General features: G+C 40.2%; 3 protein-coding genes, 4 long non-coding RNA genes and 6 pseudogenes across 27 annotated transcripts, besides 32 other annotated features; 5 read left to right on the top strand and 8 right to left on the bottom strand.

Annotated features, from left to right (window-relative positions):
* Positions 16,404 to 16,483: a silencer, noted in NCBI's record as "silent region_19963". NCBI's record gives its function as "represses an Ori minimal core promoter by ATAC-STARR-seq in GM12878 lymphoblastoid cells {active_cell/tissue: GM12878}" and the evidence as "EXISTENCE:reporter gene assay evidence [ECO:0000049][PMID:35858748]".
* On the bottom strand, positions 22,053 to 29,860 carry LOC105376093 (uncharacterized). The gene is made up of 3 exons (XR_007061584.1): positions 26,916 to 29,860; positions 23,169 to 23,403; positions 22,053 to 22,092 (listed from the first exon to the last, which is right to left on the bottom strand). It is a non-coding gene; the product is annotated as an uncharacterized LOC105376093 (long non-coding RNA).
* PPIAP87 (peptidylprolyl isomerase A pseudogene 87) lies at positions 37,968 to 38,696 on the top strand (annotated as a pseudogene).
* Positions 38,697 to 70,572: 31,876 nt separating this feature from the next.
* On the bottom strand, positions 70,573 to 72,253 carry LOC124902184 (uncharacterized). Its single transcript, XR_007061585.1, has 2 exons — positions 72,112 to 72,253; positions 70,573 to 71,267 (listed from the first exon to the last, which is right to left on the bottom strand). It is a non-coding gene; the product is annotated as an uncharacterized LOC124902184 (long non-coding RNA).
* Positions 76,131 to 76,631: an enhancer, noted in NCBI's record as "H3K4me1 hESC enhancer chr9:79126066-79126566 (GRCh37/hg19 assembly coordinates)". NCBI's record gives its function as "activates a minimal SCP1, AML or CMV promoter by ChIP-STARR-seq in naive H9 embryonic stem cells {active_cell/tissue: H9 hESC(naive)}" and the evidence as "EXISTENCE:reporter gene assay evidence [ECO:0000049][PMID:30033119]".
* GCNT1 (glucosaminyl (N-acetyl) transferase 1) lies at positions 80,365 to 193,912 on the bottom strand. 12 transcript variants are annotated; one of them, NM_001407181.1, is made up of 5 exons: positions 193,361 to 193,912; positions 192,210 to 192,340; positions 145,466 to 145,920; positions 86,720 to 86,865; positions 80,365 to 85,542 (listed from the first exon to the last, which is right to left on the bottom strand). In NM_001407181.1, the coding sequence occupies exon 5, from the start codon at positions 85,397 to 85,399 to the stop codon at positions 84,113 to 84,115; it is 1,287 nt and encodes a 428-aa protein (NP_001394110.1). In that variant the 5' UTR covers positions 85,400 to 85,542; positions 86,720 to 86,865; positions 145,466 to 145,920; positions 192,210 to 192,340; positions 193,361 to 193,912; the 3' UTR covers positions 80,365 to 84,112. The 12 variants fall into 12 exon arrangements, with proteins under 12 accessions (NP_001394110.1, XP_047279183.1, XP_047279184.1 ...); XM_047423227.1 differs by lacking the exons at positions 145,466 to 145,920; positions 192,210 to 192,340; positions 193,361 to 193,912 and adding exons at positions 125,555 to 126,481; positions 127,604 to 127,721; positions 128,476 to 128,599; XM_047423228.1 differs by lacking the exons at positions 145,466 to 145,920; positions 192,210 to 192,340; positions 193,361 to 193,912 and adding exons at positions 125,555 to 125,619; positions 127,604 to 127,721; positions 128,476 to 128,599.
* Positions 115,118 to 115,197: an enhancer, noted in NCBI's record as "active region_28478". NCBI's record gives its function as "activates an Ori minimal core promoter by ATAC-STARR-seq in GM12878 lymphoblastoid cells {active_cell/tissue: GM12878}" and the evidence as "EXISTENCE:reporter gene assay evidence [ECO:0000049][PMID:35858748]".
* Positions 115,548 to 115,817: an enhancer, noted in NCBI's record as "active region_28477". NCBI's record gives its function as "activates an Ori minimal core promoter by ATAC-STARR-seq in GM12878 lymphoblastoid cells {active_cell/tissue: GM12878}" and the evidence as "EXISTENCE:reporter gene assay evidence [ECO:0000049][PMID:35858748]".
* Positions 116,529 to 116,598: an enhancer, noted in NCBI's record as "active region_28476". NCBI's record gives its function as "activates an Ori minimal core promoter by ATAC-STARR-seq in GM12878 lymphoblastoid cells {active_cell/tissue: GM12878}" and the evidence as "EXISTENCE:reporter gene assay evidence [ECO:0000049][PMID:35858748]".
* Positions 116,619 to 116,708: an enhancer, noted in NCBI's record as "active region_28475". NCBI's record gives its function as "activates an Ori minimal core promoter by ATAC-STARR-seq in GM12878 lymphoblastoid cells {active_cell/tissue: GM12878}" and the evidence as "EXISTENCE:reporter gene assay evidence [ECO:0000049][PMID:35858748]".
* Positions 116,619 to 117,294: a biological region, named in NCBI's record as "NANOG-H3K27ac hESC enhancer GRCh37_chr9:79085403-79086064".
* Positions 116,633 to 117,294: an enhancer, noted in NCBI's record as "NANOG-H3K27ac hESC enhancer chr9:79085403-79086064 (GRCh37/hg19 assembly coordinates)". NCBI's record gives its function as "activates a minimal SCP1, AML or CMV promoter by ChIP-STARR-seq in naive H9 embryonic stem cells {active_cell/tissue: H9 hESC(naive)}" and the evidence as "EXISTENCE:reporter gene assay evidence [ECO:0000049][PMID:30033119]".
* Positions 124,329 to 124,378: a silencer, noted in NCBI's record as "silent region_19962". NCBI's record gives its function as "represses an Ori minimal core promoter by ATAC-STARR-seq in GM12878 lymphoblastoid cells {active_cell/tissue: GM12878}" and the evidence as "EXISTENCE:reporter gene assay evidence [ECO:0000049][PMID:35858748]".
* Positions 127,215 to 127,284: a silencer, noted in NCBI's record as "silent region_19961". NCBI's record gives its function as "represses an Ori minimal core promoter by ATAC-STARR-seq in GM12878 lymphoblastoid cells {active_cell/tissue: GM12878}" and the evidence as "EXISTENCE:reporter gene assay evidence [ECO:0000049][PMID:35858748]".
* Positions 127,555 to 127,664: an enhancer, noted in NCBI's record as "active region_28474". NCBI's record gives its function as "activates an Ori minimal core promoter by ATAC-STARR-seq in GM12878 lymphoblastoid cells {active_cell/tissue: GM12878}" and the evidence as "EXISTENCE:reporter gene assay evidence [ECO:0000049][PMID:35858748]".
* Positions 128,275 to 128,814: a silencer, noted in NCBI's record as "silent region_19960". NCBI's record gives its function as "represses an Ori minimal core promoter by ATAC-STARR-seq in GM12878 lymphoblastoid cells {active_cell/tissue: GM12878}" and the evidence as "EXISTENCE:reporter gene assay evidence [ECO:0000049][PMID:35858748]".
* Positions 148,851 to 148,940: an enhancer, noted in NCBI's record as "active region_28473". NCBI's record gives its function as "activates an Ori minimal core promoter by ATAC-STARR-seq in GM12878 lymphoblastoid cells {active_cell/tissue: GM12878}" and the evidence as "EXISTENCE:reporter gene assay evidence [ECO:0000049][PMID:35858748]".
* On the bottom strand, positions 167,150 to 167,847 carry H3P32 (H3 histone pseudogene 32; annotated as a pseudogene).
* Positions 169,915 to 170,496: an enhancer, noted in NCBI's record as "OCT4-NANOG hESC enhancer chr9:79032201-79032782 (GRCh37/hg19 assembly coordinates)". NCBI's record gives its function as "activates a minimal SCP1, AML or CMV promoter by ChIP-STARR-seq in primed H9 embryonic stem cells {active_cell/tissue: H9 hESC(primed)}" and the evidence as "EXISTENCE:reporter gene assay evidence [ECO:0000049][PMID:30033119]".
* Positions 179,000 to 179,049: an enhancer, noted in NCBI's record as "active region_28472". NCBI's record gives its function as "activates an Ori minimal core promoter by ATAC-STARR-seq in GM12878 lymphoblastoid cells {active_cell/tissue: GM12878}" and the evidence as "EXISTENCE:reporter gene assay evidence [ECO:0000049][PMID:35858748]".
* Positions 185,514 to 185,808: an enhancer, noted in NCBI's record as "tiled region #2310; HepG2 Activating DNase matched - State 5:Enh". NCBI's record gives its function as "activates a minimal TATA promoter and a strong SV40 promoter by Sharpr-MPRA in HepG2 cells {active_cell/tissue: HepG2}" and the evidence as "EXISTENCE:reporter gene assay evidence [ECO:0000049][PMID:27701403]".
* Positions 187,743 to 189,182, bottom strand: RPSAP9 (ribosomal protein SA pseudogene 9; annotated as a pseudogene). The gene has a single exon (NR_026890.1). The product of NR_026890.1 is annotated as a ribosomal protein SA pseudogene 9 (transcript).
* Positions 192,697 to 192,936: an enhancer, noted in NCBI's record as "active region_28471". NCBI's record gives its function as "activates an Ori minimal core promoter by ATAC-STARR-seq in GM12878 lymphoblastoid cells {active_cell/tissue: GM12878}" and the evidence as "EXISTENCE:reporter gene assay evidence [ECO:0000049][PMID:35858748]".
* Positions 193,114 to 193,408: an enhancer, noted in NCBI's record as "tiled region #10; HepG2 Activating DNase unmatched - State 1:Tss, and K562 Activating non-DNase unmatched - State 1:Tss". NCBI's record gives its function as "activates a minimal TATA promoter and a strong SV40 promoter by Sharpr-MPRA in HepG2 and K562 cells {active_cell/tissue: HepG2 | K562}" and the evidence as "EXISTENCE:reporter gene assay evidence [ECO:0000049][PMID:27701403]".
* Positions 193,114 to 194,084: a biological region, named in NCBI's record as "Sharpr-MPRA regulatory region 10".
* Positions 193,217 to 193,276: a silencer, noted in NCBI's record as "silent region_19959". NCBI's record gives its function as "represses an Ori minimal core promoter by ATAC-STARR-seq in GM12878 lymphoblastoid cells {active_cell/tissue: GM12878}" and the evidence as "EXISTENCE:reporter gene assay evidence [ECO:0000049][PMID:35858748]".
* Positions 193,271 to 194,084: an enhancer, noted in NCBI's record as "H3K27ac-H3K4me1 hESC enhancer chr9:79008613-79009426 (GRCh37/hg19 assembly coordinates)". NCBI's record gives its function as "activates a minimal SCP1, AML or CMV promoter by ChIP-STARR-seq in naive and primed H9 embryonic stem cells {active_cell/tissue: H9 hESC(naive and primed)}" and the evidence as "EXISTENCE:reporter gene assay evidence [ECO:0000049][PMID:30033119]".
* Positions 193,297 to 193,376: a silencer, noted in NCBI's record as "silent region_19958". NCBI's record gives its function as "represses an Ori minimal core promoter by ATAC-STARR-seq in GM12878 lymphoblastoid cells {active_cell/tissue: GM12878}" and the evidence as "EXISTENCE:reporter gene assay evidence [ECO:0000049][PMID:35858748]".
* Positions 193,355 to 202,255, top strand: RFK (riboflavin kinase). The gene is made up of 4 exons (NM_018339.6): positions 193,355 to 193,691; positions 195,212 to 195,363; positions 199,125 to 199,227; positions 200,252 to 202,255. Exons 1-4 carry the CDS (start codon positions 193,610 to 193,612, stop codon positions 200,380 to 200,382), a joined length of 468 nt encoding a protein of 155 aa, NP_060809.3. The 5' UTR covers positions 193,355 to 193,609; the 3' UTR covers positions 200,383 to 202,255.
* Positions 193,417 to 193,906: a silencer, noted in NCBI's record as "silent region_19957". NCBI's record gives its function as "represses an Ori minimal core promoter by ATAC-STARR-seq in GM12878 lymphoblastoid cells {active_cell/tissue: GM12878}" and the evidence as "EXISTENCE:reporter gene assay evidence [ECO:0000049][PMID:35858748]".
* Positions 198,434 to 198,728: a silencer, noted in NCBI's record as "tiled region #15545; K562 Repressive non-DNase unmatched - State 15:Elon". NCBI's record gives its function as "represses a minimal TATA promoter and a strong SV40 promoter by Sharpr-MPRA in K562 cells {active_cell/tissue: K562}" and the evidence as "EXISTENCE:reporter gene assay evidence [ECO:0000049][PMID:27701403]".
* Positions 210,201 to 210,461: a silencer, noted in NCBI's record as "fragment chr9:78992236-78992496 (GRCh37/hg19 assembly coordinates)". NCBI's record gives its function as "represses an EF-1alpha promoter that drives an FKBP-Casp9 reporter gene in an ReSE screen in HepG2 liver carcinoma cells {active_cell/tissue: HepG2}" and the evidence as "EXISTENCE:reporter gene assay evidence [ECO:0000049][PMID:32094911]".
* Positions 222,394 to 222,688: a silencer, noted in NCBI's record as "tiled region #15008; HepG2 Repressive non-DNase unmatched - State 7:EnhWF, and K562 Repressive non-DNase unmatched - State 23:Low". NCBI's record gives its function as "represses a minimal TATA promoter and a strong SV40 promoter by Sharpr-MPRA in HepG2 and K562 cells {active_cell/tissue: HepG2 | K562}" and the evidence as "EXISTENCE:reporter gene assay evidence [ECO:0000049][PMID:27701403]".
* Positions 224,806 to 697,972, bottom strand: PCSK5 (proprotein convertase subtilisin/kexin type 5). 9 transcript variants are annotated; one of them, XM_047423454.1, is made up of 38 exons: positions 697,503 to 697,972; positions 655,298 to 655,402; positions 601,536 to 601,649; positions 563,900 to 564,043; positions 560,744 to 560,820; positions 519,738 to 519,826; positions 515,883 to 516,055; positions 491,679 to 491,891; positions 480,430 to 480,530; positions 453,569 to 453,672; positions 430,619 to 430,736; positions 428,610 to 428,798; positions 417,941 to 418,077; positions 412,652 to 412,795; positions 408,083 to 408,185; positions 406,190 to 406,383; positions 403,024 to 403,108; positions 399,106 to 399,203; positions 398,558 to 398,687; positions 398,035 to 398,150; positions 360,176 to 360,278; positions 354,185 to 354,321; positions 348,616 to 348,822; positions 347,097 to 347,165; positions 295,506 to 295,548; positions 292,370 to 292,506; positions 290,916 to 291,116; positions 285,564 to 285,644; positions 279,053 to 279,136; positions 276,930 to 277,125; positions 266,142 to 266,359; positions 264,493 to 264,729; positions 259,542 to 259,772; positions 255,171 to 255,348; positions 249,334 to 249,551; positions 236,853 to 236,953; positions 233,562 to 233,748; positions 224,806 to 229,268 (listed from the first exon to the last, which is right to left on the bottom strand). In XM_047423454.1, exons 2-38 carry the CDS (start codon positions 655,307 to 655,309, stop codon positions 228,859 to 228,861), a joined length of 5,379 nt encoding a protein of 1,792 aa, XP_047279410.1. In that variant the 5' UTR covers positions 655,310 to 655,402; positions 697,503 to 697,972; the 3' UTR covers positions 224,806 to 228,858. The 9 variants fall into 9 exon arrangements, 8 of the variants coding, with proteins under 8 accessions (XP_047279410.1, NP_001358972.1, XP_011517071.1 ...); NM_001372043.1 differs by lacking the exon at positions 697,503 to 697,972 and adding an exon at positions 696,408 to 697,108; XM_011518769.4 differs by lacking the exon at positions 697,503 to 697,972 and adding an exon at positions 696,408 to 697,108 and having other exon boundaries at positions 285,564 to 285,641.
* LOC124902183 (uncharacterized) lies at positions 256,228 to 260,244 on the top strand. Its single transcript, XR_007061583.1, has 2 exons — positions 256,228 to 256,861; positions 259,411 to 260,244. It is a non-coding gene; the product is annotated as an uncharacterized LOC124902183 (long non-coding RNA).
* Positions 299,633 to 301,913, top strand: RBM22P5 (RNA binding motif protein 22 pseudogene 5; annotated as a pseudogene).
* Positions 380,506 to 381,030: an enhancer, noted in NCBI's record as "OCT4-NANOG hESC enhancer chr9:78821667-78822191 (GRCh37/hg19 assembly coordinates)". NCBI's record gives its function as "activates a minimal SCP1, AML or CMV promoter by ChIP-STARR-seq in naive H9 embryonic stem cells {active_cell/tissue: H9 hESC(naive)}" and the evidence as "EXISTENCE:reporter gene assay evidence [ECO:0000049][PMID:30033119]".
* Positions 462,207 to 462,434: a silencer, noted in NCBI's record as "fragment chr9:78740263-78740490 (GRCh37/hg19 assembly coordinates)". NCBI's record gives its function as "represses an EF-1alpha promoter that drives an FKBP-Casp9 reporter gene in an ReSE screen in HepG2 liver carcinoma cells {active_cell/tissue: HepG2}" and the evidence as "EXISTENCE:reporter gene assay evidence [ECO:0000049][PMID:32094911]".
* Positions 540,472 to 540,643: a silencer, noted in NCBI's record as "fragment chr9:78662054-78662225 (GRCh37/hg19 assembly coordinates)". NCBI's record gives its function as "represses an EF-1alpha promoter that drives an FKBP-Casp9 reporter gene in an ReSE screen in phorbol 12-myristate 13-acetate-treated (for megakaryocytic differentiation) K562 erythroleukemia cells {active_cell/tissue: K562(+PMA)}" and the evidence as "EXISTENCE:reporter gene assay evidence [ECO:0000049][PMID:32094911]".
* Positions 563,125 to 564,324: an enhancer, noted in NCBI's record as "BRD4-independent group 4 enhancer chr9:78638373-78639572 (GRCh37/hg19 assembly coordinates)". NCBI's record gives its function as "activates an origin of replication core promoter dependent on BRD2, P300/CBP, MED14 and CDK7 cofactors, and independent of BRD4, by STARR-seq in HCT116 cells {active_cell/tissue: HCT116}" and the evidence as "EXISTENCE:reporter gene assay evidence [ECO:0000049][PMID:35650434]".
* Positions 668,636 to 669,835: an enhancer, noted in NCBI's record as "CDK7 strongly-dependent group 2 enhancer chr9:78532862-78534061 (GRCh37/hg19 assembly coordinates)". NCBI's record gives its function as "activates an origin of replication core promoter dependent on BRD2, BRD4, P300/CBP, MED14 and CDK7 cofactors, with strong dependence on CDK7, by STARR-seq in HCT116 cells {active_cell/tissue: HCT116}" and the evidence as "EXISTENCE:reporter gene assay evidence [ECO:0000049][PMID:35650434]".
* LOC105376091 (uncharacterized) lies at positions 708,259 to 734,945 on the bottom strand. Its single transcript, XR_929952.2, has 3 exons — positions 734,881 to 734,945; positions 730,344 to 730,407; positions 708,259 to 708,540 (listed from the first exon to the last, which is right to left on the bottom strand). It is a non-coding gene; the product is annotated as an uncharacterized LOC105376091 (long non-coding RNA).
* Positions 709,867 to 709,916: a silencer, noted in NCBI's record as "silent region_19956". NCBI's record gives its function as "represses an Ori minimal core promoter by ATAC-STARR-seq in GM12878 lymphoblastoid cells {active_cell/tissue: GM12878}" and the evidence as "EXISTENCE:reporter gene assay evidence [ECO:0000049][PMID:35858748]".
* On the top strand, positions 862,970 to 863,610 carry OTX2P1 (OTX2 pseudogene 1; annotated as a pseudogene).
* LOC124902351 (uncharacterized) lies at positions 910,765 to 910,874 on the bottom strand (annotated as a pseudogene).
* Between the last annotated feature and the right edge of the window lie 58,222 nt (positions 910,875 to 969,096).

Here is a 969,096-nt window from a genome sequence, read left to right as displayed (position 1 = left end):
GATACAGAAATTGCAAAGCATGCCTCACTGTGACAAGTGGGAAGAAAACCATTTCCTACCTCCTCACCTCCAGAGACTCACCCTCTGCTAGTGATTTTATCTCTTACATGGTTTTCGAATATGGCCTTTCCTCTCTTCTATTACTACTGCTCAGATAGTAAACACATCTTGCCATTTTTATAACCTCTGAACTGATCATCCTGCCTCAGTGTCACTCTCTCAAGTCCATCTCCGAAACTGTTTCTAGAGAACTTTATCTAAAATTCATCCAGGCACAGTTGCATGTGCCTGTAATCACAATAACTCAGGAGGCTGAGGTGGGAGCATCACTTGCCTGGGCAACATAATGAGACCCCATCTCTAAAACAAATTAAAAAAAAAAAAATCAAGTGTGGCCAATGTCCCTTCCCTGTCTAAACCTTGCAGTGGCACCCAGTCTCCTTCCTAGATGCCACACATCCAGGTCATATACCTGAACATATCTGGTAAGCATTAAACAATAGGGAGCAGTGCAGCCTGGGGTGAACCAGAGGCTTAAACGCCTGTAGACTTTATTCAAACACTGTGAGGGCCAAAATGAAAGCACCATCTGCAGACTGAAAGCAGTCCACAAGCAATGCATGTGCTGCCTCAGGAGAAATGCATGGTCCGCTTTTCACCATGACATAAAAGTCTTCTCTGGTCTGACTTCCACTGTTAATCCTTATCCCCAGCTACAACCTGACTCTCACTTCAGGCTCCTGCCGTCCCCATCTGCTTGATTTCTCGTGAGTTTCATGCCTCCCTGCCCCTGCTCATTTTTTTTTCTTTCCTACCTCCTGTTTATTCTGTCTTTAAAGCTTAAGATCCTTTCCTGGATCATCCCCCGCCTCCAGGTGAGCCAATATTGATCTTCTCTGCCTTTCTAGAACTTGATGCTGGCCTCTGTCATTACAATGACTGCATTATTTTAGAATTATATCCTCCTGTGTTCCTCCAAAGAATATTAAGTTCCTTGAGAGCAGGGAAATATGGCATTTGTGTATGATCCTGTATGCCTGTGTCTATAATAACCACTCATCAAATATTTGCTGAACCAAATACTAACCTGGGGGCCCAAGAGAGCTCTGTCTGGTTCCAGGAGTTGTTTGTTAGCTAGAGATTTGCAGTTTTAGGCAAACACTCTATGTCACAATTATTCTTTCTAGACAGAAATAGCATACTTTCCTCAAATGGTGTTTATGGAATAAAATAAAATTCAGTGTACATGAATAAATGGCACAGGGCCTGACATTTAGTTGGAACTCAAAAAGTGTAATGTTTTAATGAAGCTATCTTAGAAATGGCTCAAAGTCCAGCCATTAAAGTGTAGGTTATCTTTGACGATATGGCTGCTCTAATTACTTCTTATCTTATTTTCTATTGCTTCAGCATAAATCTGCTCTGTAGATACCGAAGTAGGCCATGGTGTTCAGAATAAAGGCAACCTGTAGGAAGTGCTGACTGAGAAGGAGTGTGAGGGAGCCTGATAAATGTTGGAAATGCTCCATTTCTTTATCTTGGTGGTGTTTACACAGGTGTATTCATCCAGGGTTACAGGTGGAATTGCGTCCCCCAGGAAGATATGCTGAAGTCTGAATTTCTGGGACCCACAAATGTGACCTTATTTGGAAATAGAGTCTTTGCAATATAATCAAGTTATAATGAGGTCATTGGGGTGGGCTCTAATCCTATATGATTGGTGTTCTAATAAAAAGAAGGAAATTTGGACACAGACACACAAATAAGAGAATGCCATGGGAATGCACGGGAGAACACAGGACAACAGAAGCTGATATTGGAGGAACGCCAAAGATTGGGATCATCCCCAGAATTCAGGAAGAGGCGAGGAAGAATTAGATCTAGGCTTTTACAGCATGTCTCTGCTTACACCTTGATTTTCAACTTCTGGCCAACTGTGACAGCATATATTTCTGTTGTTTTAAACCATCTAGTTTGAGTTACTTTGTATGGCAGCCCTAGCAAATAAATGCAGATTTTGGTACAGGGAAGTGAAATGTAACAAATACCTAAAATGTGGAAGTGGCTTTGGAATTGGGTAATGGTGAAACCTCCTTTGCAAAGATTATGACAGTGGGAGAAGTCTGGCGTGGCTGACTCCATCTTGCTTCAAGCCTCACAGGCTGGCTGTCTTCACTCATTCCTGGCATAGGCCAAGCTAACTGTGGGAGGAATATAGTTTATAGTTTAACTTGGAAGCAAGGATGATAATAGTCCCTTCCTAAAACTAGCCCCATTCTTGCTCAGAGACTGAGAACTAATGAAAGGCGGTGAGATTAGGATTATGGGAGGGGCCTGATTCTGCTAAAATGCAGGGATAGTTTCTCTAATCCCTTACTCCTCAGAAGTCATGTAGCCAGAGGTCACAAGATTTGTGACTTCCCCAATTGTTCTTACAGGTAACATCACTATTGTAGAACCTAAAACTAGTTTTTTGAGATTTTTTCTTTTCTTTTCTCTTTTCTGAGATGGAGTCTTGTTCTGTCACCCAGGCTGGAGTGCAGTGACATGATCTCGGCTCACTGCAAGCTCCGCCTCACGAGTTCACACCATTCTCCTGCCTCAGCCTCCTGAGTAGCTGAGACTACAGGTGCCCACCACCATGCCCGGCTAACTTTTTTTTTGTATTTTTAGTAGAGATGGGATTTCATCGTGTTGGCCAGAATGGTCTCTATCTCCTGACCTTGTGATCTGCCCACCTTGGCCTCCCAAAGTGCTAGGATTACAGGTGTAAGCCACTGTGCCCGGCCGGTTTTTTGAGATTTTTCTATACTATCCACTTCCAGACTCATGACTCAACTGATTCTATAGCCCCCAACCCAGAGGCAGACTCAGAGCATGAGGATGGATTTCCACAGCCCTATGATTGCAGCCCCAACCAAAGAGCAGCACCCAATCCCTAGTCCTCTGCCCACAAAACTATCCTTGAAAAACTGTAACCTCTGAGCCTTTGGAGAGACTAATTTGAGCAATAACTCTATCTTCCATATGGCTAGCCTAGCATCAATTAAACTCTGTCTTTACTGCAATACCACGATATCAGTGAATTGATTTTGCCTGTGCAGCAGTAAGAACCTGGTAGGCAATTACAGTGGGTAGACGTACAGGAATTTTCAGGAGCTTCATAGTAAAAGCCTAGATTGCTTTGAAGAGATTGGTGGTAGAAATATGGATGTCAGCTGGGTGCAGTGGCTCATGCCTGTAATCCCAGCACTTTGGGAGGCTGAGGCAGGAGGATCACTTGAGCCCAGAATTGTGAGACCAGCTTGGGTGAGATGGTGAGAGCTTGCCTCTGTAAAAATTAAAAGAAAGAAGAAAGAAGTATGGATGGTAAAGGCCATTTTGGTGAAGGTTTAGAAAGAAGTGAGGGAAGCTGTAGAGAAAGCTTTTATCATGTTAGAAAATACATATATCATTATGAACAGAATGTTGCTAGAAATATGAATGTTAACAGTGCTCCTGGTAAAGCCTCAGATGGAAGTAGGGACATTGGTATTGGACACTAGAGGAAAGGTAAACCTGGTTACAAAGTAGCAGAAAACTTGGCTGAATTATCTTCTGCTGCTTTGTGGAAAGTAAACTTACAAGTGATTAATTTGGATATTGAGCTGAAGTGATTTCCAAGCCAAGTGTGGAAGGTACAGTCTGGTTTCTCTATGCTGTTAAGAGTAAAATGCAAGAGAGAGACACATTAAGGAATGAACTGGTAAGCATAAAGGGACCAGCATTTGATCTGGAAAATTCTCAGCCTATCCAGATGACCTGCTCTGGAATTAGAGTCAAGGGTATGTCTGGACAATATTTGCTAAACGGATGAGATGTGTGATTTATGAATCCAATCAACCAACTCAGCAGAATCCAGGAATAGAGCTAAAATTATCCAACAAATATCTACGAGGGACTCTCTTGACTCATGGCTTAGACCCCTAGATTACCTGGGAGACTGACAACATTTTTAATAGTTTTATACTAGTGGAAATGCTGCCATCCCAGACTGAAAGGGACAGAGGCAAGATGAAATGAAGGAAGAATGAGCCTGAGGCCAGAGCCACAGATGCAAGGTGGATGGTACCCTGGGTGGGCCAAGAAAGTGAGGCCATCCACCCAATGGGCCAAGAGAACAGAGCCTCAAGCCACAGAAGATTATTTTCAGGCCTTGAAATCTAATGGAGTTTTTCCTCTTGCGTTGTGGACTTGCTTTAAGCCAATGACTTCATTATTCCTTCTGATTGTTCCCTCCTGTTAGCACCCTGTTTCGGAGCGAGGGCTTATGCAATATTTCTGCCCTGGCTGTCTATTCAGGTGACTCAGTTTGGAGTGCATGATCGAGACCAGAGAGCATGGCATGCCTCTGCACCTTCTCATCAGCGTACTGTGAGGTCTGGGTGCTCTGGCACATTGATCTCCTCTTTAGGCAGCACAAACCCTAAACAACGATCCTCTTGGCAAAGCAGAAGCCAGGAACCCCAAATGTGCTCTTTGCGGATCATTTTAAGGGCTGCCTTGCAGACCCCTCCCACCTACATAAAATGGCTCATTTCCTTTGCCTTTGGGTGCCCTTCCACATCTCCTGTGTCGGTGTGATGTTTTACGGGGCCAGATCCCTTCCCTGTCACTTCGTGAGGAATCTGCCATTTTCCCCTTAGAATTAGTGTTGCTTTCTAGAAATCTTCCCCATGTAACGGATTTAACATATTATGCTACTTGGGAAAAGTTCAGCACTAGCCAGTATCAAAAGCCCTGTAGCTCAGCTCATTGTTGAGGGGCCCAAAAGAGGCGCTGAGTAAGAAGCGCAAGGGGAAAAAAAAAAAATCCTAGCTTGTGTGGGAAAAGGGCTGACTTAAAGAGCACAATTCAGTTTTGCTAGACACCTGCTCCGTCTCCTTCCTATACCTGGTTCCACATTCCCAGGCATTTTCTCTTTGAAAAGATACAGAAGTAGTGGTCGTTTCCATTTCCTCTGCAGATTGCAAAAAGGGAGACATCTTGCCCTTAAGAAAAGACCGTGGAGTGGTGGCAGGCGCCTGTAGTCCCAGCTACTCAGGAGGCTGAGGCAGGAGAATGGCGTGAACCCGGGAGGCGGAGCTTGCAGTGAGCCGAGATCGCGCCACAGCACTACAGCCTGGGCGACAGAGCGAGACTCTGTCTCAAAAAAAAAAAAGAAAAAAGAAAAAAGAAAAAGAAAGAAAAGACTGTGGAGGCTATTGAAGGGGCTCTCTCTTCAGAGAGATGTCACCCTGAGCCTTTCGGCGATGCCTTTGTTTCTTTAGAAAATCATTCTACCTCTTTGGTGTGGTGTCCTGGGCTTCCCTCTAGCCTCATTCCTGGACACTTTCTCCATCACACCCTTCACTGCAGCCATCTCAGGATATTTTCTTTTGAGTCGGGGTATCGCTCTTGTTGCCCGGGCTGGAGTGCAATGGCACAAGATCTTGGCTCACTGCAACCTACGCCTCCCGGGTTCAAGCGATTCTCCTGCCTCAGCCTCCTGAGTAGCTGGGATTACAGGCATGTGCCACCACGCCCAGCCAATTTTTGTATTTTTAGTAGAGACGGGGTTTCACCATGTTGGCCAGGCTGGTCTTGAACTCCTGACCTCAGGTGATCCACTCGCCTCGCCCTCCCAAAGTGCTGGGATTATAGGTGTGAGCCACCACCCCTGGCAGGATATTTTCAGTTTGCTAAATGTGTCCCTTTCTCTTCTCCCTCTGCAGGGAATGTCCCTTCTGCTGTACCCAGCTTGCCCTCTGGAAATGTTTCCCCTTGCCTCTCCCCACAGCTGCTTGTTTCAAGGTCACTCTGGGCTCCCTTCCTGCTGTGCAGACTCTATCCCACTGCACAGTAAGCATTTCTCCTCTTATCTGACTTCTCCTTGAGACTATACCTCCTGGACATCAGGGACTGACTTTACTGTCTGCATTCTAGCACCTGACAAGGTGAGGAGTACCTTCTGGGTACTCAGAGGGTGGCTGGGTATTAACTATGAGGCAGACAGTCCAGTGTTTTAGCTTTCTGTTTAGTGAAACAAACACAGACATGCATGCATCCTTTTGCACATTTAGTATTGTTAGGGCACAATATCACTCCCATGCACAAGCAGGTCATAAAAAATCAGCCATAAATAGATGATTACTTTTAGACGAACCCAAAATTTTGTGTTACTGTCTGAATTATTAGAGGATTTCCTCAATGGTTGTTTGGGCTTTCTGCTCATATTTAAAAGTCGACTCTAAAAGACCCTGAGTGAAGAGCAAGAAAATAAACAAATAATAAATAACCTGATCAAAAAATGAGCAAAATATCTAAATAGACATTTCTTCAAGAAGACATACAAATGACCAACAGGTATATGAAAAGATGCTCAACATTGTTAACCATCTGGGAAATGCAAATCAAGACCACAATGCGATATCACCTCACACCTGTTGGGATGGCCATTATATATATATATAAAATGTATTATATATTTTTCTCTACATCCTCTCAGATACTTTATATATATATATACAGTACCTATTTTTAAAAAATATTTTAAATATATATTGTATGTAACATACATTTTTATGTATAAAAATGTATTTTATATATAAATATAAAAACCAGTGTCTGAGAGGATGTAGAGAAAAGGGAACCGTTACGTACTGTTCCTGGAAATGTAACATGGTACAGCTGCTATGGGAAAGAGTATAGAGTTTCCTCAGAAAATTAGAAACAGGACTACCATGTGACCCAGCAATCTTGCTTCTGGTATACATCTGAAAAAACTGAAATCAGGATCTGGAAAAGATATCTGCAATCCTATGTTCATTGAAGCATTATTCACAGTAGCCTAAATATGGAAGCAACCCAAATATCCATCAACGGACAAATGGAGAAAGAAAATGTAGTACATACATACAATGGAACATTATTTAGCTTTAACAAAGAAGAAAATCCTACTATTGTAATAACATGGATGGACCAGGGAGACATTCTATTAAATGAAATAAGTCAGTCATAGAAGGACAAATATTGTGTGATCTCTCTTATCTGAGGCACCTAAAATAATCAAAGGTATTGAGGTAGACAATAGAATGGTGGTTGCTAGGGGGTAGGGAAGGGCAAGATGGGGAGTTGTTGTTCAATGGGTATAAACTTACAGTGATACAAAAGTGAGTAAGTTCCAGAGATCTGCTCTGTAAGACAGTGCCTGTAATTAACAGTAAGTACTGCTAAATTAAGTTTAGCCTAAAGCTGCCTCCTTACGTATTTTAAGTCAGCCTAAAGGCTTCTCCATACTTAGTCAACTGCAACCTAACCAGATGTGGAAACAGACTGCACCCTACTCTTGTAACAATAGCTATACTTCAGCCACTCAGGCGGTCGACTGTGCAAACTGTGTTCAAACGAGGCCAACACTGAGCTATAACGATCCAGCCGTTTCTGTACTTCACTTCTGTTTTTTGTCTGTTATTTTCCTTTTTCAGTCCATAAATTCTCTTTAACCACGCAGCAGCCCTGGAGTTGCTCTGAAGGTATTCTGTTTGATGGGTGGGGGTGGGGTACCCGACTCTCAAATTGTTCTTTGCTCAGTTAAACTCTGTTAAATTTAATTTGTCTAAAGTTATCTTTTAACAGTCCTTATGTGCAAAGTCACTAAATTGTGTATATTAATATGTGCAGCTTTTTGGATACCAATTATACAATACAGATGAAAAGATAAAGATTAAAAAAATAAAGATTAATCGCTTCTCAGCCTTTTGGCTAAGATCAAGTATAAAAAAATAAAGATTAAAAAATAAAAAGCTCTGGCCAGGCGCGGTGGCTCAGCACTTTAGGAGGCCGAGGCGGGTGGATCACCTGAGGTCAGAAGTTCAAGATCAGCCTGACCAACATGGTGAAACCCCGTCTCTACTAAAAACACAAAAATGAGTTGAGCATGGTGGTGCCTGCCTGTAATTCCAGCTACTTGGGAGACTGAGGCACTAGAATCAATTGAATCCAGCAAGTGGAGGTTGCAGTGAGCTGAGATCATGCCACTGCACTCCCATCTGGGTGACAGAGTGAGACTCCATCTCAAAAATAAAATAAAATAAAATAATATAAAATAATAAAAAATAGGCCAGGCACGGTGACTCATGCCTGTAATCCCAGCACTTTGGGAGGCCGAGGCGGGCAGATCACAAGGTCAGGAAATTGAGAACATCCTGGCTAACACGGTGAAACCCCGTCTCTACTAAAAACACAAAAAATTAGCCAGGCATGGTGGCACGTGCCTGTAGTCCCAGCTACTTGGGAGGCTGAGGCAGGAGAATCGCTTGAACCTGGGAGTCAGAGGTTGCAGTGAGCCGAGATCGTGCCACTGCACTCCAGCCTGGGCGACAGAGTGAGACTCAGTCTTAAAATAAATAAATAAATAAATAAATAAATAAACAAATAAATAAATAAAAGTAAAGAGTTCTGTGTATAGATGAGGCTTATCCACTGGTGGCCTCCCTTTAGGATGACATGGCTGGACTGTTTTCCTGGAGAAACTCCAACTATCAGAATTTGTCTTGACTGAGGTTCCCTCAAAGCAGATGTAGAAACAGAGAGCCCCATTCAGGTCATCTATTTCAGAGGTCATCTCAGGAAACCCTGGTAGGGAGGTGGAGAAGTGGCAGGAAAGGGAAGGGAGTCAGCATGGGTGGACAATCAGAGCTCAATTCTGTGGGGGGCTCTGGGGGTCAGTGTAGGTCACGCCCCTCAGGATCCTCTCCCTGATGGAAGAGCAAGAGAGCCACGCCCTTCTCAACCACCTTGAAGCCTGTGAATTCTCTGCCTCTTCTGGCTGGGTCTGTCTGCAGGTTGAGAGAAGCGTTCACCTGAAGAAAGCTGCAGGAATTGGCAGGAAACCATCTTTAGGTGCAGAAGTGGATGCTAAGAGGGACACGGGCAGAAGGCTGATGGTGTCTGCTTCTGCATCTTTAGAACTTTCCTCAGGCTGGTCAGCTTCCCCTGAAGTGAATATTGCCATCTCCTACTTGTGGGTTAGGAGACTAGCTGCCAGCACTCTGGGATCTGGGTGAGAGAGAGGACTGGGCTCTCTTTAATCTTAGCTTTTGCTTGACCAACCTATTCTCAGTGTGGAAACTCCTCTGCTGTCCCCTTGTCCCCTAGTCACCATTGGTTCATACTCTCCGGAGCAGCGCTGTCCAACAGAAATCTCATGGGAGCCACGGAAGTCATTTTAGATTTTCTATCAGTCACATGAAAAAATAATAAAAATATACAGGAGAAATTAATTTTAATGTGTTTTATTTAATCCCATTGATCAAAAATATTATTGTTTCAACATATAATCAATGTTTCCATTATTTACTTATTTATTGAGATAAGAGTCTTGCCCTGTTGCCCAGGTTGGAGTGCAGTGATGTTACCATGGCTTACCGCAATCTTGACCTTCCCAGGCTCAGGTGATTCTCCTGCCTCAGCTTCCCAAGTTGCTGGGACTACACACATGTGCCTCCATACCTGGCTAATTTTTGTATTTTTTGTAGAGATGGGATTTTGCTATGTTGCCCGGGCTGATCTTGAACTTCTGGGCTCAAGTGATCCATCCTCCTCAGCCTCCCAAAGTGCTGTGATTACAGGTGTGAGCCACTGAGCCCAGCCTACAACATATAATCAATGTTTTTAAAAATCTTTTATAATTGTACCGAGCCTTCAGAATCTGGCATGTATTTCACACTTAACCCACATTTCAATTTAGAATAACCAGACTTAAAGAGTTCGGAAACCACATGTACTTAGTGGCTGCCGTATTGAGCAGTACAGCTCTAGAAACTAAATTTCCAGTCTAGTGCAAAGGTGAGGGGAGGGGCAGGTCTTCTGCTGCAAGGCATTGAGAAGGAAGCTGGGAGTCTAATTGCTTCTTTATTTATTTATTTGAGACGGAGTCTCGCTCTGTCGCCCAGGCTGGAGTGCAGTGGTGCGATCTCAGCTCACTGCAAGCTCCACCTCCCAGGTTCACACCATTCTCCTGCCTCAGCCTCCTGAGTAGCAGGCGCCCGTCACCACGCCCAGCTAATTTTTTGTAGTTTTTTTTTAGTAGAGACGGGGTTTCACATCTCTTGACCTCGTGTTCCGCCCGCCTCGGCTTCCCAAAGTGCTGGGATTACAGGCGTGAGCCACTGCGCCCGGCCTAACTGCTTCTTAAAAAGACTTTTGACTGACTCTGTTTTCCCATTTACCCTCATTTTAGAAATTCCTGGTGGCCCCAATTTCTGAGCATTTTTGTGGTTCTGTGGTGCAAATAGGATGGATGACTCACTTTCCCTCACTGCCAGCTTAGGTGTTGGCCTCACCGAATCTGCTGGGTCAGCTCACACTCATCCGTCAGCTTTCCATCTTTCCATTTTTCCTTGGTGTTTCCTCCACTCCAAGTCTCTTTGTCCTTATGGGTTTGTGCCTTAAAAAAAAAAAAATCGGCCAGGCACGGTGGCTTGCGCCTGTAACCCCAGCACTTTGGGAGGCTGAGGCGGGCGGATCACGAGGTCAGGAGATCGAGACCATCCCAGCTAACACAGTGAAACCCCGTCTCTACTAAAAATACAAAAAATTAGCCGGGCGTGGTGGCGGGCGCCTGTAGTCCCACCTACTCGGGAGGCTGACGCAGGAGAATGGCGTGAACCCGGGAGGCGGAGCTTGCAGTGAGCCAAGACTGCACCACTGCACTCCAGCCTAGGCGACAGAGTGAGACTCCGTCTCAAAAAAAAAAAAAAAAAAAAAAAAAATCATCCATTTTCATTTTATTGGAATGTTTGGAGAGAACAGAGATAAACATAGATGTTGAAACCACCATCTTTAACTGATCATCAATAAGTTTTCCATATCAATGGAATATGATTATTTTTGTCTATAAATTTTTTGTGAGTCTGGTGTTTTGGTTTAAATCATCTGAAAACCCTATGTATGCAATAACTATTTCCAAAAGGAACAAATGGATGAATAATGAGATATCCAGGAGACTGACTTAATCCCCAAATGTCATCCAATCCAGTTAAAACCAGTGCCCAGAAAGCGACACCCTCTGGGTCACCCTTCAGGGAGCCTGTTTCCCCTTGCACTCCTTAGCTCAGCTCATTTCTCTCAGTGACTACTGAGCTAAGAAAGCCCCCAGAAATAGTTAAGAATTTTAAAGGCTCTTAGCAGCAAACCAAATGCAAGACGGAGCCATGAGTCAACTGTTCCACCTCCCTCAACCTCATCGCCCAACTGCCTGCTAGAACAGACCACTTCCTTGTAATACACACGCTCTTTCTCTAGCACGGAGATTTAGCTTAACTCTGCCTTCCCCCACCTTCATCCTCATTTCTTCTTTTGAAAGGGCTGGGTTCCTTTTTGTGCTTTTTTTCTTGAATCTTAAAAATGAAGCCCAGGCCCCTTAGAACACAGAGCAATGTTAGAGTCCAGTCTTTATGTGTAATCAGTGTAGGGCTAGTAGTTTTGAGGTTCTTTGTTGGTTTGGTTTTGTACTTACTAACGTATTATTCTAGAATCCAAGAATAAATGAAAAGCAATTTAAATATGTATTAGAGTATCTCATAAAAGCGCCAAAAATGAGATTTTATTCATAATATACAGAAAAAAAATCAAGTTCTTTCCTTTTGCGTAAATGAAAGCCGTAGGAATCAAGAAATCTTCAGACCCAGAGATACCATTTAGTTAGCTTCTTTTACTGACACAGGGGATAGTTCAACTAGATTCCATACATATCTAGACAGTAGACAGTAAAGATAAGGGAAGCCCTAGAAGCTCCTAAGTGTATCAGAACCCAGAGGTTATTTCTACAGATGAAATAAAGAGAAGTAAATTTGGAGGTGGGGATATGATCATAGGAGGAATCTTGCTGTTTCAAAGTTCACAGTAGTGAAATCAGCTAAACAGGCAAATTGAGTTAAATTGGAAGCTCTTCAACACACTCCCCATCAGCTTACTGGGTTCTGGTCTCACAGGATCTAGCATGTTATGGCTGTGTACTGCCCCTACCTCCACCCAGGCATCCCATATATTATTTCCCCAGCACACATTTTCAGCTCTATGTATTGGGATATATTTTATTCACATCAAATTATTTTATTTTTATTTATTTGTTTATTTATTTTGAGATGGAGTCTCACTCTGTCACCCAGGCTGGAGTGCAGTAGCGTGATCTCGGCTCACTGCAAGCTCCGCCACCCAGGTTCACGCCATTCTCCTGTCTCAGCCTCCTGAGTAGCTGGGACTACAGGCACCCGCCACCATGCCCGGCTAATTTTTTGTATTTTTAGTAGAGACAGGGTTTCACCATGTTAGCCAGGATGGTCTGGATCTCCTGACCTCGTGATCCGCCTGCCTTGGCCTCCAAAAGTGTTGGGATTACAGGTGTGAGCCACCGCACTCGGCCTATTTTTTTATTTATTTATTTTTCAGACAAAGTCTCACTCTGTTGCCCAGGCTGGAGTGCAGTGGCGCGATCTCAGCTCACTGAAACCTCTACCTCCTGGGTTCAAGCGATTCTCCTGCCTCAGCCTCCCCAGTAGCTGAGATTACAAGTGCCTGCCACCATGCCTGGCTAATTTTTGTATTTTTAGTAGAGACTGGGGTTTCATCATGTTGGCCAGGCTGGTCTCAAACTCCTGAGCTCAAGTGATCCACCCGCCTTAGCCTCCCAAAGTGCTGGGATTACGGGCATGAGCCACTGCACCCAGCCTATTCACATCAATTTTTTAAGTCATAAAGATAATAGGATTGCCCTAATAAAAATTCCCATTACATTAATATTTCCTGACAAAATATTTTTCTTATAAAAATGTCACATTTGCCTAGATATTTAAAGTTTTCAAGACATTTCAAAACACCTAATCTTGCTTCCTTTTCACAACAACGTTATATATTTGGAGAAAGGTAGTCTTATCAGGCATCTTATTTGTTGATTAGTGTATTTCCTTATCACCCCGTAATACAAAGGACTGGAGGTAGAACAACAATACTGCTGGAAAAGGTAGGGTCAGGACTGGACTCCGGGCTTCCTCACTTCTAGCTGGAGGCCCTGTCTCCTGAGGATCTTTATTACTTAGGCCTTTAGCTCCTTGCCCAGAGGTGGCCACCAAAATATACTTGATCAGAAGCCAACTCTCCTGTCAACTTAAGTGCTGACTCAGGGTTGGTCGTGGTGATGATTTAGGGCTCAGAAGAAACATCATGTTTCTTTTCCTCTTTCTCCTTGTCTTCTTCCCTTTTCTACTGGAAGAATTCAGTCCTAATGTCATTCAGCAGGGCAGAGAAAGTTGGTTACTCTGAAGTAGGGGTGATGGCCCAGCATAGGTGTCTCCCCTGAACAGGGTGAGGAGGGTATTCATGATTGAGGACAGCCTGGTATATCAGAGAGCCTAAGTAGACAAGAAGGGCTTCCAGCTAAGAGGGGTGCCTGTAGTGGGGGTGGGAACCCCAGCACGACGAGGAGGGAAGCCCCATGGAGAGACAGCCTAGCATAGGTGTAGAGTCCAAGGAAGATGCCCGCAAACTGGTATGGGGACCTGGAGACCCTGCTGGGTAAGGATGACACCGCCACAGCCGGGAGTGCCTTGTGTAGGGAGTCACAGCCCAAGGGGCCAAGGAGGGGAACTGCATGGCACATAGCCCTTGGGTAGGGAACCAGAACCCTGATGGGGTGAGGATGATGTCCATGCGGGGTCAGCAGCATGTCATGGACCGAGTCAAAGCAGGGTAAGGGCAGTTTCTGAGGGGTGGTGGTGGCAGGTCAGAGCAAGGACAGGGTAAGGAGGGTGTGTGAGGGGTAAGGGGGACAGTGGCTCTGATAGGAGACTGGCTTCCTACAGGGGGATTGAGCAAATAAGGAGACTTAAGGATAATGGGAGCCAGATTTCTTAACTGTTGGAGTTCAGAGTCACAGATGTGGAAAAAAGAAAACTATTGGGGTGCACTTACAGTTTTCAATATAGATAGATTAAAAAATACAGATGACAATGTATATGTGTGTTTGTGTGTATGTATGTATATACTTTCATATATTTTTATGCAGCTATATACTTACATACATCCTCCAACTCTGTCTACTAAGAGAATCTCTCTTAGCAATAAACACAGCCCAGATTTCCTCTTCTAGATACCATTCTCCACTAAAAGAAACCAGGGCTTCTTGGAGAGATTTCAAGGATTCCAGGATTCAAGTCCTGATTCCAGGACTGAGGTAGGAAACTTGAGTATGAACCTTGTGTCAGAAAGCAAGGAAATGATAGAGATATATCAAAAGGACACAGAAACCAGCTTCATCATCAAAATGAATCACTGTTGTAATGGATTATAACTCCTTAAATAAAGTAGAAAACTATGAGTCCTAATAATGTTAGTATATGGATAAATGGAAGGTTTGAGGACGAATGGAATATTTACATAGAACCTCCTGCATAAAATATGTATTAATGATAGCAGGAAAAATAGTAACTTCCTAATGGAGAAGAAAAGCAGACAGCACCTTAACCAATGATCAAAGTGAACAATCAGCAGTCATGGGAAAATTGAATTTGTGCATCCCTGATAGGATCCAGTAAAAAGTATTAAGGGTCCCTCCTGGCTAACACGGTGAAACCCTGTCTCTACTAAAAAATATTAAAAATTAGCCAGGCATGGTGGCGGGCACCTGTAGTCCCAGCTACTCAGGAGGCTGAAGCAGGAGAATGGCGTGAACCTGGGAGGTGGAGATTGTACTGAGCTGAGATCGCGCCACTGCACTCCAGCCTGGGCAACAGAGCGAGACTCCGTCTCAAAAAAGAAAAAGTATTAAGGGTCACTTGAGAAATTCCTGCCAAAGATGCATGAATTGAATGAATTGAGTCCCATATCAGACAAAGCCAAATTGAGTGACTTCTACAAAATAACTGGCCTGTAATCTTCAAAAGCACCCAAGTCAGAACAGTCAAGGAAAGATAGAGAAACTAACCACTGCAGACAGAAGACTAAAATCATTGACAACTAAATGCAACAAAGGATTCTCAAGTGGATTCTTTAACTGTGATGGATTCACTGGACAATTGATGAAACTTGAATGCGGTCTGAGGATTAAATTGCTGTAATACAACAGTGTTAACTTGCATAGTTTAAAAACAGTATGGTTGTAAAAGAATGTCCTGTTTTTAGGAAACACACACTAACGTATCCAGGGGAGATACTTACTATCCAAGGTAGTCAACTTACTATCAACTGGTTCAAGGGATGTTCTTTGTACTGTTCTTACAAAGTGTCTGTAACTTTGAGATTGTTTAACACAATTTTTTTTAAACAAAGTTAGTTGTCATTTTTAAGAAGAAGAACAACGAAAATAGAAAAGAACAAACAAACAAAAATATGTCACATCAAAAGATGCACACAGCGCTGGCAGGGAAATGTTAAGTGGTATGATTCATACATGGATTCTTTTCCCAGCAAACAAAATGCCCCATGCAGTAAACTACCCTCTCAGGTGGAGAATGAAGTAAAGCCGCACCTATTCCAAACAAGGCAACCAAAAGGCTTTTCTTATTCCATGACCACAGACAAAGCCTAGAGAGAATGTGCAAAAGCACAAGAAAAACACATGGCCACATTTCCCATCTCATTATTATTATTATTATTATTACTTATTTGCTTTTGTTATTATTATTTTTTTCCCTTTCTTTTTTTCTTTTTTCTTTTTTCTTTTTTTTTTAACAAACCCTTGTGTCGAGGGCTGACTTTCAATAGATCGCATCGAACGAGCTGCTCTGCTAAGTAGGAAACCCCGACCCAGAAGCAGGTCGTCTACGAATGGTTTAGCGCCAGGTTCCCCACGAACGTGCGTTGCGTGACGGGCGAGGGGGCGGCCGCCTTTCCGGCCGCACCCCGTTTCCCAGGAGGAAGGGCACTCCGCCCCGGACCCCGGTCCCGGCGCACGGCGGGGCGGCCCGCCGGCGGGGACAGGCGGGGGACCGGCTATCCGAGGCCAACCGAGGCTCCGCGGCGATGCCCCATCTCATTATTATTGAAAAGGAATTTCTTTTATGTTTTTAAAAATAAATACCACTTTTTAAATGGTAAAATTAGTCTCCTTCCATTTAAAGAAACATACCATCCCAATGAAAAGCTTTGCACTAGGAAAAAGTTTCCTCAAGGATAGCTTTGGAAAACAGAGGAAAACGAAACAAAATTGCACCACCCTGACACAGTGACTATTATGAACTATTATGAGTCTTGTCTCCGTATTAAACGGCTGTAATCATAGCATGCCATTAGATTCCTTCTGTGTGCTGTGTGAAAGTAGCACAGTGGTTAAGCACAGGTTTTGAAACTGACTGACCAAGTTCCTCATCTGGCTTCTGCCACTGTATGTGACTTTAAGTTATTTTCCAAACTGCTATAAGCCTCAGTTTCCTCCTGTATCAAACAGGAACAATCTACTCCCTTATCTTGGGGTTTATGAGAGATTTAAATAAGATCATGGATGTAAAGTACTTAGCCCAGTATGTGGCATGTTTTATGTATTCAGTCAATACTTATTATTTTCTCATGAGTACTTTTCCATGTTTTAAATAATCATCTGCTGTGGTCTGAATGTTGTGTCCCCCTAAACTTTCTATGTTGAAATACTAACTCCTATGCTGACACATTAGGAGGTGGGGCATTTAGGGAAGTAATTAGGTCATGTGAGCAGGGCCCTCACAAATGGGATTAGTGCCCTTATAAAATAGGTCCAAGGGAGTTCATTTGCTCCTCCCACCATGTGAGGACACAGTTAGAAGTTGCTGCTCTAAAAACTAGGAAGTAAGCCTCATCAGACACCAGATCTGCTGGCATCCTGATCTTGGAACCATAGCTCCCACTCAGCCACTTGATCACGAGGGTAAACAACCGATACTGTACTCTAATGTGTTGTGTTCAGTACATGACATGAGATGTTTAACACTGTATTATAGATGGTTTTGTCCAACTGTAGGCTAACAAGAGTTCTGAGTATGGAAACATACTCAGGTAGGCTAGGCTAAGCTATGATGTTTGATAGGTTAGGTGTATTAATGCATTTTTGACTTACAATAGGTTTATCATTATAAGTCAAGGAAGTGGAGGAGCAACTGCTGTCTGCCTACTGACCCTCCTTAGTAACATAGCTACTGGACTCTATCAGGTACTGGATGCAGGCAAGGCCCTGGCGGCTTATAGGGTCCCATGGGTTGGACAACTGTTGGTACCACTGTGCAAGAGCACCCAGTAAGGACCAAGTAAAAAGGGGATCCTAACGAGAGCCTGGCCAGGTATTTGAACCAACACAAATGTGCCAGTTCTTCCTGAAGCCCAAGATGTGGAAAGGCTAGGCAATGGGTGGGTTGGGGTTTCCCTACCCCCCATCCTTTAAGAAGATGAGAGTGAGAGCACAGTGGGTGTGGTGGTGCACACCTGTAAACCCAGCACTTTGGGAGGCCAAGGCTGGCAGATCACTTGAAGTCAGGAGTTTGAGACCAGCCTGGGCAACATGGCAAGACCCCATCTGTACTAATAAAACAAAAATTAGCCAGGCGTAGTGGCATGTGCCTGTAATTCCAGCTACTCTGGTGACTGAGGCTCAAGAATCGCTTGAGCCTGGGAGGCAGAGGTTGCAATAAGCTGAGATCGCACCACTGCACTCCAGCCTGGGCGACAGAGTGAAAATCTGTCTCAGTAAATAAATAGAGTGACAGCAGAGAATCTTCCTCTGGGTTCCTCAGCAGGAACTGACACCCGACTGCCTTTGTACCACAGGAGAACAGAAGTAACGTTTTCTGCATGCCCTGCCATTTAGAGTACCCAAACCACTAGATCTTATCTCAAAGTGCCAACAAAGAAAACTACAACTCACCTGAGGGGCTGCATTTTTCTGAAGCAGCCAACCTTCAGAGGGAAGGTCAACACAAATGAATAGAACATATGCCCAGAGAAATAGCAGTGCTGCAGGAGGAAGACAGCATCTTGACTCTGGAAATAATAAGAGCATGAAGGATAGATTCAAGGGTAGCACACAGAGTGCTCTATAGAGTGAAAGACCAAAAGACCATGATTTCTGAACAAAACAATTCAATAGATGAATGGAAGGACACTGTGGAGCCCAAACTGGAAGATCAAGTGCAAGAACACACATCTACCCCGATACAAACAATCTCCCTGCTTCTCTACACTTACGGGCTTCCCTTCTTTCTGCCACTCTGGCAGAAACATCTGTTCCTGTCTTAGGTCAACCCTGCCACTTGTGCGTTAGATACTCATTAGATACCTTTTCATCTAACAGAGGCATTGCTCCAACAGTTGTCTCCATCTGGCTATTGTACCATCTTTTTTTTTTGAGATGGAGTTTCACTCTTGTTGCCCAAGCTGGAGTACAATGGCACAACCTCAGCTCACTGCAACCTCCGCCTGCTGGATTCAAGCAATTCTCCTGCCTCAGCCTCTTGAGTAGCTGGGATTACAGGCATGTGCCACCACGCCCAGCTAATTGTTTGTATTTTTAGTAGAAACAGGGTTTCACCATGTTAGCCAGGCTGGTCTCCAACTGCTGACCTCAGGTGATCTGCCCACCTCAGCCTCCCAAAGTGCTGGGATTACAGGCGTGAGCCACCACACCGGGCCTGTACCATCAATTTTTATCTCTCTACTGCATATGCTCTAATAGTTCCCATCTTAAAAAAAAATTCTTCACTCATCCCTGCCAATTACTACCCCATTTCTTTGCTGTCCTTCAGAGTAGAACTACTCACTTTTCTATACAAATATTTCAAGGTAAACTCCAGAAGATCACAGTCTGTTTTACACTTGGTTCAGTGAAGTGTGTTTATAGTTTCTTCAAATAACAGATTTATTTAAGTGTTTTGAATATTCAGCATTCATTTAACTTCTTAACCTACCAGAATATCATTATATTTTGGTATTAAGATAATGATTTTAAAATTATTTGAAATCCAAATATTAATAATAAAAATAATAGGAAATGTTCTTAAAAGAAGAGAAAAAGTCCTTACTTCTCTCTTGAACCCAGTCCAATTAGATTTTCATGGTCACCATGGCAGCCAAACAGTCCTTAACTCTACTCATGACTTCCAGTTCAACTGACTCTACCTCTTAGCCACCCTCGACCTGATTGACACTTCTTTCTTTTTCTTTTCTTTTCTCTTCTCTTCTTTCTTTCTTTTTCTTTTCTCACTCTCTCTCCCTCTCTCTCCCTCCCTCTCCCACCCTCCCTCTTTCTTTCTTTTCTTTCTCTCTCTCTCTGTCTCTCTTTCTTTCTTCTTCCTTCCTTTCTTCCTTCCTTCCTTCCTTCCTTCCTTCCTTCCTTCCTTCCTTCCTTCTTTCCTTCTTTCTTTCTGACAGAATCTTGCTCTGTCACCCAGGCTGGAGTGCAGTGATACGATATTGGCTCACTCACTGCAATCTCTGCCTCCCAGGTTCAAGTGATTCTCCTGCCTCAGCCTCCCAAGTAGTTGAGATTACAGGCATGTGTCACCATGCCCAGCTTATTTTTGTATTTTTAGTAGAGATGGGGTTTCACCATGTTGGCCAGGCCGGTCTCAAACTCCCGACCTCAAGTGATCCATCTGCTTCGGCCTCCCAAAGTGCTGGGATTACAGGCGTGAGCCCCTGTGCCTGGCCAATTCCCTTCTATATTAAGACTCATTCCTCAGGTCATCTCACACAGGATCATGACTTTAAATGCCATTTACTTGATGACTATTTCCAAATTTTTATCTCTAATCTATGCTTTTGTATTGAATTCTAGCTGAGAGATCCAGCTGCTTACTCAATATCCCCATTAGGTTATCTAATAGAAATCTCATATTTTACATGTTTAAAACAGAACCCTTGATTCTTCCCCCAAACTATTTCTCCTAAAGTTGTCTTAAACAAAAAATAAATTTCATTTTTCCAGTTTCTCAAGACAATAACTTTCAAGTTTTCCTTGACTCCTGTCTTTCTGTTTTACCACATTCAATCTAATGGCAAGTCCTCTTCATTCTAGCAGATCACCATTGCTCTATTCTCCATGATTGCTATGATCCAAATACCTTCATCCTTCAGCTAGATTATTAGACTAGATCTTTAACTGTACTACTAACTGTACTACCCACTTCTACCCTGACTCCCTTAGAGTCCAAGAACTTTCCAGAGCAATCTTTTCAAAATGTAATTCAGAGCTCTGAGAATTAATTTCGTCCTCTCACTCAGCCTCAAATATCAGATTGCTATTCTACCTTGAGGTCATAAAGTACATTTTTTCAACTCTTGATAAAATGTAAACATAAAGGGTAAAATCACTCCTTTGGTGACCATCATGACTATGACATATGCAGAACCTCATTATTTGCTGTACATTCTCTTCAAAAATCTGAAGTGATGACTTATGATAAAAGAAATCCTGGCTGGGTGTGGTGGCTCATGCCTGTAATCCCAGCACTTTGGAAGGCTGAGGGAGGCAGATGACTTGAGGTCAGGAGTTTAAGACCAGCCTTGCCAACATGACAAAATCCTACCTCTACTAAAAATACAATAATTAGCTGGGTGTGGTGGTGCACATGTGTAATTCCAGCTCCTCAGGAGGCCGAAGTGGGAGGATTACTTCTGCCAGAGAGACAGAGGTTACAGTAAGCCGAGATTGCACCCTTGCAGTCCAACCTGGGCTATAGAGCATGACCTTGTCTCAAAAAAAAAAAAAAAAAAAGAAAAAAAAGAAATCCAGAAAATGTTGGGAAGCCATGGATTCAAATGAGCAACAAAAGCATAATCAATAGTAAAAAGGCAAATAAACTAATTAAAATGAGGTATTACATTTGAACTGACATTACTTCAAAGAAGACATACAAATGGCCAATATACACATGAAGAGATGCTCAACATCATTAGTCATTAGAATTCAGTGTTACTGAGAAAATACACGTTTACCCATATCCTAATAAAAACCTTGAACTCTAACGTTAAGGAGAATCTTATAGGCTTCCAGAAAGAATAACAAGTTACCTACAATGGGAAAAAAAATATATTAGACAGGCATAGCATCAAACCTCACACCTAAAACATTGGAAACTAAAAAACAGTGACATATCCTCACACAATACTGAAAGAAAAGGACTGCTACCCAGAGATCCATACCCAGCCATTATTTCCTTAGTTGATGAGAGTGAAAGAAAACAAATACAAGAAGATGTAAGAGAGAGTAAATCATTATATTGGCAGTGCACTCTATTTGAGGAAAATACTCAGGAAGAGACTAATGAAACATCAAGTTAATTAGAATATATTATAAATCTCAATATAAGAAAAGATAAAGAAGAGTGATTGGTAAGTAACGAACCTTTACGCATGTATGTATATACACATATTGCAGAGATGGAGAGATTCTGACTGAAGATAAGGTAAGTGTAAACAAGGGCTCTTGAAATGGAAGATTTATAAGAATAATTCAAATGACACTCTAGAATGAAAATACTCACATGATATCAGAAAAAACCCAGGTGTCGAATATTGGGTCAGGGAAGAGAAGGAAAATATAAATTTTGAAAATTCACCAAGCCCATGAATTTCTAGCTGAATTTTATCTAACCTTTAGAGAACTGACAATACTACTTTTACTTAAATTACTATAAGCCATAGAAAAGGATGAAAAGCCCCCAATCCACTTTATAAAGGCAAAATAAACTGAATCAAAGCTGATAAAAATAAGACAAAATTGAAAATTGTAGACAGGCTCATGAATATAGATTCAAGAAATCTAAATAAAACATTTCTAATTAGAATCCAGTAACATATCAAAAAAAAAGATAGACCATGACTTCTTCCACGAAATTACGGGTTGTTCAGTACCGGAGAGTTTATCAGTATAATCTATTACACCATATTTTGAAGGAGGATGTATGATCATATCTTTAAGTACTTACCATTTATTTAGTAAAGCTGGACATGGTGGCATGCACCTGTAATCCCAGCTATACAGGAGGCTGAGGTGGGAGGATCATTTGAGCCAGGAGTTTGAGATGAGTCTGGGCAACAATAATGAGACCCTGTCTAAAAAAAAAAAAATTATTCGGTAAAATGGCAGCCATACCTAATGAATAAAATAAGAATTAAAGAAATTGTTTAATATAAAAGGCTATTTACCAAACCAATAGCCAATAGTATCCCAAAGCACAAAATGCTAAAGCCATTTTAATTGAACAGAAACTACACGGGAATGCTCACCATCATCATGACTAAACATTGGCTTGGAAGAGATCTCAATCACATTAACACAGCAATATTAAATAATTGACTAACATTCGAAAACAAGAATAAAACACTTTGTTTTTCTCATGGTGTGATCGTTAAAACAAAAGCAAAAACAAAAAACCACTCAAGTGACTGGTAAAAAGCTACTACAGGAAATAAAATACTAAGAGAATTTGTTAACACAGTTGGATAAACAATAAATATTTTTAAATTAATAGCTTTTTCCATATATTTTATTTTATTTTATTTTTTATGAGACAGGGTTTGCCCAGGCTGGAGTACAGTGACATGATCTCTGCTCACTACAACCTCTGCCTCCTGGGTTCAAGCAATTCTCCCACCTCAACCTCCCAAGTAGTTGAGACTATAGGCACATGCCACCATGCCCAGCTAATTTTTGTATTTTTTGGTAGAGATGGGGTTTCACCATGTTGGCCAGGCTGGTCTCTAACTAACCTCGCCTCGGCCCCCCAAAGTGCTGGGATTACAGGTGTGAGCCACTGTGCCCGGTCAGCTTTTTCTATATCTTAACAATAAGTACATAGAAGTAGAAACATGGAAAAATATTTCCTTCACAACAATGGTAAAACATAAAATATTTCAGAATAAATATAGCAAGAAAAAGCAAATCCCATATGGGGACACACACACATACACACACAATTTTATTGAAAAAAGTAAAACAGAGTCTGAACAAAAGAAAGGAAACTATGTTCTTGAATGGGAAAACAAATACTATAAAAGTGTCAGTTTTCAGGAAACTAATATATAAATGCAACATAACTTCTACTTCAGCACTGTATTAATTTCCTATTCCTGCTATAACAAATTGCCACTAACTTAGTAACTGAAATAACACAAAATTATTCTCTTACAGTTCTGGAAGTCAAAAGTTCAAAATCAGTTTCAGTGGGCTAAAGTCAAGTTATCAGCAAGACTGATCTTTTCCAGAAGCTCTGAGGGAAGAATCCATTTCCTCCTGTTTTCAGCTTCTCCTGGCATCTGTATCACTTGGCCTGTGACCTCTTCCTCCATCTTCAAAGTGAGTCACTCAGATCTCTGCTTCTGTCATCACAACACCTTCTCTTCTGCCTCTGACTCCCCTTGTCCCTGTTATAAGGATTTTTTGTGATTACTTAGAATCCATGGAATAATTTGGGATCACATCCCCATCTCAAAATAATTAGCTTTAATCACATCTACAAAGTCCTTTTTGCCATATAACGTAACATTCACAGGTTCAATGGACTGGGAAGTGGTCATATCATAAGGATTGAAGGGGGCACATTATCAGTCTAACACAAACACCAATAAGATTTTTAATATTGTTATGGAACAATAAATGCCCAAGAATAGCCAAGAAGATAGGGAAAAGAACAGTAAGTGGGGAGGGCACCTTAAAAGGCATTATGATAAAATCTACATAGTACTTTGGAGGGATAAATAGGTTAGTAGAACAGAATAGAGAATCCAGAAAGATATCTCAATATATGTGTGAATTTTTTTTTTTGACGGAGTCTCACTCTGTCGCCCAGGCTAGAGTGCAGTGGTGTGTTCTCGGCTCACTGCAAGCTCCGCCTCCCGGGCTCATGCCATTTTCCTACCTCAGCCTCCCGAGTAGCTGGGACTACAGGTGCCTGCCACCACGGCTGGCTAATTTTCTGTATTTTTAGTAGAGATGGGGTTTCACCGTGTTAGCCAGGATGGTCTCGATCTCCTGACCTTGTGATCCACCCGCCTCAGCCTCCCAAAGTCCTGGGATTACAGGCGTGAGCCACTGCGCCTGGCCTCAGCTGATCTTCTGATGGGCATCAAAGCCACTAGGGGTGAGGGTCCCAGAAGGGAAGGACCTTTTCAAGTCCCTTCCACACCATGCAGGTGTGAATTTAACACTTGACAAAAGTGTTATTTCAACTCAAGGAAAAAAGAATGGGTTACTTAATAAGTGATGCTAACACAACTACCAAGTCACAAAAAGAGAATAAAAGTAGACCTCTGTCTCACACAATACAAAATGGTATAAATTACATAAAGAATGAAGGCTCAGAGCTGGGCACAGTGACTCAAGCCTGCAATCCCAGCACTTTGGGAGGCCGAGGCGGGAGGATTACTTGAGGCTAGGAGTTCAAGACCAGTCCAGGCTGCATAGTGAGACCCCCATCTCTACAAAAAAATTTAAATGTAGCCAAGCATCGTGACATGTGCCTGTAGTCCCACCTACTTTCTGAGACAGGAGGATTGCTTGAGCCCAGGAGTTTGAGGCTGCAGTGAGCTATGTTTGGGCCACTGCACTGTAGCCTGGGCAACAGAGCTAGATCCTATCTCTATTTTAAAAAAGAAAAGAAAAGAATGAAGTCTCAAATGCAAACTAAAACAAAAAAATCATGTAAGAAAACCTAGAGTATGTACAAACTAGAGATGAGGCATACCTTCTTAACAGAGACTGGAATCCCACAAACTTAAGAGAAAAAAAAAACAGAAATATTTGAACATAAACAGATACAAATCCCTTATCTGAAAAATGTGCCAGGTACAAAATCAACTGACAAAAAAAGTTCAAAAAAATGTGTCATGCCAAAGCCAAGGGTCAGTGTCTGTAACATGCAACAAGCTCTTGCAAATAGACAAGAATGAGACAAATAACTCAAAAACCAGCATGAGCTGCCTGCCTGTCAGTTGCCCCATTTTTTTCATCTTTCTATCTCTAAGAGAGGCTGGCTCATCTTGAAGCAGAATGTTCAGAGTCTTGAAATACTACTATTTCATAATTCTGAAGCTGTTAAAACCAAGTAAATGATGACTTTGCTGGTGACTAATACAAAAATGGTTATCTGTTCCTGCCAGTGAGAGAATCAAGTATTTTTCACTTCTCTCTGGCACATTTAAACTGAAAGAAGAATGCCCTTATTCATTGGGTTTCTTTCCTTCTCTTTCTCTCTTTTAGAGTTCACTTAAAAGTTTCCATGATGAGCTTAGTTTCAGATTTGTTTTCTTTTTTTGCAGTAACAGCACTTAATGTTGTTTTGCTTTGCAGAGTAATTCTTCCATCGGAATTTCAGATTTTATTTTATTTTATTTCATTTTATTTTTGAGACAGAGTCTCACTCTGTCCCCTAGGCTGGAGTGCAGTGGCATGATCTCAGCTCACTGCAACCTTCACCTCCCAGGTTCAAGTGATTCTCCTGCCTTAGCCTCCTGGGTAACTGGAATTACAGGCACGTGCCACCAGGTCCAGCTATGAATTTCAGATTTTAAAGTGGGGTATTTTGTTATTTGCAGTATGTCAACTTTCCCCCTCTTCATTTACTCAGTAAGCTTAAGCTAGGTTTGAAAAGAAAATAATAATGACCCAGAGTTGGCAACATAGGGGGAAAATAGAACCTCATCATGTGCCTAAGCCTGTATGCTCACTCACTTGTTACACCCACAAAAGAACTTTCTATTTTAATTCAAATTCTTCCTTCCTCTTCTAAAATATCAATCCAGGCTAAAAACAATGTATGTTTGTACTGAAATCTAAATATATGTTCTACAGAAATTCTAGATCACATCTGTGGTGCCAAGGGGCAGAGAGGGACAAATAAAAGTTTTCTTCAAAAACAATATGACAGAAGGGAGTAGCTGGCTTCAGTCTGACTTTCCTACCCTCTCTAAGCCTCAGTTTCCTCATCTGTAAAATGGGAGGGAAATTAGTACCTACCCCATACGGTTGTTTTGGAGATTAAATCAGATAATGCATATGATTTAGCCAAAGAGCGTTGGATTAGTAAGATCTCAATAAATGTTGATTATTATTAGTTTGTTCTTATGTAGGGCCACCAGCACTTGATTAGAAGAGTGGCTGTTTCCATCTCTCTTCCTGGAGGTCATTTTGCCTCTGCAATGTGGAGGGTAAGCCAGCAGTGGTTTTCAAACTGTTCTCAGAGCCCTGGGATTCCACAGAGAGGCCTGTGGGCTGTAGAGGGATCAGCGTGAGGCTGAGATGGTGGGTGAGACTCTGAGACTCCCACTATAGCTTTGATTTTTTTCTATTTTATATAAAAGGAACCTGCCTACATTTCACTTCAAAAACCATTAATCTTTTAATTCTGCAAGGCTAAGGCAATTCTGTTATTCTGTGGGCATTCCTCCTTTTTAAAATGACTTTTCCTAGCTTTTTAGTAATCTTTTTTTTCTTCATTATCCATCCTTAACCACCTGATCCCTCCTGAGAGAAACAAAGCATTCAAGAAGCCACATCTGTGTTAGTATGAATTACTTTGATGTATTATGCCTTTGGGGAGGTGCTTGCATTTTAAAAGAGTCCAAACAAGAAGAGGATAAATAGGATAAAGAAAGATTGCTTTTCTGTTGACAGAAATCCTGGCACTACGGGGAAGACTTTTGAGGGTGGGGTGAGAGGGAAGTCTTTTGTAAAACTGCTAAAATGGCAACTCTAACCATGCCTTAATGAAATAATAACAGCGACTAGCACTGGTAAAGAGATTCTGACTTATACAACAATTTAATCTCCATCTTCTTGGCTGATTTAACACGAGCCTCCTGTAAATGAGGTGCTACTGTTTTCCCATGTCCATTTCCAAGACAAGGACATAGAGGCCCTGCATGGCTCAGTGACTCACCTCAGTTGGCAGAGTTAGGCCCTGACTCGAGTCTCGGGCACTCTCCCCAGGACCACACTGCTACCTCCACCCATTTGGGAAGCCAAGCCTGCTGATACCCAAGGCACCGACTTTTGAACACTCCCTTTGCAGAAATGGCACAAGCTGGGCCACTCATTTTTCTGATGCTTCCTCCTTGGAAAGAAAGGAATGGCTGTAGCAGAACTGTCAGCTCTCAATGAGCTCTTTGTGCAAGTAAATTCCAGAGTTTTTATGAACGATGATTACAGCAAGGGCTGCTTTCCCCCCCCAGTAGTTATGGTCAAAAGATTGCTGTTTCAGCCATGCCTGGCATTCCTCCAGAAAACTCCTGGATATATGCACTATGAGTTGCAGACTTGTGGATTATTGAACCTAGGAGACTGAAGAAACCAAGAAGCTCTCGATTTTAATGAGTAAATGTTTCTTTCCATGTCAAAATCCCTGGTGACACAATTTTTTAAAGTTCCAGAAAGTAAACATAAATGTCATTAATCACTGGAGGAAAGGTTATCTTTTTCTATCATATTTCCACAGAGCAAAGTTGCCTGGTTTTTACTTATACATGTCTATCAAGACTAACTGGCATGAGGACATGTGTGTAATAAGCTCTCAACATATATATTTGTTAATGAATGAGTGAATTAGTATATCCTTTAATTTGGAGGCCAAGCAATCATGATAGCAAAAGCAACAGAAACAACATGATAACTTCCTCTGGGATAGCCCTTCACTATGGTGGACTCTGAAAATTCTAGCACACAGCACTGAAGTTAATTGCTTACTGCACTCAGGGAGATCACTACCTTGACCATCTTCGCCATTGAGTAGGGAAAAATAAGTTGGAATATTGATGATATTTGAGGGTGTGGATGAAAGCAAGCTTTTCATTGCAGGAGCTTGAGATATAGTAGTTTAGGACTGGTAGACACAGCAAGGCAAGAATTTTGAGACAGAATTTTGAAGAGTCTTGGAGAGAAAATCCATTTGTTACAATTCAGTGAAGGGTTCCACAGTATGATGTTCATTCAAATAAATTTTTCCAAAGATATTTGCAACTTTTATTATTCTGAGCAAGAGGTTCCTGGAGTGGAAAAATCATGGTGATGAAGACAGAGGAGGAATAAGGTCATATTCATGAAGCCAAATAGTACAATCAGTTTCACCAACACCAGGGTTTGCAAACCATAGCCCAAAGGCCCAATCTGGTCCATGCCCAGTTTTTATAGTTTTATTGGAGCAGTCCTATGTTCATTCCTTCAAATGTTGTCTGTGACTGCTTCCATGCTACAAACACAGAGTTAAATGGTTATGAAAGAGACCATATGGCCACAGAGCCTAAAATAGTTACTATCAGGCCCTTTACAGGAAAAGTTTGCCAACCCCTGATATGGATGGTAAGCTGTGTGGGAGTAGATGGTTTCACTTCTCATTTTATTTATTTATTCATCAAATTATGTATTAAGCACCTATTGTGTGCAAGGTACCTTTATAGGTGTCAGGAATCTAGCACTCAACATGATGAATACCAGCCCCCATGGAAAAAAATCAACAAATGATATAAACCACATAGAAATAAGTGCTATGAAGGAAAATTAAGCATGGAAAGAAGATACAGAGGTATTGGGATGGTAGAGGGGGGCAACAGGGACCCTTTGGGATGTGGCAGTCAAGGAAAGCCTCTCTTACGAGGTAATATTTGAGTAAAAAACCTCAATGGGGTGAATGATGTGAAGATATGAGATAGAGAATGTCTCAGTCTATTTTTTGCACTATAACAGAATATCACAGACTGGGTAATTTATAAATAAGATAAGTTTGTTTGGCTTATGGTTCTTAAGTTTGTTTGGTTTGTGGTTCTTGGTGCTGGGAAGTCCAAGGGCATGGCCCCAGCATCTGCCAGGCTACCTGGTGAGGGTCATTTCATGATGGTAGGGCAAAAGGCAGAAACAAGTGCATTAGACAAGAGAGGGAAGTGGTCTGAACTCAGTTTTTGTATCAGACACCCTCTCCCATGATAACAATGTGAATCCTGAGCCCTCCTGACCTAATCACCTCTTAGGGTCCCCACCTCTCAATTTCATTACAATGGCCGTTAAATTTCAACATGAGTTTTGGCAAGGACATTCAAACCACAGCAGAGGCTTTGGGGAAATATTTCCAGTCAGAGGGTAAAGAAATGCAAATATCTGGAGCCCAGAACAAACTTGGTGTGTTGATAATGGTAAGCAGATCAGTGCTGCTAAAGCAGGGTAAGCAAAAGGCAGAGTGGAAAGAGCTGACACTGGAGAGCTAGCAAAACCAATGAACTAGTAAAGGCTTAGGGAAGGTGGCAGGGTTTGAACTTTATTCTGAATATGATCAAAAGCTAATTGGGGGGTATTAAGCAAGGGAGGGATGGGATATGATTTACATTTTAAAGGCTCACTGAGGCTGCTTTAAATAATTGACTATAGAGGAACAGAATGGAGGCAGGGATGCAATCACAGGAGAGAAATTGTGCTTAGATTACGTGGCAGAGATTGGAGGTGGTGGTTGAGCATCAGTGTGAGTTGAGACAAATTTTAAAGGCACAGCTAATAAAACCTGCTAATGAGTGGGGCATGGAGTATGAGAGAAAGACAAGAGTCAAAGGTAATTCTGAGGGTTTAGAATTGAATGATGGGTGAATGATATTGCCATTTACTGAGATATGGTGAAGACTTAAAGGCAAGGAAGGATGAAATTAAGAGATCTGTTTTGCTCCTGTTAAATTTCACATGCCTGTTAGACATTCAAATGAAGATGTCAAGTTGACAGTTGGATAAGAATATGTGCAAATGGAATAGATTGGGCATAAGATCTAATTTGGGATTCATCAGCATATGGATGGTATTCAAAGCCATGGAATTTGCTGAGATCACCCAGGGAATGACTATAAATTTTCTTTAAAAGGCGGGGTTGATTACTAAACCCTAAGGCTAGTGGTGAGTTGGAGCTGGCTCACCACTGACCCTAGGGTTTAGTAATCAGCCCCTCTAATTGAACACATCTCTTCTCAACTCCCCATTCAGTGACATCATGCTAATAGCTTGGAATCAGCCATAGTGGACATGATTGAACCATGAAAACTGGCAAACACTACACATCATGGTCCCCCTCCTTCCAATAGAAACAGTTATCAAATATTTACCAGCACACCACTGCCTGGGGCTCTCATATTTTGAAGTCATGAAAGGCAGGAAGAGACAGTATGAGAGACTGAGAAGAATTGGAATGTGAAGAGGTAAGAGGAATACCAGAGTGTGGTGTCTTGACCCAAGGTCAAGAGACAATTATGTGTTCTTTGTCTTTTCTCCCTTCTCCAAGGCTTTCAGCTCTTGGAGTTGATGGAACATATCACATTATAGAGAGTGTTTAACTCTCTAACCTATCCTTCACTTAATGACTTTAACTCATTCGTATAAACCCTGATGCTCTGGAGAGCCATTATATGAAAAATATTTCCATGAACTGTAATTGGAAAATTACGACGTGTTCTATCTTGACCAAAGCAAGATACCTAAGCAATTTCCAGAGATAGAAAGCACATCAATTGACCATTGAAAGCAAGTTTAAATAAGTAATAGAGCATAAATGGAAAGTAAATAAATACAGACTATACATCAAGTGCAAATTAATGAAGAAAAATCTTGGGAACATGTGGTGAGTGGCAGAGGAGGGTGGGTGAAAGTCACTGGTATGTGCATTTTTTCAAGCAATTTTTTCACATATTTTTCAACCTCTTATGGCTCATGGTTATCTAAATATAAATATTATCTTTAAAAAAGATAATATCACAGAATAACACATTTAGAACCAAAGAAAGGCTAAAAGCAAGATTACTCTGAAACACAAAGTAATAATATACATGAATAACAAGTCTGAAGAATCCTAGAAGATACCACCCATTCGTTCTTCTTGCTTGGCTCACTTAAGCAAAGCAAAATGTGTAGGTTTGTTCAAACATGGTGCACAGTGATGTTATCTGACTAGAAATTGTTGTGTCAAGTGAATTAATGAGTGTGTCTGTCTAAAACCATAATGGCAAACTAACAGTTCTCATTGAGTATATAGTTATTGTGTTTGGGGTGAAAACTTATTATATTCAGAAAAAGAAATTGTTCATAACCTGGTAAAACCATTTTGCTGAGAAGTCATTAACAGCACAGTTTTTATGGAAGACAAGTCAGCTTTCAGTTCTTCTGTCCAAGAGGAAAAATTTCTCTGTTCTGCAGAAAGTAGCAGCACCTGTCAATTCTGTATGTTCTGTTTTTGAAAGGCTTCAGCCTCACAAAACCCATATTGTCATTGTCATTATTATTATTATAGCTACTGATTATTAGAAGGTAATATGTATCAAGCAAGCTAACAATTATTTATTCCCCATTATATAGAGGAAGAAATTTAGTTTCACAGGAAAAGAAGTAATTCAAGAGGGGAGACTAAAGCAATGTCTTCTGAGGAACTAAAATTAAAAGGAGAAATATTTTAAATAATGATTTCTTTAATTGTGCAATTAAAAAACGTACTTATGTGCTTCTTGACTTCACACACACACACTGCTTCAGCAGCAAACACCAGAGCAGAGCACATATTTAGTGAGACTAACTCTATAAAATAGAAAGGGACAATGAGCATGCATCATCCGTATAAGCCACATGGATGACAATGTCAGTTGAGGGCACACCTTATACTGTTTTTCTGGAGCACAGTCTTAGTTTGTTTTCTACTGCTATAACAGAATACCCAGTTTATTAACAATAGAAATGTATTTGGCTTGTGGTTCTGAAGGCTGGGAAGTCCAAGGGCCTGGTACTGGCATCTGGTGAGAGCCTTTGTTCTGTGTTTTCTCATGGCTGAAGGTAAAATTTAGTACTCAAGACAGAGATAGGGGCTGGGTGCGATGGCTCATGCCTGTAATCCTAGCACTTTGGGAGGCTGAGGTGGGCATATTGCCTGAGCTCAGGAGTTCAAGACCAACCTAGAACAGTACAATCAAAATGGCGAAACCCATCTCTACTAAAAATACAAAAAATTAGCCAGGTATGGTGGCATGCACCTGTAGTCCCAGCTACTTGGGAGGCTGAGCACAAGAATTGCTGGAACCTAGGAGGTGGAGGTTGCAGTGAGCTGAGATTGCGCCACTGCACTCCAGCCTAGGCAACAGGGAGAGACTCTGTCAAAAAAAAAAAAAAAGACAGAGATAGGAAATTGGGCCAAAGTTATCCTTTTATCAAAATCCCACTCCAATAATAACTAACCTTCTCCTGCAATAATGGCATTAATTCATTCATGAAGGCTATGTAACTATGACCTAATCACCTCCTAAAGGTTCTACCTCTTAATACCGTCACAATGACAATTAAATGTCAACATGAGTTTTGGAGGGAACATTCAAACCATGGCAAGCACAAAATTAGTAATGATGGGTTGGAGATATTAAGGGACTTACTCTAACCACAAAACAAGTACACAATGTTTCAGTCAATGACAGACAACATGTACAACATGGTCCCATAAGATTTTAATGGAGCTGAAAAGGTCCTGTCACCTAGTGATGTTGTGGCCTTTATAATATTGTAGTGCAATGCATTATTCACATGTTTGTGATGATGCTGGTGTAAACAAACCTACTGTGTTGCTAGTTTTATAAAAGTATAGTATGTCGTGCCACTGCACTCCAGCCTGGACAATACAGCAAGACTCCATCTCAAAGAAAAAAAATAAGTATAGCACATACAATGATATACAGTACATGATACTTGATAATGATAGTAAATGTCTATGTTACTGGTTTATGTATTTACTATACTATACTTTTAATCATTATTTTAGAGTGTACTACTTCTACTTACATATTTTTTTAAAAGTTAACTGTAAAATAACCTCAGGCAGGTCCTGCAGGAGGTATTCCAGAAGAAGGTATTCTTTTCATAGCAGATGACAGCTCCATGAGTGTTATTGCCCCTGAAGTCCTTCCAGCGGGATAAGATGTGGAGGTGGAAAACAATGATATGGATGATCCTGACCTTGTGTAGGCCTAGGCTAGTGTGTCTGTGTCTTTGTTTTTAACAAATAAGTTTAAAAATTAAAAAAAAATTCTTAAATAGAAAAAAGTGTATAGAATAAAGATATAAAAAAAATTTGTATAGCTGTAAAATGTGTTTGTATTTTAAGCTAAGTGCCATTACAAAAGAGTCACACAAAGTTAAAAATAACTAAAAAGTTAATAAAACGAAAATGTTACAGTAAGCTGAGGTTAATTTATTATTGAAGAAAAAATTTTTAATGAATTTAATGTGGCCTAAGTGTACAGTGTTTATAAAGTCTACAGTAGTGTACAGTACTCACATTTATTCACCACTTACTCACTGACTCACCCACAGCAACTTCCAGACCTGCAAGCTCCATTCATGGTAAGGATCCTATACAGGTGTATTTTTGTTTTTAGACAGGATCTCATTCTGTCACCCAGGCTGTGGTGCAGTAGCACGATCATGGCTCACTGCAGCCTCAAACTCGTGGGCTCAAGCAATCCTCCTGCCTCAGTCTCCCCAGTAGCCCAGTCTCCACACTAGGCTAATTTTTTAATTTTTCTTTTGTAGAGACAGGGTCTCACTATGTTGACCAAGCTGGGTTAGAATTCCTGTCCTCAAATGATCCTCCTGCTTCAGCTTCCCAAAGTGTTGGGGTTACAGGCATGAGCCATGGTGCCTGGCCAGGTGTACATATTTTATCTTTTGTATATTTTTCTGTACCTTTTCTATCTTTAGATACACAAACACCACTGTGTTACAACTGCCTATAGTATTAAGTTTAGTAACATGCTATACAACTTTGCAGCCTAGGATACCATATAGCCTAAGTGTATAGTAGGCTATACCATACCATCTTGGTTTGTGTAAGTTACACTCTATGGTGTTCACACCACAAAGAAACCCCGAATGAAGCATTTCTCAGAACACATCCCCAACATTAAAACACGTGACTGCATTTAGTAAAGATTTAAACACAGCACTTACTGGCACTGAGGCTTATTGGCTTTCCTCCCCAGCGACTAGCCTCTTGCTTCCTGTACAGAAGCCACACTCGGGGATTTGTTTCTCCCTCCATGATAGGGATGGCGTTTTCCAGCCAGAATCTCAAGCCCTCTTGGGCTCTGTATAAGCCCTGGTGCTTTGTCTTCTCTGCCACACTTTCCCTTCTACTTCACTTTCATGCTTTGCCTTAGAAAGAAATCTCAGCCAATTGCTAGACATCTCCACATTCTGCTGCAAGGAATTCCGAACAGAGGACTAGAAAGTTACCTGTTTGTGACTTGGACAGAAGTAAAGACATCATGTATCTTTCCCTCCCCTCAACCCCTGTCATCAATAAACTAAATAATATTGCTTCCTTTGATTGTAAGTATTATTATTATTTCGGCTTACATGGGACCTGATCTTCTGCTTTGAAAAAAGAATGATTCACCTCATCTGCATGTTAATGTCTTCATTTGCACTGTGTGATTTGCTCCTCTTCCCTCACCCTCAATTCACTGCAAATTGAGAGGATTGCTAACAAATAGCAGTTGCACAAGAAAAAGGAAACCCACGTGTTCATGTTATTTCAAAAGTTTGTGTCATCTTCTTGCGCGCTCCCCAGGTTTGGAGCCGTCTTCATTTTCTTCTATCCGCTCCCACCACCAGCTTGTTTCCCTCTGCTACAATGCGCAATTTAGTATTTTCCCTATAATAGAAAACCCAAACATGGCAAAAATTCAAGATCTGAAGAAACACCTGGAAGATACCCTAAACAAAATCAAAAGTGAGAGTCTGTAGATGCAAGTTGCGGCCCATTGGCCTCTCCAGCCACGCCCACAGGGAAAAGAGCCAATAGGAGTCCTCAGCACTGAAATTAACATGCAGGAAAGACAGCCATTCCTATTCTGTGAGGATGCTATGGAATGTAGTGGAAAGAGTATAAGAGAATAGATTGCAAGGCCTGAAAGACCCACGTTTTAATCCTAGCTCTTTCACTTTGATCACTGGATTCTTTCGTGTGTTTATTTATTCAGTAAATATGTATTGAGAACCTACTATGTGCCAAGGTTCTAAATTTCAAAGATACAAGGAGGAACAGCAAGACATCTCTACTTTCAAGAAGATTAAGAGTATATTTGAGATAATGTTGGTCAATATACTTAATCTCCAAAATACTTACAGAATAAATAATACCGACCTCATAGGTAACAATTAAAACGGAATAATGTACGTAAAATGTTATTTGGTGCCATGAATATGATAAGCAACCATTATTACTCCTTATACCTCCTCCCCCATTCATCTGGTTTCCAAGTTCCTCCTTCAGTTATTCAAACACCTCTAAAAATGTCATTAACCCTGATAATCAATGGTATTCCAGATTGGTGTTTGTGATCCTGTGATTTCAAAGGCATGGGTACTTCCTGAAACTGGGCTGGAAAGAGTCTCTCTAAGATCTGAGCTCAAAGTACACTGAGGTCACACTTCAAACCTCCTACCAAGATAGAAAAACAGCAGTGGAGGAGAGGGGGTTTGGAGAGTGTTTAAATTATTTGGGGAGAAGATGTTATAAAATGTAACTGAGGCAATGCAGTTATTCAGATGTCTCAGCATATAGGACAATCTAGAAGAGAGGCATGTTATACTTTTATTATGTTCTTATTTAGTGTTTAAAAACATTTGAAATGATAAGCGTTGGAGATTTACTATGAAATACAGCAAATGCTTAGTATCTCTGTCCACTAAATTATGGCATGGCCTTAAAATTAAGTAAATGTTTATGTGTAAATTTCCAAAAGTTAGCTAGCACAGAAATTAATCTGGAAGAAAAAAAAGGGAATTTTGATTCTGAGTTAAAAAGTAGATCCTAGAGTTGTTTTCTTTTGCTTCAGGTTTTTATGCCTGCCCCCTAACACCTTTTAGTATGGATGTGAAACAAACATGCCTTTATATTTACCAAATAAGTAATCTGATCTTCAGCCAAAAAAAAAAAACAAAAAGTAATTGGCTCCTAATTACCAGGTATAATGCAAAGAAGTACCCATGGGGTGGTTTGTGTAAGTCCCCTGAATTTTCCAGGGAAGAAAACAACCAAGGAAAAAAGAGACTTTTGTTGCAGAAACCTTTGGCCAAATTAGAAACAGATTAAATATTGTGTTTATGGGGGAATTGTCTAGTCAAATACAGTCTACTCCTATGCCGGGGGCTGCTTCGAGGTAGGTCACTCAGTACATCCTTGTACTAAAGGGAACACGAAGCAGGGCATCACACAGCACCACACGCTAAGAACTTTGAACTGAGCATATGAAAACATTTACCTCTAGATTTAGTTGTAAGCTTTTTAGAATGCAATTTTTGTTTCTCAAGTTTGTGAAATCTCATTGTGTCCTGATATTTAGAAGTGAATCTTGTATCAAAAATTGTGTATTGTAAGTTGATAGAAACTCAGTCCATAAATTGCTTGGGAGATTTAAGGACTTGGTTTAACAGGGCAAGTGCCAAGAAATGTTATTTGACAACAAAATTCCACTCTTATTTTCAAAGGTTTTGTTTCTGATAATCCACAAAACTACATTCATTACCTTTGGCTTATGGCTTACACAGTGAATTAGTAGGAACCTAATACAATATGCTTTGATTTTTAAATAGTGTCAGTGTGGAGATATTGCACTGATGATTAGAAACATCCTCTGCTTTGTCAAATTAATTGTCTGTTAACATCCATCTGAAATATAGAACTGATTTCTTTTTGGGGGGCCTAGCAGTGATTGTCATAGATTGCTGTCCTTATTTTCATTATATATTTCCGAAAGAGATTAATAGTTAATTTTTATTTTAGTTCCTCCTAATTTGACAGCAATAGAAGATTTATGTTTGCATGAATGTCTATGATCCTTTAAGTTGGGTACAATGAAACATTTTTGTCCATTGGAGTTTGAAAGTACAGAAAGAAAGAATTAGCCATGGAGGAAAGAAAACAGAAAGGAGGTGTAGCAAGCTCTGTTGCTTGAGTATTCAACATCTGTTACTTCTCTCTTCCTAACAGACCCATATTTTGTTTAGGTCTCTACCCACCATAGAGGGTGTTATGTTTTCCTCTAATTTGGTATTGAGGCCTCTCTGAGGAGAGTGGCTATAAACTTTATCCCTGCTTTGATAGGGCAGGGCAGGGCAGGGCAGGGCTAGAGGAAGGTGCCAGGTGGAGCTCCAGGGGAGGTGGTCGTGGATGTTTATACTGTGCCTTTCACAGGACCCTTTCAAATCCTGGTGCTTAAGTGTCTGACCCACGTGCAGGGGTCCCTCCCACAGGAAACTTGCTCATACTGGCAGATGCCCTTGTGGCTCTTGTGTAAACTGTGTCCAATTTCTTTCTACCAAGACAGCCAGACTCTAGGAGGGCGCTGACCAGGACAAAAGTTAAGTTTGGCTGTGTCGGTCAGATGAAACACAGAGGAGCAGTATATTACTAACAGATTCCAAAGGGAAGAGGGCAGCACGCCTTGCAGGGCCAAAAGAAAGGGGGAAAGCTGTCTGGAACATGCACACTTAACCAGCAGGGGGATAGCAAGAGAGAGAGAAAGAGACCTCTGGGGCAAAGCCTTTATTCTGGTCCAGCATGTTACCCAAGCAGGTTTCCCATGATGAGTTCTAATTGGTGGGTTTATAGCAAGCAGGTACAAGGTCCATGAAGTCACACTGTGACCAAGAGGTGATCACTGTGGCATATCTGGGCAGTCCACCCACGGCGTGGGGGGTCAGTGGGGTAAGTCAAGTAGGTTGCATCTAGCCATCCCATAAAAAGGTGGTCACCAGGAGGCAGTTGTATAAAGCGCGTATCTGGATTGACCTACCTTGAGGAACTGGGAAGAGGTAGAGTTTGGAAGAATTGCAATCTGTGTCAAAGACGTCTAAGCCCTGCTTCTAGTATGAGTGACTCCAACTTATATTGAAAATGAATGCTGAGGCAACATGAAATTAATACAAATTCGGCTTTGCAGACGCCGATGCCTCCCAGAGCCCTCTGCCACCAGCCATAGTCAACCCCATCATGTTCTTCAACATCGCCATCATCAGCGAGCTTTTAAGCAGAATCTCCTTGGAGCTGTTTGCAAAGTTCCAAAGACAGCAGAAACTTTCATGCTCAGAGCACTAGAGAGAAAGGATTTGGTTATAAGGGTTCCTGCTTTCACAGAATTATTCCAGGGTTTATGTGTCAGGCTGGTGACTTCACAAACCATAATGGCACTGGCAGCAAGTCACTCTATGGGGAGAAATTTGATCATGAGAACTTCATTCTGAAGCATACAGGTCCTGGCATCTTGTCCATGGCAAATGTTGGACTCAACACAAATAGCTCTCAGTTTTTCATCTGCACTGCCAAGACTGAGTGGTTGGATGGCAAGCATGTGGTCTTTGGCAAGGTGAAAGAAGGCATGAGTATCATGGAGGCCATGGAGCGCTTTGGGTCCAGGAATGGCAAGACCAGCAAGAAGATCACCATTGCTGACTGTGGACAACTCTAACAAATTTGACTTGTGTTTTATCTTAACCACCAGACCATTCCTTCTGTAGCTCAGGAGAGCACCTTTCCACCCCATTTGCTCATAGTATCCTATAATCTTTGTGTTCTCACTTCAGTTCTTTTGGGTTCCATATTTTCCTTATTTCCTTCCATGCCCAGCTGGATTGCAGACTTAAGTTTATTATTATGAAATAAGAAATAAATAACAACAACAACAACAAATTATAAGAACTTACAGATGGACACTGTGGCTCATGTCTGTAATCCCAGCACTGGGGGAGGCCGAGGGGGGAGGATCATTTGAGGCCAGGAGTTCAAGATTAGCCTGGGCAAAAATAATAAAACTAGCTGGGCATGGTGGCTCATGCCTGTGGTCTTAGCTGCTCAGTAGGCTGAGTTGGGAGGATCACTGAACCCGGGAGAAGTGGAGGCTGCAGTGAACAAAGATCAGGCCACTGCACTCCAGCCTGGGCAACAGAATGAGATACTGTCTCAAAAAGAAAAAAATTCACTACAGAAGATGACTCTATCTTCAGAATTATATCTAAGATCAAAAACATTTTAGGCTACGACTTAGAGTAAGAAACAAACTTTGCATGGCAACCTAGCACACACATGCATCTACATAACTTTAGAGAAAATGGAAAAGAAAACTTAATGAAATAATATTCACCTTTGTAATGTGCATTATGCTCTGGTATGGTTCTTCTATTTCATTTTCTAATGATGACTCTGATTCACTGAATTTCATTTCCCAGCCAACTAATGGATCATAAGGCAAAAACACTGGTTTAAACCTGTCATGTCAACACCACTCTTCTTAGCAATTTTTCAGTCTTAAAAGAAAACTAAAAGAGTGAGCTTATGAATTGGAAAAACTCAATATTAACATGTCAATTCTCCCCAAATTGATCTATAGGTTCAACACAGTCTCAAGCAAAATATCAGAAATTTTTTGTATATATGGATAAGCTGATGCTACAAGTTATATGATGGGCAAAGGAAAGAGATTAGAGAAAACAATTTTGCAAAAGAAAAACAGATGATAAATTTATACTTATGACTTCAAGACTTACTGTGATAAGCTGCAGTAATCAAGATAGTTTGATATTGGTGAGACATGAAATCACAAACACAAATCAGTGCAACAGAGTAGAGTCCAGAAGCAGATCCACACAAATCAGCTCTACCCATTTTGACTGAGGGACAAAGGAAATTCAAAGAAAGGATGATCTTTTCAATTGATGGTGCTGAAAAATCAGACATCCATAAGCAAAAACATTGCATTTCTTCCTATGCCTCCTATGTTATAAAAAAAAAAGCTAATTTAAAATGGAGCCCAGATCTAAATGGAAAACTTAGAACTTTTAGAAGAAAACCTTTGTGAGCTTGGGTTAGGAAAGGACTTGTTCAGTTTGACAACCAAAGCACAATCAATGAAAGAAAAAGTGATAAGTTTGACTTCACCAAAATTAAAATCCTGGGCCAGGCACGCCTGGCTCACGCCTGGCTCACGCCTGTAATCTCAGCACTTTGGGAGGCCAAGGCAGGAGGATTGCTTGAGCCCAGGAGTTCGAGATTAGCCTGGGCAACATAGTAAGACCCTGTCTCTATGTTTTTTTTTTTTTTTAATTAAAATCTTTTGCTTCATAAAAGGTAGCTTTAGGCAAATGAAAAGACAATCCACAGGCTATGAAGGATACATGGGCAAAACACATATACAACAAAGAACTCACATCCAGAATATATAAAGAACTTTCAAAACTCAACAGTAAGAAAAGATAAAAGTAAAAACATGGGCAAAACATTTGAACAAGATCTTTATTAAAGAAGGTATATAGATGGCAAATAAGCACATGAAAGGATGCTAAACTCAGTTTGCATCAGGGAAATGCAAATTAAAACCACAGTAATATACCATTACACATCTATTAGAATGGCTGACTTTTAAAAATGATAATATTAAGTGCTGTTGAAGATGCAGAACAATTGTCACTTGTATACAATGCTAGCTCTGTTATAGTGGGTAGCTAGTCAGACATGAGCTGGGCAGGAGAGGGCTCCCCCAACCCCACCAGGAATGTTAGGCAATCATCAGGTGATGGTCAGGTGACTGTTACATTGTTTCTCTAAAATAATAATTGATGCCAGCTAGCGCCAGGGAAAGGTAGTCTCCCAGTAGACAGAAAAAAACTTGCGTGATCAGCAGCTTCCCGATAAGATCTCAGGAGTTGGGCGAGTGGGCTCAAACATGAGCACTAAGCGGCAAAATGGTGGTTTAACTGGTATAAGACCTTCTAGAAGCATTCAACGGGTAAGGGAAGACTACCTCAAGTAAGCATGCATACAACTCCAGTAAATACACTGCACATGTTGTAGCAGGCCACCGTGCATGCAGACAGCCCACCCCAAGAAAGAATCATGCCAACATATAAAACCCCAAGTCAGGCTGGGTGCGGTGGCTCACGCCTGTAATCCCTGCACTTTGGGAGGCCAAGGCAGGCGGATCTCCTCAGGTCAGGAGTTCGAGACCAGCCTGACCAACATGGTAAAACCCTATGTCTACTAAAAAAAATACAAAAATAAGCCGGGCATGGTGGCGGGTGCCTGTAACCCCAGCTGCTCGGGAGACTGAGGCAGGAGAATCACTTGAACCCAGGAGGTGGAGGTTGCAGTGAGCCGAGATGGCACCACTGCACTCCAGCCTAAGCAGCAGAGTGAGACTCCGTCTCAAAAAAAAACAAAAAAAAACCCAAGTCAAAGGTCAAACAGTGCCCTTGATCTCTCAAGTTGCCGGGTTGGCCCTCTTTCAGGTGTACTTTACTTCCTTTAATTTCTCTTGTAAAGCTTTTTAACAAACTTTCACTCCTGCCCTAAAACTTGTCTTGGTCTTCTCTCATTCCTTATGCCTTTTGGGTTGAATTCTTTCTTCTGAGGGGGCAAGAATTGAGGTTGCTGCCGATCCCTAAGGATTTGCTGCCAGTAACAGTAGGAATGCAAAATGGTGCAACCACTTTTTGCAGTTTCTGATAAAGCTAAACATACTCTTACCATATGACTTGGTACCATGTCATATGGTAAGAGTATGTACCATACTTCTACGTATTTACCCAAAAACTCCCCATAAATTTATGTTGACACAAACCCATAAATTTATGTTCACTGCCGAGCACGGTGGCTCACGCCTGTAATCACAGCACTTTGGGAGGCCAAGGTGGGCGGATTATCTGAGGTCAGGAGTTCGAGACCAGCCTGACAAACATGGAGAAACCCTATCTTTACTAAAAATACAAAATTAGTTAGGCATGGTGGCTCATACCTGTAATCCCAGCTACTCAGGAGGCTGAGGCAGGAGAATCACTTGAACCGGGAGGCAGAGGTTGCAGTGAGCCAAGATCATGCCATTGCACTCCACCCCGGGCAACATAAGCAAAACTCCATCACACACAAAAAAATACTATAAGCAAATACTTATAGCAGTTTTATTCATAACTGCCCCAAACTGGAAATGATCCAACTATCATTGAACTAGGAAATAGAAAAAGAAATTAATCTATCCATGTGTGAGACCAAATATATGCCACCAAAATATGACTGTAGGAGACTAGAATATGCAACCCCAAAATATGTCTTTTTGGCATGTTAAAAGAAAAACCTTAGACAAATTAAATTTAACAGAGTTTAATTGATCAAGCAACAATTCACAAATTGGGCAGCCCCCAAGCTAGAATAGTGCAGAGAGACTCGGAGCTGCCTTGTGGTCAAAGAAGATTTATGGACAGAAAAAGGAAAATGATGCACAGAAAATGGTAGTGAGGTACAGAAACAGCTGGATTAGTTACAGCTTAGCCTTTGCTTTATTTGAACAGTTGGCCACCTTTGATTGGCCAAAACTTTGTGATTGGCACGAGAGTAGGTTACAGTCTATTTACACATCCAGTTATGTTAAAGTTCACTCTGTACAGAGAAACCTTTAGGCCAAACATAAAATGTCAGGAGGCAGCTTTAGGCTAAACTTGATTTAACAGGCATGAGGATGATTTTAATGATTATTTTGAGAGACTGCAGTCACAAGAGAAGCTCTAAAGCAGAAGTTAGCTTTTTGTAAGGGAAATTTACATCTATAAAGGAAATTTTCATTTGCAAGGGTGTCTTACTCTATTCTCTGCAACAGGAAGAGAAGGATGACTAAAAATCACTGGAGGCTCTAATCAATGGAGAAGGCACTTAGACTTACATCTGCAAAACACCTTGCTCTTGTTTACACTTTTCCTGATCACCTCCCCACAACTGGCCTTCCTTCCACACTCTTCTGTCTTTCCTTTAGGGGATGATGGTATGTCAGCCTGAACCCAAAGCCATCTCTTTGAGATTTACCCATTTTTCCCTTGGTAGATGGGGAAACCATGTATATATACAAGGTATGCATGTGGATAAACTTCTATTTCTTTTTTCTCTTGTTAATCTACTTTTTGTTACAGGGGTAGCTTTCAACTAAGAACAATGAAGGGTGGGGAGAAAACTAGGTTTCCTCACTGATATGGTTTGCCTGTGTCCCCACCCAAATCCCATCTTGAATTGTAGCTCCCATAATTCCCACGTGTTGTTGGAGGGACCCAGTGGGAGATAACTGAATCATGGGGGTGGTTTCCCTGTTGTGAATAAGATCTGATGGTTTTATAAGGGGAAACTCCTTTCGCTTGGTTCTCATTCTCTCTTGTCTGCTGCCATGTAAGACTTGCCTTTTGCCTTCTGCCATGACGGTGAGGCCTCCCCAGCCACTTGGAACTGAGTCCATTAATCTTTTTCTTTATAAATTACCCAGTCTTGGGTATGTCTTTATCAGCAGCTTGAAAACAGACTAATACCCTTCCCATTTACATATGATGGAATATTGCACACCAATAAAAAGAAAAAACTATTAATAAACATAAGCAAAAATGTTGTTTAAATTCAAATGCATTGTGCTGAATGAAATAAGCCAGACCCCAAAGGTTATATGCTGTAAGAATTCATTGTGGAAAAGGCAAAGCTATGGGGTCAAAAAAGTAGTCAGTAGTTGCCAGGGTAAGGGCTGGAGGGACGGTTAACTACAAAAGGACAGCCCCAAAATTTTTGAGGATAATAAAACTGCTTTTTATCTTGAACAGTGGAGATTACTACATATTTGTCAAAACTCAAAGGCCTCTACAATATAAAGTGAACTTTACTAAATGTAAATTTAAAAGTAAATTTTTTTAAATTTAAAATGAAACACAAAGGAAGAGACAGTGCCTTTTTCTGCTTGATGATGTGCTGGATGCAATGTCTAGAATAAGGGCAGCCATTTTGTCACTGTGAGGCAGCCAGATTGAGAACAAAGCTAATACAGGCAGGTGGCCAGGCAGAAAAGATGAAAGAACCCAGGTATTCAAAGATGTTACTGAGCCACTTGTTATCCAATCCTGAGCCCACTCATCTTTGAACTTATTATGTGAAATAATGATCATTTTCTTTCTGTTTAGGTCATCTTGAATTGGGCTGTTATTTGCAGTCCAAAGTATCCTGTTCCAGAAGTTCTCAATGACTTTGTTTCAAAAATTGCTTTATCCCCATCATTAAAAAAATAGGGTTTAGGGGTCTGTTGAAGGTTTTGAATAATTTACAACTTGTGTTTAGATCCAGCTTATACAGTACCATTTCTTTCTTTCTTCTTCTTCTTCTTTTTGTTTTTTCTTTTGAGGCAGGATCTTGCTACGTTGCCCAGGCTGGACTAAAATTCCTGGGCTCAAGTGATCCTTCCACCTCAGCCTCCTGTGTAGCTTCCTCCACAAACTGGAAGAAGGTGGCCAAACGTGACCCACAAATTAATCTATTTTCTTTCTTTTTTCTTTTGAGATGGAGTCTTGCTCTGTTCCCCAGGCTGGAGTGCAATGGCACAATCTTGGCTCACTGCAACCTCTGCCTCCCGGTTTCAAGCAGTTCTCCTGCTTCAGCCTCCCAAGTAGCTGGGATTACAGGTGCGCACCACCATGCCCAGTTAAATTTTTTGTATTTTTAGTAGAGACGGGATTTCACCATGCTGGCCAGGCTGGTCTCGAACTCCTGACCTCGTGATCTGCCCGCTTTGGCCTCCCAAGCAGTTCTCCTGCCTCAGCTTCCCAAGTAGCTGGGATTACAGGTGCGCACCACCATGCCCAGCTAAATTTTTTGTATTTTTAGTAGAGACGGGATTTCACCATGCTGGCCAGGCTGGTCTTGAACTCCTGACCTCGTGATCCACCTGCTTCGGCTTCCTAAAGTGCTGGGATTACAGGCGTGAGCCACCGCGCCTGCCCAGTTAATTGATTTTCTTCACGAGTACTTTATGTGTCTTCTCATCTTTTTTCACAAGAGTCAAAGTGCATTAATTATAATTAAAAAGAATAATGGCATACATGACCTTAAATTTGAATAATTTTGAAATCAAAGAGAATTAATTTCAAATATTTATTTGGCATATACTCAATGTCAGACCCTATGAAGCAGCATCATTTGTTTGGGGTAGTACTGGAGGTTCATTGTCTCATACCAAGGAAATCAAGGACATGGACACATGTGGAGCGAGATTAAGAGCAGAGGTTTAATAGGCAAAAGAAAAAGAAAGGAGAATAGCTCTCTCCTGTGAGAAAGAAGAGCCCCCACGTGGAACTTCCAGCCTAAAGCAGAATGCACTGGATTTTATAGACAGGCGTGAGGAGGCGGAGTCTGATTTACATAGGGCCCAAAGATTGGTTAGAGCAGGTTCTTCCTTTACAAAGCACGCTGGGAAGCTGGACACCCAACCCTAGTCTTATTATGCAAATGAGCTTTCCACTTGGCCAGGCCATGTTGTCTGCTCCCTACTGCACACATGGTTGGAAAGGAAGAGGGAAGTTGGAACTGCCATTTTGAACATGCCTAGTCCCAGGTGGACTTTTCCTATTGGCACAACTGCCAGCATTCACCCGTGCAAGCTTCTAGCCTGCCTTTCTGTGTCTGCAGCTCGATTTTATAGGCTGCTCTTTGTTAGAAAAGAAAATGATTTGGGGGCTGCTTTTCATTAAAAGGAAAACCTTACGGAGGGCTTCCTTACTCTCACTCTCTGCCTAAATAATTTCTTCCTAACTCCTATATAACCTATGAGATGTAGTAATAAATCTAGCAGTGCCCCAGTTCTTACTGAGCATACAGTCAAGTAGGATAGATAGACATTGACCAGGTAATTCCAAATGTGACAAGCATTATAAACAAAAGAAGGACAGGATGTGTTGGATACATATATCAGGTGTATGAAAACCAGCTCAGATGTGCCAAGAATTCCCCTGAAAGTGACATTTAGGCCAAGATCCAAGGCAGAAGCCAGCAAGACAGGGGATAGGGGAGTGAGGCAAAAAGATGAAAGGCTATTTTGGTGCGAGTGATGCATGATGTGAGGGACCAGTCTGAAGCAAAGACAATTTAAGGCAGCCACCTTGATGCAGCTCTTTTCATTTAGGGAATATTTTTAAACTGCAGTTTTGACAAAAATGTGTTGATTTTAAAATTATTCTTTTTGCGCCGGGTGCAATAGCTCATGCCTGTAATCCCAGCACTTTGGGAGGCTGAGGCAGGTGGATAACCTGAGGTCAGGAGTTCAAGACCAGCCTGGCCAACCTCGTCTCTACCCAAAATACAAAAATTAGCTAGGCGTGGTGGTGCATGCCTGTAGTCCCAGCTACTCGAGAGGCTGAGGCAGAAGAATTGCTTGAATTGGGGAGACAGAGGTTGCAGTGAGCCAAGATTGTACCACTGCACTCCAGCCTGGGCAACAGAGCAAGACTCCATTTCAAAAAAATTCTCAATAAAATCAATCAATCAATCAATAAGTAAATGTATTCTTTTTATTACCAGTGATGCCTGCAATAGAGCTTCTTTACTCTTAACCCTGTGGTTCTCAACTAAAGGTACTTTTGCTTCTCAGGACACACTTGGCAAAGTCTGGAGATACTTTTGGTTGTCACAGCTGAAAGGGGGTTCTACTAGTATCTAATGGGTGTGGGACAGGGATGCTGCTCAGCATCCTACAATGCAGTAAAGCATTAGCAAATATATTTGCTATACTCCGGGAAGTGGAGGGGTCTTTTGAAGGTTTTGAATAATTTACAACTTGTGTTTAGATCCAGCTTATACAGTATTATATTTTAATACTGTATAAGCTGATTGCTATATTTTAGCAATCATTTTTAGCTAAAATTTCTTCTCTCCTCTTTATCCCTGCAACAGTTCCCTGCAATACTGAGTATAAATCTGATATATATTATAATTAGAAAGCCTGCAATAAGAAGTATGCATTTAAAAGCTGTATTAATGGAAAGCAAACTGCTATTATTGAGACAAATATATAGTTTTTACTGTGCAGTCCATGAAGCCAAATTCTTAAGTCCAAATTCTTAGAGTCATCACTGGACTTGACAGTTCTTTCTGGACAAGCCAGTCTAGCGATCTGTAGTCTTCTATTTGTGATCTATTGGTCTAATTCCCACCCATCCTTCACTACAGCCAGAAAAGCCACTTCATGTGGGACCTCTTCCCCAGAGAATGGGGTCAGTGATTAAAAAAATCTTGGGGAGAGAGGAAGCCTGTCTTACTGACTATATAATGACTAATGATTGCTTTATTTTTTAGCCTGTGTCAGGTGGTCCCAAATCATAATAACCTAATCAGCATCATGTGGTGCCAAACAGTAAGTAACTGATCAAAGTGGGACACAGGAGCCACCCTGAAGGAGCTCTCACTGGCCAAATCTGGAATAACTGAGCACAAAAATAGTAAGAGTAACAGAACCCATGTGTTCATTACAATATCTTGAAAATTTTAAATGGAATGGAACAGGGCAAAAAGAAACTTCTTCTTTGCATAAAAATACCAGCTAATAAATGGAGAATAAATGATTGAATTAGAAAATCACCAGTTTGCAACAGTTGATTCAGCCAAGAATTATCAATGAATATTAATATTCATTGATGCTTTGAGATGGGGGTTAGGACAGGATTTCTCAAAAATCTTTTTTTTTTTTTTTTTTTGAGACAGAGTTTTGCGCTTGTTGCCCAGGCTGGAGTATAATGGCTCCATCTCGGCTCACAGCAACCTCCGCCTCCCGGGTTCAAGCGATTCTCCTGCCTCAGCCTCCCAAGTAGCTGGGATTACAGGCATGGGCCACCATGCCTGGCTAATTTTGTATTTTTAGTAGAGACGAGGTTTCTCCATGTTGGTTAGGCTGGTCTTGAACTCCCAACCTCAGGTGATCCGCCTGCCTCAGCCTCCCAAAATGCTGGAATTACAGGCGTGAGCCACCACGCCCAGCCTTCTCAAAAATCTTAAAATCTTTGAGTGAGGCTGGGTGCGGTGGCCCATGCTGGGAATCCCAGCCCTTTTGAGGCTGGGGCAGGATGATCTCTTGAGGTCAGGAGTTTGAAACAAGTCTGGGCAACATAGCTAGACTCCTGTCTCTACAAAAAATGAAAATGATTAGCCAGGCATGGTGAGTGTGTGCCTGTAGTCCTAGCTAACTTGGGAGGCACAGGCAAGAGAATCTCTTGAGCCTAGGAGTTCAAGGATGCAGTCAGCTATGATGGTACCACAGCACTCCAGCCTGGGTGAGAGAGCAAGATCCTGTCTCAGAAAAAAAAAAAAATGCATATATATACGTATATATACGTATATATGTGTATATATTTGAGTGAAAAGATTTTGATTTTGGGAAATCAGATATTCAAAATATCACACAAAATATCTTTGCAATGAAGAAATATGACAAACCTCACCAACTTTGACCTCAGCAATGATGGAACAAACACATCGTGGACTTCCTGATGTAATAAACTAAGGACACAAAATGGCCATCATAGCTGCTGTATAATAAAGAATTTGTCTGGTGTTTATCCATGATTTTTGCTATGGAGCTTTTATAACCCTTGGTTATACATTTATTAAATGTATCACCTCTGAGTTTATGCAAAAGAAGTAACTCAGTGTGGGTCCCCAGATGGCTTCAGGATGGGGACTAGTTATCTGTAAGACCAACCACATGATTAGAGGATTGGGACTTTCAGCCAGCACATCCTCTGGGAAGGGGGAGGGGGCTGGAGACTGAGTTCATTCTGGTGGACAATTGAAGGCAGTCTTCTTGGGAACTATGTCCTTTGCTTGTGGGATCTACGCTAACTCCAGGTGGTTAGTACCAGAATTGAATTGCTGTACACCATTGAATGTCAAGATAATAGCCTTTTTACCAATAATACTTAACTTGGATCCAAACACAAAACAATCAGACAAAAACAAATAAGGAATATTCTGCAAAATAACCCGCCTAGGCTCTTCAGAAGTGGCAATGTCAAGAAAGACACACACACACACATGCACAAACACACATACACATACATGTGAACACACACACACAAATACAAAGACTGGGGAAATGTTCTAGATTCAAGGATACTAAGGAAACATAACAACTAAGTGAGATGTGATCTTTAGATCCTGAACTGTAAAAACAAACAAAAACAAGAGCTTGAGGGCTTTGAAGAAGAATGTCCTTGTTTTTAGGAGATACATGAGAAGGATTTAACAGTAACTTGTCATCATGATGCCTGCAACTTAATCTCAAACGCTTCAGCAAAAACAAACTAGGACACAGTGAGAGAGGGAGAGATGGAGAGAGAGGGAGACAGAGAAATGGAGGAGAATGCTAACAAATGGCAATCTAGGTGAATGGTTGGTCACTGTCTGTTCTTTCAAAATTTTTAAAAATAAAAAGTTGGCCAGGCGCAGTGACTCACACCTGTAATCCCAGCACTTTGGGAGGCCAAGGCGGGTGAATCATTTGTGGTCAGGAGTTCAAGACCAGTCTGGCCAACATGGTGAAACCCTGTTTCTACTAAGAATACAAAAATTAGCCAGGGTGGGCGCCTGTAATCCCAGCTACTCGGGAGGCTGAGGCAGGAGAATCGCTTGAGCCTGGGAGGCAGAGGTTGCTGTGAGCCAAGATAGTGCCAATGCACTGCAGTCTGGGTGACAGGGTGAGACCCTGTTGCAAAAAGAAAAAACAACAACAACAAAAAAAATAAAATAAAAAGTTGGGGGAAAATTACTTCATTGAGTGGCCTACCTCAACATGTCCCCTGCATCAAAAGGCTACCTTGAGCACAATGTTGGGAATGTACTTAACACCGCTGAAATGTTCACTTAGAAATGGCTGAAATGGTAATTTTTATGTTATTATTATTTGAGACAGGCTGTCACTCTGTTGCCCAGAATGGAGTGCAGTAGCCCAGTCACAGCTCACTGCAGCCTCGACCTCCTAGGCTCAAGCAATCCTCCCACTTCAGCCTCCCGGGTAGTTGGGATTACAGATGCATGCCACTATAGCCAGCTAATTTTTTCAATTTTTTTGCAGAAACAAGGGGTCACTATATGGCCCAGGCTGGTCTCATGGGCTCAAGAGATCCTCCTGCCTCAGCCTCCTAAAGTGCTGGGTTTACAGGCATGAGTCTCCATGCTCTACCAAATTTTATGTTTATTTGATCACAGTTTTTTTTAAGGCTGTGTCAAAATGTCTGCATTCAATCTTATTCTCTCCCCACAGGAGGAGCAGTGATGTGAGGCCCAAACAGTGAAGTCCTGTTGGACAGGCACAGAGAAGGTCAAAAGCCGAGGCCTGAAAGGGACACGAGCCAGATCAGGCACAGCTGTGAAGCCACAAAGGTTTACTGCAGCCGACTGGCTGGATCAGGACCCTGCTTTTCTAGATAATTCCAGCCGGCCGCAGTGCAAGCTGCTTTGGCATGGCGTCCATCTCCTCAATGGCCTAGTGTGTGGACCTTCCTCTCCACTCTGGTGGGCACCTGGCCAGGAAAAGTTTTCTGGTGCCAGTTCTAACACAGGGGACCCAGGTGTCTGGGACATTTTTATTTTGTCTCGGTTTTGAATGGAAAAGCGAGTGAAAGAACAATGTGGGCACAAGTCCAGATAGATCATGCTGCCAGCCTGGCAGCTCCTGGAGGAGCCTCCTGAGGCTCCAAGTCCAGACTTCTGCAGGAAACAGGCCTGGCAGGGGCTTCTGTTAGCCCAGCCCCATCGTCAACTTGAAAGTAGGAGGTGGCCAGAAATACCGTCACCAAAGGTTGCTCTTTTTGCCTTTCCTTGCCTACTGGGGTTCTTCGTAATTGTCCAAGTTGCACATTTTCTTTTCAGCGTACACCACATCAATAATAGACCCATTTCAGGAAAAGTAGAAGAATTTTTACACATTTGTTTTTAGTCCCATATTTATCAATCTAAAGCTTGTGTTCCCTTTTCTGTCCTCTCCTTTTCTCTCCTCTCTTCTCTCTCTCTCCCCCACTTCTCCTCTCACCCCCTGCCTCTCTCTTTCTCTTCTTTCTATTGCAGTCAAATATACATAATTTACCATTTTAACTATTTTTAAGTATAAAATTCAGTGGTAATAAGTACTCCTTTCTTTTTAATTTAAACAATTTTTTTTTTTTCCTGAGATAGAGTTGTGCTCTGTCGCCCAGGCTGGAGTGCAGTGCCGCAATCTCGGCTCACTGCAACCTCCACTTCCCGGGTTCAAGCAATTCTCCTGCCTCAGCCTCCCGAGTAGCTGGGACTATAGGCGCCTGCCACCATGCCTGGCTAATTTTTGTATTTTTAGTAGAGACGGGGTTTCATCATGTTGGCCAGACTGGTCTCAAACTCCTGACCTCCTGATCCACCCGCTTCAGCCTCCCAAAGTGCTGGGATTACAGATGTGAGCCACCGCACCCTGCCTAATTTGCACTAGTTTTTAAAATTATTATTACAAAAAGAATTTCATGAACATGATAAAAAAATGTAAACACTAAGGAAGGAGCCAAATGAAAAAAAGAAAAGATTCTCAACGCTACCCTATCCTCCAACAAAATACATTCCTTGTGAAACCTACATGGAACATTTTAATGGATGATCCGTTGGTAACACAAATGTATTCACAAATCTATTCACTCTCTCCTTAAGGGTTAGGGGACTCAGTCCTCAGTGCAGTGGTTACTTTTCCGACCTGGAGGTGCAGGCCGGGTTTCCTTACACACCCATGCAACTCATGCACATGTGTGCCTGTGAGCACACACACACACACACACACATGCGTGTTTTTTAAATAACTGATTACATGTATATATACATACATATATTCATATAATAAGGGTGACATTCATACTGCTCCATACCTTGATTTTTTTTCACTTATAGTACATCTACCCTATAACCATCCAAACCTATAGACATATTACCCTCATCCTCTCCTTTAAGGTTTTAGTTCAACACTGTTTCCTGCCTGCGAATACTTCAACATTTCTCTCCTCCCAGGTGATTCTATGAAGCCATCAAGATCTACCTCATATTCTGTATTCTCCAAGCATTTAGTGCTTCTATATTGCCAATTTACTAGATAACGATACAGGAACCATCATAGCTCAGTGGAAAGGAAGGTGAACTCTTGAGTCAATCATTCAGGGATCTTATTCTCAGCTCTACCTCTAACTAGCTGAGCAAGGGGCTTATGGAGGTCCCCTTGGACATTTTTCTAAATTCCTCTAGACCTATTTTCTCACATAAAACTTTTTTTAATAAAAATGAATAATTATCTTGAATAACGATGTTGTTTTTATACACGTTATACATGTGTGTTAAGTATTTGTGTTAGGGTTCTCCAGAGAAACAGAACAGGATGTGTGTGTGTGTCTCTATACACTGTGTATACTGTGTGCGTGTGTGTGTGTGTGTGTGTGTGTGTGTGTGTGTGGAGGGGGGGTGCATACACAGTCAGCCCTCTGTGGGTTCCACATCCAACTGCAGATTGAAAATATTTGGGGGGAAAAAAGAGAGGATAATTGCATCTTTAACTAACATATATAGAATTCTTTTCTGGTCATTATTCCCTAAACAATATAGTATAACAACTATTTACATAGCATTTACATTGTCTTAGGTGTCAATCGAGAAAAATGACAAGACAAGTCTCAATCATTTTAGGAGGTTTATTTGCCAAAGTTAAGGACGTGCATCCATGACACAGCCTCAGGAGATCCTGATGACATGAGCCCAAGGTGATCAGGGCACAGCTTGGTTTTACACATTTTAGGGAGACATGAGACATCAATCAATGTATGTAAGAACTACATTGGTTCTGAGGGACAACTCAAAGCAGGGAGGGGGCTTCCGGGTCATAGGTAGCTGAGAGACAAATGGTTGCAGTCTTTGAGCTTCCGATAAGAAGGAGGCAATCAGAATATGCATCTATTTCTGTGAGCAGAGGGATGACTTTGAATACAATGAGAGGCAGGTTTGTCCTGAGCAGTTCCCAGCTTGACTTTTCCCTTAGCTTAGTAATTTGGGGGTCAAAAGATTTTCCTTTCACATAGGAATTAGAAGTAATCTAGAGATGATTTAGAGTATACAGGAGGGCCTGCATAGGTTACTTGCAAATACTACAACATTTTATACAAGGGACTTAAGCATCCTTGAATTTTGGTATTTTCAAGGGGTCCTGAAACCAATCCTCCACAGTTACTGAAGGATGACTGTATGAAGAATGACTGTATGTATATGTATATGTATATGTATATGTATATGTATATGTATATGTATATGTATACATGTAAAGAGAGACAGAGAGAGAGAGATTGATTTTAAGAAGTTGGCTCATGAGATCGTGGAAGCTCACAAGTCCAACATCCACAGGGTAAACCAGCAGGCTACAGACCCAGGGAAGAGCTGCAGTTTGAGTCCAAAGACCATCTGCTGGTGGAATTCTTTCTTTTTCTGGAGAAGCCAGTCTTTTTCATTATTAAGGCTTTCAACTGACTAGATGAGGTCCACCCACATGATGGAGTATAATCTGCTTTACTCAAAGGCTACTGATATAAATGTTAACCTCATCTAGAAAAAATCCCTTCGCAGAAACATCTAGAATAATGCTTGACTAGATATCTGAGTACCATGGCCTAGCCAAGTTGACACATAAAATCAATCATCATAGAGCTATTTAAATTTAAAAATACCAAAAGACACACAAAAAAAGTTTTATCCTCCTCCACCCCAAATCCAAATAGCTAGGAGCAAGCAATCTCAACATTTAGTAACATTTAGTCACTTTTCTCAGAATTTCTGTGGTTAGCCAGCTAGATAAACAGAAAGATAAAAGAAGGATATAATAAAAATGCTATTTTTAAGATGAAAGATTATAATTTAATATTTTTAAAAGGGAAAAAAGTAAAGTATAACTTCAAATGAATGTTTCTTTACAATAAAGTAGGCATTCCTAAGAGATCCTTCTAGGGCTCAGTGAAAACATTACGGAAAGCCATTAAGAAGTTGGTCATTTTAGAGCTTTCTTTTTTTTCTTACTATTAGTTTTAATTCTGGACAGAATCCATTTACTTCCTCTTATGAAATATAAAAAATTAGTACAGCACATGACCTCCTGACTTCCTCCCTTTCTCCACTTTCCAAAATTTATTTGTATTGTTATAAGTTTTACATGGTTAAGGTTTATAAAGCTTATGTGCTGACTATAATTTCTGCCGTGTTTCCTTTTAATTTTATATGTAAATATAGTCAGTGCTCATTACCATTTCTTTTGCCAAACCTTCTATATTTCTGATCTCTTAGTTTTGATTCTTCTCTTGAGTAGCTAGATTTTGTCAACAAATCTTTATTTTTTTTCCCCCAAATCATTTTTTTTTTTTTTTTATGAAAGGTTCAGGAGTGTGGTATATATGGTGACTAACCATGCTTGTTTATCTGAAACTGTCAGATTTTACACTGAAAGTCCTGTATTCTGAACAGCCCCTCAGTCCCGGGCAAACTGCACATGGTGGTCTTTGTAGCTGTATCCCTCACATTCCTCTTTCACCTATAAAGTAGCCCCTTCCCTGAGAATGCAGGAAACATTACACAGGCTGGAGAGATGTGGGAATTGTGTCTAGGAGAAGGGGCTGCTCACATGAAGGGAGATGAAGGGATTTGTGTTGGGGAAGAGGGCACATTCCAGGCAGAAGTGGGGACACATTTACTGCTGAGTTGAAAGAGAACACATTCTTATGTTAAAGGAGTAACGGAAAATTGAAGTGGCTGGAGCTTAAGGTACATGAAACAGCATGTAAGAGATGCCACTAGGCCGGGCGCAGTGGCTCACACTGTAATCCCAGTACTTTGGGAGGTTGAAGCAGGTGAATCACTTGAGGTCAGGAGTTTGAGACCAGCCTAGCCAACATAGCAAAACCCCATCTCTACTGAAAATACAAACATTAGCTGGGTGTGGTGGCACATGCCTGTAGTCCCAGCTAGTTGGGAGTCTGAGGCAAGAGAATCGCTTGAACTGGGGAGGCGGAGGTTGCAGTGAGCTGAGATATCACCATGGCACTTCAGCCTGGGTGGCAGAATGAGACTCCATCTCAACAAAAAAAAAAAAAAAAAGGAGAGAGATGCCACTGAACAGATAAGTTAGGACTAAATGGGGAGGCCCTTTGCTTTGGCTGCATTGACTGCCACTCTGTCCTTCAGTAACACTTTTACCCTAGAAAAGGGATGTTGAAGAATTTAAAAGTTCTTGGGAGACTCATACATACTCAAATCAAAATGTTCATATATGCTACTGAGGACCGTATCTTAAAACAAGAAAAGAAAATGCTCATATAGCACCTTATATCTTATGTCAGTTATTTGTTTCTTTCAGAATCATACTTGATATTTCCAGCTGATTGTGAGAATATTCTTCTACTTAGGGTTTTCTTTTTTGAAAAAATTTTATTTTTTTTTTTGTAGAGAGAGTTTCGCCATTTTGCCCAGGCTGGTCTCAAACTACTGAGCTCAAGCGATCCTCTAGCCTCCGCCTCCCAAAGTACCGGAACTTTTTTGGTGATAGGGTCTCACTCTGTGAGACCAGGCTGGAATGAATACAGTGGTGAGATTATGGCTCACTGTGGTCTTGAATTCCTGGGCTCAAATAATCCTACCGCCTCAGCCTCCCAGTAGCAGGGACTACAGGCCACCATGCCCAGCTAATTTTTAAATTTTTTGTAGAAATGGGTTTTTACCATGTTGTCCAGACTGGTCTCAAACTCCTGGGCTCAAATGATTCTCCTGCCTCAGCCTCCCAAAGTGCTGGGATTACAGGAGTGAGCCACCGCACCTGGTCAACTTTCTTTTCTCTTGTTGTTGAGACAAAGTCTCACTCTGTTACCCAGGATGGAGTGCAGTGGCACAATCACGACTCACTGCGGTCTCATACTCCTGGGATCAAGCAATCCTCCTACCTCAACCTCCCAAGTAGCTGGGACTACAGGCCACCATGCCTGGCTAATTTCTAAAGTTTTTGAAGAAGGCCAGGCATGGTGGCTCATGCCTATAATCCTAGCACTTTGGGAGGCTGAGGTGACGGGATTGCCTGAACTCAGGACTTGGAGACAAGGTTTCACCATGTTGCCAAGGCTGGTCTTGAACTCCTGGGCTCAAGTGACCCTCCTGCTTTGGTCTCTCAAAGTGCTGGCATTACAGGGTGAGCCACTGTACCCACCCTTGATTTTCTTTTAAAGCCAGAAAAGCGAACAGCCTGGTTGAGAATTGGGGGCCAGTTAATGTTCCTCTCACCTAAGAAACCAAACCAGTCCAGCAACCTCTTTCCAGTATGTTAGCAATGTGGACAGAGGAGAGGACAAATAGAGAAACCTAATGAAATAGTTCTTTTCTGAAAACATCGCTGTTTTTATTTTGTTTTGCTTTTAATCTGAGAGCAAACTTTCTGGCAGTGCCCTCCCATCAAGGAGTAAATAGTTGAGTGGTTGCTGAAGGGTGGTTGGCAGGAAGGCTGATTATGTTGACTCAGTTGACCGTGGTGTTTTCTGAATAGTAGAGCCCACAGAACTGCTCTCCCTGATTCTAGAACCCACACAAAAAATCTGGGTTTGGGATTTAGGAAAAACAACAGAAGGTTTTTAGGGTCCATGTACCCATAGAAAACTGTAGCTTCCTGCTTTTATAAAAAATCAATTTTGAGTATATAGTTAGTATATTTTTTCTCAAAATAGCAAATCCATTTGAGAAATCAACAATTTAATAACAATGTTTTTTTAAAAATTGAAATATCTGGCAAATGATTAAACATGGCCAATTTACAAGCAACTTTTCAATCTTAGTGAAAGGGCTGATTTGGATAGAAATCAACAAAATTGTCAGGAGGGGCCATAAGTGAGGGAAGAGGGAAGAAGCTGCTGGAAAAAAAACGAAAGGAAAGCAGTTACTAGGGACAATGTCTCCATTAGTCACAGCAGGCAGAGTGCCTGCGACCGACAATACTTTCAGAGGCCTACAGAAAGTGGTTTCATTTTTATTTCCGTTAAAATCAGAAGAAAAAAATGAATATATTATAATGGACCCAGCCTGGATTATATTTATATTTACACTAATGCAGTTGTGAAATACAATTTTTATTGTTTTTTCTTAAGAAGGAAGGAGCCCACAGAGGCAACGTGGTTGGGGCCTAAGAAAGTCCTCATGTGGCCCTGGCAGTTACTAAATAGGTTGGTTCAAATGCCTAAAAAAATACAGCCCTGTGGTTAATGAAATGTCTTCAGTGACGTTAACATTGATAGCATCCACATTTCCCTAGCTGAGTGGGCCCCCTCTACAGACTACAGGATCTCAGCCCACCTTTTAAAGCTTCCCCAGCCATAACTAGAGACCCCTTCCAAGTGCTCAGTACCAAGGCCAATCAGATTTTTTTTTTTTTTTTTTGAGATGGGAGTCTCACTCTGTCACCCAGGCTGGAGTGCAGTAGGTCCATCTCGGCTCACTGCAAGCTCCACCTCCTGGGATCAAGAGATCCTCCTGCCTCAGTCCCCCTAGTAGCTGGGACCACAGGCACACGCCGCCCTGCTCAGCTAATTCTTGTTTTTTTGTTGCTGTTGTTTGTTTTTTTGAGACGGAGTCTTGCTCTGTTGCCAGGCTGGAGTGCAGTGGCGCAATCTTGGCTCACTGCAGCCTCTGCCTCCCAGGTTCAAGTGATTTCCCTGCCTCAGCCTCCCGAGTAACTGGGACTACAGGTGCGTGCCACCACGACCGGCTGATTTTTTTTTTTTAATTGTATTTTAGTAGAGATGGGGTTTCACCATGTTGGTTAGACTGGTCTCGAACTCCTGATCTCAGGTGATCCGCCCACATTGGACTCCCAAACTGCTGGGATTACAGGCGTTAGCCACCGCGCCCAGCCCCAGTCAGATTTTTCTGTGCTGCTCCTTTCCACTGCCAAGAAGCCCTGTTAGGAGATGCCTCGTTAGTATTACTTTAGCTGGTGTCTACTTCAGCCTTTTTATCTAGGTGCTGTTTCCAAACTTTCAGTTCCTCATGGTGCCCACACAGCACTGGAGAACCTTCCATCCCAACCCAGTGTTAAAAGCTGTGCTGCAGGCACCCAGGAAGGGGGAAGCTTCTCCGTCTATAAATCAGGGTAATATGTTTCACTGAAGTCCTGAAACATCTGTGCTTGTACCTGGAGCCTCCCAAAGTCCTTCATGTAAATAGTAACTCCAGTGAATTACTGGTCTCTGAGCCTGGGCTGAGGAACAGACAACATCCTATCTTCCACTCTCCCATTCAATCCTGTCTCTTGTCCCACGGCATCCAAACACTTTTTCCTCCAATGTTCCGTTCTTCCAGGAAAATGTACACATACCACTTTGGTGCTGCCCTACACAAAGCAGATACTTGTTTTTTATTATACACACATGTATAAAGCCAAGTATTTCAAAAACAAGTATCAATTTTCAATTTTTTTTTTAAATATAGAGACAGGGTGTCACTGTGTTGCCCAGGTTGGTCTCCAACTCCTGCGCTCAAGCGATCCTGCCATCTTGGCTTCCCAAAGTATTGGGATTACAGATGTGAGCCATCCCACCTGGCTAATTTTCAAATATTTCAAAAGCAGTTAACATCGATATATAGTATATCTGAAACAAAGCATCATCAATATTGTCAATGCAGTATGTAATTAATATGGCCTCTTTTTACCATTTAAGTTCTGGTAAACAATTTTGATCCATCATATCTAACATAAAATGTGCAAATGATAGTTCTAGAACTATAGTGAGGAGATAACGAAAGGATATTATGTTGGATGGTAAAGCTCAAGTGGTTTTGAGAGGTGACAACGTGCTAGCAGCCCTTGCTCACTCCCGGTGCCTCCTTGGCCTCAGCATCTGCTCTGGCCACACTCCAGGAGCCCTTCAGCCCGCAGCTGTGCTGTGGGGGCCCCTCTCTGGGGCTGGCCGAGGCGGGAGCCGGCTCCCTCTGCTCACAGGGAGGTGTGGAGGCAGAGGCGAGGGCGGCAGCTGGGGCTGTGGCGCTAGTGGGCCAGCACGGGTTCCAGGTGGGCGCGGGCTGGGAGCGGGTCCCACACTCGGCGCCTGCTGGGCTTGATCCAGGTACGAGCTCCCTCTGGGTTGCCGGAATGCCCGGGGTAGGTGCCCAAAAGTCCTGGCGGCCAGTGCCATTGAGAGGTGAAGCCAGCTGGGCTTTTGGGTTGGGTGGAGACCTGGAGAACTTTTCCCTCTGGCTAAAGGATTGTAAACGCACCAATCAGCACTCTGTGTCTAACTAAAGGTTTGTAAACACACCAATCAGCACTCTGTCAAGACAGACCAATCAACTCTCTGTAAAACGGACCAATCAGCTCTCTGTAAAATGGACCAATCAGCTCTCTGTAAAATGGACCAATCAATAGGATGTGGGTGGGGCCAGATAAGGGAATAAAAGCCACGCCACCTGAGGCAGCAGTGGCTACTTGGTTAACTGTGTCCCCTTCTACTCTGCCAAGGCTTTGTTCTTTGCCTCTTAGAAGTAAATGTTGTTGCTGCTCACCCTTTGGGTCCACGCTGCCTTTATGAGCTGTAACAATGAGCTGTAACACTCAGTGCGAAGGTCTGCAGCTTCACTCCTGAAGCCAGCCAGGGAGACCATGAACCCACGGGGAGGGATGAACAATTCCAGATGGGAGGAATGAACAATTCCAGATGGGAGGAATGAACAATTCCAGATGGGAGGAATGAACAATTCCAGATGGGAGGAACGAACAACTCTGGACGTGCCACCTTTATGAACTGTAACACTCACAGCAAAGGTCTGCAGTTTCACTCCTGAGGCCAGTGAGACCACGAACCCACTGGAAGGAACGAACAACTCCAGATGCGCCGCCCACTCACTGCGAAGGTCTGCAGCTTCACTCCTGAAGTCAGCAAGACCAGCAACCCCCCAGAAGGAAGAAACTCTGGACACATCTGAACATCAGAAGGAACAAACTCGGGACACAACACTTACCGCGAGGGTCCACGGCTCCGTTCTTGAGGTCAGCGAGACCAACAACCCACCAATTCTGGACACATTTTTGCTCCAGGCACCTTCAGAGAAATGGTCAAGAAAGCAGCGTAAAGATCAACTGGAAATGAAAATTTCTGGATATGCTTTTACTTATGAAGAATATAATGGGGGGCCCAGTATAGTGGCTCATGCTTGTAATCCCAGCACTTAGGGAGGCAAAAGTGGGAGAATCACTTGAGCCCAGGAGTTACCTGGGCAGCTTAGCGAGACCTCATGTCTACGAAAATAAAAATTAAAAACTTAGCCACATGTGGTGGTCCCAGGTACTTGGGAGGCTGAGGTAGGAGGATCGCTTGAGCCTGGGAGGTCGAGGCTGTAGTGAGCTATGATTCCCACCACTACACTTAAGCCTGGGTGACAGTGAAATCCCCTCTCTCGAAAAGAATATAACAGCTATCATCACAGCCTGCGAAGTCAGTCACTTTGCCCTGAGGCATGTTCTGTGTTCTGAGGCAAGGATAGGAGGCTGACCCCTCAACCACCTACTTTTCTATTCAGCCACTGAAGCCTTCTGTGGCCTTCCCTGAGACCTGTGAAACAGTTGGGAGACCATTAGTACAGCAGTTCTTAAGCAGGCCAATTTTTTTCCATTTGGAGGCATTTCAAAATATCTAATGATCTTTTAAAAATTTTATTTAAACTGTTGTCTTTTAGTGGGCAAGGTCAAAGAATGCTAAAAGTCTTGCAAGGTAGGGATAGTTGGGCAAAAGAAAGATTTTCCTCTTACCCAAAAATATCAATAACACCACTATTGTGAGGTATCTGTGTAAGAACTGGGGAATTTGATTGAAGGATTTTTTTTTTTTTTTTTTTTTGAGACGGAGCCTTGCTCTGTCACCCAGGTTGGAGTGCACTGGTACGCTCTTGGCTCACTGCAACCTTTGCCTCCCAGGTTCAAGCGATTCTCTTGCCTCAGCCTCCGGAGTAGCTGGGATTACATGCACCTGCCACCACACGTAGCTAATTTCTGTATTTTTAGTAGAGATGGGGTTTTGCTATGATGGCCAGGCTGGTCTCAAAACTCCTGACTTCAGGTGATCCACCTGCCTTGGATCCCAGAGTGCTGGGATTATAGGCATGAGCCCCCGCACCCAGCCTAATTGAAGGAATTTCTTTCTTGCTATTGTGTTTAACTCCTGTATATGTGTTACAGGTATGGAAGGATGATATGTGATATTAGCTGATATGATTTCCTACATTCACTTTTTTGTCCCACGAAAAGGACAGAGATGCCCTCCTTCCAGGTTCCTCATGGCTCAGAAGTAGCATGAGAGAAGATTATATTGGTCTTGAGTGGTGCATGAAAGAGTCAGAAGACCTCACCAGGGATCCTAGACAAGGATAAAAGGATGTGCCTCAAAGGAATGAAGGGTGTCTGTCCTTACAGGAAATTGTGTAAGAACACAGTGAATTGATTCAAGTCAGTTTGGTCGTGCTCAACCCTTAGATTGTTTCTGTTAGAAGATAGTAGACACTAAAGAAATTTGAGGGAGTGAGATTTAGCTGTGCTTTCATAATCTCACAATCAGGTTACAGGAAAGAAATCTTAGCCCAAATCCTGTCACCCACATAGGTGTTTACTATGCAAACATTCATTAGTCACCACTAAGGAGTTGGTACTGTCCTGTTGGTGTAATGAAATTCTAGCTCTGTACTCTTTTAGGTGATCCAATCACACATTGCATGAAATGCTTACAAGCAGCACACAACAGCACTTCAGAAGCAGGAGTCTCTCTCTTCCAACTGGCATCATTCAGAAATCCTCCTATACCAACAGCTGCTTATAGGACAACTCAGGGAGCAAGCTAGATTTTAGGTCTTCCTTAATTGTTACACCCCCACCCATACAAGAGTTAGGAGTCTCTTTAAGGTATTTTTAGCCAGTCCTCATATTTTGAATACCTTTAGCATCACAAATGAGAGCTCATTTCTAAGAATCATGCTAAATAACTGCTTCTTGACAAAAGTTACTAGTTTCTCCAGTGAAATCCCTTTTCAGACATTCAGTATGTTTAATAGCAAAGTGTTAGTTTGATGAAGCCATCTCTGGGATGGAACCTTTTCTGATTTAATGTGAACTGATCATGCCTTAACTATGCATTATAAATTATCTGAAGGTTTTGGCTTCATCTAAGTAACAGATATTGGCCAGGCGTGGTGGCTCACACCTGTAATCCCAGCACTTTGGGAGGCCGAGGTAGGTGGATCACCCGAGGTCAGGAGTTCAAGACCAGCCTGGCCAACATAATGAAACCCTGTCTCTAAATAAACAAATAACAGATACAAAATATCACGATGTATATGCTGAGATCTTTTAAAATAAGTTACAGTCACTGTAACACAATGGAATCTGCATGGGTCCCAATGCTATGGGGGCCAAGTGAGATCTGCACCTGCAGATCAGTCACCACTTAAAATACTCTGGGTACTATGCAAGTGCTAAGGAAACATCTGGAGCCAAAGGCCAGTAGAGGACTGAGAGACCCGGAAGCAAGGTGACTGTCTCTTCACTCTCAGTTATTGGCAGGAATTAAGAGCTGAGTGAGGGGGAAAGGAGACTAGAAAGAAAAACCTTAGAGGAAGGGCTACTGCGAATAGAGTAGCCACTTAACCCTGAAGAATTTTTTTTAATCAATTTTTTTGGACTTGAACTATCAACAGAATTTTTAAAAAATTATTTACAGAATTAACAAAATTATTTCTTTCAGATAGGTGTGATGGTTAATACTGAGTGTCAACTTGATTGGATTGAAGGGTGCAAGGTATTGTTCCCGGGTATGTCTGTGAGGGTGATGGCAAAGGTGATTCACATTTGAGTCAGTGGACTGGGAGAGGCAGACCCACCCTCAGTCTGGGTGGGCACCATCTAATCAGCTGCCAGTGTGGCTACAATAAAGCAGGCAGGAGAAGATGGAAGAGGAGACTTGCTGAGTCTTCTGGTCTCCGTCTTTCTCCTGTGCTGGATGCTTCCTGCCCTTGAACATCAGACTCCAAGTTCTTCAGCTTTTGGACTTTTGGACTTACACCATTAGTTTGCCAGGGCCTCTCAGGCTTTTGGCCACAGACTGAAGGCTGAACTGTCGGCTTCCTTACTTTCGAGGTTTTGGGACTCGGACTGGCTTCCTTGCTCCTCAGCTTGCAGACAGTCTGTTGTGGGACTTAACCTTGCGATTGTGTGTGTCAGTTCTCCTAATAAGCTCCCCTTCATATATACATCTATTCTATTAGTTCTGTCCCTCTAGAGAACCCTAATACAAAATTCCAGCTGTGCCAAGGGACATCAAGAAAAGCAATTGTGTTTCTGCTTGCTTGAGAGACCCAGAGGGAAATTTTGCTCTGTAGGTACCAGTTTGTTGATGGCTATGAGCATGAGGAGAGTGATTCCACAGGCAGGGAATAGAACTCGGGGACACAGATGGGTCCTTATCTGTCAAATTCTTCCTCATGGAATTTATTTTGCTCTCTTTTAAAATTGCATAAGAAATTGTTATTCATGGTAGAAACATCTGAAACTCAAATGAAACGTTAAAAAAAAGGAAAGAATCCCTTGTAACCTCCTTACCCAGTGATAACAATTGTTACTGAGAGGTGACAGCGTGCTGGCAGTCCTCACAGCGCTCGCTTGCTCTTGGCGCCTCCTCTGCCTGGGCTCCCACTTTGGCGGCACTTGAGGAGCCCTTCAGCCCGTCGCTGCACTGTGGGAACCCCTTTCTGGGCTGGCCAAGGCCAGAGCCGGCTCCCTCAACTTGCAAGGAGGTGTGGAGGGAGAGGCGCAGCCGGGAACCGGGGCTGCGCGCCGTGCTTGCGGGCCAGCGCGAGTTCCGGGTGGGTAGGGTCAGCGGACCCCGCACTTGGAGGGGCCGGCCGACTCCACCGGACCCGGGCAGTAAGGGGTTTAGCACCTGGGCCAGCAGCTGATGTGCTCAATTTCTCGCTGGGCCTTAGCTGCCTTCCTGCGGGGCAGGGCTTGGGACCTGCAGCCCGCCATGCCTGAGCCTCCCCCCGCTGCCCCACCGTGTGCTCCTGTGCCGCGGGAGCCTCCCCGACAAGCACCGCCCCCTGCTCCATGGCGCCCAGTCCCATGAAACCACCCAAGGGCTGAGGAGCGCAGGCGCACGGCGCGGGACTGGCAGGCAGCTCCACCTGCAGCCCCTGTGTGGGATCCACTGGGTGAAGCCAGCTGGGCTCCTGAGTCTGGTGGGGACGTGGAGAACCTTTATGTCTCTCTCAGGGATTGTAAATACACCAATCGGCACTCTGTATCTAGCTCAAGGTTTGTAAACACACCAGTCAGCACCCTGTGTCTAGCTCAGGGTTTGTGAATGCACCAGTCGACACTCTGTATCTAGCTACTCTGGTGGTGACTTGGAGAACCTTTGTGTCTATCTCAGGGATTGTAAACACACCAATCAGCACCCTGTCAAAACAGACCACGCGGATCTACCAATCAGCAGGATGTGGGTGGGGCCAGATAAGAGAATAAAAGCAGGCTGCCCGAGCCAGCAGGGGCAATCCGCTGGGGTCTCCTTCCACACTGTGGAAGTTTTGTTCTTTCGCTCTTTGCAATAAATCTTGCTATTGCTCACTCTTTGGGTCCACACTGCCTTTATGAGCTGTAACACCGCGAAGGTCTGCAGCTTCGCTCCTGAAGCCAGCGAGACCACGAGCCTAGCGGGAGGAACAAACAACCCCAGACGGGCCGCCTTAAGAGCTGTAACACTCACCAGGAAGGTCCGCAGCTTCACTCCTGAGCCAGCGAGACCACGAACCCACCAGAAGGAAGAAACTGAACACATCGAACATCAGAAGGAACAAACTCCGGACACGCTGCCTTTAAGAACTGTAACACTCACTGCGAGGGTCCGCGGCTTCATTCTTGAAGTCAGTGAGACCAAGAACCCACCAATTCCGGACACATTACCATTTTAAAGTATAGCTTTACAGATCTGTTTTTATACATTCACATATGTGTAAATATTTCAAAACTAGGATCACACTGTATATATTCTTTTGCAGTGTGTTCTTGTTTAACTCATTGTATTGTGGACTTTTCATGTCAATAAACATTTGTCTATTCCAGTGGTTCTCAAACTTGAGGATGCATCAGAATCACTTAAAAAGCTCGATAAAGGCCCAGCGCAGTGGCTCATGCCTGTAATCCCAGCACTTTGGGAGGCTGAGGTGGGTAGATTGCTTGAGGCCAGGAGTTAGAGACCCGCCTGGCCAACATAGCACAACTCCATCTTTACTAAAAATACAAAAATTAGCTGGGTGTGGTGGTGTGCACCTGTAATCCCAGCTACTCGGGAGGCTGAGGCTTGAGAATCCTTTGAACCCTGGAGGTGGAGGCTGCAGTAAGCTCAGATCACACCACTGCAGTCCAGCTTGGAACACAGAGTGAGACTCTGTTTCAAGAGAAGAAAGAAAAAAAAAAGCACTTGATAAAGCACAGGTTGCTGGTTTCCACCTACCAAGTCTCTACTTTAGTAGTTCTAAGTTAGGGTCTGAAAATTGCATTTCAGATAAGGTGATTCTTTTCTTCTTTTTTGTTGTTGTTTCTTGAGACAAGGTCTTGTTCTGTCACCCAGGCTGGAGTGCAGTGGTGTGATCATGACTCACTGCAGACTTGACCTCCTGGGCTCAAGTGACCCTCTTGCTTCAGCCTTCTGAGTAGCTGGGACTGCAGGTGTGTGCCACCACGCCTGGCTAATTTTGTTTATTTTTTGTAGAGACAAGGTCTCATTATGTTGCTTAGGCTTGTCTCGAACTCTTGGACTAAAGCCATCTTTCCCCCTTGGCCTACCAAAGTGCTAGGATTACAGGTATGAGTGAGCCATCACCACCAGCCAAACAAGGTAATGTTGTTGCTACTGGTCGGGGGGCACACTTGGAGAAGCTTGGGTCATCTGTTAATAGATCATTAGGTAATATAATTTGTGGGTTGTCTGTTGGTTTTTTGGAGACAGTAAATGGAGACTTTGTAACAAGGGCTTGATACGCAGTGATAGGGTAATAATAAAATTGCAATTTATCATTTCTTTCATGGTAACAATTTGAGGACTGAATAAAAGGTTTTGGGACTAAAATTAGATATTCAATAAGTAATAAGTAAATAGGCCCCAGGCATAGCACTGAAAGCGCTGCCTAGTGTTCGTAAGTGCAGGAAGGCTGTGACCTGCCTTACAGAGAGAAAATGTGTGCTAGATAAGCTTTGTTCAGGCACGACTTACAGTTCAATGTGAATGAGTCAACAATCTTGTACACCTAAAAAGGAAGGGGACATTTCCCAGTCGGGTGTGACACTGCTCCAGAAAGCGCTAAAGTAACATCTATAGTGCATCTTAGATCTACGAATAAGATGGAAGAGTGGCTAAATGGGTGTATTCATGAGATGATGACAGATTAAAAAAAAAAAAAACATAGTGGACAGCATTTCTGTGAGGCTGAAAGCCAAGAAATTTATGGAAAAGTGTTAAACCCTTTGTGGCTAGTGCTGACTGGCCCACACGTTTCAAAAGGCGATGAGGCATGGAAAAATGTTAAACCTGTGGGAGGGGTAGGTTCTGCAGATCAGAATGCTGTGGAACAGTTTTTTAAATATTTGCTAAGTGTTCTATGGGAAAAGGGTTACTGGAAGAGACGATTTTCAACCCTGGTGAGACTGGCTTGTTTTACAAGGAAGTTGGAAAATGAACCTATAGAACGCAAATGGCATATCAATTGACAAAAATGTAGTGACCAGAGGTTCTCAGGAGCCTCATCTTATATTTCCCCTTGCAGCAATAGTCCAATATTCACTAATTTAGTGTTTGCTATGAGTTTATAGAACATAACTACCATGAATAATAAGAAGTGATCATACCTGGCTGGCTGTGTGGTGGCTCATGCCTGTAATCTCAGCACTTGGGAGGCTGAGGTTGGAGGACTGCATGAGCCCAGGAGTTCGAGACCAGTCTGGACAACATAGTGAGAACCTGTCTCAATTAAATATATGTGTACATGTATATATCTTTTTTAAAAAAGAATTAATCATACCTGGTTCACCCTCATAGATTTTAAAACATAAGGTAGAGCCCAGACATCTGTTTTTACCAACCCTTTTATTTGATTTTGAAGCAGTCTAGTATTTGAAAATTATTTGTAATACACTGTATCTAGTTTCCTTATATTTCCAAAAGCCTGTCATATAGTCCATAGGTATCATTGTCCTTTTTTTTTTTTTTTTGAGACGGAGTCTCACTCTGTCACCCAGGCTGGAGTGCAGTGGCATGATCTCGGCTCACTGCAACCTCCGCCTCCCAGGCTCAAGCAATTCTCCTGCCTCAGCCTCCTGAGTAGCTGGGATTACAGGCACGCACCACCACAACAGGCTAATTTTTGTATTTTTAGTAGAGATGGGGTTTCACCATGTTGGTCAGGCTGGTGTCGAACTCCTGACCTCATGATCTGCCTGCCTCAGCCTCCCAAAGTGCTGGGATTACAGGTGTGAGCCACCATGCCCAGCCAACATTATTGCTTTTTTTTCCTGAGTTATCTGATGGGGGACTCCTTGGCCTGCCTCACACAAGGATTCTTTTTAACCCCCTGTGATTGAGTAGAAAGGAAGTAGGCTGGGTGACATTTTTTCTTTTTAACACTGGTTGATTCCTAAGAGAAATCACATCTGCTTTTTGAGACATCCTACATTCACCCATCCATCTTTTCACTCATCAGATTTAAGTCCCATACGAGCAGCAATCATGAATATTTGGTTCACCAAGGTAAACCTGTACCTAGTCAGTAACTTTCACATAGTAAACACTCTGCCCAATATAAGACAGGCACTGCGATGGAAACGAAATTATTCCTATAAATCAGGGGTTCTCAAGCAGGGACGATTTTACCTTCCAAGAGACATCTCACAATGTCTGGAGGCATCTTTATCACAAGATGATGCCTTGGGGTTGGGTTGGGGTTGCCACTGGCATCTAACAGGTAGAGACCAGGGCTGCTGCCAAACATTCATAATGCACAGGACAGCCTCCACCCCCACAACAAAGAATTATCTAGCCCAAAATGTCAATAGTGCCCAGGTAGAGGGAAACATTCTTAAATGGCTATAAAAATTAGAGTAGGCAATTTCTCATCGTCTGACATTGCACTCCAGGGCAGATTCAACTGTTAAGTGACACAGCAGTACTGAATCATGTCTGTCCCCACAGCCCACCTACCACGCAAAGTTATGAGGAAAGATTCCTGGGGAAGGCTTTCCTCTCTCTTGTCCCACTGGTTTATTGTTGCCCTCCTAAGTCAAAAATGCATACTATTTTTTTTCAAGCTTTTGCACTCATACTCTTCCCTGTTTTCACTCTCCATCCCTATTTCCTTGTTTGCACTTCATGCGAAGTGGAGTCCAGCTTCCTAGGAAACAGGTGTACCCTGACCTCCCTCATGCAGTTTCTAGAAATGGCTTGGGAAAGAATGCAGCTGGAGACCCACAAAAGTGCACTGTCTCCGGCTCCTCGTTCTTTCTTCTCTTCTCCTGGTGAACAGAAGGAACTTCGACCTGCCTGAGCCCGCAGCTCTGTAACCACACATGAGGGATCAGTCCACCCACCCTGTTATTTCAGTTGCATGCTTAGGCAGTGAGGAAAGGACATTAGATTCCTAAAGATCAAATTTCCTGAACAGAAATATTTGTGGGCAGGAAAAAAACCTGACAGGACACTTTAATTCAGGTGCGGTGTTTAGTTTTCAGTAAGGTTTTATTTCACAGGGAGAATAAAGACAAGCTGAATTCAGCCAAATTATAAAAGGTTATCAGTAAGTCCGTATTTTCCCCCTCGATTGTTTATGGTTTCTATTTGAGGAAAAAATATCTAAAATTATTTTTTTCCCTTAAGAGTGGTTAATCAAAATTAAGCAAATTAATTGACTTTATCGATTTATTAGGTTGGTGCAAAAGTAATTGTGGGTTTTGCCATTAAAAGTAGCAGCAATGGCTGGGCGCGGTGGCTCACGCCTGTAATCCCAGCACATTGAGAGGCTGAGGTGGGCAGATCACCTGAGGTAAGGAGTTCAAGACCAGCCTGGCCAACACGGTGAAACCCCATCTATACTAAAGACACAAAAATTACCCAGGCGTTGTGGCGCATGCCTGAGGCAGGAGAACCACTTGAACCCAGGAGACAGGGGTTGCAGTGAGCTGAGATGGCGCCACTGCACTCCAGCCTGGGTGACAGAGCAAGACTCCATCTCAATAAATAAATAAAAGTGGGGAGGTAATTGGGGATATTTCTATTATCCCCCAATATTAATTGGGGACAGGAAAGGTAGAGGGTATATGGGAATATGGAAATTCTCTGTACTTTTCACTTAATTTTGCTGTGAACTTAAAACTGCTCTAAAAAATAAAGTTGATTTAAAAAAAAATCACACATATGTGCACAAGTAAGTTCAATGGCCTATTTTAGATGATGGTGATTAATTCTGTCTAGGATACTGTGGAAGCCAGAGAAAAGAGTGGACATTTATGTAAGGCCGTGGGGGACACAGATGGTCAGAAAAGATCTCATAGGCTAGGCGCAGTGGCTCACACCTATAATCCCAGCACTTTGGGAGGCCGAGGCGGGTGGATCACTTGAGGTCAGGAGTTCGAGACCAGCCTGCCCAACATGGTGAAACCCTGTCTCTGCTGAAAATACAAAAATTATACAGGCGTGATGGTGGGCGCCTGTAATCCCAGCTACTCAGGAGGCTGAGGCAGGAGAATCTCTTGAACTCTGGAGGCAGAAGTTCCAGTGAGCCAAGATTGCACCACTGCACTCCAGCCTAGGTGATGGAGCGAGACTGTCTCAAAAACAAAAACAAAAACAAAAAAACCTCATGGAGGTGGTGATATCTGAGCTGAATGTTGAAAGGTGAGGGTGTTCTAGTCTGAAAGCCTGAAGAAATATGTTCTAACAGACTGCAGTGTGAATGAAGACCTTTTCCGATGGAAATGCTTAAAAAAAAAATCACTCTCCCTTAAACAATCAAATGTATTGGATGATATAAATGAACAGGCTTGGGCTCAGCTTGCTCCAGGGCTTGCAGGACAGCCTCATGAGATAGTTTGTATCTCCCCATTTCTCCTCAGTGTTGGTTAATTCTCCTGCTTCCTGTAAGAGAGTGCAACAATCCCAGCACCTTCTTACTCTCAGTTCACATTAAGTGGGGACAATGCAAACAGGCTGAAAGTGAGGGAAGAGACTGTTTCCCCAGGCTACTGTTTTATTAGATGGATGATGAGTAGATACCAGGAGTAAAAACTCCAAATGAGCACGATTCATGAAGACGTGAAACAGCATCATGTGTGGTCCAGGAATGGGTAGAGCAACCTATACAATAAAGAAGACTGGAGAGGTGGGACTGAGGCCAGATCATGGAGTGTTCTGTGTACCATTTGAAGAAATCAAGATTTTTATGTTTTAGGCAACAGGGAATCTTTGAAAAAGTTTATGCAAGAGTGTGCAATTATCAAATTTTCATTTCTGATAGAACTCTGACAGTGGGAAGGTACTGTGTGACTTGGTCAAATAACTTGTCCTCTCTAAGCTGCTTCAGTGTTTACATTTGTATAATGTGGACAAAAATAGTGCCAATACCATAGGATTATGGCGAACTTTAATGAGACAGTATTTGTAAAATGCTTAGGACAGTGCTTGGCATTTAATGAGAGCTAAATATTTGCTGCTACTCATATTGTAACTATTGTTATTATTGTTGCTGTTGCTAACGAAGTGGAAGAGTTTGAGATAGGAGGCATGGAGGTGACAGGCAAAACCAGCTACACCCACACAGTTTACGATCTTCATCAGCAGAAATTTCTTATTCCAGAAGCTCTCACCCTGGAGGTAAAATTTGCAAATAACTTCCTTTTTTTACTCCAGGAACATCTTCAGAGTTACATCAATAAAAAGCAGTTTATACTCTAAGATTGTTTGAACCCTTTGCCTCAAAATCCTTACTTTGCTGTGTCTTCTCATCTTAAACTATTTCATCATGATTATTTGCCAAGACCCCACATTGTCAGACTCACCTTAGTCAGAATCCAAAATCTCCTAAACAGTGTGATTGGGTTGTCCTCTCAGCGAAATGTTACCAAGACTCTGAAGACGGAGCTCTCTGTTACTGCAGTGAGCAATAGACTCTGCTTTGTCTGAGGACCAGATCGTTTTGGTGATATTTTCAGGAAGCTGGTATTCAAGAGCAGGCAGCTCAGAAACTGGCAATGGTCCAGGTGAGAGATGGTGAGAGATGAACAGGGCTTGATGACAAGACGGGAGCATGTGAACGGAGTCACTGTGAAGGAGAGAGGCCTTAGTAAGTGGGTGTGAGGAGACAGGAACATTCAAGGACACTGCTCGGTTTGGCAGCTTCAGTACCTGGATAGACTGTGGAAGGATTTTCCAAAGTAGAAGCTGCAAAGTTTGCTAGGTATAATTCAGGATGTGTGTTGATGTGTGATAACGGGAACCAGCTTTATTAAACTTATGCTGATTTCTAACCATCCACCAAGACCCCTTCAGAGGTAGGTGACCTGGCTGCAAATAGTTTGGGTTAGGCTTCTCAGGTTCCATAAGAGGATGTCCTCCAATGCTCTGCTCAGTTATAATTCTCTTCTTAATCAGAAATTTCGCCTGTTGGTGCCCAATACTCTAAGTGTGAGTGTATCACCTGTATGTGGCTAAGCCTATTTGTGGCTCCCCTGTTCTTTCCCTTTGCCTGTGTACAGGCACATTTCTGAATTGCTAATGCCCATAAAACATAAATTCCATTTTAAAGCACTGATGTATATTATACTGGATATTTAGGGGGAAGATAAAGATGGGATGACCAACTTATTCTGATTTTAGCATCCCAAACCCAGTATCCCAGAAACCTCCACAGTCCAGGGTAAATTGAGGTGATTGATCACCTAAGATAAAGGAGAAGGTTAAAACCACCCTTCAAATCTCCTTTCACTGGGAAGTTTATAGCAGTAAATACTGAACGAGCAACAAATATTGAGGCCAAGCATGGTGGCTCATGCCTGTAATCCCAGCACTTTGAGAGGCTGAGATGGGAGGATTGCTTGAGCCCAGGAGTTTGAGACAAACCTGGGCAACATAGTGAGACCTCCTCTGTACAAAAATTAAGAAATTACCTGGGCATGGTGGCATCTGCCTGTGGTCCCAGTTACTTGGGAGGCTGAGATGGAAGGATCACTTGAGCTCAGGAGGTTGAGGCTGCAGTGAGCCATGATCACATCACTGTGCTTCTGCCTGGGCAACAGAGCAAGACCCTGTCTTAAAAACAAACAAGCAAAAAATCAAAAAACTTACGTTAAGAAAAATGAAATATCTCAACTAAACAACCTAACTTTATACCTCAAGGAGGTAAGAGAATAATAGGCCAAGCCTCAAGTTAGCAAAGGAAGAAAATAACAAAAATTAGAGCAGGAAAAATAAAATAGAGAAAATAGAGACTATTATAGAAAAACAGTAGAAAGATCAATGAGACTAAGAGTTGGTTTTCTGAAAAGAGAAAGTCGACAAACCCTTGGCTAGACTAATTTAGGAAAAGAGAGAATTCAAGTAAAATTTTAAATTAAAGAAGAGACATTACAACTCATACCACGGAAATTCAAAAGATCATAAGAGACAACTATGAATAATTATATGCCAATAAATTAGATAACTTATAAGAAATGAACAAATTACTAGAAACATACCACCTACCAAAATTAAATTATGAAGAATAGAAAATCTCAGCAGACCAATAATGTATAAGGAGACTGAATCAGTAATCAAAAATCTCCCAAGAAAGAAAAGCCAAGGACCAGAGAGCTTCACAAATATTTAAAGAAGAATTAATATCTATTTGTCCCAAACTCTTTCAAAAAAAATTGAAAAGATAACACTTCTAAAACTCATTTTATGAGAATAGCATTGCTCAGATACTGAAGCCAGACAAGGACACTACAAAACAAGAAAACTATAGGTCAACATTGCTGATGAACATAAATGTAAAAATCCTCAACAAAATACTAGTAAACCAAATTCAACAACACGTTAAAAGGATCATACATCATGATCAAGAGGGATTTATCATGAGGATGTAAGGATGGTTCAGTGTACACACATCAATAAATGTGATATACCATATTAACAGAATGAAGGATGAAAATGATGATCTCAAGAGATGCAGAAAGAACATTTGAAAAAATTAAATATTGTTTTGTGATTTAAAAAACTCTCAATGAATTAGGTATAGAGGGAATGTACCTCAAAATAATAAAGGCCGTATATGACAAGCCCACAGCTAACATCACACTCAATGGTGCAAAGCTGAAAGTTTTTCTTCCAAGATTAGGAACAAGACAAGAATTTCCACTCTCACCACTTCTATTCAACATACTACCAGAAGACCCGGCCAGAGCAATTAGGCAAGAAAAAGAAATGAAATGCATCCAAATCAAAAGAAAGAAGTAAAATTGTTTCAATTTGCAGATGACATGATCCTGTATATAGAAAACCCTAATGACTCCACCAAAAAGCTGTCAGAACTAGTAAACAAATTTAGTAAAGTTGCAGGATACAAATATTATTAAAATGTCCATACTACCCAAAGCAATTCATAGATTCAATGCAATTCCTATCAAAATTCCAATGACATTTTCTATAGAAATAGAAAAAGCAACCTTAAAATTCATATGCAACCACAAAAGATTCTGAATAGCCAAATTAATCCTGAGGACAAACAAAGCTGCAGGCATCCCACTACCTGATTTCAAGGTTTATTATAAAGCTATAGTTAACAAAACAGCACAGTACTGGCATAAAAACAGATGCATAGACCGACGGAACACAATAGAGAACCCAAAAACAAATCCATGCATTTAAGGCCAACTCACTTTCAACCAAGGTATGAAGAACACACAATGGGGAAAGGTCAATATCTTCAATAAGTGGTACTGGGAAAACTGGGTATACAAATGCAGAAGATTAGATTGGGCCCTCATCTTACGCCATACACAAAAGTCAACTCAAAATGGGTAAAAGGGCCACGTGTGGTGGCTCACGCCTGTAATCCCAGCACTTTGGGAGGCCAAGGTGGGCAGATCACTTGAGTCAGGAGTTCAAGACCAGCCTTGCCAACATGGTGAAACTCTGTCTCTACTAAAAATACAAAAAGTAGTGAGGCGTGGTGGCAGGCGCCTATAATCTCAGCTACTTGAGAGGCTAAGGCAGGAGAATCACTTGAACCTGGGAGGGAGGTTGCAATGAACCAAGATGGCACCACTGCACTCCAGCCTGAGCAACAGAGCGAGACTCTATCTCAAAAAAAAAAAAAAAAAAAAAAAACAGGTGGAAGACTTAAACATCAAACATGAAACCCAATAAATCCTAGAAGAAAACATAGGGGAAAATTTTCTTGATAGTGGTCTTGGCAAAGATTTTATGATTATGGCCCCAAAGCCCAGGCAACAAAAGCAAAAATAAACATGGGGGACTCCATCAAACTAAAAACTTTCTGCACAGCAAGGGAAACAGTCAACAAAAGTAAAGTGTAATCTGCAGAATGGGAGAAAATATTTGCAAACCATATATCCAATAGAGGGCTAATATCCAAAATATATGAGGAACTCATACAACTCAATAGCAAAAACCCCCAAATAATCCAATAAAAAATGGACAAAGGACCTGAATAAACACTCTTCAAATAAGACATACAAATGGCTAAAAGATATATTTAAAAACTGCTTGTCAGGCACAGTGACTCATGCCTGTAATTCCAGGACTTTGGGAGGCCAAGGGGGATGGCTCACTTGAGCCTAGGAAGTGGAGACTGCAGTGAGCTATGATCATGCCACCACTGCACTCCAGCCTGAGTGACAGAGTGAGAACCGTTTTCTTAAAAAAAAAAAAAGAAAAAAAAGAAAAAAACCTCAATATCAGGAAAATGCAGCTTAAAACCACAATGAGAAATCACCTCACACTTGTTAGGATAGCTAGTATTAGTCAAATAATAACAAGCATTGGCAAGAATGTGGTAGGACTGGGAACACTGTTGGTGGGATTGTAAATTGGTACAGCCATTATGGAAAACAGTATAGAGCTTCCTCAAATAACTAAAAAATAGAACTACTGCATAATCCAGCGATCCCACTTCTAGGCATATAACCGAAGAAAATGAATCAGTATGTCAAAAGGATATCTGCTCTCCACTCCCATGTTCATTGATGCGTTACTCACAATAACCAAGATATGGAAACAACCTAAGTGTGTGTTGATGGCTAAATGGATAAAGAAAATGTGACACACAAACACACACATGCATGTACACAATGGAATATTATTTGGCCATGAAAAATAAGAAAATCCTGCTGTTTATGACAACATGGATGAACCTAAAAGACTTTCTGTCAAGTGAAATAAGCCAGACACAGACAAATATTGCACGACCCCACTTACATGTGGAATCTAAAGAAGTCAAACTCATAGAAACAAAGGTAGAAAGTTGGTTGCCAGCGGCTGGGCGTGGGGGGGGATGGGGAAAATGGGGGATTTGGGTCAATCGGTACAAACTTTCAGTTATAAGGGAATAAGTTTTGGGGATTTAATGTACAGCATGGTGACAATAATAATAATACTTCATTGTATATTCATATTTGCTAAGGAACCTCTGATAGCTTCTAAGCCCTGCTCTTCTCCTGCTTCTCCCCTTTCCCTGAGCCTGCCTTCCGCCTGCCCTCATCCACTTGGTGCTTACTGCTCTTCCTCCTTTCTCTCCTCTTTCTCTCCACACACCCTTTGGGTGGTTTCAGTAAGACTAGTGGATTAATTCTGTTTCTATCCCTTTTATTTCTCAAGGCATTATGGAATCTTGGCTCACTGCAACCTCTGCCTCCCGGGTTCAAGCGATTCTCCTGCCTCAGCCTCCTGAGTAGCTGGGACTACAGGCGCGCACGCCACCATGCCCAGCTGATTTTTGTAATTTTAGTAGAGATAGAGTTTTACCACATTGGCCAGGATGGTCTCGATCTCTTGACCTGGTGATCTGCCCGCCTTGGCCTCTAAAAGTGCTGGGATTACAGGCGTGAGCCACAGCGCCCAGCCAGCACATCTTGCTTTAAACAAGAAATGCAGGCAAGGCGTGGTGGCTCACGCCTGTAATCCCAGAATTTTGGGAGGCTGAAGCGGGTGGATGGCTTGAGCTCATGAGTTTGAGAGCAGCCTGGGCAGCATGGCGAAACCCCATTTCTATAAAAAAAAAAAAAATACAAAAATTAGCCAAGCATGGTGGCGCATGCCTGTGGTCTGAGCTACTCTAGAGACTGAGGTGGGAGGATTGCTGGAGCCCAGAAAGTCCAGGCTGCAGTGAGCCGTGATCGTGCCACTGCACTCCAGTCTGGGCAATGGAGTGACACCCTGTCTCAAAGAGATGTGCTGCACTCACAGCAGGCCAGGTTCTGGGGAAGAAGGTGGATGGTTAAAATGGTAAAATAGAGATGAATGGATCAGAGAAAAACATTTTTTCAAGCGTTTATTATGGATTCATGCCTTTCTTTGCTCTTTTGTAAATTGGGCCAATTTTTTATAAGTAGTGCCCATTCCCAAGGTTGTTATGGAGTGAAAGGAGGTAATACATGCAAAGTGCTTTGAACATGCAATAAGTAAATGCTCAACAAATGCCAGCTGTTGCCATGATTAGCGCAGTGGGCTTTGAGGAACATACTTAAAGGGGCATTCTCCTTTGAGTGGAGGGGCACGAAAAGCTTTCCTGAAGAGAAAACACATCTTCTTTGCATCAAGTCAATTAAGGGAATTCTAACTGCGCCAGGAAGCGTTTACTAATGAGTCTAATGGCAAAGGAAATAAATTATAAATACCCAATAATGTTTAAGCCAGTGATAGTGGTATCCGTGTTTTGCAGAAATTAAAACAAAACAAAACAAAAAACACCGGTTTCTATATCTTAAAGGTCAATAAACCTTCATATGAAATGCACAAAATTATCTAGTTAAACAAGATCCTCCTCCTGCACCAATACTGCTCATCCAAGTTACTCCCACAGTCATATGTTCGGATGGAGGCTACTGGAGAGTATGAATCTTCTGGAGTCCTCCTGCTGAAGGGGAACATATGTTTCCCACTGGCATGCAGCTCAAGGAAACAGGCCACCCTCACCTAACAAGCAATTAAATCAACATGTATTGGATATCAGAAAATGAAATCCCATAGATACGTTCCAAGGAGCTAGAGGCAAAACTGCTGCCAATCTAATCATCCTCAGCTCTTGTAGTCAGATGGAGAGTGCCAGTGGCCTATAGGATTGGTTATTCAGGCTACTGCTGCAAAAGGTTCTCTTCACTGTGGGTATACAATGGGGCTATCTTACAAGGTTAATCAGAGTATAGGACCTTGACACGGCTAAGCACTAATGGTTACATCTAAAACATGCCTGTCAGTAGGTGAGAGGAGAGAAATCATGGCTCCTTCCTCCCCTAAATAAAGGCTGGGGCTGGGGAGCATAAGACTCCCTAAGGCAAACCATATGTGGAAAAAGCTCCAAATACATATTTGGCAACAATTTTATGGAGCTGGAAGGAGTCATTCTCAAAATATGAAGATGTGACTTCAGGAAATTCTGAATGCTCCTTTCTGTTCAATAGTTTTCATAAATGAGATCACATTATATGTAGTCTTATTTCTCAATATGGTCTCTCAAGTATCAAGGATATTTTAAAAAACCAAACACCAAAACTGGTAATTTGATACAGAAATTTTCTTTTAATTTGAATCATCTTTATTGAATTATAATTTTTCATATTAGCCATTTCCATTTCTTATTGTACTTCTATGAATTGTTACATCCTTTGTTCATTTTTCTCTTGGAGTCTTCATGTTTAAAAACTATGGGCCGGGCGCGGTGGCTCACGCCTGTAATCCCAGCACTTTGGGAGGCCGAGGCGGGTGGATCATGAGGTCAGGAGATCGAGACCATCCTGGCTAACAAGGTGAAACCCCGTCTCTACTAAAAATACAAAAAATTAGCCGGGCGCGGTGGCGGGCGCCTGTAGTCCCAGCTACTCGGGAGGCTGAGGCAGGAGAATGGCGTGAACCCGGGAGGCGGAGCTTGCAGTGAGCCGAGATTGCGCCACTGCAGTCCGCAGTCCGGCCTGGGCGACAGAGCGAGACTCCGTCTCAAAAAAAAAAAAAAAAAAAACAACTATGTTAGTATGAGGGAGTTGTGGGGAGTGACTATAAAGGGTACAAGGTTTCTTCTTGGGGTGATGAAGAGGTTCTAAAATTGATTATGGGCCAGGCGTGGTGGCTCATGCTTGTAATCCCAGCACTTTGGGAGGCTGAGGTGGGAGAATCGCTTGAGCTCAGGAGTTTGAGACCAGCCTGGGCTACATAGTGAGAACCTGTCTCCATATTTAAAATACAAATAAAAATAAAATGGATTGTGGTAATGGTTATAATAAAAACCACTTAGATATACACTTTAAATGGGTAAACTGTATAAGTGAATTATCTCAATATAACTGGTTTTAAATATTAGCATAAATCATTTCCATATTAAGGTATTAAGCCTCCCTCTTCCAAAATCTGTAGGCAAATGTTCTAATCTCATTTGCCTTTTACTTTCTCATATTCAGAAGATATATATTTTTAAATATATAATCTGCTCCTTAATGAATCTTATTGCTTTTATTTGGAAAATTCAGTCACCCATCCAAAGATAGTCACTAGTATGTTCTTCTAGCTTATTTTCATATTTTTCATCTGGATTTTGGTGTACATTATAAAGCCATAATCTAGTATTCTCCAAAAGTTTACCTTCCTTATGTTCCTAGGATTTTTGGAACATTTTATTTATACTCACATCTATTTCGGGGCTACTACTGCCTTGGTCTAAGGGTTCAAATGTAAACTATTAGTACATTTTCAATATTTTTTAGCTGTGAAATATGGTTTTATATCTAGTATCTTAAGACTTCATGACTTTCCTTTCAAAATATTCCTATTCTTGCACATCTTTCAGATGAAATTTAGGATACTCTCAAGCCATTGAGAACATTAATAGACTTGCATTCAGTTAATTCACAAATAGAAGAAATGTTTAAAATATTTCATTTTAGGGCTGGGAACAGTGGCTCACGCCTGTAATCCCAGCACTTTGGGAGGCCAAGGCGGGCGGATCACCTGAGGTCGGGAGGTTGAGACCAGCCTGACCAACATGGAGAAACCCCGTTTCTACTAAAAATACAAAATTAGCCAGGCATGGTGGCACATGTCTGTAATCCCAGCTACTCCGGAGGCTGAGGCAGGAGAATTGCTTGAACCCAGGAGGCGGAAGTTGTGGTGAGCCGAGATCATGCCATTGCACTTCAGCCCGGGCAACAAGAGTGAAACTCTGTCTCAAAAAAACAAAAAACAAAAAACAAACAAAAAAATCATTTTATCAGCTAGGAGCAGTGTATTTTTCCATCTATACAGGTCTTCTGTTATCTTTGTATAGTTTCTGCACACATGCTCAGTTTGTCTATAAATGTGACAAAGCTTGTTGCCACAACAAATGGTGATATACTACAATTATATCTTAAAGCTACCTTTGTCTATTAACTTTTGGATATCTGGAGGTTTTTGCTAATTTCATATTAATTCTAAGATGAGATTCCCAGGCTTTCTACTTGGACCATTATATCATCTGCAATAATAACAATAGTTTTTTCTTTCCCAATAGTTGTAATTCATTTCTAGTTTGGGTCCTACTGCATTAAAAAAAATTGTATCAATATTCTGATGACAAGCCCTGAAAACATTAAAGCATGTATTAAAAACAATATCTTTCACAAGCAGGCTTATAAAGGATATGTAAAGCTCTCAAGCTTTAGAGAAAAATCTGAAATTCATCAATTTTGCCACTTTCTAGAATGTTTCATCTAATTTAGGGCTAAAGAACACCTCGAAGTGTTTAATAGATCCGGTGTGACAATATCTGGAGAAGGCACTCAATATTGGGGGCATGGGGTCCCTTTTCCCTCAGCTGTGCCCATCACATTCAAACCAACAGCAGGTGATAGCTCCTATTAACCTATGCTACTAACTGGAAAACTGTTCTCTTTCTTCAGTAGACACAGTTGAAGTGTCTAATGTCCTAGAATGCAATACTGGCCATTCAATTGCATACTTCTAAAGCCTCCCAGTAATCTTTTTGCATACTCTGTGTTAGTTTGTTTTTTGAGATACTCTCTTCCCCTCTGACATTTGTGCCTTGAGAATGAATCTTATTTTTAATCACTACTTGCACACACTCATTTGTTACAAAGTACATCAACTACCAAATTTAACGTTTGAGTGCTGGTTGCTAACAGAAAAAGGAATAAAAAATTTCTGCAGACAAGGCCTTGGTTTCTGAATGGATGATTTTAATGGTGATATGAACTGATTCTAACTGCATTCTGTCGCACCCTCATTCAAAAGAGTAAAACTTACAGTGACCATGTTTATCATGAAATAGTATTGCATTTATTTTAAACTGATGGTCCCCAACTTACTTAAAAATCGTAGAGGCTTAACGGTTTTTCAGCTTTACAACAGTGCACAAGTGATATGCATTCAGTAGAAATTATACTTTGAGTACCCATACAATCATTGTTTTTCACTTTCACAACAGTATTCAGTAAATAACATGAGCTATTCAACACTTCATTATAAAATAGGCTTTGTGTTAAATGGTTTTGCCCAACTGCAGGCTAAATGTTCTGAGAACATTTAAGGTAGGCTTGGCTAAGTTATGATTTCAGGTAAGAGATATTAAATGCATTTTCAATGTGATATTTTCAAATTATAATGGGTTTACTGGGACCTACCCACATCATAAGTTGAGGAGCGTCTGTATTTAATATGAGAAATTATTTTTATTTTTCTGAACAACTGAAAAGGTCCAATTCAATCGACCCTACAGAGAAAACGAACTGAAACATGGCCTCTTCCTACCCAAATCACTACAAGAGAAAATCTACTTATGTTATTTAAGTGAACTGTACTTAATAAATGACATAAATATATGTTTAGAAACAACAACACTCCATTTTCAAGGCTGAGTGGCTGTTTACTGAGATCTGGGAAGAGCCTCAGTAACTGCCTGTAAAATAAAGAACAATTTTTATTAACTCTTTTCCTTAGTAAGAAAGATGTAAATCTTGATGCAATACTCATTAACTAGAATCCTTCCATCACAAAATTTTTGTTCACATATGTTTAAGGACTTTTTGTTTGTTTGTTTGGAGATACGAGTTTCACTCTGTCACCCAGGCTGGTGTGGTGGTGGCATCTCAGCTCACTGCAACCTCCGCCTCCTGGGCTCAAGAGATTCTCCTGCCTCAGCCTCCCAGGTAACTGGGATTACAGGTGCAAGCCTGGCTAATTTTTTTTTTCTATTTTCAGTAGAGATGGGGTTTCGTCATGTTGGCTAGGCTGGTCTTGAAATCCTGAAGATTACAGGTGTGAGCCACTGTGCCTGGCCATGTTTGACTTCTAATTTGTGAATGTGATTTCTCAGATTTCTCTATAAAACACCTTCAATGACAGTACAAAAATTAGTGTTTAATAATTACTATAAAGTAATTTAAATAATTTCTATATTTCTCACCAATCACTTGGGTTTTGCTTCTCCTGCATGTATCATAGGTTTCCTTTTCAAACCATCGTTTTGATTCTTTAAATTTCTTGTCACAGCATCATAAATTTCATTTGCTGTAAATTGTCCTTAAAAGTCTAAAAGATACTTTGAGCCCCAATGAATGGATCGTATATAAATTCTGCCGCAGGCATTAGGGATAGTGTTTGAACACTTTTTAACAAGTTCCATTTTAGAAAGATGAGATATCACAGCTACATAGAAGATGGTAAGTTTACAGTTATAATGTGGCGCTTGGGGAAATAGACTCTAAAATCCTATGTTTACATTTATGATGAAGAAAAAAATCCCTCAAAACCTGCCAATTTAAATATAAATCAGATGCAGTCACACATAATAAATGTGCTAAGATAAATAACTTTGTATATTTGTAATTTTTAAAAATTTTAATTTCCAATTTTGCCAAGTTCAGAAATACATACAACTTAAAGCAAATAGGGTACAATGTTAACACCAGGTGAGGGTTACATGGTGTTCACTCTACTGTTTTACTTTTGCTGTAGATTTGCAATTTTTCAAAATAAAAAATGAAAAAATGTTTATAAGACAAAGTCTATGTCACTGAGTATCACTAGTTTTAGAGTTAAAAGGTGCCCTGTCTTATAGGTAAAAACTTTTCTGCTAAGAGAAGCATGGGAGAAATATTTGACATGCATTAAAGGACAAAACTGGTTTAGAAGCCAATAAAGAGAGAACACACTGCATGTACCACCCTCATCATCTCGAGTTTTCAAAACAAGCATGTTCCTCTTGCTCCAACAGACTCCCATGCTAATCATGCAAAAACACAGCAATCCACCAACTTCCACATTTACAAATGATGATAAAAGTTTAAAAACATATCTCTCAATAAGATGAAAATGTTTTCTGACTTTGACAAATAAAGTTTTCTCAGTTGAATGCCTTAAAACTGTCTAATACTCTGAATTTCTCATGTACTATTTAATTTGGCTAGATTTTAAAAATACAGCACATGATTTTAATTCTTGTTTAAAGTCTAATGCTAAATGACAAAGCCTCACAGTTCCTGGTAGCTTGTTTGCTGAACAGTATCAACATGGCAAAAGTACGAGAATTTCTTTTTAAGATTTGAATGTACTTTGAGATGTGTGACAGCATTATAGCAACCCCAAATTATCTGTCTTATGGTGAAGATGGAGAGAGTAAAAATCGTATGCTGTGAATGATACCAAAAACAAAAAAAAAAATCTGTCCCAAACCCAAAGTTCCCTCCCCAGGCCTTCCAACAGGCCATGTGGAATGACTGCACACTTCTTTCCTCCTCGTGGAAGGTTGAGAAAGGAGGAAACTTACCACCCAGGGGGCAGGTAACGGGAAGACCCAAGAACAGGGCCAAGTCCTTTCAAATGAATATACAGGTGACATTAGGATAAAACAATCCTGGGAGGTTGGACACAAGTGGATTCAATAAGCGACAGCCTTAATTTTGGGGATGGTGTCAATGCTGGTTTTTAAACTCATCATGGGCATCGGAAATTGTTTAAATACATTCCTTTTCTCCCCCCTCCCACTCCCCAGCCCCTCAAACCTGTATCATCCTGTCTTAGTTTTCTGCACTAATTACTGGCAGTCAGATAGCAGAGACAATAATTTAGGGTCCAGTGAAAGTAAATTTTTACACAGCTTGATAGCAGTCTGGGAAGACTGAGGAAAGGAAGATAGAGGCAAATCTCTAGAAAAATTGAGTGTTTCTCTTGGTAGAAGCTATAATTTTTTTAAAAAAGATGTCTTAACCTTGCTAATAACATAAGATGATTTGTAGAAATTAACTAAACTAGAAATTGTCATTTTTTGGTTGTTGAAAATGTGTGCGTTGTTTCAAGCAAAAATAACACAAAAACAATGTTAAATCAAGCCCATTTTAAGCTCCCTGAGATGACATACGGAGACACACTACACAGTACAGTATTAGAGCAGAATATAAATTATTTACAAAAATCATTTATAGTACAATCAAATTTCTATTTCAACAAATATAATATCAGATTAATTGTATCTTTGATTATTTGTTGCTGTAAGTTTATTCATACCAGAAAAATGGTCACATTTAAAATTCTCAAAATAGTTTTGGCACAGGTCACATCTTCTCATTTTGCTAAGTCCCTGAGCACTTTGAACAGGCTGACTTTATGCATCGGCCTCTTCCCCAGCCACCCTGGTCCCCTCTTTCCACAATGCCTTGCTACCTGCTCTGGCCTCAAGGCTACCTTTACTCCTCCCACTATTAACTCTAGATGAACATTTAATGCTATCACCTTTCTAGCTAACTGTGCTCTGCAGAAACCATGCAGCTTCTCTGACAAGAAGATCTACTAGAGTCCCTGCCCCAAAGAGGACTTCATACCATCTTCCCGATGCTGACAAGGAAGGGGAAACAGATAAGGGTACGTTTTGTGTATCCTTCTTCTTGTTCATAAAATTGCCCGTAATGGTCAGTGTTTTAATGTCTCCAAAGCTTTGTGTCTCAAATGCTCATCCAAACACTGGATGGCAAAGAGGTCAACATCCACGTCAAACTTATTGGCAAACAAGTGGTGTTTGCGCAGCATCCAGTTCAAGTCACCAGCTCCGAAAATGCACACTGAGCGCACATGGACTCCATCGCAGGGCGGGTAGGGAGCACCCTTGGAAACATCACCCTCAAAGTACTGCCACTTGACAAACCTGGCAACTGCTTGCATGTCAGACAGATCATACTTATGGCTGGCAGGGAGTGAGCCCGGGACTTCAGGAATCCTTTGGATGGTGGCCCAGAGATACTCATCAGGGCTGTATGTGTCTTGTGCCCACTCCATCAACTTTTGGATTTTTTCATTCTGTAGTACATACCCCACATACTCCCTACTGACCACGAAGTAGGCACTGCCAGAAAAGAGAGGTGTTTCGAGTGGAGGAAGCATTTTGACAGTCCCTGTGTTTGTCAGCTTTCCATTAACGACCTCATACCGCTTCTTCCACCTTTCTTCTTTATGGGATGGCATCCTCTCCGTTTCCAGGTTGTTTTCTCCCATTAACAACTTGAGCTTCCTGACAATTTCTAGGTTGGTTTTAATGGGAAAATCCATACCACAAAGATTTATCAAGTACTTCCAGTTTGCACTCATTGCATAGAGATCCTTCATGCAGTTGAGGTCAGCCTGAACCCGGCTCCACGATGCATAAACCACACTCTCCAATCGGCTGGCCACAAAGACATTACTAAAACAGGAAGCGATGCCCATCACTGCAGCTAAATAGGAATCCTCGGATTTTGTGTCCACATGAATGCAATAGAAATTCTGAGGCATATAGATGGCCCTCAGCAGCCTGTCAAGCATTTCAATCTTGTGATGAACCACTATAGAATATGCTATTGGAAACTCCGCCTCTTCTTTACTAAGGGGTTCTACAATATATTTGCGTCTCTTGATGAAAGAAGAACAGTCACTGGTCATGTTTATATAGTCGTCAGGTGTCCACCGAGGGCGCTTTTTAAATTTCACTGTTAGGATCTCAAGCTTTACCTTTTGGATTTCATTTACATCACCCTGTAAAACTTTGGTGCAATTAATATCACTACTAGGATTCTCCCCAGCAAGCTCCAAGTGTCTGACACTTACAAATTCAGGCTTTTGATGAATCCTTAAAACGGAGAAGGTGATTAGGGATAAAACAAGAACCATAAAGTAGTATTTGGTGGGATAAGAAAAAAGTCTCCTTCGCAGCAACGTCCTCAGCATTTCAAACAATAATCAGGGATTTCCTTTGTGAAGGGCAGTCTTCTATGCTCCAAGCACCAATGATTTTCCCTCCGTCGTGGCCTTGAAGGTTGTCAGTTTGCATTTATCAGAGCTGCAACGGCATCTTGAAATGAAGAGCAGCACTGAAATAAAAGAAGCAATTATAAATATAAATAAATATATATATATATATATATATATACAGAGAGAGAGAGAGAGAGAGAGTTTTTCACAATAAATCTTCTCAGGCTCAAAAAACTGTCCTCTTTGCTATGAGGTTAGGTTTAAAACAAAAACAAAGTGGCTGAATCAGAGGATAAATTGTAGTAGTACAGGAAGCCCACAGTCTCTAGTATTTATACCACAGATTGAAAAAGAAAACAAAAGAAAAAACAAACCCCAAATCCCAGTACATGGATGCACTAGAATATCTAACAACAAGCATTTTACCTCTTTGGTATGTTGAGGTGCAAAACCATAGTTGGACGCCTAGGCAATAATGATTGAACAGTCTATAGTTGATGAGTTTCTGACACTGTGCCAGAATTACCACCCCTTGTTCTTGAAATCGTTAGTAATTTAAGTTCCTCCTGACATGTTTTAATGTCCATTAGCTGGTGTCAGCAGCCCTAAAAGAGATCAGATCCATTCTGCTTTTTGCTGATTTAGGATTTGGGGCATACTTAGGGAGAAGTTTGGAAATGGTTGTGACTTCTAAGAATCTTTGAAGGAAGGGCAAGTCAACAGAATTTTCAAATTGGATTGAAAAGGCTCAGATGAAACAAAGCCCCGTTTGGGACTGTGTTGGGTTAGTCCCACAATGAGTTTAGTTCCATGCCAGAAACTACAAGAAAACAAAGTATTCATAATCCAAAAGAGAGATACAGCTTGCGTTTTCTGCATTAGTTATAACAGACTGTAATAACTAAGTCTTGCAGAAAACAATAGTGTATACAAATTGTAATTTATGACAGACCTTCATCTATATTCAAATTCCAGGAACACAACCCACTTTTACTATATGAAATGCTTACAAACATTAAATAGCTTTGTTTTCAAAAATCAATTTTATAACTTGGCAATTGGTTCTACAGCTGATAAGCGCTGCTGTTCTAAAAAAAGAAAGTCAAGTACTACCAATTTGACCGTTATAAATCTGTTCATAACAAGATTTCTAGAGATTTGACACGAGTTTTTAATGCCAGAAACTTAACTATTTCATTAGGAAATGAGTTGTGAATAGTAATAATACAAATAAAAATGAATAACTGACCATCATTAATATAAAATAATGTTAAGAAAAGTATTTAGACTTTTTACCATTTAAAAGTAAGGAAAGTCTGAATCACTTAGTGCTGATTCCAGGTGACATCCTGCCCCATTCTGAGCACTTCACATGCTGTCAGGTGTATTACATGTCCGGGCATCCAGCGATAATGATGTGCTGCACGAGTCTTTAAAGAAATCTGTGAAATTAAAAAACAATGTGACAAGGGATATATGGACACATAGTATTCACACACTCAGAAAATATGTTGGTGAACTAATCCTACATATTTGCTTTTTTTTCTCAAAATTATGGGTGGTTAACTTTTCTCTTTTAAAATTTCCTTCTCTCTAGTCTTACTTATTTTTCTAATTCTATGTTTGTGGATTGCTAAAGATTTGAAAACACCCTGAAATTTAGGTTAAGTTCTTTGAAAGAAAACTCTAGCAGCATTTCCCTTAATGTATACCAAGGAACAGTTTAACAGTCCAGTATGATTAGAAAATCCAACATATCCTTTCCCCCACTGTGAAGATTCCCAATGCTCACTGGCAAATTAATGACAATCCTGAAGCTGAATTTGTTGCTCATCTCATTTTCTTCTAACAATCTTGATCACCACCCCACTCCACACCTCTATCAGAAAGCGACCACGGGGAGCTTCGGTAACAAAACATAAGAATTTCAACCACTAAAATATCAAAACACTACAAAAAGTATGCCTTTAAGTAATTCCTGCCCCTTACTGGTTCAAGGCACATAAGGAAATCTCTATGGAATCATTAGCAGACCACTAACTAACTGAGAGAAACTTGAGTGGGTCTCAAATAACAAAGAATATAAACTTTAGACAACTGGTCCAGGAAAGCCACTAAACAAATAACAAAAACAACAAACCCTCCTCAGGGTAGGGGTAGAGATCTGATTTCCATGGTTGACACATTATAAACTATCCAGTTTCAACAAAAAAAAAATTACAAGGCATGCAAAGAAACACAAAAGTCTGGTCCACATACAGGGGGGTGGAACAAAAAAAAGCAGTCAATAAAAATGTCCCCAAGGAAGCCCAGGCATTGGATTTAATAAATACTTGAAATCAGCTCTTATAAATATGTTCAAAGAACTAAATAACTGAAAGAAAGCACGAGTATGGTATCTAACCAAATTGAGAAAATTTCAATAAAGAAATAGAATGTACAACACAAAGAATGAACCCTTAATAATAATTTATATAACAAGTTTGGGGAGGTAGAAAAATAGTTGAAAAAAATAATGTATCAATAATTAATAATAATGTATAAATACTGGCTTAATTGTAAAAAATGTACCACACTAATGTAAGATATTAATAACAGCAGAAACAGTGAGGGGGTAAATGGAAACTCTCTGTACTTTCTGTGTAATTTGTCTGTAAACAGAAAACTGCTCTAAAAATAGTCTATTAATATTGAAACAAAAATTAATTTGCACATCCAAGAAGTTCAATGAGCGCCAAAGAGGATAAACTCAGATATCCTTACCTAGACATTTCATAATCAAACTGTTGAAAGACAAGGACAAAGGATTTTGAAAATGTTAAAGAAAAGTGATTATACAACAAATCCTGAAAATGATTAACAACTTCAAATAAACAACAATGGAGACCAAAAGGCAGTGAGTGACATATTCAACGCGCAGAAAGTTTGTTGGCTAGGTGTGGTGGCTCATGCCTGTAATCCCAGCACTTTGGGAAGCTGAGGTGGGCGGATCACTTGAGGTCAGGAGTTTGAGATCAGCCTGGCCAACACTGTGAAACCCCATCTCTACTAAAAATACAAAAATTAGCCGGGCGTAGTGGTGCATGCCTGTAATCCCAGCTAATTGAGAGGCAGAGGCAGGAGAATCGCTTGAACTTGGGTGGTGGAAACTGCAGTGAGCCAAGATCATGCCACTGCACTTCAGCCTGGGCAATAGAGCAAGACTCCATCTCAAAAAAAAGGATTGTTAACCAAAAATTCTATAATGAGCAAAATCATTCAAAAACAATGAGAAACTAGGATACTCCCAGATAAATTAAAAAAAAAATTATCACTAGCAGCCTTACCCTACAAGAAATACTAAATGAAGATATTCAGGCAGAAATGAAAAGATTCTAGACAGCAACTCAAATCCACATGAAAAAATAGAAAGCAGCAGTAAAGGTATATATATACAGACAAATTTATAGTATGAATGTAATTTTCTTTGTAACTCTCTTCCCATCTGATTTAAAAGACAGCTACATTAATTTATGATGATAAAACTGTGTTGACAGGCTGACAGTGTGTGTGTATACACTTTTTTTCTTTTTTTTTTTTTTTTTGAGCTGGAATTTTGCTCTTGTTGCCCACGCTGGAGTGCAGTGCTGCGATCTTGGTTCACTGCAACCTCTGGCTCCCGGGTTCAAGCAATTCTCCTGCTTCAGCCTCCCAAGTAGCTGGGATTACAGGCACCCGCCCCCACACCTGGCTAATTTCTATATTTTTAGTAGAGACGGGGTTTCATGATGTTGGCCTGGTTGGTCTGGAACTCCTGACCTCAGGTGATCTGCCTGCCTTGGCCTCCTAAAGTGCTGGGATTACAGGGGTGAGCCACTGCACCCAGCCCTAGTGTATTTTTTATCTCATTGAGTGGACAAATTGGAACCATCATAAATTGCTGGTAGAAATGTAAATGCTTGGTGAAGCTGCTTTAGAATGTTTGGTGGGTCCACAGAAAATTAAAACTAGAGTTACCATATGACCTAGCTATTCCACTATTAGGTATATACCCAAGAAAAATGAAAACATATATTCACGCAAAAACTTGTATACAAATGTTCATAATGGCATTACTAATAGCTAAAATAGTGGAAGCAAGCCAAATGACCGTGAACTGAAGAATGGATAAACAAAATATGGTATATCCATAAAATGGGATATTATACGGGTATAATAAGATATGAAGGTCTCACACAAGTTCCATACAATGTAGATAAATAATCTAGAAAACATTAGGCTAAGAAATAGTCATTTATAATTCTGTTTATATTAAATGTCCAGAAAAAGCAAATCCATATAGACAGAAAGTAGATGAGTGTCTGCCAGGGGCTGGGGACATGGGGGAATGGCAATGAATGCTGGTAGGTACAAAGGTTTCCTTTGAAAGTTCTCTAGGTAGATAGTAGAGATTGATGTAGAACTTTGTGAACATATTGTTTACTTTAAAAGGGTAAACATTATGGTATGTGAATATTCAATAAAGCTATTATTAGAATAGTAACAATAAAGTTCACCAAAGTAAACAGATTTTAAGTTACAAATTGTGACACCGCTGAGTCTTGGGTTTTTTTTTGTTTTAAACAGGAGAAGTAGAATTATCTTAAACAGGATTTTATGGAATGTGGGTACATGAAAGGGTCACCTCGAAATCCAAATAGAAAATACAAAGTTCAAAACCAAACACTTGGATCTCACCTCAAAAAAGGCATAGGTCTTTACCACTGTCGTCTACATCCTACATGGCCCACATGCTTTGAAAAACGCTTTTTACAACGTAAAATCACTAGTTTTGGGTTTTAACAAGATGGGTAAGTGTCTATAAAGAAGCTAAATATGTGAGAAAGCATTACTTTGTCAAAAATGCTTTTGATTTTGTCTATTTATCATCAGGGTGAATACAGAAGTCAAATCATTCGAAGGAATTGTAATTAACCAACCTAATTTCAAGACATACAACGTTTTCTTAAGTAAAACTCGGCTAAGAATCAGAAGGGTGAAAGGAAAATGAGATTTCATAGCCAAAGAGATTTCCAAGAAGAAAAGAAGTTTAAAGGGAAGTAAAAATGCGCACATGCTATACTATTTTAATGCAACTTTACCAAAAATTACACACCCACACAAGGAATAAATACCAAAATAATTAACAAAAATGTGGCCATGGGTAGTTAATACTGCTCTGCCCAATGTTCCTTCACCTTTATATTTCACTCAGGAAGCATACTCACTGAAGAATATCTGGTGGGATTTGCCAGTGAGGACAACTACAGAAGAGTAAGAAACATTCTAAATGACAAAAGCTCATGAATTCTGGGAAAGCAAGAAAAACTCAAGTCCCAAACCATACTAAGCCTCACTCGCCCAAGGCCTGCCTAATCCAACAACTGACCTGGGGCATGTCCTGAAGAAGGTCCCTCAGTGGACACTGGTCCTTTCCTGGAAGAGGAGACTTCCTTGAGGACACTACCCTATATAATTTTAAGTAGATCGCATAACCTAAGAAGAAATGAGAAATGAAATAATTCCACCGTGAGTTGGAACAGAGGAAAGCCAGTACCTGAAAGTAATGGTTCTTGGTACTTGACTTTTAAGACCAAGAAATACAAAAATACTAAATTCTAAGAATACTGAAAATAAATACTTATCTTTTATATAGTCAATAAGAAGGAAAGCTAGTCAAGGAAGGGAAAAAGAAGATAGGTATCAGGTGCCCCTAAGGTGACGATATGGTCACTAAAAGTGTTCCAACATAAAGAGAGTCAGCACCACCAGATAGACAGGGTGCCGCTGAGTGCTTAATGGAGTGGGAAGATGGACAAAATGACCTCAGGGAGAGGGAGACAGGAGGCAGAAATCAAACTGGAAAAGCAGATGGACGAGAGGAAACTGAAAAAGCATATGCACAAATCCCAGGCTGACAGGCGGGAAAGAACAGACCAGCTCTATTTACACTGCAGGATCTTCAAAGGGTGCAGGAACTGGTGCTGGTTGCACGGATCCCTCTGAAGGGGGGATGCGGAGAATGATGGAGGAGTGGTGTTGCTTTGTTTTTTGTTTTGTTCAAAGTATCCACTAGTAGCTCTTTACAAAGCAGCTGGGTTTCTACCTCAAACTTGGCAAAGACCCATCCAAGATGTAGTCTCTGCAGAGGCTCTCCCTTCCAGGGCACACCAGGCCTAATGGAAAGCAGTTCCCATCCAGAAAACAGTAGGACCCAGGCACAGTGAATAGCCTTCTCCATTTCCAGCTTGCTTATCCATATTAGTTCCCAGAACTTTGATTGTCAGCCCAGGGCAGGAGTTTTTTTTACTGGGGAATCCAAGCATGCCAAGAGAAATAAGGCTTAAATATCTTGCTTAAACTGGGAGACCCCCAAACAGTCAAATGAAACAGACTGTTCAGGGAGAGGAAAACTACCACTAACATTCTCAGGATATAGAAAACTACCACTAACATCCTCAGGATATAAAGTTAAAAATATGTTAAAAAAATATTAATGAGGCACAATATATTTTCTGAAGACAGCCAGGCCAATATTTTCACCCAACATTTTCTTCTGCTATATGACCTTGCCACTCCCCAACCAAGAAGTAGTCAAATTCCCTCCCTCTTGAATTTGAGTGGCCTTATTGAGAGGTGAAGCCAGCTGGCCTTCCTGGGTCGAGGATTGTAAATGCACCAATCAGTGCTCTGTGTCTAGCTAGATGATCGTAAATGTACCAATCAGCATTCTGTAAAAATGGACCAATCAGCACTGTGTAAAATGGACCAATCAGCATTCTGTAAAATGGACCAATCAGCAGGACATAGGCGGGAGCAAATAAGGGAATAAAAGCTGGCCACCCAAGCCAGCAGCGGCAACCTGCTCTGGTCCCCTTCCATGCTGTGGAAGCTCTGTTCTTTTGCTCTTCACAATAAATCTTGCTGTTGCTCACTCTTTGGGTCCCCACCACCTTTAAGAGGTGTAACACTCACCGCAAAGGTCTGCGGCTTCACTCATGAAGTCAGCGAGACCATGAACTCAATGGAAAGAAGAGACTCCAGACACATCTGAAGGAACAAACTCTGGACACACCATCTTTAAGAGCTGTAACATTCACTGCAAAGGTCCGCGGCTTTATTCTTGGTCAGCGAGACCAAGAATCCACCAGAAGGAACCAATGCTGGACACATCTTGGTGACCTTGGACCATCACCAAGCAGTGAGTACCATCGGACCCCTTTCGCTTGCTATTCTGTCCTATTTTTCCTTAGAATTCGGTGGCTAAATACTGGGCACCTATCGGCCAGTTAAAAGCGACTAGTGCGGCTGCCGGACTAAAGATACGGGTGTCAGGTTTTCTGGGAAATGGCTACCTAACAACCCCCAACTCTTTGGAGTTGGGAGTGTTGGTTTGCCTGAAAACAGCTTCCGCTTTTCCTGTACTTCCAGGCTGAGCCCAGGGTTGACAGAGAGGAAAGCCATTCAGCTCCGGGGTCCTGACAGAAAGTTGGCTGACCCTGTAGCCAAGAGCGGAACTCTCCTCCAAGTCATATCACCCAAGTGAGACTCGCCCATCTATCCTATCTATCCTGACCCTTGCCTCCTGGCTCCTAAAGCCTGTCAGACAAACTTCTTGCTCTCTTCTCCGAGGCTAGTCCCTATTATAAAAACCACTCCCTGTCTCTGGTGCTTTTCTAGTTTCTCCTATAAGAATGATTTCTAGTATAAACTTCAGGACTCTGTTCCCTTCTTTAGGCACCTGGGCTCACCAATCAGAAAGAAATAATTTTTGCCAAAATTATTTCTCAGACTAGCAGGCCTAACAAAAGCTACTCCTGAAGCTAGGATATGGGGAGCCTCAGACATGATATCCTTCCTATTCATATGATGAGAAGTGAGAACAAAATGTGTCACTCTTCCAACCCTGGAGATCCCTTCCCTCCCTCAGGGTATGGCCCTCCACTTCATTTTGGGGGCATAACATCTTTATGGGACAGGGGTAAGGTCCCAATACTAACAGGAGAATGCTTAGGACTCTAACAGGTTTTCAAGAATGTGTTGGTAAGGGTCACTAAATCCGATTTTTCTCAGTCCTCTTTGTGGCCCAGGAGAATACGCAAGGGTGCAGGTTTTCAAGAATGCGTCAGCAAGGGCCACTAAATCTGACCTTCCTCGGTCATCCTTGTGGTCTAGCAGGAAAACTAGTGTTTCTGCTGCTGTGTCGGTGAGTGCAACTATTCCAATCAGCAGGGTCCAGGGACCGTTATGGGTTCTTGGTGGGGGGCGGGGAACAAACCAAAACCGCGGGTGGTTTTTTCTTTCAGATGGGAAACACTCAGGCATCAACAGGCTCACCCTTGAAATGCATCCTAAGCCACTGGGACAATCTGACCTGCAAACCCTGAAAAAGAAGTGGCTTATTTTTTTCTGCACTATGGCCTGGCCCCAATATTCTCTCTCTGATGGGGAAAAATGTCCACCTGAGGGAAGTAGAAATTACAATACTATCCTGCAGCTTGACATTTTCTGTAAAAGGGAAGGCAAGTGGAGTGAAATACCTTATGTCCAAGCTTTCTTTTCATTGAAGGAGAATCCACAACTATGCAAAGCTTGCAATTTATATCCCACAGGATGACCTCTCAGCTTATCTCCATATCCTAGCCTCCCTATAGCTCTCCTTCCTATTAATGATGAGCCTCCTCTAATCTCCCCCGCCCAGAAGGAAACAAGCAAAGAAATCTCCAAAGGACCACAAAAACCCCCAGGCTATCAGTTATGTCCCCTTCAAGCTGTAGGGGGAGGGGAATTTGGCCCAACCCAGGTACATGTCCCCTTCTCCCTCTCTGACTTAAAGCAGATCAAGGCAGACCTGGGGAAGTTTTCAGATGATCCTGATAGGTATATAGATGTCCTGCAGGGTCTAGGGCAAACCTTTGATCTCACTTGGAGAGATGTCATGCTATTGTTAGATCAAACTCTGGGCCATTAAATGAAAGGAATGTGGCTTCAGCTGCAGCCCGAGAGTTTGGAGATACCTGGTATCTTAGTCAAGTAAATGATAGAATGACAGCTGACGAAAGGGACAAATTCCCTACCGGTCAGCAAGCCATCCCCTGTATGGATCCCACTGGGACCTCAACTCAGATCATGGGGACTGGAGTCGTAAACGTCTGCTGACCTGTGTTCTAGAAGGATGAAGGAGAATTAGGAAAAAGCCCATGAATTATTCAATGATGTCCACCATAACTCAGGGCAAGGAAGAGAATCCTTCTGCCTTCCTCAAGCGGCTACGGGAGGCCTTAAGAAAATATACTCCCCTGTCACCCGACTCCCTCGAGGGTCAATTGATCCTAAAAGATAAGTTTATTACCCAATCAGCTGCAGATGTCAGGAGAAAGCTCCAAAAGTGAGTCCTGGGCCCTGAACAAAATCTGGAGACATTATTAAACCTCGCAACCTCGGTATTCTATAATAGGGACCAAGAGGAACAGGCCTAAAAGGAAAAGCGGGATCAGAGAAAGGCCACAGCCTTAGTCATGGCTCTCAGACAAACAAACCTTGCTGGTTTAGAGAGGACAGAAAATGGAGCAGGCCAATCACCCAGTAGGGCTTGTTATCAGTGTGGTTTGCAGAAATACTTTAAAAAAGATTGTCCAACGAGAAACAAGCTGCCCCCTCATCTGTGTCCACTATGCCGCGGAAATCACTGGAAGGCACAAAGTTTCTCTGGGCCAGAAGCCGCCAACCAGATAATCCAACAAAAGGACTGAGGGTGCCCGGGGCAAGCACCAGCTCATGTCATCACCCTCACTGAGCCCCGGGTACATTTAACCACTGAGGGCCAGGAAATTGACTTCCTCCTGGACACTGGTGCGGCTTTCTCGTGTTAATCTCCTGTCCCGGACAGCTGTCCTCAAGGTCCCTTACCATCTGAGGAATCCTGGGATGGCCTGTAACCAGGTATTTCTCCCACCTCCTCAGTTGTAATTGGGAGACTTTGCTCTTTCCACATGCCTTTCTTGTTATGCCTGAAAGTCCCATACCTTTATTAGGGAGGGACATATTATCCATAGCTGGAGCTATTATCTACATGAATATGGGGAACAAGTTACCCATTTGTTGTCCGCTGCTTGAGGAGGGAATCAACCCTGAAGTCTGGGCATTGGAAGGAACAAACTCAAGCTCCAGCCTTAAGCCTTCCCACAGGACAAAACTTCTCTTTATACATCACAGACAGAGCAGGAATAGCTCTTAGCGTCCTTACTCAGACTCATGGGACAACCCCACAACCAGTGGCATACCTAAGTAAGGAAATTGATACAGTAGCAAAAGGCTGGCCTCACTGTTTACAGATAGTTGCGGCGGTGGCTGTCTTAGTGTCAGAGGCTATCAAAATAATACAAGGAAAGGATCTCACTGTCTGGACTACTCATGATGTAAATGGCATATTAGGTGCCAAAGGAAGTTCATGGCTATCAGACAACTGCCTACTTAGATACCAGGCGCTACTCCTTGAGGGACCGGTGCTTCAAATATGCACGTGTGCAGCCCTCAACCCTGCCACTTTTCTCCCAGAGGATGGGGAACCAGTTGAGCATGACTGCCAACAAATTATTGTCCAGACTTATGCTGCCCAAGAGGATCTCTTAGAAGTCCCCTTAGCTAATCCTGACCTTAACCTATATACCAATGGATGTTCATTTGTGGAGAATGGGATATGAAGGGCAGGTTATGCCACAGTTAGTGATGTAACAGTACTTGAAAGTAAGCCTCTTCCCCCAGGGACCAGCGCCCAGTTAGCAGAACCAGTGGCACTTACCCGAGCCTTAAAACTGGGAAAGGGAAAAACAACAAATTTGTATACAGATAGCAAGTATGCTTATCTAATCCTACATGCCCATGCTGCAATATGGAAAGAAAGGGAGTTCCTAACCTCTGGGGGGACACCCATTAAATACCACAAGGAAATCATGGAGTTATTGCATGCAGTGCAAAAACCCAAAGAGGTGGCAGTCTTACACTGCCGAAGCCATCAAAAAGGGGAAGGAGAGGAGAACAGCAGCATAAGCAGCTGGCAGAGGCAGGGAAAGACCAGCAGTAAGGAAAGAGAGAAAGAGAAAGTCAGAGAGAGAGAGAGAGGAAGAGACAGAGACAAAGAGGGAGTCAGAGAGAGAAAGAGACAAAGTCAAAGAGAGAGAGGAAGAGAGACAAAGAGGGAGTCAAAAAGAGAGAGACAAAGAAGAAGTCAAAGAGAAAGAAAGAGAGATGGAAGTAGTAAAGAAAAAAGTGTAATCTATTCCTTTAAAAGCCAGGGTAAATTAAAAACCTATAATTGATAATTGAAGGTCTTCCCTGTAACACTGTAACACTCCAGTACCACCTTGTTGTCAGTATAAACAAGGGCGTAGCCCAAAAGCACTGAGACCACTGACAACTCACAGCCTTCTGATCAAAAATCCTTAACCCAGCAGGTTTCCTTACAGGGGATCTAAATCTTAACTAATTATCATACAAAGGTCTGACCTAGGAGGAACTCCCTTCAGAACAGGAAAAGACACAATGGGTATTCAGTAAGTGATAAGAAAACTCTTGCAGTTAGGAAACTTGCCTAATAATTGGTCTGCTCAAACAAGTGAGTTCTTTGCACTCAGCCAAACCTTAAAGTACTTACAGAATCAGGAAGGAGCCATCTATACCAATTCTAAGTTACTATGGACTGAACAAGGTTTTATTAATAGCAAACAAAAATTAAAATCCCAAACTTACAAGATTTTCAACAAAAGTAAAGTTCGCTAAACGTTAACAGTGTAACGTGTATTATCCTAACTTCTAATCTTGTGGAAATCAGACCTTGTCAGTGCCCCTCAAAGCTCAAGTCTGTCAGCACAGGGCCATACAACTAATACCTCTACGTATAGGGTTAGAAATGGCCACTGCTACAGGAACCAGAATATCAAGTTTATCTACTTCATTACTACCACACACTCTCAAAGGATTTCTCATACAGTTTGCAAGAAATAAAAAATCTATCCAGTAAGGATAGTAACTACAATCCCAAATAGACTCTTTGGCAGCAGTGACTCTCCAAAACCGCTGAGGCCTAGACCTCCTCACTGCTGAGAAAGGAGGACTTTGCACCTTCTTAGGGAAAGAGTGTTGCTTTTATACTAACCAGTCAGGGATAGTACGAGATGCTGCCCGGCACTTAGAGGAAAAGGCTTCTGAAATCAGACAACGCCTTTCAAACTCTTATACCAACCTCTGGAGTTGGTGGACATGACTTCTCCCCTTTCTAGGTCCCATGACAGCCATCTTGCTATTACTTGCCTTCGGGCCCTGTATTTTTAACCTCCTTGTCAAATTTGTTTCCTCTAGGATTGAGGCCATCAAGCTACAGATGATCTTACAAATGGAACCCCAAATGAGCTCAACTAACAACTTCTACTGAGGACCCCTGGACTGACCCACTGGCCTTTTGACTGGCCTAAAGAGTTCCCCTCTGGAGGACACTACAACTGCAGGGCCTCTTCTTAGCTCTTATCCAGCAGGAATTAGCTAGAGCGGTCATCACCCAATTCCCAACAGCAGTTGGGGTGTCCTGTTTAGAGGGGGGATTGAGAGGTGAAGCCAGCTGGACTTCCTGGGTCAAGTGGGGACTTGGAGAACTTTTCTGTCTAGCTAGAGGATTGTAAAAACACCCATCAGTGCTCTGTGTCTAGCTAGAGGATTGTAAATGCACCAATCAGCATTCTGTAAAAATAGACCAATCAGCACTGTGTAAAATGGACCAATCAGCATTCTGTAAAACGGACCAATCAGCAGGACATGGGCGGGTCCAAATAAAGGAATAAAAAGCTGGACACCTGAGCCAGCAGTGGCAACCCGCTGGGGTCTCTTTCCACGCCTGTGGAAGCTTTGTTCTTTTGCTCTTCACAATAAATCTTGCTGCTGCTCACTCTTTGGGTCCACACCACCTTTAAGAGCTGTAACACTCACTGCAAAGGTCTGCGGCTTCATTTTTAAAGTCAGTGAGACCAAGAACCCTCCAGAAGGAACCAACTCCAGACACATTATGATTATGGTTTGACCAATAAAGTTTGGCAAAAGAAATACTATGTCACCATCAAGGCAAGGTCATGTAAAACCATGCAGCTTCCGCCCAGTTGTCTTGAAAAATGTGCTCTCTAGATAGAGGCTCCCTTTTAGAACCAGCTTCCATGCTGTAAGAAGCCACATGGAGAGACCAGATATAGGTACCTTAGTCAACTGTTCCAGCTGAACCCTGTTTTCAAGTAATCCCAGCCAGATGTCTGACATGTGAGTGAAGAAGCCATCAGATGACTACAGCCCCTAGTAACTCCAGTCTTCACCGAATTCTTGACCAACAGAATGTGTGAGCAAAAAAATAAAATGATATTGTTGTATCCTACTACATTTGAAGTGGTTTGCCTCATAGCAATAGATGACTAGAACAAACAGGAAACCACATAAATAGAACTAGCAAATAAAAAGAGCCCTTGAAAATTATTAACATGATAGCAAAAATGAAAAACTCGGCCAGGTGCGCTGGCTTAGGCTGGGCACAGTGGCTCAGGCCTGTAATCCCAGAACTTTGGGAGGACGAGGCAGACAGATCACCTAAGGCATGAGTTTGGGACCAGCCTGGCCAACATGATGAAACCCTGTTTCTACTAAAAGTACAAAAATTAGCGGGGCATGGTGGTGTGTGCCTGTAATCCCAGCTACTTGGGAGGCTGAGACAGAACAATCGCTTGAACCCAGGAGGAAGAGGTTGTAGTGAGCGGAGACTGTGCCATTGCACTCCACCCTGAGCAACAGAGCAAGACTCCAGCTCCAAAAATAGAGAAACTCAATAAAAGGGTTGGAAGATAAAGTGAGAAACACTCACAGCGAGTTAAGCAAATAGACAAACTGAGGGATGAGAAAATAAAACAAAACATACAGTAATTTAGAGAACTAGATCAGGAGACCTACCATACGAATAACAAGAGCTCCAGAAAAAGAAAACAGAAGAAAAAGAAAAAAGGAAAGAAGTCGTCAACTAAATAATTCAAGAGTATTTCCCAAAATGAAAGAATGGTTTCTAGATTGCAAAATCTTCTAGGGTATCAGCACAGTGGATGACAATAGACCCACACCAAGATGTATTCATTAATCATGAAATGTCAGAACAATGGGAGGAAGAATACTGCATATACTTTCAGGGGAGGGGGGAAACTAAGCCACATCAAATGGATTCAGAAGCAAAATGTATTCCAGCTACTGTCCAGCTACTGGAGAATGAGTTATATTCAATAATTATTAGACAGGTGCCATGGCTCATGCCTCTGATCCTAGCACTTTGGGAGGTGGAGGCGAGTGGATCGCCTGAGCCTAGGAGTTCAAGACCAGCCTGGGCAACACGGAGAGACTCTGTCTCTACAAAAAATATGAAATTATCTGCGTGTGGTGGTGTGCACCTGTAGTCCCAGCTACTCAGGGGACTGAGGTGGGAGGATCACCTGAGCCCAGGAGGTCAAGGCTGCAGTAAGCCATGATCGCACCACTGCACTCCAGCCTAGGCAACAGGAGTGAGACCCTGTCTCAAATATATGTATGCATTATTAACCAAGAAAGGGGAGGATGTAAGAATCAGAAAGGAGATCTAACCGAAGAAGAAAAAAAAGAGAATCCCCAGGTCAAGGAACATCTAGGCCATATAACAAGCCAACAGACAACCACAGCAGACTGGAACCTGTCAGAAGGCCCTGGGAGAGACATCTTCAAGAAGACAAAACTGGCTGGGCGCGGTGGCTCATGCCTACATATGCACGTAAGCATATGCACACATCTATGCATAAACAAACCGCTGATGGATAAACCTGGGTCACCAACCTATTGCCCTTCGGCAGCAGGAAGCATGGTCTAAGTTCAGTTGGCTTCTAGTCCCAGTGAATACTTATCAATTTCACTGACTCTCCAAGGACTACTGTTCAGTGTCCCAGAGGCTGCTGTGACTGGAGCAAAATACCAACTACTGTGTTTGATGTCAAAGCCATGCCAGTATCTCGGAGGACTGTGACCCAAGTGAGGGAGCCCAAACGCCACCCAAGGTAGGTCAAGGGAAGGAGCAGGAAACAGGTAAGATCACAAGGCGAAGGCCTTGCCATTCAGGGTGGAGTTCTTTCTGGCCAATTGCACTTTCATAGCCTCATCTCATCTTAGGGTATTTGGTCTCTGTCCCCACCACAACCTTGCCCTGCTTGGAGGGTAGTCTCTGATACCTGTCTGTGACTCCCTGCAGTGAGCTGCTTAGCTCCTCTGTGGTCTCACACTGAACAAACTGCTGAGACCCTAACTGTGGCTGGCCATGAGGAACCGGCCAAGCTCTTCTGCTAAAAATTTAGATCTAGTTTTGTTTGTTTGTTTGTTTGTTTGTTTTAAGTAGAGATGAGGGTCTCACCATTGTGGCCAGGCTGGTCTCGAACTCCTGACCTCAAGTGATCCACCCACCTCTGCCTCCCGAAGTGCTAGGATTGTAGGCATGAGCCACTGCACCCAGCCCTATTCTTTCTTCTCTTTTGACTGCCAGAAAAGAGTTCTGTTTCTAGTTCCCCACAAACTTGCAGGAACTGAAGATATCTAAAAGCATACTCTGTTTAAGATAAAATGATAATAAGCAATTTTTCAAAAAAGGCTAAGTCCCTCAAACACAAAGAATATAACTGAAGTAGTAGCATCAAAAATTTGAAAATTAGAGGTAGTGAATGATAACTGACTTGGAGATCTCAGGAAGCTGAATCCTAAAGCAGGCTATGGGGAAAGCTGAGACCGTGCAATTTACAGCCCACCTTCTGCTGAAAGGTAGACTAAAATAGAGCAATGCTTTCCAAATTCTGAAGGAAAACTGTTTTCAACTTGGAATTCTAAATAACCAGCCAAGCTATTGGTCAAATGTGATGTAACAGAAAGGCATTTTTATACAGCAAAGTCACATGCACCTTTCTCAGCAGGTTACTATGAGAAGTATGCCACTAAAAGATGAAATTCACCAGCAACTGTAAGAGCATTAACAACATCACTAACCTGGAGTGCTTAATATGCTCTGGAACTCTTCTAAATGGCTTACCCGTATTAACACATAGAATCTTCAGGAGAATGCTACATAGAAAGTATTATTTTCCAGATAAGGAAACTGAGGCATAAAGAGGTTAAATAGCTCTTCGAACGTCATATGGCTAGTAAGCAGAAGAGCTAGGCTTCAAACTCACATAATCTGGCCCCCAAGTTTGCGCTCTACTGCCCATTAAGAAAAAGACAGGATCTGGCCAGGCACAGTGGCTCACGCCTATAATCCCAGCACTTTGGGAGGCCGAGGCAGGCAGATCACTTGAGGTCTGGAGTTCAGGCCAGCCTGGCCGATATGGCGAAACCTCATCTCTACTGAAAATACAAAAATTAACCAGATGTGGTGGCGCACACCTGTAATCCCAGCTACTTGGGAGGCTGAGGCAGGAGAATCACTTGAACCTGGGAGGCGGAGGTTGCAATGAGTGAGACTGAGCCACTGCACTTCAGCCTGGGTGACAGCAGAGTGAGACCTTGTCTCAAAAAAAAAAAAGGAAGAGACAGGATCCAGTAATCAAGGGACCCAATATAAATGAGAGGCAACAGAAATCCTAGGATTACAAAGACAGATCCCAAGATGATGGTTGTGTGGGAGTACTAGGAAGAAACCAGTCCTTAATTAAAGCAAGTAAACAGCTCCAGAAAATATTTGAGAGAAACAGAGAACCCCTGCTGTAAATTAATGGATTTAGAAGAGATTTTGATAACTAAGGTAGAGTTCAGAATTAAATAAGTAAAATGCAGGCCAGGTGCAGGCCAGAATTAAATAAGTAAAATGCAGGCCTCCCAGCACTTTGGGAGGCCGAGGCAAGCTGATCACTTGAGGTCAGGAGTTCAAGACCAGGCTGGCCAACTCGGCAAAACCCTGTCTCTACTAAAAACACAAAAAATTAGCCGGGTGTGGTGGCATGCGCCCATAATCCCAGGTGCTTGGGAGGCTAAGGCAGGATAATCACTTGAACCTGGGAGGTGGAGGTTGAAGTGAGCCGAGATAGCACCACTGCACTCCAGCCTGGGTGACGGAGTGAGACTCCATCTCCAAAAAACATAAAAGTACATATAATAAACAAACAATATGAAAAAATGCCATTGAGTACAAGTGAGTAAAATATGCCAACAAGTATGTACAATAAAAGAAATCATGGTCGGGCGCGGCGGCTCACGCCAGTAATCCCAGCACTTTGGGAGGCCAAGGTGGGCGGATCATGAGGTCTGGAGTTTGAGACAAGCCTGGCCAACATGGTGAAACCCCGTGTTTACTAAAAATACAAAAATTAGCTGGGTGTGGTGGCACGAGTCTGTAGTCCCAGCTACTCTGGAGGCTGAGGCAGGAGAATCACTTGAATCTGGGAGGCGGAGGTTGCAGTGACCCAAAATGGTGCCACTGCACTCCAGCCTGGGTAACAGAGTGAGATTCCATCTCAGAAAAAAAAAAAAAAAAAAGCAATCATGGTATGCTATGCTCAGTTTATACATGGCTATAGTAATATAAACATTGAGTTGTGGTCAAACAAAAAGCATGACAATATACAGAGGGTCTCAAAACTATTTTCATAATAATACTAGGCCATTCTGCACCCTTTTCACTCCCTCTGTGTTATATACGGCGCAGTTTTCCAGGGTCTACATGATGTGTTTGTTTTCAACAGAATAAGTGCAGAAGTATCAGAATTCAGGTATTTTCTATTAAGTCAAACAGTAAAAGAGATTTGCAAAAATACAAAAACACTGTTATTCTTCCAATTTTTCTGAAAAGATTTTCACAAGAAATTACTTATGTTAAAATAAAGGGCTTATCATTGTTATTTTCACAGAAGTAATACTTAAGTTTTTTGCTTTCTCTCTCTTTTTTTTTTTTTTAAGACAGGGTCTCAATCCATCACCCAGTCTGTAGTACAATGTCATTATCTTGGCTCACTGCAGGCTCAAACTCCTGGGGATCCTTCCACCTTAGCCTCTCAAGTAGCTGCAACCACAGGTGCACCTGGCTGCTTATTTTTGTAGAGATAGGGTCTCACTATGATGCCCAAGCTGGACTTAAACTTGATCTTGAATTCCTGGCCTCAAGCAAGCCTCCTGCCTTGGCCTCCCAAAGTGCTAGGATTACAGGCGTGAGCCACCATGTCCAGCCTCAGTTTTACTTTCTGATAGAATATATACCAATAGATATAACCCACATAAACAAAAGCTCTTTGTGATCCTCAGTGATTTTTTTAAAGTATAAACAGTGCTGAAATAAAAAAGTTTTCAGGCCAGGCATGGTGGCACACACTTACGATCCCAGCTACTTGGAAGGTTGAGGCGGGAAGAACACTTGAGCCCAAGAGTTCCAGATCAGCCTGGAACAACCTGAATCAACATAGCAAGACCCCATCTCATATTTAAAAATACACACACACGACAAAAAGTTTTTCAGAATCATTGACTTTGGGGATGAGAGACAGCCAGGAAATGAGTGCAAGTGTGGTGGAGGGTTTTGGTTGAAAGAGAATTAAACCCTCCTTAATGGTCAGGTGTGGTGGCTTGTGCCTGTTATCGTAGCACTTTGGGAGGCTGAGGTTGGAAGATCACTTGAGCCCAAGAGTTTGAGACTAGCCTAAGTAAAATGGTGAGATACCATCTCTACAAAAACAAGAAAAATTTAAAAATTAGCTGGGTGTGGTGGTGCACGCCTGTAGACCCAGCTACTCAGAAGGCTGAGATGGGAGGATCACTTGAGCCCAGGAGTTCGAGGCTGCGGTGAGCTATGATTGCACCACTGCACTCTAGACTGGGTGATAGAGAAAGACCCTGTCTCTATTAAAACAAAAAACAATAAAAAAAAAACCCCTCCTTAATAGTAGAAAGAACTTAAAGCTGAATAATTTAGAAACCATATAAGCATTATTATTTAGAGATATGAAAATACACACCTAAAGAAATCTGTAAAAAGTTGAAAATGGTTAACTTCAGGGCTATGCAGTAGAGAATGTTAGCTAGTAGTCACATGCAACTACTGAGCACTTGAAATGAGGCTAGTCTCAACAAATACTTTTTTAAAATTTTAATTATTTACATTTTAAAACTTGAAGCAGTATTAAATGTCTTTCCCTTAAACACATTACTGTTTCGGTAGGACTATATTTCACTTTAATGACATCATGTAAGATACTATTATTACATTGTAATACAAATATTAGACACATGTATCATTTCAATATTTCACTTTTTTATACTGTTTACATATTAACATTATAAAATTTTGATATACTAGATTAAAGATAATATACTGTTAATTTGGCCAGATGCAGTGGCTCACACCTATAATCCCAGCACCTTGGGAAGCTGAGGCAGGAGGATCACTTGAGTCCAGGAGTTTGAGACCAGCCTGGGCAACACAGTGAGACTCCCATCTCTACCAAAAAAAAAAAAAAAAAAATTAGCCCGGTGTGGTGGCGCATGCCTGTAGTCTCAGCTACCCAGGAGGCTGAGGTGGGAGGATCACCTGAACCCAGGAGATTGAGGCTGCAATGAGCCATGATCACACCACTGCACTCCAGCCTGGGTAAGAGAGCAAGACCCTGTCTCAAAAGGATAAAAAAAGATTTTACCAGTTCTTTTTTTTTTGAGATGGAGTCTCCCTCTGTTGCCCAGGCTGAAGTGCAGTGGTGCAATCTTGGCTCACTGCAAGCTCTGCCTCCTGGGTTCACGCCATTCTCCTGCCTCAGCCTCCTGAGTAGCTGGGACTACAGGCGCCTGCCACCACGCCCGGCTAATTTTTTTTTGTATTTTTAGTAGAGACAGGGTTTCACCGTGTTAGCCAGGATGGTCTCGATCTCCTGACCTCGTGATCCGCCCGCCTCAGCCTCCCAAAGTGCTGGGATCACAGGCATGGAGCCACCACGCCCAGCCCTGATTCTTTTTTTTTTAATGCTGCTACTAGAAAATTTTATTTCTCACATTATATTTCTAATGGACAATGGAGTTTTAGGGAGTAGGAGATTTGGGGGGCCATTGGGAGAAGCATGCTGTTTTTCGTAAGTACAACTCTTTGTTGGGAGGCAATTCGCCATGGGTGGCTTGCATTTCTGTACATCTTGCAAGTGAGGCACTGTCTTTTTGTTCCAGATAATTTTTTCAAGGCTATTTTTATAGCAAACAGCCTAGAAAGACAGAGATGGTGTTTCCCTCCCTAGCAAAGGGCAAACCTTCTTACTGACAATATAATAAAGACAATGTTACCTGGGGCAAAGCACAGCATGCTTACTGCCCACTATAAAAGATTTGGCTTCTCTAAGCTCAGGGTTTCTTTCCCATAATGCAACCCACTGTTTGTAGTTATCACTTGGCCCTCTTCATACTGCCCTGTGGGAATTAAGGCTCTAGCAACCTAAAAGAAAAATGCTGATCCTCTGCTACTGCTTAATATAGGTCATAAATGGCACTTCATCTCTGGCCCAGGAGTCTGTGTCTTTTGCCAGGATCCATGAAAATTGTTAACAGGCTTGTTAACTTTCAAGTAGGGTAAAATCTCAGACCCTTCGTAGTTCTTGACACGCTTGTGGAAATATCTTCTTTTTTAAATCACGTGCATTTATAACTCTAATTAAAATAAGAACTACATTTTTAAAAAGCCTTACAGGTAGTGATAAAATTAAGACCTATAAAGATGGCTAATCAGCTTTTATATATAACTGATACAAATCAATGTTCTAAAGCAGGGGTGTTCAATCTTTTGGATTCCCTGGGCCTTATTCCCTGGAAAAAGAAGAAGTGTTTTTGGCCACACATAAAATTCACTAACACTAACAATAGCTGATGAGCTTAAAAAAAAAAAAATCACAAAAAAAATCTCATGTATTAAAGTTTACAAATGTATATCAGGCAGAATTCAAAGCCATCCTTGGCAGTGAGTTGGACAAGCTTGTCCTAAAGTCTTGATCAAGCAGAAGGGGTACAGGAATTTCCTTTTCTCCATTCCTATTTTCTTTTTACAATTCCACTCACCATTTAATCCCATATATATATATGTATTTATTTATTTTGAGACGGAGTCTTGCTCTGTTGCCCAGGCTGGAGTGCAGTCGCACAATCCCAGCTTACTGCAACCTCAGCCTCCTGAGTAGCTGGGATTACAGGCACACGCCACCAATCTGGCTAATTTTTGTATTTTTAGTAGACATGGGGTTTCACCATGTTAGCCAGGCTGGTTTCGAACTCCTGGCCTCAAGCAATCCTCCCACCTTGGCCTCCCAAAGTGCTGGGATTACAGGCGTGAGACACCACGCCCAGCTATTTTTTTTTTCTGAGTAATCCTATATTAAAACATATTTTATAATTATATAAAAAATGTTAAAATACATAATGAAATTTGATGCCTCTAAGTTAGATGAAATTAAATAAAATTAGGTTTCATCTGTGTAGTTTACATACAGAAGAAAAAATATCAGTTCTCCATGCCTGAATTAATGACATGAAAAGTTCTACAGAATTTTTTTCTTGTAATCATTATACTACTTTGAGACAAAATGTCATTTAAATAACCCTTGCATTTCACTCATTAATGAAAATAGTATTTATTAGCACGTTAACAGAAGAAAAAGCATCCTCTTTCCCCATGCTCTCTCTCCCAAAGGCACACCAGGGACACACCAGCTGACAGCCTGGGGGAAGAACTGACACCTACCCTTTCTGCCTATTGACTTTGCAGGAAAGATGAAATACACCCTCAGTCTATGCCACAAAGCGGAAAACTGTAAATTTGTCAGGAGGAAAAGAATCAATATCGTGAAAATGGCCATACTGCCCAAGGTAATTTATAGATTCAATGCCATTCCCATCAAGCTACCAATGACTTTTTTTCACAGAATTGGAAAAAACTACTTTAAAGTTCATATGGAACCAAAAAAGAGCCCGCATTGCCAAGTCAATCCTAAGCCAAAAGAACAAAGCTGGAGGCATCACACTACCTGACTTCAAACTATGCTACAAGGCTACAGTAACCAAAACAGCATGGTACTGGTACCAAAACAGAGATATAGACCAATGGAACAGAACAGAGCCCTCAGAAATAATACCACACATCTACAACTATCTTGTCTTTGACAAACCTGACAAAAACAAGAAATGGGGAAAGGATTCCCTATTTAACAAATAGTGCTGGGAAAACTGGCTAGCCATATGTAGAAAGCTGAAACTGGATCCCTTCCTTACACCTTATACAAAAATTAATTCAAGATGGATTAAAGAATTAAATGTTAGACCTAAAACCATAAAAACCCTAGAAGAAAACCTAGGCAATACCATTCAGGACACAGGCATGGGCAAGGACTTCATGTCTAAAACACCAAAAGCAATGGCAACAAAAGCCAAAATTGACAAATGGGATCTAATTAAACTAAAGAGCTTCTGCACAGCAAAAGAAACTACCATCAGAGTGAAGAACCAACCTACAGAATGGGAGAAAATTTTTGCAATCTACTCATCTGACAAACGGCTAATATCCAGAATCTAACTCAAACAAATTTACAAACAAAAACAAACAACCCCATCAACAAGTGGGCGAAGGATATGAACAGACACTTCTCAAAAGAAGACATTTATGCAGCCAACAGGCATATGAAAAAATGCTCATCATCACTGGCCATCAGAGAAATGCAAATCAAAACTGCAATGAGATACCATCTCACACCAGTTAGAATGGCAATCATTAAAAAGTCAGGTAACAACAGGTGCTGGAGAGGATGTGGAGAAATAGGAACACTTTTACACTGTTGGTGGGACTGTAAACTGGTTCAACCATTGTGGAAGACAGTGTGGCGATTCCTCAGGGATCTAGAACTAGAAATACCACTTGACCCAGCCATCCCATTACTGGGTATATACCCAAAGGATTATAAATCATGCTCCTATAAAGAAAGACACATGCACACGTAGGTTTATTGCGGCACTATTCACAATAGCAAAGACTTGGAACCAACCCAAATGTCCAACAATGATAGACTGGATTAAGAAATGTGGCACATATACACCATAGACTACTATGCAGCCATAAAAAAGGATGAGTTCATGTCCTTTGTAGGGACATGGATGAAGCTGGAAACCATCATTCTCAGCAAACTATCGCAAGGACAAAAAACCAAACATCGCATGTTCTCACTCATAGGTGAGAATTGAGCAATGAGAACACTTGGACACAGGAAGGGGGACATCACACACCAGGGCCTGTTGTGGGGTGGGGGGAAGGGGGATGGATAGCATTAGGAGATATACCTAATGTAAATGACAAGTTAATGGGTGCAGCCCACCAACATGGCACATGTATACATATGTAACAAACCTGCACATTGTGCACATGTACCCTAGAACTTAAAATACAATAAAAATAGATAAATAAAATGTATTGCTAGAAATACATATATGGCTTTACCCATACAAATTTCATTAATTCCCTTGAAAGCCAAAGGAATGTCCATGATTGCATTGTATCTGAATGAAGACCATCCTAATGGTTAAGAAAAAGCACGTGATAAACAAGATGTGGTATATCCATACAACGGATCAGTATTTGGTCTTAAAAAGGAATGAAATTCTGGCTTAGGGTACAACATGAATGAATCCTGAAGGCATTATGCTAACTCAAGTAAGTCAGACACAATAAAACAGATATGCTATTGTGTCTGAAATTTATTCCTTCTGGTGGGTTCTGGGTCTTACTCACCAAGAATGAAGCTGCGGACCCTCCCGGTGAGTATTACAGCTCTTAAAGATGATGCATCTGGAGTTTGTTCCTTCAGATGTTCAGATGTGTCCTGAGTTTCTTCCTTCCCGTGGGTTCGTGGTCTCCCTGACCTCAGGAATGAAGCCGCAGACCTTCGCAGTGAGCGTTACAGCTCTTAAAGATGGCATGCCCGGAGTTCTTTGTTCCTCTCAGTGGGTTCATAGTCTCTCTGACTTCACAAATGAAGCCACAGACCCTCTCAGCTCATAAAGGTAGTGCGGACGCAAAGAGTGACCAACAGCAAGATTTATTGTGAAGAGCAAAAGAACCAAGTTTCCACTACATGGAAGGATACCTGAGCAGGTTGCCGCTACTCGCTGGGATGGCCAGCTTTTATTCCTTTATTTGTCCCCACCCACATCCTGCTGATTGGTCCATTTTACAGAGCACTGATTGGTCCATTTTACAGAGTGCTGATTGGTCCATTTTACAAAGCGCTGATTGGTGCATTTTTACAGAGTGCTGATTGGTGCGTTTACAATCTTTGAGCTAGACACAGAGCGCTGATCGGTGCATTTACAATCCTTTAACTAGACACAAAAGTTCTCCAAGTCCCCACTCAACCCAGAAGCCCAGCTGGCTTCACCTCTCACTAGGATTCCACTTACAGAGGTACCTAGAGTAGTCAAATGCGCAGAGGCAGAAAGTAGCATGGTTGTTTCCAGAGCTGGGGGAGGGAAGAATGGGGAGCTACTGTTTTCATGAGTACAGTTTCTGTTTGGGATAATGAAAAGTTCTAGGAATGGCTAGGGTGAGATGGCTGCACAACAGTGCAAATATGCTTAATGCACTGAATTTCCTCAGATTTAACCTTGGGAGTTTTCAGTCTCTTTGTTATGATTTTAAAAGATGCAGCTGTCTTACTACGACGTGACTAGATGCACCTTCAGAGCAGGTAAGTGAATGAGATGAAGAATGTTACATGGAAGAGGCTTTTTTTTTTTGGAGACAGAGTCTCACTCTGTCGCCCAGGCTAGAGTGCAGTGGCATGATCTAGGCTCACTGCAACCTCTGCCTCCCAGGTTCAAGCAATTCTCCTGCCTCAGCCTCCTGAGTAGCTGGGACTACAGGCACGCACCACCATGCCTAGCTAATTTTTGTATTTTTAATAGAGACGGGGTTTCACCATGTTGGCAAGGCTGGTCTCAAACTCCTGACCTCGTGATCCACCCGCCTCGGCCTCCCAAAGTGCTGGGATTACAGGCGTGAGCCACCACTCCAGGCCCCAGAAGAGGCTTTTAAAAATTAATTTAAGAGGCTGGGCGCAGTGGCTCGTGCCTGTAATCCCAGCACTTTGGAAGGCCAAGGCAGGCAGATCACATGAGGCAAGGATTTCGAGACCAGCCCGGCCAACATGGTGAAACCCCGTCTGTACTAAAAATACAAAAATTAGCCAGGCGTGGTGGTGCACACCTGCAATCTCAGCTACTCGGGACGCTGAGGCACGAGACTCGCTTGAGCCTGGGAGGCAGAGGTTTCAAACGTGAGCCAAGATTGCACCACTACACTCCAGCCTGGTGACAGAGTAAGACTCTGTCTAAACAAATAAATAAATAAATAAAATTAATTTAAGAGAAGACAGTGAAGAACAATATATTAGAATAAGGGAAATATAAGTAGGTATGACCGCAGGTTGTCTGAAAAATAACCTTTTTGAGTTTAGTGTCATGAAAGTTTAGAGATAAAAGAACAAAGGTTGTCCAAGTTTCTCCAAAAGGCCAGTGTGTTTCCGACTGCCTGTGCACATTTACTGTTACCCCAATTTGCTTAAAGTATAAGTAACAGCGAAACACAGTTTTACATGGAAAAAACCTGTCCTCTCAGGCAGGAGACTTCATTTGCAGAGGCTGACTTTGATGGGCTTGAGCAGAAATATCTGTTTATATATACATACAGAAAACAAACAGTGTTTTTTTTTTTAAATAGCAATCTTCAACCTCATTATCATTGCAGGCCAAAAATGAGAATAAAAGATCTCATTGTCTACTTTGAAATTCCACACTGAAGAGTAATGGACTTTTTTCTTTTTCTCTTTTTTTTTTTCAAATCTAAAAGTAGGCAGTTTATAATACCAAATAGAACACCACGGTTTTATGGAAACAAAATTTTGGATTGGAAAATTAAAGTTCATTTTGTCCCCTCTTAAAGATTAGGTGGCCCTGGGTTTTTGGCCCTGAGGTCACCCATCCTGTGTGTCACATGGGCCACACGTCTTGGGTTTTCTGAACGGTCCCAATTTTAAGTACTTGAGCCTCCTAAATGGCTTGGTCTTAGAAATGCTAGTTCCCAAATTCTAGATTCCTTGTTTTTAGAGATAGCCCTCAAATCTGGATTTTCAGTTTGCTAAATGTGACTGTCAGATTAAGTATCCTTATTCCAGATGGCAAAAGGCTAACCATTAGCAAAAATAAAAAGCACTGTCTCCCCAATTTCCTCTACATGTTCAAAATCCAGCTCAACTCCTTCCTCTGGTCCTTTCCCAAACCACAATGATTGCCCCTCTTTGAAATCAACATCATTCACTGTTGGAGGCCACGGAGCAAAACAGAAGTGTGAAGTCAAACAGAAGTGAAGACATAGCCTATGTTAGTTACTTCCTAAATGCATGGTTTCCGCAAGTTGCTTAACCTCTCTGAGCCTTAGTTTCCTCATCTGAAAAATGGAGATATGGTAATGACTCCTCTCATTTGTTCAGTGATGTTTAAGTAATCTGTAAAGTGCCAAGCACAGTGACTGGTACACACAGCACATGCTCAATAAACAGGAATTATCGTCGTCTCTCACTTCAGCACTGAATCCCACATCACTCTGTCTCCGTGAAGCTATCCATGTGGGTGCTTTGGAGAGCCCTTAGTGGCCTCGGTCAAGTCTCAGGCTTGTCTCCCACACTACTCCGTGGGTCTATTCAATTAGCATGAACTCAAAAAATAAAAATAAAAAACATCAAATGTCCAAATATTACAAAATCCACTTCCTTTCTCCCAAAAAATGTAGGGCAGCATCTTGGATGCTTTGTGTTAAGTGTGCCTTATAGCTCATAGTCTTTTCCAGAGAGGAGCTCTGGAATCCCCCAAATCTTCCTGCGAATATGAATGTTACAGATTCTCTTTTTGGAGGCTTCAGTGTTAAGACACATCAGAGCAACCTCTTCAACCCTCAGGGACTGATTTGTGATCTAAGCTGTGAATGTGCCCTTTAAACAGCTTCATAAACCTGAGCGGCAATCTTTATTCTCCATTTCCACATCATCTAAATTATATTTTGGTACAGTTATTGAATTTGAAATTAGCACTAAAGCCAAGAATGAAGTAATTCTCATTGTAATGACATGAAAAGAGGTATGTGAGATGATGTGGTATTCAAAGATGAGCTGCACCTCAGTATGTTCAGAGAAAGCCGGGCGTGGTGGCGGGCACCTGTAATCCCAGCTACTCAAGAGGCTGAGGCAGGAGAATCGCTTGAACCGAGATCGTGCCACTGCACTCCAGCCTGGGCAACGGAGCGAGACTCCGTCTCAAAACAAACAAAAAAACCAGCCTCCAGATAAATATATTATAAACATGCACTGGAAAAACTGAGAAGCACACACCCAAAACTATTCAGTGAGGATCTTCTTTTTTGGAGAGGGGATGTTTATTCAAACACTTCTGAAATGTTTCCATTTTTTATGTTCACTTCAGTAATTTTCTTTAAAAATTGCCAACTGGGATAAAATGGTGACAGTTCTCCAAAATAAGCTCCAATTAAATATATTTGCAAAGCATATAATTTCCCAAAAACAAAAATCCATTGACAATCTAACTTCACTTACACATCCTCTGCGTTCACGTTCCATGTTCTCTTCTGGTACGTAACATTGCACAATACACTTATATTTTTGCTCAGATGTAATAGCAGCAGGGATTTCATTTTCTATTCTTTTTTGATTTATTGGCTATCAAAATATCATTTGTTTTTGTCACAATTAGTTTATCTTATGGTTGGATATTAAGGGTATTTCCAAATTATACTGTTATAAATATGAACTATGAATAGCTTTGTATATTCATAGCTTTGTTTTTGCTTTGCTTTTAAAGGACTTCCTTGGAATTCCCAGGAATAAGGATTTTAGGTCACTACTTGTAAGTTTCTGTGCCTCTTGTCTGCCTTCCAAATAAACGATACTTATACTGTCCCCAGTAACATCTGGATACCATTTTCTCTACATTTACTATACATTTTAATTATATATAATGTTAAATGACTGTATATGAATATACTGTATAATTATTTTTGCCGATATTGCAACTGTAAAATGGTACATCATCAAGGTTTCACTTTGTGATTTCTTTGATTACTAGTGGCTGAATCTTTTCTTTTCTTTCTTTTTCTGAGACAGGGTATCGCTCTGTTACCCAAGCTAGAGTGCAGTGGCGTAACCAAAGCTTACTACAGCCTCGACTTCCCAGGTTCAAAGCGATCCTTCTACCTCAGCCTCCTGGGTAGCTGGGAGTACAGGCACATGCCACCATGCCTGGCTAATTTTTATATTTTTTGTAGAGGCAAGGTCTTGCACTGTTGCCCAGGCTGGTCTTGAACTCCTGGGCTCAAGTGATCCACCTAGGCCTCCTAAAGTGCTGGGATGATAGGTGTGAGCCACTGTGCCCAGTCCTGAATATTTTCTCTTGGGTTTGTTTACATCTGAGACACAGAAGAGTACAGTGGCAATGATTTCAGCTCTCCAACCGGACTGCCCCAGCAGGAGACCTGGGAGTCATCATTCCCCAACCCAAACTTCAGCAAATTCTTAGCCTCTCCTAGCTTCAGCGTTTTTGTTGTTTTTTTAAAAAACTAATTAACTTTAAACAATTTCATTGGGGAAATTATCATATATACCTTAGAGTTTTTATAAAGAGTAAGTGAGCTAACTTGTAACATGTTTATACTGTATTTGACAAATAATGAGCCCTTAATATTGGCAATGTATTATTATTCATTATTTTCCCTTTTTTGACTTTTGTTCAAATCTGAGCTCATGTCTAAGGGTAACTTTTTCAGACTTCAAAAATGAAAATCCATATTTCCAGTTTACTAACAAATACTTCAATATACTCAATTCTATACTGAGAATCTATTATACAAAATAGATTCCTAGGCTCTGGGGAGAAAAATACAAACATAAATAATACATGCTCCCTGCTCTCCAGGAATTCACTCAGAGGTTATATGCTGAGGTTTCTGGAGGAAATTATAGGCTTGGTCAATATAGTTAGAAACTATTTTTAGAACAATGCATCCATTGTAGAGCTGAAAGAAACTTCAGGAAGCATCTAGTGTTGCTGGAAACAGCAGCTCTGGGAGCAATTACTAGGTCTTCAGGCTAGGGGTGGAGTCTGTGGTCCCATAAATTACAAGAAACAAAGACGTAAAGACAGACAAGTGTCGCAGGGCACAGTGGCTCACACCTGTAATCCCAGCACTTTAGGAGGCCGAGGTGGGCAAATCATCTGAGGTCAGGAATTCTAGACCACCCCGGCCAACGTGGTGAAACCCCGTCTCTTCTAAAAATACAAAAATTAGCCAGCCATGGTGGCAGGCGCCTGTAATCCCAGCTACTCCGGAATATGAGGCAGGGGAATTACTTGAATCTGGGAGGCAGAAGTTGCAGTGAGCTGAGATCACGCCATTGCACTCCAGCCTGGGTGACAGAGCGAGACTCCATCTCAAAAAAAAAAAAAAAAAGAAAAGAAAAGAAAAGAAAAGAAAAGAAAGACAAGATTCTCTGTTGCTGGTTTGGCTCCTTATTTCTTAGCCCTTAAGACAGTCAGGTCTACTGTAAATATTTAAAGACAGAGACATGGTATTCAGCATTTCTCAAACTTACATGACAAAGAAAACTTACAAGAAGAGCATATGGCAAGTCCATAACAAAAAAGTCCATCTAGCCCCAAGTTGCACCCTCCTCTGTAACTCAAGAAAAAGCTGAGGCCCTGGGGCATAAGGGTCAAGATCTAGTGGAAAGCTGCCTTTAACCAGAGCCTGCAGCTTCACCCTTGTGGGTATGTGTTCTTTCACGCTCTACTGCATTCCCTTCACTCAATTCTACTTTTTTGGGAGGGAGGGCCACCCACAGAACCCCAAAAGAGACATCTGACATTTCTTTGTGGTGTCAGTCACACATTCTCTTTTCTCATTTCCTTTTTTTCTTTGAGACAAAGTCTCGCTCTGTTGCCCAGGCTGAAGTACAGAGGTGCGATCTTGACTCACTGCATCCTCCGCCTCCCGGGTTCGGGTTCAAGTGATTCTCCCACCTCAGCCTCCTGAGTAGCTGGGATTACAGGCGAACGCCACCACACCTGGCTATTTTTTTTAATTTTTAGCAGGGACGAGGTTTCATCATGTTGGCCAGGCTGGTCTCGAACTCCTGACCTCAAGTGATCTGCCAGCCTTAGCCTGCCAAAGTGCTGGCATTACAGGCTGAGCCACCATGCCCAGCCCCTAGTCCATTTTTAAAAAATATTTACGGGAGGCTGATGTGGGAGAACCAGTTGAGCTGACTGGGGAGAAGCAGCAGTGAGCTGTGATCATGCCACTGCACTCCAGCCTGGGCAACAAAGCGAGACTGGTCTCAAAAGAAAAAAAAATTTACATCTTATTTTGACCCAAAATAATATTACTGAGCATGACCAATCTACCTCATAATGCTAACTTCTGACATGCTGCAAAATCACATCTACCATCAAAAACTGGTGTCTTTCCTAATAGGAGAATACAGCACAGAGGACATGCCTCAAAATGGTCAGAAATGTCTTTGGAAAACACTTATGTTAAAGGTACTAATTTCCACTTATACATGTTTTTTTAAATCCTGTATTTTTATAGCCATGCCTCTTATTTTCAGGGAACTCATAAGTTTTCTGCCACAAGTAATCAACAACAAAATTGGTGGGCTGTCTATTTCTGACTTGAAAAACACTTCTGCATAGCAGTGAGACATACATGCACGGGTTTTTATCTATACCCTGGGGTTTGTGGAAGTCAAGCGCCCCAGGCAGGAGCACATTCCTGGGAGCAATTCTGGGAGCAATTACTAGGTCTTCAGTATAGGGGTGGAGTCTGTGGTCCCATAAATTACAAGAAACAAAGGCATAAAGACAGACAAGTGTGGCAGGGCACAGTGGCTCACACCTGTAATCCCAGCACTTTAGGAGGCCGAGGTGGGCAAATCATCTGAGGTCAGGAATTCTAGACCACCCTGGCCAACGTGGTGAAACCCCGTCTCTACTAAAAATACAAAAATCAGCCAGCCATGGTGGTGGGCACTCCAGCAGCAGATATAGCATGTGCTTCAGGATTTTTAATTGCAAACCAGAGGTTTTGTTAATTAGCATAAGTAGTGTGAGAACCAGATCCTCACAAGGTGAATACAAGGACTGTGTTGGTTAGCATAACAGATGTGAGAAATGTGTAGACAATGGATGAGATCAGGGGCTCCACCTATATGAAAGGATTAGGCATATTTCAGAGGCAAGTTCTGCATTTACATGAAGAGGACAAACAAGCCTGGCGGGCCCCAAAGTCTGGGATGGTGTCCTAAGCCCATTCCTGGATCCAGCTGCTGATTTCAGGAAATTCTTGATCACCTGACCCCCGCTGAATCTTGGACTAACCAGAAGACGTCTGCAAATTGCACATTAAGTGGCTTTAAAAAAAAATTAATTTTTAATTGACAAATAATAATTGTATATATTTATGGGGTATAATGTGATGTTTTGATAGATGTATACATTATGGAATGATAAAATGTACACATTTCAAGAGAAACAAGACATGTATACAATGTATTTATCACTCTTTAGTTTGAGCATTTTTTTTTTTTTTTTTTTTTGGGACAGGGTCTTGCTCTGTCACCCAGGCTTGAATGTGGTGGCCCAATCACAGTTCACCACAGCCTCGACTCCTGGGCTTAAGCAATCCTCCCAACTCAGCCTCCTGAGTAGCTGGGACTACAGACGCACACCACCACACCCAGCTAATTTCTGTATTTTTATGTAGAGATGGGGTTTTACCATATTGCCCAGGCTGGTCTCGAACTCCTGGGCTCAAGCGATCTGCCTGCCTCGACCTCCCAAAGTGCTGAAATTACAGGCATGAGGTACCACACCTAGCCTAAGCACTTGTTTTTAATCCAGCAGTAATTTTCTTTTCCACTGGATAAACTGGAGGGGTATATCACGAGAAAGAGGCTGTTTTAAAGTTCACCAGCAAGCAAGTTTTCAGACTGCCTTATTTATAAATATATGTATATATTTTATTTACATTATATACATGGCATATCTATACAGTTACATTTACACTTGACTTAGAGTCAAAGTCATATACACACACACAGGACTTGGACTCAAAGCTTTTAATGACAAGCATGCAAAATTTCTTAGTATAGACCCTAAGAGTACCCTTAATATAAGTATGTTTATTTAAAAATTCTATGTATCTACTACTGTTACCAGGGGGTCCTTGCTCCCAGAGCTCCCAAGATGGTGGCAGGCCACTTCCAAAATGGTGGCAAGCCTCATGTTCTCTGACCTGGGGTTCTTGGCCTCACAGATTCCAAGGAATGGAATCTTGGGCCATGCGGTGAGTGTTATAGCTCTATTAGAAGCCATGGGTCATGGAAGAGAACCGTGGAACCCAGTGACTAATGTTCAGCTTGATTAGGATGAACCCAGGCACTTAGCCGTGCAGGAACAATGGCAAGCCTTTAGCCCGATCGGGAGCGGCAATGGGCGCCTCGCTGGATCAGGAGCACAGCGGACACCCTGCCTGATCCAGAGGGATGGAAGTCAGTGGCAGGTCTGCAACAGCGGCAAAGAACAATGGTGGACAATAAGCAAAAGCTCAGCTCAAGCCGTAACAAACACGGACCAGAAGAGAGTGCAGTTGCAAGATTTAATAGAGTGGAAACAGAGCTCCCATACAAAGGGAGGGGACCCAAAGAGGGTAGCCGTTGCTGGCTGGAATGCCTGGGTTTATGTCCTGATCATTGTCCCTCCCGCTGTGCTCTCAGGCAATAGATGATTGGCTATTTCTTTACCTCCTGTTTTTGCCTAATTAGCATTTTAGTGAGCTCTCTTCACTACCTGATTGGTCGGGTGTGAGCTAAGTTGCAAGCCCCATGTTTAAAGGTGGATGCGGTTACCTTCCCAGCTAGGCTTAGGGATTCTTAGTGGGCCTAGGAAATCCAGCTAGTCCTGTCTCTCACTATTGTACTAATAAATTACATGTATCATAATTCAAAAACTTGGAGGATGCAATAAAACTTATTACTTCAATTATAGTAGTGCACTCTTGGCTCTGCTACCTAAATCTTGACACTTAGTTTCCTCTATCCACCAATCACATAGTTTTTTGGCGAAATTTGCCCAGTGGGTTTCAATCAATTGTAAAGACTAATCAAAATAGTCTGCAGGTGCCCCATAAAGTTAACAAATGGATTAAAAACTCATTGTTACTTTTCAATTAAAGTAGTATGACAATTCTGTTTCCCAGTTTTTAATTTTTTTTCCTTTGAGAGCTTTGATAACTCACAAATGTACAATATTTTTTGGCAATATGTTCGCATTACAATGAAAACTTCTCCACACAGCCACTTCCCAAATGCCCCTTGGTAGCAGAAATTTCTTTTGAAAAGTAATTCACTGTAAGAACCTCACATTTACCTTGGATTTTTCCCTTCTCCCCAAAATATCTGACTACTGATAGGCATAGCAAAATTGGAAAGAGGCAACACATTTGAAACCCCATCTTTCTGCTAAAGAGAGATGCAGACACCTGTAAACTCAACCACTCTTACGTATCTGGCAACAAAAGAACTAGGAATGCTCTGATGGGTGCAAAGGATGGTCCTGCTCCCTCCCCAGGGCATGGCAAAGGACGACAAAGCTTCTACAGACTAAAGCAGTGATTCTTTCTCATGCCATGACATATATACCAAAAGGTAACCATCAAACATCAGCTTCAGCTCTCTTGGCTTAAGGGAGAGGGCTGAGAGAAATGCAGTATCTCAGTACACCTATCACCCGCTCAGGGACAAGTCTAACCTGAGATGCTCTAATTTAAAGCCTTTGTGTTTCTAAAATTAAACAACTCGATGACACTCTATAGCTCCTAACTTGCAACATCTCACAGTATGCTTGATGGCCAGGTGAGCAGGGCTCCAGCTAGGCAAGGAATCCCTGCCTCCTTATCCACCTTAGAAACCACATTCACCGTACAAGACACAGGACTGAAGGAGGGTCGGCGCGCGGTGACTCACGCCCGTAATCCCAGCACTTCGGGAGGCCCAGGCAGGCGGATCACCTGAGGTTAAGGAGTTCGAAACCAGCCTGGTCAACATGGTGAGACCCTGTATTTACTAATTAGCCAGGCATGGTGGCATGTGCCTGTAATCCCAGCTACTCAGAAGGCTGAGGCAGGACAATTGCTTGAACCTGGGAGGTGGAGGTTACAGTGACCTGAGATTGTGCCACTGTACTCCAGCCTGGGCGACAGAGCAAGACTGTCTCAAAAAAAAAAAAAAAAAAAAAAAAAAAAACACTGAAAGAGGGACCACTGGCATTCTTGACCTTAAATGCTTATAAAATTATAAATAGAGGTTCTTACACTTCCTTTCAACACCCCCAAAGGACTGTCCTTCGCTTCCTGCTTTGGATACCAATATAATCTCAACCTCGTTTTCTGTCCTACACAATTGGTCTCAGCCTTATTTTCTGTTCCACACAACTGACAAATGCAGTAAACTCCAGGCAGCAGGGGCTGGAGCTCAACACAGAAGAGTGGCTTTAACTGGACTCAGGGCCACTCAACAGGCAAGTAGCTCTCAATCTGGTTTGTACACTGCAACCACCAGGGAGCTTTCAAAAAGGACCAATAACGAGTCCCCCTACCAGAGATTTGATGGAATTGATATAGAGTTTGACCTGGGTGTCAGGTTTTTTTAAAAGTTCCACAGGTGTTCCTAATGTATAGCCAACACCGAGAACCATGACATGGAACATGAACCTGCATGATGTGGAAGGGGCTTGAAAAGGTCCTTCCCCTCCAGGACTGTCACCCCTAGTGGCTTTGATGCCCATCAAAAGATCAGCTGAGGCTGGGTGAGGTGGCTCACGCCTGTAATCCCAGCACTTTGGGAGGCCAAGGCGGGTGGATCACTAGGTCAGGAGATTGAGACCATCCTGGCTAACACGGTGAAACCCCATCTCTACTAAAAATACAAAAAATTAGCTGGGCGCGGTGGCGGGTGCCTGTAGTCCCAGATACTTGGGAGGCTGAGGCAGGAGAATCGCTTGAACCTGGGAGGCGTAGGTTGCAGTGAGCTGAGATCGTGCCACTGCACTCCAGCCTGGGCAACAGAGCAAGACTCCATCTCAAAGAAAAAAAAAAAAGATCAGCTGAGCATTTACTGCCTTTAGTTAACAAGCCTGTAAGGTCAAAGGTAGGAAGCAATTTGTAGAAAAAGTGGTGCAAGGCTATTTCAGGTGTACAGGGCCAAGCTTCAAGGTAATCATCATTCATAACACTTTCCAGGGAGCCAAACACAAAGCTTGGCACTAGAAAATGCTTACTAAATGCTGGCTGAAGAAATATCTGACTGCACACACAGACACACCCCAAACTCAGCCAATGGTTTTGCCACTTCCTTCAGAAAAAGTCCTCACGATTCTGGACCCAAAATCTAAAGCATCTTTATCCATCCTCTCCCTCCGTCCTTCCATCAAAGACCAAATTCTGCACTGTGTTCTCACCCTCTCTGAAAACTGGTCCTATCATTTATTTTACCCTCCTGCATCTTTAGGCTCTTCCTCTCTACCAGAAAATTCCCAGTAGTGGCCAGACACAGTGGCTCATGCCTATAATCCCACACTTTGGGAAGCCAAGGTGGGCAGATTGCCTCAGCTCAGGAATTTGAGACCAGCCTGGACAACACAGATGGTGAGACCCGTCTCTAGAAAAAGAATACAAAAATTAGCCAGGCGTAGTGCTGTACACCCTTGGTGCTACTTGAAGGCTGAGGTGAGAGGATGGCATGAGCCCCAGAGGGTGGAGGTTGCAGTGAGCTAAGATTGTGCCACTGCACTCCAGCCTGGGCAATGGAGAGAGATCCTGTCAAAAACAAAACAAACAAAATCCCAGTAGCATTAGAGCATGTTTAAATTTCTTCCATCTCAATCTGAAACAAAACAAAACATCATAGACCCCTCATTTCCTCCCTGCCCTGCATGAATATCACACTTCTCAGTACCCTTAACAGGCCTCTCTTCCTCTACCAAATACAGTGATCAAACTCTACGGGTCCAGCCCTTTTCTTTTCTCATTCTACACCCTCTTTGGATGAGTGCTTTTTATGCAGTAATACTTACATGCAACAGCTCCCAAACATGTATCTCCACCCCAGATCTCTTCCAGGAGTAGCAACTGTCTACTCCTCATCTTTACTTGGATGTCTCACAAACAAAACACACATCCAAAAAGGCATTATCTTCCCTCCCACACCTCGTGCCAACCCGCTCCTCCTCCTGTGTTCTCAATCACCATAATGGTTCCACCATCCCATCCTACTCAGTTGTTTATGCCAGAAACTTTTGAATCATCCTTGCTACCTCCCTCTCCATCAACCATATCCAAATAATCACCACCTTCTTGCTGATTTTAACTACAAACCCAATCTCACTCAATCTCAATCCTCACCTGTCATTAAGCGTTATCCAGTGCTGCTACGCCATCACTGGGTGACTGCAAAAGCACTGTTTGTTCACATCCACCCTCCTCCTCCCCAGGGTGGCCACATGATTGCACAGGCTGTGCCTGCGTAACAAGTCTGGCTCAGGGGGCTGAAGCCTTTTGACCTGGCCTAGCTGGGACACAGTGGTGCATTTTTTCTAATTGGTCCACACAGAATAGAAGCCTTTCTTGGGTTTGCACAAAGACACCAAACGTGCCAGCAGGACCTACCTCTCTAAACTATTCTCTACACAGCAACAGCGATCATTTTACAAACTCAAATTAGGCCAGGTGCGGTGGCTCACACCTGTAATCCTAGGACTTTGGGAGGCCGAGGTGAGAGGATCACTTGAGGTCAGGAGTTCAAGACCAGCCTGGCCAATATGCTGAAACCCCGTCTCTACTAAAAATACAAAAATTATCTGGGTGTGGTGACGCACATCTAATTCCAGCTACTTGGGGCAGAGGTTGCAGTGAGCCGAGATTGCACCATTGCACTCCAGTCTGGGTGACAGAGCAAGGCTCCGTCTAAAAAAAAATAAAAAAAAAAAAACTCAAATCAGAGTCAGGCACAGCAGGGCCTATGCAGTCCCAGCTACAAGGGAGGCTGAGGCAGGAGGATCACTTGAGCCCAGGAGTTTGATGGCAGTGTGCTATGATTGCTCCTGTGAATAGCCACTGCACTCCAGCCCGAGCAACATAGCAAGACTGTCTCAAAAACAAAAAAATCTCATTGGAAACTGGAGAAAATGAACTGGAGGAATGTGAGCAACACTACTGCCTGCCCTAACAAGGAAAATTGAGAGGATATTTCACCATATCAGGGATCTGCCTAAGAACATTTCTGAGAAGAATGTAGGAAGTGCTATCTGGCCCAGTATCTGCCTTTGAGAAAATGTGAGAGAGATGAACTAAAGAAGTATATTCAATTTTTAAGTAGAATTTAGAGAAAACATGAAGGACTCAGGACTTGATGGGTTTAAAATAAAACTACTTCTAGTCAGATATGGTAGCCCATGCCTATAGTCTCAACTACTTGAGAGGCTGAAGTGGGAGGATCACTTGAGCCTAGGAGTTCAACTGAAGTGTGCTATGATCTCACCTGTGAATAGCCACTGCACTCCAACCTGGACAACAAAGTGAGACACTGTCTTCAACAAACAAAACAACCACAAATCAAAAACACTTTAGTGGCCAGGGATGGTGGCTTACACCTGTAATCCCAGCACTCTGGGAGGCCAATGTGGGCAGATCGCTTGAGCTCGGGAGTTTGAGACCAGCCTGGGCAACATGGCAAAACCCCATCTCCATTAAAAATACAAAAATTACTCAGGCATAGTGGCGTGTGCCTGTAGTCCCAGCTACTCAGGAGGCTGAGGTGGGAGGATCACCTGAGCCTGGGAGGTGGAGGTTGCAGTGAGCCAAGATGGTGCCACTGCATTCCAACCTGGGCAACAGAGTGAGACCCTGTCTGCAACAAACAAACAAACAAAAAGTGGGTTTCCACTATGCTGACATTAAAGTCCAAAATCCTAAAAATGACCCAAGACATATTTTACTCTTGATCTCAACTCTTTCAGCCTCTAAGTTTATCCCCTAATGTACTTCACTAACTCCTACTAATCCTTCAGCCTTTTTTTTATTATTATTTTTACAAAAAAAAAAAAAAACAAAAAAAGAGATGGGAGTCTCGCTATGTTGACCTGGCTGGTCTCAAAGTCCTGGCCTCAAGCGATTCTCCCATCTCAGCCTCCCAAAGTGCTAGGATTACAGGTGTGAGCCACCATACCTGCCCCCAGGCCTTATTTTAAATATCATTTTTTAAGCAGGTCTTCCCTGAACAGTCCCTCTCCCCTCAACCAGGTTAGGTCTCAAGGTCACATGCTCCCCTAACACCCTGTGCTTTCCTAAGTACCACTTAAGATTGTGATAGCCTGAGCCGGTGTGACTATGTGTTTGGCTCATAAGCTCATAAAGGCAGGGACCCTCCATCTTGTTCACAGCTGTGGCCCTGGAGCGAGCAATGCCGGGCATCTAACAGATGCTCAGTAAATAGTTGTTCAATGAATGCCTGAATAAATAGGTTGCTCCAGTACCCATGACTCTAATGAACAAACATTTGGCTACCTCTTTAGCAAACGAAAAATCAATCATGGGAGGATTTCTTAGTAACATTATTGCATTGATGACCAAATACATGCAGACTCCTCATTGGAAACAGAAGAACAATCAAGGAAGCAGAAACTCCAGGTGCCTAGTGGCAGCAGTAACATTTCACGGTTTAGATTTGCATTTGTGACCACAACCTTACTCTTAGCTATGAATAAAGAGTTTCACCAGGGCCAGCTCATGGGTGGGCAACCAACGCAGTCACACTGGGCCGTGCTTGGCTTAATGCTCTGTGGTCACCATGTTCAAATTCTTAATTTTTTTAACAAGGGGCCCCACAAATTATGTAGCCAGTCCTGAGTTTTACAAATTAGTTTGATTTCTGGAAGGGAACAGTGGATAGCTAATCCCCAGCTAAGGAGGCATCCTCCATAATCAAGGTTGTTTTCAACCTCCCTGAGCACATGTAAGTCCTAAGAAAGAGGGTTACATTTCTAGGACATGTTTTCTTCTGATATAAATTATATCATACATTATGTAGCGCTCCCTTTGAGAAAGTCGAGATTTTTCAGATTACAGAAATACACAGCAGTCTTCGTTTTATTGCTGTTAGCTAAAAAGAGGTTAATTTTTCTTAAAACTAAATTCTACTTAAAACTACCGTAGAATTCCTTTTTCATTTTCAACTTTTTAAACTTTATGAAATTTAACAAATACACTGAACGCTTGAAATTTCTTTGGAGATAGAAACTGGCAGGGCATGCTTCTCAGAATAGGAAAAAGAAAAAAAAAGAAACTGGCAGGACACATTGGCCATTCACAAAGAACACTGGTTTAGTTATCTTTATGATAAAGGTGTTTCAAGGCGTCAGATGTTTAAATTTACAAATAGCTTCTCTAGTCCTGAAGAGTTTCAAGTTAATTGTTAAGCTTATAAATGTTTAGACCATCTCAGAAACATTTAGACCATCTTAAATATAGGTTCATTTTGTTCCTCAACCAAAGATGACTTTGTTCTCCGGGGAACATTTGCCTATGTCTGGAGACATTTGGGGTCATTTAACTGCAGGGAGGGTGCACTGGCATTTAGTAGGTAGAGGCCAGAGATGCTGCTAAACATCCTGCAATGCACAGGACAGCCCCCACAACAGAATTTAACTGGCCAAAAATGGCAAAAGTGCCACAATTGAGAAAGGCTGGTCTAAACATATATGGCATTTGCCTCAGATAGGAAACGTGACAGCACTAAGCCACAAATCCAGTGACAAAGCCAAGAATACAGACAGTCTCCACAAGAAACACATATGGTTATATGAACAGTCATTTGGGAACTCCCTTTTTAAGACAGGGAGTTAGACATTTGACATACTGACCTGGAACCATGAATACATTTCTCATTAGAATAAATAAAAATAGTGACAAGAGTCCTTGGTTGGCTCTATAAAAAAAAAAAAAATACAGTATAGCTGAAATACCACACACTTCATAGAAAACAGAATTTGACAGTCAGAAGGGATCATTTCCAGTAGTAATTTCTGTTTTCTACCACTTCATTTCATGAAAAATGTACAATATCTACATCACAGTTCAGAATTTTCCATTCATCGGAGAATATAATCACCGTGTACAGTAGCAGTTTTTAAGGCAGAGTTTTGCAAACAGATGATGCATGAAACAAATTTGATTTTATTCTTTGTGGGATTTTTGTTTTGAGACGGAGCTTCACTCTGTCGTCCAGGCTTGAGTGCAGTGGCACGATCCCTGCTCATCCTAACCTCCGCCTCCCGGGTTCAAGCAATTATCCTGCCTCAGCCTCCTGAGTAGCTAGGATTACAGGTGCCCACCACCACACCTGGCTAATTTTTGAATATTTTTGTAGAGATGGGGTTTTGCCATGTTGGTCAGGCTGGTCTTGAACTCCTGACCTCAAGTGATCCACCTGCCTCAGCCTCCCAAAATGTTGGGATTACAGGTGTGAGCCACCATGCCCAGGCTCTTTGTGTGTGTTTTTTTTTTTGAGACAGACTCTCGCTCTGTCACCCAGGCTGGAGTGCAGTGGTGCAATCTCGGCTCACTGCAACCTCCGCCTCCCGGGTTCAAGCAATTCTCCGTCTCAGCCTCCCGAGTAGCTGGGATTACAGGCGCCTAGCCACCACGCCCAGCTAATTTTTGAATTTTTAGTAGAGACACCATCTTGGCCAGGCTGGTCTTGAACTCCTGACCTCGTGATCCACCCGCCTGGGCCTCCCAAAGTGCCGGGATTACAGGTGTGAGCCACTGCGCCCGGCCCTCTTTGTGTTCTAAAAAGGAAAAAATATGAGCCAATATTTAAAATCAGGCTTTACATTTTTTATTTTTAAGTAAAAGTTCTCAGCTATTCGTGGAAAAAAAAAAAAAAAAAAAAAGCTGCCTACACTGTATGGCTGAATGGGAATTCCTGCATGGATACTCGGTGGAAATGGCCAATATCCACCCAGCCTTAGCAGGTTCCTCTGCAGTCACCTGGGCCCAACCAAGCACTCTTGTGCATTACCTGTTTAGTCCATGTGGATAAAGTGGATTTTGTGATCCCAGTTTTAGGGAAAAACGTTTTTCTTACTGTTAAGCAATTCAATTACAAACGGAAAAGGAGTAACTCCTTAAAAAGTGAGTGGAAGCATTGCTATCATTAATCAAGAATGAACTATAATTAATGAAGGATAGAATCTAGTACAAACTTGGGGCCAAGGCTAAGGAGATCCTTTACAGGGCCAAGTTGAAGGACGGGCAGAGGAGGTGGCAGTGACCGTCAAACCCTCATCATGAAATGGAAAAAATATCAACCTCTCGGCCAATAAAACTTTTTAAAAGTAAATTCATAGTTTGGTATATTGTATTTTAAAATAAAGGAGTTTGCCATTTCTAAGAAATCAGTTTCCCAAAACTACCATTTTAAGGGCCCGAAAAAAATTCCTTTAAGAAAAAGCAGGTATCTACACAGTCTGAGTTTTCCTCCCTGCTAGAACTGAAATCTGTTACGAAAGCCTCCAGCAGGGGGGCCTGCCTGGAATTGCCTAAGCTCCTAGCAGGTAATTTACACTGATCTTTAAAAACTACTAAGCCCTCCTCCTCCCCTCTATAAAACAAACCGGCCTTTCAGAACAGCTCTGGAAGGGGGGCAGAATGCCAGACGAAGAGACAACTTCCAGACCACGTCTCTCACCTCCCACCCATCAAATTCAGCCCACAAAAAGCTGTGGCCGCATTCTCATCTCAAGGCACCACGGCTTTCTTTGAACACCATATATCTTCCCAATTGGCCTCTTGCCCCATTATGTGTAAAAAACCGACTCTCTTTTCTGCAGAAAGAAATAACAAGGCAAAGGGTGTACAGGGCAACGTTTATATGCATCTACAGCATGCCAGGTGCCTACAGAACCTACCTCGGCCTAGGCGGTCCGTGCCCTAGCCGGGATCTGCAGGCGCCCTCATCCACGCTGGGAGACGGGAAGAGGAGAGGGAGGCGTGACAGGCGAGGGTGCCTGTGCTGCGCAGAAAGCGCTGCCAGGAGAAAAGAAGCAGTGAGCAAGGGCTTCTTCCATTTCAAAAACCTAATAACCAAAACTTGGAGGAATCTGCCTGAGATACTTAAAAAAAAGAGGAAAGAGAAACCTAGGAGGGGGTAAAATGCTTTTAAGACGAATCACTTGTTTTCGTAATAGACCCTGCGCGCGAGTTTCCTAGACTGCCGCGAGAAGAAGGAAAGCGAGGGAGCAGGAAAGGAGAGGCTTCGGAGCCCCTAAACTAACGTCTCTTTTCTTATTAGTAATAGTTTGCTCCAGGGTGAGTCATTTATTATCCTAGCGTTGGCCTCTTTATCAGTAAAGTAGGGGTGAAAATGCATCTTAGCCGGGCTGGCGTTAGGATTCAATGAAGTTAAATGAAGTTAAGCCCCTGGCACCCATGGGATGGCAGCGAGTCTGTTCGTTCCCTGCCTATCCACGCCCGCAGCCAACCCCTCCGACATCTAAGCTACACGGACCAGGGGCAAGAGGCCAGAAAGTGACTTTCAGGGGACACGGGGCACCGGCGTCCCAGCCCCACTGAGCGGACGGAAAATGAAGGTGGAAGGAAGAGGCGCCGCTCCATTCCGGTCCCGGGCGCACCCCGGTTCTGCTTCCTCCTCCGCGGGGGAGCCCAGCCCGCCCGGGGCCACGGGGCACTGGCTGAGAGCCGGCTCCCTCCCACCCATCCTTCTCAGCCTTCCCCCACCGCCGGGCGGCCGAGCAGGGGAACACGAGGGAGAGCCGGTTACCTGGAGTGGGCGTCTGACCCCGGAGTCTCAGGAGGATGCCCAGCCGCTCCTGCTCCACCAAGCTCCCGCCCCGCGCCGCGCTCTAGGCGCTCCGGAGCTGCGCCTGCAGCCCTCACACCAGCGTGGCCCGCCCCGGGGCCGCCCCCAGAGGCCCCGCCTTTCTAGGCCCCGCCCACCACGTCCCCGCCTCGCCCACCTGCGCGAGCTCGGGGCTGGGGACTTGCTGCGGACTCGCGGTTCCCGCCTACAGGCGAGGGCGCCCTCTGGGCACTGACGTGGTCTGGGAGTAGCGCTGCGATCCTAGTGCTTCCTCGCTCCTCTTCCTCACTGTGCTCTGATTCTTAAGAGGTGTGTGAGCGGCGTCTTTTTAAACATTTTATGCCTCCCTTCCTCGAAAGCAGGAAACTCGAGAAATGCTGCCTTTTCTGATTTTAAACATGAAAATATGTTACAGAACAACAATAAAATTAAATTCCAAGGTTCTCGATATGTAAAGTTTAGAGATAACCATGTAGGTGTTTTTTTCTCTCCCCTAACGAACCTTGCTTCCTAAATTTAGCATTTAAGAACTCATTACATTCATGTGTATTTCCACATAAAAATTAAGATCAAATTAAACTGTGGAACAATCCACAGTGCTGTGGAAAGTAGGAAAAAACCTTCCCCGCCCTTATAGCACAGATCTTTGTGTCAGTTATAAAAGTTGACACAGTTCTCTTTGTAACAAGGGGAATATTGTGTCTGTGTCTTCTTTCGTTGGATTTTTAGCTCCTAGAAAACAGAACGAGGTCTTATTTGTTTCCATGTTGTTTAAAAAAAATTCTGGCCGGGCGCGGTGGCTCACGCCTGTAATCCCAGCACTTTGGGAGGCCGAGGCGGGCGGATCACCAGGTCAGGAGATCGAGACCATCCTGGCTAACATGGTGAAACCGCGTCTCTACTAAATATACAAAAAATTAGCCAGGCGTGGTGGCGGGCGCCTGTAGTCCCAGCTACTCGGGAGGCTGAGTCAGGAGAATGGCGTGAACCCGGGAGGCGGAGCTTGCAGTGAGCCGAGATCGTGTCACTGCACTCCAGCCTGGGCAACAGAGCGAGACTCCATCTCAAAAAAAAAAAAAAAAAAAAAAAAATCCAACTCAGAGGCCATTAGACTGTGATATGTTTGACACTTGCCTGATTTGTCAACAAAAATTAACATAAGATGATGGTATAGAGGAAGAAAGACTTCCCCTCTACTCTCTGAGGCTTGGATAACTAAGTCTATGAAATAAATTGACTGCAGGTAGATTAACAAGAGAAAAAGTACACAGATTTCGTGTAGGGGGTATCACAGAAAAGAAAAACTAATATTCCCTCTGCCTCCCCCAACAAAAACTGAGATTTTAGGAGCTTGTGTATCCTCTTCATTGGGGAGGGACAATTTAGGGGAGAGGAAATGATTTTGGGAAAAACTCCTGAACTCCTTCAATGGCTAGCTTTGTTTAATATCTCATGAAATTTTTCATGAGCAATTCAAGCATAATTGTTAAGAGCAAGTAGATTAGGTAAATGTAAATGGAATAAAAGTTTATAAACTTTTAAAAATAATTTGTTTTATAAAATTTGTCTACTTAAAAATAGTTTTAAAAATCTTTTTTGGTGACTTGAAATTTCGAACATATTAAATTAAGTAATAGATATTCATTAAATGTCTGAGTCATTTGTAAGTTAAAATACTGACATGTTAATTGCTAAACATAAGTTTAAAGTATAGCCGGGGCTGGGCACAGTGGCTCATGCCTGTAATTCCAGCACTTTGGGAGGCCGAGGTGGGTGGATCACCTGAAGTCAGGAGTTTGAGTCCAGCCTGGCCAACATACCAAAACCCCGTCTCTACTAAAAATACAAAAATTAGCCAGCTGCGGTGGCGTGTGCCTGCAGTCCCAGCTACTCAGGAGGCTGAGGCATGAGAATCGCTTGAACCCGGGAGGTGGAGGTTGCAGTGAGCTGAGATCGTGCCACTGCACTCTGGCCTGCGTGACAAAGCAAGGCTCCATCTCAAAAATAAATAAATTAATTAATTAAAAATAAAATATAGCTGGCTGTTTGCAATGGCTCACGCTTGTAATTCCAACACTTTAGGAAGCCGAGGTACAAGTATCACTTGAGCCTGGGAGTTTGAGATCAGCCTGGGCAGCATAGCCAGACCTCACCTCTACAAAATAAAAATAGATAAATTAACCAGGGGTGGTGGCCAAGCAATAGATTTATGAATTAACTTTTGGAATATATCTTGTTTGTCAGTTGGATACTGCCTGTATACCATAAGTGTAATCCATTTTGTTTGTGTATGTGACAGGGTCTCACTCTGTTACTCAGGCTGGAGCACAGTGGCGCAATCACAGCTCACTGCAGCCTCAACTTACCCCTGCTCAGGTGATTCTCTCACCTCAACCTCCCAAGTAGCTGGGACTACAGGTGTGTGCCACCATGCCCGGTAATTTTTTGGTATTTTTTGTAGAGATAGGGTTTCACCATGTTGCCCAGGCTGGGTTTGAACTCCCACGCTCAAGCGATCCACCCACCTCAGTCTCCCATAATGCTGGGATTACAGGTGTGAGCCACCTTGCCCAGCCCACTTATTTTTAATGCCTGCAATAACATACACCCATAAATCTATACAAGTAGTTTAGAAGGTATTTCTGGAATGCTTAGGGGTGTATCAGTCAGGGCCCAGTCAGAAAACAGAAATCACAGCAATTACTTTTACAGAGAATTTAAGGTCATGAAGATTGGCAAGGCAAAAACATTGTAGTAACAGAGAGAGAGTAACTGCAGGAAGCAGCTGCCATGCACAGAGCTGGGGAGAGGGGAAGTGTTGGGGTTATCAGAACCTAACAGCCAGGAGAGGGCCCCTGGTTGGCTGGGAGTCAGACCTCAAAGGAGGGGGCGGTACCCAGCTGGTGCTTTTATCTCTGAAGGTAAATATTGAGGCTGGATGGGAGAGGGTGGATTAAAACAAACAAACAAATCTAAGAAACTGGAACCAGCTGTTGCTGCAGCCAGGGAGAAGAGCCATTGCTTGGTAACATGGACAGGAACAGTAAGCAGCTATAAAGTAGCAAGTCCCTCTCCTCAAGCACCCCTTATAAGCAAAACCTTATAGGAAATGTGATTTGCTAAGTCCCAGCCCTGGCTCACAAAGCAGAAGATAGAAGCTTGAGTTTGAACTCTAAGACATACTTCAATAACCAGCACAAGGAGCAAACTCATGATCACAAACACCCAACTCTCCTAATATTATAGATGTGGGAAAGTGTCTGATAAACACAGCTGTCATAGTAATGATTAATACAATAGCAATATATTCTTAAAATGTCATAATAAAACTATAGTTACAAGTACAATCAAATAACGGGACAGAGGCAGGGCATGGTGGCTTATGCCTGTAATCCCAGCACTTCGGGAGGCCGAGGTGGGCAGATCACTTGAGGTAAGGAGTTCGAGTTCCAGCCTAGCCAACATGGCGAAACCCCGTCTCTACTAAAAATATAAAAATTAGCTGGGTGCGGTGGCACATGCCTGTAATCCTAGCTACTGGGGAGGCTGAGGCACGAGAATCGGTTGAATCTGGGAGGCGGAGGTTCCAGTGAGCCAAGATCATGCCACTGCACTCCAGCCTGGGTGACAGAGCAAGATTCCATCTCAAAAATAGATAAATAAATAAGAATAAATTAAAAAAAAAGTAAGGGGATGGTGTTGCTTGACCTATACTTTGTGTTACTGGAGACCAGTGAACATCCTCTCCCGGCTGTATTTTCTGAGAAACCACTAACTACATAGAACCACCTTTCCCCAAATGACTTAGGTAATCATCATGGATAACATCCTTTCACACTTACAACAAGGCCATAGACATGCGCTCCAAATTTCCATTCTCATCTTATAAATGGTTAGCTGAACCATTTGCCCCTACTGATCAATCTGGGCAAATACCTTACTTGATCAAACTTCAATGAGGCTTTTCTCCTTCCATCAGGTCTTTGCCCTTTAATCTAGTCTCAGCCTAAACCAGCATTGGAATTTGGAATAAGCCCCTTAATGTCCTGTATTAGTCTGCTTTCACATTGCTATAAAGACATTTCTGAGACTGGATGATTTATAAAGAAAAGAGGTTTAAAGGCTGGGTGCGGTGGCTCACGCCTGTAATCTCAGCACTCTGGGAGGCTGAGGCGGGCGAATCACAAGGTTAGGAGTTCGAGACCAGCCTGACCAACATGGTGAAACTCTGTCTCTACTAAAAATACAAAAATTATCCAGGCGTGGTGGTGCACGCCTGTAATCCCAGCTACTCAGGAGGCTGAGGCAGGAGAGTCGCTTGAACCCGGGAGGCGGAGGTTGCAGTGAGCTGAGATCATGCCACTGCACTCCAGCCTGGCGACAGAGTGAGACTCTGTCTAACAAAAAAAAAAAAAAAAAAAAAAGAAAAGAAAAGAGGTTTAATTGACTCACAGTTTTGCCTGGCTGGGGGGGCCTCAGGAAACTTTTAATCATGACAGCAGGGGAAGAGGCACATCTTACACGGCGGCAGATGAGAGAGAGCAAGCAAGAGCAGGGAAAACAGCCTTATAAGACCATCAGATCTCCTGAGAACTCACTCACTATCACAAAAACAACACGGGGGAAACTGCCCCCACGATCCAATCACCTCCACCAAGCCCCTCCCTCACCACGTGGGGATTATGGGGATTACAATTCAAGATGAGATTTGGGTGGGGTTTGGGTGGGAACACAGCCAAACCATATCACATCCCCTCCCAAGAAGCCCTTTTCCAGCTGACCACAAAGAAACTCTGTCCTGATCAGTTGCCTGATTGGGCCACCTGCTCATCCCACTCCCTGATACTGGTTCTTTTTTTTTTTTTTTTTTTTTTTTTTTTCTTTTCTGAGACAGAGTTTCGCTCTTGTTGCCCAGGCTGGAGTACAATGGTGGTGCAATCTCAGCTCACTGCAACCTCCGCCTCCCGGGTTCAAGCGATTCTTCTGCCTCAGCCTCCCAAGTAGCTGGGATTACAGGCATGCACCAACCATGCCCAGCTAATTTTGTATTTTTAGACGAGTTTTCACCATGTTGGTCAGGCTGGTCTCAAACTCCTGACCTCAGGTGATCCTCCCACCTTGGCCTCTCAGAGTGCTGGGATTACAGGCATGAGCCACCGCACTCAGCCGATACTGGTTCTTTTTAACATTGTTTACTACTACCAAAAAAAGAAAAACCCTTTTCTGCCTGACCTTTCAAAAGCTTGCAGATCTTATGGTTGAAGCATTCTATTAGAATGCCGTCCCTCCCCTATTGCGACATTCTCTTTTTCTATTGCAATAATCCTTCTAAATAAAGTCTCTCCTTACCTAGATCTGGATTTGGTTTTTATTTGACAGTTCTCATTGCTGTGATCCAGCTCAAGACTGGAACTCACCTAGGGACCTCCACCAGCCCCACCCAGGTAAAGGTGCCATGTTCAGGACTTGAGGACTCTTGGGTGAGTTCAAGTCTTGAACCAGTGCTCTGGCCATCTTGTCTGTTGAAGAACAGTAAGAGGTTACTTTGATTGTTTCAGGCAAAGAGATGCTTTGGCCCTCCTGTGAGACTTCTGTGTTTCCTCAGCTCCTCGACCTGGGGATTGTTCAAGGGAATTAATCAAGTGGGAGTTTTTCTTGGCTCCTTTAAAGACTTTTCTTTGGGCTGACTATCCACTAATGCCATGGGTAACTCTCACTCTATCAGATGCCCTCCTCTTCCCCCACTGAGTACCTGCTATTATGGCACTAATTCAGTTTAATAGCCTCAAAAATGGCACAATTTACTAAAGGTAACCTAGAACCTCAAAGGCCTCTTTGGGAAACATGAGATCTCCTTAAACCAGCTCATCTAAGACTTCTCCCTTCCCATCATCCTCATCCCTCCTTTTTACCACTTTAAACCTTCTCTTTTGTTGCCTTGAATGATTTAATCTGTCCACCTCCTTCACCCATCTACCCATTCCTACACACCTTTTCCTACCCACTCCAGCTCCTCAACTCATGGTCACTCAAGATTAGGCCTCCCTTCTGTTCTGACCACCTTCTCTTCACAGCACTGGTGAAGCAGGGATCTCCTGTGCTAAACAGGAGATGGCTGAACAGATGACACCCAATACTGGGCAGATGAGATTGGCTACAGTTTTTTCAGTTACATACTCACAGCCTAAGGGGTGAGGAGGTTATTGCATGCCAGGCAGAGCCACATGGGAATTGCATTTGAAAGCAGACTGAAGCAGCAGGGGCTGTGTGAGGCAGGCTTTGTAGTAATGGCACAAGAGTGAGGTAACCTTTTATTCCACGGGAGGATGTAATTGGCTTGTTCAAATAGTTCTGTGGGCTGGCAGGTAGGTAAAGCTCCTTAGATTGAAGATTAAGTAGGGTACAGCTGGTCTGGCTGAAGGGGAAACTAGCTGGGTAGGGAGCCCTTCCCACTTCGGGGGTGATATGGTTTCGATCAGTGTCCCTGCCCAAATCTCATATCGAATTGTAGTCCCCAGTTGTGGAAGTGGGGCCTGATGGAGTGTGATTGAATCCTGGAGGCGGTTTCTAATGGTTTAGCACCATCCCTTTGGTGCTGTCTTGTCATGGAGTTCTCATGAGATCTGGTTGTTTAAAAGTATGTGGCACCTCCTCCCTGCCTCTCCTCCCCCTGCTCCAGCCGTGTAAGATGTACCTGCTTCCCCTTCAACTTGCATCATGATTGTAAGTTTCCTGAGGCCTCCCAAGCCATGCTTTCTGTGCAGCGTACAGAACTGTGAGCCAATTAAACCTCTTTTCTTTATAAATTACCCAGTCTCAGGTAGTTCTTTATAGCGATACAAGAATGGTCTAATATAAGTACCTAGATCATTTCTAAGTAAGATAGACTAGTGGAGCATAATTTAAAGCTTATGTAAATTTTTTTTAGTACAGAGAGGCTAAATATATTTTGGTCTGCTAATGATGTGTTCATTCTTGCCACACTGAAAAGTTGTACAGGCCAGGTGCAGTGGTTCACACCTGTAATCCCAGCACTTTGGGAGGCCAAGGTGGGTGGATCACCTGAGGTCAGGAGTTTGAGATCAACCTGACCAACATGGTGAAACCCCATCTGTACTAAAAATACAAAAATTAGCTGGATGTGGTGGCAGGGGCCTGTAATCCCAGTTACTCGGGAGGCTGAGGCAGGAGAATCACTTGAAGCCAGGAGGTGGAGGTTGCAGTAAGCCGAGATCACACCATTGCACTCCAGCCTGGGCGACAGAGAGAGACTCCATCTCAAAACAACAACAACAACAACAAAAAAAAAAAAAAAAAAGAAAGAAAGAAAAGAAAAGAAAAGTTGTACTATAAGGAAGTGTATGGCTATAAAAAAGTCACAAGATATATAACCTTAAGCTTGACTAGTCTGCTACAATATGCTGGTATATGACAGACAGCTAATTATCTACTTCATAGTTTTCTCTGTAGGTATATTACTTTGCTAGGTCTGTCAACAAAGTACCATAGACTGGTACTTTAAACAACAGAATTTTGTTTTCTCACAATTCTGGAGGCTGGAAGTCCAAAATTGAGTGTCAGCAGAGTTGGGCTTTTTCTGAGGCCTCTCTCCTTGGCTTGTAGATGCCAAGATTAATATTTCTTTGGCCTTTTATATTAAAACTTTTAATTAACATTTATCTTTTTAATGGTAGGCATTCCTCATTTTAAGATACCTGACCCTTAAACAACTGATTTTTGCCACCACCTTTCAACAGATGCTTCAGCTGGTTTTGTGGGAACAACACCAACCAGAGTCCCCAGGAGACCGTTTCTTAGTCCCTGACTCACCCCATGTAGGAGGCTTAGGATTGCATCTGAATTGCTCAGTGGTGAATAATATTCTTTTATCATTAACAAAAGGGAGGTCAACAGTGTTGATCTTTGCCAGAGCCTTGTTTTTCTGAAAAATAGCACTGGCTAAAGAGCTCTCCTCATCCTTTTATGATAGCCACCCATCCTCTTCTTGCAATAATCCTTTTGAATAAAGTCTCCCCTTGCCTAAATCCAGATTTATTTTGACAAATGCTACAAAATTAGTTTTGAATTGTTTTAGAAATTTAATCAAATTACATTGAAAAGAACATGAGGAAGACATAAAAGAGTAAGGTACTACTTTCAAAGCATGGAGAAAGCAAATTCAATCATAAATGTACTGTCCAGGAAAAAAAGAAAGTGTGGCTCCTAAGCATGCAAATTCCAGGTAGAGTAAAGCCTGAAATATGTTTCTAAAACCCATACATGTAAGTTCTTTAATGTTTTTAAAAAGAAACAGGTTGATCCCTTTTAAGAGCAGGCAGCATTTCTCAGAATGGCAACAAAGCTAAAATCACACACAAAATAGTTTGATATAGTTAATACATTAAAGTGTTAAATGTATGCATAACAAAATATATCATAAACAAAGTTAAAAGTCAACAAACTAGAAAATATATGCAATAGTATGTAAGCAAAAATTAATTTTTCAAATAAAGGGGTGTTTACGTAAAAATATGCACCAGGTGAAAAATGGGCAAAGGGCATGATAAGATACTTCACTAAAGAAGAAATCCACATAAAAAGATGCTCAATTTCAATAGGAATTGAAGAAAAGCAAATTAAAACTACAAATCACTTTTTACCTATCAGATTGGCAAAGTTGAAAAAGATTGATAAACATAATATAGATGAAGGTGTAGGAATACAGACTCCTGTGCTGCTCTCTGTTGTAGAGATTTCTACAAACTTTCTAGAAGGCATTTGGACAACATGGATACTTATGGACAACTATTCATCTAGGAATTTATCCTATGTAGGAAATTTTACAAATACACAAAGATTTCAGAATCGAAACACTGTAAACAATGTAAGGGTTGTTAAAAAATAATTTTCAGAGAAAGATAAAATCATGACTCATACAAATATAAAAGTGCACATCTGTTAAGGAATTTACGCATATGCTATAAGGGAATCAGATGTACGTTATAAACATTTCAAAGGAAAAGTCAAAAAGCACAGATTTATCTGGAGTAAAGGAATGTTAAGATGAATTGCAAATGGAAACAAAACTGGTATTTTCATAGGGTGGGGATGGCGGGAACCAATTAAATTATTGCCAGACAGGACAGAATTTACACACCATCAGTTACATATAATTTATAAAAAGAGGCGAATAGGGCCGGGCGCAGTGGCTCACACCTGTAATCCCAGCACTTTGGGAGGCTGAGGCTGGTGGATCACTTGAGGTCAGGAGTTTGAGACCAGCCTGGCCAAAACGGCGAAAACCTGTCTCTACAAAAAATACAAAAAATTAGCTGGGCGTCTGTAATTCTAGCTACTTGGGAGGCTGAGGCATGAGAATCACTTGAGCCCAGGAGGCAGAGGTTGCAGTGAGCCGAGATCACACCATTGCACTCCAGCCTGGGTGACAGGGTGAGACTCTGTCTCAAAAACAAAACAAAACAAACAAAAACGAAAAGGTTTATTTTGTTTGCATATGTAAGCTTCACAGAAAAAAAGTGAAAATCCCAAAGAGGTGCTTAGACCCAGGAGCTTATACAGCATTTTAACAGAGGATGATAAAGTGTGGGAAGCTACTAGACAAGGGAAATGGGGAGAGGCTGCGCTTCTCTGGTGTGGGTAAATTGTGGGAAGGTAACTGGGAAAGGCATGGTAATTAAGGCTTGTTTAGTGAGGTGTGTTATGCAGATGAATTGTTCACCTTATTCTGGTATGGGAGAGGGCATCACCTTTGCAAAGGGAAATTAGGCAAACGTTTGTAGGTAGAAAGAGAGAGGGCAAAGAGTTTTGCTTGTGTCTGCTGTTTCTCAGTTGCCTTTAGCTCAAAATAATCCTTATGCCAATATGGCATGTTTTGAGGTGGCACATTCTTTTTTACTTTTACTATTATCATTTTATTTGCTTGTTTTTTTTTTTGTTGTTTTTTATAGAGACAGGGTCTTGTTTGTTGTTGCCCAGGCTGGAGTGTGGTAGTGTGATCATACCTCACTGTCATCTTGAACCAAGTAGCTAGGACTACAGGTACACACTACCCCGCCCCGCTAATTTATTTTATTTTGTTTTTGGTAGAGACAGGGTCTTGCTTTATTGCCCAGGCTGGTCTCAAACTCCTGGCCTCAAGGGATCTTCTCACTTCAGCCTCCCAAAATGCTGGGATTATAGGCCCTGCCACCATGCCCAGCCTGGGGTGGCATATTCTGATCCCTTTCCCATTGTTTCAGAAAGATGTTTCCATTTTGGAAAAACATAAAATAAATGAACAAATAATAGTAAATTTAGCATTTCTGTCCAAAAGAAAATGACATGTACAGTGAGCAGATGCCCATCAGGGTGTTTACCAGCAAAAACAAGTTAAAAGAAGTACCTGTCTGAATGGATCAACAAATTGCAGCATATCATATTAAAATAATGGAATGACATTTAAGAAAGCAAAATTGATTCACACTTCAACATGGATGAATCTCCAGACCTTATGTGGAGATAAAGATGCCAAACACGAAAGAGTACAGACCGTTTGATTCATGTTTATGTATCTGAAATTCTGGAAGAGGCAAATCTAATCTATAGTGACAGAAAGGAGAGCAGTTGTTGCTGGGGCTGAGTGTGGGGAGAGGAGGGCATTTGCTTTTTGGGGTGATAGAAATGTTCTTTATCTTGATTGTGGTAATAATTGCCTGGGTTAGTAGGTTGGTCAGAAGTCATGGAACTATACACCTAAACAGCTATATTTTATTAAACCATGCCTCAATAAGATTTTTTTGCTGCTGTTGTTGTTTTGAGGTGGGGTCGTACTCTGCAACCCAGGCTGGAGTGCAGTGGCATGATCACAGCTCACTGTAGCCTCAGTCTTCTGGGCTCAAGCCATCCTCCCACCTCAGCCTCCCAAGTACCTGGGACTACAGGTACGTGCCACCACACCTGGCTAATTTTTGTATTTTTTGTAGAGATAGGGTTTCACCATGTTGCCCAGGCTGGTCTCAAACTCCTGGGCTTAAGTAATCCGCCTGCCTCGGGCTCCCAGAGTGCTTGGATTACAGGCGCGAGCCACCGCGCCTGGCTGTGTGTATATATATATATAAAGTGTCTGTTAGTAAAGACTAGAGGGGTAAACAGAAAGCAGACAGCATGTGTTGAGCAAAATCTGGACTCGCTGAGTTTGCAGTGATGATAAACTTTCAGAGTAGAGGCTCTCCAGGCTTCTCAAAGTATTCCTGGACTCAGTGATTCCTATCTGGAAGCCATCTGGACAAAGACGGCTGGCACAGCCATGCCACTAAATGCACTCTTTTGAGGGTAAGAGTGCATAGAAGTTGTGAGGCATTTTCAGTTTCAGGAATCCAGCACAGCAAAGGAAGATGACAGGGTCAGGGCGTACTGGACACAGGGATTGTGGACTGACATGCTAAAGAAGACGGATGAGCCAGGGGGCTCACAGAGTTTTTTTAAAGCTGAGCACCAAAATGCCTATGCTAAATGAACAAGAATGTTCTAGATATAAAAATTATTTAATAAACATCCTCCATACTGACTTGTAAATATTGCGTGAAGTGTGGCAGAGGCCCCCTCTGGTGGTAGTGTGCAAAATCACATGTATAACTATAAAAAAGTTAAGAAATAGGGTGAAAATCAGTCCTAGTGTTTACATACATTAGATGTTAGAGGTATATACTAAAGAGGCAGTTTAGGCTGGGCACAGTGGCTCATGCCTGTAATCCCAGCACTTTGGGAGGCTGAGGCAGCCCGATCGCTTAAGCCCAGGAGTTTAAGACCAGCCTGGGCAACATGGTGAAACCTCTCTCTACAAAAAAATAAAAATAAAAATTAGCTGGGGCGTGGTGGTGCACACCTATGGTCCCAGCTATTAAGGAGGCTAAAGTGGAAGGATTGCCTGAGCCCGGGAGGTTGAGGCTGCAGTGAGTGGTGATCAAGCCACTGCACTCCAGCCTGGGTGAGAGTGAGATCTGTCTCCAAAAAAGAAAAAGAAGAAAAAGAAAAAAAGAAAAGGAAGAAGCAATTCAGCAATATCCACATACCATCCATATCTGTTCTTTTTTTTTTTTTTTTTTTTTTTTTTTTTGACACAGGGTTTCACTCTGCCCAGGATGTAGTGCAGTGGCACGCTCCCAGCTCACTGCAGCCTCAATCTCCTGGGCTCAGACAATCCTCCTACCTCAGCCTCCCAAGTAGCTGGGATTACAGGTGGACGCTACCATGCCCAGTTAATTTTTGTATTTTTTGTAGAGATGAGGTATCACCATGTTGGCCACGTTGGCCTCAAACTCCTGGACTCGAGTGATCTGCCCGTCTCAGCCTCCCAAAGTGCTGGGATTACAGGCATGAGCCACTGTGCCCAGCCTAAACTGCCTCTTTAGTATGTACCTCTAACATCTAATGTATGTAAACACCAAGCCACTATGCTTGGCCCATATATGTTCTTTACTTTGCTTCTTCTCACTTAACACGTTTGGAAAATCATTCCATATTAGTTTATATAAAGCCTCTTTGTTCTTTTCAGTGTCTATCCAGTACGGGGCTATGCCATGATATTCAAATAGTTCCCTAATGGCCATTCCAGTTGTTTCCAGTTTTTTGCTATTATAAACAATGCTACAGTGAATGTCTTCACACATATATAAAACATATGTGTAGTATTAATTGCCGTAAGTGGTATTGCTTGGTCAAAATGTATGTGCATTTAAAAAGTTGATAGGTCTCACCCTCTGTGTGGGGGAAGATGATTGGCAATAGATACCATCAGACACAGGCAAAAGAAACAAGTTCCTTAGACCTTGATAAAGGATAGGAGAATTTAAACTCTAAGAAGATTGCATGGAGCGGGAGTTTTGGCAGCCGTCTTTTCCACAAGGGCAAACTTCCCTGGGTGCTGTGTGCTGGCTCCCATCAGCTTCTGCAAAAACTCTCCTTGTCTTACACCCTCTATATGTTCTGGAGACCCTGGCTATGTTCCTGACCAGAGAAGGGCACTGGAGTCACTCCAGTGCATTCCTGCATAATCTCTGCAAGGGAGACTTGAAGGTCAGTTTCCCAGGGTAAATTTTCTAGATAGATGATCCCCTAGGAACTCCCAGGCCTTAAGCTTCCTGATGACTCTTCATGTCTTCCACAGAGAAATTGTTCCAATTTACATTCTCACCAGCAATGTGTGACTTCCTGTTTCCCCCACACACTCACCAACAGAGCAAATTATCACAGGTTTTAAAAATAATATTTATTGATTTATTTAGGAAATGGGGTCTTGCTCTGTTGCCCAGGCTGGAGTCCAGTGGTGTAATTGACCACAGCTCACTGCAGCTTCAAACTTCTGGGCTTAAGAGATCCTCCCTCCTCAGCCTCTTGAGTAGCTGGAACAGGCACACACCACCATGTCTGGCTAATTTTCGTATTTTCTATTTTTTATAGAGACAGGAGTCTCACCATGTTGTCCAGGCTGGTCCCGAACTCCTGACCTCAAGCATTCCTTCCACCTTGGCCTCCCAGATTGCTGGGATTACAGGTGTGAGCCACCCCACCTAGCCACAGTTTTTATCTTTGCCAATTCTAATAAGTAAAAACTGAGGGAGGCCAAGGCGGGAGGATCGCTTGAGCTCGGGAGTTCGAGACCAGCCTGGCCAACATGTTGAAACCCCATCTCTACCAAAAAAGAAATACAAAAATTAGCTGGGCTTGGTGGTACATGACTGTAATCCCAGCTACTCGGGAGGCTGAGGGACAAGAATCGCTTGAGCCCAAGAGGTGGAGTTTGCAGTGAGCCGAGACTGAGCCACTGCACTCCAGCCTGGGTGAAAGAGTGAGACTGTCAAAAAAATAAATAAATAAATAAGGAAAGGAAAACCTGAAACAAAGAGTTTAAACTTTACATTGCTCTCATGTGTAAGGTACCACATCTTTTCATACAGTGATAATGAGAGATACATGTGTCTATATTCCTAGTAAAGCCAACCCTTCCACTGGGGCACCTGATCCTCATTCCAGGTATAACATCCTCTGATGTTATACTTGAGAACATCATCCGAGCAATTCTTTCTTCTGCAACTTCAACTTTTTTTCTCTCCACAGAATCGTTCCTATCAGCATGCAAAAATGTTATTTCTCCTTTTGACAACCCTTTCTTGAACGCCTTCCTCCTTAGCTACTGCCCTAATTCTCTACTTATAGCAGAGCTTTCCTTTTCTGGAAAGGGCCAGATAGTAAATATTTGAAGTATGGTGGGCTATTTATTCTCTCACAACCTCTTACCTGTGTCCCTCTAGTGTGACAGCAGCCACAGACAGCACGTAAATGAACAGGTGTGATCATAGTTTGCTGCAGTTTACTGACTCCTGCTTCATAGAAAACTGACCTTCATTCCCCCTTGCTGTGGTCAGGGAAGAAGGTGCTGTGGTTGTCGCCTGTTCCTTGCCTTCAGCAGGCTAAGAGCTGAGGTCTCCAGAACAACACAGAGGGCCCAAGAGGGCATCAGCCTCCTTGTGAAAACAGAAAAGGGAGTTTCTGGAAGAACCTGATTGTTTTGTGTCAAAAGAATTGCCTGTATCTGGTGTCTCCAAATTATATTAAACCCTCTCTAATCAGGTGCTTAGTCCCGTGCCTCTAGGGAAACTGCCCCTGTCCATTTCAGCTCTGTGGTTCTAAATCCAGCAGACATTTATCTAAACTTGTTTTACCTGTACTCTCAGCAGCATTTCAGACAAATCGTCACTCCTTGACCTTGAAACCCTTTTTCCTCACCTGGACTCTTAATCCTCATGGTTTTGTTCTCGTCACTCTTTGTCAGCCTTCAGTTTCCTCCTCTTCCCCCAGGCCTCTTAACCCTGCAGAGCTTCACGACTCAGGCCTCAGATCTCTTCTTTTTTCTCTACAGCCCTTCTGTATGGCCTCATCCAACCTCATGCTGTTAAGTACATCTAGATTTAACCTCGACATCGCTCTGATTTCTATCTCTAGTCTGGACCTGTCCTCAGAACTCCAGACTCATATTTCCAACTGCTTAGTAAACATCTCCCTTTACAGGTAAAATTGGCATTTCAAACAAACATGTCCAATACGCAGCTCCTTATCTTCTTCTCCCGGAGCCTGCTTCTCCCACTTTTCTCCCGGACTTACTCATTGACAACTCCACCTAGTTGCTCAGGCCAAACACTCCTGGAGTCATCTGTCTTGCCTCTCTTTCTCACAAAGCACACACCCAATTCAACAAATGCTTCTGGCTCTTTTTTTCTTCCTTCCTTCCTTCCTTCCTTCCTTCCTTCCTTCCTTCCTTCCTTCCTTCCTTCCTTCCTTTCTTCCTTTCTTCCTTTCTTCCTTTCTTCCTTTCTTTCTTTCTTTCTTTCTTTCCTTTTTTTAGACAGAGTCTCACTCTGTTGCCCAGGCTGGAGTGCAGTGGCTCACTGAAACCTCCGCCTCCCAGGTTCAAGCGATTCTCCTGCTTCAGCCTCCCAAGTAGCTGGGACTATAGGCATGCACCACCACACCTGGCTAGCTTTTGTATCTTTAGTAGAGACGGATGTTGGGAACAAATCCCCCAAAATCTGGCCATAAACTGGCCCCAAAACTGGCCATAAACAAAATCTCTGCAGCACTGTGACATGTTCATGATGGCCATAATAGCCATGCTGGAAGGTTGTGGGTTTACCGGAATGAGGGCAAGGAACACCTGGCCCACCCAGGGTGGAAAACCGCTTAAAGGCATTCTTAAGCCACAAACAATAGCATGAGCAATCTGTGCCTTAAGGACATGCTCCTGCTGCAGTTAACTAGCCCAACCTATTCCTTTAATTCGGCCCATCCCTTCGTTTCCCATAAGGGATACTTTTAGTTAATTTAATATCTATAGAAACAATGCTAATGACTGGCTTGCTGTTAATAAATACGTGGGTAAATCTCTGTTCAGGGCTCTCAGCTCTGAAGGCTGTGAGACCCCTGATATCCCACTTCACACCTCTATATTTCTGTGTGTGTGTCTTTAATTCCTCTAGCACCACTGGGTTAGGGTCTCCCCAACCGAGCTGGTCTTCACAGACGGGGTTTCACCATGTTGGCCAGGCTGGTCTCGAACTCCTGAGCTCAAGTGATCTGCCTGCCTTGGCCTCCCAAATTGCTGGGGTTACAGGTGTGAGCCATTGAACCTGGCCTCTATTTCAAAATATATCCAGATTAGGATCCCTTTTACCCATCTCCATTGCTACCACCTTGGGCCATGCTACTGCTGTATCTCACCTGACATCTCCTGCTTCCTCTCATGCCCCACATACAGCCTGGGATTACAGGCATGAGCCACTGAGCCTGGCCAGTGTTTGTTTTGTTTTAAATCCATTTTGGCTTTAGTATATTCCCAACATCTATAAAAGTGCTTGGCTCAAAGTAGGAGGAGCTCAATAATATTTGATGAATAAATAAGAGAATAAATGAATGAATACTTTATCTTCATATGGTACTTTGTAACTTAAGAACCATTTTCACATTTCTCTTACTACTTCTGATAATCGGATAATCAGATAAAACCACTGTGTTAGTTTCTTTCTTTCTTTTTTGAGATGGAGTCTCACTCTGTCGCCCAGGCTGGAGTGCGGTGGCATGATCTTGGCTCACTGCAACCTCTGCCTCACGGGTTCAAGTGGTTCTCCTGCCTCAGCCTCCCAAGTAGCTGGGATTACAGGCGCCTACCACCAAGCCCAGCTAATTTTTGTATTTTTAGTAGAGACAGGGTTTTGCCATGTTGGCCAGGCTGGTCTCGAACTCCTGACCTCAAGTGATCCGCCCACCTCAGCCTCCCAAAGTGCTTGGATTACAGGCATGAGCCATGGCGCCTGGTCACAACTGTGTTAGTTTCTTATTGCTGCTGTAACAAACTACCACACACAGCATGGCTATAAGCAACACAAATTTATTTTCTTACCGTTCTGTAGGTCAGAAGTCTGAAGCAGGTCTCACTGGCCTAAAATCGAGGTGTCAGCAGAACCGTGTTTCTTTCTGGGAGCTTTAGAGGAAAATCTATTTCCTTGCCATTTCTAGCTTCTCGAAGCCTCTCTCATTCATTGACTGTGGGCCTTCCTCCGGCTTCAAAACCAGCAATGGTCAGTTAAGTCCTTCTCAGATGAAGTCACTGTGACCTCTGCTTCTGGCTTCACATCCCCTGAGCCAGAGCTGGTGAAGAGAGGTGTCTCTGAGTCACACTGTGCGAATTGCCATGGAACAGAGTTAAGCTGTTTTCACATTGATCCGTATCACAAGTGAGTGTTTTCCCCAGCTCTGAGTCAGTCTTTCTTTTTAAATCCAAAACCATATTATTAAGTTTTTAAAAAATCATGATTGCTTTACTTCTTCAGGTTTCAGGTTTCTCAGACATAAAACCTTAAAACAGAAATGAATACCTGATGATTGCATTCCAGTTGTCTGCATTACCCATTAAGAGTCTCTGACCTTTTCTGGTCCCAGGAAACCTCAAAGAATAATCTGCATTTTCCACTTCATAGGTCTTAATGGGAGCAGGACTGTGGAAGGTGACACTGCGGCTTCTCCCTCCTTAACAGTTCACCTATGGTCTGTCTGGTATGACTCACACTTTCTTCGTGTCTCAAATTTCCCACATACGAAACAGATACTATGATGAAAATATAGCCCATTTAATTATGTGAAGTGTTTTGAACAAAATTGTTATAATGTCTTAGCATAATGTGGACTTTTTGTACATCATCTAGTCTGATGGTTCTCACCATTGCTACCCACTGGAATTACTTATGGAACCTTAACAAATCCTGATGCTGGCTGAGAGTGGTGATGGCTCATGCCTGTAATCCCAGCACTTTGAGAGGCCGAGGCAGGCAGATCACCTGAAGTCAGGAGTTTGAGACCAGCCTGGCCAACATGGTAAAACCCCGTCTCTACTAAAAATAAAAAAATTAGCCAGGCATGGTGGTGGGCACCTGTAGTCTCAGCTACTCTGGAGGCTGAGGCAGGAGAATTGCTTGAGGCCGGGAGGCGGATGTTGCAGTGAGCTGAGATCGCGCCACTGCACTCCAGCCTGGGTGACAGAGCAAGACTTCGTCTCAAACAACAACAAAAATCCTGATGCCTAGGTCCTGCACCAAGGATTCTGATGTGATTGCTATGGAATGTGGCCTAGGCATAGGTTTTTTTGTTTTTTTTTGAGATGGAGTCTCTCTTTGTTGCCCAGGCTGGAGTGCAGTGGTGTGATCTTGGCTCACTGCAACCTCCGCCTCCCGGGTTCAAGCAATTTTTCCTACCTCAGCCTCCTCAGTAGCTGGGATTACAGGCATGCACCACCATGCCCAGCTAATTTTTGTATTTTTAGTAGAGATGGGGTTTCACCATGTTGGTCAGGCTGGTCTTGATCTCCTGACCTTGTGATCCACCCGCCTCAACCTCCCAAAGTGCTGGGATTACAGGCATGAGTCACTGCACCCGGCAGGCATAGGCATTTTTAAAAGCTCCCCAGCTGATTCTAACGTGCAACCAAGTCTGGGACCAGGGAAGACTCCTCTTAGGTAGCTCTAAACAAGCTCTTGTGGATGAGCCACTTTCTGGACCCAGTCCCCAAGTCATCCCCTGTGAGTGCAGCTCATTCTCCCCTCTGGGTTTTGGTCCTAGCAACCATCAGGAAGGAGACAGGACAGGTGGGTGCAGGACCTCAGCCCCACACAGGGCAGGGGGACACACAGGTTGCAACATCATAGTGAAAAGGACCGGAATCTGATGAGGACACACTGGAAACATGGTACCACTGTAACCCAGGTTTCCTCCTCACCTGTGGAGCAAATATAAATCAGGGAAATGTAGATTGATGTCACCTTCATTCATCACAGCTTTAGTGAAACCTGGCAACTGGGGAATTTTTTGTTCACAAGGCAAACAAAGTCTTCAATTTAATTCCTTTAAATTCCTTGAAGATTATATTAACTAGTAGGTGAGGTTAAGACTTTTGAAAGTCATGTGGGTATTGAACTGAACTGCTCTTAGAAGAAAATTCAGAGAGAAGGTGATGTGGGTCAGGAGCAGGAAGAGATGCTGAGCCAAGAAGAGAGATTTGGGACATGAGATACCTCAAAAGGTTTGTTAGTTTATTCATTTTTTCTTTTTTTTTTTTTTTATTTTTGCGACGGAATTTCGCTCTTGCCCAGGCTGGAGTGCAATGGTGGGATTTCGGCTCACTGCAACCTCCGCCTCCTGGGTTCAAGCGATTCTCCTGCCTCAGCCTCCCAAGTAACTGGGATTACAGGTGCCCACCACCAAGCCCGGCTAATTTTTTGTATTTTTAGTAGAGACAGGGTTTCACCGTGTTGGCCAGGATGGTCTCGATCTCCTGACCTCAGGTGATCTGCCCACCTCAGCCTCCCAAAGTGCTAGGATTACAGGCATGAGCCAATGCGCCCAGCCTTGGTTTATTTTTAAGTGCAATCTTGATATCATGTGGTACAACTTCTCTCTTCTAGCTTCCTTCTAAAATATTGAATAAATTTTATATTCCTCACTATTGCATTCATATTAGTGCAAGGAGAGCACTGTTTTCAAAGAATTCAAAGAGGAGAGAGCCATAAGAATATGAGTCACAATCTGAAGAAAGACGCACACAGCTTTTACCAACAACTGATTTACCTCCATCTCTACTAAGGAAATGCAGACAAAATTTTTTTTTCATTTTTTCTTTTCCTTTTTAAAAACACAAATGGGGCCAGGCATGGTGGCTCACGCCTGTAATCCTAGCACTTTGGGAGGCCAAGTTGGGCAGATCACCTGAGGTCAGGAGTTTCAGACCAGCCTGGCCAACATGGCGAAGCCCCATCTCTACTAGAAATACCAAAATTAGCCTGGCGTGGTGCCACGCACCTGTAATCCAAGCTACAAGGGAGGCTGAGGTGGAGGGATCACTTGAACCTGGGAGGCAGAGGTTGCAGTGAGCTGGGATCACACCACTGCACTCCAGCCTGGGAGACAGAGTGAGACTGTCTCAAAAAAAAAAAAAAAAAAAAAGAAAAAGAAAAGAAAACACAGATTGCTGACTGCACATCAGAGTTTCTGATTTAGTAGGTGAGGAATTCTAACAAGTTCCCAGGTGATACTGAAGCTACTGGTCTGGGAACCACCCTTTCAGAACCACTGGCTTACAACACTCTCATAGAAATTATTTCCTACTTTCATGTTTTATCATGGTCTGTTCTTTGAAATGTTAATAAGTCTGACGAGAAAAGAAAAGAGTGTTGTGGTCAAATGTGTAAGGGAAGTTAAGATTCTTTAGAGAAATCAAAACTTACTGCCCACACATACACGGCTTACTATCTATCAAGCTTGTCCAACCCAAGGCCCATAGTCTGCATGCAGCCCAGGAGGGCTTTCAATGAGGCCCAACACAAATTCATAAACTTTCTTAAAACATTATGAGTTTTTTTTTTTTTTTCTCATTGGCTATCATTAATGTTAGTGTATTTTATGTGTGGCCCAAGACAATTCTTCTTCCAATGTGGCCCAGGGAAGCCAAAAGATTGGAAACCCCTGGTACATTTACCTGACTTTCTTATTTCAGGAAATTTTTACTCAGAAGGATGAAATGGCTGTAAACAAAAAATTAAATTCTAAGCTCCCCTAATCATCTGAATGAACCCCTCCTTTCAGTCAGGGGCATTCCAGAGTTAACCTGAAAAACTAATTCAAGTCATGATGGAAGAGAGGCTCACATATGCCTCATTATACCCCTTCAGCATTAACATCAACACAGACCTTAAGTCTGATAAGAAAAGTTTACAGTCTACTCTCTACAAAGTCTGCTACTGAGAAGCTTCAACTGCCTGATAAGGCCTTAGTCTCCACAACACCTTATTATAACCCAGACATTCGTGTCTCCTTTCTACTGATAACTCTTTCAATCAGTTACCAATCAGAAAAATTTTAAATCTACCTATGACCTGGAAGCCACCCCCCACACCTCCCTTTGAGTTGTCCTACCTTTCCAGATCAAACCCACGTAAATATTACATGTATTGATTGATGCATTATGTCTCCCTAAAATGTATAAAAGCAAGATGTACCCCAACCACCTTGGGCACATGTCATCAGGACCTCCTGAGGCTGTGTGACAGGCATGTCCTTAACCTTGGCAAAATAAAGTCTCTAAATTGCTTGAGACCTGTCTCAGATACTTTTGGGTTCAAATGGACAAAAATTTTATTTGTTCTAGGAACTTTCTGAAAATCCATTAGTCCAAACACTAGACTACTCAATTTATCCTCATTAAAGTAAGTACCACTTTCCAAGGAAAATAGATACAATCAAAAGATCATTTACTCTTTAAGACATGCTTGGGAACTCTCACCTTGCTGTGTCCACCAATGCTAAACCATTGTGTCACATACTTGTCCAATCCTAATCAAGCTCTATATCAAAATAGCCACCTTACTCCAGATTCCACAAACCTAATAAATATTCTGCTTTGCCCTCACCCTTCCAAGAAGCCAGTAAGACTCTTGTTATGAAAATGATCTTGTTACCAGAAAGGGGTCCTGATCCACACCCCAAGAGATGGTTCTTGGATCTCACAAAAGAAAGAATTCAGGGCGAGTCCATAGAGTAAAGTGAAAACAAGTATAGTAGAAAAGTAAGGGACTAAAGAATGGCTACTCTATAGACAGAGCATCCCCAAGGGTTGCTGGTTGCCCATTTTTATGGTTATTCCTTGATGATATGCTAAACAAAGGGTGGATTATTCATGCCTCCCCTTTTTAGACCATATAAGGTAACTTCCTGACGTTGCCATGGCATTTGTAAACTGTCATGGCGCTGGTGGGAGCGTAGCAGTAAGGATAATCAGAGGTCGCTCTCATTGCCATCTTGGTTTTGGTGGGGTTTGGCCGGCTTCTTTACTGCACACTGTTTTATCAGCAAGATCTTCATGACCTGTATCTAAGTACCGACCTCCCAGCTCATCCTGTGACTTAGAATGCTGAACCGTCTGGGAATGCAGCCCAGTAAGTTTCAGCCTTATTTTACCCAGCTCCTATTCAAGATGGAGTTGCTCTTGTTCACATGTTTCTGACAATCTCTCTCTCTCTCTTTTTTTCCCCATATATTTATTTTTTTCTTTTCTTTTTTTATTATTATACTTTAAGTTCTAGGGTACATGTGCACAATGTGCAGGTTTGCTACATATGTATACATGTGCCATGTTGGTGTGCTGCACCCGTTAACTTATCATTTACATTAGGTATATCTCCTAATGCTATCCCTTCCCCCTCCCCACACCCCACGACAGGCCCTGGTGTGTGATGCTCCCCACCCTGTGTCCAAGTGTTCTCATTGTTCAATTCCCACCTATGAGTGAGAACATGCAGTGTTTGGTTTTCTGTCTGACAATCTCTCTTACCTCAACAAGCACTGAACTAAGCCTGGTGCTATCCATCCATTTTGAGGGAGTCAGCATTCAACTATCCATTGCCTTTACTTCCTATATTAGGTTAGGTTGCTCCTATTAATTCCTGTCTTACTCACAGCTTGTGACTGGAAAATAGTAGGCATTCAATAAATCAATAAATGTTATTTGAGTAAATGGACGAAATTTTCAGTTTTTAATATGCTATTGTGCCTTTTTTTTTTTTTTTTTTTTTTGAGATGGAATCTTACTCTGTCGCACAGGCTGGAGTGCAGAGTGCAGTGGTGCGATCTCAGCTCACTGTAACCTTCACCTCCCAGGGTCAAGTGATTCTTTTGCCTCAGCCTCTGGAGTACTTGGGATTACAGGCAGGCACATGCCACCATGCCCAGTTAATTTTTGTATTTTTAGCAGAGATGGGCTTTCACCATGTTGGCCAGGCTGATCTTGAACTCCTGACCTCAAGTGATCTGCCTGCCTCTGCCTCCCAAGGCATTGTGACTTTCTAAGCAGGGAAATGGTGTAATTTCCCCCAAATTCCCACCACTTGTGGAAGGTATGTTCCTCAAACACCCTTTGGACAACCCTATCCTAATTTGTTACACAGATGTTTTCTTATAAGATGGAGGCCGAGGTAGGTGGATCACCTGAGGTCAGGAGTTCAAGACCATCCTGGGCAACATGGTGAAACCCCATATCTACTAAAAACACAAAAATTAGCCAGGCATGGTGGCACATGCCTGTAATCCCACCTACTGGGGAGGCTGAGGAGGGAGAATTGAACCCAGGAGGCAGAGGTTGTAGTGAGCCGAGATCGTGCCACTGCACTCCAGCCTGGGTGACAGAGCGAGATTCTGTCTCAAAAAAAAAAAAAAAAAAAAAAGATATGGGAACTACTGCTTAGCACTCTGTCATTCTTACTAAAGGAAGTGCTCCAGGATTGAATGTACCAATAAATTTAAGACCCTTCACTGTGTGAAAACCCTAATCTTAGGACTCTTTTCCACTCAAGATTATGGTCTTTGTTATGGACCTAATTGTGTCCCTCCCCAAATTCATATGTTGAAGTCCCAACCTCTGATGTGACTGTATTTGGAGATAGGGCTTTAAGAATGTAATTAACATTAAATGAGGTAATAAGGCTGGGACCTTAATACAATAGGACCAGTGTCCTTGTAAGAAGAGTAAAAGACACCTAAGAACTCTTTCTCTCTCTTTGTGGGTACACACAAGAGGACAGACACAGTGAGAAGATGGCCATCAACAAACCAGAAAGAGAAGCCTCACCAGAAACCAAACTTGCTGGCACCTTATTCTTGGATTGCTAGCCTCCAGAACTGTGAAGAAATAAATTCTGTTGTTTTAGCCACAGAGTCTGTGGTAACTTGTTATGGTAGTGGGAGCTGACTAATTCAGTCTTCTTGAGGCTGAATTTGGGACCAGTGGGGGAACTGGTCCCAAAATTTCAACGTAGGCTCTTTCTATTTTCCATAATTGCTGGCCAGTCTGAGAAATAAAGAGAAAGACTACAAAGAGAGGAATTTTACAGCTGGGCCGCCAGGGGTGACATCACATATCAGTAGGTCCATGATGCCCACCCGAGCCGCAAAACCAGCAAATTTTCATTAGGGATTTTAAAAGGGGAGGGGCTGTATGAACAGGGAGTAGCTCACAAAGATCACATGCTTCAAAGGGAAAAAGGGAGAACAAAGATCACATGGTTCTGAGGAAACAGGGCAAGGACAAAAGCAAAGATCACAAGGCAAAGGTCAAAATTAGAATTACTGATGACGGTCTATGTTCAGCTGTGCACGTATTGTCTTGATAAACATCTTAAACAACAGAAAACATGGTTCGAGAGCAGAGAACTGGTCTGACCTCAAATTTACCAGGGTGGGATTTCTTCCCCACCCTAATAAGCCTGAGGGTACTGCAGGAGACGGGGCGTATTTCAGTCCTTATCTCAACCACACTTCCAGAGTGGCTGTTTATAGACCTCTCCCCAGGAATGCAATTCTTTTCCTAGGGTCTTAATATTATATTCCTTGCTAGGAAAAGAATTTAGCGATATCTCTCTTACTTGCACATCCATTTATAGGCTCTCTGCAAGAAGAAAAATATGGCTCTTTTTGCCCCACCCCGCAGGCAGTCAGACCTTATGGTTGTCTTCCCTTGTTCCCTAAAATCGGTGTTATTCTGTTAGTTTTCAAGGTGCACTGATTTCATATTTTTCAAACACACATGTTTTACAATCAGATTTCATGTTGTTCAAACACAAGTTTTACAATCAATTTGTACAGTTAACACAATCATCACAGGGTCCTGAGGTGACATACATCCGCAGCTTACAAAGATAACAGGATTAAGAGATTAAAGACAGGCATAAGAAATTATAAAAGTATTATTAGGGGAGTGATAAATGTCCATGAAATCACAATTTATGTTCCTCTGCCATGGCTCCAGCCAGTCACTCCATTCGGGGTCCCTGACTTCCCACAATAGTGAGTCCTGAACATGACCTATGGCTCAGAGAGCTCTCTCTAGCCTATTTATCCTGGTGTCATAGCTTCTGTTGATGATGATAATCATACTACATTAGTCCCCCCTTATCCACAGGAGATACGTTCCAAGACCCCCAGTGGATACTCGAAATCCTTAATAGTACTGAACCCTGTAAGTGCTATGCTTTTTCCTATGCATAATGTGAAAATAAAATGTAAAAGCTGTTGAAATCCCCCAAACACTATAAGCCTTGAGAGAGATGTGACTCTGATCTGAGTCATGCAGCATGTAGTTGTAACTTCTACTTCTTAGGTTATAGATTAAGTGAACCGAAGAATAAGGAGGAACTGCTGTATTATTTTTATATAACTTTGAATTTTACAGAGCTCTTTCACAGGCATCAGCTCAGTGGCACTTTGCAACAATTGAGGGATATGAGGAGGTTCACTGAAGGACAACAAACTGAGGGCTGAAGTCACAGCCACTAGAAAGTAGAAGGGTCAGAATCCCCTATTGTCTTAAATCCATCACACATCCTACTATCTGGTACTGACACAGGATTTTTCTCAACCACCTTGCCAGCAGGAAACCTCCAGCCGGTGATACCCCTGCCCAGGCTTCCCTCAGCCCAGGGCTCCCTGCAAGAGGCACCCTGCCCACTCAGCCTGCCAAACTGTGCCTGGCTTGCACTCCAGCATGGATCCTGTGGCCACCGCGACTGCAGCACTCAGCCCCTGGCAGGAGGGGGTGTGTGGGCAAGTGAGTCCAGGGTCTGGCTGGCCTCTCCAAAGGCCAGCACAGGAGCAGTCTACATGTGGGGCTAGTGGCTGGCCCAGGCATGTGGCAAGTGACTCCCATGGTGGACTCCAGCATACAGATGAGGGGTACGCCGTGGCACACAAACAGCAAAACCTGCAACCCCAAAGCCCCAGAGGGGGTGTTACAGTGTGCTAACAGCTGTTTTAGTTCCTCCACAGCCTGATGAACAGGGGCACGTTAACAGTTCTGTCAGTCCCATTGCCCCACTCCAGCCCACAGGTTTGGGGATGACCTGGCCCTGCTGCTTTCCGTTACGTGGGGCAACTGCTGAGCTCCGAAGAGGGGGCAGGGCAGAGGGCTACAGTGTTACTGTCGTCTTTGTACCTGCATTCGGAGGGGTCCCAAGTTCTTGGTCCGCATCCAAGAAGAATGAGATTATGCTGACTATTGAAGGGTGAGGAGGGCAGAGAAGAGTTTTATTGAGTGATGAAACAGCTAATGAAACAGCTCTCAGTAGAGAGGGGCCACAAGGGTGGTCTCCCACTTGGTCGGGTGGTCTCTCTCTCAGTGTGGCTGGGTATGGGGCTTTTGTGGGCTCAGAAGGCAGGAGTGCATGCTAATTGGTTTGTGAGTATCCAAAAAAGCCTAAAACAAAGGCACCGTTCAAAGGTGAGCACGACTGTAAAAAAACAATTAGGAAAGAGAAGGTATATATAAAATAGGTGAAGGGTGAGGATCAATCAAAGGAAAGCATGACAAATAGAAAGAGATTCTCAATCCAGTTCCTATGTTTATGCAAGACTTTTAGCTTGGCTTTCAGGCTTTAAACTGCCTTTGGCTTGAAGGTGGGGTTTTACCAGGGATCCACCCCATCTGCCTAGTCATTTGACTGCCTCCTACCGCTATCAGTATGTGAAAGACAATATTAAACTAAGGATGGGCACAGTGGAGCACGCCTGTAATCCCAGCACTTTGGGAGGCCCAGGCAGGCGGATCACCTAGGCTCAGGAGTTCTCAACCAGCCTGGGCAACATGGCGAAACCCTGTCTCTATAAAAAATACAAAAATAAGCCAGACATGGTGCTGCGTGCCTGTAGTCCCTGCTACTCTGGAGGCTGAGGTGGGACCGCTTGAGCCTAGAAGGTTGAGACTGCAGTGAGCCATGATTACACCACTGCATTTGAGCCTGGGCAACAGAGTGAAACCCTGTCTTGAAAAAACAAAAAACAAACAAATATATTAAACTAGATATTAGACATTTTAAGACTCAATTGCCCATATTTTCACTAGACAATTTTAATTTGGATTGCCTACATTTTTTTTGGACTAGATGTAATGTATTTTATGTAATATACTAAATGTAATATATTTAGGTCACCCAATAAAAAATTTGGTCTTTGTCTCATGCTTTTGGCAAGGAGCTTCTAAAACCCTTGGAATTTCTTTCCTTTTTTTTCCTTTTCTTGAGACAGAATTTTGCTCTGTTGCCCAGGCTGGAGTGCAGTGGTGCAATCTCAGCTTGCTGCCACCTCTGCCTCCCGGGTTTAAGCGATTCTTCTGCCTCAGGCTCTCAAGAAGCTGGGATTATGGGTGCCCATGACCACACCCGGCTAATTTTTGCATTTTTAGTAGAGATGGGGTTTCACCATGCTGGCCAGGCTGGTCTCAAACTCCTGACCTCAATTGATCCATCCACCTCGCCTCGCAAAGTGCAGGAATTACAGGCATGAGCCAACGTGGCTGGCCTGGAATTTCTTAAGGGATAGGAGTCTTTGTTGTGTTAATGAGGTATTAATGGCAGGCTCTTGGATGGCTACAGCTAGGGGACTGGTCACTGGAAAGACCAACCGCTTAATTTGAGGGTTGGCGCTTTGATATCAGCCTGACCTCCCGACTTCCAAAGAGGCGACTGGGGCTGGAGATTGAGTTCAATCAAGTGGACAGTGATTAAATCAATCATGCCTAGATAATGAAACCCCAATAAAAGACTCTGGTCATGGAGGCTCAGTGGGACTTCCGGGTTGGTGAACACATTGATGTGCTAGGAGGGTGATGTTTCCTGATTTCAAGAGGAGAGAGCAAGAAAGCTCTGTGTTCTCTCCCAGACCTCACCCTATGCGTAACTTTTATAATAAAATTATAATCATAAGTGTAGCACTTTCCTGAGTTCTGTGAGTTGTCCTAGCAAGTTACTGAAACTGAGTGGATCATGGGACCCCCAAATCTGTAGCGAGTAGGTCAGAGTATGGATGACCTGGGGTCCCTGCTAAGGGCTGGCATCTGATGTGAGGGCAGTCTTGTGGAGGATTGAGCCTTACCTTGTGGAGTCTGATGCTAACTCCATGTGGTTAGTGTCAGAACTAAATTTCAGTGCACCTAGTTATTGTTAGCCCAGTTGGGGATTTTGCCAGGACGTTTTAACATATTCATTTACTTTCCTCCCTCTGTAACAGATGTTCATTTTAGAAAATTTAGATATGAGAAAATAAAAATCATCTGTAACTCCACTACCCAAATTGAACTACTCCAATATATATTCTTTCATTCTTTTTCCTGTGTATGTGTGTGCATGTTACTTTAAGAGATGAGGCCAGGTACAGTGGCTCATGCCCGTAATCCCGGCACTTTGGGAGGCCAAGGTAGGTGGATTGCTTGAGGTCAGGAGTTCGAGACCAGCCTGGCCAACATGGTGAAACCCTATCTGTACTAAAATTACAAAAATTAGCTGGGTGTGGTTTGGTGTACACCTGTATTCCCAGCTACTCAGGGGCCTGAGGCACAAGAATCACTTGAGCCTGGGAGGCGGAGGTTGCAGTGAGCTGAGATTGCACCACTGCACTTCAGCCTGGGCCATTGAGTGAGACTTGGTCTCAAAAAAAAAGAGGACTAACCAGGTGCAGTGGCTCATTCTTGTAATCCCAGCACTTTGGGAGACCAAGGAAGGAGGATGGCTTGAGCTCAGGAGTTCATGACCAGCCTAGGCAACATAGTGAGACCTCATTTCTACCAAAATAAAAAAAAAAAATTAGTCGAACATGGTGGCAAGCACCCTTAGTCCCAGTTACTGAGGAGGCTGAGGTGGAAGGATCACTTGAGCCCCCGAGGTCAAGGATGCAGGGAGCCATGATCCCACTACTGCACTCCAGCCTGGGCAACAGAGTGAAACCCTGTTAAAAAAAAAATGAGTGTTCTGTCAATAATTATGTGAAAAGATATACAACCTTACTAATGACCAGAAAAATGCAAATTAAAATAGAAACAATAATGAGATTTTTTAAATCCTTCTCGGATTGGCAAAAAATTTAAAAGTCATGTAATACCAAGTGTTGTCAAGAATGTAGGGAAATAGAACTTTCACCCACTGCCAGTATATAGTAGGTTGCAAAAAAACAGCCACCTATTTCTCCCATTCCTGTATACATAACGCTTTACTATATAATTTTGTCTCTTTTGCCACCAAAGGCTAGAGTATATTTCTCTGCCCCTTGAATCTGAGCTTGGTCATGTGCCTTGCTTTGGCTAATGGGACATTTGCAAATGTGATGAAAATAGAGGCTTGAGGCTGGGCATGGTGACTCACGCCTGTAATCCCAGCACTTTGGGAGGCCGAGGCGGGCAGATCACAAGGTCAGGAGATCGAGACCATCCTGGCTAACATGGTGAAACCCCATCTCTAATAAAAATACAAAAAATTAGCCGGGCGTGGTGGCGGGTGCGTGTAGTCCCAGCTACTCAGGAGGCTGAGGCAGGAGGATGGCAGGAACCCGGGAGGCGGAGCTTGCAGTGAGCCGAGATTGCGCCACTGAACTCCAGCCTAGGAGACAGCGAGACTCCGTCTCAAAAAAAAAAAAAAAAAAAGAAAGAAAACAGAGGCTTGAAAACCTTCTATTCATTAGGGCTTGTACTTTCTTGCTGGCAAGAATCTTTCTGCTTGTATGTGAGCAAGCTGGACCTAGCCTCCTAAATGATGAGAGAGACTCCAGCTGTCACATATGAATAAACTATCTTAGAAAATCCAGTCCTGGCCAAGATCACCAGCCCAGGAGAACAGGCTGCCAATCCAAAAAATCATGAGAAATAATAAATGTTGGTTTTTAGGCCACTGTATTAAGGAATGATTTGCTACACAGCAAAAACTACTTGATACACAATGGGAGTATAAATTGATACAACCACTTTGCAAAGCATTGAGGCAATATCTAGTGTAGTTAAAGATGCATATACTCAATGCCTCAGCAATTCAAATCTCAAATATACACCTTGGAGAAAATCTCACACATGTGCCCAAGGAAATAGGTACAAGAATGCTCATGGCAACCTTGTGCATGCTATAGGAATAGAATCAGAAAAAAACCGAACAAAGTGACTGATCAAAAGAAGAAATGTATATTATAGTGTACTCATATAATGGAACATTATGTCACAATTAGAAGAAATATTGGGCAATATATTACCTGGGGGATGAAATAATCTGTACACCAAACCCCTGTGATGTGCAGTTTATCTAAATATTAAGAACAAACCTGCACATGTATCCCTGAGCCTAAAATAAAAGCTATAATAATAAAAAAAGAGGCCTGGCGTGGTGGCTCATGCCTGTAATCCCAACACTTTGGGAGGCCAAGGCAGACAGATCACCTGAGGTCGGGAGTTTGAGACCAGCCTGACCAACACGGAGAAACCTCGTCTCTACTAAAAATACAAAATTAGCCGGGTGTGGTGGTGCATGCCTGTAATCCCAGCTACTCAGGAGGCTGAGGCAGGAGAATCGCTTGAACCCAGGAGGCAGAGGTTGCGATGAGCTGAGATCATGCCATTGCACTCCAGCCTGGGCAACAAGAGCGAAACTCTGTCTCAAAAAAAAAAAAAAAAAATAGAATACGCAACAGCTACGTTATTCAAAGTAAAGGTATCTTGAAAATACAATGTTGAGTGAAGGGAATTTTGACAATGGTTACCATTCAGAGGATGAAGATGGTGGTGGGAGGAAAATACCATTGGGGAGGGGCACAAAGATTATTTAACTGGATCTATAATGTTCTGTTTCTTTTTAAAAACAGAAGTCAAAAAAAGCAAATATGTCAAAATATTAACATTTTTAAAATCAGTGATAGGTATTCATATTATTCTCATTTATTTTATGTATTTAAAATAGCTCATAAATTAAACAAATAAATTTATGCATATCTAATTGACCTGCCAAAATAGCAATTGTAATGACTACTTGTATTTTAGCTTAAGGAGCCAACATTTCTCCATTTCTCTCTCTCTTTTTTTTTTTAAGTTTTTTTTTTTTTTTTTTTTTTTTGAGACGGAGTCTTGCTCTTTTACCCAGGCCGGAGTGCAGTAGCACGATCTCGGCTCACTGCAAGCTCCACCTCCCGGGCTCACGCCATTCTCCTGCCTCAGCCTCCTGAGTAGCTGGGACTACAGGCGCCCGCCACCACGCGCGGCTAATTTTTTGTATTTTTAGTAGAGATGGGGTTTCACCGTATTAGCCAGGATGGTCTCGATCTCCTGACCTCGTGATTTGCCCGCCTTGGCCTTTAATGTTTTTCATGTGTTTTTTGTTTGTTTGTTTGTTTTGTTTTTGAGATAGAGTCTTGCTCTGTTGCCCAGTCTGGATTACAGTGGCGTGATCTTGGCTCACTGCAACTTCCACCTCCCGGGTTCAAGCAATTCTCATGCCACAGCCTCCCAACTATCTGGGACTGCAGGTGTGTGCTACCACGCTGATTTTTGTGCTTTTAGTAGAGATGCGGTTTCACCATGTTGGCCAGGGTGGTCTCGAACTCCTGGCCTCAAGTGATCTGCCCACTTTTGCCTCCTAAAGTGCTGGGATTACATGCCAAGAGCTAACATTTCCTAAACTAATCCTTTTAATTTTTATTATCAGGAAATTTTTAATTTTTCACATGTATAAACTATGCTGTAATAAACATCTTTGACAACATCGATATTTCTATATCATTCATTCTCAAAAGTATAACTGATATGTCAAAGTGTATTCACTTTCTAAGGTTAATATTTATTGTCAAATTTTTCTTCAGAAGGTAATACCAATTTATACCCCTGTCAGAAGTATATTACCCCTGGCCAAGCATGATGGCTCACGCCTGTAATACCAGCACTTTGGGGGGCTGAGGCGGGCAGATCGCTTGAGCCCAGGAGTTTGAGACCAGCCTGGGCAACTTGGTGAAACGCTGCCTCTACAAAAAATACAATAATTAACTGAGCATGGGTGCGTAGCTGTAGTGACTGAGGTAGGAGGATTGCTTGAGCCCAGAACGTCAAGGCTGCAGTAAGCCAAGACTGTGCCACTACACTCCAGCCTGGGCAACACAGTGAGACCCTATCTCAAAAAAAAAAAAAAAAGGTGTTGGCAGAATTAGTGTCTCCTGAGGACTCTCTCCTTATCGTGCAGATGGCTGTCTGCTCCCTGTGTCCTCAGATGATCTTTTCTCTGTGCATGTCTGTGTTTAAATTTCTTTGTCATATAAGGATACTAGTCATTTTGGATTGGAGCTGACCCTAATGATCTCATTTTAACTAACACAGTCAATTCTGAGGAACTAGGGGTTAGGACTTTAACTTATGAATTTGGGGATGACACAACTCAGCCCATAACAATGAATATTTATTCTTGTTTTGTTTTGTTTTTTTAGATGGAGTCTCACTCTTGTTGCCCAGGCTGAAGTGCAATGGCATGATCTCAGCTCACTGCAACCTCCGCCTCCCAGGTTCAAGCGATTCTCTTGCCTCAGCCCTACCCTCTGCCACCCCCGAGTAGCTGGGATTACAGGTGCCCACCACCATGCCTGGCTGATTTTTCGTATTTTTAATAGAGACGGGGTTTTGCTATGTTGGCCAGGCTGGTCTCAAACTCCTGACCTCAGGTGATCCACCTGCCTTAGCCTCCCAAAGTGCGGGATTACAGGCGTGAACCACCACTCCCAGCCTATTCTTAAATTTATTATCTAATTTAATTTTTCTTTTCTTTTTTTTTGAGACACGATCTCTCTCTGTCACCCAATCTGGAGTGTAGTGGCATGATCACAGCTCCCTGCAGCCTTGACCTCTTGGGCTCAAGTGATCCTCCCACCTCAGCCTCCTGAGTAGCTGGGACTACAGGCATGCATCACCATGCCTGCCTAATTTTTGTATTTTTTGCGAAGACAGGGCTTCGCCATGTTGCCCAGGATGGTCTTGAACTGCTGGGCTCAAGCAGTCCTCCTACATTGGCCTCCCAAAGGGCTAGAATGGAAAGCACCATTGCAAAATTATAACTGAGAAAATTATTACAGTGAAAGAGATCTGACCTGACCAACTCCATCTTCCTTTTAACCTCCAAGCTGTCCTTGTTCATTCCTGAGCGCAGGACGAACTAACTTTGGGGAGAACTTAGTTTATTGTTTAAGTTTGAAACAAAGATGATAACAGCCCTTTCCCAAAACAAACCTCCTTCCTGCCTCAGGACTAGGCTGCATTTGTAGGACTAACAAATTAGCCACAAGATTAGAAATTATGGTTTAGGAGTCATGCAGCTAGAGGCTACAAGATTCTGACCCTCCCCAAATTGCTCCTGGGTAGGCAATATCACTGTTGTAAAACCTAAGATCAGTGCTTGAGATATTTTGCAGGCCCTGCACTTGATGGATCAGCTGGCACCACCCAGATCAATCAACTGGTTCATCTGATCTTGTGGCCCCCACTCAAAAACTGACTCAGCACAAGAGGACAGCTTCGACTCTCTATGATTTAATCTCTGACCCAACCAATCAGCGCTCTTGACTCACCGGCCCTGACACACCAAATTGTCCTTAAAAACCCCCATCTCTAACTTTTCAGGGAGACCGATTTCAGTGATAATAAAACTCAGGTCTCCTATACAGCCAGCTCTGCATGAATTAAACTCTTTCTGTGTTACAATTCCCCTCTCTTGATAAATTGGCTTTGTCTAGGTAGCAGGCAACATGAACCCACTGGGCTGTTACATAAGCTTGGTTGTCCATATTTTGAGTAAATAATACGTATTTTAAAAATTAAATTAAGGCCGGGTGCAGTGGCTCATGACTGTAATCCCAGCACTTTGGGAGGCCGAGGTGGGTGGATCACCTGAGGTCAGGAGTTCAAGACCAGCCTAGACAACATGGTGAAATCCTGTCTCTACTAAAAGTACAAAAATTAGACGGGCGTGTTGGCGGTCACCTTTAATCCCAGCTACTCAGGAGGCTGAGGCAGGAGAATCACTTGAACCTGAGAGGCGGAGGTTGCAGTGAGCCAAGATCGTGCCATTGCACTCCAGCCTGGGCAACAAGAGTGAAACTCTGTCTGAAAAAATAAATTAAAATACTATTCCTTACTAGCTTTGGGTGACGTTTTTCATGTGAACTTTTTGTGATGGTTCAATGTCTTTTTTTTTTTTTTTTTTTTTTTAGACGGAGTTTCGTTCTGTCATCCAGGCTGGAGTGCAGTGGCACGATCTCGGCTCACTGCAAGCTCCACCTCCTGGGTTCACGCCATTCTCCTGCCTCAGTCTCCCAAGTAGCTGGGACTACAGGCGCGTGATACCACGCCTGGCTAATTTTTTGTATTTTTAGTAGAAACGGGGTTTCACTGTGTTAGCCAGGATGGTCTCAATCTCCTGACATCATGATCCACCTGCCTTGGCCTCCCAAAGTGCTGGGATTACAGGCGTGAGCCACCACTCCCAGCCTCGATGTCCTTTTTTATTGAAAGTTCTAGACCAAGTACATTTGTGTTGATTTTAGTTACAAGATGGCTAATTTCATTTTTACTCTTTTCTGAGGTGTGGTGAATGAATCACCTTTGTCTTAACACCAATATGCCACTTTTGACCTTTCCATTTTGAATAGGGCACAAAAAGAGATTTAGTTATCTATCATCCAGTTTTATATTACTCAGCGTGCTCTGTGAAACAGAAAGACTTTAAGGCCCAGGTCTTGTCTATCTAGTTTTTTTCTTTTTTTGAGATGAAAAAAGAGTTTATTTATTACAAACTTTTTGGGCTACTCCAAGATCCAGCCTTACCTGAAGTCCGACACCAGTCCACATTAATTGCTGTGCTATTATCCATTTATTGCCTCTCAGTTCCAAATTCATTCATTACCTACTCTGTGAAAATGGACCTAGGTCTTTTAAATATTGTTCCTTTGCCTGTTGGCACAATGTTAAGCTGTGTCAGTAGTGGAAGCTGGAGAGGCACTACAGGTAGAAACAACTTTTTTTCCCCTAGTTCAAATGTGCACCCGAGGCAGGCTCCTGCTGCACAGACTGCTTCCCCAGGACCCAGGCCTTGATTCCAGGTTCTGCCTAGCTTTTGAAAAATGCAAGGACTTTTAAAGTGTTGAAATACTAGATACTTTTTATAAGATTAAACAAAATATTACAGTCTGATTTTTGCCTGTCTATAAGGATGGATATTCATTTCACTCTTCAATTCTTCCCCCACTCCTGCTGGCTTCTTAGCAACATCACAGTTCAGAAAATGTTTACACAGTCAATTGCTACACCTTTGATTCCAAGGCAAACCATTCTTTGTAATCTCTAGCATCTAGTGCTGAATGCAAGGTAGAAAGTAATATGTCAACAAATAGTTCTGATGTGGTAAATTTTACTGTGAACCAACTCTGTCAGGTTCAAGGAAAAGCAAGCCTTTGATCTAACAAATTATTTCAGATTGTATTTAGAAACACCAACAACAAAAAGGATACTATCTCAATAAATTCCTTGCCATTCTACAGTGGAAATTTTAATGATGGCATTAAATCAATTCACTTCTATGGATTTCATCAAACTATGTCATAGCTTATATTATTCCTAGAAGAGTTGTTGAATCCCCATCTCATGGAAGCTTGAGAAAAAAAGCGTAACATCATCTGTTCCTTTCTCATTGCAGATCTGCAGGAAACATGCCATTTTGCAGTACAAATTAAGTGATTCTTTTGTTCATTAAAAGCTTGCCAAAACTGGTAACTGTGATGACTGACCTCTGTTTTAGTCTGTTTTGTGCTGTTATAACAGAATCCATGAGACTGGATAATTTATAATAAACAGAAATTTATTGGCTTACAGTTTTGAAGACTAGGAAGTTCAAGGTCATGGGGCCAGCATCTTGCAAGGGCCTTTTTGCTGCATCATCCCATGGGGGAAAGGCAAAGGGAGGGTGCAAGAGAGCAGGAGAATGAGCTCACAGTGTCAGCCTTTTTATAATTGGCATTAATTCATTCATGACGTTGGAATTCTCATGACCAAAACACCTCCAATTAGGCCCCACTTCCCAACAGCATTGCATCATTAGGGATTAAGTTTCCAACACATGAACTTTGGGGGACACATTTAAACCACGGCAACCTCCAAGGAGGAAAACATGATGCCTAATGGCAAGGGTGATGGCAATGGTGGTGGTGATCATGGACGACTAAGTTAGAAAAGTATAGATATTTCTCAGTTTACAATGGGGTTATGTCCTGCTAAATCCATCATAAATTGAAAATACCTTAAGTCAAAAATACATTTAATATGCCTAACCTGCTGAGGATCATAGTTTAGCCTAGGTTAACTTAAATGTGCTCAGAATACTTATTACATTAGTCTACCATTGGGCAAAATCATTGAACACAAAGGTTATTTTATAATAGTGTTGAATATCTCATGTAATTTATTGAATATTGTACTAAAAGTGAAAAAAATAATGGTTAGGCCAGGCATAGTGACTCATGCCTATGATCCCAGCAATCTGGGAGGCTGAGGCAGGCAGACTGCTTGAGCCCAGGAGTTTGAGACCAGCCTGGGCAACATGGAGAAACCTAGTCTCTACAAAAAATACAAAAATTAGCTGGGCATGGTGGCATGCACCTGTAGTTCCAGCTACTCTGGAGGCTGAGGTGGGAGGATCACTTGAGCCTAGGAGGTCAAGGCTGCAGTGAGTGCAGTGAGCCATAATCACACCACTGCACTCAAGCTTGGGTGATAGAGCAAAACCCTGTCTCAAAAAAACCAAAACAAAATGAAAACAAAAAACACCAGAATGGTTGTATAGGTACTCAAAGTATGGTTTCTACTGAATGCATATCATTGTTCCACCATAATAAAGCCAAAAAATTATAAATAAAATTAACATAAATCAAGAACTATCTATCTGCATAGTGAATGGATGAAATATACCGTAGATTAAGATGCTACTGCTGAGTGCCGTGGTTCACACCTGTAATCCTGGCACTTTGGGAGGCCGAGGCGGGTGGATCTCTTGAGCTCAGGAGTTCGAGACCATCTTGGGCAACATGGCTGATATGGTGTGGCTGTGTTCCCACTCATATTTCATCTTGAATTTTAATTCCCATAATCTCCATGTGTCGTGAGAGGGACCCGGTGGGAGGTATTAATAATTGAATCATGGGGGTGGTTTCTCCCATGCTGTTCTCATGACAGTGAGTGAGTTCTCATGAAATCTGATGGTTTTATAAGCTTCTGCTGTTTCCCCTTCTTGCACTCATTCTCTCTCCTGCTGCCCTGTGAAGAGGTGTCATCCACCATGATTGTAAGTTTCCTGAGGCCTCCCCAGCCATGCAGAACTGTGGGTCAATTAAACCTCTTTTCTTTATAAATTACCCAGTCCTGGATATTTCTTCATAGCAGCCTAAGAATGAACTAACATAACGGTAAAACCCTGGCTCTACAAAAAACACAAAAATTAGTCGGGTGTGGTGGCTTGCATGTGTAGTCCCAGCTACTTGGGAGGCTGAGGAAGGAGAATTGTTTGAGCCCAGGAGGTGGAGGCTGCAGACAGCTGTGATTGAGCCATTGCACTTCACCCTGGATGACAAAGTGAGACCATTTCCAAAAAAAAAAAAAAAAAAAAAAACAACCTACAAACAAATTGAGTTGCCATCAATAAGACATTAAATTGTGTGGGTTGTTTTTTGTTGTGGTTTTTTTTTTTTTTTTTTTTTTGAGACAGGGCCTTGCTCTCTCATCCAGGCTGGAGGGCAATGGCTCCATCTCGGCTCACTCAGCCTCCCTCCTGGGTTCAAGCAATTATCGTGCCTCAGCCTCCCTAGTAGCTGGGACTACAGGCACACACCACCATGGTCAGCTAATTTTTGTATTTTTTTTAAATAGAGATGGGGTTTTACAATGTTGGCCAGGCTGGTCTTAAACTCCTGACCTCGTGTGATCTGCCCGACTTGGCCTCCGAAAATGCTAGGATTACAGGTGTGAGCCACTGTGCCCAGCCAACATTTACTTATTTGTAAAAATCCAAATGCTGGCATTGTCCAGGAAAATCTAACAAGTTTATTTATAATTGTTATAAAGGTGAATTGCTGACACTTGTTTAATAAAACATTTTGATTTGCCTCAGTGCTTTATATTTCCACATTCATATTAACAATTCGCACACAAGTGAAAATGGTAAAACTGTCAATATCTGATTTCTATCCCCTATTTTTCCACTTGCATTTATATACTTAGGTACTTTTTGACCCCATGAGGAAAAAATATCAAACATTCAGAACCACCACTAACAGGAAGATGAGAGGATTTTTCATTTGTTTGTTTTGAGAATGAAATGTTTCCTTTCATAGTGGATTCTTTTTTTTTTTTTTTTTCCTTTTGAGATAGGGTCTTGTTCTGTCACCCAGGCTGGAGTGCAGTGGTGTGATTTTAGCTCACTGCAATCTTGAACTTCTGGCCTCAAGCCATCCTCCTGCCTCAGCCTCCCAAGTACCTGGGACCACAGCTGCATGCCACCAAGCCTGGCTATTTTTTTAAAATTATTTTTAGTAGAGAAGAGGTCTTGCTATGTTGCTCAGGCTGATCTTAAACTCCTGAGCTCAATTGATCCTCCTGGCTCCGCCTCCCAAAGTGCTGGGATTACAGGTGTGAGCCACCACACTCAGCCATAGTAGATTCTTAAACATATTCTCAATCTATGTAGCATGCTAGCTGGATGTCTTTAGTCATAACTGTTATACTTTGGGCTGGGTGTGGTGGCTTGTGCCTGCAATCCCAGCTAAATGGGAGGCTGAGCCTGGAGAATTGCTTGAGCCCAGGAGTTCAAGGCCAGACTGGGCAACATAGCAAGACCCCTCTCTCTAAATAATTTATTTTAATTAGCCAGGCCTGGTAGTGTGTGTCTGTAATCCCGGCTTCTCGGGAGGCTAAGGGAGGAGGATTACTTGGCCCAGGAGTTCAAGGCTGCAGTGAGCTATGATCACGCCACTGCACTCCAGCTTGGGTGACAGAGCAAAGCCTTGTCTCTAAAAATATAAATAGAAATGAAATATAAAAACAAACAAAAAACACTGTTACACATTTGATACAGAGAGCACCCAGGGTGGAAGTCCCACATGATAGACCACACTTGCTTCCTACAATAGACCTCACTTGCTTCCAATAGCTGTGCTCTGGCAACACAAATCTGTTTTGAAGTCCTAAGCAATTTCTAATATCAGGTACTGGAATGAAAGTTTGCAAATCAGAAATTTGGTGGACTTTTGATAACATCTAATTTCATGGAGTGCCACAGTATCAAGCCTGTAATGCTAAGGTTTCTTCATTTCTCCAGTAGAGGGTGCACTCTTGGGAAAGGCATTTGTAGCCAGATGTTTTCCGGGTGCCAGCTTTGTAGGAGCCATGGTAAGTAGGAGACACCTCCTGACTTACCTTCCTTCTTTGGCTGGAGCTCAGCAAGATAGAGGTGCTGGTGTTAGAGAGTAGCAACTGTGTGGTGGCTGCTCAACTTATTTAGTAAATGTTATTTTTAGACAGTACATTTTATGTCAGGATTCAATTCTGTTAAGTCACAATGTAGCAGTATGATCTCCACCACTGCTCCAGATGGAAACATTGCTTTACATTTTTTCTTTCCCTTTCTCTTTCTTTTTTATTTTTTTGACACAGGGTCTCAATTTGTCCCCCAGGCTGGAGTGTAGTCGCATGATATTGGCTCACTGCAGCCTAGACATCTTGGGCTCAAGGGATCCTCTCACCTCAACCTCCTGAGTAGTTGGGACTACAGCCACACCCCATGCCTGGCTAATTTTCGTAGAGACGGGGGTCTCGCCATGGTGCTCAGGTGGTCTTGAACCCCTGGGGTCAAGCGATTCTCCCGCCTTGGCCTCCCAAAGTGCTGGAATTACAAACATGACCCACTACGCCCAGCTTACACTTTAAACTATTTATTTTCCATTTATTTTACCAACCAATATGTATTTAGTAACAACCCTGTGCCAGACATGGTATTAGCTCTGGTGACACAGTAATGAAGATGGACAAAGTCTGTTGTCATGGAGTGTATATTCTGGAGGGGGATTGTGACAGCCAATAATCATGTAAATAAGATGGTGATGATTGGGATGGGGGCTATAAGGGATTAAGCACTGAGAATCGAAAGAAAGAATGACTGTTGATGTTATACAGATTATGCAGCCATAGAGGAGGCAATGTTGGGACTCAGAAAAGTGATACCCCAAAATATGGTGTTTTGGTATACTGAACTAAAAGAAGCAGCCTCGAGGTCTCTCTGACACCCCCCTCCAGCCTCCACTAACATTTTGTCTCTCCCAAGGCACAGGATGAGGCTCTTCTCTGATATTCCTTTATCACCTTTAAGACTGGACCCACAAAGAAAACACAATTGCCTTCCATCCCCTCTCCGAAATCTCATTACCTATCACAGAAAAGAAGACTGAGTAATGTAACCACACCTGGATGAATTTTTTCACAAAACAATGTCTGCCTTTCAGGCTCATTCAAATTCTAAAGAGAATAACTTACAGATTAATTCCTGTCTCCCAGGTTCATTCATTTCCCCTAAAAATCATTTGCTGCCCCTCAAAATTGTTACACCCTCAACTCCCCTTCCCCTGTGAACAAGAGTATGTAAGCAACTGGACCTCATTTGGGTTATTGGGTAATCCTACCCCTGCAATTCCCTCATGTTTATGCATGTTAAATAAATTTTGTATGCCTTTTTCTGCTTTTTAATCTGCCTTTTGTCAGTTCATTTTGTAAACCACAAATAAAATTCTAAGGCCCACCAACCAACCGTCTGAATAGACCCCCTCCTCTCAGCCAGGGCACTCCAACATTAACCTGAAAACCTGGTGCAAGCCATGATGGGAAGAGAGGGTGGGACATGCCTCATTATACCCTCCTCCCTTTTGGAATTCAGAAAAAGTTGACCAGCATGTACAATCAACACAGACTTTAAGTCTAGTAAGAAACACTTACAATCTGTTTTCTCCAAAGTCTGTTACCTGGAGGCTTTCTCAGCATGATAAAACTTTGGTTTCCACAACCTCTTATTGTAACCCAAATATTCCTTTCTATTGATAGTAGTTCTTTCAACCAATTGCCAATCTAAAATATTTTAAATGTACCTATAACCTGGAACCCCTCCTCCCCTCTCTGCCCACTTGGAGTTGTCCCACCTTTCTGGACTGAACCAATGTATACCTTACGTGTATTTGATTGATGTCTCATGTCTCCCTAAAATGTATAAAACTAGGCTGTACCCCGACCACCTTGGGCACATGTTCTCAGGGTCTTCTGAGGGCTGTGTCATGGGCTATGGTCACTTCTATTTGGCTCAGAATAAATCTCTTAAATATTTTACAAAGTTTCACTCTTTTCATCAACAATTTTCAACAAACCCTTAACAGGATGACGGACGCTTTCCCTTGGCCCCTCTACAATCATACAGGTGGGTGATGTGTGAGCTTTGCCATGATCTTACTGGGGTGCTATGAGTTGCTGAGAAATTACTGAAGAAATTAATGGCCTACAAAAGTGATATGAAAATTATTTTAAACTGAAAATGCCTGTACAACCAGCAGCTACAGAAATAAACATTATCCAAACTTAAGCAGGGCCTCCTGAAAATACAGATGCCTTTGGCTCCCCCACCCACCAAAGGAGTTTCCTGTTGGGAGAATACTGAAGTGTGAATTCAGCTAGCTATTAACATCAGAAAAGCCAACAGTACCTTTCATTCTTCCCCTTTGAAGTTTTAACTCCTCCCTGTTTTGTTCAGTTGACGTAAAAACATTTACCTCTGGCTTCTTATCCAGTTACTCCTTACTGAGTAATGAGTGCATGTATAAATAATTCTTGTTCTGTTCATCCATCTATTGTCAGTTAATCTTCAGGCCCCCAAGCAATTGAAACTAGTGGGTAGAGGAAAATTTTCCTTCCAACACTACATTGTGATACATACTCAGGTGGGTAAAAAAAGACTAGGGCACATTTTGTTGAATATTTGTCAACTTCATTTACTGCGGAGATGGCATTTTTATGTCCATAACCTCTGAATTATAATTTTGAAGAAGGCACTGAGGTAGGATTACATTTATTTCACCCATAGTTATTAAAGCAAATAATTTCATGAGCTTCATAAATAACTATAAACTATTTCAAAGAAAACATTTCTTAACTCATTGTTTAGATTTAAGGCAGATAAGTGACACATTTTTTATCATATCTTCTTTTTTTCTGAGACAGAGTCTGGCTCTGTCACCCAGGCTGGAGTGTGGCACAATCTTGGCTCACTGCAACCTCCATCTCCCAGGTTCAAATGATTCTCCTGCCTTAGCCTCCCAAGTAGCTGAGATTACAGGTGCCCACCACCACACCCAGCTAATTTTTTGTATTTTTAGTAGAGACAGGGTTTCACCATGATGGCCAGGCTGGTCTTGAACTCCTGACTTCAAGTGATCCACCCGCCTCAGCCTCTCAAAGCGCTGGGATGACAGGCGTGAGCCACTGCACCCAGCCAGATCATATCTTCTTAATTCCTAAGTATCACAAAAAAGCTTTTTCATCTTATTCAAAACTTAAAATTAAAAGAAGAATTTATGCCATAGTGTTAGTTAAATACGTAGTGAGACTGGAGAGTTCCCTGGATCCCTTCGTGGGACTTGCAACAGGGGTGTGGTTCGCTTACTCAGCCCCCCACTCAAACCCCTTGCAGGAGGGGGAGCGTGCAGGCAAGCAGGTGCCAAGGCTGGGGCAAGCACTTCTGGGCTCTGGCCCTATGGCAGCATCTAGGGGTGTGTTACAATTAATGCTCTTTTAGCAGTTGCCATTCATGGATGGCTAAGTGTTAACTGGCTCAGAGGAGAGTCAGCACGACAGCATTTTACTCTCTGCCCTCTTGGTATCCTGGTCCTTGTCTGGCATCCAGGAAGAATCAGGTCACATGGACTTGAAGGATGGTGAATGCAGAGGTTTTACTGAGTGAAGGAGGTGGCTCTTAGTGGGATGGGCAGCTGGAAAGGGGATGGAGTGGGAAGATAATCTTCCCCCTGGAGTTCAGCCGTCCCTGGCCAAACTCATCTCGACAGTCAGATGCTTCTTCTCTTCTTTCCTTCTCTGCCATGACACTCTGCTTGTCTGTAAGTGGAATTTGAGGTTTTTATGGGTATGGGATGGGGGGTATGATGGGCCAGGGCAGTTTTGGAAAAAGCAACATTGGAGTGGGAAAACAGGGATGTGAAGTTCTCATTTAGGGCTGTGGGCCCAGGCTTGTGGGTAGGGCCTTTGCCAGGGAACTGCCCTCTTCTATTCAGTATTTCCCTGCCTCCTGTCCATATCAATAATAGTTGGCTGCTGCTTCAGCCCCTGTGATTACCAGGAAGCATGAGAGCAATCTTGGCAGTGGAACAAAAAAACATTGAATAATGATTTGTGGGCACACCATACAAAATCACAATGGAAAGACAAACAGGAAGTCTCAGGGTTTTGGGTTTTTCTTGTGTTTTCTGGGGATAGAGGGGGCCCAAGCATTGTGTAATTAGTTGTCAATAACTTTCTTTGTGAATTCTACATGTGGAAGATCTGTTTCACATGTGCTTTGGCATTGAATAATTATTTTATTGATGCTTTGTTAAAACAAAGATAGAATCCCATTTTATATCTGGTTATGTAAATAGAAAACTGTACACACTGCTCTACTCTTGCTTTTCATGGGAGGGGAAATGGCTTCCCTCTACCCTTCTAGGTTCTTTGGCTAGGCCATGAATTAAATTGACAGATGATAAATTAACAAGAGAAAAATCATCTTAATTACATATGTATGCATAGGACTCTGACAAATATGTGAGACTTAATTCCAGCTTCCACTAGCCATCCTGTCCCACCTAAGGTGGGGGGAAAAATCCAAGGGGCAGAGACAGTATGTGAAGTTCACCGTCAAGGTCAGGTGTGGTGACTCATGCCTGTAATCCCAATACTTACCAAGACTGAGACAAGTGGATTGCTTGAGCCCAGGAATTCAAGACCAGCCTGAGCAACATGGTGAAACTCTGTCTCCACAAGAAATACAAAAATTAGCCAGGTATGTGGTGCGTGCCTGTAGCCCCAGCTACACAGGAGGCTGAGGTGGAAGTATCACCTGAGCCTAGGAAATCAAGGTACAGTAAGACATGATCGTGTCACTGCACTCCAGCCTGGGCAACAGAATGAGACTCTGTCTCAAGGAAAAAAAAAAGTTCACAGCTAAAGGGCACATAAAGGCTTACTAAATGCCTAAGACCTAATTATAGTGCCAGAGGCATTTAAAGGAGAGCAACTCCATCTTGAATAGGAGCTACGTAAAATAAAGCCCAGACCTGCTTGGCTGCCATCCCAGGAGGTTAGGCATTCTTATTCACAGGATAAGACTGGAGGTGAACAGGACTGGTATCACACGTCAGAGGTTGTAAAGACCCTACTGATGAAACAGGATGTGGTAAAGAAGCCAGCCAAAACTCACCGAAACCAAGATGGAGATGAAAGTGACCTCTGGTTGTCCTCACTTCTCATTATATGTTCGTTATAATGCATTAGCATGCTAAAAGACACTCCCACTAGCACCATGACAGTTTACAAATGCCATGGCAACTTCTGGAAATCACCCTACATGTTCTAAAAAGGCGAGGGACCCTCAGTTTCTGAAACTCTTCATCCTTTTTCTGGAAAACTCATGAATAATCTACCCCTTGTTTATCATCTAATCAAGAAATAACCATAAAAATAGTCAACCAGCAGCCCCCTGGTTGCTCTGCCTATGGAATAGCCATTCTTTTGTTTCATTACTTCTCTATAAACTTGCTTTTTACTTTACTCTGTGGACCACCCTGAATTATTTCTTGCATGACATCTAAGAACCCTCTCTTGGGGTCTGGACTGGGACTGCTTTCTGGTAACGATAGGACCATAGAATGCTTCTCCTCCCCTCAAATCTTACCAGCACATCGCTAAAGGTGTACTTTTTGTTGTTTTGTTGAAAGGTGTCATTCAGCAAAAAATGACAAGGCACACTAAAAGGCAAAACAGAATTTGAAGAGACTGAGGATGCATCAGAATCAGACTAGATATGGCAGTGATGTTGATATTACCAGATTGTGAATTTAAAACAACTATGATTAACATAGTAAAGGCTCTAATTGAGAAAGTAGGCAGAATTCAAGAACAGATGGTCAATATAAGCAGAAAGATGGAAATTCTAAGTAAGAATCAAAGACAAATATTAGAAATCAAAAACATTGTAACAGAACTGAAGAATGCCTTTGATGGGCTTATTAGTAGATTGCACATGGCTGAGGAAAAAATCACTGATCTTGAGAATGTGTCAATAGAACCTTCCAAAACTGAAAAGCAAAGAGAAACAAAAAAGACTGGACAAAAAAACCCAGAATATCCAAGAACTGTGAGACAAGTACAAAAGGTGTAGCATACATGTTATGGGAATTCCAGAAGGAGAAGAAAGACAGAAAAGTATAGAAAAAATATTTTAAGCAATAAAGACTGAGACTTTCCACAAATTAATGTCAGACATCAAACTACATATGCTGGAAGCTCAGAGTACATCCAGCAGGATAAATGCCAAAAAAAAAAAAAAAACAAAAAAAAAAAAAACAAAACAAAACAAAAAAAACCCTAGGCATATCATATGCAAACTGCCAAAAATCAAAGACAAAGAAATATCTTGAAAGAAGCCACAGGAAAAAACACTTTACCTATAGAGGAGAAACATAAAATTTACAACCAACTTCTCTTCAGAAACCACACAAGCAAGAAGAGTGTTCTATTTTTCTGTAATTTCATCTTAAGGTCTCTTTCTGGAGAATGGCAGTAAACTCCTGTCCTCTCTCACATGGCTCCAGGAGATTTGGTTGTGAATATTTACAATGTTTCTTTCATGAGATACTTCTTTAGCCTGACAAACAGCTGGATGTCTAAGTGTCTGACCTGTGACCAGGTGTCCCACTCACAGGAAACTTGTTTATAGTGACAGATATCCTTATGGCTCTTGTCTGACCTGTGTCCAGTTTATTTCTACCAAGATAGCCATTCTTCAGAAAAGCCCTGGCCAGGAAAGAAGTTAGGTTTAGATGTGTCATTCAGCTGAGACACAAAGAAAGTAATTCAAACAAAACATGAAATAACACAAGCAGTATATTACTTTCAGATCCCAGAGAGAAGACAGCAGCATGCCCCATGGGGCCAACAGGAAGTAGGGAGCTATTTGGGACGTGTACACTCAATCAGCAGGCAAGGAGCAAGAGAGAGAATGAGGAACCCATGGGCTGAAGACTTTATTGGGGTCTAGGGCATTATCCAGGCAGGTTTCCCTTGGGAAGTTCTAATTAGTGGGTTTAGAGGAAGTAGATACAAGTACATGAAATCATGCTGTGACTGAGAAGTGGTCACTGTGGCATATCTGCACAATCAGTGCAGTAGGGGGTTCAGCAAGGTGAGTCAAGTAGGTTGTATCTAGCTGTCTGATAGGGAGGTGGTCACCAGGAAGCAGTCGTATAAAGCAGATATCTGGATCAACCCCACTGAGGAACTGGGATGAAGTAGAGAACCAGAAGCTGTGTCAAGGGTGACTAAGCCCTGTTTCCAATATGAGAAAATTAAACCTGTGTTCAAAATGGATGCTGAGGCAACATAAAATTGTAAGAAATCACTACAAAGAGAGTGAAGTGAAATATTTAAAGTGGTGAGAGAAAAAAACTCCCAACTAGAATTGTGTATCCTGTGAAATTCTTCTTCAAAAGTGAAGTAGAAATAAAGACTTTCTGAGACCAACAAACACTAAGGAAATTTGTTGCTAGTAGATCTGCCTTGTAAGAAATATTAAGGAAATTCTTCACATAGAAGAAAAATAATGTAGGTCAGAAATGTGGATCTACATAGGGAAAGATAGAGTATCAGAGAAGAATAAGTTAAGGTAAATAAAAACTTAAAAAATTTTTAATTGGTCTAACATAACATTTTGTTTCAAATAATAATGGCAAAATGTATTTGATTGGGTGTATATACATACACTTATGCTTATGTATGCTTCTGCTCACTAAGAAAATATAAGCATTCATTAAGTGAAATGCACTACACAATAATACCAGAGACAGGAGGGAAGACTTAAAAATATTTTGTTATTATAAAGTACTTGCACTACCTATAAAGCAGTATAGTGTTAATTGAAAGTGGACTTCAGTTAGTTGTAAATGTATATTGCAAACTGTATAGCAACCAAAAAATTATTTTTTAAAAGAAGCATAATTGGCCAGGCATGGTGGCTCATGCCTGTAATCCCAGCACTTTGGGAGGTCAAAGCGGGCAGATCACTGGAGGCCAGGAGTTTGAGAACAGCCTGGCCAACATGGTGAAACCTTGTCTCTACTAAAAATACAAAAATTAGCTGGGTGTGGAGGCATATGCCTGTAGTCCCAGCTACTCAGGAAGCTGAGGTAGGAGAATCGCTTTAACCCGGGAGGTGGAGGTTGCAGTGAGCCAAGATCATGCCACTGCACTCCAGCCTGGGCCACAGAGCAAGACTCTGTTAAAAAAAAAAAAAAAAAAAAAAAAGTATAATTGATGTGTTAAAAAAGGAGAGAAAATGAAATCATATAAAATGCTCAAGTAAAATCACAAATGGGCTGAGTGCATTGGGTCACACTTATAATCCCAGCACTTTGGGAGGCTGAGGCAGGTGGATGGCTTGAGCCCAGGATTTCAAGACCAGCCTGGGCAACATAGTGAGATACTATCTCTACAAAAAATACAAAAATTAGCCAGGCATGGTGGCATACATGTGTAGTTTCAGCTATGTGGAAGGCTGAGGCAGGAGGATCACTTGAGCTCAGGAGGTTAAGGCTGCAGTGAGCCATGATCATGCCACTGCACTCCAGCCTGGGCAACAGAGTGTGACCCTGTCTCAAAAAATAATAATAAAAAATTTCAAAAACAAACAAAAAAAACCCCCAAAATGGCAGGGAAAAAGTGGAAGTCAAAAACAGGAACAAGGAATAAAGACAATGAATAGAAAAGAGTGACAAATATTGTAAATATTCATCCATTTATATCAATAATCACTTTAATATCAATGGTCTAAATATACCAATTAAAATACAGAGATTGTCAGAGTGGATTAAAAAACAAGACTCAACTATATGTTGTCTATGTAGAAACCCACATTAAATGTAAAGACATATATAGATTAAAAGTAAAGGGATGGAGAAAGATATTCCATGCTAACACTAATCAAAAGGGAGTGGGAGCAGCTATATTTATTTCTAACAGAGCAGACATCAGAGTAAGGAAAATGATCAGGGATAAAGCATGGCATTATATAATGGATAAAGGGCTCAATTTTCAAGAAGACATAACAATCCATAGTGTATATGTGCCTAACAACAAAGTTGTAAAATATGTGGGGCAAAAACTGATAGGAATACAATGAGAAACAGATGAATCCACTGTTATACTTGGAGACTACAGTATCTCTCTAACAGAACTCAACAGCACCATCAATGGGGTATAATTGACATTTCTAGACTGCTTTACCCAACAACAGCAGAATACACATTCTTCTCAGACTCAAATGGAACAAGATAGATAACATTCTGGGTCCTAAAACACACCTTAAAAAATGTTATTAGTTTTTTATTTTTTTAAACTTTTTTTATTATTTAAAAATAGAGACAAGGTCTTGCTATGTTGCCCAGGCTAGTCTTGAACTCCTGGGCTGAAATAATCTGCCTGCCTTGGCCTCCCATAGTGCTGGGATGACACGCCTGAGCCACCGCACCCAGCCTTAACAAATTTTATTTTAATTAATTAATTAATGTTTTTGAAGAGAGTTTTGTTCTTGTCACCCAGACTGGAATGTAATGGCACAATCTCAGCTGACTGCAACCTCTGCCTCCTGGGTTCAAGCGATTCTCCTGCCTCAGCCTCCAGAGTACCTGGGATTACAGATGCCTGCCACCATGACAAGCTAATTTTAGTATTTTTAGTAGAGATGGGGTTTCATCATGTCGGTCAGGCTGGTCTCCAACTCCTGACCTCTGGTGATCCACCCACCTCGGCCTTCCAAAGTGCTGAGATTACAGGCATGAGCCACCGTGCCCAGCCCAAATTTTAAATATTATAAATCATCCAATATATTATTTCAGGTCACAGTGGAATTAAACTAGAAACCAGTAACAGAAAGATAGCTAGAAAATCCCAAAATACTTGGAAATTAAACCATACTCTAAATAACACATTGGTCAAAGAAGAAATCTCAAGAAAAATTTTAAAATATTTTGAAGTAAATTAAAATAAAACCACAACTTATCAAAATTTGTGGATGCAGTGAAAATAGTACTTAGAGGGAAATTTAGGGCATTGAATGCATATATTGGATAGGAAAAAATATCTAAAATCAGTCATCTAAGCTTCCACTTTAAGAAACTAGAAAAAAAAAGGGCAAATTAAATCCCAAGCAAGCAAAAGAAAAGAAATAATAAAAATTAGACCAGAAATCAATAAAAATCAGCCAGATGCGGTGGCTCATGCCTGCAATTCCAGCACTTTGGGAGGTCGAGGCAGGTGGATCACCTGAGGTCAGCAGTTCGAGACCAGCCTGGGCAACGTGGTGAAACTCCGTCTCTACTAAAAACACAAAAATTAGCAGGCCATGGTGGCACCCGCCTGTAATCCCAGCTACTCAGGAGGCTGAGGCACGAGAATCACTTGAACCCAGGAGGCAGAGTTTGCAGTGAGCCAAGATTGCACCACCACACTCTGGGCTGGGTGATACAGCAACACTCTGTTCACCTCCCCACAGTCCAAAAAAGAAATCAATAAAAATAAAAACAGAAAATCAATAGAGAAAATAAATGAAACCAGATGCAGTTTCTTTGATAAAATCAATAAGCCTCTAGCCAGGCTAACCAAGAAAAAAAGAGAGACACACACACAACTTAATAACATCAGAAATAAGAGAGGGGACATCACTACAAATGCTGGGAGCACTATAAGAATCATAAAGAAATATGAAACTCTCTATGTCTACAAATCTTATAATTTAAGTAAAATAGACTAATTCCTTAAAGACACGTTCGCCAAAACTCATGCAGAAGAAATATACATTCTGAATAAGTCTATATTTATTAAAGAAATTGAACAATTATAACCTTCGAAAACAAAAAACACCAGGCCCAGATAAATTCACCAGTGAATTCTTCTAAATATTTAAGAAAGAAATCATACTAATTTTCTATAATCTCTTTCAGAAAATAGAAGTAAAGAGGCCAGGCATGGTGGCCCACACCTGTAATCTCAGCACTTTTGGAGGCTGAGGTGCGTGGATCACTTCAGGTCAGGAGTTTAAGACCAGCCTGGCTAACATGGTGAAACCCCGTCTCTACTAAAAATTACAAAAATTAGCTGGGTGTCATGGCACACTCCTGTAATCCCAGCTACTTGGGAGGCTGAGGCAGGAGAATTGCTTGAACCTGGGAGGCAGAGGCTGCAGTGAGCCAAGATTGTGCCACTCTACACTATAGCCTGGGTGACAGAGTGAGACTCCATCTAAAAAAAGAAGAAGAAGAAAAGAAAATAGAAGCGGAGGAAGTGGTTTCTAACTCATTCTATGAGACCAGCATTATCCTAATACCAAAACTAAAGATATTTCAAGAAAACTACAGACCAGTATCTCATGAATATAGATGTAAAAATTCTGAACAAAATATTAGCAAGTTAAATCCAACAATGTGTAAAAAGATCCTTTGAACTGAGGCTGCAAGAAAAAAAAATTATATACATGACCAAGGAAATTTATTCCAGGTATGTAAGCCTGGTTCAATGTTTGAAAATTAATGATTAATAATTCATCATTTCAACAGACTAAAAAAGAAAAAAACATGATCATATTAATAGGTGCAGAACAATTATTTGATAAAACCAATACCCATTCATGACAAAAACTCAGCAAATTAGGAATAAAAGGGAACTTCTTCAATAGAATAAAGAACATTTACAAAAACACCCCACAGCTAATGATGAAAAATTAGAAGCTTTCCCAGAGCAGGAGCAGGTCAAAGATTTCCCCTCTTACCACTCCCTTTTAAAATCATACTTGGAAGTCCTAACTAATGCAGTAAGGAAAGAAACAGAAATAAAAGGTATGCAGATTGAGAAGGAAGAAGTAAAGCTGTCTTTGTTTGCAGATGATCTGAACATTTACGTAGAAAATCCATAAGAATAAACCACCACAACAAAAGATTCCTGGAACTAATAAATAAGTATAGCAAGGTTGCAGGATACAAGATTAACACACAAAATTTGATTCCTTTCTGGTATATCAGCAATTAACCAGTGGAATTAGAAACTTAAAACATAATATCAATACCATTTATATTAACACCCCAAAATATGGAATACTTAGGTATGAATCTAACAAAATATGTACAAGATCTATATGAGAAAAACTACAAAACTCTGATGAAATAAATCAAAGAAGAACTAAATAAATGAAGAAGTATTCCATGTTCAAGGATTGGCAATTCAATATTGTTAAGATGTCCGTTCTTCTCAATGCGATCTATAGATTCAACAGAATACCAACCAAATTCCCAGCAAGTTATTTTGTGATATTGACAAACTGATTCTAAAGTTTATATGGAGACACAAAAGACCCAGAATAGCCAACATAATCATGCATGAGTGTTAGTCAGAGGACTGACACTACCTGACTTCACGATTTACTATAAAGCTACAGGATTTACTAAAAGTAATCAAGACATAGTAGTGTTGATGAAAAAGTGGACAAATAGATCAATAGAACAGAACAGAGAGGCAGATATAGAGCCAAATAAATATAGTGAATTTATGTTTCACAAAGGAGCAAAGGAGAAAATGGACAAGAGTGTTCAAGAAATGCTGCTGGAACAACTGGACATCTACATGCAGGAAAAAAAAAAGAATCTAGACATAGACTTTATACTCATGCCCAAAATTAGTTCAAAATGAGAAAAATAACTCTATTATAATATATAAATCCTATTTTAGAAATTTGAAGTGTAAATGCAGTGCAGTAGTGTGGCAATAGAGAACACTGACCCAGAAGCTAAAAAAAAAAAAATTAACTCAAAATGGATCATTTTGTAAAATGCAAAACTATAAAATTCCTAGAAGATAACATAGGAGAAAATCTAGATGACCTTGTGTATGGGAATGACTTTTTATTTTATTTTTTGAGATGGTGTCTTTCTCTGCTGCCCAGGCTGAAGTGCAATGGCACAATCTCAGCTCACTGCAACCTCTGCCTCTGGGGTTCAAATGATTCTGGTACCTCAGCCTCCTGAGTAGCTGGAATTACAGGCATGAGCCACCATGCCCGGCTAATTATTGTATTTTTAATAGAAACTGGATTTTGCCATGTTGGTCAGGATGGTCTCTAACTCCTGGCTTCAAGTGATTCACCTGGCTCAGCCTCCCAGAATGCTGGGGTTACAGTCATGAGCCACTGTGCCTGGCCAGAACTCTTAAAACTCTACAAGAAGAAAGTGAACAACCTGATGATTTTTTCCTTTTTTGAGATGGAGTCTCGCTCTGTTGCCCAGGCTGGAGTGCAGTGGCACAATCTCGACTCACTGCAACCTTCGCCTCCTGGGTTCAAGCAATTCTCCTGCCTCAGCCTCCTGAGTAGCTGGGACTACAGGTGCACGCCACCACACCCGTGAGCCACCACGCCTAGCCAATTTTTCTTTTTTCTTTCTTTCTTTTTTTTTTTTTTTTTTGAGACAGGGTCTTGCTCTGTTGCTTAGGCTGGAGTGCAGTGGCACAATCATGGCTCACTGTAGCCTTGATCTCCTAGGCTCAAGTGATCTTTCTACCTCAGCCTCCCAAGTAGCTGGAACTACAGGCACATATCACCCATGCCCAGCTAATTTTTAAAATATTTTTGTAGATAAAGGGTCTCACTATGTTGCCCAGGCTGTCTTGAACTCCTGGGCTCGAGCAATCCTCCCACCTTGGCCTCCCAAAGTGCTGAGATGAGCCACTGCATCTGGTCTGATGTTTTTAAATAAGCAAAAGACCTGAACAGACACTTCACCAAAGATGATATACAGATGGCAAATAAGCATATGAAAAGATGTTCCACATCATATGTCATCAGAGAAATGCAAATTACCACTCTAGGCCTATTGGAAGGGCCCAAATCCAGAACACTGACCACACCAAATGCTGGCAAGGATGTGCAGCAACAGGAGCTCTCCTTAATTGCTGGTGGGAATGCAAAATGGTATAGTCATTTTGTTACACAGTTTGGCAGTTTCCTATAAAACTAAACATACTCTTACCACATGATCCAGCAATTGTATTATTTGGTATTTACCCAAATTAATTGAAAACCTATATTCACACAAAAACCTGCAGATTGATGTTTAGAGCAGCTTTATTCAGAACTGCCAAAACTTGGAAGCAATCAAGACGTCCTTCAATAGGAGAATAGGAAAATAAACTATGATACACACAGACAATAGAATATTATTCTATGCTAAAAATAAATGAGCCATCAAGCCATGAAGACGTGGAGGAAACTTAACTGCATATTTTTAAGTGAAAGAAGCCAGTCTGAAAATGCTACATCTTTTATAATTCCAACTATGTGTCACTGTGGAAAAGGCAAAACTATGAAGACAGTTAAAAGATCAGTGGTTGTCAAGGATTAGGGGTGAGGGAGGGATGAATAAGTAAAGCACAGAGGATTTTTATGACAGTGAAAATGCTCTGTATGATACGATAATGGTGGATACAAGTCGGTATTCCTTTGTGTAAACCCATAGAATGTATAACTCCAAGAGTGAACTCTCATGTAAATTACAGACTTGGGGTGATATTACATCAATGCACATATATCAGTTGTAACATGTACATTCTAGTGCCTAGTGCAGGATGTCTATAGTGAGGAAGCCTGTGTGTGTGTGTGTGTGTGTGTGTGTGTTGAAGGTCAGGGAGTATATGGGAACTTTCTGTACTTCTCAATTTTTCTGTGAACCTAAAACTGCTTTTTAAAAAAAGTCTACTTAAAGGAAAAAAGTATTGGCAAAACAGAGCTCACTAGCTGGTTTGGCTATTTTTGTAGAACAAACCACCTCAAAATTTGATGACTTGGGTTGGGTCTGGTGGCTCATGCCTGTAATCCCAGCACTTTGGGAGGCTGAGGCGGGCAGATCATCTGAGGCCAGGAGTTTGAGACCAGCCTGGTCAACATGGCAAAACCCCATCTCTAGAAAAAGATACAAAAATTAGCCAGGCATGGTGGTGTACACGCCTGTGATCCCAGCTACTTGGGAGGCTGAGGCAGGAGAATCTTGAACCTGGAAGGTGGAGATTGCAGTGAGCTGAGGTCACGCCACTGCTCTCCAGCCTGGGCCACAGAGCAAGACTCTGTTTAAAAAAAAAAAAAAGATGACTTAAAATAATCTATTATTTCAAATTATTTTCTGGGTTGCTTGGGTCTCACCTGAGCAGTATTCCTTCCAGGAGCTCATTTGAGACTGAAATGTCCAGGATACTTCAGGCCTCTCTTCATATATCTCTTTCTCTAGAAGGGTAGCTGGACTTATATCATGCCCAGCTTCTAACAGAGAGCATTCAAAGCCTATCACAGAGTTGCTACAGTTCTCTGTAAGCACACCTTTGAAGTTACACGATATCACTTCTGCCAGATTTTATTGGTCAAATTTCACAACCAGGTCAGTTTTAGTGGGGAGAGGAAATGGGCTTCCCCTCTCAATAAAAGGAGTGAAAAATATTTGGGAGCATTTTTAATTTAGCCTACTATTTTTTATTCAGCTGGTAATAATTTTCCAATCTATACCACCACCCCACTACACACTTTTATTTTTCATCTTCTAAATATATAGTTCATGCTGACACATCAGCAGATTAGACCAATTTTCTAAGTAGCTGTATTATTTTATATATTGGACAGAAAAAAAATTCTAAAATTAAAAAAAATTCCTAAAATTTTATATCATCATTGTGAGAAAAAAGGAGGGAAACACCAGTAATTTTGAAGACAAACTGAAATAATTTTATATGTAATTACTGTTGGTAACACCTATATTTTTGCCATCACGGTCACATTCCAAAGGTATCATGAATTTGAGAGAACATAAGACAGACGGCTGTCATGGACACTAAAGAATGGTTAATTTCACTATCAGTAAATCCTGCCTTAGAAGGGGAATTACTCCGAACAGAGGTCAAAGTTCATCTCCAGAATCTCAGACATATTTACTCATTATTCTGAAAAGAGTCCAGTGTCCTAGAAAGTTTTCCTTCTTCTTCGTCTCAGAAATTTTTAGCATCTTTATCTCCTATACCATCATTGCACCAAATGTATAATTAAAAACAATTTTTTAATGGGAAAGAAGTCTGAATTCTTCTGCCTATAATTCTAGGTGCTCTTCTCCTCCTTTTTCTCTTTCTCCATTTTCTTCTTCTATAGTGAAACATATATTCAAAGGAAACATCAAAAAGCATTAACTTTCTAAATTAAGACAGTCTTTTTATCTTTTGTGATTGAGGAAGAAGATAGAATGCAGTAGCCATGCTTCACCAAAGAACCAGATCCAAGCACATGAAGCAATGAGCAGGCCAAACATTTCTGAGTACAGAATCCTCCCGTGTCTAGCACAGGGCCTGATGAACCTCATTCCCTAACTTTCATTTTCCATTTGCAGTTCTTATTTCATGTGTCACCGCAGTTCTAGGTTCATGTCAGTAAAAAGCAAAATTTTAATATGCCATCTTGTGGATGCATGAGGAATGAAATTCTTGTAGTGCTTTTGGTTTTGGTGGTGAGAATTTAACATTGCATTTGCATAGTTTTTCCCCTGTAATACAAGCAATTTTTGCTCAATGCAAAAACAAAAAACAAAAATCAAAAAGCCATACAGGAAATACACAAGGAACAGTAGGTACTCAAATATTTGTGGAGTATCGATTTTTAAAAATTAGTAATCATCACACCCTTGATTTGGAGTGGACCCTATTAAAGCAGCCAGTGAATGAATGGATGAAGGAAGGAATACCTTTTTCTAAAACATTTGATATTGTAGGTAAGCTCTTGGTTTTCAGGCCTGACCTGACATTAGAATCTAATTTTCCAGAGATATTTTTAGTGTCTCATGTGGGTAGAAGTTGACAAAATTTGGTTTACATTCCATATAGGTATAAGAATTGTTTATTAGTACTACTGACAACCTTCCATTTCCATATGTGCGGTGTATTTATTAAACAATCAGGGCTGGGCACGGTGGCTCATGCATGTAATCCCAGCACTCTGGGAGGCCGAGGCAGGCAGATCACAAGGTCAGGAGTTTGAGACCAACCTGGCCAACAGGGTGAAACCCCGTCTCTACTAAAAACACAAAAATCAGCCGGGCGTGGTGGCGCGTGCCTGTAATGCCAGCTACTCAGGAGGCTGAGGCAGGAGAATCACTTGAACCCAGGAGGTGGAGGTTGTAGTGAGCCGAGATCATGCCATTGTACTCCAGCCTGGGCAACAGAGTGAGACACTGTCTCAAAAAAAAAAAAAATCAGCCAAATAAACATTTCATTATGGGTTATTATGAGGCAGCTGCATATAGCAGACAGACCTGGAGATCACTTAACTCTTTCAGAAAAGGTGATCTTAGGTCCATTGTCAAACGGATGGACAGCTTCTCAGCATTTTGTAGACTCTCTGTTTTCTTTTGGGTTTAGTAGGTCGTAGGCTCTCAGTCTGCTTTTTTTTGGTGCAAAATAACAATGTTAGACCAGATGAGTAATTTACAATTTGTGTGCTTCAAAAGGTTCTAAATATTCAAAGCACATTTCATTTAAAAATGTCTTTTATGAATTTAGTTTTCAAAATGTTATTTTAAAATATGTTTTCTGAATTTAATATGATACAACAGTACAAACAGTGATAGGAAGCAAATTCGGATGTAGTTGAGAGTGTTGAAGGAAAACTGGATGTGTTAACCAAAAAATATGCCTCTTTGACAAAAAAATTTTTAAGCTAAGAGCAAGTGGGAGGAAGCAGATACAGGAAAGCTCTCTGCCTCTCCTCTGTTTACCTAGTGGCAGGACACAGATTTACAAAGACAAAGGTGCCCTTCTTCCCTCTGTACCCGGAAGGACAAAAGTTAACCACTGAAGACAACTGTAGCCCTCATCTGGCTGGAGATGGCACAAGAGGAATCTACGTTAATAAGCTTTGCTAAGTGGACTTCATCTATCATTATTTTGCCTTCCCACAATTTGCCACCTCCAGAGATTCAAAGTTCTTTTCCTCTGTCTTGTCCTTTCTTTAGAAATGTAGTGTGTTTTTTGTTTGTTTGTTTGAGACAGGGTCTTGCTCTGTCACCCAGGCTGGAGTGCAGTGGCATGATCATGGCTCACTGCAGCCACAACCTCCTGGGCTCAAGGGATCCTCTGGCCTCAGCCTCCCAAAGTGCTGGGATTATAGCAGTGAGTCACTGTGCTGGTCCTTAATGTTCTTTATTGAAGTTTATATAAGCTAGAGGTCTGAGTCACCTCTTTGAGAATTATTCATTCCCTGGGCATCTCCCATATACATATAAAATATACATGATAATAAACATGTTTGCTCTTGCTTTGATAATCTGTTTTTTGTTACAGGGGGTCCCTTCTAACAACGCATTAGGGGTGAGGAAAAAAATTAGTTTTCTTTCTTTACACTGTAAACTTCATTAATGTGTTCTTATTGAGTAAATTTGTACTACATGAAGTAAATTTTATGAGTTTGAACCACAAATACATTTGTGGTTATAAAATAACACTTGTTTTTATGGCATGGTGGTGTACACCTGTAGTTCCAGTTATGCAGGAGGCCAAGGCAGGCAGATGGCTTAATTCCAGGATTTCGAGGCTATAGTGTGCTATGAGCTTGCCTGTGAATAGCCACTGCACTCTAGCCTGGGCAACATAGCGAGATCCCATCTCTAAAATAAATATGTAAATACATAAATAAATAAAACATTATTTATTTTCTATATTGGGCTTTTATGTAGAATTTTACATGTCTGTTTTCCAAGGTAGAATTCTGAAGACACTTACACTCAGCCAGCTTATTTGGACTGTAGTCCAGTTATAATGAATTTTCTATAGCAGACCAACAGGTAATCATCATCATAACAGCCAATACAGAAGGCTTACTACACATTACACACTGATTTAGTTACTTCACATGCATTAAGTCTTAAATCTTTCAAATGCTTTATGAGGTGCTATGGTGATTATTTTCTCACAGACAGGAAACTGGTGTAAGAGCCAGAGTCCCCCTTACCTACTACTAAGCTCTATCACCTCTCAGTAGAGCTTAGTAGTTCTGGCTTGTTTACTGCACATCCCTTTCTTGGAAATATGATCACAGGAACTCTCCCTAGCTAGACATTTTTCTTTCCTCTTCTCTGTTTAGTCGATTCACACATGCCCCAAGGCTCCAGCTCAAGTCCCACCTCTCTGGAAGGCATTGTCAAGCATACCTGACTCACAGGGTTCCCTTGCTCTCTGGCCTACTGGTAGCATTGTCTCATGCTAGGAAGCCTGTTTATATGAAGTCCAAAGAGTGAGTTAGAGGAATTGGTAAAGTTCCCTAGGGCTTCTGGGTAGAGAATGTAGAGGCAGGAGCTGAGGAGTGTGATAGGGAGAATCTGTGAACAATGGTTTAGTTTAGACTGATCCTAAGACAGAGGGAAGCAGAACATGACTTTTAGTGTGATTTGATCAGATTGGCATTTGAAAGGTTATAGCAGCACGAAAAAGCAGTAGAGAGAGACTAGTGTCAAATCTAAGGCTGGGAGAATAGAGTTGGCTACACCTGTGCAGGTAAGGGGTCATGGCTTGCATTCAGTGGGAGGAGGGGTAAAAATGGATTGGGAGAGACTTGGTAACTATTTAGGTGTGGAAGGTGTGAACGTTGATGTCAGACTCCAAGTCAGAAATTTTTAGATTAATTATTCAAAAACTAATAGACTCTACTTTTTAGAGCAGTTTTAGGTTGGCAGCTGCTGTTGCTGTATAGTTCTATGGGTTTTGATACATGCATAATGTCATATATTCATGAGGACAGTATCATACAGAATAGTTTCACTGCCCTAAAAATCCCCTGTGCTTCACATTCATCCCTCCCTCCGACCTCCAACTTCCCCAAACCCTGGTAACCACTGATCTGTTTACTGTCTCCATAGTTTTATTCAGAATGTAATATAATTGGAATCATGTGTTATGTAGCCTTTTCAGACTGGCTTCTTTCACTTAGTAATATGCAGTTAAGTTTCCTCTAGGTCTTTTTGTGGCTTGATAGCTCATTTCTTTTTAGCACAGAATAGTATGGCATTATATGGATATACAACAGCTTGTTTATCCCACCTATTGAAGGACATCTCAGTTGCTTCCACGTTTTGGCAATTCTGAATAAAGCTGCTATAAACATCCATGTGAAACAAAATAAAAATAAAATAAAATAGAAATAAAACATCCATTCATCCATTCCATTTGCATTCAGTGGGAGTAGGGGTAAAAATGGATTGGGGTAAAAACAAATAGGTTTTTTTTTTTTTAAGAAACTGATGTTTATTTTCCATCAACCATTTTTCCATGTTGCTTAAGAGCCTATGCAAGAACAGCTTAAGACCAGTCAGTGGTTGCTCCTACCCATTCAGTGGCCTGAGCAGTGGGAGCTGCAGACCAGTCTTCCGTGGCAGGCTGAGCGCTCCAGTCTTCAGTAGGGAACTGCTGAATAGGCACAGAGGGCACCTGTACACCTTCAGACCAGTCTGCAACCTCAGGCTGAGTAGCAGTGAACTCAGGAGCTGGAGCAGTCCATTCACCCTGAAATTCCTCCTTGGTCACTGCCTTTTCAGCAGCAGCCTGCTCTTCTTTTTCAATATCTTCAGGATCTCTGTAGAAGTAGAGATCAGGCATGACCTCCCACGGGTGGTCATAGGAAATCGTGCTACACATGCGCAGAACTTCCCGAGCCAGCATCTACCACATCAAACCCACTGAGTGAGCTCCCTTGTTGTTGCATGGGATGGCAATGTCCACATAGCGCATAGGAGAATCTGTGTTACACAGAGCAATGGTAGGTAGGTTAACATAAGATGCCTCCGTGAGAGGCTGGTGGTCAGCCCTGGGGTCAGTAACCACAAGAAGCCATGGCTCCCGGAAGGCTGCCTGGATCTGGTTAGTGAAGGTTCCAGGAGTGAAGTGGCCAGCAATTGGAGTGGCTCCAGTGGCAGCAGCAAACTTCAGCACAGCCCTCTGGCCAGTATTCCTGGAGGATATAACACTGACATCAGCAGGGTTTTCAATGGCAACAATAGCACTAGCTGCCAGCAGAAGCTTCTCCCAGGTCCTCTTCAGATTTATGATATAGATGCCATTACTTTTCCTTTTACAGATGTACTGTTCCATCTGGAAGTCAAGATTGGTGCCACCTAAGTGGGTTCCTGCTGCAAGGAACTTAAGGACATCCTCCTCCTTCATTTGCAGGACATCAAGGGCTCCGGACATTGTGAAAGTTTCCCTTTAAGTTACGACGGGAATCCAGAACAACGCCGTATGGGCCCCTCTGTAGGTAGCGCGGAAAGCAAAAACAAATAGGTTTTTGTGTGGATAAAAGTTTTCACCTCATTTGATTAAATATAAGTGAGCACAATTTCTGGATAACATAGTAAAAGTACGTTTAGTTTTATAAGAAACTGCCATATTATCTTCCAAGGGGCTGTACCATTTTGTATTCCCACCAACAATGAATGAAAGTTCCTGTTGCTCTACATGGTTGCCAGCATTTGGTGTTGTCAGTGTTCTGAATTTTGGCCATTCTAATTGGTATATAGTAGTATCTCATTGTTGTTTTAATTTGTATTTCCCTCACGATATATGATGTTGAACATCTTTTCATATGCTTATTCAGATCTTTTGCTCATTTTTTAATTGAGTTGCTTATTTTCTTATTGCTGAATTTTAAGAATTCTTCAGATTCATTTTTCATTGCTTACTTAGAATAAGCCTTCTTTTCCCTCACAAGCTGCCAGTTCTACTTTCTCTTTAGTCTTATTTGTGATCCTTCTTTCTACAGAGACAAATTAAACCAGAGAAGTGGACTCTTTCCCTACAGGCAGCTGAAAGGATGTGCAAGTGCAGTTCAGAGGGGGAAATAAAAAACACGTTTTAGAATACTTCCTTGGTTAAAAGCAGTAAGTTTGGCAAAGACACATAGACTCTCAACTCTAGATTTACTGAGAATGCTAGGTAGCATATTTTTGGAGTCAAATGAAGAAGAAAAATTATAAATCCTATAGCCTACAGAATAATTATTGAATTATTTGAAGCATATGCTTTGGCCTCTGAAGCAAGGTGGAGGGGTCTGCTTTGATCAACAGATTGAGTACTTGATGGGAGTTCTTAGAAGTACAACTCTTGGAGGGTTTATTCTTCAGTCAGAGGGGAGGAGCCATTGAACGCTATTGAGCGGTGGTGGAAAATGATCAGAATTCTTCCTTCTTGGGAGGCCGAGGAAGGTGGATCACTTGAAGCCAGGAGTTCCAGAACAGCCTGGCCAACATGATGAAACCCTGTCTCTATTAAAAATGCAAAAATTAGCCGGGCGTGGTGGCATAAACCTGTAGTCCCAGCTACTCGGGAGGCTGAGGCAGGAGAATCACTTGAGCCCGGGAGGTGGAGGTTGCAGTGAGCCGAGATTGCGCCACTGCACTCCAACCTGAGTGACAGAGTGAGACTCTGGTTCAAAAAAAAAAAAAAAAATTCTTTCTTCTATATCCTATGCTGATAACACAGTAATTACCCATATGACTTGACATGTAAATGGTAGTTTTAAAGATTGGAGCCTGACTGCTCCATCTTAAACATTCTACAAGACTCTCCTTTTTTTTTTTAAATCTATCTATTTATTTATGTATTATTTATTGAGAAGGAATCTTGCTCTGTCACTCAGGCTGGAGTACAATGGAGCAATCTCGGCTCATAGCAACCTCCGCCTCCTGGGTTCAAGCGATTCTTCCGCCCCAGTCTCCCGAGTAGCTGGGATTACTGGCATTCACTGCCATGCCTGGCTAATTTTTGTATTTTTAGTAGAGACCGAGTTTTGCCATGTTGTCCAGGCTGGTATTGAACTCCTGGCCTCAGGTGATCCACCTGCCTCGGTCTCCCAAAGTGCTGGGATTACAGGCAAGAGCCACTGCGCCCGGCCTATTTATTTTTTTAGTGACCGTGTCTTGCTTTGTCATTAGGCTGGAGTGCAGTGGTTCAATCACAGCTCACTGCTGCCTCAAATTCTGGGGCTCAGGCGATCCTCACTCCTCAGTTTCCCAAGTAGCTGGGGCTATAGGCACGAGCCACCACCACCTGGCTGAGACAGAGTCTCGCTCTGTTGCCCCATATGGAGTGCAGTGGCGTGATCTCCAGCTCACTGCAACTGCCGCCAGGTTCGAGCGACTCTTGTGCCTCGGCCTCCAGGGTATCTAGGACCACAGGTGAGCGCCACCACTCCCGGCTAATTTTTGTATTTTTTGTAGAGACGGGGTTTCACCATGTTGCCCAGGCTGGTCTCCAACTCCTGAGCTCAAGTGATCCACCGGCCTCAGCCTCCCAAAGTGCTGGGATTACAGGCATGAGCCACTGTGCCAGGCCCTGGCTGATTTTTAAAATTTTCTTTCTTATTTTCTCCTCTTCTTTTCTTTCCCCTTTCTTCTTTTTTTTCTTGTTTCTTTTCTTTTCTTTCTTTTTTCTCTCTTTCTTACTTATTTTTATTTTAAAATTTTTGGATAGACGGAAGTCTCCCTATTTTGCCCAGGCTGGTCTTGAACTCCTCAGCTCAAGAGATCCGCTCACCTCGGTCTCCCAGAGTGCTGGGATTACAGGCGTAAGCCACCATGCCCCGCCCATTTTTATACGTTTAGGTTAATGCTTTCCAACAAAGCTGATGAGAGGATTACATGAGACAGTGTGAAAAATACTTAGCATTTTCTCTATTCTTAAAACCACCCCTCCTCATTTACCTCCTATGATTCATTTAATTATTTTATCTCATTTAATTCTCATACCTTCTTGCAACCTAGGGCTTAGTGGCGTAAGACCCAGGGATGATTTATCAAGTTCTCACCTCCAGGCTTTTCTTATTAGGTGTATCACTGCTGATGAAGTTAAAAATATACCATTCTTGCATATTGACTATTTTGAATTAAAAGCACTTGAAAAACAATAGATACAAAAAAATCATTCTGACCTCTTTTCTGTTTCTTAGAAGCAGATGAAATTACCATATGAGAGACATCCTCCCTATATTAGAAGGAATGCAGCACTCTTATTAAGGACGGGAGTCAAGAGTGAGAGAATCCTGTACACACCTTGCTAAAATAACTCTTAAGCCTCTCCAGATAACTTAATTGCTTTTCACAACTTGCTATTACTACTCTTACTACCGGTATTACTATTATCGTTATTCTCATTATTCTTTGTTTAATTCCGTATAGATAAGTAACTGACCATAATTGCTTCTTTGGGTCCTTCTCTCCCTTCCCTTCCCTTTTCTTCCCTTTCACTTTCCCTTCCCCTTTCCTTTCCCTTCCCTCCCTTCCTTCTTCTTCTCTAGTTCTTTTAAGGGGTGAGGGTGTCTCACTGTGTCGCCCAGTCTGGAGTGCAGTGGCGTTATCATAGCTCAGTGCAGCCTCGACCTCCTGGGCTCAATCAATCCTCCCGCGTCGGCCTCTCAAACTACTGGGAATACAGGCGTGAGCCACCAAGCCTGGCCTAGAACATAAATTTAATATCAGGTAAATCTTATCAGAGATGCATACATGTAAGGTAGAAAGAGACTACACGGTCTGCACAGAATTTTATACAAATGTATAGAGCAAAAAAGAAAAAAATTAAACTTCTCTGGATTCCATTGATTAAAAATTTAAAAAAATAAATAAAAAACTTCTTTGTCTTCGAGACGTTAAGAGGATGCACCTTCTTATAACCTTGCACCCTGCATATCCTGTGAGTGAGCCCAGAGCTACTTCCCTAGGAGCGTGCGTATTTACAGTTCCGAGGGTACGAAGGCCTCTATCTGCATTGCAGTAGAGGGACGGCCTGTTATCGGGCTTGTGAAATTGTCAAGAAGACAGCCTGGAGGGGACAGTCACCGCCCATGTCGGTAACCTTCCACTAGTCTCTGGGGTTAACAGCGTCACAGACAGGGACTTCTCCCTTGGAGCTTACATTCGAATATATTAATAACTCCAGAACGTGGTCAGTGGTCCTGGAGGACGACCGCTTCTGGTAGGGCGGCCAGGAAAAGCCTCTGTGAAGAGGCGATCTTTGAGCTGAATTTTGGAGCTTTAATAAATACTTAAAGAGCGAACGGAACGAGCGATGCCTGACGTTCAACCCAGCGGTTGCCAAGGAGCTAAAGAGCGTCTCACTTTGGCTTCCGGATTGTTATGAACAGGAGGAAGGAGAAAAAAAAACCAGAATTGTTCGAGAATTGTGCTTTCGCGGCTCTCAGGCTGAAAACGGGGTTTCCACATTAGTTCCCATCGCCAGGGGCTGAAACGAAGCCCGGGATCCAGACATTAGGCGCCTGGGGCGGGAGCCTGCAGCGGGAGCTTGCGGCGGGAGCCGGGCGAGGCAGCGGCGGGGCGGGGCCATGATGGGGCGGGGCTACGGAAGCCGAGCGGGCTCGAGGCGTTCGGCTGAGGAAGGGAGCGCACGCCGGCGGCGCGGAGGCCGGCTCTGCGCTTCGGGCCGCCCCCTCCCCCCACCCCGCTCACACCCGGCACTTACTTCGGCTGTCTCCGCTGCCCTCCAGCGGAGACGCAGCTCCTCAGGCGCCCGGCGGTATTTGTTGGGTCGGCGGCGTCAGGGATTCGCAGTGGCCTGTGGTCGGCGTCGTCCGGCCACTGGTGCGCCCCCGCGGCAGGCAGAGCTCACGCTCCTGTCCCCCGGCTGGTCCGGGGTCTGGGCGCCGCGTCGACGGCGGCTCCGCAGGACGCGCAGACCGGGCCGCAGCCCATTCCCCGAGCGGACTGCATTATGAGGCACCTGCCTTACTTCTGCCGGGGTCAAGTGGTGCGGGGCTTCGGCCGCGGCTCCAAGCAGCTGGGCATCCCCACAGGTGAGAGCAGGGCGGCCAGAGTCCCCCGGGCCGGGTCACGTGGGGAGCGGGGAGAGACGGCAGCCGGGGACTTGGGACCGGGGCGTGGGGCCTCCGGACCGCGGGCAGAGAGCACACCCTTCCTCCTCCCGCATCCCCTTGTCTGTGGCGGAGGACCGTTGGCTCGGTTGAGGGAGCTTGTCCCTGCTTCTGGCTCCGAGCTCCGCGGGGACGGGGTTGAGGGGTGGTGAGGGCCGGAAGCCCGAGATGAATCGCAGGATTCCCCGTTCACGCCTCCTTGGCCAGCCAAGGTACAGTTGGTCAAGCATTGCGCTTGTCTTGCCCATTAGAGACGTAACGTGGGCCAGAACGGCTGAACTCGCAAGCCGGGTCTAAGGTGGTTTTGTTTTTAATTTGTAATTATGTAATGTCCAAATGATAACATAGGTAGTTGAATGAGAGTCAGCTAACCTTCTTGGTCTGTCTACATTAATTTCAATAATCGAGACCTGACTGTAATTCATCCTTAGAAATACATGCCAGAGCTGCGTCTTGACTTGTTAAGTCAGCCTTGAGCTTGTGTATTTGAAAAATAAGAAGCTTTGGCCGGGCGTGGTGGCTCACGCCTGTAATCCCAGCACTTTGGGAGGCCGAGGCGGGCGGATCATCTGAGCTCAGGAGTTCGAGATCAGCCTGGCCAACATGGTAAAACCCCGTCTCTGCTAAAAATACAAAAATTAGCTGGGCATGGTGGCGCGTGCCTGTCATCCCAGCTACTCGGGAACCTGAGGCAGGAGAATCGCTTGAACCCAGGAGACGGAGGCTGCAGTGAGGCGAGATCGTGCCACTGCCCTCCAGCCTGGGCGACAGAGTGAGACACCGTCTCAAAAAAAAAAAAAAAAGAAAGAAACTTTTCAGGTGATTCAGTACCTGGTTAGGAAAGAACAGATCTGAAAAAATCCATCTACTCTGGTACTTGTTTTTTGCATCCTACTCAAAGAGTATGGATTTTTTTGGAGAGCTTTATATACTTACCTGGTACTTTATTCATAACCTATTCACATGAATAGGAGAGGGAAATCTGAGCCGGAAAATGGAAGGATGGGATTGATACTTACAGGCAAAGTTGTAGGAGTCTTGTGAATGTAATGATTTACATTAGCCTTGCATGTGATTTTTACAAATGTTTGTTTCTTATTATTATTTTGAGACAGAATCTGGCTCTGCCACTCAGGCTGGAGTGCAGTGGTAGTGCGATCATAGCTTACTGCAGCCTCCATCTGCTGGGCTCAACTGACCCTCCTGCCTCAGCCTCTCTGGTAGCTTAGACTATAGGTGCAGGCCACCATCCCCAGCTAATTTTTTAATAGAGGTAAGATCTCACTATGTTACCCGGGCCGGTCTCAAACCCCAGAGCTCAACATGAGCCTCCTGCCTTGGCCTCTCAAAGTCCTAGAATTACAGACATGAGCCACTGCACTCGGCTACAGGCATTTAATACGAAATTTGTAAGACTCAAAATATTTTCTTCTGTTGTTTAGCTAATTTTCCTGAGCAAGTGGTAGATAATCTTCCAGCTGATATATCCACTGGTATTTACTATGGTTGGGCCAGTGTTGGAAGTGGAGATGTCCATAAGATGGTGGTGAGCATAGGATGGAACCCATATTACAAGAATACGAAGAAGTCTATGGTAAGCATTATATTTTGCTCTGTAACCGAAAATGGTATGATGACTTAGAATAATATATTACAGTATTCGTTACAGAAATAGCTTATCAGTGGTAATCACAACGTAGTTCAAATACTGGAATTTTGGGCAATCTCTGTCTTTTAATTGGAGAGTTTAATTCATTTACATTTAAAGTAATTTCTGATAAGGAGGGACATCTACTGTTTTGCTATTTGTTTTTTATATGCCTTATAACTTTTATGTCCCTCATTTCCTCTATTACTGCCTTTTGTGGTAGTGTGCTTTTTGTTTTGTTTTGTTTTGTAGTGACATTTTAATTCCTTTCTCATTGCTTTCTGTGTATTTCTATAGATACTGTCTTTGTGGTTACCATGGGGTTTATATTTAACATCCTGAAATTCTAAAAGTTTAATTTGAGTTTATACCAACTTAATTTCAATAGCATACAGAACTCAGAAATTGCATCTTTTTTTTTTTTTTTAAAGATGGGGTCTCACTATGTTGCCCAGACTGAAGTGCAGTAGCTGTTCACAGGCCAGGTTGTAGCACACTGTAGCTTCAAACTCATGGGCTCAAGTAATCCTCCTCCAGCCTCCAGAGAGCTGGGACTATAGGTACATGCCACTGCCTGCATCTGGCTCAGATTACATCCTTATACATTGTGGTACCCAATAACAAAGATTAATAATTGGTTTTTTTATGCATTTATTTTTTAAATTATGTAGAAAATAAAGAGTGGAGTTACAAACCAAAATTATAATACTGACTTTGATAATTGCTGTCTGTGAAAGACTCACTTGACCAAAGATAAAAATGATTTAAAAGCCTGTTTCATAAAATTGAGCTTGCCACAATTAATGCACTTCATTCACCATTTACTTCATGCATCAATTGCGCTTGGTCACCCTCTTAAGATAAAACAGTTTACTACATGGATGGTGGATGGAGGATGGTGCTTATTGATACAGTCCCACATTGGTGCTTTTCTCTTTCCTTTTTAAACCACCTGAGGGTATACTTTTCTGCCCTACTCTTTACAGGACCCCACAACTTCAGTGTTTTATCTGTTAGATTTGGCTGAATCTTTTGTCAGCTCAAATGTGTGGCAAAAACAAATTACAGTGAAGCTAAATTTTGTTCTGTGTGGAGTTAATAGAAGTGAAGTGTGTCACTGCTGGAAAACTACAGAGCTAAATGCTGGCGTAAGCAATAGTAATGACGCAGAAGTACTTAACATTTTGCTCAGTATTTCAGTTATTTTTCAGTATTAATGATTTGAAAATTATTTTTTGGAGACAAGGAAAACAATCGAAAGATCACAAAATACCATTCTGTTGAATGAGGAAGGAAAAGAAGGGGAGGGGACAATAGCCCATAACTAATTTGTCTTTAGCTACTTAGATAACAAAAATGTTATTATACAGCCAGTTAAGGAATGCCTTTTGAGTGTTAGGAAAAATTGAATTTGAAACATAGGCATATCTTACCAGTGGAAAATTGAACTTTTGCTTGCCTTTGCCAGTAACACACATCTGTGAAGTGCCTGTGCCAGACCTTTGTCCTTTAAAAAAAAAAAAAGCGTTATCTTACTGACCTTAAATAAGTTCTTAGTAACACATCTAGATCCACTTCCTTTGTTGGAACTGTGTATTGTTGTATTACAAATTTCTTTCATTGTGTGTGTGTGTGTGGTTTTTTTTTTTTTTTTCTCAATGGTGTGTTGAAGAACAGAGTTTTGTTTTGTTTTGTATTTTCAGATAGGGTCTTGCTCTGTCACCCAGGCTGCAGTGCAGTGGTGCAATCTCAGCTCACTGCAGCCTCAACTTTCTGGGCTGAAGTGATCCTCCCATCACAGCCTCCCGAGTAGCTAGGACCACAGGCATGTGCCACCATGCTTGGCTATTTTTAAATTTTTTTATAGAGATGAGATTTCAGCATGTTACACAGACTGGTCTCAAACTTTTGGGCTCAAGCAGTCCTCCTGCCTCAGCCTCCCAAAGTGCCAGGATTACAGGCATGAGCATGGCACCCAGCCCAGAGGTTCTTAATTTTAATACAATCCAGTTCAATATTTTTTTTATAGTTAGTGCTTTATATAATCTGTTTCAGAAATCTTTGACTACTCCAAAGTCATGAAGATACTTGTCTGTGGTTTTTTTCTAAAAGTTTAATTGACTGACATATCTTCAAATTGACTTTTTTAGTATGGTATCTGATAGGGATTTAAATTAATATTTTTTTCCATATGGATGTAGAATTGACCCAGCCTATTCATTGAAAATACCATGCTTTCACAACAGTGCTGTAGTGTCACCTGGGACATAAATCAAGTGACCTTATATGTGTGTGAGTCCAAAAATTCACATACATACTTGGTTTGCTTGTCTTATCATAGGTCTTGATACCTAGTTGTATAAGCCCTCTAGTTTTGTTCTCAAGATTTTCATGAATAATTTTGGTTTTTCCATATAAATTTTAGAATCACTTGTCAGTTTCTCCTATTTTAAAAAACCTGCTAGGATTTTGATTGGGGCAGCATTGAATTCGTAGATTACTTTGGGAAGTTTGCCATTTCTCTCAATAATGTCTTGTAATTGTCAGTGTCAGGGTCTTACATATTTTTTAAAATTATTTTTAAATTTTTTTTTGAGATGGAGTCTTCGCTCTGTCGCCAAGGCTAGAGTGCTGGAGTGCAGTGGTGTGATCTTGGCTCACTGCAACCTCCGCCTCCTGGGTTTGAGCAATTCTCCTGCCTCAGCCTCCTGAGTAGCTGGGACTATAGGCATGCGCCACCATGCCCAGCTAATTTTTGTGTTTTTAGTAGAGTACCGGGTTCCACCATGTTGGCCAAGCTGGTCTTGAACTCTTGACCTCAAGTGATCCTCCTGGCTCCGCCTCCCAAAGTGCTGGGATTACAGGCATGAACTACTGCACCCAACCAGTCTTACATATCTTAGTTTCTTTTTTATTATTCAAATGTTTACTGAAAAGAAAGAATATATTGGTTCATAGCCCCAAAGTCATGGGGCACTTTATGTATCTTCTAACTCAAGCCGCCCCCCACCCATTACAGACGAGAAAACTGAGCCCCGCGGAAGCTAGTTATACAGTTAACCAAGTGTGGGAACCCAGACTTTTGACTCTAAGTCAGTGCTCTTAACCTCTTAACCACAGTACTGCCCAGATGATTTAGCTGAACTAGATTCTGAGGCACTTTCTACGTCATGCGGCATTTTGCTTTAATGTGCTGTGTACCCTTTTGCCACTTTACTCCCTGATCAGGAAGCTGCATTGGCTCTCCTGCCCCTTCAGTCCTCAGCTCTGCCAAACTCTGAAGTTTCCATACATGTTGTGTGTCAGACGTGTGCAAATGCTGACTGACCTTAACAACTAGTTGTTTAGTAGTAACATCTTTTAATACTTTGCTCATTCCCTCTTTGGTGTCCTGTTTTCTCACCTTGATAAGATACTTACTTCCTTGGATACGTGTCAGTTTTTTTGTTATTGTTTGTTTGTTTGTTTTTAAGTAACAGCAAATCATGCCAGACACTGTCACCTCACTCAGTTAGGTTTATAAGATCCAAACAGGAGTGCTGGGAAAATTTAGGAAAAACTGCACTTAGATTTTAACCTGAATCTTTAAAAGTTTAAGGAGTGTTGATTGTTTCATTTAAATTAACTCACCATAAACATGAAGATGTATTTCAGATTTCAGTACACTGTAGTCTGATAGCACTCTTTGTAACATTTCTTGACTATAGGAAACACATATCATGCATACCTTCAAAGAGGACTTCTATGGGGAAATCCTCAATGTGGCCATTGTTGGCTACCTGAGACCAGAAAAGAACTTTGATTCTTTAGGTAAGTTCTTATTTTGATCTTCTTAAATACTACTACTGCTACCACAGGTAACTCTACCACTACTACCAGTAATAATGATGGCAGGACAGATAATATTTGAGCATTTAATATATGCCAGGCACCGTTTTAAGTGCTTTACGTGAATCTATCTTCTTTCACCTGTGAGGGATTATTTTGCCTATTTCTCAGATGAGGAAATGGCACAGAGAGATTAAGTAACATTCTCAAAGTCACATAGTAAATAACGGAGTCTAGCTTTGAACCTAGCAGGCTGGCTGCTTCTCTCCAGCGGTATGAAGTTAATGAAATCTTTCAAAATGTGTGAAGTTTGAGATATAGTAAATCAGAGAACATTTGAAACATGTTACCAGGTATGTATTAGTGTAGTGTGATAGTTTTAACTCTGTTATAAAGTTTCTTTTACAAGTGTAAATACCAACCAAAAATAATAGTGAATGCTTTTTTCCTCCATTTGATATTTGCAGTGTACATTTATGCCTATGCCTTTCTCTTAAAATATAAGATTAGGGACATACCTTTGTTTGTTTGTTTGTTTGAGACAGAGTTTTGCTCTTTGTTACCCAGGCTGGAGTGCAGTGACGCCCCCTCTCACCGCAACCTCCACCTCCCAGGTTCAAGCGATTCTCCTGCCTCAGCTTCCTGAGTAGCTGGGATTACAGGCACCCACCATCACACCCCGCTAATTTTTGTAGTTTTAGTAGAGTCAGGTTTCACCATGCTGGCCAGGCTGGTCTCGAACTCCGGACTTCAGGTGATCTGCCCGCCTCAGCTTCCCAAAGTGCTGGGATTACAGGCATGAGCCACTGCCCCCGGCCTAGGGACATATCTTTTGTGTACCATTGACTTAGGCCTGGAAGGAGTGATGGAACAAACATTTATTGGGTATCTACCCTGTGCAGAGATACTGCCAGCCTGTGAGTTTTTAGGATTGGCTAAACAGAGTAGTAGTAAAAAGTATGTTAATGGTTTTTCATCATTTTTACCTGGTATATTCTCTCTGCAGAGTCACTTATTTCAGCAATTCAAGGTGATATTGAAGAAGCTAAGAAACGACTAGAGTTACCAGAACATTTGAAAATCAAAGAAGACAATTTCTTCCAGGTTTCTAAAAGCAAAATAATGAATGGCCACTGATGAAAAATTGTATTATTTATTCATTCACTGTTTTCTAGTGTTTCTGTGTTTATTACTGTTCAGCATCATCTTGGTTATATACTGAAAATCAAACACTTTACTACAGTTGTGAATTAGTTTAAACCGTACAATGTTGTTATCATATCATGCTTCAACTATTAAATTAAGCCCATCATATCATAGCACTAAAAAGATTGAGTTAAAAATAAGATTTAAAAAATATATATTGATTAAAATGTACCACTAGAAAGGTATTACATGTGTATAAGTATGGGTAAAAAGGCAAGTCACTAGTTTGAGATGAAAACTAAAATTTTCATGGTAAAATGCCAGCATGTATGTACTTGTGTAGTGTGTACTTCTAAACAGAGAAGGCTTATAAAAGTAAATGCATTAAGGCCAAGTGCAGTGGCTCACACCGGTAATCCCAGCACTTTGGGAGGCCGAGGTGGGAGGATTGCTTGAGCTCATGAGTTCAAGACCAGCCTGGGCAACATAGCGAGACTCCATCTCTATAAATAAAAAAAAAGGAAATGCATTAAATAGAAGGTTGATAGTTTATCATAAACCTGCGGGGAAGAAACTCAGACTTTCTATTTTTGATATTTTGTGCATTAATACATTACAAACATGAAGATGTTTGTAAAGTTTTGTTTTAGTCATTTTCTTTGCAGTCACATCATTGTACCACCTTCATTATTGTATAGAGCTGCTTCAATTCTGAGTCCTCTGGACTTCCCCTGCCTATCTGTTTGTTGTTGTTGTTGAAGACAGTAAAATAAGTGTTTTCAAATCTATATGTCTCCTTTTTGTTGGATAATGTTTCTTCTTTTTAATGGTAAATATTCTTGTTCTTCAACATTTTTCTTTGGTTCTTTTTTCCTTTTTTAGGAAAAACAAAACAACAGACTTCATCCTTAGGTTTTCTCAAGATTTAAGTGAACACATTTACACATATCAATTTCTTAAAGAACACAAAATGTTTCCTCCCTAGCAAAACTATTTAAGAGCCAATTAAACTATGAAATAGTTATAAAATTATTTTTAATATTTAAGGCCTTGAAATTATATTCCAAGGCAAATCTAAATGGGTGTAGTTGTATATGCACGATGTAATTTAATGCTAAAGAGTACTTACAGCTTGAGGGAAAAGCATAAAGTTTTAGTTAAATAGCCTTCATACTGTGGATTTTTCCTCCTACTAACTAATATGTGGGAAATTAAGATTACAGATGCTTTGGGCCCCCTCAAACAGTACATTGCTACAGTTCACTGTAGCAACAGATTTGGTGGTGATGGGGGGATAGAGGTAGAAGCAGATAGAAGGTAATTTTAAAGTTAATTTATTATGAATCATTTTCCCCTAATCTGCATAAATGAATTAGAACTGATTTTAATAAAAATATTCTGTGTAAAAAGTACTCAGAAAAACATCTAAAGCTGTTGGAGAAGAGGGACTCATATAAATAGTTGGATTGCGTTTTGCTTTTTATTTCTTTATAAAAATATGTCAAAAACAGTTTTTAATTTTAGAAATCTTATACTTGAAAGAAACCTCAATTATCAGTGGCTTTATGAAGTAAAGTTAAAAACAAACATAGGAAATGTGAAAATATTTGTGTTTGTTTTGTCTGACTAACTTGCTGCTAAATGCTATCTTTAGGTGTGTGAAAGTTCTTTGATATGTTATTGTCCTTTTACATCTTGTTAAATAGCCATTGCTTTTGAGAATCAGATAGTGTGTTGTTTAGGGGTTAATTGTGTCTATATCTTTCAAAAACTTTTATATTATGTATTATAAGAAGTTACAGTAGTACCATTTTGATTAGTCTGAATGTTTTCAGGCCTTGAAATAAATTTTGACTAAGTGATATTTTTTCTTTCCCTGTGTCAGCTTGAATCTTACTTTATGTATTTCGAATTTGTTGGCTGATTGCTACTCTTAAGTGTGTGAAGTTGCCTGAAGAGCAAGATATAGGTGGCAGCTGTAGTTCTACAACAAAGGGCCTTGCCTTCAGGATCCCCTGTGTTTTATGCCTGCAACACAGTGACTGAGGTTTATTTGGAGAGCAATCACAGGGCATCACTACTAAAGTCCACTTCCTGAGAGTAAGGGTTCCTGTTACATTTTGGAGATAGAAGAGCCAGAAGAGTATAGATAGGTCTGGGTTCCCTTGCATAACTCCTGCCCCAAAACAGAGTTCTGTAACCTTCTTGTCTTTTGCCACCAACCCCATAAGCAGCAACTTAGAACTCGTTTGCCTTTCTCTGTTGCATGCTGGTACTCTTTGAACAGTCATCCCCAGAACTCTCATCTTCCTCAACTATGGAGGCTTACAGCCTGCAGTTAGAGCTTACCATGAAACATGATTCTGATTGGGAGATGGAAGTGGAAGTCTGGTCTTCAGAGATGGAGCCAAGAAACTAACCTATTCTGCCAAAAAAGATGCCAGAAACAAATTGTAAAATAAGCTCTACAGAGATGGCAGATCCAGGGTTATCAGATATAGAATTTGAAATGACTGTTTAATATGTGTAATGAAGTAAAAGAGTAACAAAAATGGTAAAATGGCAAGGTGTTGTATAAAAATTGGGCAGCTGGGTGCTGTGGCATGTGCCTATAATCCTAGCTATTTGGGAGGCTGAAGCAGGAGGATTACTTGAGGCCAGAAATTCAAGGCTGTAGTGTGCTGTTATGGGTACTTGTAAGTAGCCACTGCACTCCAGCCTGGGCAACATAGTAAGATCCTGTCTCTATTAACATTTAAAGTAAAGTAAAAATTGGGCAGATAATTGAGAATTGTCCGAAATATATAGTTATAAAGAAAAATTGAAATTAAAAAGTCAATGGATGGGTTAAATACATATTAAACAACAAGAGAATTGGTGAACTATGAGACTTAAGTCTGTGACTGTGCTGTCAGCTCCAAATTCACCATTGATACTCTGATGTCGCTGTGACTCTACATTTCTTTGACAATTGGCTTCCTTTTAGGTCAGGTCATAAATGGAATTTGAACCCCAGGTTGTCATTTCTCAGGCAGCTCAGTAAGTCCCTGGACCTACCCTGTGCTTATTTTTTGTTCCCACGTGTATATTTGAGATAGACATACTTGACTATTGACAGAATTTCCACTTAGCTTCCCTGACCATTACAAGTGCCAAGTAGAAGCCAGGATAGTAAACCACAACAATGCTACATCTCCAGGAAAATTGGAGAGGTCATCATCAAAAATCCTGAAAGATTAGCTGGGTGTGGTGTGGTGGGCCTATGGTTCCAGCTATTCGGTAAACTGAGCTGGGAGAATAGCTTGAGCTCCTGAGTTCAAGACTGCAGTATGCTCTAATCATGCCCATGAATAGCCACTGCACTCCAGTTTGGACAACAAAGGGAGACCCTGTCTCAAAAAAAAAAAAAAAAAAAAAAAAAAAAAGCTGAAAGTTTGAGGATAGAGGCTGCTATTATATCTGTTTAGCCTGCACAGAAATTTGCTAAATCTTGGAGAATGACTATTATCAGCTAATCAAGTGATGATTTCAATTGCAGCTATTGTCTGCGATATGTAAAAGTATCAGCAAATGTCTAAGGACTGCTACAAAGAACATTCTGAACACAATGCAATGGAGAAAGAAATTAGGCATAAAAATACAAAAATGTCACAATGTAAAGCTATTTTGTAATGAATGATAATATGTGACAAACATTTGTAGAATGCAGCTAACACTTAAAAGATTTATAGTTTTAAATACTATTAGACAAAGAAGATTGAAGATGAGTCATGATCTAAGCTTTCATCTCAAAAAGCTAGAAAAAGAACAGTAAAAGAAACCAGACACCTCACAAAAACACGTATGTGTATAAATTTCAAGAACAGGCAAAAATCATCTACAGCTGGGGTCCCCAACCCCAGACCATGGATTGGTACCGTGGCCACGGATTAGTACATTAGGAACTGGGCCATATAGCAGGAGGTAAGCCGCTGGCGAGTGAGCATTACCACCTGATCTGGTTAGGCTTTGTGTCCCCACCCAAATCTCATCTTGAATTATAATCCCCATAATCCTCACGTGTCAAGGAAGAGAACAGGGGAATCATGGGGGAAGCCACCAGCCATGTGGAACTGAGTCAATTAAACCTCTTTCCTTTATAAATTTCCCAGTCTCAGGCAGTTCTTTATAGCAGTGTGAGAATGGATTAATACACCACCTGAGCTCCGCCTCCTGTCACATCAGCGGGGGCATTAGATTCCCAGGAGAGTGAAGCCTGTTGTGAACTATGCATGCGAGGGATCTAGGTTGCTCACTCCTTATAATAATCCAATGAAGTGGAAGAATGTCATCTGGAAACCATCCCCACGACCCATCCATGAAAAAATTGTCTTCCAGGAAACTGGTCCTTGGTGCCAAAAAGGTTGGGGACCACTGATCTACAGCAATAAAGGTCAGGTTGATTCTTTAGGATGGGGTTGACAGGAGGATCATAAGGGTGTTGGGAACTTGTTTTACTCTCCTATTTCTAGACTGGGGCAATGGTTGCCTAGTGTGCTCACTTTGAAAACTCATCAAGCTTTATCCTTGTGTACAGACAAATAACAATGTTCTATGTAGGCCGGGCGCCGTGGCTTACATCTGTAATCCTAGCACTTTGGGAGGCTGAGGTGGGTGGATCACATGAGGTCAGGAGTTCAAGACCAGCCTGGCCAACATGGTGAAACTCTGTCTCTACTAAAAATACAAAAATTAGCCAGGCGCAGTGGCTCACGTCTGTAATCCCAGCATTTTGGGAGGCCGAGGTGGGCGGATCACGAGGTCAAGAGATCGAGACCATCCTGGCTAACATGGTGAAACCCCGTCTCTACTAAAAATACAAAAAAAAAAAAAAAAAAAATTAGCTGGGCATGGTGGTGGGCGCCTGTAGTCCCAACTGCTCGGGAGGCTGAGGCGGGAGAATGGCGTGAACCCACGAGGCGGAGCTTGCAGTGAGCCAAGATCGCGCCACTGCACTCCAGCCTGGGTGACAGAGCAAGACTCCCTCTCAAAAATAAATAAATTAAATAAATAAATAAATAAATAAATAAAATAAAAATTAGTCGAGTGTGGTGGCGGGCGTCTGTAATCCCAACAACTCAAGAGGCTGAAGCAGGGGAATTGAACCTGGCTGAGATGGTGCCACTGCACTCCAGCCTGGGTGACAGAGTGAGAGTCCATCTCAAAAAAAAAAAAAAGTTCTGTATAGCTCAGGTATGACTATCATTTACATGGTCATAGAATTATAGCACTGAATTTTTATGTAACAAAATGTTATGTATATTAACTGGAGGAGGAGGAAATGGGAAGTATGCAGGGGTGGCAACAGAAGGGAGGGATCTGGAGAAGAACTGCTCATCTTGCGTTAGTGGGAATGAGTAGATAGATGCCTAGCCTGGAAACAAGCAGCAATCTAAGCATCTCACAGTTAGGGAGATAGATCTTAAATAGCTGAAAGGGTTGAAGTCGGTTGCTTTTAAGAAATGGGAAATGTGATGTGATGTTAATGACAGGTTAATGTTTCTTTTTCTTAATACAACTTGTAGAACAATTTGATTCTTCAAACTACATGCAGGTTTATCTTGATGAAAAGAAAAATTAGCCTTTAAAAAGTTAATTATGGGCCAGGCACAGTGGCTCACATATCTGTAATCCTAGTACTTTGGGAGGCCGAGGCAGCGGATCACTTGAGGCCAGGAGTTCAAGACCAGCTTGGCCAGCATGGCGAAACCACTGCCTCTACTAAAAATACGAAAATTAGCCAGGCATGGTGGTGCATGCCTGTAATCCCAGTTACTTTAGAGGCTGAGGCATGAGAATCGCTTGAATCTGGGAGGTGGAGGTTGCAGTGAGTCAAGATTGTGCTACTGCACTCCAGCCTAGGTGACAGAGTCTCAAAAAAAAAAAAAGTTAATTATGTATTTCTAGAGTGTTCAGAAAGTTGGGAAACATGGGATGAACTTTTTTCTTTACATCTTCCATATTGTATATTCTTTTACTTAGTAGCAAAAGATCGAATGCTTTTTTAACCTCATTTATTTGTGGGCAGAACACTTAAAATCTACTCTCTTAGCAACCAGGGTGAACTTTTTTTTTTTTTTAAGACGGAGTCTCGCTGTGTTGCCCAGGCTGGAATGCAATGGCGCAATCTCGGCTCACTGCAACCTCTGCCTCCCGGGTTCAAGCAATTCTTCTGCCTCAGCTTCCTGAATAGATGGGATTACAGGCACCTGCCACCACACCTGTCTAATTTTTGTATTTGTAGTAGAGACGGGGTTTCACCATGTTAGCCAGGCTGGTCTCAAACTCCCGACCTCAGGGGATCCACCTGCCTCGGCCTCCAAAAGTGTTGGGATTACAGGCGTAAACCACCGTGCACGGCCAACTTATTTTTAAACAGGATATTGTATTTGCAAATTTCATGCCCAGTATGTTTTCATTAGGTTTTTAGACATCTTTTTAGGTAAAGTACTTCTAAATTTAATGAGCCCAACTATTAATGTGGAAAAAAACCCACACACATACTCTATAGAGCATTTCTTTACTTGCATCAATAAATACTTATAGAGCACTTCATCAATAAATACTGTAAATGCCACATGTGTCTAGTGGCCACTGTATTAGACAATGCAACTATGAGGGTCTATAAGTCTGGAAACAGGAGATAGTAAATTGTACTTTTTTTTTCAGATTAACACTTGGACTCACTGCTTTAATTTTGAGCAGCTTCATCTGAAAATGTATTGAGCATTTTACCTGAAAATATAACTACATTCTGACTAAACTTTTTTTTTTTAATCTGAAGCGGAGAAATGCAGTCCATAGTGTATCTCTATCTTGATTGTAGGAAGCTTAGGGCTAAATTAGTTCAGTCACAGTAACTATAATTACTTAGAACCGTGATTTTCAAAACGTTCTCCAAAGAGCCCTGGGGCCTCACAGAAGTGTCTTGGTGATGAGCAAGCAAAGGGGTCTCTGCCCCTTCCCAACCTTAAGACAGCAATATTTTTCATTTGTTCGTTTGTTTTAAATTTGTTTAGAGATGGGATCTCGCTCTGTTGCCCATACTGGTGTGCAGTGGCGTGATCATAGCTCACTGCAGCCTAGAACTCCTGGGCTCAAGGGATCCTCGCGCCTTAGCCTTCCCAGTAGCTGGGACTACACGTACGTGCCACTGTGCTCAGCACTTTTTGTTGTTGTTGTTTTTTAAGAGTCAGGGTCTTCCTCTGACACCCAGGCTGGAGTGCAGTGACATGATCATGGCTCATTGCAGCCTCAAATTCCTGGCATCAAGTGATCCTCCTGCCTCAGTCTCCCAAGGAGCTGAAATCACAGGCCTGGATCATTGCGCCTGGCTTGTGCAGCACTCTCAATTGTTTTATTTTTATTCATTTACTTATTCTCACCCATGGACTCAGGTCACACTAATTGTTTTATATATGGGTTCCTTAGAAGACTTCATTGCGTAAAAAGGCCTCCAATGCTAAGAAGTACTAGGTAACTTCTGCTTGGTTTGATTATTTACACTTCCTTCCTCCTCCCTCATGGTTCACATTCTCTATTTTCACATCAACAACATACACATAATAGGCAGCGCCTCAAGCACTTTTCTGGAAGCAGTCCATGTCAATCCTAGGAGTCACCACCTCTAGGGCACTGAGCGGATTCCCAGGTGTGTGTTCTGCTTGGCTCCAAGTAAACATATACCAGCTGCTAACCACAAGTCAGTCATGGGAATTTCAGGCTCATTTCAGAGGCCCTTTAGGTCTTTCTGAGCCTTCAAAATATTTTCTGGGGTTGCCCAGGGAGTTGTTTTGCTTACTGATTTGAGGATATTTCAAATTTATTAATGGCTCCTCATCTAGTACAGAATTTCTGTCAAATGAAGTTTTTGTTTTATTTTACATTTTATCTCCTGAAATCAACAAAACTTAAGATTCTGAGCTTCCCAGCATATTTCAAAACCAGACTTTTCCCCTGGCCCTTCATCTGACCAGCTGATTTATTCGGTTCTCTACTATTTTCTGTGGACTTGGTTTGAGTATGTTTTTGAAATTTTAGAAGATGGAAGGCAATGTTACCTTGGATTCTTTGCTCTTTTGGAAAGTTTATTTTCTTCCTTTTTAGACAGTTTTCCTTTTTAGACAGTCTTGCTTTGTTATTGCAACAGCTTAACTACATTGAAGATACCTCGTTCTTTGTAACATTTTAAAAGATAAGCAGAGATAACTGGATGCACATTGAACATTCAAAAGAAAAAAAATTTTTAAAAAAGAAAAATGAGGCCAGCATGGTGGTTCTCGCCTATAGTCCCAGCATTTTGGGAGGCAGAGGTGGGAGGATCACTTGATCCTGGAGTTCAAGGACAGCCTGGGCAACATGGTGAAGCCCTGTCTCCACAAAAAATACAAAAATTAGCTGGGTGTGGCGGTGTGTGCCTGTGGTCCCAGCTACTCCAGAGGCTGAGGTGGGAGGATAGCTTCAGTCTAGGAGGTAGAGGCTGCAATGAGCCATAATTGCATCATTGCATTCCAGACTGCAGACTGGGTGACAGAGTATGACTCTGTCTCAAAAAAGAAAAAGAAAAAAAAGAAAACCAGAAAAAAAAATTAGGTCCCCATGTTTCACTGTAGAGATTCAACAGGTGAGAGAGTATATTTTCTCCATTTCATCTACTGAACTGGTAAATTTCAGCAGTTGTAGCAGCAAGAATTTCAACGTGCTTTTCTTTATATCACTTCATTGTTCATCACAATACATCTGAACCATCTAGCTAGATGTCACTGTTACTGCACTTCAGAAGAAACTGAAAGTCAAAGATAAACTGAGACCAACTCAAACGGTGTAGCCAATATACCTCAGAGCTAAGCGTCAAATCTTAGTCTTCAGCTTAGATTCAGAGGGACATAATCTTAGTAGAATCAGGCTTAGCTGCCATGCCCTGGAGTTGTGAACATCTGGGACTCGGGTCCCTGTGAGCTGTGGATGCTGGAGGGTAAGTGAGGACGATCTGCAGGCCCACCAGTACAGCTTCTGTAGGACATGTCAGTTCATCCTTTGCTTGGCTCTTGCCGCTGCTAGCTGGATTGTTTCAGGCACCAGGATAAAGTTAGCAAAGTTGGAGATCAACCTTTTAGCAGAGGCAGCAAAAAGGCAGAAACTTCATAGACACATAAGCCCTAATCAACTTGATACACTGTGGACAGGAACAAAGTCTCTGAGCCTGGAGGAATTGGGATGTAACAAGGATCCAGAACACAGACTGGACCAGAATAGTCAACTAATGTCAGGAGAGAATAAGCTTAAATCTAAGCCCCTGGCAAGCTTCTTGGCCTACCTGTTGTTATTCCTTTGACTCATAGCTATCTTTTGTTCCCTGTAGAGTTTTACCACACCTGGACTCTCCATAGCAAGCTCATGTTCCCTAGTAATCCCCAAACTCTGATTGCTTATCCAGATTCCAAGCCTTGGCTCATTTCTTCCCATTCCCTCCACTTATGCCTACCCATCTGTAAGATGATGCAAATAAGGAGCCCTTCATTTCTTCATACTTTTGGAAGAGGCTGCCCAGGGTAAAATCTTCGTGATAGATGCAAATTGATACACATTCCAAGTCCTAGAAAATCCAGGTCATGCTAAAAGATTGTGAAACCCTTTCTGCCCATAACTAATTTCAATTTATAAGGGAGTGGAGTTGAAGAGGGGAGGGGGGAAGAATTCCTTTGGAGATATCAGTGTGCTCCGCCTATATCCCCTTTAAGTATCAATCAGGGAGCTTGACTTGTGTCCCCCTAGCTTAGGAGGTGGGACATAAGAATTGTATGAGAAGTTGTGGCTGGATTGGCAAGAGAACACAGCAGGAAGAGAGAAGGCAGCACTTTCATCCTCTCTGTAGGGGGTTGAGGGTGGACAAAGATGCATGCTTCCCATGGACCAGGTCTGCAGATATGACTGGAGTCATATTTGCAGAAGATTCCATTCAAGATGGCAGCCTGGAGAGGTAAAGTGACCCAGAAGAGGGACAGATGAAAGACTTCCAGAAGCTCAGGGTCTGAAATGCTTCTTGGAGGCAGTCTGCTAAAGGAGGCATTGGGCATACTACAGACATTGCAATTGAATTGCCCCAAAAGGGAAAGTTCAGAAAGAGAATATGTTTTCATCACAGCAAGCTGAGAGTCAGCCACGTAGGGTTGGGTTCTCTTCCCTAATCTAGAGTTTCTCAAACTATATACTGTGAGATCAAATTAGTGGATTTTGGTCATCTTTTAAAAAATAATAATAAACTAGAAAGCATTGGAAAATATATTGGTTGGATAAATATTGTTTCCTGAAACTTTTGCTTCAGTTTTATAAATAAGTGTTGGTGTAAATTTTATTTTTTACTGTGAATGTGGTCCAAAAAAGTGAAAAGTTCCTGTTTTAATTTGTTCTCCCTGTGCTTGGTTTTGGAGGGATTAGGCAGCTGCAATACGGGAGATCAAGATCAAGGCCTCTGGAGCCAGGCAAGTTATTTTACCTCTTTGTGGTTTAGTGTCTTATCCATAAAACCCGGATAACAATAGTGCCTACCTCATAGGGTTGTTAGGATGATTAAAAGGATGAAACTATCTGATCCATGCAAAGTGCTTCTAATGGTACCTAAAAAACAGTATGTGCTTCACAAATGCCAATTGTTTTTGTGGTGCTGGAGATTTTTTTTTATCATGGCCAAAGATAACAATGTGATTTTAAAGACACAGTAAATTCTTCCCTAAATTATGTGCACAGTCCAGTTTTGTTCAGGTCAAGACAATGATTTCTGTGAGCAAATACATACTCCTTAAATATTTATGGAGTAGCTATTGTATGCTGGCATTCTGCTATGTGCTAGGGGTACAGAGTGGAATAAAATAATATCCCTGACCTTGAAGAACATACAGTCTCCAAAAGAAATTCCAATTTATTTGACTTTATCTTCATCACCCCCATGTGGTGCCTGGCATATTGTAGGTCCCTAGGGAATAGATGTTTGTTTGTTTGTTTGTTTAAGAGACAAGGTCTTGCTCTGTCACCCAGACTGGAGTGCAGTGGTGGGATTGTAGCTCACTACAGCCTCCAACTCCTGAACTCAAGCGATCCTCCCACCTCAGCCTCCCAAGTAGCTGGGACCACAGGTGTGCACCACCATGCTTAGCTAGTTTTTAATTTTTTTGTAAAGATGGGATCTCCCTATGTTACTCAGCTGGTTTCGAATGCCTGGACTCAAGCAATCCTCCCAGCTCAGTCTCCCAAAGTGCTGGGATTACAGGTGTGAGCCACCACACCTGGCCTCTAGAAAATATATATTGAGTGCATTTTGTTGGAAGGAATCATTAGCTCTCTTTACCTCAGCCAGATGCAGTAAATAAGGGAGCCTCTTATCATGTCATCTTTTCTTTTCTTTTCTTTTTTGAGATGGAGTTTATCTCTTGTTGCCCAAGCTGGAGTGCAATGGTGCGATCTCAGCTCACCACAACCTCCGTCTCCCCGGTTCAAGCAATTCTCCTGCCTCAGCCTCCCGAGTAGCTGGGATTACAGGCACACACCACCACGCCCGCCTAATTTTTTGTATTTTTAGTAGAGACGGGGTTTCTCCACGTTGGTCAGGCTGGTCTCAAACTCCCGACCTCAGGTGATCTGCCCACCTTGGCCTTCCAAAGCATGTCATCTTTTCTAGTACATTTGAGATGTGGAGGAAAGAACAGCAGCATCGGAGACTTTTTCTGTAAATGCCAAAGGTTTCCAAAAGTCTACATTTGAAGAAAGATGAATTTGCTCTTGTAGACATCCTCTGGTGTCTCCTTTATACTGTTTATTGAAAAAAGTTTCTAGGGAAGGAAAAAGAAAGGAAACAGATGGCTCCAAATGACAGAGCAGAATCTTACGATTTCTTCTCTCTTTGCTGCTTGGAGCAGCTGAGAAGCCAGCAGGAAAGAAAAGCAGGGATGTTGTGTGTCCTCCTGAATCATTCATCACCTCCTTCCTCCACTCCAGCATTCCCAGTCCCTCAGCTATGTAAACAGAGCTCTGACGTCACAGCCCAGGGAGGTCAGGCAGGGTGAGTAGGGCCAACACTTCCTCCCACACCCTGCTGTTCAAAGCATTGCAGACTTCCAAGCAGGTTGCATGGGAAATTAACCAATTGACAGGGTGGTTTTGTTTTTGTTTTTGTTTTTGTTTTTTTTAGCACAGAGGGAGTAAGAACCAGAGAAGAAATGGAAAAAAAAAAAGGGTGATTTGTGATTTGGGACAATAAAGCCATCCCTAACCTTGCTTTGGAAAGAGTATAGAGCTGTAGGCTGTAGAGTGACAACACTAGTGCGGCCCAGGGTCAGAATGTGGGCGCGTCTCCTAAAAGGGCCAAGAACTACCATTAGAAAGGGCAACAGTAAAAATTGACACTTAATTGTCATGTGCGTTTACACGTTTATAACGCACAATGCATACCCGTATATATTATGTCAAATGAGTTGGCCAGTGTCACGTGGAGCTGAAATGGGAATGAAGATATCCTGGACTTGAAGACCAGCTTGCTTTTAATTAAGCTTTTCATGTCTGAAATTCTTCCCCTTCCATATCAAGCCATCTTCCTCAGTGCTTACATGATTTGTAGATCTTAAAGAGCTGTTCTCCTCCCCTCAAAGCTACCACAGCCCAGGGAGGTCAGGCAGGGTGAGTTTGGTATCTAAATTCTTTGATCCACTTGTGGGTGGAGGTAGATGCAGTAGCTGATGCATTTTGCAAGCTGATCAGTGCTGTGAGTATATTGAATATCAGGGTCAGCTCTGTGGGTGTGCCCTGTGGCCAATCAACAACACAGGGCCTCATGCTTATTTTTAGTTTTTGAGACAGGGTCTCACTTTGTCACCTAGGCTGGAGTGCAGTGGCACAATCTCGACTCACTGCAGCCTTGACCTCCTGGGCTCAAAGGATCCTCCCACCTCAGCCTCACAAATAGCTGGGGCTACAGGTGCCCACCATCCCATCCAGTTAATTTTTGTAGTTTTTGTAGAGACGGGATTTCACCATGTTGCCCAGGCTGGTCTTGAACTCCTGAGCTCAAGGGATCCGCCCACCTCAGCCTCCCAGAATGTTGGGACTACAGGTGTGCACCACCATGCCTGACCAGGGCCTGGTGCTTATATGGGTCCCATGTGCTGCTGCTGCCATCTTGAAATTTGTAATATTTTTACACTGGACACCACAAATTATGTTGCCACTACCAATTGACTTCATTCGTTTTCTGAGAAGCCAAATCCAGATGGTTGGTCTGAGAATATTGTTTGATTTCTCCCAGTTTCTGCAGTATAAGTGGCGCATGCCTACCTAGGACAGATAACAGGTGAACAAGGAAATAATTACATTGGTGTAGCAACTTATAGTTTATGACAGACTTTCATGTGCATAATCTTTAACCCTCACGAACAAATGTCAGGAGACAAGTCTATTTAAGGTAATCAGAAACCCATCTATAGGAGATTAAATTGATTTGATAGGCAAACATCTCTTTAAAAGTGAAAATCAGCAGAAAAACAGGACAAAAAATTATCCAGATGTTACACAGCTGTGCTGCAAAGGAAGTTACAAAGTCAATAAAGGACTCAGTGTGGAGTTTAGCCAAAGGGATCATGCGGAATAAAAATTCCAATCACAAGCCAAGGAAGAGAGAGACATTGTTCTTGGAGCAACTTAGAGCATCAGTCACAAAGATCCCTCATGGTTGCTCACAGCCCAGGGATATACATCATAGAGTCCAGCTGAGAACTCCTTTGTCAAGGATTCTGCCTTTGACTCATCACTTCTTGATTAGCAGTTTGATTTGGTTTCTGTGTCCCTTTTTGTTTTTTAAAGCAACAGATCAATACTGAAAACAGGGTTTAAGCCACCTTTATAAGCTTGTTGGCCTGAGACCTAGACTCTCAAATCCAGACCAAATACAACCTTTTGACAACCCGGCAACACCCAGTCTGTGGTTTCTGATTTGCTTCCACCTGGTTGTCTGACCTAATCTCTTGACTCTGCCTGCCCCAGTTGCACAACTACGGTTCTGATCTGAAGTCTAAAGTCCAGGCTGCTGCTGCTTTTGGCAAGGCACTGGCTGGCTGAATTTCCCTGCGGGAACACAATCTATTGCAACTTTGTCCCTAACTCACAGCCATTTGAGGACAGAATGAGACAAAGAAGGATGCCTTCATGACTTTTCACCTCTGTGGTGCAGATATGCTCACTTTTCCAACTCTTTTCTCAGGGCACTCTTCAAATCCTGCATCTTAAGGGGTTTTCTCCATGCATTCAAAGTAAAATTGACCTAGAAGAAAGACTGGATCATTGTTCTCCCTCCTTTTCCAATGTCCTCAGCATACTCCTAAGATTACCTGTGGCATTGCAGCCAAACTCGAACATTCAAGTTTTTCACAACTTGGAGAGAAAGGAGAGGTTCATTGTAGAAGCATGCATTCTTTTAGATGATCAAGGTATAAATGGGATTTCTATCAAGAGACTATCCTGCTGGGATGCAGCTATGGTTGCTTTATGGAGAGGGAAAAGCTGTAGGGGAGATAAAAACATTTCACCAGAGGTCAAGTACTTGGCCAGTGTATTTATAGATCTTCTGGCCCTTTAACCAAAACTTGATGACTTGAGTCAAGAATGTATTTTATTTTCTCCTGGTTCAGAAGCAAATCACTTTGGGTTTCTGAAAGAGCAGTCCTTTTGTTTCTCTGTCTGCTGAGAAATCAAGTTAGAAAATCCAGTTAATGATCTAGTTACTTAAAACCACTCATTAGAGTGTAATTGCTTTTTGGAGGAAAAAAGGAAGGTCTTGTTAAAAAGAGCTGAGTGGGTGTGTCTTTGGTTCCAGATTAAGTTTATAGAGAAGTCAAATCTACTTTTCTCTCTCTTATGTAATCTTGCTTCACAAATCCTGTCAAAACAGATTCACAGAAGGAAGATTATTAACAAGCTACACAGCTACTAAAATGATATGGGAGGGGTGAGGGAAAATTAACAATTATTGAACCCCTTCTGCATACCAGGAGTATTGATGGTGGGATCTCATTCCTCACAGCAACCTTGGGAGGTCAGGAATGCAAGTTTTCCACATGTAACAGAGAATCAGAAGTTTAGTAACTTGCCCAAGATTCCACATCAGCAAATGTCAGAACTGAAATTCCATCCTAGGAATCTTTGGCTCCCACCCAAACTCATGATGTTTCTGTTATGCCAAGCCCTCTATATAAACATAAATACTGTATAGGAATGATAAATCTAATCATGGCATCACCTACTGAGGTTTATCTCTTTTTGTTTTTAAGACAGAGTCTCACTTCCTTGCCTAGGCTGGAATGCAGCAGTATGATCTCAGCTCACTGCAACCTCCGCTTTCCAGGTTCAAGTGATTCTTATGCCTCAGCCACCCAAGTAGCTGGGATTACAGGCATGCACCACCATGCTCAGCTAAGTTTTGTATTTTTAGTAGACATGGGGTTTGACCATGTTAGCCAGGCTGGTCTTGAACTCCTGACCTCGAGTGATCCACCCACCGCAGCCTCCCAAAGTGCTGGGATTACAGGCGTAAGCCACTGTGCCCAGTCTTTTCTTTTATATATATATATATATATATATATATATATACACACATATATATATATGTATATATATGTGTGTGTGTGTGTGTGTGTGTGTGTGTATGTGTGTGTGTATATATGTATTTTTTTTTAAGACAGAGTCTCACTTCCTCGCCCAGCCTGGAATGCAGTGGTTAGGTCTCAGCTCACTGCAGCCTCTGGTTTCTGGGTTCAAGAGATTCTTATGCCTCAGCCACCTAAGTAGCTGGGATTACAGGTGTGCATCACCACGCCTGATTAAGTTTTGTATTTTTAGTAGACATGGGGTTTCACCATGTTGGCCCAGCTGGTCTTGAACTCCTGACATCAAGTGATCCACCCACCTCAGCCTCCCAAAGTGTTGGGATTACAGGCGTGGGACACTGTGCCCAGCCTTTACTTTGATTTTTTTTTTCCTTTTTTTCTTTTTTTGAAATGGAGTCTCCTTCTGTCACCCAGGCTGGAGTGCAGTGGTGCAATCTTGGCTCTCTGTAACCTCCACCTCCCAGGTTCAAGTGATTCTTATGCCTCAGCCTCCTGAGTAGCTGGGAATACAGGCGTGCACTGCCACATTCAGCTAATTTTCGTATTTTTAGTAGACATGGGGTTTCACCATATTGGCCAGGCTGATCTTGAACTCCTGACCTCAAATGACCCACCCACCTTGGCCTCCCAAAGTGCTGGGATTACAGGTGTGAGCCACCTTGCCTGGCCTTTTCTTTGATTTTTTTTAAAACAAAGCTGAGCTGAAAGACCACTGAGATTTAAAAAAGAGAAGAGCTTTATACTTAGGAATAGTCTATGTTTGAACAGAATGGGATGTAATTATTGAAATCGAAGTGTGGGTATAGTTTGTTTAGCTGGCACTGAGCCAATGTCTTTGGATGCTGGTGGAACTTTCCCACTTCTTAGGGTCATTGGTTCCTCGGAAAACTATCACAAGAAAAGGAAAATTAGGTGGGAAGAGAAAATAGGGTCCATTGATGACATTACTTATTACTTTTGCCTTGCCTCTGCCAACTTCAAGGAGGTTGGGTTGGCTCAGGGATTAAAGTCCTTTATCATGTTGAGTTGAAATTGACCTGTGATTTCAAGATCACTTGAAAAGTGCTTGCCATTGTATAGACCACAGGAAAGTCAAGTTAGAGACTTGACGTCTATAGTTACTAAGCTCTGAAGATCCTTTTATTCTCCTAAACACTTTTCTCAACATTTCTTCCAAAAGAGCCTGCATGTGAATAAATTAGCTTTTCCTAACCTTCCCTTTCTTTGTGTTCCAATGTTTTGTTTCCCCCCACCCTCTGAATTATTGCAATGCTCACATTCTCTCTCATATTGTGGCTGTTTGTACACATATATGTTTTTCCACCTAATTACTAAGCTCTTTGAGGGCAGATCATATGTCTTGCTTATCTTTGCTTTCTACGGTTTAGCTAGCATAATCAACATAGGGCTTTATTTTTTTTAATTGCAAAAATACAGTGGAAATGGTTGTGTACATAATAAACTTTTATATCTTGCTTATTATATGTAACTATAATAGCATATTTTGTATAGTCTTTATAAACTTACTTTTAACATGTTATGAAGTAGTTTTATATACAAAAATGAACATTTTGTGTGTGAAAGCTCTGGTTCTGCTTATAATATTTTTTAATGTGGAACTGGTGAATTCAAATAGAACAAACACTTAAAAGACTTTTGATTTTGCTAAATTGATTTCCAAAGGAGTTTTATTGCTGTGGTAGGCCCCTAAGCTTCCCCACCCTAAAACCCGGGACTGAATATGATGAAGTGTCATGCCTGTGACTGTTACAGCCAAAGGGAAATGATCCAGGTGGGTCTAATCTAATCACACAGAGTTATCTCCAGCTGGTGGTGGAAGCAAAGTCAGAAAGATTCAGCTTATGAAAAGGATTCTAAGCACAGTTGCAGGCTTTGAAGAGGAGGGAGCCAAGCGTAAAACCAGAAAGTGACCCCTGGCTGACAGCCAGAAAAGAAACCTCAGTCCTCTAACTGCCAGAAACAATCTGCCAGCTGCCTGAATACCTTGGAAAACAACTCACCTCCGGAGCCTTCAATAAGAGGCCAGCCTGGCTAACACCTTGATTTCGCCCTGGAGTAGACCTAAGCCAAAAACCCAGGGGAGCCCACCTGGTCTTCTGACTTTGAGATAACAAATGAGTGTTGTTTAAAGTAGCTAAATTGTGGTGATTTTTAAGTGCAGCAATGGGAAATAAGGCCGGGCACAGTGGCTCACGCCTTAATCCCAGCACTTTGGGAGGCCGAGGCGGGGGGATCACCTGAGGTCAGGAGTTTGAGACCAGCCTGGCTAACATGGAGAAACCCCGTCTCTACTAAAAATACAAAAATTAGCCAGGTGTGGTGGCAGGTGCCTGTAGTCCCAGCTACTTGTGAGGCTGAGGCAGGAGAATCACTTGAACCCGGGAGGTGGAGGTTGTGGTGAGCCAAGATCACGCCACTGCACTCCAGCCTGGGCAACAAGAGCAAAACTCCATCTCAAAAAAAAGAAAAGAAAAAAAAGAAAATGAAGACATTGGGTTACTCTTTTACCAAGTAACATGAAATTGCCCATGTTCGTGCAGGTGGTAGTGGACAGAACTCCAGAATTGTGTACTGTAATTAAAACAGTGTTTGCTGGCCTGGTATGGTGGCTCACACCTGTAATCCCAGGCCGAGGCAGGCAGATCACCTGAGCTCAGTAGTTCAAGACCAGCCTGGCCAACATGGCAAAACCCCATCTCTACTAAAAATACAAAGTTCAACTGGGTGCGGTGGTGTGCACCTGTAATCTCAGCTACTGGGAAGCTGAGGCAGGAGAGTTGCTAAGACATTATTAAAAATTTGATATTGCTTTCTCATAGCACTGGAGTGTGGGAATAAATGAGATAAAAAGAGGAAATTCTGGATAAGAGATTTGATACTGAGAGAAAAATCACAGAGAAGATTCTACTTAGAAAAGAGTAGTATGTTCTAGATTTATGGAAAAATTATTATATTTTTAAGAGTAGTGTGTTGAAGCTGGCTTCTCTTACCTTACAAAAGCCAATTGTTAAGTTTTCAGGAATCTAGAGAGTTACTTGTTATTTTATTTATTTATTTATCTTGACATGGAGTCTCTCTCTGTTGCCCAGGCTGGAGTGCAACGGGGCAATCTCAGCTCACTGCAACCTCCACCTCCCAGGTTCAAGCAATCCTTCTGCCTCAGCCCCCCGAGTAGCTGGGATCACAGGCGGCCGCCACCACGCCTGGCTAATTTTTGTATTTTTTGTGGAGACGAGGTTCCACCATGTTGGCCAGGCTGGTCTCGAACTCCTGACCTCAGGTGATCCACCTGCCTCGGCCTCCCAAAATGCGAGGGTTACAGGCGTGAACCACTGTGCCCATCCTGAGGGTCACTTGTTAGATACAGCTATCATTAAAAGTTAAGTTACAAAAACTTTCAACTAAAGAAGTTGTATTAGTGGCCAGGCGCGGTGGCTCACGCCTGTAATCCCAGCACTTTGGGAGGCCGAGGCGGGCAGATCACGAGGTCAGGAGATTGAGACCATCCTGGCTAACATGGTGAAACTCCATCTCTACTAAAAATACAAAAAATTAGCCGGGCATGGTGGCGGGCGCCTGTAGTCCCAGCTACTCGGGAGGCTGAGGCAGGAGAATGGCGTGAACCCGGGAGGTGGAGCTTGCAGTGAGCCGAGATGGCGCCACTGCACTCCAGCCTGGGCGACAGAGCAAGACACCATCTCAAAAAAAAAAAAAAAAAAAAGAAGTTATATAAAAACAGGTAAAAAATGCCCCCCCAACTCATCTTTCTTAAGTTTACATTTTATTATTATCTATGCTCTTGAGATTATTTACATCTAATGCATTTGTATGGCAGAAATACTATATGATGGTTTGCTTTTTTCAATTTCTTTCTCACTCTGTATTAAGTGGTATGGCAGTTGAAGCTTGAATTTGGCCATGATGAGAGTACTTACACCATAGAAACAGGCAAATGCCTTTTCTAAGCCAATGAGATATCAGGAAAGCTTTTCAGAGACTTGGATCAGAGCTAAGGCCTTTTTCCTATTGGATGTGGACCAAAGAGAATGCAAACTCGGGCACTGGCGGCAGCCATCTTGCCAGTGTTTAGGGAGACTCCAGTGAGAGTGGAGCCAACATAGCAAAAGGCAGGAGAGAGAGATGGAGACAAACCGGTACTGCGGTCATGGCTTGTTCATTTCCAGCAGTACCTGGTCCCACCCCTAACCCTACACTTTTTTTTTTTTTTTTTTTTCAGTAAGAGACAGGGCTTCACTCTGTCCTCCAGGCTGGAGTTAAGTGGTGCAATCATAGTTCACTGAAGCCTCAAACTCTTGGGTTCAAACAGTCCTCTAGCTTCAGCCTCCCTAGTCACTGGGACAATAGGCTGTGCCACCATGTTCAGTTGTTTTTGTTTTTGTTTTGAGACAGGGTCTCGCTCTGTCGTGCAGGCTGGAATGTAGTGGTGTGATCATGGCTCACTGCAGTCTCAACCCCCTGGGCTCAAGCAATCCCCCCACCTCAGCCTCCCGAGTAGCTGGGATTACAGATGTGTGCCACCATACTGGCTAATTTTTGTATTTTTTGTAGAGATGGGGTTTCGGCCATGTTGCCCAGGCTGACCTCAAACTCCTGGGCTCAAGCAGTCCTCCCACCTGGGCCTCCCAAAGTGCTGGGATTACAGGGTGAGCCACCATGCCGGGCCCTTTACACTTTTTAATTAAGCCAATACATTTTTTTTGTATTTAAGTCAGTTGGGTTGAATTTTCTATCATTTACATTAAAATCACTTTAAATGACACAGCAACGTCTGCACCAGGTCCAGAATTACACTGCTAGCCCCCAAAGTGGCTTCACTTGGTAACAATAACTTAGTCAGAGGGATGGGAATTCTCCATCCTCAATCGTGTTCTGATCTTATATTATAATCCTCTCTTTCACAAACAGATGTTTGCTTCATCTAATAAGCCTTATATAATTTCCCTTGCAGGCTGGGATCAGTTCTCAGTAAACACTTTTGTTAGAGTGATATTCTTTTTTTTTAATTAAAAAAGATTCAAAAAAATAGAAACGGGGTCTTGCGGATAGGATAGGTATTCTTAGCTGCTGGTAACCTAACAGCTACCCTGCCCTACCTTCCTCTTCCGTGATAATGAAAATCGATTTTTATTTAGAGCTGCAAAGCCCCAGAAGATGAGTCATGATTCTTCTAAGTGCATCATGGTAATCTCATTACCCTTTATCACATAATTGCTTTCCAGCCTTCCTTACAGCTAAGTTTGGCCATGGAACCCAGTTCCATGGCTTCTACTCTTAGAAGGCACACATATACAAGCATTTTCATGTCTGTAATCACTCAGCAAATATTTGCCTTGTACCATGTAGTGTGCTGGGCACTAGAACCACAGAGATGAACAAAACATCTGGTCATTAACTTTCTTCACCTTCATGACTTTTTTTTTTTTCTATGTTTGAGAATAATACAAGGTGGCATTAGTGGCTTTAAAACCCCAAAATATAACCTCAAATTTTAATCTTGTTTATTCATTCTCAGAGTGCCTTGCTGAATTACAGCTAGTTAATGTGTGGTGATCAAGTTAGATCTAAAGTCTATATAGGCCAAACATGCATTGATAGAAATTCTATTTCTTTTTTGAAAGTCTTATCTGTATTTCTTTTTTTTTTTTTTTTTGGAGACAGAGTTTTGCTCTTTCGCCCAGGCTGGAGTGAAGTGGTGCAATCTCAGCTCACTGCAACCTCCGCCCCCTGGGTTCAAGTGATTCTCCTGCCTCAGCCTCCCGAGTAGCTGGGATTATAGGCACCCACCACCACATCTGGCTAATTTTAGTATTTTTAGGAGAGACAGGGTTTTGCCACGTTGGCCAGGCTGGTCTTGAACTCCTGACCTCAGGTGATCCACCAGCCTTGGCCTCCCAAAGTGCTAGGATTACAAGCGTGAGCCACCGTTCCCAGCCTGTACTTCTTATATGACAGTGTAAAATGAAGGCCACTATGTATTTCAATTAATGGCATCTAAACTTGGTTCCTCACTTGGGTAGTACACGGAGCAGTTTCTTTTTTTGTGAATTCTAAAGCAAACCTTGTTAACTCTGAACAGATCTTGAGAGATCTAATGTCAGAAGTATGTATTAAGCACCTAAAGTCTTTACCTTCAGTTTTTCTAAATATTTTACCTCCAGTTGATGCCACCTCTGAATCCACATTTGGAAATTCATAATTCTTCAGGTATTTTTTCTTTTATGGGGTAGAACCTCTCATGAATATTTTTTAGTGGGTTGAAACATAGTTACATAGGGTTAATATTTACAGTCACCTAAATTTGTTTCTTTCTTTACCGATCCTCATCTCTGTGCCTCTGGATGAGATTGTGCACCTGAACTGCAGGCTTCCTTTAGGACCTCATTGGCATTGCCTTGTGGTGACTCACCATTATAGTAAATTCCACCCAGCTCAAACTAATCCCAAAATAGGGTTCAGAGATTACAGACAAAGGCTGGGCTAATTCTTTGCATAACAGCCAAGTGGTAGAGCAGAAAAAACATGAATCAGAGAGTCCTAGATTCAAATCCCAGTTTGATCATTTGCAGACACTTTGACTTACAGCATTTTGAGTATCATCACTGAGCCTCCCTTCCTCATTTGTGAAGAGGGATTATATGACTGGTAGAATTGAATTTTAAGAAGACAAGACTCAAAGATATGGAGAAATGATCTAAGCCGTATGTTGTATATGCAGTGCACTCCTGTTTAATCCTGACAGTAAATGGTAAGGAGGGGAGGAGGTGGTGCCAGTTACCCATGAAATAGCTACAAATTAGAGCATACAGATGTGGCTTCATGGGAAGATTTGTGCTTGGACTTAATTTGAAAAAGAAAATGCTATAAGGGATTACTCACCTTATAGCATTTGTGTTGTAAGGAGTCAATAAGATCATCATACGAGTGAAGTGCCAAAGACTATGCCTGGCCCATAGATGTCATTAAAAATGGTAGTTACAGTACTTTTTTCTGCCTAACTATAAAGCAGCATCATTGTCTGAGGTAAATACCTGAGGTTCGTCATCTCATGCCAGGGAAATCGGGGATGCGGACACATAAGAAGTGAGTTTAAGAGCAGAGGTTTAACAGAGGAAAGAGAAAAGAGAATAGCTCTCTCCGGGTGCCCAAGTGGGTCTTCCAGTTTCATGGTGAAATGCACAGGATTTTATAGAGGAGCTGGAGGAGGTGGTGTCTGATTTACATAGGGCCTGAGAGGTTGGTTGGACCAGGTGTACCATTTGCATAGTATGCAAAGAAGATAGCTATCCCATCCTAATCTTTTATTATGAAGATGGGGTCTCTACCTGGCCAGTGCCATGTTGTCTGCTTTTTTACTGCACATGTGGTGATGAAGAAAAGGAAAAAGATAACCTCCATGTTGAATACACCTGCCTTCCAGGTATCCCTTTTCTATTGGCACAGCTGCTGGCATTTACCTATGGAGGCTTTTAGCTTGCTTATCTATGCCTGCACCATGATTTTTTGGGCTGCTTTTTATTAAAAGGAAATCTTATCGAGGACTCTCTCACCCTTACTATCTGCCTAAATAATTTCTTTCTGGCTCCTGTATCAACTAGATTGAAAGTTCCATGAGGACTCAAATCTGATGGATCCCAGTTGCTGTTTTTCCAGTAACTAGAATAGTGCTGGGCACATGCTAGACACTTAACAAATACTTGGTAATTGATTGTTATAATTATTATCATAAAAGTCAGGTAAACTCCAGTGCCTTCTTCAAAGAATCCTGCCTCCATCCTCTTTTTCAAATTAAGTCTAAGCACAAATCTTCCCATGAAGCCACATCTGTATGCTCTAATTTGTAGCTATTTCATGGGTAACTGGCACCACCTCCTCCCCTCCTTACCATTTACTGTCAGGATTAAACAGGAGTGCACTGCATATACAACATATGGCCTAGATCATTTCTCCATATCTTTGAGTCTTGTCTTCTTAAAATTCAATTCTACCAGTCATCCTTGATTGTTAAACAATTGCTGGGCACTGTGCTGGGTTCTAGAAAAGAAACAGTAGCTGCCTCTAGGAGTACCTAGTCTTTCGGTGGATACAGCTTTGTAATCTAACGATTACATCACAAGGTGATATGAAAAGCTATATGCACAGAGTATCTAGGTAGCAGAGATGGGAGAAAGTGATTATCTTTCTCAAAAATTAGGGAAGACTTCCTAGGGGAGGTTATAAGGACATGTGACTTTTCAAGGAAGGTCAGGAATTTTCCAGCTGGTTAAGGTGGGAGAAGAATATTCCAAGGAGAGTAAACAGTATGTGCCCAAGGGCATGAGATAGCAGTATATTATCCTGGAGAGCCTAGAAGCAATTCAGTACTGTTGGAGCATAATGGAGAAGCTGGGAAATAAGGAGGGGGCCAGGAAATTGAGGGTGCTAAGTCCAGAGACAGAGCCAGTGGCCATATGTAACAAAGTTTTGAATGTCATAAACACTGTAGGTGACGGGGACCCCGGAATGGGATTATCTGAGGAACCTTAGAAATGACCTTTGATAGCAGGGTAGAAAATACGCCAGGAGAGAAAGAAAAGGAGATTAAAGCTGCACAATACTTCAGGAAGAAGTATGAGTGGTCTAGATGAGAAACACCGAGGGCCTGATTTATAGCAGGATGAGCCGCAGACAAAACTCCTCAGACACCGAGTTAAAGAAGGAGCAGTTTATTCGGCCAGGAGCATCGGCAAGACTCCTGTCTCAAGAGCCGAGCTCCCCGAGTGAGCAATTCCTGTCCCTTTTAAGGGCTCACAACTCTAAGGGGGTCCACGTGAGAGGGTCATGATCGATTGAGCAAGCAGGGGGTACGTGACTGGGGACTGCATGCACCAGTAATCAGAACGAAACAGCACAGGACAGGGATTTTTACAATGCTCTTCCATACAATGTCTGGAATCTATAGATAACATAACCGGTTAGGTCAGAGGTCGATCTTTAACTGCCAGGCCCAGGGCGTAGCGCCGGGCTGTCTGCCTGTGGATTTCATTTTTGCCTTTTAGTTTTTACTTCTTCTTTCTTTGGAGGCAGAAATTGGGCATAAGACAATATGAGGGGTGGTTTCCTCCCTTAGATTGAGGCAGTGCTGATGAGGCAGAAAGACAGATTGAGCTGATTTTTAGGAGAGAAAATTCAGAATTGATAAAGCTAGCTTGGTCTTTGAGTGTAGGAAGATAAAAAGAAGAAAAAATAGCACTCTTGTTGTGTATCTCTTACTTGGAAAATGTAATGCTAAGCACATAAAAATGCTCAGAAAGTTATTTAATAAGTAAGTCTCCATAGCATTATCTGGTCTTGATTTAATTTTATTTCCAATTTTAAAATTACTTTCTATTAACTGGAACCTCCCATGCTTTACCCAGCCTTTTGGTGTGTTTCCAGTCTACAAGGATTCTCTTAATATTTCCAAGTAGAAAACTAAAAGGTGACTTTGTTTTCCAATCACATATTTATCTATTTAGATAGTCATTAGCATAGTATTCAAAAGCCATCTAAGAATGACGTTGCATGACTAAAAACAAAGAAGGAAAGATGTCAAACCTCAATACACAAGCATGAGCCTTCTTTTCATTGCAGGCCACACAGAGGAACACCACAATTTTTCTTAGTATTGAAGTTCATCTCAACCTCAACCAATCTTTAACTGTGTATCATAGAGTTTTTTTTTCATAGAAAACAATTTCCAGTTTACAGAAAGAAATGTCAAACTCAGTCTATCAGAGCTTTAGAATTAACAAGGAAGATGAACAACACAGTATAAGCAAAATTGCTCGTTTTTGTAAGCTAACTGCAACCACAGAGGTGAGAAAGTCTTCCATTGATATGATGGCTATCATGCATATATTTTTATATGTTTCTAAGAATTGAAAGTAGAACTATCAGGGCTTCAGATACATTTTGAAGAGATAATGTTATTTATTTATTTTGAGTCAGGGTCTTAGCTCTGTCATTCAGGCTGAAGTGCAATAGCAAGATCACAGCTCACTGCAGCCTCGACCTCCCGGGTTCAAGTGATCCTTCCACCTTAGCCTCCTGAGTAGCTGAGACTACAGACACTTGCCACCATGCCTGGCTAATTTTTAAATTTTTTGTAGACACGGGAGTCTCACTATGTTGTCCAAGGCTGATGTCGAACTCCTGGGCTCAAGAACAGGTGGTGGGTCAGCAATCCTCCTGCCTTAGCCTCCCAGAGTGCTGGGATTACAGGCATGAGCCAGCAGTCCTGGCAAGGAGATAATTTTATTTATTTATTTATTTAGTTAGTTAGTTAGTTACTTATTTTTTGAGATGGAGTCTTGCTCTGTCACCCAGGCTGGAGTGCAATGGTGCCATCTCCGCTCACTGCAACCTCTGCCTCCCGGGCTCAAGTGATTTGCCTGCCTCAGCCTCCTGAGTAGCTGGGATTACAGGTGTGCACCAACATGCCCAGATTTTTATTGTATTTTTAGTAGAAATGGGGTTTCACCATGTTGGCTAAGCTGGTATCAAACTCCTGACTTCAGGTGATCTGCCTGCCTCAGTCTCCCAAAGTGCTAGGATTAGAGGTATGAGCCACCACGCCTGGCCAAGGAGATAATTTTAAATGATCAAAATTTTTGGAGGCATATCATACATGTACATGTATGATCTCTGAAAACTGTTTTAAAGATAAAGTCAGCAAAGTACAGCCTGTTGGCCAAATCTGACCCACCACCTGTTCTTGTAATGCTGTGAACTGAGAATAGCTTTTGCATTTTTAAATTTTAAAAGGTTGAAAAAAATCAAAAGAAGAATAAAATTTTATAATATGTGAAAATTACCTGAATTTCAAATGTCAGTGTCCATAAATAAGGTTTTATTGAAGCACAGCTCACCCATCCGTTATGTACCAGCTGCATTCATGCTATAATAGCAGAGCTGAGTGGTTATGACAGAGACTTTCTGGCCAAGAAAGCCTAATGTACTTACTAGCTGGCTCTTTCCAGAGACTGTTTGTCAACCCTGTTTTAAGAGCTTTCCTCTAAAGAAGCACAAGCCTTTAGTAAACTGAAGACTTCTTCATAAAGATTTTCTGTGTCAGTGATACATTATGTTAAAAAAAGAAAATCCATGAATTTAGTAAAGATAACATTGATATTATAGACTAAAACAATAGGCATGACTTTAATTATATTTAGGATGCTTATTTTCCCACCTTATTTCAGTAGCATAGTTATAAGAACACACGCTTTAGGGTGATCATTCTTTTTTCTTGAATTTTGTTGAGCTTTGCATGACCTTGGACTAGTTACCTAACCTCTTGTAAGCCTCAGGTTTCCTACAAGAACAGAATAATAGCAATACCAACCTCATGGGAGTATGGTAAGTACCAAAATGGATAAGTGGGGCATTTTTGGGGGGGAATTACTTAGCTTGTTATCTGGTAGTAGGTGTGCAATAGATTATAATTATCATCATTCTCTGAAAATGTCATTTTTGCTTTCTGGTGCTCCATTTCTAGTACTGCCTGTAAGGTCTATTTTGACAAGGAAATCTGTAAGACCCTGCCAACATCATTTTGCATAGCAAGAGCCCTTCTCTGTGTTACAATCTGGACAAAAACTGTCCTCAGTTGCATGAATCCAAGAATACACTTGACAGAAGAATGGAAAAAAGGAAGCCTAGGAAGTCTAGAAACAAAAATCATAGTGATGAGCAGTGCTGGAAGGCTGGTCAGCAGCTAGAGTACAGCTTGTGAGCAGCATATTGGGATTTTTTTTTTTCCATGTTAGACTCTATTCCAACTCTTTCTATTGAGAGTCCACGGTTTTGTGATGGGTTGTTGATGAAGGAAAGCTCTGAATTTTTTAGAGCGGATGAAGTGTTTGTCATTTTATTCCATTTTATGTTAGGTTAACACTGCCATTTTTCTTTTATTATTCGATGTCTTAGCTGATGTCTCCCAGGCGAAAAGTACCCAGAAAATCATGAGAGTGCAGTTCCTGGAAATTCAGTTATTTCTTTCTCGCTGGGCTTGCTCTGCCTTTAGAATTGTTGTGACTCTGGATTCCTGCGGAGGAACTAGGGCCTGGGGTGACCTCATGGCTCCTCAGCTATGATGCACCTTCTCTTTTCTTCCCTTATCTCAAGTAGGTCCTGAGCAGCCCAGCCCAGGTGGTCTCTTCTGCTCACCAGGGGTGGCCTGGAGTCAATTGATAAGAGCCCTCTTTTCTTGGCCCTTACAAAACAAATTTCTGCCTAAAGACAGCTAAAGGGAAGAAAAACACCACCAAACCAACAACTCCTTTGTACCTCCATTATCCCCAAAATTAGATAAAGAAAAATTAGAATACCAGGAGGCAGCAGACACCTCCACAATGCAGCTCGGAAACAGAATTTCTATAGATCTGCTGTCCTTTTTTTAAAATCACATAGAAGAGTTTGTACAAATCTCATTTGTTTTCACTTCCTTCATTTTTGTGTCTTAACACATTATTTTGAGGAAAATGCCTCTGAATTTTATCCTTGCTCTTCAATTACGGTTGAACAGGAACTGTTAATTGAGTTTAGCCACTCAAAAGAAGAACAAAGTATTTCATCATTCTTACATATTCTGGTTGGACTCATGGTTAAAGAAGACAAATAGAAAAACTCACACATCAGCCTGGTGTGGGGATAAAACCAAAAACAGTGATGCTCACAGGCATGCCTGAGAGTGGAATGGTGGTGTTGGTGGGGGAGTGCCTGTTTACTGGTAGTAGGAGTAACTCTCGTCATCATATTCCAGCTCATCTATGTCATCGTCATCCAGCAGCCCATATTTAAATTTCCGGTAGACTGTGCCATCCTGGCCCATGTAGACGATGTCATCATCATCATCCTCATCATAGTCCCGATCCCTGTACTCAATCACCTGATCCTCTTCAAAGCTGGTGCTCTCTCTATAGCTGCTCTTATAGGAGGAGTAAGACTTGTTGGGGTCGGCCAGTTTTTCATAGCCGGCCTTTGCTGCTGGCTGGACTCGGCCACGAGATTTCTTCCACACTACCACAGCTGCCCCGAGCAGAAGCACCAGCATCATGGAGGAGGTGATGAACAGAGCTGTCTTGAAATGCTCAGTTGCAGGCCTAACCTTGCTTGTTCGAAGGATGCATTCGTCTGTTGGAAGAAGACCTCAAAGGAAGAGGCAAGAGGGAAAAAGTGAAAGAAATAGAATAGAGAAAATTAGTTTCTGAGGTAAAGAATTTCACCTTTATTTTAAAAATTGAAAATGGTAGAATCACTGTCTCTGATTTTCCTCTGTTTTTAATTTTAATTTTAATTTTTTTGTAGAGACAGCATCTCACTATGTTGCCCTGGCTGGTCTCAAACTCTTGGGCTCAAGAGATCCTCCCACCTTGGTCTCCCAGAGTGCTGGGATTACAGACGTGAGCCACCGCACCCGGCCTGTCTCTGATTTTCCTAGAAGGCATACCACTGTATAAAATTGGAGTATGTACCCCGTGAGAATCCTAGCCTATGTCTGATGAAGCCAATAAATCCTTCTAGAAAGAAGGTCAGTTTGCCATCCAAAGGGAGTTCCCTTATCCCCATACCTCGTAGGTCAGTCACCAGGTGTCCAACATTATCAACTGATTCTTCTATTTCCCTCCTAAGAAAATACTTCATCTTGGACTAAGCTTTAGTTATTGCTAAATGCTCTATTTTCTTTCCCAATTCCAACTTCTTTTCTAAGACTGAGTCCTCTCCCAAGGTACCCTTAAGTCTGGGCCAACATGACTGTCCCACCACTTAAGGGCAAGAGCAGATAATTTATAAAACTACTGACTCTGAGAGCCATGTGGGGCCTTAGAAATTACTTAGGCCAATTTGTTGTTTGACATTTGAGGAAACTAAAGTCCATCGAGAGGAAGTGAATTGTCACATTGTCAGAGACAAGACCTTATTTGTGGAGCAATCAGAATTCAAATCCAGGAATCCTAGCTCCATGCTACAGTCTAAAGACATTAGGACAAAAGGCTCTGACAACAGTTCTTTGGCTTCTTGGAGTTTTATGCTCCTAGCCTGGCAGAAAAAGAAGTACTATCTTTAAATCCTATCAACTTGAATGATAGGGAATTTTTTTCTATCATTATTAAGAGTTTTTTTTTTTGAGATGGAGTCTCGCTCTGTCACCCAGGCTGGAGTGCAGTAGCACAATAGCTCGGCTCACTGCAGCCTCTGTCTCCCAAGCTCAAGCAATTCTCATGCCTTAGCCTCCTGTGTAGCTAGGACTACAGGTGCACACCACCATGCCTGGCTGATTTTTGTATTTTTAGTAGAGATGGGGTTTCACCATGTTGGCCAGGCTGGTCTTGAATTCCTGACCTCAGGTGATCACCCTCGGCCTCCCAAAGTTCTGGGGCATGAGCCACCACATCCAGCCATTATTAAGAGTTTTGAAATCCGGAGTTCCAACCCCTGTCATCCATCAGCCTCTGTTTTGATGCCTTGATTGAGAATATGGAGTAACCAAAACAGTTTCATGGAAGGAAAGATTCAACTGTAACTTTAGTGATGAGGATGAGCTCATTTTTCTTACTTCTTATTCATTTTTCCAGGTGGTATGATTTGGGTAATATGTCTATTTTTTTTCTATTCTTTAACCCACCACATGGGAGTATGAAAGAACCAGAGAAAAAACTATCAGGCCATGAGGCCATGTTGGATGTACAAGCTGAGTTACACGGTAGGTTTTTCATAAATATTTGTTGAACTTCTTGGATCTCTCGTGTTCAAGGGATAATTTCATGAGCAATTCTAGGTACATCCTACACAGGTACATTCTAGGTATATTCATTCTAGATAAATGAATATAACACTGCTGCCAAGGTGCAATGCTTTTTGCTTATTAAATATTGATCAATTAGATCTGATACATCATGACTATGTATTTCTCTTTCTTTTTTGCTAGTGAGAAAGAAGTTTTCTATTTTATCATAATTTTCATTCTCATGGGATTTTACCTATCAAGCCGAGTTTCTTCTTCTAAAGTAACAGCCCTATCATTATTACATTAATCATTAGCAAGTTCAGCATAGAATTTTTCCCTGGAGAAAACATTAAAGCATTGGAGAGATTGATAAGCAATCTGTGTGTGGTACTGTGAGATAAATACTGCCTGAAGCAGTAGAATCAATATGAAAACCTTTTGAGGTTGTTTGAATTACTAGGGTGCCATATGCAGTCATGCCTTGCTTACTATTCTCCATCCCAGGTCTGCAGAGTCAGGGTTAGCCTTTGTGATATGGTTTCTTTGAAGGGGCAGAGTGTCTCTGTAAAGAAGGATCAGGTAATCAAGAGCATTTATACTTTCGCAGATTGCTGCAGGTGGCTCTTCAAGAGCTGCAGGGGGACCAGGAAAGCTGACGAGATAGTTCTTAGTTGGAACAGTCTTTCAGAAACTCTGCATGCAACATGCACAAACTTCTGGTTTCATTTAAAGGCATTAATGTTGTGAGAGTTATTATTCTTAGCTGACACAGAATGGATATTAGGCAATCAGACCCTGAATGTAGGTGTGTATGAAGAACAGGGAAAACCAGCTGCTCGTGGGGGTGGGAAAGCTGAAAGAAGGAAAACGTTTTTGGAAAGATGATACTTAAAACCCAATTGAAAATGCTGATCAAGCCAGGCGCGGTAGCTCACGCCTATAATCTCAGCACTTTGGGAGGTTGAGGTGGGCAGATCACCTGAGGTCAGGAGGTCAAGACCAGTCTGGCCAACATGGTGAAACCCCTTCTGTACTAAAAATACAAAAATTAGCCGGGTGTGGTGGTGGGCACCTGTAATCCAAGCTACTCTGGAGGCTGAGGTAGAAGAATAGCTTGAACCCAGGAGACAGAGGTTGCCGTGAGCCGAGATTGTGCCATTGCACTCCAGCCTGGGTGACAGAGCCACACTCTGTCAAAACAAAAAAAGAAAAAGAAAAAGAAAGAAAGAAAGAAAGAAAATGCTAATCAAAAATAAAAAAGAAATGGCTGGTAGCAGTTATGGGTCTGGGATTTTCTTTACTTACAAATAGACCAACTCACAAATATGGCATCGCTTTTTGTCAGTGAATGTCACTTCTGAACCCCAAGGAAATTATCTACTTCTGGACTAGAGAGTATATTTTAAGAATATATGTTTCTTTTTTTTTCTTTTCTTTTCTTTTTTTGAGACGGAGTCTCGCTCTGTCACCCAGGCTGGAGTGCAGTGGCACGATCTTGGCTCACTGCGAGCTCTGCCTCCCGGGTTCACGCCATTCTCTTGCCTCAGCCTCCTGAGTAGCTGGGACTACAGGCGCCCGCCACCACGCCTGGCTAATTTTTTTGTATTTTTAGTAGAGACAGGGTTTCACTATGTTAGCCAGGACGTTCTCGATCTCCTGACCTTGTGATCCGCCCTCCTTGGCTCCGCAAAGTGCTGAGATTACAGGCGTGAGCCACCGCGCCCGGCCATGTTTCTTTTTTTAGAAGGAATCAGTCAGTTTGAGATCTTTCTAAGTTTGTGACCAATGAGAACCAAGTACCCACATGGATGGGGTTAGACGTGAGGATAGCTGAGGGACTGGAAATTGGTAAAGGGGGTTTTACTTCTTAGCCTTCAATAAAAATTCATTTCTAAAATGTCATAAGTCTCTGAGAGGCCTAGGTTTGGGCTGACTTTCATAGAATGATTCTTCAACAGAATCAGGATAATATTGACATCAGCTTCCTTGATAGTTAGTTCTTTTCTTTTTTTCCCAAGAGGGAAGAATAAAAAAAGGAACAAAGTAAATTCATAAAGATAAAATGCTAGCTCTACTTGAGTTCTAGTCTTGGAGGCAAGCAGAAAATCTAATTCCAGATGAACCATTTTTTAAAAAAAAATTTAGACAGCATCTTGCTCTGTCACCCAGGCTGAAGTGCAGTGGTGCGATCTCAGCTCACTGCAATCTTTGCCTCCTGGGCTCAAGAGATCCTCTCACCTCAGCCTTCCTGGTAGCTGGGATTACAGGTATGCACCACCACGCCCAGCTAATTTTTTATTTTTAGTAGAGAGGGATTTGCCATGTTGCTCAGGCTGGTCTCAAGCTCCTAGACTCAAGCCATCTGTCTGCCTCACCCTCCCAAAGTGCTGGGATTATTTACAGGCGTGAGCCACCACGCCTAGTCCCCAGATGAAACTTTTAATATTGGTATGGACTTGGCATGCGAATCCAACTCTTTGAGCCTCAGTCTCCTCATCTGTAAAATGGGACTGATAATCCCTACTTGTGAAGTGAGACAATGGTCATGAAGTTTCAAGTACAGTAGGCCCATAGTAGGCACTCAATAAAAAGGTAGCCATATTGATTCTCCTGAACTTTCCATCCCCCCCTCCCTCTGCTCCCATTGGCTTCTTGAGGACATGCCCTTCCTCTGCAGGCTGCTCTTGCTCTTCCCTCACCCGTGGTGTCCTGGCAGTCACAGCACTCCTGGGCACTGGGGGGATCAGAGGTGTTGCAGCAGTGGAGGCAGTGGCTGTCGTCCATGTGCAGCACCAGGTTGGCAGGGCACAAGGTGCAGTTCTTGGCCCCTGGTCCCTTGCATTCCATGCAGCTCTCGTGGCATTTTTCACAGTTAAACTTCTCTCCCTGTTAAGAGCAATCAAGAGGTTCCTTTTGAGTGTAAAGGGATTAACAAGGCACTGGAGTTCCCAGATTGTATCTCATCTTGTCTTCATAAGGAGGGAGATGTGTGGGGGACAGCAGAAGGATGGTGTGTTCTAAGCCCATTTTAACTGTGTTGGGTGAAAGAACCAACTGTCTGTGATGGGGTGGAATCACGGCTGGGCCCTGTCCTTTGAGATCTGCTAATAACAGTGGGAGAGCAGACGTCTAGAACAGTTTGGGTTAGGAGCTGACAGCTCCTGTGCTCAAGGACAGCTCAGGTCAAGGACTAGTTTTGTCTGGCCCACACTGTTGACTTTCAGTTTAAAATATTTTGCATTCATTTCCCGCATCTCAAAAGTGGGATATTTCACATGTAAATTTGTTCCTAATTTCTCTTTAGAAACTAGAAGACCTGTCAACACTGGATTCATCACTCCCACGTGGCGATGACCCCTCTTTCCACTCTTCTATTTGACATAATCCCCAGCACTTGCTATTATGTCACCAACATGTAGGTGATACATCAATTTCCACTTTCCTTCAAGCATCAAGCTTACACTGTGGTTTTCTTTGACCCAGCATTTATGTTAGTGACCTGCTTGGCCTCTGTGGTTACTGGATTATTGTGGTCTGCCCGCAGAATAATATAGGTTGTGGCTGTGTAGCTCAAGTAGTTAAATCTCTTTGGGAAGAGAGTGGAGAGATGAGAAGAAAGTGGCTTCCCTCCCGACAAGTTGCTCCTTGACTGGTGCTGGAAATGTGGGTTAGGGAAGATGCTTTCCTATTTTACTTCTGTAACTTTGGAAGTATGGTATGACAGAAAAAGAAGAAGGAATGGAAATTGCTTTTGTTGAGCACCTTGGCATGTTTCAGGCACAGACAAGGTGCTTTCTCAGCTGTTATTATCTCATTGAATCCTGCATCTCACATATTATCTCATCCTTCAGGTTTAATCCCAGCTTTGTTACTTAGCACTCATATAATTTTTTTTTTTGAGACGGGCTTACTTTTTTGCCCACACTGGAGTGCACTGGTGTGATCGGATTCAAGTGATCCTTCTGCTTCAGCCCCACAAGTAGCTGGGACTACAGGCATGTGCCACCATGTCCAGCTATTTTTTTTTTTTGTATTTTTTGTAGAGATGGGGTTTCACCATGTTGCCCAGGCTGTAATCTTTAACAAATTGTTTAACCTCTTTGAGCCTCAGTTTCTCTAAACTGTAATGACGGCTGTTGCCAGAATTTAAAGAGTGCTCATATGTAAATATGTTAGTTTGTGTTAATTTCATCATGGGGAGATTTACTTATTATCTAAAGTTCGAAAACATAATCAAGAAATTTGTGGTCTTGCCGGGCGCAGTGGCTCACACCTGTAATCCTAGCACTTTGGGAGGCTGAGGTGGGTGGATGGCTTGAGCCCAGGAGTTTGAGACCAGCCTGGGCAACATGGTGAGACCCCATCTCTACTAAAAATACAAAAAATTAGCTGGGCATCGTGGTCAGAAGCATTTCAACCACAGCAACTTCATCTTGAATAGGGGCTGGGTAAAATAAGGCTGAAACTTACTGAGCTACATTCCTAGATGGTTAGGCATTCTAAGTTATAGGATGAGATAGGAGGTTGGCACAAGATACAGATCATAAAGGCCTTGCTGATAAAACAGCTTGCAGTAAAGAGCCAGCCAAAACCCACCTAAACCAAGATGGCAATGAGAGTGACCTCTGATGGTTCTCACTGCTACACTCCCACCAGCGCCGTGGCAGTTTACAAATGCCATGGCAACATCAGGAAGTTACCCTATATGGTCTAAAAAGGGAAGTCATGAATAATCCATCCTTTGTTTAGCGTATCATTAAGAAATAACCATAAAGATGGGCAAGCAGCAGCCCTCACAGCTGCTCTGTCTATGCAGTAGCCATCCTTTTATCCCTCTACTTTCTTAATAAACTTGTTTTCACTTTACTCTATGGATTTGCCCTGAATTCTTTCTTGTGTGAGATCCAAGAACCCTCTTTTGGGGTCTGGACTGGGACCCCTTTCCAGTAGCATCTTTCTGGTGACCACAGAAGTGACAATAGCGAGGGAACCCCCAACCCAAAGGCTAACTTTGGGTAAGTGGTGTAGACCAGTGACATGGTAGTCCCAGCTATTCAGGAGGCTGAGGTGGGAGGATCACCTGAGCCCAGGAGGTCAAAGCTGCAATGAGCTGTAATTGCGCCACTGCACTCCAGCCTGGGTGACAGAGTGAGACCCTGTCTCAAAGAAAAAAAAAAAAAATTCATGGTTTCAGAAAATCCATGGCAAATGAATCTCCTTCCTTCCTCCCTCCCTACCTCTTTCTTTCTTTCTTTCTTTCTCTCTCTCTTTCTTTCTTCTTTCTCTCTCTTTCTTTCTCTTTCTTTTTCTTTCTTCTCTTTCTTTCTCTCTCTCCTTCCTCCCTTCCCTTCCTTCTCTCTCTCTCTTCTTTCTCTTTCTTTCCTTCCTTTCTTTCTTTCTTTCTTTCTTTCTTTCTTTCTTTCTTTCTTTCTTTCTTTCTTTCTTTCTTTCTTTCTTTCTTTCTTTCTTTCCTTTCTTTCACATTGCAGGGGGGGGCGGTTTCTGGTAGAAACCAGAAATTCTAAAGAGCTGTAACACTGCAAATGAATTCTTCTTAATACACTGTAAAGTGGTAAAGGAAGCAAAAGACCAACATTAGCTGTGTGGTTCCTATGTTACTCACACATTTCTGCTTAGACCAGACAGAAGTAAGAGAGAAGGTAGTTTGTATTCTGACATAGTATTCTTATGTTGACTGAAACTTCTATGGTGATGAATAACAAATGTAGAATTCATTCCGAGGCCCTCACGACTTAACTTCCCCATTATCTTAGATCTTCTCAGTTCCTTTTGAGTAAAGCTAAGGCTACAGGTGGGTAGCACCATTATTCCATGATGCAACGGTAGAAGGTTTTAAAATACTAAACATACACTATTTCTATAGTATGAGAATTTTGGGACATTTTGATTGCCCAGAATGACATGCAGGAAGTAAGCTCATGTTTCCCTCTAGAAAGAGCAGAAGGCCCAGGACCCCCAGCCCTCCATACCTCTCCCACTCTGTATTCCCCCACAAGACAGTCCGAGGTGCAGATCCCTCCCATGAGGTGGTAACTCCACACACAGGATAAACAATTCAACGCTCCTTTTCCTGAAAGAGAAAACATTCTAAGTTATGAGATTGACCTTAGATTTCAACTTCTGTCTTTGTTCCGGAACACTTAGGAACAAGGAATATGTCAAGTAAATTGAAGCAGAAGGGTGAATTGATTGAGGATACGAAAAAGAAAAAAGTCTCCCACACAAAGTAGAAATTATACAATTAGTTCAATCTATGTAGACTCTCAGTCTGAAAATTGAGGATTTGGGGATGACAGATCTTTTATTACAGCAAGAGGAAAGAGTTTCAGAGAATGAGAAATCATGTAGAAAGTTTATAAAACCTTTATTCGCTATTCTGCTTATTGTTTAACTAGTGTGGAGGATGTTACCAAGTGTTTGGAGGACTGCAATACTCAGTGCATAAATCATGAATAGACAGTTTCTAACTGAGAAACGGCACTAAACTTGGCACTTAAAATGCTAGGGCTAAAAGGACTCAGCAGATCATTTTGTTTGGTGGTTCTTAATTTTGGGGTGGTGATGATGGTGATACATTTCTTTGAAATTCTCTTGAAAGCTGTAAGTTCTCTTCTCAGAAATTTGACATCTTATTTATTTCTCATTTTAAAAATATTGATAAATGAAAACTAAGGCCCAGACATGTAATGTCACCTATCCAGGGTTACATAGTGATGGTCAAGATTCAAATTCAAGTTTGTTGACTCATAATCCGTTGATCTGTCTTTCTTTCTTTTTTTTTTTTTTCAGATGGGGTCTTGCTATGTTGTCCAGGCTGATCTCAAATTCCTGGACTCAAGGGATCCTCTTGTCTCAGCCTCCAAGTAGCTGGGATTATAGAGGCATGCAAGGTCAATTGCACCTTGCTGAGGTGCTCTTTCCACCACATATCTGCCTTAGCACATGAGCCACCAAATAGAAGAAGTCTGAATCTGCAGCCTGTTTCCTGTGGAGACAGTACTCTTATCTCCTAATTCAGACACCCCAAAAAGGACTGATCCAAACATTTATTCTATGCAGGTATCAAGGAATAACTTCTGGAAAGTTTGGGGACCGGAGACCTAAATCTATCTCATTCTGTTAGGAAGTCCTGGACATTTTTGCTGATAATTTTTAAATGGGAGCATAAGATTAATGGACATAGAATGTGCCTGGTATTGTAAGTTGGAACTTGGTATAGGTCTTCCCATCAGAACAATCCTGTAAAGGGTGGTTTTTGAACTTGAAATAGAACGATGGATCTGTCATTTACATTCACATAGTTAAATTGACGTTTCATGGCTGAACTGTGAGCTCAATCACTTATAATGTTTCTGTGGAAAAATAAATTCTGAGTTTCAAACAACAGCTTAGAGAATAAACACCTTTAGTACTGAACTGCTTCTTAGGTTGGAAGCTGCCTGTAGTGATATAAATTCAAAACCACTTTATTTTTATCTTAGCTCTAGCTTCATACAGAATTTCCCACATGTTCTGGAACGTTATTGTGGTCTCTGATGGAAGAATCAATCTTCTCCTATTTCCATTCTTCCTTTTTCCCATTCTACATTTTTCTTTTTCTTTTTTCTTTTTTTTTTTTTTTTTTGAGACAGAGTCTGGCTCTGTCGCCCAGGCTGGAGTGCAATGGCGCGATCTCGGCTCACTGCAAACTCCGCCTCCTGGGTTGACGCCATTCTCCTGCCTTAGCCTCCTGAGTAGCTGGGACTACAGGAGCCCGCCACCACGCCCAGCTAATTTTTTTTTATGTTTTTAGTAGAGACGGGGTTTCACTGTGTTAGCCAGGATGGTCTCGATCTCATCACCTGGTGATCCTCCCACCTCAGCCTCCCAAAGTGCTGGGATTACAGGCGTGAGCCACCACACCCAGCCCATTCTACATTTTTCTAAAATACAGCTTAGATGTCTTACTTCAATTTTTAACATACAAGAGAGTTTTTTTTAAATGAAGAGAAATTAAGGGTAGATACATGTTCTCACTTTAATGTGGAATCTAAAACAATTGAACTCATAGAAGTAAAGAGTAGAATGGTGGTTACCAGAGGCTGGGGGCTGGGGGGCTGAGGGGACTGGGGAGATGCTGGTCAAAGGGTATAAAGTTCTAGTTAGACAGGAAGAACATGTTTTTGAGATCTATTATATCTCATGGTGACTATAATTAACAATAATGTATTGTACTTTCAAAATTGGTAAGAGAGTAAATTTCAGATGTTCTTACCACAAAAAGGATTAAGTATTTGAAGTGATGGATTTCTTTTTTTTTTGAGGTGGAATCTTGCTCTGTTGCCCAGGCTATATTGCAACGGTGCAATCATGGCTTGGTGTAATTATGGCTCACTGCAGCCTCGACCTCCTGGGCTCAGGTGATCCTCCTACCTTAGCCTCCTGAGTAGCTGGGATTACAGGCACACACCCCATACCCAACTAATATATATTCTTTAGTTTTGTTTTTAGACAGAGTCTTGCTTTGTCACCCAGGCTGGAGTGCAGTGGCGCAATCTCAGCTCACTGCAAACTTCGCCTCCCAGGTTCAAGCAATTCTCCTACCTCAGCCTCCTGAGTAGCTGGGACTACAGGTGTGCACCACCACACTTGCCTAATTTTTTTGTATTTTCAATAGACATGAGGTTTCACCATGTTGGCTAGGCTGGTCTCGAACACCTAACCTCAAGTGATCCACCTGTCTTAGCCTCCCAAAGTGCTGGGATTACAGGCATGAGCCACTGCACCCGACCAAATTTTGTTTATTTTTTTGTAGAGATGAGGTCTCATTATGTTGCCTAGGCTGGTCTCAAATTCCTGACCTCAAGTGATCTGCCCACCTTGGCCTCCCAAAGTGCTGGGATTACAGGTGTGAGCCACTGTGCCTGGCCTGATGGACATGTTAATTAGCTTGATTTAATTATTCCACATTGTATACATATATCATGACATCCCTTTGTACCCTATAAATATATATAATTATAATTTGTCAATTTACAATAAAATAAATTAAGAGTAGAAAACACTAAAAGAGGGAGAACAGTCCATAACTAGGTTAGGTCACAAAATTCCTACCATAAGGTTGGTTACATTTTCTTTCTTTTTTTTTTTTTTTTCTTTTTATTTTTGGAGACGGAGTTTTACTCTTGTTAGTAGAGATGGGGTTTCACCATGTTGGCCAGGCTGGTCTTGATCTCCTGACCTCAGGTTATCTGCCCACCTTGGCCTCCCAAAGTGCTGGGATTACAGTCGTGAGCCACTGCACCTGGCCAAGTTTGGTTACATTTTCTAGAAGACCAACAATAAATTGTCTGAGGCCCAGATCCCAGGCAATACCCAAGGGCACTGTATGTCAGCTTTGGGTGACAAATCAGCCTTCATTTACATCTCCTACACCAATTAATTGCAAAACTTGCACACTTAGGGTACCCAGAATCTTTAGCAAAAGGCAGTTTGTTGATTTCCAGAAGGCTTTCTATTATTTTAAAGTTTAACACCCTACATCTATCATTGCTTCTAAGGTTCTGCAGGAGCTCTGGGACCTAAAAGATAGGCATTTTGTCATTTCTTTAAAACTCAGAGCAGTTCACCATCTGCTCTCCTTCAGACTGAACCCCATGGGATGAATTCAACAAATGCAGAGCAACTTCTGGGGTCTCTTCATGGGCCTCAGTCTACACAGAAAGATGCAGCTTGGGAGAGTTAAGAGGCTTTGGTTACTCAGCCTGGGTTTTGATTCCAAACCATTTTATGAGGAGAAGAAACAATAACACAAAATCAAAAAACAAAAATGAAAAAAAAAATAGAAAAAATAAAATTTTATGCAGAGGATAAGTAAAAAGTTAGGTGTGTGAAGGCAAGGAATGAGCTAATTATGGAGGTGTCAGTTACAGAGAAAGGTACATATTAAGCCTGAGTATGCTATGTTTTCCTGCTCCACCCCTCCTTCCATGCTTTTACATATTTTTCTTTTTTAACATCCTAAAACTATTGGGCAGTCCAAAGTGAACGAAATATAATTTAGCTGGTAATTTCTTATGTAGGTTGCTAAATTTTTTCTGATTCTTTCATGCCTCCTCATTTCTTACTATGAGAGCTAATGACTTAAAAAGGAAGGAATTCATCTTTTTTTCTACCTAGTTTATATCCCGTGAGAAAAACCTGTCTCCAGATTTTGTATCTGTATGTTGCAAAACCAGATGATAGCACAACATTTTCCTAACCAGCAAGGGACATATGTGCTATAGTAAAGAAAGGACTGCTCACTGCAAAGAATTATATGAAAAAATAACATTAAATAAAAAATTAAAATTAAAAAAATAATGATAGCAGAAAAAATGAGCACCAAAGACAGAAAACTTCAACTGGGCAAGTTCACGGGTTGATGTCAAATACAGGAGGAAGAAGTACAAACACTCAGGACAGCTTCAGGATTTACCCACTAACTCCTAGTCATCCCTTGAATACATTCTCAAGGATACTATGTGGATGAACTTTTGAGACTCGGAATGCCCAAAATCATCATCCTTAATTCACCCAGGAAATCTCAAACCCAACTAAAGACATTCATAGTATTTCTATACTATAAGGCCACAGTAACCAAAATAGCATGGTACTGGTACAAAGACAGACACATAGACCAATGGAAAAGAATAGAGAACCCAGAAATAATGCCACACACCTACAACCATCTGATTTTTGACAAAGTTGGCAAAAATAAACGTGGGAAAAATAATCTCTGGTCAATAAATGGTGCTGGGATAGCTGGACAGCTATATGCAGAAGAATAAAACTGGATCCCTACCTGTCACCATATAGGTGATAACTCAAGATGGATTAAAGATTTAAATGTAAGACTTTGGCCAGGCGTGGTGGTCCACGCCTGTAATCCCAGCACTTTGGGAGGCCAACGTGCACTGATCACTTGAGACCAGGAATTTGAGACCAGCCTGGCCAACATGGTGAAACCGTGTCTCTACTAAAAATACAAAAATTAGCCAGGCGTGGTGGCACACGCCTGTAGTCCCAGCTACTCGGGAGGCTGAGACAGGAGAATTGCTTGAACCCAGGAGGCAGAGGTTGCAGTGAGCCGAGATCACACCACTGCACTCAAGCCTGGGCAACAAAGCGAGACTCTGTCTCAAAAAACAAACAAACAGGCCAGGCGCGGTGGCTCACGTCTGTAATCCCAGCACTTTGGGAGGCTGAGGCGGGTGTATCACGAGGTCAGGAGATCGAGACCATCCTGTCTAACATGGTGAAACCCCGTCTCTACTAAAAATATTTAAAAAAAATTAGCAGGTCGTGGCAGCAGGCGCCTGTAGTCCCAGCTACTCAGGAGGCTGAGTCAGGAGAATAGCGTGAACCCGGGAGGCAGAGCTTGCCGTAAACCAAGATTGCGCCACTGCACTCCAGCCTGGGCGACAGAGTGAGACTCCGTCTCAAAAAACAAATAAACAAACAAACAAAGAATACGAAAATAAGCCAGGGGTGGTAGCATGCACCTCTAGTTTCAGTTACTTGAGAGGCTGAGGCATGAATATCCCTTGAACCCGGCAGGCGGAAACTGCGGTGAGCCAAGATTGCATCACTGCACTTTAGCCTGGGTGACAGAACTTTAGCCTGGGCGACAGAGTAAGACTCTGTTGCAAAAATAAAATAAAGTAAAATAAAATAAAATAAAATAAAATAAAATAATAAAATAAAATAAGGGAACAATAGACACTGGGAAATACAAGAGCAGGGAGAGAAGGAGTGGGGCAAGGGTTGAAAAACTACTTATTGGGTACTACTCTCACTACTTGGGTGACAGTTATTTATACTCCAAACTTCAGCATCATGCACTATACCTTTGTAACAAACCTGCACATATACCCCCAATTCTAAAATAAAAGTTGAAAAAAATTTGTTGTTTTTCAAACTGTGCTTACAATATCACGAATCATTTATCTAATCCCCGCAATCATCTTCAAAGGCTGGTGTCGTCCTGTTTTGATTGGTTGACGGTAAGAGACATTAGCTTACCTAATGATGATTGTCTAATGTTAATTAGGACCCAAGTGCCCCCACTGCACTGCGCCGCCCACTGCACAACACTAGTGGGCTGGAATTAGGGTCGTCAGATTTCGCAAATCAAATACAGTATTTTATCAGACAACCCTAGTTGGAATAAAGGTCCCACACATCCAGTAATGATGGTAACAGAGGTAAGTTCAACTTTTCAAAAAACCAAATAGAAAGCCAATATTTACCACCATATGGCCAATGATAATATCAGCTTTCCACCACTCCCATCCCACCCCCAATTCAGTGTATTTTCTCATCTGTTATCTAATTCCAGTTAGAAGTTTTAAGTGGTAACCATATATGTCTCTGGAATGAAAAAGCGATAACAGATTAATGAGTAGTTAATGCAGTTTGTTTGGAAGGCTAATTCTTTCATGTGCTGGAGTCAATTGTGAATGGGCACAGACTGGGAACCATGATATGGTAGAGTTTTTATGGAGTTGCTTTAGGGGCTTCCTGGGAATGGTGGGTGGTGAGGGGAGCATGGAGAGGCATCAGATGGGGTTCTGGGGTGGCTCCTCTGCTCCCACCTGAGCAGCTCTGCCTGGATTGGTTTACCTAATAGGATTCAGCCTCAGATTTTATCTGAGGAAGGTGGCCACTGCTAAAATATCATTTGAAACCATTGCTCTAGGTTATTACTGTGGTGTCCAATACAGCAGCCACTAGCCACAGGTAGCCACTGAGCAGTTGAAATATGGCTAGTGCAACTTGAGTTGTGCTGTACATGTAAAATAAACATTGGACTTTCAAAGACAGTACAACACATGTAAAACATCTCAGTAATTTTATGTAGATTACATGTTCAAATGATAATATTTTGGATAAATGAAGTGTATGATTAAAATTAATTATACTTTTTTTTTTTAAACATGACTACTAAAAATTTTCAATCACATTTTATTTCTACTGGACAGTGCTGCTACACCACTAAGTACAATTACACAAATTAAACTAGCCTGGTCTGCGGGGACCTTGGCTGTCTTGTTCACAGTTGTAGAACATTGTGCCTTAAGTAAATGGATGAATGAAGACACAGAGTACTAAGGGAACATAGAATGAAGGGTCTGGGGAGGTTTTCTGGAGGAAGTGATGACTCTAATGGATCAGAAAGAGGTAGCCATGCAAAGCAGGCTGGAGAAACTATTCCAGAGAGAGGGAAAGTGGGTGAGGTTGGTTCAGGTTTATAGTTACTAATTATGCCCTGATTAGAGGATGGGAGAAGAGATGGTAAGAGATGAGGCTGAATATGAGAAGAGCTCTATGCTGAAGGGCCTCATACGCAAACATACTAAATTAAAATTCTATCCTGGCCAGGCCTGGTGGCTCACACCTGTAATCCCAGCACTTTGGGAGGCTGAGGCAGGCAGATCACTTGAGGTCAGGAGTTCAAGATCAGCCTGGCCAACATGGTGAAACCCCATCTCTACTCAAAATACACACACACACACACACACACACACACACACACACACACACAAATTACCCAGGTGCGGTGGTGTGTGCCTGTAATCCCAGTTACTTGGGAGGCTGGTTCAGGATAATCATTTGAACCCAGGAAGCAGAGGTTGTAGTGAGCCAAGATCATGCCACCGCATGCCAGCCTAGGTGACACAGCGAGGCTCTGTCTCAAAAAAAAAAAAAAAAATTCTATCCTAAGGTCAGTAGAGAGTTGTTTTTTAAGTGGAGATGTATCATTATATTTGTTGTATAAAGAGATCAGTCTAAGAGCATATGGAAGACTGGTTTATTACAGGGTGACTAATGCTAAAGGTAGGAAGACCAATTAAATAAATAATTGGTAAACAATTCAGACAATGAATGATGAGTCTGAACTAAGACAGTGACACTAGAATACCAAGAGAGGGGAGATGGAATTAGGAGATATTTAAGGGGTAGGTTTGGCAGGATTTGGGAACAAATTGAATGTGGGGATTGAGAGAGGGGGAGGAGCAGAGGGTAATGGCCAGGTTACTGTCTCAGGCAACTGGGTGAATGGTGGGGCCATTTATCCCAATAGGGAGCACAGAACAAGTAGTTTGGGAGTGGGGTGAGGAGTTGGAGGTGTCTGTTGAGCATCCAATCAGAGATACTCAGTCAGCAACTGGATGTATGGAACCGGAGCTCAGGAAAACCATTTGGGAAAAGAAGCAGATTTAGAGACACCAAGGCATAGGTAATATTGGAAGCCACCTTAAACTTGGAGATGGCTATATTCACATGTACTTGGGAAGAAGTTATTTTAAAATATAATGTCATCAAGATACTTTTCAGGAATTTCAGCTCAGTGGCTAGACAGCAAACGTGCTGATGGTCTTCTCCCAGTGTGGGGGAATACCTGATTTCTCATCTTGTTTTCCCTAATTCTTGGTGTTTCTATATCATCAACATATTGCCTCAAGATGAATCATTTTGGAAGGGGAAAAAAAAAGAGGATTAGAGGCAGGCTCTAACAGGTTGGCCTTTGCTTATTTCATCCACAAGTCTTAAGTATCCCTCCTGCCATCCCACCAGGCATTTGGATTAGTAGAGTGAGGCTGGGCAATAATTTAGGGTACAATCCTCTTCTAAGAATCTGATTATCCATTAGTGACACATATGCATTAAAAAAATATTTTATAAGCTCAGGTTCTGACATCCCATTTACTTTAAACATAATGAAATTATAGAATAAATATAAAGAGAGGAAAACAAAATAAAGATAGATGGCCTTACAAAGAAAATGAAATCTCTTTGGAACATAAAGGAAATATAAATGCAAAATGGTAGTCAGGTTCAAGCCATCCACCTTCTCTGCTCCAGGACTAGAAGTAGGCAATGGTGACTGTGAGCTCACCTTTTCTACCAAAATAGGAACTAAAAGTGTTTTACATAAGACCAGAGCCAAAATCCAGGCTTAGCGCTTAAATCAGGAGTCATGTTGGGACTCTGCCTTCATAGACATCACCTCCTGACAAGATCTCTCCTAAGCTGCTGATTGAATTGCTGATGGGATCTATGCTGTCATCAATATCACTTCCAGGAATACTGGAACATCTTGTTCTGGACTGAGTTTCAGGTTGAAGACAGGGTTAGAGTTAATGGAAAAATTTCTAGACTGTGAGAAGTAAAGATAAGAGAGAGAGGGAGTAAAGAACCAAAACCAAAATATTTCATTTACAGTGAGCTTAAGACCAGCATTCCAAAGTATATAGATAAAATGAATGCTAAGAAAGATGACAGGCCAGTGCAGTGGCTCACGCCTGTAACCCCAGCACTTTGGGTGGCCAAGATGGGAGGATTGCTTGAGCCCAGGAGTTCAAGATCAGCCTGGGCAACATGGCGAGACATCGTCTCTATTAATTATAAAATAAAGTTTAAAAAAAGGATGACAAACATGATCAATAATTAGAACATGAATTTAAATCAGATAATACTGATTTCATAGAAACATTTGACAAAGTATTTAAAATTGGTATGTTTAAGATGCTCATAAATAAATGAAGACATAGTATCCATAAATATGTTAAATTATAAGACACAAACAGAAAGATCTAAAATAAAAATGGATGAGAAGAAGAAACAATTTGAAATCTTTTTTTTTGTTTTTGAGGCATGGTCTCACTCTGTCACCCAGGCTGGAGTGCAGTGGCACAATCATGGCTCACTGCTGTCTTGACATCCCTTGCCCAAGTGATCTTCCCACCTCAGCCTCCTGAGTAGCTGGGATTACTGTTGTGTGCCACCACTCCTGACTAATTTTTGTATTTTTTTTTTTTTTCTGTAGAAACAGGATTTCGCCAAGTTGCCCAGGCTGGTCTCGAACTCCTGGGCTCTAGTGATCCTCCCACCTCAGCCTTCCATAGTGGTGGGATTACAGGTATTAGCCACTGCACCTGGCCAATTAGAACTCTCAAAAGTAAAAATATAGTCACTTAAATTGAAAACAAAAAAAATAGATGGGTTGGATTTTAGACTGAACACAGTCTAAAACAAGTCAGGGAATGAAATGGAGTGCTGAAGAATTAACCTAGTATAACTCACATAGAGTCAAAGAGGCAAAATATAAAAGAGTAGGTAGGATACAAAGGAAGGATCAATAAACTCTAAATTGCATTTAATAGAAATTCCATAAAACGAGATTGGAGGGGAGAGTGGAGAAACAATATTTGAAGTTTTTTTTTTTTTTTTTTTTGACAGTCTCGTTCTGTTGCCACGCTGGAGTGCAATGGCGCAATCTCGGCTCACTGCAACCTCTGCCTCCAGGTTTCAAGCGATTCTCCCACCTCAACCTCCCAAGTAGTTGAGATTACAGGCACCCGCCACTACGCCTGGCTAATTTTAGTATTTTAGTAGAGATGGGGTTTCACCATGTTGGTCAGGCTGGTCTCGAACTCCTGACCTCAGGTGATCCGCCCACCTCAGCCTCCCAAAGTGCTGGGATTACAGGTGTGAGCCACCGCGCCTGGCTATTTGAAGATCTTATAGCTGAACATTTTTTAATTTGCAAAAAGACATTAGGAATTTGTTACCTATACAGTCATTCATTCAGTGAACAAACACTGAATGAAAACTTATGTTTTACACTCCAGAGTAGAAACAAGGGATACACAATGAATGTAGTATAATCCTTGCCTTTGCTTGAGGGGCTCACAATTAGTAGGAGGGATGGACTTGTTTAATTAAAATGTAGTGTAAAATTTCCATGATAAAGCAGTGTATTACAGAATTAAGGAGGAAGAATACTCCTGGGAGGACTAACAAAAGCTTCATGGAGGAGATGAGATGATACTCAAGCTGAATCTTTAAGTTGAGAGTTCCCTACAGCATTGAGTCAATAGAGGAATGAAAGAACATGGCATATTTGGTGGCTGCTGAGTGGTTCTGGGTAGTTCTAGCTTCTAGAATACATGGAAGACAAGTCCTTAAGACATAAGTTAAGGGGACTGCTGGGAAAATCTTAATAGCCTTTTAAATATAAAAACATTTATTGGCCGGGTGCGGTGGCTCACACATGTAATCCCAGCACTTTGGGAGGTTGAGGCGGGCGGATCATGAGGTCAGGAGTTCGAGACCAGCCTGATCAATATGGTGAAACCCTGCCTCTACTAAAAATACAAAAATTAGCCAGGCGTGGTGGTGCACGTCTGTAATCCCAGCTACTTAGGAGGCTGAGGCAGGAGAATCGCTTGATCCTGGGAGGCGGAGGTTGCAGTGAGCCAAGATCGCGCCACTGCACTCCAGCCTGGGCGACAGAGTGAGACTCCATCTCAAAACAAACAAAAACACTTATTAAAAGTTTATTGAAGTGTAGTAAGTAAATGCATAGAATGGAGAGATATACCATTATACCATATTCATAAATATGATAACTCAGGATCATAAAGATGGGGTTTTCTCCAAAATAAATTCAATGCAATGCTACTCAATATCCAAATACTTTTTAAAAATGAAAGATTTTTAAAAAATTAAACCTGACTGGTTACATATTTATATAAAAGAACTAAAAATAGCCAAGATAATTTTGAAAAGAACAGGTATGTATCCTACCAGCTAATAATATTTTTCTAGAAAGTTTTAACAATTAAAATATAGAAGTATTTCATTCTTAAATATTGAGAAGCATTCATGGTGCTCATATATTTATGGCAAGATGTAGAGAAAAATGAGAAATTTGAATTTTAAGGCAATCACTCTGGCATTAGTATACCAGATGACCTGGTGTGGGGGCAAGATTGAGAGTTGGGGTGACCTGCTGGCTGCTTCAAAAGGTGTGATACTAGATACTGAGAATGGAAGATGAGGGTAGTGAGAATGAAAAAGATCTCATTAGATAACTATTTGGGAAAGAGTACCAACAGATCTTGAAGTTTAGCTTTGTTGGAGGTGGGTGGGTTGGGCAGGCAACAGGGGAAGGAGAAGAGTCAAGGAGAACTTCAAAGTATCAGCCTGGACTCCTTGGTAGATGGTGAGCCTTAAGGATCTCTGGGACAGACAACTAGATTTCTGTAAAAGAGGCATGGAGCTTGGGAGAGTTTGAGGCAGAAGTCTCAGGGAATAGTGGGAGTAATGAAAATAAACAAATTCCCCCAGACAGACTCATCAGGTAGAGTAGGAAAATGATGAGTGAACGAACAATACTTCCTCAAGGAGATGATGCCTGTCTCTGGGCCTTGAAGGATGGGGGATGGGCAGGAGCAGCCCAGGTTAGAGGGAAGATGTGGAAGTTAAGAGCGAACAGAGGGCGCTGATGCTGGAGAGGATCACACACGAGGTAGGGAAGCAAGAGGAACCTCCCAGGTGGTGAGAAGAGAGAAAGGGGCAAATAAGGAAGAAAACCTTTTCATTTTTCTACGCACTCATGCAAAATGACAGGTAGACTCTCACCTTTGCATTGATCACAAGTCGGATGGCATCTCTCACAGGTCTGTGTGCTTTGCTCTACATAGTAATGGTCTGGGCAGGAGCGATGACACTCTCCTTTGGAGCGGAGCAGAAAGAAAAATCTATCGCAAGACAGGCAGTCTGTGGGCCGTGGGCCCTGGCACCCCTTGCAGCTCCTGTTGCACCTCTCACACCGGCCAGTGGAGTTGTCTGCGTAATATCTGAAACCAAAGGAGAAGAAAAGATGGAATAGTAAGCTTTGCTCCTAAATTGGATGCAGTGGAAAAACATGGTGGTCAGGTTTCATTTACAAGCTGAGTGACTTTAGCCTCTTTACCTTACTCATTAGATTCATTGCTAATAACACTAATGAATCCAATGATTCCCAGTGTTCTTACCTGTAAATTGGGCCAATCCCTCCCCTACTATTTGTGAAAATTAAACTGGGTAACTAACACATATGAAAAGACCTAGTGCTTATAACACCTAGTAGCACCTCCATCGTTGCTAGCTACCATTGCCTTTTTCTACCATGTGTCTCTCCAAGTTCATGCTTTAAGTTGTGATTAATGGCTGGGATCAGAGAATGGAAGGATCTTTTTTTTTTTTTAAAACAGAGATGGGTGTCTCACTATGTTGGCCTGGCCATTCAGAGATACATTTAAAAGATCCATCCAGGCTGGGTGCAGTGGCTCACACCTGTAATTATAGCACTTTGGGAGGCCGACATGGGTGGATCACTTGAGGTCAGAAGTTTGAGACCAGCCTGGCCAACATGGTGAAACCCTGTCTCTACTAAAAATACAAAAATTAGCCAGACATGGTAGCATGTGCCTGTAATCCCAGCTACTTGGGAGGCTGATGCAGGAGAATCGTTTGAACCTGGGTGGTGGAGGTTGCAGTGAGCCGAGATCATGCCACTGCACTCCATCCTAGGCGATAATGTGAGACTCCGTCTCAAAAAAAGAGATCCATCTGGCCAGGTACAGTGGCTTACACCTGTAATCCCAGCACTTTGGGAGGCCAAGATGAGAGGATGACTTGAAGCCAGGAGTTCAAGACCAGCCTGGTCAATCAACATGGTGAAACCTCATCTCTACTAAAAATACAAACAAACAAACAAACAAAAGTAGCCAGATGTGGTGTGCAGTCCCAGCTACTTGGGTGGCTGAGGCATGAGAATTGTTTGAACCCAGGAGAGTGAGCTGAGAGCACACCACTGCACTCTAGCCTGGGTGACAGAGTGAGACTGTCATAAATAAAATACAATAAAAGATAACATAAAATAAATAAATGTACCTCTGAATTATTCTTCTAATTTGCCAATTAAAGAAGAAATTTTGAAATAGGAGGTGACAAGTGTGATATCGACATTTACATAATAGATATAACCTTGTTTGAAAAGATTTTTGGAAGTTAAATATGATAACTATAACCACTATTCATTAAGTTTCTACTAATATGCCTGATAGTATTCCAGGGACTTCATAAACATTATTTCACCTTATTGAACCTACAAATGAGACACTAGAGTGTGGTAGTTAGCACTTGCCCTCTGGAACAAGACTACAGTTTTAAATCCCAGTCATACCACTTACAAGCTGTATGACCTTGGGCCAGTCACTCAACATCTCTGTGCCTCAGGTTTCTCATCTATAAGATGGGACTAATGTTAGTACCTACAATTAAACATGTAATTACTGAGAAAGGGGTGGGGACCATGATGGGCACATTATAAATAATTAATGTATATTAGTGATAATTATAAATTTTATGATTTATCCTCATAGCAAATCTTATGATTTAGGTATTATTATCCTTATTTTACAGAAGCAAACATTGAAGCTTAGAGAATTTAGACAACTTGCTTAAAGTCAGTTAGTGAAATGAGACAATATGATTTGAGCTTAACTGTTAAACGCTACAACAAAATAGTGCATTAATTGAAGGCAAACAAAGGTTTGCAAGCAAGATAAAAGAGGGTAACAAAATTCTTGCTAAGGATGAACTTCTAAAGGTCATCTGATTCATCTCTGTATTTCTAGACATCAGCACCACTAAACCTATCCTAGAAACCTAAAGGTTCATCTTTGTTTTCTCTGGTGCAACACTACAGGTCCCAATAGGCTTTTTTTTTGTAGACTAATTCAGCTCCATGAACTTGCTGAAAACTCACACCATGCCTAGGTTATGTTGAGGCTTGGTCTGTTTAGCCACCTGTCACTGATCTGAGTGAGCACACTTGAACCTCAGTGGCCCAGCTTGTGGTAACTTGAGACTTCCTTCACTTTTTGCAGTTATGTGAAGAACAATGACTACTATGTGTCAATCTGTAAGACTGAGGTATCTAAGAGACAAGGCGATGATGAGCTGAATGGTTGACAAAGCCCACATAAGACTCAAGAAAAGAAACCATCAGGGAAAAGTGAAATCTACACAGAGCAGAGGGAATACACAGGATTAGAGTCAGAAGATAGAATTTTTAATCCTGGCTCTGCCATGTATTAGTAGCTCTGTGACTTTGGGCAAGTCACTTAACCCCTCTGATCCTCAGTTTCTTCATCTGTAAAATGGAGAGACTAACAGTAACGTCATGAGATTGTTGTAGAATCAAATCATAATGTAAAGATATATTGTGAGTGGAAATACTTTGTAACTCTTAAGCAGCATACAAAAGTTTTTTTACCTACTGTTTTTATTATAGATTGTTATAAAGATGAAAAGCATCAGTAGGAACTGTGGGAAAGAAAGCTTATCAATTCTAAGTAGGTTTTTAAAATTATCAAGGAGTAATGCTAAAAGAGACAATGAAGAGTTTATTGGAACAGATTAAAAGAGTACAACACCACTGCTTGCTTTGAGGACTCATCTTTTGAGCCTCCCAGCCTTGAAGAGCATAAGCACAAGCAGTAACCTAGGCTTTAAAGAAACTTCTCTGAGTTAAACACCAAAATAATTACGTGGGTTGGGATAGGGTGCAGAGAAGTGTATGCCTACTTTTCCAAGCCAGAGATTTAACATACAAGGGTTATGCCAAGCATGTGGAACACTGATTTTACTAAAGGAAGAGTTCTCATATACCTCATGAATATTCCATTTCTTCTTTATTAAAGAGATCTATGGCAACCTGTGCCTCCCCCCACCAGCCCTGGGGAACTTTACACGCTGTGGAACAATTGTCTTCTTAATTCCATGGTCTGCATTCTACTTAGATCACAGGATGATCAAGCACCCTTTTTGTGTTTGAGAGTGTTTACTGACTTGATTTGAGGAAGATGGGATCCAGATCTTTTCAGACACTTACTAGGGTGATGCAGAAGGGCTAAGCCAGGTAGCTTCATTCCTGTTTTTGTTTGTTTGTTTGTTTGTTTTTAAGACAGGGTCTTGTTCTGTTGCCCAGGCTGGAGTGCAGTGGTGCGATCTTGGCTCACTGAAACCTTCACCTCCAAGGTTCAAGCAATTCTCATGCCACAGATTCCCCAGTAGCTGGGATCACAGGTGCCTGCCTGCACACCCTGCTAATTTTTGTATTGTTAATAGAGACAGGGTCTCACCATGTTGGCAAGGCTGGTCGTGAACTCCTGGCCTCAAGTGATCTGCCCGCCTCAGCCTTTGAAAGTGCTGGAATTACAGGCATGAGCCACCACACCTGGCCATCCATCTCTGTTCTTGTCTGGCAGGGCCCTTTCTTCCTTGATCTATATGACTGGTGTTTTTCTTCTTTTCTGAGACAGAATCTTGCTCCAGGTTGGAGTGCAGTGGTGTGATCTTGGCTCACTGCAACCTTGGCCTCCTGGGTTCAAGCAATTCTCCTCCCTCAGCCTCCCAAGTAGCTGGGATGACAGGCACGTGCCACCATGCCTGGCTAGTTTTTGTATTTTTAGTAGAGATGGGGTTTCACCCTGTTGGCCAGGCTGGTCTCAAACTCCTAACCTCACCTCCCACCCACCTCGGCCTCCCAAAGTGCTGGGATTATAGGCGTGAGCCACCCTGCCCAGCCTGGCTGGTGTTTTTCAAGAGCTGCCAATGTGTGGCTCTGTGCTGAGTGTTGTAGAAGCAAATGTAAGACGTAAGAGGTGTTTTTCTTCCATGAGTTTATAATTTTCTTGGGAAGAGGCATATAAAAATAAGAATAAACTCTTAAAGTCAGTGATATGGTTTGGTTCTGTGTCTCACCCAAATCTCATCTTGAATTGTACTCCCATAATTCCCATGTGCTGTGGGAGGGACCCTGTGGGAGATGGTTGGATTGTAGGGGCGGTTTCCCCCATGCTGTTCTTGCTGTTGTGAATAAGTCTTACGAGATCTGACGGTTTGATAAGGAGAAACCCGTTTCGCCTGGCTCTCATTCTCTCTCTTTGCCTGCCGCTATCCACATAAGATGTGACTTGCTCCTACTTGCCTTCTGCCATGATTGTGAGGCCTCCCCATCCACATGGAACTGTAAGTCGAATTAAACCTCTTTAGTTTGTAAATTGCCCAGTCTTTGGGTATGTCTTTATCAGCCGCGTGAAAACAAACACAGTCAGTCTTTCTTTTACTCATCTTATTTATACATACAAAGTACTCATCATGAAATGTGTTAAATAAATAAGTGAATGAATGAGATAAATCAAAATGCAAGGCAGCATATAGCACTAAAATGAATGAAACAAGCAGTAACTGCTATAGGACCGAAGAGATGTGTCAATTTGGGTGAAAGCATTTGAGGAAGGTCTAAGGTTACAGCCCTTGATTTGGGTCTGGAAACTCCCAGTGCTCTAGGTTATTGATTGGGTAGAAAGAGTCAGCAACAGGCCTATCATCAATCTTTTACTCTTTACTGGGAATGCCTGGGGGAGAAAAAGGATATGCTGGCAATCAGACCTTCTGATAACACTAACAGTTCTTCCTAGCAGAAAAATAATAGAGTCCTTATCCATGAAATGCTTTTAGAAGGATACATCAAGTGCGTGTGTCTACGTTGTTTATGATAACAAAACCTGTAATTTGTGGATTTATAGGTGACATGACAGGTTGGGGAATTAATGGGGAATAAATGGAGATGTTAATGGAACTATTTCCTTTGTAAATCAATGTTCCACACTCACTGCTCTCCTCACATAAGCAGGTTGGGAGAATGTGAGACCCTGAATTTTAAATCTGAATCAGAACAAGTCCTGAAGGTGAAGAAAAAGAACCTCCATTAATGATCTTGGGCTTCTCTGAGGAAAGGATGCTTTGCTTCTGCCTTGTGATTGCTGAGACCCTTTGCCAAATTGTTTTAATTTTTAGAAACAAGGTCTTGCTCTGTCACTGAGGCTGGAGTGCAGTGGTGCAATCATAGCTTACTGCAGCCTCCAACTCCTGGGTTCAAGTGATCATCCCCTGCCTCAGCTTCTATAGAAGCTGGGACTATAGCCTGATGGCACCATGCCCAGCTAATCTTATTTTAATATTTTACAGATGGGGTCTCAAGATGTTGCCCATACTGGTTCAAACTCCTGCCTTAAGTGATCCTCCAGCCTCAACCTCCCACGTAGTTGGGATTACAGGCATGAGCCACAGTGCCCAGCTGCCAATATGCTTTGAATTTTCAGTAAGGACTGTCGTTGAGGAAGATCAATTGCTCAGGTGAGTCCGGCTTGACAATCTGACCCTTTGTGTTAACTCACTCGGTCACTCTGCCTCTCCTGTTTCTCTTCTGTTACTGTGAATTGGTTCATCTTTGCTCCTTACTAGCACTGAGACTTCAACCTGGTTTTATAAGTGTTCTGAATCTTAGTTTCCTCATTTGTAAAATGGGTTGATATCTGCTGTGGCTGTGAAATTACATGGGGGAAAATGTATTGAGCACTTACCCTTCCCTGCACTGGAGCAGGCACTCTTTTCCTAGCTGGAACCAGCCCGGTCGGCAGGAGTGGCACTGCCTGCTGTGTCTCCCTTCACATGTCCTGCAAGAGCTGTGGCAGTGGGCACACCGGTTGCTGTCCTCATCGGCATAATAGCCCTCTGGGCAGTCCTTCACACAGGTTGTGTCTGTCATGGGAGAAAAAATGTCTATTTGGACATCGAGCATGACACATGTCTCCCCTGTATTTTCCCTCTTGTGTACCATGGCGGGAGGGAGGAGAGGGCTGCAGGAGGAATGGGATGATCCTGTGAGCTGATGGATATGTTTGGGAAATAAGATTAGTGTCCAAGAAACAGAATTGCCCTAAGGCCATGAGGAATACAAGGAAAACAGAAGTCAGTGATATGGTTTGGCTCTGTGTCCCACCCAAATCTCATCAGTGATCCCATCTCATCTCATCAGAGATCCAAATCTCATCTGTGTCCCACCCAAATTTCTCAGTGGATTAGCTGTGGTGGGTAGAACAGAAACTACAGTCCGGCGCCTGTGGATGTTGGCAATGGCTCATTGTCCAGCTCATGTATCTGGTTAACTAGGGGGAAGCCCCAGCTTCCTGAAGGAAAAACACCGCCGTATTAGTCTCTTATTGCTGTTCCTATGAAGTATCCCCAACTTGGGGCCTTGAAACAACAATTTATTATCTTACTGTTCTGGAGGTCAGAAGTCCAAAATAGATCCACAGGGCTCTGTTCCTTTTAGAGGCTCTAGGAGGGAATCTGTTTCCTTTCCTTTTCCACTTGCTAGAGTCCACCTGCATGCCTTGGCTCATGGCCCCTTCCTCTGTCTTCAAAGGCAGCAGTGCAGTAGCTTCTCTCTGTCCCTCTGCTTCTGATCACATCACCTTCTATTACTGACTCTGATCCCCTGGCATCTCTCTTTTTTTTTTTTTTTGAGATGGAGTCTCACTCTGTCGCCCAGGCTGGAGTGCAGTGGCACAATCTTGGCTCACTGCAAGCTCCACCTTCCGGGTTCACACCATTCTCCTGCCTAAGCCTCCCGAGTAGCTGGGACTACAGGCACCTGCCACCACACCCAGCTAATTTTTTGTATTTTTAGTAGAGACGGGGTTTCACCGTTTTAGCCAGGATGGTCTCGATCTCCTGACCTTGTGATCCGCCCACCTCGGCCTCCCAAAGTGCTGGGATTACAGGCGTGAGCCACCATGCCTGGCCCACCCCCGGCATCTCTCTTATCAGACCCTTGTGATGGCATTGGGTCTACGTGGATAATGCAGGATAATCTCTCTATGCCGAGATCCTCAACTAAATCACTGCCCCAAAGTCCTTTACCAAGTAGAGTAATACATTTACAGGATCTGGGGATCAGGATGTGTCATCTTCAGGGGGGCCATTATTCAGTCTACCACGATGTCCAAAAAAAGTATCTAATTTATAAATAGCCTGACCCTGGTGGTGTGGTGGTGTGGGACAGGGTAGAGAGAATGTGAGGATACCAGGCTGAGCAAATCTGCACCCATTTCCCAGGGGGACTACAGCTCTGTGTCCTATACCAGCACTGAAGCCTCAATTCTAGTCTAATCTGCAGCCTCGGATGAGGGGAAGACCACTTTGTGGAGGCAAGCTGTCTTCTCTATATGAAGGCATCTGAGATGATTACTGGTGGCACTCTAGATTGGACGTAAGTAGAAAAGAAGGTCCGACGGGGTGGGATTACCTGGGAGACGTGGCTGGAGGGAATGCTTTTATGAAGCAGCAACTGCTGGGAAGGAGAGTCACAGAGATTTGTGGACCAGGAGCTAAGGTAGATGGATAGAGAAGACTGGTCTCTTTGAGTGTTTTCTATTGTGAAGTGATCAGGAATGGTATTGAGAATAGGTCTCCCTGTGTCTTAGCAGGGGGATGGTGTCCTCGCTCAATATGAAGAGGAAAAGCTTGCCATGCATGTCTTTAAAACATTTTTTTTTAATGTTTAAAATTTTTAAATTTAAAATTTTAATTTTTTTCCATTTTTTGTAGAGATGAAGTCTCACTATGTTGCCTAGACTGGCCTTGAACTCCTGGGCTCAAGCAATCCTCCTGCCTCGACCTCCCAAAGTGCTGGGATTACAGGCATGAGCCACTGCGCCCAGCCTACCACACATGTCTATTTGGAGTTTCACGCTTCTCAGGTCTACTCTCCTGGTGGGGGAGAAAAGTGCTCATACTTCCTGGTCTTCACCATATTCATCTCTCTCTTCTGTCTCCTATGACTTCTTTTTTAGTTAAGTTTTGTTTCATTTTCTTTCTCCCATGCTTGTTTTAAGCCTAGTCACAGTATCCCTGGGAACCTGAGGACATTGTTTCATATTAGCAATAACCTTCAACTCTGATCTGTGGGACCGTGGCCAACCTTGACCTGTGCCACTTTTTGCTCAAGAGGGATTTCTTAATCAACCATGCTAAATGGAGGGGAAATTTTGATGAGGAGCTGAATATCTACATGTTCTTAAAGTGTAACCCCACAGGCTACTTATTAGTTACAAGGGAATAAATAGTAATTATGCAGTAGGGAAACTGAACATCTTGGCCAGGTGATCAACATTAATATCACCGAGGAAAGGCATGTGGAGATCACGTTCCTCCAGGTGTGACTCTCGGAGGATACAACATCACTTCTGAAGTATGCTGGCCAAGCATGCACACTCTGCAACTGATCACGGGCAACTTCACAGTCACCCGAAAGGAAAAATGAAGACTGTATTTTTCCTTTCTTTTCTTTTTTTTCTGAGATAGAGTCTTGCTCTGTTGCCTAGGCTGGAGTGTAGTGGTGCGATCTCGGATCACTGCAACCTCTGTCTCCCGGGTTCAAGCGATTCCCCTGCCTCAGCCTCCCGAGTAGCTGGGACTACAGGTGCCCACCACCACACCTGGCTAATTTTTGTATTTTTAGTAGAGATGGGATTTCATCATGTTGGTCAGGCTGGTCTTGAACTCCTGACCTCATGATCTGCCCACCTCAGCCTCCCAAAGTGCTGGGATTACAGGTGTGAGCCACCGTGCCCAGCCAAGACTGTATTTTTCTAAAGCATTGATATTGTGAAAGAAAAAGAAAGTGTGTGGAAACATTTCATATTAAAGGAGGCTAAAGGGACATGGAAGGGCCTGGCATAGTGGTTCATGCCTGTAATCCCAGCACTTTGGGAGACTGAGGCAGGAGAATAGCTAGAGCCCAGGAATTCAAGACCAGCCTGGGGAACACAGTGAGACCCTTGTCTCTAAAAAGAAAAAAAAATGGCTGGACATGACATGGAAGGGCCAGGCATGGTGGTTCATGCCTGTAATCCCATCCCATCTACTTGGGAGGCTGAGGCAGGAGGATCTCTTGAGCCCAGGAGTTCAAGGCTGCAGTGAACCATGATCGTGCCACTGCACTCCAACAGCCTGGGTACTGCGCCTGGCCAACTTGTCTCTTAAAACAAAAAACAAACAAACAAAAAAGTGGCCGGGCGCAGTGGCTCACACCTGTAATCCCAGCACTTTGGGAGGCTGAGGAGGGCAGACTGCTTGAGGCCAGGAGTTCAAGACCAGCCTGGCCAACATGGTGAAACCCCGTCTCTACCAAAAATACAAAAAAAAAAAAAAATTAGCCGGGAGCGATGGTGCCCACCTGTAATCCCAGCTACTCAGAAGACTGAGGCATGACAATTGCTTGAACCCAGGAGTCAGAGGTTGCAGTGAGCCGAGATCATACCACTGCACTCCACTCTGAGCAACTGAGTGAGACTCCTTCCCAACAAACAAACAAACAAAAAAGGGACATGGAAGCTAAATGAAACAACTGACTCTAGCCTGAATCCTAAAGGGGCACTGAGAAAATTGTAATATGGATAGTATATTAAAGTATTGTATGAATGTACAATTTATTAGAGTTGATAACTATCCTGCGGTTATGTAAGAAAATATCACTAATCTGAGGAAATAGGCACTAAAATATTTATGGGAAAGGGGCCATGATGTATGCCTTCAAATGGCTTCGAAAAATATGTATTGGGAATGATGTACATGTATACATTGAGAGAGTGAGAGGAAGAGAGCGATAGAGAGAGAGAGAATGAGTGAGAAGGGGGGAGAGAGCCCACGAACAAATGATAAAGCAAATGGTGTAGAAGATGAGCAATTTGCGAACTGGATGAAGCACATCCGTGCGCTGTTCTTTGTACAGTTCTTACTCTTGCATCTTTTCTGCAGGTTTGAACATTTCCCAAACACAAAGCAAAAAATCAAAAAGAAAGAAGCCAGTATCTACTGGACAAGGCAGTGTGCAAGGCAGTTTCCCAGAGAGATGGAAACACAAAGCTGTCCTCGGAGAAGTAACTCACTGAGAAGAAGGCTGTTCATGGGGCATGTTTGACACTGGTCCTCCGCCGGCCCCATGCAGTGGAAGCACTTAACATGGCAGGGCTTGCACCCGGGAGCATCCTCATCCCAGTACTCGGAGGGTGAGCACTTCTCGTTGGCCATGCAGCTCCCACGAGGGTTCATGATCAGGCCTTTCTGACAGGTGGTGCAGGTCCCAGATGATGAGCAGGTCAAGCAGGACTTGTGGCAATCTGTGGGCGTGGAGGGGCAGCAGACAGAGTGAGCGAGAGCCAGGGTGGCCCTCGTGGGAATGGCTTCCCCTGGGAAAGGGTCTTCACATTCCTTTCACATTTCTTCCGGAGATTTCCAGAGCTCTGGGCCAATGGTGTGGGGCCATGAGTTGAGTACAGCCCTTGAGCTCTGGGGTGGACCATTCTTTTGCAAAATGAGAGAAAATTATTATTTTATTTTCTCTGTTGTATCCAGAGAGGGCTTTCCTGCAATAGCCATCTCAGAAATATTAGTAAGGCTCACTATAATTACCCAAACTGCAACAAAATAATAACAAGCCATTCTGTAATGGCATCGAATTTTCCACCGTCACAACACCTACTGTTATGGTCCTCCACTCACCTCCGGAGTACCTTGAGCTTATCACGAATACAGCAATTGTTGGAATGTATTTAATTGTCTGTTGACAAATAAAGGTCCCTTTTGCATTTATTTTTGAATACATAGTGCCTATGAGAGGGCCTGGCATGTAATAGGAATCGATAAGTATTTGTTAAAAAAAGAAAATAACAATTATCTTCCACCTCTAGGTTTTCTTTTTCTGTATTTAACTAGAGACGGGGGCTGGGTGCAGTGGCTTACGCCTGTAATCCTAGCACTTTGGGAGGCCAAGGTGGATGGATTGTTTGAGCCCAGGAGTTCGAGACCAGCCTGAGCAACATGGCAAGACACTGTCTCTAGAAAAAACACAAAAATTAGCTGGGCATGGTGGCGGGTGCCTGTAGTCCCAGCTACTCAGGAGGCTAAGGTGGAAGGATCTCCTGAGCCCAGGAGGTCAAGGCTGCAGTGAGCTGTGATTGCACCACTGCACTCCAGCCTGGGTGACAGAGTGAGACCCTGTCTCAGGAAAAAAAAAAAAAAAAAAATAGAGATGGGCCTTCACTTTGCTGCCCAGGCTGGTCTTGAACTCCTGGCCTCAAGTGATTTTCCTGCCTTGGCCTCCCAAAGGGCTGGGATTACAGGCATGAGCCACTGCACCAGGCCGACCATCTCTGGGATTTAGTAGTTGCCATTCTGTCTGCCTGCAATTCTCTTCTCCCAGAGGCATGCATGGTTTGCTTCCTGCCTTTCTCAATGAAATCTAAGACATCTCTCAAGTTTTATCTCCATCCTGCCTATCTCCCTGTCCTGCACCTCTGCCTTATTTTTGCTCTTGGCTTATGGTCGTTAGTACCTGTCTTCCCTAACAGAATGTGAGCTCCATGAGGGCAGGGACTCTGTCTCACTCCCTGCTGTTCCCCAGACCTGAAAGAGCACACGGCACATAGCAGGCCCCCCTGTAAGCATTCCCTGGGTGGATACATGCATGGTATTATTATTGTTTATATTATCCTCTCATTTTATCTAAATCAGGAAATTGAGGCTGGAGATGCTAAGTCACTTACGCTAAGTAGTATCAGGAGTTGAGCCCAGGACCTTAGCAACTGCCTTGCTGCTTCTGCTCCAGTGCTTCAGGAAAGGTATGGGACTTTTAGAGGTGTCTGTACTATCTATTACAGGATAATCTGGGTGATTGGAATGGATCCAAAGTCCTTGTGTTTCTTAGAGAAGATCCTGCTTACAGATTTTTTTTTCTTTTTTTTGCTATAGGTTCTTGCTCTGTCACCCAGGCTAGAGTGCAGTGGTGTGATCATGGCTCACTGAAACATTGACCTCCCAGGCTAAAGTGATCCCCCCATCTCAGCCTCTTGAGTAGCTGGGACTACAGGCACACACCACTACATCTGGCTAATTTTTGTATAATTATTTTTGTTTTAGAAATAGGGTCTTGCTATGTTGCCCAGGCTGGTCTCAAATTCCTGGACTCAAGAGATCCTCCTGCCTTGGCCTCCCAAAGTGTTGTTGAGATTACAGATGTGAGCCACCGTGTCCGGCTGAGATTGCTCCATTCTAAACGCTTCTCTACACTTCCCCAAATCTTAATTTTCAGATCAGGTTCTTTGTATTATCTCTCTGGAAAGTCAGGTTGTCACTGTTTCTTCCAATACCACATTCCTTCCCCTCCCTTTGGTCTGGTAGAAAGTGCAATGGCGGCCGGGCATGGTGGCTCACGCCTGTAATCCCAGCACTTTGGGAGGCAGAGACGGGCAGATCACCTAAGGTCAGGAGTTCGAGACCACCCTGACCAATATGGAGAAACTCTGTCTCTACTAAAAATACAAAATTAGCTGGGTGTGGTGGCACATGCCTGTAATCCCAGTCACTCGGGAAGCTGAAGCAGGAGAATCTCTTGAACCAGGGAGGCGGAGGTTGTGGTGAGTCCAGATCGCGCCATTGCACTCCAGCCTGGCAGCAACGAGAGCAAAACTCCGTCTCAAAAAAAAGAAAGTGCAATGTCATTGTAGGGAGACACCTCAAGTGAGTTTCCAACTCTGTCCTCACTAGTGGGGTCACATTGAGCAAGTGCTTAACTTCTCAAAGCATCTGTTTCCTTCTCAGAAAAATGCAGAAAATTGCCATTTACCTCAATGGCTCTCAACCCACACTAAGCATCAGAATTACTGGTGGTGGGAGAAGGAATTAGAATGTTGGGTGCAGGCATCTGTGGTTTTAAGAGCTGCCCAGGTGATTCTAATGGGCAACCAGGGGCCTTTCTCAAGGAGATAATTAAATCAGATAAATTAAGAAAACATACTCTGAGACCTGTAAAGCTCTCTGTATGGTAAATTACTTTCATTATTCAACACCAGAGAAAGGCCAGAAGTTGAACCTCAGTTCCTGCCCTCGCAGAGGCAAGATGGCGCTGGAGGCCTGCTGCTGAGTCTCTCACCTCCCAGAAGCCATTCCCAGCTCCACAGCCTGCCTCCCACACGAACACCCGCCTCTTCTGCATGCGGACACAGCCTTGACATCCACGCCTTTTCACATATGGGCAGGTAGGACATTAACACTAAATAGTGCTTTATATAAAACACACAAAAAGACATATCCACAGCACAAGGCTGGAGCAGAAAGCCTTCAGGACCGAGACACATCTTCGTGTCCTACTAAAAACCTTCCCCTCAGTATGTCCTAGGGTGTGGGTGTCCCAGGGTTTCTCAGTGGAAGGTCACTCTCAGGCTCTCGCGGTTGTTAGGGGAATTGCCTCTGGACATCTATCTTGTCGTGTTTGCTTGGGGGCGACATGTGGGGGTGAAGGACCTCAGGCTGCCTCAACAGAGTGAATCCTGGGCTCTAGAAAAGCCCCCGCCCCACAACATTTCTCTCACTTGCTAGAGAATTCTAGAGTGCATAACTTATTTTATTTTTCTGTTCCTTGATAATGAATAAGAGGCAAATGATTCATGCCGAGTTAAAACATAAGGAGGTATAAATAATAGCAGATCCTTTCTTGAACATGCAGGGACTGAGTGGGAGTGGAAATGGGGACCTTGGAGCAGGAATTGAAGGATATGAAGAGGAAGGTGGGGAGCTTCCAGGGAGCAAACCATGAAGGGAGGCTGGGCGCGGTGGCTCACACCTGTAATCCCAGCACTTTGGGAGGCCAGGGTGGGCGGATCACTTGAGATCAGGCATTCAGGACCAGCCTGGCCAACATGGTGAAACCCTGTCTCTACTAAAAATGCAAAAATTAGCTAGGTGTGGTGGCAGCCACCTATAATCCCAGCTACTCAGGAGGCTGAGGCAGGAGAACCACTTGAACCCAGGAGGTGGAGGCTGCGATGAGCTGAGATCATGCCACTGCACTCCAACCTGGGCAACAGAGTGAGACTCCATCTCAAGAACAACAATAACAAAATATGGACCGAGCGCCATGGCTCACGCTTATTATCCCAGCACTTTGGAAGGGCGAGGCAGGTGGATCACTTGAGGTCAGGAGTTCAAGACCAGCCTGGTCAACATGGTGAAACCCCCTCTCTACTAAAAATAGAAAAATTAGCCAGGCGTGGTGGCACACGCCTGTAGTCCCAGTTACTCAGGAGCCTGAGGCAGGCAAATCGCTTGAACCCAGGAGGCAGAGGTTATAGTAAGCCAAGATCGTGCCACCGCACTCTAGCCAACAGAGTGAGACTCTGTCTCAAAAAAAAAAAAAAAATCACCCAGGAAGGGAGACAAGAGGCACCAAGAAAGTCCCTTATGGTGTCACAATTTGCTTGTGTTATCAAGAAAAGTCTCAGGTAGCTTTTGAAGGCTCCTCCTCTCTGCTGTAAATCTTTATATGATAACTTCTTTTGACCAGCAGTTCATAGCCACTGTTGTGAGGAAGGTCCACGTGATTTGTCACTAATAAAAGTTACCTGTACAAAGCTTATGAGTGATTCATTTAAAGATTATTTACAACCGGTTCAAAATATGCCTCCTTGAGTGAGATGGTAAAGGATGAGATGGACTGGTCATGGTGACTCACACCTGTAATCCCAGCACTTTGGGAGCCCAAGGCAGAGGATTGCTTGAAGCCAGGAGTTCAAGACCAGCCTAGGCAACATTCTGAGACCTCATCTCTATGTTCCCAGCAACTCTGGAGGCTGAGGTGGGAGGATCACTTGAGCCCAGGAGGCGGAGGCTTCAGTGAGCCATGTTCGTGCTACTGAACTTGAGCCTGGGCAATAGAGGGAGACCTTGTCCCAAAACAAAAACAAAACACAACAAAAAAAAGATTGAGATGACAGCTCTGGCGCTGGGGCTGGGGCTGGAACTATGCAAACCCCGGAGCCTATTTTGAATCCCAGAAGTCTTTACCTCTGCACTCCTTAGTCTCCTTTTCATAATAGGTTCCTGCTGGACACTCCTCCAAGCACAGTCCATCATAGAGGACCCAGGAACTCTCAAGACAGAGCTCGCAGTCGTCGGCTTTGGGGCCACTGCACTCCAGACAGTCTTTATGGCAGGGGACACAGTGGCGCGAGTCTGCATAGAAGCCACGGGGACAGGACTGGTGGCACATATCATCGTGCAGGAAGAACTCAGGCGTGCACTCTGGGAAAAGGAGGAAGCAGCAAGTTATCCCCGGGGGGTAGGAGAAAGGAATTCATTGTCTGCAGTAGGCTAGCTCCTCCCTCAGCACTTTGGTTGATTTGACCTGAGAGTATGCTTGCCCTTTACCCACCCTGCCAGGGCATAGACTTGATGTCTAACAAGCCCTGCCTTGGGACAAGGAGGCCACACATGGTGACCGTATTAGATGGTGCTGGACTTACACAATGAAATGGTCTGCCCTTTGGAGGTGCAGTGCAAAAATTTGCAATGCTGCAAAAGACAGGGATGGCTGAGAGGCTGGCGGTATTGTTTGAAAAACCCGAAGAGCATTAACAGATTTAAAAAATTGTATTGAGAACCTCACACTGTTTTCAACACAGAAAGCAGTTTAGGAATGGTTGGATTAGTTAACTTTTCATTCATTGATCAGGTACAACAATGAATACAGGATTGATCAGTGTGAAGAATACATTGCGGGTTTATTTTTTTTGTGTTCATTTTCTTACTTTGGGGGGAATCCTGGGAAACACTTGAGGTCACACCAAGAGAATACTTTGGATAGGACAGCACCAGTTAAATGAGTCTGTCTTATTCTGGAGAGAAAATTGAACAGCTTTTTGGGGGAGATAATTCCTGAGGGAAAAAAACAACAAAATTCATTCACAGCCAGAGTGGTCATCTCAGTCATAGTTGCCCGAACTTTTCTTTCCTATCCTTTTTAACAACTGCAGTTTTCTAGCTACCTCTGTGTTTTGTGGCTTACTATCAGTCTGTAAGATTTTGTGTTCCAAAAGATGGGAACAGCTGGGCGTGGTGCCTCACGCTTGTAATCCCAGCACTTTGGGAGGCTGAGGACGGTGGATCACCTGAGGTCAGGAGTTTGAGACCAGCCTGACCAACATGGAGAAACCTCGTCTCTACTAAAAATGTTAAAATTAGCCCGGCGTGGTGGAGCGTGCCTGTAATCCCAGCTACTCTGGAGGCTGAGGCAGGAGAATCGCTTAAACATGGGAGGCAGAAGTTGCAGTGAGCTGAGATTGAGCCATTGCACTCCAGCCTGGGCAACAAGAGTGAAACTCCATCTCAAGGAAAAAAAAAAGATGAGAACATTGGGTTCTTCTCTGTACCTCTAGCACCTAGGATAGCACTTGCACATCTGCTGTGTGTGTACATATGGGGGTGAGTGTAAGAGATCATGCAAAAAGGGGCTCTTGCTTGTCTTAACTTGCAGCATCCATAATGAAAAGGGTGTATCTCACCCTCAGTTTCTCTGATGACAGGCACAGAGACATACCTTTCAGGAATGGTAGGGAGACTGGTTCCCACAGCTCTTTGCCATCCACCCTCAGATAATCGGCCCCCAACTGGTGGCTCAGCAGAGCCTTGCTCTCCTGTGGGAAGCTCCTAGGTACCTTTGCATGTTTTCTCATGGATGCAGTCCTGACACATCTCTGGGCAATGCTTGCATACCCCCTTCACAGCCACGTGCCTCTCGGGGCAGTTTTCCTGGCACACTCCGTGGTGCAGGACGTGGCCTCCTTCACAAGAATGGCAGTTGGTGGCGTTTCCTTCACATGTTCTGCAAGGAGAGCTACAGCGTTCACATATGCCGTCTTCTGCATAAGAGCCCCTGTGGAAGGAAGACAGAGTGCAACTGGAGAAGCTGACCTGCTGGAGAAGTGACTCATTCCTGGGGAAAAGGAATTAGGTCTAAAAACAAAAGGGCTGCTGCTGTCGTCAGCTGAGAGGCATCCATGGGATTTATAAGGAAGTGAAAAGAACATTCAGAAAAATGGAAGGAAAAGGACAAGCATTATTCTTGTGAAAGGAAAATAAATCTTGGGACCCCAGTATTACTAAGCCAAAGGGAAAAATCAAGCTGGGAACTGCTTAGGGTAAACCTGCCTCCCACGCTATTCCTTAAAAAGATAGCTAACTGGCCGGGTGTGGTGGCTCACGCTTGTAATCCCAGCACTTTGGGAGGCCGAGGTGGGCAGGTCATCAGGTCAGGAGATCGAGACCATTCTGGCCAACATGGTGAAACACTGTCTCTACTAAAAAATACAAAAATTAGCTGGGTGTGGTGGTGCACGCCTATAGTCTCAGCTACTCGGGAGGCTGAGACAGGAGAATCACTTGAACTCGGGAGGCAGAGGCTGCAGTGAGCCGAGATCATGCCACTGCACTCCAACCTGGTGACAGAGTGAGACTCTGTCTTAAAAAAAAAAAAACAAAACCAAAAACCAGATAGTTACTAAGATTTTAAAAAGCTACAATGGGTTGGGTAGGGTGGCTCATGCCTGTAATCCCAGCACTCTGGGAGGCTGAGGTGGGTGGATCACCTGAGATCAGGAGTTTGAGACTGGCTTGGCCAGCATGGCAAAACCCAGTCTCTACTAAAAATATAAAAATTAGCCAGGTGTGATGGCTTGCGCCTGTAGTCCCAGCTACTCGGGAGGCTGAGACAGGAGAATTGCTTGAACCAGGAAGGCAGAGGTTGAGGTGAGCCAAGATTGTGCCACTCCACTGCACTCCAGCCTAGATAACAGAGCGAGATTCTGTCTCAAAAAAAAAAAAAAAAAAAAAGCTACAATGTACTTTTTTTTTTTCTTTTTTTTTTTTTGAGACAGAGTCTTGCTGTGTCACCCAGGCTGGAGTGCATGGCACGATCTTGGCTCACCACAACCTCTGCCTCCCAGGTTCAAGCGATTCTCCTGCCTCAGCCTCCTGAGTAGCTGGGACTAGAGGTGCGTGCCACCATGCCTGGCTAATTGTTTTTGTATTTTTTTAGTAGATACGGGGTTTCACCGTGTTAGCCAGGATGGTCTGTAGGGTCCAGCCTACGGTGCTTATTAGCAGGTGTTCTCCCCGTGTGTGGAGACGAGAGATTGTAATAAATTAAGACACAAGACAAAGAGATAAAGAGAAAACAGCTGGGCTCGGGGGACCACTACCATCAAGATGCGGAAACCGGTAGTGGCCCCGAATGGCTGGGCACGCCGATATTTATCGCATACAAGACAAGTGGGCAGGGTAAGGAGAGTGAACCTTCTAAGTGATTGACAAGGTGAAGCAAGTCGCGTGATTACAGGATAGGGGGCCCTTCCCTTTTAGGTAGCCGAAGCAGAGAAAGAAGGCAGTGTACGTCAGCGTTTTCTTCTCTGCACTTATAAGAAAGATCAAAGACTTTAAGACTTTCACTATTTCTTCTACCGCTATCTACTATGAAGTTCAAAGAGGAACCAGGAGTGCAGGAGGAGCATGAAAGTGGACAAGGAGTGTGACCACCGAAGCACAGCACCACAGGGAGGGGTTTAGGCCTCCGGATGACTGCGGGCAGGTCTGGATAGTATCCAGCTTCCCACAAGAAGCTGGTGGAGCAGAGTGTTCCCTGACTCCCTCAAGAAAAGGAGACTCCCTTTCGCGGTCTGCTAAGTAACGGGTGCCTTCCCAGACACTGGCGTTACCGCTCGACCAAGGAGCCCTCAAGCGGCCCTTATGTGGGCGTGACAGAGGGCTCACCTCTTGCCTTCTAGGTCACTTCTCACAATGTCCCTTCAGCACCTGACCCTATACCTGCCGGTTATTCCTAGGTTATATTAGTAATGCAACAAAGAGTAATATTAAAAGCTAATGATTAATAATGATTGATAATTGTCCATGATCATCTCTATATCTAATTTGTATTATGACTATTCTTATTCTAACTATTTTCTTTATTATACTGAAACAGTTTGTGCCTTCAGTCTCTTGCCTCGGCACCTAGGTAATCCTCCGCCCACAATGGTCTTGATCTCTTGACCTCGTGATCCGCCCACCTTGGCCTCCTAAAGTGCTGGGATTACAGGCGTGAGCCACCGCGCCCGGCCTACAATGTACATCTTACATATATTGATTGATGTCTCATGTCTCCCTAAAAAGTATAAAACTAAGCTGTGCCCTGGCCACCTTGGGCACATGTCATCAGGAACTCCTGAGGCTGTCATGGGCATGTGTCCTCAACTGTGGCAAAATAAACTTCCTAAATTGACTGAGACCTGCCTCAGATATTTGGGGTTCATATTCTTGTGAATTTGATTGGTTTGAGAACAATTGTTGTTAATTTGTGTATAGTTTAGTCATCTTCTCTTTTCCCTATGTGACCCAAGTTTTATTATTTTTTTCTTTTTGTTAGAGCCTAACTTTAAAGTGGAAAATATTTTTTATTCAATTAATAAATTTTAAAAACATTTAATAAACAATAAAAATTTCCAAAAGACTCAAAAGGGTTAATGCCCTGTAAGATTGGAACCACTGGATGCTGTCAACCAACCTCTGATGACTTTTTTCAAATGCATACATATGAACATTTGCACACAGCACTAAACATATTTTGAGTACCAGCGTGTTTGTGCAAATCACCTTCTTCCAGGCGGAATCTTATGTCTGTGTATATAGAACCCCAGTGATTAAACTATCCCATTGTAGAAATCACTCACTGGTGGGGGAACACAGTAAAATATACAACCCCAATCCTCTCAAATATATTTGGGAGATGAGGGATGGATAGATGAGGTTTCTTTTTTTTCTTTTTTCTTTTTTTTTTATACTTTAAATTCTGCGGTACATGTGCAGAATGTGCAGGTTTGTTACATAGGTATACATGTGCCATGGTGGTTTGCTGCACCCATCAACTCATCATCTATCTACATTAGGTATTTCTCCTAATGCTCTCCCTCCCCTTGCCCCCTACCCTCCGACAGGCCCTGGTGTGTGATGTTCCCCTCCCTGTGTCCATGTGTTCTCATTGTTCAACTCCCACTTATGAGTGAGAACATGCAGTGTTTGATTTTCTGTTCCTGTGTTAGTTTGCTGAGAATGAAGGTTTCCAGCTTCGTCCATGTCCCTGCAAAAGACATGAACTTAGATGAGGTTTCTTTGGTGGGAAAAGCTGAATGGAAGAGCTGGAACTCGCGGAAGAGGAAGAACCATAAGCCGGCTTAGAGAAAATGGACTTCTGATGTCATAGGTACCTATTCCAATTGCTTTCTATCATGATCCATTAGTGAGTTAGCGCCATAATATTGCTGTGCCACAAACCATCCCAACCCAAAACTCAGTGGCTTAAAACAACAATCATTTACTCTCACTCATGTGTGTGGGGAAGCAGATCTAGGCTGGGCTTGGCAGGCTTGACTCCAGGCTACACACTGGGTCCATGCCTTCACATTCCTCTATTTTCCCTGGCTACCGGGACTACCAGGGGACGTTCTTCTCACAGCCATGACAAACGCGTAGAAGGGCAAGTTCAATCGGGCACATTTTATGCCTCCACCTTTCTTCTGCTAACATGTCATTGGCCAAAACAAATCACATAACCCAGCCAAAGTCAAGGGACAAGGAAGTCCATTTCACCTCTAGTGGAGTTGGTGCAAAGTTGCAGGCAGTGGGCATGAATACGAGGAGTGGCGAAGAACTGCAACAAATAACCCAATCTACCAGAGACCTCTTTAAATCACAAGCCAGGAAGGGATCCGCTGCTACGCAGCATTTTTACTTGGTGTTTTAATTAATCAGCACTCACACGTTTAATCATTCTTTCAGTCATTTATTTACTGTATGCATTCAGTAAACAAAAATATATTGAGTGTTCCAGGAAGAAATAGGGCAGGGGTGAACAGAAGTCACATTTCTTTGTTTTGTTTTGTCTGAGACAGGGTCTTGCCCTGTCACCCAGGCTGAAGTGCAGTGGCGTGATCTCAACTCACTGCAACCTCTACCTCCTGGGTTGAAGTGATTCTCCTGCCTCAGCCTCCTGAGTAGCTGGGACTACAGGCATGCACCACCATGCCTGGCTAATTTTTGTATTTTTTTAGTAAAGATGGGGCTTTACCATGTTGGCCAGGCTGGTCTCAAACTCCTGACCTCAAGTGATCTGCCTGCCTTGGCCTCCCAGTTACATGTGTGAGCCACTGTGCCCAGCCAAAAAGTCATATTTCTGATATAGTTTCAGGTAAGAAAAATTGGAGAAGAAAGCAGTCTAGGTAGAAGAGAGAGAAAGAAATAGCATCCAGATAAAAGCTAAGATTGAGCTTTCTCACACAGTAGTACCCTTAGCTTTTTTTTGACCATGACAGAGAACACTTGAAGAAGAAAGACTCAGCTACTTTGCTCAAACAAAGTCTATCTCTTAAAAATGAATTGAACAAGACAGGCAATGTGTTATATGCCCACCAGCAGTTTGATCAGATTTGAGAAATTTGAAATTAAGGAAATTTAGTGCATTCTTAAATAGATCACATTCTTTTTTTTTTTTTTTTTTTTTTTTTTTTGGTGAGACAAGGTCTGGCTCTGTTGCCCAGGCTAGAGTGCAGTGGTGTGATCATGGCTCACTGCAGCCTCGACTTGCTGGGCTCAAGTGATCCTCCCACTTTGGCCTCCTGAGTAGCTAGGACTACAGGTGTGTGCCGCCACACTGGGCTAATTTTTAAATTTTTATCTTTTTTTTTTTGTAGAGATGGGGGTCTTACTATGTTACCCAAGCTGGTCTCAAACTCCTGGCCTCAAGCAGTGCGCCCACCATGGCATCCCAAAGTGCTGGGATTACAGGTGTACCTTACCAATCACATCTTCTAATCGAATGAAAATTTGATGGATTCATTGTTCCTGTAAGCATAGTAAAGAATTTGACCTCACCCAAAGAGAGGTCTGGTCTTTCTCTTCGGCTAACCTCAAAACCTTTGGAATTTCCTAAGAGTTAGGGGTGTCTTTGTTATTCATGATGGGTCTCTCTTGCCACACCTGAGAGTTGGTACTGGGATGACTCAGAGTGGGGCCAGCCACATCTTGTAAACTTAAGGTGGGAACTGGCTTGCCACAATGATCCACTCTGTGTTTAAAGGAGGGGAGCTTTGTAAGATCAGGCCCACCTCCAGGGAATCTCAATGCTAGGCCTGGCCAAGACCTGCAGAGAATAGTTTCTGGACACTGAAGATGATGAATGCTAATACAGAGCTAAAAAGACGCAACACGAATAAATCTTTTTCAGATCCCTCTCAGAAGAGGTTCAGTGGATGTTGGATGAGATGCTGAAATGAAAGAAATGGATTCAAGCAAAAAGCAAAAAAAAAAAAAAAAAAAAAAACCCTTGAAGTGGCTCATGCCTGTAATCCTAGCACTTTGGGAGGCCCAGATGGGTGGATCACCTGAGGTCAGGAATTCAAGACCAGCTTGGCCAACATGGCGAAATGCTGTCTCTACAAAAATACAAAAATTAGTCGAGCTTGATGGTGGGCGCCTGTAATCCCAGCTACTCAGGAGGCTGAGGCAGAAGAATCGCTTGAACCTGGGAGGCAGAAATTGCAGTGAGCTGAGATTGCACCACTGCATTCCAGAGCAAGACTCTGTCTCAAAAAAAAAAAAAAAAAAAAGTAGTCTTCTCCACACAGATCTGCCTGGGAGTTGGTTCTCCTTTCCTGTCTCTGCATTTATAAAACTGTTTTTCTTAGTGCTTTATTTCACAATTATTTTATTTAAGAAGACGAATATTTCTTTTGAAAAGAAATGGTTGCATGTACTAAATCGTTAAATTCAAAGTACTTAATGTTGAAGTCTTTCAGCTCAGATAAATCCATGTCCTGTGAAAGCTGTGTGGTCCTGGGCCTTCACCTCCATTTCACAGACACCAAGACAGTGACCAGCAGCACTTAAAGGAAGGCTGTTTTTCTTCAACAGAGCTTCAAATCTGTTCACATTTGGTGAATGTGAGTCCACCTTAAGTTTTCTGTTGCTTTTTAAACAACTACTGTAATGATATATGTTACTGTCACAGTGGCTCATGCCTGTAATCCCAGCACTCTGAAAGGCCAGGGTGGGTGGATCACCTGAGGTCAGGAGTTCAAGACCAGCCTGGCCAACGTGGTGAAACCCCATCTCTACTAAAAATACAAAAAATTAGCTGGGCGTGGTGATGGATGCATGTAATCCCAGATACTTGGGAGGCTGAGGCAGGAGAATTGCTTCAACCTGGGAGGTAGAGGTTGCAGTGAGCTGAGATGGCGCCATTGCCTGGGCAACAAGAGTGAAACTCCATCTCAGAAAAAAAAAAATACGTTACTGTTAAAACCTATTTTTGGCCTAGCGTGGCGGCTCATGCCTGTAATCCCAGCACTTTGGGAGGCCACGGTGGTCGGATCACGAGGTCAGGAGTTCCGAGACCAGCCTGGCCAACACGGTGAAACCCCATCTCTACAAAAGATAGAAAAAAATATAAGCCAGGTGTGGTGGCATGCGCCTGTAATCCCAGCTACTCGGGAGGCTGAGGCAGGATGATTGCTTGAACCTGGGAGGCAGAGATTGCAGTGAGCCGAGATCGCGCCATTGCACTCCAGCCTGGGCAACAGGGAGAGACTTGGTCTCAAAAAAAACAAACACTTTTTTTTTTCATGAACATGTACTATATTTGAAAAAGCAGGGGCCACTAAATGCTAACTTATAAATAACTCTGAATATCTGGATGCTGTGTCATTGCAGGTTATGTTCCTGTTATAAATCTTATTGCTGTTCTAGGATGGATCACACCCAAAAGGGTGATTTCTCAGAAACAGCAATAAAGCTTCCCAAGATAAACTGGATATTATGTGTTCCTCAGACTCTGTGTCTTCTGTTGTTAGTTTTCTTTTTTTGTGTGTGTTTAAACACAAAGATGAGGGATTCCGCTATAATCAGATCACCCTACCCATAACAGGAGGGCATATGCTTGCAATTCTATAGTCTGCAATATTCCTAGGCCATGCTGGTAGCTTTCCTACTGCTCAAGAAATACAGACTATCTTGACTGCTGCATGTCTGCGTAGTGTCCCATTGCTCCATGAAAATGGTTCAACCCAGACTCTGAGGTAAAATACATTAAGCGGTCAACTAACTTGAGTAAAGCAAAATGCATCTCTTTCTTCCTTGTTTTAATGTGTTGTCAATTCCTGGAACACTCAAAGAATCCAAGAGAGAGTTGAAAAAGGTAATGATTAAATAAATAAGGCAATAATAATGACAACCAGTTCAATCCTACCACTGAGGAAGCAATGACTGACTCTGGTAAGCAAATCTCTTTCACCTTTGCTTTATTGTAACACTTGGCTGAGTTTGCTGGGGTGGAGCTCGGTTGATAGGGGAGGAGGACTGGGAGTTTCCAAACCTGACTTCTCACCTGGGTTCTCTTACTCTGACCCTTTGCTACCCTTTCTCCACTCTCTGCTTGACAAAATCCTTCAAGAGCTAGGGACCATCAAGCCTTTTCTCAAATACCCAGCTGGGGATGAAGCTGGAAAACATTATGCTAAGTCAAAAAGTCTGTCAGAAAAAAACATGTTTTGTCTTTTTTGTTTTATGTGTTTTGTTTTTGTTTTCAGAGACAGGGTCTTGCTATGTTGCTCAGGCTGACCTTGAACTCCTGGGCTCAAGCAATTCTCCAGCCTTGGGCTCCTGATAGCTGGGACTAGAGGTGTGCACCATGGCCACCATGCTTGGCTCAAAGACCACATTTTATATAATCCCATTTATAGGAAATGTCCAAGAATAGCAAATCTACAGGGATAGAAAGTAGATTAGTGGTTGCTTAGGGCTGGGGGAAATGGAAAAAGTAGGAATAACAGCTAAAAGGGTATAGGGTTTCTTTCTAGGTTGATGACAATGTTCTGAAATTGATTGTGGTAATGGTTGCATAACTCTGTGAATATACTAAAAACCGTGAATTATACACTTTTAGGGGTGATTTGTATGGTATGTGAATTATATCTCAATAAAGTTGTGATTTAAAAAATACTCAATTGTACAAGAAGGCAGCACTGAGTGATAGTTAAGCACATGGACTTCAATGCCAGAGAGGTTTGGGTTCAAATTCTGGCCACACCATGTATTTGATGTGTAAAATTGAGCCTGCTATTCTTTTCCTCATTGGTCAAATGAGGGAAAATAATAGTAAGTGGATAAGAGAATTCTTGTGAGGATTAATGGGATCATACATTTACAGCCCTTAGCACAATACCTGGACGTTGCAAGCATTCAAAAAATAGTGATTTAAAATGTTTTCTTTTCTCTTGGAATCTCTTAGCCCTTTGTATATTAAGGCCCTGAGAAGTATGACATTGACTGATGTAAACCTCCCTTAGTGGATTGTAAGCATTTTTGCAGACTTGGACTTCCTGGAGTTGGTCTTAACTTAGCTTTCCATATCAGTGTCAATATCAACATCAATATCAATATCAATATCAATTGTTGGTAGAAGAATAGACTCCACTGAGCTACGCATATACAATACAATATATTGATATTGCATCAGTATCAATTTTTACCCCTAGTTGGTGCTAAATCTGTGTTGTTGAGCTGAATATGCTTGGCTTTCTACACTAGATTGGATGCTTTTTGAGGGTAAATACCTTATATTTATACTCTATATTTATACTCATAACTTATATTTATACTCTATAGAGTCTATCTCAGTAATGAAAACAAATAGGTCACTAGGAAATAGGTGCCAGTTTTGCTTTTTTGCTTTTTTTTTTTTTTGAGATGGAGTTTCGCTCTTGTTGCCCAGGCTGGAATATAACGGTGTGATCTTAGCTCACCACAACCTCCACCTCCCGAGTTCAAACGAGTCTCCTGCTTCAGCCTCCCGAGTAGCTGGGATTACAGGCATATGACACCATGCCTGGCTAATTTTGTATTTTTAGTAGAGATGGGGTTTCTCCATGTTGGTCAGGCTGGTTTTGAACTCCTGACCTCAGGTGATCCTCCCGGTTGGCCTCCCAAAATGCTGTGATTACAGGCGTGAGCCACCACGCCCAGCCAGGAAATAGGCGTTGTTGTATCAAATTCTTTTAATAAGAGGGCAAATGAAAATTCTAACTCCTTAAAGTAGACACTGTCAGTTACTTCCGCACATTTATTTCCTGCCTCCCTCTCTCCATTCTTCCTGGCTGTCAGAGTCCTGAGTTGCTTGGATGTTCAGGCGTGAATCTTGTTCAGCCTAAACCACTCCTATATTTCCATTCTTTTTGCCAGGGATTGATTTAGGGAGGTATCAGTGATGCATTCTTGCGACTGAGATTAGAATAAAAATCTGAGGAAATTTTCTTTTCTTCAAGAAAAGGATAAACAAGGGGAAACATCCCCTTTCCTGGCCCTGGTAGTGGCTGCATGGGGTGACCGTGTCTGGAGCTGAGACACGTAATGTGGGCTCAGCAGCGGTGCCAGTCAGAGAGGATGAGCTAAGGAAGGTACAAGAGCGAAACAGAAAAACCAGACTTTGTGATGACCTTGTTGGCCGCTGAAGTGACCAATACTGGACTTGCAGCATTTTTGTTCTGTGAGATAATAAACCCTGTTATGTCTCAGTCATTTTACTTGGCATTTCTGTTGCTTATTGCTGAAAGTTTCTTGCTGTACTCTTGCATTTGCTATTCCTCACTTTCTTCCTAGGTAAATTCTGGAGGTGGGACTATTGGTAGGAAGAGTAAAGCAACTACAAACCAGGGGACCAAGGAAACCAGGAGGAATCAATAAATAACTAACCAGGTGTTATTTATTATCTATAATTCATGCCTCACCTATTTAAACCTTTAGAAGAGGTGCACATCACAGCCTTACTTTTGTAATGGAGGAAAAAAAACATGACATCAGTTGATCATTAATATAAGGTGGGAAAATAATTTTTTTTTTTTTTTTAAAGACAGGGTCCTGCTTTGTCATCCAGGCTGGAGTACAGTGGTGCAATCACAGCTCACTGCAATCTCCTGGGCTCAAGGAATCCTCCCACCTTAGCCTCCCAAGTAGCTGGGACTACAGCACCCACTGGCTAATTTTTAAATATTTTGTAGACGGAGTCTTGCTATGTTGCCTAGGCTGGTCTCAAATTCCTAGCGATCCTTCTGCCTTAGCCTCCCGAAGTGCTGGGATTACAGGTGTGAGCCACCACGCCCAGCCCCTGAACATATTTTTCATAAAAGTAAAAATATATACATAAAATAGTCACAGAGGAGAAGTGGGCATCTGGCCTCATGTAAGTTTTGGCTGCTGTGGCGCACACCCATGTCAGTCAACAGAGGACATTTATGTGGGTGCTCGTAGAGCAGAGAAGAGTTTTTTGGTGAATAAGAAAGAATTGCTCCCAAAGTACCAGAGGAGAGTGATTACAAGCAGGAAGTAAAATTAAAAAGGAAACTTACTCCGGGCACTTGGAGTAGCACCTGCCTTCATGGAGGAAGAGAGGGTGGCCCGGCTGCATCTGGCATTTTTTGCAAAGATCGGCTCCAGAGCAGATGGCACAGGCCTCCGTACAGTTCTCGCAGCTCCCACTCCTTACGGAAGGCCATGTGCCTTGGGGACAGGAGGAAACACAGGCCTGAGCCAGAAGATATGCACCTAGAAATTCAGGGAAGAGGGAAGATGGGAATAGTCATCATGTGGTTTTCCATGCAGAGACATGGCTTTTTTAAGCTTTCCAAAGACCAAAGTATCCAGGCACTTATTTCAGGCTTACCAAAATATTTGCTAGTGATGCTAAGTCCTCCAGGATGAGTTACATTTCTAGAAGGCAATTGACAGCAAGAGACTTTTGCCTGTTTCTTTCCTATCCTACAGATATTAGGTATAGGTCATGATGGGGCTTCCTTTTGCCCAGTTGATCAGTCTTATTAACACACTCTCTATGTCTTCCTGGTGTAAGGCAGCTGTACATGCACAGCTTGATGGAATCTATTAATACTCTGCTTCCCCAAAGCCCATCTTGTTAGGACACTAACATAGTTGCAACTCTTTTTTTTTTTTTTTGAGAAGGAGTCTTGCTCTATCTCCCAGGCTGGAGTGCACTGGTGCGATCTTGGCTCACTGCGACCTCCGCCTCCCGGGTTCAAGCGATTCTCCTACTTCAGCCTCCTGAGCAGCTGGGACTACAGGCGTGCACCACCACACCTGGCTAATTTTTGTATTTTTAGTAGACACGGGGTTTCACCATGTTGGACAGGTGGGACTCAGACTCCTGACCTCAGGTAATCTGCCCGCTTCAGCCTCCTAAAGTGCTGGCATTACAGGCTCGGCCCAGAGTTACAACTCTTCCACCCAACTCTCCCTTTAACAGGGGATCCACCTATTTTTCAATCGAAAAACAACTGATACTCATTAAGAAAACCAATTTTCAAAATCACTCTCACACCCAAGATTCCAGGAAAATGCTTTAGCTTTTTGAGTGTAACCTTTTATATTTTATATGATTATAATTGTGGCTTGCCTATTATTGTAAATTTTTCTGCTTTTGCATCAGATTCCACTATTAACATTGTACATTCCAACGTGGACTTTATAATGATCATGGAAACATGTAAACATTCTTTTTTTTTTTTTTGAGGCAGCGTCTTGCTCTGTCATCCAGGTTGAAGTGCACACTGCAACCTCTACCTCCCAGGTTCAAGTGATCTCATGTCTCAGCCTCCCACGTAGCCTGGGATTACAGGCATGTGCCAACACATGTGGCTAATTTTTGTATTTTTAGTAGAGACGGGGACTTGCCATGTTGGCCAGGCAGGTCTCCAACTCCTGGCCTCAAGTGATCCTCCTGCTTCAGCCTCCCAAAGTGTTGGGATTACAGGCATGAGCCATCATGCCCAGCCCACTTAAACATTCTTTATGTCAGTGTACCATTTAAGTAAAATATTCTCCTAATTCAGGGAAGTTATGTTATTTGTGATTTTTGTTTTTATAGATGAAGCAATTGATAAGTTATCAAGCTGTTATGTTGCTGCTCTTATTCCTTCCTCCCTCCCTCTTCATCATGCCTTTAGATTAAGAAACTTTTTTCTTTTTTAAGACAAGGTCTTGCTCTGTCACCCAGGCTGGAGTGCAGTGGCATGATCATGGTTCACTGCAGCCTTGACCTCCTGGGACCAAGCAATGCTTTCATTTCAGCCTCCCAAGTAGGTGGAACTACAGGGACATGCCACCATGCCCAGCTAATTTTTAAAATTTTTATAGAGATGGGGTCTCACTATGTTTCCCAGGCTGATCTCAAACTCCTGGGCTCAAGAAATCCTCCCGCCTCAGCCTCTCAAAATGTTGGGATTACAGGTGTGAACCACTGTACCTGACCACTTCTTTGTATTGTCCTTTGAAAGCCAGTTTTTATTATTGGTCAATGTTTGGGTCCCTGTGTGTCTCCCGAGTAGCCACTGTAATAGGAACATGTGATGGGAATAGATCAAGGCCTTACAGACCTCCTTACACCAAGATGCCACTACACATGAGTTTCAATGACTTGGCTTGACTGCTGCCATCTTCTGTCACGCAACACACTAACCTTTGGGACATGAAGTGCACAGAGTTGCAGATCCATTGCAGGTTTTACAAGAAGAATGACAAGGCTGGAGTTTTCTCAAAATATCTGTATGAGAAAGAAACAACAGTTCAGGCTTCTCCTTGGAATAGGCACATAGGATTCCAGTACTGAAAAAGATCTCATGGGTTACCTAGTCTCTTTTCCTGCCCCAGATGGAATCCTTTTGATTGTACATGAGCTGATTGTTGGCACTGGCTCATTGCCATTGTGTAGACTTCATTTATTTTTTTTTCTCTTACTCCTTCATTTGCAATTGATTATCAAGAAAGATACCACACGAATGTGTGGTACCACAAGGAATGTGGTATTCTACAAGATAGCCTCAAATACTGTGGGGATATTTGAACACATAATTACTTCTTTTGTGTGTTAAAAATGGGAGTGAGTTTGTATTTGTGTGTATGCACTTGTGAATGAGTTTATGAGTCAAAGGTAATCACTTCTATTGCCAAGATTGTTGGATGACCTTTTCTTTTCTTTTCTTTTCTTTTTTGAGACAGAGTCTCACTCTGTAGCCCAGGCTGGAGTGTGGTGGTGTGATCTTGGCTCACTGCCGCCTCTGCCTCCTGGGCTCAAGTGATTCTCCTGCCTCAATCTCCCAAGTAGCTGGGATTACAGGTGCGCACTACCATGCCCAGCTAATTTTTGTATTTTTAGTAGAGACGGGGTTTTGCCATGTTGACCAGCTGGTCTTGAACTCTTGACCTCAGGTGATCCACCCGCCTCAGCCTCCCAAACTGCTGGGATTACAGGTGTGAGCCACCGCGCCCGGCCGGATGACCATTTCTCTTCACTCCAAGATGATAATTGACAATTCATTGTACCTCTCGTGGAGGAACTTCTTTTCTTTTTTTTTTCTGTTTTTGTTCTTTGAAAATCAGATTTTATTATTGGTCAATGTTTGGGTCACTGTGTTCTTTAGAGTAGCTACTGTGCTATGCAACCTAAATTTATCTCATCTTAAGTTTGTCCCAAATCATTGTTAAACATCAAAATTATCCCCTACTCACAGGCTTTCTTGTTGGTCGGGCTATAAGTAGGTTGTCCCAGGTTAATATACCATTAACCAAGGAAACATTGGAAGTGTTCCCTTCTCCCTTTCCCTCCAACAGCATTTGATGGGCAGGCTTTCCCAGGAAGTCACCTCAGCAACTCCATGGGACAATTTCAAGGACAGAACAGCTTCAAGACATCACTCAGTCAATACATATGGAGACCTTGACTAGAGCTCAGGGATTGCTCAGAAATCAGCATGGCTCACACAGGAAAAAATTAGAAAACGAAGTTCTAGCTCAGAATGTGGGATTTCAATGACCCTGACCCTCAATCAATGTTGACATCTTACCATTTTCCTTATTACCTCCTCCCTCCCTTTCTCCCTTCCTTCCTCTCCTGCCTTTCATCTTCTTTCTTCTCATCCTAAGAGTCAGCCGGGTATAGATGGCGCTCTAGTCACACCTGCCTTCAGATCCCAGCTATGCCGCCGAAGGGTAGGGTAACCATGGATACGGTAATTAAACTCTCAGAATCCTACTTTCCTTGTCTCTAAAATGAGAGAAAATAATTCTGCCCTTATAGGATTGTTGTGAAGACTAAATGAGATAATACGTGTCAAGTGCTTAACATAGGGGCACATGGATACAGTAATTAAACTCTCAGAATCCTACTTTCCTTGTCTCTAAAATGAGAGAAAATAATTCTGCCCTTATAGGATTGTTGTGAAGACTAAATGAGATAATACGTGTCAAGTGCTTAACATAGGGGCACATGGATACAGTAATTAAACTCTCAGAATCCTACTTTCCTTGTCTCTAAAATGAGAGAAAATAATTCTGCCCTTATAGGATTGTTGTGAAGACTAAATGAGATAATACGTGTCAAGTGCTTAACATAGGGGCACATGGATACAGTAATTAAACTCTCAGAATCCTACTTTCCTTGTCTCTAAAATTAGAGAAAATAATTCTGCCCTTATAGGATTGTTGTGAAGACTAAATGAGATAATACGTGTCAAGTGCTTAACATAGGGGCACATGGATACAGTAATTAAACTCTCAGAATCCTACTTTCCTTGTCTCTAAAATGAGAGAAAATAATTCTGCCCTTATAGGATTGTTGTGAAGACTAAATGAGATAATACGTGTCAAGTGCTTAACATAGGGGCACATGGATACGGTAATTAAACTCTCAGAATCCTACTTTCCTTGTCTCTAAAATGAGAGAAAATAATTCTGCCCTTATAGGATTGTTGTGAAGACTAAATGAGATAATACGTGTCAAGTGCTTAACATAGGGGCACATGGCTACAGTAATTAAACTCTCAGAATCCTACTTTCCTTGTCTCTAAAATGAGAGAAAATAATTCTGCCCTTATAGGATTGTTGTGAAGACTAAATGAGATAATACGTGTCAAGTGCTTAACATAGGGGCACATGGCTACAGTAATTAAACTCTCAGAATCCTACTTTCCTTGTCTCTAAAATGAGAGAAAATAATTCTGCCCTTATAGGATTGTTGTGAAGACTAAATGAGATAATACGTGTCAAGTGCTTAACATAGGGGCACATGGATACAGTAATTAAACTCTCAGAATCCTACTTTCCTTGTCTCTAAAATGAGAGAAAATAATTCTGCCCTTATAGGATTGTTGTGAAGACTAAATGAGATAATACGTGTCAAGTGCTTAACATAGGGGCACATGGATACAGTAATTAAACTCTCAGAATCCTACTTTCCTTGTCTCTAAAATGAGAGAAAATAATTCTGCCCTTATAGGATTGTTGTGAAGACTAAATGAGATAATACGTGTCAAGTGCTTAACATAGGGGCACATGGATACAGTAATTAAACTCTCAGAATCCTACTTTCCTTGTCTCTAAAATGAGAGAAAATAATTCTGCCCTTATAGGATTGTTGTGAAGACTAAATGAGATAATACGTGTCAAGTGCTTAACATAGGGGCACATGGATACAGTAATTAAACTCTCAGAATCCTACTTTCCTTGTCTCTAAAATGAGAGAAAATAATTCTGCCCTTATAGGATTGTTGTGAAGACTAAATGAGATAATACGTGTCAAGTGCTTAACATAGGGGCACATGGATACAGTAATTAAACTCTCAGAATCCTACTTTCCTTGTCTCTAAAATGAGAGAAAATAATTCTGCCCTTATAGGATTGTTGTGAAGACTAAATGAGATAATACGTGTCAAGTGCTTAACATAGGGGCACATGGATACAGTAATTAAACTCTCAGAATCCTACTTTCCTTGTCTCTAAAATGAGAGAAAATAATTCTGCCCTTATAGGATTGTTGTGAAGACTAAATGAGATAATACGTGTCAAGTGCTTAACATAGGGGCACATGGATACAGTAATTAAACTCTCAGAATCCTACTTTCCTTGTCTCTAAAATGAGAGAAAATAATTCTGCCCTTATAGGATTGTTGTGAAGACTAAATGAGATAATACGTGTCAAGTGCTTAACATAGGGGCACATGGATACAGTAATTAAACTCTCAGAATCCTACTTTCCTTGTCTCTAAAATGAGAGAAAATAATTCTGCCCTTATAGGATTGTTGTGAAGACTAAATGAGATAATACGTGTCAAGTGCTTAACATAGGGGCACATGGATACAGTAATTAAACTCTCAGAATCCTACTTTCCTTGTCTCTAAAATGAGAGAAAATAATTCTGCCCTTATAGGATTGTTGTGAAGACTAAATGAGATAATACGTGTCAAGTGCTTAACATAGGGGCACATGGATACAGTAATTAAACTCTCAGAATCCTACTTTCCTTGTCTCTAAAATGAGAGAAAATAATTCTGCCCTTATAGGATTGTTGTGAAGACTAAATGAGATAATACGTGTCAAGTGCTTAACATAGGGGCACATGGATACAGTAATTAAACTCTCAGAATCCTACTTTCCTTGTCTCTAAAATGAGAGAAAATAATTCTGCCCTTATAGGATTGTTGTGAAGACTAAATGAGATAATACGTGTCAAGTGCTTAACATAGGGGCACATGGATACAGTAATTAAACTCTCAGAATCCTACTTTCCTTGTCTCTAAAATGAGAGAAAATAATTCTGCCCTTATAGGATTGTTGTGAAGACTAAATGAGATAATACGTGTCAAGTGCTTAACATAGGGGCGCAGTAAATTGTAGTTCCTTCAGCTTCCTGTTGATTCTCTCCTGCCACCATTCCACTCCCTTTCTGAGGCTTGTTTTACTCCCCTCTTCCTTCCCTCTGGTTTCATACCTGGGTGGCCTGCTCAGCTTCTGTGATGACAATCATGGATACAAAGCTGATGAGCCTTGCCATAGATGAAACTAGATTCAAATACAGATGATAGAAAGGTACATACATAGATAGGATGGATAGACACAGATATGCGGATAGATGCAAATACAGGTGGAGATGGAGATATAAATGATTAGGCTGCCAGGCTGGGTAGTTGGTTTTTTCCTAGCTTGGAGATAAAAATTTACCCTGGCTTTCTTTTATTTTTTGAGACAGAGTCTCGCTCCATCACCTAGGCTGGAGTGCAGTGGTGCAATCTTGGCTCACTGCAACCTTCACCTCCCAGGTTCAAGCGATTCTCTGGTCTCAGCCTCCCAAGTAGCTGGGATTACAGGTGCCTGCCACCAAGCCTGGCTAATTTTTGTATTTTTAGTAAAGATGGGGTTTCACCATTTTGCCCGGGCTGGTCTTGAACTCCTGACCTCAGGTGGTCCACCCGCCTTGGTCTCCCAAAGCGCTGGGATTACAGGTGTGAGCCACTGCAGCCAGCCCCCTGGTTTTCCAATACACTAATTAAAGCTGATGATTGACTGATGTATTCTCTCTGGGGCATCTGCTAAGGGCTGAATTTAGCCTTGTGCAGAGCCACCTTGGCCACAGGATTGTCACAAAGGTGTTCCGCATGCCTCTCAAAGTAACCGATTCTGTCCCCGAGGGCTTTTTAAAACTGCAGTATCACTCAGCCCCAAAGAGAAGGCAGCCGAAAGGCAAGCAACAATCCTGTTGCTAATAGTCAGATGCTCACTGAATGGCTGAGAGCAGTTGTTCAAAGAATAATAAGGCAACAATATTAATCAGACAGTGAACACCGTGCAAATCTTCAATGTTCTATGTCCAGGCTTCAGGCTGATTTTCCTTTGATGTTATCATGTATATACTAAAATATATTTATAAAGACATGAGTTTTCATCAATTTTCTCATATTTGTATAAGTTTTAATGTCTATATCTACAAATATGCACATATTTATAATTACATGTATCTCACGTTCTGGCAATTTGGTATTTTACTGCATACTCCTGGTATGAAATTCTGTAATGTCAGCCAAGCACGGTGGCTTATGTCTATAATCCCAGCAATCTGGGAGGCCAAGGTGGGAGGATAGCTTGAAGCCAAGAGTTTGAGACCAGCCTGGACAACATGGTGAAACCTTGTCCCTTAAAAAATAATAACAAATAAAAATAAAATAAAATTCTGTAATGTCTTCATATGTCCACCAGAGGGAGATCTGTACAAGCAGTTAACTTAGCAATTAGGCCTGGGCAGGGCATAAAGTCCTCCTCAGCAAGAGTTCTTTATCATAAAAGATTGGGGACTTAATCTCAACAAGTAAATTTTAACCGTGATCATAGTTTCTCTTTTTCCAACTTTGGAAATTCTAGACTGGACAGGACCACAAAAAAAAAAAAAAAAAAAAAAAAGAACCACTTTGACCCAGAAAGTGCAGTGTCCATTCTTCAGAAATGACTGTAGCTAAACTATATAAAGCAAGGGGTTCATTTATTGTATTTATTTTTTATTTAATACATAATTCACTCATGGTGCAAAATGGAGAAAAGGCATGTACTGTGATGTCTCTCTCCCAATCCCTTCTCCACCCTTTTTCATACAAGCTGTATCTATTCACACGGTTTATCACCTTGCCTGTAAAGTAAACAAGCAATATATTTGGAAATCATTCTTTATCAGTACAGAAAGAACCTCTTCCTTTTGGTGGCTCCATAGTATTCTATTGTATGAATACATCGACTTTATTTCTCTCATCTCCTGCTGGTAACCACTTAGTTTTTTCCAGTCTTTGTGATTTCAAACAATGCTGCGGTGACTGGGAAGGCAGAGGTGCTTCCTTAGCCTATTAAAGTTCTGCAAGGACAGAGGCTTTTCTTGATAGCCTCTGCCAGCCATGACCATTTAGCTCGTCACGAATATCCTTATCTGTTACAGAAATCTCCACTGCGGAACTTCTCACAGTCTTCCCTCTGAGTGCCCACTGATATGTTGTGTTTATTGCCCCTCCTGTCTCCAACTTTTTCTAATGACCTCTGCATCTCTGCACCCCATTTGCTTCTGGCCTCCCAGCTTCTTGGGGTGATTTCTCCACGGAGACCATCTCCAGAGATAGTCTCTGCTGCTGTGATTGTTGCCTCCCTATTTCCCTGTTACCTCTTTTGATTTGAACTTTCCACCTTCGTCGCTCCTGCAGCAGGCTCTTCACCACAGATAGGTTTGCAGTGGACACAGCTTCTTTTTTATTAAAAAAAAAAGTGTTTAGTTTTTTTTTAATGCAAAAAGGATAAAGAAGATAAACTTCACCTATAAACCCACCACCCAGAAATGTCTGCTGTGTATACTGTGGTACATGGATGTCTCATCTTCATATTGAGTGTGTGAGTATAATTACATCTATGTATAGATGTGTCATCATTTATAGCTTCTGTACACATAAGACTGACCCTGAACACTGCATTTAACACTATAAATCTCGTAGGTATTTTCTCTTGTCATTAGCATTCCTTGTAAACATCATTTTTTTTTTCCACGAGGAGTCTTGCTCTGTTTCCCAGGCCAGAGTGCGGTGGCGCCATCTCAGCTTGTTGCAGCCTCTGGCTCCCAGGTTCAAGCGATTCTCCTGCCTCAGCCTCCCAAGTAGCTGGGACTATAGGCAAGCACCGCCATGCCTGGCTAGTATTTTGTATTTTTAGTAGAGATGGGGTTTCACCGTGTTGGCCAGGTTGGTCTCAAACTCCTGGACTGACGTGATCTGCCTGCCTTGGCCTCCCAAAGTGCTGGGATTACAGGCATGAGCCACCGTGCCCAGCTGTAAACATCATTTTCAATGGTTTGCATATTTATTTGTATGGATGGTAATTCATTTAGCTTTTTTCTTTTGTTATATTTTTGAGATTGTTCCCTTCTCTTTTTAAAATCGTAAAGCTGCTCTCAACATCTTTGTGAGTATACATTCTTGGCTAAGTCAGGATTCTGCCTATTAGGTATCCCGACTTACCATTATCTGGTGCCTTTTTTTCCAGGGCCATTTCCCTTAGAGCCCTGTTTATCTCTATACCCTCTCAAATGGCTTTCTTTCTTTTCTTTCTTTTTTTTTTTTTTGAGAGAGTCGCGCTCTGTTGCCCAGGCTGGAGTGCAGTGGTGTGATCTCGGCTCACTGCAACCTCCACCTTCCAGGTTCAAGTGATTCTAATGCCTCAGCCTCCCAAGTAGCTGAGACTACAGATGCGTGCCACCACACCTGGCTAATTTTTGTATTTTTAGTAGAGACAGGGTTTCACCATGTTGGCCAGGTTGGTCTTGAATCCTGGCCTCAAGTGATCTGCCCACCTCAGCTTCCCAAAGTCCTGGGATTACATGTGTGAGCCACTGCGCATGGCCCCAAATATTGCTTTCTTTTGTGACCCAGGGAATGCTGCTTTCAAAGCAAACTGGTGTTTCAAGTGTTAAAACTGGACCGAGTCAAATAGTTAGGGAGTAGACGAGACTTTATTGTGTTATATGTGTCCTGAGAGCTTTATATACATTTTCTCATTTCATTCTTAAAATGACTTTGTGTGAGGCAGTTTCATGTTTTCACTTTACAGAGAAGGACACAGGCTCAGAGAGGATGAGTAACTCACTGAAGGTCACACAGCTAGCAAAACACAGAGCTGGGATTTGAATTCATGTGTGCTGTGCCCTAAAGCCTGCATCTGCTAGAGGGTGTAGACATAGGCTTTAGAATTTTTCAGCAATAAATTTGAATTCTGAAGTAATTTGATAGAAGCCAAAATAATGGTGTGCTGGTAAGACAGGTCTCTAGAAAAATGAAAAACCAAAAACCTGATTTGTAGTGTTTCCAATTTCTGTGGTGTAAATACTCCCACCATAGCTAATTTCAAGCTGTCAATGGTTTCACAATCCACTTCCAGAACTCCTGAGTATATAACGATCTGGGCAAGCTGATACAGATGCTTCCTTTGTCCTACTGGCCAAACAGTTAATTACTTACCCAGTGCCATGTGTTTTTTTGCACTCTGTGTTCTGGTAGGTTAAATAACTAAAAATGGTGTACTCATTTCTAAGTGAGACAGCTGTACACATCTATAAAGTCTCTCTAAAAATCAGATTTCCATGGCATCTTTGAAGTTTTCTAAAGTTCAGTGACTATTAGGCAACGTATCTTCCCACTACTGAAGTCGATTTATTTTTTTTCACATGTGAGTGACTTTCAGTGTTTGTGACTAACTCTGGGATTTCAGTCTTTCCCCAAGGATTAGAATTAAGATCAAGAGACAGGCTAGTGATAAATTGTTAGGATGTGGTCACAAACACAAAGCTAATTCACCATGTCTGTGTTCTGTAGATTAGACTATCAGCAGAATATGTAATTAGAACCTGCTATAACATTGTTTTAATCAATGATGGAAATATGAGGTAAGATAAATGTGCAGAAATTACTCCTAGGACTCTCCAGCACTACCGGGGGAAACCACTTAAGAAAATCCAAATGGTTTAACAGTAGCAGAGGAAAGTGCTTCCATTCCCAAAAGTGGCTTCAGGAAACCAGCCGAAGCCATCATCTTCCTTCAAAGCCCGTGGTCTGCCATACCTGAACCTTTCCACCAAGGTTGTGTGATGCTTGAGTCACTGCTGAAGCCATTTGCAGCCTGTCGAATATTATATATTTTTGTTTGTTCGTTTGTTGTTGTTGTTGTTTTAGATGGAGTCTCTCTGTTGCCCAGGCTGGAGTGCTGTGGCACAATCTCAGCTCACTGCAACCTCTGCCTCCTGGGTTCAAGTGATTCTTGCACCTCAGCCTCCTGAGTAGCTGGGATTACAGGTACTGACCACCACGCCCGGCTAATTTTTTTTGTATTTTTAGTAGAGATGAGGTTTCACCATGTTGGCCAGGTTGGTCTCGAACTCCTGACCTCAAGAGATCCACCCGCCTCGGCCTCCCAAAGTGCTGGGATTATAGGCATGAGCTACCACGTCCGGCCTTGAATATTGGTTTTATTCCTGCCATTTAGGGACACTAAATAATTGTCACAATATACTAGTGACCAGGAGAGAGGGTCTGGGGATGATCTATACATTTGTGCAGTGACTTTTTGGTGGCTGAAAAAACAGAGAGTCGAGCACAATCTTTGATTACTTAGTCTTAGCTGGAGGATTTGTCAGGCATTGTCTGATAGGTGGAGGAATCTGCATCCTTAGACTAGGTAGGAGGTATTCCCACTTTGTTGGCAGTTGGCAAAGAATGGTGGCTCTCTCACTGTTGTCATTCTCATTCTGATTAGCCACCTTATTAAAAGAGGAGTTCAGGGAACTCTAGCTGGACTTTTATTTCAAGGGTGTTTTCCCAGCCTGTGCTGATAGATGCTCATGGGGTTGGTTGTAGTCTTCAGACGCAAACAGGATCTTATTGTTTCCACTGGGGAGCAGCATGGGTGAAGGAATGGATTGAAGTGTGTGTCATCTTACCTTTCCTACCTGAATCTGAATCTGTGTTTGAAAAACAAAATAAAACAAAACCCAAAATGAAACAGAAAAACGTTCTGGTACCACCTAGGCAGCTATATCCTCTCAAAAACACTCTGTAATTTGCCTGGGTTTCCTCTGAATTGACCCAGGATGACTGCAATCTGCTTTCCATCATCTGAAAGGTGTGGCTAATTAGTGCTTGTTCTCTGGAAGCCTCTCCTCTCCTATTACACTCTCGATCCTGTTTTTTTTAAGCAAAAGAAGTCAGGAGAAGGTTGTAGGCATTGGCTCAAATACTCCCAGGACTTTATGGAATGCATTTCCCATTTACTATCCATTTCAGTGCTTACACTATGCTGGGGGAAGCTGAGCTACAGCTTTACCTTGCTTAGTGAATAAATGGCTATTTCTCTGTGTTAATGGTCTGCATGTCTTATTTCATAGGTCATGGGAATGGGAAAGTACAGCTCTGTCGTTGACTTGATTGCTTTTGTCCAGCCATGAGAAACACTCTCATCTCTGTCCCCAATCCCCTATTAGTGAAAAATCCCCAAATGCACTAATTCCTCCCTCTCCTCAAAAACATTACATTGTGATAGTAGAAAATGTGGAGGGGTGGGTGTGGTGCTTCGACAAAAGGGAACCACTGAAGCCTGGTTTCTGCTTGCAAAATGCGTAGTCCAGTTGAAGGGACGTGGAATCATTTGGGGAATCAAGCCTGCTCTAACTCTTGGCTCCCTGGACCGTGTCATCATCTGGACGCCAGATAAAATACAGATGTTCAGCTAGAAACACAGCACCAGACCATTTTCCTTTTGGCTTGCACTGCCTCTTAAATGCCTGAATGCCAAACAAACTCATTTTCAGCATTTTGCTTCAGCTATAACTCACAGAAGATAGCCCAATCTGGATTGAATAATCTTCTCGGCTCTGTCTCTGAAATAGGGCCCGTGTTCTCCGTGGCCTTTGGCTGCTGGGCTTTCCACGGTCTCTGAGCTGCTCTTCCTTGAAGTCACATGTGTAAAACTGCCGTAGTAGACAGCAGCCATGGACGTGCCTCCTCTCCAGCCCAGCAAAAACCACAGAGCTGTCACTCCCTCGAGCCCTTAGCACACTCCTCCTGTACAGCACTCTCTTCGGCTGCCGTTGCCTTTGCACCGAAGTGACCCTTTTAACAAATTCTTGCCTCGAAATCAAATGAAGAGCAGCTCCTGTTTTTGTGACTGTCTCCGCATAGAACATGAGTCAGATTTTTCCAACAGGAAGAGGATTTTGTTTTTTAACCACCTCGGTCACAGAGGGGTCGCTGAAAGTTTGTAATTACCTTGCAAGGAAGCCTATAACTGACGCTCAAGTGTGAGGAGGCGCGTTCTAAAGACTCGGGGAGGAATGAGCACCTGCAGGGCTTTGCTGTTGGATTCCAAGCTCCCACACCTGTCCCCTCTCCTCCCTCCTCAGAAGCTTCACGCTTTCCCTGTCTGCAACTGGGAAGAGCAACTTTTAAAGGCAAGCTTGACTGACGGTGAGCTCTAATAACGCAGCCATAGAGACCGTCTGTTTTTAGCATAAAATCTAATACATTCGAGCAGTTCTTGCTTGTCTAATTGGAAAAGCCTACCCTACAGGTAAAATTTTCCTTTACTGTAAAAAGGACATGTAATAAGGACGTAGGACATGCCTGTGATAGAAGTGACTCCGAAATTTCTGAGAAAATGATACCAGGGCCATTTCCCTCCGTGACTCTCTTCACTTGCTTCCGGGCCTGCTTCACCCAGGTAGAAACTCAAGCAGGTAGACTAATTATAAATTGCCCTTTGGGCTCTCTCTGCTGGCTGAATGCCAACCTCAGCTTCCTACCCACTCCTACTGCAAGCATCAGAGAGACTCAGGAACGATCCCAACTTGATTCTCACTCCAAACTCTTGTTTTTCTGCACAGCCTTTCTCTCCTGGATAACTAAAAAAACCAGAGTTATAGAAGGAGGGAAGCAGAGTAGGTCGCTAGACCCCTGTGACCTCTTTTTTGGGGGGCACATACCATTCCAGAATTTGCCCTCCTCCTGGGTCTTGGTGGCATGCACGCACATCCCACGCAGCAGCTGCAGTCCTTCCTGGCAGCTGCTGCACTCGTCATGACCAGGGCCTGTGCAGGTTTCGCATGCTCGGTGGCAGGACTCACATTCTCCCATTTCTTGGTCACCATAGAATCCAGGACCACATTTCCTCACACAACTGCCACCTATGTGAGAACACAGAGAGAAAGCATGAAGGCTTTAGTGATCTTTGCAAGGCCAAGTTCTAAAGAGGCTGGAGGAAATTTTAGGGACATTTTTCTTTGCATTTGTTTTTATTATTATTTTTGAGATGGAGTCTCTCTCTGTTGCCCAGGCTAAAGTGCAGTGGCATGATCTCGGCTCACTGCATCCTCCACCTCCCGGGTTCAAGCAATTCTCCTGCCTCAGCCTCTTGAGTGACCGGGACTACAGGTATGTGTCACCACGCACGGCTTATATATTTTTAGTAGAGATGGGGTTTCACCATGTTGGCCAGGCCACTGTGTCCAGCCTTTGCATTTGTTTTCAAAGAAACCAAGATGGCTTTAGCTTATGTCAACCAAGAAATGTGTTTTAATAAATCCAGGTCGGGCGAGGTGGCTCATGCTTGTAATCCCAGCACTTTGGGAGGCTGAGGTGGGTGGATCACCTGAGGTCAGGTGTTCGAGGCCAGCCTGGCCAACAGAGGTTGCAGTGAGCTGAGATTGCGCCACTGCACTCCAACCTGGGTGACAAGAGTGAGACTCCATCTAAAAAAATCCAACACTTTACCTAAGTCCTTTTTCAACTGGGAATTTACATTGGCCATTAGAGGGTTAAGAGCATCGAATACAGAATCCTTGAGGCCTTGAAAAATTACAAATAAAATAAATCTCTGTGTAGAGAAACACTGAAGATCATTGTGGGCTGTCCTTCTCATTCTTTCTCCCCCAAACACTCAAGTGCATTGGGCTATTATCCTCTTCAGCTGGAAGAGTCACACTGTATTTCTTTCCTAACTATCCATTTCCATCAGTCAGTGAGTTGACCAAAGCCTAAGGCAAGGGATCTTGTTAGATTCTTACAGTGCATGGGGATATATAAGATGGATTAAGTCTCAAGACAAGGGTCAGAGCTCTCAATATGCCAGGTGACTTCAATGCCAAAACATTCATCTTCAGGTCCCCACTCTCTATCTCCATCCAATTCAGCCTTGTTTCCATCAGCTTGGAGATATTTGAGATTAATTAGTGGAACAGGAACCATGCTTCAGTAATAAAAGCAGAAGGAGGTGGTTTGGCTAATGTTTATTTCTAAACCAAATTAAAATTTCTCCTTGGGCCAGAGGTGCCCACACGCACAGACTCTGAAACCAATCACATGTGCGCTCCTGTGGCCCCGACTGTGTGGAGCTCCAGTGCCTGGTTCTTAGCTTGGATGGTGCCATTTTCTAACTTACCTAAGAGAAAGAAGCCCTCTTCACACCAGTAACACCCATTCTGGTCACAGCTGCCACAGTTACTATCACACGCCTTGCATTCCACTTCCTCACTGTAGGTCTTCTCAGGACAGGTTTTATAACAATGGTGATCAAACCTAGAGGAAGAAGACATCATTTCTTTCATGACTTATGTTGATGTATTTCTCTTCACCATAATTTAATCTCCTTATGTATGTCTATGCAGAGTTTTTTGTTTCGTTTTGTTTTGTTTTGTTTGAGATGGAGTTTTGCTCTTGTCGCCCAGGCTGGAGTGCAGTGGTCGATCTCGGCTCACTGCAACTTCTGTCTCCCGGGCTCAAGTGATTCTCTTGCCTCAGCCTCCCGAGTAGCTGGGATTACAGGTGCACACCACCATGCCTGGCTAATTTTTGTATTTTTTTCCAGAGAGGGGGTTTTGCCATGTTGCCCAGGCTGGTCTCAAACTCCTGGCCTCAGGGGATCTGCCCACCTCTGCCTCCCAAAGTGTTGGAATTACAGGCATGAGCCACCACGCCCAGCCTGTGCAGCATTTTCAACAGGAGTGGATAATTGAATTTCAGGCTTGGTCTGTTATGCACCCCTCAACCCAAGTCACTAACCACCTCCTTCTGGACCTCCAAGGACTCTTTATCAGGGCAGCTGGGAGAAGGCTGGGGAGAAAGAAGGGGTACTGATACTTATTTATAGAGTACTGATTATGTGTCAAGTATTAGCTCATCTAAATCTCCACAAATCTCGTATGGTAGATATCATGTATCTTTAATTTCTAGATAAGGGAACTGGAGCTCAGGGTTAAGTGCTCAAAAATCACAGAGCTAGCTAACGGTGGGACTGGGATTTTAACCAAAGTCTGTGTGAAAAGGTTGCTTGTGTGATTTATCACATAGCAACTGGCACTGAGGCCTGAAATAGCTTGGTGTCGAGTCCAGGCAGCTTACTAAAATGTCTGTAACCAGATTATTAACAATAGTAGCGAAGTAGCTTAGCTTTTATTTATAAATATTTTTATGTACGTTATCTGTTATTCTCATTCTACAGTAAAATGTTGTAATTCAGACTCCACTGAATTGCAGGCTTACCTGAAGGAGGAGTGGAGTGAAATTGACCCCTGCCTTTGATGAATTTCAGAGCATCAGCATGATATCAGGGGAAACCTTTGCATATCTTCCTTAACAACTGTTTTTTTTTTTTTTTTTGAGACTAAATCTCCCTGTCACTGAGGCTGGAGTGCAATGGCATGATCTTGGCTCACTGCCACCTCCACCTCCTGGGTTCAAGTGATTCTCTTGCCTCAGCTTCCTGAGTAGCTGGAACTACAGATGCATGCCACCACACTCGGCTAATTTTTGTATTTTTAGTAGAGACGGGGTTTCCCCAGGTTGGCTAGGCTGGTCCCAAACTCCTGACCTCAGGTGATCCACCCACCTTGGCCTCCCAAAGTGTTGGGATTACAGGCGTGAGCCAACACGCCCAGCAACAATGTCTATTGTAAGGCATTTCACTCGCTGTATTCAAAGTTGCTGAATGTTTTCAAAGATTATATATGTTTGTTTCTTGAAATAAATATCTCATGTTGTACCCTTAGTGATATTGGAGCATGTTCTTCCAGGGTATTTGTTTTTCAGAGGGTTTTATGAAACATGCTCATTAGCGAGTAGTGGAGAGCTGAAGAGGCGGCCAGGTTTGGCTCCAACGTTTAACAGAGGATGTTTGACAAAGTTTAACAGAGCCTGGCCAACATGGCGAAACCCTGTCTCTGCTAAAAATACAAAAACTAGCTGGGCGTGGTGGTGTGCACCTATAATCCCAGCTACTAGGGAGGCTGAGGCACAAGAATCACTTGAACTTGGGAGGCAGAGGTTGCAGTGAGCTGACATCGTGCCACTGCACTCCAGCCTGGGCCACAGAGTGAGACTGTCTTAAAAACAAACAAACAAAAAAAACCCAAAAAAACAAAGTGGGTCAGGAGTGCAGTGATGTGAGACATAGTCAATGTAGAGAATGGCAGGCTATTCTGGAAAAGTTAGATTAAAACCGTAAGGCTAAGAACTGATAAGGTTAACTGATCATTTTTAGTATGTTTCAGCTTGTTGGGCTTCCCTTTCTCTCCCATCCTCCACACTCCTTTTACTTTTTCTTACCTATTACCACATTTCAAGTGTATTTGTTTTTGGACAGGTGGGTCGCCTTCTCTTGTCACCACATTGCTTTGTCCAATTCTATGGATGGAGGGAAAAGGCAATGTGACAAGAGGAGGTGACCCGCCAAAGGCCAAATGTCGCAAATGTAGACCTGTCAGTAGCTGTGGTGCAACTGGAGTAAAACCTTGCCCCTCTCTGAGCTTCAGTTTTCTCTTCAGGAGATTAACATCCTCCTGTGTCTCTGACAATCTCAATAAAATGATCGAGAGATGAAATAGTCGTGAGAGTTTGTATATCACAAAACTCCTGAGTTCTTAGGAGGACAGGGAGGGATTATGCAGCCCATGCATCACCCACGGACTTCCTTTCCTTTGCAGCTCCTTTCTCTTTCATTTTCCTTCTAGGACGGTCAACAGTGTGTGCTGGAAGGGAAGCTAGACTAGGAAGAGGGGGCGATATTGAAACATGCCATTTTTGATTTTGTGGATTGTTTTTAGAGTACATTGGGAGTGATGGTTACCTCTGTTTCATTTAACCTAGTGGTCTGTGTCTCTTGTTACCTAGGGGATGACTAAGAGCTGATATAGCACCTGGCTTCACCCTGGAGCCTTCGCTCTGGTTAAGGACGCAGTATCCATGCAGACGTTTGCAAACAGCTTACTTAGGACCAGGTATATTATTAAGGTCTGCCCAAGAACAGCAAGATCTGAATCTTGGTAACCCATGGCAGGATTCCTAGACACCAGTGTCAGGCTGGATGACTTCCAGGATCAAGAAAGAGATGGCCTCCTTTCGAGGCAAGGAAACAGCTGGGCTCTTATTGCTAAATCCAAGAATTGCTCATTAATAGCCTGACAGGACAGAGTTGCTTCGGGCTGCAGGGCCACTTTGCTTTAATCGCTGGATTGAGGATTATGTCAGTAATGCTTAAACTGCAGAAAAGTTAGTGCCATGAAAAGGAAGACCAGACTTACCTGTAATACCCCATAGCGCAAGATGTACATGTTCCTGGATCATCTGGAAAAAAAAAATAATAAAAAGTAATAATCATGAGGAATTCGTCATTTGGAAAAATAGGGTCTGAAAGCTGTAGCTTGAGATAAACAATCCTGTGGGATAGTTTCATGAAATGTACTGTCCAGAAATAATATTTGAACAGATTGTACTGTTTTTAATTAGCAACAAGATGTACACTAGGATTTATCTTTATCAAAGGTAGTAAGAATTCTCATAAACACTTGGCCCTGACTTTCAAGGAGGAATAGGTTCAAGCTACTGGGTCTTCGAATTAAAGATCAACGACCATCCACATTAAGAACCCCCTGGCCTTTACTGAGATAGAGGGATCAACCAAGTCCACACACAAATATTTGGAAGGGGCTACAAGCTTCTGACCCTGAATAGAGGGTTTTCCATCAGTTACCCAAGAATCTTGCCAATGGAAGTGAGCATCATTTGGGGCACTCCTTCGAAATCTGCACAATTATTTTTCCCAAGTATCCACTTCATGTTACGCCCTTCGCAACTTTCTTAAAAAAACTGTCTTGTTCTCATTAAGAGTAATGATTCAATGCATCCCTGCTGGCTCACAGAAGGGTTCTTTCCTGCAGCTTTCAGGGGACTTAAAGAGAGAGAAAAGATTTTGAGAGTCATCATCTCAGCCTATTTCTCTCCCTCCTAACACTTCCCAGAAGATGCAACTCTCAGATCTAGCTATTAAGAGAATTCGGTGACTTCCTCTGGCCTGCAGTTCTTGCACATAACAGAGCTACCTCTGGCAGGTTCTTTCTGTGATCTAACCTACCTTCCAGTCTTGCTCTTCTTATTTTAATAGGAGATGAAAGACAACTGTTCCTCCTTAAAACGTTCCTCTTGGTATGTGAAAATTTTATGTCACCTTTAATTAACAAAATAAAACTATATCATTTGAACTTTGTGCATAGCTTTCCTTTCTAATCTATTCTGCCCTCTTCTGGTTTTTTCAGACTGCCCTTAGGAGGTAGACACAACCTCACTCAAATCTTTAGTCACACGTTCATCTTGGGTCCTAGGGAGGCTACCAAATGATATTCCTGTGTACTACACATAATACAACTAATGCATTGCACTAAATGTTAAGTGGGAAAATTTCTAGCAAAGGCTCTGCTAATTAAAGCAGGGATCTGCAGAACCTTCTGGAAATAGCTTGATGATGGTGCAGTAGAAACAGTGCTGGCCTGGAAGTTGAGCTTCCTGTTTGAAGTTTCAACTCAGGCTTAATTATCTTGTGAACTTGCACAAATGTCACCTACTTTCTGGGTCCTGGTTTCTGCGGGTGTAAAATGAGCTGGTTGGACAAGATGGTTGTTAAGACTTCTGGAAAGTCACAGATTCTGAAGTTGAGCCTAGCAGGAGTTGGCAACTATGGCCCACTCCAGGACCTTGACCTTGCCATCTATTTGTATGTATTGTGTAAGAATGCTTTCATGCTATATAACCAGAGTTGAGTAATTGCAAGAGACCAAAGATATTTACTCCCTGCCACTTCACAGAATTTGCCGTCCCCTGACTATAGCACTATTAGCTCATGACTTGGTCATGCTCATCTTTGCTAGGGGACACAGGTGTCTGTAATTGTCTTAACAGCTGGTTTCAGAGTTCCTCTTAGGAAAAGAACTGTCTATATTTAGGAAACTACCTTGTTAAGCTCCTTGGGGTAGAGGTTTAATTGGAAGAGTTGAACAAGAGCCAAGACAGCCAAAGAGATAGAAGGGCCCTTCTGCAGGAAGCTGTTATCTGCTCATGGGAGGGAAATGGTTTTTAATGTCTGGGTCAACATGGTTTGTAATACGGTGACTAAGACAGGACAGTGAAATGAACCAAAAACCAGGCTAATTAGGTGGAACCAGGAAGTGAAGCTAGAGGTGACCATGGGAAAGAAAAGCTCCCTGGCATTCTTAGAAATCTTGGGAAAGACCAATTCATAGGCTGGGGATCTGAACCCATTGTAAGGGCCAGCAGAGGCCCCAGTGAACACCAGTGGTTCCCCTGGACTAGTTCATTTTCCATTACGTGTCTATTTTTGCATCCATATTCTTTTCAGTTTCTAAATAACCTCCAACCACTCAGCTTATATTTGGGCAGCTTACTTTACTCTGCCTCCCTAATGAACATATTTGACTCTAACAGTTTTGCTAATTTGGCAAGGGCTGGGGAAATTCTAATCCTGTTCTTTAATGTTCTGGTCATCCCTCCCATCTAGGAACTTAATGAGCTTGCTCTCTGCTCCTTTAAGCAGGTCACTGATGAAAATGTTAAACAGAACCAAGCCTCAGAATTGTGCATACCAATGCCATCTTGAGTTCAGGGACTTTTCCAGCCCAGTTGCACAGTGAATTTGGTACCTTTACAACAGTTTGCATAAATGAATAATGCATAGAACAGGAACTGTGCCTTATACAGCTTATGAATGCTCATTAGTTTTTCTCATTATTAGCAGTTGTTCTGAAGAATGAGAATTATTTAAAAAATTGTTTCCACCCCAGAAGATCCACAAGTCAGACATAAGCTAAATGGATTTAGCTTGACCACTGAGAGGCTGCTGTTATGAGATTAAGGAAGAAGGTAACAATCCCAAATCTAGAAGTTGACTCTAAGTCAGCTTGGCATTTAGATGGTGAGGAGGGGTGGCTTAAGGAGAAAGATGAATTTTCCTGGCTTCTAGTGTGTGTGTGTGTGTGTGTGTGTGTGTGTATGTTGCGTGTGTGTGTGTGTGTGTGTGTGTGTGTGTGTGTGTGTGTGGTGAGGGGAATGGGAAGGGAGTCTTAAACAAGCTACAATTGTTAGCTGTCTTGGAAGGTGTTATCCAAAGAAGGATGTTTAAATAGCTCGGGTGATTTGATTTTGTCAAACTTTTGAGCTGAGAGAGCATATTTTGGGGAGAGATGGGGAAAGTTCAGTCAGAATTCAGAGAGAGCCTCACACATTTGGAAAAAAGTCTTCAGAAACAGTGGCTGGCTTCCAGCTGCTCATATCTTTCCTAAGGAGAACATGCGAGCAGATGCCTCGTCAGGACGGGGATGCCGTCTTTCTGTCTTGAGAAAAGTCATTTTTATTGTCTCATTTGTATGGGGTGGGGTGGGCCGGACTACAAAGTCCGCTCTCTCTTGAGAGCTCTTCATGATCCCCTGTGTCACCTTCCCACTGTGTCTTTGGGGATCATCTGTACTGTCACTCATCACGAACTCACTGTCCCATGGAGACATTGCCTCCTGCTTCAACATCGCCTTCAGCAGCCAATTTACATTCTATGCCATTTTATTTTGTTCTCAGTAATAACGATCACCTTCACCATTGAATTTGGATGGATGAGGGCCACAGTGGGAGCTGTGCACATCATACCTATAAGATGTATTGGAAAGGAGATATTTTAAACTTGAACGTCTAGAGAAGAAGAATTTATTTTTATGGTTTACATAAACTCGGTGTCCCATAATTCAGGATACATACAAGTGGAGGGTGAGCATAACCATGGCAACCCCATGCAGACTGTGAAAGGGTCCTGGCCTCTTACTGCTCTGTGAGAAATAAAATGTCGGCACAAGTCAGCAAGCTGGCATTTCATGAAGACAAAATGTCACAATTACAGGGTGAGACTGGCTGCCCTGGCCATGCTGGCTGTCTGAAGAGACCAGGTCTCCCTATGGTATCCAGGCTGGTATCAAACCCCTGATCCCAAGTGATCCTTCTGCCTTGGCTTCCCAAAGTGCTGAGATTACAGGGAAGTTACTTTGTCACTGGAAAAAGATACTTGTGAAGAAACTGGACTTCCAGCTTCCAGGTTATGTATCTCAGTATTCTAGCAGAAAAGCATGAATTTAAGATGGGGTCTCCCTGTGTTGCCCTGGTGGTTTTGAACTCCTGACCTCAAGCAATCCTCCTGCCTCAGGCTACCAAAGCCCTGGTATTACAGGCCAGTCCTTGGAGAGACCAGGAAATCCAGAGTTTTCTCCAAGAATGGGGATTCCTGAGAAGTGAGTTTCACCTTGAATCAAGAAAGGAGAATCACATACTGTCAAAGCAATTGTCCGGAGCATCAAGAACAGGGGAACAAAGAAGAGCTGGGCTTGACAGGATCATGGTGTCTCTCTCCCACCTAAAACCTACCACTACCTCAAGACCCCCTCGAGATGGTGACCTGTCTTGGTTTCAACACCTTAAACAGGAAACACTGGGAAAATGCATACTTCTCCATTCTGTATCAGACATGTCTTAGAGGAAACCCATTATATCTGAATGACCAAAGAAAAGTATGAGAAAAATGAGAAATCTGTGCCAGGCCATTCACAATGTTTTGCTGGTGCCCTGGGGCCCACATGCATTTCAAGAAAAATAAAGTATGTCGAACCTGCAGAAGCCTGAAGTATGTCTGTCAGACCTGCCTCTTAGACCTGGAGCATGGCCTGCCCACCTAGGTTTGTGATGCTGCGTTGTCTTTAAAAGAGGACATGCTGGCCGGGCGCGGTGGCTCATGCCTGTAATCCCAGCACTTTGGGAGGCTGAGGCGGGCAGATCAAAAGGTCAGGAGATCGAGACCAGCCTGGCTAACATGATGAAACCCCGTCTCTACTAAAAATACAAAACATTAGCCGGGTGTGGTGGTAGGTGCCTGTAGTCCCAGCTACTCAGGAGGCTGAGGCAGGAGAATGGCATGTACCCGGGAGGTAGAGCTTGCAGTGAGCTGAGACTGTGTCACTGCACTCCAGCCTGGGCGACAGAGTGAGACTCCATCTCAAAAAAACAACAAAAAAAAGATGACATGCCAAAGTCAGATGTCAGAGAAGAGAAGAGTACTACACGCAGAATGTGGAGAGAGGGATTTCTAACTCGAATGGAAGACAGCCAGTTGGCCTGCTGGGGAAAGCCACATCCACCAGTGACATGCTAGACAAACTGGCCTGGACCATACCCTATTACCTAAAGAATAAGCCCCACATTTGCTCCTTCTGGGTGAAGGGAGAGGGTAAGAGAGGAGAGGAGTTTCGATAGAGACATGAGAAGCCTACAGGTCCACATGATTCCCTTGCTGATCAGATATTAAAAACTGATATTATATAGTCAACGACCGTGTAGCAGATAAGCTTCTATAGTAGGCTTCAGCCACGCCTCATCTGGAACTCCCAGAGGATAAGACTATCCCCACACTAGACACCGGTGATCCGGGTGATACCATTACTGAGACAGATCTTAAGAAATAATCTCTACCTATTTAGAGAGATCTGGACAATCCCTGTTGTGCAGAGACAGCGGTGTGCTTTCATCCAGGTTTCCACAGGGCAGGCTGCACAAGTGGCTGTAGAGAAGTCCTTTAATAAGTTAATCACCAATGGCTGCAGACTAAGTGTAAAATGGGGAAGATCCCAGGCAGCCAGAGGAAAGGAAAATGACAGAACCCCAGACCCGGGGATCCAGCTAGAGCTGATTCCAGTACTGCCGGGAGCTCTTCCTCCTTCTGCAGCAGCAGATGCATCTGCCAATGACTTCAACCTACCTCCAAGTGCTCCTACAGCTGTGGTGAACATTGCCTTGCCATGTTCAACTGCTATTGCCCTGTCCCCACCCCTGCTATTGCTCTGCCCCTACCTCCAGGATTTGAGACACACATGTTCCACTCAATAGGACCACCTTCCCCTTTCAAGAGGACTCCAGGATCCATCCACTGTCTTTCTCAGGACCCTCAGAGATGGAGCTCATGCCAGAAAACACAGCAGGCCCTAGCACATTATCACACCCCTGGCTGTATGAAAGAAAGGACACTTAAATATCCCAATCAATGAATCTTGGAATAAGTATTTTTTTTCTTCCTTTGTGGTTTCCATGGTATCTGAATGTGTTCAGATGTGGGCAGGTGAGAAACAATGGCCATGCTTTTCTACACATATTCAAAGGATTGATGGACCTCAGATAAGCTGCCATTAAAACATCTGGCTACTAATATCACATGACAAGTAAAATCTAATGCCTGTCTTCTTCATTTCTGTGAATGACAAGAAGCTGGGTGAATTGCAATATACAGCAGAATTACCAACCCAATCATATGTTCACTTTGTCTCTGTTTATGGGGGGAAAAATGACCTGCAGGAAAAAAACCTTTTGAACACATTTATGTCCACTGGGTATATTGTATTTTATAATCTCCAAAAGGTTACTAGTACTAATTTTTGTAGTGGTGTAAGTGTGATTTAACTGTTTTAAATTCACATTATCAGAAAGACAAATAGAACCCAGTAATCATCGCAGCCCAGATCTTTTCTTTCCTCTTTTTTTCTCATTTATTACCAAAGAAATTTAATAGTTCACTATCTAAAAAAGACGAAAATGAAATGTCTTTGTATTCCATTCAAAAAAAGAGGAACATACTAGCTAAAATGCTTCTAACTTTATTTTTTTTTTCTAATTTTATTATTCTCTTCACATGTTTATTTTTCTTTTGGGGGAGACAGAAGAAACTCAATGTCTTAAGGATAGCCTTTTATCATAGAATGTCTATATCTGCCAGAATTGGCCATGAAGTAGACACTATGTTTAGGCAGAATCAACCCTCCGCAAAACTGGTGGTGGGGGGGTAATTTTAGGGTGCTCCTATCTTATCTTTGGCTATCTCATTCAAGCTTCTAGGACTTTCATTCATACCCCATGCAAGCCAGACTCCCCCCCTACCACTTGCTATTGAAACCTATCTGTCCTGTGTCCTGTTACTGCAAGAACCTACTAGGTTACTGGCTAGGATGACAGACGAATGGGCATGGCAAATATGTGCTCTTGGGAGACTCCTAGGCTCTCACCTCTCTCACTCTCTTCTCAAGTGTTCTAGACTCCTTAGGTTCCTTCCACTTTGACTCTCTTAGGCTACATCTGCAAATGTTCCATAAAACATTACCCATTTGATTGTAGTTTAGCATACCCTGGATACTTGCTTCTCCCAGACAATCTCAACCTTTTGGCCCAGTCACCTTCTCTGGTCTACTCATCTATATCTTATGCTCTACCAAACTAGGGGCTCCATTCACTTCCCAGGATTCAGGTTGGCCAATATCTCCCACACTTAGGCCAAGTATTAGACCAAAGTCATGCTCCAGCCATACTTCATAGAACTTCCAGCATCAGCCACTCTCCAATCTCAATCAACAACAGAAATCTAAAGTTCTAAGCTCCATACTGTTTTGATTAATCACTCATTGGCTTAAAAAATTAGTATGTTAGAAAATATAACATTTATACACGTTATGCTCACCCTCCACTTGCATGCTAATATATGTGTGTGTATAAATTATTATTCATTATTATTTATTATGTACTAGTGCATGAATGTATTAGTGCATTTTCATACTGCTATGAAGAAATACCTGAGACTGGGTAATTTAAAAGAAAAAGAGGTTTGGCCAGGCGCAGTGGCTCAAGCCTGTAATCCCAGCACTTTGGGAGGCTGAGGCTGGTGGATCACCTGACGTCGGGAGTTTGAGACCAACCTGACCAACATGGAGAAACTCTGTCTCTACTAAAAATACAAAATTAGCTGGGCATGCTGGCACATGTCTGTAATCCCAGCTACTTGGGAGGTTGAGGCAGGAGAATCACTTGAACCCAGGAGGCGGAGGTTGCAGTGAGCTGAGATCGCGCCATTGCACTCCAGCCTGAGCAAGAAGAGCGAAACTCTGCCTCAAAAAAAAAAAAAAGACAAAAAAAAAAAAAAGGGTTTAATGGACTCACAGTTCCATGTGGCTGAGGAGGCCTCACAATCATGGTGGAAGGTGAAGGAGAAGCAAAGACATGTCTTACATGGTGGCAGGCAAGAGAGTGTGTGCGGGGTATCTGTCCTTTATAAAACCATCAGATCTCATGAAACTTATTCACTATCATGAGAACAGCATGGGAAAAACCTGCCCCCATGATTCAGTTACCCCCCACCGGGTCCCTCCCTTGACATGTGGGGATTATGGGAGCTACAATTCAAGATGAGATTTGGGTGAGGACACAGCCAAACCATATCAATGAATATTTCACATACATTAAAGAGATGTGCTAGAGTAGAACATTTAAGATTGAAGAGGTTAACATAAAAATCATGAACATAAGTTCTTTTTTTTTTTTCTTTTGCAGCCTAAATAAATTATTTTTCCTACCTCTTTCTGGAGACCAGTGACCCAGGCCACACCTAACCAAATGCTACATCTGAGCTAATAAATTCATATTTAACCTTGTCAAAACATGTTGAGTTTGGTTCCTTAAGATTGTAACCAGAAGAAATGGCTCTCTGACTCGCATGTACATAAGGAATCTCCTGCACTTGGCTTCCAGCCCTTCTTTATAGACGGACTATTTGATTCTAATTAACTTGTTTACCTAGCATTTTGGGGTCAGGAGATAAGTGGAAATATAGATGTGAATGAAAATGTTTGAATGATATGATTAGATTCCATTTTTTCAACCTCTTCACCACCTTCTGTAGCTTTAGTACATAAATTTATTCCCCGGAGCAAACTTTCTAGATCAAAATAATCATTGGTTATGCCTTAATAAAAAAGCATCTGTTGGGAATATATTTAAAATAGTATACTACAGGCATGCCTCAGAGATATTATGGGTTCAGTTCCAGACCACCTCAATGAAGTAAGTGTTACAATAAAGCAGGTCACACAAACTCTTTTGTTTCCCAGTGCATATAAAAGTAATACACTATACTGTAGTCTATTAAGTAAGCAATAGCATTATGTCTAAAAAATATACATACCTTAATTAGGAAATACTTTATTGCTAAAAAATGCTAATGATCATCTGAGCATTCAGATCCTTTTGCTGGTGGAGGGTCTTGCCTCGATATTGATGGCTGCTTGACTGATCAGGGTGGTGGTTTCTGAAGGTTGGGGTGGCTGTGGCAATTTTTTGAAACAATGAAGTTTACCACGTTGATTGACCCTCCTTTACATGAAAGATTTCTCTGTAGCATGTGATGCTGTTTGATAGCATTTTACCCACAGTAGAACTTCTTTGAAAATTCGAGTCAATCCTCTCAAATTCTGCTGCTACTTTATCAACTAAATTTATGTAATATTCTAAATCATTTGTTTTCATTTCAACAATGTTCACAGCATCTTCACCAGGAGAAGTTTCCATCTTGAAAAACCACTTTCTTTGCTCAACCATAAGAACCAATTTCTTGTCTGTTCAAATTTTATTGTGAGATTGTAGCAATTCAGTCACATCTTCAGGTTCCACTTCTAATTCTAGTTTTCTTACCATTTCCATCACCTCTGCAGTCACTTCCTCCACTGAAGTCTTGAAACTTCCCAGTCATTCATGAGGGTTAGAATCAACTTCTTCCAAACTGTTAATGTTACTATCTTGACCTCCTCCCATGAATCACAAATGATATCAAGAATGGTGAATCCCATGGACATGAAGACGAGAACAGACACTGGGGACTACTATGGGAGATGGGCAATGGCTGAAAAACTACCTATTGGGTACTATGCTCACTACCTGGGTGATGGGATCATTCATACCCCAAACCTCGGCATCACACAGCATACCCATGTAATAAATCTGCACATGTACCCACTGAATCAAAATAAAAGTTGAAATTATAAAAACATAAGATGGGTGCAGTGGCTCATACCTGTAATCCCAACACTTTGGGAGGCTGAGATGGAAGGATCACTTGAGCCCAGGAGTTTGAGATCAGCCTGGGCAACATAGGGAGACTCTATTTCTACAAAAAATAGATATCAGCTGGGCATATTGGCAAGTGCTTGTAGTCACAGCTACTCAGGAGGCTGAGGTGGGAGGATTGCGTTAGCCTCGGAGGTCAAGGCTGCAGTGAGTCAAGATTGCAAAAACCCTGTCTCGAAAAAAAAAAAAAGACAGAAGAAAAGGAAGAAAGAAAGAAAGAAAAAGAAAGAAAGAAAAAATTGGAAATAAAATAAAAAATTGGCCAGGCACAGTGGCACACACCTGTAGTCCTAGCTAGTCAGGAGGATGAGGTGGGAGGATCACTTGAGCCCAGGAGTTTGAGGCTGCAGTGAGCTATGATCACACCACTGTGCTCCAGCCTGGGCAACAGAGCGAAAAAAAAAAAAAAAAAAAAAAAAAAAGCAAAGAAAAGAATGGTGCACTCCAGCCTGGGCAACAGAGTGGGGAAAAAAAAAAAGAAAGAAAAAAATGGTGCATCCTTTCCAGGAAGTTTCAATTTACATTGCCCAGATACATCAGAGGAATCTCTACGGCAGCTATTGCCATACACAGTGTCTTTCTCAGTAAGACTTAGGCCAGGTGCAACGGCACAAGCCTGTAATACCAGCACTTTGGGAGGTTGAGGTGATTGGATTAGTTGAGCTCAGGAGTTCAAGACCAGCCTGGGCAACGTGGCAAAACCCCATCTCTATAAAAAATATGAAAATTAGCCTAGTGTGGTGGCATACACCTGTAGTTCTAGAAACCCAGGAGGCTGAGGTGGAAGAATTGCTTGAGCCCAGGAGGTGGAGGTTGCAGTGAGCCAAGAGTGTGCCACTGTACTCCAGCATGGGTGACAGAGTGGGACCCTGTTTCAAAATAATAATACTTGAAATTTGAAATTACTCTTCAATCCATGGGCTGCAGAATCAATGTCCTGTTAGCAGGTATGAAAACAACATTAATCTTGCACATCTCCATTGGAACTCTTAGGTGACCAGGTACATTGTCAATGAGCAGTAATAGTTTGAAAACTCTTTTGTCTGAGCAGTAGGTCTCCACCGTGGGCTTAAAATATTCAGTAACCATTCTGTAAACAGATGTGCTGAACCCGGCCTTGTTTCATTTATGGACCACAGGCAGAATGGATTTGGCATAATTCTTAAGGGCCTAGGATTTTCAGAATGATAAGTGAATACTGGCTTTAACTTAAAGTCACCAGCTGCATTAGTCCCTAATAAGAGAGTCAGCCTGTCCTTTGAGACTTTGAAGCCAGGCGTTGACTTCTCCTCTCTAGCTATGAAAGTCCTAGATGGCATGTTTTCCCAATGGAAGGCTGTTCCACCTAAACTGGAAATCTGTTGTTTGCTATATTAACCTCCATCAATGATCTTAGCTGAACCATTTGCTGCAGCTTCTGCATCATTACTTGCTGCTTCACCTCGCACTTTTATGTTATGGAGACAGCTTCTTTCCTTAAGCCTCATGAACTAACCTCTGCTAGCTTCCAACATTTCTTCTGTAGCTTCCTTACCTCTCTCAGCTTACATAAAATTGAAGAGAGTTAGGTCCTTGCTCTGGATTAGGCTTTGGCTTAAGGAAATGTTGTGGTTTGATTTTCTATCCAGACCACAAAAACTTTCTCCATATCAGCACTAAGGCTGTTTCTCTTTTTTATCATTTGTGTATTCACTGGAGTAGCACTTTTAATTTCCTTCAAGAACTTTTGCTTTGCATTCACAACTTGGCTGTTTGGTGCCAGAGACCTAGATTTCAGCCTATCTTTTTGTTTGGTTATTGTTTTTTTGAGACAGAGTCTGGCTCTGTCACTCAGGCTGGAGTGCAGTGGTGTGATCATGGCTTACTGCAGCCTGGTACTCCTGGGATCAAGCAATCCTCCCACCTCAGCCCACCATGTAGCTGGGACTACAGACCACCACATCTGGCTAATTGTTGTACTTTTAGTAGAGACGGGTTTTCCCCATGTTGCCCAGGCTGGTCTCTAATTCCTGGGCTCAAGCGATCCTCCTGCCTCGGCCTCCCAAAGTGCTGGGATTATAGGTGTGAGCCACCGTGTCCGGCCCTACCTTTGTTTTTGACTTGCCTTCCTCACTAAGCTTAATCAATTTTAAGCTTTTGATTTAAAGTGAGAGACTTGCAACTCTTCCTTTCATTTGAGCATGTAGATGCCACTGTAAAAGTATTAACTGGCCTCATTTCCATATTATTATATCTCAGGGAAGGTCTGATGAGAGGAAGAGATATAGGGAAATGCCGTCAGTGGAAAAGGCAGAACACACACATTTGTCAACTAAGTTCCATCTCACATGGTGGGGTTCATGGTGCCCCAAAACAATTATAATTGATCACTGATCACTGTGATCACCATAACAGATAAAATAATGATGAAAAGTTCAAAATATTGTGAGAATTACAAAAATGTGACACAGAGACACAAAGTGAGGATGTGCTATTGGAGGAGTGGTAGAGACAGGCTTGTGGCAGGGTTGCCACAAACCTGTAATTTGTAAAAAATGCAACATGTGCTAGGCATGGGCAAGGACTTCATGTCTAAAACACCAAAAGCAATGGCAACAAAAGACAAAATTGACAAATGGGATCTAATTAAACTAAAGAGCTTCTGCACAGCAAAAGAAACTACCATCAGAGTGAACAGGCAACCTACAAAATGGGAGAAAATTTTCGCAACCTACTCATCTGACAAAGGGCTAATATCCAGAATCTACAATGAACTCAAACAAATTTACAAGAAAAAAACAAACAACCCCATCAAAAAGTGGGCGAAGGACATGAACAGACACTTCTCAAAAGAAGACATTTATGCAGCCAAAAAACATGTGAAAAAATGCTCATCATCACTGGCCATCAGAGAAATGCAAATCAAAACCACAATGAGATATCATCTCACACCAGTTAGAATGGCAATCATTAAAAAGTCAGGAAACAACAGGTGCTGGAGAGGATGTGGAGAAACAGGAACATTTTTACACTGTTGGTGGGACTGTAAACTAGTTCAACCCTTGTGGAAGTCAGTGTGGCGATTCCTCAGGGATCTAGAACTAGAAATACCATTTGACCCAGCCATCCCATTACTGGGTATATACCCAAAGGACTATAAATCATGCTGCTGTAAAGACACATGCACACGTATGTTTATTGCGGCATTATTCACAATAGCAAAGACTTGGAACCAACCCAAATGCCCAACAATGATAGACTGGATTAAGAAAATGTGGCACATGTACACCATGGAATACTATGCAGCCATAAAAAATGATGAGTTCATGTCCTATGTAGGGACATGGATGAAATTGGAAATCATCATTCTCAGTAAACTATCGCAAGAACAAAAAACCAAACACCGCATATTCTCACTCATAGGTGGGAATTGAACAATGAGATCACATGGACACAGGAAGGGGAACATCACACTCTGGGGACTGTGGTGGGGTGGGGGGAGGGGGGAGGGATAGCATTGGGAGACATGCCTAATGCTAGATGACGAGTTAGTGGGTGCAGCGCACCAGCATGGCACATGTATACATATGTAACTAACCTGCACAATGTGCACATGTACCCTAAAACTTAAAGTATAATAAAAAAAATGCAACATGTGCAATGTACAATAAAGCAAAATGCAGTAAAATGAGATATGCCTGTTCACTTATATAAGATGGGCTAATAGACATTGAAATTTTGTTTCTCAAGAGTATTTAATGACACAGAAACATTTCATGATAGGCTATGTAAAAAATGATGATAATCCATCTCTATGTATATGGTAGGTAGATACCTACCTGTGTGGATGGATGGATGGATGGATAGATAGATAGATAGACAGATAGAGATGGCTTTATTGAAAATCAGAAGGCAAAAAGCTAAAATATTAATATTAATTTTTGCTTTACATATACATATATATGTTTCTATGCTTTTAAAATAAATGTGTGTTACAGAATTGGTTAAAACAAAAATGTTATTAAGGAAAAAAAAAAGCTCAGGTCCTGAGTTCTAGACATCATTTGGGTCATGTATTTGAAAACAGCATCCTCCCACAGATCTCCCATGAGGGAGCTTGTCATTTGGCTAAGCTCTTTACTTTTTTGTTCCTTTCTTTCCTGCCCACTCCTATTTTCTCATCTTCCCATTTTGTCTCCTGGCATTTCCTAATTCTACACCACCAGGACAGGACTGATGTTCTTCCGTGGGGTGTGGCTAAATGGTGGCAGATGTTTGTATAATCTCCTTGAAAAAGATTCACTTTTAAAACGAATTGTTTTTCTGATACAATTTTGCAAAGGAGGCCAATGAATACGAGATGGGGTTATTCTTGGCTCTCCTGAGACTCGTGGCTTTCAGTGGGGCCAAGCATTCTTAAACAAGTCTCTATATGAGCACCTGCAGCCTTGTTGGAGTAGCAGCAGCATGTCCACCCCTGTTGAGATGTCCTACTGCTCCCTTTGAGGAGAAAGACAGCATTATAAGCAGCCAATACTTGAATTGTTTTGAGAGATAATTAAGTAAATTGTCAATAATGCATATTCTCCCAGGGTAAATATATACTTACTTACTGAGCAACGCTGTACAAATTTGCAGGAGAGTCACTGACATTTTTCAGTCCACCCGAAGATAATGAACTGGGTAAAACATTTATATTCCCAAAGAGTGCAACTAATTATAAGCCCCAAATAACACTAAAAAGTACATAATTCAAATAGGTCTTGCACTTAGAATTGCCTCAAATAATTAACACTCGAATACAAAATGGATCCTCTGACAGTTTTGCCAAAGCTGATTTTTCTGGAAGGTTCAATGGTGCTGGGATACAAAGTATTTGGTTGGGGGTTTGCTAGTGATTTTCAATCATGTTGTCCTCATCGGTGCCCAGGGATAATGAATAAATGTTTGAATCGGCAGTAATGCAAATGGTGCAACTGACAGTGGGGCACAACTCCCTGGAGGGACAGGGTGGTAGAAGAGACTGGAATAAGTAATTGAAATTATTGTCTACAAATGTTGGCTAAAGAGGGTTCAGTCTTCTATTGGTCTCTAGTCTTTATCGAGTCCTCTAATTCCAGTGATGGAATATCATAATAGGCAAGCTGTTTGTGGATTTCCATGCTTCTCTAGACTGACTAGCAGGTAGAAGTGATGGATGAAAATATGCAGCAATTCCTATAGGGATCACTCACTAACGCTGTACATTCATTCACGTATTCATTTATTCTGAAGCCTTCATTCTTTGGGGGGAAGACATAATAAAAAGAAAAAATTAGATTATTATTATTATTGTTTTTGAGATGGAGTCTCACTCTGTCGCCCAGGCTGGAGTGCAGTGGCATGATCTCACTGCAACCTCCGGCTCCCAGATTCAGGCGATTCTCCTGCCTTAGACTCCCTAGTAGCTGGGACTACAGGTTTGTGCCACCACACCCACTAATTTTTTTTGTATTTTTTGTAGAGACAGGGTTTCACCATGTTGGCCAGGTTGGTCTCGAACTCTTGACCTCAGGTGATCCACCCGCCTTGGCCTCCCACAATGCTGGGATTATAGGAGTGAGCCACTGCACCCAGCCTAGATAATTATTAGAATGAAAACAAAGCATAAATTTTTGTTCAATAAATGCATGAAGCAAACAGTAAAACGCAAGCTTCATGAAGACAGGTTGTTCTGTTTTGTTTTCCTGTATCTCCAGTGCCAAGAACTGCTGGTATATAGCAGATGCTCCAGAAATATGCATTGGGTGAAGAAAACACATAAGTAAGTACGTAAATTCAGATAAAGGGTTAGAGAGTGATGAGACTGGGGTGGAGAGGAGAGGCCCTAATTTAGATGGGCTAGTGAGGCCGTGTCTTGCAAGAATTGACATCTGAGTAGAGATTCGAATGATAACAAAGAGCTAGCATGGGAGGTTCTGAGGGCAGGTGTTCCAGACAGAGGCCAGGGAAAGCTTGTCCCCTTCAAGGAACATCAAGAAGGCCAGTGGGGCTGGAAGAGATGGAGAGAAAGGGAGAGAGTCAGGAGGTGATGCCAGGGTCATAGGCAGGACAAGATCATATAGGATCTTATAGGCCAGGATAGGAGGTTTACATTCTAATCGAAGAGTAATGGGAGGGCATGAGAAGCTTCAGTAAAAATGACCTATGTGATCTGATTTATTTAAAATGATGACTGTGTCTACTGTGTGGTAATGGCTTATTTAACTGCAGAAACAGATACATCTATTAAATCTTGCTCAACTAGATTCTATGTAACACACTCAAGAAACTTTTATTTTATTTTATTTTTTTATTTATTTATATATTTTTAGGAATATCCTAGAGGAGAAATGATTAGGGATAAACTAAGACTGTGGGTGCAGTAACAGCAAAACTCAGATTTGAGAGAAAGTAAAGAAATAAAATTGAGAATATTAAATGATAAGATGTGTGGGGTGAGGGAATGGGATTACTCCGCGGCCTTGTCCAAGCACCTGGATGGATGGGAGAAGAGGAGCACCCAGCAGTGAAGTCGACTTAGAAGTAATAAACACTTAATTGATCCCACACTACAGTCCATCCACTGCTTTGGATACTGTAACGAGTATAGATGAGAAAGGCAGTCCCTACCTCAAGGAATTTGCAAATTGGCGAAGGGACAGTAATTAACAAAGCTAATTAGAGAGAAATCACAGTGTGGCGAATGATAGAATGGAGAAACCTCTAATGTAGTGTACCACAGAAATATTTTTTCAGGCTGAAAGAAGCCAAGTTATGATTCTCTCTCTTCTGTCTTCCCACATAATTAGTATTTCATCAGCCAGGCACAGTGGCTAATGCCTGGAATCCCAACATTTTGGGAGGCCGAGGCAGGTGGATCACTTGAGATCAGGAGTTTGAGGCCAGCCTGGCCAACATGGTGAAACCCTGTCTCTACTAAAAATACAAAAATTAGCCAGGTGTGGTGGTGCATGCCTGTAATCCTAGCTACTTAGGAGGCTGAGGCAGGAGAATCACTTGAATCCGAGAGGCGGAGGTTGCAGTAAGCCAAGATCATGCCACTGGACTCCAGCCTGGGTGACAGAAAGAGACTGCATCTGAAAAACAAACAAACAAAAAACCCCCAAAAAACCAAAGAAGCAAACAAACAAAAAATAGCTTTTTTAAAATCTTGCTTAATGGGCAAATTCAGAGCATTCTTATTATAGTTAGGGTTGTCAGATAAAATGCAGGGCTGGGATAGGAACACATGGATTGCAGTCTTAGTGAAGGATGGATGAAAAATAAACTTTTCAGGAGGAAGAGACAGGAAAAAATTATCTTGGTCTCATCCTTAGCATTGAGTAGTGCTATTTGACCATCCAAACCTCATGTTAAAATTTTATCTCCTCCCATTCAAATAGGTATAAAAACAATATTTTTAAAAAAAGGATAAATTTTTTTTTTATCTCCAATGTTAGAGGCAGGACCTAATGAGAGGTGTTTGGGTCATATGGGTGGATCCTTCATGCATGGGGTGGTGCTGTCCTCTTGGGAATGAGTGAGTTCTTGCTTTACTAATTCCCGTGAGAGTTCCTATGAGGGCTGCTTGTTCAAAAGAGCCTGGTGCCTCCCCTCCCCTTGCTTTCTCCCCCTTCCACCATGAGTGGAAGCAGCCTGGAGCCCTCGCTAGAAGCAGATGCTGGAGCCATGCTCTTGTACAGCCTGCAGAAGCATGAGCCAGATAAACCTCTATTCTTTCTACATTTCCTGGCCTCAGGTATTCTTTTATAGCAATACAAATGGACTAAGACAGGTAGATACAATAAAATAAAACAACAAAAAAACCCCTTTGAGAATGTGTAACCCTAAGCTAGATATCACATAGGTTTATAGTCATAATTCATGTTACTTGTGTGTTCTAGAACATCTCAAAAGGAAAATTCAGTTTCAAGTAGTTCCAGGTAAGTAATGCCTTAAGACCATTGACAGAAGGAAATGCAAATCTTCTCTTAAAAAATATAATCTTAACCCAGGCCTTAAAGTATTTTCATGGGTAAATTTTCAAGGAAAATGGTCACAGTTTAAAAACATAGACCACATAAGGAAATCAGTCACCATGAGAGAAAGTCAGCAGAAATAACACCAGAATCAAACCCACAGAGACTACAGATCTTGAAAGTAGCTGGTACAAAATATAAAATAACAAATATTTAAAATTTTTAAAGAAATAAAAAGAACATCTTAAAATATAAAATAACCGTGTGGTTTGTAAAACAACTACATATAACTTCTATAAGTGATAGACATAAAAATTAGAATCTAAAGCTCAGTGGATAGATTAAACAGTAGATTAGGCATAGCAGAAAAAGAATTAGGTAAACTCAAAGATAGATATAAAGAAAAGATAGAAGCTTCAACCCATAGAGGCAATAAAAGCTAAAAAACAGGAAAGGGTGGTTAAGAAACGTGGAGGTTAAAATGAGAAGGGCTAAAAAATGTCAAAGTTCCGAAGAGATAACTGAGAGAATGGGAAAGGTACAATATTTGATAACAATAAAATCCTTGAAAATGTTCCAGAATTGTTGGAAAAAAAAAAACAAAACCCACCAATCTGGCTGGGCACAGTGGCTCATGCTGGCAATCACAGCACTTTGCGAGTCCAAAGCAAGAGGCTTGCTTGAGCCTGGGAGTTTGAGACCAGCCTAGGCAATATAGCAAGACCCTGTCTCTACAAAAAAAAAAAGAAAAAAAAAATTAAAAATTAGCTATGTATGATAGCATGCACCTGTAATCCCAGCTACTTGGGGGACTGAGGCAAGAGGATCTCTAGAGCCCAGGAGTTTCAGGCTATAGTGAGCTATGATCGCACCACTGCACTCCAGCCTGGGTGACAGAGATATACTGTCTGTAATGATAATAATAATATCAATAAATCCCCATGATTAATTTCAAGAAGCAGTACAAATATATATATATATATATATGTATATATATATTACTATTTTGTTAATCTATAAGAAGACTCATCACAGTGAAATTACAGAATAACCAAGAAAGCAAACAGCTGTTAGCCCAGGGAGAGTGATAAAGAGACATAGTATGTAAGAAGAAACACCTTGAGAAGGGGCAATGAAATTTGGTGGATGAAAGAAGGAGGCTATGAAGGAGACTAATTCCTAGTACAATACTTAGCTCAGAGTCAGGGGGAATGAAGCAAGTAGAAAGATATCACAATGAATTCTGTGTTTTCAGTATTGCTAAGAGGATTCTGAACAATTTGCTAAGAAAATAAAGTGATACCTAAATTAGAGCACATGTGTGTATGTGTGTAGGGAGAGCCTTCAAATCATGGTTTCTTGAGGAAGCAAAAGCTTAGGTGAGACCTGAAAGATGAATTAGAGGGAGTGGTACAGACAGAAGGCAGAAAAGGAAAGAAAGGCATTCATGTAGAGAGAGCTGAATCTACAGAGATGATTCCTTTAATGAAAGGATTTATTCAGTTCCCCTTGAGGGAACTGTAGAATGAGTGACAAGACCTCAAAATATAGCATAGTTGCCCCCGTCTTAAAAACATGCAGGTTTTCAATAATAGGATGGGGAAAGTACCAAGGTAGATTGCAAAGAGTTTGGGGTAGCTAGAGTAAGAAGTAGAAATGCTTGGAGAAGCAAGAAGAGGCAGGAGAGGAAAGGCTGGACAGATCAGTGGCTGAAGATCAATGATAATGAAGAAGCTTTTATGGCATTCTTGGGAGTGTGAATTTTTTTTTTTTTTTTTTTTTTTTTTTTTGAGATGGAGTCTCACTCTGTCACCAGGCTGGAGTGCAGTGGCGTGATCTCGGCTCACTGCAATCTCTGCCTCCCATGTTCAAGCAATTCCTCTGCCTCAGCCTCCCGAGTAGCTAGGACTACAGGCATGCACCACCATGCCCAGCTAATTTTTTTGTATTTTAGTAGAGATGGGGGTTTCACTATGTTGGCCAGGATGGTCTCAATCTCCTGACCTCGTGATCCGCCCGTCTCAGCCTCCCAAAGTGCTGGGATTACAGGCATGAGCCACTGCGCCTGGCTGGGAGTATGAACTTTATCCACGGCCATGGGAAGTCATTTTAGATTTGTAGGCAGTTGTCACCGTCAGGTTTACATTTCAGAAAGAAGGCCATTATTAGAGGAGAGAGTGGATTTTTGAAAATGAGAGAATAGAAGAAGACTGGAATCAGAGAGACTAGTTAGAAGACTGATGTGGTATCTGGGGGAATGGTGTCTGTGGCCTGAACTAAAGTATAGTTGTTGAGATGGGTAGAAGTAGACAGAGCGAAAAATATTTAGGAAGTAGAAAAGACTTGTTCAACCATTGTGAGTTGAATTATGTCTTCCAAAATGATATGTCCAAACATTAATACCTACTACCTACCTATGAATGTGTACTCTACGTACACACTCATAGTACTCTAAGTACATAGTATACATAGTAACACTCTTAGTACTCTAAGTACATAGTACATATTCAAATACTCTATGTACTTGGCAATAGGGTCTTTGCAGATGTAATCAGTTTGCTAAGATGAGGTCACATTACATTAAGGTGGGCCCTAAGCTAAATCAAATGACTCATTTCTGTATAAACATGAAGACACAGACACACAGACACAGAAGGGAGAAGGCCATGAGACTATGTGGCAGAGATGAGAGTTATGCAGCTGCAAGATAAAGAATGCCAAGGACTGCCAGCAGCCACAAGGAGCCAGAAAGAGGCAAGAAAGAATTTGCCCTCAGAGCCTCCAGAAGAAGCCAACCTTGCCAATTCCTTGATTTTGGACTTCCAGCCTCCAGAACTGTGAGAGAATACATTTCTGTTGTTGTAAGCCATCCATTTTTAATTTTTTTTTTTTTAGAAATGGGGTCTTGCTATGTTGCCCAGGCTGGTCTCTATCTCCTGGCTTCAAGCGATCCTCCTGCCCTGGCCTTCCAAAGTGCTGAGATTACAGGTGTCAGCCCCCTGCCGGCCTAAGCCACTCATTTTATAGTACTTTGTGGCAGCAGCTCTGGGAAACTAAAATGTAACTTACATTTAGGGATACCATGTGTTCCTGCCTTGATCTTTAAAATATTCGAAAGAGAGCTGCCACTTCTTTTAAATTCAGCTACTTCTTCTTAGTGAAAAGAGGAATGCTTTATCATGTGTGAATTGGTGAGTTTGGGAGAAGGAACTCATATGCCCAGATGAGAGAGATGGGAAGGTTAATGCAGAGGGGAGTGGTTAGGAAGTTCGCAGTTCAGAGATCTAATTCATATTTTCCCTTTTGGCCTTATAAGGAATAAAGCTGATGCTTTGATTTTTTTTCTGTATAATCTCCTTTCTCCCTTAATGCTCATTTGATTCTGAATTGTGGGAGAGGTGTGATTATTACCTTTTTATTTCAACGAAGCCCAAGGAAAGGGGGAGGAATGATGGGTTTCCTGGAGTTTTGGCTTGAGCAGCTGAACGGTGCAGTATTTGGATCCCTGGGACTCAGGAGTGGGATCTGGGGATATGGGTGGAAGATGATAGTACACAGCGGGCACTTAATATGTTTGCTGACTTTAAAGTGATCTAACTTCCTCATTTTAGGGGTGAGTAAACTGAGCCCCAAGAAACCTCAGTTACTTGTCCAAGATCACACAGAACAGGTGCAGGTTTGGGAACTTCTCTTCCTATGATTTTCAAGTGATTTCCCTACTCCCCTGTGAATTACCTTTATTTAAAATTACATATCCTTTAATAAAAATATTCACACACCCACTTTAAAAGACCATATTACACAGGCTTAGGATGCTGTTCAAGATCATTGACCCCTCTGCTGGTTAGCAAAAGCCCACATCACATTTTCAGCTAAAGAATGTCTCTCCAGGCTGCAGGCCTTGGGACACTTCAGCTGGGACCTTGTGCCAACAGTTTACCCAAATCATTCAACTAAGAGTTCTCCATCCCCCACAGAAGGGGTCCCCAGGATATTTAATCACTGCAGTTTTTATTTCAAGACCTTGCCTTGAATGTCCTCTATTCAGGATACTGTGCCAAGGCTGAACTGCCTGGAGCAAAACAGAACAATCCTTTGGAGATTGTGGGGGCCAGGCTGGAGAGCCAAAGGGAGTGGGCATTCAGTCCCACCAAAATAATATTTTTTATTACCTCTCCATTCAGACAGATAAGGGAAGGTTTCAGCAAACACAACCTTCCATTCCCTGATTGCTTAGGTACATTTCACATTCTCAGCATCCGAGGAAACTCTCCAAATAAATATATTGCTGGAAAAAAGGAAAACCAAGACAACATACACTTATCTCCCTTGCTGCTCAAACAGAAACAAAACTGCTGAAAAACAAAACTTATTCTCCAACAGACGTATTTTCTGATCATTAATTTTTGCCCGAATTGCTGGTTCATGTAAACAAACTAGGGCTTGTGTAAACAAGTCCTGTTATCTGAAAAAAAGAAGAAAGAAATCTAAGAGACATCCTGTGTGATTCACTTTAAAGAAAAAAAAAAGAGTTGCTCATATTTTTAAAAAAATATTTTGAAAGAATCTGCCTATTCATCATCAGGCATATTTTAAAGAAGTGATGTTTTCTTTTGTGTATCTTCAAGTCACTATAGCAACTGGATCACTTTCTATTCATTAATCAGGAGGCACCAGCCAGAGAATCTATCCTTTCCCTCTAGGTTTGGAGCCTTGGCCTATTGCTCTACCTTTTTAAAACTTCACAAATTTTGGAAATAGTTTTCTTCAAAAATGTTTCTCTTGATCTGAGAGTTTTGCTATGTTCCATGTGTTATTTATTGCTACACATTTTTGTCCTCTGTGTTATGTGATGGCTTCTATGGAATACTAGGTATGTTTTGGTTACTTCTCTCTACTTCTGTGCTTTTATTGCTTACAGCTATAGGAGGTTTAGCTGAAGCTCCAGAGTTGTGTAGCAAATTATACAGAAGCACTTCCACTTGTTCTTTCTTTTGTATACTGCCGGGTGGAAATGCTGTCTAGTTACAAATGGAGCTTTGTTTTCTTTAATACCCTTTTTAAGCTTCTTCTCCTTCTCAAAAGTCAACAATCCATCTCAATTTTTACTAGTAACACTTGGACCTGCTGAAACTGTGATGAGTGATCGGTGCAATTCTTAATCACTTGGTAGCCCGAGGAATATCGTGATCATCTTTCCTGGGTTGTATTCACTCCCCTGAACACTTAGATTGGATGTCAATTGCTGAATGGTTCTAAACAACACACAAAGAGGGAAGGAGAGACTTGAGAGTGCCAGGAGTCTAGAAGTGGTGGACTGGAATATACTTTGCAGAAATGATTTGTTCAGCCAGCACAAACAATGTTTAAACTATATTTAAGGAAATCAAGAGATTTTTCATAAAAGTCTGAATTACCTCGAGTTCTGCATGCAGCAATTGGTTGGGGCTGAGGAGCAAATGACTCCTGTAGATGGGGATGCCCTGTGGCCTCAGTCCCCAGCTGGCCCACTTGACCATGGTACCTGCCTGGCACTTGTAGATATGAATTTCACCCCTTTCCAAATTTTACAGATGAAGAAACTGAGACTAGAAATTTTTAGGGACTTGGCCAAAGCCAAACAGTTAATTAGTGGCAGCTTGAGGACTAAATCCAGTTTTACTGATCACTAGCCTGGTGCTTCTAGTTTTGTTTTTGTTTTTTGTTTTGTTTTGATTCTGAGACAGAGCCTTGCTCTGTCACCCAGACTGGAGTGCAGTGGGACGGTCACAGGTTACTGCAGCCTTGACCTCCTGGGCTCAAGTGATCCTCCCTCCTCAGCCTCCCAAGTAAATAGGACTACAAGTGTGCACCACTACATTTGGCTAGTTTTTGTATTTTTTTGTAGAGATGAGGTGTCACTATGTTCCCCAGGCGGGTCTCAAACTCCTGGGCTCAAGCGATCTGTCCACCTCAGCCTCCCAAAGTGTTGGGATTATAGGCATGAGCCACTGCACCCAGCCGCTTCTAGTTTTTGAAGATTAAAACTGTATCTTCTAGTTTCTCCTTATACTACAGACTGGGGTACACACCAGGTAATGAGGAAATATGTTTTAGACTGATTATGACTGAGAACCATACAAATCCATGTGGGCCACCACCAGTCAACAAACAAAGCAACAACTCTTATCACTGTGGGCTTTAAAAAAACACTTGGTGTTATTTAGAAAAAGTAGTGAATTATGATTCAGGTATAGAGAAACGCATTACCAGCTGACAAGCACGTGTATGTGCGTATGTGTGGGGTGGGTGGGGAAGAAAAGGGAAAACACCCTCTCAGATCATTCTGCTCCAAAAGTGGCAGCTTTTCAAAGGCAATCTGAGAGCTAGGAATTATGAACAAGAGGAAAGAAACTTAGAAGCAGCACTAGGAACACAAAGCTGATTTGTCTAGAGAAGCTAGTGAAAGAGAAAACATATTTTTACATTATTTGCTGTCCCACCAATTAATGGCAGATGTCTTAGTCTGTGGCACAAGTCAGCCTATCCACCTCACCAGTCCCACGTTAGAACATTTTGAAGGAAGGCAGACCCACAAATGTGTGTGTGTGTGTGTGTGTGTGTGTGTGTGTGTATACCCATAAGCATGTGTGTGCATTTTGGGAGGGTAGGCAGTGCATTACTGAATAAAAAGGCAATGCTCTTCAACTTTGGGAGACTTTTCTCCTTGTATCCATTCTTAAAGAGAACAAAAATTTATAAATAAATCCTTATTGTTTTGATGCCACAGTAAATTAAGAGAAGAAGTTGGCCATAAGTGAAGACTCAGACTGTGGTCATACTTCATCTAAATGGTTCATGGGGAAACAAAGCCATTATAATAATAAAAATAAAAGCTTAGCACCTGCCAATGGGGCAGGCCACCACTGAGATATTATGTCTTGCTCAGCTGGGAGATACTCTGCTTTAGTGTCTACAATGGTCTTAACACAGAGCTTTGTGATAACGAAGAAAAGATTCCTGTGAACAGCCAAATACCCAGTCTCTACAAAGCCAAGCTCTTCTTCCTAATGAACCTCATGTGACTACTTTAACAACATTCCAGGGGCACTGAGGTCTGAAGACAAGAGGGATTTTGCAGTATGATTAAGTTTACACAATCACACATAAAGTAGAAAGCAGGCTAACAATTATCTGCTGAATGTGGAGAGAGCTTTGCCCCACCGTGAAATACCTTAAATTGGCCGCTTATCTAAGATATGATTCTTTTGGATAATTGCTGGCTTTCTCTCCCCTGCATTTCTACTTTTATGGGCCTGATTGTTTTATGAAAGCACTTCTATTTTCCTTCTCTCTGGCATGGGAACAGCCCAGAACCAGTTTGCAGGGTTTACTGAGAATAAGAGCTCCATTTTAGAAGGCTGGTGGCCCTTTAGCCTTGCACTGGGATGCCTCTCTCAGACACTGCAGGTTCTGATTCCAAGGCCATTGTTCTTTGTGGCATTTCACAGCCCTCCAGGGGCCTTCATTCAGATTGGCAGGTGATAAGCTATTTTCAAGTCATGGGTAATCATAGTAATTCAGCATTTTTCCTTATTAGCACCTCTGAATGGGGAAGGTGCACCGAAACTGCTCATCTGTGCAGTCTATTTTTTTTCCAGGTTTACAGTTTTGTGCTCCAGATGGGCTGTGTTGTTAGTCCAAAGGGTCTCAATGAAAGAGCATCTACCAGTCTTTCTAATGGCCACAAATTACATGGATGACAATGCTCAGCATTGTTTCCTTTGCTTCCAGAGAAGCAACTGGCTGGTAGGAAAGCCATTGATACATCACTTCCAGTATCTTGAGGCTCTATTCAATGATAGATGCACAAGTGGCTGCTTAAGTCTGTGAGTGTTTATTCTTGGTGATGAGGCAATTTGCCAAAGCATTGATCCATTTTAGAAATCTTCAGTATTTCTAAGAAGTTTGGCACTGATGGAAGAGAGATGAGCTTGATCACAGAAGGCTCATAGATTCTGGCATGTGCATGGAGGGGATCAGGACACAATTTCCATAAAAACACTGCTGTGAACATCAACGTTTTTTTATCAATGTTATGAAAGATGAAAGGGCTTATTTTGCAATGGGAATTAAATAGGCACACATTTAGAAACATTTGGAGACCTCTGTGATTGACCCAAGCTGCCATGATCCCTCCTTTTGGCCCATTATTGCCAATTATGTCTACATATAGTAAGTACCATGTAATTATTTTTTACAATGGACTGTTTACTTCATTCATCTAGCTGTTTAGCTGACAGCTTTGCCACTTTTTTGAAGAGATATATAGCCTACCAGAAATAATTTATCCTATTAAATGAATATTTCCAGGGACTATGCTAATGCTTCAGTACTAAGAACTTAGCATGTAAAACCAGTGGATTACATGAAAACTGTGCTTTCTTTAACCAGTGCTTACTTTTAATGCACCTGAAGGGATGTTTGAAGAAGCTTTCTGTCTTTATACTAATTTTGAAAGCTCTACATTGTGAAAGTCTTAAAAATGGGCAGGCATAATAACATAGGTATCAGATGCAATTATAAATCAAAAGAAAAACTGTGGTTTAAATGGGCACCAAGAGCTAATATTTCCTTCTCTTTACAGGATTGCAAAGAGAATTGGGCAATTTTTAAAACTCTTTATTTGAAAATAACTTCAAAATTACAGAAAACTTGCAAGAATAAAATATTTACCCTTTACCTAGATTTCACCTACTGTTAACATTCTGCCACATTTGCTTTAGAAGGTGGTCACCCACTTGTTTTATATATTATACATACATTTTTTGGAACTATTTGAAATTAAGATGGATACTTGTGGTCTTTTACCCATAAACATTTCAGTGTGTATTTCCTAAGAATAAGTATGTTCTGTCATGTAACCACAATAGAGTCATTCTTCAGAAAGTTTCAACTCAGGAAATTTAATATTAATAAATACATTTATCTACTCTCCCACCTATATTCCAATTATTTCAATTGACCCAGTAATGTTCAATAGAGATCTATTCTAGGATCATGCATTGCATTTATTCATCTCATTTATTTAGTTTCCTCTAATCTAGAACAATTTCTTGGCTCTTCTTTGACTTTGATGATATTGATGTTTTTAAAAGGCAATTTTTTTTTCACCTTTTTTCAACTTTTATTTTCAATTCAGGTGGTATATGTGCAGATTTGTTACCTGAGTATATCGAGTGACACTGTGGTTTAGGGTATAACTGATACTGAACTTAGTACCCAGTAGTTAGTTTTTCAACCCGCCTCCCCCTCCCTCCCTTTCCTCTTCAGTAGTCACCGTTTTCTATTGCTGTCATCTTTATGTCCATGAGTACCCCATGTTTAGTTCCCTTTTATAAATGAGAACAGGCAGTATTTGGTTTTCTATTCCTGTGTTAATTTGCTTAGGATAATGGCCTCCATCTGCATCCATGTTGCTACAAAGGACATAATTTTTTCTTTTTTATGGCTGCATAGTAGTCCATGGTATATATGTACCACATTTTCTTTATTCAGCCCACCATTGATGGACACCTAGGTTTATTCCATATGTTTGCTATTGTGAATAGTGCTGTGATAAACATGTGAGTGCAGGTGTCTTTTTGTCAGAAGGATTTCTTTTCTTTTGGGTATATATAAATATACTGGATATATTTGGGTATATACCCAGTAATGGGATTGTTGGGTCAAACAGTAGTTCTGCTTTAAGATCTTTGAGAAATCTCCAAAGTGCCTTCCACAGTGGCTGAACTACTTTACATTCACACCAACAGGGTATAAGCATTCTCTTTTCTCCACAGGCTTGATAATAGCCACCCTGACTGGTATGAGATGTTACCTTTTCGTTTTGATTTGCATTTCTCTGATGTTAGCGATGTGGATAATTGTTTCATGTTTGTTGTCTGCTTGTATTTCTTCTTTTGAGAAGTGTCTGTTCATGTCTTTGCTCATTTTTTAAGGTTTTTTATTTTGCTTGTTGAATTAAGTTCTTTGTAGATTCTGGATGTTAAACCTTTGTCAGATGTTTGTTTACTCTGTTGATAGTTTCTTTTGCTGTGCAGAAGTTCTTGAGTTTAATTAGGTCCCACTTGTCAATTTTGTTTTTGCTGCAATTGCTTTTGATGACTTAGTCATAAATTCCTTCCCAAGACCCATATCCAGAATGTTGCTTCCTAGGTTTTCTTCTAGGATTTTTATAGTTTGAAGTCTAACACTTAAATCTTTAATCCATCTTGAGTTAATTTTTGTATATGGTGAAATACAGGGGTATAGTTTTATTCTTCTGCATATGGCTAGCCAGCTATCCCAGCACCATTTATCAAATAGGAAGTGCTTTCCCCATTGCTTATTTTTGTCAATTTTGTTGCAGAGCAGATGGCTGTAGGTATATGAATTTATTTCTGGATTCTCTAATCTGTTTCATTGATCCATATGTTTGTTTCTGTACAAATACCATGCTGTTTTGGTTACTGTAGCTTTAAAGTATAGTTTGAAATTGAGTAATGTAATGCCTCCAGCTTTCTTCTTTTTGCTTAGGATGACTTTGGCCTATTCAGGCTCTTTTTTGGTTCCATATAAGTTTTAGAATAGTTTCTGCTACTTCTGTGAAATTGACATTGGCAGCTTAATAGAAATAGCATTGAATCTCATAGCTTTGAGCAGTATGGCCACTTTAATGATATTGATTCTTCCAATCCATGAGCATGGGATATTTTTCCATTTGTTTGTGTCATCTCTGATTTCTTTTTTTTTTCTTTTATTATTATTATACTTTAAGTTTTAGGGTACATGTGCACAATGTGCAGGTTAGTTACATATGTATACATGTGCCATGCTGGTGTGCTGCACCCATTAACTCATCATTTAGCATTAGGTATATGTCCTAATGCTATCCCTCCCCACTCCCCCCACCCCACAACAGTCCCCAGAGTGTGATGTTCCCCTTCCTGTGTCCATGTGTTCCTATTGTTCAATTCCCACCTATGAGTGAGAATATGTGGTGTTTGGTTTTTTGTTCTTGCGATAGTTTACTGAGAATGATGATTTCCAATTTCATCCATGTCCCTACAAAGGACACGAACTCGTCATTTTTTATGGCTTTATAGTATTCCGTGGTGTATATGTGCCACATTTTCTTAATCCAGTCTATCATTGTTGGACATTTGCGTTGGTTCCAAGTCTTTGCTATTGTGAATAGAGCCGCAATAAACATACGTGTGCATGTGTCTTTATAGCAGCATGATTTATAGTCCTTTGGTTATACACCCAGTAATGCGATGGCTGAGTCAAATGGTATTTCTAGTTCTAGATCCCTGAGGAATCGCCACACTGACTTCCACAATGGTTGAACTAGTTTACAGTCCCACCAACAGTGTAAAAGTGTTCCTATTTCTCCACATCCTCTCCAGCACCTGTTGTTTCCTGACTTTTTAATGATTGCCATTCTAACTGGTGTGAGATGATATCTCATTGTGGTTTTGATTTGCATTTCTCTGATGGCCAGTGAAGGTGAGCATTTTTTCATGTGTTTTTTGGTGGCATAAATGTCTTCTTTTGAGAAGTGTCTGTTCATGTCCTTCGCCCAATTTTTGATGGGGTTGTTTTTTTTTTTCTTGTAAATTTGTTTGAGTTCATTGTAGATTCTGGATATTAGCCCTTTGTCAGATGAGCAGGTTGCGAAAATTTCCTCCCATTTTGTAGGTTGCCTGTTCACTCTGATGGTAGTTTCTTTTGCTGTGCAGAAGCTCTTTAGTTTAATTAGATCCCATTTGTCAATTTTGTCTTTTGTTGCCATTGCTTTTGGTGTTTTAGACATGAAGTCCTTGCCCATGCCTATGTCCTGAATGGTAATGCCTAGGTTTTCTTCTAGGGTTTTTGTGGTTTTAGGTCTAACGTTTAAGTCTTTAATCCATCTTGAATTGATTTTTGTATAAGGTGTAAGGAAGGGATCCAGTTTCAGCTTTCTACATATGGCTAGCCAGTTTTCCCAGCACCATTTATTAAATAGGGAATCCTTTCCCCATTGTTTGTTTTTGTCAGGTTTGTCAAAGATCAGATAGTTGTAGATATGTGGCATTATTTCTGAGGGCTCTGTTCTGTTCCATTGATCCATATCTCTGTTTTGGTACCAGTACCATGCTGTTTTGGTTACTGTAGCCTCATAGTATAGTTTGAAGTCAGGTAGCGTGATGCCTCCAGCTTTGTTCTTTTGGCTTAGGATTGACTTGGTGATGCATGCTCTTTTTTGGTTCCATATGAACTTTAAAGTAGTTTTTTCCAATTCTGTGAAGAAAGTCATTGGTAGCTTGATGGGGATGGCATTGAATCTATAAATTACCTTGGGCAGTATGGCCATTTTCACGATATTGATTCTTCCTACCCATGAGCATGGAATGTTCTTCCATCACAGCCAATATCATACTGAATGGGCAAAAGCTAGAAGCATTCCCTTTGAAAACTGGCACAAGACAGGGATGCCCTCTCTCACCACTCCTATTCAACATAGTGTTGGAAGTTCTGGCCAGGTCAGTTAGGCAGGAGAAGGAAATAAAGGGTATTCAATTAGGAAAAGAGGAAGTCAAATTGTCCCTGTTTGCAGATGACATGATTGTATATCTAGAAAACCCCATCATCTCAGCCCAAAATCTCCTTAAGCTAATAAGCAACTTCAGCAAAGTCTCAGGATACAAAATCTGTGTGAAAAATCACAAGCATTTTTATACACCAATAACAGACAAACAGAGAGCCAAATCATGAGTGAACTCCCATTCACAATTGCTTCAAAGAGAATAAAATACGTAGGAATCCAACTTACAAGGGACGTGAAGGACCTCTTCAAGGAGAACTACAAACCACTGCTCAGTGAAATAAAAGAGGAAACAAACAAATGGAAGAACATTCCATACTCATGGGTAGGAAGAATCTGATTTCTTTTGACAGCGTTTTGTAGTTCTCATAGAGATTTTTTATCTCCTTGGTTAGATATATTCCTACATATTTGTGAGGGCAGGAAGGGGGTTATTGTGAATGGGATTCCATTCTTGATTTGGCCCTCAGCTTGAACATTATTGCTGTGTAAAAATGCTACTGATTTTTGTACATTGATTTTCTATCCTGCAGCTTTACCAGAGTCATTTTTCAGTTCTTAGAGCCTTTTGGCAGTGTCTTTAGGGTTTTCTAGGTATAGAATCATATCATCCGCAAGGAGAGATACTTTGACTTCTTTTCCTATTTGGAGAAAGGCAACGGTTTATTTTTAATAAAGTTTCTCATTTGGGATTGTCCTGATGTTTCCTCATGTGTAAACTCAAGTTTAGCATCTGCAGCCAAACTACTACATGGGTCATGTGCCTTTCTTAAGACATCACCTCAGGAAGCACCCAGTGTCCATCTGTACCTCTTTAGTGTTGTTAATCTGTACACTTGGTTTTGCATGTCAGAAATTTCCTCTAATTGCTATCCAGCACAACACCTGGACCTTGAAGGTGGTGAATAATTCTTGTAAGGCAACTAAGAGTAAACGTCTTCAGGATAGGCATGAAATGGAGTTTCAGAATTCAAAGCTCAGCATCAAGGCAGGAAGAGGTTATTGATATAATATAATGATATTAATAAATACCCCATTAATAATATTTATAAGAAATGCTCACATTTATTGAGCCCTTCCCATGTGCCAAGTACTTTATTACATAGTTTAAATGTAATAGTTAAATAGTTTTCTATTGCTGCCATAACAAATTTCCATAAATTTAGCAGCTTAAAACATAAAAATTTATTATGTCACAGTCCTGTAGGTTAGAAGTCTGGTAGAGATCTCAATGGGCTAAAAGCAGAGTGGCAGCAGGGCTGGGTTCCTTCTGAAGGCTCTGGGAAAGGATCTGTTTCCTCATTCAGTTGGGCTGTTGACAGAATTCGGTTCTTTGCAGTTGTAGGCCTGAGATATCCATTTATTCATTTCCTTGCTAGCTATCAGCTGAGGGTTGTATTTGGCTTTTAGATGCCACCTGCATTTTTTGGCTTGGGGCATCTCTTCTGCCAGCTTCACGGCTATCAGTGATGGTTTCTCTCCTGTCTCGTCTGTCTTTCTGACTGCAGCTGGAAAGGTTCTCCACTTTAAAGATTCATGAGCTCAGATTGAGTCCACTTAGCTAATTCAGAATAATCTCCCCATCTCAAAATCTTTAACCTTAATCTCATCTTCAAAGTCCTCTTGCTGTGTAGGGTTACATATTCATAGGCTCTGAGGATTTGAGCATGGACATCTTTTGGGGGCCTATTATTCTGCCTACTACAGATGGATTATCTCATTTAATACTCCCACCAATACTGTGAGACAGATATGGAAATTATCCTCCATTTACATGAGGAGTCTGAGGCTTAAGTGAGTTTCCCCAAAGCACACAACTAGCCTCTTACAGCTGAGCCAGGATTAATTTCTAACAGAAGGATTTATCTAAGCTGGGAGATTTAAAATTTTACTTTAGCAGCAGAATCCTTTACCAAATGAAAACTTATGAAAAATCAAATACACCTAACAAGATGAAAGCAAAGCTGTCCTGGCTAAATAGGGAGAAGTGGATGGTGAGGAAGAGAAAGGGCTTCACAGAAGAGAGGCGGCAAGCTGCTGATTTGGGCCACTGGTCCAGTCCAGTCCCCTCTGCTTCCAGATGAGGGAGGGAGACCCATAGACTGGGTTGAAACGACTCACCTGAGGTGAGCCCTGAGACTGAAGTATGGCTCTTCCATGCTCCACAAGGGCGCTTTCAAATCATTCACCATAGATTTACCTGTGAGGACGCTGACATTGACTTGGTTGAACATTATGGATGTTCAACCAAGCATGTTCAACCATATGCTTACCTGCATGTGGTAAGCATGATTCAAGGAGCTGATGAAACAACAGTAAATAGAATCGATCAAGTCTCTGCCTGCCTGGAAGTTACATTTTAAGTGAGGGAAGAAATACGACACACAGATATTAAAAGTCAATAAAACATCAAAATATCAGATACTTATATCTGATCTGCTAGAATTAAAGTAGGATGACTGAAGTGAGTGTGTGTGTGTGTGTGTGTGTGTGTGTGTGTAGTGTAGACAGAGAGGGAGGGAGGCTGAATTGGGTGCTGAGGATAAGCCTCTTAGGAGCTGACATTTAAACTGAGATGTGATGACAGGAAGGACCCAGCCACATTGGTATCTTGGGAAAAACATTCCAAGTAGAGGGAATAGCTAGTGCAGGGCCCTGGGGCAAGAATGGGCTACAGCAATCATGACTAGGGCCCTGCAGTGTAGCTGGAGAGGGAGGTGAGGAACAAGAGGTAGACACTGAGGCCAGAGATGTGCAGGAGACTAAAGTTAATAAGGCTCTTTTGAAAAAAGTACACATCTGTCAGTCATCAAGCATTATCTACTAGTTCTAGCTTCAGACAGACATATTATAGAATTCCCAAGGAAAGGATCACTGGCTTCTTGGCAGAGTAAAAGCATCATGCGCCATCATATGAGGTGTTTGTTAATTGGGCATAGCTCTGATGCTCTCCCTGGTTGCTTGCTAGGGTCCCAAGTGGCCCATCCCACTAATGCACATTTGGGCACATGATGTGACAGTTGGACAATGGCTTTGGGTAACTGTCATTAGCCACGTGCACCATGGCAAAGTGAAGTTGTTACTGACTTCATGGTTCGGATTTCCATTTCAACATTCAAGGGGGTAAATGACCGTACTCACTCTCAAGGAATAATTGACATAATTTATCTTTAAAATCTCAGTAGGTCAAACTTCCCATTTGTAAAACTTTCCAGTTGCTCCTTTGCCGAGCACATAAGATGAATTTACTTCTGAGCTGAGTTCTTGCATGCCAAATTTTTACAGCCTTAAATATAGTATTTTATCACTATTATAAATGGTTCTTGACTTACCTCCCACAGACCCTTTAGGGCTGAAGGCAAGAGGTCTCCCTAATTCACTTGTTTCAATTCATGTAAGATTTCTAAGTTGAAGCCAGGTCATTTGGATAATATTTCAAATGTACAGGCTGTATTTCTGCTGAACACAATAAATCTGAAATTTTACAATTAGCTTGGGCAGCTAGCATGATTGCACTAGGCTTTCCAATAAGCACCCCTTCAAAAGAACTTTCCTTCTCTCTCAAGACTCACCTCCAAACCTGACCCAAAGGCTCAATGTCATCACTCAAATGCTGGGGTCATGGTAATCTGGAGCCTATATTTTTGGGTTGATTTTATTTTTCCAGTGGAAGATCCAGGTTACTAGCAATTATTTGAGGGCATAAAATTCTACCATGATGATAAATTAGGCTGTCAGCTCTTTCTGGTCCATATCAGAGGTTGGAGAGACTGATAAACTTTTCTATTCTAATGTTCTACCACCTACCCCTCTGGAGATAATGCCATGTCTGTGCTCTTGCCCTGGTGATCTGATTGAGTGGGGACTGTTCTCCCAGTGTCCCCAGGGCCCTCCCTGTACCTGGGAGCTGTGGAAAAGGGAGCTGAGAGGTAGACATCCTTGGGTTACCTGCCTGGTTCATACAAAACAATATTCACTTGTCTCACCTAATAATGGATAGTTTATAGCTAGTCAGAACACACTGTCTTTATGGAAAACATATACATATAGGAAAACATATATACATAAAGGAAAGTTGGTTGCTACAGATAGTCACAGGCACAGCTGCGAGGAAAAAAGTTTTGATTGACCCAGTCACATCATCCATGAGAACATGACTAAGGTTTGGAGAGGTCAGCCTGGATACCCCTTGCCTTCCACTGCTTCAATTTGGGGTACTTGGCCAAAGGGTGATCAGTGAGGCATGGCCCTGTCCAGATCCTGCCCCTGGAACTGGTCCTTCTCCAGCTTGCCGCAGCGTTTAGTCCCCGTTCTGCTTCTGACGGCCCCGGCTGGCCCACTGTGCTGGAAGCTGAACTGGAGGCTGCGGGGAGGACTGGAGCCAAATTTTCCCTGGTGGGAGGTGCAGAGAGACTTTGTGGAAAGGATGAGTCTGGATGCCTACCAAATTACCCTCCTGTTGACTTTTGGAAAGCAGGAATTTCAGGCTCTAGAGGTGCAGAGGCAATTTACTGACACTCATCGTTGGCCCAACTCTCAGTTGGAGACCAGCCTGTTGAGCAGCTGGGTATCAACATGCAGATGCTCCTGTCTTATCCACACACAGCATCTCTCTATTCTGGTGTCTGCTCTGTGACTTAAATCAATTTTTTTTTTCTCCTCAACCAGTGGAGCTTGAAGCTCTTCCTACCATCTATGAAATAGCAGTTTGGTTGTGGCATAGGGAGATGGAGAGTTGGGGGGTGAGATGAGGACAGATAATAACAGGCACAGAAGTCACAGATAGTTACTGAGTGCCTCCCTGTTGACAGGCACTGTGCTAAGTGCTGTGACACAGTGGTGCATGTCAGACATGTGGCTTCAGATACACCAACAGGCTTCTCAGAAAAAGGGTGAACGTAGAGAGAAAGCAAATTAAATTCTGTTTTGATATTCACAATAGAGCCTCTTGGTTCCTCTCTCTTGAAGAACTCAAGATATGAGCACCTTTCTAGTTTTCATCATAATCTCTAGGGACCTATTAGGAGGTACAAGGAAGGCAATTTATGTGATGCTTTCCTTTATAAAACAGGATAGAATTAAGAAACAAAAAATGTAAAGGGCTTGCCCAAGATTTTCACTGTGTTAAGGGAAGGATGGAAATGAATAGAGACTAAGATTTCTGACTCAATTTTCCACACTCCTGCAAAACTAAATGAGACCTAACCATCTGAAGTTCTAGTCACTACTGCCAGACTCATTTTTATTTTTCTTTAAGCGTGATGAACAGGCACGAGCTGGGGTCTTGATTGACTAAGGGTTTCAGAAAAATCGAAGATATTTCACTAAAAGGAAGTAATTTGGCAATGATTTTCCAGGTTATTATTCCTAATCATGCAGAATCATTCTCACTGGTTTCCAGATTCATCTGTAAAGGTGAATCCATCCCTCCAGCTCAACTGCCCTTGGACGTTTAATGTCACAGACCCCACATTGCTTTCGAGACTGGCAGACGGTCTTCTGAACCCTCCACCCTGTGTGTCCGGCTCGACCACACTCCGCTTTTGTTTAACGAGGTTTGTTTTGGAAGTACTTGGCTCAGTTCTCTCTGCAAGCTTACGTGATCCAGACAGACTTGGCTCACAGCTCGACTTAGCAGGTCAGTTACACAACAAGTAGGAGGAACTTCGATTATACCCGGCTCCGGGGGAAATAGCGTAATAGCATGAAGAGCCAAGATGATGAGCTAATTGCTCTAGAATTGAACTTAAGATACCTCGCCACTATGTTCTTCTCCCCCATAACTCTAAGAATGTGAGCTTGAATGTTGGAGAAGGAGCAAAGGAAATGTCAGGAGACACAACTAAGGAACAGAGAATGTAATCAAGAATGAAACAAATGCAGCAGACCAACCTTTGCACAACTTTCATTTATGTTCTTTAGGAAAATAGTGTATGAGTGCAGTCTACTTTGGAAAAAGAGCAACTATTTGGTTGGTCTGTGGGTTTGGAGCCAGACAGTCCTAAGTCTGAATTTGGCTCTAACACTTGCTAGCTGTGTAACTTTAGGCAAATGACATAAGCTCCCTGGGCATTGGTTTTTTCATCTATAAAATGAGGATAAGGAATTTTTTTCTTCTTTTTGAGACAGGATCTTGCTCCATTGCCCACGCTGGAGTGCCATGGTGCCATCATAGTTCACTGCAGCCTCAGCCTCCCGGGATCAACCAATCCTCCTGCCTCAGCCTTCTAAGTAGCTGGGACTATGGGTGCGTGTAACCGCACCAGGCTAACTTAAAAAAAAAATTTATTTGTAGAAATGGGGCCTTGATGTGTTGGCCAGGCTGGTTTTGAACTCCTGACTTCAAGTGATTCCCCTCACCTGCCACCTTAACTGCCCAAAGTGCTAGGATTACAGGTGTAAGCCACTGAGCCTAGCCTATCATAAGGATTTTGAGCAGAGAGAATTACATTGAAGATTAGAGGTCATGTTTGTAAAATGTCCACCTAGCTGAACAATACATTCTAATATAATGTATCTGCCTCTGTTTCAGCTTCCATTCTCAACACAGTATCTTAAACAGATGTTGAAGTTATCTGTTTCTATATCTATCTTAATCAGTGGCTTTCAACTCTGGTTGCACATTAGAATTAGTCAGGGAGTTTTTTAAAATTATTTTTTTTATTTTTTTGAGAGAGAGTCTTATTCTGTTGCCCAGGCTGGAGTGCAGTGGCATGATCACAGCTCACTGAAACCTCAATTTCCCGGGCTCAGGCAATCATCCCACCTCAGCCTCCCTAGTAGCTGGGACTACAGGTCTGTACCACCACACTCAATTAATTTTTGTATTTTTAGTAGAGATGGGGTTTCACCATGTTGCCCAGGCTGATCTCAAACTCCTGGCCTCAAGTGATCCACCCACCTCAGTCTCCCAAGGTGTTGGGATTACAGGCATGAGCCACCATGCCTGGCCAGGGCGTTTTAAAAAAATACTGATGCCCACACCTCACTCCAGACTAATTAAATTAGAAACATTGGGAGTAGGTATCAGCACCTGCATTTTACAGCTCCGCAGGATCCTAATATGTACCCAGAGCTGAGAACTTCTGGCCTATCGCATTTGCATGTGAGCAGCTTAGGAGCAAAGAACAAGCTTTATTCATCTTTATATCCCCATGTCTAGCCTGATGTAGATGCTCAGGAAATATTTCTTGAATCTAACTCAAAAACTGAGAGATGCTGTTCAGATTCCCAAGACGTGTCTTATATGGGCGAATACATTTTTTAGGCAGCAAACAAAGGCAAGAGACAGCAGCACTTGCTATTGTCACAGTAGGCATTTGAAAAATGACACTAAAGAAGGGTCAAGTTCCTTTTAGCTGACAGCCTACCTATTGACTATAAGGCATTGACCACTGGTCCTCTTCTTGACTCATCAGTTGCCAGAGATAAAAGAAGTGAGATAACAGAATACTTGGGGAAATTTCATCTTTTTTTTTTTTTTAAATAGTGACTTCTTCAAAAGAGTTGCTTTGAGAGAAGAAAAAAGTTAGACATTTCCAAGGTAAGACAATGGACAAGTTCAGAGGAGCAGAAGAGAAATAATTTATTGAAGCATATCGGGCACACATCTGGGACTATTTCATGTACAAACACACAATGTGAAAGCTCAGAATATGCCAGCAACAGTCCCATGACCCATAGTCATTCCCCTGTGAGACTGTCACCATTACACACAATCATTATTTTCTCTCTTTTCTGCAGGCACATGGTAAGATTGCACCTCCCCACTCTCTGATCCCAGGCGTAATCATGTAACTTGCTTTAGCCAAAAATACGTAAGCAGGAGGTACAAGTGCCACATCCTGGAGAAACCTCTAAGAGCCAGTGTCTGCTTTGTGTCTGCCATGGCAAGGTAGTGGCTGCTCTATCAACCTGGTCCTGAATTAAGGATCACACAGAGCAGAGTTCTCAGCTCACCCATGATGAAGATGTAGCATGAGAGAGAAATAAACCTGTGTTGTTTGAAGTCACCGAGATTTGGGAAATACAACCCTGTGTATCCTAGTGTTTACTTATAACAAAGAGCTTCTAAGCCAACTACTTCCTTTGTGAAGACAGGGAGCAAAGTTATGCACAAGGTTGCTCCAAACAAACTGCTTCTGAATTACTCTGTCATTTCCCATATGCATAAAATTGGTCACATTTCAACATTTCTCTAACCCTCAGTTTCCCCATATGTAAAAATTGTTGGGTTGCAGATGTGAAAACACATCACGTACATTAAGCGTGTAGCCTGGTGATGCTTGATAAATATTAGGCTATACAGTCCTATTATATGTGGAATAAACGGAACAAGTGATAGGAAAGCAGAAAGCACAAAAGTACACAATAAATATGTGCCAAATGAATCAATGAAGAAAGCCAGGATGAGTAAGGGACAATGAAACTGCACAATGTCTGCAAGTTCTTCCAACTTTGTGTTCTCTTTTTTAAAGGTTTTATGTCTTCTTAGTACCCATCTGTGAAATGAGGTATCATTTAGACAATGAGGGGGCAGGGAGGCTCTAATGAATACAAAATAGAAACAGTCAGTTTATAATTTTTTTAAAGACAGAACTGTTTAATGGAGCTTGTTTCTCTTATCTTCAGAAGACTATTGACATTGCATTTATATTCTAAACCTTCCTCTGAAGCTGGCTCTGAGTTTGGCCTTAAAAAAAAAAAAAGAAGAAGAAGAAGAGGCATCCTGAATGTCCCTTCCCCATCTGCCCATGGAGACGATGGTCAGTAACTCCCTGGGTCATGCACTAAGGTTGGCTACACAGTGGATGATGCACTAGGTCCCTGAAAAGACGATGCTTTATGAATGCTGAGCAGCGGTTTTACAATCAGCCACTTCCTTCCAATTTAAAGGAGACAAACTGCTGGTATATATTTTATTCTGCAATATATTTGGTTTGGAAGGTACCAAAATGGTTTGACACCGTTCTTGTGCCTCTGAAAGTATGTGGAAATGTTCCAGTGAGAGATCTGAGTAAAAGTGAAATAAATAGCAGTCAATGTCCACAGTATTTAACTTGAAAACCTTGCATATCTGCTGCAATAGCAAATTAAAGAGTGAACTTCATGTCTTCCATATCGCCAATACTTTTTCTATGAACTAGGGTCTCACTTCCTATGGAAAGATGGAGTAGTAAGAGTAAATGAGGTTGGTTCTCTAAGTCCTAGATTTGAAGCTTGAATTTAATGTGGGTTGAGATGAAAAGGGTTAGGGTGTCTTCTGCCAATCACATACTTATAATAGAACCCACTTTCCCACAGAGCACGAAGGTCCTTTGTAGAGGTAAACGAAACTGAAGGAAGGTAAAGTGGTGGGGAGGATGCCACGGCTAACTGAAAATATGCTCACTGACTCTCTCAGTCTTGCTGCTGTAGAGCTCTCCCCTGTGTGCTCAATCCCATCTCAGAACCTTCCAGATGTAGGCCTTGAAGGCTGACAGCTCTAGATGAGCAGTGAACCCAAATTAATTTGCATGACTATGAAGAACAGTGTCACTGTTTGACTGGTTGAGTCAGTTATGTCATTGGGCATGAAGATGTAGCCAAAACTAAATATGATGGCTTTAGTATGAAGGACTGAGGAAAGGGGCAGAAAAGAAGCCTTTCTTTATCTTATTTTTATTATTATTATTATTATTTTTTCTGAGACGGAGTCTCGCTTCTGTCACACAGGCTGGAGTGCAGGGGCACGCGATCGCGGCTCACTGCAAGCTCCGCCTCCCAGGTTCACGCCTTTCTCCTGACTCAGCCTCCCGAGTAGCTGGGACTACAGGCACCCCGCCACCATGCCCGGCTAAGTTTTTGTATTTTTAGTAGAGACGGGGTTTCACCGTGTTAGCGAGGATGGTCTCGATCTCCTGACCTTGGGATCCACCCACCTCGGCCTCCCAAAGTGCTGGGATTACAGGTGTGAGCCACCACGCCCGGCCTCTTTTATCTTTTTATAATTGCAAAAAAGCATAATATTCTGCTCTAGAATCAGAAGGGAAGAACATTAGCTAGTATGATTGGAATGTAATAAAATACATGAGTTTTGGTCTGGGGCTATTCAGGGTCAAGTCCTGATTCTACTAGTTACCAGCCTAGTGAACTTATCCACATTTCTAAATGTTCTGACCTTTATGTCTTCAGCTGAAAAATGAGAACAATAATTATTATATCTATTCCATAGAGTTAAGTCAGGTAATATACTTAAAAAACTTAGTACAGCACCTGGCACATTAGTAAGTATTCAATAAATGCTAGCAATTCAGTTACTGTATTATACAGAATCAGCAAAGAGAATATTAATGGAATCATTCTAATGTTGAAGTACTTTTCTTTTTCTTTCTGTCTTTTTTTTTTTTTTTTTGAGACGGAGTCTCGCTCTGTCACCCAGGCTGGAGTGCAGTGGCACAATCTCGGCTCACTGCAAGCTCCGTCCCTCCAGGTTTAAGCAATTCTCCGTCTCAGCCTCCAGAGTAGCTGGGATTACAGGTGCGTGCCACCACGCCCAGCTAATTTTTTTGTATTTTTAATAGAGACGGGGTTTCACCATCTTGGCCAGGCTGGTCTTGAACTTCTGACCTCATGATCCACCCGCCTTGGCCTCCCAAAGTGCTGGGATTACAGGCGTGAGCCACCGCGCCTGGCCTTCTTTCTTTCTTTAGAGATGGGGTCTAACTCAGTCACCCAGGCTAGAGTGCAGTGGCGTGATCATAGCTCACTGCCGCTTTGAACTCCTGGGCTTAAGTCTTCCTCCCACCTCAGTATCCCAAGCAGCTAGAACTAGAGCCATGCACACCACACCTTGACAATTTTTAAATTTTGTGTACAAATGGTATCTGGCTATGTTGCCCAGGCTGGTCTCGAACTCCTGGCCTGAAGCCATCCTCCTGTCTTGGCCTCCCAAAGTGTTGGGATTACAGGTCTGAGCTACCATGCTTGGACTACTTTTCAAGCCAGATTGATTGAAATACAATTTTCATAGAGTAACATTTGCCCTTTTTATGTGTACAGTTCTATAAATTTTGGCAAATGCTTATAGTCATGCAATCACTCCAACAATCAAGATATAGGACATTTCTAAAACCCCAAATAGCTCTATCAGGCCCTTTATTTTTATTATAATGTGGTTATTACTAACGTAAAGTCCGTAATTTATTCAGCTTTCTTTAGTTTTTACCTAGTGTCTTTTCTCTGTTTCAGAATCCCACCTGAGATGCCACATTACATTTACTCATCATATCTCCTTAGGCTCCTTTCGGCTGTGACAGTTTCTCAGACTTGACTTGTTTAATGAACTGGACAGTTTTGAGTATTAATTGGGTATTTTACAAAATGTCCCTCCGTTGGGATTTGTCTGATATTTTCTTCACTACTAGACTGGGGTCATGGTTTTTTGGCAGAAAGACTATAGAGGTAAAGTGGTTCTCATTACATTGTATCAAAAGTACATTCAATCCATATGATTTATCCCTGGTGATGTTTCCCTTTATCACATGTATGACGTAGTGTTTGTCAGCTTTCTACACTGTAAAGTCCTTCTGCCCCTGCCCTTTCCATACTGTGCTCTTGGATAAAAGTCACAGGTAAGAAGTAGTAGGGAGTGATGCTCCACTTTCTTTCTTATTTTGAGACAGAGTCTCACTCTGTCGCCAGGCTGGGGAGCAGCAGTGCCATCTCGGCTCACTGCAACCTCTGCCTCCCAGGTTCAAGTGATTCTCCTGGCTCAGCCTCCTGAGTAGCTGGGACTACAAGCACGCACCACCACGCCCAGCTAATTTTTGTATTTTTAGAGACAGGGTTTCACCATGTTGGCCAGGATGGTCTCGATCTCTTGACCTTATGATCTGCCTGCCTCAGCCTCCTAAAGTGCTGGGATTACAGGTGTGAGCCACCGTGCCTGGCCTTCACTTTCTTAAAAGAGGAATATTTAAATAAGTTATTTGGTATTCTTTTGCATGAAAGATTTGTCGCCTCCTTCCTATTTACTTATCCACCATTTATTTATATTTGTATGAACTCATGGATACTTATTTTATTCTTTGGGTTATAATCTAATACCATTCTATCTATATTATTGCCCAAATTGTTCCAGCTTAGGCCAGTGAGAGCTCTTCAGTTGGCTCTTGTGTCCCTTTGACATATTTCCATCATTGTGGATTTTTTCCTTTGAGCACCTCCTTACTTTCTGCAGTCAAATGCTTTACCTCTGAGCTATACCCCTTTCTATCCTCCTACATTCTGTCATTACAAGATGCTGCAGGCTCATCCTGTTTATTTCCTGTCCCAGTCCCCAAATCAGCCAATTCTCTAAGGAGCCTTGGTATTGTTTATTGGAGAATGGTATTAGAAACCACAATCAAGGCACTTGTGTTTACTGCTGCTGGGGTATTGTAGCTTCTAAGTCCTTTCTGCTGACAGAGCACTTCAGACATAGAGCACTGTCTCAAAATAAAAATAAAAATACTTCTGCATTTTCTTGATTGTTTTATCTCTTTATTTTTTTAATTCCCTAATTTTCACTTTTCCCCTAATATTGAATTTTCTTTCCAAGTACAGGCCAGTTGTCTTATAGATACCCCACATTCTTGATTTATCTTGTGATTATCTTGAGGCTAAATACGATTTTTCTTGACCTCAGCATTATTGACATTTTGGACTAGGGATTTCTTTGTTGTGGGGGAGCAGTCCTGTGCATCATAGAATATTTAGTAGCATCCTCAACCTCTATCCACCAGATGCAAGTAACAACCTTCCAGTCACGACAATCAAAACTGTCTGAAACATCGACAAGTGTTTCATGGAAGCATAATTGCCTCCAGTTGAAAATCAGTGATCTAGACACTTTTGTCAAGAATACGAGGTGAGGGTTGGGTACGGTGGCTCACACCTGTAATCCCAGTACTTTGGGAGGCCAAGGTGGGAGGACTGCTTGAGGCCAGGAGTTTGAGACTAGCCTGGGCAACATAGCTAGACCCCACCTCTACAAAAAATAAATTAGTCCAGGCTAATAGTGCATGCCTGTAGTCCCAGGAACTTGGGAGTCTGAGCGGGGAGGATCACTTGAGCTCAGGAGCCATGATCAAGCCACTGCACTCAAACCTGGATGACAGGGGGACCCTGTCTCAAAACAAAACAACAAAACAAAAAGAATATGAGGTGATATTATCTACTTGAGTACCACATCAGGAGACATATAATGTCAGGTTTATGGAACTGATAATAGTGATGTTATGTATAATAACTTGTTTAAGTTGGTAACCAGCAAATCTCTTCATTGTAATTAACTATTAATTGTAGTAGTACTTTGAGTCTGTGTGATGATCTTGTTCCATAGCAACTTTCCACCCAGTGTGTTTATATCTACTTATGATTTGATGATTCTCCTTTGGGTTCATATACTAGGGGATGCAAAATGATGATTTCCTAATTCTTTCCTGAAATACATGACAGCTGAACTGTTTCTGTAAAAAAGAGCTTTCCCTTTTATTCTATTCCCCTCTCTCTTCCTTTTTCTTCACTATTGATGCATGGATTTAAAATATTAATTGAGTTGGAATTATCACCCATTTAAAAAAAAATGCTCTAATTGTCCTACATTTGGCTAGTGGGAGTCCATTCACACTACTTACTATGTCATTTGTTATGAATATGTAAAATATTTATCTGGTTCAAATCATAACTAGAAAGATACAGCTAAAGGTTGGGTGCGGTAGATCATGCCTGTAATCCTAGCACTTTGTGAGGCCGAAATGGGAGGATTGCTTGAGGCCAGGAGTTCAAGACCAGCCTGGTAAGTATAGTGCGACCCCATCTCTTAAAAAAAAATTTTTTTAAAAAAGATTAAGGTCGGGAGCGGTGGCTCATGCCTGTAATCCCAGCAATTTGGGAGGCTGAGGCTGGCGGACCACGAGGTCAGGAGTTCAAGACCAGCCTGGCCAACATGGTGAAACTCCATCTCTACTAAAAATACAAAAAATTAGTCAGGTGTGGTGGCAGGTGCCTGTAATCCCAGCTACTTGGGAGGCTGAGGCAGGAGAATTGCTTGAACCTGGGAGGCGGAGGTTGCAGTGAGCCAAGATCACGCCGTTGCACTCCAGCCTGGGCAACAGGGCGAGACTCTGTCTCAAAAAAAAAAAGATTAAAAAATAAAAAGATATAGCTAGTGAAGTCCTGCCCATCTCCTTTACCTTTCTCTATAGGTAACCACTTTCATTAGTTTCTTAGTTATCTTTTTTCTCTTTGCCAAAGTAAATAAAAATGTAAATACACTCATACATTTTATCTCACCATTTTCTTACCACAAAGGTAGTGAGAGACAGGACTAGCTGGATTTCCTAGGCTGACTAAGAATCCCTAAGCCTAGCTGGGAAGGTGACTTCATCCACCTTTAAACATGGGGCTTGCAACTTAGCTCACACCGGACCAATCAGAGAGCTCACTAAAATGCTAATTAGGCAAAGACAGGAGTTAAAGAAATAGCCAATCATCTATCCCCTGAGAGCACAGAGGGAGGGACAATGATCAGGATATAAACCCAGGCATTCCAGCCAGCAACGGCTACACTCTTTGGGTCCCCTCCCTTTATATGGGAGCTCTGTTTCCACTCTATTTCACTCTATTAAATCTTGCAACTGCACTCTTCTGGTCCATGTTTGTTACGGCTCAAGCTGAAGTTTCGCTCGCGTCCACCACTGCTGTTTGCCGCTGTCACAGACCTGCCGCTGACTTCCATCCCTCCAGATCAGGCAGGGTGTCCACTGTGCTCCTGATCCAGCGAGGTGCCCATTGCCACTCCTGATCTGGCTAAAGGCTTGCCATTGTTCCTGCATGACTAAGTGCCTAGGTTCATCCTAATCGAGCTGAACACTAGTCACTGGGTTCCACGGTTCTCTTCCGTGACCCACAGCTTCTAATAGAGCTATAACACTCACCTCATGGCGCAAGATTCCGTTCCTTGGAATCCATGAGGCCAAGAACCTCAGGTCAGAGAACATGAGGCTTGCAACCATTTTGGAAGCGGCCTGCCGCCATTTTGGAAGTGGCCTGCCACCATCTTAGGAGCTCTGGGAGCAAGGACCCCTGGTAATAGTAGCATACTATGTGTACCTTTGTGCCTTGCCTTCCATGTAACAGTGTGTCATGAAATCACCATCAGTTCATACGGATCGTCTTTGCTCTTTTGGTAGCTGCAGAGTGCTCTATTGTGTATATGTACCCCATTCATTCAACCAGTCTTCCATGGACAAGCATTTAGGTTGTTTCTGATAGTTTACTACCACAAGTAACACCACAATAAATAGCATGGTGAATATGCTGTTTTGAATCTGAGGATGTATGTCACCAGGGTAAATTCCTAGAAGGGGTGTTGTGGGGTCCAAGGGTAAATGCATATGGAGTTGTGTTATACTGCCAAATTTCCTTCAACAGCCATTGTACCATTTTGTCTTCCCACCAGGAAGCAATAACAGTGGTGATTGCTTTCCTACAACCTTGCCTATAGAACTTGTAAGCTTTTGAATTTTTGCCAGTCTGATAAATTAGAAATGGTATCTCACGGTAGTTTTTTTTTTTTTTTTTTTTTTTTTTGAGATGGAATCTCGCTCTGTCGCCCAGGGTGGAGTGCAGTGGCGCAATCTCAGCTCACTGCAACTTCTGTCTCCTGGGTTCAAGCGATTCTCCTGCCTCAGCCTCCCAAGTAGTTGGGACTACAGGTTTGAGCCATCATGTTCAGCTAATTTTTGTATTTTTAGTAGAGACGGGGGTTTCACCATGTTGTCCAGGATGGTCTCAAACTCCTGAACTCAAGTGATCTGCCCGCCTCGGCCTCCCAAAGTACAAAGTGCTGGGATTACAGGCGTGAGCCACTGCGCCAGGCCTCTCACAGTTTTAATTTGCATTTCCCATACAGTGAACAAGCATCTTTTTCTTATGCTTGAAGGCCATTTGTTTCATGTGATTTTTAAAAACATCTCTCCCTCTGTCCTCATAATTTCCTGGCTATCACTTTAGATTTGTCTGCTTTATTTTATATCTGGATTTCTGAAATAGTCTTCTGGCTGGTTTATCTACTAAAGCCTCTCTCCCTTTAATTATCCTGAACACAGTTAACGCAATAACCAAATTAACTTCTTAATACCCCCTTCAAGACACCCACTCTCCCACTTCTGTTTTTAGAAGAACCTTCAATGATTCTCTTTTAGTCACAGAATACTTTTAACCTCATTAGTCTGGAATTCAAGATTTTGTTTTCAACCACTTCCCCAAACTTCTCTTTGCCTATTTCCTTATATTTCCTCATTCCTTCTGCAAAATTAGTATACTTGGTGTCTCAAAATCCATAGCAGAAGCCTTTTTTTCCTGCTATTGTCCAAATATAAAGACCCCCTATAGTACAGCTCTTCTCTCTTATCTGTCTAAATTCTATGTAAACACTAATGTTCACCTCAACTCCCATCTTCTTAAAAGCCTTCCTTGAACACTTCAGTGCCCAGAGGTTCTCTTTTTTTAAAAAATCCTTTTGGTGCATATATTTGTCCCCTTATTTGGCAGTGAATTTATATAGCCTTTCTCTTTTTTTTGCAATTCCTTACAATTTTTAAATTTGGATATGTTTTATCCCAAGAGTGGAGACAGCCATTTCAATCTGCAAATACCGATACATTTTCATGATCTCTTTCTAAGTTAAAACAAGGGCACATTAACCACTATATTTATTGATGAGGTAGAAAAGTAAGAACAACTTATGTAATTTGATTAAAATCAATCATCAAGTCAATGGTATATAATCTAAGATGTCTGGATCTCAGGTTATAGTTAAGAGTCATAGCTATTGCTACATTCCCTAAATTAAAACAAACAAACAAACAAAAAATGTGCCTCAAAACATTAGGTAAAAGTTACTCCATTTACTTCTATCCTCAGCTAGTGAAGAAATATAATTTAAAACTTAGATTTATCTTAGTAGTTAAAATTTCCATTCAGGATACTGGTTAGAAAGAGAAAGAATTGACATCAAATATTCTTGGAGCAGAATAGTATTATATAAAATGTTATCTATTTGTTTACAACTTGACAAAGAAGAGAAATCGAATCTCATAATTTAAAAAATCCTTATTTCGTCTCAAAGTATTTAATTCAACACTTTCTTCCAGACGAAACAATCATTTTTGGTCATGAGTTTAGTTTTCTGCCCCCTTTTTGGTAATCTTTCCTTGGAATAACAGATAGCTAGGTCCACCCAGGAAATAGATGAGATTCTAGTTAATCTGGAATTTGAGGGTTTTTTTTGTTAGGTATAAAAGATAGATATTAATGTTCACTAAATAGCTGGAAAGGAATACAAAGCTAAAAAAAAAAAAAAAAAACCCCAGGATTTTCAACAGCTAATTATTACATAATGTAGATGAAATGTCTCACAATAACTGATTTCACTTTTCTCTGACTCCCCTAGAGATCGTCTAGACCTGGCCCAGAGGTGAATCTACATTATTAAAATGGAATAAAGTTAAGTTCTCTCCAAAGGATGATGTCCCTTCTCACAGGAGGAATCTTGGGGAAATCTATAGTAAATTATTCAAATTTTTCAAGTTTGTATTTATCTCTTTAAAATTATAAAACTTAAACCATGGTCTGATCAAAGCTTCCTTATAGTTCTAATAGTTCATGAAAAATCATTTTTTAATTTTAAATATTTATTTATTTAGAGAAAGGATCTTGCTCTGTTGCCCAGGCTGGAGTGCAGTGGCATGAATACGGCTCACTGCAGCCTTGACTTCCCAGGCTCAGGTGATCCTCCCACCTCAACTTCCTGAGTAGCTGGGACCACAGGTGCATGCCATCACACTTGGCTAGTTTTCTGTATTTTGTTGTAGAGACAGGGTTTCACCATGCTTCCCAGACTGGTCTCAAACTCCTGGGCTCAAGTGATCTGCCCACCTTGGCCTTTCAAAGTGCTGGAATTATAGGCGTGAGCCATTGCACTTGGCCAAAATCATTTATTTTTGTATTGTATGGTTTATTTTTTCTTCTTCTTGGTTCATAAACAAAGTTTGATTAGAGAAAACAGCAAATCTAAGACCCTGGGTATCCTAAGCCATTCATCTCTGCTTTGAATTTGGGCAATTCTCAAATTCAATTCAACAAACATTCATGCATTAATTCATATTTATTATGTCCTGGGCACTCTGCTAGTTCAGAGCATATAAGTCAAAGAGCTTGTTCTCAGGTAGTTTAGTGTCCAGGCAGAAAGGTGTATACATAGCAAATATTACACTAGTCACCTCTAAAAGGTATTCTCGCTGGCCTAACAAAGGGAAACTAGAAAAGGGAGAATTTATTCTATTGGAGAGATCAACAAAGGGTTCAGAAATAAGGTGACAATTGGGTTCAGCCAAGTCTATCCAAGAATAAATGAGGCCCAATACATACAGATATTATAAATTAAGGGCATTTTAGAATTTAAAATGAGAAATTAGAGGTATTTAGAATGGTCTTGTCACCCTTTCTGGTGGTGTCACTGCACTTTATACCTGTCTCTACTCTGGCAGGTTGTCTTCTAAGAGGTTTCATTCCAGGTGTATCACTTGGGACAGATCCTGCTATCCCTTATAGTAGGATCACAGCCATATCACCTTTGAAATTCTCCCCATCAAGGCGAGCACTCAGCACACAGTAGACAAAGTTTCTTAAGTAATGAATGGACTGAAGAGCTTAATAGTGCTTTGTAAAGTAAATCAAGTAAATCAAACTTCCTAATCTATCTTTTTTTGCAAGGTGAGTCTTTTGGATTTTGAGTCCCCAGAGGGTCAGTGTCTGCTGTGGAGTCCATTTCCAGTGACTTCCCCTTGGTCTCATCTTTAGCTGGGTCAGCTAAGTGGAGAATGAGGCCAATGCGAACACCTAGTGACCATGGTTTTCTTGTCACTGTTCCCACCTCCATGATAAGATCCTCACTGAACCTGAAGGAGTTCACACACATTCATACATTCCTGTCAAGGTGTCTTGAAGCTATGGAAGGAAGATCTTCTTTTCTCTATGTGTATCTTGCTGGGTAGACTTGCCCCACTCTCATCACTGAGCAGAGCCAAGAGAGCCCAAACCTCAGATTTTAGATTACACACAACCCGCCTCCAAGATGCACAAAGATGCTAGTATGGGCACACAACACACAACAGCAAAGATGCCAGAGAAGACCACAGAAATTAGCTGGGGTGTGAAACTTAATGGGAAAATACATCTGAAATGGGCAAACAGTGAAATCAAGATAATCAAAACATTCATCATTGCTCTGTGCAAACTCATCTTCTATCACTTCACATGAGACAGACACTGGAATTTGCTTATAGTTTTTTACTTCAGTACTTTTATTATTTATGCCTAGGTTTATTTTTTGCTTCCCAGGTAATTAGCATTTTACCCTTAAATATCTGACTCTAAATTTTATCTTCTTCTTAAGTGTTTATTAACTTTATTATGAGATTTTATTATCCAGTAATATAAGCATCATTTTATAGTGGAAGATAATGGGGCAATGGTATTTAAGCTTCCAGAAACTGTATTTTCTAGTTACAGATATTATAGAAAATGTATCTTTTCCATTTAAGGCAAAGAGTGGTGGTGATAGCCACAATATAAATTATAATTCATATATAATATTTAAGTATTAATTTCAAATTAGCTCAAAGAGAAGATTTAGAATATTCCTAGCACAACGAAATGATAAATGTGTGAGGTGATGATATACCAGTTACCCTGACTTGATCATCACACATCATATGCAAATATCAAAGTATCACATGTATCCCCTAAATATGTAAAACTATTATGTATTAGTAAGAAAAAAATTAAGAAAATCCATTGGGTAAGGCAAATAAAAAGTCTGCTTTATTCTGGCACAATCTTACCCCTAGTAACTTCATGAGTGTTCTATAGAACAGCATTAGCCTCACTGGGCAACTTGTCAGAAACACAAATCCTCAGGCCCACCTTAGATCAGTGAATCAGAATCTGCATTTCAACAAATTCCCCAGGTGATTTGTGCCCACGTTGAAGTTTTAGAAGCTTCAGTGGTTGATTAGTCAACCAATCCCAGGGCTTCATGGAAGTTCCATGAAGACAAATTATTCCATGAACTTTTCAGTTGAGTTTCCTTTCAAAGATCACACATGCTAATTATTTTTTATATGTTGCCTAAACGTACATTAAGAAACAATCCTGGAATTCAGTAACCTCCCTATTTTTCATTTTATCGCCAATGCAATGGTGCCATGTGGTTAACAAACTGTCTCCATCATCTCCTGCAGGCATGTGAGAAGGGAAGAAAGAAGGAGCCACTGACTTGAATTAAAGAGTTACATGTGAGAGTGACAAGTGCTTTGCATTGCATGATGGGGAATTCAACTCCACTGTTACCACGATGCTTGATTCTCTAAGGGTTGTCTTAGGCTCCAAGCAACAGAGTCATTTTTATTTTCATTTTTATTGTTTTAAGATGGAGTCTGGCTCTGTCGCCCAGGCTGGAGTGCAATGGCACGATCTTGGCTCACTGCAACCTCTGACTCCTGGGTTCAAGCAATTCTCCTGCCTCAGCCTCCCGAATAGCTGGGATTACAGGTGCCTGCTACCACATCCAGCTAATTTTTGTATTTTTAGTAGAGATGGGTTTTCACCATGTTGGACAGGCTGGTCTCGAACTCCTGACCTCAGGTGATCCACCCACCTTGGCCTCCCAAAGTGCTGGGATTACAGGCATGAGCCACTGTGCCCAGCCCAACAGAGTCATTTTTATAAAGGAAACCCCCCCTCCCTCTACCCACAAACTTCTGTGTTTTACACATCAAGTGAGTTAGAGGAATTAGGCATTTCTTTGCTTGAGTTCATTCACTGTTAATCTTCCAAATGTGTCACCTTGAGAAGCTAAGGAGAGGCTGAGTCTCAGGCACCTGAAATGCGGTTGCTGGTCAGTAAGCCCCAACAACTCATTGACAACCAGAGGAAAAGGTGCCATGGCCTCCTTTTCTAAACTTGAGTTTCATAAAGACAAGAAACCCATTCATTGCTTCAAAAGCAAGTATTTCCTCACAGTGATCCTGTTTGTATTGAAGAAAGCCTACTTAAGACGTTGATGGTGTCACTGAGGCTGACAGCAATGACAAGAGTGCCTGCTGGGGCAATGACAGGATGAAGATGTGTGGAAAAGGACTTAGCTATTTCAACTCTTTAGGTGACAAAGGAAGAGGACATACCCAAGCTGCATCCCAGACATCCTTCTTCACAAGGGACACATTCTTCATAGTCTGGGTCTTGGACTTCACCTACACAGACAGAGAAGTGAAAAACACAACTCATTTCCATTGAGTGGAGACACGTTAATTGCTACAAAAATATGTTCGTGTGTAGCTTATTTTAAAGTAAATCATAGAGCAATTATGAAGCCCAAAACCGTCCTCGAGGATATATGTGGTTTCTACTTTTTAATCTCCTTCTATTAATTGAATAGATTGAATCAGCTTGATTGGGTACAAAGAGAACCAGGTTGGACCATATGCCATGCAGCTCATTTTGAAGTCAAGCTCATTGATTTTATTTATTAAAGAAGCCAGCTCTGCTTCTGGGAAAATGGAATTGGGTATGTAAATGAACAGGTTCTTTTTCTCTTTCTATCTGTGCTACTAAACACTTTTTAAAAAAGTTTAAAATCTTTTACTACATTCATAAACATTAAGGAGAAACAGAATTGAGTGTCTTAATTATGCTAAAAATGTCTTGGAGCTCTCTTCAGCACCAGACCGGGCATAATTCTTATACAGAGCAGGGCAATAACAGTCCGTGGCATTCTTACATAGAAGAGAGCCGAAACTATAAGTGTTGTTTTTTAATTTCCTTCTTCCCATAAAAGATAAGAAACTGGGCAATAACAATAACACATACGATTCACAGAACATTTTAATATTTTCAAGTGGTTTTAGGCTGGTCCTCACTGGCTTCTCAAAGCCACTCTGTCTTGATGCTGTGCTCTTCCTTTGACAGATGAAGACACCAAGGCATGGGCAAATTAGATGAGTTTTGCCTAGGGTCTCATGTCTAGTAATTGGGAAGGAGAAAACTGTTGACCCAGACTTTTGGATTCGAATTTTATTTTCTCTCACCTATATCCTGTCCACAATCCCCCCACCCGCCAAGATCATTTTCTTTTTCTTTCTTACTTTTCTTTTTTTTCTTTTTTTTTTTTTTTGAGATGGAGTCTTGCTCTGTCTCCCAGGCTGGAGTGCGGTGGTGTGATCTCGGATCACTGCAACCTCTGCCTCCTGGGTTCAAGCCATTCTCCTGCCTCAACCTCCTGTGTAGCTGGGATTATAGGCATGCAACACCAAGCCTGGCTAATTTTTGTATGTTTAGTAGAGACAGAGTTTCACCGTGTTCCCCCAGGCTGGTCTCGAACTCCTGGCCTCAAGTGATCCACCTGCCTCAGCCTCCCAAAGTGCTGGGATTACAGGCATGAGCCACTGCACCTGGCCAATTTTCTATACACTTAAGTGCATTCCTATGACCTTGGATTATATCTGAGGAAACCCAGAGAAAGGGTGTGTGAACAGAGAGGGAGAGAGAAAGTTACCTCTCTCCCCACTAGGGTTGGGAGTCACCCAAAATCATCCCAAGTGCTGACATGCAAGCCAGGAAGGCAATTCAAGTCTCCAGGACATCCAGGGTGCAGCCCCTCCTCCCATGTTCGGGTGCTGGGCAAGGGCCCAGGAGCAGGCTTACCTTGTCCACACTCTAACTTCTGGCATGTGTGGTTGGTGGGCGCTATGAAGTAGCCCTTCATGCATCTTGTGCAGACATGCACGCTGTGGCAAAGCTCACAGTTGTCTGGGCAGGGCAGGCAGGTGTTCCCCTCAGTGGCATAGTGGCCCTCTGGGCAGCTATCTCCACACTCTCCCTGGTACAGGAAGTGCTCTCGGCCATAGTTGTCTGATCAGTTACAGGGGCAACGAAAAGAGGGAAAATGTACAAAGTTAGCCATGAAGCTATTATAATGTAAGATATTATATTTTAAAAAGATGCGACTGAGTGCTTTTTTTTCCTAGTGGATGAGGGGTGTAAGGATGGATTTAATGAAAAGTGCAATAGCTACATCCTTGTAGTTGAGAAGTTTTCCTTGCAGGGAATTATTTTCCAATATTTTATATATTTCAGTGAACAGCGACTACTATCTGGGATGTCATTGCAAAATGATGCTCTGTGAATAACTACAATTCACATTGTGTTTAACTACAATTCAAAATGTGTTTAACTTTCCCAAAGGCTCCTTTTGGTATCTGTGAAAGCTCTCAGACTTGGGGGCTATAGAGAGCCCATGAGAATAAACACATGCATAATGATCGACACTTTTTATGAAAGTGCAATCTTTTAAAATGATTTTGAATTGTTATCGGTCACATGCTTGCGTTAACCATCTAAGGTCTGAATTTCTGCAGAGCTGCCAATGCCGATAATGACAAGCTTATTGAAGCACTAGACCAAGCACACTTCTTTGACTCTTTTACGTGCATTCCTGAGGGTTCCTGACTTTTGTCAACATTGGATTCTATAAGGAAAGAATCAGCAGTGCCCACAGCCTAACAGACCATGGGAATTTGTTTCTGGAGGGAATGAAAAAGTCTAACTAGTTACAAAGCATCACAATTAGTTACAAAGGATTCTAATCCGTTAGGAATACAAAAACAACAATAAGATGACTACTGATGCATCTAGAGGTCTCCTACTCCCACCCTCCCGGAGTTTTTGTGCTGAGTGTGCTCGGGGTATCCATCTTCTCTGAATCAGATTTCCCACATGTCCCTGCCTCTGAAGAGCAGCTGATCTGTGTTACTCAGAATAACCGGGGTCTAGGGTTCATTCGTCATGTGATCTACCACATGGAGATCCAGAATCATTGACCTTCAAGATGCAAGGCTGCTGAATTTGTGGATAAAGATAGCACTAACCCCATGTTGCAAGTGCAGAAACTGAGAGTCAGTATAATGTTAAATTGACCCACGTGAAATTGCCGATATTTAACTATTTTTTACCTGTGAGCATGGCACTTTCACATCATTTATCATAATATTTCTTATTTATTCAAAGCCATAGTTGAAATACATTTTCTTTTTTTTGAGACAGGGTCTCACTCTGTTGTCCAGGCTGGAATGCAGTGGCATGATCTCAGCTTACTGCAACCTCCTCTCCTGGGCTCAAGTGATCCTCCCGCCTCAGCCTTTCAAGTAGCTAGAACCACAGGTGCGTGCCACCATGCCCAACCATTTTTTTTTTTTTTGTATGTTTTGTAGAGATAGGGTTTCACCATGTTGCCCAGGCTGGTCTTGAACTCCTGGACTCAAGTGATCTGCCTGGCTTGGCCTCCCAAAGTTCTGGGATTACAGGCGTGAGCCACTGTGCCTCGCCTGAAATGCAATTTTTAAAACATGCTTTTGGATTATGGGCTCTCAAGCTACCTATTTTGCTAATTGTGATTTTCTACTAGAAGGCTACTGGTTCCCATAGGACTAAGAAAATAAAAAGGGCTTCCACAGAGGTGGTGGAAGAAAATATTCTGCTGTTTCTAAATTAGACATAGAAGAGATTATCCTCTAAGGAAAGAAGAGGGTTTGGAAGGACTAATGTGCATTTGGTGATTCTATAGCTATCGATCAACATTGTGGAGCACAAGACTCTGATCTGGTGGAACCTGGAATCTCTGAAGATCACAAGAGGGTCATCCTTCCAAGTTATGTTCTCAGCCACTTTATGAAACCGTTGCAAATGCCACTTCCATCCACCATGACTCATTCAGAAAAAAATCTTTTTTTCAGAGTTCCCCAATTTCTCTGGTGTAGGTAGGAAGATTTGAGGGAGAGCAGTGAGGAAGTCTACCTCTTCTCCATCCCCTGCACCTTCACAAGACATCAACTCAGGATCCAGATGCTTAGAGGGAGTCTAAGGCTCTAAATATGTATTTGTGGAATTTGGCAATATTCAATTTTTCCCCTATATCCAACTGGATCATCAATCTTAAAAATTAGCAACGACGGGCCCAGATTTAGAAGGAAGTGTTCTTCAATCCCATTTTTATTGTTTGGACATGGCTTTATTGAGGTGCCTCTTTGGGTGTTATAATTTGGGTTTAAAGAACAGAGATTTCAGGGGGTCTCAGTGTTTAAAATACATAGACCTACAAAGGGAGGTCACTTAGATGCCTTGGCCATGACCAGCTTTTCCGACAGGTTTGGTCCAGGACTATGTCAAGATTCGGTCAGATTTTGAGTAGCCCTGCTCAATTAGTTATGGATGATAATTTGGATAGCTCAGAAATTTAAATACCATGCATAAATTTTTGGCTACTTGCCCAGGGTCTTCGACTTTAAATTATTATAATAGTATGTAGACGAAGCTATTTCCAGCGGTAGAAGGGCTGATACTTTTGTTAGGCACCAAAAACTTTCCTGGGAAAACAGGCGACAAGAGTTCAAATGGGATAATAGGGGACAAGAGTTTGGATTGGCTTTTGTTTATTCTGGAGAGTAATTCACTTTTACCAGAGCATTTCTTGGCAGCTGATTCTGTTAGGTGAGAAAGTGGACCAGCATGATGATATTGGATGTCCATAGAAGAAAAGAAAGGGTGAGGGTTGAAGGCATGAGGCGAAAAGGACTGCTGGAAAGGATAAAAGAAAGGTGCAGGGATTCTGAAAATAAACTTGATGAAGTTGACTACCACATTTTGCTTACTGTAGCTGTTGTGTGATTGATGGAATTTAGCTTTGGGTAGTTTGGTAGTGAATAAATCTGGAAGAGAATTGGAGTGAATCCTCAGCAATATAGCTGGAGATGTACACTTCCAAGAGGCATCATACCTAAACCTTAATGAAGTCACAATTAAACAAGGGATGCAATCTCTACAAATTGGTAGGAGGGGCTTATGAAGGTTGATGGGACACCCCGGCTGGAGGATTTTTAGCCTTTTATTAAAGCTTCCATTTATGGATATGGAACTTCTTCAATTAAGTCATCCATCTTCTTCAGCACTGTGTTATCAAGGTCTCTGCTACACTTGCTTCACTAATGCTTCTTAAGGACATCACACTCTCAAGGAGGCAGAGCTACCTCAGGGCTTGGTAAACAACACCCCACCTCGAGGAAGCCTTCTCTGCTCATTACAGCTGGAAGTGATGCTGCTTCTCTGATCTGGGATAGGATTTCTACCATGCATTTGGTCTTCATCTATTATTTTCTTGTTTTGTAACATATGAGGACAAACCTCCTTGTTAGACTGTAATTCCTTGAACATGAGTATCATGCTATCATTTATCTCATTTTCTCTGGCATTCAGGGCATAGTAACTTGTAAATAGAAGGGATGCAATAAATGTTTAAGATAATGGATTAAACACAATTTCAAATAGAAAAAAAAATAGAAGAAATGTCAGTGCATTTATAGGTAGATTGGTCCAAGTAGTTGTAGGATGCTTAGAAGACTAGACATTTGTTTGGTATCTAAACTTCTTTCTAATTTTGTGCTATATATGGAGATGTAAAAGTGATTTTGGATGCCATCTTGTACTTTCTCTTCTTCTTCTTCTTCTTTTTTTTTGTTGCAAATAAGAAGAGGCATAAAGAGGTGAAGTGACTGGTTTAGTACCTTCTCGTCAGTAACAAAGGCGGGACTTGAACCCACATTTTCTGACTGCTGGTCTTAACATTCCTTCCATTGAACCATTCATTCATTAATTCATTCAGTTATTTATTATGAACCTTCCATATACCAGACACTGTGCTGATGCTTAAAATACAGCAGAAACAAGGTAGAAACCATGCCATGCTCTTATGGGGCATAGAAACTTATGGACCAAATAGACATCAAATGTGTTGAGGCTCATGAAGGGGGAAGTGCAGCGTTCCCAGGTTGCTGATGTGAAGGCCTAATCTAGGCAAGGAGGTTAGGGCAGCCCTCACTGAGGAAATGATGTTGAAACTAAGATGGAATAGGAAGACATCAGCCAGAGAAGAGGAAACATCTCAAATGAAGTCTTAGGAGCAAGAGAAACTCAAATGCTCAAAAGACTAAGCAGCTACAAACAATAACAGTAATAATAATAAAAATAAAAACAGTTAATATTCCAAGTGCTCACCATGTGGCTAGCCCTGTTCTAAATGCTTTATTGTTTTATCTCATTTCATGTCATTTAATTTTCATAAAAACTCTTAAAGAAGTAAGCATTATCATCACCTTGTAGATGAAGAAGGAAACAGAATAAGGCAGTCTAGAAGTAAAATATGACAGATATTTGTCATGTTTTGACACATGAAACACAAAGCAATGAATTTATATACAGAAATGTGTTATCTCCTGATCTCCTGCAAATGCCTGGTACTCTCAATGTGTTCTTCATTTTTCTTGGTTTATTTCAAGGAAGAATAAAGATCAATAATTCTCTTCCACCAGAAAAATGATGTAAGGATGATGATGCTGGTAACTGACAGCCTCAGGATCAGTGAGACAACTGGGAATGGTGGGGACTGGGGAGAGATGGAGAGCAGCCTCTTTTGGACTCCAGGTAATGATTTGGGAAATGCAGGTCCAGTGTTGGCAGATCTTTTGAATTTTCAAGAGACATTAAACCCTCAAGTTTTTATTTGCAATGTCCCAATTTTTAAATTTGACTCAAATTTAAAAAGTAGTATATAGAAAAAAATAAAATATGAATCTGGCCCACATGAGGTCGGTAGGGGACAGGCATATGAGTTGAGGCTGGAAAGGAGTCAAGGGTCAGAATGCAGAGAACCCTTGAGAGCATGAAATAGAATCCAATGACAGCAGGAAACTTTTAGTGCAGGTAAATCTGGGACACAAAAGGTCACATTTGTAATCATTTGAAACGATGACCTTGCTCTGCCGAGCTCTGGCAACTTCTAAGTGGCATACTTCCCTTAAAGACAGAACGTGTCTTTCTTAATTCCCCAGGTCTTCACTTTTACCTCCACAAATCTTAACTTCACTGTCTATCTCATGTCTGACCTCATGCTTCTACGTCCTTCTCTCTCCTTCTCTGGAAAGGCATCTCTTAGCTGCTTTCTCATCTTTTCCAGGGCACCGAGTCTACACCCGAATAAGGTGAACAAGCTTTTTGTGTACTGACAGCAAGCAGAAAGTTCAAGGTTGTACACGCTCTCCAGTGAACAGCTGTCTGATCTTAACCCTCAGCCCCAGACACAAGGCTTTTGGGTCAAACCAAATGATGGCCATCAGAAGAGGAACAGGTTTGGGGTGCAGAAGACGGAGGAGCAGCAGTCTCTCACCTGCTCCACAGGAGGTGCAGTGGGTAGGGCCACTTCCTTGGCATCTCTGGCAGGTGTGGTGGCATGGATGGCATTGGTTCTCAAATTCAAATTTCCATGAGGGGCAGTTCGAAACACAGCGGCCATCATCAAAAATCCTAGAGGAAAAGCAGACTTTTAGAATTCATCAGGGTGACTTTCCAGAGTGGCCCTAAGTATCAGAACATGTGGTATTCATGTTTGCTGGACAGATTTGACTTCATTGTTCCAGAAACAAGGGGGATGCCTGGGAGTGATCATCTTAGAACATGTGAAATATTAGTCACGTACCCATCCTTGGCCCAAGATTTGGACCTAACAGCCAGCATGCCAGAAACTGGCTGGGAAAACAATCCCGAATCTGCTTCCAAACAAGCTAACTGGTGCCTACAGGGACGAAATCCAGATTATAGGCCCCAACCAAACCCAGCCAACAGTCAGATGGAGGTCTGTAAACTTTCCACACACTTAGTGGGCCTCTGAGAGAGGCCTTGGAGAAAATATTCTTCCTTTATCTATCAGCATGCTCATGCTTTGCAAGGGAAATGTCAGCTCCAAGGGCTCTTGACGAGTGAAACAAAACACTGCTTTGTAGCTCGGATGCTACTTAGAAGCCTGGCCTGTGTATATTGCAAGTAATCAATGAACTCTGATTTTGAGTGTCATGTTTTGCAAACATTTCCTGAGATATGGAGTACTGCAGTCTCCTTTTCTGACCATGAACACCTACTGTGAACACCTACAAAGGGCATTACAGGTGAGTTGGTATATGGGCTTCTAAAACTTTGGTTTTACATATATACAATGTATATCCTAATGTCATTGTTAATATTTTTATAGTTTTGCTTCATTATTCTTTGCAAACTAATCGTAAGAGCAAATGTGACTAAGTAAATTGTATCCAAGTATTCTGTTCAGAAAAATACAAAATGTTTATCAAGTGCAAGAGTCAGATAGGTAATATGAATCGATGAAGTGAGCTGGGGGCTGCACACCCAGAGTTCCTAATTTAGTGGGACTTAAGGGGAGGCAGCTGAGAATTTTCATTTCTGGCATTCCAGATGATGCCAGTGCTGCTGGTCTGGTGAGCACTCTTTGAGATCCGCTGCTCAGTGACAGTCTGGATTACTGTGGAATTCGCTAAATGATTCCTATGTAATACAGGTGACATCAAATTGGCATCTCTTACAGCTCCCTTAGAATAAGTTATTGTATCAATTGTGAGGTTCACTGAGCACATAGCATACGCAAGCTCCCGTGGGCATAATGCTGCCATCCAGGCCTGGGACATCTGAGTGGGCCTGCGAAGAAAGGGAAGGATGTCTTTTTCTCTCTACTACTCCTCTCCACTTATGCTGGACACCACACGAAAGATCAGATGTAGGCCTCAAGCACCTTGTTCCTGTATTGGCACTGGCTTGTTTAAACTTCACTGTTTCCAGAGCTAGAACCAACCCTGAACTGGGGGGTGGGCCATTTCAATCCCAGGTTTGGAAGAAGGTTGGGTGGGACAAGGCATCCTGAATAGTATGTCACTTGCAGTCTTCCATCTCATTCATTCCCATACCCTGAAAGTCTGTGTCATTTGCATCTGTTTGGAGGCAGAATGGGATTCAAGCCGACAACCTAAGAGAGAAGTCCACCTCTCTCTTGGATTCCTAGGCCCTCATGTTCTGTTAACCATCCGCAGCACCATTGAATGAACAATCCTTTTGGTCCACTGCAGAGTATGAGTCCCAGTCCTAAACAGACACTCACACACATCTGGCTGTCCATGTCAAAACAGATCCCCTGCACCATGGCATAGAATGAGATGCCTGTGCTCCCAGCCCAGATTTTTAGCGGATGGCACTAATGCCAAAGGGGAATATCCCAGCCCCACCCTGGCACCAGTTACTGAGCTAGAAGACTTTTCAAGGAATAGTCTGGATGTGGCTAGTTTAAAATGAACAAACAAACAAACAAAAAAACCCAAAATCTTTCTATAAGAAAAACTGTGGAAGAGCTTTCTGAGGATTTTAAGCAAGGAAGCTATTCAATGTTCTGCTGAAAAAGAGAATGGGGCGAGTTTATTCTGGGGATTTATTTTCTTGCTAAAATCAATTGAGAAAGGGATGTGAAGTACATCATCATTTTATCTTTTATAGCAGTGGTCCCCGGCCTTTTTGGCACTAGGCACTGTCATTTGATTTGGCTGTGTCCCCACCCAAAATCTCATCTTGAATTATAGTTCTCATGATCCGAGTCGTGGGAGGGACCAAGTGGGATGTAACTGAATCATGGGGGCGGTTATCCTCATGCTGTTCTCGTGATAGTGAGTGAGTTCTCACAAGAGCTCATGGTTTTATAAAGGGATTTTCCCCCTTTGCTCAGCACTTCTCCTTCCTGCCACCCTGTGAAGAAGGAGCCTTTCCTCCCCTTTGCCTTCTGCCATGATTGTAAGATTCCTGAGACCTTCCCAGTCATGCAGAACTATGAGTCAACTAAACCTCTTTTCTTTATAAATTACCCAGTCTCGAGTATTTCTTCATAGCAGCATGAGAACAATCTAGTACAGACCAGTTTCATGGAAGGCAATTTTTCTACAAATGGGGGGCAGAGGATGGTTTTGGGATGATTCAAGTGCATTACATTTATTGTGCACTTCATTTCTATTATTATTACATTGTGATATATAATGAAATAATTATGCAACTAACCGTAATGCAGAATCAGTGGGAGCCCTGAGCTTGTTTTCCTGCAACTAGATGGTCTCATCTGGGGATGACGGGAGGCAGTGAGAGATCATCAGGCATTAGATTCTCATAATGAGCACGCAACCTAGATTCCTCACATGGGCAGTGCACAATATGGTTCACATTCCTATGAGAATCTAATGCTGCTGCTGATGTGACAGGAGATGGAGCTCAGGCAGTAATATGAGCAACGGGGAGTGGCTATAAATACAGACGAGGCTTCACTTGCTCACTTGCTGCTCACCTGCTGCTGTGCAGCCCAGCTCCTAATAGGCCATGAACCAATATCAGTTCATGGCCTGGAGTTTGGGGACCCCTGTCCAAGATGAGATGACAGATTGGTTTGGGGGGGAAATCATTTGTCTTGGGAGAAGTAATCTCCCATTAATGGGAACCATTAAAAACCACTCAGAAATAGGAGAGGAAGCAGATATAGAACCCTTCCATGTTTATGTAGGAAAGGGGCTGTCTTTTTGACTTGATTTGAGGAACATATCAATCACATAATTATGCTTTAAACCATTCCCTCCATGTCCACCCTAACAAAAGCATAGGTGAGATCTCCAGTTTTTGTAAGAGGATGATTATTTCTAAAGATAGAAAGATAGGGAAGACAGTTATGCTTAAGTGAAGGCACTGAGTTATGTCACCACGACCCACCCCACATTCTCCAACCTCCCCCCAAAATATTGCTAAGAAACTTGAAGAAAAATCCCATTTCAAATGGCCACAGTTTTCAACAGACACCAACAAATTTTCCCTAGTGGAAGAGAATAGATATTTTTCTCTATAAAAGTAGAAAATGGGTCTGATGAAAATGTTCCTTAAAGCCAACTCAAGGCATCTCTGGGACCACCAGTCATCCAATTCATGGATTCCTGAGATGCCCAGGCAAGCTCATCTCTGCAGGGGAAGAGCTTCTTTCCCCAACTCATGCCAGCTCTTGACCTTTTCATAGGAAGTGAACCATTCCAGACCAAACAGGGCTGAAAGAAAGGGAGAATGCAGTGGAACCAAGTGCTAAGCAGCTGGGCAGAGATGATCTTAACACTGGCGCTGAGTATTCCAGAAGGCCCCCAGATGTGTGTGTGACATGAACTGTAATGAAAGAGACAGCATGTCAGGGTTAGCTGGTCCTCTTTGCTGATTGTTGACTTGGCCTAATTAAAGCCATTAAAACAGCACTTAGTGTAATTTCTTGGTTCTTTAATATTCTAAAAGAATGAAATCTAGTAAAAAGATTTTTTTCTCTGAATTCATTGAAATAGATCAAATACAATGTTTGAGCATGGGTCAGAACAGAGGTAACTTTGAAATATTTTTAATTAGTTCACTGACTCTCTAACTCCTTCAGGACTGGGCAGGGAAATTAGGTTGGGCAATGAGGATCCTGGCATCACAGAGCTTTGCATGTTAAATACAGTGGCAAAGAGGTCACTTGCTTTCTCCAGGTTTTTAATTGTCTTTAAGGAGCTAAACCCAGTGGTTTATAAAATTGTAAAAGAAGGGTGGTAGCTGCCTTATTAAACAAATGTTAAAATATTCCCCTAGTTCAAAAGACGTCCAAACATGCATTGGCATTTGATTGTTGGTATGGTGGGGAATTGGAGAAAAAACAGAACCTCATTTTGAGAATGCTATCTGTATCTTAGAGTAAGTCCTGATGCTTCTTTAAAGCAAATTCAATATTTAGAGGCATAGTTATTTTAAAGAGACACTTGGAAAAATATGCTCATGGTTAGCATTAAAAATTCTTAAAACTGTTCCTTTGTGTCTTCTTCGGTCCTTTCTCCTTCCTTCTTTCCTCTTTTCCTTCTCTTATTCATTCTTTCCTTTCTTCCTTCCTCTTTCTGAGGGAGCTATTTGGAGAGCCAAACCTATGATATTGATTCCACACTTCATCAAGTTCAATAAAGCACATTTATTGAATTATGTGTTGATCACTGTGGGGAATAAAGGAAAAAACACACCACAGCACCCGCTTGCAAGAATATTATAGTCTTGCAGAAGTAGGACAAAATGACCATAATGCAAAGCAGAGGGCATGTCCATCCCAGAGATGCAAAGCGCCTGCCACTGGAGCAGCCTCATCACCCTTGCCTGCAAGAGACCTGCTTCCTTTGCGTTGGGCAGGGCAGTGATGAGGCCATTCACTGAAATACTCGGTAGCCAAAAAATATTCAGTGCTAGGCTCAGAGGAGCATTGACTGAAAATAAAACAGGCCTCCAGCTTTCTTTATTAGAAATTCCCAGTGTATTAGCAAAGATGCTCATTCCATTTGCATACTTGCTATTCCCTCATTAACTCAGTTAGCAAACATTACTGAGTGCCTGCTATTATCCCCGAACTGTGGTAGGTACTAGAGATCAAAGATGAGTATCTCAAGTGGCTTACAGTCTAATGAAGAGATAGCTTTGTAAATGAAAACCTTCAAAGGCTACAGCTGCTCTTATGGAAGCTTATAGAGAGCAAAGGGACATAAAAATGGTTAATTTTTGCTGGGAAGAGATTATTTTTACTGGGAAGAGGTCAGAAATGCCTTTAAAAACAGTTCACCCCTTGTAACCCCAGCACTTTGGGAGGCTGAGGCGGGCAGATCACCTGAGGGCAGGAGGTCAAGACCATTCAGAAATAGGAGAGGAAGCAGACATAGAACCCACCATGGCCAACATGGTGAAACCCCATCTCTACTAAATGACACAAAAGTTAGCCAGGCGTGGTGGTGGGCGCCTATAATCCCAGCTTCTAGGGAGGCTCAGGCAGGAGAATTGCTTGAACCCGGGAGGCGGAGGTTGCCGTGAGCAGAGATCGCGCCACTGCACTCCAACTTGGGTGACAGAGCAAGACTCTGTCTCAAAAAAAAAAAAAAGAACAGTTCACTTTTGAACTGACTCTAGAAATAAGTAGATACTTGACCAGCAGATGGAAATGATGATTGAGGGACGGGTATGCAGAAAAGGATGAGATTTCAGGCATCAAAGGCACCCTATTGATTGATGAGGAAATCTGTTCCATGTCCAGGGAACTGGTCCTTGTGGTGGGGACTGGGCGTCATGGGGAGAGGATACTACAGAGCTGGGCTGTGCCCAGACCAAGGAGAATATCTGTGGAGTGGGAAAGAGTTTGCTTCTTTTTCACTGCAGGCCCATGAGGTGCTGCTAAGATGGTGAGCACCTCCTCTCTCCACCCTGCAATCCATGAGCTCACACCACCGGGAGATCCTGAGAAGCCACTTACCTTGTCATGGGGCAGGTAGTGCAGTCTTCCTGGGTTGGTCCCTGGCACTTGGCACATGAGGCCTCACAGGTCTGGCAGTGGCCATGCTCATCAACATATTCTCCTGGGGAACAAAATCTAGTTGTTTATTTCATTTCTACATGGCAAGCCTGCCTGGGCTGTCAGTCTGAGAGCAGCCAGATCTCTGTGGCTGCCTGAAAGCAATGCAGACAACACAGAGAGGAGAGGCCCTGAATGGCTTCAGCTGCTAGTCCCAAATCCTGACCTTATCATAACAACTGCTCCTCTCCCGGGGGCTCCAGAAGTTGGAACCTCAAAAAGTTATGAGGCAATGACATATTTCTGAATCTAGTCAACATGTGTTACAGATTTTATAAGTAGGGAAGGCCAAGCGGGGCTTCCCACCAGACCCCTTTACTGAACTCCTGCTGACTTTTCCATTAAAAGCTGAGGTCTCCTGGTCCACAGAGGGCCGTATAGTCTTGGTTCAAGTCAAGCAATGAGCAGGAACCACCTAGATCTTTTCTTACCACCCCATGGGGTAGAGGTGTGGTAATCATGGTTACTGGTCAAGAATGGGTGCTGAGTCTTGGCTGACATTGGGTGATTGTAAGCTACATCTCACTCTGAAAGAGTAATAGTGAAGAAATAGCCAGGGAATTCTTCCTTTAATTGGAAATTTTATCTTTCCCAAGGAAAAACACATATGGGGCCCTGCAACAGAAGCAAATCCAGCCTCACAAGTTTCTTGGAAACATTTTAAGAAATTACTCCCACAGCAAAGGTGGCAGAGGGAGGCCAATCTCATGGAAAGTAAATCTCATAGACTCAAAGATGGGCCTCTACTCACTGAATCCAACCCTCATTGCACTCATCCTAACCTGCTATTGTCTTAAAAAAAATTGACAGGCTTCTTTGGTCAGATCCACAGAGCCACTTTTTCTGGTTTAGAGACTGGTCATGCCCAGAAAATATGGTTTCAGATTTTGGCAGAGACACAACCTCCACTGGACCTCAACCCCCTCCAACTCTGACAGCCCCCATAAGCCATGTCTGAACACTGTCAATCTGAGATCCAGCTGGTGGGGTGAGATAGCAGGACCCGCCCAGGGTTTAATCACGTTGTCTTACTGCAACTCCAAGATTCACTGCCTGATTTAGCATAGTTGCATTGAAAAGAACCCTGGAAACCTAGACTTGACTGGTGAGGAAATGAGGGAAATTCATCCCTCTTTCCCCCATCGCTTTACTGGACTGGTACAGCTAGCATGTAAGTAAATCTTATATATGTAAATTTTACACTTGCTAGCACTAAACCCCAAAGATGACTGTGAAGAGACAACTAGAGTTTGCCTTTATGTAGCAGAAAAAGCCTTTCATGTAGGGTTATTCTATTCATTTTGTTAACAGAAGGGAAAAGTGCATGTTCAGAGTGATGCAAACATCTAATCACAGCACACCCTGCACACCCCGGGCTCTGTTCCTCTATGTCTCCTCATTGTTACCAAGGTACAGTTTGGACTGGGAAACTTATATACAATTTTTAGAATGGGAATGGGACTGTGATTCTTACTTCAGGACTGACTAGGAAACTTCCCAGGAGACCTAGGCCCAAAAGAGTGCATAACCAGCAGGGGCAAAGGCATACCAACAGGTATGCAGGTTGTTCACTGCACAAGGTGCCTACCCACCCGAATGGTCCAGTGGAGGCTGACATCCAGCCCATTTGCTTCACCATGCCAGGCACTCTGGTGTAGGCTGCGCCTGCCTCTGTAGAGGGACACCTTTTATTAACTCATACAAAGGTGTTGACTGGACTGGTTACATTCTTGGTAACCAGTAGCCCTGAGACAGAAAAAAGCTGTGACCTCCATCTAGCAGGAGTGGTGATTTCAAGCTGAGACTGTGTCACTGACTACAGGCATCATCATAGTTATGCAGCCTTCTTTATATTTATTCAGGCTCCTTCACTTCACCTCTTATTTATGGCTTCCACTATTGTTGTAGGAGGCACAATCAATTGAGCAGGGTGATTATCAGTCCAGGTACCAGCAAAATTAAGAGCAGAGGACCCAAGGCAGACTCAGTGGGAAGAAGCAGACCTTGCCTACAGGGGCCAGTGCAAACGATTTGTTTTTACAGTTAGATGATATCTATGTATCTTTCAAAAAAATATGCTGAGTGGAACAAGAATGGAGAGGTTCATAGAAGCTGAAAACCTCACAAAAATCGTATTCTAGAGAAATGTGGACTCAGAGAGCACAGCTTATCCATTCATTCATTTTATGGATATATTTTTTAACACTACATACATGCCAGCTACTAAGGGAGATGTAGAGACATACAAATTAAAAAGACCCTACTCGTGGGTTCTCAAAGATTTTATGCGAGTGATTTATAGATAGTTATAACACAATTGCTAGCCAAGGGACTTCTACTTCCTCAGACAGGCCAGATTAAAAACCAGAACAGAAGAGCAAGGGTGTACACAGGACTCTGCTAGACCCAGAGGCAAAGACAATTACTTTGCCTTGACATCAGTGCCTGTAGGAATGGGCAGAACTCCTCATATTCATCTATCCTCATTTCCATGATGTGTCAGATCCAATGCTAGGATAGGATTTTAAACTAAAACACCTTGCTCTGCTAAATCAAATGCTACTTAGAAGGTTCTGAGAGTTATATCATGTCTGCGCTCAAAGTCTTTATCATACAGATGAGGCATCGTTAGGTTAGTCGAGGGTTATTAAGATATAACTGTGAAAATTTTAAATTTTCTTCTGTATCTCTTGTTTGCCTTCTCATTGGCTTTCATAAACCAGTAGGTGGCTTTAATACTCTGGCTTTGCATGTCTTCAATCTACTCAACTATAATGGCCTCTGTTGGCACTCACAATGTGCTGCCTTAGATATAATGACCCCAAAAGATTACCCCATCTCCAAGATTTTAAATACATCCTCCAGACACAGCTTCTTATGCCATACTATAAGTCTACATCATCCTAGGTGACTCCCTGTCACTGTGCGATTATCCCTTCATTCATCTCTTCCAATCTCTAGCTTGCATCCCCCACCTGGGGTAGGCCAAGCCATCCCAAAGCCCAAGTTCCACCCATTCTTCTGCAAAAGGAGACATCACCTCCTCATTTGCAATAAGATGTCTGAGTTCCCTTGGCTTTTTTTTTTCTCAATGTCAAAAGTCATCTCTGTCTTCTCTTTGGCTTTTTACTTATCTTCTGTCTCCAAAAGAAAGGTCTGCCACTCTTCCTGGCTATTGTCAATTCCCCATCTACTGTTATAATCTTCTTTCCTCAGAATATTTCTCCACCAGTTCCTCTGTGTTTAATCTCTTCCTCACATCTCCAATCCTTGTCTGATCTACAAAAGTTTTCTGCTAACTTAAACCTTCCCAAGCCCTTTCCCTCCCTGATAAGGGACTTGTAAAACTTGTTTTTTCCTCCTACTATTTGGAAACAAAATGGTGAAAACTTCATGACCTTGAAGCTTATGTAAGAGCGTCAGTGTAAGACAACTAAACTGTGCCTGTCTCTCAAGTCTGCATGCCTCTTCACGTTAGAACAGCTGATGAGAATAGAGAAGGCTTCTCCCATTCTCATATTTACGTAGATGTTTAATTAGTTACATAAGCAACTGCCCCCAGCTCTTACAGGCACAAGTTTTCACTGCATGTTTGGAACTGAAGAAACCAGATTCCAAGGACACAGAGAAGTTGCTCTTTTTTGTTGTTTTTGGAGCAGCAAATTCTTGTCATCTGTCTTCATTGCACAATGAAGCTGAATGTTTATGACAGGCATGATATACAAAATTCTTACAAAAAGTCAACTTTTAACAGAGCCTTCAGGAGCCAGTATTTTGTTTTCCACCTCATCCTACAAGCTCTTCTTTCTGGCATCTTCATCCATTGTTATGATTTCCAGATCATCTTTCTCCTGTGATCAAAAAATGTTCCATTCCCCCTTTAGTTTCTTTCTCATCCTATGCTATAATGGTTCAAAGACACTGAGGAAGTGTAGTCACTTGGAGAGGAATGCTACCTCAAAAGTTGAAGACACAGCTTAAAAATTAATACTTATAAATTTTAAAAAGTTACAAGTGGCTTACTGTGCTTATTCCATCTCTTGATAACACTGTAGAATACTATCAACAAGTCCAGATTCTAAGCAAACATTATAAAGTCTTCCAGAATAACTGAACATGTATCATAGCATCCAAAGTTACAACATAAGATTGAAGTATAATCCTTTTTTAGGTTTACATGGCCAGAAGAGCCTCATTTCTCCTGAACAAATGCTACGCTTTCTTTTATACCTCATATTTCCTTATTGGTTACAGCTAAATTTATTGTAGAATTCTAGCAAATAAATATGTACACTGAATAAATTAATCGATACATAAATATGATATTTTATGATGTGAGTTTAAAAACTTTTTAGCAAGATGATTGGTAAGAGAGGATGGGAGGAATTTGATGAGAATTCAGTTGCTTGGTTTTTGATCTAGTTATTTCAGTGAGTAACCTTGGGGTATGAAATTATCTGTAGACTTCCCTGTGAGGCCTATTTATGTGCCTCGTCACTCAGATGCCAGAAATCATAGAGTATGAGTGATTCTACTATCACAAGTGTTAATCAAATAATATTATCTCTTTGCAAGGATGCCAACATGTAGTTTCCAACTTAAGATACCATTCTGTGAAGATAATTTTTATTAAAAACATCTATATGTTTTTTTCGCCAGCTATAATAAATACTCAGCAACACTTTCAGCTACTTATGTACTAATGAAATCAGTTGTTTTTCAAAGCTTTGTTAAGCATAAAGTTTTATAGCAAGGCTCAAACTATGAGGCCATCAACTGAGACTGCAACATCTTTAAGTCAACACAATCATTCAGCCTTAAAAAGAAAGGAAATTCCGACAAACTCTACAACATGGATGAACCTTGAAGACACTATGCTAAATGAAATAAGCCAGTCACAAAAGCACGAATATTGTATTATTTTACTTATATGAGGTAACTGGAGTAGTAAAAGTGATAGAGACAAAGTAGAATTGTAGTTTCCAGGGCCTAAGGGTAGGGGGAAAGGGTTATTTAATGGGTACAGAGTTTCAGTGGAAGAAGATGATGAAGGTCTGGAGATGGATGGTGGTAATGGTTGCAGAGCAGTGTGAATGTATTTAATGCCACAGAACTACACACTAAAAATAGTTAAAATGGTAAATATATATTATGAATATTTTACAATATTTTTTTAAAAAAATATCTACACAAAGAGTTTGTGTCTTAGCAGGCCAATACTTCATTTTAGCCAAAAAACAAAATCAGTATTGCCTGTCTTTGGGGATGGGTCCAAAGGGTATCAACCAATCCACCATCTTGGGAAGCCAGTCTGTTGAAGTGAGGCTTGGGAGACCTCCTGTGATAATGGAAATAAATTGATATATGAATAAAACTTGGGATAAGGGAGACATCTGGCAGATGGAAAACTCTGTCTTCTTCCTTTCCTCAAGGATGCACTAAAGACAGAATGAACATTAGGCAGCTAGAAAGAGGGTTCTACATCCCTACCCTGGAGGTGTCTGGAGGAAATCTCTTCTCTATCCCATTCTCTCAAGGACAACTTGCCCTTGTCCTTCCTGCATATTCTGTTTTTGATTGACAAGACTTATCCTTCCTGGTCCCATTGCTTTTTCATTCTCAGGCAGGCACTGACATTGATCTGTGGGGTTTGTGCAGATGCTCTGAAATGCTACTCTGGCAACCTCATGGGTTGGCACTCCTGCAAAAAGGATGGATCGTAAATTGTGGATCCAACACACACACACAAATATTTAGTTTCCTTCAGCCTACACGTTGTTCAAAGGGCAGAATTAAGAGTTGATCTTTCTAGTTTCCACCGTCGTTTGGCCCTTGACCACAGTCAGGCAGTTAAAAAAGTACATCCAAAGTGAAGTCTTGGCTGACGCACCTGAATGTAGTAGTGATGTAGCAATCATACAAGCTCCTATTCATGGATGCCTACTGTATTACAAGTGCTGTTCTATGTAATATTTAATCCAGACAAAAACCTCTTTTATAAACAAGAAACTGAGGCTCAGGGAGATTAAAAAATCTTGCATAAGTTCATTCAACTAGGTAAGTGGCAGAGCTGGGCTGCGACCCAGGTGTGTCTGAGACTGAGCCCATGCTCTTTCTACGATATTTGCTGGTATGGATTCATTTCCCCCTTTAGTGTTCCAAGTAGCTTTGCTATTTATAAAAAGAAAGAACTGAGTACATGCCTCATCTCAACTACTTGATGAGGTAAGGGCATCAAAAAGGAATTTACTGTGAAACAAACAAACTTTGAGCAGGCATGTTTCACAAAGCAGATTTACTCAATGATTGATTATACCCTCCAAATTTATTTTCTCTGTTAAAATGGCCATCATTCTTTAAAAGGCAATTCCATGTATCAAGTAAACAGATTTTACAAGCAGTTTGTTTTGCCCGTTAGGCTGTAAGTTCCTAAGAGGAACTCAGAAATATTTTTTTGAATGAATTAACTTGGTTGAGGGTCTGGACAGGGATTTTCTATGTTGTTTAATTCTGTTCAAAACAAATAAACTGGCTCCTCAGAAACAGCTTACAACCACAATTATGGTAACAGTTCTCTGTGGTGGTGGGGAAGACTGGGGGGATTTTGGTCAAAGGATACAACATTTCAGTTAGACAGGAGGGATAAGTTCGAGAGATTTATGGTACAACATGGTGACTAGAGTTGATAACAATGTATCATGTACTTGAAAATCACTAAGAGTAGATTTTAAGTGTTCTCATCATGCACAAAAAATAAGTATGTGAGGTAATGCATATATTAACTTAATTTAGCCATTCCATAATGTATACATATTTCAAAACATTTTGCTGTACACCATAAATGCACACAATTTTTATGTGTCAATTTTTTTTTTTTAAGTTTCTAAACAGCTGGTTGTAAGACCAGACCCAAAGGGTGGGGTTTGGGGGTGGGATGGAGGTAAAAGACCTGAGTGTGATTTTTTTTTTTTTTTTTTTTTGAGACAGAGTCTTGCTCGGTCGCCCAGGCTGGAGTGCTGTGGCGCATTTTCAGCTCACTGCAACCTCTGCCTCCCATGTTCAAGCCATTCTCCTTCCTCAGCCTTCCGAGTAGCTGGGACTACAGGCGCCCACCACCACGCCCAGCTGATTTTTGTATTTTTAGTAGAGACAGGGTTTCACCATGTTGGCCAGGCTGGTCTTGAACTCCTGACCTCAGGTGATCCGCCCGCCTCAGCCTCCCAAAGTGCTGGTATTACAGGCATGAGCCACCATGCCCAGCCCTGAGAGTGATTATTGTCTGCAGTTAAACAAAATAAATTTACAAAGCTTCTCATTGAACCTGTGGATGAGGAAAATCATGAAAAACGTTGTTGGTGGATGGGAATCCATTTATTGCTCATGTTAGGTGTGAAATGCTTCTTGACAGTCTCTTTATTTAGTGGGCTGTCTTTTGCTATTCCTGTGAGCCTAGAATTTCTACAGGTTTGCTAGTGCACTCAGTCTCTCTATTCATCAGTTATGATTTTATCCCCAACTGTCTCCTCTATTTGTGGCTGCAGAGGGCCCACCCTAGTGGTGAGAACAGTACAGTGTCTGATGCATTCACGGTGAGGCGATATCTAAGTTTTAATACATGTTGACAGAAATAAGTGAGCATAATTTGACAGAATAACTTATTTATCTTTCAGAAAGCAGCGCCGACAACCTGATGCAAGTCACCCTTGGGAGACGCTTACTGAGAAAGTGAATGACTTGAAAGGGCTGAGGGCCGGGAGAAAGGGGGCCTCTCTCCACATGAGATGCAAGCCCGCAGCAGGAGAGGGGAAGCCGCTGCTGAGAGCGCTTCCCATGAGTGAGCACGACACTGCCAGGCCTTAAGGGATGTGCCATTTCCTTTCTCTTTGGAGTGATGAAGATGGCAGGTGAAATTTTCAGGAGCGTGGCCCACAGAGCCTTCCTGAGGTTCTGAACTACATAGAGGTGCTAGTGCACTGAGAGTTAAAGCCCCAAGTCCTCCCCACAGAGCTTAATACCACCCAAATGTTCCTTGTTACAGCTTTTAATTCCTGAAACACCGACACATGGATGAGACTTGTTATCATCCTCTTTCGTTTTTTTAGCAACCCAATGAACCTCCCTCATGGCTTTCATAACTTGCTTTTAAACCCCTTGAAAATACCGCTGCAGTGTGGCTTTCTCTGCTCCATTGCCCCATGGGAAGGAACATCCTCAAATTACCCTCTTTCTCTTTCTCTGCATCAACACATAGAAAGTGCTGGCTCATCATTCATCTCCCACACTCCTTTCCTATTTCTTTACGCCCTGACTTCAAGTGCTCAAACATTTTAGCCAAATCTCTAATTAAGAGAAAAGAGAAGCCCCTGGAGAGAGGAGGAGCTGCATACCAAGGCCTGGGGCTCTAGCTGCATGATAGCTGGTCGCAGCTTTGTAACGGACAGTTTAGTCTTTCACCGGTTCTCATTAACACTGTCTAAGAGATCCGCAGGTTTGCCCAGTGACAGGTCTGTATGGAATGCGGCACCCAGGATGCCTCTGTCCCTTGGTGACTGAAGAAGCATTTGATTCGTTGGGCTGCCCAATGATTTATTGGGAGTGACCAAATTGTGCTTTCAAAAAGACGAAGTGTGGAAATAAAGACAGGAATCAAGGTTTGCTCCGTGCCTACTGCGGGTCAGCATCGTAAGAAGCACTACATTGGGTAAGGACACACATTTTGGAGTCATCCCGTCCTGGGTTACATTTTTGGGTCCCTTCCTTCTCCAGCTGTGTGAAATTAATCAAATCACATATTTCCCGGACATTCCTCTTCTGTAAATGTGGATAATACTCTCTCTCTCTCTCATAGGATGTGGTGGGGATCAAATGAGAAAACAGACCTACAGCACCAGAAGAATGGATGACAGAGGTTAGTTATGATTCTGTTTCTTTAATTGTGTTATCTCATTAAATATTAGATAATAATGTAGGGTAGTTAGGGGTCTCAGCTCCATTTGATCAAGGAATTTAAGCACCAGAATGTTAATCCTGTGTGAACATCATCTAAACCCTGGTCAGACTGGATCCCAAATTGTGCTTTTTCTCCTGCCCCTGAGGAATGTATTGGTTGCATATGTGGGTGGCAATGAGGCAGCTAAAATTAATGACCCTCCAGACCAAGCACAATGACCTTGCAAAGCAATTGGGCTTCAGATGCAACCTACACACGTTCTTTTTTTTATTATTAGCATCGCCTGGAGACAGCCTCCCTATACCAAACAAAGCCAGCTTTTCCTGCACTGTGCTGTGGAAAATTCCAGAGCCATGGCTGTGCCCTTCTTAGGCTGCTGAGGTCAAAGTCGGTCAGAAATAGGTGAATCTCCATCAGATGGGGCTTTTCCCCAGCAGAGTTTCATCAAGTCAGGTTCAGAACTTGGGATCCTTGGTCCCCCTATGGACTGCTCACTGCACTTGGGCTGTACCTGCTTCTTCACTGAGTGGGTGGGGGCTCCCCTACTTGGCAGGTATCAGGACACATTGTACAGTCCTTCCCACCTCATTGAGGTGGAGCACATAAACAGATGAGAATGAAAGTGAGGGCAGCGGCGTTTGTATGGATGGGGGTGGGGAATGTGGTGTGGAGGGGCAGGAGGCTTCCAAATCCAGGTGTCAGAGAGCTCAGGTGTTTCCTTGCCTACTAACGTCCTTCCCCGTGGTTTGCATCCTATCAGAGCTTTAGGCTGTCCAGAGTGTGGAATCCAGGACTAGAACCTCACTGGTTCCACAGTAGAGAGGATGGCTCTTTCTCCTTTTTGAGATTCCTCTCATTCCCACTGTGTGCTCGGATGACGATGAGCTATCTTCTCCCCACTTGGAAGCATGCCTTCCCCCAAGAGGTGGGGAACTGAAGTGCCTATATCTGGAACCAGGTGTCCTAGATGTGAACCTCAGCCCTGTCTTGGCTACATGTGTAACCTTGGGCAAGTTCCATAACCTCTCTGAGCCTCAGTCAGCTCATCTGTAAAATGGTGATAATCACAGCTAAGAAAATGGCCAGATGGATTAAATTAGTTAACACATGAAATGTGCTTTGAAACATACTGGCACACTAGTAAGCACTCAATAATTTTCAGCTGTTGCTACTCCAGTGAGTAAAACTGGGTCCCTCAGATAAGCAACACCAGAGAGCAAACACCAGAGAGACCTTTAGAAACACTCAACGCTCAACTCACTTCTTATTGTCTGGTGGCTTTGAATAATGTACTTAATCTCTCTTCAGCTTTATAAAATGAGTTCAATTGCTCCAAACTTTGCTAGTTCCTGTTTGTCTCCTGCCTAATATCAGGTAATATTATTCCTTCTCATACTGTGGTTGATTTAGAAGTGCATAGTAATGGCTGGGTAATAGTAATGGTGGTGGCTCACGCCTGTAACCCCAGCACTTTGGGAGGCTGAGGCAGGTGGATCTGAGACCAGCCTGGCCAACATGGTGAAACTCCATCTCTACTAAATACAAAAAATTAGCCAGGAGTGGTGGCGCATGCCTGTAGTCCCAGCTACTTGGGAGGCTGAGGCAGTCGAATTGCTTGAACCCGGGAGATGGAGGTTGCAGTGAGCCAAAATTGCACCATTGCACTCCAGCCTGGGTGACAGCGAGACGCCATCTCAAAAACAAACAAAAAAAGAAATGCGTAGTAAGTATACACAAAATATTTCAAAAGGATTTCTTCTCCACAACTCTTCAGGGACCCCTTAAGAAAACAGACTCCAATTGTATTAACCATTGTATTACTTTTAAGAAGTCAACCAGGCATGGTTCTATTTGGCACCAAAGTTCTATTCAGGAAATGGCAGCCCCCTTCCCTTTGACCCCCAATACTAAATCTACAGTTCTAGAACAATTCACTTCCTAAAAAATTGTGGGCATCTTAAACCAATATTGGACAGAAAGGCAGGTCAGCTCTTCCTCTATTGCTTAATATTATCCTTCTTGTTGCCTTATGGAGGAAGCTCTTGAGAGTAATATAATATTGTTTGTGACACTCACTGATCTTCACCCAGCTCTTAGCACAGTGGTCAGGAATTGGTTGTGAGCTAACTTGTGCAACCTCAATATAAACCCAAGGAATTGTTTCTTTGACATTAATAACATCATGAGAGGATGCTTGACTCATCAAAACATTTCAGAGTGGTATGACTCAATGCATTCTTGCTCTTTTTTCCTTTCCTGAATGCCTTGATATCTCCTTTCAAGGCTCTACATGCTTCTCTCTACCCCATCTATGCTGTAGAGCGCCGGGTTCCACCAGTGGCATTGTAGCCTCTGTCTCCCTCCACCATATGGACCTGAGAACTTGCCTTCTCAGCCTAGTCCTACAGAGAAGTCCTGCGGAGTCATGTAGAGGACAGAGGAGGAGCTTGCAAAAAACCTCTGACTTTGCTAGAAACATTGTAGCTCTAGAAAGTCTATGTGGCCTCTAGAACAATTCAGTCCCTCTGGTAGAAGAGCCGATTGCAGTGCCTTCAAACTCTCCCCCTTGGAGTCTGACTCCAGTCCCCATTTTTTTTTGTTTTAATTTTTAATTTTTTTAGACAGAATCATGCTTTGTCACCCAGGCTGGAGTGCAGTGGTGTGATCTTGGCTTACTGCAACCTCTGCTTCCCAGGTTCAAGCAATTCTCCTGCCTCAGCCTCTGAGTAGCTGGGACTACAGGTGTGTGCTACCACACTCAGCTAATTTTTGTATTTTTGGTAGAGACTGGGTTTCACCATGTTAATCAGGTGGTCTTGCACTCCTGACCCCAGGTGATCCTTACAGAGAAGGATCGCCTGCCTGCCTTGGTCTCCCAAAGTGCTGGGATTACAGGCATGAGCCACCACACCTGGCCTCCACTCTCCATTATTATCAAGCCCACCCCAAGCAGGCCCTCAGCGTCTCCCTTGGAGGCCACCACACCTTCCTGAATTAGTTAAGTAACTTTCCCCTTGGTGGCCTCTTTAGCAGCATCTCTAGGGAACAAGCAACCAGTGAAACAAGTCTGGGCCCCATATCGGGGGTCCTGGGCCTTCAAAGCCTAGCCCAGCCCATGGCTTAGGTCTGCAGCTACCAGGCAGGCTTAGCATCCACAGCTCAGGAAGCCTGCCTTTCCCTGGAAACTCGATTCTAGTGATCATCTCAGGCAGAGCTGGTGACTCAGGCCCTCCTCCCCTTCCCAAACTCCCTCTGGCTGCTGTCTGACCTGCTGTGACTTCTTTTTGCTTTCAAGGCTGCTCTTGATATTTATCTTAACCAGATTTTACATGGTATGATGTGCCTGGGGCCCCAAATTTTCCTGGGGAAGGCCAATTCCTCTCTCTGCTGTTCACAGTTTGCCAAAATGGGCAGGGATGGGCTGTGGAAAAGCTGCCTGTGGGCTTGGGGAACTTGAACAGTCTTTGGCTTATGCAATTGTCTAGTGTCATTTAGGTTATAATTTTCTAAAGATGAATTTGTCAGAGGCCAACATTTTCTATGGAATAAAAACAACCAGCTTACAACAGTAGCATGAATGATAGACTTGCAAAATGGCTAAAGAAGTAGGGAGAGGAGAAAGTTGTAGTTGTATTGTTTGGGGAGCGTAAGTCCAGGCATTGGGTCAAAGATAAGGGAAGCTTTTCTAGAAAAGCTTTCTCAATATTTTCACACTTAATTCTCAGAGCCAGTTTATGGAGGTGAGCATTGCTCTCCTCTTACAGATGAGGAAACCAAGGCTCAGGAAATGTAAGCAGTCTGTCCAAGGTCACTGAATTAGTAATAATAAGAACAGCTAACACTTATTTCATGATTACCATATGCTAGGAATTGTTCGGAGTGCTCCACAAATACTAACTTACTTGATCCTTACAATAACTTGACCCTGTTGGGAGAAAGGCATTGTATACTGCTTGTTTTTTAAATCATCCCCAAGGCCTGCTTTTTGTTGTTGTTGTTGAGAAAGTTGAGGCAATGAGACATTAGTGGTCTGTTAAGGTCACCTAGCTGTTGCCAGAGCTGGGACTTAAACCAAGAAGTCAGACTCCAAACTCTCCTCTTTTAACCAGAGTTTTGCTATACATACCCTTTTTCAAGAAAGTAGTAGAGATGAGATTTCATGTTTAAATGGCACCCCCCTTCCAATATCCTAGAAATTCAAATCACTGGTGGGCTGCGTGCACACACACATATGTGTGTGTGTGTGCACGTGTGTGTGTGTGAGTGAATGTGGGGAAAAAGTCAAACATGCAATCCTAGACTCCTCAATCATGTAATCTGGAACTATTTGCTTGCCTACCATTTTCTTGCATGGGGCGTGGAGTGTTGGAAGAAGGCTCACTTTCTACCCTTTGTGGGATAGAATCAGCTCACATCAACTATCAAGAAAACTAGCCAATGTAGAATCAAGTGTTCAAATCTAAGTCTTGTCCAGAGCAGCTGGTTCTGATTATACTCTTCCCCGAGGACAGGGCCATCTCTTGCTTATTCTGGGGTCTCCGTGGCCTCACTGTATGAGTGGAAGATTGTTCCTAAGTGTGAGGAATTCATTCCATTTTTTTGTTTGTTGAACTGCAAATCAGATTGCCTTGGGCATGAAAGAATGGAGGATGTGGTTAAGTGGGCAGGAGGGAAAGTGGAGAATGTTTCAGAGAGAGACAAGGAAAGCAAAGGGTTGAAGGTAGAATAAGTCTGATGTCTCTGGGAGCAGGCAAATGATTGGGTTGACTGAAGTAGAAACTGAGTTCGAGAGAAATGAAAAATGACCTTGGATGGAGGATGTAGACAGATAACGGAACATCAGTTAGAGGGGTATCAAGTGGGTACAGCTGGTCAAAGGGAGTCACTGAAGATTTAGAAAGAGATAAAGTCTATGCTGGGCACAACTTTGGTGAAGATCACCCTGGTCAAGGGAGACTAAATGAATTGAAAGACAGCGTCCAGAAAATCAACCAGGAGATGGCTGCAGTAAGCCAGGGTGAGGGAGTGGAACCACTACAACCAAAATGGTGAGGACAGAGTGGTCCCCAGAAAATTGAGCCATCAGATCTCAGGGACAGATGGCTTTTAGAGCTCATCTACTCTAGCTGCCTTTATTTACCCTGTCCCCAGGGAATGGGTTGAATTCCCTCAATGATTTTCTAGCCCAGCCAGTGACTGCTCAGTGTTTGAATGAATACCGAAAAGGAAGAAGAACTCACTACCTCCTCTTCCATTTTTGGAAAACTTCAACTATCTGAAATATCTTTGTAGTAGGCTAAATCTGGCCTCCCATGAAATTTTATACATGGGTCATTACAGAAGAATCAGCTTCTCTGAACAAAAAGAATGATATTTATGGGAATAATGAAAAGAGAGAAGATCTGAGTCCAAGGCATGGACGCATGGTTTTGAGTAGGTCGGTGAAACCCCGTGGGGCTTAGTCACTTCTGTGGAAATGACAATGATACATGTCCTGCCTAGTTCTCTGCTCCACTTGGAGGATCAAATGATAGCTTTGTGACAATGCTTTGGAAACTTCAAAGTGTCACATATAGGAGGGGCAGATAAGATCCTTAATGCTCTGCAGGAGGGACTATGGTACATAAGTAGCTGGGAAAGCCAGATCCATATTCCAGCTCTGCCACTTTCTAGCTGTGTGGTGTTTTAGGCTTGCTACTTAACTTTTCTAACCCTCGTTTCCATAGGTGCAAAAAAATATAAAAATAACCCTACCTCAGAAAGTTGTTGTAATGACTAAATTTGATAAAGTATTTAAAGGCACTTAGCACAGGGTTTGTCTGGAATATAACAAATGGTGAATAAATGTCATTATGACTGATAAATGATGACAACCTGCATATAGGAAATGAGTGGAGAAAAAGGAGTCGAGTTGATGGACTTAAACTTGAGTGAGTTAAGAAAATGGTGGTAGCATTGCCAGAGCCTGGGAATATAGGAAAGCTGGTTGGAATGATCTAGCAGATGTATTGAAACTAAGCAACTCCTGGCGTAGCACTGTGCGTTTAACCACATGCCACAGGCAGTACTTTGTCAATGGCAGTATTTTGTCAGTGGCAGTATTTTCAGCCTGCTCAATGCTGGATGGCTGTGTTCTTTCTCTAACACACAACTCTTGTGATATCAACAAGACACACAACTCTTGTTATCTCTCCTGCTATATCAACCCATATAACAAGAGTTGATGGAGCAAAATATAGTGCAGACGCTCACAGCCCCTTCCCCCTACAGCCATGCCATAAGCAATCAGGAGTGCCTTTCATTGTTGCCAGATAGAGTGTCATGTTTAGGTACCAAAATGATGAAAGAAATGTCATCACCTACACATTCCTTCAGAGGGGCCATCCTGTCCTTGGCCAGCAGAACTGTCTGGCGGAAGAGTTGCACATCCGTAGATACTTGGCATAAAACTCACACGAAGAGAAGGTAAGTAGTTACAAAGGGCTTTTCTCACAGTGGTCTCAGTGGCTGGGACCATTTAGAATGGTCCCAAGCGTAGCTGCTATTTAATCAATTATGAAGTGCTAGGTAAAAGATGAACCAGCATTAGCAGGTAAAAGGTGCAGTGCTTGCTGGGGGTGAATGCTCATGGCGGGTGCAGTGAGGAGCATTTTGTATCAACCCACCTAAGTGCCTTGTAGGGCAAGAGCATGACTTTGATTTTTTTTTTGAGACACGGTCTCATTCTCTCACCCAGGCTGGAGTGCAAAGGCACAATCACAGCTTACTGCAGCCTCAAGCTCCCAGGCTTAAGCACTCATCTAGCCTCAGCCTCCTGAGTAGCTGGGACCACAGGCGTGCACCGCCATGCCTGACTAATTGTTTTATTTTTGTAGACATAGCATTTCCCTATGTTGTCGATGTTAGTCTTGAACTTTTTGGCCTCCAGTGATCCTCCCACCTCAGCCTCCCCAAGTGCTGGGATTACAGGTGTGAGCCACCATGCCCAGACTTAAGATCTTTTGAGGTCAGGAGAGGGAGAAAGCTTTGGAAAGCCTCTCAAGAAAGTTTCTTCAATTGACTATCAGACAAACCAGTCTCCACTTATGGGAGCCCCATTTTACAGATGAAGAAGCTAATAATTAGAGTTTCTACAGCTTGCCCCAAATCACACAATTTGTCTTGTTCCCTCTCCAAATCCAGCTAGGCTGAGGGAAAGAAATAATAATTTTAGAAAGATGCAGAGAGAAATAAAGGCAAAGCAATACCCAGGGATGATAGGTGCCAGGTCATCTCTAGCTTAGCAAAGGACTTCATACGAATGGATGTTGATAGTAACATTCAATTAACTCATCCCACATGGCAAACTTTCAGTTATGTATCCTGGAATTTCTTCTGCTTCTCTGCCCTTAAATCTCTTCCATAAAGTAGTGGTTTCTAAACAATTCTTCTCAGTCCAGATCTTTCTCCTGAGTTCAATAATCCTGCATCTATTGCCCACTGGATTCTCCACCTGGATACTTTACAGGTATCTCCAAATTACCATGTTCAACAAGCCTTACCACTTTAGCCCAGCACTGATACCCCTCCTGTGCTTCCAATCTAGGTGAGTGCCACCATCATCCAATCAGGGGAGCCTGCGCCAGGGAGTCATCCCCGATCCCTCCTCACATCTAATCCCTCACAATTTCAGTCTGTTCTATCTCCTGAACAGCTCTCCATTCCATCTGCTCATCCCCATCTCCAGCACCAGCCCATGTCTTTTAGCTCAATCATTTCTATACCATATGGTGGATTTATCTTCCTAATTGGTCTCCTGGACTCGATATTCTCCACCCCCCACGCCAATTCTGTCATTCATTCTGTAGCCAGAATGTTCTCTCTGAAATTCAAACCTTATCAGACCACTCTCCTACCTAAAATCTTGCAACGCTGCTCCCTCAATACAGAATAAAGCTCGAAGGAATGACATACAAGAGCCTTAAAAATTTGGCCCTTGCTTCAATTTTACCCTCATCCTCTATTGCTCACCTTACAAACTGTAGCAGACTCTTTTGGTGCCCTGCACACACCATTTGGCCTCATCACATCCATATGCAGAAACAAACTTACAGGGGAGAGTGTTGCTTTGTACTTCCTTGAGGCCTGTGCTCTGTCAGGCACACATGGCAGGCCAGAAGAGGGAGCGAACTGACCCCCGGGAGTTGTCCTCAACCAATGACAGAGATTTAGTATATGAAAAGCACAGCTACATTGCCTCATCAGTGGGGAAACTCTGAGGCCTATGTTATATACCATTTTCCAGAGTTTCTCCACGACGTTGAACTCCAGTTGCCCCTCTGGTAGCTTACAGTAACTGGCTTGATGACATAACCTTCATTGGCTGCATTCCCTTCCCTATCTGACTCTCCTGCTTCACCACTGGCGTTTTCTTTGACCTCCCCTAAAAAAACTCTTGGACTTGAATCTTTGTCTCAAGGTCAGCTGCTGTTGAGGTCAACTAAGACACATCCTCATGCTCTGGCGTTTCCAAGAGACTTCCAGTCCCCCAAGCCCATGATACACTCTCCCACTTAGAACAGCCATTTGAAGTGTGCCCACTCCTTTCTTTCTTCTTCCAGCAAACTTCTACTCATTCTCTACAACTCAAAGTAGCCTCCTCTGTGAAGAATTATCTGAATCTTTCCTACCACATCATTATGCAGCTGAATTAATTCTTTCTGTGCTTGGTTGTGCTTTGTACATATTTTAATTTATAATTTAATATATATTTAAATTGATAATTTATATTTTAATTTATAATTTTATTTATTTATAATTATGTATATCAACTGGTGATTCTGCACATATGTGTCTCCTTGACAGGGACTAGTTGCTCTTTAAGGTCAAGAGTAATTTTCTGTGATCTAGACCACAACTTGCCATGTGGTGAAGTGATCGAAACATTTTGGTAAATAAATAAGTTGACTATTGGACGTTAGGGATGCGAAAAGCAGTGACACGATAGTTAAAAGCTCCATGAAAAGGCACTCAGTAATTCATTCATCATCTAATTATTGAGCGCCTACTACATGTCAGGTACTATTCCAGGCATCTGAGATACAGTAGTAGGCAAAACACAGATCTCCTTCCTGGTGAAGTTTACATCATAACACAGGAGATATAAAGTAAACTAGTAAATTTTGCATGATTAGTACGGTTAGAAGCTACTAAATTCTATGAACCAAAAAGCTGAACAGGGCAAGCAAATCAGGGAGTGCTGGTAAGGGGTAGCGATAGGAACGCAGGTTGCAAGTAGAATGTAATGGGATCCAGGAATCACAACAATATAACTCAAAAGAAAGGTGTGTACATTACGCTGGAGTTGTTCTGAAAGTTAGTTGACAAGGTTAATTACCAACATGCAGTACAGTAATTTTGCTTTTAGTAGGCTAGACATTTGTGGCTTCAGAGCACACCAGCCCTATTCTATCTAGGCTTGAAATATCCTTAGTTAAAAATGACTGCTTTCTTAGACATGTGGTCCCCAGGCAGATTGCCTGCTGTGAATCCAGTTTTTAATGCAAAATGTCTTTCCAGCACAGAAGTTCACTGCCAATTTATTGAAGTTCATGGAGAGAATGATATCAGTTGACAAAAATATATTAGAGAGGGGTGCTAAGTTTCAGGAGGTAAAGTGAAGGGATAAAATAGACCAAGGACTATGCATCCAGGAAAGCAAACATTTTCAAATAAATTCACATCACAGTTACCATCAATCCACTTCTCAGCAAAACCATCCAGGTTGGAAAAAAAATACCGCATGAGCAATCAGAATTATTCTTCTCTGCCTAATAGTTAATTTGGTGAATTTACCTTTTGAACATTCTCATATGAAAAGAACTGCAAAGATTAGAGAGTTAAATGGGATCCAGAGGTATAAGAATATTTTTAAGAACAGATGACTTATAAATTAGATTGACAGAGGTTCAAGGGAGATGATGGCTCACTGTAATGGGAGGCTCTAAAAATAAAATTCTGAAACTATAAATCATAAAAGGTCTCAATGAGGAAGAAAGGCAAAGGCAAGAGGCACTTAAGGAAACCACTACCACTTCACAGACAATTCTGTGAATTTGGTATTTTAATATTTATGAGGAGGACAGAGCTTTCAGGGTTTCCTGCCAGGAGTCCTGGATCCCTGCAGAGGATGGAATACTGAGAAGGGCCTCTTTAAACTTTGCAGTGGCTCCTGGAGAACATAACATGACCCAGATTTCTTTACATGGCACCCAGGGTCATTGCAGTCAGACCCTTGGCAGCATTGTTAGCTCATCTCTCTCCCACTGTGCCTCAGTCCTTGGGACCTGCTACGGTTTGAATGTCCCCTCCAAAACTCATGTTGAAATTTAATTGCCATTATGACAGTATCAAGAGGAGAGACCTTTAAGAGGTGATTAAGTCATGGGGGCTCTGCCTTCATAAATGGACTATGCCATTACTGTGAAAGTGGGTTCGTTACGGTGAGAGAGGGCTCCTGATAAAAAGATGAAGTTTGGCTCCCATTTCTCTCTGACACATGTACGCTTTCTTGCCATGTCATGCCTTCTACCATGTTATGATATAGCAAGAAGGCTCTCACCAAATGCAGCTGCTTGATCTTAGACTTTCCAGCCTCCAGGACCATGAGCCAAATAAAGTCCTATTTTTTATAAACTACCCAGTTTGTGGTATTCTGTTATAGCAGCAGGAAGCAGACTAAGACAGCCCCAAGGCTCCATCAGGGAAAAATTCCTGGCACTTTCCAGGTGCTCACACCTCCCTGTCCCTTTCCAGCCTCCTATCTCCAGCTCTATCCTTCCACTCCTACCTCCTGCCCAGGGGACTGACAACCCATTCGGTAGAGCATATCCTCTCTAATTCCTTTTCATAACACGTGTTAACACATCAGGGCATTTGCTCCCTCATTTAGATCCCTTTATTACAGTATAAAATCTGTAAAGGGAGGAAATGTATTCTATTATATCCTTATATACCCTTATATTATATTCCCTATGCCCAGCTCAGTACTTAACACATAGTAAGTGTTTAATAAAAGTTAGATGAGTAAATAGTTAACGAATTAATGCAAGATACACACAAAAGAGTATTGCAGGAAGCATTCAACAATCCAGCGGACATTTATTCAGTGAGTTAGTGTGTACCACATGGTAATGTTCTCATGAGGACATATTATTATTTCCACTTCACTGAAGTAAAAATGGTGGCTCAGAGAATTAGACAAAAAATCCAAGTGTGGGAGGCCGTAAAATGGCCTCCAAAGATATCCAAGTCCTCATGTCTGGGACCTGTGAGTATTACCTTGTACAGCAAAAGGGATTTCCCAGATGTGATTAAGTTAAAGATCTTGAAATGGGGAGATTATCCTGGATTATCAGGGTGGCACCAATATAATCACAAGTGTTCTTAGAAGAGGAAAACAGAAGGAGAATTTACTACAGAAGAAGGTGATCTAATCTCTCTCACTGTAGAGTGAGAGATTTAACGAGGCTACTGCTGGCTTTGAAGATGGAGGAAGGGGTCATGAGCAAAAGAATGCCAGGAATGCAGCTCTAGAAGCTGAAAAAAACAAGAAAATGGATTCTCCCCTGGACCCTCTGGTAGGGTGGCCCTACTGAAACCCTGATTGCTGACTACTGACCTCCAGAAGTGTGAGGGAATAAATATGTATTGTTTTATGGTACCAAATTGTAGTTATCTGTTAGAGCAGCCATAAGAAATTAATACAGCAAGATTACAAATGCAGTTCAGTATAGGCGAGTCAGCAGGTGCATTGTCCTAACTCTGGAGCTCTGCCATTATTAGCTGTGTGGTTTTGGATGAATTACTTTATCTCTTAGTCTCAGGGCAAAAAGCTATGTGAAACACCATTCTTCCAGAAGCATCAGGCAATAGCCTTGTTTGCGCTCTGTGAGGTGGGCTGATGCTCATCTTAGCATTGCCCTTGTGGACAGGACACCACTGGACAGAGGCAAGTGGAGACAATTAGCTGTGCCCTGCCCACTGCTCAAATGTTCCTATAGCAGCCCTGTTAAGGAGAGTTGCACCGGCAGCCTGGGGAGAGCAGGGACTGGGTGTGGTGCAGGGAAAGGGGCTCTGTCTTCTGGGGTGGGGATGTTTCGTATGCTTCCAGATGCATCACCCATTTAATCCTCAGCATTGCTGCTGTTAATACTTTCTTTTTATAGATGAGGAAAGTGAGAATTTGAGAGATTTAATACTTTATCCAAAGTTACATGCTAAGTGGCTGAGCTGGGACTTGAACCCACATCTTTCTAGTATCATTACTAAGACTATGTAGTTAACACCAGTGTTGGTGGTTCTCAAGGTAGGACCAGCAGCATCAGCATCAACTGGGAATTTATTAGAAATATAAATTCTCAGATTCCACCTCGGATCTACTGAATTACAAATTCTGAGGTGGGGGTGGCAGATAGGAATCTGTGTTTGAACAGGCTGTCCCGGTGATTCTGATGGCCACTCAAGTCTGACAGCCATTGCTCTATGCTCATTGCCTTAGAGTCCTTCGGAAAGACTGTCGCCATCTCAACCCAGGCTTAGGCTGCTTGCTACTCTGGGTTATTGCTTAGCACCAGTAGTAGAAAGTGGCCAATGTGCACAGTGCAAGCATATTTCCAAACTTGCCATCCGGAAGGGTGGGTATGGTGTATGTCCTCTTGGTAGAGGGTTTAGGAGGGAGGTGAAGGAGGGATCCAGCACAGAGTCAGAAATTCTGCCGATTACCTGGAGAGTGAGTTTGATTTGAATCATTCAGTAAGACATGGCTAAACATCATCTGTATTTTATTTCTGAATTGTCTAATAATTAGCCTGAGACAACAAAAGGAGGCTGATGTTGTCTCGTTGACAACCATTTGATTAAGCTACAGGTTTAAAGCACCTGCCTGTATCTGGAATTCTCAATGTTAGACATGGTCCCTACATTCCTTGGAGCTTATAAGACAGGGAGACGGAACTTCAGTGATGGAAGCCCAGAGAATACATATTACAGAATGGTGGGGTATGAGTTAGATTCTGGAGGAGGGTTTCAGGCCTCCAAGTTCTGCTGGCCTCATAAAGAATTTGTGAGCTTGGACATTCCTGAATGATGTACCTGTTCATCAGTTTTTTTTCTGGCACAGACATCTGAGGTCAAGTTGCCCCAGCCCCATACGAGGGCCCTCTATGGTCTGCGAATGTCTCGCCACCTCCTCACGCTGTGTTCTGTGTGGGAACAGCATAGGCGGGTCTTCATTCTCCAGCTCTGGATCATCGTGTTTTACACCTACAGAGCTGGAAGCGGGAGGTGGAGGGTTGAATACGGAAAGGGACAGTGAGGGCTAACCTAGTAGTGAGATAGCTGCAAACTGAGGTTTATATATTTTGGTGGGGGAAAAAATACCTGACAATGAGATCTTTCTAGGCAGCAAACCTAAAGAAATGACAGATATGGTGAGAGTGTGGAAAGACAATTTTTCAGCTTTTGGTAGTTATATAACCCCTTAGACTTGTAGCATATTTTGAGATGACCCCTTTGCTGAACCAATTTCTGATTTCTCCTCCTGTGCTCAGCTACTTCCAACATAGTCTGTGACACACTCACAAAGGTTGCAGTAACTCAACAGTGATCCAGCCAGTGAATTTATGTTTTCCATCTGACATAATTTAATTCTTGCCCTCCCTGCCCCCAAGTAGGAGTCAAACCAAAAGAAGCACCAACATCTTATTTGTCCTGCCTCTTCAACTGTGCCACGGTATTTTTATTCATTCATTTGTTCATTAAAAAACTGTTTACTGAGCTAGTATTTGTGCCAGCAACTGTGCTAATTATGGGGTATGCAACGATGAGAAAAAGCAAATGCACTCCTGCCCTCATGCTTAGAGTCTGGAGTGGGACTCAGACATCCAACAAATAAGAACAAACACAATTGTGGACCTGTGATTCCAGCACTCTAGCCTTAGGGAACCATGTCTGCAAAGGGTCCAGTGCGGGGAGGCTTGGCCACCGGGACAGGCTAAAGGAAGGCCAGAGAAGGGGGGAGAGAGTAGAGGAGAGAAAGAGAGAGAGAAGAGAGGAGAAGAGAGGAGAGGGAAGAGAGAAGAAAGAAAGAAAAAGAAAGAAAAATGAAATTGAGATGGGTGTAGGGGTATCAGACTTCGCAGGACATGTTAATGGATCCTGTATTTACCCCAGTAGCCACAGGTTTTAGCAGGAGAGCATTGTGATTAGATTTGCATTTTGAAAAGTCACTTTAGCTTCTTTGCGGAACTAGAGAAGATTCACAGAGTGCTTCTGGGAAGTGATGATGATAGCCAACCTAGGACGGTCATGGTGGGGATAGAGGGAAGAGGACAGATTCAAGAGAAACTCAAGAGGTAAATTAACTAGCTGGGTGATGGATTGGATATTAGTGGAGGCAGAGGGATCAACAATGAATAAAAAATTCTGGTTTAAGTAATATTAGTAACCAACATGTTTTTGCCTAATACATATAGGCACTGTCCTAAGTACTTTTATGGGTTGTCATTTAATCCTCAAAATGTTCCTGGAAGAGAGGTAGGATTACCATCATCCAAATGGGGAAGCAGGGGCACAGAGAAGTTAAATGTGTTCCCTAAGATCACACAGCTAGTAAATGACAGAGCCAGGATTTGAACCCAGGCAGCCTCCCTTCAGATTCTGTGATAGTAACTATGACATTGAACCATGTCTTGAAAAGATCAACTTGGGATCTGGCAAAAGGACATATTGTGATTGAGCAGGTGTGTTCTCATTGTGCTAGTTTCCACTGCTGCCATCACAAGTTACTATAAACTTTGTAGCTTAAAAAAGCACCCCTTCACTAACTCACAGTTCTGTAGGTAAGACAGCTGGGTACGGTGCGGCTCAGCTGGTTCTCTGCTCTGAGTTTTACAAGATTGAAATCAAGGTGTTATCAGGCTGCATTCTTTCTGGAGGCTCTGAGCCTGGGTCTGTTGCAAGTTCCTCGGCTGTGGGCCAAGTCCATCTCACACTTTGAATCTCTCTAACTTCCCCTTCTGCCTTCTGCTTGTTTTGCCTTCTTCTACCACACCTCTCTGATTGCCTCTACCTTGGGCCCATCTGGACAATTCAGGCTGATCTCTCTATTTTAAGTTCATTTGATATTAACCTTTAATTTCTCCTGCAAAGTCCCTTGTCAACAGTGAGTACCCAGGGAATGAGAATGCAAGTTTAGAAATCTGCTGTCACACTAGACAATTCCTGGCCGCTTATTGCTGCTGCTGGTCCACACTTTTAGTGGCAGGGTCCTAAAGCATTGGCTTTAATGAGTTTGTGCCAATGGTTTTGCATGTGTTTTAGGACCAGTGATGGAAACTCTGTGAAGTCTCCTGCTATTTTCTCTTTACATGGAACAGAATAGCTGGAAGGTTCACAGGGATGATGCTGAAGAAGGGGAAACTGAGGTGTAGACACATAGAGAGCTATGCTGAAGTTTTACAGAATTCACGCTAGAACTTAGTTGTCCAAGTATTGGATCAGAGCTATTCCTTTCCTGTCATTTGCTCAATTTTTCATTTAATTATTCATTCATTCATTTTTTTCAACTATCCATAACAGTTATCAAGCACCTTCTCTACAAGATATTTTACCAGGTTCACGACATATAAGGCATTTACAGACTTTGCCCCCATCAAACAAACTATGTAGTGAGAATTACATATATTAGACAAATATTCCTACAAGTAACTAGATATTTATCATAAAATTAATATAAAAGAAATGTAGAGGCTTCCTAGAAAGCTTACACTAAGGAGATCTAACCTTCTCTGTTAAGGATCAGGAATCAAAGAGGTGACATTTAAACTGAGGCCCAGACGATAGATGATTCGGGTGAGATAACATTAAAGGAGGGGGAGTGATGTGTGGGGGTGTTCTAGGGTGCAGGGCAGAATGGAAGAATCAGGGAAAGTAAATGTGGCAGGAAAATACTTGGGGAAGAAGAGAATGTTGTGAGCTAAGTTTAGAGAGGAGAGGTGGGTCAGATTGACCCTGGCCTTCAAGGCCGTGGAAAGGAATTTCAGTTTTATCCTAGGGAACTGGGAAGTCACAGGGGAGTGGAGTCTCATGCTGAGCTTTGAATTTTTAAAAAGAGCATTCTGGCTGTTGTGGAAAATGGAATAGGAGATGAAGATGAAGACACATGACTGTGGACAGATGGGGTGTGTTCAGGGAGGCTAATGAGGAGATACTGCAATATCCCAGGTGAGAAGTAGCTTGATCCAAAGTGTTAGACTAGGATAGGGGCAGAAGAGATGAAGAACAGAAAGTGGATCTGGGAGATTTGGGAGGTAGAACTGTCTTGACTTGGTGTTGGATCTGATGTGGGAGTGACGAAGGAGATGTTCAAGATGACTTCCGGTTTCTGCCATATTTGTGGCTCTTCTGATAACATAGAACAATTAAACATTATATTCCTATATATAATAAAAAGCCTTACTTTTTTCATAGTTTAGCTTTTATTATATTGCAACCATTGTGATTTCGGTGGCAAGAAATCCTGTTTAATATCACCTGGAAAGAATTTGTTTCACCAGATTTGTCAAAGGAGCTCACAGAATTTGTATTAAGTATTTGTATTAACTTTCAGCATGCTAATGTTTCTTCTAATGTTCCCAATAACTCCATTTTATTTCTTCTTCATTTCAACTTGGGCTAGAGAATGCAAACAATAGCCTCTTTACAAAGAAATTATGAAAGGAAGTGTCATGTCATCATATCCCCATTTCTTTGTAACAGCCACTGCCTCATTTACCTTAGGTCCATTTTGATTTTGTCCATATGGCCCATTGGTTGTTACTAACTTTAATGATCAAATATTGACTCCTGCCTTGTTCACACAAAGCATGATGTAGCCACAGTGTGTACTCCTGGGTGGACATTAATAACATGCACCTGGGACCTGACAGCACCAGCTAAAATATAGAAACCCGTCGCACACTCCACAATCATAGCGTGAAGCTTGTTTTGATGGAATCCTCCTTGGCTCTTGTATTTCTCCTTGTGGGTGCTCTGATATCAGATTGTCTGGGTTTAAATTAATCCCAGACCTTCTATCTACCACTGGAGTACCTTAGGCATTTACCTCATCTGTTTCCTTATTTGTAAAATGGAGATAGAATCAGGCTATTGGAAGTACTGAATTAAATAACCCATATGAAGCCTTTAGCTCAGCATATAGGAAGTACTCCGCATATGGGGGTTACTGTTTTCATTGTTAGGGAAGGGAAGTGCTAGCACATCATGTTTTTTCCTTTTGTTCTTCTCTGGTGATGACAGTTTAGAGGGCTAGGGGATCTTCTCTTAGGAGAAAAAGATGGTACTGAGCAGGCTTATGGTCCCAAGTCCAGTTTTGCAAACAGGCCTTGCCAAATTGTTGCTCTGACTGTGGACATCACAGTGAACAGAAGCTGTGGGCTGCTGCCTCTCATGTGAGCTTGCACCCTGTTCTTTCGTTCAACTGGCTCAATACAGCCATCAGTGCCTGGGGACTGAGCAAATCTGGCCGCCTCAGCATTCTGTCTGAGTGAATGCTTCTCAAATATGTTGGCAGGAGGCCAAGAGTTGACTTGATGGGGTCCTTGGGCAAATCAATTAGCCTCTCTGAAAAGAGGGTTGATGACATTGATGACAAGAGGGTGGAGGAAGGGAAACAGTCCAGCGAAGGTTCTTTACCGGTTGACCCCACTCATCTCTCCATCCTTTCTCCCAAGCTGCCTGCCCTGCTCATCCCCTGCCTGGGCCTCCAAGTGATCGCCGTCCACAGGACCCTTTCAATGGCTTTGTGCCTTTGCTCAGGTTCTCTCTCTCGAATATCCTTCTTAAACATCATAACCTTCTTTGATTTTTAATTTCTTGCTTATCCTTCAAGGCCCAGGTCAAATGTCACTTCTCTCGGATGTTTTCTTATTCATTCATTCCACAAATATTTCTTAAGCAAGGCATGTGCTGGACATGTAAGATACAGCTGTGAACAAGACAGATGAAGCACCAGCTCTCACGGGGCTGGCTGACAACAAGTAACGAACCATAAAATGTCATGTGGTGAGTGCTATGGAAAGTCAAAACGAGGTGGGCAGGTGTGGGGTCAGTGGTGGAAGGAACTGCTCAGAGGAAGTTATTTTTGAACTGAGACCTGTGGGATGAGAAGAAGCCAGCCATGTGAAGGGCAAGGGTCCTGGGTCCCAAACAAGCTGGTTTTGTTTGAAGGATGAAAAGAAAGTTGGCATGACTAGAACATGTGAGGGCATGGGGGATGGTGGTGTGAGGTGACAGCACAAAGATCTCAGGTAAGGAGTTCAGATTTTATGCTCAGTAAACAGAGATGAAATCTGATTTTCCATTTGTAATGGCACTATGCTGTGTAGGGAACTGATTAGGGAAAGGAGAGAAAATAGGAGAGGAGAGGGAGAAGTCTGGGAGCTGGTTCGGAGGCTGTTGCAGCAGTCTGGGATGGCAACAATGGTGGTTTGGCCACAGTCACAGCTATGGAGTGGGCAGAAGTAGACCATTTAGAGATATATTTGGAAATACAGTGAATGCCATTTACTGAGGTGGGAGAGATTTGGTGGTAAAGATGGTCAGGGGGTTGGGGTGTCTGAAGTCTATTTTGGACGTGTTAATTTTGAGATGCCTATTAGACAGCTGAAGGGAAATGTCAAGTAGTTAATTGAATCTACAGGTGTGAATCTTGAGGGAAGAGATCAGGAATCTATATATATTTTAAGAGTCATCAGCATATAGATGGTATTTAAAACCATGAGATTGACAAAGATCTCCTTGGAGAGAGTGTAGAAGGCACAGGGAAGAAGTGAGGATGATATCCAGGAAGACATCCACATATTGCAGTCCCGTACGCTGCCCTTCCACGCCCCACCCCAGTGACCTCCCTGACCACCACCAAGGATAGGACATATCTCTCTCTCCTCTTTTCTGTTCCCTAGAGGGTGAATAGTGACTTCCTCCCTCCTTTGCAGGGCTATGAAGATTCTCAAGATCCTAGATTCTCCAATCTCTGCAGGTCTCACATCATATCAAGCATATTAAAATTCACCTTTATTCTACATTAACATTAATTATAGTCATGTACCATATAATGACGTTTTGGTCAATAACAGACTGTATATATGACAGTGGTCCCATAAGATTATACCATATATTTACCATACCTTTTCTATGTTTAGACACACAAATACTTACCATTTTGTTACAACTGCATGCAGTATTCAGTACGGTAACATGCTGTACAGCTTTGTGGCCTAGAAGCAATAAGCCATCCCATACAGCTTAGGTGGGTGGTAGGCTATGCCATCTAGGTTTGTGTAAGTGTGTTCTATGATGTTTGCATGATGACAAAATCACCTAAGGATGCGTTTCTCAGACATATCCCTGCTGTCAAGTGACAATGGCTGTAAGTATACTTTCTTAGTTGCAGTGGACTAGTTTGACATGATCCACTTTGTAGATATTTAATAAAGATATCATTTGATTTTGATCTTTGCAGTTTTATTTGTACATTTTAGAGTCAACTCCATTTTTAAGGTTTCATGCTATTTTTGGAAGTCCTTGGGAAGCTTGTAGTGCAAGGGCATGGAACCTTAGCACGTGATTAGTGAAGTGAGCTTGCTCCTTTGACTCCTGACAATATTTTATACCCTTTAAAGGCACTTAAACGGATTCACATTGTAACCATGTGTTTTATGTCTAAGTGTCTGTTTCCCTCATTAGACTATAAGTTTGAAGAGGGCAAGAGAACACTCAGAACCTAGTTTGTGGCGGGGACTCAATAATATTTATTTATGGAAGCAACTCTTTTGGAATGAGAAAAAGTCAAGCCCAGGCACACAGTGTGCTTTCTATCTTCACTTGAGAAAAGGCTCTTACCCCCTTGCCTTGCAACATATGTGATGTGGACTTGCTTTTCTCCAGCACTCTTAAAAAGGAATCAGTGTTGTACAGAATGTTGAAGCTGTGGGCTTGAGTCCCAGCCACACCCCTTAACTAGCTGTGCCTCTTGCATCAGAAAATGAATGTCTATCGGCCTGATTTTTGTGTGGGCCAAATTAAATAAATCCATTTTAGTAAAACTCTGTGAAGCTTAAAACACTGTATTTTTAAAATAATGTACTGTTTTCTAAAATGAAAAAAGTAAAAGATCTTACAACTCAAGCCTCAGGGAACGTTTCTGGAATTTTCTAGAAAGTGGGATACAAAATATCTTTTGTTGCCTGACACCTGGCCCTAAAAAAACCACAACTGGATCCAACAATGGTCCTTTAGAGAAGAGACCTTGTAAGAAAGTCCTTTGGTAATAAGCCAGTCAAACTGTCCTTGTAAGTCCCTTGGAGGTAGAGAACGGGAAGGAGTGCTGGCCATCCCAGGTCACATTCTGGTCCGCTGAAACGTAGTGAGGCTGCATAACTGCATCTTTATTGCTCAATAACTGAATCTGGACCTGATCTTCACCTCTAGTGATGAAGAGGAGACAGGATTATACAGATTAGCCCCATTTCTAGGTGCCAAGTAGTTCTAATGAGCTACAGTGAAATTAAGTCCACCTTGGCTATGCCCTGCTAAATATGTCAAAGGCTCTAAAGTATTCTGTGTGAAAACTTCAGATTTCATGAGTCTGCAACAAACATAACATTTAGAAAGGGATGTTCACCAGAGAAGAGAAGAAGATCTGTGCCGTCTTCTACACATATTGGGCGCAGGGCCCTGGGCTGGGTGAGGTCACACTGCAGCTGTCCTCTGTTCCACCTCTACCATCTTGTGGTTGGGGACAGAAGGAGGGGGGGTATTAAATTGGCTGAGCCATAGTTTAAAATTGCCTCCAATATGCAATTTCTGTTCAACACATTGCCGTCTGCCATTGCTCTCTCTGTGCAAGGCTGAATGATAATATGGAAGCTGTTAAGAATGAATGTCTATTTTATATTTTAGCGGCATGACATTCTTTTTACATGAGGGGGATAAGATGTTATGTATTTATTTCCATACTCAGATATGTTGCAAGTATTGATCACTTTGATTGAGAAACTTTAGTAGTTACTATAGCAATCACTTCCCCTTCTTTACCAAGTACTCAGTTTGTAAGTTCTTTAAAAATGAAGGGTAGCTTATTCAGCGGAAAATAATGAATCTGGTAGAAGAGATCAGCAGTGTGACAAGCCTCTGATAACTGGAGTGGAAAGTGAGTGATAATTAGCAGTCTCCCATGGATGTGGGGATTCAGAATGGACACACTATCCTTCTTCTACAAGGTGTACAAATGTAGATTTTTCTGGACTAAACCACCAAATTTTGAATCACTGTTCTTTGTAGCAATAGATAATTAGATTAAAACCATGAGAACATCTTACTTCCCTAAGCACCTTGTATGCAGCAAGTTCACTGGTAACTGGAGCAAGTTCATTGGTAATGTTCTTCCCGCTCTCTTCCTGTCTTCCCAGGTAAGACTCATCCATGCTTCAGGGACCAATTCTAGCTCTACCTGCTTTAGGGAACTGACCAGTCCAATTCAAAGGAATCTCTGCCTGTTCTGAACTTAACAACTCAGTGTACCACTCATTTGAGATTTGGCATGTACTACTTGCTGTTAATTGTCTTAATGTTAAATTGTATTATTATTATGAATCTGGATATGGAATCTCAATCAATTTGTTTCAAGTCTATGTGGCCCAGTTTTCTCATGTGTAAATGGAGGATAATACATTCACCTCTAGAGGAGTCCTTCTGAAAATTGAGAGAGAACATATCCACATCAGTGTGTATATACCTACTCTATATTCTCACATTGTGTAGTACATAGTAAGTGATCAATAAAATTAATTTCTCTCCATCCCTATAATGGGACTTCAAAGCAGTAGAGGCTCTTTCTCATACCTGGTTGTTATCTCCAGATCTTTAAACCTAGTTGGAGCTCAATTTGTTTGTGGCTTTGGCTGGTTTACAATTTCTTTTCCCCAAAAGGCAGAGCACTGAACCTTTAAGACTAGTAATTGCATCTCAGGCACGGTTCAGAAAGATCTATACTCCACTGCTGTTTTTAGCTAGCTCGTTCAGTCCCACCCCCTGGTATGTACCGGAGATTTATTTTAGACAAAAATCATCTTCTAGACATCCAGCCAATGCCGACTTTACGCAAGATGTCAGCAAATTGAACAAAGCCACCTTCCTCTTTAACAGCTTTTACACTGCCTACCTCCTTGCCCCCAGCCATGGCTCCTAACCCTACAGACACATACTAGTGGGTGTGCTGCGCACTACAGGAAGAATGGGACCAGGTGGGCCCTGTTCTGGGGTCCAGCGTCTGTACAATCTGATAGAAACAATACCAAGCCTTTATGGATTTTTTTTCACAGCCTTGCTTTCTAAAGATGGTATTTAATATATATTCATGACCAAATCTAACCCATTCCTTTCTTACATTGCTGTTTCTCACTCCTTCTCAATTCCCTCCTCTGCTCACTCTTTCTTTTCCAACTTTATTTAGATGTTTCATGCACCTCCACCCTTTCCTTCATATTCAGCTTCTATGTAGAAACAGGGAAGTTTCTCATGACCTTACCCTTTCAGAGAAGTTTATACGTGGGTATGAACAGATCAAATAAACAGGAACTTAGGTTAATTTAATAGAAAAAATAAAATATGGAATAACATTGATTTTGGCCAGTATCAGTTACAACCGTTCTACTATATTTTACAAAAAAACAACTGAACATTTTACACATGTACAGTATTTTTCAGTAAAAGTGGATTTGGATTTAACAATGGGTCACTAATTGAAAATAAAAAGACAAAAGAAAACAGAAATAGGACTTTTGTCTCTAGAAGGTTAGAGCATTTGTTGAGTCTCCAAACTTTGTACTATCCATTACATATATCTCATTATGAATATATATATTTATACATAATATATAACATTAACTTAAACTTTGAAAGCATTATGTTCTAGTTAATAATGTTATGTAGATAAATGAGGCAGTAACACACTAGTAGTTAAACCAGTATTTCCGCGACGTGCACCTGCATGGTCAGTGGGAAATGGAATGCACGCTGGTAGACCCCAATGAATTTTGTTGTCATGTTGATGGTTATTCGTCTACAAAAACAGACATCATTTTTATCTTTCCTATCAATCACAGTAACCTCGTGCCTCAAATATTATGGGCTGATTCAGTTAAATAGATTTCTTTGCAGGCAAATTCGGTTTTGCCATCTGCTTGACCTTGCTTTAGGCTTGTGCTTGCATTTGTCCACGTAAGACTGTGCGTTTAAATGTAAAACTGTATGCTGTACCCAGGATTAACTTTCATTTTTTTGTGTGTCAGAAGGGCCTGTGGTGTTATAAGGGGAAGACTGCTTAGCAAAATCAGTTGGTTCCCTAGTTACTTATGAATCATTATGTGATTCAATACAATTGCAATGCTATTAAGAGGGTCATCAGACTATTTACTTATTATTCACTTTGGGTTGTAAGTTATCTTTGATGTCTAGAAATATTTTCAAGGCAGGCTTTTTCCTAGCTTGCTGTTTGGATGGGGACCTCAGCATCTACTTCCTAGCTCTTTCCCAGGATAGTCCATGTTGATAGTATTCCTCTCCTCAGCTGTGACTCCAGCAGCATCTTCTAAGTAAGGCTCTCAGAAGCATGAAGCCTGCAAGATGGCTGGTCACTTGTAAAGCAAATGAGGTCACCAATGAAGCTTTGATATGAAGAAACTTGATATCAGTCTAGGCTCCCCTAAACAGAGAAACTGTCAAAAGATCTATAAGATTTCATCGTTTCTGGCCACTAATCCAAATAGTTTCCTCATAATTCAGTCTTCTAGTTTCGATGAAGTGTTTAGAGAGTCACAGAAAACCAGTGAAAATATTTCTTAAAAAAAAAAAACCCCAAAAAACAGATCATCTCAGCATTCAGTGGACCAGCATATAATAGTATGGCATAGTTATAGAGGGACAGAGGAGTAGAAAAATAAGAGAACTAAAAGGGTACAATCATGCCACCCATATTCAATTTCCAGTTTTATTTTCTTAAAATGACAAGATGAAAAAACTTCTTCTAATAAGCACCATTGAAAAAAGTTGCCCGGCCAACATGGGCACAAGCTTAAATATTATTTAAATAAATTCCATTTCTTAAAAATACAGGACCTCTTGGGAACTTTTGACTCCAGGAAGAGATTTCCTGCATCATATCCAAAATGCTTCCCACCATGACAAATGGAATTTCAGATGGCCTTTAAAAAAAAAATGGGGGTAATGGCTAGATAGCACCAAGAGATTGTGCAGGGTCTACAAAGTTAACACTCTGAATTTCAGGGGAGCTGGATCAGCCTCAGCTCATCTATGTACCTCTGCATTCTGTCCATCTGTCCATCACCAATTTGACTATACAGAGCAATCCCATTTGGCGAACTGCGTGTAAAATAACCCAATCTACAATGGAAAAGCCAGTAGCAGCAAGTCTATCTGATGAAACCAGTGGAGCAGACTTATCAAGTGAGTAAAATGCAAAAACCAGTACATAAGTACACAGCATGAAGTAAATGATGTGTGGAGAGTATCCATGTTTCACTGTGAAATACCATGGCAAACGACACTAAACACAACTCTGTAGGATGTTCCTAATGCCCTCAGGTCCAGTTTTCTGTCATTTCCCCCAATGGTGGACTCAAGCATGCAAGAGCTTTCTATTTCATTTTTGTCTATGTATGCTCTCGCGATGTTTTGGAAAGGTATTTTTAGGTGTTTCAAAGGGGAAACAAGCAAGTCAATGCAAAAGGGAAAAAAATGGACCTTCAAAACCAGGGCAGGAAATCAAATCATTACTTTAACGTCAAATTTTGGCATCAAATGCTTTGGTCATACAATACTGTCTCTGTGGTTCTGGCTGTTTAGCACTAAACACCCAGTTATAAAAGGTAGGCTTGTTGTAGTTTTATTTTTTTTTCCATTTAAGTTCTGACAAAACAGTTCACCATCTCCCTGCACAAACTTGAGAGAGAGAGAAAGAAAAAGAGAGCAAGAAAAGAAAGAGAGAGGTGGCTTGCTTTTTTTTTTTTTCTTTTTGGCTTTTTTCTTTTTAATAATATGGAATAATCTATAAGTCTACAGGAACAAAGAAATCTAAGATGGCTGCTCAGCCTTGAAATGTACATGTTTTGCAGCAAAGTTGTTGAAGAACCTTCCGTTGGCACAGATTGTTCTTTTTCACAAGCATACAGAAGCCTCCTTCCGCCCAGGACTCTTCCGTTGCTTTTCCAGAAGTCAGCAAGAGAGAAGGGGAGTTGAAGACGAGAGCAGCATGATGTACACACATGGAAGAAGGTTGTGATTGGCCAGAGAGGCAGATTTGGGGAATTGGAAGAGATCATTCAGGAGTAGTCAACAGGAGGAAATTTGGTCCACCCAAAGTGATTTCAGTCAACCGCATTGTTTTTCAAGGAGAGGAGAGACATTGCAGTCCAATGGTAAATGTAATTGGTATCCATTTGTGAAAAAAAAAAAAGATTAGAAAAAGAATAAATTAGAAATCAATTAATAACACAAGCAAGAAATTTGTCTTCTTTGAGATACCTAGAGCAGAGAGTATACAGTCATTTATACCATATTTCATTGAATCTAAGACACAAGATTTAAGATGCACCATCATTTTAAGTAACACAAAGGAAAAGATGCTTCATATTAAACTGTGACACAATATTGTCTTATCAATTAGAATTTTAATTTTAGACTTATTAAAAGTATTTGTTATACTTATGTAACATTCTGTTTTGTTTCCATGCTTATGCAAGAATCTTTCCTTCGAATATTGAACAATAGTTTAATTTTCAAACCTCTTTAGAACGGCAATTAAATTCAACACAAGAAGAAGAATTAAATTCAACACAAGAAGAAGTAGTCATGTGCCTAACTCGGTTGAACAGATGTCTCTGCATCCAACTCTCATATCTGGGCAGTAACACTGATATCACATCAGTTTTCTGGTCAAAAGCAGTTGTAAACTGCCACAAATTATAAGATGCATCTGATTTCCGAGATGATAAAATGTAAAAAATATATGTCTTAGAATCACAGAAATATGACAGTTGAAAGAGAATAAATAACACATCCTTAAGTGCAGCTGCCATGTGATTTCAAAAGCCTGGTGAGCCATCAATATTCTCATTTTGTAACTGACCTGAAAATGGGCTCACTGCAGATATGATTCTTCTTTTCCCACTTCAGCCCACAAGCCTGACACTCCGCTTTTAGCAAAGTGCCATTTGACATAACTTATCCAGTGCTCACCATGGTTTAGGGAAAGTAGTTAAAGCATTACAACTCTTGAAATGCCTGGTACCAAGTACTGTTGGTGAACATTTCAAGTTGTTACAATGGATTTCCTGCATCGATCATCACTTCTTTTTTTTTTTTTTTTTTTTGAGACAGTCTTGCTCTGTTGCCTAGGCTGGACACGATCTCTGCTCTCTGCAACCTCCACCTCCAGGGTTCAAGTGATTCTCATGCTTCAGCTACCCAAGTAGCTGGGATTACAGGTACGTGCTACCATGCCTGGCCAATATTTGTATTTTTAGTAGAGATGGGGTTTCACCATGTTGCTCAGGCTGGTCTCACTTTCATCTTCCTCAATTTTCTGTTACTAACCTACCAAAAATTCTGGTCATATTCAGAAATAGGGGAGCCATGTTTTTAAGTAAAGTAAAGGAGGCACTTGCTGGTAACTAAAAAATGATACTTACGTGGCCCCTGGGGTGCCACCACCCCAAGCCTTTATCACCCCAGTGTGCTATAGTAGAATCAGCCCTGGCGAGAAAACCTCAGAACACAGGAACTGACTGTGTCGGGCCCATGCCTGCCAGACCAATCACATACTGGAAAAACCATGGAGATGCAAAGTCACCTACGATGCTCCAAAGAAATAAGACCACAAATGATGTCCTATCAGTGCTATCAATCATGTGCCCCGTTCTTTCTGACACCTTTTTGAGATTCTTTGTAGGGAGTTGTGGAATAACCAGATGAGGTCAGTAGTATTATCTTCTTCATTTTTTACAGATGGTGGAAATGAGGCCCAGAGAAGTTCATAACCTGCCCAAGGCCTGGAGACCAGGTATGAATGACAGCATTCTGACTTCCAAGTCCACATTCTCCTGACAATGGTACTGTTTTTCCTTTCATGAAATTTCCAGAAGGGGAAACATTCAAAAGAAGGGAAAGAATAAACCTAGGGCAGCGATCATGTCAGTCAGATTGTTCCAACTGCATATTTTTTGTTTGTTTTCTATTTTTATAACAATCCAAAGATGTTTTGAACAACAATAGTTTAAACAAATAGTTTAAACAATTTCTACATCATTGGCATGTAATATCTGCATAAATTTAGGAGTAAATTTTAGGTCGCTTCAGCGTAAGTTATTTCAAGAGTCAAAAAAGTTCACAAAATGTTGGAGTTGGAATAATTTAAATTCATTCATTTTTACAGATGGGGAAACTGAGGCTAGAGAGGTGAGGAAACTTGGTATTAGCTAAATTGTTAGGGAGAATTGGATGTGCAGTGGTTCTCAAACCTGGCTGCAGATTAGAAACACTTGGGAAGTTAAACCTATGATCATGGGCTGCACCCCAGATCAATTCAATCAGAATATTTGGGGATGGTGCTGCATCCTGGTTCAGAATCATTGGTGCAAAGAACAGACCAACATTTTGAAATATTAAGTTCTATACTTAGGTCTATCATTTCCTAGCTCTACACCTTGGGTTTTCCCTTCTGTAAGATGAAAATATTACTTCCTAGCCTCACAGGCTTAATGAAAGATTCAGATACCCATTTAATTACTGTTTATACATCAAAATTATAAACAATCCAAATAATAGGAGATTGGCTAAAAACTATAGAATCTTCACATGATTGAATTTTATGCTGCTATTAAAAATAAAGTTTCCTAAAACTTTGTAAAAACATAGGATAATGTTTATGCCTAATCCTTAGTGCAAAAAGCAAGATACAAAACTCTATGTGCATGGTATTTTTAATATGGTGAAAACTGGAAAGAAATACAACAATAATTAGCTAGAAAAGGCTACATATTGTATAATTCCAATTATACAGATTCTGGAAAAGGCAAATCTATGGAGACTGTAAAAAAAAAAAAAAAATCAGTAGTGGGTGGGAGAGATGAGTAGGTAATTCACAGAGGAGTTTCAGGGCAGTAAAACTACTTTGCATGGCGCTATAATGTTGCATACATGTTGTTATACATTTGTCCAAACCCACAGAATATATAACCAAGAGTGAGCCCTAATGTAAATTGTGGACTTTGGGTGATAATGATGTGTCACTGTAGGTTTATCAACTGTAACAAATGTATTCCTCTAGTGCTTGATGTTGATAGTGGGGGAAGCTATGCCTGTGTGGGGAAAACGGGGTATATGGGAAATTTCTGAACTTTCTGCTCAATTTTGCTTATGAATCTAAAACTGCTCTCAAAAAATAAAGTTTATTAATTAAAAAAATTAACTTGAGCCATATTGGCCAGTGCCACTGTAGCTGATTTATTTCTTTTTGCAATTCAAACAAATCCATTAAGGGCATAAGTTCAAGATGAATGAATGCCACCAAAATATTGAGCATGTCATATCTGATGCATGCTGTGAGTTTCTTTTTTAAGTGGAAAAATATTAGTCCTGAAAGTAGAAAGATCATACTTTGCTTCATAAGATCGATATGGGCAGTTGTACTCACCATCCTTGCAAATGGCTCCCATTTGACACATTCCTAAGTCTAAGAGATACCCACTAGGGCAGCTTGTACAGTTCTTGAATCCTGGGCCATTGCACGTCAAACAACTGATATCACATCTATGAGAAAAATGTACAATTTTTTAATCCATTCACACATGCACAGGGGAAGGTGTGTTTACTAGCAACCTCATAATGTCTTACATTTAATTATCCCTCTGAAGATTACTCAAAAATCTTTCCTCACAACAATTGCTAGGTTAGGTGACACAGGTAGACACTGTGATTTTAAAGGGTATGGAGCATGTACTTGAAATTGAAATATTAAAGGTTTTAAGGTGCCCCTGAGGCAAAGGAATAAAAATATCAATGATAAGCTGGGTGAAAGCTTCAGAACAGTGTCCACAGGTACATGTTTAAACCTAGTGTTATCATTACAAATTCTAAGTTTTCTTATTTTCTTATGAAGATAGTCATCAAAAGAACTTAGGTCTAAATGCTAGGGCCCAGGGGGCAGATCCACTTACTTTTTGCAGGATTTGTATCCATTCTCTGAAGAGTGGTCAAAGTAATAGCTGATACTACAGCTCTGCACGCATCTCCCATCCTCCATGAAGTAGCCCTCTGTGCAGTTAATGCACCCATCAGCTCCTGCCCCTTAAAAGCAAGACAAACACAGGAAACGAGAAATAAAACCTCAGAGGAGGTGGTGTCATGGGCTTCTTCTTTAACAGTTTGAGAAAATGGCGTCAAAGAATAATAATTTAATATTCATGCTTTTTCTTGATTTCCCTGGGAAAAAAGCCTTCAAAGTTAAAATGGAACCTCTTGACAAAAACATTCACTGTCTTTTGAAAGAGGAGCTATCACTGGGCTATGTAAGTTTCTCAATGAGGATAGGATGCTGATGACTGCTTGACTTTCAATGAGAATACACACACAATTATCAAACGAGAAATAAACTTTTCCAGCATTACTTTAAAAGTATCAAGTGGGTTGCATGAGTGATGGCCCAAACCAGAAAGAAAAGCAAAACCAGAACCGGGAGAATAAACAAAAGAACTAGGGAAGGTACCAGCACAAGTGGCGCAGAAGCGGTGGCAGGGCTGGCAGTCCTGGCCGTTGAAATACCGTCCATCTTCACAGGAGACAGAGCACCGGGATCCCTGCAGGCTGGAAGAAGTATAAAGGGAGCTTCAAACAGACTGTTGTGATGAGGCCAAAACGTAATGACTCCCCAAACTCCATATGTAACAGATACAGTTTCCCTCAGAGGCCAGTGGATTTGGCAAAGCTTCAAAGCCGGGGAAATAGCCCGTGTACCCTTTTTTTTCTCCTCTCAATGCTTATAATGCTTCTCTGTGCCTACAATGATATCTGTAGCATACACACACGCTGCTAGGCTTCGGGGACAGCCTCCTTAATTTGTTAGACTGATGGGCACACTCCTACTTTGCGCAACATCTTACAACCCAGAGGTTTTAAAAAGTATTTGATTGACAAAACAATCACATTGTCTAGCAATAAGCCCAACAATTTCTTAATATCCAGACTTACTACATAATAAATTCAACAGTTATTTCATGATTATAAATGCAGTAGGAACACATGGTACAATGAATTATGACTGAGTAAAAGTGTACGACCATCCTGTCCAACCCACAGCTCAAATTCTCCGGAGTAGCCATTCTGATTTTAAGTGTTTCTGATTTTAGTCTTCTATAGGTTCTCATCAAAACAACAAGATTTAAAATACTTTTGCCTCTATTTCTTGATTTATTCATTTTAAACACTCTAATGAAAAATTTATCAAAACTAACTGTACTGCTATTTCCCCAATCATCTTGACTTTTCTTTGTTGTTATATTATTATTTAGTGTTTCTGGGAGTTATCTAAACTATATTAAATAACCTATTTAAATTTCTATTTACCTAGCAATATGAGATAGTATTTAATGAGTTGTCAGAATGTCAAATGAGAAATGCATATTTTTCTCTCCCTTCTAATTTCTGTCAGCTATCATATTTTTCACAGTCTACAGGCTAATTCTTAAAATTGAAAGCAAATAAAAAATTTTTACTATATTTGGCTGGGCATGGTGGCTCACACCTGTAATCCCAGAACTTCGGGAGGCCAAGGTGGGTGGATCACTCGAAGCCAGGAGTTTGAGACTAGCCTGGGCAACACAGTCAGACGCCATCTCTACAAAGGCTAAAAAAAAATTGCTAGGCATGGTGGTGCCTGCCTGCAGTCCCAGCTACTCGGGAGGCTGAGGCCAGAGGATTGCTTGAGCCCATGAGTTTGAGTGAGCTATGATCACACCACTGCACTCTAGCTTGGCTGTCAGAGCAAGACTCTGTCTCTTAAAAAAAAAAATTACAATAGTTAATATAAAAAATATTATTCACTGAATAACTAGTGTGATTGGAAACATAGTGAGAAAATGTAATCCTATGCTACCAAATCAATGAAACTAGAAGATCAGTATCTAAACAGGGTTAAATGGTTTCCATTGTTTTAAACTCTTTATACTGCTCCAAATTGACATCTTAATTGACTGCTTTGTATGTGGATAATGCTAATTTAAAAAATTAAAATTTATTTTTCCCTATGCTCTTAAAAAAATTTGGAAAGTACAAAAACAAAGTTGAAGAAAAAAGAAACCCGAACAGTCCCCATTAGCATTTAATTTATTTCCTTCCTGGATTTTGTGCACTGATATATTTTTTCCCCTGTTTGTTCTTCACCACTATTTAAAAATTTACAAGTCTCTTGAGGCAAAATGGTCAACCCTGGAAGCCCTTAGAAAAATGCAAGGGGCCTCAAGGAGACTAAGGGCAGCATAAGTGAAAGTGGACTTCATTCATAGATCTCCTCACTGGCCAGAGAGAGAGCGCTGTCATTTAAAAAGCCAAAAGAAAATCCCTTTCCCTTTCTGTAGCACTAGAAAAAAGGATACTGCCTTAAATGGATCCATTTGAGAGGAAATAAGGACCACCGAAACACTTATCAAAGTTAAAAAGCTGCCTAGTTTTTCTAATACAGGACAGCACTTCCTTGTGAGGTTGGCATCTGTTCAGCAGGACACAGAGGTTGCACTGTATGGAGAAGGAATGAGGTAAGGGGGACGTGTAACAGACAGCAGTCACCAACCCTGAAGCTTTCTGCTGCTTCCAAAATACAGGTACTGCGAGGCTAATGCACTTGGTATTGTGAACGCCTCTGTTCTCTCTGTGATAAACTGGCCAGGTTAGACCTGTGCTGTACAACATAATCTGGCACACATGGCTACTGAGACCTCGAAAGGTGGCTATAGTATGGCTAAGAAACAGAATTTTACATTTTATTTAATTTAATTTTAACTAATTTAAGTCTAAATGTGAAAAATTGGCACTTGATTCCATTACTGGCAAAAATTTGGGTACGTTTGGAACAACTTGGCTATGTAAAATTTTCTTTTTCAACTGTGAAACCTAAATAAAGATCAAATATTTCTCATAAAAACAATTTTGTCTGAATTGAGATGTGTTCTAAGGGTAAAATATATATCAGATTTTGAAGACAGTACAACAATGAAAAAGAATGAAAGACATCTGATAAGTTTTTATATTGTTGAAATGATAATATTTTAGATATATTAGGTGAAATAAAATATTTTATTAAACTCATTTCCCCTGTATCTTTTTACTTCTCTTAATGTGGTTACTGGCATATTTAAAATTACATATATGGCTCTCATGTTTCTACCGGCATGCACTGGTTTAACATACTCTATACAATGTTCCCTAAGAAATAAAATAATTTAAATCATCTTTTATTTCTCATGAACCAAGTATGTGCCAGATGGTAGAATAGGTATTTTGTAAATGTTATCACAGTTAACCTTTATCATAATCCAGCAAAACAGGGATTATTATTATCATCATTTTATAGAGGAGAAAATGAAGGCTCGGAGTAGTTAAGTGACTTGCCCCAAATCACACAGTTAATAAATAGCAGAGGAGGATGTGAGCCCACATCTACTTTCTTTCCTTCTATTATACTGCTTTGCTCCTTCTCCAAGAAGAATTAGGTGGCTAATTCTTTCTCAGTACTGAAGTCTTGAGATGAAAATTGCCAAGTAAGCTAATACTGAATGCATTCATGGGGGGAAAAAGAAATGAAGCCATAGATAATTAATCTAAATGAAAATGATGCTCCAATACTGGTTAATGGTGAAGAATGTACCTGCCTGGAAACTGCCTGGACCCTGCCTAGTTTACCTCCAATCACAGGTGGAAATAAAGATATGATCAATACTTAAAAGAAATCCAGTGCAGCAGAGTTCTAATTCTACGTACAGCCTCAGTCCAACTCTTCACTAAATGCAGAATGGTCTCACCTTCCCTACTGAGATCAAGAGGCTACCTAGTTAATTTGAGCTGTACATTGTTCTCTTAGAGAGTTGACCAACTATTGAGCTTTAGCAATGAGCAAGTCATCCATTCAAGGAAAACATCTCCTGGTGTTAAATCTATGTGCATACCATAGCATAATGGAACCAAGCCTGAGATACTTAAGATAAGAGAATGATTGGCTATGTGGAGAGAAATAATAAAGATAAGGGAATAATTTCCGACCATCCAAGGAATGAATCGGGGGATTAAATATAATTCATTGGTATTACCTGCAAAGTAATCCTTGACTGGCACAATGCAGGTTAAAAAGCACAAAGAATGCCTCTCAAATGGCCATTTTTATTGAGTTTTATCTGAGCCATCTTTTCTAAAGAGAATTTATTTGGATATAACCCTTCTTTAGCCAACACAGCATCCCATTTTTCACATATAATAGCAGAGATAATGCAAATAGCAATCAAGTGCTTGAATGGGAGTCAAACCCAGGGTAGATCATAAGAGAGCTGTTTATTTACTTGTTTATCATTTTTTCATTTTATTTACATTGAGAAGCTCTTTGGGCTGTGTTACTTGATAAAATCCTTCACTCTCTTACCTTAACCCATCCCTACATTCTGTACAGTTATGGAATTCAGTACATGTCTTGCAGTTTTCACTGCATTTCCGGCAAAGATTTTTCTCTGTTAAAAAAAAGAGAAAGTTGTAAATCAGTTGGTCAATTGGATTCCATAAAAGCATCAGAGATGTTCTAATGCTTGCTAATGTATGCTACAGTACCTATGGCCTTGACTAGACAATTGCAGGAAAAGCCACAGAATCACTATTTGTTATCATTTCTCAGCAAACCAAGTACAGACAGGAACTGTAACACTGGAAAACACCTTAGACTTCTCTGCCATTTTGCAGACAAGAAAATGATAGCCTAGCTAATTCTTAGTTGAATAGTTTATAGGTCTTTTTTTTTTCTTCTTCTTCCTAGTCTCTCTCCCCAGGAGGGTTTCCTAACTTGCAACAGTGCAAATCCCCCTCATGAAGCTGGGACAACATCACTGTATAGGGATTGAAAGGCAATGCCTGAGACGAAGGAATGGGAATGTAGACCCCCATGCTCATAGCTTTTAGGACTGGTCAGTTGAGCTGAACTAGAGAAGGGAATCTACATTTAAGACTGCAAGGGTAAGGATTGCTTATTTCTAACATTGTTTATTTTAAACACTATTTTAGTGTCTTGCACTTTACAGCTGCAGTGGAATTGGTATAAATGTTATTACAATTCAGATAATATCTCTATTCTGGAGAAATCTATATTCTGGAGAATAGAAATGTATCATTTGAACAAGTATACTGTGAATACTTGCTTTCCTAGTTACTACCAGGTCCATATTGAAAAAAGTTGGCAAATTTATGGTTGTTCTGTGGAGGAAAATATTTGGCATATTAAGAAAGTCCTTCTACCTTAGATAAAATTTTGCTAATGTCTTGGTACCTGCTCTGATATGCAAGTGGATTATATCCATGTGAATTTGTAGAAATGAATGAAGCTTTCTTCATGGGCTTCCATCTGCTCTTTAAATGTTGATGTTCTTCAGGGTTCCATAGAGAAACACAGCTTAGTGGATCCCTGCAAGGGCCTGCTGGATCAAGTCTGAGCCTCTGAGCATGAAATACGAAGCCCCTTACAATCTTAACAGTAGTCATCATACGGTCTCTCTCACTGTCTCATTGAGAACACTGCACATGCATAGAATCTTAACTCAGATGACCTAGATTTGCATTCTGCTTTAAGCACCTCCAGTGGGCAAATTCAGGGTCTCTGTTCTTTTATTCATTAAAATGAGATTACAATGTTACCCACCTCTCTGGTTGTCTTGAGAAGTTAAATAAAATTAATTATTCAAGGGAACGATATGAACTATTAAGCACTGTAAATGTGTTGGCAGTAATTATTACTAGTCATTATCATATGTGATCATCATGTTGTACATAAATGGACTCATTAGAGAGGAAAACTATAACATAAGGCAATTACATAGAAAGAGAGAGATATACAAACCACTTGGATCAACACTTCCTGGTAGCTGAAGTCATAGTTTGAACACCTTAATTATCTACCTTCTAGGCTCTGGAAACAACGGACTCTCAATTACCTTGGTTCTGTCATACAACATTCCAGAATCAAATTTCTTTTTCAAGGCTCAACCTTCCTGATAGAATTTTGACTTTTTTCCTCACAAGGAATACTGCATATTTCTGTGGATTCTTTATGCCCCCTTCTGTCTCCCAATTTCTCCTTTCTCCCTCAAGTCAAATTTCATGTTCTAAATTTTGGGGCAAGCAAGAAAGGCAGAGTCCTTACCCACTGCCCTAAAGGGTAAGTTGAAAGACCCTCTCTGCCTCACAGAGAAATGCTCCTCTTTGAAACCAGAGAGAATTTCACTTCTTAAGAAGCAAGAGTATTCACTTCAGATTTCTTGTCTGATTTTATTTTAAATAACTCTTGTTCTTTTAAACTTGAGTTTTCTCTTTGTCTCCTTAGGTTGTGCAAAAACATGAAATTTCAGTGCCATCATATACCATGGTATGAGGTCCTTGTTAAGAGAAATTATCCAGAACTCAGAAATAAAGGAAAAGATAACTGCAGTCCTTTTCAGAGCCACACTAGAGCACTGTCTAATAGGTCTACCTTAAGACTATTTAATTCTCTAGGGCAATATACCTTCGTCTGTTTGCTAATGATGGCTGATTAGGGCCCAAACTCTGTGTTAAGGTACACATTTTTGTTTGGTAAAGTTGCAAATTACTCCTATTCATTAGAAAAAAAAAACACTCCCCCAAATTCTACTTGTATTGCCATGTAGAAAATTATTAAATTATTCAATTTTGTCTCCAACTTAGCAAAAGGATTTCCATTTTGCCTTTCCTGGTGGACTACAGTACCTGATCATCTTTTAGCCCTATTTGTCACCTTGCAAGTTCCCTCATTAGTGGGTTAAATAAGTCATTGACAAATGTTCATTCTACTCTTAAAAGACAGTCATATTTTTTGAACTTTTTAAAAAGTATATTTTGATATCATACAGGCCTGGTGTCTATTTGGTCAGTATGCAGAAAAGAGCAGCCTGAATGTTGTCCTTAGCAAATCTGCTTGTAAGGTTGGCCCATGGCTGGCACATCTGGGAACTTGAATTTTGGGAGGGTTCCCACTACCCTGAAAAGAGTGGCTCACTTTGTCTAAACTGTTTGTATAAACAATATGGTTTATGGTGAACACCTATTTTCCTTTGAAGACTCTGGAATTTTGGTATGTGTCAGGTCTGACCAGCCCCCAGTGACAACCCTGGGCCCTGAGTCTCTAATGAGGTTCCCTGGTAGACAACATTTCATGCACGTCGTCACGCATTGTTGCACGGGGAAGTGAATATGCCCTGTGTGGCTGAACCTTGTTCCATATGCCTTTTCCCTTTGATGATTTGTTGCTGTAATATCTCCTATCTGTGAGTTCATGAGCACGACTATACCCCAGGCCTTGTGAATACTCCCAGCAAATCACTGAATCTGGGGGTGGTCTTGAGGATACTCTGACAAAGTTATAAGCATTTTTACATGAAGCTTCTAAAGGGTTCTCTTAAAATGAATGAACTAGATCCTGTTTGATATGAAGCACAATTCCAGATTTCACAAAGAGGCTATCCCTCCTGAGGTCACTCAAATGAAAACACCACATTTCTTCTCTAAAACCCAAGTATTTGAAGTGAGCTTACTGGTATCCTGATATGACCCATCAGGGCAGTGAGTAACACAGCTGTTGGTTTCTTCATTCAGAAAGTATCCATATTTGCAGGACATGCATTGGTCACCATGGCTCCCAAAGCAGGACTCACAGTTGGGGGCACACTTCCTGCAGCGCTTCTTGTCGGCGTGGTAGTGGCCAGGGGGGCAGCTGGAGACACAGATCCTGCATTGTGAAACAATAAGAAAGAAGGCAGCGTCATGAGCAAACCAGTCCCCAGCATTCTCTTGGAGGTGCTGAGCAAATGGCTGAGCTCAGCTTCCAAATCACTTTTAAACCAGGATGCCAACACCACATCCAGAGAGCCAGATTGTTTGTTAAACTTCCTCCTGCACAGTGTGCTGAAGTAGCAATGCAGTTACCCAACACCAAATCTACCAAGGACTTGTCAAACCATTTCCTGGTTTGCACCTAGCTCTTGAAAAATGATGATGGTTACAGAGAGGAAGGTTATGGTGGTGAATCAGAGGAAAACTATGTGGGAACCACAACTCTATTCAAAAAGGTCCCTTTAAAAAGGTGTGACTTCTATTTTCGTGTGTTGTTTGTCATATGGATCCTGTATGTGCATGTGTGAGTGGTGGTGGTGGTTGTATGCTGTTGTCTAAATTAATATAAATATATTTAAATTTATGTTGTATATGAGAACACTTAAAAAAAAAAAAAAACTTCCTTGTTTGCCCATAATGGAAGCACAGAGCTTTATTTATCCATTCAACAAATATTTACTGAGCACCAATTAAATATCAGGCATGTTGCTAAGTGCAGGAGATAACAGAGGCTGGGAGATAGCCAAAGTCCTCCTTTCTCTTAAGGAATTTAAATTCCAGCAGACTTACAGCAGGAATTCTTAACACGTCTGGGTCTGTCTGGGGGACTGGAGTATGGAGGAACCGTGTGGCAGCTATGCTTAGTGAGTTTTCGCCTGAAGGAGGAGGGAGAAGGTGGGTGGGGCTGTGGGAGACAAGGGGAGGTCAGGATGAACTCTGATGGGGGCAGTCACCATTCCTTGGCTCTGCCCAGGAAACATATCTGCACAGCTCAAGCAGACACCAGGGGCTCAGAGGCACAGGGTCCACCTTAGTGCCCAGGGCAGAAGAGTGAGATCAAGCAGGACCAACCCCTTTGCCACACTGATGGCCTATGTGCTGGAAAATGTGGAAAAGCATCAGTTTGGCCTGTGCATTGGCATCTTTGTGAAGCCATGAAATCAAACATCAGTGGGGTGGAAAGGACATGAAACTTGTGTGAGATGGGAGGAATAAGTTCAAGAAATCTATTGTACCTCATGATGACTAGAGTTAATAACAATTTATTGTGTACTTGAAAATTGTGACGAGAGTAGTGTTTAAGTGTTCTGGCCACAAAAAAAGATAAGTATGTGAGCTAATGCATATGTTAAATAGCTGGATTTAGTTGTTCCAAAACGTGTGTACGTATGTATATGTGTGTGTGTGTATATATATATATATATACACACACACACATATATATATAAACATCATGTTATGCATTATAAATACATGCAGTTTTTACTTGTCAATTAAAAAAAAAAAAAAGAAAGGTCTGGAGGGGCAGGTGCTTAGCTGGTTCCTCCACCGTCCTCCAAACGTGAGAGAAGACATTTGCAGTTTCACAGCATACATGCACATTTTGCGTTTTGTAACTCAATATAGTTTTCACCATTCTGAATAACACAGGGAGGCAGTCGGCCTGCACAGCAGCCTCTTTTCTATGTTTCGGTCCTGGTGGGAGAATAGTGGAAGATGCCAGTGGCCTGCACACACCCCATGGTATTAGCCTTGCAGGAACTCCTAAGATGCCTGGCACATGCTGTGGGGATGTGACTTGGCACCTCTCTTACCTGGTATTGTTTTTCAGCTTGTAGTAGTAGTGCAAACAGTCATTGCAGTGGTCTGGTCCTGGCCCGTCACAGCCAACCTCACTGCACTCAGGGTCGCAGGGACCTTTCCAAAAGACATTAGAACAATACTTGGAAAAATGATTTTAGAGCAGGTCAGCTTTACCTTGAATTTGGTATAAAAATAAGACTTTTTTTTTTCTTATGCAGAGAGTTTCTTTAAGACAGAGGAATAATTGTCAATGTGGCTTTAGGTCCAGAGATGAGCTCTTGACTTTTTTTGACTTTTGATTCCTAGGCAACCTCAATTACCTAGGTATAAAGAATGTAAATTCTAGTCATGGCCTGGTCTTCAAAGCATATATGGCTGCCTTGTGGTAGATAAATATTTGAGAATTCAAATGAACTGTAGCAACTGGAAAAAAACCAACTGCAATTAAGTATGTGTAATAGTAAAAAGATTGGATTTGTAGAAAAGAGAGAAGTTGTTGACAAAAAAGAAAAAAGCATTATTATTTAACGCCTGGACCAAATGACCTGTCTCATTAAAGCTACTGAATACCTCTGAAATACTGTGGCCAGGAAGAAACACCATTACAGCACCTGGCACAAGCTTATCAGCATCCAGTCTCAGACACAGATAATAGATTTAAAATTGCATCCTACACAAAGGCCAATGGGCAATTCAACAAAAGAAAATGACATATAAATTTAAAAAAAACGCAAGCAAGCTTAAAGGATTCCAGACCTGGGATGAAAGTTCCCAATCTCTCTTACTACATATTCTTTGGTATAGAACTGAAGATAATGAACAGTAAGAAAAAAAAATGCCAGAAAGATGGAGCTATTTTGTGATTGATGAAAAACTTTCTAATGACATGGGCTAGTTATAGAAGTTTTTAATTCTCTTCTTTGTTCTCCATATTCTGGAACATTTGGTCTCATAATCTGCAAACTCTTTCCCACTGAAAATTCATATGATTTTAACTAGCAATAAATATATTGAATGAAATGTACAAATAGTAAGTCAAGGGTAGTAGAAAATCTACTTATTGTAACCCAAAGGACTTACTGTTACACCTTGGTTTCTTTGAGTCATTATGGGACTATGTTTCATAATTAACTGAATCACAGAAACATAAAAAAATGTTAGAACTCGGGTGGAATGACTTAGAGAAAAATCTGGTAGTCAAATACCCTCATTTTACTGATGAAGAAACTGATTTTCCAAGAATTTCAGTGGCTTGCCCAGTATCACATGGTGAGGAGAGGGGATCAACATAGGCCCTGATACTTAGGTAAAAATTCCTGCTTAGATGTAGCAAATCACGTACTAGGGATGACTTCTCCATCTGAATGGAAATAAGTCATTTCAAAATGCTGCAGACTCGAATATACTTCTGATTAACTGCAAGAGTCATTTGACAGCACTGCTTATTTCTATTTTCCCCAAAGCTTCAAATCGATCTCCAAATTCCATAGCTACTGCAACTTGGGACATTTTAGCCATCTGCCATCGTACACCAGGGGAGTGGTGTCTCTGCTGTCTATGGACTGAAGTTCAGCCAGCTGTGATCTCACAGTCCCTTGGATCCAATGACACAGTACGGGAATCTGGTTATGATAACGCCATCTGTGTCTCTAATCTGGCTGACTTCTAAATGAAGGTGAAAATTGCAGCTCCAAAGGAAAGGAGTCATGGGTGGCCCTAAATTTTCACCAGATGACTTCTAGAATTAAAAAAAAAAAAATCCCAAACATTTATTCTTGATATTTGCCAAAAGGGCTCTCACTGTATGGCAAATTCACATACTATGCTGTTTCTTTTATCATCTTAAACTGTCCCAGATGAAGTTTAGCATTGTAGGTTGCAGGATAATAATGCAATAATAGTCTTGGTTCTCTCACAAGTGCCAATATTGATGTTTTAGAGATATAATCAGAAAAACCACAAAGATATATAACTGTTCTGAATCTCAACATTCCAAAATTTGAATGGGAAACATTACCAAAATATGAATAAAGAGTAACAGCTTACTATTATACTCTATTTATGTTTTTTGGATCTACTTTCTCCTATCCGAGAAGACAAAATAGTTTGCTAGTTAAAATATAAATAGCAATGCTATAGGCTCAAAGCAAAACATCACAAAATCTAATACAATCCAGCTCTGATAAGCTCAATTGGTCTTAATTTCAAGCATGTTTATTGATTCTAGGATGCTATCTGTTTAGAATAAAAGTAACTACATGTGTATTTAAGATACTCTGTTCAGGTGGTTAATGAAGTACTTTTATTTTTAGTATTTAGAGGAAAACCTCAGAACTGCAAGAAAAAATATTTCTCATCTAAAGATACATTAAACTTGTATTTATAGTTCTTTTTTTTCTTTTCTTTTCTTTTTTTTTGAGACTGAGTCTCACTCTGTTCCCAGGCTGGAGTGAAGTGGCACGATCCCGGCTCACTACAACCTCCGCCTCCTGAGTTCAAGTGATTCTTGTGCCTCAGCCTCTCCAGTAGCTGGGATTACAGGTGCGTGCCACCACACCCGGCTAATTTCTTTTTGTATTTTTAGTAGAGATGGGGTTTCACCATGTTGCCCAGGCTAGTCTCAAACTCCTGAGCTCAGGCAATCCACCCTCCTCGGCCTCCCAAAGTGCTGGGATTACAGGCGTGGGCCACCGCACCTGGCCTATAAACAGTTCTTCATTAGGAGAAGCTTTGTCCATTATGCGTTACATGTCATATCTTAGAAGGATTGAATGCTCCTAGGAGTGCTAGCCAATGCAACAAGACAGTAGTCAGAAATAATGACAAGAAGGACAACAAAACCAATTTGTAGACGATAAGGCTGTAATACCTAAACCATCCCAGAAAATCAACTCTAAACTATATAAATTAATGAGAGAGTTAAGCAAAGTGGCCATATAAAATAAATACAACCAATAGATTTCCTACACACCAGCATACACTAGTTAGAAAGCATGGAATATTTTCCACTATAAGAGCACCAAGGCCCAAAAATACTTAGGTGTAACGCTAACAAGAAGAAAACTACATAAAATTAAAAGATTGCAGTAAAGTGGGACATGATCTATGTTTTAAATGGAAAGATTGTATGTTGCAAAAACAATTCTTCCCATAAGACTGCATATAAATTCAAATTAAATTCCAATGAGACTTTTAAAGGGAGACTTAAAAATCATTCTAAAATTCATCTGGAAGAATAATAAGGCAATAATTGCTATGGAAATGGGAAGCAGATGTTCTACAAATATAAAAATAACATCATGAAATGAAAACAAAACAGTGTGGGTGGTATTGGTTTGAGAATTATTAGATTGATGAATCAGAAAAGGCGGAACCAGAAAAGATGCTGGTATAAGAACTTACTATATTGTTACAAAGGAAGCATCCTAAACTAATAAAAAAAGAAGGGATAGTTACTTGGCCAATGATGTTAGTCTGTTTGGAAAATAACTAAAGACAGAGCTTCAATTGACACTGTATATCATAAACCAAAATGAGTTCCAGATGAATTAATGGCCAAATGTAAAAAATAAGAGATTACCAAGCAAAGCATGTGAATATTCAGTAGACATTAAAGGATAAAACTTCTGCAAAATATCAGTGTTATATCTGAGACCATAAACCCCAGCCTCTAATAGTTTTTTTTTTTGTCAAAACAACACAAACCAAAACAAAACTTAACAGTGATAAGTGAGAATATGTTTTCAGCAAAGACGAAACAATGTGAGAGACAATAACATACAGAGTGTTCACAAGGAGATAAGAGGATTACTGTACTTCGAATAGAAAAATGGATAAGACAGTTGTATTTAATTCAGAGAACTACAGAGGAAGAAATGTTTAGATTTACAGGCAATCAAAGCTATAACACTTTTAAAACGTTCACCTCTTTCTTTTTTTTACTTTTTTTTCTCTTTATTTTTTTCTGTTGGCAGGAATGAGTGTAATAAACAATCACATAGCTGGTCACAGTGAAGACTGGTACATCTTGTCTGGATAGCAAGTGACAAAATGTTTCCAAGCCCTAAAGCTGATTATCCTCTTTGATGCAGTAAGTCTCAAAACAGAACTCTATTCTAAAGAAATAATGAAGATATAGACAAAGATTGATAAATAATGATGTTTATCCAAACCGTGTTTAAAATAGTGTAAAATTCTGTAAGCGAACAATATGTCCCAGATTACAGATTAACTATATTATGGTACAATCGCAATATGGACTATTAGCTTTGCAGATAACACATATGGATATTTGAATATATGAGTGCACTGATATACACACACAAATATTTAAGGGGAAGAAAATATGTCAGAATATGGGTAGTAGATTGTTCTGTTCTATTCTATTCTGTTCTGTTCTATTCTATTCTATTCTATTCGATTCGATTCGATTCGATTCCATTCCATTCCATTCCATTCCATTCCATTCCATTTCATTCCATTCCATTTCATTCCATTCCATTCCATTCTGTTCTCCCATGTGGTGGGATGATGCATGAGCTGCCTCTTTTTAGCCTGTGTCCCACTGGAAGCCAGCTCACCTGCATAATCCTCTGTGCCATAGTCGTCTGTGGGGTCTTCAACTCGGCTATAGCGGAACCGTTCCACTTTCGGAAATTCATTGGTTGGTGAATATGGCTGCACGGAGGTGCCGTAGAGGACCAAAGACCATTCTTTCAATTTACCTTGAGAAATAATAATGAAATCACAGCATGACCAAATTTTCCCTCTTTAGCTCTGTAACATCTTTAAGTCCTTCTCACTCAAGAAAAAGCAACAGAACTGTGGGAGGCAGATGGATATCAATCACTACATCAAACGCAGAGCTAGAAATGCGTATTTCTCGTCATCTGCAGAATTATTTAATAATTCACATACCACATATTGACTGAGCATGTACTACCAGAGAGGCCTTGATTTAATCAGCATTTATAGGAAGACTGAGAAACAAACACACTTCAGATTGCTGGATCAAGGGCTGAATTTCAAATTAGAAATATTTAAGAGAATCCCAGGACTTAATAGAAGGCTTTGTTTTTCTAGGTATAAAAAGTCTTATATGGCCCGGTGCGGTGGCTCATGCCTGTAATCCCAGCACCTTGGGAGGCTGAGACTGGTGGATCACGAGGTCAGGAGATTGAGACCACCCTGGCTAACACGGTGAAACTCCGTCTCTACTAAAAATACAAAAAAAAAATTAGCTGGGCGCAGTGGCACGTGCCTGTAGTCCCAGCTACTTGGGGGGCTGAGGCAGAAGAATCCCTTGAACCTGGGAGGCGGAGGTTGCAGAGAGCGGAGATCACGCCACTGCACTCCAGCCTGGGCAACAGGGCAACACTCCATCTCAAAAAAAAAAAAAAATTTTTTTTTGGCATTATCTGACTTGTTAATAAGTAGACAGAACAACTCTTTGTTCTCCCTAATTCCTGGTATCGGTCATTCAATATTAAGAAAACATCACTAATTATACTGTCCTATAGACCTGTGCTGTCCAATGTGATAGCCATTAAACATTTGATTATTTAAACTTAAATGAACTAAAATTAACAAAAATTTTGAGATTCAGCTTCTCCATCACACTAACCATATTTCCAGTGCTCAAGAGCCATATGTGGCTAGTGGCCATCCTACTGGACAGCATTTCCATCATTGCAGAATGTTCTATGGGTCTATGTGCAAAACAGCATTTTCTTTCTTTTTTTTTGATTTCGTTCTGTCACCCAGGCTGGAGTGCAATGGCATGATCTAGGCTCACTGCAACCCCTGACTCCCTGGTTCAAGCAATTCTCCTGCCTTATCCTCCCAAGTAGCTGGGATTACAGGTGGCCCCCACCACACTCAGCTAATTTTTGTATTTTTTAGTAGAGACAGGGTTTCACCATGTTGGTCAGGCTGGTCTTGAACTCCTGACCTCAGGTGATCCACCCGCCTTAGCCTCCCTAAGTGCTGGGATTACAGACGTGAGCCACCACACTTGGCCCAAAACAGCATTTTCTGGGCAGGAACGCCTTGAGACCTGAGGCAAGTGTTTCACCTTCTATGAGTCTGGATCACTTACAAGGAACATTTTGCTTTAGTTTAGTTCTTATTTGTTAACTTATTTCTTAGCTTCACAAAATTGTGTTCAATGCAAAAAGTAAAAAAAAAAAAAAAAAAAAAAAAAAAAAAAAAAAAGGAAACGTGCCTCCATTTCATTAAAGTTAGTAAAACTGATCTCAAAAGGAATCAACCGTAAGCAGAAGTGATTAAGACAAAACCATTACAAACATAGGCATATGCTGGTAGGAAGGTAGAATGCCCCTCAGAACCCCTCTCACCTTGGCTGAATGCATAGAATCCAGACAAGGTCAGGGGCTAGCTCAGAAAGTGACGGATTTCAGCTTGTCAGCTTCCTTCATCTATGAGCACCTACCATCACCAACAAATCGATGTTTGATGTTTTTAAGTGCTTTCTATATGCTAAGCACCAGTCTAAGTGATTTGTAAGTTTTATTTCATTCACTGTTCAAAACAACTCTAAGGTGGGTACTAACAGTCCCAATATATAGAGGAGGAAACAGAGCTACAGAGGTTGGTAACTTCCTCAAAGGCAATAAGAGGACAGATTGGTATTAAAACATACTCCAATTCCAAATCCTGTGTTTTTAAACCATATACAAAATTATCTCCTATTCATTTCTAGGAGTTTAGGAGCCTGACATTTAAAAATGAACACATTCTGTGATGCATGCATTTTTTTCTGACTTTTACATTGGACCAGTACAATCGGTTTATGTATGGTTTGCCCTCTGCCAGCTTTTCTTTGGACTCATTTGTTAATGACCAGGCTTTTCACAATCAGGGTATTATTCAGGCCCAGAATTCTAAGTAACACGCATTAGGGAGTGATAAGAAGTGAATGACTGCTGGAAATTGATGACCTATCTGATTGCCTTTAGGTAGCAGTGCAAAAGAGAACGCATTTTCCTTATGGCATCTCTCAAGTGTACAAATGAAGCATATAATACAAGGACACTATAGGTCATCCTAATCATTAGTCACCTTAAAATTTAGTTCATTTTATTTAAGATCATTTTGGATGCAAAAGTTTACCCTCTAAGTGCTTTGAAGAGTGCTGTCTCAAAATTGATTATTTCCCTTTGTGCCATTTCTGAAGGACATCATAAGCCCACTAGGGATATCCTTCCTGTGTAATTCATCTCTTTATATTTCACTTATTATGTAATTTTATTTCCTTAGAACCTCTACTATGATTCACTTCAAATAACTGCCATATTTGGGCCATCATTTTTTTTTCTCCTCTACCCCTTTTTCTGTTTGCTAAATTTTATAGATGATTTTGCAATTAATATTGAAACCTGTTATTATGAAATAGCTGTGTAAATACAGAAGGAGAAAAATCCATCTTCCTTGCTAACACATAAATGCAATCTGCGTATATAGGTTCAATGTGCCAAAAATCAAAACAACACCCTCAAATGCTCTTAATATGTATTGTAATAATAAATAAATGACAAGAGACAATAAATAAATATAAATTCAGTTTGGAGCCAGGAAGTTCTATATTAGGGGATGAGTCTACCATTTAATTGGGCTAGAAAATTCTACAGATCCAACTGAATTTCTATTCGCTTACTGATGTAACCCTTATTAATCAGAGAGGAAGAAACCTATCATAGGACTGTACACCACAGAAACAATGATATAGACACATGCACATACACACACACACCCCCCCACCCATAAACAGGACACTCAAAGTCCCTTACTAAAGGTGTAACTAATCCTGAAATGAAAGGTTGGTTGAAGTAAAGATACACAAAGACTATATGTTTCTATTAAAGTCTCCAGGCCAGTAATAGCATTAGGGTATCTCTCGTCTGGCGTAAAAAGAACACCTCAACACCTCTAAAATGACTGGAGGTGACTAGGGTTAAATGTGAACATTTAAATAGTATAAGGAGATGCCTCTGCTATGAAATAGGTAACTCTAGATTATCTGAGCTACTGTAGAGTTTTAAGTGCACATAATCATAGTAAGCTCTGTATAGACTCAGAACTTCTTGAGGGCAGAGGGATTTATATTCGTGACCCCTGACCCTTAGATGCAATGCATGGTTAACCAGTAGCCCTTAGGAGCAGCCTGGGCTTATCATGGAGAGTAGAATTTCTGGTGTCTGGTGGTAATAAAGAACAGAGTCACGTTTAGTTAGTTTTATAACTTTAAAATGCTCAAAAACATACTCTTTATGTCTGCACCTTCCTTGGTACACAACTGCCACATTTGACAGTGTTTATTTCTCCGGGGTCTCTTGTCCTGTAAGAGTCCAGCAGTGATGCCTGCTAATGGATCACAGCCCAGTCACCATGCTTCCGTTTCACCTATGTGCCATGACCCTGTGCAACCTCATGGCAGGGCAATAAGCATGCGCTGCAAAGAGGAAGAAAGGAGAGAGGAAGATCCTGGGAACTAATGTAGATTATGAAGAGGTGAAAGGGTCTAGAAACTCTGGGCTATAATCTGCATGTTTTCTCTATCAATCCTGCCTTATTGACAAACATTTGCTTTCTTGATAAAAACTTGGTTACCACTATATTCAGGCTGCATTCTGGAGGTGAGCTGGGCACAGATACTCTTTAACAAAACGTTTATCCTGATTCATTGTGACCTGGCCACCATTCTGGCTTTGACCTCCCTGATTATGGGACCACTGTGGCAAACAAAGATGAACCTCATTACAGAACTAGGGAAGGGATAACCAAAATGTACAGTCAACAATGGATCTCTCAGAATGAGTAACTTTCTCAGATTGGCAGGCAAAAGTCTGGCAAACGTGCCCTTTATCCCTGTGTTCTGCTGTGTGCCTCCTTTGCCCTGTGCAGCTAGCTGTATCTGAATGCTACACACTCCCACAATTACAGAATGTCTAGGTTACTTTATTCTGTAATCTGGAGAGGGCTAGAACTGGATGTCAGTCCTAAAACTTCCCCCAAGCCTGGTTCTTCTAAAGAGGACTGGACAGAGCACTGAGAAGGAGGACTTTATCTGATGGCTAAAGATGTGTTCATGGATGGGTGGGAAGCTAATTAGTTATCAAACAGATCATTCACTGCTGAGCCACTCTGTAGGGCTCTGTAATGGGCAACACAGTCTCTCACCCCATGTTGCCTTGTACTTTCCCTTATTTTATATTATAAACAAGCTTTACAGGTTAGCATGAAGACGGGAATAGGCTGTGTGCAGAAACAGACTGAGCCTACCTGAAAAGACCTTTGTTAACATCATAATTTCTGTTTTACATGTCAAGAAGGGTTTCTTTTTCCTTGGCTCTTGGGCTCATGCAGGGAAGAATATCATCATCATTTTCTTTGGTGGTACCCAGATTAGCTGGCATGGGCCGAGCTCAATGTCTTGCCTAAACTGAAAAGTAAATTTAGGGAAAACTAAAAAGAAATAGATAACTAAGGAAGCCTGTCTCTTCTTGTGAGATCATGCAATTGAACTCAGTGCCGGTGGACAGGCTGGCTTGTTTACAGACATAGAAAGTCTGGGAAGCTGGTTAGAGATGTGGATCATGTATTCTGAAACATCAATCAAAAGCTGTCATGTTTTGTTCTATACTATATGTATTCTTTATTTCCTATCCTTAAATTACTATCTCTCAAATGGTAATCTTGAGAACTGAAATACATGCAGGTAATTCAAAGCACACATGAAATGAACCACATGAGAAAAGATGCTAATATGTGAGTGTGAAACACTCTGGCCAAAATATACTCCATCATTTTCTTCTACACAGTAGAACAATGTATAGAAAGGGAGTTCTCACCTGGAGTCTTAAAGTTCCTTAGCTGAGAGGGAGTATCATAAACTTCAAGGACCCAGTCACCAGCAGCTCTTTCTCCCCAGCAATGAATGGTCATGAACTCCCAGTTTTTGAATCCTTCCATGGAGTGATCAAATAGCCTGAAAGTGAACAAAACATTGTTATGTGCGATATTTCAAATCCAATGAGGGTCTAGTTAATACCACAATCGACACTGTTTTTTGTATCCATTAGCAAGTTCAGCTGGGCACTAGAGCTGGTCTGCATCCTGGATGTCACCAATTTGCAGATATATATATATACATATATATATAAATCATTGTTTTACCACAGAGAAACAGAATTGGGGCTGGCTATGTAATAGCAAATCTGGAAGGGAGAACCCACTGGGGATCAGGAAAACCAGGTTAAGACTCTACCTACAAGACTGACAGTAGAGTATTGAAGACGTGGAGGAGCTAGGGCTCTCTTATACTGCTGATAGGAGTGCAAAATGATACGAGGCTCTGGAAAACAGTTTGACAGTTCCTATAAAGTTACACACACACTCACCATAAAACTCAACAATCCTCCTCCTACCTATTTAAACAAGATAAATGAAGACATATGTTCACACGAAAAACTTCATATGAATGTTCATAATTCCCCAAAACTGTAAACAACTCAAGTGTCCATCAACTGGTAAATGTGTAAACAAATTATGGTACAGTCGGCCCTCTGTATCTGTGGATTCTGCATGTGTGAATTCAATCACAGATTGAAAATGGATGACTGTATATCCATACAACAAACTACCCAGTAATAACTACTAATACATACCATGATATAAATGAATTTAAAAAACATTATGCTAAGTGAAAGAAGCCAGATACAAAAGACTACATACTGCATGATTCAATTTATACAATATTCTAGAAAAGGCAAAATTATACGTAAAGAAACAGATCAGTGGTTGCCAGGGGCTGGGGAGGAGTGAGGAAAAGAGGCATGGGGAATTTTTGAGGGTGATAGAATTGTTTTATATGTTGAAAGTAATGGCGTGTGGCTATACAGCAACACAGATTTGTCAAAACTCACTGAATTATTCACATAAAAAACTGAATTTACATTGTAGGTAAATTATGCTTCAATAAAAAGACTGCCCACTAATCTTATCCAGTTCAGGGAGTTATGCCTGAAATCCCAGCCTAGATCCTGCTCTTTCAGTCCTTCCAGTGATTTCCAAAGCTCCGAATTTGCAGTTTAAAATCTCTTCCTGCTTGAAATAGCTAGAATTATTCTGTTTCCTGCAATGGAATCCTGAAAGATATGAAGTATGAAGGGAAAGAAAACAAACAGATTCCCTTTCAAGAATAAAGAGACATTAATAATGTATAAAATTAACATATTAAGAAATAAGTGGGTGCAGCGGTTCATGCCTGTAATCCCAGCACTTTGAGAGGCTGAGGTGGGCAGATCACCTGAGGTCAGGAGTTCAGACCAGTCTGGCCAACATGGTGAAACCCCGTCTCTACTAAAAATACAAAAATTAGCCGGGTATGGTGGTGTACCTGTAGTCCCACTACTCAGGGGGCTGAGGCAGGAGAATCCCTTGAACCCAGGAAGCAGAGGTTGCAGTGAGCCTAGATCATGCCACTGCACTCCAGCCTGGATGACAGAGGGAGACTCTGTCTCAAATAAATAAACACATCACTTATGCAGGTATATAGCATAGACTTGACTACCCAAATAAATATCCCAAAGATACAGAAGACATTTTCTGTAAAGATGAAACCTACATAGTGGAAAGTGAAAGACGGGGCAAGTCCTTTTTGTATAGAACTTTAAAAAATGATGTTCATCTATTATTTCACTGAAAAAAATAAAAAAAGAGTAAAATATTGCAAGTGAGCGAGGCAAACAGAGAGGAAAAATATCTCTAAAATTTTCTTAGGGGCAATCATGTCCAGTTACTGGGATATTTCTCTCCTTCAATGGGGACAAATGGTAACAAACGTTATGGTAACTAAAGTTTGATGGCTATTCAGAACACACAAATCAACTCTCTTTGCTTTAATCTCATGTTTACCAGACAAACTGGTGGTTATAATTTGACCTTCTCTGTACCTCTTCCCATTGAGAGAAAATGTGCCCTTCTAAACATAAAAGTAACTAGTTCAGTCTTCTTATAACAATATATTAGAACTCTGATTTTTTAAAAACGTATTTTATCAGTGTGTCTGAGGCTCTTTCTAAAATGCCAGCAGGATTCTAAAGCTAAAGGGTTCAGAAACACAATTTTGGATTGTGATAGGTAAATGGCTAACACTTTGCAATATTCCCTAGAGAAAAGCAATAAACAGGAAAATCACCTGCTATATGTTCCTGAACCCTTGAAAGACAGAAAAATGAAAATTATTAGGCAGCATTCTCAGGTCTCCCATGGTCAAAAAATTTGGGAAAGGCTGAATCAAACACAGATGAGTAGAACTCTTTAATAGAGGACATCTCAGATCTTCAGAATATGCAAATGTGTTTTATCAATTTCCATAATGGGGTTAACTGGGAGGCAGTGATTTTCAAAGTTTACCTGGACATGAAGCCTATTCTCTCTCTCTTTTTAGAACATCTGTATATGATCTATAAAGGTTCCCTCTCGAAATAGAGGAGCGTGGCACTTCAATGAGGAACCAGGTTGGATCTGGCAACTTTGGCTCACAGTGACAAGGATGAAGATGGTAGCTTTTTACATGAATATTTTCCCACTGGAATGGGTCCTCAATAGAGAAAGGATGGTGCACTTTATGGAGATTCTACAATCCACTGAACAACCACAATCAGCTCATTTCACAAGTTTATGGCTTAAGACTAGACTTGGACAAGAAGAAATGGCTGTGTCATTATATACTTAACTTACATCCATTGAATCCCTCACTAAAAACCCACAACATGTGTATGTTGGGCAAGAAGACAACAGAGAAGGGGAAGAGGAGCTTTTTCAAACTGCCCTTTCTAACAGAGAGATGTTGTTAAAGGGAATATGTTGATATAGAAATGGCTAGAGGCAGAAAAGCAGTTTAGAACCACTTCCTTCCTTAAGTCCCACAGCTCCAGCTTAAGCTCTAATTCGTTGAGGCCATGGTGCCATTTGAGGGCACTGAAGCAATAACTTGTCACATAATACCTCTCCAAGAGTGCCGAACTTAAAAGCAGTTCCCAAACAGTTTAGACAGAACACTTGGCTCATTGCCTCACATCCAAAAACTACAAAGGAGACTTGAAGCTGCCATCACATGAGGGGCAGTCTTGTTTCCACAACCTCAGCCAACTTTTAATCACTCATGGGTCAATGATTTGACTGCTGGATTAGCAGACCCTACGTTTCTTCCCTTCCACCCTTTCCTGTCCACCTTTGAAAGTCATTTCATTGCTACCAATCACTTTCAAATCACATCGGGCACAAAAATTAAATATAAACTGACTGCCAAGAAGAAATATCCACAAATCAGAATTCAAGTAAGTGTTTCAAAGCCCAAACATAAATGAGCTCTGTCTATGTGGCTAAGCAGTTTTCCACCCCCTGGTCTCTTCACATTATTCAGAGTTGGAATGTTCATTAATTTCATGTGAATATAAGAGTTGAGGAGAGGAATGAAAATGCAGCCAAACACAACCATCACATTTTGCTGAAAGAGTTGATGGGGAAAAAAAAACAGGCACCAATGGTTGTTGTATCACCTAACTGGGCTTTACATTGCTAGTTTCATTCCGTCCTTTATAAGTACACATTGTTGTGTGTTTTAACTTGGATTCAATACTTCAGCTACTTCTTATTTTCTACCATTGTAACATTAAAGGAAACTGCATCTCTGCATAAAACAAAAGGTAATATAGCTTGTAGGTTTGCTTTGCATTGCAAAGAACATACTTGCTTAAGACAATCAAGTGTCGAACCATGGACACCTGCTACGGAGATTCCAATTGTGGGATCTTCTTTTATCAACTAAAAAGCTTAATGCCCAGCGTGAACATCCACGCTGTGCCAACAGTGAAGAGATCAGACACATGCCAACATTATTAGTGTGGGTAAAATGTCAATAAAGCAGAGCCAGTGTGCTGAAAGCCTAAGTACATTAACTCCATGCCTTTATCCACTTCTCTTGCAGTGAAATTCTGTCCTGTCAAAGTTGACTTCATAATCACGTGCTCGATGAAATGATATATGCATGCGATGGCACAAATTATGCATCCAGTTATTGAAATGGTGCCCCACAGCCCTATCCCTGCAAGTGGTTTCCAAATAAATTACTTTGGATGAAGCCTGGTAGAAAAGATGACCATCAAGTGTAGTATATCCTTTTGAGGAATTAACTCAGGAAATAACTTACATAATTACTGTAAGCTTTATTTCCCTTCCTCTTAAAGAGTCTAGTGAATGTATCAAGGCCACAGCATTCTTCTGTGATGTTATGGCAACTAAATAACAAGATGTTTTATAAATACTGACAGCTATGTGTTATCATATAATTATTTCTAAAATTGTAAATGGATCTTAATTTCAGAATCATCCACTACTATTCAAATGGTATTTATGTCCACTACAGAACTAGACATCAGGCTAATATTCCTGGAAATTTTCTCTTTTCTCTCTTCTATTTTTTATTTTTTTAAAGTGATTCATTACAATTTAAGGTAGAGCTTGAAGAACTCATTTGGCTCCACTGTAGTTGAGTTTTTGGTTTTCTTTAGATGTTTGGTTTTTGTAAGTTTTAAATAATTTCTTCTGATACAGGGTATTTAAAACATACTATTTGCTTTTTCTCTCTTTCCTAATCTCAATTACTTCTTTAAGAAAGATTGAGAAGGAGAAAGGAACTGGTTCTAGAGGTCTGTAATACCTAAAATGATAAGTTTTTTTTTTTTTGGTAAAAAACCTTCCAATATGCAAGCTATTATCAATTCATTCACCAACCCCAAAATGCATTCCTTCTTGTGGGTACATAAGTACTTAATCTTCCTCAAGATTTAATTCATTTTAGAGTAGATGGCTTTTATTGAAATATCTGTTTTATATTATAAGCCCCTTTGTAATTTCCTTGCACAGCATCCAGCAGCATACTGCTCCCAAGTCTTTTGATGACACAAAAGTAATAAGAATGTGTATGAAAAAGCTGGATGATCTTTTAAATCCTTGCTATTTAAAGTGTGGTCTGTGGACAGGCAGCTTCAGGATCACCTGGGAGCTTATTAGAAATGCACATCCTTGGACCTCACCGCAGACTGATAGAATTAGACTTTTTGGGAGAGGGACCCAGCCAACTGCATTTGATAGAGTCATGTACCAGGTGCTTGGAGAAGCACTGTGTAAATAAGAGTTACCACTTATTAAGTGCTTACTATGCTAGGCACTGTGCTAAGTATGTAACTGTACGTGATCTTAATACGTGTACCAACCAACCCTGTGAGGTATATACTATTACATCTATTTTATAAATGAGGAAATTAGGCTTTCTAAATTGAAACACAGATATCAGTGAAGTCAAGAAAAACCCAGCTCTGTCTAACTCCAAAGGCTGTACCTTCTTTTGAATGAAGGAAGAAGGTTCACGTGGTTGGGTGTTACTGGAATGTAAAACATTCACTGCAAAAGTGTAATTTTTACTGCAACCCACAGATGCATTTATATACCATGATGCCTTACAAATGTCAATAGTCTGTCATTGAACATTTGGGTAGGGAAGTGACAGAAATGACTGAAGCATAAACACTACATTTAAAATATATTTAATTATAGGACTCCATAGGTTTTGCAGATTAGAAAGTATACCTTCTCTCCATTTAAGGCCATAATTAGAAGCAGAGATATTCATCTGTAATTAAATTTAGAAAGGGAGGCAAAGTTTCACCTTTCAATCGAGGCCAAAATTTGGAACAGAGGGCCAGTACATCTAAGCTAAATCTAAAACTCAATAAGGGAGATTCAGGAAAAAAAAAAAAAAAAAAAAGACAGCTTTTTATAATTCTAACAGATGCAGCTGAAGAAAGAATCTGCTGGGATAAGCTTTTGTTTGAAAAATTTTGACACAGGCAGACTTTGAATGTGTCATAGTATATAGGCTTATATCTAAAGTTGCTCTCATCTAAAAACATTTTCAAAGGACCCAAGCCCACCTGGCTTCTCCCTACACACTCGACCTCCATGCTCTTTATGGAAGTAAATCACTTGCTGTGAATATTCAATTTGCCTTTTTGTTAGGCAGGGTATACAGGCCAAGGGGAGAACCAAGAGGGTGGGAGGGCAGGGGAAGAGCAAAGGAAAGTCCATTCTAGGACTTCTCCATTGACCCACGGCACACACCCACTGAATGATCCACGGGGCTTGCCAGGGGAGCATGCACGCCGGGCTAATGGGGCACAGAGCTCAAGCTGGACTGGAGTTCTGAATGCTGCTGAGTGCCTTCCAGCGCTTAGCACCTGCAGATGCTTGGGGAAACTGTTCCTCCTCCAACAGCTGTTCTTCACAGGAGTTCAGGCAAGTGCCCGTCAGCCAGGACAGGGAGCCACTGAGGGGCTCCAGACGGCCCACACAGACTACATCAACGTGTTCAGCACTTCTCAGAAAACAGACTTTCAAGGAATTCCTGTGGTGAGGAGATAAACAATTCTGAAGAAATTCCTCACTGAAATGTCTAAGTAAATGAGGACTTCTGGAAAGCCAACCATAAATAGTGACCATAGTTTCAGGTCCCCAGATAGGACGTATATTTTGTCAATACTGAAAAGGAGAGCACTGTCCTCTGGACTCTCCCCCTCTGCTTCATCCTCATTGTCTGGTCTCTGGTTTTTTCATTGCAAAGGAGAGGTGATGCCAAGTGAGCCTCCAGATTCTGGTTCCTTCTCCCAGGAGCCAACACGCAGCCTGCTGTGAGTAAGCCATGGAGCAGAGGAGCTGCTTCAAAGGCCTTGGGGAGTTTTCCACGTTGGCTGCCAGGCTAGTTAAGTGTGCAGTGTTGGAAATTCTAATTCGGGATGAAAAGAATCACCCCTACCCCCAGAGGGGTAGGACAGATAAAATGAGGAAAAGTCTGCCACAAGAAGCCAACATCTGCATCTCAAACCACCTCTGCTAGGGAAACATTGTTTTAAACTTTTCAGAATTCTTATTTAAGAAAAAAATCTTTGTTCTTTGCTTTACATGGTCCTCCTGAGAAATCTTGACTTCTCTGAAAAAAAGACAAGGGTCTGGCAGGGGAAATATTTATTGCTCTTACCAATCATCTCTGGCAAATTCCTTCTAAAACCTGACCTCTTCATTTTTTTTCCCCACCACAGAGACGGACTGCCTTGCATACCAACATGAAGGACACCAGGACCAAAGCAGGCCTTTGCTTCACCTCCTCTCCACCCCTTTCTGTGCCCTTGTTCCCAGCTCTCCATTCTGGGAATGTGCTTTGAAATGGGGCCAAGGTGAGAGGGCATGAGGCCTCCTTGCCACTAGGTCAGAGACTGAGAGGTTTTGAGGAGAAGTTTCCTCTAATGAAATGAAAGCTTCAGAATACTCCAGATGGATAGAGTGCCAAAAGAAACTGTCTTTCTTTAGCTGCCTCGGTAGGAGGGACGCTACCAGTGTCAAGCACAGCAGGAACGGGGGAGCCAGGCCTTGGAAGGTGGCCATTCATGGTTTTGGGACTGGGTGCAGCTGTTTCACATGGAAAGGGTCAGCTGCTCAGAGCAATAATTCTGCAGAGCTTGTAGACAAATGAATTCACAATATCCTTTACATCTCTTGGGGTCTCCAGCCCCCTCCAATCTCCAGGCTCTCTACCTCCCTTCAGTGGCTACTTATTTTCAGGACTGAGATGGAGGATAAACGAGAGCCACACTTGAAGAAACTGCTCCAGACCAAGAAGACACATTCTGGGAGCAAACTTTATTCCCAGGTGGTCTTGATGAGGGAGACTGAGGTGCGCTATAGGAGTGCCGGTCACCGCACGTCGGAAATGCCTGTTTCTTTTCTCCGACACAAGTCACGCAGCACTCTTGTGTTCAGCACTTTGCAAAGAGCAAAGCAGATGTTGGCTGTTGAAGAATGCATGCGAGCCTGAAGCCAGCAACACTGCAATCCACCAAATGCCTGTGATGGAATCCATAGCTCCTCTGCTCACAAGTTTCCTCACTGACGTCATTTCAGGGGAAGCCAAAAATAAATAGCGGAATATGCAGGAAGAGCCCAGACAGGCTGAAGAGGTTGAGTTTTTCAAGCAAACAGCAACAGCGGAGGGACTGTTTCTCTACAAGGAAGGGGGCTCGGGGGAACACGATCCACACATGTGAAGCAAACCTTTGCACTTCACAGTATTTCACCAGGATACATTTTCAAGTTAAACCCAGATGAATAATGGTAAAGAAAAAAAAAAAAAGCAAGAAATAAAGGCCTTCCCTAGCTTCGGTAACCACAGCTGGAGAGACTTTCATTAATCACGTAATTGTGTATCTGAAGTTTTGCTTGCTGGAAAGAAACCTCAGGCAGGTACCTGCAATTACCCTGCAGGCGGCCTGCTGAGGGCTCTTTGTCTGCAGTGGGAGGAGGACATGAGGAAGTGCCCAGCGATCCTATGCTGAGGAATCCTTATGTTCCTTGCACCTGCATACACTTATTGTGGCAAAGCTGCACATCACATTTAAAGTACTAAACCCAGGTTTCCCATACACTAATGGAAGACGTCAGATTTGAAAGAACACAGCAAGTCTAAGCACAGAAATAAAATGCACATGAAGATTTCAGATTCCGGGCTGCACGCAGTGGCTCATGCCTGTAATCCCAGCACTTTGGGAGGCCAAGGCAAGAGGATCACTTGAGGTTGGGAGTTCAAGACCAGCCTGGCCAACATGGTGAAACCCCGTCTCTACTAAAAATACAAAAATTAGCTGGCTGTGGTGGCGTGTGCCTGTAATCCCAACTACTGGAGAGGCTCAGGCAGGAGAATTGCTTGAACCCAGGAGGTGGAGGATGCAGTGAGCCGAGATTGTGCCAACACTGCACTCCAGCCTGGGCAACAGAGCAAGACTCCATCTCAAAAAAGAAAAAAAAAAAAGATATCAGATTCTGTACTCCTAGTTGCTATAAGCCAGAAAAGTTATTGTTCTCTCCTTTTCTCACTGTCCTATAGTAGATGAAGTTAGGGATTTTTAAAAGCAACTGGCAAGTTCGGTCTCACTGTTGGCCGTGCAGACTTTCATGGGCCTCTTGCCTCTCAACACCTCTGGCCTGTTGTTAGTGTTCTAACAAAGATCACCTCTGCCATGGTCACCTGGTGTGTGGACAAGTGGCTATGTCTATATAAAAGGTTGACTTTCATTTGAACTATATATGCCACTGATAAGAAAGTTTTTGCTCCCATTAAATGTTCTTCTGAGAGAAAAAAAAATCAAAGAAGCTTTAGGCTTTGGGCTGTGGTTTGTCATTTAGAACCACCATGAGAACGAGGATCACAAGAAAAGCTGACATCTCCCCTCTCCGGTCCCACTTGCTAACAACTTTCTCCCATGCTCCCAACCACTCAAAAAGCCAAGGGAGCAAAAGAAAATGAGTGATAGAACATTCTGGCCACATTGTCTCAGCAGGATCTTGGCCTGTACAAAATACAGTTACTTATATGCTGGGGAAGTGTTTTGGAGGAAGCAGGGAGGAGAGGCTAACAAGCGAAACTGAATACCCTCTAGGGCAATAAAGACTGAAGAGTCAGCTGGGCGCGGTGGCTCATGCCTGTAATCCCAGCACTTTGGGAGGCCGAGGCGGATGGATCACGAGGTCAGGAGATCGAGACCATCCTGGTCAACGTGGTGAAACCCCGTCTCTACTGAAATACAAAAAACTAGCCAGGCATGGTGGGGCACGGCTGTACTCACAGCTACTCAGGAGGCTGAGGTAGGGGAATCGCTTGAACCTGGGAGGCGATGACTGCAGTGAGCCGAGATCACACCACCGCACTCCAGCCTGGAGACAGAGTGAGACTCCGTCTCTCAAAAAAAAAAAAAAAAAAAAAAAGGACTGAAGAGGCAACCTTAAAAACAGGGGTGAGCAAACCATAATCCTCAGGCCAAATCTAGCCTGCGCCTCTCAGTAAGTGAAGTTTGATTTGGCACACAGGCACCCGTATTCATTTATATTGTCTAGGTGGCTTCTGTACTCGAATGGCAGAGTTGAGTAGTTGGGATAAAGACCTGGCTTACACAGCTCAACACATTTATTGTCTGGCTCTGTGCAGAAAAAATCTGTTAACACCTGCTTTAAAAAATTAGAATTTCCTTTAAGTTTTGAAAGTAAGTGCTTGGGCAAGAGAATTCGGTTAATCTGTAACGAATGACAACAGATACTTAATGGTGGGGGAGGGGATATCAGAGGCCTTACGAGTTAGTGCTCTGCAATTCTTTTGTAGGATCAAGAACAAGTGGCCTTCAATTTTTCTACTGCATCCTTTTCTTAGCCAACTATTAAATGCCCCACTTTTCCACATCTACAGATTATAGGCAGCTTCACACTCTCTACTTATGAGCAGTGAGATCCTGACATCTAAGCACCCCCTCTGCTGGTTCCCAGGTTAGGTGAAAGCAGCAGCTGTTCCCTTCTACCTAAGGAATAGCCGAGTGTCGCTGTGACTACTACACTGGTGGGCAGAGACCACTGCTGTACCTGTTGGCCAAAAGCTGAGACCTAGTTCCAGAGGGCGAGGTCAGGTAGATGGCCAGGTCTCCTCTCCTGGGGTGGGTGATGGTGATGCGCACAACGACGTGCTCCAGGTAGTTGACATGGCGGTTGGGGTTATCCGAGCAGCCTGAAGCTTTGTAGATGGAGCGCACTGCACTGTTAGGGCGGATTGTCCTGTAACAGAGAGAGATGGAGAGTTTGAGCAAATGACATCACAGAGCTCAGGTGAGTGAACCTGGAGGCATGGAATAAATACACAATGTAAGATAAGCAGCTGATAGCTGGATACTAAACAACAGTGCTATCACCAAAATAACTGGGTCACTGAAAGGATTACCAGTTAGTGGGAAAGATGCAAGGGAGAGGTGAAAAAGGAACAAGGTTCTTTCATCTTCATGAAGGTAATAGATCTCAAACTGAGTATGCATTGATGTCAGCTTGTTAAAACACAGATTGCTGGCCCCAGAGTGTATGATTGAGTAGGTCTGGGATGGATCTCAAGAATTTGCATTTCTAACAAGTTCCCAGGTGATAGTGACGTAGCTGATCTATGGAATACACTGTGAGAACCACTTACTGTGGTACAGTGGAGGCTTGGGGATTAGCATAAAGGGGGTTCACATCCCTTGCTCTGTAACCCACCAGCACATTCTTCCCTCTTGTCTATAGGTTCTCATCTTCCTCTCTAGCTTCCTCCTGTGCCACAGTTCCCCTTGAACACTAGGCTGCAGCCACAATGGCATCAGGTTCAACCTCTGGGATAATTCAAGTTTCCCACCTTGGGGACTTTGCACACACTACTCTGCCTGAAGTACTTTTGTTGTTGTTGCTGATGTCCCTACGGCTAACGCTTCTTCCTTCAAGGTCAAAGCTTAAATTTCCCCTCCCTGAGACCTTCATCGAGCCACAGGTGAAAATATGTCCCCTATCTCTTATTTTTCACATTTTTTAAATTTCCAACATTTGTTTATTAGAATTTGTAATTATATACTTATTATTTTTTTTGGTGTGATACCTCCATTAGACTGTAACCTCCACAAGGGTAGGAAGTATTACTTATTCTCCTTTTTATTCCTAATGTTTTGCTCAGTGCTTGATATTCAGTAAGTGCGAGAAAAATAGTTACTTAGTGAATGAGTTTGTGAATGAATAAATAGATAATTCCTTTGATTCCATTTCCACATTTTTCAAATGAGAATAATACCCAAGTTGTTACACAGCTTCAAGAGGAAAACATACATGAAGTGTCTAGCCCTTGGCATGGCCCATAGTAAGTGCTCAATAAACACTGGTTAACTTTCCACCCTTTTGTTTTTTCTCTCTCATTCTTTGCCACAAGAGTAGAATGAAAATAAACTCAAACAACTTTAGTTGATTTACTTCTGCTTCCAAACAAATTTTCTCAAGAATGACAATGTCTCTAGTTTCATCATCAACCAAAGTTCAAAAATATTTTTCAGAGAGAAAAGTCTCTGAACAGAAAGCCAAGAGCAAAACACTAATAAGCCTACTAAGATAGAATCCTGTTGGCAAACCCTGTCAGCACAGCTTCCAAGTTTGTGCCACTAAAACTGGGGAATAGGCCCTGAAAGCTGTGAGTAAACTGCAATCTCTTTTACCGTACATTTTGTACCACTCTTTGGATAACTACGCAGTATAGAGTTGTTACAGTTTTTAAAAGTACACTGACTTCTGGAGAATACTTGCACCATCAAATAGAAATATCGACAGTAGAAAACTTTCAAGAGCCCAGGGGTAAGCATATCCCCCAATCCCTTTTTTAAAGATGCTTTTCTTTGAAGGATTCTTGGGCTATACTAGTACGAATTTAACCGCTCAGAATCCTAGCCGTTCTATTACCATTTCATAGTCACATTAGAGAGAAACTACAGAAGCTTTTAGCTTCTGTGTGCAACAAGAGGCTGTCTTGAGCAATTGACTGGCTTGCTCTATTTTGGGGCATTGTCATGCTGTTTGCCGGCAGCAAGCATTACTTGATTTGTCGGTCTGTGCTCTCCACACACACGTGCTGCCGGGGAACGGTGGTCCACTTCTCTGCCTCCATCACCATGGCTTCTGCGTCCATCAGTCCAAATCCATAAAGATGGCTCACTGTGGAAAGCGAGAGACTGGTCAGCTTCACTAAGCTACATAGGTCAAATTATAACGTCACTCAGTAGAGACCCCAGACACCACCCTATGGGATCCTAGCTATCTTTCCAGCAATGATTTGAGAAATAAATCCAGCAAAACAAATACATAGTCATGTCAAGAAAATAAGACATATGTACAGTTTTCATTGACTATCTATCACTACCAGTAATATGCCTATCATTTATGAATTGTTACTCCATGCCAGGCACTAGTCTACAGTTTTACATTTAGTTCTCCCAACAATCTTCAGATGTTAGTGCCATTATTATATCATCATTCATTAATGAGAAAGCTGAAGAACAGAAAAACTTGGCCAAGATTGACTAGCAAGTCACTGGTCGAACTAGATTTTAATGCACGTAGTTTTTCTCCAGGGCCCCACTGTTTAATCACTTGCATTTAAGTGATGACATCACTGCTTTCATAAGATAAAATAATTAATAGGTTTAAAGAGAAGTAACAATGTATATGACTTCTCATAGTGCAAGAAGAACTTACATACAAGAGATGCTAACGTTCTGACATATCTAGTAATTAGGTTGACTACCTTAGAAGACATAAATTATTACCTTTCTTCTAGCATATACAAAATTTATTAAACTTTATCCAGGAAATATTTGGAGGCCTCTAGACTTTTATGCCAGCTTCAGGTCTTTGAATCTTTTGGTTCTCAGTTAGCAAACCTATTGATCTAAAGCTGAATTTGACATAACTGTCTCAGAAACTTCAATTAGATATAGGAATACTTGACTGATACAGTAATATATACATGTGCAGATCTTTCTAAAAATACTTTAAAATTCCAGTTGGCACTTAAAATCTCCACTTCTTATTGAACTGTCTCTTATAACTTTACATTCAACACTATGTCATATTTCCAGTTTTTGTCTAAAACATTTTTTATTATCATCACATGAATGACTTTATGCAAACATTTATGTAGCTGCCCATACTTATGGATTACTTAAATACATCAGCTTGATTGTCGCGATGTGCTCAGATGTAGTTCCATTCTACTTGCAAAACAACCTCATCACCAAACCTTTGCTTTAGGAAGGCCCCTCTTAGAGACCCCAGTCAGAGGCTGCTCTTTCTGCCCCACTGCCTTTGTCCAGGCTGAGAACTTGGCCTGACAACCCCTCTTTCTTTCTCTCTGCAGAGTTAAGCCCTACTCTTATAAGTTCCTGAAGGCCTGGCTAGTCTATCTTTTCCTTCTTGAAGTACTCTCTGACCAATGAAATAGTCAAAAGACATTTACTGAAATTTGACTATCTGTGACCAGTGAACTTTTCTCCTTTCTACTCTGGTAACTAATTAATTTGTCAATCCATCTGCCCTTCTGTCCATCCATCCATCCATTCATCCATTCATCATCCATCCCTCCATCCATCCATCATTTCCTGAATGCCTTTGATGTACCACACACTGTTATCAGGCACTGCACTTTTATCTGTGCCATCAATTGCATTGCCAATTAACTCTCTCTGTCAGCATATGTCTTTTTACTCCAGCTGCATTATAAACTGCTTGATGACAGCAACTGGGTCTTGTTTCTTTATATGTTCTATGTTAACAGAACTTGATGCACATAGAGGACAAATAAACTATAGTATATAAAAACGAACACTGTGCTAGGTTGAAAAAATTACTGCCTTAATTATGCGATTTGCTAATCACATAATTCTTAGCAAACCAGAAAATAATACACAATTTCCTTGTTTGGGGATGTTATGATCTATCTCATCTACATTATTAAGTTCACTGAGCTCTATGTGAGAAAATCTGTGTAAAGAAACATATGAATGTAAGGTCTCCTTACTTTAATATCAGGTACTTAGCCAGATAGGACATATTAAATAAAAAAAGTAAACCTATTTTGCTATGGCACGGATAAATGTGGGAGTTTTATACAGGTACTTCTGCAATTTTTATTATTTTTTTAAATTAAAAAGTAAGCATATTCATTTTAAAACATCTTATCCAGAAAATAAACAAAATGAAAATTATCAAAAACCTGATCACAAGTTGATAAGTTTTATGAACAATTCTGAATATTTAGTTTTAGTTCCGTAACATCATGAGGGGTAATTAAAAAGGGACAGAGGTACTCACATGATACAGAAGAAATGTCAAATTTGGGCTTAAGGAACTAAACTGTGGAGATCTTTTGTAAAAGTTCATGAGAATCATTATGTTCTTACTCATCATTTAACCATAGCCTATATACCAGGTCATCATGGACAGTTGATGGTATTTTTCCCCTACCCTGGGGAAATTGAAATTTTTACCAAAGATGTTATGTCAGGAGCTCTACCTCCGATCAGTCCTTAAATATACCCCATGCTAGTGTCAAGTGGTTTTAAACTAGCACAACTCATCATTTTATTTCAGTTTAGGGAAATAAGATGAAAGATTCGATTGGCATGTTGGGGGCGTGGAGAAGGGAGGTGGGGACTTGGACAGGGCCAGGGCTTTGAGCTGTCACTGCAATACCAGGTACGTGCCCCACCTGAGCGCCCATGCTTGCACTCAGCTGCTCTGGCTCCTGTTTTCACTCTCCCCTCCTCCAGAACTGTCCACCTAACAACCATGAGGACATAAATTAACATGAACAATCAGATACAGCAAACACTTCATGCCTGTTAACCACTTAAGTAGAAAAGCACCTTGAGACTTTATGAAGGCCATAAATTTGTTTCCTTTTCCAATTCAATTTCTACCCTCCAGAGACAATGTCTGTTCATGAAACACTCAAAGTAGATGCTCGGAAGAGAGGCTGACTAGCTACAGTTAAACTGCAGACTGGTCAACCGAAAAAAACTTCATACTAATATAATATTAATGAACAAGAAAACTGGTTGCTGAGTAGATCAATGAAGGTCACTAAGTCAATAAGGGAAATTGCATAATAAATGTGTTGGGCAGAGGAACTCCCTCAAAATCTGGTGTGAATACGGGAAAGAGCCATTATGCAGTTTGGAAGCACTAACAATTTTTTATATACAATTTTCATACTCAAAATGACCTGTAAAGAGAGAAACATTGACGTTTTTGGTGACCATTTGAGTCAAGTCTGTCTTGCACATCTACTGTTACCCTGAGGGGCTCCCAAGGGTTCAGAATATGATTCTCTCCAGGGGCTGTGAAATGCCTGGCTTGGAGCAGGGCTTTCATAAATATTTGTGAAATGAATGAATGGTGCCTAGAAGAGAAATGTTATTTAATTCACCAAGTGTCATAAAGCGTTTACCAGGGAATTGTAAGGGGAAATTAAGAGGCCTGTTCTTTTTATTACTGATTTCTGTAAAGGCACCCTTAACGTTTGAAATTTACTCAAGGATAGAGCCAATATTCACATTTTACAATGTACAATTATAGCAAATATACCATGCAAACAGTTGGTTACGATACGGCCATTCCATAACGAAAGTAATCTTATTTATGCACATTTCTCACACCCAGTTCAGAGCAAAAGCTGAGCCTGAATATAATTTTATGACGATCAAGTGGAAGCCACTCTGTGCAAGCACTGTGTAAAATGCAAAATTCCATGAAATCAGAGCACTATTAACATTGGTGTGAACAGGAATCCCGACCAGTTCAAATAGAATTTTTCATTCCTAAGAGTGGGGGCAGAAACATTCAATTCAGTTTTAATCTTAGTTAAAATTCAAAAATCAAATATTAAAAACATATTGAGGGAACAAGTTATGTATACAGAATAATTAAAGATCTTGAAGCAGAGTTACTGGAGTACATTTCAGAAAGTAAATTTATTTTTTAGTGGAGTGAGGTAGGACAGGCTCTGTTTCAATAAAGGAGGTTTGCAAAACTTGCCTACTGTTATATCTGTTCCTTTAGAGTTCAGGGCTGCTTACATTTTGATAGGTATAAGATATCAGTTGAGGTCTCACAAATAGGCTCATTTATGCACATAAGCTCAGGAAAGCCGTTTCATCTTGCACCAGAAGTACAGCTAGTTTTTATTCAAAGCTATCCAAAGGCTTCCCTGCTTGGAATAGTCAGATGGACAAGAGAACACAGGAAAACAGTTAATATTCTCTGGCAGGTATATTCTTATTTTCTGATGAGACCGGAAGTGCTGAGAGAAGATAATTGTTAGGCGCACAAGTAGGTAATTGCATAGTTTGAAAGCAGATTCAGTTAATATACGTAACAGCTTTGGCTAAGAGGCCTAAAAGACTCTATTCTAAAGATAAGCTAGAAAGCTCAGCAGGAAAAAAAATAGAAGTTTCTGGGCATAAGAAGCTGTAAGCAGGAAAATTGGGTATATGTTCATCTCTTTTAGTGGACTGTCCTTACTGGAGCCAGCTATTTAACATTTTTTAAAAATTACACTGAATGGATATTTCATGATGACACTAACACGATTATTAGTAAATCACTCTATAAGGAATTGACTGGTTGAAAACAGTTTGAGCTTCCTAAAGTGAAAGAGGACCTTTCTGCTAAAACACAGTGTTATGCAGCATCCCGCAAACAAATAAATAAAATAGGGCAAACAAATAAAATAAGGCAAACAAGCAGCAACAAAAACTCTCTCCAAGGAGCCTAGGAGAAACTTTAAATTTTGCCTATACCTGAAAAAATGCAACTTAGTAACCACTATCCATTACTGAGTATTTAATGTAAAAGCCCAGCTAAAATATCTCCTATTCCTTATGACCAGGGAGAGTAAATGTCCAGATTTGCACAGGACTGTCTGATGTTAGCACTGAAATGCTTGTGCCCTGGGAATTCCCTCATTCCTGGGCAAACCAGGAGACTGGTCACCGTACGTGCAACTGAAATCAGAATGTGACAGTACTATGGAGAGAGAGAGAGTACTCTCCCAGCTGTTAATATCAATAATCTAGTTCCTAGAGGGCAGTCAGGCATCCTGCACCTACATTTCTATTTGTTCGGATGCACATAACCATCAAAATATGAAACGTGGCCGATAAATTAGATTCAATTATTTGATTATTCGAAAGCATCAGTTTCAATATACTTCACCAATATAAGCTAATAATTGATCCAATTAATTATTATATCACTCAGGTTGTAAAGCACCTACTCTGTATTCAACACCATACTCAACAGTGAGATCCAAATGCAACAGAAAATAATTTGTGTTCTCACTCAAGTAGAAGGTGAGACAAGAATAACTTTATAATTTGAGAAACAATTAAAAGCACCAAACTGCATAATTACTGTAAGTATAAAAGGACATCCAAAGAGTAAGAAATCAGTCAAATACAAGGGCTATCAAGCAACCAGGTGTATAGTAAGTACTCAATCCATGTGAGCCAAGATCTGCAGTTAAGGTAACCTGAGGGGAAAGTGATCCATATTTGGATTGTGCTTTCATGCATGTGTAGGATTTAGTTAGGTGGAGGACGAAGGTAGCACATCGCAGGGGCCAGGACTGAGCATCCTGGTTAGATAATTAAGTCTTTCTGTGGTTCGTTGAGGCACAGAGGAAACCAGCATTCCTGCAGTCGGGTGAATGGTCAGCAGGGGAAGGGGAGAGTGGTAAGTGTGCAGGGAATAGAGGGTGAGACCAGACTGCAGGAGAACTCAAAGACAACCATGATTGCTGGGTGTCAGCTGCCATCAATCAAGTTGTTGCTATTCTCATCTACCTATAAGTAAACCACCAGAATAAAAGGTAGTTACCCAAATTCCCTTCTTGAGGAGGGCTGCTTGATCTGTGGGCTGGGTAGAAATTCCGAACCAGAGATCAAAGAGCTGCCTGCAGCTGTTGCAGTCCTAGCACCTTTGGATTCTTTGATCCTCAATGTGCTGAACCACCTGCTCTGAAATAACTGCTCCCACCAGGGACCCTGTGCCTCCCTCACCTACTAATCAAACCAGGCCAAATGTGCAGGACAGGAGGAGAGCATGAAACTGAGAGGACCTGGGACGCTTTCCCAAGTTGCCACGTCCCACACGCATAATGTAAACACCTAAGTATAGTTTTTTTTTTTTTTTAATGTAAAAAGAAACAGCTAAATATGAAAACAAAATGAAACTTCCTACGGAAGAAAGAAAAAGTGGGAAGTGATACTTTTCAGTCTCATGTCGGCAGTTTCACACCTAAATATCTGATAGTGGAAAGCCAGAACGCTCCCAGAAACACTTACTTCTTCCTCTGTCTTATTCCCTTCCTCCGCTACCTCTTCTTCGCGTACTCTTATATTTCAGTGCGAAAGGAGCATGAGCTTCTTAGAGAGAGATTCAGAACTATAGTTGCAATGTTTTCTTCTGCTGCTCAGTGCAAAAATGCAGACTCCCTTGGGGTAGTAAAACGTAGCAGCTGGCACCTGTGTTCTGCTGCCTGGTATTTATTTATTATTTATTTATTTAGAGATGGAGTTTCACTCTTGTTGCCCAGGCTGGAGTGCAATGGTGTGATCTCGGCTCACTGCAACCTCTGCCTCCCAGGTTCAAGCAATTCTCTTGCCTCAGCCTCCCCAGTAGCTGGGATTACAAGCATGTGCCACCACGCCTGGCTAATTTTGTATTTTTAGTAGAGATGGGGTTTCACCATGTTGGCCAGGCTGGTCTCGAACTCCTGACCTCAGGTGATCCGCCCGTGTCAGCCTCCCAAACTTTTGGGATTACAGGTGTGAGCCACTGCGCCCGGCTGCCTGGTTTGTTTTTATTTTTCCTTTGCTCTTCCTAAAATCTCAGGCTCTCATAACAACTCCAGCCAGATCCAAACATGCCAGCCGTCACCAGTGCTACTGAGAACTTGCACATGGAAAGTTTCCAGATACTGTCTCCTGGGCCTGCACTTCAAAGCTACTCTTGGGGATGGGTTTGGTCAGCAGCTGTACATAGTCAGACAGGCTCTTTAGTACAGACTAAGGAAATGGAGTTCAGGAAAATACTGCTGAGCTCCTCTTCTCCACGCACTATGTACTTCATTATACACATATAGGAATATAATGTTTATATATACACACACAATTTATTATATTCTGTATGAACATACAGAAACATATTTATTACTATTTGTTTCATTTGCAGAGTTAAAACAAGAAGGAGATATGTCTGCTTTCTGTCAAGGGCCTCTATCCATTTTAAGAAAAGAAAAAAGTGTCAGATTATTTTCTTATTTTCTTCTGACCAGTCTTCATTTATTTGCTCCCAGCATGGTTACAATAGGCAAGTAATTTGCTTAAGATAATTGATGGGTATTTCCTGAACAGGAGTAGGAAAACTACTATACCAGCTTGGGGAGACCCAGCCATGTAACCCACATCATATCCAGATCCCATTTTTGCTTGTTTTTAGGAATGACTGTCTGGACAAAGATGAGAACAAGATAAAAAATGTACTACAAGGGCCTTTGGGTAAAGGCTAGTTGAAGATTAGATTGACCATATGTCAGTTCCCCAGCCTAGATCTTCTTGATGTAAAACTTGAGCAAACAATGAATGAAATGGGATTTTGGTTAGCCGGCAGCCAAAATTCCTATTTGTGGATTATTTACATATTACTTTTAGATAATTCTTTATTTAATTTTCCTTTAGTTTTGCTTTGCTTTTCCCTTAAGTTCTCCTAAGATAAGGGAATAGAGAATTTAGTTGACATTTATTTCAAGTGAGTGCCTGTTTACTCAGTGGTTAATAGTAATTACAAAGATTTGGTTATTTCATCCAGCTACACATCCATCAGCTGACCTCACAAGGAGCCTTCTTCACCCACTGTTGGAGGTGATGATGGCAAACAAAGAAAAATTATTCCTTGTCACTGGGAATGTCACTATTTCACTGGGAAGAAAGCTACCACATATCCTTCTCAGTTTCTGCCACTATGTAGGCTTCTCAGGAGCATTCCCTTTTATTTTCATAAAACTCAAATGATTTTTAAGCTTAATGGATGTCAGTAGGGAAATTTCTGTAAAATTTACGAAAAGTAAGCCATTACTGAGAACTGGATGTTCTTTTAGAAGAAATAAGACTTGAGATGGCTCTTAAATCCTTCAGTAAGATTTGGATTCATGGAGAGAAGGTAATGAGACCAGAATATTTGGAATGGTGACATTTTCAAGGAAGCTGTGTGGTCCTGGAATGCACGGCTGGATTTACTCTGGAGGCAATGAGGGCCAACGATCAAGGAAATGACATAATTGAATTGATATTCTGGAAAGATTAATCTGGGATTTGTTATACGGGATATCAGAGGCAGAAGGACTAAGGCAGGGAACCTATTGCAATGGTGCAGGCATGTGAGATCATAAACCAGGTTATGGAAATGGTGAAAGAAATGAGAGATCAGGTAAGGAAGAAGCAATGGAGTTTTGCAATTAAAACTGGAGGTGACCAAGGAGTCAGGAACAGGGTGATGGACAGAAGGGTATCCCCTGTCAACAGAGGCCAGCTTTGGGGAGAAGTTGTTTTGTGAAAGATGACTGATGGCTTCTGTTTTAGAAGTTCTTAGCTGTAAATGACATAGAGAGGGCCTTGTGCAGAGATTCTAGATCGGTAGTGGATGAAGTCAATGTTGAAGACGTAGAATTGAAAATCTTTGGTGAAGACATGATCCTTGTAACTGAAAAGAAGGCAGATATGTGAAAGAAAAGCAGTGGCATTAAGAGGATGGGAGAGGAAAGGAGAGAGGGAGAGAGAGGGAGAGAGAGGGAGAGAGAAACTCCCTCCCTCTCTCTCTCCCTCTCTAAGCAACAGACTTCAGGGAATGGCTAAGGTTAAAGAAAGGGAGAAAAGAATAAGTAAAGAGCCAAAGAACCAGGGCTGTATCTTTGCATCATTAAAAACAAAGAGAGATCTAGACCGGGTTGATCTAGAGCATGAATCCTAGAGGAAGACAATAGGTCTTCCGATTTGGCAAGCAGGAGATGGGTCAAAGTTGTAGAATAATTTCCCTTCAAAGGTGGAAGTAGAAACAATAAAAGTAGAAACAAGATTGCAAAGAATTACAGAAGGACTGAATGAACTAAGGAAATGGACGCAGCTAATTCAGACTACTTGCAGGGAATTTTTAGCTGTGAAAGGAGGGAGGGAACAAAGGCAGTAGAATGGAAAAGGTTTTCTTTTTCTTTTCTCCCCCTTTACGAGTGATACAAAGTTTGAAAACATAGGGTCATGGTCCAATTGACAGAAAAAAGAACAGATGTGGCTGGGAGCAAATGGCTCAGCAACTGACAAGAGATGTTTGGGGAAAACCTTTCACAACTTCCTTATTGAAACAGCAGGAAAAACACAATTTGAGAGACTATTTTTTTGTTTCTTCCAGGGATGGCACTTTATTCTTCTAAGGATGGCACTTCCAGATGCACAGGAGAGAAGATAATTCATTACATATGGGGGGCGACTTGGGACAGTAGTCCTCAAACTTGCATGTGTATCGGAATCACCCAGGACTTGCTAAAGCACACATTTCTCAGTCCCAGTGATTCAGGAGTTTTGAGGTAAGGCCCAGAATGTGAATTTCTAACATGCTTTCAGGTGATGCTGGTATATTGTTGGTCCGGGGACCACACTTTGAGAACACTTAGGTTATTAGGGATGGCATCTCCTGGCAAAGTCTGATTAATTAGGCTAACCTCTCCAGCATAGGTCCTGAGACTCTATAGGCATGATTCTCAAATACCCCTTCCCTCATGCCAGGAGCAAAAGAAATGAGAGTTGACTGCACAGTATATGATGTCAGTATCTTTTTATATGGTTATCCCAAATATTTCTGCTTCTCTTACAGAAACATTTTGAGAAGATAAAAGTTCCCTTAATTAACCTAGACTTGCATTATCACTCACACTTCAGGGACAGATTGGTCTAGATACTTCCTTCTTTGAATGCACATTACTTAAGGCGTTAAGTACATATGGCATTGTTAGGAAAGAATCAGGGTTTGACTGAGTTGAGATGAAAAATCATGCTCAGTGTACAAAGGTGAAAACAGAAAATGCACTGACTTGTCTATTTCTGAATCCTACTGCCCCTACAACTGAAGCACATTTAATGCATTGAGCATGCTTCACAAAATGAGAGGCTGAGGGGAAATTTTATAGGGGAGGCAAAATTCATATCTTACATATGTATTTTATTACACAGTAGCTAATAAAATCTTCACAATGATCTTATTAGCAAGATGGTATTATTCACATTTTCTAGCTGAAGAAACTAGGTCTCATGAACATGAAAAGAAGTTGTGCAAAGTCATAGAAACTCAAGCTCAAGTCTTCAGAATTTCTTTCTACTATATATTTATCCATTGATTACTGTGGTCTACAAGACATACAGTATTTCTTTCCACTAAGGTACTCAAATCAATCATAATCCTCAGAATAATCCTGCAAGGTAATAAAGGGGGAAAACATATGAGGAAATCATCTACATAACTTATCTTTTCCAAGTCAACCACACAAAGTACTGCTCTCATCTTCAAAACTTCAGAACTCATTAAAACATCATGTGCAATATATATATACACATATATATATATACATACATGTATATATACATATTTATTTATTTATATGTTGGACTTGGAAGGAAAGTTTAACATCTGGTCCCTAACACTTTCCCATATTCTTGCTGAGAAATGACCTTCTTCAGTCATTTCTATCAGGGATTTTCTGTGAGTGTGAAGATATTAATATGGAAAAGATACTTTATTTTATATTCACGCTTTGGCTATTTTTTTTTATTAGAGCTAACCAGGCACTTATAGATGGAAGAATGACATTGAGTATCAAAGAGCAACTTCCCATTTGTTAACATCCAGCAGTGATCACAATAGCTTTCTTTTTGGCTCTTTCAAGGATGACTTTGGAAATTTCAGGGGGAACTGTGTCTTCTGGTATAATACCATAAAATGAAGCCTGTTGAAGCCATTACTGGGACATGTGATAGAAGTTTAATTGCTTTGAAATGCCAAAGGCTAGCAAGATGTGAGCATGTGTAAAGAGACTGAATTGAGATTCTAAGAAAAAAAAAAAGAGTCTGGATCTATTTATTTCCCAGAAGATGTATCCAGATGGATTCTGCAAAGCAACTGCCTGGAGTCTCACTTTATAGTGCTAGGTGCACTGGCCTTGGAAGTCATGCATAGAACCAGGGAAGGATTAATTTTCAGCATTTCTTTTTGAGCCTTTGGATTTGGTTTATATTACAGACATTGGCACCAATACAAAGATCTCTCTAGATAACAAAATAGGATAGGCTAAGCCATCTTTAGTAAAATTAAATTTGGAAAAGATGTAATCATAAGCCCCCTTTCATCTTGTTTATTTGGGCCCTCTTATTGATCCTCAACTAGTTTCCACAGTGCCCACTTACCATGGTCTCAGTGTGGTCACAGCAAGTTAGAGCCCTCTGTCCCTGATGTGGGATATGAAACTGGTGCTGCAGTCTGTGCTAGGAATATCTGATGCCAGAATCCAAACTGATATGCATGTATTAATTTCAATAAGAGAGTTTCTCCTGTTTACCTCAATCACAGTTTATTCCTTTCACATTTAAAGCTCTATGCCTTGGTAGAAAAAATGAGCTGGGGGGGAGGTGGTATTTTCACAAGACAGGTTGACGATAATCATGGAAGACTTCAAATGAAGCCTTTTCACCGCTGCTCTGGGCTCACGTATCCAACATATGCCAATGTTTACAAGCACTCCACCCCAAATATGAAACTTCTACTGGAACTCAAATGAAAGAATCATACATTTGAATTCATGAAGCTTCCATCATTTTTGTTGAATGTAAAAAAAAGTACCTGAAAAGAATTATAGATTTGTGCTTGGCACTTATGATCACTTAAGAGTCTGAGATTTTACTTCAAACTTTGTTTAGAGAGCTGGTGATAAAGATAGTGATGAAATAGCCACAGATATTGCAATCTTATTTTTTTTAAGATGGAGTCTTGCTCTGTCGCTCAGACTGGAGTGCAGCGGCACAATCTTGGCTCACTGCAACCTCTGCCTCCCAGGTTCAAGCGATTCTCCTGCCTCAGCTTCCTGAGTAGCTGGGATTACAGGCACCCACCACCACACCCAGCTAATTTTTTATTTTTAGTAGAGATGGGGTTTCACCATGTTGGCCAGGCTGGTCTTGAACTTCTGACCTCGTGATCCGCCCACTTCGGCCTCCCAAAGTGCTGGGATTAGAGGCATAAGCCACCACTCCTGGCCAGCTATTGCAAAATTTTATTTGACTCTAGTAACACTGAGTTATTTTGCCAATGAAGAAACAGGTTCTGTGGGTATCAAGACTGAAGCAATGGCTGCAGATTAAAATGAACAGAACCATCTCTGGATGCATACTTCTTAAAAGATACCTGTGCCTTTGTTAGCTCTGGAAGAAATCACAACAGAATTCCATGCAACAGGGATGCCCATGTGGGACTTCTGTCGATTAGAGAAAGGTACCTCTTTCCTTAAGGTGGACATCATCCCACTGCAGGGCACATTCCTTGGTGACTGGATCCAAGGCCAGATTTCTGTCCCCACCCACTCAACCCTTTAGTTTGGCTCCCTTGTGCAGTTAACAACCTATGCAACCAGGTGTGGCAGCTCTGTCAAACAATCAGACATTTCTCATGTTTTTAGCTATCTTCTCTGATTCTTTCATGATATGTGACTGCAATTCAGTGGGAGTTTTAGGCCTCTAAGATGCATAGAATTGCACTTTGGAACCAAGCTGGATACATATCTTCTACTTTGGCTGTAAATATACTTCTGAAGGTAAAACATGAAAAGAAGCGGATGATTTCCTGACAAAACCATCCCATACAGTATATTAAGAAAGCATATACATTGTAACCTCCGGTGGGTTCAGAAAAACAATACAGCTTCTTAAGACTACTAAAAATTCTAAGTTGGCTTCAGGGCCGAGAAAAAGAATATGAATACAATACTTCGGAAGGAGGAAAAGTCATTTATAAACCCTAAGTGCTTCTGTCATTCTGCTTGCATAATAGGTGTACAGCAACTCAAGATGCTAACCACAATTATGTATACTTGCTCTCTTTAAATGTTTGTGGAGTTATATGGCAAATACAAAGACTGCAATTGTATGCTAAAAAGAAATTCAAATATGGGAAGTTAGATGGCTTTTCGGAAGTCATGGTGAGCAATAACAACCAACGAAAAGACTTTGGTCAAACAAAGGAAATATGTGAAGGCTTCTCAAAGCACAATTTCTGACCTGACATTTTTCAAGAAGCAATCTTCTCACCACACCCTTTGCCCGGGGTTTATTAAAGAGTCATTTCAAAAAGCACTTCTTTCTCTTAAAAAAAAAAAAAAAGTGGGATGTAGCAAAGATGATTATATATCCCAAATCTACAACTTTCCTCATTTAGAAGAAGGCCAAGAGATGATAAAAAATGTCGCTGAATGTCTCAGTCTTAAGGTCACAAATACATAATTGCATACTAAGATAATACAAAATGATCACTGCAAGACAATTTCATTTCAACCAGTCAGTTTGTTACACACATGCCATTTTGTAAGACATATCATAGGAACAATGGATTCGCACCATCAGTGTAAGAAATAATATTCTTTTTGACATCAGACTAGCAACTTGAATCAACTTGTTTGAAAGTCATTACTATCATCTAGCTCACTTTCTCAATCACCGCAGCGGCTCCAAAATGTTTTTCAAATGAAATGAGAACTCCTAACTGCAGGATTCAAGTAGCTTTGCTTTTGATTTCTTTTAGATTACTTTCCTCATCACACCATACCTGTCCTTTTTGTACACTGAGCCCTCTCTTTTGCCCCTTCCCCTGACCTGTTGCCTTCACCATGGCTGTCTCCTCCAGTTATAATTTCCAGTCCCCGAGAAACACAAACAAAAGAAGGCATTTGTTTAAACTAAAAGAAACTACGGTATTCCAGATAAGCTTGGTTCCCCAACTTTTGGTAACCCTCAAGTTCTCAAACATCTTTCACCCTCTCACTGTACTTATTTGTGCTTTATTTAGGTTAGGTGTATGACATTAATATAATTCATAATCATTGGCAGATTATGCTTTTTCCAACACTTTTGAGGCCATTTATTGTTTATTGAAATCCAAGTAATCTTATGAAAAAGAGAAAATAAGGAGGTTAATAATTTATCCAGAACCATCAACTAAAATCACTGACAATATGAAATGAAAACAATAGCCCAAATTAGAGAAAACAGACTACAAAGAAGAGAAAAGAAGTGTCACAAGAGATATGTGACTATCATGTAGTGAGTTTAATATTTGAAAGTGTTAGAGACCAAATTTCATTTCTAAAATACAAATTCCATGTTAATGGATATAGCTCTATATACATCTACATCTGTATCTCTATATAAAATATACTGGATTCTTATCTTACAAAACTCTGAACAGAATTATTAACTGAATATGTTTTATTAGAATGCATGACATATAGCTCATAAATAATTTTACTTAAGCACATACTATGAATGAAGAGGGGCATTAAATTCTTTATATGATACAATTTTCCTCATTCTTTTCTTTGCTCGCTCCACCCCAGCTAGGATGGCCTCCTTGCTTTTCTTTGAACAGGTTTTGTACATGCTATTCATCTTGCCTGAAATGCTCTATACCTAGTTAGCCACTTAGAATGCTCCCTTATTCTTCAGGGTTTCTGTTCAAATTAAAGAGGACTTTTCTGACTAATATTTTAAAATTATAATTTGTCCACATAAAGATTTTTACATAACTATTTGGAGCAGTTGTACTCATACTAACTCGGAACCAGAAACAATAAAATGTTCCATGGAAAAGTGAATGAGTATGGAAATTGTGGTATATTCATACAGTGGAATACTAGATAGCAATAAAAGAGAATGAATGCCTGATATACTTTTAAAAATTTAAAACATTACTTTTTTTAACTTTTATTTTAGGTTTAGGAGTACATATGCAGGTTTGTTATATAGGTAAACTCATGTCATGGGGCTGTGTTGTACAGATTATTTCATCCCCCAGGTATTAAGCCCAGTATCCAATAGTTATTTTTCCTGCTCCTCTTTCTCCTCCCACGCTCCCCGCTCAAGTAGGCCCCAGTGTGTGTTGTTCCTTCTTTGTGTTCACGAGTTCTCATCATTTAGCTCCCACTTACAAGTGAGAACATGTAGTATTTGGTTTTCTGTTCCTGAGTTAGTTTGCTAAGGATAATGGCCTCCAGCTCCATCCACGTTCCCTCAAAGACATGATCTCATTCTGTTTTATGGTGGGAATGCCTGACTTACTTAATGACACAGATGAACCTCAAAACTCTTATATGGCTAGAAAGAAGCCAGTTTCAAATAATTTAATTTATACGAAAGCCTACAAAAGACAATCTCATCTATAGGGACAGAAAGTAGATCAGTGGTTGCCACAGCAGGAGGAGGCTAGAGGATGAAAAAGGAGCAGAGAATAACTCGTTAGGGTGACAGAGGTTTCTATAACTCGACTGTGGTGATGGTCACATGGATGTATACCTGTGTCAAAATTCACTGAACTGTACACATAAAATAATGTGCTTTTTTATTGTATGTAAATTTACCTCAATAAAGCTGATTAAGAATGTATGAAGATTACCAGAGATACTGTATAAAGCTGGGATTCACTTCCAGGTTGTTGGACTCTGGAGCCCAACCACTGAACCACTGAGTTCAGAGCTGAGTGAATTTTTTTGTTTTAAATAAATACAAAACCTCAAATAAGAAAATGATTGTTGAATTTTAAAATAGGCTGTAAAAAGAATGTAGAGGGTTGTGTGTGTGTGTGTACTTTGCTAAGACTCTCTTGACTTAAATCATTTTTGGGCATCTTATTTTGGAACTGGATTCAGAATCCAGTTATAAGTGGTTCAATTTCATTACTTGATAGTCAAAATACACTTTTGGACTGACATCCTCTATAATCACAAGCTTAGAGCTTGACGACATATATCTTTGCCTAAAATATCAACCATAACCACAAAATATTAAGAGTTGTTGTTATTAAGAATAGTCAAAGTCATGTGCTGAAAGAAGAGTTTTACAAATATCTAGGTAAAGTCCAGCCTCATTAGAATTAGATTTGAATTTCTTCAGGTGATTACACAAAAGAGACGTCTATTTTCTCTTAAATGTAGATGCTTTTACACATTGCTAAAAATCATATTTTAAACTCACAGATTTACACTGTATATCAATTACTAGAGTTGATAGGCTGTTGATAGGCTACAATCAGTTCAGATTTCTATCATTAGTTCCTAAGTTGAAGCAATTAATTACAGCTTTAAAGATTTAGTAGGTTGGACTTAAGGTGACATTTAAACATTTAAATTAATTTGCAAAACAGAATTTAAGTATAGTTGCATTATCATTGATACACGATTAATGATTTAAAAACTTTGATGCCATATTAGTAATAATTTTATTATAAAGTCCTTGATATATTTTCTCTAGCCCACTCCAGGTAACTGAACTAATTTTCAACCCCCAAAAAATTCTAATTCACATCACAGTTCCGCATCTTTATTCTCATTTCAGGGAGTAGAAAGCTTCATGTATGAAGATATACTTTTAAGACTCTTTTTGTTTGGTATTTTCCATTTTCAAAGCACTTTTCATTCAATTCATTCTTCTCATTATGTTTAGTATTAGCTATCCACATTCCTCAAAAACCAAGGTACAAAAACTCTAATTGGCTTCCTCAAAGGCCACAGAAAATATCATTAATAGACTTTCTTCTAGAATTTAAAGGCTCTTAAGATTTTGGCAAAATCACAAAACCACTCCAAACATAGTTCTCTTCATTAACTAATTACATCTTGTATAGAGATAACAGGTAAATAGTGCAACCATCATTTTAATTCTATTTTGAGAATGGGTTTTAAGTGTGAAACCGCATGCATTTAAAACTTACAGGGATGAAAGGGCAAAACAAAATGAAACCCCCAAAAGCCTAACAAACCTAATACCACCATTCAGTCAAGGACAGGCACAGAGAAAACACCACTTTTCATTTGTAGAAAATATTTTTGAGCGTCACATATTTGGTAGGCATGAGTTGAACATTCTGATGAGACAAGTGGGCATTTTGGATGAAAGACTCTGGATTAAGCCATGACCAAGCAGAGTTTGCTATCAGGGCTTCTATATTCCCATGGAGATGTTTGGGTAAATCATCTACCAGGCAAAACAATAAGGGTAAAATTCCTGAATTCTGTGTGATTCACATTGTTTTTTTGTTTGTTTGTTTAGTTTTTGTTTTTTTGTTTTTGTAAATGAGCTAGAAGATAAGCTCATCTACACAATGGTCAATAAATACAAAAATGAAAGGGTTTCAGTCAATATGAAATGGGTATGAGTTTGCAGAGCACAATGGTAGAAAACATAGAATCTTAAAAAAATATGTTAGGCGGCATTTCCAGGGGGCACATTTTATTAGGTGGAATCAAATGTATTTACTTCCCTCTGTCTTTTCAAGTAGGAAGGGCCTCATTTCTGCAAGTGGGATCAAGACTGGAGTCAAGGGACTAATTTTTCTGATAATACCACCTCAGACACTGACCAGATGAGTACCACTTCACTTCAACCTTTCTTTAAAACCACAATGTACACATTACCAATTAAAGTGCCTTATGTAGCTTTAATCATAGCTACCAACAGTGTATCAGCATAGTAGGTGGCGAAGATGGAATATTATTTGTACAGTGAAATAATAAAGGAAAATGAAACTTTACCCTTTCAAATGGTAACACATCAGAAATCACTTTATACTCAAAACACAACTCAAAAGCACATTTCAAAACCTTTCATTTTGATTGAACACACAGCATGCTTAATGGTTTCAGCACTTTGAATTCTTTTTAATAAGTGTTACAAACTGAAAGCAAGACAGGTAGGTATTAAAAATATATTGGACATCTTAAAATTATCAACCCTACCAGTGGAAATAAAATGATGGCAATTAAAAGTAATACAGGTTATTAAAAGTTAAGGCCTCGGAGGCTAAGAAGTCATGTTAGACTGTCAATTGTTTTCCCCACGGTTGGTAATCAGTTAGAAATTAAAAAAAAAAAATCTAGTAGTTTAGTTGTGGTCAAAGAAAGAGTCAGTGGGGATGGGGGAGGTTTCAGCAACATGCTGGTAGAAAAAAAGAGACTTACATAGTCTGGGAGGGCAGTGAAATGGAAGGCGTGGTAACCTCTCTCACTTAGTTGTCATTTTTTGATTTTCAATGACATTTTTTTCATTCTTTCGCCTAGTAAAGATGACAGAAGGTCCTAATTTATTATCTGACGTCTATTCCTGTTCCTAGATTTAAGAGAGTTTAACTGTATACAGTCATATAATCCAATATAAACACTTTGAAAAAAAGAAAACTAGATCACTGATGTTGCATGCATTCAATTATAATTATAACTTCACACCCAAACCAAAGATAAGGACTCGGGCCAAGAATCAGCCTGCACAGCCCAGGCACTGGTGGGAGAGGTCAGTGGATTTACAGTTTCCTCAGATTATAGCACTAAAAGGGAGGAGATCACAAGAAAGAGCTAACTTCTTCCTGAAATGATACAAGCCGTAGGTTATGAAAAATGCCTGAATTAAAAGTCTTCCGCATGGCTCTATGGATCTGCATGTACTATATGCCCAAATGGAGCTGGTCAAAATACACATCAGACACCACAGAAGATATTCTCTATAGCAGATGCCTTCTGCTGCCGACATTAACCTGAATTTTAGATGATGAGAGAAGGATCATCAACACTTATCTAACATGACCTGGCAGATTGTCGGGGCTTGACTAAAGAAAAAAAGAGATGGAGTGTAAATTTCTGTTTCTGTATGTAAGTTACACCAGGGCAGGTCAGATTAGTCAACGCCATGGTGTCCCTGACGTTTCTTCCCCTCCCACTTTCTGCGCTCACTTCAACATGTGTTGGGTTGGCATGCTGAAAGTGCTCAGGAAATATTGGTAAATAAATAAATGAAGAGATAACATCCATTAAATTCCAGGAAGGAAAACCAGCTGGAATGGCAAAAGCCTTCACTTTTATGGCTAATTCATATGCTTTAGGGAACACAAGGGAGAATTAAAAAGAATAGAAAACAAAACAAAACAGAAAAGACTTTTCCTAAGCAGAAAGGGAAGGGATCAAGGGGAGGAAAGAAATAATACTAACAAAACCCCAAACAGCTGAATGCCAAAGTCACCTTCTGGCATTGCAAATATTGGTCAGAAGCAAAATACTGGAATTTGGATTTCAGTTCTCTGGTAGCAGAATATCACATCTGTTCATCTGGTCTAAGGCAAATAATTCCCTATTCTCATGGGCAATCTAAAGTAGATTCTCTGATAGGTACATGATATTTATACCATTTAATTAAAAAAACTATCTCTGGAGGAGGTTTAAAGTCAAAAGCTGTTGTCTGAAACTTAGCTAGGATTATTCACAAGATGAACAAGGCCAAACAATGTTTAGTCAGTTTCCATAGGTATGTATTCATCAGATTATGTTTATTGTGAAAAACTAATCTACCAGAAAAGATATTTTAATTATACTATGAGATTGTTATTATTATTTAAGAAACAGCAGGATAGAATAATCTTAGTTTGATTAAAATTGTTGAAAATTAAGGTGCCATTAACATAAGAATGTTTACATGTGTCTTCCCTCTCTGTGAGGTCATCTCATTACAGGGTCATTTACAGAGTGCTTTTATAAGGAGGGCACAGAAAAAGGAGAAGAAAGTTCTCTGTCCCTAGCTCATCAGTGAGCACCTCCAGGGTAACCCCACTCTCAGAGAAACAGAGATGAGTCATCAGAAAGCCACATTCTTTAGTTGTTCAAGGCCAACTTCCTGGCCTGAATGAGAATCTGTCCAAGCCAGTAGCTGCTTCAGGACGAGAAACCCTTCCCTGTTCCAGTCCATAACACATGTGGGTAAGAATGGATCAAGTCTGCCTTCAGGAGGGCTGCACACAAGTCTAGCTCACACATCATCCAGCCCTGCTGTCTGCCTAGGATGTAGGACATGGGGGTATGTCTGAAGAAATGTAAGGAGGTTGGATAAAATGGATTTGGTAGGGTTTTGGTAGAGACTATTCATTGGGGTGTTGGCTTTACTGAAGTTATCAGTGATAACAAAGACTATCAAGTCTAGTGATGTCTGAACTCCAAAACTGAGTTGTTTGCTACTCTAAGTGGCTTCTGCTTTACGTGATGAGAAAGAAATTCTGATGGGTGACGCTGATGTCCCTATTACTGGCAGGTACCTATTGAGCAATTTGTGAAATTGTTCTCCTATTTTTTTTTAAACTACTTTTCCAACAAGTTATTAATAAATTACTCAACACTGGGAAAACAAAAGTAAGCCCAAGGAAGAACAGGAGTTTTCAGATTCATTTCATACATATATTTTACTCAGTGTTAGGGCTGAGTTGGGTGGGACAAAGAAGGGCACCCAGGACCACACACTTCTGTAGGCAGGCAACTTCCGTTTTCCCAGTCTAAGGAGAAATACGTGACTATGGATTCCTGCTAAGCAAGACCTGCAAAAGCCGGCTGACCTCATTTAAATACAAGCCCTTGTTGAGCTCTTGTTGTAGGAACCTTTTCTAACCATTAGCTCTTTATTGTTCTTTCAGATGTTATTTCATAAAAAGTCATAGCATCTTTCTGCAGTCCTAGTACCCTGCATTCTCCACTTCCCCAAAGCATGTTGCTTCTCCTGCTAGCCTCTGCCTTAATCACATTTATCTGTGGGACTCTAGGGAGGGGATGGTAACGTTTAGAGTAGAGAATAACTTTTTTTTTTTCTTAAGTCATCTTATTATGATCCTGTTTAGATGAAATACGGGACTCGCCATCAACAAAATTACAAAACAATCCCACTGGGAGCCCAGCCCATTCAGAATAATTCATCTGTGAAAAAGCAAACTTTAATTGTTACTCTTGGCAGCCATCTAAGAGAAGAGTGAAATATTATACTAAATATTGCCACGTGCAATAGTAAAATACCGTTTCCTCCTTAAAGCAGTGCACAAACCCCTTTAGATTCAGGTTTGGGTCTGGTGACTTAGTCTAAACCCTCTGTCTCCCCCTCTCCTAAACCAACAGAGGTTTTCAGAAGAGCTGCATTTTTGTTAGAACCATTTGCTCTTTTTAAATTGCCAAAAAGGAATAAGTAAAACTAAGATATTTATTCGGGTTAAAGTTTCTTCAGCTTCATGGAGGTTAATGTCCTTAGTCTGTGATCCTTCTACTAAGAAGTTCATTCCAGCTTTCAACTAGCTAAGGTTATGTGTCAGCTCCTTCTCTCCCCTGCAGCCTCATGGATTTATATTGTACGAGTTGGGAGCATGTGGAAGCTAATCAAAATGAAACATACATATGGCAAATTACATCCTGGATTTTCCGGAACAACCGAAATTTCAAATAATTTTGATGTCTCCCATACAATTACAATTTTGGGATCAAATCTCCTGATTTGGGCTTCAGAGAATGCAATGCCAACGGGTATTTACAACTCTAGATTAAAAGTTCATTGAACACTGCTGCATTATATAGTTTACATGCATGGAAAGGTGTTTGATAATACTTCAAAGCAGAGAAATATTCTTTTCCTAAAAATAGAGTGAAGCTTTCTGTGAAGATATTAATCAAATAATTATTAATGTGGCACTGGTTATCTAGGATATTTATAGGTTTTGTTTCAGCATGAGTCTATAATAAATTATTTACAAGTAATTTTAAAAATATACATTCTGGCAGAAATATTTGCATATATTGCTCATATAAGGATATATAAAGATCATATGTAAGATATGATACGTAGATAATATTACTTAGCATCCAAAATGCTTAAATTATTAGGGCCCTTAAAAATTAAATGACTTGCCCAGGACCATGTTACCAACGGTCTGACCATCAGAACCTCAATTTTTAAGGAGATGTGCCCTGTGCTATGGAACACTGTATTTCATCCATACAGATATATGATGATACTAAGATTATTTGGGAATATGTTTTAAGTCTGTAGATATAAACAAATTAATGTTTGTTACAAGTTAGATTAATGAATTAAAACCTTATTATAACTTAGGTCACTTACAACTTGAGTAGATATACTAAACTTTAGGATATATGTTTTATATAGCTAATTTTATTTTTATTATAACATATATTACCTATGACAACAAATAGAATAGCTATTTTGGGAACTATGATCTGTATTAGCCATGGGAAAATATTCAGTACTTGTTACATATTGTGCACAATTGCATAAGGACTGGACATTATAAAGCTTCATTAAAATTTTTAGTTTATATAAAGTAACATTTCTTAGAATTATTACCTGCTTTTCTTTGTGGAAGATTTATAACAAACAAAAACAAAATTTGTAGAATGCATGGCCTTAGCAACTAACAGTGCTACACTAAAGTGAACAATATATATCAGTTATTATTGAAGTGGAAGTAGTCCTATAGAAGGTGAGGAATTTTAAAATACATTATTATAAATATTACTTAGATATTCAGTGACAGCAAATAGTAAACTAATCAGGGGTCCCATAGGCCGACTATACATGGGGGTTGGTCGATCTTTTAAAAAAATTGACCTATGATGTGGGAAGCCAAAGAAATCTCCCTTATCTGTGTAGTTTTAACTTAAAAAAATCAACCTGCCTTTTATTTACTAAAAGATCAAGCTCTTTGTTTGTCAGCACAAAGTTTAAAGTTTCGTTTGAGGGGTTCTGTTTCCTGCTCTCCATTTAAAATGGGGGAAAAATAAAAATATTTTGCCTGTGACAGAATATGAAAGAAGTTCTCACCCTTAAAACCAGCAGCATTGGTTTTCCAGTCATTAGCGTTCAAATGTCCCGCACGGGAAGTCCTGACAATAACATGCTGTACGTCTCTCCAGGTCAGAAACGGACTGGGGAAAGACAAGGTAAGAATCATTGTACCAAAAAAAAAAAAGATGGGGGAAGCAGAGAGTCACAAGCAAATTAAAAAAGCAAAATCAAAATGGCAAAGTACTAAAAACAAAGGGTCAGAGATTTGGGTTTGGGATAACCAAATGCCAAATGCCGCTCTTGTTCTCAACATGGAGAAGTGACATTAGTCTGTGGGAGGCAGAAAATGTAACCTTAAACTGAAGAAATAATAAGACTGTAGTCAGGGTAACTTAGTTTTTTAAAAGGGTGAGCGTTTCCGGTTTCCTCAACAAAATGGTTGCCTACTATGGTGCTGTCATCCTTTGTATAAAAGCTTGGATCATCATCATCAGATTACGATAAGCTAAAATCAAAACAGAAGGCCTCTGAAACGTTTCTTCTTTAATCATTGAATAGTTTGGTAAGTGAGCTGCAATTTACCAGAAGAACGTAGCAATGTTTAACCTTCTATGCATATATATGTGGGATATGGAAAAATCTCAACGAAACAGCATCCCAATTTTCAGCATTTTTAAGGAAGAGAACATGGTACAGAACCCAAAGCTGGGCTCCAAGGCACAGACAGCAGTAAGAGTATTCTTAATTTGCAATGGGTAGTTATTATAGTGTGTTATTAGACACCTAGTTCTTATGGCTACTAGCACTGAAGAACACAAAAGAGACTACTGAGCAGGAGATACTTTCATTGGAGAACTGCAATGCTAATCATAATCACACAGAAACAAATCCAAGCACATACAAACAGACTTTTATTCCCTTTCATAGACTATGTATATACTCGAAGCCATTTGACTCAGCGCATGCATGCAATTCTAATCAGGATACTTATTTCATTCAGTCTTGAATTCTGAGTTGTGCTGATCTTTTACTTAACTAAGAAATATGACAATTTTCATGCAGCATGTGCAGCCATTTTATTTGTTTCTCACCAGCTACCTTCACTTCAGCAACAATATTTGCAAAGGATGGGAGAGAAGATTTAGGGAAGAGGAGAAAATTACTCACTACCTGCCTTGAGGTGTGATGGGGCTTGGGGTAGTCTTTCTGCACTCTCTTTTGTAGGTGTATGGACACTGAGGTCTTTCAGGCAGAGGGAGAACTTGGTATCTTAATTGTACCTAATTTTTCATGATAGGGCCTGTATGTTTCTTCACTTTATACTACATTTTTTTCCCAATCATACTCACCACATCTATGTTTTTTAGGGTGGTCAGGGCGGCCTTCTAGTAAGAAGGGGTCTAGTGATCAGATTCTGGCTCCTTCATTTTCCATGTGAAATTAACCTCTCAAAGTCTTAGTATTCCTACTTAGAACATGGATGCTAGTATCTGCTTTATGTCGTTGTACTGATTGAATCAGTTAAAATAATGCCAAGTACTTAACCTTGTGCCTGGTGCATAAGAAGCTATTAAGAAGTGGTAGATAGCAAAGCATTTTGCTAAAATTTGCATCCACAGCTCTTATTTGGTGGCTTCAGTATGAAAGAAATGGGGAAAGAAAAGTACTATTGAGTTCTGACACTTTTTCTGTTATGGTCTCAGATTAAAAATAAAAGGAGACTGAGTCCTGCCATTTTTTAAAGTTTCCAGAGCGGGTTAAGACTGGATCTAGACTACTTGGTAAAGTTATATCAACAAAAGAACTTGAATTGTGGAAATTAAACCCCAACTACATAAACTTTAAAAATATGAGAACGATGAAAACAGAATTATTCTTGTTTTCTTAGGATACAGCACTTGTTAGGAATCAATTATAGAACCTGATAAAGCAAAAAACTTTCAAGAAAGGGAGGCAGGCTGTTTGGTGGAATCCAGGAGCAGGATGTTTTGCTTCTAAAACAAATAGCATGATTTGAGCCTTTGCTGACAAACACTAAATTCATTCACATGATCATTCAGTAGACTCAATGCACTACTGTCACGGAAATTAGAAAGTAAGTCAAGGGATAATCCTGAATGCCAGTCTCAACATAAGATGTTCTAGCTCTGCCTAAGATGGTATGTCCTAGTTATTAGAGTGAATGACAAAAATAACAAGAAAGCTTGGTCCAGAAAGACATTCTAGCCACTTATTTATGGTAAAGCAGAATCCTCCCAAATGAACATGAATGTTTTTATTTTGTCATGAGTAAACAGTGAGATACCAAAGAATACACTTAGATTTGACGAAAATATCTAAATCAACCTAGTAATTTAAAAATAACATTTGACACACAGAACTTTCACGTTTTAACTCCTTAAATTTAACTCTCCTTTAGGGAGGAGAAAAAAAGAAAAGAAGTCAATGTCTCATGTTACCTGTCACCAGGGCAAGATTTCTTCAGAAATATTAAGCAAGAAATTCTGATCATTGGGAGATCCACATTTTCCCTAGTGAAACTTAGCACTAAAAATTTAATTTTCATAACAGAACAGGGAACATTTACATTGATCTTATACCTTAAGCACCTGTATTCTGGCAGATTCAGGAAGCCTCCTGCATTCAAACTCAGACTGAAGAAATAAGAGTTACTTGTTTTCATGCTGAGTAGCAAAACCTAGTTCTTGGAGTGCTTGTAATTAGAAGGAAGAAATTAGCTTCAGGAAATTGGACCTACACATGGAAAAAGAAGGTGTTTGGATGGTTTTACTCTGATATTTGGTAATGCACAACTTCAGAAATGATCTAATTTGAAAATTTCCTGAATTTCACCAAAATAAAGTAAAGAAGATAAATTGAAAAACCAGTGGACCTGGAATCAGTAGTGTTTCTATCTGTGGGAAGATAATTAGCTCAGGAAATAGCCATAGGTTAATTTTGCTGGACATTATGGTTTATTTATTGCTAGAATCCAGAGACGACTCTTGTTTATGGATACGTCTGATTCACATCTTACTTTTCATTTGTATTTATACTCACAGGGATGATGCAGACGTGAAGACTAAGTCAAACTATGAGAGATCTCATAAACCATTTATAAAACAAATGCAGAGAGAGAAGGCTGAGTGCTCTCTGCAGGGAACTCCACAGTCCACAACCATAATTTAGGACTCCCTAATACCTATTTCTCTCTGCCAAGTATCTTGGACCCACACTCCAGTGGCCTCTGAAAACTGAGACCTCTCTGATCTCCAAGAATAGACAAACTTGTGCAACAAGAGCTTTGAAGCAAGCAACTATTGAGAGATCAAAAGTCTAACCCACCTGGAGAAAAGAACAACATCTCCCAATCCTGAGTCTCGTGACCACCGCCCTATAATAAATCACATGTAGTTATGCTACACACCCCTCAAATTTCTTCCTGGAATTAACAAATGCCCTTAAACAAAAATATATATGAAGAGAGTCACATTTATAAACACCTACAAGATATGGGTAGCCATCTATGACCTTTCAAACCAAGGAAATGAACATGACTTTCTCGGGAGTTCTGTATATGTAATCATTTATAGTTTTGCATCCTTTGCTGAACTCATAGTAATAACCAACATCTAGTGAGCACTTGGCCAGGGCCAGGCAGTGTATGTTTTATGTGCATGATTGTTGCATGATATTGAAAATCACATGACGTGGGTAACATTCTTATTCCTGTTTCACAGACGACAAAACTGAGGCTTTGAGTTACACACAGTAACTCAAATACACAGGTAGTAAGTAGAACTAGAATTCAAGCCAGCTGGACTTGGCTGTATAACTTATGCTATCAATCACCATATAACACTATTTCCAAACGGATCCACAAAGGTGAAGCAGAGACACACATCTATTTGTCAGGAAGTTCTTTGACAAATGGATCAAAAAGCCAAGTATGGCACGTCGCGTCCTCATGGTTACACACACTTTGTACACACACTCTCTTTCTTGACTCTGTTGATTTTTGTTTACCATAGCATTCAGAGGATTCCTGAGTCTTAATTTGTTATGCAGGTTCCAAAGGCCTTTTACCCATTCTTTCAAAGGTAAACAGAAAAATAACACACCAGGAAAATCATATGATTTTTATAATAGTTTACATGTATACCGTATGTCATAACATCAGTGTATTATTGCATACCATTATTGTTATGAACTTGTCATCTCCCCTGCCATGGCCACACTTGGATGTGGTTCGCAGCCAGGCTACGTGACTCTTCTCCGTTCAGTGAATCTCAGCTGAACCTCACCTTAAACACTTCTAGTTTTCTAGTTTTCAGCTGCAAAAACAGCATAATTAATGACACTATCACTACCCAGTATTTGCATTACATTTTTACTCTGAGCAGTTCAGAGTATTTCACAGGCCCAACACAAGGTTTAGAAGAAGCAGGACATCTCCTAAGAGAGACATTTTGTGTAGTGCTTCTTGTTGGGCTAAGTGCAACCACTAGCACTTCAATTAAAAAAGAAAAAAATCCTTCACCAAAGGGTTTTCCCAGATAATTCTGGGAAATTCATGTGTGAGTGCTAGAAATACATCTGTGTCTGGTGGTCTTTAAAAACAAGGACCAATTTGAAATCTTGGGTGACTGACTCACCTGCACTTATTAAGGAGAAAAAAATAACCAACCTCCCGCTCAACCCACCACCCAAATACATCCTCATTGTAATTTAGGGGCAGCTGATAAAAAAGACAACAGATACACATCTTATTACAGAAAGAGAATTTATCAATAAGAGGAGCAACAGCTAGTCTAGATAATGAAACTGTTTCCTAAAATAAAAGAGTAATTCTGTCTAATGAAATGATGAGGCCCAGATCAATGGGAAAAATAGCATGATCAATCAGCATCGCAAATATCCAACTTCCTAAACGTTCAAAACCAATTCAAGATGAAACTAGTCTCCTTCAATCCAAAATAAAACCACTTTTTTTAAAGATTATGTAAAATAGAAATAGAAACAAGCAGTCAGAAAATTAATGTCACTGTACCAATGCTAAAAGAAATCGGCAGTTACGGGAACAGATTCATGGTGAGCTGGAGACACAAAGATGAAGCAGAAAGTATTTAAAGCCTGCTGAGATAGGTAAAAACATTACTCTGATTGCAGCTAGTGTATGAAAGTGGTAATTCAAGAATAAAATACTGACCGTCCAACAAAGAAAAACAATCCTCTTTTGTTAGGTAATGAAGAGCCCGAAAGGATCATCAGATTGTCAGTCCCACTGCGAGCAGGAGTATCTGCCACTGGGGGTGCATTTGTTTTGCTTTGTTTTGTTTTGTGTTCTACAATAATTCAAAAGTTTCAGGCCTAAAATTGGTTTGTGGTATTGGAAAATACAGTTAATAATACCTCAAGATTTAGAAATGTGAGTTGTATTGGTATTACCCAAATACCCACTTATGATTCCTCCACACCTGAACCAAAGTGGAAAAAATGAAAGAAAAGCAGGACCACACAAAGTTTTATTGTGAAAATATTCTAATCCCCTGGATTTACTCTAAACCAAAGGTAAATTTGGATTCTAAGCACACTTAAGAGAAGATAGCCCCTAATTTATAAAGAAAAATTTTGTCATTGAAGCTGAGGTGTCTTTTCCTTAGAAATCCTGGCTTATCACTGCAAATACTTACTGCATGTAAAAGACAAAAATTATGTTTTTTGCAGCCCCTATGAAAATATAATATTTTGTTTGCAAGCTCAATCATCACTTCCTTGAAATACTTTGCTACATAAGCTCTTACAAAATAGAACTTGAGGAGGAAGGGTCAGTCATTTGAGATCACATGCATTGAAATCAAATCGCAATTATGAAGCTTTCCACCAGGTCTCCCTGTACACTTAACTCCCTCCAACAATTGTGCCCTGAATATAATCCTTAAGGCCTCTTTTTCTTCAAACCCATAACCCAGAATCTAGTTCTGGCCTTCATTTTTACCCCAAGCTTGAAAACTGTTCAGAGTAGGCAAAATGTGACAGTGTGAGTGTTCCTAAATGTATCCCCCTCAACCTGTGAGAAACTCTTGCTCACTGTCCCTTTTCTGCTCATTTTGTGGGCTGTCCCAGGACTTAGCATGTATAAATTATGCAGTTCTAGGCCCACAGACTAAGTCCTGCAGGAAGACATGGTTACCCCCCTCATTTCTATTTCTCATTCAAAATAATAATAAATTTTGTTTTGCATTCTACAGCCTCTTAATCACACGAGAATGGTGTAAATTACGCTTCAGAGTCAGGAAGACCTAGGGTGAATCATGATCTCCTACCTGATAGTTCTGTAACACTGGACAATTTACTGAACCTCTTGAAAGTCTCTGTTTCCTCAGCCGCAATGTGGAGAAAATAACGCTGACTCCACAAGATGGCTGCAAGAATTTGAGGTAATGGAAATAAAGAGCTTGGCATATCATAGGCTACCAAAGACAAGCGTCATGATGATTTATTGAGATTAGGAACCTACTGTACCATTATAACTCAGAAGGACTACTTTTGCTGAGTTTACACCAGCATTTGATGAATCTGTATTTAATTAGGCTAAGTTTTCTGCAATGTTCCTAAACTTTAGTAATATGTTTTTTAGTTTCACTAACAGATGAACAAAACAGCATTTTTAACACCTTGGTATATTTCTGCTTAGTGAAACAACAATGCTACTAAGATTTGTCAAAAAGATCTGGTTTTCACAACCCCATAGTGTAGATGGCAATTTAATTGGCTGGGGAGTGAAATTTTTGGACCCACTAGGATTGTCAATAAATCTACTCTACATGTGGGAGATCTTCTCTCTTGATGGTTAGCCATTGATGTAATTGTGGAGGATAGTGAGATGTTCTTTGGTTTGATATCAGAGTGCTTTAGAGAATCGAATGTTAGAATGAGGACTACAAGTATACTTATTTGCCTAGCCAAATTGCCAGACTGAAGTGCTTTTGATACTTTTCTACATAGTTCAGAGATTTGCAGAGTTCTCACCTCAAAAACCAGTAGTTAAACCCCTGGAGAGGCAACAGAAATCATTGACTGCATCGCCATTATTATTATGATTCTAAATTACTTTATAGCTGTTTTCTCCCATTTTTTTCCTGTTGAGTAAAAGAACTAAAATGATGCTTCTCTAGATGTTTATTGAAGTATATTTTAAAATGAAGCTTTTCAATGATCAGTTTTCACTGTCAACTTTAATGAAAATAAGCATTTTGGGTTCTAGAATTTGAAGTAAATGTTATTATGCCCATTTTTAAAGAAAAATTTGTATAAACTTATGGGGTACAAGTGTAATTTTGTTATGTGCATATATTGCATAGTCATGAAACCAAGGCTTTCAGGGAATCGATCACCCAAATAAAGTATGCTGTACCCCTTAGGTAATCTCTCATCGTCTAATCCCCTCTCACCACCTCCCACTTCTCATCCTCCATTGTCCATCATCCCACACTCGACATCCATGTGCACACATTACTTAGCTCTCACTTTTAAGTGAGAACATGCAGTATTTTGTCTCCGTGTCTGACATGTTTCACTTAAGATAACAGTCTCTAGTCCATCCATATTGCTGTAAAAAACGGTTTTTTTTTTGAGATGGAGTTTCACTCTTGTTGCCCAGGCTGGAGTACAATGGCACGATCTCAGCTCACTGCAACCTCTGCCTTCTGGTTTCAAGCAATTCTCCTGCCTCAGCCTCCTGAGTGGCTGGGATTATAGGCATGTGCCATCACGCCTAGCTAATTTTGTATTTTTAGTAGAGACGGGATTTCTCCACGTTGGTCAGGCTGGTCTCGAACTCCTGACCTCAGGTGATCCACATGCCTCAGCCTCCCAAAGTGCTGGGATTGTAGGCGTGAGCCACCTCGCCCAGCTGATTTCATTTTTTTATGGCTGAATTATTATGCCTATTTTAGAAACTCCTGGTTTAGTGTATCAATTCCTGGCAGTCTTTCTAATTGTTAGACATCATCGATAGGAACAAAAAATACTTTAAAAATTACACCACACACACACACACACACATACACACACACGCAGGAAAAAATCAACAAAGACTAACAGAAATCTATTACAAAAATTTTGATGTATTTCAAAAAAACTTATGAGCTAATGTGACTATGAGGAAAATAATTTTTAACTTTCTTTTTCATTGTCTCCCTCTATTATATATCTTGGGATGCCAAAATGCTATCTTTCCAGAATCCCTGATAATGAGGGGTACACAGGAGACAGAGTTCTGACTAATAAAGTCTACTGGGCATTTCTGAGAAAACTTTGCTTTCCTGCTATAAAGATTGCTAGTCCTGCATCATTTTGTCCTTTCTCCTTTTATTTGGAATGTGGATATGATGATTGGAGCTGCAGCAACCATTCGGAAAAGAACAACAAAAAACCCCACATAGACCTTGGCCTTGGAAGCCTTGAGCTTCTTTGGACTTGGTAGCTTGAGCTTGGTAGCCTTGAGTCAACATCTTGACTGCTAACTTGTGGATTTTTTTCTTGTACAACCCTCTTTCTTACTACAGAAGAAATTTCCTAAAAGATGTACCTCCAAAAGTACAGAGTAGTAGATGGCATGTATTGAAGGCTTACTGTGTGCCAGGCATACATACTATCAAAAGTATTCTATATTCATTATTTCATCTATTCTTCATGACAGTCCTGTGAGACAAATACTGTTATTACTTTCATTTCCAAAATAAGAACATCAAAGCAGGGAAAGTTTAACGATCTTCCTCAAAGTCATACAATTAGCCACAGTTGAGAATGGCCCAGGCAGCCTGATTCTAGAGCCTCAGCTCTGACCCTCGCCACCTGCAATGTCTTGGACTGGAGGGGTGCGTGATGGAAAGAGTCAGGTTAATGGTGTTTGTAGGGACTGGACGTTCAGCCTCTAGTTTTGTCAGAAGGGGGAGGAAATGATCTTCTCACTTCAGAGGGATCTCTGCTAGAATCTCAGAATCGGACAGGGAGGTTTATCCCTCATCCCATCCTTCAATGGCAGATTTGAGTAAGTCTGTGCTTGGAGGCTAAGCAGAGCAAGGACATAGCCACAGCCTTTCTGTAGCCAGTTTTTTTTTTAAATTGAGAATGAATAATTTTTTTAAACAAAGGAAAGAATGGGAACAAAGAAAGGAAAAAGAAATGTAAGAGGAGAGTATAGGGAAAGGAAAAAGTGGTGGTGAGAAAAAAGAGAAGAGTCCAGACTAGAAGAATAACAATAATATGGAGCTTATGGAAAACACAGTGCAGGGAAAAGGAATCAACCAAGCAATAAAGCAAACTGAGTGAGAGTAAGGAAGATTATGAGGAGTATGAAGTGGTATTAGCAAAAGCAAAGGATGCACAGGAAAGAGTAAATTGACATGGATAGGTGGAATCGATATCATAGAAAGCTGAGTTGATGTGGAATACAAATGTGACGACTTCTTGCATTTTTTTTTTTTTTTTTTTTTTTTGAGATGGAGTCTTGCTCTGTCGCCAGGCTGGAGTGCAGTGGTATGAATCTTGGCTCACTGCAACCTCTGCCTCCCGGGTTCAAGTGATTCCCCTGCCTCAGCCTCCCGAGTAGCTGGGTTCTACAGGCCCACACCACCATGCCCGGATAATTTTTTGTATTTTAGTAGAGATGGGGTTTCACCATGTTGGCCGGGACGATCGTGATCTCCTGACCTCCTGATCTGCCTGCCTCGGTCTCCCAAAGTGCTGGGATTACAGGTGTGAGCCACTGCACCCGGCCACTTCTTGCATATTTTTAAGGAAAGAGATGACAAGGAAGACAAGCCGATGGATTTGGAGGACAGGAAACAAACCTGGCTTCAGAATATTAGCTTTACCTTGCTCTGAGGACTAAAAATTACTGAGTCTTTCCTATTTACCAGATGCTTTACTGGGTGCTTTATGTATATAACTTCACTTAATGAACACACAACCCCATGAAATAAACAGCATTATTATTCCCCTTTTACAGGTGTGGAAACTAAGGCTTAGAAAGGTTCACTTCCTTTCTCAAAGCCGTGTAACTAGTAAGAAGCAGAACAGGAATTTGAAGGCAGGTTTCTCATATACTTCAGGGCCCAGGCTCTGAAGCTCTGTGGTGATCTTCGCCACTAATCAAAGTCACATCTGATTAAAAATGTTCAAGGTGGACTAAAAATACTTAATGTTTTCCAGGACATATTAATGAAAAGAGTTGCATCCCCTAGACTTGTCCTAAAATATATACGTTTTCATTACAATACAAATGAAAAAAGAAATCCTAAAACTAAGCAAAACAGGACTTCTAGTTAAAGACTTTCTCTGCAAAGCTAATTTTAGAAGATAATAAAACAGTTGAACTGATTTAAAAGAAATAAACCTGAGAATTTTACACTAGACTTGTCGTCCTTCATGAGTGAATACAGAAGATATATTTGCAGGATTGAGAAAACTGACCATCAACAAATACAGACTCTGAAGGTCAAAATAAAATAAACAATTTAAAGTTTTATTTTGATTTATGAATAACTCAAAATTTAAAACTGTAAAATATGTAGTTGTTATTAGAAAAGACCTAATGATGACTCCAAAATAAATTGAACAGAATTAAGACTTAATAATTGTTTTAAAAGAATTCTTCTGGGGATAAAAAATAATAAAAAATAATTAACAAAAATGGTCTGTTGCAGAAATCCAAATTATGGTATTAAAGATAGGGAAATAAGTAGATGAGGGCATTAAAGTAAATGTAAGCCATGTTTATATAGCAAGGAGTCAAAGGTGATAACTCTTCTATTACAAAACACATTTATTTTAAAATATGGCTTTATTTACAACTATCTATAAAATATGAAAACTAAAAATTAAATAATAGACATAGATTTTTTCCCCTGCACAAAACATATACAAAGATTCATGAATGGGAGGATTCATTGCAAACAATATAACGTTTTAGATTCAAAAACACTTAAAAGGACAAAAAGTTGAATTTGTTGACAAAGTGCTATCTAAAATAAAGATGTAACAGCATGACATTTGTGCATCAAAATGGATGAATCAAAGACTTTAAGAAAATAAAAGTAGGCCGGGCGCAGTGGCTCACGTCTGTAATCCCAGCACTTTGAGAGGCCATGGTGGGCGGATCACTTGAGGTCAGGAGTTCAAAACCAGCCTGGCCAACATGATGAAACCCCATCTCTACAAAAAATAGTAATAATAAAAATAGCCAGGCATAGTGGCGGGTGCCTGTAATCCCAGCTACTCGGGAGGCTGAGACAGGAGAATAGCTTGAACCTGGGAGGTGAAGGTTGGAGGTTGCAGTGAGCCAAGATCGCACCACTACACTCCATCCTGGGCAACAAGAGCAAAATTCTGTCTCAATTAAAAAAAAAAAAAAAAGAAAAAAAAAAGAAAAAATAAGTAACTGATGGAAGCACAGTAGTGTTCAGATAATTTAGTCCATTTATGTCAGGAGAAAAACATAGGATTCGTTTACATTATAGTTAAAATTTAATAATATTGAAATATATGTCCTACAAAGAGTCATTTTTTTTTAAGACTTCACAGATCAACTTAAGAGTTTGTAATGAAAAGTTGAAGCTACATTGGGCCAAAAGGAAATTTCAACAATTGCCCTAAGCAAAAACAATACGTCACCAAACACCAGTGTTGCTGATAATCTAACCCTATTATCTGGACACAATGTAGTGAAAAAAAGGTCAATAATAAATCTCAATAGCGACAAAGTTTGTTTAACACTTAACAGTACTTTACTCAATTGTCATTCTATCAAACAGCAAGTGAAAATATCATTAGAAAATAACAGTCTATCAAAAGTGTGTTCAGAGATAAATTCACATCTTTAAAAAGTTTTATTAATATAAAAGGAAAGATAAATGAACCATGATTCAGCCAATAAGAGTCATAAAAGAATGAAGAGGAAAACAGGAAAGAAATTTTAAAAAGAAAGAAAGAAAAACAGAAAAAAAATTACTGATAAATCTCAAAACTGGACCTTTGAAAAACAGTAATAAAAAATTTAACCAAGAAAATAAGAAGAAAACACTAATAAATTCTAAATATTAAGGCAGTCATAAAAACCAAGGCCGGGCGCGGTGGCTCACGCCTGTAATCCCAGCACTTTGGGAGGCCGAGGCGGGCGGATCACGAGGTCAGGAGATCGAGACCATCCCGGCTAAAACGGTGAAACCCCGTCTCTACTAAAAATACAAAAAATTAGCCGGGCGTAGTGGCGGGCGCCTGTAGTCCCTGCTACTTGGGAGGCTGAGGCAGGAGAATGGCGTGAACCCGGGAGGCGGAGCTTGCAGTGAGCCGAGATCCCGCCACTGCACTCCAGCCTGGGCGACAGAGCGAGACTCCGTCTCAAAAAAAAAAAAAAAAAAAAAAAAAAACCAATACAAGAGATGTTTATAGTATTAGAAAATACTGGGATTTCTTCTAAAAATGGCTTTGAGGCCAGATGGTTTCCTTCAAACATGCGAGAACTCTGATCCCAAGGGTCTCTGGAGAGAAAATACAAATTGCAAAATTCCATAATTTATTTTGTGAATTTAACATCATCTGATACCAAAAACTTGCAGAGACAGGCCAGTTTCAAGGTCAAACCAACGTGGGTTAAAAGCTTGACTCTCCGTTTACTACCCATGTTACCTTATAGATGAGAATTACATGAAATATACCAAAAGTATACTTTAGAAAATGCTATTTATCTGCTGTAGGTACACAACTAATGTTAGCTAGCTGCTGTAATAATAGCATAGAACACACATATATACACACACATTAGGTAGTAAAAGAAAATCTCAGAAAAATAAACTCAAAGACATAAAACACGCTAAAATGAAACCAATAGCATATTAAATAACTAAATCTGATTCATAAATATAAGCAGGGAATAATATTAACAATGTATTATTCTAATAAATCATATCAACAAATCTAGTATGAGAAACTATATATTCATCTAAACAGATACGGAAACACCCAAATCTCATTCCTAATGATAATACAAAACAAAAAACGCTGCATACGCATTATGAAGAACATCTAAAAGAAACACAAACATTGACAAAAAGTGAAACAGAAGGTAAAAAAGAAAAAAGAAATCAATAGAAAATCAGGATCTAAGTGTGAACCCTTACTATCTCATAATATTTAACATTTTTTGAAGGGTTAATGTAATAGAAATAATACTGTGATGATATCAGCTTCCTTATTTTAGTACTTTCCATATACCTAAGTTCACTTAATCCTAGCAACAATCCTGGGATTCCGAGTTACTGACCCAAATTTCAGATGAAAAAACTCCAATTAAACAAGGTTAAGAAATACGACTTCCACTTGCTCAAGGCTATCCAGGAAATAATAGTAGAGGCAGGATTGGAACAGAAGTTAGCTTGACTCCAAAATCTGAACTTATAATGACTAATCTGTACCACTATCCAATAAGAATATGAAAAATTATTAAAAAGAGACAAGTATTACTATCATCAGATGCTATGAATATATTCTGGAAAAAAAAACAAGAAAATCAGCTATAATATAATGTGAGTTAAAGGACCTAGAGATAAGAAAAACATATAAAAATAATGGCTCTGTTATAGATAAGCAATAATCAGTTAAAGACATAATGGTAATAGCAAAACAAACAAATACTTGCTACTCCAAAAAATAAGTCTGAAAAACTATGAAACTAAGGACAAGTCTGATACATTAATATGCCAATAAAAAGAAGATCTAAACAATGTAGAAAGATTTTTTTGATTGGGAAAACTTGTAAAGAAGCCAAGATTTACACAATTGTTATAAATTGCCACTGGGATTGTTTTTGGAACACAAAAGACTGGTTCTAAATTTTATCTGGGAATATGAACAAATAAGAATGCTTAAGAAAATGTTTAAAATATGAAGTGATTCTGTAATGTTTAAAGATTTGGTAGAAGATAAAACAGAAAATGCTAAAGGAGATCCTCATAAATGCAACAACTTAAAAGAATACAAAACAAACTGCTTTTGGAGGAGATAGATTACTTAACAAATGACATTGGGCAAATAGGATCCCTATAAAAACTCAATTTACATCCTCATACTGGACAACAAAATAAACTCTAGTTGGTTCAACTTTAATGATGAAAAATAAAACAAGAAAACAGCATCGCATATTGTCACTGATTTATGGTATCTAAAAATCAAAACCAGTGAATTTATGAATATAGAAAGTAGAAGAAAGGTTACCAGAGGCTGGGAAGGGTGGTGATGGGAAGTGCTGGGGGGAGGTAGAAATGGTTAGGAGAGGTCAAAAATAATAGTTAGAAAGAATGAATAAGACCTACTAAATGATGGCACAGCAGGGTGACTATAGTCAATAATAACTTAATTGTACGTTTAAAAATAACTAAAAGAGTGATTGGATTATTTGTAACTTAAAGGATAAATGCTTGTGTCATGGATATCCCATTCTCCATGATGTGATCATTACACATTTCATGCCTGTATCAAAGCACCTCATGGACCCCATAAATATATACACATACTATGTACATGCAAAAATATTAAAAATTAAAAACTCAAAAAAGAATAAAGAAAACACTACATGAAAATGTCAGTCATTAATTAATAAATGTTGACATAGGAAAGAGCTTCCTAGCCTGAGGCTTTTTAATCTGGGGTCCATGAATTCCCCTAAGGTACAGGAAATTCCTTGCCACATGTAAATCTGGACTCATTTAGGGTAAAACATACATAGCTTCATCAGCATATGTAAAATTCTCTAGGAGGTACAAAAAGATCAGGTATGCCTATATAATTGAAGATTTCATAAAGGACACATATATTTGACTAAATAATACTTTTAAAATAAATTTAAAAATTCCCTATTTCAAAACAATATAAACAATACCTAAAAGCAAATGAAAAATTAAAAAACATTTGCTGTAACTATGGCCAGAAGGTAATATGTTGAGTATATGCAGGTAAGACAAATATGAACATGAAAGAGTATTAGGTGATTAGTAGAGGATTCAAAGATTATCTTTTCGAGTGACTTTGAAACACACTTTTGAAATTCAATTTGAATACTAGTCCTCACAATTCAAAAATGTCTCAGCACCTAATTTCCAACAACTGAATGGAGACAGCACCCACAAAAACTTGAAACCTTCTTTAATCTAATCTTGCTTGATTGCAGGTTAGAAAAAACATTATTTGGTTAAAAAAAAGGTTGGTTTAAAAAAACAAATGGGAGGGGAACAACAAAATGAACAACATGATCTGAAAGGAAAGCAAAATGCAGATTAAAGACAAAGTATGCAATATTTTTTATAGTAAACATGCATATATTAAGAATATTTGGAACTAGCATCATAGCATTAGGAGTTATACTAAAAGCTTAAAACATGCTTAAAGTTGGCTGTGTAGGGAGACATTTGATTTACATGTCTGCATGATTTATATATATGTTTTGTAAAATGTGTTATTTTGATGATAATATAATTTAAATTTATATTAATTAATTTGAAGATATTATCAAAATAATACATCATATAAATAAACACCTACATTTTAAAAATGGTTCTATTGCTAATAATAGATTATAATGGTCATGGGATTGCTCTTCCTGGTATCTGTCAGTATTAAATAAATACTTATTTGCTTCTAAGATACTAGTGGCAAATGAAATCAGTAGAATGCTTGCAAGCACCACTGTGATGAAAAAGGCTCTCAATCTTTTGGATTTCAAAGACTGGAATATTGTTTTTCAACTTGGGAATCAAAGTGAGATTCATCACTTTCATTGCTAAGTAAGGATAGCATCATTTCATACAAGTAAGAAAATGTCATGCAAAAACAGTATATATAATCAGAATGAGTCACTTTAAAATTATTTTTTAAAATTAAAAAATATACCTTTGTTTTAAAAATAACCTACATTGCCATTGTTATTCACCTTTGCCTGGTGACCCCTGAACACTCTCACTGAATAGCATCTCTACAGGCCAGATGGTTTCTGGGCAACCTTCCAATGTTACGATTCCTCAGACAAACTGATAACAATTGCTTTATATTCCAGGTATGGGATCCCAAATGCTTGAGAATTTTAGCACAATGAAAATTATAGAATTGAATACATCTGCTATGGAAAATGAGGCTATCAGATGTCAATTCCAATGGCACCTAAATTCAGAGCAATGAATAAAAATTCAGCATGACTAATACGATCACTCCTGTATCATACTCTCTCCAGGAAGCTCGCTACGACATTCTTCCAAGTTGTTCGCAAAGGTTTCCAATAGCTAAATGACAAGCAGACTCTGCTGAGAGCCCTTGAGAGACCTCACCTCCCTATTTTAAATCTCACTAGAATTCTCTTCCTTCGTACCAACATTCCCTGGTTGTGTACCAAGTTTTTCAAATAAATTCGAGTGCTCACTGAAGACTACATAACTGCATTCTTGCTGACTAGATGAACAAGTTTAATCTGTGAAGTGATGCCAGTTTTCAACCTGTTTTCAATCATATACAGGCAGGTTTCTAAATTTGTTATAGGAATGTAAAAATTATGGATCATTCAGGTATTCCTCTTTATCATTTGGCCTTCTATTAAGGCTTGGTTGTGATTGCAAGCTCTATTAGACGAAAAAGGTAAGATGTGCTTAACGTTGCCAGAAAGCAATAACTCAGTAAAAACTCACAAAAACCAAGTGTAAGTTGAATCACTTTTATGACTCCAGTTGCAGCAAAAATGCTGTCATCTCCTTGATGGCCTTGCCACTTCTTTTCCCTATTTGCCATTATTCATCCTTTCCTACTCTTACCCTACCATCAATCCCTCTAGCACAATATAATGCTTTGTTTTATTTTTTCCTTCATGCCAGATGTAATTATCTTTAATCTCTGCCTCCCTTGACTGAAATGTAGGCTCTATTGGAGCCAAGTTCAAGGCCTCACACACATTTGTGCTCAGCTTACTTGACTGTTCCTGGCAGCTCTGGCAAGGACCATGCATGTTTTGTTCATAGATGTATTCTAGTTCTTAGCACGGTGCCAGGCACATACCAAACTAGCTAAACATTGCAACTATGACTTGTAAGATGTATTACAGGTTCAGAAATGTGAAAAAAAAAGTTTGTTTCAAAATAAGGAAATTATGGTAACAAGCATGACTCAATAAATATTTCCTGAATGAATCAATCAAGATTTAGAGTTTAAACTTGTTGGCGCGATATCTCACTAACTACAGATACCTGAATAGATACCTATCCATACTTTTGAATAACTGTAGGGAAAGTTCCTTCTCTCCATTTACTCATTCATTCCCTTTACGGTTTATAGTGCCCATTTGTAATTAACCATGTCCCGTTACAGTACTTAACAAAGAAAGGTGATATGGTAGAATGGTGGGTTCTGGTGTCACATTACCTTGTATTCACCTTCCACACCTATCACCTGTGTGAATTCCTAACCCTCATTTTCCACATAGGAAATATGGTGATAATGCCTACCTTAGAGCACTGCTTTGAGGATAAAATGAGATTACCAATATAAACACTCAGCTCAGTATTTGGCATAAAGCATTCATTGAAGGCTGACTGCCGTTTTTTTCCACCATTTTATCTCTTAATTTTATCTTTTTGCACTATGCAGCATCTCCACACTCAAGGGGGAACAATGGCAAGTAGAATCTTTTGGGTCACAGACAGGATGTCACTGTCTGATGTACTACAGTCTTTACTGGTAGGGATGATACTACCAGGTGTCACAGACTTATTGCGTTTTCTGTGATATGCAAACAACATAAACTTTTACTTCATCTTAGTCACACATATGGTGCTTACTCAATAAGGTTCAGAATTATGAATAGAGAAATGAAAACTTAATCTAAGATGGTAAGAAATAATGCAATCTTATAAACATCCAATGTCTTTCTTTTTGTGTTACATGTTCTATTCCAGGTATTACAGTTTATTTCACTATGAATGTGCTGCTTGGAGCTTTCAACACATCAGATGTCATAATCATCTTGTTGATGTCAGGATGAATAAAATCTTACATGTTAGTAAAATGACATGCTTTCAATCTGTCATTTTTATTTTCCTTATTTACTTTTCTCTCCTATTGATGGCAAAATGCATTATGATTATAAATTTTTAAACAGAGGAAAAAAAGAATGTTGGTATCAGTTAATACAAAAACTAGATTCCAGTGTCACTAGGAACAATTAGGCTCTTCTGAACAAATGACACCAAACAATTTTAACTTTTATGTGACAAAAATGTCCTGGAAGTAAAAAATTATAGGGCAAGACAATGTAGCCATAGGCTAGATCAATTCAAAACTCAGCCCAAGAAAACTTGGCACATAAACAGATTAAGTTTGAACTATGTTTAAATATAGAGTAGAGGAATATAATCTGAGAATTTTCAAATACAAAAACAGCAATATTTGATGAAGCCATCCAATGATATATTATGCAATGAGTCTTTTAATACGCTTTGACTAAAGTGATTAAGTAGCAGGCTATGATGTGAAACTAATGGACCCTAAAAAAGTCATCTTCTCTTTTTCTTAGCAAGAAAAATCATATTTGATGGTATTTGGGGTGTTACCATAGGCACTATCAGAACAAAAATTCCCTGGCATTGAGTAAAATCCACAAACCCTCAAGAGACTAAATTTAATACTAAATCTCACATATTTCTTGTAAACTCACTAATATACATCAGTGGAGTTTCTAAGCAATCTTATCGGGTAACTGCATAAAGGTTAATTTGCTAACACTCTGTTTAAATTAAAAGACACAGAAGCAGATGAGCAATTTATAATGTAAATAATATTCTCTGTTTTCTTTTACTTTTTTAAAATGGGAACTGTCTCAGTCACTTATAGCAATCATGATCTCCGGGTAGGCACTTTTTGCAGATTAATTAGCTGATGGGGAGGCTGGTGTACCCAAGGACAGTCAATAATTGCCAGAGAAATTTGCTACAGGTCTTGGTGCAAAATCTGTAGGCCCAGAGACTTTCTTGTACAACTGGATTTTTATGCAGCTTCTAATCTCCAGAATCCCATGGGGAGAATAAAGGGTATCTATTTCCATAGATGATATCACAATTTACCTGAGTTTAGCAAAGAAACTAGATCTTGATTTTTTTGCTTTTCCCAAAGGCACATATGTAATTCATTACCTGTTGGCTATACCTACAAAATATACATCAAATCTACCCACTTCTCTCTGTCCCCATTCCCATCACCTTGACCAGGCTACCCTAATCTCTCCTGCACTACTACACTGGCTTCCCAAATGGTTTACTTGCCTTGCTCCAGCACAAACTGGATATTTATAACATGAGACATTTCCAACATTTGACACTTGAAAATGATACTTGATCAGCTATACAAGGAAAAGGTCTGGTGATTGCAACAGGACTGACAACTATTCTTTGGAAAAAGCAATCTTTATTATTATAGTAATAAGAATAAAATGTTTTTAGTGACTAATAACATTTTTCAAAATACAGCTAAGGAAAAAGAGGCAGGTAACAGTCTCCTAAGAACTTTTCTGTCTTCAGTTCAGTTTCTGAGCAACTCAACTATCCAACATGTTTCTTAGTTTTCTCACATAGGGAAGGAGTTGGAACACACTGGCTACATTTCAAGATAATCCAAGGTGAATGAGCCTGTTGACCAGGGCTTTTCCAGTTATAATAGACATCTCTGGAAGCTGTAGTTTTTGAAACCATTAGTTAAGGTACAAAGTTGAGTCCAGGAAAAGTTGGCTTCTACATAATTTGAACTTGAGAAGGACTAGAGGACAGAGTGTATTGTCTGTGTATATGTAGACATAACAAAGCTATTTTCATGCACAGTCCTGGCAGAAGGCCCGTGGTAACTGCTCTTTGGGTCTGGTTACAATTATTTCACTATAGGGAATAGTTCAGGACAGTACATCCCTTCTCTGTCCGCTAGGCCTCAAGTCGAAATGTGCATTGTTTTTACCTTATAAACCTTTTCAGCTCTCCTCCCTTGTTTTCTTTTAATTCTCTTCACCCTCTTCAGGCTGTATACCCCAAGCATTCATACCAGAAATTTCAGCAAAATTTTAAGCCCAACATACAACACTCCAATACACAAAAAAACTCTAAGAGTATATGAAAGGAAGGGTGTGTGGAATACCTGCTTCTTTACCCTTGTAACTGTGTGGAATCAGGGCACATATGCTTGTATTTCTCTCTGTGCAAGTACTTTCTAAGTTCTAATTGAAATAAATAAAACTCTCTTAAAAGGAAAAGCTTGGTATGCCCTCTGCAATTTTACCTCAATAAGCAAATACACTTGTGCTCCCTGCCCACTGCAGCATCTCATAGAGTTGAATGTGGCCCTCGGGAAAATTTTTAATGAGACATTTTATACTAAAATGTGTTTTTAATTTAAAAAAATACACAGATGATAAGACTAGTTTACAGGATATCAGTACTAAGATGCTAACCCCAATATTAAGAAATGTTTATGTCTATCCTTCCTATGTGGCCTCCCTTAACAGTGCTCAGTTCTAAAAATATGAAGCACCCCTCGCCCCAGTGAGTACTTCAACTCAGAGCTGGCTTGTTTAAAACTCCAGAACCCTTCTCGACTGTCCCACATATTAACTTCTCACAGTCACTGTATCCCAAATATTCTGGTCATTTCCCTACAATTTTCCAACGCTGGAAACATGTAGGTAAGAGAGATTATAATGAAAGGTGAAACAAAGACATAGAGTGGTTGATTCATCTGAATTATGTAAGATTTATATAGACGGACTTTTTAGGTTTACAAGAAATGCAGATGGTCAGTTTAATTTCCTGAGAAAATTTTCAAGATGTGATTTGTGAAATCAACAGCATACGGTGTGAATCATCCTTTGGCTCAACACTCCTTTAACTTCTCACACTTTGACCTTTCCTTGTCTCGAATGATCCCTTCCTCCAAAGACAAAAGGTAGAGGGGATTCCCTTGGAAGGTGAGAGAGGGAATAACATTCATGTCTTTATTTTAGCCAGGTGAGGTCCACTTCTAGCAAATGATAAATCAACAGGATGAGAGACGAGTTGAGGCAGTATGGGAGAAAGAAGTCACTAATGAATATCAACTAAAGGATATGGACGGTAAAAGTAACTAATTGAGCAATTGAACTTCTCTAGGACTCAGTTCCATTGTACAAAAGGTAAGGTTGGACTAGACGAATTAATTTAATATTTGTTGAGAATGGACCTTGTTCAAAACATTATGCTTAGGTGTCGTGGAGGATACAAATTTCTATGGAACCAATGTTCCAATTTGAATCATCAAAGCTGGGCATTTTTATTTTCATCCAAGTCCTGCACCCCCTACAACCCTTCCCCCAGAACGATTTCATTGACTTCCTTAAATAATTTGCATATATCTGTTAGTGTACATTTGCTTCCCTAATGAGAATATAAAATCCCCTGAAAGCAAGTGATATATAATATTTTATACATATTTGAATTATGTCCTGAGTAACTTAGTGCCTAGTATGATGCTTTAATTTTTTTGTAGTGTTCAATATATTTGTTATATACTCATAAATAAAGATAAGATATAATCCTTACTCTCAAGGAATTTAAATTTAATTTGCAATAGGAGGGAAAAGATAAGTAATAAGGAGAAAGTAGGTGAGCCTACCTAGAAACATGTGAATGTGTATATGTCTGTGTATATATAAGATACCAGAGGCAGCTAATGTTCAATATGCACCAGGTGTATTTCTACTGTAGAAGAGCAGCTGTTAGTTTAATTTATTTTCTAAATTTAGATCTAGATATATTGGGTTTTCTCACAGCAGGGTATTCTTGTGGCCTCTGAGATATGAAATGTAAGAAAAAGGCTTTGCGGTCATTTAAAGCAAGAATTTGTACGAGATTCTTTATACCAATACCCTTTTAGGAAGTTTTAGATAATTTCAGAAGTTTCAACCTGACTCAGTCCCCTTTATTTACCATTCACTGTATAGTGTAACATTTCTTGATTACTGAACATATATTCTTCAATTTTCCAATGAAAGACCCTTTGCAATTAGAAGCAGAAAGGTTTCTTTGATGAACTTAATTTTTGTATTTTCTGAGTTGATGCTGATATTGTTACATATGAAATATTCCACTAAAATAAGCTTTTCATTGCTAATAATTGCAGATGGGTGAGGAAAACTTTCAGTACAACTTATTATTCTGAGCACTCTGTACTTTCATGAATGTTAGTTATTTTGACTTTATTTTATAAACAATTTTATAGAAAACATCATTTAACAGCAAGCTCTTTTATTTTTTTCCCCCTGATAGATCTATAGCACTGGGAACATATACTAGGACCTAGATGCAAAACACTTTTCAAACATAAGGTGTTCTGCCAGGTTGCTAAGCTAAAATTAGTACAGCCATCTTTCATTTTGGTTTTTCATTTAATAAACCTGCTTCCTTGCATACTCATTTTATTTGAACTTTTTGAGTTAGGCTATGTAAAAAGACATCATTTTAAGCAGCAATCGCCCAAATGATATCCTATAATCACTGGTTACATGTTCCCTATTCATTTAGCTGAAACACCAGAAAGTTACCAAAAAAAATCCAGAAAAAAAATCATACTATTAAACATTCTGAACCAATAAAAATGTTCTGAGGGTACCACATCACAAAAAATTGTTTCTCCCCTCTCTTTTAAGATTAAAGTATTTTTTCTTATTCTAAAATCGTCCATAATTTTTAGAAGCATCTTTGAGAACAAGGAGGAAATCTCTCACTTTAGCAGAAAGGCAAGACTCATGATGAGACTGTCAAAGGTGGCTGTAGAGCTTAACACAACCCAAACCAAAGAGGCTCCAACCCAGGAAAAAAAGGTAAAGGAGAAAGATTTTCAGAGGAACTGAGAATTCTTCTAGTCTTGGGAGCAGAACAATTTCATTCAAGTATCTGCGAGCATATTAGAGTGGAATTTGTTGCAACACATATTCTTATACATTCTGTAGAAAAAGGATGGCCTGGGAGTCGTACTAGCTGTTACAGCAAAGTTATTTCTCTTTTTTCTTTTCTTTACTTTTTTTTTTGTTTTGAGACAGAGACTTGCTCTGTCACCCAGTCTGGGGTATAGCAGCATGATCTCAGTTCAGTGCAACCTCTGCCTCCTGGGTTCGAACAATTCTCTTGCCTCAACTTCCTAAGTAGCTGGGACTATGGGCGCATGCTACCACGCCTGGCTAATTTTTATATGTTTAGTAGAGATGGGTTTTGCCAAGTCGGCAGGCTGGTCTCAAACTCCTGACCTCAGGTGATCCTCCTGCCTCAGTCTCCCAAAGTGCTGGGATTATAGGCGTGAGCCACTGTTCCTGGCCATAGCAAAGTTATTTCATGATCAAACTTGTTATGTTTGGAAAAGATATCTGGATACTTTTAAGTTTATCTGTTTCTATGTTTTGTATTTCATTCCACTTCTTTTTCTTTCTCCCCCACAACCTTTTTTTTTGAGATAAGGTCTCATTCTGTTGCCTGGGCTGTAGTGCAATGGTGTGATCATAGCTCACTGCAGCCTTGAACTCCTGGGCTCAAGGGATCCTCCTGCCTCAGCCCCCTGAGTAGCTAGGACTACCGGATGTATTTGTTTTCTTTTCCCTTAGTTTCCTGGGAAGGTTTTTGAATGGCAGAGAGGCCAATGGTAGAAGCAGCATCACAGAATGAACCACAGTCCTACCCATGCAGGCAGACATCTGGAATGTAAGGAAGAGAGGCTGGCGAAAAGCTCAGGACCTAGTTTTCTCTAATGTTCCTATGACTGAGTAAATACAGTAATCTGGTGATATTCAGAGAAACAATAAATTTCTCCTGACAGTACAGGGATAGCTAGGACATGCAGTTCAAATAGGGACTGGCAGACTCTTGCAGCTTTTCATTCAAAGGCTCAGCATATCCAGTTACTGAATGAACCCTGGCAGGCCATGCATACCCAGCGAGTAGGGCAGTGTCCTGAGTCATAACTCTGCCTAGAGCTGTGGCTTTCTCTCCTCTCTTCTTAAAAGAGCGTATCTTGTAGATCTTGCTCCTCAACTTGTGTTAGTAAAGGCTGAATCTCAAAATACCAAGGTTCAAGGGCTGTTGAGAAGCAATAGTGTAAGAGGAGATTGCAAGGGGTGGGGCTGGGTAAATGAGTGAGGCACATATACAAGGATTAGGTTTAGTTTTAGAGCAACTGCAGCCTTAATGCACTGTTACTGGAGCTCCTCTCTTCAATTTCTTAGTTTTAGATATGTTTCACATTAAGCTGGAGGCCCGATGCTTATTGATGCTAATTTAATATCAATATCTGACCCACCCTTTTAGTACTCACACGTCTTTCCCGTGATTTTCAGCTTCACTTTACAGGCAAAGATTGAGCTGTACAACAAACCAATGGAGTTACAAAAAAAGGTTTGTTTTTTCTGAGTTTATCAGATAGTTCATCATCCATTTTGGCCCCACAATTAGAGTGGACTGTTAACATCTTAAAACACAGTGCATTTTCCAGGTAGCCTGTATCTTAGGAACCTCCTTCTACTCATCACAGTTGTGTCAAAAATAGATCTTTAAAAATGCTCAAAACGCAAAAGAGAAAAAAAAAAAAAAAACAATTGTAGTCTTTCAATGTGTTATGCAGTCCAAAGTGACCTTATCTTAGGTTATTTGAGGCATAAAGCAAGATTTTTGCATTTCAGCTTAAATCGTGATTAAAAGAACTGTTTTTTTTTTAAAAAAATAATAGTGTTACAGTAATATCTCAAAGAGCTGAGTATCACCTAATTCTACGAAGCAATAGTTATAGTATCAGGTTGCTAAGTTTTAGTTTGAGATAGCCTTTGAGGGGGAGCATGGTAGAGGAATTCCTAATGTTTTTTCTTTTAATATTTTGTGGACAGAAACATATTCCAGAGAAACAACCTAGAATTTCAGAATAAAAACAATATATTTTTCAAAAATCCTGGGTAGAGTTCACCAAATTAAAAACACAGACACTTAATTGAGACTTCCGCTGCCAGAACACTTTAGTGAAAAGTTGTAAAGTGAGAATTTAATAGGATAAGTGCCAGTTCCTTGCTAAACCCAAACTTTTAACACCTTAAAAGATGTAATTTGTTGAAAATGACTTCATATTTAACCTCGTCAAAAAGAAAGAAATCCAAATATTCATGGGAGCTTGGATATCTCTCAATCTCCAGGCTTGGGCAAGAGGCCACCCAGAGACAGGGCACCATATCCAGAGCCCATGTCCTTCCCCCGGTTTCAGTCCAACACATGACTTAGCAATTTGCTGTATCCACGTTATATTCAGGTCCAGCTGCCTTAACATAGGCTCTCCGTCTTACAGAGGGGCAGCTGTGAATGCTGGGAAACTACCTGTGTCCTGAGAATGAACTAGCATGATTCTTTTCTTTTCTTGAGATGGAGTCTTGGCTCTGTCACCAGGCTGGAGTGCAGTGGGGCGATCTCGGCTCACTGCAACCTCCGCCTACTGGGTGCAAGCGATTTCCCTGCCTCAGCCTCCCCAGTAGCTGGGACTACAGGTGCCCACCACCACACCGAACTAATTTTTGTATTTTTAGAAGAGAAGGGGTTTCACCATGTTGGCCAGGATAGTCTCGATCTCTTGACCTCGTGATCCACCCGCCTTGGCCTCCCAAAGTGCTGGGATTACAGGCATAAGCCACCGCGCCCGGCCACACGGTTCTTATTGTAATCCCTGAGCCTCTTCATTATCCTTGTATTCCTTCTCTGTCACTGGCTATCGCTCTACTTCAGGGTGCAGCTAGATGAATGGGCCTTTCCCTTCCTCCCTAGGGCAGAGGTGCAGGGCTATTTTTAGAAAATCGCTTATATCATTAGTTCAGTTCCTTTTTCTTATGATCCTCCTGCAGGGAGAACCTCAGAGAACAGGCCTTCAATCCCTATTCTAAAATTGGACAAGACATGTTTGGAATTCAAAATTTTTTCAGAGATGATGCCTATAACATACATGATACAAAATCTCCAGCGGGGTCTGAGCCAGCACTTCACAATCAAATACATGAATATTTCACAATAAATGTTATAAATAATACTGTAAATAGCCTCAAATGAGTTTATGGCAAACTTTGCCAAAAAATGAATTCTAGTGTTAAATTTGCAAAAGAACGTTCAGTTTTCCTGGCATTTAGGATTTTAAAATTGAGGACAAGAGATATTAGATCTGTATTATTAGGTTTTCAAAACGTTAAGGCAAATTAACCTATTTGTTCTTAGAGAAAAAAGAGATGAGGACCTATTTATTTACAAATAGCCTAAAGGGGTCTTTCACAGTAATCTTTTTGACATAGAATTTGACTATACTGAACAGGATTTGATATAAATGGGTTGTCCTCGTCCCTGGCATATTCTATTCTGCAGAGCCAGTCTGTGACTGTGCTATTGTCGTGGAATCGGAGCTGCCTAGTCATGCTTCAGAGAAACAGACCAGAAATGGGCAGACCTAACCTCTCTGGGACGCTCAGGAACATTCCCAGACTAGAATAAAAACCTCAACAAGGCAAGAGAGTTGGAGCCAACTGGCATGCATGTGCTATGACTCCATAATAAAGTAATTACACAGTTTGATTTTTTAAGCATGTAAAACCAAAAACCTAATCTTCTTCTTAATATAGGGGAATTTTTTTTAAAAAGCCCAAACCTTTGAAGTTTTAAAGGTGGGATTGGGAAGATTATATTCTAGGTTGTCATGCTAGGGGTCCTATACAAGGGAAGGGGTACGTTTTCCCTGAGATCAGGGGTTGTCACCATTGAAGACATATAGAGATCAAGGCTTACTTGGCTTCCAGGGCCAGCGCAATGATGCCTGCAGCCATGGGGGCTGAGGCTGACGTCCCAGTGTGGTTGTCCGTGCAACGCTGCCTCAGATCTGTAGTGATCTGGAAAACAAAGTGAAAAGTTTAGATTTCTGAGGCCAATGTGAGTCACCTGCAAGTAGAAAGAAATATACTCATAAAAATAGAATGGGGGTATATGTTAAATACTTGTTTTAAATTCCTTGTTCCTACACGCCTGTAAATCATATCACTTCCAGAGAATTGACTGTGTAGATCAACTCTGAAAAGGGAAGTGTTTGGAAACTGAACTCCATTTCTGTTCAAACCAGGGTCAAAACCAGGGTGAGCTTATGGATGAAAACATAAAGATCATGCAAATACCTCCTTAAATTCTGCTCTGTAAGCATCTTGCTTGCTTCTCCCTAGTGCCAGTTCTGGTTAAAACTGAAGTTCTTTCCTTGCCTCAACATTTTAAAATAATCAAGCACATTGTATCAAATCCAGACACTGAGCAGGCATTGGCAACATACAGAATAAAAGTACATGGTCCCTGCAGCCTAGAACTGTTACCTTGGGGAACCACAGATTTCAAGCCAAAAGTATGCTCTGCTGTAGAAAGAACCTTTGGTTGTGGACCTGTTTCTAGAATCAATAGAAATGTTGCACGGATGAACCAAGACTTCCTCAAAGATATAACATGGATACTAAAAATAAGGCTGAAGCCAGTGTACTTGATATGCAATTACAGCACTAAGTGTAAGCTTGTATATTAGAGAAAATTAGTTATTTCTCCATTTTATTTTTTAATCAAAATGTGAGAACTAAGTCATTTTTATCCTCTTGGCTTAAATCCAGTTCACTTCAGCTGTGACGGAATAATATTACCATCCAGCAAAGGCAATGTTTCTCAACCTTTGTTTCATTATTTTCTCACTATGGAAAAAATACATTAAATTTAACTTCTCCTTTAATACTATGGAATAAGATTCTGGAAACCACTCTAATAGCTCTAAGATTTTTTAAATCCTCCCTCTTGGACAAGAATCCATTTTTTGCCCTCTTTGGGACAGTATCACCTCTGGGGGAGTATAGAAGTCTGTGAGAGGAGTTAGTGGTCTCATTGAAGTTATTGGAAGGCTATTAGTAAATCTGTCTTTCGCATCAAGGCAAGTATATTACCATATATTACAGATAGGAAAACGGTCATGAAAGGTCCCAGAAAGGTGAAGGGGGATCCAGGCAGCTGAAAACAAAGGCCTCTCCTTCAAAGTGCTTCCTTCAAGAGGAGTGTGAAAATTAGTTAAATTTGGTTTGGAAAGAAACTTGATCTTCACAGGAACAAAGTGCTGTATAGCTCCTTAGAGACAGACTCTCACTTAGAAGTTTATTCTATGTCACATGAATATGTCTAAGTAGACTCTTTTATGACCTCTCATGGATCTAGATAGGCATTCTGGCTGATTTAGTTTCACATGAGACCATAAGTTCTTACTATCCTTTCTTTGTTCCTTTTGACAACTCTAACATTACCAGATTATCTGTACTAGATAGGTGTGGGTACTGATATAAAAGGAGTGAAAGAATGAACAAAGATCTATAGAACTACATAGATATGGTGGTGGGGGAAGGAGTCAAACCTTTCACTACGTTTTCCTGAATGAATGAATGGTGTGCAAGAACCCTGAAGCCATCTACTGAACCTCGACATGTGATGCTTGCAGGATGTTTGGGTAAATAGGGCCCTATCCACTTTTATGTTAAGAAACTGTCTGGGCTTTTCATTGCTGAGTTTAAACAGGTATTTTTTTATTGTGTTAAAAAACATATAACATACAATTACCCTCTGAACAATTTTTATGCGTACAGTACAATGTTGCTAACCATATATGTACAAGCTTGTACAATATCACTAGGCTTTTTCATCTTGCAGAACTCAAACTCTGTAACCACTGAACAGTTCCTCACTCTCCCTCCCCTTGCCCCCTGGCAACCACCGTTCTTCTTTCTACTGCTATGTGTTTGATTCCTCTACATACCTCATGTAAGTGGAATCACACAGTATCTGTCTTCTCAAAACAGGATTATCTCATGTAGCATAATGTCCTCAAGGTTTATCCATATTGTACCATATGACAGGATTTCTTTACTTTATAAGGCTGAGTATATTCCATTATGCCACATTTTCTTCATCCATTCATCTGTTGATGGACACATGGGTTGCTTCTACCTCTCAGCTATTGTGAAGAAGGCTGAACATGCACATGGGGGTGCCGCAATCTCTCTGAGACCCTGTTTTCAGTTCTTTCAAATCGGTAATTCCAGAAGAGGAATTGCTGGATTGTTAAAAGGAACTGCTGCCTCATTTGAAATTATGGGTGAATTTGCAGCCTGATTTTCCAAAGCCCTGGTCCCTAAGTCAATGCATGAACACACCAGAAGTAGCTTGTTTCCAGGTGTCCAGATCTGCTGTTGTTGAGACGGCCTTGCCTGCATTCTTCCTATTTTATCTCACCCATGGTCACATTCCTTTGTCCAAGTTTTATTTTTTTTCAATGACTTGTGCCTGGATTCAAGATTTTTCATGATATTTTCCCACTTGGCTCTCCTTGCTTATTCTTCAGCCGCACCAGACATTTTCAATGCACAGAAACAAATCCAGAATAAACACTCCAAGTGTGTGTAGCACTTGAGTCTAATAAATAACCATCTTCAGCCAACCTCAAATGTGAACGATCAAAATTTTATGATCTTGCATTTGCAATAGTAATATGCTTCGTCTGCATAGTGACAAGGTATCTAGGCATACAACTTATGCTTTAATATAAAGCTACTTAGTACATTTATATATAAACACCAATGAAGTGTTAAATGCTATTAATGTCGGCACATCTGTGTAATTCCAAATCCCCACTGTGTTATAATTTTTTTCAACCACTTTAAATGAAACTTGACTGGTGAGTAGGACTGGATGGAGTGGAGGAGAAAGGTGATGGAAAGGGGTAAAGTTAAAAGGAACGGGGAGAAAAGAAACAAAAACATCCCCACTCCCTTCTCATCCTGCTTGAAATGGAAATTCCAGCTGGGTCATTTCAAGAGGAAGTTACTATCAGAGGTGGCAATATTTAGGTGTAAATTACTGGAAAGATCTAAGGCAGGGTTTTCGTCATTAAGAGAAGCCACAGCATCGGAGTTTTTGTGTCTATCTTTAGAAATAAAAGGCAAAGGCCACCAAAGAGCAGGCAATCTTGAAGAAAAATGACGTTATGAAAACTGGAACCACATGGAATATCCCCATTAATCACAACACATGTATATAGGATCTGACAGTGTAATTTAAAGGCAAGTTGCATTCAACAGTCGGCCCACTACATAGGGTGGGGAACACAGAGATTCTACATGCAAGCACTTTCACTTTAGATTCCACTTTAAATAATGTCTCAGAATTTGGTTTAAATCCTGATGGCACATCTTGCATGCTCCAAATCCCCCCAATTCACTACACAAATCAGAAACAGAATTTTTCTCCAAAGAACTTCTCAGATTGCTCAAGAAAATATCATTTGTGCCCATCAGAGTGATGGAAACTGGAAAGGACACCAGGCCCTGAGCCAGATCAAAGCTGTCCTGATCAGCAAATTAGATTTTCAGCGTCTCTCAGGATCAGTAGCAGATGGTTTTTTGGACTCCACTATGTTAGGGATGTCATCATCCTTTGATGACAAGCGGTGGGTACTGTTCAGGTTTAGACAGCCTCCACTAAGATGAACCATCACTTTTTCTCACCCTAAGCAATTATGTCCTAGTATTTCACATTTCATTACTTGTTCTGATTGGACCTTTGATTTTAGCCTGTTGATGTAATTCTCCAGGGAATCTCAGTTCAGATTGACTTTGGCCATAAGTGACAAGCTTTTATAGCAACCCCACAGTCAAGAGTTTCTCTCTCCTTGATATCTAGTGATCCGTTTTACTTTGAAGGTGCCATATTGTCTCGTATCTGTTAAAAGAGCAACTGAACAGATATTTTTGAAACATGAAATGATTTTACTGTCTGTTAGGTTGAATTTGTTTCTGGTGTTGATTTTGATTTGAACTAGAATTGTGCCAAGAAAGCTGTTTCAGACACAGCTATGGGGGAGAAGGGCAGAAACTAAATTTTAAATGTGTCAATGACTAAAATAGAAGAAGCTGATTTATTAAGCACAGTAAAATAAAAAAGAACCGAAGACTAAAGAAAGCTTTTTGTGTCCACAGAAGTCACAAAGACTAGTGTAAAATTCAGTCATGACTGACAAGTCCACACAAAATCCCACTCTCGTGTTGCTAAAAGAATCTGTAAATGTGAAGTACAAATAGAAGATTTTGCTTACAAATGGAGGGTTACTATCACTAAAGAAGAATCTCATGTTACATCACTTTTGTATCTCCATAATGTTCAGCTCAGTTCCATGTACCAAGAGGCACAATATTTATTTGCTAAGTTGAATCCCTAAAATCAAGCTCCTTTATATTCATTTCATTCTATACTTCAACTCTTCCGTTCATTAGGAAACACTCAAAGTCACTTCTTTTTCCACCATCCAAACAAAACTCACAGAAATTTGTAGTCAACCTACAAAAATTATGTGTGCATATGTGTATATACAATCCAGGGTTTAAAGTACAGCTAATACTCTCACAAGTACTACAGGTTGCGTATCCCTTACCCAAAATAGTTGGGACCAGAGGTGTTTTAGATTTCAAATTTTTGCAGATTATGGAATAGCTGCATTACCCCAGTTCAACATCTCTAATCTGAAAACTTGAAATGCTCCAAAATCTCAAACTTTTGGGACGCCAAAATGACACTCAAAGGAAATGTTCATTGGAATGCTACAGATTTTGAATTTTTGTATTAGAGATGCTTTATCTACCACCAGCTCCACTGCTTCCTCTAAAACTACCACAATGAGCAGCTTGCAATGAATGAGACAGTATGCAAGAGGTATTTATGTGTGTCCATATAAAATGATATATAAACCCACAGGAACACTGCAAGGAAGATATTTTATTAGCTAAGGAAATAGAGGCTCAGAGGGGTTAAGTAACTTGCCCAAGGACAAACAGCTACAAAAGGGCTCGTCAGTGCTAAAGATATCAAACTGTAAAATAGCAGCAAAAGAAAAAAAAGCTGAGTTACAAAGTGTAGTCATTCATGAGAGCAAAGGTAACAACAACTAGCCTCGTGACCCAGCCCAAGTCAGCAAGTCCGTATAGAGGTTCCTTCAGGCCATTAAAATGAGACCTTTTCAGAAGCAACGTTTCCTTTTAGCTTTTTAACTTTCTCAAGAGAATATGTATCAAACTTCCAAATAAACAAAAACACATCTGGATTCACTAGACTTTTACTCATGAAAAATAATGGAATTTTCTAAGTCAAAAGAAGAAATGGAGAGATGACAGAGAATAACCTAGTGCAAATGGTGAATGCATTTGAAAAATGAATCGGGTGGTAGAAGAGGAGCAGAATATTTCTGCAAAAGAAAATGTAGAGCTGCTTAGAAGCATTAAAAGCAATAAGATAATTCCTCCACATGGAATTTGTTTTTCAGGCCAACTCTGAGATACCCCAGGCAGCAACTTTGTTTTGAACACAAATAAATAAAATGACATCAGGAGAGGGCTAAGCAGAACATATATTCTCCCAACTCTGGCTCAGAGAACCCCTCCCAGGAGGAATCTGAGAAACCCTATGTCCCAATCACTAAGATAAATTACTAGGGGGAAAAAAGTCAAAGTCTGAACAAAGTCCCAAAAGAAAGAGATAATTTAATGATGGGAGGGACTGGAAAGAAAGGGGAGCCTTATTTATAAAACAGAACTTGAGAGAAATGTCAGGAGGAGGTGAGGGGTTATAGATAGGATCTTTTAGGCTTTTTGACACTAAAAACAGGTTACATGAACAGCTTTATCATGTTGCAGGATTCCTGCTGGCAATTTTCTATGCTAAATATCCTGTCAAATAACGTTTCACTTTCACCAACCTACCGACAGAAGAAGTTTCTCTGAAAGAAACAGAGCAGCTCCCTGTCTTCCTGCAGCTATATAAACAACTTGTAAAGCCTCCATCCTTCCAAATGTTTGCTAGTCATTTATGCACGAATATTTATTAAGCTCAGGCTCTGGAAAGGAACAAAACACGGTCTTCATCCTCAAGTAGTTTCCATTGTAGTGCGAAAAACAGACAGTAAATAAGAAAATATGTACTACCAGGTGAAGTAGCTATAAGTGCACTAGAAAAAAAAATTGAACCGGGTAAAGGAGTAGAGAGTGGTGGAGGGGTGTGCCTCTATTTTAGAAAAGGTGATGAAGAAAATCCTCTTTGAGGTGAAATTTGAGAGGAGACAAAAATGAAGTGATATTTGGTAGAGGAGTGTTCTAACAGACGGGACTTTGCACATCAGGAAGCCCTGGTTTGAACATCATACAGAAAATACAAAAGCCATGACCTTGGGAGCTCAGTGCTAACTCTGCTGCCATAGGAACTAGCAACTCAGCTTGAGTTTTTTGCAAGAGGTTCAACTGTGTGAGGGGGTATGAAAAAGGGTAAAGGAATGAAATTCAAAATGAGGAGACTAAATAGTGAAAAACAATGGAAATGTATATATTCTAAATGCTTCTTTATGACTGAAAAGAACTCAAAACAGGTAAGAAAAGCACTATTCTTTCACATAGCCCCATACTGGATATCCCTAAGATGCATCAGGATGGGATGCACACTGGCTACAAGATGAGTTTGGGGGTCTATCTTGACTTTGATTGGAATCCAAGCTCTACCATTTACTAGCTATGGTTTTTGTTTGCTTAACTTCTCAAGCTTTAGTTTTCTCATCTGTAAAAAGTGGGGACACCATGATCTTTCTGCATAGGGTTTCCCAAGAATACAATGAGATGTTGCATTTGATGTGCATAGCACAGTGTCAGGCACAAATGAGAAGGACAAAAAATGTGATATTTTCAACATGTTAATATATAAATGTATTACATGTGAGACATGAAATGTGAACAATTATGTTAATGAATTCTTTCGTTATACAACTTTAAAATAACTAGTAATTTTAAATGATTTCTATTTAGCTTATGAAAGAGCTTCTTTCATAGTAATCTTTATACTTTGAACGCTTCCTTTGCTGTAATAAGATATAAGGTCATTGCTGATCCAAATCTACTAAAGCATGAATGCAATACCGAGGTCCACAACTGTGCTAGAAGTAATGGCAGGAAACCAAGGGACAGGGACTTCCTTATGTTTTGAAACCCAGGGCAAGGCTTTCCTGTTTGCGTATCATGAAAAGTCATTTTGTCCAGAACAAGTAAAATTTATTTAACAAAAATGCTTTCCCAGAAGCAGAGAGATTTTTTTCCCTCTCTCCTCAGATCCTCAGCAACTGTCTTGGTTCAAATCACAAAGGTGCTCTATGAATGAAGAATGACAACCGTGCTCTTCTGGGTAGGCTGCAGATGACAAAAGGAAATGAATGTCTCAGGGAAGGGGGCTTAGTACAAAGACAGGCACTGCCATTCCTGTAGCACTCAATCACATATGCCACTAACAGGATGCGGGCATCACCGAGGGACCAAAGGCGTCTGGGTTCAAAGCCTGGTGAAGGAAAGGTCCCAGGCGCAACACAGGATTATTTGTCATTCTGATATCTAGAAGGAAAAGGGGTCAGCCGGACCATAAAAGGCTGATGTTACTGCCAACTCCACTCATGTTCAAACTGTTAACATGTTCCCGATCAGAGTGTCTTTCTTTATGGGATGAGTGGAACAGATCGCAGTGTTTTATAGATTGGAAAAACTGAGGTGCGATAGGCACCTAACAGCAGCTGGAAAAACACCCTAACCTCCCAGGTTGCAGAAAGCTACAGGAGCTTAGGCGACAATGCGACCGGACATGCACTGAGCTGCTCCTGTGTACCAGGCATCAGGCACCTTAACTCAGTCTTTTATTATCTTCATGGAAATCTCTGAGGTAGGTGCTGGTATTATCTCCATTTTACAGATGAGGCAATCAAGACTCCATGAGGGTTGCTTATCCACTGAGTGGTCTCTCTGAAGCTAGAGACTAATATAAACAGCTTCCAAATTTCCTCTCCAATTGGGGGTAATTTGGGAATTCAGGCAAAATAAGGGAATCTAAGAACTAGCTAGAGAAAATTTACTAATATAATCTCACAAAAACAGAAGAAATGCATTAAACAAAAAGGAAGAAACGAATTAAGTTAAATACATAGAGTGAGTCACAGAAGGCTTTGAAATCACAAGCAAAAATTGGGGAAAAGTATATGACCTCGCGAAAGGGTATTAACATTTAGTCATGGTGTCCACTTTCCCTTGTAAGCTCTCTTCCTGCCCACAGAATGGATCAATTTGTCTATCCATGGGAGAATCCTAAATGACACCCCTGCCATGGGAGTCACAGCGGCAACCACACAATCACAGCAAACAATGACGAAGGCCCCAGGAAGGTTAAGTTTAGAGAGTAAAACTCACAGTAGTGATTTTGCAGTCCCTCTGTACATACTGTGTTCTCCCATCTGGACGAGACCACCTTTCCTTCTTCTTTGATATTTTTACCATGAGACTATATGCTTCCCTTACAGAAGGCATTTATAAAAGTTAACAATACCCTCCCCATAGCAATCACCCCATAGAGAATAATAGGACTGACTAAATGGGCATAATTACTTTGAAGCAATAGTGAGTTTGACTTAAGATGATTTCAAACTCCAGAGGTAAAAAACGAGAACTCTTATTCGAGTTTTCATCAGGAATTTCACGATGCAGGACTGATGGATGTCACTCCGTGCTAGTGGACGTTGACCATGAGTTAGAAGACACAAGGTCTTCTTATTTAAAAGCAAAGGGATATTTCTAGATTATAACATTTCTCTAATGGAGGCAAAATTTCAGTGGGGCATCACTTCCCAGTTAAGGAAGCCAGAAACCTCAAATGCAAAGCTCATCTCTGCATTTTTGCCTTTTATATTTTACTTGCTGTTTCAGAGTTATGCTTATTGATGAATGTTGGAGGTACTGACAGGTGGAATTGGGTGTATATATTTAAACCCAGACATTGTGGAGCAATTAGGGAAAGATGGGGACATGTATATGGGTAGGCAATTTTTACCTAAATCAATCTACAAAATGTAACTAAAGAAGGTAGTAAAAAGTAGCCGATAAATGAAACAGAAAAATCATATAATAACCAGGAATCAAGAGGAATAGAATGGATGTGGATTAAGACTTGCACAAAGGAGGTACAGTTCTATCCCCTATGGACTGCGGGAAAGGCAGATGGAGCACCACTAGAGTGACCCCAACCTGCGTAGATCTGTTAGAGCCAGAAGCAGGGTCTTGGCTAAATGCTAAAAAGTGTCAGGTACAGCAGCTTAGCTCTACCTTGAAAAGACAAATCCAGAGACAGTTTACAAAATCATGATCAGGAAAAAGGGCAAAGTGCAAAGGTGTCTGAAATTTATAATCAGCAGCACAGTGTTGGGCATCCCCGAAAAGTTAGAGCTTTCCTAAGCACTGAAGGGCCGGGTACTGTGCTAGGCACTTTTTACTGCCTTCCTCATTATTTTGTAATGACTCCATGAACTATGTGCTACTAAGTGTCCTCTTTGTATAAATAAGCATGTTGAGACAGACAGATTAATTTGTCCAAAATTACTCAACTACAAATATCTCAAGAGTGAAAGAAACTCACGCAGCAGGCTGAGCCTGCCACCTGAACTCTTAATTACACTGGCTGTTTGCCTAGAGTGCAGGATATGTTGCTAAACGGGAGATCCCATACAGCTTCTGTGCTTCTTCATCCAGCAGACTTTGTGCTGTCTATAAGAAATGCACCCCCGTCTCTACTAAAAATACAAAAAAAATTAGCCGGGCGCGGTGGCGGGCGCCTGTAGTCCCAGCTACTCGGGAGGCTGAGGCAGGAGAATGGCGTGAACCCGGGAAGCGGAGCTTGCAGTGAGCCGAGATTGCGCCACTGCAGTCCGCAGTCCCGCCTGGGCGACAGAGCGAGACTCCGTCTCAAAAAAAAAAAAAAAAAAAAAAAAGAAATGCACTTTTTGGCTGGGCGCGGTGCCTTACACCTGTAATCCCAGCACTTTGGGAGGCCGAGGCAGGCAGATCACTTGAGTTCAGGAGTTTGAGACCAGCCTGGCCAACACTGTGAAACCCTGCCTCTGCTAAAAATACAAAAAATTAGCCGGGCATGGTGGCACATGCTTGTAGTCCCAGCTACTCGGGAGGCTTAGGCAGGAGAATCACTTGAACCCGGGGGGCAGAGGTTGCAGTGAGCCGAGATCGCACCACTGTACTCCAGCCTGGGCGAAAGAGCGAGACTCTGTCTCAAAAAAAAAAATAAAAAATAAAAATAAAAATAAAGAAATGCACCTTTTGGTGGGGCGCAGTGGCTCACGCCTGTAAATCCCAGAACTTTGGGAAGCTGAGGCGGGAGGATCACTTGAGGTCAGGAGTTTGAGACCAGCCTGGCCAACGTGGTGAAACCCTGTCTCTACTAAAATACAAAAATTAGCTGGGCACAGTGGTGCGCACCTGTAATTCCAGCTACTTGGGAGGCTGAGACAGGAGAATAGCTTGAATCTGCAAGGTGGAGGTTGCAGTGAGCTGAGATCACACCACTGCCCTCCAGCCTGGGCAACAGTTAGACTTCATCTCAAAGGAAAAAAAAAAAAAAAGAAACGCACCTTTTACAGAGGTTTAGTTCATGTTAAATAAGTATAATTTCAATGAAATTCTGAGTTTCCTTATACACTTTTGTTTTTCACACTGAATTGGCCATACTCAGAAACCAAGCACTAAAGCTAAAGTTAAAAGTCGGTGCGGAAACACAGTGATAGGAGTACAGGACTGAGTCAGGCGTAGATTCCAGTCTCTTCTCTGCCACTAACTCACAATGTGAACGTGAACCAATCATTTATCCTCAATAAAATTGAAGCTTAATAACATCTAAGTCCACATTAAATGTTGCAATGTGATGACTGCACAAGCATTTTCAATTGGTAATGTTTACAACTTCTTCTATTATCAGCGAATCTAATTTCCTATTTCCATATATTACTTCTGTGTGTGTGTGTGTGTGTGTGTGTATATATATATATGTTTATGGTTCTCCCTTTGTATTTCAAAGTGAACATTAAATAAACAGATCATGATGGGCATGCACATGTCACGTACGATTTTCTTATCGTAGGACTCCCCGCTGCTGTAGGTTGTGGCCAGCGTGGATGAACACTCTTCCAGGTACCAAGGTTTCTTTCCGCTTTCTGCAGTGCTGCTGATGGAGATGGTGTAGATGCTGTTGGTGTAGCCATCACAGGAGCAGTGGTCTTTGCTCCTTCCACCATTTCCAGATGCCCAAACAAACACAGAGCCGAGGCCTCTCCGCCCCTGTTCACAAACAGAGAAAGCTAAATGATGGTGTGAAATGACTCTAAATGAAGAGGTCAGAATCCACTGAGCCAAACTGAGTAGGTGCAGGTGGGGTGTGTTGCTATCTTAATATGCTGGGCTTAAGCAGCTTCTGGGAGTGGAGTAAGAGGCGTTGGTTTTATAGACTAAAACGGTCAGAAAAGTTACAAGAGTACACATAATGACAATAATAATGGCTAATTATTTATGGACAAAGCACAATTCAAAGTGTTTTACATGAACTGCATTGAATTCTTTCAAGGATCCTGTGAGGCTGGCACAATTCCTGTCCCCGTTATGCTGTGGAGAAACTTGAGGTACAGAAGTTAAGTAATTCAATTAAATTTTTTTTTAAAAGGAAGTTAAGTAATATTCCTAAGGTCATAAACAGTAAGTGGTAGGGCCAAAATTTGAACCCAGAGAGTGAGATATGAGAGTTGGGATATTATTAGTTGTAATTACCGTAGTTATGCACTATTGTTTAAAATCTTCAAATCTGCCATGAATTGGGTGCTATTATGCACCCTCATTTATATCTGAGGAACATGAGGTATAGAGAGGTTATGCCTCTATGCTGAATTACACTGTTGGTGAGCATCAGAAGCAAGTACTAACTGTGTACTTCTTTCTATAGAACTGATCTTCCCATGAGTGGTGTAGACACTAATTACTGAGGGATGTTAATGGATGCTACCATAAATAAAAGGGTTTCAAGATCACATATGTTTGGGAATCCCCGAATTAAACAAAATTAAGTGAGCCTCTTCATTGCAAAACTTCTAAGAACCTTTAATAAATGAATGCTTATTGTAAAATTCTAAGAACAGGATACAGTCTAATATAATTTTTCCAAACATATTTGACCATAGATCCATTAACATTATCTTAGAATGCTACAAGACAGTGTCACATTCTTCATGCCAAAGCTTGGTAGCTAAAAATAACTAAAAGAATTTCTTGGTTAGGCATAGTGGCTCATGCTTGTAATCCTAGCATTTTGGGAGGCTGAGGTGAGCAGATCACCTGAGGTCAGGAGTTCAAGACCAGCCTGTCCAACATGGGGAAACTCTATCTCTACTGAAAATACAAAAATTAGCGAGGCGTGGTGGTGCACACCTGTAATCCCAGCTACTCGGGAGGCTGAGGCACGAGAATCGCTTGAACCTGAGAGGTGGAGGTTGCAGTTTGCAATGAGCCGAGGTCATGCCACTGCACTCCAGCTGGGCGACAGAGTGAGACTCCATCTTGAAAAAAAAAATGACTTTCTTAAAGTCCTCAATAATCAAGGAATAGAAGCAAAGTAGAATATAGACATACACAGTGAAGTGACTATAAGATGATGTCTTCAGGAGAAAACAGAGAATTAAGCCAAAATGGAAAGTATTTCTGGGAATAGCTGCAGCTGAATCCCTAAGAAATTGTGCCATTTTAAAGCTAGAAGGCAAATTGGAAGACACTGAGGCCAAATCCATCATTTTCTATTAGGAAGTGAGAACCCAAGTCACAAAGCTAGTGATGGCAGAGACTTTCTTCCTTCCAGGCCCTAATTTTCTGGTCCCCAGGTGGAAGCAAAAGCATTTGGGGGATGCTGTCTTAGAATTTCTGGAAAAAGAGCCGAAGAAAAAGAGACAACAAAGTCTGGAGTATCTGTGATAAACTCTTCCTGACCTTGAATCCTCAAGGAACAGTATATTTATGACATGATTTGATAGACCTGTTCATACCTTTCTTTTTGTCCTTGAACTTGGAAAAAATGCTTTATAATTACCCAGGAATTGGAAATATTCATGAATAGAGAGGGGGATAAACTTTCAGTTGCTATTGCTGCTCGACAGCTGGGCTCGGTTTACCATCCCTCAATGTTTCATCAAAATATTCATGAAATAGAGAGAAAGGTACAGAAATCACCAAGCCATCACAAACTAAGAATCTTGTTCAATGCTATGACAATCTCTAGGAGGGATTATGCATCACTATGGTGAGGGTGGTCAGACTGAGAAACTACAGTGATGGACTCCTGTCTAGACCTCAGAGACAACAACATACCAGAGGGAAAGAAAGAATGTTCCAACTCATCATCAATATGTTCCCTCTCTATCAGACACTGAGGGGCTGTGTTACAGGCAAAAATCAGGGTCTCACTGGGCCTCAGTGATAGGTCAATAGAATATATGGGATTGTGCAAAACCCACCTGATTTAAACAGCACCATCACAGATGATAGACAAAGACTCACAATGCAATTAAAAAGCATATATGGTACAAGCACGTGTGTGTGTGTGTGTGTATATATATATATATATAAAATTATGACAGTGTGCCCATGAATAAAATTCAATTAAACTATCTTTAAAAAGTAACTTGATTTTAAAGAATATTTAATAAAATATTTAGGAAGCATTTTTGTGATAATGTAGTTACAAACATAGGATACAAAATGGTATAGCACAGTCTCAGTTTAGGAAACAATGTGTAGACTGGGTGTAGTGGCCAACACCTGTAATCCTAGTCCTTCGGGAGGCCAAGGCAGGAGGATCATCTGAGTCCAGGAGTTAGAGACCAGCCTGGGCAATAGGGTGAGACCACATATTTACAAAAAATTAAAAAGAAATAGCCGGGTGGTGGTGCATGCTTCTAGTCTCAGCTATTTTAGGGGCTGAGGTGGAAGGATTGCTTGGAGCCAGGAGTTTGAGGCTGCAGCGCGCTACGACTGCTTCACTGCCCTCCAGGCTGAGTGACACAGCAAGCAAGACCCTGTATCTGGAAAAAAAAAAAAAAAAAAAAAAAAAGGGAAAGACAAAAAAGGGCGTGTGTAAAGAAGTCTATATGCATACATTTCCATGCATACCATAAAGTGAAAATGTAATTGAAGTTATCTTGTATGGTAAGATCAGAAAAGCTTTTTATTTTCTTTTTTATGTCAGTCTTCTATGACCATGTCTTACTTTTATAAAAAGAAACAAGAACATTAATTCCTCTACTAAGAGGGAAAACAAAGAGTCAATTGTTAAGAGATAATTTTTTAATGTTATGGCCAAAAGGGGTTTTACCCATAGACGGTCCACTGTGTACTAAAAACAACAGAGGCTAACATTTCTAAAAAACCTTCTATGCGCCAAGCACTGTACAAACATTACTCTGCACAATCCAAGTTTATATTATCATCATTTTACAGATGAGCAAACTGGTTCTCTCAGAAGTGCTCACTAACGGGCTGGGTGCAGTGCTTATGCCTGTAATCCCAGCACTTAGAGATAAGCCTGGGCAACATAGCGAGACCTTGTCTCTAAGAAAAAAATAAGAAATTAGCCAGGCATGGTGGCATGTGCCTATATTCCTGGCTTCTGGGGAGGCTGGGGTGAGAGGATCACTTGAGCCCAGGAGGTCAAGGCTGCAGGCAGCTATGCTCACACCACTGCACTCCAGCCTGGGCAACAGGGCTCAGAGAATGACCGTCTCTAAACAAACAAACAAACAAAAAAAGAAAGCGCCAGACCTTGAAAACTGACTGGAGCCACAGCCTGAGCTATTAATCCTTACAATAGTCTTCTTTTGGGCAAAAAGAGGGCTAGTGGTTATTGTACCCTTTCTGGCCAAATCCCCCATGTCTCCATTGCAGCTTGGCCTTAGGATATAAGAGCAGAAAAGTCCTAAAGTCCTTTCCAGACTTGGCAGTAGAATTAGAACTGATAAAGAATAGATGTATCTTTTGCCCTTAAGAGGTAGGACGTAGTTTCCAACCCCCAAGTCCCCTGAAATCCCATCCTGAGGGGGGACTCCCTCAGAAGTATGAACACAGGTCATTCTATTCCAGTAGCACTCATGGAAGATACCACTAAGAAGGAGCAATGGCATTGCTGAGGGGTCCTTTGGGGATCCACGGGGTTGAGAGTCCTGAGTTGAGAGGACAGTAGGTTGCTGCTGCCCTGAAAATGTCCCTTCCAGACAGAGGTGACGTCCTTGTGTCGAACAGATAATTTGAGGGAATTATTTTATAACCGAGCATGGTAAAGGAAAACCTCAAAGGACAGCATGGGGTCAATAAACACTCCCAGGCCTGAAGGGGCACAGAGAGAGGGGAGTCACTGGAGCTGGTGACAGAGGGGCTAATCGGAGTTGGTCAGGGGATATGCTAGCCTGTGCTGGACCTGCAGGCAGGGGGCTGGTGAATGCATACCTGAGCCCCCAATCTCCTCGTCTTACATTCCAGTTTCTGGCCAGCATACCCCACTGGCCAAACCTCATTAAAACCCAGAGAGATCAGTGTCTGCATGCACAGAGCTCATGGAGAGAAGAGAAGAAGAGATCTTAAGGGTTAACTAGAAGACACCAGAACAGTCCCGAAGGTGTGCTGTGGACTGAACTGTGTTCCCCTATGCTAAAGCCCTAAAGACCAATGTGACTATATTTGGAAAAAGGGTTTTCAGTGAGGCAATTAAGCTTAAATGAGGTCATAAGTGTGGGGCCGCACAGGACTGGTGTCCTTATAAACAGAGGAAGAGATAACAGAGCTCAGATCTCTCTAGCTCGCTCGCTTTCTCTCTCTCTCTCTCTCTCAGATTGTAGGCACAGAAGCAAGGCTATGTAAAGACCCAGCCAGAAGGTGCCCATCTGCAAGCAGAGGAGGGCCAGGACCCAGCTCTACAAGCATCGTGGTCTTGGACTTCCAGCCTCCAGAACTATAAGAAAATAAATTTCCCTTGTTTAAGCCAGGAGTCCTCAACCGAAATTGATCCGTGGCTTGTTAGGAATCCGGCCACACAGCAGGAGGTGGGTGGTGGGCAGGCAAGTGAAGCTTCATCTGTATTTACAGCCATTCTCCATTACTCTCTTACCGCCTGAGCTCTACCTCCTGTCAGATCAGCAGTGGCAATGGATTCTCACAGGCGCTCGAACCTCTTATGACCTACGCATGCGAGGGATCTAGGTTTCCTGCTTCTCACGAGAATCTAATGACTGATGATCTGTCATTGTCTCCTATCACCCCCAGATGGGACCATTTAGCTGCAGGAAAACAAGCTCAGGGTTCCCATGATTCTACATTATGGTGAGTTGTATAATTTCATTTTATATTACAATGTAATAAGAGAAATAATGTGCGTAATGAATGTAATGTGCTTGAATCATCCCTCAACCCCCCATTCTGTGAAAAAACTGACTTCCATGAAACCGTTCCCTGGCACCAAAAAAGTTGAGAACCGCTGGTTTAAGCCACCCAGTCTGTGCTGTTTTGTTACAGTAGCCCAGGCTAATACGAGGAGAGAGGAAGAGAAGAACAATGGCCTGCCCGTCATTGGATTCTGTGTGCTCTGCCACAGAATGCATAGAGACTGCCATCATTCGACCCAGGAGGTAATCTGACCTTTATTCCTGCGAGTATGGTTTATGATTGAAGTCCCAGAAATAAACAGACTGAATTTGCAGGCTGGAAATGCCATCAAGACAGCTGCTAAAGATCTATGGGGTTAATCCTAAACAATTAGCAATTCAAAGATACATTTCCTACAGAGGCACAGGGGGTTTCCATTCATAGGAAATATCCAGAAACCAAAACATATGTGGGAAAAAAATTAAAAATCTCCACATTTCTCAAAAAAAAAAGTAATTTAAGAATTAAATCTTAATGTGGGGTGCAGGGAGAAGGGAGGGTGCATGGAGTACTATGAAGAGAAAAGAATCTTGAGGCATATATTTTCCTAAAGTGTGGGAAATAATGACATTTTCTAGCTTGGTGAAGTAGTGTGATTGCAATTGGCTATTTAAATATGGCTTTGCATGGCAAAAAAAGAAAAATCTCTTCAATTTAATTGAGTGCTCCATTAAAAGTTAGTTAACTTAAGGCAAAATATATTGTGGAATCCATGCAGGATCCATTTGAACAACCTGTAAATACTCTCTTTGTATCTAAATGCACATTTTTTTTCTCAAGAATGCCCTATGAAAATCAATTTGTATTACCCTATCAGCATTATTATTAAAGGATAGAAAAGAATTGGATTTCCTTGTGGCTTAGAAAGTCAGAAAAGGCCACTTTATGCTGGATTACCAATTAAATCATACAATCCGAGCCAGGCTTTGAGAACATCAGTCTATGATGGAACTAAATTTCTTTCTTTAAAATCATGTGATTATTTTTTAGTCAGTGCAGTTAGGTTTTATTTGATATTTTAGTATTACTTTCTTCTCCTGTATTGCTTAGTATTTTTAAAAGGCCATGAGTAAATGACCTAGGTTTCTTGTGATATAAAAAGGAGTAAGAGAGATAGTAGCATATATTAATATGTGCCTGGATACTGTGCTAGAAGCTTTCACATATTGTTAGTTAATTTAGAGCAAAATTTAGAGCAACATCAGCAAAGTAGATAGCACTAAATGGATTGTTCCATATTAGGAAACTGATAACATTAAGTAATAGGCCCAGTATCATATAACTAGGACGTGGTAGAGACAAGAGGTCGAGACCCTGCATCTGATCAGAACCTCTGGATCTGTATATGTCGACTTGAAGAGACACAACAAAACAACTTTGGAATGAGGCACTTCCACTCATCCGTGATGTCTCGCAAGCACCGCCTCAATACCCAACTTATCAAAGCCCCTTGTCATTCCACTCCCCATCTTTTTTGATATTCTTCCTCTCGGGGAGAAAAGAGCACAGTCCTCTGTGTAAGCTCTTTATGCCATGGTTATTCCGTACTCCATATTACCTGGATAAAGGGGGATCCAGGGATAAGGGGAAGAAGTTGGAGAGAGACAAGGACACTTACTACTAATGACTTAGTAGCTAAGAAATAAAGAACTGTTCCTATTTTTAAAGCTCAAGGACATTCTGACTAGCATTTCCGAAATAAATCTTGTTGCTTTATAGAACAGCGTTCATTGAAAGAAATAGATCTCATCTAGAAACATAATGTAAAGACCAAAAAAAAAAAAAAAAAATTAAAAAACCTCACGAACACCACCAAAACCCCCTTTAAAAACTACTGTTTTTTGTAGCACTCACACAAAACGTTTGTTCCAGAATTCTGAAACATATTGCTTCTTTAAGCAATTTAAATAACTTTTTGATAACATTTATCATAACTTGGTGGGAGAAAGCATTCTTGGTGATGCACAGAGATAATGTAGTCGTGGTAAAGGTGTATGAAGACATCTATGGGATAAGAGCTTACTTAAGCCCCAGACTTGTTTTTTCAATCAGTTCATCCGAGTAAGATGGAGCTGAGGTTAGGGAAATTAATTATATGGAATCGAGTTAAGACTCAGGGAATAAGATCATCCATCCCCTCAAAAAATCCACAAGTAACTTGAATGAGACAATATGAGATGTTTTGTCCAATGCAATGTAGAGAGTATCCAGGTTTCTCTTGTTCTGCTTCTACACTTCGAATATTTCATAATTGTGCTCTCAGAATAACTAAGGTAAACAGAGGAACTATTATATGTATTTTAAAGCAAACGCTCATTAATTATGCTTTATTTATTTGGTGATTTGAGTAAAGGAAACAGTTCATTAATTCCACTTGTTTCCAAGCAAAAATTCCAGGATTAAAAATGCTTACCAATGGAAAGCAACAGCTCCCTAAAGCTGATCTCAGCAACCAGCCAACAACCAGTGAGTGGTCTCCACCAGCACCTGCTGATGTCCAGCACTTCCAGCAGCCCAGTTCCTGGCCCTGCTACTGGTCTCAATCTTTACGCACCTGCTTTAGCCTGTCAGCTGCCAGACCCACACATGCAGCCTAAGAGACACTCTAAGGAAGGGCTGTCTAAACATCCTCAGACTGGCTTCCAGACAACACTGTATGGGAGTACCTTCATTATTCACATTCTATGCTACTTAGCCACTCAAAAGATGGCTGATGAGAGAGATGGGAAATACAAATGCAGTTATTTTCTACTTCTCTGGTGAGAAAAATGGAGCAAAGAAGGCTTTTGTGGATAGTAACCTATTTCTGCTCATTTCTGTCTTCTTGCCATTTCTTATGCGACATGACTTCACTCCCTCCTCTTCCTCCACATCTGAACCTCACCAATCTATCTTTTCAGCCCCATACCAGGTAGTCCGTATTATGATTTTCTGTGCACACAATAGGTCACTAAACCAAGAAATTTTTAATGTTCTTTTGACTTTTTAATGATGCACTGAAGTTATCAGATGCAGTTATTAGCAATCATATTAATTTTACCATTCACAAATGAAAATCCATTTTCTGTGCTTCCTGAGCATATCAAATGCAGCCGACCTCACTTTCAAAAAAATAGAGAGCCTAATAATGACTATAGGATCAACTGTAAATGACAAAATTTTAAGTGCCATTTATAAGCTACTTTTAGTCATGATATTGTTCATATCCTAGTCCATGAATGGAGAGCACGTTGCACTGAATTTAGGGACTTCAGGTCAGTTTTCTAAAGTGACACTTGGAAATGGTGAGTAAGGTGGTCAAAGACTAGTGTCAAGGACAATGAATCAGTGCTGCAAATACAGAACTTGCCTACAACCCTATCATTAGCTAATTTTATGTTTATTGTGTGAATAGAAAGAAAAAAATTGAGTTACTTATCCACCATATCTGCTAGAATATAAATTTGGTAGAACATCAACTCACAAAAGGCTTAGTAGAATCAATTTCCTTATCGGAGATGCCCTTTCTTCATAAGGGTTGATTGACACTGAGGATTTACACACTTAACACTGCTTCTTAACTTTATCAAAACAGTGTACAAGTTGGTGTGACCCTTGGCTCCTGACAGCAATATCACAATTGTGTAGATTTCTTTTACTTTGTTTATTTTCACAGTATAACTGGAAGAAGAAAATCAGTCTTACATGGAGAAAGAATAGTAGAATACGTGTGATGAAATAAAAACTGGGTGTGTTTACCAATGGAAATAAATATGCTTTCATACAAAGAATTCTATTTTGATGAACCTTTAGATATTCTGTATATTCAGGAACTTCAAATAATACAATTTTGGAGCTGAATAATGTCCTATGGATATTATGTAAAGTTGGACACATAAAAGCTTCATTCAGTATAATTTTACATTTCTACATAAGGGAACTAAGGAAATGATGTTACCAGAGCCAGTTAGAGGCTAGGCTGGGACCAGAATGCACCCAGTCTTGCCTCATCCAGTGCTGATTTCCCCTGACTAGTACTGACACCAAGTGTTCCTAAAAATGCTTAACAACTTCTTTAGGAAAACATGCTTAACAATAGTGGATTCGAGAAAATTAAAAAAACAAAATAAAACAACCTTCTCTTCTGCCTTATCTCATTTGCCAAATCAACAATTCCCAAATAATTAGCTGCTTTAATAGTCCCTCGATGTCAATTCATACTGGTCAATTCTGTTTTTTCTCAGACCTCATCTCATCTGTTCACAGAGGCCTCAGCAGGACTCAGGTGATTAACTTCCGGTCACTCCTTCCTACATCCTCCATGCTTTGAGCCCCTGCACAGTTTTCCCATTTTGTGGGGGCATCTCACACTGGCTGGAAAGAGGGGCAGGCAGACTAGGTTTCTCAATTCCTCACTCAAAGCAGCTAAGAAAATAAATGTATATTTCATATGCTCTCTGAAATAACCACAATCAATTACTAGCACCAACACAGCTGTTCTGGGTACATCCACCATCCCAGCATTGCCATTTTTGGGAGAAGAAAAGCTATTCTCACACCTGCCAAAAGTTTTTACAACTTGGTTCATCCCAGAGCAAAGGCAAAACCATGCTCAGACTTTCAGGAGGGCCAGGTTTATGAAATTAAGAAGGACATTTCTAATATTAACATTGATTACCAATGTTGAAACTGCTCAGAAATGTGTATCACCTTTAAATGTATATGGAAGGGGTAAAATTTGAAAAATTCCTTTCATAGAGAATAAAAACATTTATTATTGACAGAGGTATGAAAGGAACTTACTGTAAATATTTGGACAGGCACTTGGAAAGGAGGATAGAGGGATATTCCAGCAATAATGGAAAGTTCATACTCTTCTCTAAGTTAGCTCTAGATTATGAAATCTCTCACTGTGAAGTGGTTCCAAGTGCCAGCTCAAGTCTGCAAGGGTAAACTACCCTCATCTAGAGCCCAGCATGGGGCCTGAACTGTCACACGCCTCTACTACATGAAGTAATAATACTTGATCTTACACGGAGTAACTCCTAACATTTCTGAAATAGAGAAGATCAGCCCTCTCCATTTCCTACCCATGAACACAATCCTGTCTTAATTAAAACAAATTATGCTTTAGAGAAAATTACAGCTGTTATCAGGCTCGCATTATTTACAAGCCTCTATAGTGACTATTTTTGGGTCCTTAAAGATGCATCCAATGTGGCCCTTCCTTTTAAAAGAAACCCATTGCAGGACTGCATACTTCATATGTGCAATCTTATTCAGCCTTCACGATAGCTCTGTAAAGCAAGTCCTATCATAGCCTTTTCTCTGGGAAAGAGAAGCGCTGATAATTTGTTTCCGGTGAAATAGCTAGACAGTAACCAAATGGAGCAAGAGAGGGACTCTATACCACTATAGGCCTCATCCAAGGATGAACAGGAAGAGAACAGAACAAACAGCAGGGTTCAGGGGTGTGCCAAATCAGTTGCCTGGATGATCAATTCTCCAGGAACTCAGAGAAGATCTTTGTTGTAGTGTTCACTTTGGTGACCACAATTCAGCTACGGTTGACTAGGAGCTGAGTGTGAACAGATGGGCCCACCTGACCCACTCGACAGGAGCTGCTATCGCACAGAGCACGATGGCAGAAAGTGCCACAGTCATTTTTCTTACTGGCCATGTTGCCTAACTTTGCCAAGACTCAGTTTACAAATCAATAAGCTGAGTGTTCCTGTGAGGCTCATGCCCATGCCCACCTCAACTGGCTATAGGTGTTATAATAATGTTCACAGCTAAATATTAGGTTTGACTGTATTCATCAAACATGAGGTGAGGAATGCAAGCTCAGGTGAAGCAGAAAAACAAACCTGCTATCTAAGCCATATATACTTTAAAATCAGTTGATATTATCAACTGAGTTCCATGGGCCCTTGTTTGTTACATAGTGGTTTTTCTTTTCCGACTACTGCTGTATTATATTGAAGGAAACTGATCTGTCTGTTCTCCCTATCAACTTTCTCAAATCTCTGTTTAGAATCATAGAAATTCAAAATTAGTAAAGACCTCAACTTGACCTAATCTAATCCCTACATGATTTTGAATCTTCCCTTAACAGGGACACCCATACTATACCATACTAGAACACTCTTGTGAGGAGGAGTTCACTTACCTCCCAGGTAGCCCAGCAGTCACTATAAACAGAACGAACCAAACCAAAAGAACAAAGGACTGTTATTGATAACTGATTAATCTAGGAGTAGAATAGTCTAACAGAGGGATTTAAAATAGGATTTGCAGAAGTTGATTTAAATTGCCCACACAGTTACTAATGGATCTCTAAACTAAAACTGAAAACAAGATGATAATAAAAATTTGAAATTTGCACCTACACAAGGTTAGAATAGATTTGTGTTCCTCTCCACAAAAATGCACAACAATTCACATTAATATAGTAACCTAAATTTGATACTTGGATGTCAGATAACTTTGTGCAATTAAATAATGTGAAACCACATATGTATTTATGAAAAACACACATTTCTTTGTTTCCAAAATGGATGATATTATATTGGGTACACTCGGCAAACCAAGTCTTAGCTTTGTTAATGTTCTAAATACACAGAATTCCACCAGGATGTAGTTAAATCTTGAGGGAGAATTTCTAAAGCAAATCCCAGTTAAAGTCAATTTTCATTAAGTGGAACCAATTTTTAAATAAGCTCCCTTTTCTTTCCGCCTAGCTATATATCATTCCAAAATTTTACATTTGCTGACCAGTTTAACAGTAATCTGTCATTTATTAAAAAGCAAACTGGTACTAATCCTGCTACAGCTGGGTGTATATCAGATAAAAACATATCCCTCCTGGATGGAATTAGTTAAGTTTATTATGATTATTACTACTGCTTTCATTATATCTCTTCTGTCCCCTCGTGGTGAATGTATGTCTTTAATTTAAGGGTGGGGAAATATGTGTATGTTCACTTGTGTGTATGTACAAGCAATCTTTGCTTTCAGCAAACACTCCACATAATCCATCAGTTTTTAAATCTGGTGAATTGAAAAGGCATTTGATGATGGGAAGGGAAAATAGTGGTCAGAGTCTTCCTAAGAGACTAAACAGACATACGCCAATGGATGTCTATCAAATGTCTTGGTTTCCATCTGGACCCCTAAATACAATAGAGTCAGGATGGGATGAGATACACAGTTTCAACAGAATAAAGGGGCCAATGATCCTGATTTCACTGACTCTTCTTGACCATCCTTGACAATGGCTCTGTTCTGTTAGAGTTCACTGGAAAGCTTTAATTGGTATTACTAAAGCCGAAGAAACTCAAAGAAAAATGACTTGAACTTCAAAGTATACTTGTAGATAAAATGACAAAGCAAACCCTATAAGCTATGCTCCTAAAACATCTACAAAAAACTGCATGATTTCTCCAGAAAAAAAGACTAAGATAAATGCCAAACCAGTGCTTGGCATATAGTGGGTATTCAAGAAATACTTCTTCTTTTTTTTTTTTTTTTTTTTTTTGAGATCTCGCTTCTGTTGCCCAGGCTGGAGTGCAATGGCCCAATTTCAGCTCACTGCAACACTGGCCTCCCGGGTTCAAGCGATTCGCCTGCCTTAGCCTCCTGAACAGCTGGGATTATAGGCGTGCACCACCATGCCTAACTAATTTTTGTATTTTTAGTAGAGATGGAGTTTCACCATGTTGGCCAGGCTGGTCTCGAACTCTTGACTGCAAGTGATCCACCCGCCTTGGCCTCCCAGAGTGCTGTTATAACACGCATGAGCCACCGTGCCCGGTCTTAAAAAATATTTGAGTAAAATAATAATGGGAATACTGGTAACCTTAATATAGGCTTTTCTGACTATGAAAAAGATACCATTTCAAGTTTTTTTCTCTTTTTCTAAAAAATGTTATTAAACACACTTGTCAGGAAATTGTGAAATGCTGTCAATATTATACACCTGCTGATGAATATCGATTGCAACAAGTGTATTAAAATCCAATTGGGGCAAAAAAGATGATTCCAAGGCAACTAGATTGTGCTACAGTAAGTCTTCTTATTGTGGGCTGTTTACTCTGCTCTAGCTTACCAGATTGTGTAAACTGAAGGGACTTTCGGAGCTCGCTTGCACTTCATTTAGAACATTTATTCATCATTATACAGTGAACTCCCCAAAGACAAGGGCTGAGTGCTATTCATCTTTCCCCACCATCTAGAAAAGTGCCTGGAATATTATAACCCCTCAGTGAATGCCTCTTCAATGCAACCAGGAATAAATGAATGAACAAAGAATCAATCATAGAAAACTTCAGGGTCTTAGCTTCTTATTCTGACACAAACCCTGGGGTCATCTACAGCTGAAGCATTGTCAACTCACTCACTTGTTTTATAAAATCATTTTCCTATTTAGGACTGACTGGGAAGATGAAGCCAAGAATGTTTCCTGAGAGAACACTTTGCTGGCCATGCCAAGGAGCCAAGCCAAAGGCTCACCATGGTAAATGAAACTGTGTAAGTCTGAATGAGAGAAACTTTTAAACTGTCCTTTCCTAAGATGACATGTAAAATTTCAATTCTGAGACCCTGGCAAAACTGACAAAGAACCTGTGAGAGAACCTATATGCCCTACTAAGAAGCCTAGGATGTTCCTTGTCAGTCATAAGGAGCAATGATGAGTTTTAAAGAGAAAAAAAAAATGACAAGATTTGCCTATGAAAATACTTCATTGACTGCAGTATTCAGGCAGAATTGAAAGATGAAGCTCAAGCTGGGAAGTTTGGAAAGTATGCTATAGTAGAAGTCTGTATGAGAGATTTGTTTCTAACTGTGAGGACAAGAAGGCAGATGGATTTCCTAAGGTTTTAGGAAACAGTACATGCAAGACTTACTAGATGACTAGCATGAGGAATGGAAGAAATCTCGGGGTTAGGAAGGGAGACTGGGTGAATGGGAGAGCCATCAACAAGTGAGAGAATACATAAATGTTGATAAAATTAACCACTAATATTATTTCTAGTTCCAATGTTTGGACTCTAAAGGTCTAATGACTTTAGGTGAATTACACAAACTAATTCCGCAAATTTTAAAATGAAGTTAAATTTAAAAGCAATTCAAAAAAGTAATAAAAAGAAAAGCTTCTATGTAGTTAAAGTTGAGAACCGTGGTTAAATGCATCATTTTACTACAGGACTTCTCAGAACCCTTAATATGCTTTTATGTATTTATTTATTTATTTATTTGTTTGTTTGTTTATTTATTTATTTATTTTTGAGACAGAGTTTTGCTCTTGTTGCCCAGGCTGGAGTGCAATGGCGCAATCTCAACTCACTGCAAACTCTGCCTCCCGGGTTCAAGTGATTCTCCTGCCTCAGCCTCCTGAGTAGCTGGCATTACAGGTGTGGGCTACCACGCCCAGCTAATTTTTGTATTTTTAGTAGAGACAGGGTCTCACCATGTTGGCCAAGCTGGTTTCAAACTCCTGACCTCAGGTGATTTGCCCACCTCAGCCTCCCAAAGTGCTGGGATTACAGGCGAGAGCCACCACACCCAGCCTTAATATGCTTTTAAATCTTCAAAAGGAGCATATAATAAGTGGTGTTTCTTAAGTATACTTGACAATAAAACCTCTCTACCCCCAACCCCTTTTGCCTATCATTTTATTAAATTAGTGGTTTATGCCATATACTTTAGAAAATATTATCTTTGATATTTTTCCCACTTACATAGGTCATTATTTTATAATAATCTCAAGATTATATAATGACCTTCTGTAAGGGTTACTCAGCAACATGAGATTTAGAACAATAAAAATTTTATGGTATTTTGCATGATTAGTCAGTATTTTGTTTTTATTACCTTTGCCCATTTTAAATAGTGATAATGACTAAGATTCATAACGTATTTAGAGACTTTACATTGTTACAGGAGCTCTGCTGAATATTTTACAGGAATTAATCATATAATCCTTACAACATTACTATAAAGCATTTACTAGCATTTAGCTCCATTTTAATATAGAAACAAACTGATCCTCAGAGAGGCTAATTAACCTGAACATGACACAAAAGTACTGGAATTCATATTTCCAAATCCAGGGTCTGGGTACTTTAACCACCATACTACACCATGTATGTTTATAACATTTCTAGAATATTAAGCAAAAATAATACCAGTGTGATCCTTAAGTAAATTATCTCAGTACATGCATCAAATTGGCATGGAAGTCATTTATAAATTCATTCACTCATTCATCCTTTCTTCACTAAACCCCTGCTGAGTGCCAGATACTATTGTGGGTACTTGGGTACAAGCATCGAAGAGACAATGAGATCAGTAGAAATAATCAATAGAAGGAGGTATAATAATTACAAAGAAGGGATTCTGAAGGGCTGGAGTGCGTGTGTGTCATATTGTATATAGGGAAAACCAGCGAAGCCTTTTAAAAAGACAAGTTAGATGAGAGCTCAGAGAAGCATGGGGTTTTGTATACAGGGTCACTGTGACCTTGTCAAAAAGCAGCTTCAGTGGATTGCTGGGGTGGAGTCCTGAAGCAGTGCCTTCAAGAGATAATGGAAAAAGAAAGTTGGAGGATGGCAAGGTGGGACAACGGCTTCAGGGAATCTCATTTTAAAGGGAAAAAAAGGAGAAATGAGGCAGTATTAGGGAGGACATAAGAAACTGAATCCAGCAGCACATCAAAGCTAATATACCATGATCAAGTTGGGATGCAAGGCTGGTTCAAGCATGCAAATCAATAAATGTGATTTACCACATAAATATAATTAAAAGCAAAACCTACATGATTAACTCAATAGAGACAGAAAAATATTTCAATATAATCCAACATCCCTTCATAATAAAAACCCTCAACAGACTAGGCATCAAAGGAACTTACCTCAAAATAATAAGAGCCATCTATGACAAACTCACAGCCAACAAGGCACTGAACAGTCAAAAGCTGGAACCATTCCCCTTGAGAACCGAAACAAGACAGGGAATGCCCACTCTCAACACTCCTATTCAACACAGTACTGGAAGTCCTTGCCAGAGCAATCAGACAAGAGAAAGAAATAAAAAGCATCCAAGTAGGAAAAGAAGTCAAACTATTTCTCCTTGCTGATGATACGATTCTAGACTTGGAAAACCCTGAAGACTCCACTGAATGGCTCCTGAAACCAATAAACAACTTCAGTGAAGCTCCAAGATATAAAACCAACGCACGAAAATCAGTAGCATTTCTATACACCAATAATGTTCAAGTTGAGAACCATATAAAGAATGCAATCTGGCCGGTTGTGGTGGCTCATGCCTGTAATCCCAGCACTTGGGAGGCCAAGGCGGGCAGATCACCTGAGGTCAGCAGTTCGAGACCAACCCGGCCAACATGGTGAAACATGCCCAGCTAATTTTTGTATTTTTAGTAGAGATGGGGATCTCTACTAAAAATACAAAAATTAGCTGGGCACGGTAGTGCGCACCTGTAGTCCCAGCTACTTGGGAGTCTGAGGCAGGAGAATCATTTGAACCCCAGAGGCGGAGGTTGCAGTGAGCCAAGATCACGCACGCCACTGCACTCCAACCTGGGTGACAGGGTGAACTCCATCTCGATTTAAAAAAAAAAATGCAATCCATCCACACTAGCCACACACACATAATAAATACCTAAGGATGCGTCTAACCAAGGACGTGAAAGATGTCTACAAGAAGAAGAGAAAACACTGCTAAAAGAAATCAGAGATGACACAAACAAATAGAAAAAACATTCCATGCTCATGAATTGGAAGAATCAATATTGTTAAAATGGCCACACTGCCCAGAGAAATCTATAGATTCAATGCTTTTCCTAACAAACTATCAATGTCATTTTTCACAGAACTAGTAAAAACTATTCTAAAATTCACATGGAACCAAAAAAGAGTCCGAATGGCCAAAGTGATCCTAAGCAAAAAGAACAAAGCCAGAGGCATTACATTACTTGGTATAAACTATACTAAAAGCCTACAGTAACCAAAACAGCATGACATTGGTACATAAACAGACATGTAGACCAATAAAATATAATAGAGAATCCAGAAATAAAGCCACACATCTACAGCAATCTGATTTTCAACAAAGTCAACCAAAAAAATAGCAATAGAGAAAGGACTCCTTATTCAATAAATGGCGCTGGGATAAGTAATAGAGAAAGGACTCCCTATTCAATAAATAGTGCTGGGATAACTGGCTAGTCTTATACAGAAGAATGAAACTGGACCCCTACCTTTCACCATATACAAAAATTAACTCAGGATGGATTAAAGATTTAAATGTAAGACCTCAAGCTATAAGAATCCTAGAGGAAAATCTAGGAAATGCCATTTTGGATATGGGTCTTGGGAAAGAATTTGTGACCAGGTTCTCAAAAGCAATTGTGACAGAAACAAAAGTTGATAAGTTGGGTCTAATTAAACTAAAAAGCTTCTGCACAGCAAAAGAAATTATCAATAAATAACCTACAGAATGGGAGAACATATTCACAAACTACACATCCAACAAAAGTCTAATATCCAGGATCTATAAGGAACTTAAACAATTCAACAATCAAAAAACAACCCCATTAACAAATGCGCAAAAGACATGAACAGACGCTTCTCAATAGAGGACATACATGCAGACAACAAATATGAAAAAATTTTCCACATCACTAATCATCAGAGAAATGTAAATCAAAACCACTATAGGATACCATCTGTGGAAGGCAGTCTGGAGACTTCTCAAAGAACTTAAAACAGAGCTACCGTTCAACCTAGCAATTCCATTACTGGGTATGTATCCAAAAGCAAATAAATTGTTCTACCAAAAAGACACAAGCACTCATATGTTCATTGTAGTGCTGTTCACAATAGTGAAGACATGGAATCAACCTAGGTGCCCAATCAATGGTGGATTGGATAAAGAAAATGTGGTACACATACACCATGGAATACTACACAGCCATGAAAAAGAATAAAACCATGTCCTTTGTAGCAACATGGATACAGTTGGAGGCTATTATCCTAAGCAAATTAACACAGGGACAGAAAATCAAATACTGCATGCTCTCACTTATAAGTGGGAGCTAAACATTAGGTACTCATGGACATAATGATGGGAACAACAGACACTGCAGACTATGGGGAGGGGAGAGAGGAAGGGGTGGATGGGTTGAAAAACTAGCTGCTGGGTACTATACTCACTACCTGGGTGAGCCTCAGCATCACACAATTTACCCACGTAACAAACCTGCACATGTACCCCTGAATCTAAAATAAAGTTGAGATTATTTTTAAAAAGACCAAAGAAGGAGTCTCCTCTTGTTCTTTTAAGACAGGAGGATGAACAGTACAAATGGATATTGATGGTAACAATAGAGTTGAGAGAGAAATTTTGATGATAAAACAATTTTTTTGAGGCAGAACTTTGATGGGGTGACATGGGGTAAGGTCCAGTGAACAAATGGAGGAGGTGGCCTTAGGTGGAAGATGAACGATTAATTCACCATAGTAACAGAAGAAAAGCTAGAGTATGTGGCCACAGATAAAGATGGAAGGTCAGGTGTGCCAAATAAAATCAAAATGACAACATGTAACAGAATTTACCAGATTTCTTTGAAGCCTATGTTTTGTCTTCTTTGGCTAGGCTGAATTTCTGTTTTTTCTCCCTATAAATTGGGAAAAACAGTACCTATCTTTTGAGATCATCATGAAGATTAAATGTTATTTATTTTAAGTCCCAGAAGATGACTATAGTATAATAAACTGGGTAAAATGTTAAATATTCATGTTGCTATTATTATTATTACTATTAATTGTATGCAGCCCAAATTATATAACTCTAACTCTTGCACTTAATTTTATAGCTCCTTAGAAGAAAGAGCACATTGTCAACTGTGACAAGGTTTGTTTAACATAGTTTCTCTAATGTAATTTTGCCACATTAATTCTAAAAGGGCTATAAATTGAATCAATTCTGATTTGTTAAAGTCTCTGAAAACAGTATTACATTCTTTGAGCCAAATGCTTATCTTATAGTAAACAAGTAGGGAGCATTTTGAAATTCAATATTTGCTACATTTTTTCATTAGCTTGCAGAAAGAATGGATGCAATCAATACTTGGACTCCCTGAGCAAAATGTATTTATTTCCTCTGTGAAAATCTCTCTTGATACTTGGGCTTATCTATTGCTGCCTGATCTCTTTGATGGTCTTGATGCTGCTGCCACCCTGGTCCAACACTCTCCTGGACCACTTCAATCTTCCAGTCATGCCTCTTCATCTCTCACCCCACATACAGTTACTGTTTACACAGCAGTGATCTTTTAAAATTGTATAAGGTCAGGCCACAATTCTGTTTAGTCTTTCATGGCTTCCTATAACAGAACACAATTCACAGGCCCACCATGATTTAGAAAGCCTTGCTGAGCTGGCCCCTGCCTTCCCCTCCAACACATCTCCCTTGGCCCTCTTCCTGTTCCACCTTGCCCCCAGCACCTACATTAGTATTGTGTTCTGGAAATACACCTAAATCTTTCCCTACCTGGGGTTCTTTGCTCTTTCTGTTCCTTCTGCATATAATAGTTCTTCATATGATGGGCTTGTTATCATTTATGTCTCTGTTCAAATATCACCTCCTCAAAGAGGATGTTCTGTCTTCCCTAACTAAGGCAGCTGTGCTTTCCCTCAGCAGAAATCACTTTACTTTTATTCATACACTTACCCTGAGCTGAAATAGTCTTGATTATTTCTATCCTTGTTTCCTGTTTTGTTGCTAGAATGTAGGAACTTTTATGTATTACATAGAAGATGCAGACGTCTTTTTCACCCCTTTATCTACAGCATATAGAAAGTGGGAGCTCGCTAAGCTTAATATGATGAATAAATAAATTCCAATCCCTACATTTTTGTAGATGATAAACCCCAATAGGCCAGAATGACTTTAGGCTGCTGCATAGGTTTTCAGCCAGCTAACTGAAGGAATTATTTTATCAGTCATTTATTTCTTCATTCCTTAAATAATTAAGCCAATAAATCACATTTATTTCTTTGTTGTACCCTATAATCTAATATTGTATTAAGTTTTTATTCAATTATTTTCTTTATCTTTGACAATGTGTGTGACACAAAAATACAAATGATAATACTATCAAAGAATGTAAAATTTCCTGTCTCACTTGATGCCCCAAGAAAGATTTATTTAACCTGGAAAAGAGAAATATACTGCTTAAAATATTAAATTATATATTAATAGATATTTAGAGGAACATCCTTTGGGAAAATACAAACAAAATTCAGGACTACAAACACGGATAACTAGACTGAATTTACATATCCAGAGGCTATCTCACTGAAATTGAAGATACGCTTTTAAAGGCAAGTGAAATTGAAGGTTTGTACAGACATAGGAAGAACAAAATAAATGACACTACAGAGCTCAGGAAGGCTACGTTGACTTGCATCATATTATTATTATTATTATTATTATTTTATTGAGACGGAGTCTTACTCTGTTGCCCAGGCTGGAATGCAGTGGCGTGATCTTGGCTCACTGCAACCTCCACTCCCTGGGTTCAAGCGATTCTCCTGCCTCAGCCTCTTGAGTAGTTGGGATTACAGGCACCCGCCACCACACCCAGCTAATTTTTGTATTTTTAGTAGAGATGGGATTTTGCCATGTTGGCCAGGCTGATCTCGAACTCCTGACCTCAGGTGATCCGCCCTCCTTGGCCTCCCAAAGTGTTGGGATTACAGGCATGAGCCACCACACCCGGCCTGCATCATATTATTTTTAATCTACCCCAACAGGTAACTTACTGGAATTATCAGGAACTAGGCACTGTGGAAATGGTATAGGAGAGAAGGATGATGGACTGAGGACAAATTTAAATAGTTTTATAGGAGGACATGATCTTTTCTCTGAAAAATAAAATGCATTTATTATATTGCAGGTATTATACTAGTTGCTTTATATGCATTATCATCTCATTTTGCATTTATAACATCTCTGTGAGTACTATTAGTGCCCTACCTTAGATGAGAAAATGGAAGCAGAGAGGTAATTTGATCTACATAAGGTTAGAGAGAAGTAAATGGCAAATATTGGACTCAATCCTAGCCTAACCTGAAAGCCTATTTGTATTAAACACATGAAAACACGATCTTCTTGACCTCATCACATGAAAACACTATCTTCTTGACCTCATCACATTTAAATGCATCACCACAGTTTTTCCATATTTAGATGTGCAATGCTATGAGCCAAAAAACAATCTGTTCTTATTGATAGTTATTTCTTTTGTTACTACCTCAACTCTAAAAGCAAATGGTTTGATTTAAAACTGAATTCCTTTTTTTCCCTAAGTAAAACCTTGGAAGATCTTCAATGGAATGTTGAATTAATTATGGTATCTCTATACTCTAAAAATTTTGAAACAAATAAAATAAATGAGTTCTATTCTTAAGGGTTGCCCCAGAAAGATGCCTAGGGTAGACCGTTAGGTTCAAATAGTAATGTGCAGAGGTATATAATCTCTGTTTGCATGTTAATATGCACAAGAGTATGGAAACATGTAGCTTATACTCTTAACAGTGGTTACCCAGTTGGGTGGGGAAATCTATTAAGTTCATCTTTACACTCATTTGTGTATAATCTATCCAATAAGCATAGTTTACTTTCATAATTAATAATGAATATAAAGTAAATTTCCTCCAAATTATTTCTAAATATAATCTTCCTCATGTGTTGGAATAATTTTCTCAGGTGATTTTGTTTCTAATCTTAACCCCTTTTTACTCTTCTTTTAACCAAAGTACCATATTTTTAATTTTTTACACACTAAGCTTCCAGTTAAGATTTCCACTGAATGAAAGACTCCCCAGCAAAAATAAATTTGAAAATTGTTGGTTCATGTGTTCTGCTTCAGTGACACGCCTACTAGTCTGTTAGTAAAACCAGCTATTGAATATGGGGCATTCTTTATATATATATATGCGCATTCATGAGGTTATGTGTATTACTAATTTAAGTATTTTCAGATTAATGAGAAAGTCCAGATTGCTCTTTATTATAAGAGCCATATACATATAATTTTATGATTAAATATGAACAGTGTTTGGTTTACTGAATTTGAATGATCATTCTATTGAAAACATAGAGATCATAGCAATTTGTAGTCTGTGGCTTCAGTAATGAAATCACCAGATTACATAGAATATATTCATTTGCTGTTAAGGCACCTTGAAAGAAAACTTCTAGACAATGAGTTAAAACATTACCTAAGGTTTAAAAGACTCTAATATAGGAAGCTGAAAATTGACAAAGAGCTAAAAAAAGTGAATGTTTTAACCAAACCTGAACTATCATTCAGCTAGGAAGTACCTACAAAATAAGTATATAATTTTATCCTCCAGTCTATTTCTGAATAATTAGAAGACAGCTTAGCACAGTCTTCTATTAAAACCCTAACAAAAATCCCACGAAGATGTGGGCAAATCGTTATTATTTTTACTCCAGCTGCAACATTACATTAATCAACAATGCATTCCACTGTAAGTATCTGAGCTGGATATTTAACAACCCTGTGGTTCGCATCATTTGTAGTTAATTAAATTTGATTCAATAACTTTCATTGAATACTCACTAGAATGCAATGCACTGTCTAGGTTTTGCAAAGCCCATGAAGATGTGTGGAGCACAAGTGCTGCTCTCTAGGAACTCGCAATTTAGTAAGGAAGATATACCCAGAACTAACTCTGATATAAAGCACAATATGATAAGAACTCTATGTAACGCTAGTAAGAATATAAAGCATAGGTAGGGGCTGTTTATAGTTAATTCCAGTTTGGGCAGTGAGAAGGCTTCTGGGAAGACGTGAACCTTTTTTAGCTGGCGCTTGATGGTCAAACAGGATTTGGCTTACAGTGGGAGGACTTGGGGATGGGGCACGGGAGCTATGCAGGAGGAACAAGGAAAGCGTTCTGTGCTGATGGATAGGAGTGGAGCACGTCTACATTATAAGGAGTAAAAGAGAGGAGAAGAAAAGGCAGGTTAGGGCCAGATCAATAATGGCCTTAAATGAACAAGACTAACTGTATGCTTTAAATCACCCAAAGGTCCATTCATGAATAAGAAAAAGACATTACTTCTGGTGGAGCTCTCCTCCTTTCATGATTACAAAGATTAGTATCCTCACTTTTAAAATTTAATTTAAATGAGACAGGGTTTCTTAAGATCTGTAATTTGAAATAGACATTTTATTACATTAGATTATATGGTTAGTTTTTTGTGGGAGAGTGGTCAATCAATTTTTTGGTGTAATTAAGGAAAAGAATGATGCATTAAGCTACTTGGTTGTAGCGATCAGGAGCTGGAACACAAATAATATTGTCCTGGGACAGAGGTGAGAGAAACTAGGGAAAGTATTAAAAAAGGGAGATGCCCCAAGGGGCATCACTATGCAATGTATTCACGCTACCTGGAGAGTGTTAAATATCTTCACTCAATTTCACAGTCCTAAGAATTTATTTCTCCAAATGCAAGATTAACGTATTAATATATTTTCTTTGAAAGAATTTAAGCACTGTAACATACCTCTGTTCTCTTCAGAAGAAACTCTCTAGCTCTTAGTTCACTGGCAGAACAGAAATAACTCACAATCCCAAATGTTCACCACCTCTTTCCATTAGCCTACCTGCTGGCTCAGCCTAGGAGCTCCATCCAGTTCTCTAGACTGCAGCTGGAAACCCATAGATTCTTCATATGAGAATCATCACCCATCCACACAGTATAAGCCTCCATGCTTTTAAAACCTACCATTCTAACGCCGTTTTCAAAGGCTTGCCGGGTGAGGGGGGCTGGTCCGTCCACAGTCTTGCCATCATCATCCGGGCCCCAGCTGGCGCTGTAAATGTGCACGTGCTGGGGGTTGAAGCTAACTGATTTTGCTTCAACCATGTCCGTGACATCTCCGTCCAGCATTCGCACTCCTTCAACACAGAAAGGAGAACTAGCTCATTACAGGGCTTCCCTACACAACACTCAAAGAACAGAGCTGCAGGATTCTCGGGGGGAAGAATACATTTTTAATCAACACTTAAGTGAGCATATCTTCCCCCAGCAAAAGGATAATGTATACTTTGCAGGCAGTATCTTGGGCAGAAAGGATGTCATATTGTATATAAAAGAGCAAAACTTCAATTTTTTTAATCCATTTTCTTTTTCTAAGGTTCCTTTCCTTATAACAGCTGCCACAGTCTCTCCCTTCTCATCCCTCTCTTGAGTGAGTACTTGACAAAGAGATCTTCAAGCAATCCATCTCCCTTAAACTCTTTATTGAATAACTTGTGTTCATAATTGATATAAAACATTCTATCTAACCTTAGCAGTCATATACTATTTGGAAAGCTGCCAAGGTAGGATGGTCTCGTATCCTCCATATTTAATATTAGCCCCTAATCATAAGATTGATGTGAACTTCATGTTTCTTTTTTTGCTAAGTTATTTATGTCAAATAATAAATAAGAATAATCTCTGTGGATGTAACATTTCAAATAATTCTCAAAGGGTTTTTAGCAATGTTTAGTTATTAATCTTCATTTAAGTATATTTCTATCAAACAGATAGGAATTTACTATTAACCCTATTTTGCAAAAAGAGACATTAAGATACTCAGAAATAAATTCTATGCCAAATGTCAGGCTTTCCTTTTTTCCTTCTATTTTGGAGGCTCATAAAAACAACCACAACCAAGCATCTAATTGTTAAGTAAACATATCTCTCCTTCAGTTTAAATTAAACACCATCACTGAAACACTGTATCATTTAAAAATTATATTTTTACAGGCCAAATTTAATCCTTAGGAAAACCTTGTCATCAGTAGGATTTTAAGTTTTTATTGGTTATCAACAAACGGGGATTAAATAATAAAAACCCACATCAAACAGGTTTAGATAGAGACTATGTGAACTGAGGTGGGAATACTGGTAGAAATAAAAATATTATTGAAGGAACTATGTTTAACTTTTAATTATAAAACTTTCAAACAAAGAAAAATAGAAAGAACGAAGAATGAACATATATATACATAGCCACTACTCAATAACTGTTAACATTTTGTCTCATTTTCTTAATCCAAAAATATAAATATTAGGTTGAACCATTTTAAATTCCATGACAGATGTGACCCTTTATCCTTTAAAAATTTTTACAAAAAATAGGGACATAAGTTCCCACTGCCATCTAACATCTAGCCAACATTCCATTCCCCTCCATGTATCTCTAAAGACATTGCATTTGGTTGTTAATGTCTCTTGACTGTCTTTCTTCTAGACTCTTGAATTTTTAATGGAGATGTGTGTTAACAGGAGAGGTGGAGAATGAAAGCTGTGAACAAGTTCCATTAAAAATTTTGGGGACGGGTGCGGTGGCTCACGCCTGTAATCCCAGCACTTTGGGAGGCCGAGGCGGGTGGATCACGAGGTCAGGAGATCCAGGCCATCCTGGCTAACATGGTGAAACCCCGTCTCTACTAAAAATACAAAAAATTAGCCGGGCGCAGTGGTGGGCACCTATATTCCCAGCTACTCGGGAGGCTGAGGCAGAAGAATGGCATGAACCCAGGAGATGGAGCTTGCAGTGAGCCGAGATCATGCCACTGCACTCCAGCCTGGGTGACAGAGCGAGACTCCGTCTAAAAAAAAAAAAAAAAAAAAAAATTGGAATGGAAATTGGAAAGTTTGTCCATGGTGTGAGTAAAAAACCCTACATAATGATCTCGATGTACTGCATCCTGAGTAACACTGGTTTAATTTAATTTAAATATTCAAAATTTGTCTGCATGTTTCTTAGCAAAGAAAGATGAACGACTCCATCCTCTTACTTTCTATTGAAAAGCATAAAATGAAACTATTTTATTGGTACAATGAGGTCTGAAACAAACACAGTAATTGCCCCAAATAAGCTCACTAGTGTTCTAAATGCCAACAGGAGAGTAGGACATAACACTTGAATTCAGTTTCTATGTCATGCATGAAAAAATGCTTGTAAATCATACTTAGAGGGTGATGTTCATTTTCTAATAGAAATTTCACAAAAAAAGAATTTTACTTTGTCAAGTTTAAAGATAAAAGGCTGCTTTTTCCTCATTTAACTCCAAGCCTTCATGCCTTGGGTATGGGGGTTAAATTTATTATTCAGAATGTTCTTGTTGTAGAACATTTTTGATTTGTTGCCATATATCCTTTTTTTTTTTTTTAAATAAGGTTCTGTAAGCTAGGTCATTGGTTTATCTGTGAGTTCACAAGTTCATCCTCTCATTTTTTAAAAATTATTAAGATTTCTGGGTTTGTGCTGGAGAGTATTGATAAGAACCTGGGGCTGTGTGTCTGTGTATGCGAGAAACTATATCCTGGACCATGAGAAGGGCTGACCTGGCCGCCTCTGATATAATTCTCTTGGGATGATGAGGGGCCTCCAAAACTCATCATTCTTCAGGGAACGAAGAATTTTTTTCTTTGCCTCTTTTCTTTAGCTCTTTCATATGCATTGTGCTTAATAAATAGCAGATGCTCCCCGCTAATTAATTACTGCTTAACAAACTATCATACTCATAAGAATTCAGGGTGAGAAAAAGGAAAGAAAGAGGTCAAATGCACTATGGACCAATATTCAAGGTAGTTTCAGAAAGCCTTTTCTTAGTTCTATTATTGTATACCTTAAATATTTCATGTTAGGGAATCTCTATATTTATATTCCTATCCTAGAAAGAATTGTCATTTTTATTTTTTAGTTCTAACACTATTTCCCACTTGAAAACAAATAATGCATTGGAAACAAGGAGGTCAATCTGGTTCCAGGAGCTTCATTCATCTTATGACGCTCTTAGGAGACCCCTAGGGAATACCTTCAGGCATAATGATAAAATCATGAGGATCCATAGAATCTATTACAATATTTTCTTCCCATTTGTGTGTGGCTGTGGCACCAGGCTGTTGCTTACAAAGATGATTACAAATGGGAAAGTTAAGAGTTTGCTTTTATCAATGCTTAAATTTATACTGCTTTGGCTGGGTCCTTATAGTAAGTGTATGTATAATTGAGTTTTTACGTATACATGCCTGCATATAGATATAATCTGAATCATTCATGGAAATAGTATCACTATATTATGGGATTACAAAAGGAGATTTTTGCCATATATCATTTTAATTACAATTAAAAGGAACTTTTTAAAAGCCTAAGCCAAAGGAAAAAAAACAAAAACAAAAAACCAGGATTTTCCACTTTGAGAGAATTACAAAATGCTTCTTTCCATAGAGATATTATGGCCTAATGTTTATATTATTAGTTCGTTCTAACCCAGGCACCAATTGTAGCATTTTGGTACAAATGTCAATGACCCCCATCTTCACTACTAGATAACATTTTTTTCAAGTCTGTTTAAAAGAAAAGTGTTTACAATATTTTAGGGTGACTGCTTCAGAAGTCTTTAACTAAATGTATTTAAAGGCGCATGCTAACATGGTCATGTTGGGGCCAGCAATAGTTGAACACTATTAGGTAGAGATATGCCCAATCGTTTAACCTCCATTTAAAAAGGATTCTGAAAGCCAGTCAGCCAAAGAGCTAACTGGCGCATTTCTACATCCACGTGAGTTGGTTTCCCATACCTCCGATCTTGGCGTTGAAAGCAATTCCGACTGTGCAGTGCGAATTGTTTGCAGCGGCTGCCACTTCTCCAGCACAGCGAGTCCCATGCCTGCAGGCAGAACACACACACTTTCTCAAGTAAGACACACCATTCTCACAAAGCCAACGCGTCACTGCCACCACTCAGAGTGGTGAAGAATGTACCCAGCTGTGGTGTTTCTGGAACTTCCTTCCCAAGTAGCACTTTGTCTGTCCATGGCAAACTTCTAGCACTTAATTAGATTGTTTTGGATTATATTCTTGACATATTTATTTTTCATATCTTGCTTTCCCAACCGGACAATCTCCTTGAAAGCTAAAAGTTAGAAAACCTTCGTTTCTATATCCCCCAAACTTCTACTGATCCACATAGTTGTCACTGGATATATGTGCTACCAGATACTTGAAATGTGACTACTGCAACCTTATCTCAATTTTTTATTTAAGCTTAAGAACTAATACTCAAATCAATTATTAGAAAACTTAAGATGGGTATGAGAATCTGCTTTTTAAATTGTAAATTTAAATACAGATCAAGTATTTCCAATAACAATTTATTAGCAGAAACGTGATGTGCTTTAAATAAACAGTGGATTTCAAAGATTTTGTATGCAAAAATGAAAAGGTAAAATATCTTATTAATCATTGTTTTATACCAGCTACATGTTAAAATATCTTATTGAATAAAATATGTTATCCACACTTATTTTACTTGTTTTTACCTTTTTACTTTTTAAAAGAAATGTGGATACTAGAAAATTAAAAAAATTATTTACAGAAAAAGCATTCTCTGTTATTTTGTCACCATAATTTTGTGCCTTGATTAGAGACATCTTTTAGCTGAAAGAACTTTTAAGATCCTCTTTCAAGGATGGCAAAGAAGTTTTCAGTATAAAGTACAATTTGCTTAGAAACGGTGGCCTAAAACTGTGTGCTGGGAAGAATTCTAAAGCGTGACTGAGCCCAGAGAAAGAACACCAAGACTGACCTCTAATGTCTGCCATGCCTGCAGAAGGGGGATGTGACAGTCATTATGGTTTATCTGTCATTGCTAATGAAGTTAAATGCCCATCCCTTCCCTCATTTTTAGAGAGGAGGGCATCTAGGAGGACCAGAGATACGAAAAGGTACATCGAGAGTAGCACAGTTAGCAAAACAGTGACTAAAACTCAAGCCCCCAAATCCATTTCAGTGCTTTTAATTTTACAGCACAGCTGCCTCAGACCACTACTCTCTGTGCAACTATAATCAAGTTACTGCTTACAACTGATAGGTACACATGCAAGTTTACATAAAAGAGATATATACTGCTTTTTTCACTTAGTAATATTATGTATATTTTTCTAAACATTAATCTATATATTACTTAATGGTTATTAATGTATTGCATAATTCCTTAAATGATATATATAAATGTTTGTGTAGTGTGTGTGTATCTGTCTATATATATACACACCGTAAGCTTTTTAACAAGTCCTCTTTTCCTGGAACTTTGCTCAGTTATTCACTAATATTAACAACAATACGAAGAACAATCTTGAGTACAGACATCATTTTATGCCTTGGGACGAATTCCTAGAAGTAGAATTACTGGATCAAAGAGTAGAGAGTATGTTGTCAAATTGTTAACAGCACAAAAAAGTAATATAACCAAAACTCATAAAAGTTGTAAGACTGAAACAATTACTACACAATGAAAACTATAAAAAACGGATCAAAGAAATTGAAGAAAACACAAACAAATGAAAAGATGTTCCATGCTCCTGGACTGAAAGAATTAGTATTGCTAAAATGTTCATACTACCCAAAGCAATCTACAGATTCAATGCAATCCCTATCAAAATACCAATTACATTCTTCACAGAAATGGAAAAAAAGTCCTAAAATTCATATGAAACCACAAAAGATTCCAAATAGCCAAAACAATCCCAAGCAAAATAACAAAGCTGAAGACTTTAAAATATACTAAAAGGTGTAGAAACCAAAACAGCATGGTACTAGCATAAAAACAGACACACTGACCAACAGAACAGAATAGAGAACACAGAAATAAATCTATGCATATACAGCCAACTGACTTTTGACAAAGGTGTCAAGAACATATACTGGGGAAAGAATAGGCTCTTCCATAAATAATGCTGGGAAATCTGGATATCCATACATAAAAAATGAAACTATTACCCCCCACCCCCATCCACCTCGCACCCTATATGGAAATCAAATTAAAATGTAAGACCTGAAACTATGAAACTACTAGAAGGAAAAATATTGAAGAAATGCTTTGGGACATTGGTCTCAGCAGAGATTTTTTTGAGTAACACCTCAAAAGCTCAGGCAACAAAAGCAAAAATAGATACATGCAATTATATAAAGCTAAAAACCTTCTGCAAAGCAAAGGAATCAATTAACAGAGTGAAAAGATAACTCACATAACGAGAGAAAATACCGGCAAACTCTGTCTGACCAGGGATTAATAAACTGAATGTATAAGTAACTCAATAGCAAAAAGCCAAGTAATCCAATTTTAAAATGGACAAATGATTTGAATACACATTTCACAAAAGAAGACATATAATTGGACTACGGGTATGTGAAAAAAATGCTCAACATCACTAATCATCTGGGAAATGCAAATCAGCCACCACGAGATATCTTACCCTGGTTAAGGTGACTATTATCAAAAAGACAGAAAATAACAAATGCTATAAAAAACAGATCGAAGAAATGATCGGATCAGAGAGTGCAGTGAAAAGAGAACACTGCTGGTGGGAATGTAAATTAGTATAGCCACTACAGAAAACAGTATGGCGGGTCCCGTAAAACCTAAAAATAGATCTAGCTTATCATCCAGCAATCCCATGGCTGGGTATATATCCAAAATAAAGGAAGTCAGCCTATTGAAAAGATATCTGCACACTTATGTTTACTGCAGCACTATTCACAATAGCCAAGATAAGTGTCCATCAACAGATGAATGAATAAGAAAATGTGGTATATGTACACAATGGAATATTAGCCATAAAACAGAATGAAATCCTGGCCAGATGCAGTGGCCCATGCCTGTAATCCCAACACTTTGGGAGGCCAAGTCAGGAGGATTACTTGAGCCCAGGAGTTCAAAGCCAGCCTAGGCAAGATAGGGAGACTGCGTCTCTACAAAAATAAAAAAGAGATCACATCTAGGAAGTGAGGAGCGTCTCTGCCCGGCCGCCCATCGTCTGAGATGTGGGGAGCGCCTCTGCCCCGCCGCCCCATCTGGGATGTGAGGAGCGCCTCTGCCCGGCCGAGACCCCGTCTGGGAGGTGAGGAGCGTCTCTGCCCGGCCGCCCCGTCTGAGAAGTGAGGAGACCCTCTGCCTGGCAACCACCCCGTCTGAGAAGTGAGGAGCCCCTCCGCCTGGCAGCTGCCCCGTCTGAGAAGTGAGGAGCCTCTCCGCCCGGCAGCCACCCCATCTGGGAAGTGAGGAGCGTCTCCGCCCGGCAGCCACCCCGTCCGGGAGGGAGGTTGGGGGGGTTCAGCCCCCCGCCCGGCCAGCCGCCCCATCCGGGAGGGAGGTGGGGGGTCAGCCCCCCCGCCCGGCCAGCCGTGCCATCCGGGAGGGAGGTGGGGGGGTCAGCCCCCCGCCTGGCCAGCCGTGCCGTCCGGGAGGGAGGTGGGGGGGTCAGCCCCCCGCCCGGCCAGCCGCCCCGTCCGGGAGGTGAGGGGCGCCTCTGCCCGGCCGCCCCTACTGGGAAGTGAGGAGCCCCTTAGCCCGGCCAGCCACCCCGTCCAGGAGGGAGATGGGGGGGTCAGCCCCCCACCCGGCCAGCCGCCCCGTCCGGGAGGGAGGTGGGGGGGTCAGCCCCCCGCCTGGCCAGCCGCCCCGTCCGGGAGGGAGGTGGGGGGGTCAGCCCTCCGCCCAGCCAGCCGCCCCGTCTGGGAGGTGAGGGGCGCCTCTGCCCAGCTGCCCCTACTGGGAAGTGAGGAGCCCCTCTGCCCGGCCAGCTGCCCCGTCCGGGAGGGAGGTGGGGGGGTCAGCCCCCCGCCCGGCCAGCCGCCCTGTCCGGGAGGGAGGTGGGGGGGTCAGCCCTCCGCCCGGCCAGGCGCCCCGTCTGGGAGGTGAGGGGCGCCTCTGCCCAGCTGCCCCTACTGGGAAGTGAGGAGCCCCTCTGCCCGGCCACCACCCCGTCTGGGAGGTGTGCCCAACAGCTCATTGAGAACGGGCCAGGATGACAATGGCGGCTTTGTGGAATAGAAAGGCGGGAAAGGTGGGGAAAAGATTGAGAAATCGGATGGTTGCCGTGTCTGTGTAGAAAGAAGTAGACATGGGAGACTTGTCATTTTGTTCTGCACTAAGAAAAATTCCTCTGCCTTGGGATCCTGTTGATCTGTGACCTTACCCCCAACCCTGTGCTCTCTGAAACATGTGCTGTGTCCACTCAGGGTTAAATGGATTAAGGGCGGTGCAAGATGTGCTTTGTTAAACAGATGCTTGAAGGCAGCATGCTCGTTAAGAGTCATCACCAATCCCTAATCTCAAGTAATCAGGGACACAAACACTGCGGAAGGCCGCAGGGTCCTCTGCCTAGGAAAACCAGAGACCTTTGTTCACTTGTTTATCTGCTGACCTTCCCTCCACTATTGTCCCATGACCCTGCCAAATCCCCCTCTGTGAGAAACACCCAAGAATTATCAATAAAAAAAAAAAAAAAAAAAAAAAAAAAAAGAAAAAAGAAATTAGCCAGTAGCCAGGTGTGGTGGTGCACACCTGTTGTCCTACATACTCAGGAGGCTAAGGTGGGAGAATCACTTAAGCCCGGGAGATCAAGGCTGCAGTGAACCATGATCATGCCACTGCACTCCAGGCTGGCTGACAGAGCAAGACCCTGTCTCAAAAAGAAAAAAAAAAGAAAAAAAAATTAAATCCTGACATTCTCAGCATGGATGGAACCAGAGGTCATTATGTTAAGTGACATCAGCCAGGAGCAGAAAGACAAATATCGCATGTCCTCACCCATATGTGAAAGCTGAAAAAGCTGATCATGAATGTGGAGTAGAATGATGGTTAACAGAGGCTGGGAAGGGTAGGACTGTGTGGGGGATGAGGAGGCATTGGGTAATAGGTACAAAAATACAGTCAGATATTAGGAATAAGGTCTAGTGTTCAATAGTATAATAGAATGATAATAGTTAATAATAGCTTATTGTATATTTCAAAATAGCTAGAAGAGAAGATTTGGAATATTACCCACAGAAAGAAGATAAATATTTAAGGCAATGGATAACCTAGTTACCCTTATTTGATCATCATACATTGCATGCATATATTGAAATACCATATATAACCCATAAATATGTACAATTATTATGTATCAATAAAAAATTTTTAACAAGAAAATAGTACTATAAACAATTAAATTTTGTGCATGGCAAACAAAAAGGCCATAAGCCAAGCTGAATGACATATGGAGAAAATATCTGGATAAACCCTGTGTACACACACCCCTGCATATGAGTTTTCCAATCTCTTTCATCTTTGACAATTTGACATGAAAATTGTTATTTCATTGTTGTTTCCCTCCTCCTGCCCATTATATTTGATGTTGAACATTTTTCAAATATTTATTAGCTATTTCTATTTCTTGCTTTGTAAATAACCTCTTCAGGCCCTTTGCCCAAATTTCTTAATTTCTTCCCTGTCATATCTGTCTCAGATGTTTCCAAATTTGATATTTGGAACATACAATCTTATTTAGATCAATTTTGGGTTGTCATACACAATTTCATTTTTTTTTTAGGAGACGGGCTCTTGCTCTACCACCCAGGCTGGAGTACAGTGGCTTGATCATAATTCACTGTAACCTCAAACTCCTGGGCTCAAGCAATTGTATCACCTCAGCCCCTTGAGTAGCCAGGACTACAGGTGTGCACCACCACAGCAGGCTAATTTTTAAATTTTTTTGTAGAGACAGGGTCTCACTATGTTACTCAGGTTAATCTCCAACTTCTGGCCTCAAGTGAATTTCACATCTTAGCCTCCCAAACCAATGGGATTACAGACTATCTTTAATTTTGATGTACTCATAATTATCTTCCCATTCTGGCATTTGATTATATCATTGTCATCATCAAAAAATGATCAATTTAAAACATTTTTCAAAAATTTTAAAGATTGATACATAAGAGATGTACATATTTTCAGTGTACATGTGATAATTTAATACATTCACATAATTTGTAAAGATCAATTCAATGTAATTGGGATATCTATTACCTTAAATATTTGTCTTTTCTTTATGTCAGAAACATTTGAATTATTCTCTTTTAGATAATTTGAGATATAAAATAGATTACTGTAAACTATAATCAATTGTAAACTATGATCAATTTTTAAAAGAAAAATTATTTATTTTGGAAACTCCAAGCTCAACTATTAATTTTCCCCCAAATCTAGCAATTATTAACTATAATCCTTCATTAGTCTTCGTAAGTTATTTTTATTCAAATGTGTAATTCCTTTAATGAGACTGTTCTTATAGTTCATTGTATCTATTATTAATTAATGCCCAGTGCTACTGAACCACAAGGGCCTCTATTTTGAAATTCAGCTCTGGTTTATTATTTGGCCCACGACTTACTTGTAAGTATGTTTTGATATTTTTAAATATATGTGGGTAATTAGTTATCTTTTGGTATCAATAATAATCTGATTAACTTGTGATAAAATAATATTATTTCTATGAACCAATTCTTTGGATTTTGTGAGATTTACCCAATGGCCAAGTTTGTGAAAATTGTTAATAAATGTTCCATGTGTTTGAAAATGATGTATATTCTCCAATTACTCTTTATGTGTCCATCATATCAGGCTTATTTATTATACTGTTGGTTTGTTAATATGCTTTGCAGTTTTATGAATTTTGTTTTACTTAAAATGGAATTAGTAATCTTTCTAATGAAACACACCATTTATAAATATGTACTAACACTGAATGGCTCTTGCAGTTAAAAAAAGATATTTAGTGACTATTTAATTTGTATACACATTTTTTACTTTCAAATACTCTGTTTATATTAGTTATATCTCTTATAAATAGAATATAACTTGGTCTTTTTTGAAACTAGACTTTCAATGAGTCTTTAACTAGAGAGTAAGACCATTTATAGTAACTGTGTTTACTGATATATTCATGTTCATTTCTGTAACCTTTTTCCCTATACCAGCTTGGTTGTTATGTATTCTATTATTTAGTGGCAATCTTAGGTATTTGATCACAAATAGCTAACAATACAAAGTCTAACGTTATCAATCCTCTTTTTCCAAACAATACAGACTTTAGACTGATTCAACTCTGATTACTCATCTCTTATACCCATGTACAAGCTTCTTATGATTACAGTGATACCCTGGATTTTTTAACCCTAGAAATTAATTAGTTAGTAATTTGAACAGTATTTGTCTAGATTTACAAATACAGTTGAACCCTGAACAGCACAGAACTTCTTGGGTCCACTTATATATGGATTTTCTTCCACCCTTCCCACCCCTGAGACTGCAAGACCAACCCTTCCTCTTCCTCCTCAGCCTATTCAATATGAAGGCGATGAGGATGCAGACCTTTATGATGATCCATTTCCACTTAATGAATACTAAAATAATTTTCCTTTATGATTCTCTTAATAACATTTTCCTTTCTCTAGCTTAATTGTAAGAATATAGTATATAATACATGTAACATACAAAATATACATTAATTGGTTTTTTATTTTTATTAATAAGGCTTCCAGTCAACAGTAAGCTATTAGTAGTTAAGTTTGGGGGAAGTTAAAAGATATATGCAGATTTTCAGCTGCATGGAATGGAGTCAACATGCCTAATTCCTGAGTTGTTCAAGGGTCAAGTGTACATTCTTTGCTCTGTTTCTTTTTGCAGCTCATACTTCCCTCTTGGATCATTGATTTCTTTCTGAAGAACATTTCATAAATATCTGGGCATTTATTCTACAAATGTGAAAAGACCTTTGAGAAAGTCTTTTGGCTCTTGAAAGTCTTCAGAAAATAACTTTTTACTTTTCTTAAAAAATGATTGCACTGGGTACAGAGTTCTAGAGTAAGCCCACTTCAAAAGTGTCATTCCACTGTCTTCTAGCTTGCATTATTTCTGATAAGAAATCAGGTATTTGGGCAATCTATTTTTCTCTGGATGCTTTTCTATTTGACGTTTTTTTATCCTGTAGGATAAAAAATTTGAAACATTTATAATTTTTTAGAATTTAAAAAATTTCTTTCTAGGAATTCTTAAACCTGTTGTTATAAAGTCTAATTCCTCAGAATTTTCAGCTATACTCTCTGAAAACTGCCTTTCTTTCTCTAGTTCCTTTTTTCAAAGTCCTTTGACAAACCTGACAAAAACAAGAAATGGGGAAAGGATTCCCTATTTAATAGATGGTGCTGGGAAAACTGGCCAGCCATATGTAGAAAGCTGAAACTGGATCCCTTCCTTAACATTATACAAAAATTAATTCAAGATGGATTAAAGACTTAAACGTTAGACCTAAAACCATAAAAACCTTAGAAGAAAACCTAGGCATTACCATTCAGGACATAGGCATGGGCAAGGACTTCATGTCTAAAACACCAAAAGCAATGGCAACAAAAGCCAAATTGACAAATGGGATCTAATTAAACTAAAGAGCTTCTGCACAGCAAAAGAAACTACCATCAGAGTGAACAGGCAACCTACAGAATGGGAGAAAATTTTTGCCATCTATCTATCTGACAAAGGTCTAATATCCAGAATCTACAAATAAACAAATTTACAAGAAAAAAATCGAAGTCCTAATGAAGCATACATCAGACATTCTCATATCACCTTAATGGTTACTCTCTCCTTCAGACTCCCATAACCTTCTCTCTCTGGGCTGCATTCTGTGTAACTTGCTCAATTCTATATTTCACTTTAGCTACCTTCAATCATGACTAATCTGCTATTTAATATTCACTGCATTATTCACTTAGATTGTTATACATTTCTTTTCTTTCTTTTTTTTCGTCTGTGTGGGGAAGTGGGTGTGGGTCTCGCCAAGTTGCCCAGTCTGGCCTCAAACTCCTGGGCTCAAGTGATCCTCCTACCTCAGCTTCCCAAGTAGCTGGGCCTACAGGTGTGTGCTACCATGTCTGGCTTAAAAGTTTCATTTTGTGAAGTTCCTTTTCAAATATGCCTGGTTAATTCTGATAGTCTCTTTTGATTTAAACACTTTAAAAATATTCTTTAAACATATACAGTATCCTGTATCTAATAATTCCAAAATTGTGAATTTAATTCCACTGATGTGTCTGCTGCCCTTCTGTTTTCATGTCAATTTTTTTCCCCATGTAGCTGATGAATTTTCCATTTAGAGGTCATACTGCTTGAGCTTTTATCTCTGTGAATTCTTTGAGGCTTGAGGGAGACGCTCCTTGATCCAAAGAAGATTTAAATTTGCCACTTCCACATTTAAAATTTGGGCTGTACGGGTAATAGGAATTACAGGTGTAAATCCTATGAGGATGTTAGTAATTCATATACACAAGTGTATTTATTTATCCTCTTGTCTCATCTATTACCCAGGTTGAGAAAGTCAAATATGTCCTCTATCTCACTATGTGTAGGTTTTGTTTTTCCCATATAGTTAAAGTACTGTAGATGGTATCTCAGGGGTTCTGGTTTACGCAGAATCCTCACTCATCCCACTGAACCAAGGCCCTGAGCTTATTAAAAAATACCTCCAGGCTGGATGAGGTTGGTTGCTCACTCTCGAAAATGCATGTACCTGCCTAGGCTTATAGATTTGAACTTTCTCAGAGAAATTCTCTTGGTGTCCCACCAACTCAACCATGCACTAAAAAGTCCCTTAAGGTCGGGCATGGTTGCAATATCTGTAATCCTTGCAGTTTTTTGGGGCCAATGTGGGAGGATCACTTGAGCACAGAAGTTGGAGACCAGCCTAAGCAACATGCCAAGACCCTGTCTCTACAAAAAAATAAATAAATAAAAAATAAATTAGCTGGGCATAGTGGTAAGCACCTGTAGTCCCGCTTACTCAGAAGGCTGAGGCTGGAGGATTGCTTGAGCCCAGGAGTTCATGGATGCAGTGAGCTGTGTTCGTGCTACTGCACTCCAGCTTGGGCAACAGTGAGACCCTGTCTCAAAAAAAAAAAAAAAAAAAAAAAAGCCCCTGAATACTTTCCTGAGTTTTAGATGTACCATACCAGGAAAGATGTAATTGAATATTTATTCTACCATATTATTAAAATATGGAAGAGCTAACTTGGTTTTGTAGTCCAAAAATGTAAAAAAGCCCTGCACAGATTACATGCATCATTAATACGTAGTGACTGTTCCTGAGTGAATAATATAGTGACTATTTCCTTATAAAGGGCTTCTTATAAAGATTTCTGTACATTGCTTTACACCATATTATATGAACCATTTTTGGGAGAGAGTGAAATTATCTGAGCTGAACCTTCACTCTGCTGCTGATACATATGCATTATGTAACAGTTAAATAATACATTTCAGCATACTGTAATTGATGGTCCAAATGGTTAGCTCAATTACATTTAAATCACCCTAGCCCATTCTCTTCAGATGACAATGATCACTACCCCGAGAAAAATATCAGTCATCTTAAATTTTTATATCTTAGTTGGACTCAGTGTTTTCACATGGATTTAAAACAAGTTATAGAGCAATAGACATCATCATGACCTGTTTGAAGTTCAAGTGTATGAACAAGATTCATTTTTTTTATTCCCACAGAATTATAAGGGTGGTCAGCAAGAGGTATGTTTATGATGTCAGTTAAATATAAAAGTCACAAAAAGAAAAGTCTATGTTTCAGATGTGTTTTTGCTCAGAGACCACAGAGTATGAGCATCTAGAATACTTTCAGCATAGGGAGAAAACTTTAGTAGATTTTACTCCAGAAAAACAATATATTCATTATATTACACTCTAACATACATGTACCTACACATGAATTTTACTAGTCAATTCTTATGTAATAAATACTCATTGGAATATTAGTCATCTGTTAAGCTCTCTTGCATATGCCCACAATATTACTAAGATGCATATTTTCCTAGACTTCCAGAAGACAACCCATTATATAAATCATAATTGATCTACAGACCAATGACTTAAAAGAAATAGGATGTCATCTAAAATAAATTGGCTGTAGACAAACTAATAACTTAAAAAAAATGCCTCTTATTGCATCACTTCTGATTCTCTTAAGGATACTGTCATTACTGTCAAAGCCCTAGTAAACATGAAACAATTTGTTACATAATTTTTACCTCAAAAAACCATTTTAACTCTTGAAGAGCATCTTGACTTAAAGATCATGCCTGCCTTGTTCTACTGCCTTTCTTACTAAGTTTTATCATCTACTACTAACAATAAACCACTATAATTAAAGGTCTAAAGTTTTACCTGGGATACCTTATTGAGAAGATGGAAAATCAGATGAGAAAGTGCCTGTTAATTTCTGTGTATCATGAACACATACAAATTAGGTGAAGTGAGTGTAGGGCCTTCATGGGGTCACTGTATCTTGCTAAGTGGGGAGATGTTGCCTTCACTTCTCCTTTTGCCCTCTCCTCACACGGCTTTGAGAACTTTTTTTCTTCCGTATCTGTTAATGTGGATGGAAACATTAACTTATTTGAGGTTTCATCCCAGATCGGAAGACAAGATGTGAGAGAGCTCAGAATGAATCAGAGACATCAGGTCACACAAAGGGGGTCACCCTTTACCCTTGACATTGCATTGCTTGACAGTCACAATTATACATATAGGTTATCAAGCAATGGCAAGTGGGAGAAAGGTGACTTTATATTTCACTCTTTTCTTGGAACAAACATCTTCAGGTGTTCACGGATTCTGTCTACTTTCACCATTGGTATTCCCTTCTGACACCTAGGGTGTCTATTCTTTCTTGCAGGTTTTAAATTTTGTATGAATCTAAGCAAAAACCATTTATTTCAAAAGCCCTCTTAGAAGGAGAGAGGAGAGCCAGAAATAGGGATATGTTCTCCAACATATTGTGCAAAATTGATGTTTCTAATTGGTCATGTTATGCATCATCATATTACCACCTTCTGCTTATATCACACTCTGTAATGCTCAAAGTACTTTTGCCTCATTTGATTCTCACATCAACCCTGTGAAGTAAGCAAAACATATATTATTTCTCTTATTTTACAAATGAGAACTAGACCAGGGTATCCTAGCTCCTTGTATAATGACTTTCTATCATTCTGCTAAGACTCAGAGAGGCCTACATTCTTAAGGCTTTGAATAATTGCCAAGATTTCATGGCTCCTTTATCTGCAACCCTACTTTTTGCCTACTATCAATGCTCTGTGGAGGAGCAGTGACTATATTCCTTCATTAGTATTGATGACAGCATATTTGATAGTATATTTTACTGAACCTCCACAAAATTAAGTTGTATTTTTCAACTTAATTACAAGAAGGAAATAATAATAATCTTAAAAATGAAACTTAAGAATGGAAAATAGCCGAAAATGCATTATCCCCCTGTTGTCAATGAAAAGCTTACCAAAATATATTTGAGAAAAAAAATTTAAAAATTTAAGAAGTAAAAAGAAATCATATAGTCTATTTGTGGTGATCAGTTTTTGTGACTCGATGATAATAACTTCTGAAGTACTTGGAATTACATGAAGTCCACGAGGCCTTAAAAACAGTAAATTTTTTGTTATGGGGGAAGAGAGTCAGGAAAACTTGTTCAAAATAACAAATAAATAGATACATAAAATAATACAAGATTATGTTCAGAGATCCTTTGATAGCCTAATACTGAAATAATCTTAAGCATGAACTTTTAAATTAATTATGATGGTTTTTCTACTTAGCAATAGAGATTCTGAATCCTCATTTTGGCCATCGGGAATAATGTACAATATTTTAAGAAATTATTAAAAGCATTCATCAACTGCTCCAAAATCTGACAGATAACACGCTGTAGGCAAGAAAAAAAATGAAAAGTATATTTCATAGTATTGAGTAATAATAGATCACTATTGATAATTAGCATTAGATATATCAAATGTAAATAACTAGCAAGCTTTTAAAAACAAGAAAATATTTCTTATGGTGAGTTAAAGTATTGTCTGACACACACACATACACACACATGCATGTCAAAACCAGTGAAATCTGAGTAAGGCCTGTAAAATGTATCAATGTCAGTTACCTGACTTTGATATTATACTAGAATTACATAAACTGTTACCATCGTGGGAAACTAAGTAAAGAACTCTGTACTATTTTTGCAAATTTCTGTGAGTTTATAATGTTTTCTCAAAAACAGTATTTTTAAAAATAGTTGTAGGTTTGAAGAATCGTCAGGTATTTGTAAGACTGGTTGTAATTCAAGTAGATTTCAGTCAGAGCACAAACAGTATTGGCAATAAAATAACATCAACTCAAGTGGTCAATCTACTGCTTTAGAAGTGTTTTCTTACCTGTTATTTTGCCTCTTCCTTATCCTTCCCTGCCTAGATCTTTGATATCTTTTCTCTCCTTTTATCTGCCCCAGTCTAGGAAAATAGCTTATTCATTGTTAACTGAAACAACACAAAAAATTATGCTGGTCCATGTTTAAAGGAATAAGTAGCTTGGTTTATCAGAAAATATAGTTCTTCACCTCACTTTGGTTGTCTTCTCAAATATAATGTTGCAAGGAATGATGAAGTACAGTAAAAACCCAAGGCAGGGTGATATGGTTTGGCTGTGTCCCCACCCAAATCTCATCTTGAACTGTAGCTCCCATAATCCCCATGCATCCTCGGAGGGACCAGTTGGGAGGTAATTGAATCATGGGGGTGGGTTTTTCCCATGCAGTTCTTGTGATAGTAAGTCTTATGAGAGCTGATGGTTTTATAAAGGGCAGTTTCCCTGCACATGCTCTCCTGCCTGCCGCCATGTAAGACATTCCTTTGCTCCTCCTCACCTTCTGCCATGATTGTGAGGCCTCCCCAGGCATGTGGAACTGTGAGTCTATCAAACCTCTTTTTCTTTATAAGTTACCCAATCTCGAGTATGTCTTTATTAGCAGCATGAGAACAGACTAACACAGTAAATTGGTACTGGGTAGTGGGGTGCTGCTGTAAAGATACCCGAAACTGTGGAAGTGACTTTGGAACTGTATAACAGGCAGAGGTTTGGAACTTCCTAGAGACTTGGAGGGCTCAGAAGACAGGAAAAAGTGGGAAAGTTTGGAACTTCGTAGAGACATGTTGAATGGCTTTGACTAAAATGCTCATAGTGATATGAACAATAAAGTTCAGCCTGAGGTGGTCTCAGATAAAGATGAAGAACTTGCTGGGAACTGAAGCAAAGGTGACTCATTATGCTTTAAGAAAGAGACTGTGGTATTTTCATCCTGCCCTAGAGATCTATGGAAATTTGAACGTGAGAGAGATGATTTACGGTATCTGGCAGAAGAAATTTCTAAGCGACAAAGCATTCAAGAGGAAGAAGAGGATACATCAAGTTTGGAAAATCTGCAGCCTAACGAAGCAATAGAAAAGAAGAACCCATTTTCGGGGAGAAATTCAAGCCCACGGCAGAAATCTGCATAAGTAACCATAAGCCAGATGTTTGGGAACCTCCGCCTAAATTTCAGAGGATGTATGGAAATGCCTGGATGTCCAGGCTAAAGTTTGCTGCAGCGGGGGAACCCTCATGGAGAACCTCTACCAGGGCAGTGCAGAAGGGAAATGTGGGGTGGGAGCCCCCCCAAAAGAGTGTCCCTACTGGGGCACTGCGTAGCAGAGCTGTGAGAAGAGGGCCACCATCCTCCAGACCCCAGAATGGTAGATACACTGACAGCTTGCACCATTTGCCAGGAAAAGCTGCAGACACTCAATGCCAGCCTGTGAAAGCCTCCAGGAGGGGCGCTGTACCCTGCAAAGCCACAGGGGCGGAACTGTCCAATGCCATGGGAGCCCACCTCTTGCATCAGTGTGACCTAGATGTGAGACATGGAGTCAAAGGAGGTCATTTTGGAGCTTTAAGATTTGACTGTCCTGCTGGATTTGAGACTTACATGGGACCCACAGCCCCTTCAGTTTGGCCAATTTATCCCATTTGAAATGGATGTATTTACCCATGCCTGTACCCCATTCTATCTAGGAAGTAACTAACTTGCTTTTGAGTTTACAGGCTCATAGGTGGAAGGGACTAGCTTTGTGTCAGATGAGACTTTGAACTGTGAACTTCTGAGTTAATGCTGAAATGAGTTAAGACTTTGAAGGACTGCTGGGAAGGCATAATTGGTTTTGAAATGTGAGGACATGAGACTTGGGAGGGGCCAGGGACAGAATGATATGGTTTGGCTGTGTCCCCACCCAAATCTCATCTTGAATTGTAGCTGCCATAATCCCCACGCATCGTGGGAGGGACCCATTGGGAGGTAATTGAATCAGGGGGTGGATTTTTTCCCATGCTGTTCTCATGATAGTGAATAAGTCTCATGAGAGGTGATGGTTTTATAAAGAGCAGTTTCCCTGCACACACTCTCTTGCCTGTTGCCATGTAAGACATGGCTTTGCTCCTCCTCACCTCTGCCATGATTGTGAGGTCTTCCCGGCCATGTGGAACTGTGAGTCCATTAAACCTCCTTTTCTTTATAAATTACCCAGTCTTGGGTGTGTCTTTATTGGCAGCGTGAGAACAGACTAATGCACAGGGTTTATGTATGTATATATGTTTATGGTTCTGACCAAGACACTAAGCACCTCCTTACTAACATTTCTTCTCATCTGTATCTTGGGGATCAACAACAACAAGGCCATAGTGTATGAGAGCTTCCTGTTGATGAAATATACTAATCATGACAATGAAATGCGACCCCTTGTCTTGGCTCCCTGGTTAGTACTCCAGATTTAACCTGCCATGCTTTTTGGTTCCTTTTCTGCTTTAAATGATTAGTTTTTGGTGTGAGACTTGAGCTTGTTTCTACGAAAAAAGATTGCCCATGTCTGTCTGCAGCCCCTAGTTATGCCATGATGATTTTCCTTCTGCATTGGGTCTATTAGGACTCTCAAATCCTGCTCTTCAAGCTTTCTAACTCTATCAGAGGGTTCTGTTTAGTCTTCTGAGACTTAGATCCACTAGTTTTTACTCCATGTGGTTGGAGCGTTGGGAGCAGCCTGTCTGATTTTCCACCACAAATAGAGGACTGGGAAATTGTCTCCTTTACTCCTTGACAATGAATATACAGAAAGTAGTCATTCTTGCTGATTCACTTTAGGTCTGTTCTCAGGTGCTGGGAGGCAGTGTTTTCTCATACAAATGTGAATCTGGAGGATCAAAATCTTCCTTGAAATTGGAGGGGTCAATGTGATGCCTGTTGTTGTTGTTTTTTTTTTGGACATCTGTCTGCTCTACTGAGATAAGTATTACCTATGATATCAGAAAATAAAAATATAACACTTTCAAGTAATGAACTGTCAGAAATGCTGTTTTCATTTTCCTGGAAAATACCAAAGTACCACTTAAGAAATATTTTGGTCAACAATATTAATTATCTTCTTCTTCCCTCCTTCCTTTCTCAAGTCTAAATAATTCACATACTATGTCCTAAGCATTTCTGGGGCCTGGGGCATACAAAGCTGAATAACGCAGGGCTGTGGTGTGGTGCTCACAGTCTTGGCGGGGAATATTCTGAGTAAAGGATTAACAAAATCTTTTTTTCCTCATGTTTGGAAAAATTACTTTGGTTTAACTTTCTAGCTCTGGTCTCCCTGATATCTGAGAAATGTGAGATGTCAGACACTAAGCAATGCTGCTTACAGTAAAAATGAACCCTGGTTGGTAAATTACCATGAACTGGGAGATCTGTGACCAGGACTACAGATAAATGATGAAGTCTTAGCATTGGGCTTCTGAGGTTAGACCCCTAGAAATGGAGTGTGGCCTTCTTTGCAGGGCTTTGGAAGTTATATTCATAGGCTGTTGCAAAAAATATTGCTCTTATGAGCATGGGGCTTTTAAGGTAAAATGACTGTCATATCCCCCTCCACCATATGGCTCATTCTTTACAACTGTGGTGTCACTTGGGAGGCAGTGAGACAGGGGAGGAGCAGAAAATTGTTCTGGGATTGCTGGACTCTCTTGGTGAAGACATAAACCAGATACTACCCTATTAGCACATTATGTTTCTATCCTAGAAGGATAGAATAATTACCTCCTGTGGCCTAATGAGTTCTATGAATTTGACTGATTAATGGAACCTAAGACCACTGACAGGGGCATTGCAAGACTTATGCAAATAATCACCAAGTATTGTGGTACAAGTTAATCAAGGTTTACGTACAAGGTGTTATAAGAATTTCTGCTCCAGTTGTTCTGGTTTGGGATTGGTGCTTGTGAAAATGTGTAGTATGCAATCTAAGCAACTTCCTCCTCCTTACACCTGAACTGATTTTCCTATAATTTCACATCATCATAATTAAAAGAAAATTTTATAATTAGAACTCAGTAATGCATGAAATATGAAGTGTATACTGAGTGTATATGCTAAGAGACTAGAAAAGATCTATAAAGAGAATGAAAGAAATAATGACCTGTATCAAATTATAATTTTGATTTTTGTGGTCTATTTCTTTCCATATATATATTTTTGAAATGTACACTGAAATCGATGTCATGTAAATATTTCTGAAGTAGCAAAGCAACAGACCAGCTTGGCAGAATGGAAACAGACCATGTTTCAACTTTACCTATACTCCTGTATATAGGTAAAATCTAATTTTATGAATATTATTATAAAGACCTTCTTAACTACACCTAATGAGACTACTTCCATCTTCTGACTCATAATTAATTTTTCTGAAGCATTCATTCAGCAAATATCTATCAAGTACCAACTACCTGCTAAGAATGTGATTATTCACTAAGGATTCAACAGTGAGAAAAAAAGACATGATACAACATAGTTTCAATAAATTCTGTTGGCCAGAAAATCCTGAATCATAGACAATAATTTACAAGTCTACATTTATTTAACAATAAATATATTTAATGGATCTGCTTTTATTAAAATATTCAAATAAAGATACCATTCAATATTTGTTAAATAGGCCAAAAATACTTGTTTTGCCCAAAATCTGTTAATGATTGAGTGATGGAGAAAGATGATATTATAAATGCCTGACTTCACTCTGCTCAGGGCTGTTTCCTGATCATAAGCAAACTGAACACACTTCTGAAAATAGGAGGCTTCCTTTGCAGGGAGTAAGGGTTGACAATTATCTGTTTGACTGAAATACAGGTAAACAATGGCCATGAAATTCTGATCCAAGGGCTCCTTGGGGTTACTAAGCTTCTTCTGCAATACACTTCAGGGTGTGAGAAGGTGGGTGGAGCTTTGTCCCAGGGTTATTCTGCACTCTGCACTCTGCACAGGGAGTGCTGAAGTAGAGATAAGCAGTGCTAACACCATCTATTCACTGAGTTTCCTTGTTACCATTTCAAATTAGCTACACCACGCAACTGCGGGCCCTTCTGTTTACTGACAGTTATTCCTGGTTCCTTTTGCAGAGTTCATCAGGGCCATTTCCACTCACATTGGGAGACTATCAACATTATGGAAGTACTAAACCAAAAATTAAAGAATGCTTCCCTTCAAAACGTATAATTTATTATAATCCCTAATGATCTATTCAACATTTTAGCATATACACCATATTTCATTTAGAAATAACTTACGGGATGGGTTTTTATTATGATGGTATTTGCATGAGCTTATGAGCAGGAATCGCCAAATATTTTCTGCAATGGGCCAAGTAGTAAATATTTTAGGCTTTATGGGGACACATGCAGTCTCTGACATGTCTCCTTTTTTCTTTCTTCTTTATTTTTTTTTTTAACCCTTTGAAAACATAAAAACTGCTCTCAGGTAGAGGGTCACTGGGTAGATTTGACCTCCAGTCTGTGGTCTGCCTATCTCTAATTTCTAGGCATAAAGGATAAATATGATAAATATGATCGTAGCCATTTATGTCATCTTGGGAACCAAAAAACACATGCTTCTACCTTTTCTACCTCCACTCGCTATGATTTTATATTGACACTGAATTCTGTTTTATGTAAATCAATAAACTCAATAAATACAATGCATCATTCATATCTCCTGAAATAATAACCATTGGAAAGAATACTTAATATAATTTGCAACTTAGACATCAAATCAATTAAAGTTGTAAGGATCACTTATCTTTTACTTGTCAGGCAGTTTCACTTAGGTTCTCACATTTAATTTCATTTGATCTCTCTAATAGTCGTGTACTACATGTATTTTTATCCCCACCTTATAGGTAAGAAAATGGAAATTCTTGCAGGTTAAGTGACTTTGCTAAAGTAATACAGCCATCTTACTTTGAAAGAACTTAAACCCAGAACTTCTGAAACCAAGTCCTAGAGCTTAACAGGAAAATGCAAAATATATTTAAACAAGAACATGCATACATCCTCAGGTACACACGTACTTAGTGCCAGAACAAACTAATGATGATTTGAGATCTTTCCTGAGACAACTGCTCAGAAGTTGCATTTTTAAGCTATCTGGATCAGGGTTCACAGGCTCCTTCTAACAGGATACCATAATTATTAGGTTTCCTAAGTGAGAAAGCCAAACAAATCCATGCAAGAATGATATTATTACTAATGAAACCTGTGCCAATTCGAGCACCCCTCTCCTTTTCAGTGCCATGACTTTATATCTGTGTGGACATAAAATGCAAACAAACAATAAAAGTCAAATCAAGCAAACTGATTTCCTAATGAACTTTCAAAAAGACACAGGGTTTTATACAATGAAAATAATATTTAAGAACAGCTTCCATCACACTCAAAGCCATGTTGAAAGAGGATTCAGAAGTGTGAGATCAGTAAAAATGGAAGAAAGAAAATCAACAAGGACGGCAACGTGACAGCGGCTTTAAATGAGAATGATTTGTCAATAAAATGATTCCAAATGCCCTTGGAAAAACCGATAAAGATTTTTATAAACTGAGTCTGTTTATGACCCTACTAAAATTCAAATTTTATAATATTACAGAAAACCTACAACTTTAAACATGATTCATTTTTGTTTGATACAAGAATGACTATAGCTGCATGCTCTATTAGGTAATAAACTCATGAATTTTCATACATTTACTTTTATTATTACAAACAAAGCACCATTTGCGATGTTTATAACAAGACTCTGGCCTCAATTTAAATAGATTCATTTTTAATGTTTTCTCCTCACAACGCCCATTTATCCCATTAATGAGTCCCTCCTACACTGCCTCTCCAAATTGGGCAAGTTGTAGATTAAATAAGAGAATAAGGAAATTGCTCCCCTCTCTTGAGAGGGCAGAAATGGTGACAGCAATTGAGTCACTGCCAAATGCAAAATTGGTTTGCTACCTTGACCTCTAATGTATATTCTGTGCAAGTCCCTTTCCATATCCTAAATGACTCTTTCTCAAGTCACTAGAAATCACAAGCTGTTTACACCAAAATAGTTATCAAAGTGATAGTCTCCCATGAATACAATATGATAATAGAAAATGTCAGGCCCTGAACTGCATGCTCAGCATCAGTAAGATTTCCCTTGCACTTTGGGAGGCCGAGGCGCGCGGATCACAACGTCAGCAGATCGAGACTATCCCGGCTAACACGGTGAAACCCCATCTCTACTAAAAATACAAAAAGTTAGCTGGGCATGGTGGCGGGCGCCTGTAGTCCCAGCTACTCGGGAGGCTGAGGCAGGAGAATGGCGTGAACCCAGGAGGCGGAGCTTGCAGTGAGCCGAGATCTCACCATTGCACTCCAGCATGGGCGACAGAGCAAGACTCCGTCTCAAAAAAAAAAAAAAGATTTCCTTGAAGTATCCATGCAAATAAGGATCTCATTTCTTTGGTTGACATATTACCTGTTTTGGCTAGGTGTGATATCACACTTAGAGACACAGGGGCAGTCCATGGCTGGAAGCCATTATGTCTGCTTTTCTTTTCTTCATTAATGTCAGACATTGGGACATACAGAAACTCCTTTTTATCCCCAAGAGAAGAAGTGTGTTCACAGACTGTACTGGGCAATACTTAAGAACTACAGTTGGCCGGGCGCGGTGGCTCATGCCTGTAATCCCAGCACTTTGGGAGGCCGAGGCGGGCGGATCATGAAGTCAGGAGATGGAGACCATCCTGGCTAACACGTTGACACCCCGTCTCTACTAAAAATACAAAAAATTGGCCGGGAGTAGTGGCGGGTGCCTGTAGTCCCAGCTACTCAGGAGGCTGAGACAGGAGAATGCCGTGAACCCAGGAGGCAGAGCTTGCAGTGAGCCGAGATCATGCCACTGCACTCCAGCCTGGGCAACAGAGCCACACTCCGTCTCAAAAAAAAAAAAAAAAAAAGAAAAAGAAAGAAAAAAAAAGAACTAGAGTTGTATTCCTTCTCACTCTAGTATCTAAACACCATAAAATATAAAAGAAAAAATTGGCTGGGCGCGGTGGCTCACGCCTGTAATCCCAGCACTTTGGGAGGCCGAGGCGGGCGGATCATGAGGTCAAGAGTTCGAGACAAACCTGACCAACATAGTGAAACCCCGTCTCCACTAAAAATACAAAAATTAGCTGGGCATAGCGGCGCGCGCCTGTAATCCCAGCTACTTGGGAGGCTGGGGCAGGAGAATCGCTTGAACCCGGGAGGCAGAGATTGCAGTGAGCCGGGATTGCACCACTGCATTCCAGCCTGGGCGAGAGGGCGAGACTCCGTCTCAAAAAAAAAAAAAAAAAAAAAAAAAAAAAAAAAAACAAAAGAAAAAATTATGTGTTAATGCTACTAAAGTTAGTATTTGAACATTCATATTGATTCATCTGTCCAGAGTCATAAAACAAGACAAAAGAAAACAACTATATTAATGCTTAACCACTGTATGCTAAAGCATTTATTTATAATATTCTTCATTCTCCTTCCTATGGAATAGTTTGGGAAAATGTAGTAGTTATGAACAATAATTGCAGAAATGGAAAACCCTTATGGCAAATTAACTAACAATCTCTCAGAAGTGAGAATTTGCCAACCCCAGTCTCTCTACCACTCCCGCCACACCCTTTATCAACAGATTATCATTCCCTTAGGTTACAGATCACTGAGATCACCAAATCATCTCCTCCCAACATCTAAATCACTTCAGTGCCCACCATAGGGATAGCAGGTAGAGAACCAGGAAGACCATAACAAGTCAGTTATTAATTTATTAATAAATCACAATGAGTTAAAGAACTTTGTGAAGGGTAGAAAAGAGATTTAAATTGATTAGTCAAGAGACATTGTTGGACTTTGTTTCATCTGACAGTCATCTGTCAATAGCTCAGACAATCATAAAACTGTGTCCTTTTCAAAGGGAGAAAAGTGAAATGACTTGGCAAAACTTTTCTTTTCCTCTCCCTCTGCCACTTTAAAATCGAAGAATTCTGAATCCTTGCTGTTAACCAAATGGCATTTACAGCTCTCAGTTGGCATGGGGTAGCTGAGAATCTAAAAGGAGGAATGCTTATTCCATTTCCATTTCCATGGAAACCAATCACCAACTGGTGAAAACAAGGTAGATCAAATTTTTGAATAAGAATGTTGAAATAATCACTGTTTTAAAACTTTTCTCTTGCATCAGGATGAAGAGCATAGTCTAATCTCCGAAAACACACAGAGATGTCTGTGTGGATAAATAATTCACTGCTGCTTTATTGTTGCAACTCTTCTTCATAATCACGATAATTACTGTATTCTAGTGAGGTTTTCTGATCATTCACTGAAGGACAAATTGTTATAAATCCAATAAATAACTTACATTTGAAAATGGGAAAATTCCAAAGCCAAGAAATCCATTCAAAATGTATTATCATGTTCCTCTTCTACATCCTCTTAGCAAATGTATGAGGAAAGAAACATGGTGATTTTCAGAGAAGGAATAGACTGTGATCTGTTTTTGCGAGAAGATTTGGAGGAGTATTCAATTTTTTGGAACTCTACCATGAAAATCAGACTTTAAATAGACTATTTAAATGACCAATTATTACAAAGCAGAAATAGTCTTCATAGCTCTTAAAACCATTCAGCCTTTCCAAGAGAATTTGAATAGTCCCCTTCACAAAAAAATAAATAAAAATTCAAGTATTACTTTGACTATTTGCACACTTAAAATACAAACATCCCAATAATTTCCCACAAAGGAGTAACAGGATGAAAAAATGTCAATAATTCATTTAACTTGGAGCTCTCTTACTAGGCTATTACTAGGCTTTCCTGATGACCAAAATCTCTAAATTAGCTCTAATACCAAAAGTTATTACAAAAGGGTTGCACTGCGTACAGCATTCCAAACATTCAGAATGCATGATCTGTAATGCTCACAGAAAACTGCTGGTAGCTTTTATTTCCCCCACTGTTTTACACACAGAAGATAATTAAGTCTCCCAGTGGTAATAAGACTTACCCTAAGTTATTCCTACAACCTTTGAGCTTCTTTCCCAATATCAGACTTTCACGATCGTCCTGCACAGGCACACTTTCATGTTTCTAGCTTGTAACCCCAATTCAAAAATATCATCACATTTACTTCCCATCTCATTAATTCTAATCTCCTCATATTAGTAAAACATAAATCAGTATGGAAATGTCTGACTTCAAATACTACCATGAATACATGCCAACTCATTTACTATTCATATTCCTGATTTTTAAAATCTCAAGTTGTTAAAATTATAGCCAAATTCTACATCTGAAGTTGTTCCTTACGTTGGTCTAATTATATCTGATTTGTTTCCTTATTTCTGCTTATGCTATTTAAGAGGCTTAACCTTAATTTTTAAGACCAACATTTATATTTATTAACATTTATATGGTTAATACATAAGAATGTAATAAGAAAGTTGGTAACATTTTTCAAGCCACCCTTTTTTATTTAAAAAAAACTGTCCCTAATTATAATTAGTTAGGGGTACATGTGTGTGATGGGACATAGAGAGAGAAAGAGAGAAAGACTGACTGATTTTGGCTAAAATTCAAATCTCAAGGAATTATTTCACAAGTTTTATTAATCAGGCTGGGCACAGTGGCTCACACCTGTAATTCAAGCACTTTGGGAGAATGAGACCGGTGGATTGCTTGAGCCCAGGAGTTCAAGACCAGCCTAGGCAACATGGTGAAGCACTGTCTCTACCAAAAATACAAAAATTAGCCAGTCTCGTAACTCGGACTCAAAATAAATACATACATAAAATAAAAAGTTTTATTAATCAATAATTATATGTGCATGGCCCATTTTCATTTTTTCATTCTAAAATTTCTTAGTGAACACATTTTGTAAAGCTTATACCACTTATTTACCTCCTATAAGCAAGGCCAGCACGTGACATCTGAAAGAAAAACAAAAACCTCCAAATCAAAGGTTAATTCATAATTTCCTTTCAGAGGCCTAAGAATAAGAATTAGTCAGTGTTAATGAAAACAGCCCCAGGTAACTTGCAACATTTTCTTTCCATGAAAATTGCAGTCTTTTTTTCAGAGTCTAAATGGAAGCCTGCCTTTTAATATCTGTAAATACCTCGAAAATACTTTTTTTTTTTTTTTTTTTTTTGAGATGGAGTCTCGCTCTGTCGCCCAGGCTGGAGCACAGTGGTGCAATCTCGGCTCACTGCAAGCTCCACCTCCCGGGTACACGCCATTCTCCTGCCTCAGCCTCTGGGACTACAGGCGCCCGCCACCACGCCCGGTAATTTTTTGTATTTTTAGTAGAGACGGGGTTTCACCGTGTTAGCCAGGATGGTCTCAATCTCCTGACCCTGTGATCCGCCCGCCTCGGCCTCCCAAAGTGCTGGGATTACAGGCGTGAGCGACGGCGCCTGGCCTGAAAGTACATTTCTTTACCATCTTTGATCCCTTCCTAGTCTGCCAATCCTTTAGCAATGGAAAATCTTGGCAGATTGGTTGGGATTAAAACCTCAAACTCTTCATCTCACTAATGCTACAGTCCAACCCACAGTGATAACAGTAAAGCTGTCATCACTGTCCCCTTTGAGGAGGCACTTCATGGGAAGGAATTACAGGCTGTTGCGATGCACGTTCATTAAAAACATCTCAAGGAACATCACTATGTGATTGTGCTAATACTTTATGTAAGTTTGTACATAAGTAAGTTGGAGATTTGGTGGGAGTGGAGTGCTTCTTATTTCTAGCTAAGGGAAAATACTTCCTCAGGCAACAAATATTCAGTCTATAGTAAAGTTTTTTCCCTTTGCTGAAACTTTTAGGTTTTTTAACAAAGAGTCTTACTCTGTGACCCAGGCTGGCATGCCGTGGCGTGATCTCAGCTCACTGCAACCTCCACCTCCCAGGTTCAAGCTATTCTCCCACCTCAGCCCCCCCTAGTAGCTGGGATTACAGGCACATGCCAATGTGCCCAGCTAATTTTTGTATTTTTAGTAGAAATGGGATTTCGTTCACCATGTTGGCCAGGCTGGTCTTGAACTCCTGACTTCAAGTGATCTGCCTATCTTGATCTCACAAAGTGCTGGGATTACAGGCGTGAGCCACCATGGTGCCTGGCCTGAAACTTTTAGTTGAAGTCATTTAAGAGAAATAGAAACAAAAGACAAAAATGGCAGTTAGTACGCTTTTACACAAAAGTTTGGAATATCAGAATAAGACTAAAGTTCATTTAAAACTTATTTCTGCCACTTGTTTTAGGTTTTTTATCCATAAAACTTGAATATTTTGCATTTCATGGTGTTTTTTCTTTCCCTTTATTTGCTCAAGAAGTGAAAAGGGGGCAATGATCTTGCCACAGGGCAGGGATGTAGCAAAACTCAGCTTCCAACTAGGTTAAATTAGAATTAATCGTAATACACAAGGTAACACCCTATATATAAGGATCTCCAAGCACTGTAGAATAACAACATGACCACTTATTGAGTATCTACTATTCATCAGTCTCTAGTATTGAATAAGGTATGCTATTTTCAGATGACTGTAAAAAACATTAGTTAAAACCACAGCATATTGTAGAAAGGGTTAAGGGGTGAGGCTAAAAAGACAGTGAACACATTATAAAATCTTTTTTTTTTTTTTTTCCCTTGAGACAGAGTCTTGCTCTGTCACCCAGACTGGGGTGTAATGGTACAATCTGGGCTCACTGCAACCTCTGCCTCCTCAGTTCAAGTGATTCTCCTGCCTCAGCCTCCTGAGTAGCTGGGACTACAGGCACAGCCACCACACCTGGCTAATTTTTGTATTTTTAGTAGAGACGGGGTTTCACCATATTGGCCAGGATTGTCTTGATCTCTTGACCTCGTGATCCGCCCGCCTTGGCCTCCCAAAGTGCTGGAATTACAGGTGTGAGCCACCGCACCTGGCCATAAATTCTTTACATACATTTAAAGAGTTTGGACATAGTCATAAGGGGTTTGAAGACAGAGGCAAAACACATTCAGATTTAAGTTTTAGATAAAGGAGAAGCTCCAGGGAAAATAAGAAATGTCTGGCTTAACAAGAGGATGCCTTTTGTTCCAAAGCTTGCAAGGAGCTCACTAATACCAGGGCACTGTCAGTCATTACAAAAGTCATCTCATGAATGGTTGTTCTCTTTGGTCAGTCATTTTCCAAGACTCAGGTGAAATACTATTGCCTCCAGAAGTCTTCTCTGAATTTAACCTACAGTAGTAACTTCTCTAAATCCTATTCCTATGGTTTATGGCCCTAGTTTACAATTGTGTATTTTATTTTACATAAAAAGAACTTTTTACTTCAAATATAATTCTAAGAGAAATTCTACCACGTAAATAAGATTTTAAAATAGATTTTGGTTTGTTTGAGGAAGAGAGAGCTACACCCATCCACACAACCTCTTGAGCCACATTTGGACAGCCTGTGAGATCCATCAGCAGACTCCAGGGTTCCATGAAATGCTTTTGGAAAACTGATGGTCTCCAAATCACATCCTGCCTAGTGGTTTGTTTTAACTGCACTGTGTTAGTTAAGTGATGGATCAATACTAAATTTCTACATACTGTAAGTATATCACTAGTAGATTTTTAATGAATAACCAAAACACTGCTATGTTTCTACTAGGTATTCAGAAATCCTTTCTAAATGAAATGATATGCCATAAAATAAACACTAAATTCTCATAAATTAACTACAATTGTTTCCATGAATTAAACATTGTTTATTGCTTATAAACACTATGTTCAGAAAAAGCATCTAGGGTCCTGCTCCAAATTAGAGTGTATTATGATACAAGGAACATGGGTTTGGAGGCCAGACTCACTTTCATAAGCTATGTGAGAGCCTGCCTTCAATTTTACTTTCTTCCTCTGCAAAAAGGGGGCACTGGTAATGACATTTAATCTCTGGTTCTTTGCTGTAACTGACTGAGTTAAGCAGAAAAGTAGTTTGTTAAAGGGATCTTGGGAAGCTCGGAATTGTTGGGAGCACTGATTAACCAGGGTGGAAGCTAAGGATCAATAAAAAGACACAGCTGATCTATGAGGAAAGACCTGTTGAGAGAGAGAGAGAGAGAGAGAGAGAGACAGAGAGAGAGAGAGAGAGAGAGAGAGAGAGAGAGAGAGAGAGAGAGAGAGAGAGAGAGACAGAGAACACATCTAAGGGAGTGAGACCTTACTTGGCTTATGCTCTTAATAGCAGGTGCAATTGATTTTTACAATCTGGATCACATGGCCTGTGCCCTAGAGTACATGAAGTGAGGAGTGTTAACCGTTTTCAGCTGCCATACTACCGAGCAGTCTTTGTCCTCAACCAAGACTCTTAAGACAGAAGATTCCTTATACGTAAAAAAGAATTCAGAAACTGGGGGACAAAAACAAAAATCTACCCTACCTATCTGACATGAATGTTTACAAGTGATGTGGGCATAAATGTAAAAGTACTTTGTGAACTGTAAAACTCTAGATAAATTATTATTTTTAGTTGATGGCTCCTCCTTGCTTGACAAGGTGAGATCCCAGAGAGCTTGGAGGCGCTAATGCCATTCGAGGGAACCTGAGATTTGCTCTTTTTTCTCATTCTGTCATGAGAAACACATAATGACCCTGCTGAACTCTATTTAGTCTTTACTGAGTTTATAGCCCAAGGCAAAAGCAGCCAAAGTTTTTTTGGAAGACAAAATTATTCTTCACTTGCCCACCCAAATCATATACCAAGCTTCTCAAAGCTGTAGAACGGCTCACAGGAAGACCAAAGAAGCAGTTCTTGTGTATTGCATTTTTAAAATCATTGTAACAACATAACAATAACTTTTCAAGTACAAACATGTAGTGTTTGTCCATGGATCAGCATAGGCATGCTTTTATAGGTTATTGCTTAGTACATTCTCTTAGCATATAACAGAATTATTAAATTTTATTAAACAATTTACCTAGCAGTTACTTGGGCCTCCCTTCCTCATACACATTTTTCTGTTTCCCTCCAAATACCTGTCTTGGAAATCTATGAGTATGTACTATCCAAATGTATTTGAGAAACCTATAAATTTTTTAAGAAAAACATTTTGTGAATTTAAGATATGGGTACCATCCTTAACAAAGTATTTTGTTAGTATGACATCTCCCTAACCAAAGACAAGGGGGGAAAAGTGATATCACAGATATAAAGAAGTTCTGGGTATTTTTGTTTGTTTGTTTCAACCGGGATGCATTAAACCTGTGTTAGTATATCCTATAATTGAAATAAGTTTTACAGTGCGGATTCTAACTGAAGCTTATAAAAACACAATGAGAATATGGGACGAACATAAGTGGAATGAACTGATGTAAAAACAGTATCTGAAAACATGAAATATACAAGAACAGAAATATAATTTGCAATTGCTTACCGAAATACCTCCTCATATTTGCATTTGGGCTACAAAGATTTCAACAAATATGAACACACCTACAAATGTAACAGTGAAATTGGTATTGTTCCCGCGCTCCATGTTGTGGAATGTGGTTCTACTAAAACAATGCCACTAGTATTTCTCCCTGCAGGAAGGTTGGTTGAACAATTTGATATAAAAATCAACCTATGGAAGAATTAAACCCCAGTTGCTGTGGCATCTCCGCATTGGAAAAAAGTCAAAATGATGGGGCTCCTATTGTCCCAGGAATGGTGTCATTCAGTGTATGGGTGACAAAGTGAATACATGGTTGTCAATGGAGCTGCATCTAAGATTGTTCCTGACTTTGGGGATTTCCCTTCCCTCTTTACGAATTACATTTCAACAAAGCCAAGTATCCCAACTCTTTGATCTCTTCAATTCCAACTGCAGTTCCCCTTGGATGCTCCACTGCCCAACCTATCCCATTACTTCTTATGTGATACACGAGATGGGTGGATAAGAGAAGAAAACAATCAAGTGCTTTTGTTTCAAGTATAACAACACCTATTTCCCACTCCTTTGGAAAACATTAAAGGGATTTGTCATTCTTTAGGAAAAATAAAAAATTTTATGAAAGAGTATGACATTCAATAAAATTAACAACACAGGTCACAATTAAGACTGCTGACCAGTGTGAATTCAAATCAAATCACCTAGCATAAACTAAAATGAACGGGTCCCAAGACCGAGGCAACTGCTAGAGACAAACGTGTCCCTCTTTCTCTGCGGAATAACAACATAATACTAGAGCCTATGGGAAGATCAAGGTATCAGGATAGTGGAAAAAGAAAAGGATATGTGACAACCTGATACTTGTCGGGGCGGAAGGGTTGGAGAGAAAATGAGAGTCTATATATGGTAATTGGGACAGGCATGGGAGGGGGTGTGATCCTTTGAGAATGAACCTCAGAAGGAGGGAATACCAACCAAGAGCAAAAAGGTCATACAAAAATGTTAGCAGTCAGCTCATCTCAGCTCAGGATGTCACCACAAGGGATTTTATCTGCAATTCATGCAAATTCAAATGCATTTACTAGCATACGCAAATTACATGCAGCTGGTGCGTGGATATCTAAAAATAGGAAGTGGTAAACTCTTAACAAAGGTCACTCTTTTCTAAAATTCATGAGATGGCAGCTTCGCCTGAGAGTGGAGAAGGAGGGGATGCAGGAGAATTGGCGGGGATTCTCCAGGTACTCTACTGCTCTTCTCAATTCCTTGGAGCTATTTTAGGTGTTGTATAGGCAAGAAAATTCACCACAATTCCCCACGTACGACACAACCTCACTATCCCATCCCCTCCTTAGGGTAAGAGGAGGTTTCTGATTTTCACAGGCTCTTCTTTGGCTCAGTCTTTTCCTCCTACAGAGTATCTTTCTTCCACAGCCCACATTTCCAGAGGGACTCACAAAGGTTGTCGCTTAAGTGCAAAAACATTGGAAAAGTGTCTTTTACTTTATGTGATTCCAACCTCAAAGAATCCATATCCCCAAATAGAGAAATGTGAAAACTAACCACTTGCCCTCTGAGAATTAGACTAAAACCTTATCTTTACTTACTGTCACCTGTAATAATATTAACAACATCTGTACCTGTGGTACTTTTATATAGTCTCCAAAAACCTTTTGTTTATAGTATGACCAGCTGGAACTCATTCAAGTTTAATTAAACAAACAAACAAACAAACTTGTCAATACATGTAAGTAGAACTGTTTGAGAACAAAGAGATCCAAGCTCCAGCTTCTCTGAGACATTCTCCAACAGACCAAATGTGAAGTTTTCCCTTTCCTTTGTTTGGCTTTTTTCCCCTCACTACAAAGCTTTCCCAGTCTTGTGTCTGCTTTGGAGTCTCTGCAAGCGATGGTGGCTGACTCCTTGCTATTCCAAGCTCTGAACAGTGTCTTGTCTCATTTGGGTGGCCTTCATTTACTTCCACAAAATGAATACCACTGTGGAGTCAAATTTATATAATCATTTACTGTAAAATATAATCTTTGTTACTTGTTCGAAGTTACACATACACATGGTATTAGCAAACTATGCAGACCAACCCCTTCTCTCTGGAGAAACAGGGACCTGAGTACCAGCACTTGGTACAGCCAAGTTATTAAGTGTTTACTGAACACAATGCTGTAAATTCTGGTGATTCTAGTTCTCTGTTGATAGTAAACTTACTGAAGCTTGTGCTCCGCACAAGAATTGATTTCTCATCTACTCATCTACTTGACCACCAATTAATTTAGTTATGCAGGTAATCAGACAGTGTGAGAACAAACAAGCTCAAATTCCGATTCCGCCATTCAGTGACGTTAGGCACATTATTTACCCTCTCTAGACTTCTCTCTGAATGTGGGTTGTTGTGAGTAGTAAATGAGACAACATGCAGATGTACTAATTTTATTAGCAGTTGTTTACATTGCACTCAAATAGAGTCAAATAGCAACCCCAGACATTTGTAGGTGTTTTGGTTGTTTAATTGAAACAGGAACATGGAGAAACTGACGTGGTGAGGAAGGTTCTGAGAAGAATGCTTCTCCAACGTCACAGACATAGTCAATAAAAAGGCTGGGGCTGGTACCTAGGTCTCCTCTAAAAGCAGAATATTTTTTACTCTATCCCCCTGCCTTCTTTGGTGAACGATTTTATGAGAATCAAATGTGTTGTAATCTAAAGAACATACTTTCTTCCTTTCCACTTTTATTTAAATAGCCTACAGACCCAGTGTTATTCACCTTTTATTAAGGATTATAGTTAAAATGCATACCTATCATTGGTATTAAATACACATACACAAATACTTAAATACACTGGACTAGAAAGCTTGCATTGTAATTAACTAAATTGCTAGAATACAAAAATTATAACCTTTCCTTTAGCTTACAAAAATAAAATTCTAACTTTAGTTCTTTAACTCAGAAGCTGTATGATATGAATAGCAGGGTAACCAATATCTAAACAATATTTTGGTAATGTTAAAATGAATAATCTATAAGCTTGAGGTTTTATTTATTTTTTTCAGCATGCTCTTCTGGTAGCTGTATAGGGAGTGAAAAAAAAATAAAATAAGGGCTTTTCTTTCCTCCTTGTTCAGCAACTAACCTGAGTGTTCACTGGCTGATGAGATTTGAAAGTTCTTGGATGTCTTCTCCAATGTTTAGTAATGAAATAAAGAAAAAAACTGCTATTGCTGACCTCTCAAGGGCCTCAGTCTCTACCTCTTACATATTTCTAAACATAAGGAAACAAGAAAATATAAGGATGCAAGAGAAGGTTAAAAGGGAAGATTAAAAGAGAAAGCTAATTAAATACACCTGTCTTGAAAACCTGTTTAAATGCTTAATCCATTATTTAAAAAGGATACTTATGTGTTTCCTTTACTGCGATTTCCATCTGCTGTAAAGGCCCCAGGAATTTGTGAGTCTGTTTCTTAAATAAGAAATTTAAATTCAAGCAACTATCAATTATTCATGTCAATAATACACCAAGTTAGCACAAATTACACTCATACCTCATTTGAACCTATAACATCAATCAGACCCTTTATCAAAACTGAAGTCCCCAAATCCAGAGAAGAACATACTAAAATTGGCAGAGAAAAACAAGGAGTTCTGAAGGCTGCATCATCATGATTACGAGCCTGGGAATAATTAATGCATTGTTTTACAAAGATGAATATTTACACTGCAGGTAACAGGTATATAGGAATTCGAGGTTAGATAATCATTTTCTATATTTACTTGGCTTTCATTAAAGAATAAACAGGTATTTAGACAATTGCCATGAATTTAGTTTATTCTCAGAGGTATTTAAACATTTTCCCTTTTATTCTACCAAAGATACCAGGCTAAAGAACAAACATACTTGTGTCAGTCAAGTGCCTATCAGGAAACACTGGGCTGTTTTATAATAGATAACCTGAGAAGAATTTATTCGAGGGGCTTGAATTTATTGACTTGAATTTAGTCAACTGACTTCCCAAACCCAATGGGAAGCCAGAGGGCAAGACAGACAATTAATGCAGCCCCTCAAAGTCAGCCTTCTGGGATACAGAGCAGAAATGGAAGGTCAGAAAAAAAGATATCTAGCACAAAGGCCCACTGTATATAACACCATTTAATCGGTCAGCAACTTCAATTCGGACACATTTTGCTCACTCATCTAGATGAACCAATCAAGGTCAGTACTCTTGTAATTATTCTAAGAAAGAACAAATGGATATTTTATATCCCGAACTAAACTGAAAATCAACTTAGTATATGTTCTTGCCTTTCTATTTCCTACTCTGGCAAATGTGACCCCATCTAGGATTTTAAAAAAGTTTTATAAAAGAATTAATAAGTTCACAGGTGCTGTGAAACTGATTGGAGGGATAACCAGCTCATACCATGCGGGATGAGAGAAGGCATCACTAGAAAGTGACATGCGTGGGAGGTGAAGGAGGAATTCTCCAAGTGTAGATGGTGGAAGGGTGAACAGTTGGAGCACATTAGAGGAATGACACAAATCCTGACGAATGGAGGAGGAGGAAGAAGAGGAGGGGATACATAGAGTAGAATAGACTCGATAATAAGGAAGGGAATGGGTCCTGAAGAGTCTTGTATTTTTAACATATGTCAAGATAGTAAAGGATTTTAATGTTCTTATTTTGGTTCAGAAATATCACTCAGGGAGCAGGATAGGGGAAGACCAGAAACAAGGAAACGATTTAATAAGACTCTTAACAAGGGTATAGGTAAGAGAAGGGGAATAAACATAGTGGCTACTGTGGGTGGCTGGGGGTTTGTGTCTAAGGCTTTTGAGAGCTACTACAGAGGAGGAATTAATTGGTATGAATTGTCAGGACTTGCTGACTAACAGTTGTTGAGATGAAGGGGAAGGGATGGCTGGCTTCTGGGGTGAAAGAAGGCTTTTCCTATTACACCGCAATTTTCCGTGGGAGGCCACTTCCCAGAACCTACACAATGATCAAAGATGTTACTTACTTCAGTGTAATGCATCGTGAACCTGTATGTATAGAAATGAATTTTCTAAAATATTTGCTGTAGGTTCTTTCATGAATATAAAATCTATGGCTGTTACTATGATCTGAATGTTTGTGTCCCTCCAAAATTCATGTGTCAAACTCTAATCCCTAACATGTTGGTGTTAAGAGGTGGGGCTTTGGGCGGTGGTGACTAGGTTGTGAAGGTGGAGCCCTAGTGAATGGGATTAGTGCCCTTTTAAAGAGGCCTGAGGGGCTTGTTTGTCCCTTCTACCATGTGAGGACACAGCAAGAAGGCACCATCTCATGAGGATTGAGCCCCCAGCAGACAACAAAATGGCTGGTGCCTCGATCCCAGGTTCCAGAACTGAGCATTACATTTCTATTACTTATAAATTACCCAGTCTAAGTTATTTTGTGATAGCAGCCTGAACTAAGACAGCTGTATATGGAAAGTGTCAGATTTTTTTTTTTTCCACAATTGCATGTTTGGTATACATTAAGCCTCTAGTAATGTACATGTACACTTGTAGTCCACGTTATGTAAATTCATTTGATAATCATTGATCAAGTATCTACTATGTAGTATACTGTAGATGTTATTTTGCAAAAGTATTAGAGAAAAAAATTTGAAAATATTTGAAAATCAAATCAGCCTCTGATATTGACCCTCATTTTCTTCGTTAAGTTTTGTCTGACCTACTAAGCTATAGGAAAACTTTATCTTAACATATTTGGCCAAATCCTTGGTACAAAGAAAAAATGTTTGTACGTGTTAAGGCCACAGACTTACAGTGTGTTTTTTTCCTCTAGTACTATTATAATAAGTTAACATATTTCCCCTATATGCGGAAAATGCTGACTATATCTTTTGGTTGCTTTGGAACACTATCTCCTCACAACAGTCCTTGTCTACAGAAATGGGAAAGGGAAGGACACATTTTGGTTTCTGCAACATGGCAACATTCGTAAAACCAGAAATGATGTGTGACAAGAAACTAAAGAACTAGACGAAATTCACTTCCATTCACCCTGGTTAAAGCTTCCTTGAATCAGAGATAAGAAACAACATGAAAAATCTATTCCTTTTAGAAAACAAGTCTTTAACCCAGAGGTTGGTTTATTTTGAAAAGGAATTAGACTCTGGGCCCACATACCGCTCGTTCAAAATATAATGCTGTGGTTTCAACTCCTGCTAAATGTTGCTGTGACTTTTAAGCAGAGAACTTCTAAAAGGAAGTAACCTAGGGAGGGGCTGATATAACTCAGACATCAATAATTCATTTTATTGGAAATAGGAGTAGTAGTATGAAATGCTAGCAGACTGTTTCATTTGCAGGGAGGCATTTTCTATTTTAAGCCTAGAACAATGCAGTCAGCTTTATTTGGCAAGCTAATATGAATGGAGGCAAAGCTGAATCGAAGGATGGGTTTTTATGATCTCCTCTAATCACGCTATTTCTTTAGCATCAGTTATTTAAGTCTGACATACCACCATTTGGGAACTTGCAAAAGTGACGAGAAAGGGATTTTTATAACTTTTGTACTTCAGAGGTGATTTCCTTCACTCCAAAGCCTTGGCACTAGAAATGTAATCATGCAAGTCTAAGAGATGATTTGCATAGTTTTGAGGCTAGATCCTCTGTTAGTACTAAAAACCCTTCAGGCATTAGAGTTTCTTACTAAATTTTCTCCCAATTCAGCCCATTAATAATCTATACTATTTCATCATTGATTCCCCAGGTATTTAGCACAGAGCCACTCGCCAAGCAGCGTCTTAATGAATACTGCTTGAATGAATAAACAAACGCAGGCAAGTATGACATAATTCCAAATATGTTCTGAAGCCTACTGGTCTGATTGTTCAGTGAGGAGGCATTTGCATAGCACATGCCTCAACTTCCTTATTCTGATGATAATTACAAATTCCTCACCTTCACTATTTTATATCAAATTCAAGGACTCATGCTCTACTAAGGGAGATGGGAAAATGGAATTAAAGAAAAGCAGATTTACTGTAGACGGAAAAGAGCCACAGCTCCCAGCCCCAAGGAAGCAGACAAACCTATCTCAACTTCTAACCCTGGAAATAAACCTTAAGTCCCCCAAGGACGCAGACAAACCTATCTCAACTTCTAACTCCGGAAATAAACCCCAAGTCTTAATTTAAATTTGAAGTGTTCATAGGCACACATATTTTGAGATAACTGTAATTTTTAACTAGTTATTTATCAAGAATTAGATATATGAATAGAACACACAATTATAATAATAACAACTGTAATTATGTAGCATCTATTATGTAGTAAGCTTGGTATTTTACACATTTTATTGATAATCTTTAGAGGTATTTTATTATTATTATTTTTTGAGACAGGGTCTCGCTCTTTCGCCCAGGCTGGAGTGCAGTGGCACAATCTTGGCTCACTGCAACCTTGACCTCCTAGGCTAAAGCAATCCTTCTATCTCAGCCTCCCAAGTTTCTGGGACCACAGGTGCATGCCACCACACCTGGCTATTTATTTATGTATTTAGTAGAAACAGGGTCTCCCTATGTTTCCCAGGCTGGTCTCAATCTCCTGGACTCAAGTGATCCTCCAGCCTTGGCCTCCCAAAGTACTGGGATACAGGTGTGAGTCACTGTGCCCAGCCTAGAGGGAAGTATTATTATGCCCATTCTAGAGACTTTTTAGAAAGTACTGAAAGCTCAGTTGTTAGCTCAAAAGACCATAAAGATAATCAAGGAGAGCCAAGGCTAAAAGTCAACTTCTCTAAACTACAAAGCTACTCATTTCCTAACTCTAGGTGGCCACTATCCAAACAGAGTTATCTATCTGTGGATTCATGCTTAAAGATAGATCCATTGATCATATCCATTATTATGGTCTAATGAGCAAAGAGGGCATTTTAATCCTAAATGCCTGACTACATGCTCTTGGTCAGCTGAGAAAAAAAATCAGGCAGAACTACTGAGAGGAGCTAAAGGTAAATCTATACCCTCGGCACTGCTGACTTCCATAAAACAGAGGCAGGGAGTGCTGGTGTTACACCTGTGAAAATTCCCTATTTCACCGTCAGGATGGCAAACCTAAGCACACACTGGGAACAATGTCTGTGTCCTCCAACAATCAATCCCCCACTGCACTCAATGAACCATGGCCAGTGCTTAGGATGGGTCAAAGCAGGACACCCTAGAATACCCCAGATGAGCACGACTGTCATGATTCTTCTTGAACAAGGGTCTTGGGAAGTGGCCAAGTTTAAAAGAAATCCTTAAGGAAAAAAAAAAGCAGTTTTAAAAGGATAGTCTATAAAAAGCCATCAAAGCCAATATTCAAAGAATTGCCTTTACATATAGTCTGTATTATAATACAGACTACAACACATATTTGGCTTATTTAATGTATTAAAATCATGCAGGAAACATTGTTGAATATAAAAAGGTTTTTAACTTTCTTTTGGTTATAGTCATATAAATTTGTTATTAGTATGTGTTATAAAATTGTATAAGATTCCTATAATTCTGATATGTCTCAATACATGTCATCAGTAATAATTATAATTGTTATGTTGGATTATTGTGTGTCACAGAGGTAACAAATTTCCTTGTCAATTGTGTCTTTGACTGTGGCTTCCCTAAAATATTTTTGTCATCCACAGATAATTGTTATCTTGATTTGGTCCTCTTTAGATGGTTTTATAATCAGCTATAAAACTTTAACAGGTGCTCTTGAATGCAAGTTTCTGATAACTTTGGAGATTATGACATTAGAATAAAGGGAAAAAAACCTTTCAGGACTCTCATGGAGAGCTAAAATGTTTATGAATATCCAGCAGAACAGGAGTTAACTAAATGGACTTAAATAACAGAAAACTGAAGTAAACTTTTTAGATTTTTTTTTTTTTGCTTAAAGTATTGCTGATCCTTTTTGTTTTTCAGAGAGAAAAACACTTCTTTTGAGCTATTTCCAGCTTTTAACAATTGAATAAAGTATACTCCTGTGAATAAAATTTAGAGCATATTTGTTTCTCTCTACCTAATTTCTCCAGAATTTAGAAACTTTTTTTGAGTATTCTTAACTTATGGCAATATAATTGTTTGCATAAGTGCAATAAGAATGTTTTCTTTTGAACAGGACACAGTTGAAGAAACTGGTTATTTTACCAAGGCTTTGACTGGAATGGCATGCTTTCCTTTAAGGAATCAAACTTGACTTGTAAAGTCAATAATAGCCCCTTAAGAAAACTTGCCTCAAACCTTGCCTACGTACCTCCTCTACAGGGTTCCTGACCTGTGCTAAGTGAAGACTGTCACTTTCTGACAGGCCTAGGAGCCCCAAGTTACCTTGGGAGCTCAAGAGGAGAGAAATTTACCCAACTCATAGGTATTAGAGGGTACAAACCCATGGCTGGGCTTGGCTTTAAAAAAGTCTTATCTGAGATTCCTTATGGAACGCAGTTCCATCAAAGCCAATTTAAAAAGCCTACGTAAAAAATAATTATTCTTGCTGCACCTTAAGCAAATAATCAGGTCAAGTATAATAAAACTAAAGTTTATTGGCAAACAAATCAGTCCTATCATGATTTGTTTTAATAAAAATAAGGACTGGAAAGAGAAAAATTATGTTCCAAAAACTACAGTACACCTGTTGTTAGTTGTTTTTGAGTTTTTATTTTTATTTTTCTTCCATTTAAACTAAATCCTAAATTTTTGGTGGACTGTATGTAAGTCCCCAAACTAATGCTTTCAAATCTTTACTTTTAAAACTGGGAATTGCACTCCTTATCCTAAAACTCATTATTTACCTTATAGTACACTGTCTGCTTAAACGCTATATTAAAACTATAGATGAGAATACTAACATCTTTGTCATGAAAGCCTCGGAACCCCAGCCTGGCCTGCGTTAAGTATGGTCAGACAGCTCAGACAGCAGCAAAGCGGTTCAGCTCCTCTCACCTTAGGGTCAACATCTACCCCACCTGCCCCCAACAGCAGGAAGAAGCCAGAGTGATCGACAGCCTTTTCCCATCTTCATAGGCCGCACTTTAAGAATAAGGTGTTATGAAACCCAAGGGGAGGGACTAGAATCACCTTTGCAAAAATTATAACTGAGAAAATTATGACACTGAAAGAGATCAGACCCAACCGACTCCTCCATCTTGCTTCTAACCTTTAAGCTGTCCTCGTTCATTCCTAGGTGTGGGCCAAACTAAATTTGGGAAGAAATTCAGCTCATGGTTTAACCCTGAAACAAAACTGATAATAGCCCTCTCCTGAAAAGACTCCCTTCTTGGCTGGGGACCAGTCTGCCGTTGCAGGACTAACAATTAGCTATGAGATTAGAAATTACAGTTTAGGGGTCATGCAGCCTCTGGCTCCGAGAGTGTGAACTCCCCAAATTGCTCCTGGGGATAACATCACTGCTGTAAAACCTAAGATCAGTGCTTGAGGTATTTGCAGAACCTGCACTCGACGGATCAGCTGACACCACCCAGACCGGTAATCTGGCTCAACCATTTCTGCCATCCCACCCAGGAACAGAAGATGGCAAGAAAACCTCACTTCAGCCCCCTATGATTCCATCTCCAGCCTGACCAATCAGCACTCCCCACTTCCTAAGTCGCTACCCACCAAATTATCTTTAAAAACTCTGATCTCCATATGTCTGGGGAGGCTGATTTGAGCAATAATAAAACTCTGGTCTCCAGCACAGGCAGATCTGTGTGAATTACTCTTTCTCCATTGCAGTTCCCCTGTCTTGGTAAAATGGCTCTGTCTAGGCAGCAGGCAAGGTGAACCCACTGGGCAGTTACAGTAAGTCTGAAAGAAAACTATCCAGTTTAATGTAGGTCTCTCTTTTCGCTTGGAAGTTCTGGAAAATTCTACCTATAGCAATTTGTGTATTAATGCTTTCACCACTGAATCTGATCGAGAAGATTTACTTGGTTGTTCATGTCAACCAACAGCATGTTTCTACAGTTATTTTGTTAAGCTTTCTTTGTAGACAGTAAAGAAAAACCACATAGGTACAGTGACAGTTTTCTAGGTCATATGGTTTTATCTAAACTTACTGACTTAATCAAATAAACCTAGTTGAGAAATTTTTCCCTAAAGAAAAAAGCAGATTAGAAATAACAAAATAAATGGGTTAAACAGTTCTCTTTGCAACTTCAGTGCATGTTATGTAAATAAAACATGTAAATAAAAATTCAAATGAAAGTATCTAAATTACAGCATTATCCTGAGGAGCTTCATAGTAAAAGGGAAAAAAATTACTGTGATTTAGAGATTAGAAATGTCTACTAATATTGTAAGGAATCTGGGTCATTATGTAAGCAAGAAAACCCATTCTCTCTTACTTGCCTGAGGAATGTTAAAATATTCTGTTATCAAATGGATGTGAATGTTGATTTGCATTCACTAAAAACCACAGTAGTAAACGGAAAGCATAATTGTGGTTAACCGGGTTTCTGTGCCTCTTGCCTGGGCGGGGGGCGGGGAATAAGAAAGGTAATGCCTTCTTCAGTTGGCAATAATCCTTCTAGGTATTTCAGGTATATTAGTGAAAAACACAATAACTACAGAGGAGAGAGGAGCGAAGGAGGAGTAAAGAAATGCTCAGGTAGGGACCTCAAATGCAGTATTCAATCATGTGTTGAATTTAACAGAACAAAATAATTCTTTTGGGAGGCACTTTGCTTGGCCTCTCCCTTCACCACCCCTGTCCCTAAACAAATGGCTCACAGGGCAATTACCACGTGAGGGGTCATCTCTTAGTTCCAGTCTCAAGATTTGGAAATGCTGAGCCATTCCCCAGGGCTCTCTCTGCAACCATTCTTTCTATATGGACCACCCCTTTTTTCTTACTCAGAGGCTTCAGTGGAAAGACACTTGTTAATCTTGGAGCAAATTAGCAATCATATGTTATCAAGGATTTTGAAGAAAATACTTCCCTCAGTATGAGCAGAAAACAAAGCTCCTTGCCAGCCACATGCCAGCCACCCCTCACTTGGGCCTTACTTGTTCTCGTTGCTTGCATCATAACGAGGCATTGGGTCCAAGTCATTCCCATTCACGTCGCAACTTGCCAGAGCATCCTATGGCCACAGAGGAGAGAGCAAGGGAAAGGAAATGGACATTCATTAATTAGCCAATGACCCACAGGCTCATGCATTTTTAAATACATTTCTGCCAGAAAGTAATTAGGTTAACTAATACGCTCACCTCACGGTTCAGTGGTGTCAGGATGCCTTAGGGAGGCAGTGCTCATTCAGTGATAATTAGTGCCATATTTTTCCCCCTTAAGGTGAAGAAGAACTCTACACAGACCAAACAAGTGCCTGGTTCATTCTTGCCAGCACTTTTTCCCCTCATACCTAGAATGACCCAATTCATGAAACGTATATCTTTCAAAGACATCCTCATTATTACCTTTTCTCTGAGGTACACCTTGACTACCTAGGCACAAAGTGATTTATTCTCCATAGACTCTCTCCCTACTCCTTACTTGATTTCTTCAGCTTGCAACTTCCTTATCATAATATATAGATTTCAGAAGACAAAAATCATTCACATATCATTGGCAAGCCAATTAAAAATCAATATTCGATCTTTATTATGTCAGGTATCTTGGGACCGCTATTAGACAACCCTCGTCTGGTTCCAGGTATTGTATCTACTATAAAGGAGTCCATAATTTAGACATTCTACTAATAACCATTGGCTTTTGGACCAACCAAAATAATGAACAGTTTTCCTACACTAAGATTTCAAAATGAGGAAACAGTATCTCCAGAACCAAAGTTGGATTTGCTTGTTTGCTTTTAAAACTGATTGTGAAAAATACCTGCATTACTGAAAAAAAATTACTAGTTACAATTGATCAAATTTATGTCACTGTAGCCAGCCTAATTTAATATGCTTTCAATTTTCTTTGATTGATTGATTAATTGAAACAGGGTCTTCCTCTGTCACCCAGGCTGGAGGGCAGTGGTGTGATCACGGCTTGGCTCACTATACCCTGTATCTCCTATGCTCAAGCAATCTTCCTGCCTCAGCTCCTGAGTAGGTGAGACTACAGGCAGGTGCCATCACACCCAGTTATTTTTTTTTTACTATTTTTAAAATTAATTATTTTGGTATTTTAAAAATTCAGTTAGAGCTATTTTTCATAATTTGGTTAGAACTCCTGAGGGGCATTCATTTTAGTATAGTAGAACATTTTTATAGCACTTCTGGTTATTTGAGTACTTAATGAATGCTTACTTCAAACATGGGCATAATTTCTGCCCTATGTCTTTTTCAGTTAAATTTCCTAAGAAAGATACAAGAGTATAAGGAGGGAAAAGAAGTCTCAGAGGGAATACAAGAGATTAAGACCACAAAGATATGGGGTCACTACAACAATTTGGCAGAAGTTTCTTTCTCTTTATGTTAGGTGGCTATAAGAAACATATGTAGATAAATAGTATAGGAATACAGATGCGGGGTAAAATGGTGACTCAACATCTTACTATCAAATGAAAAATGGGCTGCTTCCTCCTTCTAGCCTGGAATAATGTGGTGTTATTGAGAACCCTTCTCTGGAGTATAATTTGGCTTATTTTCAGTTCTGGTGGTCTGTTGAGTGGCTTGGTCTCTCTCTCTCTCTCTCTCTCCTCATTTTTTTTACTTTTATTAGAGATGAGGTCTTGCTGTTTTCCAGGCTGGTCTCAAACTACTGAGCTCAAGCAATCCTCCTGCCTCAACCTCCCAAAACACTAGAATTACAGGTGTGAGCCACTGCACCTAGCCTGAATGTTCTTATACTTTATTATTATTCCTAATTTCAATGTTCGTGAAAGTAAACACTATCTTGATTTTCTGTCTTTATCAAAGGCTCCTCTTTCTGAAAATAACTTTTAGTACATAGAGCCTGAAATGTTTCGGGAAATCAAGTAAAATATACATTGTATATACAGGTGGTTTAAGTTCCTGCTTCTTGTGCAAAAGAGGCTCTGCAGACCTGCTAAGTGTCCTTTGGAGCACGAAGGCTTCAGAGTGTATCTAATGTACCTTACTAATTTTACTGATAAGGAAAAAGAGGCCCGAAACAGAGGACCAACCAAAATGATAAAGTTTTCCTATGCCAAGATTTCAATATGAAGAAACAGTATCTCCAAAACCAAAGTTGGATTTGCTTGTTTGCCTTTAAAAGTGATTAAACAAATCCAGACTGGAGGGAACCCAAGTCTTTGACATGTTACCGAACGTGCTTTCTCTCTTACCCACCAGGTCCAACATAAAGAAGAACCGAGAGGGCACCAATCATGCTAATTGCACAGATAATTCTGGAGAATTTTTTTCTCAAGAGGAGAAAATGACAAACATAAAAGACGGCACTCACAATTACATGAATGCTATTTGTATTTAGTCAAATACATTTGTATGCAGTGGGGAACAGCAGCATGCTGTAAAACCCTCTTCGCGTGTGACAAGAAAGACATCTCTGCTGGGGCACAGGCAGCCATAGTTTCTATTCTTCTATCTGACCATGGATAACTCACTTCAGTCTTCAGGCTACAGTTTATTCTCCTATCAAAGGAGGAGACTAACCTGAAGTTCCTTTTTAGCTTGAAAATTCTATTCTGTAAAGAGACAGTTTATCTGAGTGCACTTAGATGCAGCAACTCAACTGTTTTGTTCAAATGAGAACTAAATGAATTTGTGGTTTCTTCTTAAGAAAGGAATTGATTCCTACAGACTACTGGGAGGCTGATCATTACTGTCCTTTAAAAAAAAGAAGAGGCAGAGAGAGAAAAAGACCAGCAGATAACTGGAGAAAAGTTCGAAGTACATTTTTCTCCATAAAAGAAACAAAGAGTACTGCCTGGCTGGTTGGATAAATTGTTGAGAACAGCGAATGTTGCTGGTAGCAGATGGTGTGGTGGCGGAGTTTCTGCTACCTTATTGCTTTCTTTTTGTAAGTCAGAACATCAAAGGCACTGGAAAGTTGAAAGGGTTATCTCATGCTTCCTGTATTCAAAGAATTCTCATCTTTTACCAGAGAGAAGCAAAACACAATACCCTATTGTACGTTGCTACATTTTTCAGTAGCTATCCACCTTTTTGATAATCCTAACATGAGTTTCTCTGTTTCCCAGAAGGAAAGACCTTCTAACCACAGCATACACTCACGTAGTTTTGCATCAGATCTGGATGGGTTCTCTCAATTCCGTCATCCAGGATAGTGACCACAATGTTCTTTCCCGTGTAGCCTCTCTTCCAGGCTCCTTCGATATTCATGTCAGACTGGCAGGGATGTGTATTGTCACTGCAGTGCTGAAAGAAGAAGAGCATGCTGCAAGATTACTAAATAGTGAGGAAATGGAAGAATTACCTATTTCTTTCTTTCTTTTGTTTTTTTTTTTCTCTGCTGCCCAGGCTGGAGTGTAGTAGTGTGATGAGCTTACTGTAACCTCAAACTCCTGGGCTTATGGGATCCTTCTCCCTCAGCCTCCTGAGTAGCTGAGACTACAAAGGCACACCACCATGCCCAGCTAACTTTTAAATTTTTTGCAGAAACAAGGTCTTGCTTTGTTGCCCAGGCTGGTCTTGAACTCCTGGACTCAAGTGATCCTCCCACCTCAGCCTCCCAAAGTGCTGGGATTACAAGTGTGAGCCATTGTGCCTGGCTCTACTTCTTAAGATAATGCATTAAATTAGCAGCAATTTGGCACATTGTCTACTAGTGTAAAAACATAGATCTCCAGCATGAACAAGGGAAGACAGGAAGGAAAGATGTGGGAAAAGCAAGTGAAACAGAAATCTCTCCGCCACCAGCTCTGTCCTGTTCTGATACCGTAAGTCTTTTGGAAAAGCATAAACTAAATAAAGTGTATCTCAACAGCAGAAAAATGGATGTATCATTTTATTGTTAACATGTTTTAATGACATACAAATAGGCATCATAGCATTTCATTTATAAATCCAAACCATGTCACTGAAGAACATAGACTTTATAATTTCTCAACCACGCGCCTAGAAGCCCATCCAGCTACAAATCGAACCACTCAGGCAGCTTCTCTGTACAGCAGCCAGATGTGTGCTCCTATGAAAAACCCATGGGCGAGAAAAAAATAACAGGTTCTCCACACTTCTTTCACTAAATTAACAATGGCTATTGTACCATAATTTGTAGCCAGTAGACAAATTCATCAAGCACTATTTTTTTGAGAAGGAAAAGAAGAACAGTGCCAAGTCCAGAAAGGTGTCCTACACAGGACAATGTGTGTGAAGGCTTCGAGGGGAAGGCTGTAAAACATGGAACCTGAGCTCATTATATATAGTAATTTCATTCTGCAATGGCTACAACATACAAACATATTGAAAAACAAATTAAGGCAGCAGCTTTTCCTGACATAATTTACTAGCATTCATCTAACCCACACAATTGTTCCTTTAAAGTCCGACTCTTTGAAATATCCCTCTGTGTGATGTGTGATGTTGTTTTCCAGGTTCTTAAGACTCGGGAGAGGAACAAAAGAGGAGAGCTGTGCTGCTACATAATTCCATAGTAACACGAGCCACCCCAGGTCTTTCCCTATTCACTACTTTCTTCCTGCTTTGTAACAAATAGTTCAGCATATCGGGAATGGAAGAGAATAGAAGCTTAATATGCCCTAAATACAATGGAGACTTCACTGCCATGGATTCACTTAACACACACGTCATTGAGTACCTACTATAATTAAGAAATTATAAAGTATATGTTCCTCAGTTACCTGGCTTGAATTTATATGCTAGGGTATGGCTGTGCGCAAGGCAGATGAGGTCCCTGTCCTAAAGGCGAGACACAGAAGATAAACCACCAAATAAACAAGACCATTCAGAGAGCTCCCTGTGTTTTAAAGGCTCTTTGTGTTTTAAACACTGTGATATGATGGTGAATGCTGAGGGATCTGAGTACACCACTTTAGATGAGATGGTCAGAAAAAAGACTCCAGTCTCTGCAAACGTGAAATGTGAGAAGGAGTTGGTCTGCCCAAGAGCCTAGGGACAAGTGTCCTGGTAGAGGACACAGCAAATGCAAAGATGGTAAGGCAGGAAAGAGTTCAGCGTATCAAAGAAAGAGAAAGAGGATGGGTAGGATGGGTATTGTTGGAGCTTAGAGAACAGGGAGAGAATGGCACAGAAGGCAGAAAGTTAGAAGCGGAGGCATGGTCAAATCATTCAGGGTGTTGTAGGCCACAACTCGGCTTTTATTCCAACTACATCCTAAGCAGAAGCTCCTTTCCAAACCTCATCCCTTACAGGTGCCTCCAATGCCTCCGAAATAAATTTGTTAATTAATTTATTCCCCAAATGAGACTGCCTTTTGTTGAGTGTTATAAATACATTTGAGTAGTTTCAAAGATTCATTCTAAGAAAGGGTGCACCCATGTTTTTATGACAGACAACATTGATTTCCTAGAGAACAGGGGCTTCTACATTTTTATGAACATTTGTATCTTTCCCCCATCTTCCTGACTTCTTTCTGGCACCTGAGGCCCTGAACACACACTCTCTACTATTCTACTCTACTAACCCGAATTCTCTCTCCCTCGTGCCTTCAGTTTTTGGGGCCCAGCTATGGACCTACCTCTTAACACATAGCCTTTTTCAGCCTACTTGTCTTTGTCTCTTCTCTGAACTTAGAAATACACCCCCCAACCCACACCCACACACACACTTTCTCTCTCTCTCTGTGTCTCTCCCTCTCTCTCTGTTCTATGCAATCCAACAACGACCCAGTGAATTGTGCCAAACTGTTGTTGACTGTTGAATCTTGGGTGTGAATTTTGTCTCCCTGACTGTAAGCCCTTAGAAGACCAAGCAATAAACTAAGTCTGCCCTAGGATTTCAAAAATATTGGCTAATTATATCCCAAAAATGGGGGCATATTCTCAACTTTATTTCCACTATGTGTACTGCTCTGACTTCTTCCAAGATACACTGCCAGCAAACACTTGGTTAACAAAGATTGATTAAAAAAATAGTGTAGATTTCTGAAATGCCTCCGTTTTTCAGAAGCCTCATTCTGGCCAAGAGTTTTTGGGCCTCTCCTCACCACATATTTTAATTTAACACAAAGCAACCTTGACAGGTTTTTATTCCATTCTCCTTTCAAAACCTGCCGTGGCCACCTGCGGTATCGATTGTGACATGAAGTCATGTTAATGTGGCCAAGAGGTGGGCCGGAGGAAGGAAATGCACAGGAAATGGGTAACCCACAAATGGGATAACCGGCCTGGAGTGGAGGGATGCTGCCTGAAATTGTAATTACGAAAATTGAAGAAAACCAGCCGTCTACGGAAAACATGCGTGTTAAAAGTGAAGCAACTAGGTTCCTTTCTTCCACCTCTGCTTCTGTTGAATCTGACTTTACCATTAAATATTCTTGTACCACCTTTTTGCTTGTTTTCTTTATATACATCACTATGGTAGGAGGTGAAAAAGAAGAAATATCCAACTGATGCTTTCATACGGATAATCTAATATAGCAAGCCACCAAAATACAGATGACAAAAAGGAATGTTAAAGCCTAGGGTGTCTTTTGCAAATGTGAGTAATAAGGTGAGAGGGCATTTAAATCAGAACCCTGAATCCTGAATGTGGATCTTCGACTTTTAATGCATTTCAAGTGGCCCAGGCTTCCAAATATGTTTCTAATGTAGTTGTTTCCTATACCTCAAGAATCCAGAGACCAAAGGCTATGGGAAATACTGATGTCACCCAACACTGACCAGAGATGAAAATGAGTTCATTTCCTTAACCGCCTAGTTGAAATGGTCTTTAAACTAGGCCCTATTTATTTGACAGGAATCTATGTTACAGCAGCACCCAGAGGCAAACGGAACACATATTAGCCATGATTCCCTCATACATCATCAACCATGGTGAGAAGGTCTCTGCCAGAGGTGGAACTAAAGAAGAGTGTCTAGAATTGTGTTACCACACATGCAGCCCACAGCCTGGTGTTCACCAAAGGGGCCAGTCAGAAATTTCCAGCATATTTGAAGCTATTGAAAACCACATACGTGCACAGTATATGCAAGATAAATATTTATAGTAAATGTAGGTATTTTCAGTTCTGAATAATGCACTGTACTTCAGTGATGGTCTATTAGGTATTTAGAAATGACACTGGACACATAAAATGGAAAATATCCTTAAGAAACAGCCAATATCACAAGGTCTCCACTTTCTTATCCATATCAGCTTGTACTTTTTTAGGAATGAAATTTTAAAGACATTGTCCTGTGAGTTCAAGAAATGGCCTTTTCCATACCAGGGTTATGAGCTATTCTGCTTATAAACCACTCTGGGTGCATCCACTTCTCTTGGGTCTTCATAAACATCTCACAGCTCAATGAAAGACAGTTTATACCCCAAATAAATACCTTTATTATGTTCTCATCATCATTATTTTAAGACTGAGGTGGGAGGTGCTGGCAGGGTTTATGGGTGGGAGGGCTTATGGTATTATATTTTTTAAATTTCTCTAAGTTCTGAGGGTCTCCAATGAACTGCCAATTTAAATGCTGTCAATAATCTGCTAACAATGAAAACATCTGTTGTTCATTATTATTGATAGAGTGGCTTATAAGACTTCATCTCCGACTATACAACATTAACAAGAAAATAAAATTAAATATCCAAAAACCTGTTTTACAGAGAAATGAAGACATACATCTAATCAACTAGGTAAAGGGTACATATACTCAAAATTCTTTGTAAAATTTGGAGTTCAGGAGTTGTTGGAAGTTAAAAAAAAAAAGAATTGATATTCCTTAAGTGAAAATATAACTACCGTTTACTAGGTCCTTACATGGCCAAGCATTTTACTAATCACTTTATCTGGATTACCATCATTTAAAATTTACAACAACCATTTGCAAGAGGTACTTTGGTCATTTGCTTTTAACAGATAAAGAAAATGAGACTTAATCAGCCTAGGTAACCTTCCAGAATTCAAACAGCTGGCCAATGTGAAATTAGGATTCAAACCAAGCAGTCTGACACCACAGCATAGGACTATGTAACTCTTGTGTTAAAACTAAAACAGAAAGGGCTTAGAGCAGGGCCAAAAACAAGCAAATTCAGATGAGGGTAGATAAGGAGTAGATAAGGCGCGGATGTTGGAGAAAGGTTCCAGTAAAGAAACTCAAATAACAGAAATCACTCTGGCCTTAGCACTTTGATGAGTACATTCAAGTGATAAAGTGGAATACAGTTGTTTAAGACCTTAGAGACCTACTTTTTCCTTATTCCATTTATTGCATCACATCTTTCTGGAAACACCAAGTTTATATTTGAAAATTTTCAGCAACAGGAAGTTCACTTCCTTATTAAATAGGCAATAAAGTGCTGGTAAATCAGTTCTTTAGAATAGCGGTCCCCAACCTTTTTGACACCAGGATCTGGTTTTGTGGAAGACAATTTTTCCACGGATGTGGGGTGGTTTCAGGATGAACCCACCTCAGATCACTGGGCATTGCCTTAGATTCTCATAAGAAGCACGCAACCTAGATCCCTCGCATGCGCAGTTCACAATAGGGTTGGTGCTCCTCTGAGAATCTAAAGGTGCTGCTGATTCGACAGGAGGCGGAGTTCAGGCGGTAATGCTCACCTGCCACTCAAGTCCTGCTGTGCAGCCCGGTTCCTAACAGGCCGCGATCAATACTGGTCCGCAGCCCGGGGCTTGGGGACCCCTGCTTTAAAAAACAGCCCTTATGTGTTAGTGTTTCCCAATTTCCACAGTGTAAATACTCACATCATGGCTAGTTTTAAACTACCACAACTGCAAAATTTCTAAATGTGTAACAATCAATGTTCATGACTTACAGAAGGTGGATCCAGGGTACCACTGGAAATAGCCCACTATGGTTAGTCCTGCTCCATTTCTGATTAAGTCATGCCTTCCAATGGATCTGAAATCTGCTTCTCAGTACTTGGGAACTACCGAAGGCTCCGTTCTCCCCTTTGCAGTTTCAGACAATAGTTTCACTCCCTCACACATTTTTTTTTTTTGGAGGAGACCTTCTTTAACCTTTTCCTCTCAAGATTACCTTTTAAAAATGAACATTCGACACGTGTGAGGAAGGCCGTAAGTTGATGGGTTCTTTTTGAGGTATACGAAGTAGAGATTCTGTGCCTCTAAAACTGCAGGTGCCTTTACAGATTCTTGGAAATACAAATCAAGGTAGTTAAGTCCTAAGATGTTTATTACAATACTTAATGAGTCAATTTGATGGACTTCAAATCCTTAGTTATCACACACACACACATACACACACACAATTGCCCCCAGACAAAACAGATGCTCTGTCCAATTATTCAGAGGATGATTATTCAGTCTGTGGATTATCCAGAAATCCCATGGAAGCCCAATACATTTCAACACCAAATTCAGCAGAGCAGATAAGGAGGTGAGCTAAAGGGAATTGGGCAGAGGAGAATTTGAATTCTACCTCTGCTACTTTCCAGCTGTATGACTTGAGTGTCAAGTCACCAAATTCTTAAAACCTCATCTGTAGTTTGAACACAGATAATTGCTATAAAGATGAAAGAAGATAAAGTACATAACAATTGGTTGCTGTTATGATCATGCTACTGTTGATGGCAGCACCTATATAGGGGCAAAGCCTTCTTATAATTTAGGGAAGAAAATTTTAGTTTTTTTAAAAAAGGAGATTGATTATCATAAAATAAGGAGAGGATGATTTTCTTCATTGTCTGGAGAGATAGATTGGCAAAGTTGAAAGGGCAATTGATCATTTGTAAGGTTAGCTGGATGACCTGAATTATTTTTTACATTTGAGGTCGTGGGCTGGAACTGGGAAATGGAGCCTGGGGAGGGGGTGCACAAGGAGGAAACAGCATGCAACGTCCTTTTGGCACACTGGCCAAACGTTTTTGGTATCCTATGAATCATCCTTTTTACTCCACACATTTATACCACTATTCCAACTCTGCTAGAACCATGGTCCCCATCTACTATGATACAGTCTTGACATAAGATCATTTCTCAGTTAGAAATGTTAAGAGTGCCAGACATAATGCCAAGGGAACATCAGAAAATAGTGGAGGTTGGGAGAAGAAGGCTGTGATCTACAAGATATGCTTATAGAGAGGAAAGCAGAATAAATCCTGTTCCAAAATTCTACTCATAATTGAGGGTTAAGAAATCAAAGCATAGAAGTCAAAGTATAACTGGATGGTCTTTAGGTTTAGTTAAGTGGATGGTGTTTCTCATTTGTACATTTTGTGACCCTCTTTGAATCTTTCCAAACCTGACCCATCGTGCATTAGAAACTTTCAGTCTTAAAACCATTTAACAAAATAAAAACCAATAAACCAAGAAACACATCTTGTGTCACCTTTAAGGAATCTTTACAAGTCTCATATTAGTGTATGGAGAACTGGTTTCCACTATATTACCTAGCCTTGGTGCTAAACCATGTTTTATGCTTCTAAAACTTAGCGGGCATTTCTGAGGCACCAAGAACAAGCTTATCTTTTATATGTATAACTCTCTGGAGCTGCCAGGGTTCACACCAATCTCAAGTACCTCAGTTCAAAGAACTGATTCAGGCTTCAGAAATCTAGGTCTGAAACCATTGCCTCCATCTCTATTGTCACTTCTCCTTCTCACTTACTACATTCCAATCACCATACTGGCCATGACACTGTCCCTATTGTTAGGTCCTTGAACTCTAGTCCATGCAACAGACAAGCAATTGCAAAAAATTGTTCATGAGTTACAGAAAGTGGATCCAGTGTACCACTGGAAACAGCCCACTATGGTTGGTCCATACCTTTACCAAGATGTAACATATCCTCTCCATCCCCCACTTGCCCTCTGGCACTACATGTTAGGTATCATTAACACAGTTTGTCAGGATACTGTGGGAACATGGAACCCAGTCAGGGGGAAGTGTAGGAAGGCTAAGAGAACTTTCTTGAGAAAATAACATTTAAACTGAGCCCCTAATACAAGCTGACTAGCCAAAGGGCGAGTCAGGGATGAAGAAGATATGTTCCATCTTGGTAAAAGTGTCAAATAATCATAGAGACTGGAGTGTTAAAGGAACTTAAGACAGTATAGCTGGAGAATACAAGTTACAAAAGGTGAGGTGGGAGATGAGAAAAATGGGAAGAGTTGAGGCTGGAGAGGTGAGGAAGGTGTGGTTTGCTAAAACCACAAAAAGCTCACTAATGTTTAAGGTTATCAATCTAAGGGAAGTTGGCCAAACCAGATGGGCAGGAGAAAATCCGTGCATCAAGTTGAAGCCACTTCTCTGAGAGTTGGCTGTATAACTGGGGAAGAAAGGCAATAAGAACACCTAAAGTTGTCCAGTATATGATTCTAAAGCAAATTAAGATCCCTGGGCATTCCACTGAACATTCTTTTCAATGAAAACCCAGTGTTTTTCTGCTCACCCATCCACCACTCTTCATATTGGTCATCTTTGGTTATATATGTGTTTTATCTGCCTAATGAAATTACAAGCCACTTGTGCTGTATGATTATTATATCTTTATAATCTTTAAAGTTCATAATAAAAATAATCATTCATAAATCAATATTTCTTGAGACGGTGTGATGGTTAATTTTCTGTGTTACTTGACTGGGTTAAGGAATGCCCAGAGAGCTGGTAAATAGTATTTCTGGATATGTCTGTGCACGTGCTTCCAGAAGGGATTAGCGTTTGGATAGATGGAGCTAGTAAAAGAAAACTGTCCACACAATGTGGGTGGGCATCATCTGATCTGTTGAGGGGCGGAATACAACAAAAAGTCAGAGGAAGAGTGAATTTGCTTTCTCTGGTAGAGCTGAGACATCCATCTTCTCCTGCCCTTGGGCACTGTTGCTCCTGTTTCTCCTGTCTTCAGATTCAGACTGGGACTTACACCCTTGGCTCTCCTGGTTCTCCAGCCTTCTGGGCTTGGACTAGAACTACTGGCTTTCCTAGGCTTCCATCTTGCAGATATCAGATCACAGGACTTCTCAGCCCCCATTATCACATGAACCAATCCTTCATGATAAATCTCTGTCTCTCCCTCTCCCTCTCTTTCTCTCTCTTTCTCCAGATATATATATAATACAGATAATACAATACAGGTAATATATATAATACAGGTAATGAAGGTATAAATAAGATCTAGAAATCTTCATCTTCTGCACATTGACTCATGATGGGGCATTGCCAATGTAAAGGTCTAAGAAAGAGCATAGGGAATGTGCAGGGAATGAAGCCTTCACAGGGAATTCTATGAGAAGAGAAGACATTCATATGGGGTTGTTGATTATTCTAATATGCCACTAACCAAAGTTCAATCCTCCTGGCAGAAGAAGTCAGAAGGGCGGTAACATAGCGACAGGTGGGCTTATAGGTCCGGTGGGAAATTTCTGCTGTCAGGAGGAGCTCAGGGATGCAGAAGTTTGTTTGGAATAACACAAGGCATGACAGAAGCAAATACTGTTCAACTCTCCTCTGGTTTTGGTATATAGCTGAACTTGAATATTGTTTCCCTTTTGAGGTCATGCAGCAATTCTACCTAAGTTGAGAAGAAATTCAGTTTTGCCAAATGACTTTCTTCCTGGCTATGAATCAAAAATCAAATATTTCTTAACACATTACCCTCTCACACAAACTGTGCAATTAGTACATTAGTTAATCGTGTTTGCTTATGGATGATCTCAACTAAAATGTTTTCCTTAAGTGCTTATATGCCAAGAAACAATTCCTATGCCGGAGCTCATAAAAATAAATTTTAGAAGCAACTGAGCTGCAGTATTTAATAATTATGGGAACATGAGCAGTAAGCACCTCTCATTCTTTTCTAAAATGTAATTTTTTTGTTTCTATTATTTGCAAAATTCTGCTTGCATAGAACTCTTCACCCTCTCGGTCCCCTCTGAGCATAAATCTGCTGAGAAACCTCTGCCTCCTCTCTATTCACTGAGGTCTCAGGAGGAGTACTTTTTCCTTTTTAAAAAATGAGTAGAATGTGGTGTGGCTTGGATAAGCACAACCAACGGACTTCAGTTCCCACTTCCTTTTTTCTTCAAAGTCAAAAAAAAAAAAAGTTGAGAAAAAATTATGGGAAATAATTTTTTTTCTAATGTTGGAGACATACAGGGTCAAGGAGAGGGAATTTAAACATCATTTGAAATTACTGAAAAACAACTTTTAATATGTCATCTTTCTTCATTTATATTGCTTCAAAAATGACAATAATCTCATGAAATACAATGGCAGCTATTTTTTAGGTGAGAAACCAATCCGTTTTTCAGTTGAACAAATCAAGCAGCACAAGGTTATATTGATACAATATCTTCCCAAACCTTCATTCATTCTGCAATCAGCTTTTGACAACATAATCATTATCTTTTCAATGAATGGGTGAATGGACGAATTAACAGACGGAAAGAAAGACAAATAAATAGAAAAGCAATACATAATTTACTCTCCAAGTCCTATCACATTTCAAGTTCTCACAAATTTTTACTGAAGGCTACATCTCTTTCCAGGACTCTGCAGAACTTCTGAACAGTAAAAGCCGCTTCAGCTTCCTTAAGTCAACCCCTGAAACTCCCATAGATAAGATGCTTTCAAGGGATATTTTCAAAGCCAAGTCACACAGGTGGCATGTATATGAAAAGAAGAGGACACAGAGGGATGGAAGAGGAAGAGAGGATCAAATAAATGCACAAAACAATGAAGCTGTGCACATTCAAGTGATGGACACATGATCATTAAATAGTCTTGGCCCCTCCAAGAACAAGAATCACTTGATATTTCCTAGCAAAATACAAGTTTAACCTGTTTAAACTCAACAGAGAGCAGCAGACTTTTGGTATCAAACATTAACAGTGGTCCCCTAATTACTGTCTCAAATTAAGGCACTAAGATGGATACCTCAAAGGACAAAAAAGACTTATTAGTGTATTGACATTATATCTAAAAATAAAGGGGATGCAGAATTTCAAATGGGTCTTTCCAGATTTTTTTGGCTTTGCTTCTCTCTAGATCTACGAGATTACTGGCTCAACTTTTTGAATATTCTAACAGTTCTAAAGGATTTTTGCCATGCCCTGTAATAAGTTATTACCCAAAATACATTTATTTCTATAAGAAATCTGAAGCAATTGTGGTATGGAAGCTCAGAAAACAGGGAGTAATATAAAATCAAGCAACCATATCAGAAGAGGTAGGGTTTCTTAAGACCCACATGGACCATAAGTAGTTGGAGACAAAATCTGAATTCAACTTTGCTTTCTTGCCAACACACTAGCCCACTGTGACCCTCACAAATCTTTTCTTTTTCCTAGTAACATGACTTCTTCAGGTATAACTCATCGTTATGCTTTTATATAATCAAAGAGTATGTCTAATACACATAATGACCTCAAATAAAGGTGCGCTGCTTAGAAAAGGAGAATAACTTAGTATCAATAGTTGAAGTTTATATTGCCAAATTTTTGTTTTTCCCATATTGCACAAGCCAACTATCCCAAAACATAATAGCCAGAAACAATAATTTATTATTACCACTTACAGTCCTACGGTTGAGTAGGATCAGCTGTGTGGTTTTCACTTGGGGCCTCCCATACTTTGCAGTCAGATGTCCACTGGGGATAAAGCCATTTGAAGGCTTGACTGACATGGAAGTTAATATGGCTTTTTCATTCATGTGAACACTAAGAGAATTTTCAATCTGATGTGTACGATTTAGTTATTAATGTGTGTTTGTCATAGTTGAGTTATCTGAAAGTCCTTCTGAAGGACATATATCTATTGCATAATGGTTTACCCCGTAATAGCTAGAAGCAATGGCAGTTACATTACAGTTATACTACATCTGTAAACTGTCGAAACATGTATTCATTTGCTTGTGTGTGTGTTTATTTTTTAAAATTTCCAACCGTGCTTATTCAATGCCTTTTAGATACTAAGTCTACATCTGGGAATGAGAAAACACATGATCTAGTCTTCATAAAGGTGATATTCAAATTTGGGCAGATGGATACTAAACAAGTAGGCAAATAAGACAAACTATAATTAGAGATCATGGTAATAGTTATGAAGGAAATAAAAAAAAGACCTTGCATGACATTAAGGGAAATGTGTTATTAAATTTATACCCTGAGTTCTTTACAGTTTTTCTGTTACTGAGCTGACATTTATTCAATAAACACTGAAACTTCATTTTGGAAAGAGGCTTTTATAGGCATCAGGCAATAAACTCTGGCCATGGAAGGGCAAATCAGAGCAAAATTGAGGTTCCCAACCTATTGTCATTTAAAATTTAAAAACAAAACAAAACACATTTCCACATTTCAAATAAAAATTTGGAAACAAAAAAATTACTTATGACAAAAACAATCCACACTGTAGTATGTGTGATGTTTAAAGAGCATGATAATTTGCTATTGCTATGATATAGCCACAGAAAAATAAATCTACTTACAAGGTAAAGGAAAAACCATCTCACTTCTGACAATCAGCAAAATCAATTCTGATAGCTACTAAAAAGACCACTTTAATATCATTCCTTTTAGGCTGAATAAAAATAATTGTCCAAATCTACCTGACATCTTTGCTTTTATTGTCCACTTGAAGATGCAAACTAGTATAAAATCTACAAAGTTGCTTGCAAGGAAGATGAAACATTTTGCTTGGACAGGCCAATAATATGTCCAGGGCTTCTTGCACAGTGGCAAGTAGCAGAGGCTTCAGAAAAGATGAAGGATCCCATAATGCATTTGATTGGCCACTCAATAAAGGAACCTACAGAGAAGATTGCCTCTTCGACCTGGTGAGATTCTCTCCAGACCCTGGAGTATAATGAGCAAGAAAACAAACTTATTTTTATCCTCCACTAGCAAGCGTAACTGCAAATGTTTTTCTTATTAATAAAAAATGTCGAATCCTTTCAAGAATCTAACCAAGCAACTTGCTTTAATAGCATCCAACAGAATTTCTTGTTAGAGAAAAATAATAATTCCAGAAAAGTCACTATCCAAACACAGTGACACATCTTCATGTATAGAGCAAGGACACTGAACTTTATAGTAACTCCTAAACTCTTAGAGTGGCATATTCAAGGTAAACTGGAATACTGTTCCTGTAACCTAAACCACATTTTTTCCATTCATTAATGAAAGGAATAACGTTAACACAATTAAATTCAACACTAGGGTAGCAGCTTTCCACAGCCACATTCAGCAGCCCACATACATATTTTAGAACATAGTTTTCCAAGCATGTTGTCTTTTCTATCTAATTAGTAAGCTCTTCATGGGTAACTAACATAAACACCTTACAGACAATCAAAGTCCAAAACATCCTCATGTCTGACAGTGGTATGTTTTCACTGATTATTTAGAACAGAGCTTTCCAAAGTGGAAAAAGTGGAGAAAGATGTTGAAAGATGTTAAATTGGAGTTACAGAGATCCAAAAAGCTGCTCAGTCAACACAGCAGAAAAATGCAGCCCTTTCCACTTTATTCTCCAACACCTTATTTTTCATTAAAAGGGAAGAAAGGGCATAGTGAACAGTAAAGTGATAGATCACAGTCCTCCAAAGATTCTAACTAAGACAAACAAAAAACAGAACTTCCTTTAAAAGGATGTGTTTAACCTATAAATTCCTGAAGTTACTTTCTAGTGAGAAGTTTGTACCATTAATAGTTTGGAATGTTTTTAGCTGCAAGGAAAAAAAGCCCCAATTAACCATCATCAGAAAAAGCATTTAATTATCATCCAGTTAATCTGAAAGTTGGTGGTTCCAAGTTAATTACATCATTACGGAACCAGACTATTTTCTCAGCCACCAGACTTAGCTGTTGGCCCTTTGTCCTCTGAAAGTGCCTCCTGATTTCAAGATAACTGCCACAGCTCCTTGTATGATATCCCTCATCAGTATCCCAAGTAGAAAGAAAGACATCACAAAAGGCTTTCTCTCCTAAGAGAAAGAAATCCCTCAGTATCAACTTCATCGGTAGTTGTTATTTGGCTAAAACTGGGTCACTGGTATACCTCTTTCTTCAGGCCTGGTGCAGCGCACATGCATCCCGTGACTGGCTTGGACCATTCATGATTTATTCCCTAGGACGAGGAGACAGTTTGCCTTCTCTGAGGTTAGGTAATCTCCACCAGAGCTACATAAACATAAACCTAGGGATATAAAGCAGGTAATAATGAAGTATGATTGTAGGGTAGAAAAAAGTCTGAATACGGTTATTCCTTAGCTTTTGTGATTGCTCCATGTATCTATCAATCTAGCTTTCACTGCACTTATCTAGCTATATATGATCTCTCATATATAAATATATATATACACTCCACCTTGTGACAGTTTAAGGTAATAGGATTTTTCTTTTTTGTTTTTTTTTTTTTCCTTGAGACGGAGTCTCGCTCTGTCGCCAGGCTGGAGTGCAGTGGTGTGATCTCGGCTCACTGCAACCTCCGCCTCCCGGGTTCAAGTGATTCTCCTGCCTCAGCCTCCCGAGTAGCTGGGACTACAGGCACCCGCCACCATGCCTGGCTAATTTTTGTATTTTTAGTAGAGCCAGGGTTTCACCATGTTGGCCAGGCTGGTCTCGATCTCCTGACCTCGTGATCCACCCACCTCGGCCTCCCAAAGTGGGTAGTAGGATTTTTAAAGGTTACTTGAAAAATCAAACATGAAGAGAAAACCATTAAGTAGAACATCAATTCATTTAACTTGAAAAAAAAAGTTTTAGTCCAACTGAAATTGAGATTGAATAGAATTGAACCTTTTTTTTGTTATCCTCACATTTCATTAGGAAATAATATGTTATGATCACTACGTTTGTTATAAAATTAAATTTGCATCTTTAATTCAACAAATATTTTGCGCATGCTTTTTGCTCAGCACCATCCCAGGTATCATTCTAGGTACCACACGGACTATGAAAAATAGTAACAAACATTTCTTTCCCTAAAGTAGAGCTGCTAGATAAAATACAAGAGCTCCAGTTAAATTTGAATTTCAGATAAACAAGAAACACTTTTTTAGTATAAGTAGATCCCATATATTGGATGTGACATACTTATACTAAAAAGTTATTCATTGCTTATCTGAAATTCAAATTAACATCTATTTTCACTTTCTAAATCTGCCAACCCTTGGTGCCACCAGTCTAAGGGTGGGTAACTTTACAGCATAATACTAATTTGTCCTATGACATCTCCAACTTTAATTAACTGCATCTTTCTTTCTTAAGGAAGAATTAAGATGCCTATGGTAAGAATGCAAAGCTCATGCCTGTAATCCCAGCACTTTGGGAGGCTGAGGCAGGTGGATCACGAGGTCAGGAGATCGAGACCATCCTGGCCAACACAGTGAAACCCTGTCTCTACTAAAAATACAAAAATTAGCTGGGTGTGGCGGCTCACGCTTGTAATCTCAGCTACTCAAGAGGCTGAGGCAGAAGAATCACTTGAACCTGGGAGGCAGAGGTTGTGGTGAGCCAAGATTGCGCCACTGCACTCCAGCCTGGGTGACAGAGCGAGACTCCATCTCAAAAAAAAAAAGGCAAAAAGAAGGAAATATGCAGTGTTCTATTTGCTTCCTACCCAGAATAGGATCTAAAGAATCTAATCCTGGTTTCAATAGGATAATGAAAGCCATCTAAATCTTAATCTCCCCATGCATCCTATAAAACAACATAAAGATAAAACAAAGAGAAACTATGAAATTTTTAAACACAGATTTATATCATAAGTAGGAAAAAAGGAACACAACAAACCTCAAATTACACATAAGCAGGAGAAAAATACTCAAATCCAGCAGAACCCGCTCTTGAGATCACAAGAGCAGAAAGTCAGATAGAGACAGCAGAAAAGTAAAAGGAAGCAGAAGCCCAGTAATGGTGAGACACAAATAGAATAATCTTACACAGAGAAAGCCCCTCCTCAGTAGGGAAATAAGGTGAACAGATCTGAGACCTGCACGGAGCTCAGAGTGCAAAGGAGCAGAGATGGAAATTATAGAAAGGCACCAGTTCTGGGAGTGAAGGAGCAAATTAGAAGGGGAACCCGTTGAAGACTTGATGGAGAAAGAGATATGAAAGTGAAGAAAATCACTTTATCTCAGGAGTTTGAGACTAGCCTGGGCAACATGGCTAAACCATGTTGTATTTTTTTGTGGCTACAAAAAATACACACACACACACACACACACACACACACACACACACACACACAAAATTAGCCGGGCATGGTGACAGGCGCCTGTGGTCCCAGCTACTCAGGAAGCTGAGGTGGGAGAATCACTTGAACCCAGGAGGTCAAAGCTGCAGTGAGCCATAATCACGCCACTGCACTCCAGCCTGGGCAACAGAGTGAGACCCTGTCTCAAAAAACGAAAGTGATGAAAAGCAGAAGTCATATTAAAGCAACGGAGAATCACTAAATCAGAAGGCCATCTACCCTCCTCTCACACCCTCCAAATGCATTGATAAAATCAAATAATTCTTACTGTATCAAAATATTATTGTTCTTTTGAACTAGGAGACTTAATAAGTCATTCAAATTCCCACCTCTTTCTACACACAATTGCTACTAATGATCTAAGAAAATAAAACATCTCAAAATGAATGGAGACTAGTAGACAAATATCTACCCAATGTTCTGTAACAACAAAGTATAAAAAGAGAATCAAAATATTGCAGTTGATTAAAATTCTACTAAAAAATTTGCAACAGCACACAAATGAAACACATCTGAACCTAAGTGAAACACACTGAAATAGAATCTGAAGATATGGAAATACAGCTCAAAGAAATATTTTTAAAATATATGGACAGAACAAAAACAAGATGTAAAACCAGAGTTGATTAAACCCTGGAAATAAACTGAACGCTAAATTATATTAGAAATAAAAACTAATTACAAGGTGTCTGAGAGAGAAGTGATTCAACTGAAAATATAATCAGGAGCATTGAAGAAAGGCATAAATATGGGAAAGAGAACAAAAAAGCAACATAGAGGTCAAAAGTATTCAAGAAAAAGTAACTAATAAAGAAAACTGGCAAATAAGACCTAATATGCTTGTACCTGTGTCTAATCTTTAACATTACACTTCAAGAAAAAAAGTCTCCTGGACCTCCACACCAAAAAATACATAAATAAAGGGTTACCTGCAGGGGAAAAAACTATCAGTGAAGCTATCCTTCAAATATCAAGCCTCTAGAAAACATTTTATACAATTAAGAACCCAGGGTATACTGCACTTACAAGCCCTTTCTAGGTAATCTAGCCGATGTGTTTTGTCCAACCAAGATATGACTCGCAAAAGAACTGATGGTGGATGAAACATATTTATTTGCAAATCTAAGATAAAAGCAAAGGAGGGAACCAGGGTGGAAGAAGAATAAGGAAACGTGTTCTGAAAAATAGAAATAATGAACTTAAAATAGAAGGAGAAAAGAGACAGAAACGGTAAAACAGGATAAGCTAATGAATTGTTCCATAGGTAGACTCAACGGATCTGATTTAAAGCTGACAAACCAAATATAGATCAAGTGAAGGAAAAAGGAATGAAGGGCATATAAAGGTTACATTTAATAATCATTAAAATAATAATACAACCTTCCCCATAGCCAAAATAAATTATTTCAAAAGAACAAGGAATGGGCCACATACAAAACACAATAACAAAATATAAACTATATATACATAAAATCTAAAATAATATGACAGATGAGATGAAATTTATTGGTCATATTTATAAATGTAAATGAGCTTAAAAATCTTATTAAATAAAAATACATTAAAATTGTCTCACAAAGCAAAATCTAACACCTAAAATAGAGTAATTCAAATGCCTAAGAATAAAGAGTTGGGGCAAAGCAGGGTTGTGATTCTGATATCAGATAAAACACACAGAGATGCCATTTCTCACCCATCAAACAAGCCAAAATTAGCCTTGGAAAGATGGTGAGACTTGATCTCTAGAAAAAAATTAAAAAAAAAAAAAAGGGCGTGGTGGTGTGCTCCTAGCCCCTTGGGAGGCTGTAGTCTCAGTCACTTGGAGGCTGAGGTGGGAGGATCACTTGAGCCCAGGAATCTGAGGCAGCAGTGAGCTACGATTGTGCCACTGCACTCCAGCCTGAGTGACAAAGCAAGACCCCGTCTCTTAAAAAGAAAAATTTCAAAAACTGACAACAGAGCCAGGTGAGGGGAAGAAGGCACCCAAACATGGTTGATGAGAATGTAAACTATCCTAGCCCTTAATGAGGGAGATTTAGCAATATCTAATAATGCTATATTCCCTTCTACCTTTGGAATGAGCAATCTACTGCCAGGAACTTATCCTGAAAATACACCTACAAAAACAACCACAAAGTATGTGTACAAGGTCATTCAGTTTGGAGTTATTTGTAGAAACATATGGAAACAACCTACCTGCACACTCATTGGTAGTTAGTTAAATAAATTACGGTAACTCTACCAGAACACCACTGCAAAAAAGAATAAAGATCTCTATGAACTAATATATAGTGATTTCCAAGAACAGATTAAGTGATAAAAGCAAAACGTAAAAAAGTGTGTATATAGTATTCTACGTATTTTACTTTGAACCATATGTTTTATATATTTTAACATAAAATTAAGTAAATAATACAATTAAATATATAAAGATGAGCGAGAGCTCTAAAACTGAACAAAACAGAAGAAAATTAACCTAACTGTATTATCAAATTAATGACATAATCATAGAGAAAAAAATTTGTTCAAGCAACTTTGGAACCAAAGAGTCTGACTCTATTGCCTCAGGGAATATACTCTAAGGACAAAGAGAAATCTTAAATTGTACATAAGTTTGTGGTTGGTAGTAGCAGTGGTTTGGTAATTCCAACAGTATTTTGCATGTACTGTAGTAAATGTATGGATATGGTTAATAACTATGATTCTCACTGTGAAAGGAAGGGAAAGAAATCTGAAATGTGTCAGGAAGAGGAAGAACCTGTGGTATGGAATTGCATTTGGAGGTACCACTATAACCTCCAGATATATCTTCTTAGCTCTGTCTGCTGAAAAAGGACATAAGAACCAATGACACCCTTCTCACCGATATCTTGATTTTTAAACACCACTCCTAAACAAGAGAAACCACCTATTTGAGAAATGGCTATTTGTAGGTCTGGAGCAGAGAAGACACAAGGTGAACATTCTGTTGTGCTGTAAAGGAAGAAGTACTGAAAAACTGATGGGAACTTCTGAAAAGGACACAGGAGTCAACTTGAAAGGTCTCCCACTCATCAAACTAGGGCCAATTTCAGAACCAAAAAAGAAAGTCAGTAATGTCAGTAATGAATCATCACTCTTGAATAGAATCCATGAGTTAATAATGATATTTTTAAAAAACAGCAGAGTAAAGAAGGTATTCCAGAATTAGAAAACCAACACCTCGCAAGCACTGATGTAATGATTTATTTAGGTAGAAGTCATCAATAAATGCTAAAATCTTGGGGAAAAATTGACAGGGAATAGGATATGCACGTGCTACAAAATATCATCCCTCAGATATCCTGTTAATTACAAAGACAAACCATATCTTTACAATAGAGAAATCTAGCAGATATCATCTCAATCCACCAAGTGAACAAAGTTAACATCACCAAAAAATGGGACTTCTGACATTATACCACCTGACAGGAAGCCGTGAAAAGGATGCAGTCTTACCCTAGGTAGATTTTATGCTAAAAATATTTAACTCCTCATCTACTCCTGAAAAAAAAAACATCAAAGAAATCCAAAGTGAGACTTGTTTTACAAACCATAAGCCTGGCCTCATCAAAATCATCAACATGAAAGACCACTTCCTACCCTCCTCAGTTTCCCATTCCTGCAATAAGGCAGAGGAGCTCTTCTAGATTAATAGTTAAAAGAGATGGCACAAGCTGGACACGGTGTTTCATGCCTATAATCCCAGCACTTTGAGAGGCCAAAACAGGAGGATCACCTGAGGCCAGGAACTTGAGACCAACCTACGGAACACGAAACCCTGCTCTACAAAAAATAAAAATAAAAAAATTAGCCAGCTGTGGTGGTGCACACCTGCAGTTCTAGCTATTCCGGAGGACTGCCTGAGCCCAGGAGTTTTTTGCTGCAGTGAGCCGTGATCACACCACTGTACTCCAGCCTGGGTGACAGAGTGAGACCTTGTCTCTAAAAAAATAAATAAAAGAGAGAGAGATGGAATAAATAATGGCAATGTATGACCCTGTGTTCTGGAATCAAAAGGGATAGATCTATAAAAAAAATCATTGTGACAACTGAATATGGACAGTAATTTTGATAAAATCACCATTAACTTTCTTAGAAGTGAGGGTGGTACTTTGGTTATACAGGAGAATGTTGTTCTTAGGAGATGCATTCTGCAATATTTTGGACTGTATTTTCACAATGTCTGGAACTTAATTTCAGAGTTCAGAGAAAACATTCCATGTGTGTATAAAGAGACAGAAAAGAATATTAACTTTTTGGTAAATCCAGGTGAATGGAAGGTATTAATATGTGTTCATTATACTACTCTTTCAACTTGTTTGTATTTTTCAAATTTATTAAAACAAACTATTGGAAGGAAAAAAAAATCACAGACACTATTTTATTTTTATTTCTTTGAGACAGGGTCTCGCTCTATTGCCCAGGCTGGAGTGTAGACACATGATCACAGCTCACTGAAACCTCGACTTCCCAGGTTCAAGTGATACTCCCACCTCAGCCTGCCAGCTGTCTCTTCTTGAAAGCTGTCAGGTGAGGGCTTTTCATCAAGAGCTGCCTTTACGATTGAACACACGTGATAAGGATGCCTGCCCATGTTCCAGGATTTCTACTGGGGAGGGATGACCTCTTTCCATAGCCTCGTAGTCCTCTGTAGACTCTTGCTATCTCTTACATGCTACTCTCCCTCTAAATCACTTTGTCCCAAAGGCATCCAACAAGGTACTCAAGGCTCCATAGTAAGAAAACAAGAACAGACTGCAGAAAGAGGTAAGGAGAGATGGAAAGCAAAGTGTGTACCCACGAGAATTTTTCTCGGCATACCAAGGCAAAGGCTCTCACTTTTTTCGTATTAGACTTGAACTGAGGACTCCTGACAGTTATCTTGCAATGATGTGCAGGAGGCTTGTTTGAGAATCCAGCAATGGGAGAGATCAGGGCTACACTGAGTGGCAGAAAGAACTGAGTTCCTGGAGCCCTGCTTTACCTCTGAGATCAAGTGAGGCATGCCAGAGTTCAAGAAGCCAATAAATTCCCTCCTTCTTTCACTTGTTTCCCTTCCGCCAGTTTGGATTGAATTTTCTGATCACTTACAACCCAATCTCGATGGACACAATGTTTTGCTGTAAAAATGTACCCTCTGGACAAACTGAAAAATAGGTCAGGGAAACAAATACTGCCTATTTACATCTCTTCTGTCAATTCACACAGCATATTAGGATAACAAAGTCTATGAGAATTCCCACAGTAAATAAATCTTACGTTTGTTCTTATCAGTATGATTTTCGTTTGGAGATGCCTATTAAGAATCCTTAAAAGTGGTCTTCCAAGGAAGGCAATTTTTGCAGTAATTGTGTGAAACTTGTTCATTTGCATGCAAAAAAATCCTCTCCTGTATCACATAATTTTGATATATGACATATGTTTGTTCTCACATTAGGAACTTGAGGTCCGTGTAATCAAACTAAAGATCCTAACAAGATTGAAATGCTTGAGTATATTTGCAAGGGTCTCACAGTACTTCATGCATGCCTGCACTATACTATTAGATATTACATAAAGCTAGCTATTTCCCAGTTTGACTATGTCCTGCTAGTGAGCAGGGTATACAACCTTTTCATACTTGTTATCTCTAGCAGGTTGAATTACACCTGATACATAGGAGGAATTCAATAAATGTTGTTGAATGAATAAAATCATTACCAATTTACTTTTCTTCTATGGGAATTACATGTCTTGTTTCTTTCCTTCATTTTCCCTTCTGTTACACATTAAATTAATGCCTTTATTGAGCAGCCTGTAGTAACTCCTAGTTCTTAGTCCTGGGAGGATAGAACGAATTTAATGCTCATTAGTGTGTACAACTAGTTTAAATGATTTGTTCACTGCACATTCCCTTTCACTTGTCCAGAATGAATCAGGTTTGATTATTATGGATCTCTTTAATCTTTCATTTTCTTGGACAAAATTCTACAATTAGAAATGTTTCCAGCCCTGCTTTACCTCATCTTTCAGACTAATAAAGAATGGCAAGTTTAACACACTCCTTTCTAAAACAGGCACATTAGGGGAAATAATTATACACTATTGTGCAAGACCTAGTAGAGTTAATGTCATCCCTTCAAGATAGAATATTTATTTCCAGGGCATCAGGTTGCTGAAACAGATGGTTTTGCTACCTTCCACTTACTATTGCCTGTGCAAGCTAGAGTAATGCATATCGTTGGAATATTTTCTAACCTTCCAACGACAGTAGAGAGAGCATAAACTAAACTATGTTGGCAAAAAAAAAAAAAAAAAAAAAGCTATGATGGTAGAGCAGACTTGAAATCATGTAATATGTAACAAAGATTTTTTTTCTGGAGGACTAAAGATAGCTCATCTTGAGAAGATTCTGGGCAGCATGAGAGTCATTTCAAAATACTTAGAGAGAGAGAAATATTTCAATTAATTTTGAACAAATAACTTGACCACATGACATGTGTGGGATACATTTTTAAAGACAAAAAGAACTATATAAAATTTAAATTATTGGCAGCTATCACAGTGCTGATGGTAGTTCTGTCATTCTAAGAGAGTGTTGTACACAGCGCGAGATAAAATCAAAGAGTAATTATATTGGTGACACTGAGAACAGAATTTTCAACATGGGGAAAAGATGCAGATGTAAAATTGGTGAGAGTAAAACTGAATTGATTTTAAATTGAAAATATCTGTATAAATTCATGGGCTATTTTATATGTAAAAAACATTGCTCAACTCTGCTCACTGAAAACTCCTAAATATTAATCCAACAGCAATCAGAATCACAACACTCATATTGTGGTCTCTAAATATGAGTTTAAAAAAAAAAAAGGAACAAAGGGTCTCAGAGAAAAGGTTGATTCCAGGCCTGGAACACAAAATATGCAAGATAATAATGGAAGCATTTATTATACCAGAAAAAGAATATACTGGGGTCACATTAAAGGACCTAGAAGTCAACTTGAATAGGCTCTCTCTAGCCAAAGATGGGGCAGTTTAAGCATGAACAGGTTTACGACTTCAATGAAATAAAACACATCAACTATGTTTAAGTTAATGAATTTACAATGAAAATAGGAAAACATCTCATTGGTGCCCTTCAGTGAATACTAGGGAAATAGCCCCTGATAAATAAAATGAAAGAACTGAGGATTAATTTTGCCTTTCCTACAGAAACTGTATCTCACTGTAACAAATGATTGATGAGAAGTTTCTCTTTATAAAAATATTCTAGCGAGTAAATGAAGAAGAAATAACAGAATGAGTGTCATTATCTGGCAAACCTCAATGAACACTTATAAGGATCTAGGTGATGGCAGCTGCTAACATCACTGGGAGGGACAAGCAGACATTTTGTACCTACAGATGGAAATACACACCGTCACTGGGAAGCAGTCTTCCCTCACCTTCTCAAAAATAAAATTAAACTTGAATTTGAGCCTTTTGCTCTTACTACCTACCAATTTATTGATAATATCAGGGATAGAACTTGCAAAATGACCCCATGAGATTGCAGCCAGCAAAATCCAGATCACATGAAGCCTGAAATAACCTAGATTCTTCAACCAAAAATTTTCAAAGGAGAAAAAAATGGAGAGGAGCCTGTAAAATTAAGGAGATGTAAGAGACATATCATCCTTCACCCACTTTTTGATGGGGTTGTTTGTTTGTTTCTTGTAAATCTAAATTCTTTGTAGATTCTGAATATTAGCCCTTTGTCAGCTGGATAGATTGCAAAAACTTTCTCCCATTCTGTAGGTTGCCTGTTCACTCTGATGATAGTTTCTTTTGCTGTGCAGAAGCTCTTTAGTTTAATTAGATCCCGTTTGTCAATTTTGGCTTTTGTTGCCCCTGCTTTTGGTGTTTTAGCCATGAAGTCTTTGCCCATGCCTATGTCCTAAATGGTATTGCCTAGGTTTTCTTCTAGGAATTTTATGGTTTTAGGTCTGGGAGTTGAACTGTTGGGAGCAAGCGCCCCAAAATCTGGCCATAAACTGGCCCCAAAACTGGCCATAAACAAAATCTCTGCAGCACTGTGACATGTTCATAATGGCTCTAACGCCCAAGCTGGAAGGTTGTGGATTTACGGGAATGAGGGCAAGCAACACCTGGGCCACCCAGGGCGGAAAACCGCTTAAAGGCATTCTTAAGCCACAAACAATGGCATGAGTGATCTGTGCCTTAAGGGCATGTTCCTGCTGCAATTAACTAGCCCAACCTATTCCTCTAATTCGGCCCATCCCTTCGCTTTCCATAAGGGATACTTTTAGTTAATTTAATATCTATAGAAACAATGCTAATGACTGGTTTGCTGTTAATAAATATGTGGGTAAATCTCTGTTCGGGGCTCAGCTCTGAAGGCTGTGAGACCCCTGATTTCCCACTTCACACCTCTATATTTCTGTGTGTGTGTGTGTCTTTAATTCCTCTAGCCCCGCTGGGTTAGGGTCTCCCGACCGACTCCACATTGAACAATGAGAACACATGGACACAGGGAGGGGAACATCACACACCGAGGCCTGTTGGGGGCTGGGGGGCTAGGGGAGGGATAGCATTAAGAGAAACACCTAATGTAGGTGATGGGTTGATGGGTGCAGCAAACCACCATGGCACATGTATACCTATGTAACAAACCTGCATGTTCTACACATGTAACCCAGAACTTAAAGTATAATAAAAAAATAAATAAATAAATAAGAGGCACATCATTAATCAATCACAATGTATAAGCCTTATTTGGAGCCTGACTCAAACAAATGACAAAGAAAAAATTTTTAGATCGGGAAATTTGAAAACTGGCTGGATATTTGATAATATAAACAAATTAATTTTTTATGTGATAGTAATATGGTTTTATGAAAAGTAGTTCATATCTTAAACAGATACATACTAGGCTATTCGGTGATGAATGAGGTATGCTATTTGTTTTAAGACAATCAGAGTAAAGGGGGCAATAAATGAAAGAATACTGGCCTTGAGTTGGTAATTATTGAAGTTGGTAATGGAGACGTGGATGTTCATGATATATTAGTCTCCTGACTTTTGCTTTTAAATTTTCCAAAAGATTTCTATAATATTTACAGTGAAAGCATGTAAACTAGATCAAATATGTGATCACCAACCTGGAATTTAGACCAAGTGACGTTACGTTTCTGATAAAGTACAAGGAAGTGTTTTTGAGTGGAATCACCCATTACAGAAAGAGCCATCTGAGTAGAGTATATTTCTAGTTTTTGAAAACTTACTAGAGCGGTATTGAGCATGAGCTGAGGGCTTGAATTATGATTTAGACCCATTCTAATTTAGTGGTCTGTGAGTTCTTTTTCACTATCTTCTTAAAGACCACCTGATTCAAAGTAAGCACTAATTGCAAAAACATGCACAGTGTTTGTTTTTGTGTGCTTGTGTAAATGCACAAATGTTAAGTGGAAGGGCCTGGGACACAGAGCACAGTAATGAAAGAAAAGTCAGAATTAGCACTTAAAACATTTCAGCAGACCAGGAATGAGCTGGAAAAAAAAAATTATGTGGGCCTGCTATGCTTGACTTACTGTGACTGAGAATACTGTTGAATTTCTATGAGTTCTCTAAAAGATAAAAATGATTTCTCTATCACTAGGTAACACATCCAAAGACCAAGTTTTAAAGGCACTAATTTAACTAAGTTTCAGGACACCATGCAACGAGACTATTAGAAGAACACAGTTCTGTGCTACCTGACCATAGTTTGTTTGACTTTGCTTCAGACACACTAATTTTGAATGTCTGGATCAGAACTTCTATACCAGTAGGCTTTTTATAAGGGTCAAATTCAACTCACCAGGAAACTAAAAGAGAAAAGAAGTAGAACAAAAGCTAGACTTCTTCCAAATAGTCGTTTAAGATTATTCTGTAACTCTTGTACCAAATGTTTGAATAGACACCATCCAGACAAACTGACTGGCTTTTTTTTAGCATAAAGAAAGAAATTAGGTTTCTCATCAGGTTTTTCCTCTTTTTAATCATGGAAACAATAAGTGGTGAATGCATTTTTGACTGTCCATATCATCTACCATCAAAAAATAACACCTCTGCATTCTGAACCCAATTTCAATTCTGACTTATGCAATTAAGCAATCAAATCCTGTTTCAGTAATTAATAGTTTTCTTCTGCATGTCTCACTGTAATTTCACTTCATCTGCTGTGGAGCAGCTCTTTCGGCTTGAATCATCTGCATTTTGGACTATCCACCACCAGTCTACAATCTCAACCTTAGGCTGAGGCAGCCTATCAAGGATCTCCTTACATTGGAGAAACTGGAAAAATCATATTGATGTGCATGTGCATTCTATTTGAAGATGGTTAATACTTTCTCCCCAGACAATTTAGGCATTTGTCTTCTTTCCAATTCATTTCATCACTGGATTGCTAAAAATCATTCCTTTTACTCCATGAATTTCCTAGCCAAGTTCACTGCTAACCAAAATTAAGAAAAAGAAGCATTCCAGATGCTTCTGTCTCAGATAATTTTAGAACTTGAATCTCAACACAGGACATCTGAAGGCAAAATCACCTTTCAGAAGTAGCCAAACTCGGTTCTGTGAATTTGTAAATGAAGAAATCTAAATGACCGGCTCTCCCCTCACTTTATATCCACAGACATTTATTGAGCACTTACTAAAAGAACCCTAGTTATTGGCAGAGAGATAGGTTACAGTAAGCCAGAAAAATGTGCCCTGATCACTACAACTAATCCCAATACTGAGTGAAAAGTAAATGAGCAATGAGGCATCAGAGCAGCTGTTTGATAAAAGAACTTGAATCAACATGTTCAGGAAGACAACCACAGATTAAGATAGGTCAAGGGTCAATCCTATCTGCTCTCCAAAAGAGAATGAGTTACTAATTAAAGAAAAATCTTAGCTAAGATCTTGATAAAAAAAAAAAAAAAAACTTTGTTAACAGAACCACCATCATGGCAGAGAGGGGCCCAGAGGGCAAGACTACTCACACATTTTTTACTCTTTGAAAGCAAAGCTAAGAAGATAAATTACCTGTATGAAATAAGTTGTATCTTGTGCAAGCAAATTCTTAAAAGGTTGTAATAATTTGCACTGGCAGAAATAGATGTTATCAAAATGATTTTTCTAAGTGGATCATTAATTATTAGCCTCTTCTGGAAGCACTTTGACTAGTTACTTACAGGTTAATTTGACATTCTTAATATAGCCACTTCCATCACAACCATCATGTGGGACAATGAAATCGCAGTTATCATAATTATCATAACTTAATTAGCAAGTACCAATTACAGTTCTGCCATGTCCTGGTAGGCCAGCATCAACTGATTAGGCAAAAGGATGAAAATTACCCAAATCCCTACCCATAAAATGCTCCCCTTAAACTTCATTAAAGAAGGCAACATGGTCATTGCATTTACTATTTTATCCTTGGCATCAGGAATAATATAGGTTCTTGGAAAAAATAAATCTTTGCTAAATATAAATGAATGAATAAATAAATGCATTAATAAAAGTCTTCTTCATAGGAACTTTAATTCAGTTGGGATTCCCTAAGCTGTAGAACAAATACAGACCACACCTGAGATACGAGTTTGCTTTTTCTTGGAATTATTAATTATGAAAATTTTTATTTTGTGTTATTGATTTAATGAATACAAAGTATTTTTTTAAGGAGGTGCTATTATTCCAGCTCAGTCATTCACATATTTGGTTCCCTAAATAGCCTTGGACCAGTATTTGAAAATCTTACAGGTCTAAACTCATCAAGGAAATGACAGATTTTTCAAAATGCCATAGTAGAAATAGATCTTCACAAACTATCACAGAAAATTATGATTACTACCCATAATGAAAGAAAAATGGGTAGAAAACAAATGATAAAGAAATATTATGAAATATTGTTGACTTTTTCTTCCTAGTGAAGTCATTATCATTGGGAAGAGAACAAGATCAGAGAGGTGTGAGTGTGTGTGTGTGTGTGTGTGTGTGTGTGTGTGTGTGTATGAATGAATCCTGTTAAAAGTATCATCAACATTTGCAACTACTAACAGATTGGACCTCCATCTAGCCCACAGACCTAAGTTAAAGAAATAGTCCTCTGTGACTAGAAGCCAAGCAGGACAGTTGTAAATACACCAGATATGAGGACCAAATCGCAACAATATCTCAGGAACACAACTCCCAATTCAAGATATCAGAAAAAGCACTCCCAGATAAAATCACAAAGACACAACTTCTTCCAAAACATACCAAAAAATCATAAAACACTTATTTCTTCTTTTACTGGCAGTTTATTGAAGTTAATGTAAACTAGAAATACAGTACAGTATAAACATGAGCACAAATAATGTTTTACTGATTCATGCTTTATTAATCCATTCATTCATTCAACACACATTTATAAAGGCCTATTATATATATATCAGGAACTGTGTGAGTCACTAAGGTTTCCATGATGATTTTTATGGTTTCTTCCTCCATGGAATGTATCTAATGGGAAGGATAGTTATCACATGATCACACACAGAGATGGAAAGTTATAACTGCATTAAGTACACAAAAAGAGGTGTGCATGGTGATATAGCAAATGGAGTGGGGGACCTGGCTACTCAAGATTATGGGAATCTCAAGGGAGCATTGGAATTAACCCAGCAGAGGGACATGGGAGAAGCATCCAGGCAGAGAGAGAACATGTTTAAAGGATCTGTGAAGGGAAGGAATTTGGTATGTTCTATGAAGAAAAATAAAGCCTATGGGCTGAAAGCAGAAAGCGAAGTAGAAAGTATTGCAAGATGTTTGGAGAGGTGAGCAGAGAACAAATCATGTGAGGCCTTCAAGGCAATGGTATGCATTTGGGTTTTTATTCTTAAAACAGTGGGAAGTCTTTTCAGAAGTGTTAAGCAAAGGGAAATGACTAAATGGGGAGGTGTTTTCTTTGGTTGGTTGCTTGGGGGTTTTAATAATCACTCTGGCTGCTGTATGAAGAACAGACTGGAAGAGTGCAGAAGTAAAAACTGGGAGGTGGGGCCGGGCGCACTGGCTCACGCCTGTAATCCCAGCACTTTGGGAGGCCGAGGCGGGTGGATCGCAAGGTCAGGAGATCAAGACCATCCTGGTTAACACGGTGACACCCCGTCTCTACTAAAAATACAAAAAAGTAGCTGGGCATGGTGGCAGGCATCTGTAGTCCCAGCTTCGGGAGGCTGAGGCAGGAGAATTGCATGAACCCAGGAGGCGGAGGTTGCAGTGAGCTAAGATCGCGCCACTGCATTCCAGCCTGGGCGACAGAGTGAGACTCCATCTCAAAAAAAAAAAAAAAAAAAAAAAAAAAAAAAAAAAAAAAAAAGAAAGAAAGAAAGAAAAGAAAGAAACTGGGAGGTTGGGAGGCGGATAACTAGCTGTTGTAGTAGTCTAGTTAAGAGATGATGGCTTAGACTAAAGGTAGTGGTGGGGAAGGAAAGATGGCAACTGACTCAAGAGGTAAAGTAGCTTTGACTTGGTGGTGGATTGGCTTTAAGGGTAGAGTCAAGGATGACATCCAGGTTTCTCTCTACTCACTAAAAGCAGAAACAGTGGAAGCAGGTAAATCTGGGGGGTAGGATCATGAATTTGGTTCGGAAAAGTGCAGAGGAGTTAACATAGCAGACCTGAGACTGGTGGCCTTTGAAAATCCTGTGTGCAAGGTTGGGCTGTTTGGCATCTGGGAACTTGAGTTTCGGGAGGGTTCCTGCCATTCCCCAATTAGAATTGTTCACTGCACCTAAACCATTTATATAAATGATATGGTTTATTATGAACACCTGCTTTTCTTCTGTGGATGTGGAATTTTGGTATATGGTAGGCAAGGGATGCCTATGAGACTCCTAATACTGGGCACTGAGTCTCTAATGAGCTTCCCTGGTAGATAACATTTCACGTGTGTGGTCACAATTCAGTGCTAGAGGAACTAAGTGCTTTCTGTGTGATTTACTAAAGCAAGTCTCTTGGAAGCTTGATCCTGGTTTCCTCCAGACTTCGCCCCATGTGCGTTTTCTTTCTGCTGATTGTGCTTTGTACCCTTTTTAGGAAATAAATCATAGCCATGAGAATGACTACATGATGAGTCATGTAAGTCTTCCTAGTGATTTACCAGATTTGTAGGTGGTCTTGGGATCTCTGAAACAAGGTACATATTGACTTTGAATTAGTAATGTCATGAAAGCACAGTATACATCTCATGGGGTAGCTCTTGGCTGGAGATCAAGACATGGGCCCATTGATGGTATGTGATCTCTCTAGGCTCAATATTCAGTACAACTAGCCATGTAGAACTAAATGTTCAAACAGGATGATCTTAAGAAATTATCTAGTCTAGATTCCTCAGTTTTTCAAATGAACTAAGGTTGAGAGAGGTAAATACCTTTCTAGAGGTCACAGAGCTAGGACCAGTACAACAAAACCACATCTCAACTCTTACTAGTTCCTACCAGTCCATTATTTACTGCCTCACTGGCATCTGTCCTTTCTCAGGAGGTCTCCTGCTTGCCTCAGAATGTGCCACATGGTTGCAGATTTCTACCATGTTGCATTTTCAATTAAAACAGCTAAATGGGGTGTCTTAAAAGGTCGATTTCCAAGCTGCCAGGACAATAATGCCACAAACTCCACCAGATTTTATGAGTCAAATGACAGTATAAATCATTAGAAAAATGTGTGCCAACCGCAGAGACAGTGATGTCTCAAACTCTTGGAGTACTGAACACCATCCAGTTGGCTGAGAAAAAGCCATGGGGCTTAAAATCATTTTTCACAATTACTATCCTAGCTAGTTCATAGCTTTTGGCAGATATGCCCCACACGCATAACCGAACTCAGCTAATTTTCACTCTGCTGATCGACAAATATGAATTTTTTTTCCTTCAGAAAAACCACCCAGAGAGCGTTCATGAAATCCGAGGTAGTGCATCAAAAATGAATCCATTTATTACTGTCTGCCTTTAAATAATGCATATTAAATAGGCCACACAATATTCATCACAAAAAGTTCTACTGTGCTAACTAGGATGATGAGTCAAGAGTACCAGTCATATGAATTACTAGAGTCTGAGAGTCAAATAGAAACACTTCTGAGTCCTTCTGTGAGGCAGAAAAAAAATTGTGTGTGTGTATGTGTGTGTATGTGTGTGTGTGTGTGTATTTAAAGTTATTTACTACGGGATTCTCCAAAATCATTATTGGCTAACAGTTAAACTTGAAATACCATAAATGCAACATCAATTTCCTTAAGCAATGAAATATTTACATAAGTGAAGGAATAAAAGATCTTTTCTATTAAACTCACATTTTCAGCCAAGTGTCATTTCTAAGTTGTCATCTTGGGACTATGCAATAGCCCAACTGTTGAATTCCATGTACGAATATGTGTTTTATGTTGACTTCAAAAACATACATCTATTGTAAATTGAATAAGCCCTCCTACAAAGAGAAGCCTCCCACCAACAAGGGAGAAACCCCTCAATGTATTTCGAATTCAGCGCAAGTGATGACTCTGTAGAGGATGAAGAGATGCTACTAAAATAGAGATCACGAGGGACTTCAATTATATAGATGATACTCCATTCCTTAGTTTGGGGGTAGGTGGACAGCCATTTCAATGTTTATTTATGATTTTAGATATGGGGTCTTGCTCTGTCTCCCAGATCAGAGCATAATGGTGCAATCATAGCTCACTGCAGCCTCGACCTCCTAGACTCAAGTGATCCTCCTGCCTCAGCCTCCCAAGTAGCAGGAACTACAGGTATATGCCACCAAGCCTAACTAATTTTTTTTTTTATTTTACATTTTTTTAGAGAGAGGGGATCTCGCTATGTTGCCTAGGCTGTCTTGAACATTCTAAACATTTTATAATTTTTAAAATATTTAACTCCCTAAACTTTCTCAATTGGTAGTCCCAGATTCTTAAGGAAGAGTCTTACTTCACCTCTCTGTCTCTAGAGTCAAACTGAGTTTTCTTTAGTCGTGAAAAAACGGGCCACTGTATCAGCTGGGTACCTTAAAACCAATTCTATTACACTGAGTTTCCAAAGACGTGGCCAAATCCTCACGACCTTTCCTATCAGATATCCTCTGTCTCTGGAGCAGCTTGAAAGAATATATAAGCTAAGGGTATTTTCAATCAGCGAAGGTAAAGTGAAAATATCTTCTCATATTAAAGCTGCCAGCTTTCCAAATAGAAAATAGTGTCAGCAAGAGGAAGGTATAAGATCAAGAAAAAGTTAAATTGACCAAGTGTGCTTTAAAATGCCCCATAAGTTTAAAAGCCTTTCTTTCCCCATCTGATAACTGGGGAGGCTGTGCTCACATAACCTTGGTTAATTAAATACGGTAGGGAAGTGGTGTCTCAAAGGGGTTTTGAGACCCCAGCATCAGCATCAATTGGAAACTCGCCAGAAATACAAATTCCCAGATTCTGTGCCAGGGGTGGGAGGGTAGGCAAAAATCTGGTTTTAAGAAGACCTCCAGGTGATTCTAATGCCTGTCCTTTATGAAGCATGATGTAGAATTACGTTACAAGTAAATGGCTGAGTTTGAACACCAGGGTCAGTCCCTGGTAAATGGTGTGACTTTGGGCTGGTGACTTAACTTTTCTTTGCTTTCATTTCCTCATCTATAAAATGAAGATTATAACTGTAGTTATTAACTCACTGGAACACTGGCGATAAGATAATACACATGAAAGTGTGGCAAAATGCTTGACACACACTAAGCGTTCTCTACTATGGAAATGACACAGGTTTGCTTTTATTACAGAGTTTGCTCATCCATTTATTCAATCAAAATTTATTGAGCATTTACCACATACTACACGTTAGTTCTGATGAAATCCCACTGCCTTTGCCCCACTCCACATCAAAAACTAAAGGAAGGCCCAAGCTTGGATCTGTTTAACAGTTCTGCAGGAGCTTCTAATGGAAGAAACAAATCTGTGAGCAAAAATTACAGGCCAATGTCCAGGGAGCAGAGGCTAGATATATGCACGTGATCCCAGAGAAACTTTTAGCAGGGAGTTGCTTGTCCAGCAAGTTTTCTTTGATGCTTACATATTACTCCCCTGCTTTATTAATCTTAGGAGGCACAAATCATGTTTTTCTAAACTCTCAGCGCTTAGCATCATGTCTAGCAAATAATAGATGCAGAAGAAGCTTGTCAATGCAACAAGAAGTGAACTGAATTTCTAGGATTAACCCTCCAACTCCTAGAAATCTCAACACAGTATGTCAGGACACAGCAGTAATTATACAGCTATCATCTCCATAACAAACTCTCATAAATGTACTCTTCCCTGAATATATTGCCCAAGCCTCAAGGCTACACATAATGATTTTGCACACCAGTTTCCAAGGGGAGGAGCGACATGGGAAAAGCTTGTAAATTAATTAAAAGAGACACGCAGGCACACTTCATGCCATTCTTTAATCTCCATTCTCCTGTGATAAATATTGAACGACAGAAATGGGCCCAGGCTAACGAGCTGGAGGCAGGACCCTACGGAGGTCAGAAACACTGCAGCAGCTCAGGGCTCAGGAAAAGGAAGAAGGGTATCAGCACCTTGCCTGGGCTGTGTCAGTGATGTGCTGCCAAACAATACTCCCAAGAATGCCCACTGGGCATGGGATCTCACCTTTCTTTGACTCATTTGAACAAAAGGTAAAAAGGAACTACTATGTATTGCAATTAAGAAGTCAGAGAATAACAACAATTATGATTGACTGAGGGTTTTCTGGTGTCAGGCACTGTGTTAAAGGCTTCTCATTAAAAATTTCATTTAATTGTGGTAGCCGGCCTCCAAGATGGCTCCCGACACTCCTTACCTCCTAGTACGCCACCCACACATATTCCCTGTTACATTGAATCAGCGTTGACTCATGTGACCAATAGAAAACTACAGAAATAAGGGTCTGTGACTTCTGAGGTTAGATGTCATAAAAGACATCACTACTTCCAACACGATCTCTTGGATCACCTGCTTGGGAAGCCAGCACCACGTCAAGTGGACATTCACACAGCCCTGTGGTGAGGCCCACATAGAGAGGAACCCATGTGCCAGCCTTGTGACTGGGCCACCTTGAAGTCTAGCTTCCCGCTCTCACCAAGCCTTTGAGTCTTCTAGCTAAAGCCCCAGACATCCCAGAACAGAGGAAAGCCATCATCCCTGGGCCCCGTCTGAATTCCTGACCCTCAGAATCTATGAGATAATTGTTTTTTTTTTTTTATTTGAGGGGGTCTCATTCTGTCACCCAGGCTGGAGTGCAGTGGCACAATCATGGCTCACTGCAACCTCTGCCTCCCAGGCTCAAGCCATCTTCCCACCTCAGCCTCCCAAGTAGCTGGGACCACAGGAGCACGCCACCTCGTCCAGCTAATTTTTTGTATTTTTGGTACAGATGGGGCTTCATCGTGTTGTCCAGGCTGGGAGATAATTGCTTTAAAAACTAAGTTTTGTTATGCAGCAAGATACCACTCATACATAAGAGCTAGACACTTTTATGTTACAGTTGAGGAGAGTTTGACTGATTCAATCATGGAGATTCTAAGTGAAGCAATGGGGATGGGCATCCAGATCTGCAGATCTGAAAGTCCTGACTCGTTCTGTCCTAACAGAGAAGCATAAGGTATGGAACCTGTTTCCCATCCCTTTTATTAAGGGAAAGTAATCATTTAACAGGAATCTGTGAAGTACTTTGGTTGTCCTCAAGATACTTTATTTATCCCACAGGGGACCCACCATTCTGCCAAGTGTTTCAGTGACTTCTCTTTGGATAGATTAGAGGCTTCCTCACAGCACCGTAAACAGCAGAAGGGTGGAGACAGGATGTTGTGCTAATCCCATGGACTCTGCATCAACCTGCCTGTATTGGCATCTCCACCACTTTCAGGCTTGGTGATCTTAGGTAAGTTAACTAAATTTCGCAAGCCTCACAGGTTTCTCACTTTAAAACTAGGCCAATTTTAACACATGCATTTGTTCCAGCTGCATTAGAAAAATATTCATGGCCAGGCACAGTGGCTCACACATGTAATCCCAACACTTTGGGAGGCCAAGTGGGAGGATCATTTGAGCACAGGAGTTCAAGACCAGGCTCAGCAATACAGTGAGACCTTGTCTCTACAAAAAGTTTAAAAGTTAGCCAAGCACGGTGGCATGCACCTGTGGTCCCAGCTATTTAGGAGGCTAACGTGGGAGGATCACTTGAGTCCAGGAGGTCGAGACAAGCCTGGGCAACATGGTGAAACCCTTCTTCTACAAAAACTACAAAAATTAACCAAGCATGGTGGTGCGCACCTATAGTCCCAGCTATTTGGGAGGCAGAGATGGGAGGATTGCTTGAGCCCAAGAGGTCAAGGCTGCAGTGAGCTGAGACCACATCACTGTACTCCAGCCTGACAGAGCGAGACTCTGTCAAAAAAAAAAAAGAAAAGAAAAGAAAAAAGAAAAACCTCATAAAGTATTAGCACATTGCCTGGTGCATAGTAAGTGCTCAATAAATGTTATGTATTTGTAATATTATCATCAAATATGTGTTGAAAAACACCAAACATGTTAAATGGCCAATCAAAAGCTCTTCTCTCAGTCTCTCCTCATGTTGGAAAGACATGAAATAATAGTGGTTCTTCAGAGTGACAAGATCTCACTATGCAGGCACTGAAACCTTCAGCCACCAGGCTAGCCAAAGGGCTAAAGCCCTGGTCATGGCTCCTGCTAGAGTCCAGTCTGCCCTGCTGGGGTGATGAAAGGATCAGGGAAAGCTACTAGATAGTTCTACTGTCCAGTGGATCATGCATAGACAGCAATTTGGCTCTTTCCTATGAGAACAAGCAAAAAGGGTCTCTCTCACCCTGGTCTTATAAACAGGGGTGTAGAGGCAGCTTTGCTTCCTCCTATCTCTTAATCCCATTACATTCTTATCATTTTGTCAGTGCAGACAAAGCTCCTTAGCTCCTGCCAGTGCTCACTCCAATGCCTTCCCTTGGGGTTCACTCTTTGCGGCTACTGGGGCTAAGGATGCTTAGATCCGCCTTCCCTTGAACTTAGCTTTATGATTCCTCCCTTTTTCCCCTTAAACATGAGGAAAATTTCTGTGTAAAATTCTGTTTGGGATCCAAAATATTTCCATAACCTTTCATTTCTGGGTAAGACCAAGAAAAGGGAAATTAAGAGAAATACCAGCCACATTCACCCATCTCAAAATAAGCACAAATTCCTAGCCTTACAAGGTGCTGGGTTAGGTTTCTGGGGAGATATAAAAAGGGATCAAGATGCAGAGCTTGCCCTCAAGAGACCCGCCCCCCCACAAGTCCAATGGGGAAGGTTAAAAAACAATATGAATAACTACAGTGTAAAGTGCCATGATGGATGCCATGAGCAGCAGGGAGAGGGTCCAAGAGACCAGAGGAGGGAAAATGACAAAAGATAGGAACACAGGAAAGGCCTTCCAGAGCAGTCAGCCTCAGGTGTGGGTTCTGAGGACAGGGGATCCTGACCCAAGGAGGTGGGGAAGGGCAGGGAACGTATTCCAGGCAGAAGGAATGGGAGGCAGGGAGCCAGGAAAGCATGAGGCAGCTATGGGAATGCTATGGATTCATGTTCTTCTTTCAGTTTGGAGACATTTTGTAAAGAAGCAGGAACAGGAATACAAAAACTAAAGTAGTATAGTGAATAATATACTGGCAAAATTTAGCAATAAAAACTTTCAAGAAAGAAGAAAGTAAAGGGTGATTTACACATTATAGAGCAAATTGGTGACATGTGGATTTCATGAGTAAGTAACATATTCAAATTCATTTCTCAGTGATCATGAACCTAAAATCCCTAAGAGATTAGAGATGTATGTTTTCAAAGGAGGCCATGCCAAGTAAACTGGTGGATTACTCTTCCCAACATGTTAAGTAGGTTTCCTTCACTGAAAAATCTTTTGCTTGAACCATGAACTACCAAATCGAACACTTTCCATGATTTCCTTTCCTGGTCTACTTTTACAAAGTATTACCTAAAGTGAGAGTGCACACATCAGATGACATAATTTTGGGGCCTATTACTTACCAGCAGAGTCATTTCAATGATGTTCAAGAACCAGTGTGCATTAGCTAGACTAGTTTCAAGGTACAGTAAATGTGTATCAGAGGTAACATGATTATTGATAGGTCTAAGGGTATGTGCACTTTTGCGTATTTTTCTATCCTCTGGCCCAAAATTAGAAAGCTACTGCACAAAGTAAGCTCTCAAACAGAATTTCTGTGAGTCGGAACTCCCTTCTTTTTCTCCTTATTTTAACCAACAAGCCAAGTTAGAAAGAAAATCCAGACAGCATCATAGGCCATTAACCAATCTCAAATGGTGGGTATTAAAATAGGAAACAATCCCTGGTCAGTATTTCTGTGTCCTCCCAAGACCAACAGATTCTCTGCATACAACACAAAACCGGATGACATGGCCCTAGGCCAGGCTTCCTTAGCAAGCTTACCATATACCACATGCTGGGCCACTTGGGATCATTGAAATAGGTAGACTGGGCACGACTGAAGTCATAATCCCTCTTTGTCCGCTTTTTTACCACTTGCTGTTGGATCCATTCCACCTGTCAAGAAGGACATTTGGTGAGTATTCACGTTCCATCAGGGTTATTACAACATAAATGACAGTCTGAGGCATTTCCCATTGTAAGTCAAGGCTATTTAAGTCACAAGTTTCACTGTGGCTACTAAAATCTCTGAGTCTAAGTGCTCAGAGATTCCTTAGAAACCCAGGGCTTTTTTTTTGTTTGTTTAATGCAAGCAGGTGTTTTAGTTTTTTATATAGAGTATTTATACCTCTCAACAACAAGCTAACTTTTAGCTTTCTCAGAAATCCTATTTTACTTCCAATTTATTACAAATTGGTAATGTTAATTTTTAAGGTAACTTTTCATCCTTACTTTATACTAAGGGCTAGCCAACTTTTTCTATAAAGGTCCAAATAATACGTATTTTAGGCTTTGCAGGTCACGTGGTCTCTGATGCAATCACTCATTTTGCCATTGCAGCACTGTAGATGATATGTAAATGAATGGGTGTGAATGTGTTCCAATAAAACTTTATATACAAAACCAGGCTGGATTTTGTTCCACATGCCACAGTTTATAATTCCTGACTTACTGACTTAGAGTATGCATCAATTTTTAAAAACATTCTGGGATCAAAACGCTCCAGGATCATTTTTTTTTTTAATGGCTTTCTACAACACCGTGCGGTGGAAAGACACTATTTGGAGAATTAGAAAAACCAAATCCCTAGCCCTATCTCTGGCACAAAATTGGAGAAGCCACTCAATTTCCTAAGCCATAGGCTCCCTGCCAGCTGTAAAATTCAAACATGCTCTATTGGAGAAACATCTTAATATTTAGTTATAAGCTTGTTTAAACAAGGTAACCAGAAACCTTGAGTCTAATGCAGAATTTATAACCTAGTGGTAGGGGTGTGTATGGGAACACTTTCTTTAAAACAGATTATCCTTACGGCAACACAAAAATAAGCATGTTCCAGTTTTAGCGGGATGTCTCAAATGCAGAATCAGCCCTGGTGGCATTCTTCAATTTGTGCCTAAATGCTCCTTTGTTTGATTTCTTCTGGTGATAGCTCATTTAGTCACAATGCTCTGGAATGTTTTGTTCTACCATTTATCCCTCCTCTCCACAAAGGAATTAAAAAATGAGTGGGGAGGAAGGGAGCTTTGTGGTCCACTGCTGTAATTCCATATCCAGCCATTCAGTAAACATTTTAAGACCTCTCTCACCTGCTCAATTAAAAGATTACTGGAGAAGGGATCCTAAGGCATCCTTCTCAGTCAAAGTGGAGCAGCAAGGATGGGTTTGCACGTACATTTTCTATTTCCAGGAAACAATTTAACCTCTTCATTTCAAAAAAATCTAAGGGATCAGGTTCATTCACTCATTTATTCATTCAACAAACAAGTGCTAGGTACTGTGTTAGAAATACAAAGATGAGTAAGAATTGGTTTTACCTTTGAAGGACTTACACTTTACCAAGGAAATGTAACAAGTATTCCACAATTCTCCACTTCATAAAAATATCTTTACCTCCATGAATGACATCTGACACAGGCCCTATCACTGTATTACTTAGACTATTTATGATGATTTTGACTATGCAACTTGTAATCCTTATATTACTGTCTATAAGTATTATCCTAATAAAGTTAACTAGTTCATATTTGCATGCTTGGTAAAAGAAGGCTGCTTAGACAACTCTTTTCAAAACTAATCCTATATTGGCAGTGGCCTTTCCTAATGAAGCATTCATAAATTCCACACTGCCAACCTATATGTGTGCATAAACCGGAAAGTATCATGTCTTCCCCACTGCGGACTCATTAAAGAGACTCCTAGAGGTCAGGACAGTCTATCCTGGGGTGGGAGTGGATAACAGTTCCTTAGAAGGACACTATAAATATTCATTTCTCCCTATGCATACATTCAAATAGACAAATGAAATAAGTATGTGAGAAAACCAAGTGACAGCCATTTTCCTAGATGAACTATAGGTACTAAAATAGAACAAAATATCTTACCCAACAGCATCCCTTCTATAATTTTACCAAACAAAAATGCTTAGTTACAGGACTTAGTGGCTAGAAGGTGACACAGCAACTTGGCATCTAGATTTGACGACAAGTCACTCTGTCTGATCACAGGGCTGCAATACTTAAGAAAAGTTCAGTGGGTTTTTTTTAGTGTCAAATACCATGTATTTTGCCTGGGTGCCTTACGGGTATGTGTATATAGCCCTGTATTTTTTGGAAAGTGGGAAAAGTACCTCTTGGATCGGAAGGTTTCTATGACTGGAAAGACCATATTTATATTTTTAAGCTATTATCCATATGTCTATCCTTGAGCTCTTTAAGGAAAAAGCCAGAGGTTATGCATTATACAGATTTTATTTCTTGCCAAGAAGCCTCATGCAAAGAAAAGACACTTAAAAATTCATTTTCATAAAACTATGGTCAGCCTAAGAGAAGGGAATTATTGTGTGCTTTGCCTCACTGGCTTAACTTTTGAAAGTTCTATTTCCAATACATTAAGGAACTACAGTTAATTCAGGGTGTAAAAGCTACAGGACCTTTGAAATCATCAGTCTATCCTTCGTTAATTTAAACATACATGTGCTACATGATTTCCGGGACACTCCCTCCCTCTACTCAGAGTACTCTCTCCCTTTGGACCTTGGTCCAAGTAAACATTGTGCATTTGCTGCTTAAGAACCTTTGTCTAAAGATGTCCTCCTTTATAAGATCCAAAACACATTAATTGACAGTTATGGGAAGCCTGCCCTCATAATCTCAGCTGAACTTGTATCTCATTATTTTGGAATTTGCCAGCTTTCTGACACTACACATGGGGCAAGCAATAGGAGGAAAAAAAATGTGACCATATGCATATAAATTATGTAAGTTATTACATAAATATAAATGGGAAACAAATTATGCTGTTGCTTTAAAAATGCATCCTGCAGTGATAGGGAATCAGCCCTTTAGATATTAAAAAGTATTATAATAATTAAAACACATACTAGTAGCAAATGTCTACAGATATACCAATGTAATAGCATAGAAAGTCAAGAAATTGACCCAAAACATGTAAGAATACAGTATATGATAATGGTATTATTCTAAATCAGTAGGGAAAAAAATTACTTCATAAATGTTTTGGAACACATTGGTTGGAACAACAACCAACTGGAAAAAAAATAAAGCTGAAGCCATTTCTCATGTCTTAGGTCAGAACGAATGAATCAGATATTTAAATGTAAAGGTACTTTAAGAAATATGAGAGATGTTTAACACTAATCTCAGAGTGCAAGATTGTATCTAAGTATAATACAAACCAAAAAGATGATTTAGAAACTTTGACTAATTTAACTACATAAAAATAATGTGAACGACATGGCCAAAAAAAAAAAAAAAAAGCACCACAGGGAAGGTAAAAGACAAACTGGGCAAAAGTGTATAGCTCTTACCATAACAAAAGTCTATCTCCCTAATATAGAGACAGTTTCAACAATTAGTAAGAGAACAATTCAACAGGAAAAGCAGCAAAAGATAGGGGTAGAGAAACTTCTGGAAAGGTAAATCAGGTTCTTAAACATATACAATACACTTAGCCTCATGCATATTAAGACAAAAGCAAATGAAACCAAACTGAGATATCACTTTTCACCTTTCAGATACAAACAGTCTAAAGGTTGATAACATACTGTTAGTGGGGGCATGGGAAAAGGTTCATTCTCACATAATGGTGAGGGGAATGGAAACGTGTACAACTCTATGGAGGATAATTAAACAATTCCTTTAAAAAGGACGAAAGAAGTAATTCTATTTTTAGGAGTTTATCCTACCTATGTACACATGTGAATGTGCGAGGTTATTTACTAAAACACTGCCAGTAAGAACTAAAAATTGTAAACAACCTAAATATATATCAATAGAGATTAATATAATAAATGAAAGCATATCTGTATGATGGAGTAAAGTACAATACAACCATAAAAGAGAATGAAATGGTCTTAATGTACTGACAGAGAATCATCTCCATGATACAGTTAAAATGGAAAAAAAATGTAAGTTACAAATGGTTTAAAGGGATACTATATTTTTGGCATCTCTCTAAAGTGATTATACACAAAAAACCTGATAAACTGGTTGCTTTCTAGGTAGAAAACTAGTGGCTGGATACAGAGATAAGAGGGATGCCTTCTACTGCATGCCCTTTTAAATCTTGTTACTTTTGATCCATGGGAATATGTTACCTATACACACTATCATACAATCAAAAAACAATTTCAAATATGACTAAGGCTGGGCCCAATGGCTCACACCTATAATCTCAGCACTTTGGGAGGCCAAGGCAGGAGGATGGTTTATGCCCAGGAGTTCAAGACCAGCCTGGACAACATAGCAAGACTTCCATCTTTACAAAAAAAAAGAATGTTTAAAAAAGTAGCCAGGTGTGGGGACATGATCCTGTAGTCCCAGCTACTTAGGCAGCTGAGGTGGGAGGATCACCTGAGCCCAGGAGTTTGAGGCTGCAGTGAGCCATGATGACGCCACTGTCCTCCTGCCTGGGTAGGGGAGTGAGATCCTGTTGCTAAAAAAAAGACTACAAGTCTAAATCACAATGTATTTCTTTAAAAAGCAGTTAGTGAGAAAAAATAATACATAAAAAGTGCCTTAGATGATTTTATATTATATTCCAACACAACTTAAATATTAAGAAAATTGGGTAAAGTAATAAAAAGGAGTTGGATTTGGAAAGAGCTTGGTTATTATCTTAGATTAGCTACCAGTCACCTATGTGATCTTGCAAAAAACTTTGTGGGCCTCTTTTATCTGTAAAATGAGGGAAGGCATACTAAATGTGTCCTCTACTCTCTTTCTTCCAGCTTTGAAATTTTATCTAGAGAGTCTAATTGTGTGGTTTGACTAGGAATAAACATTTCGTTAAAAACAACAGACAGGTGAGGTCAATGTTCTAGCTGATCAATGATATTAAGTCATTCTGTGAAGATACGAGATTAATATTCATAAAGGAGTGTAGTAAATCATATGTTACTCTATGATTTGAATGAAACAGTTGCCAGGAAATAAAATAGGTGGTATTCCATATTTTGTATCTTTTTTGAACTAACTAGCTTCGACCAATTCAGGGAAAAGAACATAAAAATACTTCCCCTCTATTTTCTTCTCTGACTTTGAAAACAAAATAGAGCATCTTGGGTGTTGTTTTTAAGTATGAGTTAGGTGGTAATGGACATAACATGTTTTTGCTATGGAAAGCGAGGGCTTAAGAAAACGTTTTAGTACTGACATGTGGCTCCAAGAAGCTCTAAAGTCCAAAGGCAACAGATCCTAGAAATTTTCTAAAAACTCTGATCAAAACATCAAAGCTAACTGGTGAGAAAAAAAAAAAAATCAGAGAATTTAGCAAAAGCATTTGTTAGACAAGGATTTTCCATACTTTACATTGTGTTCCATCTAGCAACTTATCATTAATGAGGAGTTTTTAAATATTGGCATTGTTATTTTGTCACCTTTTTAAAGAAAAAAATTATTAAGATCGTTTAAATTCTGTTTATTTCATATAGCTACTTGTGAACCAAATAAAGCCTTACTTTTGATGTGATGGAGAAGTTTTACTTGATTTGCTTGAAACAGACATTTTGAATCTTATTTGATGACTGCAAACATCAGATGCTTCCATCAGAGAAAACATCTGGTCATGAATGTGAAGAATCATTAATTTTTGAAAGGTCATTCAGAGGGAAGTTGTGAAATAAACACTGCATATACATTCAGAACAGTGTTACCAAAGAAAATATAGGCCAAACTGAAAAAACTTGACTCTGCTGTAAAATTTTATATTTGGTTGGCTTTCTCTAAGGAAGCCAAAATTTTAGAAATGTATGTTATCAACTTAATCTTGCTATATTTTGTTTATAGAAAAACTCATAGTGTTATTGTTCTAATTACATTACTCACTTTCAAAGAATTAACATCATAGTTCTCCCCTTAAGCTATTCCCCTATTATGCACCTACTTCTAAAAATTTGATTTTCCTATTTGTTGCTTGTTTCTTTTCTTCAGTTTTGATAAGATGAAATGTGAATGTGAAAAAGAAATGGTTATATCCAATCAAAGCAGTAAAATGTGCTTTCCACCCTCAAGACCCTTTCATTTACTTTTGTTCATGCTAAAAATATTTATTGAGTAGCTCCTATGTGGGAGGCACTCTCTGGATAAACTACAGGATGGCAGTGAACAAAACAGCCAACTGACTTTCATAGTTATTGATGAAAAAGTTAAATGATGCAAAAAGTAAATAATGTAAGGAGGTAGAAAGTGATTATGGAGGAAGGGATTATTTCAAGTAAGGTGGTCAAGAAAGGCCTCTTTGAAAGATGTGATATTTTAATAGAATTTTGAATAATGAGAAACCATCTGTGCAGATTTCTCAAAGAAGATATTACGGGCAATGTGACCAGCTAATGCAAAAGCCGTCTAGAACAACTGTGTACCTTTGTATTTTTGTTTACAGTTCATCCATGAGCTACAGATGCCTATTGCAATCCCTCAGGCCTACCAGTATTGCATTCGCCCTCCAGTGGACAGACAAAGAAAGAAGCTCACTCAAATCATGGAAGCAGAACCCCAGCCATCTGGTCGACTAACTGTGGGCTCCTGATTACCTGGAATATAATCTAGAAGGGGGATACAGGTTCCAGCTGAACTTGTCCCTACAACTCCACCAACTTCTCAGCTAATGGTGATAAACTCAGCTGAAAGAGGGATCAAGCAAGGCCCTCTAAAGCATGAGGCCCTAGGCAAAAACCCTCTTGCCCAGATCTGGAGGTAGTACCCTTGTGATGCTAGCCAGTATGAACTGGTTTTTTTTTTAGACGGCTTTGATGAACATCTGTCTTTTCAATTAAATTATGGAGTAAAAATCACAGATTCAATCAATGCTGCCATCTAAACAGCAGATAAATTATAAAATAATCTCTATGATAAAAAGTGTCCCAGGGTGGACGCGATAATCCCAGCACTTTGGGAGGCCAAGGTGGGCTGATCACCTGAGGACAGGAGTTCGAGACCAGTCTGACCAACATGGAGAAACCCCGTCTCTACTAAAAATACAAAATTAGCTGGGCAATCCCAGCTACTTGGGAGGCTGAGGTAGAGGAATCGCTTGAACCCGGGAGGTGGAGGTTGCGGTGAGCCAAGATTGTGCCATTGCACTCCAGCCTGGGCAACAAGAGCAAAATTCCATCTCAGAAAAAAAGAAAAAAAAAAGGGAAACATTCAAACAAAGCCTAAAATTCAACTTAGTGCACCATCAGATGTATGTAGATCATTGTACTAGGAATCAGAAGACACAGTGACTTAATCCTTTGATTTTGGGTATTAACGCCTCTGAAACTCTATGAAAAAAGAAATAATATCAGTTGTTGGATGAATCTTGCTAAACAATTTAACATTAAATTAGGTTTTATAAAAACAAAGTAATTCTTTCTGGAGCTATTAAAACATCTAAAAACATCCTGTGTGTGATCTTTACACCTACTGTAGCAGCATGATTCCCTCTGTGCCCAGAGCTAGGCTAGACTCTGCCACAGATGGGCAGTGTAGAACAAACTGGGAAAACATACTACTCAAGTTCATGGTAGAGGACTACCAATCACTAGTCTGGCCACTTGGGCAAATCACATAACTTCTTGGTATTCTATACTCTCATTTGTAAAATGGAATTACCTGTATTGTTAACAGGGTCACACTTACAATGTGCTTCACAATTGCAAGCTCCCAAAGTACTTAGTAACTTGTGTTTTAATTGCATGTTTCCACGGCTGGCTTGGGGCAAAAGAAACTAGGTTTTAGATCCCTAGTACCAAAGACGATGCTTGACAACATGCCCTCAAGAAATAGGTAAGGTGAATGGATATTTTTACCTTGTAAATACATTTCTTGGTAGGGATGTCTAAATTTTCTCCTTATTAAAAGAAAAAATAGGAAATTTTAAATAGAAGGGAGTGGAAAAAAAGGAGCCAAAAATTTAGGCTTAATCCTGTCAAGTTACAAAATGTTTCGTATTTCAACAACAGATAGATGGTAGCACAAGGATGATTATATTACTAGCAATGAACAACATGTAAAAATATTAATGAAGGATATGATCTTTCTTTACATAATTCTATGTTTTTAATGTTTCATTGACCCCTTCTCTGTTTGACACCCACTTGAAACCCACTCTTGGCCGGGCGCGGTGGCTCAAGCTTGTAATCCCGGCACTTTGGGAGGCTGAGGTGGGTGGATCATCTGAGGTCAGAGCTCGAGACCAGCCTGGCCAACATGGCAAAACCCCATCTCTACTAAAAATATAAAAAATTAGCCGTGCGTGGTGGGAGGCGCCTGTAATCCCAGCTACTTGGGGGGATGAGGCAGGAGAATTGCTTGAACCCAGGAGGTGGAGGTTGCAGTGAGCTGAGATCACGCTACTGCACTCCTGCCTGGGTCACAGAGTGAGACTCTGTCTTAAAAAAAAAAGAAACCCACTCTTGTACATATTTTTATCTTTTGAGATGGAGCCATTTCCTCCACCTTACCTGTCTTACTGGTAAGACGGGAGGAAATGGCTCCATCTCAAGAGACAAAATCTCAGAAGGAAAGAGATAAAATCTCAGAAGCAAAAAAGACAGTGGGTACAATTAAAATGGATAAACACGGAAGAACAAAGTAGGTGCTAACACAGGTCAAGAACCTGGAAATATGTGGCGGGTGGGGGGCGGGAGAGTGTCAGGAAGAACAGTGAATGGATGCTGGATTTAATACCAAGGTGAAGGGATGATCTGTGCAGTGAGCCGACATGGATGGCACACGTTTACCTACGTAACAAAGCTGCACATCCTGCACAAGTACCCCTGAACTTAAAATAATAGTTAACAAAAAATTTCATTGTATGTATGTTTATCCATCCACCCATTAAAGAACAATTTGGTTTATTCCAATTTTTGGCAATTATAAATAAAGCAGTTATAAACAAACATATGACTCTAGAAATAGATATGAGCAGTTGTTTCATAAACTGCAAAGGCCTAGGTTTGAATCAACTCAATGAAACCTATGACGTTAAGTGATGCATTCTCCCAGACTAATAAAAGACATCTCCAGCATTTCAATGGTCAATGCCAAGTCCATAATCAAAGCACACAGCAAAAGAAGTATGAATTTAAAAGTACTTACATAGGGGAAAATACAAAGAGCATAGAAATGACTGTCAACCAACTCTTACAGCTAAGTGGAAAAAAGGTGCCAAACTGATAAATTAGGGGATATTTCTTTAACATTTAAATATTAAATATGATTAAACATTTGAATTTTAATATTTTGATATTAAATATTAATATTTAATAAAAATATTAACATTACAACATAATAACATAAATATTGAATAAAGTATTTAATATTTTAAACATTTAAATTTAAGACTACCCATCTTGGCTGCTAGTAATAATACCCATAAGCAACTGTTTTTTCACAACTTGTAAGGACAATTTTTTTTTTTGGCTTTACTTTATCCTTGCAGGAAAGATAATTTCAAAGACTTCAGGCTCATTTTTCCATTGATGATGTCGCTCCCAAAACTTGCTGAAAATCTCTCAAAGGCAAGACACTTATTTTATATTTGTCTCAAGTAAATTTGTTCTTTGGGACAAGTTTAATTTGTCCTCTGGGGAAAAAAAAGGATAGCTCCCTTATTCCTAGCCATGCCAAGATGCTTTCTAGAGGGTAAAAAGAACTTAGTTTATGTAAAGAGAGAGAGAGGGAAAAGAGAGAAAAAGGTGTGTGTGTGTGTGTGTGTGTGTGTGTGTGTGTGTGTGTGTGTGTGTGGTGTCTGTGTGTATGCACCCAACATGAAGTAGGGGGTTGGGTATTAACAGGAAAAGCCAGTGATGAGAACTCATTAAATACTTGTTGAATGGAAAGATTATATCCCCAAACCTTCCATTTTCTAACTTGTATTTCAGGTTCTTACATTTTAAACTTTAGGACATCTCATTTAATCAATAAGAGGAAATTTGCAAACAATTTCGATTGCTCATGTATTAAAAGGAAACAAATTCTAAAGTACCTAAAACAAATTCTACTGTCTGAATGCCACCTGGGGTTAAATTCATACCATTTGATTAAATGCAGTCTTAATTCAGAGATTGAACTGGGACAACAAAGAATTCCCCCCAGCTTCACTCCAGGGTCAAAATCATCACTGCATGAAAAACACAGTGGCATGACTTCATTCTACATTTATTTGTCTTTTGAATAATCATCCTCTAAGCAATTCGAAAGCCAAGGCAAGGTAATTAATAAAATCTATTCAACATTTAAAGTAAATATATGTTACATCACTCTGGCCTTAGTATTGTTGAAGTTTTAGATAACTGCAAGAATGACAATTTCACCTTAAAACAAAGCATTAATCACTTAATGGGTTTTTGTTCTTTGACCAATCCCACAAATCTGTGCCTAAATCATTTCAGATATTCCCAGATCTGTATTTGCAAAAATTGGATGCCCTCAAGTTGTATATCAAGTGAATACAAAGAGGAGCTTTATTTTGTACAGAGTAGAGAAATTGTTCAATTCAGCTGAGATTAGTATAAAAAAGAGGCAAATGCTGGCAAAGGAAAGGGCGTTCTCATTATTTCTCCAAGCAGAGGACATAGGGTGATCTGCTAAATATCAAAAAGCATGTCAGCATCTTGCTTCTCAATATAACACACCACTTAATTCCATAGCTCATAAGCAATGGTCATGAAAGCTATATTTCTATGGAGAGAAACACTCTTCCCTTGTGACTAATTCAGCTCCATTGCACATACTGTCTTCTCCTAGCTATTTAAATATAAATGGCAATGGCTATTGTTTCTAAATTTCCACGGCTCCTACTGCTATGGTTTTGATCACAGTGGGAAAACTCAGGGAGGGGGAATGGTTTGAGCCTGTAAGTTCAGAGCTGGGTACCAGGAGTTTTCATTTCATCCATTTTGCGCTTTCTCTTTTTAAGTAAGAGGCATTCTCAATACTCTGGGAGCTTCAGTTCTATGTTTTTTAAATCTTTCCAGCATCTTTCAATCTCTTCACTGTCAGAATTTAAAATCTTAGAAGTCAAGGGGTGACCAATTGTTATGTTGGCAAGCTCTAGCTTTATGAATCAAAGGGAGATGGGTAAAAATTAGTCTTTTCTTTCTGTTGTTACAAGATAAATATGCAACCTTTAGGGAAATGAGTGAAGTTTGCATAAGTGTATTCTGTCCCCTTGAGGTTAACCTATGTTTTTAAATCCTAAAATGAGTTCAAAATACATAAATAAATAAGTAGCATGAAGTTGTTGGTGAGGAGGAGTGTGAATGAAGACCCGCAATGTGGGCCCCACACACAACAGAGAGAAATGATAAGGGACTGCCTTGGGGGAAGGTCTCTGACTTGGTGTTTTCATTATATTTTCCTTTTTCCTGAACTGTAACCTTACACTTGGCAGAAAGGGCAGGGGTGTTTTGCAACCAAAAACACTGGAATTGTGGCAGCTCTTAAACACCATCATCACCCTCTGAAATATTTAGCAAACAGCTACTTTGGTCAGGGTGGGGGAAAAGCATGCCTTTCGGCCTCAGGGAAAAATGCTGTCCAAAATCCCCGGGCAAAGGGAAAGGGATTGGCATTTTCTCCCCTAAATCCAGTTGCCTGAGGCAAACCGAATGTTTTCTCAATTTGAGTGCTATTCCCTCACCTCAGAAACCACTGTCGGGGCTTCCAGTGAGGTGGTACTCGACAAAACTTGCGGGTCATAGCACATAAAAATCTGGAAGAAGGCCTGATGAATGAGTGCACCGGCTGGAGCTCCCGTCGGTCCTACGCCAGCCCTACGGGAAGGCGAGCGGTGCCCCAGCTCCCAGCTTCCTGGCAGTCTCCATGTGTGTCGCAGAGGAGTGCCAAGTCACTTCACTGGGCCTCCCTCACCCTGAACACGTAATCCATGCCCACCACAGTCAATTAGAGGAGCCCTGGGGCTGAGGCTCAGAGAAGGAGAGAGAAAACACATTTTCATCACTGTCATCAAGCCTGACACTTTCTCAGTCTGAAGACCCAGGAGCAGCGAATCTCCCCCACCAAGCTTCCTTCTTTCATGCTGTGTGTTTTGGATGGCTCACCCTGGAGTCTGTTGTGTCAATGTTCACGGAAATATGATGTGTTTACTGGACCCAAGGAAGGTACCTATCACCAGTTCTCTCTCTCCACTCCTCGGCCCTCTGCCCCCAAAAGGGTTCCACCCTGGCACATTTGGGCCCTTAGCACTAAAATGAGAGTTGGCCTTGACCACAGTTCCCAACAACCCTACTGAGCATCGGTGACTTGAGGAAGGGCTGTCAAATTTCTGGCACCTGCTTTACTCTTTAAAGATTTTGTTCAGTTTAATATTAAATACTTAGCAGCTCAGTATCAGAGTGAAGAAAAGTAGAGGATAAAGACTGAGACTATAGGCTAGAGGGAGGCTGAGGATCTAATTAGATTTCCCGGAGATCCAGGAGGCCAAGGTCGGGTCTCCAAGTTTCTCTAGTCCCCACAGTGGCTATGCTAGTGCCTTGCCCAGAGTAGGTGCTCCGGAGTGATTTACAGAATTAATGACTGTATTCACTGCTCTTTTAGTCAAAGAATAATTGGTAATCCTGTTTTCCAGGGCCTAAACACCTAGGAGAAAGCAGAAAAGCAAGCTCTAGTTCAAGAGTTCTCAGTCTGGAAAGAGGAAGAAAATAATCCTATGTCATTTACAGTTAGGAGCATCTGGACCTAGGTTTATGACAGACCAATGAAGTTTTGTCACAAAGCTAAGGCATAAATAATGTAGATGTTGATGGTTGTTTTTCAGGTACTCTGACTTCCAATGGGTAGAGAAATCACTGGTTATAATAATTTTTAAAATACAACTATTTAATTTTTTTCATGTTTTGTGCAAAATAAACTATTTCTACCCATTGTTTCCTTAATGCCACCAAACTGTCCCATGGAAGAATCATCCATTTTTTTTACCAGGGAGACTGAGGCATAGTGGGGTTAAGTGACTTAACCCAGTCACATGATTGTAAGGGACCTGAAACAAGAACCCTGATGACATAAATCCATGCCCATGGATTTCCATAGAGCACAGGAACTCCCTTCTGAAATATCTTGTCAGCTGATGGCATAGGTTAGGGGAGCACATCTTTTCTCTCTCCCTTTGGGTTATCACAACATTTCAAAGCCTGGAGATTAATCAACGCCATTCAAACACTTTACTAAAAGCTGTACAGTTGAAAGGTGGGGGAAGGAGGAAAGAAAATAGGAGAGAGACAGCCCAAAAGCTTCTTAAGCTGACAAGCAACTTCAACAAAGTCTCAAGATACAAAATCAATGTGTAAAAATCACAAGCATTCCTATACACAACAATAGACAAGCAGAGAGCTAAATCATTAATGAACTCCCATTCACAATGGCTACAAAGAATAAAATACCTAGGAATATAGCCAACAAGGGAAGTGAAGGATCTCTTCAAGAAGAACTACAAACCACTGCTCAAGAAAATCAAACAGGACATAAACAAATGGAAAAACATTCCATGCTCATGGATAGGAAGAATCAACATCGTGAAAATGGTCATACTGCCCAGAGTAATTTATGGATTCAATACTATTCCCATTAAACTATCATGAACATTCTTCACAGAATTAGAAAAAACTTCTTTAAAATTCATATGGAACCATAAAAGAGCTCATATAGCCAAGACAATCCTAAGCAAAAAGAACAATGCTGGAGGCATCACGCTACCTGACTTCAAACTATACTACAAGGCTACAGTAACCAAAACAGCATGATAGTGGTACAAAAACAGACATGTAGAACAATGGAACAGAATAGAGATCTCAGAAATAAGACCACATATCTATAACCATCTGATCTTCAACAAACCTGACAAAAACAAGCAATGGGGAAAGGATTCCCTATTTAATAAATGATGCTGGGAGAACTGGCTAGCCATATGCAGAAAATTGAAACTGGACCCCTTCTTTATACCTTATACAAAAATTAACTCATAGAAGAAAATCTAGGCAATACCATTCAGGACATAGGCATGGGCAAAGATTTCATGATGAAAATGTCAAAAGCAATCACAACAAAAGCAAAAATTGACAAATGGGATCTAATTAAACTAAAGAGCTTCTGCACAGCAAAAGAAACTATGATCAGAGTAAACAGGCAACCTACAAAATGTGAGAAAATTTTTGCAATCTATCCATCTGACAAAGGGCTAATATCCAGAATCTGCAAGGAACTTAAATTTACAAGAAAAAAAAAAACCTATTAAAAAGTGGGCAAAGGACATGAACAGGTACTTCTCAAAAGAAGACATTTATGCTGCCAACAAACAAGAAAAAAAGCTCATCATCACTGATCATTATAGAAATGCAAATTATAACCACAATGGGATACCATTTCACACCAGTTAGAATGGTGATCATTAAAAAGTCAAGAAACAACAGATGCTGGTGAGACTGTCGAGAAACAGGAACACTTTTGCAGTGTTGGTGGGAATGTAAATTAGTTCAACCATTGTGGAAGACAGTGTAGCAATTCCTCAAAGACCTACAATCAGAAATACCATCTGACCCAGAAATCCCATTACTGGGTATATACCCAAAGGAATATAAATCATTCTATTATAAAGATACATACATGCGTATGTTCACTGCAGCACTATTCACAATAGCAAAGACATGGAATCAACCCAAATGCCAATCAATGATAGACTGGATAAAGAAAACATGGTACATATACACCATGGAATACTATGCAGCCATAAAAAAGAACAAAATCATGTCCTTTGCAGGGACACGGATGGACCTGGAAGTCATTATCCTCAGCAAACAAACACGGGAACAGAAAACCAAACACTGCATTTCTCACTTATAAGTGGGAGCTGAACAATGAGAACATATGGACAGGGAGGGGAACAACACACACTGGGGCCTGTCGTGGGGGTGGGGGTGGGAGCAGAAGGGAGAGCATCAGGATAAATAGCTAATGCATGTGGGGCTTAATACCTAGGTGATGGGTTGATAGGTGCAGCAAACCACCACAGCACACATTTATCTATTAACAAACCTGCACGTCCTGCATGTGTATACTGGAACTTAAAATAAAATTAAGTTATCCAGGCGTGGTGTCTCATGCCTGTAATCCCAGCACTTTGGGAGGCCGAGGTGGGCAGACTGCATGAGCTCAGGAGTTCAAGAACCAGCCTGGGCAACACGGTGAAACTTCCTCTCTACCAAAATACAAAAAAATTAACCAGGCGTGGCAGTGTGCGCCGGTAGTCCCAGCTACTCGGGAGGCTGAGGCAGGAGAATTATTTGAACCTAGGAGGTGGAGGTTGCAGTGAACCAAGATCGTGTCACTGCACTCCAGTCTGGGCAACAGAGTGAGACTCCATCTCCAAAAAAAATAAATAAATAAAATAAAGTTTAAAAAAAGAAAGAAAATAGCAGAGAGAATGGCATAACTCTAGAGCCTTTATGTTCCACATAAGGAATTTTGGGAGGTCCTCACTTACTGGAAGCATTTTAAAATGGTTGAGACTCATTTAGTCTGCAAATGACAGGAGAACTGTCTGATGAGTAGAGAATAAAAGCCTAAACAGGCGAAAGAATTCTTAGGCACAGCCTTGGCAATGATGATAGAAATCCTTTTTCCCTCCAGGGCACTTTCTGACTTGTAATTTAAGAGCACATAAAGTTCAAGGCCTGAAAATTGCCCAAATTTTGAAAAAGAAAGAGAAAAACCTGTAACCAAAAGCCTTAGTTACCCAGCTGCTCTGAATTAGATTGAATTAATGAGAGATTGAATTAACAAGATGAGGCAAAAGAAGGTGTGATGGTTACTGATTAAGAATTGGGTTTCTGTGGCCGGGCATGGTGGCTCACACCTGTAATCTCAGCACTTTGGGAGGCCAAGGTGGGCGGATCAACTGAGGTCAGGAGTTCAAGACCAGCCTGGCCAACATGGTGAAACCCCATCGCTACTAAACATACAAAATTAGCTGGGTGTGGTGGTGCACACCTGTAATCCCAGCTACTTGGGAGGCTGAGACAGGAGAATTGCTTCAACCTGGGAAGTGGAGGTTGAAGTAAGCCAAGATCACACCACTGAACTCCAGCCTGAGTGACAGAGGGAGACTCCATCTCAGAAAAAAAAAAAAAAAAAGGATTTCTGGAGTCCAAGGAACCCGTGTTTGAGAATTCTCGCTTGCCCAGTGCAAAGTAGGGTGACCTCAGGCAAGTTAACCTCTGTATGGAAAACAGTGAAGATCAATGAATCTAAAGAGTAAATGAGCTAATTCATGTCAAATACTCAGCACAGTCCTTGGCACAGGAATGTCCACCATGTGACTATGGTAACGCGTTCGTGAACCAAGCTACACCCACCAACAAGCTTGCTTCTTTTATTGGTCCAAGAACTGCAAGCTTGAGTTTAGACCCGACTGACCAGAGAATGATACTGAAGGTAGAAGTTTTATAAAGAAAGTAGAAAGCTGGAGACCTATACTATCCAGCCCTTTACTTCTTTGTTTCAATTTCCCTAGGTATAAGCTTAAGGGGTTGAGTAAGGTCAGTGATTTGACTCCAGGGGTCCAGGGAAGTGCCTCCAAGACCCAGGGATTGAAGTTAAGCAGTAAGGCCAATCAATGTTCTGGCCCCCTCCTCTCTACTCTCCAAAGTAAGCCATCTCTTGAATGAAATGTTCTGCTTCAAACAAGAAAAGACAATCACCAAAGTTCTGAGATTCTGTGTAGTTAGTAAAAGTCGACTGAGTCTCTGAAACTTGCGGACCTACTTTTGTCTAGCATTAGAACAATGACATTAAGCTCTGAGAACTGGCATCCAGATCACTTATACAAAATTATAGCTATGTAAAGTTGATTCATTGTCGTTTGTAACCAATTTTCTAACTACTTTTTCTTATGGAGTAATTAGCAGTAGCCTTAGAATGAAGACGAGAACCATCCTCAGCTGTGATGATGCCAGAACCGCCCCCCCACCCCCCGCCATAGAGGGCAGGCCATGAGGTTTCCCCATTGTAGTGGACTTCCAGACCTTCTCTATAGCAATTCCAGTGAACACAAATGTTCCCGAGGACACCAAGGCCATGTTTAGAAAAACAAGTAGGTAATGTACATAACGACATCTATGATGATAAATAATCAAGTCTATAATAAAGAAGGTCACACGAAGTTTTCACACACCTTATCAAATGGTCCCTACCGTTGACTATGGAGAATTTTTGAGTCTTTATGAGATGAATCAGATCTGACCATTTTTCCACATTTCCATAGACATAACTCTAACTTAGATGCTCATTTTCTCCATCTTGCTCACTGAAATCCCTAATAATCCCCTGGCTGGATTTCTATAAAATCTGGCCCTCATGTATTTCATCTTCCAAGCTCTTGCAGTGGACTTCAGTAGGCAAATTCTTTCACCCTCGCACCTTCTAGGTGAGGGCATCTTCCTTTCTATGGTGCTTCCAGAGCACACTATGTTTATCTCTGCCACAACCACTAAGAACAGCAGTTTAACCATTTGTCAGACTTTTTCATGAAGCATATTCCTCTGGAAGAAAGAGGCTATATTTTTCTTATCTGTGTCCCTGGCATCTGGAAGATTACTTGACTGATAACGGATGTGCAATACATGTTTGCTGAATAAATTAACTTACCTGTTAACGCGCGAGCGATATAACAGGACCCTGTGATATACTTAGACTGGCAGTCAAGACCTTGCGTCGGTTGAACTAGTTCCTGAGACTGACCCTTCAACACTTGTTGGACACAGTTGTTCCTTGCTAAGCTTTCAAATCAACTCGATTCAACACACATTTACTCAGCACAATCAGGTGCCAGGCACTGTGCTAGGCACTAGTGTTGCATCAGTGAATCAACAACATCCCTCTGACTCCCTGGATCAGTGAAGATAACTTATTAATTGCTGGCAGTTAACTATAAAAGGCTGGGCCCTGGCCAGGCGCAGTGGCTCACGTCTGTAATCCCAGTACTTTGGGAGGCCCAGGCGGGCGGATCACCTGAGGTCGGGAGTTTGAAACCTGCCTGACCAACATGGAGAAACCCCGTCTCTACTAAAAATACAAAATTAGCTAGGCGTGGTGGCGCATGCCTGTAATCCCAGCTATTCAGAAGGCTGATGCAGGAGAATCATTTGAACCTGGGGAGGCGGAGGTTGTGGTGAGCCGAGATCATACCATTGCACTCCAGCCTCGGCAACAAGAGTGAAACTCTGACTCAAAAAAAAAAAAGGCTGGGCACTGCCCTTGAGGCGCTCACAGCCCAGTGAGGGAGTTATTAGAATACCAAATGACATGTCTTTAGCAACAGAGGAATCCCCTTGGTCCCTTCATGTTCTAAAATGTTCTATCAGGCAACCTTTTGAAAGCTTTAGCATGCTCTTACCACTAAACTGCATTGTATGAAATGGGCCAACAACACAGAAAATAGGCACCCAAGCTTAATCCTCAAGGACTGTTTGTGAAAGCTGTTCCCTTAAGGTACATCATAGCTGCTTCCAGGCTCTGCATTAGAAAATGTTGCTCTCCACATACACGCCATGGAATACTATAAAGCCACAAAAAAGAATGAAATCATGTCGTTTGCAGCAACACGGATGCAGCTGGAGACCATTGTCCTAAGCAAATTAATGCAGGAACAGAAAACCACATGCCGCTATGTTCTCACTTACAAGTGGGAGCTAAACATTGGGTACTCATGGACATAAAGATGGCAACAGCAGATACTGGGGGCTACTAGAGGGCGGAAAAAGTAACTATTGGGCACTATGCTCACTACCTGGATAATGGGATCAATTATACCCCAAGCTTCAGCATCAGGCAATATACCCATGTAACAAAACTGCACATTCACCCCCTGAACCTAAAGTAAAATAGAAGTTGATATTATTAAAGAAAAAAATAAATAAATAAAACACTTAAAAAAGGGGTGGAAATGTTACCCTGTATTTGCAGTAAGATTCAAGAGGAAATGGATTACCTCCTTCCCCCCTTGAAGACTATTTCCTAAGGCTACCTGTGACCCAGATCAAGAGGACCAAAAGCCATATAGAGGCAGAACTAGTTCTCCTTTATGTTAAAGATATAACTTTAACATAAAGTGCTTAAGGGTTTTTCACAACATACACTGTGGTAGAAATAGGATGGACAAAACCAGATGGTTCTAGATCTAATTCTAGGAAGCATTACATAGTATGTGACCCTGCCCAAGTGACTGAACTTATCTAATTTATTTGTTTTTCTCATTTTGTTGTGAGCCAAAGTGCAGGGCACATAATAGGTATTTGGTAGAAAATGGTTCTCTTCCAATTCCACTACCACCCTTCCTACAAAATTGTCACATATGTTTAATGACAGGTCAAGTGGACACCCTGGAAGTGAAAACATGGGTAGGTTCACCTGCTATTCATTAAATTTCATTGAAATCTGTAAAACCACTAAAAGAGATCTACCTCTATAGCGAGAAGAAAGACTTTTTTCAAGAGCACATTCCCATGAGATTGGGATGGCAAGTTGCTCTCCTTATGGGCAATGTATCCAATAAATAACCTACTTGTAAGTAGATCTTAAAAAGTTATTGTTGAGGGGAGACACTTCAGCTGACAACCATGATGTCATTTTCCAATTTGATGCTGCTACACACTGTTCAAAATACAGTAGAGTTTTTGTTTCACAGTCACCATTGCAAGAAATATCCGACAGGCATTTGGGCCAGTCCCCACCAATACACAATCTGTCAAGATTGACTTCTGAAGAGATTGTTCCTTTTTGTGACATGCCTCCAGTGTGGGGTATTGAGTACCCTTTCTAGCCCTGCCTCAGTATAGGTTAGTACGTACCCAAAGTGTTAACCTCAGAGTGATTCCTAGAGACACCGGTTGACACAAGGGCTTAGGGCCAAGAGAGGTCAACACAGCATCTAAGGGCAACACACCCTGAAGTGTGTTGATCCTTGCACTGGACTTGTCTACCTTATGACACCTTTCATCTACCCTCTGGTATATCTGTCTATAATGTGTCCCTGATAGCTCACATGCTGCTGAACTTAGTCCATGTTCCCAATTACAAACCACATCACTGCTAGTAATCTGTAGCCCTCGGGTGGTGGTTGCAGAGTTTAGGATATTGTTCTTCCCAAGAATCCCCTCTTATTTTGGAATCAGTGACTGAAAAAGCAAACAACTGGCTTTCTACATTCATTAATTTTTACTTCATAGACCTAAGAATGGGGGAAATAGCCTTACCAAAAAAGTCACCAATAGGCAGTATGATAATTAATTTTATGTGCCCACTTGACTAGGCCACAGGGTGCCCGGATTAAATACTCTCTTTGGGTATAACTGTGAGGGTGTTTCTGGATAGGATCAGCATCGAATTGGTGGGCTCAGTAAAATGAATTGCCATCCCCAATGTGGGTGGGCATCACTCAATCCACTGATGGCCTGAATAAAACAAAAAGCAGAAGAAGGGAGGATGCATTCCCTTCCCACGTGCCTGCATGAGCTGGGGCACTGGTCTTCTGCCCTAGGGCTGGGATTTCCATCAGTGGCTCCCCTGGTTCTCAGACCTTTGGACTCAGGCTGGAATTACACTACTGGCTTTCCTGGGTCTCTGGCTTGCAGACGCAAATCGTGGGACCTCTCTCAGCTTCTGTAATCAAGTGAATCCACTCCTCATAATTAGTATCTCTCTTTCTCTCTCTCTCTCCACACACACACACACACACACACACACACATATACACACATACACATATATAGGATGTAAACAGGAGATGTATATCTCCTACTGGCCCTGGGTCCCTGGAGAACCCTAATACAGTGCGTACTAAAGGCCTACAAATTGCTTCACTTGGCTGCCTCTTGTGTCCTCCCACAGATGCTTTGCCTTTGGGGCAGGATCTAAGAGATCTTCCAGTTCAAACCCTTCATTTGACAAGCAAAGAACATGAATCCAAGTGGTATCACAACTTATTTGTGATAGGAAAGGTCTGTTCCCCCTCAGGCCTGCCTCTGGACTACTATTCCACCACCATTTCACGGTCTAATCCTTGATGCTTGGCTTTGACATGGAATTGAACCAATATGGATTAATGCTCCCCCACCCCCGCCATTGGCATGAAGAGAAAAGATGCTATTTAAAACAAAGTTTTGGCTTCCTAAACAAATTGTTGATTTGGAATATGGCCTACAAGGAAATAGCCTTGTTACACCTATATAGTAGATACGCAATGAGCACTTAATTAATACATGAAGTTGAAATGGACCATGAATTAACAAAGGCATTCATCAAACCAAAATTCTACTGCTATTAGTCATACATTGGCATTCATGGGCTTTATTCCCTCACCCATACATCAACATGCACACACCTAGTAACCATCAAGTATCAAGGACAAACATCCCAGGTGCAAAGCACAGACTCTCCGCTTACGGAAGGCAGGTGGGGTGGTGCTAGCTGCCCCATAACTCACTGCGTTGTTGGCATGTTTTTTTCAACTGTGTCCTAAACACAAGCTTTATTTCATTGCTTTTATCTCAAGGTGTGGTTAAATATTTGAAAACATTAAGATAATGTCAGAAAGAGGGTTCTAGAATACTCTCAATGTAAGCACACTAGTCAAGCAATTAAATATTCACTGTCTTGAGTGAAAAAAATTAAAAAAGAAAAACATTATAATATAAGATATTTTTAGAACTCTGACTTGGTGTTCTGGCCAAAGAACTTTCACCCAGTTATGATCTGAGCTACCTAAGTATGGAATTTAGATTTCCCTGGTATTCTGGCCAGTGCCTTCTTGAACCCATATACACAATTGAGCATGTTCTCTTGAGGAAAAAAAACGATGCAGCAGAAAGTGTCATCAAATGTGCTCACCAAGAACCACAATGACAGTCCAGATACTCTCCCTACATAGCTTCGAATCCTCTCAACAAAAGAAGCAGTTGGATGTTGTTTCCATTTTCCAGATAGAGAAACTGAGATTCAAAAAGGTTAAGCAAAGTGTCCAAGGCCACGTAAAAATGTGCAGAGCTGGGATGTGAACCCACTCCTAAGCCTCTGCTTTTTCCACTATATGGTATACGGTGACTGAATTTTTTTTTTAATTTTTATTTTTTTGAGACGAAGTCTCGCTCTGTCACCCAGGCTGGAGTGCAATGGCACGATTTCGGCTCACTGCAACCTTTGCCTCCTGGGTTCAAGCAATTCTCCTGCCCCAGTCTCCCAAGTAGCAGGGATTACAGGAGCGTGCCACCATGCCCGGCTAATTTTTGTATTTTTAGTAGAGACGGGGTTTCACCATGTTGGTCAGGCTGATCTCGAACTCCTAACCTCGTGATCCGCCCGCCTCGGCCTCCCGAAGTGCTGGGATTACAGGCATGAGCCACTGTGCCCAGCCAGCTGAATTATTTTTTAACCAAAAGTAAAAACGAACTCAAACAAATGCTCTAACACTACCCCCAGCCCACACCTGGCATGAAGTCTACACCTCTTTAAGTTGGCTAAAAACCACAGGAAAACTAAATGTCAAGAGGCTGTATGTGGCAGACACTGTCAACAAAATGATTCAGGTGAAGATGCCGCTCTATAATTCTTATTCTTCCAAGTTGCTTATTTTAAACACAAAAGTTCCTTAGATTTTCACCATAAATTGTTAGAATTGAAAATGTGAGAATAATTTTAGAGGAAAGCTGTGATTTCCACAGGTCTGCCAAAGCCTGAAGCCCAGAAGAGCCAAGATTATGTTATTTTTCCCCAGAGTGGTATGTTAGTAGAGCCATCTCTCTCTCTTGTTGGATAAAGTATCCCCAAATGCTAACCTGTGAGCCGTGGCCCAATCTGATCTTTTAACTTTGCTTTTATATGGTAATTAAAAAGAGAAAGAAAAAGGAGAATAAAAAATTATGCTAATAAGAATAATAGCTATAATTTATTCATACAACAGTATTAGGAGTGTGGTTGGCATCATGTAAATGACATTATTATGGATGAGGAAACTGGGACTCAGGTTTCATTCTTTGCCCATGTTCCCACAGCTAGTGATTGGCAAAGCAGAATTCAGGCAAGATCTGACTCCAGAACCCATGCGATTAACCAACACACACACAGTGTCTTATGAAGCAAGAGGGGACCAGCTCTGGGTGTGCGCAGAGGCCCATTCAGGGCTGTGCTGCCACTCAGCACTTCTGTGGGTCCCATTTCAATTTCCGCCAGCCACTTGGGTGTGATGTCTTCCTGACATCAGTGAATTCACTGATGTGGCCACAGTGTACAGATGGGCCAAATTATGTGTGCCCATCACAAATGCTGGTTCTCGATCAGCTTCCAAATCTCTGCTGAGAGCTCCGTGAGCAGATGACAATGAGTGTCTACTTCAGCCTGCCTCTTTTCAAGGTTAGGCTGCACAGTGGAGCCAGGCACACACTCCAGCACCACAATTTAAAACCTACTATCTGTTCTCCTGCAAATACCCAGTTGTCAAAATGCAACAGTTTTGATTCTTATGAAAGAGCCACTCTACCGCATTCCTAGCCCTCAACATCCAGCTGGCTCCAGGATGAATCTGCCAAGACTCTCACCCCATGTGCTCGCTGATTGCCTGGCCCCTGGCCCAGCTGGATCTGCACCTGCCGAGTTGCCAGGCCTGGTGTGAAGCCAAGCGCTTTCTCCACATCCTCCTTTTGACCCAGGAGCTGAAGAAGTCTTTCTGAATGAGCTAAAGGAAGAACGACATATCCACCCTTCAGAGCCCACATCAAAGGCCTCCTCTTCTGAGAAACCACCCATGCTCCTTCCCAGCTCCTCCCAATCCTCAACTCCACTCAGAGAGGTCTTCCCTGACCACACTCTCTCAACGTGGCCCCCTCCCCCAGTTACTTGAGCACCACCCTGCAGACCTGCCTTCTAGTGCTCACCACAATCCCAATCCATGCTGGTTATTTATGTTTATCTGTTTATTTTCCATACCCGCACAGGAACCCTGTACTCTACCTGGGCAGTAACCTCACAGCCTCCATCCCTACTGCCCATGGTGAGCACAGCGCCGGGGATACAGCAGATAATCAATACCAGAATTAGTGCTGTCCAACAAAAAGAGAATGCAAGGCGTGCTAGTTTAAATTTACTAGTGTCCACATTGAAGATGCAAAAAGAAACAGTTGAGATGATTTTTTAACAATATGCTTTATTTAACCCAGCATATCCAAAATATTATCACTTCATCATGTAGGCGATATAAAAATTACTAATGAGCTATTTTACGTTCTCTGCCTTTAAAATCAGCTGTGTCCTTCACTTACAGCACATCTCAGTTTGGATGCCAAGTTTTCACCAGAGATATTTGATCTGCATTTAGATCTCATAAAATTGACAGTTGAAATAGGTTCATATACCCAAATCATATCAAACATACTTAAACATGTTCTAATAAGTCAAGTGTCAGTTGTAAAATTTGAATTTAAAGTTAATACAATTTAATTAAGTGAAATTAAAAATCCAGTTCCTCAGACGTACTAGCCACATGCCAAGCACACAATGGCCACAGTGGTTAGCGGCTGCCATATTCAGGAGTCAGATTTGAATGATTAAATGAGAGAACAAATGTATCAAACATTTTACAATATTGGTCATTTCATCAATTAAGTGTAAGGAAATTACTCTTGGCACCAATTGACTGAAAGGCCTTAAATTTCATAGATTTCCTCAGGAGCTTAAATCACTTTGTAGCAAGTGAGTGGCATTTTGTATCACTTTCATGTAGAGATGCACCAGCCCCAGGGGCTGGGCCACCAGTCAGAGGTGAAGCTACATAAGAGGCACCCGATGCAGTGACCTGGACTTCAGGTTCAGCTCAATCACAAGGACTCAGTTCAGTAGCAACAGTAGCTGATAGAATCAGGGACACTGCTAAGCCACACAGCTCTTTTGTTTGATTAGCAAGAAGCCATCTTCCTTCCAGGCAGATGTTACTTGATGCCATTCCTCTGGTACTTTACCTCTTTCCACTTTTCATTCTAACTAATTGTGGACATCATTTCAATTTCCTTATAGAAGAGTCATCTACTTGGTTTCTGGAGAGAGCCTTCTTCATCACTGTACAGGGTAGCCAGATGTGCCCATTTGACCAGGACAACTGAACTCAAGCCTGTTGCCCTGGTGTCATCTGCACTCCTTTTCACTCTCAAATTCTGGAAGAGTATAATTTATGGCAGAGCCTCTCAGGAACTGAGCTCCTGGCAGGCACTCGGGAAACAGCTGTCGAATGTTAATAAGTAGAGCACGGCTGGAGCACGAAGGAGAGCCGATGCTCATCTCTGGCCTTCTCTTCTATAAATATAAATTTAGGGAATAATAAATGCAACCCTGTGATATAGAAAAAGTGTAAACTGGCCTTTATAGTAATAAGATTTAATTTACAATCTTTGGCGTCTTAAATTTCCTTTTGTTCTTCAGCTGTTTTTCTTTATTCATGCCCTTTCACATGATCACATTCCCTCTGTTTTCCCAGAATATTAAAATTAGTTTTTTTCTCTGATAGTCTCTCTCTTGTCTTGCTTCTTCCCCAGCCCCTATTTCCTTTCAGGGATTAACTGCCCACAGAGTTTTGGATTTCTCACTCCTTCAGAAGTCTACACTATTGAGCTGCCCTGACCTCTGGTTGTTTCAAACTAATCCTATTCCTTCCAAGTCTTTCATTTATTTCCCCTTCAGTTCTCCAGCTTGTAAGAATATGACAATTGCTCTGACTGAGTCTTCTGACCTATAATCTAACAAAGGTAGGCAAAAGAAGAAAGAATTGTCTGTTTTATCTTTATTTCACAGTTGAAAAAAGACCTAAAATCTATTCTACGTTGCTTCTTCAATCTCCTTCACTCTCCAAGTCTTCACCTTACATACAGTTAGTTACACTTCTGTCTCCATCATAGAACACAGGTAGGATTACAAATGTGGACTTTGGTGTTGGACACATGAGTTTGAATCCTAGGTCCTCCACAAACTAGTGTCCAAAATTGCTTCTTCTGCCCTACATAGAATAGGAATTACAATATCTACCTCAGAGGGCTTTGCAACGTTTAAGTGGAACCATCACAGACCCACAGTGAGCACTCAACAGGCAGCTATTGTCTTTACCATAAAGCTTACCATACCTTACTCATTCCTATTTCTCCCCTGCACTAAGCACAGTGTTGTGCCCAGCACATGGTGAGTATCCAATAAATAGTCTTTTCAGTTGAATGTTTATTGCTGCAAATGAAACCAATGGGACTTGGTTCCCATAAGGATTCTTAAGTTTCACCGGCAAATATCTCCATTTGTGCCGTGGCCACAGAGTCGGCCCCGAGCCCAGCCACACTGGAGTATGTACAACTGCTGGACATGGGGCATTCAGCAAGAAGTTAACTGGGTTAATACAAACACTTCTCCAATCTGGGTAGGGAGCAGGGGGGATCATCGAATTACATGAGCAGCTCATAGTGGCTCAATAGCATCCTCTTTTAGTAAGAGCATGACATCCTGTAGTCTCATGTGTACATCAAACCTTAACCCATGCAAGGTGGAGCCCAAGCTTGTCAACATGGAACAAGCAGCCGTCTGTGACATGGTTCCTAGGGTATCTACCTCATCAGCCTGGCCCTCCTCACCCCACTTGCTCCATATTCACACACCTTAGCTTGAGCAACAATGAAATGTGGCCTAAACAATGCCACTCTCTGTCTTGCATCTGAAGTTTCCCCAGTCTTCTTCCTTAGAATGTCCTTGAGCCACTTCAATGTTTTTGTCCACTGGCAAACTTCTTCTTAAAGATTGGCTCAAGAGTCTTCCCTTCTCTGGAAAGATATTCTAGATTCAATTTTGTGTGCTCTTTCCTCAATGTTCCCTCCCTGTCATGAGCAAACTTTCTTCACAGGTCTTAAATGATCACTGCTCTCCTATTAATTGCCCCTCTCCCAGGCCTAAAAAATGTCATTTGTAATATTTTGTCCCCTAAGTTTCTATTTCTGCCAAATTGCAAGGTTAGACCTTTGAAGGAAGGCCAGTGTGCCACAATGTCAGCTTCTGTGTCTATCAGCCCTCTAGATTACCAATTCCTTGTTAAGCGACACAGGGGATGTGTAGTGTTGATTGAATGAATGGATAAATACAATGCTTTCAAGTTTACAATGTGCTTTTTGCACGAATTAACCTCTCTAACCTTCACACTACTCTGAGTTCTTATTATTACCATTTCCATTTCATACAGAAGGAAACTTTCACTCATAGAGCTAAATCGTTTGCCCAAATGTTCACTGTCAATGAAAGACAGAGACAGAACTAGTTCTTCTGACTCCAAATCAAGGGTCCAGAATCTTCCATGGGAAGGGAAAAGAAAAATCTTTGTGCATTATCTCACAGAGAGTCTCAAGCTCATGAATCTTACACAGGTAATGGCCTGGATCCTCAACACAGGTTTTGGCCTCTAAAGTTCATACTCTTCCCCTGAACCAAGCTGCCTCCAAGCTACACAACCCATGGATACACATGGGTACTCAGAAAACAGAATTCCTTCCATCTGTTTTTTATAGTCAGGTTGTGTAAATCACTGTTAAGCATACCGAGTAAAACAGCCTAATAAACTCGTTTCATTCTCCTCCCCTGAGCTGCACTCCATTCCAACTCAGACAGGAGCTTAGGGAGGTCAGGCCTTGAACACTATCGAGCCTGGATTGGGTCAGAGGCTGAGTTTATTCTAGGCCTGTTACAGGGGATTGTTCTCACCCAGGTATCATTTAAAGCTAAGTAGGTTTGCCCCAACTTAGACCTTAAATCTTACAACTGTGAATGCATTACATTCTGATTACTTTTTGCATAATCTTTTCATGTTTACAAAGTGGTTTTAAATCTTATTTGAGCTTCACAACCACCCAGTTAGATAGATAGGGCAGACATTGTTCCTAATGAATAACCGCCTGGAACAAACCTGAGATCTGAGATTTAAGGCTCAAAGTCATTGTTCTTTCCTCTGTTTCATAAACCATCATTCTCAGGTAAGAAAGGAGGATCCATTTGCCCGCTCTTAGATCCTTGGTGAAACACTAAATGATAACATAATCTCTCAAAATAGAATTACCTAAAAGAAAACAGTCACACCATACAACCACTGCAAAGCAACTGCTCTCTGTACCTTCATCATTGTTCCAAAAGTTTTCATTTTTTCTTCTTGACTAACAGGAAATGTTCATATTAATACTGCAGTGTATTCCAAAAGCATATTTTAGATTTTAAAAATGAGATGTGTAACAAATTAGATTAGAAAACAAAATGGCTAGACATGCAGGTTAGAACTTTTGGGGCAGATACTAACAAGCCAGCTATATATAATTAGGAGACAGCCGGATCCTACTACAGTCACCATTTCAGCCTTCCAGAGAGGCAGGATTGTGCTCCTCCACAGATGGTAGCCAAAATCCTAAAACTATGTTTTTGTCAGAAAATTGGAGGAAGATTTTTTTTTTCTTAGTGACAACTTCTGATTCTTTGCTATACCCACAAGTCATCAAGTGTAGGAAATTTAAGCTAGAGTCACTAATTTGCTATTTATTGTAACAACACTGCCTGGTGTTTATACAGCACATTCCATTCTGTGATCTCCAAGAATGTTACGATCTTTTTCTACTAAAACAGATGGAGAAACTAAGGCACGCTAGACCACCCACATAGTCACCCTGAGAAGCCAAGAGTAGAAGCCATCTTATGGATCACTTGGCCTGAATTGTCCTGCCAGGACTGAGTCAAGATTCAGTTTAACAAAAAGACGCAATACTGAAAAGGTGGGCTTCCCTTAGCACAGAAGCTCAGCTGTTGAAAAAGGTGGGTATACAGCAAATCTCATGACACCAACACTCATTAATTTGACTTATAACTCGCTGATGGGTAAGCCTACAGACAGCAGCCCTCTGTGTAGGATGCCAGGGACTTGGTAAGGCTCTTCTATGAATTTTCCCTCTCCCAGGCCTAAAAAAATGTTATTCGTAATATTTTGTCCCCTAAGCTTTGATTTCTGCCAAATTGCAAATCTGCTGGGGAGAAATAATACTTTAAGCTAGTATTGGTCTTTCACAATTTGTGACTTATGTCTTTGAGAATCAGTCTGAGAAGTGCTGAGGAAAAGAAAAGGAGGAATTCCTATAGGAGAATAAGAACAAAAAGAGGTAGAAATAGAGGAAAGAAGACTTCAACGAGAGGCGGACCACCAAGAAAATAAGGGATCTATTTTGCAATCTTGTCCAAGTTCCAAGACATTTCCTCTTCCTAATTAATGTGCAGGCAGTAGTGCCTTTTAGCCAGCATTCCAGTATTTCTATGTAGTTTATATCTTAAATCTTATATCTATAAATCTCTTAGATTTCAAAGAGGGTAATTTTGAGTCACTCTACTTCTGTCTTCAAATCTAGGATTATTTCAAAGAAAACTTTGAGTGATATGAATATATTTTCAAATATGTAATGAGATGTTGGAAGTCTACCCAGAGGCTGCCATGGAAGATTATCTGGGAAGTGACCAAGGGTAGGTATGGGCTTTGGAATCTAACCAATCAGGATTGCTTGCCTAGTTTAGTAGTTGACCTGCCCTGTGGCCTTGGGCAGATTTCCTAACCACCCAGCACCTCCCTGATTTATCTGTAGAATGAAGGTAATAACACCTACTCACTCTACAGGTTATCAAGAGGATTAAACTAGATAAAAGAGTGACAAGCTTAGTAAAGGGCTGAGACAGAGTACGTGCTCATGCTAAGAATTGCAAAGTATGCCAAGGCCAAAACTTCAAACCAGAAGGTAACAAACAGGGCAATTCCAATAGACTTGATCATATTAATTAAAGATGGCTGTTTGGGATATAAAATTTGTTTGCAGAGAGGCTGCAGCCAGCAGGAATGACTGAAGAGTTAGAGGCAATATAGTGTAGTGGTTACAAGAGTACAGCCTGGACGCTTTAGCTGTTTATTAAATATGCTTTGAGCGAGTTACTTAATCTCTTAGGGTCTTTGTTTTCTCATTTGTACCATAGGGAGACTACTAACAGTGCCAACCTCTTAGGGTAGTCAAGAGCATTAAATGATTTGAGTTAGTACATATATTCTCAACAGGGGTGATAGCACGTTGGAGGGTAAAAACAATCTTAGGTATTAGAATGGTTTATGGCCCTCTAAAGCTCAACCCTGTCTGACAAAAACTTACTCCTTTGTATTTAATTTCTCTCATTATGGATAAATTAAATTTAATTCAAATTCAAATTAACACAGTTAATTTAAATTAAACCTAAATTTAATTTAATTTTTCTCCTCAAGGGGACAATAATAGGAACAAAAAAAAAAGCTGAGAAACACTGAGTTAGTATATACAAAGCACTTATAACAGGGCCTGACATATAAGAAGCACCTAAGAAGTATTTATCGTGGTAATTTTTCTTCCTATTTTTAGTAGTAGTGGTAGTATCCCGGCCTCAATTAAGTATGTTACAATTGAATTAATTTGAGGCTACAGTTTAAAACTAAAGTTTAAATGTTTTAAGCTCTTTAAAATTAGTTAAATCATTTCAAAAATGACTACAAAGCACGTGTGTTGGTGAGAGGAGGTTTAAAGGGTAGGAGAAGGCAAGCTGATTTTCCAACCATGCCTGTGAATTCCAGTGTAAATAATGCTCATCTTTCTTCATTGTTCCTTTCCCCCTTCCTGCTCTATATTTTTGTCAGAAAGAAGAAAAACAAATGCAGGAGATAGCCCGGCATAGTGAAAACAGCATTATTTGGCTAAGTAACCGGGCCTCTCCGAGTCTGTTTCCTAGAAAGAGAGGCACTTTCCCCAAAGTTTGTCGGAAGCATCGATTGACAGAAGGTTTATGAATGCACAGCACTTGCCCAGCACATACTAGGTGCTTGACAAATACTAGGTTTCCCTTCATATAGGCAGTCCGAATTAATGTGAACCACAGATTTTTCATTAGGATGCAGTCAATATTCAGTGCAGAACCTAAAAGATTTCCAAATTATTTTTAAAGGAAGATGTCTATTTTAAAAAGAGAAATATTTCATGGTTCAGAGAGAAGGTACAAATAGATAGCATTTCAGAGACGTACAGGCAACCACTACACAATCAAATTTTAGTGTGCTTTCTCATAATTTTCCTTTCTCCTTGGCAAGGACAGCACAGAACTGCTCTCCTGTTGAGAAAGCCCTAGAGCAAAAGGATAGGACAGATTTTCAGGCCATGCTCCCAGTGTGCTGGCTTGGTTTGGCTGTTGGAGGCTTCCACGGGGTATGTGTGTATCTCCCCTTGGTTTTCCTGATGTCTCAATCCACTTGATCCATGTAGCCAAATTCCCACTTCAATCTCCTTAACAGGGATGTTCTGGAGAGCCAAGCATTTTAAGTTTAACAAATTGCCATTGTAACAACTACAATTATGAGTAAATTTGATCTTAAAAGAAGTCAAGGCACAGTAACTCAATAACTTGGTAACACAGCCATCATTATAATAAGGATAAAGTACCACAGTGTTTTCCTGGGTGCCTCATCAGTTTCCTCTAATACTAGGAGCGGGAGGGGGAGATATTCAAGGGTATGCTTTCCCTCCCACCCAGGATGTTCATTAACCAACTTGTGTGCTTGTAAATTCATTAGCACCACGAAGGTTTACAAACACAAAGACAGAGTATTGATGTGATTTGAGTGTTAAAATTATTGATGAGTGTAATCTGAACAATAGAGTTCCAATAAAGAAAAACATATCCTGATGATAATCTCAGAAGCCATGTACAGACTCTACCAGGAGGAAAAAATAGGCCTGTTTCTACAAACGAAATGTCCAGCATGTTTACAAAATCACTTGGTTTTCTGTACTTCTGTGTACTGTTTAGCCACATCGTTACAGATTATTAACCTATTCAGATGGCTTACAGTGTCCTTTTATTCTTATTTTAAGTTTATCAGCTTAACACCTTCCAGTGTGAATGTGAATACAAAGGTTACTATAAGACCTTTCTCATCTTGATTCTTAGCTCCAAGTCCAAATTACTGCTTTAAGGTGCAAAGAGAGAGGGAGGCCTTCCCCCACAGGACTTCAATGGGGCTCATAAGTAAAATGCCATCTCTACTCAACTCTTATAATAGTGACAAAACCACATACTCATATTTTTTTTTTCTTTTACTAAGGTCTAATTACTCTGACTTACAGTTTCAAAAGTGTGGGAATTTGATAGGTGCTTAAAACACTTCTGTGGAATAATTGAGTAAATGAGTAAAGCAAATACGATATTTTGCTGTCTCTAACTCTACTGTAAATCTGCACATGTAAACACACACACACACACACACAGACACACACACATATGCACGCCAATAAAACTACCAAATTGTTTTTGCTTTCACAGAAAATGCAAGAAGCAGGAAGAAACAAGCATGTTTCCTTCCAGTAGGCACGTGGCAGCAGGTTCTCACATTTGGTACCAGATTCCTGGCCAAAACAAAAGGACAATCTCATGGTGAAATTCATCCCCTCATCAGTCTCTCAGCTCACTTTAAACCCTGCATCAACCTGACTTACTGTTAAGCAACTTGACCTGGTGTAACTATTGCCACATAGCAACACAATAAAATATTTATTGGTGGTTGCTACGCTTTCTGGAAGCCCTCCCCTCCTCCCTATCTCTTTTCCCTAATCTCACTTCTTTTGCTTCCTCACCATTAAATCTTTACTCTTGGTGCTTGGAGTACAAGGGTGGATTACACATACTTGCTTCCCAGATGAGACTGGAAAAGTAAAACATATGCCCTGCCCAGGAAAGAAAAATGCTCCCAAGTCCATTTGAGAAAAAAAGTTTCAAATGAGACAGTCATTTTAGACTATGAAATTCTAGCAATTAAGGATATTTTTTCAGGTTCCCAAAGTCAAAATACACAATGTAACGTAATATATATTGTCAACCAGGTGTTATAAGCTGCAGATTTCAAGGGAAATAACTGAACAATTTTCTCCAAATCACAGAGTTCATACCCCTGGAAACTCCTGACTGTGCATTTATCTTATATATGGTAATAGATTAAAGTTACAAATAAACACCAAAAGGTGGATAGTGCAAATCCCCACTGTTCTTCAACTGGTGAATGGATCAACAAGCCATGATACATCCATGTAATAGAATACTAAGCAACAGAAATGAACGAGTTTTGACACACACTGCCTCGTGGATGAAATCTCAAAGGCATTATGCTAAGTGCAAAAATGCAGACTCAAAAGACTACATACCGAATTATTCCATTTTTTTATGCCATTCTAGAAAATGTAAAACTACAGGTCCGGAAAGCAGATCAATGGTGGCAGGAAGCTAGGGGCAAGGAAAGAAGCTGAATATAAAGGGACCCATGAGAATTTTTGGTGGGAGGTAGCAGGGACTGTTCTTTGTCTTGACTGTGGTAGTAGTTACACAACTATATACATTTGTCAAAATTCAACAGAACTGTCCAATAAACAGGATAAATGTTACCATATATAAATTAAACCTGATTTAAATTTTCAAAAAGTATGCCATTCAAAACTAATTTATAGTGGAAACAAAAAGCAAACAAGGATGGCTTCAGTATGGAGACAATGGAGTAGAAAGGTGCTTAAGGGAAATTTGTGCGATGAGTTGACAGTCTGTATCTTGACAGGGATATAGACTTTTGTCCAAACTCAAAGACCTTATGCTTAAGACTTATAATTTCACTGTATGTAAATTTTACATTAAAAGAAGAAAAAGCATAAACAAATATTGAATTATAGTTAATGACATGCATGCTGAAGTATTTAGGGGGAAGTGGATGGATGTCTGCATTTTACTTTGAAATGCATCAAAAAATTAGCTGGATTAATGAATGGATAAAGACGGATAGGTGCATAGATGTGATAAAAGAAGTGTGTAGAATGCTAATGGTAGCATCTAGGTGGTTAAGTATAGTGATGTTCACTTTAAATTCTTTCAAAATTTGGCTGTATGGTTGAAATTTGTTATAATGAAATGTTGGTGGGGACATCAGTTCTAAAGAATTAAAATACAGTCATCCCTTGGTATTTGTGAGAATACTAAAATCCACAACTGCGATGGAGGAGTATTTGTATGTAGCTTATATACTTTTAGCCATCTCTAGATTACTTATAATACCTAATACAATGTAAATGCCCTGTAAATAGTTGTTACACTGTATTTTTGTTTTTAATTTTATTGTTATTTATTTTATTATTATTTTATTGTATTATTTTTACTGTTTTTTCCCAAGTATTTTCCATATACAGTTGGTTGAATCTGTGGGAATCTGTGGATAAGGAGGTCTGATTGTATGTATTAATACATAAAGCAAAGGATTTTAAAGGATGTAAGAGTTAATATGCCATAAACTGTTGAAAAGCTACAGGGTATCATTTTTCTATGTCTATCCTTTTGAAGCATCTAACATATTATTCAGATTCAAAGTTTGTAAATCATACCACAACTGCAGAACTGTTCATGTTTCTTTACACAGTTTGCTCAACTACACACTTGAATTGGACACATGAGGCTGAACTATTTATCCACTGATTATAAGAGAAAACCGACTGTTTCAGAATGCCTTCATAATTCCCTGCCCCTGTATTAACTCACAGTGCAGGGGCTGATGCTGGTCCACTGGGGAAAACTGTCTGTCTCTAAGTTTTATTCCCAGTGATGTAAACCAAATGTCCCCCAAAGTCTAAGCTGTGCAGTCACGAAACTGGAAAAGACCAGCATTGTCTATACTGGTGACTCATTCTGTTATCTTCATTTAGGTCTACATATGAAGCCTTTGCCCTCTCAGGGTAATTCAGCAATCTCAGATTCAGTGCCAGTTTGGACTCTTGACCCTGTTTCCATCAGTTAATACTAACTACTGGTTAAGACTTCTGCCTACCGGGTGGAAACTTTCTCCTGTGAAGGAACAGTGCTACAACTACACTACTTACAAAATTTCCCAAATCTACAAATCTTTCAATGGTTGCTTTGCCTATAATCATACAATCTGAAAGACAACAGCTGATCAGAAAGCAACTAAATAGATGCATTCATTTAAAAGGCCCTTGTTTGTGTCTTTTAATTGGAGCATTTAGCACATTTACATTTAAAGTTAATATTGTTATGTGTGAATTTGATCCTGTCATTATGATGTTAGCTGGTGATTTTGCTCGTTAGTTGATGCAGTTTCTTCCTAGCCTTGATGGTCTTTACAATTTGTCATGTTTTTGCAGTGGCTGGTACCTGTTGTTCCTTTCCATGTTTAGTGCTTCCTTCAGGAGCTCATTTAGGGCAGGCCTGGTGGTGACAAAATCTCCCAGCATTTGCTTGTCTGTAAAGTATTTTATTTCTCCTTCACTTATGAAGCTTAGTTTGGCTGGATATGAAATTCTTGGTTGAAAATTCTTTTCTTTAAGAATGTTGAATATTGGTCCCCACTCTCTTCTGGCTTGTAGAGTTTCTGCCGAGAGATCAGCTGTTAGTCTGATGGTGTTTTCGTTTTAAAAACAAATAATTTAGGCCTTTCAAATAGCATCCAAAACAAATTAAGGATTATAAAACTTGAATTTTAACATAAGCCTTGAAAAAATGTGAGGTTCAATAGTTATCTGGTTAATATGTCTTTTTGGTTTCTCTGTTGCCTGATATATTCCTGTCTAAAATTTTGATCCAAATTTAATATCTCTTGTTACACAAGATTTATATAAAAAGTAAATTCAGTTGCTTTCAAAAAAAAAAAACAAATAAATAAAAGGCCCTTGTTGTGGCAGCTCTGAGGTTAGCTGTAGCAGTTCCCCCCTCCCCGCCCCCCCCACACACACACACAAGTGTGTCCCACTATAAAGGTTTAAGGGTCCGGTATAGAGAAGGACAGTTTGTAAAGTATCTTAAAAGGTGCAGAATGAGTTTGTCTTTCTACTAAACTACAAAGAAATAACCACTATGGTGTGGAGAGACTTTACTTGTTGGCTTACAGATACTGTTATAAACGGGAAAACCAATCTTAATGTCCCAACATAGATGGATACCCCATTCTCCATGATGTGATTATTATGCACTGCATGCCTGTATCAAACATCTTGTGTACCCCATAAATATAGACACCTATTATGCACCCACAAAAATTAAAAGTTAGGCCAGGCGCGGTGGCTCATGCCTGTAATCCCAACATTTTGGGAGGCTGAGGTGGGCGGATCACAGTCAAGATATCGAGACCATTCTGGCCAACATGTTGAAACCCTATCTCTACTAAAAATAAAAAAGTTAGCTGGGGGTGGTGGTGCGCGCCTATAGTCCCAGCTACTTGGGAGGCTGGGGCAGGGGAATTGCTTGAACCCAGGAGGCAGAGGTTGCAGTGAGCTGAGATTGTGCCACTGCACTCCAGCCTGGCAAGAGTGAGACTCCGTCTCAAAAAATAAATAAATAATAATAAATTTAATAAATAAATAAACAACTGTCCCAACATAAATATTGGCAAAATAAACAATGGTTACACAATCCATGTTCCTTTATGATGATGATTTCAAGGAAAACTTCATGACATGGAAAAATAGGAAATCCCCTGACTTACTGATGTCATGGGATACTGGGATTTTGGTCAGTCCTTACACCTTAAATCCTTTCAAATGCTCCAACCCCATTTGAAAAAAAAAGTTATGCCTCAGTACTTACACCAATGTCACAGTACTGGTATTCTTAACCCTAGTCTTAAAATTGTTTAGGTATAAATTAGGGTTACCAAATAATAACAAAGGATGCTGAGTTAAATTTCAGATAAGCAACAAATAAACACTTCAATATAGGTATGTCCCTTGACATATCTGAGACATACTCATATTAAAAATTTGTTATTTTATCTAGCATCCTAGATACAAATATAAACTTCAGATGTGTTAGTGATAAGTTTTCTTAAAATATATTCATTAGTATCTTCAAAAGTAGTTTTTTGGTTTTGTTTTTATTTACTTCGGGCCTGGATTTTAGATTTGATAAGATAGTAAGTGCTATGAGGGCAGTGACTAGGTTTGTTTTTCTAGTCTTATATCTGATGTCTAGCTCAGTGCCTTGTACACAATAAGCTCTCAAAAACATCTGTGGTGAGTTAGAATGGTGATCATTAAAAAGTCAGGAAACAACAGATGCTGGATAGGATGTGGAGAAATAGGAATGCTTTTACACTGTTGGTGGGAGTGGAAATTAGTTCAACCATTGTAGAAGACAGTGTGGCAATTCCTCAAGGATCTAGAACTAGAAATACCATTTGACCCAGTGATCCCATTACTGGGTATATACCCAAAGGACTACAAATCATGCTACTATAAAGACACCTGCACACGTATATTTATTGTGGCACTATTCACAATAGCAAAGACTTGGAACCAACCCAAATGTCCATCGATGATAGACTGGATTAAGAAAATGTGGCACATATACACCATGGAATACTATGCAGCCATAAAAAAGGACATGAGTTCATGTCCTTTGTAGGGACATGGATGAAGCTGGAAACCATCATTCTAAGCAAACTATCACAAGGACAGAAAACCAAACCGCACATTCTCACTCATAGGTGGGAGGTGAACAATGAGAACACATGGACACAGAGCGGGGAACATCACACAATGGGGCCTTTCGGGGGGTGGGGGGGCGAGGGGAGGGATAGCATTAGGGGAAATACCTAATGTAAATGACGAGTTGATGGGAGCAACAACCAACATGGCACATGTATACATATGTAACAAACCTGCATGTTGTACACATGTACCCTAGAACTTAAAGTATAATAAAAATATATATATTTATCTGTGGGGAAGCCAGGCATGATGGCTCATGCCTATAATTCCAACACTTTGGGAGTCTGAGGCAGGAGGATTGCTTCAGGACCAGAGTTTGAGACCAGCCTAGCCAACCTAGTGAGACCCTGTCTGTACAAAAAATTTAAAAAAAAAATTAAGTGGGCATGGTAGTACGTGCCTGTGGTCCCAGCTCCTCAAGAGGCTGAGGTGGGAAGATCACTTGAGCCCAGGAGTTTGAGGCCAGAGTGAACTGTGATTGTACCACTGCACTTCAGCCTGGGTGACAGAATGAGGCCCTGTCTCTAAAATATCCATGGAGAAAGCAAATGTGTGAATGGTTAGTAGAACTCTGGGTATCTCTCTCATGCTACCTCATTCCTGGGAGACTTCAGTTTTCCCCATGTAAGGTACAACTTCATTTTTCCCAAAGTTTCTATCTTCTTTTTTCTCTGCACAAAAGTGAGTTGAAGAAGGGAATCCCATGACTGCCAGGAGTAAGTCTGAAAAGTATGTCCACAGCCTAAGGGACATTATTAGAACATTCCATTTAAAGCAAAACCTGCCTTTGAGTTGGGGCCTAGCAAATCTGGCCTAAGGACACAGTCCTGTTTCTTACCTATTTACTCTGTTAGTCTTTTGCACTTTTGTTGGTTCTTTTTTTTTTTAATTTTTCTTGGAATGGCAGCCTAGGCTTGCCAACTCATATGCTTACTTAGCTTTGCGAAAGGATTAAAAAGTAATCTACATAACCACCAAAAATTTTCATTAACTGCATCCACCCTTGTTCTATCTGACTTTATTTTTGGTTTCTTCTATTTTCTATCCTGACTCTACCACCACTGGCCACCTAATATATTTCTAATTCTAATTTTCATGGCTTTGTAAAATTTGTTCTACTGTTGTTGTCGTCTTAGAAGGTATTCTATTTCTTCAAAAGCCACATAAAGTTTTTAACTCCTTAGAAGAACCTCTGTTAAGTACAATGTTTTGCTATTTGGAACTACCTTCTCCTGGAACTTCCTGAATGCCAGCAATAACAATTATTATTATTCTCATCATCATTCTCTTATATTGCAAGAAACACGTACTGCAGGAACAAAGAAGCAACGTTACTTGTTCCTCATTTATTATATGCATAGCTGAATAGATAACATCTGTATTAAGTCTGTCTCAAGACTAACCAAGTTAATCTCAAGTCCATCTGCAAAATTAGCCTTTTAAGGCAAAACAGTATCTGGGGAAGAGCTCAAAGTGCTAAGAAATATTTTAAATATTGGCTGGGCGCGGTGGCTTATGCCTGTAATCCTAGCACTTTGGGAGGCCGAGGTGGGTGGATCACGAGGTCAGGAGTTCAAGACCAGCCTGGCCAACATAGTGAAACCCAGCCTCTACCAAAAATACAAAAAAATTAGCTGGCATGGTGGTGGGCACCTGTAATCCCAGCTACTTGGGACGCTGAGGCAGGAGAATCACTTGAACCCGAGAGGCAGAGGTTGAAGTGAGCGGAGATTGCGCCACTGCACTCCAGTCTGGGTGACAGAGTGAGACTCTGTCTCAAAAAAAGAAATATTGTAAATATTGAGGAAAAAGGCAGAAGGAGAAAGTTTGGAAAGAAACTAAAACAGAGAATATGAAAAAAGCAATATGATGGCAACATGGACTAATAGTAAAATCACAAGTGACACTGATTCAAGATGGTAATTAATGGATCAGAATGAACATTAGAAAATAGCTCATCTGCTCCGTGATTTTACAAGTGAAATAAGCCCACAGAGGAGTGGCATGCTAATAGCCACTCTGAGCTAGTAGTAAAGCTGAGACCAGAATCCAAATATCCTAAATGCAATTGATGTTGCTTTCATTTTATAACAGTGTCTTCTCTCCAACCAGTTGCTCTAATGTCTATACTTAAAATGAGACAGTACCGTGTACATCACCATAAAATGATGTCAGTACTAGAAGAATAAAGAAAAAAATTACAGCTCCAAACTTTATTATTGCCTCTATCACTTATCTTCCAAAATTAATTTCAAATGTCATTTATTCATTCATGTATTCTTCTATTGAAGGTTTTCTATGTGCTGGATATTGTTCCAGGCCATGGGAATACCACAGTTAATGAGATGCATGGCCTCCATTGAATTTGTATCCTAGAATGAGAAAACCAACAGTCACCAAATCAACAATATGGTTTTGGATTCACATAGATATCAAAGAGGAAATTAACATGCTGAAGGCAGACAGGAATTGGGCAGGTGAGATTAAAGATCTACCTTAGCAAGGATATTGAGGGAGGTCTTTCAAAGGAAGTGATATGAAGGCTGAGAAGGCATCCATCATACAAAGACCAAAGGAAGCATATTCCAGGCAGGGGAAACAAGGGAAAGGGCTTGAGACAGAAAGCGAGACAGAGATATGGCCAAGTGTGATGAGCAAAAAGGAGGTGTGTCAAAGACTAGTTCAGAGAGGTAGAAAGAGGCTAGATCATAATGGCCCTTGAAGATAACTTAAAAAAAATTAGACTTTATTTCAGGATCAATAAAGTCATTAAAAAAAAATCTCTTTTGAACTCTGGAAGTTTACTCTCTGTGGAGAATGACTGTAGAAGAACAGCAGTGGAAGTAGAGGCAATTGCTGTGAAACAGGTCAACACTGATGGTGGGATTAACCAGGTCAACACTGATGGTGGAATTAACCAGGATGGTGGCAGTGCAGGGGGAGAAAGTCCACAGATTCATAGCTGCAAGATAAATGTTAGTGGTGGGGCCAACAATATCTCTTGATGACTCAGTGAGGAGAAACGAGGGAAAGGGAGAGAATCAAGAATGATTCTGTTCCATTTTTGGCTTCAGCAAAAATGGATAAATCATGGTGCCATTCCCTGGGAAAGAAAAGGCTTGGGGACCATGGTAATAGGTAGAAATGTAAAAGTTCCACGTATGTTATTTTTATTATTATATTTTATATGTTATATTATATATGTATGACATATATCTTATATGTTATTCTTATATTTTTATATGTTTTATTTTATTTATTTATTTATATTTTTTGAGATGGAATTTCGCTCTTGTTGCCCGGGCTGGAGTGCAGTGGTGTGATCTCGGCTCACCACAACCTCCACCTCCCGAGTTCAAGCAATTCTCCTGCCTCAGCCTCCCGAGTAGTTGGGATTACAGGCATGCACCACTACACCCGGCTAATTTTGTATTTTTAGTAGAGATGGTGTTTCTCCATGTTGGTCAGGCTGGTCTTGAACTCCCGACCTCAGGTGATCCGCCTGCCTAGGCCTCCCAATGTGCTGGGATTACAGGCGTGAGCCACCGCGCCTGGACATGTTATTTTTATTATTACATTTTAGGTGCTTATTAAACATCTAGTTGGGGATGTCCGGAAGGTAAACGGTGATAGAAATTTGAGGCAAGAACACCAGCATAATGGTGATTTAAAGCAATGGGAATTAATGAAATCCCCTAGGAAAAGAACAGAGCTGACTGAGCCCTGGGCTCTCCAAACTTTACACATGTGGGAGAAAATGTGCCCTCAACAAAGACAGAAGGTGCAGGGGGAAAGACAGAAAGAAAACTCTGGGAAAGTGCTCTCAAGAAACAAGTCAACTTTTTCAAGAAGGAGCAAATTATCAACCATGATGTCAAGTGAAAGGTGGAGTCAGATGAGAACAGAAATATATCCATTAGCTTTGAAATATCAAAGCATTGTTGCTTTGATATTTCAACAAAAGCAATTTTACTATCGTTTTTAAAAATCAGGCACTGTGGAAAGGTTAAGAGTTATTTTTATGCATATGTGCATCCTTCCAAATCTATCCTGCATAAAACAATAGCCACATACACACAGGTCTTTTTTGTTTAAATGTAAAACATAAACGGGAACACATCTTCATCTTCTACTCTCTTCATATACTGCTTTTTAAAACTTTATTTATATATATATGTATATGTGTATATATATATATATTTTTTTTCTTTCTTTCTTTTTTGAGATAGAGTCTCACTCTGTCACTCAGGCTGGAGTGCAGTGGTGTAATCTCGGCTCACTGCAGCCTCAACCTCCCTGGCTCAAGTGGTCTTCCCATTTCAGCCTCCCGAGTACCTGGGACTAAAGGCCCATGCCACTACACCCAGCTGATTTTTTTATTTTTTGTTGAGACGGGGTCTCACTATGTTGCCTAGGCTGGTCTCGAACTCCTGGACTTAAGCAATCCTCCCTTGCCTCAGCTTCCCAAAGTGCTGGGATTATAGGCATGAGCCACCACACTCGGCCTACATATTATTTTGGGGATCATTTCTTACCTGAATGTATAAATTTATGACATTATTTTAATGGCAACTTACTATTTTGTTATAAGGATTTAACCTACACTTTTGATCTTTTCTTACATGCGCAGTTCATTATATTGCATTACACTGTGTACTTCTCTAAGTATATGCATGAAAAATGGTAAGTCTTCAAGTGAGGGAAGATTGATGGGTAGAGCTCACCCTACAGGAATGACAGTAGGAACTACAATACAAAGGTTCTTTCCACTGCGTCTTATTGCCTCCTTTTGTATTGTAAGAACTGATTGATAATTGGAAGAACTCAGTATACAAATAAGATTTGCAAGCATTTAATTAACAAATAACGTCCTTTCAATGGTGGTGTTTCAATTAGATTTCTTATTTACTCTTGCATTCATTAAAATAAAGACATGAATTAGTACAATTTCTCTTCAAAGCCAGACAATTAAACTGGCTTTGAGTTTTTTGTTGTTGCTGGGTTTTTGTTTGTTTGTTTGCTGTTTGCACTTATTCCCTAGATTTGCTTATTTTATCTTAATTTGTCCAAGATTTCAACAGAAACTATAGGTTCAAAATTCCCTTCTTAATACCTATCTAGAAATTTAGAATGCTATCATTACATTTTCTAGTTTCAACAGCTACCTTTTTAGAATCTGACATCTTAGAAATATCACATAGGCCGGGCATGGTGGCTCATGCTTGTAATCCCAGCACTTTGGGAGGCAGAGGCGGGTGGATCACCTGAGGTCAGGAGTTCGAGACCAGCCTGGCCAACATGGCGAAACCCCGTCTCTACTAAAAATACAAAAATTAGCCAGGTGTGGTGGCGAGCGCCTGTAATCCCAGCTACCCAGGAGGCTGAAGCAGGAGAATAGCTGGAACCCGGAAGGCAGAGGCTGCAGTGAGCCAAGATCGCGCCACTGCTCTCCAGCGTGGGTGACAGAGCAAGACTCCATCTCAAAAAAAAAAAAAAAAAGAAGAAGAAGAAAAGAAATACCACAACAACTAGAAAAAGTAAAGATTTTATAGTTAGTATCTTTCCTTCAAGTGGCTAAAGAGATTATGCAAAATCCATAACCTGCCTCCCCTCATCATACTCTTTTCCTATTTTTATGGCCGTCACTTTTATTTCCCATTTGTTCTTTGCTTCAACTTATGGTGCTTCCTCGAACAAGTCTGTTAAGCCTGTCTCCCAGGGCAGTCATAGGTGTCAGTGAAAAACCGGATAAAGCAGAAGAGAACAAGAATAAGCCCTCCACCTTCTGCCACCGTGCACTGGCAGCCTTCGCTCCACAACTTGCAAGACCTGAGCCTGTTATGTTTTGCCTGATACTCATATTTCAATCTGGAAACTAAAAAGGCACAGAGAGAAATAATGTTTGAGCCCCCACCGTGGTACATAACTGACAGAACTAATATTGTGTGGCCATGTGAGCATCAGACCAAAGAGAAATCATCAAAGTGATGAGATCTGTCATTTACGCCTTTCTCCCTTTCTCCCAACACAGCCAACCCAAGGGGTCATAAACTGGGATGCCCCAAAGATGTGTTTCCTTTGATCCACATAAATATTTTTAAACTTTTGAACTAGTTGCCAATATTTAAAATTGGAAAATGATATGTAAAAGTCGAGACTTGCATGTCCTTTTAAATTGGCAACACCGAGCCAGCTCCGCAGCCTGAGGACAGCCGGCCTCAGTTGGTAGCAGCTGCTCCGGGCAGGCAACGAGTGCGCTACGCTTTGGCGCATGCCCGGTGAGCTCCTGCCTGGCCCTTCTCACTCACTCATGTTACCTGCACTACCACTCAAGGCACGTGAGTTTATGACCTTTTGAAGTGAAGTACTGCCAAGCACTCTCTAATAAAGATTTGGCAGCCTTGCCAAAGTAGCTGAGAAATCATTTTTTAAATAATTTACTTCTGCCTATAAGAGATTGGGTCTTTGATCAAAACTTTCCCATCAGATATTCCAGCAGCGTACAATCTGACCCTCTGGTTTCTGACCATCCAGACACCTAGGAGACCTGGAAACAAAACCGATAGGACAGGGAGGTGGAGAACACAGTGGACCCGGCACCCACATGCCTCTTCAGGTCTCTTCCACACTCCTAATCATCGTGTCACCATAAATGGATCCAAGGGCTAATCTAAGGCTGAAAGGCTTCTCCCAAGAGTGTATGCATTCTAGTGGGATTTGCAAAGACTCAGAAATGCTATCAAATGTTAAAGACAGGGATTTGCTATAATGATCGCATTCATAGCTGGTGAAAACATGGCAAAAAAGGTAGCCAGAAACGAGAGAGCTGTCCTAAGTCCCTCCTGATCAGCACATCTGCAGCCTCTCTGCTTGTCATTGGATCCAAGCCCATGCTGTTTCCAGAAGAATACAGTGCATTCTCAGGATATTTGGTAACCATTTTTACTTACCAGTAAGATGATGAGAGGCAAACGTGAAATCACCATTCCTAAGCAACCACACAAAGCCTCAGGTACGTACCCGAAGAAAACACAGCCACCCTCATTGTGCAGAAACACAAGGCCAAAGCCACAGATCTCAACACACCCTGGATCAGCCCACACAGCTGGATGAGCACAAACCCTGGATTGTTATATTACACTTATAAAACTGCACTGCACAAAAGAAAGCCCAAACATTAAGTCATTATCGCATTTAAAACTGAAGAGCAGCACGTTAACCTGCCAAAGAAAACACCCAGGAGCGCCCGCTGGAAGGAGGGCAGGCTGGGAGAGAGGCAATGCAGCAGTGGCCTACACAGGAAGCACTTGAACTCCAGGTGAAACTCACTTTGAAGCTACGCTAGACCCCATGAAATATTATTTGTGAAAAAGCATGGCCACAATTAATGAAGAGGCATGGCAGAAATGTAAGCCATGTTAAGACTGACCTCAGACACTTCTGAATACTTATTTTTAACTAAATAAGGTTCTTTAACTCCAAAGTTCACCTAGTAGATCGGCTATATGTAAAAAGCTTGTAAATGGTTTTGTCTCCAAGTTCAGGATAGCAAATGTGATGGTTGCCTCCATGGATCAATTACAGATCAATTAGTAGTAGTAAAGAAAAAATACTTCTGAAATTATAAAGTGAATCCATGGGGAAATGGAATTTGACTGATAAGGAGTAGATGCGCACAACCTCTCCATTATGTACAGGGAAGTGCTCCTGTACTCCAGTTACTCCATTACACCTATTTTACTCTTGAGGCAAAAAGAGAAACCCCAGGCACCTGAAAATCTAATCCTGAGCACAACAGGCACCAGCCTGAATGAGTAGGAAACTTGAACTTGCTTTTCTTCTTTCACAGGTCTGAGTTCATCTGATCCTGCCAGCTACATCCAATCACTTCATTTCTCCCTTCCTGTCCTTTTCCTATGCCCTTTCCTCATTGCACAATGCTTGAATGCTCTGCTTTAAATTCTCTTCAGAGGAAATGGCTTATGGATAAATGTAACAAATGGGAAGCTAAAGACTTGAACTTGATGCTGGGCCACACTTATAAGGAGACAATTGCTTTTCCAAGAGAATAAACAAAAGGCTTCAAATATTTAAAGAACTATTATAGAGAAATGGATTTAAGAGTGTATAGAATTCTGGAAGGCAAAAGTAGACTCGATGGGTAGACGTTACAGGCAAGCAGATTATAACCAACACGTTAAATCTCTTAAAATATAGAAATGTTTGCCCTGTCTGATGGTGAAGCCTCTTTGATTGGAAATGTTCAAACAGATCTGAAAAAATTCCTTTTAGAAGTACAATGGATGGTATGGCAGCATTGGATAGTAAAGTGATAAGACTAAATCAACTCTAATTCTAAGGAGTCTGTGATTCCACAATAAGTAATGTTATATGAATAGCTTTTCCAAGTGAGAAACGCAGCCACACACATCCACGTGATGAGGCAGGCTGGCTGAGGTGAACGTAGGGAGCGACAAGATGGGAGATGCCCATTGCTTACTCATCGGAGGGAGTGACACTGTCTTAGTCTTGGATAAAAACTGGCCCATAATAGATTTGAGGATAGAAAAAGGAATGGAAAAGATAAAAGATTGATAGGCTAGAACCTTCAAGATAAAATCTAATGGGAAAAAGGGGAAGCTATGCTTATGTAATTAACCACATATGCATAGCGCATGGGTGTCTAACTTAATGGCAGTTTATGGTTTTTATTTTTAAAAGTCAAATATGCCCTACCCTACTAGAAAAGTTAGGATTTTAGTTTTTCTGTTTTTGGATAAGGGGAAGGAAAATGAAAGAAAATGATCTTCTCCGCACTCCCCCTCACACCCTTCCAACTCCATGAGCAACTAAAGAGCTTCCATCCAATATTCTCCTACAGATAACACTGTCCTTGACCCAAATGTTTGTGGCTCACCAAAATTTATAAACAGACTAGTAAGAGGCTTTGAAAACGTGAACTCAGACTATTGTTTCTAAAATTTAGCTTAGATCTCTCAGAGAAATGTTGTCAAGTCAAAAAGAAAGATGTGGACAAGAAGGATGAAAGCCTTATTGGGCAGACTGCTATAAAATATAACAGCACTTTCTGCAAAACTGTGTTATTATTGCCCTAGTGCTTCTATGTTAGAAGTCTGTGAATCTCTGTTATTTAAAAAGTTAATCATAACATAATGTTAACACACATTATATGTGTGACTCAAGGCTATTCTTGTTCTCTGGGCTCATGTGCCCAAACTGACCACATCATTTTCTTAGCACCAAGAGGGTTGCTCTTACAATGTGGCTACTTTTGCATTTCCTTCTTTGGAGCCTTGTAAGTAAAGAATAAAAGGAGGGGGAAAAGGGAGTGTGCAATTTACTATAGTAAGTAAAAGCCAGGATCTGTTTAGTGTGTGTATCCCCTACAATTCACTCACGTGTTTTTCCTTTCTTGAGAAGGTGATGATCAAAAATAACTTTAAGGTTGCATCATCAATTTTCCACGAAGCCATTTCACATGGTCCAAACCCACAAATGTACCCCCACTCTGGCACACAAATCACCCACCCTATCCACATCCAAGATAAAGGAAAGAGACCTGCCCAAGAAACCTTGTCACACCAACACTTGCCTTATATGCCCAATGAAGTCAGCTGGGAGTAAAAAATAAAAAATGAGCTTGTAGAAATTTGCAGTCTCTAAGTATTTTCCCACAAAACACTTATTAATTGGAGAAGGGAAAATACGGGCATACCTTGTTTTATTGCACTTCTCTTTATTGCACTTTGCAGATATTGCGCTTTTTACAAATTGAAGATTTGTGGCAATCCTGTATCGAGCAAGCCTGTCAGTGCCATTTTTCCAACAGCGTGTGCTCACTTCGTGTGTCTGGGTCACATTTTGGTAATTATTGCAATATTTCAAACTTTTTCAATGTTATTATATCTGTTGTGGTGATCTGTGATCAATGATCTTTGATGTTGCTATTGTAATTGTTTTAGGGTGCCACAAACCTCACCCATATGACAGTGAACTTAATCAATAAATGTTGCGTTTGTTCTGACTGCTCTAGACTGACTGGCTGTTCACCATCTCTCTCCCTCTCCCCAGGCCTCCTTATTTCCTAAGATACAACTATATTGAAATTGGGCCAATTAATAACCCTACAATGGCCTCTAAGTGTTCAAATGAAAGGAAGAGTCACTCCGGTCTCACTTAAATCAAAAGCTAGAAATGATTACACTTGGTAAGAAAGACATGTCGAAAGCCAGCATAGGCAGAAACCCAGGCCTCTTGAGCCAAACAGCCAAGCTGTGACTGCAAAGGAAAAGTTCTTAAAAGAAATTAAATAGTGCTACTCTCATGAACGCACAGATGATAAGAAAGAGAAACAGCCTTATTGCTGATAGGGAGAAAGTTTTTGTGGTCTGGATAGAAGACCAAACAAGCCACAACATTTCCTTCAGCCAAAGCCTAATCCAGAGCAATGCCCTAACTCTCCAATTCTAAGAAGGCTGAGAGACGTAAGGAAGCTGCAGAAGAAAAGTATGAAGCTAGCAGGGGTTGGTTCATGAGGTTTAAGGAAAGAAGCTGTCTCTGTAACATAAAAGTGCAAGGTGAAGCAGCAAGTGCTGATGAGAAGCTGCAGCAAGTGATACAGAAGATCCAGCTAAGATCAATGATGAAGACAGCTACACTAAACAACAGATGTTCAATGTAGATGAAATAAAACAGCCTTCTGTTGAAAGAAGATGCCACCTATGACTTTCACACTAGAAAGAAGCAGGTGCCTGGCTTCAAAGCTTCAAAGGATAGGATACCTCTCGTGTTAGGGGCTAACGGAGCTGGTGACTTCAAGTTGAAGCCAACGCTCATTTACCATTCTAAAAAATCCTAGGGCCCTTAAGAATGATGCTAAATGGAGGGCTGAGAGTGGTGGCTCACAGCTGTAATCCCAGCACTTTGGGAGGCCAAGGCAGGAGGATCACCTGAGGTCAGGAGTTCAAGACCAGCCTGACTAACATGGTGAAACCCTGTCTCTACTAAAAATACAAAAATTAGCCAGGCATAGTGGCAGATGCCTGTAATCCCAGCTACTCAGGAGACTGAGGCAGGAGAATCACTTGAACCCGGGAAGCGGAGGTTGCAGTGAGCTGAAATCGTGCCATTGCACTCTAGCCTGGGTGACAGAGCGAGACTCTTTAAAAAAAAAAAAAAAAAAAGAATTATGCTAAATCTAGTCTGCCTGTGCTCCATAAGTGGAACAACAAAGCCTGGATGACAGCACATCTGTTTACAGCATAGTTTACTGAATATTTTAAGCCAACTGTTGAGACCTATCACTAAAAAAAGGTTCCTTTCAAACTATTACTGATCACTGACAATGTACCTAGTCACCCAAGAGCACTGATGGAAATTTACAAGGAGATTACTGTTCTCATGCCTGCTAACACGACATCATTCTGCAGTTCATGGATTAAGGAGTAATGTCTACTTTCAAATGTATTTAAGAAATAGATTTTGTAAGGCTACTGCTCTGATAGATAGTGTTTCCTCTAATGGATCTGGAAAAGTAAACTGAAAACTTTCTGGAAAGCATTCACCATTCTAGATGCTATTAAGAATGTTCTTGATTCATAAGGGGAGGTCAAAATAGCAATATTAACAGGAGTTTGATGGAAGTTGATTCCAACCCTCATGGATGACTTTGAGGAATGCAAGACTTCAGTGGAGGAAGTCACTGCAGATGTGATATGTGATAGAAACACCAAGAGAACTAGAATTAGAAGTGGAGCCTGAAGATGTGACTGAATTGCTGCAATCTCATGATAAAACCTGAACAGGTAAGGAATTGCTTCCTATGGTTAAGCAAAGAAAGCGGGATCTACTGGTGAAGATGCTGTGAACATTGTTGAAATGACAACAGAGAATTTAAAACATGACATAAACTTAGTTAATAAAGCAGTGGCAGGGTTTCAGAGGATTGACTCCAATTTTGAAAGAAGTTCTACTGCAGGTAAAATGCTATCAAACAGCATTGCATGCTACAGGGAAATCTTTTGTGACTACAACTGTGTTGGCAAACACAGAGTCAACTGATATGGCAAATTTCATTGTTGTTGGATTTTAAGAAATTGCCACAGCCATCCCAACCTTCAGCAACCACCACCCTGAGCAGTCAGCAGCCACCAACATTGAGGCAAAACCCTCCACTAGCAGAAAGATTATGGCTCACTGAAGGCTCAGATGATCATTAGAAAATTTTAGCAATAAAGTATTTTTTAATTAAGGTATGTACATTTTTCAGACGTAATGCTATTACACACTTAATAGACTACAGGATAGTATGAACATAACTTTTATATGCGTTGGAAAACAATTAGTGTGACTTGCTTTATTACAATATTTGCTTTATTGAAGAGGTCCAGAACCAAACTGCACTATCTCTGAGGTGTGCTTGTAGTAATTTTAAAGTAGAGAAACTGGCAGATACGATATTTACCATTTGTTCAAAGTTAACACTACCAGTAATGAAACAAAGCAGTATCATGTGCCTCTCAATCTGATGTACTGAGAAGAACACATCACTTCTCTGATATTCTTGCCAAAAATGTTCTTGCCAAACCTGAATCTAATCATGAGGAAACAGACAAACCCAACTTGAGAAATATTCTACAAAATAACTGGCTTGTACTTGTTAAATGATTTCTAGCTTATGAAAGAAAAAAAAAGAAAGCTGAAGAAATATGACAGAGTAAAGAGGACTCGGGAAACATGACAACTAAATGTGTTCCTGGCCCTGAAAAGAGGCAATCAAAAAATTTGGATAAAGTCTGTAGATTAGATAATATTAAGTTAATATTAATAGCCAGATTTTTATTGTTATACTTACGGTTATAAAAAAGAATGTCCTTATTTTAAATAAATACACAGTGAATTATTTAGAATTGAAGGCGCATCATATCTGTAAGTTGATCCCAAATGTTCAGAAAATGTATATATATGCATACCTTACATACGTATACATGTGAATATCGGCCGGGCTCAGTGGCTCACGCCTGTAATCCCAGCACTCTGGGAGGCCGAGGAGGGTGGATCACGAGGAGAGGAGATCAAGACCGTCCTGGCTAACACAGTGAAACCTTGTCTCTACTAAAAATACAAAAAATTAGCTGGGCGTGGTGGCATGCACCTGTAGTCTCAGCTACTCAGGAGGCTGAGACAAGACAGTTGCTTGAAAACGGGAGACAGCGGTTGCAGTGAGTCGAGATCGTGCCACTGCATTCCAGCCTGGGTGACAGAGCGAAACTCTGTCTCAAAAATAAAATAAAAATAAAAAAATGTGTACATGTGTGTGTAGACAGAAAGAATGATCAACTAAGTGTGGTAAAATGTAAAACATTAACATTTGGGGAATCTAGGAAGAGTATATAGAAATTCTTTGTAACATTTTCATGTTTGCAAATTCTCTGTAAATAAAAAGTTTCTGAAAATTAAAACAAACAAACAAAAAAACAAGGCCAGCCATGGTGGCTCACAGCTGTAATCCCAGCACTTTGGGAGGCTGAGGCGGGCAGATCACTTGAGGTCAGGCAGACCACTTGAGGTCGCTAGCCAGCATGGTGAAACCCCATCTCTACTAATAATACAAAAATTAGCCAGGGGTAGTGGTAGGCACCTGTAATCCCAGGTACTCAGGAGGCTGAGGCAGGAGAATCGCTTGAACCCGGGAGTTGGAGGTTGTAGTGAGCTGAGATCGCGCCATTGCACTCCAGCCTGGGCAATAAGAGTGAGACTCTGTTTAAAAAAAAAATTTAAAAAAAAAAACAAAAAAACTTAGGAACCCCCAATGTCCTTTGCTCCCCCAACCCCCAACACTGAGAAGCACTGCAATGTCCTGGATGGTCTTCCCTGAAAGCAGCAAGCTCCCTTAGGGCACCAATGTGTCTCCAAATCCCGGAGGCTAACACAGGGCCTGGCATATGCTAGGGGCTCGAAAAAGGGCCAAAGAATAAATGAACTACAAGAAAGATCCGAAAGTGTGGGCAAACCCCAATTTGTGGCTCTCTCTCTGCAAAGCTGGTAGGAACCGTGGCTGTCCTGTGTAAATGCTAGGTGGGAACGATGAGCAGACGGCATTGGAATGGAGAGTAAGTTGTGGCTCTACTCTGAGGGATTATTTTTATTGAGGAGGCAGGGGAGTGCAGCATGTACCCTTGGGCTGGCCTGCAATGGCCCCACTCTCCTGAAATAGGAGTGCATTCCAGGTACTATGTGTCCTAGCATACAAGGTCTCTGTCGGATCACGCATAAGCCATGTGATGCACTGAGATAAGAAGAAATAAACACCAAGATGCCCCAAGATAACAAGAAGGATCGAAATAGCTCCATGTTCAGTAAATCCTTCATCATGAAAATAATGCCTCATAACATTCTGTTCTTACTTCCCAAACCACTAGTACTTGGTTTTTCAAATTCACATTGATTTTGTACATGAGGTCTGAAATTAGCGTCGTTTTAATTACCAAAGTTCAAGAAAAGCTTCAAAAAAGTTTGAGATGAAAAATATGACTTTGCTTTGAAAATGCAGCTAATTCATGAATGTCCCAAATGGACTGCCTTTCCAGAAAAATTCAATTCTGAATAGTGACAAAGGAAAAAATGTGTAATCCACAGACCATGAAAATGTATTAGGGGATATTCCTATAACCCACAGAAAATAGGGACATAGAAAGTATGTGCTTTCGCTAGCCAAGTTACAATTTCATAATCATGAACATATTCCAGAAAAAAATTAAACAAGGCTAACTACAGCACATAACTGAGGGCAAGACGCAATATTGCAAACCTCATTTGCATATTAATTCAAACAGGGGCCTTTTTGCTTTATAAGGAATATAACTTTCGAGGATATCTAGCTGAGATTGCTATGCGCACTGGTAGGGGCTTATCTATCAATTTCTTTGAAAATGAGTTCTTAAGGCAAACCCAAATCGTAAGGAGGGGAAAAAAGCAAGAACACCCTACAATCAATAATACACAGGGAGCCCACAGAGGAACTAGGGCAAGTTGGTACAGATGCGCCCTCTTCCCCTTTACTTGACACATCAGAGAGGCCAATTAGTTCTCAGTCAAAACTCCATTCCTTCCACCAACTTAATTAATAAGGGCAGATACTGAACTCGACCTCAGAGTCTTAGTTGTCGGCTATTAGTTTGTCCCTGACACCCCTCAGCTTCCCATCTCCCATTTCAAAGCTGCTCCACTTCTCTAAAACGGGAGAACCTAGGCATAGCATGCTTGCTTCTAGGCTCTCCCAGGGGTACGTCGTCTGGAAAACCCAAAAGGACTTGGCACAAGAAAGATACCTGATGAGGCCCCAAGAGCAGGAGTCAGCTTCTCCCCTTTCTGTGTTCAGTATCCCACCTGTTCCAGACACAGTCTAGTCCTGAGGCTGCCAATGGTGTGGGTCTATCAGTGCCAAGTAAAATCATGAGGATTCACGGTGATCTGTACCCCTGACCTAAGGGTTCTGGAAGAAACCCCTCCTTTTGTGGAGCTCATACAACCTCAGATCTGTATGCAAATAGGTAGACAGTATGGTATTGTTAACAGTTCAATCATTCTCAATCAAACTCTGTCTTCCCCACTCCCTATTCCCCTCTCACCTCTCCATGAGAACCCATAGCTATGGATACCCCTGGGCTACTCTACAACTGGGATGATAGTGGCAGATCAATAAAAATCAAGCCACTGCCTAGTTTTGTCTAAAGAGGAAGCATAGACACTAGACCAAAGGATAATATGACAGTTCTAGAAATCTGAGCCTTCATGCTGGTCCTCAGCCCCTAGTGTGTTATTACCAATGAAAAATGCAGAAGCTTTGCCTCTTGGTCCCCACGCAACTGGTTCTTCTTACCTTTGGTTCCATTGAAATGAAACTGTGGGTCCCTCTGCTCGAGATAACTGACCTTTTAATCGTCCTGCTATGGTAGAAGTGGTAGTAGTCCTTCAGGGCCCCTATCTGCAAAGGAAGGGTGGGAAGGAAAGAACAAAAAAAAGACATTAATGTGTGAAAACCGTCTTCTGTTTTCCTGTTTTTCATTTAAAAAGGAACACAAAACAAAAAAGGTCCATAAATTATGCAGCTGCTGGCTGTGCTTAAATGTTACCTGAACCTTGGTGATCACTTTTCAAAAGAAAGACATGTGATATGAAATGGAGTGTCCTTGAGGCAGTGACTGCGGAACTGAAGATTATAATGGGGCAGCTTAGCCTCTCCAAATCTCCTTTTAATGTTTAATTTATATGCAGCATTTTAAGTAATTCTATATCAATCTATACCCAAATGTGGGAAAGAGGGGGGAAAATCAAATAGCTATCTAGTTATAAAAACACATTGCATTTTGTTTGCTCTGAGAAATGTACAATGAAGGACCTTGTTAGATTATTTATACAGTTAATTTGAAATATGTCTTAAGCAATTGATCATTCACAAAGATAACATGACTTCGTTTGTTTGTGACTTCTGTAGACAGTATAAATATATAGATTATGCATTTATTGCAAAACTAAAAGTAAAATCGCAATATCTAAAACAAGACAAAAACATACATCCTACCTATCAGCTAAGCTTCCTGTATAAAAACAGTTGGTTCTACTTTATCTTATCCGTTTCTCTAACATTCTAGTCCTCTCATTTACATACACCTTTCCTCAGTTAGGTCTGTTTAGGATGGCTTTGAAAATAAGCCCCTGTCCACTTTGGGAAAGCAAACTAGCAAAACCTCAACCAACCATATTTTCTCAGCAAATTATAAAATGTGGATCATAGAATGAAAATTGAACTATGCATTGAAGACAGAAGAGCTTGGTTCTAATTCCAGCTGACACTCACCAGAGCTAAATAACATACACTAAGTCTCTGTTTTCCTTTTCTATAAAATTGGACTTTGGGCTAGTTAATTTCCAAGACCACTGCAGCGCCCAGATTCCATTCTTTGACACTCACATGCTTTAGGCAAATACTATAGTAGCTATTTCTCCAGGACATCCACGGCTCTGCCCTAAAATAATAACTATCATCAGGATGTTTTCCAGTTGGGACAAGTCAAAAGTTCAGCTTTCCTAATTTAAAAAAAAAAAAAAAAAAAAGTCTTGGCCCATGTTAATTTTTCCAGATAAAAAGTTTATTTCTCTTTCCCTTCTGTTCATCACGTTCTCAACCACCATCCCACTCAATTTCTGTGCTATTTAGAAATCATGTCCTCACTAGGGCTTTACACAGTAATTGAATGTCTCATCATTAAGATTTGAAACAAAGTCTAAGTCTCACATTTTTTATTCAAGTGGAAACTGCTCTGACCTACACAGATGAAATCCTGCACTCTGAAAACAAGCGGGGAATGCAGGCGGGGAAGCCTCTCATCTCAATGATCCTGGACTCTGAAGCAGCAGTGAACAATGAGGAAGAGGGCACAGATGCCAGCCCCAGCCTCCAGGAGTGTTTTAAGGAGGGTTTTACAGGCCCATTTTAAGATTCCAGAGGACTAAGGGTAGAATTCAGGAGTGGTTGCATAATCCTTTACAAGAAAACCTTAAAATCCCAAGAAGCTTAGAGTTGTCATCTCCTGTAACTTTTGTCAAAAGCACTCTTTGGTAAATACAGTAGTTCTCGTGGAAAGAAACAGAATTTCCATAAGGAAGATCGTCACAGAACAACCCCCTCTCATATCTGTTTTCTACACAGTAGCTGGAATGAGGCTTTCAAAATACAAATCTGGCTGTGTTCTATGGCCTACCCCTGCCTAAAATCCTTTAGTGGATTCCCTTTGCCCTCAAAATAAATAGTATCAGTCAACAATTAATACTATTTCATAATATAGTTTTTAAAAGTAAATCAGAATAATAATATTGTATTAAACTTTTATTCACACCATGCCAGGGAACTATTCCGTACGCTTCATCTAACTCACTGAATAGACCATTCTCCTCCTCCGACCTAGGGGCCTGTGTGGTCTGGCCCAGCCTCTCTCTGGCCTCACCTCAAATCACACTGACCAGCATTCTTTCTGTACTCTGGCTGATATTGTTTGGCTGCGTCCCCACCCAAATCTCATCTTGAATTGTAGCTCCCATAATTCCCTCATGTTGTGGGAGGGACCCAGTGGGAGATAACTGAATCATGGGGTGGGTTCCCCCCATACTGTTCTCATGGTAGTGAATAAGTCTCAAGAGATCAGCTGGGCACAGTGGCTCATGCCTATAACCCTAGCACTTTGGGAGGCCGAAATAGCTGGATCACTTGAGGTTAGAAGTTCAAGACCAGCCTGCCCAACATGGTGAAACCCCGTCTCTACTAAAAATACAAAAATCAGCTGGGCGTGGTAGCACATGCCTGTAATCCCAGCTACTCAGGAGGCTGAGGCAGAAGAATCACTTGAATCTGGGAGGCGGAGGTTGCAGTGAGCCAAGATCGTGCCACTGTACTCCAGCCTGGGCAACAGAGTGAGACTCTGTCTTAAAAAAAAAAAAAAAAAAAGAGATCTGACAGTTTTATAAGGGGAAACCCCTGTCGCTTGGCCCTCATTCTCTTCTCTTGTCTGCTGTCATGTGAGACGTGCCTTTCACCCTCCTCCATGATTGTGGGGCCTCCCCAGCTACGTGGAACTGTAAGTCCATTAAACCTCTTTCCTTTGTAAATTGTCCAGTCTTGGGTATGTCTTTATCGGCAGCATGAAAATGGACTAATACACTAGCTATGATGGCCTTCCTTCCATTCCTTGACTGTGTCAAGCTCATTGCTCCCTCCACCTGCGGCACCTCCCCTACTGCAGCTGGAGGGAGAGGGTGGACCCTCTCCAGCTGAACTCCTCTTCCTCATAGTTTGTGTCTCAAGTAGGAAGTCTTCCAAAACTCCCCAGGCAAGGTCAGCATCATTAATTATACCATCTCATATTAATAGAATCATAAGAATATGCACCTCTAGTTATACCTTAATTAGTACAAATACTGGTTTAATGCCTGTGTCCCCATCAGCCCATATGTTCCATTGAGACAGGAAAACATCTGTTTTGCTCACCATTTTATTCCCAGCTCCTAGTGCATGGCTCAACACAGAATAGAATCTCATTAAAGACTGCTGAATGAATGGCCTAAAAATCAGAATCCAGCTGTGCACGGCGGCTCACGCCTGTAATCCCATCACTTTGGGAGGCTGAGGTAGGGGGATCATGAGGTGAAGAGATCAAGACCATCCTGGCCAACATGGTGAAACCCCATCTCTACTAAAAATACAAAAATTAGCTGGGCATGTGGTACACGCCTGTAGTCCCAGCTACTCGGGAGGCTGAGGTAGGAGAATTGCTTAAACCAGGGAGGCGGAGGTTGCAGTGGGCCGAGATCGTGCCACTGCACTCCAGCCTGGTGACAGAGCAAGACTGTGTCTCATAAATAAATAAATAAATAAATAAATATCAGAATCCTTAAATTACTGAAACCACATACAGTAGAGCTACATACAGCTCAAAATCTCTAGTATGAGTATCAAAGAATTATCACATTAAGGCTAATTTCAGCAAAAATGGTTTAGTTCTACCTTAATTGCAGTACCAACTCTTCCAAGGTTCTGAAAGTTGTGGGTTGAGACATCTCTACCCTTTATTTTCTTTCATTTTGTTTGCAAGATAACAGCTAAAGCGTAAAGTGCCTTAGTTCAATTACTCTGCCCCAACCAAACAAAATAATCTATCACCTTCTAGGATTATATATATATATATATATATATATATATATATATATATATATGTATTTATATGTAAAAGCATGTTTATGTCTCTCATCTATTAATATGCATGTCCCTTACTGAAGAGAATTATCTTTTATATTCTTTCAACAAGCACCAACATGCTGTTGGGCATTTAATAAATATTAAGAAGAAAAATGTCACAACATGTTGGAAGTTATTCAAAAGAAAGGCAGTGTATGAAAACAGCAGTGATATTATCTATAAGCAGGCATTCCATCTAGCTTCTCTGGGGTAATGTAAAACAAAAGCTGATTGTGGTTACGTTATTCAATAGCAGCGAGGACTGAAACAAGGAACAATATATAACTAACATGGGGATATCTTATAAATAAATCAGAAACAATAGGAGTATATGAAGTATAAAATCGATAGCAAATAGTGCAAAGCCCAACCTTTTCCTTAAAGCTAGCTACATAAAGGAAAGAGAGAATAATTTCTTCCCTCTTAGCCCTCTAAAGCTCCTCTTCTGTACAGTCACACACTAACACAACTCTACACACAACTCTAAGTCAATGAATGTCATCTCTTGTTCCTAATTCTGTCAAGTTTTTGTGCTTTTTCTTCCTGAATGATAGCCCGTCACCCTTGCACCCAGAATTTTCCTATCTCTATCCTTTCTAGAACCAAAGTGTGTTCTTAGGAAAGGCGTTGTAAACTATTTTATACTAATAAATGACTGGTAGATTCAATGTTTCAGTTCTTTCAGGGAAAACTGCATTTGATCAGAAAATTAAAACTTGAGCCAAATAAATGAGTTCACAGAGCCTGTAATTTCAAAAAATAATCACCGAAGTTTTTGGTTTACTTTTTTTTCTAGCAGCAGGAGGACACCTTCCCAATGTTCCTAAATTTTCATATCACAAGCAAGCTGATGACTTTTGAACAGACAGCTGAGACCCACGTGTTAACACTGGCTTTGCCCCTGATGAGGAGCTGTGTGGCCTTTCAGAAATCATTCACCACTGGCAGCTTCACCTGAGCATGCAGCGAAACCCCTCAACAGTCTAATGCCTCCTTGCACAGAGTTTGCAGCTTCCTTGTACATAGTTATGCAAGGTGACCAGCCAACCCCCACAGACAGTTTACCCAAGACTAAGGAATTTCCTGGGACACAGGATTTTTCAGTGCTGAAATAGGGACAGTTGGTCACCTAGTTATGAAGCTGGGGTCACCAGCACTGTGGCCACCTTGAGGAACCTGTCAGTTCTCTTGGGCTTCTTCTCTGCTTGGTTTTCCCTCCTGCCTTCTTCAATTTATAGATTCCTCCAAATTCTGTACCTCCTTTTTGAAAAGTTATTTGCCTCCATTCTACAAACAAATTAACCAAAGGGGCAAAAGCTTGAATGGACATCTCACAAAAGAAGATATACAAATGGCCAATACGCACATGAAAGGATGCTTGAATGAAAATTAAAATCATAATAGCACTGCACACACACTAGAATGGCTAACATTAACAAGACAGGCAATACCAAGTTTTAATGAGATTGTGGGGCATGAGAATTCTCATATATTGCTAATAGGAGTATAAAATTGTTCAACGTCTTTGGAAAACCATTTGGCCATTTATGAAACATACACTCTCCTCACGATCTAGGCATTTTGTTTCTAGGTATTTACCCAAAAGAAATTAAAACATTATTTCTAGACAAAACTCATAAACGTTCACAGAATTTTCTTAATAGTAGCCCCAAACTGGAAACAATGCAAATGTCCATCAATAGGTGAATGAAAAACTACATGTACCATATCTTATTTTCATAAAGTATAAAATAGAATATAACAGGATAAAATAAAGATCATACGGCATATAATAGAATGATACCCAGTAATGAAAAACAATTAAGAGGAACAATCAATCATGAATACATTTCAAAATATGTTAACACAAAAACGTGCATACCATATGATTCCATTAACATAAAATTCTAAGACAGATAAACCTACTGTATAGTGAATGAAAACAGATCAGTGATAGCCTGGGTGTGGAGTGGGAACAGGCTGGGAGATGCCTGGAGAACCATGCTGAGAATGTTTTGCATTTTGATTATGGTAATCCCATAAAGTGCAAAGGTGTGTGCTGGAAACAGCTCCTCCTCATCGCCTTCTAACAACCAAATACATCTTTTCCCAGCACCCTATTAAGTGACAGCAGGTTGATGACTTAACATCAACAAGGATAGAAGTATTTACATCACAAAAAACTGGCAAAGGTCACAAATTAGGGCTTCCTTTTCTCCATAAAGGGCCAGTTAACTATTTATCAGCACATCACTGGGTATATACATTTGTCAGCACTCAGCCAACTATATACAGGACTGGCTGCATTTGGGATATGTAAATTATACCTCAATAACCGATGATCTCAAAAAAGTTATAAATTCCCCTTTTCTGAATTCTGGTTATTTCTTTGCAATCCATAGAGTGACTTAGCGATTGGGAAATGAAACAATGAATGAAAGAATGGGGAAATGAAAGAATTGGGAAATGAAAGAATCCATGATGTGGAGCTGGAATGTGTCCGCCAGCTCACACTTGTTCCTACCTGCTCAGGTGAGATGGGGGAGAACCAAGTCATCAAGACCATTGTTCTTGTTGACGAACCTCTTCCCAATACTCAAAACTGAAAAGTCCGAAACTTCCACTTGTTAAACTCATTTCTGATTTAGACAGAAAGTTACAGAGGCAGTGATGAGATACTGTTTTCTCTTCATTAAAATTTAAGTGTGATGCTTCCTTAGCACTTGGCTAAATGTGAGAATGTTAAAATAATTGTAACTACTTGCCTTCTGTGTTCTAAACTCCATAACATTCAAAGGAGAATCCATAAGGAGGAGGCCACGATTGCTTTCCTTACTCACCAAGAGCATTCCCAATCTTGGGGCCCTTGCACCTCCTTCCTTCTGCCTGAAATGCTCCTCCAGAAATCTCCAGGACTCACACTTCCTCACTTCTCAAAGGCCACCTTCTTAGGGAGGCTTTCTGTGACCACCCAATTTAAAATTACTGTTGCCCCTCTGGCATACCCCATACCCTGATTTATTTTTCTCCATAACACTTACATGACCCATTTATTGTCGGTCTTTCCCCACTAGAATGTTAGCCCCATAAGGGCAGATTTTTGTTTTATTCACTGCTGGATTAGTCTCACCTCCTATTAACAGTGCCAGGCACACTCAATAAACGAGTAGAATAAAGCAATGAATGAATAGCCCCTGGCATTGAGGAACTCGAAATAACAGTGGGCATGTCTCTAAACCTTAGTGAAAGTTTCCTGCTCATTCTTTTATAGCCCTTTTTGGGTAAATCACTGACATATAATGTAACATAGGCTCTATGCTTAGTAAATACATGGGGAATGAATAAAAATATATCTGAAATTAAGAATGTATCACCAATAACCACATAATCATCAAAGTCTGTCTATATTTCTCAGTCCCCTCCCTCATCCCATCACAGTTAATGATTTCTTCAAATCACTGAACAAAAATCATACTTATAACAAGGCTATTGAATTAATTTTAAAATAGTAAGTCAAAAGTCAAGGAAATGCAGCAATCTGATGAACTGCTAATATTTATGGAGTACAAGCCAGCCATTACTTCACTGCCGCCTCACAACAGTATTAGCAGGTTATCATTATCCCTAGTCTACACATGAGAAAGCAGAGGCTCACAGAGTGTAAGAACCTGCCCGGGGCCACACAGTTAAAGGATGAAGCTAAGGTTGATGGTGGGCAGCCTAATTCCAGAGCATATGCTCCTAACTACTCTAAAAGATGTTCGAAATATAAAGTTTCTAAGGATGAACTTAAAACTACAGCTACCCAGAGATCTCAACCGCTGTCCAGAAAGCTGTATTTCTAAGAGTTGTACAGAGAGGGGATATTTTCTAGGAATATTTCCATCTACTTTGAGCAGATGCAAAAAGAGAATTGCCAAGTATCTCCAAGAGTAAGAGAGAGCTCATTCCTTTTCTCTGGGAGTGGGGGGCGGGGGCAAGAATCCTGGCCTTCATACCTGGTTATACCGCTAACCCCAGAGAACTTACATTAGTGTTTCCATGCCGGCAATAAAGTATCTTTAAGGTATACCTTCACCTCAAAGTGTCCAAGCCAGGATTTGAAACCATGTCAGCCTGACTCCAAAACAAGCACAACATCCTGACACCTAGATTCGTAAATGCTATTGCATCAGGCAGTAGAATGCCACACAATGACAAAAAAGCTATTTTTTTTTAGACTTTAGTTTCAAGTCAATCATTCAGAGTATCCTTGATTCCTTCCTAAATTCCTTCAGGTTCAGACTCAGCTTTGAGCTCTTCAGAGAATGGCATTAGAGGGCATGAACTCAGAGCAAAATCACTACAGTATAGATATTTTTAAATCAGGGTGCTCAAGGAAAGATGTATAATCTCTATGATTTCAGATATCTAATCTCTATGAAATGCAGGTATGTGGTCGGCTGATTAGTGCTCCCCACCAAATGTCTACACCCTAACCTCCAGAACCTATGAATATGTTACCTTTATGGCAAAAGAGACTTTGCAGGTGTGATTAAGTTAAGGATCTTGAAATGGGGTTTAATATCATCACAAGGGTCCTTATAAAGAAAAGAGGAAGCAGCAATTAGAGAAAGAGATGTGATAACCAAAGGAGAAGTCAGAAAGAAAGAGATGGAAACAGAGATTGGAGAAAGATTTGAAAATGCTATGCTGCTGGCTCCGAAGATGGTAGAAGGGTCCACAAGCCAAGGAATGCAGATAGCCTCTAGAAGCTGGAAAAAGCAAGGAAACAAAGTCTCCTCCAGAATCTCCTGAAGGAGCACAGCTCTGCCAGTATCTCAATTTTAGGTTAGGAATTCTGGCCTCTAGAATTGCAAGTTAATAAATTTGCATTGTTTTAAGACATTAACTGTGTAGTAATTTGTTACAGCAGCAATAGGAACCTAACACAAGGTAGAACTAGTACCTCAGGAGACACCCAAAAGAAAAGGAAATTAAACTAGAAAGACTATTTGAATTTGGTTCCTTTTTATTCTTCATAATTTTCAGGAATCCTTGGGTATTTGGTTATCAGCTTCCAAATAGTTATACCAATATAGCTATAGCAATATAGGTACTCTGCTAAGCACTTTTTTTCACATGATCTTGATCTTAATTCTCAAAACAAACTGAAGCCCAAAATGAAGGAATCTGCCTAGAAAAATAGAACTAGTAAATGACTTATCTATTCAAAGCCACTGTGTAATTGACATGACTACTAATAAACATTCCCACTTCCTGAATGCTTTCCCTACGTTACGTCTAATCTTCCCAACAACCCTCCAAAGGAAGGAGAATTACTCTAATTTTATGGACAAGGAAACTGACTCTAAACCTAAAAGAAGTTAAGTAATATGCCCAAGTAAAGAAGTATCCAAGCCAGGATTTGAAACCAGGTCAGCCTGATTCCAAAAATCTATGCTTTTTCCAGGCACAACACCTTGATTTTATTTAAAACTTACTCAAAGGGTTTTGTAGAGCCACATTCAATTCTATGGGTACACTAACATAGTATCCCCACCCTGTCTCACCTCCTCGCCCTCACTAATATAAGGCCTCATTAGTTTATTCTAAAGCCACCTGAATAGAGTACAGAAGAATTTAAGTCCTCGTAGTTTACCTTACTAGCAGGTAATCAAAAACATCTGATTACGAATCCTGAGCGGGTAAGAAACAGATGCAACACTTTCACCAAGGAAACTTAAGACACAGCAAGTTGAATAAGCACCAGATTTTCCCAGGTTCAAGTGAAAATCTGATGGTCTGCCCAACTATTCACAAGGGACATGAGATTTGCCTCAAAGCAAATCATAGAATCTCAGAGTTGGAAAACATCTTCATAAGATTTTAATCTGCCCTTCCCCACTGGATGCAGAAATCCTTCCTTCCAATTGGCTAGGGTGCTGCATTTTCTGGGCAGCCCATTTGTTAAAAAGTTCTTCCCAGTAATTAGCCTAGGTCCACTGACTACTCAAGGCAACAACCCAATGGCATCATCCCTCTTCTACATGGCAGACAGCCAACACATCCCTACTGGGTCTTCCCTGTTTCTGGCCAAACCTCCAAGTTTCTCCATTTTTTTCTCATGTAACAAGCTTTTGCAGGTTACTTCCCCTAGACAAGCCATCTGTAACGTCTCCCCAGAAATCCTGGAGCCTAGAACACAACACATCTCAACTCCAGGTAAGGTGGAGTTGGGATAGAGTCCATGATACCATGACCTCCCTTGGCAATGTACTTCTAATAAAGTAGCTTAAAATCAGAATACTTTAGCAGAATAATCCTTGGGAACTCTTTTTAACTTGGTTCTCCTCCAGTCTGTACTTTAATTTTTAAAATGTATATGTAAATGACAGAAATCTATATTTCTGTTGAATGCTGAATTTCATTTTTGTACCCTACTAATGCTTTTACAGACTATCAGACATTCATCTATTAACTGAGTGTGTACTATGTGCCGAGCAATGATCCAAAGACACTGCAGACAGAGTGAACAAAACACAGTCCCTGTTGACATGAGGATAATGTCCTGACTTGATTCTGCCAACCCCTTGGTGTCAACTGTGAGTTTGAAACCTATGTCCTCTATTGAATTAGAACATTTCTCCCAAGAGTACTCAAATAAATTTTCATATCAGCACACTACAGATAAGGACTGGGTTCAACATTCAACTTACAGTATGTTTATAACAGTTATTTAAGAATGACCTGGAAATGACATTACGCTTTTATTTTCTTCAATCCATTTTTGTCCAAAATGAGTAATTATATCCTTAATATAAAATAACCCATGTACTCTAGTCCTCAGATAAGAGCATTTATTACTGCTATTTATAGTCAGCCATTCTTATGAAAAGTTCTTCAAAACCCATCTGTAAGTAATTTCTGGAGAGACTTACAGAGATTATTGTTTAATATTTAAGCTATCCCACCTGTTTTTAAGACACACATTTCCCATACACACACACACATACACACACACACACAAACGAAATAGAGAGCCCAAGAGAGGCTGAGAGAAAGAACACATGTCTGAAAATGGGGTCTTCACTCTTTTCTGCACCATCATCTCGGGAACCGGAAGCATTGCCACATAGATGGAAACAAACAGAAAATAGTACATATTTTTATAGGTGAAAACATTGCTAGAATTACTGCCTAGAACAGTATATGTTCGCTTTCGGTCCAGTCATGCTCAATGTTGTCTATGCATTAGAATTATACGGGGACTTTAAAAAGTACTAATGCCGAAGGACCAATCCCCTGACCCCTGCACACCTGCCCCAGAGATTCTGATTCTGACTTAAGGGTCTGAGATAAGGCCAGGGCATCGGTACTTTTCTTTTTGAAAACATCTAGGTGATTCTAATATGCAGCCAAAGTGAAGAACTACTGTTCTAATTCATCCATTTCATTCGGCAGAAACAGAAACATTTACCCTGAATCCTGCAATCTCCATTTAAATATTCCTATCTAGTTAATTAAAATAAGCTTAAATGAAAAAAATCTCTAACAACTTTTTTATTTTAAAACTAATGTTAACTGGCATGTTTCATTCTTTTATGCCTTCCATTAATGATTCCAAAAACTCTCCCCTCAAAAAAAATTTTAGAAAATATGTATTTGAATGTGTATGGTATAATCAGATTCAGAATTGCCAGTATTTTTTCATACTGGTAAACAGAGGCTATTTTGAGCTCTATAGCATTTTTTTATTTGTTTTTTTATTTTATTTTTTAATTTTTTTGGAGGCAGAGTCTTACTCTGTCACCCAGGCTATAGTGCAGTGGTGCAATCTCGGCTCTCTGCAACCTCCGCTTTCCAGGTTCAAGTGATTCTTGTGCCTCAGCCTCCAGAGTAACTGGGATTACAGGTGTGTGCCACCATGCCACAACTAGTTTTTGTATTTTTAGTAGAGACAGGGTTTTGTCATGTTGCCCAGGCTGGTCTCGAACTCCTGAGCTCAGGCAATCCTCCCAGCTTGGCCTCCCAAAGTGCTGGGACTACAAGCATGACCCATACCACCCAGCCTTGAGCTTTATAGCATTTAAAATAACCCATTTTATTCTTAAAGGAGAATATTTGGAGTAGAGAAGATGTGAGCATTAAATTAAAAGTATGTGATAGATTCTAGCACTTTGGGAGGCCGAGGCAGGAGGATCGCTTGAGCCCAGGAGTTTGAGGCTGCATTGAGCTCTGATCACCACAGCACTCCAGCCTGGGTGATAGAGACCCCCACCTCTTAAAAAACAAACCAAAGCAAAAAACATGTGATAGAGACTAGCTTGGGACAGCTTATGACCCTGTCACTCTGAGTTTTAAAACCCTATTAGGAGGAGAAGCTCCCCCTATATCTTTGCTAATGGTTGTTCAGTTCAGAGATGTTTCTTTTTTTTGAGACGGAGTCTCACTCTGTCTCTCAGGCTGGAGTGCAGTGGTTTACTGCAACCTTTGCCTCCCGCATTCAAGTGATTCTCCTCCCCCAGCCTCCCAAGTAGTTGGGATTACAGGCATGTGCCACCATACCCAGCTAATTTTTGTATTTTTTGGTAGAGACGAGGTTTCACCAGGTTGGCCAGGTTGGTCTCGAACTCATGACCTCAGGTGATCCACCCACCTCGGCTTCCCAAAGTGCTGGGATTACAGACGTGAGCCACCACACCCAGCCCAGAGATGCTTTTTGTTCACTTGTTCCCATCTGGGTCCTTCTAAGGACTGGTAGAGTTAGCACCTGTACCATGGCGACCACAAAAGTGGGCCCAGACTAGGGGAAGAGCAGCAGCATCTGTGGATAATGGCAGAGGGTGAGGCTTCTAACCAGATGTAAGGATGGGTCCTATTTTTATAGTTCCTAAGGTTCAGCCACTGTTGGCAGCTATTGGCTTGTTGTATTAATTAAAGACATCACAGAAAAACACCTATCAAATCAGATAAAAATAAAAGGAAAAAATGGCAATATCAAATGATGCTGAGGATGTGGGGTAAGTGGAACACTCATACATTGTTGGGAATACTTGGAAAACAGTTTGGCAGTTTCACATAAAATTACTCACTTAACATACAACCCAGAAATCCTACTCCTAAGTATATTCCTCAAGAAAAATTAAAACTTAACGTTCACTCAAAAACTTGTACATGACTGTTAGAGCAGCTTTAGTCAATCACCAAAAACTGGAAACAACCCAATGCCCTACAGCTGGTGGAAAGATAAACTGGTACATCCATACAATGTCATACTGCTCATCAATAAAAAGGAGCAAACTACTGATTAATTAATCAAGGATGAATCTCAGATGCATTACAACAAAGGAAAAAGCAAAACTCAGAGGGCTGCCTATTGTATTATTCCATTTATATGACCTTCTGGAAAGGCAAGGTACACCAGAACACACATTAGCAGCTGCCAAGGGTGAGAGGTGAGAGGTGAGGCAAAAGGCTGACCACATAGCAGCACTAAGGAATTTTCCGAGGCAAAGGAATTTTTCTGTTTCTTATGGTGGTGGCTACACAACCATACGCATTTGTCAAAACGTACAGAACTGTACAGTGAATTTCACTGCATGCAAATGATACCTCAATAAACCTGATTTTTTTTAACTCTACAGAGAAAAGCCCTGTCATCAAGAGAGCTAGTTGGAAAGGTAATGCAAAAGGAAAGGCAAAACATTAAGAAGTTATTTGTTTAGATTAAAATATATGATCAAATTGATGTTATTCAATTAAAGAACTTTCCTAAAGTCATAGCAACCACATCAACATTTGGAATTATACAGTGCAAAAAGCAACCTTGAGAATCATTTGCAATATGTAAAGCTTTCCTTTTATGAAATAAATGAAATATTTCAGCATTTCTAGTAAAGTGCTGCTTTCCACTAACATGACCATCTTCGTCACAACAAAATACAAACGATTATGCTACATGATGGAGTCATTTGGAACTACTGTAAACTGAAAAAAAATGGCTGGTAATTTTGAAACAAAGATGAGAAGGTGTATATAGTTTGATGTCTCCTAAGTGCTATCAGCCATACCACACCTAATATAAATGTCTTGAAATAAGTAATAAAAATCTATAAATCAGTGGCTCTCAAAGTGTGGCCCTGGGGCCAGAAGCACTGGACCAGCAGCATTGGCATCAATGAGCCTGGCAGAAATGCACGTTAATGAGCCCCACCTTAACTGAATCAGAATCTAGTCATCACCTGCTCAGCCAGCTCAATCCAAGAGGTGAGAAGGAGGTCACCAAGAGTGTTGATGAAGCAACATTCAACAAAGGGTGCAAGCACATTATCGTCTATCCTGACCTGTGCAGTCAAGATGAAGCACAAATATACCCTGCATATACCCAACCAATCTATATTAATTTGTATTCTTTTATAACGCTAAGGGCCCAATCTATGTTTAGAATAAAATGGGATTTCAAGAAGAGTTTTATCCAAACTCAACTCCAGAAGATAATGAAAAACATTAATAATGTTCACAGTATTAGAAGAAGTATAGTTACCTATGAGAAACTATCTTGAGGAAAACTCAGTTCACCTCATAACCAGTAAAATTTCAGAACTAAAAATTCCCAGGTGACATGCATACTAATAATTGTAACTATTAAAAATTAAAAGTTTGTCTTCCCATAACCATTAAGTCCTGCCATATTTTACTTTAGGTTAATGCTCTTCTTAGCTTCTACTTCCTAAATAGAAGGACCAATAATAATTTCTAAATTTTTCTTCCTCTTTTCAAGTAAAATGTTTAGGTATCTCAACAGATATCTTAGTAGAAAAATGTTATTCTTATCAGGCTTAACAGGAGTTCATCAAACACAAGCAAGATGAATAAAGTAATCCCAAATATCTTTACAATTATATCAGCAGATATGTGCAATGTGTAAAGCAAGGTTTTATTTGCATTAAATTATCAGTGTCTCCTCTTGGGGTTCTGTTTTACTGATACTATCTGCTCATGATATCCACGGACTATAAATCTTGATTCTGCATAAATGAACCATCTACTCTTTGAGCTGCCTCGGGGCAAATATTGAATCTGATGTTAGCTCCCAGGTGACACACGGTTCTTCAGCAGATGCATGCTCAAAGCAACAAAAATTTAAATATCAGTCTAATTAAAATATTACCAAGATAGATTTGCTACCTCTCACCTTCATACACACTTGTTCCCAAAACACATAAAAATGCAAAGTGTTCTGGATTATCTGTGTGTTTCAGCATCATACGTGATTGCCCACTTCAACAGTTTTACAACCTTGTAAACAGGATAAATAACTCATCAGGCCATGTGTCTTTGTCTTACTGTCTTATCCTATGTAACACCAATATTAACTGCTTATATTCATATGCTTTTCCCATCTTTTTTTTTTTTTTTTTTTCTGAGACGGAGTCTCTCTTCGTTGCCCAGGATGGCATGCAGTGGCACAATCTTGGCTCACTGCAACCTCCACTTCCCAGGTTCAAGTGATTCTCCTGCCTCAGCCCCCTGAGTAGCTGGGATTACAGGCACGTGCCACCATGCCCAGCTAATTTTTGTATTTTTAGTACAGACAGGGTTTCACCATGTTGGTCAGGCTGGTCTCGAACTCCTGACCTTGTGATCTACCCGCCTTGGCCTCCCAAAGTGCTGGGATTACAGGCGTGAGCCACCTCGCCTGGCCCTGCTTTTCCCATCTTTAAAGAGCTTTCCCTTACTTTGTTTTATGCAAGGTAATATCACCCCTTTGGGAAACTTCTCAATTACTTCCTGTTACTTTTAAATTAAGATAAAAAATGCCTTTATTTGACCCAAGGGCCTATCATATCTGGCTCCCATTTACCTGTCTAACATCATCCCCTAACACCTCTCCCTAACCCTCACTCACTACGCACCAACCCACTGGCCTTCCTTCCAGCCTCAGAACCCTCGCACTTGCTGCCCCATCTGCCTGGAATTCTCTTTTTTTCAATCTCTTGCCTCTTACTTCCTTCTCGTTTTTTGGATCTTAGCTCAAATATCACTTCTTCCGAAGTCAAAGTCTTCTTTGACCTCTCTGCTAAATTGCCTTCCCCAGTTACTTTCTATCTGGTCAAGCTGTTTATTTCCTTACTCACTTTAAAAACACCGCTATATTGCCAGCACCTATCACAGTGGGTGGGATAGAGTGGTTGCCCAGTAAACATTTACAGAATGAATAAGTTATAATCTCCATTTTTGAAATAATAACACTGAGGCACCGCTAAATTCAGTAATTTACCCAAGTTTATACTAATAGCAAGAGAAAGAAACAAGATTTTTCCGACACCAAGCTCAGTGCTATTTTCACCATACTATATTAAACCTAAATAGGCTAAATGCTAAAGTACATATTCGTTCTTGGAGTCATATTTTCAATTTTTATTAAAGTTTAAACCCTGACCTGATTAACTTTAAGATTAATATCTTTATCTCGACAATTCCTGAGCCTGGCTTTAAAGTGCCAAGCTTTTAATTTTCTTTCTTAACATAAAAAGTCCACTGACCTTTATCTCAGCAGCTTGCTTAGTCTTAAATATATGTCAAATAAGCCCAAAGAAGAGTTTAAATAACCATTATGCCTACCAAGTAAATGTTTGTATCCACAAAATAGAAAGTTAGAAGTGATATTTAAGAATATGTAACTTCCCGCACTAGATTGAGTTTTAAGTATCTCACTTCCATCATTCCTAAGTACTTACTGTTGATGTAAAAGATAAACTCAATACAGTGTTTTACCAAAAGAATCACTGCAACATTTCTAGATTTTTGTAGTTACTCAAGACTTATACTTATCTGGACCATTCCTCATATCTGCATAAATGAAGAAAGTGCATTTAATATATATTAAGCTTTAATCAGAGGCTTCTACACCACTAAAAATTAATCCATGAATTACTTTAATATTCCAAACACTGGATATTGCCTGTTTTATTTGCATTGTTCAAATACACGCAGGTAATTTAGTGAAAGAACAGGGCTTCATAAGTTTTCCTCCTTCTTAGTTCTAACATGCCAACGGTCTGTCACTAAGTTGTGAAATAGGTTTAAAGCCTCAAGAAATTAAAGTGATAAAGACCAAGAGTGGGGAATGGTTCCCACAGCCCACAAGCACTTTCTCCTATTTCAAATGTATCATGTTAATTTTGATTCTTAACAGTGACTGCATTAGATATGCAGCTATGTCTCTATTCTCTTGATTTGGTTACTGTATAAGTTCTACAGACCCATAAACAGAACAGGCTGCTCAACATGATGGATGCAGCAACTTACTCCTCATCACACAATTGCACAAACCATATAATACAGTCAGGATCAGCCAAGGAAAGCCAAGGTTAGCTTGCCAGCCCTGAGCACTGCAGTCATGGGTAAAGGCATCCCCATTATAACACGGTCAGATTCCTACTTGGAAAAGTCATCACTATGCATGCCTCCCCAAAATGAGCCTTCTAACTTCCCCTAGGAAAGAGTTCTGTGGTTCCAACGGACAAAACAAGATGGGCATGCTTTAGCCGTTCAATCAATCATTTACCTTATTCCTAAACAGTCACCAAGGTAGAACTGTAAACTATTCCTCACACCTTTTACCGTATCAAAGTGTGGAATATTTATCATTTCTTATCAAGGCAGCTTAATGAAAGGGGTGTAAAAGCCAGATTTTCACAGAAGTAGGGGAAAAAATACTACCTCTAAAACTGAATTATTTGCTTATATGCCATATACCTACACATGCTAACTCCCTTGACCAATTTTCCTCACACATATATCTCCTAAAGAAACACAGGCCCTGATAAATATAAAAATTATTAGCAAGAATTATTAAAGAAATATATACATCCTACTGAGGATCCTGAGAAATAGAAAAGTTTAATGAAGCAACTCTCAGGAGCTGCTTTCATAATAGAACTTGAAGATACTGGAACTCAGGTCTGCTAAATACCAGTTCAGTGTTCTTGCCCTACTGAAAGGGGACTTCGTTTTTTCATTTTTACAATGAGGGGGCCAGGTGACATTCTTGCTCCCAACTCTAAAACCCAATGGTCATTGGGTTTTAGGTCATTGGGTCATCTAAAACTACCTAAAGGTCATTTATATTTTAGGAGACTAGTATTAGGGCTCCTCTAAAGCCATGGACTGTTGGAAGTAGCATTTCTTTCAAGACAAATAAATTACCATTAATTTAAACACACTCTTCCTAATAGTAAGTAACAACCAAATCTGACGTGGTGCTGTGGGGGCAAAAGGCAGTGCCTTAATGGAACAATGGATGCAACAAGATTCAAGCAATAAATTTTATGGAACTTCGTCATACTCTCACATCTCAGAGCCCTTTATGATAACACTCAAGTAAATCTATCTGGTTGAGTTAATAATTGGTTTAAATCTGTTACAAGTTAATGATGCACAGCCAAGCCATTCCAGGTACATGATGATACAGCGAATTTGTGACACGATTTGTAGATAACATTTTGCACTGCCTTTCATTTTTCTTTATTTCCTCCAATGATTAGAAAACTACAAATCATTTAAGAACAAACTGGACCTATAAATAAGACCTGTATACATACAGGCTGGATTAAAAGAGGAGAAAAAAGCATTATCTTCAGGAATAACATAGGGTTTCAGAAGGGCCTTGCAAAGTTTGAGATAGATCCCAGGCTACTTCTATATACATAATTTGGCATTCCTTTTTTTAATAATACAGTAGGAATTACTGTATTACTGCATTGGGTTCCTACTGTATTACAAAAAAAAAGGAATGCCAAAATCTGTAACTTATTTCAGTATTTACATGTAACCTCCAAATACAACTATGCTATTCACCAGATAGTTCTGGAATGCACAATGTGTATTAGCTCCTAGTGTACTAGAAGCAATGAGATGTGGTAATGAGACATGAGATGAAAGTTTTCAAATGGACACTATATTCCAATCCAGCCAGGGCACAAAACTATATCTAAAAACTCATTGGAAGGTATCTCATAAATATGCAGCCTGGAGCCAAATGATCTTCTAGCCCATGTTCCCAGTATCCCCTGGGTAAGACCCTGAAGTTTACTTAGAGATTTGTTGTGTGGATGGGGCCTCTACAGAATCAATTACATTTAAAAAGCACAAATACGTGACACTAAATATCAACAAATATTTAAATACTCATATATGTGTGGCTATGTAAAGATCATCCCCTACCTCAAGTGCAAATGACTGTAATTAAGCAAAATCTGACTACCGACGCATCAAAATGCAATAGGGTTGAAAATAAGCTAATGATTCAGGTACTTTGATGGTAATGAAAAGAGAAAAGACTGAGACAAGAGTGGAGCGAGAGTGGACTCCTCTGGGAAAGAGAAGCTCTGAGCTCTGTGGGAACAGCCAGCAGCATACCAGGTGCTGAGGAAGAATGTGCCCAGTCATTGTTCTGAATCCTGGCTGCTTATTTAAGAACCCACCCAAACCCAATCAACTGGGCTCTCTGAAGGTGTCTTTAAAGGCTTCTAGTTGTTTGAAACAAGTAGTCAGGATTGACAGCCACCTGAGTCAGGGAGCTGAGGATCAGAGAAAGAAAAGGTTAAGTAAGAAGAGTTCCAAAAAATCAGGATTTGAGCGACTGCAAGGAGACAGAGCAGGTTCATTCTAGAAAGGATCTGGTATGAGAGTGGGATGGGGAGGTGTCCAGAGCTAGGTCCCTTTGTCATTTACAAAAAGAGCAGAGGAAAATAGCTTTCTGTAGAGGAAACGATATTCAGATGACTGAAACTACGGCAAGCTGAACAGACAATGTTCTCCACACTACAGACTAGAGTCATTCTTTATGCTATGTGTATGTATGTACACATTCTCAACAATTACCTTCTGTTATCATGTAGTAGAGAATGGGTCACATGTCTGCTCAAAGCTGTCTAATGGCTTCTCTCCTCACTTAGTACTGACTGTGCATGCAAGTCTGCAAAGACCTATAGGCTTCCTCCTCAAAGCATTGTTTCAGGACCACAAGCAGCAGTAGCAGCGGTAACAACTGAGAGCTTGTTAGAAATGCTGAATCTCCAGCCCCATCTCAGATCTACTAAACCAGAATCCACATTTTAACAGGATCCCCAGGTGCACATGAAAGTGTGAAAAGCACCAACCTTCAAGATTTAACCCATCTCTCCGACCCACTCCCATTGCCTCTCCAGCCCATCTTCTACCACTCTCTTGCTCACTCAGAATCACCGGGCTTCTTGCCATGCCTCCAACATAGTAGGGTTCTCTCCTGTCCACGGCCTTTGCACTGGCTGTTCCCTCAACCAGAACGTGCTTCCTCCAGGCATCTTTAAGGCTCATTTCTTTCCCTCACCTTCTTCACAAATTTGCTCATGCCACCTTCTCCACGAAGACTTCCTAAGCCTGTTTACAATCGAAAAAAAAATTTCCAGTCTCTGTTCCCCTCTTCCCTGCTTTTTTGTTGTTCTTTTTTCTTCTTCTCCTTTTCTCCTTTCCTGTTCTCTATCCATAGCACTTACCACTATCTGACTTACCTTTTGTTTCTTATTCATTTGATTATTAGAAATCTCCTTTGATAGACTGCAAAATACGACCACAAATTCTATGCAACTCCTTCTATCAAGAGATGAAATATATATCTCTACCTCTTGAAGCTAGGCTTGGTCATATGACTTGGTTTGACCTATGGGATATTAAGACAAAGGGAGAAATTGGAAAAGCACTTTGCACATTGAGACTACTCTCTCAAGCTGCTGGGATACCTTCCTGTCACTTGGGAAGATACCTAGCCTGCTGAATAATGAGACACAATGGCCAGGTCCCCCACCACTCTCCATAACCCAAGCCAGCACCAGCAACCAGCACCAACCACCAGATATGTGAGTGAAGCCATCCTAGACCAGCCAGGCCCAGGTGACCCAGCAGTCAACTCAAGAACCTACCAGTCAACTCATAGCTTCAGAAGCAATAATGACTGTGGTGTTAAACCACTGAGTTTCGGGTGATTTATTTCTAAGCAAGTTGGCACACTCTTCTGATGAGCACATAAGTTCCAAGAACGAAGGGATCATTATGCACTGCTGCATCTTCAGGGCTTAGCACAGTGCTCAGCATAGTGTGGGCACTGTAAAATATTTGCAATGAATGTTGAAGGACAGAACGATGGCAAAGGGAAAACTCACAAGTGAAAGAAATGAATAAATGCCAGCCATGACTTCCACAGGTGAGAGACTACAAAGTGGGAGAAAGACTTGCTGGGTTCACTATAACCTTTGCCTTTTCAGAATTAGGTTGAACAAAATAAGATTTTAACTACTTTGGCAATAGAATAGCTTAGCAAAAAAAAAAAAAAAAAAAAAAAAAAAAAAACCTATATGTTCACACGCAATGTATCAATTATTTCAAAATAGTTCTTGTTTCATGATGCCTAACTTGCCTAAGACTTTACAACCAGGTGACCTTTAGAATATTTTTCACATTACACAGCCTTTACTCTCCCTGTTTTTAAGCTATTCAGATTTTTAACAGATCGCAAATCGGCAAACCAAATCACTGCATGTTGCTTCAATTCTGTCTTGCCAAAGAAGAAAAATCTGCTGCTTTGGATTCATTTCAACAGTTGGAAATTCAGACCATCACATTTTAAATCTCAGATGTTCCCCACTGTGTCCACATCACATAAATCAGTGAGTGAACCGATACCCACATGTTTGTGAAGCCAGTTCTCTCACAACTAAAGCATAATGTCCTTTGGAATGGAGAGGCAAATTTAAGTGGATTCTGCAGCAGTGGGTGTCATAATTCTGGAAGCACAATGTGGCCCTCAGCGAAGGCACAAGCAAGTGCTATTGGCAAGCAGAAAGAGAGTTCTCTATTAAACAATTTTTTGAAGTACAAAATTAACATGCTATTTTCATCTGATGGGGAAAAATAAAAGACAACCTGCAACACATTAAGTTTCTGTCTTCATGGAAAGAGAAAAAAAAAAAAGAACTCTGTATTTTCTAACGAAGCTTACCAGTGATTAACAGGTCTATCTGAACTCATAGAATAAGTTTCATGCAAAGAACCGGCAAGGTCAATAAATAATGTGAGGACAAAGAAGCAACTCTGAGAGCAATTAAGCTCTAGGACCTTTAGGGTTTCTTTCAGGAAATGCAAATCTCCAAACAACAGAATCACATACACACATTGGAAATAACTAATAAGTGGCTTCTGATTTTTTTCTTGGATATACATAATTACCAATTGAATAATCAGCAAAATGTATGCTGGAGTTCACTAGGGTCTTCCTATTACATCACGGGGTTCTTATCCAGAGTATCACAATCTTTTTCTCTCCTTTCACCACATATCTTAGTCTACACTGCACACAAGGCTAAGGAGAAAACTATTGAGCTTGGCCTTTTGTGTTTATCGAGATGGACTAGGTTCCACTAGAGTGAACTGATCCCATGAGTCTCAGTGACTTAAAACAAAAAAGGTTTATTTCTAGCTCATGTTATATATCTATCGTGCACTGGGCTGGGAGTGCTGCTCATCGCATCTCTCAAGGACTCAGACTAATGAAGCATCCACCATCTGGAGCTCTGCCAATCACAGGGCAGATGCAGCTCACCACAAGTCACTCACTGGCTGTAAATGAAGGGACACGAGTCACTTCTGCTCACATTTCACTGGGCCACTGAAGTCACCTGGCCATGCTCAACACCAAATATAGGGAAATTCAATCTTATAACACAGCCAAGGGAGAGAACCAGAAACATTCAGTGGACAGTACTAACAACTGCTGCGGGCTTTATTTACTCCCTGCCTGTTTTTGCCCACTTCCATTTATCCATTTTAGAAAATCTTTCTGAGGGCATTTTTTTTCTTGAGACGGAGTCTTGCTCTTGTTACCCAGGCTGAAGTGCAATGGCACGATCTCAGCTCACCGCAACCTCTGCCTCCCAGGTTCAAGCAATTCTCCTGCCTCAGCCTCCCAAGTAGCTGGAATTACAGGCACCCACCACCACACCTGGATAATTTTGTATTTTTAGTACAGATTGAGTTTCTCCATTTTGGTCAGGCTGGTCTAGAACTCCTGACCTCAGGTGATTCGCCCGCCTCGGCCTCCCAAAGTGCTGGGATTACAGGCGTGAGCTACCGCACCCAGCTCTGAGGGCATTTTAACTACAGAAAACTCTTCCAGGTGCCAACTGGGTCACAAAGGTGAACCACACAGAAATCCTATCTTTTTTTTTTTGAGATGGAGTCTCACTCTGTCACCCAGGCTGGAGTGCAGTGGCGCGATCTTGGCTCATTGCAACCTCTGCATCCCGGGTTCCAGAAATTCTCCTGCCTCAGCCTCCCAGAGTAACTGACACTACAGGTGTGCATCACCACACCTGGCTAATTTTTGTATTTTTAGTAGAGAAAGGGTTTCGCCATGTTGGCCAGGCTGGTCTCAAACTCCTAACCTCAGGTGATCCGCCCACCTCGGCCTACCAAAGTGCTGGTATTACAGGCATGAGCCACTGCACCCGGCCCAGAAATCCTATGTTTAGGGGGATTATTATCTAGCAGAGGAGAGAAAATCGGATAGATAGATAGATAGATAGATAGATAGATAGATAGATAGATAGATAGACAGAGAGAGAGATAGAGAGATAGATAGATAGATAGATAGATAGATAGATAGATAGATAGATAGATAAATAGAAAGAGAAGGATGCATGGATGGCGGATGGATGGATAGATAGATAGATAGATAGATGGCATGTAAGATGAAAATGCCAAGTGCCAATAAAAAGAAGCATACAAGGTTCAATGAGAGTTTAAACGAAGGAGGTTTTAGCCATAGGAAGTTTCATTTGAGGAAATGACATCTGAGAAAGGCTTTGTAGAACATAGTGAGATCTGGGCATGTGGATGTCCCGGCAGTGAGAATGACATGAGTAGAGGCAGAAAAGCAGGACATGCCAGTTCATGTGCACAGAATGGCAAAATAGTTAGGTTGAATGATGTTGAGAACATTAAAGAAGGAAGAGGAGGAAAGAGAAGAAAAAGGGAGAGGAAGAAGCAATTCTTTTTGACCAGAGGAAAGGGGGAGGCAGTGGGGACAGGGTAAGACTTGCACAATAATCCACATAAGAGTGACAAAGGCCTTACCTACAGTAGGCCCATCACAATTGTGAGGAAGGAATAGCTCTACTTTCAAACCATATATCCCATGAGAAAGCTCAGCTTTTCCATCGCTCCTTCATCTGACCTAGAAAATACAATTCACCTTTCCCTCTATCTACCCAAGCCTGAAGGCCTGGAGGTTTGCAGCTTGGATCTGATAAAAGAAGAGAGGTCAAATGGGGAGACTCATCTCTACTGAGAGATTGGCTTCTGGCCATGTCACCCAACCAAGAGAATGTTCCCTTTATCATTAAAGGGAGTTAACTCCCAATAAATACTTGTTCTATTTGTCCTGAGTTTGTTTCCTATCTCCAAGGATGTTTCTGAAGCCACTCCTTAAGGACTGACCTGCAGGGCTTAATTTATGACTGTTTGTTCTAGAGTCTGCAATCCCTCCTTCTCTCTGGATTTAATTTCAGTGTTTTGGCACTTAAATGGCCAATCCGGCTAGGCCCTGCCATGAGCCTCTGACCATCACAAGAGTGTACAGCTTATTTTATACAGAGGACCCTTCTTTTAGGACCTTTCACGCGCACCAAACCTGACTGTTTTTGCTACTTCCATTGCTTCTACATAAACAGTGAAATTTGCCCGTGATTGGAAATTGTTTCTTACTACTGACCAGTTTCTTCATTAGGGAACTCTGTGCTGTTCTTCCCACTGCTCCAATAGACAAAAGACTTTCACTGCCACCCCAAGGAGATGGTCACAGCCAGAAGGATCCTTAGGGTTCACCAAGATCCACAGAGAAGCAATAATAGTCCTAGGATAATCTGGGACTTGCCTCTCGGAGTGCGTGCTGTCACACTGTGTACTCTGACTTTCATACCAAAAATGCTCATAGAAGTCAAAATCAGAAGAATGACCCTGCTAATGATGCCAAGGTCTGAAACACTAAAAGATAAGGGCTAGGCTATTTCCCAGGAAGCCTGGACTTTCGAATCCACACACAAATGACTCATCAATCCTAGAACACTGCTTTTTACCATACCCCTTTATAGAATAAACAATGCACTACTGATTTCATTCTTGACTATATAGAATTTTTTGTACTTTTTCTCCAGTGTTCACATTATTTTACATTTTACGTACGTTCCATGTCTGCAAAATACTTTAGAATTCAACCAATATTTAATGACTAAGTATACACAGTGAGACACTATGCTATATGCTACAGAGTAATAATTAAGTCCCTGTAGACCGAAAAAAAAAAGGACAAACTTAACTATATTTAATTCCCTAAGAGAATTCTGGGCAAGCTATTATGCAAGTCAATGAAGTTAAAAATCAGAGCAATTTTACCTATACCTACATTTTACGTATACTTCCAGAGCAAAATATAGGTAAAGAGGTGATATTTAATGAGACAGGGCGCATTCAGCATAGTATGGCCATAGACAAGAGTTGACATTTGAGAGGTGCCTTCAAGAAGAGATAAAATTTCCAGAAGAGCAATGGATCAGGTGAATAGTTCAGGTGGAAAGACTGACAGAGCAACAGGAAAGCATTGAGCGTAATATCTGGGGAACAATAGGAAGGTCTAGCTTTATCAAGGGAATGAGTAGGAGAAATGATGGAAAAACTATTTCAGGACAAGTAGGTACAGGCCTTTAAAAGCCCAGAGAAGGAATCCATTGTAATGCAATAGGCAAATGGGAGCTACTGGTGGCTTCTGAACAGGGAAATGACATCACCAAAATTAAGCCTTAAGATGATCCTCTCTAATCTCAAGCTCCACCTCTTCTTCCTTGTTAGTCTCCATTTACACTGTTCTGACCTTCTCTTCCTCAGAGGCCTTTGCATTTGCCATCTCCTTTACAAAGACCTCATCTGACTCCAGACTACCATGTGGTTGGAGCTTTCTTAAAATTAGGTATCTGCGGCTGGGCGCAGTGACTCACGCCTGTAATCCCAGCACTTTGGGAGGCTGAGGCAGGCAGATCACAAGGTCAGGAGCTCGAGACCAGCCTGACCAACATAGAGAAACCCCATCTCTACTAAAAATACAAAAAATTAGCCGGGCATGGTGACAGACACCTGTAATCTCAGCCACTCAGAAGGCTGAGGCAGGAGAATTGCTTGAACCCGGGAGGCGGAGGCTGCAGTGAGCCGAGATTGCGCCACTGCACTCCAGCCTAGGCGACAGTGGGAGACTCTGTCTCAAAAAAAAAATAGGTATCTGCTCAAGTGTTCCTCCTCAGTGAGTCTCCCTGACCAACTAAATGAGTTCTCTCACCCTTGGTCACACTTTAGTCTACTAACATGTTGCTTTCCAACATCACCTATCATAATTTGAAATAATTTTACTCATGTCATTACTGGATTATGGCTTGTCTCCTCCCACTATAACGCAAGCACCGTGTGAGCAGACAAATGTAATTGTATTGTGCCTAGTAGAATGGCTGATAAAATAGGTACTCAATAACTATTTTAACAGCTTTACTGAGATATAATTCACATACCAAACAAATCACCCATTTAAAGCAGTGGTCCCCAACCTTTTCGGCACCAGGGACCGGTTTCACGGAAGAAAATTTTTCCATGGACAGGGGAGGGGGCAATGGTTTTGGGATGAAACTGTTCCATATCAGATCATCAGGCATTAGTTAGATTCTCATAAGGAGCACGCAACCTAGATCCCTCACATGCACAGTTCACAACAGGGTTCGCCCTGCTACAAGAGTCTACCGGCCCCACTGATCTGACAGGAAGTGGAGCGGCTCACCTGCCCCTTACTTCCTGCTGTTCAGCCTGGTTCCTAACAGGCCACGGACCGTATCAGTCCATGGCCTGGGGGTTAGGGATCCCTGCTTTCAAGCAGAATATTAAATTGTTTTTAGTATGTTTACAAAGTTGTACAAAAATCACCATAATCAGTGTTATTATTTTTTGAGACAGTGTCTTGCTGTCATCCAGGCTGGAATGCAGTGGCACCATTACGCTTACTGCATCCTCAAAATTCTTGGGCTCAAGCCCTCTTTCTGCCTCAGCTTGCCAAGTAGCTGGGACTACAGGCTACCATGCCCTGCTAATTTTTTATTTTTATTTTTTTCTTTTGTAGAGACCAGAAGGTGTCACTTTATTGCCCAGGCTGGTCTTGAACTTCTAGCCTCAAGTGATTCTCCCACTTTGACCTCCCAAAGTGTTGGGATTACAGGCAACAGCCAGTGAGCCAGGTCAACAATCTATTTTAGAACATTTCATCACCTCCCAAAAAATCTCATACCTATTAGCAGCCACTCCCCATTTCCCACCAACCCTTCCAGCCTTACCCAACCACAAATCTACCCTCTGTCTCTATAGATTTGCTAAATCCGGACATTTTATATAAACAGAATGATACAATAATGTGGCCTTTTGTGACTGGTTCCTTTCACTTAGAATAATATTTTCAAGGTTCATCTACATTGTAGCATGTATCAAAACTTCATTTCCATTGTGAAAAAATATTCCATAATATTAATATGAATACACCAAATTGTATCCATTTATCCGTTGATAGACAGTTGGATTGTTTCTGCTTTTTGGCTACTGTGAATAATGATGGCATGAACACTTATCTACAAGATTTTGTGTGGACAAATGTTTTCATTTCTGTTGGGTATACATTTAGGAGAGAACTGCTGGGTCATAGAGTAGCTGTATGTTTCACCTTTTGAGGAACTGCCAGACAGTTTTCCAAAGTGGTCTCACAGCTTTACATTCCCATTAGCACATTCCCATTGTAAATTGGAGAATTGCAATTTCTCCACATTCTCATCAACACTTGTAATGATCTGTCTTTTTTATTATAGCCATCCTAGTGAGTGTAAACCAGTAGCTTATTGAGGTTTGACTTACATTTCCCTGGTGACTAATGATGTTATACATCTTTAGATGTGCTTCTTGCCCATTTGCATATGTGCTTTGGAAAAATGTCTACTCAGATATTTTGTGCCCATTTTTAATTGAGAAATTGGTCTTTTATTATTGAGAGTGAGAATTCATTACATATTTTGGGTACAAGTCTTCCTCAGATATGATTTGCAAATATTTACTCCCATTCTGTGGGTTGTCCTTTCACTTTCTTCACGGTGTCCCTCAACAACTATTTTTTAAATAAAACAATGAATAGAATTAATCTTTTATGACAAAGGAAACCTGTGACTGGCTCATAAATATGTGACAAATTCATGGCAGGGCTGGATCTAGAAGGGTGACTCAAGTCACCTGTTTTCAGCTTTGAGTTTCCTTCACTGGTTCCCAGCATTGTCCAACCAGCCCAGGAGCAATGACATCATCCCGTGATGAGTCAAAGAATGCAGCATTTGGCAAATTGGTCCGTGAGCACCAAATTGAAAGACGCCCCATAGTTAAAAATAAAGAAAAAAAGGTCTTGCTGGAAGCTAGCCTGTAATAAATCCTAAGTGGCCTACAATTTTGTTTTCTTTGAGAAACTTCGAAATTGATGAATGGGGTTCCCACTGACACACAAACATATTAGTTAAATGAAACTAGAATAGGCACAGGATGAGTAGGCAGTATCTTTCTAAATTTACATTATGGATATTTGCTTATAAAATTATAGGCCCTGGGATGATCTCCCCTCCCTGCTCTGTATTCAGACTACCCAGCTTTATTTTGGTTGAGGATCTCCCACCAGAGAAAACAAGGTACAAGCATGGGAACATGGATATACAGAGATCTGGTATATTTTTACAGCTGTAAGAGCTTCTCAGTATAGAAAAATACCAGACCTTAAGAACTTATTACAAAAATATCATCCCTTAAATACTTATTTTATATATATATATAATATATATATATAATATATATTTTATATATATATATACACACACACACATATATACACACATGCACATACACATACAGAGAGAGACAGAATATAAACAGTTTGTTATACTGGGAAAGGCATCAAGGAAAGACTTGCTTTTAACTAGGTTCAAATCTTAACTAGGTTCAATGCTGGCATGGTATCCAAAATGTAATTTTCCCAGGATAGAATTAACCTCTCAGATAATGTATAGAAAATTAAAATAGAAACTTAAATACTTCTTTTGTGATGCTAACCTCAATTAACAATCAGATTACCATACAAATGTAAACAAGATTAATCTATTATATAGAGCAATCTAAAAATGTTATATGTGATAGAGCAATCTATAAATAATTTTAAAGACTCATTTTAAAACTTATCTGTATTCCTATAAGGTAGTAAAGTTTAGGCTAAGAATACATGAAAGGCATGTTCAGAACACAGCTTTGTTGTACTATATAAAATACGTATTTAAAGGGCAGAATACATGAAATGTGAATAAATTATAGTTATAATTATCTGTTATAATACTGAGATGGAAAGTAGACTATGTGACAACCTAAGCTAAAAGTCAACCTAAAATGTGAGATAGTATAGACCATTTTAAAAAATCATCCTTAAATATTGTGTCCTGGTTTTACATTCTCTGTTTCCACTGTCCCCTCTATATTCAGTGTTCAACACGATCTTCAGTTTTTAAACCAAATATGGGAGTTGAAAGCAATCATCCATGTGTCTGTCTTTATCCCTTAAGTTGGTAAGGGACCTGCAGTGCAAATAATAGCACACAGATGTGTAAAGCAGAGATAATACCTACATTTATCCAAAGAGAATGAAATACGGGGTAAGCTTCATGTTTATCTGCCCAGTGGACATATCAGCACAAATTGCTTGGAATCCTCTTCTTCCACGCACTGATAACCCCTCAAATACTTCAGCCTCTGTTTCTTGACTCTTTCCAACCCATTAGACTTCGCCTGTTCTCTGCCTGGTCGTCTCACCTGCATCTCCATACCCTGGACCTTATCATTGAGCAGAACAACTCTAGCTAGTAGCTTACAAAAAAATAAAAATACTCTCTGGGTTGGCTCTCATCTTTCTGCTTCTACCACTCTTATCAAGCTGGCCATCCATTTTTCTTTTGTTTGTAAAGCCGCTATGGCCACCCTATTCCATTGGTCCAGTAGTCCTATTTTGGCCCCACCACCTTCCTCACAGACTATGGTCAACCACTTCAGAAGTGGCACCTTTTATATTCAAGAACTGTTTGCCTCCTAGTTTCCCAGAGTCTTCTTTCGCCTTCTCTCTTACTCTGGTAAATTCAAACTCCTTGTTTTGTCCTTTTCTTTTTTTTTTTTTTTTTTTTTTTTTTTTTAGATGGTGTCTCACTCTGTCACCCAGGCTGAAATGCAGTGGCGCGATCTTGGCTCACTGCAACCTCCACCTCCTGGGTTCAAGCGATTCTCCTGCCTCAGCCTCCTGAGTAGCTGGGATTACAGACGCTCGACACCACACCCCGCTAATTTTTGTATTTTTAGTAGAGATGGGGTTTTGCCATGTTGGCCAGGCTGGTCTCGAACTCCTGACCTCAGGTAATCTGCCCGCCTTGGCCTCCCAAAGTGCTGGGATTACAGGCGTGAGCCACCACGCCCAGCCTGTTTTGTCCTTTTCTAATCTCAGGCTCCTGAACATTCATGAGAAAGGCACAAAACAATACAGACTGGTTCATTTTTTCTTTTTTCACTCACTCATTTAATCACTACTCACTGCGCAATGGCTAAGGACAAGCAGCAAATAACCTCATTGCTATTTGGTACATTTTTATATAGTCATCAATCATTAATTGTTATCAGCATTTCCTAAAAGTGTTCCAAAATACTGAAGTATCCAGACATCCATTTCCTCCAGTTCCCGCTGCTCCAACTTGCCACAGGTGGTCTTCATCTTTTTTTTTTTTTTTTTAAGTTCTGGGATATATGTGCAGAACATGCAGGTTTGTTACACAGGTATACATGTGCCATGGTGGTTTGCTGCACCCATCAACCCGTCATCAAGGTTTTAAGCCCTGCATGCATTAGGTATCTGTCCTAATGCTCTCCCTCCCTTTTCCCGCCACCCCCAACAGGCTCCAGTGTGTGATGTTCCCCTCCCTGTGTCCATGTGTTCTCACTGTTCAGCTCCCACTTATGAGTGAGAACATGTGGTGTTTGGTTTTCTGTTCCTGTGTTACTTTGCTGAGAATGATGGCTTCCAGCTTCATCCATATCCCTGCAAAGTACATGAACTCATTCTTCTTTATGGCTGCATAGTATTCCATGGTGTATATGTGCCACATTTTCTTTATCCAGTCTATAATTGATGGGCATTTGGGTTGGTTCCAAGTCTTTGCTATTGTAAATAGTGCTGCAATAAACATACGTGTTCATGTGTCTTTATGATAGAATGATTTATAATCCTTTTAAGTGACTGAGATTGAGGCCACTCTATACTTCCTTTCCTCCTCAGCGGAATTCCTCTGACTCGCCACTCGCCCTTCCTTCCTCTTTAGTCTGAGGCACCAACGTTTCTCTTCCTTTCCAGATGGACTTTTTATCCCTCTTTACTTACACCCTGCATGCCCCCTGCCCACGTGCTCACTGTGTTTCTCCTGTACCACACACTGTTCTAGGTGCTGGGGATACAATCATGAATGAGGCACTGCCCTCTCAAAAAGCTCACCAGCTAGTGGAAGGATAGGTGTGTAATTAGACACACACACACAAATTCACATACAATTGGGATGACTACATCATTTATCTTCCAAACTTGGACATGTTTGAGAGTGAATGGGGAGGTAAAAAACAAATGGGGTGAACCGATTTACTGCAGGGTAAAAAAAAAAAAAAAAGTTGTTTGTTTTTTTTTTTTTTTTGAGACAGAGTCTCGCTCCGTCACCCAGGCTGGAGTGCAGTGGCATGATCTCGGCTCACTGATGCCTCAGCCTCCCGGGCTCAAGCAACTGTCCCACCTCAGCCTCCCGGGTAGCTGCAACTACAAGCACAGACCACCACACCTGGCTAATTTTTGTATTTTTAGTAGAGACAGGGTTTCACCATGTTACCCAGGCTGGTCTTGATCTCCTGGCCTCAAGAGATCCAGCTCCCTCAGCCTCCCAAAGTGCTGGGATTACAGGCATGAGCCTCTTCACCTGGCCAAAAAAATTTTAAACAAGATATAATAACTCTCATTTACAGAGTATTTGTGTGTCAGATACTATTCTAGCTACTTTTAACTCATCCTCACAACAATTGTATGCGGGGATCACTCTTGTTATTATATCCCTTACACACATGAAGAAACTGAGGAACAGAGAGCTTAAGACACTTATCTAGGGTCCTCCAGCTAGGAAGGAGCAGTATTAGGTTTCAAACCCTTTTAATTCTAAACCTATGATCCTAACTACTCCAGCACATTGGCAAGAAAGAGATGAAGGGAGCGAATGGAGGCTGGCAGGTGGATAGAAGCAGATGTCCAATGAAAAACTGTTGTACTCCGTTTCTCTACTGCCCCACAACCTGACTTCCACTCCACTATTCAATCAAGCATTGGTGCTAAGAGCACTGGAAGCCTCCTTATCACTTTACACACATCCTCCTGGATTCTTTCTATAGCACTTCTCACTACTGCACACCATCTAAAGGAGGCACCCTTTCTTCTGGTGGCTCTCTCCATCTTCCTGGCCCCTTCATCTACTCCCGTTCTCCCTCGCTCCCTAAGTGGAGACATTCTTTTCTCTGCCTTTTCTTCTCAGTGCCCCTCTCTTCATGCTTCATCTCTTAACAATCCTAAGCCCTTCCACAAGCTTCCTTTATACTGAGGTTGATGATGAGTGCTAATTTATACTTCTTTCCCAACCTAAATGCTCTTCCACCTACTAGACATTTCTATAAGCATGTCCTTCTATCTTCTAACAAAAAGAATGCTGATGATCCCGCTTATATGTGGAATTTAGGGGAGAAAATGTTGATTACATAGAAACAGAGTGTAACAGTGACTACCGGGGTGAGGAGAGGGAGGAGGGAGATGTAGGTCAAAGGGTACAAACTCACAGTTATGTAGGATGAATTTGTCTAGAGATGGAATGTGCAGCAGGAGTACTAGGGATAAACAACATAATAATACTGTGTTGTTTATTGACTATTTGCTAAGAGACTAGATTTCAGGTGCCCTTACCACAAAAAGGAGGGGTAATTATGGAAGACAATAAATATGTAAATTTGCTTACCTGTAATAATCATTTCACTATGTATATGTATATCAAAATATCATGTTGTATACCTTAAGTATAAACTAATGCTGAGCCTATTCTTTTGTTCTCAAAATGATCCTGCAGACTGTCCTAATTCTACACAACAGTCCACCATTCTCCTGGTCCCAAGGCTAAAACTTTACAGCTATCTTCACATTCTCCCTCCTCCTCATCCCCTACTTCCATTTAGTTACCAAGCCCTATTGAATCATCCTCTACAAGAACTTCCAAATCTTTCCATTGTCATGGCTCCTGTTTCCATTACCAATAATCATTGCCAACACAATAACCACTCTGCCATTATGCATTCAGTTCATTGTGCACACTGCTACCAGCAGACTCTCCCAAGGCGTGACTGAACCATACTATACTACCCAGAAGTCCATTACTATTTGTCTTACTAAATGATAATTATAGGTGAAAATGTTCTAGCTTCTCAAGAACAGAGAATGTTTTCTGATCTGTATGTTACATGGTAGACTTGTGCTGGTAGAATCAGTGGGTTGTTGTCTCTCCTTCTCAGAGATCCTCAATATAAACTTCAATATAAACTTATCCAAAATAATAAGGTTGAAACTCTCTAGCCTAGGCATTTAGGGCCTATAAAACCTGATCTCTAGTGGGTTTTTTTTTTTTTTCTTATCCCACATCTCTTTTCTCTTATTCTAGTAACAGCATCCCACTTTCCTTTGGGGAACTGTCCCTACCCAACTGGTGGACTGCCCATCAAAGGTCAACATCTCCCTTTGAGGGAGGACATGTGACCCAAGCTCACCCATCAAAATACTGCTACCCTCCTAGACAAAGTGATTGGCCCACATGTGGGGATACGACCCCAGTCAACGATCAGGAGTCTTTTTCAGGTGTTAATTTCAATACTGGATAAGAAAGGTACTAAGCAGCATATGAACTTTGCTGCTTACTAGAAAGCACCTTCTGAGGGAAAAGGAGAAACAGCTGACATTAGCACTACCTCTGGCTTTTCAGCTGGACAGGCCCACAATCATTTTTTTGAAACTCTTGGATTTAAATATGTTTCAGAACTCAGAATTATTCAGGTGAGAATAGCACAATGAGGCACATACTTGAGTATATTACATACACCTCTGTCTGGATCAAGGACAACATCACTGCAATCAAATTCAATTCATATTTCTGCAATGAAACAAACTAAGGGCCTAATTAATGTCAGTTTAGGTCAGGGTAGGTTTTGCCATGAAGAAAGTGCAGATCAGGTAAGGTCTGATTACAAAAAGTGTTCAGCTGTTTTCAGAAAGGCATATAAAGGCATGTGAATCTGTTTAAACTAACAAATTCCCAGTACGCTTATCTGCTTGTTTGTTAGTTTTAAGCAGTTTGGGGTTGATTTTTGACACTTGTACCTGAAAAAGGTCCCATCTATATTCCTCATGGGCCTATTATGTGTCAGTTTTACTTCCCACTAGTCTTCTATACAGACTCACACTGGAGTCAAACTAAAAGACTAAGTTTTGATACTTTAAATAGAAAATCTTGCCTCGTCCCAGTGGCTCACACCTGTAATCCCTTAGGAACACCAAGGCAGGTGGATCACTTGAGATCAGGAGTTGGAGACAAGCCTGGTAACATGGTGAAACCCCGTCTCTACTAAAAATACAAAAATTAGCCAGGTGTGGTGGTGCTTGCCTGTAATCCCAGTTCCTAGGGAGGCTGAGGCAGGAGAATCACTTGTGCCTAGGAGGCAGCGGTTGCAGCGAGCTGAGATTGTGCCACTGCACTCCAGCCTGGGCCAAAAAGCAAGACTCCGTTTCGGGAAAAAAAAAAAAAAAAAAAGAAAAGAAAGAAAATCTTGCAACCTCCATAGAGTATATGTCTTATAAACAAGGGCTGTCCAACAGGAGATGGGAGCCTTAGCTGGCTGGTTTTCTTGTCAGTTGCCCCCTCCCCTGTCCTGTCTCCATGGCTCTTGGGGGAAAAGTGTAGCTATCACATCATCCTATGGGAGAATCAGGCACAACACTTATTCCTCTTCCTTTCAGCCCCCATTATATCCCCAGGGACAATCACAAGAATCTGGAAAATTACTGTATGTTGTTATTCTCTTCTGAGTGCCTGTGCATCTCTTAGGTGTCTTTAAAGATCATATAATGCTCCCTATGCCTTATTTTAGCTAATACACACTCATCTTCACTATTAGGTCACCTGATTTTCACAGCAACTCTATGAGGTGGATGGAGTAGGTATTATGGCTCCCTATCTGAAAAATGAGGAACTGAGGGTCAGGTTGGTTGATAAAAGTAAAGACCCTGGAATTTCACTCAAACCTGACTCTTAGTCTTGTTTTCTTTCCGATCTAATTTTACTCTCAGGATGAACTCAAATTGGAGAGTTTATTGGTATTGATTGTTCCTCCTTGGTACCCTTTGATGTAGAGATGGATAATCTGTTGAAACTAGTGAGAACACTCATGAGTAATTTTACTCTAAACTATGTGCAAACTTTATTCTGGTAAAAATAAAAATTGACATATATATGCTGTGCATATGTACATATATTACACACATACATATCTGTGTATATATCATATATAAGTATATGTGTATATATGTGTGTGTGTGTGTATTCTAGCATGCATTAATGTCTATAAGCATTTATTTTTACCAGCCAGGAAGCTAAAGTCAGCTTTTCTGTCATTGATCACAACCTGAATTAAATGAATAAAAAAGTCCCAATGCAGAGCAATGCCTGGAGATACTTCAGCCTTGGTAAAAACCAGACACTGCTTCACATAACTTGAACCGACAACAAAAATATCCCTCCCTGCCCAGGGGATATTTCTGGGTCAGGACTCCCTCTCTCAGCCAAAGAGTCAGACATTGCTGAAAATTTTCTCACTGTACTACCCTGTTTCTCTGGCTGACCTTTAAGGTTAGGACCTCTGGATGTAAGCCCATGAAAGACAGTGATAAGGCAAAGTCAGCTGCCTTTAGGCTCACAAAAATGCAGTTTTTCACTTCAAATAGACCCCGAAATCCCCAATGACCACATACAAACCATTCCTTATCTATGAGGTTAATGCAGCAGACACGCCATCACCAGACCATGCACTCTGAATTGTTTTTTCCAGCAAAGGTTCCCCTACTATCCCTTCATTTGCCTCATCATAAGAAATATGCATATGAGAGTGGCTAGCAGGGGTCAGGGCTGAGGATCTTGAGCATGAAGAGTTGCCCTGTGCAAAGCCAGATATATCACACAGAGACCAATCTGGGACTACAGCACCAACTAACTCTCCTGTTTATAAAATGCCTAAGAATTTATTAGGCAAGCACAATCCACTCCCATACAACCCATCAGACTAACCACATCCCCTATTTCCAGGACTATCCATAAGCACCCAGAATTCACTGCCCATGTGAATCAACATTTCAAGCGTCCTATAATATCCACAGCTCAAAATTAATCAGCAGGGTGGGAGGTGTTCAGGACATCTCTGAACAAAGTTCTCCCTGCGAATGTATCTCTTCCTACCTACTTGGAAAATGCTTCTTCTAGCTTTACTCATACAAACTACACTCAGAATAAAAAATAAAATGTAAATGCGAATATGATTTAACAAAATTTTTCAGGTTATTTTTCCTCCCTTTTGTCCATCCGCAGTATGCTTATCCTGTAACATTTCATGGCCTATGACTAGGATGAATGAGGGAAGAGGGCCCTGCCATGGGAAATCAATCCTAATTGTTTAGAATCTAACATAAAACTATTTTTAAACTATTAATATTTTAAATTACTCACTGAAAGGGAAAATCATTTTCCCTGCCTACAAAGCTATGATATGGTTCTTACAATTCAATCTTCAAAAATATATTTTCCTGATCTTCACATTTCGCATCTCCATTTTTAAAATGTCTTCCTTTCTCCTTATCTAAAACTTTGGATCTCAATTATTTTGACCTTTCTCCTCAGATTCAGATTAAACAAACCTTTCGCTGCAAGCCTAACTATGTGCTGAGCAATGCATAGTTAACTCACTCTATTATCTAGAGATTTATCATTTTACAGATGAAGGAACAGAGGCTCCATTAAGTTCAGTGACTTTCCTGCTTTCACAGCCTCGAAAGTGGCCTCTCCAGAGTTTCCAAGTCCACATGCTGTCAATGGGGGGGCTCTAGGTAAAATATTTTTCCAGTATGGCTTGCATTTAGTTTTATCCTTCAGAGGTGTTATTCAAATTGTTATGTGGTTTGGGGAAGGGGCTTTGCTACTGGTAATCTCAGGCTGGAATCAAGGATTATAAGCAACTCACAGAAGGATAAATACAGCTATTGCACATTGTAAACAATCTGTTTGTTCACAAGGGATCTTCTCCCTGAATTCAAATAACCAGACATTAATTCTTCTTTGTAGATTTACTCTAAATGGAGGTCCACAATTAACAACATGTCAGGTCTTATTCCTTTATATCATTTCAATTGCCTAACCAGTAGATTGTTAGCTCAAAGGGTCAGAGCACATGATTAGTGAGGGAGGACAAAGGCTTCTCCCTCTATTCCCGTGCAGGTCAATAGGCATGCACACCTCCTACCCTCGGCCAGCTCAGAAGGTGCTGGTTCCACTAGATACTAAGAGGGCTGGTAGTCAGAACTTGTAGGGAAGAAAAGCAGGGCATTCTGCAGCTGACTCCGATACCAACCAAAAGATAATATATGCTAACATGACAACAACTAACAATGATTATGGTTAAGTATTATTATTGCAGGATTTCAAGGCACAACCATTCACAAAATATAAACATTTTGTGAAAACATATGCTAGCTCTATGAACAAAGGCAAGAAAACCTTCATTTATGTTCCCTTCTGGAAATCAAGCACGTCCTTTTTGCTTGTTTGTTTGCTTTCTTCTTGTGTTACTCTGCACATCCCATCTTTTTTTTAACAGAAGAGGCACAGCTATTATTTTCCATAGAAATGCCCTGGCCAGAAATCTTACCTCTCGTGACTTTCAAATGCTAAGATGCTACACAAAACATTACATTGATATTCTGAGCAAATGGTCAAAACTATACCTTTACTGTGGTGAAAATTTACTACCTTACTCACCTAGAATATCATACCGAAGATATAAAAAATACTACCAGGATAGTAAATGACTGCAGAAATAATAACAAGTTTCAGTTCCAATTTGCAACACGTAAGATGAGACCCCAAGCCCAAATGGGTAAAAAACAGAACATTCCAGACGCATCTGCAAATTAGTTACTGCCCTCAGCTGATCCACAGCTGGTTTACTGATGGAAAGAATAACAAAAGGATGTCTAAAGTGTTGAAAGGTCAGAGCAGTAAAGGATGAATAAGAAATACATTTGGCCTGTACAGTGCAATGATATTGCACGTGTGAACTCCATTTACCACCCCAAAGACTTAGCATAGGCTTAAGCTCCTTTGATCTACAGAGGAAATGCTCTCCACTGTAGAATAGCTGATCTTTTTACACTGGTTCAAGGGGTCCTCTGTAACCTCTATAAGCACTAAATTTCCTCATTGGCGCTGTAAAACCACAATAAATCATCCTTGGTGTTATTTGTATGTAAACTTTCTTAGCATTATTATTTTTAATGAGAAGCCATGAATCTTCACTATAAGGCCTTTTGTAAATAGTCAAGCAGAGGTTGCAGGACATTGCAATGTTTGCTTGTTCAAAAGTGGATTTGGTGACAATTTCTCCCATCTCGCTATGCCAGATTCTGTCATATACCAGTTCTGCTCAATTAATTCAGAAAGGTAACAGCTGTTTCTGCCCTTGTTAAAGTCAAGAAAGCTAGGTGCGTTTGAACTAAATATCTGTGAACTGAGACCAGATATTTGCTTCCAGCCTACTGAGCCATTAAATCAGAATTCAAGGAAATGGAGATTTTACTTCCTTCCTCCTTCATCATGGCATGGAAGGGTTCCCTAAAAGGCAGGATCCATGGGGGACTGGGCCTGCAACAGTCAGAGTAGCAGGTCTGAATCACTGCTTTGCCACTGTCTAGCTGGTCTCGGTTTCCTCATCTCCTGTGTGTGAGGTAATATTCACCAAACAAGGTTGTTTTGAGATTAAGAAAGAAGGGTATGTTCAAGAATTTATTCCTCCAAAAATGCCTGGTCATGTGTGAGATGTTCAATGTTAGCAGAACCCGAGATGAATCTCTGGAAAGATTAATAGTACTAGCTACTTTCAGTGCTAGCCTCCCCAGTTCCATTCCCAGGGCATAGGCAGTGCCCAACTTTAAGTTCATGTAAAAAGACCTGAACGGACTCAGTGTTTTCTTCCAGAGAAAAAGAAGCCAGTAGAATCCCAACGAGCCTTTAGAATGGAAATCTTCCGCAGATAACAGTCACTCAAGCAACAAAATCTGGCTGGCTTCCCTTACTTCCTTAGTTCCAGGGGCAGGAGGGAATACAAACCGTGCCCCTTGCCCTAGTCTCAGTTCTCCACAGGGCTGGCTTCTCTGGAATATGTCCTCCCTCTGGGCGGGCAAAGAGCAAGATCTTGTGCTCTTGCTCCTCTGAACACTCCCCGCACTCCCCAGCTCCTTCTAAACGCGGCGACAGCAGCTCTGCCTCCTCTCCAGGTGCCGCATCCCCCAGGCGGCGGGGAGGAGGGGCGGGGGGTGTCCCCGGGTTCCTGGGCGTGGAACGCAATGGCCTCAGAAACTGTCCGTACTCTCCCACTCCGCCGGCACCAGCCAGCACCTCCCTCTCCCTTCCCCCTGGCAGAGCACGCAGGGTGCGTGCACCCCGGGCAGTCCCCAAAGCGCGCCTGCTGGAAAGGCGCCATCCATCATCCTCACCTCCCATTCCAGCGGATTCTCGCCTGAGCCCAGCCAGGGCCCGCCCCTCCGGCCAACCCCAAAGATGCTTGCGGTGTGTATGTGGAGGGGGGTACTTTCTGGGACCCACTTTCATAGCCCTCTCTACCCCCATTTCTCGCAGGGGTGTCGGGGGAAGAGAACCAGAAAGCCAAGACCACTGAACCCGGAGTACTTCCAAATCTGTTACGCTTCCAATCATCCTCATAGCATCACCTTAGTTTATGGGCATTTCTCCCTAGCAGGAGAGCTCTGCCAAAAGCCCGAGAGCGGCACCCCACAAAAACCCCGCGCCCCTGCTGCCTGCCCAACTCTCGCCCCACGGCGCAACCTCCCGGCCCGGCACCTTCCGTCCCGGGGTAAGACTCCTCGTTTTCCCGGAGCGGAACCCAGCCAGCCGGTTTCGGAAGTTTCCCACCTCCCCACTACAACTCCCTTCCGGGAGCCCCCACGCGGACCTCGCTTAAGGCGAGAAAGCCTAGAGGTCTCCCCTAAATCTGCACTCACACCGGGGCCGGCCCCCTCTTCCCTCCCCCTCCTTTCTCCTCCCTTCCAGCTCCAGTCCCCGCGCCTCCGGAGTCTCCAGCGCCAGAGGTTCTCTCGCCCAAGAGGAAACTTCTTTCTGGGCTAAATTCAGGTCCGAGCAGGAAAGGCTTTCCCTTCCCCGCAGGCATCAGAGGCGCGCTCACCCCCTATCCCCCAAAAGACCTAATTTCCCCCTCTCCCCACGATCACCCTCTCTGAGACTGCCTCAGATTACTAGTGCTACTCGACTTTTCAGGTCAAAAGGTCCAGCCGTCTCTGAAGCCACCACGGGGGCACTCTGGATTTTTCCCGAGACCCTACCAGTCCCGCGTGGCTTGGAAAAGACAAGTAAACAAAACACGGACCCGGCAACTCTGGGGTGTGTGTGTGTGTGTGTGTGTGTGTGTGTGTGCGTACGCGCGCGCGCGCAGGAGACAGAGCATCGCCCAAGAGTTAGGGCAACAGCTGCTAGAGCACATCTGGAAGAGGGGGAGGGGGTTCCACGCAGAGGGGACAAGAAGCCCCCAGTGGCTTCAGGGCCGAGGGCTGGGCTAGCCTGTAGTTCGTTACCTGTCCTATGTTGATGAATCCGTACTTGCTGGCGATACGGTTGGCCTCCGGGAAGCCCCCGGCGATTTTGACTGCCCAGTGGTTGGTGTAGACGCGCGTCCGACACACGGGGAGCAGGCAGCCCCCGAGCAGCGCCAGCACGCACAGCAGGTCCAAACGTCCCGGGCAGCAGCAGCGGCTCCCCCAGCCCATGGTCCCGGCGCCTCGCTGCTCCCTCGCTCGCTGGCTGGTTCCGCGCACTAAGGGCGCGCACAACTAACTTCTCCGGCCTGCGCCGCCCGGCGAGCAGCCCCGGGCCGCCGCAGCTCGCAGCCCCGGGCGATCGGCAGGAGGCGGCTAGCCCCGGCAGGGAGCAGAGCAGCGAGCCTTACGCCGGCTCCTAGACCATCCCTGGGGCTGCCGGGACCTGTGCTCCCAGCTCTCCGGCCCGTGGGGCGCTCGGCGATGCTCCCCGGCTCGGACGCAGGAGGAGGCTGAGTGGGGCGGGCGTCCTCCGCAGTTGGGTTTCGCCCGGCTTGGCTCCCGGACTCTCCGACTCGGTCTCGCTCCTCCCGGGGCCCCCGAGCGCGGCGGAGATGACCAGCGGGAGCGGTACAGGCAGCGACCGGGCGCCCCCTCTGCTGGCCCGGGCTCCAAACGCTCGCTTGCTCGCTCCCAGCGCTCCCTCCGGCTCCGAGCAGCGCGCGAGGATTCTGAGTGGCAATGGCAGCAGCTCCTGCTCTGCATAAATGACTTCCCCCGCCCCCCTTAACACCCCTCCTTTCCCACATCGCCCTCCTCCTCTCCCTCCTCCGCCCTCTTGAAAGCGGCCGCAGCCAGGCGCTGACGAGGTCCTAGCGCCTCCGGGTTCGCCCAGCTGTAACCTCCAGGGTTCCGGGCAGTAAAGGCAAGTCTTTCCAAAGGACTGAGAAGAGCGCTCCGAGATCGTGGTTTTACTCCCTTCTCTTCCCTCCCTGCTGGATTTGTATGAATTTACCGCCACTTCCCGAAAGACTAAAGAAATTTACACGCCGGTGCGAATTAACCGCCCTGAAGATTCATTCATCCTCGTTCTAAACGTCCTTAAATAACTAGGCATTTAAGGAGGTCACTTACGTGTCAATTGCCGAACAAATAACTCGAGATTTTCACTTCGTTAATTCTTCATGCTTTTCAGCAGCTGTTTATTTTACACTTTCTGCTCCCGGGAGAAGCTACCACACAGGACAGTAAGTCGCATCGACTCCTAGAATTGGCTCGAAAGCCAAGTCTGTTGCCTGCTCACTTTCGAAATCTGCGATACTAGGCAACGCCACGGGAGAGTACAATTCCGGCCTTGGAAGTGAGGAAAGATGTTTCTATGAATATTTGGTGTGCTAGTGGATGGACATGTTGGGCCAAGGAAATAACTCCATTCATTTGTTGGATTGCGTCTGACGAGGGCTTCTTTTTCTCCACCAAGGGAAAAGTTTCCCAACTTTTCCAAGCACAGTCCTGTAACAGTGAAAGACTTTAATATGAAAAAGACCACAGAGGAAGTTCAGATGAGATATGTGGCGGCGTCACCTTCATTACTCTATCATGCACTGTGACTGCAGCAGGCAGGAGGGAGCTCAAATTAACCCTCTTCTCGCTTCTCCTTTACAACCTCCCTGCCTTCCTGGAGCGGGGGTGGGGCACAGGGTGATTTACTGTGACAAGAAAAATTATCCCGTATGAAATAATTCAACTGACTTTAAAAGTATTCACTATATCCCTAACTGTCCTCCTTTCTCTCCTCCTACCATGCCCTATTTCTTTCTTCCTGTTAATTTAAATGTGTTTGAGATTAATTAACTCATCCCACCTATAGCTTTTGGTACTGATTTTTTAAAATCTGAAAGATACCTGCAGACTTAAAATTCCACTAGTACCTTTGAGCATAGCATTTGACATTTTACATATTGTATAAGGTATGCTATATTATTTAATCTTGAAAACAAACCCACAAAATAACATCATCCCCACATTATAGCTGAAGAAATAGAAGATCAGAAGAACTAAAACATGTGCAGAAGTGTATGTATTTTATTCGTTTATTTATTTGACTGATTCAACACATCTGTTTTGAGCACCTAGCATGTGCAATGAATTGTGCTGTACACTGGAGAAAGGGGAAGGGGGAGGCACAAAAAATTAGTGGAATTCAGAATCTCTGAATACTGTAGAGTAAATGTGGTTTATTATTGAAGGTATGTATGTATGTATGTATGTATGTATGTATGTATGTATGTATGTATGTATTTTTGAGACAGAGTCTCGCTCTGTCGCCCAGGCTGGAGTGCAGTGGTGTGATCTTGGCTCACTGCAGCCTTCGCCTCCCGGATTCAAGCGATTCTCCTGCCTCAGCCTCCCCGAGTAGCTGGGATTACAGGCTGGCTAATTTTTGTATTTTTAGTAGAGACAGGGTTGGCTGGTCTCGAACTCCTGATCTCAAATGCTCTGCCTGCCTTGGCCTCGCAAAGTGCTGGGATTACAGGCATGATCCACCATGCCCGTCCTATTATTATTATTATTATTATTATTATTTATTTATTTATTTTTTTGAGACGGAGTGTCGCTCTGTTGCCCAGGCTGGAGTGCAGTGGCGCGATCTCGGCTCACCGCAAGCTCCGCCTCCCGGGTTCACGCCATTCTCCTGCCTCAGCCTCCCGAGCAGCTGGGACTACAGGCGCCCGCCACCAGGCCTGGCTAATTTTTTTGTATTTTCAGTAGAGACGGGGTTTCACTGTGTTAGCCAGGATGGTCTCGATCTCCTGACCTTGTGATCCGCCCGCCTCGGCCTCCCAAAGTTCTAGGATTACAGGCGTGAGCCACCGCTCCCGGCCCTATTATTATTATTTTTAAGAGGAAAACATAAGCACTATGCTTGTGCTTTAGAGTTTTGGTACAGTCTCCCTGCTAGCCAGTCCCTGTAGACACATCTCTTCCTGCTTCCCTAGCCATGGAGTCCGAAAGCTCACAATCTATTACAACACTGTTAACTCTGACAATCTGCATCTATGCATAGGGACATTGGATTACCCCTCTTGAAGATGGTAAATTTCAGATGGGATAAGACTTCAGTCAAGGTCCACATCTCAATACACATATAAGGGACAGTCAATCTCTCTTTTTTTTTTTTTAATTCAGAATTGTGGGCATTTCAGGTAGGAGGAAGGACCTGTCTCACCGTGATCCACAGAAGGGTTGCCACTACATAAGGTACTTTGTAACAAGTTTGAAGGATGCCGTACGGGTTTCTCTCTGGGACTCTGGAGCTGTTAATTGTTTAGGACTACAAAGGCAGCACAAAATGCTTCTCTTTCAAAGCCTTGTTGTCTCTGGGCTTCAAATTCTGAATGAAATGGAGAGGAATCACTGCACCCGGTTTTCTGGAGCCTGGAGATTTTTTTCTTGGGGTGGAAAAATTGATCATTAATATTTTTTTCTCCATGGTGTCTTTCTCTTTTTCTTTCCACTAGCACTCTTTCCTTCTGTGAGCATGCCCTGGTTGGCACACACAAATGTAACATTCACTGCATTGAACATGAGAGAAAATTGGAAAATGAGGTAGGAAGTGGGCAAACCACTTTTCTGCTTTGTAAACTAATCCCTGGGCCAGCATTTAAACTTACTCAAAGGGCATATTCTTTCATTTCAATGCATATATATTTTAAAGGGAAAAACCTAGCCCTGTTTTTTTTTTAAAAAATGAGTTGAACCCTCATTCATCTGTTAAATCAAATGTATGGATGTAGACTCATTCCTCTTACTATCCATAGCTTTTGCAGTTATATCACAGTTCCATTATAAGTCCATTCTCAAAAAGTGTGATTCTTAAACCTAAATGATATCAAAGAAGTCCCACTTCCATTGATGAATAGACATATTCTGCTTCCTCCTTTGGGATCTACTTTAACGATCTCATTAGCTTCCTTGGATAGAGCCTTGTTGGCCAAGAAGGAAGCTTGCAGATAAGCACCAATAGCAACAGCAAAGAATCTGTCATATTTCATGACCTTATGCTCTGATGGTTATGACAGTCAATTCTATTACAAATGTCTCAGTAGCCAAAGGAAGGAGGAACTGATAGACTAGTAGTGGTTGATAGAAAACCATTCCTAACATTGTAAAGAAGCAAAAATCCAAGTCTTGCATGAGTGTTTTCTTTTTGTATGCGAAGAACAGAACTGCAAGATTTGCCCCTGGACTCTTCCTCTGTAAAATGCCATATGGCAGATAACCAGGCAGTTTTCAGTTTTACGCTGCCTTATACTTTGCAACATATTACTTGATAATGAGGCCCCACTAGTGTTTGGCCTGTCTGCCAAAGTCCCTTAAATCTCTAAAAGAAAACTTCGCTGAAATGCAATGAACAGAAAGAAATCTAAGCAGTTTAATGGAAGAAGAGAAAAAGAACTCCATAAGGACCCATCTTGAAACTCTGCAAACTGAAATTATTCTGGGAAGAGTTTGCCTTATGAGACACCTTATTTCTTCCTCTGCTATATCCAATGCCAGAAATTAACCTCTAAGATCTCTTATAACCTGAGATTCTGTGAATCAATAATAAATTGGTAATGGGCTGTTTGGAGCTGACCAGTGTGAGAAAAAAAATGCCTCTGAACATTTCACTGCCAATTAGAAGAGTTACCAACTCTATGGTATGCTAGTATATCAGATTGAGAATTGGTGTGAAAGTTCCCAAAATTTAATAATGCTAATAATGATAAATTACTAGTTAACCCTTGAACAACTTGGATTTGAACTACACAGGTCCATTTATGCAGATTTTCTTCAAAAAATACATCGTACTTTTTTTGGAGATTGCCACAATTTAAAATAACTCTCAGACAAACCATGTAGCTTAGATATATTGAAAAAAATTAAGAAAAAGTGCCGGGTGTGGTGGCTTACGCCTGTAATCCCAGCACTTTGGGAGGCCTAGGCAGGCGGATCACCCGAGGTCGCGAGTTCAAGACCAGCCTGACCAACATGGAGAAACCCCCATCTCTGCTAAAAATACAAAATTAGCCGGGCATGGTGGTGCATGCCTGTAATCCCAGCTACTCGGGAGGCTGAGGCAAGAGAATCACTTGAACCCGGGAGGCAGAGGTTGCGGTGAGCCGAGATCACGCCATTGAACTCCAGCCTGGGCAACAAGAGTGAAACTCTGTCTCAAAAAAGAAAAAAAAAAAGAAAAAGTTAGGTAGGTATGTTGTATGTTATGAGTTCATAAAATATATGTAGATACTAGTCTATTTTATCATTAAAAATATTATGAAAATTAAAATGTATTAAAACTTATACACACAAACACCTACAGACCATAAATAGCACCACTCACAGTTGAAAGAAATGTAAATAAACGTAAAGATGTAATATTAATTACAACTGCATAAAATTGATTGTAATGCATATTGTACTATGGTAATAATTTCTTAGCGACCTCCTGTTGCTATTGCGGTGAGCTCAAGTATTACAAGTATCTGATGACACTAATCATCTCCACATGAGCAGTTAGTTTCTCCAGTAAACGGTGTATCACAGCAAAAAGTGATCTCTCATGGTTCTTGCGTATGTTTCATTCTATTTAGGGCAATTCTGTAAATCTTGAACACCATGGGACCTATATGAAGTGCTAATAGTGATGCTGGAAGGGCTCCCAAGAATTGAGAAAAGTCATGACATTATGAGAAAAAGTTGAATTGCTTGATATGTACCATAGATTGAGTTCTGCAGCTGCAGTTGCTTACCTTTTCAAGATAAATGAATCCATCCAGTGTAAGAACATTGTAAACAAAGGAAAATTAGTAAAGACTTCACTGCAGCTACACCAGCAGGTGAGACAACCTTGCACTGTTTTTCTCACCAGCAGGTGAGAAACATGTATTTTTATTTGATATTGTTAGTGCAGCTTTTATATGGGAGCAGGATTGCTGAAAGAAAGGCATACCTATAGAATCTAATGTGATTCAAGAAAAAGGGAAGTTGTTATATAACAACTTCAAGCAAAAGGAAGCTGAAGAATCTAAAGCTGGAGAATTTAATACTGGCGCAGGATGGTTTGATAATTTTAGAGTTTTGGCTTTAAAAAAAGGCTCAAGATAGGCCAGGTGTGATCAGTGCCTGTAATCCCAGCACTTCGGGAGGCCGAGGTGAGTGGATTGCTTGAGCCCAGGAGTTAGAGAACAGCCTATGCAACATAGTGTGACCCAGTCTCTACAAAAGATAAAAAATTAGCCAGGCAAATTGTCATGCATTTGTAGTCCCAGCTACTCTGGAGGCTGAGGTGGGATGACCGCTTGAGGCCAGGAGTTCAAGGCTGCACTGAGCCATGATCATACCATTGCACTCCAGTCTGTGCCACAGAGCAACACCCTCTCACACACAGAAAAAGAAGCCAAGAAACATACAAAATATGTGTTAATCAACTGTAAGGCTTCCAGTCAACAGTAGGCTATTAGTTAAGTTTTGGGAACATCAAAAGTCATAGAAGATTTTCAACTTCAGGGAGTGAGGGTACCCCTAGCCCCTGCATTGTTTAAAGGTCTACTGTAAAGTATTAACTACCACTTATTAAGCACTAATTATATGCCAGACTCTGGGCCAAACAGGTCTTAATGTTATTCATAGAGCATCAAAGCAGAAAGAGACCAAATATATCATATAATCTAACTTCCTTGTTTAATAGATAAAAATACTGAGGCCAATAGAAAGTCAATTTGGAGGTCAGTAATCCTATCAGGGAAAAGTAACTTAACAAATACATGAACAAATAAAACAAAGGAAGAGCTACATGGATCAAAGATGACTGTGTGCTATGAAACAAGGATTAACAGTAATCCAATTTACTTATGTGAGTTAATAAAATACAGTCAGGAGAATGGAAACTTGATTTAACATTTCAATTCTTTAGATGTTTAACCACTACCACTTAAAACCATGATCCATGACACACGAGCTTCTAGGACAAGAGTTGATTCAGGGTTTGGTACTACATTTAAAGTATTGTATAATATTGATAAAATGGGACACTAATAAGTGAGTAACAGTCTATCAGTTTCAAGAAACTTTAGCTCCTTCTTTGACCTGTTTGAAGTTGGCTTAATTTGACACAGTTGGCTTCCCTTTGTGGACATTTAAATCCTAAAATAACAAACTGGTTCCCAAAAAGCTTTTCTTTTCTTTTCTTTTGAAATGGAGTCTCGCTCAGCTACCCAGGCTAGAGTGCAGTGGCGCAATCTCGGCTCACCACAACCACCATCTCCCGGGTTCAAGCGATTCTCATGTCTCAGCCTCCCAAGTAGCTGGGATTACAGGCACCCGCCATCATACCTGGCTAATTTTTGTCTTTTAGTAGAGACAGGATTTCACCATGTTGTCCAGGCTGGTCTTGAACTCTTGACCTCAGGTGATACGCCCGCCTCAGCCTCCCATAGTGCTAGGATTACAGGTGTGAGCCACCACACCTGGCCCAGAAAGCTTTTCAGTTAAAACTGAAGTGTGAAGGTTGTAGGTGATTTCCTTTAGATATATAGGAAGGAAGTGACACACCAACTGTCTCTTACCTTCTAGCTTCTACTTCCAGTCCCAGATCAGTGTCTTCTTCAAGATGGATATGATGAATGAAAGTGGTTCCCTTCCTACCCCTGGTCCACCTTGGACTTTAGTTCAGAAAGATAGCAGGTAGGGAAAGGATGGCAGAAATCAAAGGAATAGGCTTGAGTCTTTGAGCTTCACCCACTAAAAAGAATGGGTGCTATGCCAATGGCAGCAGCCTATCCCCAAGAGTCAAGGCTTGCTCTTTTTGTAATGTCTTTGGACCCTTTTCTCCAAACATTTTATTGGCTCTTGTATTCTTAAGATCCCCTCAAGGAATCAGGCGATTAATAAGTAATGATGCAGCAACTTCATCTTACTTAGGAAGACAAAGCTAAATGGGTTTTCATAATTAAAATCTTTTTTGAGGTCAGGCGTGGTGGCTTACGCCTGTAATTCCAGCACTTTGGGAGGCCGAGGTGGGCGGATCACCTACGGTCAGGAGTTTGAGACCAGCCTGGCCAATGTGGTGAAACCCCATCTCTACTAAAAATACAAAAATTAGCCAGGCATGGTGGCATATACCTGTAGTCCCAGCTACTCGGGAGGCTGAGGCACAAGAATCACTTGAACCCAGAGGCGGAGGTTGCAGTGAGCCAAGATTGCTCCACTGCACTCCAGCCTAGGTGACAGGGCGAGACTCCATCCCAAAACGACAACAACAACAAAAAAAACTTTTTTGATTCCAAGGACTAGATCTAATTCATTGATTCCCAATGAGGCTTTCTAAATCAAAACATATTCAGTATGATTTTACTTGTCAATATGAAGCAAGATAAATTATAATAAAATTATTTTGAAAATACCCTGTGTAAGCACATCCTTTCATTTATTACATTCCATTGTTTCCAGAAGCTATGTGTCTAGATCACCTACTGCGTCCTGTGTGTGACATAACTTCATTCTTCCGATGGTGTATTCAAAATGTAGTTATTACACGGCCATTGTGCAGCTATTGTTTAGGCATCTCTCTACCAATCTTCCCTGCCCCTGCTTCAGATTTTAGTAATACAGATGATCCCCAATTTATGATGGGTTTACATCCCAATAAACCCATTGTAAGTTGAAAATACCATAAATCACAACTGCATTTAATACCCCTAAACTTTAAAATATCATGGCTTAGTCTAGCCTACCTTAAATCTGATCAGAACACTAACATTAGTCTACAGTTGAACATAATCATCTAACACAAAGCCTATTTTATAATAAAGTAGAGAATATCTCATGGAACATGTTGAATACTGTACGTTGCCTCAAAATTATGATGGTTTCACACACTCGTAAAGTCAAAAAACCATGAGTCAAACCATTGTAAGTCAGGGATGGTCTGTATGTGAAAACACACACACACACACACACACACACACACACACACCAAAAATAAAAATAAAAAACCAGACATCTTCTGTAACTCTTAACCTTTCAATTCATGATAAAGGTGTTTATCAGTAAGACTTTTCAGAGCCAGACCTCACTGCAATCATTTTCCTGGAAGAAAATGAGTTCAGGTTCAACTTATACCAATGAGCAGCAAATATCCTTCTGTATTATGTATCTAGAGTGGCAGCAATGTTCTATTTTCAAAAAGGTTACCCTACACGTAGAAATAATTTATCAATAAAATTTTATTTTTCTAAAGATTGGTGGAATACAGTTCAGCAGAAAGCTTAGAAGCTTTCAAATTTAAAAAGCGTAAGACTTCCCTGGCTCTGTGTTTACAAGTTCCCTGTGATGTCTCAAAAACAGATACTGCATAAAGAAAACACAGACCCCAGTTTGAACTCTGGCAAATGCTACCCTTTTAAATCCTATGACTTAGTTAGCTTTTCCAGAAATTCAGCAACTAAGTCTACTAAATCACTGGAGAACTTAAGGCAAGCTCCTCTTCAATTTTCTCCAGATATGAACAGTGAAAGCCTATGTTGCAGAAGTGCTAAATAATACTATAACACACATTTGTTGTATGAATGCTAAATATTGCCTTCTCTGAGAAAATGAGACCAAGTTCTATGAACATACTGTGCCTCATAGTTAGGGTTTGAGTGAGGAGAACATCTTTCTCTAGTACGGTTCTTTATTTATTTAAAAATAATTAGAGCATTGTTTTGAGATCTGGCAGCATATTGAACTATAAAAGGTGAGCATAGATTGAATGCTATGTGGAAAGAACAGGCAATATATTCAGTATCATTAATCATTTCTTATTCTAGTCTTTGTCGTACATTTTTTTGTGTGTCCATACAGATACAAGTTGGCAAATTCATAGGATATTTGCATGTTCACATTTTGGCAGCAAAATAAAAAATGAAAAGAATTTTGTAGTAAATGTCAGCAATGAAAAACCATGACATTCTATAAAACTGGGCTATGAATTATTAGAAAATAAAATCTTAAGGGATGACAGTAGTTGAGACTTCTAGGCTCAAAGGAGCTAGATGCTAGATGCTTGATAGAAAAGAAAAGTTACACTTACAGGTAAAAAGCTGACCACCTAAAGGTCAGTGATATACTTAAGGCCACAGCATTGGCTAAATGAAAAAATTGATTTTATATTTAATACCCTGGACACTTTAGAAAACACTTTTTCTGCTCAAGTGTATGTGTGGGGAGCTCCGGGTTTAGCAGATTGATTCTCATGATTTGAGAGATGTGAGGTTCCAGAAGTGGTTCAGCTACGTGTGGAAACTAATGACTCTGAAACAAATTATCTGATCAATATTCTATTATCCAATAGCTCTTTTACTTACATTGGGCCTAGAATGCAGCAATTCTCCTGTGTTAGTCATGTTCTCTGCATGTTTAATGATAAACTCTCTGCTAAATGGAGTCTGGGTGGGAACAGGCCTTTTCCTTTCTACAAATTCAAAGTAAATTTCCCTGAAAACATCTGGATCAAATGAAAAGAGGAAATTGATGAATCTGCATAGGAAGGGCGAAAGTAAACCCTGTCACACTGATTGGTTAAATAATGACCCAGAGTGATCTTGATGACTAACACTGACAGAGCACTGATACAGCATTTATATAGACTTTACAAAATACTTTCAGCTTTTCATCATATTTACTTCTCACAGTGACATGCCAAATAAGTAGAGACATTGTGATTATTTTAACACTGTCATAGCTATCAATATCAGGTTACAAATATGAGAAGTCGACAGTGAAATGATTCGTTCAGCTGCACACCAGTAGTGAGTGATGGGGCTTGAACTGGAACTCAAGTTTTCTGAAGCCTATATTTGTACTATTCCACCATTCCAGAGTTACAACAAAGTCTCTGCAAAGATAAGCCCCTGAAAATACGTACTTTTTTTTTTTTTTTTTTTTTTTTTGAGACGGAATTTCACTCTGTCACTCAGGCTGGAGTGCAGTGGCATGATCTTTGTTCACTGCGATCTCCGCCTCCCAGGTTGGAACGATTCTCCTGCCTCAGCCTCCTGAGTAGCTGGGATTACAGGTACACACCACCATGCCCAGCTAATTTTTGTATTTTCAGTAGCAACGGGTTTCACCATGTTGGCCAGGCTGGTCTCGAACTCCTAGCCTCAGGTGATTCACCCACCTCTGTCTCTCAAAGTGCTGGTATTACAGGTGTGAGCCACCGCACCCAGCTGAAGATATGTGGTTTTGTTTTATCCCTGCGCATATGCCAATCATTCATTCTGGAAAGTTCTTACAGTGTCAATTGAGGAGGAAGGACTGGAGGATTCAAAGCTGAGAGCCTTTCTTCAGGGCTTCCTGGGTCTGTCAGCGAGCAGCAGTTACTTTTCACCTCCTCCTCTCATCTCTCTTCACCTCAAAGTTCAGTCATTCCTCAGCTCTGTCCCTAGACGAATATCCAAATCAACACTACCCAGACATTTGTAGGATGAAAGTGAATGTTTGATTCATTGTGTCTAAAATGCTTTTCTCCTGTCCTGACCGAATTCAGAGGTTTTCTTTTCACTTGCTAATTATCCAGGTCCGACAAACTGTGGATGCAATTAATTGCAATATGCTGATTGTGATGAAATTCCAGTAGCTTTATGAGAAACAATAGCAAAGTCTGTTGGAATTCATTACAATAGACACTCTTACAAAGAATTCTCTTAAGATTCCCAGTAACATGTTTATTTTATGAGTGGTTTCTATTATCAGAGCTATTCTTACATGATGACAAAAGGTGCATTTTAAGAATTGGATCCTCCCCACCATCTCCACCACCACCACCACTACCACACACACACACACACACACACACACACACACAAACTCAGGCACACACAGGCACATCCCCAACACACATAATAGTCGGTAGAACTTTGAGACACACAGAAAAAGGTTCATGCAGACATAAATGGAAGGATTCAGGTGGCAGATGCCACAAGGAAAATTCATTATGGTTTAGAAGCTTTAACGGAAGATTTATGGCAAATTTAATTTCTTTAGCCTACATTAGCCCCATTTTTCTTCCAACACTTCCGTTGCTCCAAGTTTTCTATCCATCTGTATATTCATCACAGGTTGTCTTTCAACACTCTGATCTTCACTGGAATGAATAATAAAAAAATTAAAACAGTTTGAGAAAAGGAGAAATGTAGTGATATTTCTTTTCACTGCTGAAAAATAACGATTTTCATATATATGTACTCTTTTCTAGTATTGGTCTGAAAACAAACATATATTTATTAAGTTATAAACTTACCACAGATACACTTTTATATTCTGCATTTTTGAAGTAATATATGCTATAAATATGTCTCCATGGTCTTTGTAATTATCATTTTGATGACCATACGCCATTGGGTTGATGTATCATAATTTACTAAACTCTATTGTAAGATATGTAAATTGTTTCCAATTTATTATTGTGTATATAATACAGCAGAGAATGTCTTCATGAGTAAAGGTTGTGTGTGTTTTAATTTTTTTTCCTTAGGATGAATTCAAAACCTTCAGGTCTCTCAGGTTCCAAAAATTAGATAATAGTTTGCAGCCTCAAATTCTAGAGAGACCAGACAGGTAATTTAAACAAGTGAAGTGGGCCAATAAATATTGTGAACTGAATCACATCTTGTCTCAGCCCTGACCACGTTCCCTGAATCTACGGCCCTGTCTGCTAATCTTGCTGCCTCCATCTGTCCACCCATCCATCTGTCTATCCATCTGTCAGTCAGTCAGCCAATACTAGCTGGGTGCTATGATCAATGACTAATATAAAATTCACATTTTTCACAAAGCTTTAAGCTATTGGGTGAAACCCTTGAATTGATTTTTACAGTCATGTGCCACATCAGGATGTCAACAATGGACCATATATACGATGGAGATCCCATAAGATTATAGTACCATATTTTAATTGTACCTTTTGTATGTTTGTGGGTTTTTTTTTTTTTTTCAGAGTCTCCTTCTGTCACCCAGGCTGGAATGCAGTGGCATGATCTCAGTTCACTGCAATTTCCACCTCCCAGGTTCAAGCGATTCTCCTGACTCAGCCTCCCGAGTAGCTGGGACTACAGGCGCATGCCAATGCACCCAGACATTTGTAGGATGAAAATGAATGTTAGCTAATTAGCTAATTTTTGTATTTTTAGTAGCAATGGGGTTTTAGCTAATTAGCTAATTTTTGTATTTTTAGTAGCGATGGGGTTTCACCATGTTGGCCAGACTGGTTTCGAACTCCTGACCTCATGATCCACCTGCCTCAGACTCCCAAAGGTGCTTGGTGGGATTACAGGAGTGAGCCACTGTGCCTGGCCTTTTTTTTTTTTTTTTTTTCAGAGATGAGGTCTTGCTCCGTCAGTCAGGCTGGAGTGCAGTGGTGCAAACCTGGCTCACCACAAGCTTGACTTCTTGGACTTGCTTGAGTGATTCTCCTGCCTCAACCCCCCAAACAGCTGGGGCTATAGGCTCGTGCCACCACACCCGGCTAATTTTGATTTGATTTTATTTTTATTTATTTATTTAGAGACGGAGTTTTACTCTTGTTGCCCAGGCTGGAGTGCAATGGTGCGATCTCGGCTCACCATAACCTCCGCCTCCTGGGTTCAAGCGATTCTCCTGCCTCAGCCTCCCGAGTAGCTGGGATTACAGGCACCTGCCACCAGGCCTGGCTAATTTTGTATTCTTAGTAGAGATGAAGTCTCTCCATGTTGGTCAGGCTGGTCTTGAATTCCCGACCTCAGGTGATCCGCCCGCCTTGGCCTCCCAAAGTTCTGGGATTACAGGTGTGAGCCATCACACCCGGCTTTTTATATATATATATATTTTTTAAGAGATGGGGTTTTGCCATATTGCCCAAGCTGGTCTCAAATGCCTAAGCTTAGGCAATCCGCCCACCTCAGCTTCGGCAATCCGCCCACCTCAGCTTCCCAAAGTGCTGGGATTACAGGCGTGAGCCACTGCACCCAACCCTTTTTTATGTTTAGATACACAAATACACAATTGTGTTCCAATTGCCTACAGTACACAGTACAGTAACATGCTGTACAGGTGTGTGGCCTAGAATACCATATAACCTAGGTGTGTAGTAGGCTATACCATCTAGATTTGTGTAAGTACACTTTATGATGTCCATGTGATGACAACATAGCCTAAATATGCATTTTATAGACTGTATCCCTGTCATTAAGCGATGCATGACTGTATCTAATTTGTTTAACTGTTAACGTCAAGTGCTGACATTAAGAGAGAGGTGAAGCGATGTAGTGCTGCTGGAGTGGTCTAGGCAATTTCATGGAGGAAATAGAGCTTGAGATAAACTTGAAAGAATGGGCTGGGAGCTGAGTTTGAATAGAGTGAAAATATCATGATTCTAATACTTGGTAGACTTCTCAGTGCCCTTTATTAAGAATCTTGAGATTTTAGGTACTTTTTATACCTTTATTTTTAATTTATTTTTTTTGAGATAGGGTCTTGCTCTGTTGCCCAGGCTGGAGTGCAATGGCACGATTTTAGCTCACCACAGCCTCAGCCTCCTGGGCTCAAGCAATCCTCCCACCTCAGCCTCTCAAGTAGCTGGGACCACAGGCATGCGCCACCACACACAGCGAATTTTTGTATTTTTTGTAGAGATGGGGTTTTGCCATGTTGGCCAGGCTGGTCTTCAACTCCTGGGCTCAAGTGATCCTCCCATCTTGGCCTCCCAAAATGCCGGGAATACAAGCGTGAGCCACTGTGCCCAGCCCTTTTTATAACTTTAAACTAAAAGTAAAACTTTAGACAAATTAAATGTAACAGAGTTTAACTGAACAAAGAATGATTCTCAAATTGGGCAGTCCCCAAAACCAGAATAGATTGGGAGGGACTCCGGGACTGCCACACTGGTTGGATAGGATTTATTTTTATTTTTATTTTCATTTTTATTTTTTGAGACAGAGTTTCACTCTTGTTCCCAGGCTGGAGTGCAATGTGCGATCTTGGCTCACCACAACCTCCGCCTCCCGGGTTCAAGCGATTCTCCTGCCTCAGCCTCCTGAGTAGCTGGGATTACAGGCACACTCCACCACACCTGGCTAATTTTTTGTATTTTTAGTAGAGACAGGATTTCTCCATGTTTGTCAGGCTGGCCTCAAACCCCCTACCTCAGGTGATGCACCCGCCTCAGCCTCCCAAAGTGCTGGGATTATGGGTGTAAGCCATTGCACCCAGCCGGTTGGATAGGATTTATGGACAGAAAAGGAAAGTGATGTATAGAAAATGGAAGTGAGGTACAGAAACAACTGGATTGCCTACAGCTCAGTGTTTGCTTTCCTTGAATAGGTTTGAACAGTTGGCTGCTCGTGATTGACCGAAACTGGCTGCCATGACTGGCTGAGACTCAGCTACTTGTTACAAGAGTAGGTTGCAGCCTGTTTACACATCCAGTTAGTTGACAGTTCACTATGTATGCAGAAACCTTTAGGCCAAACCTAAAATATATAAGGATGCAGAATTAGGCTAAACTTAATTTAACAAACCATTCTCCAACTTTCCAGGTTGAAAAGTACCAAGGAATCCCTCTTCAACCAGAGAGAATCTTTATGACTTTGTGTTTTCCCTTAAGCTTAGAAGTCAATTCTGAGCATGGTGTGAAGGTTTGGACTGTTGATTAGAGAACAGTTGAAAGGGACCTGGAGAGGTTGCTCTGTTCCCTGAGATGTTTAAAATCCATTCAAAATAATCTCCTAGTCGTCAATATATTGGCTTGAGCAGGAAAATGCTATTACTATAAGCCTTCCATGCAAAGATTTTTGTCTGACATTGTCTGCCAAGAGGTTCTCCAAAATGCAGCTTTAAGCTTCTATAGTAACCAGAGATCAGGAGTATGTTTCCAATAAATTTAGGCATTCTGAACGACAGTTTTATAACTTAAAATTTGCTTGAAACACTGCAATCTAGTTGATAATACCAGAGGTGCTACTCAAATGAGACAGTCAACGAAGATCACCAATTTCCCTTCTGACAAAGAATGGCCATTGCTCCCATCCCTTCAGGTTTCATTCATGAGGTTTTCTCTTTAAATAGGAGACGACTAAAGTGTTCATTTCTCTTCTTTTACTCTTCCCCTTTTTTTCTGTTTAAAGTCTTTGATACTTCTTGCCTGCAACTTTAATTATTTAATTTTTTCACTGCATTATTTAAAGAAAAGACAGTTCTGAGACTGAAGTATGCATGAAGACAGTATGACTCCATGCAAAATTGAAGAAATCTGCGTAACACTGCACCACAGCAGATAATTTAGTACAGAATACATTGCAATCTCTACTCCTGTCTTACCTTAATATATATATTTCTGCAAATGTGGACTAAATGACCATTTTGCGGCTGGGTGCGGTGGCTCACACCTGCAATCCCAGCACGTTGGGAGACCGAGGTGGGCGGATCACGAGGTCAGGAGTTCGAGACCAACCTGGTCAATACGGTGAAACATCATCTCTACTAAAAATGCAAAAATTAGTCCCAGCTACTCAGGAGGCTGAGGCAGAAGAATCGCTTGAACCTGTGAGGCAGATGCTGCAATGAGCTGAGATATTGTCCTTGCACTCCAGCCTGGGCAACAGAGCAAGACTTCATAAAAAAAAAAAAATTAAAAAGACCATTTTGCTTAATGGTATCAGATACATATCAATTAAGAAAAGACCTTCAGGAGCTTGAAGAAAGGCATTATATGTGAAGGCATATCATTATTTTTTGTTAAAAGCATTTAGAAATGGGTCAAAGTAAAGACAAGACTAGAAATGCTTATCACAGCATTTGAACATAAAATTTTCCTCCCAACCTACAAATGGAATAACAGTAGCACTGGAACACAAGTACAATTTGTAAGAATGCATGATTCTTTTACACTGATGACACATTCTTCAATCAAAAATTTAATTACCTCAAAAGTAGAGATAGATGTACTTTATTTTCCTAATTTTTTTCTATACTTTTATTTATCCTAAATCTTTTTTTATTTTTAATGCCTGTGGGCACATAGTAGGTATATATCTTTATGGGGTACATGAGATGCTTTGATATAGGCAGGCAATGTGAAATAATCACATCATGGAGAATGGGATATCCATCCTTTCAAGCACTTATCCTTTGGGTTACAAACAATCCAAGTACACTCTTTTAGTTATTTTAAAATGTAGAATTAAGTTAGTATTGACTGTAGTTGCCCTGTTATCCTATCAAATAGTAGGCCTTATTTATTCTATTTTTTTTTGTACCCATTGATATGGTTTGGATTTGTGTCCTCATCCAAATCACCTACTGAATTGTAATCCCCAGTGTTGGAGGTGGGGCCTGGTGGGAGGTGATTAGATCATGAGGGGAGATTTCTCAGGAATGGCTTAGCACCACCCACCTTGGTACTGTCCTCCTGACAGTGAGTTCTTGCAAAATCTGGTTATTTAAAACTGTGTGGCACTTCCCCCTTTGCTCTCTCTTCCTCCTGCTCTGGCCATGTCATGGGCCTGCTCCCCCTTCGCTAAGCAGGTTGCCACTATGCTTTCTGTACAACCTGCAGAACTATGAGCCAATTAAATCTGTTTTCTTTACAAATTGCTCAGTCTCAGGTATCTCTTCATAGCAGTGTGAAAATGGACTAATACACCCATTAACCATCCTCACCTCCAGCCCCCGACTACCCTTCCCAGCCTCTGGTAACTATCCTTCTACTCTCTATGTCCATGTTTTCAACTGTTCTGGTTTTTAGATCCCACAAATAAGTGAAAACATGCAATGTTTGTCTTTCTGTGCCTGGCTTATTTCACTTAACATAATGGCCACCAGTTCCATCTATGTTGTTACAAATGACCGGATCTCATTCTTTTTATGGCTGAATAGTACTCCAGCGTGTATATGCACCACATTTTCTTTATCCATTCATCTGTTGACGGACACTTATGTTGTTCCAAATGTTAGCTATTGTGAATAGTGCTGTAACAAACACAGGAGTGCAGATATCTCTTTAATATATTGTTTTCCCTACTTTTGAGTATATACCCAGCAGTGGGATTGCTGGATCATATGGTGCCTCCATTTTTAGTTTTTTGAGGAACCTCCAAACTGCTCTTCATAGTGGTTGTACTCATTTACTTTCCCACCAACAGTGTACAAAGGTTCTCTTTCTTCCACATCCTCACCAGCATTTGTTACTGCCTGTCTTTTGGATAAAAGCCATTTTAACTGAGGTAAGATGATATCTCATTGTAGTTTTGATTTGCAGTTCTCTGATGATCAGTGATGTTCAGCACCTTTTCATATGCCTGTTGCCATTTGTATGTCTTCTTCTGAGAAATGTCTATTCAGATCTTTTGCCTATTTTTGATTGGATTATTCAATGTTTTTCTTATAGAGTTGTTTGAGCTCCTTAATATTCTGGTTGTTAATCCCTTGTGAGAGGGATCATTTGCAAATATTTTCTCCCATTCTGTACGGTGTCTCTTCACTTTGTCGACTGTTTCCTTTACTGTTTAGAAGCTTTTTAACTTGATGTGATCCCGTTGGTCCATTTTTGCTTTGGTGGCCTATGCTTGTGGGTATTGCTCAAGAAAGATAGATGTACTTTAAAAAATCATTTTCTGATTGGAACAGTACAAGTTTATTGTGGAAAACAATAATATAAATAAAAATATTTCATAATCTCCCAAATAACAAAACTCTACTCACCATCTTGGTGTATTTTTTTTTTAATTCTCTTTCTCTCTGTTGGCATTATACAAATTATATCTATCTATATATTTATATGTATAAATACATAAATAAAAATATAAAATATATACATAAACATGCATACATATATACGTGTATGTCTGTATGTACATACATATGCACATATATACATGCATATAGTTTTATTCTATTCTAATATTTTAGTTATGCTCACTTATATATTTCAAATATATTATTTCTATTTTCCTACTTATTTCTAAGTATGTGTTTTCATGGCTGCAAAAGAGTCTATCATATGAATGTACTATACACACATACAAATTCATTATATATACACACATATACAGTCACGTATCACTTAATGACAGTGATACATTCTGAGAAATGCATCATTAGGCAATTTTGTCATTGTGTGAACATCACAGAGTGCATTTCCACAAACCTAGATGGTACAGCCTACTCTACTACACACCTAGACACAGCCAACTGCTCCTAGGCTACAAATCTGTACAGCATGTTACTATACTGAATACTGTAGGCAATTGAAACACAATGTTTATGTATATATTTTATATTTTTATTTATAGCATTGACATATCTAAACATAGAAAAGGTAATGCATTGAGCTACGACGTTGCCAAGGCCATGATGTCACTAGGCAATAGGAATTTTTCAGCTCCATTATAATCTTATGGAACCACTGTCGCATATGTGGGCTGTCGTTGACAGAAATATCATTATGTAGTGTATGACTGTATAACCATTACTCCATTATTGGAAATATAAACAGCTTACAATTGGAGTACATATTACAGATAATGCTGTATCAGCATCTAGAAAGAGGCCCACCTTTTGGTCATAAGATAGCAGAGTTAAATGATTTTCACAGAGTAAGTTTCATAAAGTTCCAGAATGACTTAATAGGTTTCCTGAAATTTCCTTGTATAACTTTTGAGATAATCCACTCTACATGAAAATCACATTATTGTAAAAAACACTATAATGAACGTATATTGCATAGTATTCACACCATGAACACGGAAATAACACTGCTAGGCTCAAATTCAAGATTTACTGCTTTTTGTGTGATCTTACATAAATTCCTTAACTTTTTTCTGTCCATCTCTATTTTTAAAATGAGTGTAATTCTAGGATGTACTTATAAATATATTGTGAAGATTAAAAAAGTTATGAAGAGGGATTTAGCATGTTACTTCACACAGTTTTGTAATAAAATTACACGCAAATGTTATTTTTATTAATATCTTAGTCTACGAAATATTATACACCAAAATACCTCTGAATACCATCAAGTAGCAAGTGTTACTTTACTTTCTCCCTGCAAATATTCTAAAGGCTTTTAATTGGATTCCATGTCAAAAGAAAAAAAACTCAACTTTTGGTTAATCTAACTGATTGTGTTAGTGTGCTATCTCTATCATTTATCTACTTTTTTATGTAGTAACACAAATAGTCTAATAGATCCATTGCATTATATTGTGCAGAGACTATGATACTGAGTTACCCTTGGTAGAACATGCCTTCTGATTTGCCCAGATTCTCATACCTATACCCCTTCTACACAGTATCTACTGAGAATTTTTCTATCTGGGCTATGAATCTAAGACATAAGAGTTGGTGCAGGCTGTCAAAGAGGTACAGATGAGTAGACCTGCTATTACTTTGTGACTCAATTCATTTTGGAAATTCTGTCTGGGAATCAGAGTGGCTGACTGTAATTAGGCGTCAGAAGTGATGCTACATGGCCCCCCTTAGGACAGCTAACTGAATAGAGCAATTTCAACCAATGAGCATATAGGCATTTAACATGCTTTAGAGATTAGGAGCTTCATAGGGTTCTTCTCATTGCCTGGAATATACTTCAACCTCCACATCATCATTTGGTGATGAATCTTCAAAATTCAGCTCAGGGTATCTGCTCTGGCAAAAGGTGTTTCCCAAAGCATATGCCACCCTTGCCCACAACAGTCACAAACTGCACTGTAGCCAACTCTATGCTTTTCCTTCCTGCCTCTTTCATCTACCTACCTACCTACCTACCTACCTACACACACACATACTGAACTTAAAACTCTCGAAAACAAATACCATGTCTAATTCTATTTTCTATCCTAAGCAGCAAACATGAGTTGGGTACCTAATATCTGCTTATTGAATGAAAAATACTGTAGTCTACCATTTCTGGTATGGAGTGATAGTTCATATCATTTCAATGCCAGGAAATATGCTCATCGATTAGTAATATTGACAGAGATTAAAATGCATGTGTCTTCTGAAGTACTTATGAATGGAATGATATACCCAGGGTTTGCCTCAATATATTCCAGCTTCTTTGGGGGGATAGTGACAGAAATTATAGGTACTGATGAAAAAAATTGGCCACATATTGATAATTGGTGAAGTTAGGTTATGAACAAGGAGGAGATAAATGTACTATTCTCTCTAAATTGTGGTATATTTGAGAACTTTCATAATACAAAGTAAATACACATACACAATCACAAAATGGAAAATAAAAACACACAACCAAAGAACATTGACTTTATAATGTTAGCATCTTAGAAAAGGGTGGACATTGGTGGATTTTTATAGCACAACTGTTATGTTTAGGGGCATACGATTTGAACCAGGCTTCATGTATAGTTTGTTCTGCTATGAAAGTCTAACTACTACTGTACTTCAGCCAAAACTGGTGGGATTACAAGAGCTAGATGGATAAAAGTCTCCTTTATACAAGGATCCAAAGGCAGACATTTAACCAAAAATAAAAAGAAAGAGAAACAAACTATGGGCTTCAGAAAGAAAAAGAAACAAACTATAAGCTTCAAACGTTTAAAATCTGGCCAATAAAACTCATCTGCAAAGTCCTGGGAGATGGCAGCATGACTGAGGTGGTAGCGTATATGTTTATGTTGGCTGTTTCATTCCCCTACACACCTTAGACATCTCTAATTAATCCCTTTGGAGCAGTGGTGGCTGGAATTCATAGCTCACGGTCTTGTCCCATGCCAGCCAAATGTAATCCTGAGACACTGCACCCACATGTTAAGGGACATTATTGCCCTTCAGATTTAAGAATAACTGCTTGATTAGGCCTAGAGTGCTCAACCCTGGCTAACCATTAACATCAATTCAATCAGAAAGTAGGAACTGGGTATAGACGTTTTAAGAGTTGCCCCAAATGATTCTGCTTTTGTAGACAAATACCCTAAAAGCTGTAAGACAGCAATCTCAACCACAGAAAGATGTCATGAGTATTGAGAAATGAGAAGAGGACATTTTGCAACGAGATGCTGTGGTGTGCTGGCCAGATACTCCCCCTTCACCCTTTCAGGACCAAGGCACTCATTCTTTGAGCTTCTGTAGGCTTTTTTTTCACACCTGAATCCCTTCTGAGAATTGCCTCAACCCAAGGAAGCTGCCTCACTCAAGGTTGCATGCCTCCTCCTGCAGTGGTCCACATCCAACAACCATACAAGTAAAAATGCCCAGCCTCCTTGCCTCAATTTGGGACACTTTTTTTTTTTTTTTTGAGATGTAATTTTGCTCTTGTCCCCCAGGCTGGAGTGCAGTGATGTGATCTCAACTCCCTGCAACCTCTGCCTCCCAGGTTCAAGCGATTCTCCTGCCTCAGCCTCCTGAGCAGCTGGGATTACAGGCATGTGCCGCCACACCCGGTTAATTTTGTATTTTTTTTTTTTTTTTTTTTTTAGTAAAGACAAGGTTTCACCATGTTGGCCAAGCTGGTCTCGAACTCCTGACCTCAGGTGATCTGCCCAACTTGGCCTCCCAAAGTGCTGGGATTACAGATGTGAGCCACCATGCCTGGCCTATGCAATTTGGGACACATCTCACGGGCCATCCCTGCTTCAGAGCTCCCCATGGGTTCAGCTAATTTTCTTCTGCAACTGTATCACAGGTCAACTTTTTCTCTGCCCAGTCCTCTGGAAGGGCCTCTGCTTCTCATTCTTTCCCAATTTGCTTACCAAGCATGTTTCTCCATAGCATTTCCCAGTAAACCAGCTGCCTAGAAATCTCCTCTCAGAGGCTACTTCCCAGGAAATCTAACCTAAGATAATCACAAGGGCTTTCCTGGGATCCTGCTTAGCTTTAGTGCTTATCCACCTGCATTTCTCAAGTGGGAATAAGAAACCCCAGTATTTGTTTTGCTAAAATTGATTATTTACACCATCAACTCAGAACTACATTAGAGCTGCTTTTCCAATAGAGCTGCGTTTCCAAAAATCTCATCATTTTTACTAATCATAAAAGATGGAAAACTTGAGGCTATCACCCATAATTAATTAGTGCATCAAAAACATTAAGTATGAGAAACATTTATCTACATTTTCCAAATCAGTAAAAATAATTGTAAAAAATTATGACTGTTCTTTCTCTCAGATGTCTCCAGAATCATTTAGTGATATCTGGGTCTTCTTTGGGCTGTTCAACTTCCTCTTCCTCTAATGGGTATCCCTCAAGGGTCTCTGATGTTGCCTTGTTCTTTTCCTAAATTGGCTCATTTCCTGGATTTTCTTTGCCTCCTGGTCAATACAGGCAAGATGGCAGCTTTTACTGGAAGGCTTGTTGGGAGTAGATCTTTTGGTTCATAGAAACCTAAAGAGTTATCCACGGGAGACAGTTGTGTCTGAGTGTGTCTCATGTCAATAGACTTTGATGTTATTCAAGCAGAAACTTCTGACTTGTGGGTTAGAGGTTGTATGTTAGACTTAGAGATCAGGTGCACAGGCAGGGTGAGGGGTATATTTGGGAATCCAAGAATTAGTGTCTTTCTCCCTACTCTGTAGTGACTAAAATCTACATGGAGCAGAGCACAGTTTACTTGGCTGGGTTGTTGGTGGCTCTCTTTACCAGTTTATGAAATCTAAGTTTGTCATTTTTGCTTTGATGAATGACTATCAATTTGTACCCAGTCATGAAACAAACAGAACTGTGACTTGTGCTTTACAATTTGGGTAGGCAACTTACTTTGCTGTAGACCTTTGCTAGTCAATTTGTGATTTGTGAATCAATAGCATTGACCTGAGGCCGGGCGCAGTGGCTCATGCCTGTAATCCCAGCACTTTGGGAAGCCGAGGTGGGTGGATCACGAGGTAAAGAGATGGAGACCATCCTGGCCAACACGGTGAAACTCCGTCTTTACTGAAAATACAAAAATTAGCTGGGCGTGTTGGCGCGTGCCTGTAGTCTCAGCTACTTGGGAGGCTGAGGCAGGAGAATCGCTTGAACCTGGGATACAGAGGTTGCAGTGAGCCAAGATCACACCACTACTCTCCAGCCTAGGTGGCAGAGCGAGACTCTGTCTCAAACAAAAAACGAAAAACAAAAAAACCCAGCATTGACCTGAGAGCTTATGAGAAGTGCACAATTTTGGCTCCTGGCTCTAACCCATGGCTACTAAATCAGAATGTGCTACTAAACAAGATTATTTCATACTTCTAGGAGGGTCCCAAGTGATATTGATGCTACTGATCCACAGAACACATTTCAGGAAGTAAGGCTGCAGATAGTTTTATCGTATTTCCAGTAGTTGCAATGGTTACCCTTATAGGAAGCTGGGTTGTGGCTGTGTCCGCCTGTATCTCCCAGTGCTGTGTTTAAAGCCCTACTCATTGTCACAACAAGCCAAGTGAGCGAGAATTAGACAGAAAGCAGTACCCAAGGATGATAGATGGTGGCTGTTCCCAGAGAAATGAAGAGAGTCCTTGTTGTATGGGTAGAACTGCTCTCCGATGTGGGGATGCAGCTTAGAGCCCAGCTCTGGGAAATGGCTAATTATCTCGTTGAGAAAGCCCACCAAGAAGCAGCTTTCACATGGAGGAAAATGTTGCCTGGACAGAGAATGGCCTCTCCACCGGCTCTGTTCAGAGGAAGCAGAAAGGAGAGACTTTGACTGGAAATCACACCAGTAAGGGCATTTCTTAAACTTTTGAAAATATAAGGGAAAAGCCCTTCCCTGGGAAATTGGAGACTTGGATACTGGGTCTGTCTCAATCACCAACAAGATATAAACACCAATACATTACCTATACTCTGGGTTTCACTTATTTCATCTGTAAAATGAGGGTTTCTAAGAATTTACCCAGCTCTTTAGCACCTAAGAACTCAAAAGCCCTAGAATTGGCTGCAAAATCTGCTCTTGCCACAAGAGGGAGTCATTTTTCTGAGATAATAGAAATTCTATGCATAGTCTTAATGAAAAGATTTAGGCAAACATTAGCATTTGAGCACCCAGAACTAAATGGCCTTTCATAAATAATTTTAAAAGATTAAAAGGCTTATTAACTTTTTTCACTTACATTAAATTGTGACTAATTCTTTGCTTGAACAAGCAAAAAAAAAAAAAGACGATTGAGAAAGATCAATAGAGCAAACGAAAACATTGATTATCTACAAATATAACAAAGAAGGTCTTGACTTTCCTCCAAAGATTCCTAGGAATTCAAGCCTGTTCAGTGTTTCTCTTATTTTTTTGCACATTGTCAAATCCTGGGGGTTTCCTGACCCTTTGGTAGAGAGTTTTGTGTCTAAGAATTAACATTAGACTCAAGGTGTGTCTAACTGACAACAAATGATTCTGGAAGAGAATAAACTGGTACATAAGGAAATGGGAGGCACTGTTTGTAGGATTCCAAACATCTGTATGAGAAGTGAAACATTCCATCCAGAGTCAACATGTTGCCTCTACAAAAGATGTTTTTCAGATACTGTACCTTCATGTTAGGTGTCATGTGAGCTCAGCACTGAGCTAAGGAGCTGTGATCGCTTCATTTGTCCCAGATCACCCAGACCCCCTTACTGTAACTGATCTCACCATGGTTCTTTCTTCTTTCCTCTATCTTTCCATGTTGTGAAAGGGAGTTTTCCAGGCTGAGGGTGGTTGGCCTGTCTGCCGCAGGTAGAGTAAAGAAAATGGGATGTGAACTATGAGTGAAGGCTGGGAGAAGAGGAAGCACTGGTTGACTTTTGGTGGGCAACCTGAAAGAGAGCTGTGAATGACATCTCTCCTCCCTGCTCCTAACTAGAGAGTGTGTCTCAGAGAACTGTGCCATTTAAGAGCCGGAAGGCACTCTCAAAGCCACCTGGTTCAATATTTCCCAAAGAGGAGCATTTTCTGTTCATACAATAGGATATTATTTTAGCTTATGCATAGACATAGAAGCAACATTGACTCACAGAGGGAGAATCTAATCCCTCCTAATGGCCTCAAGGAATATGCCTTCTTCTTATCCTGTGATGTTTCTAAAACCCCTCTATCGGTTACCAATTTCTCATTTTTGACAAAAAAAAAAAGGTTTTACCATAAAAAAATCAGAGCAGTCACCAGGCAACACTATCTAGCTAGAATATAATAGTATTGCTTGATTTGTTGCATTGATTTTTATGACTATGTGCTATTTATAACAATGATATTGGTTTCTCTATCCATAATGCCATCACATTTGCTTTTTAAGTAAAAAAGTGAATTGACTTAAAGAAAAATGTTAGGTAAGTAATAGTACAAGCGGTACACAGATAAGTCAGAAAATGTGCAGATGGTACCAGCAGGTAGAGTTATTGACAATAAGCCCATAGCTCTGTCTTCTGACTTGATAACTTTTCACACATGTTGTGTATCTGGTTCTATAGTGGGATTGACCACTAATGAGTTACTTTAATCAGGCTGACACAGAAAAACAAATGCGCTCTAATCTCCTTTCAACTGGTCAAGTTTTAACTTTATTAGGTATATTAAATAACTCATATTGCTCCTTTGGGACACACAGAAAAAGGGGGAAAATTCCTTTTGTGCCAAACAGTACAGTTCTATGTTAAATCCCATTGCAGCCCACAGGCAAAATCCCATAGCTGCCAATGCCATATCAAAGAAGGTTCTCTATTTCCCTATCCCTGTAGCTCAGAGTTAATAACACTTGGTTTACCTAATTACAACAAATTTTTTCCAATAATAATCCTTACAACTAGTGCTTTCTCTGGCCCTGGGCCAGTCACTCAATAAAGCAAAGACCTAACTGTTATTTCCTTTAGGCAGGAAATCCTTTTTCTGTAACCTCAGACATTTCTTATAACTTTATTTGTATGTTTATCATCAATCAGTACAATCAGACTCCTTGAATTATGTGAGCTCCATGAAGGCAGGGGTCTCATCTGTTTCGTTGACTGCTGTGTTTTCAATGCTTGGAACAGTGCCTGCTCTTCGATAAACGTTTGTTGATTAACGGACAGATTAATTAACTGCACTGGTGGGAACAAGTCTTGATTTGGGGGAATTGCTTGTTTATGTAAAGCCAACTGGAACAGCTGTTCTGTGTAGGTGCACATCACAGAGGCAGCTTTCATCTTAAAGAGGAAGATAAAGAACACACCAGTGATGGAAGTTATGCTCAGCTTGGGAAATCACAGATTTTAAAAAGTGCCAGAGGTTATCTGTTTTTATTGAACATTGGAACCTTCCCAGCTGGTAAAATGCCTAATAATTGTTCAAGGTCATCAGGAAAGTAGATCGTTTGGCGACTCATTGTCGCCAACAGGTAAGTTTTCTTCTTGGGAAATAACACAGGGTTTTCAAAGTCTCCTGAGGTTATTATGATTTTTGGTTTTAAATAAACATTCAGTTGGTTTGATGTGCACTTTGGATTTCATGTTTCTAACAGAAATAGTTCACGTTAGTTCAGTGAAAAATATAAAATCAACAGGAAAATTCAGGATTTTGGACAGAATTGTTGGTTTAGAAGAGATTGGTTCCTTGAGTCTTGCCTGTAGCCACAACACTTCATTTTCTTAACATATTTCCTAGGTGGAAAGCACTGGGAATACAATGTGTAACCCCTACCCTCCAGGAGTATTATCACAGCCTAAGGGGAAGACAAACAGGTGAGCGGGTAACTACAATTCACGGTAACTACAATTCATGGTAACTACAATTCATGTGTGTCATAGGTCCTATCAGGGAAGAAAGTGAATGTTGCTAGTGGAGCATGCAGGAGGGGCAGTAACCCAGTCTTTCTGTGTATGGTGGGGGTAAGAGCGCCAGGAAGAGCTTCTGAGAAGAGGTTACTAATCTAAAGTTAGTAAGTACTTGTAGGACATGGCCAGGTAAAGATTAAATGTTCTACCAAGAAAGAAGAAGATGCAGCCGGGCGCGGTGGCTCACGCCTGTAATCCCAGCACTTTGGGAGGCCGAGGCAGGCAGATCACGAGGTGAGGAGATCGAGACCATCTTGGCTAACACGGTGAAACCCCGTCTCTACTAAAAATACAAAAAAATTAGCCAGGTGTGGTGGCGGGCACCTGTAGTCCCAGCTACTCGGGAGGCTGAGGCAGGAGAATGGCGTGAACCCGGGAGGCGGAGCTTGCAGTGAGCCGAGATTGCGCCACTGCACTCCAGCCTGGGCAACAGAGCAAGACTCCGTCAAAAAAAAAAAAAAAAAAAAAGAGAGAAAGAAGATGCTTCCCTTATAAGGTCTTATTTTTCATACTTAAGGATAACTTCTAATTTGCTATGCATTCTGTTTCTCTCAATAGTCTTGATGTATCATTACAAAAGAAGGAGAAGGTGGTGATGAACTTCTGCCCATAACCATGTAAGAATGTCATCTGACCTGCTGCTTCAAGGCTAAGAGAGTGATAGTGCCTGTGCCTTCTCTGTTATTCCAATGAAACCATCTGCTCTCTTGGTTCCCAGGCCTTGCCACTGGCTTCCCTGTTCTCCTGCTTGCAGACAGCATATCACAGGACTTCTCAGATTCCATAATCTGTGAACCAATGTCCATAATAAATCCTCTTTCAGGTATACCTCTTAGTGTATGTCCTGTTGGTTCTGTTTCTCTGAAGAACCCTTACTAATACACTGCCTTTCTAGACATATCTGCTGTCCCTTCTTTCTCTCCCTAACCTCTACTTACCCACAGTACATACACACTCTTTAATCCATCCAAGTTGATTTAATTTCATTCTCTGAATGGATCCTGCTATTTTACATTGCTGAAACTTAGCACATGCCGCTCCTCTGCCTCAAATATTCTGTGATCCTTGTGGGGGCGGGGGTAAAGATTACTTAGCCTTACAATTTCAGTGAGGCTTGTCTTTGAGGAGTCTTCCTGCACAAAGAATCTGATAGAAATGCCTCTCCTCTGGTCTTTAGTAGTAGCGTGTTTCTGTGTCCTAGGACTTATTGCACTCTTGGTCTGTTTCCCTCACTAGGTTTGAGTTCCTTGGGGAATGAGCCACGTTTTAATTCACCTGAGGCAGGCCCTAGTGAATTAGCAATGCACTATAGTTGTGTAAATGTCATCATGGAGGTAAGGTGAGGGAAGAGTATATGTGAAGCCTTTGTACTATTTTTTTTAATTTCTTGTAAGTCTCAAACAACTTCAAATGGAAAATATTTTTAAAATGAATTTTGTCATGGGTTAAAACCCTGTATCAAATATATAAATCTAGGGGAAACAACAATTCCATGTAGCATTTCATTTTCTGTAATTTAAAAAAATTAAAATCAGATGTCATATTTCCTCCCAAAGGAGAATGGATAGGGACTTCCAAAAGTCTCTTAGCAAAACTTAGAATGCATTTTGGTCATTGTCACTCAACCTTCCCCTTCACCTGCCAGACAGAGACTTCTGTAAATTTCTTATCCAAAGACAGCCTATGATTAAAAAAAAAAAAAAAAAAGGGCTTCTCTCTCTTGTCATCTGACAACAAGAACCAGGTTCTAAAAACATGTGCACTCTCAAAACTGAACATTGCTGTGTACTGTGGAAGCCCTTGGCAGCATTAGCTTTGATGGTGTCTAGAGGGGTGAAGCATTTGCAAGTTTTCCATTTATCACCCAGACATCCAGCCCCAGGGCTACCTCAGGGTCCTGGCCAAACTTCACTTTTGCTAATTTATTATAGTTTGTACTTTTAAGTGCCTGGGGACAACTACAAACTTGTTTGAGGTGAGATAAGTCTCCTGAACTTACACCAGTGGCCCTACTGGGTCGCAGGCCCAAGAGATAATCAAGGTAAAGTGAATTCCCATCTTTCAATCCATTCAGTTTACTAGACGACAGTATTTAGTTGGCAATTATGTATCTAAGACTGGTATTAGTGATAAAATAATAACAATTTATTGTAGTTTACACATGTAAGTATCTGGCGGGGACTGTAAAGTGGTTTGAAGAGAGACCATCAAGTAGAAGTGAGTTCTCATCCATCAATTCATTCTGCTCCTTTGACAGTAGTATCTTTCAAGCAAAACAACAATTGGTTGGCAATCACCTTTGTTTCCCCAGAGTCATTCATGTAGTAGGCATTCATTATTTGCTAAATGAATACATGGCTGCTCTGTTGGTTTCCTAGGCTTTTGAAAGTTCTTCCTACCTTATTCTCTTCCCTGTCCCTGGTTGACTTCCCATCTACATGAACCCTATTCCCATTTATTTTCTCTTTATTCCTAGAGCTTTGACACATGCCACTTGAGGTGACCTAACAACATCCACTTAGTTAGCTTGATAGATTCTTATTCACATCCTTAGTCTGAATAGCAGGGCATACTCAGGCACCCAACATGTCCACAGAGAGAAGAGGGAGATGGTGTCACCAAAAGGAAAAGCTGCAATTGCCAGCCTATAGATGCCACTGATTACCACACCAGAGCCAAGAAACTTCACATCTTTGGACTCTGTTTTCTCATCCATAGAAGGGGAATACAATATTAATGTTTTTCAACATATCTAGCTTTATGAAGCTAACAGGATTATTTAATATCTCTGTTCCAATAGTAGCAGAGTATAACAAATAGTAATTTTTAAAAAGAGCACTCTCAAGTTAACAAAATTTTCAACTGAATTTTGGTAAGAATTTTGGAAGATAAGACTCCTTATGATGTTATTATTAAAGAATAAGAAAAGAGGAGGGGAAAAAACCTCTTGGCAACATATATGGAACATTAATTCACTCTCTTGCCACTCACAGGGTGCCTGGTGATATGGCAGCAAAATCAAGAGCTCGCTTTCCTGGAGCTTAATTTCTGAGGATGTAAGGAGTTGAAGAGACATAAACCTTGCCAGAGGGTGCTAAGCACTATGGGGGTAGTCACCATCATTATCATCATCCCTGTGTTTGCACCACAGCTACAGCTTCCAAAGCACTTTCCCACTCATTATTTCATTTGTTCTTCACATAATAGGGAGGACAGACATTTTGTAGACAGGAAAATGGAATCTCAGAGAGGTCAAGCTCAGGACGCAACCTTATGCACGCAAGCAGTTTGGTGGGTAAGGACAAGGTTTGGGCATCAGAAACACTAGTGCCCCAAGAAAGATCTGATAAGAAATGAAGAAGTCATTATTGCTCATGCATTGACAAGTTGATTGTATTTCAAGTGGAGTCCAGGCCACAGTCGAGCAATTATTTACACTTTTCCACGTACCTCAAATTGATAAGAAGGAAAATGTTCACATGGAAGGAGTTTCAGGAATGAGCAGCAGGTAAGAAGAGGATTTTTTTGGGGTGGAAAGATATTAAACTCAAACTCAATCTCTCCTTGGGAGCCTGGAGGGACACCTCCAAGAAAATCCTCTGAGGTAGGGTAGAGCCAAAGAGTTCCAGAGGTGATCTTCTGACTCTATATCCTCAAACTCCCTCACTACCCTGGGAAACCCCCTGAAGAGAGCTGCTGTTTTGTTCCCTGAAACTTCTGGGTTTGGAAGAGCCTGTATTCCTTCAACACAGCTTCTTCATCTCCTAATTTCTAGTGCCTGAAAGGGTATGCAATCAATGAATATTCATGGACCAGTTAGACAAGAAAATGATTTTAATAATATAAAAATTATTTTACATGAAAATCCATCCCTGTGCTGCCTATATTATTTCTGTATTTATTTGCAAAATTTCTGTCAATAAGAAGGTTTCACTAGAACACATTCTCTGTTAATAGAAAGGTTTTCCTTTAGTTTTGGAAAACAAATAGAGCTTGGTGATGGCAGGAAACCTCTTGCTACTGAATTATGTGTGCCCAGCTGTTCGTTAAGGTAGATAATGCCACTCTTTTAACATGCTGGTGTTGGAGCTTTGCAGACCCATCTTAGTTGGCTTAAAGGTAGAACAAATAGCTATTGAAATTAAAGGTGACAACTTGTGACCCCAAGACCTGTCTGAAGTCCAGAACCAGATATATTATGACAGTGGTATATTTTATTTCCTTAAAATTTAACAAATACATTTCACTTTAATTCAGGTAATACTTTTTGAGTCCCTCTATATGCCAGGCTTGTTGAAAGAGTTGAATTTGTTTGGAAGTGTAATGTAGGAAACTTACATGAGGGCCATTTGCAGGATAGGAGAACAAATGAAGACCCTGACATTTAGACTACCTTTATCCTTCTTTGGATCACTCCATATTAGAAAAGTGACTCTCTGGATAGGTATTATCACTAATTTGCATGTATAAAAATAGTTTATGTTTACTGTTGCCTATGTTTTGTGCTGATTTAGTTAATAAAGAAACACAGAAAGGAAACTAAGTTGTCAATAAAATTCCAGCAAGGAGAAGTAAGGGCAATATCAGGTTAGCTGTTGTCTCTTTAATACATAGTAGTGTCAAGGGAGAAGAAAAAAATCCCTTGTGACACATATCTATACTCATTTTTGTTGTTGCGAATATGATTGTAATTAGGGCTACTTGTCTGTCTTTCCTGACATCTCTTGGGGAGATGACAGTGTGTTTTGCATAATGTTACAGTAGGTGAAACCATGGTTTAGCAAAATGATTTTCTCAGGGCATTGAGGCCCATGATTGAATGAATGGGTAGTGGGGTTGTTGACTTTCTAAAATTGACCCTTCCCTTCCGGCTGGCATGTTTCAGAGTGGTTGTTATCTGGGAGTGACCTATTCATGTATGAAAGGGTGAGGTCATTGGGAAGCCCCCACCCTTCCTATACTTACAATGCTGAGACCTTTTATACCAACGTCAGATGCCAAAACCCAGCCAGGGGTGGAGTCCACCAGCCACACTTGAACCAAGAGGTTAGCCTTCTTAAGAAAGTTGATTTCCATGATCAGAAAGACAGCATGTGGGAGACTAGCTTGGATAAGAAAAATTACAAATGTAAAGAATTTTTGAATAAATGAGAAAGTGAGGGGTCATCCAAATCAACCCAATTGTGTAGCCATGGAATAAAGTTTAAAAGGTTTGTGACCTTTTTTTTTCTATTTTAACCAATATCCAACAATGGGGAAAATAAGATTGTTTTAAAGAAGCTAAAGATTAAATGCAATAATCATGAGCTTTTCATGATACAGCAATTTCCCATTTTGGCTCACAAACTTATATAATACAAGCAAGTTTTTCCCCACTTCTAATCTCCAAATTCTTCTCTTTATGTCCCCAGAAAAAGGAAAAAAAAAAAGAAATTTGAGGGTATTTTTTCTCCTGCTTCTATTTAGCATTAGTAGTCCCTGATGCATCCTCAATACATATGTCTGGCACAAAGCAAGTGATCAATACATGTTTCTGAATGAATGAATGAATGACTTAAAAGTTGACTCCTTTGTGCTAGGCATTTGAGGGCCATCAAGATGAATTCACCAGAGTTCTTGTTTCCATTGAAGTTACAGGTTGATAGAGGAAATAATATACCGGGAGATTAGTTGCATGCAAAGTAGAAAGTGCTATAATAACTTAGCCTTATGCTTATTTGAACATCTATTATGTGTTATGTGCTTTACATATAATTTGTTTATTACTAAAACCTCCCTGAAATGGCAGGAATTATCATCTTCATTTTTATAGTGACAAAACTGAGGGCTGTATAGGTCAAGTACTTTCCCTAAAGTCACAGAGCTGGACAGAAGTAAAAACAGAATTTGAATTAGATCTGTTATTTGCCAAGGATACTAAGTCACCTTTCATAAACTTCTCTGGAATAAAAAAAAATAATGATATTAACAGCTAATGCTTATAGCACTTATAGTTTACATATATCAACCCATTTAACCTGCGCAACAACCCAAATTGATAGATACTATTACTATCATCCTTATTTTACAGATAGGAGCAAAAACTAACCAGAGTATATTCATGAAGCACAAGCATTTGAAGTAAATTTTAAAATATAAGTAGGATCTGGGTATTTAGGAGTAAAATAAGCGTCAAAAATGGCGAAAAGCTTGAGATTTTACCTATCTGGAAGCTAACAAGTTAGCCTGCTCCTTTCATGTGATGTTGTAAGAAGACATGAGGCTCCTGGAAAGAAAGAATAGTTTATTATTCACTGCAAAAGCAGTAGTTAGAGTATCAGCATTTTAAAATATTCATTCTCTGAGTTCTAATTCCCACAGGGAAATGTAAACAGGGCCAGATAATACCTGCACATGCAGGGGGTTTTGTTAGAGGAGAGAAACCTTGAGTTTAGGGAAACTAAATCTTTTACAAGGGGCAGTAGATGCCTTTGCTCTTGAGGAAGACACAATCTCTATCTTCCAAGGCTTGCTATACAAATATCTTTGAAAAACAGTCTAGATTTAGAATAAAGACCAGTCTGTCACAAATGCTGTTCACAAAACATGTGGAAACATGAGAAACCCATGGAGAAATGTGTCCCAACCATAGGTTAGGGAAAAATAATTCCCAGGAGAAAGGCCAAGATGACCAAAGAGCAGAAAGAGGAATGTATGGGCAAGTGGTAGGCAGTTAAGTGCCTTGAAGGATGGGGTCAAGAAAAAAGTGGTCAGAAATATAATTGGAGGCCAAAGAAGATCTTTAAAACTTGGGAGAAAGAATCTTAAACCTTTTTTTCTTCTGCACTCGTCTTACTACTAATGATGCCAACAAATTCACCCTTTTATTGGTAGATCTGGGCTCTGATTCACTGAGCAGGAAATCCTTCCAAAGATATCTCTCTTTTAAGGCAAAACTTACTTCCTCCTGTGAGACAGGAGACAGTTTTGTAGGATTTGAGATTGTCCTCCCCTAGTAAAAGTCATGTCCACCTTCCATTGGACGAAAGTGTGGTTGTGAAAAATTGAAACGAGTCTTAGTGGATTATAAACCCATGTACACTTGCTTCTCTTCCTGGGTAATGGCAGTGGGAGACACAATTCAGTCTATAGCATTAGAATTTAATCCTCAATCAATTCCAAAAGGTCTTGATATCCTTATACAGATGAGGAAACTGGCTTAGAGAGGTTCAGTGAGCTGTGCAAAGTCATAAAGTAAAACAGCCGGAGATTGAAACCAATTTCTGGCTTCAAAGCCTGATTTATTTTCAACATCACAGGCTGCCTGGCAGTGGCCATTTGGTAAGACCTCCTGCATATTGAGCACTTACTGAGTGTTAACAACTTTGTCAAGGACTTTACAACATTATTTTTTTAACCCCTCAACAATGAAGAGAAGTATTTTACACTCATTTCACAGGTGAGAAGATGTGACACAGAGAAGTTAAATGACTTACTAAAGAGCACAGTTAGGAACTAGAATGATCAAAAATTCAAATCCAGATTAATCTTATTTCAATGCCAGTATTTTTGTTCTGTTTCTCTACAGTGCATTCTTGGGATTGGTCAATTACTTACTAATCAATAATTTAATAGGAATGCATTATTAACCGGAGTGTTCAGACTTTCTGAAACCATGAAAATTTCCTAAGATGGGAAAAACATCCACAGAAGATTGATCAAACTGTAAAGTTTTAATATATATAAAGGTAAATGACATCAAAATCAAGTTTATGTTGGTTTGTGTCTGAAATTTCATATTAAAGGGAAGCCATTATGAATTGTAATCATATGGAAGAAATATTACATTTCTGTTGGGCCCTGCGGGTAGGAGAGTTTCAGTGAAATGTCTTTTGTTTCAAAGTTGTAGCTGGTCTAGCTAAAGTTATGTTTTCCACCCAAAGGTGGCAGCACACGTATTATTGGTTTTTGGTGCGCTTTTGATTACATTTAACGTAATGGAGTCTTTGAGAGCTTCAAGGCACCTTAAACATCATCTAGAACAGCCATGTCATTTTGAATCTGGGGAAACTGAGGCTGAGAAAGATTCTGTGACCGGCCCAGTATCTTACACCTTTTTAGAGCCACAGCCCAAGCAGAATCTAAGTTACCTGACTCAGATCTATGTTCACTAAAGTGAGCTCTTATCGACTTTCTAACAAATTCACAGCTGAGAGGTGAAGATGAGAGGGTAAACTCCATTTATGGAGGAAACAAAGAAAGGAAGAAGAAGGAGAAAAGAAAAAGAAAGACAGGCATTGGACTCAGGAAAAAAATACTTGATGTAAATATAAAGTCTTGAAGCATGCTATGACTTCATAAAAACTTCAAAAGCCCAACTGCAGTTGCAAAATAAATGGTGTGTTCTAGGGAGCAGTCTGGAATCCCACGCTGTATACAACATCCAGTCTACTGGGGCCAGATATACCAAGTCAGCAGCATCTGGGACCTTGTTAGAAATGTTAAGATTTCAGCCCTCTTTTCTCCAGAATTGCAGAATCAGAATCTGCATTTTATAAGATTCCAGGGAGATTGATTCATTGGCACATTAAGATTGGAGAAACACTGGTCTAGAGTCTAGGTTCTAGACTACAGCATGGTTCTTAAAAGGGTGGTCGCTGAACTAGCAGCCTCAGAATCTCCTGGGAACTTGTTAGAAATGCAAATTATCAAGCCCCAGTGCTGGCCAACTCTGGGTGAGGCCCAGCAATCTGTTACAGGTGATTCCTGTAATTCCTCCAAGTGATTCTGCTGCACTATAAAGCTAAAGTTGGAGAAGCACTACTCTGAACTTTGCTGACTAGTTTTTGCCCCAAGAAGGCTGCATCTCTGCTAAACTCTGCTAAACTTTCTCTGAATTGTTGTCTACCTCAGATGTCATCTCCCTCTTCCTTCCTTCTGCATGACTGAATGGTTTACAGCAGACCTGCTCAAATGTCTTGGCTTCTATTTGCTAATTATATATAATATATTTGATAAGCAACCAGTTTCTTGCTAAGGCACTACTAGGAGCCATTGGCTAGTTAGGGAGATGCCAGTGCCTGAAATGGGATCACTCACACTTTCAGAATTTACCAACGAGGAGGTTGTGATGAGATTTCTCATCAGTTTGTTCCGGCTACAGTCCTATTTTCATAGACAGAGATGGATGCATGGGCCTGTTTGTGTACACTTCAGGAGCCTGTGAGTTGACCAAAAGTCATAAGCCTTCTCTAATACGATATTTAACTTGGGTGCATTTACAGAAGCATTTGAAAGAATATACTAACAGCTACTCTCCAATAGGAGAATACTGAGATGGAGAGCTTCCTCAAGGCAACCGGACCCTCACAACTTTATCCATTCTGCAGATATATTTTGGAGCACAGACAGAACTATCCCAGAAAATGGGGCCCAAAACAATTTAAATGGAATAAATTCTACCTATATAATAAGACCACAAGGCCTTTAGCATGGAAATTTTTATGAAGCAGAACTCTCCAAAGCCCAGCACTGGAGACCTTCATGTACTAACCAGCTTAATGGTAAAGAAGAAATAAGGGGGTAAGGCAGAGTGGGTTTTTGTTTGCTTTTTATGTTGTTATTGTTCAATAACTAGGTGTTATGAAAAGACTCAAACAGATGTTAAATTTTTTTAAAAAAGTATTTTGTCTCCCAGAACATGTCACTTAATTTTTTTATTCCTTCATTTGTGAAATGAAGCTATAATTGCCCTGCCTACATCATCCAGATGTGATAGAATCAAGTGTAAAATAATTTTGTAAATATGCTTTTACATATATGTGTAAAATATACCAAGAAAGGTTACCTTTATTATAAAATTATCACCAAATATTATTACTTTCTCTACCTGGAAATTTTCAGAGCTTCTTTTTCTTTTTCTCTTCACAACTAAGAAGCGCAGTGGTTTGCAGTGTAAACTAGAGCAGGCATCAGCGAGCTTTTCGGTAAAGTGGCAGATATTAAACATTTTTGGCTTTGCAGGCCATACAGTTGCAACTATTCAACTCTGTTATTGTAGCCAGAAAGCAACTATGGGCACTACGTACACAAATAGACGTGGTTATGTTTCGGTAAAACTTTATTTATAAAAACTGGTAGCAGGCAGAATTTGACCCTATAGTTTGCCCACTCCTGACCTAGAGTATTGGCTTTAGTTTGCATCTATTTAAGGAGCCTCTGCAGTACTTGGAAGTCCAGAAACAAATGAGAGAAAAAGTAGAGATACTTCTTTTTTTCTTTTCTTTTCTTTCTTTTTTTTTTTTTTTTTTTTTTTTTTTGAGACAGAGTCTCATTCTGTCACCCAGGCTGGAGTGCAATGGTGGGATCTTGGCTCACTGCAACCTCCACTCCGCCGGGTTCCAGCAATTCTCCTGCCTCAGCCTTCTGAGTAGCTGGGATTACAGACACCCACCACCACATCCAGCTAATTTTTGTATTTTTAGTAGAGACGGGGTTTCACTATGTTGGCCAGGCTGGTCTTGAACTCCTGACCTCAAACGATCTCCCACCCTTGCCTCCCAAAGTGCTGGGATTGCAGGCATGAGCCACTGTGCCTGGTGAGATATTTCTTAATGTGGTATTTAGGAAGAGGGAAGGAAAGTTTTTAGCATAGACGCTCTTGAGAATTCTATTCAAATTAGCAATTTGTTGCAGTATCTACTGTGAGTCAAGCACTGGGCTGGACTGTGGGGATATAATGTTGAGTAACAGCCCTTACCTCTCAGGACGTTTGCAGTCTAGATGATAGTTGAGACACCACTGCTGGGAATACTTGTATTGGACTGAGAAAGGACATAGTTTTAGACAATAAGCTGCAACGACAGAATATAGTCATGCACTGCATAACAACTTTTCAGTTAATGATAACATATATGACAGTGGCCATATATATGGTCCATTATAATAGACTATAAAAGATTATAATAGAACTGAAACATTCCTGTCGCCTAGTGATGTTCTAGCTGTCCTAATAACATAGCACAATGCATTACTCAGGTGTTTGTAGTGAGGCTGGTATAAACAAACCTATTGCATTGCCAATGGTATAAAAGTCTAACAGATACAATTAGGTACAGTACATAATACTTGATAATTATAATAAATGACTATTTTGTTTATGTATTTACTATACTATACTTTTAATCATTATTTTAGAGTGTACTGCCTCTGCTTATTAAAAAAGTATGAGAAACAAACTTACCCATTCAAACCCAAAGAATGGACTTAGAGACCCGGAGAACAGCGAAAGTGAGACTTTTAATGACAGTCTTGCAAGATCCGTGTTTGATGGACAGGCACACCCAGTACAGTTTTAACAAGCAGTTTATCCCCTAGTGCGCAAGTCCCTCCCCCAGTTCCTTAGAGGCTGAGTGCTATGGGGTCACAATCTTCCTGGACGTTGCCTATTGATTGTTGGGTAGGGGCTTTAGGTGTTTTCTTTAGGGTTGTCTTGCCGCATTTTGTTGCAGCCCACAATGCATTACAATCCTAGTTAGCTCAGGGGCTCTTTAAATATTTGACTTATGACCTAAGTAGCTGGGCAGGCTGATAAGAATAGATAAAGCGAGCTATTTTGCAGGCTAGAAAGCTTTCATTTTAGACTAAACTTTTTTGGTTCTGGTGAGGGCAACTAAGCGTTGGGGGGAAGAAAGGGGAGGGGGAGGCCGACAAGCAGGCATTGGCTAGCCAAGCAGTGGCCTAGTATATCTTGTTTCTTCTGTAGTTTGCTAACCTAAGTCAATTCAAGGCACTTTGTCTTGAAAATGGACCACTGTATACATTATTTCCTTCAAAAAGTTTACTGTAAAACAGCCTTAGGCAGGTCCTTTGGGAGGTTTCTAGAAGAAGGCATTGTTATCATAGGAGATGACAGATCCATGTGTACTATTGCCCCTGAAGGCCTTCCACTGGGACAAGATGTGGAGGTGCAAGACAATGATATTGATGTTCCAGGCCTAGGCTAATATGTGTGTTTGTGTCTTCATCTTTAACAGAAAACTTTCAAAAGTTAAAAAAATAAAAAAATTAAAAGAGAAAAGAGTTATAGAATAAGAATATAAAAAAGAAAATATTTTTTCTATGCCTGTATAATGTGTTTGTGTTTTAAACTGTTATTACAAAAGACTCAACAAATTAAAAAAAATTAAAAGTTTATTAAGTAAAAACCTTACAGTAAGATAAGGTTAATTTACTGTTGAAGAAATAAAAAAAATTTAAGTAAATATAGTGTAGCCTAAATGTACAGTGTTTATAAAGTCTGCAGTAGTGTACAGTAATGTCCTAGGCCTTTGCTTTCACTACTCACTCACTGATACTCCCAGAGCAACTTCCAGTCCTGTATGCTTCATTCATGGTAAGTGCTTGTATTACTCTGGTCTCACACTGCTAATAAACACATGCTTGGGACTGGGTACTTTAGAAAGGAAAGAGGTTTAATGGACTCACAGTTCCACATGGCTGGGGAGGCCTCAAAATCATGGCGGAAGGCAAAGGAGGAGCAAAGTCACATCTTATATGGTGACAGGCAAGAGAGCATGTGCAGGGAACTCCCTTTTATAAAACCATCAGATCTCATGAGACTTATTCACTATCACGAGAACAGCAGCGGAAAAACCCGCCCCCATGATTCAGTTACCTCTCACCAGGTCCCTCCCATGACACGTGGGGATTATTACAATTCAAGGTGAGATTCGAGTGGGGACACAAGGCCAAACCATATCAGTGCTCTCTATAGGTATACCATTCTTAATCTTTTAAATACTATTTTTTACTGTACCTTTTCCATATTAAGTATATTTAGATGCACAAATACTTAACGTGTTACAACTGCCTACAGTATTCATTACAGTCACATGCTGTTAAGGTTTGCAGCCTGGGAGCAATAGGCTACTCCTTGTAGCCTAGGTATGTAAGTAGGCTAGAAAATCTAGTTTTGTGTGAGTACACTCTATGATGTTGGCATAACAACAAAATCACCTCATGATGCATTTCTCGGAGCTTATCTGCTTGTTAAGTGACACATGACTGGAGATCAGCTTTGAGCACTTACTGCATATTTTTGACTGTGCTGGTTACAATAGAACGAGACATGGTCTTCCCACCCAAGGAGCTTACTGTCTACTGGGATTGATAAAGCAATAAAGACCAAATGTTGAAGACAGTGTATAAGGACTAAATTGAGTGTGGGACTTGATTGCGCTTACTATAGAAAAGGCTTCACGAAGGAGGAAGGGATAAAGCTGAAGGATCTGGAAAGGCTCAGTTAGACCCCCTTACAACAGCTGGCAGCTTGGGGGTGGAATGGATCTTGGAACACACTCTTCTCCATTTAAGATCAGAGTCTTTGGTAAATGAGCAGAGAGAAACCATGTACCTTCTCTTTTACCTTCGGCCAATTGTCAAAAAGTAAGATATAACAAATATTACCTCCCACCCCCAAAATAAGTAATTTAGAATTGTGGAAAACATGGAATTGTTTGGCTGTTTCTTTCAGAGAAGGAGAAGCCCATTCAATCATTTTGAGTCCCAGAATAAAGCCCACTTCACATGGCTGGGGCCTGGAGAACCTGAAGATGTGGTCTGCTGTAGTATAATGGCTAGCTTTCTTATAGCTGACTGCTAAAGTCACTGATAGGGTATGCCAGGCCACTCTACTTTGTGGAAGAAAAACAATAATCTTTCTCAGAGGCCTATAATACTGCTGAAAAAACACCAAAATTAGAATTAAAATCCTGAAATACTAAAGAATTTATAATAGAATGACATATAGTTCATCACACATTGACCCACCTTATCAAAAGTCAACCAACTGGTGAATGTGACCTGTATATCAAAATATCAAATACATTTCCCAAAACCCAACCTGACAAATACATACTTAAAAAGATCCTGTTTCTTGTTTATAAACAAAAAAAGTTTGTTTGTATTCCTAAACACTTGAATCAGGCTGTGAGAGTTGGAATAAAGTCATAAGAAAAGAGAAATTTCAAGGAATGTTTTGAAAAAGTAATATTAATGGTAAGTAATAAGTAATATTTATTTACTATGCATTCCGTAGGTGCTTTATGTTAATTACCTTATCAAGCCTCTGTGAACTCTATAATATTATTCTTGCTATTTTAGAGGTGATAAAATTGAAGATAGGAGGGATTGCATAATTTTCCAAGGTCTCTCAGATGGTAAACCTTCCCAAGACAAAGCTTGAACCACAGTGTAAGACAGCCTTGGGTGTAATCAAACAAAAATATGAGAAAGAATTACCAAAGAGAGAATTTTTCAAAGTGGGAAGTGAGAAAAAGGATCTACGTAACTTCGAATTTATAAACTGGAGACCCATTAACAGTCATGGTTAGATGAGAAAATTGTGGCCCAGGGTAACATAATATGTCAATGCACAGGGCCCAGGTCTCCTGACCTCATTTTCTGGATTTTCTCACACTCTCTAGACCACTTTGAGCCATCTGTTCCTTCTGTAAGATGCTAAGAGATTTGGGAGGGAATATACTAGCTGGTGATGCCTGCTGGGCTCCTTCATTCCTCAATTACCAAACCTTGTCTAATGTGGTTTGGGATAGGAAGAGAGACAAGCTATCAATTCCTTCTTAAACACATTTTTATTTCTACTTTTTTTTTTTTTTTTTAAGACGGAGTCTCACTCTGTCACCCAGGCTAGAGTGCAGTGGCACTGTGTCAGCTCACTGCAACCTCCATCTCCTGGGTTCAAACAATTCTCCTGCCTCAGCCTCTCGAGTAGCTGGGATTACAGGCACCCATCACCATACCCAGGTAACTTTTATATTTTTAGTAGAGACAGGGTTTCACCGTGTTCGCCAGGCTGGTCTCAAACTCCTGACCTCAGGTGATCCACCTGCCTCGGCCTCCCAAAGTGCTGGGATTACAGATGTGAGCCACTGCACCCGGCCTATTTCTACTTCTTTAAAAAATCTTTCTGAGTTCCTGCATTGGAGATGTGTAGCTTTGTTCTTCTAAAACAATGAAGTCAATATTTGTTTATTGTATTTTCGAGGAGAGTCGCAATTATGCATAATTAAACTCAAGGAGATACAGTGCTTTGTCTAAAAGCAAAAAATCTGTGTTGGAATCTGCAATGCCGTGTTCCATAGTAGCTCCTGTTCTTTGTCATTCTTGAGCCTTTGATGCAGCACATCACATGCTGCTTGGGAAGGCAGAGCTGAGGCTGTAGAGCCAGTGAGGGTGCATGCTTTGCTTTTTTGTGATTGCACATGAAGCTTTCTAAATTGTGTGTGTGTGTGTGTGTGTCTGTGTGTGTGATCACATTCTTAAGCAGGGAAGAAAACAAACATTTTCTAGGCACCTGCTGAGTGTTACACTTATTGTCTCATTTAATCTTTACAGTGTCACTAAGCTGCCTAGAAACAGCTAACCTGACAAAACTAGGGTTTGAACCTGGAGCTTTTGGCTCCAAAACTGTATTCTTTTCCCTACTGTACTGTGTTTTTTTTTTTTTTTTTTTGCTGCACTGCGTAACAGCCTATACTTGTAAAAATATTTGGGGATAAAAATAATGTCTTCAGGCCGGGCACCATAGCTCACACCTGTAATCCCAGCACTTTGGGAAGCTAAGGTGAGTGGATTGCTGAGCTCAGGAGCTCAAGACCAGCCTGGACAACATGGTGAAACCCTGCCTCTACAAAAAAATACAGAAATTAGCTGGGCTTGATGGTGCACCTGTAGTCCCAGCTACTTGGGAGGCTGAGGTGGGAGAATTGCTTGAGCCCTGGAAGTCAAGCCTGCAGTGAGCTGTAATCACGCCATTACACTCCAGCCTGGGCAACAAAGTGAGATACTGTCTCAGACAAAAAAAAAAAAAAGTCTTCAAAAATTTTTAAATTTTACCTCATCTTCTTCCAAAAAAAGGATATCAGTAAGTTACAAAGCTCTATGGAGAATAACCCAATTTGAAACAATCACAACAGCAAGTGGAAAATGAGGCTAACATTAATTTTTAATGTATTTGCAGAATGCTCAGAATTTGCAGTGTGCCTTACCTACTTGTCCTATTCATTTTCCTTTAGCAGACTTGTAAAGAAGGCCAGGGAGATAATATGGTTTTGCCTAAATTCACAAAGCTTAGTTGAGCCTATCCATCTCCCACCTCCACCCGCACTTCACTCCCTGAGACTTTCTGACTCCCCCACCCCATGCTTTTTGGCATTAGGATTTTTGTGATCTGGAAATTGTCCAATCTAAATTGACTGCAGTGATTTTAGAAGGTAAATCAGTATGACTTACAAGTGGATTGTGATATTCCCCTTCACAAATGAGCTAACTAAGCAGAGTGACTTGTTCTATCCTTGTTGCTAGTAAACAGGAAGGTCAGCACTAAGGTTCAGGACTTCCAAATTATCTCCCAACTTCCACTTCACCACACTATTAGGAAATTATATTCTTAAATCTTTTCACTTATGTTTTTTTTTTGAGAGTCAGGACTTAGTAGAAGATAGAAGTGGACTTGCCCATCTTAATTTTCATGTATTGAATCTTTGCAACAATGGGGTATGTTTCATGCATTGCTTTTTATTATGCATGCTTCAGTAATGACCTCCTATTTCCTTCCTTGCTGTACTCAGTGGATCAGTTTCCTGAATGATTTCTTCATAAGGAGACTTAAGGACTGATACTTTTTTTTTTTTTTTTTTTTTTGAGACAGGGTCTTGCTCTGTTGCCCAGGCTGGAGTGCAGTAGTGTGATCTTGGCTCACTGCAATCTCTGCCTCCCAGGCTCAAGCTGTCCTCCTGCCTCAGCTTCCTAACTGGTACCACAGGCACCTGCCACCACAATTGGCTAATTTTTCGTATTTTTGGTAGAGACAGGGTTTCACCAGGCTGGTCTTGAACTCCTGAGCTCAAGAAATCCACCTGCCTTGGCCTCCCAGAGTGCTGGGATTACAAGTGTGAGTCACCGCACCTAGCAATACTTTTAATTACACGTTGGATAAGATGTTTTCCAGTTAGGAAACTTGCATTAAAAAAATTATTTATGGGCCGGGCACGGTGGCTCATGCCTGTAATCCCGACACTTTGGGAGGCCGAGGCGGGTGGATCACAAGGTCAGGAGATCGAGTCCATCCTGGCTAACACGGTGAAACCCCGTCTCTACTAAAAATACAAAAAAAAAAAAAATTAGCCCGGCATGGTGGCGGGTGCCTGTAGTCCCAGCTACTTGGGAGGCTGAGGCAGGAGAATGGCGTGAACCCGGGAGGTGGAGCTTGCAGTGAGCCGAGATTGCACCACTGCACTCCAGCCTGGGCGACAGAGCGAGACTCTGTCTCAAAAAAAAAAAAAAAAAAAAAAAAAAAAAAATATATATATATATATATATATATATATATATATATATATATATATATATATAAAATGATTCTAGGATCATATTGTAAAAAAGAAATTAAAGGAACTTGAAGACATGAGCCAACATGCATACCTTTCCCCTCCTCAATCCTAATTTCTCTTTATAGAGGCCACTCCTCGTAACAGCTTGATGTGTTTCTCTTGAAGCCTTTTTTTTTTCTGTATACCGTGTAATTAGTTTTTTCAAAAATCTTATGGGCTAGTGGTTATACTTGTGGCTTGTGGTGGCACATAGTGGAGTTTTGATAACACCCAAGTTTATACACACTGCCAAAGAGACACAATGACAGTATTGCTAGAAGATGATTATCAAACAATTTGAAATTTGTATCTTTCCCAGACCACACTTCCTCAAGCAAAGTATTACTTAACATACATATGATATATAATATATATCTAGTAAGTCCTATAATTATATTGAGAGAAGAGTCATATTTTAAATTGTTAAACCATTACTTTAATGTCAACATGTAGGACATCGCACCGTTTCTGTGATTCTACTTCACTTATTAATAAACCATGAGCCTTGAGAAATGGATACAGCCTCTACGAGACACTGGCTTGGGAAACAGTCTATGGTTCTGCTCTTCTTGGCCTTGCTACGAACTAGCTATGTGACCTGGACCCATTGCCTAGAAAGGCTTCTCTGATCTTGTCTTTAAGAGGTGGATTCTAACGTGTGAAGTCTTCATTTAATTGAGGGTCACGGCTGGGACCTGGAGAGGCTGCCCTTCCTTCTACTCTCCTCAGTATGTCTGCAGCCTGCCCCCTTCATCCTGTGTGGGGACTCAGGGCGCACCTGAAGGAGACCAGCGTGAGGCTTTGCAGTGGGGTGTGTGAGGGCATTTATGGGAGGCGAGATCTCCAATCGAAATAGCAAAACTATCTGCTCATCTCTGTAGTTGCATACTCTGCCATCTTTGACATCTCTAAAAGTTCAGACATAGGAGTCTTTACAGTTTCATGATCTTATACCTTCTGGGTCTTAGTTTCTTCATCTATGAAATGAGAGGGTCAGACTCATTAGAAAGCTTCTAAATCATCGTCCCATTTGACATGAAATAAATATTTATTGCTCACATATTATGTTCAAATCTGTATGCATACTTTATATGCATTCAATCTTGGGCTTCTTTTCTACACGCCTCCTAAAGTTTGCCTTGAGTCAATGTGATTTTTTTTCTCATATGAATATCTAAAATATTTCAAATGGTGTGGCATTTTACAACTTGCAAAATTATCCAATTTATTAAAGTAATTTGTGCTTTTTATTAACAGAAAGTCATTTCACCCACAAATGAGGATAACTGGATGCATTTCACAAGAGAACGGAAGCTTTTGCCACCTTGTCTTGCTGTTGAAAAATTAAACCTGCAGTGCATGAGGAAAGTAGATTATTCCTGGAAAAATACCATTTTCTCTGAAAACTGTCCATGCCACCAGTTCCAAATTCTGTCAGATCACTACCTTCTCAACAGCATATAAAAAATGGATCAACAATGGTAACACTGAGTAAGAGTTAGCAATTATGCATAGCACTAATAAAACAGGTGACATTTTTGTGGTGCTATTATTTGTGGCAGGCTAAATAATGGCCCCCAGAGATATCTAGGACCTAATCCTTAGAACCTGTGAATGTTGCCTTATATGGCACAGAGATTTCGCTGATGTGAGTAAGTTAATGATCTTGCAATGGGGAGATTATCCTGGATAAGCCAGGTATGCAGCAAGCCCAGGAATGACAAGTAAAGCTAAAAAATGCTGGCAGCCTCTAGAAGTTGGAAGAGTCAAGAAGCAAATTCTCCCCTGAATCCTTCAGAAGGAACCAAACCTGATTGAAGTCCTATTAAAATTCATTTCAGACTTTCGAACTCTAAGAGAATGTGTTGTTTTAAGCTGCTAAATTTGTGGTAATTTGTTACAGCAGAAGTTGTAAATTAATCACTTTTTTTTTTTTTTTGAGACAGAGTTTCACTCTCTCGGCTCACTGCAACCTCCACCTCCCATGTTCAAGCGATTCTCCTGTCTCAGCCTCTCGAGTAGCTGGGATTACAGGCGCATGCTACCATACCCAGCTAATTTTTGTATTTTTAGTAGAGACGGGGTTTCATCATATTGGTGAGGCTGGTCTTGAACTCCTGACCTCAGGTGATCTGCCTGCCTCAGCCTCCCAAAGTGCTGGCATTACAGGCATGAGCCACCGTGACCAGCTAATCACATTATGTTTAAGACTTAGCATTTATTTAATAGTTTGATCTCAGGAGAAAGGGTGAAAACTGTCTTTTTTTTTTCCTAAGAGATAAGGTCTCTCTCTGTCACCCAGGCAGTGGCACAATTATAGCTCACTATAAACTTCAACTCTTGGGCTCAAGTGATCCTCCTCCTTCGTCCTCCCAAAGAGTTGGGGTTACAGGTGTGAGCCATTGCACCCTGCTGACAAATGTCTTTAGGGCCATAAGCAGCCATTTGGTTGAATATTCTTGGAACTCCTTTGGTTAATAAGCTTGTAATGAAAATCTATTTTTGATACAATGCAGAAGGAGATACTGGTGATAGTTACCAACTCTTAGAATGAGGAAAAGCGGGAGCTGGGGATGTGAAGATGCCTTAGTCAGCTCAGACTGCCATAACAAAATGCCATAGAGTGGGTGGTTTAGACAACAGAACTTATTTTTTCACACTTTTGGAGGCTGGAAAGTCCAAGATCAAGGTTCTGGTGGATCTGGGTCCTGGTGGGGGCTCTCTTTCCGGCTTGTAGGCAGCCACCATCTTGCTGTGTGCTCACATGACTTCTTTGTGTGCATGCAGAAAGAGAGAGAGAGAAAGCACTCCTGTGTCTCTTCTTATGAGGGCACTAATCCCATCATGGAAGCCCCATCCCCATGACCTCATCTAACCCTACTTACTTCCCAAAGGCCCCATCTCCAAATGCTATCACGTTGGTGGTTAGGGATTCAACATCTAAATGTGTGGGGGATGCAGTCATTCAGTCCATAACACTTTCCTCATGTAGCTTGGTGGTGTGAGGTTTTTCAAAGGGTTATTCCCTTTTTCTCAGAAATTGGCAATCAGATCCCATATCTGATGATAGGGCACTAACTACCTCTCATCTCAAGTTCAGAGAACTGCAGATGTGGGGCCAACTCCCTGGCTAAGGACATGCTGTGAGGCACCATTTCACTTGTGCTTACACTTCTTGTCCCTTAGTTGATGGTTAATATAAAAAAGGGCTTGCAGGAAGCAAGAGGTCATCTTTTGGGTAGAACGGTAGCCATATTTTTGCCCTCTCTTCCGTGTAACTTTGAATATATAATATGTATATAAGTGTGTGTATATGTATGCACACACATATATATCATATATATAAAAAGATATAGCTTACTGTATGAGAATGCCTTGCATTAGTAGAGGATTTTGGTTTTTTCATCACTGTGTATGCTCGCATTTGTAGTCTCATTTTATCTTCAAAATATCATGTGACATAGCAGATTAGTTTTATTATTTGCATTTTTCAGATTAAGAAACCGAGATCATTGTATAGCAGCAATGGACTATATTGTGTAGCTTTTCCTTCAAGGACTCTCCCATGGCTTAGGGCTGCACTGTCCAATATGTTGGCCACCAGCCTCACATGGTTATTTAAATATAAATTAAAGTTCATTAATACTAAACACAAAGTTCAGTTTCTCAGGGTCAAAAGTCACATTTCTAATGCTCAGTAGTCACATGTGACAGATTAGACAGGACAAATAGAACATTTCTATAATTGTAAAGACTTCTATTGGACAGCACTGGCTGTGAAGGCTAAGGAAAGAGTTTTCTAGCCCTAACCTCTGCCACAGAATCAGCCTTCTCTTCTGCTTTTTGGAAGCCTGAATATCTCACTGTTAGCCCCATTTCCACTCTTCCTACATGAGATTAGAGCTGGACATTGCCTGCTATTGGCTTCTAGGTTGGACTGTGACATTTTCTGCTAGCAGGTAACATTTTGGATGAGTCCTTGATTGCCACCGTCAGCCTATAGTGAGCAGAAGCAGCCTGGTGCAGTACCAGCCACATGTGGAAGATGTTGAACTTGAACTTGAGATTTATAGGATTAATTGAAACATAATCAAGGCACCAACTTTGTTTATGTGACAATGTAGACAAAGAGACTGTTCTATAAGCAGGTGTCTGACTGAGTCCTGGAATTGGTCTTCCAAGATAGAAGACATAAGTATGAGGAATTTTCAAATTCTGCTTCCCCTGCATACTTTAGAGGTTTTTAGACGAACTGGGATTGAAGATAGTAAATGCTTGCTATCAATGGTAATTATTACATTATCCAAACGGGATTCAAGGAACACAGGGACATAGGAAAAAGAAAAGTGTGAAATAAGCATCTTCATTTCCTCAATAAATATTTATTAAGCCAACTATGAGCCAGACATTGCGCTAATTAGTAGGGAGATAAAGAGAAACATATGACTTGGTCCCTATCCTTAGGGTCCTTAAAGGTAATTAGGGAGATTAAAACATTCAGTCACAAAAATAGCTTCCATTTATGTAGCATGCATTCCATTCCACAAACTATGCTAAACACTTTATATAGATTATTTCACTTAAAGTTTCTCAAAATCCTAGGATCTAACCAGGCACCGGTCAAACAAAGATTAAATAGGATTTAAGGAGATGATGAAAATCCCAGCCTCTCCTTTGTCTAAGGGTAGAGACAGCAGGCTACAGGAACAGACCTTCTTATTCAGCATAGAGCCACTTAAGTGGCCATTCAGTTTTATAAATAACAGTATTACGAACCTTTTTTTACTTGATTAATGCTGCCACTCCTTTAGGTCCTTGGTATGCAAAGCTGGTCCTAGGCAGAGATGGCCTAATTTATATAAGAAGTTTGAGGTTCTTCCAAGGGGAAAAGAATAAATACTTGCCCATTACCCCCACTTCCAGTATTTTCTTCCTGAGATTTAGAATTATGGAGGTTATTGGGGTGAACTAGGTGGGTTCCAAACAAGACCTTCTGGCTGGTGAGCTGGGCCAGAGATAAGCATCGATATGTTTGGTCAGGGTGAGGGAGAAGTCTCAACATTGTGCATAGTTGTTAATGGAAATACCAGGTTCACAATATCCTTGATTTAGTGCACAAAAATCTCAGTTCCCTAGAATAAGAGAAAGAAAGCATGTGAGTTGGGAACTTTATTTTATATACATACTGAATGGAGTTTCTGGGATTTTCAGCAGCAATCTGTAGATTTTGCTGAAGCTAGTATTTCCCACAGTTATTTAGTGAAGTATAAAGAGGGAGAGGGAAATATTGTATACATTTGTTATGAGCATCTAGTGAATTAATGTTCCACGGAGCACTTGAGAAATGCTATAGAGATCTGTCCTATTCAGGGCGCTTCCTCTCCATCCCCCAATACATGTGCATTAATTTGCATATGAAATGAATAGAGGAGGGCTAGCTAATATTTGCATCTCAACATCAAGAATATGAAATGACTTCAACTAGAACAGGTGAAAGCATAACTGCCAATTATATGCTGAAATTGAAATGAGGGTAAATTATGAAAAAACAAAATCAGATATACAAATAGTGGGTCTGAGGGATCTGTTTCAATAGCAGTATGTATGAAGAAGGCCACAGGATTTTTCAATGTCAGAAAATTCAATACAAAATAACTGTTCCATGACCAAAAAGTCATGCAAGCTTGGAAGAAGATGCTTCATTAGAATCTAGAAGAAGTTCCACTTGCAGAATGTGGGCTGCAGGAGCCCCACTGTGCTGTGCTGTTGTGTCCTGCTTGGATTCTACTGTTGGGGGCAGATGTTAAGTGGTTGGTTGTTAACCTGAAGCAATTCTACATACTGTGCTGTATTGTTTATTGTCAAGCTGGTTAACATGGAACTGCTTTTCCTGAATCTCCTTCACTGGGTGATTCTGAGGTAGTTGAGTTAGTTGGCCAAAAGAGGTTTTTTTAATTTTAATTTTTATTTTTTTTTAAGATTCGGAAGTCAAGCAGCAGCCTTGCTCTCTGAAGATGGTGGTGGCAGAAGCAGTGACAGACAGCAATGACAGGTATCCTTGTTCTCTATTCTACATTGCTCTCTTCTTCCTGACTATGGACCAATGGTGGCCTGCAGCCCAAACCAGATGCTAGAACACTGATCCACCATTTTTCACATAGATATTTCTAATACATCCCACTTTGTGGCACTCCTTTTGGCAGGTGGGTGATTTGGGCTTCTCAGATATACTGATGACTTACCTAATATCCCAGATGCACCTTTTAGACCTTCACTTCCCTAGCTCCTCCTATAATTTTATAATTTTTATATTAATATCCTTATTCCATAACTCACATCTGCTTCCCAAATTAAACCCTAATTCAGTTACATAACAATAATCATAGCCCCTATATAGTACGCATATATATATATATATATATATATATTTTTTTTTTTTTTTTTTTTTTTTTGAGACAGAGTCTCACTCTGTTGCCCAAGCTGGAGTGCAATGGCAGAATCTCAGCTCACTGCAACCTCCGCTTCCCAGGTTCAAGCAATTCTCATGCCTCAGCCTCCTGAGTAGCTGGGATTACAGGTGTGCGCCACCACACCTAGCTAATTTTTATATTTTTAATAGAGATGAGGTTTCACCACGTTGGTCAGGCTAGCCTCGAATTCCTGACCTCAGGCGATCCGTCTGCCTCAGCCTCCCAAAGTGCTGAGATTACAGGCGTAAGCCACTGCACCCTGCCATGTTCAGATATTATTATCCTTCTGTTTCTGAAGGGTGCTTACTCGATGCCAGGCAGCACTCTAAGATATTTGCATATAATAACTTCTTTATTCCTCATAGCAGTCATGTGAGGTGATAATATAATTATTTCCATTCTACAAATGAGAAAATGAAAACAATAAGATGTGGTGAGATCTGCCAAGGTTTCTTAAGTTTGTGAATGCAGCACCAAGATTGAACCATGATTTCTAGGTCTGGAGCCTCTTCTCCTAACCACTATAGGGATGAGCCTAATCAGAGTAATAGAAGGCCCTGAATCATATCAGAAAATCAGTGAGAAATAATGGGGATCTCTAAAAAATAATTCACAGTAAAGATTTTCAAATAGTCAGGGAGAGTCATAAGGAAGAGAGAGTAAAATTGTTTATTCCTATTCTTCTGGGAAAAACCACAAATATTTGGTTAAAATTGGGGAAATAGATTCAATACTTTTAAACACTCTAATTAATAGAGTTGTTCAAAAGTGCAATATCTTGCCATGCTGATAGAGTTCAACCAGAAATGGAATGGTCATCAGTCAGAAAGATGGCCTGTGACATTTGGCTCCATTATGAACTAACGTTCTTTCATTCATTTAAGAAATAATTTTTGAGTACCATGTATTATGCTCACACTGGACTAAGCAAAACAGACTTGGTTATAGATAATGTTTACAGTCCAGTAAGTATAGACAGATACTACACTGTGACAGAAATCATACAAACAGTAAAAATATAATACAATTCGTGATAAACGCTCTGAAGGAAAAGTAGAGCACACAGAAGAGAACGTGACCTCGTCGGCAGCTTCAGGAAGACTTGCATGATAAAATTTCATTTGCTCTGCATCTTCCAGATAAATAAGAGTTTTCTGGGTGAGTTTGTGGGGAGATGATGGTACCAGGCGAAAGGAGTCTGTTCAAAGATCCGTAGACAAGAAAGAACATGACATTTTGGAAGGACAGAAAGAAGGCCAGATGGTTAAAGTGCATAATGTTGGGGACAACAGGAAATAATATAGGGCTAGACAGGTAGGTGAGGCAGATCATGGAGAACCTGGTGGGCTGGATGTTAATCTTTAGCCTAAGGGACCATTGGAGGATTTTCATAAGGAGGTTGACGTGAGAATCATAGATTTAGGATGCAGTGGAAAGATAGGTTAAATGTGGAACAAGAGAAGAGTTAGAGGGTTCTTAAAATAGTTCAGCTGAAAGATGAGAGTTATCTAGGCTTGGGTAGAGATGAAGAGAAGATAATTTTTTAAATGCAAAACCTATAGAATTAAAGTGTTTTCTTGACTATGGGAAGTAATAGAGAGAGGAATGACAAGGACAATTTCCCAGGCCCTTATTTGTTCATCTGGGTACACGGACTTTAAGATGCATTGAGATAAGAACATGGAAGAGGACTGAGTTTGAAGGACAAAGGGGAAAGAAAAACATGAGGTGAGGTTTGAAGAGATTTTATGTAAACTGCATTTGAACTGTTCAATAGAAGTGTTAAGCAGGCAATTGGGTAGTTGGGTTGGGGCTAGAGAGAGGAGTGGACTTGAGATAAAAATCTTAGAAGATATTTGCATGAAGTTGGAGATGGAAGCTAGGGAGGTAGCTGAGAGGACTTAGGGAAATGGTGTAACGTAAGAAGAAAAGAGGGGCCAGGGATGAGCCTGGAGGAGCTCCAATGTTAAAAGGTCTGTTACTAGAGGATGTGTGGTCAAGGAGCCTGGGAAGGAGTGGGTAGAGTGGTAGGAGGAAAATCAGTGCTGAGTGCTATCTTGGAAACATATAGTGGAGAAATATTTTCAAACAATTAAGAAAAAAATACTGGGCGCAGTGGCTCACACCTGTAATCCCAGCACTTTGAGAGGCTGAGGTGGGTGAATCACCTGAGGTCGGGAGTTTGAGACCAGCCTGACCAACATGGAGAAACCCTGTCTCTACTGAAAATACAAAAATTAGCTGGGTGTGGTGGTGCATGTCTGTAATGCCAGCTAGTCAGGAGGCTGAGGCAGGAGAATCGCTTGAACCCAGGAGGCAGAGGTTGTGGTGAGCCGAGATTGAGCCATTGTACTCCAGCCTGGGCAACGAGAGCAAAACTCCTTCTCAAAAAAAAAAGAGAGAAAAATATCCCAAATATAGCTTTTGGCTCTGAAATTTTATGATGCTATATTTTGGAAAATAATAGTGTGCAATTTTCTGTGGTATGGTTCTATCTTGAACATCCCTCAGTAGAACCAGTGTAGATAGTCAAGAAATGGCTCTATGTAAAGCTTGACATTTGTACAGTGCTTCCACAAATAATGGCCCTTACACATTTGAAGAAGAATGAGGAATCTTTCAGTTGTTTTCAAATAAGGAAACCGAAATTCTGAAAATTAAGTGTTTTGCCTAAAGTTATGTAAGTTGAAGAGACATTCTGATTTACTGGCCAATAAATTTTTTTCTCTTTTATGTTTCCTCATACATAGTATAATATTAAATTTCAGCAAGTCTCTCTTTAAATGAGAAATTCTAAATGATTGACACGTATAGACTTGACTGTATATATTTCTAAAGTTCACAGTTTACTAATCTTAAAGTTGTATTGGAGTATGACTGAAAATATATTTTTAAAATTATTATTATCTAACATTAAGAAATCTATCTGGGTTGGGCATGGTGGCTCAGGCCTGTAATCCCAGCACTTTGGGAGGCTGATGTGGGTGGATCACAATGTCAGGAGTTCGAGACCAGCCTGGCCAACATGGTGAAACCCCATCTACACTAAAAATACAAAAATTAGCCGGGGGTGGTGATACGTGCCTGTAATCCCAGCTACTAGGGAGGCTGAGGCAGGCGAATCACTTGAACCCAGGAGGCGGAGGTTGCAGTGAGTCGAGATTGTGCCACTGCTCTCCAGCCTGGACAACAGAGTGAGACTCTGTCACAAAAAAAAAAAAAAAGAAAAGAAAACTGAAAAAAATCTATCCAGATGTAGGCTGGGCATGGTGGCTCATGCTTGTAATCCCAGTACTTTGGGAGGCTGAGGGAGGTGGATCACTTGAGGTCAGGAGTTTGAGACCAGCCTGGCCAACATGGTGAAACCCCCTGTGTACTAAAAATACAAAAAAAATTAGCAAGGGGTGATCTCAGCTACTCGGGAGACTGAGGCAGGAGGATCACTTGAACCCGGGAGGCAGAGGCTGCAGTGACCTGAGATCGTACCACTGAACTTCAGCCTGGACAACAGATCAAGATTCCATCTCAAAAAAAAAAAAAGGTTATCCAGATGTAAAATTACTACCTTTTTCTTAAAGAATTGTTGCTTTCTGTATGTGTTACTTATCCCTTCAGCACTTTCGTTTTCTTAGTTCATTGCCATGGAAACATGTCAAGGTTGTAAGGGGTCATGGTCAAATCTGTAGTTGTTACATGGTGAGCTCCCCATTGGTGATACCTGCAATTGACGTAACCAGCTGAATTTTGGCTTATGGCACTAGTATAGTAACTAATTTTGAGCCCAATGCCAACCTCATAGGTCAATTAAAGAAGTCGAACAAAGTTTCCTTATAGATAAAAAAGGCTCGCTAAGCTAAGATTGGCAACAAAAATGAATGCAACACACATAAAAGTCTATCATGGTTTAAGACACAATTCTCTTGACTTCAGCCATAATCTGTTAAGGGCATTGCAAGAAACTGCTTAGAAAGGTATTGAGGAGAACAATGTTGTTAAGAGAAGAAGTTATCATTTAAATGGGCACATTGTCTTGTAATGCAACTCAATTCATGAAAACAAAACAAAAATGAATAATCATCCATCCTTTTGTTTCAGAAATTAAATATTAAATAACATTGTCAAATTTTATTCATGTTCAATATTGTAGACAATTATCTGATACTTCAAAATATTTTCACATCTCACATCTGATGCCTTGAAATTTAGTTTTCATTACTTGTCCCTGGGTCTATGAACTCAACAAACAATTTCCCTTCCTTACTTGGATTGTGTAATAACAATCTCTTCTCCCTCTTCCCTCCCTACTGTAACACATAGCTCCTTGGAACGCCCTGTATCCCCACTGACCTATAATCTCACCCATATCAATGGCTTCTCTTCTATAAGTATACAAAAATGTATATTTTATTTTATAAATATAAATAATCATTTATATTTTATAAAATGGCTTTAGACCGCATTTACTTTTCTGCAACTTACTATTTTCGATTGGATCATATTGATTAGTTTTTACATTTCCTATTTTATATTGAATTTACATAAAATTTTGTTAACAGATACAGACAACTCTGGTGCATGGATGAACTCGATATAAGTCCTCTGTTGTGCTTTTGACACCTGAGAGGGCTTATCAGCACAATGACAGAAAGAAAGCCACAGAGTCCAAAGTCTTTGTAAAACAGGAATCAGCAAACTTTTTCTTAAGGAGCCAATAGTAAGTATTTAGGCTTTGTGAACCATATGGTCTCAGTTACAATTGCTTAAGTCTGCTGGTGTGGTGCTAATACAGCCACTGATAACACATAAATGAATAAATGTGGCTGTGCTCCAATAAAACTTTATTTACAAAAGCAAAAAGTGGGCCAGATTTGCCCTACAGGCCACAGTTTGCCAACTCTAATACAAATCTTTCTTCTTCCTATTGTGTCAGTCCAAGATGCAGGAGACTCCCCTCTTTCTGGTCTCCCTCCTCTTTCTCTTCTGTCCTACTCCCCACAGACTTCATTGCTCTAGCACAGGGCTCCCAGTTCCATCTAAGAAGGGTAGATTGAGACGTTCTGTCTGTAGTTGTAAAAGGCCTCCAAATTTTTCATGGTGAGCTATCTAAAAGACAAATAAACTTCTTGCTAAAGTTGATTGTTTCTCCAAGCGCAACTTGCTTAAAAATATTTACCATCTGGCCCTTTACAGAAAAAGTTTGCCAACCTCTGTTTTACATCTACCTTTGGATATAGGATTCTTCTGTTACCACAAAGGAATTCCCTTGTGCTACCCGTTTAGGGTGGCACTCCCCCAACCCCACCTCCACCCCCACCCCATCCCTGTACCTTGGCAACCACCAATCTATTCTCCTCTTCTATTGTTTACAATCCTGCTTTTTTTGTTTTTTTGTTTTTTTCTTGTTTTTCATCTTTGTATCCACATCACCATGAGAATCTGGCACGCAAGTACTTAGTAACTATTTGCTGAATGAATTAATAGAAATGATGTTAAATACTCTTTTTAAAAGAAACATTTTCAAATGGAATATTTCATATTCATTAACACAATTCTGATAGGTTGAAAATTATGATAAGGTTACAAAATACTTAAAATCAGTTATACTAACATTTTAAAAATAATGTTTTCTGAAGTTGTAAATAAAGCCCACAAAGTAGTGAACATAATGTGGTTAAGACATGGCAGTGACCCCAATAGAGGGTTTGTTAATTGTGCTACACAGGAAGTTTCCTGGCACTGCACAATGGGCAGCTTTTCAGCTCTCATCCAAATCAGGAAGGGAGTGCAACCAAAGGAGTTTAAAAGGTTCCACCCTTTACTGTACCACAGCAGAGACAACTGGGGCTGTGAAGGTCTGTGAGATCTGTGGATTAGGTCAAGTCTGAAAGCCACAGCTGCTCACTGTCATTTCTGGGGTCAAAACTTCAAGAAGTCCTCTGGAATGGAGATTTTGCAAAGGAAACTTTGGACAAGTTAATAAGTGAGGAGTATCCCTACATGTCATATCCAATACAAACAGCAAAAGCTACACAGAGGACTATTAGCTGAACCCAGATGCTGCAAGAATAAAGTGGATGAGGCTGGTGGTCCTCAAATTGGGCCACATCAAGATTTTCTAAGGGTTGTATAGGAATAGATTTAGATATTCAGTTTTAGGCCTTCAACTTCCATATATATTCTTTCCTAAGATTGCAGTAGCTAAGATTGAGTCTGAGTTCAACAATTGCTCTTTTCCCATTGGACAAAGCAAAGGCATTTCTTTTCACTCATCCACAAATCTTTCCTGGTCTATATAAACTTAAAGAGTACCAAATAAAAGAGAAGGCTCCATTAACAATCAATCAAGTCATCATAACCTGGTAACACTTCCCGTCTTATATATATTGCAGTTAAAGGTGAAGCTTGTTCTTAGAAAATCAGTATTTTTGTCCTAGTTGGCCTATTCAGATTCAGATGTATGATAGAGTAGGGCCTATCTATCCATATATAGATATATGATACATAGGTATTAGCAGTCATAAATTTCTTTTTTTCTTTTCTTTTTTTTTTGAGACAGTCTCGCTCTGTCGCCCAGGCTGGAGTGCAGTGGCGCAATCTCGGCTCACTGCAAGTTCCGCCTCCTGGGTTCACGCCATTCTCCTGCCTCAGCCTCCCTAGTAGCTGGGACTACAGGCGCCTGCAACCACGCCCGGCTAATTTTTTGTATCTTTAGTAGAGACGGGGTTTCACCGTATTAACCAGGATGGACTCGATCTCCTGACCTCGTGATTTGCCCACCTCGGCCTCCCAAAGTGCTGGGATTACAGGCGTGAGCCACCGCACCTGGCCCATAAATTTCTTTAATCCTCCAACTATTAAGACTGCATAGCTCTGAGGGAAGGTCCCATAAGAGCAAAGGAAAATGGTAGAAAACATTGAACACTGAAACAACTTTAGAAAATATTGAAATACAAGTTTATTTCAGCTATTGTCCATACTTATCCTTACGACATATAATTAGCTGAGAACAAAAAGCACCTTCCAAGAGCCAAAGCAGTATTGATTGCTGTTATTGATTCTTTTAAATATAACTGGAATATTTCCCAGTACTACCAAAATTTTCAAGATATAGTGGCGAAAACCCAGGGATAAAATTTTTACGTAATTCCTTTGCGTTTGGGATGTTATTTAACAATTAGAGCAATTTTATTAAGATATGTTTTGAAATGTTTATTTCAAACATGGTAAATATTTTATTTTATCCCATAAAATATTTAGCATTTCTAGTTTCTATTAACAAAAAATATATGCTAGCCAATCTAATTAATTTTTAGCAGTCTACGCTCTTTCATAAAGTATATAAGTAAAGTTTGATTATAATGCCTAATGAATAGAGTTATTTTTTATTTTAAAGATTTGATCCTTAATTACTCTTGGAAGCCAAGCATTAGAATGTATTTACTAAATTTCATGTCTTTTTATCATACTTTGTGATTCATAAATAACGATTTTAGCAACATATCATGTTCTCATTAGGTAGAAAATGAACAACAGGATATTGATTTAGTTTCTTAAAAACTTATTATGGAATAGATGTATTAATTATATTAGATCTATAATCTTGAATAATTTTAGTAATGTATTTTACAAATATGTAGTCTTTTTTTGTGTGTTTTTAAAAACATATATTCCCTGAAGTGCTTAATAATATGCTTATTGCAACTGAAAAATAGAATTGGACTGTTTCTGACAAATACAGGTCTCATATGGCTGATGGGGAGAAAATGAGACTTGGCCTTCCTAACTAAATTATATGGCAGAGAATTCCCATAACCTGAATAAGCTAAATCTGTAGCTCCAGGGTTTTGATGAACGTCTATGTAAAGCTTGTGATAGAATGAACGTATTTTATCTAAAAATATTGCAATTGCAAAGGGGTATTAAATTTAATAATATTTTGATTTTTCTCAATTCCCTCTTGAAGTTAACCAAGATGAATTTAAATTGAACAGTAAGAAACACAAATAATAATAATTTTCTAAGTTTGCATAAAGACTATTTTCACTGAAATATAGAAAGTGAAAGACTCAAATGTCTAGTTTTTGTTGTTGTTGTTGTTTGTTTGTTTGTTTCAATTCAGGTGGTTTTCAGTTTTTTACATTCCAATGAAATTGTCAGGTGATATATCATTAAAAATAACCTTTTGATGGTAGAGCACTGCTTGGATTTTGGTTCATTACCAGGAAGGAGTTAAAAGGGTCAAGTGACGTTGCTTTTTTAAAAGAAATAAGAATGTCCATCCCTTAAGCTTATGCATGTAAACACAGTTTCTCACTGTTTACATTTATGGAAGCACAGAGTGGAAACAGAGTCAATGCTGAGTCCTGCCTCATTTGGCAATAAGGCCTTTTCATCCACAGATACATGAACTACTATAGAAAAAAAAGATTTATCTTATTGGACAGCACTTGCACTAAAATTTCTTACCTTATTTTTCAGTTACTTATCAAAATTTGTAATATAAAAATGTTGTTTAGATCAAGTGTTTACAACTCATAATTATAATGACAAATCCAGAAAAAATTTGATCTCATAAGACTTATGGTCACAGGAAATTAAACCAATTAGAAGATTTTACGTACAAATTTTTATGTACTAAACAAAGTGTTTTATGTACTAAGTATTTTATGTACTAAATAAAGTTGCTCATTTGATAGGATGATTAATAGAAGACTTTCAATATTACATGTATATGAAATCATGTGAAAAAAGTAGAATGAAAGTTTGAAAAAACCCAAGGAGGCTATAAAAGAGTGATTAAAATTTCTAAAATTTCTGTTAAAGTAAAGCTTTGTGTGTTTCAAAAGGATGATTGTAGTATTCAATCATTACTGGTTAAGATCCATAAGATGGAAACTGGGGCCGTGGAAGGATCCAAGATGTGGGGAGCAGGAACCATGAGGAAGAGCAGCCACTGTCAGAGATCCGACCAGAAGCAGAGAAAAATGGAAGAGGGGGATGATATCACAGGTCCAAAATTCTTCATTTACCCTCACTCTCAACTAATAGTATGATTGTGTATAGAATTCCAGGTTGGAAGTCATTATTCCTCAGAATTTCTAAGGCATTTGTCCATTGTTTCCTAGCTCCACTGTTGCTGTTGAGAAATGTCTCAAAGACATTTTGATTCCTGACCAGTTGTGTCTGTTCTATAGTTTACCTTTTTGGAGGCATGACCTATAGTTTACCTTTTTGGAAAACCCCTTGTCTCAAGTGTTCTGGTATTTCAAAACTGATGTGCTTCACTGTGGGTTTATTTTTATCTACTCATTGCATCATTTCAACCATGAAACCCTCATTGTTCAATTTTGGGAAATATTCTTGAATTACTCTTTTGATTAATTCCATGATTCCCTTCTTCATGATGAGTTTTCTAATTTTCTTTTTTTTTCCTCTGTAATTTTCCATTTCATTGTCATTTAGTTCTACTATAAAGGAGTTTTCCTTAATTTTATATTTAAACACTTCTATTTAATTTTTAATTTCTGCCATCATAATTTTAATTTTCTAAGAAAGGGAATTAAAATTTTTAAAATTTTTGATTCTGTTTTTTTAGTGATATTTTGTTCTTGTTTTCCGAGTGCACATTTTCTCTTTATTCCCTGAGCATATTAATAATAGCTTATTTCTAAAAATTTTCCTCTTCTGTAGTTTCTGCTTTCTGTAAGGATTTTTCTTTTTTAGTTGTTTTGCTTTGTTTTGGTTTACTTATTTGGCTTATATCATTCATTTTAGACCCATGCTGTCTAATACCGTAGCCACTGGACACCTGGGCTATTGAGTAATTAAAATTTGACTAGTCCAAGCTGAGACATACTATAAATATAAAATATAGTCTGGATTTTCAGAAGTTAGAATGAAAAAAGAGTGTAAAATATCTCACTAATTTTTCTGTATTGTTTACATGTTGAGATGATAATATTAAGGATATACTGAGGTAAATACAATATATTACTAAAATTAATTTTAGCACTTTAAAAATTTATTTTAATATGACTACTAAAAAATTTAAAAGTACATATGTAACTTGCGTTATATTTCTAATGGGCAATTCTGTGTTAGACTACTTCCTCAGATGTCTGGTGAATTTTGGTTGTGTGTGTGTATAATATGTTTATGGAGACATAACCCACATACCATTAAAGTACATCTTTTAGGCTAGGCGTGGTGGCTCACACGTGTAATCCCAGCGCTTTGAGAGGCTGCAGCAGGCTGATCACTTGAAACCAGCAGATCGAGACCCTCCTGGCCAACATGGTGAAAAACCATCTCTACTAAAAATACAAAAATTAGCTGGGCATGGTGGCATGTGCCAGACTGAGGCATGAGAATCGCTTGAATCCCAGAGGTGGAGGTTGCAGTGAGCCATGATCATGCTGCTGCACTCCAGCCTGGGTGACAGAGTGAGACTCAGTCTCAAAAAAAACCACAAAAATCCCACCTTTTAAAGGGTACAATTCAGTACCTTTTAGTATGTTCACAGAGTTGTGAAAATCATCACTACCAAACAATAGAGCATTTTCATCACCATAAAAAGAAACCCTGCACCCATTAGCAGTCACTCCTTATTCCCACCTCCCTTCAGTTCCTGGAAACCACTAAAGTACCTTCTGTTTCCATAGATTTACCCATTCTAGACATTTCATATAAATGGAATCATACAATGTGTGGTCTTTAGGGACCGATTCTCTCACTTTGCAGAATGTTTTCAAGGTTCACTCCTGCTGCCGCATGGATTAGTCCTTCATTCCTTTTTATTGCTGAATAATTTTCCAGTGTAGGAGTATACTTCATTTTATTTATCTATTCATCATTTGGTGGACATTTGAGTTGTTTCCACTTTTTGGGTATTACGAACGGTTCTCTTACAAACATTCATATACCAGTCTTTGTGAGAACATATGTTTTCATTTTTCTTGGGGAAAAACCTAAGAGTGCTCATATTTTCAGAATGAGGCACTACTAACAAGCTAGCTGGATTTTCTGAGGATGGGTCTCCCTGAGTAAGGATATGGCTAGAGAAGCATTGTGTCATTACTTTCAGGTTTGCCCTTTGGGCTATTTTCAGATTCCGCAGAAAAGTTCTCTAGTATCCTGCAGGGCTCAATCTGTCTGATAGTGTTCTGGAAATTCACTGAGAGAAGAGGACTGGGCTTTCCAACATTCTATGCATCAACATTCATTTATTTTTCCTGTTTCTATATTATACCTTCTCCCTGGACTATACCTGGTATCCCCTATGATATGGTTTGGCTCTGTGTCCCCACCCAAATCTCACCTGGAATTGTAATAATTCTCACATGTCATGGAAGGGACCGGGTGGGAGGTAATTGAATCATAGGGGCAGGTCCTTCCCATGCTGTTCTCATGGTAGTGAATAAGTCTCATGAGATCTGAGGATTTTATAAATGGGAGTTCCCTTACACAAGCTCTCTTGCCTGCTGCCATGTAAGATGTGTCTTGCTTCCCCTTTGCTTTCTGCCATGATTATGAGGCATCCCTAGCCATGTGGAACTGTGAGCCAGTTAAGCCTCTTTCCTTTGTAAATTACCCAGTTTCAAGTATGTCTTTATTAGTAGCGTGAGAACAGACTAATATACCTTAGTTCAGAAATTCTCTGATTTATGCTCATTAAAGACATAGTGAGAGAGGGACAATACTTGACTAAACAGACTGCGGGAAGGGATCAGGGATTTAACCTTCTTCTTAAACAGGCTTTCCTCTGACATTTAGTATCACCCTCTTGCTTAGTTTCAGAGATACCTGGGACCATCAGTTCCGGAGCCTTTGGTAGCTTTTGTGGAATAGATCAATTTCCCTCTTGGCTTCTCCACTACTAGTTTAGGGTTCAGCTTTCGCAGCTTTACTTAATCTGCTCCAGATTCCAAAGTTCTGTGACTGTTGCCTCCTCTTCCAATCTCTTTTGTTCTTGTGCATATATGGTTCAAAAATTTCCTTGGTACATATTTGGAGGGCTTTAGTAGGGAGTGAAATGAAATGCATATACTCAATCAGCCTTCTTTATCCAAAAGACTCTGTTCCATGCATTTCTTACATGTTGCTTCAAATGCTAAAGGGAGATTTCTCCAAACTTTTCTCAATTTGCAAACAAAATCACCCTTCAAGACTCCTGCATCCTGTTGGGAATCTGTAACACAGAAGATGTAATTACTTGGAATTATTTGACTGACTTCCCTACTAGATGGGAAGCTTCTTGAAAGTAGAGACTGAGTCTTCTTTTTCTTTGTTTCTCTTGGTGTTTAGCCCAGAGCCTGGCCTAATGAGAGCTCTCAGTAAGTGTTTGTTGACTTTAATTGGCATGCAGAGGACTAAGCAATGGTGGTTTGGGGAGATGAGAGCTTTGAAAGGAGAGGAAGATCCAGGTCCCTGAATCACTCACTTTCCACACATGGTTTTTGTCCATCCACATTCTGCTTTTGCTTGTAAAGACACTAATCTATTTCAGGATTTTCAACTGTGGAATTTTATGGAGGCAAACAGGGGCCAAAGCCAGAGAAAAATCATATTTCCTCTCTCTGCCAACAGCAGATGGTGACAGTGGTCACATGAATGTTTTCCCTTTGGACTTATAGACAAGTAGATTTAGGGACAGCTTAGGCAGTCCCCAGGTTTAGGAGTTTCTAGGACCTAATCTGCTCCTGAGCTGTGGAGTTTCTCTAAAATATGTGTGCACAGAGCTCATCATCTTATTTGATGTCCTGGTTATTCTAAAGGAAATGCCTCAAATAACTGCTCTTTGCTGTCTACAGATGTGCTATTTTTTGATATAATTCCCCTTAGATCTTCAGGCTGAGTTTACTTGAGATTAGCTTTCAACTGAGCAAGAGAAGAGCAGAGTCAGTTCAGTCTTAGGAAGCTGGCTGCCTTGGTCTCTTGGTCCCTCCTTGCTACTGATGCTGCTGAGGCAGGAGAGTAGAGTCTGAAGGCAGGGAACCTAAGGCTGATTCACACAAACTTCGTGGAATTAAATTAAAAGAAAAAAAACCCTTCACCCTGGCCAATGATTAGTCTGCTGGGACCTTCATTTGCATAAGGTGCCAATTCATGCCAGCTGCTGATTGGCCACAGACCAGACCTGCACTCTGGCCTATGATTGGCCCATTCCGGGACCTTCATTTGCATAAGGCACCAATCCATGACAGTCGTGGATTGGCTGCAGGCCAATTCACTTCTGCCTCTAATTGGCCATGGGCCAGCTCTTCATTTACATAGGGTGTAACCAATGGGAGACCTCTAAAGGGCACTTAAACCCCAGAAGACTTTGCTACCAGGTATCTTGAGCCACTTGCTTGGGCCTGTTCCTTTTCCATGGAGTGTACTTTCACTACTGTTGCCTTCTGCTCCAATAAATCTATGCTTTCACTGATTGTTCATGCATGCTGTTCAATTCTTTGTTCGATATACCAAGAACCTGGACAAATCACGACTGGAAAATTCTACCCAGTAACACTGCTGCTCTTCAGCTTATCTTGTTGTTGTTCTTGCTTTCTATGGATTTTCTTGCCTTTTATGATACATCCTCCATGCCAGTCATGTGCTTTGGTCTTGAACCTCCACTTTTTGCTCTGCACTTGAGCCTTCTTTTCCTCTTGATTTTCCTAGGTTTTGATCTACTGTGGCCTGGCCCTTCTGTTTTATGTTTGCTTTCCTTTCCATTCTAGGCATATTTTCTAATATTCTTTTTGGCATGGCAGAGTAAACACTGAGATCCTTTTTTTGTCCAGCCTGACTCTCAGCATTGACTAACTCCTACTCTACATCCAGCCCTACTCCTCCCTGCTATCAAACCCATTTCTTGCCTCTGTATTTTCAATTCACCTAGTCAAAAGTTGGCAAAAGGGAGTGGCATAGTGCTAAATACTGTGGCACCTCCTTGGGGCACAGGGAAACGCTTGAATACTTCTTGCAGTTGGAATTGAGACATAAACCGTTACGTCTGATGCCTTGGAAAATGTGGATGGGCTCAGGACAAGCCTGTAAAAAAAGAATCTCAACAACTAGATCTTCAACACTAGGATACTCAAGTGACTGTAGTGAAAGATCTCCCTCTTACTTTACAAACAGTAGGACATGAAGCAGTAAAGGTTTTTTTCCATCAGCTGGAGAGATGAGCAGCAGAGGTCAAAAGCAGCTCAGGGACAACACATGGGCAGACTGACAGAGTTTTGCCAGCTCAGAGAACCATTGCAGGTGGCATTTGGTGATGGAGATTCACAGCCAGGCAGTTACAGAGCTCCAGGTGGCAACAGCAGACATTTCAAGGGCACAGGAAGTAAAGGTTAGGTCAGTGTTTCCTCATGTGCAGCCCCAGGAGAGTCCTAGGAAGTTCTTCAAGCCAAATGATTAGAAAACAAATCAGAAGGACGGCAAGCATTGAGTTGGAACATAAGGACAGCAGAAGTACCAGCAGTAGGAAAATTACATGGGAACTTACACTCCCTTCTTGTGGGACTTTCAGATAAACACAATTAAGGGGAAGAAGGGGTGTTCTGAGTGTTTGCACATTGGAAAGTAGGCTATATTCTAGGAGGACTTAGGGATAAAACCAGCAATATAGTCTTAACCTATGGTTCATATGCCAATAAGACCTGGGGTTATATGCACATTATTTGGGAAACAACATTGCATAGTGCCAAAAGCTCTAAGAGAAATTTAATATTTATGACTCATTGTGGAGCTCTTAATCACTTGCTGACTGACTTTCCTATTTATAACAAATGCAGTTGTACACAGCCATTTCCTTCCAATATAAAAATAAAATATATACACATACCACACATACACAGAAATGCCTCATTAAAAAGACCGGAGGGTAACAGGGTAGAAAGAGAAGAGTGTTAGAAAACCGAAAATGAATGCAAATAGACAGCACACTCAAAAATGTGGGCCACTTGGGGGGAAATTGTAATTGTCATTTTCAGCTTTCTAACACTCTTCATCTTCATTGGTCTGGGAACTGTGTCCCTTTGGCAAATTAAGTTATTGGAAAAGATGATAGTCTTGCATTTATATTGCAACTTATTTGCAGGGATTCAAAATACTTGTCTGTGGTTGTTGAGCTGCCTTCACTTCCTATCTGAATGCATTTTCCAAGATGTCTATGTGGGGAATATAGTATCCCAATTTTTTTGAATGAATGAATCCAAAGCAACCAGTCCATTTGAATAGTCATCACAGTGCATAGACAGTTTCTATCAATGAAACTTGAAGTTGGGATGGAAGGATAACTGTACATCAATCAGGGAGAAAGAGAGAGCTGGTTTAGGATCTTAGCAAGGGAAGGTTGAGATGTTACCAAAAACAATAAGCAGAGGAAGAAGTTAGGATACAAGATCTAGATGGCTAACTTCATGAGAAGTAAAATCAGATGCAGGGTGAGGTGCAGGATTGAGGTTTTAGAGTTCAGTGGAGATGCTGGTGGAATAGGCAAGGTTCCTCCACATATCAGATGCGTCTTGTGCTAGTTCCTTCATCTCACTATATCACAGCTTCCTAAATTTTTTAAATGGGGATGATTATAATACCACTTCACAGATATTTTGCAAAGATAGAGTGAATTAATATTTGCAAAGCTCTTATTATTATATTAAAATGACTTGTAATTAGTCCTCAAAGAAGGAAAATTAGGAGGACAGAGCCTTGAGTTTCAACAAATAACCCATAATTAAGCAGGCTTATGTCTCAGTTATCTCTGAAACTCCATGCCCACCAGAGTGCCTGGCACACTGTAGATGCACAGTAAACACTTCATAAATTGCCTTGATTCCATGTCATGTCCTGCAAGCTGGTACAGACACTTACCTGACGTAGCCCATTCTGGCAGGTGCTATAAGACTCTGGATCTTAGAAAGCAAGTTGCTCATGCTGGAGTCAATCTCTGCATTTGCATCAGTGCTACTAGAGAGTGGTAGCCTAGTGAGTGAAACTGTCTCTTGGTCATTGGCGCTTTTCTGGCACAGTGTGCTCACCATGTGACCATCAGTTCAGGGATGTCCTATGCAGTGGCTATTTTAAAAATAATTATAATATAGCAGCTATAGTAATATACTAGCATATTATTATTAGTGACCCAACATTTTCTCTTAGTTACAATTCTGTGCTTTAAATATATTAGTAGTCTCCGTTCCCATAATGGTGTAGGACACTGTCAAAATGTTCAATATCTCCTGTAGTAATCTTATCTGGGCATCATCAATTGATCATGCAATATCAATCACAATGTATTGAGGGCCTCCAGTGGACAGAACGGAGCACAAGCTATGCAAAGTTAAGATTTTAGGATTTATGCCTCTGGCATTATGCCTAGCACTTACTAAAGCACTGAAAAAATTCTTGTGAAAAAGAACTGACTGGCTTTTAAGGAATTCATGTATTGCTCAGTAAATGCAGTACTAAAATAGATCCAATCGTTAAACACATATTTATTGAGTTCCTACTTGGTGCCAGGCACTCTTATAGGATCTGGAGCTCAAGTGTGGACTAAAACAAGCTGTTTTCTGTGGATATGACATTTGACAAATAATTAGAAAATAAACAAAATAATTTTAAATAAAGATAAGTACTATGATTAAAACACCACAAGGTAACGGGAGAGATGTGTGATTGAGTAGTTATTACTGAAGTTACTGTTAGGAGGTCTTTTTTAGGATAAGACTTGAAATGACCAGAATGTTCCAAGTATCCACAGATCTAACACAAGAATGATCTCATCATATTAGGAAAACAGAAAGAAAGCTGTTGTCTAGTGAGTGAGGGGCCATGGAGGAGAGGGGTTCAGAGGGGAAGGGGTCCAATAGAGTGGGGTTTCATAAATGGCTTGGATTTTATGTGTAATGGGATGCTTCTGGGAAGATGGGTTTGTGCCAGAAAGTGATATGGCCTGCTGAGACCAATGTAGTCACTCAGGAGAGAGTGTACTGCAGTGGGACAAAAGTAGAATCATGACCAGTTAGGAGGCTATTGCAGTGAGCTATGTAAGACAAATAATGGCTTGGACTTAGATGGTAGCAGCGGACATACAGTGAATTGGATGAATTAAAGACATGCTTTGGAGTTACCACCAATAAGCCTTGATGGGTTGGATGTTGGGGGTGAGAGAAATGGAGGAATTCGGATGTCTCCTGGGTTTTGGCTTTAGTAATTAGATGATTTGTGGTACCATTTACTTAAATGAAGAAAACCAGAAGAACAGGTTTAGGAGAGTTAGAAATCAATAATCCTGTTTGGAGCATATTAAGTTCAAGATGTAATACTGTTTCCAATTTTGATCTCAGCGAGCTACATGGCAATTCACTGGAGAAGTCTTATCTGTTAAATTTTTAGTGGAAAAAGTGATTATTGAAGAGTCTGAAAGAAATGGTTTAGATCCCAAAGAGCACAGATAGGAGTCTGCAAAGACATTTTCCATTTTAATGAGCCACGAAGCTACCATAGGGAAAGCTAAAAAGAAAATCCCTGGGTGGCTGGCAAGATGGCCGAATAGGAACAGCTCCAGTCTGCAGCTCCCAGCAAGATCAATGCATAAGGTGGGTGATTTCTGCATTTCCAACTGAGATACCCGGCTTATCTCACTGGGACTAGTTAGACAGTGGGTGCAGCCCACGGAGGGTGAGCCAAAGCAGGCTGGGGCATTGCCTTACCTGGGAAATGCAACGGGTTGGGGAACTCCCTCCCTTACCCAAGGGAAGCCATGAGGGACTGTGCCCTAAGGAATGGTGCATTCCAGCCCAGATACTATGCTTTTCCCATGGTCTTCACAACCTGCAGACCAGGAGGTTCCTCCCTTGGGTGCCTACACCACCAGGGGCCTGGGTTTAAAGCATAAAACTGGGTGGCCATTTGGGCTAGCTGTAGGAGTTTTTTTTTTTTTTTTTTTTTTTTTTTTCATATCCCAGTGGCACCTGGAATGCCAGTGAGACAGAACCATTCATGCCCTGGGAAAGGGGGCCGAAGCCAGGGAGCCAAGTGGTCTAGCTCAGTTGATCCCACCCCCATGGAGCCTAGCAAACTAAGATCCCCTGGCTTGAAATTCTTGCTGCCAGCACAGCAGTCTGAAGTTGACCTGGGAGGCTCGAGCTTGGTTACGGGAGAGGCATCAGCCATTACTGAGGCTTGACTAGGCAGTTTTCCCCTCACAGTGTAAACAAAGCCACCGGGAAGTTCAAACTGAATGGAGCCCACCACAGCTCGGTGAAGCTGCTGTAGCCAGACTCTCTCGATTCCTCCTCTCTGGGCAGGGCATTTCTGAAAGAAATGCAGCAGCTCCAGTCAGGGGCTTATAGATAAAACTCTGATCTCCCTGGGACAGAGCACCTGGGGGAAGGGGCAGCTGTGGGTATAGCTTCAGCAGATTTAAACGTCCCTGCCTGCTGGCTCTGAAGAGAGCAGCAGATCTCCCTGCACAGTGCTCAAGCTCTGCTAAGGGGCAGACTGCCTCCTCAAGTGGGTCCCTGACCTCCATGCCTCGTGAGTGGGAGACACCTCCCAGCAGGGGTCGACACACCCCTCATACAGGAGAGCTCTGGCTGGGATCTGGCAGGTGCCCCTCTGGAATGAAGCTTCCAGAGGAAGGAGCTGGCAGCAATCTTTGCTGTTCTGCAGCCCCTGCTGGTGATACCCAGCAAACAGGTTGTGGAGTAGACCTCCAGCAAACTCCAGCAGACCTGCAGCAGAAGGGCGTGTTAGAAGGAAAACTAACAAACAGAAAGGAACAGCATGAACATCAACAGAAAGGACATCCACGCCAAAACCCCATCCAAAGGTGAGCAACATCAAAGACCAAAGGTGAATGAATCCACAAAGATGAAGAAAAAACAGCACAAAAAGTCTGAAAATTCTGAAAACCAGAACACCTCTTCTCCTCCAAAGGATCACAACTCCTCACCAGCAAGGGAACAAAACTGGATGGAGAATGAGTTTGATGAATTGACAGAAGTAGGCTTCAGAAGGTGGGTAATAACAAGCTCCTCTGAGCTAAAGGAGCATGTTCTTACCCAATACCAGGAAGCTAAGAACCTTGAAAAAAGGTTGGGGGAATTGCTAACTAGAATAACCAGTTTAGAGAAAAACATAAATGACCTGATGGAACTGAAAAACACAGCATGAGAACTTCATGAAGCATACACAAGTATCAGTAGCTGAATTGATAAAGCTGAAGAAAGGATATCAGAGACTGAAGATGAATTTAATGAAATAAAGCATGAAGACAAGATTAGAGAAAAAAGAATGAAAAGGAATGAACAAAGTCTCCAAAAAATATGAGACTATGTGAAAAGACCAAATCTACGTTTGATTGGTGTACATGAAAGTGACAGGGAGAATGGAACCAACTTGGAAAATACACTTCAGGATATTATCAAGGAGAATGTCCCCAACCTAGCAAGACAGGGCAATATTCAAATTCAGGAAATACAAACACCACAAAGATATTCCTCGAGAAGAGCAACCCCAAGAAATGTAATCATCAGATTCAGCAAGGTTGAAATGAAGGAAAAAATGTTAAGGGCAGCCAGAGAGAAAGGGTGGGTTACCCACAAAGGGAAGCCAATCACACTAACAGTGGTTCTCTCTGCAGAAACCCTACAGCCAGAAGAGAGTGGGGGCCAATATTCAACATTCTTAAAGAAAAGGATTTTCAACCCAGAATTTCATATCCAGCCAAAGTAAGCTTCATAAGTGAAGGCGAAATACATTCCTTTAAGGACAGGCAAATGCTGAGAGATTTTGTCACTATCAGGCCTGCCTTACAAGGGCTCCTGAAGGAAGCACTAAATAAGGAAAGGAAAAACTGGTATCAGCCAGTGCAAAAACATACCAAATTGTAAAGACCATCAACACTATGAAGAAATTGCATCAACTAACGGCAAAATAACCAGCTAGCATCATAATGAAAGGATCAAATTCACACATAACAATATTAACCTTCAACCTAAATGGGCTAAATGCCCCAGTTAAAAGACACAGACTGGCAAATTGGATAAAGAGTCAAGGACTATCAGTGTGCTTTATTCAAGAGACTCATCTCACATGCAAAGACACACATAGGCTCAGTATAAAGGGATGGAGGAATATTTACTAAGCAAATGGAAAGCAAAAAAAAAAAAAAAAAAAAAAGCAGGGGTTGCAATCCTAGTGTCTGATAAAACAGACTTTAAACCAACAAAGATAAAAAAGACAAAGAAGGGCATTACATAATGGTAAAGGGATCAATGCAACAAAAAGAGCTAACTATCTTAAATATATATGCACCCAATACAGGAGCACCTAGACTTATAAAGAAAGTTATTAGAGACCTACAAAGAGACTTAGACTCTCACTTAATAATAGTGGGCGACTTTAACACCCCACTGTCAATATTAGAAAGATCAACGAGACAGAAAATTAACAAGGATATTGAAGACTTGAACTCAGCTCTGGACCAAGTGGACCTAATAGACATCTACAGAACTCTCCACCCCAAATCAACAGAATATACATTCTTCTCAGCACCACATTGCACTTATTCTAAAATTGACCACATAATTGGAAGTAAAACACTTCTCGGCAAATGCAAATGCATGGAAATCATAACAAACAGTCTCTCAGACCACAGTGCAATCAAATTAGAATTCAGGATTAAGAAACTCACTCAAAACTGCATAACTACATGGAAACTGAACAACCTGCTCCTGAATGACTACTGGCTAAATAATGAAATTGAGGCAGAAATAAATTCTTTGAAACCAATGAGAACAAAGACACAATGTAGCAGAATCTCTGGGACACAGCTAAAGCAGTGTTTAAAGGGAAATTTATAGCCCACAAGAGAAAGCGGGAAAGATCTAAAATTGACACCCTAACATTACAATTAAAAGAACTAGAGAAGCAACAGCAAACAAATTCAAAAGCTAGCAGAAGACAATAAATAATTAAGATCAGAGCAGAACTGAAGGAGATACAGGCATGAAAAACACTTAAAAAAAATCAATGAATCCAGGAGCTGTTTTTTAAAAAAGATTAACAAAATAGATAGATCACTAGCCAGACTAATAAAGAAGAAAAGAGAGAAGAATCAAATAGACAAAATAAAAAATAATAAAGGGGATATTACCACTGATCCCACAGAAATACAAGCTACCATCAGAGAATACTATAAACACATCTATGCAAATAAATTAGAAAATGTAGCAGAAATGGATAAATTCCTGGACACATACACCATCCCAACACTAAACCAGGAAGAAATCAAATCCCTAAATAGACCAATAACAGGTTCTGAAATAGAGCCAATAATTAATAGCCTAACAACCAAAAAATCCAGGACCAGACTGATTCACAGCCGAATTCTATCAGAGATACAAAGAGGAGCTAGTACCATTCCTTTTGAAACTATTACAAACAATAGAAAAAGAGGGAATCCTCCCTAACTCATTTTATGAGGCCAGCAACATCCTGATACCAAAACCTGGCACAGACACAACAGAAATAGAAAATTTCAGGCCAATATTCCTGATGAACATCGATGCAAAAATCCTTAATAACATACTGGCAAACCGAATCAAGAAGCACATTAAAAAGTTTATCCACCACGATCAAGTTGGCTTCATCCCTGGGATCCAAGGCTGGTTCAACATATGCAAATCAATAAACATAATCCATCACATAAACTGGACCAATGACAAAAACCACATGATTATCTCAATAAATGCAGAAAAGCCTTCAATAAAATTCAACACCCCTTCATGCTAAAAACTCGCAATAAACTAGGTATTGATGGAATGTATCTCCAAATAATAAGAGCTATTTATGACAATCCCACAGGCAATATCATACCGAATGGGCAAAAACTGGAAGCATTCCCTTTGAAAACTGGCACAAGACAAGGATGCTCTCTCTCACCAGTCCTATTCAACATAGTATTGGATGTTCAAGCCAGAGCAATCAGGGAAGATAAAGAAATAAAGGGTATTCAAATAGAGAGGAAGTCAAATTGTCTCTGTTTGCAGATGACGTGATTGTATATTTAGAAAACCCCACTGTCTCAGTCAAAATCTCCTTAAGCTGATAGGCAACTTCAGCAAAGTCTCAGGATATAAAATCAGTTGCAAAAACTACAAGCATTCCTGTACACCAATAATAGACCAACAAAGAGCCAAATCATAAGTGAAATTCCATTTACAATTGCTACAAAGAGAATAAAATACCTAGGAATACAACTTACAAGGGATGTGAAGGACCTCTTCAAGGAGAACTACAAACCACTGCTCAAGGAAATAAGAGAGGGCACAAAGAAATGGAAGAACATTCCATGCTCATGGATAGGAAGAATCAATATCATGAAAATGGCAATACTGCCCAAAGTAATTTATAGATTCAATGCTATCCCCATAAAGCTACCACTGACTTTCTCACAGAATTGGAAAAATCTACTTTAAATTTCATATGGATCCAAAAAAGAGCCCATATAGCCAGGATAATTATAAGCAAAAAGAACAAAGCTGGAGGCATCATGCTACCTGACTTCAAACTATACTACAAGCCTACAGTAATCAAAACAGCAGGGTACTGGTACCACAACAGATATATAGACCAATGGAACAGAACAGAGGCCTCAGAAGTAACACCACACATATGCAACCATCTGATCTTTGATAAACCTGACAAAAGCAACCAATGGGGAAATGATTCCCTATTTAATAAAGGCTGTTGGGGCAAAAGAAACTATCATCAGAGTGAACAAGCAACCTACAGAATGAGAGAAAATTTTTGCAATCTATCCATCTGACAAAGGGCTAATATACAGAATCTACAAAGAACTTAAACAGATTTACAAGAAAAGAACAAACAACCCCATCAAACAGTGGGCAAAGGAAATGAACAGACACTTCTCAAAAGAAGACATTTATGCAGCCAACAAACATACGAAAAAAGTTCAACCAGTGTGGTAGACAGTGTGGCAATTCCTCAAGGACCTAGAACTAGAAATACCATTTGACCCAGCAATCCTATTACTGGGTATATACCCAGAGGATTATAAATCATTGTACTATAAAGACACATGCACATGTATGTTTATTGCAGCACTGTTCACAATAGCAAAGACTTGGAACCAACCCAAATGCCTATCAATGAAAGACTGGATAAAGAAAATGTGGCACATACACACCATGGAATACTATGCAGCCATAAAAAAGGATGAGTTCATGTTCTTTGCAGGGCCATGGATGAAGCTGGAAACCATCATTCTTGGTAAACTAACACAGGAACACAAAACCAAACACCGCATGTTCTCACTCATAAGTGGGAGGTGAACTGTGAGAACACATAGACACAGGGAGGGGAATATCACACACCACAGTCTGTCGGGGGTTGGGGGATAGTGGAGGGATAGCATTAGGAGAAATACCTAATGTAGAAGACAGGTTGATAGATGCAGCAAACCACCATGGCACGTGTATATCTATGTAACAAATCTGCATGTTCTGTACCTGTATCCCAGAACTTAAAGTATAATAATTATAATAAAAAAAAGAAAATCCCAGAATTCTCTCTCATTGTAGCTTTCTCAGAAGCTTTCTATTTAGAAAAAGAAAAAAACAAAACACAACAAAATGTGCTTGTACCCTATTGCACATTCTTTTCCTGGAACAATCAATCAAAGTTGTGTTCATTTCCTTGGCTTGCTGTATATGGAAATAAGAATTCTCAAGTAATATGAATGATGCCTATCTCTATCAGCACATAGGGCACCCTAAGCCTTAACACATTTCTTTAGAACTTACTTCAGTAATAGTTCCCACAGACTTTGCAAGATGGGGAATATCTTAATCTTCATATAAATATTCTTTCCAAGTGGATTTTTTTTCTTCATTGTATATGGATATTTTTTCTTGAAGGATATGTTCAGACTAGAAACTCTCAAAGGTTCAAATATTGAAGTATAAACTCTAAATGACAAAATTGCTTATTGGGCAGAAGGATTATGTGCCCATTAGAGAAATAATTTTTAAAATTTATTGAATGGTAAATAATTCACATTTATCTTTTAAATCTAGCAAATTTTCATGTTATAGTTTAAGTCTATTTCAGAATTATTTCATTTATTATGGCAGAAGGCAATTTAACATACAGATGCCTGCACATGGTTACTTCGAATGCTCCATATTGTTTTGTAAATTTCGGCAATGAAGTCATTAAAATAAATAAAGAATAGGGAATAATGTGACTTTGTAAGTGCTATGGTCTGAATGTTTTTATACCCCCCAAAAGTTTATATGTTAAAACCTAACCACCAATGTGACAATATTAGGACTTGGGTCTTTGGGAGGTGATGAGATCATGAGGGTGGAGCTTTCACGAATGGAATTAGTGCCCTTATAAAAGAGGCCCAAGAGAGATGCCTTGTCCCTTCCACTATGTAAGGCTACAGCAAAAAGGTGCCATCTATGAGAAAGTGGGCCCTCACCAGACATTGAATCTGCTGACATCTTGATCTTGTACTCCCCAGCTGCCAACAGAAAATAAATTTCTGTGACTTATAAGCTACCCAGTTAGTGTAGTTTGTTATACCAGCCTTACTATTACTGAAGTAACTTCTAAAGAACAGACTAAGATTTTGAGAGCCAATCCCTGCTTCTTTCCAATTCATTGCAAGAATGGGTTGATGGATTATAGGGGAGTTCTCTGAAGGTTTGTAATTATCTGGAAAAAAACTGGGAAAAACTACAGTCCAAGCAGCAGGGAGCCTTCCTCTCCTGACAGACATTACTGATACATGTATCAGCTTCCTTTCTACACACAGAGAAGGAGTCACTAATCCTTATGTCAACAGTCTTTCAGGCTGAAGCTTGTTCTCTAGAAGATTTCTTAGGAAGGTCTCATTAGACAAGATTTCCTGAATTTCTGCATGATCACAGCAGCTGGTCTATGTCTTCACATCTTAAAATTTGTTTGACTGGATATAAAAAGCTGTACCTTAATTTTTTAATTTGAACATCTTAACTGTACTACTCTTTAATCTTCTTATATAAAGGGTCTGAGAAGTATAAAAGGTCTGATAACAATATGATTTTCTTTCCATTATAAATGGAACTTTGTCTTTTCCTTGGTGCCCAAAGGATTTACTCTTTTTCTTTAAAGTCTTGTAATTTTATTAGAATATGTACTGGTATTTGGTATTTGGGGCTGGTGTTCTCTGGCATGTAGTGTGGCCATTTACTATGTAGTTTCAAGTAATCTTTTATTTCAATAAAGTTTTCTTGAACTATAATTTTAAGCAGTTGTTCTGTCCCATTTCCTCAGTTATCTTTGGAAGTTGCTATTATAGTTAAGTTGGATCTTCTTTGTCTATCTTCTCTATTATTTTCTTTATTAATCCTTATTTTTAATTTCTTAATTTATTTCCTATTTAAATCATTTTGTTTCTTCCTCAATTTCCATTTCTCTTACAATAATTTTTAAATAAAATTATCTATTATTTTCTTGTGTAAAATTTAATGTATACAAAATTAAATTTCTTCTACTATACATTTATACAATAATTTTTTCATTCATTTTTAATTCTCTCCTTAACTCTCCCAGCTTCCTTTTCAAATCTCCATTTTCTAGGATCACCTGAATTCTGAGTTTCTTTCCAGGTCTTACGTGAGTTATGTTCTCAAAATACTGTCTCTTTCTGTCTGTCTGCCTGCCTGTCTATCTATCTGTCTCTGTCTGTCTCTCTCTCTCTTTCCTGCTCTTTTTCAATTGGACATATTTCGTTACAGTTTTTTAAATGTGTAGTGAACACACTTTCTGGTGTGCTTTCTTTGTCTGTAGACATGTCTTCTTTCTCATCATTCACTTTTTTTCTTATAGTAACTTTTTATATGACTTGTCCATTATCTGTTTTTTAAAAATCATTTTCAAATGAAATAAGCTTTTGCATTATTTTAGAAAAAAAAAGTGGTCCAGGGAAGTTTTCACAGCCTCATGTCTCTAGAGTTTGTTCTTTTATTATTTTCACAAAGTTTATAATAACTATGGCGGTGGATTTCCTGAAATCTACTCCCTCTATTCTCTACTCCCACTTTAATCTGGATCTTCCAATTTTTGGCTCTATTGTTTCTATCCTGCTTAGTTTGGACACTATTCCCAACATTTTTTTTTTCAGCAAGAGAGAGCCTACCCTTCCTGATGGCTATTCTTGAATTGTAGTTTACATTGCTTCTTCCACACAGCGCAGAAAGCCACAAATGTCAATGGTAGGAACTCTGTCTTGGAAAAGAATTCGAATTTGTCAGTTTTGAAGGTTTACACATTCCAGACTGCCCCAGCATCATTAGAACTAGTCTTGTAGCAGTTCCCTTACACCCATTGTTAAATTGGAACCTTGAAAACTCTTTGTTTAACTCGTGTTACTTAATGGGCTGAGTTTTCTAATTAGTATCTGTTGTGATTTTGGGTTCCTCTCTTTCAAAACTGTGAAAAGATTAGTGGCTTTCCCACTGGTTTCTCCCATCAGATATTGTTACTACATAAGTCAGGTAGCTGTCTTGAATTGGTTTGATCATTGTGGGAATATTTTGTTACTAAGTTCTGTTGGAAATATTTTGTTGGGGATATTTTCTTTGATTTTTTTATTCTAGTTTAGTTCTTCTGTCTGGTTTGTGGAGAAGTTCAGAAGATCAAAAAGCATTGTTGCTGTCTTTCACCTCCACTTAAAAAAACATCTGTCTTGGATAGCTTCATGTGCAGCATTCTGAATTTAAGGAATTCACTCCTTAAACACACACAATTTGGGGATCTTTGTAATGTTTTCTTTTCCTGCCACCAACCAAGCCTTTATGATATTCTGTTGCCCCTGTTTTGCTACATCCTAAAGAGAACATACCAATATTACATTAAAAAGGTTGGTTTGTAAACAGAATGGTTAGTATGGGCCCCAGATAGTTTACTACATCCAGGGCTACATTTTTTCCTTCCTAACTACGTCAGCTCAAATAAGAAGTCAGCTGGAAAATTTCAGTTATATATAATTAGTTTTCCACAGTTTTCTCTAAAACACAACTACAGTCATGCACTGCATAACAACATTTTGGTCAATGATGGAGAGTATAGACCAGACCATGGTTGTCCCATGAGATTATAACGAAGCTTAAAATTTTCTTTCATCTAGTGATTTGTGTCACAATTGCCTACAGTATTCAGTACAGTAACATGCTGTACAAGTTTCTAGTCTAGAAGCAATAGGCTTAGGTTTATAGAATTATGATACATCATCTAGGTTTTTGTAAATACTGTACACTATAGAGTGTCTGCACAACAAAATTGCCTAACGATGCTTTTCTCAGAAAGTATTTCTGTCACTAAATGACACATGACTCTATTGAATTATGTAATACGGATGGAATTTCCTCTTTTTCCATTTTGTGAACACAGGCTACTCCTCTGCTTGAATTACTTCTTTAAATGTTATAATATACTATCAATTCCCTCCAGTGCACCAAGTACTGAAAGCACACAAGTAGTGTTGGGAAGAAATTTTAACATGGACTAGTCATAACAATAGTAATAACAGTAATATCATTAATAATAACAATAAGTACTTTATACTCAGCACTTCTCTTATGCCAGATCAGGGTAGACAGAATTTTAAGATTGTCCCCAGGATTCTGGCACCTAATTTATACACCCTATATAATCTCTTACTGATTGTGAGCAGGAGCTGTGAATATGATGGGATTTTATTCCCATAATTAGGTTATGTTATGGGAAAGATGTTATATTAGGTTATGTTATGGCAAAGATGAAGAGATTTTGCTGACATAATTAATTTAAGGTCCCAACTCAGTTGACTTTAAGTTAAACAAAGTTAATGTTTACAAATGAATTTCATACTTTCTTATGCTCTCATGTTGCAGTTTAGCATCCTTTTGTTTAAAATGGAAGAACTACATTCAGCAGTTTTTGTGAAGCAGACCTAGTGGTGATGAAATTCCTAAGTTTTTATTTGAGAAAGTCTTTATCTCCCTTTCATTTTTGAAGAGTATTGCCAGGTATATCCTTCTTCGTTGACAGTTTTTTTTTCTTTCAGCACTAAATATATAATTTCACTCTCTTCTTGCCTGCAAAGTAGCTGCTGAAAAATCCACTCATAGCCTTATAATGGTTCCCTTGTTTGTGACAGGTGCCTGCTTTTGCTGCTTCCAAAATTTTTTAACTTTTAACAACTTTATTATAATGTGTCTTTATGTAGATTTCTTTGGGCTCAATTTATTTGGTATCCTTTGGGCTTCCAGTATCTGGGTGACCATTTCTTTCGTTAGGTCCAGGAAGTTTTCAGGCATTATTTCTTTGAGTGAGCTTTCTTCTCTTCTTTGTCTTCTTCCTCTTGAACTACCATAATGTATATATTGTTTTGCTTGATGGTCCCATAAATTTCTTAAATTATCTTCACTCTTTTTTTATTCTTTTTGCTCCTTTGGCTGGATGATTTCCATTTTCTGCCTTCAAGTTCAGTGGTACTTTATTGATATTTTCTATTTGGTAAGCTATCCTTTTCATATTTTCCTTTGGTCTTTTGTTCATATTTTCCTTCAATTCTTTGTACATATTTAAAATAGCTGGTTTCATGTCTTTGTCTAGTAGGTCCAACTTTTAGACTGCCTTAAGGATAGTTTTCATTGACTGATGTTCCCCGTCTGTACGTGCCATCATTTCTGATTTATTGTACGTCTCTAAGTTCGTTATTTAAAACTGGACATTTTAAACAATATAGTGTGGCAATTCTAAAAGTCATATTATCCAACCTCTTTAGGGTTTTTTGTTATTGTTGCTATTGCCCCTGTTTATTTAGTGACTTTTCTGAAATAATTCTGTAAAGTCTATATTTAGTACCTATGGCCACTAATATTTTTGCTCATTTGCTTTAATGGTCTGCTATCTGGACAGAGATTTCCTTAAATGCATAAGACCAGTAAGTCTCCCAGTTATTGCTAAAGGGTCCTGTGTGTATGTTGGGGCACACTTTCCACACTCAGGCAGTTTACTGCTCTGCCTTATCCTTCACCTACTGCCTGACAAGAGCCTCAAGTTCAGCCTTGGGTGAATACTTAAGGCCTTGGCAGATCTTCCCTAAGCATGCACACAGCTCTGGGCACGCACACAACTCGACACGTGTGTGGTCTTCTAGAGTCCCAGGAAAATGTGGGAGTTTTTTAAAGCTCTTTATAGACATCTCCTTCTCTAGCTTTTGATTTTACTTTTTAAAGTCAGGTTGCTGTTTTCCCCAACTGTTATCATTGCCTTAAGCAGATGCAGCATTAAACAGTTGCACCTATTATTATTATTTTTTAACAAGCACCCCTCGGCAAAAGTCTGTTCCGTTGTCCAATTGGCAAAGCTCTGAGTTAGGTCAAATAAGGACAAGCCATGCATATGGGTTTGCCAGGAAAATGCTAGACAGGTTAAATAATGACAATTCTCTGTAAATAGGATTTTGGAGAAACTTCAACTCTTTTCTTTCACCTTCAGTGGCTGCTAGGCTGCTTGTTTTCACCACAATTTTGAGAATGTTGGTTTTTAAATCTCCTGTGAAAATGTGGAAGAAAGAATGGAAATAGGACAAGTTAAAATGCCATAAAGCATGTTGTTTTACTGATATTTGGCTGTTTTTCTTGAACAGATTCTCTCCAGAGGGTTGTAACTCCTTAGTTAATGTAAAAATTTATTAAAAATTGATCTTGACTATTTATTTCTACTATTCTCTTTGCTTTTATGGAGGAAAGGATTTTCAGAGGATCTTACTTCACTATTTCTACTGACATCACTTCAATATTTTCCGTTTGACAGCTTTTGCATGTGACCAATTTAGAATATAATAGGGATATTTGACCACAGTTACTATCTTGTACAGTGAGGTGGTTGGAGGGTTGAGTTTGGGACAGAATAGAAATGCCATCTCCCACAAGGGGCCAGAATATCAGAGTACTCTCAGAGACCATGGGGAAATAAATAATGACAAAGTACATGACTACTGAGAGTGTGAACCTAAATAAAGGAAAATATTATCAAATATTCATTTAAAATAAACATATAGCAAGCATTTATAAAACATATTTTTGGAAACACGTGTCTCATATAATCTTTGCAAATATATGCAAAAACATATATAGCCTTTTAAGAATAATTTTGTGGAAAAAAAACTTTAAAACATACACAAAACTTGTGAGAACAGCTGGGCGCGGTGGCTCATGCCTGTAATCCCAGCACTTTGGGAGGATGAGGCGGGCGGATCACGAGGTCAGGAGATCGAGACCATCTTGGCTAACACGGTGAAACCCTGTCTCTACTAAAAATACAAAAAAATTAGCCGGGCGTGGTGGCTGGCACCTGTGGTCCCAGCTACTCGGGAGGCTGAGGCAGGAGAATGGCGTGAACACGGGAGGCGGAGCTTGCAGTGAGCCGAGATCGTGCCACTGCACTCCAGCCTGGGCGACAGAGCAAGACTCCGTCTCAGAAAAAGAAAAAGAAGAAGAAAAAAAAAGAGCATCCTTAATTCTTGGTGAACATCATTTTAAAAAGGCTGGGCGTGGTGGCTCACGCCTCTAATCCCAGCACTTTGGGAGGCCAAGGCGGGTGGATCACGAGGTCAGGAAATCGAGACCATGCTGGCTAACACAGTGAAACCCGGTCTCTACTAAAAGCACAAAAAATTAGCCGGGCGCGGTGGTGGGCGCCTGTAGTCCAAGCTACCCCAGGGAGGCTGAGGCAGGAGAATGGCGTGAACCCGGGAGGCGGAGCTTGCAGTGAGCCGAGATCGTGCCACTGCACTCCAGCCTGGGCGACAGAGCGAGATTCCGCCTCAAAAAAAAAAAAGCAAAAAAAAAGTTGTGAGAACAATATAATAACCGACAGTTCACCTTTACAATTTTAACAATTATCAACTTCTTATTTTTAATCTTCCCCCCAAATTAGTTTTTTTGAATTATTTTAAAACAAATCCCAGATATCACATCCTTTTATATCTAAATACTCGAAATGAGATGAACATTAAAAATGCTTCTCTAAGAAGAACATTTTAAAAACATAATTATTTCATTATTTCATTAAAGAAAACTAGCAGTAATTCTTATACCATTTTTTTCCAATAGACATTTGAATGACTTCCAGGTAGAAGATGCATAAATATGGGGTTATTGATGCCTGAAATAAATAAGTTTTCACACCATAAAAAATAGTCATAGTTGTCCCAAGATGGAATGGACTGACTTAGATTTTCAAAGAGAAGCTCAACAACACAAGGCCAGGGTTATGAAGGAGGGCTTCCAACATGAGAAGAATAGCTACACTAGGCATCACATTTTTATTAATAAAATGTTAAACTATCTTAGAATTATTAAGTATTTAAAATGTCTACAAAAGTAGAGAGTATAGTACAATACACATCCAAATATCTATTATTTAGACCATATTAGCTATATAAATACTTTTTTCTTTTTTTTTGCTAAAGTATTCAAGGCAAACCTTAGACATCATGCAATTTTACCCCAATATATCTCAATCTACAACTCTAAAATGTATGGTTTTTTTTACATAAATGATTTTTAAAATCTACTTTATTCGATAGACTGGGAATTCCTCATAGGTGCTGTGGAAAATGAGAAGTTCCAAGGAAAGTGAAGAGCCAGTCTATTCTGAATGAGTTCAGGATAAAAATATGAGGGAGAGGCAGATGATAAAAAAAATTACAAGAAATATACAACATCCTGAAGGTTTATATTTACCATCAAGTCAACACATCAAGGTGAAAATGCCTTTCAGCTTTATCAACTCCTTTGAGTATTCCCAAGGTATTATCTCAAAGGAATAGCTTGTTTTATTACACTTTAAACAGACTTCAGCTTAGCTATAAGTTGTAATGCTTTAAAAATAAAAGGTACAAACTTCTACATAAAGTTTTATCTTTGCTAATATTTAGGTTTGAGCTCAAATTCCCACTAACCGTAGAAAGACTTTTGTAAAAATACTGTTGTTTTGACCATTGAAAAGAATAGGAGACCCAGAGCCTCAAGTTGTTTTCTTATTTATTTATTTTTTTTTATTTTTTATTTTTTTGAGTCGGAGTCTCTTTCTGTCGCTCAGGCTGGAGTGCAGTGGTGCGATCTCGGCTCACTGCAAGCTCCGCCTCCCGGGTTCACGCCATTCTCCTGCCTCAGCCTCCCGAGTAGCTGGGACTACAGGAGCCTGCCACCACGGCCAGCTAATTTTTCTGTATTTTTAGTAGAGATGGGGTTTCACCGTGTTAGCCAGGATAGTCTCGATCTCCTGACCTCGTGATCCGCCCACCTTGGCCTCCCAAAGTTCTGGGATTACAGGCGTGAGCCACCGCGCCTGGCCTGTGTTTTCTTAATGATCACAGATCTGGCCTCTTTCAAGTCACCTGTTTACCCCCAGTCTCTCTAAGGCTGGGACAGTGTTGTCTGTGGCAGCCTCTTCCTCACATAAGGTGATTTTGGGGGAGTATAAGAATTGAATTGTTTGCTGGACATAGACATTATCTTCTTTTGTAGCTGTTATTAATAAGCACAAATATATAATGTTTTGGGGAGTATCTACTAAATATCTCCCTTCTCTGAGAACAGCCCCTTCATTCCTCACAGAAGTGGAGCTCAGATATCTCATGAACATGTCACACAATCTTGCACCCCAGACTATGTCTACACATTGACATGCTTATTAGACTACCAGAGTATATCTGACCTGAGTTGAGTGTGAGATTTTACTCCTAGTAGCTTGGAGTTGGGATTCAGAGATAACCTATTAATGTCTGCCTGTGGAATGTAATGGGGGGAGCTAGGTCAGACGCCTGCCATGTGCAAAGAAAAGGTGGAAAACTGGTCAGTAAAGAGAAAACAAAGAACACCGAGATAAACTGAAGCAGAGAAGAAAAACAGAGGGAGAAAGAGGACAGCCTGAATTCTTGTTGAATTTCCAGTTCTGGTTGCAGTTACTTGACAGGTTCAGTCTCTCCCACATTCAGCAAGTTTTTAATAAATGCATTTTTTTTCTTTAGTAAACTTGAGTTTCTATCAATTACTTGCAACCAAAAGAATCTTGATAAGACAGTTTGCTTATACTTTATGGGAAGATGGAATAACTCCAAGTGTCAATTGTATACAGTCATGAACAGTCAGTTTCAAACAGGCTTTTTGAAAGTCAAGGTGTTTTTATTTCACCAGCAAAACCACTAATCTTCTCTTATTTACGTGTTGTCAATAAGTGCATTCACATCCACTCCTCTGAGATGAGATTCTTAGTGCTGTCAGTAAAGTCAGCAGGAAGCAAGATGTTGATCCAAATCTTTTTGCCCTATGATGATATGAAATCATATCAACCCAAAATGACACCTCAAACAGGGTCTTACTAAATTCGACTTTAGTCTTTTTTAAGATAAAATAGTCTTATTAAGATGCCAAGTCCAACAAAGCAAAATGGAGCTTGGTAACAGAATGATGGACAGATCTCTAAGTGAATTTGTAGTCATTTTTTCTTGTGCAAGGAGGGATGCTTTGATCTGTTTGTTTGCTCACATGGGGACGTTTTATCCTAATGGATGAATACTAACTGAGAACTCAAACCAAACCTACAATTCTGAAGCTCACAAGAGCTGACAGGGTCAAAATTAATTGCTGTAGGTTCCAGTGGGCACTGTTTCTTCTTTTATTTATGGATTAATATTACTTAATAGTTTCTAGGTTTCTTCTACACTCTTGGGGGGGCTTCTTATGAAAACACTATTCTATTAAAAAAGTTTGCTGGTAGCAGAAATAGATTGTCTTTCAAGAGAGCCTAAGGGAAACTAGATTCTGCCTAATTTTACAAGTTCACTTCCCTTGATTTTTTCCTTCAGCAAAGCAGAACACTTTATTTATCCAAGGAACCGAGAACCAGTTCTAACGGGCACATTGGGATGCAACAGGCACAGCTTGGTGAAGGCATCGCAATAGTGCTACAGCATGGTTTGCTTCTTAATGAATGATATAGTAGCTTTATCATTTATTGAACACCAGCTATTTTCTGGTATTGTTACGTTTTATAGCCACCATCTCACATCATTTAACTCTCACGACTAGTAGGATTGTTATATAATTCCATTTTACCAGTGAGAAAACAGAAGCACAGAGAGTTTGTGTACCGCTAAAGATCGCTCAGTGGCAGAGCTGAGCTTTGAACCCAAGCTGTTGGATTGCCAAACCTTTGTTGAGAATCGCTATGTTATGGGGGCCTTCCTAAATACATGTTGTTTGCTTTACTTACTTAGCCTTCTAATAATTAAAAAACCCCAACAAAGTGGATAATTTTACCCATTTTACAGATGAACAAATACTGAAGGCCAGCAATTAAAAGTGAGATATTCAAATCTCTTTATCACTGGTTTTCGGCAATTTGATTTTAATAACCCCTAGTAATTTTTGTGTGTGTGTGCTTATTCTGCCAGAGACTAATTGACATTCTTGGATCTGTGAGTTTAGTTTTCATCCAATTTGGGAAATTACCTAACAATTTCCCAAATAACCCTTTCCTCAAATAACCTTTTTGCCTCCTTTTCTCCTTCTGGGGCTCAAAGTAGAAGTGTGTATTAGACTACTTGATATTGTCCCACAGGCCACAGAGGCTTCATACAGTATTTTCAGTCTTAAAACTTAGAGTTCTGGATACACATGAAAGTTAAATTATACATAGAAAGCAGATCTGGGATGTGGGAACAAATTTTACCACCACAAAAATATTGTGCATTACTCAAGAATTATAATTCCTTTATTTTAAAGTTATTTACTGGAAATGAAAATTTATAACAATCAATCCACATACACTTTTTTTTCCTCCCAGAACTCACCTATTTTATAGAATAAAATTTATGTATAAGTATACAAGTACCATAGTGGTTTCAGATGTGCTGTTATTTTTTTTACTTCTTCCTAGAATACACCGTATTGTTTAATAAACAATTACTCATTAGCACACCTGCTGTGTGCAAGATACTGTTTCAGCTGTACTAGGAAGATGAGAGAAGGGGAGAGTACTATCCTGAAGGATGAGATACAGTTCCAACACTCAAACTGTTTGAGACAGGAACCAGAGAGAAATGGCATATCCACTCATAAAGCTAGCTAACAACAAGGCTGCATAGTGTCCTATCATGGTGTCCAAATTGTTCACTCCAAGACTACCTCTCTAGCCTCCTGACTGCCGGGAGTTGTTGAGTTTAGTGTAATATGATCAGATTAAAAATAAGTTTCCAGAGCTTGAACTTCATCCTACAGGTCTTAGAAACTCAGGAGAGTTGAGTAGTGAATGACCTAATTAATTAACTCAGGGTGTTATAGAGGGGAGAAAATCAAGGAAGCCAAAGTGGAAGGGTCTACAAGAGGGATCCTCAGTAGCCATTTGTAGGTCAGAAAATAGGGAGCAAACAGCTCATTATCTTGTACAAAGCAGATGATCTAACGTTAACACTCACCAGATGTTTCTAAACATTTTTTTAAAAAAGAAAAAACCATGTGCGAGTATGATCAGGTTGCTTAACTTCTCTATGTCTCAGTTTCCTTAGGTTAAATATAGACGATAAAGTGTTTCCCCTCCACAAGTTATTCTAAGGATTTAATGATGTATACATGTGAAGAACTTAAAACAGTGCCTAGCACTTAGTGAGTGCTCAGTAAATGTTATACTTTTGATTCTATTCAGCTATTCTTAAATTATAAGTTCCCGAAGACAGAGTGACACATATAAAGTTTTCCTATTGGTTCCTTGTTCTTATGTGTTGAAGAAAATTTAAAACTTATTAACACAAGACAGTCAGTTCTCATTATTTACAGTAGTTATGTTCTATAAAGTTATCATCAGCACTGAATTTGCCAATCTTGAACACCTGCTCCTAGGGGAAATACAAGCGTAGGTTCCTGTGAGCCTCTAGTCATATTTTTGTCAACCAACACAATACATAGCCTTGTTTTAAATGTGTCTGTTTAAAGACAGCTTATTGAACATATAGTTGATTCATTAATATTATATATTAATAAAATATGGGCATTCCATCATGAGTTACCATGCTACTGTCATATATATTTTATATAAATATACACATGTTTTAAAATACATAATATACTATATGTATATCTATATATGCCAATAGTACTATAACTTATGCCTGAATGAAGCTAATCTAACATACATATTTTCTATGTAAAACACATCACAGCCTTCTTGCCCTTAGGAATACCAGACAGAACTTTAGCACTAGGAGGTTTGGGGGACATTTTGAACAGCTAAATCACCAACAAAAACCACAAAAATGTGAAAAATGTGGCATTTGCTATTTGGAGAAAAGAACACTCATTTGCAGTATGAGAGTTGAAACACAGCAGAACATTCAACCCCAGCTGGGAACATGCATGTTGGGTGACAAAGTTTTTGCCTCTCTGTGCTTGTCTGAGCACAAAAGCACTCTGAATATTGATTTTTGGATTACAAATACATTTTAGTGAGTTAGCAAATTTGCAAATATGAAATCTGCCAAAAATGAAGACTGACTGTAATTGACTCAACATTCCTACATATCTAAAGGCTTTATGAGTTGGGGTGAGAGTCAGGGAAAATTATAAATGTATAAATGTAAGCATTAACCTGGTAAGGTAAAGATATTTCCAATTTCCATGTAGGACAATATTTCCCCAAAGTGTATTTAAATGTATCGAATGATTCCAAACTGGTCCCTTTGTTGCAGAAACTTTCAGAGTCTTTAATACACTAATATACATTGTGAATTTCTTCAAAATATAATATTTCCTAAATTTGACTATTAGAGCCTTTGGAAATGTTACTCTAAGGTATTTCTGACAGATTCACTTAGAATTAATTCTAGTGCTCAGAAATGTTCTATTTCAATAGATGAGCATTTACATTGCAAGACTGTTATTAAAATGGCCAAATGACCACTCTCTAGAATGCTTCCCAGGGTCAGTGGGTGGATTAAGCCTATTTCCAGGTCTTAGATATATTGGCTATTCTCCCCTTCCCATGTTACATTTGATAAAGTTAAATCTCTATGGGTGCTAAACTTGCTGGGAGCTTTCTCGGAAGAAAGAATGCTGACAGGAAATTTGCATTCTTCTTGCTTTCACAGTTGTACATTTTAAACCTTAATAAGCAATTAAAACAATTTATATCAAGAGGTAGAACATACGCATCTCCAGTTAAAGCTTTGCTACGAGAGAAAAGATTGAGAGCGTGATGGTTGAAGATTGACAACTAAGTCACAGCTCTCCCGGCATGGCCTTAGAACTACATTGTCTTAATGAGAAACAGGGATTTAGCCCTTGGACGTGAAAGATGTTTTCACTCGTTTTCAGTTTACTCCTCCCAAGTCCATTGCAGATAGATCTCAAGGCTATTAGTTTAAGACTTTGTTAAAAGCTTTCATGTGTTTCTTAGAAATATCACAGATAATTTCTTTCTGAAATGGTTTTCTCTAATCTTAAGACTTTAAATGCTGTAAAGTCTGTCATGACTACTTTGTTTTTCTCTATGTTAGAACCAAGAAACAGGGATGACTGCTTGAAAAAATGAGCCAAAGCCCTGAGGATCTGTAGGAGTCGAGAGAGAGAGAGAGAGAGAGAGAGAGAGAGAGAGAGAGAGAGAGAGAGAGAGAGAGAGAAAGCTCAGACAGGAGGCTGGTGGAAGCACGGGTTTAAGAGCCATTGGCTTGGACGCGTATTCTAGGCCCTCCACATCCTGTCTGAGAGATCTTGGCCAGTGTACCGAATCTCATTGTGCCTTATTTTCTCACTAGAAAGGTAGGAGTTTAAATGGTATGTATCTACCTTGATCAGTGAGGATTTAGGTTTAGCTGCATGTAACAAATGTGAGTTCAGTGGCTTGTGCAAATAATGTTTATTTTTCTAGGGTAACAAAAAGTCAGGAGTAGGCAGTCCAGGGATGAAACAATGGCCCTGGGAGACCATCCATGTTCCGGACTTTAAAAAATAGTTTTGTGTCACTATCCTTAATGTGTGGAGCAATATGCGACTTTTATTCTCATGGTCTCAAGACAGCTTCTATGCCTACCGATACTTATATTCCAGGCAACATCAGAGACAAAGGAAAAGAGATAAAGCATAACATATTTTCCTTAGACTGCTCTGCCCTATTGTTTGGTAATGCAAGCCCTTCCCAAAACCTCTGCCTCCTTCTCATTGAATAGAACTGCATCGCATGACCATGAAAGGGAAGCTAGACATTTCAATAATTTAGCTAACCATATTGCCACACCCAAACAAAAGGAAGTTCTTATTTATGTGGAAAAAAGGAGGAAAAGGGATATTGGCTAAGGAAATAGCAGTGTCTGGCACACTTGTAATGATGTCACATGGATCTACTGAGTTAGCATTTGTAAAGAACTAAGAACCATGGTGGAATATAAGAAGTATCCAATAATTACTAGTGAATGTTTATAAGAAACTTAGAATGAAGCAAAGACTAGATACGGATGCCTTTGAAAAGAAGAAAAATAAACTCTCCACCTATCTCCTCCTCCTACATCGACTCCCTGGCTCTCCACCAAGTGCAAACTGCCTTCTTAATATGTTCTTATCGCCTGATTCTCTTTTTTTTTTTTTTTAGACAGAGTCTTGCTCTGTCACCCAGGCTGGAGTGCAGTGGCACAATCTCAGCTCATTGCAACCTCCGCCTCCCGTGTTCAAGCAATTCTCCTGCCTCAGCCTCCCGAGTAGCTGCAACTACAGGCGTGTGTCAAAACACCTGGCTAATTTTTTGTATTTTTAGTAGAGACGGGGTTTCACCATGTTGGCCAGGCTGGTCTTGAACGCCTGACCCATGATCCACCCGCCTCAGCCTCCCAAAGCACTAGGATTACAGGTGTGAGCCACTGTGCCCAGCCTCTGATTTTCAAATACTTGAAGACTCCTCATTTATTGAAATGGTGGCTTTTGGCCCAAGGCTCTTTTGGACAATGATAACTCATGGTTGTTTCTGCTGTCATGCTCTTTCAATCTGTGGAATGTCACTAGGAGAAGACATGGGACAGAGGAAAACAAAATGGCCTTGATGCAGCCAAACACCTGGCTGCAACGACATGGCAGTTCTCAACATTGGAGCAGGTTCAATGGCCAAATATGAGCTGAGACTTACAAAGTATTGCACAGGCAAACTTTTTTTTCTTTTTTTGAGAGGAAGTTTTGCTCTTGTTGCCCAGGCTGGAGTGCAATGGCGTGATCTTGGCTCACTGCAACCTCCAAGTCCTGAGTTCAAGCAATTCTCCTGCCTCAGCCTCCCATGTAGCTGGGATTACAGGTGTGTGCCACCACACCTGGCTAATTTTGTATTTTTTTTTTTTTACTAGCGATGGGGTTTCACCATGTTGGTCAGGCTGGTCTTGAACTCTGACCTCAAGTGATCCACCTGCCTCGGCCTCCCAAAGTGCTGGGATTACAGACGTGAGCCACCGCACCCAGCCCAAACTTTCTATTTAACTCTTTCCATGAATATTTTGCTATAAGGCACTAGCATCTCAGACACCATTGTCAAATATCCTTAAAACAGAAAAACTGGCTGCTGCTATCTGTGATTTCCTTTAAAGCGGTACTTCTTCTTGGATATTTTAAAGAATTTATCTACTCAACTCAGAGTGCAGCTAGAGGCTTTTTTCCCTCCTTCTTTCCCCCTTTTCTTTGCCAAAAATTTATTAAGCATGTACTATAAACTTAATAATAATAGCATCCATACTGGAGAGACAGTTTTAGTAAGTCATAATTCATTAACTCATTCCCCAAATATATCTCTGTGTGCTTCCTATGTGGTGGTACACTTTGTGAACTGACTAGGGTACAATGATGTACACAATAAGGAACAGGATAAGGCCTGAATTCTGAGTTCTCCATGGCAGACAGATAAGTAAACACAGGACTACAATACACCAAGGTAAGTGACGTGAATGAGCGGACGCCAATGTCAACTGCAGGCTGGCTGGGTTTGGCTTAAGCTAAGAGCACTCCAATGCTATCTCCCTTTAGAAGAGGGGAATGTTTAATTGGGGTGATGCTTAAAAGTAACAGAGAAATTGAAAAATCCTTTCTCTCACTTAGATTTGTTTGATAGAATATACCAAAAATAGTATATACTTTCTTTGAGATGCTTTGAAGCTATGAAAGTGTGAGCTATAATAATTTGCCTTCAAGTTATTCATAAAAATCTTGGTTTTTCTATCAAGTTTTGCCCTAAGAAAAACATAACTTTTAGTGGAGGAAAAAAACATATAATGTGCATGCTATTATTTGTTGCCTGAGGGATGTTTCAATTTTGTCTTACAAAATTAAATGAGATTTCAAAAGCATTCATCAGGGAAATAGTGGGATAACTATTGGAGAAGTGGTAGGTATTTTTTGAGAAAAAAGTCTGTAACTTGGGAGAATCACAGAATCACAGAATTTCTAGGCTTGCTGGGACCTTAACTACCTGGGATAGAATGTATAATGTGGTATGTAGAAATTACAAAAAAAAAAGTGAACTGGGATTACAGAATCCAGCATTCTACATTTTTTTAAATGTTTCATCTCCCATTCAGAGGCTTTGATGTGAGTACTGATGGAGTGAAATGCGACCATCTCATATCTCTTTGAATGCATTACTGCAAACACCATGTTCTGGTAAAGAGGAAGGAAGACATAGTAAATAAACTATACTCAGAATTTAAAATTTTAGTACGGATTTAGGGAAATTCTTTACAGTCAGCTTTTTACATGTGAAATACAGCAAAATGTATAAATGAAAAAAGAGCTGATTTTGTGTTCATATAAATGCATATGTTAGTAGGAATCATGTACCATGTAACATTAAAATACATAATATAATATGTCATATGTGATTTTATAATGTAAATGAGTCTTAGGGAGTACACTATGCATACTGCGATTTAGCTAGAATTACTATGACAACCATAACTTTTGCATTTCCTCATTTTTTTTCCAGTATGAATTTGCAACTTAAATGTCACATTATCATGGATTTTGGCTTTCTTTCTCTATGTAGTTCAAAAAGAAAAGTCACACACCAGTGCTCCTGTTAAGTCCTCATTTAATTAAGTGTACCTCCTGAGCAGGTCACACTTGTTCAGGGATCAAACATCTGGGTGGGTACCCTTGCAGTTAGACAAAAAAAGAGAGAAAAAGGAAAGACTATAGCAAAGTCTTAGTATAGAGTTTGAAAAAATTTATAACATGTATAATTGATAATCAGTGTATCAAATTCTCCTACCATAGATTTTTTTTCTTCCAAGTTATTCATTGGTAGAAAAACAACATAAGAAAAAGGGGACATGATTTGACTCTTAGGACATAAACGCACAGAAATTTTATTTCCAGATTGTTCAAAAAATTATAAATAGAGGAGAATCTTTTTATGATGTGGCTGCTTGGCTTAACCATATCCTACATTTAGCTTTACGGAGTGATCATTTTTCCAAGGTCTGATTCACCCCATGTTTTTATTTGAATTTATAGAATTTAGCTGTCTTTTCATGGGGCTTAAGTGTGTCACGTAAAAGTCTCCAAGCTATGTTTGCTTGTCCCTTTTGTCCCTTTGTTATCAAAATTCATCATTTCTGGTTCATCTGTGTGCCATTTTGAAAAGTAACAAATACTAATTTAGTACTCTAAATTATTTAATGGAGTTTTTTTTTTTTTTTTTTTTTTTTTTTTTGAGATGGAGTCTCACTCTGCTGCCCAGGCTGGAGTGCTGTGGTGCAATTTTGGCTCATTTTTTTTTTTTTTTTTTTGGTCAGTGTTGACCAGGTTGGCCTCAAACACATAGCCTCGCCTCCCTGTGCGCTTGCAGTCTCTCATCTTAGAGGTCCAACAGTCTTACAGAGGAATAAGTCAGTTATGGTTATCTACTCCTGCCAGAAGGTCATGCAGCATATTATGTAGCATGCAGTATATTATGTAGTGAGTTCTAAAAATAAAATGAAACAGAAAATATCACATAAGGGAATTAAATCAGTAAGTACATTCACATTCATTCATTTAACAAACATTTATTGGGGATCTCCTCTATGCCAGGCACTACATACATACACACACACACACATACACACACACACACGCACCCCAAACTAGACACAGTGCATGTATATCTTGACCTTGTACAAATGTGGGAGGAGCTGGGGAAGCAAAGATCTGGAAAGGGGCAGTTGGAATATTAGAGACTGAGCTACTATCCAGTTATCAGGAGATTGGCATGTGTGGACAAGTGGGTGCTTGCAGGGAAATCCAAGAAACTGAGTGTATTCTAATACTAAAGATAGTCTGTTAAGGGATCTATGTTGCCTCTATATTGAGCGTCTGGGGTGGGTCTGGTCTGCTATTCATTAGCATAGCCAGCATTCAAGGAAACAACTGGATGTTGAGCACAGGAAACTTGAGGCAAGATAGGAACTGCTAGGCATTTCTGCATCTTTCCATGATAGTGCCTGGTTTTGAAAAAGGTTTTCTCAGAGTAATGATAGTTGCTTCACATTGTCTCTCAAATATCATGCAAGTTTCTCCTTTGGTCAGCTCTAATCAGCTACCAAGGGAGAAAGAAATCCTAGTTCCTAATGTAACCAAGGTGACAGTAGCACAATCTAGCACTACAATGTTCAATATAGAAACATTGCTGCTCCTGGCATGCTTAAAAACTTACAGCCCATATAATGGAGTTATTATAGAATGCAGGGAAGAAGTGAATCTAAGTTTGTTCCAATAGGAGAGGGCTTTGCAGAGTTAACAAAGGATTGTTAGAATGGCTCACGGACCTATGGTTTAGGAAAAGGAAAGACTGGGGGATTGTGTAACAATTCATGTAAAATACATATGAAACCAAACACTTAGATTGCATGAATTAGATGACATTATTTCTATTTTTTCTTAAGAGAATTGAGAGGATGAAGATAAGGTGACTTATGCAAGGTTATATAACTATCAAATACTTGAATTCTAACTTGGTTTTTCCAAATCAAAATTCTCTCTTTTTCTCTTGTACTGTTGCGGCCTTCTGAGTGACCTCATAATTAAAGGTCTTCATTTATTCAATAAGCACTTGTTGAATGGTTATACTGTGCACAACCTGAGAGTTGGTTCTGAGAATGGGTGTAGAACAATCTCTGCCCTTGAGGACCACATTACCTTGCATAAGAGACATACACTGAACTAACTTATAAGAAAGTCTCCCTTCCGCACCTGGTAGCAAGACAGTAAGGTTCAGTGGGAGCTCAGAGGAGGAAGAGAGCAATTCTGAGTAATGGCAAGAGAGGGCTTCACAAGGGCACCATGGAGTAGCCTTCAAGAGGATTATTAGAACCAGATTACTTGGGTTTGGGTTTAAATCTCAGTGCCACCATTTAACTAGCTGTTTCCCTTGGACAATTTGTTCATTCTCCCTTGCTTCAGTTGCTACAGTTATAAAATGGGATGGTAGTAATATTTCCTATCCCTGAGGCAGGACTATTAACTGAGGTGATAGTTGTAAAGAGCTAAGAGTAGTACCTGGTACATACTAATAGTAAGAACTGCCATTAAGAATTAAAACTGTAGCATTTACAACCACTATGGTGAACAGTTTGAAGGTTCCTCAAAAAACTAAATATAGAGCTACTATATGATCCAGCAATCCCACTACTGGGTATATACCCAAAAGAAACGTAATCAGTACATTGACGAGATATCTGCACTTCCATGTTCGTTGCAACACTATTGACAATAAACAACACTTGGAAACAACCTAAGTGTCCACCAACAAAAGAACGGATAAAGAAAATGTGGTACCTCTGAACAATGAAGTAATATTCACCCATAAAAAGGAACGAGGTCCTGTCATTTGCAACAACATGGATGGAACTGGAGATGACAATGTTAAGTGAAATAAGCCAGGCACAGAAAAACAAACATTGCATGTTCTTACTTATTTATGAGCTAAAAAATCAAAACAATTGAACTCATGAACATAGAGAGTAGAAGAATGGTTACTAGAGGCTGGGAAGGGTAGTAGGGGGCTGGGGGGAGGTGAGGACGGTTAATGAGTACAAACAAATTAGAAAGATGAATAAGACCTGCTTTTTGATAGCACAATATGGTGACTATAGTCAATAATAACTTAATTGTACATTTCAAAATAACTTAAAGAATATAATTGGATTATTTGTAATTGAAAGGATAAATGTTTGAGGGGATGGACACCCCATTCCCCATGGTGTGCTTATTTGACATTGCATGCTTTTATCAAAACATCTCATGTACCCCGTAAATATATACACCTCCTATGTACCCACATTTAAAAAAATTTTAAAAACTGTAACATTTCATTTCTATACAGAATAAGAAATATAAATAAAGGAAAAGTATAGGGAATAAAAGAATGTGGGTGAGGAAAATTACAAGGAACAAACCATAGAAACATAAGACTCAGGCTTAGGAAGGAAACATAGAAAGCATATGGCCAGTGGTACTCATGGAAACTAGGCTAAATTGCAAAGTATGAGTGTGTGTATTTGTGTGTTTTGGTGTTTTGGGGTGGCATTTCTAATTATATATGAAACTAACATGAAGGAAGTTGGAGAAGTTGAGTGAATCAGGACCCAAGATAGGAAGCCATGACAGTGGAATGGACAAAAACACAACTAACTGGATGAAAAAGGTTTCAAAGCATAAAAAGATTGGAGGTGCAACTCGTCACATAAGAAAGGTCAAAGAGCATCAGGACTAAGTGCAGGGATTTCTGGGAGCTTTCTGGCATTGCCTTTGACTCTGAATGGCAGTAGGGGAAAGCTAAGAGATAGTGAAAAAGACACACACACCTGTGAAGACCTTAAGACATTAGGTTACAGATGCTCTCAAGAGGAACATGGGAATTTCCTATGGTTTGAGTGTGTTCCCCCAAAGTTCATGGGTTGGAAACTTAGTTCCCCAGTGCAATGATATTAAGAGGTGGGACCTTTAAGGGGTGATTAGGTCATAAGGGCTACACCCTCGTAAAAGGATCCATGTTGTCATCTTGGAAGTGGGTTAGTTATCTCAGAAGTGAGCTTCTGATAAAAAGATAAGTTTGGTCCCCAGTTTCTCTCTCTCTGTCTCTCTTGCATGTGCTTCTTTGTCATATGATGCCTCTCACCATAGGGTGACGCTTGACAGATGCCAGCACCATGCTCTTGGACTTTGCAGCCTCCAGAATGATGAGCCAAATAAACTTCTATTCTTTATAAGGTACCTAGTCTGTGGTGTTCTGTTATAGCAGCAGAAAACTAAGATAGGAAGGAACAGAAAAGAAAAAAAAAAGAGAGAAGCCAGGATTAGAGACAGATTTCTATATGACCTGTGACTGTTAGGAAAACTTATAGAAAGCAGCTCTCAGGGAGACCAGAGGTTTTCAAGTGAAAAGGAAATGGATTTCCTACAAGGTGATCCTTGGTGAGTAATTAGAAACATAGCTTTATCTGAACCCCAAAGAATTCCAGTACAAATAAAGATAACTTTAAAAATCTTCTTGTAATTAGAAACAAAAAACTTAAAAAAAAACCATGATGAAACTTAAAACATAATTAAAATTGAGTGATATTGAAGATACTTCTAGTAAATAATTTGAAATTTGAAAAATGCTAATAAAGTGGAACTTAGAAATATGTAGAAATATGTAGCCTTATATTAGAAAACAAGAAAGGCCAAAAATTAATGAGCCAAGTATTCAACTTGGGAAGTAAGAGCAATAAAACCAAAAAAAGTAGACTAGGGAAGATAATAAATATGAACATAAATTAATGAATTAGGGAAGATGGAATAGAGAGGATCAAGAGAGTTAATAGACTGTTAAAAATAACAGATCTTGTAATTCCAGCACTTTGGGATTCTGAGGTGGACGGATCACGAGGTCAAGAGTTTGAGACCAGCCTGGCCAACATGGTGAAACTCCGTCTCTACAATAATACAAAAATTAGCCAGGTGTGGTGGTACATGACTGTAATCCCAGCTATTAGGGAGGTTGAGGCAGGAGAATCTCTGGAACCCTGGAGGCAGAGGCTGCAGTAAACTGAGATTGTGCCACTGCACTCTAGCCTGGGTGACAGAGTGAGACTCTGCCTCAGAAAAAAAAAAAATTTGAAAAGTGCAATAAGATTGACTCTAATGAGAGTAATAAAGAAAAAAATGGAGTAAGAAATAATAAGAGAAATTAAAAGGGTCACAAATACATAGGAAACAGAACTTTAAAAAATAAAAAATAGTAAAAAATAGTTTAATAAAATAGTGTCCTATTTTATATAAATAAAGTTTTAAAATTTTGGCCTAATGAACAAATTTTGGGAAAATATATCTTCAAGAAAGTATCAAAATTAAATATAAAATGCAAATATGTTCTGATCATTAAAAGAACAGAATCAAAAATTTAAAGGCTTCCTAGCAAGTTATACTGGCAAGTTCTAACAAACATTGTAATTCCAAATATTCATAAATGCTTCCAGAGAACAGAAAATATAGGGAATTCTCTAACTCATTTTATGAAGTTGATATAACTGTAATATAATACCCAGATACAAGGACAATACAAGAAATAAAATCATAGGCCAATCATATCTATGAATGTAGATGCAATCAAAATACTAATAAATAAAATCCAGAAACATCAACAAGTGATAATAAATAAGGACTGAGCTGGTTTTACATAAGAAATATATGTTTGGTTTAATGTTATAAAATTTATTTACTTCACCACATTGACAGATTAAAGGAAAAAAACCATCTGAGCATGCTGATTTTACCATTTGCTAATATTCACATGGTAGAAAACTAGAAACAGAGAGGAAATTTCTAAATTGATAAAAGTAGCTACAAATATTTCACAGCAAAGATCATTCTTGATGATGAAAAGTTTAAAGAATTTGCCTTAAAGTCAAGAACAAAGGAGAAATGACCACTATCACCACTTCTGGTCAATATGACCACATTAAAAGAAGAAAAATAATTCATAAGGATGTAAAAGAAGAAAAACTGTGATTAAGTCCAAATGGTATCATTGTTTACATAGAAAACCAAAACCGACTGATTTGTAGAATCAAGAAAGAAGTTTAGCAAGATTGACAGGTAGAAGAGCTATGTGTAAAATCAATGTCATTCCTAAGTGCCTTTAACAACAATTAGAAAATGAACTAAAAAAGGTACAACTTAGAAAAAGAACCAAAAAAAACCCCACAAAGTACTTATGAATAAACTTAATCAAAACATTTCCAAAAGCTGAAAAATAAAATAAAAAATTGTATTATATTGTACTTAAAAATTACATAAACGGAGAGAAATATCATATTCATGCAAAGGAAGGTTCAATCATCCCAAACTCAATATAGAAATTTAATGTAATTCCAATAAAAATTAAAAAAAAAATTTTTGGAACTTGCAGTGTGATTTTATAATTTATAAAATCTTATAGGATCAAGAATAGACAAAACCATTTTGAAGAAGAATCAGACAGAGACACTTATCTTACTAGATTATCAAGACTTTGTTACAGAGTTATAAGTAATACAGTGTCATACTGGTTCAAGAAGAGACAAATAGACTATATTAGTCAGGTTTCTCTAGAGGCACAGAACTAATGGGAAATACATATATATAAAAAGGGGAGTTTACTAAGTATTAACTCACATGATCACAAGGTCTCACAATAGGTTGTCTGCAGGCTGAGCAACAAGAAGAGCCAGTCCAAGTTTCAAAACTGAGGAACTTTGAGTCTGATATTTGAGGGCAGGAAGCATCCAGCACGGGAGAAAGATGTAGGCTGGGAGGCTAGGCCAGTCTCTCTTTTCACATTTTTCTGCCTGCTTATATTCTAGCCTCGCTGGCAGCTGATTAGATTGTGCCCAACCAGATTAAGGGTGGGTCTGCCTTTCTTAGCCCATTGACTTAAATGTTAATCTCCTTTGGTAACACCCTCACAGACACACGCAGGATCAATACTTTGTATCTTTCAATCCAATAAAGTTGACAGTATTAACCAGCACATAGACCAGTATGATAAAGGGTATAGAAACAGATCTAGGTATATATGTAATCTCGTGATATGACAAAACTGGTATTGTAGATCAGTGGGTTAAAAAACGACTATTCAATACATTGTACTGAGAAAATTTCTTATCTAAAAGAAGAAACACAAAACAAACAAACAAAAAGAAATAAAATTTCTAACTCACATCATATCCAAAAATTAATTCTAGGTGGCTTAAGAATTTTCTTGCGAAAGCCCAAATTTTAAAGCTTATATTAGTAGAAGCAAAGGTACAAATATATATTGGTGACTATGGTGTAAGAAAGGATTTCTTAAATAAAACCTTCAGAATAAAACCTTCAGTGTAAGAAAGGATTTCCTAAATAAAACCTTCAGAATGGAAACCACAAAGGAAAGTCTTGATAAATTAAAATACATTTAAGTTGAGATTTACTTTTGATTAAAAAACACACAAAGCATGGGGCAGGGGGATGGAGACCATCAGGAAAAATAGCTAATGCATGCTGGGGTGAATACTCAGGTGATGGGTTGGTCTGTGCAGCAAATCACCATGGTACATGTTTACCTATGTAACAAACCTGCATATCCTGCATATGTACCCCAGAACTTAAAATAAAACAAAATATAACAAGAAAAGAAACACACACACACACACACACACACACACACACACACACACACACAAAGAAAATGAAAAGACAAATAACAAATGAGGACAAAATATTTATATTTTTAATACATATATTCAATAAAGATTTGTTGTCTAGAAAATATAACTTCAAATCAGTAAATTCAAATAATCCAATGGAAAGATTGTATGTCTGTGTGGGTGTGTGTGTGTGTTTAGATACATAAACAGAAGCAAAGGCATTAATGCTAATAAAATGGTATAAATAAATGCTTAACCTCAGTAGTATTCAAGTATATAAAACTTAAAATTACAACAGGATAACATTTCACACCCACCATATTGGTAAAACCTAAGAAGTCTGACAATATGCAGTGTTGGGAAGATAAGTAATAGCATGAACTCTATAAGCACTTACCATTGGATAATCTGACATTATCCGATAAAATTGAAGATGTACATATACCATAACTGACATGTGTGTATATTTATACAGTATAGAACTCTTGCATATTTGTTTCAGGAGACATAAGCAGAATTCATAGTAACCAAAATAACTGGAAACAAACCAACTATCCATAAAAGTTGAACACATAAGTTTTAGAACATCATGCAATTGGATACTGTATAACAATAAGAAAGAATGAAATGGAATCTTTCAGAATGACAGAATAAGGAGCTTGGCCGACTCTCTTTTCAGTAAAACAACAATTTAACCAGTGAAAATTGTAAAACACAAAAATGTAAAGTCCATGGAAATTGTATTAGTACATACAGCAAATGAGGAAATAATCAACAAAATCAACTAAATATTGGTAAGAATCTAGCAGCGTAGAAAAAGGATCATACACCATTACCAAATGTGATTTATCTCAGGAATGTAAGATTGGTTCAACATACAAAAATGAATCAATATAATACAACATACTATTAAAATAAAGGACAAAATAATAGGTGCAGAAAAAGCATTTGAGAAAATCCCAACCAGGAAAAGAAAGAAACTTTCTCAACCTGACAAAGATCATGAAGATCATGTATGAAAAACCTGCAACTTACATTAGGTTTAATGGTGAACACCAGCATGTTTTCTTTCCCTTTAAGATTAGGAACAAGACAAGGGCATCCATTCTTGCCACTTTTATTCAATACTGTGTAGGAAGTTCTAGCTAGAACAATTATGCAAGTAAGAGAAAAAGACTTCCAGATTGGAGACAAGGAAATAAAACTACTCTATTTGCAGTTGACATGATTTTTTTTGCACTTAAAAAATTTTACAGAATCTATTAGAAACTATCAGAACCAATAATCAAATTAAACAAGAGTCCATGATACACAAATAATATAAAAAATCAATTGTATTTCTGTAGAAAAGTAACAATTTGAAAATAAAATTTTAAAAACAATTCAATTTGCAATACCCTCAAAATGAATAAAATACTTAGAAATAAATTTAACAAAATAGTGCAAGATTTGTACACGGAAATTTTAAGGAAAGCCTCCATAAGTGGAAAGACATTTACATTCATGAATTGGAAGATTTAATATTCTTGTCAATACTCCCCAAATTGACCTACAGATTCAGTGCAATCCCTATCAAACTGCTAGCTGGCTTTTTGCAGAAATTGAAAAGCTGACCCTAAAATCCTTATGGAAATATAAGGAAATCAGAATAGCTAAAACAATCTTAGAAAAGAATAAGGTTGGAGGACCCACATTTCCCAACTTCAAAACTTACTACAAAGTGTACTCAGTACTTACTTTATATTTATTACGACAGTAATCAAGATAGCATGGTACTGGCATAAAGATGGCTATATTGATCAATGGAATGAAAATGAGGTCCAAAAATGAACTCTCACTTTTATTGTTAATTAATTTTTGAAAAGGGTGCTAAGACAGTTACATGAGGGAAAGTATAGCCTTTTCAGCAATTGGTGCTGTGACTACTGGATATCCACTTGGAAAAGGATTAAGTTAGACCTCTGCACTGTGCACAAAAGGAATGCAAAATAGATCAAAGACCTAAATGTAAAAGTTTAAACTATAAAACTTTTAAACAAAAAATAGGAGTAAATCTTTCTGACTTTGAGTTTGTCAGTTTTTTAGCAATAAGACTAAAAGATAACTAAAAGAAAACAACAGATAAATTGTACTTCCCCAGAATTAAAAAATTTTGTCCTTTAAAATGTTGTGCTTCTCACCAAGAAGAAAGTGAAAAAAAAAAACACCCACAGAATGGGAGAAAATTTATCAGATGGGGACTTTTATATAGAATACAAAAAACTACTCAAAACTCTAGTAAGACAAATAATCCAGCTTTAAAGTGGTTGATATACTGCCGCAGGCATGCACACGTGTGCAGAAACCTCTGTTGACCACTGCCAATGGTGGGCATGTGCAGGAACCCCCTGCTGCTCACCACCTCCTTGCTAAATCATTTTTGCTGGCATGCTTCACAGCAGTGTTGTTGCCAGCAGACTGGGAATATCTTGGCCCCGCCAGCACAGCAGATGCTTAACCTCAAGGGGCCAGAGAAAATAACTGCAGGCCTGGTCTCATCCCTCGAGGCTTAGAACATGAAGTCCAGGAGTGCTGAGCTGAGCATTGGACCCCTGAAATCATCCAGAAATGAGGCCAATTGACTAAACCCAACTTTTACCACAGTCAAATCCTCAAGGGAATCAAAGAATATGAAAGCAAAAAACCGCATCCAAAGGACAACAACTTCAAAGATTAAAGGAACATTGACTCATACAGATGAGAAACAGTGAAACAACTCTGGCAATTCTAAAAGCAAGAGTGTCTTCTTACCTCTAAATGACACACTAGCTCCCCAGTAATGGTTGTTAACCAGACAGAGATAGCTGAAATGACAAACAAATAATTTAGATTCTGGATGGCAATGAAGATCATTGAGATTCAGGAGAAAGCTGAATCTAAGGAATCCCATAAAATGATACAAGAGCTGAAAGATGTAATAGTCATTTTAGGAAAGAACCAAACTGATCTTCCAGAGCTGAAAAACTCACTATAAGAATTTCATAATACAATCAGAAGTATTAACAAGAGAATAGACCAAGCTGAGGAAAGAATATCAGAGCTCAAAGACTGGTTCTGTGAATCAACTCAGTCAGACAAAAATAAAGAAAAAAGAGGCCAGGCACAGTGGCTCATCTCTGTAATCCCAGCACTTTGAGAGGCTGAGGCAAGAGGATGGTTCGAGCCCAGGAGTTCAAGACCTATCCAGACAACATAGTGAGAACTATAAATAATAAAAAAAAAATCTGCCAGGTATAATGGTATGCACCTGTAGTCCCAGCTATACAGGAGGCTGAAGTGGGAGGACTGCTTTAGCTCAGGTGCTCAAGGATGCAGTGATCTGTGATTGCACCACTACACTCCAGCCTAGATGACAGAGTGAGACTCTGTCTCAAAAAAAAAAAAAAAGGAAAAGAAAGAAAAGAAAAAAGAATTTTAAAAAATGAACAAAATGGCTGAGAAATACGAGATTATGTAAAGGAACAAACCTATGACTCTCTGGCAACCTAGAAAGAGAGAGGGGGAGAGAGGGCAAGCAACTTGGAAAATATATTTGAGGATATTGTCCATGAAAATTTCCCCAACCTTGCTGGAAAAGTCAACATGCAAGTTCAGGAAATTCAGAGAAATTCTGCGAGATACTACATAAGACTACCATCCCCAAGACACATAGTCTTCAGAATCTCCAAGGTCAATGTGAAATAAAAATATTAAAGGCCGCTAGAGAGAAGAGGCAGATCACGTACAAAGGGAACCCCATCAGGCTAACAGCAGAGCTTTCAGCAGAAATCTTACAAGCCAGAAGAGATTGGGGGCCTATATTCAGCATCCTCAAAGAACAGAAATTTCAAACGAGAATTAAATATTCAGCCAAACTAAGCTGAATAAGTGAAGTAGAAATAAAATCCTTTTCAGATAAGCAAATGCTAAGAGAATTTGTTACCATGAGACTTGCCTTTCAAGAGGTTCTTAAGGGAATGCTAAACATGTAAACAAAAAGCTGCTACCTGCCACCACAAAAACACAAACTGTAGTGCTTACTTAGCCCACTGACACTGTAAAGTAACTATACCATCAAGTCCACATAACAACCAGTTAACGTAACAACTCACTGATAGGATCAAATCCTCACATACCAATATTAACCTAGAATGTAAACGGGCTAAATGCTCCACTTAAAAGGCACAGAGTGGCAAGTTGGATAAAGAATCAAGACCCAACTGTATCCTGTCTTCAAGAATCCCATCTCACATGCAATGGCACCCATAGGCACAAAGTAAAGGAATGGAGAAAGATCTATCAAGCAAATGCAAAACAAAAGAGAGCAAAGGTTGTCATTCTTATTTCAAACAAAATGAGCTTTAGACCAACAATGATCAAAAAGGACAAAGAAAAGCATTACATAATGATAAAGGATTCAATTCAAAAATAAGACTTAACTATCTTAAATATATGTGCACCAACAATGGAGAACCCAGATTCATAAAAACAAGTTCTTAGAGGCATATGAAGAGACTTAGATAACCACATAATAATAGTGGGAGAGTACAACATCCCACTGACAGTGTTAGATCAATAAGGAAGAAAACTAACAAAGATATTCAGGACCTAAACTTGATGCTTGACCAAATGGACTTAACAGATATTTACAGAACACTCTACCCAAAAACAAAAGAATATACCTTCCTCTCATCCACACACAGCACATTCTCTAAGATCAACCATATGCTCAGTCACAAAGCAATTCTCGACAAATTCAAAAAACCCAAAATGATACCAACCACCATCTCAGACCACAGTGCAGTACAAATATAAATCAATACCAAGAAGATCTCTCAAAACCATACAATTACATGGAAATTAAACAACCTGCTCCTGAATGACTTTTGGGTAAAGAATGAAATAAGGTCAGTAATCAAAAACTCCTTTGAAACTAATGAAAACAAAGATACAACATACCAAAATCTCTGGGCCACAGCTAAAGCAGTGTTAAGAGGGAAGTTACTAGTACTAAACACCTATATCAAAAAGTCAGAAAGATTTCAAATAACCTAACACCACACCAAGAGGAACTAGAAAAACAAGAGCAAACCAATCCCAAATCTAGCAGAATACAAGAAATAACCAAAATCAGATATGAACCAAATGAAACTGAAACACAAAAATCCATACAAAAGATAAATGAAACCGAAAGTTGTTTTTTTGAAAGAATAAATAAGATTGATAGACTGCTACTAGATTAATAAAGAAAAAAAGGAGACAATACAAATAAACACACTCTGAAATGACAAAGAAGACATTATCACCAACCCCACAAAAATACAAAAAACACTCAGAGGCTATTATGAACACCTCTATGCATACAAACTAAAAAGCCTAGAAAAAATGGGTAAATTTCTGGAAATATACAACCTCTGAAGTTCGAACCTGGGAGAAACTGGTTATCTGAACAGATCAATAATGAATTCCAAAATTGAATCAGCAATAATAAGTTATTCTACTATAAAGACACATGCACATGTAAGTTTATTGAAGCACTATTTACAATAGCAAAGACTTGGAACCAACCCAAATGTCCATCAATGATAGACTGGATAAAGAAAATATGGCACATATATACCATGGAATACTATGCAGCCATAAAAAAGAATGAGATCATGTCCTTTGCAGAAACATGGATGAATCCGGAAGCCATCATTCTCAGCAAACTAACACAGGAACAGAAAACCAAACACCACATATCCTCACTCACAAGTAGGAGTTGAACATTGAGAACACATGGACATGGGGAGGGGAACATCACACACCAGGGCCTGTCGGTGGGTGGGAGGCAAGGAATGCATGCAGGGCTTAAAACCTAGATGATGGATTGATAGGTGCAGCAAACAACCATGGCACATGTATACCTATGTAACAAACCTGCACATTCTGCACATGTATCCCACAACTTAAAACAAACAAACAAACAAAAACTACCAACGAGAAAAAGCCCTAAAGCAGACAGATTCACAGCTGAATTGTACCAGGCATATAAAGCAGAGCTTGTATCAATCCCACTAAAACTATTCCAAAAAGTCAAGGAGAAGGGACTCCTCCCTAACTCATTCTATGAGACCAACATCATTCTGATACCAAACCTGGCAGAGACACAACCAGAAAAGAAAACTTCAGGCCCATATCCCTGGTGAAAATGGTCACAAAAATCCTCAACAAAGTACTTGCAAATCAATTCCAGCAGACATCAAAAGCTAATCCACGCGGGTCAAGTAGGCTTTATTCTTGAGATGCAAGGCTGTTACAACATGTGCAAGTCAATATGTGTGATTCATCAGATAAACAGAACTAAAAATAAAAACCACACAATCATCTCAATCAATAAAGAAAAGGTCTTCAATAAAATTCAAAATCCTTTCATGTTAAAAACCCTAAACAAACTAGGCATTGAGGGAACATACCTCAAAATAATAAGAGCCATCTATGACAAACCTAGAGCTAACATCATAACTGAATGGGCAAAAGCAGGAAGTATTCTGCTTAAGAAGCAGTTCATGACAAGGATGCCCACTCTCACCACTCCTATTCAACATAGTCCTGGAAATCCTAACTAGAGCAATCAGTCAAGAGAAAGAAATAAAAAGCATCCAAATATGAAGAGAGAAAATCAAACTATCTCTCTTCTCAGGTGGTAAGAGTCTATACATAGAAAATCCCATAGTCTCTGCCCAAAGGCTCCTAGAACTGATTAACAACTTCAGTAAAGTATTAGGATACAAAATCAATGTATAAAAACTAGTAGCATTTCTATATATCACCAAGCTGAGAGTCAAATTAAGAAGGCAATCACATTCACTATAACCACAAAAAAAATACCTAGAAATACAGCTAACCAGGGAGGTGAACTATATATACAATGAGAATTACAAAACTCTGCTGAAAGAAATCAGAGATGACACAAATAAATGAAAAAACATTCCATGCTCAAGGACTGGAAGACTCAATATTGTTAAAATGGCCATACTTCCCAAAGCCATTTATAGATTCAATGCTATTCCTGTTGAATTACCAACCTCATTTTTTATATAATTGGAAAAAAAATTATTCTAAAATTCATATGGAAACAAAAAACAGCCTGAATAGCCAAAGCAATAGTAAGCAAAAGAACAAAGCCAGAGGCATCACACTACTCAACTTCAAACTGTACTACAAGGCTATAGTAAACAAAACAGCATGGTACTGGTAAAAAACAGACACATAGGTCAGTTGAATAGGTTAGAGAAAATAAGGCCACACACCTACAGCCATCTGATCTTTGACAAAGTTGACAATAACAAGGAATGGGGAAAGAATTCTCTATTCAATAAATGGTACTGGGATAACTGGCTAGCCATATGGAGAAAATTGAAACTATACTCCTTCCTTTCACTATATACAAAAATAAACTCAAGACAAATCAAAGACTTAGATGTAAAACCTAAAACTATAAAAACCTTAGAAGAAAATATGTGAAATGCCATTCTGGACATAGGCCTTGGCAAAGATCTCATGATGAAGACTCCAAAAGCAGTTGCAACAAAAGCAAATAGTGACAAGGGGGACCTAATGAAACTAAATAGCTTCTATGCATCCAACGAAGGTCTAATACCCAGAAACTGTAAGGAACTCAAACAAATCAACAAGTAAAAACCAAACAATCTCATTAAAAATGGCAAAGGATGTGAACAGACACTTCTCAAAGGAAGACATACATGCATCCCACAAGCATGTGAAAAAATGCCCAACACCACTAATCATTAGAGAAATGCAAATTAAAACCACAGCAAGATACCATCTCACACCAATTAGAATGGCTATTACTAAAAAGTCAAAAAATAACAGATGTTGGCGAGGTTGCAGAGAAAAGAGAATGCTTATATACTGCTGGCGAGAATGTAAATTATTTCAGCCACTATGGAAAGCAGTCTGGAGATTTCTCAAACAACTTAAGACAGAATGACCATTCAACCCAGCAGTCTCATTACTGGGTATATACCCAAAAGAATATAAATTATTCTACCATAAAGACACATGTATGCTTATGTTAACTGCAGCACTTTCCACAGTAGTAAATACATGAAATCAACTTAGATGCCCATCAAACAGTGGTTTGGATAAAGAAAATGTGATACATATACACTGTGGAATAATATACAGCCATAAGAAAGAGTGAAATTATGTTCTTTGCTACAACATGGATACAGCTGCAGGTCATTATCCTAAGCAAATTATGCAGGAACAGAAAACCAAATACCTCACTTTCTGACTTACAAGTGAGTGCAAAACATTGAAAACACATGGGCACAAAGAGGGGAACAATAGCAACCAGGACTTACTTGAGAGTGGAGGGTGGGAGGAGGTTGAAGATAGAAAAACTACCTGTTAGGTACTATGCTCACTGAAATCATTTGTACATACAATTTACCCCCGTATCAAACCTGCACATGTACTCCCAAACCTAAAATAAAAGTTGGAGGAAAAAAATGGGCAATACTTGGAATAGCCATTATTTCAAAGTAGATACACAAATGTGCCAATAAGCACATGTAAAGATGCTCAACATCCTGAGTCATTAGGGAAATGTGAATCAAAACTACATAAGATAGTACGTCACTCCCACAATGATAGTTGCAATTTTAAAAAAACGGTTGTTGGTAAGGTTGTGGAGAAATTGGAATCCTCCATTGCTGGTAGGAATGTTATAGTTGAGAGTTATCTTCCACTTAGTGCTTTGAAGATGTTCTTACTTCTACTTCTGACTTCTGTTTTTACTGATGAAAAGTCTGCTGCCTATCTGAAGATCTTACCTGTTTAGATGATTTTATTACTTTTGATAGCTGTTATGATTCTTAATATTTGATATGTTATAGTTTTTGTTATGAGTTCTCTTTTTTTTCTTTAACATACTTGAATATGCTGTAGGTATTTCTTTGAGTTAATTTTCTTTGAGTTATACATTATCTCTTCAGTAATGCCTCTCCATTCCTTTTTTCTTTCTGGAAATTCTCTTAGGCATATTTTAAAGCTTCTTATTATTTTATCCGTTCTCTTTCATGATTTTCATCTCTTTATTTCTTTTGAATTCTTGGTGATTTCTAATTATGAATCTTTTCATTAATACTCTCTTAAGATGTCTAGTTTTGTGTTCAAACCATATATTGTATTTGTTTTTTCCATTTGCAATGAGTATGGTTTTCATTTCTAGAAATTCTATTTGTGAAAAAAATACCCTGAAATTTCTATTTCTTAATGTATCTCTTTAAATATTATATAAAGCATATATAACTTTAAAATATTTAGAATATAGTCATTCCTTTCTTTCTTTCTTTTCTTTCTTTCTTTCTTTTCTCTCTTTCTTTCCCTCTTTATTGCTTTTCTTTCACCCATGCAAAATGTATTTATTGATTGCCAATATGTGCCAGGAAATAGAGCTTGAAAAAAATACAAAGTTTCTGCCCTCAGATATGTCTCTCTTTATCTCCCTTTCTCTCATAGATACATAGATATAGGTGGACATATATGCAGATAAGGATATAATATAGATATAGAGTTAGCTTAGTTGGAGACATGTTTTTTGGAGAAAGATAGAGCAGGGTAAAAAGGAGATGTGGGAAAATGGGTGGGAGTTGCAGAAATTACATATGAGGTGGTCAGAAAAGGCTCTATAATAAAGCATCATTTAAGCAGAGCCTGGAAGTGAGTAAGGGAGCAGTTCTTGTGGGTTTCTTGGAGAAGGGCATTCTAGGTAACCCGAACCTTAAGTGCCAACATCCTGAGGTTAAAAATTTTTATTTTTTAGGCTCGGGCACGGTGGCTCATGCCTGTAATCCCAGAACTTTGGGAGGCCCAGGTGGGCAGATCACGAGGTCAGGAGTTTGAGACTAGCCTGACCAACATGGTGAAACCCCATCTCTATTAAAAGTACAAAAATCAGCCGGGCGTGGTGGCACACACATGTAATTCCAGCTACTCAGGAGGCTGAGGCAGCAGAATCGCTTGAACCTGGGAGGCGGAGGTTGCTGTGAGTCGAGTTTGTGCCACTGCACTCCAGCCTGGGTGACAGAGCGAGACTCCGTCTCAAAAAAATTTTTTTTAAATTTTTTATTAATTATTAATTTTTGTGGGTATACAGTAGGTGTATATACTGATGGGATATATAAGACATTTTGATACAAGCATGCAATGCATAATAATCACATCAGGATAAATGGGGTATCCATTACCTCAAGCATTTATCTTTTGTGTAATACATAATCCAATTATACTATTTTAGTTATTTTAAAATGTACAATTAAATTATTTTTAATTATAGTCACCATGTTAGGCCAGCAAATACTAGGTCTCATTCATTCTTTCTAACTATTTTTGTACCCCTTAACCATCCCCACTTTCCCCACTCCCACACATCCCCAATTGCCCTTCCCAGCCTCTAGTAACCATCCTTCTACTCTCTATCTCTGTAAGTTAAATCGTTTTAATCTGCCACAAATAACTGAGGACATGTGAAGTTTGTCTTTCCATGACTGGCATATTTCACTTAACATCATGACCTCCAGTTCTATCCATGTTATTGCAAATAACAGGACATCATTCTTTCTTATGGCTGAATATTACTCCATTGTGTATATGTACATTTTCTTTATCCATTCTGAGTGTTGATGGACACTTAGGTTGCTTCCAAATGTTGGCTATTGTTAATAGTGCTGCAGTGAACATGGGAGTGCAGATATCTCTTTGACATACTGATTTTTTTCTTTTGGGTATATACCTAGGAGTAGGATTGCTGGATCATATAGTAACTTAATTTTTAGTCTTTTGAGGAACTTCCAAGCTGTTCTCTGTAGTGCTTTTACTAATTTACATTCCCACCAACAGTGTGCAAGGGTTTCCTTTTCTCCATATCCTCACCAGCATTTTTTATTCTCCATCTTTTGATAAAAGCCATTTTAACTGGGGTCAGATGATATCTCATTGTGGTTTTGATTTTCACTTCACTGATGGTCAATGATGTTGAAGAACGTCTTCATATACCTGTTGCCATTTGTATGTCTTCTTTTGAGAAAAGTCTATTCAGATCTTCTGCCCATTTTAAAATCAGATTGTTAGATTTTTTTCATATAGAGTCGTTTGAGCTCCTCATGTATTCTGGTTATTAATCTCTTGTCAGATGGGTAGTTTTCCAATATTTTATCCCATTCTGTGGGTTGTCTTTTAACTTTGTTGATTGCTTCCTCTGAAGAAGCTTTTTAACTTGAAGTGATCCCATTCATCTATTTTTTGCTTTGGTTGCTTGTGGTTATGAGGTAATAACTTGAGTAATAACTCAAGAAACCTTAGTCCACTCCAATGTCCTGGAGAGTTTCCCCAATGTTTTCTTTTAGTAGTTTCATAGCTTGAGGACTGAGATTTAAGTCTTTAATCCATTTTGGTTTGATTTTTCTATATGACAAGAGATAGGCACCTAGTTTTTCTGCATATTCATATCGAGATTTCCCAGCACCATGTATTGAAGAGATTGTCCATTCCTCAATGTATGTTCTTGTCATCTTGTCAAAAGTGAGTTCACTGTATATATATATGGACTTATTTCTGGGTTCTCTATTGTGTTCCACTGATGTATGTGTCTGGTTTTAGGCCATTACCATGAAGTTTTGGTTACTATAACTCGGTAGTATAATATGAAGTCAGGAAATGTAATTCCTCCATTTTTGTTCTTTTTGCTTAGGATAGCTGTGGCGATTCTGGGTCTTTTGTGGTTCCATATAAATTTTAGGATTTTTTTTTTCTATTTCTGTGAAGAATGTCATAGAATTTTGTTAGGGATTTTATTTAATCTGTAGATTGCTTTAGGTGGTATGGACGTTTTAACAAAATAATTCTTCCAATTCATGAACATAAAATTCATATTTTATAGTTTTTATTATAGATATATTTCACTTATTTGGTTGTTAATTCCTAGGTATTTAATTTATTTATAGCTACTGTAAATGAGATTACTTATTTTTTAAATTTCATTTTTTAAGATTGTTTACTCTTGGCATAGAGAAAAGCTATTAATTTTCGTATGTTGATTTTGTATCCTGAAACTTTACTGAAATTGTTTATAACCTCTAATAGTTTTTTTTTGTGGAGTCTTTAGGTTTTTCCAGACATAAGATCACATTATCTGCAAACAAGTATAATTTGAATTTTTTCTTTGCCATTTGGATGCCCTTTCTTTCTTTCTCTTGTCTCATCGCTCTAGCTAGGACTTCCAGTACTATGTTGAATAACAGTGGTAAAGTGGGCATCATTGTCAAGTTCCTGACCTTAGAGGAAAGGTTTTTAGTTTTTCCCCATTAAGTATGATACTAGCTATGGGTCTGTTGCATGTGGCTTTTATTATGTTGAAGTATGTTCCTTCTATACACAGTTTTTTGAGGGCTTTTTATCATAAGAGAATATTGAATTTATCAAATGCTTTTCAGTATCAATTGAAATGATCATATGGTTTTTGTTCTTCATTCTGTTAATATGATGTCGCACATTGATTGATTTTTGTATGTTTCATAATTTCTAGTTCTATTTCATTGTAGTCAAAGAATGTGCTTGATATTATTTCATGTTTTTTGAAACTTTTAAGACTTGTTTTGTGACCTAAGGTAGGGTTTATCCTTTGAATAATCCATGTGCTGAAGAAAACAATGTATATTCTGCAACCATCGGATGAAATGTTCTGTAAATATGGATTAGGTCCATTTGGCCTATAGTGCAGACTAAATCTGATGTTTAATTTTTGATTTTCTGTATGGAAGATTTGCCCAGTGCTGAAAGTGGGGTGTTGAAGTTTCCAGCGATTATTGTATTGAGGTCTCTCTCTCTCCTTAGCTCTAATAATATTTTCTTTATTTATCTGGGCTCCAGTGTTGGGTGCATATATATTCATCATTGTTATATCCTCTTGCTGAATTGACTGCTTTATTATTATATCATAACTTTCTTGATCTCTTCTTATAGTTTTTGTCTTAAAATCTATTTTGCCTAAGTATAGCTACTCCTGCTCTTTTTTGGTTTCCATTGATGTAGAATAGCTTTTTCCCATCCCTTCATTTTTTGTCTATGTGTGTTTTTATAGGTGAAGTATGTTTCTTGTAGGCAATAGATCAATGGGTCTTGTTTTTCATTCATTCAGCCACTCTATGTCTTTTGATAAGAGAGTTTAGTTCATTTACCTTCAATGTTATTATTGATAAATAAGGACTTACTCCTGCCATTTTGTTATTTGTTTTCTGGTTGTTTTGTGGCATCTCTTCCTTCTTTCCTTCTTTTCTGTCTTCTTTTAGTGAAAGTGATTTTATCTGGCGATATGATTTAATTTCTTGCTTTTTATTGTTTGTGTATCTGTTGTGTGTTTTTTGATGTGAAGTTAGCGTAAGGCTTGCAAATACTATCTTATAACCCATTATTTTACACTGATAACAACTTAACACTGCTGCATAAATGAACAAACCAGCAAAAAAAAAAAAAAATAAAAACTCTATACTTTAACTTTGTCCTCCCACTTTTAAAATTTTTTATTTCTCTTTATGTCTTATTGCACTGTTAATATCTTGAAAAGTTGTTGTAGCTTTTTTTATTGGTTGTTTAGTCTTTCTACTTAACAGTAGTTTATAGCTCACAATTACAGTGTTATAATATTCTGTGTTTTTCTGTGGACTTACTATTAGCAGTGTATTTTGTACCTTCAGATGATTTCTTATTGCTCATTAACATCAGTATTTCAATTGCATTTTCAATTCCTGAATTTCTGCTTTTAAAAAAAATTATTTCAAGCTCTTTGTTAAATTTATCTAATAGAATCCTGAATTCTTTCTAGGTGTTATCCTGAATTTCTTTGAGTTTCCTCAAAATGGCTATTTTGAATTCTTTGTCAGAAAGGTCACATGTGTCAGTCTCTCCAAGATTGGACCCTGGCACCTTATTTAGTTCATTTGGTGAGGTCCTGTTTTCCTGGATGGACGTGATGCTTATGGATGTTTGTTGGTGTCTGGGCAGTGAAGACTTAGGTATTTATTGTAGTCTTCACAACCTGGACTTGTTTGCACTGTCCTTCTTGGGAAGGCTTTCTAGGTATTCAGAAGGACTTGGGTATTGTTATCTGAGCCATATCTGCATTAGAGGGCATCCAAAGCCCAGTAAAGCTGTGGTTCTTGCAGACTCATAGAGGTATCACCTTGGTGGTCTTGGGTAAGATTTGGAAGAATTCTCTAAATTACAAGCAGTATCTCTTATTCTCTTCCCTTACTTTCTCCCAGTCTCTCTCTCTCTCTCTCTGTGCTGAGTCACCTGGAGCTGGGGGTGTGGTGACACAAGCACCCCTGTGGCCACCACCACTGGGACTGTGCTGGGTCAGACCTGAAGCCAACATAGCACTGGGTCTTGTGCAAGGCCTGATGTAGCCACTACCTGGCTACTGCCTATGTTTACTCAAGGGCTTATGGCTCTGCAATCAGCAGGTGGTGAAGCCAGCCAGGCTTGTATCCTTCCCTTCAGGTCATTGAGTTCTTCCAGACCCCAGATGGGTCCAGAGATGCCATCTGGGAGCTAAGGACTAGAGTCAAAAACCTTAGAAGTCTTCCTGATGTTCTAGTCTACTGTGATTGAGTTGACCCTCAAACCATGAGACACAATCCTTTCCTCTCTTCCCTTCCTTTCCACAGGCAGAAGAGCCTCATCTCATGGTCATGAAAACAACTGGCCCACAGGGAGTACTGCCAGACTACCACCGATGTTTACTTAAGGCCCAAGGGCTCTTCAAACAGCTTGTGGTGAAAGCTGCCAGGCCTGGGACTCACCCTTCAGGGCACTGGACTCTCCTCTTGCCCAGAGCAGGTCTAGAAATGCCATCTAACAGCTAAGACCTGGAGCTGGGGACCCCAAGAGCCTGCCTGGTGCTCTACCTCACTGCAGTAGAGCTGGTACCTAAGGTGCAAGACAGTCTTCTTTACTTTTCCCTCTGTTTTTTGCAAGTAGAAAGAGTCTCTCATTGTAATCACCACAGTTGGGAATGTGCTGGGTTTCACCTGAAGCTAGCACCTCTTAGAGTCTCATCCAGGTCCCATGGCCTACTATCTGGTATCGCTGCTGGTTATTCAGGGATGAAGAGCTTTTTAGTTAGTAGGTGATGAATTCTGCCAGGATTTGGTTTTTCCCTTCAAGGAAATTGGTTCCTTTCTGGCCCAGCATGTGTCTGGAAATGTCATCTGGGATCTAGGGCCTGGAATGAGGGCCTCACAACTCTGAAGTGTCTTATCCTACTGTGGCTGAGCTAATATCCAAGATGCAAGACAAAGTCCTCTTTACTCTTTTCTCTCCTCTCAAGTGGAAGAAAGGAGTCTCTTTTGGAGCCATAAGCTGTGCTCCCTAGGTTTGGTGGACAGGTGGTGCAAGTAAGCCCTCAGCTGCCCTGGCTTGTGTATCAGTATGTCACATGCCCCCCAAGTCCACTGGCTCTGAGCCCAGTCCAGCACTAGGACTTGCAGTCCTTGTGGCCTAGAATGGCTTTAAAGTTTATTTAGAACTCCAGCGCACTTTAGCTTGTTGTGGTGAGGCTTGTCAGAACTGTGTTCTGACTGCTGTGATGGGTGATTCCCCTCCAGCTAGGACTGGTCTGAATACTCCCTTTATGGGTGGACGCCTGCTGAATTCAGCCAGGTTTTGCTTTCTGCTATGACAAGGCAGCACTGAGTCCAATAAGAAGACTCATAATTGCTATGCTCTCCCTCTCCCAAACCCACAGATTTCTCCATGCCACATAGTCATTCTGGATAGGGGAAGTGTGGTATTAGTGATTCAAGACTGTCTTTCCTACCCTCTTCAGTGCCTCTTTCAGAAATGTGAAGTTAAAACCAGGTACTGTGAGTGCTCACCCGATTTTTGGTTCTTATAAAGGTGGTGCTTTTTTGTGTAGATAGTTGTTGAATTTGGTATTTCTGCATGGGAGAAGAGAAGTGGGACCTTCTATTCCACCATCTTGCTACACGCTTTCTAGAATTTGTTGTTAAAGAACAGCAAAGGGTCAGTGTTGTCAGAAAGGATTAAGCTAGAGAAAGATACTCATAGGATAGGAGGTCACAGAGATGATGATGGGGTGAGGCCATGTTATATAAGACCTTTTAAGTCTTTTCAAAGATTACTCTGAGTAAGATGGGAGCCATTGCAGGGTTTGAGGTGTGAAATGGTTGAATCTGACTTATTTTTAAACTATCATTATGTCTAATTGTGATCTACGTGAAGGATGATGATGACGAAAGTGGTAAAAATGTGCTTGAATTGAAGAAATATTTTGAAAGTAATGCAACACATAGGATTTGCTGATCCTTTGGATACAGGATGGATGGTTGGGGGTGGGGAGAGAGAGGGAGGGGGAGAGAGAGAGAATGAATGGGAATTGAAGACTTACACTGAGGGTTTTAACCTGAGCAACTGAGAGGATAGTGTTGGCATTAACTGAGATGATACAATCTATGGGACAGTTTTCAGTGTGTTACATGTGAATTGCTATTAGGTATGCTATGAAGATGATGGAGATGTTGAGCTGGCAGTTGGATATGAAGGCCAAGGTGAGTCTAGACTTCAAGGGAGGGATTACACTGAAAAAATAAAGGTGGGTATTTGTCAACGCCTAGAGAGTCATGAGCTCAGGTTCATGTGCTACCAGCAGTGAATGTAAGTAGACAAGAGAAGAGATCAGAAGAGTGAAGTCTGCAGAAATTCAGTGTTTAAAGTTCAGAGATATCGGCAGGGACCAGCAAAGAGACCAAGAAGAAGCAGTGCTGTAGCAAGAAAACCAAGAGAGAAACCCTGGCAGCCAAGTGAAAACTGTTCAGTAGGAAGAAGTGATAACTATTATTAATGCTGCTGAGAAGTGAAGTATGATGAGGACAAATAATTGACAGTCAAATTTTGTCACATGGGGGTCACTGTATACCTTTGCATGAAATATCTAAGTGAATGTACTGGGGACAAAAACTGACAAGCATGAGTTCAAGAGATAATTGGAAATAGAACATGAAGACAACAATTGAAACCAATTCTTTCATGGACTTTTGCTGTAAAGAAGAGCAGAGAAATGGAATTATAGCTGAAGGGGAATATGAGTCTAATGAACGAAATAAAGCTTTAAATTTTTTTAAATATGGGAGATATTACAGGGTATTTACATACTGATGAGAATATTCAGAAGAGGGAGAAATTTATGATGCAGGAGATATGGGAGATAGTTGCTATAGGGCACCCAAACTCACATTCAAATACAGTCAAATATAGCAGTAGAAATAGCTGCAGGTGCACTGGAAGATGTGTTGGTAAAAGCATAGAGAACTTCTGTTTTCATTACTTCTAATTTCTCAGTGAAACAGAAATCAAATCTTCAGCAGAGAATCAACAGTGGCAGGAGGTGTCGAAACTTAGAGGAACTGGGACAGAATGTAAAATAATTGTTTAGGAGAGTGGAAGAATAAATGGACCATAGAAATGCAGTAATATTGCAAGATAGCTAAAGGTGGTTGGTGGACATGAACTTAAAATGAAACAAGTCAGTACAGCTATGCGTTTTTTTTACCATTTACATTCAGTCAACAAAGTGCTGATGAGAAGAGACTGCTAATTGAATTTAGTCAGGATTAGTATTTTGTCATTTGATAAAATGAAGACAGACGGGCAAGGGTACTGGAGAGATATCTAGGTAAATTAATGCAATTGTTGGAGTGAGTATATGAGGGGAAATGAGCTGTACAGAGAGATATGGTGGTTGGTGAGTGAGATGTTTGAAACTGAATTTTTGAAGGAAGGTGTAGTCATTGGTAATGACACATTCTGGGATTTGGAAGTAGATGCCTAAGGCAGTGTGGGGGACAAACACATTCAAAGAATAGAGGCCAAAAATTGAGAGCATTGGTTATTTAAATTATCAGTGACATCTGTGCTATCCAAAATTGTAGCCAGTAGCACACCTGGCTATTTAAAATTAATTAAAATTAAACAAAAGTACAACTCCAGTTCCTCAGCTGCACTGGTCATATTTCAAGTGCTTAATTGCCACATATGTCTAGTGACTACCATTTTAGAGAGTGCAGAGAGAGACTCTTCCCATTACTGGATAAAGTCTATTGGATTGATCAACATGGATATTGATATTGTCAACAAATATGACAAGATAATTTTGGAGAGGGTGACAGTGATCCAGCTGGTAAAATCTTCAAAGAATGACTACCAAAGATGTCATCTATCCTAACTTCGTGCCCAGTGGGTCGAACAAGTGTCGGGAGAGAAAGCAGCACTCTTTGGGAGGACTGACAGTGTATTCTCAGGAGATGACCAGGTCTTAGTTATAGTAAAGATGTGAAAAAAAAATTCCGCAAAAAGCTGAATATATGGGAATTTGTAGATAAGAAAAGGTGAGATCTATTAGGTAGGTGCAAAAGTAATTGTGGTTTTATTATTACTTTAATGGCAAAAACCACAATTACTATTGCACCAACCTAACATAGGGTACCAAGGAAGGTTTTGAGCTGTTGAAAAGAGTAGGAGATTAGATTCCCGGGCAAGATGGCCGAATAGGAACAGCTCTGGCCTGCAGCTTCCAGCAAGACCAATGCAGAAGGTGGATGATTTCTGCATTTCCAACTGAGGTACCCGGTTCATCTCAGTGGGTGAGATGAGATGAGACAGTGGGTGCAGCCGACTGAGGGCGAGCAGAAGCAGGGTGAGGCGTCACCTCACCTGGAAGTGCAAAGGGAAAGGGAATTTCCTCCCCTAGCCGGGGAAAGCCATGAGGGACTGTGCTGTGAGGGATAGTGCTATCCGGCCCAGACACTACACTTTTCCCACAGTCTTGGCAACCCACAGACCAGAAGATTCCCTTGGGTCCCTACACTACAAGGGCCCTGGGTTTCAAGCACAAAACTGGGCAGCCATTTGGACAGATACTGAGCTAGCTGCAGGAGTTTTTTTTCATGCCCCAGTGGTGCCTGGAATACCAGTGAGACAGAACCATTTACTCCCCTGGAAAGGGGGCTGAAGCCAGGGAGCCAATTCTCACTACCAGCACAGCAGTCTGAGGTCGAATGGGATGCTTGAGCTTGGTGCAGGGAGGGGCATCTACCATTACTGAGGGTTGAGTAGGTGGTTTTCCCCTCATAGTGTAAACAAAGCCACTCGGAAGTTTGGACTGGGTGGAGCCCACTGTAGCTCAGCAAAGCCACTGTAGCCAGACCGCCTGTCTAGATTCCTCCTCTCTGGGCAGGGCATCTCTGAAAGAAAGGCAGCAGACCCAGTCAGGGACTTACAGATAAAACCCTCATCTCCCTGGGACAGAGCACCAGGGGGAAGGGGCGGATGTGGGTGGAGCTTCAGCAGACTTAAACATTCCTGCCTGCTGGCTCTAAAGAGAGCAGTGGATCTCCCAGCACAACACTTGAGCTCTGCTAAGGTATAGACTGCCTCCTCAAGTGGGTCCCTGACCACCATGCCTCCTGAGTGGGAGGCACCTCCCAGCAGGGGTCGACAGACACTTTAAACAGGAGAGCTCTGGCTGGCATCTTGTGGGTGCCCCTCTGGGACGAAGCTTCTAGAGGAAGGAGTAGGTAGCAATCTTTGCTGTTCTGTAGCCTCCACTGGTGATACCCAGGCAAACAGGGTCTGGAGTGGACCCCCAGCAAACTCCAGCAGACCTGCAGCAGAAGGGCCTGACTGTTAGAAGAAAAACTAACAAACAGAAAGGAATAGCACTAACATCAACAAAAAGGATGCCCTTGCAAAAACTCCATCCAAAGATGACCAACATCAAAGACCAAAGGTAGATAAATCCATGAAGATGAGGAAAAAAACAGCACAAAAGGGCTGAAAATTTCAAAAACCAGAATGCCTCTTCTCTTCCCAAGGATCACAACTCCTCACCAGCAAAGGAACAAAACTGGACAGAGAATGAGTTTGACGAATTGACAGAAGTAGGTTTCAGAAGGTGGGTAATAACAAACTCCTCTGAGCTAAAGGAGCATGTTCTAACCCAATGCAAGGAAGCTAAGAATCTGATAAAAGGTTATAGGAATGGCTAACTAGAATAACCAGTTTAGAGAAGAAGATAAATGACCTGATGGAGCTGAAAAATACAGCATGAGAACTTCGTGAAGCATACACAAGTATCAATAGCGGAATCAACCGAGTGGAAGAAAGGATATTAGAGATCGAAGATCAACTTAATGAAATAAAGCATGAAGACAAGATTAGAGATGAAGAATGAAAAGGAACAAACAAAGCCTCCAAGAAATATGGGATTATGTGAAAAGACCAAAAATCTATGATTGATTGGTATACCTGAAAGTGACGGGGAGAATGGAACCAAGTTGGAAAACACTCTGCAGGATATTATACAGGAGAACTTCCCCAATCTAGCAAGACAGGCCAACATTCAAATTCAGGAAATTCAAACACCACAAAGATACTCCTTGAGAAGAGGAACCCCAAGACACATAATCGTCAGATTCACCAAGGTTGAAATGAAGGAAAAAATGTTAAGGGCAGCCAGAAAGAAAGGTCAGGTTACCCACAAAGGGAAGCCCATCAGACTAACAGCAAATATCTCTGCAGAAACTCTAAAAGCCAGAAGAGTGGGGGCCAATATTCAACATTCTTAAAGAAAATAATTTTCAACCCAGGATTTCATATCCAGCCAAAGTAAGTTTCAAAAGTGAAGGAGAAATAAAATCCTTCATAGACAAGCAAATGCTGAGGGATTTTGTCACCACCAGGTCTGCCTTACAAGAGCTCCTGAAGGAAGCACTAAATATGGAAAGGAAAAACCAGTACCAGCCACTGCAAAAGCAAACCAAAATGTAAAGACCATCGACACTATGAAGAAACTGCATTAGCTAATGGGCAAAATAACCAGCTAACATCATAATGACAGGATCAAATTCTCATATAACAATATTAACCTTAAATGTAAATGGGCTAAATGCCCCAATTAAAAGACAAAGACTGGCAAATTGGATAAAGATTCAAGGACTATCGGTGTGCTGTATCCAGGAGACCCATCTCATGTGCAAAGAAATACATAGACTCAAAATAAAGGGATGGAGGGAGATTTACCAAACAAATGGAAAGAAAAAAATATCAGGTGTTGCAATCCTAGTCTCTGATAAAACAGACTTTAAACCAACAAAGATAAAAAAAGACAAAGAAGGGCATTACATAATGGTAAAGGGATAAATGTAACAAGAAGAGCTAACTATCTTAAATATAAATGCACCCAATACAGGAGCACCAAGATTCATAAAGCAAGTTCTTAGAGACCTACAAAGAGACTTAGACTCCCATACAATAATAGTGGGAGACTTTAACACTCCACTGTCAACATTAGACAGATCAATGAGATAGGAAATTAAAAAAGATATTTAGAACTTGAACTCAGCTCTGGACCAAGCAGACCTAATAGACATCTACAGAACTCTCCACCCCAAATCAACAGTATATACATTCTTCTCAGCACCACATAGCACATATTCTAAAATCGCCCAGATAATTGGAATAAAACAGTCCTTAGCAAATGCAAAAGAATGGAAATCATAACAAACAGTCTCTGAGACCACAGTGCAATCAAATTAGAACTCAGGATTAAGAAACTCACTCAAAACTGCACAACTATATGGAAGCTCAATAATCTGCTCCTGAATGACTCCTGGGTAAAAAAATGAAATTAAGCCAGAAATAAAGAAGTTCTTTGAAAGCAAGAGGAACAAAGACACAATGTACCAGAATCTCTAGGACGCAGCTAAAGCAGTGTTCAGAGGGAAATTTATAGCACTAAATGCCCACAAGAGAAAGCAGAAAAGATCTAAAATTGACACCCGAACACCACAGTTAAAATAACTAGAGAAGCAAGAGCAAACAAATTCAAAAGCTAGCAGAAGACAAGAAAGAACTAAGATTAAAGTAGAAGTGAAGGAGATAGAGACATGTAAAACCCTTAAAAAAATCAATGAGTTCAGGAGCTGGTTTTTTGAAAAGATTAACAAAATAAATAGACAGCTAGCCAGACTAATAGAGAAGAAAAGAGAGAAGAATCAAATAGACACAATAAAAAATAATAAAGGAGAGATCACCACTGATCCCACAGAAATGCAAACTACCCTCAGAGAATACTATAAATGCCTCCACACAAACAAACTAGAAAATCTAGAAGAAAAGGATAAATTCCTGGACATATACACTCTCCCAAGACTAAACTAGGAAGAAGTCAAATCCCTGAATAGAACAATAACAGGTTCTGAAATAGAGGCAGTAATTAATAGCCTACCAACAACAAAAGCCCAGGACCAGATGGATTCACAGCTAAATTCTACCAGAGGTACAAAGGAATAATTCCTTCTGGAAGTATTCCAAACAACAGAAAAAGAGGGACTCATCCCTAACTCATTTTATGAGGCCAGCATCATCCTGATACCAAAACCTGGCAGAGACACAACAAACAAAGAAAATTTCAGGCCAATATCCCTGATGAGCATCAATGTGAAAATCCTCAATAAAATACTAGCAAACTGAATCCAGCAGCACATCAAAAAGCTTATCCACCACGATCAAGTTGGCTTCACTCCTGGGATGCAAGGCTGGTTCAACATACGCAAATCAATAAACATTATCTATCACATAAACAGAACCAATAACAAAAACCACTTGATTATCTCAATAGATGCAGAAAAGGCCTTTGATAAAATTCAACACCCCTTCATACTAAAAACACTCAATAAACTAGGTATTGATGGAACATATCTCAAAATAATGAGAGCTATGTATGACAGACCCACAGCCAATATCATATGGAATGAGCAAAATCTGGAAGCATTCCCTTTGAAAACCAGTATAAGACAAGGATGCCCTCTCTCACCACTCCTATTCAGCATAGTATTGGAAGTTCTGGCCAGGGCAGTCAGGCAAGAGAAAGATATAAAGAGTATTCAAATAGGAAGAGAGGAAATCATGTTGTCTCTCTTTGCAGATGACATGATTGTATATTTAGAAAACCCCATTATCTCAGCCCAAAAACTCTTTAATCTGATAAGCAACTTCAGCAAAGTCTCAGGATACAAAATCAATGTGCGAAAATCACAAGTATTCCTATACACCAATAGCAGACAAACAGAGAGCCAAAACATGAGGGAACTCCCATTCACAATTGCTACAAGAGAATGAAATACCTAGGAATACAACTTACAAGGTATATGAAGGACCTCTTCAGTGAGAACTACAAACCACTGCTCATGAAAACAAGAGAGGACACAAACAAATGGAAAAACATTCCACGCTCATGGATAGGAAGACTCAATATCGTGAAAATGGCCATACTGCCCAAAGTAATTTACAGATTCAATGCTAGTCCCATCAAGCTACCATTGGCTTTCTTCACAGAATTGGAAGAAACTATTTCAAATTTCATATGGAACCAAAAAAGAACCTGTATAGCCAAGACAAACCTAAGCAAAAAGAACAAAGCTGGAGGCTTCATGCTACCTGACTTCAAACTATACTACAAGGGACAGTAACCAAAACAGCATGGTACTGGTACCAAAGCAGATATGTAGACCAACGGAACAGAACAGAGGCCTCAGAAATAATGCCACACATCTACAACCATCTGATCTTTGACAAGCCTGACAAAAACAAGCAATGGGGAAAGAATTCCCTATTTAATAAATGGTGCTGGGAAACCTGGCTAGCCATATGCAGAAAACTGAAACTGTACCCTTTCCTTACACCTTATACAAAAATTAACTCAAGATGGATTAAAGACTTAAACTTAAGACCTAAAACCATTAAAAACCCTAGAAGAAAACCTAGGCAATACCATTCAGGACATAGACATGGGCAAAGATTTCATGACTAAAACACCCAAAGCAATGGCAACAAAAGCCAAAATTGACAAATGGGATCTAATTAAACGAAAGAGCTTCTGTACAGCAAAAGAAACTACACTCAGAGTGAACAGGCAACCTACAGAATGGGAGAAAAATTTTGCAATCTATCCATCTGACAAAGGGATAATATACAGAACCTACAAGGAACTTAAACAAATTTCAAGAAAAAAACAACCCCATCAAAAAGTGGGCAAAGGATATGAACAGACACTTCTCAAAAGAAGACATTTATATGACCCACAAACATATGAAAAAAAGCTCATCATCACTGGTGCAAATCAAAACCACAATGAGATAACATCTCACGCCAATTAGAATGGAGATCGTTAAAAAGTCAGGAAACAACAGATACTGGAGGGAATGTAGAGAAATAGAAACACTTTTACACTATTGTTAGGAGTGTAAATTAGTTCAACCATTGTGGAAGAGAGTGTGGCGATTCCTCAAGGATCTAGAACTAAAAATACTATTTGACCCAGTAATCCAATTACTGGGTATATACCCAAAGTATTATACATTATTCTACCATAAAGACACATGCACACATATGTTTATTGCAGCACTGTTCACAATAGCAAAGACTTGGAACCAACCCAAATGCCCATCAGTGTTAGATTGGATAAATAATATGTAGCATATATACACCGTGGAATGCTATGCAGCCGTAAAATAATGAGTTCATGTCCTTTTCAGGGACATGGATGAAGCTGGAAACCATCATTCTCAGCAAAGTAACACAGAAACGGAAAACCAAACACCACATGTTCTCACTCACAAGTGGGAGTTGAACATTGATAACACATGGGCACAGGGAGGGGAATATCACACACTGGGGCCCGTTGGGATGTGAGAGGCAAGGGGAGGAAGAGCATTAGGAAAAAATACCTAACGTAGATGACAGGTTGATGGGTGCAGCAAACCACCATGGCACATGTATATCTATGTAACAAACCTGCATGTTCTGCACATGTATCCCAGAACTTAAACTATAATAAAATAAATAAATATGATTAAAATAAAGAAAAGAGTAGGAGATTAGATCAGTGTAAGAAATGTGCAAAGCTATATGAGGATTAGAGTCCCAGTAAAGAAAGATGACCTCAAAGTCTTGGGCTTCTTTTAGTGACTGATGCCAGGAATGGAGCATAATAAGATTACTTCTGATGGTATCTTAGGTTTGGTTGCCAGTAACAGTAAGGAGGGATAAGAAAGATTCTTACCAATTGTGGTTGTTAGGGAAAATTACTAGCAGTCTTTGAGCTGTAGATATAGATAGATATAGTTTCATCTATCTATAAATATATATAGAGATCTATATTTTGATAATAATTACATAGATAATATGCATATAGAGATAGAAGTATATGGATTATATCTAATATGGAGAGATAATTATATAGAAAGTATATATTTCTATCTATATCTATATTTATCTATATTTAAGATCCAGATACTATATTTTGATTTTAAGATCCAGAAAATTGTTGTAAAATTATTTTACACATATTTTTCTTGAAATAATTCTTTGTTTTTGCATGTCTTCTTTAATAGCTTTATAATACTATTCGGAAATTTAAAATATGAATATTATTCAGCCCTTGAATATTCTGACTTCCCAATTTTTGAAGCACTTGGTGTTGCTTCATCTCAGTTGATTGGAATATAAAGTTAAAAATTTTTTTCTGAGTTGAGTCTGTGGGTAGCCTATTTCCTGGGCTGTTTCATGTCTGAGAATGTCTTTTTGTTACCTTCTTGTAAGAATGGTATTTTTTTATTATAAAATTATTGGGTCATAGCATTTCTCCTGGAACGCCAGGTGTTGTTGTATTATTTTCTGGAATTTAATGTTACAGAAAAGGAGTTTGTGGTAACTTGATTATTATTTCTTTGTTAGAAACACTTTTTTTATTCTGCCAGAATGCTGGTGAGGTATTTTGTCTTTATCTCTGTACCTCAAAAAAACTTTCCGGTCTGCATTTAGAAATAAGTCTCTTAATTAGTTTTGTCTGGAGTGAGCGTGTTCAATACATAGCTCTTCCTTCAATACAGGAAAAATCGTTTTTCTACTATTACATTCATTCTAGGGTTGAGCTCTTCATTTTCTGTATGTAAGTCCTTTCAAATCTTTTCTTCTTATATTCTTTTCTTCACAGGAAAGTATTAAAGTTTTTCTTCTATAGGATCAGATCTAGTCTTTACTCAATCATGTGTTTTTATTCTGACACTCTTTTAAAGTTTTTATTACATAATATTTAACACATAAAATAATGTAATAAGCATACACATTATTGAACATAATAAATACTCATAATTTAACATCCATCTTACGAGCTGAACACTACCAATACTTTTGAAGGTGTGCTCCTCACCAACTCCATGCCCCATACTTCTTACCAGGAGTTAACGTAATGTTGAATTTTGTTTTGACCATTCTCCTGTTTTTCTTAAAAAAAAACCACTTTGTATTATTTTATAATAGCCTTACATTTACAGAAAAATCATAAAGACATTATGAACAGTTCCCATATTCCCCTTGCTCCTTTACTTAAGATGCTGTAATTTGGATTATTTTTAAATTTTTCCAAATCTAATTCATCTCATTTTTACCAAGTCTTTTTTTCCCCTTATAATATAATCCAAATTTGCTCACATTTTATACAGGATGCTAAAAAATTTACTGAAATTTTTATGTGTATTCTTCAACAAATTTGTTTTTGAGTATGTTTTTCTTTTGAGCTCTCCGAATGGTGATTTTTCCCTTTATTCAGGCAGAACTTTTTAATAGGTCTTGTATTAGTGTTTTTAGGGCTGCAGTAAGAAAGTAAAACCAACTTGGTGGCTAAAACAGCAGAAATTATTCTCTCACAGTTCTGGAAGTTGGAAGCCCAAAATCAAGGTGGTGATAGGGGTCGTCCCCCCACACCCCACCAAGCCTCTAGAGGAGGAATCTTTCTTTCTCTTCCAGCCTCTAGTAGTCTAGGAGAGCCTTGAATTGTGGCCGCATCATTCCAACCTCTGTGAGCATCTTCCATCTGTGTCTATTTTCACATGGCATTCTCCTGTGTGTTTGACTCCAAAGTTCTGTCTTCTTATAAGGACATCAGTCAGATTAAGGACCCACCCTACATTAGTATGACCTCACTTTATTTATTTTATTTATTTGGTGCGATCTCAGTTCACTGCAGCCTCTGCCTCCTCAAAAAGTGATCTCCCTACCTCAGCCTCCCAAAGAGCTGGGACTACAGGTGCACATCACCACACTCAGCTAATTTTTTGTATATTTTTAGTAGAGATGGGGGTCTTGCCATATTGCCCAGGCTTGTCTTGAAATCCTGGGCTCAAGTGATCTGCCCATCTCAGCCTCCCAAAGTGTTGGGATTACAGGTGTGAGACACCATGCCTGGCCTGACCTCACTTTGAATTAACTAACTACATTTGCAACACCCTATTCCCATATAAGTTCACACTTAGAGGTACTGGAGGTTAGGACTTCAACTGTGTCCCTTTTTGGGGAACAATATTCATATGAAGCCATAACAGGCCTCATGTTTGTTGTTCTCCTATTTATCTTTCATTCAACCTGCTCAAGCTCAGTGTTTGTCCCCAGACTGGATTATCTTTGGTCCAGCAAATTTTCCAAATCACACCTGATGGACAGCTTGACTGTGTAGTTTGTAAAAAAGTTTCTCACTTCTAGCTCCCTGCTGTTTTTGCACATGTGTCCCTTATCTTATTCTATTCCTGGTTTCTTTCTTTTCTTTTCCTCTAAGTTGACACAGAAAACTACAATAATTCAGGGGGGTGGTTCCAAGATGGCCGAATAGGAACAGCTCCAGTCTACAGCTCCCAGTGTTAGCGACGCAGAAGATGGATGGTTTCTGCATTTCAAACTGAGGTACCAGGTTCATCTCACTGGGGATTGTTGGATAGTGGGTGCAGGACAGTGGGTGCAGCGCACCGAGCATGAGCCAAAGGAGGGTGAGGCATCGCCTCATCCGGGAAATGCAAGGGGTCAGGGAATTCCCTTTCCTAGCCAAGGAAAGGGGTGACAGACAACACCTGGAAAATCGGGTCACTCCCACCCTAATACTGCGTATTTCTGACAGTCTTAGCAAACGGCACACCAGGAGATTATATCCCGCGCATGGCTCAGAGGGTCCTACAGAAAGGGAGCCTCTCTCATTGCTAGCAAAGCAGGCTGAGATCATACTGCAAGGTGGCAGTGAGGCTGGGGGAGGGGCGCCCACCATTGCCAAGGCTTGAGTAGATAAACAAAGTGGCCGGGAAGCTCGAACTGGGTGGAGCCCACCGCAGCTCAAGGAGTCCTGCCTGCCACTGTAGACTCCAACTCTGGGTGCACGGCATAGCCAAACAAAAGGCAGCAGAAACCTCTGCAGACTTAAATGTCCCTGTCTGACAGCTTGGAAGACAGTAGTGGTTCTCCCAGCGTGGAGCTTGAAATCTGAGAATGGACAGACTGCCTCCTCAAGTGGGTCCCAGATATATTTCAATTCTCGCATTGAAATATATCTGGTGTGCAACGAGAACAAAGACACAACGTACCAGAATCTCTGGGACACATTTAAAGCAGTGTGTAGAGGGAAACTGATAGCACTAAATGCCCACAAGAGAAAGCAGGAAAGATCTAAAGTTGACACCCTAACGTCACAATTAAAAGAACTAGAGAAGCAAGAGCAAACACATTCAAAAGCTAGCAGAAGGCAAGAAATAACTAAGATCAGAGCAGAACTGAAGGAAATAGAGACACAAAATCCCTTCAAAAAATCAATGAATCCAGGAGCTGGTTTTTTGAAAAGATCGGTAAAGTTGATAGACCACTAGCAAGACGAATAAAGAAGAAAAGAGAGATGAATCAAATAGACACAATAAAAAATGATAAGGGGATATCACCACCGATCCCACAGAAATACAAACTACCATCAGAGAATATTATAAACACCTCTATGCTAATAAACTAGAAAATCTAGAAATGGATAAATTCCTCGACACACACACCCTCCCAAGAATAAACCAGGAAGAAGTTGAATCTCTGAATAGACCAATAACAGGCTCTGAAATTCAGGCAATAATTAATAGCTTGCTGACCAAAAAAGTCCAGGAACAGACGGATTCACAGGCGAATTCTACCAGAGGTACAAGGAGGAGCTGGTACCATTCCTTCTGAAACTATTCCAATCAATAGAAAAAGAGGGAAACCTGCCTAACTCATTTTATGAGGCCAGCATCATCCTGACACCAAAGCCTGGTAGAGACACAACAAAAAAAGAGAATTTTAGACCAATATCCCTGATGAACATTGCTGCAAACATCCTCAATAAAATACTGGCAAACCGAATCCAGCAACACATCAAAAAGCTTACGTACTATGATCAAGTGGGCTTCATCCCTGGGATGCAAGCCTGGTTCAACATTTGCAAATCAATAAACGTAATCTAGCATATAAACAGAACCAACAACAAAAACCACATGATTATCTCAATAGATGCAGAAAAGGCCTTTGACAAAATTCAGCAGCCCTTCATGCTAAAAACTCTCAATAAATTAGGTATTGATGGGACGTATCGCAAAATAATAAGAGCTATTTATGACAAACCCACAGCCAATATCATACTGAATGGGCAAAAACTGGAAGCATTCCCTTTGAAAACTGGCACAAGACACGGATGCCCTCTCTCACCACTCCTATCCAACATAGTGTTGGAAGTTCCGGCCAGGGCAATCAGGCAGGAGAAAGAAATAAAGGGTATTCAATTAGGAAAAGAGGAAGTCAAATTGTCCCTGTTTGCAGATGACATGATTGTATATCTAGAAAACCCCATCGTCTCAGCCCAAAATCTCCTTAAGCTGATAAGCAACTTTAGCAAAGTCTCAGGATACAAAATCAATGTGCAAAAATCTCAAGCATTCTTATACACCAATAACAGAGAGCCAAATCATGAGTGAACTCCCATTCACAATTGCTTCAAAGAGAATCAAATACCTAGGAATCCAACTTACAAGGGATGTGAAGGACCTCTTCAAGGAGAACTACAAACCACTGCTCAGTGCAATAAAAGAGGATACAAACAAATGGAAGAACATTCCATGCTCATGGGTAGGAAAAATCAATATTGTGAAAATAGCCATACTGCCCAAGGTAATTTCTAGATTCAATGCCATCCCATCAAGCTACCAATGACTTTCTTCACAGAACTGGAAAAAACTACTTTAAAGTTCATATGGAACCAAAAAAGAGCCCGCATTGCCAAGTCAATCCTAAGCCAAAAGGACAAAGCTGGAGGCATCACACTACCGGACTTCAAACTATACTATAAGGCTACAGTAACCAAAACAGCATGGTACTGGTACCAAAACAGAGATATAGCCCAGTGGAACAGAACTGAGCCCTCAGAAATAATGTCACATATCTACAACCATCTGATCTTTGACAGACCTGACAAAAACAAGAAATGGGGAAAGGATTCCCTATTTAACAAATGGTGCTGGGAAAACTGGCTAGCCATATGTAGAAAGCTGAAACTGGATCCCTTCCTTACACCTTATACAAAAATTAATTCAAGATGAATTAAAGACTTAAATCTTAGACCTAAAACCATAAAAACCCTAGAAGAAAATCTAGGCAATACCATTCAGGACATAGGCATGGGCAAGGACTTCATGTCTAAAACACCAAAAGCAATGGCAACAAAAGCCAAAATTGACAAATGGGATCTAATTAAACTAAAGAGCTTCTGCACAGCAAAAGAAACTACTATCAGAGTGAACGGGCAACCTACAGAATGGGAGAAAATTTTTACAATCTATTCATCTGACAAAGGGCTGATATCCAGAATCTACAATGAACTCAAACAAATTTACAAGAATAAAACAAACAACACCATCAAAAAGTGGGTGAATGATATGAACAGACACTTCTCAAAAGAAGACATTTATGCAGCCAACAGACACATGAAAAAATGCTCATCATCACTGGCCATCAGAGAAATGCAAATCAAAACCACAGTGAGATACCATCTCACACCAGTTAGAATGGCAATCATTAAAAAGTCAGGAAACAACAGGTGCTGGAGAGGATGTGGAGAAATAGGAACACTTTTACACTGTTGGTGGGACTGTAAACTAGTTCAACCATTGTGGAAGTCAGTGTGGCGATTCCTCAGGGATCTAGAACTAGAAATACCATTTGACCTAGCCATCCCATTACTGGGTATATACCCAAAGGATTATAAATCATGCTGCTATAAAGACACATGCACGCGTATGTTTATTGCAGCACTATTCACAATAGCAAAGACTTGGAACCAACGCACATGTCCAACAATGATAGACTGGATTAAGAATATGTGGCACATATACACCATGGAATACTATGCAGCCATAAAAAAAGGATGAGTTCATGTCCTTTGTGGGGACATGGATGAAGCTGGAAACCACCATTCTCAGCAAACTATCGCAAGGACAAAAAATCAAACACCACATGTTCTCACTCATAGGTGGGAATTGAACAATGAGAACACTTGGACACAGAAAGGGGAATATCACACACCGGGACCTGTTGTGGGGTGGGGGGATGGGGAGGGATAGCATTAGGAGATATACCTAATGCTAAATGATGAGTTAATGGGTGCAGCACACCAACATGGCACATGTATACAAGTGTAACAAACCTGCACATTGTGCACATGTACCCTAGAACTTAAAGTATAATTAAAAATATATATATATATATATAAAATAAATCTACAATAATTCTTAGAATATTTGTATTATCATTAATTTCCATCTGGCTTCTTATCATTTGCTTTCTGGGATTTCTAATATCTGCCTTGTTATTGGACCATGGAGATTGGGAAGGAAAAATGGGGAAAGAGTACTTTTCAGAACCAGAAAGAGGTCTATGAATATTGGCCTAGTTTTTTTTTAACTGATTCAGAACCAGAGGTAGGGTATACAGCCAGGGTGTTCTATGAGTGGAAGCCCTATCATTTGTTTATATTTATCTCAAGTTTTGGCATTAGGTGGTCTTTCAGTCAAAGTAGAGAGGAGAGGATACACGAAGAACTGCTGTTTTTTTCCATGGGTTATTAAACATAAAGACCAGGCTGTTCAAAGGGCTTAGGAAATACTTGCTATCCATGCCACTTGGAGTCACTTGGTGCTATCCTTTTGTCACTCATCTCCTTCAAGCCTCCCTTCAAGATTTTTCATATGTAAAATAAAAGGGCAGTAAATGACACTAATTGACTATTATATATGGTTATTTTTGGATTTTTAGTCTAACTTACTTTCCACTTAGAAAAAGATATTCCGCTCAGCAACAACAATAAGAACAAACAACAACCTAATACAAAAATGGGCAAAGGAGTTGAATAGACATTTTTCAAATGGCCAATGAGCACATGAAAAGATGCTCTATATCTCTAATCACTAAGGAAATGCCAATCACACAATGAGTTACCACCTCACACCCATTAGGACGGCTATTATCAAAGCACCAGGAAATAAGAAGCATTAGTGAGGATGTGGAGAAATTGCAATCCCCATGCATTGTTCCTGGAAATGCAAAATGGTGCTGCCACTGTGGAAAACAGCACAGAGGTGCCTGAAAAAGTTAAACATAGAATTACCATATGACCCAGTAATTCCACTTCTAGGCATATACCCCAAATAATTGGAAGCAGGGACTCAAGTAGATACTTGTACACCAACATATATGCACAATAGCCAAAAGGTGAGAACAGCCCAAATGCCCATTAACATATGAATATATAAATACATTTGGTATACACATATAATATTATTCAGACTTAAAAAGGAAGGGAATTTAGATACACACTACAACATGAATTGAAAATATTATAGTATATAAAATAAGCCAGACACAAAAAACAAATATTGTATGATTTTGCTTAAATGAGATACCTAGAATAAACCAATTCATAGAGACAGAAAGTACGAGAGAGGTTACCAGGGGTTGGTGGAAGACAGAAATGCAGAGGTATGGAGTTTCTGTTTGAGATGATGACAATGTTCTGGAAATGGACAGTAGTGATGATTGCACAAAATTGTAAATACGCTTAATATCACTAAACTATATACTTAAGATGGTTAAAATGGTAAACTTATGGTTCATATATTTTACCCCAACTAATAAAACTTTCCACTCAAAAACAGAGAGTCTGTTATAGAATAGAAAGTATTGGGGCAAATTACCAGTCACCTAGGCTTCTCTTCTCCCAAATTTAAAGGAAATAGTAAGGTTCTGGGCAGCATCACAGTGAACTCTGGGGATAAAGCCAGTTGGTGAAATAGTAGTTGAGAAGAGTCACGGATAGTGACCAAGGTAAATAATTTTACTCTGTAGATAGTTTCTTACTCTCTCTTTTCTTTTTTTGAGACAGGGTCTCACTCTGTTACCCAGGCTGGAGTGCAAGAGTAAAATCATAGCTCATTGTAACCTTGAACTCGTGAGCTCAGGTGATCCTTCTGCCTCAGCCTCTCAAGTAGGTGGGCACATACCACCATGCCTGGCCAAGATTGTTTCCTTTTTAACTTTCCTCTTTAGAGTGTATATTATATATTAATATTTTGCATTTTTATATTGTTGGCAATTAGATAACTAAGTTTTTTTTTTTCTCTTAAACAGATAACTGTCAATTGGGAAAAGTACTTAACACTGCATTAGTGTCCTGCAACAAATTACCACAAATTGGGTGGTTGGTTTGTTTGTTTATGTATTTATTTAGAGACAGAGTCTCACTCTGTCACCAGGCTGGAGTGCAGTAGCATGATCTTGACTCGCTGCAACCTCCGCCTCTGGGTTCAAGCGATTCCCCTGCCTCAACCTCCCAAGTAGCTAGGACTACAGGTGCAGGCCACCACGCCTGGCTAATTTTTTGTATTTTAGTAGAGACGGGGTTTCACCATGTTGGCCAGGATGATCTCGATCTCCTGACCTCGTGGTCCGCCTGCCTTGGGCCTCCCAAAATACTGGGATGACAGGCATGAGCCACCGAGGCCGGCCTGGGTGGTTTAAAAGAGCAGAAATTTATTCTCTTGTAGTTCTGAATCCCAGAAGCCTGGAATCAGTACCATTGGTCCAAAACTAGTGTTGGCAGAGCCAGGCTTCCTCCAGAGGCTATAGGGGAGAATTATCTTGCCTCCTCCAGCTTCTAGTGGCTGCTGGCATTCTTTGCCTGTGGCCACATCATGCCAGTCTCTGCTTCCTCTTCAAATCTCCTTCTCATCTCCGCTGCATATGTAAAGTCCCCATCTGGCTTCTGTCTTGTAAGGATACATGTGATTGCATTTAGGACCTGAAGAGTAATCTCTACATCCAAACCCTTAATTTAATCATATCTGCAAAGATCCTTCTTTCTCATAAGGTGAAATTTACAGGCTCTGGAAATTAGGACCTGCTATGTGTGGAGGACAATTATTCTGCCTAAGACAATCACCTTATATGATGATCCAGCCATTGTGCACATACACACAAACACACACATACACAAATGTGGGCATTTTTTTTCCTACCAAAGGCATGTTAAAAAATCTTTATAGCAGCATGACTTATTATAGAAACTAGAACAACTCAAATATACATCAACAGTAGAATAGACGAACAAGCTGTTGTATGTATGTATGGTCATACAATAGGATATTTTGCAACAATAAGAATGAAAACACTATAACTACATACAACATGGATGAATCTCACATGTATAATGTAACTGAAAGAAGAGTAAACCCTAAAAGAGTCCACTTATGTAATATTAAAGCAGACAAAATGAATCTGCAGTGTTAAAAGTTAGGATGGTGGTTTCCTTGGAGGTGGCAATGACTGAAGAGCATGCAAGAGAGTTTTCAGAGTGCTGGCAAGATTTGTTGATCTGGGTACTAGTTGCTTAGGTAAGCTCACTTTGTGAGAGTGCATTGAGCCTCCCACTTATGATTTGTGCACATTACAAAAAAAGTACAATTAAGTGAAAAGAAAGCTAACAGTTTTCTTAGGGTCAGGCAGAATCTTCAGGGTGGTAGCCAGACAGCTAAACTCAGAAGAAGAGGAAGAGGTTCTGACTTTACATCAAAGTCAGGGTTTTAGGAGTTTGAAGTTAACCAGAGCCTAAGAACAGATAGGTAAGACAGAGGATATTTAGAGAAGTGCCAGCTCTTCTCAAATTCTTTGAGAAGATGTATCAATAAATCAATCAGTTGATAGATAAATGGATCTCTAGATAAAGTAGAGGTATGGTCTGAATATAGGGAGTTGGGTCAGTTAAGCCAAGAACTATCAAGACTATGCTGTCCACTGGTAGCCATTGGCCACATGTGGCTATTAACCACTTGAAATGTAGCCAGTACAAATTGAAATGTTCTGCTTATGAGACTTCAAAGACATAACAAAAAAAAGTGAACAATGTCTTTCTATATTGACTACATTTTGAAATAACCTTTGAGTATATTTGGTTAAATTAAATATGTAATTAAAATAAATTCTATGTGTTTTATTTAAAAAAATTCTAGAATAATTAAAATGATATTGTATGACTAACACTTGTGACTTGCATTCTATTTTTGTTAGACAGCACTGATTTAGACCACAGTAAATCTGATAAACAATTAATAGGTATATGAGCTATTGCTTGCTTGCTCTTCTGCCTAATGTAGGACATGAACAGGCCTAATTAGGTTTAACCTCACGAAGTGAATTCTAAAGAGACTGAGGTTGGTAGTGAACAAGAGAACTATTATTTGAGTTTTCGCACCTATGGGAAGCTTAATTGTTCAAAACAATGACTTCAAAACTGAGGCATCACTGCTTATGTAATCTCTTAAGAGACCCAGTGTAGAGAATATTATAAACAGTTTTTTGAGAAAAGGTAGTGTGACAAAGTGGGCAGAGAACTGTCATCGGAGTCAGGCATTTCTGAATTCAAGGGACAGAGTATTACTCACAGGCTGGGTGGCCTCAGTCCAATAACATAATTTCTGTGGACTTCGTTTGCCACAGCTATACAATGGGCTTATTAATATCTAACTAGTAAGGTGGGTGTTAGGTTTGAATTAATATATAATGTATATAGCACAGAAATGATTGTCAAAATGTGGTAGTTGCTATCATTCTTACGTTCATTAAAAAGTATAAAGCATTAGGAGATATACCTAATGTTAAATGATGAGTTAGTGGGTGCAGCACACCAATGTGGCACATGTATACATATGTAACAAACCTGCACATTGTGCACATGTACCCTAAAACTTAAAGTATAATAATAAAAAAAGAAAACATAATAAACATTTTATGGGTTTGAATCAGAAAAATTCTAAGAGTTTTTTTTGTTTTGTTTTGTTCTTTGTTTTTGTAGATTCTTAGGATACTTTAGACAAATCTTGGGCCATCCAAACCTTTGGTTTCCCTGGCAAATAATGAAGATAAGCTCACATGGAAAGCCAGGCCACAGGACGTCTTCTCTTTCTCCTTGTGTACATTTAGCTTCAAGGAATTGGTTCCTGGATCACAAAGAATTACTCTGCATTTAAGCACTCAGCAATGGCAATTCACTCCTTCTAGTCCCACATGTGGGCAGGCCGCCCCATCAGTCATTCTCACATTCACCTATCAACGTGTCATTGCAGTATGAGAGATCTGTTTTGGCAGGCTCGCTGCAGGGTACATGTAATCAGTGGAGACACCACACTTAACTGTGATTGATGCCAGTCTTTTGACAATTTCTCTGCCAGACCCCTCCATCATTCGGTGGCAATGTTTTCCTGAGTGCTAAATAATTTCTCTGAATTATCACAGCCACTTTGTAGACCAAGTTGCACAGATGTCTTTTGTCACAGATGCACTGGGAAGGGCTTTTACCTTGTATGTGCCTTTTCTTCTTAACCTCGGATGCTTGTTTCCATGCTTGTACCGCTTTCTCTATTCATCACAGATTTTTTTTTCGAGGTAAATAAAAGGGATATTATAATTGGTCTAGTTGGGCAGATGTCTGAAACTATTTCCAATTCTTCATTTGGCTGGTGACATGGCTGGTGGCATGACCTTAAAAATATAATTATTACTATGCCTTTGTATTTTTCTTCTTTTAGACATCATGACTTTTAAGAATTTGAGATTTTATACAGATTCAAATAAGGTGTCCTCTCTTATAATCTGGCATTTGATGTTGGCCATAGAGGCCTTCTAAATTTGGACTTGAGTGAGAATGGCCTCAGTTTCTCCCTTTCCTTTTCCCAAGATCCCAGCCCCAGCTCTAAACCCAGAGGTATAACTGTGATGAGACCATTAGTAGATGACAAATTCTGATGGCCCCAGCAACTCCTCCGTTATGCAGAGAGACCTATAACTGAAAGCTAGAGCTATGCACAATAAAATACTTGCTTGGGCTGGGTGGGTGAATCGCCTGAGGTCAGAAGTTCAAGACCAGCCTGGCCAACATGGTGAAACCCCGTCTCTATTAAAAATACAAAATTAGCCGGGCATGGTGGTGTGTGCCTGTAATCCCAGCTACTCTGGGGGCTGAGGCAGGAGAATCGCTTAGAACCTAGGAGGCAGAGGTTGCAGTGAGCTGAGATCATGCCACTGCACGCCAGTCTGGGCGACAGAGCGAGACTCTGTCTCAAAAACAACAACAACGACAACAACAGAAACACTTGGCTGATCCTCTTTATGAAAAATGAACAGCACTTTCATTTGATGATATCCAAAGAGTCATTGAAAAAGAGGGAGAGCCAAGTTCAAATTAATGGGACATATTCTAACAACTAAAAGGCGATAGGTGGTTAACTTCACCTTCCACTCAAGATCAACCATTGCTCCTAGCACACTCTCTCTTCCTTGAAGCAAAAAATACCGATTGTTGCTTCTAAATGTCTGATTAGTGTCCTTCTTTCTCTTCTATACCCTCCTGCAAATCTCAGTGAATAAAAATTAGAATTCATACAAATTCTCAGGAAAACATGGACATGCCCATTTAGGATGACTTTAAGGAATAAATAAAGTACCAAGGAGAGTAAAATGTAATCTTTTCTTCTTAAATATGTATTTTTAGAACTCTGTCTCAAGTCTAACATCATCTGAAAAGGCTGTGCTAATAATTTTACCTGTCAAGTGTTTCTTTACCATTTTTTGCTTTAAAAATGTTCTAAGACCCCAATAATATTATAATACACACTCTCATTCTCTATTTACATGAACCATATTACTTTCCCACATGAGGTGGGACTCTATAGTGGGATGGGAAAACTTTTTCCATAAAGGGGTGGAGAGTAATTATTTTAGACCTTGCAATGCAAGAGGCAGTGCCCTCAACAGTTGGAGCAACTTTTCTCACCAAAAGCTAATCATCTTTTTTTTTTTTTAAATAATAGCTTTATTCAGACATAATTCACATGCTATACAGTTCTCCAACTTAAAGTGTGAAATGCAACGGTTGTTCTAAAATTTATTGTGGTGATGTTTGCACAGAGTTGTGCAAACATTTTCATCACCCCCAAAATAACCTTGTACCTAATAGCAGTCACAACCAATTTTTACTCAAAACCCCCTAGTCTTAGGTAACCACTAATCTATTTTATGTCTCCATATATTTTCCTATCCTGGATGTTTTATATAAATAGAATCATATAATACATGATCTTTTGTAGCTGGTTTCTTTCACTTAACATAATGTATTCAAGCTTACTCTGTGTTATAATGTGTGTCCGTAATTGCTTTTTTTTATTGCCAAGTAATATTCCATTGTATGGATATACCACATTTTATTTACCTATTTATTAACCAACAGGCATTTGAGTTGCTTCTACTTTTTGGCTATTATGAATAATGCTGCTGTTAATATTAGTATACAAGTTTTTTTGTGTGTGTTTGTGTGGACATGCATTCTCAATTCTCTTGGATATATACCTAGGAGTAGAATTGCTGGATCCCATAGTTATTCCTTGTTTAAATTTGGATGAATGGCCAGACCATTTTCCAAAGTGGCTGTACCATTTTACATTCATACCAGTAGTGTATGAAATTTCCCCTTTCTCTAAATCCTTGCTAACACTTGTTATTCTCCATCTTTTTTTTTTAATTACAGCCATCCCAACACAAATCAAGTGGTATCACTTGGTTTTGATTATCATTCTACTAATGACTAATGGTGTTGAGCATCTTTTCATGGGATTATTGGCCTTTTGAATATCTTCTTTGGAGAAATTTCTAGCCGGATCCTTTGATATTTTAAATTGGGTATTTGTCTTTTTATTTTTGAGTTGTTGGAGTTTCTTATATTTTTTTTAATGCAAGCCACTTATTAGATATATGATTTGCAAATCTTTTCTCTCATTTTATCTTCTCATTTATCCTTTCTTCCTTTGAAGTACAAAAGTTTTAATTTTGATGAAGTTCAATTTATCTGTTTTTTCTTTTATTACTTGGGTTTTAGGTGTCCTATCTGAGAAACTGTTGCCTAATCCAAGGTCATGAAGATGATGTCTCTCTTTTCCTCTGAGCATTTTATAATCTTAGTTCTTATATTTGGATCTAGAATCCATTAAGTTAATTTTTGTGTATGATGTGAGATAAGCACCTGACTTTATTATTTTCCATGTGGATATCTGTCCCAGTACCATTTGTCAAAAAGGCTTATTTCCCCATGGAATTATTTGGCACCCTTGTCAAAGTCAGTTGACCATATATGTACATGGATTTATCTTTGGAATCCCTCATTCAATTAATCTGTTTATCTATCCTTATGCTAGCACTGCATAGACTAGTGTAGCTATGTAGTAAGCTTTGAAATTGAGAAGTGTGAGTCCTTCAACTTTGTTCTTCTGTTTTAAGATCATTTTGTTTTGGTTATTATGGGTCCCTCTAGTTTCCACGTGCATTTTGGAAGCAACTTAGTAATTACTGCAAAAAAGCCAGCTAGAATTCTGATAGAGATTGCATTTAATCTATCGATCAATTTTGGGAGCATTGTCATCTTAACAATGTTAAATATTCTGGTCCATGAAATAAAATACCTTTTATTTAGGTCTTCTTTAATTTCTTTCAACAATATTATGTTGTTTTCAGAATTTAACTTTTGACTTTTTTGGTTAATATTATTCCTTAGTTTTTATTCTTTTTGATGCTTTGTAAATGAAATTATTTGTTTTATTAATTTAATTTTTGAGTTGTTCATTGTAGTATATAGAAATATACTGGGAATATAGTTGGAAATAGTTAAGATGTGGAATCAATCTGTGTCCATCAATGGATGAATAAAGAAAATGTGGTATATTTATAGAAAATGGAATACCATTCCACCTTTAAAAGGAGGGAAATATTTTTCTTTTGTGGCAACATGAATGAATCTGAAGGACATTATGTTAAGAGAAATAAGCCAGACACAGATACCACATGATCTCATATTTGGAGTATAAGACAGTTGAACTCATGGAAGCAGAGTAAAATGGTGGTTATCAGAAGGGGGTGGGGAAATTGAGGAAATGTTGACCAAATGACACAAAATTTCTGTTGAACATGAGAAATAAGTTCAAGAGATCTACTGTATGTCAGGTACAGTTAATACCGATATATTACATACTTGAAAATTGCTAAAAGAAAATTGCTAAAAGAATATATTTGAAGTATTCTTATCACAAAAAATGACAAGTAAGTGAGGCAATGCATACATTAAGTAGCTTGATTTAGCCATTACACAATGTATACATACGACTAAACACGTTAAACACCATATATATAATCTTTACTCCTCAAAATAAGCAAAATACTTAAAAAAAGAATTACAATTTAATTTTGTACATTGATCTTGTATCCTGCAACCTTAGTGAACTTGTTTATTACTTCTAATACTTTTAGTGCATTCCTAGGATTTTGTATATGCAATACGATATCTGTTAATATAGTTTTACTTATTACTTTTCAATCTGGATGACTTCTATTTCTTTCACTTGTTGAATTAGTTTGTTTAAAATCTTTAGTACAAAGTTCAATAGAAGTGGTGACAGGGGACATCCCTGTCTTGTTATTAAACTTATGTGAATTGGTTTTGTTTTTTCATTATAATTATGATGTTAGCTGTGGGTTAGTGGCCCTTTATCAGGTTGAGGAAGATGCTTTTTCTGCATCTATTTAGGTTATAAAGTGGTCTTTGTTCTTCTATGAATATGGTGAATTACATTGATTGATTTTCATATGTTGAAGCAGCCTTGCATTTGGTGATAGATCCCACTTGGTCATGGTGTATAATCACTTCATTTTCAGCTAAATTTGTTTGCTAGTATTTTCTTGAGGAGTTTTGTGTTTGTGTTCACAAGGATATTGGTCTGTAGATTCCATTTCTTGTGATGTCTTTATCTGGTTTTGGTATTAGGATAATACTGGTTACAAAGAATGAGTTGGAAAATATTCCCTCTTCTTTTATTTTTTAGAAGAATTTGTGAAGTATTGGTGTTAATTTTTCTTTAAATAGTTGTTAGAATTCCCTGGTGAATTTATCTGTCCCTGAGCTTTCTTTTGTGATTTTTTTGTTTATTTGTTTACTGGCTCAATCTCTCTATTTGTTAGACATCTATTACAATTTTCTAATGCTTCTTGAGCTCAGTTTTGGTAGTTGTGTCTTCTTAGGAATTTATCCATTTCAACTAACTGATCTAACTTGTTAGCATGCAATTGTTCATAGCATTTTCTTATAATTACTTTTTTTTTTTTGAGGAGTCTTGCTCTGTTGCCCAGGCTGGAGTGCAGTGGCATGATCTTGGCTTACTGCAATATCCACCTCTCGGGCTCAAGAGATTCTCCTGCCTCAGCCTCCCAAGTAGCTAGGACTACAAGCACACACCACCAGGCCCAAATAATTTTTGTATCTTTTAGTAGGGATGGGGTTTCGCCATGTTTGCCAGGTTGGCCTTGAGCTCCTGACCTCAGGCAATCCACCTGCCTTGGCCTCCCAGAGTGCTGGGATTACAGGTGTGAGTCATCGTATGGCCACCTTATAATTACTTTTATATCTTAAGTATGATAGTTATGTGCCCTCTTTTATTCCTCATTTTGGTAATTTGAGCCTTCTATATTTTGTGTTTGGCCAGTGTACTAGTCCGTTTTACAGTTCCACATGGTTGGGAGGCCTCAGAATCATGGCAGGAGGTGAGAGGCACTTTTTACATAGTGGCAAGAGAAAATGAAGAGGAAGCAAAAGCAGAAAGCCCTGATAAACCTATGAGATCTTGTGAGACTTAGTCACAATCATGAGAATAGCAAGGGAAAGACTGGCCCCCATGATTCAGTTACCTCCCGCTGTGTCCCTCCCTCAACATGTGGGAATTCTGGGAGATAAAATTCAAGTTGAGATTTGAATGGGGACACAGCCAAGCCATATCATTCCCCCCCCGACCCCTCCAAACCTCCTGTCCTCACATTTCAAAACCAGTCGTGCCTTCCTAACAGTCCCCCAAAGTCTTAACTCATTTCAGCATTAACTTGAAAGTTCACAGTCCAAAGTCTCATCTGAGACAAGGCAAGTCCCTTCTGCCTATAAGCCTGTAAAATCAAAAGCAAGTTACTTACTTCGTAGATACAACGGGGGTACACGTATTGGGTAAATACAGCCATTCCAAAGGGGGAGAAATTGGCCAAAACAAAGGGGTTACAAGGCTCATGCAAGTCTGAAATCCAGCAGGGCAGTCAAATTTTAAAGCTCCAAAATGATCTCCCTTGACTCCATGTCTCACATCCAGGTCATGCCTATGCAAGAGGTGGGTTCCCATGGTCTTGGGCAGCTCTGCCCCTGTGGCTTGCAGGGTACAGCCTCCCTCCAGGCTGCTTTTGCTGGCTGGTGTTGAGTGTCTGTGGCTTTTCCAGGTGCATGGTGCAAGCTGTCAGTGAACCTATCATTCTGGGGCCTGGAGGACAGCGGCCTTCTTCTCAAAGATCCATTAGGCAGTGCCCCTGTAGGGACTCTGTGTGGGGGTTCCAACCCCACATTTCCCTTCTGCACTGCCCTAGCAGAGATTCTCCATGAGGGCCCCACTCCTGCAGCAAAGTTTTGCCTGGACATTCACACATTTCCATACATCTTCTGAAATCTAGGCAGAAGTTCCCAAACCTCAATTCTTGACTTCTTTGCACTCGCAGCTCAACACCACGTGGAAGCTACCAAGGCTTGGGGCTTCCAACCTCTGAAGCCACAGCCCAAACTGTATGCTGGCCCCTTTCAGACACAGCTGGAGAGGCTGGGACACAGGGCACCAAGTCCCTAGGCTGCACACAGCATGGGGACCCTGGGCTTGGCCCACAAAACCACTTTTTCCTCCTGGGGCTCTGGGCCTGTGATGAGAGGGGCTGCTGTGAAGGTCTCTGACTTGCCCAGGTTACATTTTCCTCATGGTCTTGGGGATTAACGTTAGGCTTCTTGCTACTTTGGCATACAGTCAAAAATCATGTCAAACCATTGTAAGTCCAGATGCTCCTAAACTTACAATGGGATTACATCTGGATAAACCCATCATAACATGGAAAAATCATTGTTAAGTCATTGTAAGTCAAGAATTGACTTATAGGCATTTTCAGCTATAAATTTATCCCTGAGCACTGCTTTAGTTGCATCATATGAATTTTACTATATTGTTTTCATATTTATTTATATCAAAGTATGCCTTAATTTTCTTTGTTTTCTTCTTTGCTCATGGGTTTTTCAAGAGTGTGTTAATTTTCACATATTGGTGAACTTCCCAAATTTATTTCTGTTATTGATTTCTAATTTCTGTCTATTGTGATTGGAGAACATACTTTGTATGATTGCAATGCTTTTTTTAAATATATATATATTTATTATACTTTAAATTCTAGGGTACTTATGCACAACATGCAGGTTTGTTACATATGTATACATGTGACTTTAACTCATCATTTACATTAGGTATATCTCCTAATGCTATCCCTCCCCCATCCCCCCACCCCACAACAGGCCCTGGTGTGTGATGTTCCCCTTCCTGTGTCCATGTGTTCTCATTGTTCAATTCCCACCTATGAGTGAGAACATGTGGTGTTTGGTTTTTGTCCTTGCGATAGTTTGCTGAGAATGATGGTTTCCAGCTTCATCCATGTCCCTACAAAGGACATGAACTCATCCCTTTTTATGGCTGCATAGTATTCCATGGTGTATATGTGCCACATTTTCTTAATCCAGTCTATAATTATTGGACATTTAGGTTGGCTCCAAGCCTTTGCTATTGTGAGTAGTGCCAGAATAAACATACGTGTGCATGTGTCTTTATAGCAGCATGATTTATAATCCTGTGGGTATATACCCAGTAATGGGATGGCTGGGTCAAATGGTATTTCCAGTTCTAGATCCCTGAGGAATCGCCACACTGTCTTCCACAATGGTTGAACTAGTTTACAGTCCCACCAACAGTGTAAAAGTGTTCCTATTTCTCCACATCCTCTCCAGCACCTGTTGTTTCCTGACTTTTTAATGATTGCCATTCTAACTGGTGTGAGATGGTATCTCATGGTGGTTTTGATTTGCATCTCTCTGATGGCCAGTGATGATGAGCATTTTTTCATGTGTCTGTTGGTTGCATAAATGCCTTCTTTTGAGAAGTGTCTGTTCATATCCTTCACCCACTTTTTGATGGGATTGTTTGTTTTTTTCTTGTAAATTTGTTTGAGTTCTTTGTAGATTCTGGATATTAGCCCTTTGTCAGATGAGTAGATTGCAAAAGTTTTCTCCCATTCTGTAGGTTGCCTGTTCACTCTGATGGTAGTTTCTTTTGCTGTGCAGAAGCTCTTTAGTTCAGTTAGATCCCATTTGTCAATTTTGGCTTTTGTTGCCATTGCTTTTTGTGTTTTAGACATGAAGTCCTTGCCTATGTCTATGTCCTGAATGGTATTGCCTAGGTTTTCTTCTAGGGTTTTTATAGTTTTAGGTCTAACATTTAAGTCTTTAATCCATCTCGAATTAATTTTTGTATAAGGTGTAAGGAAGGGATCCAGTTTCAGCTTTCTACTTATGGCTAGCCAGTTTTTCAGCACCATTTGTTAAATAGGGAATCCTTTCCCCATTTCTTGTTTTTGCCAGGTTTGTCAAAGATCAGATAGTTGTAGATACATGGCAGTATTTCTGAGGGCTCTGTTCTGTTCCATTGGTCTATATCTCTGTTTTGGTACCAGTACCATGCTGTTTTGGTTACTGTAGACTTGTAGTATAGTTTGAAGTCAGGTAGTGTGATGCCTCCAGCTTTGTTCTTTTGGCTTAGGATTGACTTGGCAATGCGGGCTCTTTTTTGGTTCCATATGAACCTTAGTTTTTTCCAATTCTGTGAAGAAAGTCATTGGGAGCTTGATGGGGATGGCATTGAATCTAGAAATTACCTTGGGCAGTATGGCCATTTTCACGATATTGATTCTTCCTATCCATGAGCATGGAATGTTCTTCCATTTGTTTGTATCCTCTTTTATTGCACTGAGCAGTGGTTTGTAGTTCTCCTTGAAGAGGTCCTTCACATCCCTTGTAAGTTGGATTCCTAGGTATTTGATTCTCTTTGAAGCAATTGTGAATGGAAGTTCACTCATGATTTGGCTCTCTGTTTGTCTGTTATTGGTGTATAAGAATGCTTGTGATTTTTGTACATTGATTTTGTATCCTGAGGATTTGCTGAAGTTGCTTATCAGCTTAAGGAGATTTTGGGCTGAGATGATGGGGTTTTCTAAATATACAATCATGTTATCTGCAAACCAGGGACAATTTGACTTCCTCTTTTCCTAATTGAATACCCTTTATTTCTTTCTCCTGCCTAATTGCCCTGGCCAGAACTTCCAACACTATGTTGAATAGGAGTGGTGAGAGAGGGCATCCCTGTCTTGTGCCAGTTTTCAAAGGGAATGCTTCCAGTTTTTGCCCATTCAGTATGATATTGGCTGTGGGTTTGTCATAGATAGCTCTTATTATTTTGCGATACGTCCCATCAATACCTAATTTATTGAGAGTTTTTAGCATGAAGGGCTGTTGAATTTTGTCAAAGGCTTTTTGTGCATCTATTAAGATAATCATGTGGGTTTTGTCTTTGGTTCTGTTTATATGCTGGATTACGCTTATTAATTTGTGTATGTTGAACCAGCCTTGCATCCCAGGCATGAAGCCCGCTTGATCATGGTGGATAAGCTTTTTGATGTGCTGCTGGATTTGGTTTGCCAGTATTTTATTGAGGATTTTTGTTGCTTTTAAATTTACTGCGGCTTGTTTCATGACCTACTATATGTATCGTTTGGAGAATAATGTGCACTTGAGAAGAATGTGTAGCCTTCTATTGTTGAGTAGTGTGTTATAGATGTCTGTCATGTCTAGTTTTATAGACTTATTCAAATTTTCTATGTTCTTTATTGGTCTTCTGCCTGGTTGTTCTATCCATCATTGAGGGAGAAGTATTAAAGTCTTTAGCTTTATTATTGAATTGTGTGTTGCTCAGTTTAATTATGTCAGGTTTTGACTTGTGTATTTTGGGCCTCTGTTGTCAGATGCATATATGTTTCTAATAGTTAAATCTTCATGGATCCTTTCATTGTTACATTATTAGGCTTCACTAATTTCCACCAAATTGCTCTGTTGCTTTTGGCAATGCTCTTGGGCTTAAATTTTCCCCCAAGCTAGTCCAGTTAAACTCAGGGCCGTTTTCAGGGGCAAATTTTGAGGCCAGTCTTTGGGGTTTCTTTTAATCCCAGGAGGACTCGCTGGGTTTTTTAATTTTTTTTATTTTTTTTATTTTTTTTTTGGTTCTCTCTGGTAAACTAGCAGTCCTGTGATTTACTTGATGCTCTCATGGAGCTAGCAGCTTCCTCTTAACTGCATACCACTAAAGTCTCCATTGTCTTTTAGAATGCCTTTAGGCTTGAACTTCCCTACACTGTTTCAGATAAAATCAGTTTCTTTTGGGGAGAGCCTCAGAGTTCTCTGTTCTTTTGTATTACCTCTTCCCTTACACAAAACTCAGAGCTATGCTCCAGAGCTGAAAGCAGGAATAATACTCCTGGTTTACAAACAGGGCTCTGGGCAGTAATGTTAACCTCTGCTATTTCAGCTTGTCTATTGTGGCATAAAATCTCTGCCTTGTAGGTGAGGTGGTCTACTATGCCTGGCACAGATAGATCCTCTGCCCTATGAGTAGGGGTTATCTGGAAAAAGAGAGCCTTGACCTCTTTGCCACATTTGACAAGAATTTAGCCTCTGTGGCTGGGCATGGTGGCTCACACCTGTAATCCTAGCACTTTGGGAGGCCACGGCAGGCAGATCACTTGAGGTCAGGAGTTCGAGACCAGCCTGGCCAAGATGGTGAAACTCCGTCTCTACTGAAAATACAAAAATTAGCCGGGGGTGGTGGCATGTGCTCAAGTTCCACAAACTCTGACTCATTTTTACCAAGATTTAGTAAATGTTCTTCGTTAAATGTTCCTTCATTTTGGTGTATACAATTAAGACACTTTCCAGCAGCTTTAAATGTTTTTGTTTGATTTTGGTGTTAATGTTTTTCACCAGTTATAGTTGTTTTGCTGAGGAACAGATCCATAGAGATTCTCATGCCATGACTCCAGACATAAAATCCCTTAATATTTTGCAATTTTACATTTAAAATGGAGAAACTATTCTTAGCTCACAGGCCATAGAAAAACAGAAAATGGGCTAGATTTGGCCTGCAAGCTATAGTTTGCTATTCCCTGCTCTATACTAACGATGCTGATTTCCATGTCATTTGTGGCACCTGCATCAAAATTTTATAGTCGTACTTTACATTTGAGAATTTTAAATACACTTTTTTCCTGCTATAGGTGAAGGATTTTATTCATCTGGGTATATACTCTCATTTTTATACTGAGGGTTACATAATTCTGGCCTTACCAGCTGTACCAGGTGTTTGAGCAGTAAGGAGAGTAAGGAAGTAAAAAAGAACTCCTTCCATGCCTGCCATGGCAAGACTGCTCTTCTTTTTCTGATAATTAGTACTGCAAATTTAGCTCATTATCTATAAGTTCTGCAAGGACTGGTAATTTCTTCAATAAGACCTGGTCATTAAGAGCTAATTCTCAGTGATCAGATAGTTGTGTAAGAACTTTGATGTCCAGCTGGAGGACCTACACCGTGGTCCTCTGATACTCTACCCCCATTTTCCATGTAGTGGTTCCCAGCAGTCTGCAGCCTCCAAGCTCATCATTCCTCTGCGGTCCCAATTCAGAAAGGCATGAAGAAAGGAAAGCGTCTACTTTTATACTCCTCAAAAACATAACTTTGGGAGCGGTTGCGTTGCTTATCTTCTGTTGACATCATGATTCCTCATCCCTCCAGTGGTCTTTCCACTGCTCTGGGAGATGCCACCAGGCTCAGTAGCTAGGAAGATATGCCACCAGGCTCAGTAGCTAGGAAGATATACCACCATGAAGTCTGATGCCAGGATCCCATTCTTGAAGGGATCCCATTCAGACTTTAAAAACATTTATCATGAAGGACCTTCCTCTTATCTTCCAGGCTAGTGGGAGAGTGGGGACCAGTTTTGAGAATTCTCTCATAGCCCATGAGAAGAGGAACAAAGGAGACACTACACTTTCCCCAGAAGTTTTGTTACCCTCCCAGCCATTTTACATATTAAGTAGTCCATTAGCTGTGGCTGTGGTGGGAGTGCTCACTATGCCAAGATGACGTCTCTCAATAAATCCTGTGGGTTGTTATCTCATTCCTAAAACTTGCAGGACTTTGAAATTATCATGGAGCACGTAGTCCCCTTTGTTCTCATCTGCGGGGTTTAACCATTTTCCAAAATAAGGATGATCTTCATAATAGTCTCACCCACCAACTTTGAGATTATGATTTTCATTTACCATGTCATCCTATTGTATATATCAAAAACATAGTAAAAAGTCTATCAGAAAATTATTGAGAGCTGATTATGTATATGACACATAAGAAAGAAATAATTTCTGTTTTTGGTTAATCATTAGAGCAACAATAGGTAGAGTTCATGTTAGCCAGATAGAACAACATCTAAGGTAATATAAATTTGATGACTAAATTGAGCTGAACAAATGTATCTCTTAACAATTTGGTAGAGATATCTTGCTACCTATTTAGGAAATAGGTTGTCCCCTCATTGCTGACTAAATCCACATCATTGTCCTCTCCCTGCCATGGATCACTTTTTAGTATGTCATCTCACAGATTTCCAAGACATCAGTTCTTCTTTGAACAGTAGCCACAACAATGATTTCAGAAAAGGTGAGGTTAAGGAGTGGGAGTGAGGTAGGGGAAAACTGTTTTCTTCTTTACTAATGTGCTAAGCATGGACACAATTATTTACACACTATGCTGCCCAAACCAATCAAAAATCTTCAGCAAAATGTTACTGAAAACTTTGGTATAACAGGAGAGAATTACATCACACAGGAACTCAAGTCCAGATAGTAGATATGACTGATCTCATATCCATAAAGGTCAAGCCCCTTTCCTTGGGACCCTTCTTGGATACTTCACAGTCCAGCTCTGAGTCTACTTCCATGTGGAGAAAGCTGGCCAACCTATCTGGAAATGAGAGAGAGAGAGAACAAGCTCTAGGTCCTCTTGTGTCCAAGGCCATAATCACCTGCTTCAAAGCTGCTTTCTGAGTCCTCATTTTGTGGCCTAGATCCTGCTCCTTCTGAGATAATTGGCTTTTGGGACACTCACTGTTTTCATTGTCAGGAAAAACAACAATAACAACAACAAAAACTAATGCTTTTTACCCATGGTAGTTATCCTTGGCCTTACCCTAGGATTATCCCTTCAGGATTATGTATCACATCACAAATACCTAATATCAACACTTTCATCCATATCTAGAAAATTTGGTTTGGAATAACATTGCTGAGGGATACAACTTTAATATATGGCTCTTTTTGGGTGTCAGCAATCAAAATCATCCGGCAGCTTTATGCTTCTTCTACTAGCATAAGATAAGAGTATGTCCCTGAATTATCCCTGTCATCTTCTGGATTCTAATCCCAGTTGTCTGTGGGTAACTGCTTGAATGAGAACACATACACATTTCGAAAGCAATTTCAAATGAAGTGTAATTATAATCCACATTTATGAAAAAAATTCTAAAGGAAGTCATATCTAGAGATTAGACTTCACCACAAGGAATATAAATTTGATATTTTAATAACATTACTTAGACTCCTTGCTTTTTTTTTTCCTTTTCACTACCAAAAGTCTATAGCAATGGGTTTTATAAAAAAGGACTATTTGCTCCAAAGAGCAAGTCAAAGTTCCCAACTTCTCATAACACTTGAAAGTTTGAGATTATGATTCTTCCATTAATGTTTCAAAACTCCAATTCAGTTTTAGGATACAATTTCAAAAATGCTCTTAGCAACTTCTGTAGAAAAAAGGATTCCCAAGTATAAGAATGCTGAGTCTTTCAGTGCAGGCGGTAGATCAGTCTCCACCTGCCACAGCCAACCCCAGGGGACCCAGTCTTCCACTGGCAGCCTGAACAGAAGTAATATCCCTTCCAGCTAGAGCCAGATCCTTCTGACTTCCTCAGTCTTCAAACTCGTGGGAACTGGTTAGCACAGAGTAACCCAGGCCCTCCCTACTAAATGTGTTAAAACCAATTGCTAAATCTACAAATCAGGCTTGCATAACAAAATACTATTTAGTGCAAGAAATATTTCTGTAACTATAACACCAGCTCTTTAAAAATATCTTAAATTCCAAAGACTAAGAGTTTTTAATGAAATGAGTTCAGGTAAGCAGATTTTTCAAAAAACGTTCAGCCCAGCAACCAGCCCCGAGTTTGACAGACCTGAACTGCACAGTTCTTGAGGGATCTCAATGCCTGAGTGAGCCTCCCAAGTTGCCTTGCTAACTCCCAAAGTGAGAGTCAGGCCTGGCAGAAGAGAGCATAAGTTATTCCAAGTCTGCACAATCACACACTTTTTTTCTCAAATCCTTGGTCTCCAGGGACTACCTTGCAAGAGGAAAAGTTAATTTGCCATAACACATTTAATAAAGAAAAGACAACATAGAAAATCCTCTTTTAATCACATTGCATACTCAAGACACATTTTATGGTAAGAATTGCTAAATTTAAACCACAGACAAGGACACTTAAAATTTTCATTTATGGAAACAAAAAGATTTGTCCATTTTTTTTTTTCAGTAAACATTTGATACGTATCTCCTCTTCACCAGGCATTGGACAAGGCACTGGCAAGATTGTAAGGGAAGAGTTTTGCTCTTGGTTGCCAGAGATGCATATTGTTAAACAGGAAACACACATGCAGTTTCCACTAGTATCTGATAGAATAAAGCAAATACCAGATAAAGGTACAAGCAAAATACTACAGACGTGCAGAAGTATTATAATAATAAAGACGATGATGATAAGGGTAATGATAAAATATGAACAATATGATAGCTACATTTTTTTTAAACACAGTGTGCTTGGCTAAGGGATTTATATGCATTGTTGTATTGTGTCTTCACTACAATCTTATGTGACAGATACTATTATCATCTCCATTTCACAAATTCAGAAACTGAGACGTGCAGAGAAAGGCATTGCTGACTGAATTTGAAGCAGGCAGGGAGATTCCAAAGAGGGATATTATTTAAGGCATAACCTGGGAGGATGAATGGGATTTAGACAGATGGAGGAGGATAAAGGGAGAAGGAAGGCTGTGTAGGTCAAGGAAACGACACAGAAATAAATAGTAAGCAAAATTAAGGGGCAATTGTGTTGAGAATGGAGACATGGTAGCGTTAAAAATGATATTCAGTACTTAAAACCTCTGGAATGATATCATACAAACTGCAGACTCTCAACAAACACAATGTTGTAGATGAAGTGAGTGGAGTACTTGGCACCAGTCACATGCTTTTACTTCTACTGGGCTGCGTTAATTGATATATGCTTTTTGTTCATGCCAAAGGCACTTTTATTATTATTTTTGATCCCTTAACTTGTTTGATAATTTCTTTTCTTTTCCCCGTAAACAGAAAGAAAATGCAATCACAGGTGAACAATAGGCTGGCTTCCCAAACAAAAGCTTGAAATGTGAAAGATGAAAAAAATCTATCTTGTCAGCATGTCAGCAAAATTGAATGAAAGTTGCCATACAGCAACAGATAGAAAACTCTTGAGGGTAAATGAAAGACATAAAACGTCAGTTCCAGTGATAGGAGAAGTGAACCAATCTTTCATGTGTACCTTCTTTGCACCATTATTATACCTCAATTATCTCTTCTAACTCTGCCGACGTGGCACTAGTATTCCTGTTTTACAGATGAGAAAACTGACACCTATGGGCATAAAATCCTTGCCTGAAATCACTGCAGTTAGCAATGGCAGACTGAAGATTTGAAACCCTGTCTATCTAACTCCAAATCTTATGTTCTTGCCATTATGATCTGTTGCCTCCATGAGAACTAATAGTCATTTAGGGTCTTATAGCAGAGTCTTCATATATTATAAATATTATGTATTATATATAATATGAATATTTAAGATTTCATATATTACTTTAAACCATTAAACCAGTTAAGCTTTGTGATCCCATAGCAGGTCTTCATTTTTAAGTACTCGAAAAACAGTAATGAGGGAAACAGAGGTAGAAGATTGGCTCTATTTACCAGTGTTGGTGCAGTTAATGAGAAGTATGAAAAAAATTTGTAAGCATACTCCAACTATTAAATACTTTTAGGAGTTTTAGTACTTTTAAAGGTTGTCTTCAGGCTAAAAGGTTTGTCTTAAAAAAACAAAAAAGGAACCGTAAATGCTGTTTGTTGAATTTGGGGAACACAACAGATGAACCCAAGATGCACAGAATGTTTTCATTGCTTGCAGGACTGCTTCTGACCAGTTGCTACCCACTGTGTCCCTTGCTGTCCCCAGTGCTTTTGAAGGTGTCAGTCTTTCTGCAGATTCTCATAATTTGCCAAAATGTTACTTTCAGAAGAGAAGGAAAACTGAGACTTTATCTAAATAGAAGCTTTGCTCTGTGATATGGTTTGGCTGTGTTTCCATCCAAATCTCATCTTGAATTGTAGTTCCCATAATCCCCATGTGTGTTGGGAGAGACCTGGTGGGAGGTAATTGAATCATGGGGGCAGTTTCCCACATGCTACTCTTGTGACAGTGAGTAATGTCTCATGAGATCTGATGGTTTTATAAGGGGCTTCCTCCTTTGCTCGGCTCTCATTCTCTCTCCTGCCACCATGTGAAGAAGGATGTGTTTGCTTCCCCTTCTGCCATGACTGTAAGTTTCCTGAGGCCTCCCCAACCATGCTGAACTGTGAGTCAATTAAACCTCTTTCCTTTATAAATTACCCAGTCTTGGCCTGGCATGGTGGCTCACGCCTGTAATCCCAGCACTTTGGGAGGCTGAAGCAGGCAGATCACCTGAGATCAGGAGTTCGAGACCAGCCTGGCCAACATGATGAAATCCTGTCTCTACTAAAAATACAAAAACAAAAAAAAAGTTAGCTAGCAAGATAGTGGGTGCCTGTAATCCCAGCTACTCGGGCGGCTGAGGGAGGAGAATCACTTGAATCTGTGAGGCAAAGATTACAGTGAGCTGAGATCACACCATTATACTCCAGCCTGGGCAACAAGAGTAAGACTCCATCTCAAAATAATAATAATACCAATAAATTACTCAGTCTCAGGTATGTCTTTATTAGCAGTGTGGGAACAGACTAATACACCCTATGTGTGAGTTACCACTGCTTGATTAAAAATTTCAATCAAAAGCATTTAGAATTAGTTTACCATCATAACTGTAAAAGGAGCAAGAGTGCAATGCTACTGATTAAACCATGCAAATATAAATGATAGATTTGTACCCTTTGTCTGATCTTAACCATGCCCATGTAGGGCTGTGTAAATTTCAAAACAGTGGTATATATTTAATTTTGCAGTGCATTTGGTCAGCATTCCTATGGAAGAGATAGTGTAGGAAATAGAATCAACATTTTGTGGTATGAAAACTTGAGGCCTAGAGATAGTAAGCAATTTTTGAATGGTCTCAGAGTTAGGTAAGAGTTAGCTAGGGCTAGACTTTATGTCTGGGTGACTCCTAGTTTACTGTCCTTTCTACTGCTCTAGCATCTTATAAGACTAAAGGCACTACAAATTGCACATTCCTCTCTTGGGGATTCTAAAAGTAATAGAGAGAGGTGTGTGACCTGAGACTAATTTCTTAAGAAGTGCCAGGAGGTTCTTTGATTAGAAACTTTGAGATATTCTATTCTTTTAGTCTATATCCCAGCTGAAGGTAATATGTTGCAGAATAGTTTTCTTTGAAATTCAGGCTTATGTTAACTGCAGTTCAACATTTCTGATGTTCCTAGAAATAGTTTGAGCAGTTGAATCAAAAGATGAATGATTTCAGCTCATGATTCCAGGTCAAATAATAGAATATGATGTATCCACTAAGAAGTTTTTTATGAATAGTGGTTTTGAAAACAATATAGTGTGATCACAACTACAATACGTTTGGAGAAACAAATCTAGAGAAAGTATTGTTTTGAATGAACAGAATAAAAAAATTCCCCTTATTTATAGTGATCATACAGATAGTTAAAAATACAGTTTTATTTAATTTAAAAACCACCAAAAATTTTTTAAAAATAGGACAAATTTCCTCTTGGAAGAGCCTCTTGGATCTTGAAGTCTAGAGGCAAATGCAAATATTGAAAAAATAACTCCAAGTGTCAGGAGTGTAATAAAGGAAAAATATAATAATAAAAACACCAGCTAGAAAAATCAGTAAGAAATATAGTTACAGAACTATAAATTCTCCTAGAACTACCCTCAAAAACTCAGTTTCCACAACCAGCACCTCCTGACTCGTTTCTATTGTTGACTGCCTGGATAGTTATTTGGTAATGATGAGAATAAAAGAATCATGAGTTATGGATAACAGTTTTCTACAATTCATTTATTCAGCAAATGTTTGTTGAATGCTTACTATATATTAGGGACCATGTTAGAAGCTTGTTTTAGAAGGTAAAGTAAACTCAGGCACTTCTTTCCCAAAGTTTATAATCTAATGAAGGTTATAGGAGAGTAAAATAATAACTGGAAACAAAGAAGCTATGAGTACACAGGAGGTGAATTCATTCTAATCTGGGGACCAGATTTCAAATTCCGTCTAAATTGAGAACCAAAGATGACTAGGACTTCTTCAGATACAGAGTGAGGGGACAGTGTTCAAAGCAGAGGAGATCTTTGTACAATGTCCTATAAGTGAAATAGAGCTGAATCGTTCACGGGACTGAAATAAATTCAATATAGTTGAATGGTAGGTTGTAAGGAGACAGAGGAATGAATGAGCTTCAAGAGATAAGCAATGCCAGATCATAAGGATTCTGAATATTTAAGGATTGTAAGCAGTAGAGAGATAGGATACAATTTGTGTTTGAGACACACCACCCAAAGGAGGTATACCACAAAATGAGGAGTGGGTGGAAGCGGGGACTGTCTAGAGGCAGGAAGTTTCATTAGGAAGCTTTTTTTCATAGCACAGGTGAAATAAGGACTTGGATAGTAGCAATGAGGTTGGAGAGAATTCAATATATTTAATAGAAACAACAGGACTTGCTGAGTGATTATATGCTGGAGTAAGAGAGGAGAAGACTCCAAGGATAATCTCAAAGTTTCCAGTTTGAGTAATTGAGTCAATTGTCATTTCATTTCTAATTCCCTGAGTAGGCAACACAGAAGAAAGCATGTTTTGGGAGATTATTGGTGATTTTGAGGGGCTTCTGGCATACCAAGTAGAATTTTTTATATGTGTCTGAATCTTTGGTCTAGAAACCATATATTTAAGAGGCGCCACTGGAATTCTATTCTATAACTAAAGAGACAAGGTTCAGCTTCGTAAAAACTGTTGATAAAGATGCTGCATCTTTATTGCGACATACTTTTTAAATCTCTCTGAATATCCCTGTGAAAACAGAGACTGGTATAAAAATCTGTGGTCAGCATCTAAAATAAAACTAGGTGGCAAAGCATTTCTATGAGCCTGAAAATGTTACCTGGTGAAGAAAAACTACTGACTGGTATAAGACCTGCATGGAATGAGCATCTTTGCACAGGAAGCAAAGGGAAGCAATAGTGCATCTGAAATAGGGGCTCCTTGGAAAGTTCTAAGGGCCAGCAGCCAAAAACTGAAATTTACAATGATGATGAGCAAACACAGGCACTTTGCATCCAGGGTTTATAATCTAATGTGGGTTACAGAAAGGTGAAACAATAACTATAGTGCAGGGTGATAGTGGAAGTATAGCACTACAATAGCAGGCAAGTCTGCAGCAAGGTTTGGGAGGGCTGGGCAACCTGAGCCCTATGAAATCTCAAATCTCATTGCCCAGTGGTCTCTCCAGTACAAAGATCTACCTGAGGCAAAACTGATGGGAATGAAATTCACATTGAACAGCATATGTTCAACAGAAACACAGGAAAGATAAAATCTAGATAAAAATTGTGAAGAGAGGCAAGAGATTTCAGAAAGAAAATCTCCATATTTTTAAACGTAACACAAAAGCAACTGATGGAAAAGCTCGAGAATGTGAAGTTAGGGAAGCTCTTCTGAAACATATCTTTCTCTAAATGTTCAGTAAAACTTCTTTTATGTAAAAATTATCAAAGGAATTTATCAAGGGCAAATCTCTATAAAATTATTAAATAAAAAGAGAGAATAAGAAGCCAAAGAACATTCCCATAGAGAATAAAAGAACTTCAGAAAGACATGCCACTAAAACAGATCAAAACTATAGATGCAGTGCAATTGTGTGTGTATACATGTGCATATATATATATACACATACACACATACATATAATCACACATGCATAAAAGAGGGGAACAGGAGATCACATGCAAATATATATGTATATACACACACTCACATACACATATATATATACACACACACACATATATATTTACCTTTTTAGTAATTATGGTATTGGTATTATTATGTTGAGACTGTCCTATGTGTGTAAATAAACTAAATTATAGGATACTCAAATTTTATTATCCTCTGTCATATTAAGAACCCAAATTCTCAGTGTTAAAGAAAGAAGATGCAAGTTTAAAACAAAAGATGTTAAGTAAAATCCCTGCAGTCGTGAATTTGAGTTGGAAGTGTTAGTATAAACCCAAGAGATAATCCTGTCGCTGTCTACTGAAAAGGATTAGAAAAAAAGGATTAATTTCATAGCCATGGGCTTTCCTGAAGTCCAGATGGTGGTGTTGGAAATACTACTTCCCATGGAAAGAAAAGAGAACTTCTTGAGCAAAAATCTGATTCCAGGCCAGGTGCAGGAAATGTCCAAGATGAGTGTGGAGCATCTTATCATACTAGAGAGCAAGGATTCTACCAAAGACTACTGTGGTCACGACAAAAGGATTGAGAATCCAACCTGAAAAAGCTCCCATTGGCAAAAGCAACAACTGAGCACCAATAAGAGTGATAACTGTGGCTGGGCATGGTGGCTCATACCTGTAATCCCAGCACTTTGTGCTGAGGCAGGCAGATCACTTGAGGTCAGGAGCTCGAGACCAGCCTGCTCAACATGACAAAACCCTGTCTCTACTAAAAATACAAAAATTAGCCAGGTGTGGTAGTGCATGCCTGTAATCCCAGCTACTAGGGAGGCTGAGGCAGGGGAATTACTTGAACCTAGGGGTTGGATGTTGCAGTGAGCCGAGATCATGCCACTGCGCTCCAGCCTGGGTGACAGAGCTAGACTCTGTCTCAAAAAAAAAAAAAAAAAAAAAAAAAAAAAGAGTGATAACTGCAAAAGATTAAAACACATTGATACATTTAAACCATGGGTTCATAATACTTAGAAAAGCTAATTGTTCACTTCTGTAGGATGCTATGAAACTCACCTATTATTCTGAAAACTGTTACTATGGTTTGGATATGGAGAATTAGAGTAACTACATCCTCTTCATAAGGTCATCAATAATTTTGTTTCTTTTAATCTAAGCCCGATTTAAAAACTAGCATTTCCAGGAGTTTTTGCCTTGACAAGATCCTGGTGCATACTTGCCATTAATGTTCACAAGGAATTTTTATAATGTATTATGATGAGGGGAGGTGCAGAAGGAGAGTATACTAAGGATATATCTCTTTGAACAGTCAAAGTTATTAGGGTATTAGGAGATGTCTGATGAGCTGGAATAGTCCTGATTGATATCAGGTGTCAGGAAGAACAAGCCATCCCACTCTAAGATTAAATTTATTATCCAGAAAGGAGAAGTTTGATTTGATGAGCTGCACTTAATCACAGGGCTCATGTTGATACAGGAAGCTCTGCTGGGTACAGTGTCTGAATCTCTTTTGGCCCCATTTACCCTGGCACTCTGGGTATGTCTTTAAGGAAAGAGCTTCACAGGAGTTTGAACTGGAATTGTTGGCTAATAATATCTATAGAATGAGGAGCCAAGACGTACTTTGGCCTGAGGTTCCTGAAACTGAGTATAACACTGGGGAGAATAAGAGAGATTAACACACGAAGATTTCTTGAGATCAACAATTTTAGAGATTCACTGTAAAGGGTTTGTCTCAGTAACTGTATGCTTTGGACAGTAAAAGAGAAAAGACTTGATGCCTGGGCCATGCTAAGAAATCCTGAATGTTGGAGGTGGGGATTGGAGAATCCCAGAAGAAAACCGTGTTTTCTGGTTCACAGACACTGAAATTTGAACACCAAGAGAAAAGCCAACTTGAGATTGTCTAACGTTTCTCATGATTGGAATGAAAATACCACAGCATCATCCATGTCCCTACAAAGAACATGAACTCATCCTTTTTATGGCTGCATAGTATTCCATGTGTATATGTGCCACATTTTCTTAATTCAGTCTATCATTGATGGACATTTGGGTTGGTTCCAAGTCTTTGCTATTGTGAATAGTGCCACATAATGGGTGCAGCACACCAACATGGCACATGTATACATATGTAACAAACCTGCACATTGTGCACATGTACTCTAAAACTTAAAGTATAATAAAAAATAATAATAATAAAGAAATTAAAAAAAAAGAAAAGAAAATACCACAGCAGTGAGGTTTCCCCTTCCCAGTGCATCATGTCAAGAGTTTCATGATGTCAATATGTCTTATGACTAGTGATATTAGCTTTGATCACTTGGTTAGGGTGGTGTATCAGTCAGCGTTCTCCAGGGAAACAAATTAGGAAGAAGAGGAGGAAAAAAATAAGGAATTGGCTCTCACAATTATGGAGGCTGACAAGTTCCAAGATCTGCAGTTGGCAACCTGGAGACCTAGGAGAGCCAATGGTGTAGTACCAATCCAAGGCCTGATGGCTCAAGAACCAGGAGAGCCAATGGTATAAGTCCTAGTCTGAAAACTGGCACTCTGAAGACCCAGGAAGAGCTGATGTTTCCATTTAAGTCTGAAGGCAGGAGAAAATCAATGTCCCAGCTCAAAGGCAGTCAGGCAGGAGCAAGTACTCTCACTCAGCCTTTTTGTTCTATTCAAGCCTTTAACTAATTGAGTGAGGTCCACCCACATTGAGGAGAGCACTCTGCTTTACTCGTCTACCAGGTCAAACATTCATCTCATCCAGAATCCCCTTCACACACTCAGAATAAGGTTTGACCAAATATCTGGCACCTCATGATCCAGTCAAGCTGACACAGAAAATTCCTCATCACAAGTGGTGTCTCCTTGTTTTTCCACTGTAAAGTTACTATCTTTATGATTAAATCAGTATACTTGACACGAAAGCATCAAGAAAATGGAAGACAAGGAAAGAATGCGAAACTTTCATAAATTAGAGAAAACTAAGATGAAATAACAATTAATTACAATGTGAGATACTGGATAGAATCCTGGAATGGAAAATAGACTTTAGGGAAAAAACTGGTCAAATTGGAATATGATGTATAGTTTAATTAATAGTCTTGTACCAAAGTTAATTTCCAGTTTTTGATAACTGTACTATGTTCATGGAGGATGTTAACATTAAAGGAAGGTGAATCAGCATTGTACAGAAGCTCTCTATACTATTTACAACTTCTGTAAGTCTAAGAGCAGTTCAGAATAAAACTTTTTTTAATTAAAAAAATCTCATTTTGTATCCTCCAACTGCAGATAGCACACACTGCAGTACATTCTACAGGCCTCTTGGCCTCAGCTTGTGGCTGTTTTCTAGCCACGGGAGGGGCAGGCTGGGTTATTCCCACTGTGACAAACTTCATCGATGAAGGACGATTTCTCCTGTTTCCTCGCCCCCTCAATGGAGTAAGGGTCTGTCATTTTCCATACATCCTCTCAGAGAATTCCCAGCTGGACTGAACTTAGTTTTCCACAGCAGTAACCCCTAGATTGTCCGGCGGGGTGCTGGTAAATGTCGAACAACTGGCTCTCTTAAAAAACGTGCCCCAATGTTATAGTGTTTGCCAGTCTCCACCATGACTGACTTGAAGCTGCCAGTGCGCTATCACTGAGTGCAGAGTAGGGAGGCGATGTGCAGAAGCACGCTGTTATGTTCCCATCATATGGACCTCAAGAAACAGGAGCAAAAATAATTCTAAGTGATGATCACCTTTGTTTTTTAAACATAATTTAACTAATTGAAAGTTTATATAATGTAATTTTTTAACAATGGCTGTGTTTAACAACTTGCTTGCAAAAGTCCTGAAAAATTAACAATTGGCTTTTACCAGTGGGTATAACCTGGCTTCTGCAAAGGACCGTGACGTTAATGCACCCTTAGCTGGCTCTCCTCCCTTCCGTGCCCCACTTCCCCACTTTCTCACCATGCTTCCTGACATCACCTCCCAAATCAACTAACTCTTTGCATCAGGGTCTTTTTTTGTGTGAACCCAAACTAGGCAGAGACCAAGAAATCTTTAGCACATACCAAAATTTTAGATGATTTCTTTATGAAAACTGGGAAGCAGCCGTTCTATGGTGTCAGTAAGAAATAATAATAGCTAGTATTTATTAAGTACTTTGTGCTGAAAACTGAGCCAAACTCCTTCCATGGACGTGGCCCAGAAACAAACCATATGACATAAGAGCTCTCATTACCCTTATTTCACAGATGAGAAAACTGAGATTTACAGTCATAGAGCCACGTGTCCAAAGTCATCAAATTAGCAAGTGTCGGAATAGGTGTATATGCAGGTAGTTTATTGTAGATCTGTGTTTTAGGCACGGGGTAAGTTTAGCATCCATTTAGGAGACACAAGGAGCGAGTGTGGCTGGAACCTGGAAATCATAAGGCAAACCTGTTTGCTTGACAGTGGGTGGCTGAGATGCCAAATCTGCAGAGCAGGAAGGTGTACTCGTATCAGTTTGGCCATTCTGCCCACTGTGTGAGTTAGAAGCAACACTTTTCCCAGGGAGTCTGTGTTTAATGTATAAATAAATAATCCAAATATAAATTGCAATCTCACAGCGCCCCCCTCCTTTTTCCACTTTGTGATATAAAAAGCATGTACAAACATATGCTTCTGCTGGATTTTTCTTTGTGGTGACCTCTCTGTGAAGACACTTTGAAACAACAGCTCATGGTCTGTTTTATGGCCTGGACCTCTGGTTTGTCATTTACAAAGTACAGAAATATTCCACGTGTGGTTGAAGGTGGTGCCAGTACAGATAGGAAGCTTTATTCTGTGGCTGCTGAGGTTATGCATGAATGAAGGACTGGGGTCCAAAAACAAGCTCAGGGCTCTGCACAGGAGAGGTGACCATTTCCATTCAGTACCGAATTAGATTGAACTGCAGCCACAAGGAAGGCCAGTGACAGGTTGCTTTTAATAAGTGTCCTGAAAAGGGACTATTGTGCTCCCTCCCACACTACCTCCTGGCTCTTAGGTTATTGCCATTATAATTAGTATTAATTATAATGCTATGGCACTTTAAATGCCAATTGCAGTTTGTGACTTAAATAAAAGAAAACGATAAAACCACACACATTAAAGTAATCAGAAGGATTTTTAATTTGGTAAAGGAGCAAGCTTTCTCTTTATTGAGGTTCTAGATCTCTGCTGCAATTGCTACAACAGCAGGAAACAAACCAGCAAAGGAACAAACAAAAACTTAAGGCATTCCCTTTTCTCCTTGTGAACCTTTATACTAAGAAGTAGATAATAGCATTTTATTTATGGTAGAAGTACAAGGCCAGATGATGCATTCTTTTGGAGGGCTTTTCTTGATGAATTCAGTTTAAAAATCTGAGCAGACAGCAATATTATGATCTGAATACAGAAGTGTTCATGCCAGGTGGAGGTTCAAGGTACGGTTTCTGAATGTGTGAATGATGCCTACAGCTTGCCACCTCTCAGCTAGTCTTTGAATATTAACTCTTCAAACCTAGGAAAAGTTTCCCAGATAACTAAATGACCTTTGCATATTTGAGAAGCAAAGTGGTAATAATTGAACTGAACTGCACTGAATTGTATTGAATATGAAGTCTAACAGTAGCAAGTAGAGAAAACAATTATATTCTAAAGGTTTTCAAAATTTACTGTGCAATTTCATAACTTTTTTATTACTGTGGACTCAAATAACCTCTAATAAAAATATGGCAATCATAGATTTTCCCTTTCTCAAGGCACCTGCATTCCCGAGAAGAAAGTGCATTCTTTTCTCTATTTCTGTTCTGATTAGTACAGTACTCAATGAAAAGATGAAAAAAAAGCATGTTCCTAAATTTATGGGGGATAAAAATCAAAGTTCACTAGGACACATTTTGTTGTTTCTCTATTATCTTCTCTGTTTACACATGTTTAGTAAAAAATCAGACTCTATCACACATGGGGAGGGCCAGGACTAGGTGAGGTCAATTAGGTGCCTAGGTGTTAAGAAGACCCTTGCTTTTGGGGTCATGCAGGTGTTTGATCCAGCGTTGAAGACCCCAGAGCCTACAGGACAGGTTTACTTCCCTGTAGTTCAGGTCAGTCAAACGTGAGCATAGGGGGCGTCAGCTGTGGCCCGTGCCTGCTAGAGCACTGTGCTACACTTCATTCATTTATACATTAATTAACTCAGCAAATATTTATTGAGCATCTGATATTCACGGTAGTCCCCTTTTATCTTCAGTTGTGCTTTCCATGGTTTCAGTTATCCATGGCCAACTGTAGTCCGAAAATAGGTAGGTTCAGTACAATAAGATATTTTGAGAGACAGAGAGAGAATCCACATTCACATAGCTTTTACCCTACTCCGTCACTTTACTCCACTTGAATGTCTCTTATCAAAAGTTACTGACAACCTCCACATTACTCTGCTGTGCCACTCTACTACTAACATCCTATTTTCAGGAATATCTTTATACACACAGAAAATAATTAAATGCTTTCCATTGAATAAATGAATTTGGGATTATTACAATAGTAAAAGAAACTGGTGGATGTTAAAAATGCCAACGACGAAGTTAAAAATAGCTCCCTAGGCTGGGAAAGTTGTTTGGATATAGGTCAACAATCCAAAGCCTTCTAAAGAAAGTGGAGAAGATATCTGTCAATAAAACAATAATTATATGTGACTCATCAGTAAGAAATTGCCAAGTTGGAAATTGCCACCAAAGGGACTGTACTATAATGGTGTTTAATTCAGTTATTGCTTCAAAAATAGGAAATACATAAGGATAAATGGCTCATGCCTGCAAGGCTTAATACCTAGTTGATGGGTTGATAGGTGCAGCAAACCATCAAGGCACATGTTTACCTATGCAACAAACCTTCATGTTCTGTACATGTATCCTGGAATTTTTACAAATAAAATTTTAAAAAGTAGGAAATATAGTGCTAATATTTAAAAAAATCACTATTTCAAAGAAGCTTCTAAAATGGAAGTGATGTTTCTGGAAGCAAGCAAACAGCAGGCATGGATTCATGGCTACCACAGTTTCATGCAAGATATTTCACATTAATTCACTCTTCTAAATCCGATTTCTAATCTTGTTAGGGTAGTGAGAAAATCAATCTCAGTCCTTCCTAGAGATCCCAATTCCATCAGAATTAGGCTGAAGTCCTGGAGTGAGGCTTACACAGTCCAGATCTTTCATGGAGTCACCTTTAGCTGTCAATTCACAGAGGTCATTGTGATACGCCTACTTAGAAAAGTTAACATGGTTGGTTCTTTTGAGGATGGGTGCCCAAGAGCATCTTTGTGGAGGCTAGAAGTCCCTACAACTAACATTTCTTTCTACTTCAATGTATCAAACTGCTTGTTTTCCTCAGGTTAGTCCTCTACTCAAGACAGAGAAATGGCGGGGCGAGAGGAGTAGGTGGGGAGCCCTGAAAAAAATACCCTTTTCCAGTTTTGGATAGCTTCCCCCTCCTCCAGATAGACAGTTTTTGCCTCTGCCATGACTAACATTCTTCTTCATCCTCCCTTGTATCTGCCATTTTAGGCGAATTTTGCTGTACTAACAGCAACTTCAAACGCTCAGTGGGCTTACAACATAAAGGTTTGTTTCTTGCCCTTTTCATGTTCGTTGTAGATTGGATGTGGCTCTAAATCATGCCTTCTTAGTAGATCCAGATTTTTGGAGCTGCTCCTACCTGGTCTCAAGGCGGAGGGAAAAAGGGCAATACCACAACCATGAAATGATCCTTCAAATTTTGGTTTGGAATTGCGTACATCATTTCTGCTCGCAATTTATTGTCCAAAATATATCAGATGGCCAAGCTTGATGCTGATAGGTAGGGAAGTACATCACTCATTGGGAGAGGCACTGAAAAATTGAAAACAATAACACAACCTCCTATACTTCCCTGGGGGTAACATTTAAGGGAAATAAAGTACGACGTCTTTTTTTCTGGACGTGGGGAAGTAAAAAAGAGAAAATAAAACCAGTTAGCATTTTCTTTCTTATTAGGTCAGTTTGCTGTGTAAGCAAGCACTTTGAAGTTATAAAAAGAGGAAATTTGGGAAAGTAGGGTCTAACAATTCTATAATATTGCCAGTCAGGCTCGAATCAACCATTTAATGCATGTTAACTCATTAAAAAGAGCAATTCCATGAGGTAGATACTATTTTTCCTTCCCTCGCCTTCTCATTTTTATAGACAGATGAATTTAGGTGTAGTGGTAAAGTCACTTGTTAAAGAAACACAAGTAAAAATTCTGGGTACAGGATTGGGACCCTAGGTGTTTAGCTCCAGGATCTAAGCTCTTAACTATTGTTCTACGTATTATTGAGGATTAGACCCATTCAGACAGTACTTATGGGATCCTAAGATCCTAATAAGAGAATCAGTGGCAATCATCTGGCTTTATTCTATATAATATCTTTCTATATATGTCTGAAAAATAGATTTTTTTCTCTGTGTTTCTTTGAAGCTTAAAATCTTGCTGTGCCATTTTGGGATTAAAGCTCAATTAAGAAAATAAAATACTCATGCTATTGATCTTTTAGTAGAGAGGTTACAGCTATAATCATTTACTCTTAGGAGTCAGTTATCTTTCCACATGCTCAGTTGTGATCCTTCATTCATTTATAGGGATTCCTGAGCCCACAATCCAGATCCTGACATGTCTTGCTGTGTGCCAGGAATTACCCCCAAATTATTAAGGCTATACCTGCAGATCCACGTCAGAAATTTCTGCCCACTGTCCCCTCCCTTCCTTCTATCTTCCTTTCTCTCCCTTATACCTGATATGAGAACTGGGGTGCATGAAAGCGACAATCCCAGCACACATTGCTGCTAGGACCCTTCCTCTTTCTATCACCTTCCTTCTGCTGTACTGAGGGAGGGTAGATTTTCCAGGATGAAATGCCACACTGCCATGTCTGTGCTTATCCTCTTAATTCACACATATGCAAACACACAAATCCCAGCACAAACACACAAGGACACATACATATGTCTGCAGGCATGCACACACATTCCTCCTGCTCTTTTGTTTCTAGACATTTCATTTTCTGAATGCTAAATACCAAGTTGCTGAGACACAGTACTACATAGGACTGCCTCAAGAAGTAGCATCCAAAATGCAGAGGGATGGCTGCCGATTCCATATATCCCACTTCTTCCTTTTAAAGGATTTTTTAAATGCAGAACTTAAATTGAAATTGGCCAGTTGTACTTTCTTTAGAAAATATTAATACTTAGTAGTCTTTTGAAGTTAGTAGTAGAATGTGGAAGAGCTGATGGCTCCCAAGCAGGAAAGCAGCACCTCCGCTTGTTTGCTTTGCTCTTGGTTCTACCACTCCAAACCCACCCACCAAGACTCTGAACCTGTCCACTCCATGCACATAGAGACCTTCTAGCTGGGTCCCCCACACCACCCACCTCCTGCCCATGTGAGCTGAATTTGTGTCTTTGTTCCTCCAGACAACCTTGGCACGATGTCTTATCTTAAGTAACCACCCTACACAGTCAATGGGCTAAGCCTGAGCACTTTGGGTATGGACTTGCTGCACCCCTTGGTGGCTATCCGGCTATCCTCCTGGAAACAACACAGGGAGAGGACAACATTCACCTGGGAGCAACGACATGTGGTGGGACTGCTGTTTGCTAAGACCCAGTACTCAGCCATTTCCATGTGGGAGGAGGTAGTGCTGAAACTCAACTTGCCCAAGTCCAGGGTACAGGTATGGTTTAAGGAATGAAGAAGAGCTGAGTGCCGCCGACCACAGCAGTAACAACAAAATGGAAGTCAAAACAAAGCGAGACCTGCTATAAAGAAGCCATCTCCAGTAGTTCAGGAAAGATACAGAGCTTCATGCGTGTAGTTTTTTTTTTTTTTTTTTTTTTTTTTTTTTGAGTCTCAGTCTGCTGCCCAGGCTGGAGTGCAATGGCGTGATCTTGGCTCACTGCAACCTCCACCTCCCAGGTTCAAGTGATTCTCCTGCCTCAGCCTCCCAAGTAGGTGTAATTACAGGTGCCCACCACCATGTCCAGCTAATTTTTGTATTTTTAGTAGAGACGGAGTTTCACCATGTTGGCCAGGCTGGTCTCGTACTCTGGACCTCAGGTGATCTGCCCACCTTGGCTTCCCAAAGTGCTGGGATTACAGGTGTGAGCCACCATGCCCAGCCAAAATAGGTTACAATAAAAAGCAAAATTCAGAGCAACTGAGTACTGATCTGTTAGGTTGGTGCAAAAGTAATCGTGGTTTTTGCCATACTTTCAATGGCAAAAACCGCAATAACATTTGCACCAACCTAATAAAAAGATTACCTCTGGCTAGAGGTGAGCTGGACTGAAACTTTATGACAAAATGTCTCTGGACAAGCAGAGTGAGAGAAGAGAAACAAAAGGACATTAATTCATCTGTAATTTACCGTCGGTAAGCCTAGCAGTAAAGAGATATTGGTCAATTGCTCTGATGATGATGAATTATTAAATTGAGATCATTGTTGTTTATACTTGCAAATGTTAAACTTGGAAAAGTTATATATGCATAAACCTTTTCTTCTTGCATTTGGCAGATATATATAATTATATCAAAATGGTTCCAGCATACACAAAAAAGAAAACAATATCAATATGAAATGGAGATGTGCTTTTTTCATTCCTCTACACCACAACTCATGATATGTTCTTCACAGATAACATAAGGGTTTTCTCTTGTTATTGAACCCTGTGCTCTATCATTAGGAAATACAATATTCTGTAATATATAGTATTCTATAATATATATAGATTGTATATATATTACATATTCTATATAATTACATATATAGATAATATATATAATCCATACATATTACATATTCTATGTAATATGTAATATATAGTATTCTAAAATAGAATAACTTTTTAAAAGTTTCAGGTTTTCTAAAAGTAAAATGAGGGACTATAAGCTCTCCATTGGGATAAAATAGTTTCCCTGACATGCCTATGGTTTTTTATTTCTTGAACATAAATAAATTCCTCTAATCTCTGGTAAAAAAGCAAAGTAAATCATGAAACTACAATGGTAGCCCAATGTTTTAGTGCTCCATTCCTAAAACTCTGTTTCTTTCAGAACACTAAAATCATTTAATCTTAAGTTGTTAATTGATGTTTTGGGTTGAATTCTCAAGAGTACCAATAGAGTAGGGAAATGAGACAGGAAATGGAGGAAAGTCAAGAAAATATGGATTATAAAGGGGGTTTCCTCTGTGGGCACTTGGGGGTCTGGTCTCACAGGGGCACTCTGCGAGGTATTAAAGAACATGCTTTCTACCCAAAAGTTAACTCATTTAACTGTCATTCATCAATGCCTAAGGGCTGCTCCCAAGGGCCTTGCATCCCTCGCATTTCCAGCCTTCCTCTCACCTATGAAAGAAAGCTCTCAACTGCTCGTAGTTATAGGCACACACTGGAATTTTGAGTTTTGAAAGGATATAAGTAGGGCATCAATAGCTTCTATTGTAATTGGTGCAATGTTATAAACAGACAGCTGGTTAAATAATTTTGGAATACATAAAAACAATTGCTAGGTTGCTTAACTGCACATCTTTTCACATTCTTTCGTGTATTAATATACACAGTGAATCTCTAAGAGGAGGCTGTATAGTATAAAATCTATCCCCAGGCTACTTTACTATAAAACTATTTTTTTCATATAAGGTCTACTACACATCCTAGCTTATCAGCTTTATAGATGTGTCATGGTCTGAAATGATCTTGTTTACTTTTAATAACCTGTATATTATCTTTCCTGTATAATAACCCATATATTATTCCACTGGAATATAAGTTTCATGAAGTAGGGACTTTGCCTCTTTTGTCACTATATGTAATTTATACTTCAATGTAAAATATAATTAAAAGTGAAAACATAGCCAAACCCAAATATTTGGAAATGGACATTCTCACTTCTCAAATGAAGAAAATGTAATGGAAATTAGAATGTTTAGAAGTAAATGACAGTGAAAATAATACATATTAAAATTCATGGGATATAGCAGTACTTTGGGAAAAATTTACAGCATGTATTAATATATGTGCGTGTGTACATACTCATGTGAAAGCAGAGAGTTTGAAGATTGAAAATTAATGAGCTAAGTATCCAATTTGAGAAAATAAGTTGTAAAAAGAATAATAAAGTGATATTTTTAGCTGTTTTGTGTATGAATTGTGAAATAGTCATATTTTATAAAAGCTGATGAGAGACCTCTGATGTTTAGTTCATACTAGCTGCTACCCGCGTGGTCCTTGCCCTTGGGCCATGGTCCATCTGAAGGCATGCAGCTTCTCTCCTTAATGCTAACGTTTGCGTAGTATTTGTCTGGTATATATTTCCCAGCATTTTTTTCTTTTTTTGGTTACCTTATGTCTTCAGCATGTCTTCTCTAAACAGAATAAAGCAGTATGTTTTAATGCAAATTGAGACTCTTTGTTTTTGAACTAGCAAGTGTAGCCCATTGACGTTTATTGTGATTAATACCATATTTGAATTTATTTCTTCCATATTACCTTGTATTTTTTGAACTTTTTTTCTTCTATTTCTTTAGTGTTTTCCATTGGTTTGAGTTTTCTTCCCTTCCATTTTTACCTGATTCATTTAGAAGTTATATAATCTGTGACCATTTCTGAATCTGTCAGGTTTTCTAGGACATAAGCATGGTCTTGCTGGGGGAAACAGTAGCTAGATTGTGTTCACAAAGCTTTACCATGGACAAACTTCCTTTGGTCTGTTGATCCTATGGCAATTGTAGGGGTGGATATCCTTCAGTTCTGCACAGATAGAAATAGAAAACAAGGAAAAGATACAAATCTTAACAGCAGAAGGCTATGAAATGATGAAAGTGACATTTGGAAGCAATGAAGTAATATCTGCTGATTACTTGTTATTTTATGTAGAGTATAAATGAACTTGTTCAAAAATTCTTTTGACTAGTGACTTTTTCTTGGATTTCTGAGCCTTTTATTTATTGCCATAATATATTTTTAATTGATTTGATACTGGCGTAGAAAAGAATCTGTCTAAATTAACCAAAACATTCCTTAAATTAGTGTAGATTTGTATTTATCTAAATTCTTTGGGACTTACATGTCTTCCACCTGAAAATACACATTTTCTGTCTGTTCTGGAAATTTATTCAATCATTGAATATTGAATAGTATATTGAATATTGCCAATGACCATTCTCTCTATTCTCTCCTCCTTAACTCCTCTTAGATAATGTTGGACCTTCTCATCACATCCTACATGGTGCTCAGAATCTTTTTTTTTTTTTTTCCAACTCTTCATTTATCCAAGCTACCATCTGGAAAATTGCTTAGATCTCTCTTTAATTGCACCAATTTTCTCTTCAGTACGGTCTAATTAGTCAGTATATTGAGGCTTTAATTTAAACCACTATTTTTTTATTTCAAAACTTTTAGTTTGATTTTTCTTCACACCTGCTCATTCTTTTTTTCAGAGTCTTGCTATTTATTGATGGATTCCATATCTGTCATCATTTCAGATGTGTGTATGTATGTATATTCCAAGTTCTTGGTGGTATTAATCCTGTTGTTTTTTGTGTCTGATTACTTTGACTCATGGTGAAGTTTTCCATGTGTTTTGCAACTTTCGAGTGAGAATTAATTTTTCCACAAGGTTTGTTTTCCATATAGGAATCCGTCATCTTTGCTGGTAGCTATATCACATGCGTGTATGCATGTGTGATTGTCTGTTAAGTGCCTCAGGGGTATCACAATAAAAATAAATCCATCCAGCTCTCCAAATACTTGTTCCATGAGAGTTTCTGAATTGGCTTAGTTTGCCGAGTTGCCAGAATTGAAAGTAAAATTAGACTATTATCTGCCTTTTTCAGTGTAACTCTTTTAGTCTCAATAAATCTTTATTTCATGACAGGTATTTCTTGGAGCCATTCTGTGGACACTTTAACTCTTTAACTTGGCCAATAAAAACACTTGGTCACAGCATAGTGGTTAAAAAGAAAAACAAACTTTGGAGTTAGATTGTCTCCAGTTGGAATCCCAGTTTTTTATTACTAGCTTGGTAATTCTGGCCAAGTTACTTAATCTTCCTGATCCTTGGCTTCTTCATGTAAAGAGAGAGAGAGAGAGAGAGAGGGAGAGAGAGAGAGAGAGAGAGAGAGAGAGAGAGAGAGAGAGAGACAGAGAGGGAGAGAGAGACAGAGACAGAAGATATACCTGATTATATTGTATATATATATATATATATATATATGCGTGTGTGCGTATATATATGTATATATATACACACATATATATAAATACTTGGCACATAGAATGAATTTTTCATATGTTAGCTCTTTTCTCCTGAACAGAGATAACTTTCCAGGCTTTCAGGCCATCTTACACATTTCTAAAGCACTGTTGTTGCATTCTGAGCTAGGGCCTAAAATAACATATTACAATTCAGTTAAATTCAGCTAAAACTGATGAAGTAACTATTCAATACCATATTGCTATGGACTGAATATTTGTGTCCCCTCCAGATTCACGCACTGAAACATACCCTAAGTGATGGGATTTAGAGATAGGGTGTTAATGAGATCAGGAGGGTAGAACCTTCACGATAAGATGAGTGCCCTTATAAGAAGAGACTTACTTCCCTTCTCTCTGTTCTTCTCCTTATGAAGACAAGGCAAGAAGATGGCCATCTAGAAATAGGAAGCAGGCTCTCACCAGACACTAGATCTTGATCTTGGACTTCCCAGCCTCAGAACTGTGATAAATAAATGTTTGTTGTTTAAGCCACCCAGTCTATAGCAGCACAAACTGACTAATACATAAACATTGTGCTACGTTTCAAGTTAGGCTTTTCCACCAACAAACTAGCAAATTATGTCACCTCCTATGGCCTATTTCCTTAGGGTCAAGATAATCTTTCATGTCTCTTCTAACTCTTAAACATTTTATGATTCAACGTATTGCCAGGAAAGTATGCTATTCACGTTTTATTTATAAGGGTCAAAGCTATTTCACAAATAGATTCAGGAAGATATAAAAATCCATATCTTTCCCTTTTTGTTAAGCTCCAAAGCCTTGCATAGAATTGGTGTTAAGAACAGAGAGAACAGACCGGGGAGCAACTTTGTACTGAGTGATTGCTGGCAGTCCAGTGCAGTCTGACAATGACATTTCACAAATCAATGCAATGATCCCCATCTATCTTTTATCACCAGGGAGATGTACTTCTTGTGAGTTGTAGCATTTCAGACAGGTATCCCCCAGATTCTTATAAAAAGAATAAGATACATGTGAATTGTCATGACTAAAAACCTTGGATCAACTGGCACTTCACTGTAACAGGAGTTAATTCAAAATAGATATTCATCACCTTTATCACTTTACTCAAGAGAGTTGCAAAGCTACAAAACACACTGGAAAAATCCCTACCAAAAGAAACAACTGCTCAGCAACCACTGAATTATTTGCTGATGTTCATGCGTGGAACACAGAGAAATAATTTTACTTCCAATATCCCCTGACTGAAATACGTATTATTTGATTTTAATGTGGCAAACCTAATTTATAGGCATCTGACAAGAAGGCAAACCTCCCACAGGCAGAACTGTCTTTGGTTTCTTTGAAACATTTGTGTTATTTTTACAATTGTATGTCTGCAAAGAAGAATAATATTTGCTCTCATTCTATTCCCAAGAAAAATTTAATTTTTAAAGCCTTTCGGGGGAAAAAGTAATAATAATGCAGGTAATCAAAACATGAAACAAGGTTCAATTTCACTATCATTCCCCAAGATTGCTCCCAATCTAGTGCATACCAGGAGGGACTAATTCAGTAGATAAACTCAGCAACTACGTGTGCATTAAAAACATCAAAGCAACATTAGTTTGCAAATCATTCCTGAACCTTAATAAAATCATTTCTAATAACAGAACATAGAACGTACGGTGGCCTCCTAGAAGAGTGTGGTTTTGTCTATGTAGATTAAAATATTTCCCTAGTTAGTTGTCAGGGAGAATTAATTTATAATGAGTGTTATACAAAAAAGGTTGAAATAGCTCCTTTGAGAGGACTATTTTACGGATATGTAACCAGAGCCGAAAAATTCAAGGCCTTTGCTAGTGCATCAGATTTATAATAAAAGGTAAGTGACGGTCTTTTGGTTCACAGTATTTCTCAGCTCTGATTGGAACCTTATTTCTTCATAAGATCCTTTTAGCTCTGCTAGCACTTTTCTTTCTTTCCAAATCAGGGCTACACACAATTTTTATTTCGTGTGTGTGAATCTTCTATGTTGTGTTTAGTAGTGACCAAATTAAGCAGGCATAAATTCCTAGTCAGCCACACAGATGAAACAGAATGGGCAGGCTTGCCATCAACACTAGGGCCTCATGGTCCCATTCCCAAGTTCGACCACCTAAGGAAGACAGCATATTGAGATATTGGGTCAGAGTGTGTGTGTATGAATGTGTGTGTACGTGTGTATGTGTGTGTGTGTGTGTGCATGTGTATGTGTCGAGGGTAGGAAGGAGAAGACAGAAGTTTTTCAAACAGATATAATGACAAATGCAAGGGTCTGGAGTTAAGAAAACCTATGGTGTGCTTGACAAATTGAAAATTTTTAACCAAACTAGAGTAAGGTAAAATACAAGCTGGTAAATGGATAGAGAAAAGCTGGAGAGATACAAATTTGCATCAGAACTCTAGAAATGCAAGACAAATAATATTTTTTTATATTTCTAAATTCTAAATATAGCTCAGTTCCTATCTACAGGATTGAGGGTATCTATTCTCAGTCCCAGTTTTCTGATTCTTTCCTCTTCCTTGTTGTACTTGAATTCTGGAGTATCCATATTGTAGAAAAGTTAGTGAGGCACCTTTGATGTTTTGTCTACCCTAGCTGCTGCTCTCCTGCTCTTCATCCTTCCTCCACTCCCCATTTGAAGGCCAGCAGCATCACTCTATCCATCATGAGCACTGCATAGACAGGCACATTTTCCATAGATCCCAAGATACAGCACTCAGGTCTTAGCATTCAAGAACACACATGCATCTAAGGTCCTAACACCCTTTATGGCCTTGAATATAAGCAAAGTCTTGGTCCCTGCCTTTCGTGAAACCCACAGCTCTTCTGTACCCCCAGCTTCACAGTAACCAAGAATTGCTTCTTTCTCTGAGATTGGGTCGAATTCCTCTTTTTCTCAAAGTGTCTGTTTCTATCCTGTCTTATATAGACCAGTGCTTCCCAAACAAAGGCATTTGAGGGTATCTTTAGAGACATTCAAGAAACACAATGGAATTATTTGTCCCCACTATTACTAGGGCAAGGAGTCCAGAAGACAGACACAGCTTTCTTTCCAGAATGTGAATGTAAGAAATGTTTAGCTTTTCATTGTCTTGAGTCTCCTTCAGTAGACTTAGAAAGACAATAAAATGACTCTCCTGCTAGATGAACCATATTAAGGAGTTTGAACCTTACTTTTAGACTATCTTCAGTTGTTTGCTGTAGAATGAGATGAGAGGCAGCAGCAAAGATCCATCTTTTAGGGGCAGTACATTCCATCTGGAAGGTAAAGAACCATCTAACATAACAACAAAAGGATACTCAGCCAAGGAGGCTTCCTTAGGACCCAATGCAAAGGAGAAAGGGTGTGGGAAAAGGCAATACTTAGCATGCAGACCAGGAACAGGAAAGAACAACGGAGAATTTTGACACTTTAAGCTGAAGCAGATGCTGGATAAGTTACTTAGGAAGAGGTACCTTTTAAATCCAGGTTGGTAAAAGCAGCACCCCATCAGAAGCACTTCAGTGATGCACCCCACAGAGGGGGGAGTGGGCAGCTATTTCTATACTTTCTGCCTCAAGTCAGGGATGTTTCTCATATCCAAGAGAGATGATGAAACTGCCTCCGTCAAATGCGGATAAAAAGCCTACACCATAGGGTGTTTGTAAAAGTAAGAGATAATATGCCTAAAGTGCATACAGTTATAGTTACTGGGCACAGAATAGGCACCTAATAAATGGTAAGTAGTCTTACTTTGCTGTGTTATCAACTCCTCAAAGCCCACGCATACACACATAATCACCTCCAATTGCTACATAATACACAATCACCTTTTTCTTGTTTTCTTTATTGTTTTAATTAATAGACAGGCCAGTGGTTTGTTTCTTCACATTAAATAGACTTTCCCTGCCAAATTCCATTATGGTGGGCAGGTGTTCTCACACCCCTAAGTTAGCTGTAAGTGATTCTGTATCCTTACTGGAACATCCAGCTTCACAATCCACACCAGCATGAAGAATGTTGGAGCTTTAAGCTTTTATTAATGAGTCATGAGTAGGTCAGAACTTGCATCCCTTGACGCTTGCTGCAACGATTTCTCATGAGCTTTCTTCTGACCATTTCTCTGTTTTACAGACTGAATGTTTTCTTGTTTGAGATGATCCCAGTGGAATTAACCAAAGAAGCCTAGAACCAAATAAGGGAAGGAGTATGTTTCCAGTACCTGCCTCTGTGGGTGTAATATGACCTCCATGTGTGCTCTGGGACACACAGTGTTGCTTCACTCAGCTTCCGGAGCTGCTGAACTAGTGCCTATTTCAAGGAAAGACTAAATTCTTCTTTCCCCAATGAACTGCATGTTGAGAAAAAACAAAAGTCATATTTACTTGGAAGTCCTTCGTGTGCTAGAAATACAAACACTATGAACATTAGTTACAGATGCAGAAGGCCTGACATGAATAATCAGTGGCATCTCCCCAACCACCCTTACCTAGCTGCCCATGGAAGCGTTATCCTCTCTTTTCAAAGCACTTTCAAAGTTACAACTTTTTGATTTTACAAAAACTATTGTGAAATGTATCATTCATATAAAAAGAATATATAATGAGAGTAACTTTAAAGACTAATAATTATGTAAACATTCATAAAGTTTTCCACCCAGATGAAACAATGGAGCATTGTCATGAACCTTACAGTCCCCTGTCTGTCCCCGCCTGAATTATCTTCCTCTCTGTCCTCAACAGATGTGATCACCACTTTGAATTTTTTGTTAATCATTCTTGCTTTACTTTCTCAAATGGCTGGCTGTATTAGGGTTGTCCAGAGTAACAAATGAGTAGGATGCCCATAAAATATAGAAAACTATTTATTATAAGGAACAGACTCACAATTATGGACACTAACAAGTCCTAATATTTTCAGGGTGAGTCAGCAAACTGGAGGCCCAGGAAATCGAAGATGTTGTCATAGTGTGAAGGCTGGCAGACTCGATGCTCAGGAAGAGTTGATGTTTCAGTTGGAGTCCAAAAGCAGGAAAAAAGCTGTTGTCCCAGTTTTAAAGCCATCAGATGGGAAGAATTCTCACTTGGCTGGGGGAAGGTCAGCCTTTTAATTCTACTCAGGCCTTCAGTTGACTGGATGAGGGCCACTTATATTATGGACGACAGTCCGCTTTACTCAGTCTACTGTGTTAAATGTTAATTTCATCAAAAGTTCCTAACAGAAACATCCAGAATAATGTTTGACCAACTATGTGGGTACCCCATGGCCCAGTCAAGTTGACACACAAAATTAGCCATTCTATGGTTATATCACATATGAATGTGATATTAATTACATAAGACAATAAATATTTTGTTTTGCCTTATTTAAAACTTTACATAAATAGAATCGTCCTGCATGTATTTTTCTGTTATTTTCTTTCACTCAACATCAGGTTTGTGGCATGATTGATTCATGTAGTTTATTTCTTTTTTTCCCCCTTCCATTTTGTATTCTACTGTCTGATAAACTACAATGAATTTATCCACTCTGTTCTGATGAATATATCAATTGTTTACAGTTTTTTTTTACAAGTCTTAGAATAGCTGCTATGATTATTTTGGTGCAAGTCTTCTGTTGCTTTTGGTTGCATTATTCAGATCAGCTCTATCTCTACTAGTACTTAAGATATAGACCAGGCTACTGTAGCAAAGCCCAACAGATCTGTGACTTACACAAGGTAGAAGTATTTCTCTCTTCCAAAATAGTGTAAGCATCAGTAATTCCGGGCTGCTACCTACTGTACCTATTCAAACATATGCATACACACCTCTCACCATATATAACCCAACACTCCCTCTCCAAGGACCACAGTCCCTCCCTGAAATCCCATGCAGAAGTGTGGAATCTGAGTGATGCCCTGTTCACACCACTAGGTATGGCTATGTGACCCCGCCACCCATCAATGCAGGCTACTTATATGTCCACCCTCATCACCCTCCTACACAGTAGTGGAAGATAAATAAGAGAATGACAATAAAAACTCCCCAAGAAGAGGGAACATAGGGGACATCCAGCAGTCACTTCTCCATAGGAAAAGTTTAATGCTTCTGGGCAGGCTTTGTGGAGACTTCCTGTCCTGGCAGTGGAGGAAGATTCTTGCTTAGTTCATGTGGATCCTATTGTTTCATGTTTCTGGCAGAAACTCCTTTGTCTTTTGTCCGCTGACTTTGCCATTAGAAGGTGCTTTCCTGTCTATTACACATCCTGCAGTCACATGGAAATGGCTATTGGAAAATGCTTTCTCCTTCGGGAGGCAATGATATTGCTGGCGATTCCTGCTCATCCAGACTTGGGGGCTTGACCCCTTAAAGGAGTCAAAAAGCACAGATTTTTGCAGGCTAGACATGTGGGGATTTTGGCAAAATTCTCTTAGGCGTCTTACACTGCTGGCTTCTGGTCAGTTTCATGTTAGAGTGACCACAGCCAAAGATCTTATGTCAAACAGAGCTGTCCAAGTAGTGCACTGGGTATACTGGTTAGCCACAAACAGGTTACAAATACACCCAAGACATTATTTCCCTTAGCCTCTGTTTGAAATGACTGGAGCATGCAGGCTGGTCACCACTGGCCATGAGTAGCCTCATTCATGCATGCCTATGGTGACACAAAGGTTATAGTATGTTATAGGGGCATGATGTGGACAGAGTTGGAAAGTACTAATCTAAACAGAGTTTTCCAATTCTGGAGTTTTATTAATGATCTCTGTGTTTTGCCAGTCCCACTCTACTTCAGCCTATTGGCAGTTACCTTGAAGTTATTCAAGATAAAGGAATTGAGAGGGAGGGCTGTGTCAGCATGTGGGAAACCTGCCAAAATATCTCAGGAGATAGATTTACCAGATGATTTGCTGCAGGCCTGCAGATTCCAGCCTGCTGTGTCTGCATTCTCAGAGCCTACAGTGCACCTTCCCAGGGCATGCCATCAAGATTCTGTTCCTACAGTTCCACTTCTAGAGTTGAAATCTGCATGTGTTATGATACTGATATTGTATCAAAGACTCAAACCAGCCAGGAGTTTACTTCCCTCTTATGTAGCAGCGATCACATAAGCAATCCAAGAGGTTTATAGTGTCCAGGGCCCACATTCCTATTTTGTTGATCTTCCCCTCGACACATGCCTCCATCTCATGGTTCATCTCTAACTCCTACCTTCACATATCTATTCCAGCTAGCAGGAAGGAAGACAGGAGGGACCTGGACAGACCACATTTTCCTTTTAAGGGCATTATCCAGAAGGGGTACTTGTCACTGCTGCATTTTTTCCTTTACCAAGAGCTTAGTCGCATGAACACACCTGGGTATCAGGGAAGTTGGGAAATGTGGTCTTTATTCTGGATAGCCAAGTACTTATTTCAAGAAAGGAAAAAGCTCCACATATCAGGCTGAAAGTAGCTGTGACTGTCACAATCCTTATGATTTTTCTTTGCTTTATCTAGCCATGATTGAGCATGTTTTAAAAATCTTCTGCTATGCCAGTGGATTTGCCAATTTCTCCTTGAGTTCTATTAACTTTTGCTTTATATTTTTCTAAGCTATAGTATTAGGGTATTCAAAGTTAGAAATGTTATATCTTCTTGGTGAAATTAACCACTTGTTAACATGCTGTGATCTTTATCTCTTATACTATTTTTGGTATCAAATTCTATTTTGTCTAAAATTTATGTGTTGACTTCCTCCTCCCTTCTTGTAGTCAGTATCTGCCTGATGTATCTTTTTCTATTGTTTTACTTTCAATCATCTTAAGTTTTCATATTTCTAGTATAAACCATATATAGCAGAATTTTTAATGTATATTCACTCAATGTACTCGTACTCTATTATAGTAATTTATTCATTTAATGTTTAATGTACACGTGGCTTGTTTCCAGTCTTGCTATTACAAATAGAGGTGCAATATTTAGCCATGTGCTGAGATTAATTTGTATTTTTTTCTGATATGTCTTTGGAATAGATTCTTAGACATGGGGTTGATATGTAAAAGAGTAAGTGCCTATGCTTTGTACTAGATATTCTCCTCCCCTGAGGTGGAAGCATTTTGTGATACCAAGTGCAATAGATGAGAATGTCTGTTTCTCTACAGCAGAACAGCAGTGGAGAAGGAGGCACTCTGGTATTTTTTGTCCATTTAGTAGCAGCAAAGTATTATCTCAGTATGCTTTTATTATGACCAAAGTATCATTTTGCCATATGCTAAAGAGTCATTTGCATTTATATTTTCTGTGAAGTATCAGCAACACTTTAAATTTTTGGCCTGAGGATCTTTGGTCTTCACATTTAAATCCATGTTTCAATATCAGGTGATGGAAGGCTATAGTAATGAATTCTCAGAGGAGACTTTTTTCTCCTGATACACCCAGAGCCAAGAGTAAGACTGAAACTTCTACAGAATGGAGTTGTGGCTAGTTCATCTCCTTGAGGTCTCACTCTTATGAGTCTTGGCTCTCTGCAGTGTTTTCTAACCTGTTCTTTTCTCCTTGAGCTCCAGGTTTGTTTCTTGAGCCCTCTCATATGTAAAAGAGTGGCCTCCAGCCTCCAGCACCCTGGGGATACAGACCTTAATGCCTCTTTAGCTTATTTTGAAGCAATTATACCTATTTTATATCTAGCCTATGATTTTTTCTTCTTACTTTATTGGCTGGTCAGCTATGGTTAAAAACAGTGTTTGGAAAATAATTTTATTCTGCATTTTCAAGTCTTGAGAAACAATAATATTTTCAGTACAGGTAGTCTATAATATTGCAAAAAATGAAAGACTTCAGAGTTGTATTTTTATAAACATATAAATGAATATTTGTTTACTGACCAGATAAGTGGAAGCTCCATAACAGTTTTTGAATGAATACAAATGAATGTGAACAATATAAAGACTATAGAGATGAATGGGACAGTGGAGATACTAGAGGTGGTATCAGGAATTAAACTCAGACTCCAGGACACAGCCATATCCTGACAGGTCTGCAGGCCCTGAGAGGTTATGCGTTTGTGCGAGGAATCAGTAATAAACTGAAGTAGTAGCTGACGTGGTAATGTATAAGCAATAAAGATCAACTGAAAAAGTAAATTAGCCATGGTTATTGACTAGAAATAAAATAATAACGTTATTATCATTTCCAATTTATTTAAGCACTGGAGATGTGACAAGGAAGAAAATCTGACTTGGGGATTATTAGAGGACAAAAGAAGACATTGAAAGAACCATCTCATAGGTGGTTGAACAAGAGAATAGTAAAATCAAAAAGTGATCTATGGCCTGCTTCCTGACAAGATGGAATAACAGGACTTGATTATACTCCCTCTCCACCCTACACCACCCTCTACTCTTAAGAGTGAAATAAACAGAAAAATATATTGTAAAATGTTTTTCAGACATTAGATAACAAACAGTGCAAGACAGTGGTCTCTGAGAGAGTGGAAATAAATAAAGTGAGGCCTACCATTGCCCCAGCCTATAGCTTGTAGAATGTTTCCAGGCCACAGTACAGCAACGGAAAGCCTTGAGTTCTCCTTGAGTTGAGGAGTGGAGATGGGAGTTTTCAAGGCTGAGAGATTCTGAATTCACAGCCTAGCATACCAGAGAAAGGAGGTTCAGAGAGAGAGAGAGGAGAGGGAGGGAGGGAGGGAGAGAGAGAGAGAGAGAGAGACAGAGAGAGAGAGAGAGAATGAGAGAAAGAGAGAGAGAGAGATCTACTTGCTAACTAGCTTATGCATGTGACAAAACCACCTGAGTTCAGGGAAAGAACTACCCAAAAGGAGAAGGTAAAGCAACCCCTGGAATGCGCACAGGGCTGGGATCATTCCTGTTTCCACCAGTCAGAGCAGACAAACCTTGTAACTCACAGAGCACTAGGTAGAGTACTCAGAAGGCTATGCCTCTAATAGCAGAGCAAAATCAGCCCTAGAACAAAGGCTCTTCCGGTCCCACCTTACAAAGCTTAAGAGCAAGCCTCAAAAAGATCCAAGAATTCCCAAGTAACTTATCTGGATGCTAGAAAAAAGTTTATGGATATTGAAAAAAAAGAATATTCAACACCTAGCCATGTAAAATTCAAAACATTTGGCATCTAAATCTATTAGACACACAAAGAAGCAGGAAAGTATGATTCATGAGCAGAAAAAAACAACTTATCAAAGCTGACCTGGAAATAACAGAGGTGATAGAATTAATACCAAGTATATTGAACCAGTTATTAAAACTGTATCCTATATGTTGAAGAAGTCAGAGGAATACATGAGCATGTTAAGGAGAAATCTAGAATAGATGAAAAAGTTCCCGGCTGAACACCTAGGTATGAAAAACACAGTGTCTGAGATGAAAAATGCATAGAATGGGATTAAAAAGATGTGTCAAACTTAAACAATTAAATTCAGAAAAATTGATTCAGAGTTTATTTGAGAACAAAGCATGAAGATGAGCCCTGAGAAACATAGACTCCAAAGGAATGAGGTCACTGTTCAAGAGTGGGGAAGTTAAAGTTTCAGTTATATAAGCAGAGACAAACATTTTTTTAAAGAAAAATGCTTAAGTTTATTAGCAGTCAGGGAATTGAATCAATAAATATTGATCTTTAGCAGAAACAAGTAAAAAAACTTCTATTGCTAACAGAGATATGAGGGAAAAGATTCTTATGCCTCATAGGTATGATTTTTTTTCTCCTATAATATTGCTAATGTGATGACACCAGTGGTTTCTATTCAGGGAGAAACATGTTGTAATGAAAAGTTTGGTTTATTTGCACTTGGAATACTATTATGTGGCTTAGCCACTTAGTAGTACCTTGTCTCAGACAACTCACGATTCTCATGATTCTCTGCTGTGGGCTTCAGTTTAGTCATCAAGACAGAGAGTTTCATCTAAGTTATTAGATTAAACTCTTCAATCTAATTTTCCTCATAGTGAGTGGAAGTAACCATCCTTAGGTGAGTACTTTCCTCTGAGGCTGAATATCAGATAATGTGTATACAAGGTTTTTGGAAATGATACAATGGGATTCAGAGAATATTAGGACAGGCCATGAGCTTTTCAGTACCAGAGTCCCAGAACAAGTTATACAAATTTTCTAAATGTAAATTGCAGTAAAGAAGGGGCTTGTAAAGGAGGCTCGATTTCTTGGTTGCATTTATTTTTGGATTGTTCTGCAGGCATAGAACAGCACTGTCCAACAGAACTTTCTGCAAAGATGAAGATGCTCTTGGATCTAAGTATTTTCCAATATAATAGCCACTAGTCACATGTAGTGGGTGAGCACTTGACATGTGTTAGTGAAACTAAGGAACTGAATTTTTAAATTTTATTTAATTCTAATTAATTTAACTTTCAATTTAAAAAGCAACATATGGATAGAATAGTACTATATTGGACAGGACAAGAAGCCTAGGCTACACACACCTATTATTAAACGTTCATGTGAGGCAGATTATAACCAGATTCCAATGAGAGACATGTGAGATTTGTATTTGCCAAGGCTAAAATGAATATTAAAATGTTTTTGGTGAGGCAAAGAACAGAAAAAGAGAACTATTAATAGAAGATATTAAATTTAAGGAAATTTATCAGACAGTAGAAGCTAAAGATTCAGACTTCTCAGCCAGAAGTCCACACGTGCTGGCCTAGGTGCTTTCGCAGGTCAGCTTTTGCTTTCTCTGCAGACTCCTTGCTGCCCAACACAATGTTCCCATTGCAGTCCACGTCGTCAGTCTTCTGGAGGTTGTAGCCTTGGCTCTGCTCTTTTCTATGTTGTGAGTCTCTGACATGGGCTTCAGTTTATTAGTTAAGACAGACAAATTTTAGCAGGATTAAATTTTTTTTTTCTGAGACAGAGTCTTGCTCTGTTGCCCAGGCTGGAGTGCAAAGGTGTGATCTCGGCTCACTGCAACCTCTGTCTCCCAGGTTCTAGCAATTCTCCTGCCTCAGCCTCTCAAGTAGCTGAGATTACAGGCATGCGCCACCACACTCAGCCTTTTTTTTTTTTTTTTTTTCTTGTATTTTTAGTAGAGGCGGGGTTTCACCATGTTGGCCAGGCTGGTCTCAAACTCCTGACCTCAAGTAATCTGCCTCCCTCGGCTTCCCACAGTGCTGGGATTACAGGGGTGAGCCACCGGGTCTAGCCAATTTTTTTTTTTTAAGACCAGGGTTCAGGGTATAGCAATTTGGTTACAGATTGCTACATTATAAGGAAGATTACTTTATTACTCCATGATGGGGGGTGAGGTAATGATCCCAGGAAGTCTCAACTCCAGCACCATTTGGCCTTCCTAATTATTTACAGGAGAAAAAGGCAGAAGTTGCAGCTACATGATTTGTGACTCAGGCTGCACAGCCACATGCCTCTTAAGGCTCAGAATAATTTAAAGTTCCAACAACTTCAAGCTTGAATTAATTAATTTCACAGATGTTAGATATTACAGAAGAAAATAGCAGTGAATTTGAAGATATACAGCAGAAACTATCTAAAATGAAATACAGGCAGCTGGAGCCAAGATGGCTGAATAGGAACAGCTCCGGTCTACAGCTCCCAGCATGAGCGACGCAGAAGATGGGTGATTTCTGCATTTCCATCTGAGGTACCAGGTTCATCTCACTAGGGAGTGCCAGACAGTGGGCGCAGGACAGTGGGTGCAGCACACCGTGCGTGAGCCGAAGCAGGGCGAGGCATTGCCTCACTCTGGAAGTGCAAGGGGTCAGGGAGTTCCCTTTCCTAGTCAAAGAAAGGGGTGACAGATGGCACCTGGAAAATCGGGTCATTCCCACCCGAATACTGCGCTTTTCCGACGGACTTAAAAAATGGCGCACCAGGAGATTATATCCTGCACCTGGCTCAGGGTCCTATGCCCACAGAGTCTGGCTGATTGCTAGCACAGCAGTCTGAGATCAAACTGCAAGGTGGCAGTGAGGCTGGAGGAGGGGTGCCCGCCATTGCCCAGGCTTGCTTAGGTAAAAAAAGCAGCCTGGAAGCTCGATCTGGGTGGAGCCCACCACAGCTCAAGGATGCCTGCCTGCCTCTGTAGGCTCCACCTCTGGGGGCAGGGCACAGACAAACTAAAAGACAGCAGTAAACTCTGCAGACTTAAATGTCCCTGTCTGACAGCTTTGAAGAGAGTAGTGGTTCTCCCAGCACGCAGCTGGAGATCTGAGAACGGGCAGACTGCCTCCTCAAGTGGGTCCCTGAGCCCTGACCCCTGAACAGCCTAACTGGGAGGCACCCCCCCAGTAGGGGCAGACTGACACCTCACACGGCCGGGTACTCCTCTAAGACAAAACTTCCAGAGGAACAATCAGACAGCAGCATTCGCGGTTCACGAAATCCACTCTTCTGCAGCCACCGCTGCTGGTACTCAGGCAAACAGGGTCTGGAGTGGACCTCTAGCAAATTCCAACAGACCTGCAGCTGAGGGTCCTGTCTGTTAGAAGGAAAACTAACAAACAGAAAGGATATCCACACCAAAAACCCATCTGTACATCACCATCATCAAAGACCAAAAGTCAATAAAACGACAAAGATGGGGAAAAAACAGAGCAGAAAAACTGGAAACTGTAAAAAGCAGAGCGCCTCTCCTCCTCCAAAGGAACGCAGCACCTCACCAGCAACGGAACAAAGCTGGACGGAGAATGACTTTGACGAGTTGAGAGAAGAAGGCTTCAGACGATCAAACTACTCTAAGCTACAGGAGGAAATTCAAACCAAAGGAAAAGAAGTTGAAAACCTTGAAAAAAATTTAGACTAATGTGTAACTAGAATAACCAATACAGAGAAGTGCTTAAAGGAGCCAATGGAGCTGAAAGCCAAGGCTCGAGAACTACGTGAAGAATGCAGAAGCCTCAGGAGTTGATGTGATCAACTGGAAGAAAGGATATCAGTGATGGAAGATGAAATGAATGAAATGAAGCGAGAAGCGAAGTTTAGAGAAAAAAGAATAAAAAGAAATGAACAAAGCCTCCAAGAAATATGGGACTATGTGAAAAGACCAAATCTACGTCTGATTGGTGTACCTGAAAGTGATGGGGAGAATGGAACCAAGGTGGAAAACACTCTGCAGGATATTATCCAGGAGAACTTCCCCAATCTAGCAAGGCAGGCCAACATGCAGATTCAGGAAATACAGAGAATGCCACAAAGATACTCCTCGAGAAGAGCAACTCCAAGACACATAATTGTCAGATTCACTAAAGTAGAAATGAAGGAAAAAATGTTAAGGGCAGCCAGAGAGAAAGGTCAGGTTACCCACAAAGGGAAGCCCATCAGACTAACAGCGGATCTCTTGGCAGAAACTCTACAAGCCAGAAGAGAGTCGGGGCCAATATTCAACATTCTTAAAGAAAAGAATTTTCAACCCAGAATTTCATATCCAGCAAAACTAAGCTTCATAAGTGAAGGAGAAATAAAATCCTTTACAGACAAGCAAATGCTGAGAGATTTTGTCACCACCAGGCCTGCCCTAAAAGAGCTCCTGAAGGAAGCACTAAACATGGAAAGGAACAACCTGTACCAGCCACTGTAAAATCATGCCAAATTGTAAAGACCATCAAGGCTAGGAAGAAACTGCATCAACTAATGAGCAAAATAACCAGCTAACATCATAATGACGGGATTAAATTCACACATAACAATATTAACCTTAAATGTAAATGGACTAAATGCTCCAATTAAAAGACACAGACTGGCAAATTGGATAAAGGGTCAAGACCCATCAGTGTGCTGTATTCAGGAAACCCATCTCATGTGCAGAGACACACATAGGCTCAAAATAAAAGGATGGAGGAAGATCTACCAAGCAAATGGAAAACAAAAAAAGGCAGGGGTTGCAATTCTAGACTCTGATAAAACAGACTTTAAACCAACAAAGATCAAAAGAAACAAAGAAGGCCATTACATAATGGTAAAGGGATCAATTCAACAAGAAGAGCTAACTATCCTAGATATATATGCACCCAATACAGGAGCACCCAGATTCATAAAGCAAGTCCTGAGTGACCTACAAAGAGACTTAGACTCCCACACAGTAATAATGGGAGGCTTTAACACCCCACTGTCAACATTAGACAGATCAACGAGACAGAAAATTAAAAAGGATACCCAGGAATTGAACTCAGCTCTGCACCAAGTGGACCTAATAGACATCTACAGAACTCTCCACCCCAAATCAACAGAATATACATTTTTTTCAGCACCACACCACACCTATTCCAAAATTGACCACAGAGTTGGAAGTAAAGCACTCCTCAGCAAATGTAAAACATCAGAAATTATAACAAACTATCTCTCAGACCACAGTGCAATCAAACTAGAACTCAGGATTAAGAAACTCACTCAAAACCACTCAACTACATGGAAACTGAACAACCTGCTCCTGAATGACTACTGGGTACATAACTAAATGAAGGCAGAAATAAAGATGTTCTTTGAAACCAATGAGAACAAAGTCACAACATACCAGAATCTCTGGGACACATTCAAAGCAGTGTGTAGAGGGAAATTGATAGCACTAAATGCCCACAAGAGAAAGCAGGAAAGATCCAAAATTGACACCCTAACATCACAATTAAAAGAACTAGAAAAGCAAGAGCAAACACATTCAAAAGCTAGCAGAAGGCAAGAAATAACTAAAATCAGAGCAGAACTGAAGGAAATAGAGACAAAAAAAACCATTCCAAAAATTAATGAATCCAGGAGCTGGTTTTTTGAAAGGATCAACAAAATTGATAGACTGCTAGCAAGACTAATAAAGAAGAAAAGACAGAAGAATCAAATAGATGCAATAAAAAATGATAAAGGGGATATCACCACCGATCCCACAGAAATACGAACTACCATCAGAGAATACTACAAACACCTCTACGCAAATAAAGTAGAAAATCTAGAAGAAATGGATAAATTCCTCCACACATACACCCTCCCAAGACTAAACCAGGAAGAAGTTGACTCTCTGAATAGACCAATAACAGGCTCTGAAATTGTGGCAATAATCAATAGCTTACCAACCAAAAAGAGTCCAGGACCAGATGGATTCACAGCCAAATTCTACCAGAGGTACAAGGAGGAACTGGTACCATTCCTTCTGAAACTATTCCAATCAATAGAAAAAGAGGGAATCCTCCCTAACTCATTTTATGAGGCCAGCATCATCCTGATACCAAAGCCTGGCAGAGACACAACAAAAAAAGAGAATTTTACACCAATATCCTTCATGAACATTGATGCAAAAATCCTCATTAAAATACTGGCAAACCGAATCCAGCAACACATCAAAAAGCTTATCCACCATGATCAAGTGGGCTTCATCCCTGGGATGCAAGGCTGGTTCAATATACGCAAATCAATAAATGTAATCCAGCATATAAACAGAACCAAAGACGAAAGCCACATAATTATCTCAATAGATGCAGAAAAGGCCTTTGACAAAATTCAACAACCCTTCATGCTAAAAACTCTCAATAAATTAGGTATTGATGGGATGTATCTCAAAATAATAAGAGCTATCTATGACAAACCCACAGCCAATATCATACTGAATGGGCAAAAACTGGAAGCATTCCCTTTGAAAACTGGCACAAGACACGGATGCCCTCTCTCACCACTCCTATTCAACATAGTGTTGGAAGTTCTGGCCAGGGCAATCAGGCAGGAGAAAGAAATAAAGGGTATTCAATTAGGAAAAGAGGAAGTCAAATTGTCCCTGTTTGCAGATGACATGATTGTATATCTAGAAAACCCCATCGTCTCAGCCCAAAATCTCCTTAAGCTGATAAGCAACTTCAGCAAATCTCAGGATACAAAATCAATGTGCAAAAATCTCAAGCATTCTTATACACAAATAACAGACAAACAGAGAGCCCAATCATGAGTGAACTCCCATTCACAATTGCTTCAAAGAGAATAAAATACCTAGGAATCCAACTTACAAGGGATGAGAAGGACCTCTTCAAGGAGAACTACAAACCACTGCTCAAGGAAATAAAAGAGGATACAAACAAATGGAAGAACATTCCATGCTCATGGGTAGGAAGAATCAATATCATGAAAATGGCCATACTGCCCAAGGTAATTTCTAGATTCACTGCCATCCCCATCAAGCTACCAATGACTTTCTTCACAGAATGGAAAAAAAAACTACTTTAAAGTTCATATGGAACCAAAAAAGAGCCCGTATCACCAAGTCAATCCTAAGCCAAAGAAGAAAGCTGGAGGCATCACGCTACCTGACTTCGAACTATACTACAAGGCTACAGTAACCAAAACAGCATGGTACTGGTACCAAAACAGAGATATAGACCAATGGAACAGAACAGAGCCCTCAGAAATAACACCACATATCTACAACTACCTGATCTTTGACAAACCTGAGAAAAACAAGCAATGGGGAAAGGATTCCCTATTTAATAAATGGTGCTGGGAAAACTGGCTAGCCATATGTAGAAAGCTGAAACTGGATCCCTTCCTTACACCTTATACAGAAACTAATTCAAGATGGATTAAAGACTTAAACGTTAGACCTAAAACCATAAAAACCCTAGAAGAAAACCTAGGCATTACCATTCAGGACATAGGCATGGGCAAGGACTTCATGTCTAAAACACCAAAAACAATGGCAACAGAAGCCAAAATTGACAAATGGGATCTAATTAAACTAAAGAGCTTCTGCACAGCAAAAGAAACCACCATCAGAGTGAACAGGCAACCTACAAATGGGAGAAAATTTTCGCAGCCTACTCATCTGACAAAGGGCTAATGTCCAGAATCCACAATGAATTCAAATTTACAAGAAAAAAAACAAACAACCCCATCAAAAAGTGGGCAAAGGACATGAACAGACACTCTCAAAAGAAGACATTTATGCAGCCAAAAAACACATGAAAAAATGCTCACCATCACTGGCCATCAGAGAAATGCAAATCAAAACCACAATGAGATACCATCTCACACCAGTTAGAATGGCAATCATTAAAAAGTCAGGAAACAACAGGTGCTGGAGAGGATGTGGAGAAATAGGAACACTTTTACACTGTTGGTGGGACTGTAAACTAGTTCAACCCTTGTGGAAGTCAGTGTGGCGATTCCTCAGGGATCTAGAACTAGAAATACCATTTGACCCAGCCATACCATTACTGGGTAGATACCCAAAGGACTATAAATCATGCTGCTATAAAGACACATGCACACGTATGTTTATTACAGCACTATTCACAATAGCAAAGTCTTGGAACCAACCCAAATGTCCAACAATGATAGACTGTATTAAGAAAATGTGACACATATACACCATGGAATACTATGCAGCCATAAAAAATGATGAGTTCATGTCCTTTGTAGGGACATGGATGAAATTGGAAATCATCATTCTCAGTAAACTATTGCAAGAACAAAAAACCAAACACCGCATATTCTCACTCATAGGTGGGAATTGAACAGTGAGAACACATGGACACAGGAAGGGGAACATCACACTCTGGGGACTGTTGTGGGGTGGGGGAAGGGGGGAGGGATAGCTTTAGGAGATATACCTAATGCTAGATGACGAGTTAGTGGGTGCAGCGCACCAGCATGGCACATGTATACATATGTAACTAACCTGCACATTGTGCACATGTACCCTAAAACTTAAAGTATAATAGAAAAAAAAAGAAGTTTAAAAAAAAAAGAAATACAGAGAGGAAAATATCTGAAAAATAATAACCATCAGCTGTAGGACAATTAAGTGTAGCTAATATGTTTATAATTTTGATGGGAATGCTTTGTATCTGATTTTGGTTGTGGCTGCATGATCATGTTTTCAAAACTGCAGAAATCTACACTAAAAATAGGGTGGATTTTTCCTCCATGTAAATTATAACTTGGTAACTTTCAAAATTGGAAAAAAAGTGATCAGTAGCAAGCAATTAAACCAAGCTGAACTTCTAGCAAAATAATGCAGAAGGACCATGTTCAATGTTCTAGGCTTTTCCTTTTACTATTTTATGAGCAGAAAGACCAAGGTTCCCTGTCCTGGCTCTTTCTTTATTAATGATAGGGACCCAGACATGTCACTTAACCTTTCTGGGACTCAGTCAGTTGACTCATCTTGAAAGTGGAGGTAATTTAATTCACTTCCTAACTTAGTTCTACATTGAACAATACTCACTGAGTGCTGATGGAGTGCCAGGTACTATGGGAAAAGAGACTTACTGGCTGTCTTCGAGGGGCTTAGTCACAGAATCACAGGATAAATAGAGCATATCTCTGAAACACTCAGAGATCCTCTGGTCTAACATAAAGCAACTGATGTCCCAACAATGAAAATAACTTCTTGCTCAAGGGTTTTGAATTCATTAGTGTCAGAGCTGTGAGTACAACCTGTCTCCTGTCTAAAATGCAGACCTATTGTTAATGATAAGGTTAAAAATAAAAAGCTGTTCTTGTTCCTCCAGCAAAGGTTATTTTCCCTTTAATTTTGAGAGAGTAAATCAGTAGATGCTTGCAGAAGCCAGGAGTACGGATTAGTGCTATTATTATTTTACCTGGACTGTGTTTTTAAAGAATTTCAATGACATCTACATCTGAAAATACAGGAATTTTACATAAAAGTTGGGATTTAAAAAAAAGAATTTTAATATCTGGCTCTACTGGCACTGAAACTCACATTCTGATGGGGTGACACTGATAGGGTGATAGTCACTGATAGGGTGACAGTCACTGAAAATAAATAGCTTTTCTAATTAGCTAAGACCCAGGATCTCTGGTGGCCATAGTCCTTACCCACCCTAACTCTTTTATTTGTTACCTGTTTGGCCCCTAAAAGACATTATATTTTACAATCCCTGCCTTAAATTTATGAGACTGCTCCCTAATGCCTGATTGTAGTTACCATCCAGCCAAGATTATTTTGGGCACCACAGCCTTCCCAATGAATTGCCAAAGCAGCCATCAACACAAAATATCAACAATATAGGCCCCACGCCATGCTATGTTGATACTCAGTGGTAAAGGAACCTCAGGGCAGCAGCTAGACATTTGCAGCCACATTCATATATATAGGAGGTGGATCAATATATATAAATAAATGCTAAGGGCATTGATCTTCTATTTTTGATTTGTAAATTAATTTAGAAAACTTTGATTTATTTCCACTTTTCCATTCAGGGGCCAATACAGCAAGATATAATTTCCTTTGCTTTTTTTTCTAGTTTTTTTCTTTCTGGCTTTGCCTCAGAGTTCAATCTAGTTTCATAAATCTGCATACAAGGCAGCACAAACACAGAAAGATAACAATAAGTCATACTGACTCTCCCAAATTTGGTTCTTTCTTTACTAGTACCACAGAAACATTTAAAGCATTGTTAAGCAAATCTGGCCACATTCTCTGAAGTGCTTCATAAAAGGATAAACTAGATTATGCCTCAGAGTTGATGTGCCCTGTCTGGATATCTAGCTACTCAGAGAGGTTTTAACCTCATTACTGCCAAGGTAAGTGGTTTCAACACTGTGCCAAAACATGGTCCCACAGCCTGTAGGGTGAATGCCTCTCTGGAAAGATAAAGCTGAAGTACCAGAGGAAGCTGGATTTTAATAGCAGGGTCCAGACAGGCAGTGTGCAAACCTAACTCCCATGTCTGTTCTTGACCACAGATTCAATGGAGCTGGGAGCCTGGGGCTGGTGTGGAATCTACAGGTAAAGGAGAAAGGAAGTGCTTATTGCATGACATTAAATTGGGTACTGAGTAGGGTGCCCCCAAATTTATATCTGCCTGGAACCTTGATATTTGACCTTTTTTGGTAATAGGATACTTGCAGATGCAACTTGCAGATGAGGTAATACTGGATGACTATAAATCCAGTCACTGGTGTGCTTATAAGATGAGACACAGAGATATAGTGGAAACACACACAGAGGGGAAAAAAAGGCCATGTCAAGACACAGGCAGAAATTGGAGTGCTGCAGCTACAAGCTAAGGAACACCAAGAATTGCTGGCCATCACCTGAAGCTAGGAAGAGCCAAGGAAGGATGCTTCTCCAAAGCCTTCAGAGGGAGCAGGGCTTTACTGAAGCCTTGATTTTGGATTTCTAGCTTCCAGAACTGTGGAAGAGAAAATTTGTAATGTTTTAAGCCATCCAGTTTGTGATCATTTGTGAAGGCAGTCCTAGGAATCTAATGTAAATTGTAATGCAAACATGCAATCAAAGGAGAAGGGCTGCTGATGATGCTGGCCAATATTGGGCTTGGTTTGGAAGCAAGTTCAGGACAAGGGTGGCCCTTAGAGTGTGTAGGTTCTTGGCAGAGAGAATGAAGTGGAATAAAGACTTGGCAACACTAATTAGGATTGTAATATGTACCATACAATATATGACATACAATACTCCAAAGCCAAATTTTAAGGCCAAATACAGATATCTGAGATAATGCCTTTCTTTCATCTTCATGGTCTAAACCTGTGGATATGTTAATACCTCAGCTCTTACAGTCTGTAAGTCCATAAAAACTCACCTTAAAAAGCAGTGCCCTAGTGAGAAGCATAGGAAGAAAAAGAGATGTCAGAAGGAAGAGAGAGAAGTGAGAAAGGAGAAACAGAGAATGCTAACATGATGTGATTCATGTGGTTCAGTCCTAGAGTGAAGTTGCGGTCAAAAGAACATAATCCAGGTAATCAAAAGCAATTTAGAAGTAACTCAAGTTCTTTAGCTGTATCTCTTGAGCACTATAAAAGATTCACTATTTCTAGCAATATTTGTTGAAATTCCCTTTTTCTCTGCTCTGAACACTAGCATCACATGGTGTAGTTGCTTTCCTCAACTCAATTCTTCAACCTCTCCAACTCTTCCTTTTAAGTGCCTCTCAGGTTCCTCTTTTCTTCTTTTCATCCAGATTCTCCATTATGAAAGCCTGAGAGTCAGTGTGTCATTGCAGGACCTTCATTGGGGTGGGGTGGAGGTAAAAAGGCAGTGAAGAAGTAGATGGAGTAGGTCAACCCGTCATCCTTTTCACTAAACAAGGGCTTGGGGCAAGACTGACGACATCCAGAAATGAATGATTTTGCCTGCCAGTACGTATATGGGTATCAGATTATATTTTGAAACATTAACCCATGCTTCTTTGGCTGACATGTCCCACTGCTCCGATCCTTCTTCTCCCACATTCCCCAGTTCGGGGTAGAGCTGTTACAGCAGAGAGAAATGAAGAGACAATACTTAGCTTTTGAGTTTCAAAGTCAATATCATAAATTGTGATAGAGACATTAGCTTGAAACAAAAGGTTTTTTTTTTTTTATTTTTGCTATTGGAAAAAAGTAGCTATCCAAATGCATGATGCAGTAGTGTGTTTAATCTGTCTCTGAAGTGATAGAGATCTTCTGGACTTGCTGGTATGGGGATGGGAGAGTCAGAAAGCAAAATAGTAAGATGATGATGAGTGTGCCTGGCACCTCTCCATTTGGGGCTTGGCCTAGAGAGGGTGTGGCCATGGGGCCAGGGGCTATGTCCCTTCAGCCTACTTCTGCTCTCAGAAGTTCTAATGAGTGACCAAAGACTGACCTTACAATGGCGGCATTTTAGGACAAGTGACAAGCTTCCTCTGTTAGTCTTCCTACTTTCTCCTTCAAGGTTTTGTCTTAGGATGTAATAGAACTGGAAACAAGTATTAACACCTCCAGGGGGTGGTGGTCATTCAGCAAGGTGGGCTAAGGGAGCAAGAGCCAGAGAAGGGACCCTGGGACTGTCTCCTTAAATTTTGCACCCCACTCACCTCACCACGCATAGCTCTCTCTTCAGGTCCCCGTCTTTTTACACCTATCAGTAGTTAAGGTGCCCCATTATTGCTAGTTTCAGAGCACTGCATTTTTTCTCTTGGTTCTCTAACAGCCTACACACTCCTATTTATTATTAAATTCTGTTCTAATTACCCAACTGGAGTGTGCCATCTGTATTCTTCTGCTAGTCTGACCGATATACTTATTTTAAGTACTCAATATGTAACCTTCAGTATTATTATGGTAGGACAGCTGGCCCTCAGGACCATCTCTAAATGCCTCATTTGAACAGGGCTGCTTGAACAGCTGAGTGTTCCAGTCATTTTCAATATCACTATTCAAATTCATGCACTTTTTCAGCACCTGCCTTCATCAAATGATATCCATATCTACCACTGACCTTTGTGATAAAAACATATTTGCATTGCCTCTAAGTTATACTTTGAAGAATCTGTATTCTATAATAGGACAAACAGAGTCAACTGAGCACAGCGTCATTTCAGCAAATTAAGCAACATAACTCCCCCAAATCAATGTTTTTTTTCCCCAACCAAGTTTACACCCAGAGTGTAAACTTCCATCCTAACCTTAGATAAATGCTTTTAAAAGCAAGCTGCATTTGACTGGGGGAAGAAAATTTAAAAAAAAAAAAAAAACTAAGTCACTGTGAGATCCACTTTCCATTCTTGTTCTTGTTAGTAAATAGTTCAAGTAATTTCTCCCAAGGATGATTGATTATAATTTTATTCATAAAGTTTGGGCTTTTATTATGTGATTCCTTGTGAAGCTATCTTTATGGAGAAACAGCATTGTTAAGTAAGTTTATATTCCCTGAATGAGACATCATTCCAAATATGAAATAAGATTAAACTTGGCCAGCTTTTCCCCCAAAGTGGTTTGTTCTTGTTTTCATACATATGTAAAAATTATATTGTGGGAGCTACACGCAAACCTCAATACAGCAAGTTCCATGATGTGGTGATTAGAATAAAGTTATGGAAAACTATTTGCTTTCAATCTTAAACATATTGTAAACAATTTAGAGGGGTCAGATGAGCTAAATGCATTTTGGCTCTTGCTGGATTTAAAAAAAATCTAACTACTTCCATGAATATCTTCTAGTATCCTCTTGTTCTACTTTCACTTCTATGAGTTCAGCTCTGTGGTTGTTGCTGTTAAAGGATACAAAATCATGGCTAGCCAGGAGGAATAAGTTCTAGAACTCTATAGCACTGTAGGGTGACCAGAGTTGACAATAACATATAGTTTCAAATGGCTAGGAGGAGGATATTGAATGTTCCTAATAAAAAGAAATAAAAATGCTTGCAATGATGGATATGCCAATTACCCTAATCTGATCACTATACATTATATGTATTGAAACATCACTATATACATGAATATGTACAAATAGTATGTGTCAATAAAATCTTTTTTAAAAAATCTCAATAATGAATGGATTATAAGCTGAAGTAGTACAAACACTTAATTGAGAAAGAGAAGTCTATCTTAGTGACCACTAATCATAAGCCTATGCTATGATCATGAGAAGACTCCTGTGTGAGTCTTCTCATCCTTGGATGTAAATACAGAATGAGGATGAAGCCCAGATTCATCCACCATGCCTACCCCTTTCTTCTGCTTGCTCTGCTTAGCATTTCACTTAGTAATTATCTTCCTCAGCTTCCCACGGTTGGCTCTACTGGTAATGGAATTAGTTAGTTAATTTTGATCAGAAATATATCAAAACTCTAGTCTTCCAAGTAGTAGGAAAAAATGTCTTGCAAATTGCAAGACACTGGAAAATCAGAGTGCAAGCTACCAATTGGAATTGCTGAAAGCTACCAGTTGAATTGCGAAGTGCTGGCAACCATTGTCAAAGGAACAACTCTCTGCAGGAGAAGAGAGTAAAGCTGGCATGACAGGTGCTGAGCGATAGCATGGCAACATGATGCCCTGGGTTCTCATGTCATCAATGACATAAACTCCAGCCCTTGCTGGTTATGAGAGTCAATAATTCTCCTTTTGTTAAAGCTGTTTTAGCTGCTTTTCTGTAATATCCAACTGGTGGACTTCTGACTAATCCAAAGACAGGAGACCTCAGCTGGAATTTAGGTTTATTTATTCATTTATAGTGCTATGTCTCAGGTATGCCTCAGGTATGTCTACCTGTCTCAGGTATACCTCTGAGGCTTTGGGGCTCAATTTCAGGCCCAGTCCTCAGAGAGCTTGTTTTCCCAGATGCAAGAGTGAAGTTGCCTCTAAAAATTTGAAATGAATATTATCCTTTGAGACCTAAAACATAAAACATAGTGGGCCAGTGTAGAGAAGAGATTGTACTAGAGATTACACTCCTTACTGAATTGGAGTTAACCCAGTTGTAAAGGCAAAAGTAGAAGAGAAAAGGAATGAGAGGTAGGGATGGAGAGCATGAGGTAGAAAAGTACATTCTAAACTTTAATGTGCACTCAAATCCCTGAAAACCTTATTAAAATGAGCAAGCTGATTCAGTAGACCTGGAGTGGGGCTGACATTCTGCCTTTCCAACAAGCTTCTAGGTGACACTCATGCTGCTGGTCCCCAGACCACGCTTTGAGTTGTAAGGTGCTTCAGAGTACTTTAAGGAAATGAAAATGGCCTAAAAGACTAATAATAATAATAGCAATAACAATAATAATACCTGATGGATGCTGTTATCATCTAAAGAAAGAATACATACATCAGAAAGGTAAGGAAGAAAGTGGGCAGCAATGAGGTACAGACAAAAGAGAGTCAAAAAAAAAAAAAGAAAAAAAAACAACAACCAAAAAAGAAACACCAAACCACAACCACAAAAGCAATGTCCAAAAAAAACACTATCTCCTGACAAGAAAAAACCCACTTTGCAACTAATCCCTGTTGTGAATATGAATACACTGGTTTCTCCATCTCCAGTGAAATTAAGCTTTTGTAATCCATAGTTAACTTCCATACTCATGAAGCAACCATTTGAATTTTATTTGCCTTTTTGTATGACTTTTCAATAGGAAGAAAATGGGCTTTCCATGCAGAAAAGAATAATCTGCTCCTCATGAGAACTCTTTTATTCACTGTAAATTATGAAATTGTTATGATGTTTATAAATAACAGCTCCTTGTGACTTTGATTGGTGTGACTCAGCATCCCTATGTCTAATCATATTCAAATCATTGAATTGGAGTTTATGAGACCAAAAAGTTGAGGATGTTTAAACCACCAAGTTTAAATGCTAACACGTGGGTCTATTGGCAAACATTAAATACTCACCTACTCACCCCATACATATCTGACATTGCCGGATGCTTTTTTGAAATTTAACATGTCCCGTAAAATAGTGGCTCAGCATACTTTTTTTTTTTTTTTTTTTTGAGACAAAGTCTGGCTCTGTTGCCCATGCTGGAGTGCAGTGACACAATCTCAACTCACTGCAACCTTTGCCTCCTGAGCTCAAGCCATCCTCCCACCTCAGCCTTCCGAGTAACTGGGACTGCAGTCACATGCCACCATGCCTGGCTAATTTTTGTATTATGGGGGAGATGGGGTTTTACTATGTTGCTCAGGCTGGTCTCCAACTCCTGGCCTCAAGCGATCTGCCAACTTCCGCCTCCCAAAGTGATAGGATTACAGGCATGAGCTACCGCACCTGGCTTAGAATACTGCTCTTTAATTTGTTAACAGGTGGTGTCATTTTACGATTTTCTTTGTTTTTAAAACAACTTTTTTCTAATCCCGTAGATCCCGATATTGGAAATAGCCTTTCTGCATCTTCCCTACTCTCTTTTGATGGTTGGGGGACCCATTGCTTTATTCACAATTTGCTTTTTCCCATAATTTTAAGACATTCTGTTGTTTGCTGGTCCATTGTACCTTATCCCCCAATTATTCTTTTTATTCCTCTTTCTCTATTCTTGATAAAAACAGGAGTGCTGTTTGATTACATTTCTATATAATCAGTTGTGTGTGTGGCATTAGAAGGAGGTTAGTAAAATTCACCTTTCCCATTTATAAACCTATATCAGCATGTCACAATAATTAGGAACCATTAGAAATGGATGCGTTCACTATGCGAAAAGCAGACATACTATAGCTAATTATCATCACCGAGCTTCTTGCTTTTGTGTCCACACTAATACGGTTCTTGTAAACCAAGCTGCTTTGGGGACATCTTGTCAAATGATTCATCAGGGAATACAGAAAGAAGATGGCTTTTAAGTCACTCTTTTGTTAATTGACGATTTAATCTTCTATGCAGTTACAACCACAAGACCAAATTAGTTTAGATGCTTATGATATTTTCCCTATCAATTTATGAAAATAAAGGGAGGAAAATTGGGCAGATGGGGGGAAGAAAAATAATGGTTTATTATAGAATCTCCCAGGAGAAAATAAGAACGAACCAACAATTTATTTTCACTTTTGTAGATTTACTTTGATGTGGTACAGCAGTTTAATTTCAGTCATGCGGATCTGCCATTGTGTGAAAATGTAACTCAATTCTCATCAGCATACACCAGCAAGGTATTTGATGTTTGCTTTGTTCTTCCCCAAACAACACTGTAAAGCTAAATATGAGTTCTCACCTTAAAGTTTTCTATGTCTCTTGCAAACCAAGCTGATTTGAATAAAAATTTTTAGATATCTGACTTTTAATCAACGATCCAAACTTTTGGCCTGCATATTAAATATGCCACTCTACCCTATTCCACATCTATTTCTCATTTCCTTTTTTTCTATGTGCATGCCTAAACCCTTTTGAGATAAGATTTATAATCTGGTTTCTGGCAGTCTTAATTTGAAAGGATATTAATTGTTAAACCGGACTATCTACTAATCATATCTTTTAAAAGAACATAGAAAAATAGTTTATTAAATGGCTAAATATATTCCTCATGCTTCTAAGATCTTGTTATATCAAATCCTCAAGGAAGGTCATTGGAGAGCTATTTTAGTAGCTGATTTCCATTGCAACAGAATATACAATTGTCAAGGACTAAGACCAATGACCCCAAGTGGAGAGCTTTGAATATCCTAGTTCCTATTTCTCATAGATGGCAAAGTTCAGAAATAAAAATCTCCACCTACAAAGCATGAAGTTTCTTCCTATAAGTTTCCTGCTGAATCTTCCTGCTTTTAGAAGGAAGTTAACTTGACTTTCAGGTCACAAACCTTAACATGCATGGAGAATATCAGTAGAAAAATGAAAAAGATGTGAGCCAGACTCCCTTTAAATGGTCTAAGAAGAAGAATTGGAGCACTAAATGGAACACTTGTGAGTCAGCATGGAGGGCAGAAAATTGGTGATGTATGGGAGGAATTCTACGTTCTATAACCATTGAACCACATGCAAACCCTGACTGAATAAAGATGATAAATGGCAGTAGGAACATTAAACTCACTGGCTCATTGGAAAAGCAGCTCTGCTGACCAGGAGACAGATGGAGGGAGGTCTCTTTTAGGTACATGAAAGAGCATCCTTCACTCAGTTGGGAATGGTTTTTTATGCATTTCACCCCTCCCTTGAATCAATCAATAAAGGATTGATTCAAGGGCAGGACAGTTTAGTAACCAATGTCTAATAGTACGCATGATTTTAACTATGGGACAATAGTAAACAGTCACTATTAAAATATGCTGATTTATTTAAAGACAACAGATAGATAAATGTACCATGATAGTTCCATATCAGGAAATGGCCTACATTGCAGAGATTGATAACTGCCATTTGGAACCATTCTGACCTTCTTTCTTGATAATGAGAACTCTGATGTCTAGCAGTCATAGAGCCAATTAGACAGATTACATTTTCCAAATAGCCATGTGACTTAACATGTAAGCCTAAGTGGTATGTGGAAATGAGAAGGAAGATCCTGGGTCTGCTCTCTCCAAATCAACTCTATATCCTTCTCCATTATTCTTTCCACCCTGTGACATGGAATTTTAGAGAACACATTAATGGGCTCCCTTGACCTCCAACTTCCATTTGGCCTTGGCCAGGAAGGCACCAAGAGGAGACTCTGAAGGATGGGAGGTGATATGGTTTGGCTGTGTCTTCACCCAAATCTCATCTTGAATTGTAGCTCCCACAATTCCCATGTGTCATGGGAGGGATGCAGTGGGAGATAATTGAATCATGGGAGTGGGTCTTTCCTGTGCTGTTCTTGTGATAGTGAATAAGTCTCACAAGATCTGATGGTTTTATAATGGGGAGTTTTCCTGCACAAGTTCTCTCTTGTCTATCACCATGTAAGACATGCCTTTTGCCTTACATCATGATTGTGAGGCCTCCCCAGCCATGTGGAACTGTGAGTCCATTAAACTTCTTTTTCTTTATATATTACCCAGTCTCAGGTATGTCTTTATCAGCAGTGTGAAAACAGATTAATACAGGAGGGGAGAGAATTTGAACTATTACTTACTATAAGATTATTGAATGCATTTATGATTTATTTGCAGTTCTTTTTATTCCCAGGATATTTCTAACTAGGGATTTACTTTCAAAAAGTTTAATTTAAAGTCACTTGGAAAAATGTCTTCTCTCCATGTGCCAGGCTATGAGTTGGTATGGTACATTCCTTTACTAAAAGCTGAGCCTCCTGAATAATCACCCTCTCCTACAGATACAGCTCCCTCTGCAGATTACAATAGCTACTTCCTTTCTTGGTCTCTTTGGGCCTAGTGGTGGTAATGCATCTCTCAACTGATAGTCATGTTAGAGATGTTCGAACCAGAGCAATTCCATCTTGAATAGGTGCTGGGTAAAATAATTCTGAGACCTACTGGGATACGTTCCCAGTAAGTTAGGCATTCTAAGTCACGGGATGAGACAGGAGGTTGGCACAAGATACAGGTCATAAAGACCTTGCTAATGAAACAGATTGCAGTGAAAAAGCCGGCCAAAACCTACCAAAACCAAGATGGTGACTACAGTGACCTGTGGTTGTCCTCACAGTTCATTATACGCTATTTATAATACATCAGCATGCTAAGAGACACTCCCACCAATGCCGTGAATTACCCTATATGGTCTAAAAAGGGGAAGAGCCCCTCAGTTCCAGGAATTGCCCACCCCTTTCCCAGAAAACTCATGAATAATCCACTCTTTGTTTAGTATAGAATCAAGAAATAACCACAAAAATGGGTAACCAGCAGCCCTGGGGGCTGCTCAGCCTATGGAGTAGCCATTCATTTATTCCTTTACTTTCTTAATAAACTTGCTTTCATTTTACTGTATGAATTCACTTCAAATTCTTTCTTGCGCGAGATCCAACAACCCTCTCTTGGGGTCTGGATCAGGACCCCTTTCTGGTAACGGTCCCAGGTATCTGGCTATCCTTTGTTATTTTTCTCTTAACTGCTCATTCTATTGTCAATAGTCCTTTTATTAAATTCTGTTCACTTACCTCATTTGAGTATACTGTTTATTACCCAAAAGATTATTTCCTTAAGAAGGTATGGGTGCACATTTCCCCTCCTTATTCTTCCTCCCACTAGTTGGGATGCATGACATAATGGCTGGAACTCGAGCAACCATCTAGGGTTATCTAGAAGAAAGCAGTGGGTGGTGAAGCAGCAGGATGAAAGAAACGTTGGTCTTTGATGATCATAGACTGACATGTCAGCTCTTTTTTTTTTTTTTTTGAGACAGAGTCTTGCTCTTTTGCCCAGGCTGGAGTGCAATGGTGCAATCTCGGCTCACTGCAACCTCCACCTCCTGGATTCAAGCGATTCTCCTGCCTCAGCCTCCTGAGTAGCTGGGATTACAGGTGTGCACCACCACGTCCAGCTAATTTTTGTATTTTTTAGTAGAGACAGGGTTTCACCATGTTGGTCATGCTGGTCTTGAACTCCGGACCTCATGATCCACCTGCCTCAGCCTCCCAAAGTGCTGGGATTACAGGTGTGAGCCACCATGCCTGGCCGACATATCAACTCTTGACTATTAATCTCCAATTGTTTTTTACACCTTGCTCCTGCCCCAGACTGTCCTCTTACTATCTACTGCTCATTTACCTCAAAATTTATTTCCTTCATATCAGACATCTCTACTTGCTCAATGGAATTTTCCCTAGCTCTTAAATGGCAAGTCCTTTGAGGTAAGGCTGGAACTTCCATCTAGTCCCTGACCCTGCAGGGCAAAGTGGTATTGTCTTCTCTGCTTCCACATTCACAAGTGGAAGTGAAACAAAAGCCTCTTTGCTGTTGAATTTTCCCTTGATTCATCTAAAATAATTATCTGCTCCAGGACTGTGGCCAGGGGTGGGGAATTAAGGGCAAACATGTCTCATAATCTGTTTCCCTACTTCCAATTTTCCAATTTCTTCTCATAATCTATTGAGGTTTATGCAGTGTCCCTTTTCCTTACATTGCATCTGGAATTTTCTCTACCCTATACCTTATCAAGTATCATCTGGCTCCATGGTTACTCCAGCCAGGCCCCATCTGCTAATGGGAACACAAAGAAATTTAGAAATTCCAGTGAATCCCCTTGTGGTCGACTTAGAAAATATTATAATATTCTTTTTGAGAAAAAATAGCACAGTAACTGTGAATATTCATTGCTAGGATTAGTTTTTTAGGGAGCTAGCTTTACAGGTAATAATTCTGAGGGAATGGGACATAGTTTTGTCAGTGAATACAAGTTGGACCACCAAAAACCAGCATGAGAGCCCTAAGTGCCTGTGAAAAGGTGAAAATACAAAAGCTTAGAAGAAAACCTTGCAGAAGACAAACTACTTCCATGAAGGACAGAAATTATGCCTATTTCATAAATGACTAATAGAGTTACAAGGTCCTGGTACCCCATTTAGAGCCTTCCTACTAACAGTTTCCCAGCCCAATAAACTTTAAAGTTAAAAGAGGCAAATTTTATTTACTGCCCACCTCCTATGTCCCTTACTTCCTGCTGCTTCTGCTAGTCATTTCTGGGTTTGTCTGTCTACCAGGGGACTAGAGCAGGAACATAAAAGCTCTAGACATGAAGGGGAGAAGAAAAGATACATAATCAAAAGTCTCCATGGACAAAGACAGCCAGATGAGAAGAGCAGAGGTGTTTGGGGTGGAAAATATTGAAGGCAGTGGTGAAATAAACATTCATAGTGTAATAGTGTAATGTTCATGTTTGAATCAAATAAACCTGAAATTAACAGTCATCTAATTTTAGAATTTAAATGAGCCACCAGTGTCACTGGGGTTTAAATTCCCACCACCTCTCTCACACCTCTGACAGCTGGAACATTGTAACAGTGTTCACCTTTGGATATCTCTCATGGTGAGCAAGTTCCTCTTTATGTTTCCGCTGTATGAAAATATATAGGGTAATGCAATCACAGTTTTAATTTTAAATCTAATGTCACATTGTACATTTAAAAATAAACTATAGTATATCAGAAGGTCACTGGCGGAGTGCTGCTCAAACCCAAATGATGGGGCTTCAGTTACTAAATAAAGACTCACTTTATCTTACTTATGCTGATGTCCAGGAGTGTTATTAAGGTTTGTATTTAGAACCCTTTAAATCCAGAATGTAAAATCAGGAAAGCTCTGCATTCTCCAAAGCACTCTATCAGTTCAAAATATTAGGTATGTATTCAACTCTACTTCCCTCAAGCAAAACTAAAAATGTGTGGTAACAAAGAAGTAATACCTTGAGTCCCATGTTTGAATAAATTCTGCTCTAGAGGATACTTCACAATAAATTTATGCTTAATAAATATGTATGTTATAGAGCCTGGACAAATATCTAAAATAAAACAGATTAAATGCATCTTCTTATTGAAGGACCTCTCAAAATTATTAAACCGTAAATAATTCAGGTTTCCCAGGCATTTTATTATATTGTTCTCCATTTTCAGAAATTAATAATTGGTAATTCCTCATGGCACACCAGATGGATGTAGGGATGGGTTCTGGAATTCCTATGTTACACAAGGGAGAGAGAACAATAGGAAGGGACAAAGAAACTGGCTGAGTTGGCTCTCGGCTTCTCATGTGATGTCAGGAGGACCATGTGATATTATGCAGGCTATAGTCTACTGCCTCATTTCTCCTTCTGGATTGTGAAAGCACTTAAACCAGGCCTGGTAACTTTCCAGAACTTCATGAGGCATAGTGGCTACATGTGACTTTCTACAACTCTGCTCTTCCCACCCTTGCCTACAGAGTGGTCTTAATGGCAGAGCGATGAAAAGACAGAACCAGGGTGAAAATGCAAATCCACACCAGGATGCTGATATGACTGCATATCTTTCCAGAACAAATCCAGAGAAAGGGCTCTAACAGAGCTTCATATCTGAAGTGTCCTGGAGAAATTTCCTTAAAATTTCTATGGAATTTTCCATGGAAACCTTAGAGCACAGGTTCAGAAGTTGCCCCTATTTGCTACTCTGCTTAATCTCTTAAAGCCTAGGATTTCCCACACTCCAGCAAACTAAATAGCCATCACTTTCTTGACCTTCAGCTGTGAATCCTGAGGCTAGCACCTACACTTTGCTCAGGCATGTCTCCTTCACATCTCATTCTGGAAGTCTTTTGAGCTGAATTCCCCAAGCCATGAAGGGGAGCAGTGAGTACCAGTATCACCAGCACTACAGGGAATAGTCCCAGGTACCAGCACTCAATTTTGAGTTTTCATGTCACCGATCACTATTAAAGGAGAAAGCACTGCATTGGAAAGAATCATTGACTGTATAAAATTAACATCACCACCACATGATATAAGCATTGAACCTCATTCATGAAAATTACAGAAAGAACTTAATTGGATTTTTACAACATATATTGCAGTGTAGGAGATCTTCATGTGAACAGTTTTTGATGTCAACATAAATATTTAGAAAATATTTAGAAAATCAGACTGAAATAATATATAACTCTCATGCAGACTTTTAATTCCTTCTTACTAGGGCATTTGTAAACACTGCTCAGAGTGACTACTTGAAACATTTCTGTCCTTCTCCAGTCTGGAAGCAACTTGTTCTTCTCTTTCCCCAACTCCTTCTCCTCCTCCTCCCCTTCCTCTCTCCTTTCTTCCCTTCCTCCTTTCCTTCCTTCCTCTCACCCTCTATCTCTTGTTTCCTCCTTCCCTTCCTTCCTTTCTTCTCTTTCATTTCTTCCTTCTTCTTTATTGCTTCTCCTCTTCTTTCTCTCCCTCTTCCTCCTCCAACTCCCATCCTCGTCTTTTTTTAAATCTCTTCCCTAAATAAAGAATATGTAAATTAAACAGAATGTTTTTCTTTCTTCAGGGAGCTTATCAATTAAAGCAGACAACACTAATACTAATGCTTGTTGGTGTATTCATAGAATTAAATATGGAAAAAGGCTCTTTGAATCATTTGGGAAATGGTCTTTGAAGAAAAGAAACTTTTAATTGAATTTCGAATGTTTGGAACATAATTGGGAAACTAAATTTGAGAGAAGTTGTACAAGCTTGTTTAAAAACAGTTTTGTTTTTATCAAGTGTGTTTACTGTATTCTGAAGGAAGAGAATCTCAACTTTGGAGAGTGAAATGTCTTTCTACTACAGATGACCCATTTTGGTATAAGGAGTGAAACCAAAGAATTTATGTTAAGGATTTTAGTGCTAGGGATCTAGAATGTCTCCAGTAAAAACTATCTGTCTTGGAGGAAACTGTCACTGAAATATGTGCCTAAATTTCGGGGTAACCAGGAGGCAAGAGAACAGAGAAAGCCTTCTTTATTAAGAACCTAAAAAGAGGCTTGGCAGCATGCCAACTGTGTCAGGCAGCTACCTTCCAGGGTGGGAAAAAAACTGACTACAGTCTTCTAAACACAACAAGGAGTAATAGAAAGTGACGAGGATTGGTTCCAAGTCTTTGCTATTGTGAATAATGCCGCAATAAACATACGTGTGCATGTGTCTTTATAGCAGCATGATTTATAGTCCTTTGGGTATATACCCAGTAATGGGATGGCTGGGTCAAATGGTATTTCTAGTTCTAGATCCCTGAGGAATCGCCACACTGACTTCCACAGTGGTTGAACTAGTTTACAGTCCCACCAACAGTGTAAAAGTGTTCCTATTTCTCCACATCCTCTCCAGCACCTGTTTCAAATGTCCAACAATGATAGACTGGATTAAGAAAATGTGGCACATATACACCATGGAATACTATGCAGCCATAAAAAATGATGAGTTCATGTCCTTTGTAGGAACATGGATGAAATTGGAAATCATCATTCTCAGTAAACTATCGCAAGAACAAAAAACCAAACACCGCATATTCTCACTCATAGGTGGGAATTGAACAATGAGAACACATGGACACAGGAAGGGGAACATCACACTCTGGGGACTGTTGTGGGGTGAGGGGAGGGGGGAGGGATAGCACTGGGAGATAAATGCTAGATGACGAGTTAGTGGGTGCAGCGCACCAGCATGGCACATGTATACATATGTAACTAACCTGCACATTGTGCACATGTACCCTAAAACTTAAAGTATAATAATAAATAAAAAATTTAAAAAAAAAAAAGGAAGTGATGAGGAGATGAGGGCCAGAAGATCTGAACTTTGCGGACAGATGAGAGAGTGTATAGGTCTCATGAACTTATTCATTTTATCTTGAAAAACCTGAAAGGAAGGCCACTACCTATTTTTAATTGCCACTCTAGCCTGCACATGACATTTAAGTATTTGGGAAAATTCTAGCGGATTGTTGATAAAGTCGGCTTGTATGAAAGCCACCTCTTTCTCCCATCCTCTGCTAAAAGTGAAATGGTTCATGTGTTTATCTCTCTGCAAAAGTGCTTGTCCTTTAAAATCAGTTCACTGGTTGTCTTGCAACCTTAGCTCTCCAATGGGCTCCAGAAGTGTTATGATTTTTATTTAACCTTTTCTCATTGTTAGGTTAAAAGAGATGTTCTTCGTAGCATTCTACATTTTAAGTAGATGCAGAGGTTGGTTTTGACAATTAGAAATAAAGCTTTTATGAACATTTGTGATCAAGTCTTTTTGTGGGCATATGTTTTCTGTAAGGTAAAGGAATGGAATGGTTGGGTTGTTTGGTAAGTGCATGTTTTACTTTTTAAGGAACTGCTGGCTTTTTTTCCAAAGGGGCTGTATTATTTCACATTCCCAACAGTAGCATATGAGAATTCCAGTTGTCTACATCATTACCCATACTTCCTATTATCAACCTTTTTTAAATTTTAGTTATTCCATGGGTAGGTGAGTAGTGATATCTCATTGCGGTTTGGATTTTCATTTCCCTGATGACTCATGATGTTGGGCATCTTTTCATGTGGTTATCAGCCATTCTTATATCTTCTTTTATTAAGTGTCTGTTTAAATATTTTTCTTATATTTTATTGGGCTGTTCCTATTCTTAATGTAAAAATTCTTTATATAGTCTAGATAAAAGCCCTTGGTCAAATATAAGTATTGCAATATTTTCTCCACATTTTTGACTTGCCATTTCACTTTTTGATGTCTTCCAAAGAGCAAAAGTTCTTAATTTTGTTAAAGTCTAACTTCTCAATTTTTTTTCTCTTATGATTCCTGTTGTTTTTATTCTAGCTAAGAAATATTTGCCTATGTAAAAGTCTTAAGTATTTTCTTTTGTGTTTTCTTCCAAATGTTTTATAGCTTTATTTCTTACTTCTGGGTCTGTGTTCCATTTCAACTTAATTACTGTTTGTAGTGTGAGGTAAGGCAAGAGTCAGTGTTCATTTTCCCCATATAGATAGTCTTATTATTCCAGTATCTTTTGTTGAAAAGACTATCATTTCCCCTCTTAAATTGTCTTGGTGTCTCTGTTAAAAGTTAATTCATCATGAAACACAGGTTTCACTTTCTGGACTCTGTATTCTCTTCCACTGATGTGTATGTTTATCTTTTTGCCAAAACCATACTGTCTTAGTTACTGTAGCTTAATAATAAATCTTACAGTCAGCTTATATAAGTCTTAGGATATGGTTTGGCTCTGTGTCCCTACCCAAATCTCAACTTGAATTGTAATTCCCATAATCCCCCTGTGTCAAGGGCGGGAACTGGTGGGAGGTGATTGGATCATGGGGGCAGTATCCCCCCTGCTGTTCTCTTGAGAGTGAGTGAGTTCTCAGGAGATCTGAGGGTTTTATAAGGGGCTCTTCTCCCTTCACTCATACATTCTCTCTTGCCTGCCCCCATGTAAGATGTGCCTTTTCTTCTCTTTCACTTTCCGCCATGATTGTAAGTTTCTTGAGGCCTCCTCAGCTGTGCAGAACTGTGAGTCTATTAAATCTGTTTCTTTTATAAATGACTTAGTCTTGGGTATGTCTTTAAAGAAGTGTGAAAATGGACTAATACATCTTCCAGCTTCTTTCAGTTTTAAATTTGTCTTTGGCAATTCTAATCATTTGCATTTTCATATACATTTTAGAAATCTTTGTCAATATCTTCAAAAAATTATTGAGTTATTTTGTGAGGGTTCTCTAGAGAAACAGAACCAATAAGATGTACATAGATATGAAGAAGAGATTTATTACAGGAATTGGCTTACATAATTCTGAAAGCTCGGAAGTCTTATGCTGCCTGAAAGCTGGAGGACCAGGAAAGAGGGTGTTGTAATTCAGTACAAGGCCACAGGTCTGATAACCCAGAGGATGGTGAGTGTAGAAGATGAGGGGCTGGTGTAAGTTCCAGAATCTGAAGGCCCCAGGATCTCTAATGTCCCAGGAAAGAATAACTCAAAAAGAGAGAAAAAATTTTGCCGTTTCTCTGCCTTTTTGTTCTATCTGAGCCCTCAGTGATTGGCCAATGCCCACCCACGTTGGTTAGGGTAGAACTTTACTCAGTCAACTGATTCAAATGCAAATCTCTCTCAGAAATATTTTCATAGACACACCCAGAATACTGTTTTACCAGCTATCAGGGTATCTCTTAACCAAGTCAAGCTTACACATAAAATCAATCATCACAAGTATTAATTGAGATTGAGTTGAATTTATAGATCAAGTAGGGTAATTTGACATTTAACAATATTAAGTCTTCCAATCCATCAACATAGTATATCTTTTTATTTATTTTGGTTTATTTAATTTTGTTCAGCAGTGCTTTCTAATTTTCAGTGTAGAGGTCTTTCACATCTTGTTCAATTTACTATGAAATATTTTGTGTTTTTCTATGCTATTGTAAATAATTTTTTAAATTTAATTTTCTATTTTTTGCTACTAGTATATAAAAACATTGATTTCTGCATATTAACCTTATATCTTCTAACCTTGCTAAATTCACATATTAGTACTAAATATTAACTTTGTATCCTGTAAGCTTGCTAAGGTTATTAGTCCTCATTTGTTAGTCTTGGTAATTATTTCATACATTAATTTGGATTTTCTATGTAAACAATCACACTGTATACAAATAAAGATAGTTTTACTTCTCTTCTCAGCTCTTTATGCCTTATTGCTTTATTACAATGGTTAGAAACCCCAGTACAATGTTATGTAGGTATTACTGCAATAAGTATTCTTGCTGTGTTCCCAGTTTTACAAGAGAAGAATTTAGATTTTCTACATAAAGTATGAATTGGCTATAGTTTTGTAAATGCCATTTATCAGACTGAGAAAATTCCCTAGTATTCCTAGCTTGGTGAGAATATTTATAATGAATGAAGATTGCATTTTGATGAATGCTTTTTCTGAAGCTATTAAAATGAGCATATGTTTTTTCCCGTTTATTTTGTCACTATGGTAGATTAAATTGATTTTTGCTTATCTTAGATAAATCTTACCAAGTTATGATGTGTTATCCCTTCATGTATTGTATAAATTATAAATATTGATTTGCTTATGTTTAAAGGGTTTGTGTGTTTATTGGTCTATTATTATTTATTATTATTATTATTTTGTAATGTCTTTGTCAGGTTTTAGTGCTAGGGTTCTACTGGCCTTATAAAATAAGCTGTGAAAAGTTTCATATCCATCTATTTTCTAAAAGATTTTTGTGTAAGATTGGTATTATTTTTCCTTGAATATTTTATACACTTCTTAAGTGAAACCCTATGGGCCTGGAGATTTCTTGGTCAAAAAGGTTTCTGATAATGAATTCAATTGAGTTAATTGATGGAAGGTTATTCAGATTTTCTGTTTCATCTTGTGTTAATTTTGTAAATTGGATTCTTCAAGAAATTTGTTCTTGTTTCTTCTAAGTTGTCAAATTTGTTGGCACCAAGTTGTTTATAATAGTCTCTTCATTAAAAAAACATTTTTTAAGTTTCTGCAGTGACAATTCTATCTCTACTCTAATCCCTGGCAACCACTGATCTTTTTATTGTTTCCATAATTTTGTCTTTTCCAGAATGCCATATATTTGGAATCATACAATATGTAGCTTATTAAGATTGGTGCTTAGTAATATGCAATTAAGTTTCTTTCATGATTTTTCTTGACTTGATAGCTCATTTCTTTTTAGTTCTGAATAATATTCTATTGTCTAAATGTACCACAGTTTATTTATTCATTTACATACTGAAGGACAACTTAGTTGTTCAGGTTTTAATAATTATAAATAAAACTGCTATAAATGTCTCAGTACAGGCTTTTATGGACATAAGTTTTCAGCTGCTTTAGGAAAATAACAAGAAACATTATTGCTACACCATATAGCAACAGTTTGTTTAGTTTTGTAAGAAACTGCCAAACTGTCTTCCAAAGTGGCTGTGCCATTTCACAGTCCCACCAGCAATAAATGAGTCTTCCTCTTTATTCACAACCTCACCACAATTTGGTGGTGTTAGTGTTCTGGATTTTTGCCGTTCTAATCAGTGTGTAGTAGTATCTCACTGTTGTTTTAATTTTCATTTCCCTGATGACATAATGCAAAACATCTTTTCATATGCTTATTTTACATCTGTATGTCTTCTTTGGGGAGGTATCTGTTGAGGTCCTTGGTCCCTTTTTTAATTGAGTTGTTTGTTTTCTTATTGTTAGGTCTTAAAAGTTCTTTGCATATTTTGGATAACAGTTCTTTATCAGATATTTTCTCCCAGTTCATAATTTGTCTTTTCATTCTCTTGAAAGTGTCCTTTGTAGAGCAGGGATTTTTCATTTTAATCATGCTCAGCTTATCAATTATTTCTTTCATAGATAGTGTCTTTGGTGTCATATGTAAAAAGCCATTGCCCACCCCAAAGTTATCTGGAATTTCTTCTATGTTATCTCCTAGGGATTTTATAGTTTTGTGTTTTACATTTAGGTCTGGGATCCAATTGAGTTAATTTTTAGGAAGTGTGTAAAGTCTGTGCCTAGACTGTTCCCTCCTCTCCCCTGCCCTCCCCTCCCCTTTCCTCGCCTCTTTCCTTTCCTTCTCTCATGTGCCCATCTATTACAGCACCATTTGCTGACAGAATTTTTTTTCTCCGTTATATTTTCTTTGCTTTTTTGTCAAAGATAAGTTGAATGCATTTACATGGGTCTATTTCTGGGCTCTCTATTCAGTTCCATTGACCTTTTCTTTTGCCAATACCACACTCTCTTGATTATTGTAACTTTATATAATAATAAGTCTTGAAGGCAGGTAGTACTAGTTATCCAACTCTGCTCTTCTCCTTCAATGCTGTGTTGGCTATTCTGGATTTTTTTTCCTTTCCATGTAAACTTTACAGTTTGTTTACATGTACAAATTAATGTGCTGGGATTTTCATTAAGATTGCATTGAACCTATACATCGAGTTGACAAGTATTGACATCTGGATGATATCAGCCTTCCTATTCATGAATATGAAATATCTCTCCATTTAATTAGTTCTTCTTGGACTTTTTTCATCAAATTTTTTAGTTTCTCATGTAGATTTTGTACATACTGTAATAGATTTATATCTAAGTATTTAACTTCGGGGGTGCTAATGTAAATATTATTGTGCTTTTAATTTCAAATTTCACTTATTCATTACTGGTATGTAGAAAACTGATTGACTTTTGTATATTAACTTTATATCCTGCAAACTTTCTATAATCACTTATCAGTTCCAAGAGAGTTTTGAATTAGTTTTTAATTTTCCAAATAAATAATCATGTCATCTGTAAACAGAGACAGTTTTATTTCTTCCTTCCCCATCTGCATATATTTTATTTCCTTTTCTTGTCTTATTGTATCAGCTAGAACTTCTAGTACGATATTGAAAAGGAGTGTGAGAGGAGACATCCTTGCCTTGTTGCTGGTCTTACTGAAAAAGCTTGAAGTTTCTTATAATTAAGTATAATGTTAGCTGTATGTTTTCTAAGTGTTTTTAATCAAGTTATGGAAGTTCCCCGTTATTCCTAGTTTGCTGAAATTTTTTTATCATCAGTAATAGATGTTAGATTTTGATAAATGCTTTTTCTGCATCTATTGATATAATCACATTTTTTTTCTTCTTTAGCCTATTGATACAATGGCTTACATTAACTGATTTTCAAATGTTTTACCAGGCTTGCATACCTGGAATAAATCCCACTTGGTAGTGGTTTATAATTTTTAAAATACATCTTTGGATTCTACTTGATAATATTATGTTGAGAATCTTTGCATTTATTTTCATGAGAGATATTGGTGTGTAGTTTTATTTTGATGTCTTTTTCTTTTTTGTTCTTATTAGGGCAATGTTGGCCTCATAGAATGGGTTAGAAAGTATTCCTTCTTCTTCTATCTTCTGAAGGAGATTGTAGATTGGTATAATTTCTCCTTTAAAGGTTTGGTAGAATTTACCAGTGAACCCATCTAGACCCAGTGGTCTCTGTTTTGAAAGATTATTAATTATTGATTTAATTTCTTTAATAGATATATGTCTATTCAGATAATCTATTTCTTTTCGTGTGAGTTTTGGCAGATTTTGTCTATCGAGGAATTGTTGCATTTCATCTAATAGGTTATCAAATTTGTGGGCATACAGTTGTTCATAATATTCTTTTATTTTCCTTTCAATGTCATGGAATCCATAGTGATAGTCTCTCTTTTCTTTCTCTTAATCTGTATCCTCTCTCTTTTTTTCTTAGTTAGCCTGGATAGAGGCTTATTAATTTTATTGATATTTTCAATAAACCAGGTTTTGGTCCTGTTGGCTTTCTCTATTAATTTTCTATTTATAATTTTATTAATTTCTGTTCTAAGTTTTAGCATTTCTTTTTTATGCTTACCTTGAATTTAATTTGCTCTTTTCTTTATAGTTTCCTAAGGTAAAAGCATAGAGTACTGATGTTAGATCGTTCTTCTTTTCTAGTATATACGTTTGATGCTATAACTTTCCCTCTAAGCACTATTTTCACTGCATCTCAGAAATTTTTAATGTTTTGTTTTCATTTTCATTCAGCTTAAAAATTTTAAAAATGTATCTTAAAATTTCTTCTTTGACTCATGTATTATTTATACATGTATTATTTAATCTCCAAGTATTTGGGGGGATTTTCCAGCTGTCTTTCTGGAAAAAAAAGAAATTTATTTCTAGTTTATTTCTCTTGTGGTCTGAGAGCAGACACTGTATAATTTCTATTATTTTAAATTTGTTAAAGTGTGTTTTATGGCTAAAAATTTGGTCTATCTTGGTAAATGTTTCATGTAAACTTGAGGAAAATGTGTAACTGGCTGTTGTGGGATGAAGAAGTCTATAGATGTAAGTTATATCCAGTTGATTAACATCCAGTTGTTGAATTCAGCTACGACCTTAGTAGTACTTTACCTGCTTGATCTATTCATTTTTAACAGAGTCATGTTGAAGTCTCTAAACGTAATAGCGAATTAATCTATTTCTCTTTGAAATCTATCAGTTTTTGACTCATGTATTTTCATGTTCTGTTGTTGGATGTATATTCATTAAGGATTGTTACATTATCTTACAGAATTAACCCCCTATATTACTATGCAATACCCCATTTATTCCTGATAATTTTACTTGTTATAAAATTGGCTGTGCCTCAAATTAATATGGCTACTGTCCCTTTCTTTTTATTAGTGTTAGCATGGTATATCTTTCTCAAATCCTTTACTTTTTTTTCCACATCAAGCAGGTATGATAGTATGCCAACATTGCAAAAAGGTTTGAGAGAAGTGCATCTCACACATGAGTGTCAAAAACCCAGTCATCACGCTTATGAACCCCAAAAGGATTAAATCTTTTACTTTTATTCTGTGTGTCTCGTGGGCAACATACACTTGGCTCTTGTTTTTTGATCCACTCTGGCATTCTCTTTTGATTGGTGCATCTAGACCAGTGATTATTCATATAGTTGGATTAATATCTACTATATTTGTTACTGTTTGCTATTTGCTATCCTTGTTTTTTGTTCCTATTTTTGTCTTCTACTCTTTCTGCCTTTTGCGGTTTTCAGTAAGCATTTTATATGATTATTTTTTCTCTATTTTTTTTTTTTTTTAATTTTTGAGACGGGATCTAGCTCTGTCACCCAGGATGGAGTGCAGTGGTATGATCTGGCTCACTGTAGCCTTGAACTTCTGGTTCAAACAATATTCTCACCTCAGCCTCCTGAGTAACTGGAACTACAAGTGTGCACCATCATGCTCAGCTAATTTTAAATTTTTTTTTGTTGAGACAGGGTTTTGCCAGGTTTGCCCAAGCTGGTCTCGAACTTCTGGGCTCAAGCAATCCACCCACCTAGGCCTCTGAAAGTGCTGGGACTACAGGCATGAGCCACCATGCTTGACCTTCTCTCCTTTTTTTAACATATCAGTTACACTTCTGTTTTCTCACCTTTTTAATGTCTGCCCTTGAGTTTGCAATATAAATTTACTACTAATTCAAATATATTTTCAAATAACACTACACTACTTTAAGGGCAATGTACTTACCTACAGTAATGAAATCATCCTCATTACCCCCCTCACCCCTGGTATCATTGCTGTCATTCATTTCACTTACACATAAACAAATATAATCATAAGCGTATATAAGTAAGAACATGTAATCAAATACATTGTTGCTCTTATTATTTTAAATAAATTGTTATGTTAACTCAATTAAGAATAAAAAAGTTATTTTATCTTCACATGTTCCTTCTTTGATGCTCTTCCTGTCTTCATGACTATTCAAGCTTCTGACATATATACTTTTATTTCTCTCTACAGAACTTCTTTTTAACATTTCTTGTAAGGCAGATTTACTAGCAAAAAATTTCCTCAATTCTTGTTTGTCTAAGAAAGTCTTATTTCTTCACTTTGAAAGATAATCTTATGAAATACAGAATTCTAAGATGTTGCTTTTTTTCTCTCAACACTTTAAATATATTTCACCCCACTGTCTTCTTGCTTGCATGATTTCTGAAGAGAAGTGGGATGTAATTTTCATCTTTGCTCCTTTATAGATAAAGCAGGGTTTCCCCCCTCTGGTTTCTATCAGGATTTTTTCTTTATCTTTGATTTTCTGTAGTTTGAATATGATATACCTAGGTGTGGGATTTTTTGTGTTTGTTGTTTTGTTTTGCATTTATCTTCTTCGCAGTTCTATGATCTTCCTGGATCTGTGGTTTGATGTCTGGCACTAATTTGGAAGAATTGTCAGTCATTATTGTTTCAAATACTTCTATTCTTGTCTCTCTTCTTTCTCCTTCTGGTATTTTCATTACACATATGTCACACCTTTTATAGTTGTCCCACACTCCATGGATATGCTGTTCTGTGTTTTAAGTAAAAGAGAGAGGATCTCTGCTTTTCAGTTTTGGAAGTTTCTGTCAAGGTAACTGCAAGCTCAGAGATTCTGTCCTCAACCATGTCCAGTTTACTAAATAAGCCCATCAAAGGCATTCTTCACTTCTGTTACAATGCTTTTGAACCATAGCATTTCTTTCCAATTTTTTCTTAAAATATCTATCTCTCTGCTCACATTGCCTATCCCTTCTTGCATGCTATCTACTTTATCCATTGGAGCCCTTAGCATATTAATTACAGTTGTTTTAAATTCCAAGTCTGGCCAACAGCAAACAGAGATTGAACAAGTAAAAACACAACAAAGAAAAGCCCAGCACCCGATGGCTTCACAGCGGAATCCTACCAACTTTTCTAAAAAATAGAGCTAGAGAGGATACTTTGAAACACATTTTATAAGGCTAACATCACCTTGATACCTAAGCCAGACAAAGGTGTCATAAGAAAACTACAGGCCAATTTCTCTGATGAATATTGGTGCAAATATCCTCAATGAAATATTAGTAAACCAAACCCAACAACACATCAAAAAGATTTTACATCATGACCAAGTAGTATTTATCTCTGGCATGCAAGGCCAGTTTAACATTGGCAAATTAATCAATATACTACATCACATTAAAAGAATGAATGATAAAAGACACATGATCATCTCAATTGATGTGGAAAAAGCATTCAGCAAAGTCTAATGTTCTTTTTTGATTAAAACTCTGAACAGTTTAGATATAGAAGAAAAGTTTCTCAACACGATAAAGGCCATTTATGAAAAACCTACAGCTCACATTATAATCAATGGGGAAAAAATGAAAGCCTTTTCACTAAGTCTGGTCCAAGACAAGGATGTTCACTCTCACTTTTATTCAACATAGTATTGGAAGTACTAGCAAGAACAATCAGACAAGAAAAATAAATAAAAGGTATTCGAATAAGAAAGAAAAAAGTAAAATTACCTCTACTGCAGATGACATAATCTTACATATATTAAAAACCCCAAAGATCCCATGAAAAACTGTTAGAACTAAAAAATAAATTCAGTAAAGTTGTAAGATACAAAATCAACATAAAAATGAGTAACATTTTTATATGCACATAATGACCTAACCAAAAGAGAAGTCAAGAAATAGTACCATTTATAATTGCATCAAAAAATACCTAGGAATAAGTTTAATAAAAAAGGTGAAAGAAATATACAATGAAAACTATAGAACACTGGTAAAATGAATTGAAAAAGACACACATAAATAAACGGAAAAATAACTTGTGTTCATAGATTGGAAGAGTCAATATTGTTAAAATGTCCATACTGCCCAAAGCAATATTCAGATTCAACAGAATCCCTATCAAATCCCAATGGCATTCTTCACAGGAATAGAAAAAATTTGTTTTAATGCTATGGAGCCATAAAAGACCCAGAATAGCCAAAATAATTTTGAGAAATAAAACGTTTGAGGCATCACATTTCTTGATTTTAAATTATATTACAAAGTTATGGTAATCAAAACAGTATGTTACTGGCATAGAAACAGACACATAGACCAATGGGACAGAATAGAGAGCCCAGAAGTAAATTTAAACATATATAGTCAACTCATTTTTGACAAGGGCACTAAGAAGACACAATTGAGAAAGAATATTCTCTTCAATAAATGGTGTTAGGGGACGGATGCAGTGGCTCAGGCCTGTAATCTCAGCACTTAGGGAGGTTTAAGCAGGAAGATTGCTTGAGGCCAGTAGTTTGAGACCAGGCTGGGCAATTAAGTGAGAGCCCATCTCTACAAAAATTTAAAAAAGTTTAGCTGGGCATGGTGGTGTGTTCCTGTAGTCTCAGCAACTTGGGAGGCTAAGACAGGAGGATCTCTTGAGCCCAGGAGTTTGTGGTTGCAGTGAGCTATGATCACACCACTGCACTCCAGCATGGGTGAGAGAGTGAGCCCTTGTCTCTAAATAAATAAATAAATAAAGCTGGGAATACTGGATTTTCACTTGCAAACGAATGGAACGGAACCATTCATTATCTGACACCATACACAAAAATTGCTGAAAATGGATAAAATATCTAAACATATGACCAAAAACTATAAAAGTCTTAGAAGAGAACATAGGGGAAAAGCTCCTGGACATTGGCCTTGGAAATGTCTTTTTTCTTTTTTGGATATCTCACTAAAACTCAGGCCAGAAAAGCAAAAATTCACCAGTTTTGAGGTACCAGTTTTTTTTTGTTTGTTTCCAACCAAAGTTTTTGCAAAATACAATACAAATCTATTTTTATATCATGTCACTATCAACTTGCTACAAACGTTTATAAATGCCTAATCTTAATTTCTAATCTCATTGGAAAGTGTAAGAACTAATATCCACTACAGTTGCTTACTGTAGAAACTGGCTTCCTAAACACATGTAGTATAGGCTTTATTTCCTCCCTGCCTCACTTTTCCACTTCCCTACTGGTATTTTCTAGGATCACCTCCCAAATAAACTACTTACTCTCAAATGCTTGCTTCCACTCTGTTTCTAGGAAAATCTAAACTGAAACATTAGAAAATCCAGCTGAAGTATCAAATATAACACTAACAGGAGTGGTTAGTACTGAGTCAATAAATAAATTAGAATGTTCTCTTTTACTCAATGAAAATGAAACTCATAAGCTCTAGTTGTTAAACCACTGACTACAATCTTTGAAGTTTAAAAAGAAAGAAACTAAAAACAAACGTCAGACCCATAATTTATTCCAAAGTAGGGGGAAACCTGATCTCAGGATCCTGATTATATGCTACTACCATCCATCTGGTGAAGGGTTGCCATTTTCTTTGTGAGTTATGTGATTTAATGATTTCTTTTATAATATCACAGTAGGCCATCAAAACAATAACTATTTTTTTCCTTTGGCTTAAATAGAGGCTTCTAATTGAACATGAAATGTTTCTACATCAGTTAACATAAACAGTCTCTTCCTTTTTGTCCTAAAATGCCCTTTCTTATCCTGGTGCTTAACTATAATCCTTCAATTTTTAAAAAAAGAATGAGCCTAAGCTCCAGAGTGCAAAAATATCATCTAGTTTAGCTTGGAGTTTTTAAAGGAAGTGTACCCCGGATGAGTTATTGGCATACTGAAATTCTTCTTTTTAGTTATAATGTATATTATATAGAGAAATTCAGAAAGATTTTAGCATCATGTAATGGGAAGTATATGACTTTTGAGTTTTAATCCTGACTGCTCTGGCTTGAATTCTGATTTTGTCAGTTACCAAATATGTGATGTGTAAGTTTCTGTAATGGATTTAATGATTCTAAGTATTTCCTAGGGCTGCTGAGATGTTAATGAAATTATGATCTATTTGAAAATATCTGGCACAATTGAAGAGATAAATCAAAAATTATTTTAATGTCGAGTTTTACGCTGATTTCAACAGTTGGGAAGAAGAACATAGAAAAGGAGAAATTATACTGAGGAGTAAAAGATAGTATTTCAGTAAAGATGAGAATGATTTAGTGCTGGTGTTGTTTATTATTGTTCTACCATACGAACCTTAACAGTCCCCCTTCCCTCTTCTTCTTCAACCAAAGGAACCTGCTCAGATGGAATGTGGTATATTAATCAGGAACCTCTCTGGCTTTCTTTGATTGTGCTCTGTGGAATAAAATGAAGCTCAAAAAATGAAAGAAAAAAATCAAAATAATGTCTCCTGCATATGAGGCCACAGGACACTCAATGTAGCCATATCATAAATCATCAACAGGAAATACCAGTGAAGATCTATATCTCTAGGACAGCTTGGCTTGTTAAAAATATCTAATGCCACCATTATAGCAACTCTTTAGTTCCTCTTTTCCTTTGTTCAGTGGTAATTGTCCTTCTGCCGAACAATTCATCTCTCCCAGAGTTGTCTCCTGACTAGGAAATGTGTACAACTGGCTCTGAGTTATGGATTCTCAGCCTGGAAAACCCTTCATTGCAGTTCAGCAGTGTTTAAAGTTAAAGTGAAGAGCAACCAAAAGCATAGAAGAAAATAAATGGCCCCTAGAAAAGTCGGTTGAATAAAAAAATGGATGTTGATGAAAATATTTTCACTTCCTCCTGTGTTTGATAAAGAATAAATAATGAAAGGACTAGTTTTAGAGAATACTCATAAAAATATGACAACAGTGATGAAAAGGCCATGAGCATGACAATTTTTTTTGTTTTAAAATGTTAATATCTTTTTTTATTATTATACTTCAAGTTCTAGGGTACATGTGCACAACGTGCAGGTTTGTTACATAGGTATACATGTGCCATGTTGGTGTGCTGCACCCATCAACTCATCATTTACATTAGGTATTTCTCCTAATGCAATCCCTCTCCTAGCCCCACACCACCCAACAGGCCCCGGTGTGTGGTGTTCCCCGCCCTGTGTCCAAGTGTTCTCATTGTTCAATTCCCACCTGTGAGTGAGAACAGAGCATGACAATTTTAAGAGCTCAAATGTAGTTTATCGCAGCCTTCTGCAATCATAAATAGGTCACAACGGAACCTTCATAATATAGTTTAAAGCCAATGAATTAACATGATTATGTTTTCAGTTTTACCAGCTAAAATCAGTGTCCTAAAAAACAATATACAAGCTACAAAAATGGTCAGTATTTGATACACCCACTAGGACTACTCATAGCTGGGAGGCTGTACTGAAACTTTAAATGTTTTAGTCCTTCTCAAGTTGGCAGTTAAATCTCCCACTGGAGATCTGTTTATGCACAAAAGAGATTAAGAGATTTAGCTCAGAATTTGAGGGGGAAAAACAGAACAAAATGCAAAGGCTCAGCCCAAAGGAATACTATGAGTGAATAAAAATAAAACAAGTAGCATTAATATTCTGATTTTCCTTCCTATACTACTTATGGATCCCTTAGAAATAGAATACACAAAGAAACATTCTGATAACAGGAAGAATTTGATGTTAGCTTACCAAAGGAAAAAAATTAAAAAGCAGAGAACAGGAAGCATTACACGAGGATTAGGGGCAGTAGGTATAATAAATATCTTCCCCGATGAGGTGTGCAATCAAGCCTTTTTCTCGATTTGTAACTACAAAAGCAAGATGGATTTTCTGACTCTCGTTCACAGCAGTTTGTGATACAAAGATAAAACTCAACTTTTCAGGGACTAGAACACGTGCAGTTTAACTAAAGCTACCACTTTGTCTTCCATAGGACCGAGGCAGCATCAATAGAAAGCAAAGCAATACTCTGTGGATCCGAAGCATTCAAGTTCTGTTTAAAATTCATATAGCAGCTCTTGAATTCTTGACCATTTAAGTGGTCCCATTCAAATTCTCTTTTCCTGTCTGGTTGAATCCACTTAAACTGATAGCCAGTGCAGTTAATCATCTCAAGTCAGTACCTGCACTCTTAAAGGGGCGTGACCCAACATGATTTAATGCTTCCTCTTGGCCTCATCTCTTCTTTCTTTAACGGTCACTCCTGGCCTGGTAGTTGGAAGTCCAGAGAGAATCCCTTCTGTCCCTTGAGGACAATAACAGCACTGAGCCTTGTTAACAGCAGCTTGCAATCAGTCACTCCCAGTCTGCTCTGGAATACTGGGGGACCAAATTCAACCAACCAAAAACTAGAAAGCCCTGCTTGGGTGGCAGGTGTGAAAGTTAGCTCTTCAATTTTGCTATTTGTATTAAATTCTCTTTAATACAAATGAAGAGTAACAAATGCATTAATTTCATGCCACAAGTTTGAATTTGCTTTCTGGTGCTGACAATGCAGCGGTTTCCAACACCATATACAATCTCTTATCTTACAGGCTATATTTTTTTAGCATATCTTAGATACAGTGTTTACACAGAGGTAAGACTTTAGAGAGGTTCAATTCATGCAGGTAGGAAACAAAGCCCATGCTTGAGCGGTTTGCTTTTTAACTCATAGTCCACAGTTATTCCTGGAGCCTCTGCTCAGTTCTCAGCTGAGATCTGCAAAGCTGTTGATGCTTTTGCCTGCCGGATGTGTCCTTTTTACTTCCAACAGGAATTCCTTGTTAACAGTCCTGGGAACATGAAGCCAGAACCCCATAGACCTTTTCTCTAGTTTCTTTTGTCACATACTGCTCTATAATTTGGAGAATCTGGTCATGTGCAGCACATTTAGCCAGGGCAGATGTTTCTTGCCAGAATTCCCAAGGTTAAGATTTAAGAAGGTTTGGTTCAGCCCCTTAACATTTATCTCCTCATATTTAGTCACTGAGTTTGGCAGAAACATCTTTTCCAAGTGTTCAAAGGAAAAATAAAGATACAGCTGAAAGCTCAATGCTTCCAATACTAATCATTCATTCATTTTACCTCTTGTAAACTTCTACACCCAAAGTGCTAAACTAGATACTCTGATAATTAAAATAAAGACACACCAATCTTTGTCATAGACAAGTGAAATAAATGATCGAGGGGATGACAATAGGGACAACAAACCATCCAACATGAAAAAAATGCCAAGACAGTAGAAGATTGTGGCTTCAAATGATTAAGAGTTAGAGAAAGACTGAGGTCTCTGCGACTTGTCAAGAGACACTTATGAGAAAAGGTGAGACTGCGAGTAGGGAGGATTTTTCAGTTGGTGGTGCTTAGAGAAAAGAATGAAGTCCTGGTGACCATTTAGAGTTTTGGACTTGGATAAATCTGGGTCAAGTTCTGGCTAAGCCATATCCTAGTTGTCATTTTAAATAAATTGCTCAACCTCCCTAAGCTTTAGTTTCTTAATCTGTAAAATGAAAAATCATAATATAAATTGTATAGTATTGGTATGAGAAACAAAAGAGATGAAGCATAAATGTTAGCCAGTGTTATATAAGTGCTAGTTAGCTAAAGATGCAGGAGCAGGGATGCATGAGACCTAAACAAAAGCCATTTGTCAGCCTGATGGGGTCAGAGACAACAATGCTGAGAGGTGATCTTGAAAATTTACGTCGAGGCCAGTTAAAAGTGAGCCTCAGATATCCAGCCAAGGAATTTATGTTTGGAGATAGGAACTCATGAGGAGTTACAATTATGTGGGAAATATGATAAAATAAATGTTTTTGAAGTCAGGCTAGAGGGATGAAAAATGGTAGCCAAACTTTTTGACACCTTACTCTGTGCCAGGCACTGTATTAAGTGCTATAAGTGCTATCTGATTTACAGAGGAAGATCAGAGAATGGCTGAATCATTACGGAAAGGTAAGGGGCAATGGGAGCAATATAGCAGTAAGGGGGTGAGAAGCTCAAGAGGCATGATGGCTATAGAGGAAGAGAGATGGAGAAATATGGTAGATACCTGGAATGGGGACAGATGAGAGAGAAGGGTCTTATGTGGCTGATACCCTAAAGCTAGAGAGCATGATTCCTTAATTGAAATGAAAGCAATAGAAAGCAGATGTTGTGCCTAAGAGAACCTCCTGCTGACTCTTCTTTTTTTTTCTGTCTTGGTTTAGTTCTTCAGCCTCCTCTACTCCAGCTTTTCACTTGTCTTTTTTTGTGTCATTCGAAAGGATTCAGTTGAGTCCCTTGCATTTTTTTTTTTTTTTTTTTGACAATGTGCATGTCCCAAGGCCCACTGCTTTCTTTTTTTCTTTCAGTTGTTGGTTTCCACCACTCATCCTCCAAAGTGATGTAATTGATCTTTTGATTCTGGAGTTTGCACTATATCTTCAGGTCCAAGTTTTACAAAGTACGTGTGAAAAACCCCCCAAAGGCAAAAATACCTCAGAATTCACGTAGGATCCACTGGGAAAACCATTAATATGATTTCTAACTTCCCAGAATAAGAATTAAAAACCGATAATACAGGTTAGAAAAAGAGTAAGAAAAAAATGTTTTTGAGCTGAGAAACGCTCTGGGCTTTTCATTCCACAAGAATCCTTTTATAGAAAAGTCATAAAGTAGTGAAAATAGAGGTTTGTTCCTGGTTACGTGGTAAGTGATAAGATGAGTCATAATTTTAATGAACATGTGGCACACCCATTAATTATCCTTGGATGTGAATGTGACCAGGTGGGTTTGCCATAGCTTGACGGTAGATAATTTCAATCACTGCTCTCCCGTCCTTGTAACTACAGTTCTCAAGAATCTAAATGACCCATACTAGATAAAATTCATTTCGTGTTTTAAAAAAACTTCACCTGCATATTTAAAACACTTAGATTTAAAGCCATACAGAGAAAATTACAGAGTACCGCTCAGTAAAATATGGGATTGAAGTATAGTAATGGAGAAAGTGGGGAGAAAAACAACTGGGAATTCAGAGCTACGGAAGTTAAAACTATCAGTGGAAACTCATGTTGTCATGGAAACCTGATGCAATTGAGGGGCCAAGAAAGCCACTGCTTAGCGATAGCACACGGAAAGGTTCAGATGCTATTCAGAACAACTGGAATTGTCTGGGCAGATGACTCTCCCAGAAATCAGTAATTGAGTTAGCGAGGCTCTAAAATTTACAAATAAGAGATCTGAATAATGAAAGTAAAGAAATGAGAATTTAGGTAGTCCCAACTAGGAAAAAAAATAAATACCTTGGCACATGTAGTACTAAGTGGAAAAGAAACAGGTGAAAAAACCCACCTAGGACCAGTGATAAAAAATTAAGGATAACACATAATTTATATGGAAAAGGGAAAATGGCAAAATCAGTAAGGAACATGCTGTCACTGTAGTATTAAATACACTACAGTGTGTAAATTATTAATATATTTATCTCCCCAAAAGACTGTGAGCTTCTTTAGAAAGGGACTGGACATGTTTATCTTTACAACCCGTGGGGCCAGCTTGGAGCACCCAACCAATATTTGGTGAATGGTAATAATCCTACTATTTATTTTAAAATGGACAGTGATACAGTCACAGTAGCAAGTATATAGCTTATTTCACCCAGTCCTCACCACATCACTGATACCATATCACCATTTTTCAGGGGAGGCAATTCGAATCTCAGAAAGGTTAAGTAACTTGTCAATGGTCACAGAGCTAGGAAAGAGCCAAATGGGGATTCAAACCCAGGTTTATTGACCTCAAAGCCCATGTTCTTTACAATATGCTCCAATGAATAAATAAAAAAGAAGACACTTAAAAAGTGAACTGGGGAAGTTAGGCTAATAGCTACAGTGCTGTCATCATTAGGTTTAGAATTGAAAGGGAACCTAAAGACTCTGTCGGACCCTTTATTTCATGGATGAGGAGACTGAATTTCAGGGAGGCAGGGCAGTTTGGTCTCTAAAGTCGCATTTTGTGTCTTAAACACGCCAGTTCTGCTTCCAAAGAATTGCTCCCTGAGTCGGGCTCAGATACACTCTTCTAGTCTTTATGTGAAGGACTAGAAATCACGGGTTTATGAGTGAGAAGAAAAATGAGAACACGTTGAAGCCGGCCTCATACAGTCAGTACAAAGCACATTATGGAGATCTGTGCAAACACAAGACTATTTTTTACTTCTAGCAGTCTAACTCCTCATGATGACAGCATGCTTCTTTGCTGTTTTTGCTTGCTTCAATTCACTTTTAAAACCAAAGCTGATCTTTTTCTATTAAACTCTCTGATTTCCTCCTGTTCATTTAAATAGAATTTCTCTAGAAGTAAGTGTCAAAAGTGTAGTGTGTTTTCCTGAATAAACAAAAGTAAAATAACTTTCAAAAATTTAAGGCAATCCACTTGTTTCTCCAGTGAAGAAAATGATGGTGCTTTTGTTCCATTGCTAGAGATGTAGGCGTCCCCTAAGAAACTTACCACTCTCCAGGGCTCTCTCATTTGTTGAGGGCTCATGAAGGTCACATTTATGAACTGATGCAGAGAGTAAAGGTGGCAGCTGACAAATCCTATCTTGGTCTCTCACTGTAACCTGCTCTCCACTACCTTCGGCATATTTTCCAACTAGAAAAAACCTATTTATAGAATTCTCCTCATGGGAAATAGAAGATTTTTAAGAAGAAAGCCTGTCCTTCAGGCTTATGGGCATCTAAATTTAATAGATTGATTAAGGTTCCATAACCTTGGGCTTTAGGGCATCCCACAGCCCTCTGCATTGCCCATGGCTAAATCAGCAGAACTGAATAACAGGATACTTACTGGGATTTTTGTGCTGATTGTTGGGGCTCTACTGTTGGTAGCTCCATTATTTACTCCCTTCCTTCACCCACTATGCTCTCCGGGGAGCTCTAAAGTCAGCTTCTAGGAGCAGAACCAGGAAGGACCCAAGAGTTTTTCCCAAAATAATGACACTAGCACTGAATAAAACTGACCTAATAGAGCTCTTTGGAGAGACAGTTTGAAAAATTTGTAAATTCCAGCCATTCCTAAAAAATGATCTTGCTACCATGCATTTCACAGCATACAACCCTCAGTGAAATGCCGTAAACCCCCATTATAAAACATCTTGCCATCGAAGGGGTTATGCCGCAGACGAGGCCACACAAGGCAATACTTGAAGTGACTTGGAGAATAAAGATTTTGGATGGATGAAAGCAGAGAAGGAGATGCTAAAAGTGAAATAGAGAAGCTCTCTAGGTAATTCCGTAAGCTCAAATATTTACTAAACATCAGCCATAGTCCAGGTACTGTGATATGTCTGGGCTTAGTGCCAACATACATAACACAGACTCTCCCTGGGGGTGCTCAGGGCTGAAAACTAGCTCTTTTTTCTCAAATGAATTTTTGATAATGAATAAAATAGCATATATTAAGTAACTCAGAAAGTTGATAACATAAAACTTTGTTTAACAAGTACAGTCATGGGAATCTGCTTTTCTCCCTATTTATAACTCCACTTCACAGTTTTTCAAATGATATCACTTTTTAAATATCACCTTGGATATTTAAAAAGGAATTTCTGAAGTCCCAACAAATTATTCCATTCTTAAGTTATGAGTTTTATGAGAAAAATATATACAGACATACTTCCTAGATAGAGTGGGTTCAGTTCCAGACCACTGAAATAATGTGAAAATCTCACAATACAGTGAGTCACACAAGTTTCTTTGGTTTCCTGGTGCATAAAAAAGTTATGTTTACACCATGCTGTAGTCTATTAAGTGTGCAATAGTGTTATGTCTTTAAAAACCATGTACACACATTAATTTCAAAATATTGCTAAAAAGTGCTAACAGTTATCTAAGCCTCCAGTGAGTCATAATCTTTTTGCTGTAGAGGGTCTTGCCTCTATGCTGATGGTCGTTGACTGATCAGGGTGGTGGTCGCCAAAGATTAGAGAGGCTGTGGAAATTTTTTAAAATAAGACAACAATGAAATTTGCTGCATCAGTTGATTTGTCCTTTCATGAAAGATTTTTCTATAGCATGTAATGTTGTTTGACAGCATTTTACCCAATTTTAATTCTCTATCAAAATTGGAATCAAACTCCTCAAACCCTGTCACTGTTTTATCAACTAAGTTTATGTAATATTCTAAATCCTTTGTTGTAATTTCAGCAGTGTTCACAGCATCTCTACCAGGAATAGGTTCTATCTCAAGAAACCGCTTTCTTGTTCATCCATAAAAAGCAACTCAATGTGTTTGAGTTTTCTCAGGAGATTGCAGCAATTCAGGCACATTTTCAGGCTCCACTTGTAGTTCTAGTTCTTTTGTTATTTCTAGCATAATTTTAGTTACTTTCTCCACTAAAATCTTGAATCCCCAAAGTCATTCACGAGGGTTGGAATCAGCTTCCTCCAAACTCCTATTAATGTTGCTGTTTTCATCTCCTCCTATGAATCACAAATGATCTTAATGGCATCTAGAATAGTGAATCCTTTCAAAAAGGTTTTAAATTTACATTGCCCAGATGCACTGGAGGGATCACAATCTATGGCAGCTATAGCCTCACAAGATATGTTCCTTAAAAAAATAAGACTTGGAAGGAGGAATTACTCCTTGATCCATGGACTGCAGATTGATGTGTTAGCAGGTGTGAAAACAATATTAATCTCCTTCTAAATCTCCATCAGGGTTCTTGAGTGACCAGATCATTGACAGTGAGCAATATTTTGAGACAAGTCTTTTTTTGGGGGCAGTATGTCTCAACAGTGGGCTTAAAATATTCAGTAAACCATGCTATAAACAGATGTGCTGCCATCCAGGCTTTGTTGTTCCATTTATAGAGCACAGGCAGAGTATCTTTAGCATAATTCTTAAGGATCCTAGAATTTGGGGAATGGTAAATGAGCATTGCCTTCAACTTAAAGTCATCAGCTGCATTAGCCGCTAACAAGAGAGTCAGCCTGTCCTTTGAAGATTTGAGGCCACACATTGACTTCTCTTTTTTACCTATGAAAGGCCCAGATGGCATCTTCTTCCAATAAAAGGCTGTTTCATATACATTGAAAATCTGTTGTTTAGTGCAGCCACACTCATCAGTGAACTTAGCCATATCTTCTGGATAATTTTCTGTAATTTCTATTAATACATTAGCACTTCCTGCTTTACCTTGCATGTTTATGTTAAGGAGACAGCTTCTTTCTGTAAAGTTTATGAACCAACTTTTTCTAGCTTCCAACTTTTCTTCTGCAGCATCCTCACCTCTATCAACCTTCTTATAATAGAATTGAAGAGAGTTGGTGAATTGCTGTGGATTAGGTTTTGGCTTAGGAGAATGCTGTGGCTGGTTTGATCTTCTATCCAGACCACTAAAATGTTCTCCCTATCAGCAGTAAGGCTGTTTTGCTTTCTTATCATTTGTTCACTGGAGTAGCATTTTTAATTTCCTTCAAGAACTTTTTTTTTTTTTTTTGCATTCACAACTTGGCTAAGTGTTTGGTGCAAAAGGCCTAACTTTTAACCTATTTTGGCTTTAGACATGTCTTCCTCACTAAGCTTAATTACTTCTAGCCTTTGATTTAAAGTGAGAGACATGTGACCCTTTCTTTCACTTGCTGACTTGTTGGTTATTGTAGGGTTCATAACAGATGTAATTCAACTGACCTATAGTTGTCTCTCAGGGGAATAGAGAGGCCCAAGAAGAGGAGAGAGATGGGGCAACAGCCAGTCAGTGGAGCAGTCAGGACACACACATTTGTTAATTAAGTTCACTGTCTTATGTGGGTGTGGTTCATGGAGCCCCAAAACAATTACAGTAGTAACATCAAAGGTCACCAATTACAGATCACCATAACAGATATAATAATAATAATGAAGTTAGAAATATTGTGAGTATTATCAGAATGGGGCATAGAGAAATGAAGTGAGCATATGCTGTTAGAAAAATGATGCTCATAGAGTTGCTTGGAGCAGGGTTGCCCTAAAACTCAAAGTTGTTAAAAACGTGATGTGAAGTGCAATAAAGTGAAGCACAATAAAATGAGATATTCCTGTATATCTGTATCTATAGCTATATCTAGAAAGACAGACAGACAGAGACAGAGAGGGAGGCAAGTGTTTCTATACATTGTATAGAGGCAAAACATTTTTTAAAGACTAGTTATTTTAAGAGTTCAGATTTTATGGTTAAAGAATAGAAGGTGGAAATGGGATGACTTTTTAACATTCCCCATTTTGTACAAGAAAGGAAGGATTATGCCGACCTCAAGAGGAAAGCTCTTCATTGCAAAAAGCCTCTTGCTTTTCTCTCTACAAGTTCAGCTTCAGCTTCAATAGAGCTTAAACCGTACATATGACAAATAGAGCTCAAGCAATTAAATAATTACTGTGTCTGCAAGCTCTACAGACAAGAGATGGAATGCTAGGCATCAACAAAAACTAAGTCAGAATAAAAACTGCTTTCACTGAAATTATAAGATGCATCCTGTTTCTTGTCATTCTGTCCCAGCTAAAGAAGAGACTCTCACTAATCTCAAAGAGAAAGCAAAATGAATGACACTCATGGTGTCCAGGCCTCACCAGAGTGTCTTAAGAATGAGCAAGAAAGCCACTTCATGGAGAAATTAAGCCTCCTCTTTACAGCCTCTGAAAAGGAACTACTAATGTTCTTTCTCTCTCTGACACACTTGTTCTCTTCTTGAGGGTTCATTTCAATCCTTACTGCTATTGTCATTATTTTTGTTCTTTGCCAAGAAAGTTGGATGAGTTAAAAGTCATTTTGGATTGAAGTTAAAGATCTGTTCTACTCCAAGTTTTACCTCACTGTCTCGTGTTATATTTTCTCTGTAGAAAGGTGTAAGTGGTGAACCTAATAAGAACATTATTAGAAGTACTACAGTAATGCTTTTTATTTTAAATGAACATCAACTTTAAAATCTAGAGTGGCATTTGTTAAATGTGGCAATTAGACTGTTGACATTAGAAGAATATGAGGATTTTTTATAATAGCCTTATTGAGATATAATTTACATACCATATATTTCACTCGTTTAAAGTGTACAATTCAATGGTTGTTAGTATTTTCACAGTTATGCAACCACCAATACAATCAATTTTGGAACATTTTCACCATCCTCAAAAGAACTCCCCCTACCCATTAGGGGTCACTCTCTATATCCCCCCAACCCCCTTAGCTCTAGGCAACTACTGATCTACTTTCTTTTCTATGAATTTACTTATTGGGGACATTTTACATAAACACAATCATAATATATTTGGTGTTTTGTGACTGGGTTCTTTCACTTAGCAGAATGTTCTCATGGTTTATCTATGTTGTAGCATGTATCAATACTGCATTTCTTCTTATTACTGAATAATATTCCATTGTATGGATGTACCACATGTATTATTCACTTATCAGTTGACAGACATTTGGATTGTTTTCAACTTGGGGGCTATCATGCATAATGCTGCTATGAACATTTGTGTGCGAGATTTTTGTGGAGACATATTTTCAAATCTCTTGAGTATATACTTAGGAATAGAATTCCTGGATCATATGGTAACTCTATGTTTAACATTTTGAGGAATATCCAGACTGTTTCTAATGTGGCTGTACCATTGGGTATCCCCACCAGCAGTGTGTGAGGATTCTAATTCCTCCACATCCTTACCAACGCTTGTTATTATCTTTTTCAATATAGCCAGCCTAGTGGGTCTGAAGTGGTACCTCACTGTGGTTTGGTTTGCATTTTCCTGATGGTTGGGATTATTGCTAAAATGTATATTCTTGGGGCACAACCTGACTCTGAATTATAATCTATGAGTCTGCACTTTACTGAGACTCATATATCAGTTATCTGTTTTACATAATAAATATTTATTATTTCTTACAGTTCCTATGGGTCACATATTTGGGAGAGGCTCACTTGAGGTGTTTCTGGTTTGCTATTTCATAAGGTTAGATTAGACATCAGTCAGGGCTGCAAAAATTTAAAGACTTGACTTGGACAGGATGCAAAGTCTGCTTCACGGGCATGTAACTTGTGCAGTCGCCTAAGGCACCATGCTCAGAAAGGCCCTGCATGAAATTTAATACTCTATTATTGCCATCTTGAAATTCGTAATAACTTTATATCTTTGAACTTGTGCTTTTGTGTTAGTTTACTTTGTACTACTATAAAGGAATACCCGAGACTGGGTAATTTATAAAGAAGAGTTTTACTTGCCTCATAGTTCTGCAGGCTGTAAAGCAAGGTATCAGCATCTGCTCAGCTTCTGATGAGGCCTCAGGAAGTTTACAATCATGGCAGAAGGTGAAAGGGGAGCCAGTGTGTCATACAGTGAGAGAGGGAGCAATAGAGGGGAGAGGTGACATGCATTTTTTTTTTTTTTTGAGACAGAGTTTCACTCTTGTTCCCCAGGCTGGAGTGCAGTGGTGCGATGATCTCGGCTCACTGCAATCTTCGCCTCCAGGGTTCAAGCAATTCTCCTGCCTCATACTCTGAAGTAGCTGGGATTACAGGCGCCTGCTACCACCCCTGGCTAATTTTTTATATTTTTAGTAGAGACAGGATTTCATTATGTTGGGCAGGCTGGTCTCGAACTCCTGACCTCAGGTGATCCACTCGCCTCGGCCTCCCAAAGGGCTAAGATTATAGGCGTGAGCCATGGCGCCCAGCCGTGACATGCATTTTTAAACAACTAGATCTCATGTGAACTCAAGAATGAGAACTCGCTCATTACTGCAAGGAGGGCCCCAAGCCATTCATGAAGAATCTGCCCCCATGACCTACACACCTGCCACTAGGCCCCACCTCCAACGTTGGGGATCACATTTCGACAGGAGATTTGGAGGGGTCACACATCCAAACCATGTCAACTTCAGAAATAAATTTCAATGAGACAAGAAAGCATTTGTTTACAAAGGACACACGTGCAATATGTGTGTCTGCTGTTCCTTGCTGCCACTTTTACATATAGTAATTGTGATGTCCCATGAATATGAAATTCCAGTGGACCCATGACATGTGGGAGTTCAGAGGGACTCAAAGCAAATACAAGGCTAATTATATTATGTTTATGACTGAGTAAGTAGGGGTATTGACAATTCATAGAGGCCACCCTTTCTGTTAGAACCAGAGCTAGCTAGGGCCAGGCGCAGTGGCTCATGCTTGTAATCCCAGCACTTTGGGAGGCTGAAGCTGGCAGATCTCTTGAGGTCAGGAGTTCGAGACCAGACTGGCCAACACAGTGAAACCTCGTCTCTACTAAAAACATAAAGATTAGCTGGGCATGGTGGTGGGAGCCTGTAATCCCAGCTACTCAAGAGGCTAAGGCAGGGGAATTGCTTGAACCCGGGAGGCAGAGGTTGCAGTGACATGAGATCACACCACTGCATTCCAGCCTGGCGACAGAGCGAGACTCCGTCTAAAAAAAAAAAAAGAGCCAGAGCTTGCTATGAATACAGAAAAAAGGCAATGGTGTTCTAAGAAGCTAAATGACCAAGAAACCCTTTCATGTCCCTTCTTACCCAGCTTACTTCCCTGTTTTAGCCAACCACTAATGCTTAAAATGTGCATAGAGGGAAAGGGTAAGACGGGACGACTATAGTTTATTTTCAGTCTTTTCTTACTCATCAGTAAGCTGACAGTAGAGAATGTTGGTTGAATGTGTGCTTAACAAGCAGAAAAAACAAACATCCAGCTGAGTTAGTTTTAAGCAGTATTTCCAATGTTTTGGTAAGAGTAAAAGGCATAGGCACGTAAGAGCTATGAAATGGGAATTGTATAATTTTGGTGTTTTCACATCTGAGTTAAATGCTCTCATATTTGTATTTTAAAACTGACATTGTGCAATATCATAACAAATGGTGAAATTCCTGATAATAATTTAAAAATTTAATTTTTCTTTACTTAGAAAGACATTAAGTGCAAAAGAAAAAAACACTATGGTAGGCAGAATTCTAAGCTGGCCCCATGATCCATCTCCTCTGTTATGCCCCATATAATCCCCTCCCCTTAAGTGTGGCCAAGATCTCTGACTTGCTTCTAACCAATAGAATATGGCAAAGATGATGAGCTGTCACCCTCATTATTGGATATATATGTATATTATGTATATAATATGCCATAAATATAACACATGTATATGTACAAACATAAAAATACATGTGTTACATTTATGGCATATATAATCTAATATTATATTATAGACTATAATGTAATATAGTCTAGCTGGCATGCACTAGAGATTTCCTCCCCTTGGTTTGAAGAAGCAAACATTTTAATGGAAGAAAGCTGAAACAACTGCATGGCTTCAGCATGCCAAAATCTGTCAATAGTCCTCCTACAACTTGTGATGTGGTCCTTATTACAAGCCAGCTCATCAGGTGATTCACTTTGAAAACCTCATTTTAGAGGTGCTTTCCTAGGACCATTTATGGTGCCAACCATCTTAGGTTGGTTTCCAGGAAAGACTCTACGGGTAATCTGTCTATAGGAGATTTACTTGGGACTCCTCTTAGAAACAATCCCTGTAAACAGTGAGGGAATCAGGACTGAACAGAAGGAGAAGTTGAAAAGCAATGTAGTTGCAAATGTGACCTGAGCCACAACCATGGGAAGCCCTGGTGCTGAGATGGGCCTTTCCAGCTGTCCTGAATTGAAACAAGGACTCAGACCTTTGTGGCCTTGCCTAGACCAGTCACTGGATGTGGGCTGCCTCTGGACTGGGGGTCTAACCTTAGGTGAAGTGACTCTCTTTGGAAGGGCGACTCTTAGAGGAGGACTCAGCTGTAAGCTTTCAGCAGCCGGCATTTCTGCTTAGCTGGGAGAATAAGTACATCAGCCCTCAAAAGGAAATCTGGCTCATGAATCACATCAACTATAACCAATTCATGTGTAAATTGTAGCGTGAGGGCCCTGTAACATGGGAATGAATAAGACAGCAAGATTACCTAAAGCATGGTTGCACTGCAGAATCAGTTCATACTAACGTGTGTATTATAACAATGCAGAGAAATTTTACGAAGAGTTTCAGAGCAGGCATTCTTATAAAAAGAGCATGACAGTAGTTCTCAGGACACAAGCAATGATACCCAACAAAATCATCTAAAAATGCCTTCAGAATACTCTTATAGCAGAAAACACACCAGTCTTTAATAAAGTCTAGCAAAGGTAAGAATAATGTGTTATCCACCTGATACATATATACTGAGCAGAGCACTTGGGGTGAATAGCATGAGGGTTATCAATGTTAGTTTTTGAGGATAAATTTATTAATTCATTTAAAAAGTTAACATTTGACATACCTGCCATGTCAGCATTTGAAATTTTCTCTCCACCAAGGAATATATCTAGAAAATAAACATATTGCAAAGATTTATAGTGTTTACATGGGAGGGACAACATATGTAACATAAGTAATGACGATTGTTGTAGTCATTACATGCTTCGCAAATTTGTATTCAGTTTTGTAAAAGAATAAAGCAGTCATATTTTATTTAACATGAAAGTAATACAAAGAAAAAATACACATTTATAGATGGTGGGGTGTGAGGAGATGGTTCTAAAACAGAAAAAAAAGTGAATGGTTAGGACAATGTTTATCAATATATGTTCAATAAATTATAGTGAATTAATAAAATAAATGTATTCTGTTTCTTGTGTTGTTTCTGCATTAAGAGGAATAACTGGAACTCAAGGAGGCAGGAGTTAATCAAGCAGATTTGAATAATTAGGAGGCAGAAAAAGAGAAATAAGTGAAAAGCAGAGGAGGAGAATTAGCTCAGCCATGGACAAATTCTAGTTGAATTGGGTATGCAGCACATTTTGTCAAGCAAATTCTATCTCCTTTTTCCCCCCACATTATATTAGGCAATTTTTTAATAAGGGAAGACCCTGTCTTAGTCCATTTGTGCTGCTATAACAAGATACCACAGACCAGGTAATTTACAAACAAAAGAAATTTATTCTTCATGGTTCTGGAGGCTGGGAAGTACAAGATCAAGACACTGGTTGGTGCCGTTTAGTCTCCCCATTTCCAAGGTGGTGCCTTGTTGCTGCACCCTCTGGAGGGAAAAGTACTGTGTCTTCACAGGGCAGAAGAAACAGAAGGGGCAAAATAGGGTGTGAACTCCCTTCTCAAGCCCTTTTGTTAGAGCACCTAATCCTATTCATAACAGTGGAACTCTCATGACCCAATCACCTGAATACTATTGCATTGGGATTAAGTTTCATCATGAATTTGGGAGGGGACAAAAACATTCAAACCATAACAATCCTATTAGGAATTGCTATGGTGTGAATGTTTTTGTCCCCTCCCAAATTCATGAGGCAATATAGAGTAAGTTGAAATACCTTGGTGGACATATTGGACAATTTGTCTTCTTATCCATGGTTTTGTGTGCAGACTAATTTCACATCTCTTTCAAAGGATTTTTGCTATTTCACCTTCCTTGCTTTCATAGACTCTTCCTTACATATAAAACTCATCTGACCTCAAACTCCTAGTAATTCCTTTTTTCTTTCTTCTGTTTAGATTTGTGAAGATCTAGTATAATGGACTTCATCATTGAACACACATAAAAATTACCTGGAAAGCTTTGAAATGTGCTAATATCTGGATCCCACTCACAAGAAATTGGCTTAGAGTGATCCTGGCCATTAGGATTTTTGAAAGCACATCAAGTAATTCTAAGGAACATAGCCAAGATTGAGAACAACTGGTTCAATAGACAAGTGGCACCTATGCCAAAAGGCACAATGCAGAACTCAGGGGTTCTAAATTCTGGATGCAGAATTAAGAAACACTAACCTAACTTTCATGCAAATCTCCCTCCCACCAAAAAGTAGAAGTTTTACATAACAGAAAATTAATTCGAGTCTGATGTAATAAGATGGAGAAAATGATGTTTCTTGGCAGCTAATTTTAGATTTTTACTTAAAAAGAGAGTTACTTTCTATTGGGATTAAAACACTGATAAATTTGTTGCAGATAAGCAAGTCCCTATGAGGCACGGTTATTGGCTGTTGGCATCCAGTCTTTGAAGAAGATAATGCAACTACTCTGCCCAAGACCAGTAAAAAATGCATTTGGCCTTGGGGGTGAAGGAGGGGGAGGAGAGCAGGGATAAAGCCAGTGAGATTACCAAAGCTGTGTAGTGAACAATGTGCAATGCCCCTCCCACTACCTGACCCCCGCAACCCGCCTGCTACCTTTTGAATCTAGTAAAGCCACTAAACCCACAAGATGTTTTGTGGGAGTAAATCTGTTTTGTGAAAGTTAATGAAAGGTTTCAATTTTGAGTATGAGTTGACGTGGGGGAAAGGAGAGACAGTGCAAGTGAACACAGGTACCAGGGATAGAGAGGACCATGAAGAATTAAAGATTTTAGGACCAATTGAAATTACAGGAGGAAGATCTTGGATTGTCTCTGGCCATGGAATGGGAAGAAGGGGGTTGAGTCTGAGTCAACACTGAGATCTGCAAAGGTCATGGAAACCTCAGTTTACATTTGGATTTTACTTATAAATTCTGCACAATGGACATAATACATAGCTTCTTGCTTCCAAATGGGTAATGTCTATCATTTATCCCTATATTTAGACATCCTTGTGATAAACATTTTGTATGACATGTATCCCTGCCTTTTTGTGAGGCATATGGGAATGGTGCTTATTTTCTACATAGGAAGAGTTATAATATTCCATACTCTGAATTGTTTCATGTAGCTTGGATTTCCACAAGGTCACAAGTTTTAGTTGCTGTTGGGGCCAAATTTTGGCCACGAGTCACAACGTGGAGCCTAACTGAAATCCACAGATCCCCTAACCTCAGTATTAATCAGAAGTGGGAGGGCAGAAAGAGGAGGTCTTGCTGAGGTGCTGCTTGGGACTAACATTAGCATGAAACCTTGGCATTTGAGCCATATGAGACAAAGATGGAGAGGGAATGGAATGTTCCTGTCTTTAGGTGCAATTGCCACTGAGCTTCTGCACAGTTTGCCCTGCAGCCCACCATCATTCACTAATTGGCAGAATTTTCTCTTTGTTATTCTGCTCCACTGAAAACACACTGCAGGAGCAAACTGGCTTGTCAAAGCACTGGTTCCAAGGACACAGTGACTCTTCAACCTGCAGGGCCTTTATGTTTGAAAAACACTGGGTGTGACAGAATGCTGTGCACAGCCAGGCGAGCAAGCACAGGGTTCAATAAGGCAAAGGATCTCACCTCCGTTCTGCAAAGTCTTATTGATAAGCCCCTGCTTTGCTGCTTAAAATTACCACACAGAAGGACAATCCCACCACAGCTTTGAACCAGAAATTTTTCTCCCTGTACATACATTGAAAGAGTAAACTGCTTAGAAAGAAAACTGTTCTTGAAATTTATTTTCTATTTTGAAAGCAGTGGACTATTTGGTAGGGAAGAATGTTCATTATTATTTTAACCTGTGTTACGTTACTCAGCTTTATATATATTTTAAATTTAATTATACATGTGCTTTGACCTACAATCTCATATATCCAACTATTTGCTTAACATGTACTTTGACTTCCAGACTCATCTATCCAATTGTTTACTCAACCCTTCAGTTTGGTTGCCTAATGGGCATCTCAAACTAAACATATCTAAAACTAAACTCTTAATTTTCCATACACTTCTGCTCCACCCATCCTGTGAAACCTGTCTTCATCACACTAAATGGTACCTTCATTCATTTCTTTGCTCAGGCCAACACCTGTGATCAACCCTTGTACTATGCACTTGAATCTTTTGTCTGGAAGGATCTTCCTCAAGATATCCACATATTTCATGCCTTCAGGTCACTCATGTCTTCTGCTCAAATGTCACCTTATCAAATAGGTCTTCTGAAACCACCCTATGTCCTCTACGTTGTCATTTTTCATAGCATTGTTACCATCTGAAAATTTATATATCGATTTCCTTTGTAAATAAAAATGTAAATTTTTTAAGTAGAGAGACTTTTCTATTCGGTGCTGTATGCATACATGGGAAGATACTTATGTACAATAGGTCCTCAATAAATACTTGATGACTAAATTAAAGGAGAAATAAATGAAATGATTGTTTGAGTGTAGATTCAAAAGATGATTATCCAGCGTTTAGTGTCCACCTAGAGACAAACTGTGGAAGTTGTGATTTGAGGAGACACAGTCAATGAACTTCAATAGGAATCTTTGTAGAGGAGTACTTAAATGATGATTTCTTAGAGGTGTTGTTTTCTTAGGCTATTCTCAAATCTAAAAGAAAAATAGACAAATACTATGGAATTTTATTTAAGAAACATTTGACATTTGCTTTGTGCATGATGTTGTGAGGGATGTGAACATAATGCAGAGTTTTTCTTTTAAGAATATTGCAACTTTATGCATTACCACAGCACTAAATTAATCCACTGACATGAAAAACCTTCAAATGTTTTATTTCTCCATTTAACAAAAAATAAACTATTTTTAAGTAATTACTTTGTTGCTACACTTTAAAATGAAACATATACTATAAACAATTCAAATAATTTGAAAAAGATATGAAAAAAGCAACAAATCACCTCAAATATCAGTACCAGAAATTATCAGTGTTACTGGATGAATGTCTACATAGATAGAAGAAATTATAGAAGTCATGTGGAAAGATAGGGAGAAAAAATCAGTTGACAAAAATGGGATAACACTACTTACAGTGTTTTAATAAGAAGTCATTAAAAAAATTTTTAATTTGGCAGAAGAAAAGAAAATGAACTAAAACAGAAGGAATTGTTAATTTGTACAAAATTTTTATTTACTACTCAAGATGGTAATTTGTGGAAGAGCCTTTTAAAAAAGAAATTGCACCATGAAGACCATTAAGCTGTGCTGTGTGTGTGTGTGTGTGTGTGTGTGTGTGTGTGTGTGTGTGTGTGTGCCTGTGTGTTTTTATTTAGCTAGTTCAATTCAGTTGTTGGCAATATGATGCTCTGCTATGAAATAGAGAATAGCAATGCTATTATCTTCCCCTTTTACATCTACTATTTGTTTGTTGTTTTATTGTGTTTTCTTCTTTAGTTTTTTGTTTTGGTTTGGTTTTTGGTCAGAGTTTACAATTGTCTTCTATTTTGTAACCACGGTCTTCTCAGTTGTTATTCTTAGTTCTATATTAAGGTGGATCCATTGTTCTTAACAAGGACTTCCCAGTATCTAAATTCTTTACTTAATCTCCAGTTGACTGGATTTTGGCAACAATTAGTTTTTTTTTCCGCAGGAAAGGTTCATGAGTGCTATGTTTCTAGACTTTTATATATGAGAATGCCTTTTGTGTTGAAATTTGAATGGCAGCTGGCTGAGCCAAACTTTTCTTTCCCAGAGAACTGTGTGACTATTTCTGCACAGTCTCTGATACTAAATTCTACTGTGAGAAGTCTAAGGACAACTTGATCTTTTTTCCTTTTGTTGCTTCAGAAATCTTCACTTTCCCCTCTTTCACTAGACTTTCTTTTTTAGAGAAGTTTTAGGTTCACAGCAAAATTGAACAGAAGTACGGAGTTCCCATGTGTGCCTTCTTCCCCCATGCATAGCCTCCCCTACCATCAACAGCCTGTCCCAGAGGGAAGCATTTGTTACAATCAATGAATCTGCACTGACACGTTATTATTACCCAAAATTCACAGATCCATTATTATCTCCCAGGTCCAAATTCCAAGGATTCACCTTGGTGTTGGACATTCTGTGGGTTCAAACAAACATACAATGACATGTATCCACCATTATGGTATCTTATGGAGTAGTTTTTCTGCCCTGAAAATCCTCTGTTCTCTACCTATTCATCTGTTCTTCCCTACGATCCCTAGTAACCACTGATCTTTTCACTTTCTTCATAGTTCTGCCTTTTCCATAATATCATATAGTTGGAATCACACAGGAAGCAGCCTTTTCAGACTGGCTCCTTTCTCTTACTAATATGCACTTAAGCCTCCTCCATGTCTTTTCATGGCTTGTAATCTTGTTTCTTTTAGCACTGAATAACTATCTTGATTTTTAAAGTTAAAAAACATTAATCGGAAGTATTTGAATGTTTTTATTCTATATATGTTTTCTTGGTGTAATGTGTGACCTTTAGTTTTTGCTGTTGTTTAATATTTGACACATGGAAACATAGTAATAAAATAAACTCCCCTAAACTTTCCACCTCACTAGAGATCAGAACTTTTCCAGGATGTTTGCTTCTAAAAATATTATTCTCTGCTATCCCAGCACTTTCTCTATATCACAGAGATGAACACTACCTTGAATTTTGTTGATCATTCCCTTGCCTTATACAAAAATGTATCTATAAGTGTATACCTCTAAAACTACATATTGTTTAGTTTTGTTTGTGTTGCAATTTATAAAAATTGATTCATAATATGTGCAGTTTTCTGGAACTTTTTCATTCACAATTTTGTTTTCAAGATTCAACTATCTTGTTCCATTGTGTGAATAGGACCTAATTCCATTCTCCTAACAGACAGGCACTTGAGTTATTTCATTTCCTTTACTATAAACAATACTTCTATGATCACTCTTTTATTTAGATCTTGCTGCACACATGCAAGAATTTCTCACAGTTCTGGAGGCTGGGAAGTTCAAGATTACCTAGGAGTGGAATTGCCAGATTGCAGGTCATGAGAAGGTTTATCTCTACATAATAATGCCAAAGTGTTTTGCAGCATTGTTACTAATTTACATTCCCACCATCAGAATATAAAGTATATGCTTATCCATATTTTTGCCAATGCTTGGTGTTTCAGACTTCCGACTTTTTGCCAGTTTTGTAGATGAAAAATAGCACTTTATTATGGTCTTAGTTTTCATTTTTCTGGTTACTAATAAGGCTAGGAAACTTCTTACATGTTTATTAGCCATTCGTGTTTTCTCTCTTAGAGGATACCTGCCCACATGATTTACCTATTTTTCTGTATGATTGTTTTCCTGTTTTAAGACATGTAGATCTTTTAATATATTAATTATGTTGTTTACAAACATTTTCTCGCTGTTTTGGTTAGCCTTTTCATTCTCTTTATTGTAATGTTTGATGGACAGAAAGTTCTTGATTTTAATATGGGCAAATTTATCAATCTTTTCTTTTTATGTTTAATGCTTCTACTATGGTCTATTTGTGTCCTCCCAAGATTTATATGTTGAAATTCTCATTTCAAAGGTGACAGAATTAAGAAGTAGGGCCCTTGGGAGGTGATCAGTTCATGGGTGTAGAGCCCTCATGGATGAGATTAATACTTATAAAAGAGACCCAGAGGGACTACTTGTCCCTTCCACTGATGGGGACAGGAGGCAGAGATATTCTAGGCAGAAAAGGGTGGGTCCCTGGTGAAAGCTTGACCCTTAAGCCGAAAACCCTGATACCGCAGCCCAAAGTGAGAACTTACTTCCCTGTTTTCCTGCTCAAATGTTGCCTTTTCCAAAACCACCTGAGCCCCTCCCTGCCTCATCCTGTGCCTATAAAAACCCCATACTCAGCCAGCAGAAAGAGGAGAAGCAGCTGGACGTTGAAGACTGCGTCTGGATGTCAGAGAGAAGTGGCTTGACTTCAGACGGACAGCTTGACAGGGTAATCTCAGAGAATAATCTGGCTGGAGATGGCCAGATTTCAGGGGAAGACTACCTTCCCGTCCCCTCCCCTTTTCACCTCCCCTTCCTGCTGAGAGCCACTTTCATTGGCAATAAAATCCCCCACATTTACCGTCCTTTGATTTATTCATGTGACCTCATTTCTCCTGGATGCTGCACAAGAGCTAAGGTGCCCATAAGTGTGGATACAAAAGGCCGTCACACTTGACCTTTGCCCTCACTGGTGGAAAGCAGCTGCCTCAAGTGAAAAGGCAAAGGGCCCAAGGAGCTGTTAACACTTAAGCGTCTGTAGACAGCAGAGCTAAAAGAGCACTGGAACACTCCCTCTGGGGCTTTAGGGGTTGCAGGCACCCCGTCAGACACTACTGTGGGGCCTGCAAAGGGTTTGGTTCCTGCCAATGCCCCAAAGCACTCACCCCAGCTCCTGTACCCCTTCCCCTGGGTGCTCCCTTCAGTGAGGGGTGGAAGGCAGTGGGTCTGGGTGAGTGGAGTTCACCCCTGCTGGCACCGAAGTGGCTGGCTGGTGGTTACAGCGTTCGTCCACTCCAGTTCCCGCCTCATTCACTTGTATGCTCCCTACCATGAGGAGCTGAAAGCTGTAGGATGGATAAACGAGGCACCACTATGGCGAGTCCCATGAAAGGGTCAAGGAAATATCCTACTTCATCTGGGGTCCTGTCTGGGATGCATCAAAAGGGTGAGTAAATGAGGATCTGCCGGATCTGTCTCTTCACTGAGTTATGCCATTTGCAGAGGACAGGATGCAACCCTGCCACCTCTTTCTTTCAGGTGAAAGGAATGTTGGCTCTGTTTCCCTTCACAGAGGTATAGCCGTCGTGTGGAGCTAGAATAAAGTCCTGGGCAATTGAAAGCATCTGGTCAAGGACACTCCTTGTTGTTGCTGGAAGGCCTCTAGACTGGCCCCCATCCCTGACTACCTATTAGGGCATCTATCAAGACCCCCAGACTTTTCTATGGTATCTTTCCTTTCTTTCTTTCGTGGTTTGAAATGGCTCGTATCCCTTCTTTTATAATGATAAGGGTATTGCTACAAAGTGCAGAAATGTTATTAGGTAGAATAAGCATTTGGCCCAGCCCCAGATATGTAATTCAGAACAATGTGATTGCCATCTGTTCTGAGAGGTGCCATCTCCACCCCCACCTCAATACCCGCAGGCACGTGCAGCACACAGCGGCTCCCCTCCTCCCCTGCTCCTCTCCCATCCGGGGCACTTGGTCATATTCACTGCATGCACGTGCCACACCCAATGGCCACATGTGGTGGGAGAGAACCGCAGCTGCTGCCAGGGCCCCAGGGCAGTGTCAGGGGCCCCACGCAGCCAGTTGGCCAGTGTTTCTCACTCGCTGTCCCCTCCCATCACACACCCACAGAGTGTTTTCTCCCCTGGCTGAGGGCTTCAGCTCAGTCCAAACTTGGGAAAGGATACAGTAATTAAAGGAACTCTGTTGTATAGAGCAAGAGGTTCTTCCCCACCTTAAACTATATATTTTTTCTCCTTCCTTGTCTATGCAACAGAGTTCTTTTCCTACCTTAGTACTCTGCTTATGATGGGGAACAAGCAGATGAGCGACCCCACTGGCTAATAACTACAAATTTGGCAAAGACTGTCTGGGACTTAAGCTAAATGAATCCATGTACCCCCGGAGACACTTTTTTGGTCCCAAATTCAATTATAAACTTTGGGTTGAAGTCCTAGAAAGGAAAACCATATCTGAGGGATCCAAAGCCAGGCAACAGGCACAGTGTAAATGGGCAGACTAATTCCTTCCGATTAAGCCCCCGCTTCACGAAAGGAGACCGTGCTCCACGGCATAGATAGGGCCTAGGGAACCCAAAGGTTGCCACAGTAGGAGGAATAGAGGCATTGGTGAGTGCAGATAATTACTATTCTCTAGGACCTCCCTGCTTCATGAGTGCAGGCTGCAATTGCACCCATGGGTGCGTCCGTCTAAGGTTGCTGGGTCTCAGGGATAAAAAGTCAGAAGAGAAAAGGGGGATGCCTGTTTTCTCTTTCCCTCACAGCAAGAGTTTTTGCTGAAAGAGGGAAGGGAAATGAGGAAGGCTTCTTCCTTCTCCCTCACAGCAAGAGTTTTTGCTGAAAGAGGGAAGGGAAATGAGGACGCCTTCTTCCCTCTTTCAGAATGGGCAACCAACTATCTTCACCATCCTCAATCTATACTCCTCTGGAGTGTATCCTTAATCACTGGGACTGCTTTGACCCTCATACTCTGGGGGAAAAATGCCTCATAGCTCTTTGCACAAAGCTTAGGCCAAATTATGATCTGCAGAAAGGACTGGCTTGGCCTCAGGAAGGAACCATTCATTTTGATACCATCCTGCCTTTGGACCTTTTCTGTAAACGTGAGGGCAAATGGTCTGAGGCTCTATATATGCAGACTTTCTTTGCCTTGCAGGCTAACCCAGACCTTTGCCAACAGTGTAGGATTCATCCAGCCTTCCTGTTTGCCATCTCAGGGGAGGCTGCAAGGGGCAATCCCAGGGAACTAAAGAAACAAAAAGAAACAAACCCCAGAGGTACCTCCAACAGGGGAACCAACTCCCTTTAGCCCTGCTCCTCCAGGTCCATTCTATACTCCCTGTCCAGTATTTTTTTCTCTCTCTCTTTTGCCCCTCCTAGAAATCCTCACCCTACACAAGCCCCAGTCTCACTCTTGGCCCTCCAACAGATGCCTGGTGAATTTGGTCCCAGTAAGGTCCAGGTCTCCTTTTCTGTACAAGACTTAAGGAAAATTAAGTGGGTATCTTGGCAAGTTTTTAGATGACCCTGACAGATATATAGATTGTTTCCAGAATTTAAACCAAGTATTCGAGCTCTTCTGGAAAGACATTATATTACTTTTGAATCAAACCTTAACACTGAGAAGCAGGCCACTTTGCAAGCAGCAGAGAGATTTGGGGATGAGCTGTGTATCACATATAGTGTCAGGGAAGGGGCCGAACTTTATCCAGCTGGGAGAGATGCAGACTCTAAATGGGATCCCAGTGACAAGATGGGAGAATGGAAGAGGAGATGTTTTCAGGCGTGCATAATAGAGGGCTTATGTAAGACTAGAACTAAGCTTCTCAACTGTACCAAGCTATCCATGATAGACCAAGGATTTGATGAGAATCCCAATGCCTTCCTGGAAAGGCTAAGAGAGGCCTTGATAAAGCAACACCTCTGTATCTCCTGATTCAGTTGGGGGACAACTAATTCTAAAGGATAAATTTATTACTTAGGCAGCCCCTGATATCAGGAGGAAGCTGTGGAAACAGGCCCTGGGACCAGATGGTACTTTAGAGAACCTCCTGAAAGTGACCACCTTGGTCTTTTAGAATAGGTCACTGGAATAGATTCTTGAATTTATTGTATCTGAGTAAAGTCCTGGGAAGCTGACAGAGTTACCTCCAGCAACTCAGAAGAGCACCAAAAATACCAATGTGAAGAGATCAGGGACCTCAAGCTAAAGATCTCAAAAGATAAGCATTAATAATTAACCTTCCATGGATAGTCTTTTTATGGTCTTGCCTATGATTGCTGTTCTTACCTTCATTCTGTTCTATACCATGGGGTACAGTAATGTTTTCAGAATGATTAGTGTATTTCACTTCTTATTTCTGTTGTCCTTGGCACTAGATTCTTTCCTTTTAACCCCTTGTTGTATAATACACATATTTGATCCATGCATACTTAACCTTGTAAAACTTGTGTCTTCTTGCCTAGATGCCATCGAACTCCAAACAGTCAGGAAACCAGCGCCTTGGATGATGGTTCCCTTTTGCTAGGGACCCTTAGGTAGACTTCTGGGAGGAATCTGACAGCTCGTTCTCCCCAAAACCACACCCCCTGTTAGCAAGAAGTAGCTAAAATCAGGCATCGTCCGTATTCTAGTGGCAATTAGATGTGCCTCTTCAGTCAGGGGACATGATGGGGGCAGGAGGCAGAAAATTTCTAGGCAGAAAAGGGTGGGTCCCTGGCAATAGCCCCATTCTCAAGTCAAAAGGCCTGAAACTGTGGCCCAAAGTGAGAACTTCTATCCCTGTTTTCCTGCTCAAATGTTGCCTTTCCCAAAACCATGTATGGCCCCAACCAGCCCTGATCCTGTGCCTATAAATACCCCAGACACAGCTGGCAGAGAAAGGAGTAGCAGCTGGATATCGAAGACTATGGCTGGACATTGGAGAGAAGTGGCTTGACTTCATAGGGACAGCTTGATGGCATAACTTCAGAGAAGAAACTGGCTGGAGACAGCCCGACTTCAGGAGAGGACCACCTTCCCACCCCGTCCTCTTTTCAACTCCCCTTCCTGCTGAGAGCCACTTCTTTGGCAATAAAGTCCCCCACATTTACCATCCTTCAATTTGTTTTTGTGATCTGATTTCTTCTGGACACCGGACAAGAGCTCAGGTGCCACAATTACAGATACAAAAGGCTGCCAAACTTACCCTGTGCTGGCAGAAGGCAGTCACCTTTTGCAAAAAAGCAGAGGGCCCACTGAGCTGTTAACACTTAAGCTGTCCATGGATGGCAGAGCTAAAAAAGCACTGTATTGCACCCTCTGGGGCTTCAGGGGTTGTTGGCACCCTGCCAAGACACTGCTGTGGGGCCTGCACGGAGTTTTGCTCCTGCTGACACCCAAAAGCACTTGCCCTGGCTCCTGCACCTGCTCACCTCCATGCTCCCTCCTGCAAGGGGTGGAACACAGGGTCCCAGTCAGTGAAGTGAGTTTGTTCCTGCCAGTGCCAAAGTAGCCGGCTGGTTCTAGCATTCATGCACTCCAGTTCCTGCCTCATTCACTTGCATGCTCCCTCCCATGAGGAGTTGAAAGCTGCAGGCTGGGTAAACGAGGCACCCCTATGGCAAGTCTTGCAAAAGGGCAAGAGAAACATCCTGCTTCGCCATAATGTGAGGACACTGCAAAAAGACCGTCTATGAACCAGAAAGTGGGCCCTCACCAGACAATCTGCTGGTACCTTAACCTTGAACTTCCCAGTCTCCAGAACTCTGAGAAATAAATGTTTATTGTTCATAAGCTACTCAGTGCATGGTATTTTGTTATGGCAGCCTGAACAAACTAAGAAAACTTCTTCATTTAAGAAATGTTTTCCTTATACCAAAATCAAAGAGGTATTCTCCTGTATTTCCTTCTAAATGCTTTAAAGTTTCGCCGTTCACATGTGAGGCTTTAATCTATCTGGAAATTATTTTGTGTGTGGTATAAGGTAGGGATACAATTTTATCTTTTCCCATATAAGTAACTAATTGTCTCAGCAGTGTTGTTAAATAGTATTTCTGTAATATATCAAGTATTGATAAATGTGCATGTATTTTGGGGCTTTCTTTTCTGTTTGTAACACAGGCTGCCCCAATACCACACTGCCATAATTTGTAAAGCTTTCTAATAAATATTGATGTGCATGGGGTAAATCCCTCTCCCTCATTGTCCACTCTGGGATTTTTTGTTCTTTGATATGCCTTTTAGAAATAACTTTTCAATTGTCTAAAAATTCAATTTTTTTTTTACTGGAATTGTATTGACACTATAGATCAGATTAGGCAGAATTTAAATCTTTATGATATTAGATCTTTCTATCTGTATATCTGATAAATTTAACAAAATAAGTCGTCTTTTATGTCTTTCCATAAAGTTTTACAATTTCTCCAAACAGATTTGGCACAATTTGTTAGATTCCCAAGGATCTTATATTTTTTCATTGCTATATTAAATGTCATTTTTTAAGAAATAACAAAGTTTTGTTGATATTTAAAAATGCAATTGATGTTTGTATATTGATCTTATATATACTCATTTTGCTCTATTCTCTTTTTTATTCTAGTAAATAGTGTAAATCACCAATCTAAAAATAATGAGCATTTTGTTACTTTCATCCTGATCTTTATGCCTTTAATTTTTTTCTTCTTTTCCTCCTAAATTGACAAGGGGCTTTGGTAAATGTTTAATATACACAGTGATAGAGCACCTTATTTTGGTCCTAATTTTAAAGGGAGTACTTCCAACGTTTCTCTATTAATAATGAAGTTTGCTTTAAGTATTTTTAGATAATCTTTGTTGAGAGAAAAATATTTTCTTCTCTTCTCAGAGATTGCTGAATTATTTTTAAGCCGAATACGTGTTGTATTTTATCAAATGATTATTCTGCTTCTATTTAGTTGGTATGTGACTTTTCTTCTTTACTTCATTAATGTGATGAATTACATTTACTTTTTTCTAATGTTAAACCACTCTTGGCATTTCTGGGATGAACTCAGTTACATGTGTGATATAATAGCTTCTTTTTATTCTACTAAATTTAGTTTGATATTTTGTTTAGGCTTTTTCCAACTATGTTTATGAAGCAAGTAAATAAGGTTATGAGCAACCTGCCAGGCTGTGTTTTACAATTAGTATGTATTGCTAGTTGAGTGCAATACTTGTATGGGAACAGATATTTACTAGCCATTCAACAGATACTTTTTATATTGATAATGAAAGTAATAGAGTTGACAGAGTGTCTTTTCCTACTGGAAAAATACCACTTTAAGATTATGGTTTGGAAGATAAGGGGAAGTCTTCTCTGATTACAGAGCCCATCATAGATACAATAATTACAGCAAGTCTACATGTTTCCAAATAATGTCTACACAGCCAATAGAGAATAAAAGCATTACCAAACCAGAATAGTATTTCTAAGGCTCTAAAATATCACAGTGAAAATTATTTTTGGGAATGGAATGTCCTTGTTCACAGAGTAGAATTCCCTGACTTTAAATAGAATATTGTATCTCTCTAAGAATACATTTCACTGATAGTCCCAAATGTTGCAGTGGAAATTAAAAGGGACAAGATAATTGACAGTTCCCTCAATTCAGCATGTCACTTGTTATCACAATAATTATACCCACTGTTCTCCTTATATTCCTTACCTTTCACCTTGACACAAAAATCATAATTTGTATGTTTTTCTAACTAATTTTAGATATGAAATACAACAGAAATAATCTCATTTTAAGGTCATTATAATGCTTCCTATAATAACAGTATTTTTGCATTATTTTCTTTTATTTAATCATTATTGTAGAACTTAATATTGTTCTATCATCACATTTTGCAATTTGTCATAATATTTCTTTATGACTTGATTTCACATACCAAAAAGTGTATCAAAATCAACCATTTGAAATGATAAAGCAACCTCAAAATAGATCATTTAAAATTTTCTGCATCGCAGAAAACTAAATACACATCTAAATGCATGTAACGCAAAGGGGCACATTAGTATGGTTTGAGAACTCAGATTATTTTTACAAGTAATATTTACCCAGAAATTAAGAAATAGCAAGAAAAATAAAAAGAACAAATGGGCCATGAAATTTTCTGTCTTCCAAAAGGAGAGGATTTCCCTCATTATTATTCTCTCAATGAATTATTTTGACCCTTCAGCATATGTGAGAATTTTAGAAGCTAACAGGTGAATTGCTTTGCCATGATAAAAATAGAAAGAGAGCTGTGCATAGGAATGTGTCTTAGGCTGTTACTTTGATGAAACGGCCTAACCCTGGAGATATAACTGAACTTGGAACATGATGAAAGTCATTTAAACTCCAGTACTGAAACAAAGGCTAAGAAACAAAAAGGAAAGCCTTCAAATGAGGTGTAATATAAGGGTTGATTTTGTTTATTTCTGAGGTATATCATATGAAGGGATGTGTCACATTGTAGTGTTTGTCATGATCGACTGTCATAGTTAATGTAATTTTCAAGAGTCTTGTGCTATATCCTTCTAAGTATGTGATTCACTGTGTGGCAACTCCAATCTCGAATGTTAATAATCCACATTTCTCTCACTGATACTTTTTATTTGTCATTTATCCAACATATTCATTTCTATCTGACTGTAGGGGAGAACAATGACAGCTATTCCAGAAAGAATAAAGTTGCAGGTAAAAAAAAATATTTTTTTTGTTTTAAAATATTGAAGGCAGTTTGAGGCAGTGAGGGTAATTACCCAAATGAGCGTTCACTTTAAAGAATCAACTCATGTTAAAGTAGCTTCTTACACTTTCTGCCCATCTAGAATAGCTTTGGGGTATTGACAAACCTTCATGGCTAGCCCATGACACATAGCAAGAGAATGAATTTTTGAAAGAATTCACACATTTAAATTAATATTGGCCTTCTAACTCTGCAGGAAGCCATAGAATTTTAATTTGGACTTTATGGGCTTGTTCTGTGTCCTCTACAATTCCCCTGGATTTTAATGAAATATTAGAGCTGATAAAATAGTAAAAAGCATTGACCTAGAAAGAATATTGAAAAGTCCATCTTTATATTTCTTATTGGTAATGCACCTATGGTCACTTATGTATTTCATTAATATTTTTAACTGGACATATTACAAAGGCCAGGGATAAGACAGCTATACATACTCCTGATACCATGACACTAGGTAAGCCTCCAATAAGAGATGCCACTCCTAGGCAAATGGGAGCACGAAGAAAAAAAGTTCTAAATTAACTGAGTTAAAATCTGAAGTTACTGAATTATCCCAGAATGTATGAAGGTTATTTTTCCCTGTAATCAGACAGAATAGGGTTTCAAACAGAGATTAAGTTGTGTTATAGACTAATAAAGAACATTATTTTCTTTCCCACACATGAATTACTGGCCAAAAAAAATGAATACCCACTACATTTTCTTTGGCTTGTGTATTAGTTATCTGTTGCAGTGAACAAATTATTCCTAAATTGTGGCAACTTAAAACAATTATAAATATTTATTTTACATAATTTCTGTGGCTCAGGAATACCAGGGTAGTTTAGCTATGTGGCTCTGAATCAAAGACTCTCATGAGATTGCTGTAAATATGACAATTGGGACAACAGTCATCTGAGGGATTGACTGGGGTAGGAAGATTTGATTCTAAGACAGCTCTCTCAGTCATTGCCAAGTCAATACTGGCTGCTCGCAAGAGGCCTCACTTCCTCACCACATGTACCTTTGCATAAAACTGCCAGAGTGTCCTTATGGCCTAGTGGCTGACTTCCACCCAAGTGAATAATTCAAGAGAGTGCAAGGTGGAAGCCACATGTCCTTTAGTATCTAGCCTCAGAAGTCACACACCAGCAATTCCACAATCTCCTATTGGTTCCAACTGGTCAATCCTATTTAACAGGGGAAGTGAGCCTCACTGGGGGAAACTTAGAGGCTGCCTGCCACAATTTGCAAACTAGAATGGCATATTGTTTAGAAGACATTTCAGGAGTAACTGTAAACATGCAAATGATATTTCAAAGAATATGCATTCAGATCAGCATACCCAGCCAAACAGTCTGAGAACTCAGTGTTGTATTGTTTTCTTGTTGGCACATTATCTGATAAAAATAACAGGCTTTTCAGTGGTACATAGCTGTTATTTTTCCACTCCAAAATGTAGTGCAAATGTCATTTTGCCAGTCCTCACACAATGCTAAAGCATAGGTTCCTTACTAAAAGTCACAGTATGTTAGAGAATAAGGCTCAAATTATTTCACACACATGAAGCATTTTGTCTACATTTCGTTGTTACTGCAAATAAGAGCCAATGAAATAAGAGAATGGAAATAATTGTCTGAGTAAAAGAGAAATGCAATAGTTGCACCTGCTTGGCAGTATTATAAAATATAACCTTCCTTTCCAAAGTAAAATAAGCAATAAAGGAAAGAGAATTAAAAACAAAGATGAATCTCCAACAGGGCCATCTAGTTTAACCTCTTAATTTTACAAATGAGAAAACTAAGCCCTAGCAAATTTAATTGACTTGTCCAAAGCCACACAGTAAATTAACCATTATATATTCAGAGGACATTTCACAGGCCTGGGGCTCTTTTCCCCGAAATAATTTTGAATTTCTGAAACGTTGAAGAACACGTCAAAAATACAAAGTTAAATCAAAACAGTTATTTATTATCAACTAGATAAATAGCCAAAGTGATTGCTTGGTAGACGGCAAAGATTCTCAATAATTTTGGAAACATAAATTTGGTCCAACAACTTTGCATTGTGAAGAATACACCTCAAATCACTGGAGGAAATCTTTGTTTCTAACTTGAAAATTTCAACTTGAGATATTGTTTTAAATTAAAGAAACATTTTGGCACTCCTAAGAAGACATTGCTACTTCTGTTTCTTTTTCTTTTCGAAAATGCTCTCATGAAAATAACGAAAGTTCTTTAACGTAGGAAGCGCTAATCATAGAAAATAATTTTACATCGTGCCAAAAATTCTGATCAGATGAAACTGTTATTTTGTAGCTGAATGTCTCTTTAGTTGGCATTTTACAAGTGTGTTTTAGGAATTGTTTTCCAAATGGCAATGTGACTCATTCCCTGCTTTTAACTCTGCACTGTCTGCTTCTCTTTAGTATGCAAAACTTTCTGATTGTTATAATTTTATTTTCATGCCACATTACCAGGGAAATCATTTATTTCCAAACAAACAATTGCTGTCAAAAGGCAGAGATGCACTGTTTATCTTGGCTTCTACTGAATGAAAATAACTCATAATAGCCTATGGTATGGTTTAGAAATGTCACTGCCTCATATGGAAACTGAATGAGCATAACATATGCTAAATGTCAAATCTTAGTTTCTAGGAGGTAAAAGAGGTGTTTGGACTAACTGATTAGAAAATGTGAAAATTAATGAGCTCTGTAGATGAAGAAACACAGTAACGATACACATAGACATGAATTTCTTTATATAGTAAAGCATTTACTGAAATGTACCTACCATCAGCTGAGTAGCTGCTATTGATTGTGGATGGTGCTGTTGTTAGGGATTTAAGGTTGAGTTTGGGTTTTAGGGCTCAGATTCTATTACTTACCTCTTCTATCCTCCAAGTTGTATGCTAACAGTATTAAACACAGAAGGAAATATGGCCAAATATCTTAGAAAACACTAACTAACGAAGACTGCTCTAGCAAAGACTTTGTAGCATGGCTAATGCCAAGGGGATTAAATAAGGTCTTAGCCTATACCAATATCCACCCCTTCACTTCCACCCCATTGGAAAGACAATTCAAAATACATTGAGCAGGGTCAGTGTCAAGAAAACAAGAAATTTTAAAAATATCATGTAGCTTTTGCCAATTCTTACTCTTTAGCTCCCTAGGCTACCCAGCCCCCACTAGCCTGGGCTGTTAACGCATAGGAAGGTGCCATGTGAGATAAAATGGAGCAACAAAGAGAGGGGTGGCTTTCTTCTATGGGAGGAAAGGCCCTGGTACAGCCTGCCTCTGTAAAGTGGATCAAGATCCGTGCCCAGGTGGCCCTACTGTTTGAGAACAGAAAGCCCCAGGGAAGGCGGGGCATGGTGGCTCACACCTGTAATCCCAGCATTTTGGGAGGCCGAGGCGGGTGGATCACCTGAGGTCAGGAGTTCAAGACCAGCCTGACCAATATGGTGAAACCCCATCTCCACTAAAAGTACAAAAATTAGTTGGGTGTGGTGGCATGTGCCTGTAGTCCCAGCTACTCAGTGGGAGGCTGAGACAGGAGAATCGCTTGAATCTGGGAGGTAGAGGTTGCAGTGAGCCAAGATAGCACCACTGCACTCCAGCCTGGGGACAGAGCGAGACTCTGTCTCAAAAAAAAAAAAATTAAAAAAAAAAAAAAGAAAGAAAGCAGAAAGCCCCAGGGAAGAATGCAGAAAGTGAGTGTGATCAAGGTGCCTGCCATCAGAAGCAGGAGAAAACACCAGTCACTGATGCTCCTCTGCTAGCAATGCAGTGAATCCATCTACTAGTGCACTGGAACCCAATGAAAGCTGGGCTCCAATCAAAAGAAAAAAAAAAGATAGAAAAATTTATTCATTCTAGTAAGAAAGTTGCAGTTGGGGCCATGGATATTTCTTCTTATATTCCTCTGACTGGGAAAAAGAAAAGCAGCTTGGGAAAAATTTGATTTTCCCTTCAGGCAAGGCTGATAAATTCAAGGGAGAAGGAGCCTCCCTTCTTATCAGATATCAGCGTGCCTCTTAAGGAATTTGGAATCCGAAAGCTTGGGTTCAAACCCCACTACTAACTAGCTGGATAAACTTAGGTAGTTATTTATCATCCAGGAATTTCCGTTCCCTCTTAAAACTATGAGTATCACTTTCCATTAGCTATGAGGACCAAAAGGATGCTCCCTGTGAGTTTAGTTTGAGAAATTCTCTGGGCCAATCCTGAACAGTTCTGGGAGTCTCTTAGAGGTCTCCTGTCTCCCAAAGGAAGAGGTGACAAACATGACAGGATCATGCACTAGTCTTGCAACATGAAGCCTATGTGCCTAGGAGAAGCTACTGATTTTAGAGGGGCACATTGAACAATATTTCTAAGTCCTCCTGGGTTTTCCCAGGACTAGATTCTACCCTGATTCCTGTAACTGTTCCAATTTCCCTAGGTTGGAACATCTGTGGAACCCCTACGACTAAGGTGTGACTCTTCCTACAGCTCTAGGAAAAGACCTGTTTTCCCCTTGCAGTTGTTGACGGGATTTCACTACAAAGACAATGCTGCTGGGTGGCTAGCCATAACAGCGTGTCTGCCAGGAAATGCTATCATCACCCCTTGAGTGTCAGCCACAAGATCACATGCCCCTGGTTTAATGCCATGTGCACTGTGGCTTAGCTTCTTCTGGGGCCACTGCATACCTGGGTTAGCCCTGTTGGCTGTGGCCCACATGTTTCCAGTTTTCTCTCTGATTTCCCCTGGTTTGCTGTTGAAGTTAGAGCATGCCACCTGTTTAAGGCTGTGGTTCACCAATCTTGAGAGGTCTACAAAAGTGAAAGACCTGACTGCATTGTAAAGAGCGCAATAGCACCAGTCAGGGATGGACAGTGGTGGTTCTACCTAGGCAGTGCTTTCTACCTGAGTACAATATAGCTCAGACATATGTATGGCTTGCTTTTAAAGAAGGCAAGCTCTTTCCTCTACCAGGAATCTCCTTGCCCTCAACAGCAGGTCTAGGTCTCCTCTGTTCAGCCCACCCAAGCAAAGATACTTTCTTTGTAATAGGTACTTATTACATGTTTCTTTCATTGATCCCACCATATTCTAACGATTGCTTTTCTTTTTTTTGTAATAAGTACCTTTTACATATCTCCATTGTTTCACTGATGACACCATAATGTATTAATCACTACTGGATTTAAGTCTATTTTTCAATTTTGTTGCAATTTCACAAGGCCAGGACCCTATATTAGCTATCTTTGTACTCTTAGTACCTACCATTTTACCTCAGGAATATTGGGCCTTCAATAAATGTGTTATATCAGTGGTCTCCAAATGTTCTGGCACCAGGGATCAGTTTCATGGAAGACAATTTTTCCATGGATCGGAGAGGGATGGATGGTTTCAGGATAAAACTTTTCCACCTCATTACATTCTCATAAGGAGCAGGCAACCTAGATCCCTCATACGCACAGTTCACAATAGGGTTTGTGCTCCTATGAGAATCTAATGCTGCCATTAATCTGACCGGAGGCAGAGCTCTGGCGGTAATGCTCACTTGCCTGCCACTCACTTGCTGCTGTGTGGCCTTGTTCCTAACAGGCCATAGACCTCTAACAGGGGACCCCTGTGTTATATGACTGGGCACATAGATGGATGAATAAATGAATTTTACAATTGGACTTAGGTATGATGGCATATAATATACAAGATCAGTACCTGTCCATCGCAGACTATCATAGTAATATGGGAAACCATTATTAAATCCCAATTGATAGGGCAAGGTGTTACAGCTATGACACGGATTCCCCTGTTCCATACATTACATCTCTGAAATGGGGAGGCATCTCTCAATCCCTGCTGGTCAGATAGCAGTCGGGATGTGGGTGCCATGGTGTGTGCATGCATCCAGAGTAGAAAGATGGGTGTCAGTGGTTTGGATGGAATTCCTGGAAAGGTTGGTTGGAGCATTTTCTTAAAAAATGCAACATCACCAATACTCATGATGCTGTAGATGACAGTTTTATGTGAAAAATAAAATCATGATATATACTGCCTTGGGTCAAAGTTTTCCAGAGAGTTAGTATCTGAATGTAAAGAAGTTTTAGGAATAATTTAACCAATTTAATTTACTTATGTTTTTCTTTTTAAGAAATGCATAAGAGTGCTATATCATAAAAATTTGTGCCTAGACAAGTCTAAGATAGTTCTTTCAATAAGTAGAAAATAAAAACTTTAAGTGAGAGAAAGATATTATATAAATTTAACTGGCAGTTTTCTTACTTTTTTGGTAATCTTAATGTTTCTTATAGTCAATGACATTATATTCCATGAAATATGGGGTACTTGCTGTAAAATTAGTGATAGTTTTCCTCTTTTGGGAAACAAATGGGATTAGTAAATTGTAACTGTTACCTCTTTTATTGAAGTAAATGTACACTGAGATCTGCATGTACCTTTCTCAGAAAGATGAATTTCACACTGTGGCAATAAACAGAACACATGATGTTTGCAAATTTCCTGGGAGAAGTTTCTCTATCCAAACCTGGTCTCTGTCATTGTTTAATGATGCTGCTGAAGAAAAGAGGACAGGCCCAGAGGAACCACATTAAAAGCAGTCGAATGTTTTCCTCAGCAGTCAATCATTTCTGCCTCTCTATGCTTCCCAGCCCCCGCCCCAAAAGGGAAGTAACCAAAAAGGGATAAAAGGCCCCGTCGTCAGTCATTCTAACTTTGAGGCAGACATGAGGTTGTTGCCAAATCCTCTTTTTCTTCATATATTGTTAGATAATGAAAATAAAAGGAAAATAACAGTAACAAAGGAAAGAATCTTATTAGCAGACAGCTAAACAATGAAAGGGAAGTAGAAAACCCTTTGGAGAGTCTCTGGTGTCTCTTCGTGTCCTGAACTTTCTGCCTTGCTGCTAATGTTAAAGAACCAAAATTAGACCTCACCTAAGTGGAAGCCAATGCTGATATTTTGGCAAGGGCCCAAAACACATAAAGGGGTACTAGGACTGGTATCCCTACACTTTCTTCCACTCTCAACCTGCTCCATGACCTTCCAATTCTTCTCCCGTCCTCCAGTTGCCCTCCGAAAGAGAGGGAAGCAGTACTGGCAGGGGATAAATGATATCCTTTGCCCATGTTACACGGATGATGCATATGACAGTGAAGGGTCCTGGATGTAACGCAGCCAGTCCCTGCCCAGTCCCTGCCGATCCAAACAGAGGAAAGATGTGACTAGAGGAATAAATTAAAAGCTCCTTCTCATATGGATGTCCCCAGTGTGCAATTACAGCAAGGTCTGTAATTTCTAGCAGTATCATTTAAGTTCTTGCCTTTTCAAATGCTCGTGGTAGATTGTAAAAATGCTGATTTACCACCTTTCTTGGCCAGTTGTCTCTGGAAACGCTCACCCTACTCCACCTGATGCTTAATAAAAAACTGGTGTCCAAAGGGGTTGGAGGTTCATCTCTAAATTCCACATTTGATCCAAGAAGAAAAAAAAATAGTATTTGTTGTTTGGGGAGTCCAAAATAAAGAAAGCAGGAAAGAGAAAAGAAAACATTTGATATCCCAGGAGTGCCAAGTCCCAAATCCTCTCCAGCAGCGTCCTCCAATATTTGTAGTCCCTGTCATGTTGGTGGCCTTTGCTCGGGTACCCAGCTAGGCTCTAAAATTGCATAAACATGTAACTATGTTGTTTTAGAGAGAAGCAGCTACACATGCCACTTTAAAGAAATTTAATTACTGTATCTTTTTCTTCAAACATGTGGGGTTCTGTGGAGAGTTGGACACCACCCTGGGCAGGTTCCACATGGCATGGCAGCTGCTGTGAGCAAAGGGGAGGGTGTGTGCAGGCCGTGAGGTAGCGTCTCGTCTAAAGGAAATGAAATACTGCATGCAGAGGGCTTATTAAAAGCTTCATGCTTGAAAAATCCGTAGTAAAGGCAAGTCTTGGGAAGCAGACAGTTTCCCCTTTTGCTGGTCATGTTAACTTTATAGTTGGAAATGTGAATGCAATTTTGACATTCGTATGGACTGAGCGGGGGGAAAAAAGATAGCGAAGCATGAAGCCGGTTTTTATTGGAAAAACATGGCCCAGAACAAAGCTTCTCAAGGCATGCTTTGCCAGTGATTAGGGTGCAGTCTTCTCTTCTGTGGGTCCTGCATCCCACATTGTTACAGGTATAGTAAATTAAAAAAAAATACAGCAGCTCAGTACTAGCAGGGGCCGTGGCTCTCCTTCTAAACCAGCCCTACAAAATGACTCTAGAATTTTTTTTTCCAAGATATTTCAGGACATAATAGCCCCAGAAGCAGCAAGACAGCTTACTGTGTCCCTCAAATGTAACTTTTTAACAACTTAACTAGCTTTATTTTTTTATTTTAAAAATAAATGTTATGTTTAAAATTTTTGGATTAGTAATTCATGTATGTGGTACAAAATTCAAAAGGGGCAAATAACTGAAATGAAAGTCTCTCTATATCTCTTGATAGTGATTCTGCTCTCTTTAGAAGAAACCTGCGTTACCTTTCTTGCAGATAGTTCCAGAACTCTATGGTATATACCAGCATACCCGATACAACCTTTTCTTCTTTTTTTGTTTCTTTTATGGGATTTCTTTTTTCCATTCAAAGAGGTTTGATAAACAAATGTAATGAAGTTGCTAAAATGGATAATTTTTAAAACAACCTGATGAAATGGTTTTACAAGATTCAATCAGATATTTTAAAGATATTAGCATGTGACTTCCCAACTTAAAACTATTTTTTAAAAAGTATAGATGCATTCATGAAATCCACACCAGATAAGTTTCTTTTATTATTATTATTATTATCATTATACTTTAAGTTTTAGGATACATGTGCATAACGTGCAGGTTTGTTACATATGTAGACATGGGCCATGTTGGTGTGCTGCACCCATTAACTCGTCATTTAGCATTAGGTATATCTCCTAATGCTATCCCTCCCCCCTCCCCCCACCCCACAACAATCCCTGGTGTGTGATGCCCTTCCTGTGTCCATGTGTTCTCATTGTTCAATTCCCACCTATGAGTGAGAACATGCGGTGTTTGGTTTTTTGTCCTTGCGATAGTTTGCTGAGAATGATGGTTTCCAGCTTCATCCATGTCCCTACAAAGGATGTGAATTCATCATTTTTTTTGGCTGCATAGTATTCAATGGTATATATGTGCCACATTTTCTTAATCCAGTCTATCATTGTTGGACATTTGGGTTGGTTCCAAGTCTTTGATATTGTGAGTAGTGCCGCAATAAACATATGTGTGCATGTGTCTTTATAGCAGCATGATTTATAATCCTTTAGGTATATACCCAGTAATGGGATGGCTGGGTCAAATGGTATTTCTAGTTCTAGATCCCTGAGGAGTTGCCACACTGACTTCCACAATGGTTGAACTAGTTTCCAGTCCCACCAACAGTGTAAAAGTGTTCCTGTTTCTCCACATCCTCTCCAGCACCTGTTGTTTTCTGACTTTTTAATGATTGCCATTCTAACTGGTGTGAGATGGTATCTCATTGTGGTTTTGATTTGCATTTCTCTGATGGCCAGTGATGATGAGCATGTTTTCATGTGTTTTTTGACTGCATAAATGTCTTCTTTTGAGAAGTGTCTGTTCATATCCTTTGCCCACTTTTTGATGGGGTTGTTTTTTTCTTGTAAATTTGTTTGAGTTCATTGTAGATTCTGGATATTAGCCCTTTGTCAGATGAGTAGGTTGCAAAAATTTTCTCCCATTCTGTAGGTTGCCTGTTCACTCTGATGGTGGTTTCTTTTGCTATGCAGAAGCTCTTTAGTTTAATTAGATCCCATTTGTCAATTTTGGCTTTTGTTGCCATTGCTTTTGGTGTTTTAGACATGACGTCCTTGCCCATGCCTATGTCCTGAATGGTATTGCCTAGGTTTTCTTCTAGGGTTTTTATGGTTTTAGGTCTAACGTGTAAGTCTTTAATCCATCTTGAATTAATTTTTGTATAAGGTGTAAGGAAGGGATCCAGTTTCAGCTTTCTATATATGGCTAGCCAGTTTTCCCAGCACCATTTATTAAATAGGGAATCCTTTCCCCATTGCTTGTTTTTCTCAGTTTTGTCAAAGATCAGATAGTTGTAGATATGTGGCATTATTTCTGAGGGCTCTGTTCTGTTCCATTGGTCTATATCTCTGTTTTGGTACCAGTACCATGCTGTTTTGGTTACTGTAGCCTTATAGTATAGTTTGAAGTCAGGTAGCATGATGCCTCCAGCTTTGTTCTTTTGGCTTAGGATTGACTTGGCAATGCGGGCTCTTTTTTGGTTCCATATGAACTTTGAAGTAGTTTTTTCCAATTCTGTGAAGAAAGTCATTGGTAGCTTGATGGGGATGGCATTGAATCTAGAAATTACCTTGGGCAGTATGGCCATTTTCACGATATTGATTCTTCCTTCCCATGAGCATAGAATGTTCTTCCATTTGTTTGTATCCTCTTTTATTTCCTTGAGCAGTGGTTTGTAGTTCTCCTTGAAGAGGTCCTTCACATCCCTTGTAAGTTGGATTCCTAGGTATTTGATTCTCTTTAAAGCAATTGTGAATGGGAGTTCATTCATGATTTGGCTCTCTGTTTGTCTGTTATTGGTGTATAAGAATGCTTGTGATTTTTGCACATTGATTTTGTATCCTGAGACTTTGCTGAAGTTGCTTATCAGCTTAAGGAGATTTTGGGCTGAGACGATGGGGTTTTCTAGATATACAATCATGTCATCTGCAAACAGGGACAATTTGACTTCCTCTTTTCCTAATTGAATGCTTTTTATTTCCTTCTCCTGCCTGATTGCCCTGACCAGAACTTCCAACACTATGTTGAATAGGAGTGGTGAGAGAGGACATCCCTGTCTTGTGCCAGTTTTCAAAGAGAATGCTTCCGGTTTTTGCCCATTCAGTATGATATTGGCTGTGGGTTTGTCATAGATAGCTCTTATTATTTTGAGATACGTCCCATCGATACCTAATTTATTGAGAGTTTTTAGCATGAAGGGTTGCTGAATTTTGTCAAAGGCCTTTTCTGCATCTATTGAGATAATCATGTAGCTTTTGTCTTTGGTTCTGTTTATATGCTGGATTACATTTACTGATTTGCGTATATTGAACCAGCCTTGCATCCCAGGGATGAAGCCCACTTGATCATGGTGGATAAGCTTTTTGATGTGTTGCTGGATTCAGTTTGCCAGTATTTTATTGAGGATTTTTGCATCAATGTTCATCAAGAATATTGGTCTGAAATTCTCTTTTTTTGTTGTGTCTCTGCCAGGCTTTGGTATCAGGATGATGCTGGCCTCATAAAATGAGTTAGGGAGGATTCCCTCTTTTTCTATTGATTGCAATAGTTTGAGAAGGAATGGTACCAGCTCCTCCTTGTACCTCTGGTAGAATCTGGCTGTGAATCCATCTGGTCCTGGACTTTTTTTGGTTGGTAAGCTATTAATTATTGCCTCAATTTCAGATCCTGTTATTGGTCTATTCAGAGATTCAACTTCTTCCTGGTTTGGTCTTGGGAGAGTGTATGTGTCGAGGAATTTATCCATTTCTTCTAGATTTTCTAGTTTATTTGCATAGAGGTGTTTATAGTATCTCTGATGGTAGTTCGTATTTCTGTGGGATCGGTGGTGATATCCCCTTTATCATTTTTTATTGTGTCTATTTGATTCTTCTCTCTTTTCTTCTTTATTAGTCTTGCTAGCAGTCTATTAATTTTGTTGATCTTTCAAAAAACCAGCTCCTGCATTCATTGATTTTTTGAAGGGTTTTTTGTGTCTCTATTTCCTTCAGTTCTGCTCTGATCTTAGTTATTTCTTGCCTTCTGCTAGCTTTTGAATGTGTTTGCTCTTGCTTCTCTAGTTCTTTTAATTGTGATGTTAGGGTGTCAATTTTAGATCTTTCCTGCTTTCTCTTGTGGGCATTTAGTGCTATCAATTTCCCTCTACACACTGCTTTGAATGTGTCCCAGAGATTCTGGTACGTTGTGTCTTTGTTCTTGTTGCACACCAGATATATTTCAATGCCAGAATTTCTCCTGCTCCTCTTGTTTTTCTTGAGATTATGCTTTCTATCAGCAGAACTTTTTCTCTTATTTTCATAACAATCCTTATATATTCTCACTGACGTTCATAACTTCCTTCTTTATTTAAAAATTTAAGTAATCTTTCAAGGGTTTCTAGATGGAGATGACAAAAATCACGATTTTGTACGTGGGCCAACAGAAATCACTTACCTCTGGTCAACTCTAGCTGATCATTGGCAAGAATGTGAGAAATTGCATTACCATGTAAAAAGATCACTTGGCTAGGATTTAAGTGGACTCTGATCTATTCATTCAAACCTCATTTGTATCTGGATCTCAACAAGTCTTCAAAGCTCTCTGGCCCTTCTTTTCTTTCTTTCTTTTTTTTTTTCTTTTTTAATAAAATGAGGGGAATTCTCAGTGAGAGATTTCCTGCTGAACCATTCTGTTTCTTGCCTTACACTTTCCAGGGTTTTGCCCATGTGATTCTAGTCCCTAAAGTCTCAAACTGATTAATGCAACAAGCTCCTTTTCCTCAAGTTAAAATAAAAAAGGTGAGCATGGTCAGATTGAGATTTGCTAGACAGTCCCTTATTTCTTGACAGAAAATTGAGAAATTCAAAGAAACATTCTCAGATGGTGCCAATTCATTTTTGTTTCATTTGATCATGTAGGCCTTTTCAGCCTTAGTGCCTCCAAAATTTATGTTTCATCCTGAATATGGGGTGGGCCCTATTCTTGGTGCAGATGCAGGTCACTGGGCACATCCCCAATTCCTGGGTTCTGCCACAAAGCTGGAGTAGGACACTGACTTCTTCTGTCCAAATTTGCCTCACCAACCAGCCTGCATTCTGGGTGATTGAACTGAGCAGAGCTGTGTGTGAGGACCTAAGACAAGAAGGGCCAGTGGACTGCAGAGATTGGAACTGAGAGGCATGTGAAAAATTCTTTCCAGGGTTATTAAGCAAGCCCAGGAACTCCACACCTGGCCTTGTGAAGGAGTAGACAAAGATGTATAAGTATGAGGCAGCATATATTTTGTTCCACTAACACTTCCCTTTGAAACTTCTAATATGTGTTTCACTCAATACATTTGCATTAAAGGAAAATTGTATCCTAAGCATTATTCTAGGTACCAGAGATATAGCAGCAAATAAATCCCTCACACACACACAAAATCCCTGCCCTCATGGAGCTCATATTCTTATGCTGTGTTCTCTTTATTCTTTTTTTTTTTTTGAGATGGAGTCTCACTCTATTGCCCAGGCTAGAGTGCAGTGGTGCAATCTTGGCTCACTACAACCTCTGCCACCCAGGTTCAAGCGATTCTCCTGCCTCGCTTGATTACAGTAGCTGGGATTACAGGCGCCTGCCACCATACCCAGCTAATTTTTGTATCTTTAGTAGAGATGGGGTTTCACCATCTTGGGCAGGCTGGTCTTGAACTCCTGACCTCAAGATCCACCCACCTCGGCCTCCCAAAGTGCTGGGATTAAAGGCATGAGCCACCACGCCCAGCCCTCTTTATTCTTTTTCTAACCTAAGTCAGTGTCTCAACTAAATCCTTTCTGTTGATGTAAGATACTCCTTTTTGTTGATGTAAGATACCCTACTCTTCTAACTTTTACAGCTGTACTTGTATTTTGTACAGTATCAGAATTTTTAACTTTCATATTCTGTTTTCTCAAATATAAATAGGTCTTCCATTCTTTGTTTAAATAGTTTCATTTGAAAGTCAAAAATCCGTAAACAGATTTACATTATCATAACTATGTAAATGCTGCTAACTGCAGAGCCAAGAAATGTACTGTAATTATACCTCCTTCTTTTAAAGGTCTCATGGCATGACCCCTGAACCAATTAATGGAGAATATTTATACTCCAAGCACCAGGGTAAAATAAATTCTCTGTTCTTGTACCTAATGAATTAAATGTTTGAAATCATATCATGGCACTGACAAAGATTCTCTCTGTGGCCAAACCCTAGCCATGCTCTTCTGAGCCATTTCTTAGCTGGGCCTCAACCTTGGCCTATAACGATTTAAGCAAAAAAACTCACAGTTTCTAACAGCTCAAGGCCACATCCCCAGGATGACCCTATCCTCCCTTAAAAGCACCTGCCTGAGAAAACTCAAAGTTGCCAAAATACTTGCTGCTTATTTCAGCGAACACCTGAAGAAAGACCTGTCTCCTAGTCTCTGTAGGATGGTAGGAGCCTAACTTTCCAAAGTTCCAGTTAGCAAATCCATGTGGTTTCACTTGGACTAATGACCACCATGCTCTTCCTGCTTTGTGTAATTTTTCACTTCCTTGACTCTGTTAGAGCTCCTCTCTGTCTCCCTTTTAAATGCCTAGTCATCACTGCACAGGTCAAAGTGGAGCTCAGCTCCCCTCCTGTTAGTAGTTACTGAATAAAATCTGTTTTCACTACTTTAACAAATGTCCAGCTGTGTTTATCTTTGACACCACATGAAAAAATTGTGACATATTTTACTTTATTTTGTAATATCCAAACCGTAAATTCTTGCATAACCTTTTGTTTTTCCTGAAGTCTGTACTTGCTTTCTTTTTTCTTGTTGATAGAAGAATGATGCACCCTCACCTTCTTCTCAAGCTTATCTTGACTTTCAATCGTATTGTCCAGTGCATGGAGTCCTGCTTTTAACCCAGTGATATCCCTCCCTGAAACTGTATTTCCCTGTTCCAGTTTTCTTCGAGGTCATCCCAGATGGGATTTCCTAAGATGGGATCTTAGGAGGCCCTGAGACATGTACATCTAAAAATATCTTTATTTTTGCTCTCATACTCACTTGAAAGGTAGGCTGAGTGGAGAATTATAAATTAAATTAAAAAGTAAAAACACAAGTCACAGGCTAGGAGAAAATATTTGTAATACATATATTTGGAAAAAAGGCCCAATCCCAGAATATATAAAGAACTTCTAAAAATCAATAAGAAAAAAAAAGAGCAATGGAATTTTTTAAAATGGGCCAGTACTTGAACAGGAACTTCACAAAGAAGATAATCAAATGACTAACATGTATTTAAGAAGTTGCTCAATTTCAAAGCTCATCAGGGAAAAGCAAATTCAACCCACAATGACATGTCACTGTGCACTGACAAAAATGGCCATTGAAGATTGAGGATGGCTGACCAGAAGCAGCTAGTGTGTGCTGCTCCCACAGAGAAAAGAAAAAGGAACAAGTAAATACAACACCTTCAGCTGAAACATCCAGGTGCACACATTGGGATTCATCAAGTAAACAACTCGACCCATGTAGAATGGAGAAAAGTAAGACAGGATGTCTACCAATCTGGGAGTGACATGGAGCCAGGGGAGGTCCACGCTCTGCAGGGAAATGCTGAGTGAGTGAGTGAGAGACCCAAAGGACCCACACTTCTTCCACAGATCTTTGCAACCCTGGGGTCAGGAGATCCCCTTGTGAACCCACTCCAACATGCCTTCAGGCTGACATGCAGAGCTATGTGGAATCTGGGCAGAGCTACATGGAATCTGAGCATAGCCACCGGCACACAGAGAGTCCTGGGAGCCTTGAACCCCTAGGCATCCTGGCAATAGCAGCTGCAGCTCTGGAAAAAGGGGAGGTTAGGTTCCCTCACACACCCCCAGGAAAGGGGCCGAATCCAGGGGGCTGAGCAGCCATGGTCTGCAGGCCTCACTTCCACAGCACCTCATGGGCTAAGATCCACTGGCCTGGGACTCCAGCTGCTCACCGCCAGTGTTCTCAGGCTGACAGCAGCTCCACACCTCCCTGACACAGAGCTCCCAGAGGGAGGGACGGGCCACCATCTTTGCTCTTTCATTGCCTTTGGGCACTGGAGAGCACGAGGTGAGGAGGCACTAAAGTGGACCCTCTGCACAGTACAGCCATCCTGTTTTGTATGCCGGTAGCTCTGGAAAGTACAAGGTAACTAGGGATTGGCAAAGACTCACAGCAGAGTGCAGCCACCATACAGAAAAGCGGCTGGACGATTTTTTATGTAGTTCTCCAATCCCATTTCTCCTCATTGAGAAGGACCTGCCAGCCTGGGAATCCAGCTGGCCCCCACCAGTCTTCTTGGGCTGGCAGCAGCTCCCCACCTCCCTGAAGTGGAGCTCCCAGAAGAAGGGGAAGTGTGCCATCTGTGTTGTTTTGCAGCCTTGGCTGTTGCTGTCTTCATTTCTCTGGAGAGTCCAAGGTGACTAGGGACTGGTGCAGACTCACAGCACAGTCAGCCACCCTATGGAAAACTGGTCAGACTGTTTTTTATGCAGGTGCCTGATCGCATTTCTCTTTACTGGGCAGGACCTCCTGATCTGGGACTCCAGCCAGCCTCCGCTGGGGCTATTGGGCTGGTAGCACTTCTGTAACTTCCTGGAACAGAGGTTCCCAGAGGGAGGGGTGGGCTGCCATCTTTGCTGTCTTGCAACCCTCGCCTTTGCTGCCTCCAGGCTCTGGAGACTGCAGGAAATAGGAGCTGGAGTGGATCCCCATCACAGTGCAGCCACCTCACAGAAAAGCGGCTAGACTATTCCCCATGCAGGTCCCTGTCCTCTCTTTTTCTCGCTGGGCGGGCCACCTGACTGCCGTCTCTACCTGCCTCAGCAAAACCACCCTGCCCTGGCCTGAACATTTCAATCAGAAGCAGCTCTGCATTCCTCTAAGGAGGAAATACCAAAGTCAACCCGCAACCCCTTTGCCAGTGCAGCCACGGTGGTACCGCCCTAACTGCCCTGGGACTGGGCAAAGAACAAAGGGTCTAGTTGCTACACTGGCACATCTGGCACACCACAGCCACCATATGGAGAGGGAATCCAATTCCTCTTCCCTGGGTATCCCCAGCTCCCACTTTTCACTGGGCATCTTCTTACTTCACCCCAGAATAGCTGCCCCACCCATGGCTGAGCATACACACTGGTAGTGGCACTGAGTGTTCCTGGGGAGAGGCTCCCAGAGGCAACCAACATCCCCTCTGCCACTGCCACAGCAGCAGTTCTGCCCCTGCTGCCCTCAGTCTGGGGAAGAAACAAACAGCCCAAGGGCTATACTCAAGCTTACAGCATGCCACTATCACCATACAGTGAGGAGACCAGCCTCTCCTCTCTGTAAGCCCTCGACTCCCAGCTTCCCAACAAGTAGAGCACCCAGCTCAGGCCAGCAGTGCAGCTACCCCATCCTCTGGTTGAACACCCCCAGTAGCAGTGGCTCCACGTTTATCAGAGGTGGAGCTCCCAGGGGCAACCAAAAGTCCCTCTACCACTGCCCCTGCTGCCCTTGGACTGGGAAGGAGTAAAGTCTCTAGGTGCCTTATCCATACTTCCAGCAAGCCACAGTTGCCCTAAGGAGAGGAGGCCACTTTGTCTTCCACAGTTCCCACCCACTCCCCATGCTCATCACCAGGTAGGCCTCTCCCTCATTCCCCCTCCTGCCTTTGGCCCACAGTGCAGCACCCCCATCCTGGGCAAATCACACTGATTGATTGCAGCTCTGCATCTCTCTGGGATGGAGCTCCAGGAGACAAGTGAAAGACCCTTGGCAATACCATTGCTAAGGTCCCTTCCTCTGTTGCCTCCAGACTGGGGAGGGAACATAAACCCTGAGGTCACTCCAGAGCTGTGATGGGCAGCCCAGGAGGGCCAAGCCATGATCTGCAGCCAGCCCTCAAGTGGGAGAGGAGCCCACACTTTCAGAGCATTGAGAGGGAGCATGGCTGCAACTGTGAGAAAATACAGAGGAGCAACACAACTGAGACAGAGCCCATCTCCTGACCATTATGCTTAAGTGCCACCTACTGGAACACACCCCAAAACTTCAACTCCAAAAATAGTTTGCTAACATACCAGCCTGTGAAACCAAAGACAAGAAGTCAAATACAAATAAAAACCCTGCACAAACCTCTGGCCTTCTGAAAATATCCAGAAAAGGAATCTACTGACTGTACTCAATTTACACCACAGTTAAAGGAACACCCACACACAGAGATGAAAAAGAACCAGCACAAAACTCTGGCAACTCAAAAGGCCAGAGTGTCTTCTTTCCTTCAAATGAATGCACTCATTCTCCAGCAAAGGTTCTTAACGAGGCTGAGATGGCTGAAATGACAGAAATCAAATTCAGAATATGAATAGGAACGAAAATCATCAAGATTCAGGAGAACAGCAAAATCCATTTCGAGGAATCCAAGAATCATAATAAAATGATACAAGAGCTAATAGACAAAATAACCAGTATAGAAAAGAACCAAACTGACATGAGAGGGCAGAAAAACACACTACAAGAATTTCATAATGCAATCCGAAGTATTGACAGCAGAATAGACCAAGCTAAGAAAAGACTCTCAGTGTTTGAAGACTGGCTCTCTGAAACAAGACAGCCACAAAAACACACACACAAAAAAGAATGAAAAGGAATGAACAAATCTCTAAGAAATATGGGATTATGTAAAGAGACCAAATCTATGCTCATTAGCATCCCTGAAAAAGGGAGAAAGCAAGCAACTTGAAAAACATATTTCAGAATATTGTTAATGAAAAGTTCCTGAACCTCCCTAGAGAGACCAAGATTCAAATTCAGAATATGCAAAGAACCCCTGCAAGATATTACACAAGAAGACCACCCCCAGGACACATAATCATCAGACCCTCCAAGGTCAAAATGAAAGAAAAATGTTAAAGGCAGCTAGAGAGAAAAGTCAAGTCACCTACAAAGGGAAGCCTATCAGATGAACAGCAGACCTCTCAGCAGAAACCCTATAAGCCAGAAGAGATTGGGGGCCTACATTCAACATTCTGAAAGAAAAACTTACTCCAACCAAGAATTTCATATCCAGCCAAACTAAGTTTCATAAGTTAAAAAGAAAGACAAGCAAATGCTGAGGGAATTCATTACCATCAGACATGCCTAACAAGAGCTCCTGAAGGAAGCACTAAATATGGAAAGGAAAAACCATTACCACCCACTATAGAAAACATTTAAATACACAGACCAGTGACACTGTAAAGCAACCACACAAATAAGTGTGCATAATAACCAGCTAACAACATGATGATAGGATCAGATCCACACATAATAAAACTAACCTTGAATATAAATGAGCTAAATGCTCCAATTAAAAGGCCCAGAGTGGAAAAGTGGATAAAGAAGCAAGACCCATTGGCATGCTGTGTTCAAGCGACCCATCTCATATGCAGTGACATCAATAGGCTCAAAATAAAGAAATGGAGAAAAATCTACCAAGCAAACAGAAAAGAGAAAAAAACAGAGGTTGCAGTCCTAACTTCAGATAAAACAGACTTTAAGCCAACAAGTATCAAAAAAAGACAAAAAAGGGCATTACATAATAGTAAAGGGTTCAATTCAACAAGAAGACCTAACTATTCTAAATATATATGCACCTAACACATGAGCACCCAGGTTCATAAAACAAGTTCTTAGAGATCTATGAAGAAACTTAGATTCCCACACAATAATAGTGGGAGACTTCAACACCCCACTGACAGTATTAGACCATCAAGGCAGCAAATTAACAAAGATATTTTAGACTTGAACTCAGCAGTGGATCAAATGGACCTCATAGACATCTACAAAATTATCCATCCCAAAGCAACAGAATATACATTATTCTTATCACCACATGGCACACACTCTAAAATTGAGCATACAATCAGAATAAAACAATCCTCAGCAAATTCAAAAAACCTGAAGTCATACCAAACACACTCTTCTACCACAGTGCAATAAAAATAGAAATCATGACTAAAAAATTGCTCAAAACCATGTGATTACATGGAAATTAAATAATCTGCTTCAGAATGACTTTTGGGTAAACAATGAAATTAAGGCAGAAATCAAGAAGTTCTTTGATACTAACAAGAACAAAGACATAACATACCAGAATCTTTGGGACACACCTAAGGCAGTGTTAAGAGGGAAATTTATAGCACTAAATGCCCACATCAAAAATTTTAAAAGATCTCAATTTAGCAGCCTAACATTACAACTAAAAGAACTAGAGAAGCAAAAGAAAAGTAACCCCAAAGGTGGCAGAAGACAAGAAATAACCAAACTCAGAGCTGAACTGAAGGAGACTGAGACTCAAAAAACTAGACAAAAGATCAACAAATTTAGGAATTGGTTCTTTGAAAAAAAATAATAAAACAGACCACTGGCTAGACTAATAAAGGAGAGAGATGAAAATAATCACAATTAGAAATGACAAAGGGGATGTTCCCACTGACCCCACAGAAATACAAACAACCATCAGAAAATACTATGAATACCTCTGTACATACAAACTAGAAAATCCAGAAGAAATGGATAAATTCCTGGGCACACACATCTCCCAAGACTGAGCCAGGAAGAAATTGAATCCCTGAGTAGACCTATAATGAGCTTCAAAATTGAATCAGTAATAAATAGCCTACCAATAAAAAAAAAAGCCTAGGACCAGATGGATTCACAGCCAAATTCTACCAGATGTACAAAGAAGAGCTGGTACCATTCCTACTGAAACTTTTCCAAAAATTGAGGGGGAATGGCTCCTCCCTAACTCATTGTATGAGGCTGACATCATCCTGATATCAAAACCTGGCAGAGACATAACAAAAGAGGAAAATTAAGGCCAATATCCTTGATGAACACTGATACAAAAACCATCAACAAAATACTAGCAAAACAAATCCAGCAGCACATCAAAAAGCTAATTCACCATGATCAATAAAGCTTTTTCTCTGGGATGCAAGGTTAGTTCAACATATACAAATCAATAAATGTGATTCATCATATAAACAGTATTAAGGACAAAAAACACATGATTATCTCAATAGATACAGAAAATGCTTTCAATAAAAGTCAACATAGCTTATGTTAAAAAAAAAAACCCTCAGTAAGCTGGCATTGAAGGAATATACTTCAAAATAAGAAGAGCCAGGTATGACAAATCCACAGCCAACATCAACTGAATGGGCAAAAGCTGGAAGCATTCCCCTTGAAAACTGGCACAAGCCAAGGATGCCTTCTCTCACCACTCCTATCCAACATAGTATTGGAAGTCCTGGCCAAAGCAATGAGGCAAGAGAAAAAAATAAAAGGCATGCAAAAAGGAAGATGGGAAGTCAAAATATCCCTGTTTGCTGATGACCACGATTCTATATCTAGAAAACCCAGTAGTCTCTGCCCAAAATCTCCTTGAGCTAATAAACAACTTCAACAGAGTTTCAGGATATAAAATCAACATACAATAATCAGTAGTGTATTAGTCTGTTTTCATGCTGCTGATAAAGACATACCTGAGACTGGGAAGAAAAAGAGGTTTAATTGGACTTACAGTTCCACATAGCTGAGGAGGCCTCTGAATCATGGCAGGAGGTGAAAGGCACTTCTTACATGGCGGTGACAAGAGAAAATCAGGAGGAAGCAACTGAAACCCATGATAAACCCATCAGATCACGTGAGACTTATTCACTATCATAAGAATAGCACGAGAAAGACCGACCCCCATGATTCAATTACCTCCCCCTGGGTCCCTCCCACAACACATGGGAATTCTGGGAGATACAATTTGAGTTGAGATTTGGGTGGGGACATGGCCAAACCGTATCATTCCTCCCCTGGCCCCTCCAAATCTCACGTCCTCACATTTCAAAACCAATCATGCCTTCCCAACAGTCCCCCAAAGTTTTAACTCATTTCAGAATTAACCCAAAAGTCCATAGTCCAAAGTCTTATCTGAGACAAGCAAGTCCCTTCCGCCTATGAGCCTGTCAAATCAAAAGCAAGCTAGCTACTTCCTAGATACAATCAGGGTACAGGTGTTATGTATATACAGCCATTCCAAATGAGAGACATTGGCCAAAACAAAGGGGTTACAGGGCCCATGCAAGTCTGAAATCCAGTGGGACAGTCAAATTTTAAAGCTCTAAAATTATCTGCTTTGACTCCAGATCTCACATCCAGGTCATGCTGATGCAAGAGCTGGGTTCCCATGGTCTTGGGCAGCTCTGCCCCTGTGGCTTTGCAGGGTACAGCCTCCCTCCCAGGTGGGAGGTCCCTATTTGAGGGTAAAGGGTGGGAGGAGGGAGAGAATCAGAACAAATTACTATTAGATACTATGCTTAGTACCTGGATGATGAAATAATCTGTACACCAAACTCCCATGACACAATTTTATCTGTATAACAAACCTTCATATGTACCCCCCGAAGCTAAAATAAAAGATTTTTAAAAGAAAAGATTGATAATACCAGATACTGGAGAAAATGTAGATCCCGTGAAACTTCAGAATACATTGCTGATGAAAGGGTGAAACTGAAATACCATGTAGCAATTTCTCATACATTTTAACACAAACCTACCTATGACACAGCAATTCCAATTCTAGGTATATAATCAAAAGATATAATTAGTATTTCTCAAAATCTTGTGCAACATTGTTATTGAGGACTATTTAATTATTTCCTAACAGCTTCAAAGTAGAAACAACCCAATGTCCATCAATAGGAAAATGAATAAATGAATCATGCTATAATAATGTAATAGAATACTGCTCAGTAAATGAATGAACTTCTGATCCATTTAACAACTTGGATAAACATTAAAACTATTATAGTAAATTTTGAAATCAAGACATAAGAAGTATATACTATATGATTAAATTAAATTTCAGAAACAGAAAAAGAAAATCAACTGTGATAAAAGTCAGAATTTTGATTACCTGAATGGTGGGGAGTGATGGGTATTGACT

The sequence above is a fragment of the Homo sapiens genome, chromosome 9 (assembly GCF_000001405.40).
Source record: "Homo sapiens chromosome 9, GRCh38.p14 Primary Assembly".
Taxonomy (NCBI): Eukaryota; Metazoa; Chordata; class Mammalia; order Primates; family Hominidae; genus Homo; species Homo sapiens.
This window is presented reverse-complemented; position numbering and strand designations above follow the sequence as displayed.

Coding starts and splice junctions, on each gene's coding strand:
- RFK (NM_018339.6), top strand. CDS start 193,610: ATGAGGCACCTGCCTTACTTCTGCCGGGGTCAAGTGGTGCGGGGCTTC. Junction 193,692..195,211: donor GCAGCTGGGCATCCCCACAG/GTGAGAGCAGGG, acceptor TCTGTTGTTTAG/CTAATTTTCCTGAGCAAGTG. Junction 195,364..199,124: donor AGAATACGAAGAAGTCTATG/GTAAGCATTATA, acceptor TCTTGACTATAG/GAAACACATATCATGCATAC.
- GCNT1 (NM_001407181.1), bottom strand. CDS start 85,399: ATGCTGAGGACGTTGCTGCGAAGGAGACTTTTTTCTTATCCCACCAAA.
- PCSK5 (NM_001372043.1), bottom strand. CDS start 696,599: ATGGGCTGGGGGAGCCGCTGCTGCTGCCCGGGACGTTTGGACCTGCTG. Junction 255,349..259,541: donor CATGAACAGCCTTCTTCTCA/GTGAGTTACTTC, acceptor CTCCCATGACAG/ACACAACCTGTGTGAAGGAC. Junction 229,269..233,561: donor TGACTGCCAGGACACCACGG/GTGAGGGAAGAG, acceptor TTCTTCCAACAG/ACGAATGCATCCTTCGAACA.